The following is a 972,021-nucleotide window of genomic DNA, read 5'->3' as shown; positions in this document are numbered from 1 at the left end:
GAAATTCTGACAAGCCCACTCCAGCTGAAGTACTGCCTGCTTCGTAAAGTTTTCCTGACTGTCCCCCAACTCCCTACCTCTAGAATTAATCCTTCCTTCCTCTGGGCAAAATATGTAGCTTGTTTATATGTCTGTTGTTGTAGTTTTCAGCCAATATTAGTTTGTTGATATACCTGTCTCCCTCCTAGATTGTGAGAGTCTTGAAGGCAAGGACTGTGTGCAACAGCCAATCAATAGCCCACAGAGCAATGACTGATGTAACAGGTGCTCAATGTTTGCTGAAATAAATTACCTTTTACAATACATAGTTGGTCGTGGAAAGGTGGGTATAGATAGCTGTGCCTAAACATGCCAACCCATGTTAATAATACAATATTTACTTATTTTTAGGTTTCCATTACATTAATGTCCCTATATTAATATTATGGTGCTGTAATTATTAAAAGCTACAGAGTTTCCTGAAATAGGTGCTCTGCTAGCCTGCTAAATGCTGTTTGCCTTGGTGTATGATGTAGTCATGGAAAGCTCTTGGAATTTAGAGTCAGAATTGGACTTGGATTCTTGTTATATTATTTCTTAGCTGCGTGACCTTGGGCAGTCACTTGACCTCATCAGTAAAAAGAGTATCTAAATATCCATTCATTCACTATTCAAACATTTATTGAGTATTAGCTAGTAATACCAGAGAAGGCAATGGCAACCCACTCCAGTACTCTTGCCTGGAAAATCCCATGGGCCAAGGAGCCTGGTAGGCTGCAGTCCATGGAGTCGCTAAGAGTCGGACAGAACTGAGTGTTTTCACTTTCACTTTTCACTTTCATGCATTGGAGAAAGAAATGGCAACCCACTCCAGTGTTCTTGCCTGGAGAATCCCAGGGACGGGGGAGCCTGGTGGGCTGCCATCTATGGGGTCGCACAGAGTCGGACACGATTGAAGCGACTTAGCAGCAGCAGCAGCTAGTAATACATGTAAGCCATTGTGCCATATCAGTGGCTTTCAATTACCTCTACACATTGAAATCACCTGGAAAACTTTTAAAGCTACTGGTTCCTTAAAATAGAACTGTGTATAGGATTAGATGATGTATAATGGCATTTTACATATTATATAAATTTATATATTATATACACACACATTCAGGCTCCTCAACCTTAGGGATTCTAATTTTACTGGCCAGTTTTAAAAGCACTGAAGGTGATTTTAATGTGCAGCCAAGACTGAGAACCAGAGTAGGGATACAGAAACCAATAAAATGCAACATATCAGTCTGTATTCCCAAAAAACTGAGTTTAGGACTTGCGAAGAGTTGATTCATTGGAAAAGACTCTGATGCTGGGAGGGATTGGGGGCAGGAGGAGAAGGGGACAACAGAGAATGAGATGACTGGATGGCATCACTGACTCGATGAACGTGAGTCTGAGTGAACTCCGGGAGTTGGTGATGGACAGGGAGGCCTGGCGTGGTGCGATTCATGGGGTCGCAAAGAGTCGGACACGACTGAGGACTTCCCTGGTGGTCCAGTGGCTATGACTCTGTGCTCCCAATGGAGGGTGCCCGCTTCGATCCCCGGTCAGGGAACTAGATCCCACATGCTACAACTAAAGATCCTGCATGCTACAACGAAGAGCTGGCATAGTCAAATTAATTTTAAAAAGAGAGAGAAACTATGAATTTAAACTCTACTACTTACTAGGAGTGCATTAAGCAAGACAGAGGATATCTACTTTCCTATGCATGAGCACACTTTAGGACTGGAAAGATGGTGAACTATGCCTGGATAGGGCGAAGCCACAGGAAGCTCTGGTGGAGGTCTGTAGCGGTCCTGACATGCAAATCGGTCATCCGACCTGGGTATAGGGGCGAAAGACTAATTGAACCATCTAGTAGCTGGCTCCCTCTAAAGTTTCCCTCAGGATAGCTGGCGCTCTTGCACAAACCATGCAGTTTTATCCGGTAAAGCAAATGATTAGAGGTCTTGGGACCAAAACAATCTCAACCTATTCTTGAACTTTAAATGGGTAAGAAGCCCGACTGGCTGGCGTGGAGCTGGGCGTGGAATGCAAGTGCCTAGTGAGCCACTTTTGGTAAACAGTGGCGCTGGTAAACAGAACTGGTGCTGAGGGATGAACCGAATGCTGGGTTAATGAACCCATGGGTTCATTGGGATAAATGATGTGGCAATTGCTCAACAAATGTTAGCTAAATTTCACAAATTACTAATCCAGACTAGTGGGTCTTAAATCTTCAGTGTGCAATGGAATTATCTAGAAGGTCATGGCTTGCTGGCCCCACTTGCAGAATTTCTGATTCAGTATGCCTTGGATGGGCCTGAAATTTGTGTTTCTAACAGGTTCCCAGGTGAAACGGACACTGTTGACACCAGGATCACAGATAGAGAAACAAACTGTGATCTGACTCCATTATAAACTCCTGAGGACAGGAAAAATCTTGCTGTTTTCTAAAATATGCTCAACGACTAATACAGCTCCCAGCAAACACTAACAGTGCAATTTTTAAATTGAATGAACCATTTTGTGCCTCAGAATAACTAATATTTACTGCACAATATGAGAGCAAGAACCTCCCCCCCCCCAAAATTGGTCATAAAATTCTTCATTTTTTTCCCCTTTAAATGAAAGATTAATGAACAATATGATAGCAAGAACTTTTCTACCCCATTGGTTATAAAACTCTTAATTGAACATTTTTTTCCCTTTTTAAGGCTTCCATTCCACCAGTGCTCTTTTCCCTCATTTCTTTTATTAAAAATTTTTATTCTGAAATGAATTGTACATAATACATATGTACTATTTTAAAATAACAATAATGTAAATATCCATGTGAATGTTAAGAAATAGAACACTGTTAATATTACTGATGCTCCATTATGTTCCTCCAAATTATACTTTTTCCTTCCCCAGAGGTAACCAACAGACTGAAATTTGCGAAAGAGCACGCCAGAGAATTCTCACTTTGTTTTTCTTTATAGCTTTATCATGTGTATATAATTACAAAACGATACAGTTTAAATCGGCCAAAAGCTTTTGTTTGTTCACTACTGTATTCCCAGAACCAAGAACATGGCTTGGTACACAACAATGCTTAAAAAATAATTATGAAATGAAAAGATTGAAAGGATTAAATGTAGTTACGTTTATTTTTAAAACTCCCACAAATATTATCTACAATTATTGTTATTCATTAAATGGGGTAGTAATCATTTCACGAACTGTAGCTCTTCCTATAGGCTGGGGGCATTCTTACAAACCATCAGCCTCTGGCAGAGTTCTGCATCTAAACCAAGGCGCTATATAAAAATGGTTAATAATGAAAAAAAGGTTAATAAAGGCTTCCCTTTACTGAGCACTTACTATGGTGCCAGGCAATCTGTGTGACTTAATTCCATCCTCTCAACAAGTTATTACAATGGCATTCCTCTTTTCTCCATTTTACAAATGAAAGAAACTGAGGCCGAGATTAAATTACCCAAGTTAGGGAACTGCAGGGACAGAACCTGGAACACATGCTGCCTAAAAGCAAAACTATTGCCCTTTAAATTCTAAGTGCTGCAGCAATTCCCTGGTGGTTCAGTGATTAGAACTCTCGAATTTTCACAGCCAAGGGCACGGGGTTGGATGCCTGGTCAGGGAACTAACATCCCGCCAGGCACATGGCCCGGCCAGAGGAAGTAAATGTACAAAAAGTATACTATATCAGAATAACCATAATTTTTTAAAATTCCCAAACCAAAAAACATTATCCATTCCGCAAGTCTTATGACCGGCAAAGGTCATGGGTGAGAGAACCTCCAAGACGGAAATCAAAGGGGCCGGGGGTCAGCAGGAAGTCGCTACAAGACTTTGTCTAATATGCCATTGGAAGGAGAGTTACTAAAGATAGTTCAGTCGCATTTCGGTTTGGGGTGGGACCATAAAGTTACCACGACATCTCAGAGTGGGGGGGGAAAAAAGGAAATACATAAGAATCCTCAGAAGCCCCCGCAGACGGCCATCATAGAACAGAAACTAGCGCGTGCGCGGAATCCGGGTTCCTCGGCGCGTGCCTACTGCAGACGTGGCAGAAGGCGTGGCCTTGGAGCGTGGGGGTGGAACTTCCGGGGGCGACGCGCCGGCCCCCTCGGAACCGGAAGTGGAGCCTGGGAGCCTTGACGTTAGGAACGAAGTCGAACCTGGATCTGGAGCCGGGTGAGGAGTGGCTTCGGGAGGTTGGTGGGTAGGAAAGCAGAGGAGATCCCGGGGTATCACTGGCCAGGTCGGCGTCCTGTTTGCGAAGGAAGAGAGAGGATCGGGGGCGGAGCCCGGGGAGAGACCCTCACCTCATGCATTCACAATCCAGAATCGGTCCTAGACCCTCCTTTTCTCCTGGCCCAGATTCCGGCTCCCGCTTCCTGTCCGGAGCCTGTTGAAGGGCGCAAGACGCTCGATCTTCTACTTAGAGCAACAGTCCTATTATCGTGGCCCGAGAAGCTTGTTTGGTTTCTTGGTCTTGATCCCCGGCACTCCCAGCCTCCACAGCTAGACTACTTTCAGAGTTCTAGGGAAGCTTGCCCCGCCCCCTGGGTTGCCACCCTTGACTGTCCACGCAGAGTGAAGTCGAAACTTGAGCCTGACTCCAAACTCTTGTGTGTGTTTGAGGGAACTATTTCCTCCCATCCCCACCCCCACACCGACTTCAGAAAAATAAAAGGGAGGGGGACATCCTTCAAGCTTAATGTTGTGACCTGTGCAAGGTTCAGGATTTGGAAGAATAGCTCCTGAGATGGCTTTGAATTTAAAAAGTTCTAGTGCAAGTGCAGCTCAGCTTTTCTGTAGTTAAGATGGCCCTTCCTAGCACAGGCGAGAGGCCCGTTGTTCCACTGCAGCAGCTATGAGCTCTTTTGCTTCCTGGGTTCCTTCTTCTGTAGGATAGTTGGAATGATCAGGTTGTGTAGAGTAGATGTGATCAGATAGTCCTGTTCTTGGAAGGATCCTGGAAAGACCCTCCAATTCATTCCTCTGTTGTTGGGCAAGATTGTAATAATTTTGGATGTGGCCTAGATTCATGACAAGCCTATAAGGAGAGCAGAAACAGAGTTGGAGGAGTGCCTTGAGATTTAGAATAATTACAGTCCCTCTGCTTGAAGGATAAGGTGAATGATCTTTTCCCATGAAATCCAACTTTGCTATTGATCTTTGAACTGTTTCTCTGGGTTATTGTGTGAGGTTTTTGTGCCAAACCTGCACTCAGTTCTAATCTGGTATCTTGCTAGAGTTTTCAGCTGTCCTTTACATTTAGTGATTTTAATGCTTCAGTACTAAGGTCCATACACTCTTTTGGTGGGAAGACTGAGGATGGAGTAAGCACCTGATTTACTGCAGTTTATCCTAAGAATGTCGTTTTTCTAAATGGTCACTCTAAAATTTGTCTTTTGAGGGGGAGGGGATTTAGTTGATCTGTTTTAGACATGCAGTTTGAATGATTAAAAATGACTAGCACACTGCAGGGTATTCAGTTTTGTGGAGTGAATGGATGCTAGAGTGAATGAACAGAAAGTGGGAACATTGTTTCATTTACCTGTAATATCACAATAGTTCATCAGTGGCAGGACTCCTTGTATGACTAGACACTAGAAATCATACCACTAGGGAATGGAGGCTGCTGCTCCATTCCACTGGGCCTCTCTGAAGTTGAAATTTATACCCTCTTGGCAGTGACAAAGCATAGGGTTCAGAGTAACAAAATCCTTGCTTTGAGGAGGCAGTCTGTCTACTGTCTGGGGAAGAAAACTACAAAGATCCTGTAATAGTATGAGAATGATTAGGCTAATCACTGCCTGATAAGGTCAGTCCTTTTCTAGCTCTGCTTCCTACCATGAATAGTGCTTTCACTTTAGAAAGTTGATTTTGACTAATTTCTATCTTCTCTCCCATCTAATAGGTGAGACCAAATCGGGGATGCTCTCATAATGAATGTTAACCAGTCAGCTCCACCTGTGCCGCCATTTGGGCAGCCCCAGCCCGTCTACCCAGGGTATCATCAATCCAGCTATGGTGGGCAACCAGGGTCCACAGCCGCCCCCACTCCCTATGGAGCTTACAATGGCCCAGTACCAGGCTATCAGCAAACCCCTCCCCCAGGTATGTTTCCAAGCTTCCTTTGAGCTAAGGAAGGGAATTTGTAATCTTCAGGTTGGGTGGTATTGCCCTACTTAAGCTGCCTAAAGGGTTGTGGTGACTGGGATTGAGGAACATGAATCTGGCTCTTGGTCACTGAGAGTCCTGTGGGCCATCTGCCCTTTCCTGTTTTTATACAAGGTGACTGTGTCTTTAAAACATCTAGTAGGGCGCCTCATCTTCCAGGTTCAATGGCAGTTCACTTCATATGGGTGTCACCCTGTGCAGCCTCACCTGGTTGAATTGTTCACAGCTGGATGGAAGGACTGTGGTCATAGCTCCTCCAGAGCCGGTGATAATTTCTCTCATCGGACTCGTGGTTCTATTTATACGTGATTGTGGGGCATAGGGAATTGGTTCATGGACAAAATGTATGATGTTTGTATGCCTGGGTTTTGGTGCTTCTCATATCTTTTTGGTGATAACATTCCTTTTCAAGTTTCTTTGGCTTCTTAGATGTTGTCTAATATCAGGGAAATTAAAGGAGACTGTTTGTCCTTAGGGTCAGTGTTTGGCTTTTATATTACATTTTTCATGAAGAGGAGCTCATAACCTGTGGGTTATTCATAGGGGGCAAAAGAAGATGGTTGACAATAGATCTTTGGTTAGGCGAAAGGGAAAGTGTTAGTGCTCTTTGCGACCCCATGGACTATACCTGCCAAGCCTGTCAGGGTCCTCTGTCCATGGGATTTTCCAAGCAAGAATACTGGAGTAGGTTGCCATTTCCTTCTCCAGGGGATGTTCCCGACCCAGGGATCGAATCCAGGCCTCCCACATTGCAGGCAGACTCTTTACCATCTGAGCTACCAGAGAAGCCAGGGTTAGGGTTAGGGTCAGGGTTAGGGTTAGGGCCTTAGGGTATGCCAGATGCTTTATGCGTTTTAAGAGAGTTAATTCCATAAAGAGATATGTGAAAAAGAAGGCACTAAAGAGGCATTGGTAAAATTTGAGAAATGAATGAAGTTATTACCTTTTTAAATTTTGCCATGTGGCACGTGAGATCTTGGTACCCCAACCAGGAATCAAACCCATGCTCCCTGCAGTGGAAGCTCAGACAGAGTCTTAACCACTGGACCACCAGGGAAGTCCCAAAGTTATTACCACTTTTGTTATGACTTTGGGGAAAGAAAAAATTTGGAGTGATGAGATTAGGTCTCAGGGCTTTGGAAGAGCCTTACTCTGGGTTGGGACTTTGGCAGGACAGAGTCCATGTCTGATTTGCCAAGTTGTGGCTTATCAAGATGGAGCTGGCATTGCCCCAAGAAGAAGCTCTGTTAAACTGAGAGGAAAACATATCTGGCTCTGTGATGGCTAGTGAGCAGGCTAGTGAATGGCTAGTGAATTCAGATTAATCATATTCCTGCAGGCAGGTTCTGTAGTGTCTAATCTCTACTGCTGCTGCTGCTGCTGCTAAGTCACTTCAGTCGTGTCCAACTCTGTGTGACCCTATGGACGGTAGCCCACTAGGCTCCCCCGTCCCTGGGATTCTCCAGGCAAGAACACTGGAGTGGGTTGCCATTTCCTTCTCCAATGCATGAAAGTGAAAAGTGAAAGTGAAGTCACTCAGTCGTGTCCGACCCTCAGTGACGCCATGGACTGCAGCCTACCAGGCTCCTCCGTCCATGGGATTTTCCAAGCAAGAGTACTGGAATCTCTACTGAAGGCAGAGCAAAAGAAAAACAGTAGTTTGAACAGGGGTCAGCAGCATTTCCAAAGTGATATGCCAAGTAACTAATTGCTTTCTTCCTGCATTTCATGTGGAAAGGATGATTAGCAGTCATAGAAGTAGCTTTGATGGCAGCTCTGGTGAGCAGAACACGTGTAGTGCAGCTTTTGTGAAGACATAAGCGACAGCAGTAACTGGAGGCCAGGAGACCTGTCCTGGGGGCTTCCCAGGTGTGCTAGTGGTAAAGAACCTGCCTGCCAATGCAGGAAACATAAGAGACCTGGGTTCGATCCCTGGGTCAGGAAGATCCCCTGGAGAAGGGCATGGCAACCCACTCCAGTATTCGTGCCTGGAGAATCCTCATGGACAGAGGAGCCTGACAGATTACAGTCCATAGGGTCACACAGAGTCAGAGACAACTGAATTGACTTAGCACACATGTACAACCTGTCTTGACTGAATAATTGGGCGGAAACAAAGTCTCCAACCCATGCTAACACTTCCCTGAGCCATGTACTATTGGGAGTGTCAACATTTAGAAGTGGATGAGAAGAAGATGGTTAGGATCTGTAGAATATATAAAGAAGAGGTTGGCAGAATAGTCTCTCTAAGGGGCGCCTTTCTTTCTTTTTTTTTTTTTAAAAGAATTAAAAAATTATTTATTTACTTGGCTACATTGGTTTTTCATTGCATCATGCTGGATCTTTCATTGCAGCACATGGATTTCTCTAGTGGTGATGCAGGGGCTTAGTTGCTCTGTGGCATATGGGATCTTAGTTCCTCCACCAGGGATTGAACCTCCATCCCCTGCATTGCAAGGTAGATTCTTAACCACTGGACCACCAAGGAAGTCCCAATGGGTATCTCTTTACAGCCTAGTTCAGCATGTTACTTGGTCATCTTCTAAGCCACATTCCTCACATATGTTCTAAGTTTTTGACTTCTAGGGTGGGATCATTTCTTTAAAAGAGTTGATGTTTTGTCTAGGGTAGGTTTATTAGACTGTCCTGGATTGAGTGAGAGTGTATAGTGATCACAGGAAGGCCCTACATTTTTGTGGCTCTGGCTACAGCTTCACTAGTAGTATACCTGTTATACCTGTTTAAGAGAGTGAAAACTCTCTGGCTGGGCATCCATGTTCAGAATCTCTTGTAACTGGAGTTGCATCCTGATGGTGTCCTTTTCATTGCCAAGCTGTGATATTACACTTGTGATATTGCAGTGAAGGTTTGAGCTTATTGATCTTTGTTTTGCATTCCTTGCTCAAGGTGGAGGAGACATTTCCTAATTTCTTAGCTTCTCTTCATCACCCTCAGGTGTTTCAAGAGCCCCAGCTTCTTCAGGGGCACCTCCAGCCTCGACAGCACAGGGCCCTTGTGGCCAGACTGCATATGGCCAGTTTGGCCAAGGAGATGTGCAGAATGGACCAAGCTCCGGTGTTCAGATGCAGAGGTATGTACTTGGGTCAACCTAAAATTGGTCAGATGAGACTGGAAGGATTAGGAATGTATGAGGGCCTATTTTACTTTTCTTTTTTTTCCCTTTGTTTTTCTCTTAGATTCCTTTTCCTCTTCCCTTCATCTTATTATAGTTCGTTTTCATTTTTCCAGATTAGAGGTGCTGCTGCTGTGCCTCTGTGGGTTATTGACTCATTTAAGTACCTGTGTTCTTTGGCATATTCTTTCCACTTCTGTGAACTTGAGTTTTTTCCTTGGCTAGACATATATCTTAAATAATTGTTATGGTCCTTCAGAGCCTACCCTAAGGAAGAAACAGGAAGAAGGAACCTTAGGATTATTTGTCTCTTTTGACTTCCCCTTTTCCTCTAGAACAGGCACTTAGTGGGGCTTATTGGTTAAGTTTGGGTGTGACCAGTCATGAAAGGAAAGATCCTCAAAGGAAAACTACATAAATGATGAAAACTTGGTGGTGTGTGACCCAATAAACCCCTGTCTCTGTGTGGAAGTCCTTTAAAGGAGGGTAGTCATCTCTATTGGAGTGCTATTTATTTTTTGGTAAACAAAGAATAAAGTATAACTGCGGTAGGGTGTGTAGTAGTAGAAGAGTTGCTTTCTGACATTTTTATTAGGTGTCCAGAATATACATTTTTAGCATCAAATGTAAGACCAGAGGACTGAGCCTTGGAGCTTACCAACTTATAAAAGGCATTCAGAGTAGGGGCCATCAAAACGCAATGAGAAAGACCAGTAGTGAAGTAGGTTAGCCAGGTGTCATAGCATCCTGAAATTAGGCAAGGAAAGTCTTTTAGGAAGTCAAGAGAGTAATCAGGTGTGTCACTTGCTGCTGAAGGTGAGATGTAGACTAAGAATTGACTGTTGGGTTTGGCAAGGTTTGACATCATTGACAAATGTAGTTTCAGTGGAGATATGAAGGCAGCTGTCTAGTTGGAGCAGGTGAAAGAATTTCAGCTGGGAAGTGGACTAATGTAACCTAAAACCCTTTTGCTACAAACATCTAGAAAGGGGAGAGGAAATAGAAACAATTTTTTTTTTTTCAAATGCATAATCAAGCTTCAAGGAAAGTGAAATCCTCAAGTGCCAGATAACAAGTGGGAACTGAAAATCAGAGTGGTTAAGTTGATACTGTGGCTGCCTGTGCAAAGGGTGGAAATTATCTTGAGAACCTAGGAACTTAAGTTTAAGCAGGTAACTTGGGCATTTCTGAGCTGAGGTTTAGAACTGAAATCTTGTTTATGAAATCTGGACTTAGGCTACACTTCAGTAAATAGGTAAACTAGAAAAAAAAAAAAATCTGTATACTGGCAGAGGGAGTTAATAAGGAGTCTTGATTCTCCCAGGCTGGCTGAGGATAAGTTGCAGGGGAGTGGGGGGTGGGGTGTTTTTGGACTGCATGTGAACATCAGGGGTCATTTGGGGTGGCGAAAATATTCTAAAATTGGAATCTGGTGATGGTTGCACAACTCTTTAAATTTACTAAAAATCATTGAATTGTACACTTAAAAGGAGTGAATTTAATGATGTGGAAATTACAACTTAAACTTAAAAAAAAACTTTGATACTGGGCAGCAGTATCATTGGAGTACCCTCCAGAAGCAAATCAAATGCTAACAACCACTCTCCCTCAATTCAGGGATTTCTCAAAGGAAAAAAAAAGATTAGACTATGAGAGGAGAGCAGATAGTAGGCTAGTACATTGATTAAGGGACTGTAACTGTCAACATAGGATTACGTACCTACCTGAAAGTGAAAGTGAAGTCGCTCAGTCGTGTCCAACTCTTTGCGACCCTATGGACTGTAGCTTACCAGGCTTCTCGGTCTATGGGATTTTTATGTACCTACCCTAAGAGAGGGCAAATAAAGGCGTTTACAGAGATTGATAGTTTACCCTGTATGGGCCCTGGCCGAGAAAAGTACCAGGGAATAGACTAGGGGAAAAAAAGGAAGAAGAACCTAGAAAGAAAGATCTTTTAAAAGAGATAGGAGGAAAAAAAAAAAAGAGAGATAGGAATAGTAATTAAAGAAGTAGAGAGAGAGACTTCCCTAGAGGTCCAGTGGTTAGGACTCCTCATTTCCACTGCAGGGGATTCGGGTTTGATCCCTGAAGTGGGAACTAAGATTCCACAAGCTGCATGGTGTAGCCAAAGGAAAAAAAAGCATAGACCAATTTTTTCCCTAATGTTTGGCTAAAAGATAAAAGCTTGAGGGGGATGCATGGTTTTAGGGCAATTTTATTTGTTTGGATTTTTTAAATCCAATCCAATTACATCTCAGTTCATTGAGATGTAATTCATATACTATGCAGTTCACCCTTTAAAGTGCACAAGTTTAACGATTTTAAGTATATTCACAGATATGTGCAACCATCACTGTCGTCCGATTTACTACATTTTCATCACCTCAGAAAGATACACAGTATCCTTTATCTGAGGAGCTATCCCTATTCAGCTTTTCCTTAACTCTGTCACTCCCCTAACTGTAAACAACCACTAATCTACTTTCTGTCCCTATAGACTTACCTATTCCGGATATTTCATTTTAATAGAATCATATATATTTTGTAACTGATTTGTTTCACTTAACATAATGTTTCCAGTGTTCGTTTATGTGTAGCATGTATCAGTACTTCATTCTTTTTATTACAGTATTTCATTGTATGATTATACCACTACATGTTCTTTATCCATTTATTTGTTGATGGACATTTGGGTTGTTTTCACTAATAGTTGGTTATTTTTTGAGATATTTGTATCTTTTTGTGCTGATGGGAATGATCAAGGAGAAAGACATTGAATGGGAAGTACTTTGGAAAGAAAAGTTCCAGAATAAAAAAAGATATTTACACATAAAGTAGATAAAAACATAAAATAGTGTCCAGAATATGTAAAGAACTCCTACTAGTCAATAAGAAAAAGTCAGTTCAGTTGAAAAAATAATAAAATCTGGAATAGTATTTTATGAAAGAAGGGATACTAATTGCCAAAGAACAAATTAAAAAGCGGTTCAACCTCATAAATGAAGAAAAAAGTAAACGTTAAAAACCACAACAGAATTATCCTATGTATTGATCAGATTGGCAAAATTAAAAAGCTAATAGTACTGAATATTGCTGAGCATATGGATTATCAGGAACTCTCCTCATCCACTGGTGGTCAGATGCAAATGAGTACAGCTACTATGGGAAAATAACTTGGAATTATCTGTTAAAATTAAAGATATCATATCCTATAAACCAGTAATTAAACTCATAGCTGTATGCCTTAGAAAAAGCTCAGGTATGTATAAGTTAAATATATGATTGAACATAGTAACATTATTGATAATATCCAAAACTTAGAAAACCTTCAATATCCATCTGTAGTAAAATGCTTAGGTAAATCGTGGCATATTTATTTAATGGAATAACACTTATTTAATGGAATAACATTTAGTGATGAAAGAGAATGCTAAATGCAGAAGCATAGATGAATTCATAAACATATGGTTGAACAAAAGAAGCAAAACTCAAAGTATGTATGATGTGATACTGTTTACAGAAGTTTGAAAACCTGACATAACTGAATTGTTTTAAAGACAAGGGAACAATTTTTAGAAAGTTGGGAAAGTAGTTATCTTTGGGAGAAAGGGGGCTTCCCTAGTAGCTCAGCTGGTAAAGAATCCACCTGCAATGCGGGAGACCTGGGTTGGATCCCTGCGTTGGGAAGACCCCCTGGAGAAGGGAATGGCTACCCACTCCAGTACTCTGGCCGGGAGAATTCCGTGGACTGTACAGCCTATGGGGTCGCAAAGAGTCGGGGACATGACTGAGTGACTTTCACTTTCACTTTTGGGAGAAAGGAAAGGGTTGTGAGGAGAGGCACACAGGGCCTTTGGTGTATTCCATTTCTTGACTTGCCCTTTGGTTACATGGGTGTTTGTGTTATTCAGCAGTACATGTATATTTTATGTATTTTTTTCTATTTATGTTACATTTCACAATTTTAAAGTACATTGGACTAAGAATTGGGCCTGGACCTGGGTTCTAGTTCCAGTTTAGCCTGCTGCTTTTACCCTTAGTGTTTTAGTTTTCCATCTGCTCGCTTCCCTTCATTAATTTGCTGTAAGAATTAAAGCATTTAGAGATCCTTTGTAAACTATAAAGCTATGTGCAGATAAGGTGTTGGTTTATATGATAGAATACCAGTAGGCAGTTGAGAGTATTATCCGTGTTAATAGAGTAGTACCATGGAATACAATTGTTCTGACAAGGATTTATAAGCATCTGCCATGGGCTAACAGTATGTTTGTTACTATGGAAGGCAAAAACTGCAAAACCCAGCAAAGAGCTTAGGGAGGTAAGTTTCACTAGCATAATGCCCTGAAAATACCAGTTGAATGAACAAATGAAAAGTGTGAAACTGCAGGACCAGTAGAAGCTGACCAAACATAATAAAGTTCCAGTTATTTAGTAAAGACAAACAGGAAGGATAAATCAGGATTTCAGTGTAACAGGCTACTATGGTGAAGAATTTGATTCATTCTTGAAATTCCAGAAGGAGCTTGTTATGTACAATAATCTATGCTGTAGATTTCTGCAGTAATATTATTGTAAACCACTGGTGCAGTGGCTAGTTGGTATGCAGTGATACTGCATTGATGCTGTATTTGTATTTTAATGTGGCAGCTGGTACCATGGGAGTGTCCAGCGCAGCTATTCAAGTGACGAGACTTTGCTGGATAGACTCAGCTAGCAGGCTGCCTGGCTTATATCCTCTGTGTCTAGCCCTTAACTCTGGTCAGATAGTATCATCTTTCTCCATAGTACAGAATGCCAAACTTAGCTCACCAGCTCTTCTGATCTTAAGAGTTTTCTAATACCTTTCCCAGGATTAAGTGATCCTTTGGTTTAAAAGTTAAACAATCTCCCTGGAGAAGGAAATGGCAACCCACTCCAGTATTCTTGCCTGGAGAATCCCATAGACAGAGGAGCCTGGCAGGCTACAGTCCATGGGGTCGCAAGAGTCGGACACGACTTAGTGCACTGTCTCACCCCAGAGATCCTGCCACATATACCACAAAAACCAAACATCCCCCAGTGACCTTGGCCCCACTGTTCTAATCACTCCCAGGTGGGAATTCAGGCACATGTCCACAGAGGTGACATACAACATACATACGGTTCTGTTATGTCCCATATATTACCCTTTCATGTCCCAAGGAAGACATTTTCTTTTAGAGATTTTCATTTAGTGTATCTTTAAAAAATCTTGTGTTAAACTTGCCTCCATCTTTCTCTTGGGTAAGGACAACCCAGAAATGGCCCTTGTGTGTCTGTGATGTTGCCATTCACAGCTTTCTTGATAGGCCTAGTACAATCTTGAGAACAGGGCTGCTGTATGCTGAGTGTCAGACGGTAGCTCTCAGCTTTGCCTGTCTTAGGTAGTTAAGCTGTGCATTTTTTATTGGTGCACCATGTTTGATTTGTCCCTAATACCTTTGAAGTTCTTCTGAGAAATGAAATAATGCAACATGAACTTATTAAAATACATTTTAAGCCTTTAAAAAAAAAAAGTTAAACAATCAAACTATATTTGTTCAAGCCCACATTTATTAAGCTTCTGTTGTGTTAATGCTTCTGTGCACCTTTCATTTCGACTTCTTCAGTGCTTTTGAATACAGAACCGAAGTGGCTTGTCAACAAAGGATTAAGGCAGACGAGGTGATAATCTAACTACCAGAGTAAATACTGTTTGATCTGAGGGTGCTTGGCGTGTGTTTTGGGAGTGAACCTAATGGAAAACAAGGTTTGCCCTGAATAATCACAGTGTAGATTATGAGGAATGTGATTTATTCACAAATATATAAAAATATGAAGCCATATAAGAGCCCAGATGAGAGTAAGATGCTGTAAAACAGTATTGTTTCCCATATGATGTGGGGCTCCTGTCAACTTTGAAGGGATTCCTGGCCCACTAGAAGCTTCTGCCTTCCATCTCCCCACAGGCTCCCTGGGTCTCAGCCATTTGCGTCTGCCCCATTGGCCCCTGTGGTCAGTCAGCCAGCTGTGCTTCAGCCCTATGGGCCTCCCCCGACAAGTGCACAGGTGACTGCTCAGCTGGCCGGAATGCAGATCAGTGGTGCTGTGGCCCCAGCTCCTCCCGCTTCGGGGCTGGGCTATGGTGAGTACCTATGACCACAGGAATACTGTTTCCTTTTTAGAGACATCTGTCTCTGGGGTATACCTGGATCCCTTTTATTTCTTTTATTTATTCCTCTGAGCCCCAGCAGATGGGACAAGTCATTCCTGCCCCTCGGGTGGAAAGGAAGGTGGTTTACTGAACAAGGAGGCAGAATGACTGGGGTTCTGACTCTGCTTCTTCTACTTCTCAGGCTCACCAACATCACTGGCCTCAGCCTCAGGAAGTTTCCCTAATTCTGGTCTGTATGGCTCCTATCCTCAGGGCCAAGCTCCTCCCCTTGGCCAGGGTCATCCAGGGGCCCAGCCTCCCCAGCGATCTGTCCCACCACAGGCCTCCAGCTTCACACCCCCTGCCTCAGGGGGTCCTCGGATGCCTTCGATGACTGGTCCACTCTTGCCTGGACAGAGTTTTGGGGGGCCCCCAGTGAGCCAGCCCAACCATGTGTCCTCACCTCCTCCTCAAGCTCTGCCCCCTGGTACCCAAATGACTGGGCCCCCAGGACCACCACCACCTATGCACTCCTCCCAGCAGCCAGGCTATCAGCTGCAGCAAAATGGTGAGTTTTTCCCAAGGACTACCTAGGAGCCAAAAGCTTCAGCTATTCAGGTGTTTTCGTTGTTGTTGTTATTTGCTTCTAGTATTACTTGCTAAGTGGTGAACTAGATAGACAGCTTCAGGGTATTAAGATGTGGTACTCAGATGTGGGATTTATAAGATTTTTTTTTTCTCATAGTTCAGATAACATAGGCTTTCTCTGAAAGGTTATTACTGTACCTCTCAATTCTATGTTTATAATACTTTAGTCATTTCCGTGAGGCCTTAAGAAGAGATAGGGAAGGAATATTTTGTTCATCAACCTTGCCCTTGTCTCCCAGGTTCCTTTGGACCAGCCCGGGGCCCTCAGTCCAATTATGGAAGTCCCTACCCAGGAGCAGCCACTTTTGGCAGTCAGCCTGGGCCTCCTCAGCCATTGCCTCCTAAGCGCCTGGACCCTGATGCCATCCCGAGCCCTGTAAGTAGATACTTATATGGTCCTGGGGAAGGAGCTTGTGGCTACCAGATAAGTGAGTCAACCTAGATGAGATGTTTGCCTAGCCTTTCCTGATTATTTTTCCCTTTTGTTTGTCATGTTGCAGGTGTAGAGCCTACATGTAATTTTTGACTCTCTAAATAGAACTTGACGTCCCAGAAATATTTTAGGGGTATTCTTACTTCATAGCTGGGCAGGAAAGGAAGGGAGGCCAGGAGTGATCAGCAGTGTCACAGAGCTCTGGGTTGAGTGCAGTGTTCTCTCACCACTGGACAGAGCCTGGTAGCCTCTGCTCTTCTGTGGAGTACTGGCCGTGTCCACGTGTTGTCCTCTAAGATCTAGTAGGATAGGATAGCAGTCTTCTTAATGGTTAGAGCTGGTGGGGAATCTCTGGTGTTACTGGTGAGAAAAGGAAAGCCTCTCTGGACTCTTTCTGCCTCTACCTGGATAGTGTTTTAGGAGAAAGCCTTCGATACTTTTGTTTGCTAGTCTTCTGCTGTGTGGATGGAGAAAAGTGATCTACAGTTTTAAGGGCAATGTGGGGAAGTTCCTTCTCCCAGGAAGAGGGTGAATCTTACCCTTAGAGCCATCAGAATGCTCAGACCTTCCTCATCACACTCAAGAGTAGAGGCTGACACTGTATTCCCAAGTGGAGGCCACTTTATAGTTCTGTCTGCAACATTTGCTATGTCAGTTGCCTCACCATGCTTAGCCATTGTCATATTCCATCCTGTTCTCTTCCCTCTTCCTTTGGGGAACCATCATGGTGAGGGACCCAGCTGGCTAAGGGGGACCCTAGAGGATGAAGCAGTGCCTCTTTCCTTTTTCCTCCTCTAGTGAGAAGGAGAGTCTGGTTGGATGTGAGGGGAGGCTTCTTTCAGTGTAAGAGTAGTTCTTACATGGGAGGCTTGGCCTTTTGGAGGGAACATCCCTCTTCTTCCTTCTTAAAATTTCTCCTATTCAGCCCCTCCATATAACCCCTCTTGCCTCCTGTTTGCCCCCTTCCTTATCTTTCTACATCATAGTCTAAGCCATTAAAGGCTCTTTTTTGGCCCAGAAAAATTTGGAGTTTCTGATCGAGAGGGGGCCTGATTTCAGCAGTAGGAGCTGGGCTCCAGCTGTTCATGTCTAACTCATCAGGGCTGAGAGAAGTAACATCTGCTTCTTGTTCTTTTGTCTCCCTCCCTGTATTCCCCTGCTGCCTTTATTATTAAAACACTAAAAGCAACTCAATGAGCTGCCTCCTCAGCAGAAAACCAGGCACAGAATAGACCCTGATGCCATTCCTAGTCCAGTAAGTGCAGGGGGTGGGTGTGTGTGTGTGATCCCTGTGTTAAATCACCCGTGCATGCCTATGACCTTGTCTTCACCTCATCCACCATGTCCATCCCTCTCCATCCTCTTCCCTCAGTCCTTCTAGACCCTTGCTTTTACAAGCTAGAAAGATATGCATGCCTCAAGTCACCATATAATGAAGTAGCAAGCTGTTAGCAGTGCCTTTAAGTATGGGATGGTAGAAGGTCAGGCTCGAAGGGCGGGATCAGGTAGCTTGTTAAGCTTTGGTTTTAACCCTGCTGGCTCCTCCAGGAGCCTGCCTGTGACATGTGATGGAACAGGACAAAACAGTAGATCCTTCCCTTTTGGGTTTGGTTTGTCTACAGCTTGTTGCGGAGAAACATGGGTAGGTGGCTACTAATGTACAAGTCTGGGAAACTGGCATTTCTTACAGGGAAAGGGACTGCTGGTTTGGGAAAGTGTGGGTCACTTTCTCATCTGGAGAGTCTGTTTGACTCTGATATATTTCTAAGCTTCAGCTCTTTATTCTATGGGACACAGAGTCTTATTCTCCCTTTACTTTTTCTGGTTTTACCAAACCCATCTTGAAGTAACTGACAAAGGTTATCAGTCTGCACGAAGATCTGATCACCGGCTTTGCAATATCTCTTTTTTTTCCTTCGCTGGGTCTGTCCAAATGTGGGGGACTGAGGATTGGGCTATACGATCCTCTTCTCCCATATTTACACACTGATGCTTACCTGAAAATAAGGCAGCATCTGCTTCCTCACCTTACCTGATCATTTCTGGCTGTGTAATCCTCTCCTCACCCTGTCCCTCTACTCTCATTGACTGTAGAGTCATTCCAGGTAGATTTCATTTTTACATGGTTACTGTTGTCTGTTTTCCTGCTCTTGGGGAGAGAAGGGGAGGGGAAGCCTCGATGGGGGAGGGAAGTGGAATCTGACCATGTCTGAAGGCTTGTGATTAGAGCTGGAGCTTTCCTGGAGTAGGTATTGGAACAGGGTGATCACTGTTTATTGGGGTCAGGGCGATTCATAAAGAAGCCCTTTCTCAGTGTTGCCCATGCAGCAGGTTGCTGCTGACTATAGAGTGGAAGATTGGCATTACAGCATTTTATATGATCTCCAAAAGGAGAGCAGGCCTGGTGCATGAGGTGTGTTCCTTGGCAAATTCTTAGTTTCTGTGCTGCGGCTCCAGCCTTTCTTTCTTCTGCCTCGGGGACGTGGTACTCCCTTCTCCCTTTTCATCTGTCACTTCATTCATTTCACTTCTTCCCTACAGATTCAGGTTATTGAAGATGACAGGAACAACCGGGGTTCAGAGCCATTTGTTACTGGAGTACGGGGCCAGGTGCCACCCTTAGTCACCACCAACTTCCTGGTGAAAGACCAAGGTGAGAAGGGCAATCACTCATCCCTGCGGGACTTTTTCTCCAGCATTATCAGCTTATGGATGGGGCTTTTGTCAGTCTTTGGTCAGAGACCAGTCCCTCATTGGTCTCTAGGGGGAAAGAGCCACCATCACCTCTAGCATCTGTTGGGGTGATGGGGTGGGTCAACAACGGCGAGCTGGTGTCTGGAGTGACTCTGTGATCTGACTCAGCTTTTCCATCTTCTCCTTCAGGAAATGCAAGTCCCCGGTACATTCGATGCACATCGTATAACATCCCTTGCACCTCTGACATGGCTAAGCAGGCTCAGGTGCCCCTGGCAGCTGTCATCAAGCCACTGGCAAGGCTGCCCCCAGAGGAGGTGAGTCAGGGACAGACTGGAGTATAATAAGAGGGAGGAAGTGAAGGGGAGCGAGGATAAGACTTCTTCCTAGATGTGATTCTGGCAGTCACAGTAGATGAAGGCTTAGTTGGTCGGGAGGGGAGCGTATCGTCAATAGCTTTCTATCCCAGGGCCCATGCCTGAAGAGGGTGATAGGGAGGAAAGCAAAAGCCCAAGAAATTGCTGGATGGAGCAGAGTTCACACGTGAAACACGCTTTTAAAAGAGTCAAGGCCAACTTGTAGGGGAGAAGACAGCTGGAGGCAGGAGCCTGCCGTAGCATGGTCATCACCCGGTGATGAGAGGCATGTCACTCTGGTTTTTCTTATCCTCTGTCCTGTCATCCCAGGTAGGTTAGAAATATTAGGACAGCATATTAAGAAACAGAATCCAGGGGTCCTTCTTTTACCTGGTTTGGGCTATAATCTGTCACCCAGTACCTGGAATCAGGATGAAAAGAGACAGTGTTTGCAGCTGCTACACCATGCCATGGTGTAGATACCTTTGTGTTCATGCCTTAATGAACTTGGGGGGGATTTCTCTGTAACTGGACATTCAGGGCTCACCTTACATCCTGCTTCTTTGTCTTGTTCTGTCTTTTTCTCTTTCTCTTTCCTGGGTCTCAGTGAGGATGGCTGGACACTTGCCTGCTGGTCTCTTATCTGTAGGGTACCATCTGCCTGGGGTGTCAGTAGGTATCACAGAAATCCAGGGATTGGGGAGGACAAGTGTCACAGATACTTGGGTGGGAAAGGAAGCAGGGGTCAAGATCCTAGGGCAGGAACGAAGGGGATTGAAGATTGGGCCAGAAATGAGAATCCTGGGTAATCTTCAACTTTTTCCTCATGCACCCATGTCAGCCCCTGGATTGTTTGGGCCAGGTCCACTGTTGCTCTTCTCTTTGAAGAAGTGAAATTCTAGAGATGAGGAGTAAGGAGAGGGACTCTAGTCCTTAGACCTTTAGGGACATTTGTCCTCATACCCCTTCTCTCTGCTCCCTCCGCAGGCAGACTGTCTGAGCCATGTCCTTCTCCCTCCAGGTTGTTCCTCCTCATCTGTTCCCACATATCACTCTAGCTTCCTTCTGTGTCTGAGCCCCTCCCCTTTGCTCCTTAGGCTTCACCGTATGTTGTCGACCATGGGGAATCTGGCCCTTTGCGCTGCAATCGTTGCAAAGCATACATGTGCCCCTTTATGCAGTTCGTTGAGGGAGGGAGACGCTTCCAGTGCTGCTTCTGCAGCTGTATCAACGATGGTACGTTCACAGAGCCTGGGGCTGGGGGATCTGGACTGCATCTTCATTATTCTCTCTCTAGTTAGATAGATGAGGCTCTGTTGTTTAGGGGATGGGGACGTGAAGTGCCTCTGGGGCTGTGGGGCATTACAGTGAGCTCAGCCAGGACCAGATGAGGACCGAAAGCGGACCCATGAGTAACACTCTGCCCTACTCCCCACAGTTCCTCCCCAGTATTTTCAACACCTGGATCATACCGGCAAGCGTGTGGATGCTTATGACCGTCCTGAGCTGTCCCTGGGCTCTTATGAATTCTTGGCCACTGTAGATTACTGCAAGGTGAGGGAGGGTAGTGTGGGGAGGAGCCGTGGGTGAAGGACAATGAGGCAGCTGAGACTTGCTGTGGTCATTTCCCTCACCCTGTCACTGTGCCCTTGGATGATGACTTATCTCTAGTCAGCTGACCTGCTCACCGATACCCCTCTCCCCTCCAACATTTCCTTCTTTTGCAGAACAATAAGTTCCCCATCCCTCCTGCCTTCATCTTTATGATTGATGTCTCCTACAATGCCGTCAGGAGTGGTCTTGTCAGGCTCCTCTGTGAGGAGCTCAAGTCACTGTTAGACTTTTTGCCTAGGTGAGAGTGAGGAGCCAAGGTACTCCTATGGATGATGATGGCTGGGGAGGGGGCGCAAGGGTGGGTGGTTGGGATAACTCAGCACGTGAATCCGGATGTCATGAAGTTGGCTGGTGGAGAAGGTGGCAAGTCTGGGTAACAACGTCCCTTTCTGCAGGGAGGGTGGGGCAGAAGAGTCAGCAATCCGCGTTGGCTTTGTCACCTATAATAAGGTGCTCCACTTCTACAATGTGAAGAGCTCATTGGCCCAGCCACAGATGATGGTTGTATCTGATGTGGGTGACATGTTTGTGCCACTGCTGGATGGCTTCCTGGTCAATGTCAGCGAGTCTCGGGCAGTCATCACCAGGTAAGAGTCAGATTGTGGGGGTAAAGTGAGGTGGAGGGCAGGGTACAACCACAGAAAGCCAGTGATGGACACAGGCTATGCCTCAGGAGTTCTCGGAGTCTGAGGGCCAGATGACTTTTTGGGGGAATTGAGGGATCTGAAATTTGGATAGCAGTTTTGATTGCCTCCCATCACCTATCTCTTCAGCTTATTGGATCAGATTCCAGAAATGTTTGCAGACACAAGGGAGACGGAGACAGTATTTGCCCCGGTGGTTCAGGCTGGGATGGAGGCTCTGAAGGTAAGGCGAGAGTCCTGGGCAGCCGCCTGTGTGACGCTTTCTTCTGAGCATCTTACCTCTGGGATACAACCCCTGTTGCTTTAGTGATTGGTGACTGTCCAGTGAGTCAACTTGTCTGACACAGTTGGCACTGAATAAATGACGAGGGACGGGATGAATGAATAATGGATGAATAAAGGAAAGAATGGACCAGTAGCTCTCTCTCCTCTTCCAGGCTGCTGAGTGTGCAGGGAAGCTCTTTCTATTCCACACCTCCCTGCCCATTGCAGAGGCCCCAGGGAAACTGAAGAACAGAGACGACAGGAAGTTGATCAACACAGACAAGGAGAAGGTGTGGGACTGGGAGCTGGGGGGAGGACTTCCGATCACAGAGGAACGTGCTGTCTCTTTACAGTGCAATACTCTTCACTTTCTCGAGGGGGTACTGGGACTAGACCCTCTGTCCTTTCATATCTGTGGCTGCCAGCCTTCTCCACCGCTCCCACACCTCTCTACCTCATCTCATCCCAAAGCCCTTGGTAGACTTTTTAAAGAGAATATTCTACTACTATTGCAAACTGTAAGGTAGCTCTGAAGTCTTACGTGTCCTTGAATAATAGCCCATATTACATACATAGTACTCAAACAGGGTGGAACTCAGGTCTCTGAACATCTTCTTCTGTTCCTCCCTAGACTCTGTTCCAGCCTCAGTCAGGTGCCTATCAGACCCTGGCCAAAGAGTGTGTGGCCCAAGGCTGCTGCGTAGACCTCTTCCTCTTCCCTAACCAGTATGTGGACGTGGCCACCCTCTCTGTTGTACCCCAGCTCACTGGTGGCTCTGTCTATAAATACGCTTGCTTTCAGGTACGGCATGGGACTCTGGGTGGCAGGTGGAGGCAGGAATGGGATGCCTGCCTACAAGTGGAGTGGCTCCTTAGCTGCTGACTCATTGATAGGAGTATCATTGAGAAGACCACACAATATAAAGAGTGTAGCGAACAGGAGCACGGGGCTTGAAATTAGCACCGGGTTGATAGTCTGTCTCTACCACTTAGACGCTATATGACCTAGGATAAATTACTTACTTTCTCCTTTGTTTCTTCATCTATAAAATGGGGTTTTTCAGTAGTTTTTAAGTAGGGTTTGTCATCAGGATTAAGTGAGCACATGTAAAGCACTTAATGTAGTACTGGGCATGTAATAAGTGCTTAAAAGCTTAAATAATAACATCGTTATTATTACCTTTACCTTATTGTCATTAGTATTCTGCAGGCTTGTAGAGTGGAGAGGGTACAGGGATTGTTGGTGGATTGTATGTAGTAGATGATGTGACTCTGGGCCTGGGGATGCAGGTGGAGAACGACCAGGAACGGTTCCTGAGTGACTTGCGTCGGGATGTCCAGAAGGTCGTTGGCTTTGATGCTGTGATGCGGGTCCGGACAAGCACTGGTCAGTTCTGGTTGGAGATGAGCAGCTGAGCGGGGGCCCTCAGTCTGGGCACCTGTCATACTACTAACCGTGTCCCTATCCGTGTGGCCTCAGGTATCCGTGCTGTAGATTTCTTTGGGGCTTTCTACATGAGCAACACCACAGATGTGGAGCTGGCTGGGTTGGATGGGGACAAGACGGTGACTGTGGAGTTCAAGCATGATGATCGGCTCAACGAAGAGAATGGAGCCCTCCTGCAGGTGCTGGACCGGAGGCAGGGGTTGGGGAAGAAGTGTCAGCAGTCACTTCACTGGATTAAGTAGGCCATAGGGAAGGGGGTGAGGGGTGCGCAGAGGCTGGAGAGGGGATAGCTCCCATCTTTCTTCTAGCTTCATAAAATAGCAAAGAGGAGGTGTTGCAAGGGTCTTGGTGAGGGAGGGGTGTGAATTGCCCCTCTTACTCTCCCCCCAGTGTGCCCTGCTGTACACCAGCTGTGCAGGGCAGCGACGGCTCCGCATCCACAACCTGGCTCTCAACTGCTGCACTCAGCTGGCTGATCTGTACCGAAACTGTGAGACTGACACGCTCATCAACTACATGGCCAAGTTTGGTGAGGGCAGAGGCCAGGCAGAGGGGAATCGGGGCTAAGAGGATGGACAGCAATCCAGCATTCCTGGGTGGGTGTGATGGTGGGAAGGCACCTGTGATGGAGTGGCTGACCAGTGACCATGCTGTCTCCTTTCCCATCCAGCATACCGGGGGGTCCTAAGCAGCCCTGTGAAGACTGTTCGTGACACTCTCATCACTCAGTGTGCCCAGATCTTGGCCTGTTACAGAAAGAACTGTGCCAGCCCCTCCTCTGCGGGACAGGTTGGGCAAGCTTGTTGGTGGAGAAGGTGTTGGGATACACCTTTGCATTGGGAGGGATTTCTCATGATCATGATCACTGACTTTGTTTTGATAACTCCCTTAGTTGATCCTTCCTGAGTGCATGAAGCTCCTCCCTGTTTATCTGAACTGTGTATTGAAGAGTGAGGTCCTGCAGCCTGGAGCTGAAGTCACTACTGATGACCGTGCCTACGTCCGGCAGCTGGTTACCTCCATGGACGTGGCTGAGACCAATGTCTTCTTCTATCCTCGGCTCCTACCGTTGGTGCGACTGAATGCTGGCGTGTGAGACACTGTACTGAGAAAGGGGCATCATAGGAGGAGGAAGGGAAGGATTAATATTGTCTGTATCTGACACTAATACATTTTTATCTATATTATCTGATGTAATATTTTCATACTGAGAGTTACTCAGGTGCTTAGTTTTCAGAAATTTTGTGTGTATGGGGGTGCAGGTGGGCAAAAAAGTCTTACAGTCATTGGTAACCTTTTGCCCTCTTCCTTTTGTCCAGACAAAGTCTCCCATTGAGAATACCACTGAACCACCAGCAGTCCGAGCATCTGAAGAGCGGCTGAGCAATGGGGATATATATTTGCTGGAGAACGGGCTCAACCTCTTCCTCTGGGTGGGAGCGAGTGTCCAGCAGGGTGTTGTCCAGAGCCTCTTCGGCGTCTCATCCTTCAGTCAGATCACCAGTGGCCTGGTGAGGGCAGGGCGTCAAGGAGAATGTGGGTGTGGAAGTAGGCTTCGTGATGAGAGCAGAAGCCAGTAAAGTTAGTGCGCTCATTCTCTTAGCAGCAGGGGACACCGAGAGGGAGGGTGCTGTCATTCTTCACAGGCTTCCATATTTCAGATAATGCGTAAATCTGTGCTGCCCCATCTTGTCTTCTGGATTCAGCGTACCTTACCATAAGGATAAATGAATTTTGTGTTTCAGAGTGTTCTGCCAGTTCTGGATAATCTGCTGTCTAAGAAGGTGCGAGGCCTCATTGATAGTTTGAGGGCACAGAGATCGCGGTACATGAAGGTAACAGTGACCCAAACCTGCATTTCCTACCTTGTCAAGTCCTCACTCTGAAGGTGGGGTGGGAGATAATGGGATTTCAGGGCGTGTGGTTAATTCTCTTCAGCCTTGCCTCATGACCCTGTATTCTGACTATAGCTTATTGTGGTGAAACAAGAGGACAAGCTGGAGATGCTGTTCAAACACTTCCTGGTGGAAGACAAGAGCCTGAGCGGGGGAGCATCCTATGTGGACTTTCTCTGTCACATGCACAAGGAGATTCGACAGCTTCTGAGCTAGAGCACATGGGTAACAGCACAGGGTCCAGGCCAGCTTCCAGAAAGTACCCAGGACAGCAGAGAAACTGGGACAGTTCCATATCTTATATGTCATGTAAGCTGACCTCAGTCTCTTTGGGGGGAGGGGGAAGTATAAGGAGACACCTTCTTTCTGGGCTCAAGTATCCTACCACTCTGTCGTGTCCTGCTGTTGGAAGGTGCCCCTATCCCCTCACTTTATCCTCCTTTTCCTGCTAATCCTGTCGTAATGAATGTAGTTTCTCAGTTCACTGTATATGATTTGGTGTTGGGGGACTTGAAGCCACCCAGACCCTGGCAATATTATGTGTCCCTTTGGACCAGCCTCCAAGAAGAGAAGGGCAGGTGGGAAGGCACAGAGATCCCAGGGGGTTACTACGGGGGGAGGGGCTGCTAATTCAGCTCATTGTCATCAATGACTTCCTATATTAGGGAAAACATACATACAGGTGCACAAGAGCTGGGCTGTAGGCCGTAGATGGTAGAAAAGTGGTCAGTCTTCTTGGGCCTGGAAGTCAACAGCCAACTCAAAGTGACTGAGGGTGGTTGATTAGCTTTCTTGCTCTGCTTCCACTGCTCTTTCTCCTGCAATGACTGATGATCCCTTGGTGGACAGAGACACATTATCAGAAATGAAGGAGCCTGGGAATAGTTGCAAAGAATATTGAGACCTAGGAGAGGTATTAGCCTCCATTCCAGCCAGAGCGGCCCCAACACTGGATGGTTCTGTAGGGAGCCTGGTCATCAACTTGCAATACCTCACAGAGCCAGCCTATATACCACTCTGAGCTTCCGCTGGAAACACTGCTCTCCAAGCTGTTGGGGAGAGAGGCAGAAGTGACTAGTCTCTCCTGCTAGGACACCACTCAGGCTTTGGAACTGACAGAGTGGCTGACAGTTATCTTCCAACCCGAGCTGGCTGGGGCAGGACAAGGGCTAGGCTTGATGGTGGCCAGGCTTGCCTGCTCCCAGCCTGGGATGCCCCTGCTCTGGACCTCTCATTTCTCTTCATTGGTTTATTTTTCAATGCATCTTTAATTTGTAAAGAAATAAAAATAAATTAAGATGTATCCAGTAGCGTCATTTTTCTCTGCCACGTATCACTTTCCCTCTAGTCCTTCCTGCCAGGACTAGCGGCTCTGGGGAAGTGGCCGGCTGAGCTGGCCGCTAAGCCGCGCATGCGCCACATGCCCCTGTGGCGTAGGACCCATCGCTACTCAGAGCCAGGCGGGGACCGGTGCTGCGGGCGTCGGCCGCCAGAGTAGACATGGGGGCCGGCCGCCCGGGGTCTGTGCTTGCTGTCCTGGGAGTGCTTGGTGTCTGTGCGACCAGAGGCCCAGGACTCGCGGCGGAGGGGAAGACCGGCGGGGAGGCGGAGTGGGCGGAGCCGTGGGATGGCGCGGTTTTCCGGCCTCCCTCGGCGCTGGGCGCAGTGGGGGTGGCTCGCAGTCCGGGGGCCCCGCGGCCCGGGAGGGAGGAGGCGGTGGACCTGCCGGTGCTGCTGTGGTGGAGCCCGGGGCTGTTTCCTCACTTCCCGGGCGACTCGGAGCGCATCGAGTGCGCGCGCGGGGCGTGCGTGGCGTCCCGAGACCGACGGGTGCGGGGAGACTCGCGGACACGGGCGCTGCTCTTCTACGGCACCGACTTCCGCGCGTCCGAGGCGCCGCTTCCGCGCCTGGCGCACCAGAGCTGGGCGCTTCTGCACGAGGAGTCGCCCCTCAACAACTTCTTGCTGAGCCATGGTCCGGGCATCCGCCTCTTCAATCTTACCTCCACCTTCAGTCGCTACTCGGACTACCCGTTGCCGCTGCAGTGGCTGCCAGGGATCGCTTACCTGCGCCGCGCGGCACCTCCGCTCGAGGAGCGCGCAGAGTGGCGCCGCCGCGGCTATGCGCCGCTGCTCTATCTGCAGTCCCACTGCGACGTGCCTGCGGACCGAGACCGCTACGTGCGCGAGCTCATGCGCTACATTCCGGTGGGTGAGGGCCGGACGGAGCGGGAAGGGGAGGGTGGCGCGTGGGGCTGAGACCGGGACCCCTGGTGTCCTGGCCGACGTGCTGTACCCTCTTGATGGCCGTGCTCTACCCCTCTCAGGTGGACTCCTATGGGAAGTGCCTGCAGAATCGGGAGCTGCCCGCGCCGCGGTTACGGGACACAGCCACAGCCACCACCGAGGATCCAGAGCTCTTGGCCTTCTTGTCCCGCTATAAATTCCATTTGGCTCTCGAAAATGCTATCTGCGACGACTACATGACAGAAAAATTGTGGCGCCCCATGCACCTCGGTGCTGTGCCCGTGTACCGCGGCTCTCCCTCTGTGAGGGACTGGATGCCGAACAATCACTCCATCATCCTCATTGACGACTTTGAGTCGCCGCAGAAGCTGGCAGAGTTTATTGACTTCCTGGACAAAAATGATGAAGAATATATGAAATACTTGGCATACAAGCAACCTGGGGGCATCACTAACCAGTTCCTTCTGGATAGTTTGAAGCAGCGCGAATGGGGAGTGAATGACCCCTTACTACCTAACTACCTTAACGGCTTCGAGTGTTTTGTCTGTGACCACGAACTGGCGCGGCTGGATGCCGAGAAGGCCCACGCAGCCTCTCCTGGGAACATCCCGGTCCCTGAGCCTTATATTGCCCAGCCCTCACACATGGACTGCCCAGTGCCCACACCTGGCTTTGGCAGTGTGGAGGAGATTCCTGAGAATGACAGGTAAGGATAGCTGGGGTCCCCTGGGGCTATCAAATCAAATGAGTTACAGACTTGCTTCCTGCAGGCAATAAACTAGCCCTGGGTGCTGAGGGGATGTTGTATAAGGAAATTATGACATGAGGTCACTGTGCCTTTAAGGTATCAAGAATCTAAGAGAAGACAAATTGCGAAAGAGCAGTAGAAAATGTGAGAGGTAATTGAGGGCAACAACATACGAAAATCAGCTTTTATAAACGGTGTTTGTAGTAGTGATTCAAAAAAAGCTTCAACTAGAGCAGAGGGCCTGTTTAGGGAAGTGATGAGGGACAAAGTTGGGCCAGGTTATACATATTCTGAATACCAGGCCCTGGAGCTGGACTGTCCTGAAAATCAACTCAGCTGTTTATTGAGCATCTTCAACATGGTGGGGCTGTGGATGAGAAATACATTAGTGTTTCCAGGGAGGTTTGCCTGCAGTAATCAGGGTTTATGCCTGTTAACTTGGTCTAACTATTAACAGCATCTCCTTTGACTCTTAAAATTACCCTGATTTGGATGATAAATTATGTTTGTCCTAGACAGAATAGAAGGGATGCTTTCAAAAGATGATTAATGATTGTGGCCAATGTGGATTAGAAGGGAAGTGAGGAGGCTACTGAAGTAGGCAGCAGAAGGTGGTGGCATTGGAAACAAGGTCAGCATAGGAGATGGGTTATAAAAACGTTGAAGCCATTTGCAGCAAACCACAGCTGTTAGGGGAGCGGTGAGATAATGTTTGAGAGAGACTGCTAGAATGACCTGCAGAGATCACCATGGACAGTGGATGGTGGCAGAGGGCTGGCACAGTTTGGTCCTGGGAGTGGAGTGGATTTGTATCCAGTAATTTACATCAGGTAATTTGTATCTAGTTTGTGCAGAACATATTATGATTTATCAGAAGAAAAGTGTAACATTAAAAAAAGAGAAACATTCACGTTATGGCTCATCTACACACTGGATACTTTCGCACTTCTTGATTACTGAAACAGGTGTAACATAAAAAGTAACCATCTAAATACTGGATACTAGACACTGGATACTCTTGCACTTCTTGATTACTGAAACAGGTGTAACATAAAAAGTAACCATCTAAATACACTCACTTGCTTTTCTTAGGAAGATTACTGTTTCCATAGTTTGGCCCCTGCTCTGCCTACCTCTTAATTCCCTCCACATTTGGAGACCAAGAGCAGGCAAGTCAGGAAATTTAACTCACTGGGATATGTGTATGTGTGTAGGAGGGCTTGGATAATGAATTTGTGTTTTTGGCTCACTGCCTGTCACTTAGATTAGTACTGGATTTACTTCACATTTCCTTCCCTCAAAGCAGATCCTTGGTCCTAACCAGAAATCAATGTATCTGCTGAAGATGTCTTTGGCCATTGGGAGAAAGGTAGGATTCCTAGTTGTACTGAGGCTCCATAATCCAACTCTCATTTTGATGTTTCAGCTGGAAGGAGATGTGGCTCCAAGATTATTGGCAAGGTCTGGACCAGGGGGAAGCTCTCACTGCCATGATCCACAACAATGAGACACTTCAGGGGAAATTTTGGGATTACCTAACAGAGATCTTCATGAAAAGGAACCAAAATCTCTAATTGCTCATACAAGTATTTAACTTGACACAGCTAAGGAGATGGAAGTCCTTATACAACCATGGGACATGAAGGATATCCAATGCACAAGTCCTTAATGAACACTGTCTTACCATGAATCCAAGGAGTAAGTTATATCCACTGATATTTTATTCTAATCATGTGTAGCCAGGGTCTCAGCCTATGGTAATAGAGCCTCTTCTCACGAGAGATGGAGGCATCCAGTTTTTGATTCAATGGGAACCAGAAGCCTGAAACACCCCATTTGATTCAAGGTGCTGATCAACAGAATTTTTAAAGAACTCCTTCTTTTTCTAGCTCTTTCAGCCTCTCAGTCATGATTTGGGACATGTTAGTTCTTGGCTGTGAATGAGGTAAGACGGGCCAGGTTTAGAGTATGAAAACCTCTCCTGTATTCTTTAAACTGCTCATTATTTTTTTTAAATTTAAATTTATTTAATTGGAGGCTAATTACTTTACAATATTGCATTGGTTTTACCATACATCAACATGAATCCGCCATGGGTGTACACGTGTCCCCAGTCCTGAACCCCCCTCCCACCTCCCTCCCCGTACCATCCCTCTGGGTCATCCCAGTGCACCAGCCCCGGGCATCCTGTATCCTGCATCGAACCTGGACTGGCGATTCGTTTCTTATATGATATTATACATGTTTCAATGCCATTCTCCCAAATCATCCCACCCTCTCCCTCTCCCACAGAGTCCAAGAGACTGTTCTATAGGTCTGTGTCTCTTGCTGTCTCGCATACAGGGTTATCATTACCATCTTTCTAAATTCCATATATATGCGTTAGTATACTGTACTGGTGTTTTTCTTTCTGGCTTACTTCACTCTGTATAATCGGCTCCAGTTTCATCCACCTCATAAACCACTATTATTCAATACCTTTTCCTAATTTCTATTCCTATCTCTTGCTTTATAAACTATTTATGTTGGTGGTGAAGCAAAACTCCTGGTGGGTTGTATTCTGGCTCTCTGGAGTTGTAATTTTTTTATATCACTTACTTTGCCTTTCATGTCAGCTTTTTTGAGTGGCTTTTCTTGCCTGGTTTTCCACAATTTCTGTTGGAGATGGAGTAGCCTTACCACCATTCCCACACTTATTCCCACCTGCATTAAACTGGCTAGAGATTGGACACCTTTTCTTAGTGCTGATTTGCTTCATGTCTAGGGCATATCTGAAATTCCTTCTCACCTCATGAATATCAAAATTCAGAGGCTAATAAATATCACGTCAACTTAAGGAATCATCCTGCTCTATTTTAGAGATGGAGACTCAGGCTGCAAATGATAGCAGAAAAAGTTATCATCATTTCAAAAGGTTAAAATAGGTCAATGTGAATCAAAGCACAAATTGTTATAGGTCTTTGGTCTTTTTCTGTCTGCCTAATGAATTCTTCTATTTTATTATCTTTATATGCTACAAAAGTCCATTTCCCCCAAAAACTCATGAAAATTATGGAGGAAGAATCAGCCCAGCAATATAGCTCTAGTAATTATCTCATATTATCTCATATTCTGTGGCACTTTTAAGTGGGATAAACATTCCAACTTCATCCATTCTATTACTGTTACAGTACATAACTTTATAGCACTTACTGAGGCCACATTTTGATGAAGTCCATCTAAGGCCCTAAACCCAAGGGAATGAGAGATGAAGCAAGACCATTTAAGCCATCATGAGTGGCTGGCTAAATAAAAAGCTGTTAGATTTGGGGAGGTAGCCAAACACTTCTACTACTGTGGTTTAAACATACAGCTTAATGGAGAGGGAGATCATCTGCTTTTTCTGGGGCAGTGGAACAAGAACACCTTGGATCTTAGAACTACACTGGTTGTAATGTATTAATGAATTATCACTAGAGAACTCCCATAGCTTATCAATATATCTGGTTTAGTGTGTATGCATGTGTATATACACACATTATTTACAGACATATATGTGGTTGTAAAGACTGAAGAGGAAGATGATGCTTATGACTTCAGTATAGACTATGTATAATAGGACCTTGGGTTTCTATAAGGTTTTGTTTTTAATATTTTGAACAGCCTGCTAAGCTGTTCTATGTGTGATATACCAGTTTGTTTTTAAATTAAAAAAATCTAGCTATTTACATCAAAGCTAACATCAAGTGTTTATTTTAAAACATAATGGCACTTGCTTTGAATGGGGTATAGATCAGAGACTTTATAATTTTTGGCTGACATGAAACTATATAATATCCCACAAAATGGAAATGTTGCAACAGATCTCACAATAAACATTTATATATGTGGGGTGTTCATATATATATTGGGCTTCCCTTGAGGCTCAGCTGGTAAAGGATCCGCCTGCAATGTGGGAGACCTGGGTTTGATCCCTGGGTCGGGAAAATCCCCTGGAGAAGGGAAAGGTTACCCACTCCAGTATTCTGGCCTAGAGAATTCCATGGACTGTGTATAGTTCATGGGGTCGCAGTTGGATTTCCACTCTCATATATACATATATGATGCTTCCACTAGGGCCCCACACTTATTGTGACCTTTGAAGATGTAGCCAACCAAAGTTATAATTTAGGCTGGATTTCACTGCCAGGGTGATTCTTTTTTTCTTTTTTTGTGTCATACAGCTTGTGGGACCTCAGTTCCCTGACCTGGGACTGAATCTGGGCCCGTGGCAGTGAAAGAGCAGAGTCCCAACCACTGGACCACCAGGGAACTCCCTATTTTCATTTTATTTTAAAAAAAATGCCCTTCAGGACTTCCTTAGCAGTCCAGTGTTTAAGACTCTGCCTTCCAATGCAGCGGGGTAAGTTTGATCCTTAATTCCCTGGTCCCGAACTAAGTTCCCACATGCCCCAAGGAGCAGCCAAGAAAAAAAAGGGCCCTTCATAACAGTATAGAAAGTTTTCTGTTTAGACTTTTGCAGAAAAGAACAAGACAGACCTTTGAAATACTTAATGTTAAAATTTGATATAGTACGGACTCTTACAAAAGCCAAATTCAGGACTCAGACTTCTAAGCGTGCAAGCTATTTAAATGCAGACACCAGTTTATATTGTATACAAAATACAGTATTACCAAGTGCAAACTAAGGTTAGGACTCAAATTTCATTATGTGCAATAAAATGGGTAGGCAATGGTTATGCAAGGTGTAGAATCATTCTTACTTCTCCTGTTTAATTACACCAGTTCAACTGGCATTACCTTAGCACTTTTATGTACAAAGTAGGCCAGTTGTTTATGAATGATTGTGGAGACTCATCCCTGGTTTGTAGTCAGTGCTTCGGAGACTTTCTTTATTCCTCTTACCACAAAAGTATTCACAAAAGAGCAGGGTAAGCCAGGTGCTACCTTTCCACAAGGGAAAGCAGAACCAGAAGTAGCCACATGGCTCTCCAACTAAAGGCTTCACTTTCTCAGCAATGTGAATTTTCTGTGGTTTGGGGCCCAGCCTGCTCTGTATACCGCAGCAGGCTTGAGGTTATTAGTGGTAGAAGTGTCCAATAGGAATCAACTTTGTGTTGCTGGAGTGGGGGTGGAGCATGGGGCTGATGCCTTTATAATTCCCAAGAGTTGCTATTTTCTATTATCTCAGGTTTAATTTTGTATTAATAAATGGCTTCTTTTTAAACAGTGTCTTCTGCTTGATTTTATTTCTGGGGTGAACATGGTAAAGTTGGAGACTTGCAAAAATATTTCAAACATTTGTTCATTTAACAAATATGTATTGGCATTACTCTAGGCCTTGGGATATGGCACTGAGCAAGATTGACAAGGTCCCTTCTCTCATTATGTGTACATTTTAAGTGGGTGTTGGGGTTAAAGCCGTAAACAAACAATAAATGAATAAGATAATCCAGAGTATGATAGATACTATGAAGAAAATAAAACATGTTGATGGTGGTTTAGCATGGAAGTCAGGGAACTCCTCTTTGACATCAAGTGAGACTCAACAGAACAAAAAGAGCCAGTCATGCGGAGATAAATGGGACGATTCTAAATATGTGACAAGTGATTAGCGCACACTCAATTTACATAACCAAATAAAAACTGCTCCTCCAAAGTAATCATCTTATGAACTATAAGACTGTCCAAGTTATCCTTTCATTACCAGAAACATTTCTTGGAGATCATGTGTAAATGCCTTGAGCATCAGTGGTACATCTTTGGACTGAGTTTTGTAAACAGCTAAGTCACTTCAGAGGGGCAGGGGGTAGAAGAGGTCACTTAGAACCAAGTCTAGTTAAAGCTAGGCATTACAATCCAAGGGCCAAGTGTATAAATAGAGATGATACTGCAAAGTATCTTAGCAGGATTGGCGAGAAGATTAAATAAAACAATGAATGTGAGAAAGTGCTTAAACCTCACCCTATCCAATGAGATCACTACAAATGAGAACTGTTGTGTCCAGCTCGACAGCACAGGTTCCCCAAACTGCCGCCGTGGCAGAAGAGTGAGAAACACTCAAAGTTACAGCGGGGATCGGGATGAACACCCCCACGAGGTGAAGGCGTCCAAGCTGATCTCAAGTCTGCTTTATTATACTTTTTGAGACTTGCTTGTATGTGTTTATGTGAGCATAGCAGGCCAGGTGGCCTTCAATGATAATCCTGTGCAGTTAACATTTAGTATTTTTGTATCCCTGTTTTTCTGCCTCAAGGACAGAGACCCAGGTAGTCTCTGTGTGCCGCCCAGGCACCAAGGACAGGAACAGTCTGCTGCCGGCTTTCCATCCCAGGTATCCATCCTGCTTTCAAGATGTTTGCTGTTCCTTCCTGGATTCCTTCACGAGTCACATACTGAGTCATGTCCTCTCAGCAAGATTGTTTAATTCTTTTGTCAGGCCTTTTAGTAGGCCTGTCTCCTACATCTCCCCCTTTTTGTTTCTGTAGATAACTGAATATAGTCAAGAAGGCTAACTGTTGCTGCTGCTGCTTTCGTGTTCTTCTCCAGACTATACAGAGACAAAACGGAATAAGACATTGCAACTAATTATAAGTCCATAACCATAGGATTTGATTTGTTTGAGAGGATTTAAGGAAGACAATCCATCAGCTATAGCATTAAGCAAAGAGCCAGTAATCACATCAAGTTTTTTATTAAACATGTCTAGAATGTCACATTGTAACTCTTGTATATCTTATGTAGTATTTCCTTGATTTAGTAAATGTCGTTTAACTTTATCCCAGTTAAAAGTCAATTGATTATACATATTTATGTGCAGTCACACAGAATGATGTGTAATTCCAGTCACTCTCTAGTCTTAATTGTTTTTGTAGACTTACCAATTGATCTCCTAATAAATAACAGTATGTTGTAAGCCAGCCACTTGTGAAGCCAATTTTTCATCTATTTTTTGTTGAGTGGACCAAAGAACGTCTGCATCCTTATGCCAATCTTGTACAAAATGAAGTTTGAACAGATTGATGCAATGCTACACTGCTGTAGTGGTGGTTATTGCTATAATTCCCAGAATAGCTGCTATTTAACATACCAATAAATCTTTTTGTTCTTTTTAAAGTTGCTTTTATAATTTCTTCTATGGCATAAAGAGTAGGGCTTTCTTGCCAGCCTCTTTGTAAATCCACTGGTATCCAAATACCTGTCCAAGTTTTTAAAACATAAATACTTTGCCAAGATTCATTGAAAGGAATGGTATTGTTTAAACAAGTATAAAAAGAATGATTTATACAATTTATGAGACCAGTAGAGATGTTACATATCGCTGGCCCTAACATAAGCACAAAAGGTAATCTTACACAGGCCTGAATAGTATGAGTAGAATTTTTAATAAAATTAAAAGTTGCCTTAGGATCGTTTAAGATATATTCAGTATAACGGCCATTCCAAGCCTTAAGGGTTTTTAAAGCCATAGGTATCTTCCAAATCTCATTATGTACTGGGTGATGGATAAGTTGAGGAATGGGGGGAGCAAATCCCTCTCCATGCCATATCAAAGATGCATTTCCATATGTACCAAGTGTGTTATTATGATATATCCATGGACTAGAAATACTTGTTCCTTTAATCTTAGGGGTTCCTCTAGGGCCCTAATCTATAATCTGTCCCTCAGGAGTATTTAGTAACAGATGACCTTCAGACCCTCTACCATTTTTCCACTGGATCCAGTCCTCCATCCATACCATGTCCTATTCTTAAAAGCATAGCCTGGGAGATTAGGAGGACGATAATGTATGGTGGAATTTTCTCTTTCTTTAAAAGTAAGTGCTGTTAATAAGAAAAAAGTGTTCTTATTCTCTCCAGGCTTTTCTACAATAGAAAGCCATCCCCAGAATCCCGTCTTTAAACAGAATTCTCCAAATCCTATACAAATGGATGTGCTGTCTGTTCTTACTGTATAATTTTTTAGAGATTGTCCTTCTTCTTCCTCTTTTAAAGGAAGGCTTGGATCATAAGGACCAGGAAGCCAGGCTGAATCATTGACAAATATGGGAATACTGAATCTTCCTATGTAATGGGTCTTAATAAAGGAGGATTGAGAATATATGCCCAATAATGATGACTGGATCAGCCTGAACACTTACTGACATTGTGATAAGGGTTACCATAGCCAGTAGTAGATTGGCAGATGTTTTTGAAAGGCCATGATGATGAACTAGGCTCTCAGCTTCCTGTGATAACTTTTCTGCCCCCAAGTGGGTATTGTGGCAGTTCACGTTCGCTTGGTCTTGGCAGGCCCAAGTTCTAACGTAAGGTGCAGCATGGCATGCGTCAGAAGTCTGGAGGGTGGGTCTATATCAAATCATGTTTTTTTCTTTCCAATACCAGATTCTCCTCCTCAGGATCCATCGGTGTTCATTTTCCTCTATTAAGGTAAGAGCATACCCTCTTCCTTGTTTAAGCATGATATCCAGCTTCCATTCCCTGTCCTCTTTCCACAATATTTTTTGCCAAACCTCCTGTAAGGGAGAAACTTTAAGGGAAGTATCTTTAGTCTGTTGTGAAAAGTTCCAGTGAACCTCAGCTGCTGGTTTCTCATATAGCCCTCTTATGTCCAAAAAATTTAGAGTAAAAAGAGCTAAAGCTATTTTATCCTTAGGGGAAACAGGTCCCAAGCCATACTGTCCTCCCCCTTTTTGTTTCTGTAGTATAAGTTTTAAAGTTCGGTGGGCATGTTTGATGATGGCTTGTCCTTGAGGATTATAAGGAATGCCTGTAATATGTTTAATAGACCAGTCAGCTAAAAATTTTTGAAAGATATGACTTTTATAAGAAGGCCCATTGTCAGTTTTTATAGTTTTTGGTAGGCCCATATAGGCAAGAGCTTGTCGTAAGTGAGGGATACATTGAACAGTTGACTCTCCATTATGAACTGAAGCAAAAATCATTCCAGAATATGTGTCAATGGAAACATGTATTAAACCTAAATTACCAAAACAGGGCATATGAGTAACATCAGTTTGCCGTAAGTCATTAGGATATAATCCACAAGGATTTACGGGCACTGATTTATGGGCACTATTGTGGAAGTCTGACAGGTAGGGCACTGAGAAACAATATTTTTAGCTTGTTGTCGGGATAACTGAAATCAATATTGTAATCCTCTGACGTTAATGTAAGTTAAAGCATGAAACTAAGTGGGAGTAAGGAATGTAGTTAATTTAACATCAATCTGGTCATTACCTTCTGATAAAAGTTCTGGTAATTGAGAATGAGAGCGGGTATGAGTAATATGAAATGGAAATTGTCGATCCCTAACTATATCTTGTAATTTCAAAAATAACTGATGAATGGGAAGGTCCGAGACAGGAATATGAATAGTTTCTATCTGGAAACTTACCTTAACAGCATATTGAGAATCTGAAATGATATTAATGGGTATTACAATGTCTGACAGGACAGTAATTATGGCATCTACTTCAGCTTGTTGTATTGATGAATATGATGATTGCCAAATTTTGGTGGTTGGACCACAATATCCATCCTTACATTCTTTATTTGCATCTGTAAAAAAGATAGGAGCACACTCAATAGGTTTTGTTTTAGTTATTCTAGGCAATTTAAAAACATGTTTTTTAAGAAAATTAATTTAGAAGATGGATCAGATCAGATCAGATCAGTTGCTCAGTCGTGTCCGACTCTTTTCGACCCCATGAATTGCAGCACACCAGGCCTCCCTGTCCATCACCAACTCCCTGAGTTCACTCAGACTCACGTCCATCGAGTCAGTGATGCCATCCAGCCATCTCATCCTCTGTCATCCCCTTCTCCTTCTGCCCCCAATCCCTCCCAGCATCAGAGTCTTTTCCAATGAGTTAACTCTGCATCAGGTGGCCAAAGTACTGGAGTTTCAGCTTTAGCATCATTCCTTCCAAAGAAATCCCAGAGTGACAATCAATTGTACCAATAAAATCAGATAATGCTATCTGCCATTCCATATTTTGTGCAAAAAGTCATTCTATCTGACCTTTAGCTAAAGGAACTATTATATATTTGGGATCATATCCTGAAATTTGTTGAATACGAGTCCTCGATTTAAAAATCAATTTACTAATAAGGTCTACATAGGTAGTCAATAATTTTGTTTGTTTATGGGGTAAAAATACCCGTTGTAATTATAAATTCATTTTTCCATATTATTCCTGTAGGAGAATGAGGTGTAGGCATAATTAAAGCAGTTAAAGGTTGTTGAATATCAATTCGAGATAACTGTTTTTGTTGCATGCCTTGATTCATTTCTTGTAATTCTCGATTGGCTTCAGCTCTAAGTGTTCATGGACTGCTGAGATCTGTATCTCCTTTTAGAGTATTAAATAAATTTGTCAAAGCATAATTAAGGATAACCAGTGTAGGTCATCGGAGAAGGCGATAGCACCCCACTCCAGTACTCTTGCCTAGAAAATCCCATGGACAGAGAAGCCTGGTAGGCTGCAGTCCATGGGGTCGCGAAGAGTCGGACATGACTGAGCGACTTCACTTTCACTTTTCACTTTCATGCACTGGAGAAGGAAATGGCAACCCACTCCAGTGTTTTTGCCTGGAGAATCCCAGGGACGGCGGAGCCTGGTGGGCTGCCGTCTATGGGGTCGCACAGAGTCGGACACGACTGAAGCTACTTAGCAGCAGCAGCAGCAGCAGCAGTGTAGGTCATAACCAATTAGTATCTCCTAATAATTTTTGCAAGTCATTCAGAGTATTAAGGTGATCAGTTCTAATTTGTATCTTTTGAGAGGATACTGTATGATGATTAAGAATGTATCCCAAATAATTATTTTCTATATTTTATCCGGAGCAATTATTAAGCCGAATTCTTTCAATATATTTTGAGTGTCTAAAAATATATGGTGCAATAACTGATTATCTGGATAAGCCAATAAAATATCATCCATATAATGTATAACATAAGCCTGGGGATATTTTTGTCTAATGATAGATAAGGGCTGATTAATAAAAATGTGACATAAAGTAGGACTTTCATTAAGGTCCTTTCATTGGAGAAGGAAATGGCAACCCACTCCAGTGTTTTTGCCTGGAGAATCCCAGGGATGGGGGAGCCTGGTGGGCTGCCGTCTATGGGATCACACAGAGTCGGACACGACTGAAGTGACTTAGCAGCAGCAGCAGCAGCAGGACTATTCATCATCCTTGAAGTAAGACAGTCCATTGATATCTCTGACTGGTATTAATGCTAGGACAGTAAAAGCAAACTTAGGAGCATCAGAAAGATCTAAAGAAACAGTAAAAAAACAATCTTTTAAGTATATTATTGTAAGATGTCATTTTTTAGGAATCATAGATGGTAAGAGAATACCTGACCGTAAGGCTCCCATGGGTTCCATTACAGCATTAATTTTTCTTAGGTCTGTTAATATTCTCCATTTACCTGATTTCTTTTTTACAACAAAAACTAGGGAGTTCCAGGGACTAGTAGATTCAATTATATGTCCTTGTTCTTTATGTTCTAGTATTAGCTCATATAATGCTTCCAATTTTTCTCTGGTTAAGGGCTACTGCTCCATCTATATGGGTTTTTCTGAAAGCCAAGTCAGTTTTAATGCAGTCTTTTTTGAAGCAGTGGCCCCTCTGATAAATTTGGATTTTGGAAAGGGTTATACACCATATTGGCCATAATTTGTTTAGCTTGTGGGGATATAGTGGGTATGGTTACATATGCTCCCCATTGCATTAATAAATCTCGTCCCCCAAAATTGATTGGAATATCTGCAACCAGAGGTTGCAAAGTGGCAGTTTGTTGTTCTGGGCCTTTACAGAGCATTGTTTGAGAGCTTTGACAGATATTCATAGTCCCTATTCCTGTTATAACAGTAGGAACTGATTTAATGGCCAGGAATGAGGTCAATGTTTTATAGCTATTATTGAAACATCAGCTCCTGTATCCATGAGCCCAGAAAATCTCTTTCCCATTATTTCTGTATCTAGTTTTGGTCTCTCATCAGTAACATAGGTCTGCCAATATACTTGTTTTCCCGTACTTCCAAATCCTCCTTCTCTTTTTCTAGGGGATTAATCTTTATGTAAGGCAACAGAAGGGAGTTGTGTAATTCACTCTCCCTTATTTATTTGATATGGAATATTAGCACTCATCATAACATGAATTTCCCTTTCAAAGTCTTCAATGATTCCAATTTGTACTTGAATGCCCTTTATAGTTAGACTACTTCTACCAATCATAAGTCCAACAGTATTTTTTGGAAGAGGACCCCATATTCCTATAGGAATTTTACATACTCTCATAGATGGCATCAATAATTGATTATCTAGGGCAGGAATATCTATTGCTGCGCTGCCCGAGGTTACTGCTACTGCTAAGTCACGTCAATCGTGTCTGTGCGACCCCATAGACGGCTGTCCAACAGGCTCCTCTGTCCCTGGGATTCTCCAGGCAAGAATACTGGAGTGGGTTGCCATTTCCTTCTCTAATGCATGAAAGTGAAAAGTGAAAGTGAAGTCGCTCAGTCGTGTCTGACTCTTAGCGACCCCATGGACTGTAGCCTACCAGGCTCCTCCATCCATGGGATTCTCCAGGCAAGAGCACTGGAGTGGGTTGCCATTGCCCGAGGTTGTTGGGAGTAAATCATAGATTGATTGTTTTCTAATATTTGAGTGGGATATGTGAATGGGACTGCATTCCATGAACACGGATTGTTTTGGGAGCCCCTAGCTCGGCCCAGAAAGGTGTTTCCCAACAGAGGAGTCCCGTCTTTATGAAATTTGGAATGGCGTTGATTAGCCCAGTGATTTCCTTTTTGAAATTTAGAACATAATCCAGGGGCTTTAGCTTCCCCTTTTCGATCATTATTATTTATTTTACAATCTTTTTTCATTTGTCCCAGTTTTCTGCATCCATGACATTTAATTTTATTGTCCTTTTTTCCTTTTGAAAGGGCCTGTGCCAGTAACTGCATCTTATAGGGTTCTGATCCAGTATCATGACACGCCTTTATATAATCTTCCAAGTTGCTTTCCTGAGCTTTTAAAGGTTGGAGAGCCTTTTGGCATTCAGAGTTAGCATTGTCATAAGCCAACAGCTGTAAAAGCATGTCCCTTAGATTAGGGTGAGATACCGAGCTCATTAAATTTTTTCGAAGTCTGGCTATAAAGTCAACATAAGTGTCTCCATTAGACTGTCTAACTTGTGTAAATGATGGAGTAGTATGTCCAGGAGGATTAAGTTTTTCCCAAGCTCTTAAACATACAAATCGTACTTGGGAGAGGACCTGATCGTCAAATTGTAATTGAGCCTGTATTCCAAAATATCCTCCTGACCCCATCAGCTGCTCCAAGGAAATGTTAATAGGTGGATTTGAAGCAGCATTTTTATGAGCTTGTTGATTTGTTTCATCTTTCCACCAGGTTTTAAATTGTAAAAATTCAGAGGATGAAAAACAAGTTCTTGCAACCGTATCTCAGTCAAAAGGGATCAGCCTTTCAGCTTGTGAAAGTCCTTGAATTAAACCCACAGTATATGGAGAGTTAGTACCATATTGTGTACACGCTTGTTTTATCTCTTTGACTGTCTTAAAAGGCAGAGGGTGATAATCATAAGTAATAGCACCTTGTGGATACTGTGGACCAGGGGAAACCTGAGTGACCACCACAGGGAGGGCTAGGGCATCTTCATCCCCTTGTAGTTGTGCCTGTCTAATTCCCCTTTGAAAGGGAGAAATATGGTTGGGCACTGTCAGATGAGGTTCAAAATGCCGTCATCCCACGGAGTCTGCAGATCTAAAGGGGGTGGCTCTGTTAAGGGTGCTGAAGGATGAGCCACATTAACCATGGGAAAATGATCATTATTCCCACATGATTTTATTTTCTTTCGCTCTTTTCATTTGGGGCACAGAGGTGCTTTTCCCCCTTCAGAATCACTATTCTCATATAAACAAGATTCATTCTCTGATTGTTCATGTGTTGTCTCTACAGAATTTTCAGAATCAGAGGCTTCTGAATGTAAAGGTCCTAGCGCAGTGCTAATAAGATTTCCCAGTGACCAGGCAAAGGACTACATTCCCCACTATGATACCCCACTATGATAAGCTCTGCATAGGCAACGCATAACTTCTTGCTATTCTTTATACCTTAAAGTCCCTCTATCTGGATCAAGTCAATAGCAATGTTTTTCAATAGCAGAAAGTAAGTCTTTTAAAGCAGAATGAGAAACTTGCACTCCCAAGCTTTTCAACAAAGTCTTTTAAGACTTGCATATAGGTCGGAGGTTTGGATTTTCGAATTATGTACTTATGTATTTATCGCTGATTAAATCATGGAGTTCTCTAAAAAAAAAAAAAAAAGACTTGCATATATGCTTAGGGCTTCCCTTGTGGCTCAGACGGTAAAGCGTCTGCCCACAATGCGGGAGATCAGGGTTCGATCCCTAGGTCGGGAAGATTTTCTGGAAAAGGAAATGGCAACCCATGCCTCATTGTTACTCTGATTGAATTATCCATGGGGTGTACTCACCAGGTACTTTCCACGTCCACCTCTTCGGTCGGAATTCCCTGCGTTCCTTGCCTCCTAAGGAGAAGCTCCGAAAGCTGGTTTCCCTTTCAGGTCCCTGTTGGGGCGCCACTTGTCTAGTCCAGCTCGACAGCACGGGTTCCCCAAAGCGCCACCGTGGCAAAAGAATGAGAAACACTCAAGAAAGGGAACCAACACCCCCACGAGGTGAAGGCGCCCAAACTGATTTCAAGTCTGCTTTATTATACTTTTTGAGACTTCCTTGTACGTGTTTACATGAGCATAGCAGGTCAGGTGGCCTTCAATGATAATCCTGTGCAGTTAACATTTAATATTTTTGTATCCCTGTTTTTCTGCCTCAAGGACAGAGACCCAGGTAATCTTTATGTGCCTCCCAGGCACCAAGGATAGGAACAGTCTGTTGATGGCTTTCCAACCCCAGGTGTCCATCCTGCTTTCAAGATGTTTTCTGTTCCTTCTTGGATTCCTTCAGGAATCACATACTGAGTCATGTCCTCTCAGCAAGATTGTTTAATTCTTTTGTCAGGCCTTTTAGTAGGCCTGTCTCCTACAAAAACGATTCTTTAAGCCGCAGCAGCTGTTCAAATAAATGAATCTATTTTTCTTCACGGCTTCGAAGTGGCTCTAAAGGTAATCAAAACCAACAGTTCTTTAAGGTTTATTAAAATTAAATCATTCCCAAGTTAGCACCTTAAAGTCTCACATTTTGATCCGCTCCCATCCTCTCTGTCCTTGCCTATGTCAATCACTCTCTAATGCAGACTTTACCACCCGAAACTTGGGCTCTTTCCTGGGTGTTCCTGGCCCAGTACTGCCCAAGACTTCAGGGCCCAGAGCTCACAAAAGTCAGCGTGGACCCACAAAACAGCCCCAAAGAATCTCCTCCTAACCTGCACAAGTGTCTACACCAGCCAGGGTCCGAAACCGGAATCAAGGCGACCCCGCCAAGAAAAGAAAGAAGAGCATCCCGGGGCAGGAGGTGGGTGGGTTGCAGCCGAACCTTATCCGGCTCGTAGGGGTCACGCAGGGTCACGCACGGCGCCGCAGAGCCTGCCGGGAGCTCCGTGTGCAATGGCGACGCCAAGCCTCCGAGGTCGGCTAGCACGGCTTGGGAATCCGCGGAAGCCTATACTGAAGCCCAATAAGCCTCTCATCCTAGCTAACCATGTCGGGGAACGGCGCCGGGAGAAGGGCGGTGAGTCCTCAGCCTTGGAGGCCCCAGAGCGGAAGCTGGAATAGTGCCGAAGGCTACTGGGTGGGAGGGTCGGAAAGTAAGGGTTTCTTTGTGACTGAGGATCCTCCCGTTCTGCTCCTCCAGAGGCGACCTGTATCACGGAGATGTCGATAATGATGGCTTGCTGGAAGCAGAATGAATTCCGCGACGAAGCGTGCAAAAAAGAGATCCGCGACTTCTTCGATTGTGCTTCGAGGGCTGAGGTGACAGGAGGCTTCTGGGGTGCCCTTTTGAGAGGAAAATAGGGGGCATACAGTAGTGGTTCTTTCTGCTCTTGCTTGGTGATAAGAAAGTCCCTCTCATTCTGAAAGGGAGAGGAGATTTTTGGAAGCTACTTGATCACGCCAGAGTGGGAAAGGTTACTGTTTTGAAATCGCTGTGATGCTGAGAGATTTGTTTCATTGCTTTCAGCTTTACCGGGTGCAAAATGAGGTTAATAATTAATATTCGTTTTATAGAATTTTTTTTTATCAAGTGAAGACATGCATGGGAAAGCCACTTTTTAAAGTTTAAATTGCTTTTCAAATAGACATTATTGTTTAAACTAGAGACAGTAAAGGACAGATTGTTTAGTTTCCAGACTAAATTGCCGACTGGGAATTGTATACTAAATTGTATAATTCAGATTTTACAATCATTCGTGGATCCCAAGTCCTATGAATGAAAGGGAACTGGGAAGATGACACAGATCTCCAGGCTGGTTAACACCTTAGCGTAATTTGGGTTGTGTGAGAACTATTAGCTTAGGTCAGGGCCAACTTCAGAGCTGTCATTTTAATTTTTGTTCTGTGTTTTCAGGCAGCCCGAAAAATGAGATCAATCCAGGAGGATCTGGGAGAGTTGGGGAGTTTACCTCCCAGGAAGTTGAATAAGCTGTTACAGAGGTTTCCTAACAAGCCTCACCTCAGCTGAAAATGGAGGAGCATTTTCAGTGACTGGACTTAGCTTCTGAGAATTAAACAGAGGCATTTTAGAGATATTTGCACTGCCATGCTCTCTTTGAAGAGTAGAAAGAGGCAAAACACTGTCTTTTTTTGTCTTTTTTTTTTTTTTTTTTTTTACCCTTTGGAAACATTATGTGGGTGGAAATTTTGCTTTATTTTGAAATAAAATCTTCTGAAGAGAACTTGGCCTTTTGTCGTGGATTAGGTACTCCCACCGTAGTTGAACCTTGCGTCCTCCCCTACATTCTGAAAGGTGTTTGCTCCCTGATTTGCACCAGGAGCAGGACAAAAACCTTTATGTTGTCCTGCAATTGAGGTCCTTTATACCATTTAGTGCCCTTGCCTTTGGATGCGTTAAGGTTGTTATCCGTATGTGCAGTTTTTTGCCATCATCTGTAAGTATATTTAGAGACGACCTATTTTTGTGCATAGCCTCTGTAAGGTGCTGCTGGAATAATCAGAGGCTCACAAATTAATAACCCACAGTTACTGCAGATGAATTTTATTTGGCCCACACAGTTAAAGTTTATATTAGCTGACCACAATAGAAACTGTCATAAAAAGTCCACTTTTTCGCTTCCCTTAAAAAAAAAAAAAATCAAAAGATCTGACAATCCTAGTTTCTTATCTCCACATGGAAATAAAGATTAATCAAATAGAGTTGATTATCTCCATTCTCCAGAGATCTGGTCATGGGACTCCCCCAAGTGGTGAGACTAAGACTTAATTGGCAATTATCATCTTTATGTATTACCTGTTCAGTAGTGTCATTATCTGCTTTCGTGACCTCTTGATATTCTATAGCCTGCCCTTTTAGACATAACTGAGTTAACTTTTTTATGTACTTTACAGCACATAATATCCCCGTTAAATGTACAAAGGGATCAGCGGGGGTTTTAAAGCTCCAGTGGGATAATTATTAAGATAAATGAAGGGGCCATGCCTCCTTGAAGCACATACCCCATACCACCACATATCCCACTGATGGAGTACTGGACAACTGCCTATTCCGCCGGCTGAGGCTGTTAGGAAGAAGTTAGCTTAGGTACTGTGGACTAGCCTTGAAGTTCTTAACCTTTGGTCAATAGACTCCCAGTAAGAGGTCTGTGAATATGGATGAGAACAGAAAAAGTTATCTTTAACCACAACTGAAATTGAGTATTTCAGTTAGCACTGGGAAACAACACTATTATTAGCAATACCTATATGAAACCACAATATTTTATACCTTACAGTTTGTTACAGATGTCTCAATATTTATACTCATCACAGGGAAGCCTGGCGTGCTGCTGTCCGTGGGGTGGCAAAGAGTCAGACACGACTGAGCGACTGAACTGAACTAAATTTATTAATATTTTGATAATTGTATATCAACATAAAATATTTTCTTTATAATTCTTTGATTTATTCTATTTATAAACAATCTGAGGGACCTCCCAGGTGGTCCAGTGATTAGTACTCTGCATCCAGTGCAGGGGGCACAGGTTCAATCCCTGTTCAGGAAACTAAGATTCCACATGTGGCCAAAAATATATAAATAAATACTTAAAAAAAAATACTATTGCGGGGGCCGGTGGCGGGGAGGGGGGGGGCGGGGGGGGGCGGTCCCGGGTCTTCACCAGGTTGCTATGGCACACACAGAAAAGGTTAGGAACATCTAGACTCAAAGGCCCCACTGACAACAGTACTACCACCTCCCGAAATCAAATGCCTTCTTTTCCTGGTGCTTCGCCAATTAGGCCCCATAAAAAGTCTTCTGGAATGCAGGCTTCTGAACTACAATTCCCAGAAGGTGGTGGGGCCCTGGGCCTATCCAGAGTTAGGACAATAACCCCACCCAATGGTTCCTGTGTTTGTCTCTTGACAGCCTACAATTCCCGACATGCGTGGCGGCTGCTTATTCCTTGGGAGTGTTACGGGCGCCGACTTATTGCTGGGATCTACAGTCATTTCGTATACTTTTGGGGGTTGGCTTTCTCTTAACGGTACTGGGGGTGAGCTCCAGAAAGAAAATAAAAGTAGCATTTAAACGGCTCCCTTCTGTCCGCGCGCACCGGGTCGTGTTCCTGGGCGCGTGAGGGCGGAAGTGGTGGTGGCCGGCGCGGCCGGAAGTTCAGATCAGCTGATGGGGGAGGCGGCGCCGCAGCCTCTAAGAGGCCCCGGCTGCCGAGCGCTTCGTCCGGGCCCTGAGTCTCCGAGTCTGGCTGCGATCCCTGTTCACACCTAGCAGTTGGGCAAGGCCCCGTCCCATATCTCTCCCAGGCCTGAGATCCTCGTCCGGCACGGCCGCCCTGAGCGCCCCGGCCACCCCCAGCCCCGGCTCGCCCCTCAGGCCCCGGGCGTCCCCACAGTCCCCGGCCGGCGGCCCAGGCCCCGGATCCGCGGGGGGGGACCCGGCTCCAGGGGGTGCGGGCCCCATGGAGCTGATGTTCGCCGAGTGGGAGGACGGAGAGCGCTTCTCTTTCGAGGATTCGGACCGCTTTGAGGAGGATTCGCTCTGTTCCTTCATCTCTGAGGCTGAGAGCCTCTGCCAGAACTGGCGGGGATGGCGCAAACAGTCAGCGGGGCCCAATTCCCCCACTGGCGGCGGTGGCGGAGGTGGCAGTGGCGGTACCAGAATGCGAGGTGAGAGAGTGGGCTGGCCGTGCTCCGGCCTTTCTCTAGAGCTGTCCCTAACCGGGAGCTGTCCCGGACGGGGAGCTGTCCCAAGCTTAGAACGGACTTCAGGACTCGCTTTTCCTGTCTTCCTGGGGCTGCCTTCTCCACACCTGCGTGTGTGTGTGTGTGTGTGTGTGCGCGCGCGCTTTTCCGGTCTTCCTGGGGCTGTCTTCTCCACACCTGCGTGTGTGTATGTGTGTTGGAGTGATGACTGGGGAATCCTGAGTTGGATAGGATTAACAACAGAAAGTAGATCTTTTGTCGTTCATTGGCCTTAGAGATAGGGTAAAAGGGAATTCCCACTTTGACCTGGGAGTACTTATCCAGTTCAGCCTGAGGCAGGGCAGAGAATAGAAATGAATATGAGTAGGGGGCCGATTGTGAAGAAGTGACCACTTGAGGTGTCACCCCATTGCAAAGTGCACTTGGAGCTGCTTTTCAAGGTGATGATCTCTCATCCCAGCTGCACCAAGAAGGGATTCCATCCAGAGGAAAGTGGAGGTGAACTGGCTGGTGAGAGCAGATGTCACATAGGTTTAGATCAGAGGCTTGGTTCCTGGCCGAATTGAATACCAGTCAGAAACCATGGCTGGGACCAATGTATTAAAAACTTAGATTTCCGTCACCTGGAGCCTGGGGAGGAGTGTAGATACTTGGTTCCAGAGTCTCATGAAACATTGTTTTCGCTTGAGTTTCTTCCATCCTTGGGTCTTTCAGTGAGTTAACTGATTAATGCTGTGAAGGATTTGTTTTTATTAAAGAGGATGGAAGAGGAGAGTCGTGATAGCAGAAGTCCTGCAGGCTCAGGACTCAGGACATTCTTTCTTTGCCTTCCTCAAGGCACAGTTTTTTCCTGGGCTTCATTGGAAGTGGACTTTTTTCACCAGTTGAGGGGTTTAATTTGTGATTCTACTGTGGACATTCTAAGGTCCTGTTTTTCAAACTGTCCTGCAGAGATTTCCAGCACTCCTTAGGGAAAGAGAGTAACTTACATGTGTCACCACTTAGAAGTGATAATATTTATCTTCACTTAGATACCATATGCCCTGTACACACACACCCACACACCCACACACGCACGTGCACGGCGGCAGTTTCGCTGTGGGTCTTCTGTGGCCGCTCTGCTTCTTTCATATTTGCATGTGTGGGTAGTCTTGGGGCTTAGAGCTCCCTCATTCAGGGAAATAACTGAAGATGGTGAAGATTTTTAACATAAGTCAACTATACTCCAGTTTTAAAAAAAAGTTTTCAACATATTGGTATCTTCTTGAACAGGTTAAAATCTAGGAAAACACGTCATTTCCACCCCTTCCCAACCCGACCCTTTTTCGGTCACTGACTGGAAGAACCAAAGGAAACTAACTTATTTAGAAAAGTTCCTTTCAGCTCCATCATTTTCTAATATGTGTTTTAATCCATCAGTTTGGTGAAATATGCAGTTTTTTGTATCTTTTTGATTAAAACAATGTGTTACACTTTGAATGATAACTACATTCAACTCCAGGTGATTCCAGGAGCAGCAGTCAGATTACCTTAGGATAACCTAACCCCCTTCCCAATCCCCCACTCCAGGGCATTTGTTGTGGAAAGCCAGGGTTCAAGTGCCAAAGAAAGGGCAGACTCTCTTGCTTCCGGAGGCTCCTCTCTTAAACTCTTCTGGGTTCTAGACTGCCTTTCCTCCTTAGGTGGAGGCACGGAGTCATTTAGAGAAAAAGGATAGTTAAAAAAAAAGCAATTAGAGAAGAGAATGACTGTGAGATATATTAATAGTGTAATATGAATCTAAAGTGCCAGGTATATGGCAAACTAGATGCCAAGCCAAGTGAGACTCATTACTTTCAGGGACCCTGGAACACACCGGTTTGGCCAGGAGTTTCTGGGACATCCCAGGCATCTTCCAGTAGGCTGTTGCCCGGGGTTTGTTTATCTCCCTTTCCTCAGATAGAGTCTTAAGGATTAATGTATCCTGACAGAGGGGGTCCCTTGGTTTTTCATCCAGATGTCCTCCTTTCATAGTGAAAGTGGGGGACCCCAAGATGTAGACTGGCATTGGTGCTGAATAATCATGGCCCTTTGCATTGCCCTTCCTCTTTCTCCTCACCTTGACCTTTGTTTCCGTAGATGGACTGGTGATCCCACTGGTGGAGCTGTCAGCAAAGCAGGTGGCATTTCATATCCCATTTGAAGTGGTGGAGAAAGTTTACCCCCCAGTGCCTGAGCAGCTACAACTGCGCATTGCTTTTTGGAGCTTCCCTGAGAATGAAGAGGATATTCGGTGAGTCTAAAGGCCTGATGGTGGAGGGGTGGGGCCCTGAAGTTGCGCCTGTGTGCCAGGCTTCCCAAGGAGCAGAGGAGATGCTGTGCTTGGGGCTGTGGTAAAAAGACAGCAGGGGCAGGGAGTACCTGGGACTTTCCCCAAGAAGGTGTAACACTGGGGAGAGTGCCCAGGGCAGGGCAGTCTCTGACAGGGTCTGTAGGGTATTTGATACACATGGCCATGTCCTCTTCTTCACTCACAGACTCTATTCCTGCCTGGCCAACGGCAGTGCAGATGAGTTCCAGCGAGGGGATCAGCTGTTCCGCATGAGGGCTGTGAAGGACCCTCTGCAGATAGGTATGGGTCCTGTCCTGCCTTGTGGTACTTCTGGCTCCTCCCTTTCCCTGTGTTAAGAATTCAGGAACTACTGCAAGAAGCTGGAGCAGGTTGTCTAAATGACCACAGGTTCAAACGCAGAGGCCTGCGTCTTGGCGGCCCTCCCTGGCCATACCCACGTTTCTTCCCAGGGTTCCACCTGAGTGCTACAGTGGTGCCGCCTCAGATGGTCCCCCCTAAAGGAGCCTACAACGTGGCTGTGATGTTTGACCGCTGCCGAGTCACTTCCTGCAGCTGCACCTGTGGTGCTGGGGCCAAGTGGTGCACCCATGTCGTGGCCCTCTGCCTCTTCCGCATCCACAACGTGAGGCCCTCCCCATTTATCCTGGCCCTATCCTCCACTCCATCCCCTCCTTCTCTGCTGCATCCCTGGCCACAGTGTGAACCCCTTTGCCTCCTGGACTCTGCCTCTCTGTCCCCAGCTCCGGTGTCGGCAAGTCTTTCCTCAGATTGTTTGACTTCTCTCGGTGCTCCCTTCAGGCTTCTGCAGTCTGCCTGCGGGCCCCCGTGTCAGAGTCCCTGTCTCGGCTGCAGAGGGACCAACTGCAAAAATTTGCTCAGTACCTCATCAGTGAGCTCCCACAGCAGGTGAGGGAGGTTGGCACGCCCTTCTCCAACCAGCTCTAGGGCTGCGTATCAGCCTTCCTGTGAGGCCCTGGCCTCCTCAGGTCACTTCTGCCTTTGTGTCCCTTTCTCTGGTCAGATCCTCCCCACAGCCCAACGTCTCCTGGATGAACTCCTCTCCTCCCAGTCAACAGCCATCAATACAGTGTGTGGAGCCCCGGGTGAGTGTGGTGAGGAAGAAGGGTAGCAGGAAGCAAGCAAGCTGGGGATGCAGAGCGCCACTTACCAAGGCAGATCCAAGCCCCTGCCTCCAGGTGACTGACTGCTTGTTACCCCCAGACCCCACAGCAGGGCCCTCCGCCTCCGATCAGAGTACGTGGTATTTGGACGAGTCGACGCTCACCGACAACATCAAGAAGACACTGCACAAGTTCTGCGGCCCCTCCCCTGTGGTGTTCAGGTAAACTGGGTCTCTTCGTGCCGTGTCTGTGGTGGAAGGGGCACTTCCTCCAGGCTGTGGACAGGTCCTTTGTTTCGTCAGGGCCCACCTCCCCCACCTCCATTCCCTGTGTCGGTTCCCTGCCTGGTGCAGAGGAGACGTTACTAGTGCAATCAGTGGGTGGTGAGAATTTTAAGTAGTCACAGAGTGGTCTGTCCTCAGGTAGAGCATGCGTTACTTTTCTTCCTTTCAGCAACTGGGAAACTGAGGCAGAGAGCGATTAAGAATTTTTGTCAGGGTCATACTTTTCCCCTGTACTTTGTGTTTTGAACCCTTTTGTGTCAAAGTCGTGTTGCTCTTTCACCTGCTTTATTCAGCCCCATCTTAGGGTCATCATTTTCCACTCTGCGACTTTCACAGTGATGTGAACTCCATGTATCTGTCTTCCACGGAGCCTCCGGCCGCTGCCGAATGGGCATGTCTGCTGCGCCCTCTGAGGGGCCGTGAGCCAGAGGGCGTCTGGAACTTGCTTAGCATCGTGCGGGAGATGTTCAAGCGAAGGGACAGTAATGCTGCCCCCTTGTTGGAAATCCTCACTGACCAGTGCCTCACCTATGAGCAGGTAGTTCTCCCAGAGCCAGGTAACCCCATGCTGGTTCATCCTCTCCCTTTCTCAGCCGCACCCCCTTCTTGCTGACAGGGACACTGGAGTGGGCTACTCTGTCTTTCTCTGACTTAGTAGGTTCATCTCAGAGCCCTCTTTGTTTCCAGATAACAGGCTGGTGGTACAGCGTGCGCACCTCAGCCTCTCACAGCAGCGCCAGTGGGCACACAGGCCGGAGCAATGGGCAGTCCGAGGTGGCGGCCCATGCCTGCGCCAGCATGTGTGACGAGATGGTCACCTTGTGGAGACTGGCCGTGCTGGACCCCGCACTCAGCCCCCAGCGGTGAGTCTCCCCCAAGGCTCACCACGGTCCGGAGGCAGCCCAGCCCTGGGTGACCCAGCCTTCATCTCCTCATGCACACACACTTACCACTCTTCTAGTCCTGGGGAGATGGGAGGTGCTGAGCATTAGGTTTCCAGTGATTTATGAGTCCTTTTCCTGGAAGGCCCTTCCGTAAGTAGCCCACTCTCCCAAATCCCTGAGTGTTCAAGTGATGTCTGTGGGGCTGGCTCAAGAAGTGCTTCCCAGGGTCCTTCCCTGTAACCCACTTTTGGGGTTCGTCATCGCCCCCTCTGCACCCCTCCCTCCTTGGTACAGAGTGTAGCCGCCCACACCTCCCAGCAGCGTGCCCCCTCTTTGTTCCCCCAGCCGCCGGGAACTGTGTGTGCAGCTGCGCCAGTGGCAGCTGAAGGTGATTGAGAACGTGAAGCGGGGACAGCACAAGAAGACCCTGGAGCGGCTCTTCCCTGGCTTCCGGCCGGCGGTGGAGGCCTGCTACTTCAACTGGGAAGAGGCCTACCCACTGCCCGGTGTCACCTACAGCGCCACTGACCGGAAGCTGGCCCTGTGCTGGGCCCGAGCCCTGCCCCCTCGGCCAGGCGCCTCACGCAATGGGGGCCTGGAAGAATCCCGGGAGCGGCCCCGGCCTCTTCCTGCAGAGCCAGCTGTGCGGCCCAAGGAGCCGGGGGCCAAACGCAAGGGATTGGGTGAGGGTGTCCCTGCGTCACAGCGGGGTCCCCGCCGCCTCTCGGCTGAGGGGGGAGATAAGGCATTGCATAAGATGGGTCCAGGTGGGGGCAAAGCCAAAACGCTGGGTGGGGCTGGCTGTGGGGGCAAGGGCTCAGTGGGCAGCGGGAGCAAGCGCCGGCTGAGCAGTGAGGACAGCTCCCTGGAGCCGGATCTGGCTGAGATGAGCCTGGACGACAGCAGCCTGGCCCTGGGTGCAGAGGCCAGCACCTTCGGTGGATTCCCTGAGAGCCCGCCACCCTGCCCCCACCCTGGTGGCTCGCGAGGCCCTTCTACCTTCCTTCCTGAACCTCCAGATACTTACGAAGAAGATGGTGGCGTGTACTTCTCAGAAGGGCCTGAGCCTCCCACAGCCTCTGCTGGCCCCCCTGGCCTGTTGCCCAGGGAGCTCTGTACCCGGGACGACCTCCCTTCCACAGATGAGAGTGGCAATGGACTCCCTAAAACCAAAGAGGCAGCCCCTGTGGTTGGCGAGGAGGATGACGACTACCAGGCATACTATCTGAATGCCCAGGACGGGGCTGGGGGCGAGGAAGAGAAGGCCGAGGGTGGGGCTGGGGAGGAGCACGACCTGTTCGCTGGACTGAAGCCGCTGGAGCAGGAGAGCCGCATGGAGGTGAGGGGACTTGGACAGGACTCTGAGGGTGCCCCATGGCCATAGCTGGGAGAGGGACCATCAGCCTCTGGGAGTTAGAGGACTGTTGTGCGATGGTTAGAATCCTGTAGCAGGCTCCTCACTGGCCTCGCTGCCTACAGTCCATTCTCTTCTCTGTCTGCTGATTTTCCTAGAATGTTTGGTTGTGTCATTCTGCTACTTTAACTCTTCAGTGGTTTCCCACTGCCCTTAGGGTGGAAGTGAAGGTCCTCGGCATGGCCTGCAAGGCTCCACTTGTGATCTTTGCCTGCCTCTCCAGCTTCATCTAGCTACTGTTGTACTATACTCAGTTGAGCCATTCCCATATCTTGCCATACTCTCCTATATCCGTACTTGTGCATGGATCGGTCTGTCTGGACTGTTTTTCCCTCATCTGGTTAGCCCCTGTTCCTTCTTCATGCCTCAGAGATCTTAGAGATCCCATCCTTTGGAAGGTCTTCTCTGAGACTGCCCCAGGTCCCAGCGAGGCATCCCCCCATCTGCTCCCCTCTGGACCTTTCCCAGTAGTAGCTGGCTGCACACCTGTGTATGTGTCTGTGTCTCTAACTGGCTGTGAGTTTCTGGTGGGACTGGCACAGGGCCCAGTGGATAGTCGGTGTTCACGGGAGATGTGCTGCCTGAGTGAGTGTGGTGTCCTGCCCCTCGGGAGCATTAGGGCTTCAACACGTCTGGTGCCCATGTCCTTTATCCAGATATTGTTTGCCTGTGCTGAGGCCTTGCATGCGCATGGCTACAGCAGTGAGGCCTCCCGCCTCACCGTGGAACTTGCCCAGGACCTGCTAGCCAACCCACCTGACCTCAAGGTAGAGCCGCCCCCCGCCAAGGTGAGACCCCTTACCCTTCCCTCTGCATCACCCCCAACCCTCCCTCACACCCCCAGGTGAGAGTCTCCTTCTTCTTCCACCAAGGTGAGTCAGACTCATCTGCCTGCCTCCTTGTGCTTCCCTCACTAGGGCAAGAAGAATAAGGTATCTACAAGCCGCCAGACCTGGGTGGCTACGAACACACTGACCAAGGCAGCTTTCCTATTGACAGTGCTAAGTGAGCGTCCAGAGCACCACAACCTGGCCTTCCGAGTGGGCATGTTTGCCTTGGAGCTCCAGCGGCCCCCAGCTTCTACCAAGGCCTTGGAGGTCAGAGGTTCTCTCTGGACCATGTGCTGCCATCTCCTTAGAGCCTTGCACCTTGATGTCCATCAGGTATTAGCGGTCTGAGCTCCTCCCTGTGCCCTCAGGTGAAGCTGGCCTATCAGGAGTCTGAGGTGGCCACTCTGCTCAAGAAGATCCCTCTGGGTCCAAGTGAGATGAGTACGGTGCGCTGCCGGGCAGAGGAGCTTCGTGAGGGGACGCTCTGTGATTATCGGCCAGTTTTGCCTCTCATGTTGGCCAGTTTCATCTTTGATGTGCTCTGTGCTCCAGGTATGATGCCTGACTCAACAGAAAGTGGGGAACTGGGGCAGGGTAGCTTTCTCTAAAGAGAAACCAAGAGCCCCAAGGCTTTGAGCTCCCTTTAAGACACATCGGACAGCTTCTTAGGATCTAGAATGATGAACATCTTGGGTTTCTTCCCTTTTATTCTGTCCCATGTTACTTCTATGTAACTTACCCCAACTTTTATCCAGTGGTTTCTCCCACGGGTTCCCGACCCCCAAGTCGCAACTGGAACAACGAGATGCCCGGGGATGAGGAGCTGGGATTTGAAGCAGCAGTTGCTGCCTTGGGTGAGTCTGTCAGTGTCTTGAGCCCATGTGTGAGCTAAGCCTGGCCCAGGTCTTGAAGGGCGTTGAGACATGGGCCCTCTGTGGAAAGGGGAAAGCTAGCGTAAGATGTAGGGCCTACAAGACTGTCAAGAATTTAGGGCAAAAACGTGTGCTATGAACATTGGGTGTTACAAGGACAGCAAAATCGAACTCTAGGGTAAAGCTCTAGGAAGGGGATAGAGTGTGGGATGTGTTAAAGGATCCGTTAAGTTCCAGGTAGGTGGACAAAACACTGAATGAAGACACAGGGGCAGTTAAGTCTTCGTGAGAGTGAGGAGCCCAGCTTCCCTGAAGTGATGGATGTATCAGGACAGTAGAGGGGCCAAACTATGAAAGTCTCAGATAGCAGACCAGTTTAGGCAGTGGGCATCTTCCACAGGGAATACAGTTGAACCCCTTACTTCACACGCTGGTGGCTGGGAGCCCTGTCCTGGGAGTTCTGGCCACTCACAACCCCCTGGGCACCTCTTTTCTCACAGGCATGAAGACAACAGTAAGTGAGGCAGAGCACCCACTGCTGTGTGAAGGCACACGCCGGGAGAAGGGCGACCTTGCCCTGGCCCTGATGATCACTTACAAAGACGACCAGGCCAGACTCAAGAAGGTGAGGGGCTGTGGCACTGGGGTTAACAGGCAAAGAGAGCACATTTTACTTTTCTTGGGGTTTCCAGTATGATGAGAAAGGGCTATTCTTTAAGGAGATAACGGGGGAATCTTGGAACACCTCGTCAGGAACATGAGAGACCATTGGTTCTTATAGGAATGCTTGGGCTTGAGGTGGAAGAAGAGAAGAGGGCATAATAAAGTCGTTCATTCATTTCAGTATTTATTGAATATGAATATACTCAGTCCTGTGGTCAGTGTTACAGGGCATACCAAGACATGTAAGCCAGCCCCTGTCTTCTAGAAGGTTCTCCTGTGGAGGAAAGCCTTCCTGAGGAGGAAGTTTTAAGCTGCTACAAGGAGAAAGAAAAGTTAATAGAAGACAGGAGATAAAGGTCCTCCTGTCACCGCTTCTCTTTCAGATCTTAGACAAACTCTTGGACCGAGAGAGCCAGACGCATAAACCACAGACACTGAGTTCGTTCTATTCATCCAGCCGCCCGGCCACAGCCAGCCAGAGGTCTCCTTCAAAGCATGGGGGCCCATCTGCCCCAGGGGCCCTGCAGCCTCTGACCTCAGGCTCTGCAGGGCCTGCTCAGCCAGGGAGTGTGGCAGGGGCTGGGCCAGGCCCCACTGAGGGCTTCACAGAGAAGAATGTGCCTGGTGAGGTGGGGGCACTGGGCAGGGGGGATGAATGGTCTGGAGCCATGTTGGGTTCCCCTTTCCCAGGCTCATCCCGGTGTCCTATTTTCCCGATGTAGAGAGTTCCCCACATTCCCCCTGTGAGGGTCTTCCACCTGAAGCAGCTCTGACCCCAAGGCCAGAGGGGAAGGTCCCCAGCCGCCTGGCACTTGGCAGCCGTGGAGGCTACAACGGACGGGGCTGGGGCTCACCAGGGCGGCCTAAGAAGAAGCACACAGGTACGACAACCCATGGGATGACGTGGAGGGAAGGATATTCCTAAAGGTTGGAGTCTGACTTCTGGAGCACATTTCTGAGACTGACTTGTCTTGTGGGTTAGGCATGGCCAGCATTGACAGCAGTGCCCCTGAAACAACGTCGGATAGCTCCCCAACATTAAGCAGGAGGCCGCTGAGAGGGGGCTGGGCCCCTACCTCCTGGGGTCGAGGACAGGACAGTGACAGCATCAGCAGCTCTTCCTCAGACTCCCTTGGCTCCTCGTCCTCCAGTGGAAGTCGCCGGGCCAGTGCCAGTGGAGGGGCCCGGGCGAAGACTGTTGAAGTTGGCAGGTCAGTGGGAAGAAATAAATACCCTTCTCTTCTGCCCTGGCCCACCCCGAGAGCCACATCCCTAGGGTAATGCAACCAGTCCCCCTCAGTGTCCTCACTTCCCTGGTTTTTTCCAGCCTCCCTGGACACCCATTTCAGAGAAACCCCAATCCCGGTCCCTACCCCATTGCCCCTTCAGGTACAAGGGCCGCCGTCCCGAGAGTCATGCCCCCCATGTACCCAATCAGCCGTCAGAGGCAGCTGCACACTTCTACTTCGAGCTGGCGAAGACAGTGCTGATCAAGGCAGGGGGCAACAGCAGCACTTCCATTTTCACACACCCATCTTCCTCAGGGGGCCACCAGGGTCCTCACCGCAACCTGCACCTTTGCGCCTTTGAGATCGGGCTTTATGCCCTTGGCCTGCACAACTTTGTTTCTCCCAACTGGCTCTCACGTACTTACTCTTCCCACGTTTCCTGGATTACAGGTAAGTCTAGTATCTTTTGATTTGGGTATGGGAAGGGAATTAATGCATGGTGGTAAGAGCCTTATCCTTGTAGTTACTGACCCGATAGGAGAGATACCATTCCCATTCCCACTGCCTGTGTTAACCACATTCTGTTCTTCTCTCCTTTTCCTGAAGGCCAGGCAATGGAGATTGGCAGTGCAGCCCTGACTATACTGGTAGAATGCTGGGATGGGCACCTGACGCCCCCTGAGGTTGCGTCCCTGGCTGACAGGGCATCACGGGCACGAGACTCCAACATGGTGAGGGCAGCGGCGGAACTCGCCCTAAGCTGCCTGCCTCATGCCCATGCGTTGAACCCCAATGAGATCCAGCGGGCCCTGGTGCAGTGCAAGGAGCAGGTATTTCTAGAGGCCATTGGGGACCTGCTTTGGGACATCTGGGCAGGAAGGTTGGGCATGGGAAAAACTGATGGCCCAGGTCTTGATTTCACAATCCTGGCATTCATCAACTATGCGATTGGTCCTCTCATGGTGACAGTTGACATAGTAACGTGCTTTAACATCCATTACATCCTTTACAACTCTAAGGATGGGACTGTTCCTATACCAGAGAGATTATCACTGGGGGTGGAGTTCTTGGGGAAGGCCTGAGGGAGATGATGAACTTGGCTGGGAGTAGCTACATTAGGTTAGAACTGGGACTGCAACTTGGGTCTTGACTTCTGCTGGTCAACAGAGATTTGTTCATTGTCTGTGTGAAGCATTCACTGCTCTGACACTGACTCTGAACATTGGCTCTGACCTTGGCTGCCTCCCCAGAACCAGCCAACTCTGAAGAAGACATCAGCATTTGTCATCTAAAACTGTCCCTGAGTAAAGCCCTTCATCCTTAACCCTCTTTGCCCCTCCCTTTCAGGATAACCTGATGTTGGAGAAGGCCTGCATGGCAGTGGAAGAGGCGGCTAAGGGTGGGGGCGTATACCCCGAAGTGTTGTTTGAGGTTGCTCACCAGTGGTTCTGGCTATATGAGCAAACAGCAGGTGGCTCATCCACAGCCCGTGAAGGGGCTACAAGCTGTAGTGCCAGTGGGATCAGGGCAGCTGGGGAGGCTGGGCGGGGGCTGCCTGAGGGCAGGGGGGGCCCAGGGACTGAGCCGGTTACAGTGGCGGCGGCAGCAGTGACAGCAGCCACGGTGGTGCCAGTCATCTCGGTGGGGTCCAGTTTATATCCAGGTCCAGGACTGGGGCATGGTCATTCCCCTGGCCTGCACCCCTACACTGCTCTACAGCCCCACCTGCCCTGCAGCCCTCAATACCTCACCCACCCAGCTCACCCCGCCCACCCCATGCCTCATATGCCCCGGCCTGCCGTCTTCCCCGTGGCCAGCTCTGCATACCCGCAGGTGAGACCAGTGTTCTGGGAGGCTGGGCATGTTGGGGAGCTCACTGGGGGTTCACGGGTTGGAGGAGGGCACTCCGGGAGGATGATGGGGCTGTCCCAGAGTCCTGGTGAGGGGGTGAGAGTCAGGGGACCAGCCCCACTACGCTAAGAAATGCAGGGATGCCCAGGCCTGGGATGAACGGGAAAGAGCTCCATCCTAACGCAATTTGGTTATCTTCCTTTTCTTCTCCCCACCTCTAGGGTGTGCATCCTGCATTCCTAGGGGCTCAGTACCCTTACTCGGTGACTCCCCCCTCACTTGCTGCCACTGCTGTGTCTTTCCCCGTCCCTTCCATGGCACCCATCACAGTACATCCCTACCACACAGAGCCAGGGCTCCCACTGCCCACCAGTGTGGCCTGTGAGTTGTGGGGACAGGGAACAGGTGAATGGAGGGGTGGCACGCTGGGCAGGGGAGGTGGGGAGGGAATCGGTCCCCCTTTGGGCTCTAAGTTCCTTACATGGCCTTTATCCTACCCTCAGTGAGCAGTGTCCATCCAGCTTCCACGTTTCCAGCCATCCAGGGTGCCTCACTGCCTGCCCTGACCACACAGCCCAGCCCTCTGGTGAGCGGGGGTTTTCCACCACCCGAGGAGGAGACCCACAGCCAGCCTGTCAACCCGCACAGCCTACACCACCTGCATGCTGCCTACCGCGTCGGTGAGAGGACGTCCCTTTCTGCACCCTGACCAGCAGTGCCAGAGGCTCTTCAGTGGCCCTTCCCCACCCGATCTCTTAGTTTGTTTACTGGGGGGCTGGGTGATAGGCTGAGGTAAGGGGTAGGGGATGGACCCTCTCCATGGTCCCACCTTTTTCTCCCAGGAATGCTGGCACTGGAGATGCTGGGTCGCCGGGCACACAACGATCACCCCAACAACTTCTCTCGCTCCCCTCCCTACACTGATGATGTCAAATGGTTGCTGGGGCTGGCGGCAAAGCTGGGTAACACCTCCCCTCCCCAGGACCATTGTCCGCCCTCACCTGCTTCCCCAACCTTCCTATCCCAGACCTCCTTCCTAGCTCTTGCTCAGAGTTGAGGCCTTGGTCGGGTATGTGTGCGTGCGCGGGGGGCGGGGGGTGACCTCAGCTCCTGGGGTGGAGGGAGGCTCTCTGCCAGGCCAGAGCTGAGAGAGTAAAGCTGGGTCCCTAGGGCAGAGGTGGCCACCCCCGTCTCATGCCCCTCCCCTGCCCCCCAGGAGTGAACTACGTGCACCAGTTCTGTGTGGGGGCAGCCAAGGGGGTGCTGAGCCCGTTTGTGCTGCAGGAGATCGTCATGGAGACGCTGCAGCGGCTGAGCCCTGCTCACGCCCACAACCACCTGCGTGCCCCGGCCTTCCACCAGCTGGTGCAGCGCTGCCAGCAGGCATACATGCAGGTGACCACCTGGGCAGTACGGAGCAGGGTGAAACACTTGGGCAGGCAGGGGGAGGGGCCTGATCCTGTGCTCAGTGGCTGATCCTCCTCACCCCGTCCAGTACATCCACCACCGCCTGATTCACCTGACCCCTGCCGACTACGACGACTTTGTGAATGCCATCCGCAGCGCTCGCAGCGCCTTCTGCCTGACACCCATGGGTATGATGCAGTTCAACGACATCCTGCAGAATCTCAAGCGCAGCAAACAGACCAAGGAGCTGTGGCAGCGGGTCTCACTCGAGATGACCACCTTCTCTCCCTGAGTCTGACCCCCATAGGGCCCTATACGGGGACACAGGCCTGTGGCTATGGGGGCCCCTCACCAAGGGGTAATGAGTCTTGGCTGGACAGATCATCCCCACTCAGTTCCCCAGTAGCCCAGACTGGCAGCTGCTCTTGGGCTGTAGCTTGGGGCCAAGATGCCTCAGACCCTAGGAGCCTAGGGTTGGGGGAGACAGCCCTGTCTGGGAGCGGGCATTGGGTGGCCTCTGGTATTTATTTGGCATTTATAAATATATAAACTTTTTTTACTCTCGTCTGCCTGGGCCTTTCCCTTCTTTCCCTCCATGTGTGGATGAACCTTGAACTAGGGCAGAGGAAAAGTTGGATACTTCCTTTATTCTAGGTTTCTCCCACTCCAGCGAGGCACACAAAACAGAAAAATAAGAACGTTTATTAAAGTCATTTCTAGCCCACAGCTGGGGCTCATACTCAGCTCTATGAGCCATCGTCCGACCTCATCCCCATTCAATGTGAATGACATTAGGGAGGCCGGGCCACAGGTAGATCCCATTGATCCCACGGTAAGGGGTCCCTCCCATAGCCAGTATAGGTAGATACACTGCTGGGGATGAAGAGGGAAAGCACTGGATTAATACATTCCTCTACCCTCTGCCTGGACCCTCTCATTCCCTCCACCTTCCAAGACCATGGGCCAAAGGTGCCTAGTACCATCTTGCAGGGTATCAAGGGAATCCCCTTTATTACACCCCAAAACTATGGGAAAGGGATGCCCTACCCTTCTCAGCCATCCCAGGCCTGAAGGCCACTGAGGTAGAAGGGGGAGGGACTGCCCTGCTCTGGGCTTGCCCCTTAGGGAAGCCGGGGGCTTTTGCTGGTACAAGAGGCTGATACATCAGCCCGAACTGGAATGCTGCAGTTCTTCTCGAAGCCATGAGGGCACTGGCTGTCCAAGCCGGCTCAGCAGCTTTGACAGCTCCAAATTGTGGTTCCGGAAAAAATCCGTAAGGAAAAGGCGGGACTAACAGGAGAAAAAATGAAGTCAGAGGAGTAAGAATAGTAAGGAGTGGACAGGATCAGATAGCTCTTGGACGTGGAGAGGGAAACCCTGTCCCTGGTTTTCCTTACCTCAGCGTCCATATCTGGGTACTTCCGACCTTTGCTCTTTCCTAGACAACGAGTCTTGCCACCTTCAAGTCCCTGGCACCAGAATCCCTTATCTTCATCGAACCTGCTCAACAGGAAAAGGCCATAAAACAGAAAAGAAATCCAGGCCCCACAAATGAACACTACTACCTCTCCCAGCCCACAGGGTCACATGCCTCTCCTTGCAAGACAGGGTAAATTCATTTCTCTTCCAAACAGACATGGTCAACCTGCGTCCCCATTTCCCCCAGAGTCATCCTCCCCTGGGTCATGCTCTCCCACCTGAGGGTCCGTGTGTAGTTCAGAAAGGGTGTGATACCCAGGAACTTCTGGATGCTCTCCATTGAGGCAGCTGGGTTGGTACGCAGCTCTTGCCCATCCACAATCAGCAACTAAAGGGACAGGGATGTGGTTCCCTCTATATTCCTTAGAAGCCACTGGGCTGACAGGAAAAGGAAGGGGACCCCTGTGAGGGCTACTGGGGAACTGTACCTGTCCAGAGGGGAAGTAAGTCAGCCAGCGTTGTAAGTGAGTGGAATAGTAGCCGGGGACAAGACAACGGTTTTGTAGGGAGCGAAGTGCTGGAGGGGCCTGGGAGGAGGCTGAAATCACCTGGTAGAAGGTATAGTTCAGAGCAACTGGGTCTCCATGTGCTCGCTGATGCTGAAGGACAAGGGATAGGAAGGGAAGGAATCGGTGACCTGACAATTACTCTGCCTTTCCTCTTGGTCTGGTAGACAGACCCCTCCCCAAGGTGCTAGCTTCCTTTCCCGACCCTCACTCCTTCCTGTCTCTCCAGCGGTCACCACTTCTTTTCTAATGTGTCCCTAGCTTCAGACTCACCTGGTACCAGGAGTATGCCCTGTCAGCAGGGTTGGTGAGCACAGTGATGATCTTGGCTCGTGGCAGGAGGGCAGCTCCCCGCCGTGGTACAACCTCTGAGTCAAAGTACGTGGCACTTTTTTCAAATAGGAAATCAGTGCTGGCATTGGAAGGGACAGGGAAGAAATCCATGTACCTAGGAAGTAGTAGAGAGGAGAGGAAGACAATTTGCATAGAGAAGGGGCCAGATGCCCGTGCTGGTAGAAGCAGGATGGGGGAGGTTTAAGAGGAAAGGAATGTTCTGAGAAGCATCCCAGGTCTCACCAGTCAATGCCCTTGTGGTAATTAGGGCCGTTGAAGAACTGAATCTCCTCAAAGGTGCTGGGGCTAGGAAAACTGCTAGTCACAGCCGGATGCAGGCTCAGGAAGAAGTGAATAGCTGTGGTCCCTAAATGGGAGAGAAAGTCCAGGCCATGGTGGAAGAGAATCCAGCTCAACAACATCAGCTTGAAAGAGGTCAGAAAACAATCACTCTGGGTAGTAAAACACCCTTTAGCCAAACTACAGCGAGAAAAGAAAAGCTAGAGAGAGGTCCAGGGAAGGGTTAAAATGGTTCTCAGCCTTGACTGTGCATCGGAATCACTTGTGGATCTTTAAAAAAACAATGACAACAAAAAAAGACATAATTCTGATATACAACCAGGTTAAGAATCACTCAAGGGGACTTCCCTGGTGGTCCAGTGGTTAAGAATCTGCCTGACAATGCAGGGGACACCGGTTTGATTCTTGGCTGGGGAAGATCCCGTATGTTGTGGAGCAACTAAACCTGCTCGCCACGCATTCTAGAGACTGTGCTCCACAACAAGCCACAACGAGAAGACCACACACCACACTGGACAGCAGTCCCTGCTCACGTGCCGCAACTAGAGAAAGCCCGCACAGCCACAAAGACCCAGCACAGCCGAAACGAGAGTCACTCAAGGGACTGATTAATGAGGGGTGGTATGAGAAGGAAATTCTTTGGCCAGAGAGTTCTCTGGATTTAAGGCAAGGCAACAGAACTTGGCTAAGGATGATTCACCTGTCTTCTGGGGTCCCACAATGAGGAACTTGGGGAGCCGATCACAGGTTTTCTCCTTGGACCAGATATCTTTGTGCCTCTTGTCGTCACAGGGATTCTGAAGGGGAGGCCAATAATCAGATAATCTTTTCCTCAACAGCCACCCCCATCATGTCTCTAGGTCAGCCTGAGCTCCACCTCTACCTGCCAAAGGGGGCTTCGCTCTTGAGGGAAGAGGTCAAAGTACTTTCGTGCAAGAGGGACAGGAGGAAGGGTCTGTAGGCGCAGCCTCGTCCAGCACTGGAGAAAGCGCACCAGGCTCTCAAAGGTGTACAGGCCCAGCCGATCATTTCCATAATTAGACAGATGAGTCATAAAGATGCTGATCTGAAAGGGGGTGCCTGCATGTCAGATTTGGAGAGCCTACCCCACTTCAAAAGCGGGCTTGGTGAGCAAAAGTCTCAGCCTGCAAACACCGGCTGTCCCATCTTCTAGCCCTTCCTCTCAGCACCTTACCGGATTAAGCAGCACTGTCAGAAAGAGTTCTCCACCTCGGATGCTCCGGTCGAGTTCACGAGAGCCTCCTGGATACTCATTATAGAAGATTGTGTGAGTGAAGAGACCACATGTCTGCCGCGGCAGCACCTGAAAGAAAAAAAAGAAAAAACAGGGAGAGATGAGATTGGAAGGTAGAATGACAACTAGATGAAGGACAGAAGATTTGAGGCACTTTAGGATTCCTTGGGTTTATAGAGGACAGCTTGAAGTTACAGCAATAAAGCTCTTGCTCTATGCATTATGACTTTTCACCCCTCTACCCCCTATTATTATGGACGAGCTTGGATAATGCAGGTTGGAGGCTGGCCGATTGTGGGAGTTTGATTGAGGTTTGTACTGGGAGTCCCTCACCATAATGCCATTGTGAATGAAGCCACGGCGGTAGCGGGCAGGGCGGAGGTGGGGGTACTCCTCAGTGCTGGTCACCTGGATGCCCCACACAGATTTCCAGGCTTCATAGAGCTGTGTGTGGATGGGGTACACGCCGGAGTGGTGGGGGGCCACAGCATACCCCAGATCCGTGGGAATCCCATGTTCCTGGCAATGGGGCATAGACTCTCACCAGGACCTGGTGAGGTTTGGGGAGTAGAGGGTAAAGGGGGTGGGGATGCCTCTACAGAAAGAAAATAGGAAAGGACAAGGAAAGGGTACTCCGCTAGGGAAAGGTTGAAAAGGAAGCATTAGCTTTGGGGAAAAGTATGGGGAAGAGATCCAAGGTCTCACCAGAGCAAACTGTTTGTTGAGCCTCATCTGGTCAGCCAGCACGGAGCGATTGTGGAACAGATGTGGCTGCATGTGGCTCCACATGTGGGGGAACCACCAGAACTCTCGGCGGTGCTTCAGCAGCATGTCGTCCCCAGCATCCTCCTCCTCTGTCCCTATGACCACACACTGACCACTGACCACAGCCAGTTAGGCCCTGGTCCTCCTTCGTTCTGTACCAACATGAACCGCTTTCCATCCTTGGGACAACATGGCTGACCTCTGCCCACCTAGGACTATTCTCCCTATTGCCAACCTGCCCTCCAGCCACCCATGCTAACTGAAATTCCCTCCTCATAGCATTCTGACCCCAAACCTTGCCCCCTTTCTCCAACCTGTCTGCCCACGATGGACAGATCAAACTAAGACTGATATGCTGAAGGAACAGGCGAACGAGCTCACCAGTATGATAGAACTTGCCCGAGAAGCCCAAGTTGAAGGTGAAGTTGGGGACTAAGGTCCTGAGTTTGTTCTGCGTGGTCAACAGGGCCTGGGAAGAGTAGCAGGAACATGAGAAATCAGGAGAGAGCAATCTAAGGAGAAAATTGAGAAGTCGCATTCTTCTTGCCTGTAAAAGGGCAGGGAGCATTACCTATGACAAGCTTAGAATCAAGGGAGGGAGTCTGAAAGGACAGAGCCTGAAACAGCTTGTAAGGAAAGAAATTGGAGTCAGGAAAAAGAAAGACTGACCTCAACATCAGCCACCTTCATGCGGGTACCTTCCTTGCCCACAAAGATGTCATCGATGTCTACCAAGATGTAACGGTCAAGGTCCAAGCAGAGGCGCTTGCCAGTGAGGTATGCAACGGCATCGACGAAAACTAGTTTGTGGAGCCAGAAGGAGAGGCCGTGACCAAACAGCACCCGCTGGATGCCATCGTGAAGCCCCAGGTCCTGCACCACAGTGGGAAGCCGGGCCCGGCGAGGCACTGGTCCTGGCACAGGGGGCTCAGCCAGCCGAAGGCTGGCAAGAAGCACTGGTTCATAGGTGCTGTGGTTGGATTGGAAGATGGTCCAGTCATCACCGGGTAGTGGCCCAGGCTCCAGGCGGCTGGGACGTGTGAGATGTAGGAGTGGAGCTGTAGGATTCACTTGGTAGTCCCGAAGCCCCAAGTTTGAATGGAGAAAAAGGGGAAAGCCCTTGAGCTGGGCACTCAGTAGGCTGTGCTCATGGGCTCGGAAAAAGCCAATGATGCCTACACCGTACTCCACACAGTACCGGTCTAGCAGTTCCCGACTCCAGGCATCCAGGTTGACGTACTTGAGCAGGTTCTCATAAATGACCAAGACATACCGGCCACGGGTATGATCCGTCAGTGTGGGCATGTCCCCTCGGCCAGGTGCCAGCTCAGTGCTGTAACGAAAACGGCTAGACTCCAAGATGGCCACGATCTCCTGCCCCAGCTGCGAGTATGCACTCTCCACAAACACAAGGACCACGGGTTCAGTTCGCGCTGTCTCTGGAGGCCTGGGGGGCCGGGGTGGGACTGGAGGCCGAACTGGGCCAGGACCACCCGCTGCGCCACTGCTGCAGTCTCCCAAGGGGAGGGGCAATGGTTCCTTGGCCTTGGGGCTGGTGGATACGTAGTAAGCCAAGAAGCCCATGGAGCCCAGACTGAAAGCAATCAGCAGCAGTATGAGGCGGTGCAGTTCCAGCTGCCGAGCTGGGCGTACCACCTTCCACAGCTTGAGCATGGCGGGGAGGTGAGGCAGGGATGGGGACCACCTCAGGGGATGGGAGGTAGGAGTTCTATAGGCTGAGGCTCTCTGGGAGGGTAGAAGGATATGAAAAGAGGGGAAAGGGATTCCCGCAGGGTCAGCTCCCTGCGAAGGCGGAAACAAGTCCCCTTAGTATAGGGTAGAGGAGGTAGAAAGGGCAACAGGGGGCAATTGGACAGAGTTCATTGGTCTCAGGTCACCATGGCCCACTGGCCCATGCCTTCAGGATGCAAGTCTAGTCAGGCTCCACCTTTGGTCCGGTCTGAGCTTGTCACATCAGATGTCAGACAGAGTTCCTCACAACCTGTAAGAGAAACTGGTGCATTACTTCTCTCCTCGAAACTGTCATTAATCCATCCCCCCCATTCACCCCATCTCTCTTACCTCCTGCTCACAGGATGGTCTGTTCTCCAAGAACAAGCTCCTGTAGAAGAACAACACAATCTGAGTCTCATACCTTAGCTTCACAGCCTGTTCCCTTTCTTAGAATGCTGTCTAAATTCTCCTCCCTGAACTAAGTTCAGAACTGAAGCAGTATATCCAAGGTCTGGAAGAGAACAAATCTCCCATCAGTAAGAGGCCAAATAGCCCAGGAGGCTGAAAATGAACCTGCTCTGAAAGGAGTTCCCAGCCTGTGACTGAGCAGTTGGTCAGCCAGTAGGGGGTCTGGTCTTCCTGTGAAGAAGGGAAGGAAAGCCCCAGAAGTCCCATGTTCCAACGAAATATCAGATAAGAGGAAACTCATGTGCCTGTTAATCTCCCTCATCTATCAAACCCAACATCTCAGGCTAACAGCACTAACGAACTTGCAGTTCAGTGGACACTATGATAGGGGAATTCAAGAGGAAAGACAAATGGTGCTAGCTAATCATTCTATTACTTTCCAAGCCCAGAACCTGAGGATTCTCTTCCCCACTCCTTGTGAAAAATTACTCACCCCTGCTCTTTACCTCACCTGTGCCAATGTCAGGAGGGGTGATAAAAATGCAGCCCCAGAGTAGGCCATATCACTGGCACCTAAGACAAGCTAGAGAGGTGAAACCAGAGTCTGTCTCCCTACCCACTCTGCTTCTCCTTCCTAACCTAGCCTGGATGGTACTACATCCTCATCACTAAACAGCTCAGAAGGGTCCTGAGCCAGCCGAGACAGACATGAAGGATTGAGTCCTATTACAGAAACAGAGCAAGCTTGAGTAGGGCTGGGTGGCAGACAGCAACAGGAGCTTAAGTAGTATCCAATCAATAACAGAGAAAGGAGAAAGTACCATCGGAGAATAGTTGTAAAGAGCTCTACATTTCAGAGACTTTCTTAAGAAGACCAACTAGAAGCTTTACTGTCACTCTCCCCATCTTAATCATTTCCAGTAAGGCCAGTGGCTGGCAATTTCTACCACTCACTCCCCACACATACACATTTTGGGGTGATTACGCAGAGATAGGGGTCCTTCAGAATTGAGAAAGACAGTTTAAGAACAGTTCAGCTTTGGCTTGAGTAAAACTAACTGGCATGAAAAGAGAGCTGGGAAAGGATCAAAATGGTGATGGGAAGGGGTGAATCCTAAGAGGAAACTTTTTGCAGTAAACACAGTAATGAGAAGAAATCACTGTACAGTGGGGGAAGTAGATACTGGGGGTGATCACTCATAATGTTAAGGATAATAGTTAACATTTACTGGGGGCTTATCTTTGCCAGACATTCTTCCAAGAGCTTTCTCTATATTTAATGCTCACACCAGTCCTAAGAGGTAAGTAATATCCCCGTTTTACATATGAGTAATTTGAGGTCCAGAGAAGCTTAGTAACTTGCCCAGGATCACACAGCTCAGTCAATGGAGGAATTAGGATTCAAAGTCAGGCCTGTCAAGCTCCAGCCCTGCTCTTAACCACTGCATTTTAGCTTCGGACCTAGAAGAAGCACCAATATTCAGAGAAGGGGTGATGAGAAAGTCCTGGGGGAGGGCGCGAGGTGGGACGATAAATACCGAAGCTGGACCACGGCCGGGGAGGGGTTGTTGAATGTGTGCGCAACAGCGGGAGAAGAGCAACTGAGGTGGGGGCTGAGGAAGGCGGGGGTGTGGGCCCCGCGCTGGGAGACCAGCAGTGCAGATGCCGCGGGAGGAGGGGGACCGAGCAGCGACAGGAGCGTGGGGCGCTGGCACCTGGGGTCATGGACGGAGGGCCCAGCTAGGGGGGACGTGGGTTCACAGGTGGGTATGGAGAGAGGAGGGCGTGAAGCATTCAAGGGGAAAGAAGGGGCTAGGGGCGCGCGGAGGAGAGTCTGCGGTGACATCGGGGCGGGCGTCGGGCTGGAAGAGCCCCGAGGCGAGGAGGCACCCGGGGCAAAGGGGACCAGCCAAGAGGAATAAGGCCACGACCAGGGCGGCCTGCGGAAGGGACAGGGGGAGGGGAGCGCGGGCCGCCCCGAGGGGCCGCCGGGGACGCCCCTGCGGGCGGTTTCGGTGACCACACTGAGGGAAATCTGTGAAGGGAGAGCTTGCGGGGACCGTGGGCGGGGGCCACACTCCGAGCGGGGGTCTCCTCAAGGGCGGCTCACCCGGCGGACTGGGCGGCGTCCCCGCTGTCCCCGGGCTCCGCCACGTCCCGGGGCTGCCCGGCTTCCCTGCTCTCGGGGCCTCGGGCCGCGTCGCGGCTGCTCCGCCATCTCCGAGCGAACGTTCTGCCGCAGCCGGGCCCAACCACCGCTCCCACCAGGGGGAGGCGGCGCGCTGCCGCTCGCGGCCCCGCTCGGGTTCCCGCCGCCTCTGGGCCTGCCAGCCGCGCGGCCGAGGCGCCGAGCTGCTGAACAGTGCTCCCCAGCGCTCGGCTGAGCCGCGACCTCAGAGACAGCCGGCTCCGCGCGCCCCCGGGAGAGGCGCCCCCCTCCTTCCCGCGCGGTGGCACAGCCTGGCGAGCGTCGGCGGCGGGGCTCCCGAGGCCGGGGCGGGACGAGGGTGCGGGATCTTCCACTCGGCCCGGCGGAGGGGGAGCCGGGCCGGCACACTGAGGGGCTGCGGGGGAGGGGGCGGGGCGGCCCTAGACGGGGGCGGGGCCCGGAGGCGGGGCGAGCCTCGGAGCTCACCTCCGAAGAGCGCAAATTCTCCCCAACCCCAATCCCAAACTCGCCTCAGCAATCCAGTGGGGTGATTGGAGGCCGATTAGTTTAGGAGGAAGTTTTATTCTAAAATGGGTCCAAAAGGAGTGGGAGAAGGTCCAGTTCTCCACCAGAAGCCTTGTAACCCAGGCTGTTAAATCTAAACCTCTGGGCATAAGCCTCCCACAGCAGTAACACAATGGACTGTTTAAAGGTTATTTTATTAAATATCTTCAGTTCAAGGTTTCATTGTAACAAAGCTATGAAGGGTCTACCAACATTCAGAACAAACACTATTTTTAAATTATTTCTATGTCATCATGCAAAAATTCTGCATCAAATGCCTTCCATTTCCTGTTTAAAAGGTGGTGGTGGTGTTGTTTTTTAATAGTCTATTGTCTATAGATGCTGACATTAGCCCCAGAAGAGGAGTAAGAATGCTAAGAAGTGGGGCTGGAGCAGCCATATGAAGCTATGGGTCTTAATGAACTCTAAGACCATTTGTCTTCAAGCCAGCAAAACCAAACCCTGTGGTGAAGGTGTCTGCGTGCTGGTACTGCAGGCTGCAGGGCGGGAGACGGCTGGGACCCGGGGGCTGGGGCATGCAGGAGGTGCTCGGAGGAGCCTGGCTAAATCCAAGCACCAGCACCCGTGAGTATGCTCTCTTCTCAGCTGGCTCCAAGGTAAACCTGTAGCTTTGCCTCTTCTCCCAGCTCCTGTGCCTCCTTAAGGCAGTCCAGGGAGCTGGGGTCTACCCATCTCTCCCCCAATAGTGCAGACATTTGTGCAGACAGACCTGCACAGTTGTTTGGGGGGAAACCAAAGCCATGACCAATTGCTCCTCCATTATCATCTCTGCTATCTGCTTAGAGTATACATTCTTCCCTCCTGGAATGGAACTCCTTGAGCACAGAGAGGGACAACGAAGGTAGGAGCCTTGGCTCTGGATATCTCTTTTGGGTACATGCAGGTGAGACGGGGGTGATGCCCATGCAGATTGTCCAGCAGTAAGTCTATACTTCAGTTGGTCAGTAAAGAAGTCTCTTTATAGAGGATACCTCTTCTTGCCAGAGTAGTCAAGTCAGTCTCAAAGACAGGAAAAGAGATTGGCGTGCAGCAAGGGAAGAGTAAGAAGGGAGGCAGCCCTGAGGGCAGCCTGAATGCATAGAAACAACCGTCAACTCAATCCCGCTGCCTCACTCCTCCCATCCCACAGGGGCACTTGGCAGAGGGCCCAGGCCCAGATGAGAGTCAACACAGGGACCACCACCAAGAGAAGGCAAGACAAAGATGGTCCAAGTCAGCACGGAAACAGAACTGCCAAAGGTGGCAGGGGGAGCCCAGACCAAGGCCTGGCTCTCTCTTTGCTAAGTTATAAGAAAACAAACACAAAGCAAAGCGGCAACCCCTCCCACTTCCCAGCTGCTAGGATTGGGCCTCAAGATCAGAGCCCACGTGCATTGTGCATCCTATAGAAATGGATGAGTAAGTGAGTGCATGTCAGACTAACACGAGGTTTCTCATCAGCTTCGGAGCAGACACGCTTCTGCAGCACCAATTCTCTTCCCTTCTACGCTAAATGGTAGAGTACAGCAACGTCCGGGCCCTGCTTCTCAGTCCTGAGGCCACTGCTTCTCAGCTGCCTCCACGGCAGGCTGGGAGCTCCACATTCTCTCCCAAGAAGGTCTGTTGGCCACGGTGTTCTCATAAGCCTCGTTCTAGGCGCGTATACAAATTCTGAAGAAGTCCATTCCGAGACCTGGGGCAGGCAGGCCATCTCAGAGGCTGCAGTCACATCACACAGCCCCCAGAGCTCTGTCAGAGTTCTTGCCTGGTCCCGAGTCCATGGAGGCCAGAGGCCGAGCTCACCTCTTCAGGGCTGGTGGGTGAGCCCACTGCTTGTGCCAGGATGGGCATCACACAGACTCCTGCCTTCTTGCCAGCCCAAGGGCTGTCGATGGTTTTAAAACACATCATGGTATGGATCCCACTTTTTTTTAACAATCTTTTTTTTTTTTCTTTTTTTCCCCCTTAAATGTAAAAAACACCTCGGTACAGCAGAGACAGACACGAAGGGCGGGCGGGAGGGCTGCATGCAGGGGCGTGCATTGGCTGCTGCCGCTTTGTAATTTAATTGTTTTAAACCTCAAACGAACAGGACTGCCGCTGTCACTCAGGCCCTCCAGAGCCACTGGCTGCGAAGGTTTGACCTCCGGCTGGGATCTCCTCATGCCCCTGTCAAACAGGACAGACGTGGTAACAGGACAGAGGACAGTACGCACACAGGAGTTCCAGAGACTTAAACACAATTATACACGTGGTCAACTCTGCCTGAGAAGGTGGAGGATGAGGGGGGAAGCTAGTATTTAAACAGAACATCGCCTCCCATTTGCTGAGCACTTACTGACTGCTTTACCTAAAAGGACCTTATTTAAATCTCACAACAAAGGAGGCAGGCACAGCTCGCTCCTTCCCTCTTTTTAACAGCTGAGGCAAATGAGGCTTAGGGAGGGGAAGTAACCTGTTCAAGGTCACCCAATGTAGTGTCATGGAGCCAGACCCAAGTCTGTGTGACTTGAGAGCATAACTTATTGCACCCACCACACTGCCGGCCTTCACTGCGCTCCTGGGACGGCCCGAATGTCCTCCCCCAAGGCCACCTCTCAGCCCCTTCCTCCTCCTCTGACCCCACGTGTCCCAGCCCCCCGCGCCCCACCAGGTGCACCTGTGGCTGAGCTCACTGCAGCGGTGCGGCAGGGGCCCCTGAGCAGTGATAGTGGACATTGAGCCACTTGCCATCCCGGCGATGCCAGACCCGGGTCTCCTCCGACTGGCTGGTGCGAGGCCGACCCTGCCCATCGATGTACTGGGTGAGGCGGATGTAGGCAATGCAAGCCGCGTCCTCTCCGATCACATGGACGTGTGGGTTCAGGATGGTGGTGTGGATGGGCTTGCTGTTCTTGGACAGGACTGTAGTGGGCAGGGCGGGGTGAGGTAGGTAGGAGGGCGTCAGGCCTGGGGACGGGCATTTTCCTCCCAGCCTGCACTTCCCAAGTCTCACCCTCTCTCCAGTAACCATTCTGGGAGTCGCCAAGTTCCCCCATACACTCTCCAGAGGCTGGGAAACCCCATTAGATTAGTTTCAATTATTTAAAAGGAAGAGAAAGGTGGGGAGCAGTGTTAGCAGCAGCTAGTATTTTAATCAGACAATGTACTGCGGGTTTTACATGCATGAGCCATATTCCTTGGTCGATATTATTTTCTTCGTTATAAGATAAGGAAATAGGCTCAAGGAGGTGAAGTAATTTGCCCACACAACATCTGAACTCTAGATTATCTTAACGAAAGCCTGTGACGATCTTTCTACCCCGACAGGTGGGTTTAGATTTCATAAGCGTTGTGTGTGCTCAGTCGCGTCTGACTCTTTTGCAACCCTATGGACTGTAGCAGGCCAGGCTCCTCTGTCCATGGGATTTCTCAGGTAAAAATACTGGAGTGGGTTACCATTTCCTTCTCCAAGGGATCTTCCCGACCCAGGGATCAAATCCTTGTCTCCTGTCTTGGCAGGTGGATTCTTTACCATTCTGAGTCATCTGGGAAGCCCTCATAAGGGTTGGCTTGTCCATAACTAGGGCTGTAGAGTAAAACCAGGAACTTAAAATATTCAAAATTGATTTTTGACTTTTATAAAGGTCCAAAGTTAAAAAAAAATAAAGTCAGCAAAGCACCAAGCTGAGGGTACTCCCAGAGCCCCCAGGATCCTCTGGGGGGAAACCAAAAGAAGATGTGTGGCCATTATCAGCAAACACCATGAACTGTGTTGCTTTTACTGAGATTCACATTTTAGTTCAATTCGAATGTTAGGGGCTACACAAGACCTTTCAGAGAATTTCTGTGAGCTCTGGAATTGCTTCTGGCTAATAGACTTACTTAGATAACCTAGGGTTTATAACTGTAGCTGAGACATGAAGAGAATGGTAGTTAGCAGAGAAAACAGTGAGAAAATAAAATTCAGGGCAGGATAGGGAAGGCCAAGGATAAAGTGGGAAAGATGAGGAAAAAAAATAAGGAGAGGGATGGTCTTAGTGGAAAGAAAGATGGGAGGAGGTGATGAATTAGCTTCTTATGCTCTGGGACTTCCAGGAACTGTCTGGAGCACAACACCCCAGCCACCCACCCCTAGCCAGGACTCCTGTCTCCCTCAGTGGCTGGAAGGAGGACCCTAGCCACAACTTCCGACCTCACAGTCGCCAACGGTGCCCTGTTACTTGCTTGCACATTCTTATCCTGGTTTTAATTTCCTCTATTGTGAAACCTGCAGACACAGAGCTTCATTATTACTCGTTGATATCATCTCAACCTAACCTCTCATGGTTTCCAAGTGCCTTGGAAAGAGGTAAGGCTTAAAGAAATACAGTGGCCTTGATTATTATACAGCGGCACTGCTGCAGAACAGAGGGGCACACGGGGCTCTGGGAGGAGGGCCTTTGGAGATGCCAGCTGAAGACCATCCTCAGCGCCCCGGAGGCAAGCACACAGACCAGAGTGCGGCAGGCAGGCCCAGTAAGGGAAAAGCGGGCGACTGGGAAGAGGAGAAGGTGAGCAGGGACAGAGGCAAGGGGGTGAGGGGCAGGCAGGAGTATCTCGGCAGCACGAACCCACTCACGATTCTCAAAGTAAAACTTATGGAAATCCATCCCTTCCACGAGGTTACCCAGGGCCTCAGGCTCAAAGGAAGTGAGGCCTGGATCACAAATCTTCCTACAGGGGAGGAGAAAAAAAAAAAAGCAGCCCGTCAGTCTTTTATGAGAATTATTGTCTATCTTCCTCCAGCGGCAGCAGGTGAGCTGTAGGCTGGGCCTGACAAGATGGCTGAGATCTCAGGGCCCTGCCAGCTGAGCAGCTTGGCTCCACCTTTTCAACCCACCAGCCCGGGCACCACGGGTGGGCTCAATCACCAACGTCTACCTGGAAGGGCTCCCAGGGGCCTGGTGTTTAACTCAGATGCTGTGCCCAAGGCCCAGCCTTCTCTTTTCCCTGGATCCCAGCTGCTTTTTGAAAGGCGGGAAAGGCTTGAGAGATGACTTTGATCTCAAGGAAATGGGTCTCTACTCACGTGTAGGCCTCAAAGTCTCCATTGTTGATGGCCTCAATCAGTTGTTCTGTGATCTTAATGATCTCCTGTTTCCGCACTGTAGGGGGAAAAATCCAGCAATTTACCCATGTGAGACTGGGATTCTCCCAAGTGACGCAAAGCCCTCCCCAATCCATCAGAGAATCCCCTGTGATTTCTTTGACAAAGACATCCCTCTTCTCTCTTTAAGGCCCTTCTCTGGAAAAGCGAGCCCACCGTTCTCTCCCTTTGCCCTCTGTTGTCCACAGAGCTAATGACCCTTTTGTCCTAAAGCCCACCTTATGATCCTCTGGCCTTTGCCTCCCTCTCCATCAATAACCAGGATGCAGAAAACACTCTTGTCTTTAAAGCCAAGGAGGCTGACACCCTGTAAATACTCTGCCCTCAGTCTTTGAATCCCATCCCCACAGGTTCAGGCTCTCAAAGAAGCATCTCCTGGATATGGCTGTTTCCACCACTCATTTCTCTCACCTGAAGGGGCTCAGTCAGGTCTCAATTACCAGCTCTTCCCCCATCCCCCCACCCCTCACAGAGTGGTCCAAAACTTAGCTCTGGGCACCAGCCAGCCTGAAAGCAGACTCTAGCCAGGGTTGAGGAGGGCTCCAAAGAATGAATAGACCCCTGGGATGGATGCTTAATTCTCTTCGCCTTATTCGTCTCCTCCACAGGGCTTTTTGGGGTAAAGGGTCTTGGAACTATAAACACTTTTTAAATGGAGCCTCTTACCAGCTCCATTTACCCTTGGAAAAACTCTAAATCTCATACCAGCTCTCAAGCCAGGATGTGTCCCTCAGGAAAACCAAGGACAAGGCTCAGACTGACAGGCAGGCAGAGTTGGTGCCCTCAGAGTGCCCCCCACCCCAATTCCAAGCCAAGGGACTGCTGATGACACCCCGCTCTCATGAGCAGGAGACACGCTCCTTCTCACTTACAGGGAGCGCCACTATTAGCAGAGGGCGCTGCCAGGGCAAGGGGGGCCCAGCCTAACCCTGACCGGAGCCCCAGGCTGGCCCAGGCCATGAGCGAGAGGCTGCAAGACAAATGTGAGCATTAGAACAGCACAGCCAAGGGGCACAACTGGGAGAGGACAGTGGAGCCACAGGTACAGCCAGCACAGGGCCCCACGGGCATTAGCACCATCAGGAGGGCGGCTCGGGTGAATAAGCAGGAGGTTAGGGGAACCACAGAGCTTCATCCACTTTCTAAAGGCAAGCAGGTATGTGCACACGCAGACACCCACACACACACATACACCCTCTCCAACCCCACCAAGCCCATCTGCAAGACCTGACTGGGGCCCTACGGGTGAAGAGGCTCGTGTTTAGAAACTCTAGAAGTATCGATGGTAGGAGGGAAAGAAGCAGACGAAGGCATCCTCTACAAAAACACAACTGAAGATGTAAATACAAGCTACCACTAACCAGCTAAGCATCGTATCAAGATGTTCCACTATCCCATTTACATTTCTGAGGTGTCATTTTATTACCACTTTACAGATAAAGAAACTGTAGCTCCAGGAGGTTAAGCTACTTCACGCATTTTTGAAGGTAGTGGAGCTAGATTTAAACTCAGGTCAGTCTCACCCCAAGCTCTTAGTGTGATATTATGCTGACCCTCAAGAAGCACTGAGGGGAACATGTTTTCTTGACTATGAATTTCTCCACCACCTCACACCCACTACCATGGGCCTGACTTCTGACTCCACCTTTCTTCCTGCTCAGCACTGAGACAAGGCTCTCTGCATACCCCACTGGCTTTCTACTCCTTCCCTCCTGCCACATTCTTCCACCCGCTTTTCTTCATGTCTTTGGGCCCCGGTCTCAAGGACCTCTGTCTGGTCTTAACAGCACCTCCAATCAGCTCCCCCACCCAGCAGAGGCTGAGCTCCCGAAGCTGTAGTCACTAGATGACAGCTGGGCTGGGCTGACAGCTCTGGGCAGTGGGTGGGGGGATCCCTGAGGGGCTTCAGGACGAGCCAGGGAGACGGAAGCCAGAATGTGCCTCCCTCACACTTACTGGCTGAGGAGCAGAGAGAAGGCTGGGGCTGCATGCCTGCAGAGGGGGCTGTCCTGTCCCGGGAGCTCCGTCCTTCAGGCATCGAGCTGCCATTCCCAGTGCGGAGCGGGGCAGCTAGCCAGCCAGGGCAGGGCAGGGCAAGGCAGAGCAGCCAAAACAAACAAAACAAGGCAGGTGAGCGAGCAAGCCGGACAGGACCCGAGCCCGTGGCACTGAAGAACCGAGGCAAGGCGATGCCTCGGGTTGCTGTGGACCTGGGACCACGTCCACGCTGGCGGAGAGGCCTCCCAGCTGAAAGCCCCAGGAAGGGGCACAGACCTGGGTTTGCGGCTTCCAGAGGAGCCTTCCAACAGCCTGTACAAGGAGCCCTGCTCCCAGGGAAGATGTTCTAGGGACCAGGGCTACAGGGTCGAGAGCCCAGCAGTGAAGGAGCCGCTTACTCTGCCAGTATCACCAGAACTGAAATGACCTGATCTCAATCCCGGCAGCCCTGAAGGCACTGTTCTTTGCTGCCTTATATATTTCTGCTTTCTCTTCTTTTCTTGATTACCAAAGGTTTGCTTGCTCCCTTATTGCCTCGGGTGTGCTCGCTCAGCTGTGAGCTGCAACATTCCTCCGACTTTTCTGAGAACCTGGCCTAAGGTCTCTTACTGAAGGCAAAGGGAACAATCCCAGGAGGCCAAACCAAAGAGCCGGACAGAGATTCACAGTGGTCTGGCCTGCCATGCCTTCCCATGTCCCCTGGCACTCTGGCCAGGCCCAAACTTAAGCTGGTGTTCTCACGGGACCACTGGGGCAGGGCCAAATGTGGCTCTGACTCCGTCACTCATGCCAAGGCTTTGTGACGAGAGTGACCCACCAACCCCAACGCGTCCAGGACTGTTCTAGTTTTAGAGCCCAAAGTTCTACATCCTGGGGAGTTACCTTAGTGCCCGGGAAACTGGGATCACTGGTGACCTTATTAATGGCTCATGACGTCTGCAGGCCACCTCTGCGGGGACTCAAGATGTCCCTGATCTGGGATATCACACTGTAGCAGCGACAGGAGCAACTCTCTGAGCCCTGGGCCTGGACAGGCTCAGGAAAAGCCCTCGTTTAACTATCCTAGACGTGGGGTCAAAGAAGAGAAGCCACCTGCCCAGCCCAGCAACACGAGACAGGGGCCTCATCCCTGGGCCCATGGAAAGTAGCTTTTAGGCCAAACCCTCTCCTAGGGTACAAGGAGCCACCAATCTCAGTTCTGGGGGGAGATGAGGCAGGTGTCCCCTCGGGACACTGCTGGGGCCCCTTCCCCACTATGGGCCAACACCTACCTTTGAGGTCCTCATCTTCTGTGGTGGTGTTGCAGCTCTCTGTGGAGCCCTGCGGGCCAAAAAGAACAAGTTTCTATAAACTCAGGCCCTTGGAAACCAGAGGAACCAAGCCGAACAAAAGCAGAGTACGTGTTCCTATGGGAGCTGCAAGGAGGAATCAGACCCTTGCCATGTGACTCTTATAAAACTCTGATTCCCAAACACCCTCCCGAGTCTTCCCTAACTCAGTAAATGTACCACTTATCCAGTTGTTCAGGCTAAAATCTGGAGGTCTGATTTTATAAGATGCTGATGCCTTTCTTTCTTCCCCTCATGTCCCAATTATCCAATCTAAAACCAAATCGGTCAGTTCTACCTCCAAAATAAATCGCGTCTTACCTCCTCTCTTCCAATGCACAGCTGAGCCCAAGATACTAATATCTGGCACCTGAACTCATACCATAGCTGCCTGGCCTCCCTGTTTCCACACCTGCCTCTTCCCTAAAGTTCTTGCCCATAACACGGCCAGTTTTTCGATGTGTAAATTGGACTCCATTACTTCCCCGCTAAGAGCCTCTAACAGCTTTTTGTTGCTGCTGGTAAAAAATACAAACTCATATCAACCTGACCAAGCAGGTCCCGCCTGCCCCTCCAGCTTCACCGCCCTCCTGCCTCCCTCTCCTTGCTCACCATGCTCTGAGCTCTGATTTCCTCTGCGCCAGGCCCCGACCCCCGCATCCTCACTGTCTAGGGCACTCTGCCTCAGGGTCTACCCGGCTGCCACCTTCCAGTTGTTTAGTATTTTAGCTCAAATATCACCTCCTAAAGGAGGCCCTTCCCGACCACTTAATTAGAGGCCCTGTTCGTTCTCTATTTACTTTGTGACATTTTCTTTATAGCATTTATCGCTACTGGATTTTATCTTATTTGTACAGTTTTTGTTTATCATCTGCTTCCCTTACACCTGTGGAGAGAGATTTCCTCTTGTCACCTCTGTAAACCAGAGCTGTGGATGGTTCAATAAATATTTACTAATGGTAGTAAAAATAAGGAGACAAGGATATTGAGGACATCAAGGAGCGAGGCAATGGAGAATTAATGCTCTAGGATTTGTATGTTTTTGCCTCTGTTTTACTAGCTCATGTTTACTCTGATTTAAGCTTCACCAGTCATGGAGGAAGATTCTATTATTATTAGCATCTCCAGTTTTCAGATAAGGAAACTGAGATGCAGAGTGGGAGGGTGACTTGTCCAGTGGCCCAGGGCCAGGATGCAAATGCAGACCTGTCTGCCTCTAGAGCCTGAGCTCAGAATCACTGAGGTATGATGTTCTTCCCCGGAACACTGTGCGACAGGCCATTTGCTGCCCCCAGCCTAGACCCTGCAAACACCATGGCCCCAGGCGCAGCCTCTAGGCTGCTGTCTCCAGGACCCTGAGACCCTGTGACCCAGCCCACCTGTTTCCTGCTGACCTGGAAAGCAGGAGGCCAGCTCAGGAGCCACTCACCTTGATCCCATCAGTAGCGTTGTGTACCACGGTGGTTTGTGGCTCCTGTGAGAGAAGATGAAAGTTACCCTCTTGACCTGGGAACGGACCTACGGCTCTCCCCTGAGGGACCCCAACCCTCGAATATTGACCCTATGATGACCACTGAGGCCTGCTCGCCAGTCATTCTTACAAGACAAAATATCCTGGTTCAACTGGGTCCCAGGCAGCTGGAAGGCCCAGATTTAGGGGACAGCACTGGCTGGTTAGGAGGAGAGGCCTGGTACTTAACGGAAGCAGGTATTGGGGAAGCTGAGGACAAGGGCCCCTGCTCTCAAATGCAGCCAGACCTGAGTGTCCTTTCTCCCATGGGACAAGTACTCTGGAGCAGCTGTGGGGCTGAGGGTACAGGCTGGGCCTGGCCAACAGTGCTCACCAGGGGGTGTGTGGGAGACAGGGATACTGGGAGAGTGGACTGAGGTCTCCCCGAAAGATTCACAGGTGGCCCTCAGCGAGTTGAGCCCAGACTGCTGCCTGTTCCACCCACCCCTACCTCTCCCCAAGTTCCTGTCCTCAGCAGGCAGCTCTGGGGGACAGGGTGCAGGGAGGAGGAGGTGGGGAGCAGCACCGGTTCCCCTCCCTCTCTCCCAGTCACCCCCCTGGCCATCTCCACTTAGCCAGCAGCAGAGGGGGCCCTGAGAGCACTTAGTGCCCTTGACTGCGCCAGGACAGAACTCAGACAGCATGGGGGCTTCCCAGACATCTCAGCACCATCCAGAGGTGGGGGACTCCAGGCCCCCTTCCTATTCATTGCTTTGTAAAGGAGGGGCTGAGGCAGATTTTACAAGGAGGCCTTCAAGAACTGAGGTACAGAGCCCAGGGAAGCTCCTACCCTCTCCCTTTAGAAGCAGCTCACCTTCCCGGCCCCCCAGCAAACCCATTTGGGGCTGGGAGGCTTAGCTGAGAGCCCTGATCACTCTTCCCCCCCAAGAGCACAGGGAGCAGGAGCAGTTATGCCATGCAGGAGGGAGCATGGCCAAGCGGGACCACGAGGGGGCAGTACACAGAGCCACCTGCTCTACAGGGATGAGAAGGGACGTGGCCAAGGAGGCCTGGCAGGGGGGCGAGAGAAGGAAGCGGGCAGAAGCGGGAGGCAGCCAGGGGCAGGGGCGGAGAAGCCGTAGTCAGGAGGTACCATGGCCGTCTGCAAGGGCGCGGGCTCTTGGGCTGGGCTTACGAGACTGTTTTTGTTGTTGCTCTGCGGCTGAGACAAGAAAACAGATGGTTTAGTTCCTCTAGAGTCACCAAAGTTGCTTGGATTTGACTCCCAGACCTCCCTTGTCCCCCAGCTTGGTCCGGAGGCGCTAGACCTGAGGTGGGCTAACACTCCCGTGACACTCTGGGGTGGGAGCAGTGGCTGGACAGATGATCAGAGATTATTTGGAGGGACCCAGAGACCTAGCCCTGGAGGCATCCTCAAGGTGGAAGGAGCCCAAAGACTCGTTTGAAAAGCATCTCTCCAGAAATCTTTGCTGATGTTAGGTGCCCTGTCATTGTACAATCATACTTCACGCAGAGAAATTCAGATTTTCTCACTTTATAGGGGGAAAGAAATGTAGTTTATGAGAAAGCAGAACAACATTCAGAAACTCTGGGTCCCTGTGGGCAGCCTCCTGCTGCCCTTTCCATCTGCCACCTGCATTTCCTTCCCCTTACAACACTAGATTGAAGCCTGATCTGAAGAGGAACAAGAAGAGAAAGAAAACCTGGTCGAGGAGACAGTATCCACAGAGGAAAGGGGTGGAATTTGACTCTGGATACAAAAGGCAACCACTGACCCGGGGGAGCAGACACAGGGCTGTGCTGTTGGCCTTTTTGTCTGACTGATCTTAGACGTGATCAGCTGGGAATAAGGGCAGAACTCCAAAGAGCAGCAGGTGGGTCCAGGTGGGAGCTGTGTCAGCAGTCCCAGTCCTCAGGAAACAGCAGGCTGCCTAGCAGGCCAACAGCAGCAGGCCACTAGGCTATCTCCTTGCCTTTCAGAATATCACACTGAGTGGCACAGCAAGGGAGGCAGGAAGAGGACGGCGAGGAAGGAAGGAGGCCGATCTCCAGGGCAAGGAGCCGTATTGATGCTCCCTGCCTCTTAGAATCCCCTAACCAATAAATACACTGAGTCTCACTGGGAGTCCGTGTGGAACCAGGAGCCACTAAGGAGCAGCCTGATGCCTGTGAGCTCTTCAACATGCAGACACACAAATGTCCAGCGACCATCAATGTGCGGGGTGCCGAGGAGGGCACACTGGCAGCGAGGACGTGCTTTTTCTCCCCCAGAACACATCCAGGAAGCTCTCTAGACTGCCCTACTTCTTCTTGCCCGGAAGCCTCTTTTGTGGCTCCTTGGACCACACCTGAAGCTGTAACTTGCTATCAGTGGTTGAGACGTTCCCAAATCTGGGGCTCGGCATGGAACCTCAAGCCAGGTACCAGGTGCTTTAAGACTCTGCTGAACTCTGCAGGCTGGAGAAGGGGGCCCCAGGAATAGACAGAATGTGGGCCTAATCTCACAAAAGCTCTGCTCTCTTCCATATCCCCCAAAAAAGTGCAGAGCCCTCCTCACTCAGCTGCTGACATGGACCTATTCGGGGCTAATTGAACAAAGCCATTGTGTTTGCAAAGCTGAGACAAAGACCCTGACCCGGGGTAAGGACTGTATCATGTCTGTAAAACCTGCCGTATCTGTGGAGGGCTGGGATGTCACACAGGTAGCCCCACCTCTGGCTTTAATATCAAGTTGGCCAAAAAGTTCATTTGGGTTTTTCATGACACCTTATGGAAAAATCCAAATGAACTTTTTGGCCAACCCAATAGATGTTTCATAAGGATTCAGGCTGCTGCATTCCCCTGGGTGCTCTGTGTCTCTTGAGAAAGAAGACAAGCTCTGCAGCCTTTCAGCTGGTGCCCCTGTGGGTGGGGTGGGAAGGACAAAACACGGGCACAGCCGGCTAATGGGCACCAGCACAGGGGAAAGCCACTGAGTGAGAGTGAGGCTCAGAGCCTCCACCCGGCTCCTCCACACTCCACACGGAGGCCCCCTGGCTGCTGATCCGTAGGAAATAGTGCTCGTGCCCAGGGAGCAGGGCCTCTCCTCCTGAGTGACCATGAGTGAGGGTCTCCCCCTGTGCTTTCCACCTGGCCCCGAATCCCTACCAGATTTACATCTTGCCCCAGGGCTGCTGGGGGCAGTCCAAGCGCTGCAGCGGGGAGTGCCACACCACACCTTCCAATGCCTAGTTCTGAGGCCGCTGGGTGACCTCGGGCACTGGACCCCGCCTGGCAGGACAGGCCACACCTGCCCGCACGGCACAGACATGCAGTGAGGATGAGGGAAGCACACGCACATGGCAGAATGGGTTTGCGTGGCTGGCAGGCGGGCGCAGGCAGCATGGAGCGGGCGGATGGGTGGGCAGGCAAGGCTCACCATTAGGTGCACGCTGGAACTCGACTTCCTTTTCTGGACACACCACAGCAAAAGGGAAAGAGAAGGGGAAAGAGGAGGTAAGAAGAGAAGCACAGAGACGCTGCAGGTTAGTGCGCCAGCGTGGGCTCTGCCTCAGGAGAAAGGAGGAGGAGGAGACCTGGAGTCCAGCACCAGAAGGGTTAAAACAGCGTCTAGACGGACAGGCACACACATCCCTCCAGACCCGGAGAAAGGGACGTTCACAAACACTGAGTATATTCTGAGGTGTCTCAGCTTTGCTCAGAGAACTTTTTTAATGGAGATTAAGCCACAGGTCTATGAGAGTAAGTAACATTTTGCTGCAAATTTATGGGTTTCGGCTTATTGAGCTCACCTATAGGATTATTTCTCTCACTACTAGGTCTGCCTGAGAATTGAGCGAACAGTTACCAGGTAAAGAGTCAAAGCTGCTTTAACAGCACTTCACTTCGGAACCTAGACTTTTTCACTGCACGTCGATAACTTTTCAAAGATGTTGGGCTTTTGAAAATCATTTGACAAACATCATATTTTGGCACCCATTTCTCTGTTGGTATGGCCATGCTCATTTATAAGATTTCAGTGTTTTATTGCATTTTGCAACTAGGGGGCAATAGAACATCAGGAGTGCAGGTGGTTAAACGTGATCACACGGCCACACAGATGCCAACCACGGGCAACACTGAAAGCACGGATGCCTTAGTCTCAACTAGATGCTCAAAAGCTTTATGTTCAGATATGAAACATGCAAAGAAAAATAAAGATTGTGTGGAACACTGAAAATACATCTCAGAAGACTATGTCTAAAAGTTGAAAGGTAATTAAGAATTTTATCAGTAGCTTGCCAGGAGACAGGAGTCCTCTTTAAACGTGTTTGTCTGTCTTTTGACTTGCATATTCATTAATAATACCCAACAAATGCTTGTTGAGGACTGTTATAGGCATGGTGAACACAGACAGATGTTTCTGTCCTCAAGAAGTTGATATTCTACTTGAGAAGACATTTTTGAGAATGCGTTTTGTTTTGTTTCAAAAGAAGGGGACTACAAGTATTTAAAAGAATGGCTCACAATTTAGAAATAGATCTAAGGAAAAAGAAAATCTAAATATAATGAGGCCTCTTGCTTTTACCCTTTCATATATACTCACATAGGAGATTTTACTTCCAAGTTATCCAAAAAAGAGGGATTTGCTTTACATTCATATATATTTATCACTTTATCCAACCAGAGGGGTAACACCTTGAAGGAAGGTCTGTATCTTATTTGTCTTGGCAATTAAGCAAAATGTCTTAGAGTTAACATTCGATCAACAAATGTTTGCAGAGTTAAACTGGGTTTGTTGATTGCTGACTGTGGCTTTCCCCCGGGTTAAAGCAGAGCACAGGCTTCTAACTCGCCTGGAATCCCAGCACCGAAAACTCTGCGGGGGCACAGCCCAAGGCTGGTCTTGTCAAAGGCCATGCAGGTTGCTTTCACTCACATCTTGCCTTCACTTTCTTCCATCTGCTTCAACTAATGAGGAATAAGTTCCCAATTTGCTCCCAACTGGCTCTCTTTTTCCTAAACTGCCCTGTAGGAAAACCCAGGATAATCCTTTCTACTCATGGGTTAGTTTCTACCAGGTGAGCAGACTTCTTTCCATTTCTTTCTCCATTCCTTTAGGGCTTTGCCCGCAGCTGTGCAGAGCAGGCCTCCTCCCCTGCAGCCAGCAGCACTATTTAATTTCCAGATCATTTTTTAAAGAACCACACCTCACTTATGTTTAACAACTAAACGTTTAAAATTTTAAACCAAAAGAAGGTTCAAGCGTCCTTCCCACACTGAAACATTCAAACAGTACTTAAGGAAAATAACAGGACCTCTCTCCCTTTTCTTTCTCCTCCCTTCCTCTCTCCCTTCTTTCCTCACTCTCTTCCTTCTTTCCTTTCCTTATTTCTCCCTCCTCTCTCCTTAAAGACTGGATGGCCATGCTGGCCTGGGACTAGTGAATAGCACGAGCTATTCTCAGTGAGAAGTCTGTCCTCATAAGGGGCTCTGCTCCTCCGCAGACCCTGGGTCACTGGCATCTACTTTTGAAGAAACCTAAGCAGAACCTGCGGAAAAGGCAATGGCACCCCACTCCAGTACTCTTGCCTGGAAAATCCCATGGACGGAGGGGCCTGGTAGGCTGCAGTCCATGGGGTCGCTAAGAGTCGGACACAACTGAGCGACTTCACTTTCACTTTTCACTTTCATGCACTGGAGAAGGAAATGGCAACCCACTCCAGTGTTCTTGCCTGGAGAATCCCAGGGACGAGGGAGCCTGGTGGGCTGCCGTCTATGGGGTCACACGGATACGACTTAAGCGACTTAGCAGCAGCAACAGCAACAAGCAGAACCTGAAGTCCCCAAATTCAAGTGCGCAAGGAAGACTCTCTGCTCAAACCAATGCTAATATCCGAGAGCATCTGTGAAAACTTCTGGACAACAAGAAAGAAATCTCCCTGTGGACTCCCAGCAGGAACTGGGGAGTGGGGTGGGGCTGGGAAAGGAGGATGGGATCTAAAAGAACGGTTTGGGATGCTGACAGCTCAGGATCTTCTGAGCAGCTTCACAGGTCTCCCTCATAACACAGATTATCACCTTGACGCTCAACAAGGCCCAGAAAAGAAAAAACCCCGCACCTTGCCTTGTCCTTTCCTTCCGCTTTTGCGGCACTTTTATCCAACCACGCTGTTCATTATTAGATACTTACTCCTGATTATAAAAGGACCACAACCACATTACAAGCAGCTTGGAAAAGAGGGGAAAAAACACCCAGAGTCCTATCACTCTTGCCAGTCTTTTGTGTATCCAATTAAAAAGCATCATTGTAAGCTGTATACGAGTTTATCCTTCCTTTCTTTTAATACCTTACTTTAAAAATAAATAGCATCTTAATTTTTCTTCTGATTATCAAAGTAATACACAGTCTAGGTGAAAAATGTAGAAAATACAGAAAAATATATGAAATTAAGTTTCCAAATTCCCATCACGCAGTGAAGCTACTATTAACACTTCAGTGGGTTTTCTCCTGGTTCTTTTTCTATTCACCTATTATACACTGAATATAATCTAAAAAACTTTTTTTAAACAAAATTTAGATAGTAGTGTATGTACTGCTTTGGACCTCATTTTTCCACTTAAAACATTTCTGTCATTATATAGTCATAAAAATTAATAACTTTGTAATGGTCAATTAGATTCCCATAATTATTTAGTCATTATCTTATTGGCTTTTGATGTTCCCCATGTCATTATCTTGTTAGCTTTTGATGTTTCTCATCTTCTCATGGTTATAAATAACGTCATGTTGAACATCTTTCTGCTTTCAGTTTTTCCATATTTTGAATGATTCCTTTAGGAAAAATTCCCAGAATTAGAACTAAAGGGTAAAATAGGAACACTATTATGGCTTTTGACACACAGGCTGTTTTAGGAGGGAGTCCTTCTGATTTACACCACTACCACAAACTTAAGAGTCAAAAAATGGGGACTTCCCTGGTAGCCCACTGGTTAAGACTCTGCCCTCCCAGTGCAGGGTGCACAGGTTCGATCCCTAGTCGGGGAATTAAGATCTCCCATGCCACATGGTGTGGCCAAAAAAAAAGTGAAAATGGTAAAGCATTTCAACCTGCCTCTGACACCAGTGAGACCAAACACCCACGTTCGTTGGCCCATGCTACTTCCTGTTTCATATTGTTAGTTCATCTTCACTGACCATTCATCTGGCAGGTTTTAGAGGGTATTCTTATTTATTACACAAAGCTCTTTTGCATAAAAATAATATTAACTCATCCCATTAATGGGCTTCCCTGGTGGCTCAGATGGTAAAGAATCTGCCTGCAATGTGGGAGACCTGGGTTCAATCCCTGGGTTGGGAAGATCCCCTGGAGGAGGGCATGGCAACTCATTCCAGTATTCTTGCCTGGAGAATCCCCATGGGAAGAGGAGCCTGGCAGGCTACAGTCCATGGGGTCACAAAGAGTAGGACATGACTGAAGCAGTGAAGCACAGCACATCCCATCACACCTGCTGGGAATATTTTCCCCAATCTCTTATTGGCCTTTGAATTTTGGTTGGTCATGCCCTTCTTAAAAACTTGCATCTTAGTTTCTGGTCTCACCTCTATATTTAAAGTCTTTTTTCCCAAGCATAAGACTCATTTATGGAGCACTCAATCAGGGTCAGACCCTGGGCTAGGTTCCCCAAAGCAATTTAACCGCTGATTCTGTTTGCCTTAACCTGCGTTTCTGTGTTCCTGTAAGGACTGGCTTTGTTGTACACTTCTGTTCTTTGACTACCTCTTTCTTCATTTCCTTTGCTGATTCTTCTTCCAGCCTCTTAAAAACAGATAACCCTGAAGTTTCCTGGACTCTTAAACCTTTGTGTGCTTTGGATTCATATGGAGGAATGGAATTAGTCGGATTCTTCCTTCCACCCAAGGCTTCCTGAATCTGAAATCCAGGCTGGACCTTGGCATCTGTGTATTTTACCTAGCTCCTTAGGCTAGTCTTACATAGCTGTGCCTGAGGCCAGGAACTACAAAGTTCTGCTAGAAACCTATTCCCTAATGATGACACCTTTAACCTTCCTCTCACCATCTCAGCTGTCACTGCTTTATTTCAGGTCCTATTTTGTGCAACCACTCTTTGCTTCTGCCATACAAGAGCTAACAAGAGTTCCCAGAATCATCATGCTGTTTCAAACTCATGTATCTTCACATGCGCTATTCCCTCTGCCCGGAATGTCTTTCTCTTCCCTCCCCTTAACTGGGCAAAATCCAACTAGTCCTTCAAACTCAGTTTCCTGTTCTGGCTCAGATGCTGGGCTCTCTGCTCCCCAGTGGCTATCCTGCATGCAACTCCCTCCTTGACCTTAACAGACCACACCAGAACTCGTGGTTTCCCTGTCTCTCTCCCACGGTGAACATTTTAAAGGATGGATCATGTTGCTGCCTTCCCAGCTCCTCAGACCCAGAACTGGCTGAGTAAGTGGACTCATGAGATTCACTCATGGGAGTCCCTCTTTGCACATCCAGTGTTGACCTCCCTGGGCTATACCAGCAGCTTTAACGACCTCTCCACCCATTCCCTGGTGGTCTACTCATTGAGAATCTGCCTGCCAATGCCAAGGGTCACAGGTTCAATCCCTGGTCTGGGAAGTTCCCACATGCCGGGGAGCAACCAAGCCCCATGTGCCACACTACTGAGCCAGTGTTCTAGAGCCCACGGGCCCCAATTACTGAGTCCCTGTGCTGCGACTACTGAAGCCAATGCCCCTACAGCCTGTGTTCTGCAACAAGAGAAACACTGCAATAAGCTCGTGCACCACAACGAACAGTAGCTCCTGGGAGCCACAACGAGAGAACGCCTGTGCACAGCAATGAAGACCCAGCAGAACCAAAAATAAATAAATAAATCTCAAACAAAAAAGACCTCTCTACCCAGATCTCTACCTGTCTCAGTCTCAATGTGGTTCAAAAGAAAATCTCTCTTCCCTCTAAAACATTCCTTCACTGCTCCCCATTCCAGCAGAAATACCACCATTTCTTTTAACAGTCCTGAAACTTTGACGTTACCTTTGACGGACCCTCTTTTAATCCCTGAATCCAATGGGAACATCCTTTGTCATACTTATCAGGGCTAATGTCTAATCCGAGCCTGGCACTCATGGGCAGAGCTGGACCAATGGTCCATAGGCAGCACCTATCCCAGCCGGTTGGCCTGTGCTCCTCTGGTTAGTTTGAATGTTAACTCTTTACATTTCTCATCATCTTCACTTCACCCTATACCCAGACTATAATAAGCCCTAGTTGATACTTCTGTGTCTAGCTCCTACTGTCAACTTAAAAATGCACAATGTGAGAGTTGTGAATTAAGTTTTATTTGGGCAAAAATGAGGACTATAGCCCAGGAGACAGCACCTCAGATAACTCTGAGAAACTGCTCCAAAGAAGTAGAGGGCAAGGTCAGTATATGTGTGATTTTGGTAAAAGGGAAGTACATGCAATCAAACACATTTTTTTTTTTTTTTCCCAGAAGGTTTCTGCTAGTCATGAGGAACACCGGTCACCATGAAGGATTTTAGTGGTTTTCTAGATATGGGAAGGTATAAGAATGAATTGGGCTCATAAAATTGGCTCCTGATTATATCTAACTATCTGAAGACCTGTTCTGCCAGTTTTTACCAGAGCACAGAGTGCCTCATTTCAGCTCTCCATCCTGAACTCCTTTCAGGGGGTGTTGAAATTAGTACCTGCAGCAACATATGATTTAATTCTTGTAGAGGCAGATGGTAAGTACCAATGGCAAGTGCCAATTTGTGGTTGACACTACCATCCTCTATTTACCCTTACACACTCAGCCAAGTCTTTCAAAAACATCACTCTTAACCTTCCCTGCTCAGTGGCCTATGGTGTTTCCTGTGGTCTAACACACAAACCTCCAATTTCTCTGCCCAACGAGACCAGTCCAGCTGTGTTTTCTGTATCCCTTTACCATATATTTCATGTTTCAGTTGAGCAGAGAACATCAATATGTATAATAGAACCTATAAAAATATATATATTTTTTGTTTTTAAGTTACAGAAGTAATACACTCCCATTTTAAAGAAACATGTATACAAGTTAAAAAAAAATAATGGTGTGTCTCCCCATCCTGCCCTTGCCTCCAGTTCCATTTTCTAAAGGCAATCACTGACTTGGGTCCAATCTTCCTACATCCTGTAGCTTTCTCCAATAAGTTTCTTCCCCAGAAGCTTCTTGGACTGAACCATCCCTTGTAGGGTCCATATACCATTCAGTGCTTAGCTGATCCCAGCTGTGTCCACTCTCCTTTTAAATTAATTAACCTTGAAACTTCTTGAGGTTGAATGAGATCTGCATCTCCTCTTATACCTCTTATGTGCCCCTAGCACTGAGCCTCTGATAGGTGTTTAATAAACACTTTGTGAAGACAGATTCTAGCTTCTTCTCCAGAAAGACACATGCAAAATCTCTAAATAAACTGACCACCTTTTCCTAGGGATTCCCAGGTGGCTCAGTGGTAAAGAATCTACCTGCCAATGCAGGGGACACAGGTTCAATCTCTGGGTCAGGCAGATCTGGAGTAGGAAATGGCAACTCGCTCTAGTTTTCTTGCCAGGATAACCTATGGACAGAGGAGCCTGGCAGCTATAGTCCATGGGGTCACAGAGAGTTGGACACGACTGAGCAACTAAGTCCACATACATACAGCTTTTCCTAATCTGGCTCCACCACCTAGTGCACAACCCTGAAACTGAGGGGCTGCCATCAACCCCAGCTCTATGTCAGCAGGCATGTGTGGAGCCCAAGCTCCCCTCCTTAGGGCAGAAGTACACGGAAGCAGGCATGCAGATGAGAGAGAAAGGAAGGGATGGGGGCAGGGAAAGGGGCACAGGTCTATCTCAGTGGGGAACATAAGATCCCAGGGAAAAGTCTAATTAAAACTTTTGTCTTAATTTAAAGATTTGCATGATAATGGTTTGAAATTCTCTGCGATATAAGTTGGTAGGTTTCAAGATAGCATGAACTCCTATCTATCTCCCCAGCCCAGGGCGCTTTCTGCCCCCAAAGCATCTAAGAACACCTTGAGCTTTGTGTGGACCCCTCTACCTTGGCCAAGTAGCCATTCCCACTGAGACTTCCTGTTTATGGGGCCTGGTCCCTCCTCTTGCCTTGATTCCCCAGAAAAGTTTCCTCAGCAAATGAAGATGAGCTGTGATAACCAAGTCCCTTGCCTGTTTCTAAGGCACCTATGCCTCAAGACAGTTCAAGACGCTTTCCCTCAACAGTATCTGAGCTGGGTTCTGGAAGTGCTTTGGAGATCAGAAAAAAGAGAAAAAAGATAGTAGCTTCAGGTGCCAAGCCTTGTGCCCTGAGTCAACCAGGCAAACTTTGCTTTCCTTTGATTAAATGGATTTGTGCTTTAAAAAGAAAATAAGATTAACCAATAACCTAAAAAACCCAGAGAGTCAAGCCCGGGAGATAAAACCTGTGTCTGGAAGTCAAGTTCAGGATTCAGTTCTAGCGAACTATAGTTTGAATCACCTCCTGAGTCTTTCCAATCAAGCTAGGGTCAGGTGAAGCACGTATCCCTCTGCCCTCCCAGGCCAGTGGAACCTGCTGTTCTGAGCACAGAGGTTTCTGGCTTAAAGCAAAAAGCAAGGATAGGGAGGTTCTTGGGGAAAGGGGAGACAAAGTGCCAAGGAGTCCCAGGAGTGACTTTTCAGGGAGAAGGGCCACACTTGGGCTGCAGGAGTGGAGACACCTACCTTGACACCGCCGTCCGACTTCTTGTTCAATAGGCTTTTGGCAGCTGTGAAAACAAAGAGAAAAATCAAGTCTCCTGCATTGTACCCGCTCCTCAACCTGAAGTCTGGCAGCTGGATCCACAAGAGACTGATATGTTTGACACAGGGGCCAGGAGTCTCCTGAAACCCCTAAATGAGGCCCTTCCTGAGGCCCCAAAGCAAGAAGGGCATCTCAGGCAGCGTCAGACCCACAGGGTGGCACCCCAGGATAACTCAGCAGAAACAAGGACAGTCCGGGCTTAGGAGAAAACCACAATCAACACTGGGGCTGCCTGGGCGATTGGGAACTCTGCCTTCAACAGCTTCCACCTAGGCCTGGAAGCAGAATGCCAGGGTGAAAGGCGAGGGCTCCACCCCCAGATGCCATGGAAATTCTCAGGATGGCCAAGCTGCAAGGATGCAAGACATCTCCTGAGTGTTCTCAAGAAACAAGAGTGTCACAGTTCACGAAGGAGACCAGACGTGAGGACAGACAGACACACACACAGAGACCAGGACCACCTACAGGAGGGTTTTGCCGGGGGGCTGAAGCCTTGACTGGGCAGGTCCTCAATGCCACCCTTTCCTCAGAGTCTAGTCTCTGGACCCACTGAGCAGAAAGGACTGGGCAGACAGACTGTAGCCAGGGACAGGCTGATGCTGATGAGCTCCACTAGGAAGGATGGTGATGTCTGTTGGCCACAAAGGCCTCAGGAAGGTGGCAGGCAGTGGATGGAGATTCCAGGGAGACGGAATCAGTCCAACTGTCTGATCCACCTTGACTCTGATGGGCTTGCATCTTGGGTCTACTGCTTACTAGCCGTGTGAGTTACTTAATCTCTCTGAACCTCAGTTTCTTTATCTATAAAATGGGATCGTGGCATGAAAAGCACTTAGCAGAGTGCCTGGCACACAGCAAGCACTCAGCAAGTGTTAACAACGGTCACCACTGTTGCCATTCCTCCCTTCAGGTGGCCATTCCTACCCAAGCTGGGTCTCCAGTGAGAATCGCAACAACTCTGACCTCCAAAAACAGACTTCGGTCCTATCTCCAGTTAATGCTGGGGTGATCTGAAAAAAAATTTTTTTTATGCTCTTACTACTATGCCTGACCAGCCACTGTGTTAAGTGCTTTACATACATCAAAGTTCTCAACTCTGATAGTCCATTAGAATCACTTGGGAATTTGGAAAAAAAAAAAAAAAGCTTATGCCTATCCCATGCCCTAGGGATCTGATTTTATTTATCTGGGGTGGGGTCTCAGCCACAGGAATATTTTTTGGACAAGTCTTCTCCTACAGGCAGCGTTGAGAGCCTTAGTCAAAAATGATTTTAATTGTTATGTTATTAGCTCCATTGGAGAGATGAGGAAACTAAGACTGGGAGAGCTGCTGTGACTTGCTCAGGGTGAGGCAGGGCTAGGATCCAAACCCAGGGACGGCTGTCTGCAACAGCTTCTGCACTCTATTGCCTTCCAGACCCAGAGGCTTGCAAGGCCAGACCTCACAATTTTGAGGGGCGTGGCTTCCCCCGCGGCGGGGCGGGGCCTACCAGTGCGGCTGAAGCCTAGTCCTGGCCCCCAGCGCAGGTCCCGGCCAGGCCAGGGTTGTGAGGCCGCAGCCCTCACAGGTAGGCCAGGCTGTCAGGCGGGCGGCGCGTTGGGAGGAAAGCCTCCTGCTGCCCAGCTCCACGTCCCCAGGCTATTGCCTCCTGAGAGTTGGCAAGCGCCCAGCATGCACGGCTGGTTAGGGGGCTCCGTAACACCGAGGCGCTCGCAGATGCCAAGTTAGGTGGTCCATCCGGCATGCCCATCTCAGCCCGCAAGCATGGGACTCGCCTCCCTGGTGAGCGGGCCTGGCATGCTGGCCCTCCTGGTGGGGTGGCAGGGAGCCGAGGCAGGCGGTCGGGGAGGACTCATGCCACGTACCTTGCCCGGCCAGGCCGGCGGCGCTCGCGGCAGGCGAGGCGGGGGCGGAGCTCTGCCTGCCAACTGAGGGGATACAGTCTCTCAGTGCACAGAGCTGCCGCAAAGCCACGGAGGCCAGTCAGCAGCGAGCATGCCCCAGCGCGAGGCGCAGGAACCCGCTGCCGCCGCGCACAGCAGGATCCGGGCGGCGTGGCCAAGCCGGCCGAGCTGGGGGAGCGGAGGCGCCAGGGGCAGGCTGGTGAGCAGGTGCAGCCAGCCCTGCAGCAGTCTGGGGACCTGAGAGGGCCAGGCTCGGACAGTTGGTGGGGAAATCCCGGGGCTCCGCCTATCCCGCGACCACCTCAGGTGGAAGGTCTGCAGGCCCAAACCTGACTTGGAGAGGGGTGGCCGTCCTTTCCGAGGCAGCCCAGCCCTAGCTTAAGGCTGTGAGGAGTCGGAATCTCATCTGCAGACCTGCCTCCGGAGGGGACCTAAAAGGACATTTTCAGATGGCAGCCCTTTCCTTCGCCCACATTCCAAATGGTAGAGAGACAGGCACCTGGGGCCCAGGGAGGGTCTGTGGACCTAGTTCACCATACTCCACAGCCCCCAGCTTCTCAGAGACACAGGTCACTTTCCCTCTTCAAGGCAGGTGGCCAGGAAAGGCTGTATTTCACAGTGTTCCAAAGGTGGAGATGCCCAAAAAATGAGCACCCAGAAAGAAAATCAAGGCTGCTAAAGCAAAACATTCTAGAAGCCCCGATTTCACCATTAACCAACCTGCTCAAATCCAGGGAAAAGCTGAACTTTTCTACTTGGGATCAACTCAGAAGACAGCCTCACTTGTTCCTGAAGAAGCACACCAAGTGCCCTTTCTTCTTGATTATACCTGTATGCACCTCTTTCTAGAGAAGCTTCTGGAGACAGGCTCTGTCTTCACCAGTTCCAGAGTCAGGGCAGAAGAGGTTATCCTGGAATGCTTGCAACATTTTGTGTGTGTGTGTCTCTTAAGCCAGGGCAAAGTGAGTGTGAAGGCCAGACAGAGTCTGAGCAGCAAGGACAGGAGGCTCTTTAGGGACCAGGGAAGGTGCTGTGTCCTAACAGAGACCGAGCTCCTGAAACTAGGGCACCAATTTCCTGAAATGGACAGAAGAAGCTGACGCGGAGGCTGTCTCATGGCTGGGCACATGCTATCGATTTCCTAGCAGCCTGTTTCACGTCTCTTCTACTCAGAGAGAGAACAGATCACCCCATTCTAGGGTGGGCACAGAACTGCCCTTGAGCATCCTCTCGAAGGGCTTTCTTAAACCCAGAACATAGAAGCTGTAAGCAGAAGTAGCTGACCAGAGGCCCGACGCGGGACAACAGCGCCACCTCTGCTGGAAGTAGCTCACTGCGCCCTCCTATCCCCATCTGCAAGGTGAAGCCAAAACACAGCCTTTCCTTCTGGGGTGCCCACAACGCAAGACTGAGCCCCAGCCAGGGTCACAGGTCCCTCTGAGGAGGACAGTCTCCCACCTCACTGTCTATTCCTGACCTTCCGGGGCCCTGTGGCTCGCAGTCTAGAGTTCATGAAACCCCAGAGGCAAGGCTGGAGGCTACCAGGAACTACTAGAGCCAGGCCTATGGACTCAAGTTCAAGGGAGCTATCTCTGCCCAGGGAGCATCCAGCTGAACCTGAACCTCCTGCACACCCCCTCCCTCCACACCATGGCTGTGCCGAGGGAAAGCAAGGGCAGGAGTCTGGTTAGGAGAAAGCAGGGGAAGTCTGTCAAGCCAGTGGGGCTGGGAGGGAGGGGAAGGGAGGACAAGGGGAAAAGGCAAGTTGGGAAGAGACCTTTCTGTCTTTTAAGTCCTGTCATTACTCTTTTCCTCACAGAAAAGCCATGATGCTTCCCAACGGAAGGCCAACAATGATGAGGGCGGGGGTGGGGGGGCAGTTCGGGAAGGTGGAGTGTCTTGCATCTTAAAAAGAAACGTCAAGTGTGATTTACAAATTATTGGTCCCAAGACTCCCAATTCCGCACACAAATTTAAGCAAGTTCCTTTCCCTCCATCCTGCTGGCCTGTTTCTTCATTTTTACAGTTGGTATCACAGAGAATATTTTAAGCATAGTCGCTGTAAATGGTTTAAACATCTGGAATGATTTCTATTAGTCATCGCTGCTTGGACACAACGACGAAGAGATCGTCCCCGTCGGCCAATTAATGGGGGTAACTGGGAAGATTCACTCTATCTCATCTCTTTTCCCAAGAACATCTTCCAGTGCCCCTGAGACTGTCTAAAATCTTAAAGTGCTGAGAGTCTTCAGAGAATTAAGAACCCCCAAGGACAACATAAATGGAAGACTGGGCAGGCTACTCTTTGCGAGGTTCTAGGAAATGCCGATCAGAAACCTGAAGTCAAGTAAAGCCCCCCAGAATTTCAGGTTACAAGACTCAGCCGTAGCAGGGCCTCCAAACAGCATCCTCACCATCCTGGTCAAGGTGCTGCCTGAGATACCCAGCATCGGGATGGCATGATACCTGGCAACGGCCCATCCTGACCCACTCACCTCAGAGAATGAAAGTGCACAGCTGAACACATACCTGAAAAGTTCCTGGAGACAAGCATGGTTGTGAGGATGGCACCCTGGAAAAAGAAGAGGGTCCTGTGAATTCCATCAGGCTCTCCAGAAGCGCGCTCTGTTCTCAGGCAGAGTGCAACAGCTGGCGAGGGGCCCTCCTTGGGTACCATGTTCATAGCTCAGCTCCAGCCATGAGAGATTGTCCCAGTCGGCCGATTAATGGGGGTGATGACTAAGAAGATCCACTCTCTCTCTCCTGTTGTGATGGGGCAGGGGGCGCACTGCCAAAAGATACGATTTCAGGACGCTGGCAGCCTGGCCCAGGAGGCACAACTCACCTTCAGTTTTCTCCGGGCATTGAACTTGCGTAGGCACTCCACTGTCTCTTGACGATGCATCATAGATGCCACCGTGGACCGTTGCTGGAAGCCAAACAGACAGGCCTGTGAGCCCCCAGGCACATCCTCTGCCCCTCACCACAGTCCCAGCACTGGTGGCCTTGTGCTCAGCCACCCCAGTTGTTCCAAAGATAAGATGAGGTCATAGATGTGAAAATGCTTTTACAATAAAAGCTCTACCCAAAACTCAAGGTTATGTAAGGACAATAATTTGAACATGAAAACACCGCTGGTAATTGATGCTGGATGAGGGTGCCCGAGAGAGCGTTCCGATCTTCCTTAGGGGATGGAGGCAATGGAAAGTGCGAGTATTTTGTGTGTTGTGATCCTCGAGCAGTTATTCCTTCACCTACTATTTATCGAGCACCTAAAGCACTCCAGGTTCTGGGCAGTGAGAAAACAGGAAGGGGTCTTGCTCTCTACAGAGAGCATTCATTCTTTCCAAAAGCTCCTCTCAGCAGGCCCCTGCTGCTACTGCTGCTGCTGCTAAGTCGCTTCAGTCGTGTCCGACTCTGTGCGACCCCATAGACGGCAGCCCACCAGGCTCCCCCATCCCTGGGATTCTTCAGGCAAGAACACTGGAGTGGGTTGCCATTTCCTTCTCCAATGCATGAAAGTGAAAAGTGAAAGTGAAGTCGCTCAGTCGTGTCCGACTCTTAGCGACCCCATGGACTGCAGCCCACCAGGCTCCTCCGTCCATGGGATTTTCCAGGCAAGAGTACTGGAGTGGGGTGCCATTGCCTTCTCCAGCAGCCCCCTACAAGGTCCTAAATGAAGTTGTGATCTGAGACACTGAGGCTCTTTACCATGAAGCATCAATTCTCTTCACCATTTTGGATGGGAAGTTTTCTTCAATGTATTACTGCTAACTTTTAAACAGAGTCCCTTGGACATGATTTACATTTCCCTGATGACTCAGGGTCAGCAATACAAGCATCAATTATTACATAATACCCTAATACAGAGCTGTCCTCTGGGGCTACTGAGATATACAGGATGATAGGGAGTAGGGCCCACAAACGTGCCCCCAGAACATACTATTCCCACAATTCTTGAGTACCCGTTTTAAGTGGCTTATCCCTTTACTCTGCTCTTGTTATATCTTGGCTGCTGCTGCTGCTAAGTCACTTCATTCGTGTCCGACTCTGTGTGACCCCATAGATGGCAGATATCTTGGCTAGTCTGCTAGAAAAATTAAACCTACAAAATGTAGCCTGGTGCCCACACCCCCATGGGACCACCCTGCCATCCCTGCCCTCATCCCTGGCTTCTGCCTTTCCTGGATCCCGAAGCAACTCTCCCTTCTGTCTACCTTCTGGAGTTGGGGTGTGTATGTATGTGTATCATATTTCATTTCCTCCTCCAAAGTGTAAACTTCTAAACCAAGAGAAATGAGAGATGATCAAGCAAGAACTTCTTCAGTTCCAGCCTTCCCCCCACAAGCTGATTTTCACCCCCCTGCAACCTAATCTCAGGTCTCAGAAGCATCACCCCTCATGTGCTGGCCCCCTGCCCTGGGCTCCAGAGCCCCTCTCTTGTGCTTTCCAAACACTGGTTCTTCAGTTAGCCTTTCTCTCTCTCTCTCTCTCTCTATATATATATATATATATATATATATATATATATTTTGTTTTTTACACTGGAGAAGGAAATGGCAACCCACTCCAGTACTCTTGCCTGGAAAATCCCATGGACGGAGAAGCCTGATAGGCCACAGTCCATGGGGTCGCAGAGTCAGACATGACTGAGCAACTTCACTTTCTAAAACAAGTCAAATTATCTTCCAGATTAGTAAATAGGACACCTTCTACAGGTCTCATTGAGCCAAAATTTAGCCAATATTTTTAACCCTTTATTCTGGATAATATTCTCTGCAGTCAACACAATATAATCAATTGCAAGATTTTAAAAATTTCCCTGACTCATCCATCTTCTCTAAGCAGTATCATCAGTCTCTCTGCCTCCACTGCCTCTTTCAGTGAAATAATGAAACAATGCTTTTAACTGGTCACAGTCAACAGGCTCTCTTCCATCTTTATCATGGACTTTCTGAAGCATCTGATTACAGACCCTCCCTTCCTGAGACCTCCTGTTTCTTAGGATCTCCTGATCTTCCTTCTCCCATGGACATTCTCATTCGCAGCCCCCTTTGCTGGCTCCTCTCTGGGCCACTAAATGCTGGTGGCCATATCTTCTCTTACAACAACGCACAGTAAGGATTCAATTAGCAGAGAACCAATCCCATCTATTTCTATAGCCCCAACACCATCCATACACAAATGACCACAACCTGTATTTCTGATTTTTAACTTCTTCTCTATACTCCTAACTCCCCACGAGATGTCTCCAGCTGGAGGCCCTCATACTTAACATGTATGAAACTAAAATCATCATCTCTTCTCATAAAAGTGTTCCTCTTCTAGGTTTCCTCTGGGTGAGTGAATGGTACAACCCTCCAACTCAGTTACCAACTCAAAACCTGGCAATTCGCATAGATCCCTCTCTAAAAGACCTTCACTTTCCAAATCCAGAAAGTGGATTTGGATTTCCAAATCCAAAAGGTCACAGAGTCCTTTTTATCTCCTCTCTCAAATATCTCTCAAATGTATCCAGTCCTTGCCACCCCACCTATCCTATCATTACCCTTAGCTGAAACCTTGTCTGGCCTTGCTTAGACAACCACAACAGCTTCTTTAGCTCTCTCTGCCCCTGCCTCTTCAATTCCATTTTCTACACAGCTTCCAAAGTGATCTTTCTTAATTGCGTATTTCATTCCCTCTTTGAAACTCTTAAATGGTTCCCTATGCTTTCAGAATAACACCTAAACTCCTTAGGCAGAAACTTGTATGTCACTGGAATCATTTTTGGCTTCGTTCTCTTATATTCCTGTAGTCCTACCTTCATCTACCACCAAACTACTTAACGTTCCTTAATCTCGCCATAATTCCCCATGGCCTCTCACCTTAGCTCGTGCTAACCTCAGTCTGCAGGTTATCATGCTGGGGAACTTCCAGTAATCTGCGAGAACCAGGACAGAGCTCACCTCCTCCAGGCCTTCAGCAATCCCACTGCCCACCAGCGATGGCAGGGGCTCCTATACATTCGTTAGGTGCCTGTCTCCCCAGATCATCTCTGAGATCTGTGGGGGAAGGCACCAGGCCTTATTCATCTTTGTATCTCCAGCACACACGGACCAGCACCAAAGAGGCATTCAGTAAACATGGAAAAGAACAAATAAATACATGCATCATGGTTGTCAGGAGGCCTGACTATAGCAGACCCTGTTTGAAAAAAGATATTGCAGCCAGATAGAAGTTTACACAAAAACAGAGCATGATGACAACCCCATCGATAGCCTGGGGGCTCTCCTAGGATGAGCTTTGTGACTGAACTTCAGGAGCTCTTTTTCATTGCTCACAGGCCCCTTTTGTTTATTTGTTGGGTCTCATCACCTTCTCATTAGAGTTGTCTGATTTGGGATCTGGATATGCATTCTAGGCATGGCAATTTACTTTTGAGTTCTGCTGGCTGCTTTCTGTCATCAACTAGAGCCTGCAAGGGTCAACCTAAGCCCTCATTCAATGGCAAAACTAAGTCATACCTGCCAAATGAGTGGGGGAAGGTCAGAGAGAAGCCAGTTAGTCCCATTCACTCCCCTGGCTTCTCTTGGTGACATATGCTGCCCCTGGGCCCCACCCAGTCCCCTGTCCCCTCTGCAGCGTCTTAGCTCAAGGCCCCAGATGATTATTCTCTAGTCACAAGAAGGAGGGTAAAGACAGTGTTACGAGCACATTGAGAGCAGATATCCTGGATCACCTTGACCTCAGGAGAAGACACTTACGCAGACCCATGGGTGCTTGAGAGCCTGGTCAGCTGTGATACGCTTTGCGGGGTTTATGGTCAGCATCTGGTTGATCAAGTTCTTGGCTTCTGGAGTCACTGTGTCCCACTCTGGTGATGGGAACTAAGAAATGGGAACAGGAGAAGGAGGAATATGAAATCTGTGTACCTTATACCCCTTGTAACCAGGGTTACAAGGTTAACCCTGGTTAACTATCGAAAGCTGCCTAGCATGAAGTGGGCTAAGCACTGGGTATCCCAGGGCCTGAGTCAGCTTAAAGATTGAAGAAAAACAGAACAATCATGGTTAGAATGCCAGAATATCATACCAGGGGACCCTGATGTCTTCTGGTTCAACTCTATCTCCCTATGAGGAGGAACCCACTGCTCAACACTGTGCCCAAGGCCCCACCGCAGTGGGAGGAGCTGCCACACTTCTTATCTCTGTGTCACTCGGCACACTACACAGCCACGCCATTCTTTGCAAATAACAGAACAAAGGACTTTAGTGGACTCCATGATTTTACCGCCACCAACAATGGCTGTGCAAAAAAGTTGCTCCCTGGGACAGGTGGTGACAAGAATTGAGGCCTATATGGTTCTCAAAATCCCTGACACTCCCCACACCCTGCAACACACTCAGCACACCCCCTTCCCCTGGACAGAGGGGCAGGAACAAACTGGTCCTTACATCATAGGCTCCAGCCTTGATCTGCTGATATAGCTTGTGCTGATCCTCATCCCAGAAAGGAGGGTAGCCCACCAGGAGGATATACAGGATGACCCCTACAAGACAGAATACAGGTCACTGGGGTCAGTCACCTGCTTTGCTAAAGAACCAAGAAAAGCCACATGGGGTTCTGAGCCACCCAGAAAGTCAAGGACCATCCCAGAGAGAGAGGTGGATGGCAGCTGACAATGCTGTGCCACTGTGCTTTACGCCCCACATCACCACGCCACGTCTACGACTTCTTCAGGCACAACCCACCCACTAAGGCATGGGTAAATCCCTCTTTGAGAAGGAGACATCATCATCTAGGAAGCTGGGGAGGAGATTGTGAAAGGAACAGCCATCCCGGGGGACACCAGAGCAAATGCTGTGACTTCACATATACCAGATGCCTGTGGGACCCACAGGGAATAGCAATGCCTCTTTCTTGTCATCACTGGAAGTTGAACGCCCTTAACACCAAAAAGCTGAGTGTGTGGAATGGGCTTACCGCAGGCCCAGATATCCACAGGTTTTCCATAGGGATCTTTCCTCAAGACCTCAGGGGACAAGTAACCTGGGGTGCCAGCAAAACCTGTAGCGGAAGAGAGAGCGGAGGCACACTGAACCCACTTTCTCTCTCATTAAATCCACATCAGCAGTTTTTCCCAAGTCCCTTCTTACTCCTGTTGATTTGGCTACATAAGCTCTCAGCACTTGGGCAGCAAGAGACGACGGGCTGGGCTTCTTGCAGTGCCCGGAATCTAAACCAGAGGGCAAATACGTGTGCCTTAAAGGAACTTCCATTGTCCCCAGAGGCAGCAAGAACGCAGTGCTGACAGCAGCTAGTCTCACTGTACTGAGTCACGGAGGGCCAGGGGGAGCTCTGTGCCCGCCCTTCCTCCAGTCTCTGAGGAGGCCAGGACCATTAAGGGTCTGGCCTGCAGTTCTGAAAGAGGAAGGCAGATCAGGAAGAGGAGGAAGGGCGGGAGCTGCATTCCAGGAAGACAGGGTCACTCTTACCAAACCAAGCCTGTTGCTCTCCCTGTACTTCGATGGCTAGGCCAAAATCAGCCAGCTTGACAGCAGCACCCTTGCATTTACTCGCCAGCAGCAGGTTCTCAGGCTGTATAAGGAAGACAGAGAGCCTCGTGAGGCACCAATCCCTCAGCCCAGAGGGAGCCTAGCTTGGGACCATGCAGTGCTATCACCTGGCACCAGGTGGCGCCAGTGGTTCACAAACAAGAAGCAAAGGGGACCCGGGAGGTAGGTACCTTCAGGTCCCGGTGGACGATGTCGTGCTGGTGGATGTGGTTAACACTCTCCAGAATCTGATGTATACAGTGGCTGCAAAAGCACAAAAAGAAAGGTCAGTGCAGGGTAAAACCATCCACAACCACATGCTGTAGACTAAAGCACTTAACTCTGGGTAACGGATTCACACAGCATCACTGAAAGAGGAGCTAAAACCTTGGACTTTGGACATCATCTGTTCAACCTACTTTACAAAAGAGAAAACTGAGGCCCAAGCAGACTAAGTGGTTTGTCCAGGGTCTTCCACTAGATAATAGCAGAGGATAGACTAGAACAGGGTCCACCAAGCCTCCTTAGATTGTGAAGGCTCAACATATCCAATTTGTTTCCAAGGAAGAATACCTCAGACTCCTGAGAAAGAGACACCCACCATCCAACCCTTTCCTCCTTCCTCTTAACCCCTATAGTAACTGTGTTCTTGGAGAAGAGGCTTGTGGTGGCAACTCAGGAAGGATAGTCCAGCCAAGCCTAAGTTGTTTTGGGGGTAGGTAAACATTTATCAAGCACCTATAAGCACTGGGCTGGGTATTGCACCAGCTGTATAGGGGACCCAGTGCCTGCCCTGAAGTTTATCATCTAGTAGGGGAGAGAAATGAGTACACAGGCATCATCGAGAAATAAGACACTTAAGAGAGTTTCAAAGAGGCACCCCAAAGAGCACTTCTCATCATGCTTTTGCACAGAAAAAGACAAACCAGCCTAGAGTCACATTCGGCAGCTGATTCTCAAATTCTAGAAGGCCGTCCACTTTCCAAACCATCCTCCACACCTGTGGTCAACTCCCGGTGGAGTGCACCAGCAGTCCAGAGCACTGGAGAAAACCAGAGGCTGATTTCGGCCCCCCAGGGGACATCTGGCAACGCCTGGAGACACTGCTGGTAGTCACCACTGAGAGGGAGGGTGCTATTGGCATCGAGCAGATAGACGCCAGGGATGCTTCTAAACCTACAATGCACAAGAGGGGCCCTCACGACCAAAAATGATCCGGCCCGAACGTCAGTAACCTGGACTGACAGTATTCCTTCCTCTGAAATCTGAGGCTGGGGCTTCCACAAGAGCCAAAGTGTCTCGCTGGGTTCCTGGAGGCTGAGGCTCAGGCCTCCCCATAAGGACATGGTCCAAGAGTAGGCCGAAGAGACTTTAAGACTGAGCTGAAGAGGCGAGTCTCCACAGAAATATATAATTAGAACAGAGCCAAGCTAGCAGGGAGAGCCTTCTGGCCAAAAATGGCAAAAGTGCGAAGTGTCCCAGCAGAGCCAGGCCAAGCACACTGGTACAGTCACCGCCCCAGCTCCCCCTCCTCCCCGCAGGCTCCCTGAGCTATCGCCGCCTCCTCCTCCCGCCCCAGAGCCTGGTCCTCCCCTGCTGGCACTGGAATTCATCTCCCACTTGAGAATTTTTCCTGAGGCTGAAGCATCTGAAGCTGATCAGCAAACGTTGGCCTCTAAGGGTTGAGAAATCTGTGAGGAAGCTGTGTGTCCCCTTCCACGCCCCCAGAGGCAGCCAGAGCTGCCACATATGCCTGAGGAGGCTGCAAGCAGGACACTCAAAATCAGGTTGTCAGGACATCACCCTCAGAAAAAATCTGGGGTGGGGGAGGAGCCGGGGCAGGAAAGGCAGACCAAACAAGTGCCCAGGAGCTGTGGTGTGGGAGGAATTCTGCTGCGTCATGTGGAGAAGCTGCCAGGGTTTCTTAGAGGGCTGGGGGCTGAGGGGTGTGGCCGAGGAAAGGTCCTCCAACCTGAAAAGCTCGTCCTGGTGGTCAAGACATAAGGTGATGGTGGCTGAAATCTCCCAGGAAGTTCCCTGGTTGGATTATTAACCCAGACGTTTACACTCCTTTAGGACACAAACCATGTTTTCCCCATCTCTGGATCATTCCCAGGATGCCTTGTATGCAGTAGAGTTTGTCAGAAGAAGAAAGTGGAGATAGGGAGGGCCCTTGGGCCCTCATGAGTATACAGTGGTGCAAAGGAAAGGTATTTCTGGTGTGACAGGGTGAAAGAGATTTGTAAGAGCTTTGCAGAAAACTGATCTGGGAGTGCTGAATTATTAACTTCTAAGCATGCCCATGGAATGTAGCCTGAGTCCAACCCTACAGAATCTTTGTCCAGGTAAGAGCTCTTCTGACCGCTCCCAAAGACGGTTCCAACAGGCACAATGCCCTGCCCCCTAAGATGGTTAAGAGGCACACTTACACCTTAGGGCCCTCGTCTCACCTGGCATCGGCTTCACTGTAGTATTCCCTGGCCACAATGTCTTCAAACAGCTCTCCGCCGGTAACACTGCAACCAACAAAGAGGGTCAGAGGAGGCAGCACCCAACAGGTAACCAACAGCCACACTGTACAACGGTTTTAGAGACATGGCAACTCTACATGTGCTTCGTCTGCAAGCTCAGAACACACCAATCCTTCAATGAAACGGAGCTTCTTCCTGGGACAGTGTGAGCCCTCCCCACCTCCTGTACATTTCTGTCTATAATTTGTAGATTACCTAATACTCTGGTAGAGATGAATGTACAGGCAGTTAAGAGAAAATAACTGACTTATTCAAACAGTCTTAGCTTTATTTGAGACCAATATGAATACTAAGATCCAGCTGCCCAAGAAGGACTGACCTACTACTGAAGCTGAAGAACAATGAGACCAAGGACACAGAGACCCAACCCTGAAAATACCAAAGAGGCATTTCCATTAGGTGAAGAACTACTTTTAAGACATTAAACCACAACCAGAGTGGAGGAGAGACCAATGGGAGCCCAGTTTACAACTAATAAAAGGTGCCTTCAATTTCCCAGAATTCTTAAGGTCAGGCAAAGAGCTACGTTGTGTATCTCCGCTAAGGACAACACACTGAGAAACAAGGGGAAAAAAAGCATCTGCACAAGGTGTGCTGCTGAACAGAAAATGCAAGAGCAATGCCACCCCAGGGTCAGAGCCCTGGAGAACCACTGAGTGAGGAAGGAGGCCCTCGGCAATCTGCTCATGACCAGAGGATGTTCAAAATCAAACCTCTCTCCACGGGCAAAGGAGAGGAACCCTTGGCAGAGGCTGAAGACCCAGTTTAGGGCTTTTTTCCCAAGCCTTCCTCTTGAGCCAGCTGAAGGGAAAGGCCCCCACACCCTCAGAAAGTGGCACTTACAGGTCAAACACGAGGTAGTGAAACCCTTCTTCAGAAATACTGTCATGGAGGCGTACTGCAAGAGAGGAGATGGGGACAGAGATTAACAGAGAGAAAACCTGGAAAGCCTACTCCTCTCCTCCTTGGCCACCCCAGCCCTGCCCCATCCTGTCAGCCCCACAGACTCTTTCCCAAGAAGGGGCAGATGCCCAGCATCCCTGGGGCCAAGATGCAGCCACAGAGCAGAGATGACCAGACCCCAGGTCCAGGGCTCGGGTCGCCATCTCAGACTGCCTCAGATGTAGGCGAGAGACAGAAGCTTTGTGGCTAAGAAGTGAGGCAAGACGGAGAAAAGCAGAAACCTTCTTCTGAGAGGCGCTGGTCTCAGCGAAGGTGGTCCTGGGATGTGACGTGTGAGGGTGATGTGTGAGGGTGCAGTGCAGAGCAAGAAGCACCTAGGGATGCAGACCGCAGAGGGACAGAGAAAGGCAAGATGGGAGACCCTGGAGTGAATGGGAGCAGAAGAACTGGGGGGAGGGGAAGAAGTGGGAAAGGCACAGCCCAGCAGGCAACACACAGATTCAGGCAACGACAATAACCATTTATTAAGTGCTGACTTCATGCCAGGCCTTGAGTTAGGGTCTTTGCATACATTACTTAAGCTACAAGTATGTATCGAGTGCTGTGTGTGGTAGATGGTAGGATTTAGGAACGACATGGTGTCTACTTCAAGGAGTTTATTATTCCTGATGACCACTCCGAGATACGTATTACTCCCATTCCACAGATGAGGACAATGGAGGCTCAAAGGCATAGAATTTCTTGCCGAAGGCCAAAGATCTGGTGGGCCCAGATGTAAACCCAGCTCTTTCTGACTCCAAAGACTGGTTTATACCACTGTTTCCTACAAGAAATGTGGAGGAGCCCACACACTGAGGCGACAAAGCAGTGGAGCCTGGAGAGAAACCGCTCACGAATGTGCCCACAAGATGGGTACGGGAGGCTACTGCATGGAGCTGCAGTAAAAGCGAAAGAAAAGGCTGGTGAGCAGAATCTCTTCCCACTCACAGCCTCCAGAGCTCCTGGGCAAGAGCCCAACCTGATGCTGCTGAGGTCTCCTCTTCAAGCTTCTGCCCACAAAGCCACCTCAGGGGGTTAAATGCCAACCGCCCCCCTCAGCATCATTCTAATGCAAACGCATGTCTGCTCTGATCAACCCTCCTGCTTGGTCCCTTCCCTCACCTGCACTCGCCTGATGGAGAGCCTGTGTCCCAAAGGGCTCCCTCTGTTTGACCTTCACACAGTTCCAGGAGCTCCTCACTTCAGGAATGGCCTGACACCAAACCGACCAGTGAAGCTCTTAGATACAAAGAAATCTCTTGTGTGTCAGGCCCCACCAGCTCGAATGATACCTTCCATTTCCAGTGTGAGGGCGTCTCCTCAGGACTGGGGCACTTCCCTACCTCCCCTTGCCCCACAGCAAGATGGGCTGAATGTAAAATCCAGGCCCTCAGCCATCACTGGAGCCCTGTGCTGTTCCTCACTTGACAAATGAGGATTCGGGCCTGCCAGGGCGAGAACCAGGGCCCAGCAATTGTTTATGCTTCATACTGCCGACCTTATTAGATCTGATCTGGTTACTCAACCTCAAAATTCCACCAGAACTCAGTACTTCTGAGATTTCCCAACGGAATCAAAGGCGGGTGGTACTCCTAAGATCCCTCCTCCTCAAATGATTCTCTCCTGTACTTGGGCGAACAAGTTCATACTTCTCTAGGCCTGTGGGTGACAGAATGAAGAAGCTACAGCCAGACCCCTGCCTCCCCCCTCCCCTCACTAACCCAGGCGCGCTCAGGCGAGCTCCCCCAAAGCCCTGTCACCCCCGATCCTGACTTGCGCTTCTTTGGTCGGAATGGGTGGCTCACTCCTGACTTGCGCTTCTCTGGCCGGAATGGGTGGCTCATGCTGAGCCCTGCTGCAGCTGCTGCTCCCTTGCTTCCAAAAGGACTTTCCATTTAATTAAAAATTTGCTATTAAAACGCATTAAAGTGTGTAATACAAATAATCCCCTGGAAATCAGCTGTCCCAGAAGCTAAAGACCAGCTTCATTAGGGAGGTGACTAACAGCAGCGGCAGGAGGCACTAACAGGGCAGCAGGCACGATGCTAACAGTGACTCCCAGGGGAGTCCTGGCACTGGCTATCTTCTCCAGGACCCCTGATCCCAGACCCACACACCCCACCCCCTGCCCCGAGCCCAGAAGGGCAAAAAGGGCAGGCACCCATGCCTCTGCCCAGACAGGGAGTCATCGGCACTTGCCCTTCCCCAGGAAGACCACACACAGAGTCCAGGTGTGAGGAGCCGGGGAGGAGAGTCAGCTGAGCAGAGCAGCGAGGGAAGACTAGTCCTCCCAGGCCGCCCAGCCCAGAGCTCCGCTTTGATGTGTGTCCCAGGGCCAGGCACGGCCAAGGCAAGGAGGGACAGGTGTGGAAGGCTCCACCACTGAGCAAGACTGCTATCTTTCTCTTTCCATTTGTAGAGAAAATGAACAGGGGGCTGAGAACAAGAGGAGAAACTTGATTGCACCACTCTAAGTGCCAACCTAGCAGATTCGCAATAATAAAGATCCAAATGATAATACCTAACACTTAGTTGAGCTGTTTCAATGTGCCAGGCATTATGCCAAGAGCTTTACACATGTTATTTGATTGAACCCTTGCATTAGCTCTGTGGGGTAGGTACTTCTATTAACGTCTGTGTAACAGGACAGGAAGCAGAGGCTCCAAAAGAAACCCACCCAAAGTTACACTGAGTGGCAGAGCTGAGACTTGAGGCCAAAGCAGGCCAATATTAAGATCCCTAATTTTGTAGAACTGCCCGGAGGGAGTCACTTTCTCCATCCTCCTGGGCAAAGGAGCTCTAACCTGTCCCTCTTAGCCCTGGCCATTCTGACTTGCTCAACGATGTCCCTGTGGCAGCCTCCCTGAAGCAGGCGTGGCTGCTCATGCCATGGACGCAGCTGTGAACAAGAGAGACCCAGCAGCCTCAGGGGGGACGGGCTTTAAAGAAGCACTTATACAAATACATAACCAAGCATTAGGGGCTGTTTGGGAGAAGTAAAGGATGTATGGGGGGAAAAAAATCCAATACCCAGGCCATTCCATAGTCATGAGAGGGTATGGAGGCCAAGAGAACCAGACCAACCCTGGACAGGAAGATGTGGGAAAAGAAGCATGAAGCATTTGCTGCATTACAGTCGTAAACCTAGTTATTGTTCTTTACAAACTGTGGAAGGAAGAACAGGCCAAAAACAACATACTCAGTGTCTTATACCTTCATGTACTGACAAAGCCACAACCCAAATCTTGTGGCTATTTCCAATTCTTTAAAAACCACCCGACAGTATGCCACATTTTAACTAACAAACTTTGGTCAAAAAAGCACTGACAAAGTATCACTGTTCATGCCCATGAAAATACAGGGCGGGGGAGGAGGTCGTGTCATCCCAGGGGGCTAGCAGGGGAGTAAAGGCTGCCCTCCAGGAAGGAGCAGGTGGGCAAGATCTCGGAGCTGCTCGCCTATGCTCCAACGTTTCCATCTCTTTCTTTGCAACTGTTATTGCTACACTTACTATTTATTAGCTGTGTGTGGCCTGGGCCCAACGTAAAAGGCAGCCAGGCTTGAATAACATGTGTCAACTGAGTTGGGGCTGGAGGGACTACTTCTGGGAGCTGGAATCTCCAGTTTCATTATGTCCATTTATTTCTTAGGACTCGTTCACTTGCTCAACCTTCTCAGAACTCCATTAGGAGGCATAGATGACAAAACGGAGGCACGGGTAAGTAAAATCATGGGCCAGGGGTCACAGCTGCCCAGCAAATCCCAGATTCAGACCCAGAGGACTGGATACCAAGGCCACAGACCTTTGCTTCTCCGCATGCTGAACCAGCAGCAGGAGCTTCACCTGGAGACGTGGGGCAGCTCAGGTCCACCCCAGAGCTACTGAATCAGAATCTGAATTTTAACACAATCCCTAGGTGATTCACAAGCACATGAAAGTTTGAGAAGTACTGCTCTAAACCACAATGCTAGGCTGTGATCGAAACTGCTGGGGCAGCTCAGCACGAAGGAAGACAGAGTCTATTCATTAGAGGAATTCAGAGCAGGGAGCAAGCAGATCACAGGTAGAAGACACTTCATTCAGACTCTAGACGGTCAGCACTACTGCCGTTTCTTCCTCTCAACTCTCACCTCTGGCCACTCTCCCAGGGCTCTTTTAGGTTCTGCAGTATGCCTCAAAACCAACAGGCTTTTTTTAAAAAAAGACTTTATCTTTTAAAACAATTTTGGGTTCATAGCAAAACTGAGCGGGAAGCACAGAGAGCTCCCACCTACCCGCTGTCCCCACACACGCACAGCCTCTCCCACTATCACCATCTCCACAAAAGAAGCAAGCTCATCACAACTGACGAACCTACACTGACACAGCATTATCACCCAGAGACCATGCTTTACATTAGGGGCCACTCTTCCCACAGACTGTCAACTCCTGGGGTAGAGTATCTATTAAGAGAAAAAACTGGGGGTGCCTGGCTCCTTGTACCAAATACCCTTCTGAATGCAAGTGCCGGTGAGTCTGACAACAATCAGGGGTGGACCACGTGCTCTCTGCTTCCTCACCTCTGCACCACTCTTGGGCTGATCCACTAGTATCCCTGTGGGATGCAATTAGCAGCTAAAGCCAAAAGGGCCACCGCTCTGAAGGATGGAGCAGTGGAGAGAGAAGAGGGACAGCGAATTAAGCAGACAAAATGGGCTCCTCTTCTGCCACAAGCCAGGTCAAGATCCATGGCAACCCCCATCTCCTGGACCCACAGCTCCCTCATCTCTAGGAGTCCCGGTTCCCACTGGAGGACGGACAGCCTGGCCAGATCATTCTCCCAGGACATAGTCCTGACTACTCACCCTTCCTTCTCCCTTCCCTTGACCCCAAATAGGGCCTCAGACCAAGGCCCCCAGGGTCTGGGAGCAATCATGAAATGAAAGCACAGTTCTAGGCAATGAGACACTGACAAAGGGAGAGAGCCTTGCCTGGTCTTCCCTGAGTTTTGCTGTCTCCCTAGCAGAGCAGATGGCTGGGGGAGACAGTCCCTCCATCTGCCTTGATTCTGCACTGGGGACTGGTGGTTAAAGAAGAAGGGGCTACCAAACCAAGTCTAAAAGGTTCAAAAGTATATATCTAATTTTCAAAAGCACAGTAAAAGAAGGCTGGAGTATTTTCCAGCTAGAATTCCAGTTCTGTACTTCCTGGTTGGTTCTCAATTGTCTTTGTCCCACTCTGACCCTTCTGTGGTCAATCACACCCATGTTGCAGGTAATGAGGACATGGTTCCACCTCCCGCACCATGGACCCCACCCTTTGTTCTCCCCTCCCTCCAGGCGGGCAATTCATCATTGCTCTATGAGTTGGTCACTTGGGGTGTAAGGAAAGGAAGTTGTCCTCAGACCCTGAGACCTGGGACTGGAACACCAAAATGCTTCTGTGCTTGCGGATGGCTTTAGTCACCCACCAGCTTTTTTTCTCCTGTTCTGCCACTGCTAGCTCAGAGTGACAAGCTCGTAAAGCCCAGAGGGACCAGGTAAGCAGTAGAAAGTTAACAGCATAGACAGTGGCCAGCAGGCTAAGGGGGCAGTCACTGCCCAGGTCCAGCTGATTCTGGCCATGCATGGATGTGGGCTCAGCAGAGCCAAATCTTCTGATTTGAAAGATTGGGAAATAGAATTTTTTTTTTTAAATGTGAAATCTCATTTTAAAATACTGGCAAATAATAAAAATATTTTTAAACCACTAAGCCAGCCAAACAAAACATGCCTGAGTTGGTGACTGCTGTTTTAGCTGTTTCTCTCGTCGTTTCTCTCCTACCCAAGGCGACAATTTGGTCCCCACCATGGTGTTTTCAGGTGAGGGTTGAACTTCAGAGAGCTCAGAGGTTCCCAGCCCAGGACTCATGGGCTGAGAGGGGCTGGCTTCGTGCAAGACGGCACCAGGCAGAACTGAGTACCAGCTACGCCAATCTGTGTCGCGTGTAAGCCAAGCTGCTGATTGCCATCTATAAAGCTGTGCGTGGCTTCAGTTCTGGTTACCTCAACGCTCCCGTCCCCTCGGGCTGGAGTACGACCCCACTCTCCCGTGTCAGAGCTCATGGTGAAAATCCCAGTCCTAGGCCTGTGAAGCTGGAGGCTGAGTAGCTCAGGAGGGAGCACTGAACTTCAGCAAGTCACCTCACAGTGCTGGCTACCAACCCAGCAGAGTAGGCAGCCTCTGGAGCACCCCTAATATTTAGGCCATGCCTGCAGGAGATGGTGATGGACAGGGAGGCCTGGCGTGCTGTGATTCATGGGGTCACAAAGAGTCGGGCACGACTGAGTAACTGAACTGAACTGAACTGACGAGCATAGAAACTCACTGTCCTTTGTGATAATTGGAGCTTTCAGGGAAAACCTAGGAGATGTTCCCTGCTTTTCCACCTCATGTCAAGCCTGGGGTTTCTGCTCAGACGCTGAAGCCAGCCCAGTTTCTGTCCCCTCCGAGAGAAGCACCAAATCGGGGCCAACGCTTTGGCAAAGACTACTTCAGCTGAACAATGTAAAACTGAGCCAGAGTGGGTTGTGGCAGGCAAACCTCCTCAGGCTTTAGAACAACCAACAATGTGCTCTTGTCCCCCGAGTCAGGGTGGGAGCGGGAGAAATCCTCTTAATTTTTTCTCCTTCTCCAGCCGAGTGGCTCCTGCCACCCCTGCTTCAGGGAAGCCAGGCGGGTGGGCAGCTTGCTTTCCTGGCTCCGGGGAATACGAATGGGAGCGCCATGGAAACCCCCAGAGTGCACAGGACACCGCAGCAAGGAACAAAACTCTTTCAAGGCCAGAAACAAAGTGCAGACCCTTTGCTGATGGCCGCGGAAGGCCCCCGGCGAGGGGCGCTGGCAGGCCACTCGCCCCGAGCCTCACACGCCGAAGACCCAGCCCTCAGCCCAGAGACGGAAGGAGAGGGGAAGAAAGGGAGCCTGAAACACATTCCGATGCCTCACTCCCAGCGCTGAGATGGCACCACAGGAAGGGAGACGCTCAGGTCTCTAAACTAGAACACCCCAGAATTCCAAGCTGCGATCCTGCTTGGGTAAAAAAAGGCACCAGGCAGACGCCCAGGGACAGAAGTGGTTCCCCACACAAAAACAGTGGATCTCTGTTCTCGCCACCTTCTACAAAATGCCCAAGACATGCTCTATATAAGGGCACTTACCGATGTTTGGATGTTTCAAAAGTCGGCATATCCGGGCCTCACGTTCTAGTTTCTGGTGATCTAAAAGTGGAAGAGAGAAAACGAAAGCTATCAGACATCCATTCTATTTGCGGCCACTTGGCTATTCATATGCCTTCAATTCTTAGGCACCTACTATGGCCCTCTTCTTTATTTTTTTTTTAAACAATTTGCTGAATTAACATAGCAGGTCACAGCAATTCTGGAGACAGGTATTAATGACAACCTTTTGCCATGAAGCAGTGTCTTAGGAAAGCTTCCCAAGCTAGTGAGCGGCAGAGCCAGGATTTGAATCCAAGTCTTAAAACTCTGGTGCTCTTTCCACCACAGCAGGGATTTTACTGGGCCAGGGTGTCCAGAATTTCTTCCTTGTTGAAAATACTAATAATAATGGCTAAGTTTTATTGAACACCTACTACATGAACATATATTGTGCTAGGAGTTTTGCATATATTCTCTAATGCAGTCTTCATGGCAATCCTGAAACATAACCATGCTGACAATGGAGACTGATAATTTGAAAAAAAAAAAAAAAGCTAATGTTTATTGAGTGCTTACTTCTACACCAGGCAGATACATCTTTTAATTTAGTCTCAAAACAACTCTTGGAGGTTGGTAGTATTACGATGCCCATTTTGCAGAAATCCTGCTTCTTCCCAGGACCCGCTTGGCTGCCCACTGCTGGGAGCTCTGGCCTATTGCCATGCATGTTCTGGGGTCACGCTGCTTTGGTGAAATGACCAGAATCCAAGAGCCCACAAATCTAAGCAAGATGTGGTAGTTGATTCCTTCCAGAGGAAGGCAGAGCTCCAGGCACAGAAAGAGAGGCTGCTACTGCTTAAAACAAGGTAGCCTAGAAGCCCCAGCCACTCTACCCCCATCTCTACTTGCTGAACTCCACAAAACCACCTCCTTCACAAAGTCTTCCCTGTTCCTCCCAGTAGACTGTGACTTCTCTCCTCATGACCCAGCTCTGTCTCCCACAGCACCTCTTATAATTCTCACATCACACATTTAAATCACGTATCTTTCGGTCACAAGCTCTTCAGAGTGGCACCTCCCTGTGTGATGCTTCCTAGAGTTCCTTCCACATCAGAGGCTTAATAATGGTTTATCAATAACATTGACAGTACTAGTAAAAACTATTCTTTACTAAGTATTTACTATACGCTGGGCAGAGGCACAGACAATCTTATTTCATCCTCACAGAAACCCAGTGAAATGGAGGATCTGATTAGCTCAGTTACATTGCAAAGGAGGAAACTGAGACTTAAAAGTTTCAAGTAACCTGCCCAAGGTCACACAAACAGGCACCAGAGGCAGGTGGTCTGAGCCTAGAGCCCTCTTTCTCCATCGCTATGCTATGATGACAGGATCAGGAAAAATGAGAGCATCAAGTCAAGACACCAGACTTTAGGGGCACAGTCCAGTTCACCCCAACTCCAACAGGTCTAGGCGGGTACCGTCCCTTCCATACCTGCCAAGCGAGTCCTGAGTCCCTTGGTAGTGGCTTGTGCCCACCCCACCTCTACCTAAACAGCAAAGAGCCTCTGTAAAGCCTCCCATGACCCTCACAACCATCCTACCAGACAGGACACTGACTGTCCGCATTTCACAGATGATAAAACAGGCCCAGAGAAGTTAAATAATTCACCCAAGGTCCTATAGCAGGAATGGGAGAGAAGTGTGAATTCAAACCCAGGCCTGCCTGAGATAACACATGGATTACAGACGAGAAGGAACTCATATTTACTGTCTCACCAAGCACCCTCAGCTCTATCCTAAACGTTCCCTCTAGGGATGGCTCTGCTCTGTGGAAGAAGGAGGTAGGGGCAGGCAGAGATTAGTTCCTGCTGCCCAGCTAATCTATCCCAGCTGCCCATAGATCTGGGTCAGGCCTTCTGTCCCACCCTTGAGTTCGGTATGGTGACTGACAGGGATGCAGCCAAGAAAGCCCCAGGTAGTCCCACACTGCCTGCGACCCCTCGGGGCCGGGACCTCCAGAAGGCGGTGCAGTTGAGGAAGCGGCACTAGCCTTGCCTGGTGATAGGGGGCTTGCTTCTTCCAGCCCTGACTGGGGGATGTCAGGGCGACCCCACCTTCCTCCCCAGCCCTGGTCGTGGGATGGTGGTACCAAGCAAGCCACTAAAGCTGAAGACCCCCCAGCCCTCTCTCTCACCACTCACCTCACACCCTCCAACCCGCAACTCTCGGGCTGGGCTGCCCGGGCAGGTGCAGGAGAGCAGTATCTTGCGATGCGGAGGTGGCAGCTGAGGGGAAGGCCCAGAAGATTAATGTTTATCTCCTCCCTTAAGTCTCTTACTGGCTAATGGTTACAGTTCCACAACAGCAACGGCACTAAAAATAAGGGAGCTCTGGCTTTATCAGTGACTCAGAGTGGGAAGAGAAGAGACAGTCACACGCCCAGCTCCTCGAAGGAGCTGCCCAGGGTCCAGAGGGTCCTAGACAGTCACGCAGTTTGACCCTAACTCCACGGAGCTGAGTACCACATTCTGCACAAGTCTTCTTTGAACCCCAGGCTGTGCCGTGGTCCTTGGTCTGACCCTCAGTCATGGAGTCTGGCTATTAACCCACTGGTTTTGAGTCAGACAGCCCCAGATGGAGTCCTAGAGCTGTGAGTCCCAAACCCATCTGAGACTCATTTATTCATTCAGAATATACTTACTGAGGCCTACTATGCGACAGGTGCTGTTTCAGATGCTGGGGATGCAGCAGTGAACAGAACAGACAACAGTCCCCACCCTCAGCAAGCTGATACGCTAGTGGAGCTTGGTCAGGGGACAGTCCGTAAGAACTGGATGGCATGTTAGATGTCATGGCAAGTGCAATAAAGAAAAATAAAGCAGGGCAGTGGGAGAGTGCACACTTAAACTGCATGGTCAAGGACAGCCTCGGCACAGAGTGACATGTGATGGAACGGAGGTGACAGAGCGAGCCAGGTACATAGCTTGGGAAAAAGTTTCCTCACTTCTAAAATGAAGGCAGGGGTATCTGTGGCTTAAATGACGTTTTTGGGTAAATGCTCCGCAGAGTGCCTGGCACTCAGGGAGAGCCTCCTTTGCAAGGGTCCAGCAGTAAGACAGACGAGGTCTCCCAGGCTGGGCCTGTGCCCACGGCCATCACCAGAGACAGGAGAGAGTTGGACCCACTCTCCATCAGCCTGGGCAGTCACGGGGTCTTGGAACACTAACCAAGCCCTCGACCTGGCCCCATAACAGGCCTCCCATTTGGGTGGGGCCCATTGGTGTCTTCAGCCTGCAGGGGAAGGCTACCAGCAGGGTAACCTCCGAGAGAGGACGGCCCAGTTAAAGCCACTGTCTGTGGGAGCCCTGGTCATCCTCGGCCCCAGCCTTATGGGCTGTGGCACCCTGCCATCCTGAAACTCTGCTCAATGAGCCGTGTGGTTTCTGCCTACCACGCTCTCCCTGATCCTCAGGAGGATCCTCGCTCAGGCGGCCAGCACCCCAACCTCTGCAGCTGCTGTCTCCCATCCCTTTCCCCCTCACTTCCTGTCCTGTTCTCCACTGTGTGTCTGGGAAGAAGCACAGGGCTCTGTATAAGCAGCAGCAATGTTTCAGGAACAAGTCAGGTTTGCAGAGCATCTTCTCCAGCTGCAGGGTTTGTCCTATAAACTCAGCATGCTATGCTGTGCTTAGTCACTCAGTCATGTCTGACTCTTTGTGACCCCATGGACTGCAGCCCACCAGGCTTCTCTGTCCACGGGGATTCTCCAGGCAAGAATACTGGAGTGGGCTGCCATGCCCTCCTCCAGGGGATCTTCCCAACCCAGGGATCAAACCGAGGTCTCCCACATTGTAGGCGGATTCTTTATCAACTGAGCTACCAGGGAAGTCCGAAACTCAGAATCCCCAAGTCCCGAAGGGCTAAGGCCACTGACCTGGCCTGGTCCACAGTGGTAGGTCCAGGCCCTGGCTTGACATCCCAAGGTGCTAACACATCAGCCACTGCTCCCGTCACGAAGGCGGCCTTCTCCCTTGAGACACCCCTCCTTTCAGTGACCGCTGAGCTCTGTTCCTAGAGAACAGCCCAGACCTTCTTCAAGGCTGACCCTCTTCCCACCCACCTTTCGACTGGGCTCGTCCCCACCCCTTCACACGGCCCAGCCCCCCCTTCCTGTTTGACAACAGCCACTTCCCGCTTTTGCACAGGGCCACTTCCTGCCTGCCTGTGTGCTACTGCCATGGAGAGACCCACCCCTGCCGGCCTTCAGCCCAGCTCCAACCACAGCCCTCTGCAAGGATTTCCCCCTCAAGAGCTAGGTGGTAACAGGAGCAGAAAGCAGAAGCGGCCGTTATCAAGATCCCCCTTCAGGCCGTCCTGATAGCACCCTCAGGTGAGGGCCAGGCCCTGGACACCAGGATCCCTTGCCTCCCCCGCCTTCTGCACAAGAGCTTAAGACTGGGGTCAGGGCACCACAAAGGCTGAATACCCTTGAAGAGAAGGAAGCAAAGGCGTGACCAGATACAGAGCAGAGGAAGCAGACAGTGAGGAGACCTCGAAACACCTCTCCCCTAGCACCCCGAGGGATGATGCCTACTCCAAACTCACACTCCTGCCCCAGCAGGATGGAGCGCAGGGAGAGCCAGCCAGGTTCTCCACAGCCCTGCAGAAACACACGGGCTGATTCAGTGACGTCTCTAAAACCATGAACGCTAGCATGGACTTCAACTAAGATCCTGCTGACATCTAAACATACAGCCCACTCTAAGCGGGAAAAGACACAGAGCCCTGCTCTGGCTAGGGGGACCCTCCCCAAGTTCTGATGTCAATGACATCCTCGACTTTTCGGAGTTATTTCGAAGGTCTGTGCCTGTGGTCCCAGCGTGGATCAGGAAAAGCTTCCCACAGCCCACCCAGTTCAGATGCTCTGTGTGGGCGTCTCCTCTTGCTTCCCCCTTCTGGCCCTCTGAGGCATCGCTCGGAGGAGTAGAAACAAGGGCAGCACAGGGATTTGGTGTCATAATCCACATTCCCCAGCTGCTTATAAACAGCCCCTAGCCTTGGGAATCCCAAGCTACAATCCCATTGACCTCACCCTGACATTGTGATGCCATAGCCCTTCCTCTTTGAATCTCACTCTAAAGGTGCAAAGTCCCCAATTAAGAGCAAAAGTCTGTGTATCACATAAGAGCAGGGGCCACAGCTTCTAATTCCTTCATATCCATATACCTGGGGACTAGCTGAGGGCTGTGAAAACAGCCCAGTGGGGCCTGAAAAGGCCCCATGTGAACCCCCAAGGCTCTGTCCTTTGAACTGGTGTCCTTTCCTTCTCGTCAGCCCTAAATCAAGCAGTTTTAACTGGGTGGCACGAAGACCTGAGCCTTACTCTGGTCTTTGGATCTTAAGACAAGAAAAGCTTTAACTAAGGAGGACAAGGAGAGAGGCTCCAAGAAGAGGCCCATAGTGAAAGTCTTCCCAAACCAGCTTGGACAGAGAAAATCCCCATGGGGTCACTAGCAAGCCCCAAGAAGGCAAGGCTCTGCCTCTGGACACTCTGAAGGCCAGAACAGGGTCAGCCACTGAGCTCTCCGTGCCCCCAGCAGGGCTCTGGGTGCCTGCAGCCTATGCCCACTGTTTTGGTGACATTTCCTTCATGGTAACCAGCCCCAAGTAAAACATCCCAGGAAGCAGCCCCTAAAAATAGCTCCTCCCAGGGCAGCAGCAAGCTGGGGGAGGGGAAAGAGAGGGAGGAGAGAAGAGGGGAGCAGATGGGAAGTTGCTGCTGATAGGGCCCAGGAAGTAGAGGTGGCGTTTGGGGGGGAAGTGGCTGGAAACATCCCTACCATAGAGCGGTCTCTACCCACAGAGGTATGTTCAGACGAGAGCGAGACCTAGTCAGTGGAAGGGAGGATCTGCTTCACTGGGCTCAGAGCTCTGGGTCTAGATGGAGAGGTGTGGAGGTGATCTATCAGGATTTAGCACAGAAACAAAATATCCAGAATCTGTATTTTAAAGGGAAGAGCCAAAGGGTAAATGATGACCACACTGCTTAAAGATGCTGGGATCTGAGCACTGGCAATATCACTGGCATGCCTACAGCTCAAAACAAACAAACCAGTCTTTTGCGTTCTGGTTTCCCCACCGGCTGTAAGGGAGATCTGCCTGGCCCATGGACAGAGGACAAAGGGCTTCTGCTGAGAGGTACTCGAAAGGTGCAAAGTGCCCATCTCTTCCTGTCACCACCCTTTTGGCACCCATGGGATCAGGCCCTTGTCAGCCTGCCAAGGCTGTCCAGAGCGCAGCACGCTCAGAGATGGGGCAAGAGCTGGTCACACCCACTCCACCCCTTCTCTGCCTCCAGCCTCCGCAGAGAATGGGGTCAGCCACTCACCTCTAGGGTTTCAGCACAGCCTCGAAGCTTGGAGCACAGCTCCTGACAAGGCCCAGAGCAAGCAGCAGGAAGCAAGCAGGGGCTTCTCCTACAGAATGGGGCCCCTTTCAACCTGCATCACCACTCTATGATGCTAGCACCCAAAATCACTCTGGGAAGGGGCAGGTGGGCAGGACGGCAGGCCAGTGTTGTAGGAGCTAAATCACACAGCTCACAGCATGGCTGGATGATGAAACCGACCCTTAGCATGAAGAAGGGGCCTCCAGGCTGTTTCCTCATCCAGCGGGGAGAGTCAGAGGAGCTCAGTCACCTCTACACAGGATGCTCACTTCTCTGTCCACAGAAATTGGTCTGTTTTATCCTCAAGAGGAAAGCGCCGTTTTGGATCTAACCTCCTGAACTGCTTCAAGTCCCGGAGTCCCAGTGTTCCAGTGCTGTATAGATCTCTCTTCCTCCCGCCCCACTCACCGCTGCATCACCCTCCCCTCTCTTCATCCTTAAACAGGAAAGTCTCACTTGGAGATACCACAGGGGACACAAATGTCATGGGGGCTACTCAGGCCAACACCAAGGGGGTGGAGACTTGCAGCTGGCACCACCCGGGGGGATCCTATTTCAGTCCCCAGGGCCAGCTGGACCAAGAAAGGCACAGCCTTTGCCCTTCTGGTGGCCAACATGCCACAATTACAGCCACTCAGCTTGCCACAACCTCGGACGCGAAATGACACCCCAATCTGGGGGCTCAGAAGAGGCCCCTAATCACAGAACAGCCCGTGTGCACAGATGGTCACAGAGCAGTAGAGACACCACCTGGAGAAGGCTGGGCCAAGGTGTGTCTGGTAAATATCAAAGAGCATGGCAAGAGCAACTGTCACGGCTGTCGCTTTTTAGACAGCATTTCTTATATGTGTGGCTCAGTGCCCACCTGCATGAAATCCACTAAGGCACTTGTTAAAAGTGTAGATTCTGAGACTCCACCCCAGACCTCCCAAAGTAGAATCTCTGAATAGAGCCCAGGAATCTGCATTCTTAACCAGTCTTCAAGGTGATCCTCTTGCACACTAAAATTGAAAACTGCTGTTTAGAGGAAGTCCTGACATTGCCCTAAAAGGCCGTTTATGACAGGGAAGGAAGATGATAAGCTGCAATATCTTCCTATATCTCCCACTTGTCTTTTTCCCCAAGCACAAGTCTTTAACTTCATCTGTTCTCTCCTACAGTTGTGTCAGGACTACAGCCTGGTCCACGGATCAGAGAGAACCCAAGCCAGTATCAGGATACAAGGGTTCCAGCAACTTGGCTATGAGTTTCCTGAGAGCCAAAGCCAAAAGGCAATCTGGCTGGTTACACAGTCCATTCATTCAACCTGTATAGGAGGCTCAGTATGTATCAGGCACTTTGTTCTATCAATATGTATCAGGCCCCTGTATCAATATGTATCAATCATATATGTAAAGAAACAGATATGATTCCCATCCTTACCTCCCAGGTCCTGGGGAAGGGGAAGGCTTTTGCTTACAGTTAACATCAATAGAAATTTCTTCACATGGGGTATACAGATTAAATAAATAAACAAACAAGGCAAGTGCTGTTAACAGATTTCATAATATTGCTTCCCATAGCACCTCTTAGTTAGGCTAAGCATCCCTTCCCAGTGAAAGCAACTGGAATTCAGATAAATGGTCCAAATAGAGAAATTTCGTATGATGTAAACTGCTCCAAGGATAAATCCTAAACTACGTAGAAAAAAGAAAGGACCATTTGCCCTTCAACTGTAGCAATATGAGAAATGGTTTGGATATAAGCAAGAGAGTGGGATATGAAATGTTATGTTCCACGAGGTGAAAATCTATATGCATATGAATAAAGATAAGAAGGGAATCTGAAGATTTAAAAATAAAAGAAGACATAAGGGCTCAGGCTCCTGGGGGAGGGGGTGCTCTTAAATCTTAAAATAACGACTTATCATTGCCATCACCTGGCCCACTAGCTCTGCATCCAAGCCTATTTTAAATGCCTCCTTCAGCCTAGCTGAGAGCTAAGCTTGGAATCGCGGGCTCCCTTAAGAGCCCCAACTCCACACCTATTGCTGTTCCAAAGCAAATGGAGTGACATTATGTGACTTTCAGTGACTTTACGCAGACAGACCCGCAGACGAAGACAGTGCTCGACACTCAGCCGCCTCAGCTCTCTACAGCCACCATGTCGCATAGCCACCATCATGGGCCCCTGAGGCCACCATGACAAGAAACAGCAGAGCAAAAGGGTTCTTATCCAGAGCTGACCCCCCAGAAGACCAGGGGATCTCTCCCCATGCCTCCTGGGCCACCTCACCATGGAGGACAAGGAGAAGCAGCCTGACACTCTCTCTTTCACTCTGCAGCACAGAGAATCACAAACAAGAAAGGAACGGGCAGAGAGACTCAGCATACGCCCTTCAGACCTTCATGGATGACCCTGGTGGGCCCACCACATTCCCAGACACAGAAATCCAACACCTGTGGAGCCCTAGACAGACAGACAGTGATGAGTGAAACCCAGCCCCAGCCGCTGCACCTTTATAAAATATACAGCGTAAACTGAGAGGCTGCAGGAAAGCCACGGCCTTCACTCACTAACCCCATGGGCACTAGCCTAGTGGGCACCCTGGCCCAACCCTCCCCGGGAGCTCAAATCCCCTACGCCCACACCTACAGTGCAACCCCCGGACAACTCCCTCCATCTCCAAGACAACAGCCTCCCACTCTCAATCTCCAAACAGTCTTGGCACTGTACCTACCAGCCAGGACCAGGCCTTTGTCCCAAAGTTAACCTGGCACACAGGCCACACAACAGAGCCCCAGTTTTGGCATAACCATCTTGAGAGGGGGAGTTGCTGCCTGAAGCATATGATCTTACACAAGAATCTTCTTGAAGAAAAAAAATCAAAGGGAAACAAAACCTCATCCAGTTTGGGCAGGGAAAAAAGATATCAGCTGGGAAAGATGGGACAAGGTTGAAAGAAGGTGAAGCCTGGAAAGGGACGTGACTGCACAGGTTAGGGAAGTTCAGGTGGGTAAGGAAGGAATAGAAAAAGATAGCCTAAGGCAGGCAACTCCATAAAGTCACCACACCAGCTCTCCTCACCCTAGAGTTCAGCTCGCAGCTGTCTCTCCCACCCTCACCCCTGGGTCAGAGGACAGCGGAGAGACTGGGAAAGCAAAGCATTGCATCATTAACTGGAGACATCAGACACCGGCCCCGTTACTGATGCACACGGGCTATGCTGTGTGGGCACGGGGAGGTATCCATTCTCAAACCGTCATCCCTGCCTGCACCCTGCATCCTTGGCCAGAGGATGTCTGCCAAAGAGCCCAACCCACTGCACTGTCCCCCCTCCCCAAAGGAGGAGGGCATCTGACTGCTCACATATCTCTATGGCAACCATCGCCTCCGACTCAAGGTACCCAGAGAGAAAGAAAACAAACAAATAAGTCAACTTAATAGCCAATGTAGAGGAACAGCAGGAGACAGGGACTGGGAGGAAGACAACGAGTCAACCCCTGCTTGTGGGGATGGAGAGCGGTCCTCCCAGCCAGGAGGCGGACACAGACCTGCTAAACAGGTCCCAGAATAACTGACAAGAAGCCCACTTAAGTTTACAGCTTCTCCAATGCTTAGAAACATGTATTATATCTCTTACTCCAGAGATGCCCAGGTCATTACTAGTCATGGCCCACATCTTCTCCAGGGCATTCTATTGCCCAGTCTTAACTCTTTCCTGAGTCTTATAACCTTTGTCCCAGGACTACACTTTGCAGCTCTCGATGACCTGACCCATCCACATACCTCCCTACTCGCCACAGCTATGAAGAAGACTTCACATTGCTGGGTCTATACCTATCAGATGAGTTGACTTTGGCAAGCACCCAGCACAGGGTGCAGGGAGAGAAGGTTCAAGGTGTGAAGCACAGGGCCTGACCCTCCCCAGCCCCAGGCACTTGGGAGCATCTCACAAGTTAGGCTCTCAGGCCTGGGCCTTCACAATCTTCAGATCCTGAGGCCCAGCTGCTCATATTCAGACCAGGCCATTGAGATTTCCAGACCATGAGGCATCACCCTCCACCCAGGACAGACTGCATCTGCTGCTGCACCACCAACTTTGTAATTTGATCAAAAAAGCAATCAAGTTCATCTGGCAGGATTTGTTCCCGAGAAGCCCTCGCCAGTAGCAGCCTCCCTTGATGTTTACAGATTCCCTTCCCTTGGGAGTCTGTTCTGCCGCCTGGTGGGTAGGGGGAGGCTGGGTTTGTCAGAGCTGTTCACTTACTGCATTTCCATCTTAAGTCACCACTGGGGCACAGAGACTAGTGCAAGCCTGGAGTGGCTACCATTGCCCCAAACACAGAGATTCCAAATGCCCCAAACGAAGAGCTAGCCACCCACCACTCCCAATATCTTCCCCCTCCATAAAAACCAAACTCCCTTGAGCCTTCAGGGACCACTCCTCCTAGCAGCAATCAACATCTCTTACATCTTCATTCTTTTCTATCTGTTCCCTATATAATTCTCTGCCTAGCTTCAAATGTCACCCACCCTGAAATTCCAACTCTTCTCCAAGAGCTAAAGCCACAACCCCCAACTGGTTCTTCTTCAGAAGAACACTAGCCCTTGGAGGCACCCCAGGGAGAGACTGAGATGGGGAATACTCACCCCGAGCAGATAACTTCTTGGTATTGATGATTTTTGCTGCATACTCTTGCGTGGACGTTTTCTTCACACACCTGCGGACCACAGAGAAAGCACCCCTGGAGGGAGAAGGGGGAAAGAACTGGGACACGGAGCAGAGCAGAGCAACACAAACACACTTCAGGTCTGAAGACAGTGATGCTCCCATCACCAGACCTTTAGTCAAAATCACACACACATACCAGCGTAGTGACTATCACCATCCAACCTGGGGCAGAAGGATGTGGCCTCTGCAGGCCGCTCAACAGATGTGGGTGGAGGACCACGCTACTCCCACGCCCACCCACATCTGTTCTGGGTAAAGCAACAGCCCTAACCTCAGGCTGTGCGTCAAGAGCTGGTGGGAGATGCTTAAAACACACACCTGCTGCATCTCACGGACAGCCCTGCAGTCCCAGCCAAGAAGACGGGAGAAAGGAAGACCCTGCCCTTTTCTCAGCAGGAATAGTTGGGGTAGGGGAAGGAGAGATTAGAAAGAGGGTATGTCTTTCTAATACATGTCTCCCTCAACCATGGGGAGGAAAGTGAGGCTCAAATCCCCCCAGCCGGCTTCATCCCACTGCATCCTAGCTCAACTGACAGCAGGGAAAGAGAGGATCCAGTTGTGGGTCTCAGACATCAACAACTCCCCTTCCCCATGATACTTCCCTCTACACGCCGCCCACCCCTCAATGAGGGCTCGCACTCTCCAGCTCTGGAAACATCCTGGGGGGCGGGCTGGGCGGGGGCTGCAGTGGCCAGGCTCGGCGCCGCGGGTGGGGGTGGGGGGCCGGGGCTGGTGCAGCGGCCAGCTCAGTGCGGAGGGGAGGGGGATGCTGCGGCTGCGGCGCGCGGCTCCCGGGACCACTGCAGGGATGGGGGGAGGGGACGGGGGTGCTGCAGCAGTGCCCAGCAGCGGGGCTGGGATCCTGGAAGCGGCACTAGCCGGGGGCGGGGCCGGGTACCAAGCATCCCCCACACCCGGGCACCGCAGCAGGGTTGGAGCTGCAGGGCCGGGGAGGGTCCTGAGTCTCAGGCGCGTGGGACATGGGACAGGGTGCTGAGTGAGCTCTTGAACGGAGTGGGGAGGGGGCAGCAAACAGGCGGGGTTGGGATTAGGGGGGGCGCCTGAAGGGTGCGGAAGGGGCGGGGCTGGAGGGCGCCCAGGAGCGCTCCGGGGGCTGCAGTCCCCGCGGCAGCGCGGGGTGCAGCAGCCCGGGCAGCTGCTGCAGGGCGCGGAGGGGGCTGCGGGGCAGGGAGCTGGGGGCCAGGGGGCTCCGGGAGGCGGCTGGCGGGAAAGGCTGGGGGTGGGGCGGGCCGAGGGGGCGCTGCAGCGGCCGGTGCAGGGCCGGGGGGCGGGGCGAGGAGCCGCATAGCGCCCGGGCGGCAGGGGCAGGGTGTGGGGGGCCCCGGCTGGCGGCGGACGAGCCGTACTTGCCGAGCTCCTCGAAGAGCTGGTAGTCGTCGGTGAAGCGGGTGCAGGTGGCGGTGGTGGCCATGCTGGCGGGCGGGCGGACGCGGCGGTGCAGCCCGCGCCGACGTCGGTGCACAGTCACCGCCGCCCGGCCGAGGGAGCAAGAGGAGGAGACGGGGCTGAGCCCGGCAGCACCGCGAGACTTTACCGGGGAGAGCGAGGGAGGGAGGGACACCCCCGCGCCGCCCGCCCGCCCCGCCCCCAGCCCCGCCGGCCCCCTGCCCGGCCCCCGGACCGCCCCGGGGGAGGGGCCTCCCGCCACCGGCCCCGCCCCGCCCGGGGAGCCGCTGGGGCTGGGCGGAGGCACCGGGGAGCGAAAGCGGGGTTGGGGGTGGGGGTCTCAGACCCCAGCCACCCGGAGGGGTTTAGAAGGTTCCTGACCTGTGGGCTTGTCCCAGGACAGACCCTACAAGTGCTCAGGATGTGAGTGCAAGTATGCATGTGTTGGGAACGTGTAGAGGTCTGGACCACCGAGTCCTCTGGTAGAGTCCTAAGCCCCGAGTCCGGCTCACACGACGAGAGAGGGCCAAGGTCAAAAACGCCCGTGTCACACTGAAAACTTGGGAGACGCCCCCAATCTGTGCAGAGCCAGCTCTCAGCAGCCTTCCCTCGGGAAGCTGACAGTCTAGACTTGTGTAAGCGTCAGGGCCATTATTAGATAAAATCCTTCAGGCACGGTTTGTTCAGGGAGACCAGGCCAGGGCGAAGGATGCAGGTGTAACTCTGCCTTCCTGCACTCCAGCCTTAGAGATGAGAGAATGTTCTCTCTCTGGCCAGCAAAGAAAGGGATGAAGTGAGAATCACTTAGAAAAGGCTTAGTGCAGTGTGGGCTGGAAGAGCAAGTGGAAGCAAGAAGAAAATAATCCCATTTTCCTTCAGGCACCCTTTGTTTTTATTTATGGCTCATCACATTGTATAATGATGTGTTTACTGGTATGAGAGGCAGCACACAAGAGCATGCTGTCTTAAGTGTGAACTCGGGTTAGACTGCTTGACTTGGGTTTCCGGACGACTCACTGACCAGCTATGTGACACTGGGCAAGTCAAGTAGTCCATCTGTGCTTCAGTTACCTTATCTGAAAATAGGGAAGAATAGTAACTAACTACCTCACAGAGTTTTGAGTATTAATGGACTAAAGCACATAAAGCATTCAGAATAGTACCTGGTACCTAAGTAGAACTGTGCTCGTTATTTAATATTTGGCTTCCCAGTAAATTGTAATAGGGCAGGGCTGCCTTTGTTCACCTCTCTACTCAGCCTCAGACCCTTAGTAAATATTTGTGGGATGAAGGGACTCCTTGGGATGCTGGCAGAGGGAGTTACCATCTCTTTGTCTCCACTGTCAGAGGATGGTAGGAACAGGACACATAACTGTCTTGGAGGCAGAGAAACAGTCTGGGCAGGTTCCTGACCTGCCTGGGCAGCTGTACCCCCCAAGTCTAGAGGCCAGCCCCCACTGGGCAGGGCAGAGCTCAGCCAACTGCTGCTGTTCAGTCTTGATTACAGCAGGACGCCCACTGGGAGTCAGGCTTCCATTGTCAGCAGGCTAACTCGCCAGCCTGGAGAAGGCAGCTGAGAGGCTGAGAGGTGTCCCAGCCTCCCAGGCCTCCTCCCCCAGGGGGTGGGTGGAGCAAAGCTCTCAGGCAGGGCTCCTCTCCTCTCCTTACCCAACAGCCCTTGGAGCTGGTTTGAGAACCAGACTGCCCAGTAGGGGTGATTAAGGGAATGGGAGAGGAAAAGAATTAATAGATTGCCTGGGAGAAGGGCAGAGGGCCGGAGGAAAGGGGTGAGGTGACTGAATATCGTGCCCCACCCCTCCCCAGGGCAACAGGAAGTAAGGCGCTGGGGAGTAAGGCCACTTCCTATCTTGAAGCACAGGGGTAAGAGCCTGGTTCCAAGTGCCAGTGTGGGGCAGGGCAGTGAGATTTTACACACAGGGATGACAGTAAATCATCCACCTTAAAGGCAGAAGTGCAGGCTGGCCTGCACTCCAGAAACAAGGCCTGCATCGTGGTTAATCATCAATGTGTCCTTCCTGAGCTCTCAAGACAACTTGGTTGCTGACCTCCAGATGCTGAAACTTTTATTCATTACTGTAAGGCAGAGTGAGAAAATGAAGGGACATCTCACTTCTCACAGAGCAAGCACAGATCAAGGCTTCTAAGGAGGCCCCTAGGGTATCCCAGGGGAAAACAGAAAAGCAGGATCACAAACCTGACCTGTTCTCGACAGAGGGTGAGGGCTCTACTACTTCGCTTCTCCCGCTGCTCTCAACAGCCTCTCTGACGATTCGGAGACTATACATGCCTTCATGTGCACACACAAACACACCCTGGCACGCACCTTCCTTGATCCCCATTGCTGTCGCACCCACGCAACTTCCAGCCACCGCATGCCAATTAGAGGGCAGATACATATAAATAATAACAAGCTTGCCAGCTCCCTCTGCAACAGTATCTACGGCAACCCCATGGGGTCCAAGAGTTGTGATGTTCCGTTGCAGTTGGTCCCCCGGGCAGCTCCAGCCCTCAATCCCCCACAGCACAGGGAAGGATTACACAGGAAATGGATTTCCTGATAATCACCAGAGGGGCCCCACTAGGTGAACCCTCTGTCATTCTGGTGATCTTTCTTTTGAAGGCTCTGAAAATTACACCAAGGACTGCCCCCTGACTGAGAGACACTTCCCATCCTAGTTTTGGAAGGCAAGTTTAGAGTGGGTTTGTACATACATGTTCCGTCATGTCTGACTCTTTGTGACCCCGTGGATTGTAGCCCACCAGTCCTCTGTCCATGGAATTTTCCAGGCAAGAATACTGGAGTCGGTTGCCATTTCGTACTCCAGGGGATCTTCCTGACCCAGGGATTGAACCCGCATCTCTTGTGTCTCCTGCCTTGGCAAGTGGATTCTTTACCATTGCCCCATAAAGGTACTTACTCTTGAGCTGAGGAAAATGGAGCAGTTCAAAGTGATGGTTTCTGTTTATTGAAGTATGGTTGATTTACAATGATATGTGAGTGTCAATTAAACAGTAAAGTGATTCAGTTTTATATTTTTTTCTGGTTATTTTCCATTATAGATTATTACAAGTTACCAAATATTGTTCCCTGTGCTATGCAGTAAATCCTTGTTGCTTATTTATTTTATGTATAGTAGTTTGTATCTGTTGATCCCATACTCCTAATTTATCCCTTCTGCTCTTCCTTTCTCTTTTGGTAACCATAAATTTGTTTTCTGTGTCTGTGAATCTGTTTCTGTTTTGTCAATAAATTAATTTGTATTATTTTTTAGATTCCACATGTAAGTGATATCATACAATATTTGTCTTTGACTTCGCTTGGTATGATAATCTCTAGGCCCATCTATGTTGCTGCAAATGGCAATGTTTTATTCTCTTTTTTAAGGTTGAGTAATATTGCACTGTCTATATATACCGCATCTTCTTAAACCAATCCTCTGTTGATGGGCATGAAAATGAGGTATTTAAAAGCAAGAGGGAGCTTCCCAGGTGGCACTAGTGGTAAAGAACCCGCCTGCCAATGTAGGAGACCAAAGCAAGAGGGATGACACTCTTGAAAACAAAGAATAATTACCTGCTTGTTAGGGGTTGTTGTAAAATAAATTTGAAGAGAATTCACTCTTGTACTATAAGGGGTTTTGAAATCCACAGAACCCTATGGGTTACATGGTCATGCTCCAGCAGCTGCTCAATATACTGGGGTTCCATGTAAGAGTTTGTTAAGAAAAGAGTCCCTGGCTAAAAGAAGTCCCTGAAAGAAGTTTGAAACCCACTGGACCTTCTGAGGTCCCCTCCAACTCTAAGATTCTATAATTAACTTTGGAGAATTAGGAGTGATGAGGTCATGGCCTTTCTCTACAGACTCTGAGAAAATTTATTATTTTGAGGCTTTTGAAACTAGTGAGAAGATGTGATAATGAGCACAAGTAACAATGAGAAAGACAAATGAAAACATTTAAGTAAGTAATTCCCAAACTAGGAGGGGATGTGGGATGCCCCTCTCCCCTGGAAGACACTTCAAATCACAACCATGAACAGAAAAGTTGATATGACCCATCCTCAATGAGAACTACTCCCAACAAAGCCACTGACCTTGATGAGAGTGTTTTCCCATCCCCACTATGACTGAGAGCTGAAAAAAAAAGGGTTAAGAACCACAGACTAAATCAATGACTGCAATATTTCTTAACGGAGAAGCTGAGGTTAAGTGAGGGACTCAATTCCTATTGGGCATAGGGAATGAGATTTTGGGGTGAAAGTCTGAGAATGTTTGGGGTGAGGGCTAAAGCATTTGGTGTGAAGAACTGAGGTATTTGTAATACCTATGGTCTGAGATACCGAGCTTGGAGCTCAGAATTTCAGGTGAGTTGTAGGAGTGGGTTTCAAACGAGTTATGAGGAGTCAAAATAATTGGAGTGAGGGGCTGAGGGGTCAGCAGGGAGGAAATGCCTTCTATTTTCCAGCTAGAGGGCTGGTTCTGAAAGGCAGTTAGATTCTGCCTTTGGGTCCTGCAAGTCCAGATCAGCGCTCCCTTGGCCTCTCAGCCACTCTCCCCTCCACTATCTCCCACAGACTCTGTGCTCCTTGAGGACAGAGGGTATCAGATCTTTCTCCCAGTATCTGCAACTCCTAGCACAAAGCCTGGCATATACTAGGTGCTCAGCATGTACTGTGGAATGAATGAAGTATGGGGCATGGGGCTGAGATAGTTCGGGTGAAGAGGTAGCACCGGTAGAAAGGTGACAGATTGTCATCACAGAAAAAAGGAACTGAGGCGAGGGGCTGGCTGCCTGCATCAGCAGGTATGGCTTGGGCATGCGGGGCCCCCTGGTGGGCAGACCCGAGGTGCACAGGGTGCTTGGAGGGAAAGACAGAAAAGCCAGAGAAGAAGATAAAAATGACAGTTCTCCATAACATCTGTGGAGAGCTTGCTACACAGAAGACACAGGCACAAAGCACTCAGCAGAGGCTATTTCATTTAACCCCATTACCGCCCTGCGAGTGTAGGAGCCAGCAGCCCCATTTTACAGAAGAGGAAACTAAGTTTAGAAAGGGAAAGCGGCTTGCCTGAGGGCAAATAGCTACTCTGTGGTAGAGCTGGGATAATGTGATTGAAGGGAAGTGAATAGAAAGAGATGTGGGGTGGCATGGGGGTTCAGTTTGAATATGCTTATCCAACCTATGGGGGCTTCCCTGGTGGCTCAGCTGGTAAAGAATCCGCCTGCAATGCAGGAGACCTAGGTTCAATCCCTTGGATTGGGAAGATCCCCTGGAGAAAGGAACAGCTACCTACTCCAGTATTCTGGCCTGGAGAATTCCATGGACTGTTCAAAGAGTCAGACATGACTGAGCAACTTTCATATCCAACCTATAGGATCTAGATTGGATTCTTAAACCTAACCCACATTTATCCCAATGTAGACCTGGTCCTGAATCCAGGCACTTACTCAGAGGGGACACTAATCCATCCATTCATTTCTTCACATTATTAAGCACCTTTTCTCTTCCCTGGGTTTCCTGGTGGCTTAGATGGTAAAGAATCTGCCTGCAATGTGAGAGATCCAGGTTCAGTCCCTGGGTTGGGAAGATCCCCTGCAGAGGGAATGCTAAACCACTCTAGTATTCTTGCCTGGAGAATTTCATAGACAGAGGAGCCCGGAGGGCTACAGTCCATGTGGTTGCAAAAAGTCCGACACAACTAAGCGATTAACACTTTCTTTTTTCTCTTCTAGTCACTGGGGAAACAGAAGAGAACAATACAACAATACGACAAAACTCCTGCCCTCAGAGAACTTACATTCTTGTGGACAGGTGGTGAAACTAGAAAGAGGTCATTTTAGATTGGAATTCTACAGAGAAAGTAAAGCAATGGGTCAGAGAGCCAGGGATGGGGAGGGATTACAAAACTCCTTTAGCTGAAGTTCTTAGCTCTGGCTGCCCTCGGAAAGTGACTTGTAAGGGAGACCTAAATGATGACAAGGAGCTGGTCACTTCAAGATCTGGGACAAGACCATTCCTAGGGGAAGAAAGAGCAGTGATAGCCTGAGAAAAAATATTCAAGGGGCGGGAAGAAGACTGGTATGGTGGGAGCGGAGTGGGCAAGTGGAGAAGTAGGAGGAAACCAGGGCTCAGAGCCTTGTCAAAGCCCGCCGCCTGGTACCACTGCCCTAGTGCTCCGTCCACAAGGACGGGCTGCCTCTGTGCTCAGAGGCACAAGACCCCAAACCCCAACTCAGTGTGAGAAGATCCCTTGATCAGAGATGGACATAAATCTGGGCCTGAAGCTGGGAATGATATTCCTTGGATACCATAAAGGAGGGTGGTGAGATAAGCACAGGATGACCTCTCAGCCCTCTAGGGCCTCTGGGAGTGGTGTGCAGAGGGCTTCTTGCAGAAATAACCACTGTTGTTACTCTGCTTCTTACAAAGCCATCTACTGACCCTGAGTTCTGGTGAAGGTTAGTACAGCAAATATTTCAGGATGCCAAGCAAGGAGAACAAGCAACTCATGCTCAGAATAGCCGAACTTCTTGATGGCTTTCAGGGAATGGTTTTTAAAGGCAACATTAGGGGTGAGGGTTGCAGGCTTTGTGATCAGCTCAACAACTTTGTTCTATTTGGTTGGTGGTAAGGTAACAGGGTGATGTTTTGGGAATCTCCGTCATTAACTTTCTGGTTCCAACCAGTCTGGGGTCTAGAGCTTGTGGTCAGAGTATAGTCACCATCCCCCACCTGGGTCAGGGTGGGGGATAGTTTCTGCAGAACAAGTCAAAGATATGCATCGAATTGTTATCTGTATCTCTTCTGGAGGAACCAGGAGTCCTGTGATTATTCTAATCATTAACAGCTTGAATCTGCTCTTTGAAATTCCAGGAAGGCCTAGGAGACTAAAGCTTTTTCTATAAACAAGAAATGGGTAGACACAGAGGGTCTCTTGTACCCAGGAAGGCTCTAGAGTCTTGTTCAGTTTCAACATCCCCTCAGTCCATTTAGATAACCATCTCCCCAGAATGGGTAAGCTTCAGTCCTAACTCTTCTAAGGGATAGAAAGATGGGCCAGAAATAGTTCCTGCCTTAAAGGAGCTTTATTCCCTGGGGACAAGAAGATAAGCATGGTAATAGAAGGACAATATGAAAGATTAGTACCACAGTACAAAGGGCTGCCTGAATCACATTTTCCCTCCTCTGCCTACCCTCCGTTTCTCTGCTGAGTTGTCACTTTCTCAGAGTGGTTTTCCCTGGCCTCTTGACCAGATCAAATCCCTATCATGACAGCCCCCCAAAGTCCACACACCACTCCTTCAAAGCACTGGTCCCAAGTGTGATCTCACATTTGTCGGTATGGTTATACCTCTTTTGTGTAGGGTGTTCATGTTCATCCTGATATCCTCCATGTCTAAAGCCCCTGGGATATAGTAGGTACTCAGTAAATGCAAAGAAGATAAAAGCAAAGTACTATGGGGCTTTGAGGCTTGTCAGGTGGTGCTAGTGGTAAAGAACCCACCTGCCGATGCAGGTGATGCAAGGGGCGTGGGTTCAATCCCTGGGTGGCTAAGATCCCCTGGAGGAGGGCATGGCAACCCACTCCAGTATTCTTGCTTGGAGAATCCCATTGACAGTGGAGCCTGGAGGGCTCCACTGGGTCACAAAGAGTCAAAAATGACTGAAGCTCACATCCATGCATGGGATTTTTAAAGGGGGAATAATCAGATCAGTTGGAACCATCAGAAAAGACTTAATGGAAGAGACAGAAGAAGGGAAAGGATGTTGGCAGATGGGGGTGGAGATGGGAGGGCATTGCTGGCAGGGAAGAGAACACAGCGGGTGCCGTGGTGGCCTAAACGTTAGTTTTCTGGCTTTCACTGCCACAGCCCGGCTTCAAGGGTTTAATCTCTGGTCAGAGAACTGAGGAGAGAAAAAGAAGAGAATTCAAATCAGGCCTTGAGATACGGAGGGCCTGGCAGATGTTTGGGTGACTGTGTGGTCAGGGGAGGGCATGAAAAGGAGAGGAACAGGAACCAGCCAGATGAAAATAGTGTCTGGCTGGGGATATGCTTACAGGTCAGGTAGGGATGGCTTCAGGAAGGACCAATGTCCAACTTTCTGGACTCCAGAGCAGGTCCCAAGGCTCTTAGATTCCAGTCCTGAGTTACAGATGATCACACATCAGATAGCCCCACTTGAATGTCTTGCTGGACCCCCAAATACAACATGGATGGTTGGTCTATGGTTCTGATACGGTCCATTTTCTTGGTAGTGGTGCCATTTCGTGTACTCTTGACCATGAGTCTAAGGATGGAGAACTTGGAGATCTTGGGGGCAGAGAGGTGTGGAAGTTGGACCTCTACCCCAAAAGGGCAATGATTCTGCTTGTCCACTAGAGGCCGCGGTAGGCCTGGTTTTAGAGAGCCAGCAGGGCTGTGGCTTGCTCAGTCGACCCCACCCCCAGGAGTCATTTCCAACAGCAAGTCTGTTCTAGAACCCAAGGCCACAAAGAGGGCCTATCAGTGTCTCTGGCTTCAGTTTCTTCTGATAAGTCATCAGATTCCCAGATGTGGGACAAGTTAGCTCCAGAAAAAGTTGCTGATGGCAGCTAGATAGCAGGAGAAGCACCAAGTAGTTCCAGATGCCCCTGAATTAGCCAAATCAAGGAATGTATATGGAGCGACCTACTGAGGTCCTGCCCGGTACCATGCAGCGTCCCAGACTCCAGATCTATCTCAGTGAACAGGACAGACTCTGTTTCTGCCCTCCCTGCTCTTATGATCTGAGGAGACAATTAAACATAAAATCTAAAATAAGCTGCAGACATGGTTTAAATTCCAGGATTAGTTTTTCCTTGCGTCTTCAATTCACTGTGGATCAACCCATGTGATATCTACCTAATCTAGAGAAAGGGAATACAGGCAAGAAAAGAACCTTTGCCTGTATTTGGAGAATCGCTGTAGGGCCCCCTCCTCTCTTGAGGTGGAAGGATTCCCAGTGGTTCCTAGCACATCTGAGGGTGTCTGGGGGCAAGGAAGTTCCAGGACACATCACCACAGCCTTTCTGGTCTCCTTTCTCCAAGCAGCCTAGGAGCTTTGCTTGGGAAGGGAAGTAGATTCCCCAGATTTTGGAGTGTGACCCAGACTTCTGGCTTTCTCATTGCTTTCTCTTTACCTCTTTCTTTTCTTTGTTCCTGGTCCTCAGGTTATCAGCAAATCAGTATATTTACCAGATGAATAGTATGTTCAGGGCACTTTTTTTTTAAAACCAGGAAACATGAGATTAAGGAAATTGCAACAGAGTTGAGTAGATAAGATAACTAGAGAGATGGGTAGAGATAGACACCCAGGCTATGCAGCATTTTGATAAGGGCAAAATTGGTAGCTGCAGGCAGTCATTGTCAGGGTTGATCCCTGGGGCCTCAGGTGGTGGGGGAGTTTTCCTTCATGAACAAAGTGACCAGGCTAAGGATAAGCCCTCACTCTGCCCAGTGGTGGGGTTTTTCTGGAAAAGGCATCCTTAGAGAAGAGGAAGAAGGGTGAAACATTCCCCACACCCCAGCTGTTCATTCCACTGTGCCTGGACAAGGGCTCAGAGGCCCATGTGCTCAACATTCCTGAGAAGCAGCTTCTGAGTCAGAGTCCCAGAAACAGCTGAGGCAGCTTCAGGCTGGAGTCTTGGCTCTCTTTTCCCCTTTTGTGTCCAAAACCAACTCCCTCCCTAGCTATTTGGATGTGACCAGAAACCCAAGCAGGGATCTGGTTAGGAGCCTGGCTCAGCCAGTCTGTAAAATGTATTTGGTCCCCACATCCCCTCCTGGGCGGCGGCCCTCAGGTTAAGGCATGTTCCCAATGCCACCTGTGCCAGGAAATCCAGGGGTGAGGGAGACTCATCCCTTGCCTATAAGTTGCAGCTCCCAATGTGGTCATTGTTGGACTGCCCTCCAGAAAGGGGGTCTTCACTGGGAACTGGCTTAAGACAGCAGCAATCTGCCAGTGCCTCCTCACTGCCTGGGCGTGGGGCCCAAGACATGCCAGGGCGATGCCAGAGAGCTGACTCAGGGGGGCGGCATGAAGGGAGTGAAAAACCCTTTGCCCCCACCAGCTAAGAGAGACGATGGAGCTGCCCTGATGCCTGTTGTGACCACCCTGTAGTGCCAGACCATCCACAGGATGTGGGGCAGGTCCACTCCTCAACCACTGATGCACTAAGCCCCACATTTGCTGGGGCCACCAACAGAAGGCCAAGGTTCCCCTTCTCTCTCTATACTCCCCTCTCTATAAAGACCTCTAGATGTACAGGGCTAGGTTCCCAACTCCCTTCTGCAACTGATTCAGGCAACTCATTGTCACTTTGTTGACTATGACCTTGGGCAAGTCACTTGCTTTGGTGAATCCTAGATTCCTTATATTTAAGGTGGGACAAATCATACCTGCCTGCCTCATGGGGCTGCAGTAAGGATTAAATGAGATCACATCCATGAAGGTAACATAAACTATGAAGCACATTTATAGCATATTGCTACGGTTATTCCTGTGATGGCCATTATAGCCACTGGGCCCTGAATCTCAGAGTCTTCCTCTTTGCTCTTTGGTTGGACAAGTTGCTCAGAAGCCAGTGCTGACACCTAACCGAGTCCTGAGCCCAAGAAGCACTGAGCTGTTCTGCCTGGTGCTGTGTTCCCAGCTCAGGGATGCAGCTCCCACTACCCCAGCTCTGTTAAACCGGTTCTTTCCCTTCTAATCAGACTCCCTCAGTCCAGTTTGCTTGCAGTGATGACAAAGGAACTTAAAATAGCACAGGTTCTGCGAACACTGCTGGAGACGGCTTGGCGTAAGGTGGTGCCTGTCGCCCGTGGACCTGTCTGGGCATCTCAGCCAGGCACAGCCCTCTGCCCTCCGGGGCCTGGCGTATCTTCCTCTGTGCAGCACCAGGATGACAGTGCCTCCAGTCAGCACTTTGGATGCTTGAACTGGATGACTACCAGAAAGCTGGCTTGGCGAGAGGTCCCAAAAGAAGGGGCTCTCGGCTTCCTGCATCAGCTCCTCACACACAGTCGCAGAACCTCTCCTTGCGCCAGGAGGCCAGGTGAGCTGGACCAAGATGGTGCAGAGCAGCAGCTGCCTCGTGGCTCTGGGGTGGATTGCTGACTGGGAACCAGGAGAGTCTGATTCTGAGGATCCTGGAGCTGGCAGGCTCTGGCTTGTCACTCTTGCTGCAGAACCAGTTTGGTGTAGGCGGCTGCTGGGCCTGCTGAGCGGCTCTGAGACTTCCCATGGGGCCTTCATGTGATTTATCCTGGTGGGAGTGGTGGCTGCCGGGCACATTCAAATGAGGAAGCACACTTCAGGGAGCTGTGGGTAGGAGCTGCCATTCCAGCTGCCGCAGCACTGCCCAATTCACTTCAGTCAGTTCAGGGTCCAACTCTTTGCAACCCCATGAATCGCAGCACACCAGGCCTCCCTGTCCATCACCAACTCCCAGAGTTCACCCAGACTCACGTCCATCGAGTCGGTGATGCCATCCAGCCATCTCATCCTCTGGCGTCCCCTTCTCCTCCTGCCCCCAATCCCTCCCAGCATCAGAGTCTTTTCCAATGAGTCAACTCTGCATGAGGTGGCCAAAGTACTGGAGTTTCAGCCTGAGCATCATTCCTTCCAAAGAAATTCCAGGGCTCATCTCCTTCAGAATGGACTGGTTGGATCTCCTTGCAGTCCAGGGGACTCTCAAGAGTCTTCTCCAACACCACAGTTCAAAAGCATCAATTTTTCGGCGCTCAGCTTTCTTCACAGTCCAACTCTCACATCCATACATGACCACAGGAAAAACCATAGCCTTGACTAGACGGACCTTTGTTGGCAAAATAATGTCTCTGCTTTTCAATATGCTATCTAGGTTGGTCATAACTTTTCTTCCAAGGAGTAAGCGTCTTTTAATTTCATGGCTGCAATCACTATCTGCAGTGATTTTGGAGCCTCAAAAAGTAAAGTCTGACACTGTTTCCACTGTTTCTCCATCTATTTTCCATGAAGTGATGGGACCAGATGCCCAACTCCTCTCCAATTCCCTGCCACCCACCATGGGTTTCCACCCTTAGGAATTTTCTCATTCATCTCTTTTCTTAAACATCCTTTAGCAAACATGTTCCCTTTCCTAGGTGACTGATGAAGTCTTAGCTTACATCAGGAATCCCAAACTGATGCTTTGTTGCCTAAATCCAACCCTTAAACCTGTTTTTGTTGACATGCACAATTCTAACTGGGAAGTTTTAACATAAAGAAAAATCTGCATTTCAAATCTTTCTTAACATTTTGTGTCCTTGGTTTCTCCCAGAGGCAGACCCTGAGACAAGGCTTCAGTTGCAAATAGTTAATTTTGGAAAGAAATCCTGGGAAAGTCCTGTCATGGAGTGGAGAAGTGGGATAGAGGAAGGAAGGGATCCAGGGCAAGTTATCAAAGAAATTACCGTATGGGCATCTGGAGCTTAATTCTTCCCTGGGAACTCAGGGAAACAGTGTAGAACACATGTGTCAAAGTTATCTCAACTGAGGGGCAAGGGCATTAGTATATTTATCCACTGCACCCATCAGTCATTCATTGGTTGGGAGCTGCTACTGTGTGGGGGAGGTGGGGTACTGGTGGTGTTAATTCCTGGGGAACATCCAGCCTGCTGTACGGTAGGGAAGTGGAAGTAAAAGTAAAGTCGCTCAGTCGTGTCCGACTCTTTGCAACCCCATAAACTGTAACCTACAAGGTTCCTCCATCCATGGAATTCCAGGCAAGAGTCCTGGAGTGGGTTGCCATTTCCTTCTCCAGGGAATTTTCCCTACCCAGGGATCGAACTCGGGTCTCCCTCATTGCAAGCAGATGCTTTTACCCTCTGAGCCATAGTCCAGGAGTGGGCTCCAAAGGCCAGAGGAAGCTGAAACTGACAACAACTGCTGCAAAAGGGAAGATCTAGCAAAATTGGTCCTCAGTTCCTACTTGGCAACAATTCGTGGTAGCTGAAGAGCAGTTGCTTCCTTTAAAGGAGACAAGAAATCTCCAGTCTGCCATAGTCTCTACTCCCCGCCTACCCCCAACGTCCTACCCTCCGCCTGCTTTACTCTTTATGTTACCTGCTTAGCTTTAGTTTTTGTGTTTATGACCTCTGGTTTATGTCTACGTGTGGGCTGTGAATCCCGCTGTCTCTGTTTCCAGTAGGGTGTTTCTTATTCTTCTTTGTACCCCACGGGGAAGCTAGCCCAGTGATTCCAACAGACGCTGACTGATTACTTCTGTTTCTGTAGCCCTGTACTCCGAATTGTTAGCTTCTCTGTGCTGAGTCTTAGACCACCTTAACTCCATGTTGTTACATGTGCTGATTCAGAGCATGTGAAATAGACCCTCACTTTGGGGACTGACTTGGGGGGAGGCCCTTGGTTATCTCTTCAACATCTCCAACCTGATTGGCTTTCATCTGCCTCAGGTCAATTCCTCTGCCTGGAAAGTTCTTTTTACTCTTTAAGATAGGCTAACTCATATTCACCCTTTTACGACTTACCTTAAAAGTCACTTCCTCAGTGAAGCCTTCCATATCATTCATCCCTACACCCCTCACTAGGTTATGTCCTCCACCATACATTCTTACAGTGCATTGTGTTGCTCTTTAACATATCTGCAATAATTACATGAAAGTGAAACTGGCTCAGTTGTGTCTGACTCTTTGCAACCCCATGGACTATAGCCTGCCAGGCTCCTCTGTCCATGGAATTCTCCAGACCAGAATACTGGAGTGGGTAGCCATTCCCTTCTCTAGGGGATGCTCCCAACCCAGGGATCAAACCCAGGTCTCCCACATTGCAGGGGGATTCTTTACTGTCTGAGCCATCAGGGAAGCCTGGTTACATACTTATTTGTAAAATTTGTATTTACACTGGAGTCCCATCGTTCAGGCAGTTAACTTATGTAAACCCAACTATAAACACGCAGCTAAAAGAGCTAGAAACAAAGAAATTACTTTATTTAAAGTCACTTTCCATCATTAAAACCAGATCTTGACACCTACTGCCCCAGGGTCATGAACAAAGTGCAAAGAGAAATAGATGTTATTGCTTGACTTTTGTGCTTCTAAATGTCAAGGTTCTGGTGAATTAAGGGGTCTTCAAGAATAATTTTGCAATCTTTGACTCATGAACTTATTTTAGAATCTACTACGACCCCACAAACACACAGAAGATGAAAATCCACCGTACTATCTGTCTCTCCTTCTAGATTAAATTTCCATGAGGACAGACAAGATGCTTGCCTCCATCATTGCTGGATCCTCGAGTCTAGCAAAATGCTGAACATGTAGTAAGTATTCAATAAATATTTGTTGGATGGATGGTGGAATGATGGGTGATGGATGGATGGATGATGGAGGAAGGCCTGCACTTCTACAGTAAATCTCACACTCTACTTTCCCCCAAACCAAGATTTCTGGATTAGAGCCTTATCCCAGACAGCTCAGCCACCTGTGAGTCACTGCACAACACTGCTGTAGCCCTTAGGGCTCAGACTGTGCACACCATCCGGCGGCATGGATTCCTAGGCCAAATCACAATTTCCACATAACCCCCTACTGTGATCCTGCTCATGACTCCCTTCCTACCCTAACCCAGAACTTTGCTTTGACCCAATTCCAGCCCTGATCTTGATCACAGTTGTTTTTACAGCCCTAATGCCAGTCCTGACCTTGACTCTCATCTTGACCCTAACCTTGGCCCAGACACATCCTTGCTTCTGACCTTGAATATATTATAATATTATACATCTATGCTCTTTTGGCTTTATTTATAGAACTTTTATACAGATTATTTAATTTGATGTTTATAACTCTATGTAATCATCTCTATTTTACAAATGAGAAAACTGAGACTCTGAAATGCCCAAGGTCACACAGCTAGTGAATCAGGGAACCCAGATGAAATTCAGGTCTTCCTGCTCTAAATTCAGGGCTACAGGAGTGTGGGTTACTGAAGTTCCATATATGGTCTCCATTGTGGCAAAGCAATCCTAGATAATCAAAGACTTCAGGGTACTAATAGTAATGCTGATAATTATAATAACCTTAACTTACTGGGCAGTTTCTCTGTGAAAAGTGAAAAACTCTCTCCATGTGGTTATCTTACTTAGTACACACCACAAGGCTATGGAGTTCTGTAACCCCATTTTACAAGTGAGGAAATCATGGCTTTTGGAGGTTAAGTAATTTGCTCAAGGTCACACAGCTAATGGGGGGCAAGACAGAATTTGAACCCAAGTCTTTCTGACCTTAAATGCAGTTCACGTGAAACTTTACAAAGAACTGAGATGGCAGCAAGGAGCAGCAAGGAGCCTGGGTCTTGCAACTGTGTTCCCACCATACCTTTTGGGCTGCACTGCTGATTCCAGAGTGTTGTGTTTGATTACCAAAACTGTGTCAAAAATGAATCAAGCCTTGGTAGGACTGACTCACTGTGGTGTCTGTCGGCTCTACAAGGAGACAGGAAGCCTCAGTGGGCCACAGCCAGCTGACCACTGCCTAGTGGATGAAGGTCCCAGAAGCATCCACCACAAGCCCCGTGGCGGTTAAACTCACATCCCAAAGAAGCATGCAGACTTAAGACTCATTTTAAAAACCAGGCCCGCCAATCCCCATTTCTTTCTCCATACTCAGCTCTACCCCATAATAGGGCTCCATTTTGGCCAGCTTCTCTGTATTTCAGCTCTGACTCCCACACTTTATCCATTTTCCTCATGGACAGATTGCTTTGTCTCTGTCTCAGTTCCCATGCGCATCTCAGCTCAAGACTCTGAGCATCTGTGCTGCCGCTTTTTCATGTTCTGTTTCTCTGTGTCTTATTCTCAGTGCCTTGTCGATCCCTGAGTCCTAAGGTCCCCCCTTTTTGCAATTATTTTTTTGCAAAATACACATAATGTAAAGTTTTCCATTTTTAACCACTTTTTACATTTCAGTGGTATTAAATACGTTCAGTTTGTTGCGCAACCAACTTTCATTTCCAGAACTTCTTCATCATTTGAAACAGAAACTCTGTGTCCATTAAACAATATTTCCTCCAAACACCTGGTAACCTCTACTTTTTCTGTCTGTATGAATTTGCCTATTCTATGTACTTCATAGAAGTGGAGTCATACAATATATAGCTTTTGTGTCTTGCTTATCTCACTAAAGAATGTTGTCAAGGTTCATGCATATCATCCCATGTGTCAGAATGTTATTCATCTTTAAGGCTAAAAAATATTCCATTCTATGCCTGTACCACCTTCAGTTTATTCCTTCATCTGTCAATGGACAGTTGGGTTGCTTCAGCTTTTGGCTACCATGAATAACGCCACTATGAACATGAACTATGAACTCTGCTCAGTTGCCTAGTCATATCTGACTCTATGTGAGTCCATGGACTGTAGCTCACCAGGCTCCTGTGTCTATGGGATTTTCCAGGTAAGAATACTGGAATGGGTTGCCATTTCCTTCTCCAGGGGATCTTCCCCACCCAGGGATCCAGCCTGGGTCTCCTGCATGGCAGGTGGATTCTTTACCATATGAGCCACCAGGGAAGTCTATGAACGTGGCTGAGCCAAGTATTCTGTTTCACTCCCTGCTTTCAATTCTTTTGGGTATATACCTAGGAGTGGAATTGCTCTACCATATGGTAATTCTATGTTTAGTTTTTTGAGGAGCTGACAAACTGTTTTCCACAGTGTCTGCATCATTTTACTTTCCTACCAGCAATGCACAAGGGTTCTAATTTTTTCCACATCCTCACCAACACTTGTCGTTTTCCACTATTTTGATAAAAGCCATCCTAATGGATGTGAAGTGCTATGTGAGATCCCTTTGGACCACAGCACTCCACAAGTCCAAGTGTTCCAGATTCCCAAGGTCTGCTTTGCTCCCTGGGGCTCCCACGAGGCTCCCTGGCTCTGAGAATGGTCTTTCCAGCCAACACACTTCTTTCTTTCCATGCCCTCTGGCCTCTCTTCCGGGCTCTGACAAGATGCTGCCCTTGTCTCTGCCTTTTGCTTACGGAGAGTTGGACCCAGAAGTAGCACAGACTTTGGGAAGAATACAAATTAGATTTCTTTAGGCCCTACAATCTTCTGAGCTGCTTTTTCCATGTTAGCTTCCAGACCAGAGACAACTGTGCTGGCTCCACGCGACCAACTTTATGACTTTGACCTGCCACTGACCTCAGCACTAGAACACCACCCAGCTGCCTCAAGCAAAACTGTTTATTGGTCTTACCAGGACCTAAGGGAACAACTTACATTCTAGCTACACCCCGGGGGCTGGATAAATCAGGACTTCCCTGAGCCCCTTCCTTTGCTGAGGCTCATATTTGGTGGTTTAGGGCTTCAAGATAGATCCTGGGTGTGGTGATTCACCTCCTCATCAGCCTCGTGACTCCTTCAGGGGAACTTGGAGACCTGGAATTTTGGTTATGATACCCTGTTCGTATTCCCAGAACCCAAACTCTCTGGGGCAACTTTTGTTTATATTGTTTAATGCTTACATCCTCTCTGTAGACCTCTGATGTCAAGGGCGAGGGTGTGTCAAACCTGGCCCCCTGTCCTCAGGCTTTGCTTCAGCCCAGACCTCACCCCCTCATTTAAATTCTTTTTCTTTCAGCCACTTCTTTCTTCCATGGAAGCAGGTGGAAAAGACATCCTTCTGCTTTCACAAAATAGGAAACAGAGGCCCACGGAGGGAAGTGAGTTACCCAGGTTCAAAGGTGGATTCAGCAACTGAGACGGGAATGGAACTCCATTCTCTGACTCCGAAACCACAGCTTTCAACATGGCAGTCACCCACTTCCTTAAGAGGAAGCTCTCGGCTCATGCTTGGAGACACGGCCTTTGTACTTGACAGGAGCCTCTGGGACTGGACAGTGGGACTCTCTGCCCTCAGTTGAGACTATTGTTGAAACTATTGTTCTGGCCTTCAAATATGGATTTCATGGTTCAGCCCTTTAAAAGAACTTTCTAAAGATCTTTATAAAGTAAAACATATGACCCTGCAAGTTTGGAAAAACAAAAGTCCCTAATGATTAGGAACAAAGACAGCTACACATGAGTCTGGGTCCCGTTTCCTCCTTGAATTCTCACTTCCCTTTGGTGTCCTCTTATTTCAGTTCTTACTCCCCCTCTTTACCCAGCACTGGGGGTTTATCATTTCCCCATTCCCTCCAGCTCAAGCCCAGACAAAACGCAAGTTGCTTTCTTAACTTCATTTATTTTCATTGAGACCGGTGTGAATTTTCAGCTTTACTAAAAATCTTATACACATCCTTGTTCAAGAACTTACAGTGCTTTTCCTGGAGTCTATGTTATCAAGTATAGGCTTCTATTTGGCTTTTAAGACTTTTTATAATCTGACTTCACCCTACCTATCTGTATGTGGTTCTCACTGCTCTTCAATGTAAATGCTCCCTAATTGGGCAAGATTTATCACTGCTTACATGCATACACATACATACACACACAGAGTTAAACACACACAAAGTGTACTCTCCATAATATATACAATGTTTATTTAAGCTCCTGTCTTGCTTAGAACTTCTTTTTTCCTGTCTTCTACCAATCGTAACATGACTCATCCTTTAAGATTTGTTCAGGTCCAGGAAATCTCTAATTTCAGTGTCTTTGTTCTCAGTTTTTACTTCATTTATGGTCAGTGTACATAATGTTTAATGTTAACAGTTTTTTTTTTTTTTAATTGTGGTTAAAACAAAACAAAACAAAACACAACACAGGGACTTTGCTGGTGGTCCAGTGGCTAAGACTCCGTGCTCCCAATGCAAGGGGCTGGGATTTGATCCCTGGTCAAGGAATTAGATTTTACATGCTGTAACTGAGAGCTCACACGTTGCAATTGAAGACCCTGCATGCCACAACTAAAGATCCCATGTGCCACAACTAACTTTATTTGGCACAACCAAATAAATAAATAAATAATTTTAAAAAACACATAACATAGAATTTACCATCTTAATTCTTTTTGAGTGTACAGTTCAGTAGTGTTAATTATATTCACTTTTCTGTGCAACAGCTCTCTTGAACCTCTTTATGTTGCAATATTAAGCTCTATGTTTTAAGCTCTAAGACAGAGAGGGCCCCAGTAAATAAAATCAGAAGTGAAAGAGAAGTTACAGTTGACCCAGAAATATAAAGGATCATAAGAGATTACTGTGAAAAATTACATGCCACGAAATTGGGCAACCTAGAAGAAATGGATAAACTCCTAGAAACATACAATCTCCCAAGACTGAATCAGAAAAAAATAGAAAATATGAGCAGACTGATTACCAATAATAACATTGAATCAGTAATCAAAAAACAAACAAAAGTCCAGGGCCAGATGGCTTCTCAGGTAAACTTCACAAAACATTTATAGAGGAGTTAACACTTACCCTTCTCAAACTATTCCAAGAAGTTGGTAGGAAAGCCATACTTCTGAACTCATTCTATGATGCTAACATCATCTTGATATCAAAACCAGGCAGAGACACCAAATAAAAGAGAAAATTTCAGGCTAATATCACTGATGAATATATATGCAAAAATTTTCAGCAATATATTAACAAACTGAATTCAACAATACATTAAAAGGATCATACTCCCCTATGCCAGGTACACAAGCATGGTTCAATATGCACAGATGAAATGATGTGATATACCACATTAACAAAATGAAGAATCAAGATCATATAAGGATCACAGTAAATGCAGAAAAACCTTTTGACAAAATTCAACATACAATTGTGAGAAAAACTATTTTAAAAATGGTACAGAAGGAACATACCTCAACACAATAAAGGCTGTATATAACAGAACCATAGCAAATATCATATTCAATGATAAAAAGCAGAAAGCATTTCCTCTAAGTTTGGGAACAAGACAACATGATATTGTAAGTCCTAGCCACAGTAAACAGACAAAAAATAGAAATAAAAGGCATACAAATTGGAAAAGAAGAAGTAAAACTGTCACTATTTCCAGATAACATGATACAACATATAGAAAATCCTAAAGGCTCTTCCAAAAGCTATTAAAAAATGAATTTAGTACACTTGCAGGATACAAAATTAATATATAGGAACCTCTTGCATTTTAAGACACTAATAACAAACTATCAGAAAGATAAATTAAGGAAATAATACCATTTATAATTGCATCAAAAGAATAAAATATCTGGGAACAAATCTAACCAAGGGGGTGAAAGATCTGTACTCTAAAAAACCATAACACACAGGTGAAAGAAGTTAAAACTGACACAGACCATTGGAATGATATGCCATGCTCATAGACTGGAAGAATTAATACTATTAAAATGTCCATACTACCCAAGGAAATCTACAGATTCAAAGCAATCCCTACCAAAATATCAAAAATATTTTTCACCAAACTAGAATAAATAATCCTAAAATTTTTATGGAAACACAGAAGACCCCAGTTAACCAAAGCAATCTTAAAAGAGAAGAACAAGGCTGATCGTATCAGTCCCTGATTTCAAACTACACTACTAATACAGTAATCAAAACAGGACGGCACTGGCACAAAACAAAACACGTAGATCAATGGGATAGAGATCCCAGAAATAAGCTTATTCATTTATGGTCAGTTAATATACAACAAAGGAGGCATGGGCTTCCCAGATGGCATTAGTGGTAAAGAACCCGGCTGCAATGCAGGAGACCCAGGTTCAATCCCAGGAAGATCCCCTGGAGAGGGAAATGGCAACCCACTCCAGTATTCTTGCCTGGAGAATCTCATGGACAGAGGAGCCTGGCAGGCTACAGTCCATAGGGTCGAAAAGAGTCAGACACGACTGAATCGACTTAGCATGTAAAGGAGGCAAGAATATATAGCCTCTTCAATAAATGGTGTTGGGAAAATTGGACAGCTACTTGCAAAAGAATAAAACTGAACCACTTTCTCAAGCCATATACAAAAATAAACTCAAAATGGATTAAAGATTTAAATTCAAGACCTAAAACTATAAAATTTCTAGAAGAAAACATAAGCAGTGTACTCTTCAAGAATAGTCTCAGCAATATTTTTTTGGATCTGTCTCCTCGAGCAAGAAATACAAAAGTAAAAAAAAGCAAATGGGACTACTTCAAACAAAAAGCTTTGTACAGTGAAAGAAACCACCAAAAAAATGAAAAGACTGCCTGCTGAATGGGAAGCTGCTGCTGCTGCTAAGTCGCTTCATTCGTGTCCCACTCTTCACGACCCCATGGAGTGCAGCCTCCCAGGCTCCTCCATCCTTGGGATTTTCCAGGCAAGAGTACCGGAGTGGGTTGCCATTGCCTTCTCCAACTGAATGGGAAGAGATATTTGCAAATAATATATTTGATCAGGAATTAATATCAAAAATATATAAAGAACTCACACAACTCAGTATTTCTTTTAAAAAGCCAAATAATTCAATTAAAAAATTGTCAAAATGTCTATTGACCTAAATAGACATTTTTTCAAGATGACATACAGATGGTCAACAGACACATAAAAAGATGCACAACAGCACTAATTATCATGGAAGTGAAAATCAAAACCACGAGATACTACCTGATACCCGTCAGAATGACTATGACCATTAACAAGAAAACAACAAATAACAAATATTGCCGAGGATGCAGAGAAAAGGGAATTCTCAGATATTGTTAGTGGGACTGTAAATTGGTTAGCCATTATGGAAAATGGTATGGATGCTCTTCAAAAAAAGAAAGAAAGAAAGAACCTACTATACAATTTTACTTCCAAATATTTACGTGAAAAAACAAAAGCACAAATTCAAAAAGATACTTGCACACTATTGTTCATTGCAGCATTATTTACTATAGCCAAGATATGGAAGGAATCTAAGTCTACATCAGTAGATGAATGGATAAAGAAGATGTGGAGTATTTATACAATGAGATATTCAGTTCAGTTCAGTTCACTCAGTCGTGTCCGACTCTTCGAGACCCCATGAATCGTAGCACGTCAGGCCTCCCTGTCCATCACAAACTCCCGGAGTTCACTCAGACTCACGGCCATCGAGTCAGTGATGCCATCCAGCCATCTCATCCTCTGTCGTCCCCTTCTCCTCCTGCCCCCAATCCCTCCCAGCATCAGAGTCCTTTCCAATGAGTCAACTCTTCGCATGAGGTGGCCAAAGTACTGGAATTTCAGCTTTAGCATCATTCCTTCCAAAGAAATCCCAGGGCTGATCTCCTTCACAATGGACTGGTTGGATCTCCTTGCAGTCCAAGAGACTCTCAAGAGTCTTCTCCAACACAATAGTTCAAAAGCATCAATTCTTCGGTGCTCAGCCTTCTTCACAGTCCAACTCTCACATCCATACATGACCACAGGAAAAACCATAGCTTTGATTAGATGGAACTTTGTTGGCAAAGTAATGTCTCTGCTTTTCAATATGCTATCTAGGTTGGTCATAACTTTCCTTCCAAGGAGTAAGCGTCTTTTAATTTCATGGCTGCAGTCACCATCTGCAGTGATTTTGGAGCCCAGAAAAATAAAGTCTGACACTGTTTCCACTGTTTCCCCATCTATTTCCCATGAAGTGATGGGACCAGATGCCATGATCTTCATTTTCTGAATGTTGAGCTTTAAGCCCACTTTTTCACTCTCCACTTTCACCTTCATCAAGAGGCTCTTTAGTTCCTCTTCACTTTCTGCCATAAGGGTGGTGTCATCTGCATATCTGAGGTTATTGAGATTTCTCCCGGCAATCTTGATTCCAGCTTGTACTTCTTCCAGTCCAGCATTTCTCATGATGTACTCTGCATTTAAGTTAAATAAGCAGGGTGACAATATACAGCCTTGACATACTCCTTTTCCTATTTGGAACCAATCTGTTGTTCCATACCCAGTTCTAACTGTTGCTTCCTGACCTGCATATAGGTTTCTCAAGAGGCAGGTCAGGTGGTCTGGTATTCCCATCTCTTTCAGAATTTTCCACAGTTTATTGTGATCCACACAGTCAAAGGCTTTGGCTTAGTCAATAAAGCAGAAATAGATGTTTTTCTGGAACTCTCTTGCTTTTTCCATGATCCAGCAGATGTTGGCAATTTGATTTCTGGTTCTTCTGCCTTTTCTAAAACCAGCTTGAACATCAGGAAGTTCATGGTTCACATATTGCTGAAGCCTGGCTTGGAGAATTTTGAGCATTACTTTACTAGCATGTGAGATGAGTGCTTAGCCATAAAAAAACCCTTGCCATTTGCAATAACATGGATGGATCTCGAGAGTATCGTGCTAAGTGAAATAAGTCAGAGAAAGCCAAACACCAAATGATTGAACTTATATGTGGGATCTAAAAAACAAAACAACAAATAAATAAAAACAAAATGAAAACAGGCTTGGAACTTCCTTCAAGGGGTTAAGAATCTGCCTGCTAATGCAGGGGACACGGGTTCGATTCCTGGTCTGGGAAGATCCCACAAGCCAAGAGCAACCAAGTCCATGTGCCACAACTACTGAGCCCACTCACCACAACTGCTGAAAACGCATGCCTGGAACCCATGCTCCACAACGAGAGAAGCCACCACGAGGAGAAGCCTGTGAAAAGCAATAAAGAGCAGTCCTTGCTCGCTGCAACTAGACAAAGTCCACAGGCAACAACAAAGATCAGTGCAGCCAAAATTAAGTAATTAATTAAGGAAACAGGCTCTTAGAAACAGAGATCAAATGGGTGGTTTCCAGAGAGGGAAAGTTTGAGGGAACTAGGTAAAGAGAATTAAGGTTTTGAATTTCCTGTTATAAAATAAATAAGTCACAGGACAGGGATGTAATATACAGATTGAAGAATATCATCAATAATATTAAAATAACTTTGTATGAGAACAAATGGTTACTAGATTTATTATGGTGTACATTTCATAGTGTATTTAAATGTTAAATCACTATGTTGTACAGTGAAACTAACATAATATTGTATACCACTATGTTTCAATTAAAAACAAAAAAAAAGCTGAAACTTTATAGCTATTTCACAACAACTCCCTAGTTCTCCTTCCCACCAATCTCTGGTAACCACCATTCTCTGTCTCTACAAATTTGGTTACTTTGGATACCTCTGTATCTATAGATATGTGTGGAATCTTATATATCTATGTGTGATTTTTGTGACTGGCTTATTTCACTTAGTATAATGTCCTCAAGGCTTCCCAGGTGATGCAGTGGTAGAGAACTCTTCTGCCCATACAGGAGACACAAAAGATTCAGGTTCAATCCATGGGTTGGGAAGATTCCCTGGAGTGGGAAATGGCAACCCACTCCAGTGTTCTTGCCTGGAAAATTCCATAGACAGGGGAGCCTGGTGGGCTACCAGGGTTGCAAAGTTGCACACATTGAGTGACTAAGCATGAGCCCGACAATGTCCTCAAGATTCATCCATGTTATATAGCAAGTGACAAGCTTTTCTTCCTTTTAAAGACTGGATAATACTCCACTGTATGTTTATACCATTTTGCTTATCTCTTCATCTGTCAGTGGACACAGATTGCTTCACCATGTGGCTATTGCGAGTAGTGCTGCTATGACATGGGTATACAAATTTATTTGAACTCTGTTTTAAGTTTTCTTTTTGATATATACCCAGAAGTGGAATTGCTGGACATTTGCTAGTTCTAGATTTAATTTTTTGAGGAACTGCCACACTGTTTTCCACTGTGGTTTGCAACATCTTACAATCCCACCAATAGTGCAGAAGAGTTCTAATTTATATCCTTTGCCAACATGTGTTACTTTGTTTTTTTTTTAATAAGTCATCATACATTATTTCATGTATATTCATTTTTTCTTCTTTACTAGATTTTAAACTTCTTCAGGGCAGGGATCATGTCTCAGGGCCTAGAGTAGTGCTTGGCATACATTAGGTATTTGAAAGTAATTTTTAGTTCATTGAATGAAATGAGCAGTTTGAGTTGAGTTCCGTTCTTTTAGTTTTAGAACTTGGCGTTGAATTTTCTTTATGATTAGACTAAGCTGACTGTGACAATGCAGACTGAATAAGTCTTTAGGACACTTTGCAAAGGAGCAGAGGGTGTGCATGGGGAGAATGACACTGCTGCTTCCTTCTTGACTACAAATACAAGCATTGCGGTCATCCCATACGTTGCTGGGTCCATTGTTGAAAGGCATAGTTCCCACACTCCCTGCAAAGGGATAATGCTCTGGAAACCCAGTTCTATTCATGTGGAACCAGAAGAAAATAAACAAATAAACTGACCTTGGGAAGCTGAGAAGTTGGGCCAGCATAAGATCTGTGAGGAAATATCACAGACAGACAAATACCAGTAAGAGACTTCCCTGGTGGTCCAGTGGTCAAGAATATGCCTGCCAATGCAGGGGACACGGGTTTGATCCCTGGTCTAGGAAGATCCCACATGCCACGAGGCCACTACGCCAATGGGCCACAGCTATTGCAGCCCATGTGCCTTGAGCCCATGCTCTGCACCAAGAGAAGCCATTGCAATGAGATGCCAGCACACTGCAACTAGAGAAAACCAGCACAGCAACAAAGACAAATACAAATTTTTAAAAAGAAAAGCACCAGTCAGTACAAGTATTCTCAATTCTTCTTTGTTCTCAGGGTCACTCAGCTTCTCCCAATTTTTCTGAAGCCTTGAGTTGTCAATTTCTTATCCATTCCCATGACTTTGACGGTTACTCTGATTCCCCAAGTTCTTTTAGTTTCTACATGGAAAAGTCCCTCCATTAGCCATACGTTTGGCATTTTTAAAACTATCATTATTATCTAAAAAAGGAACAAGTACAGAGGTGCTGAAGCAATTAGCTTTCAGAGAACAGATTCTTTAGAAAAATCGCCTCAGGGTGACTGGGTTGGCACAAGGCTCTCAGGTGTACATCCCCTTCTTGATTCATCTGTCTGTGAAACTCCGTCCCAAAGTCAGCCTTCCAGCCCTGGATTTTCCCACCTCTGCTCTCTTCGGGCCTCCATCTCAAAGGATAGGGTTAGAGTTGAAGCCCCAGTCGATAGAAAATGTGTGATTTAGTTGGGCATTCTTAGGGGGAAAAATAAAGTAACACTCCCTAGGCATGCACTGACTGACATTTTCTCCAAGCTTGTTTGATGGTAAGAATCTTCTGGGATGTATATAAAGAATAAGATTCCTGAACCCACTTCTGGACTTAATGAATCAGAATTTCCTAGGAAGTTAGCTGAGATTTTGTAATTTTTAAAACATTTAAGACAAGGTTGGAAAACATAACATTAGTAAATATTTATTATTACAGATTTTCGGGGAACCTACTTAACAGGGTATATTTTTTCCCCTCAGAAAGAGGTAAAGGGACAAGACTATTGATATTGACTTGGCTGTGTGTCCTCAACCTCTCAGGGCCTCAGTTTCCTTATCTGAGGGGTGGATACTGCATCTCCCTCACTGAGGATTAAATGAGAGAATGCACACAGGATGATTACTCAACGCCTGCTAAATAAAATCCATGCTCAGTGTAGAGATGCTATTGTTATTTCCCCACAGAAAAATCCTAGGTATCTCCATCATATAAATATGCGTGAATAACAGTTTTGAAAAAGAAAAAACTCACCTTTGATGCTTCCAGAGAGCCACACAGAAAAATAAGCACATGCAGAAGACCCAGTGAACTTCTCTGACTGGACCCTGCAGATACAGCCATGGCTGGGTTTATTAGGCAAAAGGAGGAATATTTTTTCAGTCTGGCTCAAGCTGCACAGATAGGACTCAACCCAGACATGACTTGGACTACTGGGGCACTCTGGGATGGCATCATGGGGTTAGAATAGGGATATTAGGTATAAGGACTAGCATCTCCACCTTCCTGACTGAATATGATATTGCCTCAGAGGTAGTTCTCCAAACCCGGGAATCAACCAACCCTGGGTGTGACTCTCAGCTCTACCATTTGCCTGCAGTGTGACCATGGGTAAACTGCTTAAACTCTGGGACCCTCAGTTTTCTCATCCATAAAAGGGTGATATTAATAGTACCTTCCTTAAAGGTTGTTGTTAACACTGAAAAAATGCTGATGCTGCTCAGTCGCTTTAGTTGTGTTCAACTCTTTGTGACCCCATGGACTGTAGCCTGCCAGATTCCTCTATCCATGGGATTCTCCAGGCAAGAATACTGGAGCAGGTTGCTATACCCTCCTCCAGGGGATCTTCCCAATCCAGGGATCAAACACATGTCTCCTGTATTGCAGATAGATTCTTTACCGCTGAGCCACTGGAAAGGCCAGAAAAAGAAAATGAATGTAAGCAACAGAAGTTGGCTATTATAATCTATCTTCAACAAGGGATAGATTATAATATCCCCTTGGAGAGAACTGACTTCCTCTTTAGTTTCTGTCATATTACTACCATCACTGTTCTCAGAGTAAACAGGAGCCTCCTGGTTAGATTGTCTACGTACTATTCCTTCTCTTCACTCTGCACACAGATCTCTTCCAGGGGCTCCCTGCCATGCCGCCTGCCCCCTCTTCTCACAGACTTCCATACATTCCATCCTCTAGTATCTTCTAAAAGGGAACTGACCTCTCCCCAGGATTTGGCTGCCTCATCACACTGTTATCAATCACCGTTTGGAGAAAAGAAACACCTTCCACAGGTGGGTAGGAAGACAAAGAGACTGAGGGTAGGGATTGAGGGTGGTCAGGAAGGGAGGAGAGCAGATTCAGAATAGGAGGGGGAGGAGGGGGAGGAAATGTGTCACGAGGTTCCTCAAAATTGGTGAATTCTGAATCTCATTTTCAGTGAATGAACTCAGATGATTCACTTCCCTTCTTCAGCCCTCTACTTTCCTCTCTGTGTAATGGAAAGGGAAGTGCTGCATTTGTGTTAAAGGCAGAGTTATAGGATGCAGCGTGCGAGAGTCCTAAACCCATGAAATTATACCTCATATAGGCTGTGGATGTTATGTTGGTTTTCTTCTGAACAATATTTTTGAGTATGCTAGCTCCTAGTTGAACATACTTCCTTTAACGGCATTGACTTCTTGGCAGTTTTTAGCAAACCCATCAGTTTTTGGTTTCCCATTCTAGTCTTTTGTTCCTGGAATCCCTTTTAGCTTCCAGCTAAGAAGCTATTGCCATCCAATAACGTGTTCTGGGCTCCAAGCAGAAGTCCTAGGACCAGGGCCTAGCTTTGTTTCTGGTAGGTGGCCTCAGAATCCAGAAGGTCTGGAAAGCCATGACCAACACTCTTTGAAGTAATAAGTTCCTGATTTAGGAAGTAACCAGATTTAGATTAGGGACAAAGGAAAATCTGGCCAAGGCTCAAAATAATTAACTCAGAGGTCTGAGCTTCCTGGCTTGGGTGGGGCTAGAAATTGGACCAGACATGATGAGGCAGAAATGATGAGAATGGGTAGGGATCGTAAGATGAAGCTGGAGGGTCCAACTTGGCCCCTTTGTTCACTGAGGAAAGACTATAACCTCAGGGTATAGCCCCTGGGCTTTTTGCTTTCCATGAGTAAGGAAGCAAGTATGTGGTTTCCCCCGCCCTACTCTTTCCACAGGCCACTGGGGGCCTAGCAGCTCCAGCACCTCCCCTATCATGTTACAGGCCCCAGACGTGGCTTCCAATGCCTACTGTGAAACAGTATCTTCCCCCTTAGCATTAAACATGCAGAGAGACCCAACATATCTTCAGACCCAAGGAAATTATGCGACCAGCATTCAGTACCTCCTTCCCAGAACTGCAGAGGAATCTGTCTGTCCCACGAGTGTGAGAGAAAGAAGAGTTTCAGGCCACGGACAACTAAAGAGGAGAAGGAGAGAGTGGGAGTCAGCGCTGTGGGGGTGAGCAGCGCACACAGCTGGCCGGTTGCTGGGAACTGTTGGCTAAGGACATAGCATTGCCACTTGACTGGAAGCCTGGGATGAAGTCCCAGGAATAGCCTGGACTTCTGAGCCAGGACAGTCATAGACAGGAAGGCAAGACAAGCATTTGAGGTAGGAATTATAGTTTACAAATTTCATCCGTGAATCTCTAGCATCTAGAACCATACCTGACGCACACAAGGCCCATGATAAATACTGAGTGATTTAATAAAGGAATGAACAAATGATTTCACACACAACTATGACCTCATTCAAAGTGAGGCACAGGCAGGGCAGGCGTTGCCTCTTTATGTACGTGGTCAACTGAGACCCAAAGAATTAACTGTCTTGCCTGAGGTCATTCGACTTGGATGTGGCTGACCTGTGGCTAGACACTGTACTTTATACACAGTACCAAGTTGAATATTCTTGGTATAGCATCCCAGGAAAACATCCTGTGACTCTACATGAACTTCCCTTTGGGTCCTGCTAGTCAGAAAATAGCCCTTCAGTGGGCCAGCTTCCTAGACACAGTCTCAGGGCCAAGTTCGGCATCCAGGTCCTCCTTGCACATTTGGCCTCCGCCTGCTTTTTTATGAGTCTCTCCAGGAAACAGCGCCTCTCCATTAGTCTCTTTTGCCACATCTAACTTGAGGGGTCTGGACTGCTGAGATGTGGAAGCAGGAGGTTGGTGGGTTTATTCTGAGAGTCAGGAACAGAATGAAACCACATATATTCAGTTCCTTATTTTCTCACACTTGATAGAAACCTCAGATACCCTAGACCACTAAGTTAGTTTCAGGAATTCAGGCAAGAGACTAACTCATAATATAGCCGGGGCCTCCCGGGAGCTCAAAGTCCATGGTCCAAGGTGTGTTTCCAGAAGGAGGTCTCCAAAGCCAGCAAGAGGGCTCCCCTAAGCAGGAACATCTTACATCTGATCCTTCTCTTCAGAGTCTTCTGTTCTGAATCCTTCTCTTTGGAGGCAGTGAGGTATAGAGCACAGGACCAAGGATGAGAAAATCTGGATTCTAGTGCTTGCTTTCCCACTTATCAGTTATGTCTCTTCTCTCCACCTCATTTTCCTCATTTACAGAATGGGAAAAACAATTCCCAACTATGTAAGGCAGCTCTGAGTTTAAAGAGGAATGGTTTGTATCAAGGTGCTTTTTAGCAAAAGACAGAAATTATGTCAGTACTATTTTTTTATGGCAAGGCAAAAAAGAAAAGACAAAAAGGAGGAGGGAAACTTCTAGGGCGCCCCAGAATGCTTTGTTCTCACTTGTTCATGGATTCCTTCATAATAAAGCACCAAGGTGCATCAGGTGCTGAGGGAGAGAAAGATACTTAAGATGTAGTGTCTGCCCTAAAAGAATTAAAAGATGACTGTGCACCAAAAGATGAACACAGATTTCAGAGAGTACCCAAAGGTCACAGAGTGGAAAAGAAATTCTATCTTCACAGAAGCTCTAGGATTGTTCAACCAGGTGAAAAGGCCACAACAGGAAGGAGGGGGAAGAGGAGTGTCATGGTGCATAACGGTCTCCAAGTCTCTTTGTCCGGGAGGAAATGAGGTCATCCTGCTCTCAGAATCAGCATGACAGCCTCCAGCCAAGTAATCTGAAGTCATGAGAGCTGCCGGGAGAGTGCTGTGAATCACAAGAGTCAGCTGGGAATTTCCTGATAACTAACCTACAAGTTTCGGGGTAAGTCCTCAGGCTGCAACATCTCTGTTTACATTTTGATCACGTTTATTTACAATTAGTGGGTTCTAACTCCAAACAAAGCATACCACGATCTTCTAGAGGAAGTAGCAAAACTGGTTCGGAGGCCTCTAGCATTCTGACTCAGTACGTGAGGCTGGCAGCTCAGAGCTGGGCACAGAGAATCCCTCCAGAGGATGATGGGTCACCGGCCTCACAAGCTGGATAGTGAGCTTGTACTTTCCCCAGGCAGAGGCCGGAATCCTGAGACCTCTGGCTGGAGTAGAGTAAAGAGGCTTCCCTTCTTCCTGCTCTCCTGGTACTCTCTCCTACCCATCTCAGGTGAACCCAGACCCAGGGTCCAGGTTTGCCAGGCAGCAAGATGCTGTAGGCCTCTGGTGGCCCAGACGGTAAAGAATCTGCCCGCAATGCGGGAGACCCAGGTTCAATCCCTGGGTTGGGGAGATCCCCTGGAGAAGGGAATGGCTATCCACTCCAATATTTTTGCCTGGGAAATCCCATGGACAGAGGCTACAGTCCATGGGGTGGCAAAGAGTCAGACATGACTGAGCCTTTAACACTAGGCAGGGAGAGGGACCAAGCCTTATGCCTCTTTGGGCCTCTCCGTGGGTCCCTTCTCCTAAGCCTTGGGAGGATTCAGCCTTCTCCCCTTCCACTGAGGTGACAGGGTGGATTCAGGTGACTCCAAGCCCTGGTTCCCAACACTAGGGGGAAAGGGATGGGGGTGACTGAACTTCAGAGTCCCTACTGTGGTTCTTCAGCTCTGCCTGAGAGACAGGTGTACATGCATGGACTTGTGTGTGTGTACACAACTGGGCACTTGCCCTCAGGCAGGAAGTATAAGTAGAGTTCTTTACACATGGTCTTTCTGAAGACCAATCTTACTTGATGAGCAATTATTTTACCTTACTAGAAACCAGGTTTTATGATATAGAATACTAAATAAACATGCATTTAAAACTGTAATTATCTTTTTGGAATGGGTGATATACAAGGATATTTTCAAAAATTTAACAGTGCAAAAGGCCATATAGTGAAAAATAAATCTTCCTATTCGTGTCCTCCAGTTTCCCAATTCCTTTCCTCAGAGGTTAAAACAAGTTTCTACATTAAGAAGGCTTTATTCTTCCACTGTCTTTATTAAGTGACAATACTATGGATGGTTCATTAGAGGAACTTCCTGGAAGACACATCAAAACTTCAATAGAAAGCATCGACAGTTTGTGCCCTGAGACTTTATTCTCACATGGGTGAGTGTAAAATCGCCTCAATTGTGTCTCTTTGGAACTTTATGGACTCTAGCCTTCCTGTGTCCTCTCTAGGGAGATTCTCCAGGCAAGAATACTGGAGAGGGTTGCCATGCCCTGGGGGGATCCAATCCAAGTCTCTTATGTCTCCTGCATTGGCAGATAGGTTTTATGCCACTCATGCCACCTGGGAAGCCCTGTTCTCACAATCCTACAGAATCATAGCAGGATTCTTATCCAGTCCTTATCAAGCCCTCACTTTCAAAGACCTCCCTTAAATCAAACTGCAAAAGTGAAAGTCGCTCAGTCGTGTCCGACTCTTTGCGACCCGTGGACTAGTCCACGGAATTCTCCAGGCCAGAATACTGGAGTGGATAACCTTTCCCTTCTCCAGGGATCTTCCCAACTCAGGGATCCAACCCGGGTCTCCCGCATTGCAGGCGGATTCTTTACCAGCTGAGCCGCAAGGGAAGCCCAACCAATCTACAAATTCTCAATAAAATCCGACGCCCTCCCCCACCCCTTGACACGACCAAACTGCCTTACTGCAGTAAGCAATAAACTCAGCTTGTCTTATCCACTGGTTGTGTTGATTTTGGAGAAGCCGGCATACTACAGGGGCAGCCCCAGTAAGCAGGGTTTTTGGCTTTTTTTGGTGTTTTCAGCGAGCGTGCATTTTCACATTGAGAAAGACTTCACAGCTGTATGAGCTGCGGGCTATGCCCCTAAGCCCAGGGGTCCGAATCGCTGTCCTAGGCAGTTGGAGGCCGAGGGTGGAGAAGAGCTGGTTTACTGGAGGGGAGAGTCTCCCTAGCGCCTGTCCTTTTGGCAAGTCGGGAGGTGGAGGGTGCTGCACCCGGCGGGCCCAGGCCAGGTGAATGGAAGGAGGGGGCGGTGAATTTAGTTACCTCTCCATGTCTAGGTTCAGACCTGGTTCGTCCCCTCCCCTGGGGACCGCGCTGCCCCTCACGGTTTCGGTTGTGGAAGCCTGCGGGGTCCAAGTGGCGGCGCGCCCTTAGGGGAGGGGAGAGAAGGGAGCGGACCGGGCGATCCCGGGCTGGGGCGGGGCTAGAACTGGGGCGAGTCCTAATATAGAGCCTGCAGTGCCGGCTGGCAGCACAGCGCAGAGATTGGAGCCCTAGACCCCGGCGGAGCATCAGAGTGCCTACAAGTCCCCACAGTCCCGGTCCTGCGCCCCTCTGGCCGTAGCCGCGGGTGAGTGTGAGCCTCCCTGAGAGCGCAGAGTGGAGGCGGGGGACCCCGATCCTGCCGGCTTTACTTCCCCTTACAGTCTGCCCCTGCTCGGCTGCGTCTGCGCGCTGAGTCACCGCACCCCGTGCCTATGTATACCCCTACAGCGGCGGGTCCAGGCTGTGCTACGACCCCCTGAACCTCCAGAGAGGGGAGACGGGCCAGGCCCGGGGAGCCAGGTCACCGCGGGCTCGTCCCGCAGGGAACCTAGGGGCTCCAGCCCTGAACTGCAGTAATCCACCCCGTCCGCCTTCGCGCTCCTCCGCTTCTTCCCCTGACTTCTCCTTCCCATGCAGAGCTTTTGTCTAGAGCCCCAGCCTTGCCACCATGAGGGTCCTGTTGGCATGCCTGCTCGTCTGTGCCCTGGTCGTGAGCGACTCTGATGTGAGTGGCTTCCCTGCTTTGACTCTAGGTGGCGGGAGGCGGCTTGCAAGACCCCGGAACAGCGCAGGGGAAGGAAGGGGCTGCATAGGCAGCCCGAGTCCTCCAAAATTAATCAACAGTAGAGCCAAACAGGGAAAAAGGACAGGTGTGGCATTGGGGCCTTGAGAACTGGGGAGCTTGCACTTGCTGGCAAGGGAAGAAGAAGCCGCAGGGACTGCCCCAACCTGCTGGCACCTGATTTGTGAAGCTTATTTGAGTCAGTTCATTTCTCCCTGCTGGAAACCTATGATCTTCCATATGAGATCTAGTTAGACATGAACAGGGTGAGGAGAGAGGCAACTGGAGGGAGGGTGAGTTTTGGGATTGGAGCCAGTTCATCTTCACTCTGGGGTCTCAGGAACATGGAACCTTTGATGAACTTTCTCTCTCCAACTCCTCTTCTCTTCCAGGGCAGCAATGAAGTTCATAAAGAGTCTGGTGAATGTGAGTATCTACCGCTTGAGCGCAGATATCTTGGAAAAGCCTCAGGGGGCAGCCCCTCCCTGTTCTTGCTTCAAGGCTGGTTCTCCCCTGGCCTACTCCCACGCTCCTTGCTTACCCCCTCCAACCTTTGTGTTTTCCAGTGAACTGTGGCTGTCTGAACGGAGGAAAATGTGTAACCTACAAGTACTTCTCCAACATTCAGCGATGCAGTTGCCCAAAGAAATTCCAAGGGGAACACTGTGAGATAGGTATGGGGGTCCTGACTCTAACTGGGAGGGGACAGGGGTACCAGTGATTTGGGGACAGGGAGACATGGGTAGGATGCAAGAGCAGGCAGGAGTTAGGAGGTGGAGTGGAGGGCATCTTCACCCCCATGTGATGTACAGTGAACACACACTGCCTCATGAAGCTGCTGCTGCTGCTGCTGCTGTTGCTAAGTTGCTTCAGTCGTGTCCGACTCTGTGCGACCCCATAGACAGCAGCCCACCAGGCTCCCCCATCCCTGGGATTCTCCAGGCAAGAACACTGGAGTGGGTTGCCATTTCCTCCTCAAATGCATGAAAGTGAAAAGTGAAAGTGAAGTCGCTCAGTCGTGTCCGACTCTTATCGACCCCATGGACTGCAGTCCACCAGGCTCCTCCGTCCATGGGAGTTTCCAGGCAAGAGTACTGGAGTGGGGTGCCATTGCCTTCTCAGCTTATGAGGCTGGGGCTGCACAAATGTAAGATGGGGGTGGAAAGAGACTCTTTCTAGGACCTTCTACCTCACTGAAATCATCTGAGGCCTGGCAAGTTCTCTAAAATGCCTGTCTGAACTTCCTTCTCTAATATTTTTCTCATCCCCACATTCTTCCACAGATACATCGAAAACCTGCTATCAGGGGAATGGTCACTCTTACCGAGGGAAGGCCAACAGAGACCTCAGTGGCCGGCCCTGCCTGGCCTGGGACTCTCCCACCGTCCTTCTGAAAATGTACCATGCCCACAGATCTGATGCCATTCAGCTGGGCCTGGGGAAGCACAATTATTGCAGGTAAGTGGTAAGTGGGGGTAACAAGGACCTTCCTCATGGCCTCACAGAAACCCCTGTTACTATCCTGTTTGCCAAGTGCTGGCCATAGTATGAGAAATCAAGGCCATTGGTTGAGTCTTCTCTGAAGGGGAAGATACAGAAAAGGCAATTTGGCTTGGAATGACACCCTCCTCCCCTCTATGTTGCCAGGAACCCAGACAATCAGAGAAGGCCCTGGTGCTACGTGCAAATTGGCCTAAAACAGTTTGTCCAGTTCTGCATGGTGCAGGACTGCTCTGTTGGTAAGTGTCAGTGGCCTGTTTATGATGGTGGGGTGGAAGGTGACAAACTCCTACGTTCCCTTATTGCATCACAGGAGGGATGAGGAGGGAGGCCTGCCTGGCCCTGAAAACTGGGTGGTCAGAGGACCAGGAGCAAAACACTTTATCCTACCTCCCTGCCCAAGACATCCCTTTCTTTCTTCTCCAGGAAAAAGTCCCTCCTCTCCTAGGGAGAAAGAAGAGTTCCAATGTGGCCAGAAGGCTCTGAGGCCTCGCTTTAAGATTGTTGGGGGACAGGTCACCAACGCCGAGAACCAGCCTTGGTTTGCAGCCATCTACAGGAGGCATCGAGGAGGCTCCATCACCTACTTGTGTGGTGGCAGCCTCATCAGTCCCTGCTGGGTGGTCAGCGCCACACACTGCTTCATGTATGTTCCTTCTTTCTTGGCCCTGACCCTTCTGCCCAAAGGAATCCCTTCCTCCTTCCCAGCAAAAGATTCTCCTTATTTCTGATCCCTCAGCCTCTCTCTACATGGCCCATGGCCTTGGGGAGAGGTGATGCTCTCAGGTCATTGTGGTGGGGAGGGGAGAGTGACAGGCTCTCACAGGATCAGATTGTCTGACTGATCTCCCCACAGTGATCACCCAAAGAAGGAGAACTACATTGTCTACTTGGGTCAGTCATGGCTTAACTCCGACACACGTGGGGAGATGCAGTTTGAGGTGGAAAAGCTCATCTTGCATGAGGACTATAGTGCGGAGAGCCTTGCTCACCACAATGATATTGGTGAGTGGAAAACCCTCATCTGCTCAATGATGATAGCTGGCGGGAAGGGGATCTGGAGAGACCTGAGTGGGAAGTTGGGGTTGTAGGGGAACTTGAAGACCCTGCTTTAAAGGGAGCGGTAGGGAAGGGTTCAGAGTGAAAAACATGAGAGGCCTGGTGCTCCTCTGTAGAGTCCCTGAATTTCCAAACAGGGAGCCTCCGCTGGGTGGCAATAGCTTGGACTGGGACGCCCTTTCCGTTGCAGGATGGAGCCTCTGTCCGTCCCAGGATATAGAACTTGGAGAGGGTACTGGGGCTGGTTTCAGCCCAACTACCTCTGTCAGGGCTTTCTGCAGGAAAAAATCCATACAGCTGTATGCAGTAGCCCTGGCTGTGTAAGCCTCTGTCAGCAACTGGAACAAAACCCTTGAAGCATGGAACAGAATAGGCTTGTTTTAGGTGACAGGCTACCACCAGACCTCCCAGGATGCCCTCTGACCTTAACTGATGCAGGAACAGACAGCCTCAGGGTTTGGAGGGGAGTGATGGTAACCCCCTGACCAGGTGGTGATCTTTCTCCTCTGCCTCCTTCCTGCTCCCCTAGCCTTGCTGAAGATCCGTACCAGCAGAGGCCAGTGTGCACAGCCCTCCCGGTCCATACAGACCATCTGCCTGCCCCCACAGCAGGGAGATGCTCATTCTAGCACAAGGTGTGAGATCACTGGCTTCGGAAAAGAGAATCCCTGTAAGTGACATTTGGGTCTGGCTGAGAGGGTCCTGGAGAAAGTGCTGTAGCCTGGAAGTGAGCTCAGCTTGATCAAGGGAGGACTGTGGAGAAAGAGATGGGAGCACGGTGGAAGCAGCAGATGGGTCTAGGGATGGAGTGGGGAGCATTATTTAGGAACTGATGAGCCATAAATTTAAATGGGTGAGGGACTACAGGTGGGGTAAAGACCTAGATTTTGGGTGGGAAAAAAATAAGGGCTTTCCCTGGTAAGGACACTTTTTGGTCCCCTCCCTGACAGAGCCCCAGTGTGCAGACTGGACAGACACATCTTAACATAAATTCCTCCCTGTTTCCTCCATCCAGCTGACTATCGCTACTCAGATGAGCTGAAAATGACTTTTGTGAGTCTGGTTTCCCATGAGGTGTGTCAGCAGCCCCACTACTATGGCGCTGAAGTCACTGACAAAATGCTATGTGCGGCTGACCCACAGTGGGAAACAGATTCCTGCCAGGTGAGAGTTCCAAGCATCTTTCTCCATCACCCTGCTATCCCAGGGCTTCTGGGCTTTTTCCTATCTACTTTGGGGAGTCTCTCTCCAGTCAAAGTCCCAAGAAGCCAGGACCAGGACCGGGGCTCCAAACATTTGTCAAGAGCCTGGCTCTGTGCTAGGCACTTCAGACTCAGAAAGGGGCAGGGACTAAGACCGTAAGAAAGAGAAAACATTAGAAAATCGTACAATGCAGTGCTCAGAGTGTCGTGTGAATTATCATTGATCAGCTGTTTAGAAGGAGGTGAGTACCAGCTAGATGGCCATGGCCATGGCAGGGGGCGCTTTAGCGAGAAAGAACGTGACTCTTATCCATAGGGAGGCAGAGGGAAGTCTAGAGAGCATTTCAGTTTGCAAGATATAAAAATGAGAATGACCACAGCATATCTTGGGATGGGAAGGAGAAGTATAGGGTCTGAAAATGTAGATGGAATTGTAGATAACAGGACTTTGAAAGGCAAGCAGAGGATTTTTAAATTTGATGTGGTAGGAAATGGGGAGTCACTAAGGACTTTGACTCTAGGAAACTCTCTTTTCTCTCTTTGGCATGACTGGCCCCCTTCTCACTTCTCCTAGGATTCACCTTTTGTGTCTTTGGCTTAACAGGGAGACTCAGGGGGCCCGCTGGTCTGTACCATCCAAGGCCGCCTGACCCTGACTGGGATTGTGAGCTGGGGCCGTGACTGTGCCATGAAGTACAAGCCAGGAGTCTACACAAGGGTCTCAAAATTCCTGCCCTGGATCTACACTCACACCAGGGGAGAGATTAACCTTGTCCTCTGAAGGACCCCAGAGAACCAAGGAAAGCACCACCCACTCCCATGCTGACCATCATTTTTGCAGTAGGGCCAGCTGCACAGCTATATGTAAGGAAGAAACTGAGGAAGATGGACTCTGCAGAGGTGGTTTTGCTTGTGGTACCCCCAGGGTGAACGACAGTAGACTTAGCCTCACTAAGTCTACTTAATGAGTAGATATAGTCTGGGTGCTGGACGCCCAGATCCTTCCTGATCAGGATGGAAGGGTGGTCCTGAACCGGGATGGTATTGTCCATTTCTGGACTAAAGCTTCCTGGAGTTAAAAATGGCATCTCCTGTGCATAGGTGGAAGGAGACCCAGCTCCCTGGCAGTGGGCCATTCATGAGGCCCACTGTTGGGAAATGAATAATTTCCCAATTAGGAAGTATAACACAACTGAGGTCTCTTGAGAGAGCTCAACCAATGAAAGAACAATGGTTTGGAGAGTAGAGACACTAATAACTTGAGGGAAGGGCTCTGACATTCCATGGATGTATCAGGAAACGTAATATATGCGTGCGTATGTTTGCACACTTGTGCGCAAGCTGTGTCAGTGTAAGAGCTGGTGTTCTGTGTCTGACTGCAAGACTAGATACTTCCCCAAATTGTCTGGATGTGACGTCATACAGAATAGCCTGTTTGGAGAAGTCGTGGGTCACTCCTGGGGCCTCTTGGGCCTCCCAAGTGATGATGTGTATAAATGTATCATTTTGGGGCAGACTGTGAGAAGCACTAAATTTGCAGTTTCAGTTTCACATAGATGTTTTCTTGGCCAGTTATCCCTTCCGACCTTCTAGCTGAGTTCATCCAATCCTCACTGAGTGAGGCAAGGACCACTCCTGTACACTGAATATTTAATGATTATATTCTGGTATTTTTATTTATATCTATTTTTGTAATTTTGAATAAATATGATCAATCAAATGTGATTTTTCTGAAGATTTTGGCTCTTTCCTGGTGCTTGTATGGGAGGGAGTTGGGAGCATAAAAAGTAGAAGATGACGATGGTGGAATGCATCCCAGGGTTTTCCATGGGGCTATATCTTGGACCTAATGGGCCTTCGGGAAGGAGAATCTAGGAGAGTTGTAGAGCAGATCCTCCATAGCACATAAGGTACAAAAAGGTGCCCCAGGGACTTCTCTGGCGGTCCAGTGGTTAAGACTCTACCTTCCAATGTAGGAAGTGCAGGTTTGATCCCTGGGGAACAAAGGTCCCACATCTGGTGGTGTGGCCAAAAAAAAAAAAAAGGTGCCCCAAGCCAGAAGTCCACAACGTGATAAATGGTGTGCAGGCTTTGTCAACTCTCAGTTCCCCTCCCGAGCCTGATGCCTTTGGGCAGTGCACATCGTATTCAACTTTACACGGTGATCCCTCTTTAGGACTGCGTGTGTGCTACGTCGCCTCAGTTGTGTCCAACTCTTTGAGACCCCATGGACTGTAGCCAGCCAGGCTCCTATGTCCATGGAATTCTCCAGGCAAGAATACCAGAGTGGGTTGCCATGCCCTGCTCCAGGGTCTTTAGGATTAGTCTCACCATATTCTCTTCATTCTATCCCCAACGATCCTTGGGCTGAATTCACCAAAGCGGGAGACATGCACAAGCTGCTGATCCAAAACCCAGCCCAGCTTGAGTTGGTGGCATTCAGGAAACAGAAAACGTAATTTCCCATAATTTGTGTATGAGGATGGTGCTGAGTTTCCCCGGTGTGTTAATGAAGTTCATGACCAGCCTTTCCTATCCCCAGTATCGGGAAGTTCAGAATCTAAAGCTGAGTGATATCCTAATGTATGTGTACATGTATTTTGAACCAAACATCAACTTCTTAAAGATTGGATGTAGAAGGCAAGCCAGGAGTTATAGCTGGATGCCAAAATACTGAAATTTCCAAGCTATGTTAGTGAATTTTGGCAGTGTTTCTTTACTAAGTCACCTGAGAACTTTAAAAATAGGTAGATAGTCTATGCTCCACCCACAGAGGCTGTGATTCAGGTCAGGACTGGTGCCAGGGCTCGTGAGTTTAGAAAAATTCCCCAGGTGTTTCTGATATGCATCCCTGATTCAGATCTGTTGGGGACAACTGGCCTGATTATGTGAAGGACTCAGTAAATTCAAGATGTGGTCAGGATATTCTGTTCATTCTCTGCATGAACAGTTAGATTTCTGAGTAGGGTTTGAAGGTACAAGGTCTCCTAGCCTTTCTGTTCAGAGAATCTCCAGACCATGGACCCCTGGAGGGCAAGGACCCAGAGCATTCAGTTTTTAATCCCCATAATCTAGCTTGTTTCATTCAGTATGATGCAGTGGTTCAGAGCATGGATTTTGGAGTCAGGTGGCCCAGACTAAATTCCTGTATGACTTGGGAACAACTCTTAACCTTTTGTGCCTCAGTTTCCTGACTGGTTCACAACAAACTGTGAAAAATTCTTAAAGACATGGAAATACCAGACTATCTTACCTGCCTCCTGAGAAATCTGTATGCAGGTCAGGAAGCAACAGTTAGAACCTGACATGGAACAATGGACTGGGTCCAAATGGGGAAAGGAGTACATCAAGGCTGTATATTGTCACCCTACTTACTTAACTTATATGCAGAGTATATCATGTGAAATGCCGGGCTGAATGAAGCACAAGCTGGAATCAAGATTGCCAGGAAAAATATCAGTAACATCCGATATGCAGATGACACCACCCTTATGGCAGAAAGTGAAGAAGAACTAAAGAGCTTTTTGATGAATGTGAAAGAGGAGAGTGAAAAAGTTGACTTAAAACTCAACATTCAAAGAACGAAGATCATGGCATCTGGTCCCATCACTTAATGGCAAATAGATGGGGAAACAATGGAAACAGTGAGAGACTATATTGTTTGGGGCTACAAAATCACTGCAGATGGTGACTGTAACCATGAAATTAAAAGATGCTTACTCCTTGGAAGAAAAGCTATGACAAACCTATAAAGCATATTTAAAAACAGACATTACTTTGCCAACAAAGGTCTATCTAGTCAAAACTATGGTTTTTCCAATAGTCATGTACGGATGTGAGAGTTGGACTATAAAGAAAGCTGAGCACCGAAGAATTGATGCTTTTGAATTGTGGTGTTGGAGAAGACTCTTGAGAGTCCCTTGGACTGCAAGGAGATCAAACCAGTCAATCCTAAAGGAAATCAGTCCTGAATATTAATTGGAAGGACTGATGCTAAAGCTGAAACTCCAATACTTAGGCCACTTGATGCGAAGAGCTGACTCATTTGAAAAGACCCTGATGCTGGGAAAGATTGAAAGCAGGAGAAGGGGACAACAGAGGATGAGATGGTTGGATGGCATCACCGACTCAATGGATATGAGTTTGAGCAAGCTCTGAGACTTGGTGATAGACAGGAAAGTCTGGCATGCTGCAGTCCATGGGGTTGCAAAGAGTCGGACACAACTGAGTGACTGAACTGAGCTGAACTTCTTCATTGGTATAAAAGAAGTATCTACCTCCCAGGATTGTTATAAGGATTCATGCACTCAAAATCTCTTAGCCAAAACCCTGGCACCTGGTAAAGGCTCATAAAACAGTGCCTACTATCATAAAACTCAGTACATTCTTATAGAATTGAATTAGGAACCCGCCGCCCCCTCTTCCACACCAGGACTGAATACGTGTGTTTTGTGGAGGCTGAAATCTGCTAGGAGAGAAAGGCACAGTGTGAAGGAGCCCAGCCCACACTGAGTTGCTTCTCAGCCTCTGCATTCTCACCCAGGGGCTAAGAAAGATCGTGTTCCAACACGAGCAGCACCAGCATCAGGGCTCCAGACACTGAAAACAGGAAGTATAAACCCCACTGGCAAGTTGAGCAATGCACTGCTAACAATCTTCAGACCATTTCCCAGCCACCTGACTGACCCCCAGCCAGCTGCTGTCTCTTCCCTGTCACAGACTTCACTCGGGGTTAGCAAGGATCAGCCACTTCTCCAGCAACCAGTTTTGTGGCTCCAGATATGACCCTGACACTCACTTTAGGGAATACCTTTTTCTAGTGTCCCCATGTTCTGGACCTTGTGCTAAAGATCCTTCCCCAAGGATCTGGTTTAATCCTTGTAACTATCCTATTGATGGGGGAAGGTGCCATCCTTAGCCCCATATAACAGTAGAGAAAATGGAGGCACAGAGAGATTGGGTGACTTGCCCAAGGCAGTGTGGCTGGTAAGTTGTGGAGCCAGGCTTCTGACCCAGGCAGCTGGCTCCAGAGCACACAGGCCCAGCACTATGACATATGACTTCTCAGCAGGGCCCCACCTGAGGGAAGGTTAGCAGCCCTCTTTTCAAGCTCCCTACTTCAGGGATGCTGGCTTTGGGGAGGCTAAGTGTGTCAGAATTTCAACCCTGGCCTAGATTATAATTCTTCTCTCTTAAAAGACTCCCAGGCCAAGTGACCAGATCACATTCAACCACCAGTTGCAAAATAACACTTCACCCTTCTCAAGTGAACCTCAGCCTTTTTGGTTGAAATCTGATTTCATTGAAGTGGTTTTTGCTTTCACCAGAACCCCACCTTCTGAAATAGTCTGTGGCCCATTGCATTATCAGGGCCTGACTTGATTTCCACTCATGCTCTGCCTTTCCCAAGCCAACCTCCCACAACAACCACACCCCTGCTTCCACCCTCACCCCAACTTGCCCACCTTCTTCCCCAGCTGCAGACACTTGAGCCTGCCCTTTGAATCACAGTGAGAGGAGTTTGCTGAGCTGTACTTTAAACAATAGTATTATTGGGATATACTAATTCACATGCCATACAATTCACCCATTTAAAGTGTACAGCTCAATGATTTTTAGTATATTCACAGAGTTGAGCAAATATCATCAACCATCAATTTTAGAACATGTTCATTACCTCAAAAAGAAACCCCATACCAGGGAAGAGGGATAAATCAAGAACCTGGGATTAACATACACACTCTACTATATATGAAAAATAACCAACGGGGACCTACTGTATAGCACAGGGAATTCTACTCGGTGTTCTGTGATAACCTATATGAGAAAAGAATCTGAAAAAGAATGAATATATGTACAACTGAAACTAACACAACATCACAAATCAACTATAATAAAAAAAAGAAATCCCATACCTGTTAGCAATCACTCCCTTTTTCTTCCCAGTTCCCTCAGCTGCTAATCTACTTTCTGTCTCTATGAGTTTGCCTACTCTGGACATTTCATCTTAATGGTTTGCCATCTCAACCTCCTCCACTTGGCCCTGAATATTGGGCTCCCCAAGACCAGACCTAAGACCAGTTCCTCTTCCCGCCCTGAACTTACTCCCACACAGTCTTATTCACACTCATGTGTAAATTACCATCAATCAACAGTTGACTTACAGATGCTTATCTCCAGCCAGACATCTCCTCTGAGCTACAAACCCTTAGTTTTTATTGTCTACTTGACACTCCTTTCGGCTTTCACATACAGGGCACTTCAAACTCAGCCTGTCCCAAATCAGCCCTGTCTTCAGGCCCCAACCTGATCGACTTCTATTACTCTCTGTCTCAGGTGATGGCACCACCTCTATTCACATCCAGAAAGCTAAGAGTCATCTCAATGCATCTCTCCTTTCACCCTCTTCATTCCATCCATCTCCAAATTCTGGCATTTTGTCTCATAGTGCTTGAGGTCATGCATGTCTCTCCACTTTCACTACCACCATTACTTGAGCCCCTGCCACCATCCACTCCTGCTTAGACCACCACAATAACTTCCCAAATGGCCTCCCCAGGTTGGGAAGCTATTGACTTCTAGCTTTGACTCTAGAGTCAATTTGACTCATTGACTCTATTACTTCTTTCACTCGCTCCACACTCCCACCACTACCACACTACTGCACAACTGCCCTCATCTCACACACTAGCAAAGTAACGCTCAAAATTCTCCAAGCGAGGCTTCAACAGTACACGAACCATGAACTTCCAGATGTTCAAGCTGAATTTAGAAAAGGCAGAGGAACCAGAGATCAAAGTGCCAACATCTACTGGATCATTGAAAAAGCAAGAGAATTCCAGAAAAACATCTACTTCTGCATCATTGACTATGCTAAAACCTTTGACTGTGTGGATCACAATAAACTGTGGAAAATTCTTAAAGAGATGGGAATACCAGACCACCTGACCTGCCTCCTGAGAAATCTGTATGCAGGTCAAGAAGCAACAGTTAGAACCCGACATGGAACAATGGACTGGGCCCAAATTGGAAAAGGAGTACGTCAAGGCTGTATATTGTCACCTTTCTTATTTAACTTATGTGCAGAGTACATCATGTGAAATGCCTGGCTGGATGAAGCACAAGCTGGAATCAAGACTGCCGGGAAAAATATCAATAACATCCAATATGCAGAGGACACCACCCTTATGGCAGAAAGCAAAGAAGAACTAAAGAGCCTTTTAATGAATGTGAAAGAGGAGAGTGAAAAAGCTGACTTAAAACTCAGCATTCAAAAAATGAAGATCATGGCGTCTGGTCCCATCACTTCACGGTAAATAGATGGGGAAACAATGGAAACTGTGGCAGACTTTATTTTCTTGGGCTACAAAATCACTGTAGATGGTGACTGTAGCCATGGAATTAAAAGATGCTTGTTCCCTGCAAGAAAAGCTATGACCAACCTGCTGCTGCTAAGTCCCTTCAGTCGTGTCTGACTCTGTGCAACCCCATAGATGGCAGCCCACCAGGCTCCCCCATCCCTGGGATTCTCCAGGCAAGAACACTGGAGTGGGTTGCCATTTCCTTCTCCAATGACCAACCTAGATAACATATTAAAAAGCAGAAACAGTACTTTACCAACAAAGGTCCATCTAGTCAAAACTATGGTTTTTCCATTAGTCATTTATGGATGTGAGAGTTGTACCACAAAGAAAGCTGAGTGACGAAGAATCGATGCTTTTGAATTGTGTTGCTGGGAAAGATTTTTGAAAGTCCCTTGGACTGCAAGGAGATCAAACCAGTCAATCCTAAAGGAAATCAGTCCTGAATATTCATTGGAAGGACTGATGCTGAAGCTCAGGCTCCAGTACTTTGGCCACCTGATGTGAACAGCTGACTTATTTGAAAAGACCCTGATGCTGGGAAAGATTGAAGGCAGGAGGAGAAGGGGACGACAGAGGATGAGATGGTTGGATGGCATCACCGACTCAATGGACACGAGTTTGAGCAAGCCCTGGGAGTTGGTGATGGACAGGGAAGCCTGGCATGCTGCAGTCCATGGGATCGCAAAGAGTCAGACACAACTGAGCGACTGAGCCGAACTGAACACCCCCACCAATCCATTCTGCTCATTGGAAGTAAGAAATCTTTTGAAAATGCAAATGGGCTTAATAACTCCCATAACTGCTGCTGTCTAGCTTGGGCACGGTCCAGCCTCTACCTCTTCTCCAGCTCTGCCTGACACCAACCTCTTCCAGGCTTGCCTTACTCAGCCATTCTCTTACTCATCAGTTCCTCTCTCACCACAGGGCCCTTGTTCGTCATGATCCTTCTGGCTGTGGTTTTTTTCGACTGGTTAAGTTCTTTCTATGCTTCAGAGATCACTTTGCCAAGGAAGTTTTTCCTGGGTTGCCTCTATCTATAGATGATCCCAGGGCTTTCCTGGTGGCTCAGACTGTAAAGAATTCTCCTGCAAAGCAGGAGACATGAATTCAATCCTTGGGTCAGGAAGATCCTCTGGAGGAGTAAATGGCAACCCACTCCAGTATTTTTGCCTGAAGAACTCCATGGACAGAGGAGCCTGGCAGGCTACAGTCCAAGGGGGTCACAAAGATTGGGACATGACTAAGTGGCTAACACACACACACAGGTGGTCCCACTATTTTGTCTACAATCTCATTACACTATGCATCACCTCTCTGATGCACTTGTCAGTGTTGCAATTTTACTTTTGCTGTATCGTATCTGATCAACGTTTGCTTTTCCCTACCAAGTTGTAACCTCCACGAGGGACCATGTGTTTTGATCACCACTGTATCCCCAGCACTAAGCATGATGTCTAGAATATGGCAGACATTTAACAAATGTTTACTGAATGAATGCATTCTGATGCATTTCTTTCCATTTTTTTCCTCTGCTTCTTTTTTACGTAGTTATGTTCACATTCTATACATAATTTTGTATCTTGTCCTTTGCCTTTTTCATATTTTATCATAAGACACTTCCTGTGGTATAACAAATTTCTCCAAGCCTATTATGTACAATGTAGTTAATAATAACTAATCCAACCTACCTTTCTGGATTGAGACATCACAGATAAGGTATGTGAAAGTTATCTGTAATCTATATGTACATATCAGACAGTACTATTTTCATTTAAAAGGAAATGGAGGTAAAATTTCTCTCTGGTGCCCTCCCCACCCTTACCCTTATACCTCTTTACCTTGGGCATTTTTTTGTTTTTCGGTGCCCTTGTTCTGCCTGACCACATAGTTAAGGTTTAAAATAACTCATTAACTTTAACATGCTACCAGCCCAAAGAGTTTCGAAGGTTTTCTAAAAGAAGGGCATTCTGGCCAAGTTGATGAGTGTTGGGGGCTAGGAGAGGACTCAAGATACTTGCTGATTTATTCTTCACTCATTCATTTAACAAATGTCTGTCAAGGGCTGGTCATGGGCCTGGCATTATGCTATGTACTGAGTGTAGAGATGAAAGCTCTAGTTGTGGCCTCAGTGGGCTAGAAGTCAAGTAAGGAGCAGACGTGCAAATAGCAGAGCACAGTGAGAGCACAGCTATACGACAATGTAAGAGATGGGCACGGAGGGCTGCAGCCAAATCTTGAAGGGCAAATATGGAAGGGACAAAGACAATCTGAGTAGAGGAACCAGTGCATGGAAGGTAAAGAGGAAGGAGAACACAGGGGGCACTCAAGGAACTGGATTCAACTGGATGGGCTATAGGGCCAATGCTGGAGAGACAATTTGGGTGGAGGGATTGGCGAGAGCTGAAATCTGAGGGCCTAGAGGACTCTGCCAGCCTCGTGAAGGACTTTGGACTTCATTGTAATGAAGAGTCATTAGAAAGTTTGCTGTATGTGGTAGCAGTGTGAAAGACTGAGTAAAAGATTCTTTGGCCTAGATGAGACTATGGAAAGAGAAAACCAGCTTAGAGACTAGTACAGTCAGCTAAGTAGAAGCTGAAGAGTGTTTGAACCAGGGCAATGGCAGTGGTGTGGGAGTGGAGGGTATAGATACGGGAGATTTGGGGGTGGGGGGCACAGGGTAGACTTGGAGTCTGGCTAAGGTGAAAGGAGGAGAAGGACGTATCATTTGATTTAGCCTCCTGCCTTTCGATAAGCAAGATATCACATAATTTTACAGGTGAGAAACTGAGGTTTCGCTGTAAGTGATTTCCCTAAAGCCATATCTATTAAGTAGGGCTTCCCTGGTGGTTCAGATGGTAAAGAATCTGCCTGCAATGCAGGAGACCTGGGTTCGGTCCCTGGGTTGGGAAGATCCCCTAAGAAGGGAATGGCTATCCACTCCAGTACTCTTGCCTGGAGAATTTCATGGACTGAGGAACCTGGTGGGCTATAGCCAACGGGGTTACGAAGAGTTGGGCACGACTGAGTGACTAACATTTTCACTACTTCACTTTCACATCTAATAGGTAGTTGACCAGACTTGAGTTACTACTGGTGCAATTTTGGGGCTCAGCATCTACAGGGTAAGCTAGACCTGCTGATGACCTCTGTGACTGTCCACACAATCAGAAAAATTCTCATCATCATAACCGCAAGTGGCACCCAAATGTGTGGGGGTTGACACTTGTTCCCTAAACTTCCCAGGTCTGTTCAACCCTGTGACTGTGGTTCTGAAATGAAGGAACTTCTCTAAAACCTCACAGTCCTGTGATGCCTTGTCAGTGAACTGGTGGATGGGTTGTGGTGTGTATAAGGGGATTAGCAGGTGCTGGATCTAGCTCTTTGCCTTCCAGCTTCCCAAAGCTGAGGCATGACTTCTGGTGTTTGGGAGGATCATACGCACTTGGCACATAACCAAGTTCTGTGCTCAGGGTGTGAAAATGAAGTGGATTTTGTAAGAACTCTGATTGATAGCGTTTTCAGCCCAATCTCTCCATTCCCCCTTTTCTGTGACCTGCCAATTGCCTTTACTTTCTCACTCCCTGTTAATATAAAGGAAAGGAAATGACTTTCTTCTGTCCCTTGGCTCTTTGCATCTTTGCTCTGTAGTCTCTTTAGCTCTCTCTCCAGAGCTGGTGTCAATACCATGGGTGAACAGGACTCTAGCTCCAACTTGACTTTCCCCCTAACTAGCTTGAGTGTTACCCACTCCAGTGTTCTTGCCTGGAGAATCCCAGGGACAGGGGGAGCCTGGTGGGCTGCCGTCTGTGGGGTCGCACAGAGTTGGACACGACTGAAGCGACTTAGCAGCAGCAGCAGCTTGAGTATAAGTGTCAACCCCTACTTCAGATTTTCTCTTACTTCTCACTACACCTGCTGGCTTCCCTGGTGGCTCAGATGGTAAAGAATCTGCCTGCAATGTAGGAGACCCGGGATCCATCCTTGGGTCAGGAGGATCCCCTGGAGAAGGGAATGGCTGCCCGCTCTAGTATTCTTGCCTGGAGAATTCCACGGACAGAGGAGCCTGGCAGGCTATGTCCATAGGGTCGCAAAGGGTCAGCCACGACTAAGCACACACACACACCTGTATATCTCTTACTATCATGAGCTGAGAGGCTCTGCCAGGGAAACTCTAAGCTTCTGAGCCTCAGGGGAGCTGGATGTGTATGTGGAGTTAACAGCTATTGATACGATCACTTTTATTCCCCACTGTAATTTGGCTACCATCCTTGGCCTTGGAGAGTTATTAGAATTCTGCCAGGAGGCCCCAGTGGTGAGCTTACCAGAAGTCCTGCTCTGACAGCCCTCTCTAGCAGTCCCGTCAAGTCAAGACTCCCTCATGCACTTACCTCAACTCTTTCTCTCCCCCTGGCTGGACCCCTTCATAGCTGAGAGAATGAGGATGGAGGATGGATACAGGCAAGGGGTGGGATAAACACTTTTCTTAAAACATCCATCTAAAGCAGTGCTTCTCCAAGTATGGTCCTTCAAATAGCAACTTCAGATGACTTAGCTCTTGTTAGAAGTGCAAAATTATTGGACCCCACTCAGACCTATTGAATCAGCAACTCCAGCAATCTGTGTTTTAACAAGACCTCCAAATGATTCTGTCACACACTCAAGTTTGAGAACCACCCATCTAAGCCATTTATTCTCAGACTTCGGTACACATCTGAACCACCAAGCTTGTTAACAATAGCCTAGTTAAACAAAACTGGATTGGTACCTGGGCAACTGTATTTTTAGCAAGCTTCCTGATATTCTTCAAAGACTGAGAATCACTGATCTAAGGAATTCATTTTATCAGTTAGCTGAATCTTCTGGGGAGGGAGGAGACAGAAGGCTGTAGAAATGTCGCAAAGTTCCAAATGCTACCTGCATCAGAACCTCTGGGGAGCTTGTTAGAGAAGCAGAATCTGAGTATCAGATGTAGTGACCCAAACTCTCTGGCTCTGAAGCCTTGGCAGCCATATTCAGAGTTCTCTAGGTTATTGCTATGCATGTGAATGTTTGACAATTCTAGAACGATAGGTCGGCAGGCATTCTCAACAATGGATGCACTTTAGAATCACCTGGGGAGCTTTAACAATGACCTGATATCTGAACCCCACCTCCAGAGAATCTGATACAATTGGTCAGATACGGGGCTTCAGTACTTTATACAAGTTGTTCCTCCCACCCCCACCCAAGTGATTTTAACATATAGTTAGGGTTAAGAACCATCGGGTTAAAGGATGGTGCCAGACTTCCCTAGGGGTCCAGTGGCTAAGCCTCCACGCTCTCAGTGCAGGGGGGCCTGGGTTCTATCCCTGGTCTGGGAACTAGATCCACATGCTGTAACTAAGAGTTTCTATGCCACAACTAAGACCCAGTGCAGACAAATAAACAAATCAATACTTTTTTAAAAGGATGATTCAGATCTGGAAAGAATCAGGAAACAAGAGAAAGTGAAGGAGTGCCAACGGAACAATTGGTGGAAGCCTGTGGGGGAGGTTAGTTAGAAATGGAAAGGTGGAAGGGGCCTCAGGTGGGAGGGCGAGCTGCTGCTGCTGCTGAGTTACCTCAGTCGTGTCCAACTCTGTGTGACCCCATAGACGGCAGCCACCAGGCTCCCCCGTCCCTGGGATTCTCCAGGCAAGAACACTGGAGTGGGTTGCCATTTCCTTCTCCAATGCATGAAAGGGAAAAGTGAAAGTAAAGTCGCTCAGTCGTGTCCGACCCTCAGCGACCCCATGGACTGCAGCTTACCAGGCTCCTCCGTCCATGGGATTTTCCAGGCAAAGTACTGGAGTGGGGTGCCATTGCCTTCTCCAGAGGGGGCGAGCAGGTTGGCTCAAATGGTGTGGAACTCAGTGTAGGAAAAGGGTTAGTGTATTAATTTTCTACTGTTGCTGTAACAAACTACCACACATTTAGTGGCTTACAATAACACAAAGGTATTATTTTAAAATTCTAGAGATCGGAAATCCAAATAGGTCAGTAGGGCTGCATTCCTGCTGCATTTATTCTGCTCTAGGGGAGCATAATCCATTTCCATGCCTTTTCTAGCTTCTAGAGGCCCCCCACATTTCTTGATATCACTCTGACCTTTGCTCTGGCATCATATCTCCTTCTCTCACTCTGACTCTCCCATTTCCCTCTTATAAGGAGAGCCCCTTATGCATTGTGATTACATGGGTCCTACCCAGACAATCTAGAATAATCTCCCCATGTCAAGGTCTTTAACTTAATCACATCTACCAAGTCCCTTTTGCCATGTAAACTAATGTAGTGATAGATTACAGGGGTTAAGATGTGATCATTGTTTGGCCTGCTACAGTCTGCCCTCTTGCCCCCAAAGATTCACAATCATCACATATACAAAATACACTCACCCTCATTCCAGTATCCTCCCAAATCTCAATGCACTAGAGCACCAACTCAAAGTCTAAAATCTTATCACCCCCAAAGCCCCAAATTTCATCATCTAAATATTCTTAAATATGGTATCGAAGAGGAAAGTTAAAATTTTACATAAACTCCTCCTTCTGCCTCTGTAACTCAGCTTGCCCCTTGCAAAGTCTAGATCACGTAGGTCACGTAGTCTCAGAAAATGGGGACTTGCAATACTAGGAACTGGAGTTCGTCTCACGCACCCTTGTCCTGCTCTTTGCAATTGCCCAGCCCCTGCAAACCTGCTTAATCATGCCTGTCCAGGCCAGGCATCCCTCTCCCCATCTTGACTGCTGTTCCCACTCGCGTGAAGCCCCTTAGTTTAAACCAGCCTATTAACAGCTAGTGTTGCCCACTATAGCCTGTCTATAAAAACTCTGTAATCCCTTTGTTCGGGGCTCAGAGCTTGGACTGTTAACTCCCTTGGGCCCACTGGTGTAATAAACCTGAGTTCTCCAACTCTCCGAGTGTGGTGTTTGGTATCTCAAGTACTGGTTTCTGCAACATTTCTGGAGGCCCCAGCGAGATTCCAACCATGCCAGCCCCTTGAGCAGCCGGACTGGTGGCTTGGTAGGGCTGGAGTGAAGGACCCCCGAGACGAACAAGGAGGCGCGCCACCTGAGGGTATTCTGGGTTCTCTTTCCAACCAGTGTTCCTGCTCTCCAGATGACTGAGCACCAACTGAACTCATTGGAGGAACAGACCAACTCACCAGGAATGGCCACAGGATAAGGTGAGGCCCAGGGGATGGTCCCCAAGCAGGAACCTACCCCAACTGGTAGAAGAGGAGACTGGTCACCTTCTTGGGCTCCCAGGAAGGGAGCATCAGATAGAGAGACCTAGGGACTTGGGAGGAAGGAAGGCATCGTGAATGATAACCTCCTTAGAGCTCCCAGGAAGGGAGCAACAACTAAGGAAACCTGTAGACTCAGGAGGAAGGGAAGCATCATGACTGATAACCTCCGTGGAGCTCCCAGGAAGGGAGCAACAGTTAAGGAAACCTGGGGACTCAGGAGAAGGGAGGCATTGAGATAGCCTCTGAATGATTGTGAGTGTATGATTGCTGATTGAACGAAGTGAGAGAAATTTTTCTTTTTGGAAACTGCAAAATCAATTCTTTTTGTGCAATTAAAAACAACTAGCTTGTTATAAGGGGCTTTCCTTGTAGCTCACTCAGTAAAGAATCTGCCTGCAGTGCAGGAGACCTGGGTTCAATCCCTGGGTTGGGAAGATCCCCTGGAGAAGGAAATGGCAACCCACTCCAGTATCCTTGCCTGGAAAATCTCATGGACAGAGGAGCCTGGTTGGCTGCAGTCCATGGGGTTGCAAAGAGTCGGGCACGACTGAGTGACTAACACTTACTCACTTAGCTTGTTATAAGGCCTTCCCAGGGAAAAGCTTGAAGTTAACACTTTCCTTGTCCTTGAAATACACAGCCAGCTTTGCCAGAGACCTCAGCCTTGGGCAAATTAGGACTTCAAGCAAAGAGAAAAAAAGGGAAGGGGTCAAAGAGATATTTTAAATTTCAAACAGAAAACTATAAGATCTCTGTCAGTCTGTCTGTCTGGATTTATGTATGTCTCAGTGTATGTCTTTTTTTCCGATAATATTGTTGAAGTTGTAAATGAGTTCTAATTGGCCTAAAGAAAAGTAAGCGCTTACAAATCAAATAATTCTAAATACAAGAAAAATTAAATAATTTCAGATTCATTTGAATCCAGGAAATGGGAAATATTCAATATTAAATATCCGGTATTCATGTTTGTTTGCTAATCTAATAAGAAAGTAGGATGTATATTTTAATAAAAAATATAAAAAAATAAAATTACATTTTATAAAGGGAAAAGAAAGTACGTCTGACTTCCAGGTGGCTGTTACAGAAAGTGATTAAAAGGTTTGTGGAAGGTGAACCCTGAAAAAAAGTTTTGTGCATGGTTGTTACTGCTGCTGCTGCTAAGTCAGTTCAGTCGTGTCCGACTCTGTGCGACCCCATAGACGGCAGCATGGTTAGGACTAACTAATTTAAAATCAATTTAATTAAGTTTACCTAAATGAGTTAAAAGTAAGCTAGTGCAAAAACTTGAATTCGGCCTTTCTCTCTGTTAAGAGGACATACTTTCTTCAAATGTTGAACTGCTTTTAAATAATAGATTTAAGTTTCTTTACCTCTTAATTGATCTGTTCTATATTTACCTTTGAAATCTTTTTAACTTTGGCTAAGTAAATAATTATTATTTCATAGTAACTTATATCATCCTTTTTGACTGAGTGGTATAAACCCTTTTGATATTTATTGACAAAACCTCCTAAATAACTTGACTTCTAACTAACTTTGGGATGCTTCAGAGGGCCCCTGAGACATCCCAAAGAGCTATCAAGCTACCTGGGTTCATTGGACATGTTAAATTATATGGAAGTACTGTTCAAAGGGTGAAAAATCTTCTCAGGTACACTGTATAGTTGATATTACTAATAAAGATATTCTAAAATTATGTGAAATTCATATGGATCTGATATGCCCTGATAAAATATGGTCAATAATAGTTCTAGTTATCATATTAAAGTGTTATGACCAGGTTTCTTTGTCAATTGCAATAGAATCAGATTTTAAACATGCCTTCTATGGTTTTACTCTCATGCCTTTAGAAGAATACTGCCAGTTCTTCAAGATTCATGGAAAAGACTTTCTAAGACTAAACAGATAAACAAATTTTGTTACTAACAGTAAGCTGGATCCAGTCTGGAATTTGGTCTTCTCTCTGTTTAGGGGACAAAGTTTTCTTAAAATCCAGCTTTCAATAACAGATTATAAATTTCTTTGCCTTTAAATGATTTATATTTGTTTTTAAAATCTTTTTGTTACTTTGGTAAAGTAAATAAACATTATTTAAGATTATGGTACATGTAGACAAAGCTCATTCTGCTTCTACAAAAAATAACCCCTCATGGTTAGACTTTGGCCATCTTGATGTCCTTAAAACATGGCAATAGTCTCCTCTTAAATCAGGAAATTAAAAATAAATAAACAACAGCTAAAAATCAAAGAGCCAGGGCTATGGGAAATCCAAGATGGCTGCTTGGCTTTTCCGGGCTCCCTGACAGACCTCATTTTTATTTGATGGGTTAAAGCCTTACCTGGCTACAGTGTTAATGCCCTCACAATGAGTTCTCCAAAAATAGAAAAAATTAAGTTTCACTAAATATTAAGTTCTAGTTTTGTTAATTAAGGTCTGTGCTTACTAAAAAGCAAGAGAGTTCCAGAAAAACATCTATTTCTGCTTTATTGACTATGCCAAAGCCTCTGACTATATGGATCACAACAAATTGGAAAATTCTGAAAGAGATGGGAATACCAGACCACCTGACCTGCCTCTTGAGAAGCCTGTATGCAGGTCAGGAAGCAACAGTTAGAACTGGGTATGGAACAACAGATTGGTTCCAAATAGGAAAAGGAGTACGTCAAGGCTGTATATTGTCCCCCTGCTTATTTAACTTATATGCAGAGTACATCATGTGAAACGCTGGGCTGGAGGAAGCACAAGATGGAATCAAGATTGCTGGGAGAAATATCAATAACCTCAGATATACAGATGACACTGCCCTTATGGTGGAGAGTGAAGAACTAAAGAGCCTCTTGATGAAAGTGAAAGAGAAGAGTGAAACAGTTGGATTAAAGCTCAACATTCAGAAAATGAAGATCATAGCATCTGGTCCCATCACTTCATGGGAAATAGATGGGGAAACAGTGGAAACAATAGCTGACTTTATTTTTCTGGGCTCCAAAATCACTACAGATGGTGACTGCAGCCATGAAATTAAAAGACGCTTACTCCTTGGAAGGAAAGTTATGACCAACCTAGATAGCATATTCAAAAGCAGAGACATTACTTTGTCAACAAAGGTCCGTCTACTCAAGGCTATGGCTTTTCCAGTAGTCATGTATGGATGTTAAGAGTTGGACTATAAAGAAAGCTGAATGCAGAAGAATTGATGCTTTTGAACTGTGATGTTGGAGAAGACTCTTGAGAGTCTCTTGGACTGCAAGGAGATCCAACAAGTCCATCCTAAAGGAGATCAGTCCTGGGTGTTCATTGGAAGGACTGGTGTTGAAGCTGAAACTCCAATATTTTGGCCACCTGATGCGAAGAGCTGACTCATTTGAAAAGACCCAGATGTTGGGAAAGATTGAGGGCAGGAGGAGAAGGGGATGAAGAGGATGAGATGGTTAGATGGCATCACCGATGCAATGGACATGAGTTTCAGTAAACTCCAGGAGTTGGTGATGGACAGAGAGGCGTGGAGTCCTGCGGTTCATGGGGTCACAAAGAGTCGGACATGACTGAGCAATTGAACTGAACTGAACTAGACTGTGCTTATTAAGACTCACTTCTGAGATAGATCCTTGTTATGTTATATTGCTAAAAGGTTTAATTAAGTTATTAAAAAGGACACTCTAAGATTGTTTCCAAAGCTTATCTCAGTAACTAGTCTTTGGATAAAGGCCAGATGTTCCATGATGTACAACCAGGAGATTAACACTTGGCTATAATCATTTAACTGAGGCAGGTGACCTGGGGTATACTGGGCTACACCCAGTGAAACTTCTTGACTTAAATTTTTGCTTGTGACCTTACTAATAACTGCTAGCTATATGTCTGGACCTGGTTCTCCTGGCTAGCCCCTCAGCAGCTTTCCTACTTGTATTAATCTTTGGGCCAAATATCTTTAACTTTCTTGTTAAGTTTGTTTCTCTAAGTAGTAGTACGACAAGAATATCCCCCGGCCAATGCCCAGCAATGCTAGAACAAGCTGCCTTATTCTGTGAATTCTCATTGCCCTCACACCCCGAGGTCCTCATGCTGTTCTCCCTTTGAGATCTTATACGGGAGACCACCCCCAGTGATAAAAAACTCAAGGGACGCCACGAACAACTAGCTGACCCGTAGATTTCCCAACACCTCCAGGCTCTGGGAAAGTCTTCCGCCATATCACCCAAGAAACCCGAGAAAGGACACCCATTCCACTGGGCAATTGGGTTCATCCCTATCAGCCAGGAGATGAGGTATGGGTTAAAGACTGGAAAAAGGAACCACTTCAGCCAGTTTGGACAGGTCATCACGCAGTCTTCCTGGCAATCCCTACTGCTGTTAAAATTATAGGTGTCATCCCTTGGATCCACCACACCAGAGTCAAGAAGGCAGCAGCTTCCTATAATGAGGACACCTGGAAAGCAGTTTGGGATCCCCAAAACCCCCTCAAGGTCTGCTTCCAAAAACAATGGCCCTCACCCATGAAGGACGCTGAGCCTTGCTCTAGTCACTCTGGAAGCTGACTAGTCCATGCCCTGCAGAAGCTTGAGGATTCTTCAGCCTTGTTCCAGCCACATTCTGGCAGCTGGCTGGTCAACGGCGTGGTGGAGGCTGGAGGATCCAGCTATCAAAATATCAATGGATTTTCACTGTCAACCCTGGACTCTATCCCTGATTGCTATTATTTCTGTGCTCTTCGCTACAGGACTAACTTCAGTCGCACGCCAGGACTGGGATTTGGGTCAGAAGCTGTGGTTAACTGTCTGTTATCTCACTGTAGTGGGAAGGCTCATTCTTATTAGATGTCTCTTATGATCGATCCTCCCTACTAACTAAACTGCTCCACAGTATAGCTGAACCCCCTCCCTGAGAGTCTCAGTTGCTATAGCCGTGACAACCCAAAGATGGGGAGAAAACCTTTTGCTAGTGTTCAGTTATCTGTTATGTGCAGGCTGCTTTGCAGCCTTTTGGTGTGCCTTGCTGTGACAGATGGTGCCGCCACCATCAAGGTTTTTTCTTTGTTTGTGGGACAGATGCTTACTTATGTCTACCTGTCAATTAGATGAGTATCTGCACCTTAGCTTTCCTCACTCCCCATATGAATATTGTCCCTAACAACCAGACTCTCACAGTACCTTTGGCAGCACATACATGGTCAAAAAAGAGCCATCCAGCTTATACCCCTACTAGCTGGTCTGGGAATCACGGCTGGGATAGATATTGGAATAGGAGGAATTTCTTCATCAACCACCTTTTACCATACACTATCCAAACACTTCACAGATGACATTGAGAGATTGGCCAAATCTTTAGTGGCCTTATAGGACCAACTAGACTCCCTGGATGAAGTAGTTTTACAAAATACGAGACGGCTAGACCTACTGACAGCTGAAAAGGGAGGACTCTGCCTCTTCTTGAATGAAGAATGCTGCTTTTATGTAAAACAATCAAAAATAGTCAGGGACATGGCCCAACAGCTAAGGGAACAAATAATAAAGAGAGCTGTTGCTGCTGCTAAGTCGCTTTAGTCGTGTCCGACTCTGTGCGACCCCATAGACGGCAGCCCACCAGGCTCCCCCGTCCCTGGGATACTCCAGGCAAGAATACTGGAGTGGGTTGCCATTTCCTTCTCCAATGCAAGCATGCATGCTAAGTTGCTTCAGTTGTGTCCGATTCTGTGCGAACCCATAGACAGTAGCCCACCAGGCTCCTCTCTCCCTGGGGTTCTCCAGGCAAGAATACTGGAGTGGGTTGCCATTTCCTTCTCCAAAAAGGAGAGAGAAACTAATTCCTGGGGTAACTGGAACAATATCTGGAGCTGGGAATCGTGATTTTTCCGTTTAACAGGTCCTCTCTTCATGCTCTTTGTGATGCTCTTGTTTGGCCCTTGTATTCTCAATGCAATTACTCAGTTCATAACCTCTAGGATTGAATCCATAAAGTTACAAATGATAATAGTTCAAAACAGCCCCCTAAACGATGGGGAGCTCTGAGTGTACTACTAGAAACATGAGATGATGCTTTCTACAATGGGTGATAGAAGCATCAAAAGGGGGGAATGAAGAGGAAAAGTTAAAATTTTACATAAACTCCTTCTTCTGCCTCCGTAACTCAGCTTGCCCTTTGCAAAGTCTAAATCATGTAGTCTCAGAAAGTGGGGACTTGCAATACTAGGAAATGGAGTTTATCTCACTCACCCTTGTCCTGCTCTTTGCAATTGCCCGGCCCCTGCAAACCTGCTTAATCATGCCTGTCCAAGCCAGGCATGCCCCTCCCCATCTTGACTGCTATTCCCACGCGCTCAAAACCCCTTAGTTTAAACCAGCCTATTAACAGCTGGTGTTGCCCATTACAGTCTGTCTATAAAAACTCTGTAATCCCTTTGTTTGGGGCTCAGAGCTTGGAGTGTTAACTCCTCTGGGCCCACTGGTGTAATAAACCTGAGTTCTCCAACTCTCCGAGTGTGGTGCTTGGTTTCTGGAGTGCTGGTTTCTGCAACAGTATGAGTGAGGCACTGAATATAATCAATTCTAAGGCCCATTTTCTCTCTATCTCTGAGCCACTGAAACTCAAGAAACAAGTTATCTGCTGCTAGGAATAGGTATACGATAATAGTTATAGATATTCTCATTCAAAAGGGGAGAAAATGGAAGGAAAAAAGAAGTCACTGGTTCCAAGAAATTTCAAAATATTGCTAGACAAACTCCCTTTAGGTTTCAAGGCCTGGGAATAAGCGTCTGTGGCTAAAAGCTCTCTCCTCTGGGCTTGCTCCTCCTCTCTCAAAGTCATTCTTCCTTTTACTTGGAGGATAATATATTCCCAGCAAGAAATTTTATCACCCTATTTCCTACCTGTAGAATGTTAGGAGTCTGACAATCTTTAATTTTGTTTTCTCCCTGTCACTTTCAGTCCAAACTAGCAGTGTTTCTGCTAGTATAAAATTCTCAAGAGTCTTGTGGGTCTTCCACATATATCGTAAACATTCTCTCCATTAGATAAGAAGTTCCTCCACAGATTTTTCTAGATGATCCCTTCTCTGTTTCTGGATTCTGCTGAGATGGTTGTGGGGATCCAATGAGTAACATGCCCAATCCATTTTAAGAGCACTTTGTATTAGTAAATACGCTGACTTTTTGCATTACCGAAAGGTTTCCCAGCCACAACTTTGACTTTCTTTCTAGAGTATTCTCAAGAGGCAGATCAGGTGGTCTGGTATTCCCATCTCTTTCAGAATTTTGCACAGTTTATTGTGATGCACACAGTCAAAGGCTTTGGCATAGTCAATAAAGCAGAAATAGATGCTTTTCTGGAACTCTCTTGCTTTTTCCATGATCCAGAGGATGTTGGCAATTTGATCTCTGGTTCCTCTGCCTTTTCTAAAACCAGCTTAAACATCAGGAAATTCACGGTTCACATATTGCTGAAGCCTGGCTTGGAGAATTTTGAGCATTACTTTACTAGCGTGTGAGATGAGTGCAATTGTGCGGTAGTTTGAGCATTCTTTGGCATTGCCTTTCTTTGGGATTGGAATGAAAACTGACCTTTTCCAGTCCTGTGGCCACTGCTGAGTTTTCCAAATTTGCTGGCATATTGAGTGCAGCACTTTCACGGCATCATCTTTCAGGATTTGGAATAGCTCAACTGGAATTCCATCACCTCCACTAGCTTTGTTCGTAGTGATGCTTCCTAAGGCCCACTTGACTTCACATTCCAGGATGTCTGGCTCTAGGTCAGTGATCACACCAGCATGATTATCTGGGTCATGAAGATCTTTTTTGTACAGTTCTTCTGTGTATTCTTGCCATCTCTTCTTAATATCTTCTGCTTCTGTTAGGTCCATACCATTTCTGTCCTTTATCGAGCCCATCTTTGCATGAAATGTTCCTTTGGTATGTCTGATTTTCTTGAAGAGATCCCTAGTCTTTCCCATTCTGTTGTTTTCCTCTATTTCTTTGCACTGATCGCTGAAGAAGGCTTTCTTATCTTTTCTTGCTATTCTTTGGAACTCTGCATTCAGATGTTTGTATCTTTCCTTTTCTCCTTTGCTTTTTGCTTCTCTTCTTTTCATAGCTATTTGTAAGGCCTCCCCAGACAGCCATTTTGCTTTTTTGCATTTCTTTTCCATGGGGATGGTCTTGATCCCTGTCTCCTGTACAATGTCACAAACCTCATTCCATAATTCATCAGGCACTCTATCTATCAGATCTAGGCCCTTAAATCTATTTCTCACTTCCACTGTATAATCATAAGAGATTTGATTTAGGTCATACCTGAATGGCCTAGTGGTTTTCCCTACTTTCTTCAATTTAAGTCTGAATTTGGCAATAAGGAGTTCATGGTCTGAGCCACAGTCAGCTCCTGGTCTTGTTTTTGCTGAGTGTATAGAGCTTCTCCATCTTTGGCTACAAAGAATATAATCAGTCTGATTTCGGTGTTGACCATCTGGTGATGTCCATGTATAGAGTCTTCTCTTGTGTTGTTGGAAGAGGGTGTTTGTTACGACCAGTGCATTTTCTTGGCAAAACTCTATTAGTCTTTGCCCTGCTTCATTCCGTATTCCAAGGCCAAATTTTCCTGTTACTCCAGGTGTTTCTTGACTTCCTACTTTTGCATTCCAGTCCCCTATAATGAAAAGGACATCTTTTTTGGGTGTTAATTCTAAAAGGTCTTGTAGGTCTTCATAGAACCATTCAGCTTCTTCAGCGTTACTGGTTGGGGCATAGCCTTGGATTACTGTGATATTGAATGGTTTGCCTTGGAAACGAACAGAGATCATCCTGTCATTTTTGAGATTGCATCCAAGTACTGCATTTCGAAGTCTTTTGTTGACCATGATGGCTACTCCATTTTTTCTGAGGGATTCCTGCCCGCAGTAGTAGATATAATGGTCATCTGAGTTAAATTCACCCATTCCAGTCCATTTCAGTTCGCTGATTCCTAGAATGTCGACATTCACTCTTGCCGTCTCTTGTTTGACCACTTCCAATTTGCCTTGATTCATGGACCTGACATTCCAGGTTCCTATGCAATATTGCTCTTTACAGCATCGGACCTTGCTTCTATCACCAGTCACATCCACAGCTGGGTATTGTTTTTGCTTTGGCTCCATCCCTTCATTCTTTCTGGAGTTATTTCTCCACTGATCTCCAGTAGCATATTGGGCACCTACTGACCTGGGGAGTTTCTCTTTCAGTATCCTATCATTTTGCCTTTTCATACTGTTCATGGGGTTCTCAAGGCAAGAATACTGAAGTGGTTTGCCATTCCCTTCTCCAGTGGACCACATTCTGTCAGACCTCTCCACCATGACCCGCCCATCTTGGGTTGCCCATGGGCATGGCTTAGTTTCATTGAGTTAGACAAGGCTGTGGTCCTAGTGTGATTAGATTGACTAGTTTTCTGTGAGTATGGTTTCAGTGTGTTTGCCCTCTGATGCCCTCTTGCAACACCTACCGTCTTACTTGGGTTTCTCTTACCTTGGGTGTGGGGGTATCTCTTCACGGCTGCTCCAGCAAAGCACAGCCATTGCTCCTTATCTTGGACGAGGGGTATCTCCCCACCGCTGCCCTTCCTGACCTTCAACGTGGGATAGCTCCTCTAGGCCCTCCTGCTCCTGCACAGCCATGGCTCCTTGGATGTGGGGTTGGTCCTCCCGGACACTGCCCCTGGCCTCAGGCGTGGGGTTGCTCCTGCTGCCTGCTGCCCCTGGCCTCGGGCTTAGGGGCATGGGGTAGCTCCTCCCGCCCGCTGCCCCTGGCCTCGGGCTTGGGGCGTGGGGTATCTCCACCTGATCTGTCTCTTGAGAAATTTGTATGCAGGTCAGGAAGCAACAGTTAGAACTGGACATGGAACAACAGACTGGTTCCAAATAGGAAAAGGAGTTTGTCAAGGCTGTATATTGTCACCCTGCTTATTTAACTTATATGCAGAGTACATCATGAGAAACGCTGGACTGGAAGAAACACAAGCTGGAATCAAGATTGCCGGGAGAAATATCAATAACCTCAGATATGCAGATGACACCACCCTTATGGCAGAAAGTGAAGAGGAACTCAAAAGCCTCTTGATGAAAGTGAAAGTGGAGAGTGAAAAAGTTGGCTTAAAGCTCAACATTCAGAAAACGAAGATCATGGCATACGGTCCCATCACTTCATGCGAAATAGATGGGGAAACAGTGGAAACAGTGTCAGACTTTATTTTTCTGGGCTCCAAAATCACTACAGATGGTGACTGCAGCCATGAAATTAAAAGACGCTTACTCCTTGGAAGGAAAGTTATGACCAACCTAGAAAGCATATTCAAAAGCAGAGACATTACTTTGCCAACAAAGGTTCATCTAGTCAAGGCTATGGTTTTTCCTGTGGTCATGTATGGATGTGAGAGTTGGACTGTGAAGAAGGCTGAGCGCCGAAGAATTGATGCTTTTGAACTGTGGTGTTGGAGAAGACTCTTGAGAGTCCCTTGGACTGCAAGAAGATCCAACCAGTCCATTCTGAAGGAGATCAGCCTTGGGATTTCTTTGGAAGGAATGATGCTAAAGCTGAAACTCCAGTACTTTGGCCACCTCATGCCAAGAGTTGACTCATTGGAAAAGACTCTGATGCTGGGAGGGATTGGGGGCAAGAGGAGAAGGGGACGACAGAGGATGAGATGGCTGGATGGCATCACTGACTCGATGGACGTGAGTCTGAGTGAACTCCGGGAGTTGGTGATGGACAGGGAGGCCTGGCGTGCTGCGATTCATGGGGTCGCAAAGAGTTGGACACGACTGAGTGACTAAAATGATCTGATCTAGAGTATTCTTTCCTGACAGTGAATATGCTAATTTTTTAACATCTTTTCCAATCTAGATAAGAGAACTACCCAAACACTAAGTCCTGGTTCCTTTTTATTTAGAGTTCTTCCCTCAATTTCCCTCTTTCCTCTCATATTTTATTACAAAGATCAAACATAAACCAGGATGTACCTTCAACATTTTGCTTGGAAGTCTTCTAAGCTAAATACTCAAGTTCATTTTTCACAAATTCTGCTTTCTATAAAAGTTTAGGATACAATTCAGCTAAGTTTTCTGTCATTATATAACAAAAGCCCCTCCTCCCCAGTTTCCAGTTAAATATTCCTCACTTCCAGGCCCTCACTATACCTTCAACGTCTATATTTTCACCAATATTGTGTTTATGATTTAAATATTATCTAAAACAATATAATTTTTTAAAATCTGCTCTTCACTTCCTTCTTATCCGTCACCAGTAGAGTTTTTAACATCCATAGCTCTACTAACAGGCTATTCAAGACAACTAGACTCTTTTAAAAAAAATTTATTTATTTGACTGCATCAGATCTTCATTGCATCATGGGAGGTTCAGTAGTTGTGGCATGCAGGGTTATTTGCCCTGAGGCATGTGGAATCTTAGTTCCCCAACCAGGGTTTGAACCCACATCCCTAAGTTATAAGGTGGATTCTTAACCATTGGATCACCAGGGAAGTCCCAACCTAGGCTTTTCCTATCCTACCTCTAAAAATGCTTCCTTTCATTGCCTACTGCCCAACTCCAAAGCCTCTTAGTATTTGTTACATCAGTACCCTACTTCTGGTACCAAAATCTACGTTAGTTGCCAATTTTTGCTATAACAAAGACCGCAAACTTAGTACCTTAGAATAATACAAATGTATTATAGTTCTAGAGGTCAAAAGTCCAAAATGAACCAGCAGGATCGAAGGGTCTAGACAGAATCTATTTCCTTGTCTTTTCCAGTTTCTAAAGGCTGCCAACGTTCTTTGGCTCATGGTCCCATATCACTCTGACCTCTGCTTCCTTCATTACATCCCTTCCTCTCACTCTGGTCATTGTTTCTCTCTAAGGACCTTTGTGACTAATTGGGTCTACATGGATAATTCAGGAACATCTCCTCATCTCAGTTTAATCATACCTGCAAAGTCTCATTTGCCATGTAAGGTAACATATTCATAAGTCCCAGAGATTAGAATGTTGACCTCTTTGGGAGGTCACTATTTAACCTTTTATAGTTTGCACAGCTTAATGGGAGTGCAAACAGTTGCTTCAGGGACAGTGAAAGTCAAGCAGAGGTGAGGGTGCCCAGTTTGGAGTCCAGCCTCTCCCAGGGTTGGGTTGGTCATATCTGGCTGACTGAGATGTTTGGCCAGTCGAACATGCTCATTGGTGTTCCTCAGGCCCTAGACTTTCCCCTCAATTCAGAGAAAGGAGAAGGGAAATGACATTTGTTGAGGGCCCACTAAGTGCCTGTTACTCAGATAAGCAAAGGAGCCCTGGATTGTTAATTCTCTACCCTAAGGCCTTGCCCCTGGCCTGGGACTGTGAAGTCCTTCACAGAGCATCAGGGGCTCTTAACATCCATGATCAGGCTTGCGGTGGTCCTTGAAACCCCCAGCGGCTACTCTCCTTCCTGAGCAGGCGGATGTGTCGTGTGGGGCAGCGCCTTCCCTCTCTGGCACCTGTGTGTGACTCAGACCCCCAGGTAAAGCCCAACCCAATGGGAAGTGACTAAGCATTGAACTTTGCTTCCTCTTACTGGGGAGAGAGGAGGAAGCCTGAAGCTGGGCTTGGCCCTCCCCCTCACTCAGATGTCTCAAGATAGTGAGGGAGAGGGTTGGGTTTTGTAGGTGACCACACCAGGGCAGTCCCCTAGAGCAGCCCATACGTCTGCATTTACCCTGCGCGTACGCATGGCTGTGTGTGTGTGGGTGTGTGTGTGTGTGTGCACATCAGTGCAGTTCAGGAGATTTGAGGGTGGTGGTCATGCTGGGATCTACCAGATTTTCTCACCTTCTATAGTTTGTTTCCTGCTTTCAGTGAGTCAGTTGTCTTGAGTATGTAAAGTGGGATTTAGGAAATGAGGAGGACTCTGGCTGATTGCCTAAGTTGGAGTCCTGACAGCGTTAAATTACGAAGGCTCTGTTTAAAATGCATCATTGGACATCTCTGTAGCTGCTATTGTAGTTGTCTCTAGGAAGGGAAAGTGGGTGATTGGGCAACAGGAAAGGGAGCCTTACTCTTCTCTTACTCTCCTTTGATAACTTTTAAATTTTGTTCCATTTGCAAGTATTCCCCATTCAAACAGAAAGAATACTTGATAACCCAAGAAAGAAGAGAAAAAAGAGGATCCTTTTCCATATTAGTGCTAAAATAATTCACAATGTTAGTCATTGACTGGATAAACATTATGGCATCCCTGTTGGATGTCAGGCACTGTACTAGGTTCTGGAGATGCTGCAGAGAGCAATACAGCGTTCCTTGCTTCACAGAGATTCCAGCTGGGAGAGCGATTGAGACAGGCATTGACCATGCAGTGTCAGAAGCGTGATGATGGGGAAGGTGCAAAGAAGGTTTCTTTGCCCAGACTTGGGGAGAGGAAGCCTTCTTGGACCTGGTGCTGTCCAAGCTGAAACTCAGAGCACCTAGGAGTTAGCCAGGGGAGAAGAGAGAAAGAGAGGCATAGGGAACAACACAGGTACAAAGACTGTAGGGGCCACAAAAAGAAACTTGATTACATCCCCGGAATTGCAAGCACTCGATAGGTCTGGAATGTTGAGTTTGGAGGAGGTGTTGGAGAAATAAAGTTGGAGAGGTAAAGTCAGATCATGATGTGTTTTATAAGTGAGTTTTAAGATGAGTTAGTGGTCACTTTGTATGCAGGGATGGAACACCGAGGGACAGGGGTTAATAATAACCTATAGAAGAGTTGGAATGCTCTTTTGTGCTGGGGTACTATAATCTTTTTAAGTAAGCTTCTTCATTTAATCCTTGCAACAAGCCTAAGATATTTACTATCATTTTTTCCTCTATTTTATGAGTGAGGAAACTGAGGCTCAGAAAGGTTAAATGCAGTGGGAAATATTACAGAGTCACACAGGAAATAGTATAGATGTTTAAGCACACAGCTGTATGTGTTAGTCGCTTAGTCATGTCCGACTCTGCCACCCCATGGACTCCATGCGACCCCTATGTCACCTATTGTGACAGGCCAGGGCTCCCAGCTCTGGTCCTGCCAACACATGGTACTGGAGCCCAGCATTTTTGGTCAATGCATAATTTTAGCAAAAGATAACAAGCAGCAGCCAAGAGAACAGAGACACAAGAAGAATATTGCAAACCTTATTGCCTGAATCTGATACTCTTACAAGTATCCCTTCCACCTCAGTCAAGAGAGGACATTAAGTGGATTAGCTGCCTGCTCACCGACTTAACACACTGGCTGGGAGCCCACTCGTCTTTCTACCTGTAAACTTCACACTCTTATAAAGTGGATCTTTATAGGAGGCTTGTAAAAGCTCAGAGGATGAGGCAAAATATTGCCTTAGTTTCCAGGATATTTCATGATGGGTACTTGGTCTCCTGATCCTGCATATCTCTTGGTTTCTGATCTTTGTGTGCTAAATCGCTTCAGTTGTATCTGACTGTGCAACCCTATGGACTGAGCCCACCAGGCTCCTCTGTTCGTGGGGTTGTCCAAGCAAGAATACTGGAGTGGGTTGCCATTTCCTACTCCAGGGAATATTCCTCCAGGGAATATTCCAGGGATCGTACCCATGTCTCTTGCGTCTCTTGCATTGGCAGGCGAGTTCTTTACCACTAGCACCACTTGGGAAGCCCCTTCTGACCTTTAGCTGAACTCTTAACTGTTTCCCTCCTGGTTCTTGTCTGACTCTGTGGTTTGACTCTTGACAGAGGTATCTGTCCTGTTAATTACTGGACTTTCCAGCAGGCCTTATCTCTGTTCCAGGCCTATGTGAATCATCAAAGCCTTGCCTCTGTCTTCCCATTATAATTTTTCATCTTGCCCATAGTTGTAGTGCTGAGTGAGGTAAAATCATCCCCAGGGTCTAGGTTCTAAGAGCGCTCAGGAAGATCCACCTTTTCCTACATCTGAAAGTCCATTCTTAGAGAGTTAAGTTCTTATAAACATCCTGTGTATATCAAAGCATCCACACAAAAATTCTGCATTAACTTATATTAAGTGGAAAAAAGAGTTTGTAGCCAAATAAGTTTAGGGAATGCTCTGTAGTCTTAGTTTCTTGTCTAAAACAAGGTTTCTCAGACCCCTCGATATATTATGTTCAGGATAAAGATCCAATAAGGACATTTATACACTTCACAATCCTGTACCCCAAACCCTTGGGATGAGATATATTCGAATTCCAAATTTTTCAGATTTCAATACGGTAATGCGGTGAATATATGATTTATCCTATAGCATCCCCAGCAGAATGGGAGAGGCCCTGTAATCACATATTTCTGCAACAAAACATATGGATATTCACACTAAGTAGGTTAAATAAAGAATCTGAAAAGTTACATATCAATTTAGGTCATGTTCTGTCCCTGAGTATGAAAAAACATTTATTTTTCAGGACTTTTTAGACTTCAACATTATGGATAAAAGATTGTGAACCTGTATATGAAGCCCCCCTACTCCAAACATATTTGACCACAGAATCCCTGTTTTCCAGGGGCATCCTGCAGGAACAGGATCCACAGACTCTGGAGGACACTCAAGCTATCGGTCTACGTTGCAACCTTCCCAGGGGAGGGGACACACTGCCGTCTCACTGGGTACTCACATTAGTCATCTTCTCTGGGGACAACTGGATGAGATGGGGATTCTCATAACTGAATGAGGAGGAAGAGATGAAAAGACGAAGCTCCGACCAGACATAGCAGATCTGGTCAGAGAGTCATGGTGCTCAACCTTCAGGCCCCGGGTGGAAAAAAAGAGCGTGAGGAAGAACAGCACTGTGGAAACACAGCCTCGAGTTTGCCTCTTAACACTCTTTCACATTTTCCTCATTTCCTTAAAACATGTCACTTTTTTTCTCTCCCTGATTGTTCTTTTCTACTGCAAGGAGTTATTGTTCTGAGTGTTGCTGAGGGAGAAAGGCAGGCCCAGGGCTGATGCTGGGTCTTTGGGAAGAAGGCTTCCCGTTGCTCTGGCATCACGTCCCAGCCCAGAGCTAAGGTGGGGTGGCTAGAGTAGGGTGCACGCCTAAGGCCAGTGTCCCCTGGGTAAGGAGGAGGATGTTGGATTTCTGGAAGATTTCCAGGAAGACTTCCTGCTCTGACAAAAACAACACAAACACAGGAAAAGGCTCTGGGGCCTAAGGGGAGGGAATAGTGGACCAGAGTAGAGACTTTGGAATGGGACAGCCTGATACAGAGAAGCCTTCCCCTCCTTAGCCAGCTATGTTCCTCCAGCCAACTGAGAGCATTTCTCCACTGAGGGTGAAGGTTGGGAGCTGGAGGAGGGGGACCAGTAACTCTTGAGCCCTCCTCACCTTCCTCTTTTATCTACTCTGCACTTAGTGTAATATTTCGCTATGGCTTGGTCCATGGTGGTTGGAGGTGGAGAGGGGGCAGTGAATCAGAGGGCCATTTAGCTAGGGCCTCACATTTGTGAAGGGTCTCAAATACAGACCTTAAATGTGTGTGGTTGCATATCCAACGAGGAGCCTCATTCACCGAGATTAGCAGAAAACATGCATCCCAAACTTGTCCCATTACCAGACCAACCACCTGGGCCAGAAAAAATACAAAAGCTCTTAAAATCTGAATAATGTCTGAATTTAGGTTACAAGTATAGTACAAATGTTAATTTCTTAGTTTTGATGAATAGACTTTTCTTCTTATTGCTGTTCGGTTGCTAAGTCGTGTCCAACTCTTTGTGACCCCATGAACTATAGCACTCCGGGTTTCCCTGTCCTTCACTATCTCCAGGAGTGGTATAAACTATTATTATTTTCATATGGTTTGTCAACTGCACCACTGGCTTCCCTGGTGGCTTAGACGGTAAAGAGTCTGCCTGCAATGAGGGAGACCTGGGTTCGATCCCTGGGTTGGGAAGATCCGCTGGAGGAGGGCATGGCAACCTACCCCAATATTCTTGCCTGGAGAATCCCCACGACAGAGGAGTCTGGTCGCCAAGAGTTGGACATGACTGAGCAACTAAGCACATGCTACATTATATATTCGTATGTATGTGTGTGTGTGTGTGTGTGTGTGTCCAGGGGGGTGAGGGTCATAAGCTTTAATTTGCTAAGTATAAACATTTGAAATAGGTTACAATTTAGTAACTGTTTTTGGCAATTAAAAAACATATCAGGAGCCATAAAAATGGAAGTAGTAAACATTTTAAAATAAGAAAATGGAAATAATCTGGTGCTATCTTCACCTTTGAGAAGGATGAGGGGAGCCCCAGGCAGGAGGCTGAGGGTGCCTTCCCAGCTGTGTGCTGGGATTCAGCTTCTAGAGGACAGGATATTCTGCCAGCTCCTGGGCTCTCCTTTGACAGCTCCTGCCAACTCTGGCTTCATCTGCATCACTCTAGCGACCTCTGCTGGGCTGGGGCTGAAAGGCGACCAAGGATGGGATGGCACTCAGAACCCTGGTTGGGAAGTTGGGTGGGATGCTCTGGTGGGCAGTGTAAGGACATTGGTGTCAGAAGGAACTCAAAGAAGATAAGATCCGAAGACTTTGAGGTTGTTTGTACCATGCTTTGCTGGAACGGGTTGTTCTGTTAGCGGTGCTGAGGATGGGAGGCAAGTTTAGGTATGACGGCAAGATGGCTGAGCCCAGGGAGAGAAATGCTGTATTGCTGAGTGGGGATTCATGACTCAGTTTCTCCTCTTCTGAGCCCTGACTCCATATAGTGACCACAAAGGGCTTGGCCTCTCTGAAAAGGGCCTGGCCTCTCTGAAAAGGGCACCCATTCTCCTCTCTGCAGCAGGGTTGGGTCATGACCTCTCTGATTCAAAGAGAGAGAACAGGAAGTCCTCCGGAGGCCTCTTGCCACAGCTGAGTTCTCTGATGAAGCTTTTACTAAAGGACCTTGTTTTGAGGGCAAGCAGTAGCCTTACCCAGGCAGTTAATGAAAATGCTTCATCTTAGGCACATGGCATTTATTCCTGGGAGGTAGATGGTAACATTCAGGCCTCCGATCGCTTCTTTGAACCTGCTGGTGACCAAGTGAGTCCCAGTGAGTACTGGGAATAAAAATAGCACACGGGAGCCCACAGCTTATTGCAGCTGCCGTGGCTAGTGTCAGAAGCTGGTATTGGGTTATTGAGAAAACAGAGTCTTTTAGGTCTGGCAAAGGCTCACTTCAAACAGACAGAGGTTGTTGTCATCATGAGGAAAGCAGTTTATATCTCGATAGCTTGCTTCCCCCTTTGCTCTCTTTCCCATTTAACAGTGTATATGGAAACTTTATACTGCAGACAAAGCTGCTTAGTTTCATCTGGCCTGAGAACACTTATGTGTGAACTTTGGGCCCTTAAGTTGCTAGTGGTAGCAGCCTCCCCCTCTTTCCTCTTTCTCTTGTTTTGTTTATTATCCAGGGCCGCCTAGGGAGCTTGCCAGGTGACTCTAGCAGTAAAGAACCCACCCTCCAGTGCAGGTAGACGTAAGAGACTCAGGTTTGATCCCTGGGTGGGAAAGATCCCCTGGAGGAGGGGATGGCAACCCACTCCAGTATTCCTGCCTGGAGAATCCCACGGACAGAAAAGCCTGGCAGGTTGCAGTCCATAGGGTCACAGAGAGTTGGATACAACTCAAGTGACTTGGCACACACATGCACAGGGCTGGGGAGAGCTGCTGCAGAGCTAACCCCTCAAGGCCATGGGGAAGTTAAGAGGTTCCTGAAATGACGCCCCTCCTCAACTCACATGCCCAGGTCAGCCTGGGCTGCTCGATGGCACAGGGCCTTATCAGGGTTGTGGATTTCACAGGACATAGATGATGGTTCAACCACAACAGGGTGGTTGGTTTTTTATCTATGGACAGTAAAGAGGAAGAGCATATCTGGAATAACTGAAAACAAGCCCATTTCTAGAGTAGTCTGTATCTAGGAGTCAGATCTGTTCAGACTCAGGATTACTATCTCCAACGTACAGAAAACTCCCAAAGATTAACAAGAAAAGAGACCAGACATCCAGTGGAAAAGTAAGCAATGGACAGACTAGAAAATCATAGAAGGGAAATTAGAAAAGCTAGCAAGTGTGTAAAGAGATGTTCAACATTAGAAGCATTCTGAATGAAGCAAATTAAAACATAATATCACTTTGTCATTAGATTAGCAAAAATTAGGCAAGTCATGTATCACTTACCAAGTGTTGGCAAGAATGTGGGAAAAAGGGAAATGCTGGTGGAGTATAAACTTGTAGACCATTCTAGAAGCCATCTGACTCTTTTCCATCAGTTTAAATACGCAATGACCTAAGAGCCAGAGATCCCACTCTTGGGTACATTGCTCCCCCAAAACTCTCACACAAGCCCGTAATGGAACATAAGCAAGTGTATTTGTCAGGGAATTGTTTATGGAGGCAAACCTGGGTGTCATCACTGGAAAGATGGAGCAGTGAAATGTGTGGGTGCCCTGTGTAGACACCAGACGCAATGAACCAGAGGTACCTAGAGTCACACAGCAATCTTAAAAACATGAGTCATGTAAAGAAGAAATACAGTAAAATCTATGGTACAGTATCATTCACATAGACTGAAGTCATCTCTCTCCATAAAAGAGCACTATGTATCTTTTAGGAATACCTATATACCAGAGGATATACATTACACATATTATAGTAAGTGCCCCTTATGGGGTGGGGAGAAAAATAAATGGTTAGGGGAATGAATAGGAAAAATAAATAAATAAAAAAGAGGCTGCTGCTGCTACTGCTAAGTCACTTCAGTTGTGTCCGACCCTGTGCGACCCCATAGATGGCAGCCTACCAGGCTCCCCCATCCCTGGGATTCTCCAGGCAAGAACACTGGAGTGGGTTGCCATTTCCTTCTCCAATGCATGAAAGTGAAAGTGAAGTCGCTCAGCTGAGTCCAACTCTTAGCGACCCCATGGACTGCAGCCTACCAGGCTCCTCCATCTATGGGATTTTCCAGGCAAGAGTACTGGAGTGGGCTGCCATTGCCTTCTCCAACAGAGAGGCACTTACCTACTAATGATGAAATGATGTACCATCAGCTGAAGAGATTTGTCCAACTTTCTGTTCCAGAGACAAAAAAAAAAAAAAAATTACTGTCAAAACTTTTCATACAGACTGTCAAAAATAAGGTGCATCTGGAGCTTTCCCTAACGATAGTTGCTGGTTGTATAAAGTTTGGATAGACAGTTCAAATGAAAGACCGCAAAGATTGTTACAAAATTCTTCAGGCATCTTAGAGACACTTTAAGGTGACCCAGGAATTATATGAATGAGAAGGCAGGTAAAGGCTTAGGCCCCCAAGTGCCATGCCCAAGGAAGTCATGGGATGAAATTACAGTGGAAAGGGAAGATGTACATGGAGGGAAGTGAGACACGATGGATCTAATCTTATCTTGGGTGACATGTCTCCTGATGGGAATTCTCTGGTTCCTGGAATCAACCTGCTCAGAGTGAGCAGGATTTGCTTTACTAAAGGAGTCCTTCCAGAGATCTCATATCTGAGTTCCTTAAAGGCAGTCAACTGAGAAGAACAAAAGGACAGCAAATGTCTGGCCTGAAAGCAAGATGATAGAAAAATGAAGGCAGGCACTGTGACCCCGGGTTAGTGATATATGTGGGGAAAGAAAACGAGCAGACTTAAGAAGCAGGTGAAATTTGTGAAAACTTTTTTGTCCCAATGCAATGTACTATCCTTGGACATAAAAAGGACGGAAGTGCAAAAACTCATAAAATCTGAATGTCTGAATTTAGGTTAATAGTATAGTACTAGTGTTAATTTCTTAGTTTTGACAAATGGACCATTGTTAGGTGTCTATAAGGGATTAGGGCAAGCTGAGTGAAGTTTAGACAGGAATTCTGTCTTTGCAAATTTTCTGTAAATCTAAAATTTTTCCGAAATAAAAAGTTTTTTTTCAAAGTTAAAGCTCCAGTCCAAGGACACTTAAAAGGAAATGGAAATAAGTAAATATATCAATCAGGTATATATTACATCGAAGATGCGTGCATGCATCATATCACCTGGGGCTTCCCAGGTGGCGCAGTGCTAAAGAATCTGCCTGCCAATGCAGGAGATGCAGGTTCAGTTCCTGGGTTGGGAAGATTCCTTGGAGTAGGAGACGGCAACCTACTCCAGTTTCACGCCTGGAAAATTCCGCGGACAGAGGAGCCTGGTGGGCTACAGTCCAGGGGGTCCCAAAGAGTTGGACACGACTGAGCAACTGAGCACAACACTATAACAACACGCATACGTGTTTATATGTGTATGAATTTTAAAATTTGGAAGAATTTACACCAAAATATTATTACCTCTGCTGCTGCTAAGTCACTTCAGTCGTATCCAACTCTGTGCAACCCCATGGACTGTAGCCTACCAGCTCCCCCGTCCCTGGGATTCTCCAGGCAAGAACACTGGAGTGGGTTGCCATTTCCTTCTCCAATTATTATTACCTCTAGATCATATTATAACTAGGATGTGGATGGTATAGCTTATTGATTTTTTTCTTTATACTTTTTTGTATTGTATATTTTACATATTATATAATACAAATATAATTACAAATATAATATAAATACAATATAATATATTGTATTATATATTTTACATAAATGCCATAATTATGAGAAAAAAAACCTCATCTGGGTCTGACTCAGAAACTTCCTTGCATGTCTTGCATAGATTCCAACCCCTACTAGGTCCCAGGCCCCTCCTCTCCCAGGGCCTGGTTTGAGCAAATCTCCAGCAGATGAGCAGCCTTCTCCTTCTATGAGGCTGTCAGTGAAAATGTGTGGTTCTGCCAGTGTTTAGGGAGGAGCACTGATGCATATTGGTGGTCAGAGAGCTCTGAGCATGCTCACATTCTGCCTGTTGCTGGACACGGAGATGCAGAGTGTGGACTGTATGTATAGACTGATAGTGTTTCTTTCTTTCTTTTCTGATCTTTAGTATTTTTTTTAATTACAAAAGTAATCAATATATGTGCACTGTAATAAAATTCAGAAAGCATAAATGTGTAAATAAAAAAGAAATATCCCCATATATGGCTCAGGAACTTTTTCAAAAATAGACTGTTTAAACAAAAGGTTTAAATTCACAATGAAATTGAGTGGAAGGTACAGAGATTTCCCATATGCTCCCTAGCCCCATCCACACACAGCCTCCCCCAGTATTAACACCCCTCACCAGAGTGGCACATCTGTTACAATCAATGAGCCTGTGGGTTTTGACAAATGTACAATGATGTGTACACATGTCATTATGTACACATGTCTTCATGTTTTTCATATCATACAGAGTAATTTCACTGCCCTAAAAATCCTTTGTGCTCCACCTATTCATGTCTTCCTTGACATGTTTCATATCAGTAAATGTACATATTTGTCATTCCTTTGAGTGGTTACATAGTATTCCACTGAATGTTGTGCCATACTGTAGCAACCAAACAGCAACAGCAAGAACAACCATGCTGTAAGCATTTTCTAAGCCTCTGCTAGTACAAATACATCCACACCAACATTTGCACATATATCTTGCGCAATCTTGCTATTTCTGTGGGAGAAATATTTTCCATGTAAATGTGAATCACACATTTACAATGTTGGAAGAGATTTCCTTCTAAAAGCATTTGTTCATTCAACAAGTATTTATTGGGTATTATTTTGTATCAGACCCTAGGAATTCAGCTATGAATTAAAACAGATACAGTTTCTAGTAGAGGACTCTTGTCACTAAACAAACCACCACACAAACCAATATATTACTGCAATTGTAACTTCTCCGAAGGAAAAGAAAAGGCTGCTGGAGAATATAGATGGAGGAATCTACTTTATACTGAGGGTTCAGAGACAGGCGTCATCAAGCTGAGAATTAAAAGATAAATAGGAATACACTAGGAAGAGTGAGAAAAGCAGAGACATTACTTTGCCAACAAAGGTTCGTCTAGTCAAGGCTATGGTTTTTCCTGTGGTCATGTATGGATGTGAGAGTTGGACTGTGAAGAAAGCTGAGCACCGAAGAATTGATGCTTTTGAACTGTGGTGTTGGAGAAGACTCTTGAGAGTCCCTGGACTGCAAGAAGATCCAACCAGTCCATTCTGAAGGAGATCAGCCCTGGGATTTCTTTGGAAGGAATGATGCTAAAGCTGAAACTCCAGTACTTTGGCCACCTCATGCGAAGGTTGACTCATTGGAAAGGACTCTGATGCTGGGAGGGATTGGGGGCAGGAGGAGAAGGGGACGACAGAGGATGAGATGGCTGGATGGCGTCATTGACTCAATGGCCGTGAGTCTGAGTGAACTCCGGGAGTTTGTGATGGACAGGGAGGCTTGGCGTGCTGCAATTCATGGGGTCGCAAAGAGTCGGACACGACTGAGTGACTGAACTGAACTGAACTGAGGAAGAGTGAGGGTCTGGGAGACAATTGAGGGAGAAGGAGCCTTCCAGAAAAGGTGAAGTCCTATGTGGAGGCCTTGAGGTGGATAGCGGGCTAAGTTCGAGGAACACCATGGCCAGTGTTGGGGAGAAAATCTGGAAGTGAGGCTGAGAATAAGGCTGGACCAGGCCATGCTTGGTCTTCTAGGCTGCCTGATCAGTCTCCCTAACAGAGCAGGAAGCTTTCATTTCCTATATGCTTGAAACCAGCAATGCTTAGAGGTGCTTTCATCCCTCCATTCTATAATTACATGAACATTCAACACGAGCTTTTTTGAGAAGTGTGTAACAGCTCACGTAGAGATTCAATATGCACATCAAATTACTTCACAAAGTTAACCAAATTCCCCAAATCCCTGCACATCCCAGCATATTTATTCTATTTTAGGCCTTAAAGTATGAAAGAAATTTCCTGTTTTTTTTCTGTAAAACCAATTTCTTCATCTAAAGCAAACAGTGCTTGTTCCATTCAGCTCATGTTCCAGAAGCTCCCTCTGGGGCTTCTGGATCCTCCTTGTTCTAGCCAATGAAATGCAAGGCCTGTGTGGGAGGAAGAGGCAGCTGGGCAGCTGGCCTTTTCAAGTCACACTTCCCAGATACACCCTTGATGCTGTGAGTGGTGCTGTCAAATACAGGGCTTTTAGTCTGTATGTCCCGCAGTATCCTGGGATAAACCTGTCATCACAAGGTCCACAGTGTTACTTAATCTTTCCCACTGGTGCTCAATGAGTATTTACTGAACAGATATATTGTATTAGCAGAAGGTATAAAATATCTAAATTATGGTACATCATTTAATGGAATACTATGCAGGCATGAAAAATGGTGGGTAGATACATATTTACTGATGTAGAAAGATGCCCATGAGCTATTAGGTGGAAAATGCTAGCTACGGAACAGATATAGTACAGTCTTTTATTTTTAAAAATTGTGTACTCACATATATGGAAGACATTTGTGTTTTTATTTACACATTTCTGCATTGTCTGAATGTTACAGTGCACAGATGTGAGTTTTGTAATTAAAATGAATGAAGGAATGAATGAATAAGGGAATTTTTAGGATTTTCAGTGGGCTGAATGGAAAACAAAACTCAGTCTTTAAGTTCCTCTCCCTGATCTATTTACCAAATCTGACTTGTTCTTTCAATCTCTATTTGAATAATATTTTTAAAAAATTACCAAAGGGTGCTCATGATATAATAAGTAAAACACAGAGGCAGAAAACCTGGGAAAATTTTGTGTGTGTATAGAAAAGGGTCTCAGAGCAAAACTGCTTACAGAGCTATCCCTGAGTTCTACTTCTATTGGTTGAATATTTTGCAATTTGTATCTATTTCTCTCTATATCTATATGTATACATATATAATGAAGGGTTAAGTTCTTTTTTTTTTTTTTTTTTACTATTCCATACTTCCTATTCATTCATTCAGAAAATATTTACTGAGCAAGCACTATCAGCTTGACCCAGTGCTAGAAATTTTTCTTCTTCTTCTTTTCATTTGGCCATTCTAGTAGGGGGAAGTAGTATGTCATTTTTTAGCTTTGATTTATACTTCCCTAATAATTAATGATGTTGAGTAGCTTTTCATGTTCTTATTGATCATTTGTATGTCTCCTTCAGGGAAATGTCTATTCAAATCCTTTGCCCATTTTTAAACTGGGCTGTGGGATTTTTTGGACATATACACACTGCTGTATTTATTTCTTTATTTATGGCTGTGCTGGGTCTTTGTTGCTGTACATGGGCTTTCTCTAGTTGTAGAGAATGGGGGCTACTCTCTAGTCGGGTGCACAGACTTCTCACTGTGGTGCTTCTTTTGTGGTGGAGCACGGGCTCTGTGTGTGCAGGCTTCAGTAGCTGTGGCACTCGGGCTTAGTTGTTCCTTGGCACGTGGAATCTTTCCAGACCAGGGATTGGACCTGTGTCCCCTGAATTGGCAGGCAGATTCTTATCTGAGTTGTGGGATTTTAGTTCTCTGACCAGGAATCAAACCCAGGTCCTCCATAGTGAGAGCATGGAGCCCCAACCACTGAACCGCCAGGAAATTCCCTAAAACATTTTCTTCTTACGGAGCTCATGGTTTAGTGGAGAAGACTCACAAGAAAGCAATGCGGGGACTTCCATGGTGGTTCAGTGGCCAAGACTGTGCTCCAAATATAGAGAGCTAGGGTCTGATGCTTGGTCAGGGAACTAGATCCCACATGCCATAATTAAGACCTGGAGCAGTGAAATTAATTAATTAATTTTTAAAAAAGCAATGTGATGTGAGAGGATATATAATGCCAAGTATTAGGCAGGCCCCCATCTGCCAGGAGAGCCATAGAATGACCAGAGAGGGCTTCAGAGAGGATATGCTGCTTATGCTGAATCTTAAAGAATGAGGAGGTGTTTGCCAGTTGGACAAGGTGAGGAAGGGTATTCCACAGAAAAAGAATACCTTGCATGAAAACACCTTTTATAAAAATCTAGAGAAGTCTAAGAGGCTATCCTGCTCATGAATATTAAATGGATCAGCATGGTGGAAACACAGGGGACATGGGGAGAAGACGGGCCAGAGAAAGACACCCTCGGAAAAATAAGAAGCCTTTGAAGAAATTGTGTGAGCTATAGAGCTGGCATTGTTGTCCCATTTAATAGTTGAGTAAACTGTGTCACAGAAATGACATGCCCAAGGCCACATTAGGGTAGGAGGCCAAGCTGCAGCATAGTTCTAGGGCTTTCATGGTTCAGGCTACAGGGCTTCCTGGTCCAGGTCCTATCCTTGAGAGCCTTCTGATGTTCTGGCTTGAACCACTCCAGTTTGTTAGCAAAGAAGAACAGGGCCGACCTCATAGTAGGCTCTGACCACAGTGGCCACACACTTGGCACACCCTTGTACTAGAAGCCATAGGAGAGCTTTCTAGAGGGATTTTCCTGGAAAAGGACATATGTACACTCAGTCTTGAAGTTGCTGGGTACCCCTTAGAAATGATGGAGGAGGCAGCTTCCTGGAACCTAGCTGTCCTGGGGAGCCACTTTCCATTCTTGCTGCCAGCATGTAAGAAAGTGGTACGTAGGCCTCCTGTTCCCACTGAAGCCAGAGAGTCATGGATGTAGCAGTAGCTCAGATCCAGAGCTTGATGATGCTGTATCAGCTCTGGAATCAGAAAGAGCTAATTCTCACATTTACTCTAATGGCAAAATGAAAAGATTGACAATTCCATGTGTTGACAAGAATGTGGAGCAACTAATGATTTGGCAGTTATTTAATAAAATTAAATACATTCCTACCTAAGAAAAATGTTCATGACAGTATTATTCAAAATGCCCTAAAACTAGAAACAATGTAAATGTTCATCAACAAGTGGGTGGATAAATAAATTGAATGGTATATTCATGAAATCATATGCTATTCAGCAATAAAAAGGAAGGAACTGCTGATATAAATGGCAATGTGGACAAGCCCTAGACATACTATGTTGAGCAAAAGAAGCCAGATACAAGAGCATAATTTCAGTCATATGAGTTCAAGAATAGATAAATCAAATCTATGAGAATAGAAGTCAGATTACTGGTTACTTGAAATTTATGGGGCATGGGTATTTGCTGGAAAGCGACATGAGGGAAAGTTTGAGAGGGATGGAAGTGTTTTAATCTTGATCTGGGTGGCGGCCGCATAGGTGTATGCATGTTAAGTATATATAAGTGACAGTGTAATAAAGTATTCTGTGCATGTGTGTATGTGAGAAAGAGACAGACGACAGAGACAGAGAATTTAAGTCCTGATTCTAGTTCCCAGTTCTACCACTGTGGCTTCTGGGCAAGTTAGTTAACTTTATTTATGACTCCCTTGTCTCAACCACAAAATGGGGATAATAATAGTACTTCTCTCACAAGGTGGTTCTTACATTTTCATTTTACTGTGATTAGAGCACTTAATATGAGATCTACTCTCTTAAGAGGTTTTTAAGTGTAAAGTACAATATAGTTACAGTCACAACACTATACAACAGATCTAGAATTTATTCATTTTGTATTACTGAAGCTTTAAACCTATTGATTAGCAACTCTTCATTTCTCTCTCTCCCTTGGCAACCAATGTTCTGCTTTTGGCTTCTATGAGTTTGACTATTTAAATTCCTTATATAAGTAAAATCATATAGTATTTGTCCTTCTGTAACTGACTTATTTCATTTAGTATAATGTAGGGGTCCCCAATCCCCAAGGACCCTGGCCTGTGGCCAGTTAGGACCTGGGCTGCACAGCAGGAGGTGAGGTGAGTGGTGGATGAGAAAGTGAAGTTTCATCTGTATTTACAGTCACTCCCCATTGCTTGTCACGCCCACTCCCCATTACTGGCTGAGCTCTGCCTCCTGTCAGATCAGTGGTGGCATTAGATTCTCATCGGAACACAGTAAATGTAAAGCACTTGAATCATCCCAAGACCAAACCCCTCCCCGCCCTTGGTCCATGGAAAAGTTGTCTTCCACGAGGCCAGTCCCTGGTAGCAAAAAGGTTGGGTACCACTGGTACAATGTCCTCAAGGCTCCACCATGTTGTAACATATTTTTAGGATTTCCTTTTTTTAAGGCTTAATAATATTTCATTGTATATATATATACTACATATTCCTAATCCCTTTATCCTTTAATAGACATTGAGATTGTTTTCACAACTTGACTACTATGAACAGTGTTATGGTGAGCATGGGAGTGCTAATATCTCTTCAAGATACTGATTTTAATTCTTTTAGATAGCTACCCAGGAGTGGGATTGCTAGATCATACAGCAGTTCTCTTTTTAAATGTTGAGAAATTTTGACACTGCTTCCCATTAGTGGCTGTACCATTTTGCATTACCACCAACAGTGTACAAAGGTCTAATTTCACATCCTTGCTAACTCTTCTTTGCTTAAGGTGGTTTTAAAAGTGGAATGAGATGATGCCCCAAACTCTCTGAGTCCAAGAGCCTGGAAAAAAACTAAGAGTTTGGCAAAAGTTATTCTCACTGTTGCTTCCTCATCCACCACTTACTGCCATTACCCAAAAGGGAACAGGGCTCTGATGCCTCACCCCTCAAAAAACAGTTACACCACTGGATTGTGTGAGATCCCCAGGCAGCGCTCCCAAGCCCTAACAACACTCAATGTTGTCATGCTTGCAGAACCCATGAAGCTCTAGTGACTAGAAAGAAGCTTCATCGAGTTCTGAACAGGAAGCAGCAGTGGCAGCTGATAATCTGTGACCTGAATATAGCTATCCATTATCTCACTGTGGTTTCTTGTTTCCCTGACAGAGGAAACGCCTACGACTTTCTTGAAGTTATTCTAAACACTCAGTTCCTTGTTTAGCTCTGGCAGGATAAAGTTACCCCTGAGCACTCCTGCATTTTGGACCGGGGCCTCCCTACCAGCCTGGGGGGTCTCAGCTTAGCAGTCAACCTATGGGATAACTGTCCCCTCTACTTGGGAGGGTGGTGACATGCGCAAACAGGGAAAGAGGCCAACAGTATCTATAGCCGTTGGAAGAGAAAACAAAACAAAGCAAGAGACCTTTACCACAACATCCCCTTTTTGTTCCTGTTTAAGAAACCAGCCAGGCAAAACTGCCACGATGGGAGAGAGGGTGTCGCCAGTTTCTTCTCATCATCATTAGTTTCTGAGTTGCTCTTTGCCTCTAGTTGCTTCTCTCTGGTTCTGTTCTCCTCAGGGAAGCAAATCTGTCCTGTTGGTGAGTCCACCCTCCGGGTAAGGAGTAAAGTGCAGGCCCAAGCTTCAGGCTTGAGCAGGAAAGTCCTGTTGACTCTTGTTCTTGTAGAACTTAGAGCCCAGGAGGCTCTTGGACAAACTGCAAAGGAGGCAAGGTTTGTCTTTGACTTCTCATTCCCTTGGCTCTCCTCTGACCAGCCTGTTCTTCACCAAAGCTTTTATGACACCAATATACACCATCTGGGAAATAATTCATTCTGAAGAATTAAGGATTTCAGGTTCACCCTCTCTCAGGAGTGCTTATGTTTTAAAAGAGAACTCAAGATAGTAATGCTTAAATTAAAGAACTACATCTCTAACTGACGTCTGGGGAGCTGTGTTTGGCAGATGCGGAAGGCCTTTGGGCTCTCTCTGGCCCCCTGGTGGCCATCACTTCTCGGTCAGTTCTCCAGATGGAGATGACACAGAATGACTAGTCTTAGAAGACTGCTTTTTTTTTTTTTTCTTAAGAGGAACAGGAAGGTAGAACTCCTGCAATCGGAACAAAATGGGGAAACTATAAAAGCAGGTGGCTTCAAAACACAGGAAAATGTGTTCAAAAGCTGCTCTCACAGGCCCAGAGTTTGTGCTCAGAGCTAGGAGGCCCCTAGGAAAGCTGGAAGAGTAAGTGGTTATTAATGGGTTCTGATAAAGAATCTGCCTGTAATGCAGGGGACCCAGGTTTGATCCCTGGGTCAGGAAGATCCCCTGGAGAAGGACATGGCAACCCACTCCAGTATTCTTGCCTGGAGAATTCCATGGACAGAGGAGCCTAGTGGGCTACAGTCCATGGTCACAAAGAGTCAGACATGACTGGGCGACTAACACTTTCAAGGGGTTCTGAGATGCAGTGGAAGCAACACCAAATTAGCAGGGACAAAAACAGCCTTCTCAAGGCCAGGCTAAGCCATCAGCTAGCCTAACCCTGAGCAATCCTTAACCTCTCTGGTGTTTGTTCTCTTCAGTTAAAATATTCCAGGCAAGAAGAACACACAGTGAGATGTTGACAGAGGTCCTCCCTGGGTGTGGGATTACAGGTGGATTTAGTTTTTTTATTAATATCTGTATCAGCCAGTGTTTAATCAGAGACGCTACTAAGAATGTCATAGAATGAGTTTATTATAATGACTTGACATTTTGCAATTATGGGAGCTGGTTAAACAGCTTGAGTGTGACTGTAGAGTATGCTTCTGGTGCTGGGCCTGAAGTTAGGAGGGCAGGTGGTCAGGAAGTGTAGCTAGATGTGAACTGTGGGAGAGCAAAGGCAAAGCAAACTTGGAAGAAAAAATATATATGGTGCTCACAAGGGTGAATTGGAAGCTCTGTCAATCTCTTATTGGGTCCTTTGTCATGGAGCTAAACACACACTGGGCCCAGGAGTTGAAAAAGCTTCACATGAGATTTAGTGGGAACTGAAGGAACTGTGGGCCTAATTGCTACCTGTGGCTAACAAGGTGAGCCAGCAGATGTGAGAATGTGTGTGAATTACAACAGCACCTGATTCTACACAGATCTTCTGAGCTTATACAAATGTTTTTGTGGCTAATCCTGGCCCAGAACCAGACAAGGAAAGCAATTCTGAAAAACATAGTTTAAACATTTAGCTAGATGGACATAGTACAAATTTACCATGATTCCTTTCTGTGTTTGCCAGACCTTCTTCAATTAACCCATATTACTTTAATAACCAGGAAAAATCTTTTGAGTCCCTAAAATATTCAAATGGCTAATAAATCTATGAAAAAAGACTCGATTCACTAACCAGTAGGAAAACGCAAATGAAAAGTGCAACATGATATCCGTACACATCCACCAGAATGGCTAAAATGAAGAAGATGGACAACAGTAAGTGCTAGTGAAACTATGAGCAACTGGAGCTGCGTTCATTGCTCATGGGGGTGTAAATCAGTACAGCTATCAATACTTTGGAAAATTGTTTGGCAATATCTGCCAAAGTTGAACATATGTGTACCCTATGATTAGCAATTACATTTCTAGAAATACATATGTTCACCAAAAGACACATACAAAAATATTCAGAGCGGCACTATTTGTAATAGCTGAAGAACAGGAACAATTCAAATGTCCACCAGTAATAGAATAGATAAATAGTTCATGATGGACTTACATAATCCACTATCCAACAATGAGAATAATAACCTGCATACGACAATAAGGATGAATATCATAAATATAACATTAAGTGGAAGAAACCAGACATAAAGAATTCATACTTCTAATTCCATTTATGTCGAGTTAGAAAATAAGAAAAATTAACAGATACCTTTAATCTATGAATAGGGATTGGCCTTGAGCCATTAGTGACTGGAATGGGTCAAAAGGGGGCTTCTGAGGTGTTCTGAGGCTTCTGAGATGTTCTGTTTCTTCATTTAGGTTTTGGATACATAGCAGTATTTGCCTTTTGAGAATTTATAGAGCTGTATGTTAATGATTTGTGCACATTTCTGTATACAAGTTATACTTCCACAAAAATTTTTAAGAATTAGTAGTCCCTGGCTTAGGGAACTAAAGATAACTACTTTTGTTATATCACAAGTTGAATAGATCAAATTCCACAATGTGCTCAGATGGAAAAAGAAAAAGAAACCCTGATGAATATGTAGACACAGGAATGAAGAGAGAAAATAGAATATTTAATCTGGGTTGGTATCATTTAAAAAAATGAGGTAAAATTTCCACAACATAAAATCCATTTCTTTATAAGTTTTTTTTTAAAGAGAATGTGTGTGATTGTGTATGTGGAAGGGATGATACTTGTTAGGGGAAAGTGGGAAGGAAAGACAGGTTTCCTAAATTCTTGACTAGCTTTGGCCATGGCCTGCCCTGATGTGACAAGCATCTGCTCTGCTTACTAACCTAAGGTCTTGGGACCAAACAGGGAAATGTCACTGCTCCCCCTGAAGTCAGTCCCTTCATTGACTAGGAGGTGACTCTTCATCCCGCGAAGCCAGGCTGGGCCAAATGATAAAAGTGACTACAAATTTCAGAAATGCCACTGAATCCAGGCTCCACTCTGCTCCCTCTAGTCCAACAACACACATTCAGCTTCACCTGTGACTATGTCTGTCCCCAAAGCTTCTTTCTTCATTAGTCGTCATGAGACAAATCAGGATGACAAGTTCAGCAAGGGCTTTAGTCGTCCAGCGTGGTAGCTGTCATTTTGCTGTACAGATTTGTGACATGTCTGTACTTCTAGACTCACTGGGGCAGCTCTTTCTTTGTTCATCTCGCACACTAGCACCAGCACCATCTGGAGAGGGAAGCAACCCACAGCTCCTAAATACCTACACTGGAGCAGAGGCCAAGGATCCCAGAAGCATTTGTCCCTAACAATACCTGGAGAAAATTAATTGAGTGCCTACTGTATGCTTGGCGTGACACTCCCAGGAAGATATCTGAGCCTCTCAGACACCAGCAGAAGGCTTGGGACTCAGCCAACGTTCCCTGAGCTAGAGCTTTTTAAGGGCAAGAGAAATCTGGATCAATTACAGTAGGTGACTCATTCTCCCTCTTTCTAGAAGCCTAACCAGCATCAGACTTTATTTTCTTAAAATCATATTAAATACTATGAACATGTATATAAAGAGAAGTCTGGAAGTACAACAGCAGAGGTTGTCTTTTGAGTCCTGGTGTGAGGATGATATATCTCTTCTTTATACTTTTTTTTTTTTTTCTTTATACTTTTTAAGGCAGCATGAGTGCATGCTTACTCTGACTCTTTGCCACCTCATAGACCTTAGCCTGCCAGGCTCCTCTGTCCATAGGATCTTCCCCAGTAAGTATACTGGAGTGGGTTGCCATGCCCTCCTCCGGGGATCTTCCCGACCCAAGGATTGAACCTGGGTCTCCTGCATCACCTGTATTGCAGGCAGGTTCTTTACCGCTGAGCTACCAAGGAAGTCCTTTAAACCACAACCTTCAGAGAGAAAACACTAGGGTTCAAATCTCTGCCTTGCTGTGTACTAGCATTGTAAGTTTGAGCAAGTTACTTCTCCTGTATGAACTTGAATCTTCTTACCTGTAAAAGGGAATGAAAATAAACCTACTTCATAGGGATATTATGAAGTTTGAACAAAATGATGTGACTAACACACAGATGATCACAACAACAGCTCCCATTTATGGAGTATTTTCTCTGTATGTGTTAGTCGCTCAGTCATGTCTGACTCTGTGATCCCAAAGACAGTAACCCGCCAGGCTCCTCTGTCCATGGGATTCTCCAGGCAAGAATACTGGGGGGGGTTGCCATTTCCTCCTCCAGGGGAATCTTCCCCTCCCGGGAATCAAACCCATGTGGGCTGTGTCTCTTGCATTGCAGGCGATTCTTTACCCACTAAGCCATTGGGTGTTACATTTCTATACTATTTGAAAATTTTTTCAACAAACATATTTTTAAAATAAAAGCTGTAAAAAAAAACTTTTTTTTTAAGAGAAGTAAAAGATAGCTGTATAGCTGTTAGGGGAAGAGAGTAAGAGGGCATGTGCAGATGCAGTAGGGATCTGGGCAGGAGGGTGGGGCTCGGATGTGGAGGAGGGAGTGTGAGCCTCTTCTTTGGACTCTAGCTGAGGAGCCATCTCTTTCTGTTCTGGGACACTGCCCCCTGCTCTCTCAGGTCAGACATAAAGACATAACTGGAGACAAACTGCTCCAGTTAGCTCTACTTTGGCAACATCTCTGATTCTCATAGAACCCTGAGACACACTGGCTAGCAGAGGGTTTCTTGCCATATCTGGGTCCAGGGTAACCTAGCTAGCTCAGCACAAGGTTGGTATGATTTTATCTCCTGGTTTGACAGGCTGTGTCTGTGAAAATTGCCCTAAAAGGTTAGCTCCTTGAAGATGCTCTTCATTAGTCCCTGAAGCTCAGGATTCATCTTACTTTTAATAAGATAGCCACTGCCATGATATCATCAAGATAACTCTAGACCGGAGATAGTCCTTAGCTGTGGTAGCCTCTCTCCCCTTTCCTAAGGCTTTTCATTTTCTGCTAAGTGGATGCTGGCTCTGGCCCTTCACATCTGGCCTGGTGCTCAGCATACACCGTGAAGTTTGCCTTTTGTCACACTGAGCATGCCTTCTGCAACCACGCTGGGGCACACATTCTCCCATATTTGGGAGTAAGCCGGAGACTTGGCGGCATGTGGGTTTCTGTTTAAAATTCCAAAGCCAGCGGGGCGTATATTATCCATTTCCTCAGATCCAACATGCTGTAAAGCATGAGTCAGAGTCGGATAAGCTTCTTCCCAGGGGAAGTTGTGTCAGTTGGTTAGTGAATGTAATTAAACAAGGATAATGTTCACTGGCATTAGCTGCAGATTAACGCAGAGAAAAACAAAATCTCCATCTCGAGTTTACCATATTCCTGCCAAGATAAAACAACTTTCCCAAGTGTCACTGATCAGAGAAGGCACAATCCAACCTTCACGAAATTTGAGGGGTACAGGAAGACCCTTCCATCAATACTCCCCTTCCACATAAATAAATAATGCAGAAATGAGGACCTCTATGGGGAGAGATTATATTCTGATTACTTTTAAGGTATATTTGTGAGTGGGGTTACATGTTAGCAAATATCCATGAGGGTTATTTTATCTGATTTAATCCATCATCGCTGAGGGCCAGGTGGTTGAAAGCAGACTTTGGGGGAATGGAACATGGGATAGATAAGATTTCATAAGCATTGAGGATAACATCCAGTTTATTGTGCTTTGCATACCAATGGGCCCTTTGGGAGGTTCCTCCCAGAAGCCAGGAAGCAACTAAGGCCCTGAGCTTCAGAAGGGCTGAGGGGGTAAGAGTACCAAGAAGGAAGTTAGGAAATGAGGGGTGGGTCTAGACAGCATTGGAAACCATGATTTTCATAGCATATTTTAGCCTAGAAAAGCCCTTTTCTCAATTATGGAAGCCATAAACAGAAAGACAATTCTAGAAAGGCTGTTGGAAGTCACTTAGTCCAACTCCTCTTTGGAGAAGAGCAAACTGAGGTCTAATCTGAGAGGTTGATTAAGTTGCCCAAGTTTCAATCCCTGGGTTGGGAAGATCCCCTGGAGAAGGGAAAGGCTACCCACTCCAGTATTCTGGCCTGGAGAATTACCGTCCATGGGGTTGCAAAGAGTCGGACATGACTGAGCAACTTTCACTTTCGCTTTCACCCAGCAGGTTAGTGGCAGAGTTGAGACTTAAGTCTCCTCTTTTTGTCTTTCTAGGGATGACAAGAGCCAATACTCAGGTTGATCTCACTGGCCCATATCTACAAATATCTGTCCTGCCTTTTCAAATATAACCTCTACCCAGGGTGTAAAAAGCAATGCTAAACCATTGCTTCTGAAAAAGTAGTCTCCTGCCACTCAGGTCCCTCCTGACATAAATTAACAATTTCAAAATGCACTTTTTTCTTAACTCCACTAAAAAGTATGCTAAATTTCATATGTTAGTTGCTCAGTCATGTCCAACTCTTTGCGACCCCATGGACTTGTAGTCTACCAGGCTTCTCTGTCCTTGGGATTCTCCAGGCAAGAATACTGGAGTTGGCAGCCATTCCCTTCTCCAGGGAATCTTCCTGACCCAGGAATTGAACCTGATCTCCTGCATTGCAGGCAGATTCTGTACAGTCTGAGCCGTGAGGGAAGCCCAAATTTCATATAACTGAGATTTAAAACATGACTAACTGGAATAACTTCTGGAAATAAAAAGGAATTTGTGAATGTTCTTTTAACTCTCTGATGAAGTATTCTCACCCTCATACCACTCCCACCTTCCACCTGAAAAAATCGTTTAGAAATATACTTTTTTTTTTTTTTTGCATTTCTCTGTGTTTTAGTGTTTTCATGTACCCCTTCTGATTCAGGTCAAAGCATTTTGTTTTTCTTAAATGTGAGATTGTATTCTTTCTGCCCAAAGAGGATCGAAGACTTTTCCAAATAAGGAAGTTTTGCTGGAGAGTGTGTGGCCCCGGCAGCCGCAGTGGCTGGAGTCTTAAGTTAGTCAAATACAGTAGCTCCACTAAGCCGGAAAGCACTTAGGGCTCATTAGCAGTACTGTACAGCTGAGCCAATGGGGGCCGGGGGTGTTGCCAGCAAGTGGTGTGGCAGGGACACAAAATAGATTTGTAGAGAAGGCAAAGTTTGGTTTGGGCACAGCTCTGCTCTCCTCACTCCCTCTTTCCCAGCGCACAAGTCCTGCTTGTGTCTACCTTTTATTCAGAATAGAAAGAGGATGCTCTGATTCTTTGGAATCAGATAGATCTGAGTTTAAAACCCTAGCTCCTCACACAGAATCTTTGTGACCTTATAAATTTGCTCAACTTTTCTTTAAAAGCAAAAGTAATGGTGCTTATCTTACAGAGTTGTTATGAGGAGTAAATAAATAAACAGAATGTGCATAGTATGTTCCCAATTCCCCTTTTTAGGTTTTAAAATTACAGTTGACCCTTGAGCAACTCAGAGGTTAGGGTCACTGACCCTCCACGCAGTCAAAAATCTGGGTATAGTTAGCTCTCTGTGTATTCGGTTCCTCTGTATCCTCAGTGTCCCATTCTTGTATTCAATCAATCACGGATCCTATAGTACTGTAGTTTTGACTATTGAAAAAAATCTGTGAATAAGAGGACCTGTGCATCTCAAACCATGTTGTTCAGGAATCAACTGTCCTCCTTTTCCATCCTTTCTCTAGTACCTCCTCTACTATCAGAAACACCTTAGTTTGATTTAGTACTTAATTAGGGATTAGGAGGGAAATGTGATTATTAAAATAATTTGTGGTAAGGTGTGAGTGACTACAGTGAAAATATATTATTAGCCCATATGAACTTCCATAACCAGGGATGTTATTGTAAATGCTATAAAGAATTCCCTTGAGACACTGGGGACATTTAATTTTGCAATGCCTTTAATTTACACCACTATGCCTTGTCCACCTGCCATGAAGCCTTGTCAACCTCTTAAGGTGAGAAGAAGCAAGTGCTCCATGAGAGTCTATAGTATTCTGGAAGTCTGATAAATAAGACCATTCTTTTTTTTTTTTTCCCAGACAGAGGAATGCTAATCATCTTATTTTCAGTTCAGTTCAGTCGCTCAGTCGTGTCCGACTTTTTGCGACCCCATGAATCGCAGCACGCCAGGCCTCCCTGTCCATCACCAACTCCCGGAGTTCACTCAGACTCACGGCCATCGAGTCAGTGATGCCATCCAGCCATCTCATCCTCTGTCTTCCCCTTCTCCTCTTGCTCCCAATCCCTCCCAGCATCAGAGTCTTTTCCAATAAGTCAACTCTTCGCATTAGGTGGCCAAAGTACTGGAGTTTCAGCTTTAGCATCATTCCTTCCAAAGAAATCCCAGGGCTGATCCTCTTCAGAATGGACTGGTTGGATCTCCTTGCAGTCCAAGGGACTCTCAAGAGTCTTCTCCAACACCACAGTTCAAAAGCATCAATTCTTTGGCGCTCAGCCTTCTTCACAGTCCAACTCTCACATCCATACATGACCACAGGAAAAATCATAGCCTTGACTAGATGGACCTTTGTTGGCAAAGTAATGTCTCTGCTTTTGAATATGCTATCTAGGTTGGTCATAACTCCTTCCAAGGAGTAAGTGTCTTTTAATTTCATGGCTGCAGTCACCATCTGCAGTGATTTTGGAGCCCCCAAAAATCTTATTTTAAGAACTTTTAAAAAACACATAATCTTTTAGATTGGTAAATCCAGACCATTCTATGGTTAGTATCTTTGACAGAAGTTTCTTACCTGAACAGCAAAGACCTGTTCCCAATTCCATATCCAAATGGAAAAAATATTAGCCCCAGACCAAGTAGCTCTTAAGACAGTCTTGATGTAAAATGGTATACTTTGTAAAACAGTCTGGCAGTTTCTCAAAAGGTTAAACATAGAGATACCATATGATCCAGTAATTCCATTCCTAGGTATATACCCAATAAAAATAAAAATATATGTTCACACAAAAACTTGCATGTGAATGTTCACAGCAGCATTATTCACAATAGCTAAGTAGAAACAATCCAAACTCTCATCAACTGATGAATAAACAAAATGTGGTACATCTATACAATGGAATAGTATTCCTATTTAAGACCACATACCATACGATGCCATTTGTAAGAAATTTCTAGAAAAGGTAAATCCATAGAGACAGAAAATAGATTAGTGGTTGCCTTAGAGCTGGGGCAAAAACAGGAGTACTGTTAATTGGTATGGGGTTTCTATGTGGGGTGATGAGAATGTTCTAAAATTGGTGTGGTAGTTGCACAACTCTGTGAATAAAGTAAAAACCACTGACTTGTACTCTTTAAATGAGTGAATTGTATAGCATATAAGTGCTCAGTCGCTAAGTTGTATCCAATTCTTTGTGACCCCATGGACTGTAGCCCACCAGGCTCCTCTGTCCCTGAGATTTTCCAGGTAAGAATACTGGAGTGGGTTGCCATTTCCTTCTCCAAAGCATAAACTCAATAAAGCTGTTATACACATGTGCGCGCGCACACACACACACACACACACACACACACACAAAGATAGCACAGTACTTGTTATCTTGTAGGTACTTCCAGATTGGTTGGTTAAGAGGCTACAGGTCTCCTAAGCTCTAGAAAATGAACCTGGTGTCCTGTTTGGAGATCCTAGGGAGTGATCTCTTATGAGTCCAAGCATGGATAGGAGGAACAGGATGAGGACTTCACAAGTTCTGCATTCTGTATTTCTAGTCTTCTGGCTGGAAACATGTATAAACAGCAGAAAATAGGCCAGAAAATGGCTTCTAGTATTGCTACTGTTTTTTCTTAAAAATCTAATTTCTCTGTAAGCCCTATAAATAGAATAAGCCTTATTAGAGGGATATTATTATTTAAGATTGAAGTCACTAGAGAAATCATATGATTACTAATTCCACAGGCAACGAATTAAAATGGAACGCTCAAATCAGCTATAGGGAGATGAGAAAGGATCTTTGGCAAGATGCTAGATTATTAACATAATTCTTTTGCATTAAAACAAAAAGCCTTAGGGGTCAGCAAAAGTAGTTATAATTGCTTTGTTTCAAAGATTCAAGTGATTGATGGAATAATAAAGGTAATTCTTTGTAGCCTAGGAAATTTAATAGTATGTGTTTCAGGATCAATTTTGGTAAAAATGGCACCCCATCTCCATGAATTTTTATTGTTTTGCTCAAGAAATTCTCCCTCTTTGATTTGTAAAATGGAAAAGAGTTAACTAAAGCACAGTTCAGACCTTATGTCATTAGTTTCCATTTCCTCAGTGAATCTAAAATGCAGATACCAAGTAAGTAGTATCGAATCTCTATTTTCCAGCTTGAAACATGATCTGGTAATATCAGTGTATTTAAATTAGTAAACACACAAAATTAAGATTGACTTCACACATTTTAAAATTGCTTTTAAAACTTCAAATGCAATGCATGGTCATATTAAAAGTGTAAAACACTAGGTTTACAGTTATCTACTTTAATCCTCACAACCATCTTATGAGGCATATTTTCCTCCATTTTCAGACAAAGAAACTAAAGAGAGGTTCAGTACCTTATTGAAGGTCACACATCTTCCAAGTGGTAGAATCATGATTTTAAACCAGGCAATTATATACCTCAATATCTAAGCTAAGTTCCTTTATACATTGAGTGAAGTTCTCGTTAACTTCTCCAATCCTCTTCCTCCAAATTAACTGTTATTTTCAGTTTACCATATATTAGAAAGATGAAATTTAATAACTGGAAAATAACCTTTAGCTTTCTCATTCAAATCCAGGTATATAGATCCAGGTATATCATATAATATATAAAACCAATTAAACATATAAATGTAATTAAATATAATTAACTATATATAATTGTGTAAAATTAATTAAATGTATTATAAAATACATCACAATATTCACAGGCCCAGATATCAACTCCCCCAAAATGAAAAACCAGATTCACACAAAAATGTTCATAGCACAAAAATGTGAATGTTCATAGCAGCATTATTTATAACAGCCCCAAGGTGGAAACAATTCAAATGCCCATGAACTGCTGATTGATAAAGAAAATGTGATGTACTCAAACAGTGGAATATTATTCAGCAATAAAAAGGAACGAAATACTGATACGTGCTACAAGGGTAAAACTTGAAAACATTATGCTAATTGAAAGGACTAAGTCACAAAGGATTACATATTGTAAAATTTGATTTATAGAAACTGTCTAGAACAGGTAACTCAGTAGGAATGGAAAGTAGGTTAGTGGTGCCTACAACTGTGGGTGGGAACGGTTGAATGGGGAGTGACTAAAAACAGGTAGCAAGTTTCTTTTGGGGGTCATGAAAATATTCCAAAATTGATTGTGGCGATGGTTACACAACTCTGCAAACATACTAGAAACTGTTGAATTGTATAGTTTAAATATATAAATTTTATAATATTTAAATTATGTTTCTTTTTTTAAATAATGAAAGTAGCTTTTTAAAAATGTTTATTATTTTTTTTCTGGCTGTGCTGGGTCTTTGTTGCTGTGTGGGCTTTTCCCTAGGTGCAGTGAGTCTGGGCTTCTCTCTCGTTGCGGTGCGTGAGTTTCTCATTGTGGTGGCCCCTCTTGTCGTGGAGCACAGGTTCTAGGGTGCTCAAGTTTCAGTAGTTAGGCTCTCAGGCTCTGCTGCACAGGCTCAGTAGCTGAGGTGCAAGGGCTTAGTTACTCTGCAGCATGTTGGATCTTCCTGGATCAGGGGTTGAACCTGTGTCTCCTGCATTGGCTGGTGGATTGTTTATCTGAGCCACCAGAGAAGCCCTAAATTATATTTCATTAAAGCTGCTAAAACTTCACTCATGATAGTGAATTATAATCAAAATCCATTTGATTATTTTAACCTGTCCTTGAAATTTAAATAATTAATAAAATTTTAATCAAGAACACCTTCATAAATCAAGGTCATTAGTTTGCTGTTCAGATATGTCAAGGTTATAATGAGAAGAGAAAGCAAAATTTTAAAAACCACAAGAAGCAACCACAACTTACATACTGGTCACGTAGAAGGAAGAAGAGGCTACTTGTACAAGAATCTAGAGTATGTCTCAGCTTTAATCTATACTACTTTGGTTCTTATCTTATTTGGCTTTCAACAGACTACATACTTATTTAACATGATTTTAAAATGTAACACATTTTTGGCAGAATGGCTGGTATATGAACCGTGATGGTGTGGCAGCTAAGCCCCAAAGACAGATCCTGATATAACTCTTGCTATTCATGCTTTTGGGAGAAGGCAGTGGCACCCCACTCCAGTACTCTTGCCTGGAAAAATCCCATGGACAGAGGAGCCTGGAGGGCTGCAGTCCATGGGGTCGCTAAGAGTCGGACGAGTCGGACACGACTGAGCGACTTCACTTTCACTTTTCACTTTCATGCACTGGAGAAGGAAATGGCAACCCACTCCAGTGTTCTTGCCTGGAGAATCCCAGGGACGGGGGAGCCTGGTGGGCTGCCGTCTATGGGGTCACACAGAGTCGGACACGACTGAAGCGACTTAGCAGCAGCATTCATGCTTTTGTGTAGTCCTCTCCCACATAGAATCTGGACTGACCCTGTAATTCATTTTTTAAAACTGCTAATAAATTTTTAAAAAATTTACTTTTGGCTGTTCTGGGTCTTTGTTGCTACCCTCAGGCTTTCTCTAGCTGCGTCACGGTGGGGCTACTCTTTGTTGCGCTGCACTGGCTTCTCATTGTGGTGGCTTCTTTTGCTGCAGAGCACAGGTTCTAGGGCGATCAGGCTTCAGTAGTTGTGGCACATAAGCTTGGTTGCCCCACAACATGTGGCATCTTCCCAGACCAAGGATGGACCTGTGTCCCCTGCATTGGCAGGTGGATTCTTAACCACTAGACTACCAGCGAAGTCCCAATTACTAATAATTTAAATTTGATTTCGATACAAAAATTTGAAGCCAGGTGATGAGTACATGAAAGCTCGTATCCTTATATAGTATATTTGAATATTTCCCCACTTTGTTTTGTTTTTGTTTTAACCGGTACAGTGAAAGCGATGACTAGTTCTAGACATAAGCTTTCAGAATACTTTGCAATTCTTGCTTTTGCACTTTTGAAGAGTCTTGAACTGCCATGCAAGAAATCTGGCTCCCCACTGGAGAGGTCACTTAGAGAAGTGACTTAGAAAGGCCATGTAGAAAGGGAGAGACCCTGAGACTGAATGGAGAAAGAGGCCCAACCATCCCAGCAGTCCATGTCCAGCCTTCCAACCATCATCACCAAGGAACCAGACATGTGACTGTGCTGTCTTGGATGTTCCAGCCTCAAGCATCCCCCAAATAATGGCAGTCCCATCTGACACCTCATGGAGCAGAACTGCCCAGCTGGCACCAATCAATCCACAGAATAATGACAGATCATACAGTGAAGCCATTGAATTTTGGTGTGGTTTATTATGCAGCCATAAATAACTGAAATGAATATTTCTGTTTTGTTTTCCCTAAGCCTCCTAATCCCACAAGTGTTTGTGGGCTTTGATGTTCTTAGAGCTAGTCAGGGAATAAACTATCACAGTTTTTCACTTTAAAAACTTTTAATTTGGAAATAATTTCAAATTTACCAAAAAAGGAAAGTTGCAAAATAGTACACAGATCTTCCATATACCTTTCACCCTGGTTCTCTGCTTATTATTTCTGAATCATTTGAGAAGGAGTAGTAGACACAATGTGCTATATTATGCTTTAACATCTCAGTTTGTATATCTTGAGTGTAAGGATACAGTACAACAATCAAAATCATGAAATTAACATTGATCCAACAATATCATGTAATCTATGGACCCAATTTAAACATCCCCTATTGTCTCAATGGCAAATAGACGGAGAAACGATGAAAACAGTGAGAGAATTTATTTCTTTGGGCTCCAAAATCACTGCAGATGGTAACTGCAGCCATGGAATTAAAAGACGCTTGCTCCTTGGAAGAAAAGCTATGACCAACCTAAACAGCATATTAAAAAACGGAGACATAGCTTCTCAGCCTTTTGGCTAAGATCAAGTGTAAAAAGCAGAGACATTGTTTTGCCAACAAAGGTCCGTCTAGTCAAAGCTATGGTTTTTCCAGTAGTCATGTATGGATGTGACAGCTGGACTATAAAGAAAGCTGAGCACTGAAGAATTGATGCTTTTGAATTGTGGTGTTGAAGAAGACTCTTGAGAGTCCCTTGGACTGCAAGGAGATCAAACCAGTCCATCCCAAAGGAAATCAGTCCTGAATATTCATTGGAAGGACTGATGCTGAAGCTGAAACTCCAATACTTTGGTCACCTGATGTGAAGAACTGACTCATTGGAAAAGACCCTGATGCTGGGAAAGACTGAAGGCAGGAGGAGAAGGGGATGACAGAGGATGGGATGGTTGGATGGCATCACTGACTCAATGACATGAGCTTGAGTAAGCTCCAGGAGTTGGTGATGGACAGGGAAACCTGGTGTGCTGCAGTCCATGGGGTCACAAAGAGTCAGACATGACTGAGTGACTGAACTGAATTGAACTGAATGTCTCAATAATGTCTCTTACAGGTCCAGGATCCAATCTAAGATCTAATATAGGGTCGCATGTTGGCTTTAGTTGCCATGTTTCTTTAGTTTTCTTCAATCTGGAATAGATTCTCAGTTTTATTTCATGATCTTGAGAGTTTCGAAGAGTCCAAGGTAATTGTTTTGAGAATGTTCTACAAATATGGGGGTTTGTCTAATGTTTCTTTATAACTTATTCTATTTAGCAGGAATGTCACAGAAGTGAGGCTGTGCTGGTCTCTGGGCATCATATGAGGAGGCACATGGTGTCAGTTTGTTCCGTTACTGGGGATGTTAACTTTTATCACTTAGTGAAGATGGTAACTACCAGATTTTCCATTATAAAGTAATGAACAATTATTTTGTAGCAAAAACTTTGGGATCATGTGACTCTATTGTTTCTTATAAAAATTTCACCAGTTTTAGCATCCATTAATGACTCCCAACTTGAATAAATTATTATTCAGATGGTCACAAAATGAGGGTTTTCTAATCCTATCATTTCCTTCTAGATTTATCAGATGGAGTAGAGTTTTCCTTTCTCCTAATTAATTGATATCAGTAGAGACTCATGATTTCTCTTTCACTCATAGGGCTGCAATCTGTTATTATTACTTTGCTTTAATACTCCAATTGTTCCAGACTTTGCCAGTGAGAGCTCCTTCAAACTGATAACTTGTAGACATGTTCCCATCATTCTTTGGGGATATCTTTACTTTCTATTGTCCTGAAATGTTACTAACATACCTTGTGTTTTCCCTGCTCCAGTTCTGGAGTCAGCCATTTAATTAAGAGCCCTGTTTCTTTTTAGTGGAGAACGGTATCTAGAAACCAAGATCTAAATATGCTCACTGTTATTGGAATGCCATTGCTTCTAGAATTTGCCAGCAAACAAACAACACACACACACACATACACACCCGCTCACATACAACTATATTTGTCTGTCTAATCAGGCCATGATACCAGCATCTCCAATTTTTACGCACCGTTCTAGGGTATAGTCTAGATTTCTCAGTTTTCACAGTTGTAATTCCTTTCCCAGTGAAAAATCGATATTTATTTATTTCCTTAACCCCAGACATGCCAACCTCTGCCCCTTACTGGATACCAGTGCAAAGGTTGGCCCCAATGAAGGGGAGTGAAAGTGAAGTTGCTCAGTCAGGTTTGACTCTGCCACCCCATGGACTGTAGCCTGCCAGGCTCCTCCATCAATGAAGGGTAAGAGGGAGAAAAAAAGGCGTTCCTCCACAATGTGCCAGAAGTTTAAGCAAATATTTATGTATATTCAACCATTTTGACTATGCAGTTCACAGATTACTCATTTTGTTAAACAACAAAAAAATACAATTAAATTTGCTTAAGTCTTCATATATTATAATTAATAAAGGCTTTAGCAAACAAGATTTTTTAAAAAGTATTTATTTTGGTGAACCCTGTCTTAGTTGCAGCATTCAACACTTTTAGATGAGGTGTCAAGGATCTAACCTGAGCCCCCTGCTTTGGAAACACAAGAGTCTTAGCCACTAGACCATCACTGAAGTCCCAGCAAACAAGATTTGTAATGGCATCTCTGAAAGCAGTGGAAAGACATGAGATTGTGAGCTAGAAGGAGCTGGGTTTAATTTCTGTCTCTAAGACTTAGTGGAGAAATCTTAGGTAAATCCCCTAATTTCTCTGAAATGATTTCCTCTTCTGTAAAATGGAGATGAAGACATAACTGTTTTAGGATTAACTGAGACAATACGTATGCAATGGATTGTCTTGATAGAGACTGGATTTTGACATTTGAAAAGCAGAATGGACACTGTAACTTAAAATTTACAAGCAATTCCTTCCTAGTAAGACGTGAAGATTTGGATACACATTGAGAATCCACTGCCCTTTTTTTTCTGGAAAAGTTGCCACGTTGTCTTGAAACTATGCAAATGTACACAAACTAGCCATCCACTGGTCTTGGGGAAAAAATTGAAAACAGTAACAGAACGCAAATATAGTGGTTTTCCATAAAGAAATTATGTGTTTGATAATGTAAATAGAGTATAATTTTAGCAACCTTGATGGGGAACCTCTCCTTTCTTCTATGTAGGCTGCCCTTTGTTTACAAATTATTCCTCATTCTTGGAGAACAGTGTAATTTTTTCCCAGTTGTTTTTTATGAGGGAACCCTGAGAACTGTAGGAGGAACTGTGGGTGTAACTTGAGCTCAGGTCAGAGGAGGAATTGTACGGTGACAGACTTTCACACAGTAGTTTTTAAGACAGAATAATCTAGAATGTATTGATGCTGGATGTGTTATTCCAGGCCCTCTCAGATGGTATTAGATGTGAAAGAAATGTATTAAGAAAAATGTCTGAGAGAAAATGGGGAAGGAACCCTGAGAGCTGGGACAGTCATTTTTCATACTGTGGATGAAAAAGGAAAGAGAGTCAGTACAGAGAGGGGGGAATGAAGCAGGAGCCCAGGAAAATATAGAGATAGATTTCTGCCACTGTACTCGGCTACTCCATACTCCTTTTTTCTGTGGCTGACGAGGGTAGGCTGTACCTCCTAACTTTGATTCTGTGAGATAATCTTCTATCTATGCAACATATGCCTTTTCTGGGGTTGTTTATTTAAATGCATTTGACTCCTAAGAACCACCACCTGTGAGAGAGGTAGCTAAGAGCAGAGCAACACCCGTTTCCTGATGCCAGACTGTGGATACCCATGGAGAGAACTGTGGCAGTAGAGCAGGGAGCACACAGGTGTCCCCTGCCTTGATGATCTGGTCAAGGTCCCTGAGAGAGACCATGAGGTAAGGAGACCAAAGTCACAAAGTCCTACAGATCTAATCCTGACCCCTCAATAGATAGTCCTTCTCACCAGGTCATATTGAAAAGGTGACTTCTTGGCAATGAATGAGTATTGAGTATTTGTTTTAGTATTAATGGACACACGGCTTAAATTTGTAAACTTAGGCTGATGAAGCTCAAGCATTTGGGTTACTTAGATAGATAAAGTAAGGGTTTCTTAACAGGCCTACAATTAATGCTACTTATTTTCCACCTACTATCCAAGATTCTCTGTCATTCTATAAAATGCCATGCTCCAGGGTTGCTTTATTTACAAATCTACTTTAATTTCTGGAGAAATCACTTCTGAGCACATAAAGGATAGCACAAGTCCCCCTTGCTTAGGAAAATAAATAGCATTTTAGGAATTTTGCTAGGTGGCTTACACTCTCTCACTGATTTCCATTTAAAAATTGCCAAATCAGGGGTCTCTAAAATGTGCTGATTATAACAGTATTTACAAAACATGGCAAAATAAAAATAAAATTTCTTTAAAAAAAAGCAACATTTGTATAGATTACTGTAAAGAAAAAAAGAGTTTGCTTAGAAAAGATAGTAATATAGTTATTCACAGTACTCCAAACTATAATACTGTGCTGTCCTCAAAACGAGCCCCCAAATAAAAATATTAAATATGTGCCTGATGCTGAAGGGTGTGTATTGGGAGTGGTAGGAAAAGGGAAAAAAGACCTCTTCTCTTCGAGTGAATTGAATACCTTTATCTTCTCAAACTGGTGCAAATCATTTGGTATACTGTTTCCTCCTTTTTCTCAGGCTAAGGACACAGACAAGACTGGGGAATAGCAGGGTATGTTAACCAGGGCTCTTCTGACTGCTGATGAGAGAATCCTAACTTAACTGAGCTAAAGCCAAAGGGAATTTATTGGTCCTTACATTGGAGCGGTTTAGAGCAGCCTCTGGCTTTAAGCATAATCCATAACTGGCTTCAGGGGCTCAAACAATGGGACAAGTTTTTCTTCTTTCCTTGTCTTTGTGCTCTGCTTCTCTCCATGGTTTGGCCTTATTTTTTATTTATTTTTTTCTACTTTACATAGACCTCTGGGGACGCTGTCTTCAACTCCGATTTCACATCTTTCAAGTTCAGTAAGTCCAATGGAGAATTTCTCTCTCTCTCTCTGTCCATTTCTCTTATATGTCAATTTCAGGGAAGGATTCTGATTGACTCTGCCAGGATAGTGTGTCTATTCTTGAATGGTTGACTGTTACCAAAGAGGTGGGATATTATGATTGGCCAATCCTGGGTCATAGTCACTCTACTTTGGTAATGGTGAAGGAAAAATGTTAGAGAAAAGGGATAACTGTAATTAGGAGCCTCACCCGATCACATGAAGAAGGCTTCCCCAATGGCTCAGTGGTAAAGAATTCGCCTGTATTGCAGGAGATGCAGGAGATGCAGGTTTGATCCCTGGGTCAGGAAGATCCCCCAGAGGAGGGCATGGCAACCCACTCCAGTATTCTTGCCTGGAGAATCCCATGGACAGAGGGGCTTGGCAGTCTACAATCCAAAGGGCCGAAAAGAGTCAGACATAACTGAACAACTGAGCATGCATGCCAGTCATATGAAGAAGGAGAGGAATATGCCAAAGCAAAACGTTTTGTACATTAGAAGGATAAGAAACATATTGAGTGTTAAATATTACAGCTCACAGAGGGTAAGATGCAGAGCCCAATCTAGATTTTTCTACCTTTGGTCTTCCCTATGTCTCAATTTCTTAGGCTAATAAGTATCATTTGCTTAAGCTGATGAGATTCAGTTCCAAACAACATGATAAAATACTCTTTTGCTTTTTCTTCCTATAGCTTTTGAACTTACTGCTCTTTCCTGATTCCTCAGCTTAGCAATAACCATATAACTTATTACCTTTGGACTTGAAGAGACAGTGGCATCTAAAGTTAAGATACAAAATCTGTGAGAAACGAATTGGATTTTACTTTTAGAGCCCTAGTCAAGTTTCCTGAACTTTCCTTCTGCTTTGACCAAATGCTACTTAGAAAAGAAGCAAGAAAAGGCAATAATGGGAAGCATGGGGGTGCTATGCTGTGTGTGAACATTTTACCAAATTTATAAATTTCAGGCTTTCTCTTAAATGAATTTCTGAAAATCATGGCATTCCTGTACCAGCCAAAGAGGTTTTATTTATAGGCACATAGAACTCCACACTGTAGCAAGTATTGTTCTTACAGATGGAGTGGGTAGCTTCCTAGGTTAGTTTTTAGCAAATGCCAGATCTGGGACTCATTGTGTTGGGATCACTGAGGGATCTTATTAACAATACAGATTCTTTGGCCCCTACTATAGAACTACTGAGTCAGAGTATTCTGGGCAGAGCCTAGAAATTTGTATTTTGAAGAAGCTCCCTTTGTTGATTTCAAGGTGTAGTCATATTTTAGAACTACTGACCTAGATATCTGGAAGACTCCATGCCCCTGAAAATTTTGGCTGTTGTCCTACCACAATGCTTGAAATTCTCATGTAATACTTAAATACTGAAGATTACAATTGACGTGCAAACGTTATCTGTGTGTTTTAATTACGGATCTTTCAGTTGTCAGTGATAGAAACCTAATTTAAGTGAACTGGCTGACCCAACTGAGAGGAGGAAGGAGAGGTTTTTCAATCATGGCTTGCTTTAGTGATTCAAATGATGTCATCAAGGATTCGGTCTTTCCAGCTCTCGAAGTAATGGGAAAGAAAGCTGTTGTCAAGCTATGATTCACAATGTGGGCAGGTTGTGGGGGAGAGAGAGAGAAATTATCTAATAGTTTAGCACGATAGTTTCCAAGAGTCTTTGGCCAATCAGAAGTCACATGTGTATCACTGAGTTGGAAAAGTGGTGTGTTCAGCCTCATTTGGACCATCTTAAATAGGATCTCTTTAGGAAAAAAGGGTTTTGTCACCAAATAAAGATGACTGTGATGCTGGGAAGTCAAAAATAAGAGATGATTGCTACAGTATGGACAAGGAACTCATCAGCATGGACCAGTGGCTCAAGGTGTAGTGTAGGGATCCCTTTGAGTCTCTGAAACAGTTCCAGAGTGTCCACATTACTTTTCACAATAATTTAACAGTAAAAATATGTTTTTTATGTTAACATATGGTGGGTTTATTTAAAAATGACTAAATAAATATATGAAAGTTTGATAATTTCTTTAAAGCAGTAAATATTGATAAATGTAGTCACATAAACAAAAAAATCTTTGCGGTCCTCAACAATTTTTAGGAATGTATAGAGGTCCTGAGACCCAAAAGTTTGAGAGCTACTGGCACATGCAGAAATTAGCTAACCAGCACTTTTGCTATGCGGTGGCTTAACTCACTAGGGTTAATTTGGGATCTGCAAAAAACATTGCTGAAAGAAGTTCTCTGCATAAAAATCTAGGACTGAAAGTTCCACTTGATGGGTTAAGAAAACCCATGGGAATGAATAAGATATGAAGAACTCATTTGCACAGCTAAAAAAACATTGTCCTCTGATTATTCCTTTACCATTATAAGTACTTAAAATGTACAAATTAAGGGTTATTTGGAGCTGTTTAAAAGGTATGATTGAGTTTATAGTCATTTTCAAAATAACAGCAGGACAAATTAACAAGTAAAGTACCAGATCAGGCTGTTGGTCAGGAAAGTTAGAAGAAGCAAGAAATACTACATGAAAAAATGGCTTCCAAGAAAAATGAGTGTATCTGTCTGATCAAAAGACATATGAGTGTTCACAGAAGTTTTATTCATATATGACCAAATTTTGGTTAAAAAATCAAATGTCCACCAATAGCAGAAAGGATAGATTTTGGTATATTTATGAAATGAAATACCATGTAATAAAGAACGGACTACTGCTGGATGTGTTTGGATGAATCTCACAGGTATAACAATGGGTTGAAGAAGCCAGGCACAAAAAGAATACATATTGTGTGAGTCCATTTGTATAAACATTAAGAACAAGCAACACTAATCTACGATGATGATAGAAATCAGATTAGTGAAGACTTCTGGGGGAGGGGTGTACTTGATATCTATTTCTGTGTATCAAATTACCTAAACTCTTAATGGCATAAAACAACAAAAAAATGATTATCTCACATAAATTTTTCTGGGTCCAGGATTTAGAAACAGCTTATCTAGGTGGTTCTGTTTTGGAGTCTTTTGTGAGACTGCATTCAAAATATCAACCAGGCTTCAATTACTTGGATGTTATGCTTTAATAACAATTTGTTTTAAAGCAATAGCCTTCCTGGACTTCCCCAGGGGCTCAGCAGTTAAGAATCCACCTGAAATGAGGGAGCTGCAGGAGACACAAGTTCAATCCCTGGTCATGGAAACCCACTCCAGTGTTCTTGCCTAGAGAATCTCCATGAAGAGAGGAGCCTGATAGGCTACAGTCCATAGAGTCACAAAGAGTCAGACGTGACTGAAGCGACTTAGCACACACGCACGACTTTCCTACACACATTGCTCTACTATAAGCTCTGTCTTAGTCGCTACTTCTGTGCACCAGACACAGTCTGGCACACAATAGGTGCCTATATCGAGTTCGCCTCTTTTGATTGCAAGTGATAGAAGACCCAAATCAAGGACTTTCCTGGCGGTCCAGTGGTTAAGACTCCGTGCTTCCATTGCAGTGGGCACAGATTCAATCCCTTATGGGGATCTACAGCCAAAAAACTAAAAAGAAAGAAAGAAAAGGAAACTACATCAAACTGACTTAAACCACAAGATTGGTTTCCTCAGTGTGCTGGTTAATTTTGTGCCATCTAGACTGGACCATGAGGTGCCCAGATATTTGGTTGAACATTATTCTGGGTGTTTCTGTGAGAGTGTTTCTGGATGAGATTAACATTTAAATTGGTAGACTAAGTCAAACAGACTGCCTTCCCCAATGTGAGTGGGCGTCATCTGATCAATTAAAAGCCTGAATAGAACAAAAAGGGTAACCACCCTGGAAACAGGAAATTCTTCCTGCTTGCCTTCCAACTGGGATAGGAATTTTTTCCCTGCCTGAAACATGGGCTTTTTCTGAGTTTGAGCCAGTCAGCCCTTGACAGGAATTATATCATTGGCTCCTCTGGTTCTCAAGCTTTTGGACTTGGACTAGAACTTAATCACTTTCCTGGGTCTCCAGATTGCCAATTCAACTGGTAGATCTTGGGACTTTTCTTCCTCCACGATAAATCAACTCCTTTTAATAAATCTCTTTGGTCCCTATTAGCTCTGTTTCTTAGGAGAATCTTGATCAATATATTCAGTAACTGAAAAATCCTCAGGGCAGTCTGGCTTCAGGGGAGAATTGAGTCCAAAATAAAAAGTTTCACTGAAGACATAGTTCTCTCTTTTCTCCACATTGTTGCCTTCAAATTCAAGCTCTTTATGGTGTTCCTCAGAGTTCTAGATTCTCCCATCATGGAAGTGAAATGGCTGCATATGCTTCCATTTTTACACCATACCTTGAGGGAAAAGAAAGCATGTCTTTGGTAGCTCCTATACCTGGGAGTCATACCTCTTTCTCAAAATGGACCAAATTGGATCAATTGCTTATTCTTGAACCAATCTCTATGAACAGGTGGAGAGACTATAGTGATTGACTTGTGCCCATTAAGGGAGTGGTGTTCCTGTGCATCAGAAAGAGGCTTGTATCTACCTCAGAAAAGCAAAAGATTTTTTAGATCTCTGAGTTTTGTTTCATTGAACAGAATCGATCACTTGGCTATTCTAGTTGCAAGAAAGTCTGAGTATTTTTGTATCCTTAGCTGAGTTCTGATAGGAGGAAGAGGAAAATTAATTTGGGATAAGCAACAGGTAGTGTCTTTTTCTTGGTAGGAGCATGCTGCAAAGCATATGGGATCTTAGTTACCTGACCAGGGATTGAACCTGAGCTCCCTGCATTGAGTCTTAACCACTGGACTGCCAGGGAAGTCTCTAGCACTGTCTTTTATATTAACAACAAATACTGGGGTTATCATAGTTGGTTCAGACAAAGCATGGTTCATCCCTTAGGTTTGGGGAGGGGCCCACCTTCTCTGAGCATATTTGCCTTCTTTGGCAGATAATAGTTTTCAAATGTTCTTTTTAAATGGAATACTTCTCCATCAAGAAGTGAGTCTATGTTCCCTTCATGGAATCTGGGCAGACTCATGTATGATTCATGTGGAAAGTGATATTAGGTACCTGCAAGGCTAGGTTAGAAAAGGTAATACAGCTTCTGCATAGCTCTTGATTTCTTGGGAGATGTGCCTTTGGAGTTCTGAAGTCTGGCTATCCTGAAGTCATCATGCTTGAGAGACCATGGGAGGGATCACACAGAAATAGAAAGAGATGCCTGATGGGTCCATCATTTAAGCCCCCAAGCTCTTTGAGTCTTCCTAGTCCAGTTATCAGACCTATGAATGAAGAAGCTTTTGAGATGACCCCAGCTATAGCTACTATCTGACTGCAATTTATGAGAGACTCTGAGCTACAACTTCCCAGCCAAGCTACCTCCAAATTCCTGAGCCACAGAAAACAAGAGGAAGAATAAAACATTATTGTTTTGGAGTAATTTATATGTAGTGATAGATAACTGATATATTGCTCCAAATTAAAAGATTCTACAAGTTAAGGATGAAAGAGAAAATGCCTATTGAGTAGGCAACCAATAGGCATAGATATTTGTTCATCTCATAAGTGGCAAAGATGTTAAAGCAACAATTCAATGCCTATAAAAATAAAAATCCAAGGCTATTTTTTAAAGCACTGTTTACAATAATAAAGAGTTGGAGACAAGAGACAACTTAACTCTCCAAAAATAAGAAGTTGATTAAATAATTTATGGTTCTTGTACACTTTAAATGTAATATGTCTATAAAACAACTACAAAAAAATCAAGGTTTGATGAATACTCAATGTCATAGGCATAGTTCTTGGCATAATAATGTTCAGGTGAAAACATCAAGAATAAAAATTGAACACCATAATTTATTTTTACTTTTTTAAAATTTGTTTTTAATTGGGAGAAATTGCTTTACAACATTCTGTTGATGTCTGTCATACGACAATACAAATCAGTCATAATTATACATACATCACCTCCCTCTTGAGCCTCTCTCCCCTTCCCCATCCCACCCCCTCTAGGTCATCGCGGAGCACAGCCAGGCTGGGCTTCCTGGAACACTATATTTTAAAAGAGTGAATTTTGTAGTATGTAAATTATCTCAGACAAAATTTTGTACGATAAAAAAATTGAACACACACAAAATATGTGAGAACAGGAAACAAAGGCTAAAAGGGTATCTTTTAAATGTTATTAGTAGTTATCTCTGGGAGCTATAATTCTACATAATATTTAATAACCTTCTTTGTAGCTTTGTCACACAATGAAAAAGGTTGAAATGCGATAAAAAAGTGAGAAAACTTAAAAAATGTGTAAAACTGGAAAAAGATTTCAATTCACATTGAATTTTTAAAAGATTGGTCAAGAAAGAACAGGATCATATGGTAGTTCTATTTTTAATTTTTAAAAAATCTTTATTGAATTTGTTTCAGTATTACTTTTGTTTTATGGGTTTTTTGGGTTTTTGGCTGTGAGGCATGTGGGATCTCAGCTTCCAGACCAGGGGTCGAACCTGTACCTCCTGCATTGGAAGATGAAGCCTTAACCACTGGACCACCAGGGAAGTCCCTCTATTTTTAATTTTTGAGGACGTCAATACTGATTTCCATAGTGGCTGTACCAATTTACACTCCCAAAAGTGTATAAGGATTGACTTCTCTCCACATCCTTACCAACACTTGCTATTTTTTTATTTTTCACCCCACCTTTAAAAAAAATAATGCATTTATTTTTAATTGGAGGATAATTACTTTATCCTGTTGTGTTGGTTTCTGCCATACATCAGCACGAATCAGCTGTTGGTATACGTATATACTCTTGCTCTTGAACCTTCCTCCTACCTCCCACCTCATCCCACCCCTCTAGGTTGTCATAGAGCATCGGGTTGAACTCCCTATGTCATACAGCAAATTCCCACTGGCTATCTATTTTACATATGGTAATGTATATGTTTCAATGTCACTCTATTTTTTTACTTTTTGATAGGAGCCATTCTAACACATATGAGGTGATACCTTAACGCTGTTTTGATTTTCATTTCCCTGATGAATAGTGATACTGAGCACCTTTTTGGATGTCTTCTTTGGAAAATGCAATCCTAATTCTGGGAATATATCCAAAGGAAACAAAATCTAGTTCTTGAAGAGGTATCTTCACTCCCACGTTCATTGCAGAATTATTCACAATAGCCAAGGCATGTAAAGAATCTAAGTGTTCACCCAACAATAAAGAAAATGTGGTGTATGTATGCAGTGGAATATTATTCAGCATTTAAAAAGAAGGAAACTTTGCCATGTGCAACAACATGGATGAAACTGGAAGACATTATGCTAAGTGAAATAAGCCAGACACAGAAAGATAAATACTGCATGATCTCATTTACATGTGGAATCTAAAAAAGTCAAACTCATAGAAACAGAGGGTAGAGGGTACTTACTATGGGAAGGGCTGGAAGGAATGGGAGAAATGGGGAGATACTGGTAAAAGTATACAAACTTTCAATTATAAGATGAATAAGTTCTGGAGACCTAATGTACAGCCTATTAACTATAGTTAATAATAACATATTGTATACTTGAAATTTTCTGAGAGTAGATCTTTAAGTATTCTCAACACTCATGGAAAATGCTAATGATCAATAAATGAGATGATGCATATGTTAATTAGCTTGATTGTGGTAATCATTTCACAATATATCTGTATATCAAAACATCACAGTTTATACTATAAATGTAAATATACATATATGATACCATATGCTTTATGTAAGTAAATAAATAAATAAATAGTTTTTATTTGCTAATTATACCTCAAAGCTCGGAATAAAAAAAGAAAAAGAACCACATTTTTTTCAAAATGATGGTGGAAGTGGTTGTGGTTTTGGGTGGGGATGGCGGGTGGGGTGGTGTGTACATGCAGCATTTGGGGAAGGGAAGGAAGGAAGGACTACTGACTGAGCCACTGTGTGGTTCGTATGTGGGGATGGCCTGGGGAAGGGCTTGGTAATGTGTTCTAGAGAGAGAAGGTACATCTGTGGTGAGCTGGGGGAACGCTGTGTGTGTGTCTACGTGTGAGTTGTAGATTCACCCATGTGGGCGTGAAGTGCACTGGAGTGTACTGAGAAGGTGTAAGCAAATCCTTAGACACATGACCAACATACAGCAGTCCAAAACCTCATCAGAAGGAGAACACAAAAACATGGAGCAAAACTGAGCATCCCAACTGAATACAGAAGTCTCTCTATCCCTGATTAAAGTTTCTATAAATTGTGCTCATACTGACAGTTGCTATTATTTGTCAATTTCCCAGTCTGTGTAAAAAAAGAGGATGTGTACTTCTTGTTTTCCACTTACCTCAGAGAACTGTTATAGACTTAAAAGAAACTAAAGTTTCCCATGTCATGGACACTGTGTAAAACAGCCACTGTCGATGCTAAATTTTTACATATCTTACAATGTTCCCTATCATTAGTGGTCTTCGGACTAATTACATGGCAAACAGTGATGTTGAGCTAGCCACAACCACGAGCAAATGCCACAGAGTCCTTAACCTCTGTATGTTATAATCTTGTGGAAATTTACCTTTTTATCTTTATCTTTGAGTTGTATGAACATTTACTTCCTTCTGACTAATATAATCACTGTCTTGGAGCATGCTCCATTCCAGGTCTTGCTCATTCTGGAATATCTGTGTCTTGCCTGCCTAACCAAATATTATTCTTCCTTTGAGGCCAGATTTGATTTCCTCTTGCTTGGAACTTGATCATATGCTCGTTTCCACATTATTTTTGACTTACTCTCATGATGGTTCTTAGTCTCAATTCAGTTCAGTCGCTCAATCATGTCTGATTCTTTGCAACCCCATGAACCACAGTACGCCAGGCCTCCCTGTCCATCTCCAACTCCCAGAGTCCACCCAAACCCATGTCCATCGAGTTGGTGATGCCATCCAAACATTTCATCCTCTGTCATGCCCTTCTTCTCCTGCCCTTAATCTTTCCCAGCATCAGGGTCTTTTCAAATGAATCAGCTCTTCGCATCAGGTGGCCAAAGTATTGGAGTTTCAGCTTCAACATCAGTCCTTCCAATGAACACTCAGAACTGATCTCCTTTAGAATGGACTGGTTGGATCCCCTTGCAGGGCAAGGGACTCTCAAGAGTCTTCTCCAACACCACAGTTCAAAAGCATCAATTCTTCAGCGCTCAGCTTTCTTCACAGTTCAACTCTCACATCCATACATGACCACAGGAAAAACTATAGCCTTGACTAGATGGACCTTTGTTGACAAAGTAATGTCTCTGCTTTTTATTTTTTATTATTATTTTATTGTATTTTTTAACTTTACAATATTGTATTGGTTTTGCCATATATCAACATGAATCTGCCACAGGTATACACGTGTTCCCCATCCTGAACCCCCCTCCCTCCTCCGTCCCCGTACCATCCCTCTGGGTCGTCCCAGAGCACCAGCCCCAAGCATCCAGCATCATGCATCGAACCTGGACTGGCAACTCGTTTTATATATGATATTATACATGTTTCAATGCCATTCTCCCAAATCATCCCCCCATCTCCCTCTCCCACAGAGTCCAAAAGACTGTTCTATACATCAGTGTCTCTTTTGCTATCTAGTATACAGGGTTATTGTTACCATCTTTCTAAATTCCATATATATGCGTTGCTGCTGCCAAGTCGCTTCAGTCGTGTCCGACTCTGTGCGACCCCACGGACTGCAGCCTACCAGGCTTCTCTGTCCATGGGATTCTCCAGGCAAGAACACTGGAGTGGGTTGCCATTTCCTTCTCAAATGCATGAAAGTGGAAACTGAAAGTGAAGTCACTCAGTCATGTCTGACTCTTAGGGACCCCATGGGCTGCAGCCTACCAGGCTCCTCCGATATACTGTATTGGTGTTTTTCTTTCTGGCTTACTTCACTCTGTATAATAGGTTCCAGTTTCAGCCACCTCATTAGAACTGATTCAAATGTATTCTTTTTAATGGCTGAGTAATACTCCATTGTGTATATGTACCATAGCTTTCTTATCCATTCATCTGCTGATGGACATCTAGGTTGCTTCCATGTCCTGGCTATTATAAACAGTGCTGTGATGAACATTGGGGTACACGTGTCTCTTTCGATTCTGGTTTCCTCAGTGTGTATGCCCAGTAGTGGGGTTGCTGGGTCATAAGGCAGTTCTATTTCCAGTTTTTTAAGGAATCTCCACACTGTTCTCCATAGTGGCTGTACTAGTTTGCATTCCCACCAACAGTGTAAGAAGGGTCCCTTTTCTCTACACCCTCTCCAGTATTTATTGCTTGTAGACTTTTGGATTGCAGCCATTCTGACTGGCGTGAAATAGTACCTCATAGTGGTTTTGATTTGCATTTCTCTAATAATAAGTGATGTTGAGCATCTTTTCATGTGTTTGTTAGCCATCTGTATGTCTTCTTTGGAGAAATGTCTATTTAGTTCTTTGGCCCATTTTTTGATTGGGTCATTTATTTTTCTGGAATTGAGCTGTAGGAGTTGCTTGTATATTTTTGAGATTAGTTGTTTGTCAGTTGCTTCATTTGCTATTATTTTCTCCCATTCTGAAGCCTGTCTTTTCACCTTGCTTATAGTTTCCTTTGTTGTGCAGAAGCTTTTAAGTTTAATTAGGTCCTATTTGTTTATTTTTGCTTTTATTTCCAATATTCTGGGAGGTGGGTCATTGTCTCTGCTTTTCATATGCTGTCTAGGTTGGTCATAACTTTCCTTCCAAGGAGTAAGCATCTTTTAATTTCATGGCTGCAGTCACCACCTGCAGTGATTCTGGAGCCCCCCAAAATAAAGTCAGCCACTGTCTCCATTGTTTCCCCATCTATTTGCCATGAAGTGATGGGACCGGATGCCAAGATCTTAGTTTTCTGAATGTTGAGCTTTAAGCCAACTTTTCACTCTCCTCTTTCACTTTCATCAAGAGGCTTTTTAGTTCTTCTTCACTTTCTACCATAAGGGTGGTGTCATCTGCATTTCTGAGGTTACTGATATTTCTCTCAGCAATCTTAATTCTAGCTTGTGCTTCCTCCAGCCCAGTGTTCCTCAGTTCTTAGTCTAGTGCAGGCTATGAATTGACCTTTCTCTCTGGCAACACTTTTTGATTGGCCGCTGCTGCTGCTAAGTCACTTCAGTCGTGTCCGGCTCTGTGCGACTCCATAGACGGCAGCCTAGGAGGCTCTCCCAACCCTGGGACTCTCCAGGCAAGAACACTGGGGTGGGTTGCCATTTCCTTCTCCAAGGCATGAAAGTGAAAAGTGAAAGTGAAGTCGCTCAGTCGAGTCCGACTCTTAGCAACCCCATGGACTGCAGCGTACCAGGCTCCTCCATCCATGGGATTTTCCAGGCAAGAGTACTGGAGTGGGGTGCCATTGCCTTCTCCATTTGATTGGCTATTAGGTGCTAATCCTTTCTATTCAATAAGATTGAAAACATTTTATCCTCTTTTAGAGATGAGAAAACTGAAGCTTTGTAACTTTGTAACTTGCCAAGTGTCAATTTGAAACCATGTGGCTAAGTGCCTAGCTATAAATCTAGGGTTCTGTTGTTGTAGAAGAAGAGGAAAACAGACATTGGGAGACATCTAGCAACCTCTGTCATAGAGAGATGGGAGATAAACGTAAAATGGTCATCTAATAGAAGGACAATTGTGATACGTGCTATGAAGGAGGAAGGATTGTGTAAACAGTTCAGGCTTTGAAAGAAGTCAAAGAGAGAAAACTAGATGTGGGCCTTGAAGACAAGTATATTAGTTATTCTATTGCTATGTAACAAATTATCCCACAACACCCACTTATTATCTCAAAATTGTATAGGTTAGAAGTCCTGTGTGTGTGGCTGAGTTCTCTGCTCAGCATCACAAGGCTATAATCAAGGTGCCAACTGGACTGAGTTCTCATCTGGAAGCTCTGGGGTAAATCTGTTACTGAGATCATTCTTCTTGTTGGCAGAATTCAGTTCCTTGTGGCTGTGCGAATGAGGTCTGTATTTCCCTGCTGTGTGTCAGCCAGGGCCAGGCTTAGCTTTTAGAAGCTGCCTACATTCCTTGATATGTGGCCTCTTGTATCTTTAATGCAGCAATAGCTTGTCAAATCCTTCTTGTGCTTCTAATTTTTAACTTCCTCTCCGTGATCAGCTGGAGAAAGCCCTCTGCTTTAAGGGGGTTAATGTAATTAGGCGAGGCCTGCCTGGAAAACCTTCCTATCTTAAATTCAGCTGTATTATATAATGTCAATCATGTAAGTAAAACCTATTATAGTCATTGTACCAGGGATTATACCAGGGGCCATAAATCTAGGGGAACATCTTGGAATTTTACTTGGTGGTGGTTTAGATGCTAAGTCATGTCCAACTCTTGCGACACCATGGACTGCAGCCTGCCAGGCCATCTCTGTCCATGGGATTCTCCAGGCAAGAATACTGGAGTGGGTTGCCATTTCCTTCTCTAGAGGATCTTCCCAACCCAGGGATTGAACTTGGGTCTCCTGCATTGCAGGCTAACCCTCTTAGTTATAGGGAAGCTCCATAAGACATAGACAAGCAGAGAGAACTTTCTATATGGGGAAGAAAAGCAGGCAAAACTCAAAAGAGAAACTGCACAACAGATTCTTGGATATTAGAATGTCTGTTTGTGACTGCTCCAATAATAATAGCTTCCTTTTACTGAGGTCTCCTTGGTGCTTGACACAAATTTATTCACTAATCCTTATATCAGCTTTATGAGGGTGGTATTATTTCACTTTTATAAAGAAAGAAATTCAGGCAGAGAGAGGAAAAGCCACCCACCACAGTTCTATTTCAATCAAGTAGTAAAGCTGGCACTATGGCTTGAGCTCTGGATGACTTCCAAGTTTGTGCTCTTTCCATTGCTTAACCCACCTGACTGTGGGTCTGGATGGGAAAGCAGAAGTCAGTCATGTTGGTTTGAGCTCAGTCTGTGGAGGCATGGATGTTAACATGTGTTAACAGGTGTCATGGAAGATTTTAGAAGGAACATGTGAATTGTGGGAGAGGAAGGGGAGAAAAGTAGATATGGATGTGGATGGAGGGGAACACATGGACTGGCTGTGCAGTATGGTATTTTAGTTTGATCAGTCAGGAGGATCCTGGATGACAAGATTGTAGGCAGGGATGATATGTTCCAGTTGACTACTGCGTGACCAAGCCTCTGAATCTCACTGCTAACTTGCAGGAAGTTCACAGAACAGAAGAACATGTTAAATTGCACATAAGTATACAATCAGCAGAATGGAGGCAAAAGGAGGATTACAGATAACAAATCATATACAGTTTCATCATCCAAATATTGCTATTACTAACGTGAAATAACAAACAGGAAAATAGCTTTGGTAGCTGTGGTGTGTGTTAGTTGCTCAGTCGTGTCTGACTCTTTGGGACCCCATGGACTGTGCCCACCAGACTTCTGTCCATGGAATTCTCCAGGCAAGAATAGTGGAGTGGGTTGCCATTCCCTTCTCCAGGGGTTCTTCCTGACCCAGGGATAGAACCTAGGTCTCCCACATTGTAGGCAGATTCTTTACTGTCTGAGCCACCAGGGAAGCCCAACTGTGGTAGGACTAGATAACAGTTTTAATAGATTTGATACGAGGCTCCATAAGGAATGGGAGTTCCTAGGGAGCTGTTTAATAATTAAGTCAGTCATGGTCAGATGTAGGTTACCAGCTATGTAACTAGGGCCAGGTTCATGGGTACACAATCAGTGTAGTTACACAGCGCCCTATATTCAGAACTTCATATTTGGGGCCACATGCTTTGCAGTCACTGTCTTGATTCTTAATAATTTTATCTTTGAGTTTGTACTTTAGCAGAGAAGTCCATTGGGACAACTGGAACAGACACCAGGGGCTAGGAGCCTCAGCTACTGCATGGTCCTCCCTTCCACCACATCCCTTGGATGGTCTAGACGCTGGCCCTCAGCTACTGCATGGTCCTCCCTTCCACCACATCCCTTGGTGGTCTAGACGACGGCCCCTAGACCCCAGTCAGGCTCCCCTGCCCAATTTAGTGACTATTACCTACTACTCTGCCTTACTCTGCCTTGGGCAGGGCTCTGTGTGTTCCACCAATAGTATCTAGGGTTAGGCAAGTGGGTGGCTATTCTCAACCTAAGCTATTTAATATCGATGCCGCAGCATTTCTTTGCACTTAACTCAGTGGGGGTGAGCTTCTTGCCTTTCTTTTTCATTACAGAGAGGGTCTCAGTGTGGAGGTTGTGATACCTTTGGAGGTCACCCAATTACTGTGAGTTTAGGAGGCAGGCCTATGGGAAGGGGAGATGCTTGACTTGGCCTCCTTGTCCTTCGCTGGGAATAGCATGTTAGTCCAGCAGCTAGCAGGTGGGGGCTTCAGGCAGCCAGTAGGTTGCATGGGCCCCCAACTTCCTATGGGGGGATCTGAATTTATGCCAAAGGTATACCCCTGCCCAGGAAGTGTGACATTAAATAGCAGATAAAAATACTATGACAGGTTGAGAGAGAGACCACCAAAGAAAGGAGTAAGCTTTACATTTTAGCATCTTTACCTGCACTTTTTCCTGCTTTTTGATCCACATTTTTATTTTGCACTGAGCCCCACAACTTTAGTAGCTGGTCCTGTGTGTGATCTTAGAAATTACAAAGTATCAAATTCTAAGTTTCTTAGAACTTCAGTTCAGTTCAGTTCAGTTCAGTCACTCAGTCTGTCTGACTCTTTGCGACCCCATGAACTGCAGCACGCCAGGACTCCCTGTCCATCACCAACTCCCAGAGCCTACCCAGACTCATGTCCAGTGAGTCAGTGATGCCATCCAGCCATCTCATCCTCTGTCATCCCCTTCTGCTCCTGCCCTCAATCTTTCCCAGCATCAGGGTCTTTTCAAATGAGTCAGCTCTTCGCATCAGGTGGCCAAAGTATTGGAGTTTCAGCTTCAACATCAGACCTTCCAGTGAACACCCAGGACTGATCTCCTTTAGGATGGACTGGTTAGATCTCCTTGTAGAACTTAGAAAATAACAAATAAATGTTAGCTTAAAATAGAGAAATCCATTGCCTATAAGGACATGAAAGCAGTAACAAAAACGTAGAGCTACTATGAGAAGGAAAAGTAGAGGACTTAGTAACACAAGGTAGAAACAAGATGTATACTACTAGGCAAAAACAAGAATTGCACAGTGAAACACACACTAGTTTAGCCTCTTGCAAAATGCAGGTCCTTGAAAAACACTTGCCTTTGACTTGAGCATCTTCTGCTTGGAGGTATCAATGAAAGTGTTTCATCTTGGAATGGGGAAGCTTAGGCAAGAGATTTTGAGGTGAGGAAGACATTTAGAAGATGTCTTCTACACAGCATGCTGTGAGAAGATTAGGCAATTTGGTCTTATCTATCAAAATGTATGGATTTTTGCATTTTTCACTTCATTTCTAGGTTCTCCTTAAATACATCGAGGGGCTTCTCTGGTGGCTCAGTGGTAAAGAATCTGCCTGCCAATGCAGATGTGGGTTTGATCCCTGGGTTGGTAAATGCCCTGGAGAAGGAAATGGCAACTCACTCCAGTATTATTGCCTAGGAAATCCCATGGACAGAGGAGCCTGGAAGTCCATGGGGTGGCAAAAGAGTCAAACATGACTTAGTGACTAAAAAATAACAATACAGAAGCAAGAACCATTATATTCATGCAGAACTGTTGAATAGGGAAAAATCAAAATGTCCATTACTAGGAAACTGATTTCATGCAATGGAATATCATGCAGCCATCAAAAGAATGAGATCCACCTAGACTTGTATTTACCAAGATAGAGATAACCAAGGGGATTTTATTTAAGGGGAAAAAAAAATCAAATTCCTGGAAAATGTTTAATGCCACTTACTCAGAAAATATATATGTACAAGATAGTGAGTAGACAGGGCTAAAGCAAAGGTGTAAATCCTGCACACCGAACTGTTAACAGTGACTATCTCTGAGGATGGGAGTGGGTGAAGTGTGTGTGTGTGTGTGTGTGCCTGCGCTATGTGTGAATGAATGGGACACATGTTCCTCTGGGCACCTCTGCTGTTTGAAAGCATTACGGAGAGGAAGTGGAAAGAGTATTTTTAGGGCGTCGTGTGAAGGGAAAACTTGGGGAGCAGGGAACAGACTAATGGCTCTCGGGTCTCCTCAGACTCCAGCGCCGCCAGAGGTGAGGAGACCCCGCCCCACTGAGGTGATTCTGCAGAGGGGCGGAGTTCTGCAGAGCCGAAGCGGGAGGCGGCCTCGGGGGCGGGGCCCCCGGCTCCAGCCGCTCGCTCCGCTCCCACCATGCCCTTATAAGGAGCGCCCGGCGTTAGGGCTCGGGAATCCGGTCGCAATCCCTGCGGCGCAGCCCCAATCCCAGGCCCCTCCCTTGGGAATGGGGGCGGGGCGGGGTCTTGGCGGCGCGGTTGCGGGGGCGGAGCATATCAAAGAGGGACCAATAGGAGTGGAGTCCTGGGTCTGAGCGGCGCTTCCATTGGGCGCGGCGGCGGGAGCGGGCGGAGCGCCCGTGAGGCTGGTTACACTGAGGGAAGCCCCGACTCTGTAGTCGCTGCTCCGAGTCCGTCTCCGTGCGGGTCCCCGGCCCCTGGTTCTCAGTTCTCTGTAGCCCGCGGTTCGCCGCCCCGCTCGCCGCCGCGATGCCGGTGTTTCATACGCGCACGATTGAGAGCATTCTGGAGCCGGTGGCGCAGCAGATCTCGCACCTGGTGATTATGCACGAGGAAGGCGAGGTGGACGGCAAAGCCATCCCTGACCTCACCGCGCCTGTGGCCGCCGTGCAGGCGGCGGTCAGCAACCTCGTTCGGGTGAGTGCGCTGGGCCTGGGATGGGGATCGGGGGCGGGAGACGTTCCTGGGGTCCTGGCTCGCCTCACGGTTCCCGGTCACTGCCTGTGAGTTTGCGCGTGGACTCGGGAGCCAGATCGCCTCAGGTTTGAATATTGACTCCCCCGCTCTCTGACCTTGAGCGAGCCCTCGGGCCTCTCTGAGCTTCAGTCTCCTCATCTATAAAATGGGGACAATCCTAATAATGCCTGCCTTGCGGATTTCTTGTGAACATTCAGTGAGGTGGTATTTATAAAGTGCTTAGCCCAGCTTATGACCTGTAGTAACCGCTCAGTAAATGCTAGGTGTTAGGTTGTCTGATAGCCCCTTTCCTTAAGCTGGCTGTCGCCCCTCCCGTTGACAGCCTTGCTCTCAGCTCCTTTTTAGGCCTCCCCAGCCTGGCCTCTGGGCTGGCGGGTTCCTCTACTGACTCCCTGCCTCTCCTTCCAGGGATTCTTAAATAGGAGCCACGTTGTTCTCCCTTCTGATACTTCTGCCCCTCACCTTGAAACCTGCCTCACCCACCACCCCTTCCGAGAGCTCCGCGGGTCCGGTCCTTTTGTCCACTTGTCTTACTGACCCCTCATGTCTGTCTCCTCCCTTCCTGAGGAGTCTACTTCTGCTCACACCTCTGGCACTCACAAACGCCGGGTGACTTCTTTATGCAGTAATTCGTGGGCACCAATCCCTTTCCCCCTTTCGCTTAACCCCGCTGCTTTTCATTACCGCCCCCTCCCCCAACTCCTGTGGAGATTTCCACCTGGCTTTACCTGCTGTCACACGACTTCCTCCCCTTGGGGCCTTTCCAGACCCGGGGGCCCTCCTCCTCGGCCCCTCCTCCTGACAGGAAGCAAGATGGAGCTGCCGGGAGAGGCCTGTGGAATCTGGGATCTGCGGCCCCTGCCGGAGAAAAGAACGGGGCGTCTCCTCCCCAAGCCACAACTTTCCTGGATGGCTAAGTGGCTCCGCAGACCCCTGTCGCCCACAGCGGTGACTCGTAACTGAGGTGGTTCCTGGAGGAGGCAGAGCCCGCTTCTGAAATGGAAAAGAGGTGCCCAGTCTCCTAACACCCCGCTGGCTAATATCACACTTTTCTTTCCCACCCTGGGTGGGTGACTCAGAAGGCTGCTGCCTGTGAGAAGCAACTTCGGAAAAAGTTCCTAAGGCTTCCCCACCGAGCTGTGTAAATAGAGTGTGTCAGGGTAGTTAGGAGGCTGCGAGGCCACTGTGAGTCTGGGTGCGGCTTGGGCTCCTTATCTGATTAGAGCACTTCAAGGCACTTCAGCTGCTGAAAGTCTTCCTCAGTCTTCAGGGGCCCAGTTCAGGAGACTGGTAACTAGAAGACACTACTGACCAAATTCCCCATCTGTTTTCCCTGTATTTAGTTAGACTGTACTCAGGAAGAATACTGTGTTCACTCAAAATCTCTAGTTCTACATTGTTCTTATTTTTTTTATAACTTATTTTAATCTAAGGCTCCAGAGTGCATTCTTATGTAGTGTTGTCTAACATGGCTGCATTCCAGGCCTCCATTTTTCAACAAATAGGAAACAATGTAAAGAGACAAGGTAATAGTGTCCCTCCAAGGAGTACTTCAGGAAATGAAATCTTAAAACCACATGTTGCACTTGGAACAGAGCTGGTGTAGTCTAGGGGCTGATATCTGGCTAGGCTATTTAGAGAAAAGTTATTTATGAGCTTCAGTGCATGAATTAATAAGAATTGAATGTCTGTTGTATAGGGAACATTTTAATAAATCAGGTTTTCAGGTTGAAATGTGCATTAGAATCACCAGTGGGGCTTTTTAGAAATAAAGATGTCCAGTTCCCATCCCAGACTTACTGAGGAGGTTGGGTCAAGGTCTTTGTGTTTTTAAGAAGCTCCATAGATGGCTGTGATACAGTCCCTTAGTAAACATTGTAATAGATTCTGTGAGACAAACAGAAGAAACGAGGGCAGTGATAAGCTAAAAACAAAATTATTACATACTTTCCAATACATTACAAAAGAAGAAATTTGATAGGAGTTAGCAGAGAGAAAGTGAGGAGGATTGTGTTGATAGTCAGTGGTGAACAAAAGTACTTGTGATTAAGTCACTTCCAGGTTACAGCAAGTAGATTGTCTTGACTTGCTCAGGGAGGCAAGCTGGAGAGAAACTGGAGCTGAAGTTGGTGCATGCTGTATGGGCAGTTTAACACAAGTCCAATAAAATGAAAAAGAATGGAAGGGAGAGGATAAGAGTGTGTGAGGGAAACTGTATAGATTGTGTTCTGGGGAGCCCAGAGGATTTACCCATTGCTCGGAATTCTGGGTGACTGTTGTGGCCCTTGTATATGTATATTCAGTATATGCTACTGAATATTGTGATGAATTGTGTACATGTGTCAAGTTCCTAACTAGATTGTGTCTCATATGATATGTATGTGCTCCCCAGTTCCTACCCTTAACATTGGCACATGGGATGGCTTGATATTGTTGAAGGAAAGAAGGAACTATGGGAAGGCAGATAAATTAGGAGACTAAAAATTTGTTGGTCATGAAGAAAATGAGAGGACTTTGGGTTTGGCAGGCAAAATGGAGCAGGAAATAGGACTATTTTAGAAATACAGTGGAAGAAGAATTAGTAGAGCCTGATTATAGAACTCTCAGGGAAGAAATGTGATGTTCCTCTAATGAATCTGATTTTTGAACAAGTATTCCAAAATGTATGCAATTCACATTTCTTTCAGTTACCTTGGGAGGCTATATCCCTATTCCAATGTTTCTCTTTGGGATTTTTTTTTTTTTTAACAGATTATATATATACAAATAAATTTGTTTTATTTTGGTCAAGAAAATTTTGTCTGAAGTGGGTATTGCTTAACCTTACTACTATTTTTGAGTCTAAAGTGACTTTTGAATATTTCCAAAATGAAAATATACCCAATGATGATGAAATTCTGCATTGTTAAGCAGTGGTCATCCACTTATCAGATCGGTATTTATTGAGAACCCCCTTTTAACATCAAAGCAGTAAGTATTATGTTGGCCAGAGTAAGTATAATATTGGATTGAAAGTCATAAGTGGCCCAGAGAAAGTGATGTATGGAAGTTCAGAGGAAGATGAGGTCACTTTTCTTGAGAACATGGGGAAGACTTTATGGAGAAGGTAACCTCTGAACTGGCCTTAAAGAAGATGGTATTTGAACATTTAAGGATGTGGTAATCCCGGGGATGGGGGAGCCTGGTGGGCTGCCATCTCTGGGGTTGCACAGAGTCGGACACGACTGAAGTGACTTAGCTTAGCTTAGCTTAAGAAAGGCATTATAGGTAGAAAGGACTACCTGAACAGAGTCAGAATTACTGAGAATCTGAGGGAGGACCAAGTTTTGACTTAGGGAATCATTAAGCAAAACATTTGGATTTGCAATTTTTCATGTTATTTGTTAAGTAAAAGTAGTCTGGTCACTTGATATATGTATCATCACAATTGAGTCATCACTTTTACTCCACCCTTAGAGAGAGGGTAGGATGAGATTATTTACATGTCTTTTTTCTAGTGAATAAGATCATTTAAAAAAAAACAGCTTGTTGATATATAATTTACATACCATACAATTCACTCATTTAAAGTGTACAATTCCCTGTTTCTCAGTGTATTTATAGAATTGTACAACATCTCCAGAGTCTAATTTTAGGACATTTTTGTTCCCTCAGAAGGAAACTTCATACCCATTACATTCACTGATTTTCTCCCATCCCCTAATACTCCAGCCTTAGGCAACCATCAATTTGCTTTCGGTCTTTATGGATTTGCACATTTTGGACATTTCATGTAAATGGAATCGTAAAATATGTGGCCTCTTGTGTCTGACTTTTCACTTAGCATAATGTTTTCATCTGTGGTGTAGTATGTGTCAGAAATTCATTCCTTTTTGTTGCTGAATAATATTCCATTGTATAAAATAAGGCCATTTTAAACACAGAGAGTGATTCTAATGCAGTAATAAAACAAAGAGGGGACCTAGGAGAAAGAAGGGTGGGAAAGGAAAAATAGAGGAGGGGTACAAGTTCTAAAAGCAATGTGAAAAAAAAAATAAAAGCAATGTGAAAAATTCAGACGTCTTTGGCTGTCTGTGTTGTAGCATGGTATATAAATTTTTCTTTTTTCCCATTGAAGTGGCCCATAGAAATCTGAGTCTTTGTGACCGTAAAGTCATGCCAGTTTTGTTAATGGGGTTCATACACTTTGCCTTCTCCATTGCATCTGAGGGCATGTGTTGTAATTACTCCTGGGGCTCATGAAATATTTATTTTGGGAGTTTTGTGGCTTTGACTTTTATGAGCCTCACCCATATATCATACCCTGTTGGGACCAGCTCTGGGACAAATAGCAGCATTGTCTTTAAACTGATAAATGGGAAAGACTGTTCTGTTCTTAAAAAGAAATCAGCAGTTTATTTTGTTGTTAATACGTTATCTGTATTAACATCTGAAATTATTCCTACTTTAATTTCTTTTGGTTGATGTTGGACTCACTTCATTTAAAATAGATAGCAATGTTTGGGTGACAGGGCTATGGGTGATCTTTCTCTTAATATTCTGTATTTTCTAATTTTTAAAATGGAAATATTCATTCCTATATTAAGGAAAAATTAAGGTAAATAATAAGAATATATAATTCTTTATAGTTTATAAAATGCTTTCATATAAACATATATATAATCTCATAGCAATCCTTTAAGGTAGATATTGCTATGTTCCCAATTTTACAGATGAAGATACTGTAAATCAGTTACGTAACCTGCCTGCAGTGGCACAGCTGCTTAGTAGTGGAGCTTGGACTCGAACTCTGTTTCTCTCACTCTGGACCCTCTGCTTTTTTCACTTTACTTTGCTGTGTCCACTTGTCCTGGATCTGGCAAGATTATCTGTTTAAAGCCTGCCTTTGGCATGGCCTGTATGAAGGGCCTATATTAAAAAAATGATGTGAAGGTAGTGTTCTGTTTCACAGCGACATTTAATTCTGCAGCTTAAAAAAAAATAGATACAGATAGTACAAAAGTATTTATGTCTGTAAAAGATAAAGACTTTTTCTAGTGTATTTAGCTGCTTAGCTTGAAGTCTATTATAACTAAATAGTATTTAAAGTAGGTTTGTAGGATTTCTTTATATTTAAATAGTATTTAAAGTAGGCTTGTGGGTTCTTTGGGGAATTATGAAGTTTCATTTGGAACAGATCAAAAGAGATATACAAATGGGACTTAAATCTGCTCATGACTGAGAGAATGGAAGAGTTTTGGAGACTCTGTTTCTACAACTATGTTTATAATTTTAGTGGAGCCCCAGTTTAAGTATTTGTTTATATATATACTGACACTGTAGAAAGTTGGGCTTTTCTAAAGCTGTTTTATAAATAGCACTGGTATAACAGTGGACACAATAAAAGTTATTTCATATTTCATGGACAAAATAAAAGTTATTTTATATTTTATGGACAAAATAAAAGTTAAAGTCCTGTGCTGTCAACCACAGTATCCTAAACTGACTCCTTTTGCCCTTGTCAGGAGTAAGGACAGCTTTAAGGCAACTGCTTTTATGGATATGGGACTAATTTGGATTTTAATATTTCTTGTATATTTGTTAAAAGAGTAGTCTGGTAATTTTATATACTTAATTACTGGTTATTTTTACACACACACACATATATATCTATAATACTTATGTTTTATATGTATCACAACTGAGAGGGTCATTATTTTAAAAGCTTTCTGACAACTTCCTGGTCTTGCTGGCACACCTTGAAAGAGGGTAGGATGGGAACATCTTAATACAGTATACAGCTAGCATAGCGGGTATTGTTTTTCTCTTTTGACAGCCATCATACTTGGTCAGTATTTGTCTTCACTGGGTTGAAGGTTTCTCAATGGCAGGGACCATGTCTGTGTGTTTGCTTCTTTATTTCCAGTGTCAAGTTGGTAATAGGTATGAAATATAACTTAAAAAATACTGAATACATATCATTCATTTTTTATGCACAAAATATTATAATAGAAATTTTTGTGTGGCAAATATCTTCCATCCCCAGCTTTTAAACATCTGGTGTACTGAATTTGAACAGTCTCTTCAAATTTATAATAGGCCTCATCTGAAACAAGTAGAATGTATACTGAGAGGGAGGAATGAATGGCTAACTGCCCATTGTTTGAGATAACAAAAGTGTTAGGCTATTTTGGGTTGTGGTTCTCTGTTTCAGAGTCATTTCAACTATGCAGGCCACTTACTAAATTCATAATGTGCGAATATGTTGCCTCCTGTCTGAAAGTGGCATTGAGATTTTGCATTCTTTTTGAATTGTTTTGTCTTTTTAAAATTTAACAGTTTAGTCCAGGGGTTGATATAGTGTTTGGAGCTCTGCTAGTTACAGTGCAGTATCATACCATGAGTCATCAATGCCTCATTAAAAGATTTTTATTTCCTTGAACGATATGGCAGAAGACAAAGATTTCAGAAAGTTGATCTGGTTCTTTTTTGTGTTTTGGCTGATCTGCGGCCCAACTTTTTCAGTGAACCTTATGTCATGGTCACGACGGTGGGGTATATTTTTACATAATAAACCAGCATTAGAGCAGTATCAAAAGAAGTAGCTGTATGGAAAGAGCAAATGTCAGAGATCAGTTGGTATCCCAGCAAGTTTTCTCTCTAGGATAATGCTCCATGCTCAGGACTCTTGCTGAGAAGGGTTATTCTGTCAGTTCATGTTGCTTTCAGGCCAGTCTGCTTTTAAATCTTCCCAAATAGAAAGGACTAAAAGAAGAAAACAAACTTTAGCCTTGGCTTTTTTAAGCTCCAACAGCCTTCAGTGCTATGTAGTATAAATATTTCAGAGTGAGCTTTAAGGGGTAAAGTTCAAATCTGTAATAAGACTCTGAAACACCCAGAGATGAAAGTTTATATATGTGAGGAAGGACCTCCCATTGGAGGCTTTCATCTGTCTTTCTGTTACTTGTCTGGACCTGTAGAATCCTTACAGTATACATTTGGGTATATTGGGCCACACAGTTAAGTTCAGATAACATATGTTTTGAGTTATCTAGGTGACTACTCCTCTGATTTTTTTTCTGTAATTTTCTTATTCAGTTTCTGTTGGGAATGGTTATGAGAGGAAGGCTATCTTACTTGTTTTTCCTTAATAATTTACAAAAGAAGTTAATTAGGGAAGGAAGTTGAAATAAATATATAAGTAGAGGATTTTTGTTCATTTGTATTTTTATCATAGTTAAACTGTTTTATCTTTCATTTAAAATAATACTAGTGAATAGTATACTATCAATAATTATTTTTTGTCATGCTGAACCTTCATATAGTCTTTCAAAAAGAACAGTTTTTCTTGTTACAACAGTATTATACTTTTTATTGTTGAAATTTATAAAAATCTATAGTCACAGTCTTCTTACAGTGTTTCTCAGCCTTTTCCAGTCTTTTTCCTCTAGTCCAAACCCATTTGTTTCCACAGATATAAATACAAACTTAACTATATATAGATGCACCAGTTCTTATCCTTTTCCACCACTAACACCCCTCCTCCCAAACCATTTAATTCACTTTACTGCTCAAAAATTTGCAAACAAAAGCAAGGAAACCCAGTCTGTTATAACTATCCAGGATTTTCACTGCTATGTGCTGTTTGGGGAGCCATAATACTTAGCTAACAGCTCTTTCGGAGAAGACAATGGCACCCCACTCCAGTACTCCTGTCTGGAAAATCCCATGGATGGAGGAGCCTGGTAGGCTGTAGTCCATGGGGTCGCTAAGAGTCGGACACAACTGAGCGACTTCACTTTCACTTTTCACTTTCATGCATTGGAGAAGGAAATGGCAACCCACTCCAGTGTTCTTGCCTGGAGAATCCCAGGGACGGGGGAGCCTGGTGGGCTGCCGTCTATGGGGTCGCACAGAGTTGGACGCTACTGAAGCGACTTAGCAGCAGCAGCAGCAACAGCTCTTTAAGTGAGTGACGAATGAAATAAGTTCAAAATAATGGGCTGGGTCCGGAAAGAACTTCTAATCTCAACATCCTCTTTAAAGATATGGGGTCTTTACATTGAATAAGTTTGTGCATTTTATGTACACAAAGGGATAAGGTATGATAGAGTAATGAATAAAAGAGGACTTGTATAATTAGATATAGGCAGTTAGGGAGTGCTTGCTTTCTTTCCAGTCCCTTGGTAAAACTTTGTAGATCTTCTGTTCTTATATGCTGGGTCATCAATCTTTGGATAATTGATTTGATTGATTGTGTGCTTGTTACTATCTCTCTCCCTACTCCCCTAGGCTGTCTCCCTCTAAGACTGCTGGTTTCTGGAGGGCAAAGACTGGTTATATTCTTCTTGATATTCCCAGCATTGTCCTTATCGTGGTATCCCAGGTGGTGCAGTGGTAAAGGATCTGCCTGCTGGTGCAGGAGACTGGAGTTTGATCTCTGGGTCTGGAAGTTCCCCTGGAAGAGAAAATGGCAACCGGTCCCAATATTCTTGCCTGGAAAATCCCATGGACAGAGGAGCCTGGTGGATCCTCTGTCCATACAGTCCATAGGGTAGCACAGCGTCAGACATGACTGAGTGCACATGCACATGCACACTTATCCCATCTTGTGCTCATAGTATTCCTGTGATAAATGTGTTGTGCTTTGATATTCACTGTAGCCGCTAGTCATCCTAGGTTTATTCATGATGATAAAGATAGCTCACTATCTCTTGCCTCCATTGGATGACTTGGTATTCTCTTCTGCCCTTCAGTTCAGTTCAGTTCAGTTCAGTTCAGTCGCTCAGTCGTGTCCGAGTCTTTGCAAGCCCATGAATCGCAGCACACCAGGCCTCCCTGTCCATCACCAACTCCCGGAGTTCACTCAGACTCACGGCCATCGAGTCGGTGATGCCATCCAGCCATCTCATCCTCTGTCGTCCCCTTCTCCTCCTGCCCCCAATCCCTCCCAGCATCAGAGTCTTTTCCAATGAGTCAACTCTTCGCATGAGGTGGCCAAAGTACTGGAGTTTCAGCTTTAGCATCATTCCTTCCAAAGAAATCCCAGGGCTCATCTCCTTCAGAATGGACTGGTTGGATCTCCTTGCAGTCCAAGGGACTCTCAAGAGTCTTCTCCAACACCACAGTTCAAAAGCATCAATTCTTTGGCACTCAGCTTTCTTCACAGTCCAACTCTCACATCCATACATGACCACTGGAAAAACAGATTCATAAATATTATATTGTGTTGGTTACATAATTGGAACTTTAGATTCCAAAAACTGTAACTTCTATCAGAAGTCAGCTTTTTGGATTGGTATGAATGTGGGATGTGTGTATGTATAGAGGATGAGAAGAAGTGAATCTTAGAACTAAAAATGTTTTACAAGTATTGTTAAGTTGCAGAAAATAGACTCTTGGCCCTTAGAGAATTTCCCACTGATAAGATTTCCAGTTGAATGATTTTTAAGGGGAAAGTGGCTGAATTTCATTGCAGTTGGCCACAGTCCAAGCCAAAGTCATTCCTTCTTTTGAAATAAGCTTAACTTATTCCCATAGGTAGGCTTTCTGTGAAGAAAGAAAAATGGTGTATTTGTTCTTAGATTTGAAAGTTGAGGGACCAACTAGCAACTTATCTAGCTTCCCTGTATTTCCAGCCTTCTCTCTGTCCCCACCCCATCCTTGGAGAACTGGATCATCTTTTATCTGTAAGGTGGACAACACGTTTTTATTCATTTAATTCAAATAGATAAGGATATCTGAATGTGCCGGTAAATTTCTAGTAACACTCGATTTTCTTATTGTGTGGCTGTCACTCAACAGCAAAATTAGTTATCAGACTCTACTATGCACATTGCCTGGTGTTCTGAATGATTTGTTGTCATGCAGTCACTAAGTTGTGTCCAACTCATTGTCACCTCATGGACCACAGTATGCCAGGCTTCCCTGTCCTTCACTATTTCCCAGAGTTTGCTCAAATTCATGTCCATTGAGTCAGTAATGCCATCCAACCATCTTATTCTCAGTTGTCCCCTTTCTCCTTCTGCCCTCAAATCTTTCCCAGCATCAGGGTCTTTTCTAATGAGTCGGCTCTTCACATCAGATGGCCAAAGTATTGGAGCTTCAGCTTCAGCATCAGTCCTTCCAGTGAATATTCAGGGTTGATTTCCTTTAGGATTGACTAGTTTCATCTTGCTGTCCAAGGGACTCTCAAGAGTTATCTCCTGTGCCACAATTCAAAAGCATCCATTCTTTGGCATTCAGCCTTCTTTATGGTCCAACACTCAGATATGGTCTGTGGCCTCAAGTTGTTAAAACACAGGTGAAATTTATGATCTTATAAAAGATTTAGCTTATCCACATTCTCTCCATGCATCAAATTATTGTGGAATTTAAATTATTTACTTAAAGGGTTGTGTGTTGATAACAATAGTTTTTATTCCTTGGAGCCATGGAGAAAGTATGAGTGGTCTAGCAGCAGAACGCTCAGGTGGTGTGCCCCCAGTTAGGAAAAGAATTCTGATCATTGGCTTCAGCTTCCCTCTTCCTGTGATTCTCTAGGCACAGTGGGTATTCATTTCCTCAAAGCTGGGTGCTGCTTGTGGGCTATCACATGGGCTGTTCCCTCTGCCTGAGCTACTCTTTACTTGGATTTCGAAGTAAAGCTGTTCTTTACTTGGATCATTTCTGTTAATCCATATTAAATATCAGCTTTTTAGGGTTGACTCTAAAAAGTCAAAGGTTGACCTCCTTGACTCTGCCTTCAAAACTATGTTAGGTCACTCTATCATATGATTATTTTTTTCTTTATTGTGCTTTTTATAATTATAAGTCATTATTTGTGTGATGATTACTTCTTTAACATCTTTTTCCCTCTAGAGTCCCATGGGCAAATACTGGCTCTGCTATGTTTGCCCCTGAATTTCCAGCACCCATTGAAGTGCTTGACACATAGAAGAGTCTTAAGGAATGATTGTTGAATGAACAAGAGGGAAGACCACTTGCTGCTTCCCTACCCCTAGACTGTTCTATGCTTCTTTGGAAAAATGTATATCATGCGTGGGTGAATCTTGGCAAAATTTAGCTGTCAATTTGGAAAGCAGCTGTAAATCATTGCTTAGCATGGGGTATTGCATGCAGTAGGATCATCCAATTCATGTTTCCTGAATGAATAAATTCTAGGCATAGAGTCCTGGAGTGCAGATGGGGATAATCCTTTTCAGCACAGAATCATGCAGGGTATGTAAATGTAAATAAAAATATAGCGTGGGTTTGGGATTCTCTATTAGTTTTGATGCTTTGTAAATGAACAGCTTTGGCAATGTGCATCTAGTATGAGTTAGCAAATACCAAAATCAGATATAGATATAAGGTACTCCCCTGGAGAAGGGTATGGCAACCCACTCCAGTATTCTTGCCTTGAGAATCCCATGGACAGAGGAGCCTGGTGGGCTATAGTCCATAGGGTCACAAAGAGTCAGACATGACTGAAGTGACTTAGCATGCATGCACGCACACAAGGTAATTCAGCCTAGAATATAATGGTTAAGAGTAAACACTTAAGGTTTAAATCCTGCTATTGATTGACACCTACAACATATATAACATTGGAGAAAGTATTTAATTTCTGTTTCTCATAGTCCTCTTCTGTAAAACAAAGCTAATATTAGTATCTGACTTAGAGTGTAGTATTGTGAAGATTAATGAGTTCATAAAAATGTTTAGAACTATGCCTGACAGGTAAGAGCTCAGTGAGTGTTAGATATATTAATATATTTTCACATGATTTTTAAGTTATATTTTAAATGTTAGTCTAATGAAAAGGCAATGTTGATTTTTTTTTTTTAATGTCTAACTCCTAACTTTCACTGAACAAGGCAAAGTGCCAGTGAAAGCTTTCCATAGAATTCCATATGTTGTGGAATATACAGTTTTATCAACTGTGGGGAAAATATATCTCACAGTTTAGGTGCCTGAGCCTTTGATTGCCAGTTTGTTGCGATTTAAATCAGACATCTAAATTTATGATCGATATCCCCTTTATTTGGAGCAATAGTGAGGGTACCCACCCCAATTTAAAAGCAAAAATTGAGACTTAGGATTTGAGCTGTATTCCAAGCATTCATTGTCCTATTTTCTAAAAAAGAAAAACACTGAAGGGGTAGTCACTAAAATAAATGGAATTGGCTCTTACAGGTGGGGTTGAAAACTATCATGCATTTGTGAGATAGAATTCATCTTGTTCTGGAACAGCCAAATTGATTTAACAAATATTTAATGACTACATGTTATGCTGGATACTGGAAAAGGTTAGTATCTCTAGCTTGAAAGGAAGGATAGAATCTCTTCAAATGTCCCATCAATATAAGAGTAATAGGTGGACTTCCCTGGTGAGTAAGAATCCACCTTCCAATGCAGAGGATGTGGGTTTGATCCCTGGTTGGAAAACTAGGATCCTACATGCCCTGGGACAGTTAAGCCAGTGTGCTGCAACTACCGAGCCCCTGTGCCACACCAAAGACCCAGCACAGCCCTTCTCTCCCCCCCGCCCCCGTCCCCCGCCAGAAGAAATAGTGAGTTAGAAAAAACTATTATTTCTAATGTTTCAGTGGTTTTCTTTTAACATGCATATTTAGCTTCAAAATCTTAAATTAATTGGCACCTTTACTGTTTACTTGAATAAAATGGCAAAGTATTTGTAATCCCACTGTCCCCTTATATATGGTTGTATGAGATTTTGTTTCTCTCTTGATTTTTTTCACCCCGTAAATTAGACACTGTTGTTCTCTTATACTGTTGCTTTCCCCCTCATTTACCTATGTGTTCACCGTTTTCTTTGTGATATAAGAGAAACAGTGAACAAATCTCCCTTCTTCCTGAAGTCTCTCCTTTACTAATATCTTTAGGTGGGTCTTTGGGCAGTACACACTCTAGTTCTTTTATCTGAAAATATCTTTTATTTTGCCATCTGTTTTTTGAAAGATAATTTCATTGGATATACAAAAATAGGCCAGTAGTAATTTTTCTCCAGCACCTTGAAAATATTATTCCAGTGTTTTCTGCGTTCACATCTGCCATCAGTCTAATTGTTATTTTGCTCCAGATGATGATTTTTTTCCTTAGTGAGTTTTAAAGTCCTTATTTATCTTTCTTGGGATTTTTTGGGCTCCCTGATTTTGAGGGTCAGTTTCTTTTATCAATGCTAGAAAATTCTTAACTATCATCTCTTTGAATTTTTGCCTTTCTTCATTTTGTTCTCACCCTTTGGAAGCGTAGAGATTTTCTCACTCTATCCTCTGTATATCTGAACTGCTTATATTTTCCATTTCGTTATTTCTTCAGCTCTTCCAGTTTGTTCGTTCTCATTCAACTGGGTCTAATATGCCATTTAATTCAGCCATTGAGTTTTTAATTTTTTTTTGAGTTTTTAATTTAAATGGCAGTATTTTTCATTTTTAGAATTGTATCTTTTTCAAATCTGGTCAGTATTGGTAGTCTCTTGTTCTTTCATCATACTTTTTTAAAAAGATTGCTTTTATTTTCATTTTGTTTGATGAAAAACATCTTGGAGTGTAAGGAATTATGAGAGTAGAAAGGCACTTATAAAATCTGTTGAAATGCCAGGAAATCATTACTGTTGAAGTCACTGATTCGTTTTTTTTTTTTTCCCTCTTTTAAAAAGTTTTTATTGTAGTAAAATATACATAAAATTTACTGTATTAACTATTTTTAAGTATATCGTTTTGTGGCATTAAGTACATTCACATTTTTCTTTAGCCATCACCATGATTTCCAGAATCTTTTATTTTTCTCAGTTGGAACTTTGTACCCATTAAACCCTAACTCCCCATTTCTTTCTTTGGTAAGTGCAATTCCACTATCCATCCCACTTAATTTGACTTCTCTAGGTACCTTATGTAAGTATAATCATACTGTAAGAACAGTATTTGTTCTTTTGTGAGTGGCATATTTCACTTAGCAATGTATCTTTGGATTTCATCCATGTTGTAGTAAGTATCAAAATTTCCTTCCTTTTTAAGGCTGAATAATATTCCATTTCATCACATTTGGCTTCCAGCGTTTGGCTAAGGCAAGTAATGCTGCTATTTCATCACACTTTTAATGCTTTCTGAGGTCTGGATTCTGTCCCCGAGGGGTATAAACTGACGAACTCATGGGGGACTGCAAACCCAACTTCTAATATAAGGGAGCAAACTTGTAATCAAAGTCTGAAGGACCTTTTAAAGAGTAACGTGGAAAGAAGACAAGAGGGGAAGTTCATTCTGTGTTACAGAGAAGCAGTGTTTGAAGCATGAGAGAGTGCTCCAGCCAGAGAAAACCTGGAATGCCTTCTGAGCAGAGAGAATGAAAAGATAGAAGAGTGTGAGTGTGCCGTAGGGAGTGGGGAAGCTTTAGTGATGATACTGTTAAGGTAGATTGTGCTAGTTTGTGAAGGGACTTACATGCCATAATCACTGAACAAACCTTCAATTTTTGAATAAGTGAAAATTTTACCCTGGTTCAGAATTTAAAATAGTGAATTGTCTCCGTCCCACCCTTGAATTCCAGCCACCTTGGTTTCCTCCTCAGAGGAAACTAATGGATAAAGGAGACCAAATGTCTTGAGTGTGCTTCTAGAGATAGTTATGCATATTCAGGCAGTTGTATTCCTCTTATACAAATGGTGACCTATTACCTTGTTTTGTTCCTTGATTTTTCCCCCCTTAACCTGTTTAGATGGAGAAGGCAATGGCACCCTACTCCAGTACTCTTGCCTGGAAAATCCCATGGACAGAGGAGCCTGGAAGGCTGCAGTCCACGGGGTTGCTAAGAGTTGGGCACGACAGAGCGACTTCACTTTCACTTTTCACTTTCATGCACTGGAGAAAGAAATGGCAACCCACTCCAGTGTTCTTGCCTGGAGAATCCCAGGGACGGGGGAGCCTGGTGGGCTGCCGTTTATGGGGTCGCACAGAGTCGGACACGACTGAAGCGACTTAGCAGCAGCAGCAGCAGCAACCTGTTTAGAAGAACATTTCTTATCAGTTTATGTAGAACTTTCTCTTTTTTTAAATTACATTTTTTTTCTTTCTGGGCCATACCACGTGGCATGAGCGGTCTTATTTCCCTGACCAGGGATCGAACCCCAGGCCCCTGCAGTGGAAGTACAGAGTTCTAACCACTGGTCCACCAAAAAAGTCCTATCTTCCTTTTTTTTTGAAATTGAAGTATAGTTGATGTACAATATTATATGTTATAGATATAGTGTTATAGATACAGTAGAGTAATTCACAATTTTTAATGGTTATAGTCCATTTACAGTTATTATAAGATATGGGGAATATTTTCTGTATTGAATAGTATATCCTTTTAACTTGCTCCATCCAAGCTTTCTCTTCTTTTGATAGTTACATGATGATTCACTGATGGTTGTAACACAGTTTATTTAACTAGACCCTTGTGGAAATACCTTAAGTTACTTATGATCTTTTACTAATTCAGGCAGTGTGGCAGTGAATGACATAGATATGTCATTTTATATGTGTGCAGGTACATTTATAGGATAATTTTTAGAAAGGAATTATTTTCGTGTTATATTATGTTCATGAACTCTGTTTCATGAACATTCTAAGCCCTGGATGTTTAGGCAGTGGAGGGATTTTAAGCTGACGTTTAACATGGATAGTTTTGAGCTTTAGTAAGACATCCCTGGTAGTGGTGAGGAGATAGATCAGCAAGTGAGACACAGGAGTTGGAGAGCCACCCATTAAAAATGGTTAAGGTTGCCTTCAAGCAGCGGGAGGGATGCAGATAAAGAGGGGACATTCTAGAGAGAGCGTCTTTATTATGTAATTTACATTTGGATTCATAGTATTCTCAACAATATGTCAGTAAAACAAATGTTTTTAAAACTATTTTACGTATCCTCAATTATTTTATTTATACTGTGTGCTTATCATTCCCATTTTATAGGTGGGATAACTAAGGCTCATAGAACCTTGAGCTAGTAAGTGGCAGGGCCAGTTTTAATTATGCAAATAAAATCACTTTGAACTGCATGACAGAATAACTAGAATCCTTATCAAATTTCAAAGAAGTCAACAATTTTATTGACACAGCAAGTTGTATCCACACTTTTTTGATCTCATGTGGAAGCAGGAAAACTCTAGAGAAGACAGAAAGAAAAGATCTAATTGAAATTGGAAGCTCAAAGAAAGGTCTGTAAAGGAAGGACTGACTATACTTACCCTTGAACTCAGGTATGCCAATGGTTTTTAATTACTCCAATGTGTATTCCAAGATGGCATGGAAAGATTTGTATGCTAAGATGTTATGCACAAAACAGCAGACAGATATGTTTAGAATGATCCCATTTTGTATTATTTTATATATGGAAGAGCATATACTAAAATGTGGTGGGATTGAGTCGTGGGATTTCAGGTTAAAATTTTTTGTTTTTCTTACCCTAATTCATGTTTGTCTTTTAACAGTAAACATGTACAACTTTTGAAGTAAAAAAAAAAGAGATAAGCAAGTATTTTCCCACATCTTTGTATCATTATTGTTTGCATTATTCTCACTGCCTGGAATTATTCTTCCTCTCCTGTTTAGAAGGGGTCCAGTGTTGATGTCACCTTCTCCATGAAGCTCTGTTTAGGTTGCTTAGTTGAAATTAGTCTCTAATTTTGCTATGTTTCCACGAGGCATGGCCATGTTTCCTATTAAATACCACCATGAATTAGAGCTGCTATACTGTGTGCGTGCCTGTTTGCACCCCTCTTCTTCCAACTCCACCCAGCTTCCAAATTTGAGTTCTAGAAACATGTAGTGTTCCCATTGACTCTGATTGCTCACACTTGATGGAACCTAGAATGTTGAATTGGTTGTATTTGTAGCAGTGCAATATTTTCCTCTGTCAGAGCAAACAAAGATAGATATAAATTCTGAGTCACAATCAGCAGGGTGATTTTTAAATTCTGAGGGCAATGATATATCTATGTACACTGGATGAATACTCTTTCCTAATTTGAGAAGGCTGCTGAAAAATATCTGGAGTGAAAGGAGCCATAAATAAATAAAATCACCTTTATAACTGCTGTATCTATTGGATCTCTAAAACCAAAACATAAAAGCTACATTTTACCCGAGAACTTTTATCTTGGAACTGGAAATTCTAATTTGGGTTGTTTGTTTGAAAGCTTCCACAGAAAGGCAAATTCCTCAGTCATGAACTCGACTGCAGGCACTGAGGAATGGGAATGCAAAAATAACCTTTTTCCCCGTCCCTGGAAATTGACCTCTTTTATTATGTTTGTGAAATGAACCTTTTCCTCATCATTTTTAAAAGTAGTGTTTTGTTGATCCTTCCATATCATCTCCCCACCCCCCTTTTCTTAAAGCTACTTGCCTAGATTAGGCTTTAATATTACCTGTTCTTGAGAGTTGTCTACTAATTTCTCACTCTCATCTATTACTGGCAAGTAAAGATTCTAGGATCAACTCTGATCTCAACACTTTCTTGTCCAGAAACCGGCACCTCCTCCCATTGTTTTCTAAATTCATCTAAATTCCTTTTTCCAGCTCTTTTTAAAAATTGAATATATTTGACATATAACATTGTTAAAATTTTAGGCATACAATGTTTCTTATCAAAGAAATATATTTTATATGTTCATATATTGCAATATGTTGCTGTTTAGTACTATTTATCACTTATAATTATAGTACAATCTTGTCTATCTTATTCTAGCTCTTGATGGTTATTACACTTTACCCCCTTTTGTTCATATTTCTTTATGGAGTAGAGAAACTAGCAAATTACAGCCTGTGGGCCAAATTTTATACTGCCCAGGAGCTAAGAATAGTGTTTAATTTTGAAGTATTTGAAAAGTCAGAAGAAGAAGAATATTTTGTGACGCATGAATTTATATAAAATTGAAATTTTAATATCCATAAATAAAACTGTATTGGAACACAGCCTTGCACACTTATTTACATGTTTTCTATGACTGCTTTCACACTGCAGTAGTGGTGAGAAGTGCTGGCACAGAAGTGCTGTGCCATATGACCCACAGAGCCTAAAATATTTACTCTCTGGCCCTTCATGGAAAAAATTGCCAACCCTTGACCTAGAGTCATAGATTTATAAAGTTGGAAATAAGACCTCAGAGATATTCTGCTCCAACTCTTCATTTTAAAAATGAGAAAGTATATTCTCAGACGCAGTCAACAGTATGTCTAAAGCAAGGTCCCTTTGGCAGTGGGAAAGCCATGATCAGAGTCACTGCTGGCCCTGTTTTCCCATGGTACCCTTCCATGAAGTCTGTACCAGCCTGCTGAGACTGCTGGCTGTTCATGAACAAACTCCAGTTTGTGTCACCTCCGCTTCTATGCATATGCTGAATTTCCTTCCAAGATGCCTTCTTCCCTCCAGAGATTTTATCCATTCATACCTTAAAGCTCATCTCAAATACTGAAGATTGCCCTTATCTCAGCAACTGGTTGAGCTCTCTGTCCACCTACCCCCAGTAATACTAAGTTATAGCTCCCCGATAGAACTCACCAGAGTCATTTAGTTCTGATGCTCTTCCAGGCCATAAACTTAGTAACAGTGCATCTGTATGTCACCTGAGGAAGTGTCACCAGCACATTGCCTTACACACAAAATTCTGAGGACGTAATGAACCAATCTAAAAATGTCAAGATCCAGAGGCACTTTCAAGATCTCTAATTTACTTCTCTTCTATTAAAAAAGAAAGAGAAAAAATGAAACAGAACTGAGTAGTATTTTTGATGGGATCAGCTATATAGAAGAGTTCATAGGGAATTTACCTACACCATATTCACCTGGCTATTAATGAAGTATATACACCCTGGGAAGAGAACTTGGGTTTGTCCTAAGGAGGATTATCTAACTGTGTGATGATTATTTAAGCCTTTAGTATATTTGTTGATTACTAGGGCTTCAGTACTCTTGCCTGGAAAATCCCATGAATGGAGGAGCCTTGTAGGCTGCAGTCCATGGGGTCGCTAAGAGTTGGACACGACTGAGCGACTTCACTTTCACTTTTTCACTTTAATGCATTGGAGAAGGAAATGGCAACCCACTCCAGTGTTCTTGCCTGGAGAATCCCAGGGGCAGGAGAGCCTGGTGGGCTGACGTCTATGGGGTCACGCAGAGTTGGACACGACTGAAGTGACTTAGCAGCAGCAACAGGGCTTCCCTGGTGGCTCAGATAGTAAAGAATCTGCCTGCAATGTGGGAGACCTGGGTTTGATCCCTGGGTTGGGAAGATCCCCTGGAGTAGGTTATGCAAACCCACTCGTATTCTTGCCTGGAGAATCCCCAGGGACAGAGGAGCCTGGTAGGGTACATACAGTCCATGGGGTCTCAAAGAGTTGGACATGACTGAGCGACTAAGCACAGCCATAGGCTTATAGAAACTTTCTGCTAAGGTAGGAAAACACACAAATTCAACAATAAAAACCTTCCATGTTCTCTTTCAATCTCCAGGGATTTTCTTCTGTCATGCTTTCCATACGAACTCTCAATTTGGGATGACTTCCATTTATGAACTAAATATAGACATTTATTGCCCTGTAATGAACCATTAGGAGAATACTTGATGTTTAGTAAGGACTGAAGAGAAGAAGATTGTAATTTAATGTTTAGGTGTATTGCCAGCATTGTTTTTAGTTTTGTTAAAAAAAAAAAAAAAAACAAACTAGATGGATGAATGGACTCTCATCGTAGTGTAATTCTCTCAGTTCTATTTCTTCCTTTTGCCCAACTGGGAATAAGTTTCCTAAGATGATAGCGCCAGAACTTCCTAATGGGTTTAGTTGTCTGTGGCAACTGCTGAACAGATAGATATCTAGGCTGCAGTATAGATAGTTTGTATTAGGAAGCAAATGAAGCAAAAGGAAATTGACTTTAATATTCTTGTCAAAGTCTTTTTGATTAGACTGATTAGACCAAGGCTTTGTCTAATTTGTTACTGTTATATGAAGAACAGTGATGAAATGCAATCTGCAAAAGGCATAGACATGACTAGTATTGCTGTAGATGGTTGATAACTTTTTTCTATCTATACATCTTGGGCCAGTTTATTTCACTTTTCAACAAGTTTAAAACTAAGTGTGCTCAGCCCATATATAATCTCACTAAGTTATATTTATAATAGTTGAGAAGAAAAATAAAAACATTAAGAAAAGCCTAAAGGTAAAACTTTGGGGGTTTTATAGGTACTATAACACAGGAGTTTTTCCTATAAGCATTATATTGGGAGCCTTAACCATTTGACACATTAATATTACAAAACATTGAATTTCCAGTTCTGGTTGCTTGTAAGAAGCGTGTTTGTAGCTTGAGGTAAGAAATAGAATAGTTTTACTTATGGCCTTAATTGAATGGATCAGAGTGTCTTTGCAGCCTAGAGCCAAATTAAATTACTATACTGTAAAGTGACTGAATAATTTCCAGTTACCAAGCAGGATGGTTCCCAACAGTAGTAACAATACTTATTTTTGCCTTTGGGTTACTACTTCAAGTTTGACTGTACTGTGTGTGTGTGTGTGTGTGTGTTTTAAAGGGCTATATTGTTGATCATTTCTGATTCAAATTTGAAAGCTAGTTGTAGCCAGGTTGACTCAGTTGATCATCTCTAAGCAAGTAACAGTTAAGAAGCTTAAGCAACTGAAGCCCTAATGACCTTGACCCCTGTTTGCTGTGTAAATCTTCCAACTTCTGGGAAGGAAAATCAAACAACATCAGTTGTTTAAACTTCATCTTGATGGTTTATATTTGCCTGTTGTGAGCTTGAAGTTTTTCTTGTCCCTCTTGCCATCTGAAAGTTCCAAAGAATTGTAAAATCATGCAGAATTACAGCAGAAAACTTGAGACATCATTGAATGTGTCTTCCACATTTTTGAAAAACACAGAATAATGGTATTTGCGACTCTGTGGACTGCAGCGTGCCAGGCTTCCCTGTCTTTCACTATCTCCCAGAGTTTGCTCAAACTCATGTCCATTGAGTCAGTGATGCCATCCAACCATCTCATCCTCTATCGCCCCCTTCTGCTCCTGCCCTCAATCTTTCCCAGCATCAGGGTCTTTCCCAGTGTGTCTTCTTCACATCAGGTGGTCAAAGTATTGGAGCTTCAGCTTCAACATCAGTCCTTCCAATGAATATTCAAGGTTGATTACCTTTAAGATTGACTGGTTTGATCTTGCTGTCCAAGGGACTCTCAAGAGTCTTCTCCAGCACCACAATTCAAAAGCATCAATTCTTCGGTGCTCAGCCTTCCATACGGTCCAACTCTGACATCTGTACATGACTACTAGAAAAACCATGACTTTGACTATATGGACCTTTGTTGGCAAAGTGATGTTTCTGATTTTTAATATGCTGCTCAGGTTGGTCGTAGCTTTTCTTCCAAGGAGCAAGCATCTTTTAATTTCATGGCTGCAGTCACCCTCTGCAGTGATGATCCCCAAAAAACAAAGTCTGTCACTGCTTCCACTGTTTCCCCATCTATTTGCCATTAAGTGATGGGACGAGATGCCATGATCTTTGTTTTTTGAATGTTGAGTTTTAAGCCAGCTTCCCTGGTGGCTCAGATGGTAAAGAATCTGCCTGCAATGCAGGAGACCCAGGTTTGATCCCTGGGTTGGGAAGATCCCCTGGAGAAGGGAATGGCTACCCACTCTAGTAGTCTTGCCTGGAGAATTCCATGGACAGAGGAGCCTGGTGGGCTGTAGTCCATGGGGTCTCAAAGAGTAGGACACAACTGTTTATTTAACTTATATGCAGAGTACATCATGAGAAATGCTGGATTGGATGAAGCACAAGCTGGAATCAAGATTGCTGAGAGAAATATCAATAACCTCAGATATGCAGATGACACCACATTTATGGCAGAAAGCAAAGAAGAACTAAAGAGCCTCTTGATGAAAGTGAAACAGGAGAGTGAAAAAGTTGGCTTAAAACTCAACATTCAGAAAATTAAAATCATAGCATCTAGTCCCATCACTTCATGGCAAATAGATGGGGAAACAGTGGAAACTCAGTGGCAGACTATTTTTTTTGGCTCCAGAATCACTGCAGATGGTGAGTGCTGGCATGAAATTAAAATATGCTTGCTCCTTGGAAGAAAAGTTATGACCAACCTAGACAGCATATTAAAAAGCAGAGACATAACTTTGCCAACAAAGGTCCATCTAGTCAAAGCTATGGTTTTTCCAGTGGTTAAGTATGGATGTGAGAGTTAGACTCTAAAGAAAGCTGAGGGCCGAAGAATTGATGCTTTTGAACTGCGATGTTGGAGAAGACTCTTGAGAGTCTTGGACAGCAAGGATATCCAACCAGTCCATCCTAAAGGAAATCAGTCCTGAATATTCATTGGAAGGACTGATGCTGAAGCTGAAACTCCAATACTTTGGCCACCTGATGTGAAGAACGGATTCATTTGAAAAGACCTTGATGCTGGGAATGATTGAAGGCAGGAGGAGAAGGGGATGACAGAGGATGAGATGGCTGGATGGCATCACCGACTCAATGGACATGAGTTTGAGTAAACTCAGGGAGTTGGTGACGGACAGAGGGGCCTGGTGTGCTGTAGTTCATGGGGTCTCAAAAGAGTCGGACACAACTGAGCAACTGAACTGAACTGCGCAACTGAGTGATTTTAGGCAAGTCAGTTAATCTCTCCGTGCCTCTGTTCTTCATCTGTGAAATGAGATAGCAGTGGTACCTCCCTCATAGGGTTGTTTAAAAGGATTTAACGAAGTAGTAAAGGGCTCCTGACTTGTAGAATGTTCTTAATTAAAAAATAATTTTTTTAAGGATAAAATGGAAGTCACAAATGAGTACTGCAATGGCAGAGGGAAAGAAAAAGGGACTAATATTTATTTAGTATCTGTTATCTTTCCAGGCCATGACAGATGCGTATATATTAGGTGATTTACATGTGTATTGCTACATCCTTCAGCCATGAGAGACATTTTACTTTTTCCCTTTTACTGATAAAGAGATTCAGGCTCAAAGAGATTATTCCTTGCCCCAGGATACAGAACTAGTTTCAACAGTTTCCCTGGTGGCTCAGTGGTAAAGAATCTGCCTGCAATGCAGGGGATCTGGGTTTTATCCCTGGGTCAGGAAGATCCCCTGGAAAAAGGAATGGCTACCCAGTCCAGTATTCTTGCCTGGAGAATTCCATGGACAGAGAAGCCTGGTGGGCTATAGTTCACAGGGTCGCAAAGAGTCAGACATGACTAAGCAGCTAAAACTTTGAAGATTCATTCAAAAGCCCCAGTTCTTTTCCTACCTCTCCATGTTACTGTCTAGGATGGGCCCTTGGTCCCCGTTTTCCAACATAAAAACGGGTAATGTTTCAAAATTCGTTTACAAATTGGTTTGAAGACAGTGTTTTTCCGTAGGGACAGTATTACAAATGAACTAAATCTGTTAAGAAAAAAACACATTTGCAATTCTAGCTATTAAAGTAGAAAAACAGGAAAAATAAGAGTGTATTCTGTGGAATGCTTGGGAAAAGCAGATTTAGTTAGAGGGCAGTGAGGAAAATACACACTGTTTTTTGTTTTGTTTTTTTCCTGAAGAGTAATTTATTTTTTTTGGCTGTGTTGGGTCTTTGTTGCTGTGTGGGCTTTTCTCTCGTTGCGGTGAGCAGGGGCTACTCTTCATTGAGGTGCGAGGGCTTCTCATTGTGGTGGCCTCCCTGTTTGCAGAGCAGGGACCCTGGGTACTCAGGCTCAGTAGTTGTGGCGCCTGGGCTTCGTTGTCACATGGCATGTGAGATCGTCCCAGACTAGGGATTGAACCCATGTCCCTGGCATTGGCAGGCGGATTCTTAACCATTGGACCACCAGGAAAGTCTTAAAGACTGTTTTGATGCTGATGGGGCCTCTAGGATACTTTAAGGGATTAAACATTTATGGCACAGAGACAGCCTGCATTTGTAACACTTCCATAGTGTACAAAGCACATTCGTACGTATTGTTTCCTTATAATCTTATTTGAGATACATAGGATAGGTGGTAGAGTTGACCTAATTTCTCTTAGCAATATTTAGCTTTCCTTTTTTTTTTTACATGTTTTTAATCCATGGAGCTAGTCACCTTAATAGAGCCATAGAGGACTAGTTTATAGATATGTCGAATAAATAATGAAAAGAATGAAGGATCTTTTTGAATTAATTGTGGGAGAAAGTGGGTGGTGGAAAGTTATCTGTGCTGATGACCTGCTTTCTTGTTATTAAGAAATTGGTGGCCGCCCAGTGCGCAGATGTCCATGGTTGTGTCCACAGAAGAATCTGGAGTTGAGGGAGAGAATGCAGTATTTGCGAATTGGAAGACTGTCCACAGTATCTTCATAAATAAGAGATCTAGTGAGCAAGGCTGCTCTACTAACATTTATCTAGCCTAATTGATACACTCAATCTCATGTTGTGTTAAAACAAGCAACTGCTGCCAAGGCAGCTTAACCCGAGTTCTAAGGAAAGCATGTTGCATCAGGTGAGCTTGTTTGCCGTTAGAATTTGCCACTGATGTAGTTCACCTGCTCTTTAACCTGTTCGGTTGTATTCTTATTAATGCACATTTAAGTTTTGGGCAGTTGGTCAAAATTTGAACCTTTTAGGTGCTGGTGTTGTTTCATTACTTTATGGATTGTTTCATACCAAGAGTATTGTTGACATGTTTTAAAAATTTAATTTATGTTTTTCTGATATGAAAGCATTGCATACTCATTTAAAAAAAAAATCTGAAAAGTATGGAAAAGGATTGAGAAGAAAATAAAAATCATCTGAAGTTCTACTCTCCATGATGTAATTCCTTCCAGTCATTTTCTTTTGTTTTTTGAAGTGGATATATATTGGGGAGTGACTGAGGTGTTTCATTATTAGTGAAATATCTGAGGCATGGTAAAATTTTACATGATTCTCCTGATATTGGGGAGCTTGCCTTGTGTACTGTGCTAATTAAAATGGAGTCTTTTTGTTATATCAGGTGCCGCAAACTCAAATACCTGCAGAGTCAAGTAGAAAATGAGTGAATCAGGGGAGTTATAGGACACCAGGGAGTGGTAGAGACTGTGGCCAACTGGAAAGTACAGGCCCTGATTGAAGAATACTGTTATTATCTTCAGCTTATTGTTGCCACCTAGAAACAGGGCCTAATGTCTCCAGATTTTCCTGATAATCAATAAAATAGGTCTGTGGGTTGCACTTGTCCCATGCACTCCCATTTTGTCATTCCTGATATAAATACTTCTCAGTCTTTCTCATAGCTCTCATAAGAGCACTTTTAGAAAATATTTAGAGAAGAGTTGGATAAGGAATTTCTAAGAGTGGCTTTAGGAACTTTTAACTCTGTGTAGATACTGAGAGGGTTGCCTAGTATAGGAGTGAAAAACTCTGATATCCACAGGGACCAGAGAGTGACAGAAATGAGTGAAATGGTCTGGTTGTTAACATTTTAGGGAGTGATGCAGAAAGTATACTCCCCATATGGGACATTTGGGGTTCCTACACATTGTTTTCTTACTGAGATTCAGATCTCATATGGCCAAAGCTTTTGATATTTTAAGAGATGTCAGAAATTTGAATCTTTGTGAAGTTTTATTTTTTTTTTTTAAGGACCAAACAAAAATCACCCTTCTGTGATTTGTGCAGACTCAAATTCTGCACAAAGGCCGCTAGTTTGCAACTTCTAGCTTAGAACAGTTTCCCTGAGTATCCTACAAATCCTAGTTCCGCCATAGGCTAATAGGTATTAAGAAAGAAATAATTCTTGGTCAAATGAATTTGGAAAATGTGGGTTAAACAAAATGAAGCAGATTTCCTCTGACTGAAGGTTATTTAAGATCCTTTAATATACTGACATGCCTTGTAAATTCCTAAGAAGAACACGCAGCTCATAGACTCCATAGTTTCAGTTGTCTTGTCTCCACTCATTTCCCCCAGTACTCTTCTTGTCTCTTGAGAAAGAGGTGGCTTTCTGATAAAGGCTGGTTTCTACCTGCTCTTCAGAGTCTATCCCTACCTTTTCAGGAACCTTGCTTCATAACCAGAGTCTTGCTTCCTGCCTCTTTTTTTTCACTCTGTCAACATGCTTGATTTACTCCTATTTAAACAAAATAAATAACACTTTCCCTACATCTTACACAAATATTAATACCAAACAAATAATGGACCTAAATATAAGAGCTTAAATTATAAATAAAAAAATAAAGAGGAATAAGTCTTTTTGACCTTGGTTAGTCAAAACCTAAGATACTTTATCAAAAGCACAAAAAACAAAAGAAAAAGATAAATTAAACTTCATCAAAATTAAAAAGCTTTTGTGTTGCAAAAGACACTATCAAGAAAGTGAAAAGAAGACTCACAGACTGGGAGGAAGTATTTGCAAAAGACATATCAACCAATTAAAATATGAGTTAAGAATTTATTATTTTTATTTATTTACTGGTTGTACAACTTGGCTTGTGGAGTCTTAGTTCCCTGTCCTTGGCAGTGAAAATGCAAAGTCCTAACCAACAGACAGCCAGGGAATTCCCCTGAATAATGGGTTTAAATATACATTTCTTCAAAGAAGATATGTATATGGTCAGTAAGGACATGTAGTGTTGTTCAACATGATTAGCCATTCAGTTCAGTTCAGTCGCTCAGTCGTGTCTGACTCTTTGCGACCCCATGAATCGCAGCACGCCAGGCCTCCCTGTCCATCACCAACTCCCAGAGTTCACTCAGACTCACGTCCATCGAGTCAGTGATGCCATCCAGCCATCTCATCCTCTGTCGTCCCCTTCTCCTCCTGCCCCCAATCCCTCCCAGCACCAGAGTCTTTTCCAAATGAGTCAACTCTTCGCATGAGGTGGCCAAAGTACTGGAGTTTCAGCTTTAGCATCATTCCTTCCAAAGAAATCTCAGGGCTGATCTCCTTCAGAATGGACTGGTTGGATCTCCTTGCAGTCCAAGAGACTCTCAAGAGTCTTCTCCAACACCACAGTTCAAAAGCATCAATTCTTCGGCACTCAGTCTTCTTCACAGTCCAACACTCACATCCATACATGACCACAGGAAAAACCATAGCCTTGACTAGACGGACCTTTGTTGGCAAAGTAATGTCTCTGCTTTTCAATATGCTATCTAGGTTGGTCATAACACCACTGTACTAGAATGGCTATAGTAATAAGAAAGGCAAATGATAACAAATGTTGCCAAGGATGTAGAGAAATTTGAACTCTCATACATTGCTTGTGGGAATGATCTAGCAATTAATTCTACATCTAGGTATCTACTCAAGAGAAATGAAAACATATGTCCACACAAAAACATTTACACTAATGTTCATAGTAGCATTGTTCATAATAGCTACAGTAGAAATAATACAGATGTCCATCAGCTGATGAGTGATAATAAAAATGTAGTATAACTATACAATGGAAAACTATTTGTCAATGAAAAACAATGAAGTACTGATACATGCTACAATGTGAAAGAAGCCATTCAGTAAAGACCACGTATTGTATGACTTCATTTATATAAAATACCTACACTAGATAAATCTATAGAGACAGAAAGTAGATTACTGGTTGCTTAAGGCTAGATGGAGGTGGGAAAGGGTTGGGGATAAATGAAGGGGGGACTGCTAATCAGTTTCTTTTTGGGGTGATGAAAATGTTCAAAAATTGATTGTGGTGATGGTTGGGTTGTTCAGTCTTGTCAAACTCTTTGCGACCCCATGGACTGCAGCATGTCAGGCTTTGCTGTCTTTTACTGTCTTCTGAGTTTGCTCAAACTCATGTCCATTGAGTTGATGATGCCATCCAAGCATCTCATCCTCTGTCGCCCCCTTCTGCTCCTGCCCTCAATCTTTACCAGCATCAGAGTCTTTTCCAGTGAGTCAGCTCTTCGCATTAGGTGGCCAAAGAATTGGAGCTTCAGCTTCAGCATCCAGTGAATATTCAGGACTGATTTCCTTTAGTATTGACTGGTTTGATCTCCTTGCTGTCCAAGGGACTCTCAGGAGTCTTCTCCAGCACCACAGTTTGAAAGCATCGATTCTTCGGCATTCAGCCTTCTTTATGGTTCAACTCTCACATTCATATATGACTACTGGAAAGACGATAGCTTTGACTATCTGGACCTTTGTTGGCAAAGTGATATCTCTACTTTTTAATATGCTGTTTAGATTTGTCATAGCTTTTCTTCCAAGGAGCAAGTGTCTTTTAATTTCATGGCTGCTGTCACTGTTCATAGTGATTTTCCCATTTATTTGCCATGAAGTGGTGGAACCAGATGCCGTATCTTAGTTTTCTGAATGTTAAGTTTTAAGCCAACTTTTTCAGTCTCCTCTTTCACCTTCATCAAGAGGCTCTTTAGTTCCTCTTCACTTTCTGCCATTAGGGTGGTGTCATCTGCATATCTGATGTTATTGGTATTTCTCCTGGCAATCTTGCTTCCAGCTTGTGCTTCATCCAGCCTGGCATTTCACATGATGTATTCTGCATGTAAGTTGAATAAGCAGGGTGACAATATACAGGTGATGGTTGTACAACTCTGTAAATGTACTGGAAACCATTAACCTTTCTCTAGAGTTGACACTATTTTTCACTTTCTTGAAACTCTATCCCTTTGATTTTCATGACACAATTCTACCATTCCCTGACCCTGCACTCACACATTCCCTTCTCAGCTCTTTTCATCAGCTGATTCCACCAGCCACAACCTATTTCTTCAACCCAGTTAATTAAACTGAGGAATCATCTCTATGATTTCTCCTTGAACATTTGCTTATCTGCGTCTGAACATCCCATAGATAAGAATTAGTTTCTGTCTTGGAGCTGGCTGTCGTCCTCCGTTACAGGTATGACTGTTGCAGGAAGGGGGACCCCTCCAGGGCCCAAAAGTGGGCTCTTGTCTAACACTTGGAAGTGAATTGTCCAAGGAGACACATGAGCTGACAAAGCAAGAGATTTTATTGGGAAGGGGCACCCGGCTGGAGAGCAGTAGGGTAAGGGAACCCAGGAGAACTGCTCTGCCGCGTGGCTCGCAGCCTCGGTTTTTATGGTGATAGGATTAGTTTCCTAGTCGTCTTTGGCCAATCATTCTGACTTAGAGGCCTTCCTGGTGGCGCACACATTGCTTAGCCAAGATGGATGCCAGCAAGAAGGATTTTGGGAGGTGGTCAAACATGTGGTTCTCCTTTTGACCTTTCCCAAATTCTTCTGTTTGGTGGTGGCTTATTAGTTCCGTGTTCTGAGACCTCCTGTCATAAAATAACTCATGTGAATGTTTACCATGGTGCCTGGCCAGGATGGGCAGTTTGTCAGTGTGCTTCCCCTGACATTACCAAGTCACTTGATTCAGAAGTCTGGGCATGTCCGTTGCCCTCTATTTGGACTGAGTGTCATGTAGATGGATTTAGATGGATTTCTTACATCTGCCCTCATATCCATCTGTACTGCTGCTGCTTTAGTTCACTTTTAGTTTATCTTTTACTGAGACTCTAAGCTCCCTGAGGTCAGGGGCCATGTGTATTTTCTTCATCACTGTCTTAATACTTGGCACATGGTATGTTATATAAATATTTGATTGAATAAATGAATTAACAAATGAACTTGTATTTCTAGTTTTTCTCCCTCTGGTCCATTGTTTCTCCTGAGTTTTTCTTGTTGAAATATAAACCTAATATGTCTTTTCCTTAGAACCATAAAATAATTTCCCACTGCTTTAGAGAGTGAAGTCTAAGTACATTGCACATAGGGCCCTCCCTGATGTGGCATTTTTTTTCCTCCAGCTTCCTACTCTCTATACCTTTTCTCCACCCAATACCCTTTGTTCCAGCTGGGTAGGTCTATGTCCCCTGAACTGGCCATAATTTCACATATGCTTCTCCGTCATTGGAAACCTCTTCTTTCTTCCCCAAGTCCCATCACTCCTGGAGAACTCTTATTGGCCTTCTTAGAGTTTCTTTTCCTCTGTGAAGCTTGGATGTAACTCTGTTAGAGCATTATCTTGTCTTACAATGATTTATTTAAGCATTTGTCTTGTCTGTGAAGGGCAAGGCCTGCGTCTCACTTATTTTTTTGGTTCCCATCACACTCAGTGTTGTGCATGGCTATTATGTATGAAGTTCTCAGTAAGTGCTTGATTAAATGAATGAGTTAGAAATCACAGTAGGTTAAAGAGTCCTAATTTTTCTGGTATATGTGGCTTTTTAAAAACTTGGTTCTGAGACTTGCCTGTTGGTTCAGTGGTTAGGAATCCAGATCCATGGTCTGGGAAGATTCCATATGCCGCATGGCAACTAAGTCCCTGTACCACAACTACAAAGCCCATGCTTTCTACAACAGGAGATGGCACCGCAATGACAAGCCTGCGCAACTGGAGAGTAGTCCCCCTCAGTGCAACTAGAGGAAGCCTGTACACAGCATGGAAAACCCAGTGTAGCCAAAAATAAATTTTAAAACTAAATACATAGACATTTGGCTCTGGTGTGTCATTTTTTTTTAAACCCTGCTTCTGCTTTTATTTTTTAGCCACTCCGGGCAGCATGTGGGATTTTAGTTCCCTGACTAGGGATTGCATTCCCAGTCCCTGTATTGCAAGCGTGGAGTTTTGACCACTGGACCACCAGGGAAGTCCCTGGTGTGTCATCTTTGAATGATACAAAAGGAACCAGTGAGCGAGTGGATGGATCACAAGTCCGTCACCAACCATTGTAGGAAAACAATCAAAAGTGTTGCTGATATTGAAACACATACATTTTTACTACCCTTGTATGACCCACAGATAGTATTGGACATGGCTATGTATCAGAATGGGCTTCCCAGGTGGCTTAGTAGTTGAGAATCCACCTGCCAAGCAGGAGATGCAGGTTCGATCCCTGGGTTGGGAAGATCCCCTGGAAAAGAAAATGGCAACCCACCTCAGTATTCTTGCCTGGGAAATCCCATGGGCAGAGGAACCTGGTGGGCTACAGTCCATGGGGTCTCAAAGAATCGGAAATGTCGTTGTTCTGGTGTCATATCAGCTTTTTCATTTTGTTAGTGACTCAGCAACAACAACAACCTATCAGAATGGCTGTTCCAAATAATAGATTGATCAGCCTCATACTGAGCCAAGCTAAAAGGCAGATGAATGCATATTCCCTTGTCTGGTCACAATCAATAGGTCCGTCAGTTGACCTCATACCTTGGCTCGGCCCACTGTCACCTTAACTGTAAGTCAGGGTTACGTTTTCATCATTTGTATCTTCTTGTCTAAATACATTAGCAACTTCTGTTGATTACCATCTCCCTGCCACCATTTTAATATAATGCTCTATAGTTACCGCTTGTACAGTACAAATCACTAACACAAGTCCAACTTGCTGTGTTTTGTCTTCCAGTTTTCTTACACTTAGTCTCGCTAAGGGAGACATCTGCATTAACATACTTTTTAGTCTGGGAAGTGACTTGAATCAGCCAAGCTTTTTTTTTTTTTTTTGCTAAAAAGAAACCATATCTCTATTATTGAACCAAATTGAGATAAATAGTGATAAAAGAGTATAACAACAGCTGAAGACAAAAGGCTTCTTGCAAGTAACTTGGCACTAAAGTCACAGAATGAACAAAAGATATTTAAATTAACTATGGAACAAAGTAAGAGCTCTTCAAAAGAAACAAGGCTTCCTGCCAAGCCCCTAAAAATGCCCCCAGGTCTTTTACTCATTCACTACCATTATTTCAGTTTATATGTCTAAGGATGCTTTATTTCTTATCTCATTCTCTTTCACCACCTAGCAGACACATAGTTGGCACTTACTGCCTATTCATTGAATGAAGTGGAATTGGGCCTCAAGAGTTAGACGCGGTTCTCTGAAGAAGAAAATAAAAGAAATTATTTTAGCATTGAATAGAACCAAAAATCTGAGTTTAAGCAAAGGAATGCAGTTTGGAAGCCATAAAATGTATTTACTGTAAAGCTGGATTACTTTGAAAGGGTTGTTGTTGAATGCTGACCTGAAAAACCTGCTCAGAATTTAAGACTATAATATAAAACTAAGACCTTATATGTCATTCTTTTTTATTCATTTAAAAAAAAAAAAAAAACCCTTACCATACAGGTCTTTTTTTTCCAGAGGGAATAAGGCTTATTTTAAGGTTAAAAAAATCAGGCATCTACTTTAGGCATCTCACAGTCATAAAACATACGTATAATATGTGTAGGAAATGAGAGCTATTACATTTTGTATTTATTAATCGTTTTATACCTTCAAAGAATTTGAGGTAGAAAATGAGATCATAAGGTAGAGAAAATAGATTTTCTACCTCAGAGAGCTAAAAGAGAGTTTGGTCAGCACACAGTAGACAAGTAGGGAGACACTTAAAGAGATCATGTAGTATGGAAGAAATAATTGAGTAATTTAATGATTTATTTGAGGTCACATAGTCATTTATTTGCAGTAGGGAATGGTAATCTACTCCAGTATTCTTGCCTGGGAAAAGCTGTAACTAGAAATCAAATCACCAAATTCCCACACATGTGCTCTTAACATGTATGTAGCAAACATTTGACATAACTTGTCAAGAATTATGATGACCTGGTACTGCACAGGTTCAAGAAGCATTTGTCAAGATTACCACTGACCCTCCTGTTTGCTCAGTTGTAGTCTGTATTAGGAAATCATACGCTTCCCCATATTAACGTTGATCTCCAGGAATAATGTTTTCCTATGAGCCGTGAAGATTCTTGCTAGTTAACAAAGGGCATTTTGTGAATCCCTTTCTGAATTGTTCTATTCTTTTTATTTGGAAAAAATGCCTCCTGTAGAAACTGTTTCTGTTTTGATAGTGTGGGGAGAGAGAAGGAAAAGTATTATCTCCTGGTTGATGGCTTAAAAACAGGAAGTTTTGTCTCTGGCTCTCCTCCGTAGACTTTTGTCAGCTGTTTACATATAGGAGATACCTTTATGGTCCTGCATATCTTTAGAAACTGGCTTCTTTGAAGTTCTTGACTTGATACTTGATAAAGTGATGGAACACCGAATTGAAAAGATCCAGATCTAGTACAAAGGATGACAGCCTTTGAATAAATGGGCAGGTTAAGTTACATACTCCTCTCTGCCTTCACTTTGGCATACAAAGCCCTTCCCAGGCTGACTCCAGTTAGCCTTTCATTTCCAGCCTGTTTTTCTTGTCTAGTTAACCGTGTGCTCAAACACTTCTGAGCCTTGGCCTGTGCTCTTCTTTGTGCTTGGTCTGTCTGATCCCTCTCTCCTCCACCTGGCAACTGCTGTCTCTCCAGGCCCAGCTCGCTTCTTCTGTGAAGACACCAAGTAGCAAAGGCAAAAAGCAACATTTACCTACCAGATGTATGAAGAGTGAATTAAGGAAGTCTGGAGGCAGGAAGACCAGTTTAGAAAACAGTGCAAGTTCCATAGACTGAAGTTGTCCAGTATGGTAGCTGCTAGCCACAGCTACCATAAATTCACATTAAATGAAAGAAGACAGTTTGAAAAGGTTACATGCCATGTGAGTCTAACTATATGATGTTCAAAAGAAAAGGCAAAACTGTAGAAACAGTAAAAAGGTCAGTATTTTCCAGGGGTTTTGGGTGGAAAGAGGGATGAAAACGCAGAACACAGGATTTTTAGGGCAATATCCTGCTTGATACCATGATGATGGATACCTGTCAATATACATGTGTCTAAATTCATAGAATGTGTAACACCAAGAGAAGAGTGTAATGTAAGCTATGAATTTGGGGTGATTATGATGTGTCAATTGTAGACTCATCAGTTTTAACAAATGTACCATTTTGGTGGGGGGTGTTGATAATAGGGGAGGCTATTGGTATGGGGGCGACAGAGGATGAGATAGTTGGGGCATCACTGACGCAATAGACATGAGTTTGGGTAGGCTCTGGGAGTTGGTGATGGACAGGGAAGCCTGGTGTCCATGGGGTCGCAAAGAGTCGGACATGATTGAGTGACTGAAATGAATTGAATTGGTATGGGGGCAGGGAGGGTATGGGGGCAGGGAGTGTATGGGAAATCTCTATATCTTTTCCTTAATTTTGTTGTAAACCTAAAATGACTGTTTAAAAAATAGTCATATCTCCCAATTCATCCCAGATGTAAAGCGTTACCATGTGTAAAATAGATAGCTCCCTGCATAGCCTAGGGAGCTCAGCTTGGTGCTCTGCAATGACCTAGATGGGTGGCGTGGAGTGGGAAGGAGGTCCAAGTGGGAGTTGTATGTATGTATACACAGAGCTGATTCACTTCATTGTACAACAGAAACTAACACAAGTTTCAGTTCAGTCCTTCAGTCGTGTCTGACTCTTTGAGACCCCATGGACTGCAGCACGCCAGGCTTCCCTGTCCATCACCAACTCCCAGAGTTTGCTCAAACTTATGTCTATCGAGTGGGTGATGCCATCCAACCATCTCATCCTCTGTCGTCGCCTTCTCCTCCTGCCTTCAATCTTTCCCAGCATCAGGGTCTTTTCAAATGAGTCAGTTCTTCACATCAGGTGGCCAAAGTATTGGAGTTTCATCTTCAGGATCAGTCCTTCATCCAATGAATATTCAGACTGATGCCTTTAGGATTGACTCGTTTGATCTCCTTGCAATCCAAGGGACTCTCAAGAGTCTTCTCCAACACCACAGTTCAAAAGCATCAATTCTTTGGCGCTCAGCTTTCTTTATAGTCCAACTCTTACATCCATACATTATTGCTGGAAAAACCATAGTTTTGACTAGATGGACCTTTGCTGGCAAAAGAATGTCTCTGCTTTTTAAGATGCTATCTAGGTTGGTCATAACTTTTCTTCCAAGGAGCAAGCATCTTTTAATTTCATGGCTGCAGTCACCATCTGCAGTGATTTTGGAGGCTGCAATCACCATCTGCAGTGATTTTGGAGCCTAAGAAAATAAAAGTCTGTCACTGTTTCCATTGTTTCCCCATCTATTTGCCATGAAGTGATGGAACCAGATGCCACGATCTTAGTTTTCTGAATGTTGAGTTTTAAGCCAACTTTTTCACTCTCCTCTTTCACTTTCATCAAGAGGCTGTTTAGTTCTTCTTCACTTTCTGCCGTAAGTGTGGTGTCATCTGTGTATCTGAGGTTATTGATATTTCTCCTGGCAATCTTGATTCCAGCTTGTGCTTCATCCAGCCTGGCATTTCACATGAGGTACTCTGTGAAATGTACTCTGAGGTACTCTTATACTCTGCATATAAGTTAAATAAGCAGGGTGATAATATACAGCCTTGATGTACTCCTTTCCCAGTTTGGAACAAAACATTGTAAAGCAATTATATTCCAATGAAAAAGTCTTAATAAAAAAGGTTAAATTTAATGAAAGTGAAATAAAAGTAATAATTCAGTTCCTCACTTACACTAGCCATATTTCAAGTGCTCAGTAGCCACACTTGGTTAATGGCTGCTGTATTGGGTGGCACAAATTAAATAGAACATAAATAGAGCATTTCCATTGTAACGGAAAGTTCTATTGGACAGCATTGCCAAAAATCAATTCCCCAAGTGAAATGGCATTCATTCTACATAAACATGTTTTATGTGTACCTTAAAAATAGCCATTCATTGTATGTAACCTAATTATAGGCTGAGTGTATTGAAGATCAGAGCAATTATGGATACTATTACTGCGGTTATGAATGCAGCTTAAAATAATCAGATTTAGTACCCATCACTTCAGTACTTAAAAATAGCTTTTAAATAAGTAGCCCTTGAGTATGTTTTTATTGTCTATTTCTCTTCTTCCTGTACCTTTATCTTTACAAAAGAGACAAAATATTTTAATAGAATTCATTTTTTAAAAAAAATTTATTTATTTATTTGGCTTTGCCAGGTCTTAGTTGCAGCATGTGTGATTTCTGTCTTCACTGAAGCATGTGGGTTCTTTAGCTGTGGCATGTGGGATCTAGTTCCCTGACCAGGGATTGAACTCAGGCCACCTGCATTGGGAGCTCAGAGTCTTAGCTACCGGACCACCAGAGAAGTCCCAATAGGATTCATTCGTTAGTAATTACCTCTACTGGGGTCAGAATACTTGCTATTTGAAAAACTATTTCATTGTTTTGCCTGGTATATTCATGATTGTTTTATCTTTTTATCTTAAATCTTTGCTATATATCAGCCTTCTGGCATTGCTGCCTTTGAAGACATTTTACTTAATTGACCTACGTGTCATTTCAAATTTTTTTTCTCTCAGTCCACTCCCTAATTCCTACTTCACCCATTCCAAGAGCAAGTCCCATTAACTCTTCCTCGAAGAAAATGAATTCTCCATTTCTACTTTCATGTCTTAAGTCACTGCTGTCATTCCTCTGGATGACTATAGTAGCCTCCTAACTGGTCCTTCTGCTTCCTCTTGCCTGCAAAGATCACTTTTCCTTATAACAGGCAAAATGACCTTAAAAAAAAATCAGGACTTCCCTGGTTGCCCAGTGGATAAGAATGTACCTGCCAGTGCAAGAGACACGGGTTTGATCCCTGGATTGGGAAGATTCCATCCAGTGCAGCCAAAGCTTAAAAAAGAAATCAGATCAAGTCAGTCTGTTGTTTAGCTCTCCGGCTTCTTGTACTTAGAAAAGATTCCAAATATCTTAACCTGACCTTAAAAAGCTGTTTGTGATCTAACCCGCCTGCCTTCTTCTGAAAACCCAGCCTTATCACCACACCCCTCCTCACTGAGCTTTAGCCACTCTGGCCTGTTTAGGGCTCTTTGGGTATACCCAAACTTTCCTGCATTGGGTCATTTTCTTGCTTCTCCCTCTGGATTATTCTTTCCCAGCTCCTGCATATGTAGTTCTTCTTCAGCTTCAGAGTCTCAGCTCCAGTGTTACTTTGTCCTCTCTGTGGCTCCCAGCTACCCACTCCAGTATTCTTGCCTGGAGAATTCCATGGACAGAAGAACCTGGTGGACTGTAGTCTATGGGGTTGCAAAAAGTTGGACACAACTGAGCTACTAACACTTTCACTTTACACTTTCTTTCTCTTTTCACTCCAACCACATAATCTTCATAGCATCATCTTTACTAATACCTGGCATGATTTTTTGTTGTTGTTGTTTATTTCTGTGTTTAGTTTTGTGCTATCTCTGTCTACTCCCACTAGGATATAACTTCCATGAGGGCAGTAAACTTTATTTTTACTTCTGCTTTGTGTAAAGTACCTAGACAGTGACTGCACATGCAGTTGCATTCAGTATATGTTAATAATGTTGAATATCTCAATACTTTCCAGAGGAGATATAAGAGGAACTCCCCCCACTCCCCCAGTTTGCTCACTCTTTCTCTGCTCTTGTCTCTCTCTAGCTCTCGCTCTGTATGTGTACACATGGTGTGTAAGATAAAAGGGATTGTCATTTATCTAAGTGTGAGTATCTTTCTAAGCCCTTTATGCTTAGAATGAACTAGTGACTTTTTTCCTGAACTTCATCTTTTCCTTCATGAAGTCATGGCCTACAGCTTTTTGAATGGCTAAGTTTTGTTGGAAACTCTGGTGAACAATACATCTGGAAATATTCTGTCATGTTTTGATCTGAGAAACTCTAGAGAACTAGCTGCTGATCTGAAAGGCTTTTATTATGATACAGACTGTCTATTGTCTACAAAAGCACTGGCTATTACACAGTGGTATATGTGTCTTGCTTTTTTCTGAGCTATTAACTTGAGAGAAAAAAACTTGTATTCATTAACTCATGCCTGACTGGTAATTCTTGAGAATTATTTATTGTATTATTTATTGTAGCTGCTTTACTGTGCATTTGGGATTTTTTAAACTAGTTTTTCTTCTTAAAACTCAATAAAAAGTTAAATAATAGGATTGAGAAAATTTCCATTCTGGGTTTTAAAAATTTCATAAATTTCTGCATTGAAATCTGGTTCATATTTGTGATTTAACACTCCTAAATAGTTTTATATTGATAATAGGGTAAATTTCACTACCCCTTATATAAAAGTTTGCTTCTTCTATATTACTTTGTAATATGATATAGTTAAAGAAAAATTGACATCCAAGCCCTACATAGGAATGATTTTGAAGAAAGGGTAAGTATACATACCATTTGTAGTATAGTAAAAACATATAAAGATACACACAATCTGGTTAATGTGACAGTATTTTAAATTAAAAAAAAAATTTTAACCATTACTTTTTGGAAAGATTTTAGTATAAAATGACAGATAATTACTAAAATCATTTGATAGGAAATAACTGCACCTAAGTAACCCAGAGTAATATGTTAATATTACTTTTTAAAAGATAAAAATTTTATATTCACATTTCAGAAAATTAGAAGACAGAGTATACAGATACAGATTCACTCAAAATTTTGCAAGCATTAATAAACACATTTTGTTTTATATTCTTTCAGGGTTTTGGCCTTATAATAATGATTTAGGGGTTTGTTTTAATCATAGTGTACTTATTATTTTTTATTTATCCTTTTGAATGAATTATAACATCATAAACATTTTCCCATAGTGCTGAGTCTTTATAACCATTGTTTTAATGGCTGCATAGTACTAAGTCTAAAGATATATCTTAATTTAATTAACTGTTCCTCATTGTTGGATAAGTTTTTTAAAAATGTTTTTGCTTTTTTAACTAGCACGATAGTGAATATTTTTAGAAATATTGTGATTACCACACTTGGTATTATTGCTTATAGGGTATATTCTCATAACTGGAATTCTTAGATAGAACAGTTTCGTTTCTTAACACATATTCAGTTCAGTTCAGTCGCTCAGCCGTGTCCAATTCTTTGCAACCCCATGAATTGCAGCACGCCAGGCCTTCCTGTCCATCATCAACTTCCGGAGTTTACCCAAACTCCTGTCCGTCGAGTTGGTAATGCCATCTCATCCTCTGTCATCCCCTTCTTCTCCTGCTCCCAGTTCCTCCCAGCATCAGGGTCTTTTCCAATGAATCAACTCTTTGCATCAGGTGCCCAAAATATTGGAGTTTCAGCTGCAGCATCAGTCCTTCCATTGAATACCCAGGACTGACTTCCCTTAGGATGGACTGGTTGGATCTCCTTGCATTCCAAGGGACTCTCAAGAGTCTTCTCCAAAAACACAGTTCAAAAGCATCAATTCTTCGGCGCTCAGCTTTCTTTGTAGTCCAACTCTCACATCAATACGTGACTAATGGAAAAACTATAGCCTTGACTAGACGGACCTTTGTTGGCAAAGTAATGTCTCTGCTTTTGAATATGCTATCTATGTTGGTCATAACTTTCCTTTCAAGGAGTAAGCATCTTTTAATTTCATGCCTGCAATCACCATCTACGTTGATTTTGGAGCCCCAAAAAATAAAGTCTGACATTGTTTCCACTGTTTCCTCATCTATTTCCCATGAAGTGATGGGACCAGATGCCATGATCTTCGTTTTCTGAATGTTGAACTTTAAGCCAACTTTTTCACTCTCCTCTTTCACTTTCATCAAAAGGTTTTTAGTTCCTCTTCACTTTCTGCCATAAGGGTGGTGTCATCTGCATATCTGAGGTTACTGATATTTCTCCCAGCAATCTTGATTCCAGCTTGTGCTTCTTCCAGCCCAGCATTTCTCATGATGTACTCTGCATATAAGTTAAATAAGCAGGGTGACAATATACAGCCTTGACGTACTCCTTTTCCTATTTGGAACCAGTCTGTTGTTCCATGTCCAGTTCTAACTGTTGCTTCCTGATCTGCATATAGGTTTCTCAAGAGGCAGGTCAGGTGGTCTGGTATTCCCATGTCCTTCAGAATTTTCCACAGTTTATTGTGATCCACACAGTCAAAGGCTTTGGCATAGTCAATAAAGCAGAAATAGATGTTTTTCTGGAACTCTTTTGCTTTTTCAATGATCCAGCGGATATTGGCATGATCTCTGGTTCCTCTGCCTTTTCTAAAACCAGCTTAAACATCAGGAAGTTCACGGTTCACATATTGCTGAAGCCTGGCTTGGAGAATTTTGAGCATTGCTTACTACCGTATGAGATGAGTGCAATCATGCAGTAGTTTGAGCATTCTGTGGCATTGCCTTTCTTTGGGATTGGAATGAAAACTGACCTTCTCTAGTCCTGTGGCCACTGCTGAATTTTCCAAATTTGCTGGCATATTGAGTACAGCACTTTCACGGCATCATCTTTCAGGATTTGTAATAGCTCAGCTGGAATTCCATCACCTCCACTAGCTTTGTTCGTAGTGATGCTCTCTAAGGCCCACTTGACTTCACATTCCAGAATATCTGGCTATAGGTGAGTGATCACATCATCATGATTATCTGGGTCATGAAGATCTTTTTTGTACAGTTCTTCTGTGTATTCTTGCCACCTCTCCTTAATATCTTCTGCTTCTGTTAGGTCCATACCATTTCTGTCCTTTATCGAGACCATCTTTGCATGAAATCTTCTCTTGATATCTCTAATTTTCTTGAAGAGGTCTCTAGTCTTTCCCATTCTGTTGTTTTCCTCTTTTTCTTTGCATTGATCGCTGAGGAAGGCTTTCTAATCTCTCCTTGCTATTCTTTGGAACTCTGCATTCAAATGGGAATATCTTTCCTTTTCTCCTTTGCTTTTCGCTTAACACATATTAGCAAATGCTTTTCCAAAGAGAATGTACCACTTTACATTGCCACCAGCAGGGGATAAAACTATCTATTCCATTACAGCATGTAGCATTATATATGATTTCAAGTTGCTCTATGACTGTGTGGATCACAACAAACTGTGGAAAATTCTTCAAGAGATGGAAATACCAGACCACCTGACCTGCCTCTTGAGAAATCTGTATGCAGGTCAAGAAGCAACAATTAGAATTGGACATGGAACAACAGACTGGTTCCAAATCTGGCAAGGAGTATGTCAAAGCTGTATTTTGTCACCCTCCTTATTTAACTTATATGCAGAGTACCTCATGTGAAATGCCAGGCTGGAAGAAGCACCAGCTGGAATCAAGATTGCCAGGAGAAATATCAATAACATCTAATATGCAGATGACACCACACTTATGGCAGAAAGCGAAGAAGAACTAAAGAGCTTTTTAATGAAAGTGAAAGAGGAGAGTGCAAAAGTTGGCTTAAAGCTCAACATTCAGAAAACTAAGATCATTGCATCCAGTCCCATTGTTTAATGGCAAATAGATGGGGAAACAATGGAAACAGTGACAGACTTTATTTTCTTGAGCTCTAAAATCACTGCAGATGATGACTGCAGCCATGAAATCAAAAGACGCTTGCTCCTTGAAAGAAAAGCTATGACCAACCTATTGTCTATTAAAAGCTATGCAATTTAATAGACAGCATATTAAAATGCAGAGGCATTAGTTTACCAAGAAAGCTTCCAATAGTCAAAATTGGTTTTTCAAAATAGTCAAAGCTATGGTTTTTCCAGTAGTCATGTATGGATGTGAGAGTTGGACTATAAAGAAAGCTGAGCACCAAAGAATTGATGCTTTTGAACTGTGGTGTTGGAGAAGACTCTTGAGAGTCCCTTGGATTGCAAGGAGATCAAACCAATCAATCCCAAATGTTCATTGGAAGGACTGATGCTGAAGCTGAAACTCCAATACTTTGGCCTCCTGATGGAAAGAACTGACTCCTTGAAAAAGACCCTGATGCTGGGGAAGATTGAAAGTGGGAGGAGAAGGGAATGACAGAGGATGAGATGGTTGGATGGCATCATTGGCTCGATGGACATGAGTTTGAGTAAGCTCCGGGAGTTGGTGATGGACAGGGAAGCCTGGCGTGCTGCAGTCCATGGGCTTGCAAAGAGTTGGACACTACTGAGCCACTGAACTGATGATTAGGGAAAACATCATGTTGATTACTAGTTAAGCTGTGTATTTTCATATATTTGGTTCTAGTTTCAGAGTTATAATTGCTTGATATATTTTCCCAGTTCCAGTAATGTCAATTATTTTCTGAATAGACATTTTAACCTACCTAACTGGATTCATGTACTTCGTGTAGTCTTTGAGAGATGTGGCAGTTTATGATTAAACATAAATAAATACACACATACATATTCTCAATGATGAATTTCTTTTTTTCACTCAGTGTGCTCAATGGTGCCTTCAAATTAATTACTCTAGAGAAAGGATTATATTTTATGTTTGCACTCCATATTGTTATCCAAGTATATTACGGAAGGAAATACAGGATCAATCCTGATAATTTAAAAATAAAACTAGAAATTATCTTCGAATCCAGAAGCTTAAATGATAGATTATTTGTGATTTTTCCCATATGTTTAAGTAATAGTTTTAAAAGTCTGAGAATTTATAATTGAATTGTGAATCTTTTTTTCCCTGTAGGTTGGAAAAGAGACTGTTCAAACCACTGAGGATCAGATTTTGAAGAGAGATATGCCACCAGCATTTATTAAGTAAGTAATTAAACATTCTTCTATTGCTAAGCAGAATAGTCTTTTTGTTAGGAAAGGAAAAATAGTGATCGTAGAAGGAAATTTTAAAATATATAAAGCTCTGGTAACAGTTGAAGTTTCAGTTTTTCATTTTTCAACACTCAAGTTTTCTACTGTTGATTTTATTCATTGGTGTTAAACATTTTTGACATAATTTTTAATCAAACTATGACTTCTGAATTTTGTTTTTCAGAGTGGAAATGATTTAGAAACATTCTGATTTTAGCATGCATGAGTCTGGATTATGTACTGAATACTTTTGCTCAGCAATAACTGTAGATATAAACTTAAAAAAAATATTGTAACATATTTCAGTAGCATTTTAAATTTAAATTTCTAAGCATTTTGACCGATCCTATCTAAAGTAAGCAGAGTTACTAACTTTTGATTAGTTAAAGCTTCTTTATGACAGTCAAGTCCTAAGTAAAAGTAAAGGCTGATGCATAAGACAAAAAAAAAAAAAAAAAAGAACCTCTACAAGTCATTAAGAATAAGATGACTATTCGGTTAAAAAACAAAAGAGGCAAAGAATTTGAATAGGCAATTCAAACGAAAGGAAATCCAAATAGCCACTAAACCGATGAGAAAGTGCTCTATGTCATTAGTCACCAGAAAAGTACAAATTGTTCTATTATAAGCTCCTAAATTAAGAAGTCTGATGTTGTCCGTTGTTGGTGTGGATGTGGAGTAACTGGAACACCCCTATGCTGCTGTTGGGAATGTAAATTGGTACAACCACTTTGAGAAACAATGTGTCATTAGTAAAGCAGAAGATAGGCAGTTTCACTGCCTCCCAGTATGTTCCCTAAAGAAACTTATACCCTGGTACACTAGGATCTATATACAAGAATACTGATATCAACATTGTTCATGATATCATTTGTCTATCTACATTGGAATGGATAAAAACAATCATGGTATAGTCATCCGTTGAATATTAGTAGTAAAAAGTAATGAGAATATCTCATTTTAAAATGGTCAATTTTATGAATTAAAAAAAAGAATGAATGAATCTCAAAAATAATTAGGGAAGTGAATGATAGAGACAGAGATATATAGGTTGTTGTTGTTCAGTCGCTAAGTCCTGTCTGACTTTTGACGACCTCATGAATTGCAGCATGCCAGGCTTCTCTGTCTTTCACGTCTTCCAGAGTTTGCGCAAATTCATGTCTGTTGAGTTGGTGATGCCATCTAACCATCTCATAATATGTAGGTAGATTCCATCTATTTAAAGTTCAAAACCATGTAGAAATAGATTGTGTTGTTTAAGGATGCCTGTAAGGTAAAAAGATAAAGGTGAACAAGGAAATAATGAACACAGAAGTCTGAGTAGTAGTGTTTTGAGAATGAAAAAGGAGGGCTATATGAGGGAGAGAAATGCAGGGGCTTCTAAAGTGTTAATAATGTTCCATTTCTTGATTTAACTGTTCAGTTACATGAGTGGTTATTTTGTAATTATACATAGGCTTTTGCAATTTTCTGTATCTATATAATATATCACAATTCAAAATAAAGCAAAAAGTGTTCCTTTATTTTTATCTCCCTTATGCTTTATTATTTTCATTGAACAGATGCAAAATTTCACCCATATTGGTGCCTTATTTCTAACTTACTTGAGTGGGTGCTTCTACAGAACTATGTTTTTGTTAATTCTGCAGAATGTTCATGTGTTAGGAAGTAAGGTACCAGAAGCATCTGTTTTTTGCAGTCTGTTTTGTGGGAGTATCTTTTCAAACTTGCCTTCCTTGGACTTGGTGGCCTCCTAGGTTTCTTCCGGGTCTGACCAGTATGAGCCTACTTTATGTGCCATTTCATCATCATGGTAATAATTAAGAGTCCAATGCTGGCAGTTAAATGTATTATAATTAAACTTGTATTTAGTTTATAATAAAAACACAACTCTAGCTTATACCCATTTATCCCTCACCCCCTGGAAGGTACAGAGCTTGATGAGATAGTGTATAGGGAAATTCAATATCTGGTAAGTTAGACTTGATGAACCTATAAAAAGTTACTTTTAACCCTTCACATTCAAGTCTTTGAATATCATTTGATTGGTAAATGAATTTCTTTAGGAAACTGATTTCTGCTTGTTCCCAGAACTCAGTCTGTAAAGAATCTGCCTGTAGTGTAGGAGACCCAGGTTCAATCCCTGGGTCGGAAAGATCCCCTGGAGAAGGAAATGGCAACTCACTCCAGTATCTTTGCCTGGAAAATCCCATGGACAGAGGAGCTTGGCGGGCTGCAGTCCATGGGGTTGCAAAGAGTCGGGCATGACTGAGCAACTAACAGTTCACACTTCACTTCCAGAGATAAACTTTTGAAATACACTGTGTGCTGTCTCACAGGCTTCCTTGGGGACTTAGAAAAATTAAGGAGTACCCTAGTTGTGATGACATTCTCAAAAGAGTAGGTAACTTTAAAACAAAGCAAAACTTCGTTGATCACCCTTGGTGGTAACTAGGTCCCCAGCCCCTTACTCTGGTAATGGAAAATTTAAAGAAAAGAGTTAAGAGCTTCCTCAAAAAATTGAAAATAGAACTATCACATTATCCAGCAATTCAACTTCTGGGTATTTATGTTAAGGAAACAAAATTACTCATCTTGAAAATCTATCTGCACCCCTTGTTCATTGCAGCATCTTTTACATAGTCAAGATATGGAAACAATCTAAGTATTCATCAATGGGTGAATTGATATAGAAGATGTGAAATATATATTATTCAGCCATAGAAAAGAAGAAAAGTCTGCTGTTTGTAACAACATGGATGGACCCTGAGGGCTTATGCTAAGTGAAATAAGTCAAAGAAAGACAAATATTGTATGATTTATATGTGGAATATTTTGAAAAATGAATTCGTAGGTAAAGAGAACAGATGGGTGGTTGTCAGAGGTGGGGAGGTGGAGGGATGTGTCAAAAAGCACTGACTTCTAGTTATAAAATAAATAAGTCATGGAGATACAACGTAGAGCATGGTGAATATAGTTAACAATACTGTATTGTATATTTGAAAGTTCCTGAGAGCAGATCTTAAAAGTTCTCATCAAAAGAGAAAAAAAATTATAACTATCCTTTCTCTCCTATGTGTACTTTATTTCACAGTAACCTAATAGCCCTAATTGATGAGGGGAATTCTAACCAGTAAATGTGGAATAAATGACGAATTAGAAGTTGTCTTTGTGTAACATTTAATGAAACCATTGATTTAGGAAAGGATCATCAATGGATGAAACCATTTAGAGGTTTTAACCTTTATCATACTATGGGGGGAAATCCCTGGTTTCCTTGAGGAGTCAGAAGAAAACATTGTGTTATGACCAACTGAAGTAATTACTGAGCAGTTTTTTAAAAGTACATGTCTTAATATGCCACTCTCTGAAATGTTACCTGAAAATAACCTGGAGTACAGAAATAATATGACTGTGGTTATCAACCAGATATGGAGAAAAATAAATATTCTTTGGTTTAAAACATCAGGCCTCTTTATACTTTTCTTTGGAATGCAAAATGAAGCAAAAAATAGCTTTAGTAGATGCCTTGACTAGGATGGGGAGGGGACAGAGAGGGAAACAGATGGAAGCAATTAATGACATCCTTGGAACTGTTGAGTAGGACATTCTTTTGGGCTGTTTGGTTGATGTTTGGAAGTTTCCAGGGCATGATAGACTGGTGCTTCCTCTGCCTCCACTTTCACAAGCGTTTCTAAATAGTGTCTGCTTTGGGAACACTAAAAAATAAGTTAAAAAATTTATTCTTAGATCAGTCTCTTCTAGATTGTTAAAATGTCAGGGCTAAAGAAAACAGAAGACTGGTGATCTATAGATGGATTTATACCTAAGCAATCTGATGTAGATGTAGAGATTTTTAAAGGGAAAGATGTCATTTTCAGATTCTTTGATTTTATCAGGTTTTGAGGGGATCTTAAAATCATAGTCTAATTGTGTGACTGGCAATTAAGGGGGCATGCTGGAATGTTACAGAATGTTTTAGTATCAGCTAAAGATTATACATTTGGGTTGTAACTATGGATAAGGGACTTCTAATGATTGGCAATTTGTTATTATAAAACTGAAGGCCATTTTAATATATAACAAGATTTGCTTTGTCACACGAAGACTTGTTCTTGGGTGGAGCAAAAGTTATCTGATCCCTGACTGCACTGGCAGATAGAGTTTACAATTTACTAATTTTACCGAAGATTGCATTAATAGCCACGCTGTTGCACAAGAGGTGTAGGGTTGCATGATGGTTGCCATAGACAGTGTGATCTTCATGGACTTCAGCAGTGCCATGGTCATGCTATACTGTTAAAATATTGCTTAGACTCACCCTATAAGAAGTCATTTGTTCCCTTAGAGTCTGGCAGCAGGAGAGTCAGCTGCTGTACTCCATGTTTTATTTTGTGTCATTGTCATCAATCACTGTTATCAGGCAGTGGCAGCAGCGATAATATTTATGTGCAATTGATTGATTAATGGGCTAGACACACTAATTGGTTAATTGAGTATTTACTGATGACTTTTTATGTGTGTCGTGTGCTAAGTCCTACATAGAATAGCAGTTTGTATCATTCTTATTATGAATGATCACTGGTAAGATGTATTACAAATTATTTAGTAATAGTGATAAAGTGCCAAAGTTTACAAGCGCTTGGTTTTTTTTTCAGTGTAAATTGATCATATTCAAGATCACATATATAATAACATCCCTCTCATTCCAACTCACTAGGTTTCAGTTTTTTCCTTTTACCTTTTATTGAAGTATAATATGTTCACCAGCTTTTTATTATGCTTTCTTTAGTGGGGGAGAAATTAGTGGAAATATAGATATTGTGGCTGAAAACTGTGCATAATTCCAGGTATACCCAAGAGGGTAGGTCATATATGAGAGTTTTATTCTTCTGTGTATCATGGAGTGAATAAGGTGACCTGCTATTACAAAGAGATTTTTTATTTCCTTTTTTTTTTTTCCTGCTCTCTTATTATTATTTTTTTATTTTATTTTTAAACTTTACAGTATTGTATTATTTCCTTTTTTAATATTTATTTATTTTGGCTGTACTGGGTCTTTGTTGCAGCACATGGACTTTCTCTAGTTGGTGGTATGAGGGCTCTCCAGTTGCTGACCATGGGCTTTGTTGCCCTGAGACATGCAGGATCTTAGTTCCCTGACCAGGGATCAAACCTGTATCTTCTGCATTAGAAGGTGGATTCCTAATCACTGAACCACTAGGAAAGTCCCTGCAAAGAGGTTTTTGAGAAAATGCTTTAAGAAGTTTCAAATTGAAGAGGTGTAAAACAGACTGATTCAACTGTAATAGAAGTTCTGAGGAGTGCTATCATTTTAGGTAGAAATAGTAGGAAGACGTTTCATGTAGGAAGTGGGACTTGGGTGGATAGCGGGAGGGAAAAAGGAGCATACTGGAAATGGGGACAGGTGTGGTGAGAAAGGAAAATACTCCAGGTGGAATGAATAGCATGAGTCAGTCATGGGGGCTGTGAGGAAAGGAAGTCACAGTGGGAGTGATGGGAACTGAGCTTGGGTAGCTGGGCCACATGATGCAGCCCTTGGAGGCCAGGTAGGGGAATTTGGAGTTGGGTGCAGGGAAACTTTGCACTTCTTGAACAGTAAGTAGAATGACAAAATGAAGGCAGTTTTTCAGGAAGATTCATAGCCGATACAAGGTGAATAATAGGTAGGTGTTAGTGAAGGAGAGTAAACTGTATGTCAAAACGACCAGATTCATTTTCTGTCAGCATGGATTTGCTTCAGGTTGATTTCTTGTAGGTAAAAAAATGTTTATGTCAAACTATTTTATTTGCCTCAGAAAAATTGCTGTTGTGGTATACAGTGGAATTTCATTCTTATTTCTGCAATGGAGCAGAAATGGATAAGGAAGGCAGTTCTTGACTCTTACCCAGGGGTGTTCAGTGTCTGAGCACGTCCAAAAGTGTCTGAGCATGTCCAAAAGTGTTACCTGTGAGGTAGTCTTGCGGTATGAACTTATTTAAAAGGGCACAGTGCATTTTGTCTGTTGGCAGGCAGATGACAGTTTCATTTAGAGCTGGGAGGTGTCGCCACTCTGTCTCAGGGCTGTTCTGCACAGTCTGCTTGAAATCATCAAAACTTGGATTGAGTCACTAGTTTGGACTATTTTTGAAACATATTGTAATGTTTATGCCTATCAAATAAAAGAATGTTCCTAAAATACTTTGTAAAAGGGTGTATGTGGTATTGGAAATGTACAGAATGGCCATTAATCATATTTCCTAGGAAATTGTCTTGTTTTGACCCTTAAACTTTATTAGGTAAGCACAATTATAGTCTGTATTTGATATAATTTTATCTTGACTGATATTCATGTACAAAGAAATTTCTAAAGGATTTAAACATGCTTACACTTAATTTAGGTCTCTTCTGACCAAAAGTAGTAGTGCTGTATTTTTAGATCACAAGCCCTCATAATTAGCTTTTTTCATTGCTTTGATCTTGAACACTCTGAATAATTTGTGACGAAATCTGAATTTTCAAACACTCTTCTTGGTGAAAGTGGCCAGCACATCTTTTTAAAGTATTAATTCTTTGATTAATACTCAATGCACTTTGCTTCTCTGGGGCTAAGGTGTGATTCTAATTTTTTTTTCCAAGTGTTTTTGTGATCCTTTCCATTGCTGCTTTAAGAGATTTTTGTCACTTAACATAGCTGACCAAGTAGCATCTGCCAGCTGATTTGTTGCACCTTTGACCTAGAGCAAGCATTTAGACTTTAAATAGTTCACCTTTGAACTTGCCATATTAAACATAGTTGAGTACTACTTGTTTTTCATAGACTTTCTCAAACAAAAATGATTGAAATTTTGAGTCTTCTCAGTAATGAACTCTGAGTATTTTATTAACTTGTGGGAGAGTTCTAAACATGTTGGCAGGGATTTAACCCTCATTTTACTTTGTATACCTTAATAATTAAGAGGTAAACAAGTAATACTTGAAACATGCAATACTTTGGTTTCCATTGCCAACAGACTAGTCATAGTAACATGATTGAGGAAAACTCAAGGGGCCAAGGGGACTCACATTTATTATGTATTATTGGGTGAGGTACTTACGTATTTTTATTTTCTCATGTAATTCTGAGAACACCAACTTCAAAGTATTAATACATTCATTTTATAGATAAGAAAACTAAGGTTTGATAAACATTTTTTAAAATTTTATTTTATTTTTAAATTTTACAATATTGTATTAGTTTTGCCAAATATCGAAATGAATCCGCCACAGGTATACCTGTGTTCCCCATCCTGAACCCCCCTCCCTCCTCCCTCCCCATACCCTCCCTGTGGGTCGTCCCAGTGCACCAGCCCCAAGCATCCAGTATCGTGCATTGAACCTGGACTGGCGACTCGTTTCATACATGATATTATACATGTTTCAATGCCATTCTCCCAAATTTCTCCACCCTCTCCTTCTCCCACAGAGTCCATAAGACTGATCTATACATCAGTGTCTCTTTTGCTGTCTAGGTTTGATAAACATTAACTCACCTAAGTTTGCTCATGTAAATGGAAGAGCATGTTTCCTGTTGATGGTCTTGTGGTGTCCAAGTGTGTGTTCTTTTCATAATCTGACTTCCAAGAAGTCATGTAGTCCACCCCTCTCTTTTTTAGGCAGTAATAACTTTATGGGCTCTCCTAGTGGCTGAGATGGTAAAGAATCTGCCTGCAATGCAGGAGACCCTGATTGGATCCCTGGGTCAGGAAGATCCCCTGGAAAAGGGAATGACTACACACTCTAGTATTCTTGCCTGCAGAATCATGAATCATGGACAGAGGAGCCTGGCAGGCTATAGTTCATGGGGTCACAGAGAGTCAGACACGACTGAGTGACTTTCACATTTTCCTTTTTTTTTTTTTTTTTTTTAATCAGTAAGAACAGGCAGCTGAGCAGCAACACTGCAAGGCTGTACAGGACCAGCCACCCCACCTTGCGGAACATGGTGGTCCTGAGCCGTGACGCCGCCTGGGCACAGGCGAGGAGCTCGCGCAGCCTCCTTTTGTTTTTTAACTAACTTTATACAACTCTGAGGATAACTATTTACAGTTTTCTTAAGTATTTCCAAAGGAGGAATTTTACGGATGTAATTTGTGATGTACTGCACACACAGTTCTTAACCTATATAGAAGTTAAAGTCATAATATTTTAAAATTAAAAAAAATCATAGAGATTATATAATCCAACTGCTTTATTATATAGATGAATTGAGGCCATTGGCTACCCCAACACTACCCTGCAAATATAAACAGAAACACTAAAAGTAATTAGCGACTAAAATTCCCTTACTTATTACCTTCACTATTGCTATAAAGGTCCATTCTCAAATTAAGACGTTCGCAAAATTAGCGCTTTTTTCCCCATCTACTTAAAATCTTTATTGTTCTTTTCTTAGTAGATGCAAGAGAACCTTATAAAAATAGCTCTATTTCTGTTATGGACAATATGCATATAAATGAGACAAGATTTATTTATAAAATAATATTCAGAAACTATACCTGGAGGATAATTGTTTTGTGTATTTTCTGTGCTACAAAGTAAAATGCCTTTGAAATGCATGTATAAATAATGTAAATACATTTTAGCTATGGAAAATAAATAAAATTCCGACATTAACAAATTGAAAAAAAAATAGCTCTATTTCTTGAATACCTTTTATGAGCTGGTACTTTCTTTTGTTGTTTAATGCACCTCATCTTGCAGATGAGGAAGCTGAGACTCAGTAGTTCACAGTAATTTGTTGAAAGTTACACAGTACATAAATGGCAGAGTTAAGATTCAAACCCTAGACTATCTGACTCCCAGGCTTGTACTCAATCTAGCATGCTAAGAATGTTTTTTGCCCTTCCTTGTAAGAATCTCTTCTCATAACATATTAGTTACTGTGAGGCTTAAATGAGTGAGATAATATATGTAAAAATACCTGAAAAAATTTTTTCCTGATTATTAGCTTCCTTCTTGAACTTCTCGATCTTTTTTTCTCAATCATTTTCTCCAAATAAACTCAGTTACTTTTTAAGCTTTTTTCATAGAAGAGTCTCCTCTAATTTATTCTCCTGTAGTAAGACCTTTTTTTAAAAATAAAAGTCATGATTGCTTGTTTTTATTGAATACTTTTTCTGTATCTGCTCAGATAATCATGTGGTTTTTATCCTTTACTCTGTAAGATGGTCTTTGGTCTACTCCATAAATATCAGCTTTTCTGATGGTGACCTGTATATGCATTTCTTTTTCTTTTTTGGCCACTCTGCATAGCTTGCTGGATCTTAGTTCCCCGGCCAGGAATCAAACCTAGGCCCCAGCAGTCAAAGTATGAAGGCCTAATCATTGGGCCCCCAGGGAATTATCCCACCTGTGCATTTCTGAGACAAACACTATGTGATTGTGATTTAGAAAAGAAAATGCAGTGCTAAATTCAACTTTAATATTTTTAAAAGGCTTTGCTTCTTAGTTCCTGAGGGGTCTTGATCTATAATTTTCTTTTGTTATTCTGTTTCTTACCCTGTTTTGTTATCAAGGTTATTTTGATCTCATAAAATAAGATTTCTAGTCTTTGAAACATTTTATGTAACAAAAGGATTGTCTATCCTTGAAAGTTTGGCAAAACTTGTTTCTAAAACTTTCTCTGGGTCTGGTGTCCTTTAGAGGAAGAAGAAATTCGATTACTCTTTCAGATTCCTTTTATTATCTAATTCAGGTTTTATTAAATTCATTTTGAGTTAGCTTTAGCAATCTGATTCTTTTCTAAGAAATTATCCATTTCATCTCTCCTTTTTTGTTCAGTATTGTTGACTTCTGCTTTTTTTCTTATCACTCTTATGGGGGGATTTATATTTTATTATTTTTTTCCAAAATCTGTTTCATTAAATTCTGCTCTTATATTCATTGTTTAGTTAAGTTTATTATATGAATATCTTATTTTCAATATTTCTTTTATGTTCAGTATTTCTTGTTTTTAATAAATATATTTTGAGCTCTCAGTTTTGCTCTAAGTCTGACTACAAGCTTGTAAACAGCTTATAGGTACTTACGCTGCTGCTGCTGCTGCTAAGTTGCTTCAGTCGTGTCCAACTCTGCGATGCAATAGATGGCAGCCCACCAGGCTCCCCCGTCCCTGGGATTCTCCAGGCAAGAACACTGGAGTGGGTAGCCTTTCCCTTCTCCAGGGGGTGTTCCCAACCCAGGGATTGAACCCACGTCTCCTGCATTGCAGGTGGATTCTTGACCAGCTGAGCCACAAGGGAAGCCCACTTACATATAGTAGTTCAGCCCTAAATATTTTGTAGTTTTGATGTGAATTCCTCTTACCTATGTGTATTATTTAGTAGTACATTTAAAAATTCCTTTTGCTACAGGCATACTTCAGAGATATTGTAGGTTCAGTTCCAGATTATTGCAGTATTTGCAATAAAGCAAGTCACATGAATTTTTTTTCCCAGTGTATATAAAAGTCATTTACACTATAGTCTGTTAATTGTGCAATAACATTATGTCTTAAAAAAAGCAATGTACATACCTCAATTTAAAAAATCTTATTACTAAAAAATGCCAAAGCAATTACAGTAATAACATCAAAGTTCACCATAACAAATATAATAATGATGAAAAATCTTGAAATATTGTTAGAATTATCAAAATGTGACACAGAGACATAAAGTAAGCAAATGATGTTGAAAAAATGGTGCCTACAGTTTTGTTCAACACAGAGCTGCCACAAACCTCCAATTTGTAAAAAACACAGTATCTGCTAAATGCAGTGAATTGAAGCACAGTAAAATGAGATATGTCTGTATCTTTTGATTGTTAATATTTCTGATTTAATTGCTTTATGACCAGCAGTCAAGATGTATTATTGATTCTTGGAAATTCTGTGACATAATAAGTGGTCACTGTTGGTAAGTATACTGTGTGTGTTTAAAAAGAAAGTGTATTCTCTTCTGCTTGGGTGTAGAGTTCTCTTTTTATCAATTAGACCAACATATAAATATTATTGATCTGACTTGTTATATAGTCTTACTATAGATCATAAATTGTTTATGATTAAGGTCTGTTGAAATCTACAATAATTGTAGATTTGTCAGTTTTCCTCATAATTGTCAATTTTAACTTTATATGTTTCAAAGCAGTATTATTTAGTCGTTACAAGCTTATGATTCTCTGGGTCCTAAATTATGTTCATTATTTTGTTACTAGCCTTTCTTAAGAATGACTGTTGCTTGATGTTAAGCCTACTGTTGACTTTTATTTCCAGATTTTTTCTTTTTTAAACCACATCTTAGATTTTGTAAGTTTTTTTCATAAGTAAAAATATTTTCTTATTGTGTCTGTGCTCAGTTGTGTCTGGCTCTTTGCAACCCCGTGGACTGTAAACTGCCAAGCTCCTCTGTCCACAGGATTATCCCAGCAAGAATACTGGAGTGGATTGCCATTTCCTCCTCAAAGGGATCTTCTCAATCCAGGGATTGAACCCACTGGATTCTCCTGCATTATCAGGCTGGTTCTTTACCACTGAACCACCTAGGAATCTCTTATGGTGTCTATTCCACTTCATTTGTGTTTAGGTATTTACACTTCTGCTGTGTCATTACATTAGCAGTCATTACATACTGGTGTAGAATAGTGATTGTTAACTTTTTTTCAGCATAAGACCTTCAAGTAATAATGGTAAACTATTACGAGTTAATTAAGAATATATAAGAATAAAGGTTACAATGAATTTATAATGTTTTAAAGTAGATTTTGATTTTACTTATCGTGACAACATCAACATACATTTGAAAACTACTAGTATCTGTAATGGAGAAGGCAATGGCACCCCACTCCAGTACTCTTGCCTGGCAAATCCCATGGACGGAGGAGCCTGGTGGGCTGCAGTCCATGGGGTCGCTAAGAGTCGAACAGGACTGAGCGACTTCACTTTCAATTTTCACTTTCATGCACTGGAGAAGGAAATGGCAACCCACTCCAGTGTTCTTGCCTGGAGAATGCCAGGGACGGGGGAGCCTGGTGGGCTGCCGTCTGTGGGGTCGCACAGAGTCGGACACGACTGAAGTGACTTAGCAGCAGCAGCAGCAGCAGTATCTGTAAGACACACTTATTTCTATGTTTATCTGTTTCTGCCGTAACCCTAGCATGAGATGGAAGAAAGACCAGAGGAGCTGATGGACCTGTAAATAGCAGTGTTCTTGATTGAACCTTGTAGGCTCTGAATCCCCTCTTCCTTCACAGATGCTAGATTTGAACAGGAGGTGAAAGAAGATGGGGAGAAAGACTAGGACTAGTCATTCAGGCTTTAAAGGATACAAAAGGTTGTGACTCACACTGTCTTTCAAATAACCTGCCACCAAAACTTGAGGAGGATGTAACTTGGGCAGCAGTGACACTTCAAACCTTCTCATCCCCACCACGCTGCTTCTCTTTCAGTTATCTCTGGGCTTTGGTTTTGTTTGAAGGGGAAGTTGAAACTGGCTGCATAGCTTCTAATATCATATGAAATAAAAGAATTTAGTGAGCCTTTGATGTTTATGTGTGTTTTAGCTCTGTTATCTCAATGTACATGTTCTAGCAAAAACAGTTTGGTGTTGCCCTTAAAGGGTTTTGAATTTTTTCAGTATGACTCATGACTCATTGTGGTTTTTAATTTTAGTCAAAATTACTGTCACTGAGTTAGGTCAGGAAAGGAATGATTTGTGGATAAGCCCTGTAGGATCTTCAAATCTAGGAGCCCAGGGTTGGAACAGTGTGTTACCATGCAGCGTACACGTGGGTCAGTTGGTGCTGGGCATTTGCTACTTGAGCTAGATTAGAGTTTATCATTGAACTCAGTGTTCCTGACTCCCTCCTAAAAACTGTAACTGCTTGTGGCCTTCACTCAGGTTTCTGGATGACTAATGGCTAAGGCTCCCTGACCTTTCTCAAAATGGCAATGCCAGGAGCAAAGCATATTGGTTTGTCCTGGGTTGCCACAGAATGAGTCTAGCTTTTGCTATTTTAAAGTAAAATTTGTGCCAAATGGCGAGTATATAAAAGAATATTTTCTCATATCTCCCAGAGTCTTTTGAAATCTGTATATATATTATTATCATTTCTTAAAGATTTTATGTATATGCACAAAAGAGATGAGGATAGACTGGGTTGACTACAGGCCATTCTTCCTGTTTGAGGGGAACTAGAAGGACTGTACTCTCAGTTGTTTATGCCTGGAATTTCATTAGAGCTCATTTGTCAGGTTAACAGTTTAAATGCTTGAATACCTAGGAAAGGCGGAATCTTTGAGGCATCAGCAATCGTTTTTACTGATCTTGGGTTAGGTTCTAAATTTAGGAAAGCAGAGGATATTTGAGTGCTTACCCCTTACCCTCAACCCCTGGCCTCTCACCCAGGCCTTATATTTGTGAAGGGCCTGGGCTTCAATATTTTCTTCAAATGATACCATGTATATAGTCCCAGAGGAAAAAAGGCAGTCTTAAAAGAAAATCTTTATCATGCAATTAAAATTTCTCAATGTAAAGACTTAAATATTCTACTATGTTTATAACCTTGTTTTGGCATTTCTTTGATGGGTTTCTCAAATGGAAGTGACCTGGCCCTTTCATGATCTCCGAGAGACCCTGCCCAGATAAGAAGGGAGGGGAGGTCTGAACATGCATTAAGAAGACAGCAGGAAGAGCCTGGCCAGTCGATTTTGCCTGTGAGGTCATTATGCCAGGGTCCGCCTGGTTGGAAATGGTCATGTTGGGTGCCATGGCTACAGTGGCGGAAACCTCATCACTAGCTGATTGTGTTCTTTCTTCCTCCCACCTGTTTCCTTCCCATCTACCAAGTGTTGTCTGTGCTTCAAGTGATCGGATGTGCTTGTGATCTGACCAGCTCTCTCTCTCTTGAGAGGACAGGTCCCAAGATGTAAACACCTGCTTCCTTGGATGTGCTCCAGGCTAATCCGACTTCCATGAAATCATATTTTCAGGTGTTCTGCTCCACAGCACTGCAGTCTTTAGCAAACAGAACACATTTTTTGTAATAGTGTTTATAACCTAAGTGACTGTACTGTCTAAGGTTAGGTTTTATTCAAATAGTGAATTTGATATGGGATAGTTTCCACCACCCCTCAACATGTGTTTTAGGGGTGGGGTGAAAGTTTAACTTGCTGAGTGTTTTAGAGAGCTTTCTGGTTTAAAGTTATGGAGCAATATATGTCTAAATAGGCCCATAAGACTCTCTCCTTTAGGGAGGCATACCTTGTTTTATTGCATTTAACTTCATTGTGCTTTGCAGATACTGTGTTTTTCACAAAGGTTTATGGGAACCCTGCATTGTCAGATGGTGGTTAGCATTTTTTTTTAAGTGATATGTATTTTAAAATTAAAGTATGTAGTTTTTCTTCTGGGAATCATGCTATTGCATACTTAATAGACTACAATAGAATATAAACATAACTTTTATATGTGCTGGAAAAGCAAAACATTTGTGTGTCTCGCTTTATTGTGATATTTGCTTTATTTCAGTGGTCTGGAACCAAACCCTCGATATCTCCAAGGCGTGCTTATATTATTTTTTCCAGCTCTCTTTCTCTCCCTTCCTCATTTAAATCAGTGAGCTGGGATATGATAATTGATTTTGACAGAGTAGATTGAGATTATTTGGCTTCAGGGCGAGGGATTTACCCGTCCTTTGTAGTAGTTAACTGCCCTTCCCTAGTCAAAGCGGGTCTACTGCAAATGTTTATTATTGTTCACAGAAAGGACACTTGACTGTGTCCCTGTGAGAGAGTGAGAGAGGCACACACACACAGAGAAAGAAAGACAGGGAGGGAGAGAAGGAGATGGGGAGAATATGATTCCATGGAAAAAAGAACTCAAAGAGATGCTACTAGGAGAATTGTCATTATAAGTAGTGCTGAGCTTCTGAGGGCAGAAGCACCTTTTCTATCACAACTCTTGTAATCTCTCAGTTAAGAAAGAAGACTACTTCTACTTTTGTATCCCCTCAGCATGTGTTGGGCATACTTCTAAATACTAATTATTTGTTTATATATATGCCTCGTCTTACCAAGGTGGTAACCCCTTAAAAATAGGGACTTAAAAAAAAAAAGTCTAGGGAGTTCCCTAGCAGTATAGTGGTTAGGACTTGATGCTTTCAATGCTGTGGCCTGGGTTCAGTCCCTGGTTGGGAAACTAAGATTCTGCAAGCTGTGTAGCGCACCTTCCTTCCAGTTTAGTTCTAGGACTCATGTAGCATGTAGTAGGTCCTCAATATGTTAGATGAACAAATATATGAAAGAATTAAACTAAAGGAATTTAAGATTATAACTCACTTCTTTGATGATGCTGTGAAAGTGCTGCACTCAATATGCCAGCAGATTTGGAAAACTCAGCAGTAGCCACAGAGCTGGAAAAGGTCAGTCTTCATTCTAATCCCTAAGAAAGGCAATGTCAAAGAATGCTCAAACTACCACACAGTTGCACTCACCTCACATGCTAGCAAAGTAATGCTCAAAATTCTCCAAGGCAAGCTTCAACAGTACATGAACTGTGAAATTTCAGATGTTTAAGTTGGATTTGGAAAAGGAAGAGGAACCAGAAATCAAATTGCCAGCATCCATTGGATCATTGAAAAAAGCAAGAGAGTTTCAGAAAAACATTTATTTCTGCTTTATTGACTATGTCAAAGCCTTTAACTGTGTGGATCACAACAAAATGTCGAAAATTCTTCAAGAGACGGGAATACCAGACCACCTGACCTGCCTCCTGAGAAACCTGTATGCAGGTCAAGAAGCAACAGTTAGAACTGGACATGGAACAACAGACTGGTTCCAAATAGGAAAAGGAGTACGTCAAGGCTGTATATTGTCACCCTGCTTATTTATCTTATATGCAGAATACATCATGTGAAATGCCAGGCTGGATGAAGCACAAGCTGGAATCAAGATTGCTGGGAGAAATATCAGTAACCTCAGATATGCAGATGACACCACCCTTATGGCAGAAAGCAAAGAAGAACTAAAGAGCCTCTTGATGAAGGTGAAAGAGGAGACTGAAAAAGTTGGCTTAAAACTCAACATTCAGAAAAGTGAAGATCATGGCATCCAGTCCCATCACTTCATGTCAAATAGATAGGAAACAGTGGAAACAGTGACAGACTTTATTTTCGGCGGCTCCAAAATCACTGTAGATGATGACTGCAGCCTTGAAATTAAAAGACACTTGCTCCTTGGAAGAAAAGTTATGACCAACCTAGACAGCATATTCAAAAGCAGAGACATTACTTTGCCAACAAAGGTCCGTCTAGTCAAGGCTATGGTTTTTCCAGTGGTCATGTATGGATGTGAGAGTTGGACTGTGAAGAAGGCTGAGTGCCAAAGAATTGATGCTTTTGAACTGTGGTGTTGGAGAAGACTCTTGAGAGTCCCTTGGACAGCAAGGAGATCCAACCAGTCCATTCTAAAGGAGATCAGTCCTGAATATTCATTGGAAGGACTGATGCTGAAGCTGAAACTCCAATAATTTGGCCACCTGATGCAAAAAAACTGACTCATTTGAAAAGATCCTGATTGTGGGAAGGATTGAAGGCTTGAGGAGAAGGGGATGACCGAAGATGAGATGGTTGTATGGCATCAGCAGCTCAATGGACATGAGTTTGAGTAAACTGGCATGGTGCGGTCCATGGGGTCGCAAAGAGTTGGACACGACTGAGCCAGTGAACTGAACTGAACTCACTTCTGGATGCAGTCTAGAAGAATCTTTAAAAATGTCTTGTGGCAGTGAATCTTTATAGTCTCTAAATCTGTTTTTCTCTTATTTTTCTTAAAAAAATTCAGCATAAGTTAAAACATCTTGATTAGTGATAATTGAAATCACATGAAACTGAATAGTTTGGAACCTTTCCATCTCTTAAATGATATGGTGTTATATCATGTAGTAATTTTATGAAGAATGGACTTGAGGGTTATGAGTGGGTCCTGTGAGGCTGTCATTGGTTCATTGATCTAAAGCAGAAGAGCTTTCTACTAATTTAGATTGAAGACTCAAAGGCAGAGAGAAACCTTAAAATGTGTTAGCTAATTGGTTCAAAGTAGCTAACTCATTATGATTAATATATAGTCAAGATTTATTTTTTTAAATTTTATAATTATTTAAGAAATAGACTTTATCCCTACTGTCATTCTCTAACATGCTTTTAAAAAAAGATTTGTATTAAAAAGCAGATCACTTTAAGAAGCCAGGCAGGTTGAATGTTTAAGTAAAATCTTACTTTCCATAGACAAGACAGACTCCTTCCTGTTTCTGCCTACTGGTTAGTCATGGTGGGATTTGTTTGGCTTTATGAATCTCATTAAATTTTAATGTACAGATCGGATGTCTTATTGTAGGTAGAAGGAAAGGATGCAGTGTCTGTTTTGGCCCTATCATTTTACCACACAAGGGAACCATTAGTGGAGAATCAAATTGATTCCTGTAAAGCTTTTCCATTTCATCTTTTCTTTTTCCTGTTTCCTTTCTCCATGATGGTTATTCCTTTCATTTATATTTTGCTTTCTCCAAATTTGAAACACTTGTGCAGAAACTATCTTTTCAAATAGTGCAGTGCAGTAGTTGCATTCTGTAGTGTTTATGTTTGCTATAATTTCATCAAGGTTCAGTTAACCTAGAAATAAGTTTGTGACCTTTTAAAGTTAATGATTTTGATGGCCAGATGATTTCATGATATCCTGTACTTGAAAAAAATCCATTCTTTCATTCAACAAGTGTTTATTGAGTATTTACTGAATATTTCTTATGTGTCAGGGATTGTACCCTGTGAATACAGGAAAGATAAGGTCCTTGATCTTGCTGACAATGGCACCCTACTCCAGCACTCTTGCCTGGAAAATCCCATGGATGGAGGAGCCTGGTGGGCTGCAGTCCATAGGGTCGCTAAGAGTCGGACATGACTGAGTGACTTCACTTTCGCTTTTCACTTTCATGCATTGGAGAAGGAAATGGCAACCCACTCCAGTATTCTTGCCTGGAGAATCCCAGGGACGGGAGAGCCTGGTGGGCTGCCGTCTATGGGGTTGCACAGAGTTGGACACAACTGAAGCAACTTAGTAGTAGTAGTAGTAGTAGTAGTAGTAGTAAGGTCCTTGATCTTGCTGAACTTACACTCTTGTGGGAGATAGGAAAAACAAAGCCAGGAGGGTTTGTCTCGTGAACACATAAGAGAGACACTTATATTATATAGTGTCACTTATATATTATATAAGTGACACATATTATATAGTATTATATAGATTTGCCTAGGTTTTCTGAAAGAAGAGTCGTTTAAAAGCAGCATCTAGTCATTTGTCAACACTGCCTTCTGGGTCAACTGTGTCCTCAAATTTTGAAGAGCACACGTGTGTGCTCTCTTATTCCTTTTGCTTTGTTGCCACCGAGAAAGCAATGTGGGTCACCAGCAGCTCTACTGGAGCCATTTGAGAAAATTTGGCCAGGGTTCTCACTCTTGCTGGTCTACTCAAACCAGCGGGGTCTGATCTGGAAATAATGAACTGAAGATGTGCAGCCAGTACTTGAAGGACATGAGCTTCTTTAACTTGGCCTAAATGAACTCCCTGTAATGGATCATCCAGCACATGTACCATATGCAGAAACAATACTAGCTCTTTGTATATAAAATAAAAGTTTGAAAGCTCAAAAAAAAAAAAGCAGCACCTAAGAGAATACATAGGGGTTAGTCAAGCAAAAGAGAGGAGAGAGAAAGAGGCGTTTCAGCTAGAAGGAATGGCTGTTAAAAAAACAAACAAAGAAACCTTGAAGCAGATGGCCAGTGCTCTTCAACTAGTGGTCTTTAGTAAGCATCTGACTATTCCTAAAGTGAAAGTCGCTCAGTCGTGTCCAGTTCTGCGACCCCATGGACTATACAGTCCATGGAACTCTCCAGGCCAGAATACTGGAGTGGGTAGACTTTCCCTTCTCCGAGGGATCTTCCCAACCCAGGGATCAAACCCAGGTCTCCTGCATTACAGGCGGAATTCTTTACCAGCTGAGCCATAGAGGAAGCCTGACTATTCCTAAAGGATTTTTGAGATACTTTGAATACTTTGAATATTCCAAATTTAAATTAGAAATAAATTTAAATATTTATTTAATTAAATATTTAATTATTTTAATTTAAATATTTTAAAATCATAAGTTTAGTTGCAAAGTATGTGTTTTCTGCCATATTATGTATTTTGTACACATCTCAAATGTTTCCATGTTAATTTAACTCTAATTTGTGGAAAACATTTGCCACAATATTGGCAAAAACCAGTCCTCATTGTCTAACTAGCAAATCAGATTTACTTTTTTTAAACTTCGTGTCTTAGAAAGTTCTTGCTTTACCCAGTCAATTATCTTTTAAAGATTTAAAAATAAGAAAAAAATGTGCTTTTATATTTATGCACATAGTTGCCATTTTGTGCTCTTCATTTATTTCTGTAAATCCAAACTTCTATCTGTTATAATTTTCTTCCTGAAGGACTTCCTTTAACTTTGTTTATAGTTCATGTCTGCTGGGTGATGAATTCTTTTAACTTTTGCATAGCTGGAAAAGTCCTTATTTTGCCTTAATTTTTGAAATATTTTCTTTGTATCCACCCAAAGTTCTTTCAGTGCTTTGCTCCACTCTTCTCTGGCTTGTATTGTTTCCAATGAGAAGTCTGTTGTTATTCTTATCTTTGTTTCTCTGTAATATAAAGTGTCTCATTTTTCTCTGGCTGCTTTTAATATTTTCTCTTCATTATTGGTTTTAAGCAATTTCTTACGATGTAGCTTGTTGTGAGTCCTCTGATGTTTTTTGTGTTTGAGGTTTATGAAGCTTTTTGAACCTTGTGCTTTATTCTTTTCATTAAATTTGAAAAATTTGTAGCTATTTTTTCTTCAAATTTTTTTCCTGTCCCTTTTTCTCTCTTACGGGGACTTCAGTCACACACATATAGGCTGCTTGGAATTGTGCCACAACTCATAGATGCTCTGCTCATTTTCTTTTAAGTTTTGTTTTCTCCTATTTTAAATAATTTTCATTGCTATGACTTCAGTTTCAATAATCTTCGTGCAAAAAAGAAAAAAGAAAAAAAAATCTTCGTGCTATATCTTATCTAGTAGTAATCTATCCAGCATGGTTTTGTATCTCAGACACATCTCTAGTTGATCTATTTGAGTATTTTTTTTAATATATAATTTTCATTTATCTACTCAGTCTTTCCTTTAGCTTTTGAGCATATGAAACACATAGTAACTATTTTAACCTTCTTGTCTACTGATTCTGTCATCTGTCATTTCTGGGTTGGTTTTGAATGATTATTTTTTCTGTTCATAATAGGTAGTATTTTCATGTGTTTCTGTACGCCTAGTGAATTTCAACTGGATGCCAGTGTCCTGTTACTCTCACAACAAACACAATGCAATGCTTTATTTTATAGTTGTGGAGGTCTAAAGTCCAAAATAGGCTAGCAGAGTTGGTTCCTTCTGGAGATTTAAGGAAAGGATTCATTTCCTTGCCTTTTCCAGCCACTAGACACTGTCCGAATTCCTTGACTTATAGCCCCATGTCACTCCAACCTCTACTTCTATTACATCTCTTTTTGGTTCTTTTTTCAGATCATAGTGAGATAATACCTTCAATGTGTTGATAAAATAGTAATCAATCAGAATTCTGTACTACTGAAATAGTCTTTGAAGAATGAAGACAAAGTAGGCATTTTCTTTTTCTTTCTTTTTTTTTTTAGGCATTTTCAAACAAACCAAAATGAATACATTTTGTCACTAGCAGACTCATAAAGACACATCTAAAATATAAGGATGTGTGTGTATGTGCTCAGTTGTGTCTGACTCCTTGCAACCCTTGGACTGTACCCCACGAGGCTCCTCTGACCATGGAATTTTCCAGGCAAGAATACTGGAGTGGGTTGCCATTTCCTCCTCCAGGGAAAAATCTTCCTGACCTGGGAATCAAACCCAAGTCTCCTCTGTCTCCTGCATTGGCAGGTGGATTTTTTTACCACTGAGCCACCTTTGATCTGAAAATATAAGGATACAGAGAGTTAAAGTTATATCCAATCGAATACAATAGTCAAAGCAAGCTGGTTTACAATGTTAATATCAGCAAAAAACATTACTGGAGATATAGAGAGGTGTCACCTCATGATTTATAGGTTCAAATTATAAGAAAGATATAATAATTGCAAATTTATATGTACCTAGTAAGTTAGCTTCAGTAAAACAAAAACAACTTCAAGGGGATATGGACAAATCTGTTGTTCTGGTCGGATTTTTTGTCACTCAGTAATTGATAGATAAAACAGACCAAAAAAAATCAGCAAACATATAGAAGATTTGAACAGCACAGTTAACAAGCTTAAGTTAATGAATATATAATTCACCTAAAAATTAAGAGCAAACTTATTCTTTTCAAGCACATAGAAAATTATACCCTTTAAAATTACTAATTGTATGTTATATAAGTATCATCTCAAACTATTGAGATTTATCAATTTTGGGCTGTCATATTGGTGAAGATACCTAAGTTTGATTATACATTGAGTTGTTGAGACTGTGAGGAAGCAGGTATTCTTATCCATTGTGGTGGAAATGTAAATTGATAATTTCTGTGGATGGCAATATAGCAATGTTTGTCAAAACTATTAATGTCCACACATATGACTCAGCAGTTCAATTTCTAGATACTGTCCTACAGATATATACATTTAAAAATGATGAAATCCCTAGTGATCCAGTGAGTTAGTACTTGGTTTTCGTTCAGTTCAGTTCAGTTGCTCAGTTGTCTCCAACTCTTTGTGACCCCATAAACCATAGCACGCCAGGCCTCCCTGTCTATCACCAACTCCCAGAGTCCACCCAAACCCATGTCCATTGAGTCGGTGATGCCATCCAACCATCTCATCCTCTGTCATCCCCTTTTCCCCCTGCCCTCAATCTTTCCCAGCATCAGGGTCTTTTCAAATGAGTCAGCTCTTCGCATCAGGTGGCCAAAGTATTGGAGTTTCAGCTTCAACATCAGTCCTTTCAATGAACACCCAGGACTGATCTCCTTTAGGATGGACTGGTTGGATCTCCTTGCAGTCCAAGGGACTCTCAAGGGTCTTCTCTAATGCCACAGTTCAAAAGCATCAATTCTTCAGCACTCAGCTTTCTTTATAGTCCAACTCTTAACATCCATACATGACTACTGGAAAAATCATAGCCTTGACTGGATGGACCTTTGTTGGCAAAGTAATGTTTCTGCTTTTGAATATGCTATCTAGATTGGTCATAACTTTCCTTCCAAGGAGTAAGCGTCTTAATTTCACGGCTGCAGTGACCATCTGCAGTGATTTTGGAGCCCAGAAAAATAAAGTCAGAAACTGTTCCCCATCTATTTGCCATGTGGTGACGGGACCGGATGCCATGATCTTAGTTTTCTGAATGTTGAGCTTTAAGCCAACTTTTTCACTGTCCTCTTTCACTTTCATCAAGAGGCTCTTTAGTTCTTCACTCTCCACCATAAGGGTGGAGTCATCTGCATATCTGAGGTTATTAATACTTCTCCCGGCAATCTTGATTCCCACTTGTGCTTCCTCCAGCCCAGCATTTCTCACGATGTACTCTGCATATAAGTTAAAGAAGCAGGGTGACAATATACAGCCTTGACGGTACTCCTTTTCCTATTTGGAACCAGTCTGTTGTTCCATGTCCAGTTCTAACTATTCCTTCCTGACCTGCATACAGGTTTCTCAAGAGGCAGGTCAGATAGTCTGGTATTCCCATCTCCTTCAGAATTTTCCAGTTTATTGTGATCCACACAGTCAAAGGCTTTGGCATAATCAATAAAGCAGAAATAGATGTTTTTTCTGAAACTTGCTTTTTTGATGATCCAGCAGATATTGACAATTTGATATCTGGTTCCTCTGCCTTTTCTAAAACCAGCTTGAACATCTGGAAGTTCACAGTTCACGTATTGCTGAAGCCTGGCTTGGAGAATTTTGAGCATTATTTTACTAGCGTGTGAGATGAGTGCAATTGTGTGGTAGTTTGAGCATTGTTTGGCATTGCCTTTCTTTGGGATTGGAATGAAAACTGACCTTTTCCAGTCCTGTGGCCACTGCTGTTTTCCAAATTTGCTGGCATATTGAGTGCAGCACTTTCACAGCATCATCTTTCAGGATTTGAAATAGCTCAACTGGAATGCCATCACCTCCACTAGCTTTGTTCGTAGTGATGCTTCCTAAGGCCCACTTGACTTCACATTCCAGGATGTCTGACTCTAGGTGAGTGTGAGGGATTATACCATCGTGATTATCTGGGTCATGAAGATATTTTTTTGTACAGTTCTTCTGTGTATTCGTGCCACCTCTTCTTAATCTTCTGCTTCTGTTAGGTCTATAACATTTCTGTCCTTTATTGAGCCCATCTTTGTATGAAATGCTCCCTTGATATCACTAATTTTCTTGAAGAGATCTCTAGTCTTTCCCATTCTGTTGTTTTCGTCTATTTCTTTGCATTGATCCCTGAGGAAGGTTTCTTATCTCTCCTTGCTATTCTTTGGAACTCTGCATTCAAATGGGTATATCTTTCCTTTTCTCCTTTGCTTTTCACTTCTCTTCTTTTCACAGCTATTTGTAACGCCTCCTCAGACAGCCATTTTGCTTTTTTGCATTTCTTTTTCTGAGCCCAAATTCAATCCCTGGTCAGGAGACTAATACCTTGGAAGCTGCACAGCAGGAACAACAGAAAAGATGTTTATTCAAGGTGGTTCATTGCAGCAGTCTAGTAAATTATGGACTTATGGAACTGTTTAAAAGAATAGGGAGGTTCTTTGGATACTTCTATTAGAACATCTCCAAGTTAAATTAAGTGAAAAAATCAGAATGCAGAGAGTATGCATAATATGATCCTATTTATATTAAAAAAATGGAAGTCTGTGTTTTTGTTTCTTTGTGCATAAAGTATCTTTTTTATTGAAGAATACAGAGGAAATGGGTAACATTGGTTGCAAGGAGATGGCATTTGAATGCCTAGGAGATAGTGGAGGGAAGAAAAATTTTCACTGTATGCCTTAGGGTTTTATATATGTGTATGTTTTTTTCATATGTATAGGTATATATATATATAATTTAAAATTAAATGTTAATTTTAATTAAAAAAATTTAACTAAATATAACCAGTCATCTAACATTGTTGATCAAAAGCCACGTCAGTGAGGTCTTGCTCTTTGCTGATATTTATAATGTGGTGCCTTATGGCTCTGATGTTTGTGACTTACCAGAGTATGCTTCTTGAGAGTTAGTGTTTTTTGCATCTTTATATACATACTTACAGTGTCCATAGCCCAATGCTTTTTACGTGGTTGAAATTGATATGTTGTTTTAATTCTATTTATTAACAGTGCAAGACTGCCTTGTACTTGTGGACTTTTATATTATTTCATTTGATCCTCACAACTGCCTGTGGAGTGGGCTTTTATTTGTGTGGGACTTTTTTTTTTGTGTTTTCAAATAAAAATGTGTAATTTTGGCTTAATATTTTAAAGTAATTTATTGCATGTGTTTATAAGTTACTCTGTGATAACATAATGCGTTTATTGAGTATGAAATTAGAGGAAGTGATCTGGTAGGTCCTTTTCACCTCTATGTAGAAGAATAGTTCAGTAAATGAATACATATTAGTAGTACAAGAGGATCAAGGTGAATATTTGCTTTATGCATTTTGGATTCCCTTTTAAAATGATCTCCCACCTCCAAAAGACACCTGACTTCACTGATCAGGTCATCCATGCTATTAAACTAAATTATATTAAACTATTAACTACTGGTTATTAATGCCAGTGACGGTTATGACCAACCTAGATAGCATATTCAAAAGCAGAGACATTACTTTGCCAACAAAGGTCCATCTAGTCAAGGCTATGGTTTTTCCAGTGGTCATGTATGGATGTGAGAGTTGGACTGTGAAGAAACCTGAGTGCTGAAGAATTGATGCTTTTGAACTGTGGTGTTGGAGAAGACTCTTGAGAGTCCCTTGGACTGCAAGGAGATCCAACCAGTCCATTCTGAAGGAGATCAGCCCTGGGATTTCTTTGGAGGGAATGATGCTGAAGCTGAAACTCCAGTACTTTGGCCACCTCATGCAAAGAGTTGACTCATTGGAAAAGACTCTGATGCTGGGAGGGATTGTGGGCAGGAGGAGAAGGGGACGACAGAGGATGAGATGGTTGGATGGCATCACTGACTCGATGGACATGAATCTGAGTGAACTCCGGGAGTTGGTGATGGACAGGGAGGCCTGGCGTGCTGCGATTCATGGGGTTGCAAAGAGTCAGACATGACTGAGCAACTGAACTGAACTGAACGCCAGTGACATTTTAATTAACACCACTGTTTTATAAGGCTGTTTTCAAACAGTCTAGTTTGTCAAACAAATCCATTTGACTAGATGAATGAAAAATTTGTACATTACCTCATGGTTTTTCTTTGCGTTGCCTCCTATTCCTTTGGTTCGTCTGATTATTATTTTTTTCATTTAGCGCAGTGTTTTGGTATTTTGTTTCCAGATGTCGAATCTGAAACTGTTGTCAGTGTTTTTTAAGGGCAGCGTGTATAGGGTGAATAGTAAGGAAACGAAGGAGTTACAGAGATACAGCCCCCTAAAGTAAAAGGTCCAGAATTTCTTTTTGTTATGTTTTGTAGTCAGGAAATAATGAAGAACAAAGGCTTAATGCAGTGAGTGAATGAATGTGCTGCCCTTAATTGCCAATTTTAAAAGCTGGAAACTCTTGTCTATTTTCCATATAGGAAAAAAAATGTGGATTTATCTCCATTGACATCCATAGAATTTGCATGTGATATTCTCCTGCTTGGTTCTGCCAGTGAGTTAACTCCGTGTCCCTCCCCACAGGGTGGAGAATGCTTGCACCAAGCTTGTCCAAGCAGCCCAGATGCTGCAGTCAGACCCTTACTCAGTGCCTGCTCGAGATTATCTAATTGATGGATCAAGGGGCATCCTCTCTGGCACATCAGACCTGCTCCTCACCTTCGACGAGGCTGAGGTAAGGCACCCCGAGGCCCAAGCAGACCTCTTCCTGACAAAAAGCCCAGTCGTAAAGATAATAATGGAGGACTGAGGATTGTTTAGGATGAGAAAACGTTGACTAGCTACACATCTGAATCACTGTGTTTTCTACTTATCGTTAACACAATTGATTGAATACTATGAAATATATTTTCAGGTTCGTAAAATTATTAGAGTTTGCAAAGGAATTTTGGAATATCTTACAGTGGCAGAGGTGGTAGAAACTATGGAAGATTTGGTCACTTACACGAAGAATCTTGGACCAGGTTAGTCATATGCTACTTTTATAATACAATGTTCTATGAATTGTTCTTGGTTGATCAAGAGGAAAGGGGCACTCCTCCCTGCTTTTTTTGTGGAAGGTAGGTAATGATGCTTTGGGTTTTTAGTTATCTCTGCTCTCTTAATGGAGCTGACTCTGTGCTTCTACTGAAGAGAAATCATTGTCTCTGAAAGCTGAATCTGCTTTCTGCAAATCCTGGCTCTGTCTAATGAACTGAACTAGACATTGCAAATGTTGCTGGAGAATGTAGGAAATACTTTTCTATTACTGCAATGCTTAAGGCCACCCTGAATCCTGACCTCTTCATTCCACATTGTACAGCATTCCTTCACTGTCTGCCAGCTGGCCTGAGCTCTCTGTGACCTCTTAGCTTGCTAATTAGCCCGCCTGCTATTATGGATTCATGCCCTTGCTCAAGACTGCATAATATAATCAGACCTAGAAGGAGAGAAGAGCTTCTGTAGCTAAATCTCTGATTGTGTAGTCATCTGAGAATTAAATATTCAAAATACATGAACAGATACCAGCTTTTGGTGTTATAGACATATAACATGAACTTGAGGCTCCTTGAAGTATAAATGAGACTAATGATAAGACATATTAGATGTTTAATTTGTTAGTTTTAAGGATCACATATCATTTTATAAAATTCTTTTTTCTGACATAAAATGATATTTAATTAATAGCATTTTCTGGAGGTTCCAGTGCAGTCATTCTGTACATTTAATGGCAATTAAGAATTTCTCTGAGCTATCATTGAAGATCACTGAGAAATGCCTTTAGAGAAGTACCCTTTAAACTTGTTCATAACTATGAAGAAATCTTATTTCTTCAGATGAAATCTAATGTAAAATCTCAACATATGAAAGACAAAAATGGAGCTTGTGTGGATCAAGCAGGGGTATCCCCACCTTTCCATCTCCCTTTGGGTACCCCTTGAGAATCTGTGAAACTAGTTAAGAAATTCTAAGAGCAGTTTGAAAATCAAAGTATTAGAGACTCACATAGCACCCTTGAATAATAACCAAAGTAAACAAAAGTTTCTAGCAGGCTAACTCTGAAATACCAGATTGTTTCAAATGCTGTCATCACCATAATTACATTTATAGCATTTTTGTTTGTTTTTAATTATGAAATTGAGACCCCATCCTTATTTTGGGCAAATTGGAAAGTAGAGAAAAATTTATAGATGAAAACAAAACATGTTATTGTAATTCTTAACATTTTTTTCAGCTGCTAGATTCTCAGTACAGACACGCGTCATTTTATTGTGCTTCACTTTCTTGTGTTTCACACATACTGCATTCTTACGAATTGAAGGTTTATGGCAACCCTATCTGAAGCAAGTTACTGGTGCCATTTTTCTACTTCATGTCTCTGTGTCATATTTTGGTAATTCTCACAATATTTCAAATTTTTTCATTATTATTAGTTATGGTGACCTGTGATCACTGATCTTTGATGTTACTGTTGAAAAGATCATGATTCATTGAAAGCTTAGATGATAGTTGGCATTTTTTAGCAATAATTTTTAAATTAGGGTATGTACTTTGTGTTTTTAGACAGTGTTACTGCACACTTAATAGACTACAGTATAGTGGAGATATAACTTTTATATTCCCTGGGAAACCCAAACATTCCTATGTCTCACTTTATTGTGATATTCACTTTGTTGCAGTGGTTTGGAACTGAATCTACAGTGTCTTTGAGGCGTGCCTGTAGTAGGCTCACATGAGGTTCTTATACATATAGGCTCAGTGGCCAGGTACATGGCATGAAAACTGATATGGAAGCCAGGCAAGGTATTCCCCCGCTCACCACTTGCGAATTGTTTTTTTTCAAATATATATTTATTAATTTCAACAGTTTAAACATATTTGTGAATGTATGTCAAATGTGTGGAAAGTATGTCACATTTAGGATTTATATTTATTAAATTAATTTTAATGAGAAGAATACATTTGTCTTAAGTTAGAACTGTTCTGCAAAACTCAATGTCATAAATGAGAGAGTTCAGTGATAGTATGTATGTTTAAATAAGTGGGCAGTTTGGACTTTCATAGTAATTCATAGTGGATATAGGTTCAGAAAGCCTGACTCTGAATTATTTCACTACTCACCCTGTACAATTTATTTCCTGTGCCCCAGGAATGACTAAGATGGCCAAAATGATTGACGAGAGGCAGCAGGAACTGACTCATCAGGAGCATCGAGTGATGTTGGTGAACTCAATGAACACTGTGAAAGAGTTGCTGCCAGTTCTCATTTCAGGTATTTTCTGTCTGTACTTTATCTTACAGAAGAAAAAAAAAAAAGTGTTTATATGTTCTAAACTCTGGTGTTCATTTTCTTTTCTGTTTAGTTGCATGTCCTTCAGCCTGGGTAAAAATGCAGCTGGTTAGCTAAGAGCCAGGATTCATTTTCTTTAATGCTCTCCTCGTGCTCTTTGTGTGAAACTGCTCTCCTATTGCCTACTACTGTTCTCTTGAAGTTCTATCAGGCTCCTTTTCTTCTCTAGGAACTCTAGTTTTGGATGTATGGATCTTGACCCCTTTATTTGTACTTGGGAAAAAAAATTAGGAGCTGGAATAGATCTAGAACACTATATAGTAGAGAAGTGAGTCCATAATCCTTTCCTAGCTCTTCTCTATGTTGAAGAGCTGATGGTCTATACCAACTAGGATCACCTACCCATTGGGCAGAGCCCAGAAATGCAAACATGATGGCTGCTCTCTCAACTAGCAAAAGAGAATTGTGCTTATTAAGAGTCTCGTATGTATCAGATATCTCTAGTATGTATCACATATCTCGTGGTTTATGTAAATTTTCTTAGTCAGGTTATATGTTAGTTGGTTTAACTCTAAGAGGGTTTCTTTATTTTCAGAATCTTTTAAGGCATGTCACTGTAATTCCCCAGCTACTGCCTTCCTGCTTTGTCATTTTTCAGGTAGTGATTAAAATAGGAGATGTGAGTATAAGAGTTCAGAAAGCCCTTATATAAACTTGAAAATAAAAAATTGTAAATAGAGTCTTATAGTCTTCTCAAAAATATGTTTTTTGAGGCCAACTGTTCTATGTGGCAGGAAGGCTTTTGGGAAAAATATTTCTTTCTAATTTGGGTAACTCAATAAAATGTTGATTAATCTTTGTTTTTATAATTTTATTAGTTTATGAGAAGATATTTTCTTTTCCAATGTTTCGTTATTATTTTCTTCTTTACTTGTAGGGGTTAGATAGTCATTCCTATATGTTAAGAGAAATTATGGAAGATAACTCAACACTGGGATCTTCCACTAGGATTGAGGCAGCAGCATACTTTGGTTACAGTTTAACTGACAGTTTTTATCTTGTCCCATTAGGTTTGTGTTAGATGGGACCAGTGTTAGGCCTGGGATGGCAACTGATTTAGAAATAGTGGATATTTTGACTCTGGATCTTCAGTACATGCATGTTAAATTAGTTCCCTGATCATGATGTGGTGATGTTTTGTAACTTCAGTTTTCTTTACAGTGAAGTTTGCTGATATTGGAATTTTAATAGCAGACTTGTAGCGTTTATTTTCATATTCTTTTTAAGACCTTAGAAGCCCAAAACATGTTCAAAGTGTGAAGCATCTTGTGTGACTATTGTAATACAGCAAGATTACATTCCAAACTTAGTTTCTGATCTTTTGTTTATTTTTACAGCTATGAAGATTTTTGTAACAACTAAAAATTCCAAAAACCAAGGAATTGAAGAAGCTTTGAAAAATCGCAATTTTACTGTAGAAAAGATGAGCGCTGAAATTAATGAGATTATTCGTGTATTACAACTCACTTCCTGGGACGAAGATGCCTGGGCCAGCAAGGTAAGTGTTATTGGGGAAGAAATAAGCAACATCCCCAATTCTCCCCTCTTAGGGGTGTGATTGTCTCACATTTTATCTTGTAATTTCGTGCAGCATAAGACTACTTAGATATTATGAAAGTGATTTCTTCTTTATTTCATGAATTACTTGCTGGTTCTGCACTTTTCCTTTGTTTTCAGATAGAGCAAATAAATAGGTATGTGGTGAATGTTGGTTAAAAGCTGAGATGTGTAGCTTTTCTTTCAAACTGGAGTCTCATTTATTGAGTTGGTGGAGGAGTTCTGCTGTGGTGTATACTCCCCTGGGTAGGAGCCCTGCCTTTCATGTGGGTGGTTATTGCTAGGTTACTAAGCAAGATACAGAATATGCCTACGGCTGAATTTTATGGGAAACTTTTCTTAATCAGCTTTTGACCCAGAGAAATCTACAAAGGAAAATGTAGGCATTTCTAGGTGTGTCCCTTTATCATTCCATTCTCCCTAAAAAAGCTTCACTGAAATATTAGTTTTCACATTGTCTTTTAGTTTGAGGGGTCCCTTTCTCCTTGGTCTATAATTTCCTGTTGGACTCTACAAGGGCTGGTGGATTCCTCCTAGACCCCAGCAGCAGGGGTTTGAGGTGCTGCTCTGGCCTGCTTCTCCCTGTTTAGTGATTGGAAACAGAGACACTTCTCTTATAGGAGCCCAAGATCAGGCAGTGGGGGGAACCCACTGTCTCTAGGACCCAGCTTCCCCTACCGTGTGGGCCCAAATGGTATTTCCAGGGCCACCCAGCAGGCTGGTAGCAGACTGCAGAAGGGATTTTGTATGATTTCCCCTGGGTGTCCAGTAGGGCTCTGTTTGTCCTCTAGGACACCTAAAAGTTAAGGTCAAAGCTGGGCCTAGAATTACCAATTCTGTCTCTTTTATTGCCCAGGAAGTTAAACTAAATGTGTAGGAGAAATTAGTTAGATTATCTTAACCATGGATTTGTTTTCAGAGGCATGAAATTATTGAACAAGTCCTGAGACTATATTTTAAATCCATATGGTAAAATCATATAAAGTCTTTGATATTTTACTTAATTTTGCTTTTGCATGTTTGACAACTTTCACTTCCCTGTTATGACTTCTTTATGCATCTTTTTTTTGTTCTCTTGTTTGTTTTATTCTTTTTCTCACGTTTAGAAGGTAAGCTTTCTCTTGCCCTTTAGTTCTTTCTTGCTTAAAAAGAGAAAAAGCATGTCTGTGAGGTTTTCTTGTGCTGTGTGCCATGCCTTATCCCGTGTGCCGGTGTGTAACACTGTGCTCGATTATGCGTCAGAATGTGACTTAATATGGGACTCGGGGCTGTGCTGGGCAGACTGTTTAGCTCAAAAGAAGCTGTTTTTTGGGGGGAAGCAAGAGGAAAGACATTAATATAGGATGTAAGGCTTTCTGTATTTGGTGGGTGCTTTCCTCTCTTTGGAGACTTCCCTGATGGCTCAGTGGTAAAGAATCCCCCTGCCAGTGCAGGAGATGTGGGTTCAGTCCCTGGGTTGGGAAGATCTCCTGGAGATGGAGGATCTCCTGAAGAAATGGCAGTCCACTCCAATATTCTTGCCTGGGAAATCTCATGGACAGAGGAGCCTGATGGGCCATAATCCATGGCCCATCAAAGAGTCGGACACGACTGAGCAACTGAACAATTCCTCTCTTTGAGCAGGCTCCTGGGAACTGCTTTGACCTGGTCATTCCCACTGACTTCTTTTGAGGGGCAGATTTCCCCATGTGGGTGACCCCTAAGTTATCTGTGGATCCTGCTCTTAGCAAAGGAAACTTCCAGCTGATGCCATCTCTGTATTTGCCTCTCGTGCCAGTTTCCTTTGCAGGCTCTGGAACTTGGCTTTTGGAGATGCATCATTGAGGTTTTAAGCCATAATGAAAATAAGTAGGTTAGAGAGTCTCAGTGAGGCACCTGTCCTTCACAGTAATCCAAGCCTGCAGAATCAAAAGGAAAAAGTCGGGTGTACCTAAAGTTTTTCCTAACTTCAGTCCCTGGCTCACTGCATGTTCTGCTGTCGGAGCTGTGAATCAGCCATCGTTCTCTATGACCTCATGTTCCCCTAACCTAATCTCTTTCCCTATTCTCTTCCCTTTGCTTCTAGCAGATGAGAAATAGTAAAAAATGAGGAGCAGGCACTGCAACCATCATGTTTCTATTTTCAGAGGGGGAAAGTCATCCATCAATTAGAATAAGTCACTGAGCTTTACTTTGTGAAAATTTGAGAGCTGCTTCTTTAAAGACCAAAACCAAAACTGTGGTCAGTTGAGGTTTTCAGGAGGAAGATTAGGCACTTGGGGGCATATACAAGGGAAATAGACCTGGTCCCCACTGTGTCACAGTCTAATAGCCGTCTCAGTTTTATGCTGATCTGGAAGGAATCAGACTGTTAGGATACTGTAAAACTATCAGAATTAAAGGAAATAAATAAAATTAGCCCAGCCAAAAGAAACTTAAGTACAAAATGACATCAGAATGAGCAATGAATATTTATTTTTTAACTTCTTTTTGCTTTTGTTATGCATTTACCTGATTCAAAAATCAAAATGCTATAAAAAGATATATATGACATAGCTAACTCTCATCCCAATCCCTTTCCACTCTATCTCCCTTACCCCCTAAGAGTAATTGTTTTTATTAGTTGCAAGAATATTTAGAAAAAAATTTTACCCTGAAAATGGAAGTCAGTAACTAGGATTTTAGTTATTTTTCAGTTCAGTAGCGTTATGCATCTTTCATTGCTCACCTGTAAGCAGTGAATTAATCAGACCGTGTGTCTGTCTGTGACCCCTGGGTTCCCATTCTGTTTAATACATGAAATATTTTTACCTCCTCTCACGCCCTACCTATAAAGAATTAACTTTGTCTTACCATACTTGTTTCATGCCTCCCCATTGGTGCAGTTTTCTCCTGGAAAGTGATGATTCCTCTAGAAAAGTGGGGGAAGAAAGTAAGTGGAAAAAATGCTTGGTAAAAGTGCGTTTTGCCGAATAAATTAAGATTTTAAAGAGGCAGTGCAATAGCTGACTATTTTATGTTTTATACCTACATTCAGATGGCAGATTTACAAATTTAAAAGTACTTTGACTTTAAACCCTTCCTTTTATTTTGAAAATAAAAATCCCCCCCCGAAGTCAATAATCATCTTATAATGATTATTAAAAACTAGTTTAGCATTTTTTCTGAGTATACATTATGCGACAAAAAAGTTTAGGGATTGAACAGGATTCACATTTTACCCTTTGTAAATTTAGCAATATATATTAATCTTTTTTTGGTGTTTATATTACTTGTATTTTGACGCATGTTGAGAATAAAGAGGAAGTGAGAAAAATTTTAAAAATGTTTCGTTACTGAGAATTTTTGAACCCTATGAGGTGTTCCTGTTACTGCACCCTGAGTCAGTTATTCAGAATTTGTCCCTGTGGTGTATCTCCTCCCACTGTGGGCCTAGGTTGGTGGTGGGTAAATGTAGTGAGTGACTCAGATGTCTTTGTGCAGATTAGAGTACCAAAGAAGGAAATACTGCTTAGAACATGTGATCCTATAATACTTTCCCTTACTGCAGACCATTGGGGTTTAAGTGTTGGTTTTTATTTCAATTTTGAAAAAATAAGGTTACATATGAGGTTTTTATGAGTCTTTTAATGTGATACAATATTAGTATTCTAGTATGCAGCTAACACAACAAAGGATTTATCTCTTAGAGTCTGAGACAAATAGTTAATTTAAGCGTTTATATATCTTACCCTCTCCCCCAACCAAAGGAGCAAAGCCCACCACGTTAAACTGACATTTCCCTTCTGATCCAAGTGATCTTTTAGTTGATACAACAGATTGTGTGCACATAGGTGGTGCGGACTTGTAGCACTGAGAAGGTATTCTTAGAGATGAGGAACTGGTGCCTGGGAGGCTTGCCTGGAGATTCAGGGCTAGACAACTTTCTCTCCATGGTTAAATGTAGTTACAAGATTTTGTGTTACTGTCCAATTTAACTTTCCAAAAACATCTTTGTTTAAAATATGGATTTGGAGTTAGAAATGTGGTCAGAAGTGGAATGGAGTGGGAAGGGTGGGGACAGAAGGTGTTAGTGGAAAAAGGAGAGTAGGTTGGGCAGTGAATGAGAGGGGTCCTTAGTCCCATATTTAAAATTTTCAAGAGCATGGGATTGCAGGAGCTCACTTTTCCTACCACACGTCCTCTTGACTGTTTGTGGGAGGAACTCAGTGGTTCTTGGTATTAATATTATTCAGTGTTCTTTAGGTCTAACTCTGTATTAAATTTCAGAAGTATTTCAGTTCCTGGAAAAGCATGGAAAAAGGAGTCTTTTAGGTTGACCTTCTGACTTTCAGTATGTGTGGCAGAGTTTCAAGGAACTGTGTTTCTTTTCATTTAAAACCTGAACTCCTGAGAGTTTTACAATAAAAGGAACCAGAGCAGGAAGGGCCAGAACCCTGCTAGCTGTCCCCAGAGCTGCACAACTATATCTGATCTTTTTTGTATTCACTAAACAAAACAAAACAAAACCCAACAACAACAACAAACAGAGAAGAGGTTGGTGAAGACTTTTCTCTTTCCCAAATTTGAGATATTATAGAGAAAAGTACTTAGTGAAGGTGCAGTTTTTTTCTCTTCTATTTCATACCCAGAGTGTACTCTGGGTACTTAGACCTACATGGCAAGGTTTAACTAAAAGCTCTGTGGTACATAATGTAGTTGGCCACAGAGTTATGGTTATTTTCATCCTTTATAAATGTCTCAAAATTGCTTCTCAAAAATGTCTCAAAAATGAATTTGATTTGTAGTTGAATTTGTTTATATTATATCTAGTGTTAGTATACTTCTATTGTTGCTTATGTCAGAATTCTGTTACTTCCATAATAAACAATCCCCTTCAAAAGAAATTCTTATGACATTCTTAGGACACCAAAATGTATGTTCCTATAGACATTTTTGCTTTTAATGTGGTTGGTCAAAAAGGTTGTTGGGGACTCGAACAAACTTTTTGGTCAACCCAATAGATATGACATTTAAATGTATTGTGTTTAAATGATTATTTACAACTTATTCCAGAAAGAATTTAATGTGGCCCTCCCATTGACTGTTTTAAATCTCCAAAATTGTCTAAAATTTATTCTGTTAAAGTTTTGCTAACTAATTGAATTTCCCAGTTTAAAAATGCATCTTCATTGCATATTTGCCATTGATTCTTTTCAGGAGAAAATGATAGTAATTATAAGAAATAATGTTAACTTCTTCATATTGTCACATCTCCTCAGGACCAAATTAGTCACATCCTTAGAGTCAGATTCTTTCCTTGAAGTGTAGTAGCCATGCTCTATTAGGGAGAGAAAAAACAGTGATTTTTGAGGATACTGAATGCTGAGCAAAACCGGTTTTTCTATTGTGTTTCAAATCATTTTTGGGCAGTGGTGAGTAAAAGCAGTCATTTAGGTTAGTAAGAATTATGAATTTGATTTATAGAGCTAATTTTCTGGGCAGTGGCAGTATTAATCAATCCAAAATTGGCAAAGCAAAAGATTTGCTGACTACTGTAAAAGGTTAGTGGAATCTTTGACAACTCTCTTTGGTAAAAGAGAAAAAAATTCTTGAATTTCATCTAACAGAAAATAATGAGATTTGAGATCAAATGGGGCTTCTAGAACTGAGCCCCTTAATTTAAAATTGAAGTTAAATGAAGCAATGAGGGAAAAAATGGCTAAAGTAGAACCTAAGATGCAAGAAATGCTCAATTAAGGTTAGTTTCCCAACTAATAGCTATTAATGCTAGAGTAGACACTAGAAAATTTCTGATCTTTGTTTCTTCTTAAATTTAGATTTTGAAATATAATAAATATCTATTGAATTTTTCACTGAATATATATGTGTATTAGAGAAATGGTTATTAAGAGATTTTAAATTAAGTATTTTTACATGACTTCAGTTTCTCCTCTTCAGCGTGTGCACAGTATTTCCTAGGTGAGGGATTGTGAATTTTTAAAAACTCTGTATCTAGACAAAGTCCTGTAACTTGTATTAGACCCTGAAGGCTATCCAGCTCTGAGGTTGAGTATTGCCTGAGACTTTCTTTAAAATGATAATAATTTGGGCCTTGCCAATTTGGAATTGAACTAAAGTTGACTTTTGAAGGCAAGGTTTGCTGTACAGAGTGATTAGAACAAGATGGAGGAGGAACAAATACATGAGAATCAAAGCACTTAAACGCCACTTGTCTACTTGCATAAATACAAATGGATTTTAAAATAGATCCTCCTATGACTCAGTCTTTTATTGATAGATAGCTATCATAATTTCATACACCTCAGTAATAAAAATATTTTATTTCCATTTTTTCAGTGATTTAGTTCACTTCTTTTTAGTTGCTGTGGAGGAGAATTTGTTATTTAGAGCCTGAGGTAGACAAATTTATAACAGGAGAACAGTCTGTATCTGTTTAGATGGGGAAAGAGGGAATCCAAAGCTGTGAGTTCTATAATTTGACTGAGTACTTCGGAAAAGCTGGGGTCAGTTCTGCTGAAACTCTAAGCCTAATTATGAATGCTCCCTGTACTGACTGGTGCTAGTGCTGGGTTTTGTTTGCATGTAAAGTGGGGATGCTCCTAGTGCCCCCCAGTGGAAAACTGGTGGCACCACACCTTTAAGAACCCCGATTTAGGACAGTGGAAATTGAAAAAAGGTGGGGATTTAAGACATTCCCTAGAGTTGGAGAAGGCAATGGCACCCCACTCCAGTACTCTTGCCTGGAAAATCCCATGGGTGGAGGAGCCTGGTAGGCTGCAGTCCATGGGGTCGCTGAGGGTTGGGCACGACTGAGCGACTTCACTTTCTCTTTTCACTTGCCTGCATTAGAGAAGGAAATGGCAACCCACTCCAGTGTTCTTGCCTGGAGAATCCCAGGGACGGGGGAGCCTGGTGGGCTGCCGTCTATGGGGTCGCACAGAGTCGGACACGACTGAAGCGACTTAGCAGAGTTTCAGAGGGCAACTCTGTACTTTGATGGATGGACTCTGTAATAGCCGGTTCCCTGAGTGTTAATAAAAGAGAGAGAGACTGACTTTTAAGGTGTTAGAGACTTAAGAGATGGCCATTCAGTTGTGAGAATGGGTTCATACATATTTGTTATATTGTTTTCTGTATTTTTATTTGCTTAAAAAACCCTATTAAAATATGTGTACATTTTAAAAGTGATTAGTCTGTTTAGACTTCTCATGCTATATCCTGGGAGGTTTTATGCTAGTCACTATGAATCCTGATTGTAAACAATAGACTGAGACCCCCTTATTCTGTCCTGCCTCTTCTTCCAGGTTAGGGGTGGTGAGGGAACTACGGATGAGGAGTGGCAGAGAAGGCTGAATGTATTTCTTTCCTGTGATACATTCAGTGGTTTATTTGTGGAATTAAAACTAAATTGCTAGATTAAAATTTTCAGTTTTCTTCTAACCAGTAATTTCAGGTTCCTCGGGTTAATTAAACATGGTGAAATATCATCCAATGTGTATATTTCAAAACAAGATGTAAGAGAAACTGTGATTTGTGGCACCACATCCTAATGAGGCTTCTGTGAAGCCAGGAAGGCTTTGGCAGGGCTGCAGTGTATGAACGTTGACTAGTAGAAAGGCTGATAATGAGGCATGTGACAAAAGGGCTTTTTCCTGCTGATGATATTAAACTGCTTTGACTTGAGCAGTTTTACCAGTTTTCATAGTTTGGTAATAGGGAGACCAGAAAATAGAATTAACTGAAGATTTGCATGCCAGATGTTGCATTTTGACAGAAATAAGCGTTATGGTGTGATGAGAATATTTTTAAGGCTGTTGTAGGACTACTGTAGCTATTGTATGTTAATGGTGTAACTTCTTCTCTGTCTTACTTTGTATCATGGTATCTCAGTTTTTGCAAAGAAAATAATTGATAGTTTTCTTCAAAAGGACACTGAAGCCATGAAGAGAGCATTGGCCTCCATAGACTCCAAACTGAACCAGGCTAAAGGTTGGCTCCGTGATCCCAATGCCTCCCCAGGTAACCCTCTGGTTTTACTTTTCTGATAGATACATAAAAAAACTTAAACCAGGCAGAAAGAAAATGGGGAGGAAAAAAAAAAAAAGAATTTACTCCATAATCTCATAATTCTGAGATAACTACTGCAACATTTAGGGCATATGCCACTCTCTGATAGTTTTGACTAATTGAAGCATTTCTGGTCCTCTAAAGGATGAAGGGCATGAATTAATTACCTCTCATCACAGAGGAATAAACCAAAGTGAACTGGGCATTCTTTGCCAGATTATTGGTTCACCCTTTCCCTGAATCAGAAAGGTAATTATTTTGCAAAAAAGCTCTTTTCTTCTAGTTCCCATTGGGCAGATTTCCATTTATGCCAACAGAATACTTAATTAAGCAGATGAAATGATGATGCTAATAAGAATTGGGAAGCAAAGTTGACTTGTATAAAGATAAGACCCAAATAGGTTATTGAGCTAGGCTTTATGGATTTTCTAATCTATTATTTATTCAGTTTTAGATTAATATTTGAATGAATGTATAAAGCCTAATAGAGTTTGGAGGTGTTAAGTACTATTAAATTGTTAGAGCCTACTTTCATCTCATCCATATGCTTACCACAAGCTGCTTATTATCTCCAGCTGTTTATGGTTCCAAGGATCTTTTTCTGCAGTCTCTGTGGTTGAAACCTCACCCTACGGTTTAAGGGCACTGCTTGGCTGTTAACTATGAGATGTATTGCCTTCTATTCACTAGTCATTTAAAACCATCCATTCCGTCATGAATGAAATGACTTGTAAAGCATCCTCTCTAAATAATTAATAGATCTGTAATGTAGATATTGAATCTCTCTCTCTCTCTTTTTTTCTGGCTGCCCCTGGCTTGTGGGGTCTCAGTTCCCCAGCCAGGAATTGAACTCAGGCCATGGCAGTGAAAGCCCAACATCCTAACCACTAGGGCACCAGGGCACTCCCTTGAATATCTCTTTGTTTTAGGTGATGCTGGTGAACAGGCCATCAGGCAGATCTTAGATGAAGCTGGAAAAGTTGGTGAACTCTGTGCAGGCAAAGAACGCAGGGAGATCCTGGGAACCTGCAAAATGCTGGGGCAGATGACTGACCAAGTGGCTGACCTCCGAGCCAGGTAAAGTTCCTTTGCTCTTACCAGAGCGCTGGTGGTAACAAATGGGATCTTGCTTCTGCTGAAGTGATTCAGAAGCAAGTTTCTGTGAATTTTACTGAGTTCTCTTTGGCTAATAGATAACGAAGGTATTACATTCTATGTTGGAATTGGAGTGAATTTTCCTTCTGATGAACTTTTAAAATATGTAGATGCCTTGTAGTAAAGTTGAAGTTGAAATAGAAATCTGTTTTTTTAGTTTCTAGTCATAGGCTTATGAAAAACAAGGTATAGTGGATAGATGTCTTTTATGAAGGATGATGGAGAGAAAAAGAAACACAAATTGGAGTTATTTCACATATCATTTAAAAAATCAGTTAAATAGATTATCTTCTGTGTTGGTCATATCTAGGCTCTATTGAGTTTCTATTTAATCATTATTCATTTAGTTTTATAATTCTTTTATCTATCTCTTAACCACTTCAAGTTTTGGCTTTTAGAATCGCAACTCCATTTCCCCAAACTGTATTTAGTTTGCTGGTAAGAAAAGTCAGTATAATAGGTTTGTTTGGAACTCATACATATAGTTAATGAAGTTTTAAAAGATCTTCAATTTTTATGAAATGTTATGCTATGGATATTGAGAAAGTTGAGATATAGATAGAGTTTAATTTTGCTTCAAGATTGTCATGACACATCTCAAGGTAATTGGAATTACCTACAAACTAAGACCTCAGGAACACTCCTTGATGTGTTGCACACCATTACACATGGCCTCAAATGTATTAACATAATGGAATTCAGAATATAGTTCTTTTTTTCCTTTGGCCATGCCATGTGGCATGTGGGATCTTCGTTTCCCAATCAGGGATTGAACCTGCGTCCCCTGCATTACAGAGTCTTAACCACTGGACGACCAGGGAAGTCCTAAATACAGTTCTTAAGGATTGGTTCCTAACCTGTTTTGGACCCAGGTCATTTTTATAATTTGATGAAGACTATCAATCTCTACCTAAAAAAGATGCATATAAACATGTGTATACAATATCATGTGTAATTGCCAGAAGCTCATGGATTCACTGTAGCCCTGGAAGCTCCGTAGGCTTCAGGGAAGAGTCTTTACCTTGAAGGAAGGAAGAAACTGCATAAATAAATGTGATCTCATTGAGTGCAGTGGGCCTTTTCTCCTACTGTGAAGCAGTCTCCTCTGTCATGAGCCTGACAGAAACTTTACAGAAAGGACAAAAAGAAGTTCTGTTCCCATTCGGAGAAATGCCAATGCCTTTTTGACAAGATTCTTGGCTCTTCTAATTTCTCTTGGCTCTTCTAATTTCTCTCTGCCGCCTCTTTTGTCTGCAGCCTTTTCACAGTGTGGTAGACAGCTTTCAGTTGGAATTCTCAAGTACACAGTTGTATGTATTTAGAGAAAGATGAATCTGAACAAGAGAACGAGGTAGTTGCTGTACAGGATCGACCATAAATCTATAAAGAGAAAAGGTTGAAGCAGTGAGGAGCCCCAGTGAGTCTGCTTCACACTGGTGCCTGCAATCTCCTTTCACAATGAAAGATTGCAAAGCTGTCTCCCTGTTATCCTTTCTTGGATATGCCTAACTTTCTAACAGTTTAGTGGCTGAAACTCAGTAACAGTTTCCTCTTTAGTATTCTTTTATTCAGTCACCTAGGATTGTTAATGTATATTTTCCTCTCCATGGGACTCAATAAGCTTTTTCTTTTGAATGAAAAATTATGTAGCCCGTAAATATTTTTACTTTTTCACAGTTGGACTCTTACACAAACAAGGTTCCTCATCATGAATTCTTAGATTTGAAAGAAAAAAGCAAGTTAAAACATAAAAAGTATCTTTCCAAAAGTCTCAGACTCCTTTGCCATAAAACGGAGGTGTCAAGCATAAGTAAAACTTGTATATATATTTATATACAAATATTATTGGCAATAAATATTATTGAGTTCACTACCTCAAATATTGGTATACATGAGAAACATAAGTTTAAAAAAGAGGTTAGATAGATGAATGATAAGTCCATAATCCATACTATCATTAAAGGAAGCAAAGATTTTTGGAGATTATCCTAAAATCAGAAGCTCAGGTTATGATCAGCCATGCTATTGGACCAAATGATGGAGTTGTCGCTCGCTATCATTGAATTTACCAGGCTGGGTGGACTAAAAATTATGGATATAAAAAGATGCCATATCTTACTTTCTTATGACTTGGGAAGTCTCTTACAAAGGGCAAACAAGTTTCTAGTAACTCGCATCATTTTTTGTAGTAGTAGCATACCACTTCTGAGAAAGGAAAATGAAGAAACTAGTTCTTTAGGAACTTGGTGAGAACTTGTCACTCTGTGCCCCTTTCCCTCAGTACTAACTACTTCTGATACGTACAGGATGCATAGGGATGGAAGGTAGATATTTAAGATTACCATTAGATTATGATAATGACAATTCTGTAGTAATAATAGTTATATATGTGTATTGGTTTATTGCCAAACTGTTTTCAACTGTTACTTTTTGTTTGGCACCACTCTGTTTGATAAGCAGGGCAAGTATTTTTACCTACCCACTCTTCATTTTCTAAGTTAGAAAACTGAAGCCCAAAGAAGTTATACATCATAAGGTCCCACAGGTACAGGAGCCAGGATCTGAACGCAGATCTCCTTGGTCCTGGTACGGTGTGCTTTCAGTAACACTATGCACGCTGCCTCCCGAAACATTTTCAATATATGTGAAAGTGAAAGTGAAGTCGCACAGTTGTGTCCGACTCTTAGCGACCCCATGGACTGCAGCCTACGAGGCTCCTCCGTCCATGGGATTTTCCAGGCAGGAGTACTGGAGTGGGCTGCCATTTGCCCATAAATAAGACAATCTAATGGGCTGTTTATTTCTAAAGCATACCTACTATGGTAACAAACCCTCCACAGCAATAAGATCACAAGTGCATTTGCCCCTCTAAAGATTAGGTTTGGTTATGTAATCACCACCAAGAGGAAAATTATAATTATCAAAATTTGCAGGTCTAGTCTTATAGCAGTTATTCAGTTCCTTAAAGCTTCTGTATGATATCGTTGTTTTCTTTTTTGTTTTGTTTTGACCATGCTGCACGACATGTAGGGTCTTAATACTTCAACCAGGGATCGAACTCATGCTTGTTGCAGTGGAAACTCAGAGTCTTAACCACTGAACTGCCAGAAAAGTCGCTGCTACTGGTTTTAAGATAGTTTGGATGTTTTGCTTTGTTTCTCTCTGTTTCCTTGTGTTATCCCAGATTTAGTGGAGAAAAGGAAAAAGGACAAATACGTTAGCAAAATGATATATACTATGCTTTTAGTATTATTTTGCCATTAAGATTTTGAGAGGGTACAACAGTAACACATCTGTCTGTTTGAGTAGAGGACAAGGAGCCTCACCGGTGGCCATGCAGAAAGCCCAGCAAGTGTCTCAGGGTCTGGATGTGCTCACAGCAAAAGTGGAAAATGCAGCCCGCAAGCTGGAAGCCATGACCAACTCAAAGCAGAGCATTGCAAAGAAGATTGATGCTGCTCAGGTAGTGATGGTGATTTTCAGGAGGGGTGAGAAATAAAAGACAAAGAGAAGTGTTCCATAAATATCCTATATCTCCCTCCCCCCGATTTTCTGTGGGTGGATAATGGGTGTTTCTAAGTGGTGACTGATTCCCAGCAGTTGTCATTGTTAACATGTTTCCTACTACCACAGGCTTAACACTAATGTTTATCTATATTTTGAAATGGAGATCTTAATTTTGAATACTTCAGTTAGTTAAAAATAAGTGTTCTGAGTACCATTCTCCTAGTTCCTGATGGAGATTACAGTATGTTAAACCTGTTCTTCATCTCAGAATTCACAACTGTATTTGGTCATAGCAATGTTAAAGGGTTAAAAGTTTTTGATACTACTCTACTGTAAAATGATTTTCAAGTATTTCATGAAGAAAAATGCTTAAGAAACTGAAGAATTAATAAGGTATGATTAATTCAAAGATAAGATAAAACTCATAAAGATATTTTATCCTGATGAGAACAAAAAAAGTCAGTTTTTAACAAGATGGATTGATTTGATTTTACCTTAGCAAGAACCAATGTAAAATAATAAGGACTAACTAGCATTATTGCTGATATGCCTTGTGATTACTTTTGAAATATTTCTGACGCCCTTGTTAAGTTGAATAAAATTGGTTTATGAGTAAATCACAGTGTGCTTCTTTTTCATTTCTGTGTGTAGAATTGGCTTGCAGATCCAAATGGTGGACCAGAAGGAGAAGAACAGATTCGAGGGGCTTTGGCTGAAGCTCGGAAAATAGCAGAATTATGTGATGATCCTAAAGAGAGAGATGACATTCTGCGTTCTCTTGGAGAAATATCTGCTCTGACTTCTAAATTAGGAGATCTACGAAGACAGTATGTATTTAATCAATTAAATTATGCTTTAACTCCTCCCTTTTTCCCCCTTAGCACATATGTAGTTGAATTTTATAGGTTAAATGCACATATGATGCTCTTCTCCTGTATTCTCATTGATTCTGTGTGACATGGTAAGGGCAGATGGTTTTAAATTAATTAATTAATTTAGGATACCAAGAACACCTTTTTTGGGATCTGTTTTTTAAATTTCTTAGGACATCCTGCTACACCATATTTGTGACTTTTCTGTTTCCCAGACATATGAGGAAAATAACTTGTGGCTAGCTGTGAAAAGATAGGGGTGTGTGGGGGGTGGGATTGAGGAGACATAAGAAAATATTTTCTTCCTTCCTAAGCAGTGTATTTTTTATGTAGCAATTATAAAAGATCCTTAAATATGATATTCTCACCACAGCTTCTTTTGAAGATTTTTTTTTTTTAAATCATTGAAACAGATAAGGCCTTCTTAGCACCTACTTTGATTATATTGAAAAAAGGTGTTGCTTTCTCCTTTTGGAAGATATTTTTCTGTCTTAAAGAAAGCAACCGCATCACATGCTAAAAGAACATTAAGAAAGCGTACAGTGGCAGAAGTTAAGAGGTGATTCTCTCTCCTGCCTCAGTCCTCTAGCCACTTCTCCAGGGATAACGATAGTCCAGTATCTTGAGAGATTTAAGATATTTGAATGCTTCAGTTCCTGTTTTTCTGTGTTTCATTTAACTTGTATGTTTCAGTTCCTGTTCTTCCATGGGAGAGTGCCTACCTTTTTCCCAAAGAGCTACTTTAGAGTTCTTTCAAATCTTACACTGGCTAAGAGAGCAATATTGGCTAAGAAAGCAAACTCCGGCCTCAGACCATGAAATAGAAATGAGTGAGAGCAGGGTGGACATAATTTTTAGGCAGGAGGTTGTGGTGATAGAGAGCAGCTTATGTAATAGCTGAGATTTGATTTGGTATCAAGCTCAGTCAATTGGGGGGTCACTGCTTTATACCCCAAGTCTTAAATTATGTAGGTGGGAAAATGTATAACTAGACAATTGTAAAATACAATGGGTTTCCCAGGTAGTGCTAGTGGTAAAGAACCCACCTATCAATGCAGGAGACATAAGAGATGCGGGTTCGATCTCTGGGTCAGGAAGATGCCCTGGAGTATGGCAAGGCAATCCACTCTAGTATTCTTGCCTGGAGAATCCCAAGGAGAGAGGAGCCTGGTGGGCTACAGTCCATAGGGTCTCAAAGAGTCAGACACGACTGGAGCGACTGAGCACCCACACACGCAAAATACAATATCTACAAATTTAGGTATCTGTTTATTAATATTAGCTTGTTAGTACAGTCTGCTTACATTTTTACTAGATATAAAAATACACAGAGTAGGAAACTGTGTTCTCGGGATCTAAACACAAGTCCATATACATAGCAAGCACTCATTAATGTTTCTTAATGAAGAGAGAATTAATGATGACTATGATAACAGCAGACCTTCGTGTTTGGTCACATGCCATCATTACTTACAATATATATCTAATATATGTATTTATATAAAACTTCCTGACAGGGCAGTTACCTTTTTTGTCCAGCTTTACAAAAATGGAGAAAGTATAAAAATTTAGAATCATAAAGGAGCTCTTAAGATGGTATCTAAATTAGTCATTCTGTCAGGTAGGCTAATATTTGCGGTTTTATCAGTGAGACAGGTACACTTCTCCTGGTTTACTTTTCTATGACCTACTGGACTTGAGCTATAAAATGAGTCATACTCTTGAGGTGGCAGGCTGGAGGGAAGGATCACCTAATCTATTGATGACTGACTGAGCTCAGCTTACCAAATGGTTGAGCTTGGTTGAGCCAGAATGACCAAACTCATATTAAACTATCTTAACTAGGAAAAACAATCAGAATTTATAGTATTAATTTATTTAAGGGCCAAATAGATAAATCCCTTTCCTTTCAAGTCAATAATAATCATTAGCAATTTGTCATTTCATTAGCATTACTGTTATCAATTGAGTCATCTCGATGTAAAGAGTATCTTGGTGTGACAGAGTGACTATTTTTCTCTCTGCAGAGGTAAAGGAGATTCCCCAGAGGCCCGAGCATTAGCCAAACAGGTGGCCACAGCCCTACAGAACTTACAGACTAAAACAAACAGGGCCGTAGCCAACAGCAGACCTGCCAAAGCAGCGGTCCACCTTGAAGGCAAGATTGAGCAAGCGCAGCGGTGGATTGATAATCCTACTGTGGATGACCGGGGAGTTGGTAAGGCTATTAGTGCACTTAGCCCTCATTAAACTTATTTCAGTGAAGATAAGCAAGTTGTTGCTAGAGATCCTGTGTCATCTGTGATTAGGTACTGAGGGGCTCTTTAGTCACTGGTGAGTAAGTCATTCCACAGTATGACTCCATCTCTAAATGTAGCCAGTAGTATTTCTTTGATTTAATCAAAAGTATTAGCAAATAAATGATTTTGTTGCAGGCAAATAGAAAAGTCCTCATGTTGCAATTGAAACTTTGAGCTAATTGTTTCCAGTTTATGTATACTTTCATTCTATTATATTTCTTTCTGTTATTACAGTCCTTAGAAAGTTGACAGTTAAATATAATTCTTAAAACGAAATAAAAGGTACTTAACTTCCAAGGTTATTTTCAGTTGTGAAGTCTCCTGCATCACATAATCACCTGTAGAATTGATAACCTAAAATTTTGATTTTTGAGAGATTTTAGGAATGGAACTATAAGAATTTAGGTCAAATTATGATAGCAAGCCTGTTGAAGCTGAAAGATATATTTATTTCATTTGCTGCATTCATTGGAAAAAATTTAATTATTTTAATTAATCCAGTGTTGGCTAATCAGGCAGATGTATAATTTACTGGTGGAGGAATAAATTGGTACAAATTTTCTGAATGGCAATTTGGAATTGTATGGCAAGAGCTTTAAAAAAAAGTTCATACCCATTGACTCAGCAATTTGACTTATAGGAATTTATTTTAAGTAATAATTAGAGATATTTCTAAGGAGTTACAAGAATGTATATAAACAACATAAATATTTAATAAGTAAATTGCCAACAATTAGGTTCATATTATAAAATATTACATAAATTTTAGATCTACATCATTAAATAATTTTTAATGATGTAGAAAAATGCTCATGTTAAATAAAAAGAAGCACAGGATAAAAGTTAATGTATAGTTTATCCCAGATTTATAAAAGAGAAATATATGTATGTATATAGAGGAGCATGCAATGCATTAAAAAAAAAACTGGAAGGAAATGTTCAAATATATTAGTCTCCGAGAGATGGGATTATGGGTGGTTTATATTTTTTTACATTTTTTATATTTCTCAAATGTTTTGTCTTTTTACTGGGGGGAAAAAAAACACACCACTAAATGTTACTATTAAAAAAAAAAACCCTTACCAGAATGGCACAGTGATTGGCTTCTCCATATCCATGTGAGTGTCCATGTTTTCTCTCCTGGTACAGGTCAAGCTGCCATCCGAGGGCTTGTGGCCGAAGGGCATCGTCTGGCTAATGTCATGATGGGGCCTTATCGCCAGGATCTTCTTGCAAAGTGTGACCGAGTGGACCAGCTGACAGCCCAGCTGGCTGACCTGGCTGCCAGAGGGGAAGGGGAGAGCCCTCAGGCGAGAGCTCTTGCATCTCAGCTCCAAGACTCCTTAAAGGTAGAGCTCGGGAGCATGTATCATTGCATTTCTTATGCTTAACTATAATTGAAAAACTAGGGAGGGAGAGAGTTTTAAAAATACATAATTTCCTGAGTCTAGGGAAAGTGAAAAAGATGTGATCAAGAATATAAGAAAATCCAGAGTTTATTAGGAAAAAGCTTATCAGTGTGTGATAGCAATTAAAATTGTTGTTTCCCAAGAAATACAAGAGCTCTTTCATATCTGCTCTACCATGTATCACTTACACTTGTTTAGTCAGCCAGCTTTTTTTCTTAAAATGGACTCCTTTTTTAAACTTATTTAAAAGAAAAGTTTATAATAATTTTGAAGTCAGGAGCTTGATGAGCTAGTTATATTTTTTCTAATATTCTGTAAAAGAAACAGTTATTACAATAAAAACATTTTTCTGTATAACATCTAAAATCTTCTTAGATATCACCAGCCATTGCATGCCTCCCACTTTGAGAAACAGTGGAGGTGACTGAAACTTTTTTGAGTATAAATCTATTCTAAGACTTGGATTGGAACTTCCCTGGTGGTCCAGTGGTTAAGACTCCACACTTCCATTGCAAGGGTCATGGGTTCAATCCCTCATCCCCCTGGTCAGAGAAGTTCCATATGCCTTATGGTGCAACTAAAAAACAAACAAAGAAAAACCTTAGATTGGACTAAATGTGAATTATAAAAAGGAGTTTTTTTCATGACTTCTGAGAATTGTCTTCTTTAGATCCATGTTGGAAAATGGATACATACATTGGTTATTGAGTTTTTCTTGAAATTTATTTGAAATATCATGTATCCAAAAAAATCCATTATTGATTTCTTTCCTCTAAATATAAGAAATTACTTAGAAATTTGGCACTGTATCCACAGTATCTTACAGTTACTGAGATCATGTCAGGCCGCTCCAGCATTGGGACTGGTGAGGGATTATCTCATCTCATGGTCTTTGGGCTCAACCCTCTGGTTCTTAGTATTATTTCTTAGAGGCCATCAAGAAATGAAGTAAGATTTCTTGCTTGGGTGGAACAGTCTCTAGGGCAATGTGAGTTATGTCCTTAATTGCTTAGAGGGCAAGATTCACTTCTTATACCTGTTTTATGCTAGCTCAGTGCTTTGTACACAGTTGATACTCACAGTTGATAACATTGAAAGAAACACTGAAGGAATGAGTGGGAAGAGAGGACAGTGGCACATCGAGTGGGAAGAGAGGACAGTGGCCGATGTGCTTTTTGGATATTTATGGAAAATTTCATTTGTAAACAATGTTTTTAAGGATCTGAAAGCCCGGATGCAGGAGGCCATGACTCAGGAGGTGTCAGATGTTTTCAGTGATACCACGACTCCCATCAAGCTGTTGGCAGTGGCAGCCACTGCTCCTCCTGATGCACCCAATAGGGAAGAGGTGGGTGTCCGAGGGCTTCCATTTCTTCTGTTGGCCATCCGTGTGTGTGTGTGTGCATGTGTGAAGGTAAAATGTGACTACAGTGTACATCAGGGGTGGTTGGGAAATTGTGGATGAAGAGTACAAAAGGGAAGGAAGGCCTTGCCACTTCTTATTTCAGTCACCACGTATTTCAGCTAGAAATCTCTTTAGGACATGTCTTCACTTGCAAGTAGGGGAAGACCTGACTATCAGAGATGAAAACAATGGGTTTTATTTTTATCATATAATAAGAAACAGGGAGCTAGGTAGCCTTGGCATTGATTCAGCAGCTTGACACCCTGAAAGCTGGCATCTCTGTGATTTTCATGATCTTTCCTGATAGAGATGGCTGATGCAGCCCTGGGCATTATTATGTTCAAGGCAGTAAGAAATGAGGAAGGGGGACACCCCAGTCGTAACCGCCATAACAGTCCCTCTAGTCATAGCTGTCCCTTCAGTGTGTCCTTAGGACACTATTCTTGACACTGAAGTCAGGACACTTCTTTTAAGTCATTTGATGTCATTCTTTTACTCAAACCCTTCAGATTACTCCTCTCTGTCCCAGAGTGAAGCCAGAGTACTTACAATGAACAGTAAGGCCAGTGATGTGCTGGTAGACCAGCTCTCGAGGAGAAAACAAAACAAAACCCAAAAGACTCTGATTTGTAAAGTTTGTTGACTTTCATGATGTAAATACTCCCGTGATGACTGGTTCAGTGTGAAGTCACTGTAAGCAGAATTGGGAAGAGATGGGCACTTCTGGCTTTTATGAGTTTGTGTGAGTTGATACCAGCATCTTTGTCACACCACTGCATCTGAGATGGTCCCCCATCTACTTCTCTGACCTCATCTGGTACCTCTCATCCCTCTCATGCTCCTGTCTCTGCGTTGACCTTCTTGTGTGGTATTCCCAGTATTCCTTGTTTATGTTTATATGTTCTAATCTTGAAGCCCTTGCTCTTGTCTTCTCTGGTCCTCCCACAGATAACTGCAAACACTGTTCACTCACTTTCTTCAGCTTTCTACTGAAACATCACTTTGGGGTCACCACCTAAGAGCGCAGCCCCAGCCCAAGGAATTTCCTTATCTCCACATCCTGTTTCTCCTTTGTGTTTATCAACATTTGCATATTTACCTCATTTTTCTTTGTATGTTTCCCTCATGTTAGCATGAAAGCTCCATGTGGGCAGGGATTTTGTTTTGTTATTACTTTATTCCCATTTCTTGGCACAATTCTTGGCACATCATTGGCACTGAATAAATGAAAGTAAACACTCCCAGAAATCCTCCAGGAGACTTTCGTGTATGTCTCATTGACTGGAACTCTGTCACAAGGCTGCTACCGCTACTGCTAAGTCACTTTAGTCGTGTCCGACTCTGTGCGACCCCATAGACGGCAGCCCACCAGGCTCCCCCGTCCCTGGAATTCTCCAGGCAAGAACACTGGAGTGGGTTGCCATTTCCTTCTCCAATGCATGAAAGTGAAAAGTGAAAGTGAAGTTGCTCAGTCGTGTCCGACCCTCAGTGACCCCATGGACTACAGCCCTCCATGCTCCTCCGTCCATGGGACTTTCCAGGCAAGAGCACTGGAGTGGGGTGCCATTGCCTTCTCTGTCACAAGGCTACCTGACTGCAAAGGAATCTAGGAAAGCAAGTATTTGGTTTTCTAGACTCTGTAGTACTGGCAGTGAAGGAGGAGTTGGGTCAGGCACCCAAGACAGTGTAGAACAGGTGGGCAGAGGTTTGTGTTATTCTTATTTGCTAATGACCCCCATTTTCGTTCTGTGGCCTTGATTCCTGGGCAGTTCAGCTCATGGTCCACTTAGGCTGGGGTAATTTGCTATTTTTTCATTCCAGACATCTCTTGGTGTCGGATGAGTAGGCAAACTCTGTTGGTAATCTCTACCTAGATACTGCTGGGTACCACAGCATGTATTGTCCTGTCTTCTTCCTATTGGAAATTTGTGAGTTGCCACTGACTCTTCTCGTCATCAGTAAAGTAAGACAAGCTAATTTGATCTCACAAATATGTCTTGAATTCTAATTTCTCTTCATGTTGCCACAGCTGTAATTCTGATCCTTGTCCCTTGCTGCCTGAGTGACTATGCAGCTGTAACTGGTCTTTGAATTGGTCACTAAGGCACAAATAAAGTTAAAGGTCTGAGCCTGATATTTTCCTGCTTAAACCTTTCAGTGGTCCTTCCTTTTCGCATAGGAGAAAGCCAGGGCTCTGTGATCTGGCTTCTAATACTCTCCTTACCCTTGTTTTGCACAAAGCCCTGCTTCTCAGTTCATGTCCCAGCAATAAATACCTCTTTGCTTATAGTTTCCTGCCTACTCTGTCCTTTCTTTTCTCTGTGTCTTTGTTCTCTCTCTGTCTCTACCTAGTTATCTTCCCCATCATCTCTTTTGGCTAATTTCTATTTATCCTTTATTCTAGTATCCTTTTCTTTCTGGATAGGTTATGTGCCTTTTTCCTCCTAAGTATCAATGCCTAAATTTATTATTGCAGATAGCACACAACTATTATAGGCATCTGTTTATGGGCCTTTTAAACCCTGCTAGGATGTGAGCTCCTTGAGATGCAGAAATAATGTCTTACTCATCTTTGTATCTTCAGCACCTGTTCCAGAGCCTGGTACATAGTAAGTGCTTAGTAAATTTTGGTTGCATGACAAGAAAATCAAGCTAAGCAGTAGATTAAGTCAAAGGGAGCAGCGGACATGGTCTGGGGTTGAGATGGTCGACAAAGTCAGCAAAAGCCTTGTGTATTCAGAGTAGGGAGACCAGACAAGGAAAGAAACAAGGATGGAGGCCAGGAGAAGAGGACCAGGAGATCAGAGATTTAGGAAGAGATTCTGAGCTTTAAAAATGGCAAGAACCCGTTAATGGCTGAATCAGAGAAGAGGCCAGGATGGAGAAGAGACTTGAGTCAGGTAAACATAGAACCCTGGCAATGAGGAGCCTGTTTTTGGGCCAAGAGACCTTTAGAGAGTGTCTGCTAGGAGCCAGAACTTGACTCCAAGTACAGGCAGGTAGACCTTCTGGAGGAGGTAAAGAGGAGGGTAGACTCTGCTCGGCAGTCCTGACGTGCTCTGTGTATAAACGTCACCCAGGACTGCTGCTGAGCGTCAGTGCTCATAATGTTATTCAGACAAATGACAGAGGAACTCCTGTCCTCTTAAGTTCAGTTGTCCCTTTCGAGGTATGCGACTTTGAAAAATATCCCTGCTGAAGCAGATGTGTGAACTGAATGAACAATTCAGTGGATAGTTTGGCTTTGGGTGATGGAAATCAGGCGAATTTCCCTTGTGTCAGGCCTGGGTGTGAGCACCAGCTATCGTTTTTCCTACGGAGGTCAGGGGCAGAACTTTTACAACATTAATGGTAACGGGATATGTGAGGGGAGCTGCCCGAGGATGGGCTCTGGTTAGGACTCTGTGGATAGTCTTGATCTTTAACGCATTCAGCCACCAACCTGGAGTAGGTTTTTCTGACCTCTTCAAACTAGAGGATAAGCCTTGGGAAAGGGGGATTAAGTCTTTGGATGCTGTGAACTTCTTCTTGTAGACCACATGGCTCTGTATGTCTTGTTTGCACTTGGTAAGCATTAGTTGAACTGAAATTCAAGGATGTGTGTGTGTCTGCATACATGTGGAGCTAATGACCAAATCTCTGAGGAGATATGGCAAGGCCAGGACTCAGTGTGTGACTGTTGTCTTATTAGCTGGGGTTTGATGTCATCTGCTGAAGTCTTTGCTCAAGCAGTTGCTGCCTCTACTTAAAAAGAGAGACTTTTCCCTTAGGCTGTCTGACCTGTTTTATTGAAATAAAATTACTTAATATCTTTGTTTTTTTTCCTCAAGGTATTTGATGAGAGGGCAGCTAACTTTGAAAACCATTCAGGAAGGCTTGGGGCCACAGCAGAGAAGGCGGCTGCTGTTGGAACTGCTAATAAATCAACAGTGGAAGGCATTCAGGCCTCAGTGAAGACAGCCCGAGAACTTACACCCCAGGTGAGTTTCGCTCCCTTTTTATCATGTAAGTTCACACCGTAGTGAGTAAAGGAGGTTAACTACAGAAGAGTTTCTATACATTTTTGAACACTTATTATTATAAAATATCATGAAGAAACCCCACATTTACCCTTAGTGTCAATAAAATCATTTTTATATTGTTTGAATTTTTTTTACAATGATATGATTAGTTTTGAAAGTAGAAGAAACTAGTAAAGTACCCCCCTCCCATACAGAATTAGAGAAAAATTTGATAATCTTGAGAGGTTAGTTGGTTTTGATTTTAGAGTTTATGCCTTTCCATACGTCTCTTTGAGGCTATTTAAACATTTTTAGTTGTTTTATACTTAGTTTTCTTTTCTCTTTAATTATATAACCAAGATATACCAGACTGTGAACAGAATATTGGAAGAGTGGGAACAAAAGAAAACAAATCGGACAGGAATTAAAATTCTAGTACATGATAGATGTTCTTTAAAAAAAATCAGTTCAATGTCATTTAGTGTGATGTTTGTGCATTTTTTTTCTTTCAGTTGAATTATAGAAACTTTATTATTTTTTCACTTATTTACTCAGCATATATTTCTTAAATGCCTGTGATACATTAGAAACTGTCTTGGCTTTACAGATTTGTGATACTAGATGTGGTGGGAGCTTGTAAGCAGAGACAGGGGACATTTAGCATGTCCCTTCATTGTTCAGCTTTTATCCATGTGGCATGTTAAAAGTTAGAGTCTCTTGAAAAATCAAACATGTCCGTAAAACATGAGTGTATCTAACTTTCGTGAAAAAGTTCCATAAAACATGAAGAATAAAATACAGAATTTCTGTATAAAACCGAGATTCCTAAAAAACAGAAACACAGCATTAGGCTTAACACACCAACTGTAAAAAGAACCAGGACTTTGGAGACAGATCTGGACTTGAATCCTTTCCTCATATGTAAACAGAGGGAACTCTTTCCTAGTGGATTGCTTTGAAAATTCAGATGTTTATATGTTATACAGCCTATAATTTATCAAATACTCAGTAAATGTTAGTTCCTTCCTCTAGAGCTGTAACTGACTAGCTAAGAGCTCTTGAGCAAGTGACTTCAATTTTCTGTGTCTTGGTTTTTGCAGCTGTGAAATGGAGAAATTACTGTCCTGTCTCTCTCACAGGCTTGTTGTGAGGATTCAGCCTGATAATGGATGTGAAAGTACTTTGTTAACTATAGACAGTTGTTTTTAGTAAATATTCATAAATCTGTTAATAGTATCTTTTTAAATGGTACTTTTTTAGATGGAAGGACATGGAGGGCTTAAGTATTTGTCTGTTTTGTGTATGTTTGGAAGTATCAAGCAAACACTCCTTTACTATGTTACTTTATTAGCTGAGCTGCTTATCAGACCAAGACTAAAGTGTTTGGCGTTAAAGGAGACTCGCCGACTTTTGGCCTTAGAGTGCCACCTGCAGGTGAAGAGGGGGAAGCTTCACTCAAGGCTTGTGTTTGAGAGGGAAGGTGCTCTTGGTGTTTCAAGGTTGCTTTGTTATTCCCAGGTGGTCTCAGCCGCTCGCATCTTACTTAGGAATCCTGGAAATCAAGCTGCTTATGAACATTTTGAGACCATGAAGAACCAGTGGATCGATAATGTTGAAAAAATGACAGGTAGCGTTGTGTGCAAAAATCTTGCTGTCTAATCCATGAGAAACAAGTTCTGAGAAACTCAGGCAGGACCGGTTATGTTACTAAGCTGTAATTGGATAAAGGGACTGTCATGTGCCTGACAGTGTACTTGGCCCTGATTAAGGCCTCTGAGCAGCGGTGGCTTCTCATTCAAGCCTTGCAACTTTGTCCAAAGAGAGACTCTTTGAGCCCCTTTGATTTTAATGCCGCCCTCCCAGTGTGATGTTTATTGTTACAGTTCCTATCTTCTCTGAATAGTGCCTTGTCTCTGTCTGAGCTGGGGTTTGGTTTCAGAGGCTGAGAGGCAGTGTTTGTGGATACAGTAAGTGTCCCTGTCATTTTCAACGGGTTCACATTTCAAGGAACCACAATAGCTACCATTTAATACAACTTGTCTCAGAATTTCCTCCAACTTATCGACTACGTAGTTTTTTCTTTTTTAAAAAGGAGACACCAACAACCAACAGACCTGTGTCTGTGCAGTAGAAGTGGCATCTCTGAGTCTTCTTCATTCTCTGTGGAGGGAGGGATGGGAGAGGAAGAGATGAGGAAGGTAGGCGCTCCAGCTTCCCTGCACGACCTGCTGGGACAGGGGTCCATAGCAGCCAGTGATGAAAGTGGAGCTCCTTGGGCATATGAAGACAGGTAACAGAAACAAGAAACAGGCTGTTAAGGTTACTGGAATCCACTGCGTGGCTCATCTTGGGCACCACAAGCTGCCAACAAGCAACAGATGGCTGGGGAGTGAGACGGGAGGAGAAAACATTCTTAACAGATAATGTGGTGCTGATGCAGCGAAGGTTTCAGACACAATTCTGGTTTCCTCCTGATGTGAAAGCGTTTCTGGGTGTCTGTGGTAGATATAAGAAGGCTGGGACCACGGTTGGTAAAAATGCTCTGAATCTGTTTGGCCTCCTGGGCTACATTCTTACTCCCCCGCCGACCCCCCTCCAGTGGTGCTTTTGATTGTGTAAGAAGGACTTTGAGCTGAAGGTGAGAATTATGAGTGTTGTCCGTTCACGTGAGTGGGCATCAGGGTTTTGGAGTCTCTATTCTTGTAAAATAGAAACTAAATTCCATTTCTATTCTCTGGACAGGGCTGGTGGACGAAGCCATTGACACTAAATCTCTGTTGGATGCTTCCGAAGAAGCAATTAAAAAAGACCTGGACAAGTGTAAAGTTGCCATGGCCAACATTCAGCCTCAGATGCTGGTCGCCGGGGCAACCAGCATTGCTCGTCGGGCCAACCGAATCCTGCTGGTGGCTAAGAGGGAGGTGGAGAACTCTGAGGATCCCAAATTCCGTGAGGCTGTGAAAGCTGCCTCTGATGAATTGAGCAAAACCATCTCCCCAATGGTGGTGGATGCAAAGGCCGTGGCAGGAAACATTTCTGACCCTGGTAAGCAATGCATGGTGTGGTTCACCTCACCTGAGAGGTTAATTCAGGCAGCTGATAGGGAGGGAAAAGAAGATGCACCCCAAAATGCCCACATGCAAAGTCTTGGAGGAAAAACTATAGCCTGCTAGTTTGAGAATGCTAGATTAATCTTTTTCTGTTCAAAATATGTTGGACAGAATATTTCCTGAAGTGTTGGCAGGGTTATCATAAGTTAGTTTCTCTGGAGCAGCTTCTCTGCACTTTCTTCATGTAGTCTGACTAAATAGCTCCTTCTCCTATTGAATCATTATTTTGGAAATTTCTCAAAAGATGCATAATAACCAATTTATCAACCATTTAACTTATATCACTTGCATAACTTCTGCTTTTCTTAAAATGCTTTTTCTCTAGACAACATTCTTTATTTCTGTCAAATTTGGAGGACCTGAGTTGACCTGTGGGTCTCCTAGGTGATTATCTTGATCCTACACCAAAGAATTTGGGTTTTCATTAGCTGAATTTTGGTCATGTTTTCTTTGCTGCTGAAGATGTGTCACTCCTTTCTGGTAGGAACCATCTGAATTCCTTCCTTCTGTGAACCTCCAGTGATTCTAGCCTCTTCTCTGAGTAGGACCCACTCAGTGTGAGAGAGTGGGAAGAAGGGGCTGCCCTCTTCATCCCTAGCCCAGGCAAAGTCTACCTCGTTTTCCCAACCCACCATCACTAAAGACGTGCTCAGTTTCCTAATTGGAGTTTCTAATAGTTTGAGCGGCTTCCCAGGTGACACTCAGTGGTAAAGAATCTGCCTGCCAATACAGGAGACATGGGTTCAATCCCTGGATTGGGAAGATCCTCTGGAGAAGGGAATGGCAAACTGCCCCAGTATTCTTGCCTGTAAAATCCCACGGACAGAGGAGCCTGGCGCGCTACCGTCCATTGGGTTGTGAAAGAATTGGACACAACTTAGTGACTAAACAACAGAAATAGTTTGAGTAAATTCTTTAATTCTGGGTGACTGGATACAGTAGCAGCAGCTCAGTGTAAGGGCTAATATGCTGAATGCCAAATGGAGCAAAGGAGTAGGGAGGGAGAAAGGTGAGAAGTACTCCAGGGAAAGTCTGCCCCATCTGAAAGTGACATCTCCCCTGTTCTGAGTGGGGCTGCTTATCTCTTGACTGCTTTATCATGAGAGGTGATGAGCACCACCTGATCCCAAAGTGTTCCTGCCCAGGAGTGTCCCGAGTGCTTGTCAGCTGTCCAGGCAAGAAGGTCCCCTGAGCACTACAGGGAACAGCTGGTTTGTGCTGCTTCTGACTGTTTGCAGGACTCAGGGCATCTGCCTTGCTCTTACCTCCCTTCCCTTTCAGTCACTGCCTGTGCCACTTACTGGCAGCTTCACACCCAGCTTTTGTTACTGAAAACCAGTTCTTCTGGACAGACAGTGCTCCAGGGTACTGACCTACCCAACTGAAAGTGAGGGTGTCTGTGTTTAGGACTGCAAAAGAGCTTCCTGGACTCAGGATACCGGATCCTAGGAGCTGTGGCCAAGGTCAGAGAAGCCTTCCAACCACAGGAGCCTGACTTCCCGCCTCCTCCACCAGACCTTGAACAGCTCCGAGTAAGTAAATCCAGATACATGGGGAGAACTGAGCAGCAGGGTGTTGGGACTGTAGTGGCAGAGAGGTAGTCTGCTCCGGAGCCGCTGTCACTAGGTGGCTTTGTTTTATTTTACTTGAATCTCAAAGGCACAACTCAGCTTTCATTCTTGAATCTAGAGGAGTCCTAACCCAGTGCCTATGCATTGGGTGTGCTGGGTAAGTGGAGAGTCTGTGGTGTTGGTCTGCTTTGATGGGGAGTGACTGGAGCAGAGGAGCTGGCTATGGTCAGTGTGAATGTGATGAGTGATGAGTTAGTGGGGTAGGTTGGTGAGGAGTGGGAAAATAGCTGTATTGGAAATAGCTTGTCCTTAGGAATAGCTTATCAAGGCAATAATTTGATTTAATGTCCTGATTTACTTTCCCATATTTAATGTCCCAAATTTGCTTTCCCGTATTTAAGTTTCTGAGTTTGTTGAGGACAAATTTGAGTGATTGTGCCCAGAGCTAATGACCAGTGCTTCCCTAGCCACCAACACTTCTTTTTTGACTTGATTCTTTCCATTTGATGGACTGTGGGTGGGTGGTTAGAGTCAGGAGATGGCTCTTCTGGGGAATGGATTCTTACGGGATCAACAGAGTCCTGACATTTGGAATCAAGAACTTAGAAGTCATTTGGTCTAGGCACTCCTCATTGGTAAATGAGGAACCCAAGGCCCTGGGGAGAAGTTCCATGCTTATGCAGCTGCCCCTGAACTCTGGTCCGAAGTTAAGACCAGAATTTAGATCTTCTTTGAGGCTCTTTGGCTCGGTATTGCCATGCATGCCTCCCTGGGATATGTCCAAGACAGTAGCTGCTAGTTTTTTGTGAAGAAAAAAGGAGGAAAATATGCTTCTGTTGAGACTGAAGCAGGTGGCCCTCGTGCTCAGTGTGGATGATTGTGAATGTGGGTGACTTTTCTGGGGATACTTTTTTTTTATTTAAGAAAAAAAAAAAAAACTTGTTCATTTTTAATTGAAGAATAATTGCTTTACAGTATTGTTTTGGTTTCTGCCATACATCAACATGAATAAGCCATAGGTATACATATATCCCCTCCATCTTGAACTTCCTTCCTACCTCCCACCCCATCCCACCCCTCTAGGTTGTCACAGCCCCAGTTTCAGTTCCCTGAGGCATACAGCAAATTTCCATGGCTATCCACTTTACATATGGTAGTGTGTATATTTCCATGCAACTCTCTCCATTCATCCCGTGTCCACACGTCCCGACCTCCCAGGGTCCACAGTCTGTTCTCTGTGTCTGCATCTCCACCGCTGCCTTGCAAAGAGGTTCTTCATTACTGTCTTCCTAGATTCCATATATATGTGTTAATATATGATATTTGTTTTTCTCTTTCTGATTTACTTCACTCTGTATGATAATGCTCTGGGTTCATCCACCTCGTTAGAACTGACTCAAATGTGTTCTTTTTTATGGCTGAGTAATATTCCATTGTGTATGTACCACAGCTTCTTTATCCATTCATCTGTCGATGGACACCTAAGTTGCTTCTATGAACCAGCTATTTGTAAATAGTGCTGCAGTGAACATTGGGGAACATGTGTCTTTTTCAATTATGGTTTTCTCAGGGTATATGCTGGGGATGCTTTTTAGAGGAAAGGAAAGGATTCTAGTGGGATAGTTCCTAGGACTTTACTTATAACCTAGCAATTCTTTCTTAGCTGACAGATGAGCTTGCTCCTCCCAAACCACCTCTGCCTGAGGGTGAGGTCCCTCCACCCAGGCCCCCACCACCGGAGGAGAAGGATGAAGAATTCCCTGAGCAGAAAGCCGGGGAGGTGATTAACCAGCCAATGATGATGGCTGCCAGGCAGCTCCACGATGAAGCTCGCAAGTGGTCCAGCAAGGTAAGTAGTGACGCTCTTCTTGCTGAGAAAGGATGAAGAGCCGACACACAGCCCAGGAAGTCTTTTTGGAAAATCACCCTCTCTCTGCTTTGGTTTGTGTTGCTGCCAGGAGCAGGATCCTCTTCTTTCTTGTGATTTAGTGAGATGTTTCTGGTACTTGATGGTTTCTCCTTCTAGCAGCTCAAGTGAGAGCTAGGACACCTGTGGTTTGAGACGAAGGTTCCTTTCCTCTTTCCTCTGGAGTATCAGCTCCCCTGATGGTGGACATTTAGTCTCTAAGAACTTTCTCTTCTTTCTTGGGGTCACTGAATGTTTTTAGATGCTCTCTTGGTAATTATCCACACTCTAAACATGGCACAGTCTTCTGTGGGCTCTGCTATAGCTATATGAAATATTTTCATTTTCCTTCTCTTTTCTCATAGAAGCAGATATTTGGTATCTTAAAAGCTTTGTCCTTTGTCCTGTTATCAGAATCATCTTACCCTTCAATTCAAGACAGCTTCAGGCTAACTCCAACAGATCTGGAAGTGTAAATGTTAAGGTGGTTGGTGAACATTTGGATGCTATAGCAGTCATGCCCCATGAATAACTTTTGCCTGCGTGCATATCGGTTGTGTCTGACTCTTTGCAGTCCCATGGACTGTAGCTTGCCAGGCTCCTCTGCCCTTTCAATTTTCCAGGCGAGAATACTGGAGTGGGTTGCTATTTTCTCTTCCAGGGGATCTTCTCCACCCAGGGATCAAGTCTGTGTCTCTTGTGTCTCCTGCATTAGCAGGTGGATTCTTTACCACTGAGTCACTTGGGAAGCCCCTATTTGGCTCTAAATGATGAAAAGTGAGTGGTAACCTTTCTAGATAAGAGTTAAATTTATTTGTTAGTTTTAAGTCAGTTGTGTTTCTACTATGACCCTACATCTTTATTCCCAACATCTATTTTCCTCTTTTTCTTTTTACACTCTCCGTCATCTCAAGCTCTTGTATTGAATGTAGTTCCCAAGGGACCTCCCGCACATGCATCTGATCTTGGGTTTTTTTCAGGCTGGGAATTTGCCCTTGGTTTTTTTAACTCTGTATTTTTCTGAACTGTTAGCTGTGAGTCCAGCTTCACAGAAGGAATGGTGACCTTGCTGGTGTTGGTCTTGACCTGTGGACTTACTTACAATCATATCTCTCCAACAGGGGCATGCATACCCCTGGGACCGTTAGCAGAGTCCCAGTGCATGTGGGGGAGTTGAGTGGGGGTGACAGTGAAGGTTGGTTTTACGTAAAGATTTTAAAGAAAATTTATTTATTTATTTGGCCATACCTCATGGCCTGTGAGCTCTTAGTTCCCTGACCAGGAATCGAACCCAGTCCCCAACAGTGAAAGCACTATGTCCTAACCACTGGACCGCCAGGGAATTTCCTAAAGAAAATTTAAATTTCATTACAATAAACCCAAGTACATTGTTCATAGGAACACAAAATATACATGAATTGTAAAGATAAACATAAACCTTGAGGGGTGGACAGCACTGGCCTAGATGTTTACCCCACTCTGCCATTTGTCACCAGAAGTCCTTAAATCTGACTGTGTCTGCTGGTTTGCCTCTGGGGGTTGCTGACTTCAAGCTGTGTGAAGTCAGTAGTTACTTGAACCATGTGTGTTTAGGGAGGTGAGGAGTGGGGTGTGTTTGTTTCTATCAGTCTGTCTTTGTACACTCTGGGACTCTGAACCCCACTCAGGAGTGGGCTGGCCTTACCTCTAAGGAATGGGGATGAGTCCTGGTTGAGACAGTTTAGGTGAAAGGATTTAGAAGGTACCTACACCACATGTTGGCGCTGAGTCCTCCAAGTTATTAGTCATTTTTTGGAGGCAGGCTTCCTGTGCGGATTAAGATTTTTAGGAGTTATAGCAACCTCAAATTAAATTTGACACAAACTCTTACTTTCTCTTGGTTAGAGATGTTTGTAATCTGAGATTACATACTCTGAGATGTTTGATATAAAGAACCCGTGTTTGTCATTCTTTTTTTTTGCCATTCTTTATATCAGTGGTTTGGCTTCACTGGGGGCAGTTCCTTTCATTTTCTTTCCCCCTCAACCTATTTTTAGCATCTGATCTCCCTGCTTCCTCCCTGGGCTTTCAGAATCCCATCCCTGGTATTAAATTAATTGTCTCCCCCAACACACACAGGTCCCATTCTCTCATGGGCATCAACTTAGAGCTCCTCTGAACTCAGCCTTGGTCAGTTGACAAGGCCATGCATTAATTATCTGTGGACTGTGTAAACTGAGTTTGGGCTGAGTGCAATTGGAGAGATTTAGGTTGTACCCAAAGAGTAGCTTGAGGAGGCAGTTCTAGTGATGGATGCAAAGTGAGATTGTGAAGCGTTGTCTCTGAGGACCTCAGATAGGGACAACTGCTCTGAAGTATGTTTTCCCTAAGGTGGATGCTAGATGAGGTGTCTTCTCGAGGCTACTTCTAGCTGGGTGACTATGGGGTATTTGATAAGCCCGCTTCACTCAGCGTTGTGTTTTCCTTTCCTCTTTCCTGATTTGATATCTGTTGCTTCCAGTTTATTATTTTAGATTCTGGGACTCTTAACCCCAGCAAGAAAAAAAAATTTTGTGTCTGGTAGAGCTGACCCAAGATACCTTCTGTGTCCAGGAAACTGTAGAACAGTGTCCATATGAGTCAGCAGGTTTTCACTTTGTTCTGTTCAAAGCAACTTGTGTGGCCGCATTTACTTTTCCCCTCTGAATTCCTTTTAAAGTTAATAAGCTACTATTGATTGTTTGTTTGGCTTCTCAAAAATGTTCTGACCCGAGAATTACTCTTTGGTAGTAAGTGTATTAAAAAGGAATGCCACTTTCTTTCTTTGTATAAATATGTCTCTGGAAACCTTTGCTACTGGAGTAAGCAAGCCTCTTTCCCTTGCTATGAGCAGATTGGTGCTGGAGGCTGAGAATTCCCTTTCTGCAGAGCTTGGCTCATCGGACTCCTGGAGGGAATCCATTTTCTTTCCCATCCTAGGCGAGCTTGGGTTACTAAATCAGCTGAAGCTCAGTTTCCCAAGCCCTACTGCTCTTACTAACACTGTCCCTGTTTCTCATCCTTCCTGCCATCGACCAAGCCGGGTAACCCAGCCGCTAAGGTGGGTATAAGTGTTGTAGCTGAGGCAGAGGCGGCTGATGCTGTTGGGTTCCCTGTCCCCCCTGACATGGAAGACGATTACGAACCTGAGCTGCTGTTAATGCCATCCAATCAGCCGGTCAACCAGCCCATTCTGGCCGCGGCTCAGTCATTGCATCGGGAAGCTACCAAGTGGTCTAGTAAGGTACTGATGAGCGCCCCCCAGTGGGGCTGCTCCCTATGCATCCGGCCATGTGCAGCCTTGACACATTGCATCACTCATGATCTGTGCGGGTCCTGTGAGTCTGGGCCGGGTGGGCATCTGTCTGTTTGCACCTTGTTGTTAGGACTGGCTTCACAAGTTTCATAGGTCTGCGAATGCCAGATTAATTGGATTGCATTCATGTTTAGGGGTTAGAGAGAGATAGGGTCACTTTTTGAAAGGATTCCTTTTCTTATTGACCTTGTGGCCGACATTGGAACCTTAAATCCCTTGGGAAGCTGTGGATGCGTCTCTCAATGACTTTCAGGTCAGGAACCACTATAGACCATTAAGAGGTCATCCGGCCTGATCATTGGGCTTTGCCTGCCCCCCATCCCCAGCTCCTCTCCGCTGACCTCTCACTGATGGCTCCGGCAGAGTTGATCAGGGTGAGAAGCAGCTTTACATGGCAGGGTTTCTGGGAAGGACTGCTTGCTGTCCTGCACTTGGCTGCGTGGCAGATGCTGGCCTTAAGGGGTACCCACAGGGAAGGGAGCTTCACTGACTGCTTGATCAGGGGTTTCAGTGGGCCAGGGTGTGGGAGTGGGGAAGAGAGAGGGCTCAAGGCTGCAGGACAGGAACCAACAGAGCTCTGGCCTTAGGGAGTAGAGGATGGGGATCATTACATTTTCCCCTTTGAAGGTGGCATGTTGCAAGAAGAAAGGTTTTGAGGAGTGATGGGTGATAAATAACTAACCCTGGCACAACACTATCCTCTAACCAAGGTCATGAAATCCTGGAATGATCCCAGGTCTGCAGTGGAAGAGGTGGGCCTAGCCAACCTTGTCTAACATACTCCTGTTCTCATGAGTTCTTCCCAAACTGTGTTCTCTCTGGCCTCGACGACTGCCTGGGAGGTTACGCACCCCCTCGTGTAAATAATCAGCCACTTCCTGGTGCCTGTGGATGCCTCTCACAGAGCACCCTGCCGTGGCATGGTTTGTGTATGCCTCACTGCATTGTCTAGAAACTGGAAAGCATGAGGGGAGAAATGCAGAGGGCCTGGCCTTTTAGGTAGTTTTGAACACTGCATTTATTATTTTTGCTTGCTATCAGCCAAAAGATGAGCCTTTTGAAGGCATAAAGTAAATTACTTGTACATTATGACCCATGAGGGTTATAATGAACCAAAATGCCAAATCTAAGATAAGCTGCTATTAGTTGCCGGAGTTCCAGTTACAGCTTGACACATGATTTTTATTTTCCCAAAGCCTCCCCCAGCATCCTCTTAGCTGAAAGTTTCTTTAATTGAAGCCACTTAGCTGAGGGGACTGAAGAATTGATTTTTGGTCTTTTTAAACATGAAGAATGAAAATAACATGCTCCTTTAGGCTGACAGTACAAACAAGAGGCAGTAAACAGAGGGAAGGAGCTGTTTAGGTCAGAAAAATTTTTTTTTCACCAAGGCTAATAGTAGTTACTTGGTTTAAATTCTAGTTCAGCAGCGGCAATCCTTGGCCGCTATTTGTAAGAAGGGTCAGGTTGAAGAGGATGATTTCAGCATCTGGAAAGGCTCATCTGTATTTTTCCCTTCAGGCCAACTGTACTGCTTTCCCCCCACAGAGAGGAAAATGCCTGTTTAACCCATTCCTTGGGCCCACTCCCATTTTATTGACATGATTAACCTGGAGATGCTGATGTGCTTGTTTAGTGCTATGCCTGGGGCTCACATGTTGCCCTTTCAGATTAATATCCAAGTCCTCCTTTTTTCGGTCCAGTGATCTCTCTCTGTCTCTCTCACTCTCACTGAATGCTAGGGTGAGTGCCCTGGCTTACTCTTCTCTTTACTTCTCCTCTGCTGTCCGTTTCACTCAAGAATAGCCTGTGTATTCTCTTCTCACCTCCCAGAGGGCTGCTAGAGCAGCAGGCTCCCTCCCCTCTTCTCTGCTTCTACTTCGCTCCCTAACTTGGCCAGAGTATGGGCTGAGCTCACTCTGTGTCTCGCGTCTCTCCAGGGCAATGACATCATTGCAGCAGCCAAGCGCATGGCTCTGTTGATGGCTGAGATGTCTCGACTGGTCAGAGGGGGCAGCGGCACCAAGCGGGCACTGATTCAGTGTGCCAAGGACATCGCCAAGGCCTCAGATGAGGTGACTCGGTTGGCCAAGGAGGTTGCCAAGCAGTGCACAGATAAGCGGATTAGAACCAACCTTTTACAGGTACTCAGGAAAAGTGTGTGTATGTGTGTGTGTGTTGGGGGAGGGGGGGAGGAGGGCAGTGGCAGGGGTAGGGAGAAAAGCAGGAGAGAGAAATCCGGGTGAGCAAGGAGGAAGAGGCACCTCATGAAAGAAATAGCAGAAAGGGGAAATATGCATGTGAGTTTGGGAAAGACAGAGTTGGAAAAGTGTATTTCTGAATCAAATGAAAGAATTTTAATGCTTCCATTTTTGGACAAAGAGACTAGACTGATTCTAGGGGGAAAACAAATGGAATTCTGCTGCTGATACATTGAATGCCTTCTGCATGCCAGCCACTGAGAGTAAGAGGTGGATAAGTCTCGCCCTCAAGGAGCTTGCAGGCAAGAAAAACATAGAAACATACTCAATTGAGTTTTCTCTTTTAGGTATGCGAGCGAATCCCAACCATAAGCACCCAGCTCAAAATCCTGTCCACGGTGAAGGCCACCATGCTGGGTCGGACCAACATAAGCGACGAGGAGTCCGAGCAGGTACGTACCTGCTGCTTCTGATTTCTCACCAGCAGCTTCTGTGCCCCTTTAGGGTGATTTAATTCAGCCTTGAGGAATGAGTATTCAGTACATGGTATGGAGTCTTCAGCTCTCTCAAAAGGGCATCTGTGTTGGAGAGATGCATCAGAAATTTGGAAAGGAAAGTGAAAAGCTCTTGTGCAACTTCTGTCATTTTACAAATAAGAAATTGAGGGTTAGGGAGGTTGAGTGAATCAGCAGCAGTTAGGACTCCACTCAGTTCTTTTTCTCCCTGGAATAGGCTTGGCTCTTTAGAGGCCTCTAGGGTGTGTTCAGTCCTGCCCACTGGACCTTTTCGGCTGGAGAATTCCTGCTTCCTTGCCCTCTGGATTATAAGTACCTCAGGGAGGATGAACAGCACTGTCTTTTCAGGGGCATGAGGTGGTTAGGCCTGTGGTGAGGTGGAAATGAAATCTCAAAGGAGGTGCTTCTCTTTTGTTTTTTTTTGACAGATATTGAAATAAAGATGGTGGGAATGTTTGCTTAAAGTGTTTCTTGTATGTATTTTGGCAATCCCAGTTTGTTCTCTTCCCTGCCTCCTGGAAATGTGGCTCAGGTCTTTCAGAAAGCCATCATTTGAACACCTCTTCCTCTCCTAAACTCCCTCCAATAGGCTGTGCTGTGAGCCAGACTTCCAATTTCTTCTTATGGAAGATAGCACATCTTTTGTTGAACTGCCCAGACAAGGCTTATCATACATTGGAATATGTATGCGGCACTGCATAACGTGCTATGTAGAGGAGTTAACAAAAGACACAGTCCCTCTCCTTGGAGAAGTCTGGGCCAGGAGACAGGGAAGGAGCACTTGAGAGGAGGCAAGGAGGCTACTTCTCTTGGGGTCAACAGTGCTGCCTTAACTACCATGTTTTAGTTCACTAGCTCTCACCTTAACCCTCTCGTCCCCTAAACCACGCAAACTGGATCTTCACCTGTAACTTCCGTGTATTCTAGGCAGGGTTTGGGCACTCGGCTATTTCCTGTCAGGTGATCTCTTCTGCCCCAAGGAAAGGAAATAGAAAAGACAAGGAAGGAAGGGGAAGACTCAAGAATTTCCAACCTTATCATTTAATCAGTTAACCAACAAAAATGTATCTTGGGAGTGTCTACTATGTTCCATTATTCTAGTAGAAAAAGAAACTGACAATGTGGTAGAACGGAAGAGACACAGGACTGCAAGGTAGAAATTGGAGGCCTCATCCTGACTGCTGTGTGAGTTTGGCTGGCAAGTCTCTGAATCTTTCTGGGCCTCAGCCTCTTTATTGACCAAGTGAAAAGATTAACTGATTGGGACTTCTAGTCCATAGTTATGCCTCTCAGAGCCCATAAACCCTCTGATATCACATTCACAAATTTTGTGCATCTGAGCTTTTTTTTCTGGGGAGAATCCACAGCCTTCATTAATCTCACAAAGGATCTATAGCTCAAAAACATATCAGAATTAAAAAAACTACTGGGTTAGTAGATTGATAAGTTACTAATGTGATCTCAGTCCTGTATTTTTTATGTTTAGAAGACTTACTTAGATTTTCATGGATTTATAAGGTGGTTGGTTTACTTGATTACTTTTTCATTCATTCATTAAATATATATGAAATGCCTCGTGTGACAGGCACTGACATAACACCAAAATACAGTAGAGAACAAAACTGACAAAATTGCTTCCCTCATGTTACTTAAATTTTAGATAAAATTAGATAAAACATCAGATGAACCACCTAGATAAAACATATAGTTTATCAGCTAGCGATGACGAGTTCTGTAGAGAAAAATGAACACAGAACTCGAGGGTGAGGCACACTGGGAGTTGGGAAGGTGGTTTGTGACTTAAAATAAGGTGAGCAGGAAAAGCCTCAATAAGGTGATAACTGGGCAGAGAGATCTGAAGGAGGTGAGAAGTGAGCCATTGGGATACCTGAGGGAAGAGCATTCTAGGCAGAGGGGGAGCCCAAGGCAGGGGCTTGTTCAAACATCGGCAAAGGAGTGTACACTAGATGCCATCTGAGAGTGCAGTCCACAATCATTGATGGTCCAGTTTGGGGTTCTTTTTGGCGATCCAGCTATAAACCACCAGTGACGCCAGGCGCAGGTAGGGTAAACCGCATTCCGTTCCTGGCTTAAGCCTGTTTCAGAGGCAGGGCTCCATCAGGGACTCTGAGTAATGGAGAGCTCCTCTTTCCTTGCAGGCCACAGAGATGCTGGTTCACAATGCCCAGAACCTCATGCAGTCTGTGAAGGAGACTGTTCGAGAAGCAGAAGCAGCTTCAATCAAAATTCGAACAGATGCTGGGTTTACTCTGCGCTGGGTTAGAAAGACTCCCTGGTACCAGTAGACACCTGGTTGAACCTGGCTAACACAGAAGCAAGCCCCTGCTGCACAGAACGAAAATGATGTGGTCCCAGGAGCCACCCAAGATTGCTGGGGGGTTGAAAGCCACCATCCTGGCCTGACATACAAATTAGAAAACATTTATACTCTTGTTATGGACACTGAAATGTGTCTCCGTATAAGGCCTGTATTCTCAAACACGGCTTTACTTATGCACACTCTATCCCAATAGGCAGACTGGGTTTCTAGCCCATGGACTTCACATAAGCTCAAAATCCAAGAGTGAACACTAGCCTGACACCCTGCTCTGCCCTTGTTCCCTAGAGGACAGCTCCCTTTCCGCCTCCACCCCCTCATTTTTTCCACTAGGCTCCCAAGACCCAGGGCCCAGGCAAGTCAGTTAAGGAAATCACTGTGCCTCCAACATTTTGGGCTTTCCATGTTGCTGCTGACCCTGCCTGCCTCTCCTGGCTGTGCTTCCTGGGTCTTTTTCAGATGTGAGCTTCACTGCTGCAGGGGAAGGTGGCCTCTGGGGAGCCCCAGCTTGTGGGGCCTGAACTCACTTCCTTCCTTTCCCTAGTTCAATCCTTCTAGTTTCCCACAGTACACAGCCAAATTTCACTTTGTCAGGAGGAAATCACTGTATCATGTGGTTCTGTCTTTACCTCACCCCAGAGCAGTGTCTGTGCTAGGGAACCTTTCCGTCCCACACCCTGCCTTGGCCCGCCAAGGCAGCATCCCCAGAACACACTGTGTGCCCTGGTGCTCTCTGCCACTGGAGAGGCAGAGTAGCCGGGGCGTGGCTCTGCCCACCCTCCTGGCGGGGCCACTCCACGCTTTGTCACTGCCTGCAGAGGTCTACGCTGAGGCCTTATTCATTCATTCTTAGCTCTTACTGTTCTTTCTGAGCTGAAATGCTGCATTTTATTTTTAACTGAATCATGTCTCCTGTCCTGGCTTTTGTATTCTTCCCTCAAACCCTTCCTAGACAAGATTTTAAAGATAAATGTTTGTTTTGTAACTTTGGAAGATCCTTTTTATCCTTTTGAAATTCAGTCCTGAGAATTGGTGCTTGCCCCCAGCAGTGTTTAATGCAAAGGCAATCCTGTCTGAAGGATGCTTCCTACCTAAGGGAGGTGGTACTTGCAGACTGGAATTCTGGCACTCTGGGGGATGAGTCAATGGGAAACAGTCCTCAGAAATTCCTACCTCCCTCAGCCAACACCAACCAAGTCCCTGGCAACCTCCCCTCCCTCCCAAGTACAGCTGTTCAAGGGAGTAATAGGTATAATATTTAATTATCACCGTAAGGTTCCTATTAGCAAAGTGAGAGAAGGGAGCTTTTCCTTTCCTGTACTTTTCACTGCTGTCTAAGCATTCCCCAGCACATGAAACTGTATTTCTTCCCAAAGCCAGAACTGGATGAGTAAAGGAGTAAGACCCTTGCCTGAATGTCTCCCCACCTCAAATGTGTGTTAGATCCTAACATCGAATGTGTAAAACTTGTCTTAAGTTGGTACTGTACACTCAGGCTTCCTCTATTACCTTTTAACTGATGATTTTCAAGGCCCTCAGCATCTTTGTATAGTTGCTTAACTGATATAAATGCAATATTAATGCCTTTAAAGTATGAATCTATGCCAAAGATCACCTTTTGTTTTACTAAGACTACTTAGAGGAAGTAAGAAAAATCATGTTTGCTCTCCAAGTTCTTCCAGTGTTGAGACGCTGGTTTACACTTTACGCCAATGTGCTTTTCTCTAATATCAGTGCTCAAGACACAGTGACACAAACAAACAAACAATCCCTGAATGCTGATTAGAGATATCACCACTGAAAAACTACATTTATAAGCTAGGATTTGTTATATGCAAATATTTTCTGCCTCTTCTGTTTAAAACAATAAAGTACATTTGTATAAAGCTTTAAATGATGGGTACGTTATTTCAGCAAGAACTTAAAACCAATCGATTTATCTTTTGGCTGTGCTGGGTCTTCGTTGCTGCACGAGGGTTTTCTCTGGTTGCGGTGAGCAGGCCACTGCGGTCCTTCTCTTGCTGGGGAGCACAGGCTCTGGAGTGCGCAGGCTTCAGTGGTTGTGGCTAGTGCACTAGGGCATGGGCTCTCACAGTTATGGCACACAGGCTTAGTTTCAGCAAGAACTTTTAGATCAGGCTTCAGTTTTATTCTGAAGAACAGCAAGTGAAGCTAATCCTCAAAAATGAAGAAACTAAAGATTTTTATTTAACCCAGTATTGTACTGGAAGAAGTAGAAACCAGTGGTAATACATTTACTTCACAAGTTCTGTGTAATAAAGGACAACTCTGGGGATTATACACTAGAAGGAGCAGAACTGACAAAGGCTAACAGTAAGAGGCGGAGAAGGCAATGGCACCCCACTCCAGTACTCTTGCCTGGAAAATCCCATGGACAGAGGAGCCTGGTAGGCTGCAGTCCATGGGGTCGCGAAGAGTTGGACATGACTGAGTGACTTCACTTTCACTTTTCACTTTCACGCATTGGAGAAGGGAATGGCAACCCACTCCAGTGTTCTTGCCTGGAGAATCCCAGGGATGGGGGAGCCTGGTGAGATGCCGTCTATGGGGTCGCACAGAGTCGGACACGACTGAAGTGACCTAGCAGCAGCAACAGTAAGAGGAAAGCAGGCAGATGGTACAGACCATCCCCTGGTTGACGGAGTCTGTCTTAGAAGAGTCCAGCTCTCCGAGGAGGCCATCACTATCCCCTAAGAAGCTAAAGCTGTTACATGTGCAGGCATATTGCGAGTCTACATGTCATAGTCCAAAGTCCAGGGATCCAAACAGGGCTGTGAGGCAGAGATAGCTTTCCTCTTCCTGAGGAAGCTCAAAGAGTAGGAACAGGTTCTTAAGGTGGAGCTGGGACATCAGTATTTTTGATTGATTTTTTAGATCTAAATATCACTAAAGAGGGAGAATACCGCTGACTACATTTATCACTGCTTTAACTTAGAAAAGCTGCCGACTAGGGGAGGCAGATTCTGGGTATTCAACTCACAGGGAAATGCCCAAGGCTACTGAATTAGCTCAGCAGTATCTGGAAACAGTAGTCATGGCCTCATTTTTGCTACTCACCATATGTTCACTGGTGCGGCCTTCTTCCTGCATTATCATTATTCTCAAGTCAGATGACTCAAAGGACTACAGGATTGCTATCTTCCACGGATTCTTCTACAGTGGCACTTAAGGAAAACTCATCACATGAACTCCCTTTGAATAAAATGATGGTGACTCCTTTATGCAGAAAATAAGCTTTTGGGTTATACTCCCTTAAGAAGTTAGAACAAGAGTCTATCTGGAATTCTATGCTTGAAAAATACTTCATTACGATTAAGTATTCATGGATCTTAGTCATCAGCAGGTGGTGGTAGGGAGAGGAGCTCCATCACTTCTTGTTCAGTCTGTGGCTAGAAGGGTGAATCTTAGATACAGGGCTATTAACATAATCAGTCAAGAGAGGAGCATTTGGAAGTGTTCTGCTGCAACCCTCACACCTTGTGTGATGATGCCGAGTAAAATGGGATCATGGCTCAGCTGCTAAAGAATCCGCCTGCAATGTGGGAGACCTGGGTTTGATCCCTGGGTAGGGAAGATCCCCTGGAGAAGGGAAAGGCTACCCACTCCAGTACTCTGGCCTGGAGAATTCCATGGACTGTATACCATGGGGTTGCAAAGAGTCAGACACGACGGAGGGACTTTCATTTTCAGCCTGCTTGAACACTGAGGCATGCCTATCTGAGAATGCTCAATTAACAGTCAAGCTAAAAAAATCAACTTGTTGTTTTCATCTTTTTATTGACAGTGTAGCCAGAGCTAGAGAAAGGACTTACTGGATTCCATCAAATTAATAAATACAATAATTTAATTGCAAAAGGAAACAGTCTCCTTGGAAGTTTTAGCAGACATTACTAGAGGCAAGGGACTCTTGGCATACAATCTGCTGGGATATGGGAGGGTAGCAGAGAAAGAAAATTAGTCCATATATGGATGGTTGAGATGAGGGATTCTACAGAAAGAAAAGCAAATGTACCGATCGCTCTTTTGAGGTATGAACTCTGAAAAGGAAGACATTAAAAATGAAAAGCAACTGAACTGGGTAACCAACCTTATGCAAAGGGAATACACATTTGGCAAGATCTTAATTTTAGCTGCCAAGCTGATACTGGTTGTCCTAGAAATTGCAAAACGTGATGTTTCATATTAGATGAAAGGCAGGCTTGGTGCCATAGGCAGGCAGAGAACGCTGCTGTGCAGTGGGCTCCCTGCATCAGCACCAACCACCAGCCCTTGACAAGAATGGGGTGAGTGTAAGGGCTATTGTTAGCATATGGGAAAGGGAATTATAAGTTGAGAAGAACAAAACGAATGGAGTTACAGGGAGAAAACTAATAGCAAGAACAAGCACTTAGATCTTAACTTTCTCTATTCTTCACGTCTAATGAACCAAAATAAGTGGGCAAGGACTTCCAAGTCAGCCAAGTTAAATGATAACTGTGGGCTGACTTGCCAACCATAAAGATCAATACAGGTTTATGAGTGTTACTGAGGATTTTGTTTCTGCCTCATTTTATATGTACTTTCACCTACTTGGTCAGTAGAGTAGAGATATTTAAGTACTCCAGTGACAGTTTCAACAATAGTTTCAGAGAGGAATCTTTTGACTATAGCCTTGGGTAGCACTATGCAAAGGGAGTCCCCCTGAAAGCAAATAATGTAGGCAAATTGAAACCATTAAGAACAGGAAGAAAAAAAGATAAAAGATTAAAAAAAAAAAATAATTTGACAGTATTGAGGCAGGAACATTTTCTTCCTTTATCTGAACTAGGGCATGAGGGCTTTAGGCTAATTGGTTATAAGTCGTATTAGACAAGCTTTATAAAACATGAAGACAGCAAAGGTTCACTTAAGTTTCTCTTTTACTACGTTAGTTTGTTCAAAATCTCCAATGCTTGTGCTTGCAATAACTTCCTAAAAGCAGAAGTAGAAGTAGTGTTCCCTTTTATTACCTTAAAGCATTTGCCCCTTTGATACAAATGACTTCTACTGTGCTAACAGATGAACTAAGTGGCACAAAACTGAGCTTGTACTTACTGCAGCAAGGTCCCCATAAACCAAAATCAGCTTTACATAAAAATCTCATTTATAAAAAATACAATACCAAGTACAGTGAGAATGGAGCACGGAGCAGCAGTGCTCCCTGCCAGGGCCATGTGGAGTGGCTTTTGCTACAGTGCTTGCTTAATGGCACAAGTGAAAAGCTGAATAAGGCAAACACTCGAAGAGGCAGTTCTTTGTAAACTTCTTGGGTGGGAGGAATTATTCCTCTGTTGGGACAGATGATTGGGGATGGCTACGATCGAATATGACATTCCGCTCCACTTGATACATCACATTTCAGACTAAGACAGCGTCTGCTGGCTGAGACCAGTTCACTTGTTTTAGGGGAGAGGTTATCATTGTAGACTTCTGCCTTGACTGTTAAAATGTGCAGCCTCTAGCTGGTGCCTTCCTATGGAGGAAATCACCTCTAAAATTTTCCTAAGTGGCAAGGTACAAATAAGCTAAGTCATTCAGAAGTTTCCTTAGCTTAAAGTTCCTTAAGAACCCTACATCGATAACTAAGCAACTTTGTTAGCGGTGTGTGGCTTGACACAAATGCTCTAACTAGAATATGTATTCCCACCCAATTGGTACCTAATAGTAATACACTGTGATGACACCTGGAAAACAAATACATCTTCAGGAATTCTGGCCTCTTCTCATGTCCTCACTTGGAACTTTCCAGCTTTTGTGACGTATTTGACTCCTTTAAATGGCTTATATTTCTCCCCGTACATGTCCAAGCGGTTTACTTTTAAGCCTGTGTCAAAAAGAACACGGAAGGAAAGGCACAAATTACAATCCTGGTCACATCAACCAATACAATATTTGCTTACGAAACAGAATTTACTATACAGTAAATCTGACATTAGCCAGTGTCCGTTTCAAGATCTGGAAGCAATGTTCCTTCTAGCATTCACAGATTCAAGTACTAGGAGGGTATGATTTTAGTTCAGATTCCCATATGGACAAGCAATGTCTTTTAAGGATAATTCTACTCTGAGTATAAATGATTTCTTTCTTTGTGCTTGAATGAGGGTAGGGGTGAAGGGAAGGTATGTGAAATAAGGTGCTCTCCAAAATCACTCTCATAAATCAAGGAGAGTGAGAGGCATACTGGAGTTGTTGCTCTTTGTAGAGACGGGATGTCAGTTACTCTTCTAAGCTCCTAGCAGCTGACCTCAGCAAAACTCAGTTACCCTTACACACATCAGATTTCTCCTTACCTGAAATAGCAAGCTGTTGGATCTTGAACTGTATGTTGAGGCTTGGATTCTCTTCTGGCTTGGGTGCCCCAGACTGTAAATTTACCAGTCCTTTAAGACTGGGGAGCTTTTGTGGAGTGATTTTCCCCACATCCCACGTTAGTACCTTAAAAAGGAAAAAACCAAAAACATTCTGAACTATTTATTTTTTGGAACTATTTATTAAAGACAAATGTTCAAAGACAATAAACTTCTGTACAAAATAAAGCACAGTGTCTTGGAATAAGAGACCTGGGATTTCCACTGAGTTTTACCACTAGTTAGTTCTGTGACTCTGAATGGAGAGTGAAAAAAGAAGTAGGTGCATTTGCTGAGCATCTACTTTTGGATATAATACTCTGCTCAGCACTATTCACACGCTGTCTCAGAAGTCTATGATGTAAAACTCTGTCTAATTTTAACAAAGAAACTAAAGCTAGAGTCAGATGCATTGCTGAAGGTCACTTAGAGGAAAGGCTGGGATTTGAACCTAAGGCTATCTTGTATCAACACCCTTTCCACTATGCCATCTTTACTGTTTCTCTCTGGGCTTAAGTTTAGTTTTCTGTAAAATGAGAAGATGGGCCTAAATTAGTGCTTTTAAACTTTTAGTGATGGAACCCTTTGTTCAAATGAAATACTTATTTGAAGTTACTGAGTGAGGAAGCTCAGTAACAGATGAGAAAGTAAAGCTGTTACGGTTGAAGCTGGGGTGAAGGCCAGGGATCTGGAGCTCCTGCTTAATTTCTCAGCCCTGTGTGGTCTCTGGGGAGATTCTTTGACTCCTTAGGACTAGATTAGATGATCTTTAACATTCAATGATTTTATAGTTAAATAAAAAAAGACTTCACTTACTATGCAGCTCAATGACTCTACTGAGGAAAAGAATCATATTCTTTTACCCAAGCAGGAAGCAGAGAGAAAAATCATCTTTTACAGTTTCTCTGAACTCCCTCTGCTAGAGGCAAATGTATGGAGGGTGAGAAGGCAACTTTCCTAGTGAGCATCCTCTGTGGAAGAGTATGAAATAATGCTTTAAAATTAAAAAGGAAGAGAAAGGTCTTAACTTCTTAACAATTGATATGTTGTAATATCTATTAACCATTAATAGATTATTATATGCACATAATGCTTTTCTCTTTTTAAAAAGTTTTTACATCTTCCTCATTGAAGAGTGAGTGAACCTCTGGATTATCAATGGATAAGAAAAGGCAGACTCTGAAGGAAGAAGGAATGTCTCACTTTTCTGTTCATCGACTTAGCAGCAGATGCAGGATTCTCTCCTGTGGCAGAGCACAGCACAGTCTGCATTCTAGGTTGTTAAGAGCTTTAATTTCAACCAAGATATTAGACCCTTCCCTCTGTCCTCCCATGTCCCCAGATCACAAAATGAGGATTGCAGAAACACTTGCTCACTCCTGATTTTAGGTGACTGTACCTTGGTAACTGGATCAAATGTATAGCTGCCTTGTGTTGGTGTCAGGTTCATATTCAACACAACTTTTGGCATGTGAACTGTCACTGTGATTCCTTCAATAGTTTTCCCCATGTTCTGCTTTGGTCCAATTGTAATATCAAATCTACCACAAGAACTGTTCTCCTTGAAACTGATGCTATGTTTCACATACACTGGTATTGCCACTAGACTAAAAAGAGAAAGAAAGACACAACCACAAAAAACATATAATTAATAGTGTGAGCTGTGGAGGTGGCATGAAAACCCTAGTATACAATATCTAATACCTGCAGAACTGCAGGTTCAGTATCTGAGCCAGGGCAGTTGAATATAGCACAGTGTTGTGGAACCACTGTGCTAGAAATTATACAATTTCTGAGCAGTAAGTATACAAATCAAGATATAAAATTACAGCATCAACAATTGGCACAAACAGTCCTGGTTTCAAGAAATGAATTAAGATCCCAGAGAAAGATAATTTAGAATTACACAAACTAAATATATCAGTTTCTCTGTGGTAAGAGCCAAGAAAAAATTCCTCTGCTTTTAAGTTCTGTTTTGATGTTGTCCAAATACTTTCTGATGTTTTCAAGGGACAAACCAGCTACAACCCAGGATGCTAAATCATTCATTTAAACCTCAGTGCAGAGAAGAGTGACTTCAAGCCAGTTAGTTGAGGGATGTCCTGGAGAGCTACAGGTAAGTCTATGTCCTTCTATCAGCCATAATGTCCACAGATCATAGTAAGATTATGGCATGGGTTCATGGTTTCATCCAGGTTATGCATGGTCCCAAATGCTTGCTCTCAGGTATATATTTACTATTACTCTATACTCTTAAGATTCAAACCATACTAATTATATTTTCCACATGTATTTTCACCAGTTTGTTCTGGGTCTCCTGGTGAGCGATGGCTAAAGGGAGCAATGGTGAATTGAAGTAACCAACTGTTAGAATGAAACAGGGAAAAAGTGAGTTCTACACAGCACACTGATAGATGACAGAAGATTATGGTTGATGCAACAACATACTTTTGTGAGCTGACACGGTATGATATGAGTCGGAAGTTTCCATCTGGAGGAATAAATGACAAAACTCTTTCAGATTCCCAACGCTTGAACCGAATGCAGGGGTGGAAGCTGACATCATCCAGAAGCCTTGGATTCTGCCATGGAAAAGAGAAGACAACCATATTCATAAAGTGTAATGAACAGGACAACTCCAGTCAGATATATTATGAGATCTGAGAAATATGCTTCCTTAAGATAAAGCAGTCATGTAAGTTTATTATCATGACCATATCAACACAGTCTTATCGTTTCACAATGCTTTCAAGTGTACAAATATTTTATATACATTATTATTTGAATTTCAGTAATTCAATTCCAGTAATTCCCATGAGGTAGAAAATGTGAGTGGTTTCATTTCCACTTCAGAGATGAAAAAACTGAGGTTCAAAGAAAGCTCAAGGTCAGGGCAAGTTAGAGGCAGAGACAGCCTCAGAGCTCAGTTCTCTTTGTAGTTCTCAGTGGTGTAGCATGCTGAATCTAAAATGATGAAAGATCAATGCCTTTTCACATCAACAAAGCATATAACAATTCAGTAAAAGCTGCACCACAGATCTGCAGAAGCCAGCCAGACATTTAAGCTACTTCTAATATACTCAGAGGCAAAGCCCTCTCCGCAGCCTATCCATAAAGGCAGTGCTCATCATGTAAGCTACTGTCTTTGGAAGCTGTGCTAGGAATATTTCTTACATAATCCACTGCGATCTAAAAGAAACATGTATCAGTATTTATCATTTCATTTAGTACTTCATATATAGTAGGCATGAAGGAGTTACAAAACAGAAAAAAACTTACCATGAAAGAAAGGGAAAGGTCAGGCATTCCAGAGAGCTTAATGCAAGCATCAATGACCCCCTGAATTTCTGCAAAGACCGTAGATCCTAAAGGAATAATAAAGGTATCACTGGAATATGCATGTATTCTAGTAAAATAGCTCTACTTTACTAGAGCTATCACTATATATGAAGTAATGGAAATATCTCCCAGGTGTCAGACATACTGAAGCTTTGCACATCTATTAAAAGGTTATTGGACAGAGGATCCATTACACCAGTTCAGACAACTTCTTTACTGAGTGCCATGGCCTGTTCCTATCTCTGGTTGGAATATGATGATTCTAAGGAAAATGAAACCCATCCTTATCTTTATAGAGTTAGCCTCGTAAGACTGCTGGATGTGAAGTTAAAATACTTTTTTCCCACTGATTTTTAAAATTAAAAAAAATTATTCAATTTTTAAAGGTTATTTTCCATTTAGTTATTATAAACATTGGCTATATTCCCTGTGCTTTACAGATACTTGTGAGCCTATCTTACCCCAGCTGATTGTACCTCCCATTCTCCCACCCCTTTATTGCCCCACTCCACGCTGGTAAACACTAATCTGTCCTCTGTATCTGTGAGTCTGCTTTTTTTTTTGTTAAATTCATTCGTTTGTTGTATTTTTTTAGATTCCACATATAAGTGATATATAGTATTTATCTTTCTTTATCTGGCTTATTTCATTTAGCATAATGTTCTTCAAGTTCATCCATGTTGTGCAAATGGCAAAATTTCATTCTTTTTTATGCTGAGTAATTTTCCATTGTGTATATATACACATCTTCTTTATCCATTTATCTGTTGATGAACACTTAAGCTGCTTCCACATCTTGGCAACTGTAAATAATGTTGGTTTGAACATTTTTTTTCGAAGTTCAAATATTTTAAATAAAATTAGCCAAGTTTCTAATGAAATGTTAAGAAGTAGGAACCATTATTCTTTAACAGTAGAGCAACTGTTCCATACAATGGAATTTTTATAATAAGAATGAAACTCCCTGTAGAGATAGTGTCTGTAATTCACAGTAAGTCATTTTGACATACCAACTAGCTATGTGACCTTTAACAGATTATTTAACTCTTCTAAGTCTCAGTCTCCCCCACATAACATGTGAGAGCTGGACTAGATATTTTTAGTAAAATACTACGATTCTAATACAGTACTGTTCTTTAGTCTGGGGCCTTTACTAGAAGGACTGCACACAATGTGGTTGTAAAAGGTGTGGTGCGTAGTAGATACACATCACATATTAGGCTGGATGAATGGCAAGGTAAATAAATATACGGTAATTGGCTTAAAGTAAGCTGACTTACTCTCTGATTTACAAACGTTTGGCATTTCTCAACTAGTGGTTATGAAAATTGTATGTAACCTCTGGGCAAAATAAACAGATTTGAAAACGAATGCCTTTCCGGTAAATGATACTGCCAGGGGATATCAGTTTTCTATTCAGCTTATGTCACCTGAATGGTTTTTCCCCGATAAGAAAATACGCACACAATTACCTGATTTATCTATAATTGCATCTATTTCTTCAACCACATCAAAATAGGCTTCATTGTTTGTGTACTTTACTCCTGCGCGGCGCCATGGAATGTTGGACAGCTGCCCAGTGGGGAGTGTGTCCCCAACATTGCTACTGCCTAGAAATCAGAAAAACAGAAAGCAAAGCTAACAGATAAAATGGTCACCAGAAAAGCTATTAGCAGAAAAAAAACCTCAAATAGTTTAGCTGCTTGTTCAGTGTTTGGGTTTTTCTCCACTGAGTGTAAATGGTTTACAGAATTGTCAGAGACATATCCATACCAACATGATCAAATTTCTAGAAGACAGAAATCGGCCACCTGGTCCTGTGTGTGTCTGCCAAACCAGGTTAAATTCATTTACTTATCTTTTGCTTCCTGTGTGTTACAGTAACCTAACCTAATTCCAGTGGCTTAACAACAGAATCTCCTCCTGCTGCCAGTAATGAAAACAGGCTAGATGTTTCAAAACCCTTTGCTGATTAAATGTTTGTACTGAGAATGCAGAGTGATAAGTAGGCCATTTGGTATCCAGCTTAAATTATACATGAGATGCTGCCAAACAGGTCTCTCATGTGGAGAGTAACTGGATGTGGAGTAACTGGATGAAGAACATACTCTGGCCTTTTAACATTTTAAGGTCAGCACATTCATACGGCATACCCATATGTGATATGGAAAATATTCAAAGTCTGGCTAATTTCCTGGTAAACTGACATATATCTTAAAATAAGTCTGGTTGTCCAAAACATACACCCTTGAGCTGCGACACTTTAACATTCTGGTTAATTTACATTTCCAATTCAAAAGTAGTACATGTTTAACAACAACAATGACATGTGAAAAATTAAGAAAAGTTGCTAAAAACTATCTTCCTATTATAGAAATATAGCTACTATTAACATTTTGGTATATATATTTCTTCAAACATTTCCCTCTGGAGAAGGTAATGGCAACCCACTCCAGTGTTCTTGCCTGGAAAATTCCATGGACAGAGGAGCCTGGGGCCTGGTGGGTTACGGTCCATGGGTCGCAGAGAGTCAGACATGACTTAGCGACACACACACATACACACAATCTCCCTCAAAGCAGGTTGCATCTATTATTTTTCTTCTATTTTGATAATTTTGCTTTCTTTCTGATTTCACTTTAAAATATATAATTGACCCTTGAACAACACAGGGTGTAGGGGTGCTGATTCCTGTGCAGATGAAAATCCATATATGATTTTACAGTTGGCCTTCTCAAAACGTGGTTCTGCATTAACAGATTCAGCCAACTGCGTGGACTGTGTAGTACTATAACATGTATTTATTGAAAAAAATCTGGACTTAAGTGGACTCTTGCCGTTCAAACCCATGTTTGCTTGTAGTTGCAGTCCAATCACACATACAACTTTGTAGTGTGATTATGCCGATGAGCCTGTCTCCAACCCTGCTGCTTTCCAGAATTTTCTAAAAAATACTGCTTTAATCTTCCTTCTCAAAACCTTGAAATGCTATCCCACTGGTTTTATGATAAAAGCTAAATATTTAGCCTAGAATTCAAGGACTTCCTCAACTTAACTTTTTATTTCATGACTCAACTGAAAAACAGCTCTGCTTCTATTAAACAGGTTAACACAATTCAAGATTTTTCCACTGTGTGTTTTTTCTCATATGGTTCTATCTATGAAGAATGTTCTTATTCCTCCCCTCCCTTCCTAAATTCTTTTGATTCTCCAGGTCCCTGCCCTAGGACCACCCACTACAGTTCAAGAGAGATTACTTCACCCACTGAACCACTCTCTTGATCTTTATTGTGTATTATAAACTTTAAAATTTTTTTGGTGGGAATATTTATTTATACAAGCTGGAATCAAGATTGCTGGGAGAAATATCAATAACCTCAGATATGCAGATGACACCACCCTTATGGCAGAAAGTGAACAGGAACTAAAAAGCCTCTTGATGAAAGTGAAAATGGAGAGTGAAAAAGTTGGCTTAAAGCTCAGCATTCAGAAAATGAAGATCATGGCATCTGGTCCCATCACTTCATGGGAAATAGATGGGGAAACAGTGGAAACAGTGTCAGACTTTATTTTTTTAGGATTCCAAAATCACTGCAGATGGTGACTGCAGCCAAGAAATTAAAAGACGCTTACTCCTTGGAAGGAAAGTTATGACCAACCTAGATAGCATATTCAAAAGCAGAGACATTCATTGCTTTGCCAACAAAGGTCCGTCTAGTCAAGGCTATGGTTTTTCCTGTGGTCATGTATGGATGTGACAGTTGGACTGGGAAGAAAGCTGAGTGCCGAAGAATTGATGCTTTTGAACTGTGGTGTTGGAGAAGACTCTTGAGAGTCCCTTGGACTGCAAGGAGATCCAACCAGTCCATTCTAAAGGAGATCAGCCCTGGGATTTCTTTGGAGGGAATGATGCTGAAGCTGAAACTCCAGTACTTTGGCCACCTCATGCGAAGAGTTGACTCATTGGAAAAGACTCTGATGTTGGGAGGGATTGGGGGCAGGAGGAGAAGGGGACGACAGAGGATGAGATGGCTGGATGGCATCACTGACTTGATGGACGTGAGTCTGAGTGAACTCCGGGAGTTGGTGATGGACAGGGAGGCCTGGCGTGCTGCGATTCATGGGGTCGCAAAGAGTCGGACACGACTGAGCAACTGAACTGAACTGAACTTATTTATAATTATGGGCAACCTGTTATGGTTGTGTGTGTGTGTGTGTGTGTGTTTTCTTTCTTGGCAGTGCTGCATAGCTTGTGGGATCTTAGTTCTCCAACCACGGAATGAACCCAGGTCCCAGCAGTGAAAGCACCGACCCCTAACCACTGGCCCACCAAGGTATTCCACACCCCCTCTTTTTTTCATTTAACAGCACATGATGTGTACCCTCTAATGTCACGACACTGTCTACAAAGTTATGGAATTGTATTTCAGAATCTTACACTGTTATTTATATGTTTATTTTTTTCCCTCAGTTTCTCATCCAGAGTTTACATTTTAGGAGCAAAGAAATCTCGTCTTATCTTTCCTTAAATTTCTCCTGATACTTATTCTTGAGGATTAGGATGAATAATGGAAAGACCACATTCTTATAGACCTTGTTTACCCATTTTTTAGGTCAGTGCACTTGGAAAGGAGTTTGCAATGGTGGACAGTATACATGGAGTATATATGGAGTACATACATGGAGTGGCATATAACAGTTCATAGAAATTTTTCTCTAGAAGACTTTGATACTTTCAAAACAATATTGTCATCTGAATAGCTCTAATTTCTAGCTATACTTATGAACTAAAGCAAAATTAGAAGTTTGCAACACAAGTACAAGGCCCATAATGCATAAAATCTCACAAATACATTAATTTTCTCTCTTTAATACATCTTTTATATATGTAAAATAAAGACTTGAAGGAGGTAAGATATACTCTATGGTGCAGAGTCTTAAACTTTCTATACTCTAATAATTGTGTGGTATGCAGTGGTAAAGAATCCGCCTGCCAATGCAGGAGATGCAGGCAGCATGGGTTCAATTCCTGGGTTGGGAAGATCCCTTGGAGAAGGAAATGGCAACCCACTCCACTATTCTTGCTTGGTAAATCCCATGGACTGAGGAGACTAGAGGGCTACAGTCCATAAGGCTGCAGAGTTGGACGCAACTTAGCGACTGACACAGGGTAATGCCAGTTTTAAAATGCTACTTTTTAAATTTTATTTTTTGTTTTTTTCCCCAGCTTTACTGAGATATAATTGACATATAACACTGTATTAGTTTAAGGTATACAACATAATTATTTGGTATATATATATTACAAAGTGATTACTACAACAGTTAACAGCAGCCAGTACACTGGCTTATGGTTAACTGGGATAATTTATTCAGTGTTACTATTCAGTGTTAAACAATAGCAATAATATTGCTGTAGTCTTGAAGCAAAACTTATAACAAAAGAGTAATAACCAAAAACTCTTATCATTTAAGATATAGGTTCTTTTCATGAAAAGAAATATACTGATATATCCATTTTAACATTACCACTAACTATAATTCTGGCCAAAATGGACTACCTTAATAATCTGCCAGATCACAAGCAAAAATGAATTGTTTATGAAGTTTTAATGGCTCAGTTCCTAATAGACTGTTTTACCTTACCTGTAATAGAGTTGACGACAGAACGCAGAATTGTTGGTGGTTTAATCAATTCTTTCAAGATGTTAGATTCAGTAGCCAGTGGAAATCCATTGTCCAACATTTCTTCCAAGAGCTCATATACTATGACCACATTATCCTTAATTGCAGCCTCCGAACACTCACCAAAGTAGTCCTAATAAAATATACATAGTATTGCACGATGGAAGGCACGAAAAAGGTTTGCTAAATATTTTTTATTCTATTATAAAGGGTATATTTACAGTAGCATAATTCACTGTTTAAGATGTTGAAAATATGTAAACCAGAGGGAAAAAAGCCCTCTATAATTCTATATACTATATCAATATTTTCTTAATATTTTTAGATTGAACTGAATTCCTACTACAAATTATGCCAGAAAGTACACTGAAATGTTAAAACAGAATAAGAACTATAAACTTCATTTTCCCTGATTAGGTACTCCAAAAAACACAGATTAGTTTTAAACTACTGGTACATTAAACAAGATAAGAAAAAAAATAAAATTTAAGTAATGCAAGATTTCATAACCTATAAAAACTTTGGTGCCATTCAAAGAATTGCATGTCGAGGGCACTATTATTTCCTGATGACATAATTTATAATACATTAAAAAAAATACAGTTTCTGTGACCATGAGATTGTTCTGTTCTCATAAAATAGGGGCAGCCGTGTGTGCTACTTGTATGCCCTATTAAAAAGGTTTACATTTTATGAACATATGCTTAGTTAGAAAGAAGAGGGACAGAGAGAGAGGGAAACAGACTGTACATCAAAATTAAAGAATATAATTATGTCCCACCTCGAACTAACTTGAATAATCCAAATTCAAAAGACTTGATGAATAACCAACCTGAAAAGTGTCAGCAACTCGATGTAGGAACTCAATTACAAAGAGAGGTGGTACTTCAGTCTGTATGACAGAGACAAAGAAGAGCTTATCCCGGTAGATACTGATGAGGTAGTGGTGAGGTGTTGAAATAACAGGTGGTACATTTTCAACATCAGCAGCTTTCTCTTGAGCTTCAAAGAAATAATCACAGACAGACTGGCTCACAACGCTCTTCCAGTGCTTCTCTAGAAATATGTCACCGGAACAGTTTATGAGAAACAGACTGTGGATCATTTTCTGTGGGAGGAAAATGTTTAAATTTAGTATATATCAAAGAAAAGTATCTTCGTATTATCTGGACACCAAAACCAGACCAAGGCAATACAAGAAACTACAGACCAACATCTGTAGACAGACAATTGAAAATTAAAAATTTTCAATAAAATACTAGCAAACTGAATCTAGCAACATTTAAAAAGGTTATAATCCTGACCAAGTGGGATTTATTCGAGAATGCAAGGTTGGTTCAACATGTGAAAATCAATCAATATACAATTCTCATAAAATAAAAGACAAAAATACAATTATTTCAAGAGGTGCAGAGTATCATTTGACAAAATCCAACCACCTTTGAGATAAAAGCATTTAAACTAGCAACAGAAAGAAACTTCCTCAGCCTGATAATGAGCATCTGTGAAAATCCTATAGCTACCATTTAATGCTTAAAGACCAAAAGCTTTCCCTTAATATAAAGAACAAACAATACTCCATTTTCACTACTTCTTTTCAACATGGTACTGGAGGTTGTAGCCATGACAACTAAGCAAGAAAACGAAACACTGCAGCTATGTGCGGAAACAGTGTTGAGTTCTTCAAAAAGTTAAAGACAGAGTTACCAAATGACCCTACAATTGTACTCCTTTATACTCAAGAATGGAGAAGGAAATGGCAACCCACTCCAGTGTTCTTGCCTGGAGAATCCCAGGGATGTGGGAGCCTGGTGGGCTGCCGTCTATGGGGTCACAGAGTTGGACACGACTAAAGTGACTTAGCAGCAACATACTCAAGAAAACTGGAAACATATGCCCATACAAAAACTTTTACACAAATGGTTGTAGCAACATTATTTATAACAGCCAAAGAGTGGAAATAATTCAAATGTATATCAATTGATGAATGGATTCATTAACCAATTAATGGATAAATAATACTGATAAATATCTGAAATAAAATATTATTTAGCCATAAAAAAGAGTGATGTACCAGTGCATGCTACAACAGAATGGATCTTTAAACATTATGCTAACCAGATACAAAAGACCATAGATTGTATGATTCCATTTGTATGAAATGTCTAGAACAGGCAGATCTATAGAGACAAAGTAGATTAGCCATTGCCAGGGGTTGGGTAGAGGGAGAAGAATGGGGAATTACTGGTTTTGCATTTCTTTTTGAGGTGATAAAAATCTTCTGGAATTAGAAATGATGGTTGCACAACTTTGTGACTATACTAAAAGCTACTAAACTTCACATTTTTAGAATACTGTGCACTTTAGTTTTTAGTATTAAAAAAGATGAAGTGAAGTGAAGTTGCTCAGCCATATCCGACTCTTTGCGACCCCATGGACTGTAGCCTACCAGGCTTCTCCGTCCATGGGATTCTCCAGGCAAGAGTACTGGAGTGGGTTGCCACTTCCTTCTCCAGGGGATCTTCCCGACCCAGGGATCGAACCCAGGTCTCCAGCATTGTAGGCAGGTGCTTTACCCTCTGAGCCACCAGGGAAGCCCTTAAAAACTTACCTTAAAAAAGGTTAAGTTTTAATTTAAATTATTTCAATTAACACAAAGTATTCTTTAATACTCTGCAACACAGAAGTCTACCCCCAGGTGGATTGACAGAAATATGTACAAATGTACACAAAAAACATGCATAACAATATACTGTAGTAGTGAAGACTATTACTGGTTATTAATAGTAAATGGGAAAATAAATTAATATATTAAAATGAAACAGCAATGAAAATGAATGAATTATTGCTACATGAAACAAATATGGACAAATCTTACAAATACAATACTGAACAAAGCCAGACACAAAAGGATACATGCAGTATTTATATTAAGTTCTAGAACAGACAAAACTATAGTTAAGAAAAATCAAACGGTTTCTATTATGAAGGAGAATGCGGGTGGTGACTTAAGTGAGGCACAGGGTTGGCCTTCTAAGGTACTGGTAATGTTTATTTCTTGATCTAGATGATGGTTACAAGTTGTGTTCATTCTGTGTTAATTTTTTGGGTTTTTTGTTAAAAGCTTGAATACTTTTCTGAGTGTTAGTTATACTTCAAATAAAGAGTTTATTGTCCTTGTAATGTGGGAGACACTGGACAAATATCTAATTACGTTAACTCGCTTTCTTTTATATGAATAATATCAGTATCAATAACTTAGTCTTAGAGGTCCATTCATTCAAAATTACAGTGCTGAATGATAAATGTAGCCTAAGGAGAAAGAATGTAAAATCTATTAATATAGTTTCTAAGCATGAAGACAAACTGCAAAGAGGAAAGGAAGAGTTTTCAGAATGAATTCAATTCTATCGACAGGGAAAACGATGACAACCTGACCAGTTCTTTTCAGAGGAAGTCATTTACTTAATGAAAGCAGTTGACATTTAAAGACTTATCTGATAATTTTCTCTTCCCATGTGGTGCATGCTCAATAGTTACTAATTTAAATAATACTAATTAATAAGATGTGCTTTAGTAATTACTGTATTAATAAATATGGGTGCTGTTAATGGTTTAGGCTTCCTATTTATTAGAAAATGTTTCTTTGTTCAAATGCATCTCTACTTAGCCAAGTAGTCAACCTTGATTGAGTTGGCAGCAATAAACCCTGACAGCTAAGGCTTTGGACCTACTAAATTTTTCCAGATTAATACCCATACTCAGTCAACCCAGTCATGCCTGACTCTTTGCGACCCAATGGACTATAGTCTGTCAGTCTCCTCAATCCACAGGGTTTCCCAGGCAAGAATACTGGAGTGGGTAGCCATTTCCAGATAAATATCTGGAACCTGCTAAAATTTTCCACTTTATCTAGTCAGATGTCTTGTTTAGTAAGTTTGCTTTGTGTCAGTTTCCATTTGAGTGTTAAAATAGCACCACTGGGATACAGAGACTTACTATTCAGAACCTACTGATTTTTAACTATTACCTCTGCTCTCTGATATGTTAAAAAAAAAAAAGGAACAGGGCTATCCAGAAATAAGATCTGCGATTAAAGTTGCATTATATACCTTTTGTGGAATAAAATTTTCACCTGAAATATAAAGTACGGATTAAAGTGGAACTTTTGTAATGAACGCAATGAGACCCAGGCTTGAGGACTTCAGGCGAGCCATCTATGGAATATAGCATCTTTCACAATAACTAATTTTCAGCTTCAAAGTGTTTTACTCATTAAAGATGAATGAATTAATAATATCTAAAACTGAATACTTACTGTGGGCCAGGCACTATCCTAGGCACTTTACTTACATTATCTTCTTTAATCCTCATAATCAACGCTATAAATACTTATCCCCATTTTTCAGATTAGACAAGAATGTCTGGAAATGATAATTATGATAATTATCTAAGGTCATATAGTAAGTATCAGAGCTAGGATTCAAACCCACATCCAGTTGAATCTTGAGCTCCTGTTCTTACTTGCCTCCCAGAAGCTAATTATCATGAACACACTCTACTGCAGTAGTGTCCAGTAATATTTCCTGTACTGATGGCCATGTTCTCTACTTCTGCTGTCTCATATAGCAGCCACTGGTCACATGTGAACACTTGAAATGTGGCTAATGCAACTGATGTACTGAAGTTTTAATTTTAATCAAATTTAAATAACTACACGGAGCTAATGGTTATCATATTGGACTGGACAGCAAATGTGCTGTTTGAACTTAAAATTTAAGAGAATGAGTTGAAGGATATGTTTCTTGTTTAGTTAGAAGCCAAATGTATTCTAATAAATTACGTACAGCAGACATTATGTTTGAGAGAGCTGACAGTTATCTTCACCTATTTATCCTAAAGAAAGTATAGTTCGCATGGATCTTTGCTACTTTACTCTTACAATATACCCTAAAAAAGCTGCTGTTGAATAAGTGACTTCGTAGTTTCTTTATTTGAAGGGCCAATTCCTACTTGTCGTCTTAAGCTGGTGAAAAATTCTTTCCAGGAAAAGTTTCCACCAAAGCTGTTTTTATTGGCACCGTCCAGGTCTCAGAAGAATAGAGTAAGTCAAACCACCATCTGGATTTACTGCTGTTGTCCTGAGCGCTGAGATGGAAGCATAGTACCTGCAGCTTTCAAAGTGCGCAGCTTTAAAACCGATCTTAACCTTCTACTATAGGGAAAGAGAGCTTATTTCTTCTATCCATATTAAGACCAAGGGCCTAGTGCAAAAAACAAATACTGCATGCAGCTGTGTAAATTAAGGTGTTTCTTTAGCTACTTACCCTTTGAGTAGCCGCAGTTACTTCTTCCATTATTTTAATAAACTTTCTGGGAAAGCTACCACAACTATCCTTTTGTTCCAGTGACTTCAGAGTCAGAAAACAGAATTCTCCCAGCTTATATTAAAGCCACTTAAGAAACTGTGTTTAGAGGCAGTTCCATCAGAGCTTCAGTTGCAGCTTAAATATTTCATAAACCCTCTTTACTGAATGTTGAACACATGCAGCCTGATGACTCACAAACAATGCAATCACAATAGTCAAAATACCCTTGGAAGAGAGTGACTAAAAAAGAAAATGTATTCCTTCTGTATATAACAGAATGGAGGCACAGAAGGGCGTGTATCTAAGGTGAGAGAATGAAACCAGAAAATATTTTAGTCATTCTGATTTTTAACCAATATTCTGACCATTGTTCATTCAACAAAGTTTTGTATGTTTTCTATATTAAGCAATGGGGATACAAGTTGAACAAAACAGAGTCTCTGAACTCAAAGCATTTAGAGTTCAGCAAAGAAAACAAACAATTTAATACAGTAAGATAACAGGGGAAATACTGTGCTATAAAAATCCACAAGGCTTCAAGGTGAGAAAGAACATAAGATAAAGAAACCCAGTACAAATTTAGCAACTTCAGAAGGTGGATGGCGGTGGTGAGATAAAAATGGAGAAAAGCAGATATTGGTTCACTTTGTCCCCAGTGCAATGCAAAAAGTCATTTTTTAAATGGTTTTATGCAAGGGATTCATGTAATCCAATTTATAGTTTTAAGAAAGATCGCACTATAGAAATTGGATAATTGGGCAATTGAATATTGTGACATTAGCTGAGAGATGACTTATGTGGGGGCCTATCTAGAGTGCTGACAATACAGATGAAGCAAAATGAAAAGGTAAGAGAAACATTTAGGGTTGAGCAAAGTTTTGGGGGTAGAGACGGGGCAGGGGACATGAGAGGGAAAAGGAATTTAGTTCTGGTCCTATATAATCTGACCCAATTCTGGATATATTTGACCCCAATGGATATATTCAAAACACCACTGTATACAGAGGTCTGGTGCTTCAGAGGGAAGCCAAACTGGAGATAGATTTGTGAGTACTGTAACCATGATTTTTTATTAATGGAAATTATAACAAAAGGAGAGTAAAACTGCAAAGAGAGAACGTATATAGTAGAAGAGAACCTATAGAAGGAACTTCAACATTTGAGAAGCATATGGATCAAGTCAGCCTACAAAAAGAATGAGAAAATGTGGCTGAAGATGGATAAGAAAAAAAAAAGGGAGCAGAGTTTTTTAAGTAACTAGAGTATGTCAGTCAGTGTGTTTCCAGAACAATGGAGTGGTAAACACTTTAAATGGCACAAAGAGGTCAAGCTATAAGAGAAACTTAAAATATCTGTTATTTTACAGTGTTCCTCAACTTTCTTTTCATTATTGCATCTGAAGAGGCCTTTTCAGAGCCCCATTCATTCATACCCCTCCTCCATAAAATTATTAAAATCACAGAATATTTCTGTATATCTCTTTATGTACCATATCTGTGCTTTATACATAGAAAGTATGATTTTTTTTTCCTCATAAGAAGCAAATTTTGTCCCTGATGAGAATGTACAATTTAGAGGCTATTGGTGATCTCAGTGAAAGAAGTTTCACTGTAGCTCAGTGGAATGCTGGCAAAAAGATATACTACAGTGGGCTGAGAAGGACATAGCAAGAAGTGGGAAAAACAGAGATAAGAAGACTAGATGATACAGTCAAGAACTATAGCTGTGAAGGAGAAGGCAAGAAAATAAAGGGGAATAGTTCATAAAGTTAAGGAAGGATATTTTTAAATGCTAAAGGAAAAATGTAAGTAGAAGGGAGGCTGATGATGGGAGAGCGGGAATAAGTTAAAAAAAAAAGAAAAAGAGGACTCTGAGAAGCTAGGGGAGGATGGCACTGGGAAACTTGGTGAAAGCATGTGTCTTTCCTAAGGAGAAGGGGCACTTTTCCCTCTTTAAACAGAAGGAAAGCAGATTTGTATACCTGGTTGCAAGATGATGGCTTCTATTTTTTCTGTGCAAGAGGAGAGAAGGTCATTTGTTGAGAAAGTGAATTTCTCCTCTCTACAAATACCATTTGTTGTGTGTGAATTAAAATATTACTGAGCTACTTAAATATATCTAGTCTGCAGGGAACTCCAATAGTCTAGTATGTTGACTATTTAGAAAAACAGTCAACATAATTGTAAAATTACGTAAAACTTGTAAAATCCTAAGATTCAGTAAGAAAAGCTAATCTTGTTGCCAAGAGAGCTTCCCAACTAAAGGCATATTAGGATTCCAATAATTTTTCTCTCATCTCAATCCTCTACTTTTCCTATGGTTCAACTGAAAGTGTCCTCTGTCCTTTCCAACAGTAATCCTTTCACTCTAATTCTGATCCCATCCCCTCTCCTCTCTTCCAAGGTCTTCTTCTTTCTTCAATCTTTAATCTTGTACATGAGTTACTTGCTCATAAAGTGCCTTGTATCCTTTAAAGCAAACCCCAAACCTTTTAGGGAGCTTGCAAACAATTTTTCTCTTCATGCACCACATGAAGAAGCATTAGTCTACACTTGCAGTCTCTCCTCTCAATAACTGACTCTTATTAAAGCAGTTCTTGCAAATGACCCAATGACTTCTTAATCATCAACTCCAACAACCTATTCTCAGACTTCAACTTCCTCCTTTGATCTTTGCAGCATTTCATGTCACTGTTAAGTGTCTGCCAAACAAAACAAACACTTATTACCAAAATTAGATGAAACTTCACCTGTTTTGGTTTTCACCTGGAAAGTTTTTTTTCAACCTTTCATCTCCATCTAAACTACTGTCTCAAAATGGATATAGCCCAAGTCCTACAAAATTCCTCCTTTCTCACGTGTTGTTGTTTAGTCGCTAAGTCGTGTCCGACTCTTTTGAGACCTCATGGAATTGTAGCCCACCAGCCTCCTCTGTCCGTGGGATTTCTCAGGCAAGAATAATGGTGGGGTGCCATTTCTTCCTAATCCAGGGATCGAACCCAGGTCTCCATCATTGACAGGCAGATTCTTTACCACTGAGCCACTTGGGAAACCCTTCTCAGGAAGACTACTAATTTGAAACAAGTATCAACAAGTCTTCCCTGTAGCTCAAAGAGTTAAGAGTTCTCCTGCAATGCAGGAGACCATGGTTCGATTCCTGGATCAGGAAGATCCTCCGGAGAAGGGAATGGCAATCCACTCCAGTATTCTTGCCTGGAAAATCCCATGGACAGAGGAGACTGGCGGGGTCCGTGGGGTCGCAAAGAGTCGGACACGACTGAGTAACTACTACTACGCTATCAACTTCTTAATTGAGCTCCAACTTCAATCCAAATCCAACTGTCACCTCCTCAGTTTAAATTCCTATTAACTCATTTTTGAAGAACTGCAACACCCTTCTCACCGTATTCACCGAGGCTCATCCAGGTGCCACCCTCTAACAGGACGCCCGCTCGCGTCAGTTAGGGATTTTGTCCTCCAAAGTAGAAGCCTGGGGTTGAGGTCCGAGTTGTCGGTACTCCAGCTCTCCGTGCGTGACAAGACCTTTTTGCCGCGCCGAAGCACGACAAGCGACCCCAATGAGCCTGAACCTCTTGAGCTTGAGGCCTGAGAACACTGGGCTGTAGGTGTACCGTTCCCTTCCGGCCTAGCTGGCAAGAAAGACCGGAAGGCCGGGAGGAAGGCGCGGCTCCGGTCCACAGCACCGGAGGCGCTTCCACACCCCTGGCTGGAAGCGGAGGTCTAACTAGTCAGTCTACTTCCCAGCTTTCGTGATGTCCCCTGTCCGTAGACCACCCCCCCTCCCCCGCCCCTCACACTCACCCCGGCTCCTGGGCCTGTCAGTGATTAGACGCGGGGTCCTCTCCGGACCGAAGCTGAGACAGCTGAGAAAGCCGTGAGGACCCTGCAGTTGGGATGCCCAGTAGATTGCCTGACTAACAGCGTCAATATAACCAATAGTTTTAGGAAGAGTAAACGAGCGGGAAGACGCTGAATGAGAAGACGTCTTTTGAATTTTAGGATATCATCTTCTGAATCATCCAGGTCTAGAAGAATGAGAGCTTTCACCTCTTTTGGACTCAGGCGCTCATCTGCAGCCTAAACCAGTCTGGGGTGTCCCTGGAGTCGAGCGCGCGGGGTCTGGAAGAGCTGTGTACTAGCCAATGGGTAAGGCCAAGAGGTAGGGCCAAAAGACTAGGGCTGGGAGAGGCACAAACTGGGAGGAGCCAAAGGGGGCGGGGTTTAGTGACAAGGAGGCGGTGATGCGGCGAGGGGGCGGGGAGAGGGAGCCGAAGGGGTGGGGCGAGCCCCGGAGCGTAAGTGAGGTGGGAGCGCGAAGATGGCAGCGGCAGAGGAGGAGCCAAAGCCCAAAAAGCTGAAGGTGGAAGAGCCTCCGGCGCTGAGGTGAGCCCTACCTGACATAGGGTGGAGGGCCACGAGCTGCCGCTAGCCAGGGGCCACGTAGGGTTGCGCGACCGAGGCGCTGGGTGGTAACCTCAACCCCCGGTATGGGGCCAACGCACGGGACGGGTAGCTCTGGTAGTTGCCCGCCTGGCTGCGACCCTTTGCCCGCTGTCCGCCCAGTTTGGCCCAGTCGCCTCAGGCTCCGGAGACGCTCCGCCGCCCTTGACCAATCAGAGCGCCGGCCGGGGTGCGGAGCCGGCTTTGGGTAGGCTGCGGGCGCCACGTGGGAGCCCGCCCCCGCTTGGCTGTGAGACCCGGGAGGACCGGACCGGACCCGATCTGAGCCGAGTCAATCGCGGCCACTTCCTCTTCCCTGGGGGATGATGAGGAGAATGCCCAGCGACTGGCCTACCCTGAGGCAAAGACAGAAATTTGGGGTATTTTTCGTAAAGGTCGCGGAAGGGCGCTTTGACCTTCCTTTTAGTACTTAGGTGGATCTGAATGCTGGTACCTTTGCAAATCCTCTACCAGGAACCAAGACCCCGCCTCCGAGGCTTTCCGGGAGTGGGGTCGGGGATGTGGGGATGGCATTTGCCAAAATGGTTAGGAAAGGTTAATTTTTCTTCTTTGCACTTTTGGCAGCAGTGGAGATAGTTCTACACCTAACATATGATTTGATGTTGCAACTTTTACTTACAATATGCACGTTTCTTGATGATTTTGAAATGCTCCTTGGAAGGCAGTGGGTTTTCTATGTAAAGCTAGATATATAAAACTGATTTAAAACTATTGGGACACTCCTGATTATACAAATTTCGTTTCTTCCAACATGATCCTTCTTCACTTTTGAAAGAACTAATCTTTCATGTTTGAAAAGATCACTTAGGAGTCCCGTGGTCTGTTCACGCTGTTTTCAATGGATGGTGACGAAATCCCTGCCAGTACCTTTAATATATTCATATTACCTTCAAAGGGCCAAAGTGTTAGTGTGCCTACCTTATATAAAGAAAATAAACTCCCCCCCCCCCCTCCCCCGCCACGACTCAGGATGTTCTGTTTTCGTTTTAAGCTTTCAAACTACAGACTAAAGCAAAGGCTTTTGAGTCAGACCTACCTGGATTTGAGTTGTTTGGAGAAGCAAACTGACTGAAACCGCCCACTCTGGCCAGGCAATGTAGTAACCGTTTGCCGTGAGTTATTTTACCATAGGAGGTCGTGGTAAGGAACACGGAATTAACAAGCCACCTTTAACCAGATGAATTTGGGAAGGGTCAAAAGGAGACACCACTTGTCCAACCATCTCCCAGAATCTTTCTCACTGACATCCATCTTGGCTAAGCAATGCCTGTTCCACCAGGGAGGAAGGACCCTGAATGAGAAAGATTGGCCAAAGACAACCCGGAAACTAATCCCATCACCATAAAACTTCAGACTTCAAGAAACACAGCAGAGCAGTTCTCCTGGGTTCTGTTAACCTACTGCTCTCCGGCAGGCGTCCCTTTCCAATAAAGTCCCTTGCTTTGTCAGCATGTGTGTCTCCTCAGATAATTCATTTCTGAGTGTTAGACAAGAGCCCACTTTTGGGCCCTGGAAGGGGTCCCCCTTCCTGCAACAAAGGCATATGCTTTCCTTGAAAAGCACCTTCTTAACAAAGTTTCCTCTACCAAATTGAAGACAGCTCCAACTTTTTCCCCTCCTATCCTACTAAAGATGCAGCCTTTAGATTTTTCTCTTATGCACCTCCATTTTCAAAGTGCTTTCCTCTTCTACAGATGAGAAAATGGAAGCCTAGATGAAACAGTAAAGGAACTGAAGTTTGAACGCAAAGAATCTGGGTGCAAGTTCATTGTTATCTGACTTCACCGTGCCTGCTTTTATACAGTCACCCAAGATATGCTTCTCTCTGACATGCAGCCTTAAAAATAATCATAAAAAATAATGTTTAATATGTATTGTTTCAGCATTTTACCTATTTTAACTCAATTCAATCCCTCAACAACTCTTCAAGGTAGACACTATATGTCCATTTTACCAAGGAGGAAACAGGTATAGAGAAGTAACTTTATCGAGGTCAACTTTATTGACTTCACATTTTGATCAAAAGCCCTAGTGAACTGTTAACTCAGCTTTTGTTTTTTCTTGTTTTGTTTTTTGGTTAGTGTGTATAATTTTTTGTTGTTGCAATACATGAGCATATGATACTTAATAATTCTTAAACGTGTATAATGTTATTTTACAGGTCATCAGTGTCTGTCTACCTAAAACTTGTAAGTCTTTACTATGTGTAGACATGAAGGTAGGATTAGACACTTGAGTACTGGAATAAATCTTTTCATTTTGTGTGAAGACCTTTTGTGATTGGCTGTTTGTACTTTCGTTATATTCATTTGTCTTTAAGGATCTCTGTGATAATGTACTGAGTGGTTAGATTGTGTGCATTATTTATGATGACTTGCTTGACATTTAAGAGGTTAGCTACCAGTTTTGGTTAACTTTTAAGAGGATGGCTTATAAAGTCTGTTGTTCAGTCACCAAGTCGTGTCTAACTCTTCATGACCCCATGGACTGCAGCACACCAGGCTTCCCTGTCCCTCACTATCTCCCAGAGTTTTTTCAAACTCATGTCCATTGAGTTGGTGATATTATCCAACTATCTTATCCTCTGTTACCCCCTTCTCCTCTTATACAGGAAGTCCCCAAAACAAAAAATTATCCAGGGAAAAGTGACAATAATGTGGAGGTTGTAAAAACTCTGCTCTAGAGAGAGCATCTGACAAGTCTAGTTTCCCTTTCTCAAAAAATATTTTTCTTGGCTTTTTAGGGTTACTGAAGTTGGAAATAAGCTAGCTTTATCATGTTTTCACACTGGGTCAAGGAACAGAAGGGAACATTAATTGAGTGCCAGGCACACTAGGTGCTTTATATATGCTATCTCATTTAATCTTCCCAGCAACCTGTGAATGAGCCTTGTGTTACAGTGGTGTATGTAGGCCTGAAAGAAGTCCAGAAGCATTTTGGGGAACTGTTCCCTTGATAAAGATGTTCCATGATGATTCCCTGTATTTAGGACCACTTTCTTTTCTCTCTTTTGGGAATGTCATCCAAGTTCATTTCTTGAGCGGTCACCTCTGAGAGGATAGAGTTTCTTCCCAGGCTTTTTGAGCACATGCCAAGTGTATTCTTTTAGTCTTTCAAGTGCCTGTTATTTTAGGCATGGTGCTGAAAACTAGGTACACGAAGTGAGAGAGCAAAGAACCGGTACCATCTTCTTGGTGGGAAAATGACACCTGCGTATTCCAAAAGGTGACAGAGAGCTAACCAGGTGGAAAATAGGGTGTCTGGCTTTAAAGAAAAGTTTGTTTGGAGGTAGAAATGGGAGAGAGCTGCCTCTGCTGGGGAACTGCATCTGTTTGGTCTGACTAAAGCTGGAAGGTATAAAGGGGTCACGGTTTTGTACTGAACACTTTCACCTGTGTGATCTTTTTATCTTATGTCCTTCAGCCCCCAGACCTAATTTGAACTGCTGAATATCTCCTTCGGAGTGTCTTGCTGACACTTGAAAGTCATACATATCAAGCTAAATTCACCTGTTGTCCTAAATCTGCACCTTTTTCCATGGTCTGTATGTATGTTAATGGCGCCACTAACTTCTCTTATTCCAAAGTTTGGAGCCTAGATACGTGGTTCATTTTCCCTCTGTATATGGTTATCAAAGTTGGTCTTCTTCAATTATGTCTGATAAATTCCTTTTCTTTTCCATCCTGCTGCCACAACTCAAGTTTAAGACTTTATTTTGCTTAGACTTTGTATTGACTTTCTCACCAGTCTCAAGTTCTACCTAAGCTTCATTAAGAATAGCTCGATTTATTCATCATAGAAAATACTTGTAAGCTCTGAAGTTGATGTTAGGAAAGGCTGAATCTGAAGAGCCATTGTAACTCTTTCTGATGTTAGTAATTATACATTGTTCTGGGTCGTGGTTTAACAATTACACATTGTTCTAGGTCATGACTTTTATATAACTTATGCATATAAATTATATATAATTTTAATCTTGATTAAAAAGGAAACAAACAGCACTTCTCCAGTCAGCAAATGCTGAACTTTTCTCAAGTTATTGTTGCCTAACCATTTGTCTTCTATGGGCTCCTTTTAGTCTTTCCTTCTGTCTTTTACTTCACTAATCTCTCTGTTTTAAAATTGTGTATTAAACCTCAGAAAAGTCTGTAAGTATTTTGGATGACAAAGCAACAATAAACACTTTTTTTTTTTTAATTTCAGAAAATTCTCTGAAATGTGATTTTTATAAATGGAGCATACTGTTCCCGGGGTGGCCTGTGGTGAGGATTAAATGTGGAAAATGTACGCATAGTAGAAAAGAGAAAGGATGATTGATCATGTGTCCGTAGTGTGTCGCTCAGTGCCTGGTCCTTGGGAGCTATTCAGTTAATGTTTGAGTGAATTATCAGCACAGCGTAGAGTGAGACTACTGAGTTTTACTTTTTTAGATCTTCTGCTTTTAACAGTGCAGCCTAAAATCGAGTTTGGCTCTTTTTAGGTGACATTGCATGTTGCTTACATTACAAATTTAATCCTTTAATATTAAAGCTTTTGACTATGAAGGAAAATGAAAAATGGAACTCTTGGAGGTACTTTGTATGAATGCCTTAATAAAGTCCTTTCCTAGGCATTATAAATTAGGGCAGAGTGAGGGTGGTGAAAAGGCAGAGTCAGAGGAAAGCCTCCATGGATGGTCCTAGGTGTCTAGAGATAAACATGAAATGTGTGGAGCCCAGGCAAAGTCGGAAAGACTTTTGGTAAAAAGGCATTGAAAACTAAGTTTCTGGTATTAGGTATAGGCCTAGACTGAATAACACTAAATAAAACATGAAGCCAGTATGCTACTTTCTACCTGGAATATGGCTTGGCTTCCCTTCCAGACAATAAAATCCTGTCTGTATGCAAAATATTCAGAGTTAAATCAAAATTGTCGAGCATTCTGGTCAGAATGGAAGCCAGCAGAGGCGTAGTTAAGAGCATGGTCTCTGGAATCAGACCTTTGGTCCTTGGTCTTTATTAGCTGGTAATCTTGGTAAGATTGTTTAATGGCCCCATTCCTCTGTTTTCTCACCTTTTAAATGGATATAATAAAAGTACTTACCATAAAAGATTGTTGAGAGGATTTCATTAAAAAATAAATATAAAGTTGGCTCATAGTATGTCTGCAGTAAATGTTAGCTACTGCTGTTGTGGTAGTGTTTATCCTGCTTTTGGCTCCCTACCCTGTTCCAAACTGCAGTTACACATTTAAGCAGAAAAAGAAAAGATCCAGGTATACTCAAGAACAAGATAAACATCTCCAGGGACTGAAATGAAAAGGAAACATGCATTTAGATTCTGGGTTCAGGAGCAAGTGGAAATAACTTTGTGCAGGGGAGCTGGAGTCAGATACCCTGAGTGAATCTTGTAGCTGGATTGGGGCTGACTGAAAAGAAGGCTGAAAGCCTCTGTTCCTGGCTGTTGCTTTAAAAAGCTGTGAATCTGAAGTGGTGACACAGAAGTGGCTGAGCTGCCAGATGGCTTAAAGTTGGGAACTGTAATTTCTCCATTATCAACTGGTACAAGAGCACCAGACTTGGAGGTCATGAATCTAGAAGAGGGGTTCAGTTCAGTTCAGTTCAGTCACGCAGTCGTGTCCGACTCTTTGCGATCCCATGAATTGCAGCACGCCAGGCCTCCCTGTCCATCACCAACTCTCAGAGTTTACTCAAACTCATGTCCATCGAGTCGGTGATGCCATCCAGCCATCTCATCCTCTGTCGTCCCCTTCTCCTCCTGCCTCCAATCCCTCCTAGAATCAGAGTCTTCTCCAATGAGTCAACTCTTTGCATGAGGTGGCCAAAGTACTGGAGTTTCAGCTTTAACATCATTCCTTCCAAAGAACACCCAGGACTGATGGATCTTCATCAGAATGAAGAAGAATGGACTGGTTGGATCTCCTTGCAGTCCAAGGGACTCTCAAGAGTCTTCTCTAACACCATAGTTCAAAAGCATCAATTCTTCGGCTCTCAGCTTTCTTCACAGTCGAACTTTCACATGCATACATGACCACTGGAAAAACCATAGCCTTGACTAGATGGACCTTTGTTGGCAAAGAAGAGGGGTAGCTTACCTCAAAACCATTGGAAAAAGGAAGGGAAAGTCTGAGCCTGCAAACAGATAAGGAAGACCATTACTTAGAAAATAAACACAACTACCAGGAGATAAACTCCCTTAAAATCTACTGGATTGTTAGAGCAATTTCAGACTGATTTTAAGTATTTTTAAAGATCCTTAAAAAGATAAAAGAAATAATAGTTATTTAAAACATGTTATAAATAAAAAATAGTAAATATGAAGTAAATGGCTATGTAAAATAAAAAATAGTTACTGAAATTAACAAAAGTTGGTTAAACTCCAGTTCAAACACATTTAAAATGAAAATTAATGAGTTGGAAGATAGTACTGAGTAATTCTCCCAGTTGTAGTACAGAGAAATCAAGAAAAATCAAGAGAATATATATATTATATGTATATATACACGTGTGTGTTACGTTCGGTCATTAAGTCGTATCTGACCCTTTGCAGTCCCATGGACTGCAGCATGCCAGCATCCCTGTCTTTCACTATCTCCTGGAGTTTGCTCAAATTTATGTCCATTGAGTTGGTGATGCTGTCTAACCATTTCATCCTCTACCACCCCCTTCTCCTTTTGCCTTCAATCTTTCCCAACATCAGGGTCTTTTCCACTGAGTCAGCTCTTTGCATCAGGTGGTCAAAATGTTGGAGCTTCAGCTTCAGCATCAGTCCTTCCAGTGAATATTCAGGGTTGATCTCCTTTTGGATTGACTGGTTTGATCTTCTTGCAGTCCAAGGGACTCTCAAGAGTTTTCTCCAGCACCACAATTCAGAAGCATCAATTTTTTGGTTTTCAGCCTTCTTTATGGTCTAACTCTCACATCTGTAAATGACTACTGGAAAAACCATAGCTTTGACTATTCTGACCTTTGTTGGCAAAGTGATGTCTCGGCTTTTTAATATGCTATATAGTTTTGTAATGGCTTTTCTTCCAAGGAGCAAAGGTCTTTTAATTTCATGGCTGCAGGCACCATCCGCAGTGATTTTGGAGCCGAAGAAAAGAAAGTCTGTCACTGTTTGCATTGTTTCCCTATGTATTTGCCAGCAAGTGATGGGACCAGATGCCATGATCTTAGTTTTTTGAATGTTTAGTTTCAAACCAGCTGTTTCACTCTCCTCTTTCACACTCATCCAGAGACTCTTTAGTTCCATTTCACTTTCTGCCATTAGAGTGGTATCATCTACATATCTGAGGCTTTTTATATTTCTCCTGGAAATCTTGATTCCAACTTGTGATTTATTCAGCCCGACATTTCATTTGATGTGCTCCACATGTAAGTTAAATAAACAGGGTGACAATATACAGCCTTGTCATACTCCTTTCCCAATTTTGAACCAGTCCATTGTTCCATGTCAGGTTCTAACTGTTGCTTCTTGACCTGCATGCAAGTTTCTCAGGAGACAGGTAAAGTGGTCTGGTATTCCCATCTCTTTAAGAATTTTCCACAGTTAGTTGAGATCCACACAGTCAAAGACTTTAGTGTAGTTGATGAAGCAGAAGATGTTTTTCTGGAATTCCCTTGTTTTCTCTATAATCCAACAAATTGGCAATTTGATCTCTGATTCGTCTACCTTTTCTAAACCCAGCTTGTACATTTGGAAGTTCTCCCTGGCAATACATACATATGTGTAAAAATTGAGGCATCAACTAATGTCTAATTAGGAGTTCCGAAAAGAGGAAAGAGTGTGAATAGTGGAGAGGCAATGTTGTTTTGCTGAAAGTTTTCTTTCAATTTAGGATTGAAGGATTCATTAATAAACCACTAGTTACACAGTAAATAATTTCAATATTTAACACAGGATTATTTGACTTAATCTCAACATATAGTCATTTCTTTATCACTAGAGCCACCTGGAAAGTCCATATAGTCATTAAAAGAAAAGAAACAGGAACAATAGAGGCAGTAGCATATGCATCACCACGTTGGCCAAATTCTACATCCAGACTTGAACAGCACTGGGAAGTCCTGAGTAACAGCAGTCTAGAGTCCTAGTGGGGAATAGGGTCCTGGGCGGTGTGTCGACCCCATAGGTGAGACTTCAATTGCAGTTTTGGAGGCTCCTGCTTATAATCACAGGCCACTTGACTTGGTGGTAGCAATTGTGCGATTACAGGCAGGAAGTCCAGGCAAGATCAGAAGTTGGTCAGAGGTCTGCTCCCTTACTTCTGAAGCCTGAACCAGACTGCCTCCATTTTAATTTCCCTAAATCATATTAGAAGAAATGATGACTGAGAATTTTCCAGAATTTAAGAAAGATCAAAGCCCTCAGGTTGAAAGGGTATTCCAGATGCGTTTAAGTGACATCATATGGTATTTGTCTTTCTCTTTCTGACTTACTTCACTTAGTATGATAATCTCTAGGCATCCATGTAGCTGAAAATGGCATTATTTCGTTCTTTTTAATGGCTGAGTAATATTACACACACCACATCTAATTTATCCATTCTTCTCTCAATGGACATTTTGGTTTCCATGCCTTCACTATTTTAAATCGTGCTGCTATGAACATAGGGGTGCATGTGTCTTTTTGAATTACAGTTTTGTCTGGATATGTGCCCAGGATTGGAATTGCTGGATCATGTGGTAACTCTATTTTTAATTTTTTGAGGAACCTCCATGCTGTTCTGCCTACTGGCTATACCAGTTTACATTCAAATAGTGGGTTATTTTTGTTTATTATTTTTTATTTTTTTGTATTTTCCAACTGTTCTAAATTGAACATATATATTAGGACTTGATTTTAAGCTGGAGGAACTTGATGTATACTGAATACATATTTTGGTCAAGTGCTGAGTGGCTGAGTATCATCATTATAGAATGGACCTCTGGGATACTAAGTAAATCTGAAACTTTGTAAAATAAGCGTTAAGATTTTCGTATAGGTTATAGTCTTTTCATCTTTATTTCTGAAATCCCCAAAGCTCTGAAAACTAGAAATTAAAAAAAAAAGGTTTGAGATAGAATTAATTTGCCAGCAAAACTTGAACGGGTGTGAGGCTCCCTACAGTATTTATTTGTTGACACAAATGTGTGTGTTTTGCTGTAGATATATCTGCTTGTTAATGGCATGCTGCATGAAACCTTCCCGGGCAGTTTACAAAATATAGTACATAGAGTGTGTTACCTTCCTAAAATTCACAAACTTGTGAATCTCATAAAATTCTGGCCCTAAAACATACCTTGCCCCAAGGATTCAATAAAAGGATTGAGGGCCTTTTGAAAAATTTAAATACTCAATTTTTTGTTGTTGTTCAGTCGCAAAACTGTGTCTGATTTTGCGACCTCATAGACTGCAGAACACCAGGCTTCCTTGTCCTTCACTATTTCCTGGAGTCTGCTCACTCAGGTCCATTAAGTCAGTGATACCATCCAACCATCTCATCAAACTCTGTTTTAAAAATTCAGTTTTTTAAAGTTTACTATGCAGAGTACATCATGAGAAACGCTGGGCTGGAAGAAGCACAAGCTGGAATCAAGATTGCCGGGAGAAATATCAATAACCTTAGATATGCAGATGACAACACCCTTACAGCAGAAAGTGAAGAGGAACTAAAAAGCCTCTTGATGAAAGTGAAAGAGGAGAGTGAAAAGGTTGGCTTAAAGCTCAACATTCAGAAAATGAAGATCATGGCATCTGGTCCCATCGCTTCATGGGAAATAGATGGGGAAACAGTGGAAACAGTGTCAGACTTTATTTTTTAGGGTTCCAAAATCACTGCAGATGGTGACTGCAGCCATGATTTTAAAAGACGCTTACTCCTTGGAAGGAAAGTTATGACCAACCTAGATAGCATATTGAAAAGCAGAGACATTACTTTTCCAACAAAGGTCCGTCTAGTCAAGGCTATGGTTTTTCCAGTGGTCATGTATGGATGTGAGAGTTGGACTGTGAAGAAAGCTGAGCACCGAAGAATTGATGCTTTTGAACTGTGGTGTTGGAGAAGACTCTTGAGAGTCCCTTGGACTGCAAGGAGATCCAACCAGTCCATTCTGAAGGAGATCAGCCCTGGGATTTCTTTGGAAGGACTGATGCTAAAGCTGAAACTCCAGTACTTTGGCCACCTCGTGCAAAGAGTTGACTCATTGGAAAAGACTCTGATGCTGGGAGGGATTGGGGGCAGGAGGAAAAGGGGATGACAGAGGATGAGATTGCTAGATGGCATCACCGACTCGATGGACGTGAGTCTGAGTGAACTCTGGGAGTTGGTGATGGACAGGGAGGCCTGGCGTGCTGCGATTCATGGGGTCGCAAAGAGTCGGACACGACTGAGCGACTGAACTGAACTGAACTGATTGTGAGGAAACAACAGTTTCTCATCAGAATCACTTGCTAAAATATTCCTGCAGTCCCCATTCTACATGTTGATAATTCTAAGTCAATGCTTGTTTCAAAGGTCTTATTTGGCTAGTTTTTCCATAGTACTTGTGCTGGTTATGTCATTGAGTTCTTAGGTTTTTTTTCCGTTTCTGATAGTAACTGACTAAGGTAAAGACTTCAGGTTTTTGAATTTCAAGATTTAGAAGGCGTATTTCACTGGAAGTGGTCTCATGAACTCAAGTTTCACATACTACTTGAAGATGATACCTTTTGAATATTTTCCAAAGCAGATTTAAAGTTGTTGCCCTCTCTTCTATGTTTTACTTCTGGTGTTTTTGTTTGTACTTGTGCCCTCACATGATTTCTTTAAAAATGTTTCCATTTAGAAAACAATAATTAGTTTTCAACATAAGAACATCTAAATTTCCACTTGGAATTTGGCTTTCATCGCATGCATGCCGATTTCAGCACCTTCTGTAGAATAAGAAATTGTGTACAGCAATTATGTAAGAAACCCAGTTTGCTTACTTATTAACAGGCTCTCACAATTTTGTCAGCAAGCCGCACTTAGTCATTAGTAAACCCAGCTATTTTTCTGTGTTAGCTGCAAATACAAGATTATAGGTCTGGAAGTAGCCTATGTGATCACTGATCACTCACAAAATTAGCGATTATTGGAAATGATATTGAAGTAGTTACTTGGCTTTTTTGCCGTCTAGAGGCTCAGGCTGGACTTTGGTGTATCCATAGTAGAACCATTTCTAATTCTCTAAGAGACTCAGTTGACTCAAAGAATGGGAAGTCTAGCCAAATATGACTCATTCTAGGAATGCATCCTTAGCTTCTATTATCCTCTGGTATTGAATTTATTTCTCACACAGGCCATCTTAAATGTAGTAAGAAAGACAGCATTTTTCATCCCTAAGCCCACAATCTCATGAGCCCAAAGGCAAGACTTTCCACATCTGTTTAACGGTTTTGAGAATATTCTGATTGGCCCTGCCTGGGTTACATACCCACCATTGAACCAATTAGCGTCTCAGAGGTGGGGATTTTGGCCAGCCTTGGAGGTACTCTTACTCTTTTTCCTGTGTGCGTGTGTTTATATATGTTGGGGAGTGTATGGATGTTGAGGAAGACACTATAATCAACAGCTCTACCAGGAACTTGAAGGGTGCAGGAGGTGGTGTCATTCTCTCAGCAAGAGAAAAATTCATTATGGCACTTAAAGAAAATATTTACAAAAATGAACAAACAATCCTCTCCTGTCTCCTGCTGCCACTGGAAACCTCATTCCTCAAGGTCCAGACAAAGTCTATCTCCCTTATAAAATTTTCCTAATCGCCAGGCCTGGGAACGGCTCTGTCTGCTGCTTGGTGCTTTATGCTTCGTATCATTGCAGTGCGCAGTGTGTGCGTGTTTCATCTTGTCTACTGCTACTTGAAGTCAGGAAACTAGTTGAACAACTCTCAATGCTTTATAACTAATTACTTCATTGCAACATAGGCCCTAAATTTTTGTTCAATGAATTAATTAACTCTTTAAAGAGGTTTGAAGCTTTGTAGTATTCAGTGGTGCAAAATGGAATCATATATTGACTGTAAATTGTTATCTGTTCAGAAGAGTTGACAGAACTCTTAATGAAAATGTTTCATGGTTCTTGGACCTTTGTTTTTTATTGTCATGGGGAGTGAGCTTGTGTGTGAAATAAATCCAGTGCTGGAGGACAGAGGCCAAGAGATGCACTCTAGACTGCATTTCTGTTCTTTCTGATGACTATAATAAGCTTTGACTGTAATAATCATCTCATGCATTTGTCCATAGGGAAAATTACCTCAAAAGAAATATATTTCTCCTGTATTAATGGCTTCCCAGGTGGCACAGTTGGTAAAGAATCTGCCTGCCAGTGCAGAAGATGCAAGGGACTCGGGTTCGATCCCTGGGTCCAGAAGATCCTCTGGAGGAGGAAATGGCAATCCATTCCAGTATTTTTGCTTGGAAAATTCCATGGACAGAGGAGCCTGGTAGGCTACAGTCCATAGGATTGCAAAGAGTTGGATACAACTAAGCACACACAATCAACCAACCAACAACACTATATTAATAGAAACGTATTATTAAGGCCATGTTGTCAGTGTTTTCTTTCTTAAAATAAATATAGTACCACTGCTTATTTGGTGGAGAAATGAATTTTCTGAAAGAGTGAATTTACAAAGAACTCAGTGACCTATCAGAATGGTCAGTCTTTTCCCTATGGGTTTGCAAGTCCACATTTAGTGAGATTATTTGCATTGTAATGAACTCCAAAAGCACTGAAGGTTAGCAGTATTGGTTCTTGATTTCATAACATACTGTGTAACAATGTACTATGTAACCAGTAAGTGATATCGCAAAATGGTCTTTTTAAGAAACTTGTCTCTATTGACTCATCCAAGAGGGGTCACTTGAAAACTATTGAAATAGAGCAAAATAATCAAATTCAGATGTCTTAGGGTTCTCAAATTCCTTTAAGCTTGATGTAGCAAAGAAAATAGTTTTACCCTTTGAGCCCTTGAGCTAAAGTTTGGAAACCCATGTTAAGTTTCTGAGTTAAGTAAGTTAAACAATTTGTTTATCTTTTTAAACAAACAGTTCAAATGTGTTGTCTTTGAAGTTAACCGCATTAGAGATTTGAACATTTTCTTATTTTGTAGTCATGGCTGAGGAAGTCTTGGGTTCCTCCTAAAATAGAGTTTTTCAGAAATTGTTTTTCTTATGCAGAGCTTACTAGACCTTCGACTTCACTTCTATGTGAAGCCTGAATAAGCTACATTCCTGAGAAGACTTGTTAGTATCCTGTGACTATCATGTCAGATTCAAAGCTCTTTAAATGCTCTCTTGTTGAACAAGATGTTGCTTCTTTTTACTCATAAAACAGGTTAAAGCAGGCTTTCTTAGGCTTTCCCTTTTAGGAGCTATTTTGGTATTTCCAAAGAAGGCCAGGGAATGCTGGTGTGAGTAGGAGTAGGAACAGGGGTGGGAAGAGATGTCTAGGTGTGCAAACCCTAAGGTAGGGTAGGATCTCATAGAGTTGAAGTTTCCTGCAAATCTCAGTATTAGATGTGGTTTTGAAATGATAATTTACAATTTCACGTGAATTTTTTGAAAACTCTGAACATGTTTTAGACCCTTTAGATTGTCAGTGCCTGGGGAGGTACTTAAAATCAGTCTCATATTTACCTTGTGTTTAGAGAATTGAAGCCCAGTAGGTTAAATATGAGTCATGTAACATAGCTATTAAGTATCTGAAATGAAATTTGATGCCAAATCTTATAATTTCTCATTGTCCTACTTTCTAGAACAGGAAATGAAGCATCAGTTTTTTTTTTAAAGATAAAAATAACATATGAATACGTCAATAACTTTCACTTAGATCCTCACAAGGCCACCAGGTAACTACCTTCTGCTGAGGAAATAGACCCAGGGAGGTTAAGCGTCCCTAAGTAGTAAGCTCTCATTTCACACTCAGGACATGTGATTCACATTTCTTGGTGTGTGTATTACACTCTGAAGACAGAAATTGAGAACTTGTCAGAATAAATTCTGTATGTGAGAGATAAGCACACTATTTAAGGAAATTCTGTTTTCTGTTTAGTAACCTTGTTTAGATTTTTGTCTTTCAAGTTCTGTTATTCACATATGTAAGTGTCCAGCCCTCCTCACCCCCTAAAATAAACTTGTGGGATATACTTAATTGTAAGCTTTGCAGTGGATTAACTCATTGAACTTCAGTTTTGAGCAGGTTGTGTTTTCCATTAAAAGCCTTTTTTGCTTGGCATAAGCCAATTTTGCTTATGTTTTGAGAGTTAAAATGTTCCAACTAAGAGAACAATTTCTGATAAGTTTTTATTTACCTTGGAAATTTTGTACTTTTCTCTGATATTGACGATTTGAATGTTATGACTTAGCATTATTAATTATTATAATAATATGGAATAACCATTACTGTCCACAGAATTTAATATGCTCAAGATTATACAATAAATGGCAGAGATAGGGTTCAAACCTGAATCTGTCTTAACGTTTAGTAATTAGCTCAAATATTCAGGTATTATATAAACAATACAGCAGGAATCAATAGTGATTTATGGGATTAAAAAAAATAAGCAAGCCCTTTGCTTCAAAAATACTCCTAAATTATATGTGAAACTATTACTAGTAATCTAAAAATCTATGAATTAATCTTAATATTATTAATAATTTAAAATTTTCTAAAAATATTCTACCAAATCTGAGATGGCAGTGGTGAGAATTCTTTTTCATTAGAAAAGGCCTGCAGCCACAATTAGTCTTCGACCTCAAACAGAAAAAAAGCAACATTTTTAAAGAAATGGTAAAATGTTCAGTTAGCCTACTTTTAAGGATATGACTATAACATTTCATTAAATTCGACTGATACTTAACAGCTCAATTTTATAATGCTTGATAACCGTAGGAAGAAGGAAGTAGGAGTAAGAAAATGCAGATCTGTGAAAAGAAGAGGGGAAGTAAAAGGAAGTGATTTAAAAAAAGGACTCAGTCCCTCTTAGCTATTTCTGATTTCTGCATCACTTCCAACATCAGACATCTCTGCTTTTCAGCTTTTCACTCAGCTCTGAAGAGTGTATGTGAGTTTATGAGAAACTTCTTGTTATGAACTATAGTACCTGTGGTCTCTTAGGATGATATAAGGAAAAAGAGCTTTGCATTATTAATCAGAGCACTTGGGTCCTATTAAGGTTTCTGTCTAGGTTTGTGTATACACCTGTGAAGTGAGTAGTCTAGATTAAAAAGCTTTTCAAACTAGATCATGAATCAATTTGGGTGTAGAAAAAGTGGTATTTTATAAAAGAAAAATAGAAAGTGCCAGTGCACTGAATATGGTAAGGATAAATACTGCTTTGTGAAGTATTTCTGTTATGTGTATTTATGGAGTATTAGTTGCAGTGCAAAATGTATTTTCACAGTGAGTTTGATTTTTCTGTCCTAAAATTTAGTGGCTTAAAAGAGCAGCCATTTTATTAGAGTTAATGGTTTTATGGGTCAGGAGTAGCTGGTTAATTCTTCTGTTCCATGTGGTATTGGCTAGGATCACTTGAAAGTATTTAGCTGATAATATGGAGAAGGCAATGGCACCCCACTCCAGTACCCTTGCCTGGAAAATCCCATGGATGGAGGAGCCTGGTAGGCTGAAGTCCATGGGGTCGCACAGAGTCAGACACGACTGAGCGACTTCACTTTCACTTTTCACTTTCATGCATTGGAGAAGGAAATGGCAACCCACTCCAGTGTTCTTGCCTGGAGAATCCCAGGGACGGGGGATCTGGTGGGCTTCCATCTATGGGGTCGCACAGAGTCGGACATGACTGAAGTGACTTAGCAGCAGCAGCTGATAATAGGTCTGGTCTGTTTTGGTAGAGGTGACTGGAAATCTTGGCTGGATTCCTCTTTGTCTGTGTAGTTTGAGTGCCTCTCCCTGTGGTTTCTTCATCCTGGTAGTTGGACCTCCTTGAGAGCAGCTCAGGTCTCCAAGAGACCAAGGCAGGAGCTGGCAGTCCTTTATGGCTAAAGCTTGACCGAATTTGTCTATCTAAGCTTTTAATTCTGCTTCTGTCCTTTGAATGATGATTCATTTCAATAATCTACTCTCCTACCCCTCCACTTGCACAAATAACATTGGAAAATGTGTTAACTTTTGGTTTCGAAGTGCGGAGTTTAAATATGTATATTATTTTCCCATGGTATATAGTGAGTTTTAGGTTTTTGGAGAAATAATTTAAGGTCTAACCATTTCTGTGGAGTCTTAAGTTTGTTACCTAATGCTACCTAAAAAGAACTGCCTTCTTATAATGTTTGGAGATTCCATTTGGATTTAATTACTTCTTCCCTTCACATATAGTCAATCTGGAGCTGTTATGCTTTTGTCAAAATCTGGAAAGTGCGAAATCTGTTCCCATCAACCCCCATTCCACCCCACAGTAAAGAAAACAAAACCATTAAATGTTTTTGTTATAAATCTAAAGGTTGTTATCACAAGAAAAAAAAAATCTTTGTGTATGGTTATGGATGTTAACTAGACATTGTGGTGATTATTTGCAATATATACAAATACCGAATCATCTGAAGCTAATACAATGTTAGGTGTCCATTTTACCTGCAAAAAATATATTCATTTTTGTAAAATGTAAATTTTGTGATGTATTTTTAGCTGATACAGACTTTCTAGAATAGGACTATTCCCTATGATAGAATTGTAGAGATTTTTGTATATATACTTTTTATTCTGTATTGGGGTATAGCCAATTAACAGTGTTGTGTTGGTTTCAGGTGAACAGCAAAGGGGCTCAGTCATACGTACACATGTATCCATTCTCCTTGAAACTCCCCTCCCATCTAGGCTGCCACCTAACACTAAGCAGAGTTCCATATGCTGTGCATAGGTCATTGTTGTTTATCTGTTTTAAATCTAGCAGTGTGTACATGTCCATCCCAAACTCCCTCTCACTTCCCTCCATCCTCCTCTCTAAGAGCTGTAGGGATTTGAAGAAATGTCCATGTTAGCGTATCTGCCTATATTTGGAATATTAATAGCAGTCTCTTAGGATATAAATATAAGGGATTTATCTTACCGTACCCTTGGCTATTTAGAATCCCAGATCTTGAAGCAGTGTTTGAGTTTAACCCCTGGCTTTTTGGGAATGGGTTGGGCTGGTTATTTGACAAGTTACACTGGAGAGTAATTGTTTTTTCGCCTCTGTCTGCAGACAAATGTCTTGTTTTTCAGATAAACCACATTCATTTTAAATGTTCCTCTACCCCAGGCTATTCTTTCCTACCAAGAAAGACATGAAGACAATCAAGATTTCCTTCAAAGTAATAAAGGAGGAGAATGCGGAAAATGATAATTTAGAATGAAATTCTGTGCATTTAAATGCCAGTATTTAAAAATAAATACTAAAACCCACCCTCAAATGAAATGAGAGTGGGAGTACTTAGGTATATTTTAAGCTTGTAAATAGGCTTGTGAAGATAAATGTCTTATCTCAACCCCTGGCAAAGTGATATGTTATAGATGCTTGAAAGAAAGAAAGGGAAATCGCTCAGTCGTGTCTGACTCTTCGCGACCCCATGGACTGTAGCCTACCAGGCTTCTCCGTCCATGGGATTTTCCAAGCAAGAGTACTGGAGTGGGTTGCCATTTCCTTCTCCAGAGGATCTTCCCAACCCAGAAATTGAACCCGGGTCTCCTGCATTGCAGACAGATGCTTTACCCTTTTGAAATAATGTTATATATACACACATACATACATACCTATGTATGTACATATGTACATACATACATATGTACATACATACATATGTACATACTTTGTGTATGTAAACATGTGTCAAACCCTGATGATAGTAGTTCTATCACATTGCAGTTCTCTATGAACTTTTATAACTATTGAGGCAATAAAATAATTTATTCTTAAGGTTTCTTATGCCTGATTCTCTCAGATGCAGTGAAACATTAGAAAATCTGTACAGCAACCCACTGCAAAAGCTAGTGGTCCTTCCCTTTCATTTGAGACTACGTGATCACATCAAATAACCACTGGGTGAAGTATGTCCATTGAAAGTACTCCAAAGAGTGCTATGGTGTGTGTGCTGTATTTATACGTATATAGTTTTAATTACACTTGAGTTAGAATGTCTGTTGTGCCAACTAAGAGAAGACACTTCAAAGATTACATTTTCCCCAATACAACAGTTTTGGTGGGCACATCTCCCCCTCCCTGGTTTCCCAATAACAATGAGACCACTATCATTACCGCCTCCACCGCCATCACTGCTGTATAAAACTTCCACGTGTTTCAATTTTAAATGCTTCGTTATTGCAGGAAAGCAGTCTGCCCTGTTTCCACAAGGAGGGGTTGCACTGTTTCCTTGAGGTCAGTCTTTAGGCTGATGAGAACCAATGCCAGTCTGTGTCCTGTCCTATAGACTGTGGGAGAAGATGGCCCTCTGCCCATGTAGTAGGGTTGAAGACAGGGCCTTCAGATCTAGATTAGTCCTCATTAGTGGAAACTATGAGATTGCTGGTTACCGTTGTTAGAATACCTCTTAGGGGGAAAAAAAAGCCCCAAAACACTGGGACTACTAAATAAGAGACCAGTTTAATCATTTCTAAAAAACTCAATAGAAACTACTGTTCCTTAGAACTCTTTGGATAAAGCTGCATATTTTTTACTCTTATTTAGAGAATGATAGGCACCGGTTAGTTAGAGGACATACCCAAGGACAGCATGAATATATAAAAAAATTTTTTTCTTACAGAGGAGTCTTTTATGGACATTTGTGGTTTCAATTTCTGAGTCTTGAAAGATCTTGCTAAGAAATAATTTGTAATTTTCCTAAAGCCTAAATTTGATTTGCACAAGACGAATGGCTGAGATGGGGTATTTTCTTAGTTTTATAGTAAACTGAACCCTTGTACTCATTGTGTGCCTCTGAATTCTTGCAGAGTGGTAAAAAAGATATTTTTCTTTGTCAAAAATCAGTGTTGTGATTTTGACAGAAATGAAATTGTGATTGAAATTTAAAAAATGAAGAGGTCTAAGAGATGATTCTTGGTGGCAATTAGGAGTCTTGGCCAAATTAAAGATAAAAATGGCAGATTCATTGTCTGCTTAGATTTAACTATGAATAAGTACACATGGAAAAAAAAGAAGCAACTTCTGAAAGTATTTCCTGTGATGCTCCAGCTAATAAGAAAGCTCTTTCTGGACTATTATATTGCATGGGTTGAAGTCACAGTATAGTGGTCTGAAACTTGGATATTTGTAAAAGTCTCAGACTTACGTCAGTCTATCTTGGATTTACTCTGATCAGACACTGTATAGTGGTAACTAGTCCCAGTTCTGGAGTTATACTACCAGAGTTTGCATTTCTGCTCTGTAATGTGTGACTTTCAGCAAATTCTTTAACCACTTTGAGTTTCAGTTTCTTCAAGTGTAAATGGTGATAATAAAATGTCTTCTATTACGGTTGTTGTAAATTCAAATGAGATAGTACTTGAAAGATATATATAGCGTGGTTCCTGGCACATACTAACCACTCATTAAGTTGTACCTTGGAGAAGGGCATGGCAGTCCACTCCAGTATTCTTGCCTGGAGAATTCCATGGACAGAGAAGCTTGATGGGCTGCAGTCCATAGGGTCTCAAAGAGTTGGATGTGACTGAGCACACATGCATGCAAGTTGTACCTATTATTTTTCTTATATACATATTTAGTGGCTGCTGGCTTCCCTGGTAGCTCAGAGGTTAAAGAATCTGCCTGCAATGCAGGAGACCTGGATTCCATCCCTGGGTTGGAAAGATCCCTTGGAGAAGGGAATGGCAACCCACTCCAGTATTCTTGCCTGGAGAATGCCATGGACAGAGGAGCCTGGCAAGCCACAGTCCATGGGGTTGCAAGAATTGGACACGACTTAGCAACTTAGACAGTGATTGCTAGCAGGTGACTGCTAAGGTAGAATGGTTCCCCTCTTAGGGTGTTGTTCAAATGAAACTGCATATACAATTGTGGACAACTATTTAGTCTATTAATAGAAAACAGTAGGCACTACAGAGTAAGAACGACTAGAAAGAAAAATCTGTTTCCCAAGTTTTTATTTCTATCCCTGACCACTACTAGAACTTGTCCCTTGAACTTGATTCTTGCCTTTTCCATTTATCTTGGTAATAGCAGCACCATTTACTCAATTTAGCCCAAATTTACCCAATGTTGTCTAAAATCTAGGAGTTACTCTTGATTCCTTTATTTTCCTTACTCCCCTGTATTTTGCAAGTCCTGTCATTCTACCTCCAAAATGTCCATTTACTTCTATGTCCACCACTATTTTTGTGGTTCAGATCAGAATTATTTGTCATCTTTAATACTGTAATAGGTTATTTATTTGGTTGCATCAGGTCTTAGTTGTGGCATGGGGGATCTAGTTCCCCAATCAGGGATTGAGCCTGAGCCCCCTGCATTGTGAACACAGAGTCTTAGCCACTGAACCACGAGGGAAATCCCTGTCACAGGCTTTTAATTTAGTCTTTCTGCCTTCATGCTCCTGTGATCTATTCTCTGCACTGTAACCACATTCTCTTTTAAAACAATATCAGATCATGTCATTCCTCTGTTTAAAACTTAATTAAGTGTTCAAAACTTAATTCCTGTCTTGCTTATAACAAAATCTAAACTTCTTAGGCTCATCAAAGCTAAGACAGCCTGCTTCTTCTCTGACTACAGCCTTTCCTCTCTTCCTTGCCCTTTTTCACACTGGCCTTCCAGTTATTTTAGTCATATCTGTCTGGAATCCCTTCCCCACTTTGCTATTCTTTGCTATTCAGTTTCTTCCTACTGGAGGCCTTCGCTGACTCTAAATGAGCCTTTCTCTGTGTTGATTTGCTGGTTTTAATTCTCTGAATAGCACTTATGAGCATTTAATGATCTTATTTATTTGATTATTCATCCATATCCCCTCACTAGAATGTAAGTTCTTTAAGGGCAGTACATATTCTTGGCCGTTGCTTAGTCTCCAGTGTTTTGAGTAGTAGAGTAGAACTCAGTAAATATTTGTTGAGCTAATGAGTGATTGATCTCCTTCCCCCTTTTTTTGGCTATGCCTTGGATTGTGGGGTCTTAATTCTCTGACTAGGGGTTGAACCCCTGACCTCAGTGGTGAAAGCATGGAGTCCTAACCTCTGGACCACTAGGAAATTTCCGAGTGAGTCAGTCCTAAAAGCTTGTTTGTGAAGTACCAGATTTATGGTAAAATAAAAATAAGAAAAAATCTTTTACATAGAAACTATACTTCATAAGATTACCAGCAATACTTTTGAGTAGCACTGTTTATTCTGTGATGGCCTTTTTACATTTTTATGTTAAAATGCCCTTTTATGAAATGATAGTGCTGTATTCAATTATGTAGTTTAAATATATATTCTTGGCAGCATAAATAATTGGGAAGCTGTGTTGTCCTATACTTTTAGGTTGGAAGTTTTCTTTGACTTTTAGAGATTTGTGGTTCACTGAAAATAAAGAAGCACTGTGTGGGTGTTCTTGGGAGGGAGTTTTGCTAAGAATTCTTACTAAATAAAGTTCAATCAATCAAATGTTATTATATTCTTCAAACTCTCCTGGGAAATTGTCAGTTTCCATTTAAAGATTAGGTTCTGTTTGAATATGTCATGGTAAAGTGAAATGTGACATTAGAATCTACGGACAATAATTTAAAGGAAATAAAAATAGTGAACCTCTTATATCTTTTGAGGTAATACATTTAGCAATGTTTCTTTGAATAACCTTGACTATAATGAAAGCTAAGTAAAACTGTATACGTTCTATTTTCATTAAAACTGACCACCTCTTAAAAAAAATCTACTCAATTTGTATTGAGTCACAAGTGGACAGTTTTTTTTTTTTCCCCCACTTTCCAGTAAGAACTGAAAGGGCCCTGAGATGTTGACTGTAACAGATGACCTTGCATTTCAGATAAGGAAACTAATGGTCAAAAGGCATACTTTTTTTTTGGTAGGCCTAGGCTTAGAATTCCCACCTCCTCATTCCTGTGCTTCCCAGGTGGTGCTAGTGGTAAAGAACCTGCCTGCCAAGGCAGGAGGTGTAAGAAACACAGGTTCCATTCTTGGGTCTGGAAGATCCCCTCGTGGAGGGCATGACAGCCCACTCCAGTATTCTTGCCTGGAGAATCCCATAGACAGAGGAACCTGGCAGGCTATAGGCCACAGGGTCACAAAGAGTTGGACAGAACTGAAGCGACTTAGCACGCAGGCATTCTATTTTTGCTTAGTTAGGGATGTAATAAATTTTTGCTACTGTTAATGTGAAATAAATAGTATACAAATCCTTGTTCACATTTGCTCTATTTTATTTATGATAGTTGCCTAAAACATGGAATTGGTGACATGTATTGCCACAGAGCTTTCTAGAAATGTACCATTATATGGAAATACTTGTTATTGAACCCTTAACAACAAACTGGTTGTGTTTGAAGAGAACTTTGCTATTGTTTTGGGGTTGGAAGCATTTGTTGAAATGGTAAGTCTACATATTTGTTATGGTATCCATAAATGTATTTATTGAACTATTTGGGGGTTCGCTATCTACGTGCTTTTAGTGGCAAACTAACCACATGATTAGATAAATAGAATGTTTGCTTATCTATCTTTCTATGAGTAAATTATTCTGACTCACTGATCTTGATTCAACTAGTTAAATTGGAAGAAGGTTAGTGGAAGTTAAAAATTCCAATTGACTGCTTTTCCCTATTCGGAAAATAGGGATTGAATAGGGAAATAAATTGAATAGGATTGAAATAAATTGCTTAGAAAATTGATCAAAAGTTTTTTAGTAGTTACTCAATAGCTAACCGTGTGTGTATTTGTTATGTGTATGGTTGAAAAAAACTGGGTGGAAGAGAGGGTAGGGAAAGATTAGGAAAGGAGCATGAAAAGCTGAGGAAAGGAACATGCTATGAATGAAAAAAGCTGCTGCCTTTATCTGGAAAAACATGTATTTTATCTCTACCTGATTGACTCTAAAAGAACGATCACACATGAACCCTTTTTACTGAAATAACATTTTTATATTTATACCTGCCAAAATGAACTATTATCTAAGTACATTTTAAATAATACACTTTTTAAAAGTTGTGTTGACTGGTTATGAGTACAAACAAAACAAAATTATTGATTGTTAGATGCAAAGTATCACTTCTCAAAAGTTGGGTTTTTTAAAAAGAAATCTTTGAATTTGATATGACTTCAATTTTATTGAATATTTGAACATAGCAGACTTTTATCATCCCTTAATAACATACAATATATTTGTTTAAAAGCAGGGTTTCAAATCTAGCTTTTTTGTGTACCACCTTTTTTTCTTTACCTTTATTATTAAAAATCAAAAGTAAGTGTCAACAAAAGCATGAGTAAAAGTTCATTTATTTTTCACAGGGCCAAGTTCAGGTTAGCTTTCGTATCATGCTTCTCAGATATAATTTTAACAAGTGTGGTAATAACAAAGTAGTAATCATGTCTTGTGCTAAGGACTCTATTAGACACTTTACTAGAATGAATTAAGTTTTGATCTTCTCAATGCCATGAAAAGCATGTAATGTGTAAACTCATGCAGGAAGTCATGTAGGGGTTCCAAGTCACTTCTGTCTTGCTACCTTTATAATCTTGCTACTTTCCTTTACAGCCTTGCTACTTAGCATGGCCCACAGGAGAAGCAACTGGCAACATCTGGGAACTTAAGGAAATGCAAAATCTTGACCACAGAGCTTGCTGAATCCTTAATAATAAGATCTCTCAAGTGATATGTATTAAAGTCTGAAAAGCACCATAGTGCATCCCATATTAAAAGTTGCATGGAGATTTTGAAGTTTGTTCTGAGTATTATTCCTGGTTTTACTTTAGTTCATCCGGGTTACGGTTGTTGTTCAGTCGCTAACTTGTGTCCGACTCATGCGGGTTATCTATTAACATTTTCCATTAGTGGAGAAGGCAAACTGTTGAATTAGTCAATGTCTCCACTGCTTCAAATTGCTATCCTGCTGCTGCTTTGATTCACTTCCTGAGCAACAACTGGCTGGTTCTGCTTGTGGACATTTGGTCAAAGTCTCAATCAGCCAAGACTCTTGTTTTTAATAGCCTTTACTCATGGACTGAACACTTCAGATTTATAGTGCAGGGCTTCCTTCTAGATAGGCATTTTCCAAATTAAAGAAAATAATGTTAAAAGCATTTTTGAAGAAGACTTGAAATCTTTTGGAATACTTATATTTTAGATTGTAAGAAACCACAGATTTGTGTAAATTGATCTACTAATTTCATTTTGTGAACATAATTATTCTGTCACAGGGACAATGGTAGGTAAGAAAAGCAAGGCTGGCTTAGCAGAACAGCACTGTCAGGTAGACATGTAATGTAAGACAAAATTAAACTTCTAGCCACATTAAAAAGTAAACAGTTTAATCTTAATAGGTTTTATTTAACCCAGTGTAGCAAAGTACTATTTTAACATGTAGTCAAGATATATATATAAAGACTTGAGATATTCTGTATTTTTTTGTACTGTCTTGAAAAAGTACATATTTATCTGTGCAGTGTCTCAATTTGGATGCTAAATTTTCTACCTTGAAACGTATGCAGTGAAAAATACTGTGTTTAATGGAATAATGTTTTACTTTGCTTTTGGTTTTAAAATTTAAACTAATTAAAAGGAAATAAATATTTAGTTCCTTCAGTCACAGAATGCACATTTCAATGTTACGTGTTAGGGTGTTTCTAATGTAACTGATTTCAGATTATGGAATTGAACCCCATCCAAAATGCTTAGTAAATGAATGCCACCGGAGGTTATGGTCTGTCTGTTTATATAAATATTTGTACACAGAATAAAGAGGGAATAAACAAAAGCTATTTAGATCATAAAACGTTTATTTTCTAACGCCCCCATGTCAGTCCTTCCTGCAGGTGGAATTGATTTACTGTCTTTTATTAGCGGTTCAGACTCAGTTTTAAGTTCTTTTACCCCCGCTAAATCGCAAAGTTAGCGCCAAGAGTCAAGGTTCTTCCAGTTTTCTATGACTAGATGCTTGCTTCAGAGCGCTGCATCCTTTTCAGGAAAGGGAGGACGTCTGACAATTAGTGTGTCAAGCAGGATAGTCTGGGCTAGTTTGGCCTGGAGGTTTTAAAAGTTACACGTGTACCTGGATAACCCGGGAACTTGCTAAAAATACCATTGTACGGGCCTCACTTTTCTAGGTTCTGATTCGCAAGTTTACACTGAGACCCTGGACACTTCCTTATAAGCTGTCCTAACTTTTTAAAGTCCAAAACGTTTGGGGACCACCATACTCGGCACTTGACTCTTAGAAGGCTGCGAGTTCTAATTTAACACATCGTGCTGCTATTGCCACGCGATCGACTCTCCCCGGACTGAGGTTGCCAGGCGGTTGCGGTTTTTCTGCAGATGGGTTTTTAGGCTGTTAAACCCCCTCTCCGAAGACTGCCCTGACATCGCCCCCGTCCCAAGCCCTGTTAGAGCGACCTGGGCTGGCCGAGGTAGACCGCGCCATGTGACTGATAAACCGGTTGCCTTTCGGGGCGGCCATTTTTGAGGCGGGCACCCAACCTCGTGCACCGTAAGCCGGGAGTGGGGGTAGGCAGTTACCAGGACTCAAGATGGCCACCGAGCCCGCTAGCCAGCCCGCTAGCCCGCATGCCGGCACGAGACGCACAGGCGGCTTGCCGTGGCCGGCGGCGCCCTGGCTAGGTCCTTGGGCCGGCAGCCCGGGGCGGAGCGCCCGCCCCTTCCGGGCGCGGCCAATCAGCGTGAGCGACCGGCTAGGCGGGGGCGGCCCGCGCGCGGGGTGTGTGAGGACGCGCTCCCGGGTCGCGGAGTGCTTGAGCCCAGAAGCCGTGGCTGTGGTACCTGCTGCTGCCACCCGTGCGAACGCAGAGCATCGGACGCGAGCGCTGTCGCTTGGGGCTGAAAGGTGAAGCTATGACGGCCATCAGGTAATTAATCTGGGCGGCAGCCTGAATTGCGCGCTAGGTAGGCATTAGCCTCTCGGCTGCTGAGAACTGCCGCCCGCCCCTTCTCTTGGGTGTTCTGGAGCCTCCCGGTGCCACCAGTCCCCCTCATGTGGAGGCTTTCTGCACTTTTCATTTGGTCATTTATGCCTTCCTCAGAAGTTTTGGGGGCTGAGGCACGTGGCGGAGACCTTTGAGTAGCCGCAGAGCTGAGGTGACTCTCGCCCAGATTCCAGGATTTGAAGCTTGCTGATGAGTCTAGTGGATTTCTTATGAAAATGTAGCTGTCTTCCCCCCACCCCCCGAATGGCCTGAGGCCTGGGGAAGTGTGACGTGCACCGGGCGTGTCCTTGCCCGCGTGTCTTGCCTTCTGACAACTTCGTTGGTAGCCCAGTGCAGACCTGCAGTGTTGGCCCTTCGATGCAGGTAGATTGCCCCCAAGTTTTGAAATTGTCCTCACAATGTTTGCTTATGACTGGAATTAGTACTCTGGTTCCCAAGGTACCATCTGTTTACCTACTTTTATCTGAGTTCCAGCAGAATGAGTTTCATAGTATACAATGAGAGCAATAAACGAAAAACTTCACCTCAGTTGCTCTTCCAGAGTTTGGAAGGTTCTTTATTGTTAATGGCCCGGTCCAGTGCCTGTGGGTAGCATTGACCAAATGGTTACCTTATGCTAATGCAACTATTTATAAAAAGAGATAAATCTAAAAGAGAGAGAGATAAATTGCCTTATTTACCCAGTGTTCTGAACAGCCTCTTTTAAAGTAGACCTTGGCCTTCATGGGCTTCGCTGGTGGCTCAGCTGGGAAGGAATCCACCTGCAACGTGGGAGACCTAGTTTCTCTCCCTGGGTTGGGAAGATCCCCTGGAGAAGGGAATGGCTACCCACTCCAGTATTCTGGTCTGGAGAATTCCATGGACTGTATAGTCCATGGGGTCGCAGAGTCCCACACGACTAAGTGACTTTTCACTTTTTGACCTTCATTGTCCCAGAGAAAGGGAGGCCCCAGCACAAATGTGAAGAGAATAAATGAAATTAAATTTTGCTCTGCAAGCTTCTAGCAGCCTAAGTCCTGGTGATTTAATGGTTTGTCACTGGTGATTTTGACTACACAGTATTTTAGAAATTACTTTAGAACCTAACCCTCAGGTAATTTAGGATGTAACTGTTGAACTTGGATGCAGTTTCTCTTAAATTGCATAATTCTATGTAAACTCAGAGTACTTACCTAATTACGCAGAAGGAGGATGGAAATACAGTACTGAAATGTGGGGGCTTCCCAGGTGGCTCATTGTAAAGAATCTGCCTCTTAATGCAGGAGACCCAGGAGATGCAAGTTTGATCCTTGTGTCCAGAACATCTGGAGGAGGAAATGGCAAGCCACTCCAGTATTCCTTCCTGGAAAATTCCAAGGACAGAGGAGCCTGGTGGGCTATATAGTCCATGGGGTTGCCAAGAGTCTGACACAACTGAGCACACACACACACTGAAATGTGGAGATCCACATGGAAAGATTTCACAGTAAATTATATTGGGATGTATAAATTTAGCTTTTAATGCTAACAGTATTTAGGGTGAATTAGGATTATGCTGTTAAACCTAGTTTATGCTCCATCTCCCCATTTGCACTTTCAAATCCCATCATTTCAGTCTGCTACTAATTAAGAGTGTGGGGCAAATACTTGCTATGTTAAGGGTCTCTTGTGTAGACTTAATTTTAATCCATCATCATAATCCTTGCTACTTCTTGGTGGAGAAGCACCCAAATCTAAAACTTCTGCTGCTTGGCTAGTGACAATAGGATGTGTTTTTTAATGTAGAAGTTGAATGGTGGTTGTATTAAAAAGACTTGATTTTTTTTTTTTAAACATATATTTTTGGCTGCCTCTGGTCTTAATTGAGAGTGTATGGGCTTTTCTGAGTGGTGCTCAGGCTCCAGAGAGCACAGGCTCAGTAGTGGCAGGCTTAGTTGCCCTGAGGCACGTGGGATTTTAGCTCTCCAACCAGGGATCAAACCCATGTCCCTTGCATTGGAAGGCAGATTCTTAACCACTGGACCACCAGGCAAGTCCCAGAAAGATTGATTTAAAGGTTAATGCTAGTCTTATTTGACTCCTGGAAGGGTAGATAACTAATAATAGTTACATTTATGCTTGTATCTTCAGATAATTAGTCTACATTTTGTATAGTCTTCAGCTATAGTGACATTACTCAAAGATTTTTAGATATTACCTAAAACCAGTTGCCACATTTATACCTGAGGCTAAGAAAAGTTGAGTGCCTTGAGTAAAATCAGTTAGTGACAGAGTTAGGAACGGAATCCAGATATCCATAATCTAGTGCTCTGCAAGATACCTTTATAAAAACAACATACTACTTAAATTTCCTGAAAGGACTGTTTCTAGAACTTTCCTGGCAGTCCAGTGGTTAAGACTCTGTGTTCCCAGTGCAGGGGGCATGGATTTGAACTTAGGAACCAAGGTACTGCATCCACATGGCGCAGCCTAGAAAACTACAAAATTATATACAGAAAATAAAGATAAAAACTGCTTCTGGGAACAAAAATTGTTAAGTATTGTGAGGGACAACTATAGTAACTTTCTTGCTTTCCCACAGTCCTCCAAAGAACTTAATAACTTAGGTTTAAGAGTAGGTGTGGGGACTGCTGAAGTTGAAGCAACTTTGTATATGTGGTGACAGTTCTAAATGGGTTGGTAATCCTACAGATACCAGCTGGTTCCCAAAGAATACAACATTTAATGCAATTTTATGATACCTTTCACATTTATGTTTATTAATTTTCACATTTATGATGTTACGTGCGTTCCCATTTTGTACTCAGTTTGACAGTAGCCCAGAGGATGGGGACTGCTGACTTGCTTTTACTGATGAGGAGAATGATCAAGGTCACCGAGCTGACGTTATGTCCAGTGCTGTTTTTACACCACACTTAAAGTAATTGCTGGTAAATATAGTAATATGTGACTCTTCACAGTGACTATGACAGAATATAGAAATGGAAACCAGTGAGGGCCAGTGGTCAATATACCTGGGTTCTAACTGACAGTATTTTGCTGATTTAGTGATCTTTTTCTTTTTCTCTGAACATTGGTTTTATGAAATAGTGATGGTAATGTGTGCTCATGCTCAGTCACTCAGGCGTGTCCACCTCTTTGTGACCCTTTGTGACTCTCTGAGCCCGCCAGGCTCCTCTGTCCGTGAGATTTTCTGGGCAAGCATACTGGAGTGGGTTGCCATTTCCATCTCTAGGGGATCTTCCCCACCCAGGGATTGAACCCCCATCTTGACGTCTCGTGCACTGCAGGCGAATTCTTTAGCTGAGTCATTGGGGAAGCCCTCAAACAAATCTCTGGTTCCACTGAGATTTGAACTTAGATCGCTGGATTCAGAGACCAGAGTGTTAATCTTCACAGCATGGGGCCTGTTGTGATGGTAATACAGATATGTATTCCACAGTGTTCTTGAGGAGATACGAAACTTTTTTATATTTTAAGGCATTTTGTAAATGGAACATTGTTGAATGCAATTTGGTCTCCTTAGAGAATGATGTCATCGGAAAATGTTTAAATCTTAGATTTTTAAATAGGAAGTGGACTTACCTAATTCTCTCATTTTAGAGTCGAAGAATCTGAAGGCAAGAGATACTGTGATTTGTTTGGGCTCATAACAAGTAGTTGCATGTCTTGAACTAGATCCCAGATCTCTAGATACCTGATTCAGTGCCCTTTCCAGTGCAGCATCCCACTGTTATGAATTCCCAAATATTTACATAAAAAGAATTTTAAAAAAAGCTTATGATTTTTGAATAACTTTGGCTGGAGAATTTGACTCTGACTTTTATTGTTTATGTTCTACTCTGCTACACCATTACTAATGAAGAGTCCAAGTTTGCAGTCTCTTAAACCAATTATCAGAGTGTGTATTGGCTTGGCCAAAAAGTTCATTTGGTGTTTTCTGTAAGATGGCTAACGAAAACCCCAAAGTTTTTGGCCATCCCGATATATCAGATTCCAGCTGGTCTTCACCTGAGAAATGATGGAACATATTTGATAAACTGATGCTTTTGTCATTTTTAATTGGCCTAACAGGAAAGTTGATGCTTGGGTTAAAATTCAGGACACACAAGAAAATGTAGAATGTTAGGAGTATAAGAGAATCGTAGAGAGCACTTTACTCTTTCTTTCTTGGTACTGGACCTTCAGGCCCAAATGAAGAGCTATGTCCTAGTTTGGTAGCAATAGAACGTAAGAGGGAATTTAGGTCTCCTGACTTCTACTTTATGCACTTTTTATAAGTACTAAGCCAACAGTATTTCAAAATAGTCCTATGAATATTGCCTTGTTTTTCCAACATGAATGTCTGGTCTGGTTTTGAAAATTGCTTACAGCTTGAGTTTGTGCCATGGAAGATTGGGCAAATGAGGTAGGGAGTCAGGGAGAGTGTTTGCTGTAGAGCTGAGGAACCTATTCTTTGGCCTGCCCAGACAGGTCAGATTTGGTTTAGGACTATTCTGGGACTAGACATGACTATGGCCTACATGATAATTCTGTAACCACTTCTGTGGGTTAAGCCTACATTGGAAAATTTATGTGGGCTGTGGGTGGAGTACTGGGGTATTTTTCTCGTAACACTCAAGACTTTGAGGTACGTCTAGTAGGATCTGCCAAGCCACTCAGATGGAGAACATTCATATGGAGACTAAATTCTGGCTGAGATTGAAGTGTGTTACTTTGTTGAATTGGTTTCTTTAGAATATTTAAAGTTTTTCAAACTCATTTCAGGGCTTGTGTCTTTTATAAGAATTATAAATTTTATATTCCTACACAAACTTTTTTATTCCATGAGGCTTCTTAGTGAAGCTAATGAGCTTTTTAAAATAAAATGAAATTGTTTCATTTATGAAATATTTTGAAGAACTAAAGCAGGAATCCTTTCCTTGGAGAACTGCAGTGTTGTCAGCTGTTAATACTCATATTTATAAATAGGTCATCTTTATTTGAAAAGGCATACAAGGTTTTCTAACTCCAAATCTTTCCAGCCACAGTATTGCTACATTAAGCAGAACTGTCAAAGATGAAATGGAACCAGAATGATTGTCTAGACAGTTTGAAATGTTAACCCTTTCTTGTAACATTGGTTAATGCTCATGACTATTTACCTCTTCTACTTGGTTTTAAAATTGTCACTTTAAAAAATACTGTAATAAAATGTAAGTCTGAATCCTTAATTTCACATAGCACAGCTAGCTTATAAATAGAATGACCATATGTCTCAGTTTGCCCAAGACAGTCCTGGATCATGCCTGTTATCCTAGCATAATTATTAATAGCTCTTCCTTTATTCTCAGAAGTGTCCCACTTGGATAATAAGTTATCTGGTCACTTACTTACACACTGTAGTAATTTTGTGGTAGTAGATTTGGGTTGTTGAAATGTTATTTGACATAGGACCATAAGATAATGGAATATTAGCTTATTTTGGCTAGATTTGGATATTTTTCATCGGTCAGACACTTTTATTAACAGAATTCTTACTGTCTCAGAGTAGCATATTAAACAAGAAAGTATGTGATTTGAAGTTAGGTATCATTTACTTGTTGTGTGACCTTTGACAGGTTATGAAACTTTGCCAAGCTTCTTATTCTCTTTAACAGTGGTGGTGGTTTAGTTGCTAAGTCATGTCTGACTCTGACGACCCCATGGACTGTAGCCCTGCCAGGCTTCCATAAACACAGATAATAGCAAAACCTATACTATAGGGTTTTTGTGAGGATTTAAAGGCAATAACATACATAAAAATGCATTGTAAGCTTTAAATTGCTGTGTGTTAGTCATTAGTATTGGAGAAGGCAATGGCACCCCACTCCAGTACTCTTGCCTGGAGAATCCCATGGATGGAGGAGCCTGGTCGGCTATAGTCCATGGGGTTGCTAAGAGTTGGACACGACTAAGCGACTTCTCTTTCACTTTTCACTTTCCTACATTGGAGAAGGAAATGGCAACCCACTCCAGTGTTCTTGCCTGGAGAATCCCAGGGACGGGGGAGCCTGGTGGGCTGCCGTCTGTGGAGTTGCACAGAGTCGAACACGACTGAAGTGACTTAGCAGCAGCAGCAGCAGCAGCAGTCATTAGTATCTCACACATGTGCTTCTGAAAATTGAATTTAAAATGAATAATTTTATCTACTTTAGGGAACCTTACTATTTCATAGCAGTCTTTTGGAAGTGTTAGCTGTCATGGGGAGTAGGGAGATAATACTTAGAGATATATGTATGGTTGAGGATTTTGGGGATGAAGGGGAAGAAAAAAATAGATGATGCTGGGCAGAGGGAAGAGATTTTTTTCCTTGAGTGTGCAAGACAGCATGCTAATATGGACAGCCTTAAATGAAGGACTGGCTTCCATAGCCTAAGGGAAACAAAGACTTTCCTAGTTTGTTTACTTTTTAAAAAATGCCAACAATGTAATTCATATATAGTAAAATCACAGATCCTAAGTTCACTGAATTTTTTGGGGGAAAGAAAAGTATTTGTAAAACACCACCCAGATCAACTTAACAAAACATGTTCATCTCCCAGAAAGTTTTTTCTTGCCTCTTTTCAATCAGTCTCTTTCTCCTGCCCCATCCAGGCAATTGTTTTCTGGCTTCTATTAGTAAAGATTAGTTTTGTGTATTCTTAAACTTCATATAAATAAAATCATAGGGTAAGTACTGTTTGTGTCTGATTACTTTTGCTCAGTGACAGTTTTGAGATTCATGCATTTTGACATGCGTTTTAGTAGTTTGCTTCTTTTCACAGCTAAGATTCCATGATATGAACATTATAACAGTTCTGCTGATGGACTTTGGCTTGTTTCCAGGGTTTGGTTACCCTAAGTGACGCTTCGTGAACCTTCCTGTATACGCCTTTGTGTGGACGTGGGTAAATGCCCAGGTGTGGAATTGCTGTGTTCTAGGGTAGATGTGTGTTTAACTTCAGAAACCACCACTGTTTTCCAAAATAGAAAATGGAATACATTCAACATTCTGTATTATAAGAGTTCCAGTTATTCCGCATTCTTGACATTTTTGATGTCACTTACTCCTTTTCCATCCTTTACTCCTTTTCTGTCCTTTCCAAATACCAAAATGTTTGGCATTTTGGATTTTAGCCATTCTGGTGGGTATATAATTCTATTTCATTGTAGTTAATAGTTCACTGGTGGCTAATAATGTGACTATAGGCCATTTGCTTATCTTTTCTTTTGAACTGTCAGTTCAGGTCTTTTACCCATATTTGTAAGTATAGGTTGTCTTTTTTGTTGCTGGTTTGTTAATTCTTTTGGTATTTTAGATAAAAGTTATTTGTCAGATTTTACACATAAGCATATATACCTTCATGTTTAGCAAATATTTTCTCTCTGAGCCATGTCTTTCCATTTTTGTAACAGTGTCTTTTGGGAGCAGAAGTTTTAAAATGTAATATTGAATTCATTGATTTGATTCCTTTTATTTTATGTTTATTACCTTTTAGGTTCTTAGAGATCTTTCCTTTTCTATCTCAAGGTTATGAAACTATTCCCTTATGTTTTCTTCTAGAAGCCTTATAGTTTCAGCCTTCACATTTAGGTCTGTGATCCATGTTAAGCTAATTTTTTTGCTACAGTGTAAAGGTTTCCTTAAAAGGATTCTCAGTCAATAGATTCGATAGGTATAAGACTTTTCTCAGACTCTCTATTCTGATCTGTTGGTCTGTTTGTATCGTGTTATGCCAATACTACATTGACTTAATTATTGTAGCTTTATAAGGTTGGTGTTGTTTCTTTAAATTTTTGATAGCTTTCAGCAGTAAAGCCATCTGGGCCTAGAATATTTAAAGATATGATAAATGGTTATTAAGATTTACCATTTTTCCCTGTGTCAGTTTTGAATTTTTAAAGAAATCTGTTTTAAATTGCTGGATTGTTATAGAATTACTCATAGTATTCTGTTACTGCTTGCGGGAACTGTTTTATGTCCCCTTTTTCATTCCTGATATTGGTATTCCGCCTCCTCCTCTTTTTTTCTTTTTTAACTTTTTGGGCTCAGTCTTGTTAGGGGTTTACCAATTGTATTAATCTTTTCAAAACACCAGATTTGAGTTTTGTTGAGCTTCTGTTTTGGTACTACATTTTCTATTTTGTTTATTTTTTGCTGTCATATTTTTATTTTCTTGCTTCTATTCTTTTGGACCTAATTTACTCCTTTTCCATTTTCTTTTGAGTTAGAAATTCAGACCATTCATTTTAAACTTTTCTTGTTTTCTAATATGTGCATTTCATATATAAAATGTTTCATATATATAAATGTTTCCCTCTCAGTACTTCTTTTAACTTCAACATAAAATTTTGACATGCGTGATCAGTTCAAGTAATTTTCTAATTTCTGTTGTGATTTCTCTCATATACAGATTTTAAAGGTTTATTGTCTAATTTCTAAATATTTGGGGGTTTTACAGTTATTTTTAAAAGTTGATTTTCTATTTAATTCCATGATACAGAAAATATATTGTTTATACTTTATAAGCATATATCTGTATTTTGTATATGTGGGCATGCGTGCTTAGTTGAGTCTGACTCTTTGTGACCTCACCAGGCTCCTCTGTCCATGGGATTATCCCAGGTAGAATACTGGAGTGGGTTGCCATTTCCTCCTCCAGGGGATCTTCCCAACCCAGGGATCCATCCCATGTCTCCTGTAGCTCCTGCATTGGCAGGTGATTCTTTACCACTGAGCTACCTGGGAAGCCCCCTTTTTATGTATAGAGAAAAAATACATTGTTAAGTTTCAGCCCTTTGATACCTCCTGAGATTTTTATGGTCTTACCTGTAGCCTGTTTTGCTGAATGTTACATGTGTTTTTAAAGTCTTTAATTTCACTCAGCAATATTTTGAGATTTTCAGTGTAGTTGTTCTGTACATCATTTATTCAGTAAATGAATATTGCAGTTGTTGGGGTGTATTGTTCTATAAATGCCAATTAGTTTGCTTGTTTTATTTACTGCGTTATTCATTTCAGTTCAGTTGCTCAGTTGTGTCCAACTCTTTGTGACCCTGTGGATTGCAGTGTGCAGGCTTCCCTGTCCATCACCAACTCCCAGAGCCTGCTTAAACTCATGTCCATTAAGTCTATGATGCCATCCAACCGTCTCATCCTCTGTCTCCCCTTCTCCACTTGCCTTCAGAAGGTCTTTCCCTTCATCAGGGTCTTTTTCCAGTGAGTCAGTTCTTTGCATCAGGTGGCTGAAGTATTGGAGCTTCAGCTTCAGCATCAGTTCTTCCAGTGAATATTCAGGACTGATTTCCTTTAGGATTGACTGGTTGGATCTCCTTGCAGTCCCAAGGGACTCTCCAAAGTCTTCTCCAACACCACAGTTCAAAAGCATCAATTCTTCGGTGCTCAGCTTACTTGATGATCCAGCTCTCACATCCATACATGACTACTGTGATACATAATTCACATGCCACAAAATCTGCCATTTTAAACTGTACAACTCAGTGGTTTTAGGATATTCATAGTGTTGTGCATCCATCACCACTATCTAATTGCAGAATATTTTCATCATCTCCAAATGAAGTCTCAGGCTTCCTTGATGGCTCAGTGGATGAAGAATCTGTCTGCAGTTCAGGAGATACAGGAGATGTGGGTTTGATATCTGGATCGGGAAGGTCCCCTGGAGGAGGAAAATGCCAACCCACTTTAGTATTCATGTCTGGAAAATCCCATGGGCAGAGGAGCCTGGTAGGCAGCATTCCTTGGGGTCAAAAAGAGCTGGACACAACATAGTGACTGAGCACAGGGCACAGGTGAAGCCTCGTCCCTGTTAGCAGTCACTCTCTATTTCCTCTGCCCCTATCCTGGCAATTACTAATCTACTTTGTGAATTTGTCATTCTCTGGTCATTTCATGAGTGGAATCATGTATTTGGGGTTTTGTGCCTGGCTTCCTTCACTGAGCATATTATTTTCAGAGTTCATCCTATGTTGCTACAGGTATCAGTATTTCATTCCTTCTTATGGCTGAATAATATTCCATTGTATGTATAGACCACATTTTGTTTATCCATTTGCCAGTGGATAGGTATTTTTATTTCCACTTTTTGACCATTAGGGTAATGATACAATAAACATTTATGTCCAAGTTTTTGTGATGTCACGTGTTTTCATTTCTCCTGAGTATATACTTATACTGGGTCATATGGTTATTTTGTTTAATCACTAAGTTATATCCAACTCTTGCAAACCCGTGAACTATAGCCTGCCAGACTCTTCTGTCCATGGGATTTCCCAGGCGAGAATATTGCAGTGGGTTGCCATTTCCTTCTCCAAGGAATCTTCCTGAGCCAGGGATCCAACCCACATCTCTTATGTCTCCTGTGTTGGTAGGCGAGTTCTTTACCACTAGCGCCACCGGGGAATTTTACATTTGTTTTTTCTTTTGAGGAACTGCCAAACGTTGTTTCAAGCTGGCAGCATCATTTTACATCTCCACCAGCAGTGTGGATTACAGTTTTTCTGTGTTCTTTCCAATACTTATTATTTTCTCCCAATGTTTGCTGAGAGGCTGTCTGTGCTTGATAAGGTGTAACTTCAATGCTTAGCCAGGCTTACAGTGCTGCCATAGCCTTTATTTCCTGCTTGTGCAGAGCCCCATGTTCAGAGATGATTGCTTAGTGCCTTTTCAAGTCTTTCATGAGCATGCACACAGGCCAGGGCACATGTACGTGGTCTCCTAGATTCTCAGGAATATTCAGAACTTTTCAAAACCCCTATGGACATCTCACGTCCACACTTTTACTTTTAAGCTTTTTGGTTTGCTCCCAACTGCTTCAGATGGCTGGAGTGTTAAACAGTTGCAGATGATTGTTTTTGACAAATGCCCCTGGGGAAAAGGATGTGAGCACTGGGGAAACTGTGAGTCAGGTCAAATGATGAGAAGTGTTAGGAGTAGGGGTTTTTCGGGTAACTGCTGGTTACTCAAAAGCTCGATAATAACGGTCTCTGAAAATGGGGCTTTGAAAGAGCTCCAGTTCTGTTCCAATTCCTCCAGTGGCTGATAGACTCTTGCTTTCCACTGTGTTTTTGGGGCTCTTGCTTTTAAGGCTGCCATGGAGCTGGGAGGGGGATGGGAATTGGGCAAGTTAGAGTGCCACAAAGCTTGCTGTTTTTGCAGAGATTCAGCCTTTTTTTTCCCTTTGAAAAATGCTCCTCAGATGTTGCAAGCCTTTGGAGCTCTGAAAGTGTTGATTTTGACTTTTTTTTTTTTTTTTGCTTACTGTTCTTGTTGCTTTTATAGAAGAGAGGATTCTTGGAGGCCCTTATTCTACCATTCTTGATGATGTCACCCTAATTGTTTTTTAAACATTTTAATATATTTTTCTTTTGAATACTTTACGATTTTCTTTTTTTCTTTTTTGACTCACAGGAAGTTGCAAGAAGAGTACAGAGAGTTCCTATGACCCTTCACCCAACTTCCGCCAGTAATAAATCTTAAATAACCATAGTATAGTACCAAAACCAGGAAGTTAATATTGGTATAGTACTTTACCGGGTGGCGCTAGTGGTAAAGAACCCACCTGCCAGTTCTAGGAGATAGAGATGCGGGTTCGTTCCCTGGGTTGGGAAGAGCCCCTGGAGGAGGCAGTGGCAACCCACTCCAGTATTCTTGCCTGGAGAATCCCACGGACAGAGGAGCTTGGCAGGCTACGGTCCATGGGGTCACAAAGAGTCAGACACAACTGAAGCGGCTTGGCACGTATAGTACTATTAAGTCAACTGTGAATGTTTTTAGAATATCACCAGTCTTTGCTTACACTGCATTTTACTGGCGTGGTGGCGGTGTATAGTTCCGTGAAATTTTATCATGTACAGATTCCATATTAACACAATTAGCGTACTAAACTGTTCTGTCACCAAAAGAAACTCCTTTGTGTTATCCCTAAATGGTCACTCACAACAGTGTGTTTGAAATCCATCTAGGTTGTATCATAGTTCATTTCTTTTTAATGCTGAATATTAGCCCATTGTACGGGTGTACCACAGTTTGTTTACCTAGTTACCTGTTGAAGGACATTTGGGTTGCTTCCAATTTTTTACTATTACCAGTAGAAGTAGTATTACAAGATGGGCTCCAGGCTAGGCATTTAAACTGGCCTCCTGTATACATTTCTTGGGGCAAAAAAAGATGAGCTACAGTCCAGACGTTTACAATTAGCCTTCTGTTTGCATTTCTTGAGACAGGAGGTGGGTGGGCTCCAGGTTAGATATTTACAGTCAGTCTCCTGTTTGCACTTCAGAATACAAATAACAACAGAAATAGAGTAAAATAGCCAGGCTTTGTCTCCTGAGGACACTTTAAGATAACAACAGTCAGAAACAGAAAGGGGCTAAACCTTGTTTGTGTAAAAGATCAAGAGGTCATATATTTCCCATCCTTGGGGCAAGGGATACATTGCACGTGCACAGAAAGGCTCCTTTGGGGGTCAAAAGGAGGAGTTTGTCACTCTGTAATATGTGACGCCAAGGCCACCCTATAGGCCTCTGGGCTGGAATGTATTTTGAAAAATATTTGCACATGCATGTTGGGGAGGGTCCTAGAGTAAGTCAGGTGTGGAAAAAGAAACCATGTAATTGGCCAAAGGTAAACAAATACCCAGAAGAACTGCCCTGTATGAATGATTTAACTACCTCTCTACTGCCCTCCTCCTCTTTAGGGGGGACGCCCACACCGTTTCCCTTGGGTGTGTATTTTTGCCTTGCTCCTATCTTAACTGTTTCTCTGTGTGCTCACCCACTTGTTATGGTGCTGTGCTCTAATAAGAAACTTTGTACCTGCTTGTACAGTTTTTGCCTTCATGAGAAACGAATTTCTCAGTGGGGGTAAGAGCCAGGGAAAATTTGCTTCTAACCTCTATCCCTTGCTGATCTGGTGGCTAGGATTCCTGGTTTTCATCCAGGGTACACAGGGTCAATTCCTGGTTAGGGAACTAAGATCTTACTTCTTGCGACTACTCACTGCTGCCTCTAAGATCAGTTCAGTTCAGTCGCTCAGTTGTGTCCCACTCTTTGCGACCCCATGAATCACAGCACGCCAGGCCTCCCTGTTCATCAACAACTCCCGGAGTTCATCCAAATTCATGTCCATTGAATCGGTGATGCCATCCAGCCATCTCATCCTCTGTCGTCCCCTTCTCCTCCTGCCCCCAATCTTTCCCAGCATCAGGGTCTTTTGCAATGAGTCAACTCTTCACATGAGGTGGCCAAAGTATTGGAGTTTCAGCTTCAGCATCAGTCCTTCCAATGAACACCCAGGATTGATCTCCTTTAGGATGGACCGGTTGGACCTCCTTGCAGTCCAAGGGACTCTAAAGAGTCTTCTCCAACACCACAGTTCAAAAGCATCAATTCTTCAGCGCTCAGCTTTCTTCACAGTCCAACTCTCACATCCATACATGACCACTGGAAAAACCATAGCTTTGACTAGACGGACCTTTATTGGCAAAGTAATGTATACGAATATGCTATCTAGGTTGGTCATAACTTTCCTTCCAAGGAGTAAGCGTCTTTTAATTTCATGGCTGCAGTCACCATCTGCAGTGATTTTGGAGCCCAAATAAATAAAGTCTGACACTGTTTCCACTGTCTATTTTCCATGAAGTGATGGGACCAGATTCCATGATCTTCGTTTTCTGAATGTTGAGCTTTAAGCCAACTTTTTCACTCTCCTCTTTCACTTTCATCAAGAGGCTTTTTAGTTCCTCTTCACTTTCTGCCATAAGGGTGGTGTCATCTGCATATCTGAGGTTATTGATATTTCTCCCAGCAATCTTGATTCCAGCTTGTGTTTCTTCCAGTCCAGCATTTTAGTTAAATAAGCAGGGTGACAATATACAGCCTTGACGTACTCCTTTTCCTATTTGGAACCAGTCTGTTGTTCCATGTCCAGTTCTAACTATTGCTTCCTGTCCTGCATATAGGTTTCTCAAGAGGCAGGTCAGGTGGTCTGGTATTCCCATCTCTTTCAGAATTTTCCACAGTTTATTGTAATCCACAGAGTCAAAGGCTTTGGCATAGTCAGTAAAGCAGAAATAGATGTTTTTCTGGAACTCTCTTGCTTTTTTGATGATCCAGCCGATGTTGGCAATTTGATCTCTGGTTCTTCTACCTTTTCTAAAACCAGCTTGAACATCTGGATTTGTTTAAATAATATAGTTCTGGTGATACTGTATCGGATTTATTGTGGCTAAAAAAATAGCAGCAGTGTAGAAATTTAGGCAGGGTCTAGAGAGCCTGGTGGGCTGCCGTCTATGGGGTCACACAGAGTCGGACACGACTGAAGTGACTTAGCAGTAGCAGCAGCAGATGGCCTAGAGGGCCTAGTTAAAGGCAGTGCCAGTGGGATGTTGTGGGGGCTCCTGGCAGGTAAACTGTTGGCGAAAGCTAAGAACATGCAGTTATTACTAAGAATAGTGCTTATTGATGGAGAGAGAAGAATCACCTATGAAGATGAGGCTTCTGAATTTAAAGAGAGGACGATGGCTGTAATAGTTAAGGATACTCATCATTAGTATTTATTCTGGCAGCATAGTGTAACTAAATATTTTTGCTGACCAAAGAGCTAATCAATAATAATGTATCAATAGAGTAGACAAAGTTTTATGAGTATCTTTTACTTTCATATCTGTGTTAGTGCATAAAACTTGTGGGTTGTCTAACAATAATAATTATAGGTTTGTGTTGGATGGCATCTGAATTATGAGACATGTAAAATTACTGACTAAAAAAAAACCCCAACAAAACCAGTCATTCAGAATCTTTCATCCTAGCATCCATTCCAGGAAAAAGACATTGCTAACATTTAAATTGCTAACAAAATAATAGTCCTAGTATGAGTCAGATAGTTTTTGGCTACAGACCAGTCCATCTTGTTAACATCTAATAGGAAAAGATAAAAATAAATGCTTACTTAAATAGTATTTTCATTATTTGAGAAGGGTGGTACAGTATTTACTGGCCTGGATACTAGTGTGTATTTAGGAAATTAGCCATTTTAAAGCATTAGTGTTTTTTTTTTTTTTCTGAACTGCACCCAATTTTAATTTTAGGAGCACCTTACACGATACGGCATTTATCACAGGTGATATATAAGTCCTCGGGCAGGTCTAGGAGAAAAACGCTTCCACCGCCAAACTGAGTTACTGATCATCCAGCATTAGTGTTTTTAACAGAGTTGATCTGTCATATTACAATGAAGTTGTTTAATAGCTTCTCAGTTATATACAGTGATGGAGAGGAAAATGATGTGAGTAGTCTAAACTCATTTGCTTTTGGAAATAATTGTATAGTTTTTACTTAACTTACTGTATGAAGACACCTTTTATGTGTTATTTTAAATTCTTTTGTCTGTTACCTCTTATATTAGCCGTGCTTGCTGCAGTGGGTTCCAACTAGGCCAGCTTGACAGCATCTCTCATCAGGGCCTATGCTATATAATTCTTGCAGTAAGGAACAGTAATTGGTATTTAAGTTCTTCCCCTTTTGTCCTTTATACAGGGAGCTCTAAGATCAACATTTCACATATTCTTATCCATTTTTGTTCATAAGCAAAGGTTTTGTTGGATAAATAGATTTAGAAATGAGTTTAAACATGGTTATTGTGATTCATTGTTCTCATTTCCCACCATAATTCTTTGACTGTAGAAGCCATGGGCCTAGAGAGGTTGCATTAATTTGATAATATTATTTCTACTAAATTTTCGAGTAGGGTGTAATAAACCATTTTGAGAGTGCAGGAGATATGCAAAGGACTGACTTCTTAAAAAGAAGTATCACTGTTATATTTCTTAAAACCAGGAGGGAACCAGTTGGGAGTGGAGAGACTGATATGGGGACAGGAGGATATTTTTTTGTGATGATGGAAATGTTTTGTGTTTTAATTTTTACGGTGGTTACATTACTGTCTATATTGAACTAAACACTTAGAAAGTGTGAATAAAAAGAAACAGCCAAGCAGCTCAATAATATTTTCCCTGTGCTTTTTTTTTTTAAATAAATAAGAGATCTCCAAGAATATTAGAGATACTAAGGGAAATTTTCATGCAAAAATGGGCACAGTAAAGGACAGAAATGGTATGGGCCTAACAGAAGCAGAAGATATTAAGAAGAGGTGGCAAGAATACACTGAAGAACTGTACAGAAAAGATCTTCATGACTCAGATAGTCACGATGGTGTGATCACTCACCTAGAGCCAGACATCCTGGAATGCAAAGTCAAGTGGGCCTTAGGAAGCATCACTACAGACAAAGCTACTGGAGGTGATGGAATTCCAGTTGAGCTATTTCAAATCCTAAAACATGATGCTGTGAAAGTGCTGCACTCAATATGCCAGCAAATTTGGAAAACTCAACAGTGGCCATAGGACTGGAAAAAGTCAGTCTTCATTCCAGTCCCAAAGAAAGGCAATGCCAAAGAATGCTCAAACTACCACACAATTGCACTCATCTCACACGCTAGTAAAGTAATGCTCAAAATTCTCCAAGGCATGCTTCAGCAATACATGAACCGTGAACTTCCAGATGTTCAAGCTGTATTTAGAAAAGGCAGAGCAAAAAAGCAAGAGAGTTCCAGAAAAACATGTACTTCTGCTTCATTGACTATGCCAAAGCCTTTGACTGTGTGGATCACAATAAAGTGTGAAAAATTCTGAAAGAGATGGGAATACCAGAGCAGCTGACCTGCCTCCTGAGAAATCTGTGTGCAGGTCAAGAAGCAACAGTTAGAACTGGACATGGAACAACAGACTGGTTCCAAATAGGGAAAGGAGTACATCAAGGCTGTATATTGTCACCCTGCTTATTTAACTTACATGCAGAGTACATCATGAGAAATGCTGGGCTGGAAGAAGCACAAGCTGGAATCAAGATTGCCAGGAGAAATATCAATAACCTCAGATATGCAGATGACACCACCCTTATGGTGGAAAGTGAAGGAGAATTAAAGAGTCTCTTGATGAAAGTGAAAGAGGAGAGTGAAAAAGTTGGCTTAAAACTCAACATTCAGAAAACGAAGATCATGGAATCTGGTCCCATCATTTCATGGGAAATAGATGGGGAAACAGTGGAAACAGTGTCAGACTTTATTTATTTGGGCTCCAAAATCACTGCAGATGGTGACTGCAGCCAGGAAATTAAAAGATGCTTGCTCCTTGGAAGAAAAGCTATGACCAACCTAAACAGCATATTAAAAAGCAGAGACATTACTTTGCCAGCATAGGTCCATGCAGTCAAAGCTATGTTTTTTCCAGGAGTCATGTATGGATGTGAGAGTTGGAATATAAAGAAAGATGAGTGCCCAAGAATTGATGCTTTTGAACTGTGGTGTTGGAGAAGACTCTTGAGAGTCCCCTGGACAGCAAGGAGATCCAACCAGTCCATCCTCAAGGAAATCGGTCCTGAAAATTCACTGGAAGGACTGATGCGGAAGCTGAAACTCCAGTACTTTGGTCATCTGATGCAAAGAACTGACTAATTGGAAAAGACCCTGATTCTGGGAAAGATTGAAGGCAGGAGGAGAAGGGGGCGACAGAGGATGAGATGGTTGGATGGCATCACAGACTCAGTGGACATGAGTTTGAGTAAAGTTTGGGAGTTGGTGATGGACAGGGAGGCCTGGCGTGCTGTAGTCCATGGGTTCAGAAAGAATCGGACATGACTGAGTGAACTGAAGTGAAGTGAAGGGTTTTTATTGTCCAGGCAAGAATACTGGAGTGGGTTGCCATTTCCTTCTCCAGGGGATCTTCCTGACCCAGGGATTGAACCCTGGTCTCCCTCATTGCAGGCAGGCGCTTTACCATCTGAGCCACCAGGGAAGCTCAATAATACACAAATTAGGCAGAGAAGTTCCTAATGAAATGATGGTCACATTTTACTGTGTCTGCCTGTTGATCCTTCATTTTCTAAGCATTTAATTTCTTTATTAGACTTTTGATTATAAATGCCAATGTGAATAAATAAATTCATTGTCTTTTATCCCTCCCTCATCAGCTTTCTTTAAATAGAAAAAGGGACAGATTTCCCCTTACTGCATATTCAACCATAGTTGCCCAATCTGTGATTTTACTTTAGTCTTCTAAATCATTTTAGACTGTAAGTGTAGGCTGTACTTTGTTCTCCTAAGGAAACTTTGGTGTATCAGTCCTATTGGTATTAATGATAATCTCCAAGTGGTGAGGATGGTAACTGGTTTGGAAGCAACTGGAAAAGAGCTTGAGCAAACTAGATGCCAGTGGGAAATTATGCAGGGGTGAGTTTTATTGCAGTAACTAGAAGAATGCCCCTCATCGAGGCTGACCCAGCTATGCCTCTAGTCCATTTCTTGCTGTCAGTTGGTATTGCTTGTGGTTCTCAGGGTTCTATCTTTCCCTTAGTTTTGAGCGATACTGTAGTACTATGGAAAACAGACTTGCTCAAAGTCTGTTAAATGTAATTGAAAATTACACTGTCTATGACACAAAGGTCCCACTCTAGGCATTCACAGTTTTTCAGAGGTAAGCCTGTTGCTTGAATTTTTCCAGGACTTGCTCTGTGCTCTGTAATAAACTTTCATTAGTTAAGCGCAGACGGTAAAGCGTCTGCCTACAATGCGGGAGACCCAGGTTTGATCCCTGGGTCAGGAAGATCCCCTGGAGAAGGAAATGGCAACCCACTCCAGTACTCTTGCCTGGAAAATCCCAGGGACTGAGGAGCCTGGTAGGCTACAGTCCATGGGGTTGCAAAGAGTCGGATATGACTGAGCGACTTCATTTCACTTCACTTCATAGATAGAGTTAAGTATTCATCAAGTTTGTTGAATATATAAAACTTTATTAAACCTTGAAAAAAAGAACATAGAATTTAATTAGCTTTAGTCATTAGCTATTAAATACTGTGGAAAAAAATCACATGATCTGGTTTCTTCTTTTGTTAGGTTTTATTTGGACCAATTTAAAAGTCATTGTCCTTTCTGAATGGCTTTGTGCTACCGCTAAAGTTTGTTCTACATGTATGTAATAGGCAAATCAAAGGTTTAATAATCTAGTATGTTAGGTTTATTTTCAGGGTAAAGTGAAGATATTTTTATATTTGTGTGCATTTTATACATCACCTTACTTTCAGAGATATTTCTAACTTTTGCTTGTATTTTGTTTGTTTTTTTTTTTAGTGAAAATATTCTCTTTGGAATGGGAAATCCTCTTCTTGACATCTCTGCTGTAGTGGATAAGGATTTCCTTGATAAGTAAGTATTGAGCTCTTCATATTTACTATGTAAAACATACATCTAAGTAAAAACTGAAAATGTTAGAGTTGAATTTGCTGTTTAACATCTTCAGTTGAAGGAAAATTCAGGAAATTTAATCCTGATAATGGCAGGTGCAATATCATTATTATTGAGTAATTGACCACAATTTTCCCTGGGAAAACTTTGGTACTTTTGTTCATTCCTGTTGCAACTTTCACTTGAAGTTGATTCTGTTATTCTTTGCAAGGAAGAAGTATATGATTTAATTTCCACATTTTAAAGTTAACTGTCAACAAACTAAATCAGTAATGGTACCATACCGTATGGGAGAAGGAATAGGATTAGAGAGAAAAAGAATATGTAGAACATAATTCAAACACTATGAATCTTCCCTATTTCCCCCAATAGTAACTTTTGATATTGTTAGTTTAGCTGAGAAATCATTTTATGTTTATTTATCTGTGGTCATTTGGTACGAGGGAAAAGTTAAGTACTAAAAAAGACTTAATAATGAGAAATTAATATCCCCTTTCTCTTAAACACCCCAAGTTCTATGCCCAGGGACAACCACTTGTAGAAAATATTATTGATGCAAAATTTACTTAAAATTAAATTCATAATTTTAACTATTTTAAGGTGTACAATTCAGTGACTACTAGTACATTGGCAGTGTTGTACAACTGTCACCACAATCTAAACCAAGGACATTTCATCAGGTCAAAAGAAACTTGTATCCAGTAAGCGGTCATATCAGTATTCCCACCTGCCCTCCCCAGCTTGCCCCAGTCTACCAGTTTAGTTTGTTTCCATGGATTTGCCTATTCTGGATATTTTATTTCATATAAATGGAAGCATGCAATTAGTGGCCTTTTCTGTCTGGCTTATTTTACTTAACATGTTTTTCAAGGTTCTTCCATGTTGTAGCATGTATCAGTGCTTTATTCCTTAAGGCAGAATAATACTGTGTTGTTTGTATATACCACAGTTTATGCATTCATCAGTTGATGTAGACATTGGTTGATGGACACTTAGATTGTTTTGTCTTTTGACTATTATGAGGAAACCTGCTGTGAATATTTGTGTACAAGTTTTTGTAAGAATAGATATTTTCATTTCTTTTGGGTTTATATATTGGAGTGGAATTGCTAAGTCACATGGTAATTCTGTGTTTAGTTCTTTGAAGAACCATATGCTCACCAAAACTTGGTCTTTTCCCTTTTTAAAATTATAGCCATCCTAGGACTTCCCCAGATGTCCAGTGGTTAAGACTCCATGCTTTCTCTTCCGGGGTCACAGGTTCAATTCCTGATTGGGGATTGTAAATGGAATCATTTTCTTAATTTCAATTTTGTTCATTGCTGATATGTAGAATACAGTTGATTTTGAGGAATAACCATTTTTAGCAAATTCTGTTTTTTAATGTCTTGGAGATTAACTCTTTATCTGTAGAAACTCAAGTGTCACAGGATCAGGCAAGGTTTATAATTGTGTGAATTTGGCTTATTGCAGTGTAATAGGAAGTAGGTTAGGGAGCCAAGGACAAACTGGAGAATGTGTCTTATCGTAAGACATTCAGATACAAATTTTAAAATACACTCTGCTAATCAGAAACACTCCTGCATACACTTATATTAATAGGTTTACTTCTGGTTACCTTGTACTTTTTAATGACATAATATTCATACATGAAAAATTTTCTTGTATCAACTTTCAATGGAAGCCCTTGACTTCTCCCTATATACAGTGAATTTACCAGTGCCCCTGTTCTTTCCTCTGTTTCTTCTCCTCTACTTTCTAAGTTTTGTTAACTTTCTACTTTAACTCCTGACTACTGCTCTAACTTTTAGCTTTATAAATTCTGTTTAATTATATTTTTATTTTAATATTAAGATTGATATGTTTTCATTCTGTTAGCTATCTATAATTACATTACCATCTTTGAAGACAAAGTGGTAGTGAAGATTGAAAATCACTTATCCATACTTACACAGTCTCACTGTATTTATTCCTTTTTGCAGAATGAAATAGTGTGCTTAGAGTATAGGGTAGGTTTAATATTTGGAATGTAATTAGAGTGCTTAACTATATTAACAATAGAAAAAGAAAAATAATGTAATCATCTCAATAGACAGAAAAACCATTTGCCAAAACCACTATCTATTCCTGATACAGTTTTGTATAGGATTCTTAGAATAGAAGGGATCTTATTTATTTCTCATAAAAGTTTGGTTAGAGTAAAGCCTCATAACATAATTTCTAATGGGAAAGTCTTTATACTTTTCCCTAAGATCAGAGACAATTCAAGGATTTTGGCCCTTACCACTTCAGAATGTATACAGTGGTCCTGGAGATTCTATTCAGAGCAGTCAGTCAAGATGAAGTAAAAGACATCCAGCTTGCAAAGGAAGAAATAAGCTATTTTTATTTCCAAAAGGCATGATCATTTATGTAGAATAACTGATGGAATCTTCATAAAAGCTACTGCCTGATTTCGAGAATTATTTTAAAGTTATAGTAATCAAGCAGTGATGTCAGTGTAAAGTTTGATTGCATAGAATAGAATGTCCAGAAATAGCCTCACACATAAATGGATGACTGATTTTTGACAAAGGTGCAAGTCAGTTCAGTGGAGAAAGGATTGTCTTTTCAACAGGTAGTGCTGGAACAATTGAATATCAACATGCATAAAAAGGAAATTGTATTTTGTACCATATTTAAAATTAACTGATAGAGCTAAATTTCAGGCCTAAAAGTATAACACTTCTTTAGGATAATGTAGCAGGAAATCTTCGTGACTGTGATTTAAACAAGAATTTCTTATATACAGAACACCAGAAGTCTGTTCTATTAAAGAAAAAAGTGATGAGCTGGACTTTTTCAAAATGAAAATTTTTACTATTGGGAAGATACTGTTAGAAGAATGAAAGGACAAACCGTAGGTTTGGAGAAAATGTTTGCAAAGCATATGTCTGATAAAGAGCTACCAGTAAGAATATGTAATGAACTCTTAAAGCTCAGTCAGAAAAGAAACAGCCTAATAAAAATGGACAAGAAATTTGAACATTCAGCAAAGGTATATGGGCGGCAAATAACCACATGAATAGGTACTCAGTCTCTTTCATTATTAGGGAAATGTAAATTAATGATACAGTGAAATACTTATATCCACACTTTTGTTAGAGTGGCTAAAATTTTAAAACTGAGCATACCAAATGTTGGCTAGTTAATGAAGGAACTGCAGCTTTCTTCTCATGGAAATATTAAAATGCTGCACTGAATTTCAGTCTAAAAAGTTAAACACACATCTATTTGATCCAGTCATTTCATTCTTAGATATTTACCCAGTCCAGCCATTTCATTCTTAGATATTTACCCAAGAGAAAGTGAGAGTATGTATCCACACAAAGATGTGTTCACTAATGTTCATGGTAACTTTGTTTTTAATAGCTAGGACTTGGAAGTTACCTAAATGTCAACAGGTGAATCGTTAAACAGATTGTTTACCCATGCAGTGTAATATTAGTCAGAAATTAAAAAGGAATATTGTTTGGATGAAACTTAGAAAAATTGTTTTCATTGAAAGAAGCTAGACAAAAAAGAATACTGTATGATTCCGTTTATACTGAAATTATCGGGAATTCAGTTTATAGTGACACAAGGCAGATTGTTGGTTTCACGTGCATGTGCTGGGGTGTGCTGGAGGACAGGAAGGAGAGATTACAAAGAGACATGAGGGAGCTTTTAGGAGTGTGTTTATTATCTTAAATGTATAATGATTCCATGAGTATATATACATGTCTCAAAACTTACCAAATTGAATGCTTTAAATATGTAAGATGTATGTCAGTTACGTATCAGGAAAGCTTTATAAGTAAAACAAAATAGAGTCAACTGAACATGAACTTCAGGAGTTTGAAGGTAGAGCTCCTTTGCTTCGTGAGATGTTTTATTCAGGAAATCAACTAATTGATTGTCACTGTTTTAAAAATAATTCTAATAGCAAATAAAAATACAAAGTGAAAGTAAAAAATGTGAAATTTTATGACATGTGTAACCAGTCTTAAATTGTTTTGATGAACATGTGCCTGAACATCTATGTAATAATGTAACTCAGATATATATATATCTGAGTTACATTATTACATAGATGTTATATATATATATATATTTGTGTTTATGGGATAATACTATGTGTAGTCTTAGGTAATTGGCTTTTTTTTCACTCTATACTGTCTTTTTTAAGGTTCATGCAAATATGATCAGAATGATTATGATCTGGCAGCTGTGTGCTGACACTCTTGGCAACTCAAATAGCTTCTTTGTTCCACTAGCAGCTGATTCTAAATGGCCAGTTGAAGTCTTTTTTTTGGTGGGGGCGGGTTGTTTAATTTAACCTTGACTTTTGAAATCAGTACTTGGAGATAAAAAACAAGTTCTCGAACCCAAATCATAAAAAATGGAGCATTTCCTTTCTTATATCCCTGACCACTTCTTCCGAAATACACTTGAATGTGTTCCTTATCATCTCAGAATATCATTAAAAGACTGTTTAACTTATGTTTTAGACCATGTTTAGATGAGTGTTTTATATTTGTACTGTGTAAAAATAAATAATCCAGGAATAATTTGCTAGGTACTATGATAAATGAATTAAATATGGACTTATCAGTATCTTACATTATAAAAATGAGGTACCTGTTAAAAGTCTTTTGATAAAGTATATTTGTGATTTTGATTTTTTAAAAAGTATTTGGGCTTTTCAATTTAAAAAAGCTTATCATTGTAAAACTAGTACTAGTTAAAAAGTAAACTAGTGCTGAAGATTTTTAAGGAAAAAGTCAGTTCTTTGCTGCATCTTCCATATCCCCTCTTCCCTTCTGCATAAGTGCTGTTTTTCCAGAAGAAACCATTTTATCTTTTTTTTCCCCCAGGTATCTGCCTGTTTCTAAATAATGTGCTAATACTGTTTTATGTGACTTTTCATAAGGATGGTTGATTGGAGAGGCAAAGGATAAAAGTTCCTTTAAAGTCAGGAAAAGATACAAGAACATGTTTCCATTGAGATGGATTCTGGAGTAGAGGATACAGTAGCAGTCTGTGTGGAGGGGCACCCTTGGTCTTCAAGTTGCTAGGAGAGTAGATGTCCAAATCTTGTTATTGAGTGAATGTGGAGAGGATTCCTTCTGAGCTTCTGAGAACTTAGCTTTTGCCATTCTTAACAGACTTTTTATGTTCTTTTTCTTTTTTTTTTAATTGTTGGATAGTCTCTGATGATTAATTCTTACCTCCTTGCTGACCAGGTTCTAGTTACTTGTCAAAACCCCTGTGCATTCCTGAATGTTTCCTGGGAGAATAGGTGAATTGAAGGTTAAAGTCTCAAGCATACCCTAAGCTTAGGGCTTCCTGAGGTCTGTATCTCTAGCTATTTCTTGGTTTGTCAATTTTAGATATTGTGTATTGTCTCTGTTATGATAGCTAAGGATTTAGCTCTGTTTCACTTATATCATTTCCTCTATTTCATATTCCCCATTTTACTATATTACATTAAAATAAAGCTGAAAAATGGTACAAAGTGAGCCTATTTACAAATCAGAAATTGAGTCACAGAAGTAGAAGGCAAGTTTATGATTACCAAGGAGGAAAATGGGAGAGATGAGTTGGGAGATTGGGATTGATCTATACCCACTGCTATATGTAAAATAGATAACTAATAAGAGCCTACCATATAGCACAGGAAACTGTACTCAATACTTTGTAATGACCTCTATGGCAATAGAATCTAAAAAAGAGTAGGTATATGTGTAACTGACTCACTTTATTGTATAGCAGAATGTAAAACAACACTGTAAATCAACCATACTCCAAGAAAAAATCAATAAAAATAAATCAGTAATCATTGTGAACAAAATTGCATACTGTGATTACTTACAAAACTTTTTGGTTTTCTTTCAGTGATTTATTATTGCATCATGTGTTCATTTGCATTGTTTTCTGAACACAGAGTTTCAGTAGACACTCTGTTAAGTCTGTCTTGGTCCTGTGAACCGCTTTTCCCCTTATCCCTCCTTCTCAGAATCAGTAAGTGTGTCAACCTCTTTTCCCTGGTGACGTCCATTCCTCAGTTCTCCATCTTTGTGGTCCAGACTGAACTGGTTGTGTTGCTAGACTTGTCTCTTTTTTTTCTCCTTTCAAATAGCAGTCTTCCTGGAACTTCCTTTTGACTTTCTCCTTTTCGATCTCTTGTTTCCTTCATCTCATATCTTCTTTATTGGTTTCCTCTGTGTGTGTGTGTATGTATAACCTCTCCTTCAGAGAAAAACTGCAGGAATACCTGTACAATAGGATTTTTTAATATTTGTATTTGTCTGACCTTTTAAATATTTTTCCCCTCACACCTTGTTGACTGGTTAGTATAGAGATTTCTTTGAGAATTTTGAAGGCATGTGCCATTGTCTTTCAGCACCAGTGGATCTCTTTATATCACCAGTTTTTTCTCTGTGGAAGCTTTGAGAATTTTTTTTTTTTGACCTTGGTGTTAGCAAATTATCGTTATATAACATTTTGTTCTTGTGTTATGGATGCGTTTTTGCCTTGTCTTTCTAAGCATATTAATTAGACTTGGTTTTGTTTGGTCTTGAATGTTTCACTTTTCTTTCCTACTTCATCTTTGTTCCTGTAGATTGCTCTTTTCTAATTGCTTATTGTGGTCTTCACAGTGGAGAGTTTCCTCCAATATTAGGTGATTGTTGGCTGTAGGTGATTGTTGGCTGTCTGTTCTTATTTAAGGGTGAGACATTAAAGAAGTTTATTTTGTTTATTTGCAAAAGAATAAGAAAAAGTCCGGAAGGATATGTTCTAAACGTGGGCAGCCGTAGGAGGGTAGGTTGGCTAGGGTGGATACTTTTATTTATATTTTTGTAAAATCCTTAATTGTTTCTATGATTTTTTTTTTGAAGCTTTAATGAAGTTATTTACTGTTGTATAATAAGAGTTATCTATTGGTATGTAATACATTACCACAGAACTTGACTGCTTAAAATAACAAAGATTTATTGTTTCACATAGTATATGAGGGTGTGAATTTGAGCGTGTGGCATTGCTGGGGGGTTCTGGTTAGGGTCCCTGATTAAGTTGTAGTCAGTCTGTTGGCCTTCATGTCATCTTCTTTATTGGTTTCTTCTGTGTATGTGCGTATGTGATCATTTCAAGGCTCAACTGTGGTTTCCAAGCTCATTTGTATGGCTTGCCTCAGTTTCTTAAGAGCTCCTCACTCATAAACCTCTGAGTGTCCTAAAAACGTAGCAGCTGTTTGCCCTATTGCCAGTGATTTGAGAGAGAGTAATAGTCATTTTTCCTAGATGGAATCTTCCGTCTATTTTAAAACCTGTTCTTCGAAGCAACATCTTATCATTTTTTCCAGAAGCTTGCTGTTGGTCATACTAACCAAACCTGGTATAATGTGGGAGGGCACTGCATATGGGTTTGAAGACTAGGAAGCGGGGATCGTTGGGGGCCGGAAGGCAGACTGTGATAGCCAGCCTCCAAAATAGCTCCTGATGATCCTCCCTTCCTGGCTTTCCCTTGAATAGTTCCCTTCTCCCGCATTGCACCATGGCTGATCCATGTAACCAGTGGCATATGGCAGAGGTGATGATATGCTTCTTCAAAGTTATTCAGTCACTCAGTCATGTCTGACTCTTTGTGACCCCATGAACTGCAGCATGCCAGGCTTCCCTGTCCTTCACCATCTCCCAGAGCTTGCTCAAACTCATGTTCATTGAGTCAGTGATGCCATCCAACCATCTCATCCTCTGTTGTCCCCTTCTCCTCCTGCCCTCAATCTTTCCCAGCATCAGGGTCTTGTCCAATGAGTCAGTTCTTTGCATCAGGTGGCCAAAGTATTGGAGCTTCAGCTTCAGTATCAGTTCTTCTGGTGAATATTCCGGGTTGATTTCCTTGTTGTTCAAGGGACTCCCAAGAGTCTTCTCTAGCACTGCAGTTCGAAAGCAGTTCTTCGTTGCTCATCCTTCTTTATGATCCACCTCTCATATCTGTACATGACTACTGCAAAAACTATAGCTTTGACTATACAGACCTTTGTCGGCAAAATGATGTCTCAGCTTTTGAATACGCTGTCTAGGTTTGTCATGGCTTTTCTTCCAGGGTGCAGGCGTCCTTTAATTTCATGGCTGCAGTCACTGTCCATAGTGGTTTTGGAGCCCAAGAAAATAAAGTCTGTCACCGTTTCCATTGTTTCCCCTTCTGTTTGCCGTGAAGTGATGGGACCGAATGCCATGACCTTAGTTTTCTGAATGTTGAGTTTTAAGTCAGCTTTCTCAATCTCCTTCACCTTCATCAAGAGGCTCTTTAGTTCCTCCTCACTTTCTGCCATTAGGGTAGTGTCATCTGCATATCTGATGTTATTGGCATTTCTTCTGTCTATCTTGATTCTAGCTTTAGTTTCATCCAGCCTGGCATTTAGCATGATGTGCTCTGCATATAGGGCTTCCTTTGTAGCTCAGTTGGTAAAGAATCTGCCTGCAATGCAGGAGACCTGGGTTTGATCCCTGGGTAGGGAAGATTCCCCTGGAGAAGGAAATGGCAACAACCTCCAGTATTCTGGCCTGGAGAATCCCATGGACAGAGAAGCCTGGCAGGCTACAGTCCTTGGGGTCATAAGAGTGGGACATGACTTAGTGACTGAGCCACCACCACCACTCGGCATATAAATTAAATAAGCAGGGTGACAGTATATAGCCTTGACGTAGTTCAGTTCAGTCGCTTAGTTGTGTCTGACTCTTTGTGACCCCGTGGACTGCAGCATGCCAGGCTTCCCTGTTTATCACCAATTCCCAGAGCATGGTCACACAGATGTCCATCGAGTTGGTGATGCCATCCAACCATCTCATCCTCTGTCGTCCCCTTCTCCTCCTCCCTTCAATCTTTCCCACCCTCAGGGTCTTTTCCAGTGAGTCAACTCTTCACATCAGATGGCCAAAGTACTAGAGTTTCAGCTTCAGTATCAGTCCTTCCAGTGAATATTCAGGACTGATTTCCTTGAGGACGGACTGGTTGGATCTCCTTGCTGTCCAGGGGACTCTCCAGAGTCTTCTCCAACACCACAGTTCAAAAGCATCAATGCTTCGATGCTCAGCCTTCTTTATGGTCCAGTTCTCACATTCATACATGACTACTGGAAAAACCATAGCTTTGACTTTGTTGGCAAAGTAATGTCTCTACTTTTTAATATGCCTCCTAGGTCTTTTAATTCCTAGGTCTTTTAAGCGTCTTTTAATTTCATGACTGCAGTCACCATCTGCAGTGATTTTGGAGCCCCCCAAAATAAAGTCTGTTTCCATTGTTTCCCCATCTAGTTGCCAGAAAGTGATGGGACTGGATGCTTTTTTTTTTTTTTTGAATGTTGAGTTTTAATCCAACTTTTTCACTCTCCTCTTTCATTTTCATCAAGAGGTTCTTTAGTTCTTCTTCACTTTTCTGCTATAAGGGTGGTGTATCTGAAGTTATTCATATTTCTCCCAGCTGTCTTGATTCCAGCTTGTGCTTCATCCAGCGTATCATTTCGTGTGATGTCCTCTGCATATAAGTTAAATAAGCAGGGAGACAGTGTACAGTCTTGACGTACTCCTTTCCCAATTTGGAACCCGTTTGTTGTTCCATGTCCAGTTCTAACTGTTGCTTCTTGACTTGCATACAGATTTCTCATGAGGCAGGTCAGGTGGTCTGGTATTCCCATCTCTTTCAGAATTTTCCACTGTTTGTTGTGATCCATATAGTCAAAGGCTTTGGCATAGTTCATAAAGCTGAAGTAGATGTTTTTCTGGAACTCTCTTGCTTTTTCGATGATCCAGTGGATGTTGGCAATTTGATCTCTGGTTCCTCTGCCTTTTCTGAATCCAGCTTGAACATCTGGAACCTCGTGGTTCACGTACTGTTGAAGCCTGGCTTGGAGAATTTTGAGCATTACTTGTGCTAGTGTGTGAGATGAGTGCAATTGCACAGTAGTTAGAACATTCTTTGGTGTTGCCTTTCTTTGGGATTGGAATGAAGCCTGACATTTTCTAGTCCTGTGGCCACTGCTGAATTTTCCAAATTTGCTGGCATATTGAGTGCAGTATTTTCACAGCATCATCTTTCAGGATTGGAAATAGCTCAGCTGGAATTCCATCACCTCCGCTAGCTTTGTAGGATGCTTCCTAAGGCCCACTTGACTTCACACTCCAGGATGTGTGGCTCTAGGTGAGTGATGACACCATTGTGGTAATCTGAGTCATTAAGACCTTTTTTGTGCAGTTTTTCTGTGTAATCTCACCATCTCTTCTTAATATCTTATGCTCTTGTTAGGTTCATACTGTTTCTGTCCTTTATTGTGCCCATATTTGCATGGAATATTCCCTCAGTATCTCTAATTGCCTTGAAGAGCTCTTTAGTCTTTCCCATTTTGTTGTTTTCTTCTATTTCTTTGTTTTCTTCACTTAAGGCTTTCTTATCTCTCCTGCTGTTCTTTGGAACTCTGTATTCAGATGGGTGTATCTTTCCTTTTCTCCTTTGGTTGTCTGAGGCCTCCTCAGACAAGCATTTTGCCTTGTTGCGTTTCTTTTTCTTAGGGATGGTTCTGGTCACCGCTTCTTGTACCATGTTACAAGCTTCAGTAGTCAATTGTAAAAATTGTCTTCCATTGTGAGTGCTTTCTTGTTTGTGCTCCAGTGTTCTCTCTCTCTCTCTCTCTCTCATACATTCAGACATCTTATGAGGGGCTCAAATGGCTGGAGATGGAGGCTACTTCCTCTGTCTCTGAGGAACTCGACATAACTAGTGAGGAACTGAGACTTGCCAACAATCATGTGATGTGCGTGAGCCTCAGAAGTGGATTCTCCATTCTCTTTTAAGCCCTGAGATGATTGCCATTCTGGCTGACAGCTTGACTGCAACCATGTGAGAGACCTTGAACCAGAAAAACTCAACTAAACTACTCCTGGATTCCTGACCCTCAGAAACTGTGTGGGATAATGACTTGTGTTTTAACCTGCCAGTTTTTGGGTGAATTTGTTACATAGGCAAAGAGCACCAATAAATAAAGCAAAAAAATTTTTTTCCAAACCCACACACATGCACACACCCATATCCCACATTCAAAACCACATTGGCGTGTTGATATGTGTGGGTTCGAAACTGCCAGGTGGTGTTTTGGGGGCCTCCAAGGAGCTCCAGTTCTTTTTTTTTTTTTTAATTTTATTTTATTTTTAAACTTTACAATATTGTATTAGTTTTGCCAAATATCGAAATGAATCCGCCACAGGTATACATGTGTTCCCCATCCTGAACCCTCCTCCCTCCTCCCTCCCCATACCATCCCTCTGGGTTGTCCCAGTGCACCAGCCCCAAGCATCCAGTATCGTGCATTGAACCTGGACTGGCAACTCGTTTCATACATGATATTATACATGTTTCACTGCCATTCTCCCAAATCTTCCCACCCTCTCCCTCTCCCACAGAGTCCATAAGACTGTTCTATACATCAGTGTCTCTTTTGCTGTCTCGTACACAGGGTTATTGTTACCATCTTTCTAAATTCCATATATATGCGTTAGTATACTGTATTGATGTTTTTCTTTCTGGCTTACTTCACTCTGTATAATAGGCTCCAGTTTCATCCACCTCATTAGAACTGATTCAAATGTATTCTTTTTAATGGCTGAGTAATACTCCATTGTGTATATGTACCATAGCTTTCTTATCCATTCATCTGCTGATGGACATCTAGGTTGCTTCCATGTCCTGGCTATTATAAACAGTGCTGCGATGAACATTGGGGTACACGTGTCTCTTTCCCTTCTGGTTTCCTCAGTGTGTATGCCCAGTAGTGGGATTGCTGGGTCATAAGGCAGTTCTATTTCCAGTTTTTTAAGGAATCTCCACACTGTTCTCCATAGTGGCTGTACTAGTTTGTATTCCCACCAACAGTGTAAGAGGGTTCCCTTTTCTCCACACCCTCTCCAGCATTTATTGCTTGTAGACTTTTGGATCGCAGCCATTCTGATTGGCGTGAAATGGTACCTCATAGTGATTTTGATTTGCTTTTCTCTGATAATGAGTGATGTTGAGCATCTTTTCATGTGTTTGTTAGCCCTCTGTATGTCTTCTTTGGAGAAATGTCTGTTTAGTTCTTTGGCCCATTTTTTGATTGGGTCATTTATTTTTCTGGAGTTGGAGCTCCAGTTCTTTATGTCTCAGTGCAGAACAACTTCAATGAGAGGCAAGGTGGTAGATACAAGTGATTTATTGGAATAGGATGCTTGTGAAGTTTACAAGTGGGCAAGTGAGATGGTATCATGTTCTAAGAACTTCGTGGGCTACAGTTTTATAATCAAAGAAAAAGTGGGAGGGGGAAAGATCACCTTTTTCCTCATTCTTTTTTTTTTTTTTTAAATTATTTATTTATTTTTGGCTCTTCGTTGCTTCCCATGGTCTTTTCTCTAGTTGTGGCGAGTGGGGGCTGCCCTTTGTTGTGGTGTGAGGCCTTCTCATGGCAGAGGCTTGCTGTTGCAGAGCGTGGGCTCTAGACACACGGGCTCAGTAGCTGTGGCACGTGCGCCCTGTGTGGGCCCTGGACCATACGGGCTTCCCATAGTTGTGGCTTATGGGCTTAGTTGCTCTACAGCATATGAGATCGTGCTGGCCCAGTGGTCAAACCTGTGTCCCCTGAATTGGCAGGCAGATTCTTAACCACTGGACCACCAGGGAAGTCCCTTCCACATTCTTGAGTACACATCATGCTTCCATCATCAGCTCCTTTCGGTCAGGTGGAGGCGTTTTCTTGTCCCTACATGGTCAAGCCAGGACTGTCATGGCACTATGGAAAAATTATTTCAGGTCTCAGTACAGTGAGGGTCTTTCACTTTGACATGTCACCCTTCCATAAATTATTGTTTTATATGTGCAGAGACTTTGCCCTAGGGATCATTAATTTAATGAGCTCACTGGGCAGAATGTGGATCTCATGCCACCAGTGTTTTATTGTCTGGGGGCATGTTTCGTGCTTCTGTTGCTAATCAAGCTTGCTTAGCTTTGTGCTTAAGCAAACCCGCTTTACTGAGTGATCAGTAACTTACAGGGGTCTCCCATACTTTTTTCTTTACTTACGATCCTCTAATAGGATTAACTGCTTAACTGCTTTGTCCCTTTACTCTGTCCCTTTCATGTTGGGCTCTACCAAAGGCTTGGTTATGCTAAAAGCCTATTTTTCTGAGGGTGTGTGTGTGACCCTTAATGTTAATATCTGGAAGTCTAAAGAATCTGTTCAGTTTCTTTCCAGAAAAGTGTTGAATTTTGCTTTCTGAAAGTTTCAGCCTGGCTGCTTTTTTCTGAGTTGGCCAGTGAGAGGGGTACCGTAATTAAGTCGGCAGTTTCACCTGTCCCTCTTTACTTCCTCTGCTTTGCCTTTTGTCGTTCATTCAGAGATGCTTCTTTTTGGTTTCTTGAGGGAATAAACTGGTAATTTATCTCTATTTCAGGAATTGTAGGTTGTGATGGTGATGGTAGTAGTTCATTCCCTTACTTGTGGCTCCATTTCTTATGTGTATCTTCTGAGATTAGGGTTTCTGCAGATGGACTAGGCTTGCTTATCATAAGCAGCTTCTTTCAGTTGTAACTGAGATTTTTGTTTCTTTAGCACTGCTGAGTTCCTCATCTGTTTTCCTTTTTCTGAAAATTTGTGGAAACCTTTTGGCCAGTACTGCTTAGTTACTTCTTTTATATTATTTTTGATCCCATAGATGTTTGCTTTTTTGCGTGTCTGTGCCTTTGTCATCATTTTAACAGTCTTAGATGGAAGAGTAGATAATCTTTCTGCCATATTTAAGTGGAAGTTCCAGGGGTATGACTGTGTGTATTTCACTGTTATTGTATGTACTGTAGCAGGACATATACAATCACAGGAATTTTGAGACAAACTGGACTTTGGAGATAATTTAAATCTCTTTATTCATTTTACAACAAAGGAACAGTCTCAGTGAAGTTACTGCTTTTGCTGTTGATTATAGTTAGCAGTGCAAGCCTGAGATGGAATCTGTATGTCCTGACCCTGTTTGTTTCTTTTTCTACAATGCCACACTCACTACCTTTATTTTTTAATTAGATTATTAAATTATCGGTAATTTAAACCTGTTGTATAAACTAAGAATTAACAACTACATACCCGATTTGGGGGATTCAAAATGAGTAAGCCTGGTTTCTTTGTCAGAGCAATCTCTGGATTAATAAAAATCAATTTCTTATTTACTTTTAATTCAATTCTTTTCTTGATTGCTGATCTTATCTTTTGCTTTAACTGTTTAGCAGTTTGTATAATTTATGTGATGATCTCAACTTACAATTTGTCAAACAAGTGGTGGTTTTAATTTAATGAGAGGTTTTTTTCCTTTAATTTATGATTTCCTTTGACTTTCTTGACTCTCATTACTGTCTTCTGCTTTCTCATTTCTTGAGAGGAAGCTCAATATTTTTTCTGTTGTATAGGTTTATAATTAAATACCTATAGCATATGCCTCACATGCAGCATTTATAAACATTGCTGGGGAGAGAGACAATTAAGAAAAGTATCTTAGTAAATTTTTTCTGTATGCGCTCAGCTCTTGGTGCAAAGGAACTGCACGATACCTTTTTCTTACATGACTCTTAGCACAGAGCTGGATATATGTTAGGCAACTTGGTAGATAACATCTGACTGAGAAATATTTTATGAAAGGCCTTTTTTAAAGTGGACTTTTGTGTTCAGTGTTGAAACCTAATGAGGGAATTGGTATTTTCTTCACATATATTTCAGTGAAGATACATTTTTCATGTGCTATGTTGTCAAGTTTTTCGGCGCAGTTTTTTAAAGAACAAGAACCCATCATATTCCAGTGGTCTTTGTACTTTGGACTGGTGTACACAAAGGTTGGATCTAAAGAAGGGCCATGGAGAATCCATCTGAAAAAATTTCAAGGGTAAGGAGAAAAATAAGAATACATTTATTTTTGACAATTATTATTTGACCATGAAGCATTTATTCATTGTGTATTAGGTACATTTTTTATATAATATTAGTTTCGTCATCATGACAACTTCATGAGGTAGTTATCCTCATAAAAAATAACAGAGCTTAAGACATTTGTTCATGACCAAAAATGTATCAGGCATTGTGCAGTAATTTGAAATACATGCTTGTTTTAATTGTAAACCTGTATTCTATATTTTCTGCTATCTTACTCTGGAAGTATTAATTTGAAATTGAAAAACTCAATTATACATCCAGATTTTTGGAGTGATTCTGTTTTCCTTTAATTATAGATATAGTGTAGATGAGAAAAATGTGTGTTATTTGCTCTAAACATTGTTAACGTTCAGTTTTAATTAGTTTATCAGTATATTAATAATTTCTTTGTATTGTAAAATAATTAGCCTCCAATTAAAAGAAATAAATTAATTTTTAAAAAAGCCAAAAAAAAAGAAACAACAACAAAAACAGAAAGACTCCAGAATTCTCTTTTTGGCTGAGGTTTGAAAACAATGAAGTTCTGTGTTGGGAGGATGATATGTTGCCTCCAATTGACCTGTTTCCAGAATAGAGCAAGCATTGCCATGATTTGGAAATATCAACTAGATAATTATTTGATATTCAAAAATTAAATTTCTTCTAGAGTTTCTGTTCTTGAAGATTATAAAGCTGGTGTTCCCTTGAGTAAGAAAAAACTAGAATCTTTATCTAATTAAAAGAAAAGCAAAATTAAGTTAGTTTTGATGTAATTATTTGATGTAAATATTATAACTGAAATTAAGTAGGAACACTTGTTATAGGAAGTAGACTATTGAAAATAATCTTCTCCAGCATCTTGAAGAGACACAGTGGGTGTGAGGAGAGGAGGAAATACGGAACATATAAATACTTCCAGATGGATATTGGTGTAATTATGGAGAGTAAAGGAAAAGGAATGTATAAATAGAGATGGAAAACAGAGGGAAGGAATTTGTAAGACAGATTTGCCTTAATTTTCCCTGACACCAGATAAATACCCACAGAAGTAAGAGAAATGAGAGAATTAATGAAATGGTACTTGGAAATAAAAATCATCATTTGCAATGAAAATAGTTTTAAAAAGGGAAGCTAGAGTAGTTCAGGAAATACGTTTCTCTCATGGATATAAATCCTTAATAATGATATGAACCTTAGGTAAATCTTGATTAATGTAAACAAAAATGAAAGGTATTACTTAATGTTTGCTCTAAAAATACTATGAGTAATAAGGGTTGGTCATAAATTTCACTGCTGATTATTTAGTGTCAGAATTTATAGGTGAATCATTGTGTAATTTATGATGAATTACTTCGATAAATGAGTGTATATTAGTTGGAAGGTGAAACATTTGGAGTGTCAAGTAAGACTGTATATAAGGTTAAAAGCTATCATTGTTTTGTTTAAAACTAATTGTGAGATGCTCTGACATTTTTGTAGTTAAATCTATATATAGCTATTTTGCAATATTTTCTTCCGCAAGTCATATCATTTTGCTTTGTATATTTAGGTCTTTAATTGATCCTAAATTGATTTTTGTATATGATGTGAGGTAAGGATCTGGTTTTTAAAAGTTTTCCAATCTTTATTGGAATCAAATATTATATTATTGTATTGTGAATAGTCTACCTTTACGCACTGATCTGCAGTGCCGATTTTAAAATTTATCTATAGTTTGGTTTCTAGCTTCTCAGTGTTTTTTCTTTCTGTCCTTGAGCTTATATAGCCCTGTAGTTGTTTTGCTAGTAAAGCTTTATACTGAGTCTTTTTTTAAAAAAAGTTATGTATATATCTTTGGCCGTGCTGGGTCTTCTCGCTGCGTGCGGGCTTTCTCTGGCTGCAGCAGGCGGGGCTGCTCTCTAGTTGTGTCTGCAGGCTCTCACTGCGGGGGCTTCTCTTGTCGCAGAGCATGCGAGCTCATGGGCTTCATCTGGTGCGTGACCTCAGTAGTTGCAGCTCGGAGGCTTCATTACTCTGTGGCATGTGGAATATTCCTGACCAGGTATCGAACCTATGTCCCCTGCACTGGCAGGCAGATTCTTAACCACTTGACCACCAGGGAAATCCATTCACTTTTTTAGATTATTGCTGGTATTTGGAAATGCTGCTGAATTTTGAATATTTCCTTTAGCCTAGTTACCTTTGCTTTTCATTAAAAGAAAGATGATCTTGGCCATTTTGATTTAAAAAAAAATGAATTCTATATTCTTAGAATTTGAAATAAACTGATATTTGATTCTGAATCTTTATATTATTTCATATTAAGTAACTGATTGTGAGTTGCTCTGGAGCGTCTTCAAATAAGACCTAAAATACTGATGCTAAATGAACACAGACTCATTTATGAAGACCTCATTTTGACCCAGATATTATAAGATGGTATTCCTTGTGGCTTCTCTGGTATTTAGACCTGATTTTGAATATTGAGGAAAATGGTACTCTTAAGACTTACCTAAGCATAGGTTCATTTTTAGCAGTTGATTTGAACTCAGTACATATTTTTTGGAGCATCTACTTTGTGGTCAGCTTTTGCCAAATAAATTTCTTTCCTTTAAGCAGCTAGTAGTGTAATCGAGGAAACAAATGTAGAAAGAAATCAACTCATTACTGTAGCGTTACAGAATTTGGTTAAGTATAAGGTAAGGTAAGATGGCACAGTGGTAAAGAATCTGCCTGCCAATCATTATAGTTAGAAAATGGTCAGGAGAAAGTTCAATAATACAGTGTTATAAAGGTAAGATTTGATTGATTTAATGAAAAGAGCAAAGGAGTCAGGAGTGATGTTCCAATGTTTAGTTTTGGTGAATGACTAGATGTTGTTATTTATAACTGAATTAGGGAGTATGGGAGGAAGGACATGTTAGAGGTGATGAAGAGATTGGGTTCAGGTTTGTTCATGGATGAGATAAATATGTGTTATCTAGATGGGCATATTTAGGAGCATCTGTGATTTATGTGTCTGGTTGGTAGAGGATTCACGGTGGGAGAGACATATAATAAATAAAGATTATATTTAATTGTACTTTGACCTAATGCCATTCAATAAATGTTACCTGTTATTACCATTATCATCCTCATTATCACCACCAATACCACCATCATTATATAGGCAGTGTTAATTTTTTTTGATACCTCCAAAAATTATTTTAATACTGGTCAGAAGGCCTAAGTCCCATGAGAGAGGCACAGCTAGAGCCTGCATCTATGTCACTTTAGTCGTCTCCCACTCTTGGTGACCCTGTGGACTGTAGCCCACCAGGCTCCTCTGTCCATGATATTTCCCAGGCAAGAATACTGGAGTGGATTGTCATTTCCTTCTCCCATAGGTAGTGTTTAAAGCAGCTAATAGATAAGCCTTTCTACACGAAAGACATGAAATAAAAAGAGAAGTGGGGTGGAGGATAAAGCATTTAATGGAATGGGTAGATGAGTTACAGAAGGAGGTGGCGAACTTTTCTTGGGAGAACTAAGACCAGGTCTCACAAAGAATAGTGAGCTTGTATGACAGAGTAGTGAATAGTATCAGATGTAACAGATTGGTAATATAAAACCTACAGGGAGTCCACTGGATTTAGCAGTACAATATCAATGGTGACCTCAGCTAAGTAAATCACAATGGAATGATACAGAGGGACAGAAGCCAGATTAAAATGTACTTAGAAGTATATTGAAAGTGTGATACAAAGTTGGCTAGCTTTGTTGAAGTGGTTCAAGAGCCACGTGGTGATATCTTACAAGTACCAAATGTTAAAAATTTCCTTTAATGAAAATATCTAGCTAGTCATTATGAATAATTATCAGTGATGTTTTTAAAATACAAAGAGTATATTTCTGTGTTGAGGCTTAAATGTAGCTTTATTATTTTTCCTCCTGTTTTCTCTAGCTGAATTTTATTTATTTATTAAAAAAATAAATTTATTTTAATTGGAGGCTAATTACTTTACAGTATTGTAGTGGTTTTTGCCATACATTGACATGAATCAGCCATGGGTGTACATGTGTTCCCCATCCTGAACCCCCCTCCCACATCCCTCCCCATCCCATCCCTCAGCGTCATCCCAGTGCCCCAGCCCTAAAGCACCCTGTCTCATGCATTGAACCTGAACTGGTGATCCATTTCACATATGATAATATACATGTTTCAGTGCTATTCTCTCAAATCATCCCACCCTCGCCTTCTCCCACAGAGTCCAAAAGTCTGTTCTTTACATCTCTGTCTCTTTTGCAATCTTGCATATAGGGTAATCGTTATCATCTTTCTAAATTCCGTATATATGAGTTAATATACTGTTTTGATGTTTTTCTTTCTAACTTACTTCATTCTGTATAATAGGCTCCAGTTTCATCCACCTCATTAGAACTGATTCGTATGCATTCTTTTTAATAGCTGCGTAATATTTCATTGTGTATATGTACCACAGCTTTCTTATCCATTTGTCTGCTGATGGACATCTAGGTTGCTTCCATGTCCTGGCTATTATAAACAGTGCTGAGATGAACATTGGGGTACACATGTCTCTTTCAATTCCGGTTTGCTCGGTGTGTATGCCCAGCAGTGGGATTACTGGGCCATATGGCATCTCTATTTCCAGTTTTTTAAGGAATCTCCACACTGTTCTCCATAGTGGCTGTACTAGTTTGCATTCCCACCAACAATGTAAGAGGGGTCGATTTTCTCTGCACCCTCTCCAGCAATTATTGTTTGTAGACTTTTTGATAGCAGCCATTCTGACTGGTATGAGATGGTACCTCATTGTGGTTTTGATTTGCATTTCTCTGATAATGAGTGATGTTGAGCATCTTTTCATGTGTTTGTTAGCCATCTGTATGTCTTCTTTGGAGAAATGTCTGTTTAGTTGTTTGGCCCATTTTTTGATTGGGTCGTTTATTTTTCTGGAATTGACCTGAAGGAGCTGTTTGTATATTTTTGAGATTAATTCTTTGTCAGTTGCTTTGTTTGCTATTATTTTCTCCCATTCTGAAGGCTGCCTTTTCACCTTGCTTATAGTTTCCTTTGTTGTGCAAAAGCTTTTAAGTTTAATTAGGTCCCATATGTTTATTTTTGCTTTTATTTCCATTACTCTGGGAGGTGGGTCATAGAGGATCCTGCTGTGATGTATGTCGGAGAGTGTTTTGCCTATGTTTTCCTCTAGCAGTTTTATAGTTTCTGGTCTTATGTTTAGATCTTTAATCTATTTTGAGTTTATTTTTGTGTATGGTGTTAGAAAGTGTTCTAGTTTCATCCTTTTACAAGTGGTTGACCAGTTTTCCCAGCACCACTTGTTAAAGAGATTGTCTTTTCTCCACTGTATATTCTTGCCTCCTTTGTCAAAGATAAGGTGTCCATAGGTGTGTGGATTTATCTCTGGGCTTTCTATTTTGTTCCATTGATCTATTTTTCTGTCTTTGTGCCAGTACCATACTGTCTTGATGACTAGCTTTGTAGTATAGTCTGAAGTCAGGCAGGTTGATTCTTCCAATTCCATTCTTCTTTCTCAAGATTGCTTTGGCTATTTGAGGTTTTTTTGTATGTCCATACAAATTGTGAAATTATTTGTTCTAGTTTTAGATAGGGATTGCATTGAATCTATAGATTGCTTTGGGTAGTATATTCATTTTCACTATATTGATTCTTCTGATCCATGAACATGGTGTATTTGTCCATCTATTTGTGTCATCTTTGATTTCTTTCATCAGTGTTTTATAGTTTTCTATATATAGGTCTTTTGTTTCTTTAGGTAGATTTATTCCTAAGTATTTTATTCTTTTCATTGCAATGGTGAATGGAATTATTTCCTTAATTTCTCTTTCTGTTCTCTCATTGTTAGTGTAAAGGAATGCAAAGGATTTCTGTGTGTTAATTTTATATCCTGAAACTTTACTATGTTCATTGATTAGCTCTAGTGATTTTCTGATGGAGTCTTTAGGGTTTTCTATGTAGAGGATCATGTCATCTGCAGACAGTGAAGAGTTTTACTTCTTTTCCAATCTGGATTCCTTTTTCTTCTCTGATTGCTGTGGCTAAAACTTCCAGAACTATGTTGAATAGTAGTGGTGAGAGTGGGTACCCTTGTCTTGTTCCTGACTTTAGGGGAAATGCTTTCAATTTTTCACCATTGAGGATAATGTTTGCTGTGGGTTTATCATATATGGCTTTTATTATGTTGAGGCATATGCCTTCTATGCCTGCTTTCTGGAGGGTTTTTATCATAAATGGATGTTGAATTTTGTCAAAGGCTTTCTCTGCATCTATTGTGATAATCATATGGTTTTTATCTTTCAATTTGTTAATGTGGTGTATCACATTGATTGATTTGCAAATGTTGAAGAATCCTTGCATCCCTGGGATAAAGCTGCCTTGGTCATGATGTATGATCTTATTAATATGTTGTTGGATTCTGTTTGCTAGAATTTTGTTAAGGATTTTTGCATCTATGTTCATCAGTGATACTGGCCTGTAGTTTTCTTTTTTTTGTAGCATCTTTGTTTGGTTTTGGTGATGGTGGCCTCATAGAATGAGTTTGGAAGTTCACCTTCCTCTGCAATTTTCTGGAAGAGTTTGAGTAGGATAGGTGTTAGCCTTTCTGTAAATTTTTGGTAGAATTCATCTAGCTGAATTTTAATCCTCATCTAGTTTTCTAATGAGAATTTAAAGTATTATTTTCACAAACATTATAACTTTGCTATTTTTTGCATTCTAACTCCGTGGTTTACTCTTAATTTCCTTCTCTACAAGCCTCTTAAATTTCAGCCTTACTGGTTAGTAGATTAACACTTTTGATCCCCTTTTTCTTTCTAGTATGGGTCTTTTTTGTATTTTTTTAAGTTGAAATATAGTTAATTTACAATGTTATGTTAATTACTGCGGTACAACAAAGTGATTCAATAGTACATATATATACATTGGTTTTTAATTTTTATTTATTTTTTTAGAACAAAATTTATTTTTTTATTTTTTTTAACTTTTTCATTTATTGGAATGATTTGTATATTTATAATTACCTCCTCAAGAGACTGTAATGTCATGAGAATAGTTATAATCTCTATACGTAATAACTACGTCTGGTTTTGTACATCACTGTATCCTCAGGGCTCAGAACAATATCTGTGACCTAAGTACTTGCCTATTTTCAAGTTTTCTTTTTTTTTTAATATTCTTTTTTTTTTTTTTACTTTACAATATTGTATTGGTTTTGCCATATATCAACATGCATCCGCCACGGGTGTACATGTGTTCCCCATCCTGAACCCCCCTCCCACCTCCCTCCCCATACCATCCCGCTGGGTCATCCAGTGCACCAGCCCCAAGCTTCCTGTATCCTGCATCGAATCTAGACTGGCGATTCGTTTCTTATATGATATTACACATGTTTTAATGCCATTCTCCCAAATCATCCCCTCCCCCCGCCCCCCCAGAATCCCAAAGACTGTTCTATACATCTGTGTCTCTTTTGCTGTCTCGCATATAGGGTTGTCGTTACCATCTTTCTAAATTCCATATATATGCATTAGTATATTGTATTGGTGTTTTTCTTTCTGGCTTACTTCACTCTGTATAATAGGCTCCAGTTTCATCCACCTCATTAGAACTGATTCAAATGTATTCTTTTTAATGGCTGAGTAATACTCCATTGTGTATATGTACCACAGCTTTCTTATCCATTCATCTGCTGATGGACATCTAGGTTGCTTCCATGTCCTGGCTATTATAAACAGTGCTGCGATGAACACTGGGGTACACGTGTCTCTTTCAATTCTGGTTTCCTCGGTGTGTATGCCCAGCAGGGGAATTGCTGGGTCGTTTTTTAAAAATAATCTTTCCATTATGGTTTCTCATAGGATATTGAATATAGTTCTCTGTGCTTTCTAACATTTCTTTTTTTTTTTTTTTTGGCCAAAGTGCACACCTTGGAGGGATCTTAGTCCCCCAACCAAAGATTGAACCCAGACCCCAGGCAGTGAGAACATGAAGTCCTAACCACTAGACTGCCAGGGAATTCCCTTAATATGTTTTAATCAACCTTTAGTTTTCAGTTGCAAGAACCATTTAAGCATGTTAAGTTTAAAATCTTGCTCTATCCACACTATCTGATTGATTCTGTCAACTTTATAGAACTTTGCAGGATACCATTAAGGTTCTTTGGTTTATATGGTAATATTTGTAGATTTCTAGAATTTTACTTGTTTGATTCTCAAGAAGGCAATCTTAGTTGCAAATATTTATGGACTAGTTATTAACATCCTTCTGTATAGCAAGTCTTAGCTTGGCATTAACTATCTGACATTGGTAGGGCATTTCATTTATGACCGAGGTGTTTTGGGGCTTAACAATCTCTTCAAAGACCTTTCTGAGCCTTAAGTTCTAAGTTATGCTAATCTTCAGGGAAATAACATATTTGAATGAATAATATTTGTTTCAGTCTCATACAGAAGACTCAGACTTTGTGGAGACCACAGGCAAGATAGAGAGGGCCCTTGCCTGTGTTCTCTCCTGCTTCTTCATCTCCTGATGACTGGAGTGTATGTCTTTTCCCTCTGGTAAATTCAGGTAGAAAAAAGGTTGAGAAATACCACAGTACCCTTATGCTGTCTCTGGCTTTTTTAGGAACTATGTTCATGTTTGAATCTAACAAATGATATAAAAGCAGAACATTTGTTTAATCATGTCTTTAGGAAACAAAACTCAAGTGAAAAATAGTTTATGTGTTGTATTATTCTGGAGAAGACAGAGTAGAAAGTTCAAGTATAGCTCTCCTTTCTTCTTCTTACTAAGCTGAATTTTCCCTTTCAAGTTTATTAATTTAAAACATTGAATATTCAGAGAATAAGTTAAATGTAATAAGAGATTAAAAAATCTGTGTATCTTTTGTTCTGCCAACAGAAGTTAGGTTGGCAGAACAAGATCCACTAAATGAAAAAGAGAACTGCATTTAATTTAGTCCCACATTTAAACAGACATTTTAAAAGCAAATATTAACATTAAATGTTTCATTGAGAAGTAGCTCCATTTTATTAGTAAGGATTGTGGACCTGATGGCATATTTACTTTTACATTTATAATTGTAATTTATATCTTACCTTCCAAAATGAATTTGAGGCAGTGTTTTAAGTATATAACTGTGTCCTCAAACCCTGCAGTTTGGCTTGCTCTTGGTGGTAGGTCAGGTTCTTAAGAAGGAGGGTGCAAGAGTCAAGGAAGAAATAAGGAAGATAAAACTGACTAAACCAGCAAAGACAAAGAAAAATAAAGGTTATTGAGATCTGATGGAAAGTTACCTGGCTTGGGGCAGGGGAAAATCGTATCCGAGAAAGAAATACTAAGGAGAGACTGAACATTTTAAAGTTTGGGATTAGAGAGCTAATCTGCCAGTAGAATAGTTTAAAATGGATCTTGCATTTTGACATTAATTTCTCATTTAAATGCTTTCTTCTCTGTAGTAACCCTCTGTGTTTTTTCAGTCTTTTAACTTTATTGAGGCTTTCAGTAGATAATCAAAGGTCTCTCTTGGTGAATGCTACATTGTACTTAAAAATATGTGGGTTCTTTTCAGATATCTTTGATTTCTAACATAATTCCTCATGATAACCGAATAGACTATATTAGACCATGAAATTTTTGTACCTTATTTTATGTCCCTGGGTATGTTCCAGTGTCTCCTGATTTATAGTCTGTGGAAACTAGAATTTTTATCATACTGTTGTGTGAAAATTATATAAATCTTAATTATTTTGGCTTGGTTCATAGTACTTTTCAGATTTACTTATCCTTCTACTTTTCTATGTATTCATTCTGTTAGTTTTTGAGAGTTTGATACTGAAATTTCAACTAAATTAAGATTTATCTACTTAAGAAAATAATTGTAATATATAGTGGAACTACATGTAACTTTGTTCTGTACTTTCCAAGTCTCCTGTAGATGTGTTATCATACTTTCATAATTTAAAAGATAAAAAAAGAAAAATAATGGATCTTGTAAATTTATTGTTGAGGACCTGAAGATGTACTTGAATCTGCAAAGTAGAATGTCTTTTGGGTGATTTGATCACAGTTAAGCTGTCCTTGGCTTCTTCTTGCCTATAATATGGATCTTTTTTATGGGCTACCTTCACTATTCTCTTTAAATTCTTACCCTGAGACTTTAAAAGTTGTTGTTCAGTCGCTAAGTTGTGTCTGACTCCATGGATTGCAGTGCGCTAGCAGTGCGCTAGGCCTCTGTCTTTCACTATCTCTTGGAGTTTGCTCAGATTCATATCCATTGTGTCAATGATGCCGTCTAACCATTTCCTTCTCTGTCTCCGCTTTTTCCTCCTGCCCTCAATCTTTCTCAGCATCAGGGTCTTTTCCAGTGAGTTGGTTCTTTGCATCAAGTGTCCGAAGTTTTGGAGCTTCAGCTTCAGCATCAGTCCTTCCAATGAATATTCAGGGTTGATTTCCTTTAGGATTGAGTGATTTGATCTTGCTGTCCAAGGAACTCTCAAGAGTCTTCTCCAGCACCACAATTCTTTAAAAGGAGGAAAGGTTTTTTATGGGAAAGGAGCACAGAAGAGATGAAATGGGAGAGGAAGAGAAAGTTGGGCAACAGATAAAAGATGTCCTTTTTTTTGACTCTTACAAAAGAGACAGTACTCCCTCTTCTATACTGTACTTAACTGTATTGTAATATCAATACTTATGACACTATGAGTGGTTACTTTTATTCTGATTTGTCTACTGAATTGTGAGATCCCAAGGGCAAGACAGGCTTCCCTGGTAGCTCAGAGGCTAAAGAATCTGCCTGCAGTGCAGGAGACCTGGGTTTGATGCCTTGGTTGGGAAGATCCCCTGGAGAAGGGAATGGCAACCCACTCCAGTATTCTTGCCTGGAAAATCCCATGGACAGAGGTGCCTGGTGGGTTATAGTCCATGGGGTCACAAAGAGTTGGACACGACTGAGTGACTAGCACACACATAAGGGCAAGACATGTTTGTTATTTCTCTTTCACTATCTAGAGAAGGAACGTAAGGGAATTCCCTGGTGCTGTAATAGTTGGGACTCCCTACTTCCATTTCAGGGGACACAGCTTCAATCCCTGGTCAGCAAACTAAGATCCTACTGGCCTCGTGGTATGGCCCCCTAAAAAAGGAGCTAATATTAAAGGTGTTTAATGCTGTGCCACAGCATTGTTAAGTACACGATACATGTTAAAAAAAAAAAGGAAAGTTATATTGATTGAGTTCCTATTTTGTATATATCAAGCACTTTGCTGAGAGATATCATCAAATCCACTGGTTTCAAACTTTTTAACTTCCATGAAAATGTTTTGATAAGTAAGTACTTCCTCAGTCATTTAAGTATTTATGATTTTTATATTTTAATGTTAAATAAAACTGGTAAATCATTCTTTTACTGGAGTCTTAAATACCATAGTAGTTTGATACCTACCATTCATTATACATTTATAAAAAGATACAAACAACTTCTTTCTTAACATTAAAAAATTTATATTCCTTTCTCTGTTTAAATTTGTATTTTTATTATACTTTTCCCACCAGGTTTCATCCTTTTGTGATGTGTTTTTTATGCATGGATTATGTTTTGCACATAATATATTATGTATACATTATGAAGGCAATGTATTTTTATGCATGCAAGGCTTTCTTGCATATTGATCACCCTGTCGTATGTCTTTGAACAACTATATGTATGAAGTCAAGTTTAAAATATTTTTTCTAGTTATTTTAATTAGCATACAATTAATAAAACAATGTAAATGTATTAAATGTTAAATCAGTATTAAACAAGAAAATGAGAAGTTTTTGGAAATGCATCTTTTAATGAGATGGATGAAGCTGATCTTTAATTTTTTTCAATTAATTGAACCTTTTGTGGATAAATAATACCCAGTGCTACAGTAAGACAATGTTCAGCATTAGTTTTATTTCCCCCCTTTTTTTCTTTTAGAGATCTAAATTCTGAGTACTCTGTTTATATAATTAATTGAATGGTAATGGACAGTTTTGTTTCAGAAATTTTTACTCAATTATTTGAACTTTTCTAACGTCAAATGATTTATCATCAGAATTATTTTTATTTATCTATCAGCTGATAATTTGATTAAGACCTTTTTCAGTTTTGTTGGAAGCAAAGAATAGAAATCACCTGACTTGCCAGAGTCATTAGAGTCATTAAAGACTTGAAATTCTGGGAAGTATACCAAAAAGGCTTTATTAAAGCTTCTTAATGTAATTATATTAAGTAGTAATTATATGTTGGTATTTTATTCATAGGCATTGTTCAGGCGGTATTGAGAAAAGCTAAATCTTGTTAACTTCAATATACCTATGTCAAAGGATATTTCTTTGGTAAGATGTTTTTATCAGATGACTTAAACACGTTTTAACCAAAACCATTTATTCAGTTTAAAGCCATTGTCTATCTTGAAACCTTTTTGGCAAAACTGTTCTTTCATTGTCACACCAATGAGATTTACTTTCATGATGTAAGAAGTCTGACTTCATTTTTTCAATTCAAATAAATTGATTTGATTCATGTTCCTGTAACAACCATCTTTGAATCTTAATCCTTGGTAGATAAATGTAAGGCAAGAAGACTTGTTTAAAGAGTGTTGCTTGGAAGAAATAAATTGACTTTGTCTTTCTTGTTCCTTTTTAGAAATTCTCTTAGCTTTGCTTCACAGAACTCTACTTGAAAAGGAATGTGTTCTCTGATGATGAACATGGGCTAGAAATGATGAACTTTTAAAATGAAAATTGTAATCAACTTCTGAATATATCTGAAAATAGAACATTCTATCCCAATTCCTCAGTTTAAATTTCTGTCTTCATTGTTTACTGTAATAGTGTGTAAAACAGGAAGCCATAAAGTCAGTTTGTAGTACTTTAAGAAGGCCTTGAAGACCAAGTATTATGAATCATTCCTTGTTTAATACTTCAGAGATTTTTATACATAGGCATTGCAGTATGGTTACATTCAGGATGGAAAAGATGTGTGCCATTCTTTTTATAAAGTGAATAAAGGCACTTGTGGAAGGGGAGGCAAGAAAGGAGATTTAGATGACCTCTCTGCTGTCAGACAGTTAGTTTTAGGAAAAGGATGAGTACAAGTGGAAATTGCAGACCTGTCCTTTGTTGTTTGCCTATTTCTGTGACCTTTAGTAGTATGAACTATATGATATTGGAATATCCCTGTTCTTATATTTATGGTAGCCTCTATTTTATAGTCAGGGAAACTTATAGTTGAAACAATTGCCTATGGTCACTAAGCTAGTTAATGGTTTAGTTAAGAATTCCAAAGCTTATTTTTCCTCCTGTGTTACATTACTTAGTACATAGTCTGGTATATAATAAATGTTTACTGTATATTGCCTTTTTCCCTCTCTTGGCCGTACAATATGGCATATGGGATTTTAGTTCCCAGACCAGAGTAAGAACCCACACTCCCCCTGCTTTGAAAGCGTGGAGTCTTAACCACTGGATCACCAGGGAAGTCCCTGCTGCTGCTGCTGCTGCTAAGTCGCTTCAGTCATGTCCAACTCTGTGCTACCCCATAGACGACGGCCCACCAGGGCTCCCCCATCCCTGGGATTCTCCAGGCAAGAACACTGGAGTGGGTTGCCATTTCCTTCTCCAATGCATGAAAGTAAAAAGGGAAAGTGAAGTCGCTGAGTCGTGTCCGACTCTTAGCCCTACTATATATTTAATGAAAGAATAACTTTGTATTGTTTTGTGAACTATTAAATCTTAACCTTGGAGTAGTTTCTTGAATTTTGTACTGCTGGATAAATGTAACATTATGGATGAGTCACTACAGAAGAATATTGAAGATACCTCATTTTTTAAAAGCATGGTCAAGTACATCTCCCTTTCCTTACTGAGGTGGTGTTGGTGGAAGTGACTAATAGAGCATCAAAGAACTCACACATGTTTTCTCAATTAAGATAGAGACCTGTTATCAGTGTAGTAGTGTTTATTTGCTTGGGTTCAACTGGCTGTATGTAGAGACTACAGTCAGATGTCCATGAGGCAAACGTACTCATATGTTTATTTTACCAGTATATTTTTGTTTCTGTGTTACAGATATTCTCTTAAACCTAATGACCAGATTTTGGCTGAAGAGAAACATAAGGAACTGTAAGTGCATTAAACCCTAGGCTATCCATAATTTAGACTCTGTCTGTGGATTAGATGTGTAAACAATCTGATTTTTAAAATTCCATGAGGTTTTAAAATCTAAAGATGTAACTAGTAGTATGTTCTTAATCCTAGTAGGATTAGGATAATTTATACTACATAAGGTTAACAAAGTTGTTACCACATGCACATTATAATATGTTTTAATACTATTGTATCCCATCATCTTGCAAGTCCCTTGGACTGCAAGGAGATCCAACCAGTCCATCCTAAAGGAGACCAGTCCTGGGTGTTCATTGGAAGGACTGATGCTGAGGCTGAAACTCCAATACTTTGGCCACCTCATGAGAATAGTTGACTCATTGGAAAAGACCCTGATGCTGGGAGGGATTGGGGGCAGGAGGAGAAGGGGACGACAGAGGATGAGATGGCTGGATGGCATCACTGACTCGATGCACATGAGTTTGGGTGAACTCCGGGAGTTGGTGATGGACAGGGAGGCCTGGTGTGCTGAGATTCATGCAGCTGCAAAGAGTTGGATACGATTGAGCGACTGAACTGAACTGATCCCATCATCTGGACTAAGGGCATATTGGGAAATAAGTTGTTTTGTTTCTTTCCCCAGATAAAGTATTAAATTGTCATTGTTAATTTTGACTCTTGCTCAGTTGACTTCCACCCTGTGCTTAAGGTGGAGACATGATTTTGTCACCTTACGAAAAAGTAAATGCTTAAGCTTGTTTAGCACAAGGTTAAAAAAACACTTTAAAATTGTAGATGTGAATATAACTTTGTTTCTTTAAAAATTTTTGGTATTCATAGGATTCTCTCTTTCAGGTAAAGTAACTGTATACATGATTTTGGAATATCTCTGTTGCTGTTTTTCTGCCCTATGGTAGTATCTAAAAAAAATTACTGTGTTACAGGAACTGTGAGGTTTTTAGCTAAAAATTACAGACTTGGTAGTTTTAAAAATTCATCTCTTATTTTTCAATATCATAGGATTGTTCCAGGATGGAAGCTAAAAAAAAAATTATATGGTTCTCTTTTCTAGTAGTCTACCTTTTTTTCTCCATCATGCAATAAGAAAGTTCTGATAACATTAATTATCATGCAAGTATTTAATATCAAGTAATAATGTAGAGCTAAGAGTTTGAGGCTTACTGTACCTTTAGGTTGGACTTAACATTATTAGTATTATTATTATATGTTTTTAGAATTGAAGTATAGTTGACTTACAGTGTTGTGCAGACCACATTTACTCTCAGTGATAGTTAAGGTTCTATCCTGTTTATAAATACATTGGTGAATTTTACAGACTTCTTGGTTGTTTCCTTGATGTTTGACATCTAATTCAAGTCCCTTGCTGTTTAGTTTAAATGAAATCTTCATTTGTACCCATGTGTATGGAGAATAACTTTCTGTAGATTAAGTACTTTCCAAGACTCTTACTTTCTTCCCAAGATTAAGTAATGATTTTTCTGAGTACTTTTAACTGCTTAAAAAAACTGTGTCCTGGATCTTTTCCAAATTATTTTCTTCCTTTTCTCTTATTGAAGAGATTGTAGAAAAGTGTTAATCATCAAACGGTAGGCTCGGTGTGCAGGGAAAGGATTTCTTTAAGAGTTCTTACAATTGATATATCTCATTATTATGTTAGCCTTCCATCATATTAATCATAAAATGGTAGGCTCAATGTGTAGGGAAAGGATTTCTCTAAGAGTTCTTAATGTTGGTATATCCCATTGTTAATATTAGCCTTTTACCAGTGTTTTTATATTTGTTATAAAATTCATTTAATTATGATTCATTTAGTTATAATTCATTTAATTATGATCTCCAAGTGGGTTCTCAAATTTATTGTCAAGGAGTTTTATATAATTTTTTTCTTTATAACTAGAAATTGTGAATGAGGGTACATGATTGTAACTGTACCATTGGTTGATTGCTTGTTATTTATAGGTCTTATAGCAGAGCTTTTTTGGTTTGGGAATTAGGTGGTCAACCTAGAAGTTCTTTGGGGCTTTCCTGGTAGCTCAACTAGTAAAGAATCCGCCTGCAGTGCAGGAGACCCTGATTCGATTTCTGGTTGGGAAGATCCCCTGGAGAAGGGACAAGGCTACCTACTCCAGTACTATGACCAATATTAAAAATACCAGAAAACTGCAATAGTGTAAATATTTTGATATTATTTAATATGTAACCCACATTAATGTCATTCATTTACAATTTCTCTAGCCATCTATGATATAGTTGACCCTCAAGGATAAACTGATGTTTTTCTTTGACTTTATTATGAAAAATGTACAGTATATAATTAACCATATACTCACCACCTAGATTTTATCATTGACATTTTACTCTACTTACTTTTTTACCTGTCCATTCTTTTGTCCATCCATGAATTCATCTGCTTTTTTAATATATCTCAAAAGTAAATTGCAGACATCAGTATGTTTCCCCATAAGTATTTCAACATGCATACCGTCACCTAGAGTTCAGTCTTTTAAAGTTTTTTGTATTTACATGTAAAAATATTCATATATTGAAACACACAAATCTTCACTGTACATTTGCTGAGTTTTGACAGATACATGAATGTTCGTGACCCAGTTCTCTATGAAGAACATTATCACCACCCCCGAAAATTCTTCCCCTCTTCCTCTTTGTAGTCACTCTCTGCTCCTACCCTCCGAAAGGAATATTATGATTCTTTTTCAACTATAGATTAAGGTTTTCCTGTTCTGAAATTTCTTACTAATGGAGTCATATGTCTGTTCTGTTTTATATAGTGCTTCTTTCACTCAGTATGTTTTTAGCTTCTTTCATGTTGTATGAATTAATTTGTTTTTATTGCATATTAACATTCCATGGTTTATCTGCTTTCTTATTGGTGGACATCTAGGCTGTTTACTTTTATTTTGGCTGCTATGAATAAAGTTGCTGTTAATATTTTTGTACAAGTCTTTTGGTGAACATGTTTTTATTTCTCATGGAAAATTACTCGAGTAGATTTGCTGCTGAGTCACTAGGATATAGGGTAACATTATATTTGGTTCTATAAGGAACGACTAGATTTTCTTCTGAAGCAGGACTGTTTTACATTCCTGACAGCGATATGTGAGAGTTCTAGTTGCTCTTCATCCTCATCAACATTTGGTGTTTGATGGTCTTGCTAATTTTAGGTATTTTGGTGGATATGTAGTTGCATTTCATTGTGGTTTAATTTTCATTTCCATGGTGACAATTGATATTGAGCATTTTTTCATTTGCTAATTGGCCATATGTATTTTCTTTGGTGAAGAATCTGTAAAATCTTTTGCTGATGAAAAACATTGGATTGTTTTGTCTTTTTATTGATGAGTTGTTGAAATTCTGTATATAGTCTGGGTACCAGTCTATGTCAGCAGTCCCAGGCATACCTTTTCCCCTTAATAGTTTCTTTTGGTAAGGAAGTTTTAAATTTTTATAAAGTCTAATTTATCAGTTTTTGCCTTTATGATTATTGCTTTCTATGTTCCTCTAAAAAACTTTTGCCTGCCCTCAATTTATGATGATACTCTTATATTTTTCTTTAAAAACTGTGATTTGAGCTTCTTTTGTTTAGGTCTGTGATCTGTTATGTGTTAATATTTGTCTATGATGTGAGGTAGATGTTGAGGTTCATTTTTCTTTACCTGGATGGATATCTAGTTACTTCAGCACCATTTGCTGAATAGACTTTACTTGTCTACTGAATTGCTTTGATGCCCTTGCTGAAAATCAAATAACCTTAGAAATATGGATTTATTCTGTTCTGTTGATTTACTTGTCACTCTATGCCAGTAACACAGTATAGTGAATATTGAAGTCAGTTGCTGTAAGTCCTTCAGCTTTGTTTATGAGATTACTTTGAATATACTAGATCCTTTACATTGGCTTTTATTTTAGAATCAGCTTATCAGTTTCCTCACAGAGACCTTTTGGGATTATCATGGGGGTGTTGAATCTATTTCAGAGAAAAGTGACATCTTAACAGTGTTTAATTCTTCTTTAATTCTCAGCAGTGCGTTGTAGTTCTCAGTGACTTTAGGCTACATGAATTTTAATACCACTCTTTATGACTGAATTTAGAAACAAAAGATTGAGGGTTTCACATTATATTTTCCCCTTGAATGTGTTAAATTTGGATAGATGATTTTTTCTTCTCGCAATGGAAAATCTTCTGTATTTGCATTCTTCTTGTAGATTATTTCTCTTTGAATATATTACATAATAATTATTTTTGTAAGTTAACATTTATCACTAAAAGTATATTGGAGTTACTATTTTTCTACCATTTCTCCATAATTAGCTGTGTAGGAAAATTAGGTATATTCCTAATCTTTGCCAGCCGTGGTTAAAATGAGTATTATTAGGCCATTCCAGAGACTGGAAAAGAGAGGTAGGTATTTAGCTCAAATTTGTCATAATTAGTAGAGAAACTCTTCAAGGTGTGTAGTGTGATGAAAGATTAATTTAATGCAAATACTCTACAAAAAATTGTATGATATGACAGGAAAATACAGTTGCTTTATTGATTGAAGCAGATTTTTTGATTAGACCTTTTCTTTTGTCACTATTTAGCATTAAAAAATTGCATGTTTTCTAGGTTACTCTTTGCTTTACTTTCTTTATTTAAATTTAAAAAAGATGTCGGAAAGGAGTCTAGAATCTTACTAGGATTTAAATAATATATACACATTTTACAGAAAACACAAATTTTTCAACTGTTTTAAAAGGCAAGTGCCATACTCTTGGATTAATCTTAAATGACTTATTCTCTTTTTCCAGTGCAGTTAAATAGTTAACTGTATAGAATATTATGCAGTTGTTAACATGTTTTTAGGAAAATATTTAATATCACAATGATTAAGTAATTGAAAAAGCTTGCTTACAGATATCATAGAAGAGAACTGTGGTAGAATAGTAGGACTGAGGGTGGTACGGTTGTGGGTGACTTTTGGGTTTTTTCCTTGTCCTTTTATGTGTGTTTTAAATCTTCTCTAACGGGTTGTGTTAATTCTGTAACCAGAAAAAAGAATGAAAGTGATAAATTCCGTAAATTTAAATTGGTTATTAAATATATTATCTGTTTCAGGATGAACTTTTTCAACTTTATGATCATAATTGGTGATCTAAGTTAGGAAACATAAAAATGAGGGTCTAAAGGCTGAAATGACACAACTTAATTTTTTTTTTTAGTGCAACATGAAGTCTTCTTTCTTAATAACTAGTGCTTATGCAACAACAATCTTACATTTGTTAGTGCATGCTTGATTGATTTGACATTGGTTGATTATCTTAATTCTTTTGACTGCTGGTTCTCTGTAGTTTTTGACCTGTACACCTAAGAAAACTTTCAGTTGGGTATGCCACTGTCAGAACAGAATATTAATTTAAAAAAACTCAGCAGCAGCCCTTCATGAAAGCTGCTTATAAATAATTTCATTTGTATTTTATACTTAAAATAGCTGAGATCTCTTTATGTTTAAGACCAAGCTTTTAAAAATATCATAAGAGGTGTAGCTATAAAACAAATAAAATTATCCAAATTAATAATTCCATGCTTTATTCCTATAAAACAGTATTATTTGCTTTTTGATTATAATCTGCTGAAAATCTTGATTTAAGTTGTAAAAATGCAACATTAAATTAACTGACCTATTGAAAGTCTACATTAATTCCTTATATGCCAATAGGAGAGTATAATAACATTATTTTGATATTACTTTGTGGTAAATATTAAGTATGCTTTTACTTAAAATATTCTTAGTACCCAAGATGTCATAATTCAGACTCCATATACATTTAGTCACGTGTACTTGTTATTTCCTTCTTTGGGGAAGACTGACATGCACGAAAACAGGGAAGATTGGTCAGCAACGAAAGTGACACTTGTTTGTTTTAAGCATAATGGCTTTTCTCAAGTTGCTGTTTTTCTGTGTACTGAAGATGCTAAGAGGTGATTTTTAAGTGGGGAAGGCCAAGAAATTAAATTTGGGATCTGATTAATCCACAACTATAGAATTTATACTTTGCACTGTATGTGATCCAATAATGAATTGGTTTCATTAGTCTTCTACAGATTTTCCTCAGTCTTCTAGAGTTTTAGTTTTCTAGGTGGAGATACTTAAAATAAATGAGAAAAATATCACTATTTCATTGAATAAGTCTTTTTTCACCTACTTACCAATTGCTATGCTAGGCAGTGTTTAAAGTGAAACATTGATCAATGTAGACTTACTCCCCAGTTAATAGTTCACATTTTAAAAGTTTTGTAATTGGAGACTTTGTAATAGTGCATTCTCTTACTGTTGGACATCTACAGTTATAGGAAATAGAACTCTTGTTTTTATTTATGAATATATAAATCTATATTACATTGAACAGAATATTGAGATCAGATCATAAAGATTCAGATAAGGAAAGATAAAAATTGGCTTGAGTAAGAGATAAATTTCAAAGGCAAATATAAATAAATTCAAAAGAATTCATGCTATTTAGCACATACAGAAGTAACTTGATATCTGAGAATTGTTTTTCAGTTTCCTGTACTCCATAAAGCATGGGGAAAGCCTCTTTTTAGAGAGATTCACATTTATTTACTTGGCTTTTAAATATAGTTGCCAAGATAAAGGGTGAATTTTTACCTTTACCTCTAGAACAGTTCATGCTCTTCTAGATATGGAGCATATTTTACTTATTGTTACTGAATGAATTCTCCTTATTGACTGTTTTTTTGTGTTGAAAATTGTATTAATTTGTTAGAATTAGTCCTTGAATTAAAAAATTTTTGTCTTGCAATAAGTATAATATATTTAAGTTTTTATCAGTTTAGGGTTATGATGAAATGGGAGAAAATGAATGAATTACGTAAGAGGTATGAAGTAGAAGTATTGGAAAGAAAGTGAAATCGCTCAGTCGTGTCCGACTCTTCGTGACCCCATGGACTATAGCCTCCCATGGACTATATCCTCCATCCCTGGATTTTCCAGGCAAGAATACTGGAATGGGTTGCCATTTCCTTCTCCAGGGGAATCTTCCCCACCTAGGGATGGAACCTGGGTCTCCTGCATTGCAGGCAGACTCTTTACTGTCTGAGGCACTGGGGAAAGACACTGTTAGACCTTAATCTTTGATTCAGTGTCAAAACATCAGAATTTCTTAGAGTTGTTAACAATGCCCAGTTTATTAACCAGTAGGGAAGATTTTTAAGTATTTAAGTGGCACGTTTGAAAACATGTTCAGAGCCCTTGGAGACAATCAATAGCATCTGTCTGATATGTTCCTAAATTCATTATTATTAATGGTGTGACTTAGTAATTCTTTGAAAATATCAGGATTGTTTTGTAAGAGTAATATAAGAATGTTTGCCTATAAAGTTGATAGATTTTGTTCATTGCAAATACCAAAGAGATAAAAGAAAGCCTGGGAAGTGAAAAGTCAAAACTGAAATAAAGAACATCTAGGACCAGCAATGAGGTTACATGGTTAATGTTTTATATCTTTTACATTATAGAATGCAAGATTCTAGAAATGAGCCCTAGAATTGGGTTACCCTGCCCTTTAATTACAGCACTGGACCAGAATCCAAATCTCCTGATTCCCAATTAATTGCTTTTTTATCACACCAAGCAGCTCCTTGAGAATATGATTTTTTTTTTTAATAAATGGGGTTGATACTCATTGGCAGATTCACTGATTATAATGAACTCAACTGTATCAAGGCTCAATGGCTAATTAATTTTACAGTATTATGGCTTTATGAACTACCTCAGACTCACTGAGTGAGTTGAGGACAGTTAATCAAATAAATGCTACGTGTATCTGAATTCCAAATACAAGGCACTTATTCTTCCAAGGAGAGGGTATAATACAAAGCTTTTTGGCCAACTCAATTCTAAAAACTTTTAGAGAAGTTTACAAAATGTCAAATTTGTACTTGTAATTTAGTTTCGTTATATACATATTATAATCACATATAAAGTGAAATGATATTAAAATTATTTTTCCTTTTTTACTTGTTATTTGTTTGAATATCCAGAATTTTCATAATCTAATCACCACTGGAACTGTTTTCTCTAGAACACAGCAGTCTTCTTTGATCCAAGTTGTTTAATTTCATGTATAATACTTTCATAGGACATTTTATTCTAAGCTACCAATGCCTCTTACATGGGAAACATTTTGTGTTGTTGTTTGGGAAATATTTTTTAATTGATTTTTTAATGTATAGTCATGATCTTTGTACAGTAACTGTTCACTATATTGCTTTTTAAGTTGATCTTTAAAAGGTGCCATATAATAACATTATCATGTGTGCTTCTGAAGCTGTGCCTCTAGGAATTACTAAATGTAATTTCAGATTCTTTGTTCCCTTTTTTTTTTTTTTAAACTAATCAGGTGACTTTTGTAAGAATCCCAAACTAGCATTGATTGAAATTATTTCAGGCAACTACAAATGGTTCATACTGTTCATGGGGTTCTCAAAGCAAGAATACTGAAGTGGTTTGCCATTTCCTTCTCCAGTTACAGCTTACTCCTTGGAAGGAAAGTTATGACTAACCTAGACAGCATATTAAAAAGCAGAAACATTACTTTGTCAACAAAGGTCTGTCTAGTCAAGGCTATGGTTTTTCCAGTGGTCATGTATGGATGTGAGAGTTGGACTATAAAGAAAGCTGAGTGCCGAAGAATTGATGCTTTTGAACTGTGGTGTTGGAGAAGACTCTTGAGAGTCCCTTGGACTGCAAGGAGATCTAACCAGTCCATCCTAAAGGAGATCAGTCCTGGGTGTTCAATGGAAGGACTGATGCTGAAGCTGAAACTCCAGTACTTTGGCCACCTGATGCGAAGAGCTGACTCATTTGAAAAGACCCTGGTGCTGGGAAAGAGTGAAGGGAGGAGGAGAAGGGGATGACAGAGGATGAGATGGTTGGATGGCATCACCGACTCAATGGACATGGGTTTGGGTGGACTCCGGCAGTTGGTGATGGACAGGGAGGCCTGAGGTGCTATGGTTCATGGGGTCGCAAAGAGTTGGACACAACTGAGCGACTGAACTGAACTGAAAAAATGATTCTAAACTAATCTGTGACCTGAGTTCACCCTTCTGGTGAATTTTTGACTGTGTTATCAGTTTAGAATTCTAGAATTTCATAGTTTCTTCTTATCTGTTGTTATACTTGGATTATGAAACTTTTGAAATGTTTGTGTAAATGTTTTATTGTTTAAAAGAAAATTATTAGCCCTATCATAAAGGAGAGCTCCTTTATGAGTTCTTCCTTTATGAGATAATTTTAGTATTAGACTTGGTCATATATTCATGCGTATATGCTAGATGAATGAAAAATGTATGTTATTAGTGGTGAAACCTTAAAGCCTCAAAGGATTTATCCTAAATTGCCGCCTTTTGTTTTGATGAAATATATGGTGCTCTAGACTTAGTGTTAGAAGAAACAGGGTTAACATATGTTTTGCTACAGATTGTAACCTTGGTGTATCAGTTAAGACTCAGTTCTGCTATGAGTAATAAGAAACCTATTATAGGGAGTAAACCTTGTTCATTGTGAGGAAAACTAGGGAAATAAAGGGCCAAAAAGGATTAGAGAAAAATCACAGACCAGTCGTGGTGTGTAGGTTAAGGAATTGGAGCTTTCAAGAAGCAACTAGGCACGCCCAGCTGTTGGAGTGAACTGTGAAGAGTTGGTGCATTGTTGGCTCTCTGAAGCTACTACTTCAGTGTATTTTCAGTAGAGGATTTGGTGATGAGTTTGGGCTTGGTTGGGAAGGTGAGCTGGAGGTGGAGTGGGGATAAATAAAAATAAGTTGGAATTCTACCCATACCTTTCTGTCTTCACTACCTCTAAACCAGTAGCTGCCTTTGGAGTGAAACGGCTGATGTTTCACTTGTACCTCCCAAATTGTACATAAATATCTCTTGTAGTTAATCCCAACTTAAAACCACACAGGGAAAAGAATTCTGGGAAATGTAGTTTAGTTGGTACGCTACCATTCTTGGGTTAATCACCTCATCTCCTGAATATAACATCTTCATTTGTAAAATAAAGATACTTTTGCTTTATCTTGTTAGGTTTAATGCGGATTAGATGAAATTATATATGTGAAATATATACTGGAGCCTGGTGGGCTACAGTCCATGGGGTCACAAAGAGTTGGACATGATTGAGCACAGCTGCCACATGTATGTGAAAAACTTTTTGAACTATAAGGGACCATAAACGTTAGTTGTGAAGTAGGTTTTTTTGAGTATGATAATGTTCATAAAAATACTCTTGAACTAGCTTCTGCTCTTAGGGAAGCTTAGCTGTCTTTCACATGTCATTGCGGGCTAAGATTCAATTCAGTTCAGTCGGTCAGTCATGTCAGGCTCTTTGCGACCCTATGAATTGCAGCAGGGGACTGGAATGCAAAAGTAGAAAGTCAAGGAACACCTTGGGTAACAGGCAAATTTGGCCTTGGTATACAGAATGAAGCAGGGCAAATACTAATAGAGTTTTGCCAAGAGAATGGACTGGACTAAGATTAGTGCTTTGCTATTTCATTATTATCCATTAAGCAAATAGTTTCTTTAACTACTTCTCTTTTAGTCTGTTTTGTAATTCCTCTGAATATAGTTTCTGAGTTTTAGTATAAAATAGTTCAGAAAAAAATGGTAATAGTCTTTTTTTCCTTTATACCTCTTTGTTTTTTTAGTGGGGAAGGATAAGATACCTAAAACTTTGTCCAGAGCTTTTTAGTTCAAGTTAAGTTCATTGATGTTTTGTTGCAAATAATTTACTTGAGGTAAAATACGATGCTGTAAAGAGCAATATTGCATAGGAACCTGGAATGTTAGGTCCACAAATCAAGGCAAATTGAAAGTGGTGAAACAGGAGATGGCAAGAGTGAACATTGACATTTTAGGAATAAGAGAACTAAAATGAACTGGAATGGATGCATTTAACTCAGATGACCATTGTATTTACTACTGTGAGCAAGAATCCCTTAGAAGAAAAGGAGTAGCCATCATAGTCAACAAAAGAGTCCGAAATGCAATAATTGGATGCAGTCTCAAAAACGACAGAATGGTCTCTGTTCGTTTCCAAGGCAAACCATTCAATATCACAATTATCTAAGTCTGTGTCCCTACCAATAATGATGAAGAAGCTGAAGTTGAATGGTTCTATGAAGACCTACAAGACCTTCTAGAACTGACACCCCCCAAAAGGTGTCCTTTTCATTATAGGGGACTGGAAATCAAAAGTGGAAAGTCAAGTAACATCTGGAGTAATAGGCAAATTTGGTCTTGGAGTACAGAAAGAAGCAGGGCAAAGGCTCATAGAGTTTTGCCAAGAGAACGCACTGGTCATAGCATACACCTTCTTCCAACAACACAAGAGAAGACTCTACACATGGACATCACCAGATGGTCAATAATGAAATCAGATTGATTATATTCTTTGCAGCCAAAGATGGAAAAGGCCTATGCAGTCAGCAAAAAACAAGACCAGCAGCTGACTGTAGCTCAGACCATGAACTCCTTATTGCCAAATTCAGACTTAAATTGAAGAAAGTAGGGAATACCATCATTCAGGTTTGACCTAAGTCATATCCCTTACAGTTATACAGTGGAAGTGACAAATAGATTCAAGGGATTAGATCTGATAAAGTGCCTGAAGAACTATGGACGGAGGTTCGTGACATTGTACAGGAGGTGGTGATGAAGACCATTGCCAAGAAAAAGAAATACAAAAAGGCAAAATGGTTGTCTGAGGAGGTCTTACAAATAGCTGAAAAAAGAAGAGAAACGAAAGGCAAAGGAGAAAAGGAAAGGTATACCCATTTGAATGCAGAGTTTCAGAGAAAAGCAAGGAGAGATGAGAAAGTCTTCCTCAGCGATCAATGCAAAGAAATAGAGAAAACCAATAGAATGGGGAAGACTAAAGATCTCTTTAAGAAAATTAGAGATGCCAAGGGAACATTTCATGCAAATGGGCACAATAAAAGACACAAATGGTATGGACCTAACAGAAGCTGAAGATATTAAGAAGAGATGACAAGAATACACAGAAAAACTATACAAAAAAGATCTTCATGACCCAGATAATCACGATGGTGTGATCACTCACCTAGAGCCAGACATCTTGGAATGTGAAGTCAAGTAGGCCTTAGGAAGCTTCACTACAAACAAAGCTAGTGGAGGTGATGAAATTCCAGTTGAGCTATTTCAAATCCTAAATGATGATGCTGTGAAAGTGCTGCACTCAGTGTGCCAGCAAATTTGGAAGACTCAACAGTGGCCACAGGACTGGAAAAGGTCAGTCTTCATTCCAGTCCCAAAGAAAGGCAATGCCAAAGAATGCTCAAACTACCGCACAGTTGCACTCATCTCCCATGCTAGGAAAGTAATGCTCAAAATTCTCCAAGCCAGGCTTCAGCAATACGTGAACCGTGAACTTCCTGATGTTCAAGCTGGTTTTAGAAAAGGCAGGGGAATCAGAGATCAAATTGCCAACATCCACTGTATCATGGAAAAAGCAAGAGAGTTCCAGAAAAACATCTATTCCTGCTTTATTGACTATGCCAAAGCCTTTGACTGTGTGGCTCACAATAAATTGTGGAAAATTCTGAAAGAGATGGAATACCGTACCACCTGACCTGCCTGCTGAGAAATCTGTATGCAGGTCAGGAAGCAGCAGTTGGAAATGGACATGGAACAACAGCTCCATGTAGGAACTGTTCCAAATAGGAAAAGGAGTACGTCAAGGCTGTGTATTGTCACCCTGCTTATTTAATTTATATGCAGAGTACATCATACAAAATGCTGGGCTGGATGAAGCACAAGCTGGAATCAAGATTGCCGGGAGAAATAACAATAACCTCAGATATGCAGATGACATCACTCTTATGGCAGAAAGTGAAGAAGAACTAAAGAGCCTCTTGATGAAAGTGGAAGAGGAGAGTGAAGAAGCTAGCTTAAAACTCAACATTCAGAAAACTAAGGTCATGGCATCTGGTCCCATCACTTCATGGCAAATAGATGGGGAAACAATGGAAACAGTGAGAGACTCTATTTCTTTGGGCACCAAAATCACTGCAGATGTCACCATCTGCAGCCATAAAATTAAAAGACACTTGCTCCTTGGAAGAAAAGTTATGACCAACCTAGACAGCATATTCAAAAGCAGAGACATTACTTTGCCAACAAAGATCCATCTAGTCAAAGCTGTGGTTTTTCCAGAAATCATGTATGGATTTGAGAGTTGGACTATAAAGAAAGCTGAGCACCGAAGAACTGATACTTTTGAACTGTGGTATTGGAGAAGACTCTTGAGAGTCCCTTGGACTGCAAGGCGATCCAACCAGTCCATCCTAAAGGAGATCAGTCCTGGGTGTTCATTGGAAGGACTGACGCTGAAACTTGAAACTGCAATACTTTGGCCATCTGATGCAAAGAATTGACTCATTTGAAAAGACCCTGATGCTGGGAAAGATTGAAGGTGTGAGATGGGGACGCAGAGGATGAAATGGTTGGATGGCATCACTAACTCAATGGACATGAGTTTGAGTAAACTCTGGGAATTGGTGATGGACAGGGAGGCCTGGTGTGTTGCAGTCCATGGGGTCACAGAGAGTTGACATGACTGAGCGACTGAACTCAACTGACTGAACTTACTTGACATCATTTTACTATGTGATATCAATTGGGTAAATACTTACTAGGGTCAACCTGGGTCTTAGAGAGTAGAAACTACTGTGTCGAATTGTTTTTTCTTCTTGGTCTATGGCAGACAAGAATATTTTGAGAGTGAAGCTATGACAGATATCAACTTGAAAAATAATGAAAGGATTATGCTGACACAGTGTATAGTTCCCTAAAGAACTGAGTCAGACTATTTGGAAATGATATGAATTTAGAAGTTTCGGGGAAGTTTTAATGTCTGTTAGCAGCTAATGTAGCTCTTGAAAACTACTGACTATAATTAATATTTTCTCTAGTATCTATAATGATTTCTTTTTAGAAAATATTGAAAAATTGAATAACATGAGTAAGGGATGAGAGCAGTTATTTCAATTAACTGTTACGTGCTAATTTAATCTTCACAACAACCCTATGAGGTAGATACAGTCATTCCCATTTTACAGGAAACTAAAGCTTGGTGAGACTCTATTACTTGTTCTATAGTAGAAAAGGGTAGGCTCCAATTTGATTTCAGTTTTTTTTTTAATTGCCTTTTCGTTGCCTAAGTTCAGTGACTTAAGAAAAAGAGTATTTAAAGAAATTCTTTAGAAGAATGATGTTATTTAAAACAAACATTTACTCTACACACTCTGGTTGTGGTGGATGCTATATTTCATTAGTTTAATGTGATTTACCAGAGAAATACCATACTTTGTAGATAATATTGTGGTTTTTTGCGGAGTTGGCTGATGGCCAAGGTATAAAACCCTTAGAGTATAATCCAAGTTTATGTTGATGAATAGAAATCTAATATTTCTAACTGAGTAGGTCTTTTCTTGAAGTTCTGTGTATTATAAATTTTTTTCCTTGTGATGCTAGCTCCCTCTGTAGAACTTCATTCAGATTGCAACTTGGCTATTTCATTTTGCAAAATGATTGAAACATTATCCAGAATACATTTTAAAATTTTCCTTTAAAACTTGTGCTTTATGTTCTAATCACTTCTAAGTGTTTTGTTTTTTTTTTGGTGTGTGTGTGTGTGTGTGTGTGTATGTGTGAAAATGTTACCTTTATGAAAAGTCTCACTTTGTATATACTAAATTTTAGTAGCAAGTACAAAGGGAAACCATCTTTCCCAAATATTCCTACTACTTTAATGTTTATTTAATTTGTGAAAGCCAGAGATACTTTTGATTTCTAGGTCTGTAGGGTCTGTGTGGGATAAGACCAGAGGAGATAGGAAAAAACCTGATGGAAGATTTTGAAAAAAAAATTTTCTGCAAGTATAACTGGTTTCCATATATCATATTCTAAATTATCTTTTTTAAAAGAGCTTTTTCAGTGTTAAATTGGATAAGAAAATGGTCATTAAGGGAAATTTGGGGGGAGGGGTCTTGCAGAAAGGGCACAAACAAAATTTCTGCACGCTAGAAGGATTCATTTCTTTTCAAATTGAATTCAACAAAAAAAAAATCCAAAGACTTGCAGGAAATACATACATAGTTTTCATAAACTTATGTTCTTGTGGGAAAATCCTTTATTATCAAATCCTACCACCAATTTTCCTTTGTTGAAATGTGGATACTTCTTTAACCTCTACTTTTTCTCCTTTCTCCTTCAGATTATTTTAAATTTAAATATTGAGTTGTATAATTGTCTCTTCAGGGAAGTTTTCCCCACTAGAATGAGGGCAAAGTGAATGTGTCTAGCTTCCAAAATGAATTTGGAAAAATGGGCAAATTTGATGTCAACTTTAAAGCTAGGGACGTTATTAGGATGATGCATGAATCGGCTTTTAAACAATTTTGTAAGTTAATTATCTTTGAACACTTTTTGTTAATTTTGAGCGTATTTATTCTGTTAAAGTATAATATAGTTTATAGAAACACAGGTGTACATTATGGTGGCACAAAAAACATCAGGGGTGATTTTTATTTTTTTATATTTATTGAGCTTCACTGAATTTGATAACAGAATTATTTGAAAGAGTATAATTGAACTATTTTATTGATATAGCAATACTCTTCATGATCTTTTAAAAAACTTGAGATATAATTGATATAGCACTGTATTAGTTTCAGCTGTACAACATAATGATTCAATATATGTATATTTTTAAAATTAATTATATAGTTGATATACAATGTTAATTTCTGTTGTACAGCAGAGTGATTCAGTTATATATGTATATATATACTTTTTTAACGTCCGTTTCCTTAATGGTTTATCACCGGATTTTGAAGATACATGTGTATATTGTAAAATGATCACATCTAGTTAACATCCATCACCAACACAGGTGCAAATTTTTTTCCTGTGGTGAGAAGTTTTAAGATCTACTCTCTTAGCCAGCTACTCTCTTAGCAACTTTTAACCGTCTATATTCTTTTTTTTCATAATTCTTCTTAGAATGTTACAGTAGCACCTTAGGACCACCTGCCTTGTTCTCACCCTTTATCTTCAGCTCACATTCTTTGTTTAATGTTTGTTGCAGTATTTTTTTTTTTTCCTGTCCTATTGATTGTCCACCTTTCTAAGAGACTAGTTTGTCCCATCTAGTTTGACCATGTTATTAAGGCACATTAATAGTTCTCTGTTGGCTATTGGATGAATTGCTCTCTGCCTACTGCCAAAGAATGTTCAAACTACCGCAAAGTGAAAAGTGAACGTGAAGTTGCTCAATTGTGTCTGACTCTTTGCGACCCTATGGGCTGTAGCCTGCCAGGTTCCTCTGTCCATGGGATTTTCCAGCAAGGATAACTGGAGTGATTGGCCATTTCCTTCTCCAGGGCATCTTCCTGATCCAGGGATTGAACCCAGGTCTCCCATACTGCAGACAAACTCTTTACCATCTGAGCCACCAGGGAATACATGCTAGCAAAGAAATGCTCAAAATCCTTCAAGGTAGGCCTCAGCAGTGTGTGAAAGGACAACTTCCATATATACAGATTGGATTAAGATAAGGCAGAGGAACCAGGGATCAAATTGCCAATGTTGTTCAATCATAGAAAAAGCTAGAGAATTGCGGGAAAACATCTACTTCTGCTTCATTGACTATGCTAAAGCCTTTGACTGTGTAGATGACAACAAACTGTGGAAAATTCTTAAAGAGATGGAAATACCAGACCATGTTACCTGCCTCCTAAGAAACCTGTTTGCAGACCAAGAAGGGACAGTTAGAACTGGACACAGAATAACAGACTGGTTCCAAGTTGGGAAAGGAGTATGTCAAGGCTGTATATTGTCACCCTGCTTATTTAACTTATATGCAGAGCACATCATGCGAAATATTAGGCTGGATGAAGCACAAGCTGGAATCAAGATTGCCGGGAGAAATATCAATAACCTCAGATATGCTGATAACAGCACACTAATTTCAGCAAGCAAAGAGGAATTAAAGAGCCTCTTGATGAAGGCGAAAAGAGGAGAGTGGAAAAGTTGGCTTAAACCTCGACATCAGAAAATGAAGATCATGGCATCTGGCCCTATCACTTTGTGGCAAACAGACTAGGGAAACAATGGAAACCGTGACAGACTATTTTCTTGGGCTCCAAAATGGCTGTCGATGGTGACTACAGCCAGGAAATTAAAAGACGCTTGCTCCTTGGAAGAAAAGCAATGACAAACCTAGACAGTATATTGAAAAGCAGAGACATTACTTTGTGGACAAAGGTCCATATAGTCAAAGCTATGGTTTTTCCAGTGGTCATGTATGGATGTGAGAGTTGGGCCATAAAGAAAGCTGAGCACTGAAGAATTAGTGCCTTTGAACTGTGGTGTTGGAGAAGATTCTTGAGAGTCCCTTGGACTGCAAGGAGATCAAACCAGTCAATCCTAAAGGAAATCAACACTGAACATTCATTGAAAGGACTGATGCTGAAGCTACAATACTTTGACCAGCTAATGAGAAGAGCCAATGCATTAGAAAATACCCTGATTCTGGGAAAGATTTAAGGCAGGAGGAGAAGGGGACTACAGAGGATGAGAAGGTTGGTTGGCATAACTGATGGTTCGATGACATCGTGGATGTGAGTTTGAGCCCGCTCTGGGAGATGAGAAAGGATAGGGAAGCCCGATATGCTGCAGTACCCAGGGTCGGAAAGAGTGGGACAAGACCGAGGGACTGAGCAGCAGCAGCAGCGCATGACTCAGAAGCAGTTGATCTGAAACTGGCTTTCCCCCGTTAGTTCTATCACCTGCCGAGAGCTTTCTTCTGCTTTAAGCTCCCTTAAGGTCCAATTGCTTGTTTTTGTCTTTCAAGAAAATGATGCTTTAGGAATTTTAGGCAAACAGTGTTAGTTTTTTAAGCATGATATCCAGAATGATAGTATTCTTAATTTTTATTTATAGAAGGATTTTTAAACAGCATAAAATTATTCTGATTTCTTTGTTTTGAATGTTGTAGGAAAATATGAAAAAGATTGGTCTGTAGTTTAATCCTTTTAAAAATAGAATTAATTATCAGAACATTTCTAGAGCATAATTTTATTCCCATGCTGATTTCATCCTTCCACCTTATTTGTTGTCAAGTAAAGGTCAGGAAGTGGGGAAGGGGGAAGATGGAGAGAAAGGTAGGGAGAGGGGAAGGAAGAGGGTAGAGTTAGTTGTGTGTGGATATGTGAGTATGTGTGTTGGGGGCTGAGAGAGACAGAGAGAGAATTTCTTCTTTCCTGTCTTCCTCCTCAGGCTTTGTGTGGTGGTATAGTTCAGCTCAATATTTCTGTTGCTTTAAAGACTTCAGTGTATTATGGATATTTTGTACCAAAAATGTCCTTGGAAGTTTCTTATCATTTTAGTGGAAGGAACAAAGATGAGCTTTGCTTTAAGTTTTTTGTATTTAAGTTCAAGTTAATACTGGTCGGGGTATCTTTAATATAAAAGCTGTATAAATTGAGATGTTAAATTCCTTTACGTTAGGAAACAACAGCATAACTAAAAGGGAGAAAAATTGCTGCATCTGCAGGATGCTTAGTCAGTGGGGAGAATGATAGCTGCATTGTAAGTCTCATGAGAAAATGGGTTTATGTTTCAGTGTGTTTGTGTTTCCTTTCCACTGTGTATATAGTGCTTAACTTTGTGTAACCAGTAGTTCCTTTTTCTTGTTAAACTGTGTGTGTGTGTTAACCAATAATTACTGAAAAAATGTAACACGCAATTTTTATCTTTTTAGATAAAAAAGTGCCTCAAGAAATATGCTACCTTTTTCGGGACTTTTTAATATTTTGATCCTGTTCTCATTCTCCATTTCACCCTTGAAAGCCTATAATTAATGTCCTGGTTTTTGTCTTTAGTTTATTTTCCTTTCCATAGTTGTTACCATTACCTCATAAAATTATGATGTAGTTTATGTTTTGACCATTATCCAGCACAGTACTTAGTATTCAGAAAGGTTTTATTGTTAATCAGCCTTGAGATCAGCCTTACTAATTTAGTTGATTATTTAGATAAACTTATTAAAAAAAAAAAATCAACACTGGGAATTCTCCGGTGGTCCAGTGGTTAGGACTCTGTGCTTTTACTGCCTATGGCCTGGGTTCATTCTCTGGGAACTAAGATCCCACAAACCTTGTAGCATGTTCAGGGTGGGGGGTGGGGTGGGGAACCATAGTATAAATACAAACAACACAGAGCACTATCTTCTCTTTTTTATACTTTTTTTTTTTTGGCTGTGGTGTGCAACTTGTGGGACTTTAGTTCTTTGACCAACAGTTGAACCTGGGCTCTCAGCAGCAAGAGCTTGGAGTTCCAACCACTGTACTGCCAACAAATTCCCTATTTTTTCTGAAGATTATCTCATATCTCATCCTCATATCTCGTATCTCATATCTCATCCTCTTCATTTAGTATACATGTATTATATCAAAGGTCTGTTTAGTCAAAGCTGTGGTTTTTCCAGTAGTCATGTATGGATGTGAGAGTTGGAGTATAAAGAAAGCTGAGTGCCGAAGAATTGATGCTTTTGAACTGTGGTGTTGGAGAAGACTCTTGAGAATCCCTTGGACTGCAAAGAGATCCAACCAGTCTATCCTCAAGGAAATCAGTCCTGAAAATTCGTTGATGTTGAAGCTGAAACTACAATAGTTTGGCCACCTGATGCGAAGAACCGACTCATCGGAAAAGACCCTGATGCTGGGAAAGATTGAAGGCAGGAGGAAGAAGGGGACGACAGAGGATGATTGGATGGCATCACCAGCTTGATGGACATGAGTCTGAGCAAGCTGCAGGAGTAGTGATGGACAGGGAAGCCTGGTGTTTTGCAGTCCATGGGGCTGCAAAGAGTCGGACACGACCGAGCGACTGAACTGAATTGATTATATCAAAAATAAAATTATTTTTATATTACAAATTGACATTTCCTTCTTTTTAAACAAAGACCCAAAGGTTCTGAGGAGATGTTATCCTTAATGGCCTGAGAATAATGGTTAACTTCTTAGTAATTAAAACAATGCTATTATCTCATTTCAGTTTTCAAGTATACTTTTGCTTGCTAATCAAGCCACTGTTTATTATTCATTTATAGTACTTTATAATGAGTCCCTATTGTTGTGCAGTTTTCCCAAAATAGAGTTAATAAGGTAAATGTAGAAATTTATTTTAAAACTAAGGTGATATCCACCAGATGGTGCTATTTCGCCTGTTTTGTTTGTGGGGGAAAAGGAAAGATGAATATAGAAATTTTTAAAAAGTGGAAGATCTCAGTGCTCAGTGAAGAGAAGTATTCAAGTATTGTAAGCTTATAGAATATAGAATAAGTTTACATATATAAGTTATAGTAATGTGTTTTAATAGAGTTATAGACCATTGCTACAGTTAATATGGCAGAGAACTTTCTATTTAGTGTAAAAATATTAAGTAGATATTCTTTTTTTTTTTTTTTTGGTTTCTCTTTGTTTCTTTTATTGGCCTTCTGTGTTTTAGCACCTTTTATTTATTTTTTTTTTACTTTTTTTTTAAATTTTATTTTATATTAAGTAGATATTCTTAAGTTTTACATAATGTGATGCTATCAACTGTCATAACTCCATAAGCATGAAAACAAAATTTATATTTCAGTTTTCTTTTTGTTTTGAAGTAAATAGTATTACTGCCCAACTGAGTTACATAGTTATTGACAAGTAAGGCAAACCTTTTGATTATTTTATATATTCTTAAATATTCTCAGATCGAGAAGAGAGGATTAGGTTTGAATTCATTAGTTTTATAAGGGATAACAATGATCCAAGTTAATTTGTATATTACAAGAAAGCAACCGTGTGGCACACTAGTCATTTAGATACTGCAGTTGAATGACTGACTATCCATTGTAGATAAAATGGCTAGCTAATGAAATATACTTTTCAGTGACATAGGAAAGATCAGTGAGCATTTCTAGGATTTTAATATACTTTACTTTTTCTGGTTTTACTATCACTCCATATTTGTGTCTGGCCTTGAGATTGAAACATAAAGGTATATAGGTCCTGTTAGAAGGATTTGCCAAAGGATTGTGCCAACAATGATTCTGTTTGCCTATGTGAAATTAGAGGTTAAACTTGCATTTATTTCTTATATTTTACTTTCTTCTGTGGAAAGATACCTGTATTACTTTGTAGGAAGGGAAAATTTTTTCCTATACCTTTCTAGGTTATTTTGGCTGGTCTGGTAATTCAATTGTTGAAAGATTACAGGAAAAAAAACCCCAAACTTAATTACTTATGTATGGGATCCCCATAAAATATGAAACCCAAGGGCAAGCCTGGCAGTTGAGGCCTTCTTGAGGTAAGGAATGGGATGGGGGCCTGGGGCTTTAAAGGGGAGGAGGGTATTTCACAGGACAATAAGAAGAGCAGATGTTTGGTAATTGTATGTCCTACAGATAGTCCATTCAGATAAACTATTATCTCTGGTAGCTGTGTCTCTGAGCCACGCCCCTTATCTGAATGTTTTTTAGGTACTTAAGGGAGAGGTAAAAAGCTCTTCTTGAGTCTTTTGGGCATTGATTGTCTCCAGCTCAAAATAATCCAAATGCTCAAGTGACACATCTTTGGGGAGACTTGTTCTGAACCCCTTCAACTTCAGAGTCAGTGAATGAAACTTAGCTCTTTAGGCTAGGAAATATAGATGGTAGATTTTCTTGTATTTTTAGACTTTGCAAATGAATAGTTTAATCATGATTATATTAATGTAGTTGATATTACAACCTGAAGATTGTGAATCATCATAATATAATAACTCCCTTTGTATTTTATTTCCTCTGTGTAGTGATTTCCATAATAATAGTATACTCTGTTGCATTATTTTTAATCTTCAACATCTTTTCTTATATGACTTTTTATAGTTGGTTTTAAAAGGACCATCTCATTGAACTCTCTTAAAATGATATTAGTGATACATTCTATCATGGTGAAGATAATGTATTTTCAGGTTTTTTTTTTTTTTTTTTAATAAATATCAAATCTTGTCATCAGTCTAGTTTCATGTGGATCTTGAGAATTAGAAATGGTCTAGTCTGATAGTGCTCCAAGTGTGGTTCAGGGCCTCTTTGTTGAGGAGAAGTTCGTAATACCTTTTCCAGGGGTTCATGAAGGTAGAGCTATTTTCAAAATGATAGTAAGATATTGCTTGCTTTTTCATACTCTCTCATGAATGTAAGTAGTTTTCCAGAGGTTACATGATATGTGATATTGATTGAATGCATAAGCATATGAGGATGTAGCTGTCTTCTATTAAGCCAGACATTAAAGAGATTTGCAAAAATAATAAACAGTGTAACTCATGTCACTTAAAGATTTTTCGTTTGGAAATAGTTTTTTTCCCCCATAAAATGTTATTTGTTTTGGTATTTAATGCTTCTATTATTAAAGGCAATAAATTAATAAAATTTAATAATCTTAAAAATTTTCTAATATGGTAACCAGGGATAGATATAAAAGCTCTTTGAAGTATTCAGTACTTTTTTTTTTTAAGTATAAAGAGGTTCTGAGATCAAAGTTTATGAGCACTTCTGATCCTAATTTTTCATCTTCATTTCACAGATGAGAGTACTCTGTGTTCTAGAGAGGTGAAGTAGTTTAATCAAGTATACTCAACCAGTTTTTGGCTTAGCTGATACTTATGTCACTGATTTCTGACTGCCTTGATTTATTTTATTAGCTGTTTTGCTATTTAGATATTTTCCAACCTAATACCAACTCTTGAGTTTCTTAAACTGTTTTGTAGTTTGATATTTTAACTGATTTTATTAAGTCTATGAGTAAATTGGGAATATTGACCTGATTTTTTAGCTACAATAAAAATTTTTCTTACATTAAATTTCTAATATGACTTTGCTATAAAGTATGAACTTTCTAGAAAGAAAAGGGAATTGATAGATGAAAAAGTGTAGCCTTAGTGTCAAAAAAATAAAATTGAGGTCAAAGAGGTAGCCTCTTGTGTTTTAGAGAGTCTTTTACTACTCTTGTTTGTTCGCCATTCATCCACAATAAAACGTAGGTTACAAGCTTCCCTTGACATTTATGGCAGTCTACTCGTAGAATAACGAGGTATTCTCTTCTTAGGTTTGAAAAATTAAAAGGATAATAATTCCACATTCTCTTTTGGTGGATATGCATTATTCTTATGTTGAATTTCATGCTTGAAAGAGTGAATTGTAAAACATTCTCTCTTTTTTTTTTTAATTGTTGAAGAAATTTAAATTCATACCATGAAGATGGGTGGAAAACCTGGGTAGCTTTAGCTTGAAGAGAGAGGATCAGGAGATATATATGATAGCCCTCGTCATTTGAAGGACTTTCTTCATTTGGAAATATTAGGTTTATTGATTTATTTGTAAAACCTCAAGTATAGAAGAACCAATGGGTAGTTGACACAGACTGGATCATTTTAGCTGGATAAAGGAAAACTCTTTAGTAGTAAAGAAGTACAGAAATATAATCAGTTTCTTTTGGAGGTACTATGTGCCCTGTGTCAGGAGGTGTTAAATTGTGGACCAGATTGCGTGGTGGGAATGTTGGCAAATGAATTGAGAAGTTAAGGTTAATTGAATTAGATGATCTTTCATAAGATTCTTTCTGTTATTATGTGTTTGCATATACTTGTTGAAAATACCTTGTTAAATGATAAGAATTTATTTTAGAAAGGTAATTGGCTTAGCAGATGTATTTTACTTTTATATTATTAACTAGTCAGTAAACTTCATGGAGCTGTGGTGTTGCCATGAGCGGTATAATCGATTCTCCTTGAAGGACTGTGTGTTTTGTTTGTTCCTTTTATTACAAGCCATTTGAAAAGATGAGAGATTGGTACCAGAAGTTTAGAAGCGAAAGGAATGATAAACATTAGAAAGGAAGATGAAAGCAATTTTGAAGATGTACTTTGAATTGAAGATACTTTGAGATATGTTTTGTTTTATTATTATGATCACAAATATTTTCTGCCTCTTATTACCATTTTTTCCATATCTGTTCCAAGTATCACTACAAAATAAACTATTCTATAATCAGTATTTTTGTGAAATTCTTTCAATTTGCTGGTTTTATAAGTTATAGGCTGCTTTGTAGTATAATCAAAATGATGGCAGCATTAAAACATATTCTTAATTTAACAGTGTTGGCCTGGGAGGGATCTGAGTCTAATATTTTTAACTCTTTTTTTGGGGGGGGGTTATACTAGAGGAAAAGACATATTCTTACTATTATTAGAAGTATTAATAAATGGATTATAGCAAAATATTCGACTTTATTTTCATTTGTGAGTGGGTGTCTGTCTTTCTGTCTATGCATGTATCTTTCTCTGTATAACATGTGTATTCTTAATACTTTCAAAAATGATCTGAGATTTTATAATGTCTTGTTGTACATGCACGCACTCGCACATGCAGACGTACACAGTGATTGATTTATTCGTCACACATTTATTGAAGACCTGGCAACTACAGGGCTCAGGTAGGAAGTGAATGAGAGAAATGAGCCAAGTTGGAGAAATAGTTTTTGGTTGATAGGTAGACTGTATTCTCTCTTCAAAATAAAATTTGTGGCACTGTGGAATCTTGCCCTCTGTTACACTGTGTAAATAAGATTGTTGTATTTGATATTTAAATAGTTAAGAAATTCTAGCAGAACTGAGTGCAAGGACTTCTTGGTCAAATTGTCATTGTACAAATTAATCTCCCCATTATTCAAGAATGCTGAGGTTTTCTTCTATTTATTAATTAATTCATGTGTTTATTCATTTAATTAGCATTAATTAATCTCCTACAGTGTGTAAAGCCTACTTCAGACATTGGATACCGTATCAGATGATAATTTTTCTTTACTCATAGAGTTTATAGTCTGATGGGAAAGACAGATTTGAACATTACATTTCTTATTCAATAAATATTTCTAGTAAAACATAAAGTAAAAAAGCTTAGAACGTGGAGTCTAATGATTTGAGTTCTTATTCAGACACTGTTTAGCTTTTCATCCAGTTAATGCTTGTTATTAACTGTTTATTGTATATACCAGAAATGTAGAGATGAGTAAGATATAACTGCCCTGAAAAAAACTCAGTCTCTCGAGGATTACAGACAGCTAATAGCTGGTGATAAATGCTATGACTGAATTATGTATAAAATCCTTAAGGAGTAGTACATTCCTCTAGCTATGAGGGATACAAGAACCTAATTCGAAGACTGATATTTGAGCTAGGCCTTGAGGATGGTTAGAAATTATTTGGGAGCAGAGGAACCAGTATGAACAAAGGAGGAGTTACCCTTGTTGACTGAAAAACAAAACACACAGGAACAACAGCCCATGATGTGAGAGCTATGCGTTCTCTTTATCTGGGACTCACTGAAGACTGTAGCCCTGGAGACAGTCTCAGATAGCTCTGAGGAACTGCTGCGAAGAGGTCCTGGGGAAGGTCATTATACTGAATATATGTGATTTTGATCAAGGGGGTATATGCAACTAAGCACACATCTAAACAGAAGGTTACTGCCAGTCACAAGGAACAGATGTCTTTGTTAATGATTTTAGTGCTGTTCTAGGTATGAAAATATGCAAGAAATTGGACTCATAGAATTTTCTCCTTAAAATATCTAACCAGCTGAAGACCTGTTCTGCCAGTTTTTCCCAGAGTACAGAGTGCCTCATTCCTGATCTCCATGCTAAAATCCTTTCAGTTCAGTTCAGTTGCTTAGTCGTGTCCGACTCTTTGCAACCCCATGAATCACAGCACGCCAGGCTTCCCTGCCCATCACCAACTCCTGGAGTTCACTCAGACTCACGTCCATCGACGTGAAAAATCCTTTCAGGGTGTGTCAAAGGTCACTTCATTGGCTAGGGATTTGATTCTTTAGAACCAGATGGTGAGTAACATTCTTTGGCTTGTACCCAGCCCAATAGAGGGATGTCCATGAATGCACAGAACATGAATGAGCAAGTTTCATGCAGAGAATGATAAACTATTTTGTACTGTTTATAACTCTAGGTATGTTATGGAAGGAGAGGTAACAGAAGAAGCTACACATGTAGGTCGGAGCCAAATTATGAGAGGTCTTATGTTGTCCGGTTGCTAAGTCGCGTCCAATTCTTTTTGACTCCGTGGACTTTAGCTTGCCAGGCTTCTCTGTCTTCCACTGTCTACCGGAGTTTGCTCAAATTCACATCCATTTAAGTCGGTGATGTATGTAACCATTACATCCTCTGCCGCCTGCTTCTCCTTTTGCCTTTAATCTTTCCTAACATCAGGACAGAGGAGCCTGGTAGGCTGCAGTCCATGAGGTTGCTAAGAATCAGACACGACTGAGCGACTTCACTTTCACTTCTCACTTTCATGCATTGGAGAAGGCAATGGCAACCCACTCCAGTATTCTTGCCTGGAGAATCCCAGGGACGGGGGAGCCTGGTGAGCTGCCGTCTATGGGGTTGCACAGAGTCGGACACGACTGAAGCGACTTAGCAGCAGCAGCAGCAGCATCAGGATCTTTTCTAATGAGTTGATTCTTTGCATCAGGTAGCCAAAATGTTAGAGCTTCAACTCCAGAAACCATCTTTCCACTGAATATCAGGGTTGATTTCCTTTAGGGTTGACTGGTTTAATCTCCTGGCAGTCCAAGGGACTTTCAAGAGTCTTCTTCAGTACCACAGTTCAAAAGCATTATACATATAATAGACTTATATACTAGGCTAAGTTGTTCGGTAAAATAGAGAGCTGTTTGGGACCTGTGGAAGGCTTTAAAGCTGGCAAGCATGATTAGACTATATTTTACAAAGATAATTGATAGAATACTGTATAGGATGAAGTAGAGCAAAGGTGAGACTGGAAACAGTTGTACTAGTTTTAAAACTCCTCATATTAGATATGAATGAGATAATGAGGGTCTCTTATAGGGTAGTAGTAGTGACTTAGCAGCAGCAGTGACTTTAGAACATTTGAAATATACTTCAGAGGTTGAACTGACAGAATTTAGTAGTGGATAAGGAGAGAGGACATCCAGGAAGATTTTGAATTTTTGTCTTTGTCATGTGTATAGATAAATGATGGTGCTATTAAATTTGAAAGGGAAAGCAACATGGTTTGGGGGATGTAATAAATTTGTTTTTGTAATGTTAAATTTGGAGAAGTAAACCTAAGAGGAGTGTTGGAGGCATTTACGTTGTAAGTTGAGGAAATGCCTGTAACAGAGATAGGAGAAGTAGGAGAGAGAGGGTTAGCTGTAGGTATGTCATTGAATCTCTTAAATTCTCAGTTTGTGATTTATAAAATATGGCAGGTGGGATCAGTTATTTTTATGGTTTGGAAATAAGCAATGTTTTTGTTATCACAAGTTCTAAATTAATGGTGCAGAAATCATAATGATAATTATGTATGTTACAGACTAATAATATTAGTTAAGATTTATCGAGTGAGTTAAAGTTGAGTGCTCCTGTGAAGCTTAGCTGAAACGTTAAACATTTTATGTTCATCATCCTATTAATTCTCATGGCAGCATGATTAAATATTATACTGTATGGATTTTCAGAAGAGATGATTTGTTGGTCAAGAATAAATAAGTGAAGGGTTGGGTATTGAAATCCAGGTTAGTCTGACTTTAAAATTCAGGCTCTTAACCACTATGCTAATTGTCTGTTTTGTAGAACATGAGAGCTGTAATAGATCTAAAGACATTATCTAGCCCTGCCCTATAATCAAATATATGTCATAGCTAAAATCTGTAATTAATGTCAAGATTAGCTGTCCAATTTACTTAATAAAAAGCTTACCCAGCAGCCATTCATTACTGCTGTTGTCCTTGTGGCAGATCTCTGTATGTGTGTGTGTGGGGGGATGGGCTCACCCCTCTACTCTGTGACTTGAGAAAAATCATATCAGTCTAGGCCAGTCATGTTTGTCTCTCTCTCGCTCTTCTGTTGCTAGTAATTAGTTAAGATATGGGTGTGTGACTACATATCTGGCCAATGAGAGGGTATGCTTGATGAGGGGCTTCGGAGAAAGTTTTTTCCCCACTTATTTTTGGATGTTATCTCATCTATGTGGGTACTTGGAATTGTGGGATTTATTTTGTAACTATTTGAGGGCTAGTTGAGTATAAAATTAAACAAAAAAACCCCACTGTATGGCAGAGTGAAAAGATGGAGAGAACCTGGATCCTTAATGATTTTGTTGAGCTGCTAGACTGCCCAGCCCTAAAACTACTCTATCTCAGGACTAAGTATTACGTGAAATTAGAGTAAGTCTCGTAGGCTGTGTGGAAAAAAAAATAAGATTTATTAGGCCATTTTGGATCGGAATTTTTTTTTTTCCATAATTTCCACTGAAAGAAACCTAACTGGGGTCAGATTATTTACTCTTGATCTGAAGTACAACAGAAAGCATTGTAAGACTTGCATTACTATTAAGGTGCAATTAAAACAGGACTAGTAGACAGTTTTATTGGCAAATGTGCCTAATCTAATTGAGGTAGAATCTATCAGTCAGTTCAGTTCCGTCGCTCAGTCGTGTCCGACTCTTTGCGACCCCATGAATCGCAGCACGCCAGGCCTCCCTGTCTATCACCAACTCCCAGAGTTCACTGAGACTCATGTCCATCGAGTCAGTGATGCCATTCAGCCATCTCATCCTCCGTCGTCCCCTTCTCCTCCTGCCCCCAATCCCTCCCAGCATCAGAGTCTTTTCCAATGAGTCAACTCTTCGCATGAGGTGGCCAAAGTACTGGAGTTTCAGTTTTAGCATCATTCCTTCCAAAGAAATCCCAGGGCTGATCTTCCGAATGGACTGGTTGGATTTCCTTGCAGTCCAAGGGACTCTCAAGAGTCTTCTCCAACACCACACTTCAAAAGCATCAATTCTTCGGCACTCAGCTTTCTTCACAGTCCAACTCTCACATCCATACATGACCACAGGAAAAACAATAGCCTTGACTAAACTGACCTTTGTTGGCAAAGTAATGTCTCTGCTTTTGAATATGCTGTCTAGGTTGGACATAACTTTCCTTCCAAGGAGTAAGCGTCTTTTAATTTCATGGCTGCAGTCACCATCTGCAGTGATTTTGGAGCCCCAAAAAATAAAGTCTGACACTGTTTCCACTGTTTCCCCATCTATTTCCCATGAAGTGATGGGACCAGATTCCATGATCTTCGTTTTCTGAATGTTGAGCTTTAAGCCAACTTTTTCACTCTCCTCTTCCACTTTCATCAAGAGGCTCTTTAGTTCTTGTTCACTTTCTGCCATAAGGGTGGTGTCATCTGCATATCTGAGGTTATTGGTATTTCTCCCGGAAATCTTGATTCCAGTTTGTGTTTGTTCCAGTCCAGTGTTTCTCATGATGATTATATTCTGGAGAATAGATGTTATAGGTTAAAGTAGGAAAGTGTCATTGAGGAAATAAGCCTGTTTATCCTAACAATTTCTGTAGTTAAAAGGAATAGAAAATAGGCCTTCAAATTAGGGTAGGGAATGGAGTTAGCTTTACTTTGTAGTCAGCTAACTTGTTTCAGGGTATATACAGGCCCTTCCAAGGCCCTGAGAGGATCCCAAGCAATATGTTTCATAGTTTTTTTTGGAGGGGGGTAAAATTTGCAAAAGTTAGGTATTTAAACAGTTAGAAACGTTGTCTCTTTCATTTTGAACTTCCTGCTATCTATTCAGTGGTACCCTCACTGAGCTGGGATCTAGTTAAGGGGAAGTTTAGTAGGAGACGCGTTCACATGTGCAGCTGCCCGACTCGAGAGCGCGGGCCTGGTAGTTGTGGCATGTGTGTTTCATGGCTCTGCGGCGTGTGGGATCTTCCCAGGCCAGGGGTCGAACTGGTGTCCCATGCACTGCAAGGTTGATTGTTAACTACTGGAGCACCAGGGAAGCGCCCTTTGAAGTTTTTCTGTGTATACTTTAGTTATTACTAGTCATTCTGACATAGGGATGACTTCTAGGAACATTCTTACTTTCCACTGATACATAGATGCAGGGCCAAGGGTCTTAGAGTAATATGAATATGTTCTTTGTGGTACCAGAATTATCTAGACAAAGGAAGGGGAATATGATTTCAGTATTAATATATGGAGTCAGAAGCTTGTCTGGAAAAAATTTCCAAATCTGAGAGCATGTATATGAAAGAAACTTAATAGGAGTTTTCCTCAATCTGACAGTTCTAACAATGCACATGACCTTACTGGTAATATGTTGTAAAAATGATATAAACTTTCTTAAATTATTAATTGTAATCATTGATCAGATAGACTGGCGGAAATAATTGTCTTTCTATTTTCTTGATATTACAAAAGTGTTGTATGAAGGGACAATAGATCATGCAGCCAGAAATGTAGGAAATATGAGTATTAGAGAGGTGGGTCAGGTAATGAATAAAAATATGCCATTCTTTCTGAAATTTTTGATGTTTTTGGCATTAGTTTTTTAAAGTGTGTGATTTGTTGTAATTTATTTTCACATTCTAATTAAATGTTTACTTCATACCTAATTTTGTATTTTATTTCTTAAAAAGAATTCCCCTTGTTATAAGATTTTGGCCCACAAAGCATGGATCCATTTCTCATAGGAAACAAAAGCTAAGATTTGTTTTGTAGAAGTGTTGAAACAATAAAGTCAAATGACAGTTAAGCAAGTACCATGTTTCATTATTATGGCAGAGTAAGATAGAGGTAAAAAGTTTGAAATGAACACAGGGAATTGGGGTTTTAATAGCTATAGTGGGTTTGAATGACAATGTTTTCCCTTAACATTTTATCAGATTATTTCCGGTGCATGGCAGTGGCAGCCTTGACGATGCTGTCTTTGCTAATGGTCTTCAGGAATTGGAATGGGAGAGATTTGCGGAATGGAAAGAAGGCCACTACCGTGCGGCAGCTAATGAAGAATAGACAGAATCACTCTCTGTTGTATAATAAAGAATTTGTTTGTTTTTTTGTCCTGGGTTCCTGGTACAGAGCAACTGAAACCCTTGGAATTTCCCAAGTGATGGAAATATTGTTGTTACTCACGAGCTGCTTGAATCACTGTACTATGGCTATCATTATGCTAGTGACTAAGGGTGGGCTCCTAGAAAACCTCATGTGGGGGTGCACTGGTCACCCAGAAAGAGCAGATCATGTGATTACAGGGTAAGGACTTAGAGCCAGCCCAGCTCTGGGGAGGGGGCTCGTAGGTTGTGTTCAGTCATGTGGCCAATGATTTAATCATTCATTGTAAATGAAATCCCAACTCTGGACATTGAAGCTCAATGGAACTTCCTTGTTTGTAAACAAAGTAGGTTCCAGGAATGTGTCCAGCTTTGCTTCCACAGAGGCAGAGGACATGGAAGCTCTCTGAGATCCTTACAGACCTTATTATGTCTCTTCATTTGACTGTTTGAGTGTTATCAATTATAGGATAACTGTGAGTATGCTGCTTTCCTTGAATAGTGTGAGTCTTGTTGTGAAATATTCAACCTGAAAGGGTAATGGTAACCCCCAAATTTGTAGGCTGTCAGTCAGAAGTGTGTGTGGCATCTGATGAGAGGGAATCCTGCTGTGAAGTGTCTTTTAACTTGTGGGGTCTGCCCTAACTCTGAGTGGTTGGTGTCAGAATTGAGTTGCAGTTCCCAGTTGAGATTGGAAGACAATACCTCCAGAAAGGCAAATTCTAAAATAATGTGTGAAAATTGTTGTGTAGTCGCTAAGTCATGTCCAACTCTTGTGACCCCATGGACTATATAGTCTGCCATACTCCTCTGTCCATGGGATTTTCCAGGCAAGAATACTAGAGTGGGATGCCATTTCCTTCTCCAGGGGATCTTCCTAACCCAGGGCTCAAACCTGAGTCTCTTGCATTGGCAAGCAGATTCTTTACTACTGAGCCACCGGGGAAACCATGTGCGAAAATGCTGAACACAATTTAGGACTTGTTGGTTTGCAGCACCAAAACATGACATCACATGTTATGTCAATTAGAATTGCGTTTGCATGTACTGGAAAGCCCAAAATCACAGTGACGTAAACAAGATAGAACTTCATTTTTCTTTTATGTAAAAGATATCTAGAAGTTAGCTAGTCCATATTGGTGTAAGAGCTTAATAGTAACCGGGAACCCAAGCTCTGTTTTCTCTGTGCTGGCTTCAATTTTCAGGTTCTTTATGGTGACTGTTAATATGTTTAAGTCTTCTAGAGGTCCTGTCCTTAGCATAGTCTGTAAAAAGACCCAGTTCCTGACCTCCTGGAGTTTATAATGAATGAAGAAAGCAGCTTGTAAAATTGAAGGTATAGCAGGCATCAAATAGTGGCTTCTCTTGGGGAAGGCGGCTAAGGAGAAGGTGATTTCTGAATGGGGTAGATTAGGAGCATGCAAAAGTGGCAATAATTCCGATGACGTAATCAGAGAACTGTGATTGACTTTAATTTAAACAGACAGCAGTAAGATAATTATATGGTATGCTTAAGGAAATAATAAAGGGATTTGTATTAAATATAGAGCCAGCTTTCAAGAAGGAACGATGAACTTTGTTGGGATAGGATCAGTGATTCAAGATCAACAGGACAGTCTTCAGATGATTTGGAATCCTCTATCTGGTTTCTTCCTTAACCTCTTATTTATTCAGGCTTATTTATTCATATTCTGGTTAGCCTCAGGTACTCTATTTGCAGTTTGATTGTGCCCCGACTGTAGTGTGTATATATAATTTTCTGTCTGGGAAGTTCTTCCTCTCCCTGTAGACTCATATCTGTTTTTCCTTGAAAATTCACAGTTCCTTAAAAGATTACAAGTCTTTCCTCTATCCACCTCCTTCCATCATGCTAATCTCTCCTGCATTTCCACAGCATGATAATGTTTTTTTTTTACATTATATTTAAGCTGTTTTCATTTGTCACATCCTAAAAATTGTATATTACTTGAAGATAGAGACTATTTTGATTCTTTCATCTCTACTGGAAATAGTAAATATTAACATGAAAAAAATTTTACTGTAGTATATTCACTTGCACATACTTTGTCACTATTTCTGTATGTCTAAATATATAAAGAGCTACTATAATCATTATTTTTAAGTATAATTTTCCTAAAATATCTGGGCTTTTAGGTCACTTTTGTATTACATAAATTATGTAATTTTATAAAATCTATTTAAATGCATTTGTCCTGAACATGTATGTGAAAGGATTTTTATACATTTGAAAAATACTAGTATAACTAGACTTAACATCTTTCTGTCTGGAGAGTGCAGAAAGTGTCTGGAGAATGCAGGAGACTCTCTCATTCTATTTATTATTTTTTAATTGTTTTAAGTTACAGTTATAAAGTTATAAAAATTTATTTTTCGATTTCAGATATTAGCCAATTGCATGTTCCTTGTGCAAGATCAAAGTGATTCCTAAATATATATAGAAAACAGAAGGCCCTCAGAATTTCTTATCCATGAGATAACCAATACCAATAACTTGGTATATATTTTTCAAACATTTTCCTAAAAAGTATTTGATATAAACAAAATAATATGTGTAAGTCAGACAGTGAGAGACACATACTGTGTGTTTTCACTTATATGTGGAATGCAAAATGCAAAACAAATGAATAAATAATAACCAAAGAGAAACAGGCTCATAGATACAGAGAACAAACTGGTGGTTGCCAGAACTGGCAGCAGCATGAGGGTATGAGTGAAATAGGTGAAGAGGATTAAGAGGTATAGACTACTGGTTATAAAATAAATGTCATAGGGATATAATAGAGAGTAAAAGGATGCTTAAACTCAACATTTAGAAAACTAAGATCATGGCATCTGGTCCGATCACTTCATGGCAAGTAGATGGGGAAACGATGGAAACAGTGACAGATTGTTTTCTTGGGTCCCAAAAATCACTGCAGACGGTGACTCAGTTCAGTCGCTCAGTTGTGTCTAACTCTTTGTGATGCTATGGACTGTAGCAGACCAGGCTTCCCTGTCCATCACCAACTCCTGGAGCTTTCTCAAACTCATGTCCATTGATTCGGTGATGCCATCCAACCCATCTCATCCCCTGTTGTCCCCTTCTCCTCCCACCTTCAATCTTTCCCAGAATCAGGGGCTTTTCCAATGAGTCAGCTCTTCGCATCAGGTGGCCAGAGTATTGGCATTTCAGCTTCAACATCAGTCCTTCCAATGAATATTTAGGACTGATTTCCTTTAGGATGGACTAGTTGGATTTCCTTGCAATCCAAGAGACTCTCAAGAGTCTTCTCTAACACCACAGTTCAAAAACATCAGTTCTTTGGTGCTCAGCTTTCTTATAGTCCAACTCTCACATCTGCACATGACTACTGGAAAAACCATAGCTTTGAATAGATGGACCTTTGCTGGCAAAGTAATGTCTCTGTTTTTTAATATGCTGTCTAGGTTGGATATAGCTTTTCTTCCAAGGAGCAAGCGTTTTTTAATTTCATGGTTGCAGTCACCATCTGCAGTGATTTTGGAGCCTCCAAAAATAAAGTCTTTCACTGTTTCCACTGTTTCCCCTGTCTCCCCATCTATTTTCCATGAAGTGATGGGCCCGGATGCCATGATCTTAGTTTTCTGAATGTTGAGTTTTAAGCCAACTTTTTCACTCTCCTCTTTCACTTTCACCAAGAGGCTCTTTAGTTCTTCTTCACTTTCTGCCATAAGGGTGATGTCATCTGGATATCGGATGTTTTTGATACTTTTCCCAGCAATTTTGATATCAGCTTGTGCTCCATCCAGCCCTGCATTTTGCATGATGTACTCTGCATATAAGTTAAATAAGCAGGGTGACAATATATAGCCTTGACGTCCTCCTTTCCCAACTTTGAACCAGTCCGTGTTCCATGTCCAGTTCTAACTGTTGCTTCTAGACCTGCATACAGATTTCTCAGGAGGCAGGTCAGGTGCTCTGGTATTCCCATCTCTAAGAATTTTTGCCCAATTTTTTGTGATCCACACAGTTAAAGGCTTTGACGTAGTCAATAAAGCAGAAATAGATGTTTTTCTGAAACTCTCTTGCTTTTTCAGTGATCCAGCAGATGTTGGCAATTTGATCTCTGGTTCCTCTTGCCTTTTAAATCCAGCAGAATGGTGATTGCAGCCATGAAATTAAGACACTTACTTGCTCCTTGGAAGGAAAGCTATGACAAACCTAGAGAGCATATTAAATAGCAGAGACATCACTTTGTGGACAAAAAGTCTGTCTAGTCAAAGGTTGAAGATGGAAATGGCAACCCTCTCCAGTGTTCTTGCCTGGAGAGTCCCATGGACGGAGGAGCCTGGAGGACTGCAGTCTGTGGGGTTGCACAGAGTCGGACATGACTGAAGCGACTAAGCAGCAGCAATAGTCAGAGTTACGGTTTTTCCAGTAGTCATGTATGGATGTGAGTGTTAGGCCATAATGAAGGCTCAGCACCGAAGAATTGATGCTTCCGAACTGTGGTGCTGGCGAAGACTCTTGAGAGTCCCTTAGACTGCAAGGAGATCCAACTAGTCAATCCTAAAGGAAATCAACCCTGAATATTCATTAGAAGAACTCATGCTGAAGCTGAAGCTCCGATACTTTGGTCACCTGATGTTTAGAGCTGACTCATTGGGAAAGACCTTGATGCTGGGAAAGAATGAGGGCAGGAGGAGAAGGAGACAACGGAGGATGAGATGGTTGGATGGCATCACTGACTGAATGGACATAGTTTGAGCAAACTCTGGGAGTTGGTGATGGACAGGGAAGCCTGGCATGCTGCAGTCCAGGGGGTTTCAGAGAGTCAGACACTACTGAGCGACTGAACAGCAACAGTACAGCAGAGGGAATACAGTCAATAATACTGTAAGAATTTTGTATGGTGCATAAAAATATCAAATCACTCACATAAAAATAATATATATATATATAATCTTGTGAAGCCTACTAATGAAACTAACAGTCACAAACCCATCCCAATTTTAGAAATAAAATATTTTTAATAGCTTTGAGAATCCCTATGTACTCCCTAAGGATTTTATTCTCTCAAATTCCCTACAGAGGTAGCCGTTCTCCTGAAGGTAGAGTTTTTCTTTTGAGAGTGGGGTTTGTTTTTACAGTTCCTTTTCTGAATGGTTTTCTTCTAAATGTATATTCCTAAATAGTATGTTCTTTAGTTTTACTTGTTTGGAAACTGTATAAAGTTAATGCATTTTTGTATGTTTCTCTGATTGATTGTTGTTGATACATATAGTTCATTGATTTTCATTGTTAACTTGTGTTCGATTGCATGAACATATATCACTTTATTTTTCCATTCACCTGTTAATGGATGTTTATGTCATTTCTGTTTGTTTTGTAATTATGAACAGTATTTTTGTAAATTATCTTATATGAGACTCCTCTTGTACATATGCAATAGTTTATTTAGGGTAGTACTTATCAAAATACTGTGAATTACAGCTTGGAACAAGAAACACATTTTATATTTCAGTGCATGCATGTAGACACATGTTCTTACAACTGAAACTCACTATTTATTGTTACTAAATATAATAAATATAAAAAGTTAATGACAATATGATTTTAAAATCTACAGAATGAGTAGTGAAAAATGAATATTTATAAATGTTTTGTTTTGGAAATATTTATACAGTTTTGGAAGTTTTTATTACGGGTGTTCTTTCCTATTCATAAATCGCTTTCAGTTCACTTCGTAGAAGAGCAGTGTTTAAATGGCACACTGTTGAACCTGTTGTTTTCTAGTGTTTTTAATTGTCAAGTTGAAATTTTTGTTCATACTAATAGATTTTTGTCAGTGGTAATATGCTCTTTCTACGTAGAAATAGAAATGTCTTTTTGGTCCTACTCTATAATAATTCATGCTGTTTGAGCACCAAATTTAATGTAATGTTTGATTCAAGGATTAAAAAATGAATCTGTTCTCTAAATGTTTTTCTTTTAAGTTTAAAATTTCTTACTCAAAAATTAATCATGAAATGTTTTACACAGAGAAGTAAGAATTTATAATACATCAATTTAATTCAAACTTGTTTGCATTAATATTCTTTTCAGTAAGGGAACAATGCCTTTTGCTATCCATGGGTATTTCTGTTGTATTAAAATATATCATTACTTGTTCCCTATAGTTTGACATTTATTTTTCTAAGTGTATTGAAAATAATCAAAGATACCTGTTTTGTCCCCCAAGTTTTCAAAAGTACTTGCCTGAAAAGATTTTTATTCACTTTAGAAAAGGATATCTTCTTCCTTCATTTCATACCATCTTCTCTTAGTATTTTCTTTCTCAACAGTTAATTAGCGCTCTTCAAATATAATTCTAAGTGGGTACGGTTAGTTCTAATCTCTAAACAAAATATTTTAGAAAGTCAGCTATTCATGAGCCTCCTTTCATTACATTAACAGATTTTATTACATTTTACCCATGAGATTTGATGGAATTTGTGTGTTAAAGCTTTACTACATAAAATAATGAGTCCAACCAACTCTTTGTTTTAGTAGCCTAGTAGTTTGTAAGAATAGCTATTCTTTTCCAAGCATATATGCTGCTCCATCACTTATAATTCCTGTAAATTTATAAAATTTTAATTTATGCTGATCACTTTATTTAAAAGTTTTTGTTTTTCTTTTTTACATTTTCCATAAAGTTTCACTGGAAATTATTCTAGTAATTTGTCCTGAATATTTTGTGTATTATATCTCTAGTAGACCTTTGATATTCATGAGTATTATACCTGTTATCTTTATGAAACTCCAAAGTATCAAATGCTTCTCTAGCATATATTGTCACTCATAAAATGAAACCAACTACAACTCAAAAAAGTGAACAAGACTCTTTTAGGTCCTGTTCTACAAATAAGTAACTAAACCTTTATAAAGCTGTTAAGTGTTGCCAAAGCAATTGGGTGAATTATTTCTCTTGATTGCATTGGACTTTATCACATCAGATGGCTGAGCCACCTCTGAATAATGCCTTTGTAATAAACCCAGTCATCTGAAATTTAACATGTCCAAACCTGTTCCTCCCACAGTCTGCCTCACTTTGATAGATAATTCCAGGGCAGAAAACTGGAAACTATCCATGGCACTACACTCTCTCTCATTCCCCACCTCCAGTCCAACAGCATGTTTTGCCTACTCATTCTTTCAAAATGCTCTAAGTTCACACACTTCTTTCTGTCTCCATTGGCCCCACCCCACCTCTTCTCTTTCAAGAGACTCCTGTTTTCCTCTTGCCAATGCTGCATTTTATAATTCAGTAAATGTATTTGACCTAGTTGTTCAGTTCAGTTCAATTGCTCAGTCGTGTCCTTCTATTTGTGACCCCATGAACCGCAGCACACCAGGCCACCCTGTCCCATCACCAACTGCCGGAGTCCACCCAAACCCATGTCCATTGAGTCGGTGATGCCATCCAACCATCTCATCCTCTGTCGTCCCCTTCTCCTCCTGCCCTCAATCTTTCCCAGCATTAGGGTCTTTTCAAATGAGTCAGCTCTTCGCATTAGGTGGCCAGAGTATTGGAGTTTCAGCTTCAACATCAGTCCTTCCATTGAACACCCACACTGATCTCCTTTAGGATGGACTGGTTGGATCTCCTTGCAGTCCAAGGGACTCTCAAGAGTCTTCTCCAACACCACAGTTCAAAAGCATCAATTCTTCGGCACTCAGCTTTCTTTATACTCCAACTCTCATATCCATACATGACCACTGGGAAAACCATAGCCTTGACTAGGTGGACCTTTGTTGACAAAGTAATGTCTCTGCTTTTTAATATGCTGTTTAGGTTGGTTATAACTTTCCTTCCAAGGAGTAAGCGTCTTTTAATTTCATGGCTGCAGTCACCATCTGCAGTGATTTTGGAGCACAGAAAAATAAAGTCTGACACTGTTTCCACTGTTTCCCCATCTATTTGCCATGAAGTGATGGGACCGGATGCCATGATCTTCGTTTTCTGAATGTTGAGTTTTAAGCCAACTTTTTCATTCTCCTCTTTCACTTTCATCAAGAGGCTCTTTAGTTCTTGTTCACTTTCTGCCATAAGGGTGGTGTCATCTGCATATATGAGGTTATTGATATTTCTCCCAGCAATCTTGATTCCAGCTTGTGCTTCCTCCACCCAGGAACATTCTCATGATGTACTCTGCATATAAGTTAAATAAGCAGGATGACATATACAGCCTTGACATACTCCTTTTCCTATTTGGAACCAGTCTGTTGTTCCATGTCCAGTTCTAACTGTTGCTTCCTGACCTGCATATAGTTTCTCAAGAGGCAGGTCAGATGGTTTGGTATTCCCATCTCCTTCAGAATTTTCCACAGTTTATTGTGATCCACACAGTCAAAGGCTTTGGTATAGTCAATGAAGCAGAAATAGATGTTTTTCTGAAACTCTGTTGCTTTTTTGATGATCCAGCGGATATTGGCAATTTGATCTCTGGTTCCTCTGCCTTTTCTACAACCAGCTTGAACATCTGGAAGTTCACGATTCACATATTGCTGAAGCCTGGCTTGGAGAATTTTGAGCATTACTTTACTAGCATGTGAGATGAGTGCAATTGTGTGGTAGTTTGAGCATTCTTTGGCATTGCCTTTCTTTGGGATTGGAATGAAAACTGACCTTTTCCAGTCTTGTGGCCAGTGCTGAGTTTTCCAAATTTGCTGGCATACTGAGTGCAGCACTTTCACAGCATCATCTTTTAGGATTTGAAATAGCTCAACTGGAATTCCATCACCTCCACTAGCTTTGTTTGTAATGATGCTCTAAGGCCCACTTGACTTCACATTCCAGGATGTCTGGCTCTAGGTGAGTGTGAATGATCACACCATTGTGATTATCTGTGTTGTGAAGACCTTTTTTGTACAGTTCTTCTGTGTATTCTTGCCACCTTTTCTTACTATCTTCTGCTTCTGTTAGATCCATACCATTTCTGTCCTTTATCGAGCGCATCTGTGCATGAAATGTTCCCTTGATATCTCTCATTTTCTTGAAGAGATCTCCAGTCTTTCCCATTCGATTGTTTTCCTCTATTTCTTTGCATTGATTGCTGAGGAAGGCTTTCTCATCTCTCCTTGCTATTCTTTGGAACTCTGCTATATAAGATGCTAAAAATATAAGATGCTTATATTTTTCCTTTTCTCCTTTGCTTTTCGCTTCTCTTCTTCTCACAGCTATTTGTAAGGCCTCCTCAGACAGCCATTTTGCTTTTTTGCATTTTTTTTCCTTGGGGGTTGTCTTGATTCCTGTCTCCTATACAGTGTCACGAACCTCCGTCCATAGTTTATCAGGCACTCTGTCTATCAGATCTAGTCCCTTAAATCTATTTCTCACTTCCACTGTATACTCATAAGGGATTTGATTTAGGTCATACCTGAATGGTCTAGTGGTTTTCCCCACTTTCTTCAATTTAAGTCTGAATTTGGCAATAAGGAGTTCATGATCTGAGCCACAGTCACTCCCGGTCTTGCTTTTATGACTGTATAGAGTTTCTCCATCTTTGGCTGCAAAGAATATAATCAATCTGATTTCCATGTTGACCATCTGGTGATGTCCATGTGTAGAGTCTTCTCTTGTGTTGTTGGAAGAGGGTGTTTGCTATGACCAGTGCATTCTCTTGGCAAAACTCTATTAGCCTTTGCCCTGCTTCATTCTGTACTCCAAGACCAAATTTGCCTGTTATTCCAGGTGTTTCTTGACTTCCTAGTTTTATATTCCTGTCCCCTATAATGAAAAGGACATCTTTTTTGGGTGTTAGTTCTAGAAGGTCTTGTAGGTCTTCCTAGAACTGTTCAACTTCAGCTTCTTCAGCGTTACTGGTTGGGGCATAGACTTGGTTTACCGTGATATTGCATGGTTTGCCTTGGAAACAAACAAAGATCATTCTGTCAGGTTTGAGATTGCATCCAAGTACTGCATTTCGGACTCTTTTGTTGACTATGATGGCAACTCCATTTCTTCTCAGGGATTCCTGCCCATAGTAGTAGATATAATGGTCATCTGAGTTAAATTCACCCGTTCCAGTCCATTTTAGTTCGCTGATTCCTAGAATGTCAACGTTCACTCTTGGCATCTCCTGTTTGACCACTTCTAGTTTGCCTTGATTCATGGACCTGACATTCCAGGTTCCTATGTGATATTGCTCTTTACAGCATCGGACCTTGCTTCTCTCACCAGTCCCATCTACAACTGGTTGCTGTTTTTGCTTTGGCTCCATCTCTTTATTCTCTCTGGAGTTATTTCTCCACTGATCTCCAGTAGCATACTGGGCACCTACTGACCTGGGGATTTCCTCTTTCAGTGTCCTATCTCTTTGCCTTTTCATACTGTTCATGGGGTTCTCAAGGCAAGAACACCGAAGTGGTTTGCCATTGCCTTCTCTGGTGGACCACATTCTGTCAGACCTCTCCACCATGACCCGCCCGTCTTGGGTGGCCCCATGGGCATGGTTTAGTTTCATTTAGTTAGATGAGGCTGTGGTCCATGTGATCCAATTGTCTAGTGTCTGTGATTGTGGTTTCAGTCTGTCTGCCCTCTGATGCCCTCTCTCAGCGCTTACTGTCTAAATTGGGTTTCTCTTTCCTTGGACGTGGGCCATCTTTTCACAGCTGCTCCAGCAAAGCGCATCCACCACTCCTTACGTTGGACGTGGGGTAGCTCATCTTGGCCAGCACCCCGAGCTTGGACCTGGGGTAGCTCCTCTCGGCCACTCATGCGCTGTCACAGTGAGCTAGTTGTATGAGAGTTTAATATTGCTGCAATGTAAAAATCTTAGATTAAATTATCTTCCCACATGTATCTGACATAAGTTGATGGAGTTCTTATCCAGTTATTTCATGAAATTTATGCCATACTAAAATTGAGAGGTTTCTTGATATTTTGTATTAGTACAGATTTTAGGTAGTTTAGTAGTATATCATTATAAAAAGATATAGCTATTAATGTATCAGCTTTTTAAAAAAATGCATCTTCCCCCGTGTCTCTTCAATGCTAAAAGTAGAAAAATGTTCAGTGACTGTGTGTCATTGCTTTTGTGATGAGTTTGGCCACTAAATGATGACTTGCTTTTGCAATTGCATCTCCATGAACTATCAAAACAGTATTCTTCATTTATCAAAACATTCTGCTTTTCTTTAAGACCATTCATTTGTCACTATAGAATGGTAGTTATTTTTCTGGACATTTATTTTTTTATTAATCACCTATGATGTCAATTGCAAGGGATTCAGAGGTAGATAAGACTGTCTTCTTTTTGCAGTGTTCCTAGTCTGCTGCTGCTGCTAAGTGGCTTCAGTCGTGTCCAACTCTGTGCGACCCCATAGACGGCCGCCCACCAGGCTCCCCCGTCCCTGGGATTCTCCAGGCAAGAACACTGGAGTGGGTTGCCATTTCCTTCTCCAGTGCATAAAAGTGAAAAGTGAAAGTGAAGTCGCTCAGTCGTGTCCGACTCTTCCTGACCCCATGGACTGCAGCCTACCAGGCTCCTCCGTCCATGGGATTTTCCAGGCAAGAGTACTGGAGTGGGGTGCCATTGCCTTCTCCGGTTTCTACTCTAGTAGGTGCTAAATATGTTAGCAAATTTGACGAACTCAGCAGTGGCCATAGGACTGGAAAGTTCAGTTTTCGTTCCAATCCCAAACGAGGGCAGTGCCAAAGAATGTTCAAACTACTGTACAGCTATTCTCACTTCATATGCTAGTAAGGTTATGTTCAAAATCCTTCTAGCTAGGCTTCAGCAGTACACGAACCGAGGACTTTCAGATGTACAAACTGGGTTTAGAAAAGGAAGAAGAATCAGAGATCAAATTGCCAACATTTGTTGAATCACGGAGAAAGCAAGGGAGTTCTAGAATAACATCTACTTCTGCTTCACTGACTACAGTAAAGTTTTTGACTGTGTGGATCACAACAAACTGGAAAATTCTGAAAAAGGCGGGAGTAGCAGGCCACATAACCTATCTCCTGAGAACCATATATGTGGGTCAAGAAGCAGCAGTTAGAATTTTACGTGAAACAACTGAGGGTTCAAAATTGGGAAAGGAGTACATCAAGGCTGTATATCCTCATTTTGCTTATTTATCTTGCATGTAGTCTACATCATGTGAAATGCTGGGCTGGATGAAGCACAAGCTGGAATCAAGATTGCCAGCAGAAATATCAACAACCTCAGATATGCAAATAATAACCACTCTAATGGCAGAAAGTGAAGAAGAATTAAAGAACCTCTTGATGAGGGTGAAAGAGAAGAGTGAAAAAGCTGGCTTGAAACTTGACATTCAAAAAACTAAGATCATTAAGTAGAAGGGGAAAAACTGGAAACAGTTACAGATTTTATTTTATTAGACTCCAAAATCACTGAGGTTGATGACTGTGGCCAAGAAATTAAAGATGCTTGCTCCTTGGAAGGAGAAATATGACAAACCTAGACAGCACATTAAAAAGCAGAGACATTACTTTGCCAACAAAGTTCCATATAGTCAAAGCTATGGTTTTTCAGTAGTCATGTACAGATGCGAGAGTTGAACCACAAAGAGGGCTGAGTGCCAAAGAATTGAGCCTTTCCAGTTGTGGTACTGAAGAAGACTCTTGAGAGTCCCTTGGCCTACAAAGAGATCAAACCAGTCCAGCGTAAAGGAAATCAACCCTGACTGTTCATTGGAAGGACTGATGTTGAAGCTGAAGCTGCAATATTTTGGCCACCTGATGTGAAGAGCTGACTCATTGGGAAAAACTGTGATGCTGGGAAAGATTGAGGACAGAAGGAGAGGGGGCAACGGAGGATAAGATGGTTTGATAGCATCACCGACTTAAAGGACATGAATTTTAGCAGACTCTGGGAGATGGTGGAGGATAGAGGAGCCTGGCATGCCTCCGTCCATGGGGTCTCAAAGAGTTGTACATGACTTAACGACTGAACAACAATAACAGTCTACTGGGTAGCCAATGAACAGTCAGAGTGGAGATGTGAAATTAAGGGAGTGTTTAAGGGAGTACAGAGTCTTTGGTTGTTTTATCAGTCAGGCAAAGCTTCATAATGGAGGGGTTAAGCTTAGTTGAAAGAAGAGTAAGATTTCATCAAGTAGAGGTGAAAGAGAGCCCTCTGACATAGATAGCCTGTGAAAAGGCAGGGAAGACTGAGTGCAACATTTGTACTAATTTTGTCTCCCTGGAGCATTTTGTAACTTGTATTGGGTATTCTGACAGGACAGAAAAGCAGGCAGGGGTCAGTTCATGGGGTAGGGGAGTGAGTCTGAGAAAATTAGAGTAATCTAAGTTGGTGATGTTTTCAGGTTTGTAGTTTTGAAAGGGTAGTTGCTACTATCCTGGTTGTAGTTTTGACTGTTTTGGCTGGAGCTGATTGTTTAGATTTGATAATAAATTAATACCAAAAAAATTGGATTTCTCTTTGTTTTCAGAAATCTTTATGAACATTATCTAACCTATCTTCGTAGCCTACTTAGTGAATTAGATGTCTTTAAGAAAAAAAATTTTTCTTCTGAAATTTAAACTTTTTGAAGATTTATCTTTCTCAGATAATTGATCTAATGAGTTATGAGCAGAAGTGAAATGTGTTTTTTTTGGGTGGAGCATTTAATTACCAGTGCAGGTCATTTCAGAGCTCTCTTTCTGTTAATTGTGATGACTGGCAGGATTTGAGATTGTGATTGCTCCATCATATTGGTTAGTGAAATGAATAGACATGAGGTGGAGCCTTTAGAAGACCCATGAACGTCTAGTAAAAGTGAGGAAAGGACCTGATTGTCTTAAGCCACTGAGATTTTGCAGTTGTTACCTGATCCTAACCTGACCTCTCTTCACTGATGCACATCCTGTATATTAAAGCAGTCTTAGCTTATAAATAAAATTATTTGAGGAGTCAAAGAAGTATAAAAATAGGTAAAGAAAATTTTCCTATCTGATTTAGAGATATTTAAATCACAATAATTCATATATGTGGCAATGTAAACGTTTTCATGATATATGTAGACTGTGAGTTATTGTGTCTATAAGAAAAGTCATTTAAAAGAGATTAAAATGATGTTATCTTTAATTTTTAACATAAATATAGTTAATGTGATATAAATCCATTACAAACTAGGTAAAAAGTGAAGATAACTGCAATTTTATGTCACAGCGTTAATTTTACACTACATATTATTTTCCAGTAAGTATTTACATAATTGGAAACTTACGGGGTTTATTTGTACTTTGATATTCAGAGTGCCAAAATAATCTACATGTACATTTTGTGATGGTAAAGTGGTAACATTTCAGTGGTAAAGAATCAGCCTGCCAATACAGGAGACTCAGATTCAATCTGTGTGTCAGGAAGATCCCTGGAGAAGGAAATGGCAACCCATTCCACTTCTTGCCTGGGAATTCCATGGACCACGGAGCCTTCGTGGGCTACCGTCCACGCGGTTGCGAAAGAGTGAGACACGACTGAGCAACTAAGCAGAACACAGCATGAGAGTTACTAAAGCAGTTCACACTTTATTGACATCATGTAATCATTTTAGATAATCATCATTATAAAATTAATTAGGATAATCATATAGATATATGTAACTTAATGTTTATGTAGCACATTTTTGTGGTATTTTGGTTATCCCAATAATGAATACTGAGTAAAAATTTTATTTTAAAATGTGCAAGCTAATATAATAGAAGGGGATAATATAACATTAATATAAGCTTAGGATTGTCATCATTTACTGATAGTAAATTAGATTTCCATACTAAATTATTCCTGCTTATTTAGGCAATACATTTAAACTATAGAAAAAAAATGCAATGTAACTTGTACTGTAAATAAACTATTAGTAATGAGCATCACAGTGAGAGCTGGTAGTATATGAATTATTCACTGAAAACTTATTATCTCTGTGTCATTAGCATGTAAGATAATGAACCTAATTACCATGGCTTTAAACTCAGGGGAATTAGCAATTTATGTGTGGAACTTTGGGGGCTGTAGTTACCACCCACATGGGTATTGAGAGAACTGCAGAACTGTTTTGTTGCTGAGATACTCTTTCTCCTTATTTGCTTCTTTGCTGGTAAATTTGTTTTTGTTTATTTTTAGGTAAAGACAAGAGATTTTCTCTTACTTGAATACCCTTTAAAGGAGTTAAAGGAAACATTTAAATATTTTTATATGTTTTCTTTTTAGTGTTATTTAGGATTATAGGTAGACAAAGTATTATTGATACACTTTCATTGACCCACATAAATTAGCATCACCTATTACAGTAGATTACCATAAATACAGTATTTATTTGAAAAATCTAGGCTAAAGGTTAATAATCAATTTTCTCCTTTTAAAGAATTTGGGCTAAAATGCTTTACTTTCAAAGTACTAGATATTAGCATATAGCCCTTTCAAATCTGTGATACTGTATCTGTAATAATAATTTAAGGTTTTGATGAACTTCTTCTGTTTTCTTTATTATAGTGTAAATTATCTGTAGTAAGTCATTCTAATTAAAGTTGGTAAATCTACAACTTCTTCAATTATACACTAATCAATTATACACTAATTTAATTCCTCTTAGCACGGTATGGCACATCATTAATTGGTTTCAGACCTAATACAACAGATTTACAAGTAATCAAAATTTAAAGTATTTTATTTAGCTGGGAAAAAGTGAAGGATCATAATGTCAAATAATTCACATATCTGCTAAACTAAGTGGTTTATCACTTTAACAGTGAAAGCATGCAGCTGCCATTTATGTTCCTTGTTGAGTGCTGTCAGGGTGATTATATAAATAGTGTCAGATATTAACAATATACTTGTTTTATATTCTGTCCTTTAAATTTTTAACGTTACTAACTTACTTTCTGTACCATGGTTTTATCTATATATATATTATATGTATATGTAATACAAGAGTATACCTTAATTCGTTGGTTTTCAGCTTTTTCATGTCATGGCCCACACAAAATATTTATTAGTAGCTGGTTTTAAATGTGTAAACATGTGCTATAATTATTGTTTCTAGAATTATATTAAAGAAATAAGATAATTTAATGTAATTAACTTAAATCTTTAGTAAAGTAATCTTTTGTTATGGTTTTATTCTTGTTGAGGTAGTGACTTAAGTGTGCTTCAGAAGTCTTAGGAATGAGTTATAAACTCAGTGTAATAACTTTTCTCAATTAACTGCTCATTGAATTAAATGATTCAGATTACATTTCATTACTCATTCTTTGCATGTTCATATTAGGGAATACTCCTTGCCCTGCCCACCTTTCTTTCCAATAAATTATTTCTTTGTAAGAATGTTATATAGATGGGGGTTTCTAGGTTATGAAGACTATGTTAAATGCATTTTACCCTTTTGAGAAAGTTATTTTTGGTAGCAAGTTTCAGGGAATCCCATGGGCCTTTGATCCATTATATCTCAGGACCACTTTAAAAAAACTCCAAGTTAATATATGCACATGGTTAGAATTCAGATAGAACAGATGGTCTTATAATGAAAAACAAGAGAAATCATATCCCACGTTTCCCCTTCCCACTCCCCTAAAGGCAACTACTTTTAACTCAATCTGTTTTGACTGCTTATTGTGGTTATCTTTACCTATAGTAGGGATTGTGTATTATTTCTTGGTATTTCTGCTCTATATTCTTCTGTGATGGGGTGAATCTTTATCTCATACAATCTCTGTGTTTCCCTAGCTGTTTCAGCTCTTAAATTGATTACTTTGTATTTCAGATAACAATAAGAATGTTACATTGTATGGCTGTTCCCTGCTTTCTTTCAACTTCTTTTAACAATATCAAAGTTGATAATACTAAGAATGTTTTTGTATTAAAATAATTGTTGCATGTAGGTAAAAGACTGATTAGTGCCAGGTTTACAATAAAATACAGCAGTTTTCTGCCCCTCAGTTTTCTAGAAGTAACCACTATTTAATGCTATTATTGATAGTTTCTTTCTTATGATACCACTTTATTTCTAAATAATATGGTTGTTCAGCTTTTCTTGACTGACCAATTTTGGCTATAATTATTGACTTTTTAATGTTGATTTGTGAGTCAAATCATAAAACACACCTACTTCTTTCTTCTCTAGTTTAAAAAAATATAATAATTTTGGGTAAATCTGTGAACAGTCTATACTTAATGTTTACATTATAATGATCATGTAAGCATTGAATAACATAATGCACTATATTACAGCCATTTACTTAAACAAATATTTGTCCTTTCCCCCTCCTCTATGATTTATTGCTTTGCTTATTCAGTTACTTAGTTTTCTGTGGGTTAATTTGCTTATTTCTCCCTATGTTTCAACAAATCTCTTAGGCCCTGCTCAATTTTTTTCCAGAGTTTAAGTATAGGTCTAAAAGCTCATTTTTTTTTTTTTTTTCTAGAGCTTTCTCTCAACTTAATGTTCTGCTTCGGTCTTTTTTAAATGTTTCACAGCCCTGATCCTGATCCTCTGACTTTTCTTTTGGATTATTTTCTTTTGGGGCTGTTTTCTCCTTTATTAGTTTATTTCCTCATTTTACTGAAGTTTATTCTCATATTTTACTGAAGCATATCATTCAAAGATTGCTGAAGAAAAATGTGTTGAAAAGTGAAATTTTTGAGTACTTGGAAGTCTTAAATATCTTCATTCTTTCTTCACCTTAGATAGTATTTCAACGATCTAAGGAATGGAACTGTAGATTGAAAATAATTTTTCAGTTATTTTAAATTATTCAAAAATTTTCAATTTTTTCAAGAATTTGAAGGCCTTGCTTCATTGGTAGCTATTGTTACCCATGAGTGTTATATGTAATCTGTTTTTTCTCTTTGGAAACATTTTGATAGAATTTTTTTCTTTCCCTCTAGTATTCGGAAATGTCTTTATGCGGTTTTTCTTAGGAGCATGTGATGAAACCTTATCATCCAGAGACTTTAATGTTCCTCTTGCCATTTTTGTTAAACATTTTTGGCAATTTTCTCATTACCATTTTCTCTGTTCTTTCTCTGTATGAACTGTAAATTATCTTTATTAACCAGCTTTCTATTAATAAACACTTTGAGTTTTTCATTGCCAAAGTATGTCTGTTATCTTTTTGCACGTTGTCTTTACGCAATTGTGCCAGTTTTAGTAAGCTGTAACTTAAAGTCAAAGCTAACGCCTTTGACTGTGTGGGTCATAACAAGTTGTGGAAAGCTCTTTAAAGAGATGGGAATACCAGACCGTCTAACTTGTCTCCTGAGAAACCCATATGCGGGTCAAGAAGCAACAGTTGGAACCCTATAGGGAACAACTGATTTGTTCAGAATTGAGAAAGGAGTATGACAGGGCTGTCAGTTGTCACCCTGTTTATTTAACCCACACACTGAGCATGTCATGAAAAATGCTGGGCTGGATGAGTTACAAACCAGAATCAAAATAGGCAGGAGAAACATCTACCTTAGATATGCAGATGATATCACTCTAGTGGGAGAAAGCAAAGAGGAACCAAAGAACCTCTTGATGAGGGTCAAGGAGGAGAGAGAAAAAGCTGACTTAAAACTAAATATTAAAAAAACTAGGATCATGGCATCTAACCCCATTATTTCATGGCAAATAGAAGGGGGAAAAATGGAAATAGTGACAAATATGCCCTTCTTGGTCTCTAAAATCACTGTGGATGGTGACTGCAGGCATGAAATCAGAAGATGGTTGCTCCTTGGCAGGAAAGCTATAATAGACCTAGACAGTATTTTGAAAAGCAGAAACATTTCTCTGTTAACAAAGGTCTGTATTGTCACGACTATGGTCTTCCCAGTGGTCACATACGACTGTGAAAGTTGGACTGTAAAGAAGGCAGAGTGCCAAAAAATTGATGCTTTCAAATTGTGGTGCTGGAGAAGACTCCTGAGAGGCCCTTGGACAGCAAAGAGATTGAACCAGTCAATCTTAAAGGAAATCAACCCTGAGTACTCACTGGAAGGACTGATGCTGAAGCTGAAGCTCCAATATTTTGGTCATCTGATGTGAAGAGTTGACTCATTGGATGGGAAAGTATCATCTTTCCTGATGCTGGGAAAGATTGAGGGCAGGAGAAGAGGGCATCAGAAGATGAGATGACTAGGCGGCATCACCAATGCAATAGACATGAACTTGGGCAAACTTCACGAGATGGTGAGGGACAGGGAGGCCTGGTGTACTACATTCCATGGTGTTGCAAAGAGTCGGATGCGACTGGGTGACTGAACAACAACAACAGCTTAAAGGGATGCACATTCTAACTCTTCAAAGATGCCAAATTGTCTTTCACAAAAGTATCATTTACTTATGATAGAGCATAATGGTGTTTATTTACACATGCAACCAATGCAATAGAGGAAAATATGACAGCAGTTCTAATAAATTTTCTTTGATATTGAGGACAGTTTTATTGGCCACTTTTAAGCATGTATTTTGCCTTTGTCCTGGCTTTGTCATTTTTCAGACAGAGGGGTTGTTCCCAAATGTAAATGTACCAAGCAAAGCAGAACGCCTTCAGAAGACATGAGATTTTCACCTTAAAATTGGGATTGGGCTTTAATACTGTTTTTCATCGTTTCCTCTGAGAGAAGGAAGGTGGGTGGCAGAAAGCTGTGAGAAGAAATTTCGTGGTTCTACTGACATTCTGGTGTGAAGCTCCAACATTTGGAATTGCTTTTTCAAGCATGTTTATTTTCAGTTCTTCACTTTCTTTTGTCCTACGTAGTCATGAATCATAACAAATAAATAGGGGACATTTTGATACTGATAACAGATAGTTGGATTCATTGAGTATTCGTTTATTCATTCAGTCACTTACAGTGACACTATATTTGATCTCATGGAACATACAGTCCTAGGGATTGGTTGGAGTCTAACCATAAAACATGTACTTTGTACTTCTTAACAATAGAAGGATTGAATAATTCAAAAAAACTTTAGAATTCAAACACAGGCTTACTTTAAAGTGGAATGTCATGTTTGCTTGTTTCTATTTTCATAAGTACATTTCTTAGCTTTTGATTTTTAAAGCTAGGAGAGAACAGTGTCTTGGAAGAAAGACCTAATATGTGATCCTTATGAGTTTCTCAACTATTGCAAAACATAAACATTTAATAAGACATTCAACAAAGTAGATTAAATGTTATTTAAAACATATGTTATAGTTGACCTCATGGCTAAATGGCCTGGTTCAGGAATCTATGAATTATCCCAAGGGTAATTCTTATATAGGAGAGCTTTTTGTTTTGTTTTCATGCTGAAATACTTGATTTCTACAAATACTGCACAAGGGAATTGAGTAAGAAGTCAAAAAGTCATAAGAAAAAGAGAAGCCTTGCCTTTTTACTGATTTAACTAGGACATAGAGAACATTTTTAGTAAAAGACGATGCTTCATCATGAAAATACAACTGTTTGAGGCCTTCACAAATTTGATTTCACTGTGTTCAGTGATGAATGTTAGTAAGCTAAATGAGATGGGAAGCAATTAAACAGGAACTGTCACACTTTTCAAGTGGTTGTGTTGTATAGTTTGTATCATGGATTTTCTTTATATTTTCCTTATAAAATATCTTAAGTATATAGAAGAATTGAACAGTACTGAAACATACACCCATGTACCCAATATATTAAAACTGTGCTATATTTGTTGAAGGTTTTAGTGTGGTGGGGAGAGCGAACCAAACAGACGGGTATAGTTAGGACTTCGTATGTACCACTCTGCAGTCCCATTCTCCCTGTTATCCCAAGTCATGGGAATTTTTAATTGTTCTTCATGTTTTTAAGCTATAATATATCTCTTATGTTTAATGTGAACACGTGTATTCATGCACAATATGAGTGAATTGATTAGAAGGTTGTAAAACATTATGTAAATGCTGTTTTACTGTGTCTGTCTTTCATGGTTTTTTGTGCAGTATTACTTTTTGAGATTTATATTTTTAAATATTATTTATATGTTGTATTATGCATTTAGTCACTTAGTCATGTCCGACTCTTTTGCAACCCCAGTGGACTATAGCCCCTCAGGCTGCTCTGTCCATGGCATTTCTGTTGTGGGTTGGCCATTTCCTTCTCAAGGGGATCTTCCCAACCCAGAGATCAAACCTGTGTCTCCTGCACTACAGGATGAATTTTTTTTTCACTGCTGAGCCACCAGGAAAGCCTTATATGTTATATAATGCATTTAAATTTCATGGACATAAATGTTATAAAATAAATATTTATTTTCTTCTATGTAGTACCGTATGAGTGTGTCACAGTTTATACTCCGGTTGAGGACTTAGAAGTTTTTCAGTTTTAGAAACTTTGCTGCAATTAAAATTCTTGTATTTATGTATGTACATGTGGAATATTCTCTTCAGATGTACTGTCTGCTGCAGTAGCATGTTGATGTTTAATTAAAATTGAGTAAATTTAATTAAGTTCCTCAGTTAAACTAGCCACATTTCAAGTGCTCAGAAACCATATTTAGCTAGCAGCTAATGTACTGGATATTATAGATACAAAACATATCCCTTTTCCCAGAAAGCTCTGTATGACAGCACTGACTCAGATTTATACCTGTGTGTGGAATTGTCAGTCATGCGCATCTTATACTTTACTAGATATTGCTGAATTGTTCTTGCCATCAGCATCTGAGTATTCCCTTTCTCAACTGTCATGCTAAGAATTGGTGTCAATAGAAATTTTAATTTATTTTTACTCCGATAAGTGTGAAATGTGTCTCAGTATGGTTTTCACTGACATTTAAAAAATGGTGAAGTTGAGCATGTTTTCCTACATGTTTATTTGCCTATTTTGTGATTGCCTGTTAGTGTCATTTGCTCACTTTTTTTTTTCTGCTGTGATATTTTAAGTGACTGTAGTTTTTTATATTTTATGGATACTAACTCTTTGATTGCATTCATTTACATGTATCTGTGTCCTGTGTGTGACTTATCTTTGTGGTGTCTTTTGTTTCATGTAAGTTTTGTAATTTGATGTTAACTAAATTTATCAATCTTTTTCTTGTATACTTTATGCTCTTTTGCTTTAAGAAATTTCTTCTACCTCCAAGTCAAAGAATTTCTATATGTGCCCTACAGAGTTTGATCTTTCATCCAATTGAATGTAAGTTTTGTGTATGGTGTGAGGTAGAGTTTGAGACTGAATTTTTCATAAATGGATAACCAGTTATTTTGGTATAATTTTTTGAACAGTCCAATGTCATATATTGAGTTTTCTGTATATGTGTGAGTCCATTTCTGGGTTTTAATTACGTTTCATTCTTAGCCCTGCATTTTTGAAGAATTGAAAAAAATGGATAACATTTGGAAAGTCAGTACTTCTAGACACTTTCAAGTGGTAGGTTAAATTTTTTAAAATTAATATTCACTTTTATTTTCTTTTGCAATATAGCTTTTTTTTGTTTTCTTTTAGTATGCAACTGAATCACTCACTCCCAATTTTATAAATTGGGTTTGTGGTTTGGCCATAGTATGGAAAAAGAAGAAAAAGCAGTATGAGTAGTAATTAAGCAAATGGGTTTTGGAGTCTTAGCCTGTCCAATAATTTGTGATCTTGGGTACGTGAATGGGATACTCAGAGTAGTAATTTTTCTAAAGTCTTTGTGATGATGACCTGCATTAAGGACTAAGTGCCTGGCAAAGGTGAGGGGCATTCTAAACAGTTGTTCCAAAAGTAACAAGACAGTTGTTGAGAGAGGAATGACGGGAGACTTAAGACAACATGTATGTACATATGAATAAAGGAATGGATTTTGTACAAAGGAATGTACAGAGGAATGGATTTTGAAAATATTATTGAATACAGAAAAACAGTAGGAGACGTGCCTGTGCTGTGAAGGAAGTAGAAAGACAGTGAGTCTCAGATGTGACCGGTGCAGGGCGCTAGGTGGTGCCATTAGTCTAGACTGTTTATTTGATGTCACTGGAGGCTGAACAGCCTCAGGGTAAAAGAAAGTCAGGAATCCGACTCAATGGGCATGAGTTTGAGTAAACTTGGGGAGTTGGTGATGGATACGGAGGCCTGGTGTGCTGCAGTCCATGGGGTCACAAAGAGTCGGACGTGACTGAGCGACTGAACTGAACTAAAGATGTGAATTGTTTTTTTAAGAGTACGTTTCAAAGTAATGTGATAGTTCTTGATTTTCTTCTCAAGTGATCATTGTGAAAATGTTTCTGTTTTGAAGTAGTTTGTTACTTTTTAAATAGTTTATTTGATGGACAATCCATTTTTCTTTCTAATTTTAAATTAAAGATTATATATAAAAATGTATGTCTATTTAGAATTCATGGTGAAACTAGATAACAAGTTTTCATTTGAGATGATAAACTCAGAAGGAACTTGGTGTTAAGTTTTAGTGACCTTACCTCAGATCGGATTATGACTCCATTAAACTTTCTAAAATACTGAAAATAATTTAATTCCTGTTGATTTTTTAAAAGATTCCTGTTAATTTCCTTTAAGATTCCAGATTGAGAATAATTAAATGCATTATTTGGCTTTTATGAATGATACATACCACTTTTTATTGATATGTGCATTGAACAAGTGACAGAAACCTCTAATTTAGACTGGCTTAAGCAAATGGAAATTTATTGGGTCACATAATTAAAAAGATATGACATGGCCGATTTCAGGTAAAGCTTGATCCAGTGACTTAAATAACATCTTTGGGTCCTCTTCAGCTGTTAACTGTGTTTCTCTTGGTTTTAGCTTCTTTTGCAAATAGGCTCTCATCTCCTGGAGGTAGGGTAGGCTGCAGCAGGTTTATATCCTTCTAATTTTTTCTTTTTTATTTGCATCTAATCTCTCCAAGAAGAGTTTTGGCATTAAATCATGTTAGGTCTGTTTGGCTCGTCTTGGGCTGCCTGTCTACTCCTGCAACTGGGGGTAGAATTAGCTCTCCTGGAAATTTAGAGATTAAGAGTTTCGGAGGGGTAGTTTCTCAAAAGCAGATTTGAAGATTGTTATAGGAATAAAGAATGGTTATAAAAATGATAGTGATTCCTTTAAGAAACTGGACTTAAAACTGCTTTCATTCTTTTGATTTTATTTTGCTAGAGTTTGTTTTGACTCTAATTCTGTTTATGCTATAACTTAGTTGTGCAACTTCTCAGAATCCATTTCGTCATTGTCAGGGGGAATATGACACCTATTGCTGTGGTTATTGTGATGATGAAATACAATAAGTGTGGAATACTTAGCCGAATGCCTGGCATATGTTAGATATATTAGAAATGTTAGTTCACCTCTAAGCATGGCCTAAGCTAGAAACTTTTGGGTTTCTGGCTTGTCTTGTCTCATAGTAGTCTGTAGTCAGTAAGTATTGCAAGTGTAGTAACTTTTATTGATAAATTTCTAAACTCAATGTAATTTATTGATTAGCACCTTCAGTGATTAAAATGGTAATTGATAGACAGTGTCCTAGTCATGACTTACCTGTACCTTTATATTCTATTGAATGTATAGATTTAGCTTATGAAGACTTTTGTAATTAATCTATGCTGGGAAATATAAATTATCTTTAAAGACAGCAATAAATATAGTTAAATTGTGATAAATGGTTTTATTGTTTGGGGAAATAATATAAACTGTTTCATGTGTTTGAAGAATAGAAAGAAGTTGGCAACAAGAGACAAAGATGAATGATTATGGTTTAAACTTGTTTTTTAATTAAGGTACTTCATTGCTGCGTACAGTATTCAGAAATGTATTTTTAAATGTAACATTAATTTTTCAACTACCATTAATCTTTATTTGAAAATATTACTTACATTTATCATAATATTTTTTCACCAGCCTTAACTTTTATAATCCATTTAGGTTAACTGGTGTGTAGTCTCAAGAAAAGAACCTTCATAATGGTTTTTAAACTATTTAAACATTAGCTATTTGGGAACCTACATTTCTAGCAATATACATAAAACTCATGATAGTGCTGACATAGAATTAATTGTGTTCTTTGTAATATAGTACAGTACTGGTATCTTTTATACAGAATTGACAGTATTGATAGCAAATATAAAAATATTTAACTGTATAAAATTTTGTAACCAAAAATAAAGCTACATCAGACCAAAAGATATTGAAAACTCATGTGGCCCATCTTTTATTGTTGGTTATTGTGTTCATTATTGTTTGTTTTAATTCCAATTTATTTTTTAAAGCACTGTATTATGTATATGTAAAAACAATTAAAAAACAAAATGCTAATGAGAGATATTAATTTGATGATAATTAAAAGTACAGAAAATTTTTTAGATTGAAAATGGTGAAAAATTGATTTGTACAATAACAAATTATTTTGAAAACAAAGTTGGTGATTAAATATGTGCAAAGTATTATTTCTTTGTCACAGTGAGTTCTTGCTTCTTGGTTATATTTCTTGATATTTTACTGTATCAGAAATTAACATGAGGACATTTAAAATTTTTATTTAAACATTTAAAGATAGCTGTAATAAACCCATTGTATATCAATATAAGTAACATATTTTTGTGAAAAATGATATTTTCTAAAACAGAACATAATATAAAAAGATTTATATTGTTTTACTTTTTATGTTTTACATTTTTGCTAATTTTTTTAATGTCTGAATTAGTAGAAGCAGGTGGATTCTTACTGTCACCATTCAGTCTGTTGCAGTATATTGTTTTGATTGAAGTATATGAATGAAATATGGACTTACACCAAGATTATAGCATGTATAGCTAGTTAAGAGTGTATAATGGAAGTGGCAAGAACAAATTAATTTGTGAAAATGTCCATGTTAACATCCTAGATCTATTACCTTAAAAAACAAACTTCTCAAAACAAAATGGAACACAAACATATAATCATTCATTTCATTAGCTAACCAGAGTCATATCATTATGTTATGTAGCCTATGCAAAACTTTGCTATATAATCATGCAAGAATAGATTATAAAATGAAAATAATTTTGCATGCGGATTCTCTGAAAGAATTGTAGGGTCCCTTGTGGTCCATGGACCATATGTTGAGAACTCCTAGCCTACACACTTGGAAACAATCGCTGTGAGGTGTTGGTAGAAATTCTTCTTAATTTACAGTAAAGTTTAAGAGTTAGTATCAGATATCTATTGATCTTATGTTAAAAGACCAGGAGTTTGAGAATTTTAAGTCTTAACACAGTGTGTAAAAGCTGTTGATCAAATTTGTAGCAGCCAGGAATAGTCCTTTAGGGTTAAGGCTCTTTAAATTTATTTGATACTCAGTTAAATGGCAAGGTAGCTATTGTGGATGTTATAGCTGCTAAAAGGTTTCTTAGGATACTTGTGCAGAAATCATCAAGAAGAGAGAAATTATTTCATGACTAATTTTTATGTGGACAGACCAGGACTATTTTGGAGAAAGAAGCAAATAAAATACATGGATGAGCAAGTTAGGAATAGAGGATAACAATGTATTTTTCTATTTGAAAGGACTCATATAGGGACTGGTCATGTGTGATTGAGAAACAAAGGGGATTTAACCTACTTACATATACAGGCTTCTATATAGAGAACTTTCTTAGTATAACTTATATTCACCCCAATATCAAGTTGTGGGGGATTTTGATACCTTCCAGTTGGCAGTTGTTCAGCTGAGGCATGGAGACAAACCGCACGTTGGTTAGTATCTTGCAGTAATTGTAATTTCTAATGTTGGAAATTTTAGCTCTAATACTACGTATTAAACAGTTTAAACATTCATGTTTTCTTGCTTAAAGACAAAGTATTTCTGTTCTCCATTTTTATCAAGTATGTTTTAAGGCAGTTTTCTTTTAAGTATATCATTTGTTTTAATAGTTATTGTTTATCAAAACCAATTACTTGTTATGACAGAGCTACTTGGCATTGTCCTATTAGCTTAAGCTTCCCTTTGATATGTCCAAATAAATACTTGCTTTTCCTGAGTGGGACTCAACTACACTGTAAATCCATTGATACTAAATTATTTGTGAAGAATTAACATGCAGGGAAACCTTAATTATTCAGAATACACTTATGTTATGAAGTATAGATGATTTGTTTACTATCTTTAATGTAACTCAGTCAAAATATATGTAGATTTTTGCATAAAAGGGAAGTGTTGCTAATATCTTTTACATTACTTAATGTTACATGTAAAATTAATTTTCCTTGTTAAGAGATGTGCGAAATTTTTCATTCTTCATTTCTGTTTCTTCTCTTCAATTTCTATGAAAATGTAGATTTGATCTTTTTATAATACAAGGAGAGTAGAACAAATGTGGCAAGCAGCATTGGTTTGTGGGAAGATCTGAAAGTGCCAGCTTATCAGCTTTCAGTCTCAAGTATTTATATAATTCTTTTAACAACTAGCAGCAGATTAAGTGGCAGGAAGAATGGTTGGTCCTGACAGAGACACTTTGAGTATAACTCTTACCTCATGTAACCCACTCCAGTATTCTTGTCTAGAAAATCCCATGGACAGAGGAGGAGCCTGGTGGGCTCCAGTCCTTGGGTTGCAAAGACACGACTGAGCGACTAACACTTAACCTCATGTAAAAGCGCCCTTGCTCACAATGCTTCAAGGACGCTGATCTTTGTCTTGTTTCTTGAACAGCTGCTGATTCCTATATCGGGGCCTTGCATCTGTTTCCTTTTTCCGGAATACTCTTCTGTATAGTTCTTTTGGGTTTCTTTCAGATCTCAGTTTAAATGAGATTTCTCTTTGCACTTCCCAATATCTGAGGTACTTTATTTTCTTGTTTATTATCTGTCTAGAATATAAGCTCCTTGAAGGCAGGATCTGTGCCCAATTGATTTCTATATCCTGCCCCTAGGAGTGGCTGGTACATAGTAGGACCTTAAATATTGTTGTATGAAGGAAGGTTATATTTAAGTGATTTAAGATGAAATCATTTAAAAATATCTTGTTTCCCAATTCTCATTATAATTTAAAAGATATTATTATAAATGCTTAATCTTATAACCTCCAAGTTGTGATATTTTACTGCTCCTTGTTGTGATGAATAAATTATAAGCCATCCTGTGTTTAATTCTAGTTGGATTTGGTGGAAAAGTTTTCCACTTTCAGAAGTTTGCTGTTAGATCATTTTGTCAACTATTCCCATGTAATTACGTAGTTCATTTACAGCCTTTCCCAACAATTTACAGATAAACTTAGGTCAGTAGGGCCTCCTGTTGCTCCTTCTACCCATATGCAATTTCCGTCTGCCCACAATGTATAGTGTCCCTTCTGTAAGGTGTTCATAGTGCAGATCTCTGCTTGTGCTTTCACCTTAAGCAAGCACACAAATATAATTAGAAGAAGTAGAAAAGAGAAGAAGGGAGTAAAGTGGAAGAGGGGAGGGGATTTTGAGAATGGATGAAATGGGTTCCTAAGTGGAAGTGTGGTGGACATGGAGTTGTGCAGCCACACCCTTCAGGGGGAGAAGAAGGTAATCAGAAAGCTTTCAGCTGTCAGCTTGTTCAAGGTCAGCTTCTGGTGCAGAAAACCTCCTGCCTAAGGTTCAACCCTTTCCAGGGCAGCTCTCATCCTGCACCTGAGCAAGGCAGAGGTGTAAAAGCCCAGCCTTTTTGTTCACACTGAGAAAACCCTGATAAGTAACTACCTCCAGAGATCCCTGCCAGGTTGCCTGAGGTTTTATGAGGTCTGTATTGTAATTTGACTTCTGCCTTGCAATTCTGCTTTCCCCTCCTTCCTTTCACAGGAATGATCTCTAGTAAACATCTTGCATCCCAAACTCTTTCAGTGTCTGGTTTTAGAGAATTCTAGTTGTAACAGGGAGGTCTATGGGTCTCGTCCTTGAATTTTTCATAAAATTTATGCAAATTTGTGTGCGTGTGCATATGTGTGTGTGTGTGTATCATTCTGAGAGGGTCTACAGCTTTCATCCTATTTTTAAAGCCAGATTGAAAGCTACAGGTCATTTTTTTATCCAAGAATTAAGAAGGAAAGGCTTTCTTTTTAGTTTTTTGGGATTCAGGTTCAGACTAAATATTGTGAACTTCTAATTTTGGCTAACAACTGAGCCAGAGCTTTGTTGACTGGGGAACATTCTCTAATGACACAGCAGTATAGCACCCTGGCAGAAGCCATTGGAGCTGGTTCTCATTTGCTGCTGCAATGGCTCTTAGAAGCTCGGGAAAAGTGATGGCCCATGTTAATTGAAGTCGGTATGTTAGAGCTGCTGTTTATCAATAATGTAATCAGGAAGTGTGATGGCGATGAGGGTACCAGCATCATAGAGAAGCTTCCAGTGGTTATTTACTGTAGACGGAAGCTGATGGTGGTTGTTGTCACTCAGTCGCTCAGTCATGTCCAGCTCTTTGTAACCCCATGGACTGCAGCACACCAAGCTTCCCTGTTCTTCACCATCTCCTGGAGCTTGCTCAAACTCATGTCCATCGAGTAGGTGATGCCATCCAACCATCTCATCCTCTATGGTCCCCTTCTTCTCCTGCCTTTAGTCTTTCCCAGCATCAGGGTCTTTTCCAGTGAGTTGGCTTTTTGCATCAGGTGGGCAAAATAGATACTTTTATAAAATTGGACTGTAGTAGTGAAGAAGATGAGGAGATCCTGGAATAGTAAAACCTCGAGAGCAGTACTTAACTGCAAGGAAGGTATATTAGTTTTCTGTTGCTTCCATACAAATTGACACAAATATAGCAGCTTAGAGCAACACCTGTTTATTATTTCATAGTTCTATAAGTCAGAAGTAGATACCATGTGTCACACTGAACTGCTTCTCTGCTTCAGTTTTCACCAGACTCAAATCAAAATATTGGCAGGACTGCATCCTTTCTGGGGACTCTAGGGATGAATGCTTCCATGCTCATTCAAGATGTTGGCTGAGTTCAGTTACTTGGAGTTGTAGGGCAGTGGTCCCATTTGCTTGCTTGCTCTTGGCCACAAACTTGTATCTGCTTAATCTCTGTTGTTTCTGTAGTTATATATATGTGTATTTTCTCTCTTTTGGGTTTTTCTTTTTGTGTGTATGTATTTTCTAAATTGATCTTTGTCGTACTTTGCTTTCTGTTTCCTTAATTTGTACTCTTTATTTCCTTTCTTTTGGTTATCTATTGTTACTTTCCTAATATCGTAATATGAACTAAGAGTGTGTTCATGTGAACACTTCACTCATTAATTTACAGATTTTTTTTCTAAGACTTACAATCAAGCTATATGGTTTTTCTCAGAACACTTTTTGTGTGGTATCATGTAGACTTTGAGATAGTGTTTTAACTATCATTCGTCTATAAGTATTTTAAATTTCCCTTAGCAATTTCTTTTTTATTCTTTAATTGGAAATTCTTTTTAAAAATTTGAAATATGGACTTTAAAGAAGTTATCTGTTTGTTTTTTAATTCCAAAGTGTAGTTAAAAAGTTACGTATGATATTTGCTCTTAGAAATTTTTGTAATTTATCTTATGTATACATTTACTCAGTATACAATTACTTTTGTAATTTTTTATGTGTACTTGATATGCACTCTCTAATTGTTGGATGAAAAAAATCCATGTGTTCTATATGTCATTCATTGTATTATCCACTCGTGTGTATATGCTTGCCTGATCAATAATGTAGAGAGGTGTGTAGAAATCTGTTGCAATGTAAGATTAGTAAATTTCAGATTATTTTATTTTTGTTTAATATATATTTTATTAGATGCATGTACTTTTAGAATTACTGTTCTTCTTATACACGTAGCTTTAAAAAAATCATTATTAGTGATCCTTTCTGTCCTAATTGGTTTCTTTTACTTTTAATGTTTATCTGACAACGGTTACAATTAAACTTCTTTTCATTAACATTTGATCAGTATATCCTTTTCTTCCTTTCAGAACATTAGATGTCCTTATGCTTTTGATGTATCTTTTATAACAGCCATTAGTTGAACTTTTTCTTTACCTTAACATCTTTCTCCTTTAGCATATAATTGTGACTTTTAAAATTTGTCTTGCTTGTCTTTTTTTCCTCTTTTCTTGCCTTTAAAAAAGAAGTGTCTTTAACCTGGAGTCTCACTAACAGAGCTGTTAAACTTTGGATGTTTTCCCTCAATTTAATCTCTAAAAAAGGGTTTTCAGCCTACTTCTAATTTGTGTGTGTTTTATAATGAGTGAAGTTGAGGCTCTTATTTCAAAACCATTTGCTTCTCTGTTACTATGTAACATTTTTCATATATTCTACACCACACTTCCTTTTTTGGTGAGTAGTTGATCTTTTTACTGATTTCTGGGAGCTTTTTATATGTTAGGAACTATAAACTGTGTAGATTTGTGTTATAGACATTTTTACAAGATTATAATTTAGATTTTTTTTGTTTTTCTAATTTTATTTTTATTATATTATTGATCTTACTATTTCTTTTAAGACTTCTTAATTCAGTATTTTACTCAAGTTTTGATCGATTTGTTATTTATCCTCATATGTAGTATGGGTTGTGGACTCTACATTTGATCAGTATATCCTTTTTTTTCATAGCTGGTTATTTAGTTGTTCCATACTCTTCAGAGCATTAGATGTCCTTATGCTTTATGATCTAATTGACATTTACTTACAGAACACTGCACTTAAGATGTTGTTGTTCAGTTGCTAACTCGTGTCTAGCTCTTTGTGACCCCATAGCCTGCAGCATGTCAGGCTTTCCTGTCCTTTACCATCTCCTGGAGCTTGCTCAAACTCATGTCCATTGAATCAGTGATGCCATCCAACCATCTCCTCTGTCATCCCTTTCTCTTCCTGCCTTCAGTCTTTCCCAGCATCAGGGCCTTTTCTAATGTTGCAGCTCTTTGCATCAGGTCACCAAAGTATTGGAGCTTCATTTTCAGCATCAGTCCTTTTAATGAATATTCAGGATTGGTTTCCTTTAGGATTGACTGGTTTGATCTCTTTGCAGTCCAAGGGACTCTCAAGAGTCTTCTCCAACACCACAGTTCAACAGCATCAATTCTCCGGCATTCTTTATGGTCCAACTCTTACATCCATACATGACTACTGGAAAAACTGTAGCTTTGATTATGGGGACTTTTATATGTATTAATTTTTTAACCCATGTCTCTTACCACATTCTCTTATTGTTCATAAGTTTTCTACTGCTTTTTTCAATTTTTAAACTATGCACTTTATTAAACTATGCAATAACATATTCCAATATTTATAGCTCCAATTTCTTTCATTTTGCTAGCGATGTTGACTAGTATTCCAATATGATGGTAAATGGTGATAATAGACTTTCTTGTCTTATTTCTAACTTAGCACATTAGAGTGGTATGTTCTGCCTTTCACGGTACTCCTCCACCTTCAAAAAGTATATTTTCACAAACTCATTTCCACCAGTGAACGGTCTTGCCACATTTTGTGCTTTTCTTCCTACTGCATGACAGCTGCTTTTGACAGCTTACCACGTGTATTTATAGTTGTTCTATACCATCATTGATTACTCTAGCCTTTTCTTATTAGTTTGTAGTACCTACTGACTCTATTAGAGCTTCTCCAGTGGCTTAGGGGGTAAAGAATCTGCCTGCAATGCAGGAGACACAGGAGATGTGAGCTTGACCCCTGGGTGGGGAAGATCCTCTGGAGAAGTAAATGGCAATCCACTCTAGTATTCTTGCCCGGGAAATCCCATGAATAGAGGAGCCTGGTAGGTTATAGGCCACGGGGTCTCAAAGAGTCAGACATGACTGATCAACTAAGCGTGCACTGCCTATATTTGTCTCCTACTTTTACTAAAAATAAGGTGCCGTTTTCATTATCCTTGATGTTGCATGATTTCCAATAGGAGGAAGAGAATGTTCCATGAACATTAAAGTTCTAGTCAGAAGTTTCTAACAGACTTGCGAGCATCCTTAATTAAACCACAGCTCCATTTTTCTTGTTCTCTGTATAGAATTGAAATATTTAGAGTTGTTGAGATTTGAGTACTCTTAGTCCTTTCTTGGAGTACTGGCTGTTGTATAACCAGCTACTTGAAGCAAACATTTTTGGTACAAAGTATTCTAAATCTCAGCAGTGTATTTTTTGCCAAAATCACCTTTGTATTTTCAAGGCAATAATGCTCCATTATCTTCTAGCTTTCTAGTGTTGCTCTGATGAATTCTGATTCTTTATCCTTTGTTCGAAACACTTTTTTTCCCCCCTGCAAAAAAGCCTTTAGGCTTATTTTGTGAGTCTCTTTTTATATGTTTTGCTGCACACATTGGTGGTGGGATTCTTCTGATATGGGTCTTGTCCTGGAGTCTTTTCTTTTTTTTTAACATTTATATTTGTCTGTGCTGGGTCTTAGTTGTGGCATTTGGGACCTTTAGTTGCTGCATGTGGAATCTAGTACCCTGACCAGGGTTAGAACCGAGGCCACCTGCATTGGGAGCACAGTCTTAGCCACTAGACCACCAGGGAAGTCCCTTTCTTGGAGTTCTGAATAATGTTCTTTAGTCATTTATATGATTTCTTCCTATTTGTCTTTCTTCTCTTCAATACCCCAGTTATTGGGATATTGGACATCTTGGATAGGTCCTCTAAATTTTCTCTTCTAATTTAAAATTTTATTCTCCCTTTTTGAGGAATTTTGGTTTTTACTGTCATATTTTTAATTTCAAAAGGTTCTTATTCTGCTACATTTTTTTTTTAGTAGCATCTGTTCATGTCTCATGGATGCAGTATCTTATCTTTCTAAGGATTTTAATAAGATAGGTTTCATATCAAGGTTTTTTTCTAATGTATGTCTCCCTTTCCTCCAAGTTTGCGATTAATTTTGTTTTGACTTCTGTCTTTCACAACAGAGAGTTTCAGATGTCTTGTAATATTAGCCTCTTTGCTTATTTTAAGAGTGGAAAATTGAAAGATGATAACTGTGCATGGATAAGAGTTGATCACTGATAAATGATCTGCTGTGCTGTTTTGTAATAGAATTCCATTTGATGTTAATGAGATCATTTCTTATACTAGGTCAGTTATAGGAAGGTTTTTTCCCCAACTTCCTGGTTCTGGAGTGAAGAAGGAGAAGAAAATTAGAGGTCCGAAAGTTTAGTGTATCAACTTTTGGTTAATCCTCCTTACGTTTTCAGTATACTTTTATAGCACTCTTATCCGTTTTAGAAAACGGACCTCTAATCTTCTTCATGGCCGAGAAAAAAAGGACATTTGCCCTGATATGTAAAGTACAGAAAGTGAAAGTGAAGTTGCTCAGTCCTGTCCGACTCTTTGCGACCCCATGGGCTGTAGCCTACCGGGCTCCTCTGTCCATGGGATTTTCCAGGCAATAGTACTGGAGTGGATTGCCATTTCCTTCTCCAGGGGATCTTCCTGACCCAGGGATCGAACCTGGGTCTCCCGCATTGTAGACAGACGCTTTACCGTCTGAGCCACTAGGGAAGTCCCATAAAGTACAGGGAGGGATCTTAAGCAGACTTTTATGCGCTAGCTTCACTCTGATTCATAGAGATTCCCAATGCTATCTAGTTTGATGCCTTCTGGGAGTATGGCAGTGTAAATTTGATAACCTTCAGTTTCCTTCTACCTTTCTCCACTGCTATTTGATTTAACTTCCTTGGGTCTGTTGAGCTCCTTGGGTCCATTCTGTTTTATAGTGTCCAAAATTTTGCCACCATTGTTTTCTTTTCTGGAATTTTTGTCCTTGAGAATAGTTTTAGTGGCGTTCAGAATGAATCAGAAGTTTATCTAAGTATACAGTTCCTTTTTCTTTTTTCTGAATGTATGACACATGTTTTGAATTGCTGCTTTTTCTTATTTTGGTCTACTAATTTAGATGGAAAACTATTGCATTATATAGTTTTCTAGTGAGATATTCATTTATCAGGATTGAGATTTTTAAGAGGTATATAAAAGGATTTTCCACATTGTTACATATAATGTTCATTTGAAGTATGTAAAGGAAATAATGACAATTGTATATTATATGTAATGTATGAAAATAGTGTAATTTGATTCTTCACATTTTATAGAGTTCACTTGATACTTCAGTTTTTATCACTTATCAAAGGCCCATGTACTTTATGGGAGACTAGGTTCTTCTTTACCTTCAGTGACTGAATTTGAATTAGTCTAAGCTAATCATCATTATTTCATTCCTTTTGATTGATTTAGTAATGACTGGCCAATGACACTTGAAATTTATTTGGGAGGTTTTTCTTTTCTTATTTTTATGATACATAAGAAAGAGATAGCCTTTCTCCTTTGGACCTTAGATAAAATGATACTTACAACTATTGCAGCTATCTTGGGGCATTAAAGGACAAAAGTCATCCTGCTGAGGATGGCGTGGAGAAAACATGAAAACAACCGATGTCAGTGATGATGATGTTGAGTCATAAATTAACTAACTCTGGAGCACTGCTCTAGTTCTGGTACTTTTAATGTGAGATGGTAATTCTTCTAATTGTCTTTAAAAGTAATCAAACTAACCATTATTCTTAGCAAGTTAGAAAAAAAAATCCTAAATAAATAAACATTCTAAAGTTCAAATTACATAAATGTTAAAACTGCAGGTTTCTGAGAAGTTAGTAGCCCGCCCCCCCCCCCCACTAAAACAAGCCAAATTGGGAATTTATATTGTATTCTTTCATTATTACTATTTTTGCCCATAGCTTGTGTAACTCTGACATTTTAGTTATTTGGTAAAACTGGTAATTTTATTCTTTTGTTTTGGTGTGATTCAGGTTGACATGACATTTTAATAAATCTGGCTCCTAGGACTGATTAAAGGAACAACTTATTTGTTGAAATATGTACATTTTTCTTCATGAAATTAAAAAAAAAATTGTGATTTGCCTTGCCAAAGCTTTGGGATTCTATGTTTTTGATACTGGTGTTACATTTTTAATTAATACTTAAATGCAAAAGGTGACGGTCTAAAGGATTGTTTTGTTAGTGACTTATCCTTAAAAGCAAGTGGCATTTGGTTTTATTTTACAATAGAATTTAATCCTACATGTTTTTTGTTAAAGTAATGTTACCAAAAAATCTCTTATTGAACTATTTGTGGTGAGCTTTTTAAGGATGTTTAAGATTTCACATGCAGTTTAACTGATCACAGATGAAGTTGTAAATTAATACCTCATGAGTGTATTTGACTGCAGGGCATTGTTTGTGAATCAAAACTCCTTTGTTCCTGTAAACTGTGAAGGAGGTTTAAGCATATGGGTTAAAACTGCATGGTGATACCAGTGTACTTATGAAAAGACACTGTAGTTGGATCATTTAAAATGTACTAAAATATTATGAATATTATGAATAGCCATAAATTGTAATAAGTACCTTAAGCTTTTAAGGGTCGTAAGATTTAGTTTTATTCCTTTGTTGGATTTTACCACCTTAATAATAAATTGCTTTGTTGTTTTTAAAGCTGTGCTATGTGCTAAGTCACTTCAGTCATGTCTGACTCTTTGTGACCCCATGGACTGTGGCCTGCCAGGATCCTCTGTCCATGAGGGTTCTCCAGGCAAGAATACTGGAGTGGTTTGCCGTTTCCCCCTCCAGGGGATCTTCCCGACTCAAGTATCGAACCTGGGTCTCTACGTCTCGTGCATTGGCAGGCGGGTTCTGTACCACTAGTGCCACCCGGGAAGCCCCTTTTAAAGCTGTACATAGTGATAAGAATAGCCTTTGATACAGTGTGGTGGTAAGAACAGCTGAAGTTTCTTAGAAAACATGTATTTTTACAAAAGTGTTCACAGCTTTATCAAATAAACGTGGCAAGTTTTTTCTTCTTTTCATTTAAGTCATAGTCTTAATAAAACCTGTAGAATGAATAATTGTTCATTGATATTTACTAGTATAAGATTATTAAGTAAACATTTTTAGTGTAAAGTCAATTTTTTTTTTTGCTCTGTTTCTGTTTTATAGTATATGTTAGCCACCTGATGTAGAATGAACTTTTCTGATTGTGACAAACTGTCAAATATCTATTGAAAAAAATTAGAAAATAGGGACTTCTTCTGGAAGGCAGTGATAGGTTAGAGGAAGCAGGAAGAAGCTTTATTTAACATTTTAAGTGAATAACGCAAAGGGAAGCTTTTGGGGTTCTGATCTGCGTCACCTTTTTAGACTCCTTCATTCTTTTTTTTTTTTTAATTTTATTTTATTTTTAAACTTTACAATATTGTATTAGTTTTGCCAAATATCGAAATGAATCTGCCACAGGTATACATTTGTTCCCCATCCTTATTCTTCATTTATTTTTTTTTTTTAAATTCTTTAAAGACGTTGGTATCTGTTTTACAAATATTCTCTTTCTTACTGTCTTCTTAGTTCTGCTGTGCATGAGTAGCAGTCACACAGTTCATTAAACTCCTCTGTTATAACTACCTTTATGTTCATTTCACTTGAGCAACCCTCTTTTCACATTCTGAACCTGCTCAATCCCCAGAACTGTTTTATACAAAATAATCTGTGTTTTCCTTTTTAGCTTCTTCATATTTTCACCTTATTCTCTTTATCTAGCCTGAGTGGCATGGACAGTTAGTTCAACTACCTCTTACCATGATCTTCAACTTTCTGTTCCCTTTGACCAAGCCAGTATCTAAACCTTTGTTAATTTAATTTTATGCCTTGTTTTTTGACGTTTTTTTTTTTAATCACAATTAACTTATTTTGTCATACTGTACATTTTCAGCCATCTTTGATCCTACTGCTTAAGCCTTCGTAAGCAAGTTATTCACTACTTGTTGTTAGCAAGTTGTTGTTCAGCACTAGCAAACTGTTCTTATTACCATCTGAAATGGATCTAAAATTTCTCCTTCTTTGCTACTTTCATGTTTATTGCCCATATCGTCTCTTGGATTAAGTACTGTAGCCCTGTCATCTCTGGTTTTATTTCTGCAGTGGTTCTTGCTTTCCACTTTTTCTCTCTCAACAATATATGAGAGATTAGATATTCATCTAACCCTTTCCCCCTAAATTACGAGTCACCCATCAGTTGTTGTTTTGTTTAGTTGCTAAGTTGTGTCTGACTCTTTGGGACCCCATGCACTGTGGCCCACCAGGCTCCTCTGTCCATGGGATTTCCCAGGCAAGAGTACTGGAGTGGGTTGCCATTTGCTTCTTCAGGGGATCCAGGGAATCTGCATTGGCAGGGAGATTCTTCATTGCCGAGCCACCAAGGAGGCCGTCCCTTCAGTAGTAATTCTCATTTGAGGTGCCGAATCGTCTATGTCTCAGTGGCATGTTTATTTGATTTTGAAAACACCTTAAAAATGATTCTCTTCTTCTGAGGTCCTAAAGTGTCTATTGCAGAAATTCCTTAATTCTGTAATCTGTAGTGCTACAGGAACTGTCTTTTTGAAACATGGTTTTGTTTATTTGGTTGGTTGGTTTGTTTTTTTTGGAGCTGCACTATGGCTTGTGGAATCTTAGTTCCCCAACCAGGGATTGAACCCAGGTACCAGCAGTGAAAGTGCTGAGTCCTAACCACTGGACTGCCAGGGAACTCCCTGAAACATGGATTTAACTCACTTTGCAAATGTACAGTCACTTTTTTTTTTTTGGCCATGCAATATTAGTTGCTGGAATAAGGCTAAGGTGTTTGCCTTTGAAAGAAATATTAATGTCACAGTACATCTATCATTTAGTGGAACTTTTATTAAGTGCCAGCTACTTCTTGAACTTGTCTTTATAATAGTCCTTCAGTGTAGATACTGTTAGTCACTCTGTAGATGAGCAAACTGAGTCCCAGTGAACTCTGAGTAATAAACACGTGATAAATGTTATGATAAGTACTTGAAAAATTACCTCTGAGAGCTTTGAGGTGGGATATGTTGGTTAAAAGGATTAGAAGATCAACGATTAAGATTGACTGCAATAGAGATGATGATGTTAGTATGAAGTTAGATAAAGAAACTGATAAATAGGAAGGTGTGTGGGTGGCATGGTTGTATTGTGAACAGCTTTTGCAAAAAACATGCAGAGACTTGAGAAAGCATTTTATGGATACACCACAGTATGACTGAAACATAGGACATGAGTGAGGGACCTGAGAGTGAGTTAGCAGATAAAAGATGTTAAATGCAACCTGGTTTATATATGTTTAAATACCCTGCTAAAACGTTTAGATTTGTTTTCAGTAGGTGATGGGAATAATTTTAAATAGGAGAGTTAATTGATTAAACAGTGTGAGAATGGATTGAAGGAAGGCCTTTCTGCAATCGTAAAGACATGTCAGACTGTTGGAATATCCTAAATACTAAATATGGAGGCCCTGCGCCCTGCATGTCCCAATGAGATTGAAGGGAATAGAGGTGGAATTTAAAGCCTGTTTGGAAGCTGAAATCAACAGACTTGATGTAAAAACTGAGAGGAGTGATTTCTCAGGTTATATTCAGTGTGGGAGAGCGGTTGTGTCAGTCTAAGATAAAGCATGTTAATAATATATAGTATGTAATGTAGACATGCTTAAGGCATTAATAGGCTCTGAATAAATATTTGTGTAAGCTGCTTCCTAAATAGCCTTCTAGTTTTTTTTATTGGAGTGTGTTCTTTAAACATCTGAACAACTGTGACCATTGAGACCCTTTCATTTATCAAGCCTTAACTAAATATCTAGGGCCCAGTGATACTGTGGTTCCTGTGGGGTGTGGGGGCTCCAATAGAAGTTCTGGGACTTGTCCATCTAGTTGAATTTCTTGAATTTAAACAACTTATGAACTTCCAGTTTTCATTTTCTCCAGTACTGGAAGCAGACTTTTTTTTACTTGTGATCATATAAATCAATATTATGGTTTAAAAAAACAGTGACCGTAATATATAGAAGCAAACTTTTAAAATTTAACTACAAAGACATTTACCTGAAGGTCTCATTGTTTTTTGTTTTTTTTTTTTTTTTACCAAAATTTATACATTATTAAAATACAGTGAAGATGAGCTGTATTAACATCTATCTCCTTACATACGTCTAGAATGGAACCTTGATAACTAGTGTAGTAGAAAGTAGGATCTAAAATGGGCAACAGTGTTACTTTACTTTTCTTTATTAATACTCATAGAAGTTAGTTGGCCTTAAACTATTTAAGAGTTTATTTATATGAAAAGCAAGTAATGTTTTGTAAGCATCACAAGTGATGAGGTGGGGGGTACTTTGAAAATTATATCAATATGTAGAAAATGAAAATATCAGAATGAACCAGTTTACACTTCATTGTTGAATTGAGTCCTAACGTTGTGGATTAATTTCTGGATTAAACTTTATTACAACTCAAACATGCTTCACACACGTACATACACAGATACACACATACTCATTCTCCCTGTCTCTCAATACATGTACATTCACCGAAGTCTTATAGCTACTTTTTTATGACACTCTGCTTTACACATAGTAGGCATTTGATATACTTGTTGAATTGAACTAAATACTATTTGTCAAAGCTGTGTGAAGATTAAGCCTAAGTAAAAATGTCAATTGAACCATGATGAAAGTTAAAATTACATAAAATATACTCTTAAACAGTAATGATTCTTTCTGATTGTTGAGAATTTGGAAAATACGTAAAAATACAACAAAAATATAAAGATCGTCAGTAATTCCACATGAATAGAGTACTTATGTTGCCATTTTGTATTTTCTTTCAACTAATTTTTCTGTGAAAATGGCACTATGAACTTCCACTTAAAAAAAATAAATCATGGGGCTGATATTTACAGTATGGGGAACATAGCCAATAATAATATAATATGTAACATAGCCAATATATAATATAATAATATTATAAAAGATGGTAACTAAACTTACTGGAGTGATAATTTTTAATGTATAGAAATGTTGAATCACTGTGTTGTGTATCAGGAATTAATGTAGTGTTGTAGGTTACTTGTACTGTAAAAAAACAAATGAACAAGCAGAAAAAGAGATCAGATTTATTGCAGGTGGGTATAGGAAGAGGATGTTGGAGAGGGAGAATTGGATAAAAATAGCCAAAAAATATAAACTTCTAGTTATAAGATAAATAAGTACTAAGGGTATAATGTATAATATGATTAATATAATTAAAACTGCTATATGTTACATATGGAAGTTATTAAGAGAGTATATCCTAAGAGTTTTCATCACAAGAAAAAATATTTTTTTAATTCGTATCTATATGAGAAGATAGTTACTAACTTATTGTGTCAATTCCTTATGCTATGCACCTTAAATTTATACAGTGCTGTTTGTCGTTTGTATCTCAGTAAAGCTGGGAGAAAAAAAATGGTACTACAGTTTTGAAAGAGAGGAGTACTTCAGGGAAGTTACTATCTACTTACTTTCTTACATTGGTGCTTTTCAAAAAAGATGACTCTGAAGTTTTCTGCTGTAGTGAATTTTATTTTGATGCTTAAAAAAAAAAAAACAACTCTCCCCTTCACCTAAAATAAAGGAAATAAAGTTCTCCTTCCTGGAAGAAGGAGAGAAGATGGAATATATATATGTCATCATACATGTGAAAATTGACGCATTTCTGTAAATACATGGGCAGTTAGTAGTTTACTCTTTCTTGATACTTTTACATTCTATTAGGGTTCTTGGCTACATGTGACAGGAAACTTAACTAGCACTAGCTTAGTCTAGAAAAGGAACTTAGCAACTTAAGTCGCTAAAACTGCATACACACAAAAGTATATGGGTACAAGTTGGGCCTTAGGAATGACTAAATTTACGGAGTCAAAAGCTGTCAGATTTTTCTTCAGTTTTCTCCAAGAGTTACCTTCAGGATTTTGCTTCCGTTTGTTAGACTTTTCTTTTCTTACTTTGACTTACTGTGTGTGTTATGGTCTTCTGCTAGCTTTCCTTCTTGTTTGTTTGAAAAGTTATCAGTACTCTTGATTAGTAATTGCAGATACTGTTTTTACATTTTTATTTTATTTTATATGTAAAACAAATATCCAGAAAAATAATTTGGTTTCATAGTTTTGTAAGATTTATGGTGTGTTTCATTATTTGTCCTCAGAAGAGTAATTTCAAATGAAATAACCATGACTGGAATCTCATTTGTTTAATTTGTGAAAAAGCCTTTGAATTTACCCTAGGGACCTGCTTATAAATTTTAGTATTTGTGGCATTAGTATTCATATTCTGAGGTGTTAAAAGTGCTTTTATGAAAGAAGTTAACTGTTTTACTTAAAGAATGTCTTTTTCCCTTTTTTTTTTGGTAATTTGCAGTGTTTTCTCCATTTTTGCTGAATGCTTTTTTAAAAAAAGACACTTCACATTGTTTCAGGTTTTTCTTCTTGCTGATCAACTAATGTGCTAAATGTGTTTTGTTAAGGTGACCCTTTAAGATTGCCCTTATAGACTAAGGAGAGGCACTGAATTTTCCAGTGTTGAAGAGGTTATATTTAGCTGTTGGTATTTCAAGTTGGAACACTTCATTCTACTTTGCCTTTAGTTAATGAGTCATCTGGAGAAAATGGGCGGTCTCTTGCTTTTAGGAAGAGTCTGTAGCAAATAATAATAATGAGTTAAACCCTGTGGGAGATTTTCTGCCAAATTACAAACTTAAAATGGAAAATGTTTTGTAATACATTTTATTGTCCATATGTAAGATATAAGCTAAAGAATATATAAGCATTTTGCTCATTATTATCTTCAGCTGATAAAAATAAAAAATAATCCTGATGTTCCATATAGCAGAAAGAAAGGTGTGTTTTTTTTCCTTTTTACCAAAGCGTTATATAGATTATTATCAGTTATAGGCACATGGGAAGCCAGATTAGCTCTGAAATTCTTTGATATACAGGATATATTACAGTGGTCAAACAAGTACTTGTTAGTAATTGAGGAAACTATTGTGATTATTGATGTACTTATTTTTTTTTCAAATCTTATATCTGCTTAGTTTTTTCCACACTTAAAAATTGTGGTAAAATGCATATAATATAAAATTTGCCATCTTAGCCATTTTTAAGTGTACAGTGGTGTTGAATATAGTTGTTCAGTCATTACCACCATCCATTTCATCTTATAAAATTGAGTCTCTATGCCCATTAAACATATGCCCATTAACTCCTGTTTTTCCCTTTCCCTAGCCTCTGGCAACTACCATTCTACTTTTTGACTCTATGGTTTTGATTACCTCTAAGTACCTCATAGAAATGGAATTATATAGTATATATTTTTTTTATGACTGGCTTCTTTCTTGTTCTTGAGATTTAATTACATTGTAGTATCAGATAGTCCATTGTGCTTATATTTCACATTTTGCTTATGCATTATCTATTGATGGATACTTGAATTATTTCCACATTTTAGCTGTTATAAATAATGCTGCAATGAAAATGGATGTGCAAATATCTCTTTGGTATCAGTTGTTTTGGTCATAAAGACAGAACAAAAATACATACCCAGAAGTAGAATTGATGAAATATATTGTAATTCTGCTTTTATTTTTTGTGAAATCCTATACTGTTTTCCACTGTGTGTCTGTACCATTTTACATTCCCACCAACAAGTGTACAAGGGCTCCAACTTCTCTCTGTTCTGGTCAAACAGTTACTATTTTCTTTTTTTTTGATAGTAGCTTTCCTAATAATAATAATAATTGCTAATAATATTTCCTAATAGTAAGTTTGAGGTAGTATAATTCTGATTTGCATGTATCTAATGATACTGATGTTGAACATCTTTTCTTGTGCTTTTTGGTCTTTTTTTTTTTTTTGAGAATCATTTATTCAGGTCCTTTGCCCATTTTTGAATCATGCTGTTTGGTTTTCCTTATTAGGAGTTCTGTATAAATTCTAGGTCTTAATCTTTTATCAGATACATGAGTTGCAAATATTTCTTCCCATTTTGTGGGTTGTCTTTTTCTTCTGTTGATATTTTCTTTTGACGCACAAAAGTTTTTCATTTTCATGAAGTCTGTCTATTTTTGCCTGCTCTTTCAGTGTCATATCCAAGAAGTCATTGCCTGATACACTATCATCAAAGTTTTTCCCTGTGTTTTCTTCTAAGACTTCACAGTTTTAGTTCTTAAATTTAGGTCTTTGATCAATTTTGAGTTAGTTACATATATAGAGAGAGTTAGATGGAGAAGGCAATGACACCCCACTCCAGGACTCTTGCCTGGAAAATCCCATGGATGGAGGAGCCTGGTGGGCTCCAGTCCATGGGGTCACTAAGAGTTGGGCGTGACTGATCGACTTCACTTTCACTTTTCACTTTCATGCATTAGAGAAGGAAATGGCAACCCACTCCAGTGTTCTTGCCTGGAGAATCCCAGGGACAGAGGAGCCTAGTGGGCTGCCGTCTATGGGGTCACACAGAGTCGGACACGACTGAAGTGATTTAGCAGCAGCAGCAACAGCGGAGAGTTAGATGAATGTCCAACTTCATTGTGTTGCATGTAGATATCCAGTTTTCCTAGCACAATTGGTTGAAAAGACTGTTCTTTTGTTCATTAAATGATGTAGGCATTCTTGTCAAAAATCATTGACCATATATGCAAGAATTCATTTCTGGACTGTTTATTGTATTCTGTTGGTCTATATTTCTGTCTTTAAGCGAGTTCATACTATTTGATAATTGTAGTTTTGTAGGAAGTTTTGAAATCAGGAAATACGAGTCCTTTATCTTTGTTCTCTTCAAGACTGTTTTGGCTGTTTGGGTTCACTTAAGATCCCACATGAATTTTTAAGGTATGTTTCTTTATTTCTGAAAAAAAAGGTCATTAGGATTTTTGATATGTGCTAAATTTTTATAGTTTTCTTTGTTACCTCATATTTGGTTTAGTATGACAGCTTTGCAATATTAGAAACTCCTTGAGAGAGTAGCAAAGGATATGGAAGATACTGATTCTAATTTTGGTTACCTTTATGTTATGCATGTCACAATATTTGCATACTTTAATTTTCTCATCTGTGGAATATTTTGTTTCTCATGACTTTTCTTGCAGGAGTGAAAGGAGATAGCATGGGATAAAGAAGAGCTTATCTTTTGGTTCTGCCTTAGTAAAGCCTGCATTTTGGTTTTTGATATGTACAACCCTGTACATGGCAGTCAAGCTATAGGACAGTTTCTACCTGAAAAGAAACTGGAAAGATGGCAACTGCTGTAAAGTCTCTATACTTTTTTCTGGATCTCATGGATCATTTCTTTGCAGTGAAGTAGAATGTCTTGTGGCATAGCTCGTATCCTAAACTCAGCATATCCAAAATCGAACTCTTAATCTTTCTCCAAAACCTGTGCCACCTATAGCCTTCTTTTTTTCACTTTATGACAACTTTTTCCATTTTTTTGGGACTGCATTATTCTTGATTCTTATCTTTTTCTGATGGCACATATCCAATACTTTGCAAATCTTACTGGACCACTTTGAAATACATCCTGAGTCTAGTCAGTTTTTAACCGTTGATACCACAATTGTCATATGTCCCTTGCTTTAGGCCACCATCATTCTTTGCCTTGGTTACTGCAGTAGCCTCTATCAGTTTTGCTTTTTCTACCCTTCTCACCTTCATTATATTCTTAGCAGGGCAGGATGTGTTGAATTTTTAAAAACATCAAGTCAGATCATGATGCTCTGATAAAAAATAAGGTATAGAAATCAAAAAGAAAGGAAACTATAGTTTGTAGGTGAAATGACTCTGTTTTTGTAAAACTCAAAAAATACCAACAAACAAATATTTAGAAACATTTACTTGGTAAGAATTTACTTAGTGGAGGTGATGGAATTTCAATTGAGCTATTTCAAATCCTAAAAGATGATGCTGTGAAAGTGCTACACTCAGTATGCCAGGAAATTTGGAAAACTCAGCAGTAGCCGCAGGACTGGAAAAGGTCATTTTCATTCCAATCCCAAAGAAAGGCAATGCCAAAGAATGTTCAAACTACCGTGCAATTGCACTCATCTCACATGCTAATAAAGTAATGCTCAAAATTCTCCAAGCCAGGCTTTAGCAATATGCGAACCATGAAATTCCCGATGTTAAAGCTGGATTTAGAAAAGGCAGAGGAATCAGAGATCAAATTGCCAACATCCGCTGGGTCATCGAAAAAGCAAGAGTTCCAGAAAACATCTACTTCTGCTTTACTGACTATGTCAAAGCCTTTGATGTGTGGATCACAACAAACTCTGGAAAATTCTTCAAGAGATGGGAATACCAGAGCACCTGACCTGCCTCCTGAGAAATCTGTATGCAGATCAGGAAGCAACAGTTAGAACTGGACATGGAACAACAGACTGGTTCCAAATCAAAAAGGAGTACGTCAAGGCTGTATATTGTCACTCTGCTTATTTAACTTATATGCAGAGTACATCATGAGAAATGCTGGACTGGAAGAAACACAAGCTGGAATCAAGATTGCCGGGAGAAATACAAGTAACTTCAGATATGCGTATGATACCACCCTTATGGCAGAAAGCAAAGAAGAACTGAAGAGCCTCTTGATGAAAGTGAAAGAGGAGAGTGAAAATGTTGGCTTAAAGCTCAGCATTCAGAAAACTAAGATCATGGCATCCAGTCTCATCACTTCATGGCAAATAGATGGGGAAACAGTGGAAGCAGTGACAGATTTTTATTTTTGGGGGCTCCAAAAATCATTGCAGATGGTGACTGCAGCCATGAAATTAAAAGACGCTTGCTCCTTGGAAGAAAAGTTATAAGCAACCTAGACAGCATACTAAAAAGGAGAGACGTTACTTTGCCAACAAAGATCCATCTAGTCAAGGCTATGGGTTTTCCAGTAGTCATGTATGGATGTGAAAGTTGGACTATAAAGAAAACTGAGTGCTGAAGAATTGATGCTTTTTGAACTGTGGTGTTGGAGAAGACTCTTGAGAGTCCCTTGGACTGCAGGGATATCCAACTGGTCCATCCTAAAGGAAATCAGTCCTGAATATTCATTGGAAGGACTGATGTTGAAGCTGAAACTCCAATACTTTGGCCACCTGATGCAAAGAAGTGACTCATTTGAAAAGCCCCTGATGGTGGGAAAGATTGAAGGGAGGAGGAGAAGAGGACGACAGAAGATGAAATGGTTGGATGGCATCACTGACTCAATGGACATGAGTTTGAGTAAACTCTGGGAGTTGATGATGGATAGGGAAGCTTGGAGTGCTGCAGTCCATGGGATTGCAAAGAGTTGTACATGACTGAGCAACTGAACTGAACTTGGTAGGAGATTATAGAATTAATACACAAAAATATTTTTTATACTTTTCTTTATCAGATCAGATCAGATCAGATCAGTCGCTCAGTCGTGTCTGACTCTTTGCGACCCCACGAATTGCAGCACACCAGGCCTCCCTGTCCATCACCAACTCCCGGAGTTCACTCAGACTCACGTCCATCGAGTCAGTGATGCCATCCAGCCATCTCATCCCCTGTTGTCCCCTTCTCCTCCGCAATCCCTCCCAGCATCAGAGTCCTTTCCAATGAGTCAACTCTTCACATGAGGTGGCCAAAGTACTGGAGTTTCAGCTTTAGCATCATTCCTTCCAAAGAAATCCCAGGGCTGATCTCCTTCAGAATGGACTGGTTGGATCTCCTTGCAGTCCAAGGGACTCTCAAGAGTCTTCTCCAACACCACAGTTCAAAAGCATCAATTTTTCAGCGCTCAGCCTTCTTCACAGTCCAAGTCTCACATGCATACATGACCACAGGAAAAACCACAGTCTTGACTAGACGAACCTTTGCTGGCAAAGTAATGTCTCTGCTTTTGAATATGCTATCTAGGTTGGTCATAACCTTCCTTCCAAGGAGTAAGCGTCTTTTAATTTCATGGCTGCAGTCATCATCTGCAGTGATTTTGGAGCCCAGAAAAATAAAGTCTGACACTGTTTCCACTGTTTCCCCATCTATTTCCCATGAAGTGGTGGGACCGGATGCCATGATCTTTGTTTTCTGAATGTTGAGCTTTAAGCCAACTTTTTCACTCTCCACTTTGACTTTCATCAAGAGGCTTTTGAGTTCCTATTCACTTTCTGCCATAAGGGTGGTGTCATCTGCATATCTGAAATTATTGATATGTCTCCCGGCAGTCTTGATTCCAGCTTGTGTTTCTTCCAGTCCAGCGTTTCTCATGATGTACTCTGCATATAAGTTAAATAAACAGGGTGACAATATACAGCCTTGACGAACTCCTTTTCCTATTTGGAACCTGTCTGTTGTTCCATGTCCAGTTCTAACTGTTGCTTCCTGACCTGCATACAAATTTCTCAAGAGGCAGATCAGGTGGTCTGGTATTCCCATCTCTTTCAGAATTTTCCACAGTTTATTGTGACCCACACAGTCAAAGGCTTTGGCATAGTCAATAAAGCAGAAATAGATGTTTTTCTGGAACTCTCTTGCTTTTTCTATAATCCAGCGGATGTTGGCAATTTGATCTCTGATTCCTCTGCCTTTTCTAAAACCAGCTTGAACATCAGGAAGTTCACGGTTCGCATATTGCTGAAACCTGGCTTGGAGAATTTTGAGCATTACTTTACTAGCGTGTGAGATGAGTGCAATTGTGCCGTAGTTTGAGCATTCTTTGGCATTGCCTTTCATTGGGATTGGAATGAAAACTGACCTTTTCCAGGTCTGTGGCCACTGCTGAGTTTTCCCAAGAACCATAAATGATAAATTGTTATTTTAGTTGCTAAGCTGTCTCTCTTTGTGACCCCATGGACTGTAGCCCATCAAGCTCCTCTGTCCATGGGATTATCCTCTCAAGAACACTAGAGTGGTTTGCTATTTCGTCCTCCAGGGGATCTTCCTGACCCAGGGATCGAATTTGTATCTCCTCCTTGGCAGGTAGGTTCTTTACCACTGAGGCACCTGGGAAACTGCAAATGATAAATTAGCAGCAACATAAACAGAATAGAACTACATACCAAGAGACTAGCACAAGTGGAGGTTCTTTCCTAGTAGCTCAGATTGTAAAGAGACTAGCACAAGTGGGGTTTATTCTAAAATGAAAGGATCATTCAGAATTAGGGAACCTTTGAATACGGTTTACCATGGTTTTTCCCTAGCTGCTTCCCAGAGGTTACTATTATTTGCTCATCAGCTCCAGACCAGCTAAACCAATGCACCGTGCTATCTGGTGGCTGAACCACACCTTGTCAAATGAAGTCTGATTCTTTACATGTTTTTCCTTCCCCTTGAATATCATATGGGCATTCTTATATCTTTTAGTTACTCTTTTATCATAGTTAATTCTTTATGTTAAAATTCTCCTGTTTAATTTTACTGTGGTTTTAATCTTTTTAGTGAACCAAACTAATGAACCATATTAGTAGATTTTTGGAGAAATTTTATATTTTTTTTTCATAGATGGCTAAAAACACATTTGCAAAACTCAACGTTTATTCTTCTTTTACTAACTTTTTATGAATTGAAATATAACACACATAGAAAAGTGTACAAATCACAAGTGTCCAGCTAAAGGAATTATCTGAGTAAACATACTTGGTTTAACTGCCATCCAGTTCTAGAAATAGAACTTGGCTAGCAGCCTAGAAGCACTCCTGTCCCAGCTCTTTGTTCCCGAAAAGTATCCACTGTCCTGACTTACAACACAGAGATTAGCTTTGCTGTTTTTGAACTTTAAATAAATGGAATCGTACGGTGTGTATTTTTCTTTCTCATACCATTCTGGCTCATCTTTATTTGTGTGATTTATCCACATCAATTCTGGTAGTACTGCTTCATTCATTTTCTTTTCTCTGTGCTATTCCACTGTATAAATCAATCTCAATTTACTTTTGTATTCTACTGTTGATAAATATTTGTGTTGTTTCTAGTTTGGCTCTGTTATAAACAATGCTAGTGGTGAACATTCTTGTATATATCTTCTAGCGTTAATGTACACACATTTCTTTTGGAATTATGTGTAGCATTGGGTCACTGAGTATGCTTGTCTTAATTTTTACTAGATACTGACAAAAAGATTTCCAAAGTTTTGTATTTCCATTAGCAGGACTGAGAATTCCAGTTTTTCTACTGTTATTTTCAGTCTTTAAAACTTTTGTTTTAGCCAGAGGGTTGTGTAAGTAGTGGTATTTCGTTACAGTTTTAATTGTATTTCCTTGACCATAATCAATAATAAGTTGAGCATTTTCTTATTTGTTTATTTACTGTATGTGTGTATACTTGTTTGTGAACTGCTGCATGTTTAAGGTCTTTTCCCAGTTTTCATTGGGTGGTGGTTAATATTTGATTGATTCATAGGAATTTTTTATATATTTATGTTATGGCTCTTTTTGGTTGGCAAATGCCTTCTGTGATTTTGAGACTTGCCTTTTCACTCTTTAAAGGTATCTTTTTGTGAATAAATGTTCTTCATTTTAATGTGGATACTCCCTTTTGGTGTTCTTCTCTTTTTGTGCTCTGTGATTTTGACTACAGTCAGTGTTATTTCATTCTTAAATGTTCTGTAGCATTCAGTGATAATGCTTTCTCAACTTGGAGTTTTCTTTGTGGGAATATTCCATTAAAAATAGATAAAGGACTTTTTATAGTTTTCTATTTATTCTTATGCCACCTTTGGTAAGATTTGTGTTTATAAGTATTCATACATTTTGTCTAAATAGTTAAATGTGTTGTTTATACAACCCATGTTCGTAATGTCTTCCTGTGATCTCTTAATTTGTATGTCATCTGTGGATTACAAAATGTACCCTTCTGCATTTCTGCTAATGGTTGTTTGTTGCTTCTAAGGGTTTATCAGTTTCATAAACCTTTTCAAAGAGCCAGCTTCGTCTTTGTTGTTGCCCTATTTGTTTTCTGTATCTACTTATTTTACCTCTTTGTTGTTTTCTTTAGGTTTAGTTTGCAGGCTTTTTGTTTGTTTTGTATTCTAGAATGGACACTTGACCATAAGAAATAATTTTTTAAAATATATGACAAAATGTTTGCCTAAAGTCAGAAGACAGTTCACGAACTGATCAAAATAATTGCCAATTAAATCAGAGTTCAAGTCCAAGTTCTTTAATATGTTAAGAGCTTCTAGAAGTCAACATGAAAAGAGCAACAATTACATATTAATAATGAGCAATGTCTGTGAGCAGATAACGGACAGAAAATTTAATATCAGTGGCACTTAAACATATGTAAGGATGTTCATCCTCTCTCCTAAGAGGAATTCAAAGTAAATGCGTTGTGAAAATTCGTACATAATTTATTGGCAAGGATATGGGAAATGGGTACTTGCATACTATGGTCGGATATAAATTGCCACAACCTTTTAAAGGAACAATTTATATTATTTATCAAAATTTTAAATGCCCTTTGACTTTTATGTATCCATACGTATATTTGTTCTCATATTACCTGTAAAACCAAAAAAAAAAAAAATCCTGGAAAACATCTGTTAGTATATGTTTATTCTATAGATTAGATTGTAGCTATGCAATGTAAAGCTGTGAAACCACTGAAGGGAGGTAGTTTGAAGGTGCTGGTTGTTATGGAACAAACTCTGTGAAAGACTGTTTGCTGAAAAATGTATCTTGTTAAAGAGTTTGAGGGTGAAGTGTGGGTTTTGTGTGTGCATAGTGAATTTCTGTATTGCCTAGCTGTGTATCCTGTGTAAGGTAAATGCTAAGTGTTTGTTTTATGTCTGTGGAATTGAACTGACTTCATCTGGTATTTATTTAACACAGGATATTCAGCATTTCTCTTAGTTATTTTGTAATTTTTCACTCATATTATAAATTCATTGAAAATAGATGATACGGACCATGTTACATGCTCTTTATGTGCTCCACGCTGCCCATCATAATACACTGAATGTTGTACAGACAGTATTTTGTGAATGCAAAATAGAATTAGTTCACACACAAATATTCATTTCTTTTACATTTTCTGAACCTGGTCATGGTTGCATATGTGGTAGATGGATGGGACAGTCATTATTTAATTTTCATGTTACAGAAGAGTGAACTGAGCTCAAGTGAATAAATTATTTCTCTGAAACAAGGATTGGTAAAGCCTGGGGACCACACCTGTCCCTTCACCTGTTTTTGTATGATCCATAAGCTAAGAATGGTTTTTATATTTTTAATGACTGAGGGGGAATATTATATGACAGGAAGCTTTTATAAAGTTCAAATTTTAGTGTGCATAATTAAAGTTTATTAAGAGATATCATAAACATTTATTTCTGTATTTTCTGTGGCTGCCTTCCCGCCGCTGTGGCTGACTTGAATAGTTGCGGCAGAGATTCGATGTGGCATTCTCATTGCTTCATTCACACTGTTACTTGGCACACTGCACAGCTCAGTGATGCAGCTGTGATTCAGTAGTGTTTCAAGTGTCACACGTATTTCTGTACCATAACATTTTTTTTTTTTTTGTAACTGTTGCATATCCCATTATGACAAAACAAGAAAAGGAGAAAAAAGGGGACTTTGAAACTTACGGTTTTAAGGGAGTGTGGACTGTGAATTATTTTATTAAATTAGATGATAAAACATTGGGTTTATTATGTTCTATTAAAAGAATATATAATATATGTCACCCTTACCAGCCTAAGTATTACAGTATTCCAAATGCAGGAAAGCAACTCTCATAAAAATTAGAAATTTTAAAAAATTTCATCATAGCAGATTTTTTTCCCCACAAGTATAAAAAAGGTGAAAATGAGCTGGCTCTCAAAGTAAGGTTTGGAGTGGCTCATTTGTTAGCTAGGCAAAGAGAGCCAGTTACCAATGGTGAGCTTATTTAATTAAACTGTGTTTTATTGCAGTAAAGAAATGTGTTCAGAAAAAATAAATTTGTTTGATTATTAGCCTTTTGATGACAATAATTGTGTTAAGAATTGAGGACATTGGTAGCAACATCAGTAGTCAAATGTAAAAAAGGATAATGATTTTGAGTGGTTTTCCTGACTCTTGATGAGTCAACAGATGTTTACTGACACTGTTCAGTTGTGTATTCAAAGAGGCAATGCTGAGTTTCAAGTGACTGAAGAATTAATTAGTCTCCCTAAGAAGTGTTTGTAGAACAACTTCAGGCAAGATTATTTTCAATGAAGTTGACAACACTATTTCAGTGTAGTCTGAAGTAGAATCGAAAGATATGTTACAAGTGATGGTGATAAAAATATATGTGGAGCAGAAAAAAAGGTAGACTAATTTACAAAGTTTGTGAAAATGTAAAGTTTTTAAAGCCTATGGTTATTCTCAATTTTTATGATTACAGAATTGTGGAAAACGTTTGTAACTGCCATTTATTATTGAGCCAGAAATAATAGTGAACATAATTTGATCTCATAAAGAACTGGTTGTAGTTTTTGTAAGAAATTTGAGCTGTTTGACATAACCTAGCACCCATAAGTTTGATCATTGCAATTTTTTGAGCTTGCAGTCAAGATTAAAAGTTTTCTAGACAGGAACACACTCCTTTTACTACTCTTGAAATATTGAATGGCTTGAACATTACCTTTTGCTTCAATCTTCATATTGCTTCTTACTGATTTAATTGATAATATTTCTAATTATGAGGCAAACCAACTCTTACATGTGAAACTTAGACCATGGTAATCATTTGACAGCAACTAAGGCAGCTTGACCTGGACAAGAGAATGGCAACCCACTCTAGTCTTCTTGCCTGGAGAATTCCTTGGACAGAGGAGCCTGGCAGGCTGTAGTCCACAAGAGTCAGACACAACTGAGCAACTAACACACACACACACACACACACACACACACACACACGGCAGCTTGAATCACAAGTAATGTCAATTTGCTTTATATATGTCATTCTGTCAGAAGGTAAAGCAAGGAGTGATATCTCCATTCACACACAGACAGCAGACATATTTTCCAGGCTGGAACTATAGTTCCAACAGTATTTTTCAGACCTTGATGGAGGTGCAAAGAAGCTTCCTTATTTCAAAATCTTCTAACAGTGCGATTGAGGAGCCTCTACCTAACCTTAAGTTAGAAGTGATTGATCTATAGTGACATGCTAAAAGGCAAATACCAAGAGACTTTTGTAATAGAATTCTATAAATGCCTTATAAGTGATGAATATACTCAATTAAAATCATATGCTTGTGGATTGATATCGGTATTTGGCAGTATATCTGTGTGAAAAGACATTTTCAAAGTTGAAATATGTAAAATCTCATATAGATCAGTGTTAGCAGATGAACATTTGCAATCATTTTTGATGATGGTGAACAGTAATTTTGAACACCATTAAATGAAATGTTATTCCCCCCGAAAGAATTATGTTCTACTACTAATAGTAGACTTGAATTGCCAAAAGTTTTTTGGAAATTTGTTCTCTCTCTTATTTTATAACTACCTCAATAATACTGTTATTATGTGTTTTTCTCTTTACAGAGAAAGTTTTCTGAAGCCACTCTCCTCCTGAAGGAAAAATATATTTCTAGTTAGAAACCAGTTATGCATCGATTGTCCTTTATTCTCATTTTAGAGTTCTTGCCTTTAGAAAATACTAAAAATGTTCAAATTTGGGACAGTTTATTGCCTGTTAATATAATTTCAATCTTTGAAGTGTTGGAAATGAAATTCACCTGTAAATTATGTCAGTAGAGGACGTCTACGTTGTACTGAGTCCAGTGTTTTATTTTATTTATCTATTTTTGGCAGTTGACTTAAAGAACAATATGAGTACTTTCAAGTTAATAAGCTTCATGGACAGTTTTAGTTTAAATTCTGTGAGCAGTACATATTTTAAGATCCCATATAACATGCCTTGATGCATTTTATAATATGTATTTTGGTAAATAATTGCTTATGAAACAGGCTTTTACATTAACAGCTTAACTTCATGCAAAAGAAAAATGCACCTTCAGGATTTTAATAGAAATTAACCCATTTATTCCTTACCATAATCTTCTGAGAGTTTATTGTTATCTCATGAGAGTTGCCATCTTTGACCAAAGGAAATATTTGTTATCTGAACCCTTCACCCAATATATTTGTTAGCAATTACAAAGGATTATTGATAGTTACTTTCTGGTCTCTGATCCCTCTAAAATTAGTATATTCTCTTACAAGTAAGTCCTATGTATTTTATATTTGAGCACTAGTGTTTGTTTTTAAAGTTTTCTTTTATGGAGCATTTTTGTCCCTTGGTACTTTGCTTCCAAATTATAGTTTCTTTTTTCTTTTCTCTCTCTCTCTTTTTTTAAAGTCTGTTTATATTCAATGGGATTAAAAACACACTTCCACTTTTAGAGCAGATTTATCATCTCCCCTTCAGGCTGTTCTTTAACGTGAAGCTCTTAAAATGAATATCTTAAGATATACCCCAGATGTTTTAAACTTCAGCAAACTTGCGGTTTTCTTTATTGGAATCTCTGTTTGTAGTACTCAGAAGATGAAAGAAAACATCTCCTCAGTCTCCAAACACTTTTCATACTGGTTTTAACGTCTTGTGCTGCAAAGACATGGATAAGATAAAACTTCTATTACTGATAACTTTTTAGAATCCTTCCTTTAAAATTTAATTATCAAACTGGGAATTGCATTAACAATCATGTAAAAAATAATATTGGTCTGTTGTATGTGCTTTTCAATCAACACTGTTATGTGGTTAGTTTTTGTTTTTTATAGCTGCAGCATTTAGTAGAGCTTGAGGATGTTTTGTTTCAAGTGTTTATCCAAAATGTTGGGAAGTTTGAATTTTTTTTTAATGATGTCAATCATTTAATTCTTTTTTTTTTTCTTTCTAGAGGATAGCCAAATTGCATATTCTGTACGAAATCAGCAACTAAAGTATTTCTCCAGTTATAAAAATAGTTGGTAACATTTATTGAGTGCTTACTGTATTCAAGGCAGTGGCATATTGCTCACGTCAGGACAAAGTAACCATGATTTGTACAAATTGAAAGATAATAAGGGGTTAATAAATGAGTACAGTAGTGTACTACATACAAACACACACACTTTTGTCATCTTAAACATGTTGTAAAGGAAGCAAGTAGGAGCACCTTATCTGATCTCTACTGTTTATAAATAAACAAATTTTTTTCTTACCAGGTAGCATCATATATAAATATTAACCTAAAGTTTATGTCTTACACTTAAATTTCTCTCGTAACAATGTTCTACATTCTCATTTGTTTTAGTTCTTCTGATTTAATTTTCCACCTCATGTCTAGGAGGTATCTGTGACATAGGCAAAATTGCCATCAATGTCAAGTTCTTCCTACAAATATTCAAGAAAAACTTAATTTTGTTAAAATGTGTACAAATTGGCAGTCTGTACCTTCTTAAAAATTCAACACCAGCAGCAGCAAAAAGACTCTTTTAATCCTTCCATAGGTCATCCATCCACTTATCCCCCTTCTTTTTTTTGGCGTGCGTGCGCGCTTGTGTGTGCCCAGTATCTGTCGGGCACTATGTTTAAATACTGCAGAATGCAAAACAGTCTCTAATACCATGCTTTACGCGTGCTGCTGCTGCTGCTGCTAAGTCGCTTCAGTCGTGTCCGACTCTGTGCGACCCCATAGATGGCAGCCCACCAGGCTCCCCCGCCCGTCCCTGGGATTCTCCAGGCAAGAACACTGGAGTAGGTTGCCATTACGCATGAGGAAACTTAATCTTGGAGAATATAAATTACTTGCCCCATCTCAGACAATTAGATGAATATGAAATTAAAGCCAGATCTGTCTATACCAGAGCCTTTACTTAAGGAATCTGTCTATCTTGATCACTTGCTATGTAAAATCCTAATTTGACCATATTGGTATCAGACTTGTCTTTTGTGTTCTTGGTAAGGAATTTCAACTATAGGTTGATATCTGCCCTCCCCACTTCTTCCTCCCTTTTAAATCTTTTCCTTTTAAATACTGATATTCCATCTGGTTCCACCCTCCGGGTTCTTCTCATTTGTCTAGGCATAGATTTCTTTGGATTTTTTTTAGCTTCTTAAGCCTATAAGAATGTGTCTTTAATCAAATTTGGGAAGTTTTAAGGTGCTATTTCTTCAAATTTTTTTCTGCACTGCATTTTTCTCTCCCTTTGATTCTTTGATAGCATAAATGCTAGATCTTCTAGTAGTATTTCATAGGTATCTGAGTATTTTCTCATTTAAAAAAAAATCATTTTTCTCTCTATTGTTCAGACTGTATTGATTGGTCTTCAAGTATAGTGAGTTTTAATTTTTCTGTTGAGTCCATCTACTACTGCTGCTGCTGCTGCTAAGTCGCTTCAGTCGTGTCTGACTCTGTGTGACCCCATAGACAGCAGCCCACCAGGCTTCCCGTCCCTGGGATTCTCCAGGCAAGAACACTGGAGTGGGTTGCCAATCCCTTCTCCAATGCACGAAAGTGAAAAGTGAAAGGGAAGTCGCTCAGTCCTGTCCAACTCTAGCGACCCCATGGACTGCAGCCTACTAGGCTCCTCCGTCCATGGGATTTTCTAGGCAAAAGTACTGGAGTGGGGTTGTTGAGTCCATCTAGTGAATTTTAAATTTTCACTTATTGAATGTTTATTTGATCTTCTTTATATCTTTTATTTCTTTGCTGAGTCGTTCCTTTTTTTCTAGATACTTAAAGAGTTCTAGTAGTTTTTGTTTTCTGGAGTTCTCCTTTCTGGTCTCCTAGCCACAGATCTGGGGCTTTATTTTCCCAGTTCTGCCTCAGACTCAGACTTGTCTTGGGCTAAGTAATAGGAAGATACAGAGAAAATATTCTCAGCTTGAATTTATATTCAAACTTATAGTTATTTGAACAATAAATTCTTAAACTCACATATATCAAATTGTTCAGTTCTAAATGTTTACTCTTTTTTATAATTCTAATCCTCTAAATTCTCCAGTGTTTCTAGTTTATGCATTCTTTCCTTTAATTCCTTGAAAATATTATAGTTACTATAAAGTCTCTTTTCTTATTTCCAGTATTTAAATCATTTTGAAACTTCTTTATTGTTTTTTTCATTTTTAGTTGTCAATCAAATTACTTTGCCTCTTTGCATAACTATCAGTTGTTCACTGTTTGCTGTTCACTTTATATAAGAGCTGTTGACCCTTCAGATTGTGTATTCTACCAGACTGTTCACCCATTTGTTTATGAGGCTGATGTGAAGTGAAAGGAGAGCTGATCACTGTAACAAGGTTAAGAATTAAATCTAGGTCAGAGTTGATTTTTGGTTTTAATAGACTTGGTCTACACTGCTTGCCTCTGTTTCTAGAGCTTGACTCTCTAAGATTCTTAATTTAGACCCCTGGGGTCTTTGTCTCAGCTATGAAACAGTCCACCAGAACGTCTCTCAGAGGTTTTTAGTTTAATTCTTTAGCTTTCTTCCCAGTACATGTTCAAAATTTGACAAATATCTCGAGTAGGAGACTGACATTTGAAATATATATATATTTTCTAAAATTTGAGTATAGTTGATCTACAATGTTAGGTTAGTTTCACCTATGCAGAGCAGTGATTTATACATATATTCTTTCCCAAATTCTTTTCTATTATAGGTTATTACAAAATGTTGAGTATAGTTCCCTGTGCTATACAGTAGGGCTTTTTGTTAGTTATCTATTATATATGTAATAGTTTATATATGATAATACCAACCTCCTAATTTATCCCCTCTCCCCTTTCCCTTTTGGTAACCCTAAATTTGTTTTCTGTGTCTGTGAGTCTATTTCTGTTTTGTAAATAAGTTCATTTGTATCTTTTTTTTTAGATTTCTTATAAAAGAATAGCATATGATATTTGTGCATCTGGCATACTTCACTTAGTATGATAATCTTTAGGTATATCCATGTTACTGCAAATAACCTTATTTCATTCTTTTTCATGGCTGTGTAATATTCCATTGTGTATTATATATAACCTTTTTTAATAAAAGTTTTCTCCAGAATTATGCCCAGGAATGGGATTGTAGTATTGTATGGTAACTCTATTTTGAGTTTTTTCAGGAACTTCCATGCTGTTCTCCGTAATGGCTGTACCGGTTTACATTAGGAAACTGATATTTTGTTTTAGACTCTTAAGTTTCCAATTTTATCACTTAGTACTATGTAATGAATAAAATTATCCAACTTTTTTTTTTAATCCCCCTCCCTTCCACCCCCATACCATTGTTCTGCTAAACCCAAAGTTTGAATTTTCAGCTTCGAGATAGAACCAGGATAGCCACACATCCTCTCCTGCTTCCCAGTAGAAGAGTGTCTATCTTTAGTTTTTATTCTCCCCTCTTCCTGTGGAGTTCATTTCTTGCCTAACATATTTTTAGTTCCTTTGCTCTTGGCCTTTGTTTTGTAAGCACGGCCAGACTGGGCAGACTTCCTGGTTTTCAGGTGATTTTGGTTAACCTCCTTAGTTTGCATTTCATTTTCAGAATTCAGCAAATGTGTTATGGGACAAACCAGCTCTATGTTTGTGGTTCCTGAATTGTCAAATTTTGTCTCTCTGGCCTAAAGCTGGTGAGTACAAATTTGGACAGGTCAGACAAACAGCTGCTGGTTCTGGCCAACTCTAAACAGTTCTCACCTCCATAGAAATTTATTCATTTGGTGATTGTTGCTTCCAAAGATCTCTTGTACCTTTAGTGATTTATAATATGTATGACTTTACTAGTTGTTGTCAGTAGAAATGCTATTTATGACTCAGAATCAAAATTTCTATGTGTTATGTTTTGATAAGAAATCTGAATGTTTGAGTGTTTCTGATAAATGACACTTTTTATAGTTGGATAGAGAAAAATGATTAATTTGTTGCTTAAATACTGTCCATATCCATATCTGTTACATATGTTTATGAAGTGTTTGTATTAAAGAAACTAAGGCCCCATTATAAACCATGTATTCTGTGATAGAAATAACAAAGCAGTAATGGATGAAAAAGAGTATTTTGTGTTTTGGAACTTTCTGTGGACATATGGGTGACACTCTTAAGTTTATCAGGAGACTGTTTGTCTCATTTTGAGAAACACTATCTTACAGTATTTCTCTTTTTCTTATATATGACTTTTTCTTGCATAGTTTAAAAGTAAATGTCAAACAGTTTTACTATTTAATGAAACTTGTACACTGGTTTAGTGAAGTTTCCTTGTATATTTTTATAAGGAGGGGATACATAATGTGTATGCTGTGCATCTGTATTTAGGAATAATTCATTTTATCTTAATCATCTTCTATACAAAGTACTTTTCAACAGTTATTTCTCGTGCAGACATCTTCATTCATCTTCAGAGTTATAAATGGGAATAATTAAAACTTTTAAACGTTTTAGAATTGAATAAAGACTTACCTAAGCAATGCATGCTTAAAACTGCTTTCTTATCAAGGAAAATAAAATTAGAGGTTAGAGAAATACCTTTAAATTACGATCCTCATGAGCTAACTTAACCCTGGTTTTGAATGACTGTTACTTTTTCCATCTTTTAAAAATATGCTTAAATATAAACACATGTGGGAAATGTTCTTTTGGCTTTTATCAAACTGACATTTAAGTGGATTTTTTTGAACCTCACTAAACATTTGTGGTAAAAGATTTCAAAGCTTTGAATCTTTCTACTGGCCTATGGATTTTTCCCCACTGTGTTATTCTATTAACATTTGGTCTTAATAAGTATAACCTGTTTAGAATTAGTGATGTTTTTTCATTTATTATTTGTTTAGATGAGAAGTTTAGGAAAGGAACTTCATCAGAACCCTACTTGGCAGTTATGAATGCTTTCTTAAGGAAGTTAAATATTTTGAGTTTTACTATAAAGATTTTACATGTATCTTATCCTTCATATGTCTTCTTTATGAAGTTTTCGAAATTTTTAATGTTTGGTTTCTATGCTGTGATGTTAGCACAATCTGAGGTCTTCTTTATCTTCTGAGCTCACTCTTTTTCCTTCCAAGACTGGGATAAAAGAGACTTTACTTTAGTTGCTGTGAAAGTGGGAAGCAATTGCCCTAAGATAGAACTAGAAATTATAAAGGATGGTTTTGTGGACATTTTCCTGTTGATATTTCTTTTATTTTACTTACAAGAACTTTTTTAAGGAGGTTTAAGAATGATTGATCCTAAGTTATAGGGTATATGTGAAATTTTCCTTATGATTTCAAGATGCATGCAGAAAATCCTTCTAAAGAGTCATAAAAATAAAAAGAATGATAAGGAAAAAAAAAAAAACACAACAGGAGAGAAGAAATTAAGTTACAGAAATAGCTCCTTAAATGTTAATGTGTAATTTTTCTGTTCTTAGGTTCAAGCCAATAAGGTGTATTTTATTCTAAATTATCTTATTTTTACTTTATATGCTTTTAATGTTTTCTTAATTTTTGGATGGATCTCTTAGTCCTGAGTCTGCCACTTACTAAGAGAAATTAATCAAAAATCATTTAACTGGACTTGGAGGATAATGAAAGTGAATTTCCTTGGTCTTCTTAAAACAAGGCACGTAAATAGAATCACATAACCTGCAATTCAGAATTGCTAGACGACAGATCATACTAAGAATTGAAATTTCTTGTAAATACTGGAAGAAACATCAGGTTCCAATAGAGCTCTAACTACTCCTGTATATCTTTACCTCTGGAGAAAAAGGTTGGAGGGTGGAGGACCTTAAAGAGCCTATTAAAAAGAAGGGAAAGATGTGGAGAACAGAGTTCAAGAGCAGATGCAGTCAATCCTGAAAAGTATATACTTCTCAGAGTTAATATTTATAATAAATGCTGATGAGTATTTTTATAACAATATCTTTGAAATGGTGGGTCAGTTAATGTTTAAGTCAGAAATGCTAAACAACGCTTTAGCATCCTTAGTCACTAGCCTCACAATGACATATTCAGACTGAGTATAGGTTTCCAAACTTGTCAGGGATTAATGTTATGTAATATGAAAAATATCTAGATTGGTAAATCACTTTTTTCAGGAATGTCAGGAAATAAGTTCATATTTCTAAAGTTTTTCTTTAAAAGTCTCACATTTGTGTCTTTCCCATTTGTCTTACCAGTTTACATCGCTGGTAGGGTAATTTATTTAGGGTTAAAAAAGAGGTTTATTTGAAAGAAATTTCTTAACCTAAAAACTGAGTAAAGATAGGAATTAAAAATGCCCTACATTCTAAAACTTTCTTTGAATCTTAAAAATTTGAACTAGATTATATTTGAGCCCCAGGTTATAAGGGATAAAACTTAGTTTATCATTCATATCCTTATGTGTGAATCACTGTCAGTGGAATTAAGAGTCTTATGATTGTTTTTTCTAAGGTTTAGTGTATATATACATTGTTTTATTATCATCCTCCGATAAATACTATTCTCCTTAACCTTTACACTCCTGATTTTTACTTTTGTGTGGTTGTTATTCTTTATTCTTGAGTGCTTAACTTTCTCAGTTAGACTCTGCTTGTGTTTATTTCTTAAAACTCATTGAAAAATCATTTAGTGTTTGTTCCTCATTCCGACTTTGTAAAGTGGATACTAGTTGGAAATTTTATGAAATGAACAGTTTAGTATAATAATAAGCAGCAAAATCTAGATACTGTCTTAAAGATAGCACCATATTTCTCTTCCATTAAACTTTTCAGTTGTTGACTTCTCCATAGTCTTATCTGACCGTGTTGTAGTTGTTGTTTTTCAGTCACTCAGTTATTTCTGACTCTTTGTGACCCCACGGACTACAGCACGCCAGGCTTCCCTGTCCTTCATCATCTTCCAGAGCTTTCTCAACCATAGGTCCGTTGAGTTAGTGATGCCATCTAGCCATCTCATCCTCTGTCATTCCCTTCTCCTGCCTTCAATCTTTCCCAGCATCAGGGTCTTTTCTAATGAGTTGGCTCATCACATCAGGTGGCCAAAGTATTGGACTTTTAGCTTCAACATCAGTCCTTCCAGTGAATATTCAGGACTGATTTTTTTTAGGATTGACTGGTTGGATCGCCTTGCAGTCCAAGGGACTTTGAAGAGTCTTCTCCAACACCACAGTTCAGAAGCATCAATTGTTCGATGCTCAGCCTTCTTTATGGTCCAACTCTCACATCCGTACATGACTACTGGAAAAACCATAGCTTTGACTAGATGGACTGTTATTGGCAAAGTTGCCGGGGACCAGCCCCGGCTGATCCAGGGTATTCGAAGGAGAGACGGCGTAGGCGAAGATCAGGAAACAATTGCTTAATTAAATGTTAATTAAGGATATAAAGAGTAATAGAATGAGGATAGCTCAGTAGGAAAATTCAGTGGAGAAAAGAGGCTGAGATAAGGATAGCTCAGTGAGGAAATTCAGTGTAGAAAAGAGGCTGAATAATTCAGCCAGAAGGTAAGAGAAAGAACGACATGGTGAGACCAAGTTTCGGTGAACAAGGCCCGTACTTTATTTTCCAAAGTAGTTTTTATACCTTAAGTTATGCATAGAGGATAATGGGGGAAGGGGTAGAGTCAGGCAGCAAGCCAGGCTTTCTTCCTGCAAACTTAGCATATGCAAAAGTTAGGTGATTTGCATCATCTTCTGGCCCGGAGGCCTGTTAACATTTTAAGACCTTTTCTTCAGAAAACTTATTTTTCTCTAAAGGTGATTGGTCAGGAGCCACCCTCCAAAAGCATTAGATAAAGTTGCATTCCTACAGAGCAAAGGTGTGGTGGGCTACAACAAGAAAAAGAATTAACTCAAGGGTCCCAGGTTACAAACATTAAAGCTACTACTTACACCAATTATATTAATCAATACACTGCCAGGGACACAGCAGGTAAGGGATATGGAAACTTAGCAGCAAACATTGGCCCAACAAGTGAAAATCCCTTCACCAATACAATTTCTAATCAATCTTTTAACTGCTCAAAGGAATCTGTATTTAGACAGTTTAGAACATCTCCTGCCTCTCACAGTTGGGAGGCTCTGAACAATCACATGTGGCCGGAAAAACCTATTCAGGCAGGCTAGAGGATTTCCAAAGGAGTTTGTAGGTTAAACACTGTCACACCCAGGAATTATTAACTGGAGCTGTAAGCTAACTCTTTTTTCAGAGAGAGGTAGTGGGGGACAGCCCCCCATAAAGTCAGAGGTGTAGGTGAAAGCACAAAGCAGAAAGTAGGCAGACTCTGGTTTTGGGGGTAGATTGCTCGAGAATTTCCAGGGAGACTCCTGAGGCTTGATCCCGCCTTTGCGTATGCCAAGCCTCCTTCCTCATGACCTTTGCCAGAGGCGGAGCTCGCTCCCCGCAGCAAAGTAATGTCTCTGGTTTTTAATATGCTGTCTAGGTTGGTCATAGCTTTTCTTCCTAGGAGCAAGCGTCTTTTAATTTCATAGCTTTAGTCATCCTCTGCAGTGATTTTGGAGCCCAAGAAAATAAAGTCTCTCACTGTTTCTATTGTTTCCCCATCTATTTGCCATGAAGTGATGGGACTGGATGCCATGATCTTCTTTTTTTGAATGTTGAGCTCTAAGCCAACTTTTTCACTCTCTTCTTTCACCTTCATCAAAAGGCTCTTTAGTTCCTCTTCACTTTCTGCCATAAGGGTGGTGTCATCTGTGTCTGAGGTTATTGATATTTCTCAGGGCGATCGTGGCAGCTCTGCTAGCCATGTTGTAGTTAATATAGTAATCACTGTTTTTGAAAAGGTGAATCTCTTTGTAGTATACTCTCCTACATTCTTTTCCATTAATACTTGGCTTGACCTCAATGCCAAAAGAGCTTTTATACTAAAGGATGAATTATGTTTGGTTGACTATGTTTACTTTGGTCATTTAGTCATTGCCCAGCTGTTCCAAAATTAGAAGCTCTTTGCTCCTGCTAGTAGCATGCTTATGATCATCAGTATTATTTTTATCAGAAGTCTCTGTTATCTTTTAATAGACTTAAAATTTTCATGGTTGATCATTTTCTTATGATAACTTTTCTGTGCGTATTACCACTCTGAGGTATGGTTTAATATTAAACCAGGATTAAAAGACTAGTATTTAGTCACATCTCTGCCTGCCATGTTAGTATTTGAAGTCTTCTCTCTACTCTATTGTTTTTTTGCTTTTCTTCTCAAAAACAAAGCATATATATATAGATAGCATATTTATGAAGTATTTAATAATATGTGATATGAGAGCTGAGAGTGTTACTGAAAATTTAAGTTCTCCTGTACACCATCAGCTTAATACTGTACACAAGTATTAAAATTCTTTAGCAGTATATGGTATATTGCATTCTTGTTTTTTCCATAAGGTTAGTCTTTGAGAAATTCTGAATTATATCCCAGTGACATCAATTTTTATTTAAAATTTTCTTTAATGAAAATAGTTTCATTATGACATGGATCAGCTGTTAATTTCAATTCTGTTTTTTATTGAGGTGTTTGATACACTCACTGCATTCAGACAAAGAAGCTCAAAGAAAGGAAAAAGTAAGAATGTATCTATAAAGTACAGAAATAGACACATCGCTCCTATAGAAAAAAAAATCACATTCTGAAATATATTGAAGTTCTCCATCAAAAGTAAAGGTATCATAAACTCTGTTATTTCTAAATAACCTAGAAAATATTTAGGGTTTTTGTATAATTGATTATTTCCCTATACAATTTTAATCATGGTTTTGAGGCTTATTAATATTTTAGCTTAACTTTTTTGTTCTTTCATTAAAGATATACAGTCCTTCTTTTCCTGGCATTTTCCACTGAGTGCATTTATAGTTTTGTCATAGACAATGTGGAACATTCATATAAAATCAGGAGATTTTGTATCAACTAGAAAATTGTGTAGAGAAGATGTGCCCAATCCATGCAAGAGATGAAAGAAAATAAATTTTTCCTCTGTGCAGTTAGCTCCCTAAACAGAAATCTTTCTAGGTTTGATAATCACATACTTAGGAGTTCCCTTTTTTCCATATGATTTTTCTTCTTTCTTGTATTTCCTTTCTTAACACCATCCAACTGGTAATCCAAAGTAGAAGTCTCAGGATTGTTTTCCCTCTGACACATCTTTTACTTCCAGTTATTTATCACATGTGATGTCTTCAACTTCGGAAATGATTCCTTAGCTTGATCACTTCCCTCTAGCCCCTTGTCTCAGCATCGGACTTACGAACTTTTCCAAAGGCTTGCGATGTGCCTGTCTCTCTTTCTCTCTCACTCTTTGTTCTTTTTTTTTTTTGCCCTCAAAAGATGTGATTTTCCCTCTCCACTCTTTTTAAAAAATATTTTGTTTATTTGGCTGTGCAGTTGTGTGTGGGGTCTAGTTCCCTGAGCCAGGGATTGAATCTAGGCCCCCTGCATTGAGAGTGTGGAGTCTTAGCCACTGGATCCCCAGGAAAGTCCCAGTCTGCCTCCCTTTAATCTACCTTGTTCTTAGAGGAGTGCTATTATCATTTAAAAATAAAATCTACCTTTCACACTATCAGTAAATAGATTTTAATAATTCCTAGTTGCCTACTGACTAGTACTGAAGCTTATTAGTCTGGCAGAGAGAGTTCGCTTCTGTCAGTTTTTACTACTTTGATTTTTACCTACATTTTAGTCTGTGTATAACTTATTTCCCTGAATATGTTAGAGTTTTGTTTTATCCTTAGCCCTGAATATTTTTTCTCCCATATCTGTCAAATTCCACTTCAGATGTTACTCTTCCCCTGCCTCTTTCATTCAGAACCACTCACTTCTCTGCTCTGTGTTTTGATTTGTATATAGTTCTATTTGTATTGTTGTATGGAAAAACTGCTATTTTCTTCCATTATAAGATGAAGTAGATTTTTAAATGTTTTTATTACGAACAGTTTCTATGCTTATTACACAATAAAAAAAAAGTATATAAGGTCTGTAATTGCTTCTACTTTGGAGTAAACCACTCTTAACACCTTGGTTGTAATCTTCTAGGTCCTTTTTAGTACACATATATATTGGGTAATTTTGCTTGCAGGATACACATACATATTGTAATTTTCTTGGGTTATATTGTACATATATTTTGGTTACTTAATATTTCTCAATTGAAATATATGGAAAGTGTCAGTAGTATAAGTCTACTTTGAAGAAGTAGACTGAATGTTGAAGAATGTTCAACTATTTAGTAGAATCAGTGCAAGGAGATCCAATCAGTCCATCCTAAAGGAGATCAGTCCTGGGTGTTCATTGGAAGGACTGATGCTGAAGCTGAAACTCCAATACTTTGGCTACCTCATGTGAAGAGTTGACTCATTGGAAAAGACCCTGATGCTGGGAGGGATTGGGGGCAGGAGGAGAAGGGGACCACAGAAGATGAGATGGTTGGATGGCATCACTGACTCGATGGACATGAGTTTGGGTGAACTCCGGGAGTTGGTGGTGGACAGGGAGGCCTGGCATGCTGTGATTCATGGGGTCGCAAAGAGTCGGACATGACTGAGTGACTGAACTGAATTGAACTGAGAATCAGTGCGTACACACAGTAAAAAATCAAAATGAAAAATTAAACATTTTGAAATGGACGTACCTTGTCTATCAGAATTCATCAGGATTTATCAGACCAAAATTTGAAATACTGCATACTGTAGCATGTAGGTATTTGTTGAAAAGAAATTGAAAAAAAATAGGAGCTAATGGTAGTACCCATGTTATAAACTTGTATTGAGCATTTAAAAAAATACTTCACTCTATTATACAGAGTGAAGTAAGCCAGAAGGAAAAACATAAATACAGTATACTAACGCATATATATGGAATTTAGAAAGATGGTAACAATAACTCTGTATACGAGACAGCAAAAGAGACACTGATGTATAGAACAGTCTTATGGACTCTGTGGGAGAGGGAGAGGGTGGGAAGATTTGGGAGAATGGCATTGAAACATGTAAAATATAAAAAAAAAATAAAATAAAAAAATAAAAAAATGATTTGGGTAAAATTTTAAAACAGTTGATTCTGTATATTTATGTAGTAAATATTATTTATGTAGTAAATATTTTTTTTTGTACTAATTTTATGTACTAATATTTATGTAGTAAATATTACATAAATGTTAGCTATGGAAACTAACCCTAGAACCTCAGAGGGTTCTAAGATCCTGTATGTTCAATAAATAAAACATGTTTCTTTGTTTCAGATATCTCAGTGCTTTTAATATGCTGATATACAATATGAATCTTCAAGATGAGAATAGAATACACAATTTCCTATGCTTATTTGGTCTTGTAATCCTTTTTCTCTAGAGCATCTTGAAAAGCTGGTATTCTTTTTAAACCATAATAGTCTAGAAGGTAGCCGCTAGCCTTGAGGCTATAGATGTTCAAGTGTAAGTTAATAAAGTTAAATGAAATTTAAATTTTTATTTGAAATAAAACATCAGTCACACTGCCTACCTTCCAAGCATGCAGTAGCTAGCTAGTGGCTGCCAGACTGGATGCACAGATACAGAACTTTTCACTATGAACAGAAAGTTCCTTTGGATGGTGCTGGGGGAATTGATAACAAAAACAAAGTAAACAGTACAGATTGTTGTTGGTCTACTGTGGTTTTAGTGTCTGTACTAAGTCTACCCCCCAGTTATTACCAAAATATTATATCTGATTCTTTGTTGTTGGAAGGAAGAAACTAATGATGGAGTAGGTAAGACATAACTTAAGGAAAGATTCTTGAGAGAGTGAGAAAGGATGGTGTTGCTGTAGCAACAACAAACTGGGGTGGCCTTCAACAGAAATTTATTCTCTTAAAGTTCTTGGGAAGCAGAAGTCTGAAATCAAGGTGTTAGCATAGTTGTACTCCTTCTGAAGTGGAGAATGTTTGTCTCTTCCAACTTTTCATGGATGCTGGCATTCCTTGGCTCTTGGCCACATTTGTCCAATCTCTGTCTCCATCCTCACCTCTGTCTTCTCTTTTGTCCATTGTAAGAAGAACTGGCATTGGGGTCTGAGACTTAGCTGAGTAATTCAAGAGGGAGGATTTTACCTCCTCAAGATCCCCAAATCTTTACTTCCTGCAAGACCCCCCACTTTTTTTTTTTTCCCAAATAAGGTTACATTCACAGGTTCTGATATTTAGATAACTTGGCTTTTGAAAGTGGAATGACCTCAGACAGATAGAGCAATTAATCACTTAATGTTTATTTTGTCCACTGATTCTTCCTTTCTCTTCCAATCTCCAGTATCATTCTTAGCTGATATATAGTTTAGAAAGTAATTCGAAGAGAACATTTCCTAGACTACCACAACTCCCACGTATCTGCATCTGGGACTATGTACTTTTTCTTCTGTCCTGTAAGTATTCAGTTCAGTTCAGTTCAGTTCAGTCACTCAGTCGTGTCTGACTCTTTGCGACCCCATGAATTGCAGCACTCCAGGCCTCCCTGTCCGTCACCAACTCCTGGAGTTTACTCAAACTCATGTCCATCGAGTCGGTGATGCCATCCAGCCATCTCATCCTCTGTCGTCCCTTCTCTTCCTGCCCCCAGTCCCTCCCAGCATCAGGGTCTTTTCCAGTGAGTCAACTCTTCACATGAGGTGGCCAAAGTATTGGAGTTTCAGCTTTAGCATCAGTCCTTCCAATAGATTAGTATTATTCCATTCAGTTCAGTTGCTCAGTCACGTCCGACTCTTTGCAACCCTGTGGACTACAGCACGCCAGGCTTCCCTGTCCATTACCGACTCCCGGAGCTTGCTCAAACTTATGTCCATTGAGTTGGTGATGCCATCCAACCATCTCATCCTTTGACTTCCCCTTCTCCTCCTGCCTTCAATCTTACCCAGCATCAGGGTCTTTTCCAGTGAGTTGGTTCTTTGCATCAGGTGGCTGACTATTGGAGCTTAACCTCTAGCTTCCAGTGAATATTCAGGGTTGATTTCCTTTAGGATTGATTGGTTTGATCTCCTTGCAGTCCAAGGGACCCTCAAGAGTCTTCTCCAACACCACAGTTCAAAAGCATTAATTCTTTGGTGCTCAGCCTTCTTTATGGTTCAACTCTCACATCCATACATGACTACTGAAAAAACCATAACTTTGACTAGATTGAATTTTGTCTTTAAAGTAATGTCTCTGCTTTTTAATATGCTGTCTAGGTTGGTCATAGCTTTTCTTCCCAGGAGTAAGCATCTTTTAATTTCATGGCTGCAGTCACCATCTGCTGTGCTTTTGTGGCCCCCCAAAATAAAGTCTCTCACTATTTGCATTGTCTCTCTGTCTATTTGCCATGAAGTGATGGGACCCAATGCCATGATCCTTGTTTTCTGAATGTTGAGTTTTAAGCAGGCCTTTTCACTCTCCTGTTTCACTTTCATCAAGAGGTTCTTTAGTTTCTCTTCCCTTTCTACCATAAGGGTGGTGTCATCTGCATATCTGAGGTTATTGATATTTCTCTCTGCAGTCTTGATTTCAGCTTGTGCTTCATCCAGCCGGCATTTCACATGATGAAGTCTCCATATAAGTTATATAATCAAGGTGACACTATACAGCCTTGATGTACTCCTTTCCCTATTTGGAACCACTCTGTTCCATGTCCAGTTCTAACTGTTGCTTCTTGGCCTCCATACAGATTTCTCAGGAGGCAGGTCAAAAAGATAAGGTAAGGTGAAGTCACTCAGTCGTGTCTGACTCTTTGCGACCCCACGGACTGTAGCCTACCAGGCTCTTCCATCCATAGAATTTTCCAGGCAAGAGTACTGGAGTGGGTTGCCAGTTCCTTCTCCAGAGGATCTTCCCGACCCAGGGATTGAACGCAGGTCTCCCTCATTGTAGGCAGACACTTTACCATCTGAGCCACCAGGGAAGTCAGGAGACAGGTCAAGTGGTCTGGTATTCCCACATCTAAGAATTTTCCACAGTTTGTTGTCATCCATAGAGTCAAAGACTTTAGTGTAGTCAGTGAAGCAGAAGTAGATATTTTTCTGGAATTCTCTTGCAGTTTCTATGATCCAGTGGATGTTGGCAATTGATAATCTGGTTTCTCTGCCTTTTCTACATCCATCTTGAACATCTGGAAATTCCCAGTTCACATACTGCTGAAGCCTCGCTTGGAGAATTTTCAGCATTACTTTGCTGGGGTGTGAGATGAGTGCACTTGTACAGTTGTTTGGATATTCTTTGGCGTTGCCTTTCTTTGGGATTGGAATGAAAACTGACTTTTTCCAGTCCTGAGGCCACTGCTGAGTTTTCCAAATTTTCTGGCATTTTGACTGCAGCACTTTAACACCATCATCTTTTAGGATTTGAAATAGCTTAGCTGGAATTCTGTCACCTCCACTAGCTTTGTTTGTAATGATGCTTCCTAAGGCCCACTTGACTTGGCACTCCAGGATGTCTGGCTCTAGATCAGTGAGCACACTATTGTGCTTATCTGGGTCTTTAAGATTGTTTTTTGTAAGTTCTTCTTAGAGGTATACAGGTACTGTTGTGAAAACTTTCTAGTGTGTGCTCCTCACGTCTGGCTCCTGTGACCACCAGCCTCCTCTCTCCATGGAATTTCCCAGGCTAGAATACTGGAGTGAGTTGCCATTTCTTATAGGTAAGAAATCCCTTCCTCACCCAGGGATCGAACATGCATCTCCTGTGTCTCCTGCATTGTCAGGTGGATTCTTTACCACCGAGCCACCTTGTCCACAGTTTGGGCTTTGCCAGTTGTGTTTATTGACATCTCAGGGTTTTATAGATGGGATTTGAAGGCAATTGGAAGTATAGAAGTGGGTATAGTAACTCTGTTTTCCCTATTCCTAATGTAACCATCTCTCTATTTATCCCTTTTTGCATTTTGAAGTTGTGTGAAAGGTTTCATTTGAGTAAAAAACCTCCTTCTGAGCTTAAAATTTTAAAGTTGTGAAAATAGCACTAGGACCGGTATCTTTCCTGAATACTGTATTCATATCCCAGTCTCTCTTCTTTGATCTTCTGTAACCCTTGCTATCTGTATTGCATACATTTTGTTTGTGGATAACTTGGTATTTTTAAATTTTCTCTTTTTTCATGCATATTCATCCTTGTCCCTCCAAAACATATAAATCCTTTAAAATAAAGTTTATGCCTATGCCCTTTGGTTATCTCCCACAGCATCCAACATGTTAGAAATGTGTAGTAGGGAATATTGACTTGTCATCTAGATTATTAAACACCATGTAATTTGAGACATTTTAATCAGTTTACTTAGCCCTTTGAGTGTAATACTAGGGATTTACAGGCATCACCTTGTATGAAAAGTACTATGTGTAGTTAGTATATATATCTTCCTTTATCAGATGCCAAAGTAATGAAGTATGAAAGCTTTAGATCATCTCTCTCTCCCTCTCTATTTGGCAGATACAGAAACTGTCACCAAGCAATTTTCCTAAGAATCATGCAACTCCATGTAGTTTTGTAATTCTTTAAGTTTTAAAACAGTAGCCTTTATGATATTTAAAATTTTTGAACTTATTAGGGCATACATTTGTAAGAATTTTAGAGTTCATTTAAAGTAGGAAAATATTCATTGCTTATAAATATTTAATAACTTACAAATTCTTATTTTTACCTTGTTTTTAATGTCTAATTATGGTCACCCTATGTATTTTAAAGTCTCATAATTGTACACTTGTGGAAAACAATTAGTTAAGTATGGAAATTTAGGAAAGTTGTTTTCATATAGCATTTTAATTCATTTATTCAACATAATTATGTAATTCAAAAATTTCACTAAATGTAATTTAATGAGCTTCTAATCAGAAAAATTTGCATTGTGACAACTGACAAATGCTAACTTTTTTCTACTGTGATTTCCTTCTAGGTTTGATGAACTTGTAAAAAAATTCAAAGTTGAATATCATGCTGGTGGCTCTACCCAGAATTCAATTAAAGTGGCCCAGGTTAGTTGATTATTTTAAAGGTGGTAAAAGAAATTGGCTTAAAATGATTTGATACTTTTGGTCATTGTTCATAAGTATTTTAATCTATATGTTTGCTATAGAATATTTTTGTTGGTTTTAAATGTTTATTGTTTGTATATATTTCTTAATTACTTGTGGAATCCTTTGGTTATATTTTATCATGTTTCATGTTATTGATTTGTAGAAGGTCTGCATATTTTATAAATAGTATTCCTTTTTTGGAATTGGAAGTATTTTTTATTTGTCATTTATACTTTAATGACTTTTCACATCTTTTACTCTGCCAAAGTTCTTAGTTTTTTTTAATATAATTAAACTTGATGGCTTTCTTATAGTTCTTAGAATGGATGTTCTTATGGATACTATAAGTTTTCTTGTAGTATATATAAATACATATATATCTATATATTTGTGTATATTTATGTATAAGTTTATGCATCTGTGTCTGTATCTATATACATCTTCCAGTGGGTAACTGGACAAACTTATTTTGACATGTACTCTTTCAAGTTACCAGTGTAACCTAATTTTAAGTGGTAATGTTAGTGTTCTATTTAAAGTTCCAATTATGAAGAACAGGAAGAGCTTTATAAATCTCTGTTCTTACCTCTGCGATTTGTAAACTAGCTCAGAATCCCTCTAACTGCAGTCACAAGTGTTAACTCTCATGGATTCAGGTCATTTTGATTTTTTTTTTAATTGATTAATGCTTTCCCTTGCAATTTTAATTATGGGCTGAAGAAGTGGAGAATTGTCAAAGATTGAACTTTTATTAAATTTAGATATTTACTGTAGTTATCCTGCATACTGTCAAAGCTCAAATTTAATCATTTGATCATTTAAAGTGTTAAAATATTTTAGGTTGTAAAATACTGTGTTCAGTGGCCTGAGGAGATGAGATCTTTTGTGTTTATCAGTGGATTTTGTTTGTTTGTTTGTTTAACATTCCAGTAGTCATTTTGTGATTTCAGGTTAACAGAAAAAAGACAGTTTACTTTTTGTACTTAGGTGTTTTTATTAGTCTTCTCAGGCTGCCACATCAACTGTATCTTAATCTTAGATTTCCAAGCCTCCAGAAAAAGTTTTCTATTGTTCAGGCCATCTGGTCTATGATATTTTGTTACATCAGGCAGAGCACACTGAGACAGGTTATATACCCAAAAGAATTAAAAGCAGGGTATTGACATATATGTACATGTGTGTTCATGACAGAATTATTCACAATAGCTAAAAAGTGGAAGCAACCCACATGTCCTTTAGTGAATGAATGAATGGCTAAACAGAATGTGGTGCATGCATACAGTGGTATATTTTTCAGTCTTAAAAAGTAAGGAAATTCTGACACATACTATAATATGAATGAATCTTGAGTGTATACAGTATGTGAAATAACTTAGTCACAGGAGTATTAATATTGATGATTCCACCTATATAAGGTACCCAAATTAGTCAAATGCATAGAGATGGTAAGTAGAACGTAGTTTCTAGGGGTTATAGGAAGAGGAAATGAAGAGTTATTGCTTACTGGGCATAGAGTTTCAGTTTTACAAGATGAAGAGTTTAGAGGTGAATAGTGTGGTTGTACAACAGTGTGAATATATCTAATGCCATTGCACTGTATGCTTAAAAATTATTTAAAAAGATAAATTTTGTGTATGTCTGTTTTACCGTTTTTAAAAATAAATTGAAAAATAGATTCTAGAAATGCTTCTGTAGGGTGTAGTATCAACTTTATTCAAGTTTTATATTTCCTTTGCTTATTTAACAATCACTGAGGCAACAAGAACGTAGGCTTGCTCTTGTGGCTATGGGAATCCATTAAACTGGGTTTGAGTTCAAACTTTGTTGCTTTACTGGCTGTGAAACCATGAGCAACTTTTATGAGCCTTTCATCTGTAAATGTGGAGTTTAATGCATATCTCAAATGAAAGTCATAAGGATTAATGAGATAATGAACATGTTAAAAAGTTATACTGCTTTTTAAGGGAAAGTTTGGAAACCACCAGAGTTGCAGGGCTTCTCCCCCTCCCCCCATTTTACTTAGTTAACAGACTAAACTTACGCATCCATGGACAGAACAACCAGATTTGTGGCTCTCATCCACTTAAAAATACTGTTTCAATCTAGTCTTCAGTTAAACATGTTATTTGGCTTTTTATTTCCCCTAATATTTTGAGAGTGCTTTTCCTTTCCTTCTGATTGATGATTCAGCTACATAATTGCCCAATTATAATTTATCTTTGGGGTAGCCAGAGAGGTTTGAAAAATGTTCCTATAGAAGTACTTTTCTTTAGAAGGAGAATTCTTCAGATTTTCCATGGCAGTCATTAATGGAAATAATTGATTGCTTTATATGTAAAGTAAATATTTATTGGCATCTGCTATGTGCTAATCATTGTGCTTGGTAGTAGCTGGTATAAGCTGTGTCTTCTAAAGTTTAAGTAAAATTTGATACAGTATTTAGAACCTTAACGTGAACGGTTTTGATAAAGCCTTGCTTGAATCTAATGTGATGAATGAATGAGGTTGAACTGTAAGCTGTTTAAAAAGTCTAGCTAGAGATGTCCCATCAGGACAGGTTTCAGACTTTGTTTTCTGTTAGTGCATTTGATTCGTTGGTTTTGGGCTTTCGTCTTCTTTTCTTATCCATTTGTGTTCTCCTTCACTTCAGAGAACAACTGGATTGCTCTTCCATTTTCTCTATTATTCTAGGTGACTGAGAAACAAATACTGGGCAACAAATACCAGTTTAGTGTAACTATGCTAACTGAATGTCTTCCAGGTCCTGTGAACTGTAGATCTAAAATAGGGCCGAGCTCTATGATAGGAATTCAGTCCTCATCAAAGTACTCATAAACCATTGAATTCTATATAGATTTTGTTAGTACATACCATGTGTAATATGTGTTTCCTGTGTGATCTTTTGTAATGGGTATTTTGAAAATAATTCAGTTCTTCTGTAAAGATAGGAAAAATAAAGATAGATGAAATTCATAGATAGTAAACTGATAGCTTTTAAGATTGAGGTAAAACAGGTTTTTTTTTTTTTCCCTTGCCCGTGCCGTGCACCATTTGGGATCTTAGTTTCCAACCAGGGATCAAACCCTTGTCTCCTGCAGTGGAAGCACAGTGTCTTAACCACTGGACTGCCAAATATAAGTAGTAAACAAGTAGCTTGAGAAACAGGCAATATTGATATGATTTGTTAAATATAAATAGCAACTAAGTTTGTAACCTGTAAGACTGCCGAAGAGGTAATAAAATGCTATGCTATAACAAACAGTGTTACTTACAGCTAGAAAGGGATGGAAAAACCATATTATGATCATATAATACTAGGCTGACAGTTACACCTGCCCTTGAAAGATCACTCATTAGTGAAACTTACTATGTCCTTATTTCTGGCCTCACAGGTATATAACTTCGGAAAGGGAAATAAAGCCATGACTACTCAGGTTATTTCCTAAGATTTAGTTTCCTTGTTTTATAATATCTGCCAAGGACTCCCATCTCTAGGCCCCGTTGCTCAAACTGTGGCCCTGTTCTCCTACCTATACCATTATCATCCGTCAGATGAGGTTAAAGGCAGATAATGTGTGAACATTCAGGTGGTGTGGTCCTTACCCTTGTTTGCACGTGAGCATTAACCTACTCCAACACTTTCCCTTGCTTCTTAGTGTGTATTTTAGATGGATGCATCTATGATTTCAACATCTTAATTTGGTCAGGAGGCCCTTTCTGTTCTGTGTCCTGTGGTATAGCTTGCTTATAAAGTACTTGAAGTCTACCAGGGCTTTAAGGTAATTTCACCACACAACACCAGGTTTAGGTCGATTTCTCCTTATTCAGTAGTTTAACAACAACAGCTTGCATGGTAGCTATATTAAAGATATGCTGAAACATTGAAAGGCAAAGTTACTTGGAATAATCATCACAGCTATTAAAGAAGAACTGAAAGTCCTATGGAGAGTAAAGGTTAACATTTGACGATGTAGAACTCATTCTGTCAGATCTTATCAGCAATCACACTTTGATATAAGTGATGTGACAAATCATGTCAACAGGAAAATGTTTCCATTAGCTCTTAGATAATTTAATTTGTTAAAACATGTTTTGAAGATTTTAATCAAACTGCAGGCAGCATAAAACAAATTAAGATATCATAATATTGTTGATATCATGCCCAAATATACTTTTTAGACTTTTCTTATCTGCATATTTGACAGACAGTGCAAATTTAAATTTTAACAGATTCTGTTCATTGTAAACTTACTAATGAAAATAAAAAGATTTTATCTTCTAAATATCCTACACATGTTGTATACAAAAAAGTGATGTGATTTGCTTACCTATGAGATTGGTACTTTCATAGAGGACGTTTGGTCACTTTTCAGTTTTTTAAGTGTACCGATGCACTTAATGTGATTTTTGACTTTAAAAAAATGGAAGAGGATTGCCTCCTTGAACATGTGCCTAAAAGATGGCTATAATTATTGCTGGACCTAGAAAATATGTCCTGCAGTATAATATTTTAAAGATGTGATACAAGAAGAATGTCCTTGTCTGATGTACATTGAAGAGAATGCAGAGAAAGATTACAGTAAAACAAAAATTTATATGCCATTTCTCCACAAGTGTTTGATGATACTTGAAGAGGCCATAAAGAGGCTAAGAAAAACTCATACAACAAACAAATGACTCATTGTTGTGTGATAGGACTGCTTTTTATCTCAAGAGGGATAGAAGGTCACTTTGAAAGGGCAGCTAGCTTAAATAGGACTTTCTCAATGACTTTACTAAAACTGTGACTTACTTGGAATCCAGCTTGACAGCCCAAACTGCAATGACCATTGTGTTTTGAAGTGTTTTGAAATAATGTTCATCTTAGGCATGGATAGTATATGTAATGAATCTATCGATGCAAAGGATATGATTGAATAAACATTTGGAATGCTAAAACAAGCATTTAGATTCAAGGTAGATAAATATTTTGCAGAGCTAGAAATGGATTCTTATACATCTCAATGTCTGTTATTGCTAATAAGTAAAATCTAAAGTATTACATGTTCAGATGCTTTTGTTCAAAGAATATTTAGTTTCATGTCATCATGTTGGATGGACATCACGAATGTGGCCTTGATAACAGTAGAGCTGTAAGTCAGAGTGAAATTTACATTTAACTGTACCCAGTTTTATCACACATTAAAGGAGATGTTCTAATGGTTTTTGAATCAGTTCAGAGAAGTATTATTGGAAACAGAAATTTGAAATATTCTTTTGTTTTATGGGACAAAATGGAACAGGTTATTGTAATTTTTTTCTAAATTTTGTTAATATCTGTTCAATTCAAGTATACTTAACTCTTCTTTTTAAAAATCTTACATTTATGTACATTAAGAATATACAGTATGGCCTATTAAAATTTAAATATCTAATAAAGAGTTAAGAAAAGTATACAATTTCAATTAAATACTATGGTGGTTTGCTCTGGCTGCCATAATAACATCATGGATTGGGCAGCTTAAAAAAAGAATTTAACTTTCTCACAGATCAGGGAAGCTTAGAAGTTTAAGGTCAAGGTGTTGGCTCCTTGGTTTCTTTTGGGTCCTTTCTTCTCTTGCTGCCTTTTCACATATTTGCCCCTCTGTGCATACCCCTTGTGTCTCTGTGTGTTTCTATTAATTCTTACAAAAAGACACTAGTCAGATTAGATTCAGTTCAGTTCAGTTGCTCAGTCGTGTCCAACTCTTTGCGACCCCATGATCCGCAGCACGCCAGGCCTCCCTGTCCATCACCAACTCCCGGAGTCTACCCAAACCCATGTCCATCAAGTCGGTGATGCCATCCAACCATCTCATCCTCTGTTGTCCCCTTCTCCTCCTGCCCTCAGTCTTTCCCAGCATCAGGGTCTTTTCCAATGAGTCAACTCTTCGCATCAGGTGGCCAGAGTATTGGAGTTTCAGCTTCAACATCAGTCCTTCCAATGAACACCCAGCACTGATCTCCTTTAGGATGGACTGGTTCGATCTCCTTGCAGATTAGGGCCTATAATAAATGTCTCATTTTAACTTAATGACATCTTTAAAGCCCTAACCTCCAAGTACAGTTGCATTTTGAAATCTTGGAGGTTAGGGCTTCAACATATGAATTTTGGAAAGACAGTTCAGGACAAGTCCTCATTTGTTATGTATCTTTTTTGGTAGTGTACCATTTTGATTCCCATCTTCTTTCCTTTTCTATATTTGTTTTAGTTATTTCCTTGGTGGTTACTTTGGGGAATTAGAGTTTCATTCTAAACTTATAACAACCTAGTTTAAATAGTATCAACTTAGTTTCAATAGTATGAACACTTTGCCCCTTTATATCTCTATCCTCCATCTTTACATTATTGTCACTGATTATATCTTTATACATTGTGTGCTCGTTAACATAGATTTATAGTCACTATTTAATTCACTTACCTTTTAAATCCTATAGGAGGAGTTGCAGACCAAAAGTATAGTAATACTGGTTTTTATATTTGCCTGTGTAATTACCTTCATCATTTTTTTTTATTTCTTGATATGTTTTTTTAAGTTATTGTTGTATGTTATTTCCATAACATCTTACAGAAGAACATGAGCAAACTTTTTGGACAACCCAATACTACCTGATGTGCTTTTACTTCAGTGTGAATGACTCCTTTCAGCATTTCTTATAGGGCAGGTCTACTATCAGCAGCTTCTTTCCACTTTGGTTTTTAATCTGTGAATGTCTTAATTTATCCTTTATTCTTATTTATTTAGTTATTAGTTGCACCATGTGGCTTGAGGGACCTTAGTTCCCTGATCAGGGATTGAAACTGGGCCACAACAGTGAAAGCCTGGAATCGTAACCAGCAGGCCCCCAGGGAGCGCACTGTGCTTTACGCTTAAAGGATAGTTTAGCTCTGTGTAGAATTCTTGGTTGACAGTTCATTACTTGAAATATGTCGTATCATTGCCTTCTAGTCTCCATGGTTTCTGATGAGAAATCAGCTTTTACAATTATTGAGGACCCTTTATTCTTGACAAATTGCCTCTCTCTGCTTTTAAGATTCTTTGTCTTTTGATAGTTTAGTCAAATCTTGGTACGGATCTCTTTCATTGTTGAGCTTCTTTGATGTATAGGTGCATGTATTTCATCAATTTAGGATGTTTTTGACCATTATGTCTTCAGTTATTTTCTTCTGCTCTTTCCTCTTTTCTGTGATTCCTATAATACATAATATCTTGGTATTCTTGATGGTTGTTTTTTTCCCCTAATACTTCTTAGAGTTTGGAGCTGCCTGTCTCATCAATTGCTCCCTAATTATTGTTTTGCCATTATATACATACGTATATATATACATATGTATATATATATACATACATATATATGTGTATATATATGTATATAACAAATATACATATATATAAAATACATATATTTACATATATAAAAGTCTGATATATTTGTTCCTGGGCTGGAATTCTAAAAAGTTGGTCACTGTTAAGGCCAATGGTCTATTGATTTCTGTTCTTATACTGGAGCTATTGGTTTTTGTAAACTATTGTTTCTTTGCAATCTTTATTGTATACCAGTGTTGTATACTTGCTCAACCTTTAGATCCTCAAGACAGCCTATGAGACAGAAAAAAACATGTGGTTTCTGTTTTAATGATAAGATTCTAATTAAATAACATAGATAAAATGTCATAGTGGTTAACAAAGCAGGTCAGCACTAGAACTCAGATGTTCTAACTGGAAACATCTGATTGCTCTCCTTACTGGAGATTTTTCTCTCCTCCTTAGTGAACTTTAGTTTTGACTTGTTCGTATGCTGCACTTCACATGTTGTCTACTTCTTACAGTCTGCTTCAATTTGGGAAGAGTTGGAGGTTGTCAGAGAATCAAGTAGCCATCATTTTAAATACAGCTCTGAGTAAACCAGCTCTTTCTTTCATGCTTCTTAGGGACAGCAGTTTTTCTTGTTTGGATATCTTTTTGCTTCTTGACAGTTTATATTTTTTCGGACTTACTGAATTTTTCAGAAGTCTGATGACCAGATACATGTGGTATTCCTGTATGGTTTTTAAGTTATATAAATCCACTGTTTTTAAGCTTCCTGTACATTTTTTAAAGATTGTTTATTTTTTATGTTTGGTTGCACTGGGTGTCTGTTGCTGAGCGCAGGCTTTCTCCGATGGCAGTAAGCAGGGGCTGCTCTTTGTTGCAGTGCGAGGGCTCCTCATTGCAGTAACTTCTCTTGTTGTTGGAGCACAGGTTCTAGGTTCATGGGCTTCATTAGTTGTGGCTTGCAGCTTCAGAAATTGAGGTTCTCTAGACTGTGGGCTTGGTGGTTGTGGCACATGGGCTTAGCTGCTCTACAGGATATGGAATCTTCCCAGACTAGGGATCGAACCCATGTCCCCTGCATTGGCAGGCGGATTTTTATCCACTGTACCACTAGGGAAGTGCTCTCACAAATTGATTTACTGATTTTTCTAATGTTCTATACTTGTTAAAATTTTGTCATTTTGGATATATTCTGGGTATCTAGTCAGATATTTTAAGTGCCTTCTCAGTCTTTGTTACCTGGAATATAATGTCTTTGGAATCAATTAATTCTCTCTTTCATCCCCTGAAATGTTAAGGCTATATGGATTTTTATAATTCTTTCTTCAATAATAAAGGGTAATCATTTTCTTATTACTTTAATAACTGTCATTTTCCTAAATATATTTTTCTTTCTCATTTGAAGCAAAGATCTTGGGCATCAAATAGTGCTTCTTTCTTTGCTGTAGTTTAAATCATTTATTGAAAACTACTAAATTTCTATATGTTCCTTGTCAAATAGCCCTCTCTCCTACATTTTTCTTTAGAAAGTATAATATGTTTCTGATTATAAATTTTCTTCCTTAATCATAGATATAAATCCATCAGTGATAGATTTGATTCTCTTCTTCACATAAGCATTAAACATTTCGCTTGATCTTTTCTTGAATTCTTATATCCTTCTAGTTCTTCACATGGTTTTCTGATTATTGACTTTTTAGTCTTTGTATTTCTCATCTTTCTCCCAGTTAGTTAAGCCTTTGTATTGAAATTTTAACCAAGCTGTGTGTGTGTGTTTTAATTTTTGAGAGAAATCTTTTTTCTCTCAGTATTTTTATGTTTTATACAGTATGACTATGAGGGGTGTGTATTAGGAAGGGTACATTTTTTTTCATACAAATATCACTTAATCTTTCACTTTTCAGAATTGTTTTAAAGCTTTCCCAAACTCTTTATATATTGAATACCTAAAAACATTTTTTATAAAGTTTACAGTTAATATTGGATTGAATAGAAACATGTTCAACCCAGAATTGTAGGCTTGGTATTTTAAGAACCTTGTAACATTTCCAATTAGGTCATAGCATAATAGAGCACAGCTATGCACAGCCCTTAACACACAGCAGGTTTTCCTGGCATGTTGTTACCAGGCTGTGGTTACCTTGAACTGTTAGTGGTCCTGTTCACCCACTGGTCAGTGCTGCAGTGGTTCCCTCCCCCAGGTGATTAACTATCACTGAGGGACCATTAGTGGGCCCATTCACCTTATGATCAACAGAGTGGTGGTCCCCAGTCAGAGAGTACGATAAGAGTTTACCCTGGCCCTCTCCCCAGGGCTCTTTAGCTCATCCAGCATCAGGTCAGTGAGTGAGCTGGGGTGCCCAGGGAACAGGCTGAAGGCTCTGTCCTGCAGGGCTCCACTACTGGCCGGGCGCAGGCCTTGAGGCGGCAGTGAACCTCTCCCCAGTCTCTGCCTCTGCCACCTAATGGGAGCTGCCATCTGCCTATGTAACAGTTTACAGAACCTGCCTCTTCTGTGTGGGTGGCCTGTGGAGCCTGAGGGCCAGTTGGGTCCTGGGCACCTGTCTCTCCCAGTGATGTCAGCTGGGCAGGGTTTGACAACCCTGCCCTGAGGGAGCCACCAACTGAGAGCTGCCGCCTCTTAGCCAGGACCTGATCTCAGAGGGTCAAAGTTGTGCCTTGGGGTCTGGTCCTTTCTTGTCAAAACATAGAATAATGTTTCTTTGGTGGAGATTTAAAAGAATGTCATTACCTGACCATGACCTACTACCAAGAAGTTTAGGACTAACCTAAACTCTTCCTCACTTTTCATAGAAAAGGGCTTTGCTGAAAGCTTTTGGGGAGTTTGGGTTTTGGGGTTTTTTTTTGTTTTATTTTTAAAAATTGTTTATTTATATTTATTTTTGGCTGTGCTACATCTTCATTCCTGCATGTGGGCTTTCTCTTGTTGCAGTGTGCAGACTTCTCTTGCAGTAACTTCTCTCGTTGTGGAGCATGGGTGTGGGTTTCGGATTTCGGTAACTGCAGCTCACCGGCTCTAGAGTGCAGGCTGTGTTGCACCAGTGCACGTGGGATCTTTTCGACTAGGGGTTGATCCAGGGTCTCCTGCACTGGCAGGCGGACTCTTAACCACTGGACCAGCAGAGAAATCCTGAGTTTGGGTTTTTAAGGCATGAAGCACCCATCTCTTTGCATGGCCCTCAGTAAACCTTTCTTTGTTCCACATTCTGACATTTAGTATTGTTTGGACTCAGTGTGTGTTGGGCACACGGGCTTGTGTTTTAGTAACAACAGCGTTTAGAAATAAAAATTGATGAAAATCGAGATCCTCATCTTTATTTTTGTAGACTTTTTTTTCTTTTAAAGAAACAAGTCTATGTGGCTTTCCTATATGAATAAATAGTATTCTGATTATTTCATTTTCTGACCAATTTCACTGGAATAAACTATTTAGAGATTAAAAGGCATTTTAGTAGATATATCTCTGGGAATCTGGGAACAGTCTAGACTGCTTAGATCTAAAGAGAAGAAATGACATTGGAGTGATCAAAGAGAGTTCTCCCTTCTAATGCCTTACACCTGGAGCAGTTGTAGAAACATCAATAGCACAACTATATTTATAAATATCAGAGCAGAATGTGGCAGATGGTGATGCAACACAGAATCTTGTCAAACTTTTATGTCCCTAAAAAGAAGGTTTCTTTTAGTGCCTATTTTAATAATTTTAACTTGAATCTTACAAAATAAAGTTGACTCTTTATATTGTGAATTTCTCCTTGCAATTGAAAAAATTAAGTATGAATTAATATCTTGCTTCTTTGGTAATCTTTTTCTTTGTTGAATTAGACTGTGAATGACTGTTGTAGTAAACTGAGGTGAAAAAAGTAGTGTTTTGTTTTCCTAAATGATATTTTTCATGTGTTTGTGACATCCTTCTATGTTGTTAGATTCTTTAATGTAAAGCAAAACCCGATATTTTCTCTTTCTTCCTTAGCTCCCCATCCTCTTTTTCTCTTTCCTTCTTTCTGTATTTTTTGTCCTTTAGGACTTAATTTATGACTGTGTTTAGGGATTCTTTTGCCACCATTAGTAAAACATGCCTTTGGTTTTGTCTCAGTAGTTTTGGTGTGCTCTGAGGTTGTATAGTATAAATCTATACCTACATATCGTAAAGCATGCACTTAAAAAAAAAAAAAAAGTGTACCTTTTACACGTATGGACCTTAATGTGGTGCGTTGTCCCGTGGTATGAAATTAAACATGGTTACAGTTTGATGTTGTGTTTCTCCTGCCTAATAGTAAAGCAGCAAGTGCTTCAGTAAGGAAAACTGGAAATAGCAGGACTATTTCATCCAGGGGATAAAATTTTTTGCCTTGATTCTGTTTCCTGTTATTCTATTTGTAATTACATTTAAATAAGTATCTTGTTGATTAATTAATTAATTTTTTGGAACTGAAAAACAAAGTTGGGACCTCTTCTGGTGTACAGGTGAGTGCCTAGACTTTTTTTTTTTTTTAATAGGGAAGGTTTTTTTTTTTTTTAAGACTTATTTATTTATTTTTGACTGCACTAGATCTTCGTTGCTGTGTGCAGACTTTGTCTAGTTGTAGCAAGTGGGTGTGCAGACTTCTCACTGTGGTGTCTCTTATTGCTGAGCATGGGCTCTAGGCACACAGGCTGCAGTAGTTGTGGTGGTAAGACCGAGCAGTGGTTCATTAGTTGTGGGGCAGGGGCGTAGTTGCCATGTAACATGTGAGATCTTTGCGAAGCAGGGATTAAGCCTGTATCCCCTGCATGGGCGGGTGGATTCTTAACCACTGGACCACCAGACTTTTTGTTTGATTAGTTGGATAGTGAAGACGGTCTTTGCCGATTAAATGGTACAGTGGTACTGTCAACTGCCGTGTATTTTAAGACAAGCTTTTCTAGAGTATTTCTGTTTTCTTTGGTACTTTTGGTGATAAGGTATTTTGTAAAAGTGAAAAACAAGATAGTAAGTTTTTAGCTTAATATTGCGTAGTGGTGGGGGGCTTAGTGATGTTTTGTGCAGTAAAGAAAGCTGGAGAAGTGTAAACTTGGACTAGTTACCTGACCTTTTCAAGTTTCGGTTTCCTTTTCTGTAAAATGGGAATAATCGTAGTACTCTTACAGGCTAACATTCTTAGAAGGGAAAATCATGACTCTCAGATATAAAATAAACACATGCCAACAATTTTATTTAACTCATTGTTAATTAGTGTACAGGTAAGATGTTGCAGTTTATTTTAAGGAGAATTCAGGACTGGAGATACATGTGGTCCAGGGAATAAGTCTATAAATACGACGATGATGGGGTGACATTTCAGTTTTCATCTCTATTGATTTTAATTTTTTATTTTTATAGATAATAATTATTGCTATATATAATATATAATTATAAACTCCTGAAAAGGTGATAATATGATGTGTACTTCATGTTGCTGCTGCTATTTAGTCTTGTCCTACTCTGCAAATCCATGAACTGTAGCCCACCTTGGGATTAGCTTTGTCCATGTGATTTCCCAGGCAAGAACAGTGGAGGGGGTTGCCACTTCCTGCTCCGGGCTATCTTCTCAACCCAGGGATTCAACCCGCGTCTCCTGCTTGACGGATGGATTCTTTACCACTGAGCCACCTGCGAAGCCTATAATTAATGTTAGGGAAGAATAATTCTAATCTTTATATTTTCACAAATTTTATTAAGAAGAGCTGTTGACAAGTTCTTTGGTGGTAAAGAATCCACCTGCCAATGCAGGGAATCCAATGAGTTGGATCCAATGAGTTGGATCCCTGGTCTAGGAAGATTCCATATGAGGCTGGTCAGCTAAGCCTGTGTGCCACAGCTACTGAGCCTGTACCCTGGAGCCACAAAAGAAGCCACCGCAGTGAGAAGCCCACACACTGCAAGTAGAGAGTAACCCTTTCTCACCACAACTAAAGAAAGTCCATTGGTAGCAACGAAGGCCCAGCACAGCCAAAGATAAAGTAAGTAAATAAATATTAGAAAAGAATAATTGTTGAGTTGATAGCATAATTATTTTTCCTTTTTAGCCTGTTACTACAATTTATTATTGTAATATTTTTCTTCTGTTACTATTGTGTATTCTTTAAAATATAAGCATTATGAGGGCAGGCACTTTGTTTTATTCCTTGCTCTGTGTCCTTAGTATCTCCAGCAATCTGTGTGACTTAAAAGACTTCAGTGAACAAACTTTGAGTGATGGAAGTGATTAAGAGACATAACCCTATATGAGAAAACTTATTTTTCTTTAGTGCTCGATTCTCTGGTTTGTGCTAATTTTATTTAGTTTGTTTTTTTTTTGGACAGGCTGAAAACGTAGCATCTTTACAAGCATAAATATTTATTTTAATCTAATTATTAATTTTTTTCTTTTAATGTCATGCATTGAAATGTTTTGACTGCAATATAAATAAAGTTTATAATAGTATAATCTTCAGAGGCAAAGATCTTTATTTTAGACCTGGTTATTCACTTTCATATTGAGTGGCCTTCAACTCTTTGAGCATTAGTTTCTTCACAAGTGAAATGATATGATAACTCAAAACATCATAACTTTATAGTTTATTAAGAAAATTAAATGTAATAATAGGCATAAATTACCTAGCAAGGTGCCTGATGCGTAGTAAGTGATCAAAAAGCTTAGCTTTGGGACTTCCCTGGTGGTCCAGTGGCTATGCAAAGGGTTCAAGTTCAATCCTTGGTTGGGGAACTAGATTCCATCTGCTCCAACTAAGACCTGGCAAAGCCAAATAAAACTAGTAAATAAATTAAAAAAAAAAAACAAGCTTAGCTTTTACGTAACTATTTTTGATTTGAAGGACTCACAGATGTAATGTGATGGTGATTTATCACATTAATAATAGATATGATAGAGTAAAATGTGGGACCCTAAAATACCCTTATCTAAGTTGGTATTCAGGATGTTTATAGTCTTTTTGAATACATGATACCATAAGATATTCACCATACCTAATAAAATAATGTCATGATTTTTACTTATGTTAGTGGGCAAATAAGCTAACTTCTGAGAGTTAAATCAAAGGTCTGAATTTTGCTTAACACATTTTATGCTATGTAAATAAGGAATTTTAAAGCATTTCTAAGACATGCTCATTTAGGGTTCCCCTTTAAGCCCTCAGTTTAGCTGATAATATCCAAAGTTAAGTGTAGGAAAAGAAGTTTTTAAAAGTCTTAGTTGAGTATAATTGCAAAATGTTCTTATTTCCACCAGAAGAAATTCAGAGTGTGTAAAAGAAAATTCTTAAGACAGTGTTTTTATTTTAACAGTACTATATGAATAGGCTTTTGAATATAATAGCTTATTGATAAAATTTTTGAATTTGTAAATGAATCATCTGTTAAAATCTTTAGAGTTCATATTAAATCTTAGGAAATTGTTCTTCATTCTTCATATATAGTCTGTGTATTGTAGTTCACTGTCAACTTTACAGTGTATAATAATGAATTGTTAAATTGAGAATCTGTGATAGTACTTTCCAGGTTCTGTTTATTTGCTTGATACTCATCTTTACTGTAAGAAAGTGAGCTAAGTGAATTCCCTGGCTGTCCAGTTGTTAGGTCTTGGTACTTTCACTTCTGGGGCCTGGGTTCAGTCCTTGATTGGGCAACTAAGATTCTGCAAGCTGAGTGGCACAGCTAAAACATAAAAAAGAGTGAACTAAACTGTTTGTTTCCTAGGACCTACCTTGTGCATTGCTGCTTTTTAGGTGACGACACACTCTGAACTCCCCACTCCCCACTTGTTTCTTTTGTTTTCCCCCTCAGAGGCATTGTTGCCATCCATTAAGAGCCAATAACTTCCTATTTTCTAATTTTATTCCTGTACCAGTCAAGATACTCATTCCTTCTTTGACATTTTCAGGACATTGTATTAACATTGATTTATAAAATTATTTGATTATGTATCTGTTTAATATTTATATTGGGCTTCCCAGGTGGTTCAGTGATAAGAATCTGCCTGCCAAGCAGGAGACATGGGTTCAATCCCTGGGTCTGCAAGATCCCCTAGAGAAGGAAATGGCAACCCACTCCACTATTCTTGCCTGGGAAATCTCATTGTTAGAGAAGCCTGGCAGGGTGCAGTCTATGGGGTCGCAAAAGAGTTGACCATGACTTTGCAACTAAACAACAGCAACAATATATTATTAAGAAATGAAAGGCCTGAGTTTTTTGTTAATGGAATTTGAAATAAGTGCAAGGTAAATAAGATAAGGAATATTTTCTCTTTTTAAAATTAGACACTTGTATGGTTGGCCGTAAAGATAAATATGTATGCATGTATACACAGGGGTTGGTGAGATAAATGAAGAATTGACCTAAGGAACCCTATTTCATTCTATTCTCCTACCTGAATCCCTCCCATGTAAAGCATTTAGAATCCAGTATGCAGTGATACAATCCTTGAACTCATTTTCATAGATCTTACTTGGTAGTAATTGCTGTCCATTCTATCATGAGCTATAATTTCCAACTTTTCATAAAGTCTCTGCATGAAAATTAGCAGCTTTCAAATAAGCAGGAAGAAGATTGGATGGTTGGTTGGAAGTTAGCTGACCATTGAGAAGCTCTGTTCTTGGTAAGAGTGGCAGTTTGATTGCAGGTGGTGTATAGTTCAATTGATGAGCTTTGCTGTTTAATCTTTGTGTATTTAGAAGTGATTTAACAATATGTAACAGAAAAATAACATTTTTATAATTAAAAAATTTGCGATCTGACAAAATGAGCTTAGGTTTGATTTTATGAAAGCAATACCAAGTATTATGCTTTATGAATATGGCATACAGTTTATGCAAATATGAGCAATTAAATAATAGTTCCTTGTATAGATCAGGTTATTTTCAGTTAAGTTCAGAAAAGTAAGTTTTCCTACTTATGGAGCACTAGGTATTCGCACTTTATGTAAAGTCATCACTTTCTCTTGTGTTAAAAATTGAATGAAATGTTCATTGGGTACACTAATGCAATTCACATTTGAAAGTAATCTTTGAACCCTAAGAGTTATCTAAAAATACTGGGGAACTAAACTACTTTTTATTACTACTTTGCTACTATGTAAATGTGAAGCATTTACATAAATATATCATTTATCTTAAATGGTGAAAGATTTTAAACCTCTAAGTATATAGAATACAACTTTAAATTATTTAAAATCGTTCATTTTTCCTTCCCTAAACTTACAGATTTAATCCTACCCTGTGGAAGATTACACTAAATGTGAAAGATCATAGTCACTAATAATGTAGTTAGTGTTGCAGTTATTTTAAAAGCAGAAACTATCAATTTTTAGCCATCTCCTTTAAGCACCTAAGGGTTGAGGTTTAATTTTATAGCAGCAGTGACTGCAAGTACATGGCTTGGGACATGTACATAGCTGACTTGAGAGGGCTCATACTTTTGCATTGACTATGTAGTAAGTGGAGTAGCAAGCTCAGCCATTGGGCTCTTCTGTGTATAATTACACCTTTCATATAGGAAGCTGTAGCAGGTTGATGCTTTATCCTCACCCCCTTAAGGGCTCCTTAACATTTTTTCAAATGGCTTTGTTAAACTTAGAACTCATGTTAGAAAATTGAAATGTAAAGAAAAGAAAAAAAATGACAATTTTTTTTTTCTTTCCAGTTGTATGTGAGTCGGTGTGTGTGTTTATATAGTTCTTACAATTGGAGAACTTGGAGAAGAAAACGTTTGCTTTGTTTTTAAGGGAAATTCAGTTTGTGTCATGTAGGTTTATAGAATGACCAAAACACAATGTTAGGGAGAGTAATGTAAAAAGAATATTGAAAATGAAGGAAAATGGACTACGAACAGTGTATTTCTTGAATATGGTGCTTAGTTCTGGTAACCATATATATATTTAGATGACATGACAAACTTGTTTGGATGACGTTGGGCAAGTCATCCAAACAAGGCTTCCTGCTGGGCTCAAATGGTAAAGAATATTTATGGACCACTAGGGTTTCCCTGTGGTCAAACAGTAAAAAATCTGCCTGCAATTCAGGAGACCTGGGCGCAATCCCTGGGTTGGGGAAATTCCCAGGAAAAGGAAATAGCAACCCACTTCAGTGTTCTTGCCTGGTGAATTCCGTGAAGTGAGGAGCCTGGCGGGCTACAGTCCATAGAGTCGCAAAGAGTCAGACGCAACTGACTGAATTTCACTCTTTCCTGTGCCTCTGTTGGCTCATTTGTCCACTGTAAAAGCACACTGTACACTTGGCTTTGTGAGGGTGAAATGTAAAATATAAGAAGAGTATGTACTACTCAATAAGGTGCTGGCACATAAAATCATTTCACAGATGTTCTTAAACTTCAGTATCATCATTAAAGATTATGTGATTTAATTTTTCAGTGTTTTCATAACATATTTGTATGAATAAGTGGTACACACTGACATATTGGCACTGTTCAGAGCCATTTTCAAAATAGTCCTTTAGTTATACATTCAATTGCTGTTTCTTATTTTAGATACAAATGTAAAGATTGAGATATGTGTTGTTATCTCATAAAAATTAAATTCCAGTTCTCTCTGTCATTCTTTAGGTAAATGATAAAAGTTTGTCAGAAATTCCCTGGCAGTCTGGTGGTTCGGACTTCGTGCTTTCACTGCTGAGGGCCCAGGTTAGTCAGTGAACTAAGGGAGAAGGCGATGGCAGCCCACTCCAGTACTCTTGCCTGGAAACTCCCATGGACAGAGGAGCCTGGTGGGCTGCAGTCCATGGGGTTGCTAAGAGTGGGACACGGCTGAGCGACTTCACTTTCACTTTTCACTTTCATGCACTGGAGAAGGGAGTGGCAACCCACTCCAGTGTTCTTGCCTGGAGAATCCCAGGGACAGAGGAGCCTAGTGGGCTGCCGTCTATGGGGTCACACAGAGTCAGACACGACTGAAGCGACTTAGCAGCAGCAGTGAACTAAGATCCCACAAAGCCATAAGACAGGGCCAAAAAAGAAAACTTGTCTTACACAGTTATAGGCATCTTTTTATTTAATTTTCTAATCTTCTATTTGTATTTCCCAAAATGCAATATGTATGTTTCGGCTTTTTAAAAGTATCGCTCTCAAGTTCTTTGACATTCTTATATTTAAAAGGTGGGGTCTAATTTCCCTGTTCCTAAATATGGGCCAAACTTAGTAACTAGTTTCTAACAAATAGAATGTATGGCATTGATGATGTGCTATTTCTGAGGCTAGGCCCTTAAAGGTATTATTGCTTCCACATTATTTTCTTTTGGATGCCCATAGTAATAAAGTCAACTGGTATGTCATGAGGATACTTAATCAGTCAGTGGAGAGGTCCACATGGGAAGGAACTAAAGTTTCCACCACCAAGGAGCACCAACATGCTAGCCATGTGCAGGAGCCAGCCCCAGTCACCATAACCTAATGAGATACTCTGAGCCACAACTCCTCTGTTAAGCTACTCCCAAATTCCTGACCCATTAAAAACTTCATAAGGTTATGTTTCTTATTTTAAGCCACTGTGTTTGGTAGCAACAGATAACCAAGAGTCACCGAGTCCAAATTTTTACATGTACAAGACTATGTAGTGAAAAGTAGGTTTTCTTCCTGTTCCCATACTCTGCTCACCCAGCTCATTTAATTAGATGTGATTCCTATAACAGATTTCTTGTATCCTTCTAGAAATATGTTATTCTTTTACAACTATGTGCATATCTGTCAATGTGTATTTTCTTCATGTGTTATACTATATATACAGTTTTGTATTTTCAATTTTTTTCTTAATAGTATATCTTGGAGATCGTTCCATATCAGTATGAAATAAATCTGGCTGGTTCTTTTTAATGGCTATAATGGTCCATTCTGTGATAGTATTATAATTTGATTAATTACTACTTCTTGACATTTAAATGGTTTATAGAGATGCTTTAGGAGTGCCTTAATATACATGTTGTTTTCCATTTGTATGTCTTTATAATTTAGTTTTAGAAATAGAATTGCTGACTGAAAGAGTATAGACATGGTAAATTTTTATGCAAATAAGCAAATTTGTCCACATAAACATTTTACCAATTTTTATTTCCATCAGAACTGAATGAACATGTTTGTTTTAGTACATCCTTACCATTCAGAGTATAATTGGGATCTTCTTTATCAATATGCTATATAAAAAGAAGATCTCATTGAAAGTTTACATTTCCATTTCTCTGGATGACATGAATTACTTGGATGGAGTAAACTATTTTCTGAGAGAAATAAATCACCAAAACTCATTCTAAAAAGAAAAAAATCTGAGTGGTATAATGCTCATATGAGAAATACAGATTATCAACAAGCTTTCTCTCCACAAGTGTGAAAATCCCAGATAATTTTGCTTAGACAATATACCAGACTTGTGAAGAGTAGATTATTTGAAGATAAACCATTGAGCAGTGTAGGCGAAAAAACCTTATAGATTCTTTTCTTTCAAGCCTGTCTCACATTGATACCATAACCCAACAAGGAAAGCAGAAAGAAAAAGAAAGAAGCAGACATAAAACTAAAAGTGTAGATTAATACTATTTATGACTATTGTGAAGAAAAGCCTCAAGTACAATATTTGGAAGTAAATTTCAGTTTAAATTTAGTACCATGTTAATAATTGTCAGTGACCAAACTGAGAAATAGGATTAATTCTGGGAATGCAAGGATGGTTCATTGTGACAAAATCTATAATTTGGACCCATAGTAATAAAACAAAGGAAAAATAGGATCTTCTCTGGAGATGCTGAAACAACTTCCATTAAAGAAAACAGGTATATGTTTCCTTAGTACAGTCTGCCTCTTTTATTTCTAATGACAGTATCATATTTTGTAGATAAAATGGAAAAATAATTTAGCACTACTTTTGTTGAGGGAATTCCCTGGTGGCTCAGACTCTTAAGAATCCACATGCAGTGCAGAAGTCATGGGTTCCATCCCTGGGTCAGGAATATCCCCTGGAGAAGGGAATGGCTACGCATTCCAGTATCCTTACTTGGAGAATGATGACCGAGGAGCCTGGCGGACTACAGTCCATGGCGTTAGAGAGTCAGACACGACTGAGCGACTAAGCACACACGCACGTTTATTGTGTCTTTTGTGTAAAACCTCAATAGAATGAAGTAAATACTGTTGTCAACAAAGAACTAATACATTAGCTGCATTTAAAAGTAAAATGTTGAGGTGCTTATATAAACAATGCTATAAACTAAACCTCATTTACAATAGCAAACTAAAAGATAATACAGCTTTTGGACAGACATTGGTCTTTATTTTTGTTTTCTGCAATCTCTTTGCCACCAATATTCTTTGATATTTCCTGTTTTTATTTAAACATTCTTTTTTTCTGCCCTTATTTTTATTTCTCTTTGTTTTCTCTCTACTCCCATTGTTGTGTGACTTTATATATTCATTACTTTGAGCTATAAGAATAATTTAATATCAGAGACATTACAGATAGGAATATTACAATGCGTACAGAAAATACTACTATTATTATAATTTACTATTGTTGCTTACATCAAGAAGTACAAAAATAAGCTATTCATGGGCTAATTTTTGTTCTTTACAGATGCAGGGAAATGCCTAAATTTCAATCTTATTGATGTGTTTTCCAAGTTTTAAATCATGCTTCTAGTTTTGAAAACCATACTTGATTTTTATTTCTCAGAAATATGATACTCTAAATACATTGATAAATGATTATTTAAGTAATTTTACTTCAATCAAAGTAGCCAGGCCAGAATAATTTAATTTCCCAGAAGAATAATGGAATAAAAATCAGTGGTAATTCTATGTAACATTAGCCTATATTTCTATTTCTTTAACTTTGAAATCATTTGTTGCCTTTAGCTGGATCATATTTCTTGAATTTTACTTTAATAATAATTTGCTAATGTAAAAAAATGCTATATAATGGGATTATTAATGCCATACTCTATTAAGCTGATGCTCTCTTAAAAATTGTTTATGATAGCAATATAAAATGAGAGGTATATGTAGTTTTGAATGATCTTAACATTACTGTGTATCTTTTTATTTAAGTTTAAAATATACTCATATTGTTTCTATCACCAGTATTTTTCTTTTAGTGGTTAGCACAAAGAGCTATATTATGATGGTGAGACTATGAAAAGGTAAATTTATGGTTAGTTTCCAAATCTGCTCTAGAGTTTATTACCATCTGGTCTCTTTGGAGACTATTATAATTATTCATGGAAGTGTTTTCAACACACAAAAAAGGAAGGTTTGTGTATTGGCAGAAAGCAAGAAATACCAGTGGTTTAAACCACATGTAGTTTTCTTAGAATTAGGCAAGGGAAATGAACTAAAGAACTAATTGAGAATCATTAGTAGTTATGTGGTTTGTCTCAACTTTGTCAGAATTTCATTCATAAAGAACAAAATACTGTACAAGAAAAACTGAAGGTCATAGAAATACAGTAACTCCATTTGGCATATTTTATTTTCATTTTAATCAGTGAAATGTTAGGATGGTCTCAAATCTTGGTGTAAACCTCAGAAATAAGATGAGGAATGTATGTCAAATTTGAGGGCTTTTGAAATAAAAGCAAAAATATATTCATGTTAAAATAATTATAGAGATGAGAATGCCTTTATTAAAGATACTTGTCTTGGATTTAATGCAAACATTATATTAAATAATTTTACATGTGTTCTGGACTTACGTCACTCTCCGGAGTAGCAGTTTGCAGTGTTTTAAGCTTAAGTTGATTTAATAATAAAAGGATAAAAAGAAATGTCTTTTTACTTTTCCATTCTCAGAGTTGGAGAGAGGTCTATAAAAAATGAGATGACAAGTCAAAAAATTGAATTCATCTATTTTTATTCAGCAATTTTAAACAAAAAATGGCTGGTGGGCTGGGAATATACAGGAAATTTAAATTTGTGATTGAGAATAAGAAATGCATTTGTGGTTTAAAAAAGAAATACCAGCATGTCGCATTAAAGTTATGGTATCTACAGTATTATACAGTTAGCAGGAAAATGTATTACATCAGGGGGCATGTTGCACTTTAGAGAGCTAGTGTGGGGATGCAGATGAAGAGAATAACTCCATAGAAGGCATGAGCATTAATAATCCAGTCAGAGAGGAAGAACTCTGCTGTCTCGCATGTAACATAAAACAGATGTTACATTCTATTAAAAACCTCCTTAACTAAAATGAATGTTTAGATCACTGGTCAATAAGAAAAACATGAACAATGGCAGTGTAATGATTTTGAAAATTTATTCCATTTGTCAGTTAATATTGGTGGTAGGGAGGGTGAAGGGAAGGTTGCTAAATGTTATTGTATTTTGGGTATCTTAATTTACAAAGCTGAAGGACAGCAGTGAACTATATTTGTTTTTAATTTATTTTACACATTTAAGCTCGTTTCTTTCTCAAATTATTGTAAAAGCCAACAAGAGATTTAGAAACTATGAGTTCTGATTTAATATGTCTGAGGAGGTGATTTAAATATATCTAAAAGTTTTAATTAATTAAATGAATGCTGGAAACGTTGTTAAGTAGTTGACAATGGAAAGAAGACATATGGAGAGAAGGACATTGGGGATGTTACCACAAGGTGCTAGATATCTTTCCTTTTTAAAAAAAAAAAAAAAGATTTACCTTTTCTTTTCCCTTAATATTTTTAACCATTAGAAAATTTTAGGTGTAACAAGTAAAATTTTAGGTGTAAAAATTAGGTGTAAAGTACATGCAATAAAATTGACTTTTTAATGTACGGTTGTGTCAGTTCTGACATATGCACACAGTCATGTAGCCAGTACCAGGGTACAAGATATATTTTAGTTCACCTACCCCAAATGTCCCCTTTGCTCTATTGTAGTCAACCTTTTCCCCACCTCAGCTCCTAGCAATCAGTGCTCTGTTTTTGTTGGCAGATATAGACCTCCTTGGCTGGTGTGCCAAGACCATAAGGCTCTGATTGCTCTCTTTCCTGGGACATTTCTCAGTATTATTTATACAGCTGGTGGACTTAAGACATGAGGTAACTGTCTCTTGCCAGACAAAGAGCAGACTTAGTTACTGTTTGCTATAAAATTGGTAGAGTCCCCAAGCTTTATGTTCCTCACCTGCCAGTGGAAACCCAGAGCATATATAGCATCTCTCTGAACCATATCCTATTACCTCCATAGGACTTGGAGCAAGGGGAAATAGTGCAAATATGCCTATATTTGAATGCCTTGCCTTGAGTAAAATAAAGTCTTTCCCTTTGACTCAGGAGTCTCATGTCTTCTGTCAATGAATTAGTACCAGACTTTTTTTTTTTTCTAATTAGCTTTTAAAACATGATAAAATCAAATCCCATATCTCATAGTTTTCTGTTTTTATAGTTTAACCTTTTACAGTGTTTCATATTGAGAGATCCAGCTCCTGGCTGAAAACCCATGTGTGATTTTTCAAGGTGTCATAGAGATCGACAAAGGTTTTATATGGTGGGCTTTAAATGGGAAAGCTGCCCTCCCTACTCCTCACTTGGTACAAAGCCAATCAACTGTCTCTGAAGGGAGTTGCAGTCAAGGACTCGTCCCACATGGCCAACCATGCTCATTCTTACACATGTCAGTATTCCTAGGCCAAGTACCTTCGTTTGGAAACTTGACTGGGGCTTTCATTGAGACCTGGCTTATATTTCTATGTGAAGACCTTCTTATTAGGGAAGTTAAAGAATTTTGAAGACACCTTTCTGTTCTGTGACTTAGTACTCAATACTTTTCTACACCTGGCCCTCCTTCCATCTTATTCCAGACCCAAGGTCTTAAAACTACTGGAGCCTTTTTTTGCAGACTCTCCTTGGAAGGAAAGTTATGACCAACCTAGATAGCATATTCAAAAGCAGAGACATTACTTTTCCAGCAAAGGTCCGTCTAGTCAAGGCTATGGTTTTTCCTGTGGTCATGTATGGATGTGAGAGTTGGACTGTGAAGAAGGCTGAGCGCCGAAGAATTGATGCTTTTGAACTGTGGTGTTGGAGAAGACTCTTGAGAGTCCCTTGGACTGCAAGGAGATCCAACCAGTCCATTCGGAAGGAGATCAGCCTTGGGATTTCTTTGGAAGGACTGATGCTAAAGCTGAAACTCCAGTACTTTGGCCACCTCATGCGAAGAGTTGACTCATTGGAAAAGACTCTGATGCTGGGAGGGATTGGGGGCAGAAGGAGAAGGGGACGACAGAGGATGAGATGGCTGGATGGCATCACCGACTCGATGGACGTGAGTCTGAGTGAACTCCGGGAGTTGGTGATGGACAAGGAGGACTGGCGTGCTGCGATTCATGGGGTCGCAAAGAGTCGGACACGACTGAGCGACTGATCTGATCTGATCTTGGAAGTGAAGCAACCCCCACGTTGGTTAAGATTCACCTGATCTTTGATCAGTGTACTGGTCTTTGGGGGGAACATATGGAGCAGTAGGGAGCTGACACTTTCTACAATTTAACCTCTTTTTTTTTTTCTTTAATTTTCATCAGAGTGTAATTGTTTACAATATTGTTTCAGGTGTAAAGCAAAGTGAATGTTACACATATACATTTATCCACACTTTTTTAGAATCTATTCCCATTCCCATGTAGGTCATTATATAGTATTGAGTAGAGTTCTCAGTAGGTCCTTATTAGTTATCTATTTTATATATACTTGTGTTTATATGTCAATCCTAATCCTCCAATTTATCCCTCCTCCCCTTTGCCCCCTGGTAACCATAAGTTTATTTTCTACATCTGTAACTCTATTTCTGTTTTGTAGATAAGTTCATTTGTACCTTTTTTTGTTCTTCTATAAGAAGAACAAAATATATACAGAAAATATATATTCTGTATATAATCTGTATCATGTATTTGTCTTTCTCTGACTTACTTCACTCAGTATGACAATCTCTAGGTCCATCCGTGTTGCTGCAAAGTAGTCTCTTTCTTGTAGTATCACTGTAAGTGATGAAAGACTTAATTAGTTTCAGTTTGATTTGTTGTCTTTTTTTAATTTTTGGTGCACAGCTTATGGGTTCTTAGTTCCCTAACCAGGAATTAAACCCTTGCTCTCAGCCTTGAAAGATAGAATCCAAACCACTGGTGTGCGTGCATGCTCAGTTGCTGTGTGGTGTCTGAATCTTTTTGACCCCGTGGACTGTAACTGCCAGGCCTTGTCCGTGGGATTTCCTAGGCAAGAATACTGGAGTGGGTTGCCATTTGTGTCTCCAGGGGACGTTCCTGACCTCAGGATCAAACTTGTGTCTCCTACTTAGCAGGCAGATTCTTTACTGCTGAGCCACCAGGGAAGCCCTGTTAATCACCTGGATCACCAGGTAATTCCTGGCTTGTCTTAATCAACTACGCTGATATCTGACAGACCATCTTTCTTCAACTCACTTGAGTTCCTGACGCATATAAATGGAATCATTTAGTCCATCAGTTCAGTTCAGTCGCTCAGTCATGTCTGACTCTTTGTGACCCCATGGACTGTAGCATGCCAGGCTTCCCTGTCCTTCACCAACTCCTGGAGCTTGCTCAAACTCATGTCCATCGAGTTGGTGATGCTGTCCAACCATCTCATCCTCTGTTGTCTCCTTCTCCTCCCGCCTTCAATCTTTGCCATCATCAGGGTCTTTTCCAATGAGTCAGTTCTTCTAATCAGGTGGCCAAAGTATTGGAGTTTCAGCTTTAGCCTCAGTCCTTCCAATTAATATTCAGGGCTGATTTCCTTTAAGATTGACTGGTTTGATCTCCTTGCTGTTCAAGGGACTTTAAAAAGCCTTCTCCAACTCCACAGTTCAAAAGCATCAATTTTTTGGCCCTCAACCTTCTTTGTGGTCCACCTCTTACATTCATACATGACCACTGGAAAAACCATACCTTTGACTGGATGGACCTTTGTTGGCAAAGTAATGTGTTTGTTTTTTAACATGCTGTATAGCTTTGTCATAGCTTTTCTTCCAAGGAACAAGAGTTTTTAAATTTCATGGCTGCATTTAGTCCATAACTGTTGAATTTTCTTTGCTTTAGTTGGCGCAAGTACATCAGAGATTATCATGCCTTTTGTTGAGTATGAGTAGTTTGTTTCTTTTGTGACTGAGTAATATTCCATCATGTTGATGTACTGCAGCTTGTATATCTATCCCTAATGGAGGAATACTTAGATTGTTTCCAGTTTTGGTGATTCCTGATAAACTGCTATAAACATTTCTGTATATATTCTTTATTAGCAAACGTTTTCATTTCGCTAGAAGTGGAATTGCTGGATCACATGCTTCATAAGAAACTGTCAAAGTGGCTGTTATCATTTTACATTCCCACCAGCAGTATATTAAGAGATTTAGTGGCTTCACATTCTTGCCAGTACTTGGTATTGTTGGCTTTTGTTATTTATCCACTGTAACAGGGGTAAAGTAGTTTCTCATTGTTTTATTTATACTTCCTAACGATTTTGAGCATATTATTCTTTTTTTTTTTTTTTTAACTATCTGTATACCTTCTTTAGAGCAATATTCAGATCTTTTTTTAAAAAAAATAAATCATGTTCATTTTTTGACCCTAGTTGAGGGTCAGAACGATATTCTTCTATATTTTCTTCTAGAAATTTCATTGTTTAATTGTTACATTTAGGTCTGTATTCCATTTGAGTTTTTGTGTTTGTAGAATGAGATAGGTAGCAATGTTTCTTTTTAATCCTCACTTTGGCATATAGGTATCCACTTGTTCCAACCATTACCCTTTGCTGAAATCTTTTTAAATCACTGTAATTGCCTTTGTACTTTTTTCAAAATCAATTCTGTGGTTGTTTTTCTGTACTGTATGTTCTGTCCCATTGATCTACATGTCTTACTCTGTTTCCAATATGCTGTGGTGATTTCTGTAGCTTTATAGTAACCCTTGATGTATTTGTTTTCTGTGGTCTCTATAATCATATTAAGTTGAATCTAAAAGTTGAAATTATTACATTTCACAGGTTGAAATTGTTTCCCATTTATATTCATGTGCAGGCATGCTCAGTCACTTTGGTCGTGTCCAGCTCTGTGTGACCCTGTGAACTGTAGCCCGCCAGACTCCTTTGTCCATGGGATTCTCCTGGCAAGAATACTGGAGTGGACTTCCATGCCCGGCTCCAGGGCATCTTCCCAACCTAGGGATCAAACCCACGTCTCCTGCATTGCAGGCAGATTCTTTTAACCGCTGAACCATTGGGGAAGCCCATTTATAGTCATAAACATCTATAAATTTTCACTATTGAATTTTGATTAATGTACATGTTAGAAATTGTTTTCAATATCCAAAGTGTTGTTAACTTACAGTTGAAGAGAATTTTGTAATAGTGACTGTAGTTAATAGTAGTAAGTAGAAAAATTAAATAGAAAAGGGAAAACTTATACATGTTGCTAGTTGTCACTACTTTTGAAAAATATTTTTATTTTTAGTGAGACTTTTTTTGTTTTCATAGGTGGTTTAATTTTTATAGGTTCTCCTAGCAGCAGAACCTAGGACAAGAATTTTAAAATGCCAATTTGGGACATGCAGGTGTCTCTCGAAAGGGTGGCAGGAGGTGATTCAGGGAAGACAGAGCAGCTCATAAAAAGTCATTAAGCCTACTATCACAATAGGATACTGGGGCTTTATCCTGTGGGGAAACTTTAGGAATAATCAGTGTTGATATTGGAGAAGGCAATGGCACCCCACTCCAGTACTGTTGCCTGGGAAATCCCATGGATGGAGGAGCCTGGAAGGCTGCAGTCCATGGGGTCGCTGAGGATCGGACACGACGGAGCGACTTCACTTTCACTTTTCACTTTCATGCATTGGAGAAGGCAATGGCAACCCACTCCAGTGTTCTTGCCTGGAGAATCCCAGGGATGGGGGAGCCTGGTGGGCTGCCATCTATGGGGTCGCACAGAGTTGGACACGACTGAAGCGACTTAGCAGCAGCAGCAGTGTTGATATCATTTTCAGAATTAACTCACGGAAAATGCAAGTATATTTCCTGTTACTGATTGTGTTGTGTGGTTTAGAAGACTGTGCACCTGCCTAGTGCCCACATGGGCACAGTAGCTTTCATCAGTTCAGGAGAAGATCCCTCTGGGGCAGAGAGGAAGCTTGTGGCATTTAGAAGCCTTGAGCCAGAGTAAACTGTTAGGTTCAAAGAACACGCAGGGACACTGATAGCATCTGTGTCCTATGCATGCTCTATGACTTCTAAGTCCCTTTTCTGGGTTATCGTAATAAATAACTTCAATCAGATCATCCCTATAGTGATATTTCCTAAATAAATTAGATTACACTTTCTGTACTTAAGTGTCTGTCTCCACTTTTTATTCATAAAGCTTCATTAAGTTTTGTTTAATTATCCTTGTCATACTATTTACTTATGTGAGAGACCTTATTAACTACACACTTGGAAATATTATTGTTTATTCCATCTTAAAATCTGTTAAAATGGCAAATAAGTGTATAATACATTTTCATTATCTTTAGCTATCAGAAGAGTGCAAGTTAAAAACATGTGAAGCATTGCACATCTTTAATTAGCTAACATTTTTAAGTGATGACAGTAACAAATCCTGATGAGAATACAGAAGAACTGGCTCTCTCATACATTGCTGGTGGGAATATAGAATGACACAGCCACTCTGGAAACAGCTTGACATTTCTTTTAAAATTGAACATACATTTTCATGACTCAGCAGTCATATTCCTGAGCATTTGTCATAGAGAAATGAAACTTAAGTTCCTGCAAAGGCTTCCTACACTGTATTCATAGCACTTTGTTATTGCCCCAAACTGGAAGCAATCCAAATAACTTTTATCAAATGAATGGCTAAATTGTGATACATCTGTACGATGAAATACTACTCAGCTTTAAAAAAGAGTAAAATATTGCTTCAGACAACAATCGGAGAAGGCAATGGCACCCCACTCCAGTACTCTTGCCTGGAAAATCCCATGGATGGAGAAGCCTGGTAGGCTGCAGTCCATAGGGTCGCTAAGAGTCAGACATGACTGAGGGACTTCACTTTCACTTTTCACTTTCATGCCTTGGAGAAGGAAATGGCAACCCACTCCAGTGTTCTTGCCTGGAGAATCCCAGGGACGGGGGAGCCTGGTGGGCTGCTGTCTATGGGGTCACACAGAGTCGGACACGACTAAAGTGACTTAGTAGTAGCAGTAGCAGTCAGACAACAATTTGCATGGATTTCAAGGGGGGTCACACTGAAGGTCAAAAGCCAGTTGCAAATGGTTATATTCTATGTGATTCTAATTATATAATATCCTTGGAATTAAAAATATATGTAGTTTTGAAATATATTAAAATGGTTGTCAGAGGTTTAGGGATGAAGGTGAAAGACAGTGTAAATAGAAAGAATCTTCACAAAAAGCTGTCTTGGTGGTGATGGAACGGTTCTATATCTTGATTGTGGTAGTTGTACAAATCTGTACACCATTAAGATTTTGTAAACTGTACACATACACAAACAAGAATGCGTGTGAAACCTAGTGAAATCTTAATTGGATCTGTAGTTTAGGATTGTACCAATGTCAAGTTCCTGGATTTGAAAATGAGCTATGGTTATATAATACATCATCTTTAGGGAAAACTGGGTGAAGGTAATGTAGGAGCCTTCTATACTATTTTTTGCAATTTCTTGTGAATCTGAAATTAGTATTTGGTTACTCGGTATGTTTTATTTATTGACATTCATTTACATCTTGTAAGCTGATTCTTCATTACAGAGTAATCCCATAGTATGTAATTTAAAGTGTTTTTTAAGTTAGGGCTTAAAAGACTATGAAACTAATTGTATGAAATTTAATTTTATCAAGTGTTTCCTTGTCTGTTTTAAACCTTTTCACAGAATTTCAAGGTTGCAAATATAAATAAAATAATTTCATTTTTAAATGATCTACTTCATAGACTAAATTAGAGAACACTCATGATTTCTTAAGAATTCTAGGTTGTAAATTAAAACCTTTGGTCACTCATCTCATTGATATAAATCTATAATCTTTCCTACTTGTAACATTCTTTTTGGGTTTTTTTGACCTGTGTGTGCCCATTTCTTGAATCTCAGCTTAAATGTGACTTTCTTGTGGAAGTCTTTCTTACTCTGACACTCTTCTTTCAAAATCTTTGTTTCTACTCAGATATATGCTTCTATGCCAAGTCAAATTCATTTTACATATGTACAGAGTGATCAAATAATGGGAAAGTTAATCAACCAACAGTGTCATTTGGTATAAAATTTTGGAGTACATCCTAAATCTTAAAACATATTAATAAATTATTGAAAAGATGAGAGCACCCAACCTATTCTAGTGATACTTAACAGAGATGTATTTGTAAGTGGTAGAAGAAATATCACTCCCTGAGTGTAAGATCAATTGCTGTTCATTTTATTCACCTGAAGATAAATCACTTTTTCAGATTTTGCAGACTTTCCCTTTTTCTGAAAAAATGATATATTAAAGTGAAAGTTTCTTTACTATATCAATGCTAACTTCCTCTTCCTTTATAATACTTCTATATTGAAGGAACCCAGAGGTCAACAGTAAGTCTTGTCTGCTCTCTTTTTTATTTCAATGTTATTTCTAAACGACTTGATGAAATTCCCTTCCGTTTTGGAGGACCATTTTTCACCTGCATATGAGGAAATTTAAACTATTTGAGCTGATATTAACATATTCTATTACTATAAATTATCTATGATTAAAAAAAGTATTTGTCAATTTATATTTATTAAGTATAATTTTAGGATTCAAATCTACTGACCAGAAAATAAATAGTGTTTTTTGGTATGATGAAAAGAAAAAGGTATATGATAATGGTTAATTATCTAAGGAAATGTTTTCAGTGTTTCATCGTGTGTCAGAATTTTGCACTGCTTATATTATATGAGGAAAAACTTGGTTATTTCCCTATATTCTCATACACTTTTTGACACTTTGACAAGTACGATAGTTTTTATTTCTGCACCTAGTGACTTTTCATTCTAAAAATATTGTTTGAACCAGGTTTCAGAAGATGTATTCTGGTTCCTAGTTTGGGAACTCTGCTGCTGCTGCTGCTAAGTCGCTTCAGTCATGTCTGACTCTGTGCAACCCCATAGACGGCAGCCCACCAGGCTCCCCCATCCCTGGGATTTTCCAGGCAAGAACATTGGCGTGGGTTGCCATTTCCTTCTCCAGTGCATGAAGGTGAAAAGTAAAATTGAAGTCGCTCAGTCGTGTCCGACTCTTCGCGACCCCATGGACTACAGCCTACCAGGCTCCTCCGTCCATGGGAGTTTCCAGGCAAGAGTACTGGAGTGGGGTGCCATTGCCTTCTCCTTGGGAACTCTATTACTATTCAAAACTAAGCATTTTCATCTTTTATGAAAATGAGGGCCTATGTACCATTTGTTTTGATAAAGTGAGTAGAAATATGGATTATTCTGGGAAGTCTAGAATATATAGTTTTATTATGTATATCTAGATACAATAGATTAAAGACCAGGGGATCAAAATAGAGTCAAGAAATAAATAAACATAACACTGGAAATTCTGGAAGAAAATATATAAAACTGGCAGCCAGGGGAGGAAAACTAAGAAATTACTATTTGTGGGAGAATTTTTTTCTACTCATGTGCTTTCTTACTGTTTTAATCACTTTTATTACATGTTATGTATTATGAATTTTAAGTATTGTATATAATTTTGAAAAATTAAAATACACTGTCAGATTTTTGTAAGAGCATTTTAATTGTCCATTTGCTAATTATACCAGGATTAATGTGATATGCAGAACATTGGACACTGTCTTTCAAATGCTTTTTTAAAAAAACAGTACAACCTTCTTCCATAAGAAATATTTCTTAATAAACTATTCATTAGACATACACCATTATCCTTTATGTCAGAAATTTAAAATAAGAAAAATTTTATGACTGGCCTGAATGATGAACATTTGTCCTCATTTTCTTGTGCTCTGGCCTTTGTGATATCCAAAGGTACAGTTCCCAGGTGGCACCACTGGTAAAGAACCTGCCTGAAAATGCAGGGAACATAAGAGATGTGGGTTCTATCCCTGGGTTGAGGAGAACCCCTGGAGGAGGTCATGGCAACCTACTCCAGTATTCTTGCCTGGAGAATCACATGGAGAGAGAACCCTGGTGGGCTGTAGTCCAAACGGTTGCAAAGAGTTGGACACGACTGAAGTGACTTAGCATGCACACATATGACCTTTGTGATATCCGAAGTTACAGTTTTTTTCTTCCTTTTATAGTATACTAACACAAGTATATTTGATGCAATGTCCTAATGTTGTTTTTTTAACATTTAAATTTTAATTTTTATCATCCTTTTCCCAAGATTTCTTACACTTGCCATACTATATTGTGTACATTGAAATAATTTCCAAAATTATTACTTTTGCTTCTTGCTGTCTCTGGTTTTGTTTTGCTATTTGTGGCCTCTTCAGAGTTTTATATATGTTTGGACTGACTTGTTGGAAAATCCACCATGTGTTAGCTCTCCTAATAGTTCCCCATGTCATGCAGCTCCTTACATAACACAAGTAACTATTCTTGGGGTTTTGTATATGTATTTATTTGACTGTCATTTTATTGAAAATTGTTTGACAGTTGTTTACTTATGAAAAATGCAAGACTAGCACGCTCAGTTTTTGCTGTTATAGTTAATTGTTGCTATATGGGTATTTTCAAATTTTAAAAGACTCAGAACAGTAAAATATGTACTTAGCACAAATTTTACCACTCTTTGGTACTTTTAAAACTGTGCTTTAACTTTTTAAACCTTTGTTCTCATGCTGCTTCAAAAAAATAATTTTATTGAGGTATAGTTCGTCTGCCAGACTTTTAATCATTGAAAGGGTACAGTTCCATGGTTTTCCCTATATTCACAAATATGTGTGGCCACCACCAGTGTCAATTTTGGTACCTTTTTATTACTTCAAAAAGAAACCCCATACTCTTCAGCTATCACTCTCTGGTTCTCCTTCATGTGTTTTCCACATGAATTTTGGAGTCAGCTTGCACATTTCTACAAAAAATACAGCTTGGACTCTGATTAGGATCAATGTGGGTATTGCTGGCCATATTAACTGTGTGAAGTCTTCTGACTCTGAAAAAGTGGGATGTTTTTTCATTTGTTTAGATCTTTAAATTCTTTCAACAGTGTTTTATAGTTTTCAGAAGTTTTTCACGTTAAAAGAAAGTATTTCCAAATATATTTTATTTAAAAAAATAATTTGTTTTTGGCTGTGCTGGGTCTTCATTGCTGTGTGCAAGCTTTCTCTGGCCGCGGCAAGTGGGGGCTGCTCTCACTGCAGTGCCTGGGCTTTTCATTGTGGTAGTTCTCTTGTTGTGGAGCACAGGCTCTAGGCGCGTGGGCTTGAGTAGTTTCTGCTTGTGGGCTCGGTAGTTGTGCCCCGAGGGATCTAGAGCACAGGCTCATTATTGGGCTCATGGGCCTAGTTACTCCCAAGCATGTGGGAATTTCCCAGCAGAGAGATGAAACCCGTGTTCCCTGCATTGACCAGCAGATTCTTAATGACTGGACCACCAAGGACGTCCATATTTTTTCATTTTGGTGTTATTGTAAATTGAATTACTTTTTAAATTTCATTTTTCGGTTGTTCATTGCAAGTGTATAGAGATAGAATTCATTATTTAAATTTTGATCTTATTTCCCGTAGCTTTTCTGAACTCATTTCTAATATTTCTGAACTAAGTTCTTATATTTTTCAGTGAATTCCCTACGGTTTTCAATGTACTAAATATGTTATCTATTAGTTTGGCCAAAAAGTTCATTTGAGTGTTCCATAACATTGTACAGAAAAACCCAAACAAACTTTTTGGTCAACACAGTACAAATACTTTTCCTTCTTCCTTTCCAGTTTGGAACCCATTTGTTTATTTGTTTCTTTTGCCTACTTGCCTTGACTAGTGCCTCTTTGTTGTTGTTGTTTAGTGGCTAAGTTGTGTCTGACTCCTGTGACCCTATGAACTGCAGCACCCCAGTCTTCTCTGTCCTTTACTATCTCCCTGAGTTTGCTCTTGTCCATTGAATACAGTGATGTCATCCAACCATTTCATCCTCTGTTGCCCGCTTCTCCTCTTGCCCTCAGTTTTTCCCAGCATCAGGGTCTTTTCCAATTAGTCAGCTGTTCACATCAGGTGGCCAAAGTATTGAAGCTTCAGCTTCAATGTCAGTCTTTCCAATGAATATTCAGGATTGATTTCCTATAGGAGTGACTGGATTGATCTCCTTGCTGTCCAAGGGACCCTGAGGGGTCTTCTCCAGCACCACAGTTTGAAAGCGTCAGTTCTTCGACACTCAGCCTTCTTCATGGTCCAGCTCTCACATCCATACATGACTATTGGAAAAACCATAGCTTTGACTGTACAGACCTTTGTTGACAAAGTGATGTCTCTACTTTTTCATACACTGTCTAGGTTTGTCATAGTTATTCTTCCGAGGTGCAAGCATCTTTTAATTTTGTGGCTGCAGTCACCATCCGTACTGATTTTGGAGCTCAAGAAAATGAAATCTGACACTGTTTCCACATTTTCCCCATCTGTTTGCCATGAAGTGATAGGACCAGATGCCATGATCTTTGTTTTTTGAATGTTGAGTTTTAAGCCAGCTTTTTTACTCTTTTCTTTCTCCTTCATCAAGAGGCTTGTTAGTTCCTCTTCACTTTCTGTCATTAAAGTGGTATCATCTGCGTATCTGAGATTGTTGCTGTTTCTCCCAGCAATCTTGATTCCAGCTTGTGCTTCATCCAGCCTGGGATTTCAAATGAGGCACTCTGCATATAAGCTAAATAAGCAGGGATCTAGTATAATGTTGAAGTGATGAGAGTAAACATCCTTGTGTTGTTCCTTGTCTGAGGGCCAAGTATCCTGTCATTCACAGTGATGTTTACTGTGTATTTTTCTTAAATGTTCTTTATCATATTCAAGAAGTTCCTGTCTATTACTAGTTTGTTGAATCTGTTAAACTTGAAAGAGTGTTAGATTTGCCAGGTGTCTTTTCTGCGTTTGTTGTCATAAGCATATGAGTTTTGTTTTCTATACTGTTGATATGATATATAACATTAGTTGGTTTTGAGATGTTAAGCCAATCTTGCATTCCTGGGATTAAATCTCATTGGATATATTATATAATTCATTTTTATACATTGCTGGATTTGTTTTTGCTAATGTTTTACTGAGGATTTTTACATTATATTCATAAGACGTATTGGTCTGTAATTACCTTATTTCTGTCTGTGGTTTGGTATCGTGGTAATACTGCTCTATAAAATGAATTGGGGTTTGTCTTTTTTTTCTGTTTTTTGGAAGAATCTGTGGAGAATTTTAAAATTCTTCTTTAAATATTTGTTAGAATTCAGTGGTGAAGTCATCTGATCTTTTTCGTTTGTGGGTAGTTTTTGATTACTAATTACTTCACTAGTTGTATTGGTTTTTAAAGATTACGTGTTTATTCGTGAGTCAGTTTCAGTAGTTTGTGGTCATTCTATTCATTATATTACCCATCTTATCTGAGTTACCTAATTAATTTTTATGTCTGTTTTTTCATTACAATAGCCATTTCAGGTCTCTTCTGGATATTTGCATGATACATCACTTCCCACCATTTTACATTCAATCTGTTTGTAGCTTTTGATGTAAGGTGTGGTTCTTCTAGACAAACATAAATATTTTTATATAAAAGTATCAGAACTATTGATATGAAAATGTGAGATTTGTCTCATTATTTTATTTCCATGAATCAGTATACTAGTCCACAAATTGTTTCCTACTTTTTCTATAAAATTCAGCTTGTTTTTACTAAGGCCATCAAAGAAATATTTAATAATATTAAGTTTCATTGTATTTTGAAAGTTCTGTTATTTTTCGAGTTGTAAATTCATTTCCCTTATTTTCATGTCATGAAATGAATTAAAAAATAGTGATTTGAAGTTTCCTAAACACTGGATTTTTATTATATTGAATAGTTATATCTTATAATGTGATCTTCTGGCATGGAGAAATACTATAATGTTAAATATATTTTTAGTTGAATTTATGTATCATTTAGATTTTTCTCTGATAGTTTAAATTTTTATATTGACAGTTTGTTGCATATTGATAAATGCTTTTAAGTCATAATAGTGTGTAATTTAACATGGATTGGCCTAATCCAATGTAATTGTTTAATTAGCTTGTAGTTACTGGAAGCTAGTCTAAATTTTCACTGATTTCCAGTCTCTAATCAGTTGCTTCTGAGATACATTTCTTACATTTTTTTTCCTTTAAAAAAAGTTCTTAAAAACTGAGAACACTAAAATCACTTAAATACAAATTATAAAAGTGTTTCATAATGTTTTAAAGAAGCAATCTTGTTTTTGAAATGTCTAATTTTGTGTATAGAGTTCCTTAGGGATTAAAAAAATAGTTTTTCTGGATTACATACATAAAAATTTTTATGTATGGAGAAGAAGTAAGATTTTATAAACACTGTTAATCATTCTACATTGAAAAAGTTTTCCTTTTTCAAAAAATCCTCACTTTAAAATAGTGGTCAAAATATGTATTTAACAAATTAGTGTAAGACTTGTAATGCAGGCAAGTAAACCTGTGGCTTTTTTAGTTTTTCTACTGATTACCACTGTTAAGCAGAAGTTTCATATGGGAATAGGAAAAAATGAACTCATCATTCTCTTGAGCATCTGGAGTAAGTTTACTGCCAGAGGCAAGCTGGTAATTTCTATATTCTTATCCGTTCAGCAAATCCTATGCTGCCCTGAAATGAATCACATGCACAGCTTCATTGACTCTCACAGAAATATTCTAGTGCCTATGTGAGTTTTTTTAGCTGGATAAATTGCATCTCTGGGCCTCAATACAATTCCTTTATAAATAGTAAAGATACCCCTATAACACAGTTCCTTTATCCTTAGTATGCTTTGATAATTATCCATGGAGTCCTAAAGTAGGTATGAAAAGAATTATTGTTTTTAAATGAATGTCATATCGTATCAAAAACATGATGAACTTTAACTCTTTTATGGCTATTTAGAGCTGAAGACATTATTTGTATAGTCTTATGGAAAACGTTATAAATATCTGGGATGATAGAAACAGTCAAAGGCCTGATGGGAACTCACAAAGTAGAAAATCTACTCCATGCTCTGCCAGCAAGTAGCTGAGTGATCTTGGGCAAGTGATTCAACTATTTAATAATTTAATAATACTTCATAATTAATTAGATATGATTATTGTGGGGAAATTAACAAGATGGTGCCAGTCAGGCTCTGTTGCCCCACGCTCTCACGCCCTCTCGCCCCATATTCTGTAAACACTGACTTTGCACAGCTGTGTAACAGCTGAGGTCATTTATAACACTGCACATGTGTATCACGAGGTACTCGCTTGGTCATGGGGGCTTTGTGCCATATGCCTACATGAGCTTCACCATGAAAGCCCTGGCTGCTGCTGCATCATGGCTACATTGGAGCTACATCGTAGATATGTTATATGGGACTATGTTTTTGCTATGTTATAATTATGTTATGGTTATGTTATAGCTGCTGCATCAGCCAGGAGAGAGGCTGTGTTATGGCTGCTGTGCCAGCCAGGTGAGAATAAACGTGTCTGTAGTTCCTGGGCTTCCCTGGTAGCTCAGCTGGTACAGAATCTGCCTGCAGTGCAGGAGACACTGGTATGATTCCCGGGTTGGGAAGATCCCCTGGAGAAGGGATAGGGTACCCACTCCAGTATTCTTGGGCTTCAGTGGTGGCTCAGATGGTGTGGAATCCTCCTGCAATGTAATAGAGCTGGGTTCAATCCCTGGGTTGGTTAGATCCCCTGGAGGAGGATATGGCAACCCACTCCAGTATTTATGCCTGAATAATGCCCATGGACAGAGGAGCCTGGCGGGCTATAGTCCATGTGATCTCAAAGAGCCGGACACTACTGAGCAACTAAGCACAGCAGCAGTTCCTGCGTCTCCTCGAGTCTTCTTCCAGCCTCTTAGCTCCTGCCTCACCTACCCTGGGTTCAGTGAACAGTGTGCTCAGTGTGAACAGCAAGACAACTGGTGCTGTGAACAGGATCAGCTAGATAATTATAAAATAGATAATTATTTTAGACTTGATTTCTGTGGTCCATATAGCTCCTGAATTTCATGGCATTGCTCCATTTTATTTTATATTGTTTTTTAATCTAAGTAAAAGCAACTATTATATTGACGGGAAAGATCTATTTGTAGGTGAGTTACTAGGTATGTTATTGCTTCTCGTTTTTCATCCACTGCTTCCATTTTTTGTGATTATGTTTACGATATGCATTTGTAATGCATTTTTTTAAGTCCAAGCAGAACACTGCAGTAAGTAACTAAAACTTCACTCAACTTGCAGTTGCCCAGCATCTAGAGAGAGTTATTATACAACTTACTGAGAAATGCTGGGCTGTATGAATCAGAAGCTGGAATCAAGATTTCCAGGAGAAATATCAGTAACCTCAGATATGCAGATGACACCACCCTTATGACAGAAAACAAAGAGGAGTTAAAGAGCCTCTTGATGAAGGTGAAAGAGGAGAGTGAAAACCCTGGCTTAAAAACTCAACATTCAAAAAACCTAAGATCATGGCATCTGCTCCCATCGCTTCATGGCAAATAGATAGGGAAACAATGGAAACAGTGACAAACTTTATTTTCTTGGGCTCCAAAATCCCTGCATACGGTGACGGCAGCCATGAAATCAAAAGATGCTTGTTCCTTGGAAGAAAAGCAATGACAAACCTAGACAGCATATTATAAAGCAGAAACATTACTTTGCTGACAAAGGTCCGTCTAGTCAAAGCTATGGTTTTTCCAGTAGTCGTGTATGGATGTGACAGTTGGACAATGAAGAAGGCTGAGAGCCGAATTGATGCTTTTGAACTGTGGTGTTGGAGAAGACTCTTGAGAGTCCCTTGGACTGCAAGGAGATCAAACCAGTCAATTCTAAAGGAAATCCAGCCCTGAATATTCATTGGAAGGACTGATGATGAAGCTGAAGCTCCAAAACTTTGGCCACCTGATGCAAGGTTCCAACTCATTAGAAAAGACCCAGATGCTGGGAAAGACTGAAGGCAGAAAGAGAAGGGGATGACAGAGGATGAGATGGTTGGATGGCATCACTGACTCAATGGACATGAGTTGGAGCAAGCTCTGGGAGATGGTGATGGGCAGGGTAGCCTGGTGTGCTGCAGTTAATGGGGTTGCAAAGAGTCGGACATTACTGAGTGACTGAACAACATTGCTAGCCTGGGGAAAATTCAGAATTCATAGTAGTTTCTTTCTCTTTTTGTCCACGGCCATATGTGGGATTTTTGTTCCCTGACCAGAGATTGAAGCGTGGAGTCTAATCACTGGACTACCAGGCATGAGTATAGCTTTCCCACCATCATAATGTCCAAAAATTGTAGACCAAGCCATCCTAAGTCAAGGACTGTCTGTAATACTATAGTAATGAATAATCTTTCACTTTGGAACAGCTGCCGCATGTAGATCGGTTTCTAAATTTTGGAATTACTGTCCTCTGATGCACTTCGCTGGCACTAGTAGCATCCTGTCCTTACTGCACTGTCCCCTGAGGACTGGTGCTCAAAAAGGCAGCACTAAGATATTTCTTTTGCTGCCATTTTTGCCTCGATCTGGAGGTCTCATGTCCTTCTGTCGTAGTGTGTGTGTGTGAGTATGCATGCATGCACATGCTTGGATATAGAAAAAGGGAGAAAGAGATGAACAGGCAAACACTGGCTGACTACTTTGTTACCATGTACCTACAGTTAAATAGGAGACCCTTGATAGTTTTTGAGTTAATGGCTCTTTATAGAAGTAGTGCAGGGTCTCATGGTTAGTAAGTAGCAGACTTGTATTTTGAACTGAGGCATTTTTTATAGGTAGATAATATAACCAGAAAATATTGTGCTAGTGGCTAGAATTTGATGAAAGGAGACAAATACATATTTTATATCACATTTGCATTCTTTTACCTTTGACTCTCCCTCTGATAGCTCAGTTGGTAAAGAATCCGCCTGCAGTTCAGGAGACCCCAGTTTGATTCCTGGGTCGGGAAGATCCGCTGGAGAAGGGATAGGCCACCCACTCCAGTATTCTTGGGCTTCCCTTGTGGCTCAGCTGGTAAAGAATCTGCCTGCAGTATGGGAGACCTAGGTTCGATCCCTGGGTTGGGAAGATCCCTTGGAGAAGGGAAAGGCTGCCCACTCCAGTATTCTGGCCTGGAGAATTCCACCAATTGTGTAGTCCATGGGGTCACAAAGAGTCGGACACGATGGAATGACTTTTACTTTCACTTTTCACCTTTGACTCATGAGCAGTCTGAATGTTTTCCTTCTCATCCCCATACGTTACACTAAAAAATGTGATAGGCTGTGGCTGGAATATCTCAGGATGAAATTCTTTTTATAACAATATAGGTTTTGTGTAATTAGAACACATTGAAAAGTAAAAGCACAATGACCTTGAATAAAAGTTGTGGAAATTTCCTGGCAGGCCAGTGGTTAGGACTCCATGCTTCCAATGAAGGGGACATGGTTTTGATCCCTGCTTGAACAACTGAGATCCTGCATGCCATGAAGCTGGCCAAAAAAAAAAATTAGAGAGTATCTTTATACTTGTTGTAGAATTACCCTGGGATTTCTTTGGAAGGAATGATGCTAAAGCTGAAACTCCAGTACTTTGGCCACTTCATGTGAAGAGTTGACTCATTGGAAAAGACTCTGATGCTGGGAGGGATTGGGGGCAGGAGGAGAAGGGGACAACAGAGGATGAGATGGCTGGATGGCATCACTGACTCGATGGATGTGAGTCTGAGTGAACTCCAGGAGTTGGTGATGGACAGGGAGGCCTGGCGTGCTGCAATTCATGGGGTCGCAGAGAGTCGGACATGACTGAGCGACTGAACTGAACTGAACTGAATATCCACAAATATTGATTTTAAGTGACACTCCTTATGTGATATTTTGGGTATTTTTAATCCTGTGTTTTGAGGAATCATTTGTAATGTAAGTTATAGAACATTTTAGAAAAATCCCTAGATTTAGCATTAGCATCAGATCAGATCTGATCCCAAAGAAAGGCAATACCAAAGAATGCTCAAACTACTGCACAATTGCACTCATCTCACATGCTTTGTTGATAAAGTGGTATCTTTGTTTTTTAATATGCTATCTGGGCTTGTCACGGGAGCTTCTCTGGTGGGTCAGTGGTAAAGAATCCATCATCTTTCAGGATTTGAAATAGCTCAACTGGAATTCCATCACCTCCACTAGCTTTGTTTGTAATGATGCTCTAAGGCCCACTTGACTTCACATTCCAGGATGTCTGGCTCTAGGTGAGTGTGAATGATCACACCATCGTGATTATCTGTGTCATGAAGATCTTTTTTGTACAGTTCTGTGTATTCTTGCCACCTCTTCTTAATATCTTCTGCTTCTGTTAGGTCCATACCATTTCTGTCCTCTATCGAGCCCATCTTTGCATGAAATGTTCCCTTGGTATCTCTCATTTTCTTGAAGAGATCTCCAGTCTTTCCCATTCTATTGTTTTCCTCTATTTCTTTGCATTGATTGCTGAGGAAGGCTTTCTCATCTCTCCTTACTAGTCTTTGAAACTCTGCATTCAGATGCTTATATTTTTCCTTTTCTCCTTTGCTTTTCGCTTCTCTTCTTCTCACAGCTATTTGTAAGGCCTCCTCAGACAGCCATTTTGCTTTTTTGCATTTTTTTTCTTGGGGATCGTCTTGATTCCTGTCTTGTATACAGTGTCACGAACCTCCGTCCATAGTTCATCAGGCACTCTATCAGATCTAGTCCCTTAAATCTGTTTCTCACTTCCACTGTATATTCATAAGGGATTTGATTTAGGTCATACCTGAAAGGTCTAGTGGTTTTCCCCACTTTCTTCAATTTAAGTCTGAATTTGGCAATAAGGAGTTCATGATCTGAGCCACAGTCACTCCCGGTCTTCCTTTTGCTGACTGTATAGAGCTTTTCCATCTTTGGCTGCAAAGAATATAATCAACCTGATTTCCGTGTTGACCGTCTGGTGATGTCCATGTGTAGAGTCTTCTCTTGTGTTGTTGGAAGTGGGTGTGTCCTGTGACCAGTGGATTCTCTTGGCAGAACTCTATTAGCCTTTGCCCTGCTTCATTCTGTACTCCAAGACCAAATTTGCCTGTTACTCTAGATGTTTATTGACTTCCTAGTTTTATATTCCTGTCCCCTATAATGAAAAGGACATCTTTTTTGGGTGTTAGTTCTAGAAGGTCTTGTAGGTCTTCATAGAACTGTTCAACTTCAGCTTCTTCAGCCTTACTGGTCGGGGTATAGAGTTGGTTTACCGTGATATTGCATGGTTTGCCTTGGAAACGAACAAAGATCATTCTGTTGTTTTTGAGATTGCATCCAAGTACTGCATTTCAGACTCTTTTGTTGACTATGATGGCTACTCCATTTCTTCTAAGGGATTCCTGCCCACAGTAGTAGATATAATGGTCATCTGAGTTAAATTCACCTGTTCTGGTCCATTTTAGTTCACTGATTCCTAGAATGTCGACATTCCCTCTTGCCATCTCCGTTTGACCACTTCCAATTTGCCTTGATTCATGGACCTGACATTCCAGGTTCCTATGTGATATTGCTCTTTACAGCATTGGACCTTGCTTCTATCACCAGTCATATCCACAGCTGGGTATTGTTTTGCTTTGGCTCCATCCCTTCATTCTTTCTGGAGTTATTTCTCCATTTATCTCCAGTAGCATGTTGGGCTCCTACCGACCTTGGGAGTTCCTCTTTCAGTATCCTATCATTTTTCCTTTTCGTACTCTTCATGGGGTTCTCAAAACAAGAATACTGAAGTGGTTTGCCATTCCCTTCTCCAGGGGACCACATTCTGTCAGATCTCTCCACCATGACCCATCCGTCTTGGGTGGCCCCACAGGGCATGGGTTAGTTTCATTGAGTTAGACAAGGCTGTGGTCCGTGTGATTAGATTGACTAGTTTTCTGTGATTATGGTTTCAGTGTGTCTGCCCTCTGATGCCCTCTCGCAACACCTACCGTCTTACTTGGATTTCTCTTACCTTGGACGTGGGGTATCTCTTCAAGGCTGCTCCAGCAAAATGCAGCCACTGCTCCTTACCGTGAGGAGATACCTGTTGTCCAAGGTAAGGCTTGTTACACTCATTTAAAAATAGGCCACGTACTGGCACTGCATTTTGTGCATTCTAGCATTGGTCATTTAAAACAATGAATATTAAACATGTGGGCTCCACGTCTGACCCACAGAACATCCACCCCAAATCTTCTTGTTCTGTGTAAAATATCCACTGTGTATGTACTATGAAAGTTTTATCTGGGCTCCATTATTAAGTCAAAAGAATGTAAATAGTCATATTATAATAATCTAATGACTTGTATATTACCATATGGATGAATGTCAGTATATCTAAATAGGAAATAAATTGCAATACTATCCACCTATATTAAAAAAAATAGAATATCTCCAGATTTGCATACTCATCACTGTAGAAGAGGTATGCAGGTTTTAAGGTTTCATAATCAGTTGTCAGAAAAATAGCAGTTATTCCTGCAATATCTCATTAGCATCTGACTCAAATTATTTTTAGATTACATGATTTAGAAGACATTATAACTCCACTAAGAATTTGTAATTATTCTGAGATGCTTTCATCATTAACTCTAGAATCACTATCAGAAAGAGTAACAATATGATATAGGAAAAAAGCTAATCAACATGAGTAAAAATATGGTCACTTTCAGAAGAACAATCTGGTCATCTGGAAAAATCCCAGCTACAACCTGCAAATACTCCCATGTGGGAGACTGGCCAAGGCACATGATTTCTAGGCAGGAAAGCCATGAGATCGGGGTGAATTGAGGCTGTCTCTAAGGAGCAGGCTATAAACTTCCAAACTGACCTTGGGCAGCATAATTGGTCCCATTTCCTCTAACGCAGTCTCATGCTCTCCTCCCCACATCAACCCCAAGTTTGCTAAAGAGCATATTGGAGCAGAAATGGACATTCTAGCACATTCTTACTGCTATATTACGTTCGAAGACAAGAACATCCCACCCACAACAGTGTTGTTCCAGGAAGCAGGGTGGGAGTAGTCGTAGATTAGAAAAGAGACTATTAATTGCGCAATTAATAAGAAAGTGAAAATGTTTCAAGATCTACAATAAAGCTGTATCCAAAGGAGTCTGTTTCGTCAGTGATGCTGGACTTTGAATTCTGTGCTAAAGCTTGTAATGAACTCACTCTGGTCTGTCAACCTGTGTCCGGCTTGCTTCCTGCCTATTGAGGGGTTCGTATGCTACACAGAGCTATGATGGATTCTATGGAGTGGTGAGATTCACAGAAGTTCCAGGGTGCTCATGTCAGGATCATTCCTTGTGGAAAGTTTGATGCAGATGAAGATAAAATGGTTTCTTGGACAATAATTGCAATTTCTTTCTTTTAAAGTCAGTGGGTTTCTTGTATAGTTCTGTTACAGTTGGCCCAGGTTTAATTTCAGCCATCTCCATGAAAGCAAAACACTCGGTGCTGGTAAACCTTTCTTTAGGCTTGTAGTGTTTGAATTAAAAGAAAATAGCTGCACCTTTGGTTAATTTTTCAACATGCTTCTGGAGCTCAATGTCTACATTAAAATGAGCATATGTATCTCCTGTTCTTGAAGCCACAGGAGTATCTTGCACAGGAGTTAAATTTGTGCCATTCAGGTCTTTTACCCTAACTGTGATATAGGGATCAGTGCATTGCCTGGCATCTTTTAGGCCAGTTTTCTCAATTCTGGTAGTAATGTCGTTCCTGGTTCTGATGGCAGCCTTGGTAATTAAGTACTGGGAGCTCTGGCAGGAAAGAAATCAGGAGACCCTGCTCCAGCACCACCCTCTTCTTCATCTTCAAATTCCGAATTCTCTTCTGCACCAGGTGCTAAAGTTCTTCTTAAAGGGACAGGCTGAACATCAAATGGGAGTTCTTTATTATATGTAAGAATATTCTTTAGGATTGGTTCTAGCTTCTTCAGATCTTCTGCCTCTCCTAAAATTGGTGCCCCAGCACTGCAGCAGACTTCGAGTCACCTCTGACATGTCTGACATGTCTGGTCCCCACCCCGTCCCCTCCCACCCCTACCCCAGGAAAGGCCGGGCTCTAGGGCGTCATTAACAAGGCCTGGCCCCGACATTAACAAGGCCAGGAGGAAGCGATACGGCCACTGCTGCCACCTGCCAAGGAGCCGCCGAAGCCCATTTGCCTTACCAAGTGTCTTTTAATTTCATGGCTGCAGTCACCACCTGTAGTGATTTTGGAGCTCAAGAAAAGAAAAACTGTCACTACTTGCACTTTTTCTTCTTCTGTTTGCCATGAAATGATGGGACCGGATGCCATGGTCTTAGTTTGTTTAATATTGAGTTTCAAGCCAGCTTTTTAACTCTCCTCTATTACCCTCATCAAGAGGCTCTTTATTAAGAGTTTCTCTTCACTTTCTGCCTTTAGAGTAGTATCATCTGCATATCTGAGGTTATTGATATTTCACCCAGCAATCTTGATTCCAGTGATGAGTAGAAATTTGTATAAAACCATACTCTTTGTAAATAGGCAGAATAACTCAGTTTTCCAAACTAAGTTGCACCCTGAAATATCTTTTCTTTCCTTTTTTTAATTGAGTTATTAATTTACAATGTTGTGTTAGTTTCAGGTGTACATCAAAGTGATTATATATATAAAACTTATTTATTATATATATTTATTCTTTTTTAGATTCTTTTCCATTATGGTTTATCACAGCATCCTGGATATTGTTCTCTGTGTTGTACAATAGATCCTTGTTGTTTGCTTGTTTTCTATGTAGTTGTGTATAGAAGTTAATTCCAAACTCTTGATTTATCCTGTTGGTGACCATAAGCTTATTTTCTATGTCTGTGTATCTATTTCTGTTTTGTAAGTAAGTTCACTTGTATCGTCTTTTAAAATTCCACAAATAAGTGACATCATGTAATATTTGCTTTCCTCTATCTGACTTACTTCCTGGACATTTAGGTTACTTCCACATCTTGTTAGTGGCTCACTCATGTCCAACTCTTTGCAACCCCGTGGATTGTAACTCGCCAGGCTCCTCTGTCCATGAAATTGTTTAGGCAAGAAAACTGGAGTGAGTAGCCATTCCCTTCTGCAGGGAATCGTCCAACCCAGGGATCGAATGCGGGTCTCCTGCATTGCGGGCGAGTTCTTGAATGACTGAGCCACTCTTAGTTACTCTAAATAGCGCTGCTGTGAACATCACGGTGTTTAAGTAAGAGTTTTCCTAGATATATTCCCAGGAGTAGGATTGCAGGATTATATGGCAACTCTATTCTTAGTTTTTTAAGGAACCTTTGTAATGTTCCCCATTATGTGTAAGTGGCTGCACCAATTTATATTCTCAGCAACAGTGTAGGTGGTGAAACTTCTTTTCAGTTCTTTAATTTGCTTTTAGCGTTCTCTTTTTCTCTAGATTTTATGTTAATAATTTTTTCATATCCTCACATCTACCCAGTCTCTTATCCCTCTACCAGGAGATACCTTCCCAGCTTCTCAACTGAGCAACTGTTTTGGCTTTCAAGAAGTGTTTTCAGTGTCTTGTTGTGTAGTCATGCTTAACTGCATCCATATCTTTATTTCATTGTTTCTATCTAATATTTGAGAATTAGTTATTCCACTTTCATTTTATATCTAACATCCTTCATTTGTGCTTTTCTTCTCACCCTTGAGTCTACCTTCAAATCTTATCCCCTCCCTGGTCTTCACTATCTTTGTTATAAATGTGCTTAATTTCTCTCCCATCCCAATAAGAAAATCTCTCTCCAAAATCCTTATCTATCTAGTTTCCTTTTCAGTTGAAATATTTGAAAATGTAGTCTATACTTCTTTATCTCTTCATTATTCTTACCACTTCTCTGAAACTCAGGTAGTAGGAGCCACTGATTATGATTTGGTCATCCAATCCACTGAACACTTTATAGTTCTCATCTCATTTGACTCATTTATCAGTGTTGACTCTACCACCAGTTTGAAGCTTTTTTCCTCTCTGGCTTCGCTTCTGTGATACCTGTTCCTCAGGTTTTCTTCCTTTCTGGTTCCTCTCCCTCCTTTTCCATAGCTGGATCTTCTTCTTTTAATTCTTGCAGTGTTTCTTTCCTTCTCCTTTAAATCTTTACCCACTGTTTTCTCTTGGGTTCTTACAGCCCCTTAACAGATGACTTCCAGTTCGTTTTCTGACATATTCTGACACTCAGCTGGAGTGTCACAGGCACTGTTTGTGATTTCCTCTCCTTTATCTGCTTGACAGTCTTGAAAAGTCTCCCCTGGGTTTCACTGTTCCCCTCTATTATTCTCTGATACTCCTTCCTTCCTTACTCTAGTTTGTTCTTTTCTCAATTATAGGATGATTTCCCTCTGTTCTCGCTACAGCTATTTGTCTCTCCACCAATTTGTGTTCTACAGAGCTGCTGAAAACCCTACTAAAAGACAAATTTTGTGATGTTGCTTCTTTAGAATGCCTCAGTGGGTAACGTTAACAGGATAAAGAGTCTTTCCTTTTTTTGTGTGTTCTTTTTTCACTGAAGTAAAATCCACATAACATAAAATGAATCATTTAAAGTGTGCAATTCAGTAGAATTTACTTAATTCACGACACTGTGCAAGCATACTCTGTGTCTAGTTCTAGGATGTGTTTCATCACTCCAAATGGAACCCCTAGAATGAAAGCAGTTGTTCCTCACTCCCTCCTGTCAGCCCCTGACACCCACAGATAGGTTATCTGTTACAATGGATTTGCCGTTTCTGAATGTTTCATGTAAATGAAATCATTGCTTTATATGACCTTTTTTATTTGGCTTCTTTTACTTATAGGTAATAATATTTTTGTGATTCATGTAGATTGTCGTATGTATTAGCACTTGATTCCTTTCTGTAACTGAATAATAATTCCATTATATGGCTGTGTCCTGTTATCTATTCATGAGTTCATGAATATTTGGGTTGTCCACAGAGTTTGAATCCCTCTTTTTTATTCATTTGAGTATATACCTGCAGGGATTTAATTGATGGTTCGTATGGTAAATCTGCGCTTCTGGAGGAACTACCAAACTCTTTCCACAGTGGCAACAACAATATACATTCTCACCAGAAATATATTAAGGGTTCCAGTTTGTACAGATCCTTGCCAGAATTTATCCCCTCACCCTTTTTTTTTTCCTTCTTTTCTTTAAAATTATAACCAATCTTGTACATACAGTGGTATTTCATCACTGTTATTTCCCTAATGACTAATGGTATTGAACATCTTTTTATGCACTTGTTACACATTTATATATTTTCTTTGGGGTAATTATTAGGCTGATTGTCTTTTGTTTTTGAATCAGAAATACCTTTTAAATGATCAGATCCAAGATATTTCTGGATTTAATGATCATCAAAGAAGAGTTTACATTTTGACCTTAGAAGTTCTTTATTATTATGGTCTCATTTTAAATGGGACTTCCCTGGTGGCTGAAATGATAAAGAATCTGCCAGCAATGCAGGGGACCCCAGTTTTATCCCTGGGTGGGAAAGATCCCCTGGAGAAGAGAATGGCCCACCCAATCCAATATTCTTACCTGGAGAATTCCATTGAGGGAGGAGCCTGGCAGGCTATAGTTTATGCCTCACAAAGAATCAAAAACGACTGAGCAACTTATCACGTTATCATTTTAAATAGTTGCTTGAATATTACCAGCATTTCTGGACTCTCTGTCCTTAAAATGCAGCAAGTTGTTTTTTAATCTTAATACTAAAATATCCAGTTCAGTCACTCAGTCGTGTCAGACTCTTTGCGACCCCATGAATTGCAGCACACCAGGCCTCCCCGTCCATCACCAACTCCCGGAGTTCACTCAAACTCACGTCCATCGAGTCAGTGATGCCATCCAGCCATCTCATCCTCTGTCGTCCCCTTCTCCTCCTGCCCCCAATCCCTCCCAGCATCAGAGTCTTTTCCAATGAGTCAGCTCTTTGCATGAGGTGGCCAAAGTACTAGAGTTTCCGCTTCAGTATCATTCCTTCCAAAGAACACCCAGGACTGATCTCCTTCCGAATGGACTGGTTGGATCTCCTTGCAGTCCAAGGGACTCTCAAGAGTCTTCTCCAACACCACAGCATCGATTGATTCAAAAGCATCAATTTTTCAGCAGTCAGCTTTCTTCACAGTCCAACTCTCACATCCATACATGACCACTAGAAAAACCATAGCCTTGACTAGACGAACCTTTGTTGGCAAAGTAATGTCTCTGCTTTTCAGTATGCTATCTAGGTTGGTCATAGCTTTCCTTCTAAGGAGTAAGCATTTTTTAGTTTCCTGGCTGCAATCACCGTCTGCAGTGATTTTGAAGCCCCCAAAAATAAAGTCTGCCACTGTTTCCACTGTTTCCCCATATATTTGCCATGAAGTGATGGGACCAGATGCCATTAGTTTTCTGAATGTTGAGCTTTAAGCCAACTTTTTCACTCTCCTCTTTCACTTTCATCAAAAGGCTTTTTAGTTCCTCTTCACTTTCTGCCATAAGGGTGGTGTCATCTGCATATCTGAGGTGACTGATATTTCTCCCAGCAATCTTGATTCCAGCTTGTGCTTTGACTTTTTAAAAATTTCAATATAGAATATTTCCACCTAGCACTTCTTCATACCTTAATGAGCAGTTACGAAAAGGCAGTTACGAAATATAAGAATACCTTATATTCTCTGTTGTTGACTACTTTCTCTTTTTAAAAAATATTGTTTGCTTTCTTGTGAGTACGTAATAAACATATACCAGGTTAATGTTCCAGTTGACAATCAGGTATAAATGTAAATATAAGGTATAAGTGTGTTTTTTGCAGTCATGCTTATGTGAATATAAGAATCTTTGATTAATATTTTTGAAGACCATATGGAGTAATTTTGAGGTAATTTGAAAATAAGCTTGTATTTATTATCATGGAGATATGCTAAACTGTTGAGGGTACCTTTACTGATTGTCTAGTATTTTAAATCATAGTGTTTGCTTTTCAAGCAACAGATCATGATGAAAAGTGAATCCACAATGGAAGTTATATATTAGCAATTGTTACTTTTCAGTTTGGCAAGGAAAAATTATAATCTGAAGTTTTATCTACCACCACCACTCCAAAGATAGGCAGTTTCCCTTAACTTTCTGAATGTTTGAGATTAGATTTCTAACATCCCCATTTTTAAAGATCGTATATTTATTTTAACTTATATTCTGAGAGAACTGGAAGGTTTAGCCATAAAGCTAAATGTATGAAAGAGATTGGGTTTTACAAGAGAGAACGTATATCCGTTAATGTTTTTTATGTTACCCCCAAATTTTTCAAAGATGAAACAAACCTGAAATCTACTTTCCAAGGGCTTCATAGGTGGTGCTAGTGGTAAAAAATCCACCTGCCAATGCAGGAGACCTTAGGGATGCAGATTCGGGGAGGAAGATCCCTTGAAGAAGGTAATGGCACCCTACTCCAGTATTCTTGCCTGGAGAATCCCATGGACAGAGGAGCCTGATGAGCTATGGTCCATAGCGTCACAAAGAGAGAGACACGACTGATGTGACTTTGCACTCGCATGCACTTTCTAAATGAAAGGTTTTTACACACAACATTTTTCTGCTTTATCTAAAGGGCTTACTCTACAAGCTTAATTTGAGTGTCTGTTCTCTGTCAGTGCATGTAATTTCTGGAGACTAATTACATCTTTTTGTTTGTTTTGTGTTTTTTGGTTTGTGGTTTTTGTTTAATTACATCTTTTAATAAGGTGTGTTTCTTAGCTCTCAGGGAATTATCAGCATGTACCAATTATTTCTTAGAAATGGGCAATAAATTATTTGGAAAAAAATATTCCATTTTTTTTCCACTTTGCCTAGAAACCGCTTCTCTGAATAATAGACTTTTTTTGATGTCTGTTAATTGGTAATTTTTGGTATCATTTGACTCCTGGGATTCTAGTTGTTAAAAGTTAACTTAATGAAGAATTATAATTCTTTAAGTAGTAGTTGCCTATATTTTGTACTGTATTTTTTGTTATTAAGTGTCCCATGATCATTTGTTAACTAAGTCCTTAACTTATGTGATAAATGGGGCATTTTTGATCAGTCAGTCAGTTCATTTGCTCAGTTGTGTCCAATTCTTTGCAAATCCATGGACTGCAGCACGCCAGGCTACCTTGCTCATCACCATCTCCTGGTGCTTGCTCAAACTCATGTCCATCAGGTCAGTGATGCCATCCATCCATCTCATCCACTGTTGTCCCCTTCTCCTCCTGCCTTCAATCTTTCCTAGCATCAGGGTCTTTTCCAATGAGTTAGCTCTTCACATCAGGTGACCAAACTATTGGAGCTTCAGTTGTTCCATGTCCGGTCTAACTGGTGCTTCTTGACCTGTATATAGATTTATCATGAGACATGTAAGGTGGTCTGGTATTCCCATCTCTTGAAGAATTTTACAGAGTTTCTTGTTGTCCACACAGTCAAAGGTTTTGGCATAGTCCATAAAGCAGAAGTAGATGTTTTTCTCAAACTCTCTTGCTTTTTCTATGATCCATTGGATGTTGGCAATTTGATCTCTGGTTCCTGTGCCTTTTCTAAATCCAGCTTGAGCATCGGAAGTTCTTGATTCACACACATACTGTTGAAACCTTGCTTGGAGAATTTTGAGCATTACTTTGCTGGCGTGTGAGATGACTGCAATTGTATGGTAGTTTGGACATTGTCTGTCATTGCCTTTCTTTGGGATTGGAATGAAAACTGACCTTTTCTAGTTCTGTGGCCACTGCTGAGTTTTCCAAATTTGCTGGCATATTGAGTGCAGCACTTTCACAGCATCATCGTTTTGAATTCCAGCTCAACTGGAATTCCATCACCTCCACTAGCTTTGTTTGTAGTGATGCTTCCTAAGGCCCACTTGACTTTGCAGTCCAGAATGTCTGGCTGTAGGTGAGTGATCACACATCCTGGTTATCTGGGTTATAAAGATCTTTTTTGTATAGTTCTTCTATGTAGTCTCTGTATTTTATTTTTTTATTTATCAATTTTTTTCAATAAACATAGTTGTTTATTGAAAAATCAGCATTGAACATAATAGTCCAATAGATTTTTTTCCTTCAATACTCACTGAATTCTTTTTCTTCAAAATTTTGAAGTGTTTGATTCACCAAAGAAATATCATATTTGGGAAGTTGCAGCTGAATCAGGTTTTCAAATGAACACTTAGAAGGACTCTATTTCCTCTTTAGAAATGTTGAGCTTAATTTTTTTTTAATTTATTATTATTTTTTAAATTTATTTATTTATTTTTTTAAATTTTATTTTATTTTTAAACTTTACAATATTTTATTGGTTTTGCCAAATATCGAAATGAATCCGCCACAGGTATACATGTGTTCCCCATCCTGAACCCTCCTCCCTCCTACCTCCCCATACCATCCCTCTGGGTTGTCCCAGTGCACCAGCCCCGAGCATCCACTATTGTGTGTCGAACCTGGACTGGCAACTCGTTTCATACATGATAGTATACATGTTTCACTGCCATTCTCCCAAATCTTCCCACCCTCTCCCTCTCCCACAGAGTCCATAAGACTGTTCTATACATCAGTGTCTCTTTTGCTGTCTCATATACAGGGTTATTGTTACCATCTTTCTAAATTCCATATATATGTGTTAGTATACTGTATTGGTGTTTTTCTTTCTGGCTTACTTCACTCTGTATAATAGGCTCCAGTTTCATCCATCTCATTAGAACGGATTCAAATGAATTCTTTTTAATGGCTGAGTAATACTCCATTGTGTATATGTACCACAGCTTTCTTATCCATTCATCTGCTGATGGACATCTAGGTTGCTTCCATGTCCTGGCTATTATAAACAGTGCTGCAAATCAAAACCACTATGAGGTACTATTCTCTGTATTTTAGTAAAAATTCCATTCATATTTAAGTGAATATTCTACATCACTTAACACTGTTAGTTTTTTTTTTCCTTGCTCTCCTCAGAATAATGACGATATTCAGTCCCAGCATGATTTTGTACATATGCTTCATATCCTTCTATATTGAGTCAGCAGGCATGTATTGAATAATTAGTATTTCTTAATAACATTGTTTTAGAATATTTTTTTTAACTTTTTAAGTACTTTCAAATCACATACCTTACTTTTTTGAAGAAATAAAAATTTTTATGAATATCTTAGTACTTTCAGTTCAAGGTAATAACACTAGGCATTATTTGAAAAACAGTGTAAAATGTTGTGAAATGGTGATGCTGTCCTAACATACCTTTTCAAGAAAATTTTAACATTTCCCCTCTTTTGGCAATCATTTTTAAAATTGTATATTTCCTATTGATCAAACAGAAGCAGGAAAAATACACATTTTAATATTTTCTTTTTGTATTTTTGAAGTCTAAAGGCATTTAAATGAATTTTCTTGTAACTTGTAAAGATCTGTCTACAGTTTCCCAACCAGTAGGTAAGGGATCATTTCACTGGTATAAACCATGCATCTTCCCCTTTTAGAGTTTGTTGAACTTGATTCTTATTAAATAATTCTTTATTATGTCAGTATTGTAAATCGTCATCCCTTACAGTTCTATATATGAGATCTATGACTCATTTTCTGTGATGATATAGAATTTTCCTAGCCCTTGTACCTCTACATGTCACTGCCCCCCAAATCTGGCATTTCATTGCCCTTAATGCATTTAAGTACGCTTAATTTTCTCTCAAACTTATGTAAACATGTTCTCTCGCTTTTTGTGTTCTTTTAATTTACCGTGCTTAGCCACCAGCCTAGGTCAGTCTAACTTAGTATCTGCCAGTCTATTCCTTGGTATTGAGATTGTTGAATGCAAAACACAGCACTACTATATGCATGGGTCCTATTTCAAATTCCTGGTCTCCAAACCCACACTTGGCTTTCTGTAGTATTTTTGGAAATGGTAGCTTTTCTTTTTAGAAATTCTAATGAAGATTAGTGTTAAAGTGTTATATAATTTATGTGAATACGTCATTATTCATCCACTTGGAGGATACTGAGTTCTAGCTTAGGAATACATTTTAGAAAGTTGATGAATAGTTGACCCTGAACATTTAGGGGTTAGGCTTGCCAACCCTTCACCTGTAACCTTATAGTTCACTCTCCATTACCCTGGATGTGTACCAACAGTGGATTGTGTAGTACTATCAGTTCAGTGCAGTTGAGTTGCTTGGTCATGTCTGACTCTTTGCAACCCCATGGACTGTAGCATGCCAGGCTTCCCTGTCCACCACCAACTCCCAGAACTTGCTTAAACTCATGTCCATTGAGTCAGTGATGCCATTCGACCATCTCATCCTGTGTCATCCCCTTCTCCTCCTGCCTTCAGTCTTTCCCAGCATCCAGGTCTTTTCCAGTGAGGCAGTTGTTCGAATCAGGTAGCCAAAGTATTGGAGTTTCTGCTTCAGCATCAGTCCTTCCAATGAATATTCAGAACTGACTTCCTTTGGGACGGACTGATTGGATCTCCTTGCAGTTCAAGGGACTCTCAAGAGTCTTTTCCAAAACCACAGTTCAAAAGCATCAATTCTTTGGCGTTCAGTTTTCTTTATAGTCCAACTCTCACATTCATAGACGATTACTGGAAAAATCATAGCTTCAACCAGATTGACCTTTGTTGGCAAAGTAACGTCTCTGCTTTTGAATATGCTATCTAGGTTGGTCACAACTTTCCTTCCAAGGAGTAAGCATCTTTTAATTTCATGGCCGCAGTCACCATCTGCAGTGATTTTGGAGCCCCCAAAATAAAGTCAGCCAGTATTTCCCCATCTATTTGCCATGATGTGACTGGATGCCATGTGACTGGATGTGACTGGATGATCTTAGGTTTTTTGCATGTTGAGTTTTAAGCCAGCTTTTTCACTCTCGTCTTTTTCTTTCATGAAGAGTGTCTTTAGTTCATCTTCACTTACTGCCATAAGCGTGGTGTCTTCTGCATATCTGGAGTTATTGGTCATTTCTCCCTGCAGTCTTGATTCCAGCTTGTGCATCATCCAGTCTGACATGTCACATGATACACAGTCTGCATATAAGTTAAATAAGCAGGATGACAGTGTATAGCCGTGTTGTGCTCCTTTCCCAATTTGGATCCAGTCCATTGTTAAATGTTCGGTTGTAACTGTTACTGCTTGACCTGCGTACAGATTTCTCAGGGGACAGGTAATATGGTGTAGTATTCCTAACTCTTGAAGAATTTTCTACAGTTTGTTCTGATTGTCACAGTCAAAGGCTTTGGTAAGGTCAATGAAGCATAAGTAGATGTTTTTCTGGAACTCTCTTGCTTTTTATGTGATCTAGTGGATGTTGGCAATTTGATCTCTGGTTTCTGTGCCTCTTCTAAACCAGCTTGAACATCACAAAGTTCTCAGTTCACATACTGTTGAAGCCTCGCTTGGAGAATTTTGAGCATTACTTTGCTAGTGTGTGAGGTGAGTGCAATTGTGCAGTAGTTAGAACATTCTTTGATGTTGCCTTTCTTTGGGATTGGAATGAAGACTGACCTTTTCTAGTCCTGTGGCCACTGCCGAATTTTCCAAATTTGCTGGCATATTGAGTACAGCACTTTGACAGCAGCATCCTTTAAGATTTGAAAATAGCTCAGCTGGAATTCCATCACCTCCACTAGCTTTGTCTAAGGCCCACTAGACTTCACACTCCAGGATGTCTGGCTGTAGGTGAGTGATCACACCATTGTTGTTATCTGGGTCCTGAAGATCTTTTTGGTATAGTTCTTCTGTGTATTCTTGCCAACTCTTCTTAATATCATCTGCTTCTGTTAGGTCCATACCATTTCTGTTCTTTATTGAGCCCATTTTTGCATGAAATGTTCCTTTAGTATCTCTAATTTTCTTGAAGAGATCTCTAGTCTTTCCCATTCTCTTGTTTTCCTCTATTTCTTGGCATTGATCACTGAGGAAGGCTTTCTTATCTCTCCTTGCTATTGTTCGAAACTCTGCATTCATATGGGTATATCTTTCTTTCTTCCTTTGCTTCACTTCTCTTCTTTTCTTAGCTATTTGTAAGGCCTCCTCAGACAACCATTTTGCCTTTTTGCATTTCTTTTTCTTGGAGATAGTCTTGATCACTGCCTCCTGTACAATGTCACGAAACTCCATCCATCGTTCTTCAGGAACTTTTATCAAATCTAATCCCTTGAATCTATTTCTCACTTCCACTGTATATTTGTAAGAGATTTGATTTAGATCATACCTGAATCGGAGAAGGCAATGGCACCCCACTCGAGTACTCTTGCCTGGAAAATCCCATGGACAGAGGAGCCTGGTAGGCTGCAGTCCATGGGGTCACTAAGAGTTGGGCATGACTGAGCGACTTCACTTTCACTTTTCACTTTGATGCATTGGAGAAGGAAATGGCAACCCACTCCAGTGTTCTTGCCTGGAGAATCCCAGGGACAGAGGAGCCTGGTGGGCTGCTGTCCATGGGGTCACTAAGAGTTGGACATGACTGAGCGACTTCACTTTCACTTTTCACTTTCATGCATTGGAGAAGGAAATGGCAACCCACTCCAGTGTTCTTGCCTGGAGAATCCCAGGGACAGAGGAGCCTGGTAGGCTGCAGTCCATGGGGTCACTAAGAGTTGGGCCTGACTGAGCGACTTCACTTTCACTTTTCGCTTTCATGCATTGGAGAAGGAAATGGTAACCCACTCCAGTGTTCTTGCCTGGAGAATCCCAGGGACAGAGGAGCCTGGTGGGCTGCTGTCTATGGGGTAGCACAGAGTCGGACACAACGGAAGCAACTTAGCAGCAGCAGTAGCAGCATACCTGAATGGTCTAGTGGTTTTCCCTACTTTCTTCAATTTAAATCTGGATTTGCCAATAAGAGTTCATGATCTTAGCCACAGTCAGCTCCCAGTCTTATTTTTGAAGACTGTATAGAGCTTCTGCATCTTCAGCTGCAAAGTATATAATCACTCTGATTTTGGTATTGACCATCTGGTGTGTATAGTTGTCTCTTGTGTTGTTGGAAGAGGGTGTTTGCTATGACCAGTGTGGTCTCTTGGCAAAATTCTGTTATCCTATGCCCTGCTTCATTTTGTATTCCAAGGCTAAACTTTCCTGTTATTCCAGGCTCTTGACTTCCTACTTTGGGATTCCAGTCCCTTATGATGACATATGTTTTGGGTGTTAGTTCTAGAAGGTCTTGTAGGTCTTCATAGAACCATTCAACTTCTGCTTCTTTGGCATTAGTAGTTGGGGCATAGACTTGGATTACTGTGATGTGGAATGATTTGCCTTGGAAATGAACAGAGATCATTCTGTTGTTTTTGAAACTACACCCAAGTACTGCATTTTGGACACTTTTGTTGACAATGAGAGCTACTCCATTTCTTCTAAGGGATTCTTGGCCACTGTAGTAGATATAATGGTCATCTGAATTAAATTTGGATGACTTTAATCATCCTATATTAAAAACTATAGTGCAGTACTATAGTATTTATTATTGAAAAAAACTGGACATGGAACAACAGACTGGTTCCAAATAGGAAAAGGAGTTCTTCAAGGCTGTATATTGTCACCCTGTTTATTTAACTTATATACAGAGTACATCATGAGAAACGCTGAACTGGAAGAAACACAAACTGGAATCAAGATTGCTGGGAGAAATATCAATAACCTCAGATGTGCAGATCACACCACCCTTATGGCAGAAAGTGAAGAGGAACTCAAAAGCCTCTTGATGAAAGTGAAAGTGGAGAGTGAAAAAGTTGGCTTAAAGCTCAACATTCAGAAAACGAAGATCATGGCATCTGGTCCCACCACTTCATGGGAAATAGATGGGGAAACAGTGGAAACAGTGGCAGACTTTATTTTTCCGGGCTCCAAAATCAGTACAGATGGTCACTGCAGCCATGAAATTAAAAGACACTTACTCCTTGGAAGGAAAGTTATGACCAACCTAGATAGCATATTCAAAAGCAGAGACATTACTTTGCCAACAAAGGTTCGTCTAGTCAAGGCTATGGTTTTTCCTGTGGTCATGTATGGATGTGAGAGTTGGACTGTGAAGAAGGCTGAGCGCCGAAGAATTGATGCTTTTGAACTGTGGTGTTGGAGAAGACTCTGGAGAGTCCCTTGGACTGTGAGGAGATCCAACCAGTCCATCCTGAAGGAGATCAGCCCTGGGATTTCTTTGGAAGGAATGATGCTAAAGCTGAAACTCCAGTACTTTGGCCACCTCATGTGAAGAGTTGACTCATTGGAAAAGACTCTGATGCTGGGAGGGATTGGGGGCAAGAGGAGAAGGGGACGACCGAGGATGAGATGGCTGGATGGCATCACTGACTCGATGGACGTGAGTCTGAGTGAACTCCGGGAGTTGGTGATGGACAGGGAGGCCTGGCGTGCTGCGATTCATGGGGTCGCAAAGAGTCGGACACGACTGAGCAACTGATCTGATCTGATCTGATGCTGTTCCAACCTGTGTTGTTCAAGGGTCAACTGCAATTGCTAAATGAAAACACTACTCTTATTTTTTATCCTGCTTTCGAATCGAAATGTATCTTTTTATTTATTACTTGAGTTGAAAGTCAACAAACCATGTCAAAATTTTGCCAAAAAATAATTAGTTTTGGACACAGAGTAGATTTTTTTGATTTGCAGAATAATGACTTCAAAAGAAGAAAGCAATATTATGATTGTGATAATTTTATTATTGTTATATAATATTAATTTTATTATAGTATATTAATATAACATGAAGGGTATATAAGAATTCTTTGCATTATTTCTGTAAGTTTTCTTTAAGTATAAAATTATTTCAAGGTAAAAATTTTAAAAAGTAATTTTATATTTAGTTTTTTAAAATAAACTTTTATAGAAATTATTTTTTATTGGACTTAATTGATTTACAGTGTTAGTTTCAGGTGTACAGCAAAGTGATTCAGTTCTACATGTACATATATCTATTTTTTTCAAGTTCTTTTCTCTCTTAGGTTATTACAGAATATTTGAGCAGAGTTACCTTTGCTATATAGTAGTTCCTTCAGTTCATTTCAGTCACTCAGTTGTATCCACTCTTTGCGACCCCATGGACTGCAGCATGTCTGGCCTCCCTGTCCATCACCAACTCCTGAAGTTTACTCAAACCCGTGTACATTGAGTTGGTGATGCCATCCAACTATCTCATCCTCTGTCGTCCCCTTCTCCTCCTGCCTTCAGTCTTTCCCAGCATTAGGGTCTTTTTAAATGAGTCAGGTTGTCGCATCAGGTGGCCAAAGTATTGGAGTTTCAGCTTCAACATCAGTGCTTCCAATGAATATTCAGGACTGATCCTTATTGGTTATCTATTTGAAATGTAGTAGTGTGCGTATTTCAACCCCAAATTCCCAATCTAATCTATCCCTATCCTCGTCTTTCCCCTACCTAAGCATAAGTTTGTTCTCTTAAGTCTGTGATTCTGTTTCTGTTTTGTAAATAAGTTTGTATCATTTTTTAAGATTGTTCATATTAAGTGTATCGTATGATATTTGTCTTCTGATGTCTGACTTACTACACTTAGTATGGTAATCTCCAGGTTCATCCATTTTGCTGCAAATGGCATAATTTCATTCTTTTTCATGGCTGAGTATATTATATTGTATGTAAGTATCATATCTTCTTTATCCTTTCATCTGTTGATAGACTTTTAGGTTGCTCTCTGGTCTTGGATATTGTAAATGGCAGTGCAATGAACATTATCTGTGTATCATTTTGAACCATGGTTTACTTCAAATGTATGCCCAGGAGTAGGATTGCTAGATCACACCGTAGCTCTGTTTTAATTTTTTTAATGAACCTCTATACTGTTCTCCATGTCACTGCACTAGGTTACATTCCCACCGTAGTAGGAGAGTGGACTTCTCATTTGGAATAATTTTAGATTTACAGAAAAATTTTAGAGTAATACGGGTGAGTTCCTATGTAATCCTTACCTAATTTCTTCTCACTGTTAGTTTATTAAATAAAAATATCATTTTCAGTGTATGTTTAGGAGCTGAATACATTTAAAGTCTTTATTCTAACTCTGTTTAAATATAAGCTTTAACATTAAATAGCAATTTTAGTACTTTTTACTTTTGATTTTATTTTGCAAATGATATAGTTTAGATATAATTTGACTGAAAGTTTGTTATACTTTACATCATAAGATTTTAAATTCTGTGGTTATGTATGTATGAAAATATTATATGTCTTGATAAAAATTCCATTTTTAGTGATATTTACAAATTTTTGGTCATATACTACAAATATAAATTTTAATAGGTGCCACTTCATCAGTTTGCCAACCATTAGTATGAAAGTTTTAATCTGATTCTGTAGAAATTAAATCAAATAGAATTATATGTTCTTCTTTGGAAATCATGTCACTGTATAATTATCATATTAGTGTATACTGATTTATATAAAATTTTTCTATTAAAAAGTCATATAAAAACTAAATTTCTTGAAGCATGTATATTTTTTAGTTATCCAAAATCTGGTCATATTTTATACGTATTCATTGAGTTTGTCCATATGCAAGCATTTTCTAGGCATTTTAAAGGACTCAGACATGTCTGTATCCACAGTAATTTGAGTTTCTACTCCCAACTGTTATTCCCTTCATGTTTGTTTGAAGTAAAAGTGAAAGTTGCTAAGCTGTGTCCGACTCTTTGCAACCCCATGGACTTTACAATCTGTGGAATTCTCCAGGCCAGAATACTGGAGTGGGTAGCCTTTCCCTTCTCCAGGGGATCTTTCCAACCAGGGATCAAACCCAGGTCTCCCGGCACTGCAGGCAGATTCTTTACCAGCTTAGCCACAAGAGAAGCCCTCCTGTTTGTTTAGATCTCTCTTAATCTCTTTTAACATATTACCCTATTCTCAGCAAGTTACTACATATCCTTCTCAATACATATAACAGAAATCATCAGGTTTCAACTTTTTCACATTCTCTCCTTATTGTCTTCAAACCTGTTTATATAATTTTAATTTTTAGGTTCTATTCCTTTTTTTTTCTCATTCTCTGAAACTGCAAATTGTTACCTTTCCACCTTCCCTTCACTACCCCTAGTCTAGGTAGAAGACTTTATATTCATTATCACCACTGCTTTACCTCCCACTTTTAAGATTTTAACCTTTATCTCTCTTTGGAAACATTATTTATTTATTTTTTTTACAGAAATCACTAATAATATAATGGCTGAAACCAGAGACCATTTAAAAATATGAATTCTAATTGACCCACTCAGGGTTATTTCATTTGTTCATTACTTCCTCAGTTTTAAAACTTTCTTACATTGGCTTTCAAGACAAATAAATAGCACTCTTTCTTCGTTCATGTTAACTTTGAGCTATCTGTACCCTTTACTGGCTTATCTTTCTCTGTCAGTTTCTCACTGTTGTTTCTAATCTGTAAGTCTTAAAGTACATTAAATTCAAAAAGTGGTAGGTGAAATACGTAATAAACAAAGATGAAATGAAAATATTTGCAACATTTATCAGTCAAAGAATTAATGTTCCTAAAGTCTTAAACAATTCTTAGAATTTTGGCAGCACTAAGAAAAGCAAAGCCAAACTGAAAAAGTAAACAAAGGATATGATGAGTAATTCAGTTCATATAAGAAGAAATATGAATTGCTAATAAGTAAACCTCAACCCAGTTAGCAATAAAAATGCAAGTTTAAATAGAAGTCACCAGATTTGTGTATCACTTAGTTGTAAATAATTTGATCAGAATTCAGTGTGGGGAGATTGAAAAGCAAAGGATACTTTTATACACTTTTGTATGGGAGTGAAAACTAGGTATACCTTATTGTGGAGCAATTTGGCAGCATTTTAAAACATTTTATATGCACATAATCTTTGATGCAGCAATTCCTAGTTTTGGTATCCTATAGTAGTAGTTAGATATTTAAATAAGGAATATGTAAATATATTAAGGCAGTTTTTATAATAAAGTAGACTGAAAACAAGGTAAACATTCAGCAATAGGGGAAAATTATAGTCATTATGATATACTATTATCTGTGTATGGAATGCTAATTTTCCAATGGTAAAAAATTATAATACCACTAGCATTTATAGAATGTCAGTTTTATATTAAAGCTGTATATTTAAGAATCCATTGGTAAGGGATTTTACATTTAGATCTATAATCCGTTCTGAAGTATTTTTCTTTACAGGTGAGGAATGGATGGAAATTTTTGTATGTAACTGTCTAGTAATTCTGATTATACAGTGAAAGTGAGAAATAGATTTAAGGGCCTAGATCTGATAGACAGAGTGCCTGATGAACTATGGACGAAGGTTCATAACACTCTACAGGAGACAGGGATCAAGACCATCCCCGTGGAAAAGAAATGCAAAAAAGCATTGGCTGTCTGGGAAGGCCTTACAAATAGCTGTGAGAAGAAGAGAAGCGAAAAGCAAAGGAGAAAAGGAAAGATATAAGCATCTGAATGCTGAGTTCCAAAGAATAGCAAGGAGAGATAAGAAAGCCTTCCTCAGTAATCAAGGTAAAGAAATACAGGAAAACAACAGAATGGGAAAGACTAGAGATCTCATCATGAAAATTACAGATACCAAGGGAACATTTCATGCAAAGATGGGCTCGATAAAGGACAGAAATGATATGGACCTAACAAAAGCAGGAGATATTAAGAAGAGGTGGCAAGAATACATAGAAGAACTGTGCAAAACAGATCTTCACGACCCAGATAATCACGATGGTGTGATCACTCACCTAGAGCCAGACGTCCTAGAATGTGAAGTCAAGTGGGCCTTAGAAAGCATCACTACGAACAAAGCTAATGGACGTGATGGAATTCCAGTTGAGCTATTTCAAATCCTGAAAGTTGATGCTGTGAAAGTGCGCACTCAGTATGCCAGCAAATTTGGAAAACTCAGCAGTGGCCACAGGACTGGAAAAGGTCAGTTTTCATTCTAATCCCAAAGAAAGGCAATGCCAAAGAATGCTCAAACTAACACACAATTGCACTCATCTCACATGCTAGTAAAGTAATGCTCAACATTCTCCAAGCCAGGCTTCAGCAATACGTGAACCATGAACTTCCAGATGTTCAAGCTGGTTTTAGAAAAGGCAGAGGAACCAGAGATCAAATTGCCAACATCCGCTGGATCTTCGAAAAAGCAAGAGAGTTCCAGAAAAACATCTGTTTCTGCTTTACTGACTATGCCAAAGCCTTTGACTGTGTGGATTGCAATAAACTGTGGAAAATTCTTCAAGAGATGGGAATACCAGACAACCTGACCTACCTCTTGAGAAACCTATATGCAGGTCAGGAAGCAACAGTTAGATCTGGACATGAAACAACAAACTGGTTCCAAATAGGAAAAGGAATATGTCAAGGCTGTATATTGTCACCCTGCTTATTTAAACTACATGCAGAGTACATTATGAGAAACGCTGGGCTGGAAGAAGCACAAGCTGGAATCAAGATTGCAGGGAGAAATGTCAGTAACCTCAGATGTGCAGATGACACCACCCTCATGGCAGAAAGTGAAGAGGAACTAAAAAGCCTCCTGATGAAAGTGAAGGAGGAGAGTGAAAAAGTTGGCTAAAAGCTCAACATTCAGAAAACGAAGATGATGACATCTGGTCCGATCACTTCGTGGCAAATAGATGGGAAAACAGTGGAAACAGTGTCAAACTTTATTTTTTGGGGCTCCAAAATCACTGCAGATGGTGATTGCAGCCATGAAATTAAAAGACACTTACTCCTTGGAAGGAAAGTTATTACCAACCTAGATAGCATATTCAAAAACAGAGGCATTACTTTGCCAACAAAGGTCAGTTTAGTCAAGGCTATGGTTTTTCCAGTAGTCATGTATGGATGTGAAAGTTGGACTGTGAAGAAAGCTGAGTGCCGAAGAATTGATGCTTTTGAACTGTGGTGCTGGAGAAGACTCTGGAGAGTCCCCTGGACTGCAAGGAGATCCAACCAGTCCATTCTGAAGGAGATCACTCCTGGGTGTTCATTGGAAGGACTGATGCTAAAGCTGAAACTCCAGTACTTTGGTCACCTCATGAGAAGAGTTGACTCATTGGAAAAGACTGATCCTGGGAGGGATTGGGGGCAGGAGGAAAAGGGGACGACAGAGGATGAGATGGCTGGATGGCATCACCGACTTGATGGACATGAGTTTGAGTGAACTCTGGGAATTGATGATGGACAGGGAGGCCTGGCGTGCTGCGATTCATGGGGTCGCAAAGAGTCGGACACGACTGAACGACTGAACCGAACCGAACTGGTCTAGCTCTATTTGCTTAAAAACTCTTCTTTCTCCAGTGAATTATGTTTGTATCTTCATCCAATCTAGTTTGCACAGATTTTAGAGTCCAGAAAGAAATTTATCCCTTTACGATTAATTGATTTCTGACAAGAATATCCAGAGAATCAAACAGAGAAAGAATGGCCTTTTCAACAAATGATGCTGCAGAAGGTACATACAGTAAAATGAACTCGTACCCTGTCTCACAGCATATATAAAAATTGTGATGAGGATGTTGAGCTGGTAGGATTACAAAATTGTGAAGCTTACTTGGCATAGAGTCTCTCAGTTCCTCAAAAGACTAAAGATAGAATTATCATATGACTCAACATTTCCGGGTATATACCCAAGAGAGATGGAAATATATCTTTACATAAAGAGTTGTACATGCATATTCATAGCAGTGTTATTCATAATAGCAAAAAAGTGGGAGAAAACCACATGTCCACCAATTGAGGAATAAATAAACAAGATGTGAAATATCTGTACCATAGTATATTGTCAATAAAAAGAAATGAAATACTTATTCATGCTACAATGTGGCTGAATCTTGAAAACATTGTGTTAAGCGTAAAAAGCTGCTCACAAAAGTCTACATACTTTATGATTCCATTTCTGTGAGATGTCCTAAATATGCATATTTATAGTGACAGAAAATACACTGGTTGTTTCCTAGGATTTGTGGGAATGGGGGTTTAGGGGTATGGTGACTAAGTGATGTGGGATTCTTTTTAGGGTGTTGAAAATGTTCTGAGATTGATGTGGTGATCCTTGCACCGCTCTGAATATACCAAATTCTATTGAATTGTTCACATTAAATATAAATTATATATGTGTTGACTGTATATCAACAAAGATAGTGTGTTAAAAGATATATGTATCCATCAGTCGTTTTAACTCTTTGTATAGAAATTCTTCGCACGTGTGACTTTTACTATGGTGAATTATTCATTTGCATAGTTTTTATTCATTAAATTATCCAGATTTTTCAAATGTTTTAAAATGTCTCTCATTTGTCAGTATCACTCACAGTTTCGAGAAAACAGTCTTTTATGTATTGGGAATCTCACAGTGGTGAATATGTGATTTATACAATTATAATTTTCAGTTGAAAGCTCAAATTTCATTATTAAGAATAAATCCTGAGAGTTAATTTTTTTATGTGACAGGCTGACTTTTTTTCATTTTTAAGAATTTATCTGCCAAATACTCAAGTTTTAGTAACTGTCATTTGTCCATCATTATTTAAATTCAAAGTAGTCTTTCCTAAAGAAAGCAATTTAGTTCGTGTAGAAACTCAACATCACAAGAGTTTTTCCTTAGGAAACCATTTTATTCATTCATACTTTTCCAGTTTCTTAAACAGTGCATTTAAAAGATGTGTATTTAAAGGCTAGTGCTTAATAACAATGATAACTTTTGCTGCTTCAAAAAATTCTTAAATTGGTATCATTTAAAAAAGAAAACAATTCCTTCCAATTTTATTGAAATATAATTGACTTCCAGCGCTGCATAAGTTTAATGTGTGCATCATAGTGATTTGGTTCGCAGACATCATGAAATGATTATTGCAAAATGTTCAGGGAACATCATCTCATCTAAATGCAAAAAGAAAAAAAATAATGTTTTCTTGCGATGAGAACTCTTGGGATTTATTTTCTTAACTTTTATATATAAAAAATAGCACTGTTAATTATGTTGTACGTTAAATCCTTAATACTCTTATTTATGTTATAACTGCAAGTTTGTGCCTGTGACTGCCTTCATCCAATTCCTTCTACCACTCCCCCACCTGTAATAATCACAGATGTGATGTTTTTTTTTTCTATGAGTTTGTTTGTTTGTTTTTGAACAACATAACACTATGTTAGTTCCTGGTGCTCAGCTTGGTGATTCAGTGTTTCTGTGCATTACAAAAGGATCACTGTGATAAGACTAGTTAACATCTGTCACCATACAGAGGTATTACATTATTGAATATATTACCCATGCTGTTCATTTAATAAATTGGTATCTTTTTAATATGAGCACAAGGTTGTGAAGAATTCAGTGACTACTGTGCTATGGCTCCACTTCCTTTATTTATCTTAGATACCAAGAGTTTACCCGTCATTTGCAGTTTGCACTTTAAAAGCAAATGTCAGCATAGTGAAGAATGCAAATAATATCTTCATATAGTCTGAAACTTGAATTGACTTTGTGAATACCCTGTCATGTTTTTAGGGTCTTCCAAGGGTCTGCAGACTGTTTCAAGAATAGCTCATTTTCAATGCTTTTTCAGTATTCGTGACCTTTTGTGGTACTAGAAACTGGTTTTTCCAATATACCAGTAGATATTCTACAAGAATGTTCTCCTAATTCCAAATGTTTAAATTCACCTTTTTCTAGTTTTCTCACATAGTACTTCATCCTATATTCTTATATCAGTTCAGTTCAGTTCAGTCGCTCAGTGGTATTCAACTCTTTGCGGCCCCATGAATTGCAGCATGCCAGGCCTCCCTGTCCATCACCAAATCCTGGAGTTCACCCAACTCACGTGCATTGAATCCGTGATGCCATCCAGCCATCTCATCCTCTGTCGTCCCCTTCTCCTTCTGCCCCCAATCCCTCCCAGCATCAGGGTCTTTTCTAATGAGCCAACTCTTCTCATGAGGTGGCCAAAGTATTGGAGTTTCAGCCTCAGCATCAGTCCTTCCAATGAACACCCAGGACTGATCTCCTTTAGAATGGACTGGTTGGATCTCCTTGCAGTCCAGGGGACTCTCCAGAGTCTTCTCCAACACCACAGTTCAAAAGCATCAATTCTTCGGCACTCAGCTTTCTTCACAGTCCAACTCTCACATCCATACATGACCACAGGAAAAACCATAGCCTTGACTAGATGGACCTTTGTTGGCAAAGTAATGTCTCTGCTTTTGAATGTGCCGTGTAGGTCGGTTATAACTTTCCTTCCAAGCAGTAAGTGTCTTTTAATTTCATGGCTGCAATCACCATCTGCAGTGATTTTGGAGCCCAGAAGAAAAATAAAGTCTGATACTGTTTCCACTGTTTTCCCATCTTTTTGCCATGAAGTGATCAGACCAAATGCCATGATCTTCGTTTTCTGAATGTTGAGCTTTAAACCAACTTTTTCACTCTCCTCTTTGACTTTCATCAAGAGGCTTTTGAGTTCCTCTTCACTTTCTGCCATAAGGGTAGTGTCCTCTGCATATCTGCATATGAGGTTATTGATATTTCTCCCGGCAATCTTGATTCCAGCTTGTGCTTCTAGCCCAGCGTTTCTCATGATGTACTCTGCATATAGTTTTTCTCTATTAGTAATGTAATCCCCACTCAGTCATCCACTTAGAGACTTTATAGTCAGTTTCAACATACCCTGTCCTTCATTTGCCATAACTAAACAGGCCTTCACGGCTTCCCAGGTGGCGCTAATGGTAAAGAACCCGCCTGCTAATGCAGGAGACATAAGAGATCTGGGTTTGATCGGAGTCAGGAAATTTCCTGGAGGGGTGGGCAAGGCAATCACCCCAGTATTCTTGCTTGGAGAATCCCATGGACAGGGGAGTCTGGAGTACTACAAGTGCATAGGGTCACAAAGAGTCAGACATGACTTCAGTGACTTAGCACACGTGAACTCAAAATCAGTCCCCCGTCTTATCCGTTTGGCCTCCAGAAGAACCCTTCTTTATATCTGTGTCCTGCTTTCCTTAGAATTCTTGAGAATAGATCCTTGTCTCTCTTCTTCAGTACTGCATAGCAAGCTAATCGGTCTTTCTGTATCCTGTTCCTGATCATCCTCTTCTTTTTGTCAATAACTGTGAAATGTCTTGGATTTTATACCTCTTGCAGGCTAGCAAATTGGTCTGCCACAGCTTCTTAGTTGTTAACAGAGGCCGAGAAGCTCCTGGCTCAGAGACAAAGGATTTTTTCTTTTTCTTTTTACTTATAACAATGCAGGCAGCATTAAGTTTCTATTCTCATTAGTTCTGTTTGATTCCTCAGTCACTGAGAGGCAATGTGGAGGAGAAGCTGTGTTCACAGAGCTTGCATCACAATTGAAGAATCCTGAATTTAAGAAATCACAATCTTTAAATATGTTCCCTGAAACTCGCCCAGCCTTTACCCTGACATAAAGCCACTATCTTTATCTTTGAAGACTTTGTTATATTAACATCCTTAAAAAGAGAAAACAAAATCTGATACGACCTACAGAGACATGATAGACCCATGGTGAATTGTCTCTCAATATTTTTTGGTTAGTTTCCTGGATACTGTTGCCAAAATCGTCTTACTAAAATACATTTTTGTCATGTAGCTCAGTGATTGCAGCCTGCTTTTCCGTGTTGTGGATTGCTGGTCCTTTATAAAGTATGCTGTTATAGAACCCATGTTTTACTAATCCCCTGAGTAAGCCATGGACATAGTTTCCCTCTGTTTTTGCCCATATGTTTCTCTTGTGTATAACTTACTTTATTTCTCTTGTTCTCAAATTGATAAGATCTTCAGCCTTCAAGAACCAGCTTATTTGTCATTTTCTGTTTGACTTTCTCATTACTCCCCAAACTTCTTGCTTCTCTCAGAATATTTTGTGTCTACATCTTTTATAACACTCATTGTTTCTGTTTCCATGCTGCCTCTTCCACTGGACTTGAACTCTTCAAGGTCTTAATTTGAGATTGTGTTCCCTCACAGAGTACTTTCGATATAATAAGAGCTTGATAGAAGTTTATTGAATTAATAAGTGTATAATTCCATGGCAGGTGCCCAATAATATTTTTATTTTGATGATGATATAATTCAGCTACTAATCTTTATTGACTATGCCAAAGCCTTTGACTGTGTAGATCACAATAAACTGTGGAAAATTCTGAAAGAGATGGGAATACCAGACCACCTGATCTGCCTCTTGAGAAACTTGTATGCAGGTCAGGAAGCAACAGTTAGAACTGGACATGGAACAACAGACTGGTTCCAAATAGGAAAAGGAGTACGTCAAGGCTGTATATTGTCACCCTGTTTATTTAACTTATATGCAGAGTACATCATGAGAAACGCTGGACTGGAAGAAACACAAGCTGGAATCAAGATTGCCGGGAGAAATATCAATAACCTCAGATATGCAGATGACACCACCCTCATGGCAGAAAGTGAAGAGGAACTCAAAAGCCTCTTGATGAAAGTGAAAGTGGAGAGTGAAAAAGTTGGCTAAAAGCTCAACATTCAGAAAACGAAGATCATGGCATCTGGTCCTATCACTTCATGGGAAATCGATGGGAAAACAGTGGAAACAGTGTCAGACTTTATTTTTCTGGACTCCAAAATCACTACAGATGGTGACTGCAGCCATGAAATTAAAAGACGCTTACTCCTTAGAAGGAAAGTTATGACCAACCTAGATAGCATATTCAAAAGCAGAGACATGACTTTGCCAACAAAGGTTCGTGTAGTCAAGGCTATGGTTTTTCCTGTGGTCATGTATGGATGTGAGAGTTGGACTGTGAAGAAGGCTGAGCGCCGAAGAATTGATGCTTTTGAACTGTGGTGTTGGAGAAGACTCTGGAGAGTCCCTTGGACTGCGAGGAGATCCAACCAGTCCATTCTGAAGGAGATCAGCCTTGGGATTTCTTTGGAAGGCATGATGCTAAAGCTGAAACTCCAGTACTTTGGCCACCTCATCGAAGAGTTGACTCATTGGAAAAGACTCTGATGCTGGGAGGGATTGGGGGCAGGAGGAGAAGGGGACAACAGAGGATGAGATGGCTGGATGGCATCACTGACTCGATGGCCGTGAGTCTGAGTGAACTCCGGGAGTTCTTAATGAACAGGGAGGCCTGGCGTGCTGCGATTCATGGAATTGCAAAGAGTCGGATACGACTGAGCGACTGATCTGATCAGATCTGATCTGATCTGAATGAGTCTCCTTGCAATCTCTGCATGTAAATCTTCCCCCGCCCCCCCCCCCCATTCTGTCTATTTTAATTATCTTGTGCTACTCTGTAATTATCTGATGTTACTGTGCAAAAAATACCGTTTATTGTTCATTGCTATTGAATATTTCATTGTAAGTGTAGGTACAGGTGGGATAAAATGTAGGTCTATCAGAAATATATATATGCCTGAAAAACTGTCCTTTGATTCACATCTGCACTTGGGACTATGATATAGTTGTTACCACTAAGACTCACTGGATAGACAGGCTCAAAGCTAAAGTCTCGTATTAGAGTCAGTCAAAAGGGGCTAGAACTGCCTAAGTACTTCAGCAGTATGTTGAGAATGTCAAGAGTACCTTCTTCAAAGACGTATGGCCTCCTCACTAGGAACAGGAAATTTTATCAACATCAACAGTGGCCTCCTTAATGCAGATTTGAAAGCCAGTGAAGAGTTCTTTTGTTTTTTTCAGAGTGCTGCTTATTCTTATTCTGTACAGACTGCTAGTGTTCTTTACTTAAATGAAAGGAACGTGTATTATTGCTTATATCGTGTCTGACTCTTTGTGGTGCCATGGACTGTAGCCTGCCAGGCTCCTCTGTCCATGGCATTTTACAGGCAGAAATACTGGAGTGGGTTGCCATTTTCTACTCTAGAGGATCTTCCTGACCCAGCAGAGATTGAACCCACGTCTCATGTGTGTCTTGCATTGGCTGGCAGATCCTTTATTACTAGTGCCACTTGGGAAGCCCAAGGTATCAAATTGAGAAACAGAAATTGAACATACTGATAGAACACTGGTAGTGTTGTTCTCGTTTAGTTTGCTAAGTTGTGTCCAACTCTTTCATGACCGCATGAACTGTAGCCCTCTAGGCTCCTCTGTCCATGAGATTTCCCAGGCAAGAATACTGGAGTGGGTTGCCATTTCCTTCTCCAGGGGATCTTCCTGATCCAGGGATTGAACCTGCATCTCCTGTGTCTCCTGCATTGGCAGGTGGATTCTTTACCACTGAGCCACCAGGGGAGTCCTTATATGTATGAGCATTACTCTATGAAGCACCATCCTTATCACAACCTTGCATATTTTTTTCGTACTTATTTTTGAGAGTGCCTTGTACATTAAAGATACTGACCTCTCTCTACCCTTTCGGCATGCACACACTTCTTTGCTTCTCTATAATGATTTTAACTTTAAATCAAGTCACAGCTATCAGATTTTTCCTTTATAGTATTTGGTGTTCTTGCCTTAAGGAAATCTGCCTTTGTCTTAAAGTTATTTTGGAAGTCGCTGGATTTTCTAATTTTCTGGTTTTATTTATTTATTTTTTACATGTTTTTGGTTTAAGTGTAAGGGGAAGGAATCACTCCTACCCCCAAAGGCTGTATTCTTATCCTAGATCAGTGTACTGAATAATCCCCTTTTCCCCCAACTCAGTGAAATATCATCTGTAGCCTATACTGTGTTGCCATCGGTACATGAGTCTGAATTGAAACTCTTTTTTATCCCCCACTGATTTCTTTCTGTGTTTGTACCAGTTACAGTTGTGAAATAATACATTTTAAAGGCAGTCTAGGTTTGTCATAGTTTTTCTCCCAAGGAGCAAGCATCTTCTAATTTCATGGCTGCTATTAGGATGGTGTCATCTGTATATCTGAGGTTATTGGTATTTCTCCCAGCAATCATGATTTCAGCTTGTGCTTCATTCAGCCTGGCATTTCACATGATATACTCTGCATATAAGTTAAATAAGCAGGGTGACAATGTACAGCCTTGACATACTCCTTTCCTAATTTGGAACCAGTCTGTTGTTCCATGTCCGGTTCTAACTTTTGCTTTTTGACCTGTATACAGGTTTCTCAGGAAGCAGGTAAGATGGTCTGGTATTCCCGTCTCTTGAAGAATTTTCCACAGTTTGTTGTAATCCACATAGTCAAAAGCTTTAGCATAGTTAGTAAAGCAGAAGTAAAATTTTTTCTGGAATTCCCTTGCTTTTTCTATGATCCAGTGGATGTTGGCAATTTGATCTCTAGTTCCTTGCCTTTTCTTTTCTTTTCTTTTTTTTTTTTTGTTTCCATTTTTATTTTTTTATTACTCATGTACTACTCAAGACATGGCACATTGTAACATGCAAATGTGAAAGCTGAAGAAGTCCCTCAAACCAATTCTCTTGACAAAGGGGATAATTACAACATAAACCAATTATATCCAGCTTGTATTTCTGAAAGTTTTCAGGTCATGTATTGTTGAAGCCTAGCTTGAAGGGTTTTGAGCATAACCTTGCTAGCATTTGAAATGTGCACCATTGTACAGTAGTGTGAACATTCTTTGGCGTTTTCCTTCTTTGGAATTGGAATGAAAATTGAACTTTTCCAGTCATGTCCCCGTGCTAAGTTTTCCAAATTTGCCGGTGTATTGAGTACAGGACTTCAGCAGCATAGTCTCTTAGGATATGAAGTAGCTCAGCTGGAATTTCATCGCCTCCACTGGTTTTGTTTGTAGTAATGCTTCCTAAGGCCCACTTCACTTCATACTCCAGGATATCTCACTCTAGGTGAGTGACTACACCATCATGTTTATCTGGGTTATTAAGACCTTGCTTGTAGAGTTCTCCTGTGTATTCTTGCCACCTCTTATTAATACCTTCTGCTCTGTTACGTCCATACCATTTCTGTCCTTTATTGTGTTTATCTTTGCATGAAATTTTCCCTTGGTTTCTCTTATTTTCTCCTTGAAAATTGAATATCTACTATGTGTCAATTTCTAAGGATGCACTGATGAGCAGAACAAATAAAAATTCTACCTCCATGTACTTTTCAGTGAGTTACAACTCCTTGCAACTCCATGCTCTTTGCATGAAGCGAAGAGCAGACTCATTGGAAAAGACCCAGATGCTGGAAAAGATTAGGGGCAAGATGAGAAGCGGGTGACAGAGGATGAGATGGTTGGATGACATCACTGACTGACTAACTCAAACTCATGTCTATTGTGAGAGAGTGAAGGACAGGGAAGCCTGGTGTGCTGCAGGTTATGGAGTTGCAAGCAGTTGTACTTAGCAACGAAGCAGCCACAACAACCTCCATGTAACTTATTTTAGTGGGAGGAAGACATACAAATAATGTAATGTGTTAGGTGTTGACCTTAAAAACTTTTCTTTAGGAAAAATGTGTTGATTCAGGATCAACAAACTATCGTAACTGGGGATCTGCAACCATGACAAGCCTTATGCAGGTCCCTACAAAGGAAGGAGGGGAGGACTCTTTTATTTATTTGTGTTTTTGCCTGTTCTCAGTCTTCATTGGTGTGCAGGTTTTTTCCTAGTTGCTCTGCGCAGGCTTCTTACTGAGGTGGCTTCTCTTGTTGCTGCAGAGCTCAGGCTCTAGGGCGCTGCAGTCTTCAGTAGTTTCTGCTCCCAGCCTGCAGAACACGGCCCCAGTTGCTGTGGTACATACGTTTAGTTGCTCTGAGACCTGTGGGATCCTCCCGTATCAAGGATCGAACACATGTCTCCATTGGCGGGCAGATTCTTTACCATTCAGCCCCTAGGGAGGACTCTTAAGGAAGTGAAAATAAATTGGGAGTTTTTAGTAAAAGAAGAGCCCATTGGGGGAACTGAGAGGTCAAAATAAGTGACTTTTCATTGACTGAGTGATAACAGTTTCTCATTGGCTGACCTCTTGCCAGGCAAGAAAAGGACCAGTTCCTCCTACTGGTCTCCACACTCTTATTTTAACTGAGATTTCTGTTTATTAAATTTTATAAAAGCAAATAATTAAAAGTAAAGAGAATTGGGAGAGTATTGGGAATGTTGGAACAAAAGGAATGTTTTATAAATAGAGTGTGTGTGGAATTGTTTTGTTTAGATTTGTGTAAAGAATTTTTAGATGAGGGAATCACTGGGAAATCTGGCTCACTGGAAAAGTCCAGTCTAGTAGAGTGTCAGTAGTTGCTAAGGGAGAGCATGCTTGGCATGTTTCAGAATCCTGCAAGGAGTTCATTGTGGTTGCAGCAGGATATGAAGAGTAACAGAAGATGAGGTTAGAGAGGGAATAGGAGGTACAGAAGATTGGCTTGAACCTGTATGGCCTCACAGACTAATATAAGAAGTTTGGCTTCTTACTGAGTGATCCGAAGAGCATTACAGGGTTTTAAGCAAAGGAATGACATTTGCTGATGTACGTTTTAAAAGGAGGCTGTCAAGAAAGGAGGCAAAGACATCAGCAAAGTTTTGCAACAGTTCAGGCAAGAGATTATGGTAACTTGGATGAGTGGTAGCAGTGAAATCAACTAAAAGTTCTTGGGGGGGGGAAAAAAGTAGTTAAAATTTGGAAATAAAATGAGAATAGAAGCAATTAGCTTTTCCAAAGGGCTGGATGCAGGACGTGAATTATACCATCCTAACTAATATCTTTTAGGCTTCCCAGGTGGCTCGGTGGTGTAGAATCCACGTGCCAATGCCGGAGATGCAGGAAATGGCAGCTGACTGCCGTATTCTTGCCTGAAAATCCCATGGAGAGAGGAGCCTGGCTGGCTACAATCCATGGGGTCTCAAGGAGTCGGGCACGACTTACTGACTGAGCATGGACACACAACTGATATCTTTATTGCCTGTCTGTTTATCTATGGTTTAAAAATCCTTTATATGTAATAGTAATATTGATTCTCATTTAAATTCAATAATTTTGCTTTGTTGTTTAAAACACTTCAGTGACATTCTGTTGCACTCTGTATAAAATTTATTGTCTTTATCATAGCCAATAAGGTGTGCATTATCTGGAACCTACATATGTGTCAAAACTTAGCTACTATAAACAATTTTTTCTTCAGTTTCTTGAATATATGCCAACTTCTGTGCCTTAGAAGTTTTGCACTTGCTTCTTTTCCTGTTTGGAAGGGTCCCCATCCCCTACCTCACTTTTTGCCTATTTAGCGTACTTACGTATTTTATGTCTCAACTTGTTCCTTAGGCAGGCCCATTTTAAGGTAAATTATTTCCTTGCTTCTCTCTCCCATGCCTTTCTCCTTCTCAGCCATTTGTTTTGTTCCTTTTTGGCATTTCTTAGAGTTATTTCTCTGTTCAGTGTTTTTGTTTTATTTGCTTTGCATTTGTTTGTTTTCTTTTCTTTTCTTTTCTTTGGTATCTCCCTGAGGTAAGAACTGATTCTAACTTGTTTAACTTTGTGTTTCAGTACTAGTCTGGTGTCTGCCCCATAGACTCATTCAGTAAGTACTTCAGGTTGGATTGACTGATTAATGCACAAATGAACAACCAAAATATTTACTTTATATGCCAGAGTTACCAGCCCTGAACATTACACCTAACTTAGATTTTTATTGGCTTGTTATTTTGCTGCTCTCCTTGTTTAATCAGCCATTGCATATTGCTAATTGTAAGGTAATCATACATAATTCTTTATCACTAGAAGAAAGTTTTTCCTTGAAATTCATTTTGTTATTAAAATTAGGCAAATCCTTATGTTTCAGAAGATAGCTGTAGTCATTTAGTTACACTGCTTGTTACAATGATGTGTGAAAGGAATGTGAATAGTAGCTTTAAAGATGTTTCCTACCCCCACCCCTTTTGCCCCTTGAAGCCCTTATCTTAAAGGAAGAAAAGGATAAAAGAGAACTTTATGGTGTGAGTTCAGGTTTACTACTGTAAGTATATAAGGAAGGCCCCCCTGTTACCATGACAACAAATGGATGAATTTCAAGTGGAAAATTTTCAACGTAGGGAACCGATAAAATTGTAGCATCCCTATTCTCTTAGTATAGAATTGCTCTTTGGCAAGTTGTAAAAAAAATTCTGAAATCCCCTACTAAAATTAATAAAATAGTCCTATAATATTGTTTTAAAGTAATTTATTATGAGTTAAAACTATACCAAAACAGTATACTTTCATGGATCTGTCATACAGAAAGTTAAGCATTTAATTTGACATTAAAAATTACTTTTCTAACCTGTACTGTATCTTTGCTTAAATGGTAAATAGTTTAATATATTGGGAGTTTTTGACAATAGAAAATGACCTGCCACTTTATATATTCCTTTGCCTTAAATGCTTTCTAACTCCAGTGGAGGAAGGCTGTTAAGCTTTAAGTGCTCTGTCATATTGGCAGGCTTTTATAGTCGAAGAGAACCGCAGTGAGCAGTGATGATGGAAAACGATGGCAGGTAGACTTAAAACACCATAAAGCACAGACGATTGTGTGTAATGCCTTGAATTGAATCCTTTTCGAATGAAATGATCAGCCATATGTGCCACCCTTATGGACCCTGTAAGAAGAGGAGAAGAAATGTGCCCTAATGCTAACTGTGCATGAAATTGCAGTGTTTGGAGATATTGACCAGATGTTTCAATCTCAACAAATAGCTTGTTATGTGACTGAGTGAAAATATCTTTGCTGCTTTGATCACACACACCTTGAAAGAAGGGGTAATTTAATCGAGGCTGTCGTAGTTCATCACTGTCAATAAACTTTGACTTGACCTTTGCCTCATGTTTTTGATGTTGCTTCTGATAAGCGTTGATGGGCAGATGTTTACTGCCTTGAGGGATTTTTCTTTCTATAACATGTATGCTAGAAATCGTAAAGGAGGAGGATTTTTCTCAATTCTTCTTTTGCTCTTTGGTTATTATTTGGATTGTTTCTCTGAAGATTTTGTAGAATTTCTGCACGAATACATCTGAGTGACATTTTTACCTTTAAAGACCCTCAGTGGTTTTTCTCCAAAAGTTTATTATTCTCCTCACCTTTCTGTCCCAGTTTTAATTGGCCACAGTTAGCTTCTGTGGTGATTTTTTTTCTTGTTTCATATACTGAATATATATATATTTTTTGTAGTTTGAAGTGATGGATATCTTAGAAAAGCATCATGATTTGCTGACTTTTACGATTGGGAACAGTGAAAGCTAGAGAGATTAAGTTACTTATTCAAGGTTACTCTTTTCAAAGCTGGCTGCATGTCTGAGAACTGATGACACTCTTCCCAGTAAAATTTTCTTTAGTTCACTTTCTTTCTTATATCTAGAGTAGTGATTGAGAGTACACCTTCTAAAATAATCCAGACTGGAACTTGCCACTGACCTATTTTCCTCATCTGTGAAATTGGAATAGTAAGTATCTATATCGTGCTTGGTAGTTCAGATTAGCTGAGATTACATAAGTAGGTAAAGTATTAGCATATTGTCTAACATAAAGTAAGGGCCCACTAATTTAACCCTCAATTATATTTTTGTTTCTAAAAGGAAGCCTTGCGTGCTGCAGTCTATGGGGTTGCAAAGAGTCGGACATGACTGAGCGACTGAACAACATTGTCCGTTAATTATAGTGCTTTTTAGCTGAGGTTTTTTTTTTTGATTGCAGTTTTTTCTTAGGTTGTCAGAGGAAAGTATTTAGACTATATGGGGAAAATTAAACTGATTTTAGACATCATTTTTAAATTATGGTAGAAAATATAGATAAATAAAATGTCCTTTAAACTAGAGCAGCTGTTGCTACTATCTCCATTACTTTGAAGTTTCTTGGCAATTGTAGGAGATGAAAAATTTTCCTTGACTCTCATAGGGTCCCTGGCTAGGTTTGAAAGTCAAACTGACAAAACATACAAATTTATTTAATATAAATTGTATGTGACGTGAGAGCTTTCTTAAGGCAATGAAGATCCAAGCAAACAGTTTGACCTGTGTAGGTAGCTTTAATGAAGAAAGGGAAATCTTGCAGAAATACAATAGGTCAGAGAGTGTGAGCAAGTGTTAACTTGAGGAAATGTAGCAAGGTCTTTTTATTAGGAGTCTTCTCAGTGTCCCTTTGTCTTTGGAGATAAAGGTGCTCTTTTCCTTCAGATACAGGGAGGGCGCTTCACACATGAAGGTTGTATGACCTGTTTCAGGAGAGGAAAGGGATGGTAAGAGTGATCATTTTCCTGCTTCTGCCTTTTTTTTCAAATTCCTTTAGCCACTATGCCATAACTTGGAGTAGTGTGTCTTAAACCCCCTCAGTGTATTGGCTACATATATTTACAACATCATTTCACTTTGTAAGGGAATATAACAAGTTCAGGTAATGTCATGGAAATGTTATATTGAATTCTCTTTCTGAAGACTTTTTCTGTAAGATTTTTTTTTTTAACAAATCAAATTTCTCCTTGTAAGACATCTCTATTTTGACTTAAAAGTAAGACTTAATTGTGCATGGCAAGAAAATAAAAGAAAGGTAGGCCTAATTTTTAAAATCTTGGGAGAACATAGAAATAGAGTATAAATTATCTGTTTGGTAGAAATCTTATTTCCCAAAGACCTTTGTTGAATAAAAACCTGAATCCTGTTACAGCACTGTATTCAGGTCCTGTGTTATCTTTTTATCATCTGATTTTAGAGTCTTTTGGAAATAAATCTGGGCTACTTATTTTTGATAAGTGAAGAAATTGAGTAACAATTTTCAAATAATATAAATTGTTTAAAAATGTTTTTGAAAATTTAGATGAATAGTTTTGGATCAGTGGTTTTCTTGGTTCATTTGTTGCTGTCCTATAGCCTTCTTACCCTTATGTTTGAAAAGAAAAAGGCATCTACCTTAGCTATATCTGTGTTCTCCCTACACCATTCCTCTTCCCCCTCCGTCCTCTCTGGTGTGGGTGGTCTAATCCCTTTTAAGAATCTAATGAAATTTGTGAATCCTATCTTCTGAAAAATGTATCAGAATTTCCTTATATTTCAGAGAGTTCATGGATTCCCTGCTTTCTCTCATGTATACCTTGACCTGATTGAAGCCCATGGACCTCAGATAGGCCACAAATTTCATTAGAAAATAAAATTCAAACTCCTTTCTAATAATCTCAGTATTTAACAATTCACCTTAGAAATAATAGTCTTATTGATACCCATATAATAATTACAATAGTAGTGATTAAAAGAATAGTTAAAATTTTATTCTGTGCCAAAGTTATACTCCATCTTCTGTTAAACCTTTAACCCATACTAATGGTTTATTATTAATGATATCTCCAAATGGACTTATCCAGTTTACATTTATTGTGTGCTTTAGAAAATAGTGTATCTTTAGAATACAATTTTAAAGAGTAGATTATAAGCATTTTGATTCTAAGACCTTTGCTGATTTATCTTCATTTACTGCATTTACACAAAATTCCTTTTAGGAATACTGAATTTATTTTTAGTTCTTTAATTTCAGTAGTCTCTGTTTTGCTTCTGAGCCTGTTTGTCATTCTTCTGCTGCTGAAAATTAACTATCCGACCCATACCCACATGTCCCTTATTTCCTACAAATTTCCGTTTGGATTCAAGTTCTTAAATTACCCTTAGGATATCTTCTTTGGTCACTCCACAAAGCCTAACATACATGCTACTCCTATGTGCTGCAGTCACGTTCTTATTCTCTCTTGCTCACTCGCTCACTCGCTGTCACACTTTATATATATAAAAATGGATAGGATCGGAAGAGTAGATTCCAGGCTGGTTAATACTCGGGGATCGGAAAACGAAAACAAGTCTACTAAAAAGAGAATTGTTTCTTTATCTATTATTTACTACAGTAATGTTCAGCAGGTGTTCATTGATCAGAAATAGTTGTCAAATGAGCTAAATGAAGTTACACTAAAATTTATTTTTATTATATCTCAGTGTACTGTTATTGTCCTCACTAGTACTCTTCAATAGGTACTGCTTTAGGCACTTTACTTTCATTATCTTATTAAATTCTCATAATAATTCTACAAGAAATATAATTTTTCATAAAGTATATAATTTATCATCACGTGACTAAATGAACTTACGTAGGTCTGAGTCTAAAGTTTGCTTGTTTGTTTGATTTTTCTAGTAGGCCAAAGTTTCCCAAAATCTCTTCAGAGAAATAGATGTTAACACATATTTAACAACAGAAATTGGAGAAGGCAATGGCACCCCACTCCAGTACTCTTGCCTGGAAAATCCTATGGACAGAGGAGCCTGGTAGGCTGCAGTCCATGGGGTCACTAAGAGTTGGATATGACTGAGTGACTTCACTTTCACTTTTCACTTTCATGCGTTGGAGAAGGAAATGGCAATCCACTCCAATATTCTTGCCTGGAGAATCCCAGGGACGGGGGAGCCTGGTGGGCTGCCGTCTATGGGGTCACACAGAGTCGGACAGGACTGAAGTGACTTAGCAGCAACAACAGAAATAACTAAAAACCTATTTGGGGGATAATAGTAGGATTATTGGGAATCAGTTTTTACTAATGGGTTATATACCAGTAGGTGCAAATGAAGCAGCTTTGGCAGGACAGGAGAATAGTATTAGTCATTGAAGAAGAATGGATTCTTGATAATATTTATGAAAATTTTGTTTCACCCTGACTCACTTGGTAGCATAGCAGTCATCTCAGAGAATCAATCCTTTAAGCTTTGTGATATATGCAGTTTTCCTAACCAACTACCTCAATTTGATTTCCTCATCACCCTTTGCAATCTGCTTTGTTGCTGTTATTTCCCAGTTTTGATGTTTAATTTCTAATAGTTGTGCTTTATGGTTTTCTTGAAATGCCTCATTGGGTTTTCTCTTACAAAATTTTTTATCTTTAGGCTTATCTTGCAAGTATTTTAGTATCTAGGTGTTGTTCTTCATCGTTCTTCATGGATTGAATTAAAGTAGCATTATTTTAGAAGTGACTGGTTCTTGAGCATCACTGTCGTTTATATTGTCCTAAATATTACATTTAGGTGACAAAGAGAAAATTCATCTGATAGGTGAAGTTAATAGAAATCTTTGCATGTCTTGTTTAAGTCTCTTGATGTGAAGCTTAATATGTCATTTATTCAGCTCCTATTTAAATCCAGTTGTAAATTTCCTCCTCCTGATTTCTTACCTGATGAGATATCATCTCTTATCCTCTCATTTTTGCTAAAAATCCCTCCTGTGCACCCTCTACCTATAGAATGTTGCCTAAACTTCTTAAAGTGGCATTTAATGATCTCACCTAGATATTTGCTCTCATCAGTCTCTTTCCTCACATACTTGTTGTTGTTCAGTTGCTCGCTCATGTCCAGCTCTTTGTGACTAACCCCATGGACTGCAGCACTCCAGGCTTCCCTGTCCTTCACCATCTCCCGGAGCTTACTCAGACTCATGTCCATTGAAGCAGTGATGCCATCCAACCATCTCGTCCTCTGTTGTCTCCTTCTCCTCCTGCCTTCGATCTTTTCCAGCATCAAGGTCTTTTCCAATGAGTCGGCTCTTCGTATCAGGTAGCCAAAGTATTGGAGCTTCAGCTTCAGCATCAGTCTTTCCAATGATATTCAACACTGATTTCCTTTAGGATTGACTGGTTTGATCTTCTTGCTGTCCAAGGGACTCTCAAGAGTCTTCTCCAACAACACAGTTCAAAATCATCAATTCTTTGGCACTCAGCCTTCTTTATGGTCCAACTCTCACATCCGTAACTGACTACTGGAAAAATCATAGCTTTGAGCAGACGGACCTTTGTTGGCAAAATAATGTCTCTACTTTTTAATATGCTTTTTAATAGCTTTTCTTCCAAGGAGCCAAGTGTCTTAATTTCATGATTGCAGTCACCATCTGCAGTGATTTGGGAGCCTAAGAAAATAAAGGCTGTCACTGTTTGCATTGTTTCCCCATCTATTTGCCATGAAGTGATGGCACCAGAGGCCATGATCTGAATGTTGAGCTTTAAGCCAACTTTTTCACTCTCCCCTTTCACCTTCATCAAGAAGCTCTTTAGTTCCTCTTCTCTTTCTGCCATAAGGGTGGTGTCATCTCCGTATCTGATATGCAGATGACATAACCTCAGATATGCAGATAACACCATCCTCACACATAATGCTCTGTAATTATATTTCTAATTGACAAATGTTTATTTTCCTTTATTTCTTTCTCATTATTTTTATTAACACCATTCTTATTTCTCAAACTGTGTGCAAGGTCTCATCTGTGTGGACACAGTTTGGTTCCACAGTATATTTTAAATTTTCTAGGGAAACAGTGATATCTATTAGACATAGTACAAACCACTTGCTTCAGATACTTCCATTTTAAAATTGGATTGCAATCTTTCTTTTGGTGGTGTCATAAACTTTGTAAAATTGGGTTTCTGTGATTGGGGAAAAAAAAAAAGCACTGCTCAAAAATCACTGTGAGACAGGAAATGAGTGTGGTGGTGACCAGTCTGATTCCAAGGTTTGAGAATTTTGTAGTGCTCAACAGGGACTGAATTGTTATGAAATAAATACTATGTTGTTTAGAACTAACTACTTAATAAATAAAACTTCTTTTTCCTAACACAGTAAAGGAGGCATGTGCTCTATGCTTCTGTTTTCTTTCCAGTTTATAGCTATTTTTGAAAATTATACCTATCCTTCAGACTAGTTGATCATGTCACCACTCATCCCTGGGAGGCTCTTCTGATCCTCTCAGCTGCAATTAATCTTTCTCCTGGGTGTTTCCTGGTAACATGGTATCTTTACTATTGCTTTCAAAATTGTATTCAACTAATTCATGTGTTTATTTAAAGTTAACAGTGATGACTTTCTGGTTCTCCTGTTAGGTGTAGTTACTTACAGTATAGTAAGAGCTATTTCATATCATTTCCAGAACTAAAGTGCATGTTTTTTAAGCCTATTTCTAATTCTTAAAGCATCCTTATAAGATCACAGGTTATATTATCCACATTTTGTATGTGAAGACATTGGAATTTAAATCACTGTTAATTTCTGTCACACTGCCTACCTCCTAACCTTTGACTGTTCTAGTTACTTCTCCTTTTCCTATTGATAGAACCAGCTTTTTGATATATCCTTAAAAATTCTATTGAGTTTTTTGTTTGTTTTTATTTATTTGTTCATGGCTGTGCTGGGTCTTCAGGGCTGCCCACACGCTTTCTCTGATTGCAGAGAGTGGGGCGCTCTTCAGTTGCCGTGTGCGGGCTTCTCACTGCCATGTCTCCTCTTGTTGGGGTGTATGGCTCTAGGGCAAGCAAGCTTCAGTACTTGTGGCAGGCAGCGTCGTTAGTTGCTGCACATGGGTTTAGTTGCCCTGCAACGTGTGAAATCTTTCAGGACCAGGGATTGAACCCCTGTCCCTTGCACTGGCAGGGAGATTCTTAACCATTGGACCGCCAGGGAAATCCTCATATTGAGATTTTGATTAGGATTTGCAATGGCTCTCTGAATCTGTTAATGGAGAATTGTTTTTTTAACAAGTATTGAGTTTTGGGGAATTCCATGGCAGTCCAGTGGTAAGACTCAACACTGCTGAGTGACCAGATTCAGTCTATTGGTTAGGAAACTAAGGCCCCACAAACCACACAGCATGGCCAAAAATGTGTGTGTGTGTGTGTATACATATTTTTTCCTAATCCATACACATATTATATAGCACTCTATTTATATAGGTATTTTTCCCCTTTAGCAAACATATATAGTGTTCTCTGTATAGATTTTGCACGTTTTCTTAAATTTATCCCAGTATGTTTCATTTTTTTATATTATTGTAGATTACATTGTTTTCTTAATTTTAAATTTCAGCTGTTCCTTGGTAGTATATAGAATCACATTAGATTTTTTTTTTTTTATAATGATCTTGACTCCCAAGTCAGGCTTCTCCAAGCCAGGCTTCAACAGTATGTGAACCGTGAACTTCCACATATTCAACCTGGATTTAGAAATGGCAGAGAAATCAGAGATCAAATTGCAAATATCCACTGGATCATTGAAAAAGTAAGAGTTCCAGAAAGACATCTACTTCTGCTTTATTGACTACACCAAATCCTTTGACTGTGTGGATCACAACAAACTGTAGAAAATTCTTAAAGAGATGGGAATACTAGACCACCTGACCTGCCTCTTGAGAGGTAGGCCAAGAAGCAACAGTTAGAACTGGACGTGGAACAACAGACTGGTTCCAGATCGGGAAAGGAGTATGTCAAGGCTGTATATTGTCACCCTGCTTATTTAACTTATAGGCAGAATACTTAATGAGAATGCTGGGCTGGATGAAACACAAGCTGGAATCAAGATTGCCAGGAGAAATATCAATAACCTCAGATATGCACATGACACCACCCTTATGACAGAAAGTGAAAAAGAACTAAAAAGCCTTTTGATGAAAGTGAAAGAGGAGAGTGAAAAAGTTGGCTTAAAAATCAAGATTGAAAAAATGAAGATCATGTCATCGGGTCCTGTCACTTCATAGCAAATAGATGGGGAAACTGGAAACAGTGAGAAATTTTATTTTCTTGATTTCCAAAATCACTGCAGATGGTGACTGCAGCCATGAAATTGAGAGACCCTTGCTCCTTGGAAGAAAAACTATGACCAATCTAGACAGCATATTAAAAAGCAGAGACGTTACTTTGCCAACAAAGGGTCCATCTAGTCAAAGCTATGGTTTTTCCAGTAGTCACGTATGGATGTGAGAGTTGGACTATAAAGAAAGCTGAGTGCCGAAAATTGATGCTTTTGAACTGTGGTGTTGGAGAAGACTCTTGAGAGTCCCTTGGACATCAAGGAGATCAAACCAGTCAATCCTAAAGGAAATCAGTCCTAAATATTCACTGGAAGGACTGATGCTGAAGCTGAAACTCCAATACTTTGGTCACATGATGTGAAGAACTGACATTTGAAAAGACCCTGATCCTGGGAAAGATTGAAGGTGGGAGGAAAAGGGGACAACAGAGGATGAAATGGTTGGATTCCATCACCAATTCAATGGGCATGAGTTTGAGTAAGCTCTGGGAGTTGGTGATGGACAGGGAAGCCTGGCGTGCTGCAGTCCATGGTGTTGCAAGGAGTCGTACACGACTGAATGACTGGACTGAACTGACTCCTGAGACCTTGATAAAGTCACTTTTTAATCCTAAAGCATTTATATGACATTCTTTGTGATCTCAGATATTCCTTAAACATGCACAGATTGGTCCCCAGCCAAAGTCTCAGTAATTACTCTACATGGATTTCAGCTCATTCCTCTTTGAAACTCTTTTGCAAAATTTCTAGTCTCTTGACTCTCCTTGAGCCTCTGTCTGCTCATTTCAGTGAGAATGCCAGGTTGTGTTTGTCTTCTTCCTCCCTGCACCATAGTCTGTAAATTGCTTACTGGCAGAGAGACTGCATGATGTCAGGGCTTGCCTTGAGTCTTTTCTATCAAAGATTGCAGTGCAGCTCTTCCTGTTGGCCACTGTTTTAAAATTGTATAGTTTTCCCCTTTTGATTTTCTTTTTAGTTAATTATAGTACAAGGGTAATTCTGAACCGTGCTTCTCCCTCAGAGCTAGGTTGGAAATTAAAGATATGTGTTTAATGATGTACTGTACTTACAGGAACAAAAAATGGGGGCAGTTTATTTTGCCCTTAAAAAAGCAGTAATGATTGAATCAAGTTATGACTGAAGGTTGAATCTCTTGTAGAAACACTGAGAATGTAATGATTTTGACTTTGTTTTAGGGACTGTTATTTTCATCATTTTATTCTCTAGTATACATGTATTAAATGTTTAAGAATTGATTTTTTAATCTTTTCCAACTTACTTGATTATAACATCTTGACTTATTCAGGTAGTTTACTAAATACTTTCTAGCAGTGAGCATGGCTTCTGTTTCTTTTATGTGTCTACTTTGGCTTACTAAACTCTCATTTTAGATTGGCTAACTTCTAAGTGGAAATAACTGATCCAAGAGTAAAGTTCTTTTCTTTGTCAGTATGCTGATATCAGATATTACCAGAATATTAGCCAGTTGCTTATGATGAAATATTCAATAGTGGAATTATAACATAACCTGCTGAATAGTTCTATTATTTGTTCATTCTTTTTGTTTTGAAGGTTAAAGTAATATTGATTTGAAATGGAAACATTTCAATTTATTTAAATTCTGATTAGGGAAGAATTATAAATCAGATTTAACCTCCATAGTGAAGTGATATAGCCCCTTTTTTCAGACTAGTTTTTAACATATGAAATTTGCTTATAATTGTGATTACTATCATTGATGTTTTAATGACATTTTAAGTTATTTAAATGATCAGAGTAAAATTTGCTATTGACTTTCCCTTTTTTATCTCACTACCTAAAGCAAACATGGTTGATCATTCATTCATGCTTCTACATGAGTAAAAGTAAATTATTAAAAAAACCCCACAGGTATTTTCTGTTGTTAAATTTATAATTTACCTAAGAGTGGTTTAAAATCTATTAGGTATGGCTATTGATGCATTTTAAGATATTAAAATGCTTCATGAGGTTGACGTATTTTAATAAATTGATATCATCAAAGTTTGAATAAGTTAATTTTAAATTATTATTTTTAAATTTAATGACTGATTTAGTCATAATATCTTTGTCCCTTCCTTTAAGTTCAAAAATTTTCTAACTTACAGAAAAATATTTGTTGTTCAGTCACTAAGTCATATTAAGCTCTTTGCAACCTCATGGACTGTTGCATCCCAGGCTCCCCTGTTCTTCACCGTCTCCCAGAGTTTTCTCAAATTCATGTCCATTGAGTCAGTGATGCTATGTAACCATCTCATCCTCTGCTGCGCCCTTCTCCTTTTGCCTTCAGTCTTTCCCAGCATCAGGGTCTTTTCCAATAAGTCAACTCTTCACATCAGGTGGCCAAAGTATCAACTTTCAGCTTCAGCATCAGCATCAGTCTTTCCAATGAATATTCAGCATTGATTTCCTTTAGGATTGACTGGTTTGATCTCCTTGCAGTCCACAGGCCTCTCAAGAGTCTTTTCCAGCAGGACAGTTTGAAAGCACCGAATCTTTGGCACTCAGCCTTCTTCATAGTCCAGCTCTCACACGCGCACATGACTCCTCAAAAAACCATAGCTTTGACAGTTCGGACCTTTGTTAACAAAGTGATGTCTCTGTTTTTTAATATGCTGTCTTGGTTTTTCACAAAAAAGTATAAAGAGAAGTAAAAGGAATTTCTTTGTACCTATTATATAGATATAACAACTTTTAGCATTTTAGCTTTCACTTTCTCTTTTTTTACATAAATATATATATTTTTTCTGAGCCATTATTTATTCTCTACTTCAGAAATTTAGAATTTATACAATACTGTTTTCTGATATATTATACATATTCCAATTTCAGTGATTATTCTAATAATTTTATAGCTGTTTGATTTTATTTTCAATCCAGCGTCCAGTAAGGATTACACATTGCGTTTAAATATTTGTTGTATTTCAAATACTTTTGCTTGTCTTTTTTTTTTTTATTTTTATATTCCATTGATTGAATTTATTATATTTTATTAAACCAGCCTTCTGTGGAGGGACATTTTTTCCCCAGTAATTTTTCATAACAAATAATGTCTCAAAGAATACTTAGGCATATGTTGTTTTGTATTTGTGGACATGTATCCTCATGGCATCTTGTCCCATCACTTCATGGGAAATAGATGGGGAAACAGTGGCAGACTTTATTTTTTGGGGCTCCAAAATCACTGCAGATGGTGACTGCAGCCATGAAATTAAAAGACGCTTACTCCTTGGAAGGAAAGTCATGACCAACCTAGACAGCACATTCAAAAGCAGAGACATTACTTTGCCAACAAAGATCCGTCTGGTCAAGGCTATGGTTTTTCCAGTGGTCATGTATGGATGTGAGAGTTGGACTGTGAAGAAAGCTGAGCGCCGAAGAATTGATGCTTTTGAACTGTGGTGTTGGAGAAGACTCTTGAGAGTCCCTTGGACTGCAAGGAGATCCAACCAGTCCATTCTGAAGGAGATCAGCCCTGGGATTTCTTTGGAAGGAATGATGCTAAAGCTGAAACTCCAGTACTTTGGCCACCTCATGCAAAGAGCTGACTCATTGGAAAAGACTCTGATGCTGGGAGGGATGGTGGGCTGGAGGAGAAGGGGACGACAGAGGATGAGATGGCTGGATGGCATCACCGACTTGATGGACATGAGTCTGAGTGAACTCCAGGAGTTGGTGATGGACAGGGAGGCCTGGTGTGCTGCAATTCATGGGGTTGCAAAGAGTCGGACACGACTGAGTGACTGAACTGAACTGAACTGATCTTCAGGATAAATCCCTATATGTAGAATTAGACTGCTAAATCATTAGACAGTTAGTGTATCTTTATCTTACAGATTTCTCTTCTTTATCTTTTTTTACTTTCCTCATCCGTTTTACACTAAATATATTGATACATGCATTTCTTTTCTCCTCCAAATATTTGGGAATATGGTATGATTTTGACATCTTGACTTTGTGTATTGAGTAGTTAGCTAAGAAGTTGTAGAAACAAAATAAATGTTTACAGTAACAAAATGACTGTTGTAACTAATACAAGTGTTAAACACCTCAGGAGTTGTAGCCTAATTGGAAAAGATAACAAGTCAAGAGAAAGTATTCATTTTAAAAGACATTGTCATTAATTTATAGCAAATAAAGTTTATGAGACTAATGAATTAGAATTTGTAATACTCTTTAGTTCTGAATAAGTAAGTTGTCTTTAAAGCAACTTACTAGACCTGAACATAGTTTCGCATTTATATTTGTGTATATATATATATGTATACACACACATATATGAATTACATATATAACAGAGACACCAACAGCTATACATCATATACTGTATGCTGTGTACCTTGTCCAACAATACATATACATTAAATTACTTAGTTTAATCTCCAGCAACCTTATGAGATATAATTATTTGCCACTTATAGATGAGGACAGTGAAGCATAGAAATATTAAGTGATATGCTATTACTTATTCAGCTAATTTGGAGAAGGCAATGGCAACCCACTCCAGTACTTTTGCCTGGAAAATCCCATAGAAGGAGGAGCCTGGTAGGCTTCAGCCCATGGGGTCGGGAAGAGTCAGACACGACTGAGCGACTTCACTTTCACTTTTCACTTTCATGCATTGGAGAAGGAAATGACAGCCCACTCCAGTGTTCTTGCCTGGAGAATCCCAGGGACGGCAGAGCCTGGTGGGCTAATTAGTGGCAAAGGCAAGATTTGAACCCACATGGTATTCATTATAGATTCTGGACTTTAATGACAATGCTTCATTACTTATATTGGACTTGGTATTATTTTTCTGTATTAAGACTAATTAGTAACCTAACATTCTATATGACTTTGATTCTGAGTTCTTAATCAATTGCTCTGCTCTGTTTCTTTCCTTGAAAGAAGTATATTAAGATTTTCTCTAGTTGTTATATCAAATTTGTTATCATAAGTGGTGATACAAGAATAGAATTCTGTTCATAACAGCAACAGCTGCTCACAAAGAAACCATTTTATGCCACCACCCATGGCAGAATACTGAACTATGTGTTCCATTTTTCTGACCCATTAAAATTATTTATGTTTCCATTTTTCAGTGGATGATTCAGCAGCCACACAAAGCAGCAACATTTTTTGGATGCATTGGGATAGATAAATTTGGGGAGATCCTGAAGAAAAAAGCTGCTGAAGCCCACGTGGATGCTCATTACTATGAACAGAATGAGCAGCCAACAGGAACTTGTGCTGCATGCATCACCGGTGGCAACAGGTCAGTGTTCTCTGAAGGCGAGCTCTGTACCAATTGACTGTTTAACCGCCGGTAAAATCTGAGTTCAAATCTGAGTTTGGAATTTAGACTTCGTGTTTATAATGGTTTTAATACTTAATAAACCCTTCTTCCTTATATCACTTTTCCTTAAGTTTTTTTTTTTTCCTTTCTTGAACCTGCTATTGTCTCCATGAAATATAATGAAATGGAAATTTGGAGATCATGTGTTCTTGCCTGTGCTTTTTATGTGTGTGTGTGTTAGTTGCTCAGTTGTGTCCGACTCTTTGAGACCCCATGGACTATAGCCCACCAGGCGCCTCTGTCCATGGAATTCTCCAGGCAATTATACTAGAGTGGGTTGCCATTCCTTTCTCTGGGGAATCTACCTGACCCAGGAATTTAACCAGGTCTCCTGCATTGTAGTCAGATTCTTTACCAGCTGAGCCACCAGAGAATTAGAGTTAAGAATGAAGCACGTTTTATTCAATGTTTTATAGCTAGGTTCTTGCCAACCTGACATTAAGAAGAATGTCCTTTTCAACATATCCTGAGATTGAAATGTTAAAATAAATATTTGCGCATATATATTTTAATATATATAAAAATATTTTTATGTATTTTATCATGTATAAAATATTACATTATATGCAGTCTCTTATGGATTACATCATCTAAGGCAGTTCTGGCAAATAGTTATCTGTCCATACTGAACAACTTCAGTCATGGGTAGTGTACTACTCAAAAAACAAGCCATTACATTTCTAAACAGCTTTGCTTATCAGAAGATTTTTCTTTCTATGAACTTGAATGCTGTCTGTCAGAGCCTGCCAGGCATTGCTTCTTTCCGTGCCTTTTGCAGTTATATCGGGGTGTATCTTCTGTACCTTCATGCTTTGCTAACATCAACATTACCATGTTGCTTATCAGCACAAGCTTTTTTCCTCCATTGGAAAAGAAAAAAATGATTTTTTTTGTTATTGTTAGAATCCACAAAGGTGATCTCTTTTAAAATAACAATTCACTCGATACTTCACATACCTTATAGCTAGAAATGCAGTATGTCCTCCCCCATTTCTTGTCTCCCTTTTTCTTCTTTCTTGCCTCTTGTCTTCTTTTCCTTATTTCCTACCTTATCTCTCCTCCCCTTGCTCCATTCCCTCTTTTTACCTCATTTATTTTTGCACACTTTTGACTTCGCAAACATGTATTAAAAACTTGACAATATTCTACACAGTAGTCATGAAATAGCTAAAATAAAACTTTCAGAAATAGTTATGGTACCAAAGCCATTTTTAAAAATAAAGTTACAGAAAAGTATTAAAGTTCTCCTACCAACAAAAAATAGTATTTGTAATAAATAAAACCATCAATTGTTGAGATATTGAGATATACTTAATTAGACCTTTCCTCTTTTCAGTTTTTCTAAAATTACCTTTAGTAGGCAGGTGCAGAGAGTTCCTGTTAGTGAGAAATGGATCAGCTTTTGCCTGTTTTACCACTCAAGCTACAGTAAAATTGCTAAATTGTTTTTATATGTTGTTATTTTTTTTTTTTGTGCCACCAGAATTCTAGATTTCATGCTCATGGATGATAATATCATCCAAGGGGAAAGAGATAGCTACATCTGTACCTCAGTTTGAGAAGTTTTGGGAACAGACCCTAATAGATTAGACCCTGAGACAAGGCTTTTGGTGCAGGTAGAGTATTTGGGAAAGGGTACAAGGGAGCACAGATGAGGGGGCAAAGAAAGCTCACCAGATGGGAGAAGAGTCAACAGGGTGTTAATGAGTGAGTTACCACTGTGGGCAACTGGAGTGCAGGCCTGGTGGGTTTTTAAAGAGTATTTGTGATAATACAAGGTTTTCCAGATGTCAGCAGCTTAATTTATATACTCATATGAATTGCATTATCAGTATTATTTAGGTAATATTGGAAGTCAGAAACCGAGGGAAACCTTTGCAATCTAACTCATTTTCCAAGTTGTAGAACTTAATAAATTTGGATAAACTTTTAAATAGAGCTAGAAACTCTTACTTCTACTATCCCAAACTCAGATTAAGGCAGTATTTTTCTTACCCAGGTTCTTTTTCTCCAAACTCTGAACCAGATACACTTGGATAGTAAGAATACGTGTATTTTCTTTTGGAGGACTAGTTTTCTATTGAAGAGTAGTTTTATTATCAGAATAGAGTTTAGTAGCTCATACTAAAAGTATTTGCTTTTATTTAGTAAGCATTTTATGCCAAAATTTTGCAGGAGTCATGATTTCTAAAATATATTTTATAGATTGAGTGGTTATTCTTAATTTATAATATAGTTATTTTGTATATGCATGTATTGATGCACGTCATGCTTATTTTCATTAATCCAATTGAACATAAACAGAATGTATCCTTCAGTTAGTCACTCAGTTGGCATATGGGTGAGTAGAAATATGTTTTTGAAGATAATTGATTTTTTCAAAAGAGAATCTAACCATGTTATCAAAATCTTAAGTGATGATATATTTGTGGGTTTCTTTTTGTTTTTTTAATCACAACTGTTACCAAAAAAAGTTGGAAAAATTGGCAAGTTGTTTTTTCTTATTTCTGGATCAGTAGGAAAGGAAAAGTATTTTTGTCTATAATGTAAACAATTATTGTGTTAAGTTTAATTGTTGGACAATAATAAAAAGTTGTATGTGATACTTGGCAGCAGAATTTTAAGTGTAGTATTGTGGTTAGATTTTTCAGCTTCAAAACTGGACCAGCACAGGGAGTTTTAAACTATAAAAAGTAATTTAAATCTATTATAGTGCATAAAATGTAATGAATTGCAAATTAATTTCTCATAGTAAATATGGTCTACATATATATGTGTGTTTTACAAAATTAATCTCATGCTTGGCTTTTAAAGCATTAAATATCAATGGATATTCTGTTGATACTTGAAAACTGAAGGTTTTCGTTGCATATGTATTTTTTCTGTATCACTATATAGTAGCTATTTCTTACCTGCGTTTTGAACTATTAAAATGTAGAGGGTAGATAATTTTATCATTTTAGTATCAAAAGGAAGCTTAAATGCTAGTTTCTCGAAATACCAGATATTTAGATTAATGTCTGTGTTTTTATCAAGGTAACCAAGATGTCTTACAAAATTTTTAAAACAAAATTAACATTAGTAAAATCAATATACAGCAGTTTGAAGAATTAAGAATTAAAATGAAAGTCATAGTGAAGTATTTCAGACAGAGAAGGACATATATCACATGACATCCCTTACATGTGCAATCTAAAAAGAAATGATACAAGTGAACTTACTTACAAAACAAAAAAAGACTCACAGACTTACAAAATGAACTCATGGTTGTGGGGTGGAGTGGGGGTTCCATGGGATAGTCCAGGAATAGTTAAGGACTTTGGAAAGGTCGTGTATATACTGCTATATTTAAAATGGATAATTACACAAACCTATTGTATAGCACATGAAACTCTGCTCAGTGTTACGTGTCAGGCTGGATGGGAGGGGGTTTTGGAGGAGAGTGGATACATGTGTATGTGTGGCAGAGTCCCTTCTCTGTTCACCTCTAACTGTCCCAACGTTGTTAATTGGCTATACTTCAATACAAAATGTTTTTGGTGTTAAACAAATTAAAAAAGAATTAAAATGAAAACAAAAGTTTCAAAAATAGTTAACTCTATAATTAACTATTATAATTAAGTAAATAAGTAATAAGACTGTAAGTAAAAGCCTACTTACATTTTGTTGTTTTAGATCACTTGTAGCTAATCTTGCTGCTGCCAACTGTTACAAAAAGGAAAAACATCTTGATATGGAGAAAAACTGGATGTTGGTAGACAAAGCAAGAGTTTATTATATAGCAGTAAGTATTTGACTAATTCAAATTTCTGGTACATATTTTTACTATAAATTATAGTTGTTTGTTGATGTACATTTAAAAATAATTGTCTCATCCTGCAAATTATATACCCATCTCAAAGCATATTTTGGGCTCACTATTAAAAATTAAGAACAGAAATATGATCATTCTGTGGTAACATAATCTGAATTATTTACCTTTAAGTGTACCTCCTTTTGGATACATTACATATAGATGTTTTTAACCAAGTGTCAAATTCTGTATTAAATGTTAAGGAAGTAATTCTGGAAATTAGCCAGTTGTATTTATAGGCTGCATATGAATGATGCATGCGTTGTGTGGGAAAATGTTAGTAATATAATTGTTCACTGCAAACAGTTAGAGCTTATTTGCCTAAAAAATCTTAATTAGTATTTATTCCATAGTAATTACCATGACACCTTTTAATTTAATATTTCAGAGACATTGATCATGACAAATCTGTTAAATATCAGAATAAGGGCAGCATGTAATTTCAATTATTAAGTCTTCTGACATAAAAATAATTGGTTAAGAATTCATTTCTAAAATAAGACTGTAATAAAAATTCTCCTGAATTAATCACCCTGTGAAAATCTTGTTTTTATTTAATAGGAGTTAAATGTGACTGATGAAAAATAAGTAGATACCTCTGAAAATTATAAGTACTTCATATGCATATATGGTTTTGATATAACAGCTGCTGCCATTTACTACCTGAGCTGTGAAACAGCTGGTAAGATGTGTAAAAAATTGATTATCCAATAAGAACATGTTTATTGAAAATATAATTATTTCTTTCAGTCTAGTGTTAATGTCTCCTACAGCATGTTTATGTGCTCTGCTGTAGGCTTTACAAGGTTGGTATTGATTCTTCTGTATAGCAAATCCTGTCCCTTTTATAGCTGTCAAGTAAATGCTTACATTGAGAGGATTATATAGAGGAAAGTCACATTATGTATTCTGCTATTATGTAAGAAAACCATCTCAAAATTTAAAAAATTTTCTGTGTTATCTTCTGTTTTATTTCTCAAAATTGTCTCATTTTTTCATTAATGTCTTGGTAGCAAGTGTTTGTAGTATAGCTGTAAGGGGGTCTATGCATTATCTTAAACCATCTTGTCTTTGAAAGTCAAAGAGCACATGGTTTAAAATTTGTTGTTATTTATGCTATATTTACTGACTAAAATTTGGCAATATATAATGATACAAAATATTTTTACCCTGACAGTTATAATTCTTGGTATGTCAATATATTAATTGGACCTCAAGTTATGAGCTAACTTGGAAACAACTCATAATTTTAATGATTATGCCCATATAACACATCTAGCCAATTTTGTATGAATGAAATTTTTGTAGCAGTATAGACCTATTTGCAACCAACAAATAATTCTAGCAATTATACACTGTAATACATCTAGCCAACTTTGGGTAGATGGAATTTTTTTAGTAGTGTTAACTAGTTATTCGAGTACAGTTTTTTATAAAGTGTAGAGCGATCAGTTTTGGTCTAAATAATACAATTGAATTACTTTTGAGACTTGTGTGGTGTATTCAGCCAGAAACAAGTATCAAAACAGATTGCAGTTGATTGATCTGTTTGTAGCTGTTATCTCTTAGTTTCTGTGTCAGCAATTTCGTGAAAGAATGCTCTTTCACACTGCCAGGTAAATCTATTGTTTGTTCAGAGTTGGCTATTTAAATAGTTCTGGAAATAGTAGATTCATACTGGATACTTAGAATGCTATATATTCTTGGTGAACATTCAACAAATATTTATCCTGCTTAACAACTAAGAAGATAATTATTATTCATTAAAATCTGTGATATTTCTTCAGAAATGTAATGTTATTTCTACAGACTTTCAGCTGTTCTTTTAAATATTTAATTTCCTTTGTGTTCAGAGTATCCGGTCTAGTCTTAGAAAACTGCAAATTTAGATTGAGTTGATAGATATATCTGTACTTATTTCAAGAAATCAAATGGGCTTTCTAACACTTTCAGGTTCTAAAGGGGTTTGTAGTCATCTCACATCATCATCGTAAACTTTGGAGGTTCAACAAGTTGAAATTGTGGGAGCTCTTTTAAATACAAAAGGTTCTTGATCTAAAGAAGCGGTTCAGTATATCCAGCATATTTCCATAAGTAAAATGTCTGTCTGCATTATACAAAATAATCTAAATCTACATACTTGACTTTTTCCTCACTTTTCCATGAATTATTAATGGTCAGAAGCATTAAGAAAATTTAAAACTTTTCCTCATTTTCTTTGTCACATAATGCATTGAATCTATAATTGAAAGCAAAAACTTGTCTTATAAAAAATTGAAGTATAGAATATGCATACACCAGTATTCTCTTTTAGTGTAAACTGTCCCACTTATGGTATATAAACTCAAATTTTCCATGTTTAAACCAAATTCTTAGTAGATATTTAGGAATTCTTGGTTATATTAGTAGCTAATTGATTTTTTAAAACATAAACCTTAGTTGCTCTTTACCTTAGAATCAGATTGACATGTCTGTTTATTGAAAGAAATATTGTTACAGTCGCCCTCTAAGACTGTGATATTTAGGAGGAAAGGTTTATGAAAAAGATGAGATTGGAGCCATTAATTTTGTAAACCATGTGTTTTCTTTTTAAGCAATATTAATGTGCTGTGAAAAGTCAGCAAATTAGTGCTTTATTTCATCTTCCTTCTTGGTTTTTTATAATTATTTTTATATTTTAAATATTTAAAAATTTACATTTTGTTCTATAACCATAATTGTTACAGACTTATTCTGTGTTTAAATGATCTAAGTGATTACCATCCATTTCTTTACTCCATTTACCTCATTCCTTTATTGTTTACTTTGACTGTCCCTCAATTGGCTGCATTCATTAAACATTTCCCAACCAATGAAAGACTAAGAACTCTCTTCTTGAGCTTATTTTCATGTTGTTTTTATATGTGAATGACACCTTGTTTGGTGTAATATTTCATGAAACAAAGTGCCTTGTGGACATTTCTTCATTGTCCCTTAACATTTCTTATGGGAAGTGTAAGGTCAGGTTGGTTTTTATTTCTGTTCTTTACTATTACTTTCTTTTTTTCTGTTTACTTTGAATTTCATTTGCCACTCATTTACTCCTCTTCCTTCATTCTGTTCCACCCCGCTTCCAGCTTTGGAAGAATAATTTATTGGAGACTTTTCTCTTCTACTATAGACATTTAGTGCTGTAAAATTCTCTCAAAGCATTCATTTGACTGTCTCTCACAAATCTTGATATGTTTTCATTTTCATTTAGTTTGTAATACTTTCTACTTTCTCTTTGGCTTTTGTATATGACTCATGGATTATTTAGAAATGTGTTGTTTTTTTTCTAAATATAGAGATTTTCCAAGGATCTTCCTCCTACTACCATTATGTGTTTTTGTATTCCTCCTTGCAATTCTGATTTTTCTTCATATATTTTGAAACTCTTTTATTAGGGGCATAAATGGATGTGGTTGATTATTTGACTCATTTATCATTTTGAAATATTTATCTCTCATAATATACTTTGTCCTCAGTTCTACTCTGTCTAATATTAGTATAACGAATATAACTTTCTTTTGACTGTTGATATTATGGTATATCTTTTCCCACTCTTTTACTTGTAACTTATTTGTCTCTTTAAAGGGGATCTCTTATAGGCAACATGCTACTGAGTCTTATTTTTTGTCCATCCTAACAAGGTCTACTTTTTGATTGGAATGCTTATACCATTCCCATTTAATATAATTATTATATGGTTAGATTTGAGTTTTTCATCTTGATATTTGACCCATCTGTTCTTTAATGTCTGTTTTCTCTTTTCTCCTGTTTTTTGGGTTAATCTAGTATTTTTATCTCCATTGTTGGCTTAATATCTCTAACTTTCTGTTGTTGTTATTTTAGCAATTGATTCAGATGTTATATATATTTAAAACATTGTAATCTGCCTTCAGATAATGCTGTATGGCATCACACATGGTATAAGAACCTTGCAGTAGTACACTTCAGTTTCATCCTTCCTAGTCTTCATGCTATTACTGTAACACATTTTATTTTCTAATTTTGTGTTTATTTTTGAAAACAGCTTTATTAATACATTATTCGCTTACCATACACAGCCATATTATAGTTTTACATGTGATAAACACTATAACATATTTGTTGAAATCATCAAATATCTTTTAAAGTGATTTAAATAATAAATGTATATATGTTCGTTTAATTGCCATTTCTAGAGCTCTTCATTTCTTTTGTTTAGAATCAGATTTCCACCTGGTATGATTTTCCTTCTGACTGAAAACCATTTTTTAGCATTACATGTGTTTTGGTCTGTTGATGATGGATTCGTTCTGTTTTTTTATGCTTGAAAAGTCTTTATTTCACCTTCATTTTAAAAGAAACTTTTGCCAGGTATGTAATTCTAGTTTGACAGGTTTTTGTCTTTTAGTACTCTGAAAATGGTGCTGTACTGTCTTGTCACTTGCGCTATTTAGATGAGAAATCTGATATTCTAAAATTTGATTCTCTGGATGTCACATGCCACACACCCCTGATTCTGTCTCCTCTTAGAGATTTCCTGTTTATTGCTGATTTTGATCAGTTGATTATTGTGCTTCAGTTTTTAGTTTTAGTTTTCTTTTCATGTTTATTGTGCTTGGGGATTAACTTCTTAGAGCTGTGGATTTATGGTTTTTATTACGTTTGAAATGTTTTCAGCCATTATTTCTTTAAATATGTTCTTTGCCTCAACATCCATCACCTCCTACTGGGTCTCGGAGTACTTCTGTATTAGGACACTTGCAGTTTCTTATTGTGATGACTAAGGATTGCTACTAGTAGGTACAGGACAGTAATGTTGCTAAACATCCTGCAATACATGGGACAGAACCACACAACAAAGGATTATCCAGTGGTAAACATCAGTACAGCCAGGGTTTAAGAAACCCTGTTCTAAGGCTAAATAATCCCTATGACTGAAGCAAGATTTATCTATACTTGGTGCAGTGCCCTGTTAATTATGAGTTTTTTTGCTCTAGATGATGGAAATAAATACCATTTCCAGAGGTCTGTGTGCCTAACTATTGTATAATCTTTTTACCTGTAATACTTTTAGATCATTCTTTCTTGGGCTCTGGTCTGGTGAATGTTCAAAAGCAAACCCTCTGCACATTTCTGGGATTCTCTGTAAAGCTTTTTCTTCTAGGATATCTGGCCTCTGATGTCTGCCTGCTCTGGTCTTCCTTGATTCTCAGCTCTATCTCCTCAACTTAGTGGGCTGGGAACTCTCTCAAGGCAGTAAACTAATTCAGTTTTGTTGAATTCTGTTTAAGAGAAGCTAAAGGCAAAGGAGAAAGGGAAAGATATACCCATTTGAAAGCAGAGTTCAAAACAATAGCAAGGAAAGATAAGAGTGCCTTCCTCAGAGATCAACGTCAAGAAATAGAGGAAAACAATAGAATGGGGAAGAATAGAGATCTCTTCAAGAAAATTAGAGATACCACGGGAACATTTCATGCAAAGATGGGCTCGATAAAGGACAGAAATGGTATGGACCTAACAGAAGCAGATGGTATTAAGAAAAGGAGGCAAGAATACACAGAAGAACCATACAAAAAAGATCTTAATGACCCAGATAACCACGATGGTGTGATCACTCACCTAGAGCCAGACATCCTGGAATGCAAAGTCAAGTGGACCTTAGGGAGCATCACTACAAGTAAAGCTAGTGAAGGTGATAGAATTCCAGTTGAGCTATTTCAAATCCTAAAGGATGATGCTGTGAAACTGCTGCACTCAATATGCCAGCAAATCTGAAAAATTCAGGAGTGGCCACAGGACTGGTAAAGGTCAGTCTTTATTCCAATCCCAAAGATGGGCAATGCCAAAGAATGTCCAAACTGCCACACAATGGCACTCATCTCACATGCTAGTAAAGTAATGCTCAAAATTCTCCAAGTCAGGCTTCAATAGTACGTGAACCGTGAACTTCCAGATGTTCAAGCTGGTTTTAGAAAAGGCGCAGGAACCAGAGATCAAATTGCCAACATCTGCTGGATCATCAAAAAAGCAAGAGAGTTCGAGGAAAACATCTACTTCTGCTTTATTGACTATGCCAAAGCCTTTGACTGTGTGGATCACCACAAACTGTGGAAAATTCTGAAAGAGATAGGAATACCAGACCACCTGACCTGCCTCCTGAGAAATCTGTATGCAGGTCAGGAAGCAACAGTTAGAACTGGACATTGAACAACAGAGTGGTTCCAAATCAGGAAAGGAGTACATCAAGGCTGTATATTGTCACCCTGCTTATTTAACTTATATGCAGAGTGCATCATGAGAAACACTGGGCTGGATGAAGCACAGGCTGGAATCAAGATTGCTGGGAGAAATATCAATAACCTCAGATATGCAGATGATACCACCCTTATGGCAGAAAGTGAAGAAGAACTACAGAGCCTCTTGATGAAAGTGAAAGAGGAGAGTGAAAAGTTGGCTTAGAGCTCAACATTCAGAAAACTAAGATCATGGCATCTGGTCCCATCACTTCATGGCAGATAGATGGGAAACAGTGGAAACAGTGACTGACTTTATTTTTTTTGGCTCCAAAATCACTGCAGATGGTGACTGCAGCCGTGAAATTAAAAGACGCTTACTCCTTGGAAGGAAAGTTATGACTGACCTAGACAGCATATTAAAAAGCAGAGACATTACTTTGTCAACAAAAGTCCGTCTAGTCAAGGCTATGGTTTTTCCAGTGGTCATGTATGGATGTGAGAGCTGGACTATGAAGAAAGCTGAGCGCCGAAGAATTGATGCTTTTGAAGTGTGGTGTTGGAGAAGACTCTTGAGAGTCCCTTGGACTGCAAGGAGATCCAGCCAGTCCATCCTAAAGGAGATCAGTCCTGGGTGTTCATTGGAAGGACTGATGTTGAGGCTGAAACTCCAATACTTTGGCCACCTGATGCGAAGAGCTGACTCATTTGAAAAGACCCTGATTATGGGAAAGATTGAGGGCAGGAGGAGAAGGGGACGACAGAGGATGAGATGGTGGATGGCATCATCGACTCAATGGAAATGGGTTTGGGTGTACTCTGGGAGTTGGTGATGGACAGGGAGGCCTGGTGTGCTGCAGATCATGGGTTTGAAAAGAGTTGGACACAACTGAGCGACTGAACTGAACTCAAAACTCAGCACTCAGAAAACTAAGATCATGGCATCTGGTCACATCACTTCATGGCAAATAGATGGGGAAATAATGGAAACAGAGACTTTAGCTTTGGGGGCTCCAAAATCACTGCAGGTGGTGATTGCAACCGTGAAGTTAAAAGGCACTTGCACCTTGGGAAGAAAAAGAGCTATGATCAACCTAGACAACATATTAAAAAGCAGAGACATTACTTTACCAACAAAGATCCATATAGTCAAAGCTATGGTTTTCCCAGTAGTCATGTATAGATGTGAGAATTGGACTAAAGAAGGGTGAGTGCCAAAGAATTGATGCTTTTGAAGTGTGGTGTTGGACTTCTCCAAGAGTCTCCAAAACCAGTCCATCCTAAAGGAGATCTGTCCTGAATATTCATTGGAAGGACTGATGCTGAAGCTAAAACTCCAATACTTTGGCCACCTGATGTGAAGAACTGACTCATTTGAAAATCCCCTGATGTTGGGAAAGATTGAAGGCAGAGGGGAAGGGGATGGCAGGGGATGAGATGATTGGATGGTATCACTGACTCAATGGGCATGAGTTTGAGCAAGCTCCAGTAGCTGGTGATGGACAGGGAAGCCTGGAGTGCTGTAGTCCATGGGGTCACAAAGTGTCGGACATGACTGAGTGACTGAACTGAAAGGAACTGAATTGTTTGCTAAAATTTTGTTGAGGATTTTTGCTTCTATGTTAATCAGTGATATTGGCCTGTAGTTTTCTTATTTTTTGTAGTGTTTGTCTGGTTTCAATATCAGGGTGATGGTGGCCTCATAGAATGAGTTTGGGAATGTTCCTCTGCAATTTTTTGAAAGAGTTTTAGAAGGATAGGCATTAGCTCATCTCTAAATTATTGATAGAATTCTCCTGTGAAGCCATCTGGTCCTGGGCTTTCATTTTTGGGGAGATTTTTGATCGCAGCTTCAATTTCAATGCTTGTAATTTAGTTGTTCATAATTTCTGTTTCTTCCTGGTTCAGCCTTGGGAGATGGAACTTTTTTAAGAATCTATCCATTTCTTCCAAGTTATCTATTTTATTGCCATATAGTTGTTTGTAATAGTCTCTTATAATCCTTTGTATATTTGCATTGTCTGTTGTAACTTCTCCTTTTTTATTTCTAATTTTGTTGATTTGAGTCTTCTCTCTTTCTTTCTTGATGAGTGTGGCTAGAGGTTTGTCAATTTTGTGTATCTTTCACAGTACCTGCTTTTAGTTTTATTAATCTTTGCTATCATTTCTTTCATTTCTTTTTTACTTATTTCTGCTCTGATCTTTATGATTTCTTTCCTTCTGCTATTTTTTTTTTTTTTTTGGACTTCTTTTTCCAGTTGTTTTAGTTGTAAAGTTAGGCTGTCTATTCAGTTTCTTGAGATAGGCTTGTATTGCTATGAACTTCCCTTTTATAACTGCTTTTGCTGCATCCCAGAGGTTTTGAGTTGTCATGTTTTCATTGTCATTTGTTTCTAGAATTTTTTTTATTTCCCCTTTGATTTCTTCCATGACGTGTTGGTTATTTAGAAACATATTGTTTAATCTCCATATGTTTGTGTTTTTTGCAGTTTTTTTCTCGTAATTGATGTCTAGTCTCATAGCCTGTGGTCAGAAAAGATGCTTCGTATAATTTCAATTTTCCTAAATTTACTGAGGTTTGATTTGTGACCCAAGATGTGGTCTATCATGGAGAATGTTCCATGTCCACTTGAGAAGACGGTGTATTCTTTTGCATATGGATGGAATGTCCTGAAGATAGCCATGAGATCCATCTCATGTGTATCATTTAAGACTTGTGTTTCCTTATTCATTTTCTGTTTTGATGATCTATCTATTTGTGTGAGTGGGGTGTTAAAGTCTCCTACTATTATTGTGTTACTGTCAATTTCTCCTTTTTTGTGTGTTAGTGTTTGTGTTATGTATAGAGGTGCTCCTGTGTTGGGTGCATAGATATTTACAATTGTTATGTCTTCCTCTTGGATTGATCTCTTGATCATTAGGTGGTGTCCTTCCTTATCTCTTGTAATATTTATTTTAAGGTCTGTTTTGTTGATATAAGGATTGCTACTCCAGCTTTCTTTTGCTTTCGATTTGCATGGGATATATTTTTCCATCCTCTCACTTTCAGTCTATATCTGTCTTTAAGCCCGAAATGGGTTTCTTGTAGACAGCATATATATGGGTCTTGTTTTTGATCCATTCAGCTAATCTGTTTCTTTTAGTTGGAGCATTTAATCCATTTACATTTAAAGTAATTATACATATATATGTTCCTGTTACCATTTTCTTAATTGTCTGGGGGTTGATTTTGTATATCTTTTTCTCCTCTTGTATTTCTTGACTATATAAGTCCCTTTAATATTTGTTGTAAAGCTGGTTTGGTGGTATTGAATTCTTTTAACTTTTGCTTGTCTGTAAAGCTTCTGATTTCTCCATCAGTTTTGAATGAGATCCTTGCCTGTAGAGTAATTTTGGTTGTAGATTTTCCCCTTTTAGCACTTTAAATATATCCTGCCATTCCTTCTGGCCTGCAGAGTTTCTGCTGAAAGATCAGCTGTTAAATGTATGGGGTTTCCCTTGTATGTTTCTTGTTGCTTTTCCCTTGCTGCTTTTAATGTCCTTTCTTTGTGTTTAATCTTTGTTAGTTTGATTAGTGTGTGTCTTATCATGTTTCTCCTTGCGTTTATCCTGTATGGGACTCTTTGTGCCTCTTAGACTTGATTGACTAGTTCCTTTTCCATGTTTGGGATGTTTTCAACTACAATCTCTTCAAAAAATTTCTCATACCCTTTCTTTTTCTCTTCTTCGTCTGGGACTACTATAGTTCAAATGTTGGTGAGTTTGAGGTTGTCCCAGAGGTCTCTGAGACTGTCCTCAGTTTTTTTCATTCTTCATAATTTTTTCTGCTCTTCAGAAGTTATTTCCACCGTTTTATCTTCCAGCTCACTGACTCGTTCTTCTGTTTCAGATATTCTGCTATTGATTTCTTCTAGAGTAATTTAATTTCAGTAATTGTGTTGTCTCTGTATGTTTATCCTTTAATTCTTCTAGGTTTTTGTTAATTTATTTTTGTGTTTTCTCCATTCTGTTTTCAAGGTTTTTAATCATCTTTACTATCATTATTCTATTCTGAATTCTTTTTCAGGTAGTTTGTGTATTTTGTCTTCATTTATTTGGACGTCTGTGTTTCTGGTTTGTTCCTTCGTTTGTGTAGTATTTCTCTGCCTTTTCATTATTATTATTATTTTTTTAGATGTACTGTGTTTGAGGTCTCTGTTTTGCAGGCTTCAAGGTTGAATTCTTTCTTTTTTTGCTTTCTGCCCCACTAAGGATGTTGCAGTGGCTTGCTTAAGCTTCACATAGGGTAAGATTTATGCTGAGTTTTTTTCTTTGTTTCTCCTCTGATGGGCAAGGCTAGGTGACATGGTAATCCTGTCTGCTGATGATTGGGTTTGTATTTTCATTTTGTTTGTTGTTTGGATGAGGTGTCCTGCACAGGGTGCTACTGGTGGTTGTGAGATGCTGGGTCTTGTATTCAGGTGGTTTCCTTTGTGGGAGTTCTCACTACTTGATACTCCCTAGAGTTAGTTCTCTGGTAGTCTCAGGCCTTGGAGTCAGTGTTCCCACTCCAAAGGCTCAGGGCTTGATCTCTGGTCAGGAGCAAAGATTCTACAAGTGGTTTGTTATGGCATTAAGTGAGATTAAAACACATACCCCAAAACGAGAAACCAAAGATGATCCCCAGACAAATGATGGTTACGAAATCAGGCAAATAATAATAATTAAAATAATGGAATATACACATATATATATCCATCCATAAGCAAAATCAAAAGAGTCCTACAAAAATAAAGTACAATAGATTGACCCAGCAAAGAAAGGAAACCAAAAATTATATCTGTTAGTTAATAACAAAAACTAGCTAAAGCACAAACTGGAAAACAGAACTAAAGCAAGGTGCTGACTGGGGAATAAAGCAATGAAAGCAAAACTAGCAAATATGTTGAGAGGAAAGGAAAGAAAAGAAAGAATAGATATGCAAAGCTAAATAGAGGTACATGAAGATTTATATACATTAAAGATTAACTGCAAGGGGAAAAGAACAGTAGGAAAAGCAGACAAAGGACTGAATGTAGAAAAAATAATAATAGGTTTTAAAAAATTAAAAGAAAAGGAAAAAAAAGGAAAACTCCACAGAACTGCAAAAGCCCAATGCAGAGGCAGAGGTTTATAACAACAATAAAAAGTGTGATTGGGGGAAAAAAAAAAAAAAAACTCAAAGCTTAATAGACTTCATAGTGCCCTTAAAATCGACAACTACAGTGGAAGTGGGCAGCAGTGAAGGAAAAAAAAAAATCCAAAAGACACTACAGAACAAGTCAGAATATAAGAATAACAAATTTTTCTTGAGTCACTGCTGTCAGAGTCCTTTGCCTCACTGGGAGTCACAGCCCACCTCACTTCCCTAGGATACCCTCCAACACTGTGCTGGTCTCTGGACCTGCTGTGGGGGCAGCTCAGATTCTAATCTGGTCCTACTCCTGTGTATTCTTGCCTCCAATGTCCACAGCTATCAGAGCTAGTGTGTTTTTTTTGTGTGTGTGAGAGCTCTCAGTCTTCTTTTATATATTCCGTAGACACAGAGTCTGCCTAGTTGATCATGTGGATTTAATCTGTAGCTTGTACAGCTGGTGGGAAGGTTTTGGGTCTTCTTCCTTAGCCATATTGCCCTGGGTTTCAGTTGTGGTTTTATTTCCACCTCTGCATGTGGGTTGTCCACTGGGATTTGCTCCCGAGGCTGCCCTGGAGGACTTGGGTCTGCCCCAGTGAGGGCCAGGTGTGGAGGAGGTGCAGCTGCTTGGGTCGCAGGGGTTCTGGCAGCACCAGGTACTCAGAGGAGTTGGCGGTTAGGGCGGCAGGAAATACAGTGCTCCTGAAGGGTATGACAACCAGTACTGGCCAATACACTCCAGTGTTCTTGCCTGGAGAACCCCTCCGATAGAGAAGCCTGACAGGCCACAGTCCAGAGGGTCGCAAAGAGTTGGACACGACCAAAGTGACCCTGTGTGCATAGAAGCAAGACATTTATTTTTGCCTGTGGTGGCTCTGCCCAGTGAGGGTTGAACATGAAGGTGGTGCAGCTGCTTGGGTCATGGGGACCCTGGTGGCTCCAAGTGTGCAGGGACACGGAGTACCTCAGCCTCTGGAGTTACGGCCCTATCAGCCTTTTTTTGAACCTCTGGTAGCTGACGATCAGAAGATCTCTTTGGCTAGTCTTTCTCCATAGCTCTGCCTGTTCAGGCACTTAGAGGGCTCCCCTACCTGGGGTCCTTATCTGTTGTTCAGTGCATCAGGCAGATAGAGGGGCCCCCATGGCTGGGGTCCCACTCTGTAGATCGGCACATCAGGCACTTAAAGGGGGGCTCCTGCTCTGTAGTTCAGTGTGTCAGGCCCGTGATGGGCCAGCCTCTCTGTTGTTCAGATGCCAATGCTGGCGTGTGGGGAGAGAGAGGCTCTGGTGGTGGCTCTACCCACTGTGTGTCACTCAGCAGTATTGCCTTGCTTCCATGGCTGCCTGGCTTTCATCCGCAGGCATTTCCTACCTCAGTCTCCTCCCTCATGTCTCCTCGGTCCATCTGTCCACAGTCAACAGCAGCCCTTGCCTTGGGATTGCTGCATCCACAATCCCTAAGCTCCGGCTCCCAGCTGCTTCACCTTCTAGGGGACCTGTGTCCCTGTCTGGGATACATGTGGCTGTGGCAAGGACTGTCTGATTCTCATTCCATTTAGGCTGCAGATAATCTTTTTCACTCTCAGCCTTAAATGTTTCTCTTCTGACTCAGACAGTTGCCCTGATGTGGGGATTGGACCCCTGCTTCAGTTCCTCCACCCACTGAGGGCACGTCCAGTCCTAGTAACACCCGTGTTTTCCCCTCTAGTTCCTTTGTCCTGCTGAGTTTTACATGGTTCCATATATTCTTTTCCGCTGGTGAGGTACTCCTGTCTGCTCTCAGCTGGTGTTCCACATGTACTTCTGTATTGGAAGGTGTATTCCTGATGTATCTGTGGAGAGAGATGTACTTCACATCTGTCTACTCCTCCACCATCTTGTTCTCTCCACCCAATGTATTTTTTATCTCAGACATTGTAGTTTTCCCTTTGTAAGTTTGATAATGGGCCTTTTTAACTCCTGCTCTGTTTACTCTACATGTTCATACTTTTTACCTGAGTAAAAGGTATGAAATTTTAGAAATTACCTCCATTTCTAAACTTATGGGATATAATTATAATACGGGTTTTAATACTCTTGTCTGCAAGTTCTGTCGTGTTTTTTTCTGGTTCTTACCTTGACATTGGGTTTTTTCTTCATGCACATATGCTAAAGACTTGATGGGAAAGCCTTGCAGATCTCAAGTTCTCATTTTGTACCTCTTTCTTCAAATGGCTGTCTTCTGATTGCAGACTAGTGGACTCTGTTTAGGTTCTCTCTGCCTTGACTGCAACCTGGAAATTATCTCTAGTAATTAAGTTTAAAAATTGTAGAGATCACTTGATCTTGTCTGTCATATGATTGTTGTCCAGTTTCTCAAAGTTGTTGTTTGATATGTTTTGCTCATTATTATAGTTGTTTAAGATGGGACTATAAATCCATTTCTCATTGTTTTCATCTTGGTTAGAATTAGAAATCTCCTGGCTTTGTTTTTCCTTTTTTTAGATGACTTTTATTTTTCTGCAAGATTACCTAAGCTTCTTTATGAATTTGAACAATTTTAAGGTTCATTCAGCCTAGGAAACTCTGTAAGTTATTGTTCTAGATTTTGTAAAATTCTCTAGCTGTGTATTTTATTATTTAAAAATGTAAAAGTTCTTAGCTAATATATAACTGTCATCCATGTGTAATTAAGATGTTACGGTAATTTTTCTAACATTTTCAGTCAATTCTTAGTAGTGTTTTGGCTTGCATTGTGAGTACAGTGGGATTTTGCATAGAAGTTTATGCATTATTTCTGAAGACTTCTTAATGAGAAAAAGTTTCTGTATGTCAAATACATTGTAAAACACTAATCAGCTTGCAAGTTTAGGCTTATACAGGGAGAATTTTTAACTTTAGAGATCAAAGTGATATTTAAGAAATAGGTTAACAAAAGCTTCCAGTGCCATGTTACTTAACTTCGTGTAAACTGAGTCACCTCGTGTGTGTGTTCTTTTTTACTGATTGAAAATGAAGCACTATAAATGAAAAAAAAACAGTGAATCATAGTTTGTCAGTGATTGTTTGAGAATGCAGGGCCAGTAATTTGAATTATCCTTTGACTCCTGTGCATATTTTCCTCTTTCTGCGATGTTTTCAGTTTTAATGGCTTATCATAGATCTTTTACAGCCTACAGTCTTACCATTTTGGGTAATATATTTTTTGTGAAGGTAAGGTTTTAAGTGTTAGTAAGGTGACTCTTGAGAGTCCCTTGGACTGCAAGGAGATCCAACCAGTCCATTCTGAAGGAGATCAGCCCTGGGATTTCTTTGGAAGGAATGATGCTAAAGCTGAAACTCCAGTACTTTGGCCACCTCATGCGAAGAGTTGACTCATTGGAAAAGACTCTGGTGCTGGGAGGGATTGGGGGCAGAAGGAGAAGGGGACGACAGAGGATGAGATGGCTGGATGGCATCACTGACTCAATGGACTTGAGTCTGAGTGAACTCCGGGAGTTGGTGATGGACAGGGAGGCCTGGCGTGCTGTGATTCATGGGGTCGCAAAGAGTCGGACACAACTGAGCGACTGATCTGATCTGATCTGAAGGTTTGCTTCTAGAATGATGGGAGATATGATTATGGATGATTGGAGGAAACATGGTTTGAAGAAGTGTACATGCTTAGAGAAAAGGAATAGAGTTAATACATGGTAAGAAATAGGATCTTTTGCACATAATGGACAACTAGTATTCAGTGACAATTATTTAGGTCGTAACTTCGTTCGGCCTGGTTGCGTTTTCTACTAAAATTCTTAATAACGCCATTAGTAATAATTTATCTTAATAGAACTGTTACTTGGACTCAGTTACAATTAAATATCTTTGTTGATATTGTGAAAGCAATAACTAAAGTCATTAAAATGAAGGATTCATTTTGATATTTGGCAAAACTAGTGCAATTATGTAAAGTTTAAAAATAAAATTAAACCTAAAAAAAAAAAAGAAGATAGTATTAAAATTCTTCCTTGTTAATCAGCTCTACGGGAAGAAACAAATATATGAAAGAAACAAAATTTTAAATTATGTGTTCAAAATTTAATAAAATAAATAATGCTGTAATTTCAAAAAAAAATGAAGTGTGATAAATTATAAAAAATGTAGTCTAGGAGATCATAATTTTGAGATTTTACATATTAGAAATTTTTTCTGTGCATGTTGAATAGCAAATTAGAATGAATGTATAATGGAATAAGATAATTGCTGTTTTTTTTTTCAGGATTTGGTTTTCTTCAGATAACATTTGCTAAAAAAAATACACTTAGTATAACATGATTAGAATTTTAAAGACATTTTGATTATACTCTATTTAGCGTCATCTAATATTGTAATGTTGTGAAAAAATTTGAGAGAGATTCTAATGAAAAGGAATGAATTTGTGTTGTAATTGTAACCTAATAGAAATTAATGTACAAAGGAATGAAAGACACCTATTAGTTTAATATATAGTAATATATTTTATATATATATATGTGAGATTTATATTCCTTCCCCCAAAATATCTGGATAGGTGAAAATAGAAAAATTTTGCTCAAGTATGGACACTTAAACTCGTTAGCATACACTTATTATACTATAGAAAAAGCCTTTGTAATATCATCTTCTGAAAAATGTGCTAATATACTGAATGAACTTTGATAGAATAAATAAATGTATTTTTTAAAAGAATTTAAGCTATTTTGTATGCAAGAATTGATTTAATAAGTCACTTAATAAGCTGTTTATAAAACATTTAGCTATGAATGAAGTCAAAGCATTTTTGAAATTTATTAATCTTTGTCATAATCTTCTGAGATCATTAGTTAAGGAGTTGGGATGGTTGAACTATCTCTTTTCATCTTATCGGTGTTCTAAACGCAGTTTTTCAGTGCTTATGTATTGAAACTCCCATTGCATTGGTCAAATTAAACACCATCATTTGGTTTTACTCCTGCATTTTTTTTAGAAACTTTAAAAATTTTCTGAATTCAATTTTAAGTTGAGCTGAGTCTTCGTTGCTTTACACAGGCTTTCTCTAGTGGCAGTTTTCGAGCTTTTCTTGTGGAGCACAGGCTCTAGCTGCTCGGGCTTTAGTAGTTGCGGCTCCTGGGCCCCAGGGTGTGGGCTCGGTAGTTGTGGCGCACGGACTTGGTTGCTTTATGGCATGTGTGCTCTTCCCAGAGCAGGGATTGAACCTGTGTTACCTGAATTGGCAGGGAAACTCTTATCCATTGTGCCACCAGGGAAGTCCTATTCCTGAATTTTTATATTGAAAGGTTTTGACTATACTGTTCTGTTTTGTTTCACTGACTTCATTAGGAAGTAACTATGACTTTTTAAGCTTTAAAAGTTTTTTTTACAATGTCCTCATAGGTGACATTAACTATTAACATTTATAAAGTCAAAATATAAAATAAGAAACATTTTCCCCTGTCTTATCTGGAGTATTACACGTTTGTGTATAATTTCTGACATTTAGTATAGTAGTCCCCCCCACCTCACCCCCAACCCTTATCTGTGGTTCTCCTTTTTGTGCTTTCAGTTACCCATGATCATCTTTGGCCTGAAAATAGTAAATGGAAAATTCTGGAAATAACAATTTATAAATTTAAATTGTGCACCATTCTGCGTAGGATGATGAAGTCTTGCGCTGTCTTGCTCTGTCCTTTGTCCATCACATCGGCACTGTACACTACTTGCCTGTTAGTAATTTAGTAGCCATCTCAGTTATTAGGTCAGCTGTTGCAGTATCGCAGTGCTTGTGTTCAAATAACCCGTATTTCATAATGGCCCCAAAGTGCAAGAATAGTGATGCTGAGAAAAATGTAGTCTATAAAGTGTTTAGTACTATTGGCAATTTCGAGTATACCTTGACATTCTTGGAATGTATTCTCCACATATAAGGGGGATGCTGTACACATGAATCTGTGTCATTCAGGAGTTTAGAGTTTTATGGACCAATTTGACATCTCTTCAAGTAAAACTCCCAACTGTGTGGTAAAAGACATCCATCTTTAACTTGGATACAGGATAGACAGAAAGAAAAAGACTGTTAATTCTTTTGCTTCTTAAACATTAGCATTGGAGTTCAGTTTTTAAGCTGAGAAAATTTTCTGAATGTTCTATCTGTCCAGTGAGTCACACAAATGATTACTGTTCTTGCTTCTTCCTTATTAGAGAGAATCTTTGATTCATACTAGAACATTTTTCAAATGAGAATGTGATTTTTAGAAATTCTATTTGTATTTGTTTTCAGTTTGTCTAGAATTTTTTTCTGGCAAGTTAAACTCTAACAGTATCACTTCTTAGACTAATACTTTGTGAAAAATATATAGAGATATTTTCTTCAAGTTGAGCAATTTACTCCTGTACTGTGCTAAGTCGCTTCAGTTGTATCCGACTCTGTGTGACCCTATGGACTGTAGCCCGCCAGGCTCCTCTGTCCATGGGATTCTCCAGGCAAGAAAACTGGAGTGGATTGCCATGCCCTCCTCCAGAGGATGTTCCCGACCCAGAGATTGAACCTGCACCTCTTATGTCTCTTGTATTGACAGGTGGTTTCAATAGCACCACCTGAAATGCCAGTTTACTCCTATATGCCTATAATTTTTCTTGAGTTTCATTTTTAGCAGGCATCAAAAGTAAAACTCTATAGTAGGGGGATGAATATATGGAATATTAAAGTAAAGTTATCTTCAACTAAACAGAATAATCTTTTTACTTGCTTAGTAGAGGTAAGATAGTATTGATTAAAGAAGCTTTGGACTCTAAAGATAGAAAGATAAAGATTGAAAGTATTTGTGTTTAAAACTTGTGGCTTTATAATTAAGTCTTGGAATTTTATGTGATGTTGGAAAGCACACTGTGTGCTAATTGCCTTAGAAGGTAAGAAAATAAACATATGTATAGCAGTTAATTGTTAAGACAGTAGGTTCTTATATGTGGGTGTGTGTGCACTCAGTCATGTTCAACTGTTTGTGATCCCTGCAACTGTAGCCTGCCAGGCTCCTCTTTCCATGGGATTTTCTCAGGAAGAATACTGGAATGGGTTGCCCTTTCCTCTTTTAGGGGATCTTCCCAACCTAGGGATCAAACCTGTGTCTCATGCGTCTCCTGCATTGGCAGGTGGATTTGTTATCACCGAGCTACCATATGTATAACAATTAATTGTTTAGACAGTAGGTTCTTTTACAGAACCCCAAATGAATTAATAAACCATCTGCTGAAGTGTTTCTGCTTCAGTTTATATTTCAGGTCAATCAGCAATTGCTTGAGAAAATGTTTATTAAATCTCTTTAATAAACATGTTTAAGAGGGGAAATTTACAAGCATTGTGATGACAGTATACATTTTTACATGCTAGTTGTCACGTCTTTGATATTGTATATAAATTGGACATAAACAGTCTAGTATCTGTAGATGTATATCTTTTTTCTAACATATTTTATTGTACATTCTTTCTAGCTTAATATGATTTAAGCCGTATGTTCTGCTGTGTCTGTTCTTCTACAATGGATAAATAAAACTTAATCTCTTTATAGCAGCTTTTTTGAGATATTTATATCCTGTAAAGTTCACCTGTTTAAAGTGTACAGTTCGGTGATTGTTAGTTTTGATATATTCAGAGTTCTGCAGCCATCACTATAATTTAAAACTTTAACGTCACCACAAAAAGAAACTTTGTACCCGTTCGCAGTTACTCTCCATGGTTTCAGTATTCAATTTTATATCCATATTCTATAATTGTTTGTATGATTCAAGTATTATGGCTATAAATTATATAATTTTCCTAATTAGATGATGAATTTATTTCTTTGTTCTTTAACACACATAGTAGAAGTCATAATAAGTCTTCTTTGTTTTCTTCCTTTTACCTATTTCTCCTTTGCCAGATACTCTATAAAGAGTGGCTTTTAATCTTTTGTGCTCATTTATTTGTTCTAAATATAATATTAAATGTTTTGGAGTCAGTTCTTTACAATAGCACTTAATTTTTTTTTTTTTTTCCTGATCTGAGTAGATGATGTGTAGTAGGTGAAGCTTTAAAAACTATATTTGGTAAAGTGGGATGAAAACATGAGAAAAGTTTTCTTCCTTTTCAGTACTTACTTAGACCTATTAGATTCATATTTGCTATCATCCAATTTCAGATCAGTATAATTTCAGATCAGTATAGGTTTCTAAACTACATGCTGCTGCTGCTGCTAAGTCAATTCAGTCGTGTCCGACTCTGTGCGACCCCATAGTCAGCAGGCCACCAGGCTCCCCCTTCCTGGGATTCTCCAGGCAAGAACACTGGAGTGGGTTGCCATTTCCTTCTCCAATGCATGAAAGTGGAAAGTGAAAGTCAAGTCGCTCAGTCGTATCCGAGTCTTAGCAACCCCATGGACTGCAGCTTACCAGGCTCCTCCGTCCATGGGATTTCCCAGGCAAGGTAATGGAGTGGGGTGCCGTTGCCTTCTCCGTCTAAACTACGTAACAGGGCTCATTTGACTCTAACTTCTTATGTCTATCGTGTGTTTTCTCCCTATGCCTTGGTATATTCATATTAACTTTTTCACTGACTTTGTCCTAATATAATTAGGAGCATTAGCAAATCCTAAATAATTGAAGATGTTTTAAAAGATAGATTAATACTCTTCCAAATTGCATTCCTCATGTACAGATTACTGGCACAAGTTTTTGTTTAAATTTTGATAAACCCTTGAACACTTTTCTATCTCACATCTTCCCCTATAAATACCTTTAGCCCAAACACAAATTTTGTCTAATCTCTCACCTCTGTTTAACCCTGCTGTCCTGACTAGTCTTTTATGTATTTATTTTTCAAATTATTATTTCTTACTTCATTCTATAAATAATATAGGACCAACTTATATTGTTATTGTTAAGTTTAAGGAACATGACAGAAGTAGTCACAATCAAAATAAAATATGAATATATAGTAACCCACCAAAAATATCTTGGCTCAGTCTTTTCAGAAAGACATATATATACAAACTAAAAGAGTCCCATATATTCCATTATTCATCCTACAAAAATAAATATTTTTACAGATATGTAGTTTCTTCTAAGGTTAATATTTATTTAATTTGATAGTGATAATAAACTAAATTAAATCTTTAAAATATTATTTCGCTTAAAAATGTAGACCAGCATTTCTCAGGCAGATGTATCTGCTTAGTATAGTAAATTTTCATTTTTTCTGAGTTTTGAACCATTCCAGAAAGATACATTTACTCATAAAATTTTTGTAGAGTTTTTGATAGTTCATGGATATAAGAAGACTTTTTCCTAATTAATGGAGCCCAGGTCAGTAACCCCTGTTTAGTAAATAGTGAATGAAGTGATATAAAATTCCAGTTATAGTTCCATATTAAAAATGTCCATTCTGGATTTCTAAAGCTTCTCTAGTCGTGTCTATATGCTTGTTTTCTTATATCATTCAAGAATTAGATTTTGTAAAAAGGTGTTAAAATGGAGAATCGTGCCCAGTGGTGAAATGATGTAGTTTAGTGCCAGTGATAGAAGAACAGAATTCTATAAAATTATTCAAATATCTTTAATTCATTCAGTCTGCCAAAGTGGCCATTGTGATGTTTTCAGATAGACCACAACATTTTTGCTTCCTCATATGAGCCAAATTGGGACTATGCTTTGTGGGAAGGTTTTTTTAATACAGTATGTAGACATGGGTGAGAATCGATCATGTCCACTAACTTACTAGTTTCACAGATGCTTCCATAATACTTAGTGTACCCTTGGGTTTATTAAATTATCGTATCCTGACAGCAATCCTGAAACACTCCAGTCCTATAAAGCCATGTTTCTAAGAACTAAAGCAAGGTTGCAGCGAACCATATCTGACATGCCATGTTAATTTCCATAACTATCATTCTGGAGGCAGTAGTATTTCTAAGGCATGGAGAGTCTTGATAAATCTACCAAGTAAAAAATGAGAAAATAGCTACGTTTTTCCTGGGTTTCCAATTATGAGGTTTGGTTTCTTTCAGTTCTAATTGAATTGCTTCAAAAATAATGATAAGCATCTTTTTTTCTCTTATCATGGATTATACAATAGTTATTTAGGTATAGAATATATCAAAACACAGTATCATCTTTTTCTGTTTTTATCATGTCTAGTGTTCATATTGTGAATGAAAACCTCATTCTCTCATCTCATAGTATATTTACGTATACATATGATTTTTGCCTTAAGTAGAAGGGAAACAACTGACAGATACATAGATTAATTTCCTTTTTAAAACTGCAGCAAACTGTTCTATGATTCTTTTGTGTGTTTGGGACTCACAAAACACACGTTTTGTGGAGAAAGAATTTGCCAAGCAGCATTTGAGGGACATTGGCCTTTTGTGTACCCTTTCCTAAATAAACTTAAACAGAAACCTGTCAACTCAAGAATAAAATATTTCTTTGTAAATTTTCACCTGCAAATTATTGATAATAGAAGGAGCACCTTTTAAATCCTTATATCCTCCTTCTCCTCAACAGCTTTTTGATTGTAGATAAACTTCCCAGCTCAGTAATTAACTGAGCTCAGTCACTGCACCCCATATCATGTGATTTTTTTTTTTTCCAGTAGAATACATTATTAGAGCACTTACACAGCCAGTCTAGCTGCAGCAGCCCAGGCGGCAACAGCAGTGCCATTTTTCACAAAGAAAATGTTGAACAGGAGCCAAATGTTTGGTGGCAGTCTGTTGCTAGGAAATCAAGGTCCTGAGGCGATTAATGACAAAGCAAGCAATAACAAGAAGGCAGAATTACAGATTTAAAAGAGAAAAAAGTGGTTGGTGTTATAATTACCCAAAGAAATCCGCACTCATTAAATTGGCTGTTTTTATGATTGACTTTAATTGGAGGTTAGCTCAGATATTTAGCTCCTTTCCCACCCCTTTAAACACACACAGGCACATAATCTGTAGAACTGCAGACTTGTTTTTCTAAGCATTGAGAGGAGCTTGCCCTGTAATTTGATCCCCACTGACAGATGCATTTTCTATGCTGCCATTTTGAATTAACCTATTGTAGAACAATTTTCTTCAGCCCTGTTGAATAAAACATCTAGTCCGATTACCTCTGAAGGATTTGATAGAGTAAAAGAATGTACTTCTCATTGAAGTAGATTGTTTGCATAGACTCTACTGATTTTGAACTCTGCCAATAAGCACAATCATTTGTAATAAATTTTCAAAGAAATTTGTGGGGAGAAGGTAATGAGAGTCACCCTTTTATAGTTTAATGTGTGGGTATCTGCATCAAAACAATATTATTCTTTCAAGAAAGCGTTATTTTCCCAATAAAGATGTTTATAGGCATTTAAAAAAATTTTATGAATCTTCATTTATACTGTTGATAATTTTAGGAATAGAATCTTGTATTTATGTGCTTAAAATGACTAATCCTCCTCTCCACCAACAGTATTTTAATTATAGGACTCATTATGCTTCAAAGACCCTCTTGTAAAACTATTTTTAATATATAAAATATTTAACTAAAAAGATTTTAAGATCTGCCTATTTGAATAAATGTTTGATGTATTTATATATAGACAAAGAATTCCTTTACATTTTCTAGAATTTGATAAAGTATATTACCAGAATGACATTGATCAGTCTTTCATGTACAGATGAAGCATCACAGTTTATTTACCTTTTACAACCTTAAGAATAAAGTTACATGATGCCACTGCTCTCCAGATTTCTAATCAAACCCTGAAACAAAAGAGCCAAGCACATTCTATCTGACAATACACACACTGCTAATCAGATGCCAGTGCCAAGCTGTCTGCTTTGTTAAATACTTAGCTTCCTAGAGGCAGGAAGACAGCTGCTATAAGTATGATAAAATTTGGTAGTTCAATCTATTTTTACTACCCTTGAGCTACTAAGTTACTGTTAATTTGGACCACCCCAATTGGTACACTTTAGGGAGTTTTTTTTTAAGAGTTTGTAATTAAAATGATAAAGTATTATTATTACATTGAATACCTTCTGTAAGTTTTACATTTGGCAGATACCTACTGAGATAACTCCAGCATGTAATTTACAATGATGTAATGGTTGTAATTGCATTTTGGGGGGGCAAAAGAGGAAGTATAGGAGAAAAGTGCTTCCTTTAGAAGAGTTTTGAGATCTGTTTCTATTTCATTTAAATCCACTCTTATCCTAAAATTGGCTACCTATAATTGACTGTAGCAGCCATAAACATAAAGCATTAAGAGTCTATCCAAATATTATTTAAAGTGTTAATGCATACATTACCACCAGGGGGAGAAAGCTAAAAAGTCTTTGATGATAACACTGCCAGCAAGTGACTTGTGCTGCTTAGACCTATATAGTTAATCATATCTCCAGATAACAGTGCCTTTGGGGTCATGATTCATATACAGTTTGTATATGAAATCAAATGTATACGAAATCTATACTAACTTAACTAAGTACCTAAATGTAAATTAAATGGAAACTCCTGTACTGCATGATTTTTTTAAGAGAGGATACAAATAAACAAGTTGAAGATTTTTATTATTATTTTTCTCTTAACTGTCAGTCTACTTGAGCTATCCTTCTGAAATCTACTAAAATCGAATATTCACATGATTGATATACCAAATTTGAATAGTCTGTGGGATGGCTTTCTAGTTTATTGTCCCTACACTGTAGTTGTGGTGTTGGTTGGTTGGTTGGTTTTAATATCTCTCTAGTTAACCATTTACAGTTCAATACTAAACATTTGTATGAGCAAAGCTTACAGAGTCTTTCCCTGGAGAATACTTTATAAACGTATAAAATAGGTGCTTGGGACTAGACCCCAGCTCCCAACCATGAAAAATGTCAAAGTTGATCTCATGTCTCTTCTCCAGTCTAGAACTCTAAAGTGATACAATGTAAACACTCCCCCATAACGTTTAAGCATGGCCTTTCCTCACACTTTTGTGTTTTATTCTGTGAAGAATCATCAGTTTTAATTCTTATACTTTGATTTTTAATTATGGAGATATTAAAATTATAAATGTCGGGCAAAGAAAATCATTGACTACAGAAGACATGGAGATGAATTTTTGTCGTGATAGAACTGTTCTTGGATGGTACTGTAGTGGTAGGTACATGATGCTATGCGTTTATTAAAGCCCAGAGAACTGTACATCACAAGGAATTAAGGTGAAAATATTTTTTAATGTAAGGAATCCTAGAATTAGGACAGACTTTGAGAGATGAATCTGTGTTCCAGATATATAATATTACCTTACTGGAAGGGTACAGAAAAAAGGAGCTGACATAAGTAACTTGGGAAATGGTGTCCTGACTGGAAAACGTTAAGTTACATACAAAGGAGCGCTATAGAAGCACTGTAGTTGCAGATTTGTTTCTTACAGGCGTATGAGTTAGTAATTCTGAGCCCACTTTGTATATATACTGGAGTTGGACAACTATTGAAATAGATGATGGATGGTGGGGTTCAGGTTTCTCACTGTCGGAGAGAGATGTTAAAGATATACAAGATAACCCGGGGTCGGAGGGAAACTAGAATAAACTCTTGGTACTGAGTTAGAGTTGGAGATAATAGTATGAATTCTTGTTCAGCTTAATATATAGAAATAATTACAGATACACGTGTGTACATGAGTTAGTGTACATACATATATTTCCTAGATCTGTCAACTAAGAAAGCTTAGAAGCAGTGATACCCCAAGCAACAGACATACTCAGCACCCAGACCTGTGTTGAAAAATACTATTCTCCACTGAAAGAACCCAGGGTTCCTTGGAGAAATGGCTGATTCTGTGACTGGAACAGGGAAAATAAACTTGTAGTATCTTGTATTCTTCCACCCCCATCCAATCATGAGAACATCAGACTAATCTCAACTGATGGAAACTTTTAAGAAATACCATCGAGTACTCCTCAGAACCTTTAAGATTGAAGAAATCAGGAAAGACTAAGAATGTGCCACTGATAAGAGGAAACTAAAGAGATATAACAACTAAGCACAGAGTGGTTTCTTGGATTGGAACCAGAACAGAAAAGGAAAATGAATTAGGTGTGGACTTTAGTTAATAGTAGTACAACAGGTTGGTTTCTTTCTTTGGACAGATATACCATGGTAATGTTAACATTAGGGCAAACTGGAATAAGAGCATCTGGAAACTCTTAACTATGTTTGAAGTTTCCCTATATATCTAAAATTATTCCCCAATAAAACTTTATATAAAAATTAACCTGTATACCTATCACCCATCTTAGGAAACAGAAATTTGTCAGTATCTTTAAATCTCTATTTGATCCTTATGATCCCCTGTCTCTCTCCAGCCCCAAGGTAACCATTATCTTGAGTTTTATGAATATTATTCCTGTGGGCTTGATAATTTAACCATATTTGTATCCCTGATCACTTATTCGCAAAACCTTTCATCACTTGCATAATTTCCCTGTCTTGTCTTTGCTACTTTCCGGATTATGATGTATTTTCTGATGTTTCTGATTATGTCTTCAATAGTGTCTAGTATTCTGTTTTGCCTCTCCTTTAGTATCCATAACTTTAGTATGGATACTAATTTTCCATAATTTTAGTATACATAACTTTATTTTTCATTTTTATTTGTTTCAGATTTGCTTCTTGTTTCATCATTTTGGTAAACTCTGACTCCTTTCTCCTGTTTATACTTCTTTCTTTTATTTTTTAAAATATATTAAACTTTTTATTTTGTGCCTAGCCTAATAGTTAAATCTTTTGCAGTTCTGATTTTGTTGTTTTTGTTTCTTCTGGCTCTTGCTCAGACTCCCTTATGTTTTATGTGTGAGCTCACATTCATTATTTGTAGTATTTTTGAGGCTGAGATGAAGGTGAGTTTCCAGAGAGAGGATTTGCATGGGAATCTGCCAAAACCCTAGGAATACAGTCAACATGGAGACACATTCAGATAAATTTTAGGCTTAAAGTTTTGTGGGCTGCATAGGTAGTATGAGTTCTAGACCTTTAAACTTCTATGAGGGTGGGCTTGTGGTTAAATTTTCAGGAAAGATATTTTTACCTTCACCCATCAGCAAGTTTGAAACAAGCATATTTCCTTGCTGCCTCTTTCTCTGGGATAGGCTTACTTCTGTTTCACTCTTACACTCAAAGTGTGCAACTCTTTAGAGTTTCAGCTTTATGTTGAGATCTGTAGTCTCCCTATCTTCAGTTTACCTAAGATTTCTTTTCTAAACCTTAGGTTCAGTAGTGTGCTGGTAAGGATTTTAAAACTTGCTATCTAGAGGGAAAAAAAAGTCTTGATTTGCAGTATTTTTCAGTTTTATGTTACAACTAATTTCAGACTACCAATGTGAGGTCAGTGAGCATGAATTTGGGAAGAGATATGTACAGTTTGCTCCCACAAGTCATTTCCAGGGTACTGCTGCCAACTCTGCACATGGCTGTAAAAAGTAAAGCTCAATTCATGGAATTTGACATGTCTCTAGAATGAAAGACATTTGGCTGTTTGCTTACCTCCCTGGATTTCCATTTTTACTTTGTTTTAGCTTTCTGAGTGTTCTGTGTCAACCTAGCAATGCATTTCAAAACAAAAAAGATTCTTTTCTTTTGATTTTTAACTCATCATTTGTTGTTTTCAGCAAAAGGGCTTTGTTATTATGGTACCTAAAGTCAGTTTGACTACCAAAAATAGAACTTCTTGTTTGCAAATATAATTTATTGTTTTTTTTGTATTATAAACATAATGCATGACAATTACATTAAACTTGAGACATACAAAAAGTACAGCAAAGAATATTAAAACACCCATAATCCCATTACACATTTATCTTTTTGTACATACATGTGTCCCTTTGAGTTTTTATATATAATTTGCATCATACTATATCTTGTTTCATAATATGATTTTTATTTCTTAATGTTTAAGGAATGTTTGCTCATGTCATTAAAAATTCCTCCACAAGATGCCCATACCCCATTACACAAGAGTAAAGAAAAACATCTTCACAAATATGAATTAGTTAAACTGGGAATCCAGGCCTTATGGTATGTTAAAATAATTTGCGAAGATTATTTATTTCAGTATTTATAATTGTAAAAGTATTAGAATGTATGTAAATGACCAATCATAGGAGATTGATTGAATAAACCGTGGTACATGCACACTATAGAGTACAATGCAGCTTTTTTATAAATAGAAATGAATTGATATCCAGGAAATAAGATACAAAATGAAAGCACAAAAGAGCACATGTAGTGTTATTTTTTTGTGTAAGAAAAAGGGAAAATAAAACATGCATATATGCAGGAAGGGTAAAGCAGAACACAATAAAATCAGTAATCCATATGTGGCAGAAAGTGTGGTGGAAGAGATATGGGTCTCACATGACACTTCTTGGAGTTTATTTTTTGGTATAGTTTCAAATTGTGTTAATATCCTGCCTATTCAAAGGGCTTCTCTGATGGCTCTGCAGTAAAACATCTGCCTGCAATGCAGGAGACACGGGTTCGATCCCTGGGTTGGGAAGAATCTCTGGAAGAGGAAATGGCAACCCACTCTGGTATTCTTGCCTGGGAAATCCCATGGACAGAGGAGCCTGGTGGTCTGCAGCCCATGAGGTTACAAAAGTTGGACATGACAGCAACTGAACCACTGCTGTGTATTCAACAGGTTAAAGAAAAATGATATCAGTGAGATAGCAGATCTAAAACTAAGCATACTAAAACAAATGAACATAATTGGTTATCAGAAGTCAAATGAATACTGTATACTGAAAGGTAAAGAAGAAAGAAGGGAGGAATAATTCAAGTAATTTATTAACACAATATTGGATGATAGGACCGAGGAGCCTGGTGGGCTGCCGTCTACGGGGTCGCACAGAGTCAGACACGACTGAAGTGACTTAGCAGCAACAGCAGCAGCAGCAGCATCCTCAGTTTGGGGCAGAATGGGAGAGGCAAACAGTACTGCATACAAATCTTGAACTTTTTTCTTTATTCTGTTTGTTTATTTTGGTGGTTTGAGCAAGCTAATGCTGAAATTATTTTGAGTGAATGAGTAATTTAGTTAATATTGTTTGGAGCCTGTATTTTCACTGTGGAAAAATGGACATACAAGTACAGAATAAGAGAAGACAGAAAAGAATGCTGTGGGAATGGATTGGATTGGAGGTGTCTGTGTAAATATCTACATTCCTGTGTATAAGTGACTTATGTGTGTGTGTGTACTTATATATTTGTTTATGTGAATATATACACATTTATGCCCTAGTGCTCTTGCCAAGTGGACAAAGGAAGAAAGTTGCTCAGGTAGTAATGACACAACTAGCACCATATCTCATTCTTTTAGCTTCCTAGGGCTGCTGTAAGAAATTACCAGAAACTTAAAACAACAGAAATTTATTCTCTCACAAGTCAGGAGACTAGAAGTTCAGAATCAATGTGCTGGCAGGGTTTGGTTAAGTCTTGATCTTAGAGGCGCCGAAGGGGAATCTCTGCCATGCCTTTCTTGTAGCTCCTAGTGGTTGCCTGTGATCCTTGAAGTTCCTTGCCCTGTGGCAACATAGCTCTAGTCTCTGCCTCCATTGTCGCATGCATTTTCTCTATGTCCAGATTTCTTTTTTCTTATAAGGACACCAGTCATTGGCTTAGGTCCCATGGGGGGTAGTCTCCTCTTGGTTATATCTGCAAAAACTCTTATTTCCAAGTAAGCCTGCATTCACAAGCAATACCAGCAGTTAGACCTTAAACATATCTTATTGTGGGGCACAGTTCAACCCACGGCACCACTTAAAAAAAAAATTCAGGACTCCTTGTTGAAATGGCAGGTTCCAGGGCCAAGTATAACGTCACAAAGGAAGCATTCAAAATAATGATGGATGGTTTATCTTAACTATATAGGAAAGAGCTGGAAGGTCTCCCATTGGCCAAATTTGGGACAATTTGAGCATCAAAATAATTAAATACCATAATGAATTATGAACCATTGGGAAAAAAGAATTTTGTGAGATTATGCCAATCATAGGTGGGAGGGAGGAAGAAAAAGAAAGAAAACAAGAAAAAGAAGGTATCTTGCTTACAGTAGAATGCTGCAGGTTGAATGGCAGATGTGGCCGGTGTCGTGGAGTTGGAAAAAAGCAAAACTGAAAACAAACCTGACATTGTTTTGCAGCTTCCAGGGTAAAAATTAGAGCAAGTAAAAATTATCAGTAGAGGCAACAGGTTGATGAGGAGGAGGATATTTGCATGGTCTTAAAGTAGCTCCCAAAGAATGCTTATTAGTTGTAGGGTTGAAAAGAAATTGCAGTAATGCATCGGAGATGTCAAGCCCTAGTGATGAAAATTATCACCAATGAGAGTCAGATGGCCAATGTAGAGGACACAATGTCGCCTATGCAATATGCTGTCTAGAGTGCATTATCTCAACATAATAACCAGGAAACATTAGAAAATGCACACAAATAGAGAAAGACAATACTAACAAGTGCAAATAAATAAAGCAAATAAAATAAAAATGTTAACAGGGGAACCTGAGTAAAAAGCATAGGTATATGGGGTTTTTGTACAATTTTTATTTTTGGAATTTTTCTACATTTGAAATTATTTCCAACTGAAAATTCATATAAACTCTATGACAAACCTACATAGTATATTAAAAATCAGAGGTATTATTTTGCCGGGAAAGGCCCATATAGTCAAAGCTGTGGTTTTTCTAGTAGTCGTGTATGCATATGAGAGGTGGACCATAAAGAAAGCTGGGTGCCAATAAACTGATACTTTCAAATTGTGATGCTGAAGAAGACTTGTGAGAGTCCCTTGGACTACGAGGAGATCAAACCAGTCAGTCCTAAAGGAAAACAACCCTGAATATTCATTGGAAGGATTGATGCTGGAGCTGAAGCTCCAGTACTTGGCTACCTGGTGCGAAGAGCCAGCTCTTTGGAAAAGACCCTGATGCTGGCAAAAGGAGATTGAAGGCAAAAGGAGAAAGGGTAGGCGAAGAAGGAGATGAGTTTGATAGCATCACCAGCTAACAAGACATAAATTTGATAGCATCACCAACTAACCGGACATAAATTTGAGCAAACTCGGGAGCTAGGAGAGGACAGAGGATCCTGACATGCTGCAGTTCAAAGAGTTGGACAAAACTTAGGAACTTAACAACAACAAAATTCTTTGGTTACTGAGAAGAAATTGAGAAAACCATCTTAAATTGGACTCAGATAGTGTACAGTCCCAACTGACAATTAGCCAATCTTTTTAGTGAATATTATTCAAACTTTTTAACTAAGAAACTGATTTTGTGTTAACTGTGAAATATCTTATTACACTGACTTTATGCTTCTTAAAGCATTAAATTATGATGCCTAGAATCTCTTTGAGATTTAACCTACTTATACATAATTATAGTTAATATATAATTAGTATCTATATATTATAGATACATAATCAGTATCTGTGGGGAATTGGTTCAGGAACTATATCCCCCTCCAAGGACATCAAAATCCTTGGATGCTAAAATCCCTTATATAAAATGGTATGGAACAGTCAGTCCTATCAAGGTATTTGTCATATCAAGGTATTAATATCAAGGTATTTCTGCATCTACATTTACAGAAGGCTGGCTCTATGGTTAATACATACAACTTGTAGCAAAGTATCTCAATTCTTTCCATTAATTCCAATCAATTTTTGTATGCATAAAAGACATCATTAGAGTTATTAGAAGAAACCTATAAACTTATAAGACTAGTGGCCTTATTAATCATTATTCATATCTGTAATATTATAGAGATAGAGAAGGAAGAGATTAACAATATATCCATCAGCTCTTTCAATCAAGATCGATATAATACAAATGGATTTTAAGCCAAGGCAGATTTCATGAGAAAGAAAGGAGGAGAAATTCTCTAATGCAGAGGAGAATTTTTGTGGTCATCCATAATCAATTATACAAATTATACAAATATAAAAAGAAAGTTTTGACATGTGATATTCTCAAACTTGGATATTCAGAAGAGTGATTTTATCCGTGCACTGGAAGCAAATATATCTCTCAGGACCATTCATTTGTTAAGTGCTTATCATGTGCTGGACGGTGTTTTAGGCACTTAGAACATAACTGTGAATAAGAATTGTATTTATAATAGACAATATAGCAGAAAATGTTCTCTGAAGAATTGTTAATAATGGATCACATTTGTGTAGTGACACATACCATTGTGTAGTGACACATACCATTCTAAGATCTTTATGTATTTTAGTTAATTTCCCTTAATTAACCTTGTGAATATTGCCACTGTTATCACCTCCATTTAATGGTTGAAGAAACAGAAACATGGGGATGTTACTTAACTTACTCCAGGTCTCACAGCTAGCATATGACCAACCTTGAATTTGAACACATTGTATAGGCTCCTGTGTCCAACCCTCTTTTTTTAAAAAAATAAAACTTTTGAGATCACTGAAAATTCCTATGTCATTGTAACAAATAATATAAAGAGATCTCATATACCTTTACACAGTTCCCCCAAAACACTATACTGCAATAGCACAACCAACATACTGATGGTAATATAATCCGGGTACCAAACAGATCCATCACAAGAATCTCTCATGGTCTTAGTTTAGGCTGCTATATGAAAGTGCTGCAGACTGGGTGGCTTAAAAATAGGATTTGATTTCTCACAGTTCTATAGGCTGGAAAGTCTAAGATCAGAGTGACAGCATAGCATGGTTGAGTTCTGATGAAGGTCTTTTTCTGACTTGCAGATGGCTACCTTCTTGCTGTAGCCTTACATTGCTGTAGAGAAGGGACTGTCTCTCTTGTCTATTCTTAGAAAGGCACTAATCCTTCTCATGAGGCTTCCATTCTCATGACTTAATTACCTTGAAAAGCCTTACCTCAGAAACATTGCACTGAGAATCAGGGCTTCAGCATACAGAATTGTAGGGACGTAGACATTTATTATATACCATTGATGTTGTCTCTCTATAGCCACACCCACTTAGCTTCTATCCCAACCCCTTCACATACCCCCTTAACCCTGGCAACCACAAACCTTTCTCTGTAATTCTGACATTTCAAGAATGTATAAATGTAATCATACAGTATTTCACTTTTCAAATTGGCTTTTTTCACTCAGCAGAATCCTGTAGAGAGTTATCTAGATTGTTGGCATATATCAATAGTTCATTCTCTTTTATTAATACATAGTTTGGTACAAAATGCCAAAGTTTGTTTACTCATTGGAAGACCTCTAAGTGGCTTCTCCTGCTGCTGCTACATTGCTTCAGTCATGTCCGACTCTGTGTGACCCCATAGATGGCAGCCCACCAGGCTCCCACATCCCTGGGATTCTCCAGACAAGAACACTGGAGTGGGTTGCCATTTCCTTCTCCAGTGCATGAAAGTGAAGTCACTCAGTCGTGTCCGACTCTTAGCGACCCCATGGACTGCAGCCCACCAGGTTTGATGCTATTATAAAAAAGTTTCTATAAACATTTGTTTATATTTGTATTTTTCTTAGCTACTTCTAAGCTTTATCCATCCCTTCATATCTCTTAGTAAACCGAATAGACAATAACTTGCTGGTAAGGTGACATTGGGAGAAGGAAATGGCAACCCACTCCAATGTTCTTGTCTGGAGAATCCCAGGGACGGGGGAGCCTGGTGGGCTGCCGTCTATGGGGTTGCACAGAGTCAGACACGACTGAAGCGATGTAGCAGCAGCAGCAAGGTGACATTGAGAAGAGGCCTGAAGGAATTAAGGAAAAATGCCATGTAGCTATTTGAGGAAAGCACATTTCTAGCAGAGGGGAGCAGTTAAGAGGCTTTGAGGAAGGAATATGCCTATAGTATTTACAGCACAGCAAAGGAGGACATTGAGACACACCACAAAGAGAATGAAAGCAGATGAACTCTGAAAGGCAGCTATGAGTCAAATCTATAAGATATGTAAGGTTTTAAATTTTCCTAAGATGAAACAGGCAACTATTAAAAGAGTTTGAGTAAAGGAGTGGCATATTCTGTATTATATTTGAAAACTCATTGTAACTCCTAAGGAAAATAGATGAAACTTGAGCCAGGGAGAACAATAAGCAGGCTTTTACAATAATATTTGGCAAATACATGATGGTGGCTTGCACTAGTGGTGGAGCTGTTTAAGATGGGTCAGATTCTGGATATATTTTTGATAGATTGATTATTGGATATGAGAGAGAGAGAGGAGGGAAGGATGATTCAGTTTACTGACTGTGCCGAAGCCTTGCACTGTGTGCATCACAATAAAATGTGAAAAATTCTGAAAGAGATGGAAATACCAGATCATCTGACCTGCCTCTTGAGAAATCAGGTCAAGATGCAATAGTTGGAACCAGACGTGGAGCAACAGACTGGTTCCAAATAGGAAAAAGAGTACATCAAGGCTGTATATTATCACCCTGCTATTTAACTTATATGCAGAGTACATCATGAGAAATTCTGGGCTAGATGAATCACATGCTGGAATCAAGATTACCAGGAGAAATCTCAATAACCTCAGATGTGCAGATGACACCACCCTTATGGCAGAAAGTGAAGAAGAACTAAAGAGCCTCTTGATGAAAGTGAATATGGAGAGTGAAAAAGTTGGCTTAAAGCTCAACATTCAGAAAACAAAGATCATGGCATCTGGTCCCATCACTTCGTGGGAAATAGATGGGGAAACAGTGGAAACAGTGTCAGACTTTATTTTTTGGGGCTCCGGGAGTTTGTGATGGACAGGGAGGCCTGGTGTGCTGCAGTCCATGGGGTTGCAAAGAATCGGACATGACTGAGCGACTGAACTGAACTGAACCTGCATATTCTCTAGCCATAGATAAATTTGTATTTAGAGCTCAATATTTTCTCTGTGATGACATAGAATCAGAAGAAAGAGACTTTCAGTCTTTAGTAGCATGTGCACATGATAACTTCATCTCTTCATTAGGACCTGAAAATGTGAAGTCCATTGTCCATAGTTCCTGAGCTCTTGTTGAATAGGTAGTATTAACATTTGCCTTTCTCTCTCTTTTATGACCTGTCAGCACTAACACAACTCCTAACTTCAACATAACCTTTCTATAGATTTGTTAATATATTGAAACAATCTATATTGCTTCTCTGATCTTGTTATGGTTTACTAAAAGGTGGTATGAATATTCCTTATTTACAGGTATCATTGTAACGGCAATAGTGATAAACAATAAACATGTTTTTTATTTGTATAAATTTAGTATTGCAATGAGTATTGCTGAAACTTAGTTTAGTGATATATCGTTTATCCAGAATTGTCAAGGATAGTATTACATCTTAACAAACGAAATACTGAGTAAGAGCATCTTTAAAATTTTACTCTTTCAGATAAAGCTGTAGCTGTATAAATTCACGATCTTTTTTATCAGTTCTGTGAATATAATTGTTTTCTCCATGTCTCAAGATTTCATATGCAGTATCTATTGTTATATGGGTTTGTTGTGTGCTTTTAAGTGGCTCCAAGCAGCTGTGTATTTTCAGTTCAGTTCAGTCGCTCAGTCGTGTCCGACTCTTTGCGACCCCATGGACTGCAACATGCCAGGCTTCCCTGTCCATCTCCAACTCCCAGAGCTTGCTCAAGCTCATGTCCATTGTGTTGGTGATGCCATCCAACCATCTTATCTGCTGTCGTTCCCTTCTCCTCCCACCTTCAATCTTTGCCAGCATCAGGGTCTTTTCAAATGAGGCAATTCTTCGCATCATGTGGACAAAGTATTGGGAGTTTCAGCTTCAGCATCGGTCCTTCCAATGAGTATTCAGGACTGATTTCCTTTAGGATTAACTGATTGGATCTCCTTGCAGTCCAAGGGACTCTCAAGAGTCTTCTCCAACACCACAGTTCAAAAGCATCAATTCTTCAGTGCTCAGCTTTCTTTATAGTCCAACTCTCACATCTATACATGACTACTGGAAAAAGCCATAGCTTTGACTAGGTGGACCTTTGTTGACAAAGTAATGTCTCTGCTTTTTAATATGCTGTCTAGGTTGGTCATAAATTTTCTTCCAAGGAGCAAGTGTCTTTTAATTTCATGGCTGCAGTCACCATCTCCAGTGATTTTGGAGCCCAAAAAGATAAAGTCTGTTACTGTTTCCATTGTTTCCCCATCTGTTTGCCATGAAGTGATGGGACCTGATGCCATGATCTTATGTTGAGATTTAAGCCAACTTTTTCACTCTCCTATTTCACTTTCATCAAGAGGCTCTTTAGTTCTTCTTCGCTTTCTGCCATAGGGTGATGTCATCTGCATAGCTCAGATTACTGATATTTCTCCTGGCAATCTTGATTCCAGCTTGTGTTTCATTCAGCCCGGCATTTCTCACGATGTACTCTGTATATAAGATAAATAAGTACAGTGACAGTATGCAGCCTTGACGTACTCCTTACCCTATTTGGAATCAATCTGTTTTTCCATGTCCAGTCCTAACAGTTGCTTCTTGACTTCATATAGATTTCTCAGGAGGTAGGTCAGGTGGTCTGGTATTCCCATCTCTTGAATAATTTCCACTGTTTGTTGTGAAACACGGTCAATAAAGCAGAAGTAGACATTTTTCTGAAACTCTGTTGCTTTTTCTGTGATCTAACAGATACTGGAAATTTGATCTCTGGTTCCTCTGCCTTTTCTAAATCCAGTTTGAACATCTGGAAGTTCACATTTCACGTACTGTTAAAGCCTGGCTTGGAGAATTCTGAGCATTACTTTGCTAGCATGTTGAGATGAGTGCAATTGTTCAGTAGTTTGAACATTCTTTGCCATTGCCTTTCTTTGGGATTGGAAAGAAAACTGACCTTTTCTAGTCCTGTGGCCACAGCTGAGTTTTCCAAATTTGCTGGCATATTGAATGCAGCACTTTCACAGTATCATCTTCTAGGATTTGAAATAGCTCAACTGGAATTCCTTCGCCTCCACTAGCTCTGTTTGTAGTGATACTTCCTAAGGCCTTCTTGACATTGCATTCCAGGATGTCTGGCTCTAGTTGAAGGATCACACCATCGTGGTTATCTGGGTCATGAAGATCTTTTTTGCATAGTTCTTCTGTGTATTTTTGCCACCTCTTCTTAATATATTCTGCTTTTCTATATAGATACTTTGTATTAAGTTTACCTCTGCTAGCTTTGTTCATAGTGATGCTTTCTAAGGCCCACTTGACTTCACATTCCAGGATGTCTGGCTCTAGGTCAGTGATCACACCATCGTGATTATCTGGGTCATGAAGATCTTTTTCATACAGTTCTTCTGTGTATTCTTGCCACCTCTTCTTAATATCTTCTGCTTCTGTTAGGTCCCTACCATTTCTGCCCTTTCTCGAGCCCATCTTTGCATGAAATGTTCCCGTGGTACCTCTAATTTTCTTGAAGAGATCTCTAGTATTTCCCATTCTGTTCTTTTCCTCTATTTCTTTGCATTGATCACTGAGGAAGGCTTTCTTATCTCTTCTTGCTGTTCTTTGGAATTTTGCATTCAGATGCTTATATCTTTCCTTTTCTCCTTTGCTTTTTGCTTCTCTTCTTTTCACAGCTATTTGTAAGGCCTTCCCAGACAGCCATTTTGCTTTTTTGCATTTCTTTTCCATAGGGATGGTCTTGATCCCTGTCTCCTGTACAATGTCATAAACCTCAGTCCATAGTTCATTAGGCACTCTATCTATCAGATCTAGTCCCTTAAATCTATTTCTCACTTCCACTGTATAGTCATAAGGGATTTGATTTAGGTCATACCTGAATGGTCTAGTGGTTTTCCCTACTTTCTTCAATTTCAGTCTGAATTCGGCAATAGGGAATTCATGGTCTGAGCTACAGTCAGCTCCTGGTCTTGTTTTTGCTGACTATATAGAGCTTATCCATCTTTGGCTGCCAAGAATATAATCAATCTGATTTCGATGTTGACCATCTAATGATGTCCATGTGTAGAGTCTTCTCTTGTGTTGTTGGAAGAAGGTGTTTGCTATGACCAGTGCATTCTCTTGGCAAAACTCTATTAGCCTTTGCCCTGCTTCTTTCTGTATTCCAAGGCCAAATTTGCCTGTTACTCCAGGTGTTTCTTGACTTGCTACTTTTGTAGCAATGAATCATCCTTAACCATCCCCCTTTCATGAATGTATTTCTAATTTTTTAGGGCAAGTATGAAAAATCTAGTTACGTAGAATTTTTAGAAAAGAGGAAATAAATATTAAATAATTTAGGTATTTGACTACTCTGGGACCTTTTCAGCTCCCTGATTCTCTTTTCTACTCTGCATTCCTGAAAGGCTTTACAAAGTAAGTCAGGAATATCTCTATATGTCGTTTAATTTGAAGTCCTTTCGTTCCGTGGAAGCAAATACTGCCCATTATTAGCAACCTGACATATTCTGTTGATGAGAAAATGAGCAATTTGGATCATCCATAATTGTTTATACTGCAAACAGTGTATCAGAAATGTCATAGTCTCATTTCATTAAAAAATTTACATACACACAGATTTTAGAGTACTCATTCATGATGAAAGTCTGCTTCCATACTGTTTGTGTTTGGAAACATTCAGTAGCCACTCTTGAACTTAAAAATTTAATTGAATGCTTAAAGAATTATAAGTGTTCCTTTTCTTAGCTCTAATGCTAACCAGAGTGCTTTTCTAAACTGCTGAGAATGGACTGAAGATTCTGCTGAGGGCTGTAGATACTTATCTCCCTAATTGAGCCATCATTTGTTGACATGAGGGGAAAAACCACGTGACCTGCTTTAATGCATTTCTCAGTAACAGCAGGAGGCTAGAATGTAGTTCATTCAAAAGTAAACCAGCAGCAGTATTATTAGACATGTGAAAATAGCATTGGTTATGGAGTGGTTTTAATAAAAGGTGAATAGTAATATAAAAGGATATAATCTTATTAAGTATAGGGAATGATTTTTTAAAATCACTTGTTAGTTATTCATTAACTGTTTACTGATTTTTACACTTGCTAAGTATGTTAAGGTAATTGTTGACTTCTCAAAATTGATTATTAGTATAAATTAGTGGTAAAATTTGAAATTGGTGATTTATCATGCTGTGCTAAAGCAATGAAATATTACTGAATATTTCTGAATAGATAGGAATGTAGTAGGATGAAAACTTTACTGACTACATCAACCTCACCTGGAGTAAGAGACATCAGTTGGCTTTGAGGGCTTCCCTTGTGGCAATTGCAGTTAGTATTGCTGAAACTTTGTTTAGTGATATATCATTTATCCAGAATTGTCAAGGACAGTAGTGCATTTAACAAGCAAAATGTTGAGTTCAGTTCAGTTCAGTCGCTCAGTCGTGTCTGACTCTGCGACCCCATGAATCGCAGCACACCAGGCCTCCCTGTCCATCACCAACCCCCGGAGTTCACTCAGACTCACGTCCATCCAGTCAGTGATGCCATCCAGCCATCTCATCCTCTGTCGTCCCCTTCTCCTCTGCCCCCAATCCCTCCCAGCATCAGAGTCTTTTCCAATGAGTCAACTCTGCATGAGGTGGCCAAAGTCCTGGAGTTGCAGCTTCAGCATCATTCCTTCCAAAGAAATCCCAGGGCTGATCTCCTTCAGAATGGATTTTTACTCTTTCAGATAAAGATGTAGCTGTATAAATTCATGATCTTTCTTTATCAGTTCTGTGAATATAATTGTTTTCTCCATGTCTCAAGATTTCATATACAGTATCTTTGTTTGAATAGATTGTCTACATTATCTACATTAACCTGACCTGGACTAAGAGACATTAGTTACAAGAACATTAGTCAGCAGTGTTACTTCAGTTTGCTACTGCTAAGTCACTTCAGTCATGTCCGACTCTGTGCCACCCCATAGACGGCAGCCCACCAGGCTCCCCCGTCCCTGGGATTCTCCAGGCAAGAACACCAGAGTGGGTTGCCATTTCCTTCTCCAATGCATGAAAGTGAAAAGTGAAGTCGCTCAGTTGTATCTGACTCTTAGCGACCCCATGGACTGCAGCCTACCAGGCTTCTCCGTCCATAGGATTTTCCAGGCAAAAGTCCTGGAGTGGGGTGCCATTGCCTTCTCCCAAGTCTTACACAGTAGTGCCATATTAGAGTTCATATTGGAGTGGCTTAAAAATCCAACTTGGCTTTCACCACGAAGAGTTTGATATGGACTCCACCGGAGAGATAGTGATAGTAGACAGATTACATAAAGAGTGTTGGATGAGAATAAAAGTTTGTTTAAAGACATAATAGATCTGAGTTTGTATATTATCTGAATAAGATATGATAGAAGTCTGATGATGGAAATGGAAGAATTATAACTAATAGATGGAATGAAATCAAAGGCATATAGATGAAGGCTTTATTGTTGGAGGAAATTTTATACTTATTTAATATTTTGTGTGTTGTTTTTATTAGGTGTTTATTTTGGTCCTCACGGGAATCCAGTGAGTTAGGCAGAGTATAATTTTTATAATTCATTCCTTTTTACATGGAAGAAAATGGAGAAAAAAATTCAGGTTCCTTGAGGCTTCCCTAGTGGCTCAGATGGTAAACAATGTGCCTGCAATGCAGGAGACCAGGTTTGATCCCTGGGTTGGGTAGATCCCCTGGAGACGGGAATGTCTACCCACTCCGGTATTATAAATAAATGGTATAATGAATTTAGTTTATGAATAACTGGCTCTTCACCTGAAAGGAAAAAAGTTCAGATGCCTTATCCATTATCACATGGTTAGAGAATAGAAATCAGAGAAGGAATGACACCCAACTCCAGTACCCTTGCCTGGAAAATCCCATGGATGGAGGAGCCTGATAGGCTGCAGTCCATGGGGTCGCTAAGAGTCGGGTACGACTGAGCGACTTCACTTTCACTTTTCACTTTCATGCATTGGAGAAGGAAATGGCAACCCACTCCAGTGTTCTTGCCTGGAGAATCCCAGGGACGGGGGAGCCTGGTGGGCTGCCGTCTATGGGGTCGCACAGGGTCAGACACGACTGAAGCGAATTAGCAGCAGCAGGAGCAGAGAATAGAAATATTGTGATGCCTAGTTTTATACTAATAATTACTATCATGTTTGAAAATAGGAAAAGATTTTTGAAGAAATAATGACTGAAAACTTCCTAAATTTGTTGAAAAACATTAATCTACATGTCTCAGAATTTCACTGAATGTCAGGTGGTATAAATGCAAAGATATGTAATAGTCAAAATGTTGAAAAACAAGTACAGAAAAGAAATTGTGAAAAAAGCAAGGGAAAAAATAGTCATCACATAAAAGGGAACACCAATAAGATTTAGAGACCAGAATACAGATGGTAAAGAATCCACCTACAATGCAGGAGACCTGGGTTCGATCCCTGGGTTGGGAAGATCCCCTGTAGGAGGGCATGGCAACCCACTCTAGTACCTACTAGCTCTCCTTTCTTCTCTGAAAGACATAAAATTATATAAAATAATACATATAAAAATGCATTCCTGGGTTTGTCACATACATATAGGCTTAATATGTAATAATAATAGCATAAGAGAGAGGAGTAAATAGAGATGTACAAAAATAAAGTTCTATATCTTACTAGAATTAAGTTAATGTGAATCTGAGGTAGATATAATTAAGATGTATATTCTAAGTTTTAGAGCAACCAAGGAGAAAGTCACAAAAGTTATAATTTAAAGTTATTAAAAGACCCATATAAGTATGTTCAACTGATTTTTGACAAAAGCATAAAATCAGTTCATTTGAGGAAGGATAGTCTTTTCAAAACATTGCAGCCGAAATAGGACATTCGTAGGTCCAAAAATGAGCCTTATACAAAAATCCTCATACCTTATATAAAAATCAAGTCAAAATGGGTCACAGGCTTTAATGTAAAAAGGAAATTATAAAACTTTCAGGGAAAAAAATGGGTGCAAATCTTATCAATGTAGGACTAAGCAAATTTCTGTTCTATGTTGTACTAGAAGTACTAATCAAATCAATTAAGCAGGAAAAATAATGGACAGCTAGAAGAGAAAGTAAAACTATCTGCTGTAGACTATTTGTGTCCCTTCAGAATTCATATGTTGATTGCTAATAATTTAATCCTCAATGTATTTAGAGGTATGGTTTTTAAGAGGTGATTGGGCCATGAGGACAGAGCCCTCACAGATGATATTAGTGCACTTAAAAAAAGAGGCACCAGAGGGATCCCTTGCCCTTTCTGCCATGTAAGGACATAATGAAAAGATGCCCATCTATGAAACAGGAAGCACGCCCTCATCAAACACTTCATCTTCTTCCCAAATTCCAGAAATGTAAGAAATACATTTGGTTTTTTCCAAGCCACTCAGTCTTTGGTTTTTTCTTATAGCAGTCTGAATGGACTAAAGACATTGTATTTGAAGATAGGATGTGATTTCTCATGTAGAGAATTTTAAGGCATCCAGTAAGGGGGGTGTAGGGAGAGGAAAAGGATATGATAAACATAAATTAGAAGTTAATGAAATAGAAAATAATACAGACTTAAACCTAAAACCTACTTGTTTTAAAAAGTAATCAGAATAGATAATATTATCTGAAAATACTAATAAAGTGAAAAACAGGAAAAGAGCCCATTAGCAATGAAAATGATGTTTAATCAGTAAAGAGAGGGAAAATTGGGGCCATTATATTTAAAAGTTTGATACATTCTGAAATTTTCTCATTTATCTTATATATTATCTTCATAGTTAGACTTAGCCATACTCATGGCTATAAATACCTTTCATAGAGAGTTGTGATTTCCAAATGAATTTTTTTGGCGTATTCTAATTTCCAAGTGTAATACCCACTGCATGCATTGGAGAAGGAAATGGCAACCCTCTCCAGTGTTCTTGCCTGGACAATCCTAGGGACGGGGGAGCCTGGTGAGGTGCGTCTGTGGGGTTACACAGAGTCGGACATGACTGAAGCAACTTAGCAGCAGCAGCAGCAATACCCAATGGTTAGTCGATATATGCCAGTGGTAGTCTTGAAACACCGTTGATCTTGTTTCTCCCTTTCATCTAAAACATTTCTGTGCATGGCATCACTATAAGGTTTGGCTCAATGTTCTCTGGCCAAATCCTAAAAGTCATCCTTGTTTATTCCCTTTCCTTCAAGAAGTATCTGTCTTTAAAGTTTATCAGGAATGCATCTGTTTTTCTTGTATCTGCAACTACCTTTCTATTATAAAACTTTAGTATTTTATTTTTTTACTGTAGGCCTACTGCAACAACTGGTCTCCCCGGTTTTACCTTTTAACTCTTTCTAAACCATTCTCCACAGAATAATATGAGTTATCTTTCTAAAATGCACATCAGTATAAGTCATTTACTGCTTAAGTTCCTTGCATAGTTGCCAGTTGCTTATAGAATAAAGTCTGAGCTTTATGCAATGATATATAAGATCCTACATGTTTTATTGCTTTCTCTTAACGGTCATATCATCTTATTCCATTCCTCCCTCATTGACCATTTCTTAAACACCTAAACTCTTGTCTTCTTCAAGTCCTTCCCTCCTATTCCTTCTCTCTAGAATACTCTTGGCCAGTGTTCCCTAACGTTTTTGGCTTTAGGGACTGATTTTGTGGAAGACAAGTTTTCTTTGGATCAGAGGTTAGGTGGATGGTTTCTGGATGATTCAGGCATATTACATGTACTGTGCTCTTTATTTCTAATTTAATGCTGCCTCTGATCTGATGAAGGTGCCAGTCTGCAGCCCAGAGATTGGGGATCCCTGCTCTTGAGTCACGTTTTCTAAGAGCCGACTCATGCATACTCTTCAGCTTTCAACTCAGATAGCATTCTTTTAGCAAGACACTTTCTGGTTACCTGTGTAAGATTGCTTCTGCTGCTTCTTCCTGCCTTTGTTATTACATACATGTAACATATTCCCCATTCATTATATAATCATATTTGTTACCTTTTTTGAGTCATCTCAGTTGGTAATTATCTTTATTTCTCCTAAGATCCTAACTAGATGAGAAGGTAAACAAAGTTCTTGCCTGTCTTAATAACCACATTAACTCTGGCGGCTAGCACAGTGTTGAGTATTTAATTTATATTCAGTATGCATCACTTCATGGGAAATAGATGGGGAAACAGTGGAAACAGTATCAGACTTTATTTTTTTGGGCTCCAACATCACTGCAGATGGTGATTGCAGCCATGAAATTAAAAGACGCTTACTCCTTGGAAGGAAAGATATGACCAACCTAGATAGCATATTAAAAAGCAGAGACATTAGTTTGCCACCAAAGGTTTGTCTAGTCAAAGCTATGGTTTTTCCTGTGGTCATGTATGGATGTGAGAGTTGGACTGTGAAGAAGGCTGAGTGCCGAAGAATTGATGCTTTTGAACTGTGGTGTTGGAGAAGACTCTTGAGAGTCCCTTGGACTGCAAGGAGATCCAACCAGTCCATCCTAAAGGAGAACAGTCCTGGGTGTTCATTGGAAGGACTGATGTTGAAGCTGAAACTCCAAAACTTTGTCCACGTGATGCAAAAAATTGACTCATTTGAAAAGACCCTGATGCTGGGAAAGATTGAAGGTGGGAGCAGAAGGGGACGACAGAGGATGAGATGTTTGGATGGCATCACCAACTCAATGAATATGAGTTTGGGTGAACTCCAGGAGTTGGTGATAGACAGGGAGGCCTGGCGTGCTGTAGTCCATCGGGTCACAAAGAGTTGGACATGACTGAACGACTGAACTGAACTGATATATATATAAATATATAAAAGAGATACAACAGATACTGTATCTCTTTTGAGTTTCTTTGTTGTTTTATAGTGGGTCTATTCCCTCCTTTCTCCCTTTTTTAGATCATATAATCATTTATATTACTGATGTGTCTTCGGTTTCATGTGGCATGTTCACATGCCTATGGTGCCTTTGGTCAGTGTTCTTTTCTCCCTAAGTATGAGTCTTTTGAATAAAAACTCTCAACTTTCTATCGTGATCACCTTTTAAAGAACCCTTTTATATGTTCCACAGAACGCCTCTTGTTTTTTTCTTGTTGTTAGGTTAGACTGCCCAATTAGGTGTCAGATAAATTTGCTGCCTTTGGCACACATTCTGAACCAAAATTTTAATTCTAGAGCTTAGGGTCAGCATTTTCCAAGTGTGTTAAACTGTAATCCTTTATAAAATGTTATATGTAAAATAGTGAGTAATTTTGAATTTACTAAAAGCTGAGAAAGTTATTACTTTGGCTTTTCCCAAGATGACTTAAAATTTATCAAAAAGGATTATAGAAAGAACAGATTTATAGCAGCTGTCTGATATATGCCCAGAATCCCCATGTTCAACTAAAACCACCTTGCCCTAGGCTTTCTAGAGCATAATGCCCGTAGCAAGCAGCTTTCAACAGCTTTTTCAGGAAGCAATATTTTCCTTCAGTAAAAGGGTCACTGTACTGTTTTTCTTTTTCCTTCTCCTGTCTTATCTTTTGAGTTCAGGAAGTACTTTAAATTTACAGGCAGCTTTGAAGGCATGAAGCAAGTTCAGGCCTAGAAGTATTTCCTGTTATGGCATTAATCTAATTCCATGAAAGTAGAGCTGATTTTTCATCTGTAAAGTAGATAAAGTGCCTAGAGCAGCCGACCATTATTCTGGGTTATCATGATAAAGAGGCTTAGTTTTGACACGAAAGAGTTTATCAGCCTAACCAGTGGAAGATTTCATCCTTTTTGTTGAAAGATATATTAATGGATTATAATCTGTCTTGGCTTCCAAAAGAGAAAATTCTCCTTCATATTGAAATTGTTTACTTAATTCAGCAAATACAGTTTTCATGTTTATAAAGTGTGTAATACACAGTAAATCAAGACAACATATTAAGGGCATCACATAAAATTAAACGTTAGAACATTTTTTCTTAGTGTTCAAATTAATGTCCCAATTTGAAATAACCACAGCTTCTCTAAACGAATCAATATGACTTAATTTTAGTATATAGACATGTATAATTTCCTATAACCATTTATATTTGGTATTAGTAATTCGTGTTATTAGGTCATATAAAGTCTTCTATCAACTTATATAAATACTTTCCTCATAACAACATATTCTGTTTAATAGTCAAAGTTATTTGTTTACTTGTGTTATTATGGACGTTGAGTATATAAAGCAGGCAAATAATAGGTAATTCAAAAAGTAAAAGTTCGTCTTTTTCCCATTTCTGCCACCTACCCACTGGGCTAAGATGTTTAGATTAATCCTAGTACTTTGTTATAGGTTGAAGAATGTATTTTGTTTCAAAACTGATTCCACATTGGACATATTTACAATGTTTTCTTGAATAATAATAGCTTATTTTAACACATCTTACTACACAGTAATACATTACATATTTACTCCCCTTGATACTTCTCTGTTTTAAATTCTGTTACCTATTTGGAAAATGCGGCTTCCCTGGTGGCTCAGCGGTAAAGAATCTGCAAGCAATGTGGGAGACCTGGGTTTGATCCCTGGGTTGGGAAGATCCCCTGGAGAAGGGAACGGCTACCCACTCCAGTATCCTAGCCTGGAGAATTCAAAGGACTATACAGTCAGTCCATGGGGCCACAAAGAGTTGGACATGACTGAGCATCTGTCACACTTCACTTGGAAAATACGGAACCTGAAGTTAAAAGAGGTTAAATAGTTTGCTCAAGATCACCCAACTAGTAAGTGGTAGATTTGGGACTGGAACTCATGGCCTCATTATAGATTTATAGAAGTAGACAGTCATTTCCTGATCCTGCCTTTTATACCTGACAGGAACAAAGAATCTACTTACCACCTATTTCATAGTTAATGAGAAAATTGCTAAAGCTTTACCATATTCTAATGAGATGATACCTAGTTTTATGTTCATTTTGTTTAAAATAAGTGAACTATCTATTCATGCTCATAAACCAAAATACAGACATTGCTTTGTTGTTGAAATGAATAGTTTAAAATGTAGATCATCTGAATGTGAAGAATTTCTGGCCCAATCCGAGATACACTGAGCATTAAACTTGTGATTAGGGAATTTGGAGTTTTGTTGTTGTCTCATTAATTCGAAGTACAATTATCTGTGATTATCATATTTCAAAAGGAGTTTGAATACTATCCATTCTATCTTAGAGGATTTTGAGAAATTAGTATGAGATGTCATGTTAAATTTAGTAATTGAAGCATTATTCATTGAGTCTGCCTACTGTGTGTATTCTGTTAAGTAATGTGACAGGTACAAAGATGTAGAAAACATGGGTGCTGTCTTTATTGGACTACCAGTTTTTTTAGGAAGAATGAGATCTGGCAGTATAAATTGACAAATGCTTACTTAGTATATGTGAGGGTCCCCCTAGCTAATCTGTGAAAAGTAACAAGTATAATTCCATCAGCTTATACTAATCTATAGCTCTGTAAACTCAAGGCCTTACGTCTACTTTCTGAAAACACATACACGTACATATACTCAAAGCAGAGGTTTTTATAAGAACATGAAAAAGTGTTCAGCTTTATTAAGGATCAGAGAAATGTCAATCAAAACCACAATGAGATTCATCTTCACACTCCGCAGCATTTTCATAATCAAAATGGTAGATCATCAAGTGTTGACAAGGATGTGGAGAAAGTGGAACTTCATGAAATACTGCTGGGAGTGTGCCAGTTCCTTAAAAGGCTAAACATAGAGTGACCATATGACTCAGCAATTCCACTCCAGATATATACCCTGGAGAAATCAAAACTTTTGTCTATGTAAAAATTTGTACACAAATGTTTGTAGCAGCATTATTCATAATAGTCAAAAATTAGAAATAATTCATGTCCATAAACTGATAAATGTATTATAATCTTTGAATTTATACACTGGAGTGAAAGTGAAAGTTGCTCAGTTGTGTCTGACTCTGTGTGACCCCATGGATTACAGTTCATGGAATTCTCCAGGCCAGAATACTGGAGTGGGTAGCCGTTGCCTTCTACAAGGGATCTTCCCAACCCAGGTCTTCTACATTGCAGGTGCATTCTTTATCAGCTGAGCCACCAGGAAAGCCCAAGAATACTGAAGTGAATAGTCTTTCCCTTCTCTAGGGGATCTTCCCAACCCAGAATCAAACCGGGGTCTCCTGCATTGCAGGCGGATTCTTTACCCAGCTGAGCTACCAGGGAATATTATTTAGCAATAAAGAGGATCAAATATTGGCACATGCTACAACATGCTGCTGCTGCTGCTAAGTCGCTTCAGTCGTGTCCAACTCTGTGCAACCCCATAGACAGCAGCCCACTAGGCTCCTCTGTCCCTGGGATTCTCCAGGCAAGAATACTGGAGTGAGTTGCAATTTCCTTCTCCAATGCATGAAAGTGAAAAGTGAAAGTGAAGTCGCTCAGTTGTGCCCGACTCTTAGTGACCCCATGGACGGAGACCTTAAAAATATTATTCTAAGTGAAAGAAGCAATTTACAAAATGCCATAGATGCATAATTGCACTTATATGAGAATTCCAGAATTTGATAAGAGACAGAATTTAGGTTGGTAGCTGCCTGGCAGGATGTGGAGGGGAACTATGGGGATTGGGGAGATAGTGATGGATGATGGAGACTGACTCCTGGGTACAGGCTTTCTTTCGGAGGTTACAGAAGCATTCTAAAATTGACTGTGATGATGAGTGTACATCTCTGTTACTGTACTAAAACCACTGGATTGTGTACTTTAAATGTGTGCATTGTCTGGTCTGTGAGTTAGATCTCAATAAAGCTATGATTTAAAAAGTAAAATGTAAAACAAAACATGATGTTAAGAATGTTTAGACTACTTAGACCTGTTGGCACACCTAAGAACAAAGTACCTAAAACATTCGTACTTAGAAGTATACTTGTTTGTTGTATTAAAGGCATAGAATTAGAGAGGGGCACGTTGAAGAAATGTATAATGTAAAAGTATTATTGTTATTATATTTATTCATCAAAACCATGGTGGTGTTAATTTATTTATTCTCTGTAGTCCCATTGGTTAAGTAGACTGTAGTACTTAGAATGAGTCAAATATTGGTAATCCATTGAGGAAAGAGTTCATATCAGAACTTCGTAGAACATCTGTCACTTGCCTCTCCATTTCAGGCATGTGCAGGTGACCTGACTGTTAATATGATGATCTCTTTGGCCCTTCGTCAGTCATTTGCCAGATTATCCAATGTGAGCAAATGATCAGTATAGCCAAAGTATATTTGTAATTTTGTTGTTTAGAGCTTAAAATGCATTTCACCACAGGAATTATCACCCTGTGCAAAAGCTGGTTAATTCCCCACAATATTTCATAAATACTTAATATAACTAATTTAAAGCATTATTTAGGTAGGCAGTGAAAGAGGAGGAAGAAAAGCCTCTTTCCTGAGGATAAATCCTGGCTCTGAGGTTTTACACTTTTACTGGGAAATATTTGTCTGTTTTGTGATGAACACATGTTTGGGAGTTAAATAAACTCATGGGTCTTCTGTTTCATCCCCGTCATATAACTGATTTTGTTGTGTTGTGTTAATTGCTCAGACGTGTCTGATTCTTTGTGACCCCATGGACTGCAGCCTGCCAGGCTCCTCTTTGGAATTCTCCAGGCGCGTATACTGGAGTAGGTAGCCATTGCTTTCTCTGGGGGATCATTCCTACCCAGGGATCAAAACTAGGTCTCCAGAATTGCAGGAAGACTGTTTACAGTCTGAGCCACAAGGAAATCTCCATTTAACTGATGTTTGTGTGCTCAATTGTATCTGACTCTTTGTGACCCCATGGCCTGTAGCTCCTCTGCCCCCAGGCTCCTGTGTCCATGGAATTTTCCAGGCAAGAATATTGGAGTGGGTTGCCATTTCCTTCTCCAGGGAATCCTCCCAACCCAGGAATCGAACCCACATCTCTTGCATCTTCTGCATTGGCAGGTGAATTCTTTACCACTAGCGCCACCTCGGAACTTTTAAAAGAAGTTATTCCTTCGAAATTCAGAGTTAAGGGATTTACATCCTTTTTTTTTCAGCAAAAAGAGAAAGAGGTAATGGTCATTAATCCTGATCCATTACTTTTCATGAAAAATACGACATTTTTCCTGTATTGGTTCATTTGTCTGACTGCTTTATTTCCCACCAGAAATCACAAGATCCATTTTGTGTGAGAGTATAATAATTTTCATAACTTCTGCTTATAAGGGCATATACACACAGAATATTAAAGATATGGATTAGAAAAGAAGTAATAAGACATTGAGAATAAATATCCTGGTAGAATTAGTTTCTTCAATGGCATAGTTACTAATTTCAAAAAATAAAAGTAAAAAGTGATGTAAATGTGTTGTTCAGTATTTTTCTAAAGAATTAGTTCATTGCATGCACATTTAATTTTTATACACTTGCCCCAAAAAAGTTTTTTTCTCTCCCTATTATCACATGAAAATTACAGATGTAATACATAGCCTCTGTTGAAAAAACCTTCCATTAAAATCAGCTGCCCCATAGAGTGATTAATATCTTAATAACAAGTGTGAATATCATTAATGTATCTACATTTAATTTCATTATTAACACCTCATGTTTCTTATTATTCATTCCTCAGATGAAGAATTTTCCAGTTTATAGCTAAGTGGCAATTATATTTTTAAAATTTAATAAAGAGTAAGATGCTGTTGGTAGTACTACTAATTCATATATAAGTTTAAACATGCTTTTCTATTCATTCTTTTATGTATTTGTCCACTATTATTCCATATTTTAAGTGTCTTTGAGTGAACAAAAGTGGTTGAAATATAAAAGAAGCTACTTGGAATGTCTGTAATATCACATGCTCTAGTGTGTTTACACCTGCTTGAAGGAAAGAGTAAATTATTTCCTGAGAACCCCACAGTCACATAGCTAGTCCCACCTCTGATCTGCTCTGAGGCATTTAACCTCTCTTAACCTTGGTTTCCTTATTTAGAGGAAGTGGCTGTTGAGCTTTATACCTAAATCATAAAGTGAGTGCAAGTAATTGTTTACTGAGAATTCTAAGAAAGGGTAATGGAAAATGTCAAGTATAAATGAAAGAGTTATAACTGCTCTCCTCTCTCAAAGGAATTGCAGTTGAGTCATTGAACTATCATTTTTAAAACTTCTACCTTTTCAAAAAGAGCTGTTTAAATAAAAATACATAAAAGATTTGCTTTGTTATCTCAATAGTGATTTTGAATTAATTAAAGCATACAGCATAAATATTTTATTATTATTATTACATTTAAATAGTAGATTAGCAAAACCCAGTAAAGAATTTGGAAATAGGTTCTGCCAGATGAACCATAAAATGGATGGTACATACTTTGAAGGGCTTTAACTTTTTCTTTTATACTGATTTAAGATTGATAATTTATCTCCTTACTCATTAATTACTTGAAATTGGGGAGGGGGGGCATCCTGCCACTAATTGTATAACCTTTTTGTAAGTTATTTCTCAGAAATCCTTCCAACCTTCCCCCCTCCTTAATATGCTAATGTTCATTTTGAATTTGTAAGAGGGAGCTATGCAGCTCTTAAAATTCGTTTGCCACTCAAGCCTTTTTCCCAAAGAGAGCTTGTTAACCTCTCCTCTGGAAGAGATTGTGAAATGCTAAGATAGGTTGTATATGGAAGAATGGGTAGGAGGTTGTGGTAGAAAAATGGAGTATGGTAGAAAATATAAAAGTTGGAAGGACCTTATATTTCATGGTTAAAAGTATAAGCATTTGGGGACCATGAAATCTTTTTAGGAGAAATGTGGTATAAGACTAATTTGGAAGAATACTTGTGAGACATTAGATAATTGTCCATTTGTTTTTAACCATTTATGCTAGTGGTTCCCAAATATGTAAAATGAATGAAATACAGAAGAAAAAGCTTCAGCTTTTCTTCAGTTTCTTGTTGCTTTTAGAGCTTGGAAATACGTTGAGATATTTTTAAACCTGTTTCATCAACTATTATTTTCTCTATTTTATATACTACAATGATTTTAAGCATACTTTTACCTTGATTTTTATAAGCCAAAAGTATAAGTGATTGCTCTCAAAACACCTCATGTTCCTCATTTGTGTTGAGAAAGCTTTGGGGTGTTGTTTTTGTTTCCTTAATGCTTTAGTGAAAGCATTTCACATCATCTGCCCTTCCAGTAATAATTTCTATCAGACATCTATTATTATGTTCATAATGAATATTAACTTATTAGCTATACTATTTGCTAACTTTATTTAAACATCTTTCTGTTTCCGTATTCGCCAGAAGATTGTAGGAGAAATTGGCTACAGGCTACTCATTAATACTAGGATGCTGAATGAAGATGCACTTTAAGATTTGGCTAATATCCTACTACTCTGTCAATTTCCAGCTTTAGTTCCCTCATCTTTAAAATGGAGGTGAAAAATAAATAAATAAATAAAATGGAGGTGATGTTAGCACTTCGCTCAAAAAGCTGTCAAAAGTTAATAAATACATGGGAATTTCCTGGCAGTCCAGTAGTTAAGACTTCACACTTACTGACTAAAGCCCGGGTCATGTCAGGGAAATACAATCCCTCAAGGCAGCATGGCCTAAAAAGAAAGAAAGAAACAAAGAAAAAAGAAATATATAAAAATGCTTAATAAAATGGCCTAACGCATGTTAACTGCCCAATGAATGATTCATAATGCTGTTAATAATCATTTCCTTCTAAGAGTCTGTAGTGCAGAAGAAAAAGTTGGATCTCCTAGAGTTAGATAGGCTTGTATTCAAATTCTAATTCTGTCACCTGTTAGTTATATGACCTTGGACAACTCAACCTCAGCTTTCCTATCTGGAAATAGAAATGATAATGTTTAGTTCATTAGATTATAAGCATTAAGTGAGGCAGCATTTATCAGGCATATGATAAGTTTCATTATATGCCACTTCCTCTTCTGTATAAATTTTCTAGGCTTCTTGTCTTACCCCAGGTGTTAAGCAGGTTTTATGTTAAAACTGTGTCCTCTCCTTCCTTGTAACACACCTCAGTGCCAAGTGAAGTGCTCTGTTCATAAAATAAAGTTTTCATTGACAATTTAGAACTCCTCTTCAGTTTTTCTCTATGATTAGGCCCCTTTCATTGAAAGTTGATGTTTAAGCCAAGAATTGTTAGACACATTCAGCGCAGTTCAGACTTGTGTATTTTATATACTCACTTTCAATAATGTATATTGGTTTCCTTAATTGATAAAATGCCCATTTTTTCAGTTGAAAAGCAGAGACACACATTCTTTGAAAATGTCTGAGTATAATAATTGTGTGATTTGGAATGAGATTTTCATCAGTCTGGGTTCAACCAGAGAAAGAGAACCAATAGATACATTTGATACACATGCATACAGAGATCGAGAGAGAAATTTCAAGGACTCGACCTTTATCCTTGTAGAAACTGGCTAGGCAGTCAAAAAACTACAGGACAGGCAACCAGAATGATCACCACCAGGCTAGAACTCCATGGGCATGGGCTGAAGCTATCTTCCATAGGTGGAATTTATTCTGTGAGGGAAACGTTTGGCTATGTTTTTGAGGCCTTTCAACTGATTCAGTCCAGCCCTTCCAGATAATCCAGAATATATCCTTATGAGATGTTAACTGATTAGGGGTTTTAATTACATCAGAAAAATACCTTCACAGCAACACCTAGATTAACGTTTGAATGAAAAACTGGAATCTGTAGCCTAGCCAAGTTGATCTCATTAAAAAAACCATCATAGAGGATAAATTTTGGTGAAAGAAATAGCAAATTCAAGGTATTTCCTCTTTATTTTTGTGTATTATGTGGACTTTTTTATGTTTAAAGTATATAATGTAATTGAATAAGAAGTAATAAACATATTCTCAGTGTTTGTGCTTTTATATATTTCAAGTTTGTTTTGTCTTTAAAGTATTATAAAGTTTCTCTGGTTGATATCTTTCAATGCTTTTCTGTGTAATGAGAAAGCAGTTGAATATAAAGGAAAACTGTTTGTGTGGGGATTAAAGGTTTATTGTATAAATGGCTTAAAGTTTTCTATTTTTGCTGCATCCCTCTGCTTCTGACCAGGGACTGTACTCAGCCCAAAACAGTAGAAGTCTATAATCATAACCACCAGGCCACCTTTAAACTTCCCCTAAATGGTTTAAAAATTAATTAACTGTGCTATCTTTTTACTTTCCTATAGAGCTTCTCTGGTGCCTCAGATGGTGTGAAATTCACCTGCAGTGCAGGAGACCTGGGTTCGATCCCTAGGCCAGAAAGTTCACCTGGAGAAGGGAATAGCAACCTACTCTGGTATTCTTCCCTGAGAATTCCATGGACAGAGGAGCCTAGCGGGCTACAGTCCGTGGGGTCACAAAAAGTTGGACACAATTGAGCGACTTTCACTTTTACTTTCCTATAACAAATCGGTCATCTATTGTTCAATTGCCAAGTCATATCTGACTCTGCAACCCCATGGACTGCAGAACACCAGGCTTCCCTGTCCTTCACTATCTCCTGGAGTTTGCTCAGACTCATGTCCACTGCCTCAGTGATGACATCCAACCACCTCATCCTCTGTCACCCTTTTCTTTTCCTGTCCTCAATCTTTCCCGGCATCAGGGTCTTTTCCAGTGAGTTGGCTCTTTGGCCAAAGTATTGGAGCTTTAGCTTCAGCGTCAGTCTTTCCAGTATATATTCAGGTTGGTTTCCTTTGGGATTGACTAATTTGATCTCCTTGCAGTCCAAGGTACTTGCAAGAGTCTTCTGCAGCACCACAGTTCAAAAGCATCAATTCTTCAGCACTCAACCTTCTTAATGATCCAACTCTGACATCCATACATGACTAATGGAAAAACCATAGCTTTGACTAGACAGACTTTTGTCAGCAAAGTGATGTCCTTGCTTTTTAATATGTTGTCTAGGTGGTCATAGCTTTCTTCCAAGGAGTAGGCCTCTTAATTTCATGGCTGCAGTTACCATCCACAGTGATTTTGGAGCCCCCAAAAATGAAATCTGTCACTCTTTCCACTTTTTCCTCATCTGTTTGCCATAAGTGATGATACCGGATGCTATGATCATAGTTGTTTGAATGTTGAGTTTTAAGCCAGCTTTTTCACTTTCCTCTTTCACCTTCATCAAGAGGCAGAAAGTTACCTGTTAGTACCTAGAAACTGTTTTATTTCCCATTTTGTTCTCACTTCTAACCAAGTATCAGAAAAATGTCAAAGGAAAAAACAGTTGGACATCTTTTCACTTTTTTGTGCTTTTAAAATTTTTAAGAAGTACAGCTCCACTGCTATTTAAATTTATTTTTTACCGGGATCTTGTGGAAAAAGTAAAATACTAATTCCATTTATTTAATGATTTTCTTTTGAGTTTATCCTCATTTTGTAATATCTAGTCATTTGGATATTATAGAGAGTCTCTTGTGGGAAACAGTAGGGATCAAAGAATTTCTTACTCTGATGGCTTTTTAGTGGTTTTATTGCTAGAATGTGAAACATTGCTTTATTGTTTATTTTACTCAGTAAACTTGTCTGAAAACTAGGTAACAAAATGCAAAACAGTATATTTACTTTTCCACCTTTTCCCAAAGAGACAATAAAAGCAGTGTCTGTTATCCAGTGGAATAATTTGCTACCTGTGTTCTTCCTTGGCAAATACTGGTGGCTTTTATCACATGATCATAGATATATACAAAAATGCTAATGATGAAAAATGAATATAATATCTATTTGTTGAAATATGACCAGAAATTTAGAAATGAAACCTGTTTTTCTGAGGTGACATCTAGATATGCAGTTCTTTCTTAACAAATGACCTGATCTGTTTTTTCTAGCAATTCAAAAAAAAGGTGAGAGTGGGGGCCTAATATATAGCAAAGCTACTAAAGTGACTATTTGAGTTTTTCATTCCATCTATACTGGATATCACGAATTTGACACAAATGGATGTAATTATTTTTCATTTTATGAAGAAATAAAGGATTGATCAAGCCATCCTAAAATGAAGGAGTAAATGCCAGGAAGAATGGAAGTAAAAAGAAAACTAAATACTGTATTCTTTAAAGAATAATAATATAACTCAATGTATAAAAATGAATTATTTTAGAGATTATTTGCTTACTTATTCCTGTAAGTGGCATTGTTGGGAAAGGAACTTGAAAGTACTTGATCAGAACCAATACGTTGATTAAACGTCTCAATTGCCTGTTTTGCTTATTAACGGTGTATCAGCTATAATTCAGAGTATAGACATATGTTTCACAAAAATTAACCTGTGTATAATTAAAAGAAAGCTACACCTTAACTTGAGTTAATACTATTTGTTTTAGTAAATTTGCAACTGAGGAAATGGACTTGGTTGACAAAATATGAAAAATATATTTTAGATAAATGAATTTAAAACTTTCAGATTAACCTATAATTTTATCTGTATTTGGTTATATCATTAGCTGAAATGTGGAGCTAGTCATTCCTTCTACTTATTGACAGCTTCTAAAGTACTGAATTTATGTTGTAAAGCTTTGTGGTGCTGCTTGCTTTATAGCTGTTAATGATTTGCTGTTTCTAAAACAGTGTTTGAAGTTGGTCTGTAGTTAATTGATCAACACACATGAATGTGGTAGGAAGAAATGAGATTAGGCATATAACCTCTGTTTTTATTTCAACACTATAAAACCATGAATTTATAAATAGATATAGAAATAAAATACTTCAGATGTATTTTGGGAAATTTATAAATGAGAGCTTGATTTTGCTACAGAATAGTAGTAATAAGAATTCTTTCCAGAGGTTTTTAAGAACTCTGTTTCCTGGCCAGCTGATTGTGGGTGACCATATTCATGTTAACTCCAGTTTATCTGATGACTGGCCACAAGTTTTTAAAATAAACGTTTGAGTTTACCAGATACACTTAATGATGATTAGAATAGCTCTTAAATTAAAAGAATTTATTTTGAACAAACAGTGGACACATTTCTGGTTTGCCTGTTGCCGTAGACTTATTAGGAATTTTTCTCAACTTGTTTTTGGTTACTATAACCTCTCAAGTTTACAACGATGATGGTGATAGGTATGGAGGTTTTTACTATAATAGAATTTAGAAAAAGTTATGTAAGCTTTATGCTTTATAGGTATGTAAAGATACTTTATCAGATAGATACACTGATTTTTAAATTGTCTTCACTTTGCAGTTATTTTTCTTTTTGTGCAAACCATAGTTCAACATAGGAGCAGGTGATTAGTTTCATGCTAACAGAGATAAGTTTAACTAAAAATCAAATTTTATAAATCTTTCTGAAAATCACACAAACGAGATAATTTCTTACAGGGTCAAGAAGTTACTAATTTTTAAAAGTTTGAACACCTGGTACCATCCAGATGTTTTATGAATTTTTTTTTAAAGCAAGAATCCAAATACTGAATAGCTAATTTGTTCAGCATTTAAGATTCATTTCTATAGGACTAAGAACATGCACCCCATCTCGTTGACTATGGTTCTAATTACCTCAGCTTGGACTGATCAATTTTTGATCTTTTTCCCACCATACAAACATGTTACTTTGACTCTGTCTCTTTCTCTTCCTTTTGGATAATTTGCAGCCATGTGAGAATGGTTCATTTTGTTTGTTCTCTCTGGCTAGAGGCCAAGGGTCTCTTATTAGTATAATGCAGCTCATTGATGTGAATTTGTTGATCTCCTGGGTAGTTTTTCACAAATTTAAGGCATTTAAAAGCTTTTATATAGCATTTCACTTGAAATTATTAGTGGCCTTTCAGTGATTTTGCTTTTCAAAATTACTTCATCATTTTATAGTTATTTCCTTTCCTTCTCATTTCTCTCCCCTTTCCAACATATAAAACCCTAAAAAAAAGATTTGAAACAACCATTTCATTGATAGATTTCATAAAAAGCAACAATTTATAAACTTGTAATTCAATAACAGTATTTTAATTAACAATTTTAAAGGACTAATGAAATTTTTTGTTTTGAAATAGTTGTTTAAGTATATGGATATTCATAATAGAAGCATGAATCTGGAGAACAATGACAGGAATTGGAGGTCAAAATTATTTAGTAACTGCTAAAAGCAAAAGCATATATATGTGTGTGTGTGTATATATATATACATACATATATTTCAAACTTTTGTTTTTCAATGAGGCAAGTTTGTTTCAAAATTAGAGCTATATTAATATCTTAAAATTTTCTCATAGCTAGTAGTTGCCTGTGTTTGCTCCTTAACCTTTGCAGTGAATGGACCTTTTTTGAATACATCAGAAGTAAGAAATGTTGAAGACCACCTGAGTCTTAAGGAATGCTCTTATTGGATTGATTAAATTAAAATCTTTTTACTTCATTTGTAATATTAGGAATCATTGGTATCATTTCTTTATTCCTCCTCCATTTAAAAGATTATTTATTGAGTTGTTGTTTTCGACAGTTCCATGGTGGTCCATTGGTTAAGACTCTGCACTTCTACTGTAAGAGATGCAGATTTGATCCCTGGATGCCTGGTTGGGGAACCAAGTTCCCACATTATCATGCAGTGTGGCAAAAAGTAGTATCTGTCAGTAGCAAAGTTTCAATTACATTACTTGATTCGATTTGTTTTGTTAGTATACTTGATTAATGTAAAGAAACCATCACTAGAGTGTATCTCAGGTAACTTGGAAAAGTCAAAGTATTGCTATCAGTATTTGAAATATCATATTCATTTATAGAGACATTCTTTATGTTTTCCATTTTTTAACTTGAAAATATGTGTAAAAATAATAGACACTTAATAGGAACTTCATGCTAAGGTAAGAATATATTATTTTGGTTGAGAAAGTATGCCTTGAAGTTAAACTATCAGGATATAAATCCAAGTATCACTGATTACTAGCTGTGTTCTCTTGGGCAAGTTAACTTCTAAACATCATATTCTTCACTTCAAAATAATACATATCTCATAAGGATAAAATAATTATGTGTAGGTTGTTAGAACATTGTGTGGCCCACAGGAAACACTTGGCAAATATTGTTATGCTGCTGCTGCTGCTGCTGCAGCTGCTGCTAAGTTGCTTCAGTCGTGTCCAACTCTGTGCAACCCCATAGACGGCAGCCCACCAGGCTCCGCCATCCCTGGGATTCTCCAGGCAAGAACACTGGAGTGGGTTGCCATTTCCTTCTCCAGTGCATGAAAGTGAAAAGTGAAAGTGAAGTGGCTCAGTCCTGTCCGACTCTTTGCGACCCCATGGACTGCAGCCTACCAGGCTCCTCCGTCCATGGGATTTTCCAGGCAAGAGTACTGGCATGGGTTGCCTTTGCCTTCTCCAAATATTACTATGAAGATGTTTTTATTATTTTTCAGACTTTATGTTAAATTTTATACAGGTTTATTCCAAAATTAAAGCTATACCAAGGAGAGAATTTGAATCCCAACAAAAAGAAAATCAAAGAGTTGTTAAAAGAAATATATTTTTCAAGTAGTGTTTTTGTATTTAAAAAAAAAACCCAACAACCTGTTCTTTATACTTCATTGAAGTAGAACTGTGTACAAAGGAAGCTCATGATTTAGAAAATGTAGTTAACTCTTGGATTTATGGTCAAGTTATATCGAGTAGATAAAATTTATTTCTTGGCTGATCAGGAACACTTCAGAGAGTTGACATTCTCATTTTTACAAGAAATAAAGTGATTTGTTAATTTGAACAATATGATCAGAAGCTTCAGGTTTGATTTCATTATTCATAGGTGAATTTCATTAGTGTATCATAGGAAATATTTAACTTTCTTTTTTAAAAAATGTTGCTTAATCTAAATTAAAGGAATATTTCTGAAATGATTTGTTACTTTGCATTGCAGTGGCATGACTCTAAGATGCACAAAACTATTATCTCCCTCTTCCTCTAAGCAAATCTCTTTTTTCCCCAAGGTTTTTATTTATTTATTTTTAATTTTAGCTGCATATCTCTTTAACCAAGAATTTAAGCATCTTTTTGACATCCAAAAGAGGCCTTTCCTTGGCTGATTTCTACCTAGCTCTCTTGCCTGTTTTCAAACAGTGTTCTGAGTTTCAGCCACACTGGACTTGTTTCAGGTTTTATTCTTTTCTGATAAAACAGTTCTTATATTCTTACCTTCCATTACCTAGTTAACTCTATAGTTCCATCAGATTTTGTCTCAATCATCACTTCCTTCATCAGTTCCATTTAATGTACTTTTGTTATCCTAACAATATTTACACTTTTAACAAATATTAAATGAGTCCATACTATGTGCTAGATACCATGTATATATTTGTATATACATATGTATATACAAATTTTTGCTTTCAGTAATATTTCATTCCAGAGAGGCAGGGAAAGAGGGTAGGGCCCAACACATATAGCATATTATATATATATCAGGTGGTAATAATAGTTTATGGAAGTCACATGACAATAAGTATTTTATAAAAGAATAAATTAGGGAAATTGATTAGCACTTGATAGGTAGGGATTGGTAGTGTACTCTTTTAAACATGATATTCTTGGATGATCTCTTTAAGGAGAGGATGTTTACTTGAGACAGAAATTATTTGAGGGGAAGATCATGTATATATCTGAATGTTCCAGGCAGATAGAATGGACAGTACAGCATGCTTGATATTTTTGAGGACTAAAAAACCTTTGTGATGAGAAGGGTGGCAATGTTTTGTGGCCCTTTAAACAGTAGTTAGCACATAGCCAGTAAATATCTGTTGAATTTATGGACTGATATTTGAAACACTGGCCCAGATCATTATTTTCCTAGAAAAACAGATTGTTTATTTAGAAACTTGTTCTTTTGATCAGCTTAAGACCTTGTCTTTCAAACTGGCTTGAAAAATATCAGGAGTATGTCACATTTTCTTGGCTATAAAATTGGGAGTAAATGTTGTTTGTAAACATTTCAATACAGAATTCTCATAATTTTTAAAAATGATGACCAATAATTTTTAGTTTATGATTTATCCCTCAGATTCCTCATGTTTCCACCACATCCCAGTTTTTAAGTTTGTGCTCTTTTCTGTCATTCAGGAGTGAGTACGTTGAGACCTATTCCAAAAGAAAGGTGTGTATCATCAGCTTGGCATTGAAATTTTTTTGTACCGTACATCTAATGAGGTCATCTAGTTTCAGATTGGTACAGGCTGTTCCATTTACCACACCTGTACTATCAGCTCCCATTTGTCTCAGCTCCCAAAGCAATTAACTAAATAGCTTTTTTTTCCTTCATATTTCTTTCTGAATACTCATCTACCTTTCTTCTGGGACCAGCCTACAGACCACCTGGTGGTTCTTCCCTAACCATAGAATTCTTTAGATTAGTTAGGATTTAACATGAGAAATATCAAGAAATGATAAAGGAAACTTGATTAAAAGATTTTTTTCTTTAAACATACACATATATACCCTACCTTAACATATAGTGAAAAGCAGTTTTTCCTAAATGAAAGAAGAGTTTCATTTCCAAATTGCTGGGAAAATAAATGTAAAGATAGGCAAAAATTGAACAGATTTCTTTACTGTGAAACAAAACCCTTTTTTCACAGAACATGTTTTTACATATCAGGAGACACTAGGGTTCAGCAGGACACTATCTGGAAAATACCAATACAAAAAATCAGCTCTCTATACCCAAGAGTCAAACATTTTCACAGCTAAAATGAGGCAGATTTGTTTTTCCCCTAGCTTAGTTTCCATGTGTTGAAAGTGAAGTCGCTCAGTCGTGTCCGACTCTTTGTGACCCCGTGGACTGTAGCCTACCAGGCTCATCAGTCCATGTAATTTTCCAGGCAAGAGTACTGGAGTGGGAAGAGATTTGGGTTTGGAATCTGTTTCTCTGGCTATCTAACTGTTCCCCTACCCCAGGGGGAAAATACTGTGAAAGAACACCTGGTATTAAGTGCTCTTCGAACATTATTCTTCCAGATAAAGCAGGTTTTGTTTTTTTTTTTTAATGGAAAAAACAAAGCCTTGTGATACCTGTGTACCAAAAGGTCCTTTTGACATAAACTGTATAATTCTAATATTCACATGTACACAAACTCATTTTGATTGTTGCAAATGGGAAGGGTGGAGCTTATTTCATTTGTTGTGCTTATGAGTCTGCTATTCTATAGTTGTGAAATTTCAGGTATTAGTATGTCTAATTTGTTGTTGATTTGACTCATTTATTACCTAACACATGTACTATTGTTGCTATTGAAAAAAAAGTGATGCATGCGTGTAAAAAGATTGTAGTTTTTTTAAATGTACATGAACCCCAATAGGTTTTGTATAATTCTAATAATGAAGAGATTTCTATTCAAGGATGGTTTATTTTTCTTAAAACTTCAGTTATGATTTTATATTCAGTGTAATTTATTCCATTTCATCTGTAGTGCCAGATTATTCTATTTGCCTTATCCCTGCCATATACAGTTTAAACACTCTATGCCAGTGACTAGTATAAGCAAAATTGTTCCTAACAAAGGTGAAATCTGAAAGAGTTTTGTTTGTTGTATCTTTTTCTCTGTGAAGTTGTTACTTCAGGGTAACATAATATGATGTGAACGTTCTAGTGAAGTGTTCCTTTTATTCCATGGATTACAAATACCTTGAGAAAATATTTAAACTAAAACTGTAATGATTACTCCTGGTAGTCTCTATTTTACTGAGAATGCCTTTGTCAGAAATTATGTCATCACAATGGACTGTTAGCCAGGAAGTTCTGTCTAGCAGATGAATGAATTAGGAGTACTGAGATTCTAATAAAAGACTCTGTTGTAATATTGAAATACTGCTGGTAGGGGGTTGCCAGTTTTCTGTCTTTAAATTTACAGAATATCTTATGTGATTAAGGTAAGAAATACTTAAAATAAATCCTTAGAGTAAACCAACTCTAAACTTGAGAAGCCAGAAATAGAAAATGATATTTCCTTTTAATAATGCCATTTAAGTTCCCAACTTTTCTGAATTCAGTTACCAGACACTTGTTTCTTTGTCTCAAAAGCTCCTAGAAAAAAACAATAAATATACTTCTTATTTTAGTCAGCTAACATCTAATTTTATCTGCACATTAATTCCATTTTAAAACTTTTCTCACGTTCCTAGTCTGAATGGTTTATGTAGTCCTCCATTGTTCTGATTGTCAGAACAAAGATTTTGATTCTTTATTTTGGAAAGGAAAAATATCCTGACAGTACTATTTGCACATCATTTAACTGTTTCCTTCCAATTTAAAATATGAACTATTTTAGATACATCTCTGATCTTTCCCTGAGTACTAGTTTTTTCGGTAATTCATATTGCAATAGTATAACATCTTCCAAACACATATCCCCTTTATGCCTGACACAAAGCTTTACATATAGCAGGTATGCAATATAATAGGATGGTTTGGAACTCACACATTTTCTTGGCTAAATATAACCTCCTGCTGTTTCATCTACTTTCTTAGCTAGATTTATTTTTAACTAGACTTCATGACATTTTACAATTAGTGGTAAATTCATTATGCACTATCTTCTATAGTAAATATAGAAAAATATTTTTGCAATATTGTTCCCCAAATCATGGCTTCCTAACTAATAGTAAAATATCTTATCTGTACTAGAGTTTTATTACACAATAATTACAGCATTTTATAGTGCTGTATCATAGCCCATTAACTAAAAATAGCCCAAATGGAAAATAAAACTATCCTGTTGCTTGAAAATATCTTAACTTGGGTTTTATTACAGGTTGCATATGGTATCTGTTAGAACTTTGAACCTATCTTGCTTGTTGAATTATTATGTGGATTAACTGTTGTGTTTAAAAGTTCTTGACTCTAAAAGCGTATGTCTGTTTTAAATCTTATACAAATGTTCTACAGGTTTTGAGAAGAGTCTAATTTCTTCATTGTATGTCTTTTTGGTTTATTTGTTTTGTTTTTATATCAGAACTCGATGTCCTAAGCACTCCCAAATTTAAAACATGGCTTTATATTATATGGTATTATTGATATTGGATAAAATTACCTATATTACTGACATGGGGACATGACAAAAATTTTAAGTTTTGAAAAATGACGTTATACAGCATATTAAGATTAAAAAAACCTATTTTATCATGGTACTCCCAAGAAAAATAAAATCTCTTTAAGAGTACATTTGAAGAACTTTTCTATAATTCTGTAGATTGATCTATAGAGAAAAAAAGTATAAGAAAAATAATTTTTAAAAAATATGCAGAGACCACAATTTCTTCTAAAACTAACTTCTGAAGTTTTGGGAAGTAATTTATTAAATAATGTATAGTTCATATCTAGTTTCAAAAATCAAAGTAATTTTTGTGTTTTGGCTACCAAGTAGAGCCTTACAGTTCAGTCATATTTGAGTGTGTCATCTACTTCAAAATGAAAGAACAAGATAGTTCTTGCCCTTTCATCACAAATTTAGCTTTCATAATTTGACTCACATTTGCCACGATTTTAGGTCGTGAATGAATCTAGTAAACTATCTAGCATCCATGTGACATATTTTCTTCCCTAGAGCTTATCAAATGTCAGTTGCCCCTCTGAACTAATGAGAATTTGGATTCTTTCTGAAAACTTACCTTTAAATGAGAAGAGTAGATTACTATAAAGATAGAAACTGATTAAGTTTAGAGATACACATTAAAGAAAGATGACTGAAACACAAAATTTAGTATTTTTAATTAACTTCCTCATAATTCACAGATTTAAGAATTTGTGATAGTCTCAAAGTGTCTTCTGGATTCCAAGAAAGTGATGACTCAGATTTCGTAAATAAACATGAGTTCGGTTTAGTTCAGTCACTCAGTCATGTCCCACTCTTTGTGACCCCATGGACTGCAGCAGGCCAGGTTTCCCTGTCCTTCACCATCTCCTGGAGCTTTCTCAAACTCATGTCTATCGAGTTGGTGATGTCATCCAACCATCTCATCCTCTGTCATCCCCTTCTCCTGCCTTCAATCTTTCCCAGCATCAGGGCCTTTTCCAGTGAGTCAGTTCTTCACGTCAGTTGGCCAAAGTATTGGAGTTTCAGCTTCAGCATCAGTCCTTCCAATGAATATTAAGAACTGATTTCCTTTACAAGTGACTGATTGGAATCTCCTTGCAGTCCAAGGGACTCTCAAGAGCCTTTTCCAACACCACAGTTCAAAAGCATCAGTTCTTTGGCGCTCAGCTTTCTTTATAGTCCAATTCACATCCATACATGACTACTGAAAAACCATAGCTTTGACTGGATGGACCTTTGTTGGTAAAGTAATGTCTCTGCTTCTTAATATGCTGTCTAGGTTGGTCATAGCTTTTCTTCCAAGGAGCAAGTGTCTTTTAATTTCATGGCTACAGTCACCATCTCCAGTGATTTTGGAGCCCAAGAAAATAGTCTGTCATGGTTTCCATTGTTACCCCATCTATTTGCCATGAAGTAATGGCACTGAATGCCATGATCTTCGTTTTCTGAATGTTGAGTTTTAAGCCAACTTTTTCACTGTCCTCTTTCACTTTCATCAAGAGGCTCTTTAGTTCTTCACCTCCTGCCATACGGGTGGTGTCATCTGCATACCTGAGGTTATTGATATTTCTCCTGGAAATATCATGAACGTGGAAAAGTATATTTCTAAGAAATCCTTGAGAAATTTCTACCTTAAGTGATGTTGTTGTCTTATTTTTGAAACAAGGAACCTCTATACAGATTTCCTAGTCTTTTCAGTATTTTCAGTTTTTCAGTGTATTTTTCCTTTTCCTATGGTTATTAGAAAACTGCAAGTAAGTCTCTGTTTTGCAGCTTATGACATTGTGTTTATTCTGTTTTTTTCTTTACCAGTACCTTTTAATCATGGTCTTATCTTTTTTACATCCTTCTCAACCACCTTAATCCTCAAAGAATTCGGTAAAGTGTAAGTGAAATACTTAAAAAACTCAAGAGAATGTTCTTAGATTCTTACTTGCCAACATATAGATCCTAAATATAAGAGAAAAATCATGAGCAACACTTCATGGTCTTTACATAATTAGAAAGTACTGTTACTGTTATGATTACTCTGAATTGATGTATTCTTATAGATACCCAAAGATTCTTGTATATAAGAGTTATTTGCATGCTTCCAAAGTTATAGAGAGTTTGTACTAAAAATGACTAGCAAGAAAATTTTCAGGAATATACCTAGGATATATTTTATATGTGACAGCTTCTCCTGAGTCCTTTGTGTTCAGTTTTAGAAAGTTTCACTTTTTTAACAGCAGTACATAAATATTTTCTTAGCTCTATGTAAGTAAGAATCTGTAAACAATTTATGGAATGATATTATATTATAGTTTTGTTTTAAATTGTTTCTGTCATACCTTGAGAGAATATTTCATGAACTTTGAATCATTTGTCTTTAAGAGGTACATGAAATAATTTCAAAAGATACCTTACCATGACAAATGTAGTTAAATTTAAATATTGTTTTATATGTTTACTTCATTCCTAATACTGAGTTACTATGTATCTGCCACTTTTTCTCGGTGCTGAAAATACAGCTGTGACCAAAACAAATAAAGATTGCTGTCCCCAAGGAGCTTACATTTTAGTGTATAAAGACTTCAAACAAAATATATAGTGTATTAGATGGTAATAAGAAGTATAGAGGAAAATAAAATGGAAAAGGAGTGTTGGGTCTGCAGAGAGTGTTTGTACTTTCAAATGGCCCCATTAGAGAAAGCCTCACCCAAGAAGGTAGAATTTAAATAAAGTTTGAAGAAGTTCAATGAGCCAGTCACATACATCTTAGGGATAAAAACAATCTAGACACAAGAAATGGATACCAAGTATATCTACAGTATACTTGAGAGGAGTGAGGAGCATAGCATATTTCAGAAGCAAGGAGACTAATACAGCTGGAGTGGAGTAAGCAATGGGAAAAGAAGTAGAAGATGTAGTTACAGAGGCAAAGATTTGAGGGGCGTATTGAGAACGACTTTACACACCATAGTAAAGAGTTTATTTTTGTTTTACTTTCAACGAATAAAATGTCTTTAGAGGCTTTTGTGTGGAAGAGCAACATAACCTGACTTTATTTTAGTGTAGCATTATTCTGGCTGCTTTGTGGACAAGAAACTGAGTGGGACAAAGATAGACATTGGGAGATTAATTTGGAGGGCTTTGCAGTTATACAGGAAAGAGATAAGGTGGCATGAACTTGGATGCTGGCAATGGAAGTGGTGAGATGTGGTCAGGTTCTGAGTATAGTTTGCAGGTAGATGTAATAGAATATGCTATTGGATTGGAAGTAAGATATGAGAGAAAGAAGGAAGTATTATATATATTATTTACATGATAAAAGATGGAAATTCCATTAACTGAGATAAGGGAATTGGGAAGAATTTGGTTCCATTTTACACAAACTATGGGAAGTTTTAGTCTCATAGCCCAGTGGCCTGTGATTAATATAGTCCCTTGTCCACAGTGAATGAGTGATAGGTCATTTAATATTTCATTTTGTCTCAAACTTAGTTTAGACTTAGACCTTGATAAATTTGTATATTTACGATGAAGAAATTGGTCTTTTTTAGTTTATTGATTCTGTTGTTTCTATTTTATGATGCAATATGAGGCACCCTAATGGAAATACAACTTGAAGTTCTTTTCTTTTCTTTTCTTACTAACATTTAAAAAATAAGTATATATAATGTCTTTTGTCTTACTAACGTATTTGTACACCCTCCCCCTTCTTGGCAAACTTGTTTGAAAGTATAGTGTTACACGTTATGTCATGGGTATACTAGAGCACATGTGTTCAATACAGTTCATAAATGGAAGCAGCTGGCTTCCTGTGCAGTTAAGAGAGGGCGTGCACACAGCTGAGATCTTCAAACTTCAGAATCATTGGATTCAGTTTCTATCTTGTGTGATCATGTTGTAAGTTCAATTAGTACAGATGTGTAACAAGCTACCTTAATGGCTTAAAAACTATTTTATTTCAATAGTTGAACTGTTAAACCTAGTTAATGTTCTTTCCCCATGCCTTGTCCCAACTCATCCATCCTACCTCTTAAAAAAGCACATTATACCTATAGGCTTAGTTTTATATTCGATTCTGAAAAGGTCTTGGCAAGAGGCAAAAAAGTTACCATCTCAAAGGGAAAAGCTGAATTCATACACAGGAACTGCAGGATTACTTTGGCGTTTTACTAGTCCCTTGTAACACTAGCAAGTCCCATAAATACCTAATGGAAAAACAGCAGAAAATGAGATCTGCAGCAGCCTTTTGAGATCGAATTTATGTTGCTGAACATTTTTTTTGAGGTTGAGTGTAAAGGTCAAAAGAAAGTGGATAGATTAAACTTGCTGATTTTTGCAAACTTAAGGCCATGTTTAAAGGTTCCTCTTTCTGTAGCAAGAAAATTTCAAGATAAATGGCTTTGCTTCATTAGTTGAAATGTCATGTCTTCATTTATTATCTGTTACATGAGACATTTAGTGATTTAGTAGTATTTACATGCAACAAATGAAATCCTCAATCCAGTTTAACAAATGTAGATAAAGAAAAGAAATTAATTTTTAAAATTGGAGATCTTACCAAGGTAAGATAAGTGAATGTATATGATTTTGTTTGTATTTTTTAAATTTTAGATATTTTTGGAAAATGTAGAAGGAAAAGATAGAAGTCAAAGTTTTCCTTTTTGTTAGTTATTGATCCAGCATAGTATTACCCATCTCTTTTAAAAACATATTTTATCTATTATAAATACTATTTCAGTGAAAGTAAACTTCACTGAAGAAAGGACATTAATCTTTTAGCATTAAATTAAAATTCATAGATGTTTTTACTGGTCCCTTTACCTTTTGAACGGGCTTCCCTGGTGGCTCAGACAGTAAAGAATCTGCCTGCAATTCAGGAGACCTGGGTTCCATCCCTGGGTCAGGAAGATCCCCTGGGGAAGGGAATGGCTACCCACTCCAGTATTCCTGCCTGGAAAATTCCAGAGGAGGAGGAGGGCTACAGTCCATGAGGTCAAAAAGAGTCTGACAAGACTAAATGACTAACACTTTCTTTTCTTTCTTCTTTCTTTACCTTTTGAATAACCTTCTGTCCCTATATCACTATTTTAATGAATCAAAGAAAGTGTGAGCTACGAGCATACTATAGACTTTGTACAGTGAAAAACTATAAACTTCCATTCTGGACACTTCTTTTTTGAGTTGATAGTACATAAAGCCGCAACAAATATTAACTAAAAATTATGAATTATCTGTATCTCCAGGACTTGCCTTCTGTCTTTGATTCCACAGTCCAGATTGTCAGTCATAGATAACTCAGAATCCAAAAGAATAAAATAAAAAATTTTGGCATATTACATTGAGTACTACATTACAATAAAAGTTATAGAGTAATAATATATTAAATCTTTTTTTCTTTTGTAGTAGTTGAGAATTACTAGTAAAGCCATTTATTGTTATCTCTAAGAAGTGGGATTATGGACAATTTTTCACTTTCTATTTTATGGGGTTTTTTTAAAATTCATTTTAATGACACAGAGATTAATATTTTTAATAAGGTACAATTCACAGAGAAGATAGACATCATAAACCATTAGACACCAAAGAAAGAAACAAAGATACATAAAGCAAAAATCAGAAGATAGATAAGGGAAAAGAAATCTATTTTGTTTTTCTCTATTTTAAGCAGTTTTCCTGACAAAACACCTTAGTAAGGACAGTATTAATTTTATTATTTTTGTTTAAAACTATATATTAAACATCAGCTGATCTTATTGATAACCTGGCATCACAGTTTATATAAAAAGTTACTTTCGTATGAGTCTGAAGTCTTAATTGATCACTGTTGTTCTTTATGGCACTAGACAGAGATTAGATCTGTTGACAATGACAGCTGGTTCTTAAACCCAGGTCCTGTATTATACCACATTTCCTCATTAGTTTGCACTATACTCTATGGGCAATTTCCTCCTCTTAACTTTTTGTATTTTATTACTCTGTTAAAGTAGAACTATACTTCTCTTTCCAACTGCCCTTTTCCATTCAGTACTGTTTCTATTCAGGGTTCCCAAGTGGTCAGTTATTCTGATTGGGGAGAGGGAGTGGGTGTTGGTATAGCTAGTGGGATTAAAAGACCATTAGGAAAGTGGGTAGCTGTATAGTTGTTATACCTCATTAAAAAGAGCCTGCTCTCACCTTCTCAAGTCAAAGGCTGTACCTTAACTGACTTACTGCCATTCTTATTTTTGAAGCCACCCATTCTTAGGTTCAGCTTTGGGCTGTTTTTGATGTTGTTGAGGTAAGGAACTCAAAAAAAATGAACCAAAGTTCCTTGAATTTCAGAGTTTTAATAAACTTGTGTTCTCCAAATCTTCAAAGGAATGTTTAACAATACTCTCAAATATGACATACTGTCATGTGAGTTTTTAGTGATAATTGTTAATGGGACAATTCTCAGTATTTTAGCTAGCTGTAGAGGCTGTCATTGAAACGTATAATATATATTCTGTGTTCATTTGATAGAGCTTTTATGAAGGAGTCAGTATTGTATACTAGAGAGAGCATTAGATGGCAAATTGTGTTTCAAATATTAATCATAGTTTTGTCACTAGTTTATATAATGTGCAAGTTTAATAAACTTTCTAGACCTGTACTACTAATAAAATTGGAAGGTGAATAGGATTATCTATAAAGTTGTTTTCAGCTCTAAAAAGTGTAATTATTTAAATATTTTATTATGGAAAAATTAAAATCATACACAGATATGAAATGGCACAATGAACTCCTCTATTCCCATTACCTACACTCATATCTTAACATTAACAGTAATCCCTAGTGTGTTCTAATATCTAGTCCATGCTAAAATTTTCATATCATCTCAGTAAAAATAATTTTCATTGTATAATTGTTTTATTCAAATCATAATCCAAATAAGGTGTGTGTGTTTATCATCTAGCTTTTTTGACTTGTATGTGTGTGTTCAAAAACACCTAACAAAATTTATCTTCTTAACCATTTTTATGTGTATGGTGCTGTAGTACTAACTGTAAGCACATTCTTGTGAAACAGATTTCTAGAACTCTTTCATCTTGCAAGACTGAAACTCTATCCATTAAGCAACAGCTTCTCTTCTCCCAGCTCCTGGCAACTATCATGCTACTTCCTATTTCTAAGAATTTGACCATTTTAGATACCAGGTATGAGTGGAATCATGCTGTATTTTTATGTTGCTGTTATTAGCTTATTTCTCTTAGAATAATATCCTCAAAGTTTCCCATGCTGCACCATATGATAAGACTCTATTCTTTTTTAAGGCTGAATAGTATTCCACTGGTGGTGCTAGTGGTAAAAAACCTACCTGCCAATGCAGGGGACGGAAGAGACACTGATTTGATCCTTGGGTTGGGAAGGTCCCCTGGAGGGAGCATGGCAACCCACTCCAGTATTCTTACCTGGAGAATCCCATGGATAGAGAAGCCGGACAGGGTACAGTCCATAGGGTCACAAAGAGTTGGACGCAACTGAAGCAACTTAACACACAGTATTCCACTGTACATACTTATCGCATTTTTATACTACATTTTGGGCTTCCCAGGTGACTCAGTGGTTAAAAATCCTTCTGCCAAGCTGGAGATGCAAGTTCGATCTTTGGGTTGGGATGATCCCCTGGTGGAGGAAATGCAACCCACTCCAATATTCTTGCCTGGGAAATCGCATGGACAGAGGAGCCTAGCAGGTGTCTCAATGAGTCAGACACAACCTTGATGACTAAACAACAACATTGGCAAAATGCATTTAAGATTTACTCTTGTAGTGTGAAATCAGTCATATTTATTATGTAAAATAGTTATTTTATAAATGAGTTCTGTCAGTTTATATTCTTTCTGTTTCTGAGGTTATTTGTTTTGTTTTTGTTTTAAATCTTTCCTGTGGTCTCTTCTTCCCCCTAAACCCCGTGCCTGCACTCTGGTTTATTTTGTATGTGTTTGTTTTCCATAAATTTTTAGGCTTATATTTTTCTTCTGATGATTCCCTTGTAATCTGTAACATCACATAAACTAATTTTTTTAAGATATTAACTGTTGATTCTTAGAAATTCCTCAATCTCTTTTCTTACAGTGTTCCCATCCCCCTTTTGTATTTTTAAGCAAATGTAGACTACAGTTGCATGGTTCATCAGCTTTTCAGAAGCTCCTTGACCCCTGACTATGAAAGAAGAGGAAATCTTAGTTAATACACTGTCTCTCACCATTCACTCTCAATTACGGAGAGAGAAAGCATCCATAAAGAGGTTTTATAACATTTACATTCTGTTCTATAACCAAAACCACTCATCCACCCAAATTTTTTGTTTTTTTCTTAATAGTTAAAAAGAGTCAACATTCATTGCCAGACTTTTATTAATAGTAGTCATCTCTGGTTTGCAAAAGTTTATTCTCAGCAACTTCTTCAGAAAATCACATAGACATTATATTCCTCTAATTCTTTTATGTTCAAAAAAGTTGTCATTTCAGTTTTACTTACATGTTAATTTAGTCACAAATAAAATTCTTAGCTAGACTTTCTTTCCTTGAGGAGAGTATGGTCATTGCTTCATTATCTTACATCTTTCGATGATGCTTTGAAGTATCCACATACTCACATAGATGTATTCCTTCTTCATTGGTAACTCTCTTTTACATTATGCAGTTTCATTACTCTATGGTCTGGTGTATGTATTTCTTATTTATTTGTTGTCTGTCTCCATCCCATAGAATGAAAATAACAATAATGAAGAGATTTGGTCTGACTTGATCACTACTGAATTCCAAGAGTCTCTGTCAGTGTTCATTACTTGTTCAGTCGCTCAGTCGTGTTCGACTCTTAGCGACCCCAGGGACTATAGCATGCCAGGCTTCCCTATCCTTCATCATTTCCCAGAGTTTGCGCAAACTCGTGTCCATTGAGTTGGTGATGCCATCCAACCATCTTGTCCTCTGTCGTCCCCTCTTCCTCCTCCTGCCTTCAATCTTTCCCAATACAAGGGTCTTTTCTAATGAGCCAGCTCTTTTCATATGTGGCGAAAGTATTGGAGCTTCAGCTTCAGCATCAGTCAGGGTTGATTTCCTTTATAATTGACTGGTTTGATCTCCCTGCTGTCCAGGGGACTCTCAAGAGTCATCTCCAGCACTACAATGCAAAACCATCAATTCTTTCATTCTCAGCCTTCTTTATGGTCCAAATCTCACATCCATACATGACTACTAGAAAAACCATAGCTTTGACTATATGGACCTTTGTCGGCAAAGTATTGTCCCTTCTTTTTAATATGCTGTCCAGATTCGTCATAACTTTTCCTCCAGGGAGCAAGCATCTTTTGATTTCATGGCTGCAGTCACCATCTGCAGTGATTTTGGAGCCCAAGAAAATAAAGGCTGTCACTATTTGCCTTGTTCCCCCATCTGTTTGCCATGATGTGATAGGACTGGATAGCATGATCTTAGTTCTTTAAATGTTGAGTTTTAAGCCAGGTTTTTCACTCTCCTCTTTTACCTTCATAAAGAGGCTCTTTAATTCCTCTTTGCTTTCTGCTATTAGAGTGGTGTTATATGTGTATCTGAGGCTGTTGATATTTCTCCTGGCAATCTTGACTCCAGCTTGTGTTTCATCCAGCCTCACATTTTGTGTGATGTACTCTGCATATAAATTAAATAAGCAGGGTGACAGTATACAGCCTTGGCATAGTCCTTTCCCAATTTTGAACCAGTTTGTTCTTCCATGTCTGGTTCTGCTATTGCTTCTTGACCTGCATACAGGTTTCTCAGGAGGCAGGTAAAATGAGGAATTTTCTCTAAGGATTTTCCACAATTTGTTGTGATCCACACAATCAAAGGCATTAGCATAGTCATTGAAGTAATAGTAGATGTTTTTCTGGAATTTTCTTGCTTTTTCTATGATCCAGCATGTGTTAGCAATCTGATCTCTGGTTCATCTGACTTTTCTAAATCTAACTTGTCCATCTGGAATTTCTCAGTTCACATACTGTTAATGCCTAGTTTGAAGGATTTTGAGCATTACCTTGCTAGCATGTGATATGAGTAATATTTCATGGTGGTTTGAACATTCTATCACATTGCCTTTTTTGGCATTGGAATAAACACTGACCTTTTCCAGTCCTGTGCCCACTGCTGAGATTTCCAAATTTGCTGACATACTGAGAGAAGCACTTTGACGGCATCATCTTTCAGGATTTGAAATTGTTCAAATTCTGAAATAGCAGAAATTCTGTCACCTTCACTAGCTTTGTAGTGATGCTTCCTGAGACCCACTTGACTTCACACTCCAGGATGTTTGGCTCTAGGTGAGTGATCACACCATTGTACTTATCTGGGTCATTAAGATCTTTTTTGTATACTTCTTCTGTGTACTCTTGCCACCTCTTGTTAACATTGTCTGCTTCTGTTAGGTCCATATAGTTTCTGTCCTTTATTTCGCCCATCTTTGCATGAAATGTTCCTTTGGTATTTCTAATTTTCTTGAAGAGATCTGTAGTCTTTCCAATTTTATTGCTTTCCTCTTTTTTTTTTTTGCATTTTTCATTTAGAAGGCTTTCTTATCTCTCCTTGCTATTCTTTGGAACTCTGCATTCAGATGGGTATATCTTTCCTTTTCTCCTTTCCCTTTGATTTCTCTTTTCTCAGCTGTTTATAAGGCCTCCTCAGACACCCATTTTCTTTCTTACATTTGTTTTTCTTGGGGATGATTTTGATCATTGCCTCCTGTACAATGTTATGAACCTCTGTTCATAGTTCTTTAGGCACTCTGTCTATCAGATCTAATCCCTTGAATCTTTTTGTCACTTCCACTACATAATCGTAGTTGACTTCAGTCACTCAGTCATGTCTGACTCTTTGCGACCCTGTGGACTGTAACACACCAGGGTTCCCTGTCCATCACCAACACCTGGAGCTTGCTCAAACTCATGGCCATCGAGTTGGTGATGCCATCCAACTATCTCATCCTCTGTCGTCCTCTCCTGCTCCTGCCTTTAATCTTCCCAGCATCAGGGTCTTTTCTATGACTCAGTTCTTTGTATCAGGTGGCCAAAGTATTGGAGCTTCAATAGCAGAGCTTCCAATGAATATTCAAGACTGATTTCCTTTAGGATTGACTGGTTGGAGCTCCCTGCAGTCCAAGGGACTCTCAAGAGTCTTCTCCAATACCACAGTTCAAAAGCATCAATTCTTTGGTGCTCAGCTTTTTTATAGTCCAATTCTTACATCCATACATGACTACTGGAAAAATGATAGCTTTGTTGCAACTAACTTTTGTCAGCAAGATAATGTCTCTACTTTTTAATATGCTGTCTAGGTTTGTCATAGCTTTTCTTCCAAGGAGCAAGGTGGCTGCAGTCCCTATCTGCAGTGATTTTGGAGCCAAAGAAAATAAAGTCTGTCACTGTTTCCATTGTTTCCCCATCTGTTTACCAAGAGGTGATGGGACCAGATGCCATGATCTTTGTTTTCTGAATGTTGAGTTTTAAGCCAACTTTTTCACTCTCCTCTTTGATTTTCATCAAAGGCCCTTCAGTTCCTCTTCACTTTCTGCCATAAAGGTGGTATCATCTGAATATCTGAGATTGTTGATATTTCTCCCAGGAGTCTTGATTCCAGCTTGTGCTTCATCCAGCATGGCATTTTTCATGATATACTCTGAGTATAAGTTAAATAAGCAGGGTGACAATACACTGCCTTGATGTCCTCCTTTCCCAATTTGGAACCAGTCTGTTGTTCTGTGTCAGGTTCTAACTGTTGCTTCTTAACCTGCATACAGATTTCTCAGGAGGCAGGTCAGGTGGTCTGTTATTCCCATCTCTTGAAGAATTGTCCACTATTTGTTGTGATCCACACAGTCAAAACCTTTGGCATAGTCAATAAAGCAGAAGTAGATGTTTTTCTGGAACTCTCTTGGTTTTTCTTGGTCCACCAGATGTTGCCTTTTGAGCTCTGTTTCCTCTGCCTTTTCTCAATCCAGTTTGAACATTTAGAAGTTCTTGGTTCACGTACTGTTGAAGCCTCACTTGGAGAACTTTGAGCATTACTGTTGAAGCCTTGATTGGAGAATTTTGAGTATAATCATAAGGGATTTGAGTTAGGTCATAGGTGAATGACCTAATGGTTTTCCCTATTTTCTTTAGTTTCACTCTGAATTTTGCAATGAGTTCGTTATCTGAGCCACAGTTAGCTCCTGGTCTTGCTTTTGCTGACTGTATAGAGTGTCTCCATCTTTGACTGCAAAGAATATAACCAGTTGAATTTAGTATTGACTGTCTGGTGTTGTCCATGTGTAGAGTTATTGAAAGAGGGTGTTAGCTGTGACCATGCATTCTCTTGGCAAAACTCTGTTAGCCTTTGCCCTGCTTCATTTTGTACTCCAAAGCCAAACTTGCCTTTTACTCCAGGTACCTCTTGCCTTCCTGCCTTTGCATTACAGTCCTCTATGATGATAAAGACATCTTTTTTTGGTGTTTGTTCTAGAAGGTCATGTGGGTCTTCACAGAAGCGTTCAGCTTCTTCAGCATTAGTGGTTGGGGCATAGACTTGGATTACTGTGAATTTGCATGATTTGCCTTGGAAGTGAACTGATATCATTCCGTTGTTTTTGAGATTGTACCCAAGTACTGCATTTCAGACTCTTTTGTTGACTGTGAGGGCTACTCCATTTCTTCCAAGGGACTCTTGCCCACTGTACTAGATAAAATGGTCATGTGAATTAGATTTGCTCATTCCTATCCTTTTAGTTTACTGATTCCTAAAATGCCAGTGTTCACTCTTGCCATCTCTTATTTGACCACTTCCAATTTACCTTAATTCATGGACCTAACGTTCCGGGTTCCTATGCAGTATTGTTCTTTGCACCATTGGACTTTAGTTTCACCACCAGACACATCCACAACTGGGTACTATTTACTCTTTGACTCAGCCCCTTCTGGAGCTATTTCTCATTCTGCTCTGGTAGCATATTGGGCACCTACGGACCTGGGGAGTTCATCTTTCAGTGTCATATCTTTTTGCCTTTTCATACTGTTCATGGGGTTCTCAAGGCAAGAATGCTGAAGTGGTTTGCCATTCCCTTTGCAGTAGACCACGTTTTGTCAGAGCTCTCCACCGTGACCCATCTGTCTTGGGCGATCCTACACAGTATCAGTTCAGTTCAGTTCAGTCACTCAGTCATGTCCTACTCTTTGTGACCCCATGAGTTGCAGCACGCCAGGACTCACTGTCCATCACCAGCTGCCGGGGCCCACCCAGACCCATGTCCATTAAGTCAGTGATGCCATCTAACCGTCTCAGCCTCTGTCGTCCCCTTCTCCTCCTGCCCGCAATGCCTCCGAGCATCAGAGTCTTTTCCAATGAGTCAGCTCTTCACATGAGGTGGCCAAAGTACTGGAGTTTCAGCTTTAGCATCATTCCTTCCAAAGAAATCCCAGGGCTGATCTTCAGAATGGACTGGTTGGATCTCCTTGAAGTCCAAGGGACTCTCAAGAGTCTTCTCCAACACCACAGTTAAAAGCATCAATTCAGCACTCAGCTTTCTTCACAGTCCAACTCTCACTCCATACATGACCACTGGAAAAACCATAGCCTTGACAAGACAGACCTTTGTTGGCAAAGTAATGTCTTTGCTTTTGAATATGCTATCTAGGTTTGTCATAACTTTTCTTCCAAAAGTAAGCGTCTTTTAATTTCATGGCTGCAGTCACCATCTGCAGTGATTTTGGAACCCCCAAAAATAAAGTCTGACACTGTTTCCACTGTTTCCCCATCTATTTCCCATGAAGTGATGGGACCAGATGCCATGATCTTCGTTTTCTGAATGTTGAGTTTTAAGCCAACTTTTTCACTCTCCACTTTCACTTTCATCAAGAGGCTTTTTAGTTCCTCTTTACTTTCTGCATAACTGTGGTGTCATCTGCATATCTGAGGTTATTGATCTTTCTCCCAGCAATCTTGATTCCAGCTTGTGCTTCCTCCAGCCCAGCTTTTCTCATGATAACTCTGCATATAAGTTAAATAAGCAGGGTGACAATATACAGCCTTGATGTACTCCTTTTCCTATTTGGAACCAGTCTGTTGTTCCATGTCCAGTTCTAACTGTTGCTTCCTGACCTGCATACAAGTTTCTCAAGAGGCAGGTCAGGTGATCTGGTATTCCCATCTGTTTCAGAATTTTCCACAGTTTATTGTGATTCACACAGTCAAAGGCTTTGGCACAGTCAATAAAGCAGAAATAGATATTTTTCTGAAACTCTCTTGCTTTTTCCATGATCCAGTGGATGTTGGCGATTTGATCTCTGGTTCCTCTGCCTTTTCTAAAACCAGCTTAAACAACTGGAAGTTCACAGTTCACGTATTGCTGAAGCCTGGCTTGGAGAATTTTGAGCATTACTTTACTGGCATATAAGATGAGTGCAATTGTGTGGTAGTTTGAGCTTTCTTTGGCATTGCCTTTCTTTGGGATTGGAATGAAGACTGACCTTTTCCAGTCCTGTGGCCACTGCTGAGTTTTCCAAATTTGCTGGCATATTGAGTACAGCACGTTCACAACATTATCTTTCAGGATTTCAAATAGCTCAACTGGAATTCCATCACCTCCACTAGTTTGAATTAATAAGATGAAGGTCAGTTTTCATTCCAGTCCCAAAGAAAGGCATTGCCAAAGAATGCTCAAAGTACAGCACAGTTACACTCATCTCACACGCTAGTAAAGTAATGCTTAAAATTCTCCAAGACAGGCTTCAGCAATACGTGAACTGTGAACTTCCAGATGTTCAAGCTTGTTTTAGAAAAGGCAGAGAGGAAACAGAATCAAATTGCCAACATCTGCTGGATCATGGAAAAAGCAAGAGAGTTCAGAAAAACATGTATTTCTGCTTTATTGACTATGTCAAAGCCTTTGAACGTGAGGATCACAATAAACTGGAAAATTCTGAAAGAGAGATGGGAGTAACAGACCACCTGACCTGCCTCTTGAGAAATCTGTATGCAGGTCAGGAAGCAACAGTTAGGACTGGACATGGAACAACAGACTGGTTCCAAATAGGAGAAGGAGTACGTCAAGGCTGTATATTGTCACTCTGCTTATTTAACTTATATGCAGAGTACATCATGAGAAATGCTGAGCTTTAAGAAGCACAAGCTGGAATCAACATTGCCGGGAGAAATATCAGTAACCTCAGATATGCAGATGACACCACCTTTATGGCAGAAAGTGAAAAACTAAAGAGCCTCTTGATGAAAGTGAAAGAGGAGAGTGAAAAAGTTGGCTTAAAGCTCAACATGCAGGAAACAAAGAATATGGCATCCAGTCCCATCACTTCATGGGAAATAGATGGAGAAACAGTGGAAACAGTGTCAGACTTTATTTTTTTAGGCTCCAGAATCACTGCAGATGGTGACTGCAGCCATGAAATTGAAAGATGCTTACTTCTTGGGAAAGAAGTTATGACCAACCTAATCAGCATATTAAAAAGCAGAGTCATTACTTTGCCAACAAAGGTCCATCTAGTCAAGGCTATGTTTTTTCCAGTAGTCATGTATGGATGTGAGAGTTGAACTATAAAGAAAGCTGAGCGCCGAAGAATTGATGCTTTTGAACTGTGGTGTTGGAGAAGACTCTTGAGAGTCCCTTGGACTGCAAGGAGATCCAACCAGTCCATCCTAAAGCAGATCAGTGTGGGTGTTTTATTGGAAGGACTAATGCAGAAGCTGAAACTCCCAATACTTTGGCCACTTGCTACGAAGAACTGACTCATTTGAAAAGACCCTGATGCTTGAAAAGATTGAAGGCGGGAGGAGAAGGGGACGACAGAGGATGAGATGGTTGGATGGCATCACTCACTCAATGAACATGAGTTTGAGTAAACTCCAGGAGTTGGTGATGGACAGGGAGGTCTGGCGTGCTGCAGTCCATGGAGTTGCAAAGAGTCGGACACGACTGAGCGAACAATCTAATCTGAACTAAAAGAAAAGTTAAATAAACTAAGGTACATTTTTAACATTGTTTTTGCATTAAAAATCTGTATTATAAAGATTCAGTATTGTCAGTTCTCAAACTCATTTGTAGATTCAATGCAATTCTAGTAGAAACCCTAGCACACGGAATGTATCTGTGTGTAAATTGACAAACTGATTCTTAAATGCTTCTGGAAATTCAAAGGATTTATAGTATCCGGGACTCTTAAAAATTAACAAAATGGCAGAAGTTAATTTTGGATGTAAAGTTATAGTAATTTTGATATTGCTGTGATGATAATGGAATAGAGTACAAAATCTGAAAGCACACCAACAGATAAGAGTCTTTCATTTTTATTAATGTGGTAAATGTTGCAATAAATGTGGTAAAAACTTTCAATAAATGTTTAAGATTTTATCATAAGTATGTACATATTCTTTTAATCAAAATCTGTTTCCTTGGAAAATTGAGTGATATGAATTATGGCCTTTGAAATATGATCTGAGTTTAGGTCGCAGTTCAGTCATGTATTAACTTAGCTATTTGTGTGAAGGCAGTTATTTAATCATTGTTAGTCTGATTTTCTTTATCTGTAATATAAAATACTAAAATTTCCCTCTCAGGATTTTGGTGACAGAAGTAACAAATATAATCCTCCCAGCACATTTTGGTATTGATAATGGGTACTTTTTATTATGTTTCTCAGAAACCATGAAAATTTTTCTTTTTTGGTAAGAATTCATGTAATTCATGTTTCACAAATTTGGATATCCTATTTATTATATTTAAGCTTACCAAATAGCCTCTTTTGTTATGGTTGCCATTGGGTAATTTTGTTGTTGTTGTTGTTATATGATACTCCTAATCCATTTGGATTTTTATTCACGATTAGTTTTCATGGTTTAAGAAAAGCCTATTATTGCCTTGTATTCATAAAGTAGTTTTGTAAACACTGATTCAGTTCAGTTCAGTTTCTCAGTCATATGGGACTCTCTGCAAACCCATGGACTGCAGCACGCCAGGCTTCCCTGTCCATCACCAACTCCCGGAGCTTTTTCAAACTCATGTTCATTTAGTCGATGATGCCATCCAACCATCTCAACCTTCGTCATCCCCTTCTCTTCCCACCTTCGATCTTTCCCAGCATCGAGGTCTTTTCTAATGAGTCAGTTCTTTGCAGCAAGTGGCCAAACTATTGGAGTTTCAGCTTCAGCATCAGTGCTTCCAATGAATATTCAGGACTGATTTCCTTTAGGATGCACTGGTTGGATATCCTTGCTGTCCAAGGGACTCTCAAGAGTCTTCTCCAACACCACAGTTCAAAAGCATCAATTCTTCGGCGCTCAGCTTTCTTTATAGTCCAACTCTCACATCCATACGTGACTATTGGAAAAACCATAGCTTTGACTAGATGGGTCTTTGTCGGCAAAGTAATGTCTCTGCTTTTTAATATGCTGTCTAGGTTGGTCATAGCGTTTCTTCCAAGGAGCAAGTGTTTTCTAATTTCATGGCTGCAGTCACCATCTGCTGTGATTTTGGCGCCAAAGAAAGTAAAGTCTGCCACTGTTTCCATTGTTTCTCCATCTATTTGCCATGAAGTGATAGGGCCAGATGCTATAATCTTAGTTTTCTGTATGTTGTGTTTTAAAAGTGAATTTTTTTCACTCTGATCTTTTACTTTCATCAAGAGGCTCTTTAGTTCTTCTTTTTCTGCCATAAGGGTGGTGTCATCTGCATATATGAGGTTATTGATATTTCTTCCTGCAGTCTTACTTTCAGCTTTTTTTTTCATCCAGCCCAGCATTTCTCATGATGTACTCTGCATATAAGTTGAATAAGCAGGGTAACACTATATAAACACTGATTATTGTAGCATAATGAAAATTCAAAACCCTCAAATGATTAATGTTTTAAAAAATATTCAAAAAGGGATAGCTCTATTTTATCATAAGTCCTGTTATAGTAATTAAATGAGTAGAACCTAGTTTTTGTACATGCTAAAGGCAGTATTTGCTCTTGATAAATTTTATCTAATGTAAGATAAATAAATTACATATTTATCAGTATTGTGTTTAGCTTCCTGTCAGATCTTTTGGGAAAGACTTCACTGTATTGAGCAGTGTCCCAAGGTGAAGAGGTTTATCGGGTCTTCAATAATGAAAGTAAGGGAAGTTCCAAAGATAAATTTGGATGAAATAGAATAGTTTAAAGAGTACATTGAAGCTCTAACAGAAAATTGTCTTTCACAGTCAACATATTACTTTGTTTATCTAACAATCATATATTTTTAACCAAGCAGAATTTTTAGTCATTATATATAATCAGTGCTTCCTGAATATATATGCCAGGGCTTCTCTGGTGGCTCAGATGGTAAAGAATCTGCATGCAATTCAGGATACTCCGTCAGAAAGATCCCCTGGAGATCGCAATAGCTGTCCACTCCAGTATTGTTGCCAGGAGAATTCCAATGATAGAGGCCATGGACAGAGGAGCCTGATGGAGTGCAGTCCATGGGGTTGCAAAGAGTCAAGAGATGATCGAGTGACTTCACACTGTAATCTTATCATTTAATAAGATAACCTCATATTAAACTTAGGAAGTTAGCCCAACCAAGTGATTCAATATAGCATCTTTAATAATAACTTAGTGTGTTTCCCAAGGCATACAGTGAGAAATACAAAGCATCACCTATTTACATCACCTTTAAAACACTGAATCATCACTACTAACAAAGCTAGTGGAGGTGATGGAATTACAGTTGAGCTATTTCAAATCTTCAAAGATGATGCTGTTAAAGTGCTGCACTCAATATGCCAGCAAATCTGGAAAACTCAGCAGTGGCCACAGGACTGGAAAAGATCAATTTTCATTCCAATACTAAAGAAAGGCAATGCCAAAGAATGTTCAAACTACCACACGATTACATTCATCTCACACGCTAGCAAAGTAATACTCGAGATTCTCCAAGACAGGCTTCAACAGTACGTGAACTGTGAACTTCCAGGTATTCAAGTTGAATTTAGAAAAGGCAGAGGAACCAGAGATTAAATTGCCATCATCTGTTGGATTATAGAAAAACTGCAGGAATTCCAGAAAAACATGTACTTCTGGTTTACTGATTACTCCAAAGCCTTTGACTGTGTGGATCACAACAAACTGTGGAAAATTCTCCAAGAGATGGGAATATCAGACCACCTTACCTGCCTCCTGAGAATCTGTATGCAGGTCAAGAAGCAGCAGTTAAAACTGGACATGAAACAACAGACTGGTTCCAAACTGGGAACGATGTATGTCAAGGCTCTACAATGTCACCCTACTTATTTAAATTTTTGCAGAGTACGTCATGCGAAATGCAGGGCTGGATGAAGCATAAGCTGGAATCAAAATTGACAGGAGAAATATCAGATTATGTCACATACAGAAATGATACCACCCTTATGGCAAAAAGTGAAGAAGAACTGAAGAGCCTCATGATAAAGTGAAAGAGGATAGTGAAAAAGCTGTCATAAAACTCAGCATTAAAAAAACTAAGATCATGGCATCCAGTCCCATCACTTCATGGCAAATAGATGGGGAAACAATAAAAACTGTAACAGACTTTTATTTTCTTGGGCTCCAAAATCACTGCAGATGGTTACTGCAGCCATGAAATTAAAAGACGCTTGCTCCTTGGAAGAAAAGTTACAACCAACCTAGAAGGCATATTAAAAAGCAGAGACATTACTTTGGTGACATAGGTCCATCTTGTCAATGCTATGTTTTTTCCAGTAGTCATGTATGGACGTGAGAGTTGGAGTATAAAGAAAGCTGAGCACCAAAGAATTGATGCTTTTGAACTGTGGTGTTGGAGAAGACTCTTAAGAGTCCGTGGACTGCAAGGAGATCCAACCAGTCCATCCTATAGGAAATCAATCCTGAATATTCATTAGAGGGACTTATGCTGAAACTGAAACTCCAATTTTAGGCCTCCTGATGCTAAGAACTGACTCATTGGAAAAGACCCTGATGCCGGGAAAGATTGAAGGTGGGAGGAAAAGGGGACAGAGGATGAGATGGTTGGATGACATCACCGACTCAATGGACGTGAGCTTGAGCAAGCTCCAGTGGTTGGAGATGGACTGGGAAGCCTGGCGTGCTGCAGTCCATGGGTTCGCAAAAAGTTGGAGATGACTGAGCAACTGAACTGAACTGAAAACACTGAAATATCAGACCAGTCTTGACTGTGGAACATTCTATAAGACAGTGACCTGGCATCTCAGATATGTCACTGTCATTAAAGACAAAGGGGAGAGGGTGGGAGAATACTTTCAGAATTAGGGACAGTGAAGAGACTTGACAAGCAAATACAGCGCTTGATTGAACCTGAATCCAAAATTTTTCAGTAGAGGAAAGGAACTTGCTGCAAAGAGCATTTTTGAAATGATTAAAAAATATTCTAATATTTTTTATGAACTGTGTGTTAGATAATATTATATCACTTATATCTTATATTTATATAGTAAAATGTTTTTGATCTTTATGGAGAGAAATACTGAAGGACTTAAGGATCGTGATGTTTGGAATTATTTTCCAGCAGTTCAAGGGGGGAAAAAGTCGTTTGTGGAGTATGTTCCCGTTTGTAAATATAGATGCTCTAGGAGTGTTCATTGCACTTTTCTTTCAACTTTTTCTACAAGTTTGTTGAGCTTTTTGCCTGAGGCTGCAACATGCAGCTTGTGGAGTCTTAGTTCCCCAACCAGGTATGGTACCTGCACCCCTTACATTGGAAGTGCAGATTCCTAAGGACTGGACTACTGAAGAAATCCCAGTTTGTTATTTTTTCAAACAGGAAAATTGAAGAATACTCTGCAGGGGAAAAAACACATTTTAAAAAATGGTAGCAATTATAATAATAAATTAATACACTAAATATGCTTTTTTAACTTTTATGAGTTACTTTTTTAGAAATCAAGTTTCTATGGCAGAGTTTTTTCCCTTTTGATAACTTTTAAAAAATAATTTTCTAAACTTTATATACTGGGAATGGAGAAATCCAAAAAATGTTGCTCCTGCCTCCATGGGATTCTCCAGGCAAGAGTACTGGAGTGGGTTGCCATTTCCTTCTCCAGGGGATCTTCCTGACTCAGGGATCAAACCTGGCTCTCCCACATTCCAGGCAGACGCTTTAACCTCTGAGCCACCAGGGAAGCCCTTTTATTTCACATCTGAATGCTAATGAAAACTGACCTTTTAAAACATTATAGTCATTTAAGTTATCTAACGGATTCATTGTTTAGCTTTGACCATCAGATTGTATTCAACATTTAGGTGTTGTAGTAAAGTAGCTAATCTCTATGATTATCCAGGTTTATACTGATTTTACAACTTACCAACTACATGATCTTGATGAGTCATTTAACATATCTATGCCTTAGTCTTCTCAGGTATCAAATAGGGAAATAAGAATACCTATATCTTAGGGTTTTAGTAATGATTAAATGAGTTAATCTATTTGGAGCACATACAAGTATTTTAAAAAGTGTCCCTGCTGCTGTTGCTCCTGCTGTTGTTGTGTTTGTTATAACCCGGCCCTTTTCTAAGAAAATGTGAGTAAGACTGTTAAGACTGGACTGCCATTGAGGAGTTCACAGTGCAGTAGTTTGACTCAAAGAGAAGGTAATTTTACATTTTATATTAGAAGTTCATATAGAGCATTGCTTATTTGTTTAGTCATGTTTTCAATCAGGTACTGAGTTCTACGATATAAAGCATAGCTTTCAGCTCAAGAGACAGGTAAGAATATACTTTGCAGAGTGTTTTTAAGTGTCACAGTAATACTACTCAGAGAAATTTAACAAATTGGCATCCGTAAAGAAAGCTCATGATTTTTGGATAGAGATTAGAGAAATGGGGAAAGGAGACACTGCGAGCTGGGATAATGACTTGGGGAAGGGCACAGATACATGTAGTACCTCCAGTGGATTTGAATGTGTATGTGTGTATTTATATAGGAAAATAATCTTCAGAATGTTTAGATTTGAATTAAATTCTGATTTTAAGACTTCATTTTCTATATCCATCTTATTTTTGATAGCATTCTGTTTCCTAAGTCATACTTTGAAACAGGGATATATATATATATATAATCCTGAAAATGCTGCTATTATTCCACCACAGTTAGAACAAGAGAGGATAATTTTCTGATTATCCTCCAGTTGGATCAACCTAAGTTCTGTGCATAGTTACTAAATACAGACTCAGAATTAAAACTATTTCCAGTTTACTTGTCAAAATGGAATTCATAGTTTGTTTTTTTAGGCCTAACACACAGCTAATATATATAACATACTGAAACCACCAAAAGTCAGGGAGAAAAAGTCTTGTGTAAATTGGAATAATATACTGGGGTTTGAATTGCTCTTAGAAATTCCTTTAAGAATCATGTAAAATGATTTGAGTTTCTATAAGTTTGTTGGATTACAATGGCCCACATTAATGTTGCCTTGTTACAATAAAATTTTAACCCATATTTTTCAACATGATGGAGCATTTAACCAATTATTCTGAAAATGAATTGTTTTTCCAGTCATAATCTCTGTACTTAAAAATTCCTTCCATTAATTAGGGAAACCACCATTTCTCTTCACTGGGTACATTTACAACCATTGTCTTGAACACCGTCTCCCATTCCTTCTGTCATTTGCTTTGGAGAGTACTGTATCTACACAAGGAGCTGAGCTGACCTTCCTGCAGGGATGCCCTGGAGTCTACAATGATCAGAATAATTAATTTATTTGTGTCTTCTGTTATGTTTGTATTTTTTGACAATAAGAATCCTTACTACTTAAAAAAAAATTCATTCTGTTTCTTTAAAATTCATAGCACCTATATTTGGAAAATATATCAATAAGGAGGAAAATAAGCATTTTTAATTGTGTTAGAAAAGATTTTCCAAATTAGATAAAAATGTTTGACAAAATAAAATCTTTATGAATTCATTTCAATATTGATTTTATCAATGTGTTTCTGAAAAGATACTTTTATAGTAATTTTGAAAAAGTTCAACATATGGTATATATTACATAATTAATGATAGCATAAAACTATGTTAACACATAAAATATCGTCAGAGATTTACAAAAAGCCACAAACTTAATTATACTGAAAAAAATTGCAATTGAAAATGCAGTCCTTTGTCTTTTTACATTCTCTCTGTATATTTAGATGGTACCAGAGATATTATAGGAGAAGGCAATGGCACCCCACTCCAGTACTCTTGCTTGGAAAATCCCATGGACGGAGGAGCCTGGTAGGCTGCAGTCCATGGGGTCGCTAGGAGTCGGACAAGACTGAGCGACTTGACTTTCACTTTTCACTTTCATGCATTGGAGAAGGAAATGGCAACCCACTCCAGTGTTCTTGCCTAGAGAATCCCAGGGACAGGGGAGCCTGGTGGGCTGCCGTCTATGGGGTCAGGAAGAGTTGGGCACAACTAAAGTTACTTAGTAGCAGCAGCAGCAGCAGCAGCAGAGATATTATATCCCTATGTAGTATATGATCTCCAGCGTATGTTGCTGAATTAGGACAAAGCTTCAGTGCCTAATAATTAAAATTATTTTCGTAGTGCTATATTAGTACTAAATAACAAGGAAAAAACTCTGATCTAGTGTCTTACTGTCAATCTTCTAATTGAAATGATCCAAAAGTTCAAAGATTTCAGTCAATACATTCATTTCTGCCTAATAACGAAGTTTTTTGCTTTTGTTTTGTCCTTGGGCATCAGTTCATCTTTGTCTTAATTGTCTTAATTTTCAACTGTTAGGATTGAACTCAGTAATTTTTAGTGCTCCCTCCAGGTTGAAAATTCTGTTGATTTTTCTTTTATTAACTCACAGATAGCTTCCCAGGATGGAAGTAGTGTTGTACACACTGAGATATCAGCTATTCAACCATATTTGCACCCATAGATCTGTGATTAAATTTTACTTATTTATATGAATTATGTAATTCTATGGAATGTAATGTCTATTTCAAAAATATGACACATTTAGTCACTCAAAATAATAACCCTATAGAATTCTAGTAGTAAGTTTTTTTTAATTAAATATTAAATTGCTTAAAATGAACATGAGGAAAAGATGTCTGTTTACAAAGCTATTTATAAAAGTCTTCATAGTTCTAACTTGAGACAAAGATCAGCCTTTTGTCCACAGTGCCTTGTAGACAGAAGATACATAGTGAGTTTTTGTTAAGTAAATAAAATGTGATTTAATTTGCTATATTCCATTTCCTTAAATTTTTATTTTATTACAGAAGTCTTCAAAGACACAAAATTGCAAAAATAATGTAATGTAGCCACATCTACCCATTACTAAGATTCAGCAGTTACTAGGATTTTGCCTTCTTGCCTTTAAAAACATTTTTACATTCAAAGATTTCCCTTAAAATATATGACCCCCCTCCTTTTTACGCTATAGTCTTTGTATTTTAAAGAAAGTAGTCTTTTTTTTTTTTTTCTATTCCTGAAGACCTCACTTCTGAGGCCCTTCATTTCTTTGCTTCAAGCTTTTTACCTTTTCTTCACTATTATCCTGAAATTCCTTTCATCTCTGATCTGTGTTGAATCCTTAGTTTCTAGAATCTCATGAGTTCTTCTTTAGTTAAATCCTTATTTGAAAGGTACACATCCTCTGTTAATCTTCTGAGAAAAATACAAGGGAGATAAATATTTGGAACCTAAATACTTCAGTCTTTACCATTTACTCTCATGCTAGATTAATAGTTTGGCTGCATATGGAATTCTAGAAAGAATATTTCATTTCTAATGTTGAAATATTTGCTCTATTATATTCTACACTCAGATGTTGCTTTTGAGAAGTTTAAGTTCATTTATTTTGTAAGCCATTGTTTGTGATCTGGTTTTTCTCTACAAGCATTTATAATCTATCTTTATCTTTGATTTTTAAAAATTCCCTAACAATGTTATAATGACAGAGGTCTCTTTTAGTTCCTTGTATTAACTCACTGATTCCTGGAAATCTAGACAATAAGAAAGTTTTGGTGCACTTTAAAATGCAAATGTAAATGCTGTTCTATGTAATTTCCTTCCTTCAATTTTTCTATTCTTTTTTTTTTTTGGAATATGTGATAGAAATTTGGCTTCCTGGAATGTCCGTCTACTATTCTCATTATTTTTCTCTCAATCCCCTCCACCCACCCCACCCGCAGCATTTTCTCTGTTCGTTTGAATTCCTTTTTTATAGCTTCACTTTTTGTTGGAGACTCTTCTCAAATATCTGGTCATGCTGGTTGTCCATTTATATTTAGGAATGATGTGCTAAATATCTCATTAGACTTTACACAAGTGAGACATTTTGATCTTAGAGTATTTGAGTAAAAGACCACTTTGTCATGGGAAAGGTAGCTTGTGCCAGCACAGTGTCTCAGTGATAAAGAACCTGCCTGCAATGCAGGAGGTAGGAGTTCATCCCTGGGTCTGGAAGATCCCCTGGAGACAGAAACGGCAACCCACTCCAGTGTTCTTGCCTGGGAAATCCCATGGACAGAGGAGCCTAGTGGGCTACAGTGCATGGAGTCACAAAAGAGCTGGACATGATTTAGAGACTAAACAACAATAACAATTCATAGCTTCTCCAGTGTAATGTTGATCCTCCAGTTTTCTGTTCAAGTGAACTTGAACCTGAATGCTAGTCAGGGAAAGTGTCTTAAGGACTGACAATTTGTAGTATGTAAATTTTCACATAATCACCTTCACCTTGGCCCATTTTCAGCCTAGCACTTCATTCTGAATCCTGTCTTCCTCTCTACTTGGGAGTTCCTGAATCTGAGCCCTTGTAGTTCTTTCATAGTTCTTTCTCCATTATCCTTCAGAGGCAAGGGAATGTGTGGTTCTGTGGGATGTGAATGGGAATCTGAAAGTACAACTCTTAAGTCATTTCCCCAATTTTTCAGCCCCACTAGATACGTGGTTCTACCACTTTTTGAACTTCACAGGGTTCTTTGGATGAAGTAGTTTGTTTCTTACTAATATATCTGCCAGCATTTATACTGTAGCTTTCTGTACTCTGCTCACCTAGGTACTACTTTTCTTTATGCTTTCTGCCTTCAGATATTGTAACCTGTGATAGGTTCTTCTACCTTTATTTACAAAGGTGTTTTGTTTTAGTTTCTCCTCTATATTATTTTGAGGTAGTTTTTGGCAAAGAATGTACATTAGAAATGTCTACACTCTGGCATCAGAATTGCTATCTTAAAACCAACTCCATATCTTTCCATTTTCTCTCATTAAAGTCTGTGAATAATTGGAAATGATTATAATAAATGAAAATTTCCTTAGTGTCTGAATTTTAAATAATCTACTTCATATAAATAAGTATTTAAGAATCAGTAATATTGATAAAGCTTTCTATGTTGAAATCCAGAAGCCTCCACTGACTACTAGGATCAAGCAAACCAATTCTGTTTAAGTCATGAGAGCCTCTGGATTGCTAGATGCTACATCTCCATAGACTCAAGCAAATGCATTCTTTCTCCCTTGGGTATCTTACTTTTACAATTTAATTGGGTAAATTGTTTGTTATTTTATTGAAAGTGATTCTCCAAAGAATGAAGCAGATTTCAGGTTTTTTAGGAGGATAAAGAAATGAGACAGAAGGTCATATTTAAATATCAAAGTATCCATATGCATAACTCAAGCTGAATCGAACAACCTCTGGGTATGATTTTTAACTGTAATATCATGAGATCCCTTAGCCTAATTCACTCCTTCTTAGTACAGCATCCTCAAAGTGAAGGAGAAAAAAGAATCAATAATATTTTATGGTTGAAGATAGATAATATTCTATTTGATCAGGGCAAAAGTATGGCATTAATTTTGGCAGCATTTCCAGATTAAAATAATAACATACTATTAACATTTGCCAAAAATAATGATCTATCTTATTTGCATATGCATTTATTGATCACTTACTATTAATCATCAGAAATGGTGACATTTATTGTTCCTTGAGTATGTGTAGTCCTGCTTTGAGAGAAGAAATGACTTTTGAATGATCACTCAGTTCAGTTAGTAAGTTTTGCCTATGAAAAAAACAAAATTATGGGTTTTTAAATTAAAAATTAAATACTTTGTGTGTGTTTACTGAGTTTATTTATACTTTTGTTTTAGTGATTACCTTTATACTTCCACAATTTCTTATCTTCTTTTATAAGTCTTATTTAACCTTTTACTATCTGGTTTATCTGGTTTTATTGATACCCTTTAACTCTCATCTGTCACCTATTTTGAGCTTATATATTTCCTTCTGTGTTTGTCTTTTCTTTCCTTTGTTAGTTACATTATTTCTACTTTCTCCCAATGTAAAATTTGTACATTAGTCTTTCATCTTTATTTTTATTTTAGTCACAGATGTACCTGTATATATTTTTTTAATGTTTAGCCCCATTTTAAAACTGTAAAAAATTCTTCAGAAATACTCGTGAGTACACAATACCCTAAATTCTGTGTTGAAACAGTTTTTCTGTAGTCTTAATATATTTAAGGGATACCTTAATTGGACATAAAAATCTTTGATTGACTCATTGAGATTTCTGAAGTTTACCGTTCTAGTGTTGCCTTGCTTTATGTGTTGTTTTTGAAAAGTTTGATACCACTCTAATTATTTTGCCTTTTATACATTATTTGACTAGATGTTTGGAGGAGTTTGTCTTTATTCTTGAAATTTAGTGGTTTTGCTCTGATATATCTCTAGGTTGTTCTTGTGTTACTAACTTGCCCAGATATCTGATGGACTCTTTCCATGTTTAGATTTAGATCTGTCTTATTTTTCAGAAGTTTCCTGGGATTATAGTTTTAAAAATTAATTCCATTTACTAGTACTTTTTTTTAGGGATTCAAACAGTGTGAATGTTATTACTCCTTTTTCTGTCTTCTTTTTCCATTATTTTTTCTCTTTTTACTTATTTCATTATCATTCTCTTAATATTCCGTATTTTTTCCTTTTTTAGTGTCCCTTATTACATTTTCATTTGAGTTTATTCTTTCTTAAGCAACCTGTCTTTGTCTTTTGTCTTCATTATTGAGTTCAGTCCACTCTCTTTTCTTGTTTTCTTAATTTTTATTAGTTTTTAAATTTCAGTTACATGGTAGGTTTTCATATCTTCAAATGCTTTCTTGAGTATAATTAATTCCTTTTGTGGTACTAAATTATTTTCTTTTGATTCATGGTTGGTTTTCCTTTGTGGAGCTTTCCTTGGTTGATAGGGGCTTCCCAGGTAGCTCAAACAAAAGAATCTGCCTGCAATGCAGGAGACCTGGCCCTGGGTCGGGAAGATCCCTTGGAGAAGGGCATGGCAGCCCACTCCAGTATTCTTTCCTGGAGTATTCCATGGACACAGGAGCCTGGTGGTCTTCAGTCCTTGGGGTTGCAAAGAGTTGAACATGACAGAGCGACTTCTACTTTCACTTCCCTTGGTTGATACATGTTGATTTTCACTTTTGATGTTTCCTAGCTATCTGTTGCCAAGAAGGCAATGGCACCCCACTCCAGTACTCTTGCCTGGAAAATCCCACGGACAGAGGAGCCTGGTAGGCTGCAGTCCATGGAGTCACTAGGAGTTGGACACAACTGAGTGACTTCACTTTGACTTTTCACTTTTATGCACTGGAGAAGAAAATGGCAACCCACTCCAGTGTTCTTGCCTGGAGAATCCCAGGGACGGGGGAGCCTGGTGGGCTGCCGTCCATGGGGTTTCACAGAGTCGGACATGACTGAAGTGACTTAGCAGCAGCAGCAGCAGCTATCGTTGTTGATGTTCAGTCACTAGTAGTGTCTGACTCTTTGAGACCCTATGGACTGCGGCGTGCCAGGCCTCCCTGTCCCTCACCATCTCCTGGAGTTTGTTACTATCTGTTACTAACAGTTTGCTATTTGTCCCTCTGTCTCTTATTCAGAGAGAGAGAGAGAGAGTGAGTATGTTATTATGGTCCTTTAAATAACTCTTGGTATAATAGTGCCCTCTTCCATCAGTAGGTCAAAGTGCAAATTTGTTAGTAAATTTGTGGAGGCACTGGGAGAGACAGGAGTTGTTTTCAGTGGATTTGTTTCAGACGGGATTAGGGATTATGAATTTCCCTACTTTGTGCTGTCTTTCAAAACTCTAAAAATTTACCCCTTTGATTCTTATTCTTTTCATGACTCAGTTGGCAAAGGGACTTCTTCTTTTTTTTTTTTTTTTTACCTTTTTTCCTCACTTAGAAATTATTCATTTCATAGAATGGCCCTTCACATTTCTGTGCTTTTAAATTCCTCCTCTGATCTACCTGGACACCTATTAAATACTTTCATATTTAGGATGGAGGTCATCTTTCTGACAGTGGTTTTATGTTGACCTTAGTCCCAGTTACCAGCTTTCTTGTTAGCCAATATTTTTTGTCAAACTACCTTTGCTCTCCACAAGGCCTCATGGTAGAATGGAGGTGGGCATGAATATAAGAAAATCTTGCAGTGGTATATGGTGATCCTTCTTTTATTTGCAGTTATTTTCTACTTTAGGCATTGTTTTTCTCATCTTATGCTAAGGACATGTTGTTTGGGTAGATTTATTTTTCTATGCTGGCACTGTAATATTTCAGAGGGAGACAAGACTTACATGGAAACTACTGCTTCAACTACCTGGCATTTCTCAAATTAATTTGTTTTAATTTTATATACCATCTCTTCTTCCCTGCTTGTCTTCACGTGAAGTTCTAGACTCCTTCATTCAAAAAGGATTTAAAATATTTTTATCTCTGTATGTGAAGTCTTCTAGGGATGCAGTAATGAACAGAGCAGATGTTATTGCTCTCATATATATATCATTCCAGTAGAAGAAAGAAAGAAAGTAAAGACGTATATAATATAATGTTACATAGTGATGGATAGTATGTTTAAAAATAAATGCATTAAGCCAGGCAGAAATGACAAGGCTGAGGAGTTTGTAATACTTTGTACAATAGTTGATGAAGACCTCTGAAGAAATGTTATTTGAGCAAATTATGTTATAGAACAGTAATGTACATCTCCTTATATTAGCATTTACTTCATATAAATCCTAAAGATTGCTGTTGTTCAGTTGCTCAGCCGTGTCTGACTCTGCGACCCCATGGACTGCAGCACACCAGGCTTCCCTGTCCTTCACCCTGTCCCGGAGCTCAAACTCATGTCCACTGAGTCAGTGATGCATCCAACAATCTCATTCTCTGTCATCCCCTTCTCCTCCTGTCTTCAGTCTTTCCCAGCATCAGGGTCTTTTCTAATGAGTTGACACTTTGTATCAGGTGGCCAAAGTATTGGAGCTTCAACTTCAGCATCAGGCTTTCCAATGAATATTCAGGGTTGATCTCCTTTACAATTGACTGGTTTGATCTCCTTGTAGTCCCAGGGGCTAAAGAATCTTGTCTAACACAGTTCAAAAGCATCAGTTCTTCAACACTCAGCTTTCTTTATGGTCCAACTCTCACATCCGTACATGACTAATGGAAAAACCATAGCTTTGACTGTACAGACCTTTGTTGGCAAAGTAATGGCTCTGCTTTTTAATATGCTTTCTAGGTTTGTCATAGTTTTTCTTCTGAGGAGGAAGCATCTTTTAATTTCATGGCTGCAGTCACCATCTGCAGTGATGTTGGAGCCCAAGAAAATAAAGTCTGTCACTGTTTCCATTGATTCCCCATCTATTTGCCATGAAAGTATGGGACCTGATGCCATGATCTTCATTTTTTAAATGTTGAGTTTTAAACCAGCTTTTTCACTCTCCTCTTTCACTTCATCAAAATGCTCTTTAGTTCCTCTTCGCTTTCTGCTGTAAGGGTTGTATCATCTACATAGCTGAGGTTACTGGTATTTCTCCTGGCAATCTTGATTCCAGCTTGTGCTTTATCCAGCCCAGTATTTTTCATGATGTACTCTGCATATAAATTGAATAAACAGGGTGACAATATACAGCCTTGACGTACACCTTTCCCAATTTGGGACCAGTCCGTTGTTCCACATCTGGTTCTGTTGCTTCTTGACCTGCATACCGATTTCTCAGGAAGCACGTAAGGTGGTCTGGTATTCCCATCTCTTTAAAGAGTTTTCCACAGTTTGTTGTCATCCACACAGTCAAAAGCTTTAGCGTAGTCAATGAAGCAGAAGTAGATGTTTTTCTGGAACTCTCTTGCTTTTTCTATGATCCAGCAGATGTTAAAAAAATGTCTAAAGTTTGTAAAGATCTTACGAGACCCATTCCCATAATTTACATTTTATTTTTTTATTTTTTTCATAATTTACATTTTAAAATAACAGGATTAGCCAGAAGGTTTTTAGAAAGGAGAAACTGTCTTCAAGCAGGATACATTGTTGTTATATAATCCTTAGTACAGAATTTAAACTGAGTTGTTTGTTGTCTAATCATCAGTTCCAGGCTTAAAGAAAAAACTGTTTTATGTGACTTAAGACCAAGGAATGTAGAGGGAAAAAAAAAAAAAAAAACCCAAGTTTGTTCTTTCCTCCTCCTTGAAAACCCCAGACCCCTATCTCCGCTTCAAGAGCCCCAGACCTCTTTCTCCTCAGGGATCCCCAGACTTCTTATCAACCTGCCTAGGAATTGACTCTCTCAGTTCTTATACGAAAGTAGCATTTTTCATCTCTTCAAGAATGAAAGCCAGGTAAGCGAGTGTCTTACTTTTAGCTTTGGCTCTCAAGAAACTTAGAACCCAGTTCAGAGCCAATTCAAGCCAATTCAAGACTCCTGTGCCATGTATTTCTTTTTCCCTCAATCTTAACCTGTTTTAAGTGATATTTTCCCTCACCCTTTTTCTCAAAGTTGCTTCATTAATTATGGAGTGTGACTGTGGAGCATATAAACAAGTAAGCAGATGTACGAGTCAGTAGACTGGAGTGCAAGCACCTCCTCACTTGATTATTTGTATGACCTTAGGGAAGTAGAGCAACCTCTCTGGACTGTAGTTTCCACATCTGCAGAATGGGTTTATAGATCAAATCTTTCTAACTATAGAACCGTATTTCCATGGGAAATTACTCAGATGTAATTTGAGTTCAGCCCAGTGCCATAGCTGCAGCCCAGTGTGTGTTCAGCCCTATGCCACAGCTGCAGGGAAGCTAATTATGATATCTTCTTAATCTAGATATAATAGTTACCTCTTGGAACAAAAAAGCATAACTTTATTTCACTACGGCCAAGTTTTATATTTTGCTGCAATCTCCCTTTCTCCAATCTTCATAAAGATTTTGAGTTTCTCTGTGATGGAGTAGAAGTCTTAAGAACAATGAGTAGGTATTTCATTATTCCAGAGCGGTGGTTTTTGTATTTTAACATGCACCAAAGTCACAAGGGGCCTTGTGAAAACACAGTTTGCTGCATCCATCCCACGGTTTCTCTTTCGATAGGTCTAGGTTAGGACTCAGAATTTGCATTTTTTAGGAAGTTCCAGCTGATAATGAAGCTGCTGATTCAGGAATTGCACTTTGAGAATTACTGTCCTATGTCTGTTAAAAATGCATTTTAGTCAGTTTTCTTATTTTAAAAATTATGTCAGATCGTGTAACTTGATAACAGCCAAGACAAGTAATGTATAATATAATATGTAAAATAATATTTAAATAATATACAAAGCTTCTGATGTGATGAAGCTGTCATATCTAGCAACATGGGCTTTCCACACCTTTCTGATGACTTGTACTACTGTTATGAGTGGATAGATACCAATCCAGCAGCAATCTGAGTTGGCTTCAGCTATAAAGCAATTATTCAAGTCTAAAAGTGGTCTTCTCCTATTGACGTGCTGGAGACACCTAAGCAGAAAATGTCAGGGTCAATATAAGTGCATTTACTGACAGTTTAGCTCTTTGCCATGTCACAGAAGATGGGTTGAAATTTGGCTTTTATCAAAAATAGAAACACCGACCACTTAGAATGATAAAGCAATAGCTTTCAGCTTAGTCATTTTCCATTTATAAAGCACTTTTATAGAAATAAGCAAGCGGTTGTTTATTTTCACGTAGTTTCATCTTCATCATTTCTAAACTCAGATTTACAACAACTGTGTCCAGAAGTAATGGGGAGAAATCACTAGTTTGCATTGCATTAAAGTAACAACAGAGGATCACTTCAAGACAAAATATAACCAAAAGGAACGATCGTCTCACCATAGGTTCTTACAGATCACTTGTGTTCTCTAGTATTTGTGTTTCAGAGCCTGATATATGTGTTTCGTAAAATTTAATCTTAGATAGAATTTTTAATTTTTCATTAAACCCTCAATTAATTAGTTACATGAATCAGCAGTTATAATAAGTTACATTTCTAGCTCACTGAGACCTATCAGTTTCTGGATGAAAGGGACTCCTTCAGACTATCCCTTCAAATGTTTTTTAAAACACACTTTTCATATGTACATGTTTTTTATGGTATTTAATGCTTCCAAAGGTATTTTAAAATCAGGTATGAAAACAAGAAAAATGTCTATAAATATATAAACACAATGTATTATATCCATGCAATATGGTATTATTTGGCAATAAAAGGAATCAGTGTACTAAATTCATTCTATACTATGAGTAAACTTCCTATATGTTATGCTAAGTAAAAGAAGCTGGGCATAAAAGATCACATAATGTATGATTCCATTTTTTGAAATATCCAGAATAGGTAAATTCAGAAAAACAGAAAATAGATTGGTAGTTGCCTGCAGCTAGGGGCTGTGAAGAGCTGACTCACTGGAAAAGATCCTAAAACTGGGAAAGATTGAAGACAGGAGGAGAAGGGGATGACAGAGGATGAGATGGTTGGATGGCATTACCAGCTCGATGGACATGAGTTTCAATAAGCTCTAGGAGTTGGTGATGGACAGGGAAGCCTGGTGTGCTACAGGCCATGGGGTCGCATAGAGTTGGACACGACTGAGCTGAACTGAACTGAGGGGCAATGTAGGGTTACTTCTTAACGGGTATGGGATTTCTTTTTGGAAGTGATGAAAATGTTTTGAAACTATATATAGGTGATGGTTGTACAACACTATGAACATACCAGATGACATTAAATTGGTCACCTTAAAATGGTTAGTTTTATTTTATGTAAATTTCACCTCAATTAGGAGAAAAATGGGGTAACTTGAAACCTAACTGAATTCCAGAATTTTTGACATGGACGGGCTTCTCAAGATCATCTACCCATTCTCCTGTCATGAAGAAACTGAAGTTCATTAGGACTCTCACTCAAATATTTACATGTAGCTTGTCCAAAACATAGACCAGAGTTTGAAATGTCTGAATTTCTAGTCCAGCCACTTTTTTAAAAGTGGGACTTGCTGCTTTATTATCTTTTATCAGGTTAAATATTTTAGGTGAAATACTACTCCACTTGTTACTTACGCATTAAAATAACAACAAAGAAACATAGCTTCATAGCAGGTGTTTGTTTTAGTAATTTCCCAAAAAGCAGACCAGAGCTTGAGTTAAAAGAGGGTTATTTTCTGCAGTACCTAAAAGAAGGCACCCTGTATTTTAATGCTAGTCCACCGTTGCCTGGTTTGTGAACCCAATGGTTCTATCATTATTATGATTCATTTTTAAAAATTCAAAACTATTAAATTTTTGTTAGCTTTTTACCACTGACAATTTTTATTTTTCCAACACAGAAGAATATTCACGGTATAAAAACTAAATGTTCCTGCCTACCTTATGGTGGCCAAAGGCTCTGTTTACAGCCATTATCCTCAGAGGCACCTAGGGAGAAATACTGAGTGGGACTAAAGGGTATAGACAGAGCAGCAACTGCTAACACAACATAACTTATGTCCTTTAAAACTGAGTTTTATACTCATATGTAGGTAGGTAACTAGCCTTGATTTAGTGCTTACCTCAGAAAATAGTTATATGTTCTTATTTCAGGGGAAGACACCAGAAAATACAGAGTTTACCCTTGATCAGTGTGGGAATGTAATGGTGCCATCATCCCATGTAGTCAAAAACCCCCATCAGTTCAGTTCAGTTCCTCAGTCGTGTCCGACTCTTTGCAACCCCATGAATCACAGCACGCCAGGCTTCCCTGTCCATCACCAACTCCCGGAGTTGGACGTGGACCCAAACCCACGTCCATCGAGTCGGTGATGCCATCCAACCATCTCATCCTCTGGCATCCCTGTCTCCTCCTGCCCTCAATCTTTCCCAGCATCAGGGTCTTTTCAAAAGAGTCAGCTCTTTGCATCAGGTGGCCAAAATATTGGAGTTTCAGCTTCATCATCAGTCCTTCCAATGAACATCCAGGACTGATCTCTTTTAGGATGGACTGGTTGGATCTCCTTGCAGTCCAAGGGACTTGCAAGAGTCTTCTCCAACACCACAGTTCAAAAGCATCAATTCTTCAGCGCTCAGCCTTCTTCACAGTCCAACTCTCACATCCATACATGACCACAGGAAAAACCATAGCCTTGACTAGACGGACCTTTGTTGGCAAAGTCATGTCTCTGCTTTTGAATATGCTATCTAGGTTCGTCATAACTTTCCTTCTAAGGAGTAAGCGTCTTTTAATTTCATGGCTGCAGTCACCATCTGTAGTGATTTTGGAGCCCAGAAAAATAAAGTCTGACACTGTTTCCACTGTTTCCCCATCTATTTTCTAAGAAGTAATGGGACCGGATGCCATGATCTTCGTTTTCTGAATGTTGAGCTTTAAGCCAACTTTTTCACTCTCCACTTTCACTTTCATCAAGAGGCTTTTGAGTTCCTCTTCACTTTCTGCCATAAGGGTGGTGTCATCTGCATATCTGAGGTTATTGATATTTCTCCCAGCAATCTTGATTCCAGCTTGTGTTTCTTCCAGTAATAAAAAGTACTTTTAACCTTAACTTTACAATCAAGTTAGGTAAGACAAATATAAATTGCTTAAATTATTAAGTAAAATAAATAGTCTTGGTTATTTATTTTATAGTATATATTATGGAGGTTCAAAGAAGAAAGAGTATATCTGTTGGTAGGAATGCAGTATGACTTTGTGGGATGAATGTTCAATTTAAAATGGACCTTGATGGAGGGGTAAAAGTCCAACAGGTAGAGGGGGTGGATATTTTAAACAAACAAAACCATAATGACTAAGAAGATTTATTTTGGGGGAAGCAATTCATTCTATATGAGTGAAGGAAGGACATACCTTGTAGAGTAGTAAAGGTTACAGCTAATATACTCTGCAAGTTGGAATATTATTGTGGAGAGCTTTGAATGCTGGGGTGTGAGACATTTGGATTTAATTTGCTAGTAAAAGAAGACTGATTGGGGTGATTAATCTGTCAGCAGGATATAGGATGATTAAATCAAGGAGAGATAGGAGGCAAGGAGCTTTTGGAAAGGGAATGATGGATTTTGTTTTATGTATTTGTATTTCAAAGGAAATACCGAGCTCTATATTCAAGTTTAAAAGCATATTTTTGAGCAGCATTATAACTAAGAGCTATAAAATAGAACTCAATATTAATAGAAAAACAAAACTTTGTAACGCTCTTGATATTACTGCAGAAATAATATTAATAAAATGTTAATATGTGTGGAGTGCATGCTTCAAGCCAGGCATTATATGAAGCATTCATTTAATTTTCACAACAACCTTAATAGGCATTAGTATTCCCATTTTATAGATAAAAACCTAGGGAAGTTACATAGCTCAGGTTACATAAGAAGTACTAAGACTGGCAAACTGTTTAAGTATCAGTTCAGTTCAGTTCAATCGCTCAGTCATGTCCGACTCTTTGCAGCCCCATGAATCGCAGCACGCCAGGCCTCCCTGTCCATCACCAACTCCCAGAGTTCACTCAGACTCACGTCCATCGAGTCAATGATGCCATCCAGCCATCTCATCCTCTGTCGTCCCCTTCTCCTCCTGCCCCCAATCCCTCCCAGCATCAGAGTCTTTTCCAATGAGTCAACTCTTTGCATGGGGTGGCCAGAGTATTGGAGTTTCAGCTTCAGCCTCAGTCCTTCCAATGAACACACAGGACTGATCTCCTTTAAGATGGAGTGGTAGGATCTCCTTGCAGTCCAAGGGACACTCGAGTCTTCTCCAACACCAGAGTTCAAAAGCATCAATTCTTCGGTGCTCAGCTTTCTTCACAGTCCAACACTCACATCCATACAAGGCCACTGAAAAACCATAGCCTTGACTAGATGGACCCTTGTTGGCAAAGTCATGTCTCTGCTTTTTAATATGCTATCTAGGTTGGTCATGACTTTCCTTCCAAGGAGTAAGCGTCTTTTGATTTCATGGCTGCAGTCACCATCTGCAGTGATTTTGGAGCCCAGAAAAATAAAGTCTGACACTGTTTCCCGTTTCCCCATCTATTTGCCATGAAGTGATGGGACTGGATGCCATGATCTTCATTTTCTGAATGTTGAGCTTTAAGCCAACTTTTTCACTGTCCTCTTTCACTTTCGTCAAAAGGCTCTTTAGTTCTTCTTCATTTTCTGCCATAAGGGTGGTATCATCTGCATATCTGAAGTTATTGATATTTCTCCCGGCAGTCTTGATTCCAGCTTGTGCTTCTTCCAGTCTAGCGTTTCTCATGATGTACTCTGCATATAAGTTAAATAAACAGGGTGACGATATACAGCCTTGACGTACTCCTTTTCCTATTTGGAACCAGTCTATTGTTCCATGTCCAGTTCTAACTGTTGCTTCCTGACCTGCATACAGGTTTCTCAAGAAGCAGGTCAGGTGGTCTGGTATGCCCATCTCTTTCAGAATTTTCCTCAGTTTATTGTGATCCACACAGTCAAAGGCTTTGGCATAGTCAATAAAGGAGAAATAGATGTTTTTCTGGAACTCTCTTGCTTTTTCCATGATCCAGCGGATGTTGGCAGTTTGATCTCTCATTCCTCTGCCTTTTCTAAAACCAGCTTGAACATCTGGAAGTTCACGGTTCACGTACTGTAGAAGCCTGGCTTGGAGCATTTTGAGCATTACTTTGCTAGAGTGTGAGATGAGTGCAATTGTGCTGTATTTTGAGCATTCTTTGGCATTGCCTTTCTTTGGGATTGGAATGAAAACTGACCTTTTCCAGTCCTGTGGCCACTGCCGAGTTTTCCAAATTTGCTGGCATATTGAGTGCAGCACTTTCACAACATCATCTTTCAGGATTTGAAATAGCTCAACTGGAATTCCATCACCTCCACTAGCTTTGTTTGTAGTGATGCTTTCTAAGGCCCACTTGACTTCACATTCCAGGATGTCTGACTCTAGGTGAGTGATCACAGCATCATGATTATCTTGGTCATGAAGATCTTTTTTGTACAGTTCTGTGTATTCTTGCCACCTCTTCTTAATATCTTCTGCTTCTGTTAAGTTCATACCATTTCTGTCCTTTATTGAGCCCGTATTTGCATGAAGTGTTCCCTTGGTATCTCTAGTTTTCTTAAGAGATCTCTAGTCTTTTCCATTCTGTTGTTTTCCTCTATTTATTTGCATGATAGCTGAGGAAGGCTTTCTTATCTCTCCTTGCTATTCTTTGGAACTCTGCATTCGGATGTTTATATCTTTCCTTTTCTCTTTGCTTTTTGCTTCTCTTCTTTTCACAACTATTTGTAAGCCCTCCCCAGACAGCCATTTTGCTTTTTTGCTTTTATTTTCCATAGGGATGGTCTTGATCCCTGTCTCCTGTACAATGTCATGAACCTTCGTCCCTAGTTCATCAGGCACTCTGTCTATCACATTAGTCCCTTAAATCTGTTTCTCGCTTCCACTGTATAATCATAAGGGATTTGATTTAAGTCATACCTGAATACTAGTTCATTTAACCTCTGGCTCTGAGCATTGAGTGAATCCATCTCAGATTTTGACAAATTATTATTATTTTTCTTAAGTATGTCTTCTTTTTTGTTAGTTTATTTTTCCCTATCATTCCTGATCTCTCCTAATTCTTCTTCACTCTATGGATACTCCAATGTGTTTGATATGTGTCTTGCATGCTTGAAAAATGAATCATCATGTTTTACGTGTGTGCACGTGTGTGTTTATTGTACACAATATATAAAAGGATGAACTATACACAATCTGATGCATATGTTTCTAGTATATTACTTTATATCTTTGTATAATAGTATGTATTCACCATATTTTCTGTGTCTTTTTCCCTAGAAAGGGACTTTCAGAATGCTTCACATTTCCTTTTACTTTCAGCAAAGCTGTGTTAAATATCCTTGCATGTATCTCCCTGAAATCCATGTTCTTTCTACTATTGCTTCCTCCTATTACATGCTTTTGGAGGTGTTTATTTCGTATGGAAGAAAACCTGACATCTTTTCACCTGTTCATGTTTTTTTAATCCTGAAAAAGATTAATGTATTTGTGGGATGAGTGATTTTATTTATGCTTCCCAAAGGAGCCAAAAGGCGGGAAGAACTAGGTGAATTATCCTGTTCCATTGTTGGGTTACATTTAGTCAATGGTAAAATAAGCGTTACAGCATCACTAGTATATTTTTTCTGACTTTCTTCTTTTAGTGATTCTTTTCCTGTTGTTGCTATAAGTAGTGCATATCATAGCATTGTAATTGTAAACAGTTTATACATTATCCTAATGTTGGTCGAAGTCAGTATTTTTCTTACAATCATATAGCAACTATGCTTTGTAATAATTCATACTTGATCCTACAAGGAAATACATTTTATACTCCAAGAGGTTTGCAGAACACATAGGACCCATTAAAAGGAAGAAAACACGCTGTATGATTTTTGTATTTTTTTTTTTTTGGCTTCTTATTTATTCATTCTCTCAACTAGTCTTGACTAGTGTTACTATGGCACTTTCGTTATGGTGTGGAAAACAGACTAATTATGTTCTTTAAAACAGACAACAGTCGTACATCTTGAGATACAGCATCTGGTACTCTCAGCCATCCCTCATCAGTGCTAGTCTGCATTTGGTAGGGCTTCTAGTTGTCCAAATATTTTTATGTTATGGTATATTCTTATTTTTAAAAATATTTATTTATTTATTTTTGGCTGCGCTGGGTCTTCATTGGTACGTGAAGACGTTCATTGCGGCGAGGGGGAGCTATTCTAGTTGCTGTGAGCAGGCTTGTTACTGCAGTGGCTTTTCTTGGTGTGGAGCACAGGCCTGGGGCGGGGGCCCGGCGGGGGCAGGTGCAGTTTCAGTAGCTGTGGCTTCTGACTGCGCAGGTTCAGTCATTGTGGCTCAGGGGCTTAGCTCTTCCATGGCTTGTGGATCTTCCTGGACCAGAAATCAAACCTTTGTCCCCTGCATTGTCAGGCAGATTGTTAACCACTGGACCACCAGGGAGGTCCCTCTTTTAAAGAGAATGATCAAACCACTTCACCAAAATTTCAAAAATAAAAACATGAAAAGCACCCATAATTTTTCTACTGAAATTTGACCATATCTGCTTTTGGAGTATTCCCTAGTAGATTCTTTTCCTATTGATATAATATAGTTTATAACCATATTTTGCATATACTGCTTGTATAGCTTCTGTTTCATTTAACACTTGTGTGGCATAAACATTTTCCACTTTGCCGCTTTGCTTCATAATTTTCCTTTTTAATATCTTCAAAGTATTCTCTAGAATAGCATTATCTAGTGGAAATACAATAAAACCCACATAATTTAAAATTTTCTAGTAGAGACCTTGAAAATGTAAAAAGAAACAAGTAAATTAATGTTAACAATATATTTAACTTCAAATATCTAAAATAATTATCATTTCAACACATATTCATATAAAATTATTAATTATATTTTTAATCTTTTTTTCTTTGAAATTGGTATCTGTTTTACATTTGTAACACAGCACAGTCACTAAATTGTCAATGGTCAAAATGAAATGTAACCGTACCAAAACAATAAAAATGTGTTTAATAGAAGAATATTTTTCCTTCCTTCCATTTTGAAATTTCAAAAAAATTAAATCAGAAATTCAGTTCCACAGTCACACTAACCACATTTCATGTGCTCATTATCGACATGTGGCTTCTTATATTTAAATTAAAATTAAATAAAATTTGAAATTCAATTCTTCAGTTGCACTAGCCACATTTTAAGTGATCCATAGCCAAATTTAGAATGGGTGTATATGCCAATTCTTACTTGACTACTTATTCCTCTATTACTGAATATTTATGTTTAAGTCACATGTATAGTATACTGATGTGTTCCTAAATGAATATTTTCCATATTTTGAATTATTTACTTGAGGTAGACTCTTAGAATTATTGCATCAAAGAATATGAATTTTATATTTCGTAATATTTTCAGTTTATTTTCTTGGAAAAGTGTCAGTTGCACTCCCATCAGCAGGAATAATATAGTGATTTTTAGCAACCTTTCCTCATCATTAAGTTACTACAATGATTTTATATTCTATGTATTTTATTTTGTTAATTGAACTATAGTTGATTTACAATATTACATTAGTTTCAGATGTACAACATACTGATTCTATTTTTTAATAGATTTATATTTCATTTAAATTATTAGAAAATGATGGCTCATTTTCCTGTCATGTACAGTGCATATATTTACAGCCTATTTATTTTATACGTAATAGGTTATATCTCTTAATCCCATATTGCCATCTTGCCCTGCCCCACTTCTGGTAACCACAGTTGTCTTTTTATATCTATGATTATTACATTCATATGTGATAATAAAAAGTATCTGTCTTTCTCTGTCTGACCTATTTCATGAAGTATAATACACTCTCGGTCTGTCCACATGGTTGCAAGTGGCAGAATTTCATTCCTGTTTATGGCTGAGTAATCTTTATCCATTCATCTTTTGATGGACATTTAGTTGCTTTTAGCTGCTTTGAACTTTGGAGTGTTTTTATTGTTTTGAATTAGTGTTTTTGGTTTCTTTGAATATATATTTAGCACTGGAATGGCAGGATCATATGGTAGTTCTATTTTTAATTTTTTGAGGAACCTCTATACTGTTTTATGTAGTGCCAGTACTAATTTCCATTCCCACCAACAATGTTCAATTGTTCTTTTACTCCATATTTTTGCAAATATCTATTATTTATAGACCTTTTGATGACAGCCCTTTTGACAGATGTGACATGATATCTCACTGTGGCTCTGATTTGCATTTCTCTAATGATTAAGAATCTTTTCATGTGCCTATTGGTCATCTGTATATCTTCTTTAGAAATGTCTACTCAGATCTTCTGCCCATTTTTAAAATTGGATTGCTTATATTTTTGATATTGAGGTATATAGGCTATTTATATAGCATTTCAGATATTAACCCTTTATTGGTCAATTATTTACAAACTTCTCTCATTCCGTAGATTGTGTTTTTATTTTGTTGATGGTTTCCTTTGCAGTACAAAAGCTTTTAAGTTTAATTAAATTCCATTTGTTTAGTTTTGCTTTTATTTCCTTTGCTTTAGGAGACAGATTCCCCCCAAATTGCAATAATATCTGTCAAAGAGTATTTCACCTCTGTTGTTCTCTAGGAGTTTTATGGCATCCAGTCTTACATTTAGGTTTTAGGTCTTTAATACATTCCGAGTTTATTTTTGTATATGATGTTTGAGTATGTACTAATTTCTTTCTTCTACACGTAGCTGTCCAGTTTTGTCAGCACCAGTCATTGAAAAGACTGTCTTTTCTCCGTTGTTTATCCTTGCCTCCTTTCTCATAGATTAATTAAACGTAATGCATGAGTTTCTTTTGGGCCCTCTATTCCTTTCTGTTGATCTATGTTTCTCTTTCTGTGCCAGTACTATACAGTTTTGATGACTGTAGCTTTGTCGTATAGTCTGAAGTCGGGGAACAAGATTCTTCCAGCTCTCTTCTTCTTTCTCAAGATTGCTTTGCCAATTTGGGATCTTTTATAATTCCGTATAAATTTTAGGATTATTTGTTCTTGCTCTGTAGAAGATGCTTTGAGTTGTCTGATGGAGATTACAATGAATCTATAGATTGGTTTTAGTGATATGGACATTTTAATCTTTTTAATTCTTCTATTCCATGAACATGGAATATCTTTCCTTTATTGTATGTGTATTATCTTTCATTTTCCTTCATCAGTGATTTATAGTTTTCAGAGTATAGCTCTTTCACCTCCTTGGTTAAGTTTAGTTGTGGGTATATTATTTTTGATGTGATTTTAAATGAGCAGTTTATTTTCTTTTAGTATTTTAAACACTTCAGTTCTTTACACTCCCCCATATTTAAGCTACCCTGAGAAATCCTCAGAGTGGCTGACTGACAAATCTGCATACTTGGGATTTCCAAATTTTATATCTGCCTCTGATTAAAAAAAAAAGGTTCTTTGGCTCTGCCTTGGGCCTTCCCCATTCCTTTTCCTCCTGCCTTTTTGTTCTGCTTCAGTTTTCATTTTAATGGATAAAATTGTCTCACTTCACCCTCAGTTCTGATTAATATTAGCCAGTCTCTAAGAGTTAGGATCTGCTTTGCTTTTCATTGTTCTTATGGCCAAAGAGTAGCAGGGCTAACTGTTGTGCTGACTGAAATTCCTAATTAGGATATTACAAGAGTTTTGTTGATTCTATAGAGTGTTTTTCTAAACTATAGCTCTCTAAATTATTGGTCTGTTTTTATTACAGACCTGTTACTTGAAAAAAAAATTTATACTGGCACTGTTTTTATTTTTGGTGATACTATACTCTGAAACATGTGGCTTAGCAATGGATATAAATCAAGAAAGAAAAATTATGGTTGGCATCAGTTTTAGGTCTTTGCACTCTAACAGAGCACAAATCCATAATTGCTCAAATACTAAATATTTACTTAAAGAGAAACAAGAAACAATTCAAAAAATGGAATTAATTTAAATTGTGAATTTGCCTCAATTAAAAACTGACCCTTTTTTTGTATATTCTTTGTAAAATTGACAAAATGGAAATTCTGCTGTCCACATCACATGCTCTTATGTTGCATTTTAAAGTTAACACATATACAACATACACACATTTGGAATGAGGCCAAATTTAAACTCCAGGGGCATACTGTTCTGTACCTTAAATTACAATCAGATGTATTTTAGCACAGATCAAATTTTCAGTCTGAAGTTGGTGAGAAGCCTAATTATTTGACCAGGTTACTATTTATGTAGACCATTCTATGGCTGTCTGTGGTTAATCCACAGCTGGCAGAGTGCTAACTCTGGGAGGTTTTTATTTCATGCTAAAACAGTTTGGGGAGAATTAGGAGGAGGGGAGAGTTTTAAACTCTCCTCATTAAATGAAAGACTAAAGAGCAAATACATCCATATTACTATGGAGACAAGATGCTATATACACTGTTCATCTTAATTCTCCAAGTGACAAAAATAGCAAAGCAGCTTGAATGCTCATAGTTCGCAAGTGACATGGTATTTGGTTAAAAAATGAAGATGAAAAGATTAAATGATATTACCTAATAATAAATGATGTTACCTTTCTAAAGAGTTGAATATTGGTAAAGAATTAATGGATTAGAATTTTAAATGATGAGAAAATTTTATGTTATTTTGATTGGAGAACATATTTCTTATAATTTTATTAGCAATACTTTAGTAAGAGATAATTATAAAGTTCTTTCTAAATACTTCAAGATTTTTAAGGGAGAGATACCCTTCAAAAATATACCCCAGTACACATGACTTCTGCCAGAAAGTTGATTTTTTAATGTTCAAAATCTTATTTTCTCTTTAAACTTTTTGAGTTTGCAAGAGGGATGTCGTTAGTCTCTCATTATAAGTGAGCATTTCAATAGCTCTTTTGTAACTTAAGGTAACTCTTCTTCTCTAATGAAATGGCACATATTAAGCATACACTACTCATATGATAAACTTTTCTCCTGATCAAATGCTATAGTTTCCTGCTTTGCATTTTATAATTGCATTTTTAAGGTTTACATTGTAGAGGCTGTGCTTCCCTTGTGGCTCAGATGGTAAAAAAATATCTGCCAGCAATAAGGGAGACCTGGGTTCAATCCCTGGGTTGCGAAGATCTGCTATTGAAGGGAACATCTACCCATTCCAGTAGTCTGGCCTGGAGAATTCCAGGACTGTATAGTCTGTGGAGTTGCAAATAGTCAGACATGACTGAGCAACTCTCACTTTCACTTTCACTTGTAGAGGCTTTTGTATTATGTATGTTGTTGGTGTTGTTAAGTTGCTCAGTCATGTCCAATTCTTTGTGACCCCCGTGGGCTGCAGCATGCCAGGCTCCCCTGTCCTTCACTGTCTTGTGGAGTTTGCTTAGATTAATGTCCACTGAGTTGTTAATGCTGTGTAACCATTTCATCCTCTGCCAATCCTTTCTCCTTTTGCCTTCAATCTTTCCCAGCATCAGGGTCTTTTCCAGTGAATCAGCTCTTCACGTAAGGTGGCCAAAGTATTCAAGCTTCAGCTTCAACATTAGTCCTTCCAATGAATATTCAAAATTAATTACCTTTAGGATTGACTGATTTGATCTCCTTGCATTTTATGGGACTCTCACGAGTCTTCTCCAGCACCACAATTTGAAAGCATCAATTCTTTGGCGCTCAGCCTTGTCTGTGGTCCAATTCTCAGATCTATTCATGAGTACTGAAAAAACCATAGCTTGAACTATACAGACTTTTGTTGACAAAGTGATGTCTCTTGTTTTTAATATGCTGTCCAGGTTTGTCATAACTTTCCTTCCAAGGAGCGTCTTTTAATTTCAAGGCTGCAGTCACCGTCCACAGTGATTTTGGAGCCCAGGGCAAAAAATCTGTTACTTGCTATGAAATGATGGGGCCAGATGCCATGATCTAAGTTTTTTGAATGTTGAGTTTTAAGCCAACTTTTTCACTCTCCTCTTTCACCCTCATCAAGAGGCTTTTTAATTTCCTCTTCACTTTTCTGCCATCAGAGTGATAGCATCTGCATATGTGAGGTTGTTGGTATTTCTCCTGGCAGTCTTGATTCCAGCTTGTGATTCATCTGTATTTTGTATAGATTTACTTGTATTCTCACTGAGAATGATTCTGTGGAGATAGCATTTCTAATTTCTCCTTTTTTTCTTTACCCAGGGTTTTTTCCTCACAGTTTCTCCAGAGTCGGTTTTAAAAGTGGCTCACCATGCTTCTGAAAACAACAGAATTTTCACTTTGAATCTGTCTGCACCATTTATTAGTCAGTTCTACAAGGAATCATTGATGAAAGTTATGCCTTTTGTTGACATACTTTTTGGAAACGAGATGGTGAGTAATTTTTTTAGATAAAAGTACCTTGCTTTTGGTTTCTGTTTGTGTATGTGTTTAGAAATACATAAATAAAAACTTAAATAACTGCATAAGTACACTTGAGAATTACACAGTAAAATGGCCTCAGTTTGGTCCAATATAGTTCATTATTTTCAGTATTTCCTTTAGAATATACTAATTCCTTACATAATAAACAATTAGTCTTTTAAAAAATTTGGTTGTTCAGGTTGATAATTTACACATGGTAACATTCACTCCTATGAGCTCCTATAACATTTCTGTGAGCTCTTGCAAATGTATACCTGTTATGTGACTTGTAAGCATAAGAAAGATAAAAAACATTTTCATCATCTTTGTCGGTCAAGCCTTCCCCTAATCCTTAGCCCTTAACATAAACTGTTTTCTGAACTGTAAAATAATGTTTTTGTTTGAAATTTTCATGGATTAAGATACGTGATATCTAGTTAAAATAAATGTTTTATGAAGTTAAGTACATTTTCAAGGTCTTGAGTCAGTTTAATAAATTATGACTATATGGTTGTATATTGTAATTTGTAGTTAAATGTGTTTAATCGAGATTATAATTTCTTTCATTCAAACTTTAGTGAAAAACAAAATTTTTTTCTTATTTAATATTCATACCTTCTGTCTTACCTGTAGACTATAAAAATCCATAAATACTTGTGGACTATAAAAATCCTTGAAATAGAAAAAAAGGAGACGTTTGCTATATCTTCCTTTTATGAATGTGTGAAGTTGTGTGAATTACCTCAGAAGTCCATTCTGATTCAGATTCTATGATTCTAACTTAGTTTGATTATATTCACCAATTTTATATCTAAATAAAATAACTATATTGTCTGCCTAGAATAACATAAAATTTGACCTGGAAGTAACTTGTGGGTTATTGGTGTGGAAATCATATGGTGTGGATATCTTCTAAGGGCCCTTAACCAATTGAAGGACATGCTACATTCTTAACGACCAACAAACTGACATAATGGGAAAAAATAGTGGTAAAAACCTTGATCTCCTAGGTATCTGCTAGAGGTCTCATTTGACTGAAATCTATGTTTCAGATTTTCCGTATTGTCAATGTTATTTTCTAGGTACAGGAAGCTCTTAAGAAAAGTGCTATTCTAGACTCTTTAAATAATGTTAACGAGTTGGTCATTAGTATAGCAGTCTGAGAGTGCTTGGGAGAAGTTGATACTTGAATCCAGAGTCCTTTATAGTCAGAAACAGTAGAATGGCAATACTTAGACTTTAAGAAGACAAACTTTAAAACTTTTAAAAAAGATAAATGTCATTCTAAAGAATGAGATTTGGAAAGTAAAACTTGAGAGGGTTGAATACCAGCAAAAATTCAGTTATGACTTTAAAATCTCAAATGACCTTAATTAAAAGGAAAATAAAGAAGAGCCTTAACAAGAATAAAAAGCTTGGAGAACATACAGAAAGCTGTTTAATAAGAGCTCACATTTGTAAAACATATGTAAAAATGATGGAACGCATTTACAGAATGAAGGAGCAGTGCTGAAAGTTTGGCTGAGATATAGGAGAATAGAAAAGAATAGAGGCCTAAGAATGATTAGTTTTGCAGAAAATGCTGATAATATAAAAATGTTCTTTATTGTTTAAAAAAACTTCAAAAGTGCAATCAACAAAAAAAGTAATTGGACTTCATTAAAATTAAAAACCTTTTTGCATCAAAGGACACTATCAAGAAAGTGAAAGACAACACATGGATGGAAGAAAATAAATACATCTGATAAGGGATTAATGTATATCTCAACAACTCAAATATATCTCGACACAGGAAACAATCCAGTTTAAAAATGATCAAAGGACTTAAACATTTCTTCATAGAAGACATACAGACTGGCAATAAGCACACATGAAAAGATGCTCACCATCAATGATCACTAGAGAAATGCATATGAAACCAAAATGAGATACTACTTGGTACCCTTTTGGATGGCTATTGTCAAAAAATGGAAAATAACAAGTATTGCCAAGAATGTTGAGAAATGGAAACCCTTGTGCATGGTTGCTGGGAATGTAAATGATGCAGCTGCTGTGAAAAGCAATTCGATGCTCCTCAAAAAGTTAAACAGGGAATTATTACCATTGTTGTTGTTTAGTCACTCAGTCATGTCCAATTCTTTGTGACCTCATGGACTACAGTATGCCAGGCTTCCCTGTCCTTCACCAGCTCCTGGAGTTTGCTCAGACTCATGTCCATTGAGTCGGTGATGCCATCCAACCATCTCAACCTCGGTCATCCCCTCCTCCTGCCTTCAATCTTTCCCAGCATCAGGGTCTTTTCCAATGACTTGGCTCTTTGCATCAAGTGGCCAAAGTATTGGAGCTTCAGCTTCAGCATCAGTCCTTCTAATGAATGTTCAGGGTTGATTTCCTTTAGGATTGACTGGTTTGATCTTCTTGCTGTCCAGGGGACTCTCAAAAATCTTCTCCAGCATCATAGTTCGAAGGCATCAGTTCTTCAGCGCTCAGCCTTTTTTATTGTCCAGCTATCACATCCATACATGACTACTGAAAAAACCATATCTTTGACTAGATTGACCTTTGTAGGCGAAGTAGGCAAAGCACTGTCTCTGCTTTTTAATATGCTGTCTAGGTTTGTCATTGCTTTTCTTCTGGCGAGCAAATGTCTTTTCATTACATGACTGCAGTCACCATCCACAGTGATTTTGGAGCCCAAAAAAGTAGCCTGTCACTGTTTGCATTGTTTCCCTATCTATTTGCCATGAAGTGATGGGACCAGATGCCATATTCTTTGTTTTTACTATTACCATATGATCCAACAATTCCACTTATAAGTATTAAAAAAAAAAAAAAAACTTCAAAGCAGGGATTCAAATGCTTTTACACCAGTGTTTATCAGCATTGTTCACAGTAGCCACAAGTTGGAAGCAAAGCAAATGTTTTTCAGTGGTTGAATAGATAAATGTGATATATTAAATACAGTGGAATATTATTCAGTCTTTAAAAGGAATGGATTTTGGTAAAATACAGAATAAATTAAATAAAATCTTTTACCTGATACATGATAAAATCTGAATGAACCTTGAAGACACTTATGTTAAGTGAAATTAGCCCTACCTATACAAGCAGACACATATTGGATTTTCCTATAAGAATTCCTCTGAAATGAAGTATTTAAAATAGAAAAACTCAGAGAGAGATAGCAAAACAGTGGTTACCAGGCACTGAGGGGAAAAGGGAATTAGGAGTTATTATTTAATGAGTACAAAGCTTCTGTTTGGGATGACAGAAAACTTCTGGAAATGGATAGTAGAAATGATTGCAGAACATTGTGAATATAATGTCAGTTAATTTAACACTTAAAATTGTTAAAATGGTAAAAGTTTACTACCTTATGTACATTTTATCACAGTTTTAAAAATTGATTCTACAAATCAGTAAACTTTAAAGTTTGACTAGAACTTAGTATAGCTTATTAGGGAAATTATTTTTCCTTACCTAGAAGAGGAAGTAGTCAAATTACAAGCTACTACATGGCTCAAAAAGGGCTTCCCTGGTTGCTCAGTAGTAAAGAATCTGCCTGCAATGCAGGAGATGCAGGTTTGATTCCTGGGTTGGGACTGCTACTGCTAAGTCACTTCAGTCGTGTCCGACTCTGTGCGACCCCATAGATGGTAGCCCACCAGGCTTGCCCATCCCTGGGATTCTCCAGGCAAGAACACTGGAGTGGGCTGCCATTTCCTCCTCCAATGCATGAAAGTGAAAAGTGAAAGTGAAGTCTCTCAGTCGTGTCCGACTCTAGCGACCCCATGGACTGCAGCCTACCAGGCTCCTCCGTCCATGGGATTTTCTAGGCAAAAGTTCTGGAGTGGGGTGCCGTTGCCTTCTCCGCCTGGGTTGGGAAGATTCCCTGGAAAAGGAAATGGCAACCCACTCCAGTATTCTTGCCTGGAAAATCCTGAGCCTGGCAGGCTATAGTCCATGGGGTCGCAAAGGGCCAAACACAACAACCAAACAACACAACAACAGAACTCCAAATCATGTCAGGATGACTTTAACTTTTCTGATATGATTGTTATTCATATGAATTCATTTCACTAGATATGTAGTACTTGTATGACAGTCCAATAAGCAGTGATATACATATATAGTATATTTGAGATGATTTGTCATAATATGGATTATAGAATAATGAATATTGGATATAGGGCAATTTGATATATTTGATAATTATTGAACCAGTCTCAAAAAATTCTTCTGACAAATTAATACTGATGTGCTTCACTATAAATGATTCAGGTAAACTTGTGTTTGTGGATAATGTAGATATAGAGAATGCAAATAATGGAACATGTTAATAAATTATCAAATAAATTAAATGTCAAAATGAGACTTCTGACAATTTTAATAGATTAGAAATACCAGTTAAGTGATGAAATTTAATAAGGATAAATAAAAATGATATCATATTTGATTATAAAAAATATGGTATTATAAGATTTATCTCTTTGATCTCATCTTTCTTTGTTTTCCTCAAATATTCTAGTAATAATAAACTATTTTCAGTTCTCTAGGGAAAAAAGGGGGCATTTAACTTATAAATTGCAATGAAGTGTGAAATATATTTCTCAGCGTATACATTCAGGATTGCTCTGTCCTTCCCCCCACCTCTTTATCCCTCAAACCTCTCCCCCAAATCTACTGTGTTTAATATAAATCCTCAAAATGCCAATACCTAGCCAAAACTAAATACACTTGGCCCTTATTTTCTACCTAGTGCCATTTTTTTCTTTCATAGGATGTGTGCCCTTTGATTAACCCAGCTTACCACTTGAAGAGGGTTCCCAGTTCATTGCAGAGGAGAACCCACGTAGAATTCAACAGTCTCTTTCAGTTGAGAAAATGGAGCTGCAAGTTTGGGAAGTCTAACAGCTAGCCAGCTAGTTTGCAGTTCACAGTACCTGAAGGGAAAGAGCTACATAGACAAAGAACACAGGAGATTTGCGGAGTCCCACCCAAGTCTTTGAGCTGAGTACTGATCAGCCATGAGGAAACTAATGAAGGATGAGGGAAAAAACCAACACTTGAGAAGATCTTTGGGCATAATCTTCAGAGTGCACAGACAGCCTGTAACCATCCTTATTGTACTAGCTAGAATTGAGACTCTTATCATAATTCATGGGCTTCAGATAGAGTACTTAGAACATCTCTGGGGCAAAATTAGTCTAGAATGTGTCTTCTTTTGTCCCTTATAACAATATTATCCCAACATGCATATGGTCCCCTGTATTGGTATGAAGTTTCCTTCTATTCATATTTCAGAATACTGAGGGCTTTTTTCTAGAATGGATGTTGGATTTTGACATTGCCACCCCACCCCAATTTTAGAAAACCCAATCCAATAATACAAAAAAAGGATACTTCATTGTGACCAGGAATATTCAGTTGATTTACTGATCAATATAGTTCAACTTAGTAAAAATAAAAAGCATTACCATCTTAGTAGATACATAAAAGAAGATGTCAAAATCCAACATCCATCCCTGATAAAAAGCCCTCATAGTACTTAGAAGGGACCTTCTTCAACCCAATATGAAACATTCACAAAAAATATACAGCTAACATCATACTTAAATGATTAAAAACTGAGTACTTTTCTCTAATATCAGGGACAAAGCAAGGATGTTCGCTCTCTCCACTTCTATTCAGCATTGTCATATATGTTTTAGCCAATGTTAACAACATATGAAAAATATCCAGATTAGAAAGAATGAAGAAAAATTATCTCTATTATTAAACATAATGGTTGCTTTATAGAAATCCTATTAAATCTACAAAGATATTAGAAATAAAAATGAGTTCAGCAAGGTTGTGGGATATAAGATAAACACACAAATAGCACTTGTATTTTTATATAGTAACACCAAACACTCAGAAATTTTAAATCACTATTTTCATTACCAAAAAGATGTATAACATACTCTGGGATAAATTAAAAGATGTGCAACACTTGTGTACCAGTTACTACCAAATATTGTTCAGAAAAATTAAAGAGCTAAGTAAGTGGAGAGAGAAGGCCTGTTTGTGGATTTTAAGAGTCAATTGTGAAGATGTCAGTTCTCAAATTGGTCTATGGATTCAACATAATTTAATTTAAAATCCCAACAGGTTTTTTTGTTTGTTTTGTAGATGTCAACAAGCTTATTCTAAAATTAATGTGGAAAAACATTGGACTGAATAGTCACACAGGATTGAAAAAAAGTCAGAGGACCTGTGCTACATGGCGTCAGGACTTAGAAAGCTGTCAATGCAGTGTGTCACCTGCCTAAAGATAGGCAGGTTCCTAGCACCCCTTATCGAAGAGATTATCTTCCCTCCATTGTATATTCTTGCCTCCTTTGTCAAAGACAAGGTGCCCATAGGTGTGTGGGTTTGGTCTGTCTTTCTGTTTTTGTTCCAGTACCATACTGTATTGACTGTAGCTTTGTAGTATAGTCTGAAGTTAGGAAGGTTGATTCTTCTAGCTCCATTCTTTCTCAAGCTTGCTTTGGCTATTTGGGATCTTTTGTGTTTCCCTATGAATTGTAATTTTTTGTTCTAAATCTGTGAAAAATGCCATTGGTAATTTAATAGGGATTGCATTGAATCTGTAGATTCCTTTTGGTAGTATTATCATTTTCATAATATTGATTCTTCCAATCAATATTGGAAGAACATGGATACTTGGATACCTCTCCATTTGTTTATATCATCTTTGGTTTCTTTCATCAGTGTCTTACAGTTATCTGCATACAGCTCTTTTGTCTCTTTAGGCAGGTTTATTCCTAGGTATTTTATTCTTTTTTGTTGCAGTGGTAAATGGAATTGATTCCTTAATTTCTCCTGATTTTTTATTATTAGTCTATGGGAATGCAAGTGATTTCTGTGTATTGATTTTGTATCCCACGACTTTTCTGAACATTATCTTTAGGTTTTTCTATGTATAGTCATATCGTGTCATCTGCCAACAGAGTTTTACTTCTTCTTTCCCAGTCTGGGTTCCTTTTATTTATTTTTCTTCTCTGATTGTCTTGGCTAGAACTTCCAAAACTATGTTGAATAATAGTGGCAAGAGTGGACACTGTTCAGGATCACTGTCTTGTTCCTGATCTTAGAGGAAAAGCTTTTAGTGTTTCACCATTGAGAATAATGTTTGCTGTGGGTTTATCATACATTGCCTTTATTGTGTTGAGGTAACTCGCCCTCTGCCCATTTTTGAAGAGTTTTTAATCATAAATAGGTGCTGAATTTTGCTGAAAGCTTTTTCTGCATCTGTTAAGATTATCACATGGTTTTTATCTGGATAGCTATATGTGCAACAATGAAATTAGAACACTTCCTAACAGTGTACACGAAAATAAACTTGAAATGGATTAAAGACTTAAGTTTTAGACCAGAAACTATAAAACTCTTAGAGGAAAACATAGGCAGAACACCGTATGACATAAATCGCAGCAGGATCCTCTGTGACCCACCTCCTAGAATTATGGAAATAAAAACAAATAAACAAGTGGGACCTAATTAAATTTAAAAGCTTTTGCACAACAAAGGAAGCTATAAACAAGGTGAAAAGACAACCCTCAGAATGGGAGTAAATAATAGCAAATGAAACAACTGAGTAAAGATCCCCAAAATATACAAGCAGCTCATACAACTCAATACCAGAAAATAGACTACTCAATCAAAAAGTAGGCAGAACACTTAAACAGACATTTCTCCAGAGACATAGAGAAGGCTAATAAACACATGAAAAGATGCTCAACATTTCTTATGATTAGAGAAATGCAAATCAAAACTACAATTAGATACCACCTCACATCAGTCAGAATTTCCTTTATTAAAAAATCTACAGACAGTAAATGCTAGAGAGGATGTGGAAAAAAGGGAACCTTCTTAAACTGTTGGTGGGAAGTATATTGATACAGCCTCTGTGGATGACAATATGGAGATTCCTTAAAAAACTGGGAATAAAACTACCATATGATCTAACAGTCCCACTATGGGCATATACCCTGAGAAAATCATAACTGGAAAAACACACATGTATTTCAGTGTTCATTGCAGCACTGTTTACAATAGCTAGGTCATGGAAGCAACCTAGATATCCATCAACAAATGAATGGATAAGGAAACTGTGGTGTATGTATATATATATATATATATAGGAATATGTGTGTGTGTGTGTGTGTGTGTATATAGGAATATTACCCAGCCATAGAAAGGAATGCATTTGAGTCAGTTCTAATGAGCTGGATGAACCTAGAGCCTATCATATAGAGTAAAGTAAGTCAGAAAGAGAAAAACAAATATCATTTATTAATGCATATATCTGGAATGCATAAGATGAGACTGATATGCATTTGAGTCAGTTCTAATGAGGTGGATGAACCTAGAGCCTATCATATAAAGTAAGTCAGAAAGAGAAAAACAAATATCGTTTATTAATGCATATATCTGGAATGCATAAGATGGTACTGACAAACCTATTTGCAGGGCAGCAGTGGAGCTACAGACATAGAGAACAGACTTCTGGACGCTAGAAGGGAAAGGAGAAGGTATGACAAATGGAGAGAGTAGCATGAAAACATACACACTACCACGTGTAATATAGTTCAGTTCAGTTCAGTCGCTCAGTTGTGTCTGACTCTTTCCAACCCCATGAATCGCAGTAATATAGTTAGCCAGTTGGAATTTGCTGTATGACTCTGGGAGCTCAAACTAGTGCTCTGTGACAATCTAGAAAGGTGGGCTGGGTGGGAAGTGGGAGATAGATTCTAGAGGGAGGTTCAGTTCAGTTCAGTTGTTCAGTCATGTCTGAGTCTTTGCGACCCCATCGACTGCAGCACACCAGGCTTCCCTGTCCATCACCAGCTCCTGGAGCTTGCTCAAACTCATGTCCATTGAGTTGCTGATGCCATCCAACCAACTCATCCTCTGTTGTCCGCTTCTCCTCCTGCCTTCAGTCTTCCCAGCATCAGGGTCTTTTCCTGTAAGTCAGTTCTTCCCATCAGGTGGCCAAAGTATTGGAGTTTGAGCTTCAGCATTAGTCCTTCAATGAATATTCAGGACTGATTTCCTTTAGGATGGACTGGTTTGATCTCCTTGCAGTCCAAGGGACTTTCAAGCATCTTCTCCAACACCACAGTTCAGAAGCATCAGTCCCTCAGCACTCAACTTTCTTTTTAGTCCAACTCTCACATCCATCCATGACTACTGGAAAAACCATAGCTCTGACTAGATGGACCTTTATCGGCAAAGTAATATCTCTGCTTTTTAATATGCTGTCTAGGTTGGTCATAGCTTTTCTTCCAAGGAGTAAGCATCTTTTAATTTCAGTCATCATCTGCAGTGATTTTGGAACCCAAGCGAATAAAGTCTATCACTGTTTCCATTGTTTCCCCATCTATTTGCCATGAAGTGATAGAACTGGATGCCATGATCTTAGTTTTTTGAATGTTGAGTTTTAGCTTTTTCACTCTCCTCTTTCACTTTCATCAAGAGGGAGGGAACATATGTATATCTATAGCTGATTCATATTGATGTATGACAGAAAGCAAAGCAATATTGTAAAGTAATTATCCTTCAATTAAAAATAATTTTAAAAGAAACTGTATCAAAATAAATACTCCTTGATAAAAATGCTAAAATAGAATAAAGATAGGCAGATAGATCCATTAGACCAACAATTGATTTTTTTTTCAAAATTTCAGAAGCCATTCTGTAGAGAACAGTCTTTTTAACAATTTATACTATACCACTTGAATATCCACACCCAAAAAAGTAAGCTTCAAGCCATACAAAATACAACTGAATACAGCATACAGTAGCTATTCAAGTGTTCAACATTAAAAAGTTTGACCATGCCAAATATTTGCACGAGCTAGTTGAACTGTCAGATACTGCTGATGAAAATGTAAAGCGGTACAACTCCTTTGAAAAAATGGTGTCTTATAAAGTTAGATATATACCCACCATTTGACCTAGCTGTATTATTCCTTGGTATACACCCAGGAGAAGTGAAAATATATATGCATACAGACACATACACAAATGCTTATAGGAATTTTTATTATATTCAGTCTGGAAGCAACATAGTGTTCATTAACTGGTGACTAGATAAATTGTGATATATCTATGCAGTAGAATACTACTCTATAAAAGAAATGTATTTATACATACACCAACACAGATGAATATACATACACCAACACAATCTGAATATTTATGCTGAGTGAAAGATGAGCTGCCAGACAAAAACTACATTCTGTATGATTCCATTTAAATTCTAGAAAATTCAAAATTTGTAGATTCATGGTTGCTTGGGAAGGAGTTATGCTGTGAGGCAGTGATCACAAATGGACGTGATGAATTTATTCCTTATCTTGATTGTGGTTGTGGTTTCAGGACTTCACGCTTGTGTCAAAACATTAGATACTTTAATTTGTGCAGATAATTATATTTGAATTATATCTTATACAGCTGTTTTGAAAATATATGTACTGTGTGATTCTGTTTACATAAGTTTAAAAATGGAGAAAATTAACCTTGAGTTATTCAAATAAAAAGCTCTAAAGAATCAGTGTTAAAATGAAGACATGAAATAGGTGAAGGAAGTTGAGGTATCTCCCCTAAAAAATGAATTGCCAATTTTTTGTTTGGTTCACCACATACCAAATTTCTTTTATTTCTATGAAAGATCCCTTGTATTTCAAGGGCAGTATCAAGTCAGAGGAGGAGTATTTTGATAGTCCTGACTTTTAATTTTGACAGATTATTTTAAATTATCATACTTTATCATTAAATAATACTTTAAAATTACATTGGGCATCCACAATAATCATCATTTAATTTGCACATCAGTACTGTGGCTGGTTTTCTAATGCACGGGAAGTTTTGGCTTGATTCATAGTAAGTACCATTGACCTCTGAAAAACACAAAGGTTAGGGGTGCCAACTGTAAAGGCAATAAAAATTCTGCTTATAGTTTATGGTTGGCTCCCCACCCAAGGTTCCAAGCAAAGGCAGATCGAGTAGTGGTCCAGTATTTACTACTGAAAAGAATCTGCCCCTGTATGGAACCCTCCACAGTTCAAACAGTCTTGTTCAAGGGTCAACTGTACTGAGGTTTTGTTATGTACTGTTGAAGGTGTCCTTTGGAGTACTACTATTCTGCCTCTCAAGTTTCACTTAACTTTCTTGAAAAACATGCACCCTCTGTTCCATTGTTAAAACATCATAAGTAGTACCAAGTGAATAAGGAAAAAATGTTAAGCTATTTAGACTATTTTCTGATCGACCAGCTTTTTTTTCCTACAAATTTTTTTTTTTCTGATCGAGAGTCAATTTATTTGTTCCTAAGCCTTTTTACTGCAATTATTTGATTGACTGACTTGAATAATTTTATTTTTATGCAGTTATAAAATACAGTTCAGTTCAGTTCAGTTCAGTTGCTCAGTCGTGTCTGACTCTTTGCGACCTCATGAATTGCAGCACGCCAGGCCTCCCTGTCCATTACCAACTCCCAGAGTCTACTCAAACTCATGTCCATCGAGTCGGTGATGCCATCCAGCCATCTCATCCTCTGTCGTCCCCTTCCCCTCCTGCCCCCAATCCCTCCCAGCATCAGGGTCTTTTCCAATGAGTCAGCTCTTCGCATGAGCTGGCCAAAGTATTGGAGTTTCAGCCTCAGCATCAGTCCTTCCAGTGAACACCCCGGGCTGACCTCCTTTAGGATGGACTAGTTGGATCTCCTTGCAGTCCAAGGGACTCTCAAGAGTCTTCTCTAACACCACAGTTCAAAAGCATCAATTCTTTGGTGCTCAGCTTTCTTTATAGTCCAACTCTCACATCAGTACGTGACTACTGGAAAAACCATAGCCTTGACTAGACGGACCTTTGTATGCAAAGTAATGTCTCTGCTTTTTAATATGCTATCTAGGTTGGTCATAACTTTCCTTCCAAAGAATAAACGTCTTTTAATTTCATGGCTGCAATCACCATCTGCAGTGATTTTGGAGCCCAAAAAATAAAGTCAGCCACTGTGCTTCCTCCAGCCCCACATTTCTCGTGATGTAGTCTCCATATAAGTTAAATATTATTGAGCCCGTCTTTGAATGGAATGTTCCCTTGGTATCTCTCATTTTCTTAAAGAGATCTCTAGTCTTTCCTATTCTATTGTTTTCATTGATCGCTGAGGAGGGCTTTCTTATCTCTCCTTGCTATTCTTTGGAACTCTACATTCAAATGGGTGTATCTTTCCTTTTCTCCTTTGCTTTTCGCTTCTCTTCTTCTCACAGCTATTTGTAAGGCATCCTCAGAAAGCCATGTTGCTTTTCCTTGGGGATGGTCTTGATTCCTGTCTCCTATACAGTGTCACGAACCTCCGTCCATAGTTCATCAGGCACTCTGTCTATCAGATCTAGTCCCTTAAATCTATTTCTCACTTCCACTGTATAGTCATAAGGGATTTGATTTAGGTCATACCTGAATGGTCTAGTAGTTTTTCCCACTTTCTTCAATTTAAGTCTGAATTTGGCAATAAGGAGTTCATGTTTTGAAATGTGAATTAATTTAATGAATTAAGTTCAGGTACAAAACTCAATAAAGACAAATTCCTTTAAAAAATTGTTCTTGAGGACTTCCCTGGTGGTCCAATAGTTAATCCACCTGCCAATGTTTGATTGCTGGTCTAGGAAGATTCCCTAAGCCACGGGGCAACTAAGCCCATGTGCCACAACTACTGAGCTCACTCGCTGCAACTACTGAAGCTCGTATACCTCTGACCTTTGCTCTGAAACAAGAGAAGCCCATACCAGATCTAGAGAAACCCTGCACACAAAACAGAGCCTGTGGCGCCAACACTAAATTAATAATAATTTTTAAAAAGCTTCTTGAATTAGGTGTGAGCACACAAAGTTTGAAAGAGTAAAGGATGAAGAACCCATAAATATCTGCACTCAGGGGTGTTTCATAGAAGTCTTCAAGTTTTGATTCTGCTTTAAAGAAACTGAAAGTGGAATTCATGAACTAAGAATTGTGGATCTGATTCTGTAGGATAGACTCTGGAGTATCAGTCAGCATATATACACTGAAATCCTTGACCCTACTGTAAATATTAACAAATGATGTATCTTTATATGTATTAAGAAAATGTCGATAGATTTTTTCAATTAAAAATTTTAAATTTAGTCAATTTGCTGATTTATTAGCCAACCACTGTTCCTTTCCTCTCCTGATAGGTAAAGTGAGGGATTTATATAGAAATACTAGATGATCTTTTAAAATTTTCCTTATAACCTAAGAATGTTTTTTTCAAAAACCATGGATTCATTTTCTAATGAATCATTCTGATATTCAGTAACACTGACCAGTTTTGTTATAAATCAGCAGGTCCTTGTTCTGAAATCTAGAATATTTCAGTCCCAAACATTAACTTTCAATAGTCTTTTTCATTGTTAATAGGCTTGACTATAATGTTTTATAAGCTAGATTTTCCCCCTTCTTTTACTTCTACTATTTCTTTTCTCTGTCTGATATGCCCTGGGAAAAGAATATTCTTCTCTAAGGGATATCTGAAAATATTCGGTTGAGCTCATTCTGAAACAAAGTACAAGTGTTCACAGGAATACCAGTGCTCCATTAATATGATAAAAAGAAAGTATAAAGTATTAACTGATGTGACTTTTTTTCTTTCTTCTATCATGGTAAAAAAGTACATAACAAATTTACTATTTTTGAGTGTATAATTCATTTAAGTACACTGACAGTGTTGTGCAATCATCGTCACTATCCAGTCACAGAACTTTTTCATCTTTCCAGTACAGTAGCTTTGTACTCATTAAACAATAACTGCTAATTCCTCTTTTCTGCCAGTGCTGGGTTATCACATTTCTACTTTCTCTATGAATTTGACTACTCTAGGTAGCTCAAAAAGTGGGATCATACCATAGTTGTCTCTCCAGCTTATTTCATTTAACATATTTTCAAAGTTCATCAGTGTTGTATCAGAGTTTCCCCTTTGTCTGTTTATTCATCTGTTGATGGATATTCAGTTTGTTTTTACCTTTTGACTTTTGTTAATAATACTGCTGTGAATGCTGGTAAACAAGTATTTGTTCAAGTCCTTGCTTTCATGCTTTTTGGATAAGTGGAAGTGGAATTTCTAGGTCATATGCTAATAATTCTCCTTTTAACTTTTTGAGGAACCACCAAATTGTTTTCCCCAGCAGGTACACTGTTTTATACCCACCAGCAATGCACAAGGGTTATTGTTTCTCTACAACCTTGCTAGCACTTGTTATTTTCCTTTTTTTTTTTTTTTTTCTTTTTTTGCAGTAGCATCCTATTGGTGTAATGTAGCATCTCATTATCTCATTGTAATTTTGATTTGTGTGATTTACTTTTAGAAATTCATAGTGATAAATTTCTATGATACCTCAATTAAAAATATTGATAATCTGTTGAATTGCATTTTGTACTTTTAAACTGCACACCTGAATTTATTGGTTGTTGTTGTTAAGATAGTTTTAATATATAAATTACTTAAATGTTTGTATTTTAATTTGTTTCTGACATCTTCAAAGTTTAAAGCATTTCCCTTCAGCCACAACCATTTGTTACCTAGAGTCACATGTAATCAGCTTAATGAAGGACATTCTGCATGCAGGTAATTATATTCATTGATGCCTGCTAATGCAGTCTGCTTTGTAGTCATTATCTAGCAGTACATGACTAAAGAATTTGATTTTTCTTCTTGTTTTCATTTTTATTAAATTAAGGTTTTTTTGTTTTTTTTTTTTTGAATAGTGTCATCTTGCAAATGGTTCTTAAGAATAATACCTTTCAAGTCTCTGTAATCACTGGATAATTAACCTGCCAGGATTAAGTACCCTCAACTTTGCTTCAGGATACTTAACTCTCAAATAAGGTCAATTATCTCATGATAATAACTGCTTTGTCAAGAGTTACCACTTAATTCCACAGTGAAACGTCACATTACTGGTACAGTGTGCTTTAAGATAGAGTTTAAATAATGAAATACAGGTAGAAAATTGGGCAGAAGAATTCAGTTACATTATTTCATAGATATTAAGAATGCTACATTTTAGATAAAACTCCTCCTCATAGACCTAGTGTTTTGAATCTCACAGATGATTTCTATTTATAAAGATTATGTGTTACTCGGTTTCATCCATCCTTTTGCTGGCAATATTCCCACACTGTACATTTTCTTACAGGGAAATTCATTTTAAACCTATGGATCCTACAGAGGATTCAGTATATTAAAAATCTCTAGTGCTGACCAGGAAAATTGAAATGACTCTCTTTTGTAAGTGATGATTTAACTTAAAAAAATATTTTATCAATCAATGAATTATAAAATAATAAATACAGCTCTGCACTTTTTTGTTGTAGTTTTTGTTGTGGCTTACTAGCTCTTAAATCATCTTACGTCAGTGATGTGCAGCCAAAAACAGGAATGCTACTTGATGCATCAGGACACTGAAAGAAATGTAAAATTGGCTTTTGTTATTTCAATCCATGTTTTCTAAGCTTAAATCCTGATCATTTTTTTACTAAACTAGGTGGAATAGGCTAACTTTTTCTTCTTTTTGCCTGGAAAGGAAGGGGACCTTTATTGACATTTATTGTTTACACCGTTAAATTCTTCTTTATCTTTCTAATGGGCTTCCCTGGTGGCTCACTGGTTTAAAAAAAAAATCCACCTGCCAATATAGGAGACACAGATTTGATCCCTGCGTCACAAAGATCCCCTGGAGAAGGAAATGGCTACCCACTCCAGTAATCTTGCCTGGGAAATCCTATGGACAAGAGGAGCCTTGCAGGCATAGTCCATGAGGTCACAAACAGTCAGACATGACTTAGCGACTAAACAACAACAATCTTTCTAAAAGCCATTGATTCTTTTTTTTTTTTATTCTTTTTTAAATTACGTTATAAAAAATAAGAATTGGAAAACAGAAATAGTTTTAATTGTAAATAATTTTTGGTAAACTCTATCTTATCTGAAGTATTCTGTCAGTGTCTATGCAAAGACGTCATTTGCAATTTCAATGTGAAAATCTGTGTAAATCTTTAAATTATGTGCACCAAATATAGTAAGTGCTATACAGGCATACATCGTCATCCATGTAGTCTCTGTTTGGTTAGAAGACTATCTTTATAAAGGTATTATTTTTAATTTGGGGGAAAATTTCCTTTCTCTCTCAAGTCTGTGCACATTTTATCCTCAAAGAATTCCTTTCTGAGTTCTTGTATCTTTTTATCAAATTAATTCTTTAAGATAACATGATTTCCAAACACTTTCAGAGAGCCAGGTTGTCACCAGATCCATATTCTGACAATGTAAGAGATGGTCTTTTCTTTCCTCATATTAAGGTATTTCCAACATGAATATGGGAAATAAGGCTGTATCTAAAATGGTAATCCTACCCTTTTAAGTATACAAAAGTGTCTAGTTTCTTCCAAGGAAACATGGAAGTCACCTTCCTCTGACTGTTTGTATAGGTTTTTCCATTCCTGTCTCTTTTCTATCAGTATAAGCAAAGAAAGTGAGAGGAGCCTATGATACAGACAAAATCTAAGGTTATTATAAGGTCAGTCCAGGCAAATAGGAAATGATGTTTCAGAGAAGATACATAACCCCTTCATAAAAATTAAAACGTATGGTGCTCTTATAAGATTCTGATTTATTTTCTGTTAAGGATAATGAAATTTCAATTAAGATGATGCTGTGGCATTGCAATGCTGCTCAGTTTCTAGATTTAACTTGCTACTCAGGGTCTTTCTGATGTATTTTACTCACCTGGAAAAAAAATGAGATTTACTACAGCACAAGGGAGTCTTCTAATGTCAGTGACATGTTGTAAAGATAGGCTGTGGAAAGGATTTGGAAAGAGCCAAAAGTTATTTAACTGTAAGTTCTGTGCATCTTTTCCTTCCTTTCCTCTTTTTCTCTTCTGATTCCCACCAAATACCTCCTCCCTTCATTTCCCTCTCATCACCAAACTACATTGCCTCTGTAAGGATGAAAGGTCTTTTAATCATTCCTAAACTCATCATTTGTTAAAAAAAAAAAAAAATTCTGTGATTTGAAATGGTTTGAATTGCTGTGGAGATGATCATATTTTAGGCAGTAATGCTTTTCTGTGTTACTCAGGATTTCAGTTACTTTTTATTTGAATTTTTTAGTTCAGTTCATTTCAGTCATTCATTCATGTCTGACTCTTTGAGACCCCATGAATCGCAGCACGCCAGGCCTCCCTGTCCATCACCAACTCCTGGAGTTCATCCAAACTCATGTGCATCGAGTCGGTGATGCCATCTGGCCATCTCATCCTCTGTCATCCCCTTCTCCTCCTGCCCCCAATCCCTCCCAGCATCAGGGTCTTTTCCAATGAGTCAAGTCTTCACATGAGGTGGCCAAAGTTATTGGAGTTTCAGCCTCAGTGTCGGTCCTTCCAATGAACACCCAGGACTGGTCTCCTTTAGGATGGACTGATTGGATCTCCTTGCAGTCCAAGGGACTCTCAAGAGTCTTCTCCAGCACCACAGTTCAAAAGCATCAATTCTTCAGCGCTCAGCTTTCTTCACAGTTCAACTTTCACATCCATACATGACCACTGGAAAAACCATAGCCTTAGCTAGACAGACTTGTTGGCAAAGTAATATCTCTGCTTTTCAATATGCTATCTAGGTTGGTCATAACTTTTCTTCCAAGGAGTAAGCGTCTTTTAATTTCATTGCTGCAATCACCATCTGCAGTGATTTTGAAGCCCCCCAAAATAAAGTCTGATACTGTTTCCACTGTTTCCCCATCTATTTCCCATGAAGTGATGGGACCAGATGCCATGATCTTCGTTTTCTGAATGTTGAGCTTTAAACCAACTTTTTTACTCTCCTCTTTTCACTTTCATCAAGAGGCTTTTTAGTTCCTCTTCACTTTCTGCCATAAGGAGGGTGTCATCTGCATATCTGAGGTTATTGTTATTTCTCCCGGAAATCTTGATTCCAGCTTGTGCTACTTCCAGCACAGTGTTTCTCATGATGTACTCTGCATATAAGTTAAATAAGCAGGGTGACAGTATTCAGCCTTGACGTACTCCTTTCCAGATTTGGAACCAGTCTTGTTCCATGTCCAGTTCTAACTGTTGCTTCCTCGCCTGCATACAGATTTCTCAAGAGGTAGGTCAGGTGGTCTGGTATTCCCATCTCTTTCAGAATTTTCCAGTTTATTGTGATCCACACAGTCAAAGGCTTTGGCATAGTCAATAAAGCAGAAATCGATGTTTTTCTGGAGCTCTCTTGCTTTTTTGATGATCCAGCAGATGTTGGCAATTTGATCTCTGGTTCCTCTGTCTTTTCTACAACCAGCTTAAACATCTGGAAGTTCACGGTTCACGTATTGTTGAAGCCTGGCTTGGAAGTAAGGCAATGCCAAAGAATGTTTTAATTACTGTTCTATAAATGTGGCACTATTATAGTATTATTTGTCTGGTATGCCATGATATAAAGGCAATGACAATATTTAAACTTTTGCTTAATGAATTTTAATATTTTCTTATGACTAAAATTATAATGAAACTGACTGACTTGTAAATAAAAGCTAAATTTATATGACATATAAAGGAGCCTACAGCTATTTTTAGAATTTTTAAAATGTCTGTTTTTTGACTCAGCTTAAATTTTTTCTGTAGCTTTCTTGTTTGACATTAAGAGGATAATTGGGGAATTTTTAATAGGTTCTATAGTATGTTATCAACAGTAATTTCCTAGCTTTGATGTTTTTAAAATGGTTATGTTTAATGTCCACATTTGGAATACTTTTCACTCACAACAGCTGTATACATGAATGTTGTTTCTAATGGAGTTATTTTAATGTTTGGTTATTGACTATTTTTAAGGCACTGCCATCAAATAGAATTCATTAGAAGGGTCAGAGTTTAGCCTTATTTCAAAAAGTTGGTTGCTGCAAGAATTAAACTGAATTAAGACTATAATTGACTCAGCACCTATCAGCCTATTATTTTAGCACAATAAAAATAATCCAGTAAATTAAAAAATGATCATTTCTTAAGATATGAACTTTAAAGACTTACATCTCATTTTTGCTTGTGTAAAATCATTCAATGAATATGAATGAATCCTCATTATATATTAATAGTTTTATCTTTATTTTCTTTTCTCCTGCAAATCCCTCTTTCTCCTGAACTTCCTAACTGCTCAGATTTTCCAGAGTGCACCATTTAATTTTTGCCTTCATGTTTTTTCATCTTTCAGTCCTTCTTTCTTTATCTTTAATGTCTCTAATTCTTTCTGGCAAACTTCTAATTATCCATTAAAACTTGCATTACTTCCCTTACCTTCTCCTCCTCTTCTCCTCCATCCCAATTCACTTAGTCATTTTAAAAATTTGATTTAGTGATATTTTATGTGTAATTATAACACATTTTTCTTAACACTTGCATAGTTTAGTAATTACATGTTTATTTTCTTTTATGCTAATATATTCATTCACAGTAGACTTCTGTTCATTATTATAGTACTACCACCTAACAAATAATATGCGTTTACTAAACATTTAATAAATGAATGGGTGAGGTTTTTTTTCCCCCGTTGCTGGGAGTTTAAATCTTTGCAAATTGTATAAAATGGTTGTCTTTTTAAATACGATTTTCCTGCTTAGTAACCGCTGTTTTTTTTTGTTTGTTTGTTTTGTTTTAATCATTACTTTTGATCTTAGGAAGATTTAGAATTTAAGAATTGGTCATAAATATGAATCCCCCAAACTAAACTTTTAGCTATTTTAGGCTATATTTGACACATTTAAACTATTTTTAGGTAATTAAATATTGTCCTTCAATTTGACCACTATTTATTAAGAGAATATTCTGTATCAGGCACTGTGTTCTACATCTGTATTGTAAAATCCTTTTAGAATGTCAGCAGTGCTATTACACAGTCACTTGCTTATCACCATCCTTTTTCTCTCAACTTTTTGAAAATAAGAATCTGCAGTATGTTTTCACAATATGAAATTCAGGTTTGGCTTAGGGGTCCCAGTTCATATGAATAGTTTTAAGAGCCTCAGTTTTGTGGTAACCCTGTACTAACTTCACAAGCCCAGGGGACCATAGTTTCCACCAGAAGCATTTTGTCAGCCCTCTTGTTACTCTCTGGTTTCAGTTCATAGTGTAGAGAAGGGAGACAAGGGAACTGAAACTTCAGCTCCCTCTTGTCAGATTTTGCTCCCTAAGAAACAAGATTTAAACGTATCATCTTTTTCTATACTCAGGAAATGATTGGCTCCTCCAACTTTTAATTCTTTTTCTTTGGAAGAGTGTCCTAATGTTTTTTCAAAAATATGACGCTCATAGGATTGATGTTAGATATTTTTAAGCCAAATAGATATGGTATCCCCCTTGACTGTTGTTATAAATGTTACTATTCCTTTTGAACTATAATGAAAAATGCCTTTTAAGAAGCAATGTGTATTTTCAGTAATTGACCTGAATGAAACTAAATATTAAGTGTGGAGACATATGTTAATAGAGTGGATATTAGTACTAATTTATTCATATTAGTACTAATTAGTCATATTAAGGTGGAATATTTAATTTGACAAGTAAAGTTCTTTTATTACAACATCAAGCCAAATAGGGTTGATAATTTGTACAAAATTAATTTTTTATAGCACAGGGAAACATAAGTTTTCTTTCTCTCAGCATGGTATTAGTTTAAAAATGACCTCTTCAGTATCTACCTCTTTCAAGGGGGCAGTTCTGGCTTGGAGATAAATTCAGTTTACTCCTTCCTAATCAAATTTCACATTTGTTATGTAAAGTCAGAGTCTACATTTCTTGATATATTGAACCCTAAAATGCACTACAAGGAATACCACAAAATAAATCAGTAGAACTTCTGTTTGTTGCTCAGAACAATTTAGACCAGCTATAAAATAGGTGAAAAGATACAAACCTATGAAGCAATGTTGTCACAACTGAATGGTACTTAGCACTAGTTTTCAAATAACAAATGAAAGAAGTGGAAACTTTAGGAGAGGGGAAGATTTAGAAGGGGCCTTTTAAATTGTGATTTTAGTATATTAATATCTGTATGGCAAGAGCATAGGAAGAGATAGAGACACAGAAGTAGGGAACTGTGAAAGTGAAGGTTGCTCAGTCGAGTCTGACTCTTTGCAACCCCATGGCGTATACAGTCCATGGAATTCTCCAGGCCATAATACTGGAGTGGGTAGCCTTTCCCGTCTCCAGGGGATCTTCCCAACCCAGGAATAGAACCCAGGTCTCCCTCATTGCAGACAGATTCTTTCCCAGCTGAGCCACAAGGGAAGCCCTAGGGAATTGTAGAGGATCCCAATTCACCCCACACCAAGGAGGAGAGGGGGTGTGGGTGAATTGGGAGATTAGGGTTAACATATACGCACTGTTGATACTATGTATAAAGTAAATAACTAATGAGGACCTACTGTATAGCTGCTCTTTGGTGACCCAAATGGGAAGGAAATCCAAAAAAGAGGGAATATATGTATAAGTATAGGCAATGGCAACCCACTCCAGTACAGTTGCCTGGAAAATCCCATGGACGGAGGAGCCTGATAGGCTGCAATCCATGGGGTCGCAAAGAGTCAGACACGACTGAGCAATTTCACTTTTACTTTTCACTCTCATGCATTGGAGAAGGAAATGGCAACCCACTCCAGTGTTCTTGCCTGGAGAATCCCAGGGACAGGGGAGCCTGGTGGGCTGCCGTCTATGGGGTCGCACAGGGTCAGACACGACTGAAGCGACTTAGCAGCAGCAGCAGCAGCAGCAGCATAGCTGATCCATTTTGCTGTACTGTAGAACTTAACCAAACTTTATTACTCCAAATAAAAAATTTTTAAATATTTTTATCTCTATTTGTCTAGCTATTCTCAGATTTATACTGAGTTCTGTATTTTCTTTTTCTTTTGTTATAAACAATCAGAACATTACTCCCATGATGTCATTGATTTAGTTATCATAGTCCCTTTATCTCTTTGTATAATAGGTAACAAGTCCAGGGAACATTTCTAAAAAGATTACTCATGCCTAGATTAGTTTTATAGTAGAGCTTTTAAAAATTAAGAAAAGCTGTGTTGTAAGAAAATAGAACATCTTGGATAGTAGAGAGAAGAGTAGAAATAGAAGTGGGAGAGAATATGGACAAACTTCCAGATGATCGGATACTTTTTGGGAACCTTCATTCTTAGAAATGAATGTGTTCAGTCTTCTAATTTATTTTGTAATGATCTTTTTTTAATATGTTAAAAATAAATTTTTATCCTGAAAGTCGATAAATAAGACAAATTAACAAGTCATGGACTATATATTTTATCAGACCACCTTTTAAGTGATTTTTAACTCTTTTCCAACTATAATAATAATGCATGCTCATATAGAGAATAAAATGTAGAAACAGTCAAAGATAAATTAACTTTCATTTCAGCATTACTTATTCTAAACAATTTTTGTGTGTTTCCTCACAGTGTTTTTTTCATACATATTTTTTAGCTTAAAAATTTTTTTACTTTTTATTTGCCTGCACTGGGTCTTAGTTGTGGCACTCAGGATCTTCAGTCTTCATTGTGGCATGTGGCATCTTTTAGTTGCAGCATTCAGGATCTTATTATGGTATGCAGACTCTTAGTTGAGGTATGTGCCATCTAGGGTCCTGACCAGGGATCTAGCCCAGACCCACTGCATTGTGAACAGAGAATCTTAACCACTGGACCACATGGAAGTCCCTAAAGTTTTTATTTTGAAATGATTTTCAAATTTAAGAAAAGTTGTAAGAAGAATACAAATAAATTTTTCCCATAAGCTTTGAGCGTCTTCTCTTTTTGCATATGATACTCGGCGTATATTCAGATTTTTCTTGTCTTCCAGGAATGTTCTTTCTAGTAATTTTGTTTCCCTACTCCAAGACCCAGTTCAAGATTGTGCCTTACCTTTATTTGTCCTATGTCTTTGGTTTCCTTTCATCTGAAACAGTTCCTTAGTGTTTCCTGTCATGATATTGGCGTTTGTAAAGAATGTAGCAAACTGTTGGGCATATGCAAAGTTTTAACGAATTGAAATTACTTCCATTATTGTAACTTTATTTCTCCTTTTCCGCTTAGCATTAAACTTTCATTATTTTCCAGTGTCATTAATTGTTCTTTCAGTTATCATTTTAGGTTGCTGTATAATGTCATTTATTTTCATTAATCTTGTATTGTTGAACGTTTTTACTGTTTCTGATTGTTTCAGTATTGCAAGTACCATTCTGAAGAACATCTCTGTAAATGAATTTTCAGTGTAATTTTCGTTTCTGTCTTCTTCATCTATCAAGTATTTTTTAAGTGCTTATAACATGTAGCAACAAAACAAAATTCCTACAGAAGACAATGATTGAGTGTTAAACTCTGTGATCCTGAACATAGTTAGAATGGAAATTTGGAAAGGGGGAAAATTACCAATTAACAAGATTGCGAGAAACAGCTTAGAAAATGCAAGATGTCCGTTTAAATTTGAATTTCAGATGGAATTCACAATGTTAGAGATATAATTAAACTAAAAAATAATTAATTGCATATATGAAATTCAAATTTAACTGGTAATCTAGTATTTTACCTGGCAAGCATATCAGAAGATTGAATGTTCAGGAAACCTTCATGGTATAGAGTAAAGATGTTTTACACAGAAAAAATGGCTTCAGAAAGCCACTGAATGAATGCAAGAATGGAGTATGCTCCACAAGGATGAAAGCTTTGTGTCTCATTCATTGCTGTATTTCCAACCCGTTAAACAGTATCTGCACACTGTAGATACTCAGTATTTTCTGAATGAATAAATGAATTTTCACTATGAATACAACTGGGACTCTTTTTTTTCTTTTTTAAACAAGAGTTACCTGTTACAACTAAGTTGATGAGGATCAAATTTCCATGATGCTGGAAAACCTCACAAAAATTTTTTAACTTCCTCCCTTTTTTATTCATTTATTTCATAGTGATTTATTAAGTGTCTACTACATATCCAATATTAGGGATACTTAGTTGAATAAGAACAGATATGGTCCCTACCCTTAAGGATTTTATAGTCTAGTGGGAGTGACAGACATTATTAAAGTACTTCTTAATTTATAAGTACAGACTTAAATATTATGGAGAGAAAGTACTTTGTTCTGAATTCATATAAAATAAGGGTGTGTTCTTAAATACCTGACCATGATGAATGTAGAGTTGTCTCTACATTGTGTCTCGAGGGACATGTTGTATCTCGAGGGATTGATGTAATTTATTCTATGAAGTTTTCCTTCATTCATTAATTTTCCCCCTGAGTTTATAGAACTCTCTTTGGGCTGTCACAAAGAGGTATAATTTATACCTATAATAGGTATATTTATATGTTAACTCATTGAAGTTATAATGGAGCTTTTAATAGCCATAGATATGCCATGTACATTAAGATTGAGACTATTTCTGGATTCTTTGAGGACGTTTATGTCTAGTTGTCATTCTTAGTTTATAAATCTGAAGTGGAAATTTTAGGTCAGAGGTATCTATCCAGTGGTTTGCAGTCAAGGAGCTTTGGTATCCATTGTCGCCTTAATCAAAATAGTTGTGTTTGAATCTACGGTCAGTCTATATTGAAAGTCTAATTACCTGATACCACCTCTTCTAACTTCTTCCTAGTTCATAATGCTCTTATCACTTCCTGGATTATTGCAATAGACTTAGTAACTGCTCCCCACTCCCCAGGTCTTACCACCTTGCATCAACAACAGAAAAATATTAGAGGTTTTAAGGCAGTGATAGTAACATTATTAGATCATGCTTTGACAGAAGTATGTTGTGTTCAATAGATTGGTATAGGGATAGAGTAAATGTGGATTGATTTGGAAAATACTAACAGCAATGTTGGGCTTCCCTCATGGCTCAGATCGTAAAGATTCTACATGCAATGCAGGAGGCCCGAGTTCAGTCCTTGGGTCGGGAAGATCCCCTGGGGAAGAGAAAAGTTACCACTCCAGTATGCTTGCCTGGAGAATCCCATGGAACAAGGAGCTTGGTGCGCTACAGTCCATGGGTCACAAAGAGTCAGACACAACAGAGCAACTTTCACTTTTCACTTTCAATAGCAATATTACTCTTTTTAATTTGCATCTTGTTGCTTATTAATATACATTTGAACCTTAGTTTATAATGAGTTATACTCAAATGTAATTGAATTGCTTTTTAAGTAAACTTATCTATTTTTATTGAGATAGAATTGACGTGCAGAATTATATAAGTTTAGGGTGTACAAAATTCTCCAAGCCAGGCTTCAACAGTACGTGAACCGTGAACTTCCAGATGTTCAAACTGAATTTAGAAAAGGCAGAGGAACCAGAAATCAAATTGCCAACATCCTCTGGTTCATGCAAGAGCGTTCCAGAAAAACATCTACTTCTGCCTTATTGACTGTGCCAAAGCCTTAGACTGTGTGGATCACAACAAACTGTGGAAAATTCTTAAAGAGATGGGAATTCCAGACCACCTGACCTGCCTCCAGAAAAATTTGTATTCAGGCCAAGAAGCAACAGTTAGAACTGGACATGGAACAACAGACTGGTTCCAAATCTGGAAAGGAGTACGTCAAGGCTGTATATTGTCACCCTGCTTATTTAACTTTTATGCAGGGTACATCATGAGAAATGCCGGGTTGGATGAAGCACAAGCTGAAATCAAGATTGCCGGGAGAAATATCAATAACCTCAGATACGGAGAAGGAAATGGCAACCCACTCCAGTATTCTTGCCTGGAGAATCCCATAGACAGAGGAGCCTGGCAGGCTACAGTCCATGGGGTCGCAAGAGTCGGACACGACTTAGTGCAATGTCTCACCCCAGAGATCCTGCCACATATACCACAAAAACCAAACATCCCCCAGTGACCTTGGCCCCACTGTTCTAATCACTCCCAGGTGGGAATTCAGGCACATGTCCACAGAGGTGACATACAACATACATACGGTTCTGTTATGTCCCATATATTACCCTTTCATGTCCCAAGGAAGACATTTTCTTTTAGAGATTTTCATTTAGTGTATCTTTAAAAAATCTTGTGTTAAACTTGCCTCCATCTTTTTCTTGGGTAAGGACAACCCAGAAATGGCCCTTTTGTGTCTGTGATGTTGCCATTCACAGCTTTCTGGATAGGCCTAGTACAATCTTGAGAACAGGGCTGCTGTATGCTGAGTGTCAGACGGTAGCTCTCAGCTTTGCCTATCTTAGGTAGTTATGCTGTGCATTTTTTATTGGTGTATCATGTTTGATTTGTCCCTAATACCTTTGAAGTTTTTCTGAGAAATGAAATAATGCAACATGAACTTATTAAAATACATTTTAAGCCTTTAAAAAAAAATAACCTCTGATATGCAGATGACACCACCCTCATGGCAGAAAGTGAAGAAGAACTAAAGAGCCTCTTGATGAAAGAGGAGAGTGAAAAAGCTGGCTTAAAACTCAACATTCAGAAAAGTAAAATCATAGCATCTGGTTCCATCACTTCATGGCAGATTGATGGGTAAACAATGGAAACAGTGACAGACTTTATCTTTTGGGGCTCCAGAATCACTGCAGAGTGATTGCAGCCATGAAATTAGAAGACGCTTGCTCCTTGGAAGAAAAGCTGTGACCAACCTAGACAGCATTTTAAAAAGCAGAGACATTACTTTGCCGTCAAAGACCCATCTAGTCAAAGCTATGTTTTTTCCAGTGGTCGTGTATGGATGTGAGAGTTGGACTATAAAGAAAGCTGAGCACCAAAGAATTGATGCTTTTGAAGTGTGATCTTGGAGAAGACTCTTGAGAGTCCCTTGGACTGTAAGGAGATCAAACCAGTTCATCCTAAAGGAAATCCATCCTGAATATGCATTGGAAGGACTGATGCTGAAGTTGAAGCTCCAATACTTTGGCCACCTGATGCGAAGAGCTGACTCATTTGAAAAGACCCTGATGCTGGGAACGATTGAGGGCAGGAGGAGAAGGGGACGACAGAAGATGAGATGGTTGGATGGCATCACCGACTCTACAGCCGTGAGTTTGAGCAAGCTCAAGGAGTTGGTGATGGACAGGGAAGCCTGGCGTACTGCAGTCCACAGGGTCACAAAGAGTCAGACATGACTGAGAGACTGAACGGAACTGAACTGAGGGTGTACAGCATAATGATTTGACCTATATACATCATGAAATGATTATCATAGTAAGTTTAGTGAACTTTCATCATCATATAGATATGAAATTAAATAAATAGAAAAAAAATTTCCTGATGAGAACTCTTAGGAATTACTTTCTTAACAACTTTTGTGTATAGCATACCACAATGTTCATTGTATTTATCTGTACATTACATCCCTAGTTCTTATTTATATTATAAGTATAAGTTTATAGTACCTTTTGACTTCCTTCATCCCATTTTCCCTCTGTCCCCACCCACCATGCCACCTGCCTCTGTAAATGCAAATCTAGTCTCTTTTTCTATGTATTTCTCTGTATGTTTGTTTTTGAAGTATAATTGACATACAAGACTATGTTAGTTCCTGTTACATAGTGATTTTAGGTAAAGTTTTCATTTTGTCTACACAGTCCTATATAAAATGTTTAAGATAGTGTGGAGTTGACTTAAGGATAAGCTAATAGACAAAGGATAGGGTTCAGAAATAGACCCACACATGTACAGTCACCTAATTTACAAAAAGGCACCACTGGCAACTTGAGAGGAAAGAATGGTGCTGGCGATCTCCTGAATGTTCAGGTAAAACAAAGTTAACTTTGATTCCTACCTTACACCGAAAATCCGTTGTATATGGATTGTAAATAAATATAGAACAGTAAAGCTTCCAGAAGAACTCAGGAAAATATGGTCTTAATAGGCCATGCCTGATGAAAGACACCAAGTGCTAAAGTGCTAACAAGGAAGAAAGATAAGTTGGAATCATTAAAATTAAGGTCTTTTCATCAAAAGACGTCATTAATGAAAGGGAAAAGATAAAGTACAAAGTGGACTTAAGAATTATGAGAAGTTTGGCAGGGAAGGCTAGTGGAAGGAAATATGGTTATGTGTAATTTTTTTCCACACTGTAAAGAATATGAAAAGTAGAGAAACCTACATTTAACTAAAGCTAGAAGACATTTTGAATCCTTATTTGTTCTGATCTTCTGCCTATTACTTAGTAAGTATCCATACCTTAGGCTTACAGATTCAGATATATGTTGCATACATATTTTAGGGTCTTTTTAATGGTTAGAAAAAACTTGGTTTCCTCCCCTACTCTTTAATTCCTAGCCAACTATGAAATATGCCACATTTATCCTCGTTAAATAGTGAGATACCTTAGCCCTTTCCACTAATTTTTTACATTGATTGAAAAGATTTAGTTAGGTGGTAATGTTAGACAAACCTAATACGAATTGTTTTCATAAGTCACTGCTAGGAGCTATTATTTTAAATTTATTTGAAATAAAGACATTTTGTTCTTTATTTTTACTTACATTTTTTAAATGGCTCATTAACTGAAAATGTCTTCTATGCCTAAAGCAGTTCAAATAGTAAACTAGGGGTGGAAAAGAGATTGACTGTAAATGGAGGTGGAAATATCTCTTGGGGCTAATGAAAGTGTTCTAAATCTGAATTGTGATGTTTGCAAATGTTTGCAAAAACCATTGAACTGTTCTCTGAAAATGTGTGACTTTTACAATTAAGTTGATATCCTAATAAAGCTGCTTTTTCTTTTTTAAATGACACCATAAATATAATGAATAGGCCAACTGCAAGTTCCCGGAAGCATTTACAATTCATGTATCTGACAAGGTTTGTATATAGTATATATAAAGAACTTCTACAAATAAGAAAAACACAATAGAGGAAAAAAGTGGACAAAAGACATAGACACCTCACAAAGGGAAATAATGTAATGGCCAATAAGGATCTGAAAAGAGGCTCAACATCATTAATCGTTAGGGAAATGTAAATCAACAGCACAATGAGATACCATTCCCCACCAACTTTAGTGATTGAAATTAAAAGAACTACCAAGTGTTGGAAAGGATGTAGAACAATTGGAGCTCTCATTCTTTGCTGGTAGTATCGCAAATTTAAGAAACTACTTGGAAGGGTTTATATATATATATATAATCTTAACCATACGTCTACCCTATTACCCAGCAAGTTACTTACCTAAGGAGAGCAAAAATATATGTCCACAAAATGACTTGCAGAAAAATATTATAACAGAAAATAGGTGACCATCAGAAGGATAATTTTTCAACAAAATGTGATATATTCATACAGTAATATATTACTCAACAATAAAAAGGAATAAACTACTGTTACTCCTCCCCCCACCACAGGGATAAATCTCAAAGAAGTAAGATCCATAATATAATATTTGTGCTCTGTATTAATCCATCCAAATAAGCAAAAGCTATCTGATATAAATCAGTAAGTATATATTGACTGGTATAGGGCAGCAGAGACCTTTTTAGGATTATGGAAATGTTCTATATCTTGTTTTGAGTGAACATTTAAGACGGGTACATCTTGTTGTTTGCAAACTATAACTCAATTACAAGAAAATACAAAGTGCTATAAATGACAGCCAATTGCAAGCCAAGCAAGCATCTCTCATAATAAGTCTCATCATTTTTTAACAGGAAAAGTAAATGCCCAACTGTTTCTGAAAAAAGAAACAGTTCTTTTTAATGCTATTTTACATATGCTTACATATGACAGGTTATATAAGCAAATAGGATAAATATTCTCTATGAAAAAGCATGAATTATTTGTCTTATTGAGTATGGTCTTCTATTTAGTGAAACAGGTTGCTTTCCTGTGGTAGCCTCCTACACTCTGTTCTCTAATGCTTGCTTGTGGTAAAACGTGAACTGTGATGTGCTGCCCATAAAAGAGTAATTATACATCAGTTTACTCTTTTTCTTTTCTTATTCTTTTCCTTTTTTCTCATTATAAATAATTAATATCTATCAAAGAATGTATAGAACGTATATCTTACAAGTAAATGCCTCTGCTTCTTTCCTCATCTGATACATTTAAAACTCTTTTCAGTCTCCTCCAAAGCTACTGCCTATATTTTGACTTCTACATTATCTGGAATATATATGTGTATGTATACATATGTATATATTTATACAATATATTGTTGTTCTGTTTTATTTTTATAGAAATGATATAAATGTAGTCTCCTGAATTTTCTTTTCATTCAGTAAAATGGTTCTGATATTCATCCATGTTGCTATATGTAGCTAAAATTTATTAATTTATGTTGCTATATAATATTGTTGAAAAAAAAATTGGTCCCTTTTTCTTAACCCTCTTTCTCATCCTTTAACTACAATCTGTAGTAGTAGTTAAATCAGCAAAATCATGAGTGACTTCACATATATGTAAAACTTCTAACAAAGTTGAAATTATGACTTGGAAATACAGATACCATTAGAAATACTTTCTATTTCTGTAAGTATAGTAAGCTATATGATTTGCATTTTTATAGTAGAATATGAATTATATACTTATACCAATAGCTGCAGAGTAGAAAGTTTTAACACAGTAGAATGAAGTGGATCTTCGAGACATTTCTTGGTGTCTGAAGATCAGTATGCTCTGTATGGTGCAACTGAACCAATGAGTTTGAAGAAAACATTGCTATTGCTGATATAGCAGAAAGTGGATTACTCTTTTATGCACAAGTTTATTGTCTTTCCAACTTAATTTATGTATGATAGTTGTATGTATAAAATGTATTGATTATAAATATAACCTGCTTTATTTAACCTGTATTTTTTCTCCAAGTTCCAATAAAATTATACTATAGTTTCTAAGTTTATTACAATTAAAAAAAAATAACAACCTCCAGGTCTAAGTTAATGGCAAGTTATAAGATGTGGTTAAGCTTATAACATTGTCATTTACTATGAATAGTAAACAGTTCTGATGGGTTTTTTCAGAAGTCCATCTTGGTATTAGTATTTGTTTATTTAGCAGTGTTTTATTTCCCACAGAATATGATTCTTTATAAAAGAACCCCGAAGTGTGTATTATATAAAAGCATAATTTAAGTCATTGGTGTGAGATCCCTTTAGCTGTCTCATAAACCAAAGAAAGACATCCTTTCCATCACAGGGGATAGGACTGCAAAAGTAAGAAGATACCTGAAAAAATAGACCAGTTTGGCCTTGGAGTCCAAAATGAAGCAGAGCAAAGGCTAACAGGGTTTTTCCAAGAGAACACTTTGGTCATAGCAAACATCCTTTCCAACAACACAACAAATGACTATACACATGGACATCACACAATGGCCAATACCAAAATCAGATTGATTGTATTTTTTGTAGCTAAAAATGGAGAAGCTGTATACAGTCAGGAAAAAATAAGACCTGGAGCTGACTATGGCTCAGATCATGAGCTCCTTATTGCAAAATTTTGGCTTAAGTTGATGAAAGTAGGGAAAACTGCTAGGCTCTCCAGATATGATCTAAATCAAAGCCTTTATGATTGTACAGTGGAGGTGACTAATAGATTCAAGGGATTAAATCTGGTAGACAGAGTATCTGAAGAACTTTGGGTGGAACTTCGTAACATTGTACAGGAGGCAGTGACCAAAACCATTCCAAAGAAAAAGGCAAGAAGTCAAAGTGGTTATCTGAGGAGGCTTTACAAATAGCTGGGGAAAGAAGAGAAGCAAAAAACAATGGAGAAAGGGAAATATATACTCAACTGAATGCAGAGTTCCAGAATAGGAAGGAGAGATAAGAAGGCCTTTGAATAATGCAAGAAGTAGAGGAAAATAATAGAGTGGGAAAGACTAGAGATCTTTTCAGGAAAATTGAGAGACTAAGGGAATATATCATGCAAGAATAGACATGATAAAGGACAGAAACTGTAAGGACCTAACAGAGGCAGAAGAGATTAAGAAGAGGAGGCAAGAATACACAGAAGAACCATACAAAAAAGGTCTTAATGACCCAGATAACCATGATGGTATGGTCACTCACCTGGAGTCAGACATCCTGGAGTGTGAAGTCAAGTGGGACTTAGGAAGCCTTACTACAAAGAAAGCTCGGGGAGGTGATAGAATTCCAGCTGAGCACTTAAAATCCTAAAAGGTGATGCTATTAAACTGCTGCACTTAATGTGCCAGCAAATTTAGAAAACTCAACAATGGTCATAGAACTGGAAAAGATCAGTTTTCATTCCAGTCCTCAAAAAGGCAATGCCAAAGAATGTTCAAACTGCTGGACGATTGCATTCATTTCTTGTGCTAGTAAGGTTATGCTCAAAATCCTTCAGGCGAGGCTTCAGCAGTATGTTAACTGAGAATTTCTAGATGTACAAGCTGGGTTTAGTAAAGGCAGAGGAACTAGAGACCAAATTGCCAACATTCATTGGATCATAGAGAAAGCAAGGGATTTCCAGAAAAACACCTACTTCTGCTTCATTGACTATGTGAAAGCCTTTGTGTGGATCACAGCAAGCTGATAAATTGGAAATACCAGACCACCTTACCTATCTCCTGAGAAACCTGTATGCAGGTCAAGAAGCAACAGTTAGAACCTTGAATGGAACCGCTTCACAATGGGAAAAGGAGTATAACAAGGCTGTATAATTGTCACCTTGTTTATTTTTTATGCAAAGTATATCATGCAAAATGCTGGGCTGGATGAATCACAAGTTGGAATCAAGATTGCTGGAAGAAATATCAACAACCTCAGATATGCACAGTATACCACTTCAATGACAGAAAGTGAAGAGAAACTATAGAGACTCTTGATTAAGGTGAAAGAGAAGAAAGAAAAAGGTGGCTTAAAACTCAACATTCAGCAAACTAAGATCGTGGCATCTAGTCCCATCACTTCATGGCAAATAGAAAGGGGAAAAGTAGAAGCAGTGACAGATTTTATTTTCTTGAGTTCCAGGATCACTGTGGATGGTGACTGCAGCCATGAAATTAAAGGACACTTGCTCCCTGAAAGAAAAGCTATGACAAATATAGACAAAATGTTAAAAAGCAAAGACCTCATTTTGCTGACAAAGGTCTGTATAGTTAAAGCTGTAGTTTTTCCTGTAGTCATGTATGGATGTGAGAGTTGGACCATAAAGAAGGCTGAGTGCTGAAGAACTTATGCTTTTGAACTGTGGTGCTGAGGAAGACTCTTGAGAGTCCCTTGGAGTGTAAGGAGATCAAATCAGTCAATCCTAAAGGAAATCAACCCTGAATATTTATTAATAGGACTGAAGCTGAAACTCCAGTACTTGGGCCACTAGATGTGAAGAGCCGGCTCATTGGAAAAGATCCTAATGCTGGGAAAGATTGAAGGCAAAAGAAGAGGGCAGCAGAGGATAAGATGCTTAGATAGCATCACTGACTCAATGGACATGAATTTGCGCAAACTCCAAGAGATAGTGAAGGACAGGAAAGCCTGGCGTGCTACAGTTCATGGGGTCACAAAGAATCAGACATGACTTAGGGACTGAGCAAAAACACCACAAAGTCAGAATGATGGATTGAAAGAGAGGAAGGGAGGAAGGGAAAGGGTGAGGGAGAGAGAATTGTCAGAGAAACTTGTTAAGGTTTACATTCCTAAGTGACATCATACAGAAAGTTTAAAATTAAGTATACAATATTATAAATATCTCATTAAAATACAGGACAATAAGACTGTTCTAAAAGTAGTCAAAATCTTTGGATGATCTTTTTTTCTAGATTGCTCTGGTAAGAAAGCACTTGGAAGATTTAAATAACACTGGTGCCAAATCAGAGATTTCTTCCCCTATAATCAACTATAAACTTGACCTAGCTGGTCCTAACAGTAGACTCAAAACCCTAGAGAAGATAGTCGGAGCATTTTTCCTGTTGACCAAGACTGAGACTTCATCCAGCCTTAAATCACATAGGACGTTGCACTTGTTTTTTAGAAGCCTAGATCTGTAATAGTGGTAGCAATAGTTATATCAGTAGTTCTTTATGAAGCAACTAAAACCCTAGGATGAAAGACAATATTCATTTGTTTTCTTGAACGGAGCAGGCATTAGAGAGAGTGAACACTTATTAAATGTGATTTAAAAAAAAAATAGAAGGTGTAGAGTTTTATTCTGATAAGTCATGCAACAAGGGAATTTAAGTTATTGCAGCTCCAGGGCAGCAATTACTTACATATTGACAACTTATACATGTTTTACATGCCTGTTTGCTCTGTTCGCCACTGAAATGTAGTTACCATAGCAATGAACACATCACATGGTTCCTGTGCTAGTTCTAAAATAGAGAACAGCAATATGCCATATGAACCATGCTTATTTTGTACATAAGGACTGCATATACAACTAGAGGATATTCCATTCCCTTCTCAGTGCAGATAGCTTATCACTGATTTAGAAATCTTTCAAAGTAAAAAGCAGTTGGCAGGAGAGTATTTCAAGTCTCCAACCTCTCTTGTACTATATAGTTTGTATTCTTTGCCACTGAACTAAAAGAACAGCTTCACTAGCTTTGACCAGCAGGGACTCTGCTATTGTATATTTAACCAAGTGTCTTCTATGGAGCATCACTACTACTCAGAAGATTTGACCGAGGGGCATGTATATAGCATTCATGGAAACATTTTTCAGTCTTATTGACCAGTCCTTATCCAATCTTAGCTTTTCTCCCACTGTCTTCTTTTATGTACTAAGTTTAAAAAAATGGAGTCTGTTTTAGAATTTGAGAAGAGAAGGATGCCAGGCACAGCTGGAGGCATGCAGTTAGTTCCCTTTTAGGACCATTAATTGCTCTGTGAGATTTAAGTGTAGGTTACACCGCAGTGTATCTGTAAAAAAAGGACTTTAGATTTCGTGATTGATGCTGTCAGGTCCCCACTTCTCCCCTACTCTTGCATTCTTTAGAGTATGTAGAAGGCTGTCAGACCTCAGAAATAAAATAGGAGCACATGCCTGTTACTCTGGATCTTACCAGATATTTATTTTCAACAGTCCCAAGAACTATGACACATTAGAGAATGGTGCTGCTCTGTAACAACCTCTAACACGTACAAAATAAGAAAATGAATTTCTACATGAGCTGCCAGCTGCATTACACCTATTTCACTGGAAGTATGAATTAAAAACTTGTAAAGTTCTTTGTTGAAACTACTAGAAATAGCTATAATATAAGATAGTAGAGGCTCCCCTGATGGCTCAGCAGGTAAAGAATCAGGAGACACAGGAGATGCAGGTTTGATCCCTGGGTTGGGAAGATCCCCTAGGGGAGGGCATGGCAACCTTAGTCCATTATTCTTGCCTGGAGAATCCCATGGATAGAGGACCCTGGCAGGCTACGGTTGATGGGACCGCAAAGGGTAGGACATGACTAAAGCAACTGAACACAGCACATAAATAACAGAGGAACGTAGTGCTTAATTTTCCACCTATTTTACCTTATATTCTTGACTGAAGTTTGTAGCAGGTGAATCATTGATCTTCAGACACAAATTAGTCAATTAAAAAAGCTAAATGCTGCTGCTGCTGCTGAGTCACTTCAGTCGTGTCCAACTCTGTGCGACCCCATAGACAACAGCCCACCAGGCCCCGCCGTCCCTGGGATTCTCCAGGCAAGAACACTGGAGTGGGTTGCCATTTGCTCCTGCAGTGCATGAAAGTGAAGTCGCTCAGTCGTGTCCGACTCTTATCGACCCCATGGACTGCAGCCTACCAGGCTCCTCCGTCCATGGGATTTTCCAGGCAAGAGTACTGGAGTGGGGTGCCATTGCCTTCTCCCCCCCCCCAAAAAAAAGCTAAATAAGCATATATATATCAATATTTGACTACCTATTACTGATGGGATATATGTTGAGGGTATATTTGCGTTTGCCCTTTCATCCCCCTTGTAATTTAAAAAATGTGATTTAGTATTACATAAACTTTATGTATCAGATACCCAAATAGTATACAACAAGGTAGAACAAATGACTGAGGATGTCATGGTTATATTGAACTTTCTTTTTGCTTACTCATTGTTTAGAAATTGGGTTTTACAAAACTAGATAATGCCAAAAGGAAACTCTGTCACAATCCCACCACATCTCGTGAGATAATCTCTGTTGTTAATTTTAGGTATCCCTTCCAAATTATTTTATCTTGAAAAGTATTTTTAATATTCATTTTAATGAGGTTGCACTGTAATTCTGCTTTAAAGCTTTTTGCCTAACAAAATACATAGACCTCTTTTCCTGTTAGTACTGATTTCTCTTTGGTATTTTTTTTATAGTACTCATGTTATTGTATGCATACACTATAGTTTGTTTTCCTATTGAAGGCTGGTGGGGTGTTTTCTATTTTTTTGTTGTTGTTATAGTGTTGTAGTGAATATATGTCTGTGTACTTAAGTGTGCGTTTTTCTATAGGACCAATCTCTAGAAGTAGAATTGCCAATGATTTTTAGTTATATTAAATTTTTCCAGTTGCCCTCCTGAGAGTTTCTGCCAAATCATATTCCGAATTTAAGTGTGTTTTTAAGGTTGGCCAAAAGGATCAACTTAAAGTGACATCTCATTGTTTTAATTTGCATTTCTGGAGTTACTGTTGAAGTTCATAAGTTTGAGAGCCATTTCTATTTTAATCTGTCATCTCTCAAATTCTTTGCTCAGCTTGCTTTTGAATGATGCGTTTTTTACTACAGTGTTTATCCACGTGCCCCCCCCCCCCCCCGCTTTGTTTTTTAGGGAAATAATACCTAATACATTCCTGACTTGTAAATATTTCTCACAGCTTGTCTTTTCACTTTATTTTTGGTGCTTGCTTATATATGGAAATTTTTCATTTGTATGTAATCACATTTGTTGGTTTTCCTTTTTAGCTTATAACCTTTAAATTTTAGTATTGTATTCATCTGGGTCTAAAGTATCCATTTTATTCACTTATTTTCAGAATCTAATCATTCGAGTCCTATCGCATACCAAGTGTCTGGAAACAATTGGTCAGTACTGCATGCACAATCAAGGAATATCCTCATACTTCCAGCAGTGAGGTTTTAGGCTAGCAATAGACCACAGTCTCTAGAATGACTAGCAGCTTCTTCTAAATATTGTGGTAAAGCAGAGTAACTTGTAACATAATCAAATTCTGAAGAATTATTACTAATCATTTCTGAATATTGCCTTAAAGTTAAGGTAACATGTAACATGTAAAAGCCAAAGTAAAAACCTATATGGAACAAATGATTTGTCCTTTTCTGAAATTTGATTTTGTCTCTTATGTGTCTTTATGTTTACTCTTAGTTTTGTGGCTAAAACATGTATGTCTTTCCAAGTTATGGTCTTATTATGAAAACATGAGTACTAGCATTTCTCATAAACAGGAAAAAAATTCCTTTAGATAAGAGACAAACCACAATTATCCTTATTTTGCATAGTACTCTGCAAATTATCAAATTAATAAATACTTATTGATTTATTGCTACACTCTTAAAAGAAAAAACACTAGTTGGTTTGTGTTTTGTGTGTTTTTTTTTTTAAGTCTGAGTTGTAACCCTCTCTTCAAGAAGCTCATGATCTCTTTGGAATATATGGCATAAGTACATCAAAAGTTAAATAATAAAATGATAATTGCCCGATAATATACAAAGACTCCCTACCCAAACCAAAATAATACAGAATGATAAAAAGTATAAGTTTCTTCTGTAGAAGTAATATATGGTAAGAAAATGTTACTGGTGTGAAAGGTTTGGCTGTGATCATTTCTAGAATCACAAAATGAATAAATCATTAAAAAAAAGATACCTGGAGGTAGCCAGTTTATAGATAGACAGAATACGTGGTCATTTGAGAGTTTGTGAATTTATATGTGTTGGAGAATATCCTTATTTGCTTGCTTATTTCACCATTTGCCAGATACTCCTTTGTGTTGAAGCTTTCACTTTTATTAAAGTAGACGTACCTTGTGGAAATTTTAAATACCAAGTGTTGTCACATATTAATACTTCAGTGTGAATAAATTTTAATCCTCTCCTCATCTTAGTTTTGGATAGGGAAGGAGAGAGACAATGAAAAAATTAAAAGTCTGGGGAGAAGATGAACCATGAGAGTCTAGGTTTGTTTACCTTTGTACACCTTGGAGTGACATCTGAATACACCCTTTATCTGCACATTGTATATGTGTCTACTCCTCATATCTACACATTTCATTGAAATTGATGGGAACAGTTAAAATATTTTAAAGTGTTCACTCTTTGTAGCTTATACAGCATCATTATGTGATGTCATTATATGAATCAAAATTGAAGCAGAGGAGCAGAACCAGTAGAACCATATAGATAATATGGATTTCTTACAAAGAATTGGCTTATACAGTTCTGAAGGCTGACTAAAGTTTAAAGTCTACTCAAGAACAGAAGATGATGAGCAGGTTAAAATCCTACGGGTGTATGTGGGATAGAGTCTCTGTTTAGGGAAAGCCTAGGCTCTCTTTTGGGTTTCCTGGGGGCTCAGTGATAAAGAGTCTGCCTACCAATACCAGAGATGTGGGTTTGATCTCTGGGTCGGGAAGATCCCCTGGAGAAGGAATTAGCAACCTCTCCAATATTTTTGCCTGGGAAGTCCCATGGACAGAGGAGCCTGATAGGCTACAGTCCATGCAGTCGCAAAAGAGTCAGACACAAGTTAGTGACTAAACAACAAGCTCTCTTTTGTAGGGCTCACTGATTATGTCCCACTTGGGATTTACTTTAACTGATTAGGGACTCTAATTTCATCTGCAAAATTCCATCCCAGCAGCAGATAGATTAGTGCTTGGTTGAATAACTGGGAAAAATAGTTCAGCCTAAGCAAGATGATGTGCCCCTGCTGCTGCTGCTGCTGCTGCTGCTGCTGCTAAGTCCCTTCAGTCGTGTCAGCCATCAGAATCATTTAGACATAATTAAGCAATCATTGTTATCTTGGCTGTAATTCACAAAAATAATAGTTCCCCTACAACTGGTAACCTCAAGAATCATTTACATTAGCACCATTCACACTCAGAAACTAACCTTTGTTGGTAGTCTTAAAATAGATCTCCTTAAGAAGTAATCAGTCTATCCCTTCATTTTGCAGGTGTAAAATCTAAGGCCCAGAAAGACTGTGAAATTTAATTTTGTTTTAATACTTGAAACATCTCATTTAGGGATATATTTTAGTTGAGTTAGTCTTTCACCTAAAGCCCTGCAAGATTCATCTAAGAGTGTAGATAGAGCACTGAAAATACTCCATTTTTAGTTCAATTGTCAGTTTGTAATATTATTATATATGAGAGATCTTGGTACTTATATATATGTTTCTTTGAGTATACAACTTAAAATCTGGATATTTAATGAAATTTGTAGAGATGGCTTTTATGAGAATGAATTTTGTCCTCTTTGGAGGATTAAAAACATGTTTTAAGTGCTCTCATAAGGATTAGTGACACAGTTTTAATATTTCTCCATTGCCTTGCCTGCTACCTTTTCCTTGTAATTTTTTATACTGGATCCCTAGTTTGCCCTTTGATATTATGGTGTATAATTAAAGTTTAACTGAAATTTGGTTTTGAGTTTTTTTTGTGTGCTTAATTGTGTATATATGATGGAGAAGGCAATGGCACCCCACTCCAGTACTCCTGCCTGGAAAATCCCATGGACGGAGGAGCCTGGTGGGCTGCAGTCCATGGGGTCGCTAGGAGTTGGACACGACTTGTGCGAGTTCACTTTCACTTTTCACTTTCATGCATTGGAGAAGGAAATGGCAACCCACTGCAGTGTTCTTGCCTGGAGAATCACAGGGACGGGTGGGCTGCCGTCTCTGGGGTCTTACAGAGTCAGACATGACTGAAGCGACCTAGCAGTGTATATATGATGTTCTTGAGTACTTGCATAACCTCCCATTTAAGGTCCGTAAAGACCGTATATTAATTCAAAAATATGTAAATGACTGCTATGTGCCTAACACTTCTCTTGATGCAGTGGTGAGCAAGATGGATAGTCTAGTAGGAAAATGATACAGGAAACACCAGCATTAATTATGGAAAGTATCTGTACTGGGAAAGTATAGAGACGTGATTCATGGTTTTTGTTTTTTAATTTGGCCACTTCCTGATGTGTGTGTGTGTGTGTTAGTCACTCATACATGTCCGATTCTTTGGGACTCCATGGACTGTAGCCCACCAGGCGCCTCTGTCCATGGATTTCCCATGCAAGAATACTGTAATGGGTAGCCATTTCCTTTTCCAGGTGAATCTTCCCAACCCAGGGATGGAACCCACATCTCCTGAGCCTCCTGCATTGGCAGGCTGATTCTTTCATTTCATGCTCTTAGTCTCATTGTTCCTGACCTTTAACCTTTGTTTTGAGATCGGTATATTGGTTTGAACTAATTGAAACTGCCAGTGACCAAGTGAATACAACATAACTAAAAAAAATTGAAGTCCTTATTATGTTGCTGCATCACTAATCCAGGCTTCTAGCTAAATTCCAGAATATAAATTAAATCTCTTATCAAATGTGGCACATAAAATTTTAGGATCCTTTTTAGTGTGGTACATGTGTTTTCAATAAATGCCTGCTTTGGCAAGAAATTAAATCAGCCTTCTTTGTGTCAAGTACACTTGAATTATATTTTATGCTCTATAACTTTAAAGCTGTTCTTGCAAACCAGGTCAAAGGCAAAACTAAATTTGATTTCTGTATTTGGTTTTATATTCAACAGATACCATTTTTTCTTTGTTTGGTTCTGTTGTGTTTTGAGGATTTGGTTTTTTGTTTTTTTTTTTTCATGAACAAAATTCAGAATCCATCACACCATCTTTCCACTAACCAATCTCCTGTCACGGTGGCCTATTTGCAGTTTTAAAAACTGTTGACCTATTTCTCTTCTTGTCTCAGACTTCTTTCATGTTCTTTTCCCTCTGCCTTGACCTGTAGTATTAACTTTTATTCACCCACTAAATTATTCATTCTTTAAAGATTCCTTCTTCATTCACACCACCAAATCTTAGTTAGATCCTGCTTAATAGTTTCTTCTGTATTTTGAGTTGCTATTAGTTCCTGGTACATAGTGGTAAGTGAAAGGATGGATGAGTATACTGAGCACTTATTATGCTCTAATCAATATAAAATGCCCTCAAGGAACTTTTAAGTCTGAGTTCCAAAGGCCCATGTTACTCTGTAAATGATATTCTTAGTTTCACTTTATGGGACAAAATTACCAGTTCTGAATGGAGTAAGTATAAAGATATAAGAATGTACATTTATGTAAATACATGTATACCTGTGTCTGTGTGTGGCATGTTACAAAGTAAAGTGAATATTTTATTGTGGTTGCTGTCAAGAAACCTTGAAAGCTACCACTTTAGTGGATGCTGTTGTGTAATAATTTCCTAACAAGTATTTCCAGAAAAGCAATCTATTTCACTTATCAACTTCCCCAGGCATCTCTCTGTTTCTACAGCTTTGGCTTCTCACATTTGTTTGCTTAGAGTCAAAAGCCAAAATCAGAAATCTCCCAGAAAATGCTATTAATATTAAGTTCAATGAGCCCATCAAAATTTGGAGGAAAGCCTCTTGAAAAAAAGGAAACACTGGATAACATTCTACCTTTAATTTTCAAAACCTGAAAACGTTCTCAAGCCTAGGAAAGTTAATGGTATTTCATCTGTTCTCTTTATTGGACCATGTGCCCCATCCTGTGATTTTCTTACAATTCTATAATACTTCATATTTTTATGCTTTTACTTTGTTTTTCTTCTCAGGATGATCTTTCAGGGTCTAGCAGAGAAATCCTTTTTCTCCAACAAACCCTTCTAATTTTTTTAAAGCTCTTTGAATTTTCTCACCATTTTGGTATATATATTTCTCAATTTTTATGTACTATACCTTCATGTTCTTGGTTATATAAACATTATTTTGTATTGGATGTAGGCTTTTCTGTGTTTGTTTTATTCTTACTCCTTAATTTCACATTTGTCTCCACCCAAAAAGTTGTCGCTTGAATCTTATTTTCCTTAAATTTAGTGCAATTTTAAATTGCTTTCCTGGGATATTAAGCACACATCATTATTGGGGTGCTTTCCTTCACCTACCCAGAGTTCTTACACAAAGTATAGTACTCAGGGAATTACCACCAATCTCCACCCTCTATCTTCTGTCCACATCGGCTCTGCTGAGATCCCTAGCCGTTAGCTATGGAAGTTCAGCGGCTCTGCTGCTTCCTCTGCATGAAAGTTTTGGCTAAGGTTGGTAGCTTTAGTAGCTTATATTTAATTTTCTCTGTTGGATATTTTCTGTTGACCCTTCAAGATTGACTTTTTACTCTTTCCCTTCCCTATTTTGTGCCCGAGGATCCTTAGAAAATTGCTGAGTATTGGTAGCATGGAGAGAAAAGGTCCTTGTGAGGCCCTGAATTTTTTAAAATATGGTTTTAAATCCCTGGGAGCCCCAAGATCAGGTGAAAGTAGAGGAGTTCAAAAAGAAGAGGGGGCAGATTAGAGCCTGGAAAGTCAAATGATGGGTCTTAGAATATAGCCTAACTCCAGGAACATTACTGTATCCTTTCTATGGGCTTGTTGAGTTCTATACTATTCCCAGCTAACTGAAGGAGAGAGTTAAATATTTTAACAATTCAAGATTGCTGATTATGAGACTGGCGATTTTTAAACAAGTGATCATATCAACAATAAAGCATAAATCTTGTCTTAATAAGGCACCACTTGTAATTCTGTTTTTCAGATTAATGAATATGATTAAAAATAAGATAAAAACTTTAGAAAACGGTTAACTAAAATCCAAATTGGATGTGAAATAAAGGCCAAATTGTTATTTTCAGTCATGTGGTGCATATTTCCATATGTTCTAAAAATCCTTAAGAACTTGGCATAAAGTTCTGCTAAAATAATTTCTGCTTTTTAAATGACAGGTGTCCCATCTTTTATTGTAGTGTTAACTCAGAATCCATACAGTATGAAAATGCATAGTACAAAAGATAAATTTGTAAGCATTTGCCTCAGTGTACTACAGTGTACATTCACTTGCAGCCTATTTCTACATCCTTACTCTCCTTCACCTGGCCTCCTTATGTCTTTACTTTCACCTTCTTTTCATTTTAACCACCATCACTTCTCTATCAGATGGTTCTTGTTTCTACTTCTGAATACATTTAAATGCCATTCATGCAGTCATAAATTCTTATTAAATTTATGTTTAAACCTAGTGGGATTCAGCAGTCATTTGAAACTGCAACATAATTATTAAATGTTGATTTTAATACCAGTGATGATTCACATTTTCCAACCTCTGTATTTTGCAATTTGTTTCTCTTGGCAAGAGTTTGTTTTCATATACATGAATAAGGCAAAAGGTGTCTTGAATTTTGGCTTTCAGAAAGAAGGAATGAATCTTTTACTGCCTTCTGGTGGTTTGGTCACTAAGTCGTGTCTGACTCTTGAGTCCATGGACTGTAGCATGCCTGGTTCCTCTGACCATGGAATTCTCCAGGCAAGAATACTGGAGTGGGTTGCCATTACCTTCTCCAAAAGTGAAAGTCACTCAGTCCTGTCCAACTCTGTGACCCCATATAATCCATGGAGTTCTCCACGCCAGAATACTGGACTGGGTAGCTTTTTCCCTTCTCCAGCGGATCTTCCCAATCCAGGAATCAAACCAGGTTCTCCTGCATTGCAGGCGGATTCTTTAGCAACTGAGCTATCAGGGAAGCCCCACATTGTCTTATAAAATGTTGCTTTACCTTTAGCAAAAAGATATAAGCAGTAAAAACTGACAGATATTTAAATCTCACTGATTTAGTCCAGTCATTTCTTGGTAGAGTTTCTGGACCTTCTGCTTAAGGAGCTTTCTCTAATAGGCTTTCTGTAGTTCTTAGGGACCTTCCAAAAACTCATTTGTATAGTAATTGAATTTTAGACTTAGATAGACTTTAGAAAGTATTAAGCCTCTTATCCTCAAGATGAGGAAACAGAGAGTTTGCCTTGCCCACAGTCACACTAGAGGCAAAGTAAGACAAAGAAAGAACTAGAATCCAAGTTTCTTGATTCCAAGTCCAGGATTCTTTGATTTTATTTCATTATTTTATGTAACTTGGAAGGAAAGCCTAAATAAAAAGATTTGCCCAAAATTTATTATATTGTGTATATTTTGTAACTTGTCATTTCTATACTTTACTCTTTGAGTTACATTATTTTGTATTCATCACCTGTTCTCTGATCTGCCATCTAAAAATCTTCTCCTGTCTTCCCTTTTATATCCAGTCTGTATATTGACACTAGGTAAATCACTCTTTCTAAAGTGTAGTCCTAATTAGGGTGCCTATCCACTCAGAAACTATAATATCTCTCACCTCCTCCATCTGTCTACCACATAGTTAAATGAATTAAATCCAGTCTACTAACTCATTACAGTGTAAATCTACCTTTCAAATCTTAGTGCTTTCGAGTCCTGTATTCATACCTTCTGATCCACCCAAATTGGACCACTTGCTGCTGACAGGACACACCTGTCATTTTCTGTACCCTCCTATCCTTCCTAATTCTTGCACAGAATCCTCATATTCTTGCACAGTGCCTTATAACTTTGGAAATAAAAAGTACCTAAAAATTCTTATGAAAGATAGGGTTGCTAAATTTCTTATGAAAGATAGGGATTGCTACCCTCCCTATATTCCTACAATAGGTAGTCAAAAATCTGTCCAGGTCGTTAGAACCAAGAGAAGTCCAACAACTCCCATGCCTATCCAGCAATCAATAGTATCTGACTAACATTGTCATGGTGATTACATAGAGGCTGGAGATACAAAATACCTGTTATGAAATGCCTGTTCTAAGCCTATTACAGTCACCAAATTTCACATTTTATGCAAAAACTGTAAAATATACAATGTTTATATTTTGCTTTGGAGGGACTAACATGAGGGCTTTTTTTCTTATGCAGTTACACATAAAATTATGCCATGTTCTGTGGCAGCTATGTTTTCAGATGCTGTGCGTGATAATACACTGAGGAATTTAGGATGCTCCTGAAAAGCCTTAAATAGAACTTGATTTTATAGAACTTGATTTTAGTATTTTTTCATATATGCAGTTTATGTAGTTTGCTTCTTAAGAATGTACCGTTGCTTTTTTGTGAATCTTGACTTTTCTTGCCATCCTTTCAAAGAAGAAAAATAAATTACTGTCTACCTATTAATTAGCAGAGGGTAATTGAAGAAAGTAGGGAAAACCACTAGACCATTCAGCTATGATCTAAATCAGATCCCTTATGATTATACAGTGGAAGTGAAAAATAGATTTAAGGGACTGGATCTGATAGATAGAGTGCCTGATGAACTATGGACGGAGGTTCCTGACCATTGTACAGGAGACAGGGATCAAGACCATCCCCATGGAAAAGAAATGCAAAAAAGCAAAATGGCTGTCTGAGGAGGCCTTACAAATAGCTGTGAAAAGAAGAGAAGCGAAAAGCAAAGGAGAAAAGGAAAGATTTAAGCATCTGAATGCAGAGTTCCAGAGAATAGCAAGGAGAGATAAGAAAGCCTTCCTCAGCGATCATGCAAATAGAGGAAAACAACAGAATGGGAAAGACTAAAGATCTCTTCAAGAAAGTTAGAGATACCAAGGGAACATTTCATGCAAATATGGGCTTGATAAAGGACAGAAATGGTATGGACCTAACAGAAGCAGAAGATATTAAGAAGAGGTGGCAAGAATACACAGAAGAACTGTACAAAAAAGATCTTCACGACCAAGATAATCACGATTGTGTGATCACTCAGCTAGAGCCAGACATCCTGGAATGTGAAGTCAAGTGGGCCTTAGAAAACACACTACGAACAAAGCTAGTGGAGGTGATGGAATTCCAGTTGAGCTATTTCAAATCCTGAAAGATGATGCTGTGAAAGTGCTGCACTCAGTATGCCAGCAAATTTGGAAAACTCAGCAGTGGCCACAGGACTGGAAAGGTCAGTTTTCATTCCAATCCCAAAGAAAGGCAATGCCAAAGAATGCTCAAACTACCACATAATTGCACTCGTCTCACATGCTAGTAAAGTAATGCTCAGAATTCTCCAAGCCAGGCTTCAGCAACACGTGAACCGTGAACTTCCAGATGTTCAAGCTGGTTTTAGAAAAGGCAGAGGAACCAGAGACCAAATTGTCAACATCTGCTGGATCATGGAAAAAGCAAGAGAGTTCCAGAAAAACATCTATTTCTGCTTTGTTGACTATGCCAAAGCCTTTGACTGCCTGGATCACAATAAACTGTGGAAAATTCTGAAAGAGATGGGAATACCAGACCACCTGACCTGCCTCTTGAGAAACCTATATGCAGGTCAGGAAGCAACAGTTAGAACTGGACATGGAACAACAGACTGGTTCCAAATAGGAAAAGGATTACGTTAAGTCTGAATATTGTCACCCTGCTTATTTAACTTCTATGCAGAGTACATCATGAGAAACACTGGGCTGGAAGAAGCACAAGCTGGAATCAAAACTGCCGGGAGAAATATCAATAACCTCAGATATGCAGATGACACCACCCTTATGGCAGAAAGTGAAGAGGAACTAAAAAGCCTCTTGAAGGTGAAAGAGGAGAGTGAAAAAGTTGGCTTAAAACTCAACATTCAGAAAACGAAGATCATGGCATCTGGTCCCATCACTTCATGGGAAATAGATGGGGAAACAGTGGAAACAGTGTCAGACTTTATTTTGGGGGGCTCCAAAATCACTGCAGATGGTGATTGCAGCCATGAAATTAAAAGACACTTACTCCTTGGAAGGGAAGTTATGACGAACCTAGATAGCATATTCAAAAGCAGAGACATTACTTTGCCAGCAAAGGTCTGTCTAGTCAAGGCTGTGGTTTTTCCAGTGGTCATGTATGGATGAGAGAGTTGGACTGTGAAGAAAGCTGAGTGCTGAAGAATTGATGCTTTTGAACTGTGGTGTTGGAGAAGACTCTTGAGAGTCCCTTGGACTGCAAGGAGATCCGACCAGTCCATTCTAAAGGAGATCGGTCCTGGGTGTTCATTGGAAGGACTGATGGTAAAGCTGAAACTCCAGTACTTTGGCCACCTCATGCGAACAGTTGCCTCATTTGAAAAGACCCTGATGCTGGGAGGGATTGGGGGCGGGAGGAGAAGAGGACGACAGAGGATGAGATGGCTGGATGACATCACCAACTTGTGGACATGAGTTTGAGTGAACTCCGGGAGTTGGTGATGAACTGGGAGGCCTGGCATGCTGCGATTCATGGGGTCGCAAAGAGTCGGACATGACTGAGCGACTGAACTGAATTGAATGTAAAGGTATCAGAGTAGGAAGAGAAGTTATTGATAACTGAAAATCTCTATAATAATAAATCTACTGTTTAGTGTTGGTTGTCCAAGTGAATGTTAACCATGGCAGTGATATAGTGAATTACTCTGTTTGAAGTGGAAGTGAGAGATATAGCAATGTGCTCCTTGCCTTCATTTTGCAACGGCTAATCCAATATTGCCTAATTACCAGACTCTTCTGAGTTGGTGAGCACATCTCAGGCAGGCCCCTGTTGTGTCCAAACCATGTCTAATCTGCTCTGTCTAGTGAAGAATTGACTTTCCTTTTTTGTGAGGTATAGTGCCTGTTAATTAGAAGTGTAACTCAGATCATTCCTTTCACAATGAAGTTTTTAGGTATGTTATCATTGCTTCTAGCTTCTGTTTCCAAAGGTTCACTATATAAATTAGATCTTGTTCTTGGAAATCTTGGGCATCCCTGGTGGCTCAGATGGATAAGAATCCACCTGCAATGTGGGAGACCTGGCTTGATCCCTAGGAAGGGAAGATCCTCTAGAGAAAAGAAGAGCTCCCCACTCCAGTATTCTTGTCTGGAGAATTCCAGGGACAGAGGAGCCTGGTGGGCTACATACAGTTCATAGGGTCGCAAAGAATTGGACATGATTAAGCAGCTAACACTTGGAAAACTTAACACATAAGATCAATTTATGAAGATCAGTTTCTCTTCTTTTGAAATCAGAAAATTTAACATTAGGTCTTGAACTGCACATGAATGGGGTGTTATCTATAATGATATGTGCACTGACAGTGAAAAATGATATGTATTACATTGGATGTATTAGCATTCATTTACTAAAGGAAAAAAATACCATTTTAAAGTTGTGAATCCACCATAATGGGTTGTTGCTGGTTGTAAGCTCATTTAGACTTCTATTTCTATCCCATGTGCTATAAATTCTCTAATTATCACATATGTCAGCAAAGTAAAATAGTAGCTTATCATAAAACCACCTAGTAGATAACTTATCAAGTCCTCAGACCTGAGTTGAGACTTGCTATTTATCCCTGTTATTTAATCTGTATGGAAGAGGTTGTTTTGTGGATTTTGTTTAGTTATTTTTGTTGGTTTTCTTTGTAGCTGTTCTTGCTACTTCCATTATAAATATTGGTGCTTATCTTTGTTGAGCTGTATTAGACCCTTTGATATCCTCTATCTGGCAGTGACGTCTAGACTGTGCCTATCTTTGAAAACATAGTTTAATATTTCAGAGTTAACCATTCTTCCAGGAAAAACTATTTCCGTGATTATTTGTGTCATACTTGGAAAGAGACAAGTGCCAAAATCCTTAATGGTAACTTCCCAGAGCAGGACAACTGCAGAAATAGCACGATATACCGATTAAATGAATACTGTCACGGAACACATAAGGCCAGCAATTTGCTGGCCAAATCTTAGATTTCATTCCAGATAAGCTCAATATACATGAGTAGAAAGATCTTTTACCTTTTAAAATATGTTTCTTTTAAAACAGCTTAACTCATTCCAGCTCTCATTTATTTAATTCATACTCTGTGTGAGGCATAATTCTAAGATACGATATAAAAATTAGTTCTTAAGAAACTCATAAGCTAGAGGAGAAAATACACCAGGTAAATAAATTGTAAAGCAGCGTAAGAAATAACAGAGAAATATACAGAGCACCAAGATCTCTAAAACAGAAGTATGAAGCACAACAAATCAAGTCATTGATTTAATGTAGAGGTAGTTCTTCTTTGCTTAATGTAGGTGAGTGCTTTGTCCTTATCATTTGGTAAATCAACAAAGATTTACTATCTGTTCTGGGCAGAGCAATATACTAGATGTTTTGAGGAGATAAAATAAAGAAGTTTCTGTGCTAAGAATTTATAATCTAGTAAGATAGATAAGCTGTCTATACAAATAACTATTTCCAGTCTGTACATAACTGCCAAAAAAAGAAACCTTTACAATTTTAGCAAAACTCTTCTGCAGTGCAGAAAGCCACTTCTGGAGATGGGAAGGAAAGACCATGAACAATTCAAGAAGGCTTCCATTAAGGAGAAGATGGTTGAACTAACCCTGGAGGGATTGGTAGGATTTTGACAAGGGTGGTTGAAGGGTATTCTAATTCATTTAGTGCCTACATGTGCAAAGTAGCATGAAGGCAAAAAAGCCTGAGGCATGTTCAGAGAATAACAAGTATTCTAGTTTGAGTGGCATCTGGTACATGTACAAGGGAATAGTAAAAGATCAGGCTAGAAAGAAAAAGTAGGGACACTTTATGGAGGACCTTTGAAAGTCAGGCTTTGGAACTTTTATCAGTTAAAGTACAGGAAGCAGTAGGTAGCTTTTTGAACAAAGGCTAATTAGAGTTGATATTTAGGAAGGTGGATCTAATGATTGGGTTTAAGGATGCATTCAAATATGCATTTAAGAGACTATAGCAGCAATCTAGGCAAGAGATAATACAGGCCTGACCTAGGTTTCTGTGGGTAAGAATGACAAGACTGTATAGGCATTGTGCTTATAAAATGTACTTGGCAGAACTTGGAAGCTGTCAAATGTGAAGAGAAAGAAAATGTCAAAGGGACTCTCGAAGTGAGGAAGTATATCTGAGGATGATACCAAAAGAAAGGAATAAAGGAAATTACCCCTAAAAAATGTGAAGAGAGGAAAGATTGAAAAGTTGATAGTTGAATTTCTAGGTAAGACTACGTTTAGGGAAGTTAATGAATTTGAAGATAAGCAACAGGGAAGGTGAGAGAGAAAGGGAAAGATGATATATATGTAACAGAAAAGTAGGGAGGGATGTTTCTCGGAGAGGGTGGAAAAATTCACACTCTAAAGCATCAAAAAAAAAAAAAGAATTTCAGTTTTTCATCTGTTAAATTATCCAATAAAATTGGAAAAATGCAAGCAAGAGGGCTTAAATATGTAGGAGTAAGTGGGAAGACTGACCAAAGACTAGAAAGAGGGAAAATATTTATTCAGGAAATGAAGACTAATTGGTGATGCAAAGAAATTTGGACAGGGATTAAAATTATGTTTCTGAAGAAACAGAAGGAAATGGCTGTTCTTAAAATAGAAAACAAATATTTCTTAAAATAAGTATTCCTAACTTTTACACTATGGAGAAATCCTTCACCACTCTAGAAAAGGGATCAAGTCCTATTCAGAAAGGTGAAGGAGAAAGCCAGGATTGGTGACCAATGGGAAAAGTTTCTGAAATGGATATAGGTAGAAGCCGATTTATAATACTATGTACAGTAAGTCAAAAATACTTTTAACAAAAATCCCATTTGTCAGCCCATCACTTTATAATGTTCAGTACAATAAAAATGCCCTACGTTGTCACTACCTCTGTGCTGAATTACCTTCATTTCCCAGTGTGTTGTTGGTATCTAATGAAAACTCATACTTTGTTACAGAGACTCCTAAGCACATAGGCAAGCACTTGGATTAAATGTGTTGTCTCAAATTCTGACAAAAGGGTTGCGAGGAGGAGGTGGGGGAAGGGAATTCCCTGGCAGTTCAGTGGTTAGGACTCCTCACTTCCACTGCAGGGGACAACAGGTTCCATCACACATGGGGTGGCCCAAAAGGAAAAAAAAGAAAGGTTTTCAAGGTAGATAAATATCTCTTGGTTCTAATTTGTAGACTTAAGATGATTGTCTCCCATTTCACTATCAAATGCAATACTGGCTTTTCAAAAGTATCTTTTTAAACCTATTTATCCTAGAGGAAGGGTAGGGGAGTTATGCTTTCAGTTAAATATTTATGGAGATACATATTATGTTGGGTGTTTCCTATCATCTTTCTGTAATTATTTTTTTAATAGCCTGACTTTTTTTCCTTTGACTTCTATGTAGTTTCATTTTTGTTGTGGGTTTTTTTTGTTGGTGGTGGTGTGTTCTTCGCTTTCTTTTTTCTTTTCCTTGAGAGACCTGTATTGATTGTTACCACCATGCCTAACCTTGTTCTTCCCAGTGGCCATTATGAAAATTCTAATTTTGTCTATATTAGACTTGTTTCTAAGGCATAGTGCTTCTGTATACTTTCTGCATAATTATTGTGAGTCACCTGGCAAAAATGAAAATAATACTGGGTTTTGGTGATACTTGGATGGAATGTGTTATATACATATCCGTAGTTTAAAAATTATGACCTGAGGAAGAACTACCTTTTCCACCCCTGACCGCCATCCCCAACCAGAGGTAGGATATTAGATACTTCTCAGCAGCTAATTAGATGGGTTTTTTTGTTTGTTTTTTAACTATTTTTTGTTATGTTATTAAGTCACAATGTGGTCCTATAAGTTTCTTTTTAAGTTAATCAGTAATATTTTGGATTGTGAATGTTATTATGATTTCTGATTGTTTCCTCTTCTCCCTCAAAAGACCAAGAGACTCAAAGAATAGAGGAGCTTTTATGATAGGTTCTGCTGTTAGGGTCATTAGGGTGGCCATAGAGGGTGGAATCTATGTAGCAGTGATTATCACACCTTGACCTTAGGAAGGTGTGATAGGAAGCTTAGGAACTTTAAGAAGCTTAATGCATGAAATATAGAAAAAATAAAGGATATTGGTGCACATATGAGAGAAAAGAATTATATAAAAGATACTTAATAAAAATGCCAATCTCTCCCCATCCTAAGGTCTTCCTTTCCTTTTTTGATCTAATTTTTAACACTGATCAGTAATACCTTTCTCATTTCCCCACATAAACATGTATCTAAACTTGTAAGAATTAATTATTTATCTTGTCTTTTACTGTTTTTTATTAATGTAAGTGATTTAAGTTTTAGATTTTTTTCTTTTTCCAGTAAATGAGGGAAGTAAGATCTGTCTAAAGATACATTTTACTTATCTTAAGGTTAACAAGCTGTAGCCTGGTCTCCATAGCCCTTCAGTTCTTCACTGGTAATGCAGTAAAGAAGAAAAATGTCTGTTTTAAAACTTATAAGTATTCTACTAATAGCATAATACAGGGATTGCTCAAGTTCAAGTGACCTAACATATATATTTGGAGTCCTGGAGAGGAGAAACAAAAAGATACTTGAAGTAAAAAAGAGTGAAAGTGTTCCATATTTGAAGAATACTATAAACCCAGAAATCAAAGAAGCTCAACAAACCACAAAAGAAACAAGGAAAAAAACTACACCAAGGAACATTATAATCACATTGCATAAAATCAGTGATAAAAAATCTTAAAACAGATATTTAAAGATACATTCGATACAGAGAAACAAAGATAAGAATGCATCTGAGGGCTTCCCTGGTCGCTCAGGGATGATCTGCCTGCTGATGCAGGAGACATGGGTCTGATCCCTGATTCATGAAGATCCCACCTGCTGCAGAGCAACTAACCACGTGCCACAACTATTGACTCTGTGTTCTAGAGCCCAGAACGAAAAAAAAAGAATGCATCTGAAACAGTACAAGCTGAAACTCAGAGAAAAATTGTCAATCTCAAATTCTATACCCTGCAAAAATATCTTTCAGAAATGAAAATGAGGTAAAGACATAAAACAGCTAAAAGAGTTCATCAGTAGCGGACCAGCACAAACCATTCAGAAATCATCAGATCCAGATGCCAGCTATTATGAATACATTTTATTTGGTATTGGATATGTACTTTAATGTCTCTGAACCTTCAGATTTTATTTATGAAAGGAGAAAAATACCTATTTTATGGGATTTTTATGAGGATCAAATGAAATAAGGAAAATAATTGACACCTGTAGAGTGTCTTCATTATGCCTCGCACGTGGTATCTCACTAGAAATGGAAATAAAACACCCAATAAGAGGCCTACTCCCCTAATCGTTTTCTTATCCTATCACCTCTCCTTTTTTTTTTTAGCAGCTGAAAGACTTGGATTATTCTACAAGTTAGCCCAAATAGCTAGTCAATCAAATTTTGATGAAATACATTTCCTAAACTTGCTTTCCTTTACCTACCATCATTAAATATGCATAACAGTGGGAGTGATGAACAGCTTTCCGTGGTAAAACAGACACATCACCTAGTAAATCATTTTGTGAAAGGATTAAGTATGTTCTAAACTGAACCTAATTTATTTGGCTTATAATTCAGCTAAGTAATTTTTTTCAGTCATGTTTATGAAGGTATACTTTATACACTGTTTAATTTTTATCATTGGATAGGGGCCATGCTTGTCTTTATAGCTTATACATCGCCCCACAGAGTTTTTGACACTCAATAAATGTTAAATAATATTTCTATTCAGCATTCTGCAGGCAGGAAGCATATGGTAATAAATGCCAGAGCACAGGTTGAAAATCTCCCAGAAGTTGTATGTTCTTTGAAAAACCAGTACAGATATTTTCATGAATGAAACATTTTAAAAGGGGTTTCTCAGATTTATATTTACTTAAAAATATTCTCCAGCCTTTGTTTATTTACAAGTTAAAACTTTTACTCTTCACAAATAATTTAATATTAAAAGTAGTATACCATTAATGCAGTCTCATAGGAAAATATGTAAATATTTTTATAAATAAGTACAAAGTACATTTTGTAAATAGTATAAGGTAAAAGTAACTCACAGTGTGAAGGATAGCATGAAGAAATATTTAGAGGCTTAAGCAGTATCAGTTAGTTCTGTTCAGTCGCTCAGTTGTGTCCGACTCTTTGGGACCCCATGGACTGCAGCACACCAGGCTTCCCTGTCCATTGCCAACTCCTAGAGCTTGCTCAAACTCACGTCCATTGAGTTGGTGATGCCATCGAACCATCTCAACCTTTGTTGTCCCCTTCTCCTCTCACCTTCAGTCTTTCCCAGCATCAGGGTCTTTTCAAATGAGTCAGTTCTTTACATCAGGTGGCCAAAGTACTAGAGTTTCAGCTTTAGCATCAGTCCTTCCAATGAACATTCAGGATTGATTTCCCTTAGGATTGACTGATTTGATCTCCTTGCAATCCAAGGGACTCTCAAGAGTCTTCTCCAACACCACAGTTCAAAAGCATCAATTCTTTGATGTTCAACTTTCTTTATAGTCCAACTCTCACATCCATACATGACTACTGAAAGAACCATAGCTGGGGTGTTCGTTGCCTAAGAAATGTCTCTGCCTTTTAATATGCGGTCTAGGTTGGTCATAGCTTTTCTTCCAAGGAGCAAGTGTCTTTTAATTTCATGGCTGCAATCACCATCTGCAGTGATTTTGAAGACCAAGAAAATTAAGTCTGTCACTCTTTCCGTCGTTTCCCCATCTATTTGCCATGAAGTGATGGGACCAGATGCCATAAGCCTATTATTTTTTGAATGTTAAGTTTTAAGCCAGCTTTTTCACTCTCCTCTTTCACTTTCATCAAGAGGCTCTTTAGTTCTTCTTCGCTTTCTGCCATAAATGTGGTATCATCTGCATATCTGAGGTTATTGACTTTTCTCCCAGCAGTCTTGACTCAAGCATGTGCTTCATCCAGCCCAGCATTTCACATGATGTACTCTGCGTATAAGTTAAATAAGCAGGGGGACAATATACGGCCTTGACGTACTCCTTTCCCATCTTGAAACAAGTCTGTCGTTCCATGTCTGGTTTTAACTGTTGCTTCTTGACCTGCATACAGATTTCTCAGGAGGCAGGTAAGGTGGTCTGGTATTCCCATGTCTTGAAGAATTTTCCAGTTTGTTGTGATCTATACAGTCAAAGGCTTGAGAGTAATAAATAAAGCAGAAGTAGATTTTTTTTTTTTCTGCAACTCTCTTGCTTTTCCATGATCCAGCAGATGTTGGCAATTTGATCTCTGGTTCATCTGCCTTTTCTAAATCCAGCTTGAACATCTGGAAGTTCACAGTTAATGTATTTTTGAAGCCTGGCTTGGAGAATTTTGAGCATTACTTTGCTAGCATGTGAGAGGAGTACAACTGTGCAGTAGTTTGAACATTCTTTGGCTTTGCCCTTCTTTGGGATTGGAATGGAAACTGACCTTTTCCAATCCTGTGGTCACTGCTGAGTTTTTCAAACTTGTTGACATATTGAGTGCAGCACTTTACAGCATCATCTTTTAGGATTTAAGTAATATAAGTCTTCATAGTGCTACAGTCCATGGGGTCACAAAGAGTCAGACATGACTGAGCAACTTAACTGAGCTGACTTAGGGAAAAAAAATAAACAGCAGATAGTTCTTTATCATTAAATGTCAGCATGACTCAGAGGTGTATCACTGCTACAACTAAGAAATGGTTCATCACAATCAAGTATAGAAAACCATTTAGATAATATGTTTCTAAATTATCTTTCCTTTATTTTCTCACCTGTGATTGATCTGTTAGCCCTGCTTGTTTGGTTTGACTTTTGCGAGGATTTTTTTAAGGATTAGCATAATCTGAATAGAGAGATTTTCTGAATTGGACCATGTTAGTTAACCTCTTAGAGGCTTAGGTTCCTCATGTATAAGATGTGGATAGAGAAACTGGGCACAGCTTAGTTTGGTGCCTCTCAATTCAGTCTCTTACAAGGCTGAAGTCAGGATGTCAGCCAGGGCTGTATTCCTATCACTGCTTGGGGAGGATTCACTTCCAAGCTCATTCACGTGGCTGTTAGCAAGCCCTAGGTCCTCTCTGATGGTTAGTTATGGGCCGCTCCATGGGGGAACTCACATCATGGCGGCTTATTTCCCCTAGAGCGAGAGCTGAGAGAGAGCGTGTGAGCAAGAGAACGAACAAACAAGACATCCCATCACTTTTGGTCAGGTATTTGTTAAAAGTGAGTCTCTTGGTCCAGACAACACACATAGGGGAGGAAATTTTACAAGGACTTGAATACCACCAGTTAGGGACCTACACAGTAGGCAACCAATTTAGAGGCTTCCTGCTACATACACATATGATCCACAGATAGGACAAATCATGGAATGTACTCTGGATGCTCTGAAATTCATTTGCTTAAATTTTCCTAAGATTTTACCAAAAGCTTGAATTTCATAGGTGATATGATTTTATAGTTCACATTAAATATTTTCCTTATTCCTAGTAATAATCCAGTCAGTTTTGTTGGCCTCAGTTTTACTAATATATACTGAGTGACTTGCCCAAGATTACATATCAAATGAGCTATAAAATGACAACCTTAGTGTAGGTCTTCTAAGCCAACTACTCTTTCCATTTGGCTGTAACTGCTTCCTGACCAGTACTATCTTGCATTTAAAGCCTTCAAAAAAGGCTTCATACATATAATTGTATAAAAATATATGAATATTCTTTATATGCAGAGATTTTTATACATAGATTTATATAGAGACAGACATAGATATCATTCCATCTTAGACTCTCATGTACACCATACCATTTAGGATTTACAGTATTGTTTCAAATATTGCAAGTCAAAGTCTAATAAGGTGTATAACAGCTGTAACACTGATGTATCTCTAGCATTATAATATCTGTTAGCCTAAAACTATCCTTGCAGGGTAAATACTAGTTGGATGGAGAGATGAACAAACAAAATAGCAGAACTGTTTGGTGGTTCCATTCTCCCTTGGCTTTTCCCAGAGCTCTGGTTGGACTCCTATGACTTGAGTGAAGACCATGCAAACTCCAGTGAGTTTTCTGCTTCCTGTTTGCATTGGAGCAGCAAAATAGCTTGTTTTGAATGGATGAGCTGCCTTCTGTGGATAGTCAGAAGTTATCTTTCTTTGGTCCTAAGTTAGTTTCAGTCAACACCCAAGATCCCTCGTGTCCAATATCAAAAAACAGAGTGGTAACATAAGCAAGCAGATAATAGCTCGAGATGTGTTCAGTGCCTTGAAATGTAGAGCCAGAAGTAGGAGAGCAAGGGTTATGAGCTAAGATAGTGGTGGGTAGTTAGTAGTTACACCCTTCAGATTGCCCTGGAGGAAAGAGAGAGGATTTTAAGGCATGGAGAGAGGATTTTAAGGCATGTTGCTAAATTCTTAAAATAACTTTGTGGTTTGGGTAGTAGGAACATCTTGTTTCCCTGAAGGAAAAGGATAGTTCCTACAAGCAATAAGTTAATTTGGCAAAGTCTCAGGATATAAGGCCAATAATACAGAAATCATTTGTATTTCAATGTAACTAGTAACAAATAATTAGAATAACAATATGGCCTACTTATGGTTTTAGTTTTACAGTGACTACAGATAATTCTACATAAATTAAAATCAAGGTGTTATCAGGCAAAATGCAAAGAAAATAGTTTTCTTCTTAGATATAAAGGAAATTGTTGTATTTTCATACACACAGACACACACTGGAGTTGTTCCTTCCTTTCCTATATACCCTGAGAACGGTGCTTTTTAATAGTGGTTTGCTAATCCCTTTAAATAGTTCTTCATGTAAGTATTCCATAGTTTTCATTAACCATGAATTTCAGCTTTATTTTTTAAACCTCTGCTCAAAACCTGTACTTGGTGGTTGTTTCATCCTTTTAGCCTGGTCGGTGAAGCAGGGAGCCTACTGCAAATCCTAAATAGCGTGGTGTAGATGAGAGCCTAAGACTTTAATTATATGTCATTTTATTCACAACACTCAATTCCAGGAAGGAAAAAAATGACTTTGTTGTTGTAAAAAGACATATGTGAGTATCATTCATTGTAAACCAAAAATGATACTGTATTATAGCTTAGACAACAATGGGAACTGATTTTGAAATTGTGACCTGTGTGAGAAACTGAATAATAGTGAAAGTTATCAAAATGGAAAGTAGTGTTAATGTGAAATCCAGCCTTCTCAGAAATACTCTTTCCTGGCCTGTTTCGTTTTGCTTTTGTTGCTTGTCATGCATGAATGAAAGTGCTACACTCTCAGGGGAGCAGGAAAGCCTCTGTGTCGGTTGTTTATTTCCTTAATCCCTCCTCCTTTGTGATTTTTGATGTCAGATCTAAAATGGAAAGCCTGTAAATATAATGATTATCACATGGATAATCACCTGCATTAGGAACCGCCATGCTCCTCTATTCTAACCCTAGCTGTTCTCCACATGTCACATCCACTCTGCGGTTGGATTTTAACCTGACTGCTTCATTAGATTTGTGAAACTCAGTACGTGGCGCCCTGGGGCAGCACAGATGGGGACTTGCTTGTTTTCTTTTCTCACTTTTACTGCGAAGGCACGCTAAAAAGTCCTTTTCAGTTTAGTGTGATCAGTTCACTTGGAATTACCCCTGATATTTGGAACCTGCCTTACTGTTCTGCCCACCCTTTATGCCTTTTTTCTTCCCTGATTTCTGACCTAATGCCTTTTCTTTTTATCCCTCCATGCAGTGAATCTTAGGACTAAAATTCTCCTTCAGATTCTTACTGGGTCAAACTGTTCCTCTGTGTTGTTTTATTTGTTTTGCTGTGAGGGAAAAATAAATGTTGTTCCATCGTTGTATCTACAGACACCTTCAGATCAGAGGTTAGCTGTGGGAAAGTCTGCAGTGATGTGAGCCAGCTGCCTTTACTAATGGATTGACTGGGGGCACCAACCCAAGATCAAAGGAAGGTGGGAGGAAGTCAGGAGATAAGATCTTTTTAAGCTATAGAACAAGTGCTTAGCTTTTCAGTGATAGGGCACAGCTCTGCAAACCTGTGTGAGGGGGCGCTAAGATAGAAAATTGAATAGACTTCTTCAGCATGTCCTTCCTCAGTCAGAAATACGTTAGTGCTTGGAATAGTTTACAGATGTGGAAGAGTCCTAGGGCTCAGTTTCGTTGAAGAATAATGATCTGACATTGGTAAATGTGCCTTCTTGCAATTAGTCAGTTCTATTGTACCATAACAGATCACAGTCTATTGCGTCTTACTTTGGGGAGCAAAACTGGACATTAAAAAGGCAACATCTACTGTATGTGACTTTTGAGTCTTTATGTCTTAGTACAATTTTAGTTGTACAGACTTGTCATATTAACTTTGTCTTACAGTCCTTTAGGTTTCTTTCATGCCTCTGATAAAGCTCCATATAAATAAGTAGTTCTCACAAAGCTATTTTATTGTTTTTTTCATATAAGAATTAGCTTGGTTAATTCTTGAGTTGGACAACTTGGAAAAATTCTACATTGCTATCTTTTGAACCCTATCCTTTTCCTTGACATCCAAGCTAGTAAATATTATTGACTGTCTGGTATACAAGATTCTGGTGTAAGTAAATTGTCAAGAAGGCTAACCATCCTTACACCAGTTGTCAAGATCATGATTTAATTTTTTTATCTGTATCAACTAAGGTTAACTCAATCAGTTTGATGCTTCTCTAGTGAACAGCCTAAGGAATTGTACTTTCAGCTTATCACTTTCTATTAACTTCAGTGTTTGATTGTAATAGTATTTTTCAATCTTCTCAGACCCTCAGAGTGGTTCTTTAAACTTACATGGTATTAGTATATTGGACGATAAGTGCATACATACTTCTTTTCTCTGTGTTTTCCTTAACATGTAGATAGTACCCAGATTTGTGCTGGAGACATTAACTGTAGTTTCTGCCTTACATGGTTTGGTGCAGCAGTCATTTTAGTTAAGTTGGATCTGCTCACTACTCAGGCTCACATCCCATCCTTCTATTAATATCTCTTGGCAAAGATAATTTTGGAGGAATGTAAGTTAAGATGTAGAGACTCTTGACAGTTGTCTGCAGTTTTTTTTTTCCATCTTCAAGAGGGAAGTGGAATTGAAAAGTAATATTGCCTCCATTTTCTGTATCAGTACTAAAATGAAAATATATGCACAAAGCAGGGAGTGAAGAAAAGGAAAGGATTTGGTTACACAGATGTGGTTTTGTCATTTGATAGCCTATTATAAGGGCATTAGATTATATAATAATGTTCATCAGATTATGCCCTTAAGATATATTTAATATCTAGAAAAACATTGTTTAAAAATTTTTAACTAAATTTTAAAAAATATTCAGCGTTTGTTACCCTGTCATCTTAAATCAGAGAGAAATGAGGGGGTAGGCATTTTATTACACAAATTTTCAAACAGGCAAAAGATAGTAATACTGAATACATTTAGATACATTAATATTTTGCCATTTTTGCTTCACTTTCTTTTTTTTGTTTTTAAGTTTTCTAAAATAAATTACATATACCATGCCATTTTATCCCAGGATACTTCAGGATACACCTGAAAATCTAGGATTTTTTCATATCAAGTTGATAATTCCTAATATTATTTGATTTCCATTTCATAATCAAACTTACCCAAAATGTATTTTATAACTGGTGTGTTCAAAACAGTTTCCGATTAAAATCTGTACATTACTCCTGTACATTTTATCATGATGTTGACTTACTACAAAGACCAAGGTACTTGTCCTGTCTAATGTCCTACCTTATGGATTTGTTTATTAGCCTTCTCAGTGTATCATTTAACTTGTTCTTCTATCCTCTATATATTTCCTGTAGACTACAAGTTATTGAATAAAGTTTTGATTAATTCATGTTAAAAACTTTATAGATGGTGCTCTGTACCTTATACTACATTATGACAGAAGCCACAGACTATTTGGTGATCAGAATATTAGGTAATAAGATTGATCACTGGGTTAAAGTGATGACTGCTTGATTCTTCCGCTGTAAAGTTATACTTTGCTCCTCGTGACCAGCATATGATCTTTGATACTTCGATTCCATGAAATAAGCAGTTCCCCATCATTCTTTAACCTAATGAATTGAGCATCCATTGATAACCTTTGCCTGAATAAATTTCATCAGAGATTACAAAAGGTGGGTTTTCTGAATCTAATCTATACATTTATTAGCAAACATTCTTCTTACAGAAGAGTTTTCTGAAAGGTATTGTTTTAATTAAAAACATAACCATCAGCATCTTCCTTAGGTTTCAAATGATTTTCTTTGTCGGGGTCAAAACATCTGAACTCATGGTGACAGCTACAGTAAAAATATGTAGTACATCTTCTTTATTTCAGCTTGTGAAGTGTGTTGACATTTGCTGCCTTTTTTTTATGCCAAGGAAAAAGGAAATCTTTTTTTTCCGTGTAAGAATAAAAATTGAACTATGTGAGTATATTGAGATAATTGTGTAAAAAGAAGACTGTTTGAATGAGTTTCAAAATGGATTATTTCTTCATTACCTAGCACTTTATAATTAACTGTTCTTTTTTTTATTTCAGGAAGCTGCCACTTTTGCTAGAGAGCAAGGCTTTGAGGTGAGTTAACCCACAATTGCACACTAAACAGATCCTAAAGGTTTTTTCTAGCTGATAATGAAGTTCTTTTGGACAGTGATTGATGTGCTATTATACTCTCAGAGCCTCGCAGCAGTTGCCATGGAAACTTGGCAGTCGTCATGGTTTCTTTGTTCTGCCAGCACAGTGTTATGACGCACTCTGCTAGGTCTGCACCCAACATCGCCTACAGATGTTATTTATTGAATTTTGAAAAGCCTCTTGGGAAGCCAAGAGGTTGGGCACGGTTTCAAGCTGCCTCTGCAGATATGGGGCCTGTCAGTTTGTTCAGTTAAAAAGCTACCTCATTAGCTGCATTACATTTCATAAGAATTCACTGCTAAAGCAGTGGTGGAGCAACACTAAATAGTGAAATATAATGTCATTTAAATAATTTCAACCTTACCACATGTAGATTATCATTATGTAAATTAATTTCCAAAGGTTATACTTAACTGTTGTTAGGAACTGACTAGTTTAAATCCTTCTCATATGAACTTCCTGTTTGAATCTTTTTTTTCTTTTTCCTCTTTTCTTTGATAGCATAAAACATATACATTTTCTGAAACACAAAATTGATAATTGATTTAATTTTCAGATAATGAATTCTGTTTTCCTTATAGAAATATTATCCTGTTGAGATTCCAAACTCCATATAGTTGTTGTTGGCAAAATTAATAGCCAAGACCATGTGTTTACATATGTAGTATCTACCTTCCAATGGATTGTTGGGACACACTGACTAATCTAAACCCAGGTTAACTGACAGAGATTAACTGAGTGTGTGATTTTTATGACTATCATATTTATTTAGCCAGAACTCTGTAGAATATTATGTTCTATATAGCAACTTGGAATGTTTGATGGATGTAAGTTTTTTTAAATTTAACCTGACTAGATCTGGAATATATAGAAACTCTTTCCTTATTTGCATACTCAGTATTGTCTACCATGTACAGAAACTGTGAGCATTGACTGGATATATTAGTAAGCTCACTTTGAACTCTTTAGAGAAAGGTGTTTTATAAAATTGTGAAGGAAATGTTATTTAAATGTACTAAAGACAGATTCGTTATTAAGCAACAAAGTGATACATGTGTATGTTATCCATGTCGTAGGACTTGACAACCAAGGTGCTTCTTTTTCTTGGGGGAAGATAGTGAGCATGTGGTATAAGTATTCTGCTCTCAAAGTCCTATATAAAAACTATCAAGGCAGGAAGCTGCCTCATAGTGCTCAATTAATGGAAACTATCATCGTTTCTTGGGAGTTTCCTGTTTTTATTTTAACATATTCTCATGAATATAAGGTTGAGTCACATGAAGAAGCAATAAAGATTTCCAAGTAATTTTTATCTAATTTAAGTTTCCCTTTGTAATTTCCCAAACTGGCAATTGCTGTAGAGGGCTAAATGTAATGAGGGGAATGTTCAATTTAGAAAGACAAATGTTTTGATCATGAAACTATAAGTAAATATTTTAAGTCATGTTTTAAAAGTTTCACTGATTCTAAATTTCAGTATTAACAATTTATATTCTCTGTTGTTACATAAAAATTATTCAAATAAAACATATATAGAGTATAAATTTGTGTCCTATTTTATGTGCTAACATTTAGAAATGTATTTCAGTTCTAAAAAATAACCACTTTTAGAAATGTAACATGTTGTATAACAAATGATTCTGTAGTACCTGATAATAATTTTAATAATTTATTAAACCTTACTAATTCATAGTTTTATTGTCCCTTTGAGCTACATGCTTTGAATATGCCTGGTTTAAATTCAGTCTTAGCAACAAGCTACTTTTCTATTTTCTACTAACCAGCACCATATTAACCTTTCCATTAGTTCTTACTTATTGACTCTAAAGTTGTTTCTTTTTACCATAAATCTGCCATAACTGATTACAACATATGAACAAAGTGATGATTATAATAGTATACCTTATTACCTCCTGACATAGCAAAACTCAGTTGGTAATTTGACAATGATGTGTTAGATTGTATAAAGCATACAGTGTCTTGATGTATCCCTTCATGGGTTCCCTAAAATACTATAAGTATTTCAGAATCTGTAAGAGCCTTGATTAGAATACCCCGAAGTCGGTATTTTTAATAGAATATAATCCTTGTACTGAATGCTATCTAGAGAAACTGAATGATTTTAAAATGTCATTGAAGTTTCCTTCGTTGGTTAGATAGTAATATGAAAGCATAGATTTGAATCTCAGTATTTTTAAAGACTCAAACAAGAATAAATCATTTAACAGTTTAATGTCTGTGGGAATGTGTCAGTGCTTTCAAGTCTTGTGACAAACTAGACAAAATCTGTATCTATTTCCTCCCAACTTTAATTTTACCTCTTAATTTGGGACGTGAATGAGAGGAGAGAAGTGAAAAAATTAAAGAGCAAGGAAAGGTGGGCACTTTTTCTTCCCGTAAGTCCTACCTTCATTTTCTGTTATAAATCCCAATCAGTTCCCAAAGCCACCGAGTGTTGCCACTAGTGATCTGTCTGCTAAGAGACCAGTCCAAATGCCTCTAAAAATAACCAGTGTTTATCATCAGGAAATATCCTCAGTGACATTGTTTATGATATTCTGGTTAGCTTCTCTGCAAATTTCAGATAATCTTTCTTTAAGAAAAAAATCTTTAATCTTTAAAGTGAATTGGGCAATTTTCAGTAAGAAGCAGCAGCTTAGGAGTACACTGGAGAATGAGATAAAAACTGGAACTGGCCAGAGCACAAAGCAGAAGAGAGACGAATATATATATATATATATATGTAGGCTGAGGGAAAATTGCATAGTGCCTGATTTAAATGATAGACCTGCTAAGAATTTAAAATGACAATTCTTGGTGTAAAAAGTTTCACGGGGCCTTTTATTATTTTGAAAAATCGGTTCAGACTGCAGTGTGTTTTTAAACCAACCTTATCTTAAGTTGAACCGATTAAAGGTTTGTATTTTTAGAACCTAAATAGAAATGAGGCACTTAGCAATATGTTTCATTATGAAACCTCTTAAAAGCACTATTGAAAATTGATTTAAATTAAAGTGAAGAACATACCTCCAAAACCTAAATAAAACTATTCTTTGTGTTCTCATTCTCAGTGCAATAGAGTATATGCCAAACGATGAAGAGAATTCACACCTTTTCTACTGTATCAGTTACTCGGTTTTACTCCAAGCAGCAAATTTTAATTTTCTTATTTTAGAGCTCTAAAATATAATACTTCTAACCGTAGAGGAAATAAAGCAATCCTTTTCCATTTTCCCACTTCCCTGCAGCCCATGACTCTGCCCAGAGACTTCCAGGCTTGTAGTCTTTCTCTGACCAATGACAGCTCTATCATCTTATACCACTGAGAGAAGAAAGTATTGAAAGTGCTATCCAATAGGCATCCACAAGGCATGTGTGGCTATTTAAATTTAATAAAATTACGAGTTCAGTTCCTTAGTCTGTAGGCACATCTCAAGTGCATGCCTATGTAGATAGTAACTACCATATTGGACAGATGTAGATCATGACATCCTCACAGAAACTTCCATTGATTAGCACTGGATAGTAAGTCCACAGAGAGTTTCAGAAGGTATTGATTACCAAAAGTTCTCCAAGATTTTTCTAATGTTCCTGTGTTCCTCACAAATAGAAAGAATGCACAGTGAACGATCGCCAAGAGTTTCTGGAAATGAGACACTAAATTAGATCATGTTTGTTGATAGAGTACAGTGCTGCTTCCCTAAGTGACTGAGTCCCAAGTGATAACAGTTAAAAAAGCACTCAGTTAACAGAAAGAGATATAATAGTCGTGATTCTCTTGATTTAATCACTTACTCATTCAACAAATACTTGCTGAGCACTTACTTTGTGCCTAGCACTTCGATAGACCCTGAAAACAAGATAGAAATAATGAAAGTGTACGGTAAAGGAAAAGGTGGGAGTCTCCTATTTTAGATACTCTGATCATTGGAGTGACTCTCTGAGGAAGTAAAACTAAAAAACACAAATATCTAGCTATGACAGAAAAAAGCAAAACAAGCAACAGGGAAACAAACCAGACAGAGGGAACAAGAGTTCGCAGGACTTTAGACACAAGAGAGCATAATGTACTGTGCACTCCAGGTGGTGACAGGAGGCCAGTGCACCTGCAATGGAATGAGTGGCGAGGAAGTGGTATGAGACAGGATGGAGACTGACACATCGTATGACCACCCTGATTATTACACGAAGCAGAATATGTGTGATTAAATGGGGCGATATGTATGAACACCATATTTGCTTTTCTATAGGAGTAGATAGGTGGTGACAGTATTCTTTTACATTTGTATCATCAGCTTGTTAAAAATGGAATGAAGACAATATATTAATTTGGAAAACAATGCTAAATTTAAAGTGTGTGACCACCAATGACAATAAAAGCATAATTTGACATTTATGAAATGATTCAAAGTTTACAAAACATTTTCTAACATATCATTAATACATTTAATATTCATACAAACCTTGGAGGGGTAGGTAGGGCATGTATTGCCATATCAGTTGAACAGAAAAAAAATAAACTACATAACATGTTCAGAGTCACATAGCTAACAGATAATGGAATCAGAATCTGAGCTCAGCTGTCTTGAATCTGGTAATCTTTATAAACTAAACTTCTTTCTCACAGTCTAACATATTGGAGGAGGAAATCAGATTTTCAAATGACCTTGGAAAATGAGAAATATCTGGAAATTCAGAAGTTGAAATTCACTAGGGTAAAATACAAACCAGAATAATTAAGAAAAATATCATGTTTAAATGCAGGATCAGCAGTGACTTGTGACTGTTCCATATAATTATTTAACGTGAAAATGCTTTAGTTTTGTGATCACAACAGAAATCACATAACCAGAATTCATAGACGCAGTATGATCTGTGGATAACAGGGAAGAGTGTTGGAATCAAGACTTTGTGGATGCTAGTCCTGGCTCCACTTCTTAGTATGTTTATGACCTTGGGAAGTTACTTAACCTCTCTGTGACTCAATTTCCTCATCTATAAAATGGGGATATAGTAATAGCACCTATTTCCTAGAGTAGTTAAGATTTAATGAATATTTTAGAGCTATATACATGGCTCTTGCTTTCTGCATCTATAAAATAGGGACATAGTAATAATACATACTGTCTAGACTGGTTAAGAGGTAATGAGTATTTTAGAGTGCTCATAGCTGTTTATACATGGCTCATATTTAAATTGTGAGCTTCCTTCTACTTTTTCTTCCTTTTTTCTCTTTCTCCTCCCTTACTGGATAACATAATTGAATTCTCAATACTCAGAACTCTTCAGAGGGCTTCCCTGGTGGGCCAGTGGTTAAGAATCCACCTCTTGGAAATGCAAGAACACTGGTTCGATCCCTGGTCCAGGAAGTTCCTACCTATTGCTGAGCAACTAAGCAACTAAATGTGTTACAAATATGAGCCCACTTGCTACAACTAGAGAAAGCCTATGGGCAGCACTGAAGACCCACCACAGCCAAAAAAAAAATTTCTTGAGGTCCTTTCTAGGGATTTTCAGGCAACTTAGGATTTGACAGTTTTGGAGCATATTTAAATGACAGTAAATATAGGAAATACATTAATATTTATTAAGTACTTGGCATGTGCTAAATACTACATTCAGCTCTTTCACTTACCTTATTTTTCCTCCTCATACACACACACACAAAACTATTTAAACTTTCTATTTTGAAACAATTTTAGATTCAGAAAATTTGCAAAAATAGTGCAGAGAATTTCTGGATACCTTCACTTAGCTTCCCCTAATGTAAACATCTTACAGAACCAAGGTATAATGATCAAAACCTGGAAGTCAACATTAGTACAGTGTTAGTAACTGAACTATAGAATTTATTCTCATTTCACCAGTTTTTCCTCTAATTTCTTTTTTTCTCTTCCACAATCTAGTCCAGGGTCACACATTGCATATATTTGTCTTCTTAGTCTCTTCTTATCAGACAATTTCTCACGCATTCCTTGTTGTTCATGATCTTCATGCTTTTGAAGACTGCCTGTCAGTCATTTTGTAGAATGTCCCTCAATTTAGGTTTGTCCAACATTCAGAAAACTAAGATCATGGCATCTGGTCTCGTCACTTCATGGCAAAAATATATGGGGAAACAGTGGAAGACTATTTGGGGGGCTCCAAAATCACTGCAGATGGTGACTGTAGCCATTAAATTAAAAGACACTTGCTCCTTGGAAGAAATTCATGACCAACCTAGATAGCATATTAAAAAGCAGAGACATTACTTTGCCAACAAAGGTCCACCTAGTCAAAGCTATGGTTTTTCTAGTAGTCATGTATGGATGTGAGAGTTGGAATATAAAGAAAGCTGAGCGTCGAAGAATTGATGCTTTTGAACTGTGGTGTTGGAGAAGACTCTTGAGAGTCCCTTGGACTGCAAGGAGATCCAACCAGTCCATCCTAAAGGAGATCAGTCCTGGGTGTTCACTGGAAGGACTGATATTGAAGCTAAAACTCCAATACTCTGGCCACCTGATGCAAAGAGCTGACTCATTTTAAAAGACCCTGATGCTGGGAGAGATTGAGGGCAGGAGGAGAAGAGGGTGACAGAAGATGAGATGGTAGGAAGGCATCACCAACTCGATGGACATGGGTTTGGGTGGACTCCGGGAGTTGGTGATGGACAGGGAAGCCCGGTGTGCTGCGGTTCATGGGGTTGCAAAGAGTCGGACACAACTGAGCGATTTCACTTTCATGCGTTGGAGAAGGAAATGGCAACCCACTCCAGTGTTCTTGCTTGGAGAATCCCAGGGAGGGCAGAGCCTGGTGGGCTGCCGTCTGTGGGGTCACACAGAGTCGGACACGACTGAAGCGACTTAGCAGCAGCAGCAGCATTGTGCCCTTATCAGTGCATCATAACAGGGATATACATGATATCCCAATGTCTTACTGTTGGTGATGTTAACTGTGATCACTAGGTTAAGGTGGTATTTATGCTCTATGAAGTTAAGTATTTTCCCATTGTAGTTGATAAAATATCTTGGGGGTGATACCTGTGTAGATATCCCATTTTACCCACTAATTTAAGCATCACTAAAGTTGATCCCTGGGGTAAAGGGATGTCTGTCAACCTTCTTCACTATTAGCATTTCTATTTTTCCTTCTGTAATGAATAAGTTTAGAGGGAGATACTATAAGACTAAGCAAATACCCTGTTTCTCTTCAGACTTTTGCCCACCAATTTTAGCATACTTCACTCTCAACATCTTTTAAGACAATTACTATTGTCTTAGTTTTGTAGATAAGAAAATGGAGTTTCAGAGAGGTATATTTACCTGCTTTTCTGTTCAGTTGCCCTGTCATGTCCAACTCTTTGCAACTGCGTGGACTGCAGCATGCCAGGCCTCCCTCTCCATCACCAAGTCCCAGAGTTTACTCAAACTCATGTCCATTGAGTCGGTGATGCCATCCAGCCTGTCTCATCCTCTGATAGCCTCTCCTCCTTCTGTCCTCAATCTTCCCTAGCATTCAGGGACTTTTCCACTGAGTTATCTGTTTGCGTCAGATGACCAAAATACTGCAGCTTCAGCTTCAGTCCTTCTAGTGAGTATTCAGGGTTGAGCTCCCTTAAGATTGACTGGTTTGATCTCCTTGCTGTCCAAGGGACTTTCAGGAGTCTTCTCCAGCAGCACTGTTCAAAAGCATCAGTTCTTTGGCATTCTACTTTCTTTATGGTCCAGCCCTCAAAACTGTACATGACCCCTGGGAGGACCATAGCCTTGACTATACAAACCTTTGTCGGCAGTATAATGCCTCTGCTTTTCAACACACTGTCTAGGTTTGTCATCACTTTCCTGCCAAGAAGCAATCGTCTTCTGATTTCATGGCTGCAGTCACCATCCACAGTGATTTTGGAGCCCCAGAAGAGGAAATCTGTCACTACTTCTGTGTTTTCCCCTTCTATTTGCCATGTAGTAAGGGGGGCTGGATGCCATGCATGATCTTAGTTTTTTAATATTTAGTCTTAAGCTTGCTCTTTCACTCTCCTCCTTCACCCTCATTAAGAGACTCTTTAGTTTCTCTTCATTTTCTGCCATTAGAGTGGTATCATCTGCATGTCTAAGGTTGCTGATGTTTCCCCCTGCCTATCTTGATTCCAGCTTGTAACTCATGCAGCCTGGCATATCTCGTGATGTGCTCAGTGCATAGGTTAAACAGACAGGGTGACAGCAGACAGCCCTGTCGTACTCCTTTCTCAATCGTGAACCAATCACTTGTTCTGTAAAGGGTTCTAACTGTTGCTTCTTGGCCCACATACAGTTTTCTCAGGAGACAGGTAAGATGATCTGGTATTCCTCTCTCTCTAGGAGCCTTCCACAGTTTATCATGATCCACACAGTCAAAGGCTTTAGCATAGTCAGTGAAACAGAGATAGATGTTTTTCTGAAATTCCCGTGCTTTCTCTATAATCCAGCAAATGTTAGCAATTTGATCTCTAGTTTCTCTTCCTTTTCTAAACCCAGCTTGGACATCTGGAAGGTCTTGGTTCACATAATGCTGAAGCCTAGCATGCAAGATTTTAAGCATGACCTTACTAGCATGGGAGATGAGTACAACTGTCCAGTGTTTAGCATCTTATTTGGTACTACCCTTCTTGGGGATTGGGATAAGAATTGACCTTTTCCAGTCCTGGGGCCACTGCTGGGTCTTCCAGATTTGCTGACATAATGAATGCAGAACCTTGATGGCATCATCCTTTAGGGATTTGAATTGTTCTGCTGGAATTTCATCGCATCCACTAGCTCTATTAACAGCAGTGCTTCTTAAGGCCCACTTGACTTCACACTCCAGAATGTCTGGCTCTGGGTGACTAACCACACCATTGTAGTAATCCAGTTCATTAAGATCTTTTTTATACAGATCTTCTGTGTATAAAAATTTACTATTTGAGGTCACACAAATAGGAAGAAAAGCTATGACCAACCTAGACAGCATATTAAAAAGCAGAGACATTACTTTGCTGACAAAGGTCCATATAATCAAAGCTATGGTTTTTCCTATAGTCAATGTTCATTGGAAGGTCTGATGTTGATGCTGAAACTCCAGTACTTTGGCTACCGGATGCAAAGGGCTGATTCATTTGAAAAGACCCTGATGCTGGGAAAGATTGAGGGCAGGAGTAGAAGGGGACAACAGAGGATGAGATGGTTGGATCTCACTGATGGTTGAGGCATCACTGACTCATTGGACATGAGTTTGGGTAGGCTCCGGGAGTGTTGGACAGGGAGGCCTGGCGTGCTGCAGCTTGTGGGGTTGCAAAGAGTCAGACACGACAGAGCAACTGAACAACAACATCAAAATTAGTAAATCCAGTTGTGTCATACTCTAAAATCCCTTGTAATTTCATCATTCTGTTAAGATACGTTAGAGCAGATATATGGGAGAAAGAACTACCAGGAGATAAGGAAGAGGTTCATGTTTTCAAGTTTTACAGAACTCGAAATATATGTTGTTAGGAAGACAAAATTGAAGTTTTAAGAAAAGCTTTTATACTAGATGGGAATCATCTGTTGAGGGCAAAACAATGACTCCTCAAAGCTTAGTGTGGGATACTTTGATTTGGTGCACAATGAAGGTATAGATATGGATACAAATAGAATAAAGCTTATTCTTTCTGTGAAAATTTATCTTTTATATCTGAAAAGTTTGTTTCAATCTTGAATTGCTGTTTTTATAAGGTTTAACTTGAGGCAGGTTAAAAATGTTGCTTTGATTAGGTTACCAAAACTCCCACAAAACATTCTCTTTTTTCACAGGGTTGGTATAAGGCAACCAAATCTCACTCTTAATTTATTCCTTATACCATTTTTAAGAAGGATCTCTACTTAAAAACCATCCAGTACATGCATAAAATTCTACTCCTAAGGTGGTAAAGTGAATCTTTCTGGAGTTTGCCTCCTATCTTCACTAAAAATGAACTGTACTCAATCATAAGCAAAAATCTTATATTAGTGAAATATGTCTGTAGTAAAGAGATTTGAATACTATATGTAATTTTAATGTATATATTTATTAGAAGCATTATTATTATAAGACATTGTCATTTGGGGGGATAGACTTCCCTGGTGGCTCAGACGGTAAAGTGTCTGCCTACAATGCGGGAGACCCAGGTTCAGTCCCTGGGTTGGGAAAATCTTCTGGAGAAGGAAATGGCAACCCACTCCAGTATTCTTGCCTGGAAAATCCCATGGACAGAGGAGCCTGGTAGACTACAGTCCGTGGGGTCACAAAGAGTTGGATACGACTGAGCAACTTCACTTTCAAATGTTACTGGTCATTTTTAATAGTCTTTCCCCTCAAACTGAGGGAATTTCTTTTCTCATCTTATCAGAGTTTCAGGCATAGTTCTTTTCTAAAATAAGCAAACAAAAGTGAAATAGTCAGCATGTTTAAAAGGTCAGCAGCATTGTCCAACCACAAAAGACAATTTTTTTTTTTTTTTTTTTTCAGAAATAGCAGTCCTCAGGAATCATGATGTTAGGTTTAGGAGAAGCTTAGATTCATATATCATCCAGAATCTTAAGTATTTTGTGACTAAACAGCATACAAATATTTCACCAAAGATTGTCATACCTTTAAAAACATAATGGTTTCTGATGTTGTCTGTAGCCACTGTGACTTTTCTGCTTTGCCTACCTAAATTTTTCTGTCCTATATATCCTAATTAATTTCTTTTATTAGATATATTTCCACTCTGGTATATATTTCTCTCTCCATACCTTTTTTAAACTTTGCACAGTGATAGAAGAAGCTACCAACAAACTCCAGACCCTGCACAATTTTAGCAGCCCTCTGAATTCAAACATGGGTTTTTAAATTATCTAAAATTGTTGAGGACTTCCCTGGTGGTACAGTGGATAAGAAATCTGCCTGCCAATGCAGGAGACACAGGTTCAGCCCCTGGTCCTGGAAGATGCCACAAGCCGAGGAACAGCTAAGCCTGTTCACTGCAACTACTGAGCCCACGTGCCACAACTGCTGGGCCTACCTGCCACGAGTACTGGAGCCTGCAAGCTCTAGGCCCAGGAGCCACAACTCCTGAAGCCGTGTGCCTAGATCTGTGCTGCACAGCAAGAGAAGCCACCGCAGTGAGAAGTCTGCACACCACAGCTAGAGGATGGCCCCTGCTTACTGCAGCTAGAGAAAGCGTGCACGCAGCAATGAAGACCCAGCGTAACCAGAAAAATAAATTAGTTTTTTAAAAAGCTAATGAAAATACATTTTTTAATTCAAAAAAGTTGAAAACATGATTCTAAAAATCTAACCCATAGCTCAAGAATTAGATTTCAAGACAGAACATTTATGATGTAAAACTTTGCAGCCTGTGTGATCATGAAAAACAGCGTGAGGGTTTCTAGAACTAATTTGTACTTTTTTAAACTTTATCTTTTAAAAAGCTAAGTCTCTAGAAAATGGTTAGCATCTCATTTTAGTTCTTTGAAAAATTTATTATATTAACTGCATTATTTCCAGAATCAGCATAATTATGCTCTCTCTGTAAGCCTCTAAAATAATTCAGTAATACTCTTTTTTACAAATCTCTCATTAATTGGAAATTTGAAAACTGACTTCTGTTGATATTAAAGAATTATCATTAATTAAAAATTTAATATAATAGATGGTTATGTTTGAATCATTACCTTTTAGAAATACATAATAAAGCATTTTACACGTGGCATTATATAGTATTTGAGATTTCCTTAAGAATAATATGAAAGGTAGGTAGATAAATAGAAATAAGATTCATCATAAATTTCAAATCATTGCAGCTTGATGATAGGTTCCTTGAAGATTGTTGTACTATTCTGTTTACTTCTGTATGTAGTTAAAATTTTTATGTAATTCTATGATCAAGTCTCTCTTATTTTGAGCATGAGAAACTAAATCCTTAATCTACTATAAAATTTTAGTTTATTGTATTGGTTATGAGCATATTTTTCCTCCTTTCTATTAATAGACTGAAGACATTAAAGAAATAGCCAGAAAGACACAGGCTCTGCCAAAAGTCAACTCAAAGAGGCAGCGAATTGTGATTTTCACCCAAGGGAGAGAGGACACCATACTGGCTACAGGTACGTGGGGAAGCTGTGGGGAAAACCCGGTATTATGGAGATTAATCATTATTTTAAAATGTTATATACTTTCTATTATAAATTACTCAAAGCAGTGTACATTTTTCTTTTTAAAATCTCCTCCATGTACTTTACGCACTGTCACCCCCTCCTCCAACTCCTGCTGCTGGCATCCACCAATCTGTTCTCTGTATCTGTGACTTGGAGTTTTTTATTATTATTTTTTTAATTCTACATATAAGTGAGATCATGCAGTTTTTGTCTGTCTGACTTACTTTGCTTAGTGTAGAGTACTCAAGTTTCATTCATATTGTTTCAAATACTAGCATTTCCTTTTTTGTGGCTAAATAATATTTCACCGTGTGTGTGCACACATGCGTGAGCTGATGTATATATACCACATTATTTTTATCCATTCTGAAGTCTGTCCATCCTAAATGTCTATCAGTGGACACATAGGTGTTTTCCATGTCTTGGCTATTATAAATAACACTATAGCGAACATGGGGGTGCAGATATCTCTTTGGGTTAGTGTTTTTGTTTCGTTCATGACGCAGAAGTAGAACTGCTGAGTCTTATGGTAGTTCTACTTATTTTTGAAGGGCCTCCATACTGTTTTTCATAGCAGCGGCACCAATTTACATTTCCACTAACAGTACAAAAAGGTGCCTTTTTATCCACATTCTTGCCAACAGGTATTTCCTATCTTTATGGTAGTTTAGCCATTCTAACAGGTCTGAGATGATACCTCATTATAATTTTTTTTTTTTAATTTCTTAAAGTGTTTTATTTATTTATTTTTTTTTCTAATTTTATTTTATTTTTAAACTTTACATAATTGTATTAGTTTTGCCAAATATCAAAATGAATCCGCCACAGGTATACATGTGTTCCCCATCCCGAACCCTCCTCCCTCCTCCCTCCCCATACCATCCCTCTGGGCCGTCCCAGTGCACCAGCCCCAAGCATGATGTGTATTTTCCTGATGAGTAGTTATTTTTAGTACCTTTTTCGTGTACTTATTGGCCATCTGTTGTCTTCTTTTGAAAAACTGTATGTTCAGATCCTCTGTCCCTTTTTAAATTGGATTGTTTGCTCTTTTGCTGTTGAGTTGTATGAGTTCTTTATGTATTTTGGATGTTAACCCCTTATGAGGTATATGACTTGGAGATATTTCCTCCCATTCTGTAGGTTGCGTTTTACTTTGTTAATAGTTGCCTTTGCTATATAGGAGGTTTTTTAGTTTTAACTCCCACTTATTATTGTTATTTTAGCCTTTGCTTTTGGTGTCAAATCCAAAAATTCATCATCAAGACCAATGTCAAGGGCTTACTCTCTTTGTTTCCCTCTAACAGTTGTTTGATTTCAAGTCTTGGCTTCCAGTCTTTCATTCACCTTAAGGTGATGCTTATGTATGTTGCACGATGGTGGTCCAGTCTCATTCTTTTTGCCTATGGCTGTCTGGTTTTCCCAATACCACTTATTGTGAAGAAACTATCTTTTCCCTCTTGTGTCCTCTTGGCTCTTTTGTCATAAATGAATTGACTTTATGCGCATGTTTGTCTCTGGGCTCCGTTCTGTTCCGTTGGCCTGTGTGTGTGTCTTGTTCTGCAGAACTGTACTGCTGTGACTACTCTACCTTTGTAATGTCATTTGAGATCGGGAAGTGTGATGCCTCTAGCCTCATTCTTTCTCTCCAGATTGCTTTGCTATTCAGGGTAGTTTGTGGTCCTTTGCAAATTTGAGGACTGTTTGTTCTATGTCTGTAAAAATGTACCTTTTATTGTTTATTTTAATAAATACAGCTGTCTTCTCCCAGTAAAAAAATCTTTCAAGAACTTATATTTATTAAAATTCAGTTGAGTAAATCCACTTTGATTTTGTTTATTTGTTTTGAAATTTTGGAGATATTGTCAGTCTAGAAATGTCTTTCCTGAAAATAGATAAATAAATAAATTTTACTTACCAAGTATCATGCTTGAATAAAATAAACTTATCTGATTATGAGCAAGTAGAATTCAGAAATAAGTTACTTTCTTATTTTTAAACTTCAAGAAGAAAACCTCATTTCTGTTTTTACTCAGCCATCTATTTTATAACTGTTATAGAAATAGGTTTGTCATGAGTTAATAATTGTGGCAGCTGGGTGATGGATATATGGGGGATGGTTATTATGTTATTACTTCCACTTCTTCATATGTTTTAAAGTCTCCATAATTAAAAGTAAATGAAACAGAAAGAAAAGTAAAAAAAAAATTTTTCAGACAAAATTCAGAGTTATTAAGGACCTTTCCTAAGACACATTGATATCCTTGCTAAGTCTTAAATTTTGGGAGAAACTTAAAGAAAGGAGGGCAGTCCAGTCAAAGAGGATCATGTAAGCAAAGGCACCAGGTAGTATATAATCTTTAATTGTTGTGACAGGAAAAGCTATGTTGTAAATGTGTACAAGGGAGAAAAGGGTCATGAAAAGATAGCCCTGCATTAATAATAACTACCTGGATTGCTGTCTTCCTATACCATGTGGCCTCTTCCTGTCTTAGCAATGAACTCTTTTTGGAAAAGTGAAAAACATGCAGATTTTTTTATCTTACAGGAACTGGTATACTGCCTTCAGATTCAAAACATGCAATTTGTTGCTCTTTATGGAGACATTTATTTTAAGGCTTTATATATTCCAGATCTACATATTGTACAAGTGTCTTCCTCATTGTGAATTTGCACAATTTTCCCAAAATTGAAACCTTTAAAATTAGCCTCCCCTTCCTATGACTGAATTTCCTTGTCAACTCATTTTGTTCTTTATTAAATCTATTAAACCATGCTTAGGGATGCTTACCAGCAGGAATTTATTTGAGGAAAGACACTGGCTAATCTTTGCTGTTCCTACTCTATGAAAATGAACTTAAATTAGAGGATGCACTATATCTGCAATGCATGATAAATACAAGATGGATAGAGAATCTGTTCAGTGGTGTCAGCTACAAAAGCAAACATGATAAATGTTAATGCAGTTTTGAGCCCTGGGATAAGCTATTCAATGCAGAAGCATAGCTGAATCTCTTTGCTGTGTTGTTATTCATGGCAGCCAAATAAATGTCAATAATAAAAGAGAATTAAAGATTTTCATTTCCCAGAGGCAATCCTCTAATACGGCTTGATCTTTCATTTCATTTGTAATTCGTTCTTATGTCAGGATGCAATCATTTGCCAGGCTCTGGGTGTCATGTTAAGTCATTTAATAATGATTAAGAACATAAAAATGCTTGGCCTGTGGGGCAATTCACAGAAGAGATGCCAATTTGTTATTGTTTTTCCTCCTTCCCTCTTGAATATGGATCAGCTTTTTCCCACCTCCTAGCATTAAAATACTAATGGAAGATGGGGAAAGAAAGTATCCCTTAATTTACTGTAAGTGACATTCCAGAATGTTACAAGGCAATGCTGACACACTTATTAAAACACTAATTAGGAATCATGGTTCCTTAAACCTTGTGCTGTAGAGTACTTTTAAATGATCATTGCTAAGTTTGTGGCATTTAGCAATAATGTAACAAAATTAGTTTCTTGGTATTTAATTCTGGAGACCTTTCTCCTTTTGAGATAGAGTCAATAAACTGTTTTCTCTTATATTATAAATGTAATTCTTTGAATTCCTCTTCCATAAATTGCTTGTGAATCTAAAGACTTTTCCACTTACTCCTTTTTTTGTTTTGTTTTGTTTTTGGTCACTTCTATTTCATTTGGGAATCCATCCTCTATCCTTCCAGCCCAGAGGTTTTGTCACATAGTAATCATTGGTTCATTGCTTGCAGGCTAATTGAGTTCTGAGCTTTTTGGGGAGTGAGGGGATTGGAGAGGGACTGGAAAATAATGAGCAAGAGACTAGGGATGAAGGCAGGAAAGAAAAGTTGATTCTATCCATTTTGATCCTTTTAATAAATGTTGAATGAACCTGTTGGCAACATGGGAGTCAGGTTAGGGAAATCATTTCTGTGTCTATAAACTTTAGAAAAACTAAGACTGAAGATTACCTACCGCAAAGCAGCTGCTAATAAGGTCTTCAAATATTAACATAAATATAATCTTACTAAAATAAGGATTGTAGTGGAAAAAAAGATTTTCTACATACACATGTATAAATATGTACATATATGCACATATATACATATTTATATCTTCATAGCAAGTTTAAGATTTTCCAAGTTTCTGTACTAAATATATCATAGAAAATTGGAAGAAGCAATAGGACTTTTGTTCTGAATTGAAAATAACACATTTTACACAGTAGCTGTTATGAGACAATAAAATAGGGACACTGAAGAATAAGCTGTAGACTTTTCTGAATACTTCCAGAGTGCTTTCTGATCTGTTTGAATTGTAATTGTGCCCTAAAAGAAAAAAACAGACTAGGTCAGAGGTTCTCAATTGGAAAACTGGTGCTGTTATATTAGAATCACCTAATGGGCTTTTGGTAAATATTGCCCTCCCTTCATAAAAACACCTTCCCCTCAACCTGATACATCCCTGTGAGGAGTTAGAATATATATCCTCAAGAAGATGTATAAGAATGGAGGTGATAGAGTCTGGGGGAAGAGAAGTGCAAGGTTGTGAATTTGTTGAAAAAACTCCCTTAGGTGATAATGTGTGTGCACTTAGTCACTCAGTCAAGTCCGACTCTGCAACCCCATGGGCTGTAGCCTGCCAGGCTCCTCTGATCATGAAATTCTCCAGACAAGAATACTAGAATAGCCATTCCCTTCTCCAGGGGATTTTCCTGACCCAGGGAATCTTAAACAGATCTCCAGCATTGCAGGCGGATTCTTTTTTGTTTTAGCCACCAGGGAAGCCCCTTAGGTGATATAGCAATGCTACTATCCTCTTCTCTCACTTTGAGAGCCACTGGATTAGGTGATTTGATAACGTTGCTTCAAGTTCTATGATCCTGTGGGATAATGGAAACAAAATCTTTTAGCAGCTAAGCATCTGATGCCTCAATAAGTCAGGCCTTGTTGAATCCTTCTCCTTCTCAATAAATCACAAAGTAACAAGGACTCATCCACAATAAAAAGCAATCTATATACATACTACTTTAAATAGTCTCCTGCCTCTGGGAAGTTCGTAATTTAGGATAGACACATCATAGTGTCTTTTGTCATTTTCTTATGAGTAAATGGGGTTATTGAAGTTTTTTGTTTTCATGTTCTTGAGTCCTTAAACTTGTCACCCCATTTGCTAGTTAAGTTTTCATGTTCTTTGAAAACACTCAAGGCTGTCTATTACTCTCTAAGAAAAGCTCAGTGTGATTTGCAATTCTGGTAGGCATAAAGCACAGAAGGTGTGCAAAAGAAAATGCGAACTCTAAAGGAAAAACAATCTCAGCAGCTGAAAGAATAATGTCAGCACATCATCACAACTGCTACTGCTATAAAAGATTATTATAAATCACTTTGAAAATGTTCTCCACTACAGCCAAACCAATTTTAAATCTTGTTCTTATTGGCATAGGTACTGGTAATGATGTGGATGGAACAAATTAAGTAGCATTCTTTCCGAACATCTATGCATGGCATTCTTAGGAAAAAGTTCTTACCAGATAAGGTTTTACACAATATGTATTTTTCTTAACTATTAACGTAAAAAGGTAACTTATTAATTCATGTTCCATTTAAAATGTTTTGTAACCACAAAAGACAAAGTTCTTTAATCCAGAGGTTCAAAATAATTTAAAATGACATATGTGAAACTGTCTTGTTCCTGACAAAGTATTATCTTTGGGGCATGGTTTGTATGGTTTAGTGATCTCAGGCTTGTCAAGAAATGAGACTTCTTTGAACACCCACCTTTCTATCAAAGCTAGAAAGCAAAATGGAAGACAGCCTACACTAGGCAAATGTTCTCCTCATCATAGAATTTATTTTTAAAGGACCTTTAATCAGATTTATTAAGGTATAGATTACATATGGTAGAATGCACATATATTTTACCAATTAACATGGAACAGCCACTGTAATCAAAATATAAAATAGATTATATGGTTTGTTTTGAAATATAGTACGGATACACAACTGGTTCAGATTTTCATTATGTTGGCACATCATACCTACGATTTTCATACCTATGCCAGTGACCATCAAATCAAGTAGAAGAACCCTTCTAGCGCTTTAGAACCCACACCTTGTACTCCCCTCCTAAATCATTACCCCCACCAAATTTACCCATTATTTTCACTTCTACTGCTCACAATTTGTTTTGCTTCTTTTTAAAATAGAATCACCCAATATATAGGCTTTTTATCCTGCTCTGTCCCCATACTTTTTTAAGCACTACCTTCCTTTTTCACAACATAAGATGTTCAACTACTTCTTCAAATAACCCCGGCTCCTTTTACTAGCACATGTTTTTAGAAACCCAAATCTGGGTACTAGATATGCTCATTGCTACTTAAGAATCATTGCTTCTAGGCCCTCTTACAAATAGATTGGCTGCTGCTGCTGCTGCTAAGTCGCTTCAGTCCTGTCAAAGTGAAGTCGCTCAGTCGTGTCCGAGTCTTGGCGACCTCATGGACTGCAGCCTACCAGGCTCCTCTGTCCATGGGATTTTCCAGGCAAGAGTACTGGAATAGGGTGCCATTGCCTTCTCTGACCCATGACTCTACACCTGTTTATATTTATTTCTCTATCCATGTATATATTTAAATTCCATGAGTTCAGACTGATACCTTTGATTCCATTTTATTGTTGGCACAATAAAGTTCTTTCTGACCGTCTTCCTTTCCTTATTTATAACTTCTCACTCTGATATTGAAATTTCTGGTTTTGTTATATAAGCTATACTTACTATTTTTTTCATCCTAAAGTAGTTTTTGAGCTTCCCTGGTGGCGCAGTGGTAAGGAGCCTGCCTGCCAATATAGGAGATGCATATTCAATCCTTGGGTCAGGAAGAGCCTCTGGGGAAGGAAATGACCACCCACTCTAGTATTCTTGCCTGGGGAATCCCATAGAGAGAGGAGCCTAGCAGTCTACAGCCCATGGGGTCACAAAACAATTGGACTCAACTTAGCAACTAAACAACAAAGTAGTTTTTAATTGCTTTCCCATACCCTTGTGTGAAACATATCCTTGACATACAGTGTTAGTTTACAGTTATTTTTGTCTTTGACCCTGTGGTATCTAGTCAGTTCAGTTCAGTTCAGTCATTCAGTCGTGTCCGACTCTTTGTGACCCCATGGACTGTAGCACGCCAGGCCTTCCTGTCCATCCCCAACTCCCGGAGTTTGTTCAAACCATGTCAATTGAGTCAGTGATACCATCCAACCATCGTATCCTCTGTCATCCCCTTCTCCTGCCCTCGATCTTTCCCAGCATCATGGTCTTTTCCAATGAGTCAGCTCTTTGCTTCAGGTGACCAAAATATAGCAGTTTCAGCATCAGTCCTTCCATTGAATATTCAGGACTGATGTCCTTCAGGATTGACTGGTTTGATCTCCCTGCAGTCAAGATGGTGTTATCCAAAAGTAACTCTAAGTTAGTTCTTATTATTCCATCCACTTCAATATGGTTACATTATTCATTTGTAATAGTTATATTTATTAGAGTTTGTATTCTACTTTGATTTCCTTTCATATCTGGGTTTTTTTTTAATTTATTTTTTAACTGAAGGATAATTGTTTTTTAAATAAGTAAAAAATTTACTCCTTATAGTGTCACTTTCTGTGTTTTGACAAATGCATATGTTTATGTAACCACTACCATAGTTAACAATTCAGAATTTTCCAAACTGACGGTACTAATTTATATAGAATGACTTTTCCCCCTCACATTTTCACCAGCATTTGATACTATCCATCTTTTTAGTTTTGTCATTCTGGTGAGTATATACTAGTATGTCATTGTGCTTTTAATTAAAATTTTCCTATTGTAATGAGGTGGGGCACATTTTCGTCTGCTTATTAACATTTGAATATCTAGTTTTGTGAAGTTCTTTTAAGTTTTTGTGCTTATTTGATTGTCTTATTGATTATAATTCTTACAGTCAACATGCAAGTCTTTGGTTAGAAAAGCCTTTATTTATTTACTGTAAAATTCTATTTTGTATTCTTATTTCCTGTAGCACAATGTATGTAAATATCAAATCATTTTGTTGTACACCTGAAACTAATGTAATTTTTAATGGAGTATAGCTGATTAACACTGTAGTGTTAGTTTCTGCTGTACAGCAAAGTGACTCAGTTATACATATACATATATCACTCTTTTTAAGATTCTTTTACCATAAAGGCCATTAAAGAGCATTGAATCGAGTTCAATTACAGTTAGATCTTTATTAGTTATCTATTTTATATATAGTAGTGTGTTATACCAATCACAATTTCCTAATTTATCTTCCCTGCCCTTTCCCCCGGTAACCAAGTTTTGTTTCCTACATGTGTAACTGTATTTCTGTTTTGTAGATAAGTTCATTTGTACGCTTTTTTTTTAGATGCTACGTGTAAGCAATATCATATGATATTTGTCCTTCTTTCTCTGACTTCATTCAGTATGACACTCTCTAGGTTCATCTGTGTTGCTGCAAATGGCATTATTTCATTCTTTTTTTATGACTACTCTGAGTAATATTCCATTATATATATATATATATGTATGTATACCAGATCTTCTTTATCCATTCTTCTTTGGATGAACATTTAGGTTGCTTCCATGTCCTGGCTGTTGTAAATAGTGCTGCAGTGAACCTTAGGATGCAAGTATCTTAGAAAAGCCTTTAATTTTAATATAGTCAAATTTATAGTGTTTTCTTCTGTGGTAAATAAACTTTGCTGTTTTTTTGAGGAAAATCTTTACATATGCCAAGCTCATGTCTTCATATTTTCCTGTTATTTTTTCCTAATGTTTTGTTTTAAAAAAAGTTTTCATGTAGATCCACAGTCCATCTAGAATTAGAGCTAGTTTTTGTATATGATGTGATCCAGAAGGCATGATTCATTCATTTTTCCCATATGAATAACCAGTTGACCCATCATCGTCTTCCTAACTGCACTAAATTGATACCTTTGTCATATTTCAGATGATCTTGTATCTGTGATTCTTTTTCTTGACTATTCTATTCCATTGTCTCTTTATTCTTATACTGGTTTACATTGTCATTTACTTAGTTTATATAATCACCTTTATTATCTGATTATTATCAGCTTTCTAACTTTGTTCTTCAGGACTCTCTTGGTTCTTCTTGGTCCTTTGCATTTCCACATAAATTCCAGAATCTGTTTATTATCACCTCCTCTCAAGTTTTATTTTTTGTGTCAAATTCTTAATAGAATTTTTTTTGAGATTTTATTGAATCTGCATTTCAGCTAGAGAGAATTGATACCTTTATAATATTGTGTTTTCTAATCCATAGAGTATTTCCCTCTGATATTTTAAGTGGTTTTTAATTGTTCTCAAAATGTTTGTTATTTTCAGTGTAATCATCTTATAATATCTATCTTTGTAAGATTCCAGGTTTTTTGTCTTTTAGTGCTGCTGGTGCTGCTGCTAAGTTGCTTCCCCTCTTTAAATGACATCCTTTTAGATTTCAGCTTCTACTTGTTTTTTATTGATGTATAGATTTTTTTTATAGTGACCTTGTTTTCATTTTAGTAATGTATCTGTTGGTTCTGTAGGATTTTCTATATATATAACGATATCATCTGTGAATATTTAGAGATTTACAATTTTGCTTCTTTCCCAAATATTTACTTTTTTTTTTTTTTTTGGCTATATGGGCTTTCTCTAGTTGTATCAAGCGGGAGCTACTCTCTAGTTATGATGTGTGGGCTCCTCAGTGCGGTGGCTTCTCGTGTCATGGAGCACAGACTCTAGGACACAGGTTCAGTTGTTCCGCAGCGTGGGGGATCTTCTCCTGTCAGTGATTGAGCCAGTGTCTCCTGCATTGGCAAGTGAATTATTTATCAATGAGCTACCAGGGAAGTCCCACAGATGTTTGCTTTCTTTCAGACTTTTTATCAACTGTATTATCTAGCACAGTACAGCATATCAAATATAAATACAGTTGAAATAGTTATTTTGAGCATTTTTGTCTCATTTCTAACAGGTGAAGTCTCATTTCAGCACTTCATCAAAAATGATATTTGCTATATTCTCTTTGTCGATATTCTTTATCAGATTAAGGAAGTTTCCTTCCAGTAATAGTTTACTAAGAATTTTATTGTTGTTAAGACTATTTTTTATTCATGAAGGAATGTTGCATTTTATCCAATAACTGTCCTGATCTATTAAGATTGCTGTATGATTTCTTTCTTTTTTTTTTTCCTTTTAATGTGTGAATTATAGCTTGGTTTTGGAGTGGTAAAACCACCTTCGCATTCTTGAGATAATCCCAATATAATTGTGATATTCTTCTATTAGATCATTGGATTTGATCTAATTATGTTTTGTTTCTGATTTTTGCAGTGTTGCTTAGAGAGAGTTTGCCTTATAATTTTCCTTTCTTGTAACATTTTGTTACTTTGGGTAGGAACATTATGATGATCTTATAAAATGAATTAGATAAGCGCCTTTTTCTGTTCTAAAGGAGTTTTATTACACTGATGTTAGTTTTATGTAAATATTATAAAGAATTCACCCTTCAAAATGTCCTGGCCTAGGAAGTACTTTGTTGGATGACTTTTCATTGCAGATTCAGCTTCTTTCATTGAATCAGAATGTGTAGCTTCCATTTCTTTCTATGCTAGTTTTGATAAATTGTGCTTTTTCTAGGAATTTTCTTCATCTAAATATTAAAATCTATTAGCATAAAATCATTCATACTATTCTCTCACCTTCCTGCTTACTATAGGATTTATAATGTTTTTAAAATTCTTGATCTTGGAATTAAATTTCTGCTCTTTTCCTTGATCACTTCCTAGAAGTTTACTTTAGTTAGGATTTTCCAAGAAGTAGATGCCAAGATGAAATTAGAGAGACTTGCCTAGTTATCCAGTGGTTAAGAGTCCACCTGCCAATGCAGAAGACACAGATTAGATTCCTGGTCCAGGAGGATCCCACATGCCTCAGAGCAGCTAAGCCCATGTGCCACAACTACTGAGCCTGTGGTCTAGAGACCATGAACAGTAGCTCCTGAGCCGGCATGCTACAACTGCTGATGCCTGCGTGCCCTGGAGCCTGTGCTCATCAACAAGAGAAGACGCTGTAAACAGAAGCCTGCACACCGCAACTAGAGAATAGCCCCTATTCGCCTCAACTAAAGGAAGCTGGTGGGCAGCAACAAAGACCCAGCCAGCCACAGATAATTAATTGTTTACATTTTTGAAAAGATGAAGTTAAACATCAAAAGATTTATTGAAGGAAACACCTGTGAAGGATAATAAGATGGCAGTCAGAGGGGGCAAAGAGACCTGTCAAATTCTGATGCAGGTCTGTTCCCTGTGTTAGAGAGAAGGAAAGTAGGTAGGAAAGAAGGAAAGTAGGAAGAGGCTTAGGTTGTAATACAGTAAAGTTTTGACAGCATCAGTGAGGATTCCTCAATCCATAGTTGCTCATCAAGCCAGGCTGTCGAACGGAGTCCCACCTCTCAAGAATAGGATTCTAGAGATTCCCTGGTGACTCAATGGTAAAGAATCTGCCTGCCAAGTTCCGGAGACTTGGGTTCAGTCCCTGGTCCAGGAAGATCCCACGTGCCATGAAGCAACTAAGCCCATGTGGCACAACTGCTGAGCCTGTGCTCTAGAGCCTGGGAGCCACAGCTGCTGAGCCCGCATGCCACAACCCAGAGCCTGCATGCTTAAGATCCTGTGCTCTATACAGGAGAAGCTACAGCAGTGAGAAGCCTGCACGACCCAACTAGAGGGTAGACTCTGTTCACTGAAACTAGAGAAAAGCCCATACAACAACAAAGACCCAGCACAGCCAAAAAATAAATAAATGAAGCGACAGCAAAAAAAAAAACAAAAACTCCACTGCCTTCCTGCTGTGCTCAGTCCCCTGCTGTTGGGAAGCATGGACCCAGCATGAAAGCAGTGATGGATTCAGAACATAGCTAGTTCCATCGGTCAGTTATGGCCCATGGCAGATCTGAGAGGCACATTTTGATGGCCTCCACAGGGTTGATCAATTATTATTATTCTTACAAAGAATCAAGTCTGTCTTCATTGATTTTTCTCAATTATCTAGTTTAATTTTCATCTTTGAAATTTAAATCCTTAAGCTATTTAGAAAGTTTTGCTTAATTTCTGAATATCTGGAGATTTCCTAATTATCTTTTTGTTTATGACTTTGTTTAATTTTATTGTGATCAGATATGTTGGATGATTTTAGTTCTTCAAAATTTGTTGTAATTTTGTTTTTACTGCATGCCATACGGTTAATTTTATACATATTCTTTGGGCATTAAAAAGATGTAAATGCTGATATTCTTATATATTGCCTTATATATACAGTTAGGTCACGTTTGTCAAGTTTGTAGTTCAGACCATTTATATTCTTGTTTATTTTTGTCTGCTTGTTTTATCAGTTATGAAGAGAGGTTTATTAAACAGTCCTACTCTGAGTTGAATTTGTGTATTTCTCCTTTTGGTGCTATCAAATTTTGATTTATGTATTTTGAAGGTATCCTATTACATGCACATAAGTTATTTTGTTTACTATATATTTATTTATTTTCTACTGCGCTGGGTCTTCTTTGCTATACATGAACTTTCTCTAGTTGCGGTGAACGAGAGCTGGTCTTCACTGTGGAACACAAACTTCTCATTGTGGTGGCTTCTCTTGCAGAGCATGGGCTTTAGGCATGCAGACTTTGTGGGCTCAGTTGCTCTGAGGCTTGTGGGGTCTCCCAGGGCAGGGATCAAACCCATGTCCCCTACATTGGGAGGTAAATTCTGAACTAGTAGACCACCAGGGAAGTCCTGTATATAAGTTTAGAATTCTTTTATCTTCATGATAAATTGAATGTTTTATCATCTTGAGATGTCCCTCTTTACTTCTAACAATGCCTCTTGCCTCAATGTCTGTGGTATCTGTTATTAGTGTAAATATGCCAACTTTCTGTGCGTTATTATTTGCATTGGTGTATGTCTATTCCTTTACTTTCTACCTTTCTTTGGTCTTAATTTAAGATTTTTTTGCAGTTGGCATATAGTTTTTTGTTGTTTTGCAATTCTGACAATCTTTATCTTTTGGAATCTTTATATTAAATATAAATAACTCATATAATTGGATTCATGTTCTATTTTCTCATATTTGTTTTCTTTTTTCTGTCCTTTCCTGCATCTTTTGGATTAATCAGGTGTTTTTAATTCTCATTTCTATCTCTATATGTTTGCCAGTGGTATATCTTTAATGTGTACCCTAAAGATTACAGAATCTATCCTTGACCTATTAAAGTCAAATATAAACCATAACTTTTGCCACTTCTCATACAAAAAAAAAAAAATAGTAGGATCTTAGAACGTTTTAAATCCATCTAAACCTTTTAATCTTTTGTATTATTGTTTTCATTCATTTTAATTCTGCATATATCTTAATGCCTTGTAGTGACAAAATACTGTTATCTTTTGCAGTTGAATATACTCCTTCCATTTTTTTCTTTCCCTTTTGCATTTCTATGTTTTCATCTAAGTATTTACAAATTATTACATAATTTTTCTTCTGCCTAAACAGCCCCCCTTTTAGTGTTTCACTTAGTGTGTGAATTCTTTTGGTTTTTGCTTGAAAATGTTTCTATTTTATGGAACTCGATATACTGGGTTATATTACTTGAGCTCTTTAATAATCACCTTCCATTATCTTCTGGATTCTTTTGTCTTTGTTGAGAAGCCACAATTAGTCTTATTCTTGGTCCTTTGAACATATTTTCATTTTCTCTTAATGCTTTTTGGGATTTCTCTTTGACCTTAACTTAGGTTTGTTTGTTTTTTGACTTTTTATCTTGTATTGAGTATAGGTAATTAGCAATACTCTGATAGTTTCAGGTGTACAGCAAAGGGACTCAGTGATACATATTACATGTATCCATTCTCCTCCAGGAGAAGGCAATGGCACCCCACTCCAGTACTCTTGCCTGGAAAATCCCATGGATGGAGGAGCCTGGTAGGCTGCAGTCCATGGGGTCGCGAAGAGTCAGACATGACTGAGCGACTTCACTTTCACTTTTCACTTTCCTGCATTGGAAAAGGAAATGGCAACCCACTCCAGTGTTCTTGCCTAGAGAATCCCAGGGATGGGGGAGCCTGGTGGCTGCCGTCTATGGGATCACACAGAGTTGGACACGACTGAAGTGACTTAGCAGCAGCAGCAGCATTCTCCTCCAAACTATACTCCCACCCAGGTAGCCACACAGCACTGAGCTGAGTTTTCTGTGCTATACAGTAGGACCTTGTTGGTTATCCATTTTAAATCTAGCATTGTTTACACGTCAGTTCTAAACTCCCTGACTATCTCTGACTTTGATCCTTCCCCCTTGGCAAGCATAAGTTTGTTCTCTATAGTGAAAGTGAAAGTGAAGTCGCTCAGTCGTGTCTGACTCTTTGCGACCCCATGGACTGTAGCCTATCAGGCTCCTCCGTCCATGGGATTTTCCAGGCAAGAGTGCTGGAGTGGATTGCCATTGCCTTCTCCAGGGGATCTTCCCAACCCAGGAATCGAACCCAGGTCTCCCGCATTGCAGGCAAACGCTTTACCATCTGAACCACCAGTTCTTTGACTTTAATTTTGTATTTGGTTTTGTATTTATCCTGTTGGGATTTTTAGTGCTTCTTTCATCTTTGACTCTGGATCATCTTCTTAATGTTGCTTAACACTTTGGGGAAATTCTCAGTAATTATCTCTTAGATACTGCATTCTTGTCTTTCCAATTAGAGACCAATCACATATCTTGGGCCTTTTTCATTGTGTCCCATATGTCTTTTTTACCTTTTTTGTATCTTTTATCCTTTTTCTTCCCTCAGGCTTCAGCTTGTGTGTTTTGCAGTGACCTAGCATTTAGTTCACGAATCCTATCTCTTTTGCTTTCTCCTATCTGCATTTCAACGTATCTGTTGATTTCCTTATTTCAGTAATCACATTCTTCTTTTTCTAAATTATTTCTTTTTTATTTATCTTAGTTTTATAATGTTATCCTCTACCTTGTCATTAATTTTTCAAACATGTTAATTATAGTAAAAGTAAACTGCATGTCCAAAAGCTTTATCTCAGTTATCTGTAGATCTGTTTCTTTTATCCTTAATAAATTATAGCATTTCTGTTGGTGATACTGTCTTTTTGTAGAAGGCAGCTAGAGTAAAGCTAGATCAGAAAGTGAACCAACACAAGGGTTTGTTGCAGTTTTTATAAGGCTCAATCTATTTCTGTCCCCACCCCCCCCGACCCCCCACCCGACTCCTGAAATTCTTCAGGTCTCCAAAAATCCTGGGGTATTTGCTAGGATCCCTACTCTCCAGTAGGTTCTCTTTGGCACCATATAACTACCAAAAACATTACTCTGCCTTTTAGAGATCTTCTACTTAATCTGTTGACCTCTTGTCCTGCTGCCTTACAAATTTGGCAGATACCTCAAAGGAGAAAACCCCTGAGTACCAGTCTTACTCCACTGTATTCCCCTTCATGATCATGACACTTCAATTCAGATTGCCTTCACTCCAGGTAGTCTCACCAGGCCTGCAGATGGCCAGAAACTCCATTGGCTCTGTTGCCTCTTGTGCACTTAGTCGCTCAGTTGTGTCTGACTCTGCGACCCTGTGGACTGTAGTCTGCCAGGCTTCTCTGTCCATGGGGACTCTCTAGGCAAGAATACTGGATTAGATAGCCATTTCCATAAACTGTGGAAAGTTCTTCAAGAGATGAGAATACCACACCGCCTGACCTGCCTCCTGAGAAACCTGTATACAGGTCAAGAAGCAACAGTTAGAACTAGAAATGGAACAATGGACTGGTTCCAAATTGGGAAAGGAGTACTTTAAGGCTGTATATTGTCACCGTGTTTATTTAACTTATATGCAGAATACATCTTGTGAAATGCTGGGCTGGATGAAGCACAAGCTGGAATCAAGATTGCCAGGAGAAATATCAATAACCTCAGATATGCAGATGATACCACCCTTATGGCAGAAAGTGAAGAGGAACTAAAGAGCATTTTGATGAAAGTAAAAGAGGAGAGTGAAAAAGCTGGCTTAAAACTCAGCATTCAGGAAACTAAGATCATGGCATCTGGTTCCATCACTTCATAGCAAATAGATGAGAAAACAATGGAAATAGTGACAGACTTTATATTCTTGGTCTCCAGAATTACTGCAGATGGTGACTGCAGCCATGAAATCAAAAGACACTTGCTCCTTGGAAGAAAAGCTATGACAAACCTAGACAGCATATTAAAAAGCAGAGACATTACTTTGCCAATAAAGGTCCGTCTAGTGAAAGCTTTGGTTTTTCTAGTAGTCATGTATGGATGTGAGAGTTGGACCATAAAAAACCTGAGCACTGAAGAATTGATGTTTTTGAACTGTGGTGTTGGAGAAGATTCTTGAGAGACCCTTGGACTGCAAAGAGATCCAATCAGTCAACCCTAAAGGAAATCAGTCCTAAATATTCATTGGAAGGACTGATGCTGAAGCCAAAGCCCCAACACTTTCGCCACCTGATGCAAAGGACTGACCCTTGGGAAAAGACCCTGATGCTGGGAAAGGTTGAAGGCGAGAAGAGAAGGGGATGACAGAGGATGAGATGGTCATATGGCATCACTGACTCAAAGGACATGAGTTTAAGCAAGCTCCGGGAGTTGGTGATGGACAGGGAAGCCTGTGGAGTCCATAGCAGTCCATAGCAGAGAATCAGACATGTCTCAGCAACTGAACTGAACTCCTTCTTCAGGGGATCTTCCCAACCCACGAATCAAACAGGGGTCTCCTGCATTGCAGGCAGATTCTTTACCAGCTGAGCTAAGGGGAATCCCTTTTAGCATAAGCCAGTTCCCCAGAATCTCAGCCATTCACCAGAACCAAGAATTGCCAGGCCCTGAAGGAGAAAGTCAACTTTTAGCACATCAAGATAGCTCTTTAAGGTTCTCTTTTCTCAGAGGTCCTGTCCCATCAAGTCTTGGCTACTTTGGCAGCTCTCATACCTTCATTTATTTAAAAATTAAAAAAAATTTTTTTCAACTGTTCTAGTTGTTTATGATGTATGAGTTGGTTTGTTACAAGCAATAGCAATAGAACCTAATGTCCTTAAAAAATATCTTTTTATTATAAATTCGAAAAGTATATGGTCCTGGAAAGTTAAGAGGGCTGATCTATTTGTTATGTAAGGTTGTTAGCTGATTTGGTAATACTGCACTCCATAATCCACTTTGAAAACTGCTAGATTAGGTAATTTCCCCATGACACTAAAGTTAGAGGCAAAAACAGCTGGATTAGAACCTAACCTTTTGATTCTTAATCTTGTGTAATCTATTCTGTACTGTGGTGCCTCATGTATTTATTACAGCAGTGGTTCTCAACTTGGAGCAGTTGTTCTCTTTCCTTTTGGTTGTCACAGTGGAATAGGTAGAGGAGGGTTAGGGAATTCTACTAGTATCTAATGGATAGAGGCCAGAGATGCCACTGCTGCTGCTGCTGCTGCTGCTAAGTCGCTTCAGTCGTGTCCAGCTCTGTGTGACCCCATAGACGGCAGCCCACCAGGCTTCCCCGTCCCTGGGATTCTCCAGGCAAGAACACTGGAGTGGGTTACCATTTCCTTCTCCAATGCATGAAAGTGAAAAGTGAAAGTGAAGTCGCTCAGTCGTGTCTGACTGTATCGACCCCATGGACTGCAGCCTACCAGGCTCCTCCGTCCATGGGATTTTCCAGGCAAAAGTACTGGAGTGGGGTGCCATTGCCTTCTCCACTATATATCCTTTAATTCACAGGATAGCAACTTACAACAAAGAATTATCTGACCCAAAATATGGATAGCACCCGGTTTGGAAAAACCCTGGCTCACAGTGTACCTCAGAATGTTTATTTAAATGATCACTGTCTCCTTCCCCATTACACACTTAACTGTAAGATCAATAGCAATAAATCTTCATGTAGGAATACACCCAGGGGCCCCTTAATCTAAGAAAGCATCTGTGTATGAACTAGTCCATACTGTGTTTTTTAGAGTTTCTCCCAAATACCCTCCAATACTCTTTAGTTAGAACCTCTTAGAGCTAGAAAACATTCTGATGAAAAAGAGTGTGTACATATAAATGCATTTCATGTATGTGAATGGGTATGTTTAGCTACACACTGATAGATAGATAGTGAGCTCAGTCACTCTATCATGTACGACTCTTTACAACCCTGTGGACTGTAGCCTACCAGGCTCCTCTGTCCTTGGAATTTTTCAGACAGTAATACTGGAGTGGGTTGTCATTTCCTGACCCAGGGATTGAACCCATGTCTTTTGTGTCTCCTGCATTGGCAGGCGGATTCTTTACCTTAGAGTCACTTGGGAAGCCCTAGATAGATAGACGTTAGCTTAAATAATTCTTAGAGAATGTATCCGTTGTGTTTTAAGACTATATATAATCAATTTCTATAATTTAAAGCTCTTGAAAGTATACAAATGGATATTTACCTAAGAAGTATATTACCAAATATTTTTCAGAGTAATTATTGATTATACCCAGTAAGTTATTTTTCTGCAGTTCAGTTAGACACCAAAATTCAGTTTTCAGAACATTATAATTTGGCGGCAAAATTTTATTTTGGCTTAAACACCACATGCAAGTTTTTGGCTCAGATAAAGATCTTTGGAAGGGTAGCAGATAAGTATAATTCAGATAATTGAACAGCTAAATTTTTCCTCAGTTAAAAGGAATAAAGTGTTTTTACATTTAATATGAAAAATTTATTTAAATGCAGACTTAACTGTTGCCTTGTTCCTATTATTAGGATCAGACAGTTTATCCCAATTAAATGTCTTAAGAAGCTCACATCATTTTTGCATCATTGATTTTTAAAGTAGCCCTACAGCAGCCAGTATTCCTGAGGACTTTTCCCCCTTTGTTTAATCTTGGTCCATAAAGTTTATTTAGCTTTTCCCTGTTTCTATCAAACTATTTTAAGTTCCTATATTTAGAGCTTTTCTTGTCCCAAGAAAGTGGCCTATTTTTTTGTCTCATTATTTTGCACTTAATATCAGCAATCCCCAACCTTTTTGGCACCAGGAACTAGTTTCATGGAAGACAGGTTTTCCATGGCCAGGGGCGGGGTGGGGGTTTAGGGATGATTGAAGCGCAGTCCTTTTTTTTTTTAATTTTCTACAACCTTAATTATTAATATTCTTTGACATAAATTTTAATTTCCATATATTAAAATTTAGATGAACCCTTTTTAAAAATTTATTTTTAATTGGAGGACAGTTGCTTTACAATGTTGTGTTAGTTTCAAGCACTATACATTTATTGTATCCTTTATCTCTATTGTTATCACTTCAGCTCTACCTCAGACCATCAGGCAGTAGATTCCAAAGGTAGGGACTCCTAGTTCATATGATTTACTCATTGTAATGCATTTTGGCTGTACTCTTAATGATTTCCTAGAATTTCACCCATACTCACCTATAACAAAGGGAAAAATGTTTTAAATGCCTTGTGAGGAAGCAGTACATTCACATGGTTCAGAATTCAAAACGTATAATAATTAGGGCTTGTTCAGCTGTCCAGTACTTGTGAGGAAATAGTTTTTCATTATTTGAATAACCGTAAAACTTGTCTTCAAAACTTACATACTTTTGGAAATGGAAGGGGGTACTATTAATTGTAATAGGACTATCCTGGGTAAACCAGTCAATGTGGTCATGGAAGTCATTATAGATATTTAAACGAAAGTAGTTAGTTAAATGAATTACTACATTGGTTGATGTTTTGGATTTATGTTATTTCTGACATTTTTTCCAACTCACAAATCATGTGCTAAGAATATGCCGGATAATATAGAATTTAAGTCTTGAGAATCTAACTCCAAGAAGAACAAGTTGGAGGGGCAAGATACCGATAGATTAAAACAGTAAAGTAGCAGTACAAACGAATTCAAGTCAAGGTTATTTTACTGAATGCCTTCTATATGTCAAAACTTGTAGTTATAGAGATAAAATAAGACAAAATCTCCTTTTCTTGGAATCTAGAAGAGACACAGCCCACTAATACAACATGAGAAGTTGTATACAACTTTTATGAGCAGATTTTTATAGGATAAAGAATGAAGAAATTTATAAGTTTCACAGAGGAAGTGGTGTTTGAATTAGGCTTTGAAGAATACTTACAGTTTTGGCAAGTTGATATTACAAAAGAATTTAAGTTAATGGAGCACTAAGATCAAAAGGCAAAGAGGCCTTAAAGGGTATGATGTATCACAAAGAAAGTTACATATCATGGAGATGGGTTGTGGGTAAGCATGAAATGGTAAGTTGTAATAGGCCTTTGAATGCTGTACTGCACAGGACATGATTAAGTGCTTAAAGTACATACTGAGAAGAAAGAGATTTGGGCTGAGAAACATTTTGTGGTCAGTTTATCATAATTCAGTAAAAGAAAGGAACTATACTTACATTTGTTTATAAAGCTCTGTTTCAGAGGGATCAACAAATACTAAAGATGAAGATCCTTTTTTTTTTTTTTTAATTAAATGCCAAAGAATAAAAGCTGCGATAATCCCTCTAAAACGTATTAGTGATGAACAATCCCATGGGGTTAGACTGAGACAGATTTGATAGGGTTAGAAAAATCGTAGAGAAAAGGAGCTATATATAAACTGAGAAAATTAATAAAGATTGGCTTGGTTTAAAGATGATAAACAAAGACTAATGCAAGAGGCTAATGAATTCAGTCATGAAGAAAGTTTATACTAAAGTGCTCTCAAAAAGAATTGCTGCTGGCCTGGTTTTTATTAAGCATTTTTCCCTTAAATTAGAGGGAAAATATAAGTAACCCATTAATAAAATTTGCAATTTATACTGAATTAGGCGATACTGTCTCTGTTAATAAAATGATGGAAATTCTGATAATAATAATTACTGTAAGTTGGATATAGAAGGTCAAAATAGTGTTTAAAATAAGATAAGCTATATGTTTCCCATTTTTAAACCCACATAGAAGCAGCAGGTAGCATTTGAGAAATGTCTCCATTTCCAGGAGATATTCTTGGTTTAAGGGTTTTAAGAACTGAATGGTAGGACCTCCCTGGTGGTCCAGTAGTTGAGAATCCACCTTGATATATAGAGGACATAGGTTTGATCCTTAGCCTGGGAAGAGTCCACACTGCAGGGCAAGTAAGCCCATGTGCCACAGCTAATGAAGCCTGCTTGCCTAGAGCCCATGTTCTACAACAAGAGCAGCCGCAGCAATGAGGATCCCATTCACCTCAATTACAGAGTAGACCCCACTCGCCACAACTAGAAAAAAGCCCATGCACAGCAGCAAAGACCCAACATAGCCATAAATAACCACTTAAATTTTTTTTTTTTTTTTTTAGGAAAAGAACTGAATGGTAGAGACACCTAAAATGTAGGCCTGTAGGAATATGTCTTCACTGAAGAGTCTACATTTATATGATGTATAATGTATATTCTATGATTCAAAGAAGATTTTTTTGAAACTTTTCAGATAAATCTTTGTCACTGAATTTTCTGTAGAACATTTCTTTCTGAGACTCACATTTTAATGAAGGAATTATTTTAAAATTCTTACTCCCTCTTGATGGTGTTTAGATACCTAGAGGAGGATGTGTAGGTCTTAAGAAGTTAGGTGAGGAACAGTGGATGGAGGTCTAGGCAAAAAGTGTAGTTCCGAGCACTTTTTATGCCTGGTTTTTCCTAAAGCTGAGATGGCATCCCAGGCAAAGGGCCTTCTTTCTGAAGAATGTAGGGATGAATCTCGCGCCGGGCCGTACCCATTAAAAAAAAAAAAAAGTGTAGTTCCCTGGGACAATTATATAGTTCCCTTAGCAAGGTTCCTATTTCAATCTAAACTGCTATTTGTACTGAATGTGCTCATGAGCTCTAGAAAGTAAACCATGGCCTTCACTTTCCATATCTTGCAGTAGATTTTACCATAAATTAGAAATTGTAGTGTGATTATTTGAAAGATCAAAAGTGTAATTTGTTAGGATCAAATAAACAGTTTTCCAGTCAACTATTCTGCAATCTGTTGACACATTTAGACTTAAGCCCTCATAGCAAATCCATAGAGATTTAAACTTTTTAGAACCTGGACTCTAGCTACTTTGAAAATTTGACACAGGGAGTAATTTTAAAAGATTTCTTTTGAAATGACCTCAGGTTCATCAATCTCTATTCTTATATTATACTACTCTATAAAGAATCTCTATATTCAAGTTTGGTTGGATGTTTTGTAAGTACAGAAAACTATTGGGTGGGCGGGGCAGGGGGAGGAAGGAGAGAAAGAGGAGAGGGAGAGAAGGAGGTGTGTGTGTGTGTGTGTGTGTGTGTGTGTGTGTGTGTTTTCAACCTTAATGGAACAGTTGGCTGTAGTAAACTTCTTGATATTCATTGGTATATCAACTTAAGAAGTGGATCATAAAGAAAGTCAATAGGTTTCTTTGACACATGATAGCAAGAACCCAATCCAGCATGCCACTTGTAAGCTTATCTGTAAAGCATGGAGGCATTTGTCACCACTGACAGTACTGACATTTAATCTGGGATCTGTTTGCAACTCAGCTTTCCATGTGTTCCCGTGTATATGGTAGTCTGAATTCAGCTTCAAAGCATAGCTTTGTCTATCAAGTTATTCTGAATTTTATGTAACAGAGGAAAACAGAAATATTAAGTAGATACTGTTTGGATGATTATTTTTCTCCAGATGAGTTATGCCAACCAGAGAGTTCTGGGCATTGACCTCTTGTGCTGTTTTTGTAATTCACAAGCCAAAACTGTTGTAAGTTAAATTATGGGAAGTTGATTAATGATCCAAGAAGGAGGCACAGTAGATCAGTTACATAGGAAACTCAGGAAAGCCAAGTCAGTAAGAACTAAAAAATACTTAACCCAGATGAGGCAGATGTTTAAAAAAGATGTCCTGGTTACACAAGTTGATAGCAAATCTGGTGTCAAGTCAGTTTGGGTATAGTCTCCACAGGAGTACAACAGCCTGAGGAATTCTAGTATGAATCCACTAAGATATTATATGAGCTGGGAATGGTAGCAGGAAAATGGAAGAACTGTTTCTCAGGAGTCAATCAGTGTCATTCACAGAGGTTTATTTTTATATAAAAGCTTCTGGTTTAGTTGCTAAGTCATCTCCGACTCTTCGGAGATGGAGACTCCAGTTCAGACCCCATGGACTGAAAGCTCACCAGGCTTCTCTAACCATGGGATTCTCCAGGCAAGAATGCTGGAGTGGATTGCCAGTTCCTTCTCCAATAAAAGCTGCATTGGTCTTCTAAAATGGAAGGTTCCCAGGAGCTGGCACATATTAAAATTCCTAGCAAACACCTTGGAGTGAAAGCCATCTAGATTTAGAAGATAGAGACTAGAGTGTTAGGAAGGCTAATACTCAGGGCTAAAGATAGGGAATCTAGACCGAATCTCAGTTTAGTTCTTAGGATTGACTGATGCAGAAGACAACTTATTAAGATAGAACAAAAGATTTGTGGTCACAGTTGGGCCACCACAGCTTACATCTGAATGTCTGTTAGTCCATGTTCTACTCTTGACAAGTATCCTACCCTTATTAGAATTAGCTGAAACTTGGTACCCAGCTCTGCAAATGCAACCTAAACTACAAAAAACTAGCAAAGATATAAGTAGAGCAAAATGAAGAAGGACCTCATGCAAGCAAAATCAGGACTTAAAATGTCAGCAGATAGCTGTCTGAACATGTCATGGCAGAAAGCAACTTGGAACCTGTTGAACTATTACAGTGCTAAAGGGAACCACTGCTGTGTGTAACCTACTGTGCTGAGGTAATGTTGGAAACAAAGATAAACGGCCTTTATGGCAGACCTTATTCTTGAGTAAGGCAGGTGAGATATATACTAGAAAACAGAATAAGAAAGGATTATATGAATTTTACCCAAAAATACACTGTAGAAATAATGCAAGCATGAATTCATTTTATACTAGTGATCATGGAAACAGTATATTCTAAAGGGAACATGTAAACTAACTTGTGGAATGTAAATAAGATTTTGATGCAAATAAGAACTAGAGATGATCTTAGAGATCATCTGGTACATCTTAGAAATTTGAAAAGTAATTGAGACCCACTCCAGTGTTCTTGCCTGGAGAATCTCAGGGACAGAGGAGCCTGGTGGGTTGCGGTCTATGGGGTCGCACAGAGTCAGACACGACTGAAGTGACTTAGCAGCAGCAGCAGCTGGTGGGAGAAATTTTGTACAACTTTCCTGGAAGATAGCTTGGAAATACATATCAAAAATCTTTAAAAAATGTATACCTTTGACTCAGTATCTTTACTTATAAGAAGTAATTCTGTGGAATAATTTAGCATGTGCACAAAGATTTATACACAAGGATGATTGTAACAGCATTGGTCTTAAGTTTTTAACTTCTCAATTTCTGCAGCAAAATTGTTAAAAATAATAGATATCTTCCATATATTAATTACCCGGCTTTCCTAAACTTTAATATTTCGTGTAATTATAGTAAAATGATCAAAACCAGGAAACTAATACTGATTTAATAGTATTAATAAAGCTACAGGCCTTATTCATATGTTGCCAATTATCAGTAATGTTCTTTTTCTGGCATAGGATACAATCCAGGATCCCACATTGCATTAGTCATTAGTCAATTCCTCTTATTCTCTTACAGTCTGGCATAGTTTTACAGTCTTTCTTTTGTCTTTTGTGACTTTGACACTCTTAAAAAGTACTGCCCAGCTATTTTGTAGAATGTCTCAATTTGAGTTTGACTGTTTCCTCAAGATAAAATTCACATTACGCATATTTAGGCAAGAATACCACACAGATAATATTTTGCTCTCCTCAGTACATCATATCAGGAGGCATATGATACGCGTTTGCCTCATTGGTGGTGACATTAACATTGATTACTTACGTAAGATGGTGCCTCTCACATTTCTCCATTGTAAATTAATGTTTTTCTGTTCTTAATCAACAAAGTATTTTGTGGGATGATACTTTGAGATTGTGTCTTTCATCTCCCCTCCCCCCATTATACTTTTGCCCTCAAATTTTAACATTCATTGATTGATTAGTAATAATGATTACTATAGTATCAGCCAAATAATGATTTTTTAATTTTTATTATTTGTCATATATTTATTAATTGGAATTCTGTCATCAGAAGGAGCTTTCTCTTCTCTCCATTTGTTTATTCATTTACTTATTTATATCAGCATGGGCTTACAGATATTTATTTTATTCTGTGGATGCACATTCATTAGTATCATTATTTGTTGCTCAGATAGTTCTAGATTTGGCCAATGGAAGCACCTCCAGGTTGTCTCTTGTGCCCTTTCAACATGCTCCTATCATTTCTTTATTTCCTTATGTTCTCACACAAGATATTCCAAGATCATCTTGTACTTAGCCCTAACCATGGGATCAGCCATTTCTCTAAGAAGCCTTTGATCTTTTTATTGGCACTGGCCATTCTCATTTCTACTGGATTGTCTCTATTTTTAGATTTCTGTGGTAAGATTAAAAACTGTGTGAATATATAAACACGCTTCAGCAATATGTGAACCATGAACTTCCTGATGTTCAAGCTGGTTTTAGAAAAGGCAGAGGAACCAGAGATCAAATTGCCAACATCTGCTGGATCATGGAAAAAGCAAGAGAGTTCCAGAAAAACATCTATTTCTGCTTTATTGACTATGCCAAAGCCTTTAACTATGTGGATCACAATAAACTGTGGAAAATTCTGAAAGAGATGGGAATACCAGACCACCTGACCTGCCTCTTGAGAAATTTGTATGCAGGTCAGGAAGCAACAGTTAGAACTGGACATGGAACAACAGACTGGTTCCAAATAGGAAAAGGAGTTCGTCAAGGCTGTATATTGTCACCCTGTTTATTTAACTTATATGCAGAGTACATCATGAGAAACGCTGGACTGGAAGAAACACAAGCTGGAATCAAGATTGCCGGGAGAAATATCAATAACCTCAGCTATGCAGATGACACCACCCTTCTGGCAGAAAGTGAAGAGGAACTCAAAAGCCTCTTAATGAAAGTGAAAGTGGAGAGTGAAAAAGTTGGCTTAAAGCTCACCATTCAGAAAACGAAGATCATGGCATCCGGTCCCACCACTTCATGGGAAATAGATGGAGAAACAGTGGAAACAGTGTCAGACTTTATTTTTCTGGGCTCCAAAATCACTACAGATGGTGACTGCAGCCATGAAATTAAAAGACGCTTACTCCTTGCAAGGAAAGTTATGACCAACCTAGATAGCATCTTCAAAAGCAGAGACATTACTTTGCCAACAAAGGTCCGTCTAGTCAAGGCTATGGTTTTTCCTGTGGTCATGTATGGATGTGAGAGTTGGACTGTGAAGAAGGCTGAGTGCTGAAGAATTGATGCTTTTGAACTGTAGTGTTGGAGAAGACTCTTGAGAGTCCCTTGGACTGCAAGGAGATCCAACCAGTCCATTCTGAAGGAGATCAGCCCTGGGATTTCTTTGGAAGGAATGATGCTAAAGCTGAAACTCCAGTACTTTGGCCACCTCATGCGAAGAGTTGACTCACTGGAAAAGACTCTGATGCTGGGAGGGATTGGGGGCAGAAGGAGAAGGGGACGACAGAGGATGAGATGGCTGGATGGCATCACTGACTCGATGGTCACGAGTCTGAGTGAACTCCGGGAGTTGGTGATGGACAGGGAGGCCTGGTGTGCTGTGATTCATGGGGTCGCAAAGAGTTGGACACGACTGAGCGACTGATCTGATCTGATCTGATCTACTTCTATATCTGTGTATATGTATTTTTAAAATATGGGTTCATATTGGTATTGTCTACTTCAGTCCAACACTGGAGACTTCCCTGCACATCCTGGTTCATGTTAACTTTTTTTTTTTTGATATATTGAAAGTTACCATGACTACATACTCAGTGAAGTATCTCTCCCCACTCATCCTTTTTTCCACATTCCAGTTTTCACTCTCTTTCATACTTTTTGTACCCACCAGTAGGCAGCAGAGCTCTTTAGTTTCTGACTATTCTTCCTGTATTTCATCTTTTTTTCCTAATAGTTTATTGAGATAGAATTCACATACCATACCATTTACTCATTTAAAATGTGTAATTTTGTCTTGGGGATATATTCATAAAGTTGTGCAATCATCACTACAGTCAACTTTTAATATTATTTACAATCAGTTTTCTTCACCCCAAAACATACCATTTTTCCTAAGTTCCTCTCTCTTTCAGCCCTAGGCAACCACTAACCTGTCTCTCTATCTATGCCTTTTGTCTTATGAGTTTTTTAATTTATTAATACATCCATATGGCAGAAATTGATTTAGTAATGAAGGTGTTTTTATTAACATGGAAAGATATACACAATATATTTTTCTGTAAATTTTTAAATTTATATTCTCAATATATAATACTTTCAAACAATACATTCCCTTTTATATCAGTCCTCTTTCATTTAGTATGGTATTTTAGAGGTTTATCCATGTACTATCATCTATCAGTATTCCTTTTTCAGTCCAGTCACTCAGTCATGTCCAGCTCTTTGTGACCTCATGGAATGCAGCACACCAGTCATCCGTGTCCGTCACCAGCTCCCGGAGCTTCCTCAAACTCATGTCTATCAAGTCAGTGATCCCATCCGACCATCTCATCCTCTGTCGTCCCCTTCTCCTCTTGCCTTCAATCTTTCCCAGCATCGGGGTCTTTTCCAATGAGTCAGTTCTTCACATCAGGTGGCCAAAGTATTGGAGCTTTAGCTTCAGCATCAGTCCTTCCAATTAATGTTAAGGACTGATTTCCTTTAGGATTGACTGATTGGATCTCCTTGCACTCAAGGGGACTCTCAAGACTCTTCTCTGATACCAAAGTTCAAAAGCATCAATTTTTTGGCGCTCGGCTTTCTTTATGGTCCAACTCTCACATCCACACATGACTACTAGAAAAATCATAGCTTTGACTAGACAGACCTCTGTTGGCAAAGTAATGTCTCTGCTTTTTAATATGCTGTCTAGGTTGGTCATAGCTTTTCTTCCAGGGAGCAAGCATCTTTTAATTTCATGGCTGCAGTCACCATCTGCAGTGATTTTGGAGTCTAAGAAAATAACGTCTGTCACTGTTTCCATTGTTTCCCCATCTGTTTGCTATGAAGTGATGGAACTGGATGTCATGATCTTTGTTTTTTGAACGTTGAGTGTTTGGCCAACTTTTTCAACCCTGTTTCACTTTCATCAAGAGGCTCTTTAGTTCTTCTTTGCTTTCTTCCTTAAGTGTGGTGTCATCTGCATATCTGAGATTATTGATATTTCTCCTGGCAATCTTGATTCCAGCTTGTGCTTTGTCCAGTCCAGCATTTCGCATGATGTACCATGCGTATAAGTTAAATAAGCAGGGTGACAGTATACAGCCTTCTGGTCCTCCTTTCCCAATTTGGAACCAGCTTATTGTTCCATGTCCAGTTCTAACTGTTGCTTCTTGACCTGCATACAGATTTCTCAGGACGCAGGTCAGGTGGTCTCGTGTTCCCATTTCTTGAAGGATTTTTCACAGTTGTGATCCACACAGTCAAAGGCTTTAGCATAGTCAGTGAAGCAGAGTAGATACTTTCCCGGAATTCTCTTGTTTTTTCTGTGATCCAGCAGATGTTGACAGTTTGATCTCTGGTTCCTCTGCCGTTTCTAAAACCAGCTTGAGCATCTGGAAGTTCTCAGTTCATGTACTGTTGAAGCCTATCTTGGAGAATTTTGAGCATTACTTTCCTAGAGTGTGGGATGAGTACAACTATGCAGTAGTTTGAGCATTCTTTGGCATTGCCTTTCTTTGGAATTGGAATGAAAACTGACCTTTTCCAGTCCTGTGGCCACTGCTGAGTTTTCCAAATTTGTTGGCATATTGAGTGCAGTCCTTCCAGAGCGTCATCTTTTAGGATTTGAAACAACTCAGCTGGAATTCCATCAGCTCCACTAGCTTTGCTCATAATGATGCGTCCCAAGGCCCACTTGACTTCACATTCCAGGATGTCTGGCTCTAGGTGAGTGATCACACCATTGCAATTATCTGGGTCACTAAGATCTTTTTTGTATAGTTCTTCCATGTATTCTTTCCACCTCTTCTTAATATCTTCAGCTTCTGCTAGGTCTATACCATTTCTATCCTTTATTGTGCCCATGTTTGCATGAAATGTTCCCTTGGTATCTCTAAAATTCTAAAAGTAGAGCTTCATTTCCTTAATTTTCTAAAGGAACTTCATTCCTTTTTATTGCCATATAATATTGCATTGCATGACATGTTAGTTTCCTAGGACTGCCATAACAAATTACCATAAACTGGATGGCTTAAACAACAGACATTTATTTTCTTATAGTTCTGAAACTTAGAAGTCTCCAGATATCAGTATATAGAGCCGTAGAGATATTAGTTGGGCCACGTTCAAAGACTATAGGGAAAAATCTTTTCTTGCCTCTTTCTAGCTTCAGGTAGCTCTTGGCAATTAATCTTCAACATTGCTAACATTCCTTGGCTTGTAGCTGAATCACTCCAGTCTTTGCCTCTGTCTTCACGTGTACTTATTGTATGTATTTCTCTGCATCTTCATCTCTTATTGGGCTTCCCTTGTGGCTCAGCTGGTAAAGAATCCACCTGCAGATGGGAGGAAGGTTCAAAAAGGAGGGGTATATGTATACCTATGGCTGATTCATGTTGAGGTTTGACAGAAAACAACAAAATTCTATAAGGCAATTATCCTTCAGTTCTAAAAAATTAATTTTAAAAAAAGAATCCACCCGCAATGCAAGAGACCTAGGTTCGATCCCTGGGTTGGGAAGATCCCCTGGAGAAGGTAAAGGCTACCCACTCCAGTATTCTGGCTTGGAGAATTCCGTGGATTGTATAGTCCATGGCGCAAAGATTTGGACATGACTGAACAACTTTCACTTCACTTCACTTCACTCTTATTATAAGGACTTCAGTCACTGAATTTTGGACCTACTCTAGTCTGCTACTGCTGCTGCTAAGTCACTTCAGTCGTGTCCGACTCTGCACGACCCCATAGACAGCAGCCCACCAGGCTCCCCGTCCCTGGGATTCTCCAGGCAAGAACACTGGAGTGGGTTGCCATCTCCTTCTCCAATGCATGCAAGTGAAAAGTGAAAGTGAAGTCGCTCAGTCGTGTCCAACTCTTAGCGACCCTGTGGACTGCAGCCCACCAGGCTCCTCCATCCATGGGATTTTCCAGGCAAGAGTACTGGAGTGGAGTGCCATTGCCTTCTCCGACTCTAGTCTAGTATGATCTTATTTTAAATAATCAGCAAACATGTTATTTCCAAATAAGGTTATAGCCTGAGATTCCAAATGAATGTGAATTTTGGGGGGGTGCTATTCAATGTACCTCTGTATAAATATGGGCTTCCCTGGTAGCTCAGAGGTTAAAGCGTCTGCCTGCAATGCGGGAGATCTGGGTTCGATCCCTGAGTCGGGAAGATACCACATTTTATTTATTCATTCATTGGTTGATGAACATTTCATTTTTATACTTCTTTATGCCCAAAGGAACAGATACATGAATGTTATTATTTCCTTTTCTTTTCATGTGAAAGGTGGCATACTGTTGATACTCGTTTGCACTTTGCTTTTATCACTGAAGTATATAACTTGGATATTGCTCCATACTACTTCACAGAGGTCCTACCAATTGTAGTCAGACTCAAAAGAGTAGATAGGAATAGCTCCTATCAAACCAATCCTTTCTCAGGTAGCAATTGTAACTCTGGAAAAATATTAGAAAAGAAAATACCAGGGTGTTCTCTGGCGACTTAGTGGTGAAGAATCCACCTTCCATTTCAGGAGATGTGGGTTTGACCTCCGGTCTGGGAAGATTCCCACATGCTGCAGAGCATCTAAGCTCGTTCATCATAACTATTGAGCCTGTGCTGTACAGCCTGGGAGCCACTATTACAACACTTGAGCCACAACGAATGAAACCCATGTGCCCTAGAGTGCTCAGCAGCAAGAGGAGTCACCATAGTGAGAAGCCCATACACCAAAACTAGAGAGTATCCCCTCATCACCACAACTAAGAAAAAACTTGATTCAACCACAAAGACTAGTACAACCAATAAATAAATAAATATTCTTTAAAAAAAATTACTGAGAGATACTGGAAAACAGTGAAAATCAGGTGGAAACTGAAAGAGAATACATGCAGTCTTACAGACTTCTGGAGCAGATAAAGAGTTTGGGGTGACTACATCAGGTAGAAAGTGAGCAAAGAAATTCCTGAAAGGAAAGAACCATAGAAAAGTAGCCTGAAACTCTGCATAAAGGTCCTGCAGTTGTGGAGAAGGAAGAGATTTGTATGACCCCTGAATTACACATATACAGAGAAGTTCCAGGAGCTCAACCAAAGCTAAAAGAACTGAATGACAATTTCTGTTATTGTCCATTGCTGGAACCAGGAGTTTAGAATTTGAGTTTAGCTAAGTTTAACTGCTTACTTAGTGGACACACAGCCACACCCATTTCCTGCTTTCTGCCGCTGCTTTAGTGCCACAAGTTGGGGACTAAAGTCTTGTCCTTTCCGTACATTCATTTAAAAAATAGGGTAATAATAATTATGGGCTTCCCTCATAGCTTGGTAAAGAATCTGCCTGTAATGCAGGAGACCCAGGTTCCATTCCTGGGTCGGGAAGATCCCCTGGAGAAGGAAATGACAATCCACCCCAGTGTTCTTGCCTAGAGAATCCCATGGACAGAGGAGCCTGATAGGCTCTTGTCCATGGGGTTGCAAGAGTTGTACAGGACTTAGCGACTAAACCACCACCACCAACTGCTTACTTAAAAAAAAAAAAAAATTAATCCTTTTCAAAGATACGTAAATGACCAGTCTTTACAATAGAGGTCAACCAACTATTTTTAAAGGGCGCAGGAGTAAATATTTTATAGAGTTGTAGGCCTTGCCTTGTGGTCTTAGTTGAAACTACTCAACTATGCCATTGTAATGCAAAACTGTCCATAGAAAATCTGTAAACAAATGGACTTGGCTGCATTCCACTAAAACTTTATTTAGAAAAGTAAATGACTGTCCCTCTGGTTATAGATTGCCCAACCTCTGTTTCACATCCCGTGCACAGTATTCAGGATATAATCTCAGATTACAAGGAAACATTCACGCTGAAGAGCAAAAACAATCAATGGAGACAAGCTCTGAAATGACACGGATGTGGAATTAGCAGACAGGAGTTTTAAAGCAGTTGTTTTAACTGTATACTCCAAGATGTAAAATATGCTCATATGAATGAACTAATTAGAAAAATCTCAGCAGAGATATAGAAGCTTTTAAAAATAGAAATTCTGGAACTGAAAGTACAGCTTCCGAAATTAAAAATTCACTACCTGCTCTGAGCAATTTAGAGATGATAAAAGAGCTAGCAAACTTGAATACAGATCTATTGAAATTATCAAGTCTGAGGAACAGAGAGAAAAAAAGACTGAAACAGAATGAACAGAGTTTCTGTAACCTGTGGGACAATATCAAAGGGCCTAGTGTATGTGTATTTAAAATCCCAGAAGGAAAGGAGAGAGAAAATGGGGCAGGAGAAATGTTTGATTGAATAATAGTTGAACGTTTCATAATCATGATTAAAACCATGAATTTAAGGATTTGGAAAGCTCAATGTATACCACAAACAATAAATACACAGAAAATCAAAACTAAACATATTATAAAACTACTGAAAACAAACGATAAAGAGAGAAAGTTGCTAAAGCAAAATAGCACATTACATACAGAGGAAACATTCAATGAATAATTGCAGGTTTCTCATCAGAAGTGTTGAGGGTCAAACGAGAATGGAAAATCTTCAAGTCATTGGAGATAGAAGTCAGGTTATCTTTGGAGGGGATTAGTAATTTCACGAAGGGAATGTTTCCACATAACATACCACCCGACAAGTTAGTAGCTTAAAAAAAAGTTTTATTAATGATTCTGTAATCAAGAATAGGCTCAAGTGAGCAATTCTTCTACTGGTCTTGACAGTAGTCACTTGTATGACTGCATTCAATTAGTGTGTTGCCTGCAAGCTGTATTTGTTAGGGTTGCCTGGAAGCCTCTCTGTCTCCGTTTAGTCTTAGAGTCAGTACTTCCGGCCTCAGGCTTACAGTTTATACCCCTTTTAAATATGTGTTATACTTCAATAAAAAGTTTACTTTCAAATGGGGTACAATCAGTGGAAAACCTAGTTGTTAAAGAATAATGTAGCAAACACAGTTATTACAGAATGTTTCAGAGAAAACAAGTATTTCCTATCTGTCTAGTGTAAAGATTTTGTAAGGAAAATTAATAGATGACAGAGAAAAAAAATATTTAACTTTAGGTTGCAGTTAGATGGCTCCAACTTCAAAGGATGTAAGAAGCTGTTAAAAGAGTTTTGAGCAGAGGACTCATGTGATAAGAACAGTAGTTTAGGTGATATAATTTCATGCTAGTGTATAAGATCAAATGGAGGAGAGAGAGGTTATAATCAGGCAGACTTGTTTGGAAGCAACGATTCAGATGTGTACCTATAAGCATTTGAACTAGAATGGTGGAAATTTAATGAGAAAGAAGGTAATAAAATTTATTTATTCCATATACAGGGATTGAGGACCTACTATGTTCCAGGCACTGGGTAGGGAACTCACAATATATGAAATAGAAGTATAGAGAAATAATCACAGTTTGTTGTAATCAGAGTTTTAACAGATGAATGCTTAAGGGGTTAAGGACACAGGATGAGGAATCAACAAATTATATGGAAGAGTCTAATACATGTTTTATACAAGAGTAAACATTAGGTGAGTATTTGCAGTTTGGCGAGCAAAAGCCTAAGTAAAGAAGAGGAGAGCATCTTGCACTGAGGACGTGGCAGAGTATGTCTGTGTGTCCAGGCGAAGCCACAGGCACGAGGAGCTAGAAAGACAAAGGAAGGATTCCATGGCCAAGGGCAAAAGGTGCCATGACAACGTAAGTAGGCAAAAATTACCCTAAGAAGAGTATGAGTAACTAGAAGAATGATAATACAAATGGGAACTCCATGTTAAGAATTATGCAGCCTATAGATATTTTTCATCTGAGTGTACCTGAAATACCCAGAGAGTATTTTTTTTATGTATGTTTGAACACTAAATGTGTTTCATCGGTGAAATTCTGAATATCATACACTCATCATAGGTTTTTAAAGCCAACAAACAACCTAGAATTGATTATTGACCATTGGCATAGTTTTTTTTTCAAAATTACAATATGTAAAATAAAAGAAAATTTACCTGAATTTTTCTTAACTCAGAAGAAAAGAAATAGGGTAACTAAATGAGAAACAGAACTGTTACAAATGTTCCAAAGGTTTGGATCTAAATTATCAAATTAATTCCTCTTTCATTTGTTTTAAAATACTGTTGTTTCAAGAACCACCAATTATCAGCTAATGCTAGATCTATAATTATGTGTTAATATATGACAAGGCTGGCAGTCTCCACAGAAGACTGGCATTTAGCAGATGCTCGAATCTGCTGTTGGTCCAATGAATCTGTAGCTCAGAAATTTTCCTACAAAGAACCTCTATTGTTCAGGTTACACATCCATTTTTGAAGACACAATCCACTGACTACAGTCAGTATTACCTGAAAAATTACACAATAATTGATTAAAAATCCAAATCAAACTTTGATACTATGGATCCATTATGAGTGTTTGAGAACTAGGGGGCAGAAAGAGATAGAAGCTTATTAAAAAACACAAGGGGTAATTGTGAAAGTAATAGATATGTTGATTGTCTTGATTGTGGTGATAGTTTCATGGATATATATACTACATACTTAACAAATTATACACTTTAATATGTGCAGTTTACTGGATGTCAATCTGTTACCTACCTAGGTTCTTGGACTCTTTAATCAATAGAAATTGATAAGAGGTCAGAGGAGAAATTCAGGCCAAGATTTACTAGGACTCATACCGCAGCACAGGGAATGAAAACAAGTTCCCTTTATCTCTCCCCAATGCCCAATGTGGGGGTGAGCTGGTCCTGTTAATGGAGTGAGGGTAGGGGCAGTGGCTGGGGCTCAAGGGGTGGCTTAAGTGGTCTACCCAGCCCCTTGGTGGTGCTGTGGGCAGGGATCACGTGCACTACCCTGCTTTTGCTCTGGTACCTCAGAAGTACCAACTGGGACTTGGCTTTTTTGTATATTGTTCATAATTTGCCCCAGCTATGCATGCATGCATTTTTAGTTTCTTAGTGTTTCTTTGAATTTTTTTGCTCTAGGAAACATTTGTCCTTGTACAAAAACTCCAGTAGAGGGTTCCGAGCCATAGGTTTCAGTATGTCTCAAATCATAGCTTAGTGCAGCTGTTATTAAAAGAAATTAATCTTAGAATGGTCGGATATAATATTTGGGATCCTGCACTGTTATTCCGGAGAAGGCAATGGCACCCCACTCCAGTACTCTTGCCTGGGAAATCCCATGGACGAAAGAGCCTGGTAGGCTACAGTCCATGGGGTCACTAGGAGTCGGACACGACTGAGCGACTTCCCTTTCACTTTTCACTTTCCTGCATTGGAGAAGGAAATGGCAACCCACTCCAGTGTTCTTGCCTGGAGAGTCCCAGGGATGGGGGAGCCTGGTGGGCTGCCGTCTATGGGGTCGCACGGAGTCGGACACGACTGAAGCGACACAGCAGCAGCAGCAGCAGCAGCACCATTATTCATATTTTAAAAGATCTAGTCATTTTTAAGTGGATATACACAATTTGAACTAATCTAGGTTACCTGAATTATAATGAATTGAGTGTGGTAATTTTTTAACTAGAGTCTTAAGATAATATGCTTTATTAAGTATAGATTTGTGTGTTTGTGAATCTGTGCTGAGGCTCCCCAGGTGGCTCAGGTGGTAAAGAATCTGCCTGCAATGCAGGAGACCCAGATTCAATCCCTGGGTCGGGAAGATCCCCTGGAGAAGGGAATGGCAACCCACTCCAGTATTCTTGCCTGGAGAATTCCACGGGCAGAGGAAGCCTAGCGGCTGATTCTGGATAATTTCTTTTTTTTGAGAATGTATTTCTGTGGACTGGATATTTAAATTGTCCTTCAAGTAGGTTTTATAATACATCAGTACCACCTTAGTTTGAGTAGTTTTTCCTTATGAGAGATGCAGAAAGATCGATGTCTCAAGTGCCCCAGATCATAATAAATACTTTAAATACTTTTCTTACCTTTATACACTTTTGCTTTTATTAATGAGCTTTAAAAAAAAAAAAAACTGAACTATTAATGGCTTTCTCCCAGTGTCATACTAGCTGTGAAAAGTGAAAGTGTTAGTCATTCAGTCATGTCTGATTCTTTGCCACTCCATGGACTGTAACCCACCAGGCTCGTCTGTCCCTGGAATTCTCCAGGCAAGAATACTGGAATGGGTAGCTATTTTCTTCTCTAGGGGATCTTCCCAACCCAGGGATTGCAAGAAGATTCTTTACCCTCTGAGCCACCAGGAAAGTCCATCATCCTAATTGTGGTTGAGACTAATGTGAACTCTAGGTTGGTTGGTTGGTTTTTCTTTTTTTCTTTCTTTGAACTCTAGTTTTTAAAGGTTAATTCTATTGGTAGAACATAGATGTATTAGAGTACATAAGGACTCTGATAAAAGATCAACTGAGGATATGTGATATAAGAGGATCTTTTAAAAGAATTGGTATTTGATGCTTGGGGGTGTAGTCAATCAGATGCCTATATAATGTTACTAAAATACAAATAAGTGAAAATATTCATATCCTTTAATACAGTATTTTCAGTTCTTAAAATTTAATCAAAATAAGACTATATGTGAAAACAGTTATATCATTTTTATGCATAATAGTAAAAATTAAACAAAACTTGATGGAATGGATAAAGTATGTTATTTACTTAAGGCTACCATTAAAAATGATACTGCAATTTTAGACTATCCTTACATATTGTGTTAGATGAACAATGCAAAGTGTTTGTTCATTTTGTGAAACATCATTACTTAAAATTTGAGGACTTTTCAATAGTATACAAAAATCAGAATATTAAATTCCCTGCCACTACAGTCAAAACAGCAAAAGTGATTATGTTGGAGGTGGGGGTAAGATGATAAGTACTGTGTGTTTTCCATATCTTATTTCTATATATTTTTAAAATTATGTTGTTTTTAAAAGAACACAAGCCTTTTAATTAAGTATACAAATTTAGTTACCCTAAAGTAATATAGACTACTAGTGTCTGAAGCTCTGGGGTTTCATTAGTACAGTGATGACTTAATTAACAAATCCTCGATGAACAAAACCTCTTTCCCCAAGACTGGCCTTGGTTCAGCAGACATGAGGGAAGGATCAATTTTCTCTGAGCTAGATTGGTGGCAGCAGGGACTAATGAGGCAGGGCCCTGAAAGTAGCTCTGTCTCAGATCTGACTCCTCAGGGGTTAGCTAGAGCTGATGCTAAGGGCACTGCTGTGCTCCTGGGACCTACACAGCCTGGTTACCCAGGTGTTAAAAAAACAATTTCTGTGCCAAGACCATATGTGGCTTTTAAGAGACTCGGCAGGACTCTTGATTTAGGCAGAGCATTCCTAGTGTGGAATGAGTAGGCTAGAAAATAGCAAAGTGGGAATTCCATGTGCCAGGAAGCTTCCACTCGTCTTCTGTGTGCTCAGTGCGCTGCTTTTTTTATTTTCTGGGTTTTATTTTATTCAACTATGAAATGAAAGGACTGACGAGAAAATCTCTACTGTATCTTTCAATTCTAATGGTCTCTGTGTCCAGATTGCTCTAATGGTCTATATGTCTAGATCAGGAGTCAGCAACCTTTCTGTACAGGGTCAAGATATATGATCTCAGTTGAGGCTGTTTAACTCTGCCTCTAGTTTGAAAGTATCCCTATATAACAATACATAATCAAATGGAAATAGCTAGATCTGGCCCATAAGCCAGAGTTGGACAACCTCTGGTCTAGATTTTGTCTTAAGATTTATATATTTTTGGCTGCTCCGGGTCCTCATTGCTACATGCGGGTTTTCCCAGGTTGTGCTGAGTGGGAACCGTTCTCGAATTGCGGTGTGCAGGCTTCTCACTGAGCTGGCCTTTCTTGTTGCAGAGCGCGGGCTCTAGGCACAGGAGCTCAGCAGCTGCAGCTGTCCGGCTCTAGTGCACTGACTCAGTAGTTGTGGTGCGAGGGCTTAGTTGCTCCATAGCGTGTGGCATCTTCCCCTGCATTGCCAGGCAGATCCTTAACACTAGACCACCAGGGAAGCCCTGCTCTATTTATTAGTGTAATGTAAGTATTAAAAGAATTCTTAGGGGGCTACAACATAAACCTTGTATCAGAGGGACCATTCTCTCAGATTTTTTACTTTTAAGGTTACTGAAACATAAATGGTATTTCAGAGAGTTCCCTGGTGGCCTGGTGGTTAGAATTCCAGGCTTTCACTGCCATGTCCTGGTTTCATTCCCTGGTTGGGAAACTAAGATAAAAATAAGTAAATAAAACGATATTTCAAAGTCAGTGTTTAACAGCTTGGAAGAAAAGGATAAAATACCTTGTCATCAAACTATTATAGTAAATTATCTGGAGTAGAGGAGCCCTGTGATTCCCAACTAAGGAAGAAATGGTATCTATAATACTTGTGACTAGATTCTTTAAAATCCTCAAAACTGTCAACCTAGTAGGAGAGAAGTTCAACAGCCTGTTAATATCGTTTCTTATAAAATAGGCTAAATCAGTCCTTTCATGGTAGTGTATACTTCAGACCGTGTGTGTGTGTGCACTTTTCTAGAAAAGGCCAACTGCCATGCTAGGCAGGCTTCAGATTTCCATCTATCTTGTGTTGGGCTTATATATCTCAGTCTTAGGTTACCAGGATTCCAACATGGAAATCAGAGTATGATCACTTTGGAGACCTTTGTTAGTTCTCCCACGTTAGGCCTCATCCAGTATACTTTGTCTAGCATTTATAGCAAACTGTATACTTTTGTTTGCTGTAACAACAAAGAAATCATAGGTTGGGTTAATTAACTCAGGCCTATTATTATATAAAGGGATCAGTACAGTGATACTTTATCTGCCTGCTGCTGCTGCTAAGTCGCTTCAGTCGTGTCTGACTCTGTGCGATCCCACGGACTGCAGCCTACTAGGTTCCTCCGTCCATGGGATTTTCCAGGCAAGAGTATTGGAGTGGGTTGCCATTGCCTTCTCCTGCCAAGTCGCTTCAGTTGTGTCTGACTCTGTGCAACCCCAGAGATGGCAGCCCACCAGGCTTCCCCTCCCTGGGATTCTCCAGGCAAGAACACTGGAGTGAGTTGCCATTTCCTTCTCCAATGCATGAAAGTGAAAAGTGAAAGTGAAGTCGCTCAGTTGTGTCCGACTCCAGCGACCCACCCCATGGACTGCAGCCCACCAGACTCCTCCGTCCACGGGATTTTCCAGGCAAAAGTACTGGAGTGGGGTGCCATTGCCTTCTCCATGCCTTCTCCTAGGGAAGTCTAAAACATTCTTCTCAGCCAGCTTGCTTTCATCTAAACACTTGGGATCTTTTACTTTCTAAGCTGCAGAGCATGAACTCTTTACTGGCCTATCCCACTAAACACAGCTGTGAGCACAGCAGAACTGACATATTCTTTGAGTTACAGCTTGTCCAGAATGAGCAGTTGTACCATCCCAGCATAGGAACATCTATAGCCGTTACTTTGATACAGCAGTTTTCAAGGTGTGAACCCATTGGAGGTATCCAGGACACTCTCAGAGTGTCTTCCATGAAGGCAGAACTGTTTCACAATAATACTAAGACATTGTCTTTATGACTCAATTTCAGTAGAGTTTTCCAGAGAGTGCATAATGTGTAATACAGCAACAGATTTAATACTGAAGTAGATATGAAAACCCTGCTGTCTTTTATTAAATCAGACATTAAAGCGATTAGCAAAAATGCAAGTTTTCAATAATATTTTTATTTGGAATATATTATTTTTATAAAAATATGTTAAAACTTAATAGGTATATTAATAAACTTTTCCACCCTCTTTTAAAATTTCTAATACAGTAAGTATTGATAAATATAACTTACATAAACAAATGGCATTTGGGGTCCTCAATCTTTAAAAGTATTGTATATGTCCGAGAACCCAAAAGTGTATCTCCCAGTTACTAATAACAATCTCAGCATATTTTCATACATAAAATGTCAACTGAAATTTCCCCATTCAGCCAACAGATGTTAAGAATGTAGTGCTTATCCTTTCAGACATCTTTTTACTGAGTGCTTGCATGCCTACAGTACATAATTTTATATATATAGGATTATATTGTACTTTTTCTCTGAATTCTTATAAAATCCTAAGGTCTTTAGAAGGGCATAGGAAGCACCTTATTTCATTCCCAACTCAATTCAAGAATCCTTTCTAAAACATGCACTGCCTAGCAGATTGTTCATTTTGGTTTTATAAACCCTAAATTGTTAGAAAATTCTTCTTTCTGTTAAACAGAAATTTACTTTCTTATAAATCTCTGCATTGGTTCTAATTTCACTTTCAGTAGCTATGTAGAATCCATCTTACCTATCTTCACTGTGTCTCATCCTGGATATTTTCTTCTGACCTATCTTCCAGTTCACTGATTCTTTTGTAAGCTGCATCTGAGTTTCTTTTAAATAGTATTCATTGAATTCTTATTTTCAGTTTTTGTTTAAACCAATGAAATTCTTATCTGTTTTTCATACTTTATAGTCCTCTGCTAAAATCTTCAGTTTTTAACTTATAATCAGTAAGTACAGTCATTTCAGAGTTTCTGTTTGATGGGTTCATTATCTGGACCACTTGGGGCTACTTTCTGTTGTATAATTTCTGGTGGTTTTAATTTCTTGCTTTTCTTATATTACTATTTTTTATTGTGTTTGAGACTTTGTATTTGGAAAATTCTTTGTGGAAATAATTTGAGGTATAGGCTAATTCGTGTTTTCTTTTGGCAAGCACGAGTCCACTGGCATACTAGAAGCATCTTGATCTAAGTTTAGGTATTTAGATGATTGGAGTATAAACCACAGTCCATTGCTTAGGCCTGTCTACCTCCTGTATACCCTAAACCTGCAGTTCTTTGGAGGGCCATCTCACTTTATAGGGTCTAGATTCCAAGTTTTGTCCTCCAGCAATATCAAACATCAGACTCACCTCTCTGGGCTCTATTATCCCTTATGTCCTACCCTGGTAATTCTTCACTCTTTTGTTAGGGCATCAGTACCTTCAAGCACATTTTAAGGATATTTTTTGCCCATTCTAATTCTTCTTCATGGGATGGTTGGTCCAAATTGCTTAATCTCTTACTATCAGAAGCCCCTAAAACCTGCTTAAACTCATACTAATATTTCTCTATTCTTCTAGGTTGCTAGAGAAACTGTTAGGGAGCAGAGATAACCGTGAAAGGGCATCCTCATAGACACATTTTACCGTCTGTACCACATTTATCCAGATGCTCTTTAGAACACATGTTGAATGTTTAATCTGATATTGCATTTCATTTCAGACACAGTGAAGGTGTTATCAAATTCAAATAAGCAGTTATTCTATAGTCTTCATCTCATAATTTTGAAATGTTAAGATTAATAATGCAGTGCTACCCTTTTTATATATATATTTATTAGCCAGGTTAGGCTAAGGCAGCAGCCTACTAACAAATAACCCTCAGAATCTTAATGACATTCAATAATAGATATTTCTTTTTCTCTTGCATTCTTTTTCTTCACTTGGTAGCTGAGGCCCTCCTCCACGTTTTCTCCTGTCTGGGATCAACACGGAAGGGCAGTCCCAATCAGGGACATGTTATTTGCATTAGAGGGGTAAAGGCATGATGAAATACTACACAGTAGTTGCTACATCTCTTGCATCATCTCCCCTCACATTGCATTAGCTGAAGCAAGTCATGTGGCCTGATAATAATCAGGTAGGAAGTACAGTCCTTATTACAGAACGTATAATAGTTCCCCCCAGGAATGAGCCCAGTAAGGAGGAGCAGTGAATACGATGTATCCGTGGACCCGTTTTCCGTCCTGGGTTTATATTCTAGTCTTCTTGAAATATAGTCTAGTCTTCTTGAGATAAAACTAATGGTCTTATTGTAATTTGGGGTTATATCCTAAATTTATCATAAATTACACTAACAACAAAAAAGTCAGAACATGCTATTCTTTAAACCTTAAATTAAAGTAGAGAGTGGGGTTTGTTTTAAAAGCCACTTGCATTGCCCTTCTTTAAAACATAATTCTGTGTGTGCACAGTTTCTTTCATCTGGTGTTCTCTAACTTCCTTCACCCCACCTCTTTTCCCAGTAGTGATAATGGAATTTGTTTTTCAGGGAGTTAAATCTTTCATATTGACCTCTCGGTATTACAGCATAGCCCAGTTGTTCTCTTGTTTTGAATTATACCTTCATTAGCACTAAATTTTTCATCCTAGCTTTCCTAGGATTTTTATTTTTATGTTTTTTTTTTTATTCTTTAAATAACATTTTCCCCATTTATTTGCACATCTTCTCTCTTCTTGATTGTTTCATTGTCCACCCACCAAAGATATATGTACTGTCTCTTATCTTTTCATTCATCATGTATGCTCTTAAATTCTAAACTCAGAGATTCTCAGTCCTCTTTTATAGTTACAGTGTTTCTCTAGTTGTTCTCCTATTACTATTCAAAATGTTTTTGTGATGTATTGGGATTTTCTTCAGTGTTTGAGGTTCTCTAACACTGAACTGAACTGAACTGAACGTGTCCTTTTATTTTCATGCATCAGACCAATTGCTACTATATTTGTATGGGTTCTCATATAATTTTTTTAAATGAGGAAAGTATTGAGCAGCATCAGGATTTTATTATTCCTTACTCTAAAATATAACATTTATTTAATAATGAGATGAAAATACAGGCTTTATGAGATATAATTCCTGTGTCAAAAAGCTGTAAGTGCTTCTACTGTTTTGTGACACCCTGAATGATGTCTGCTTTCTTTGTGTTAAATCTAATAGTAAATGATCCCAAGGACTATCATAAAATCCCCTGTCATTAGCTCTAGAAATGCCTTGATGAGTAACTTGCTTGATGGGATAAAAGCTTCAGTAAACTGATGTCCCCACCTGAGTGATTAATTCCAAAATATTATTTGTCTAACACATTGTTGTCAATGACAACTGAATAAGAACTTTTAGGAGCAGTTGGCTGTCCAACGATCGCAAATTTCAAGGCTATGCAAATTGTGCCAGTTCAGCCCAGCTCTTTTCTCTATTATCATATCAATTGAGTCAGTTCATAGTAGACAAAGCAAGGTTATGGGAACCACCTAGAGCATCATGCACCATTTAACATCAATGCAGCATACAAGAACATCTGCAACTTCAATCTTATTAACAGTGGAGAGAATGGAAGGCAATAAACAGCTTTCTTCACCATTTAATTGCAAAATAGTATTTCCTAATGTTTGCATTGTTTATCAACAGGAACTTCATCAATAATTGTATAATTATGGTTGCCTAGATTACATAGGCAACCCTCATGCATCTTGTCATTTATCACAGAGAGGTCTGAATTCAATCTGAATTTGAACACACAATTCAAGACTAATAATGTAAGTCCTTTGAAATGTGAGTTGTATAATATAGATAATTTGTGCAGTAGGAGAATGGCAGTTTATGATTTTTCAGTCACTTTGGGGATTAAGTTAACACAGAAAAGACTGAAAGGCAGTGAAAAATGAGGAGAAGCCACTAGTTAGATTCTAACATAGATCCATTGAACATGAAAGTAGGTTATGTTCTTTAGAATTAATCACAAGTAATTAGATGTTTGCTTTAGGCCAAAATTGGGCTGAATTAAAACAGAATTATTATGCTGAGGTCTTCCTCTCAGTCTCTATACTTAAAGGGAGAAATGGCAGAAAACTACAAGTATACTGAGAAAAAAACTATGGTGGCCAAAGTTAGAAATTGTAAATGCAGAGGAAGACTTGACATATCTGTTTAGTCTTCGCCTTTGTTGCTTTTTGAAGCCATATAACATCACTATCCCTAATGAGCAAAATTTGAGTGTTTGTAGCAAGCAACCAAGTGCATTCTTCAAGCTCTGCGGAAGCAGGGAGTTTCTTTTGGCACACACTGCAAAATAGCCAAGAAAAATGAGAGGAAATAATATAAGTCCGGTAACAGTTATTGGTGTGGTCAGTGGGAGTTGTCTCATAATAAAACACGAGCAGGAAAATGTGAAAAATAAGAGGTACATTTGAAGTAAGTCAGGCAAGGGACTGGTCTGAAAAGTTTATATCTTTTAAACAAGAAAATCTCATATTTTTACTTAGATTTATTTTGTGTATGAGGAAAACCAGAAGCCTATTCATGAAATTAGGTCTGAAACATTTCAATATTTAGAATATTTTCTCCAAGAAAAAAAAATTGCTATAGTGAAGTATCCACAGAGTAGAATATATAGAGTTTTTGTCCCATTTTTTGGTTGGTCTGGGTATAGTGAACATAACTGAAGCTTTCTTAACATGACAGTTGACCTATCATTTCCTCCACCTGAGGGATTCCAAGAACGGATGTGCTGGAGGTAATGCTTTGACCTGTAATTACATAACATTATGCCTAGAAACTTTTTTTTTTTTTTAAGTTTTAAGTAGTTACAACCTCTGCTATAAACTTTGAAAAAGTTCTAGCTCTGAAGAATGAGAGTGGAGATTTTATACGCATGCATATATATATATATACACATGCATATCCATATATATATGTCTCTCACTTAAAATACCTCAGGGAAAACATCTGTCTATGCTGGGGCTTTGTGTAAATATGTAGTGCCAATTCTGACACTTGCACACCTTTCCTTTAAAGAACTTATATGCAAACATTATTCAGAACCTTTTCTAGGGGCTATTTATCAAAACTGCTATGATAATAACTCTATCATAATGAGTCCTGGTCTCTGTTTAGGGAGTAATCGATAAACTAAAAATTAATGTTCCATAATTCACATTACAATGCACATGTAATTATTTGAGATGAGGCAAACCCTGTGCATTTAATTTACAACTATAATTAAGTAAACTCATTTGATACTAATTAGGTGAGCCTAAAAGGATCATAGGTTTGTGTATTTAATTATCAAAGTACAATCAGCAACCAATTTCTGAAAAGCTTTCCTAGCTTGAGTTCAACATTGATCTTTGCCCACACTACAATTTTATCTTCCTGGACCTTCAGTAAATTAAAAGGCAGTGTGAATCATGGAAAATCTACTTGGTGGGTTAGCTTTTTTGGTAATTTGTAATTCACCATCTGAAAACAAGGGCTTATATATACTGGAGTTTTATATCTGTTAAAATAGTACATCAAAAATGAGGGAGAAATTAAGATATTTCCAGTTAACAAAAGCTAGAGGAGTTCATTACTGGTCAGTCAGTCAGTTCAGTTGCTCAGTTGTGTCTGACTCTTTGTGACCCCACGAACTGCAGCACACCAGGCTTCCCTGTCCATCACCAACTCCCGGAGCTTACTCAAACTCCTGTCCATCAAGTCGGTGATGCCAGCCAACCATCTCAACCTTCGTCGTCCCCTTCTCCTCCCGCCTTCAATCTTTCCCAGCATTAGGGTCTTTTCCAGTGAGTCCTTGCATCAGGTGGCCAAAGTATTGGAGTTTCAATTTCAGCATCAGTCCTTCCACTGAATATTCAGGACTGATTTCCTTTAGGATTAACTGGTTGGATCTCCTTGCAGTCCAAGGGACTCTCAAGAGTCTTCTCCAACATCACAGTTCAAAAGCATCAATTCTTCGGCGCTCAGCTTTCTTTATTGTCCAACTCTCACATACATACATGACTACTGGAAAAACCAAAGCTTTGACTAGACAGACCTTTGTTAGCAAAGTAATGTCTCTGCTTTTTAATATGCTGTCTAGACTTGTTATAGCTTTTCTTCCAAGGAGCAAGTGTCTTTTGATTTCATGGCTGCAGTCACCATCTGTAGTGATTTTGGAGACCAAAAAAATAAAGACTGTCACTGTTTCCATTGTTGCCCATCTGTTTGCCATGAAGTGATGGGACTGGATGGCATGATCTTAGTTTTCTAAATGTGGAATTTAAAGCCAACTTTTTCACTCTCCTCTTTCACTTTCATCAAGAGACTTTTTAGTTCCTTTTCACTTTCTGCCATAAGGGTGGTGTCATCTTCATATCTGAGGTTATTGATATTTCTCCCAGCAATCTTGATTCCAGCTTGTGCTTCATCCAGCCCGGCATTTCTCATGATGTACTCTGCATGTAAGTTAAATAAGCAGGGTGACAATATACAGCCTTGACGTACTCCTTTCCTGATTTGGAACCAGTCTGTTGTTCCATGTCCAGTTCTAACTGTTGCTTCTTGACCTGCATACAGATTTCTCAACAGGCCGGTCAGGTGGTCTGGTAATTCCATCTCCTTAAGAATTTTCTATCATTTGTTGTGATCCACATAGTCAAAGGCTTTAGTGTAGTCAGTAAAGCGTAAGTAGATGTTTTTCTGGAACTCTCTTGCTTTTTCGATGATCCAGTGGATGTCATTAATGGTAGACCTGCCCTATAAGAAATCCTTCAGGCTGAAATGAAAGGATCCTGGACAGTACTCAAAGCCATGTAAAGAAATAATTCCAGTAAAGGTAATTACATAGGTGAATAGCCAGTGTTCTTGTGTTTTGAGTTTCTAACTCCTCTTTTGTTTCATACATGACTTAAAAACTACATTTAACAGTAATTATAAATATATGTTAATGGACACATCTGCATAAGATGCAACTGTAGCACCATCATAATAGGGAAAAGGAACAATATGGAAGCATAGGTTTTGTGTGTTGTTGAAACTAATTTGGTTTCAATTCAGATTAGATTGTTATATATTTAGAATGTTAATTGTAATCCCTGTTGTACCCACTAAGAAAATATTTGAGAAATACAGAAGTTTCCTCTATTTTATTAAAATAGTATCTAAAAATTATTTTATGAGAAAATGTATTTGTTTGCTAGCTTAGAAGTCTTTTAATTCTACCATTAGTCAATCACCAAATATTTATTATGTACCTAATAATGGGTTTCTGCTACATTTCAATAATTATCTCCATTTCTTCCCACTAAATGTATAAACATATAATCAAGAAAGACTTGTTATATGATGTCTAGAGTGACTTCATAGACTTGGAATATGTTAGATAAAATGTTCACATTTTCTTTCTTTTTAAAGAAATTACTGTTGTCTCTGCTGGAGTCTTCATTGCTGTGCATGAGCTTTCCCAAGTTGTAGCAGGTGGGGGCTACTCTCTAGCTGCAGTGTGTGGGCTTCTCACTGTGGTGGCTTCTCCTGTTGCGGAGCACAGGCTCTAGGCTGCATGGGCTTCTGTAGTTGCAGGTCTTGGGCTTAGATGCCTCATGGCACACAGGATCTTTCCAACAAGGGGTTGAACCTGTGTGTGCCATACATTAGCAGGTAGATTCCTAACCACTGGACTTCTAGGGAAGCTCTTCACATTTTCATATTTCTTAATGGCATTTATTCTGTAAAGAATGTGAAAACGTGTGCCCATGACTTTCCCTGAAGGTGTTAAAGATGTTTCTGTCTGCATACCTTTCAAACCAGGGTACCTGGATGTAGGTAGAAGGCACCTATATGATCCAGTATGTGTTCCCTTCACTCTCAGCATATTAAGGGTATTGCCATCACTACCAGAAAATGTGAACCGTAGCCACAGATGCTCAAATTCTAAGCTTTCAGAATGTGCTTCATGCGAAACATAAAGGCTTTTCCCTTTCCTTATCAGCTACCACTATGGTAAAATAAAAACTAAACTGCTGATGCAAATGTTGCTCACAGAGAACATTTACTTAACATTAACTAAAATGTGCTATTAAAATAGGTGAATAAATTCATACCTGGCCTATTGATGCTTCTTTATTTCTTTGGGAATACTAGTGCAATTTGTCAGTATTAAAACAGAGACTTTTTGTTGTTGTTGTTAATAGCAAGGCCTAAATTTCTTTTGTCCAGATATAACCAATGTCAAGAAGTCACACCCCACACAATTAAGGACACCAGCCTTGCAGCACTGACATCTACAGCCTGTCCAATTTGTATCTTGTCTCTGGGTCATCTGAGGAAGTATAAGTGGTATTGTGGGCTGTAAACAGACCAAGTCTAGCAGGTGCCATTTACATAAACTAGAGTATCAGTAGTATCCGCTGCAGCTGTACAAGATGGTTTTCTTAAATTGAATTATCTCTCATCTTCTTCCAGTCTCAGAAACAAAGATGCTGGGTTTTGGGGGGTTTTTTTGTATCATTTGAAGAACTATCTAGTAGTTTAACATAACTAGCAAAGTATAAAGACCTGACACCTAATGGCTTCTGTTCTATCCTCTCATGGTGAAAATTATTTGGTGACTTCAGAAGAGTAATAGACATTTAGAATGACACTTTGGACAGGAAAATGGAAGCAGCAACTAAGGATTATTAGTAGAACCAGTTCTAAGAGGCATTAGCAGTAATCGGCTCAGTATTAGATGACAGACACAAGCCTGTTTGGAAAGAGGGTCTTTATCATTTTTTAATAGGGTTGTGCCATTCTTTTTAATCTACTTATAGGTATGAGTATGATCCTTAAACTATTCCTGCAACTTTTCAAAAATCTGATGCTACAAATTCTGTTCATAAAGAGTAGTGAGGAGTACAACCAAGCTTAAAGAGCAATATAAAATATTGTAATTGAGAGGTTTTCTTCAAACAGGTAATTAACCATACGTTTATACATTTTAATCTACTTTTAAGTGCAAGAGAGATTGGTAAATGCCTCAATAAAGAAAAGTGTTCTGTTTAAATTGGACAAAATTGTTGTTTACTAGTGTTTATCGCTGTACTCCAAGTAGTCAAGTGATCTGTGAATCCAATTTAGTTTATTGGACAGTAAATAGAACTCATAACTTTTATCAGTATTTGTCAGGGAGCCCTCTGAAATTCACTCCATACTTTGAGGAAGTTTAATTTTATTGTATAGAATAGACTTTAATTTTTTTTGTTTCCTTTTAAACCTATGACATTACCTTAAAGCATTATCATCCCTGCAAACCAGATTGCACTAAACATTAGTGATATTTTGTTAATGCTTTCTTGCTCTAAGATTTCTTAATCCATAGGATAAAAAGGGAGCCATTGGTTCCCTCATATCTGATACAGCTTTTCCTTTGCAAACTTAACAACATTACCATTGCCACCACCAGCAATTCAAAAAGAAATCTTACCAATAGAAAGCCCATGATTAGAAGTAATGGTATCAGTAACATCTTCATTGATAATGGAGAATAGCTTTGTACATCCATATCCATTTGAAAATCTTTACTGTTATACTCAGGAAGAAATACATGGTTTTAGAAAGGGGTCCATTTAGAATACCAGTAGTATCTTATATCCCCCTACTGCAGTGATTAGGACTAAACCACAAGAAAAGAAGGACAGGAAGGATGGAGGGAGGGAGAAAGCCATCAATGTTTGATTGCTCAATTTTTTCCATAACACTACTCAGTTCAGTTCAGTTACTCAGTCATGTCCAACTCTTTGTGATCCCACGGACTGCAGCACACCAGGCTTCCGTGTCCATCACCGACTCCCGGAGCTTGCTCAAACTCATGTCCATCAAGTAGGTGATGCCATCCGACCATCTCATCCTCTGTCATCCCCTTCTCCTCCTGTCTCAGTCTTTCCCAGCATTGAGGTCTTTTCCAGTGAATCAGTTCTTCACATCAGGTGGCCAGAGTATTGGAGCTTCAGCTTCAGCATCAGTCCTTCCAATAAATATTCAGGACTGATTTCCTTTAGGATTGACTGGTTTGATCTCCCTGCATTCCAAGGGACTCTCAAGGGTCTTCTCCAATACCACAGTTCAAAAGCATCAATTCTTCAGCACTCAGCTTCCTTTATAGTCCAACTCTGACATCCATAGATGACTCCTGGAAAAACCATAGCTTTGACTATCTGGACTTTTGTTGGCAAAGTAATGTCTCTGCTTTTGAATATGCTGTCTAGGTTGGTCGTAGCTTTTCTTCCAAGGAGCGAGCTCATTTGATTTCATGGCTGCAGTCACCATCTGCAGTGATTTTGGAGACCAAAGAAATAAAGTCTGTCACAGTTTCCATTGTTTCCCCATCTATTTGCTAAGAAGTGATGGGACCGAATGCCATGATTTTCGTTTTTTGAATGTTGAGTTTTAAGCCAGCTCTTTCAGTCTCCTCTTTCACTTTCATCAAGAGGCTCTTTAGTTTCTCTTAGCTTTCTGCCATAAGGGAGGCGTCATCTGTGTTTCTGATGTTACTGATATTTCTCCCAGCAATCTTGATTCCATCATGTGTTTCATCCACCCTGGCTTACTCTGCATATAAATTAAATAAGCAGGGTGACAATATACAGCCTTGACATACTCCTTTCCTGATTTGGAAGCAGTCTGTTGTTCCATGTCCAGTTCTAACTGTTGCTTCTTGATCTGCATACAGATTTCTCAGGAGGTAGGTCAGGTGGTCTGGTAATTCCATCTCCTTAAGAATTTTCCATCATTTGTTGTGATCCACACAGTCAAAGGCTTTGGGATAGTCAATAAAGTAAAAGTAGATGTTTTTCTGGAACTCTCTTGCTTTTTCTGGGATCTAATGGATGTTGGCAATTTGATCTCTGGTTCCTCTGCCTTTTCTAAATCCAGCTTGAACATCTGGAAGTTCACAGTTCACGTACTGTTGAAGCCTCTTAAAGAATTTTGAGCATTACTTGATAGTATGTGAGATGAGTGCAATTGTACAGTAGTTTGAACATTCTCTGGTATTGCCTTTCTTTGGGATTGGAATGAAAACTGACCTTTTCGAGTCCTGTGGCCACTGCTGAGTTTTCCAAATTTGCTGGCATATTGAATGCAGCACTTTTCACAGCATCATTTTTTAGGATTTGAAATACCTCAACTGGAATTGCATCTCCTCCACTAACTCTGTTCATAGTGATGCTTCCTAAGGCCCACTTAACTTCAGACTCCAGGATCTGGCTCTAGGTGAGTGATCACACCATCGTGGTTATCCGGGTCACTGAGATCTTTTTATAGTTCTTCTGTGTATTCTTGCCACCTCTTCTTAATATCTTCTGCTTCTGCTAGGTCCATACCGTTTCTGTCCTTTATTATGCCCATCTTTGCATGAAATATTACCTTGGTATCTCTAATTTTCTTGAAGAGATCTCTGCTGGTGCTGCTGCTGCTGCTAAGTCGCTTCAGTCGTGTCCGACTCTGTGCAACCCCATAGACGGCAGCCCACCAGGCTCCCTCGTCCCTGGGATTCTCCAGGCAAGAACACTGGAGCGGGTTGCCATTTCCTTCTCCAATGCATGAAAGCAAAAAGTGAAAGTGAAGTCGTTCAGTTGTGTCCGACTCTAACGACCCCATGGATTGCAGCCTACCAGGCTCCTCCGTCCATGGGATTTTCTAGGCAAAAGTACTGGAGTGGGGTGTCATTGCCTTCTCCATTTTATAGTTCTTCTGTGTATTCTTGCCACCTCTTCTTAGTATCTTCTGCTTCTGCTAGGTCCATACTGTTTCTGTCCTTTATTATGCCCATCTTTGCATGAAATATTCCCTTGGTATCTCTAATTTTCTTGAAGAGATCTCTAGTCTTTCCCATTCTATTGTTTTCCTCTATTTCTTTGCATTGATTACCAAGGAAGTCTTCCTTATCTCTCTTTCTAATCTTTGCAACTCTGTATTCAAATGGGTATATCTTTCCTGTTCTCCTTTGCCTTCCTTTCGCTTCTCTTCATTTCTCAGCTATTTGTAAGGCCTCCTCAATCAACCAGTTTTTGTTTTTACATTTCTTTCTCTTGGACATGGTCTTGATCACCGCCTCTTCATCTCTACTTCACCTCTAATATCACTTTGGCCCACTATGGCTCCAAGCCCCCTTGTCATGGATGCCTGTCTTGATCAATCTCACCTAATTATAAGGATGAGTTGCTCAGCAAGAGAGAGAAGGGGAAGGTGGGGGGGGGTCTTGAATTAAAATTTTAAGGATAAGTGGGCTTCTCCAATCAAAGGTAGATAAAGCACACTTCAGGTAGGGAACTTATATATGAACTATGGGGTATAGAAAAATAATTCTACAAGTTTGTATTTTTTCCAGAATGTTACTAAATAGTTGCATCACAATTTGTTGAACAAACTTTCTTCTCCCGGTGTAAAATGACAACTTCTACATTTATCATATTTTAATGTGTATGTGATATTTAATATGATAATTATCATTTAATATGTATATTTCAGTCCATTTGAGCTGATATAACAAAATACCACACATGGAGGGTAACCAAGCTTTTTATAGCCCAGGTCCTCTATATTGAGTATTCTACCCCTGATGTGGCTACTTCTTGCTACTGTAGTCTCAATTCAAACATCACCTCCTCAGTGAGAAAGTAGCACCCATCTAAATTAACTCTCTTCCCCAGTCATACTTTTTCATCCTGTTTGTTTCCTTAATGTAATTTATTGGTATTTCAAATTATCTTCTTCATTTTTGTGTTATTTATATATTATCTATCCTGACTAGAATGTAGATCCTGTGAGAGCACGGATTTTATTTGTCCTATTCACATCTGTATTCTCCCTCTCTAACAAAGGTCCTGACAGATGATAAGCTCTTAATAAGTATTTGTTGAGTAAAGTAGCTGAGCCAAAACCAGACTCAAACAGTGGACCCTTTGAGTCCTAATGCAGTGTACTTGCCATCATTCCATTTATTCTGCCTTTCATGAAAGCACTTATACGTTTGGAACTACAATAAGGATTGATGTTCAGAATAATAACATTAACATGTGCTATAAGATTCTCTATTATCAAAGAAAATTTTCATTTGAGTTCAATAAACTAAACTAATTAAAGCAGGGATGTCATGGTATGTTATTATATTAGTACATTTAGAAAGATTTCCAACTAAAGAGACTTTCTGCTTTTTCTTTAATCAGAAAATTAAATTAGCCCAGAGTTCTTCATTCCCCCAAAAGTCCCTGTTAATTAGGAGTGTTCTATAAATCTGTATTATTAGCAGAATTTGTCATCTGTTTCATTATCCTGTTTATTAGAGCAGTCTGAGCAGGGTGTCTTTGCTCATATCCTGGTTTGTGTATCACAGTGAAAAGAAAAATTAAATATTTCCTAGATTCTCTTTTTTTCCTATTCTGTGACACAGGCATATTTCATGCTGTTTGTTTAACAACTTAATTTCCTTGTGTCAGTTCCCAGTATAAAGTAGGAATGATATTATTGAGTTGGCTATTAAGTCAAATAATTAGATTTAGAGTCTACTTAAAAGCATTAGTGCTTTGAAACATTGTGATAACTGAAGATTGAAAACAGCCTAACAGTCCATCAGTAAAGGACTGTTTGTAAAGTATAGTATGTCCATTTAATGGACTATTATGCAGCCATAAAAAATAATGGGGACATTGTCTGCTTACCAACATAGAAAGATCACCTAGTGAAAAAACACAGTCCAGGGCAGGCTGCATAGTGTTATTCTTTTGTTGTTGTTGTTTAAAATAAAAAGAAGAAAAATAACTATGTATTTTGCTTGTGTGTACGTAGAGAAATTATGGAAAGATATACAGGGAAGTAATAACAGTGATAACCAGATTGGAAAATAGTAGGACTAGAAACGGGAAATGGGAGAGACTAGGGAGTGGAATGTATACCATGTCTTTCTTTTCACAGATTAATATTTGGGGTCTATAGGTTATATATTATCTGTAGTAAAAATTGAAAGGTTAAATTAAAAAAAAAAAAAAACTCATAACTAAAAGCATTGTGTGGTTCTGGACTGCATCTTATAGAATTTAAAAAAAGTGCTATAAAAAACATTAAGGGACTTCCCTGGTGGTCCAGTGACTAAGACACTATGCTCCCAAGGCCAGGGGCCCAGACTTGATCCCTCCTCAGGGAACTAGATCCCACATGCCACAGCTAAGAGTCTGCATGCCACAAGTAAAGATCCTGAGTGCTGCACCTAAGACCTGGAACAGCCCAAAAAAAAAAAAAGCCTATTAGGACAGTTAATAAAATTCAATTATGGAATATAGATTAGAGGAAATAACAATATTAAATTTTTAAATTTATCAACCATACCATGGTTACCTTAAAGGATATATTTGTTCTTAGGAAATACACACTGAATTACTAAGGAATAAAGGACATGATATATGCAAGTTATGCTCAAATGACCTGAAAGAATAAATAAAAATATGTATGTATGTGTATATACATACGTATCAGAGGATTGATAAATTTTGACAAAATGTAAAACTGATAGATCTGAATAAACATTCTCTGTATTTCTCTTCAAACTTTTCTGCTAGTTTAAAATTGTCTTTTAGTCGCTAAGTCATGTCTGATTCTTTACAACTCATGGACACTAACCCGACAGGCTCTTTTTTCCATGGAATTTTCCAAACAAGAACAGTGGAGTGGGTTGCCATTTCCTTCTCCACGGAATCTTCCCAACCCAGGATTCAAATCCACATCATGGATTCTTTACCACTGAGCCACCAGGGAAGCCCAGTTTCAAATTATCTCCACAGCCCCCCACCCACCCACCAAAAAAAAAAGGTTAATAAAAAACAAGCAAAGAATCTTAGAAGTTCAGATGTTTAAACAGTAGTGCTTATCACTTTCTGGTGAAATTTTTGCCATCAGTTTTTTCCATGACTGGTAATGCTCATCAAGAGGCAGTGGCAAAAGTGGCGACTGACTACAGTCTACTTTATGGCTGAAAACCATCTGCCTGTCTACTTCTTATCCTGCTTTCTGTCTTTTTCAGTTTATCTTCACTACAACTTAGAGGTGACATTTGTGATACAGTGACAACACATTGCATTTTAATATTCCTTGAACAAAATTTCCTAAGGATATTAACTGTCTTGGCACTTTGTGTATAGGGCTAAAATATATAGTTCATTTTGTAGTGGTAAAGCTACAGGAACATTTAGTCTGGTTGCGTGGCATTGAGTGACTGAATTTGTATTATTATTTTTGAGTTAGCTATTTTGGCATTTGTATGAACTACCATCTCTAGTATAAATGACTTAACATTATAGTTGATTCTAGCCAGACTGGCCTCTTAAGTGCTTGAGAAGTAAGGCATATGTCACAGTAAAGTGAGGAGTAAATTATCTGCTTGTATAAACTGTCCAGAGAATGTTTGATTTTTATTGCTTTGTATTTTAAGTATGTTAAATTTGATTGTTCTGAGTGAAAATACCCTAAGGTCTTATCTAATAAATGACACTGACGCTAAACAAATCTGGTATCAACTGAATTGTTAGTGTTTGTTTCCTGTCTGTTTAGGGAAGCACATGATTTTGTGGTACTGTAGAAGTCTGGAAAATAGGAATAATAATAATTCCCATGGGATGGGGAGGGAGATGGAAGGTTGGTTCAAAAGAGAGTGGATTTATCTATACTTATGGCTCATTCATGTTGAGGTTTGACAGAAAACAACATAATTCTGTAAAGCAATTATCCTTCAATTAAAAATAAATCAATTAAAAATAATAATAATTCCCAGCCCCTTCTCTTCTCACTTTATAAAAAAAAATTGGGAGGAATTGAGAGACAGTAGCACTTAAGCTCGTACTTGATCAGAACTAACAGTGTCATTTTTCTATAACTAAGGCAAACGGCTGTTTTTACTACTTTTCCCACAGCTACTCCAGACCCATTTCACACCTTTGAAAACTAGGTCCCAGGTAGAGTAATGTGAGTTTCTTGGGCCTCATTAGCTGAATAATGCCCATGCATATAAATGGGTCTTTGGATTTAGTTAAATACTTTGTATTTTCATGCAATAAATTGACTAGATGGCTATGAAATAGATCATGCTGGCAAAAAACCATTTACTTAGTTTGTGGATTTTTAAAAAAAATAGCTGTCTAAAACAGCTTAGGTCATTGTCTTTCAAAATAAGAATTTACTGAAAATATAATTGAATATTATTGAACATTGCTTAATCCCCTTTCAATAATTTGAAACACCATTCAAGGTCTTGGAATTTGGGGGGTTATTATTTTGAAAAGAGTTCTCATAATATAGCTCTCCGTATGCAGCAGATAAAAGATTCCCAGGTGGCTCAGTGGTGAAGAATCTACCTACCAGTGCAGGAGATGCAGGTTCAATGCTTGGGTCGAGACGATCTCCTAGAGGAGGAAATGGAACCCACTCCATTTTTCTTGCCAAGAAAATCCCATGGACAGAGGAGCCTGGTGGGCTGTATACTCTGTGGAATCGCAAAGAGTTGGACATAGCTGAGCAACTGAGCACACACGGTGCAGCAGATAATAGAGCCTGGACTACGTCTATACCAATTTATGACAGCGCTCTATACATTCTTAATATTCTTACATATTTATTTCTATTAATAAGTACAAAAAGTAGAAAATATTTCTACTTTGTTTTAGGAAATTGAACTTCACATGACACCTAAGGATAAAAGATTTTAAGAATCTACACATACATCCAGAAAAAGTATAGTAAAATTTCATTCACTTAGAATTTTTGCTAATGTAGACCAAAAGTCGTGATTCTTAAGAACATAATTCAGATAAACTCTTCCATTGTGAATTAGGTTTTATTCATAAAGATTTATCCAATTAAAAATCAATAACTTATTTAAATAGGAAATCAAGGAATTATATCTAATTGTGGCTTACTTACCATTTATTGATAATTATTTTCAAATCTCTAATCCAGTAATTAATTCTTATATTAATTCTTATATTACCTAAAATGTTTTATAGACATGTTATATTATTACATAATGTAACCCTATTATAAATTGTAATGGTGTCATTAACTTAGCTCGTTTTACTTGTTTAGTGCCTATTCGTTCTAGTTTATAATTGTTAATTCCCTTTATAGTAGGACTTGTACTTGGAAGTAATAAAATCAGATTTCTTTATAAATATTTATGGTACAGACCTTTCCATAAACCAGACTGTCGCCCTTTCCTTTCCTAATTATTTCCAATAAACTCTACTTATATCTCTTTTTTTGGCCTGTATAGCAGTCTATACTACATACTCCCTAGGAAATTTAATCCTGGATATTTATGCCTTAACTTCCAATTAATCAAAACCTTGTCAACTTCATGTATGTCTCGTGTTATAAAGTGTGGAAAGGTAGTACTTAGAGTTTTTAGATAGATACGTCTAACATGAAGTCTTCTTAGCATCTATAGTCATAGGGATCACTAAGTGAATGAGTCCTCTTCTGGAGTATCAGTCTTTCCAGGAGGATCTTTTTCTCATTATCTTAACATTGTTTATCTCTTGCTGAAAGTATCCATTAGTAGCAGGTAGCAAAAAGCAGGCAGAACATGCTTTTTGAAAGTCTTAAGTTCTTCATTAAGACCTTTAAGTTTCCAAGATCTCCTTTTCTCTCCTTGTTCATCTTAGGTGAGATTGAAGGTTACAGATTTTTGGCCACATCTGTCACCAGAAAGGATGCAAATTTGTGGTTTGAGAAGTTCCAGACACCAATAAAAAGCACTATTCAGTCTTTTACAAATGTCCTCAAGGCCAGATTTCATCACAAATGCAGTAGCTTCCCGTACCTGCAGGGGGTATGTTCCAACAAATTGGATTCCTGAACCTGCATAGTAGCAGACCCTATATATACTATGTTTTTTGTCCCTGTGCATACGTAACTATGATAAAGTTTAATTTATAAATTAGGCATAGTAAGAGATTTACAACGATGACTAATAATAAAATATAATAGTTAATAATCTGTAATAAAAATTATGGTATGGGAATTGCCTGGTGGTCTAGTGATTAGGACTCCATGCTTCCACTGCAGGGAACCCACATTAGATCCCTTGTTGGAGAAATAAGATCCCATAAGCCTCACAGCACAACCAAAAACAAAAAAATTATATGAATGTGGTCTCTTTCTCTTTCTCAAAGTTATCTTATTGTACGGTCTTCACCCCTCTTATGATGACAGGAAATGATTCAGTGCCTGTGTGATGAAATGAGGTGAGATGAATGACACATACTGTGATGTATTATTAAGCTAACATTGACCTTCTGATGATAACATCAGAAGGAAGATATCAAGCCATGATGTCAATGGTTGGGTGTCAACAGCAGACGATGTCCATCATTGGGGATCCTTGATAGTTGAAGGGTATTTGTTTTTGTTTGTGTTTGTTTCACTGAAATCTTTTAGAAGAACGTGGTAATTGGAAGTTGTCTCTTTTTAACATATCAAAGTTTTGCTGCCGTGGTTGAATCCTTCAGTAATAATAAGGGTAACACTTAATACTGCATTCCATCCAAGAATCTTGTTCCCTAATTTTATCCTTTAAAGTCTGTGTAATCTCAAAGACTTTAGCAAATTTTGGTATCATCTGAATTGCTGGTTCTGTTTCACTCTCTTCTTTGTAATCTTTCTCTTTCTCTGTTGATGACTCAACAACTTCTTACAGTTTCTCATCTAGTAACACTTCTTTCTCCATAGTTTTCTATGTGTTCTGCTGCTTCATCAAGCATTTTGGCAAATCCTTCTTACTGTGTAAATGATTTTCCTAACTTTTCTGTTGATTCCCAGGAAGCCTTTAAAATCACTCATGACTGCAGGCCTTTACAATTTCTAATTTAATTAATCCACTGCAGCTTTGATGAATATTATTGTATCCGTAATAGTGAATGATTTCCAGTATGGCATTGTGTCTAGATTGGAGTCTGCATCAATTGCTGATCGAATATTATCAAATACCAGGAAGGTATATGTGGCCTTGACAAACTGAATGATGCCCTGGTCAAGGGGTTGAAGCAGTGAAGTTGTATTTGAAGTTGTAAACTTCTAGCTTCAGCATTTTCATGTTTATAACAGTTCAGGTTGACTAGGTGCATTATCCATTATTAATAGGACTTTAAGTTCCAACCTTTCCTCTTGTAAATATTTTTTCACTTGTGGGATGAAACATGAGTAAAAAAACCATCCAATAAATGAGGCGACTGTCACCCCTGCTTTTTGACAGTTTTTGAGAGCAAGTGAGTTCTTTGTCCTGCACACTCCACATATTACTCTGGACTTTATCACATGCCCTGCAGTGTTGCCACATAGTCAGAGTTCATCTGTCCTTCCATGTTTTATACCCTGGTACCTTCTTTGCACTGTTATGAATGTAGCTTCTATTGGGCATCTTCTTCCAGAAGAGCCCAGTTTCATTGCCACTGAAGACTTGCGTTTATGGTATCCTTTCTCCTTAATCAGTTCTAACACTGTCAGGAATGTGGCAGTAACTTCTTCATCAGCAGACTCAGCCTCTCCAGTAATTTTTATATTTTTCAGTCTAGATCTGTTCCTGAATCTGTGTAACCTTCCTTTGGGTGTGGGTGTGATCAGTCACTCAGTCATGTCCGTAACTTTTGTAGTTCGAGGTGCAACATCAAATCTAGCATAGATTTTCTTTTTCCTTCTTCACAATTTCACAGATAGAAGATTCATTCTTACTGTAGATCTTAGAAACCTTTTCACTTAAACGAAGCACTTCATGGCTTCTTTTTGGCATATTCAAATCTCCAGCATCGCTACTCTTGGCCACTGATAAGTAAAATAAGAGTTACTTAAACATAACCTCTGCAGTACAGTGACAGTCAATCTGGTAACCGAGGGGGCTATTGAATGATATATGGGAGGCATACATCACACAAAGGGATGATTCACATCCAGGGCAGCATAAATTGGGACAGTTCTCAAAATGATATGGAACTTAAAATTTATGACTTGTTTATTTCTGGAATTTTCCATTAGACTTCAGCTGACCGCTGGTAACTAAAACCACAAAAAGCAAAACTGTGGATAAGGGAGACTACGGTAATGTCATTCCACTGTCATCTGCCAGGATTAAAGTCGTGTATTCGGTTACTCTGTAGTCAAAACAACCAAGCCCTAGTCCAGACTGCTGTAAGACAAGAGCTCATTGCACTGCCCCTTTTGTTCTGCCCAGGCAGAGGTAGCTTTTCCTTTTGTTGTTTGACTGATAGTTTGGAGGAAATAGTGGCTCTTTTGTAAAAAGTAACCAGATTAGGTTATTTGTAATAAACCAACTAATATCAGTAATCCTTGCCATTGGCATGAAGTATTATTCAGAACAGTAGTTATATTTTTATTGTGCCATTGTGATTTTCTATACAGAAACACCCAAGATTCATTATTTCTATTTTCTAAATTTATAGCTCTTTAACTATATCCAAGATTTCACTGCCGGGGCTCTGCTGGTGGCTCAGTGCTAGAAAATCTGCCTACCATTGCAAGAGATGAGGGTTTGAGGGTTCAATCCCTGGTCCGGGAAGATCTCCTGGAGAAGAAAATGGCAACCCACTCCAATGTTCTTGCCTGGAAAACCCCATGGACAGAGAAGTCTAGCAGGCTGTAGTCCATGGTGTTCCAAAGAGTCGGACATGACCAAGGGACTGAACAATAGGATTTCACTGGCAGGATTGTAGGCCAGGCTTGATGTTTTGTTAGAGACCCATGATATAGTACTTAAAAGCACTTCCTTTAGTTCATAGCTTCTGTTCAAGTATTTTTTCCGTCCAAAAAGGTGCTGCTGCCATTTGCAATCGTTCCTCAAAAATGTGAACCGCTCTCAGTATAACTCTTAACAAAACACATGGCATCTGTGTGCTGAAAATTACCAGAAGCACATTGCTTACAGCTGGCTTTTCACCTTGGTTCCCAAGTGCTCGTGTACAGAATATGGACCTCGTGTTCCATCTCTCTCTTTGAATGATGTAGGAGCTTTAAGCTTTCCTGGGTTACTTTGTATATTGAGTATTACAAAGAGAAGTCATTCTGCCTTGCTTTGGCTCTAATTGCAGAAAGTGAAGTCACCGCTTTTGCTGTCTTGGATCAAGACCAGACAGAAATTGTTGATACCAATGGAGCTGGAGATGCATTTGTTGGAGGTACAGACTCATTTATATGATTCTTACTTATAAGTTAAACATTTCCTTTAACCCTATCTTTGCCACATGGCCAAGATTTTTTAATTTAATAACTTTTAATTTCTTCTTTTAAAGAATTAACTCCTGGTATTTTTTCCATATGCTTCTATAATTTTTATGAAGGGTATATTACTATAGAAAAATACATATTTTGGGCTTAAAGGTAATTTACTGTTAGGCTATAGCCCAGTCATTTTCACAAGATTAATTGTGTCTGTCAGAATATTGCGTAAACAAGCTGCATCAAGTATAGTACATAGTATATTCATAGCCCTTCTAGCTGAAATGTTAACACATTGTTGTTCTTTAAAACAAGTTGTGAATATTAATAGTATGCTAATAACTAAGAATGATGTCTTTGGATTATATCCTTTGATTGTATCATCTGTTTCTAAAACAATGGTTGGATGTTTATAAGAGCTAAGTCTTTTTTGGAGTGAGTAGTCAAAAATAAAATCAAGAAAATTGGCAGAGTCTTGGCTTCCTGACTTAGGGATTCCCTGGTGTCTCAGACAGTAAAGGGTCTGCCTGCAATGCAGGAAACCCCAGTTTGATCCCTGGGTCGGGAAGATTCCCCTGGAGAAGAAAATGACACTCCACTCCAGTATTCTTGCATGAAAAATCCCATGGACAGAGGAGCCTGGCAGGCTACAGTCCATGGGGTTGCAAAGGGTCAGACACAGCTGAGCAACTTCCTTTTCACTTGGCTTCCTGACTTAGGTTGATGTAAAATCTGATTCATAAGTTCTGAACTCCTTCTAGCTAAGTGTAGTTAAGCTAGGTTAAGATCTCTAGAAAGCTTTAGATTCCTGAATGATAGCCCAGAAGAGTCCCTCCTGATCTTTAGTTCTCATAACATCAAAGAAAGAAAGGTAAATGGAACTGACCCTTGTCCTTTTTTCCTTGGAGTATAATTTGAATTGTGGGAAACTTATTTGAGATTATGTAACGGTTTTAACTTAGTATTGTTTAAAATATTTATATTCTTTTATTTTAATATTCTATTTCACTAGCATGAATTTTTCATGTTTCCTTCTTTGAAACTTTTCATTACTAGTCTTAAACTTAACCATAATACTGGTAGCATTCACCATGCCCTGTTCTTTGGAAAGAGTACATGTGCATTCAACAAATACTGTGCTACTTTGCTGTCATTCATGTATCTTTTATTTCTTTGCTCTGAAAGTTTTCACCATTGATTAGAGTATTTTGCAGCTGTTTTTTCTATTCCATGCTGCTTCAGAGGTCTAATACCATGTAAAATCTAATACCATGTAACCTAAAAACACCTTATCCAGAATTGGTTCAAATTCTGTAATATCTTAAGGAGACACTATTGATTTCCTGGTTAAAAATTGGTTAAACCAGTAATCTTAGTACAGAAACTTATAAACTTATAACTTTTGTGTGTATTATTTAAGCATTTAAAAATACTTAAAACAGTTAGAATTCTCTTTCTTTGCTATTTAGTTTGGTACTTCCTGAGGCCACCATAAATATAATGATGATGATATGATGATGCTGGCCTAATTAGCCACTACTTCTGATCCTCAGACCTGGGTTTCCTAGCCTTGCAACAGCAATTCCATTATAGACCCTTGCTGCTGCTGCTGCTGCTAAGTTGCTTCAGTAGTGTCCGACTCTTGTGTGACCCCATAGACAGCAGCCCACCAGGCTCCCCCGTCCCTGGGATTCTCCAGGCAAGAACACTGGAGTGGGTTGCCATTTCCTTCTCCAATGCATGAAAGTGAAAAGTGAAGTTGCTCAATCGCATCCGACTCTTGGTGACGCCATGGACTGCAGCCCACCAGGCTCCTCCATCCATGGGACTTCCCAGGCAAGAGTACTGGAGTGGGTTGCCATTGCCTTCTCCATAGACCCCTAACCTCCTATAATGTTTCCAGTACAAGGTAGGAATATGTAGACTTCCTGAGGAAGAGAAAAGTCATTCTTAGGATAGGAAAGTAGGAACAGCCAGTACCCATTTGTATTATGGTTAGAGTGATAAATAAACTATATCATCAAAGCACTTGGGCTCTTCGAGGATTTTCAGCCTGTTTATCTTGTTTTTCTTACTCAAGCTCAGTATATACTTATGGTTGGGGTACAGTGAGGTAAATAAAAAGGAAAGAGTGTGGAACAGGGACCTGCAAACTTTTTTTCCTAAAGGGCCAGGTAGTAAATATGTTAGGCTTTGCAAACCATATACAGGCTATATCGCATATTCTTCTCATTTGTTTTCTGGCTTGTTTCTTGTTTTGTTTTTTCATTTTTTACAGTACTCTAAAACTGTGAAAACCTTTCTTCTCTCTCCAACTGTAAAAAAGCAGACCACAGGCTGGGTCAGACCCTTAGGCTATGGTTTGCCAACCTCTTTTGTAATATGTTGGCAGCTTCCTCGCTTGATTCACTTTCATCATACCCTGGATTTCACTACAGATTGTTGAAATCAGTATAGAGAAAGTGGAAGGCAGGCTGAAACTAGGCAGAACTTTACTGATAAAACCTCAATTCAGTTCAGTTCAGTTGCTCATTCATGTCCAACTCTTTGCGACCCCATGGATTACAGCACAACAGGCCTCCCTGTCCATCACCAACTCCTAGAGTTTACTCAAACTCATGTCCATCCAGCCATCTCATCTTCTGTCGTCCCCTTCTCCTCCTGCCTTCAATCTTTCCCGGCACCAGGGTCTTTTCCAATGAGTCAGCTCTTCGCATCAGGTGGCCAAAGTATTGGAGTTTTAGCTTCAACATCAATCCTTCCAATGAACACCCAGGACTGATCTCCTTTAGGATAGACTGGTTGGATCTCCTTGCAGTCCAAGGGACTCTCAAGAGTCTTCTCCAATACCACAGTTCAAAAGCATCAATTCTTCTGCACTCAGCTTTCTTTATAGTCCAACTCTCACATCCATACGTGACTACTGGAAAAACCATAGCCTTGACTAAACAGACCATTGTCGGCAAAGTAATGTCTGTGCTTTTGAATATGCTATCTAGGTTGGTCATAACTTTCCTTCCAAGGAGTAAGCGTCTTTTAATTTCATGGCTGCAGTCACCATCTGCAGTGATTTTGGATCCCCCAAAAATAAAGTCAGCCACTGTTTCCACTGTTTCTATCTATTTCCCATGAAGTTATGGGAACAGATGCCATGATCTTCGTTTCTGAATGTTGAGCTTTAAGCCAACTTTTTCACTCTCCTCTTTCACTTTCATCAAGAGGTTCTTTAGTTCTTCACTTTCTGCCATAAGGATCATGTCATCTGCATATCTCAATTAGGTATCCATTTTTTCATTTAACCTACTCTCATTGCTTCACAAGATAATCAGATCCTGAAAGACTGAGTCATGCAATGAGATAAATAATGTTATTTTAACAAAGAATTTCCTGAATTTTAATAAGAGTTATTAAATTCCCTGAATTCTTTAATAAGAATTTTAATAAGTGTTCCCTGGTGGCTCAGAGGATAAAGCATCGGCCTGCCATGTGGGAGACTCGGGTTTGATCCCTGGGTTGGGAAGATCCCCTGGAGAAGGAAATGGCAACCCACTCCAGTATTCTTGCCTGGAGAATCCCATGGATAGAGGAGCCTGGCGGGATACAGTCCACGGGGTCGCAAAGAGCCGGACGCGACTGAGCGGGTTCACTTCACTTAACAAAGAATACTAATGTTGGCTAGTTCAGCACATTCTGTTTACTTAAGTCAAGCAATACAGTAATAGCAATAAGTGACACGTAGTGCCCCAAGCCAGTCGATATCCTATGCACTTTACGTGTATCAACTCATTTAATGTTCATAAAAGCTCCTGGATAAGTCATATTTAACCCCATTTTACTGATAATAAAGCTGAGAAACAGAAGGGTTGGGTAACTTGCCCAAAGTCTCATAGCTAGAAATTAGCAGAGATAGGCAGTGTGAACTGTTCTGCTTCTGTAAACGTTTAGGGAATTCTCATCATTAGGACTCAGAACCACAGACCAGCCTTACTAATAATAATTGGTTTTGCCGAAGAGAATTTTCCTGTCGTCTGCATCGATGACTTCATTTATTGAACAGGAGCTCTTGTTATCTGATGGGATTCTGAGAACTCTAGGGTAAGATTGTTGCAGAAAAGAAAGAGGAGAAAGGGAAGAGAATCAAAGGACTGGAATCCCCCGTGAGTTTGAACCGGGAACTTCTTGCTAAGCAGTGGAATTGATGGCGCTACAGAGGTACTGAAAGACAGATCATAAACTTGCTTGGCCAGCGTGGAATCTGAATGGAGGGAGTTATATGAACCAACTGTTTAACAGCACCAGGCTGATGCATCTGTCTTACAATAGAGATGGTCTGTTAGTTTGAAAAGTAAAAAATCCATTGGTTAAAATCCCCTACTTCCATCTCTGTACCTGGGAAAGCATACTCCTTTGGCTTGAACATGAATGGAGAGGCAGTGGCAACATTTGCGTGTGTTATGTAGTTTCTTTTTTGTGCTTTATTGCCTGATTAATATACCTCCTTTCTGATTGACACATTTTATCTTTAGATGGTTAAAATATTCCTCCTATTACTTTCAAGTTTTGCTGGCTTAAAAGCATTTCTTTCTTTTGTGAATTTGCATAACTGTATTCCAGTCCCAAATTTAAGTTCTTAGATAAATGATGACTTCACCTACCATGTGGTGATATTGCATATCACAATACCAGAGTGCCATGTATTCTTATTAGCCACATAAAAGGGACATGACTACATCATTGATGTATAATTTTAAAATGACTACCCCAAATGTACATAAATTAAATTCATAGTTCCATCTTAAGGGTTTAGTGACAGTGACAAATACCTCTGACCTCTACAAGCATACCTCCTTGTTCTGTTTGTAGATCTTAAGCACTTTTCTTATGTGTCACTAGCCAGCCCTGATGGAACTGCCCTTTTCACATTCTCCCTCAAAAGCCCAAGCACTACAATTGTACCCTTGGAAATGGAGACAATTCTATAATCTCTAAGTATGATTTCCTAATTTCCCAGGTCAGTAGAAAATTTCTTCCTGTTGTCCTGCTGTGCTTTGTCACAGCAGGTCTGCCTTTTCATTTGGAACCCTCTTTGTCACTGCCATAGTAACAAATGGAAACATTGAGAACATTTTGTGACAGGCACTGTCATTGTTCCCAGTGAAATCCCTTCCCCTGTGTCTTCCCAGTAAATGAAACTGAGAAGAAAAATCATAACAAATACCATGAAAGGGGACCTAATCAATATGTTCCCAGTGGGCTATCAATACCAGCTTGTGTTAATCTAATATGATTTAGTCATGTTTCATGGCAGCTGTAGGAATATGGACTAGATTTGCTAATCGTTTTTAGACTGAGTACACCTTTGACAGATTATTCCCAGGCACATATATATTAATATAACTCTCAGATAAAAGACTAGAGACCTCACTCAAGGGCCAGCATTCTTAGGATTTAAAAAGCTTCATTAAATAATGGTTAAAAGCCATATATAGCTTAGAACAGTTTATTCGGAATGATAGTAGAGTAACTGTGCTGCCTTTAATATTTTTATTTTCAAATTCCCATGACAGCTTTTGCAGGGAAAATGAATTTTCCTAAAAGATATTACCTATAATATGCAAATAACTTTTAAAGCTACTTAGCAATCACACTGTAAATAATTATCCTATTTCTCATCTAATAAACAGGAGCATTAACTTCACTTTCTAACTTATGTTCAGAAAAGATGGTTTTTTTTTTTAAATGATTTAAGTTTCTAGAGCAGAGATACTACTTCCTTTTCAAGTAGCACCTGTCTATATTTCTAAAAACCATAGGGAATCTAAATTATGTTTGTATTTTCTATTCTCACCTTGCCTTTTGTTCCCAAACATTTGTATTAATAGCTTACTCTCCCATTTTTCTAAACTGCTGCTTCATTATGCTACACAAAGAAGTGATGCAGAATTCTTATGATTTTTTTTTTCCTGCACAACCCCCTTCCTTTGCTATCAACTCAGAGGACTAGAAAATAGCTTGGTACATGTTGAATATATCATTTCTCACACTTCTTTATTCAAAAACCAAAACCTTCATATGACGCACTGAATGCAGAAGATTTACTTGTGCATGGTAACCGAGAAGATTGCTGCATATTCCTACCATGTCCCACAGCAACAACAATCCCTTCTCTGTCTTTTATCTCTAGCAGGATGTCTTTAGTGTTCAATTTCTTAAGCAGTTTCCCTTAAAACCATTAAATGAGGAATAGAATACACTTGGCCATTTGTTGTTGTACAGTTGCTCAGTCGTCTCTGACTCTTTGTGATGCCCTGATGGCAGCACACCAGACTTGGTCATTAGGAATTTGACACACAACACAGACATCAGCTCAAGTTCATGCAAGGGGGAAGGGAAAAGAGATTCACACCTTGCACAGTCCTAGGATTCTTCATGACATGCTATGCTGATGTTTCACATCTAGAGATTTCAATAAGCTGACATTGGACCAGGACCAAATTTCATGAACCTTGCCAAAGATTATTTAAGCCTTTGTTTGTCTAAAGAGGTAAAGATGATCCTCAAGCCTTAACAAAAAAGAGAAATAACTTTCATTCACATGGGATACAGGATGATTTTAGGATAAAGTCTGAAATTTCTCACCATTAGAAATGTTCCCTCAAAGATATAGTATCTTGGATGGCCTCCATCTAGAAGCAATTGTTAATAGATAATGGAATCCAAAGGACTTTGTCTTCCATTTGGATAATTTAGAGACAGGCTGAGCCGTGTAGGCTATCAGATCCTGAAACTTACATATGAACCTTGTTATTGTTTAGTTGCTAAGTCATGTCCAACTCTTTTGTGACTCCAAAAAGAATCTGGCAGTCTCCTCTCTCTGTGGGATTTCCTAGGCAGGAATACTGGAGTGGATTGCCATTTCCTTCTCCAGGGTATCTTTTATGACCCAGGAATCAAACCCACGTCTCCTGCATTGCAGGTGGATTCTTTACACTGAGTCTCCTGGGAAGCCCAAAGATCAACCTTACATTTCCTGTGTTTGAAGGCTATTGAGAAATGCTTATTCTAAGGAAACAGCGTTGGTATTTATAAGATTTCATTTGGTGGAAAAGGGCAGAAGAAATATCCTAAGCAAAACTTTCTGAAGTTGATTTTCTTAGAAGTGACATGACAAAATTTATGTGTGTAAGTTTTCCAACTTTTAACGTTTGTGAGTCAAATAGAACTAATTTGAATCCAGCAGCAGTTTATGCTGCTATTATATGGATTTGGTCAGTGTTACCTACCTTATCTGTCTGATTCATACAGCCAGTATCATTTAGGTTTTGCTGTGTGACACACCACCCTCAAAACTTAGTGACCTGAAAAACAACCATTTATTTAGCTCCACAAATCTGTGAATTGACAGCTGGGCCCAGGCTCAACTGGGAGTTCCTCTAGTCTCAGAGGTTCGAGAGATTAAGTAATTTGCCCAAGGTCACAGTGAAAGCCAGGATTCGAACTTAAAGTTTGACTGCAAAGTTCTTAACTCTGATCGTTTTGTTATACTCAATTCCATTAGTATATCCTCGTCTTCCCCTCCAAATGAGGAGAGATATCCAAAGTGCCTTTCTAACCACTAGTCTGTAGACTGGGGCCAGTCGACAGAAATTTCATCAGTCAATAGCAAAATGAAAAAAAAGGTAGGAGCAGTATAGTAAGTTTTCACAAAGCTAAATAATTCAATTGGAAATCTTGTCTCAGGAATGTTTGGATTTGTTACCATGTGCCTTTATTGGCTTTGTTATTAGTATAATCAAATAAATTATTAGAAACAACATCCAAACTATATGAAAACTTGTATGAAGTCTAACCTCTGTTGTCAGATGGCTGTTTACTGTCAACAGAAGTCTGAATAAAACAAAAATTTATCGACATGATCACTAAATTCACAGCTATTATCCCATCAGATATGAGTTCCCAAACCTGGGGTATGAACACAGGATCTTAATTTATTTTTCATTTAATTATCTAGTTTACATTGACGTTTTATGAAGTTAAGATATGTACCTTTTATTTCTAGCCCATGAAATAAATGGCAAATTAAAACCAGTCTCTGTCATCAAGTGCTCTTAGAATTTTAAAACCACCCTGCTGTGAAGAATTGTCAGTTGATCAAACACAGGTTTTTGAATTGAGTTAAATAGTAACAAAATTACTTATCTTGCATATGAATTGAAGCATAAATAATCTTACTATCATCTCCTTATTCCCACAGCTATGACTTTGTCCTGATGTGCCTTTTTGTTTTTAATTATTATTGCTTAAGATGTTAGTGCTGAAAGAGAGTATTTTTTTAAATCATGTTTCCTGGTTTTCAGGTTTTCAAACTGTTTTCAATAGTGAAACCATGTTCAAATGAGGTCTTATCTGAATCAAAATGAAATTAGGTTAAACAAATCCCCCATATGACCTTATCCACATTTTATTTAGCAGTTCATAAAAGAGTTCCCTTGAATGGGTTGATGTTAGTTATGAAAACCTAACATGATCTGTTAAAAAGCCCCCATTTGATGGATGAGGAAAGTGAGACCAAAGAAAGGGAGTTAATTGCAAATATGCAATACTAGAAGCTAGATCTCCTAATTCATTAATTCATGATCCAGTAATTACATATGTTCATAAGCCAAATGAAAGTTGTCAGTTAAGTACGCCTTTTGGAAATATATAGGTCAAGAGTCAATACCCCAAATGGATAGAAGCCTTTGATGTAGGTTTTTTTTTGTTTTTGGTGTGTGGGTATCCAAGATGTTAAAGCTTTCACAATAAAGAGAAGCATGTGCTAAACTTTTATTTTTGGAACCACATCAAGAGCTCACAGGTTAGGTTTAGAATTCAGATTCTAATCTCATCGTGTACGTTTTTGTTCCATAAGGAGTAATGATCATTACAGCAGTATTTTGAAAGGGGTTGGGGTGTAAGGGCACCTTATCCATACAAGTAAAACATACTGCTTTCTGGTACTCTTTAGGAGCTTATTTTCTGAATTAGGAGCACTGAAAGGTTTTCTTGGTTTGGGATTTTTTTTTTTTATAATTCAAATGTAATATCCCACACCATGTTAATAGAGTTTGACAAGTTTCCATTTTCAGATACCAGAGAGAGGAAATAAGTTATCCTCATTGTTACAGCACTGATCACTGCCTGTGTATTATACCATACTGCTCAGTCGCTGTCTTTGTGTGGGAGAGCATATTGTGCTGAGCTATCATAAAGGAACCTTCGCTCTGAATTGACTTCCTGTCCATGTCAGTCACTACACCATCTGACACCACTTAGGCTTTGGTTTTCATTATGCAAATATCTGCTAGGTCAGACCTTACCCTGACAGGCACAGTAGCTTTTTAAGTTATTTCAAAACTTAATGTTTGTTGATTTCCTTTTTCCAGAAAAATCTGTGTTTTTTAACATATGAGTCACAAGTTGTTTAAGTTCATGACTAGCTGGTAGTCAATATGAAGTCAAAACAAAATTTTACTAACTAAACTACATAGAAAATGAAAGGAAAAAAAAAAAAGCTTCTGTCTCAGGCTTTTTCAGCAGGGGGAAACCATTACTTTGTCACATCTGGGTAGTCTAAGCCAGCCAAATTGAAGTGGGAATTTCCTGCCATATGTTAGTTCTTTGAGCAACCTGTGAACATCTAAAAGAGGGTATATGAGTTCTTGTTTGGTAGAGCTGTAGCCACTGTGGAGGCTTGCTCCTAATAGGTAGCAGACATTTTTATGTACTGCCACTCATCAGGAGGTTGTGTCATCTGTCTATAGCTAACAGTGTTTGCTCTTGTTAAATACGTTAATTTGGAAGACCTAATTTGGAAGGTAGAACATCAGGTCTCAGATGCTATGGCAAGAGTGAACGCTGTGAATTCCCAAATTTTGGTGATAGTTTTGTTTCATTAATAAAAAGAAGGTAAGACTGAATCACCATGGGTATTCCAGATAACTTGAATAAGGTTATTTTATAAAGTCAATGAAGACCAAAATAAGCCACTTAATATAAAGGAAAATAAAGATTCTGAAAAGGCAGAAGAAATATCAAGTATTTACATCAGCTTTCTATTCAAATGCACATGGGAATTAGGAGGTAAAAATTTCATTCGGAAGAGTTGTGCACAAAAGGTAGAAATGCTTCATCCATTTGAAACAAGAGACATTTTTAAGGGGAAAAAAAAGGCTTTCCACATGATCTCACTGTTTTTGTCATCCTCTGTAAGGGAAAATATTGACATTTGCCAGACTGTTTGCTCCAGCTTTCTGATCTCCTGCAGTTTATTTTTATAACAACCTTATCGATGGGCCTCTTACCCAGCTCTCTAGGTTTAACTGAGTTGAGTCGATTTGTTACCACAGCTTCAAGTAGCTGTTACAGAACAAGCAAGACATCCTAATAAAGCTGTAAATGTGTTTACTCAAACAGAGTATTGATTTTACTTGGAGAGGGAGAAGCTGGTGCTTAGCACAGTGTCAGGGTGGATGAATTTCACTGCAGGTTTTCATTGTCATCTGTCATGGTTGTGAGACACTAAGTAAAGCCATCAGAGGATAATTAGAAGTACCAGAAATTTAGCCCCTAAAATCAGTTAACCGCCTGGGAGTTTTGTAGCTTAATTAACTTTTATTTAAAATTTCCTCTAGTAATAATAATCAAGCATTTTTAATGGTGCTTTCAGATAGAGCAAGATTTCAAGGTCGTGACTTGTTAAATATATAAATTTAATGGCTAAGGGTTTTTCAGACTTTTTTTCATTCTTGTAATTTAAGCTAACATTAGAACACAATGTAAGGAGACAGTGATCTGTACTCATATCAACAGACATACGTGGTCTTTCTGAAAAATCAATTTTAAAGAAACAGTAAAGCAATTAGAAAGTAATTAAAACACATCCTATTAAGGAAAAAAATTACCCAGTTAGCATCTTTAGTAAACCTAAATGGTTTTGTAGTGCAGCATGACCTGGACGCATAAAACTGTAAATGCCACCCTTGTTTCTTAATACCTTCCTTCATTAAAGAAGAATCTAAAATATTCTAGCTTGCTGTAAGTCATTATCTTGAAGATAAAAGTTGATTGCACAACTGTGAAAAAGACAAGAGTCAGATTAAGAAGTTACTTACCTTCTATAAAAACTATATGAGCTATTGAATTTGATAAAAGGTGGTCATATAAATACTTTACTTGCCTCCTTGCAAATGACTAGAAAAAGTCACAGTTGAAATGAATTATACCTAGGATGATGAACATAAACTGAAAATTTATCAAAAATAAGTTTTACCATTATAGATTTTTTTAATTAGTCTTTTCCCCATCATCTACAGTCATTTATTTGCTGCCTTATAAGAAACTCATGCTTTCTTGCACTACTGCCCAGCTTACCTAAATGACTCATTAAAATGATGATATCTAAGGAATGACCATTTCTAAAGCCTAGGAGTAACAGACTCTGTCAAAAAAACAGTGAAAGATATTGAAGCATTTTCTTTGCCTTTGAAATGCTATATAGTTATAAGCCAAATTCTACCCTGAGTTAAACTTTTAAACCTTGAAGTAGCAGATTGTAAAATTTTGTTATGTAACTGGGCACCACTAGAGCTGCTTCTTTTAATTTTTCAGAGGGTAGAGGAAGAAATTGATTTTTCACAGCTGTATTTCCATCTTTATTCTATGTTGAAGTAGTCAAAGACAGAGGAAAAGGAAAGGATATAGATTTATGATTATAATATATCATTCTGTTTTTTATATTTTAAAATCCCTACAATACAGTAATTAATTTTGTTCTCTTCGTTTCTAGAGAATGATAGCTATATGAGGAAGCTTGTTGTCATGGAAGCAGGGAGTGGTGCAGGATCTAGTAGGGCAGCCATACTTTGGCTTCATCTGACTCCTTTGGTCAAAGGAACAGAAACCCATTTCATCTAGCTCAGAATAAGGATTGTTTTTTAAGGAAGCACATTAGCATTAAAGGAGACATTATAACATAGTGGTTAAGACAGTGGGTCAAAAGATGTGGATTTGAGTCCTGGTTCTGCCATTAACTAGTTGTGGAACTAGTTACTTGACATCTCTGAGCCTCAGTTTTCGCATCTATGAACAGAGGACAAAGTAACTCTCATTTGGGTTATTGTAAAGGTTGAATGTAACAATATTTACAAAGCACAATACATAATACTTAGTAAGGACTCATTAAGTGTTACCTGTCATAAAAGGAATCTCAAGCAAGAACCATGACTGGACAGGTTTTTGCTGAGAATGGAGCCAGATGATGATTCTAGAACCCAACAGTTCTAGAGACCTCAACAGCAGAAATTCATGGATCTTTACTCCAGTGCTTATGCACTAATGTTACTCAGCTTCACTGTATCTCTGCTTCTTCCTTCTTGGTCTTTCTTTTTTTTCCATTCTGGCTCCTCAAAGAGAACACCAGGTTAGCTCAATTTACTTCTTGTGCCATTCATAAATAGGACACTGGAAGAATATCTTGGGTCAGATGTCCTGGCCTTGATCCAGGGGTTGATTTGTATGCTCAAAATACATCAACTGACCACCTCAACAATGCTGAAGGTGAAGCAGTTTTTCTTTTCTTTTTTTTTTTTTTCTAATTTTATTTTATTTTTAAACTTTACATAATTGTATTAGTTTTGCCAAATATCAAAATGAATCCGCCACAGGTATACATGTGTTCCCCATCCTGAACCCTCCTCCCTCCTCCCTCCCTAAGCAGTTTTTCTTAAAAGGGTGATGGATGGAGCCTTTAAAGGGCTGCGTGTACATACATGCCTTGTCTTTACCCTTTTTCTCGTACTTAGAGTTCTGAAAATGTTCCCTACAGCATGATCCATCTATCACACAACACATGGAACATCAAACACCTTATATCTTAAGCTAGAAATCTAGGGATCATACTCAATATTTTCCTTTCCCTCTGTTCAAACCTTCAGTGAGTTCTTTTGACTCAGTTTTAAGGATATATCTCATATCAACTCATCTCAAATCCATCTGTTTTTCTGCTTTATCAGATCTACCACTTTAACTCAGGCCTGTTTTTTACTTACTACAGTAGCTTCCCATGTGCTTAGTCTCTCAGTCATGTCCAACTCTTTGTGACCCCATGCACTGTAGCTCTCCAGGCTCCTCTGTCGATGGGATTCTCCAGGCAAGAATACTAGAGTGGGTTGCCATGCCCTCCTCTAGAAGATCATCCCAACCCAGGGATCAAACCTAGGTCTTTGGCATTTACCATCTGAGCCACCAGGGGAGGGAATTCTGCCTGGCCAAATTCTGAAAATCGTCAAGACAAGGAACTCCTTTCTATATCTGTTCCATTTTCTTCCTTCTGGAATAGGAATGTCTATAACTATTATCATACGCCTATCCCACCACTGCATTTGGAAAGCAGGAGCCCTGTTGATGTCTTGTTTCTCTGATTCACAGATGCAAAGGAATTTTACCCCAGGGTTTGACCTGTTGCTGATTTAGATGATCTAGATGAGATTTGGGACTTTTGAACTGATGATGTTTGGACGAGAGTTTAAACTTTAGGTTTGAGACTTTGGGGAATATTAGGGTAGGGTGAATATATTTTGCACAGGGGACAGACATAAATTTTGGGGTCCAGAAGGCAGACTGTAGTGGGCTAAAGGTCACCTCCATAAAGATATGTCCATATCTTAATCCCCAGAACCTTGGAATGTTACCTTATTTGGCAAAAGGGTCTTACAGATGTAATTAAGTTTAGGCTCTTCATATGAAATTATCCTGGATTACCTCAGTGGGCTTGAAATTACAACAAAAATGTCCTTATAAGAAAGAGGCATAGGGGGATTAAATACACAGAGCAGAAGTTACTGTGAGGACAGAGCAGACAGGGAGATGTGGCCATAACCCAAGGAATACCAATAGCCACCCAAAGCTGGAAGAGGCAAGGGGAGATTTTCCTCTAGAGCCTTTGGAGGGATCATGGGCCCTTGATTTTGGACATCTGGCCACAACAACCATGAGAGAATAAATGTCTGATATGTTAGGTCACCTAGTTTGTAAGGAAACTAATACAACTAGTAAACATTTTAAAGGGTTTTGCACTTTTAAAAAAACATTCTGAAGAAAATCTGCATAAATTTCACCTTTGCTTGCATGCTCTAGCTATGCAAGCCTTCTTTCAGGCCTTAGACACTTTGTACTTGGAATTCCCTTGGCCTGGAATGCTCTTCCCTACTTTGCATGGCAGTGTCTTTGCCATCCTCAGTCTCAGCTTAACAGTTTTCTCTAATCATTCTGTCTGACATGGCTCCATTCACTCTTCTGTACTGCTGCACATAGTCATTTTCCTAATAGCACTTAACATTCTCTGGAATTATCTTACTTATTAACTTACTCACTGACTTATTGCTTCTTAAAAAATCTCCCCCATTAAAATACAAGCTTTAAGAGAATAGGGTCTCTATGTGTCTTATTCTCCAATGTATCCTCAGGATCCACCACAGTACCTGGCAGAGAATAGACAGTAAATATTCACTGTATGATATAAAGTCAGTTAATCACACACATAGTTAGAACCAACTTACCTCCTACATCAAATAAACTTAGTATATCTAAGAACTTGGCTATTGAGGGATTTTGTCAGAAAAGGAATGAGTCAGGAAATAGCAGGTTAGACCATACTTTAGTATCAGGGCACCTTCACCTAAGATTAAACTGTGCTACTTAAATGACCACTGATAGAAGGTTAGATAAAGAAGATGTACAATGGAATATTACTCAGCCAGTAAAAAGAGTAAAATAAGGCCATGTGCAGCAACATGGATAGACCTAGAGATTGTCATACTGAGTGAATACTGAGTGAAGTAAGTCCAATAGAGAAGGAGAAATATTATATGGCATCCCTTATATGTGGAATCTAAAAAGAAATGATAGAAATGAACTTAACTTACAAAACAGAAACAGACTCACAGACTTAGAGAATGAACTTACGGTTGCCAGGGGGAAGGGATAGTTAGGGAATGTGGAATGGACATGTACACACTGGTATATTTAAAATGGGTAACCTTCAGGGACCTCTGTGTAGCACATGGAACTGTGCTCTGTTTGTTGGCAGCCTGGATGGGAGGGGAGTTGGAGGGAGGATGGATACGTGTATATGTGTGGCTGAGTCCTCTCACTGTGCACGGGAAACTATCACAACATTGTTAATTGGCCATACCACAATACAAAATTTTAAAGTTTTTAAAAAATAAATAAAAGTGAAAAAGCAAAAAAAAAAGATTGAACTTTGCTATTATAAATGTGTGGATGCTCAGTTGTATACTACTCTTTGCAACCCCAGAGACTATAGCCCGCCAGGCTCCTCTGTCCATGCGAATATCCAGGCAAGAATACTGGAGTGGGTTGCCATTTCTCCTCCAGGGGATCTTCCTTCCCAACCCAGGGGTTGAACCCTCCGTCTCTTACATCTCCTGCATTGGCAGGCAGGTTCTTTACCTCTAGTGCCAGAATATGAAAACTGATTCTCAGGATCATAATCCTGAACATCAGTTCCTGGTGTTAATAGGCAATAGCATACAAGCCAGAGGCTCCCAGGAAGATTTCACAGAGTGTACTCAAGTTACCCAGTAGATGTCTAAATTTGATTTGCTAAAGTGCCTAGTTGGGATGTCCAGTGTCTCCAATAACAGTGCCTTTGTCATGTCCTACCTAGGATCTTTACTGCTATTTCTTACTGAAAGTGTTGTGAAATGCAGCTTCTCCACAGGAGTAGCAATGAGACTCCGATGAAGAGCGTTTGACGTACACTGAGCATACATACGTATGCCTGGGGCATAACCCTTGTTTCATTTTCTACGCAGTTACCTAAGCTTTAAGCCACAGAATTGTTCTTAACTTTTTAACTTTCATCAGCACCCACATCAAATCACTGTTTATTCTCCTTCCTACCCTTATTATCTGTCACTTTAGACCTGTGGTTCTCAAACTTGAGCGTGCATTAGAATTCAGAAACCCATGGAAGACTTGTTAAAAGATAAGTTGCTGGGTCCTGTCCTCAGAGTTTCTGATTTGATAACGTCTGGGATGGGGATTAGGTTACGCTAAAGCTGCTGGTATAGGAACAGCACTTAGAGAAACACTCCCAGAATACTGAAGGAGATGCCTATGTGATCTCTCTGCCAGCACTCTCTTTCCTAGTGAATTCATGTTACTCACTTCTGCCAGGATTATTTTTAAAGTATTTATATGGCTTTCCTAAAAACTGTAAAATCCTCAAGGATTAACACTGTTTTATCCATCTTTGAATCCTTTGATGTCTAGCACCTTACCTAGTAATGGCAGGTATTCAGTAGCTGTTGGTTGATTGAATCAATCAAAATACTTTTGATAGCATTCTAGGTTTTTATTTTCATTTGCTTCTTATACAAGTTTGTATAAGTATATGAGTGTTAGCGTGATAGTGGCATGAGTCTAATAAATTGAGGATTCACATTAGTCAGTGTTTTAATTTATAGCTTATTCCCTCTCTTAGAGCAGGCATGGGTAATAAAAATAAAAGTACAGCTTTTAAGTTGACTGTCTCATTTGCCGTGTGGAAGCATATATCTGATAACCATTGGTTTAGAAGGTATAGCAGACCAGTCTAAGAGAGCACATAAAATCATCACTGAAGTGTAGATACCTAAGAAAGATGGAAAATAACCAAATATTGAAAATCAAATTGACCTAGAAATGACAGCAAAATTTTCACAAAGAAAAGGACAGGGAGAATATAAAATTCAGCACTCTTAGTTGCTGTAAAATATTATTATCAGGTTTGCTTTAATTACATGGTAATGCCTCTGAGAACAAAGGTAATTACATGATAACTTATGTTACTATTCCCATATTATCTCTTAATAACTATGTGATTAACTCATCACTACCATACAGTGTGTAGTTCAATATTACTCATGTATAAAGAACATTGATGATGAGTTGGGGTGGGATGAGCGATGAAGATAGTAGAGAAAGCATAGTATTATAAATATCTAGAATGCAAATGATTCATTAGCTCATTGACCTAGTCCTCAAGGATCTGAACCAAAGCTGTGGAGAATACCATCAGTGTCTAAAATGAATCATGTGGCTTTGAAGACAACATACATAAAATATAGTAAGTTTACTGTGAGCAGTGAAATAGATAAGTGATTATAGGACATAAGGCATATACTTTCATGTTTTGAGAGGTTTTTAGTTTTAAGTAAGTATTAAGATTTATTTTTTAATGAAAAAAGACGTTCTTTCACCCATATCATTAAGCAGCATCTTGAGTTTGTACGTGCAGACTATGTGGTGAGGATGTACAGCACCAGAAACTCTTCATTCATTCATTGCTGATAGGATTGCAAAATGGTACAGCCACTTTGGAAAACGGTTTGGCATTTTCTTAAAAAACACACTCTTACTGTAAGATCTAACAATTGTGCTCCTTGGTTGCCCAAACGAATGGAAAACTTATACCTACATAAAAACCTGCACACGAATGTTTATAGCACTTTATTCATAATTGACAAAACTTATAAACAGTCAAGATGTCCTTCAGTAGATGACTGGATAAATAAACTGTAGTATATCCATTCCATGGAATATTATTCAGTCATAAAAAGAAACAAGCTGTCAAGCCATGAGGAGGACACAAAAGAAACTCAGACATACCACACTAAATGAAAGAAGCCAATTTGAAAGGGCTACAGATTGTATGAATCCTTTACTGAGAGGATAAGACTATGAAGAGAGTAAAGACATCAGTGATTGTCAAGGCGTGAGGAGGGAGTGAGAGGTATGAATAGATAGAGTACAGGGGTTTTTTGAGCAGTGAAACTATGCTATGTAGTATTGTAATGGTGTGTAACAAATCATTAGACATTTTCTTTTTTAATATGTCTTTGAATCCTATAGAATGAACAACATAAAGTGAACCCTAATATAAACCATGTACTTCAGTAAGTCATTATCGGTTCATTAATTGTTAACAGCATACCACACTAATGCAAGACGTTAATGATAGGGGAAATAAGGGATGTAGCAATGAGAGTGTATATAGGAGCCCTGTACTTACTGTTGAGTTTTAAATTAAAAAAAAAAAAAAGGCCAGAATGGAAAGACCTTTCTCCCACCCACCTCATTTTACTAGTATCTTCAGTTTGTGTGTGTGCCTTAAGTCTCCCAACTTTATCAGTTACAGTGCTCTGAGATTCTAAGGCCAGTATCCTATGGCCAGTGATCTCACCATTTGTACTAAAAAAGCTTATTCTATTGATGCTGAAGCTGAAACTCTAGTACTTTGGCCACCTCATGCGAAGAGTTGACTCACTGGAAATGACTCTGATGCTGGGAGGGGTTGGGGGCAGGAGGAGAAAGGGACGACAGAGGATGAGATGGCTGGATGGCATCACCGACTCGATGGACGTGAGTCTGAGTGAACTCCTGGTGTTGATGCTGGACAGGGAGGCCTGGCGTGCTGCGATTCATGGGGTCGCAAAGAGTCGGACCGGACTGAGCGACTGAACTGAACTGAACTGATTGATATCACATAATGACCACTCTATCCAAGTACAGTGAACCTTTCTGCTTAATTCTGGCAGGAATTCTCCCAGAATCCCTGCTAAGGAAGCATTGGTCCCTGAATTTCCATTTCAAAAGATGCAGACTGATGTATTTGGCATATGCCATCTACAAATGCAGTCTTCATGTGGGGAAGAAATACTGTACTAAGGTTGCCTCAAAAACTCTCTAAGGTGCCTCCTCTAACACTGCCTGTGTTTCCCTAAACCTGAGAATATAGAAGGTAGTGAAGATCTTTAGTTCTTGAGAAATCCTTCTGAGAATAATGACCAATTTCATTGTACTTAACACTCATACTGATTTACTTTACAGAAAGCTGTTCCCAAGTGGCTACAATTATTAATAAATTCTAAAAGCATGAATGGAAAACTATCAGAATAAAACATCACTTAGCTGAAATTCTTGAATGAGTTGTTCATAAACATTTTCTGAATAATTAAATGTTCCATGTTATCCTTTAAAATGTTTATTGATTTTTTTCTGATTATAAAAGTAATATTACTTACTATAGAATATTTAGGAAATAAAAGGAAACAGGAAGTAAAAATCATCTCCGAAATCTGGAAATGATCATAATTCTTCAGACATATAAGAATTTTGCTTTTTTACTGTTTTGAATAAACATGTTTCTAAAATACATTGCAAAGATCTGACCAAAGAGTAAAAATGGAGGGAAACACATGTAGGAATTTAATAAAATCAGAATGAGTACAGATGTACTCTACTATCTTTGCAACTCTTATGTAAACCTAAAATTATTTCAAAATAAAATGTTTGAAAATGTTTGGAACAAGATGGATTACTTAAAATATGGTGGTGGAACAAAAATGTAACTCTGGGAAAAATGAAAGTTGGTTACTACCAATCATGACACTCAATTTCTAAATGGAGTAAATAATTGAATGACCATAAGTGAACTAAAAGAAAATATGAGCTGATATTTATCTGAACTCATGGTATGAAGACCTGTCTCAACCCAAATTCAGTGAAAAAAACTATTAAAAGATAAATATATCGATGTAGCAATAGAAATAAAAGGCGAGTGACAAAATAACAGGAAGTACTCTCAACATAAGTAGGAGACAAACTGGAAGAATGTCTTTTAGAAATCAATAATAGAAGAGAAATACTCTGGTAGGAGAACAAGTAAAAGCTGTCATCAGACGGCTCATAAAAAGAAGCACTACAAATGGCTAGTAAGCATATGAGCAAAAAAAGTTTTCAACCTCCCTAATAAACAAAGAACTGTAAGTTAAAACAAAATTCGGCCTTTCACTTTTTAAATTATCAAACAGATTTTTTATAGCAAGAATGCTGTTGGGTATATACATTAATAACATCATTTTGAAAAGGAGTTTGGCAATATGAATAAAAAGCCTTAAAATTAATTACCTTTGGGGCTCCCCTGGTGGTCTAGTGACTAAGATTCTGAGCTCCCAGTGCAGAGGGCCTGGGTTCTATCCCTGGTCAAGGAACTGGATCCCACATATACCAAGATCTGATGCATCTAAATAAATAAATAAATTTTAAAAATTAATTACCTTTCAAGAAATATATCCTAAGAAAATTAAAATTTTAAATTGTGCACAATAAGTGTTACTAAAATGTTATAAAGATACTTACTACAATGTTATTTATAGTAGTAAAAAAAATTAGAAATACACCTAAATATCCAGTAATCAGTCCAGTTCAGTTCAGTCATTCAGTCATGTCTGACTCTCTGCGACCCCATGAATTGCAGCACGCCAGGCCTCCCTGTCCATCACCAACTCCCGGAGTTCACTCAGACTCACATCCATCGAGTCAGTGATGCCATCCAGCCATCTCATCCTCTGTCGTCCCCTTCTCCTCCTGCCCCCAATCCCTCCCAGCAATATCCAATAATAGGATTAAGTAAATTATACTGCATCTACATTTAAAATGCATGGTCTCTAAGAATATTTAAAGATATGGGAAAATGTTTCTAATAAAGTTTTTATTACAGAAATAATACCTGTAAGCAGTAGAAAATACAACAGCACAAAAAGGAAATGTATATATATCATAGAAGTACTATATTTATATGTAATGAAAGGTAAGCATTGCTTCCACCCCAGGCCTCTAATTCCCCTCTGTGAGGTAGCTTTGGTTGCTGGTATTTATTGAATCCATCCATAAATATTCTGTGTTTGTGCAAGTTTGTATATGTATACATATCCTAGTTTTCATCAAATGAGAGTATACAGGGCTTACTTGAGTTTTCATTTACTTTTATCTTGGAAATTGTCTCATAGCAGCTTAATGAAGATCTAACTCATTTTAGTTAACTGCTTTCTATAATTCCGTCGCATGGATTTAACTGGTCACCTCTTCAAATTGTTGGATTTTTTTTTTTTTTTTTTTACATAAACCATATAGCCATATGTGATGATAATCAGAAAACCTAACTTGTGTTTTTACTGTGAATGTTGAATGAACAGTAATGGAGTCTACTGGGTTTTTAGTTCCAGCCACCACGAAAAATATTAGTAAAGGAACTATATATGAAAAGGAAAATACTGACTTGTAGATTTCATTCATTTCCTTCTAAAATTTTCCTGGCTGCTACGTGTCTTTAAGACTTTCATAATTACTGACAGTATTTCTGTTTTCTGTGGATGACACTAAGAAAATTCTACATGTTGTATGTTTTCTACAGTAACTACATGGAATGGACAACTTGAGCTAGGAAATCTCATTGCCTTTTGCCCACACTAGCCATCACGCCTCTCTGTGCTTTGAGAAAAAAAACTTAGTACTCCTTTCAGCACAGTTTAAATTATGTGTCAGGTCTCATCTCAGACACTGAATTCATGCTGATTGAATGCTAAAATTGACCACTCTCTTTAACAGCAGTAAAAGAAAAGTCCACATGAAATTAACCAGAAGATAGTAAACCATTCTGGTTGTTAATGGACAGAGGTTTATTCTGAGAACTCTGGGTCTGTGATTGCTCCAAGATTCAGAGCCCTAGAAACCAAATTCAGTGTCAGTGAGAAGCCTTCAGTTACTGTGCCTCAGCAGCCCGAGACCTAAGGTCCATGACGTGACCAAAAGTGGGAGAGGCCCTGGAGTAAGCCTATCCATGAAAGGATCAAAGAGAGGTTAAGAGTCACAGAGAGAAGGCACTCAAGTTAAAAGGGACAACCACTGCCTCAGCATGTGAGTTCTTGATTTGGAAACCTGTACTGCTGTTTCTCGTTCACCAGTTGTATGCCTCCTGTTCCTGTTCTCATGGTTGTTTTGCGAGGCATATACACAGAGCCTTACCATTCGTTTTTAACATGATATACTGACAAGGACCATAAGCTAATGGCCTCCCCACAAAGAGCTTCTAAAGTACTTTTTCATATTGAACACCCATGCCAAGTCAGTTATTTAAAATTTTACTTCTTCTTTGGCCCAGAGTCTTTACTGAAACAGTACAAAATTCTTTTTTAATTTATCTGCAAGCCATATTTATCTGCTGTAGTGTCTGCTAGCTGCAGTCTTTGTAATTCATCACATTCAGTGAATGAAACATGAATAAGCACTTTGTTTACCTGCTGGCACAGTATTTGTATATACTCACAGCATATTGTATTTTTCCTACCTAAAAATACTTTATTGAAATAATATCCTAAAAATACAGAGAACTTTAAAAAACTGGGGTGGGAGAGCCAAAAATTCTACAGAAAAATAAGCAAAAGATCAGAAAAAACAATTCACAGAAAGAGGTTAGTTTTTTAAACATAGAACAAGGTCTTCAATCTCACCCATAGTAAGAGAGATGCAAATTAAAGTTACATTGAGATATGTTTCTAACCCATCAGATTGGCAAAAAATCAAAAGTTTGACAGTGTACTCTGTTATTGAGGTTGTGGGGAAACATGTGCTCATAAACATTACTAGTGGAAATGCAAAAGGTTTAACCCCAAGGAAGGGGAATTTGGCAGTATCTAACAAAACTACTTACGTATTTATCCTTCAACCCCAAAAATGCCACTTCTAGAAATTTACCCAAAAGATACACACACACACACCCAATAGCACAAAAGCACACATGCAAAATGTTATTCATTACAGAATTATTTGTAATTTCAAAGCATTAAAAACTGGTGAACATTCACACATAGGAGATGGAGTGAATGAACTGTGGTGTATCCATACAATAAGCTGCTATGCAGCTGTAAAAAAGAATGGGGAAAATCTCTTATGTATTAGTATGCAGTGATGTCAGGAGATATTTTAAGTGAAAAAAGGGCATATATTCTGTGCCACTCCTTTTGTAATAAAAAAAGAGGAAATAAAATGCACAGATTATCTGCTTACTTGTACAAAAATAAATACAGGAGTTCAATTCAGTTGCTCATTCATGTCCAACTCTTTGCGACCCCATGGATTGCAGCACAACAGGCCTCCCTGTCCATCACCAACTCCTAGAGTTTACTCAAACTCATGTCCATTGAGTTGGTGATGCCATCCAACCATCTTATCCTCTGTCGTCCCCTTCTCCCGCCTTCAGTCTCTCCCAGCATCAGGGTCTTTTCAAATGAGTCCTTTGTTCTTCGCATCAGGTAGCCAAAGTACTGGAGTTTCAGCCTCAGCATCACTCCTTCCACAATGAATATTCAGGATTGATTTCCTTTAGGATGGACTGGTTGGATCTCCTTGCTGTCCAAGGGACTTAAGAGTCTTCTCCAACACCACAGTTCAAAAGCATCAATTCTTTGAGACTCATCTTTCTTTATAGTCCAGCTCTTGCATCCATACATTACTACTGGAAAAACCATAGCTTTGACTAGACGGACCTTTGTCAGCAAAGTAATGTCTCTGCTTTTTAACATGCTGTCTAGGTTAGTCATAACTTTTCTTCCAAAAAGTAAGCGTCTTTTAATTTCATGGGTGCAGCCACCATCTGCAGTGATTTTGGAGCCAAAAAAATAAAGTCAGCCACTGTTTCCACTGTTTCCCCATCTATTTGCCATGAAGTGATGGGACCGGATGCCATGATCTTAGTTTTCTGAATGCTGAGCTTTAAGCCAACTTTTTCACTCTCCTCTTTCACTTTCATCAAGAGGTTCTTTTGCTCTTCTTCACTTTCTGCCATAAGGGTGGTGTCATGTGCATATCTGAGGTTATTGATATTTCTCCTGGAAATCTTGATTCCAGCTTGTGCTTCATCCAGTCCAGCATTTCTCATGAAGACAAACCAAAAAACAGTGAAATTGGGTACCTCCAATGGTGAGAACATAGGGTAAAAGAAAGTGACACTTCTCTGAGCATACCTTTTTTAGAATTTTTAATATTCTACATATGTTTAAAGAAATATTAAGTTAATAAGGATGAAAGTGAGGGATGAAAATTGAAATCGTGACCCCCACATTTTTTTCGGTCTTAAGTAAGTGAACCATTCTGAAAGAGTCAGTTCCTAGGCAGGCTGATAAGAAGTTTGGGGGTTCCCAAGGAGAGAGGGGTCTGGAATTCTCAAGGAGGAGGAAAGGACAAACATTTTTTCCCTCTACATTCCTTAGGATTATATAACAATAATGTATCCTGCTTGAGGACAGTTTCTGGAAAAAACCTTCAGGCTAATCCTGTTATCTTAAAATGTAAATTATGGGAGTGGGTCTAGTAAGGTCTTTACAACCTCCAGACATTCTTTTGATTCACTGTAATAGCTAATTAAAAGTATATAACTCCATTGCTAACACTAGTGAGGGGGTACTCTTTCTGCCCCCTTCTGATGTCTATGTCAGAAGCTTTCTCTATCTTTTATACTTTAATACAACTTTATTACACAAAAGCTCTGAGCGATCAAGCCTCGTCTCTGGCCCCGGATTAAATTCTTCTCTGGAGGCCAAGAGTCCCGGTGTCTTTCGTGGTTCAGCAACAACCTGTCAATTCTGAAGTGGAGTAAAAAGGAGAACCAATGTAAAGAGCGTACTGAACACAGTATTTGAGCACATTGGAGAACAGCAAACCAATTCTAAACTGTTTTTAATAGATTTGGGGTTTTGTAAAATTAGTAGTGAAGCAATTTGAAGCTATTTTGGAGATAGTATAAAACTGAGCCAATAAATATTTTGATATTGTTGAAAGCTAGGGTTTTCACTATGGAAAAAAGTACAGAATCATAATAATGGACTGGAGAAAGGTAAGAAAGAGCGCTATAAGGATGGATTGGAACTGAAAGTATTGGTGTCAATTCAATATCTAAAATAGGTCTGTGTACACATGTATATACATACATACACATTTATGTGTGTACACATAATACGTACATAAATGTGTATGTATGTATGTGTATGTGTATCTGTACATGTGTATAAATACATACTTCCTAGCTTCATTTGCTGTCAGGGTCTAGAAGCAAAGAATGCACCTACCTCCCACACTGTGGTCTCTAATACCATTTTACCCTAATAGGAAATAGGTATCCTTGGGAAAATGGCAGGTTCTAAGGCTGAGATAGGGTGGGTTTAAGATGAGCCAAGAATATAATTCCAAAAAGTAAGGAAGTACTCAAAGATACTATGAGGGCATATCCAAGGGCACCTGAGCCAGCTTGTAGGTGCTCCCACTGGTAAAAACTGGGACATTTTGAGCACCATATAGAACTGTATTGAATTATAAACTATTGATTAAAAAATAAAAGTCTGTGCCTCCTTATTGATATATAAATAGATGAAAAATAGTAAATGAGATAAGAGATAAGCTCTTACATATAGAATGTTGAAAGCTGACAGGTAAATGTGAAGGGAGTGCTGGAGTTAGAAAATCATCATGGTTTAAGTTGCTTCAGTTAGGAATTATGAGTGAATACTAAATTTGGGAGAAGGGATTGGGATTCTTTATAGGGAGCAGAATATTTGCATGGTATTAAAGTGTCTACCAGCAGACTCCTTGTTAGATGCAAGGGAAAAATATAACTATACAGTGGAGAAGTAGGACATCTTGATCAGGTGATCAAAATTATCACCAGTGAATAGCAGCCAGACACAATGTGTTCCTAAATGTGATACCCTTGAGAAGCACACAACATAATTTTTCTAGTATTCTGGCCAGGAATGCATAATCTGAATTTAATCATGAAGAAATATCAGACAAACCAAAATGAGCATTACTCTATTAAATACGGAGTAGGGGAAGACTGTATTCTTCAAAAATGTCCTTGTCACAAAAGTCGAAGGAAATGTTCAAGATAAAGGAAACTAAAAAGATGACAAATCCTAGACTAAATTCTATCCTAGATGGAAGAAAAATGCTATGAAGGGTATTAATGGGTCATTGACAAAACTGGAATATGAACAGGCAATTAGATAACAGTATTCTAACAGTACTACTGAAGTCGATGACTATGGTTATCCATGAGACTAGCCTTATTCTCAGGAAAGATGCATAGATAGATTTAAAGGTAAAGGGCATGACAAATGCCACTTCTTCTCAATTAGTTCAGTGGAGAAATTTGTATAAAAAAGAGAAGATGGGCCCAAAAAGAGCAAAATGTTGACAGTAAGTACATCCAGGTAAAGGATGTATGGATACTATTGGCATTGTTTGCAAGTTTTCTTTCTTTTGGCAAGTTTTCTGAATTCGAAATTATTTCCAAATGTAGTTTTTAAAAAATACATTTTAGGCCAGCTAACAATAAAAATCTAAACTTAAAAAAATTGTACTGAAAAACATTATGCTAAGCAAACTAAGGCAGATACAAAAGGCCAGGGGTGGGAGGGAATGGAGAGTTTAATAAAAGTATAGTTTCTGTTGGAATAATGAAAATATTCTGGAAATTGATAGAAATGATGGTTACACTACACTGCAAATAAACTTAATGCCTTGAATTGTACACTTTAAAATGGTTGAAATGGTAACTTTGAGGTTATGTATATTTTATGCAATAAAAAAGGTATCTTGGGAATGTTTCTTATTATGAAATAATTTCCTATGATTCTTTAAATATAAGCTTCTTTATTTTTTTAAACTATTTTGTACAACTTGTGAAGACTCATATCAGCTACTTTATGAAGGTTCAACTTATAACTGATTATATAACATCTGTAGTTCATCTCAGTTAGAATTAAAAATAGTTTGTTAAAGAACTGATATTCACTCAGGGCAAAGGTCTAAGCTTTTTTTCTCCATCCAGGTTTTCCACTTGTCAAAGCAAATGTCTCTTCAGGGGACTTCACTTCAATCATCAACTAGCTCTTCTATTATAAAGAGGATGCTGGTACTTATGCTTCTCAAAAATATTTCATAAACACAAGCTTTCTTTTTCTCAGAAAGAACATACCAGGAGGAATGAGGAAAACAGATGTTCCTTATAAGTCTTCTAATAGACGTGTTTCCATTGTAAGCCGATCTGACTGAATTTGGCATCTGCTCCATTCACTGTGTGGGCTGAACCGTTTAGTCTCACAGTTTGGCTGAAAGTTAATATTGACCTTTGACTGTTACCTGAAAACTCAATGATAAAATACTCTTACTAAACCTCTTGAGAGAATGATTTCACATTCTAAGCAAATGTCTTCAAAATACATCACTCCATTAACCAAATTAATTATTCTTTGGTTGGGCGTATTTATTTATTTTATTGGATACAGCATTCCCCAAATCTGACAAGGGAGAAGCCTGTGTGGTCAGAATGGTAGAAGAGAAAGAACATAAATCTCTTATAATGCTCTCTACAGGTCACTATACCACAGCTTTTAAATTAACCTTAACCCCTCAGCTGCCCAGGGCCGATGAGGCCTAAAAGTCTGGCTACAGAACAGTTCCTCATTATCATCTGTTCTTCTGCGTAGAGTACTGCTATAGCATCTTGGGTTTTCCTTAGAGGGGAAGTAGCCCCAGGTTTTTCTGTTGTTGACTATGGTATTTGTAACCACAACAATTTTTTATGTAGTTTTATTGCAGTATAATTGACATACAATAAACTGCACATGTTTAAAGTGTACAGTTTTACAAATGCTGACATATGTATACACCCATGGACCATCACTGTGGACACATTTACTGCGTCCGTACTATTTGGATTGCTTCCAATTTGGGGCTATGCCAAATGAAGCTGGTCTGAACATTCAAATACAAACCATGGTTAAATACCCAGAAATAGAAAGACTGAGTCTTTTGATAGGTGTATGTTTTAAGACACCGATAACTGTTTTCAAAAAGAGTCTTACTTTATAGTCTCATAATCCGTATTTTGGGCTTTCCGGTGTCTCTGAGGTAAAGAATTTGCCTGCCAGTGCAGGAGACGCAGGAAACTCAGGTTCAGTCCCTGGGTTGGGAAGATCCCCTGGAGGAGGAAATGGCTACCCACTCCAGTATTCTTGCCTGGAGAATCCCATGGACAGAGGAGCCTGGCGGGCTGCAGTCCATGGGGTCACAAAGAGTCGGACGCAACTGAATGACTGAGCACACGCACAGGCGATCGGTACTGGAGCGTTTCAGTTCATCTGTGCTCTTGCCAACACTTGCTTTGTCAGTCTTCTTTCATTTTAGCCTTTCTAGGGATGGGCAGTGGTATTTCATGGTGGCTTTAATTAGCATTTTTCTAACAGATAATAATGTTGAACATCTTTTCCTGTGCTTGTTTGACATGTTTATCTTCTTCACTAAAATGTTTGTGTAAAAGTGTTTAATTTAGCAAAGTCAAAATTATTTTTTCTTTCATAAAAGTTTACACTTTTTATGTCCTAAGATCTTTGGCAAGTTCAAAATCACAAAGATTTTCTCATAAGTTTTCTTTTCAGTTTTATAGTTTTAGCTCTTGCATTTAGACCTATGATCCATTTCAAGTTAATTTTGTGGTTGGTGTGAAGAAGGGTAGTAGTGTATGTGTTTTTTATGTTTTCACATATGGCCCATCCAGCTCTTCTAAGAACATTTGTTTAAAAAGAAGTCTATTATAATAACATGGAAAAAAAGAAAGATTATCCTTTCTCCATTGAATTGCTTAATACCTTTATAAAAATCAGTTGACCATATAGAAGTAAGTTTATTTCTGGATTGTCTGTTCAGTTTCACTGATTTATTTGTCCATTTTAATGCCTGTACCACAGTGTCTAAATTATTTTAGTTCTATAGTAAATTTTTAAATCAAGTACTCTTGTTTTCAGAGTTCTGTTTTAATTAGTCTAAATTCTTTGCATTTCCACATAAATTTTAGAATCAGCTTGTCAGTTTCTTTTAGAAAAGCTTGCTGGAATTTTGGTTGATATTACATTGAATCAGTAGAGGTGATAGCAATATTGAGTCTTCTGTTCTCTGAATAGTTTATAGCTCTTCATCTTACTTAGCTTGTTTTTTATCTCTCAGCATTGTTTTTTGTTTGTTTTGGGTTGTTTTCTCAGCATTATTTTGTCATTTTCAGTGTTGAGGTCTTACACAGCTTTTGTCAGATTTAGGTATTTCACATGTTTGGTAGTATGGTGAAGAGTATTTTTAATATCAATTTCTAACTGTTCATTGCTGGCATGTACAATTGCTATATATACACACATTACTAGTACAAAAATTCAGTTGATTTTTGTATAGGAATCTTACTTACATCCTGCAACTTCACTAAACTAACTTAGTAGTTCAAGTTAACTTTTTTCTAGATTCCATAGGAATTTTTAGATAGACTAGGATTTCTCAGTTTGGGTATTATTGACATCATAGGATATTTAGCAGCATCCCTGGGCTCTACCCTCTAGTTGCCATTAGCACCCTCTGGCACAAATATGACATTGCCACATGTTCTCCAGGAGGCAGAATTGCCACTGTTGAGAACCATAGATATAGGTGGTCATGCCATCTGCAAATGAAGACAGTTCTACCTCATTTTCAATTTTGATGCCTTTTCTTTCTTTTGTTTGCCTTAATGCACGGGCTAGAGTCTACATTACAACGTTTAAGAACAAACATTCTTTCCTTGTTCTCAATTCTAAGGGGAGAAACACTTCATCATCCTCTATTAAGAATTATATTAACTGCAAGGTTTTCATAGAAGTTCCCTTCTGTTACTAGTTTGTTGAAAGTTTTTTTTAGAAATCCATCTTGGGTTTCATCAAATGCTTTTTCAGCATCTATGAAGATGACCTTATGATTTTCCTGATTAATATGGTAGATTACATTGATTGATTTTTGAAAGTTAAACCAACCTTGCATTTCACCTTATCATGAATTACTATCTTTTTAAATATACTGTTGGATTGGATTTGCTAAAATATTTGCATCTTTTCTGATTATACTATCAGAGTAAAGCTGGCCTCAAAGAGTGAGTCAGAAAATATCCTTTTTAGTTTTCTAGAGTTTGTATAACATTGGCATTATTTTTCTTCTTTAAATGTTTGGTAGAATTCAGCAGTGACACCATCTGAACTGGAATTTTCTTTATGGGAAGCTTTTTAATTTTAAAATTAAATGTTTAATAAACACAAGGCTATTCAGATTATCTGTTTCTTCCTGAGTGAGCTTTGATAGATTGTGTATCTCCAGAAGTTTGTCTTACTTGTCAAATCTGAACACCTTATAGTTCTATAACACTTTGTTGGCATTAAGTTGTTAATAACGTTTCCTTATCCTTTTAGCGTGCGTAGATGCTATGGTGATATGATGTCTCTTATTATCAGTAGTGACCATTTATGTCTCTCCTCTTTTTTTTTCCTTCTCAGTCTGTGTAAATGTTTATCGTACTTTGATTCCTATTTCCATCTTCTTAACTCGGTAACTGTCAGGCTCTGCCTGGGTTTTCCTTCCATGAATCATGGCCTGGTAGTTTTCCTCATTTGTTTCCCTTCTTTCATGTATCTTTTGTGACTGATGTACTATATTTGAAAAACTTAGTTTCATATACTTTGTTTTTAAAGTTGTTTCTGAAGAAAGGGTAAATCTGATTCTTTTATTTCATCTTGATTGGAAGCAAAAGGCCTCAGCATTGTTATTTAATCATATTTATTTTAATGTCAAACTGATCCATGGTGCTTGACTCTACATATTATTTCTCTGATACTTCTGGGAGTGAAAAAGGTATATAAAAGGTCCTTCATAACTTTTCAACTCTCAGATTTGTTCTTGGAGAGATATCCAGATGAGAGAGTTTTTCCCAAATAACAGTTCTCTAGGAATAACAGCAATACAGAAGGAATTTAGAGAGATAGGCAGAGGTTTTAGAGCTCTGCTCTAAACCTATTTAGAGCTCATAATTTCTCAGCTATAAAGACCAAAGATAATACTATTTGGCCAGTAATTCTTTCTTACAACCTTTTATTGTCAAAGTTAAAGGAAAGCATGAGCGTTTATGCCTAGAAAGACTAGACTGACTTGATGATGGGTTGTTACGTCCCAACTTGAGCTCTTTAAAAGAATTCTTAGGGAAGAACCCTCTAACCCCGGAGGTTTGACACTTCACTATCAAGACTAAAGAAAGGCATAGGTATGTAGACCATATTTTGTTCTGACCATATGACATTTCTGATGCTATTACACAGTACTCATGTTTCTCCCTTCTGTCTGTGTTCCAGGTTTTCTGTCTCAGCTGGTCTCTGACAAGCCTCTCACTGAATGCGTCCGTGCTGGCCACTATGCTGCAAGTGTCATAATTAGGAGGACTGGCTGCACCTTTCCTGAGAAGCCAGACTTCCACTGATGGAAAAGCATGAAACTGCATCCCAGGAGTACAGACACTGCCCTGATTGTTTCCTGAGAATTCCCATATTAATAAAAAAGAAAATGAAATGCCACCTTTCCTACTATAATAATGTTGATTCTTAATTTAGGGGGTACAGTAATGCACAATAGAATCTTTGTTCTCTCAACAACCTAAAGTAGGAGGTTTATTTCCATAGTCTGATAGTGCCAGGTAAATGTCAATTAAACAGAAATATAGTATTTCAATTGATTTTTGTTTCATTTTCCATTGCATTGTAAATTCATGTGTACTAAGCAAAGTGATCATTTTTTTACATTTCTGCTTTGAATGCAGATGCAATTTAATATAATAGATTTTTTAAAGGAATTAAAGATAATACATAAATCTTTAGCTTTTATACAAATATATTTAATTCAGAAGTGTGTTTATACACATATACACACATGTGTTCATATATGTACCACATATATACATGACAAATGGTTAAATAAGGTGCAGAAATATTTATCTTTGCAAGTTATGCAAGTTCATCAGTGTGTACTCAAACATGTAATAAATTTTGGATAATTAATTTGCCAAATTATAAGCTATATTACAATATTCAAGTCATAATCTTATATTTACTTATGGTACTCTGTATTTGATACAAATAAAAACTTGTCATAAAGGGCTTTTTTTCTGTCTTTGTCCTGTACTCAGCAAACTAAGGAAGAAAGATAACTGTCTAATCCTGGGTCCTGAAATAGCTGATCTGTTTATGGAGATAGAAAAAACAACATAACACATCAAAAAATAACTTAGTATTGGAGACCAGTAAGCCACTGTTTTCAGGAAGACGGAATGGTATGATATAACTTATGGGGAATGCCCTGGCAGACCAGTGGTAAGGACTTCATATTTCTGCTCCAGGAGGCACAGCTTCAGTCCCTGGTCAGGGAATTAAGATCCTACATGCTGGGTAGCATACCCCCCACCCCCCAAAAAATCTTAAAAAAATGGAACCTCTAGAGTCAGACTTACTTACCTTGATAAGAGCTTAGCCTCTTGAACGTCAATTTCCTTTCTATAAAATGGAATCATAACCCCTATGTATGAGGTCATTGAGATGATTCAAGAGGAGATACTAGGTACAAAATGCTTGTTACAAGTCTAATAAGAACCTACTATTGTTATGATTATTGTCACTGAAGAAGAAGAAAATCATAGTTATAAAACCGAATTCATAGAAAAATGTTCAGGTTTTTGTTTTATGTTTAAGAAGACTTTTAGGTCTCCTGTGCTAATCTTTTTTATCATTGTTGAGATAAAATTCATAGGCCATAAAATTTTTTATTTTAAAGTATACAATTCAGTAGGTTTTCGTATATCCACAAAGTTGTATAGCTATCACCAATATCTAAATCAAGAACATTTTCATCACCCCAAAAGGAAACCCTTTTCTTCCCAATTCAATCCCCATCCTCTTGATAACCACTAATCTATTTCCTGTCTCTCTAGATGTGCCTATTCTTGATGTTCATAAAAATGGAGTCATATAATAATGTTTTCTTTTGTGTCGGGCTTCTTTCACTTAGCATGTTTTCAAAGTTTACTTATCCTATGGTATTTTCAGTACTTCTTTTTATTGCCAAATAATATTTCTTTGAATACATATGCCATATTTTGTTTATCCATTCATGTTGATGGACATTTCAGTTGTTAATGACCCAGTTAACCCTTTGGGGCTATTATGAATCATGCTCTCATTAACATTCATGTCCAAGTTTTTTATATGGATGTATGTTTTCAATTCTTTGGGGGTATATACCAGAAGTGGAATTGCTGGATCACATGGTAATCCTATGGTTAACTTTTTGGGAAATTGCCAGACCTTTCCAAAAGGACTGCCTCATCTTGCATTCTCACTGAAAAGGTTTGTGAGTTTCAACTTTTTCACACCCTTGCCAACACTTGCTACTCTTGTTTGATTATAGCCATCTTGGAGGGTATAAAGTGATATCTCATTGTGTTTTTAATCTGTATTTTCCTATTTATTAATGATATTGTATTTACTGACCATTTGGATTTCTTTCTTTGGAGAAATGTCTATTCAAAGTTATTGCCCATTTTTCTTTTTTTGTCTTAATTTATTTTATTTTTTAACTTTACAATATTGTATTGGTTTTGCCATATATCAAAATGCATCTGCCACAGGTATACACATGTTCCCCATCCTGAACCCTCCTCCCTTCTCCCTCCCCGTACCATCCCTCTGGGTCGTCCCAGTGCACCAGGCCCAAGCATCCAGTATTGTGCATCAAACCTGGACTGTACTGTTCATTTTTAAATTGAGTGGTTTGTCCTTTTATTGTTGAGTTGTAAGCATTCTTTGTACGTTCTGTATATTATCAGTCATGTGATTTACAAATATTGTCTTCCACCGCTTGGGTTGTAAAGCATAGTTGTTTTTTTTTTTTCCTTTTGGCTGGGCTCTGCAGCTTGTGATTGGGCTTCTCAGGTGGTACTAGTGGTAAAAAAATCCTCTTGCCAATGCAGGAGACACAAGAAACGTGGGTTTGATCCCTGGGTCAGGAAGATTCCCTTGAGGAGGAAATGGTAACCCACTCCACTATTCTTCCCTGGCAAATCCCTTGGACAGAGGATCCTAGTTGGCTACAGTCCATGGGGTCACAAAGAGTCAGACACGAACGTGCACACGCGTATGGCTTGAGGGATCTTAATTCCCTGATTAGGGATTGAACCCGTGCCCTTGGCAGTGAAAGCATGGAGTCCTAATCACTGGACCGCTAGGGAATTCCCCAGATGTTTTTAATTTGTATGAAAGCCAGTTTCTCTTTTTTTTTTTTTTGGTCAATTGTGCTTTTGGTTTCATGTCTGAGAAACCATTGCCTAATCCAAGGTCATGAACAATTAACATCTATATTCTCCTCTAAGAGTTTTATAGTTTTTGCATATATTTGAGTTGGGAGGTCTAATTATCTTGCTTCTGGATATGCAGTTGTCCCTATACCTTGTTAGAAGTGACTAGTTTCTCCACTATTGTATTGTCTTGGGGTTTCCCTGATGATAAAGAATCCGCCTGCAATGCAGGAGACCCAGGTTTGATGCCTGGGTCGGGAAGATCCCCCGGAGAAAGAACACTCCAGCGTTCTTGCCTGGAGAATTCCATGGACAGAGGAGCCTGATGGGCTACAGTCCATGGGGTCACAAAGAGTCAGACACAACGGAGCAACTAACACTTTTACTTTCACTTTAATCGTATGGTCTTGGCACCCTTGTCAAAAATTATTGGCCATAAATATAAGGTTTTATTTCTGGACTCTGAGTTCCATTAGTCTGTATGTCTGTATATTATCCTTATGCCAATCGGGACTGTCTTGATTACTGGAGCTTTGAGTAAGTTTTGAAATCAAAGTCCTCTAACTTTGTCTCTCAAGGACAATTAGTTTTTGAGTGTTAGAGTATCTTTATCATATTAAAACTACTACAGAATGTCTTCCTCTTAGATCAGTAGTTCTGACACTGATAAACCTTTCCTATTCTTTTTTTGATAAGAAAGTCCTTTACCCCAAGGTTATTGATAAGTACCACTCACTGGCTAGACTTTTATGACAGTCACTATTTTTAAGAGGTTCCAGAAGCATGCTTTCTGGTAGTGATTAACATGCACACAGATCACATAACTTTCTTGTATTAGCAAAATAGTCATTGGGATGTGTGTTTTTTTTTCTTGGATTTATGGCATACTTTTTTTAGTTTTCTGTTTTATTAAAGGACAAGGGAAAAATAATTGCTAGCCTTGCTGACCAGGTCTCAAGAAAACTGCCTCTTAACTGGCTGTCAGGCATCCTCTTCTCTTGGCTAAATTTTTCTATCTTGGAATGATGAATAGCTAACCTAGTTCCCCTTTATAACATCTTGATTTAACAGATAGCTGAGGGAAGACATACAGGACTGGGAATGGGGGAAGGGATAGTGAAGTTGTCAAGAAAACATGGGTTCTGGTCTCAGGTTGGCTTCAAATAGTTGAGTGACTCTCATTTTATGTATTGGGTTGGCTAGAATGTTCATTTGGGATTTTTGTATGATGTTACAGAAAAATCCCAAACAAACTTTTTGGTCAAACCAATAATTATGAAAATATAAATGCTTTGGTTGTGACATTCCTAAAGGATATTATGTATGAATGGTTTTAACAAGGCTGCTTTCCTGAATCTGGGAAAAGATGGTCTTTACAAGCCATTCATTTGCTTGTTACAGTTGGGTGAATTGGGTGGGCATAGGAAACCCATGCCTCAGGGGTGAACCTAGGTGATCTGGAAAATTAGATTAAAAAATACATGTACTTACTTTAATTGGGGATAATTACTTTACAATAGTATGATGATTTTTGCTATACATCAATAAGAATGGGCCATAGTTATACGTGTGTCCCCTCCATTCTAAACTCCCCTCCCACCTCCTTCCTCACCTTATCCCTCCAGGTTGTCGCAGACCACCCAGCAGCTTTGGGTGCCCTGCTTCATACATCAAACTCACACTGGTTATGTATTTTACATAGGCTAATGTATATGTTTCAATGCTATTCTCTCCAATCATCCCATCCTCTTCTCCCACTGAATCCTAAAGTCTGTTCTTTATGTCTCTGTCTCCTTTGCTGTCATGTATGTAGGACTGTCAGTACCATCTGTGGTATTTTTCTTTCTCTTTCTGACTTACTTCACGCTATATAATAAGCTGTAGGTTCATCCACCTCATTAGAACGGACTCACATGCATTTCTTTGCGTAAGAGAATTAGATTATTGAGGCTGGCCTAGTCTCAGCAGGTGATCAAGTTTGCCTGAAAACTGCTGCCATGATGTGGAAAAGAAAACAATACCAAACATTTGGAAACAGGCTGGGTGCCCAAGTATTAGTATAGCAGAAGAGGAGAGAAAGAGAAAAACAAGAGTGGCTATTGAGTTTTCTTCTAGTTTTTATTGAAGGCAAAAGAGGGTGTCAGAGGATGAGATGGTTAGATAACATCAATGACTCAATGGATATGAATTTGAACAAACTCCAGGAGACAGTGGAGGACAGAGGAGCCTGGTGTGCTGCAGTCCATGGGGTCTCAGAGTCAGACAAGACTTAGCAACTCAACAACAACTCATTTTCATATCTATCTTCATGGCATATACCTTTAAGTATTGTTTCTGTGAATCACGGAAGAGTAATTCTGATTTTAGATCAGGGTGAAAGAAATACATTCTTTATCTTAAAGTCCAAGCAACCTTTGCTAAAAGCTATTGTTCTTACTCAGTTATGTAAAGCAACTGTTATAATTCTGTATCTTTTCTAAAAAAAAAAAAGGATGCATATTATAGATTGGGTTTTTATGAGTTTGGGGGGGATTTTGTTTTATTTTTTCTGGGTTTTTAGGGGCATAATTATTTGGGGGCTTGGGGGCAGTGTTTTTTTTTTTTCCACACCACGCAGCACGAGGCACTTCTACAACCGGGGATCAAATCTGAGCCCCCTGCAGTGGAAGCACAGAGTCTTAACCACTGGACCACCCGGGTAGTCCTAGATCATTTTAGATAGACACAAGCCTACAAAAGAAGCATGTGTTTGGCTAGCAGTCTGAAAATACCACCTGTATTGAAATATAAAAACATGCACTTACTCATTTTTGTTACTCCATTACCCTCAGAAAAAGTGTCCATTTAATAATATTTTCACTGGCTATAGTAGGTTTAAAATGTGAACAGTTTCTTTATGATTCAAAAGGTCCTTCTAGTCAAGGCTTTGGTTTTTCCAGTAGTCATGTATGGATGTGAGAGTTGGACTGTGAAGAAAGCTGAATGCCGAAGAATTGATGCTTTTGAACTGTGGTGTTGGAGAAGACTCTTGAGAGTCCCTTGGACTGAGATCCAACCAGTCCATTGTAAAGGAGATCAGTCCTGGGTGTTCTTTGGAAGGACTGATGCTAAAGCTGAAACTCCAGTACTTTGGCCACCTCGTGCAAAGAGTTGACTAGTTGGAAAAGACTCTGATGCTGGGAGGGATTGGGGGCAGGAGGAGAACGGGACAACAGAGGATGAGATGGCTGGATGGCATCACCGACGCGATGGACGTGAGTTTGAGTGAACTCCGGGAGTTGGTGATAGACAGGGAGGCCTGGCATGCTGCGATTCCTGGGGTTGCAAAGAGTCTGACACGACTGAGCAACTGAACTGAACTGAACTGAACTGAGTAGTTCCAGAAGTCCTTCACTTTGTGTCCCCTTGGTCAAGTTCTTGAACTGCCCTAAGCCTTGGTTTTCTCAATTCAAAATGAGGAGAATAGTGAGTAAGAGAGTGTTAATAGGAGAATGAGACAATTTTATCAATAGTAAAATAAATTTGAATATGTGGTTTGATATTTTACAAAAGCACCAAAGCAACTGAATGAGAGAAGGAAAATCTTTTCAATATACAATGCTATTACAACTTGATACCTTTATGGGGTAAAAAAAATGAACCTTTGACCCTTTACCTTACACCATACATAAAAATTAAAAATGAATCACAGCTGTAATAAAAGCTAAAACTATTACACTTCTATAAGGAAATAATATTTCCACAGCTTGGGGATAGGCAAAAGTTTCTTGTTGAGGACTTTGAAAGCACTAACCATGAAAAAAAGATACTGATACATTCAAAAAAACTTAATCCTATCGCTCATCAAGATACCATTAAGAATATGAATAAACAAGCTATAGGCTAGGATAAAATACAACATATATCTAACAACTTATATCCAGAATATACTAAAAAACTAATTCAATAATGAAAAGACAAACATGAAAGAAAATACGTGAATAGTCATTAAGTATATGAGTATTCAACATCATTAGTCATGAGACAAATAAACATTAAAACCTCAGTAAGATAACTACTGCATTAAAATGACTAAAATTTAAATGACAGCACCAAATGTTGGAGAGGATGTGAAGCAACATTGCCAGTGAGAGTGTAAAATGAAACAACCACTTTGGGAAAAAACGGGTAAGTTTTAAGAAACTTAAAAGTTAAATGCGCCTCTTCTTTGCTGCAGCCATTCTACTCCTGGTATTTATATGAGAGAAGTGAAAGCATATGTCTGCATAAAGACTTGTATTAGAATATTTGTAGAATTTTTATTCATTGTTGCCAAAAGCTGGAAACTGGGTTAGTTGCCCAACAGCAAGAGAAGAGATAAAAATGGTGGTGTAGTCAAACAGTGGAATAATACTCAGCAAAAGAAGGAAACTGCTGATAAAACAATATGAATCAATCTCAAAAAATTTTACTGGGTGAAAGAAACCAGATACGAAAAAGAGTGCATACTGTAAGGTTCCCTGTGTATGAAGTTCTACAACAGGTAAAACCAACCTGCAGCGCGAAAGTTCAGAACAAGAGCTGCTTTGTGGGAGAGGGGAGAAGTGGAAACTGACTGGGAAGGGAAATGAGGGGACTTTCTAAGCTGACAGTGATGTCATAATAGGGTTTGCTATGCTAAGTTACTTCAGTCGTGTCCGACTCTGTGCAACCCCATAGACGGCTGCCCACCAGGCTCCCCCGTCCCTGAAATTCTCCAGGCAAGAACACTGGAGTGGGTTGCCATTTCCTTCTCCAGTGCATGAAAGTGAAAAGTGAAAGTGAAGGCGCTCAGTCGTGTCCGACTCTTAGTGACCCCATGGACTGCAGCCTACCAGGCTCCTCCGTCCATGGGATTTTCCAAGCAAGAGTACTGGAGTGGGGTGCCATTGCCTACTCCGATAATAGGGGTTACACAGGTATATTCATTTGTCGAAACTCAGGGAATGTCCCACTTAAGCTGTGTGGTTTTTGAAACTCTCACACACAAACTAAGCTAATTTTGAACTCTAGTTAATGATGTGCATACTGATAGATATGAAGTGTATTAATGTCTGACTTACAGTGAAGTGCATCAAGTAATAAGATAAATGGGTAAATAAGTGATAAGTCAAATATAGCAAAATATTAGTTGTAGAATATAGAAGGAAGTGGATGTTTGCTGTATAATACTTTTCAATGTTTCCTTATGGTTGAAATTTGTCCTAATGTTCAAAAAAATATAGGATTTTCCTTAAATAGGAAAATCAGTTAAATAAGTATAGCTGATTTACAATATTGTATTAGTTTCATGTATACAACAAAGTGAGTCAGTTATATGTTTTTTCAGATTATTTTCCATTATAGATTATTACAAGACATCAAATATAATTCCCAGTGTTATACAGTAAATCTTTGCTGCCTATCTATTTTATGCAGTTTGTATCCGTTAATCCCATAGTCTTCATTTTCTCTCCCCTTACCTTTAATCTTTGGTAACCATAAATTAGCTTCCTATAACTGTGAGTCTGTTTCTGTTTGGAATATCATTTGTATTATCATTACTTTTTGGACTCACATGTAAGTGGTGTCATGTAATATTCATTTTTTTCTGTGTCACTTATTTCACTAAGTATAATATTCTTTAGGTCCATCCATGTTGATATAATGGCGATAGTTCATTCTTTTATGGATGAGTAATAATATCCCATTATGTATGGAATACACAGATGACAATCATCTGTTGATGGGCACTTGGATTGTTTCTGCCTTGCTGATTAAATATGATTGATAGCAACATTTCATGAAGAAGGTAAAACAGCACATGATGCAAAACCACATATTATTTACTTCAAAATGTAAGTTTCACATGAATTCTCTGACAAAATTAGCCAATCCTTGGGCTGCTGCAAGGTTTCTTGGGGCTTTTTGCAACCTCCAAGCTCCTCTTCTGAGTATGGAACACCCTCTCCTCATTCCCTAACCCACCTAGCTATTGGAATATTCACAAAGTACCTCTGTAAACACCAACCAGACCTCTTCCCACCCAGACTCCTAAACCCACTGCAATCTGCCCCTACCTTCTCTGTAGCATCCCTTCTCCTGATAACCAGAAAATTCCTAATAGTCAGACCTAACAGCCAGTTTTCAGTCCTCATCCTACCTCATCTTAGCATCTGACTTGGAGGACCATGCTCTCTTGACTTCTTATCCCCTTAGCTTTCACCCAGCCACTTTTTCCTCATTATCTTGCCTCCTTCACCTCCTCTTCTTAGCGTGCTTTCAGAACACCTCTGTCCTTTTCTTGTGTCAAGGTGCCTCCACCCCCACAAGCCTTTTGTCACTATAAGCTCCTCCTAGGTGTTCAATTTGACTGCCACGAATTCACCTATCATCTAATTACTCTCAAATCTCTGTTTCTAACCCCGACCGCCTTCCGAGCTTTAGGCTCAAAACCTATATAGGTCAGCCCCTTGGGATATTCTGCAGGCAAGTTGATTATCAAAACAGAGCTCCCCTTCTCTTGAGCTCCCCAGCCCAGTCTACTTCTACTTTTTCTATCTCCATTAATAGAAGTAATTCCCAACTTTCCCCTTCCTTGCCCATTGATCTAACTGATCACCAAGTTCTGTCGGTTCTACCTCTCCTAAAGCTCTTCCTCACCTCCTCCTGCTCTCAGGTGTGGTTTAGACTTTCATCATCTCTAACTAATTTGCCCAACTCTAGTTCTTCCCCTTTATTGGCCATTAGTCAGTCCTCTCTCACCACGGGGGTTGCCTTCCTAAGAAGAAACAGTCACACTCCGTGGTCTGGTCATTGGCCATCCACCCCTTAATCACTTTAACAGCCTTCCCACCGCCATCCCTCTTTATAACCCTTCACCTGAGCCCAAATATGCCTTATAACTGCACTCTTGCCTCTATGCAGATTGTTGTTTTCCCATTACAACTACTCGTGTAAGAATCCAACCTCAGAAGTCAAAAGTTTAAATGACAACACCAAATGTTGGAGAGGATGTGAAGCCCGACTGCCAGTGAGAGTGCAGAATGGAGCAACCACTTTGGCAAAAGGCATGGAAGTTTCGTATAAAGGTAAACACACCTATTCTTCGATTCAGCCTTTCCACTCCTGGAATAAGTGTGTCCTTTAAAAAGTTCTCTGTAAACCTCCCAGGCAATTAGTTCCTGCTCCATCCTTTTTTTCCTCTCAAAGTACATTGCAGATTTCCTTATTGTAGTTTATACAATCACAATGTATCATACGATTTTTATTGGTGTATATGTCTTCTTCTAAGGCAATGGCACCCCACTCCAGTACTCTTGTCTGGAAAATCCCATGGACAGAGGAGCCTGGTAGGCTGCAGTCCATGGGGTCGCTGGGAGTCAGACATGACTGAGCAACTTCACTTTCACTTTTCACTTTCCTGCATTGGAGAAGGAAATGGCAACCCACTGCAGTGTTCTTGCCTGGAGAATCCCAGGGACGGGGGAGCCTGGTGGGCTGCCGTCTGTGGGGTCGCACAGAGTCGGACACGACTGAAGCGACTTAGCAGCAAGGTAGAACTATCCACTGCCACACAGTACATGCTTAATAAATGTTTGCTCAAGGAAGGCCTTTCTCAGTTCTCCAGATCTCTGCAGTGAGTCAGAGCTTAGAGATGGCAGGGTCACCAAGGATATCCGCTACTACAACAACTATTAATTGTTACTATCTGGTTATGTTGTAGCCACGCGTTCTGGGAAACAAACTCACTCAGAAGGACAGTGCAGATAGTGGAGTGCAGTTTATTCCACCGGCGGGCCCAAGGAAAGTCTCCTCTTAGCCAAGGACCCTGACCAGTTTTTCTGAAAACCTTATATACCCTAAGTGTACGTGCCCAAACCCACCTCCCTAAATTCCCTGAAACTAGTGTGAACAAAGGAAAAGAAAGATATGATCAAAGTTAATCCCTGATTCATATGCCTTAAGCCTAGGTAGTTAACAGTGGACAATTATCAATAGGCCTGTGGTCATACCCCAATAAGCATAATAGAATGTATGATTCTATTTGGTTACACAGATAATTAGGGTATTCTTTTAGGCAACAGAGAGTCTAGGTACAAGCCCTGGGGCTCTTCCATCCAGGGGGCCTGGTTTTCCAGTTGGTATGTCGTTTCCACAGATACTGGGCATATAGCTCAAAGTGCCCAGTCCAGCCCAAGACGGAGTCCAGCTTTCAAGATGGAGCCTGTTCTGTCTGTTTCCTCCTTCAGTTATACTTCTGCTCACGTTTTCCATAATTGAACTCTCCCTGCCTTTCTTTTTAGCTCCCTTCTTCAAAGACTACTAAGTAGGCAAGTGAAAAGAGTATCCAGATTGCCACAGTTGAAATACCTTCTCTCCCCCTCCCCAGTCACAAAATCTGCATGCACATAAATGAAACCTGATCATGTGATATGGAATAAGCTTTTATCCTTTGTAACTCTGATCCTTTTTGAACTCAGAAAAAGGTCGAGGGTAGAAGATCTGGAATTTGAGGACTGATCTCTAGTCTAATCCCTGCACTGACTAGCTAGTGAGAGAGGGGGAGTGATTCCACAACTCTGAGCTTCAGTGTCTCTCCTTTAAAAATGACTTGGAGTGAGCCATTTGTGAAAACCTAGTGTAATGTATGTATATGCAACAATAACTCATTTATTCAACAAATATTCACTAAGTATTCATACTTTTTTAAATTCATGTAAAAAGTATCTAGTATCTGCTGCTGCTGCTGCTGCTAAGTTGCTTCAGTCGTGTCCGACTCTGTGCAACCCCATAGACGGCCTCCTACCAGGCTCCTCCGTCCCTGGGATTCTCCAGGCAAGAACACTGGAGTGGGTTGCCATTTCCTTCTTCAATGCATGAAAGTGAAAAGTCAAAGTGAAGTCACTCAGTCGTGTCCGACTCTTAGCGACCCCATGGACTGCAGCCTACCAGGCTCCTCCGTCCATGGGATTTTCCAGGCAAGAGTACTGGAGTGGGGCCTACTAAATATCAAGTAATAGGTTAGGTACAGATATATTATAGCCCTCAATGAATATGTTTTTTTATAAGTGTCTATTAGAATTTCTTAATTTTTAAATATTCTATATAGTACTATTTCCTCCCCATCCTATCCTCTTTTGGCCAAAATAATTTTTCTCTGAATTCCTCCTTTAAGGTCTGCTAAGTAGCATGGAGTAGTAGCTAACAGCATGAACTTTAAACCAGACTTTCAAGGTTTGCACCTGGGCTCTACCACCTTTTAACTTGAGACTTTGGGTAAGTTGTTTAACTTCTTAATGTTTTGCTTTCTGCATTCTTAAAGCACAATAATATCTACTCCATTAGGTTATTATAAAGAATGAAAGTGTTAATACATGTACATCTTAAAGTGTTGCGTGCACTAAGTAAAGTGCTTAAGTAGTGGTAGCTATTATTATTTGCAACCTGTGGTTCATTGGGTCCCTACCTTGCCATGAAAACCGTTTCATGGCAAAGTATAAAAAAGCAATTAAAGACCTTACTTTTCATTTATATTCCTTTAAATAACTCTGCTTAGAAATTTTCTTATAAACCTACACTGTCCAACATGTTGGCTATTGGCCATATGTAGGTATTGAGTACTTGAAATGTGGCTGATTGGAAGAGTAGGGTTGCAAGTATAAAGTAAACCAGATCTTTAAAATTTAGAGGAGTGACATCAGTGAAAATAATAGAGTAAGAAACACCTAAAGCTTTCACCTCTAAAAGTGCAACTATAAACTGGCAAAGACTGTCAGAATCAACTTTTTCAGAACTCTGGATGGTAATCAAAAGCTTGAAGCAGCTTGGGAAGCATTTTTTTTTTTTTTTTAAGAAAAACAGTAGCATCCTGATAAAAACAGTAAGCTTTGTGGCATTTTAACTTGCCTGAGTCCCATTTCTTGTACCCCAAGGGATGCAAGAAATAAGGAAGTATGGCCCATACATGGAAGAAAAAGCAGTCAATATAATATAACTGTTCCTGAAGAAGCCAGACATTAAACTTGACAAGGATTTTAAATCAGCCATCTTAAGTAGGGTAAGCTCAAAGAAAGTCACATTGAATCATATAAAATCTAACCATTTTGGAAAGAAGTTTGGAAGTTTCTTAAAATGTTAGATATGTAACTACCACATAATCCAAATATTACTTTTAGGTATTTTCCCCCCTAAAATACAACATATGTCCATACAAAGTCTTATACATGAATGTTCATAGCAGCTTTATGTGTAATAGCCCTAAGGAGGAGAAGTGCGTGACAAAGGATGAGATGGTTAGATAGCATCATCAACTCCATGGACATAAGTTTGAGCAAATTCTTGGAAATAGCAAAGAACAGCAAAGCCTGGCATGCTACAGTCCATGAGGTCACAAAGAGTTGGACATGATTTAGCAACTGAACACCAACAAAAACTGGAAATAACCCAAATATCCATCAGTAATGAGTGGACAAATTAATATATATAAATATATATATGCTATTCATCAATAAAAAAGAATGAATCATTGATCTGTTCAACACATGAAGCTTGAAATACTTATGCTGCAAAAAGCCTGTTGAAAGGTGATTCCATTTATGTAAAATTCTAGAAATTGTAAGCTAAACCATAGTGACAGAAAGCAGATCAGTGTCTGCTTGGGAATAACAGGGTCATGGAGTGTGGAAGGATGGGGGAAATGCATTTCAAAGAGGCATGAGGCAAATTTTGGAGTGATGGCTTATGACCATTATCTTGATTATGGTTATGACTTTACAGATATATACATGTCAAAACTTACCAAATTATATACTTCATATTAGTACATTTCATTGTATATCAATTATACCTCAATAAAACTTTTCTAAATTGCATATGTGTTGATAATATAAAATGATACAGCCATTTTTGACACAGCATGGAGTTATCTGTAGTCAGCAATTTCACTTCTACATATCCACATTCTACATAAAGAATGCTCCATAGCAGCATATTCAAAATAGCCCCAAATCAGAAGCAACTCAGATGTCCATATGCTGATCAATGGATAAACAAATATGCTATAATAACACACTGGAATATTATTCAGCCATAAAAAGGGATCAAGTACTGATGGATGCTACAATATTAATGAACCTTAAAAATATTATACTAAGTGCAAGAGCCATCACAGAGCACCACATACTGTATGATCCCATCTGTATGGAAAGTCAAGAATAGGAAATTCTCTGGAGACTGAAAGTAGATTAACAGTGGACTAGGCCTCTGTGTAGGGGAGAATGGGAAGTGACTGCTTATGGGTACAACTTTTCTGTTGGACATGATGAAAAAGTTCTAAAATTAGATTATGTGATGATTGCACAACTCTATAAATATACTGAAAAACATTAAATCATCTGCTTTAACATGTGAACTTTATGGTATGTAAATTATGTCTCAAAAAAAGCTGTGAAAAATTACATATATGGCTGGCATTCTATTTCTGTTGGACAGTGCTGTTTCAGAGAAACACAGCTTGGTGCAAAGTATGGGCCAAAGGTAGATAGGAGAGCATAGTGGTGCTCATTATATGACTACCCTACATATGAAGTTTTCCATGAATATTTACTCAATTGTTAACGTAGAACAAATGCTATAGGTAATAAAAATATATTAGAGGGAATTTTTTGACTGCAGGATTTTTTTTTAAATATGTGTGAAAGATTTTAAATACTCCATTTACATTTGCTAAGCAATAATTAAATTATCTAAAATCAGCTTGCATATATAAATTACATTCATGTCTTGGATAATTTGTGCCTTTAAGGATTTTCCTGTCATCACTAAGAATGCCATCCCCAACTCTGCCCACCATCTACATCAGAGTTTCCTCTGCATCTTGCAGATCACGGCCTTGGAAAAATTTAGACAGCAGCGAGCTTTCTAATCAAGTGCCACTTAATGGTGTGTCAATATTTGGTGATCTCAAATATTAAATCCACCAAATGAGCCTGATGCCAGAATCAAACAGCTTTATGATAATAAGCTGAAAGCATGATGTCTATTGTGAGTTTGGGGCATGATGTGGGCAGTAGTTTTATTTTTTCCAAAAGGGTGGAATTGTCTTCTTCAAGGGACATGATGATTCCAAAATATCCTGTGTAGAAAATAAAGAGATGAAAAAAAAAACTTTGATAAACATAATAATCCCACAAAGATGCCTACGCCCTAATCCCTAGAACATATGAGTATATTATATAAAATGGTAAAAGGGCATTGCAGATGTGACTAAGGTTACAAACTTTAAAATAAAGAGATTATTCTCTTTGATCTGGGTGAGCCCAGTCTAATCACATGAGCCTTTACAAGCAGAGAACAGAAAGAAAAGTCAGACAGACTTGAAGCGTGGAGACTCAGTGCATCATTGCTGGCTTTGAAGATGTAGAAGCAACGTGACAAGAAATATCAGAAAACTTAAGGGGCTGAGGGGGCTCCAGGCTATCAGCCAGACAGTAAACTAGACCTCAGCCCTACAAACATGGAACCATATTTCACTAGCAACCAAAGTGAACGTGCTAGTGGATTCTTACCCAGAGTCTCCAGAAAGGAACAAAGCCCTGTGAACACCTTGATTTTTGACATTTTGAGATCTGGAGGCACGTACGTTGCCAAGCCTACCAGACTTCTGACTACAGAACAGTAAGATGATAAATGGAGCTCGTTTTACGTTTGTGGCAGTTTGCTACATGACCATAGAAAATGAATACAATAGCTATTAGAAAGGATTTCAGAACCCCAGTGCTGCAAAGGTTCTCAGGTAAGGTAAGAAGGCTCATAAATTAAAAAACTGGAAAACACATTCAGGGATATAAAGAAGAACATTATGAGCAGGATTATATTATAAAGCTGGATTTAGAAAAGGCGGAGGAACCAGAGATCAAATTGCCAACATCGGCTGATTCATCGAACAAGCATGAGACTTCCAGAAAAACATCTGCTTTATTGACTATGCCAAAGCCTTTGACTGTGTGGATCACAACAAACTGGAAAATTCTTCAAGAGATGGGAATACCAGACCACCTGACCTGCCTTCTGAGAAATCTGTATGCAGGTCAAGAAGCAACAGTTAACACTGGACATGGAACAACAGACTGTTTCCAAATCGGGAAAGGAGTACGTCAAGGCTGTATATTGTCACCCTGCTTATTTAACTTACATCATGAGAAATGCCGGGCTGGATGAACCACAAGCTGGAATCAAGATTGCTGGGAGAAATATCAATAACTTCAGACATGCAGATGACACCACCCTTATGGCAGAAAATGAAGAAGAACTAAAGAGCCTCTTGATGAAAGTGAAAGAGGAGAGTGAAAAAGTTGGCATAAAACTCAACATTCAGAAAACTAAGATCATAGCATCCGGTCCCATCACTTCATGGCAAATTGATGGGGAAACAGTGGAAACAATGGCTGACTTTATTTTTTTGGCTCCAAAGTCACTGCAGATGGTGGTTATAGCTGTGAAATTAAAAGACACTTGCTCCTTGGAAGAAAAGTTATGACCAACCTAGACAGCATATTAAAAAGCAGAAACATTGCTGACAAAGGTCCGTCTAGTCAAAGGTATGGTTTTTCCAGTAGTCATGTATGGATGTAAAAGCTGAACTATAAAGAAAGCTGAGCACCGAAGAATTGATGCTTTTGAAGTGTGATGTTGGAGAAGACTCTTGAGAGTCCCTTGGACTGCAAGGAGATTAAACCAGTTCATCCAAAGGAAATCAGTCCTAAATATTCATTGGAAGGACTGATATTGAAGCTGAAACTCCAATACTTTGGCCACCTGATCTGAAGAACTGACTCATTTTAAAGACCCTGATGCTGGGAAAGATTGAAGGCGGGAGGAGAAGGGGATGACAGAGGATGAGATGGTTGGATGGCATCACTGACTCGATGGACATGAATTTGAGTAAACTCTGGGTGTTGATGCTGGACAGGGAAGCCTGGTGTGCTGCAGTCCATGGGGTCGCAAAGAGTCGGACATGACTGAGCGACTGAACTGAACTGATATTATATCTCAGAATCAGGGTTTGGGGCTCAGTGCCTGGTTGTGTATTGGATTCTGCAGCAGGGATGGAACTGGCCTGATAGATTTGACTACAATTGTACAAATTCACAAGGACTCAGAAAATGAAGACAAGAAGTGTGACTCTAATTTGTATATGATGTTGAGAGATTCTTTGAGAAAGAAACAACGATCATGCTGCTTTTTGACCCTAGGTTCATCACCGGAATTTTCTATTCACCTCATACATAGCAAATCGATCACTCGTGTCCCAAAGCATCAGTCACGTGTTTACTGGCAGAGAGTATGAACAGCTGTAGGATGAGAGCATATTTGGTGTCTTCCCTGGATGAAAAAAATTAGCTCTTTCAGGAAGTAAACATACAAGACCACTGTTATCCCATTTGGGGACCAAACCAAAACAAGAAATACATTTCTTGTCATCTGAATTATTGTTGTACAAATCTCTGTTCTCGCCCAATTTTATAGATTCTTTCAAATGTCTGAGATTCAAGAAACCAGTGCCTTATCTCAGTTCTAATCTTCTACTTTGAACTTTATGATTTAATGTGATTGTCAAGGAGTAAGAATGAAACACTTAATTCCAGTGCTATATAAGCTATAGAAATAAAGCAAGATTCTCAACTTATTTTATGAAGTTAAAATACACACACACACACACGCCAGATCAGACTAGTCTGACTTAAGCTACTTATATGGAATTTATAAACATATATTCCAAATGGAATACTGCCAAATCTAATCCGTTAGTACAATATATTAAAATAACATTCCATCACCAAGCATTCCATAACATTCCATTCCATCCTACCATCATCACCCAGAAATGCAAGGATGGTGATCAATACTTCACAATTTATAAATACTGTACATAGACCATGTGCTAGTATAATCTTGGTATGTAGCACTGTGCCTAGCACACAGTATTTGTTGAAAGACTAAATTAGTATTCGCTGTCAATAATCCATTTGAAAATAAAATGAGAAGATACATATCCCATTCAAGTAGCAATTACAGAAATTTTATATAAATACATAAAATGTATACATATAAATATTAAAACTTACATAAATACATAATTTACATAAATACATAAAAATGTATTCCTTGTTTTATTGCAATTTACTTTATTCCATCACATTTTGGTAATTCTTACAATATCTCAAACTTTTTCCTTATTATTATGTTTGTTATGGTGATGTGTGATCAGTGATCTTGAATGTTACTGTTGTAATTGTTTGGGGGAATGCTACAAACACACCCATGTAAAATGCTGAACTTCATTGATAAATGTTTTGTGTGTTCTGACTGCTCCACCAATTGGCCATTCCCCCGTCTCTCTCCCTCCTCTTGGATTTTTCTGAGACACAGCAGTATTGAAATTTGGCCAATTACTAACCCTAAAATTGCCTCTTAACTGTTCAAATGAAGGGAAGAGTCACCTCTCTCAGTTTAAATCAAAGGATTAAGCTTAGTAAGGATGGCATGTCAAGAGCTGAGACAGCTTGAAAGCTCAGCCTCTTTAGCCAAACGTTAGCCAAGTTGTGAATGCAAAGGAAAAATTCCTGAAGGAAATTAAAAGTGCTACTCCGGAGAAAACAAATAATAAGAAAGAAAAACAGCCTATTGATGATACAGAGAATGTTTTAGTGATCTGGATAGAAAATCAAACCAGCCACAACATTCTCTTAAACCGAAGCCTAATTCAGAGCAAGACTCTAACTCTCTTCAATTCTGTGCAGGCTGGGAGAGATGAGGAAGCTGCAGAAGAGAAGTTTGAAACTAGGAGAGGCTGGTTCTTGAGGTTTGAGGAAAGAGGCCATCTCTGTAACATAAAAGCATTAATTCAAAGTGAGGCAGAAAGTCCTGATATAGAAGCTGCAGCAAGTTAGCCAGCAGATGTAGCTAAGATAATTCATGAAGGTGGGTAAACTAAACCACAGATTTTCAGTATAGATGAAACAGCCTTTTATTGGAAGAAGATGCTACCTAGGACTTTCATAGCTAGGGAGGAGAAGTCAATGCTTGGCTTCAAATCTTCAAAGGACAGGCTCTTGTTAGGAGCTAGTGCAGCTGGTGTCATTCAGTTGAAGCCAGTGCTCATCTGGCATTCTGAAAGTCCTAGGGCCCTTGAGGAATGATGCTAAGTCTACTCTACCTGTGCTCTGTAAGTGGAAGACAAAGCCTGGATGATAGCACATCTGTTTACAACATGGTTTACTGAATATTTTAAGTCTATTCCTGAGACCTACTACTCAGAAAAAATGATTCCTTTCAAAATACTGTTGCTCACTGACAATGCACCTGATCACCCAAGAGCTCTGATGGAGATGTACAAAGAGATTAGTGTTGTTTTCATGACTGCTAACACAACATCCATTCTGCAGTCCTTGGATCAATGAGTAATTGACTTTTCAAGTCTTATTATTTAAGAAATACATTTTGTAAGGCTATAGCTGCAGTAGATAATGATTCCTCTGATGGATGTGGACAAAGTCAACTGAAAACCTTCTGGAAAGGATTCACCATTTCAGATTCCATTAAAAGCATTGTGATTCATGGGAAGAAGTCAAAATATCAACGTTAACAGGAGTTTCAGAGGATTTGGTTTGCTCATGGATGACTTTGAGGGGTTCAAGACTTCAATAAAAGAAGTAACTGCAGATGAAAATAGCAAGAGAACTAGAATCAGAAGTAGAGCCTAAAGATGAGACTGAATTGCTGCAACCTCATGATAAAACCTTAATGGATAAAACTTGAAATGATAACAAAGGATTTAGACTATTACATAAACTTGATACAACAACAGCAGGGCTTGAGAAGATTGACTTCAGTTTTGAAAGAAGTTCTACTGTGGGTAAAATGCTACCAAATGGCACATATGCTATAGAAAATTATTTGTGAAGGGAAGAGTCCAGTGAGGTGACAAAATTTGTTGTTGCCTTATTTTAAGAAATTTCCACAGCCACACCAGCCTTTAGTAACCACCACCCTGATCAGTCAGCAGCCATCAGCATCAAGGCAAGACCCCCCACCAGCGAAGATTACTACTCACGCAAGGATCAGATGATAGCACTTTTTAACAGTAAAGTATTTTTAATAAAGATACGTACTTTTTATACATGATACTATTGTATATTTAATAGGCTATAGTATGTAAATGTAATTTTATATGTACCAGAAAACCAAAAAAATTCATGTCGCTCATTTATTGTGACTTCCACTTTATGACAGTGGTCTGGAACTGAATGCATAGTATCTCCAAGGTATCCCTGGATATATGTGTGCATATATATTTGCATGTATGTACATGTATATATATATCACTGGGAATAAACTTAAAAAAAATTTTTAAATGTATGATGATCTACCTGAAGGAAAGAACAAAACTTTACCAAGGTACATTGAAAAAGATAAATACACGAATAACAATGTGGCTGTAGTTACTGTACTGTATTTTACACTTGAAATTGCTAAGAGGGTAGATCTTAGGTTTTCTTACCACAAAAATGAAAGAGAAGAGGAAAGAAAAAAGTAACTATGTGAAGTGACGACTATGTCAGTTACCTTGATTGTGATAATTTTCTACCATATACGAATATCATATCAACAAGTTGTACACCTTAAACTGATATTTTACTTTTTTAATTCTTAAATTCGTTATGAAGCAAGATTTGGCATAGACTAGACAGATCAGTAAAATTAAAGCCATGAAACAGACGTAAGTATTAGTATATACATGTGTTTAGTATATGATAAAAATAGCATTTAAATCAGAGGTAGAGTGGCAGTGGGTAAAATTGGTTAAGAAGGTTAAAAGGTATCATCAGTCATCAGTTCAGTCACTCGGTCGTGTCCAACTCTTTGCAGCCCCATGGACTGCAACATGCCAGGCTTCCCTGTCCATCACCAACTCCCGGAGCTGACTCAAGCTCATGTCCATTGAGTCGGTAATGCCATCCAACCATTTCATCCTCTGTTGTCCCCTTCTCCTCCCGCCTTCAATCTTTCCCAGCATCAGGGTCTTTTCAAATGAGTCAGCTCTTTGCATCAGGTGGCCAAAGTATTGGAGTTTCAGCTTCAGCATCAGTCCTCCCGATGAACACTCAGGACTGATTTCCCTTAGGATTGACTGGTTGGATCTCCTTGCAGTCCAAGGGATTCTCAAGTCTTCTCCAACACCACAGTTCAAAAGCATCAATTCTTTGACACTCAGCTTTCTTTATAGTCCAGCTCTCACATCCATACATGACTACTGGAAAAACCATAGCTTTGACTAGACGGATCTTTATAAACTTCAATTTATAAAATAAGTAAGTCATGGGGATGTAACGTACAGCATGTTGACTATAGTTGATAATTCTGTATTACATACTTGAAAGTTGCTAAGAGAGTAAATCTTAAAAGTTCTCTTCAGAAGAAAAAAAAATCTGTACCTATGGTGATGGATGTTAACTAGACTCATTGTGGTGATCATTTTGCAGTATTTACAAATCTGAATCATTATGCTCTATACTTTAATACAATGAGATATATCAATTTAAAAATCAGAGGGGGAAAATATTATTCAAGCAAAGAGTTCTGGGATAGTTGGTTTCTCTTTGGAAAAATTAAGCTAGAGTTTCCACTGCATACCAATCATCAATATAAATTTTCAAATATGAGTTACTTTTTAGAATACCTTAAAGAAAATAACTAGAAAATATAGAAAGTGCTTATATAATTTTGAGTCATAAATGTTTTTCAAAGCAAAAATCATCAAAGGTACGTAGATGTGCCTGCATAAAAGTTTGAAACAGATTTAATTTAAAAGAATGAAAAGCTAAACCACAAACAAGGATAAAATGTTGGCACTATGAAATGTAGACAAAGGCTAAATGTCCTTAATTTTAAAAACTCTTGCAGGGCTTCGCTGGTGGCTCAGTGGTAAAGAATCCACCTACCAAAGCCGGAGACACAGGTTTGATCCCTGCTCCAGGAAGATCCCACAGGCTGTGAGGCCACCACGCCCTGTGCCACAGCTACTGAAGCCTGTGCTCTACGAGAGAAGTCACCACAAGGATAAGCCTGCACTCCACAACTGCAGAAAGGCTGCGTGTAGCAACAAAGACTTAGTGCAACCAAAAACAAATGAAATCATTAAAAAAAGAAAAAAACGTGCAAAACAGAAGGGAAAAGACATATATCTCAATTTTTAAAAAATGCAACAAAAGGCAATTCATAAAAGTAGAATACAAATGAAAAAAAGAAATGTTTTCCTCACTAATAAACATATGAAGTTATCTTTTTATATATCCCAAATTGACAGTAATGAAAATAGTATAGCTACTGGGAAGCAATGACCTCATATACTGCAGAAGGCAGTTAAAAAGCCTTAAAAACATGTATCTAGAATTTTCTTCTGAAGAAAAGATCAAGGGACACGTGTAAAGATCTATATCCAGGGATATTCATCAAAGAATTTTTAAAAAGTTATTAATGGAGATAATAGAAATGTTCTACAGAAGAAGGCTGTTTTGGTACATCAGTCCATGTGTACAATGGAATACCACAGAGCCCTTAAAAATTATGTTGAAGAGTACATTCTAACTTGGTAAATACCAGAATGTTGAAGCCATTGAACTCTAAAGTCAGACCTGGATGTAAATCCATCTCTTCCCAGCTTTGTGTTATGGGACGGTTTTCTCTCTCTAAGCCTCAGTTTCTATACTGACCCTTTAAAGTTGTTGAGGGAGATCAAATGAATCATTTATAAAATGTACTTATAAACACAATGCCTGGCATTCAGTGAATATGCTCTGCTCATACAGAGTTGAAGTCAGTAATACGGGCCTACAAAAGACATGTAATAAACATCTTTGAATAAATATGATGAACATGACAGGAAATTTTACTGGAAAAGTTGTGTTTAGGTCAAAAAGAAGATGTGGCTCTAAAGTAATGGGACCTTGGTTTTATAGGACTTCAAGAACTCAGGAGGAAATGCCAAAGGAAAGCTTTCAGAAGGATTTTGAACAGCAACAGCATATTGAAATAAATGTACACAGCCTGGATAGTTGGAAACACATTTAGATGTAAGTGTTCTGCTAAAGTGTATTTTGACATTGTAATGTTGTAACTGTTCTTTACATGGCCCACCTCAAAATACCCTTAGTACTATTCTCATTCAACACTTTCTGAGCACTGACTGTGCTAATAAGCACTGCCACAAGCTCAAGGTCCTCGTGGAGTGTTTTACTGTGATCGGGTGACATAGTCTCTCCTCCCAACAGGCACTTTGGCTAAGCTCTGGAGAGCCTGGCACTTTGACTCAGGAGAACCCCAGAGTCCTGACTGTGGACCTCAGTCTTCTCATCTGTAAAATGAGAGCATTAGAAAGACAACTTCCTTTTTTTCTTTTTTTATACCACAAGCTGAAAGAAATCAGTTGTGACCCAGAACATACTCACATTTACACACAGACACACAAAACATAAAGCAATTTCACGAGTGCCAAGACCACTTCCAGCTCTGAAATGTTTGTTTTTCTAGTGGAAAAAGGTCTGGCAAGGAACCAAAAGCCCTGATTGTTGGTAGCTGTCAGCCTTATGGGATCTTAGGCAGATTATTTCAGCTCTTCACACACTTCTCTATGAAATCAGGTTCTTGGACTCGATCTCTGAAGTCCCTCCATTTCTGAAATTCTGTTTTGTGGTCATTTAATTCTTTTAAGCAACCATTATTGAGTATCCTGTGCCAGGCACTTTCTAGGGCCAGGAGAATGACTCTTGGACCCACCATCTTACTGAGTGAGTCACAAAGATGGAAACAGGTGTGTATGCTTTCTCCAGAGTTGGTTTATAACCTGCCGGAAGGTCCTTAATAAAAGGTTATGATCTCCGCCTGTCTCCTGTCTGGGCCTCAGCCATTTTTCTGGTTCAGTAAATGGGCAGTAAATGCACTGACTCACCAAACACATATTTTCACCACATTTCCATCACCCCGCATCCTGAAGGAAAGGAGTTTCCAGGGGGGACGCACTCCGTTCTCTGTGCCCGAGCCGGCAAGCCCTAGTGACAAGGAGAAATGCTTGCCGTGTGGCACAGGCTGCAAGTTGTGAAGGACAAATGGAGGATACATAAGATAGCTGAGTGCTGAGTTAATTATCTTAAAGTCCAAATGTTATTTTTCAGCCCTCACTCCCCCACCCTGTGAGCTGCTTTTTTATCAGATTTTTAAAATCAACGTCATGCAAAAAAAAAATTCCATTCATATTAATCCAAAAATGTTTCTTCATTTGACCCACAGCCCTATCCATGTGACCACTTTCCATCAGAAGATAGCTGTTTGAATTGTCAGCTCAAAAGCTCCCACTGCCCAGCAAGGCCAAATGCCAACACACAAAGCCACCCTTCAAACCAGTTAAGTTTATCTCTATGCCAAACACAGCTTTGAAATACAAGTTTAGATAGAATGGGAACTGCTGATGAAGAATTGCTTCCATGGACTCAGCCCTGTAGAGGGCCAGAGGAGTAAACATGATCTTCCATGTGAGTGAACTGCAGTGGCTGCATATTGATGAGACACACTCAAGTCTTACCTTCAGTGGTGCAGTCAAAATAGACTCCAGCCCCTACTCACAAAAGTCTCCAACCCTTCTATCACATGTGCGGATACTGCCTTTCTTTGTCTCTAAAGAGTGGTCTCCAACCTTTTTGGCACCAGGGACCGACTTTGTGGATAGGGTATCAAAGCCTATCTATAAACAGCTTTGCCAGCTCTGTGGTGCTAGACAGTTGGACAATTGAAAGAGAGGATGGTAAGTCCTGCCTATTAGCAAGGATTATTCTGTGTGGCTCTATAAAAGCAGGGCACTTGGTCCTGTCCCCCATTATGGGAATCAGTGTCTCATTCTTTTAGGGGCCCCTGCTCCTGTTCTCGGTCTCTGCCCATTACTGTTTAGCCTTAGCAGCAGCAGAGAAGCAAAAGGTAGAAGAGCCAAGCACAAAACAGGCCGGTCCCAGCGCCAAGTGGTTAGTGTTCTCTGTGTAGGAATTGCTATTTGGCTACAGATCCATTACTCAGAGTGATCTCAGGGTGGTTTAGGGTAGACTTTTTCTGGGAAGCAATAAAGCTATCGAGGAAGCCATTGTAAACCACACGACCCAAAAAATGTTCCTCGAGACCTAATATATACCAACAAGTTCCAGGTCCCGGGGATGGGCTCCCTGCTCTCGTGGAGCACACACTTAGTGAGACAGGAACAATAATAAATAATTACATCATGTATCATGTGGTTTTCAGGGTAAGAAAGATAAATCAGGACAAGGGGAAAGATGCTATCCTAGATAGACTGCTTAGACAAGTTTCCTCTGACAAGGCAGTATTTGAATGAAGGTTGAGTCACACACATATCTGAGGCAAGAGTTTCAGGCACAAGAAACAGCAAGAAAAAAGTCCTGGCTAGAGATATGCTTGGCATGTTTGAGGACCCAAAGGTGACACTCTGAGGAGCCGGTGACAGAAATTCCTCCTGGGGTGCCTCTTACAGGAGATAACTGAGTTGGGTGGCGAATAAGGGCTTTCTTACTAAGATTGCCAGTGCTCTCTGCATGTGGGTGGGGGGTTGATCCTACCCATAATGTGCACTCACATCTTCTAATCCCTCCATCCAGTCTCCTCAACATGTGTTTTTTCAAAGTGCCAAAGTTGCTACAGTCTAAGCTGCTTCACAGGCAAAAACCCACAATAGAATGAAAAAAGAAAAACAAGTCTGGTCTTAAAAATACCTGTAAAGAAAAATAAGTCCTTGGTCATTTTCTGTTGATCATCTACTAAATACAGACACACATTATATGTATACACACACACACATATACATATAAATCATCCGGTACATAGGTGTTATTATCCTTTTACACATGAGTAACCTGCATCCTGCTTTGAACCCAGGCTGTCTGACGCCAGGACCTGTGTTCTTTTCCACTGTAGAGCATCACCTCCTGTGTGCTGATTATGTGTATTGGATACTACAGGCTCATTGCTAGCCCAGCGGTTACAAAGTGTTGTCAGAGAGCAGACTTCCAGATTTGGTTTGAGACTGTGCAGCTCCCCCACCCCGACCCGTGCCCCTCAATGACTGGCAAACTGTTGTACGTGGCAGCTGTCAATTCTTCAAAACCTCTGTTTCTCCTCAGTGTGTGTCATGTCTCCATTGCAAGTTCAGCCATCCCACAAACCCAGGTGATGGAACAAAATGCCACCTTCAGCCCAACTTAATCTGAAGACCTCAGGGGATGAGATTAGGGCAGGGCCTGCTTGGCTCTCAGAGATACTGCCATATGCTTTCACAGTTAACCAGTGCTTTCTTCTAAACTAGTACCCACCCACATATGAAATGGCACAAATAGCTTAATACTCGTTTTCCTTTCTTTAAAAAGACATCTAGTACCTGGAACCATGGAATGTTGAGCATCAAAATGGACCTGAGATTTTTTTTTTAAGACCCACCATCCTCTGATGGTTCTCTTGCTGCCCCATTTTTTACCCAGTGGTCATTCTGTTCATGCTTGAACACTCCAGTTTCCAGAGAACACACTAGCCCCTGAACAGCTCTTCTGTTTCTGAGTGGCTTTGAGCAGCTTCCTAACACTCCGCCAATGTCATTCCTCACTTAGGCTCTACTCTGTGAAATTAATTCATACTCTTCCTGGGAGGCTATGCAGTACATCTAATCCCTGTTACAGGGAAGCCAAATATTTGTCCTATACTTTTATTAACATAGCCTAAAATCACAGCCTTTTTTGGTACTCACATTATACTATTGATTCACATTGAGGCTTTCATCAGCTAAAACTTGTGGGGCTTTTCTTAAACTTACTACTGTTAAGCCATATCTCTGTGTCCCTACTAATGCAGTCACTTTAATAGAAAATTCCAAGACATTTATCTCTATTAAAGGTTTATCTTGTAATAGAAAATTACAAGACGTTTATCTCTATTAAAGATGCACATCTGTTAACTAGGTCTTTCTGGATCTTGATGTTTTTGTCCATTTTCTTGCTATGCCTCTCACTTTCACTTCATCTGTGATAATTTGGGAAAGCATCTGTCATCACGACTTCAAAAGTCAAATACCTGTAGAGGCCCAGAAGTGGATCAATGGGGCTGGTTTTAAGTGTACACCCTGAGTGATGTGGGCTCTGTGAACAGGGGAACAAGAGTCCCTTGGCAGAGGAGCAGCTACTACTTACTTCAGCTGACTGTTGCTCTACAGGAATGCAAATACACTATGACCTGATCACCAGCTTCTTTTAAAATCTGGAATTCTGGATTTTTTTTTTTTTTAATCTACTGATTTCAAAACACAGACTATTTTTTACCAGCATATGGGATAAAAGTATCTATAGAACAAGTGTCCTGTGGGCCATCAGTTTGCAATCAATTAATTCCACACTAAAGTAATTGAACAGTTAGAGGCTGTGACATCACTAGAAACTACCCTCTGAGGCATTCTGAATTCATTCCCCAGCCCCCTCTGAACCTGGTCCTTCAGCCACTTATTAAGTCATCTACCTGGATTGATATCCAGCCCTCACTTGCCATCTTGCCCAGATACCCTGGGGACTGCTCCATAGAGGAAGTGTTTCATTTCAGAAGTGAATACGTACAGTGTAGGCAGAGTCCAGGCACTGCTGGGATCTCATCTTTCCCCGTCTACTTCCTGGCTGTGTGACGTTGGGCAAATTCCTTCACTTCTCTGTGCTTTAGTTTTCTCTAAGTAAAATGAGGATGATAGTGTCTACTAAAGCGAGTTAACATGAGTACTTTACAAAATCATACCTATAGGATGCTTAGCTCAGGGTCTAGCACATAGGAATTGTTCAATGAATTTTACCTACATTTATTACTTTTACAGTTATATACTTAGTACTTTGTTATTGATATGAATCACATTATTATATCTGACACATTCTATAGGTAGTGACTGGACAGGAAGAACAACCCAGTGAGCACAGTTGGAAGTTGGAAATATCTTCAGCCTTTGTCCTTCACTCGTGACCCCCTCAGCCTGGAAACCTTGGCATATTGCTAAAGCTCCTCTTAGAGAAAATAGCTCCAATGGTGAGAGTTGAAATCTCAATTTTGCCTCCATATGACACACACCAGATCATGCTGTTCCTCTCCTTGAAAACTGTCAACGTTTCCTCTTTCTTGCAGAATGGAGTTCACACTCCTTTGCCTGTGATTTAAGGTTCTCTCCCACCTCCTGTCTGCCCACAGCTTCAGCTCTTCCATCGGGAGAACTTCCCCAGGGGCCTTCACCTTAGGAACTCTCTGCCTACAACTTGCCACTCCCTGGATGTGTCCCAGGACCTTTTGTACTCATTCTATGAGCTCATCTCCCAGGTAAGAAGCCCTCACCTTGCCATTCACTGACTAAATCCCATTCATCCTTAAAACCCTGTGAAATTCAAGTCTACTGTGAGAAGTTCTTGTTTTAAATTCTTTAGCATTTACTGTTTCTACCACTTACCTGGCCTTAGCATGTTCTGCTTTCTGTTGTTGCTTGACTGGTAAGCTACAGAAGAGGGACTGGATCTTGGCCTTTTTTTGTGAGTCTCCCCTCAACACACACACACACGCATGCACGCCCCACATAGCACAAGGCTGAGAACACTGAGAATGCTCAATAAAGAAACATTTTTGGCCTGAATGAATGGCCTGAAGGACTGTTCCTTTCAACAATTATGGCCCAATAAATTATACTGGCATTGCCTCCTAGAGAGAAAGGCCACACTAAGGCTCCACAGATGGGGAAACTGCTCTGTCTGCCAAAACCCAGATTCAGGGCAGCCTTGGCCCTGTTTGGCTGTCTACCTGAATCTGGGTTTAACAACTTGGACTACAGTTTTACAGCCTAAGTCACCAGGCTCAGCACAACAGCATGAGTTCTTTGTCCACATGCTGGTGCCAGGTGTTAAGGGAACTGGCTCACTCTGCTTAAGGAGACCTGCAGATGGGGGAGGGGCTGCCTGTGCTCCAAGCTGTCAAGCCAGGGGGCTTGTATGCAAAAGGAGCCTTCATCTGGATCCTAAACAGGAAAAAAGAAATGAGGAAAGTTTATAACATGAGGATTTCGGGCTGGATGCTGGGGAAAGGGGGGTGGGGAAGTAGAATGACCTGAAGGTCATGACTGAATGGGACAAAGCTGAGAAAAATGGCCTAGACTCAATCAGATTTTATTTCCGTTGTTGTAAGAGTTGCACAGTCCTAGGAAGGTGAAAGAAGACGGGAATCCATCAAAGTAAATCTTTAGAGTTGAGGTTACTTTTTTTTTTTTTCCCCAAACCGTGTGGTATATAGGATCTTAGTTCCCGGACAGAGATCAAACCCGTGCCCCCTGAAGTGGGAAGCGTGAAGTCCTAAGCACTGGCTGTGCTGTGCTGTGCTTAGTCACTCAATCATGTCTGACTCTTTGCAACCCCATGGAGTGTAGCCCACCAGGCCCCTCTGGGGGAGGAGAATCCATGGAAATTCTCCAGGCAAGAATACTGGGGATCTTTCCAACCCAGGAATTGAACCCAGGTCTCCCGCATTGCAGGCAGATTCTTTACCAGCTGAGCCGCCAGGAAAGCCCAAGAATACAGGAGTGGGTAGCCCATCCCTTCTCCAGGGATCTTCCCGACCCAGGAATCGAACCAGGGTCTCCTACATTACAGGCGGATTCTTTACCATCTGAGCCACCAGGGAAGCCACCCTAACCACTAGACCACCAGGGAATTCCAAAAGTTACATATTTTAAGACAGGGTCCCCAACCTCTGGACCGTGGACCAGTCAGTACCTCTGGTCAGATCAGCAACAGCATTAGATTAGAATAAAGTGCACTATAAGCATAATGCATTTGAAGTATCCTGAAACCATCCCCCCCATCCCCAGTCCCTAGAAAGATTGCCTTCCACAAAGTCGGTCCCTGGTACCAAAAAGGTTGGAGACCACTCTTTAGAGACAAAGAAAGGCAGTATCCGCACAAGTGATAGAAGGGTTGGAGACTTTTGTGAGTAGGGGATGGAAGGGTCTCTGGCTACATGAGTTGTCCCTTTTGGGGTTTTGAAGTTATCGGTATAGCAGCTATAAATGGGGTTCCAGCCATGGTGTGATGGTTAAAGCTTAACAACCAGTTCTCAAAAAAAAGCCCTGGCTTGTAGCATTTGCAGATTTCTGTGGTGTAAATACACTCACCATGGTCAATTTCAAACTACTTGGTGGAGGCTCAGAATGTGGGGTTGGGAAGTGCTTGTGCAGCTGGCTCCTGTGAGCCTGGGCGAGTGGTTACAAAGGTGAAAAGTCTGAGTCACCACAAGCTCACCTTCTCAGCTGAGGCTGAACAAGCTAGTGTGATGCCTCCTCGTTTCAGCTTCAACTCTAAATAAGTGTCCTTTCTGGTTGTATTAAGTGCCAACTTCTTCCATTTTTACCCCTTTGGTTGCTGTTTTCTCTTTTTAAAATGGTCGGTTCCTCAAGTGTAGTGCTGAAGTGCTGTCCACTCTTCCTGAGAGCAAGAAGGCTCTGATGTGCCTCACAGAGAAAACATGAAGATAAATTTCATGCAGGAGTGGATTATAGTGCCATTGGTTGTGAGTTCAATGTTAGTGAATCAACAGTATCTATTAAATAAAGTACTTTAAACAGAAATACACATAAAACTAGGTATGTATGGATCAGGTGACAACCCATTATGACCAGAGGCTCTCGGGAACCTAATTCTGTATTTCCCTGAAGACTGGTTCACTAATTCAGTGTTTGTGCCAACGTTATAGGGCACAGCTACCTCGAACGAGAATTGGTCGTGCTTTCAGAAAGAGTGAGGGGCTGCAGCGGCCCAAGGCAGAGCATCAGAGCCCCAGCAGGATGAGTGGGGAGCCCTGTAGGAGAAGCTCAGGGTAGAGCGTCAGAATCTCAGCAGAGAACAGAAGAGGTAGCCCAGGTGGGAAAGATTAATTGTGTACTTAGGTATGAGTCAAATAGAGAAACATATTAAATGTAATGGAAGCTAGAATTCCCTCTATTTCTATCTACTGCAAGGACCCAGAGCAGCATCACCCCAGTGGCACAGAGCTTGCCTAAGGCCCAGAACCTGGCTTCTAAACACTACTTTTTCCATGGCTTCTTGGAGGAAGAAATGATTCTAGGGCTAGCAGTGAACACATGATTCTGAGTTTGATTTGTGTGCTATAAAGGACATCATTAGGACTATGGACAAAATTCTTTTGAAGTCTGAGGAGTTAATGGTGAATATATTAGTGTTCATTTCCTGATTTTAATGGCTCTGTTGTGTTACACAGGAGAATGTCCTTGTTTGTAGAAAAACACACACTAAATATTCAGAAGTGATGGGGCATCAGATTGGCAACTTACTCTCAAATGGTTTGGAAAAAAGTTCTTTAAATTGTACTTTCAAACTTTCTATAAATTTGTGTTTGTATTAAAAATGTGTAATCAGGTAATTGATTAGATTTATAATTTTTAAGTAGAAATATTACCAAGTTTATATATAGTAGTGAAACATTTCAGAAGAATTAAGTTCACCATATCTATTTGTTTAATTTATTAGATTTATAAAAATTGCTTAGGTACTTGGAAGGGTTTATCAGTTAAATAATTGAAATACTTTTAAAAGGAAATAGAGTATATTACATTTATAAATGCTGTTTTAAATAGTTCAAAGTATTTAATGGAATCTATAAATGGGGCCAAATTATTATTTTTAAAGTAATCACTAAAATGTGCTAGACTTATAAATAGAATAAAGCCTTCAACTGAATTTAAAAGTCTAATTAATATTAACCTTTAAAAGCCAGAGTAAATATAAATAGTTTTTCATGGGTAATATAGATTCAACAGTTAACTAGCACTGCTTTAGCACTAATTTTGTGTCTAGAGCAGCCAGGATAAAGAAGAAATATAAAACATAATCTCTGACCTGCTAAGGAGATTATAACTAATCAGTGCCATGAGATCAGCACACAGGAGACAATAACAAATAAAACAACATGGCAAGTATCAGAAACTGAGATTACGTGGCATATGCTTGTGTACACCTGTATAACCCTAGAAGGCAGAACTCTTATCAAGAGGAAAATAAATGGAAGCAGTTACAGTACTCAGCTTTAACGCTCAGGATGGGATTAGTCTACACTACAAGAACAAACCAACCTTGAAGTCTCAGAGGCCTAACATGAAGTTTGTATCTTGCTCACGCAAGGTTAAATGCAGGCCAAAGTAGCTATTTGCCCTGCAGTGAATTTAGGCATTCAGACACCTCTCACCTTATCGCTCCACCATTTCCAAACATTGCTTCCAGGGTTGCTGCAACAGGAAAACAAGAGAGTGGTTGTTAGAAGAATTAAACTATGATGTATCATCAAAATTAAAGGGCTTAAAAAAATAGTTGTTGGTGTTGGTGTTGCTATTATTATCATTATCAAGCCATCCACCAGTTGCACTTTGTAACTTAGAAACTAGTGAGTTTCCTCTTACTAGGAGGTATCTAAACAGAGAGAGGGCAGCAGTTGATCCAGGATTCCATGAGAAATACTCAAAGACTGGGTCAGGCTAGACCTATCAGGACCTTTCATGGAGATTCTGTTCTGTTCTAAGTGCGCCAGAAGATGAAGGAAATTGGTGTGAAATAGAGGAGATGAGCCTTGAAAGATGGGGTCAGTTGGTCATGGCCACCATAGCACTTGACTTCAGAGTGACTATTCATCACCAGAGTGACTCACCATCACTTTGGTGGCCCCAAAGGAAAACATGAAGTCAGAAGAACTGGCTACGTTTTCTTCTGCCTCTTTCGAATGTAACATTCGCTTTTTCATTAAGAGTCTACATGCTGTCATTTCAACAGATGACCCTGGGGTTACTGGATATTCACATCTAAAAGAATGAAACGGAACCCCTTCCTCTCATGCACCACGTGTAAAAATTAACTCAAAATTGATCACTGACCTAAATGTAAAGTTTAAAACTATAAATCTCTGATAATAAAACATAGGTGTTAATCTTTAAGACTTTGGGTTAGGCACAAGCAACAAAAGGAAAATTGACAAATTAGACTTCTTCAAAATTAAAAACTTTTGTGATTCAAAGAGAAAGTAAGAAGACAATGCAGCAAGTGAGAAAAAATGTTTCCAAGTTGTAGATCTGATAATGGTCTAGTTTCCAGAATATATAAATAACTCTTATAGCTAAATAACAAAAAGAAAAACAACTCAGCTTAAAAATGGACAGAGAATAATTCTCCAGAAAAGACATACAAATGGTGAATAAATACATGAAAAGATACTCAACATCATTAGTCATTAGGAAATGCAAATCAAAATCACAGTGAGATACCACTTCACACTCGCTAAGATGACCTTAATAAAAAGATGGGCAGTAATAAGTGTTGACAAGAATATGGAGAAATGGAAATCTTCACATGTTGATAGTGGTACATTAAATTGTGCTGCCATTTTGGAAAACAGTTGGCATTTCCTCAGAAAGTTAAACACAGTGTTACCATATATGATCCAGAAGTTACACTCTTAGGTATATATTCAAGAGAGATGAAAACATATGTCCACACAAAAAGTTGTATACAAATGTCCACAGCAATTTTATTCATAATAGTCAAAAAGTGGGAAAAACCTAAATATCCATCAACTGATGAATGATAAACAAAATATGATACACACATACAATTGAATATTATTCAGCCATATAAAGAAGTAAAGTATTGATAAAAGCTATAACACAGATGAACCTTAAAAATTATGCTAAATAAGAGAGGCCATTCACAGAACATCACCTATTATATGATTTTATTTACATGCAATGTCCAGAATAGGCAACTCTACAGAAACAGAAAGTAAAGCAGTGGTTGCCTAAGGGTAGAGGTGTTGGGGGGAAATGGGGAGTGACTGCTAATAGTCATGGGTTTTTTCTTGAGGTGATAATGTTCTAAAATTGGTTGTGGTTATGTTTGCACAATTCTAAATATATTAAACAATTAAATTACACACTTTAAAAGGTTGAATTGTAAAGTTTGCAAATTATATCTCAATAAAGTTGTTACATTTTAACAGCTTTAAAATGCATACCTAGAATGGGATTATATCCAGAATATGCAAAGAGCTCTTAAAACTCAACAATAAGAAAACAAACAACTGAGTTTAAAAATGATCAAAGGATCTGAACAGATCCTCACCAAATAAGTTATGCAAATGATAAATAAGCATGTGAAAAGATGCTTAATATCATGTCACTAGAGAGTGCAAATTAACTCCACACCTTTAAAAATGACCAAAATCCAAAGAACAGACAGTGTTAAATGCTATGCTAGCAAGGAGGTGGGGAAACAAGAACTGTGATTCATTGTTGGTGGGAATGCAAAATGGTATAGCCACTTGGGAATACAGTTTGACATTTTCTTACAAAGCTAAACATAGTCTCACCATACTATCCAGCAGTCACACTCCAAGGTATTTAACCTCAGGAGTTAAAAACTAATGTCTGGCCCACCACTGCAGCCATGAAGGTCGAGCTGTGCAGTCTCAGCGGGTACAAGACCTACCCAGGACACGGGAGGCGCTACGCCCGGACCGACGGGAAGGTTTTCCAGTTTCTTAATGCAAAATGTGAGTCGGCATTCCTTTCCAAGAGGAATCCTCGTCAGATCAACTGGACTGTCCTCTACAGAAGAAAACACAGAAAGGGACAGTCGGAAGAAATTAAAAAAAAAAAGAACTCGCCGTGCAGTCAAATTCCAAAGGGCCATAACTGGTGCTTCTCTTGCTGATATAATGGCCAAGAGGAATCAGAAACCTGAAGTTAGGAAGGCTCAACGAAAACACGTTATCAGGGCTGCCAAGGAAGCAAAAAAGGCTAAGCAAGCATCTAAAAAGACAGCGATGGCTGCTGCAAAGCCTCCCACAAAGGCAGCACCTAAGCAAAAAATTGTGAAGCCTGTGAAGGTTTCTGCTCCTTGAGTTGGTGGAAAACGCTAAGTTGGCAGAGTGGATTTTTAAATAAAGATTTGACTATTAAAAAAAAAACAAAAAACTAATGTCTGCACAGAAATCTGCAGAAATTAGTTTTTAACTCATGAGGTTAAATACCTTGGAGTGTGACTGCTGGATAGTATGGTAAGACTATGCACATGAATGTTTATAGCAACTCTATTCATAATTGCTAAAAGCTGAAAGCAACCAAGGTATCCTTCAAAAGGTGAGCAGATAAATTACAGTAATCTGTAAAATGGAATAGTATTCAGTGATAAAAAGAAATGACTGATCAAGCCTCAAAAAAAAAGCATGAAACAACCTGAGATACAGAATGCTAAGTAAGGGAAGCCAGTTGGAGACGGCACCACAGTATATGATTCCAGTTATTTGACATTACGAGAAAGGCAAAACTGTAGAGACAGTAGGGACTTCCCTGGTGGCTCAGATGATAGAGTCTGCCCGCAGTGTGGGAGACCCGGGTTCAATCCCTAGGTCAGGAAGATTCCCTGGAGAAGGAAATGGCAAACCCCTCCAGTATTCTTGCCTGGAAAAGCCCATGGATGGAGGAGCCTGGCAGGCTACAGTTCTGGGGTCACAAAAGAGTCGAACACAACTGAGTAGCTTCATTGCCACACATAGAGACAGTAAAAAGATCAGTGGTGGCTGGGAGTTTGGGGATGGAAGGGAGAAAAGAAATGAGTGGGGCACAGGAGATTCTTAAGGCAGTAAAATTATTCTCTATGATAGCATAATAGTAGATGCATGATATTATGCATTTGTCAAAACCCATAGAAAATATACGACATAAAGCGTGAACCTTAATGTAATTTATGCACTTCAGTTTATAATAATGTATCAATACTGATTTATCAGTTTTAGCAAGTATACCACATTAATGCAAGAGGCTAATTATAAGGGAAACTGTGTGTGCTGGAAGAGCATATATGGGAACTTTCCCTACTATCTGCTGAATTTAGTATAAATCTAAAACTGCTCTAAAAAATTGTCTATTGATTAAAGAAAAAATAAGGAATGAATATGGGCTTCCCTAGTAGCTCAGCTGGTAAAGAATCCACCTGCAATGCCAGAGACACCAGTTCGATTCCTGGGTCAGGAAGATCCTCTGGAGAAGGGATAGGCTACCCATTCCAGTATTCTTGGGCTTTCCTGGTGGTTCAGATGGTAGAGATGATTCCGCCTATATCTGGGTTCAATCCCTAGGTTGGGAAGATCCCTTGGAGGAGGGCATGGAAACCCACTCCAGTGTTCTTGCCTGGAGAATCCCCATGGACAGAGGAGCCTGGCGGGTTACAGTCCATGGGATTGTGAAGAGTCGGGCACAAATGAGTAACTAAGGACACACACACACAAGGAATGAATGTGGAAAACAGATTAAAAATACACAAGACTAGTACAAATCAGACCCCAAAATATGAACAAATGGTACTCTTTAAAAACATTAAAAAGAATTTAAAGTTTTCTTCAGAGTCTATGTGCATCTCAGAGATACCTGCACTTTCACGTTCATTACGACATTATTCACGAGAGCCAAGATATGAAACCAATCTAAATGTCCATCAATGGAGGAATAGATTAGTAAATGTGGTATATACAGCTGAAGGAATATTATTCACCCTTTAAAAAAGAAAGAAAGGGAGCCATTTATGACAACATTATGGTAAGTGAAATAAGCCCAACTGCTGCTGCTGCTGAGTCGCTTTAGTCGTGTCCGACTCTGTGCGACCCCATAGACGGCAGCCCACTAGGCTCCCCCGTCCCTGGGATTCTCCAGGCAAGAACACTGGAGTGGGTTGCCATTTCCTTCTCCAATGCATGAAAGTGAAAAGTCAAAGTGAAGTTGCTCAGTCATGTCTGACTCTTGGCGACCCCAGGGACTGCAGCCCACCAGGCTCCTCCAACTACGGGATTTTCCAGGCAAGAGTACTGGAGTGGGTTGCCATTGCCTTCTCCAATAATCCCAACAGAGGAAGACAAATACCATATAGTATCACTTATACGTGAAATCTAAGAAGGCCAAACTCGTAGAAGTTAAAGTGTTAGTCACTCAGTCGTGTCCAACTCTTTGTGACCCCTGCTCTGTAGCCCGCCAGGCTCCTCTGTCCATGGACTTCTCCAGGCAAGAACACTGGAGTGGGTAGCCATTCCCTTCTCCAGGGGATCTTCCTGACCTAGGGATTGAACCTGGGTCTCCTGCATTGCAGCTGGGTTCTCTACCATCTAAGCCAGCACAGAGTCAAACGGTGTTTGCCAGGGGCTGGAAAGAGGGGTAAATAGGGAAGCGATGGTCAAAGGTTACAAAGTTTCAGTTATGAAGATAAGTTCTGGAAATCCACACAACACAGTGCCTGCTGCTGACAATATTTTACTCAAAAACTGCTGAGAGGATAGATCTTACATTAAGTGTTCTTACCACAAAAATAATAATAATAAAAAAATAAGGGGGGTGAGAGGAAACTTTGGGAAGTGATGAATATGCCTATGGCTTAGATTGTTGTGATGGTTTTAGGGGTGTATATTTATCTCCAAACTCACTGAGTTGTATACATCAGTAGGTACAGCTTTTTTTACATGGCAATCATATCTAAGTAAAGTGTTTTTATAAATAGAGTCTACGTGCTTGCCAACTATGACGTGTCTTCTCTTGCAAAGGACAGATGATGTCATGGCACTGTGTCTCCTTGTCGCTACTCAGATGCTTGGGACAAGAGCAATACTACAACAGGCATCAGGAGCTCTCCTGACAGCCTCAGGAAGCCAGGGAGACCTCTGCTCCAAAAATTTAACTAGGAGAAAAAAATGCATTCTCTACTTTCATTCCAAACTTACTAGTCACTAAGAGTTATTCTGTGTCACCATGATCTGTTCTTTTTCGGTATGTGTCCGTTTAGAATACAAGCACTGGGAAAAGCAGTCATCACGGGCTCCCATAGCACCGTCTTTCCTTGCTCTGCCAAAGCTGTGGGAGGAATGCTGTCCTTGACAAGCAGGAATAAGCCAGAACGTGTTTGGCCACTTAGGTCCTTGTCAAGAAAAGAGCAAGAACTACTACACATCAGCAGTGAACTAGGGTCTATGGGACAGTAGTTCTCTACCCTACTCTGCTTGGACTCACTCAGGGATCCTGTCAAAATCACAGGTACCTGGCTCTACCCTGTTCATTCAGTCAACAAATATTCAGTAAGCATCTTTTTTTGTGTGCCAGCCACTATTCTGTTTACTTCGAATTAAGACTGACCCTCCCCCCAAAAGACAAAAATGTCAGTGCTTTTGTGGAGGAACAAAAAGAATAAACACAATAATTAGTAAATGGTGACTGCATCAGACATGACTGAGCGACTGGACTGACTGATGGATGTTGTAAGGAACTAAGTGCTATGGAGCAAGATGTTAGGCGAGGAAGATGCAGAGTTAAGAGAGGTGAGAGGAGCTGGTTGCAGTTTTAAATCTCAGGGGCTGGGTTACGCAGTAGGAAGACTAGCCCTGAAGATGGGATGTCAGCCACCCGGCCTCAGGCAAAGGAAGCAGTCTCCAGGGCTGAGGGAACAGGATCTGCAAGGACGGACCTTGGCTGGAATCGAGGTGTCTGTCCTCTGCCACTTAGAAGTGGGCCCACCTGGTTTCCCTTTCTCTGTCTTGGAGTTTGAGAGGTGTGACCATTAGGAGCTCTTCTGACTTGGAACTCTGGTGGCAGGTTGGACCCGGTGGCAGGTTGGGACAGGAATGAGAGAGATTGCAGGGGCTGACACCGGTGGAAACGCCACTTCTGACTTGTCAAAGTGAGTGACAGCAGACACGAAAAAGCCCGAGGCTGCCGCCCGGTTCCGTGTGCTATGGATGCAGACTCAGAACAGCGCATGGGATGCAGTGTGTGGTGTGACAGCAGAGACAGCTGCAGTTTAAGGCAAACTCGACAGTAAGTGTGGCTCCTGCCTAATGCATTTACTCATTAAGTGTGGAACCTGTTCTGATTTCACATAGGTTGTGTGCTTTTGTGCTAAATTGCTTCAGTCATGTCTGATTCTCTTTGACCCTATAGACTGTAGCTCTCCAGGCTCCTCTGTCCATGGGATTCTCCAGGCAAGAATACTGGAGTGGGTTGCCATGCCCTCCTTCAGAGGATCTTCCCAACCCAGGGATCGGACCCATATCTCTTTGTCTCCTGCATTGGCAGGCGGGTTCTTTACCACTAGTGCCACCTGGGAAGCCCCTCACACAGGTTAGTGAAAGTTGCTCAGTCATGTCAGAGTCTTTGCCACTCCATGGACTGTCCGTGGAATTCTCCAGGTCAGAATACTGGAGTGAGTAGCCTTTCCCTTCTCCAGGGGATCTTCCCAACCCAGGGATCAAACCCAGGTCTCCTGCATTGCAGGCAGATTCTTCACCAGCTGAGCCACAAGGGAAGTCCAAGAACGCTGGAGTGGGTAGCCTATCCCTTCTCCAGGGATCTTCCCGACCCAGGAATTGAACCAGGATCTCCTGCAGTGCAGGTGGATTCTTTACCAACTGAGCTAGGGATTGTATAAAACAAGTGACATCAATGTGTATATATTTTCAACCATTGTTTAAAGAGAAACTTATTGCTTTAGGGAATTTCATCTACACAGTTTGTGGACATGGATATGGGAGCTATTATAAAACCCAAATGCATGCTTGAAATAGAAAAGGTGCTAAATATGACTTCACTCCACATAGCAGGGTGCTAGTCAGGATAAGGTATGTTGCCAACAACCCAAATCTCAGTAGTTTATAACAACAAGGTTATTTCCACTCCATCTACAGGTCTATCATGAGCTGGCTGGGGCTACTGCCCCACATGTCCTCATTCTAGGGCCCGGTCTGGGAAAACAGCTGTTGTCAGAAACATTACCAGTCACATAACATCTTGGAAGGGTCTCATACTCATAATTCAATGCTTGAGCCCAGCCATTGTACTTCTGCTACCACTAAGAACGTCTAAGAGGGAGAACATGACGAGGGCAAACTTTGTAGCAGGTTATGTAAAAAGACAAAAAAAAAAAAAAAAAAAGCCTGCATTCTCCCCAGCTCCAGCCCAAAACCTCTGAATGTCTCAGGAACTGGGATTCAAAAGGAAAATACCATGTTCTAAATGTGCCAAAGTTTGAGAAAGCAGAATTTCCAGAGGGCTGGATCCAGCAGGCTGAGAGACATAGGTTCAAAGTCATCTGCATTGAGCTGAGAACCAAGCCAGGAAGAATGAGGGGAAAATGTCAAGGACAAATGCCAATGGCCTCAGACAATGAAAAGAGACATCAAGATGTCAGAGGACCAGGAGGGCACGTCCAGGACAAGGGTATGGAGAGGAGGGCAGCCATATGGATTTGGTCCCGGGGTTAAAGGGTATGTCCAGGCAGAGGGAATACATGAGCATGCCAGAGGGTCTCAGCTTAGACATGGCACCCTGAGAAACCCTCCCTGGCTTCTCTCCATTGCACCTTCAGCCCTCTTGAAGTCTGCCTCTGCACGCCCCCATCCCTCTCCTTGGACCAGGGCTCCTTGGCGCCTGAAACAGTGTTTTGTTCACTGTAACACTGTCTCCTCTGCACCCCCCAGTGCCTAGCCCAGTGCCTGACACTTAGAAGGTACAAGATTAAATGCTCAACAAATGAAGAGGTAGAAGAGGAGAAAGAGAAGGTATATCCAGGAACTAGTGACGACTGAAGCTAAGGTTTCAAATGGAGGGAAAAAATAGAAAACAGGAAAACAAAGATAGATGCAATTTGGCTTAATTCAACAAATAATGTACTCAGCCTTCTGGGGGAGGAGATGGGGGTTGCGATACAGGATGTGAGAGGACACGGGTCCTGTTTGCAGGGTGCACACAGCAGCCCAGTGGGGAGAGACCGCAGGCCACACAGAACCCCAGTATCAGAGTCAGGGAAGCGCTACAAGAGACTCACAGAGTGCTATGGGTGTTTAAAGTAGGGAGAGATGGAAAACCAACCTGAAAAAGACGGTGTCTGAGATGTGCAGTTGAAACAGGGAGTGGATTTTCCAGGAAGATGAAACAGAATGACAAAAGGCACCAGCCCAGGTAAACACAGCCTCCTGAAACATGGGTCATTGGCATCTAGAGTTGGGAGAAGGAATCACTAGTGTGTTAATGAGGAATGTGCGAATTCTTCTTCATAGAAATTACTCTGTGTAAACACCAAAATGTGAGCACAGGTGTACGACTCAGATCACAGGCAGTATCTCTGCTCTTTTGTGTGGTCACTGAGCTGCTGTCACCAGGAACAAAAGTGCTCAAAAGGACAGATGCAAATAGAAGGTGTCAGAGCCACCCTCCCCTTCTCACCCACTTAAGACCTACATGAGGAAAGCAGAAAACCACTTTTATCATTGACATCACTGGCCCCCTAAAAAAAAAAAAAAACTTTCTGGCTCGTAGTCTTTCAAAGTCTGGAAGGAATTTTAATTTTTTTATTTATTTGTTTTTTTTTTTTTTTTTTAAATCATGTCTCATGGCTTATGGGATCTTAGTTCCCTAACCAGGGATTGAACCTGGGCCCTCGGCAGTGAGAGCATGGATTCCTAACCACTGGACTTCTGGGGGATTCCCTGGATGGAATGTTTAGATTTTATATTTCATGATTAGTGACTGTTTTATTTGCCATAGTCACTTGCCAGTTTGGGACACTGGCAGAGTAACCAGACACTTTGATTGGCCAGAGGCCCTGTCCCTCTCACAAAGACCTCAGAGATTTTCCAAACAAATTATGCAAGAGGCGAGAACTAATGATGCTGTGGCCATTCCATGCCAGAACTGAACTATGGTGACCAGGGCCAGGGAGTGGGGGCAGAATGAAGGGCAGGACCCCAGGTAGAGGACACAGTTACAGGCAGGCTTCATCTCTTCCCTGGCAGAGCACAGGAGAACAGGTGCTAAGCTCCCTGTGGCCCAGCAGTTCTGCTCCTCTGCATCCCAGAAGGAGGAGGGCCTTCCAGTGTTCAGCATTACTTATTCCTGTGGATGAACGCAAACCTCCTGAGTTTCTCCTTGTAAAACAGCCTTCTATAACTGTCAGAAGTGGAGAGATCAAAAAGTGTCTGTACCCTCTCCAAAAACAGATCAAAATCTCTCCTTGATCTAAATAAAGTGACTTAACAAGTTTTCACTTAATATAGAGATAGGATTTGCATCCAATTCAACAATCCACCTGCCAAAAAGGCACTTTATGGAAACTAAAGCCGAGTTATGAACCTCTCAGCAAACTTGTGCATAATGGAAATTATAAATCAGCAGCAATGATATAATTATGAAGGATATTTTACAAGAAAAAATTCTCTTAGCATGTTTAGAGATACTTTATGTTCCATAACATAAAACACAAATCCAGGGCTAATTGGAAACAATGGCATGGTACATAATAATGAATGTTCCCCCCAGTGAGCCCAAGTATTCATCTGAGTCCTTATCTAGATCTTTTTGGGTAATCAGATTTAGAAATCTTAAAAATCTCATGTGCTCAGAGGCAGGTCATGGCAACTTCACCCAGGGGTGAGCAACAGAGGAGTGCAGTGAAATAAGAACAATCAAGGGCCAAGCCCCCAAGGGCAGCAGAACGCGTATCTGGCAGCAAAGCCTGGTGGCTCCACTGTACCATCCTGAGTTGACCCCAATAAATTCAAATTAGGTGAAATGAAAAAAAACGTCATTTTTCATAGGATATAGCATTTCAACCCTGGGGAAGGAGGACAGGAAAAAATCAGAAATTCTCATATGTCATGTAAATGGCCAGTGTGTTGGATGTGGAAAAATGCTTCATGAAAAGTAATATTTCCCAAAATATGGTCCCCAAGATCACTTTAGGGGATACAGAAAGGAATCTGTTTTTAGGGGGGTTGTTTTATTTGTTTGAAATAGTTCTTTAAGAATTTCTTTTTTTTTTTACTTTGGAACAATTCAAATGTGTATGTTAATGAACAAAGACAAGTGATACTGGCTTTTCAGCTTATGATATTGGCATAAAAGTTTCCTTTTGGCTACATTTCAGTAAAGCAGCAAGTTCATTTAAATTAAACTTCTAGTAAATAATGGCATGCTCAGCCCTTAGCTAATAGTAAAACAGAGACACTGATGCCCCATTGTGAGGTCTGGGAAACAAGAACAAAAACAGAAATCGTGGACCTTCTGGATATGTCCTTTTGTCCCAGAGTGGGAAGAGTTTCTTTCATTCATTCATTTGGCTTTTAGCAAGTGTTTTTTAGGTGCTTTTCATGTCTGGACACTGTTCACTGGCATCTGATGGTGAACAACAAATGGTCTGTCCTGAAGGAGCTCCACATTAGAGGGGATACAAACAGAGAGACAGTGGGGGGCTTCCCTGGTGGTCCAAAGGCTAAGACTCGTGCTCCCAACATAAGGGGGCTCTGGTTCAATGCCTGGTCAGGGAACTGGATCCCACATGCCACAACTAAAAGATCCCATATGCCTAAATGATACCTGTGCAGCCAAGTAAATATAAATATTTTAAAAAATAAATTAAAAATAAAGAGACAGGGACCATATGCCATTAAGTGAGAAAAAAGGATCAAGGCTAAGTAACAGAAGAATTAGATGCTTTAAAACAATGGATAGTAAATTATACAAATATTTAACAGTGAGAAAAAGAACGATAATATATTCATAGCAAAAATAATGGTGTATAATATTATATTAATGAACAAAGATAATGTTTCAATATAGAGCCTTTAGCATGTAATACTCTTTGCATATATTATTTCATTTATTCCTTACCACAACACTGCTAGTTCCTTGTTATTAAATTTATCTTGCTGCTGCTGCTATTGCTGCTAAGTCACTTCAGTCATGTCCAACTCTGTGCGACCCCATAGACGGCAGCCCGCCAGGCTCCCCCGTCCCTGGGATTCTCCAGGCAAGAACACTGGAGTGGGTTGCCATTTCCTTCTCCAATGCATGAAAGTGAAAAGTGAAAGTGAAGTCGCTCAGTCGTGTCCGACTCTTAGCGACCCCATGGACTGCAGCCTACCAGGCTCCTCTGTCCATGGGATTTTCCAGACAAGAGTACTGGAGTGGGGTGCCATTACCTTCTCCGAAATTCATCTTACAGGTGAGCAAATAGTCATCCTCAAACTCACACAGCAGTGCTGGGATTCAAACTTAGATCTTCTTGCTGCCAGAACCTGAGCATATTCACTAAGTCATGTTGCCTCACTAGAGCAGATGTGGGAGGAGCAAGGGAGAGAGTAGGGAAGTGGAATTAAAGTGTGGAGCAAAGAGGAGGAATAAGGGAGGAGAAGCAAAGAGGAAAAAGAAGTCAAGGAATGGATGAGAAGAATAGGAAAGCAGATAAAGGAAGAGGAAAAGGAAGGGGCAGAAAACCTGTATCTCTGTGATGGGGGAATTAAGGAAAACTCGAATCAACTCAGGCAGGGGGTGGGCTGGGTATGGTGACAATGCCAAATCCATTGTTCAAAACCCTTTAAATTGAAGACATGGAATGTTCACAGTACGAAAATATACAGAGAAAGACAATAGATTTGTGGTTGCCCATGGCTGGAGGCTTTGGAGTAAATGACAGGTGACTGCTAATGTGTACAGGATTTATTTTTCAGTGATAAAAAAGATTCTAAAATTAATTATGGTAATTGTTGTAGAACTCTGTGAATATACTAAAAACCACTGAATTGTATACTTTGGGTTAACTGTGTGATATGTAAATTATATCTCAATAAAGTTGTTATTAAAAAAAAAAAAGAATCAGAGAACTTGAAGATAGGTCAATTGAAATTATCCAACCTAAGGAACAGAAAGAAAAATGATGGAGAAAAAGAACAGAATCTCAGAGACCTGTAGGAAACCTTCAATTATATCAACATATGCATAAGGATATTCCAAGAAGAAGAGAGAGAGAAATGGGCAGAACGAATATTTGAAGAAATAGTGGCTCAAAAGTTCCAAAGTTTGAGAAAAAATTCAATAATCTACATAACCAAGAGCTCTACAAAATCAAAATAGGATAAATTCAAGGAGGTTCAAATCTAGACTCATAATAAACAGTTGAAAACAAAAAATAAAGAGCGAACCTGGAAAATAGCATGATAGAAAATACACAGTCACATACAAAAGGCCCTCAATAAAATCAACAGTTAACATCTCTTCAGAAACCATGGAGGCCAAAGAGTAGTGGGAACACATAGTCAATGTTCTAAAAGAAAAAACTGTCAGTCAAGAATTGCATATCCAGCAAAATTATCCTTCAAACATTAGAGAGAACTCAAGATATTTGTATACCAATGTTCAAGTAGTATTAATCATAAGAGCCAGAAGGTGGAAACAAACCAGATGTCTGTCAACAGCTGTGAAAGTCGCTCAGTCGTGTCTGAGGCTTTGCGACCCCATGAACTTCTCTAGGCCAGAATACTGGAGTGGATAGCCTATCCCTTCTCTAGGGGATCTTCCCAACCTAGGGATCGAATCCAGGTCTCCCGCATTGCAGGCGGATTCTTTACCATCTGAACCACAAGGAAAGCCCCTATCAACAGATAAATGGACAACAAAATGTAGTATACAGACAGATGAAATTCTGACACACACTGTGGAAGAACCTTGAAGGCATTATGCTGAGATAAACTGGACACAGAAGAACACTGTATGATTTTACTTATATTAGGTACATACAGTAGGCAAATTCATAGACAGAGTTGAATGGTGGTGCTCTCTAGGGGCTGGGTAAGAGGGATTGAGGAGTTAGTGTTTAAAGGACACAGAGTTTCAACTGGGGAAGATGAAAAAGTTCTGGAGATGGATGGTGGTTATAGTTGCACAATAATGTAAAGATACTTAATGCCACAGAATGTACACTTTAAAATGGTTAAAATAATAAATTTTATGTTCTGTATATATTGCCACAGTAAGAAAAAATACAATGTTAGATTAAAATAGCAAAAAAAATTAAGGTGAAATTATGACATTCTCAGAGAAGGCAATGGCACCCCACTCCAGTGCTCTTGCCTGGGAAAT

The 972,021-nt window shown here is 39.7% G+C and overlaps 10 protein-coding genes, 6 long non-coding RNA genes and 2 pseudogenes across 96 annotated transcripts; 13 read left to right on the top strand and 5 right to left on the bottom strand.

The window, feature by feature from the left end:
• Window positions 1-4,140: 4,140 nt before the first annotated feature.
• SEC24C (SEC24 homolog C, COPII component) lies at window positions 4,141-26,783 on the top strand. 4 transcript variants are annotated; one of them, XM_086381959.1, is made up of 24 exons: window positions 4,141-4,206; window positions 5,939-6,138; window positions 9,157-9,292; window positions 15,301-15,476; window positions 15,688-16,053; window positions 16,373-16,509; window positions 17,753-17,821; window positions 19,108-19,219; window positions 19,450-19,577; window positions 20,714-20,852; window positions 21,055-21,170; window positions 21,344-21,468; window positions 21,626-21,817; window positions 22,004-22,097; window positions 22,312-22,428; window positions 22,770-22,940; window positions 23,429-23,525; window positions 23,619-23,764; window positions 23,976-24,114; window positions 24,256-24,374; window positions 24,478-24,657; window positions 24,905-25,096; window positions 25,331-25,420; window positions 25,556-26,783. In XM_086381959.1, the coding sequence occupies exons 2-24, from the start codon at window positions 5,967-5,969 to the stop codon at window positions 25,694-25,696; spliced, it is 3,354 nt and encodes a 1,117-aa protein (XP_086238085.1). In that variant the 5' UTR covers window positions 4,141-4,206; window positions 5,939-5,966; the 3' UTR covers window positions 25,697-26,783. The 4 variants fall into 4 exon arrangements, with proteins under 4 accessions (XP_086238085.1, XP_086238086.1, XP_086238087.1 ...); XM_086381960.1 differs by having other exon boundaries at window positions 4,141-5,842; XM_086381961.1 differs by lacking the exon at window positions 17,753-17,821.
• A 6-nt stretch (window positions 26,784-26,789) lies between these two features.
• Window positions 26,790-33,681, top strand: POFUT4 (protein O-fucosyltransferase 4). Its single transcript, XM_086382015.1, has 3 exons — window positions 26,790-27,688; window positions 27,808-28,433; window positions 29,902-33,681. The coding sequence occupies exons 1-3, from the start codon at window positions 26,981-26,983 to the stop codon at window positions 30,047-30,049; spliced, it is 1,482 nt and encodes a 493-aa protein (XP_086238141.1). The 5' UTR covers window positions 26,790-26,980; the 3' UTR covers window positions 30,050-33,681.
• Window positions 33,682-35,132: 1,451 nt separating this feature from the next.
• Window positions 35,133-44,028, bottom strand: LOC147342901 (uncharacterized). 2 transcript variants are annotated; one of them, XR_015156811.1, is made up of 4 exons: window positions 43,898-44,028; window positions 42,990-43,631; window positions 37,852-38,015; window positions 35,133-36,984 (listed from the first exon to the last, which is right to left on the bottom strand). It is a non-coding gene; the product is annotated as an uncharacterized LOC147342901 (long non-coding RNA). The 2 variants fall into 2 exon arrangements; XR_015156812.1 differs by having other exon boundaries at window positions 35,133-36,970.
• A 24-nt stretch (window positions 44,029-44,052) lies between these two features.
• On the top strand, window positions 44,053-45,367 carry CHCHD1 (coiled-coil-helix-coiled-coil-helix domain containing 1). 2 transcript variants are annotated; one of them, XM_086382019.1, is made up of 3 exons: window positions 44,053-44,202; window positions 44,326-44,444; window positions 45,044-45,367. In XM_086382019.1, exons 1-3 carry the CDS (start codon window positions 44,079-44,081, stop codon window positions 45,053-45,055), a joined length of 255 nt encoding a protein of 84 aa, XP_086238145.1. In that variant the 5' UTR covers window positions 44,053-44,078; the 3' UTR covers window positions 45,056-45,367. The 2 variants fall into 2 exon arrangements, with proteins under 2 accessions (XP_086238145.1, XP_086238144.1); XM_086382018.1 differs by having other exon boundaries at window positions 45,040-45,367.
• Window positions 45,368-47,300: 1,933 nt separating this feature from the next.
• ZSWIM8 (zinc finger SWIM-type containing 8) lies at window positions 47,301-61,297 on the top strand. 6 transcript variants are annotated; one of them, XM_086381954.1, is made up of 26 exons: window positions 47,301-47,810; window positions 49,965-50,118; window positions 50,363-50,457; window positions 50,628-50,800; window positions 50,977-51,084; window positions 51,200-51,281; window positions 51,400-51,520; window positions 51,920-52,121; window positions 52,271-52,446; window positions 52,813-53,806; window positions 54,538-54,669; window positions 54,799-54,978; window positions 55,080-55,263; window positions 55,467-55,565; window positions 56,084-56,208; window positions 56,630-56,870; window positions 56,969-57,127; window positions 57,229-57,457; window positions 57,636-57,925; window positions 58,082-58,305; window positions 58,823-59,308; window positions 59,548-59,707; window positions 59,830-60,006; window positions 60,169-60,288; window positions 60,611-60,721; window positions 60,822-61,297. In XM_086381954.1, exons 1-26 carry the CDS (start codon window positions 47,603-47,605, stop codon window positions 61,280-61,282), a joined length of 5,691 nt encoding a protein of 1,896 aa, XP_086238080.1. In that variant the 5' UTR covers window positions 47,301-47,602; the 3' UTR covers window positions 61,283-61,297. The 6 variants fall into 6 exon arrangements, 5 of the variants coding, with proteins under 5 accessions (XP_086238080.1, XP_086238083.1, XP_086238079.1 ...); XM_086381957.1 differs by having other exon boundaries at window positions 60,543-60,721; XM_086381953.1 differs by having other exon boundaries at window positions 59,548-59,731.
• A 122-nt stretch (window positions 61,298-61,419) lies between these two features.
• Window positions 61,420-69,748, bottom strand: NDST2 (N-deacetylase and N-sulfotransferase 2). Of its 4 annotated transcripts, XM_086381969.1 has the most exons (16): window positions 69,624-69,748; window positions 68,877-68,974; window positions 67,454-67,493; window positions 66,041-67,373; window positions 65,753-65,840; window positions 65,312-65,466; window positions 64,940-65,125; window positions 64,547-64,675; window positions 64,235-64,417; window positions 64,052-64,148; window positions 63,295-63,418; window positions 62,992-63,166; window positions 62,641-62,811; window positions 62,431-62,540; window positions 62,131-62,233; window positions 61,420-62,023 (listed from the first exon to the last, which is right to left on the bottom strand). In XM_086381969.1, exons 4-16 carry the CDS (start codon window positions 67,043-67,045, stop codon window positions 61,898-61,900), a joined length of 2,652 nt encoding a protein of 883 aa, XP_086238095.1. In that variant the 5' UTR covers window positions 67,046-67,373; window positions 67,454-67,493; window positions 68,877-68,974; window positions 69,624-69,748; the 3' UTR covers window positions 61,420-61,897. The 4 variants fall into 4 exon arrangements, with proteins under 4 accessions (XP_086238095.1, XP_086238097.1, XP_086238094.1 ...); XM_086381971.1 differs by lacking the exon at window positions 64,940-65,125; XM_086381968.1 differs by lacking the exon at window positions 68,877-68,974.
• A 614-nt stretch (window positions 69,749-70,362) lies between these two features.
• On the bottom strand, window positions 70,363-125,742 carry CAMK2G (calcium/calmodulin dependent protein kinase II gamma). 50 transcript variants are annotated; one of them, XR_015156798.1, is made up of 23 exons: window positions 125,609-125,742; window positions 124,160-124,254; window positions 113,077-113,136; window positions 105,799-105,853; window positions 104,875-104,940; window positions 102,616-102,688; window positions 102,365-102,467; window positions 101,853-101,936; window positions 101,324-101,418; window positions 100,634-100,756; window positions 96,733-96,816; window positions 96,417-96,459; window positions 93,849-93,911; window positions 91,904-91,947; window positions 83,570-83,602; window positions 81,284-81,352; window positions 80,110-80,154; window positions 78,624-78,672; window positions 77,311-77,424; window positions 75,277-75,352; window positions 74,819-74,921; window positions 72,886-73,130; window positions 70,363-72,395 (listed from the first exon to the last, which is right to left on the bottom strand). XR_015156798.1 is itself a non-coding variant. In XM_086381972.1 (23 exons), the coding sequence occupies exons 1-22, from the start codon at window positions 125,671-125,673 to the stop codon at window positions 72,898-72,900; spliced, it is 1,767 nt and encodes a 588-aa protein (XP_086238098.1). In that variant the 5' UTR covers window positions 125,674-125,742; the 3' UTR covers window positions 70,363-72,395; window positions 72,886-72,897. The 50 variants fall into 50 exon arrangements, 37 of the variants coding, with proteins under 37 accessions (XP_086238098.1, XP_086238100.1, XP_086238109.1 ...); XM_086381972.1 differs by having other exon boundaries at window positions 74,827-74,921; XM_086381974.1 differs by having other exon boundaries at window positions 74,827-74,921; window positions 124,160-124,230.
• A 30,339-nt stretch (window positions 125,743-156,081) lies between these two features.
• Window positions 156,082-158,283, top strand: LOC147342896 (uncharacterized). Its single transcript, XR_015156876.1, has 3 exons — window positions 156,082-156,215; window positions 157,379-157,483; window positions 158,146-158,283. It is a non-coding gene; the product is annotated as an uncharacterized LOC147342896 (long non-coding RNA).
• A 315-nt stretch (window positions 158,284-158,598) lies between these two features.
• PLAU (plasminogen activator, urokinase) lies at window positions 158,599-164,658 on the top strand. The gene is made up of 11 exons (XM_086382212.1): window positions 158,599-158,695; window positions 159,028-159,115; window positions 159,565-159,598; window positions 159,739-159,846; window positions 160,456-160,630; window positions 160,820-160,911; window positions 161,099-161,318; window positions 161,529-161,677; window positions 162,261-162,401; window positions 162,747-162,895; window positions 163,538-164,658. Exons 2-11 carry the CDS (start codon window positions 159,059-159,061, stop codon window positions 163,712-163,714), a joined length of 1,302 nt encoding a protein of 433 aa, XP_086238338.1. The 5' UTR covers window positions 158,599-158,695; window positions 159,028-159,058; the 3' UTR covers window positions 163,715-164,658.
• Window positions 164,659-241,807: 77,149 nt separating this feature from the next.
• On the top strand, window positions 241,808-354,425 carry VCL (vinculin). 4 transcript variants are annotated; one of them, XM_086381931.1, is made up of 22 exons: window positions 241,808-242,070; window positions 284,427-284,497; window positions 310,496-310,646; window positions 310,827-310,935; window positions 313,101-313,223; window positions 314,639-314,799; window positions 322,769-322,859; window positions 323,837-323,984; window positions 327,372-327,525; window positions 328,221-328,396; window positions 330,469-330,659; window positions 331,891-332,090; window positions 333,370-333,498; window positions 337,386-337,535; window positions 339,075-339,183; window positions 340,299-340,601; window positions 342,074-342,198; window positions 343,901-344,086; window positions 347,202-347,405; window positions 349,418-349,621; window positions 350,026-350,130; window positions 352,353-354,425. In XM_086381931.1, exons 1-22 carry the CDS (start codon window positions 241,903-241,905, stop codon window positions 352,497-352,499), a joined length of 3,405 nt encoding a protein of 1,134 aa, XP_086238057.1. In that variant the 5' UTR covers window positions 241,808-241,902; the 3' UTR covers window positions 352,500-354,425. The 4 variants fall into 4 exon arrangements, with proteins under 4 accessions (XP_086238057.1, XP_086238056.1, XP_086238059.1 ...); XM_086381930.1 differs by having other exon boundaries at window positions 322,766-322,859; XM_086381933.1 differs by lacking the exon at window positions 347,202-347,405.
• Window positions 354,426-356,309: 1,884 nt separating this feature from the next.
• AP3M1 (adaptor related protein complex 3 subunit mu 1) lies at window positions 356,310-377,868 on the bottom strand. 4 transcript variants are annotated; one of them, XM_086381939.1, is made up of 9 exons: window positions 377,378-377,868; window positions 368,774-369,049; window positions 367,903-368,074; window positions 363,729-363,866; window positions 362,197-362,282; window positions 361,366-361,499; window positions 360,317-360,524; window positions 358,861-359,005; window positions 356,310-358,394 (listed from the first exon to the last, which is right to left on the bottom strand). In XM_086381939.1, the coding sequence occupies exons 2-9, from the start codon at window positions 369,044-369,046 to the stop codon at window positions 358,294-358,296; spliced, it is 1,257 nt and encodes a 418-aa protein (XP_086238065.1). In that variant the 5' UTR covers window positions 369,047-369,049; window positions 377,378-377,868; the 3' UTR covers window positions 356,310-358,293. The 4 variants fall into 4 exon arrangements, with proteins under 4 accessions (XP_086238065.1, XP_086238062.1, XP_086238061.1 ...); XM_086381936.1 differs by having other exon boundaries at window positions 377,725-377,868; XM_086381935.1 differs by lacking the exon at window positions 377,378-377,868 and adding an exon at window positions 376,713-377,172.
• LOC147342893 (uncharacterized) lies at window positions 359,005-363,137 on the top strand. 2 transcript variants are annotated; one of them, XR_015156792.1, is made up of 3 exons: window positions 359,005-360,194; window positions 360,928-361,033; window positions 361,220-363,137. It is a non-coding gene; the product is annotated as an uncharacterized LOC147342893 (long non-coding RNA). The 2 variants fall into 2 exon arrangements; XR_015156791.1 differs by lacking the exon at window positions 359,005-360,194 and having other exon boundaries at window positions 360,544-361,033.
• ADK (adenosine kinase) lies at window positions 377,628-926,724 on the top strand. Of its 12 annotated transcripts, none has more exons than XM_086381940.1 (12): window positions 377,628-377,713; window positions 423,061-423,135; window positions 452,286-452,339; window positions 555,944-556,022; window positions 573,996-574,073; window positions 646,178-646,350; window positions 650,107-650,215; window positions 759,645-759,815; window positions 821,339-821,374; window positions 833,418-833,532; window positions 894,670-894,756; window positions 925,927-926,724. In XM_086381940.1, the coding sequence occupies exons 1-12, from the start codon at window positions 377,649-377,651 to the stop codon at window positions 926,049-926,051; spliced, it is 1,167 nt and encodes a 388-aa protein (XP_086238066.1). In that variant the 5' UTR covers window positions 377,628-377,648; the 3' UTR covers window positions 926,052-926,724. The 12 variants fall into 12 exon arrangements, with proteins under 12 accessions (XP_086238066.1, XP_086238068.1, XP_086238069.1 ...); XM_086381941.1 differs by lacking the exon at window positions 377,628-377,713 and adding an exon at window positions 403,675-403,802; XM_086381942.1 differs by lacking the exon at window positions 452,286-452,339.
• On the top strand, window positions 378,793-379,661 carry LOC147342891 (uncharacterized). Its single transcript, XR_015156794.1, has 2 exons — window positions 378,793-378,931; window positions 379,486-379,661. It is a non-coding gene; the product is annotated as an uncharacterized LOC147342891 (long non-coding RNA).
• Window positions 400,160-401,661, top strand: LOC147342890 (uncharacterized). Its single transcript, XR_015156790.1, has 2 exons — window positions 400,160-400,317; window positions 401,479-401,661. It is a non-coding gene; the product is annotated as an uncharacterized LOC147342890 (long non-coding RNA).
• LOC147342889 (axin interactor, dorsalization-associated protein pseudogene) lies at window positions 600,816-601,704 on the bottom strand (annotated as a pseudogene).
• Window positions 926,725-931,992: 5,268 nt separating the features above from the next.
• LOC147342887 (uncharacterized) lies at window positions 931,993-949,038 on the top strand. Its single transcript, XR_015156793.1, has 3 exons — window positions 931,993-936,001; window positions 938,089-938,189; window positions 947,877-949,038. It is a non-coding gene; the product is annotated as an uncharacterized LOC147342887 (long non-coding RNA).
• An 11,458-nt stretch (window positions 949,039-960,496) lies between these two features.
• Window positions 960,497-961,053, top strand: LOC147342886 (large ribosomal subunit protein eL24 pseudogene; annotated as a pseudogene).
• The last annotated feature ends 10,968 nt before the right edge of the window (window positions 961,054-972,021 follow it).

The sequence above is a fragment of the Bos grunniens genome, chromosome 28 (assembly GCF_055505025.1).
Source record: "Bos grunniens cultivar Pamir isolate PY7600 chromosome 28, Bosgru_T2T1.0, whole genome shotgun sequence".
NCBI classification, from domain to species: Eukaryota; Metazoa; Chordata; class Mammalia; order Artiodactyla; family Bovidae; genus Bos; species Bos grunniens.
Note: the sequence above shows the minus strand (reverse complement) of the source record. Positions and strands in the feature narration are given on the sequence as shown.

Bases quoted from the DNA above. Each gene is read 5' to 3' on its own strand.
- CAMK2G (XM_086381972.1), bottom strand. From the start codon at position 125,673: ATGGCCACCACCGCCACCTGCACCCGCTTCACCGACGACTACCAGCTC. The intron at 102,689-104,874 runs GTGAGACGAGGG...GTGCTTTTGCAG, and splicing joins TACAGTGAAGCCGATGCCAG to CCACTGTATACATCAGATTC. The intron at 102,468-102,615 runs GTACCTACCTCC...TTCCTTATACAG, and splicing joins TCGTCCACCGGGACCTGAAG to CCTGAGAACCTGCTGCTGGC.
- AP3M1 (XM_086381939.1), bottom strand. From the start codon at position 369,046: ATGATCCACAGTCTGTTTCTCATAAACTGTTCCGGTGACATATTTCTA. The intron at 368,075-368,773 runs GTTGGTTATTCA...ATATTTTATTAG, and splicing joins GAGTTGCTGACACTTTTCAG to GACTACTTTGGTGAGTGTTC. The intron at 361,500-362,196 runs GTAAGTTTTTTT...TTTCCATGGCAG, and splicing joins ACCTTTCCCTTTCTTTCATG to AATCCAAGGCTTCTGGATGA.
- POFUT4 (XM_086382015.1), top strand. From the start codon at position 26,981: ATGGGGGCCGGCCGCCCGGGGTCTGTGCTTGCTGTCCTGGGAGTGCTT. The intron at 27,689-27,807 runs GTGGGTGAGGGC...TACCCCTCTCAG, and splicing joins AGCTCATGCGCTACATTCCG to GTGGACTCCTATGGGAAGTG. The intron at 28,434-29,901 runs GTAAGGATAGCT...TTGATGTTTCAG, and splicing joins GAGATTCCTGAGAATGACAG to CTGGAAGGAGATGTGGCTCC.
- NDST2 (XM_086381969.1), bottom strand. From the start codon at position 67,045: ATGCTCAAGCTGTGGAAGGTGGTACGCCCAGCTCGGCAGCTGGAACTG. The intron at 62,812-62,991 runs GTGAGTCTGAAG...CTTGTCCTTCAG, and splicing joins GGGCATACTCCTGGTACCAG to CATCAGCGAGCACATGGAGA. The intron at 62,234-62,430 runs GTGGGAGAGCAT...CCTGTTGAGCAG, and splicing joins AACTACACACGGACCCTCAG to GTTCGATGAAGATAAGGGAT.
- SEC24C (XM_086381959.1), top strand. From the start codon at position 5,967: ATGAATGTTAACCAGTCAGCTCCACCTGTGCCGCCATTTGGGCAGCCC. The intron at 17,822-19,107 runs GTAAGTGCAGGG...TCTTCCCTACAG, and splicing joins CTGATGCCATTCCTAGTCCA to ATTCAGGTTATTGAAGATGA. The intron at 24,375-24,477 runs GTTGGGCAAGCT...TAACTCCCTTAG, and splicing joins GCCCCTCCTCTGCGGGACAG to TTGATCCTTCCTGAGTGCAT.
- VCL (XM_086381930.1), top strand. From the start codon at position 241,903: ATGCCGGTGTTTCATACGCGCACGATTGAGAGCATTCTGGAGCCGGTG. The intron at 339,184-340,298 runs GTAGCGTTGTGT...TTCTCTGGACAG, and splicing joins TAATGTTGAAAAAATGACAG to GGCTGGTGGACGAAGCCATT. The intron at 350,131-352,352 runs GTACGTACCTGC...CTTTCCTTGCAG, and splicing joins GCGACGAGGAGTCCGAGCAG to GCCACAGAGATGCTGGTTCA.
- CHCHD1 (XM_086382018.1), top strand. From the start codon at position 44,079: ATGGCGACGCCAAGCCTCCGAGGTCGGCTAGCACGGCTTGGGAATCCG. The intron at 44,203-44,325 runs GTGAGTCCTCAG...CTGCTCCTCCAG, and splicing joins ACGGCGCCGGGAGAAGGGCG to AGGCGACCTGTATCACGGAG. The intron at 44,445-45,039 runs GTGACAGGAGGC...CTGTGTTTTCAG, and splicing joins ATTGTGCTTCGAGGGCTGAG to GCAGCCCGAAAAATGAGATC.
- ZSWIM8 (XM_086381953.1), top strand. From the start codon at position 47,603: ATGGAGCTGATGTTCGCCGAGTGGGAGGACGGAGAGCGCTTCTCTTTC. The intron at 53,807-54,537 runs GTGAGGGGACTT...TCCTTTATCCAG, and splicing joins AGCAGGAGAGCCGCATGGAG to ATATTGTTTGCCTGTGCTGA. The intron at 57,458-57,635 runs GTCAGTGGGAAG...TTGCCCCTTCAG, and splicing joins AAGACTGTTGAAGTTGGCAG to GTACAAGGGCCGCCGTCCCG.
- PLAU (XM_086382212.1), top strand. From the start codon at position 159,059: ATGAGGGTCCTGTTGGCATGCCTGCTCGTCTGTGCCCTGGTCGTGAGC. The intron at 160,631-160,819 runs GTAAGTGGTAAG...CTATGTTGCCAG, and splicing joins GGGAAGCACAATTATTGCAG to GAACCCAGACAATCAGAGAA. The intron at 162,896-163,537 runs GTGAGAGTTCCA...TTGGCTTAACAG, and splicing joins GGGAAACAGATTCCTGCCAG to GGAGACTCAGGGGGCCCGCT.
- ADK (XM_086381940.1), top strand. From the start codon at position 377,649: ATGGCAGCGGCAGAGGAGGAGCCAAAGCCCAAAAAGCTGAAGGTGGAA. The intron at 574,074-646,177 runs GTTAGTCAGTGA...TCCATTTTTCAG, and splicing joins TTTCACTGCTGAGGGCCCAG to TGGATGATTCAGCAGCCACA. The intron at 833,533-894,669 runs GTACGTGGGGAA...CTCTAATTGCAG, and splicing joins GGACACCATACTGGCTACAG to AAAGTGAAGTCACCGCTTTT.